The following is a 1,153,433-nucleotide window of genomic DNA, read 5'->3' on the forward strand; positions in this document are numbered from 1 at the left end:
AGGGAAGGTAGGGGGCTGCCGCCATCAGAAGCCCACTTCTGACTGGGGCACCCTCCCTTAAGGCCCTGTGACCTCCAGACCTCCCCCACCTCCGTTGGCCTATTCCCCGAGACCTCCATCATCCCCTCGCAGGCATTCACTGCACCCCGCGTCCTGGAACCCCTGCCACTTATCGAACCTCCAGATCCTGGGACTTTGTGTCAGGCAGCTTCCTGTAGTGCCTCTTCCAGCCACTGCAGTGCTGTGCCTGGAGGGACTGGAAAGCTGCCAGCCAGCCTGATTGGCCGGTAGTCTCTCCAAGGTGGGAGTTAATCCTAAGTGAGAGACGGCAGTGTTACCTTAAGCTAGCCCACACTTGTTAGAGTATAGCATGGCATTGGGGCTGCTGGAGCTGGTGGGGATTTGTTCCCCGCTGACTCTTGGATTGGATTGGATTTATTTATTGTCATGTGTACCGAGCTACAGTGAAAAATATTTTTCTGCGAGCAGCTCAAACAGATCATTTAGTACATGAAAAGAATAGAAAATACATAATAGGGCAACATAAGATACACAATGTAAATACATAGACACCGGCATCAGGTGAAGCATGCAGGAGTGTAGTATTTATCAGGTCAGTCCATAAGAGGGTTTGTTTAGGAGTCTGGTGACAGTGGGGAAGAAGCTGTTTTTGAATCCGTTCGTGCGTGTTCTCAGACGTTTGTATCTTCTGCCCGATGGAAGAAGTTGGAAGGGTGAGTAAGCCAGGTAGGAGGGGTCTTTGATTATGCTGCCCGCTTTCCCAAGGCAGCAGGAGGTGTAGATAGAGTCAATGGATGGGAGGCAGGTTCGTGTGATGGACTGGGCTGTGGTCACAACTCTCTGAAGTTTCTTGCGGTCCTGGGCCGAGCAGTTGCCATACCAGGCTGTGATGCAGCCAGATAGGATGCTTTCTATGGTGCATCTGTAAAAGTTGGTAAGAGACAGTGTGGACAGGTCGAATTTCCTTAGTTTCCCTAGGAAGTAGAGGCGCTGTTGTGCATTCTTGGTGGTAGAGTCGATGTGGGTGAACCAGGACAGATTTTTGTCGATGTGCGCACCTAGAAATTTGAAGCTGTCCACCATCTCCACCTCAGCCCCATTGATGCAGACAGGGGTGTGTACAGTATTTTGCTTCCTGAAGACAATGACCAGCTCTTTAGTTTTGTTGGCATTGAGGGATAGATTGTTGTTGTTACACCACTCCACTAGATTCTCTGTCTCCCTCCTGTATTCTGACTCGTTGTTGTTCGAGATCTGACCCACTATGGTCGTATCGTCAGCAAACTTGTCGATGGAGTTGGAACCAAATTTTGCCACGCAGTCGTGTGTGTATAGGGAGCATAATAGGGGGCTAAGTACGCAGCCTTATGGGGTATTGAGGACTATTGTGGCGGAGGTGTTGTTGTTTACTCTTGCTGATTGTGGTCTGTGGGTCAGAAAGTCGAAGATCCAAGGGCGGCATGTGGCGCAGTGGTTAGCACTGGGACTATGACGCTGAGGACCCGGTTTCGAATCCTGGCTCTGGGTCACTGTCCGTGAGGAGTTTGCACATTCTCCCCATGTCTGCATGGGTTTCACCTCCACAACCCAAAGATGTGCAGGTTAGGTGGATTGGCCATGCTAAATAGCCCCTTAATTGGAAAACAAATAATTGGGTGCTCTAAATTTAAAAAAAAAAAGAAAGTTGAGGATCCAGTTGCAGAGTGAGGAGCCAAGTCCTAGGTTGTGGAGCTTTGATATGAGCTTGGTTGGGATTATGTTGTTGAAGGCGGACCTGTAGTCAAAAAATAGGAGTCTAATGTAGGAGTTCTTGTTGTCAAGATACTCTAGGGATAAGTGTAGGGCCAGGGAGATGATGTCTGCTATGGACCGGTTGCAGCGGTATGAGAATTACAGTTGATCAAGGCATCCTGGAAATATGGAGTTGGTGTGCTTCATGACCAACCTCTCGAAGCACTTCATTACGATTGATGGCAGGGCTGCCAGACGGTAGTCATTGATGCACGTAGCCTGGTTGTTCTTTGGCACCGGTATGATGGTGGTCTTCTTGAAGCAGGTGGGGACCTCGGAGCGGAATAGGGGCAGGATGAAGATGTCCGCAACCACACCTGCCAGGTGGTCCGCGCAGGCTCTTGAGTGCACGGCCAGGGACACAGTCTGGATACCTCGCCTTTCGAGGGTTCACTTTCAGGAAGGCCGATCTGACTTCGGAAGCTGTGACGTTGGGTATCGGTGTGTTTTGGGCTGCTGGGGCACTGGACAGCGGATTGATGGTTTCCTGCTCGCACCGAACATAGAATGTTTTGAGTTTCGGAAGGCAGGAGCCAAAGTGGTTGTTTCTGTTGGTATCTCCCTGACAATTAGCCTTTACAATTTAAAGAAACAATTAGCTTTACAATGTACAATAAAGCTCACAGATTGTTTCAGTAAGTAACTGCTTACCATTGCTCTTTGTTAAACTGTGGTCACTACATAATATGAGTAATGAATGGCTTCCTCTCGTGGTGGGTGCAGTTAAATTTCACTTTTCAACAGCACACCCTTCCCTAGAATGCAGCTTGTATAGATTGTCAATGTTGTGTTTTAATAAGTGGTTACTGCATCTTACAAGATACAGACTTCTCCATTGTCCATGTCTTGCCCGTGGCATTCTTGCGCGGGTGGGGCGGAAGAATGCAGCCCATAATCAATGGGTGCAATCCAACGGCCATGCTGCGCCTGAAAAGCAGCTTGCCTCGGCACAGCATGGCTGATAAAAATCGGGAGACCCCGCTCCCGGGATCCACCCAGCTTGCAAAGTCTTGCGAGATCCAACGCCATCTCGAGAGATGCCGCAATGTAAATCCCGTCCATTGTGAGCGGGACCACTTTTTGGCAAATCTGCATATTAGAGCAAGACGGTTAGTCTCACTCTAATGTGCAGATTCCCGAGGTACCCGAGGCTTTGGGATTCATCCCTTCACCTCGGAGACCTCGGGCAAGTGCTGTTCAGCACTGGTCTACATCCAAGATGGACCGTGTCCGAAGGGACACTATGTACAAACCTCTGGAGAAGGGAGGGAGAAACGTACCCAACGCCTCCCTCATCCTGTTGGCCACCTTTGTGTGCAGCTGCATCAAGCTGTGCATGGACCCCCGGTATGCAAACACCAAGTGTCACTACATACTGAGGTTCTACCTGTCCCCGGTGTTACGAAGGATGGGCCTGGCCTCATTGCCGCGGAACGCTCCAAGTAGTTGGACCGTGCCGTACCACCTGTCCCTCGTGGAAAAGTTTTTGAAGAAAAACACCTTTGACCACAAGGCAATGAAGCAGTGGTCAGCACGTAATGTCCTCGAGGCCCTCAGGGAAAAGGAGACTGTGGAGGACGTTGGACGGTTCCCTGAGCAGACTGTCAGAGTCATCTGGCAGAACGCCTCATCACCAGAACTTACAAACAAGCATCAAGACCGAGCTTGGCTGGTGGTGAGAAGGGCCCTCCCCGTCAGATTCTTCATGTACACCCGAAGGCTCTGCGCCGTTGCACGCTGCCCTCGGAGTGGCTGTGGGGGAAATGAGACGGTCACCCACCTCCTTATGGAATGTGCCTTTGCAAAGAAGGTCTGGAGAGAGATGCAGTGGTATTTGTGAAGGTTCATCCCGAGCAGCTCTGTGACACAGGACCCTGTGCTCTACGGACTGTTTCCAGGGACACACACCGAGACAAACATCAACTGCTGCTGGAAGGTCATCAACTCGGTGAAAGACGCTCTTTGGTCTGCCCGAAACTTGCTGATCGTCCAGTGCAAAGAGCTGTCCTCGACCGAGTGTTGCAGACTGGCACATTCCAAGGTCCAGGACTACGTGCTGAGGGACGCACTCAAGCTTGGGGCAGCTGCCGCCAAGGCGCAATGGGGAAAGACCACTGTGTAAGGTCTTATCAGCAAATGTACACCGAGGGGCGGGTAACAGTGTAAACGTAAACCCCCCTCGGTCTGGGACCCTACCTACCTAATCCCAAATATTTAAGAAGGAATTGTAACGTAAAGAGCGATATGTATGTAAGGTTATCAAAATCGAATGGAAGAAAGTCAAGGGAATGTGTAACTCTGATGGAAATGTACAGTCAAGACAATTCAAAATGTTCTGTAATGTTTATGATAGATTTTATGAATAAAGTATATTTTTTGTAAAAAAAAAACTGGTCTCCACAAACGAGGACCAGATGGAATGGCACTCGTGGGGGTCTCCGTGTGTATAGGAGGCCCTTAATTGCATACCCTTTGGGCAGGGTGGGCCACTGGCACTGCTGGTACCACCTGGGCACCCTGACAGTGCCACCTGGATGCCAGCATGGCACTGCCAAGATGCCAAGCTGACATATTTTGTGCGCACAATCAGGCCGGGAGTGCCCTGCATGGGGGGTGGGGAGATGGGGTGGAAAGAGTGGGGCTGGAGAGCAAAGCGGGGCTGTGTGCAGCCTCGGCCACGCGTTCCCTGCTGAGGCCCCTTATATAACGTGAATCACGTTATATAGCCGTGTGATTCTCGGCGTTGCGAGCTCCGGAAAACACGCAGCTGACCTCGCTATGGGACTTAGTTCCCATTTAGTTGAATCGAGCCCACAGAGTGCAGAAGAATCCATTCGGCCCATCAAATCTGCATCGACACGTGAAATACACCTGACCCTACCTACCTAATCCCATTTACCAGCACTTGACCCATAGCCTTGAATGTTATAACGTGCCAAGTGCTCATCCAGGTACTTTTGTTAAAGGATGTGAGGCAACCTGCCTCTACCACCCTCCCAGGCAGTGCATTCCAGACTGTCACCACCCTCTGGTAAAAAAGATTTTCCTCACATCCGTGCTAAATCTCTTGTCTCTCACCTTGAACTTGTGTCCCCTCGTGACTGACCCTTTAACTAAAGGGAACAGCTGCACCCTGTCCATGCCCCACATAATTTTGTACACCTCGATCAAGCCACCCCTCAGACTTTTCTGCTCCAACGAAAACAACCCAAGTCTATCCAACCTCTTCATAACATAAATGTTCCATCCCAGGCCACATTCTGGTGAGTCGTCTTTGCACCCCCTCCAGTGCAATCGCATCCTTCCTACAAAACGGCAACCAGAACTGCACACAATACTCCAGCTGTGGCCTCACCAAAGTTCTATACTATTCCAACTTGATTGCCTTGCTTTTGTAATCTATGCCTCGATTGATAAAGGCAAGAGTCCCATATGCCTCTTTCACCACCCTATTAACCTACCCTCATGCCTTCAGGTATCTAATGAAATGATCTCAATTTAAAGACCAAGATTCTGAAGCTAGGTAATTCCTTGCCTACATTCATAGATTCAGCTGTCTGACTACATTTTAGCATCACCCGCAAATGCTACCAACTTGAATTGTACGTCTGGATGCAAATCCTATATGTAAATTAGAAACATTTGGGGCTCTGCATAAACATCAGGGCATTCCTCGAAGTACATGTCCCAAGTCTGAAATTACTCCTCAATTCCCCACCGCTTTCTCTCTTTTGGCTAATTTTCACCTCGGAATACTTTGTGCCTTCCGTTTGTGCAGCTGCCTTTTTTGTGGAACATAATGAATTCATACTTTCTGAAATTTAAGGTGAGTCACACGCTAATGTGCAGATTCACTTTTCTTGGGATACTGGTTACTCAAAAACAGCCCGAGAAGCTGACCAGGCAGGAGCAGTTCCTCCTTAAAGTCGATCAACTCTCAATTACCAGGTTCTTTTGATAATATGAAGTGTAACCATTACTTACAAATTAAAAATGACTAAGAATCTTTTCTGTCTGTTGTAATCACAATGCTTGATTCATTCAATCAGGTTAAAATTAATCAGATTAAAGTGATTAAGTTTGAACCCAACAAGTAGCACTGTGAGTTATGGAACATAAAAGCAATTTACAGGAATAAAAAGGAATGGCGCAGCAATAATATTATTTTGTGCCAGAATTAAAATAGGTTGAGCACCAATTACCTCACGTCTGTACAATAGGTTGGACTATGTTCCAGTGATGAGAGGATCACAGCATTGTTATGTGATCTTCAATGTGCTAAATGTGCTTGTTTATGATTCATTTGTAGGATGAAGCACCACAGCCGCTCAATCTGTCAGCTAGGCCCAAGACTACAGAGCCCGTCCGTTCTCCCACATCACCCACCCAGAGCTTCTTCCACACAAATAAATCTAGTCCCGTCAACCTGCCCAACAAAAGCAGCATCCCCAGCCCTGTGGGTGGCACACCGGGAAGAGGATCATCTTTAGGTAAGCACGCAGGAAGAATGATGAATTATCTTTATGCCTCTGAGCATCATAAAGCATATGTTGCTGCTGTCGAAGCTCCATGTAGTGATATAATAAGAATGAGAGTATTCCTATTGTAAGAATGTCAGTATTCCTATTGAAATTGTAGACCTGTTCATTTTGGTATTGCTAGTTTAGCACTTTTCAGCCAATCAGTCAACAGCAACATCTAATATCTTTAGAGCCTTCAATCTAACAGAACATCCCAAAGTGCGTCACAGGAGCATTGCGGTAGCATAGTAGTTAGCACTGCTGCTTCACAGCGCCAGTGTTCCGGATTCGATCTCCGGCTTGGGCCTACCTTAGCACTGCGATGATGTTACTGTGAAAAGCCCCTAGTCGCCATATTCCGGCGCCTGTTCGGGTACATGGAGGGAGAATTAAGAATGGCCAAATTACCTCACAGCACTTCTTTCGGGACTTATGGGAGGAAACCGGAGCACCCGGAGGAAACCCACGCAGACACAGGGAGAACGTGCAGACTCTGCACAGACAATGACCCAAGCCGGGAATCGAACCTGGGAGCCTGGCGCTGTGAAGCAACAGTGCTAACCACTGTGCTACCATGACGCCCATGAGCGTCATCGTTTGAATAGGGATGATGTGAGTATATGGTTGAGCAAATCGGAAGCTGCAGAAATGTTGTGGAAAACAGGGGACTAATAGCTAGATGGTTGGGATTTTGAAAGTGCAGCTGTAAGGGTATTCAGGAATTTCTTTTTCCAGGGGTGAATATATTAGGCAGTAGGACTTGAGTGCAGAGAGGGGGATGTGGGTGGAGAATAATGTAAGCAAGTGATCAGAGATGACCGTATCTGAGACTGATACGATAGGACTTGCAAGAGCATGACAGGTGGCAAGATCAAGGCTGTGAATATTGCTTTAGAAGTTCACAAATGAGGGAGAAATTTAGAGAGGATAAGGGGGTAATTAACTAAGAGGAGAGAGCGTGTGATGGGTTGAGTGGAGGTTGAAATTGCTGAGGCATGGTAGCACAGTGGTTAGCACATTCGCTTCACAGATCCAGGGTCCCAGGTTCGATTCCCGGCTTGGGTCATTGTCTGTGTGGCGTCTGCACGTTCTCTCCGTGTCTGCTTGGGTTTCCTCCGGGTGCTCCGATTTCCTCCCACAGTCCAAAGATGTGCAGGTTAGGTGGATTGGCCATGCTAAATTGCCCTTAGTGTCCAAAAAGGTTAGGTGGAGTTACAGGGTTACAGGATAGGGTGGAGAAGTGGGCTTAAGTGGGGTGGTCTTTCCAAGGGCCGGTGCAGGCTCGATGGGCTGAATGGCCTCCTTCTGCACTGTAGATTCTATGGTTCTATGTTTGAGAGAGAAAAGCGGTAAAGGCAGCTTGGTGAGAACATTTTTAATGTACTTGGGCGAGCAATAGAGAATGAGGATGTTGAAAGAGTGGTGATATGCTCAAAGAAGGAGGAGGTGCCTGAGAGGTATGGTGTCCAATACTAATGCAAGCTTTGTTGTTTATTCTTCTTTTAATATGAGATGGGTTAGATAAAACCTGATGAAAACCAACAATGCATCCTAGCAGATAGCTCATATCCACAGAAGAGTGATGCATGTAGAAATGAAAGTGTATTATTGTTTATTCTTGTTTTTGTCTCTTAGCTGTAGATTTTCAAAGTTTTTAGAGCTAATCCATGCTGGGCTCAGCTGTCGAAGTTTCTGACATGTAAACAAATTTGTTTGGTGAATAATACAATCACCAAATATCAATTGGCAACTCAGCTTACACTTCCAATAACTCTCAGTAACAGTGCTGATTTTGAACTTATCTATAAATAACTTGCCCTTTAGTAGTGATCCATTATTTCTGCAGCATCAGAGCGTGTGGCTGCATTGTGCCCTTTACAGGATCAGCTTATATCAGTGAGACTTATAATACAGACTCACACTCAATCCCCTCCTCAACTGTAAACATTGGCAGATCTTGTCCCCAAATCTGGGCCTTATTGCACAGCTCCCCACTTTTCAGCCATGATTCTGGACAGGCTGGAAGAAGAAGGGGACAAAAAATATTTGAAAACCAAAATGATGTTGCTTAATGGTAGGTGTTTCAGAGTGGTCATCAATCAAGTTACTTCTCAGGGTTGTGGCCCTCCACAAAATGTTAAGCCTAATTCCACTCTTGGAACGTTCATTCGCTGGGGCTACAGTGTATTGAAGCTTCCAATGGACGTAAGGGACCAAGGAATTGTTCCCAGTGAATACCTCTGGTCTAAACTACAGACTGAATAGTTACATTTGGATGAATCAAAAGTTATCTACCGATAAAATTTGCTGCTCGGTTTCAAGAATGCACTAAACGTAGAAGGCTTGCAAGGTACTTTCCCCACCCTCCCTTCCAACTAATGGTCCACCTTCAGTATTGTGCTTCACTCTGTGTCTTAAAAGGGCAAGGGCTAATGAGCAAAATCTAAATGCTTTTTTTTTGTCCTCATTTGGGATACAGAGTTCAAAATAATTTGTAGTTTTGATTAACGCAGTGGCGCTGAACATAATTGGAAAGTGCTTTGCGGCTTTGGGTGCTGAGCAGCAGAAAGCTTGACTGATGTGACTGGAAGCGGGGTCCACAGGGAGATATTATTCATTACCAAAAAGTCCTATAATTTCTGCACAGATCACCACACTTCAGTAATTCACATTTTTTTTAAAAATTGGTTATTTTAAAGCCATTTAAAAGGAGGTGGCATAGATTGGGGGGGGAAACAAATCAAGAATGTAAAACAACAGGACCAGAGGGAAGTAGTTTTAACTGCATGCTCAGCTTTGCCTGCTCATACTATTACCTGCATTGGGTCAGTGATAAAGGGTCTAATACATCTAGTTAAGAAGTGCGAATCTATTTGCACGAGACGACTGTGGCAGTGTGGAGCACATTCTAAAGAATCAATGTTCCAGATAATGTACTGAAAGGAATGACTTTGTTAATAATTAGCAGCTTCAGGAGATTCTTGTCTGAATCCTAATATGCCTCAGTTTTAATGAGTATTTAAAAAAAATAAAAACAATGTTGATTTTGCAATAAAATACATTTCTCATGTTGAATACTTTCAATTTGCCAGCAGATGGTTTGTAAAGGCATGTGCTGTATACTTTGAGTCATTTTATTGTACAAATGGGAAGCTGTATTGGAAAAAGAGGACCCCTATGGGTCAGAATGATTTTTATTTTGTTTCAATCCACCGTACGCTCTCAGTCAGCATGTTTCCACCTTGGGAAACTTTCCGACTTTTTTTTGTCTTCCGTAGACATCCTCTCCACGCTGAATTCGACAGCCTTCCTGGGTGACCAGGATGCAGTGATGAAGGCCATCCAGGAAGCTCGTAAAATGAGAGAACAATTGCAACGAGAGCAGCAGTTACAGCAGCCTGGGCTTGATGGGAAGATGTCATCCATGAATAGCCTGGGAATTAACTGCACGGGTAATAAGGTGAGTGTTTGCACTGACACTCTGCAGAGAGGGCCCTAGCAACACACAAAAAAGTACACAGACTTTCATCTATTGGTTGAGTGGCTTCTAGGGCAGAAATGAATTTTGGGCTTTGTTCCATCATTTACCTCGGCCTTCCAAGTTAACAAGGTGCGGTTTCCACTTCGGGCGCAATCAGAACTCCAGGGGCAAACTGCACTCAACGTTGTGCTAGTCTTCAGAAGTAATATTTTTGCTTAGTTTCCTTATTGTTACGATGCAGCTAAGGACCAAAAACGTTTTATTTAAAGTAGAAAAAGTTTGAAATCCCAGTTACCCACCAGGAGAATAAAGCCACGAGATTTGGTTTTAAATAAGCAAATTTAACTTTGCCATAGGTAAATCAAATTAAACAGGTAAACCGTGGTGAAACACACCTAAATGCACATTAAGAGGCAGATGGCCCAAGACAGATCCTGTTGGTTTCTCAACAACCCATCCAGATGTTGGTGACCACTCTGAGTCACAATATCTTGTTAAAGCTCTTTTATGAGGGATTTTAACTCTTCATTTTTGAAAATCTATCCTGTGAATTCCCTCAAAAACCTTAATGACTGCTCACCTCCCAATGGTTCAATCTCCCATCCTGAGACTGTGTTCCACAGGATTCACAAAGCTTTGTTCCAGCCTCTAACTACTGATACACTTACAACTCTGTTGCAGCTCTCTAGCTTTACTAAGCTGGCACTGTCCTGGATTTCTCCAAACTCTAGTTTCCTGGCTGCACTGAGATGTAAAAGGCTCCCAGGGCTTCTTCTGAGCCCTAATCCTCCCCAGCATGAAACCAGCAACCTTCCACCACCACCATCTCTGTTCCTCAGGTCTTCTCTGAGCCCTAACTGCCTGGAGCCTGTTGACATCTACCCGGCAATGGGGTTCTCCGTTCCCGCAGCTGGCCAATGGGGTTTTCCATTGTGGCCACCCCACGCCATCGGGAAACCCACGGGCGTGGGTGCAATGGCAGCGGACCGGAGGATCCCTCCGACAGAGAATTCCGCTGATACTTTTCTAGCTGTTAACCCCTTAAGTCAAAGTTGCCCAAACCTTTAAGCATAATTGATTCCAATCTTCTTTAGTTGCATTTATTCCATTTTCTACAGTTAAACTTTAATCTTCCTGGAATTAAACATTACCTCTAAAATATTACTAGGAACCATGAATTAGACACTTGTCACACCACAAATATATCACCAAATATAAAATTGTTCTTGATCCATTGCAATAGGGCAACGATTAAAAGTGTACTTAAAAAAAAATTGGATTTTAAAAAATCCTTGATCCATTTGAAAATGGTAACCTGTTGCAGTTTCATTAATACAGCTGAAAATCAGTTAATCACAAAAAATAAGCAATTCTAATTGGAGTAACTTGTCCAGCTGTGAGTAACTCAATTTTAAATAATTGAAAAGTCTTTTAAAAAAAACACAGAACGATTTATCAGTTTCATTGTAGCACAGTAGTCAGTTTACAAATAAGTTATTATTTTTTAAATTACAAGTTTTACAAAGCTATGCATTTATGTACCTGCTGCTTAAAAAACAAAGCTTAATTTTAAGGGTCTCCTTAATTGGCCCAAAAATGAGAGCCATTAGCAGAAACTTGCTGTGATGATTAATTTGTTCTCGGGCACGGTCAGTATTGTGGCTAGGGCCAGCTTTCAACAAGACAGAAAATTGCACATTTGCAGTAGACTCAAATTGTTTTGAATGCCTCGACCCTTTACACTGGGTTAGACCATTTTGAACCTGCGAAAACCTGGCATAAACTCCAGGTCAAGATCTGTCTTGACGTAGGGTCTACATTCTGAAAATCTAGGCTCCCCACTCCAGCCACACCAGCTTGTGTAATTGGGGAACTCTTCATCACTTCAATGAACTATAACTTCATGAATTGTCATTCGCACATTAGATAATTAACTGGATGACAAGCCAGGTTGTGCCGAAGATTTAGGCCATATTGTTACTGGAAAATTGCATCCTTGCAGTTTGGTAGATAAGGATATGTTTGGCAATTTGCCACCATTTGTACAATGGATCAGAATAATCATCAACGATTGGCTATGAAAGCGAGAGCATTACCATTGGATTATGAGTATATCTTAGTGGGTTCATAGATTAATAGAATTTACAGTGCAGAAGAAGGGCATTTGGCCCATCGAATCTGTTCCGGCCCTTGGAAAGAGCACGCTACCTAAACCCACACATCCACCCTATCCCGACACCTCCACTCTATCCCTGTAACCCCACCTAATCTTTTTATGGACACTAAGAGCAATTTAGCATAGCCAATCTACCTAACCTGCACATCTTTGGACTGTGGAAGGAAACTGGTGCACCCGGAGCAAACCCGCAGACACAGGGAGAACATGCCGACTCAGTACATGCAGTGACTCAAGCCAGGAATTGAACCTGGGACCCTCAAGCTGTGAAGCAACTGTGCTAAACACTGTGCTACCGTGCTGCTATATGAGTTCACTCAGCTCCCTCATATAATCAGACTCAAAGACCACGAATTTCCGGACCTTCCCGCCAACAGGATGTTCTGGTCCTGTCGAATTTGACCCGCCCACTGCAGGTTCTCCATGAGCGAGATGGGTGCACCATGAAAAATGCAGTAGATTTTGGTAGGACCGGAAGATCCTGCCAATCGGCAATCTGCCTCCATTACAGGAAACCCTGCTGCAGGGTGGGGGGGGGGGGACTGAAATATTCCGGCATTGCTAGTCAGGAACCCAATATACAGACCTACTGATGTTTATTTCCATTGAGCTGTTTCTAGAACATTCAGTCAATCCACAATGCCATGCTGACACTCCCAGCTAGCAAGTTGCATACCGAGGCCAGTAACTCAAAGCAAGTTGTTTTGATCCGATCAAGGAAATATTTAAACAAGACTGCACAAAGATTGAAGAGGTGGGGCAGACAATGCAAAATTAACAATAGCATAATTCTTTTATTTGTTTTTCCACAAGGGTTACTTTGATAATACCTCTTTCTGACTTGCAGCTAATAACTTGTTCAAGGATAATTTGCCATAGGCCCACCTGAAGTTCAAAGAATGAATGTTCCTGTTAATATGCATTTTAATTCCAAGTGTTTTGTTGCTTATTGGGTGGCACTATTAAGGCCGAAACAATTCAAGATAAGTGGAATTACGTTAACCTGCTATTTAGAGTGAAACAAGTTTATGGCCTGAATTCTTCAGATGATGGTGTCTTGTTTCCTGTCATTCAAAGAGTTGGTGAGGAACACATTCCCTCCAACTCCGACTACCCCACGGCCAATTTACGTTCCAATGGGCATTGATTGGCTGTGGGCGGAACTTCCACCCCATACGCGGGGGAAGGTCCATCTTAGGCAGCTGCCAGCCAATCAGATTGGCTGGTAGCTCGACAGTCCCTGAAGAAGTAGCACTGCAGTGGACAGAAGAAGAAATTCGAGAAAACTTCAGAGACAAAGGGCGGGATCTACTGTCATGTTGTGCCAAAATGGGAGCATGGCGCGGCTGGTAGATGCTGGGAGAGGCCTCCCGTGGGCTTCCCGATAGCCAGTACACCACATGCCACAATGGGCAGGACCAAATCTCGCAAGCCTAAGCAGGGTTAAAATCTGCTCAACCCTAGGATTTAACCCTACTTAGGCATGCTGACCCCGGATCTATCAGGCTTATGAAATATAACTGGCCTCCCCAGGGGGATCTCAGCCACGCGCCGTTCAATACTAATATGGACCAAGTGGACTGGCACCCGGGGTTCTCCCGGGACATTAGAGGCCCCTAGGTGGGCAGGGACAGGACAGGGTGGCCCTCCCCCTTGAATTTGGGCATCACGGCACTGCCAGGCTGGCATAGTGGCGCTGCCACCCAAGCACGACCAAGGTGTCTGGGTGGCACTGCAAAGCCAGCAGGAGCATTGCCAGGGTGGCACTGCCAAGGGTCAGGGCCTGGGGGTCCATGCCCATGGAAGGAGCGTGAGGTGTAGGAGCGTGGGGGTGGGGGGGTGGTATGAAGGGTAGGGCCGTAGGGTGAGTATAAAGGGCCTCTGGAAGGATAGGGGGAGGGTGAAGTGGGGGGGGTTCTGGAAGGGGGGGCCCGAAAGGTGGCATGGGAAGGCCTGAAAATGGGGGGCCCCTCAGTGACCCACAGTGGGGTGTCATCACTTTGGGTGTGAACTTGCCCATTGGTGGGGGTGTGGAAACCCACAAGCTGACTTCGAGATCGGGACACCCTTTCAAAATGAAGGCCCAATCTCTGAGGAGCCGGCCTGGCCAGGGGGTTCAGCCCCCCGGGGATGAAATTAATTCTAAGTGTGGGTTTGACCGGGGAGAAACCCCCAGGGCCCAAAAAAGTGACTAAGTATGTTTATCTAGGGAACTTGTCGACAGAGACGGGTGAAAGTCCCAGCAAAACTCACTACAAATGATGCTTAGAAATTTTCCGTCAAATTGCACCCAAGTCCAGCAACAGGAAACAGATAAGTTCATGGGGCCAGTCTGCGAGGGTAGGTAGGGAAGGCCAGGGAAGCTGTGAGAAGGGGCGATCGGTGTCTCGGGAGAGGCTGGGGGTAAGGGAGGTCCAGAGGTCACTGGACCTTAAGGTTGTGGGGGGAGGGGGGGAGTGCCTGACCTCAGAGGGGACTTCTGATGGAGGCACTTCCCACCCACCCTTCACGATGAAGATGTAATTTTGTTTTATTTTCCGCTTCCCTACGGATTTACCTGGCAGCCTAAAACAACCCCCCCCCCCCCCGTACTGGTGTGGGAGTATAAAATTCCGGACTATGTTTTGCTTATTTAAAGTTGTGGCCTGCTGTATCCAGGAAAGGAACAATGAAATTCCTAAACCTAGGGTGAATCCCAACTGTTTCAGTTGAGTCGAAAAGTATTTGTGAATAATTCAGTGGAGGTAGTTTGAGGCTAAGTGAAATACTCTGGCCCAACCTTTGAAGAGAATCAGTTATGTGCTTGCAAGCCAAGTGTGGGTAGCAGAGTCACAGATCTTTTGGGAGTGCTTCAGTTAACTCATCCACTGCCTTCATTGCATTTAATAATTTGATTGGAGCTATAAAATGTGTCACAAACTGATGGCTGGGGTGAACCTGGAATGTTTACTGGCTTTACCAGAGGCAACCTGTCTCTCCAGGGTATGTTCAATCAAATGGAGGTGCCCTCTCTCAGGTAGGGAAAGAGTGCTGAAAGACGGGGGACATGGTAGCAGAGTAGTTAGCACAGTTGCTTCACAGCTCCAGGGTCCCAGGTTCGATTCCTGACTTGGGTCACTGTCTGTGCAGAGTCTGCACGTTCTCCCCGTGTCTATGTGGATTTCCTCCGGGTGCTCCGGTTTCCTCCCACAGTCCAAAAATGTGCAGGCTAGGTGGATTAGCCATGCTAAATTGTCCTTAGTCTAAAAAAAGGTTAGATGTGTTTACTGGGTTACGGGGACTGGGTGGAGGTGTGGGCTTAGGTAGGGTGCTCTTTCCAAGGGCTGTTGCAGACTCGATGGGCCGAATGGCTTCCTCCTGTTCTGTAAATTCGATGATTCGATGAAGACAGCTGAGAATTTAGGATTGCACACATGTATGAAAATCTGGGTAATGAGCACATGTGTAATGATCAGACTTTCTGTTAAAAGACTAACTCAGAGGATGAAACCCAATAACACTCATCCAATCAATTGCCACTTCACTCCCTGCAGAATCTAACTCACTTTGACTTCAATTTCATTCCCACAGGTAGAGAGCTCGCAGGAAAGGACAGTTTATTTTGACATTTGATTTATAATCTGTGAAGCATGTAATATTTTAATGGAATTTCCTGAGATGTAAATATATTCGTATTAATACATGGCTTATATAAAGTGAGCATTCAGATGAATTGAGACAGTGGAGTTTTGAAATGCATTCCTAAAGTACTGTGCAATATGTTGAGAAAAAAATGTTGCAGTGCATTTTACGTTGGGATAAGAGAGGTGAGGATAGAAATTGGTCCTAGTTGCAACAATGAAACTTATAGCTATGAATCAAGTGGGAAATAAAAATGCTAAATATGATAACGAGGGTTTGAGTACCTCACAAGACATTGGACTGCCCTGAATGGATGAGGCCTCATCCCTGTAATGCTCAGGTTTGTGGACCCTCGTTAAGATGCAGCTCGACCAGTGGCCTCCCCTGGAAATGTATGTGGGTTTGTTTTATAGTGTGGCGATGGCAGAAGCAGGGCTCCAGCTTGTCATCAGCCATGATCTAGTTGGTCAAAAGGCTGTGGGTTTGAGTCCGACAAAATTCCAGGCTGGCACTCCAGTGCAACTGAGGGAGGACTGCGTTGGTGTAGGTGCTATCTTTCAGATGAGACGTAAAACTGAGGTCCCATTTATCCCGCATTTAAAAAGTCCCAGAGCACTTTAAAGAAGAGCAGGATAGTTATTCCCCAGTGTTATTACTAATATTTATCCCCCAAGCAACAGTACAAAAACATATTGGGGTGGATTCTCCAGGGTGGTGAAAGAAAGAGGAAATAGCCGTGCAGCCCCAACCCCCCCTCCCATTCCACACTCACTTTATGAAGTGCGTCCTCCCCCCCCCACCACCTTTGTCTTTAAATACATAAAATTCAGCCCATATTGTCTGGTCACTATCACATTGCTGTCTGTGGGAACTTCCTATGCACAAATCATGTTATCAGATTTATTGGAGTTCTTTGATGGAGTCACATGTGCCGTGGATGAAGGGGAACCAGTGGATGCACTGCACTTAGATTTCCAGAAGGCATTTGATGAGGTGCCGAATCAAAGGTTATTGTGGAAAATAAACGCTCATGGTGCAGGAGGTAACATATTGACATGAATAGGAGATTAGCTAACTAACAGGAAACCGAGTTGGCGTAAATGGGCCTTTTTTTGGTTGGCAGGATGTGATGAGTGGTGTGCCACAGATATTAGTGCTGGGCCCTTAACTTTTTATGCTTTATATAAATGACTTGGGTGAAGGGACCCAAGGTATGGAAGTGAAATTTGCTGACAACGTAAATATAGGTAAAAAGAGGACATAAGAATGTAACAAAACAATGCAGATAAGTTAAGCGAGGACAAAGATCTGGCAAATGGAGGATAATGTACACAAATTTGAAATTGGCCATTTTGGCAGGAAGAATAACAAAGAAACGTATTATCTAAACAGTGAGAGATTGCAGAGCTTTGAGATTCCGAGGGATCTCGGTGTCCCCCATGTATGAATTATAGTGCAGTGAGAGCAAATAATTAAGAAAACCAATTTTAAAATTCTGATTTGTTGTGAGAGGAATTGTTTTGAAAAGGAGTTCTATGGAATACTGGTGAGACCACGGAGTGGATTCTCCATTTTCTGATGCCATGATCGAGATTCCCGATCGGGTGGAGCATGGAGTATCCCCCGAGAAACGGGTTTGGTGTTGCAATGCTCTAATCACCTGCCGGTGGCTTCTGCGTGCTACTACCCACTCCGAGCCGGTGGTGATTTGCATCCATTCCAATTTAATTAACAGGATGGGAGCTCTAGCCCCACAATGCAAATCCTGCCCCCCACCCCGCTGACAAATAGGAGCATTCTTCCCCCACCACGGGAATAATGAGTTGCCCCCCCCACAGCATGCATGAGGGTGACCTCCCCATCAGAGACCCTCCCCACCTGAGCCCCTCCCCCGCAACAGACCTCATCTTTGACAGCAGGGGCAGGATTAGCGTTGTGGGGGGACATCTCAACATGGCGGTCCAATACCGCGATTCCGACGGAATCCGGCAAATTCCCTACATGCATATATTTGCATGGTTAAGGAGAGAGACTCTCACTTGGGCCCCGCTCCTAGTGCCAACAGAGACTAGTCCCGATTTTTTGCACTTAGTTTCCAGAATGGAGAATCCAGGCTCACATCTGGAATATTGTGTGGAGTATTAATCACCTTATTTAAGGAAAGATGTCAATGTATTAGAAGCAGCTTAGCGAAAGTTTACTAGAATAATAGCAGGAATGGGTGGGCTATCTCAAGAGGACAGGTTGAACAGGTTAAGTTTGTATCCTCTAGAGTTTAGAAGAGCAAGAATTGACTTGATTGAAATCTTTATGCTCCTGAGGGATCTTGACAGGATGGATGTGGAGAGGATGTTTCCTCTTGTGCAAAAATCTAGAAATAGGGGTCGCTGTTTAAAAATAAGTGGTTGCTCATTTAAGACCGAGATGTGGAGAATTTTTTTCTCTGAGGGTGGTGAGTCTTTAGAACTCTCTTCCTCAAAAGGCAAAGGAAGCTGAGTCTTCAATTGAATATTTTAAGGCAGAGCTAAATAGATTCTTGATTAACAAGGGGGTAAAAGGTTATTGGGGGTAGGCAGGAATGTGGGGTTGAGGTTACAATCAGATCAGCCATGACCTTATTGAATGACAGAGCAAGCTCGAAGGACTGAGTGGCCTACTTCTGTTCTTAACTCACATTTTGTATGTATATAAATTGGCAACCAGATTTTCTACATTACAACAGTGAGTACAAATGAGAAATTGCTTCATTGACGAAAAAGTGCTTTGGGTTGTCCATGGCATAAAAAGTCCAACATAAATGCTAACTTTTATTACTTTCCGGGCTCCAAGTCTTTCTCCAGGCTGCTTGCAATTACGATCATCATCTTTTTCATAATAACTTCATTGCAATGTTAATGTAAGCCTTCTTGTGACAATAATAAAGATTATTATTAATCACCTCTCCCACCCACCAACATAACTACCTCCACCCAGGGACTTTTCCAAAGCACAATCGGACTCAGCAGATCACTGTGAATAATAAGGTGCAGCACAAGGACCAGTTTCTTGTGGTCCTCAGACTGTAGTCTTTGGGTAAATACATTTTTCCCTGCTACAGTGTACCCCATTAAAGCAGCCTAAACCAATCTCTGGATGTCTGAGTGAATTATTATTCCCCTGTACCACTCTTTGTTTTAACCAACCGAGTAACCTTCCATTTGCCTTACTTTAACAAGATCTCGACAACAATAAAAGGAGAAGGCCATTAATGCCATCTCTTTTACCCATCAAGCAAGAAATAACACTCCCTCACTGAGGCATCCAATCAATTCTGAAATTATTGCAGGAATTTCACCTCAACTGCTCTATCCAGGTATCCATTCTATGTATTGATCATTCCTAGTGTGGAGAATTTTGTGATATCAGCCCTTAATTTGATACTGAATAGTTTGAGCCTTTATGGCTCGTCATACATTCACAATTTAGTTTGAAGTAATTTTCCTGATACTTTTTTCCATACCAATTACCATATTGCATGACCTCTCTGATCAACATATGGTGGAGAGATTCTTGAAAATGAATGAGCCAGTTGGCAGAGAGCCATTAAAACAAAATCATTAATTTCCTTAAACGAGTAGATAAAAGTGGTCTTGCATATGGTCCTTTTTTTTTCATTCCACCCAATCATTTGACCAATACCCCTTTGAATTTGTGTACAAGTTGGTGTATAATTCCACATGCTCTATCCAGGAGTCCATTCCATGTATCAACCATTCCTTGGGTGAAGAATTTCCTGTTAACAGCCCTAAATTTGCTACCGAATAGTTTGAGCCTGTGACCCCTTGTCATACATTTGCAGTCTAGTTCAAAGTAATTTTCCTGAATTATCTTTTTCTATACCATTTGCTGTGCTCAGTATCTAAACTAGGTTTTGCATGTGTGAGCCTGAAATTCCTAGGTTAGGGAAAGATGAAAAAAGTGGGGGCTGGAATTTTGTGGCACGGCACAAAGGACTTCCAAGGCAGGATTCTCCCGAATCCGCGCGATGGCCTGACGCTGGCGTACCAACGGCGGGAATCACTCCGGCATTGGGCCGACCGGAAGTTGTGGAATTCTCCACACTTCCGGGGGCTAGGCCGGCGCCGGAGGGGTTGGCGCCGTGCCAGCGCGAAGGGACTGTGCGAGTTAGCGCATGCGCAGAACCGCCGGCATGGTTCAGCGCATGCGCAGACTGGCCGGTGTATTCTGGCGCATGCGCAGGGGGTTGTGTTCTCCGCGCCGGCCATGGCAGAGCCCTACAGGGGCTGGCGCGGAACGGAAGTGGGCCCCGATCGCGGGCCAGGCCACTGTGGGTCGGATCCCCCCGCGCCCTCCCGAGGACCGCACCAGCCAACTTTCCTGCCGGGTCCCGCCGTGTGGCACCATGTCCAATCCATGCCGGCGGGACTGGCCAGAAACAGACGGCCGCTCAGCCCATTGGGTCCCAGAGAATTGCCGGGGGGGGGGGGGGGCGCTGCGAACAGCCCCCGACCGGCGCGGTGTGATCCCCGTCCCCGCCCGAAAATCGGCACCGGGGAATACGGCAGCCGGCGTCGGAATGGCGGGTCGGGATTCATGCCGTTCCCCCGAGGATCCTCCGACACGGCGGGGGGTCGGAGAATCCCGCCCCCAGTTCTCATCTTTGTGCAGGCAATGGGCAAAATTCCATCTAAGATGGCACCGGGAGCTAGTTGCCTGCTGACCCCCACCCCCAAGCATGTGCTGCCACCACATCATGAGAGATGGGCACTTCTTAAGCTAGTCTATGTCCTCTAACTTCTTCTAAGGCTCAAATGGACTCACACCTGCTGAGCGATGGTCTCAATCCTAATAGGACCCTCCGTAAACACTGACGTTTCTGACAACTATTAAAAGATTGTGCCTTTCAGCTGGAACCAGAATCCTTGAAGGTCTCCTCACTTACCAAATTGATGTCCATTTTCTCCCATTTGAATTTTCAATTGGCTTGTTGCCCCTTCCACAACATTGAAATGGTCCTCGTCAAAAAGCTGAGTGGAATTATCTAGTTATTGTCGCTCTTTATCCTTTTTGACCTCAATGCAGTCTGCCACCACAAAAGTCCAACTCCAGTGTCTCTCCGCTGTTGTCCAATGGGACAGTCCTTGCTCGGTTCCACTCTAATTTATCCAATCGCAGCCAAAGCATCTCTGGCATGTTTTTTTTCCATCCCCACACAGCCACTTCAGAAGGCCCTTTAAGGTCCATCCTTGGTCCCTTTCTCTTTATGTACAGGTTTCTTCTTTGCATCATCATAGAGTCATAGAACGGAATTTTCCCATTTTCAGATTTAAATGTGGCGGCGCATAGCGCTGGCAATGCCAAACACAATCCTGCGGCAGATTCGTAGCCTTATTAATTAGACACCGGCAAGTTCCCCTCTGATCTTCTTCCACCCGCCCTCAGCTGATCATAGACTCCCTCCAGTGCAGAAGGAGGTCATTTGGCCCATCGAGTCTGCACCGACCTTCTGCAAAAGCCTCATCCTATCCCCGTAAGCCAGTAACCCCACCTAACCTTTTGGATACTAAGGACAATTTAGGATGGCCAATCCACCTATCCTGCACATCTTTGGACTGTGGGAGGAAATCAAAGCACCCGGAGGAAACCCAGGCAGACACGGGAAAAAGTGCAGACTCCACACAGACAGTCACCCGAGGCCGGAATTGAACCTGGGTCCTCGATGCTGTGAGGCAACAGTGCTAACCACTATGCCGATGGGTTTGAAGGTCCAGGTGCCATATTTAAATACCAGTCTAGCACACTCATATCATTCTCTCTTGCCCAGAGGGAAAAGCCCAGCAGCCTCGATGAGAAGTCAGTTCCTTGATTCAACCACCTTCCTCTCCTGAGCTCACCACCTGCGAGGTGACCATGCCCCACTTAGACCTCTACCCACCACCTCTGGAGTCTCCATCCATCCCCTTCTAGTAAATGATGGGGTATCCCTTTGACTCCCTTGTTCATGAGGTTTTCATGCAGGCTTATTGGGATCCAGCTTCCCTCCTCTTGGTCTTCCCCCTGCCTTCCATTGTTTGTCTTCTAGAGCACCTTCTTGAACTTTTGCCTGCCATCATGGGCCCTCATGCTACATCCCCCTCCTTGCGCAGCCCTCAATCCACATTGTCCCCATTGTCTTTGTCAGGTATGAAAGGGGATGGGAGAACTCTGTACTCCCAAACCCCAGGCACAGCGCTGAACCGAGACAATGTCACAGGAGGGTCCAAAGGTCCAGCAGTGCGGTACTGTCCATGAAGACCAGCTTGGCATGGAAGTGGAGAACTGGTCTGCCCAGGCAGAGTGGTGAACAGCAAATCGGGAACCGTGCAGAATATGGCAAAAAGATTTTATGGCCTTTACCTCAAAGTCTAATGGCGAACTGAGGACCACCTTGTGCACGCCACTCTTTAGCAATCGGGTTTGACGCACTCTGGTTTCCTGCTGGCGTGTGAAGATTGGAAGGCCCAACAGGGCATTGGTGGGCAGTTGTTTTAATGAGCATTCATGGCATGGAAGTGAATGTAAATGGCATTCGCGCCACCTGCTAGTGGGAGGAGCACCCTGCCATTAACTCACCATTGGGAGAATTGCAACGTAATTTTCCTCTGGTGGATTTCCAACTTTTTAGCTCTTGCAAGACTCGTGGGTGGGTTGGGAGAATTCTGCTCATACATCTGCAAACATGGGGATCAGCTTTCAAAAGAACACATATCAAGTTCATTTTGACCTTTTGGCCATCTTTACCTCTCCCTCTCATTCCCTCCCAACCCCTCCACTGCATTTGGAATGTCCAGTATCCAGTCCTGAATGAGCCACAATTCTCTCCAGCTGAAGATTAAGAGGACTAAAATAATCATGCTTATCCTCTGCCACAAACGCCATACCGATATTGAATTCCTGTAGAATTTCAGATTCTTTGCCTGTGATTTGCTATTGTGCAACTCACAGGGTGCACTCCGAGCACAAATTCTACAATTATGTTGTGTGGACATGTAAACTTCAGTTTCATTTCAAAACAGGGAAACTTATTTTCTAATAGCGCGGTTGAAATGTGCTTTTGTATATTAAGAGTTTGGGCGGCACAGTGGTGCAGTGGTTAGCACTGCTGCCTCACGGCGCTGAGGACCCGGGTTTGATCCTGGTCCCGGGTCACTGTCCGGTTGGAGTTTGCACATTCTCCCTGTGTCTGCGTGGGTCTCACCCTCACAACCCAAAAAAATGTACAGGGTAGTTCAATTGGCCACGCTAAATTGCCCCTTAATTGGAAAGAAAGTATTGGATACTCTAATTTATTTTTAAAAATGTATCTTAAGAGTTCTCAGAACAACTTAGGTGGGTTCAAGAACAGCTTAAAGTAATCAATGGGGAATTCTTGGCAAAGATATTAATTATTGATTTTAAAGGAAGTGGTGACATGAGAAGGAGGGTGCAAATCCTGGTCACACAATGCAAACATAAAAGAAATCTACTTACCCCTACTCGAGCTTCAATAATTCTTTCAATGCAAATTCTTACTAATGGGTACAAAATCTAAATGATTGATTGAAAACTCAGTCAAATTAAATGGTTTTTTTTGAAGTAGTGTATTAATTGTCACTATCATCATTGACTTTTAACTCTTGTACACACCATTTCATAATGCTTTATTATTCCATTACCTGGCATTGAACACAAGCGCAGGATCAGTGACAAAATGAAAACATTTCCACTTCACCAACATACCCTATTGGAGTCATAGGTCAATGCTGGAGTAGCTGATTCACACTGGTCATGTTCTCATTTGATCTATTTCCCCAAATTGCATTCAACTAAGTGATCAGAGTTAAGACAAAAACACAATTAAATATAGATTTATTTAAATTAAAAAGAATTCCGAGTAAATATTTTATATATCAGGAACCTGCCGTTTTCCTCAGCTGATATCAACAGAAATAAATGCATATTTGCTGAAAAACATCAACTCTCCAAGCATTATACTGAAATGATATTGTGCTGAAATCTTCCTTCTCTGTAACTATTTCTTTCTTGTCACATAAATCTCTTTAACAGCTTGTTCCTGGAACGCTCATGTCCACTGAAGGAATAGCTTGCTTTGCACATCTAAAAGTTTTGTACCAGGGAAGAAAACTGTTTAGAAATGTCTCATATTCCATAATGTCAACCTGCACTGGGATTTCAATATCACTAAAGAGAAATGAGATTAACTAGATTGCTCTCAATTTGCTCTCAGCACAGTTCTAAAGAAGCTACAGTTGGCATCTAACAAGATCCATGTAGTCATGTGCATCATCATTTGGGCCAGATGCCCTTGTTTCACTCACTGCCAGACTTTGAAATTCCCTTTTGCAATTGCATTACACTGACCACGTATTACCCCATCAGGCCAATTAACGCTCACCCTATCTGATAGATAGTATTAATTCAGGCACCATCACCATCCTAAATGCTATTACTGCTAACTTCAGGAGAGGATGGCATCATTCAATAGATAACTTAGTCTCCCTCCCCTCCGATATATTACAATGTCTGTAAGAACATATGACTCTATGGGCCAACAAAAGACCATTTGAATTCAAGGTTACGAACTTCCTTCACCACCTTAATACCTTTAATCTTCAATAGCTGCGACTGTCAGAAGATTTATCAATTTCCCTTTTGAAATTTATAAACCTTCTTCTTCCAATATCTTCATGATATCTGTGCCACATTTTCCCCATCTTATGCATGAATATTTTAACTGTATTCATTTTCTTTTTATTAAAATTTGCATTAACATTGAACATCCCGTGGGATCCAGTTATCTATTCCCTTGAAGAGGTTAAATACCCCAATGTGGAAACTTACAAAATGCCTTCTTTCCAGTGTAATCTTTCTTTGCAGGAGAAACGTATGTTTTCACTTCTCAATGCCCTTCTTTGAGGTTTCTCTAGGTCAACCCCACGGTGTACAGAACGGGACACTTTACATAAGGTGTGGTGTCCCAGTACTTTGCACAAATTGATTCCCTTGAGCTATACAATCTTATGTAAAGTGTTCTGTTCTGTACACCGTGGGGTTGACCGAGAGAAAACTCAAAAGAAGGGCATTGAGAAGGTGGGCAGTTCTAACCTGCAGAAGCCCAGCTTTCCAGCAGGCTATGTTCACCTAATTACTAAAGATGCAGACGCAATGACGTAGAAATATAGACATAGAAAACAGGAGCAAGAGAGGAGACCATTCGGCCCTTCCAGCCTACTCCGCCATTCATTATGGTCATGGCTGATCATCCAACTCAGTAGCCGTATCCCACTTTCCTCCCATATACTTTGATTGCCTTCACCTTAAGCGCTATATCTAAATGCTTCTTGAAAACGTACAATGTTTTGGCCTCAACTACTTCCTGTGGTAATGAATTCCACAGGCCGATCACTCTCTAGGTGAGGAAATTTCTCCTCATCTCTGTCATAAATAGTCTACCCTGTATCTTGAGACTGTGACCCCTGGTTCTGGACACACTCACCATTGGGGACATCCTTCCTGTATTTACCCTGTCTAGTCCTGTTAGAATTTTGTAGGTTTCTATGAGATCCCCCACATTCTTCTGAACTCCAGCGAATACAATCGTAACCAATTCAATCTCTCCTCTTATGTTAGTCCTGCCATCCCAGGAATCAGTCTTGTAAACCATTGTTGCACGGCCTCTAGAGCAAGAACATCCTTCCGCAGATAAAGAGACCAAAACTGCACACAATATTTCAGGTGTGGCCTCACCAAGGCCCCATAAAATGGCAGCAAGACATCCCTGCTTCTGTACTGGAATGCTTTCACTATGAAGGCCAACATACCTTTTGCCTTCTTTACTGCCTGCTATACCTGCATGCTTACCTTCAGTGACTGGTATATGACACCCAGGTCTTAACACTTTTGTGCACTGTGCATAGCTACTCCACTGGGTTTCTGGAAATGGTCTTAATTATTTACTCTTATCAGTGGCGGGATTTACCACCCGCCCGCCCTGTGTTTCACGGCAGTGGGAGAAGGCCCACCATTGGCAAGCAGCCAGATCTTCTGGTCTCGCCATTGTTAATAGGGTTTCTCGATGAATGCACCCCTTGATGCCGGGACACCCACGGTGAGGGGGCTGCGCCATTGGTGGAACCGGAAGATCCCACCGGCGTGAACGACCGGAAAGTTCCGGCCTCGCTGGCTTGGATTAGGCCTCTTGTTAGGAGCTTGCACTGTTGTAGACCGCAATGTCTGATCAAATCTGGAAGTCTCACTTTTAGAGATTTTTAACTAACTGGTCTCTCTCAGACACTAAAAAAAAAAATCGATTGCGTATCCTTTCTGAGATTTTAATTGCCTTTTTCTCGGTGATGCCTGATGTTTAGCAGTGATGATTATTGCTAAAGAATGCACTGCAGGATTCAATTTAGAAATGTGGCTCCACAAACCAATCCTCAGTAGGAAGAGTCAGGGAAGCAGTAATGTTCAATACATTTGTTTATGATTAGGAATTAAAGTAGTGGTTAGAGCAGCACACTATTCATAACTACTGGGATGCTGCAGAAAATTATAAATAGCATTCAATCAGCACAAACATTTTCATTTGATTATATGCAGTAAATGAATGAGGTTTTTATTCTGTTTTGTGTTTTTGGGGGATAGAAATTCCTCTGTGTGCTATATTTAACAAATTGATTAACGTGTTTGGGTGAAATTCTTCTGTTCGCTATTTCAATGAAGACGCTAACTCGTTTTTTAAAAATTGGGTTAATTAATTATTGAAACTATGATGAAAGCAATTATTCTGCTAAGATCACAACGTAAAAAAATATGGTGAAGTGTTTTATTTTGTTTAAAATTCAAGGTCTAAAACAGTCTAAAATCTCTTGTGTGAGCAACTCTTCGAAATCATAATTTATGGTTGAGTGGGTGAACATTTAGAATTAAGGGTTAATCACCGACAGCCTGGATTTGTTAAAGGAAAGTTGCGTTTGGCAAATTTAATAAGAGTTTTTTTGGCAAAGTGATCAATGTGTAGGTAAAGGAAGTAGATGTGATATATATGGGGCGCGATTCTCCGCTCCCGCACCGGTTGGGAGAATCGCCTGGTCGCCAAAATTTCCCGCGACGCCGGTCCGACACCCTCCCGCAATTCTCCCAAGCGGCAAGAACGGCCCCATCAGGTTCCGCGCTGCGCAAGCCGGAGAATCGCCGGAGACACCCAAAATGGCGATTCTCCGCCACCCCCGCTTTCTCAGGGCCAGATGGGCCGGTCCCGGTGGCGGGGGGGGAGGGGGATGAGGGAGAGTTTGCAGGTGGGAGGGGGGGATGAGGGAGAGTGTGCAGGTGAGAGGGGGGGATGAGGGAGAGTGTGCAGGTGAGAGGGGGGGGCGTGAGGGAGAGTGTGCAGGTGGGAGGGGGGTGAGGGAGAGTGTGCAGGTGGGAGGGGGGTGTGAGGGAGAGTGTGCAGGTGGGAGGGGGGGATGAGGGAGTGTGTGCAGGTGGGAGGGGGGATGAGGGAGAGTGTGCAGGTGGGAGGGGGGATGAGGGAGAGTGTGCAGGTGGGAGGGGGGATGAGGGAGAGTGTGCAGGTGGGAGGGGGGATGAGGGAGAGTGTGCAGGTGGGAGGGGGGATGAGGGAGAGTGTGCAGGTGGGAGGGGGGGATGAGTGAGAGTGTGCAGGTGGGAGGGGGGGATGAGGGAGCGGCGTGCAGGTGGGAGGGGGGTGAGGGAGAGTGTGGAGGGTATCGTCCATCCGCAGATGCCACATGTCAGCCGCCCTGATATGGCAAGACGGTGACGAGGACACGGCCGCAGGTTGCGTGTGGCTGATGGGCACAGGCGAGTGGCACACTGGTGAGGAGTACGGTGTGAACTGACCGTTGGACGCATACAGTGACCAGGTGTGAGGCTGGCTGCGTGTCTGCAGCGCGACCAGGCCACCGGAACACACAGGGATCCCATGCAACCCGGCTGGCGAGGTGTGGAAGAACCTTGGTGTAACATGTCGTTTCTCTGCCCCCCACCACCCTCCTGCAGGTCACCATGTATGCCAACCAGACAGCGATGTTCACTGCCGTGGTTGGAGCCGCAGCTCTGGAGTTTGCCATCCAGCAGCGTAGAGTCAGACGGCCCACAGTGGCTGCAGATGCAGCGGTTGCCGGTGCAGCAGAGGGGATGGCCGCGGAGTGGCCCGTCGTTGACGCGCAGGCCGCAGGCGCTCAGGACCCGAATGTACAGGGGGATACCGAGGAGAACATTGTCCGTCAGACGGCGAGGAATGCAGAGGAAGTGCTTGGGGGGGAGCAGGAGGAGGAGGAGGAGCAGGTGGAGCACGAGGATCCACTGATGGTGGTGCCAGGGCGCCACAGGTGTCCAAGAAGGCCTAGGGTGTACCGTGACAGAATGTCGTTCGAGGCCCTAATGGACATCACATGCAGGAGGAGACTACGGTTCAGCAGGGAGACGTCCCACATATATGCCAGCTCGTGGCGCACCTCTCACCACGTGGAATGGGAGGAGGACACGCGATACCAGTCTCCGTCAAGGTGACGGTGGCCCTAAACTTTTATGCGACCGGTTCCTTCCAGGCGCCAAGCAGGGATCTATCCGCGATATCACAGGCATCGGTCCACAGGTGCATCAGGGCCGCCAACGACGCCCTGTATGCCATCGCGGACAGGTACATTCAATTCCCTGAGGACCGAGCACAGCAGGAAGCACGGGCACGTGGATTCGCCAAGGTGGCCGGGATACCGATGGTCCAGGGTGTCATCGATGGTGTGCACATCCCCATGCGCCCGCCTGCAGACAGCAGGGACGTGTTCATGAACAGAAAGGGCGCATACTCAATGAACATTCAGGTGGTCTGCGACCCCCACATGAAGGTCATGCACGTGTGTGCAAAGTACCCCGGCAGTGTGCATGACGCCCACATTCTGGCACAGTCGTTCATCCCCGCAATGTTCGATGGATGCCCCCCCCGGCTGAGGGGCTGGATGCTGGGCGACAAGGGCTATCCGTTGAGGTCATGGCTGATGACGCCAATACGGAGGCCTCACACCAACGCGGAGAGCCTATACAACGAGGCACATGGAGCAACCAGAGGTGTGGTGGAGCGGTGCTTCGGCCTGCTGAAGATGCGTTTCAGATGCCTGGACTGATCAGGAGGGGCCCTGCAGTACCAACCCGACAGGGTCGGTCGCATGGTGTGGTCTGCTGTGCGCTGCACAAAATTGCCATGCAGAGGGGAGATGCCCTGGTGGAGGAGTCGGAGGGAGGACCCGACGGCACCGGAGCCAACACAAACAAGGATGCGGAGGATGAGGATGATGGCGCGCATCAGGGTGGGGGGAGGGGCGCAGGACACAGACACTGCCCGGCTGCTGGTTACGTCCAGGAGGCTGGGCGACGGCACCGCCGCGGACAGCGGCCATGCGACGCGTTGGTGGCCGTACGGTTCACGCACTGTGGGGGTGGGATTCGCTGAACACTGCCACTTGCACCATCACTCCACGCAGGCACCACACAGCACCCCCCCCCCCCCCCCCCCCCCCGCACCGCGTTCACGGCACCAATTCCACATCACCTTACCACTGCGGCACTACGGGATTGCACAACATTGATGATTGGGTAAGCGGGTGTGATCAGTGCCATGTTGAATGATGACGGCCCGCTCTGCGATGAGCTGTGTGCTCAGATTCGCCAGCCGAGGTCATGGATATAGCTGAACCATGCACTCCGATGGTCACAGCCTTCGTGACGGATATTTCACCACATGCCCGTGGGGTTGCTGGCGTCGGTGTACCAAGGACAACGGTGTCCGATTATGGGAGGCAGGGGGGAAAGGGTCAGCACATCCAGAACAGACCTTGAACGGCTCGTATACCACTACGCCAATCGGGCACCCTCCCGAGCCCCCTGGCACCGGACATAGCACACAGCCTTACAAGTCAAATTCAACAGTGAGTTTATTTGTGTGGTTAACATAGGTGCCCTACCCACTACAACTAGACTGTGCCCTGCACCTGTGCCAACTTCTTACGTGCCTAACGTCTTTGCCTTACGAGCCCTATCACTACATCTAGGTGTGTTCCCAGATGGTACAGCAGGAGTGGATGTGGACTGCTGAGAATCACGCCCTTCGACATGGCTCCCCGTCGGCACACGTTTCCTGGGGCGGCCCAGCTTCGATGGGCCAGGTTGCTCGGCAGGCGTGCTGGATGGCGTGGTGCAACTCTGACCTGCCCGCTCCCCACCAGATGCGCCAGGGACGGAACGGAGGGGAGGCCGAGTTTACCGGGACGTCCCTTGATGGAGCTACCGGGACGGGCCCCAGAACCACCTCCTCCCTCGGGGAGCCCGGTGGCTCCCGGGCCTCACTATGGGACGGAGATGTGCTCGGAGACATGCCCCGTCGCACCACCGACACCTGGCGCTGCCAGTCCTGGAGGCCTGCAGCGGTATCGACCACGGTCCGAATGTTCGCCGAGACGGAGCACAGGGAGTGCCACATTCCTGCCAAGGTCTGTGCGATCTCGACCTGTGAATGCGCAACGCCATCCATCACGTGCACCAGGCGGTCAATGCTCTCCGCGACCGACTGCTGGGACTGTGCCATGGCTTGCTGGGACCGGGCCATGGCATGGTGAGACTCAGCCAGGGCCCCGAGACCGGCGGCAATGTCCTGTTGGCTCTGTGAGATGGCTGCCTGTGAGAGGGCAGCCCTCTCCTGGGCCATGGATGACGCGTGCACGTTACGCCCAACGCCTTGCAGAACCTGACCCATGGCCGAAACCCTTTCACCCATTGCCTCCACCGCGGACGCCACCCGTGCGGTGTCGGCCTGGGTGGCTGCGATGAGCGGCACCACTCCCTGCTCCTGGACGCGGATAGACTCCTCCAGCTGCGTGTGCAGGTGCTGGAAGACAGCCCTCATCCCGTTACTCAGTCCCTGGGTGTCCACATGCATCGGTTGTCCGGTTGGGTCAATTACATCCAGGAACCCGGGAACCGTCTGGGTGGCAGCTGGTTGCTGGGCCTGGGCTGCCCTCCGACCGTCCAGCCCCTCGGCTGCTCCAAACGCCACCTGCTGTACCGGCTCGGCTGTGTGGTGCGCACCAGACAGTGACCCGGGAGCCTCATCACTTATATGCCCAACCGAGGTGAGTGTCTCTGTGATGGTGAATGGTGTGGGAGACAGCAGTGCCGCTAGCTCGAGGTCATCGTCCATCAGGAAGTCTGGTGTGTACTGGTCCCCCTCATGGCCCGGCGCAAGCTCCATGCGGGCCATGTCGTCTTGACCTCCAGGTGAATCCAGCGGGTGTGTGGCCGTGATGTGCGCTTCGACATGAATGTCCACCCTGTGCCCCTCACTATTGTCTGTCTCGGTGGTCTGAGCGTCCCGGTCCTGCGTCCCAGACTGAGAGGTCTGCCCTCCTGTCGACCGACTGCCAACCTCTGGCGTGCGTCCCTGTGTGCAGTTGCGGTTGCCGATGTTCCGTTGTTCCCTGGGCGAGATGTCCCTGGACGTTTGGCGGGTGGCCCTGGGGAACATAAAGATTCGGGGTTCATTAGACACGGTGGCCCGGGTGTATGGTGGTGGTGGGTGCACAGTGTGAGGGGGGAGGGGATCAAGGGTGCAATGGCCAGAGTGTGAGGGGGGATGGGATCGGGGGTGCAGTGGCCAGAGTGTGAGGGGGGATGGGATCTAGGGTGCAGTGGCCAGAGTGTGAGGGGGGTTAGGGGTGGGGAGGACATGCAGGTTTCTCTCACTTGCTTCTGCGCCTCCGACCTGGCATGGCGCTACCTCCCGGATGGCGGGTCCCCCAGCGAGGTCCAGGGCACCTTCATGGCACTTACCCTGGCTGCCCGGGTGAGGTCGTGCAGCTTCTTGCGACACTGCTCCCCCGTCCGGGGGGGTCTGCCCCACAGCACTGACTGCGGTGCCAACCTCACGCCAACTGCGCCTCACCGCACTGGATGGCTGGCGATGCCCACGTTTTGGGCAGAGGGTGTCCCTTCTCTGCTCGACCTCATCCACCAGGGTGTCCAGGTCCGTGTCCCGGAACCTCGGTGCGGCTCTTCGGGGCTCAGACATCTCCACTCTTCTCCTCCAGGTCCTCTGTGCATGGATCGCGCCATTTATGATGCAGCGCCGCATCATTCGGGCGTTGCACGGTGACGATGTGGCCTTCGCGACACGCCCCCCCGAGTTTCTCACGGCCCCGATCCTAGCCCATTTTCCGGCCCTGAATCGGTCGGGATCGGGGCCGTTTCGCGCCGTCGTGAAACTCAATGGCGTTCACGACGGCAAGGGCACTTCGGCGCGGGAATGGAGAATCGTGCCCATGGGGCTCTATTCTCTGTTTCTGAGACTAAGTGTTGATGCCGATGCAGGATTTGTTGACTTTCACAACAGCAAAACAGGTGCCAACCTGGATCGATTCAGCAACTGTGGAGGGGATAGCACTGGCGCCATGTGGAACACAGTCGATTCCAATGAAAAACGGTGTGGGATTCGCCACATCTGTGATTGACACTTGGGAGGCTGACAAGCTGCAGCTGCATATACACACTTCACTCCCCACACACACCATCCCAGCCAACAAGATGGCACTGGTTGTGTTGGAGCATGCCCATATAGCTGATGGGTCGGCTGGGGCCAGAGGGCACCTAGGGGGAGGCCTGGGGGGCCACTATACGACCAGTGGTTCTAAGTTCATATTTGGTAGTCAGCGGCGTGCGCAGGTGTATGGCTGCCTTGCCAGTTGTGGCAATGGTGATTCATGCCTGCCCATCCTGACCCCCACAGCCCACCTCCTGGTCACGCCCGGTACTCACCTTGGCCCTGGCAGAAGCCCCCTAGCCAGCGGCACAACTGTCAGCAAACTATGGCGATGTTGGACACTTTCTGTATCCCCTCTCTCACCCTCAGCAACCACAACGCTGGTTTCAAGTGAACCGCGCCATTGGGGGCTCGGCCTATCGGAGGCAGAGCATCCAAGAGGCCCCGGAGAATGCCAGGTTGGGCCCGTTAATGACATGCAAACGGTGTTCACTGTATGTACATTCTGGACCGCATTAATGGCGCTGTCGAGGCGACGGAGAATTGCTATTTGGTGTCTAATCGGCACCAGCCTCGATTCTGGCGTTGGAACCTATTCTCCGCCCAATTCTGTTGCCCGATTTTGACGTCAGCAAACAGAGAATCCTGCCCATGGATTTTCATAAGATGTTTGACAAAAGGTGTCACTAGAATTATTACAAAAATTCTGTCATGTGGGGTAATAGGGAATGCAGGAAGGAGCACAAAGTTAGGTGATTGAAGCAAAAAGGTTAGTCGGCCAATTCTCAGTTACACGAAGGGTTGTAAGTGGTGTATCCCAGATTTCAGTGCTGGAAGTACTATTCCCAGTATCTAGAGATGATCTGAAATTGGACGCAGCGAACGTAATTGAATATATTCTGACAACACAAAAATAAAGAGGATATGCAACAAGTGAATTAGATTGAAAATAAATGCAGAGAGGAAAGCCGGACTGAAAAATTACAGATGTAAATTCATGTGCTTTGGTTTACCGTGACCTGTAGATATTGCTTTGTTGTTGACACCCTGTGTCCTTTCCAATGAGCAGAGTAACTGAGATTGACTCTTGACGTTAGTGAGAGCCTATTGGAATTGAAGTAGTTGTATACCTTCCTGTACTTGGTCATGAGATTGCCCTGCAATTGCTTCCGTCCATGTCCAATACTTTGGTGGTGAGCTAGGTTTGCCTACTTTCTAGTACAATGATTTGAAGCCACAAAGAGCTTTGTGAATTCCCTCTCAATCTGTTCCCCAAGTGAAAAGAGAGAATCTCCCAAATTCCCAGAATCTCTATCAAGTGCTGAACTTGATTTATCTGTGCAGTTGCCGTGTACTTCAGAGCAGTTCTAATATGTTACTTTGGTATCTGGGCATTTTTCACCATCTGAGAAGACAGCCATGTATTTACTCTCCATGCTTCTTTGTCTATATGGACTTGCGTATATAACAAAGTTGGTATCTCAGTGTGATCCCTCGGATCTTCAACTGTGGCAGAATACAAACTGGGTTTGCAGTCTTCAGGTTCCTGTTTATCAGCCATCACCATTCCCAGGTTCTCCTCCTCACTCTTGCTCACAATTCAACTTGTGATTCTGCCTCAAACTGCCTTTATGGATCTATGGAGTGATTGTGTCACCATAAGCGGTTGTCACAGATGGAATGAGCACTACCAGGTAGTTTGAGATTCTAGTTTATTTAGTTATACTGAAAGCTTCAGCCCTTTCTCGAGAAAATGAAAACCTATAGCGATATGAGCAGCATACATTAAATACAATTTCAAACATACTTAAATGGAAATACGTTGTGTGTCACAGTGCTGTGTTGAATTAAGGATTGAGTGAAAATGGGAAGAAAGAATCTGAAAATGAATGGTACTCACTGCACTTAAGGTAGGCCTCCAAATATTATTCCTCCCCACTCTCTCCAAGATGTCAGTTACTTTAACTTTCAACACTGTCTCTTTGAAGATGTCAAAGGGTTTGAAATTATTGAGCCCTTCTCTTGTGCAGTTTGCCGCTTCCTGTTATGTCTTATCTTTTCCTGCTAGCGGAGAAGAAATGTTGAGATGTTAGAAGGTTGACAATTGTAACATCAAATGCTCACCCTGCATCTCAACATGTCTGTGTTTAGACAAACATGCAACGTGTAACTTGACTTTCCTGGCAGATTGCTTGTTGAGCATACCTTTACAGATGTAAGGGTGACAAGTTTGTTGTAGCTCGAAAGTATACTGTGCTACAATATGGGAATAAGCTCTGAATGAACAATAAGGTTACCCGAGCACTTTACTTGTGGCTGCAGCCAAGATGTGACAGGTTGAGAGAAATACTTTGTGACATGCATATTTTGTTTAAAAACTTGGTAGTCTGATAGATTTTCTCAGACTGGCAAGATTCATTCTCATCTGTTTGCAGATGCTCTGGGGTGTTGGACGAAGCATTCACCCAGTTTGCTACACAAAACCATGAAGGCTAAACTGCTCTCTAATGGTGGTGGTGATGGGCCGGGGGGTGGGGGGGGGGGGGGGGGGTGGGGGGGGGGGGGGGTGGAGAGAATGTGCTCTGGAGTGTTAGACAAGGCAGCCTTTTGTTGGTTCTTTTCCTAGCTCCACAGATGCACCCAATGAAATTGATATTCCTAGCTGCTGTAATTTTATAGATTGAACATAGAAGATCAGTAGACTTTGTTTCGGGTAAAAACCCGACCCCTTGCAAAAGACTACTGCAGACCCTTAAGTAAAGCAACTGTACCAGCAATCCTTCCCCCGTCCACCCCAATGATGCACGCTCCCAGCAAGAGGCCTAATATGGGCCAGAGGTTTGGCATGAATATGTAATTAAGGACAATTCAAGAGCATCCAGTAGACCAGCTATGCACAGTGTGCCTGCGTGTTAAGTCTGTTCACTATCTGAACGAAAGCCGACATTCGGATATCAGTCTTTATACATAATATACTTAATCCAATAAAGAGGCTATTGTGAATAAATTAGCTATTAATCCTCAGGCCAGAAAATTTTGAAAAGGGCAGGTTATTGACCAAAATATAGTTTCCAGATTATCGGGATACGGTCCGTTTACAGGAACTGCTGTTAATCCATTGAGAGGGAAAATGTTTCCATAAAACTCAAAATGGTAACAGATGTACTCTAACCAGTACAGATTGCAGCACTTTTTGAAAAGGCAACAAATGGTATTCGTCAACTTCAATTTTCCTTAGTTGTGCTTACATGGTAATTAGGTAGATGAACAAATATAAATGGTTGTCTGCTTGTACTTTGTAGTTGAAAAATAGTATTGATGTTTTAAAAGCTGTAATTTCCCCATAACGTGGCAATAGTTTAAGGTGAATAATTAAAAGTCTGCCTCAACCAAAATGTCGTAAAATAAAATTTGTTCCAGAGCTAATCCTTCCTCTGGGTGAGATTGAGCAGTCTATAAAGTGCAGCGTTTATAAATAATGTGTGCATTGGTGCTGTAAGTGTACACATGAGTTAAAAAGAGAAGGCTGAGGGGGTGACCTGATAGAGATCTTTATGACTATGTCAGGGTTTGCACAGGGTAGGAAGAGTGGACAATGTTTCCACTTGTGGGGGGAAAAGCAAAACCAGAGGCCATTGATGTAAGGTGGTCACCAAGAAATCCAATTGGAATTCAGAAGAAGCTTCTTCAGAGTGGTAAGATCGCTGAACTAGCTACCACAGGGAGTGGTTGATGTCTAAATGCATTTCTAAGGGAGTTAAATAAGAATACAAGAGAGAAGGGAATAGAGGGTTATGTTGATGTGGAAGGTGAGAGGAGGTTTTAGAGGGACATAAATGCTTGCATGGCTGATCCTTTGGGTACAATAGCCTCTTTCTGTGCCTCTTATTTGATGTAACAGAATCTACACTGTCACTGGCAAATGCAGTAGGGTTTCTGTAATAAGAGTACAGTGGGACCTTTAAGTACATTTATCGGACATATTTGTTAATTAACTCTGCAGCAACTTTGGTTGCCAGTGAATGCCATGGAGATTCAGTCTAGAAGAAGCATTACAGAAAGTTACTTGATTAGAAGTGTGATATTTGTTGCACAAAACTAGCTTTCAGTAGGTTATCCACCATGGCTCATAAAGGGCTAAAGGCATCTCTATCCATTGGAGAGAGACAATTGGTTATATGATTTGAGATGCACCACTCCACATGACCATGGGGTAAGGCAAGGAGGCAGGCCACATGAACCACCACAGCCAGTGCAAGGATTGAACCCATGTTGTTGGCATTTCTCTACGCCACACTCTAGCCATCTAGCCAACTGCCCATTTACCAATTTTTTTCTAACATTACTCATGAGGATATTTAATTTTTGAAAATTCCCTTATTTTTCTCTCCATACTCAAAATTACATTTTCGCAGACACTCTCATTGCTTCTCATTATTGGGCTTTTAGGTAATACTGTGATGAAATTTGGCTCACTCCCACTGAGGTATCTTTCATCCACCTCTTTCTTCCATGTACCTTTGGTCAGTTGTGTGTCCATTAACATAGGTGATGTCATTAACTTGGAGTATGGGAGGGGGGGAGCAGAAGCCCAAATAAAAATGCTAGCTGAGGTAGAAATTCAAATTCACATCTCTCATTGCAAAGCACAGTGTGTTAATGCTTCACAAATCTGCCTTGAAATGGGAATTTCAATGGGTGTCCCATATGAACTGGATATGTGATTATAACATACTGCAATAAGTGCTGGAGCTAAAATTTCACAGTAATCAATTACTGATTATTCCTTGATAAACCTTCAGTGGTAACACTGCAAGTGTTAGAACATAGAACATACAGTGCAAAAGGAGGCCATTTGCCCATCGAGTCTGCACCGACCCACTTAAGCCCTCACTTCCAACCTACCCCCTCCCAATCTTTTTGGACACTAAGGGCAATTTAGCATCGTCAGTCTGCCTAACCTGTTCATCTTTGGATTGTGGGAGGAAACCGGAGCACCCGGAGGAAATCCACGCAGACACGGGGAGAACACGCAACAGTGATCCAGCAGGGAATCGAACCTGGGACCCTGGCGCTGTGAAGCCACAGTGCTAACCACTATGCTACTGTGCTGCCCCAAATCTCTTAGTCTGAAAATTATTGCACATCACTGACTTTGGAGCATGCTGACGGGTGACAACTGTGCTGATACCATCATAACAACAGAGTAATTTTGACTTTGGGCAATATGCTCAGATGGGCTTTTTGGTTGGCATGGACCAGTTTAGGCTGAAGGGCCTTTCTCCGTGCTGTAGATTCTATAATTCTATGACAAAAAACAGCAGCCCACTTTGCATCACTCCTGATGTAATGAAAATCAGTAGAGGTGCAAAACGGGACACCAGTTTGATAATTCCTGTTTTCCATTATTGCATGGGTGGAAACTCTTCTGGAGAAGTGGTGGACCCAACACAATGGGCGGGATTCTCCGAAATGGAGGCAGAGTGTTCGCGCCGTCGTGAACGCCGTCGAGGTTCACGACGGCGCGAAACGGCCCCTATCCCGACCGATTCAGGGCCCGATAATGGGCTAGGAGCGGCGCCGCGTCATTTACGCGCGCCAGGCCTTGGCGCCGCGTAAAGGCGGCATGCATACATGACGCGGCCGGCGCCGCATAACTGGCGTCACCCGCGCATGCGTGGTTGCCGTCCTCTCCGAGTCCGCCCCGCAAGAAGATGTCAGACGGATCTTGCGGGGCTGCAGAAGAAAGGAGGTCCTCCTTCAGAGAGGACAGCCCGACGATCGGTGGGCACCGATCGTGGGCCACACCCCATTTCAGGCCCACCCCGGTGCAGGATCCCCACCCCCCCACCCCCGCCGCAGGCCACCCCCCCCCCAGCGTTCCCACGCTGTTCCCACCGGCAGCGACCAGGTGTGGACGGCGCCGGGGGGAACCCGCCGTTTTGGGCTGGCCGCTCGGCCCATACGGGCCTGAGAATAGCAGGGGTGCCGGAGAATCGCCATTTTGGGTGTCTCGGGCGATTCTCCGACCTGCGCCGCGCGGAACTCGACGGAGCCGTTCTCGCCGCTTGGGAGAATCGCAGGAGGGCGTCGGACCGGCGTCGCGGGAAAACTTGGCAACCCAGGCGATTCTCCCAACCGGCGCGGGAGCGGAGAATCGCGCCCACTGAATCTCGATAACTCTGGGCTACACGGGTGGGTAATGACTAATGTACGGTTGAATTCCCTTTCTGTTTGCCATCTGATATCGAGTCATAGAGCTTTACAGCACAGAAAGAGGCCCATTGTGACAACCTCAGCCATCAAGCACCTATCTATTCTAATCCCATTTTCCAGCACTTGGTCCATGGCCTGTATGCTGTGACGTTTCAAGTGCACATCTCAATGCATCTTAAATGTTGTGAGGGTTCCCACCTCTGCCATCTTTTCATGTTGTGAGTTTCAGATTCACACCAACCTCTGGGTGAAAAAGCTTTTACTCAAATCCCCTCGAAATCTCCTGCCTCAGCACGGTGGCGCAGTGGTTAGCACTGCTGCCTCACGACACTGAGGACCCGAGTTCGATCCCGGCCCCGGATCACTGTACCTGTGAAATTGACACCATCTCCCCGTGTTTGCGTGGGTCTCATCCCCACAACCTAAAAATGTGCATGGTTGGTGGATTGGCCATGCTAAATTGCCCCTTAATTGGAAAAAAACAATTGGGTACTCTAAATTTATTTTTAAAATATCAATCTCCTGGCCCTTACCTTAAATCTATGTTCCCTGGTTATTGATCCCTCTGCTAAGGGAAAAAGTACCTTCCTGTCCACCCTATCTACGTCCCTCATAATTTTATGCACCTCAGTCAGGTCCTCCCTTGGCTTTCTCTGCTCTAAGGAAAACAGCACCTGCCTATCCAGTCTCTCTTCATAGCTGGAACCATCCAGTCCAGGAAATATTCTGGTGAATCTCCTCTGTATCAGAAGGTTTTGGTTTTGCTGTTATAGCCCTCTGATGTTGAATAAGTTTCTGGACCCACATAAGAATGATTGAATGCTGAGGTAAATTTGGGGACATGAAATGGCCAGAGAATCATAACTGGCACAGCATATATAGTGCTTTTAGATGAGGAAGTTGGAAGAGGGGGGGGTAAAGAAACTGAAATAAAACAACCACACAAAAGTCAAATGAATTAAATAACAGATGCTGGAAAGAGATTTTCAAGACTGTGATCTAATTCAAGCTTTGGTTTGAATTTTATGATAACTCTTGAAGCCTCTGATTAGTTTCTAAGCCTGTAATCAATCTCATTAATCTCTTTAACCCATTCAAGATTGCTCTGACATTTCCAAACCAGGGTTTAGTTCTAAGTGGATCAATACCTTCCTATTTATGGGAGGTGTTTGTAAATTATGGAATGTTTTGGAATCTTGGACCTTGCTCTAATTCTGCTTTTGTGATCTTTTAAAATTTACAATGCCATATGTTATTCTGTTCACATCATCGGAAAATACGTGACAATGAGGCCCTGGAGAAGTGTCATTCTTCCCCTGAAATTAAATTTACCAGCAGAATTCTGCTTAAAAATGGGAGACAGTGAATTATGATGAACTTTGGTGTCAATTTATTATTTCCTTTCATCTTTTTTTGAGTCTTTTCGTTTTGACAATTGTAATGATATCTTTGGAGGGCTGTCTTGGAGAAGTTGTTGAGCCTTACATGTGCAACAGCAGAACCAAGCACCAATAGAGACAAACTCCTATTTACTCAGATGGCTTCAACTTTATATCTAAAATCAACCTGTATGGCTCAGACATTTTTCTAAATTAGCACTGCCAATGTTTGTTTTTTTGCTTTTTGGCAGTGTTCTCCTGAAGCGTTGACTGGTTTTATAGAATTTGCAGTGCAGAAGGAGGCCATTCGGCCCATCGAGTCTGCACCGGCTCTTGGAAAGAGCACCCTACCCAAGGTCAACACCGCCACCCTATCCCCATAACCCAGTAACCCCACCCAACACTAAGGGCAATTTATCATGGCCAATCCACCTAACCTGCACATCTTTGGACTGTGGGAGGAAACCGGAGCACCCGGAGGAAACCCACGCACACAAAGGGAGGATGTGCAGACTCCACACAGACAGTGACCCAAGCTGGAATCGAACCTGGGACCCTGGAGCTGTGAAGCAATTGTGCTATCCACAAGGCTACCGTTGCTTATGTATGGTTCCACAAACAGCCATGCTTCATTCTTTGCACCCTTTGCAAGAACTCACAGCTGACGCAGATCTTCCCCATACATTCACCCACTTACATTCACCCACTTACATTCACCCACTTACATTCACACACTTACATTCACACACTTACATTCACCCACTTATATACACACAGCTTCCAATAGTTTTAGGGGGCAAAAATGCGAGTTGATTTTTCACCCCCCCCTGCCTAGGCAAAAAAACAATGAAGGAAACTTGTAGTAACCCCTCAACTATTACTCTGGCTGAGATCAGTTAATATAAACCAAAGATCGGGCGGGATTCTTCAGAAACAGGCAGGGCGGGCAACTCCGGTGTGAAGGAGTGGCGTGAACCACTCCGGCGTTGGGGTGTCCCGAAGGTGCGGAATCCTCCGCACCTTCAGGGGCTAGGCCGGCGCCAGAGTGGTTTGCGCCGCGCCCGCTGGCGCGGAAGGGGCTTGGTGCCATGCCAACCGGTGCCGAAGGGCCTCCGGCGGTTGGCGCGAGTTGGCGCATGTGCGGGAGCACCAGCGTGTACAGGCATCATCCCAGCGCATGCGCAGGGGGGGTTCATCTCCGCACCGCCCATCATGGACCGGCACACCAGCTGGCGCGGAGGAATAGAGTGCCCCCACGGCACAGGCCCTCCCGCGGATCGGTGGATACCGATCGCGGGCCAGGCCACCGTGGGGGCACCCCCCCGGGGCCAGATCCCCCTGAGGATCCCGGAGGCTGCCTGCGGAGCCAGGTCCCGCCGACAAATACTGTCGTAACATATGCCGGTGGGACCCGCCGAAAACGGCCGGTCACTCGGCCCATCGCGGCCAGGGAATTGCTGGGGGGGGGCCGCCGCCAGCGGCTGCCGACTGTCGCGGCGCGATTCTCGCCCCCGCCAAATCCCCGGCACCGGAGAATTCGGCAGCCAGCGGGGGTGGGATTCACGCTGCCCCCCCGGCGATTCTCCGACCCGGCAGGGGGTCGGAGAATCCCGCCACAGGCCTCAATGTTCTGAACTTTTTTTTAAACAAGTTTAATCTACCTACCCTGCATATCTTGGGGTTTTGCGGGGGGTGGGGGGCGGGGGTGAGACTCACGGAGACACGGGGAGAATGTGCAAACTCCAAATGGACAAATAGTGACCCGGGGCCAGGGTCGAACCCGGGTCCTCGGCACCGTAAGGCAGCAGTGCTAATCACTGTGACACCGTGCCGCCCTCTTAATGTTCTCATCTGTATATCTTAGTATAATATATGCAGTATGATTCACCACTGGGCCTACAGACAACCTCGGTTTTATTTCATCGAGGCTCCCATTTTAATATTACCAAATTACTCAAATTATAAAATTATTTTAACAATAATGAATTCTGCATTATGGTAATCACACTATAAGCATTGTAAAATTGATCTGTATTTAGGAAATAAGATTCTGGAGTTTATCCCCTTTTCCTCCAAAACCAATTATATCTCTTTTTGATGGAAGGTTCCCTTCGATTTACCACAGAATAATAGAACCACAGAATTCCTACAGAAAGAGGCCATTCGGCCCATCGGGTCTGCACCAATTCTCCGAAAGAGCTCCCAAACTAGGCCCTTTCCCCTGCCGTAGCCCAACCTAACCTTAACATCTTTGGACACTGAGGGGCAATTTCACCATGGCCAATCCACCTAACCTGCACATCTTAGGACTGTGGGAGGAAACTAGAGCACTTGGAGGAAACCCACGCAGGCACGGGGAGAAAGTACAAACTCCACATAGGCAGTCACCCAAAGCCGGGATTGAACCCGGGTCCCTGGCGCTGTGAGGCAGCAGTGCTAACCACTGTACCGCCCCTAATTTAACATGCTTCTTCTCTTCAAAAGATCACTAATCATTAAGGAATTTAACTGCATTTGGTGTTCACTTTGTTTGACTACAGCAGGAGAGGAATCAGCAGGTTTGTGTTATAACAGTAATGTGGAATTAATAGTGCTTCATTCAGATAACTTGAAAATATCTTGTAAACTTTGCAGTGGCTTGTGGAACACATTCGTTTTTTTTCTTTGCATTCTGTTTGTATCAAAGAAAGTGCACCATTGTGGCATTAAAATCCCCAACTCTGTGACTTTGGTCACTGTTAGTAATAATCTAAGAGTCCATAAATCATCACTATTGCTGCCCTTTCATTAACAGCTATAATTCTCGAATTTGATTGATGCTGCTGATGCAGTCTTTGGAACATTTAACATTGCCTCAGCTTTAACAAGCCCTTCATCATCTCAATCTCTTCATCCAATATATAAGCACTGTCTTGTTTATCATAATCTAAAGATGCTTAAAGCATACAACCAGCAATTTCCTAACACGGTGGTTCAATTGCTGCAAAGTAATCTCTGTGACACTCGGACTAGTATGGACTGATGAAGCATGGGAAGATGTATCTATTTACATTACTTAAGTGATGGATTAACATTTGGCTTCCTTGAAACTCCAAACCAGAAGGCTCATTTTTCTTTATTGCGCCTTTTAAATGACAGTGCCACTTTTTGTATGGCCTGTCTGTCAGTTTTGAGGCCAGTTTCACAATTTCAAAGGCCAACCAGCCAGTGACACTCTTATGTGCTCCAGGTTGATCTGGTTGCAGAATTATCAGTAAACAAGTGTATGCAATGAAACTTCATTGACTTAAAGTAGTAAATGAAATTATGACATTAAACCACAAGTCAAACTGAAGCACAGCAAAAAATTCCATGTGTTTCAGTAAATTCTAATGCAGCTGCATTTTTGAAGTAAAATGTATCTACACACACTCATTCCATCAGAAGGGGTTTTGATTGTGACTTATGGGCGATGAACTCTCAAATTCCTCTTTGCCATGCTCTTTGTAGCATTGTGGGGTCCCTTTAAGATTGACAAGTCAAATATGTGCACATCTTAAAGGGACTGCTGTTTGCACATGGCGTGCCTGTCCCCTCTTTTGGACTTTCTGGATTGTTGTGTCCCCACACAGCTTCGAGGGAACATTGATTATGGGAGAAAAACTTTCCTCTGTGCGCACGTTTCTGCAAAATCAGGTTCATAATTTTGCTGCACCCAGCACACAAAGGAAACCTCTGTCACATAGAGAATAAAAGATCGTAGAAGTTGCAATTAAATGAAAGCCACTCAATATATCGAGATGTACCGTCTGACAATGGATGATCATTGAAGTATCATGCATTGGCACTTAGATTACTGATCAAAACTTATTCTGCTATTATGCAGAAGAAAACTCTTAACACTTCTTAGCATGCACAAGGGGTACATTCTTTCTAATTGTTTCCTATCATTATGGAGTTGGCTTTGCTTACTCTTGTGTTTGACACTAAAATTCAAAATGAAAATGTTTGTCCACTTTATATTCAATAGTTAGTTTCTGAAATTGTCTCTTTTTTGTTTGCTTTGTAGCCTATCACATTTATTTTTAACCTGTTTTATATTGTAAACTCGCGCTTAAGAAAAACAAAGTTTGAACAATTTATTGTAAAGTACGAAAATCTTTCAGCCATCTCAACCAAATCATGACGTCCAAGAATTTTTAGATAGATTTACTCAAGTAATGGAACAGTTATACTGCAGAGCCAGCTCATCTTTATGTATGAGCTTCTCATACTGCTAAATTGCAGCATTAGTTAGGCTGACAGAAAGGGCTTCTGTCTCTTTATCCTTTGTACTGTGCTGTGTGAGAGTGTTACCGTGAGCATGTGCTGTGCAGCAGGTCTTGTTATCAGACAGATTGTGTAAAATGATACTTTTTGTCAGACTGACCTTTCTCCAGTACACAGAAGCTTACAAAATTTCGGATGCCTCCTCTGCATGTTAGAAAGTAGTTGCCTTGTTATTGATGTTTCATTTAGCACCTTTAGAACCTGTTCTTCTGATCACTTTTATTAAATACCTCTACTTGCCCCTTAATTGCAACTCTCTCCTCAGAATTGATTCCATTAATGGTGCTGCGCACGTGAAGTCTATTCAAAGTTGCTACCCAGCAGCTTATGATTTGGATTACATTATGTGTTAAAATAATACCAGTCAGAAATTCTAGACTAACAAAGTAAATATACCCCTTTCATGTACAACGTCTCAATTGTGAATACTTGCCCTGTTAGTTTAAGCGTGTGAGAAGGGGAATGCCTTTGTGGATGTTTTCAATATTCAAATAACTTAATTACTAATAGCTATCTATGTTGCTCTTACCTCTGTTCTTACCTCTGCTGTTAAAAAATATATACATTTCTGATGTAAATTTAAACTATGTTGTTTGAAGTATCACTCAATGCAACATACTACTCTACAGCATATTGATCTAGTTAAACACAACATTCAGTTCCAGGTACCATAAAGCAAATCACACAGTTTAATCTTGTGTAATCTTCTTGTATTTTAAATCAGTATGCTCCGTGTTTTATGAGTTTTTTGTTCTAGAGCAGTGCAATGCTATTTGTATAAATATATGTTTTAGATTAATGTGTTCTTGCAGTGTAAGTTACTATCCAGTATCAGTAAAACACCATGAAATGTACATTATAGTGTTAGATTAATGTGTTTGCTCTACCTTGTAACATAACAGTTCTACATCAGTCAGATACCAGGTTATGTAGTTTATGCTTCCAGATGAATGTGTTAACATTTTAGTATAGCTTAATTCTGGAAAGAAAAAATGAAACCGTTACAATGGAATGCAATATATAATTTTGATCAATATGCTCATCTTGTAATATTATGTGATCTTCTAAAACAATGGGACACCATGCAGTGTAACCTACTGTTCTAGATCAATGAAACACCACAGCATAGAATACACTTCAAGATGAATTTATGCCATTTTGTATAACATGCTCTTCTAGATCAATCTGACATCATGCAATATAACACATTTCTAGATCACTGACATGCCATACAGTGTGACACACTGTTCTAGACCAGTGAGGTACAATGTAGCATACAGTCTTCAAGCAGTTCCAAGTTATCCTATTATTGTAAGTATAAAAATACTTTTTTTTAAAAATAAATTTATTTTATTTGTTATGTTATATAATTTGAACCCTTAGTTTTTTCCCCAACTGAAAGACTGTTTAGAACTTCATGTAATTTATGAGGTAACATTTTGAGCACACAATGGGGCCCAGTAAAACATTACATGTGATCCTGTGCACTGCTGGTAACTATTGGGAATGGCCATCCATTGCAATGAAGGAAGAAAACATAGTCTGGGGTTTGTAATGTTTCCGTATGGTCCATTGTAAGCTGTGTCACAGGTAAGGTGAAAGCAGGGGTAAGGTGTTTCCCTACAGCAGACATGGAAATTGCTGACCACTCACTTGGGCCTTAGCAAGATGATAAAAAGTTAACATAAAGTGTATGCAAGGGAAGAGGAGAAATCACTTGTTGAAATAAATCTGTTTGAGATGCACTTCAAAGAATGCCATTGATTACAATGGAGGAAAAGAAGCAGTACCGGGTGCTGAACTGGAGCAGTGTGTCATTCAAGAGGCAAGATGATCAAAATCTGTTTGATACTGAGGAAAGGATTTGAAATGTCTTTCAGAAACTGTGACAGATTGAAGGAAGTTGCTGTGCACTGACTACAAGAGAGTGAATTAAGCTGGAATTGTTATTCTGTTCGAGATAGTGTAATCTAATTAAAGGAAGGTTTTTTTTTTGTTAACCAAGAAAAATGTGCACACTGGTAAGAAAATTCATGCATTGTATGGCACACCGAGAAATGTATCCGTTTACAGATACTGACTGTTTGCATGGATCTAGATTACTCGAGTCCAGGTGAAATGGATGGGACTTTTCACTTTATGTAATTGTTAAAGATTTCAAGTGCACTAGTTAAAACAATTTTTATTTAGTTCCTTAATGGATAAACATCATCATAACTTGACATAATTAGATACTCTGACTATAAACATGTTTTACCAAATTGGAAAATGATCAGTAGTATGAATGAACAGATGTTAAAAATGTCTGGAAACTTAAAATTGGCTGAGGATTCCGTTGTCACCAATTTTAGGTGCTGTTTCTCTGTCTAGACCAGACCCAATTAGTCGACCCACACTTTTATATTTTTAAGTTGTAATTAATCTTCTAAATATTTTTCATTGAAGGTGGCATATGAAGATTGTTTTAAAGCAGTGTTCTGATGGCAGAGTGCAAATGACTGAAAGTATATCTTCAGACTTGACCAATGCTAGATCACAGATGGACTCATGAGCTTACTCCACAGGCGGTTCTGAAGGAATACTTTAATTGCTCTTTAGTTAGCCCAGCTCTCAGCTAGGGAACCAGATAAATTCAATCTAAATTGGAAACTGGCCTTTCGGTCTGACCTGCACAACATATTTCCCACCATTATGTAGCCTGGTTATAAAGCAGGCCACAGTTTATCACGGGTATCTTTCCAAGCTTAATTTCTTATGAATGAGGCAGTTTACATTTTTGTCTTTCAAGAATATTTTGAACAGCAGACAGACCTTATATGATGCATAACCCATGATACAGAGAATTTGTCATCGAATTTTCAGCTCCCTGAGCTGCTATTTTACTTCTCTCAATGTAAGCAGATGTGACATTTAATATTGTTTCATACTGATAAAGGGAACATCGACAGGTTTTCTCATACTGAAATACTACAATCTGTTATGTTATCTCATTTGAGTTTGAAACAGCAGGGTAAGGAGTAAAACACAAGTCAGGTTCCTTGGGGGTAAAAAAAGATGGATGAATAACTGGTGAAGGTTGGATGCCGATCCAGCAGCACTTAATGCTGCCAAGATTGACACAGTGACTGTCACACAAAAAAAAACTAACAGATTTTTTTGGTTCTTTCGATTGCAGGAACGGGTGCCCTTTGAGAATCTTGCACAACAGCTGACAGGAAAAACAGGGGAGGATGTGAAGATTGGTCCAGGGGTCATTGACCTCACAAGACCAGAGGACGCAGAAGGTGAGTGGGTGACCCTGAGATGTAACAAAAGCTTACTTGTTCAATGAGTAATGTCAAGTTGGTTAAAGTATGCTTTAATATTAGTGCTCTTACATCAGCTTCACAATTTTCCTTTACTCCTCCTTATTCACTATTTTTTTCCTCAAACATTATCAGCAACTTTAATTCTAATTAACACCACGATTAATGCTGCCGTTAATGCTTCCTCTTAACTATTTTAGAAAATCACAATGTTATGGATAATAAATGCCGAGTAATTTTACAGTTATAGATGTTCTTTAAAACACTAGCCTCTACCACCACCACTGACCTGGCGACGTCAACGCAGGCAAAAGACTGATCAGCCACTTCTCATTCTGGCACGAGGCAGAAACCCAATGAACCAATGAATTATTGTTCCAGCCTCCCAACCAAGATTCATCTGCCTACATCCTCCCGGTCCCTGGAATATCATGCTTGGGGTACTTCTATCAGAATTTCTCCGCAGTTTAGAGAGGGAGCTTCTGTTGGTATAAATGCTGGTGGAGATCAGTGTGTTCACATTCGATGGAGGTCATATCTTGGGGACACGTCAGAGCTACCTGTGGCCTTGTGTGCATGGCAAACGTTTAACTCACTTTGGATCTTTTGGAAGTCATGTGCTCTCTGATTATCCAGTGGACTAATCTTCTAAATCCTCTGTAGATTCTGAAACTGTCTGAATCTGGGTGGAGAAAAGAGGAACACATTGGTGCATAAATAACTAGGCAAGAAGTTCCACCTTCTTCTCAAATCTTTATAATTAAGCATAAAATCTCCCAAAGCAATTTGCCAATAATCCATCAATTGTAATATCATCTGATTAATATATTTCTTAAAATCGAGTGAATCTGTAATGGCATTGTCAAGTGTAGTTTCCTGGTTGTTTAGCTCGAGAGGGTAAGGATAATTGGACCAGGGAACATTAACATAATATGGGCTGGGATTCTCCAAGCCTCCGCGTCAAAATCGCGCTCGGCTTGGGGGCGTCAGACCCGTGATCGGCTCCAACGCCTTCCAGCGATTCTCCACGGACAGGAAAATTGCCACCAGTCGCGCGAGCGCGGTCGATGCGGCACCAGTCAGGGGCCATTGACAGAGGCCCCCGCGGTGATCCTCCACCGGCAGCTGGCCAAGTTCCCGCCGGCGTGGTGCTAACATGGTTCCACCCGGCGTGTACTCGGAGTGGCGACGGCCACGGCCACCATGGTGATGGGCGGGGGGATCCGTCACTGGGAGGGCAGGGGAGGGGGGGCTTCCTCCAGGACAGCCAGGGTTCCGATCAGGGGCCACCGATTGGCGGGCGCTCGCGATCTGGGGGGGCTATATTGTGGGGGCCGGCTTGCTGTGTGGTCCGCTATGTTGCGCAGGGCCACCGCCACAGGCGGCTGCTGCGCGCATGCACGGACCCGCGGCCGGAAGTGCAGGGTCCCGTATCATCAGCCGGAGCTGTGCGGAGCACTCTTCATAGAATTTACAGTGCAGAAGGAGGCCATTCGGCCCATCGAGTCCGCACCGGCTCCTGAAAAGAGCACCCTACCCAAGGTCAACACCTCCACCCTATTCCCATAACCCAGTAACCCCACCCAACATTAAGGGCAATTTATCATGGCCAATCCACCCAACCTGCACATCTTTTGGACTGTGGGAGGAAACCGGAGCACCCGGAGGAAACCCACGCACACACGGGGAGGATGTGCAGATTCCGCACAAACAGTGACCCAAGCCGGAATCGAACCTGGGACCCTGGAGCTGTGAAGAAATTGTGCTATCCACAATGCTACCGTGCTGCCCACTCTGGCGCCCTACTGGCCACCTTCAGGTAAGTGAATCGCTGAGCCAAGGAGCACGTTGACGCCGGCGTGAAATGCTCTGGTGTTTACGCCTGCGTGAACACTTAGCGGCCATTTCAGAGAATCCCGCCCATGGTTCCTATTTTTTGATTTTAAGTGGACAGGTGAGCATGTAAAATCTCAAAAATTGTTTTCAAACCCCATCCCCACCAATGACTGTTTAAACTCCAGAGTTGACTCAGATCAAAAATGCACAAAGCAGAAATGAGCAAGTGCCTCATCAGTGCAATCAAATAGGATATGGTGACTTTACTTAGATCCTAACACACTTCTGACTATGTAGGGCCAACACCTGTCGAGCTGTCTCGAGACAGCACATTTCTTCCTTGCCACTTCCTCAGGCAGTGTTAGCCACAAAAATGGAAAGCTGTGGTTCAACCGCAGCCAAATGCTGCAGTTTGCAGGCCCGCCCTCAGAGGCTTGATCTCCCATCAGTTGCTGGCCAATAGCATTTCAATGGTCTTCGCACGAGCAGCAGGAATGTTCCAGCAGCTGTACTGAAGCCATTAAGGGAGAACCCAACCAACGCGTTCGATATAGTAAATCTCTTTTTCAGAAAGTAATTGGAGGGCTCCAGCTCGGACAACTACGTGAGCCTGAGTAGTTCCCCACGGTTCCATTTCCCTCTCTGGCATCCTGCAGAGGGGAAGAGGGGTGAATGCCTGTTGTGCAGTTACCAAGAGAGGAGAAGAAGCAAGAACTCTCCCTCCTTACCCGTGGGGACATGAACCGAATGCTTCACTAATGTAACAATGTTACTTGATGGTGGGCAGAGAAGCAGGTATGAACCCAAATGGACAAAAAGAAAAAGTCTACAAAACGCACTCTGAATATAATGAAGTAGAAGCCATTTAATCAGGAAAGCTGCTCCTTTCTAATTAACCGATCATTGCTCCAAACAGAAGTCACAGCTGACTAGCATTTCAGTCAGCTGCCATGTCAGTCTGTTTTGTGTTGTGTTACACCGGCTGAGTCTCACAGCTGACTGCAAAGCCAGCAAGGGGAGGAGGCTGCTGAATTGCTCAAACTGAAAACTGAGACTGGGCTATTCCACCCAAGGACCGACTTGATCTTCTCAGCTGACTGAGGCTCAATCATCCTACCTAACTGGATGGAATATGATTGATCATCCCATTAAACCACAGGATTGGTCCAATAGAAATCAGCAGTCGTCCCGGAGAAGTGGATGTTTAGTTTGTATCTGTGCCTTGTTTAAATAGCTTATTCTCTTTCCAAAGCTCCTCAACTCCACAGCCTTCAAATAGAAGTATGCTTAGAGTTCTAAATCAGATTATTTAGAAGTTCTGAGACCAGCGCATTTCCTGAAACCAGCTCTCTGGCCTTCTACTGAACTGGAGCAATATGCAAGCAACTGCACTTGCACAGTTTTAACGTCACAAATCATGACTTCATATTTTAGCACCTGCCGCTTCCGATTGATTCAGGTCAGTGAATGAGAACCCACATCACAGGTTGACATGAGCCCGCTGAATGCTTAGGCCCACTAAGGCGAGAGACAATAGCAGTCTCTCCCTCTGGTGGCAGCATTTTAACTTGAGGTGGAATATTTTGCTTTAGGGGTGCTGGAAAAAAAATCATCTATTTAGGTGGGTATCAGTGTCAGCTGTGTCTCAGTGGCAGTCATCATGCTTCTGATTCAGGAAAGTCATGAGTTCAACTCCCACTCCAGAGAATTGAGCTCAAAAATTAAGGGTGACACTCTAACGCAGTACAGGAGAGTGTTGCACTGTTGGAGACGCTAGGCTGGATTTCCATCCTTGAATAATTTCCATTTTGGGGAGAGTGGGTGTGGGCTTCAGTCGAGCCAGCTGACCGTGGAAAAAGTTTGGAGGCAGCCCCAGTAACTGCAGGGCACCAAGGCGGGCTGTTTAGAAGGCCCATCTTGGTGCTGTGTTAGAATAAAAACAGGAAGGCCTTCCAGCCCTCGTCCCTCGCACCCTCACACTCTCCATGCCACCTCTTGCACATGTCCCCATCCACTGCCTCTGGCTCCTCATGTCTCTCCCACCTGCCATAAACCAAGTTTTGTTCCTGCAAACAATCCCTATGACGTTCATGCCCCCATGCCAAGGTATACCTCCCAAACAACCCCACGGCCTCTCATGCCCCCATGCCCATTTACCCACTATGACCTGTATATATATACACAATGAATGCTAGAGTGACAGTAGGATGTGTAAACAAAAAAGCATTAAAAACAGTCATTCATTGATAGCCTTCCACTTTCTTAAAAAAGTTGTTTTTTTCCCACAGCCCAATAAAAGTGTCAATCATCCAGACCATTTAAAGTATCAAGAACCGAACCTGCAAGCATTTGAAACCACATTATCTTGTGTAATTAACATTGTGACATTGACAGCATAGATAAGAGAGCCAAAGCTGTCAATCAGGCAATGTTTTCAAGGGGCTCAGCTGTTTCAACAGGCTAATGGATGTCTGGACTTTCAGTACATAATGAAGCTTGGGGGCCATACTTCGACATGGGATGGGCATGGAGGGCATAGGGATTGTTTGGGGAGCATACCTTGGCATGAGTTTATGCGGGCCATAAATGGTGGTGGGAAGGCATAGCTTGACTTGGAGGGGCATGTGGAGGACCTTTTGCACCTACATTTCAAATGGTTACCTCGTGAAATCTATGCTTAATGGCACTTTTGACGATGTTGAGAACCATGAATTTTTGAAAAGCTTGCCCGACTCTAAGATATTTGTGGAGGATTAGGACCTGCCTATCCCCACAATGGAACTGGGCAGGTCAGGAGTACAGAGTCTGGGCCCGCAACTCCAAAATATCAGAAACCACAGGAATGGGGGTCAGGCACCCCAGAATGGAAACTCACCCACCATTCTTGAAGGGCTCTCAGGTCATCCTGGCTTGGCGAAAATCCGGCCCATTGCCTTTTTGTTAAACCAAGTCTGTCCTTTCAGGTGGACATAAATGACCCCATGGCACAATTTCAAAGAGGAGCAGGGGGTGTTGTCTCCAGTACACTGGCTTATAGTTGTGACTGTCATGTTTCTACATTACAACAGTAATTCTCTATCTCTCTTCAGGTATCTTGCCCCAAGAGAGTATTGGCCACCATGGACTTCCATATGTTGGTCCATGGTTATGCTCGGCAAAGTATGCAGTGGTTTGCCATTGCCTTCCGCAGATCCTGGCTGACCAGGTGGCTCCCACTCGCACCACTATAAGTGTATTAGAAGGATTTGCAGGTTGATAATCAACCTGTCTGGCCACATCATGAACACACATTCTGTGGCCATCAAGTCTCGGAGTGGGACTCGAACCCAGAGCTTCTTGCTTTGAGGCAGCGATATTACCACCGCGTCACAAGATATTCTGACACAACAGCAGTTATATTGTTAAAAATGTACTTTATTTGTTGTAAAGCACGTTGGGACGTCCTGGGGCCATGAAAGGCACTGTATAAATGCAAACCTTTCTTTAGCATCTCCAGAGGAAAGGTGCTACCTCATGCGCTTTTCAACAGGGAGTCCCAAAGCTGGACTGCCGTTGCTGGCACTGTTACACAGTAAAGGCAGCATCCGCCTACATCTGTATGTGTCCTCAACATTTTCTGCCCATCTGTTCCTTTTTGTGTGTTTATGGGTGTCTCATTGTCCATGTTTGCATAACATTCTTTGTGTAAATATGTGGGTTCTTCACACTTTTGCGCATGTTTGCATCTCTCTATCTTGTTTGTGTGACTCTGTGTGCGTGTGTGTATGTGTCTTATATTTGTGTCTCACACCTCTCACATGTCTTTCTGCATTGTGCGTGATTGTCTCTGATTTGTGCCTTTGTCTGTTTCTTCCTCTCTCTCGCTAACAGGGGTTGATAATGTGAAACAGGCAAATCAGCTTGGCTACCCGTTAAATTCTTCTCCTGATATTCATTTCCATGGACTTCAATACTACCAAAGTCAAAATTATCCCCAGCATGTGAATTTGGCAGGTGTTTTTTCGATTAATTTTACTGACGTTTCCTAACAATTTTCCCAGAGGATATGACTAACAATGAATTTTTGATTTTCAAAAGCCTTGTTGCAGTTTTGTCAAATTGCTGCTTCTGAATTCATTGGATTGACAACTGAATAAAGAGGCTGAACATTTGGTTAAGCTGAAGCAAGGCTGAAAACCATTAACATAATGTAACTTCTTTAACCTCCTGCAACATTTAGGTGTAAACTGTGGATGGTGCTTGCATGGCATCGCAACATCAACATTAGTGCTTCTCATATGTAACTGCAAAGAGAAGCAATTCCGCCCGCGCCAATATTTGTCACGCATAAATATTTGTAACAGTTACCATGGTAGTTTAGAAAGAAAAGGCAAGAAGCAGCAAATGTTGAAAAGTTACACCAGGAACAAAGATAAATATTTCTGGACAAGAATTTAAACTTTGGATAGAGTGTAGGTGAAACAGTGGAACAGTTATCGCACAGAGTGACTGTGGTCAAAAAGGAAGGCTCAGATTTTCCTTTACTTTCAGTCGACCATGAGTTTGCATCAATTCACCCACAATCTTTCGGTCTTTTTAAAACAAAAATGCTCAGATGTAAAACATCAGCAGAGACCACAAAGGCTTCAGTGAAGCATTTTGTTCTCTCAGATGCGGTGGGTTTGCAGCTCCTATGCTGCCCGGGTCGTGTGTTTGTTTTAGCTTACTTTGTCAGGAGTGTATGGGGATAGGAACACAAAACATATAAGCAGGAAATGGACTAATCCGAACGTGGTTTGCAACAATATTAGACAAATTTAAAAAGGGACTGATTATCCATTATGTTAGAATTGACTCCATATGGAGTTGGCAATAATAAGTCATTTTTTCCCCCTCGGGTTTGAATTGATGGTTCAAATTTCCTCTGTCAAAGAGTTCATATGGAGGGAATTCTTTAACATTCTCAACAATCAGGGCTGTTGATTGCTGTTCAGAAGGCAAACTCATGAAACAAAAAGGTTTCTTTTTATCCCCTATATGTAACAATGAGGAAATATTATTGCACAGTATTCAACATGTGTCCAGTTGTTCAAAAACAAAGCATATTTTTGTTCTTGGCTGGCTACATGGCATGGAGAACATATTACCTGACTCGCTTCATTAAAATTCCACAATTGTTCTCTGTCTATAAAATTCAATGATACTGCCCATTCATCTCCTGTCCCGAAGGTACCACCTCGCGCGACTTTTACAGCTGCCAGCCACCCGGAATCTTTCTCAAGTGGTCTCTCTTCACCGTGAGCCTGGGTAATGAGTGGTAGCAAGCTGTTCAATGATGAGAGTCATCACAAGCTTTCCTGATTCAGTGCTCACCCTATAATTTTTATAAACACGCAGGCTTTCATCCAGAGGTCATTGGCAACAATTAATACTGGGAACTCTTGGCTGATTTTGTTTTCTCCCCCTTCTCAATTATGATGACCTGATGTCACCCAGGTGGAGATCAACTAACTCAGCATAAATTGAGGATCAGAAAGGGAATGTTTTGGCTGTCGATGGGTCTTTGGGCAATTCATTTAACAAGTTTCCACCACTACAATTTTAGTAGGCCCATTTAGGCAGGGAGTGACTCCTTAGGAACTGTAAGTGGCAAAACATAGAGCCCAGTCAGTGATAACTTGTACATAACCCAAAGATGCCAAGTTTATTACTTGAGGAGCAGTTAGCTTCCCCTCAATTGCCTGCAGACAGCTTGAAAATTCAACTGTTTATTAATCAATATTTTAATTCCTAATTACTGCTTTCTGTCATCTCAAAATGTTATATATTCAAATTGAAGCCGATTAAGCATGCATGCATGAGATTTCTTATTAAGACTGCAACTTTTGCAAAAGCATTTGAAAAATAAATCCCTAAATCAAAATCTAAATAAATAATAGAAATTGGACTTTGGCTCATAGGTACGCTTGGACTGAAAGCCTTGCAAATGATAAATTGTAACTTAAAATAAATGCTAATATTTTTGTTGGACGCACCAGCTATAATTTGAGATGGTTACAAATCAAATGTACACAGCACATCATTTAAAGTTGATTGTCCTCCAGAGCAGAGAAAGAGCTGCGTTGTGCATTTTCAAAAAAAAATGTTCAGTACTGGAGTGGATGGAGGAGAATTATGCCACTGACATCAGCTGATGATTCTTACTTTTGTTAGTTGCGATGTAACTTTAGCTGGCAGACCATTTTGATGAACTCGAGGGCAGAATGGTAGCACAAGTGGCTAGCACTGTGGCTTTACAGCACCAGGGTCCCAGGTTCGATTCCCTGCTGGGTCACTCTCTGTGCGGCGTCTGCACTCACCGTGTCTGCGTGGGTTTCCTCCGGGTGCTCTGGTTTCCTCCCACAGTCCAAAGACGTGCAGGTTAGGTGGATTGGCCAGGCTAAATTGCCCTTAGTGTCCAAAAAGGTAAGGAGCGGTTATTGGGTTACGGGGATAGGGTGGAAGTGAGGGCTTAAGTAGGTTGGTGCAGACTCGATGTGCCGAATGGCCTCCTTCTGCACTGTATGTTCTATGTGCACCACTGAAGGAAAATTAAGAAATTACGTTTGAGTGCAGTGTGATGTGGGTTTAATAGGAAGGTCACCAACTATTGCTTAGAAACTATAAGCTCTTTTACTGCTAGAGAAGTGGTCAGAATTCTCCTATGCCCCTGCAGGTGTGCTCAATGGCGGCGGGGGGGGAATTCAGTGAGAGGCCCAAAAATCATTTTTTACGCCAGTGCGAATTTCACAGAACCACAGGGAGGGTGGTAGAGGTGGGTTGCCTCATGTCCTTTAAAAAGTACCTGGATGAGCACTTGCCATGTCATAACATTCAAGGCTATGGGCCAAGTGCTGACAAATGGGATTAGATAGGCAGGTCAGGTGTTTTTCATGTGTCGGTGCAGATTCGATGGGCCGAACAGCCTCATCGGCACTGTATTTCTGTGATTCTGTCAGTCTGTGATTTTTCCCTGGAACCTTAGCCTTTTGAGAGTTGAGAAAAGTGGACCTGGAGAGGGAGACACTTTTCAGCCATCTGCACACACCGTTCAGTCCATCATAGTTGATTTTGCAGGGGTTTTGCCTGAATGCTCATGGAACTGGCTTCAAGAAGGATACTAGCATTTGTCCAAAGGTCCTCCCATTAAATCTGAAGATGTGGCAGATACATAGTTCGTGGTATTTCCCTCAAGCTCCTATGTAGAGTCACTGCTGCACAGTTCTGCCTGGGTGGCTCAGTTAGTGGCACTCCTACTTCTGAGCTGAAAACCCTGGGATCAAGTCCCACGCCAGGGTTTGATGGCCAGGGAAGGCGTGGTTCACATGGCTCAAAGCAGGTTGTTGATCCTACAAAATCCTTCCACCATTCTCCAAGGAGACAAATGTCTGTGAAGATCTGCAAAATAACTAAATAAGGGAGCTTGAACAAGGTTCAGTTGAATAAACACAGCATAAATCTTTCTCAGCAAGATTTTCTAACCCGGAATGAACCCTGGAAGGTTGGCCAGAATTCTCTGTCCATTCAAGCCAACGGGATTCTTCGGTCCTACTGCATATAGTGGGCAAGGTAATCGAGGCTTATGATAAGTTTGGATGAGCAAAGACAGGAGGAGACTCAAGTGGAGCATAAACCTCAACATGGAGTGGTTGGATCAAATGTCCTGTTTCTGTGCTGTATTTCTACGTATAATCCAGTGTTGCACAGATGTTAATTATGGGCGATACATTGCATGACATTTTCCCATCTTCAACTTACAAACAGGCCTGCCCAAATATGTGTTGGCTCACACAGCATCCACTGTAACTTCGAGTGAAACATCTTGTAAATATGGGCAGCTGTTAGAATGGCTCCCTGCTAAGTTCCTGCTCCTCTCTGCCCCAAGTTCAGCTGACGTTGAGCAGACATTGCAGCAAAATCTAGTTATGTGCCTCTTTGTGGAGTTATAATGCATGCTGAGAAGTTCAACTGCACCTAATTGGTGGTATTTTCTGTGAGCTTAGGTTTGGTATTATCTGTTGTTGAACTGTGGGTCAAGAAAATACAGTATTTATTACTCATCCCATTTTTTCCTAAGGTCATTACGAGTCAACCACATAAACTGGAGTCACATTTATGCCAACCTCAGCAATGGTAAACAGTTTCTTTCTCTGAAAGGCATTGGTGAATCAATTGGTTCATCTTAGGCATTTTCTTTTCCCAGTTAAGGGGCAATTTAGCATGGCCAATCCACCTACCCTGCACATCTTTGGTTTGTGGGGGTGAGACCCACTCAGACACTGGGAGAAGGTGCAAACTCCACATGGACAGTGACCAGAACTCAGGTCCTCGGCGCTCTGAGACAGCAGTGCTAACCACTGTGCCACCATGCCGCCCTCATCTTCTTAGGCATGATGCAATGTTCATCTATGGGGATGAAGTGGCATGACATAGCAAGCAACATCCTTCGTGCATTAGGCACCATCTCCACTAGACTGGAGGCTCAGGTGCGGACCTGCTCTATCATTTCCCTGCAGACTTGTACCTGCACCTTGGATTACCGCCCCCTGTGTGTGTACCTATCACTTCCTAGCCTTGTCCCTCTCCCCTCTTGACAAAGGTTGCTGATGGATTGAAAGATCTTGGGCGAAATTCTCCCTCAACGGCGCGATGTCCGCCGACTGGCACCAAAAACGGCGCCAATCAGACGGGCATTGTGCCGGCCCAAAGGTGCGGAATGCTCCGCATCTTTGGGGGCCGAGCCCCAACATTGAGGGGCTAGGCCGGCGCCGGAAGGATTTCCGCCCCGCCAGCTGGCGGAAATGGCATTTGTTGCCCCGCCAGCTGGCGGAAATGGCGTTTGTTGCCCCGCCAGCTGGCGCGGAAATGCGGCGCATGCGCGGGAGCGTCAGCGGCCGCCGACAGTTTCCCGCGCATGCGCAGTGGGGAGAGTCTCTTCCGCCTCCACCATGGTGGAGGCCGTGGCGGAGGCGGAGGGGAAAGAGTGCCCCCACGGCACAGGCCCGCCCGCGGATCGGTGGGCCCCGATCGCGGGCCAGGCCGCCGTGGGGGCACCCCCCCAGGACCCCGGAGCCCGCCCACGCCGCCTGGTCCCGCCGGTAAATACCAGCTTTGATTTACGCCGGCGGGACAGGCAATTTCTGGGCGGGACTTCGGCCCATCCGGGCCGGAGAATTGAGCGGGGGGTCCCGCCAACCGGCGCGGCCCGATTCCCACCCCCGCCCAATCTCCGGTACCGGAGACTTCGGCGGGGCGGGGGCGGGATTCACGGCGGCCAACGGCCATTCTCCGACCTGGCAGGAGGTCGGAGAATGACGCCCCTTGTGAACCTTTTCAAAGACTTTCAAAATGTTGCCTCCTGCCTCCTCTGATTTTAAGTTAATTGATTTTAACACTCCTATTTAATTGATCCCTTCTCTTTAAATTTTGTTCCCTTATTCTCTTACTCCTACCACAATATGCTATAAAGCTATACGTATTAACTAACCTCAGAAACTTAGCTTAGCACTTTGACAATGGCCTCAGACCATCTTTAAACCTCTCATGTCAGAAAGGTGGTGGTGACCGTCCTGTTAGAAATTTCATTGAGAATCAGTATTCCAGAGCAGAGATTTGCAATGACATCAAGTATATTTATGCAGAGGTTTGCTTTCTACTGACAGAGAGCAATGTAATATAATTCACTGCTGTTAGCTTGTGCTACTTAAATGCATGTTTCAGTGTGAAAAGATACCTGCGACTTAACCACAGCAGTGAATAGGGGTCACTTGTATTCCAGAACTCAGATTAAATCATTTTCTTCGAAGTATATTTGTTTATATTCTTTAAATTCCCCTCTTCTCTCATTACATTGTTTCCTGAAGCTGAACATACAATGTTTGCGTGAGTGCTAATTCTTTGCAGGAGCCCATTTCACATAGTGGATTCCTTTGTGACAGCCTGTCTGCTGTGGCACAAAGACATAGTCAAAGATCAAGTGATGAAGTTTGGTGTTTGGCTGCATATCTCAACTGTTTCAAGTGCGGGCCTGCTTTCGACAGGTGTGATTAGGCACTACAGTTTTAAGGACCTTTATATTTGTGGTCCCCGTGAGGAACTGTTCAAAAATATTCTCGCAGAGTTACCATAGTGTAAACACGCATTGTAAATCAAAATCTACAGTGAATTATGCTCACAAAGACCTATCAAATGGATAATGTGCCTGTCAAACATTCTTGTTTACATATGTGCTTGAACTAAAAGTCCCCATTACCTAACCCTGAAGTATTAGCAATTTGTACCTGTCAATGGACCACTCAGTTTGTTACAACTTATGAAAAGAAGAAGAATATTCCTTTTAATCTCCTCTATGTTCATTTCAAATAAGTAATGCAGTACAAATAATTATCATAAAGCTGGTAATGCAAATTGTAAAATATGTGAGAGGGCTACTCTTGCACAATGTAGACTGGATAGAATTTCAAATTAATTTGCTGTAGGTTATTTCTCAATGGATACATCGTGGGTGACATCACCATCATTAATCCTCGTATGCAAATACTGCTGTTGAACAACACAACTCTAATCAAATGGAAGCAAATCTGCGCGCCATCAGAAAACAATCAATTTTTTAACTTAATGACAGTAATGGATAGCTTGTCATGAGTTTTAAGGCTGTAATGTATTTCAGGATTCAAGCGAAGGTTATAAAACAATGATGTTAAAGTGGGTCACAATGTTGTATAATTATAATCCCTGAAATCGTGCCAGAGATTTCTGGTCTACTTTAACCACCAGTTCCAAAGTTATTGAGTTGAAATTGGGCCGTATGACATTAGCCGTGAATACATTGATCTGTTTTATAAACTGCCCTTGTTCAGTATTTTTATGTTTCTTGCTCCTACAGCATAATTTCATCTTCCAGTTTTAATCCTTAACCAACTATTTGAATCCCTTGATCAGATCTTTGTGTTGAAGGTAGCTGCCATTCTTGATTTCTTATTCAGTTCGCAGCCTGAAGGCAGATCGTCCAGTGATTATTTGTCAAACCTTAGCAAAGTGCTATGATTTTTGACTACAGGTAGGGTAAGGAGGCAGGACCTCAGCCAGAATTGGCATCAAACCCCATACTGTTAGCGTTAATCTAATCCACAAACTAGCCAACTGTGCTAACCAGTTCTCCCCCCCCCCCCCCCACACACACACACAATCTTGATTATTCAGCCAATATTGGGAAAGCAAGTTATGAAGCTCTATACATATAGCTCTGCATTATGCAGCTCAATACCACTAGAATCGCAAAATGCTATATTGTTTTGCTACTTGGAAAATGCAGCATTCAAGAGGTTAAAACATTGTGAGAACAACTGGAGACTGTTTGGCAATCACAAAATGATTGAATAGTTTTAGATATCACAGGCATGCATGTGACTATAGATAATGCAGACATGTCAGTACACACTGCAGGAGTGTGTAAAACCTACTTCATCAAATGCCTTTCTAGTGCCTGTTTAATCAAGGACAATATATCTAAATTCCTATAACAGCATTTTCTATTTAAATTCAAATTCATTTTTAGTGAAACCTAAAAGGATCCACAGCCAATCTATCCTTAACTATCTGATGATCACTGTGTCTGCAATAGTCTGGAATTGTTTAGTTAGCTATTACTTGAAAACACACCTCACTCCCACATAACTATCAGGAAAAGCTGAACAGGCTGGGGCTCTTTTCTCCAGAAAAGAGGTGATTGAGACGTGGCCTGATAGAAATGTTTAAAATTATTAAGTGGTTCAATAGGGTTTATATAGTGTTGAATTGTGAGGGAGGAGCCTGTTACTCAAATGGTAGCACTGCTGCCTCTGAACCAGAAAGCCTTGGTTTTAAGTCCAAGGATTTGTACGTTACAGAGTGTTCCTGTGCCTCAAAGCAGGCTGTTAATCAATAAATGTAAAAAATCACCGATAAGGAATTTTGAGGGAGGGGTCTGCTTTAGACAATTGTGATTGGACAAAAGAGTTTTAAGGAGATTTAAATTTATGGTCTCCATTCCACAAAATATAAAAGTGCCTTCAGAAAGGCCTTGAAACTTGGTGTTTTGTGAATTAAAACCACCAGTGAATTTCCAATTCCTGATACAACTGTGTTTCATATGCAGAATTCCCTATGAAGAATTCATGTGATACAGCGCATATGCCTTTGGATGTTCAGCGGCGGAGACTGACTTCAGTCGTTAATTGATATCACTAAAGTTTATAAGCCCACCCCCAAACATCTTATCCTTTCCATGACATTCATGTTCCCAATTTTTGCTTTCTTGTTGGTGTTTTGCTGTGGAAAGTTATATTTTCCATTGTGTTGGCACAATGGCTGCTATGGTCACCAAAATTTTCCTTTGAGGTTTGTATCAAGTGATGGGAAGAATGTGGTTGACAGGGCTGTCATACAAAATAAGGAATTTGAGTGGAAAATATATAACATGATTTTTCCCTACTGACAAGAAATGAATGTTTTAGTGAAAAAGAAGAGATTGACTTCAACTGAATTATGCTACTTGTATCTATACTTCTTGGTGTTGAATTTCTACTGGGTGTTTCCAAATTGCCCTTATTTTAGCAAGATCTGTAGAAGCCTGTAGAAATAGCATGAGCATCGTTTATGCCATTTCACCAGACTTTTCTGCCTATATCATGGTGCAGAATTGGGAGGATCCCAATGGAAATTGAATTCTATCATGTTTGATCAGCTCTTAAGGTGCAGTATCCTTATTAATGTCTCCAATGCCCAGCTTTAACTCTCACTTCCACAACATATTATGTGTAGGATTGCCCAAAGTAAAATTGGATCAATGGACCCAGGCAAACTCTTATCAAGTTCTTCTGCAGCGTAACTTTGGAATTCCATTTGTTTGGCAATGTCCTTAAGTGCAGTCTTAAAGGGTAAATTTCTGAGTGCATGCTTCTGGTAAAGAGGCTCAGCTGCTGGGAGTGCATGTTGAGAATTTGGAGATGTGCTCCGCATGACTTTCTATCTACTCAAAAATCATTGGATGGAAAATGATGCAGACGACATGCCTGCCATTCCTGGTATGTTTTTGCCTCTGAGAGAGGGACGCAAGTTCCAAAAATTGCCTCTTTAGTGCAGCATTTACTGGGCGATACTTTCAGAATACATTGTGTCTACTGTGCGGTACATATATATTTAGATCAAATTCAACATCTTTTTACTCATCGATTGGATGTGGGCATCACTGGCAAGGCCAGCATTTATTCTGATAACATCAGAAATAGGAGCAACAGAAAGTCATTTGCCTCTTCAAGCCTGCTCTGCCACTCAACAAGATGATCTTCTCCATTAACTTAGGGTTCCCAACTGTGGTTAAATGTATTCCTGGAGGTTTCATCACATGACTTTTCACATCACATTGCATCACATGCCCCCACGATCCAGCTATTAGTCAACACATCTGTTCTTGTGACACACTGCCTTCCTCAGCCATTTGGAAAGCAAAAAAATTCATTGCCCAATTGGATGATGCTTGTCTGTCAGCCAAATAGCCTCTTCGTCCATTTTCAACATTTTTATATCCAGTAAAGAGAAATGTTGAAAGCAAATGGCAAAAATACCCTAATATTTTTTAATATCCTGATGGGTTTTCTCCAGGTTTGGAGACAGCAGTGCCTTGGATATTGATTTTCAATTTCTGGGGTCTACAGGCCAATCCTCAAGGGTTGGCAACCCTACATCAACTCCACCTTCCTTGCGCTAGCTCAATATCTTTTAATTTCCTTAGAACTCAAAGATTTGTCAACCTCTGTCTTGAATATGCTCAACTATTCATCATCCACAGCACTCGGGAGCAGAGAATGTCAACCATTCACAACTTTTTGAGTGAAGAAATTTCTCCTCATCTCAGTCCTAATTGGCCAGCCCCTTATTCTGAGACTGTGACTACCCCCCCCCCCCTCCCCCCCCTCCAACCCACCCCCCACCACCTCACCCCACCCGTTCTAGATTCCCGAATCAGGGCGAAAAAATGTCACCATCAACCCTGAAAAGACCTTTTGAGGATTTTATACTTCAGTTAGATCACTTCTCATTATTGCCCCTTACTAATTGCCCTTGGGAAGGTGGTAGTGAACCATTTTTGAAAATATGACTGAGTGGCTTGCTTGGTCATTGCAGTGCGCAGTTAGACTTCACCCAAATCGACGTGGGTCTGGTGTCACATGCAGGTCACACCGGCTAAGGACAGGACATTTTCTTCTCTGAAAGATATCAAAAGGTTTTTCTTCACAACATTCCGGTACTTTCATGGTCGTCATTACAGATACTAGCTTTTTATTCCAGATTCCAATTCCCCAGTTGCTTTGGTGGGATAAAAATGCATGTCTCCAGTACATTAGTCCGGTCCCCTGGATTACTACATCAGCAGCACAGCCACTTTGCTACTGTACTCTCAAAGTTAATCTTTTAAACTCGAGATGGATGAAAACTGAATGATGAATTATAATCACATAATGAATTATTACATTTAAAAATTATGGATTTGAAATTATAATTAAAAAGGCAATATAATTCCAAGACAGAAACCGGTTGATGGCTGAAAAATGCATCCCCTGCTTAGAGCTTTATAGCACAAGGTTATTTAAGGGTATTACAGCAGAAGCTCTTGTAATGAACACATATTTAATGAAAATACACTTGTATCGCAAATATCTAAATGTTATAATTCACTTATCAAGGAACATCATTGGGTGGCACAGTGGTTAGCACTGCTGCCTTACGCCGCTGAGGACCCGGGTTCGATCTCGGCCCCGGGTCGCTGTCTGTGTGGAATTTGCACATTCTCCCCGTGTTTGTGTGGTGTCACCCCCACTGCCGAAAGATGTGCAAGCTAGGTAGATTGGCCATGCTAAATTGCCCCTGAATTGGGAAAATAAAGAATTGGGTACCCTAAATTTTTTTTTTAAAAAATCATTCAAGGAATGTTCTAGAAAAATTCAAACAGAAAGCAACACCAGAGAGTGTGGGAAGAGAGTTATGTGAGAGAATGATGAACAAATGCCTGGATAACATTCATTCACTCTTGCTTCTTCATAAAACTAAAAATACGAAAAATGTTCACTCCGGCTTAGCTAAGAGAAGCTGTCCTCACATTGCGATTTCTGCTTGTGAAGCATGGTTTACAGACCTGAAGGTGCACCTTCATTAGATTAGAGAGCATTTTGAATTAGTGTCAAGAATGCAGCAATTTCAGATTGAGCTGAACCTGAACTTGCAGCTTTCTCCAGCTCATCAAACTGTCACTCAGTAATACTCAGTCCTGACACACTGAACAATGTTTTGGTGCCAAAAGAGATCCGAGTGTTCACTCTCCGAGGGCCCCATTGCACAAGGGACCGCATGCTTATCTTCGTAAAGGTGCCGGAACCTGATGACTCAACATATTCTGACATGTAAGAATAAAGGTTGAACATTTATGTATGCACACAAGCATATTTATTCTGCTAAAAGAGTGTCAATCAGAAAGCAATGGCACTGGGGGCATCATAAATTTCTGAACTGATCCTGAGGAACAGACACTAGCTGTCATGTCTGAACTAGCATTTCACTGCTGGGGTAATGGATGCCTTCATCTGGCCCAGCAGTCAGCAGATTGCCCTGTGTTGATGGATACTGTCAGCTGAATGCTACACTAGATTTCACCGCACAATAAACACGGCTCTCTGAGCCCATGCAAAGTGAAATCAATTTATCCTGTATGCTCTGCGCATGCTAAATAAAATTAATGTACTGTGTTGCTCTGTTTTCTTCCTGCTCCGATGTTTCAGGGAGTAAGGCAATGAATTGGTCTCCAGCTAAACTACAGCAGTATTATTGTTGGCCAACAGGAAGCACTACGGTGACGGAGGCACGGGTCTACAGAGAAACCAGGGGTCGCAGCAACAACGAACCACATATCAAACGACCAATGAATGCGTTCATGGTGTGGGCAAAGGACGAGCGCAGGAAGATACTGCAGGCATTTCCAGACATGCATAACTCAAACATCAGCAAAATCTTGGGTGAGTAGCTGAAGGAAATGTCTCAGACCGCACTATGGACACCCTTTAACAACTTCTTCTGACAGTATGATACCCAACTTATATAAATCATTATTGTTGCGCTGCATAACCAGAGTCAGAGGTCTGTACCGAAAACAACTTTCAGCATTGCAATAAATATATTAACAAAGCCACATTTATGAACAGATATTTAGAATTTTAGTGTCGTAGAGTCATACAGTACAGAAGAGGCCCTTTGGCTCATCGTTTATATTTTATGGCACATTTTCCCATTTTGCACTGAGCCGTAATGACACCCTGTTGTTGATACTTGATGTAGATATTCTGTCCATCCCACAATGATATAATTACAATGAAAACCACCGCAACTTTTTCAAATTGATGCGATGTTCTCCTGGATTTACGTGAGACTTTTCTCAATCGTTTGTTGTAGGATCTATGAATCTTTGAAGTAACAGGTCAAAACTAACTTTACTTTCTCGTGAAATATAGTGTGTGGGATTCTGTGAACCTGAGACTAAGTGTTGACGCGGCCGGAAATGCCGTTGCGTTTCTCGACGGCGTCAACACGGCCTCAGGATCAACAATTCTGGCCCCTACAGGGGGCCAGCACGGCACTGGAGTGGTTCATGCCACTCCAGCTGCTGATCCTGTCGTGAACTGGGCGTCGCGGGATCCATGCCTGCGCAGTGGCACCGGCGTCAACGCGCGCATGCACAGTGGCTCCCTTCAACGCGCCGGCCCCGACGCAACATGGCGCAGGGCTACAGGGGCCGGCGCGGAAGAAAGGAGGCCCCCAGCCAGAGAGGCCGGCCCGCCGATCAGTGGCCCCGATCGCAGGCCAGGCCACATTGGAGGCCACCCCCGGGGTCGGACCCCCTCCTTCCCCCCACAGACACCCCGACCATTCCACGCCGAGTTCCCACCAGCTGAGAGCAGGTGTGGATGTCGCCGGCGGGACTCGGGTTTTATACAACGGCCGCTCGGCCTATCCCCGGCCGAGAATTGGTGGGGGGGGGGCACGTAGAGCGGTGCCCTGCCAACCATGCCAGTGCCAATGGTACCGATTCACCGCTCTGTGGAGAATCGCGTGCCGGTGTCGGGGCGGCGTGGTGCAATTCGCGCCGGTCGCGGGGATTCTCCGGCCCTGCCCCGGGCTGAGAGAATTCCACCCAGTGTTTTTTTCTGGCTTAACTTAATAAAATACAAAATTAAAGGTAAAAAGACGCTTGAAAGTGTAAATGATGTAAGCGGTCGAAAGCAGAATCGTTACGGCCTAGAAAGATGGTGCTTAATAAGGGCAACATTATCAAGTGAAATAAAATATTAGATGGGTAAGGATAAACCAGTTTATTCCTTCAAATTAAGTCAAGGCAGTAGGATCAGAAGACATAAATGGAAATTAATGCCAAATACGTTTAGGAGAGTCATACAGTACTGAAGATGTCCTTCGGTCCTTCGAGTCTGCACCGACAAAACTACATTAAATCTACACTAATCCCACTTCCCAGCTCTTGGGCCAAAACCTTGAATGTTATGACATTTCAAGTGCTCATCCATGTATTTTCTAAAGGTTGTGAGATTTCCTGCCAATGCTACCCTCCCAGGCAATGCAATCCAGACTGCACCACTCTCTGGGTGAAAAAGCTTTTCCTCAATTCCCCTCTAAACCTCCTACTCCTCACCCTGAAAGGGGAACAGCTGCTTCCTATCCACCCTGTCCATACCCCTCATAATATATACACCTCAATCAGTTCCCCCTCGGCCTTCTCTGCTCAAAAGAAAACAACCCGAGCCTATCCAACCTCACTTCATAGATCAAATGGTCCATCCCAAGTAACATTCTGGTGAATCCGGACCTGAGGCTTTGTCCACTTTTTAGCCCACCAAAACCTCCGAAACCTCCTCACTTCCTATGTCGAACTATTCAAGAGCCTCACAGTCCCTCTCGCGGATTCTGTACCTACATCCTTCTTCGCGCAAGTGAAGACTTGTGAAGTACTTGTTTAACACCCTACCAATGTCCTCTGGTTCCACTCACAGGTTGTCCCTAGGTCCCTAATGGGTCTTATTCCTGCCTTGATTAGCCTCTTCCACTTAATATACTTATAGAATATCTTAGGATTCTCCCAAATCTTACCCACCAGTGCTTTTTCATGCCGCCTCTTTGATCTCCAATTTATTTCTTAAATTCCACTGCACTTTCTATATTCTACTGAAGCCTCCAATGATTTGCTCACCTTGAACCTGCTAAAAACCTCTCTTTTCTTTCTTATCCAGTCCTGAATTATTCCTAGACATCCAGGTTTTCTGGGCTTGTTGCTCCTATGTTTCACCCTAAAGGAAACATGTTGGGCCTGTATTCTTCTCTATTTCCTTTCTGAACCCCCCCCCCCCCACCACCCCGCAAACCCCCCACCCCACTGCTCTGCTGTAGACTTTCCAACAAGAAACTCTTCCCAGTCAACTGTGGCCATATGTTGGCGTATTCTAATAAAATCTGCCTTCTCCAAACCAAAACCTTTTTTGCAGACTATCTTTTTCCTAGCAAACTTAAATCGTACTGTGTTATGGTCGCTATCACTAAAATGCTCCCCCACTGCCACCTCAAACACCTGCCTGGCTTCGACCCCCAGAATTAGATCCAGCACTGCGCTGTCCCTTGCTGGATCTTCTACATATTGACAGAACAAGCTCTCCGGAATACTTTTCAAAAAATCCGCCGCCTCTAAACCTTTTACACAATGACTATCCCAATTAATGTTGTGGAAATTAAAAAGTCCTAATATAAATGACCCTGGGCGGGATTCTCCCCTATCCGGCGGAGCGGGGGGCTTCCGGCATAATGGAGTGGCGGGAACCACTCCGACGTCGGGCCGCCCCAAAGGTGCGGAAATCTCCGCACGTTTAGGGGCCAAGCCCTGACCTTGAGGAGCTAGGCCCGCACCGGAGCGGTTTCCGCTCCACCGGCTGGCGGGAAAGGCCTTTGGCGCCATGCCAGCCGGGGCCGTAAGGTCTTCGCCGGGCGATGCGGGTCGGCGCATGCGCGGGAGCGTCAGCGGCTGCTGAAGTCATCTCCGCGCATGCGCAGGGGTGGGGGTTTCTTCCGCCTCTGCCATTGTGAAGACCATGGCGAAGGCAGAAGAAAAAGAGTGCCCCCCACGTCACAGGCCCGCCCGCGGATCGGTGGGCCCCGGGGTCAGATCGCCCGCGCCCCCCCCCAGGACCCTGGAGCCTGCCCGCGCCGCCTTGTCCCACCGTACAAAAGGTGATTTAATCCACGATGGTGGGACAGGCATTCCAGCAGCGGGACTTCGGCCCATCGCGGGCCGGAGAATTGGCGGGGGTGGACCTGCCGACGGGCGCGGTGCGATTCCCGCTCCCGCTGACCGGCGCGGCACGATTCCCGCCCCCACTATACCTCTGGTGGTGGAGACTTCGGGACACGGCGGGGGTGGGATTCACGCCAGCCCCCGGCGATTCTCCGACCCGGCGGGGGGTCGGAGAATCCTGCCCCCTATTCTCATTATTTTTAATCACTTGTGAATTGTCCACTGAACTAGTTTAAACTCCTCCCAACAGCAGTAGTAAACCCACACAAAAGGATGTTAGGTTCATTCTGGTTCAGGTATAGACCATCCGGCTTGTACATGTCCCACTTTTTCCGAAACGGCCTCCATGGTCCTGGAATCTAAAACCATCCCTCCTACACCATGACCTCTGACTTATCATCCTCACCCTTTAGGACATCCTGCAGCCGTTGAGTGACTTACCTGACCCTAATGCCAGGGAGGCAACACACCATCTAGGAGTCACGTCTGTGGCCGCAGAAATGCCTGTCTGTTCCCCTAACTAATGAATTCCCTATCACTATCGCTCCTTCTTCCTCCCCTCTGGTGCTTGTGGTGCCAGAGGCTTGGCTCTGACTGCACTCCCTTAAGGAACCAGCGTCCTCACCAGTTTCCAAAGTGGGAAACCTATAGCAGGACCCTAGTGGATTCCTGCACTACCTGTTTGTTTCTCCAGAACAGCCTGGTGATCACCCTCCCTTGAGCTGCGGTGTGACCACCTCTCTAAATGTGCTATCCACGTAACTCTTAGCTTCTCGGATGTGCCAGTGTCTCCAGCCGCTGCTTGAGCCCCAAAACCTGGAGCCTAAATTCCTGCAGTTAGGAGCACTTCTTGAACATGTGATCCTCTAGGATGCCAGCAGAGTCAATGACTTCCCACATATGACAGATCACAAATTCCACTTGGCTGACCTTACCTGCCATGCCTTAACTTAAGTGTACTTCGTGTTACTTGTTAACTTTCCTAATTACTTAGTCTTAAAAAGCACTCCTTTTACCTTAACATAGGTCGCGATTATCCAGCGGCATTGTGCTCGAGGGAGAGCGCAACGCGGCTGGAGAATCTCAGGGAAGACCTCCAGCGTGACTCCCAACAGGATTCCCGCGAGATTCTCCGGTCCTGCGAGATGTCGGAGTCGGAATCCGCCCCAAATGGGCGGGACCAAATGATGCTCACGGAAGTAGGTCTTAAACCTACTTACGACCTTTCTGCGCAGGATCCATCATCCTCCCATGATTCTTCGGCCTCCCCATGAAGGCGGCGGCTGGGCGCCGAATAGTACTGGTCTAGACAAACGTGGACCAGGCGGTACGGCATCCAGGGGCTCTTCCGGGACATCGGAGACATCTGGGTGGTCAGGGTACTTGCAGGGCAGCCCCTTGGCCATTCCCCGGAATGTGGGCACCTTGGCACTGCCCAGTTGGCACCTTTGCACTGTCACCCTGGCTTTGCCAAGGTGCCCGGATGGCACTGCCAAGGCAGCTGGAGCACTGCCTGTTTGCAAGGGTTGTAGTGCAAGGGTGCCCAAGTGCCAGGGTGGCACTCCCAAGGGTCAGGGAGCGAGGGAGGCCATACCCATGAAATGGAGGTGGAGGGGGTGTTTGGAGGGTGGCGGGGGTGTTTTAAGGGTGGCGGAGTGCAGGACAGGTAAGTAGGGGCCTCTGGGTTGTTGGGGGTGATGGGTGGGGGTCCTAGAAGGGAGGGGTGCTGTAAGGGGGCTTGGGGATCCTGAACAGGGGTGAGCCCGAGGGACCCCATTGCAGGATATCCTCACTTGTGGTGGGGGGGGGGGGGGGGGGGGTTAGTGTCCATGTGTGTATGGGTAGGGGGTGTAGCTCACTTACAAATCGGAGTACACTTTCAAAATGCAGCCCGATCTCTGAATTCAGCTCCCCACTGCTAAAACAAAATTCTAAATGTGGGCTAAACCGGTGAGAAACTCCCCAAGGCCCAAAAAAGTGACTAACGGCTGGATTCTCCCGCCCTGCCTGCCTCGAGGATGCCACAGGCGAGCCCCGTACAACGGATCTTGGGCGGGATTCTCTGGTTACCGGGTGAACGCGGCTGGAGAATCCCGCGCTAAGTGTCATTGAATAGCGGTGGGGAACTCGCCAGCATAGCTGGCGGTAAACTCCCTGAAAAACCCACCACAAATTAACTTAGAAATTTTTTGGGAGAATCACGCTCATAGTCTCCTTGTCAAATTCTACCTCAACCTCACATATCCTTGTATTAGTTACTTTAATTACTTGTCATTTTATTATGCTGGGTCTGACATATACTTTACTTATCCCTGGAGCTTCTCAATCAATCCCTTAATATTACACTTTTCTAACTTACTATTATTTTGGGTCAGTCCCTAATGGTCCTTACCAGCCAAGACCTGGGGCAAAATTCTCCCGAAACGGCGCGATGTCCGCCGACTGGCGCCCAAAACGGCGCCAATCAGACGGGCATCGCGCCGCCCCAAAGGTGCGGAATGCTCCGCATCTTTGGGGGCCGAGCCCCAACATTGAGGGGCTAGGCCGGCGCCGGAGGAATTTCCGCCCCGCCAGCTGGCGGAAACGGCCTTTGTTGCCCCGCCAGCTGGCGTGGAAATGACATCCCCGGGCGGCGCATGCGCGGGAGCATCAGCGGCCGCTGACAGTTTCCCACGCATGCGCAGTGGAGGGAGTCTCTTCCGCCTCCGCCATGGTGGAGACCGTGGCGGAGGCGGAAGGGAAAGAGTGCCCCCACGGCACAGGCCCGCCCGCGGATCGGTGGGCCCCGATCGCGGGCCAGGCCATCGTGGGGGCACCCCCCGGGGCCAGATCACCCCACGCCCCCCCCAGGACATCGGAGCCCGCCCACGCCGCCTTGTCCCGCCATTCAAAAGGTGGTTTAATCCACGCCGGTGGGACAGGCGATTTATCGGCGACCTTCGGCCCATCCGGGCCGGAGAATCGAGCGGGGGGGCCCGCCAACCGGCGCGGCCCGATTCCCGCCCCCGCCGAATATCCGGTGCCGGAGACTTCGGCAACCGGCGGGGGCGGGATTCACGGCAGCCCCCGGCGATTCTCCAACCCGGCGGGGGATCGGAGAATGACGCCCCAGGTCACGCAACCTTACCTACCCTATCAGCTGCTTCCTCTTATCCTGTGTTACTTTCTGGATCTATGGGAGCGATTCTCCGCTCCCGCGACTAAGTGCCCACGCCGTTGTGAACGCCGTTGAGGATCACGATGGCGCGAAACGGCCCCGATCTCGACCAATTCAGGGCCCCAAAATAGGCAAGGATCGGGGCCGCGAGAAACTCGGGGGGGTGTGTCGCTAAAGCAGCGTCGTCAGCGCGCGCCGGGCACTGGCGCCGCATAAAAGCGGCGCCGCGTCATCCGCCGCCTAACTGCCGTCACCCGCGAATGCGCGGGTTGGCTGGCGCCAGCCAACGCCAACTCGCGCATGCGTGGTTGCCGTCCTCCCCGAGGTCGCCCAGCAAGAAGTTGTCGGATGGATCTTGCGGGGCGCGGAGGAAAGGAGGTCCTCCTTCAGAGAGGCCGGTCCGCCGATCGGTGGGCACCGATCGCGGGCCAGACCCCTATTGAGTGCAACCCCGGTGAAAGAGCCCCCGTCACCCACCCACAGGCCGCCCCCCCCAGCGCTCCCGCGCTGTTCCCGTGCTGTTCCCGCCGGCAGCGACCAGGTGTGGTTGGCGCCGGGGGAAGCCGTTGTTTTGGGCAGGCCGCTCGGCCCATCTGGGCCGGAGAATAGCGGGTGTAGTGGAGAATCGCCATTTTGGATATCCCGGCGATTCTCTGGCCTGCGCCGCGCAGAACTTGACGTGGCCGTTCCCGCCGCTTGGGTGCATCGCGGGAGGGCGTCGGACCGGCGTCGCGGGGAAAAATGGCATGTCAGGCGATTTTCCAAACCGGCGCGGGAGTGGAGAATCGTGCCCCTGATGTCACGTCAGGAGCTCCTCCTCTGGATTCAATGAAGATTCCCCACCATTCCGATCAGCTGCTCTCTCCCCAGGTTCACTCCCTCTTCAGCCACTGGTGCTCTGTGCCGGATATCAGAGGGCTGGATTCTCCACCGGCGGGATGCTCTGTTTTGCTGGCGCCCGGGGGTTTCCCGACAGCGTGGCGCTGCCCCACAATGGGAAACCCCATTGACTAACCGGCGTAACGGAGCATCCCGCTGGCGGGGTGAAGCAGAAATGCGGTGGGGCGGAGCATCCCTCCCTAGATTTTTTTCATTTAAATTGTGATAAGGATTTGGAATAATCTAACAAATAATCTCTTTAAACAGCTGGTGAAAGCAAACAGACGAACCTTTCTTTAAGCAATGTGGAGCTATGGTACAGATAAAGCCTATATTTTACTTTCTATGTTTAATAGCTTTGAAGAGGTTTTTTTTGATGTGATCAGCCTGAGTTTCTTGTCTTGCTAAACAAAAAGCCACCAGTTTAGCCAACAGGCATAGTGGACAGAATTTTACAATTCCCTGCCAGAGGGCTTACAGGCAGGGGTACCTGTAATATTCAAATACGCTGCCTATCCGCGACCTGGCAGAAATGTTACTGGGTGAGGCATGTATGGCCTAGTGCGGCCATTCACCCTTGCCCCAGTTGAGTGGCCAGTTAATTGTCACTTCCCACCGAGCCGCAATTTTGAGGCTCGTAGGAGGAGGTCAGGGATGAGGGATAAACCTGCTCTCAAGGCCTTGGTAGGAAAATGGTGTCACCTCCAACACTGGCCCGCCCCCCTTTCCTGATCAGGGCATCACTTCCCCCCCCCCCACCTTCCTCCCCTCCCCCCACCAAGGTCTGCCTCCCCCACTCAGTGCTCCCTCCCCCCCACCCTTAGAAGGCCAGCCCCGCCTGCATCATCCCTCCTCACAGCCTCTCCCACCCTCAAGAATGAAGGGACTGGTATTGTGAATAGCATTTAGGTTAAGGCATACAAATGATCACATATACCCAGAGTGGAAAATGTTCAGTGATGGCAGGAAACCAAACAAATCTTGGAACACGGGGAATGTCCAGTCACAGACAAAAGGGTACCCATTCCGAATATTCATCTTGCAGAATCAAGTATTGTGGATTGCTGAAGGTCAACACTGTGGGGAAGCAGGAGCCACATCTTAGTCCAGTGTAGTGTCCGGCTGACAAAGCCGGAAGTATTGCCTGCGATTTTTACAAATCCAAACCCCAAGAGCCCACTGGCAGATCAACGGTTTGTAGCAGTGACGGGGATCCGTGGGCCAATTCACATTGAGAAGCGGGCGGATCTGTCTGGCTGGCTGCTGTTTGGACACTACTGGAATTTCTAATATCTCTCTCAATAATTCAACATACAGTTCTTTTATTTCTCTCAATTCAGCAACTTAATTTATGCTGTAATGAAATGAGCTATTCTTTTCAGAGAAGTGATGATTGGTATTTGTGCAGCATTAATATGATTTAATCGAATACTGATTGATCATCACCCTCAAACCATCCCTCCCTCAATTGATATCAACAGGGACTCGTGATTGCATTATCCATAAAATGAAGAGTTAAATATAACACCATAAATATCAAATTATACTATAATTATTAATGTAAAATTAGCTCTTAACATTGAACTGTTTCTATTGTGAAGAAGTGTTTTGCTTATTTAACTTGTGATAGTTACTGAGCCATATCCATTTGCCACTCTCGAGTTTATCTCATTGATTATGGTTTAGTTAGAAATTCAAATCCCTCTATTTCTCTTGATGTATGTCTGAATTTATGTTAGATTTGAAATATTTATTGGAAATATATGTCAATCCATTTTGTTCAATTAGTTATTTATTATATGATCAAATACTCTATCTCAATATTTATTAGTAATGTAATTTTGACACAAAATCTGGGATCATGCCCACATGGGGAGGTTAACTCTTTCTGAACAGTTGTGAGTTACTTTAGCATGCAGATTATCTCTGACATGACTGCCTCAAAAAGGAATTCCCTCCTACTGAATAATAGATCTGTACCTTGAAAGGATGGTGTGGAATGTTCGAGCTTGAATCGTCTGATCAAATTACTCTGCTGTTTTAAAAATTTATTATATTTTTTTAAAAATGAATGGGAAGGAGTTTCATATACTGTAAACACATTAAACCTTTGTTTGCTAAGATCCCATTATGGCATTTTAAGGTCTGAATTTTAGTACGATATAGAGGTGCAGAAATAGGGATATATTCATGGCAAACAACTAGTGATTGCACGAAAGTATGGAACAAAATACCCTTCAATTCTCTGGGTATTACATTTTGTTTGATTACACTCAAATAGTAGATAACATTTGGTTCCAAATGGTTGCTATGCCCAAGCTTTGTCTTTATTTATTACTTTTCAACCGTTAGTTCTTTGTGAAATTAAATTTTTAAGATGATATTTTCACAAATGATCGGCTTACCAAAAATTAAATTTATTTTGAATAGCTGGTTGAAGACTAGAATCGGGTAACCAAAAGACCAAATCCACTTCCATTCACTTCAATTGTATAGCACGCCTGATCTGATAAACATGAAAATGCAAACTCAAAATGCAAGTGCAAAATATCCTGCAGCCTTTGAGCGCACTTTAAAAGTCCATTCTGACGTCCAGGTTTATGAAGTACGCTTGTGTTTGCGTTGACATTGAACTGCTGAATGAATGTGGAAGTGGGTAAGGAGATGCAGAAATGCCACTTTGCAATTTTATTCACAATTTCTAGAATCCTGAATTCAAGCATGACATCCGAGAAGCACTCATGTGCATTTTATCGAACTCAATTGGATTAGAACACGTTTCCACTTTCAGCAATGATGTGCTAAAGCCCTGGTACCATCCAGTGAGATAAAAAGATTGAAACATACTTCGTAAGACCACAAGATATGGGAGCAGAATTAGGCCATTTGGCCCATCGAGTCTGCTTTGCCATTCAATCATGGCTGATATGTTTCTCGTCCCCATTCTCCTGCCTTTTCCCCGTAACCCCTGGTCACCTTATTAATCAAGAACCTATCTATCTCTGTCTTAAAGACACTCAGGGAATTTGCCTCCACAGCCTTCTCCGGCAATGAGTTCCACAGATTCACCACCCTCTGGCTGAAGAAATTCCTCCTTATCTCAGTTTTAAAGGATCGTCCCTCAGGTTCTAGTCTCTCCTACTAGTGGAAACATGATCTCCATGTTCACTCTATCTAGGCCTCTCCATATTCTGTAAGTTTCAATAAGATCTCCCCCCTCATCCTTCTAAACTCCATTGAGTCCTCAACCGCTCCTCATGTGATAAGCCCTTCATTCCTGGGATCATTCTTGTGAGCCTCCACTGCACCCCCTCCTAGGCCAGCACATTCTTCCTTACATATGGGTCCAAAATTACTCACAGTACTCCAAATGGGGTCTGGCCAGAGCCTTATACAGCCTCAACAGTAAATCCCTGCTCTTGTATTCTCGTCCTCTTGAAATGAAAACTAACATTGCATTTGCCTTCCTAACTGCCAACTGAACCTGCTAGTTAACCTTAAGAGAATCCTGAACTAGGAGTTCTTAGTCCCGTTGTGCTTCAGATTTTTGAAGCCTTTACCCATTTGGAAAATAGTCAATGCATTATACTTCCTACCAAGGTGCATTAACCTCTCACTTCTCCACAAGAGGCACATTTTTACTTATGGAGCTTACAGTACTGGTTTGGGTTGGGAGTGCTCCTGTAAGAGACAGTACACGAAGAGACTGCATAAGATTTGCTAAGAGAAAAGTTGAGTGTTCATAACAGTTCAATCAATAGCTCGAAGAAGGTGTTAGTTTCACCTTTTTAATTGTGATTCATTAGCAACCGATTTGCTTTGATTGAAAGTATTGTCAGTATTTTGTCAGTTTTAGTGAGGAGCTGAAGGATATTAGTATTTGTAGAGAAATGGTTTTGGAGAAATTAATGGGATTGAAGGCGGATAATCTCCAGGGCCTGATAATCTACATCCCAGAATACTTAAGCAAGTAGCCCGAGAAATAAATGATCCATTGGTGGTGATTTTCCCAAACTCTTTGGACTCTGGAATGGTTCCTCCAGATTGGAGGGTAGATAATATAGCCCTGCTGTTCAAAAAGGGAGGTAAAGAGAAAACAGAAATGATAGACCAGTGAGCCTAACGTCAGTAGTAGGGAAGTTGCTAGAGTCCATTATCTAGGATTTCATAGCACAGCATTTGGAAAGCAGTGGTGCAATCAGACAAAGTCAGCATTGATTTATGAAAGGGAAATCATGCTTGACAAGTATACTAGAATTATTTGAAGATGTAACCAGTAGAGTTGATCAGGGATAACTGGTGGATGTGGGTCGGGATTCTCCGAAAGTGTTGACGCCGGCGTAAACAGCGGAGTGGTGTACACCGGCGTCAACAGGCCTCCTGGCCCAGGAATTCGCCGCTGTTCAGGGGGCGAGCACGGCGCCGGAGAGCTGTGCGCTGCTCCGGTGCCGAAAGGCAGCCCTGCGCGGCCGGTGCGGGTCCGCGCATGTGCCGACGGCCGTCTCCGTGCAGGCGCATGCGCATGGTTGCCGTCTCTAAGCCGGCGGGGAGCGTCGTGTCAGGGACTTTACAGCGGGCCGCATGGAAGGAGGTAGGCCCCCTCCAGATCGCGGCTGCCCACCAATCGGATCCCCCCCACACCCCCACCAGGACGTCCACAGTGGACATGGGTCCTAGCTCCCGCCGGGTGGTACCAGGTTAGAACCACGCCGACGGAACTCGGCGGGAGTTCGGCCCCTCGCCCGCGGCGAATCGCCGCGGTGGCCTATTTCAGCGGCCCCTGACCGGCGCCGCGGCGACTGCTCAGGCGCGATTGGCGCCAATTCTCCGGTCGCCGGAGAATCTGCGACCCGGCGTTGGAGCAGCATGGCGGGAATTTCCTGCACCCCCGGCGATTCTCCAACCCGGCGCTGAGAATCCCGCCCGTGGTTTATTTAGACTTTCAGAAGGCTTTCGACAAGGTCTCACACAGCAGATTTCAATGTAAAGTTAAAGCACATGGGAATTTGAGTAGTGTGTTGAGATGGATAGAAAACTGGTTGTAACAGACAGGAAGCAAACAGTTGGAATAAATGGGTCTTTTTCCGATTGGCAGGCAGTGACTAGTGGGGTACCGCAGGGATTTTTGCTAGGACCCCAACTGCTCACATCTACAAGGCACAAGTCAGGAGTGTAATGGAATACTCTCCACTTGCCTGGATGAGTACAGTTCCAACAACACTCAAGAAGCAGAGATGCTTCAGCGGGATTTGGACAGGCTGAGTGAGTGGGCTTATGCATGGCAAATGCTGTGTAGTGTGGATAAATGTGTGGATAAATATGGGTATAGAGGGATAGGCACTAGGAAATGCTGAGAGTTTTGGCCAAGGTTGGTATCATGCCCTGGTATCAGGGCAACACAGTGGTTAGCACAATTGCTTCACAGCTCCAGCTCCCAGGTTCGATTCCCGGCTTGGGTCACTGTCTGTGCGGAGTCTACACATTCGCCCCGTGTCCTCCCATAGTCCAAAGATGTGCAAGTTAGGTGGATTGGCTATGCTAAATTGCCTTTCGTTTCCAAAAAAGGATAGGTGGGGTTACGGCCATAGGGTGGAGCTGTAAGGATAGGGTGCAGGTGTGGGCTTAGGCGCTCTTTCCAAGCGCCAGTGCAGACTCGATGAGCCAAATGGCCTCCTGCACTGTAAATTCTATGATTCTATGAAAGGTACAGGCTTGGAGGGCCGAAGGGCCTGTTCCTGTGCTGCATTGTTCTTTGTTCTTTATCCGCTTCGGTTGCAAAAATAGGAAGGCAGATTATTATTTGAATGGGTGGAAATAGAGAGAGGTGGATACTCAGCGAGACCTTGGTGTTCTCGTGCATCAGTCATTGAAAGTAAGCGTGCAGGCACAGCAGGCAGTAAAGAAGGCAAATGGTATGTTGGCCTTCATAGCGAGAGGATTTGAGTATAGGAATAGGGATGTTTTACTCCAATTGTATAAGGCATTGGTGAGGCCACATCTGGAGCATTGTGTGCATTTTCGGTGACCTTATCTGTGGAAGGATGTTCTTGCTATGGAGAGAGTGCAACAAAGGTTTACCAGACTAATTCCTGGAATTGCGGAACTGTCATATCAGGAAAGACTAGGTCGGTTAGGATTATATTAATTGGAGTTCAGAAGAGCGAGAGGGGAAAATCTAGAAATTTATAAAATTCTAACAGGACTAGACAGGGTAGATTTAGAAAGAAGGCTTCCAATGGTGAGGGTGTCCAGAACGAAGGGTCATAGTTTGAGGATAAGGGGTAAACCTTTTAGGACTGAGGTGAGGAGAAATTTCTTCACCCAGAGCGTGGTGAATCTGTGGAATTCACGACCACAGAAAGTAGTTGAGGCCAAAACGTTGTGTAATTTCATGAATGAGTTAGATATAACTCTTGGGGCTAAAGGGATCAAGAGATATGGAGGTGGAAGGCTGGATCAGGGTGTTGAATTTGATGATCAGCCATGATCATAATGAATGGTGGAGCAGGCTCAGAGAGCTGAATGGTCTCCTCCTGCTTCTATTTTCTATGTATGTTTCTATTTCTGACACTACTCCAAACCCCAGAATAGTTGGAGATGGAAACATTTGATATCACAGCTGGTGTGTTTGGGGAAAAGAGAGAACAAGTGCCAAAAATGATGAGTCAGGCTAGTTTTTAAAGCAAGTCACTCGACAACCCACTTAGGAACCATATTTTTTTTTCTTGTCACAAGTCATCTTACATTAACACTGCAATGAAGTTACTGCAAAAAGCCCCTAGTCGACACATTCCGGCGCCCGTTTGGGTACACGGAGGGAGAATTCAGAATGTCCAAATTACCTAATAACACGTCTTTCGGGACTTGTGGGAGGAAACTGGAGCACCCGGAGGAAACCCACGCAGACACTGGGAGAACGTGCAGACTCCGCACAGGCAGTAACCCAAGCCGGGAATCGAACATGGGACCCTGGTCCTGTAAAGCCATAGTGCTAACCACTATGCTATTGTGCTGCCCACATTGCATCATGATAGCCATACATTTTATAAGATTTTTACCTCTAACCTTTTTTTTAAAATTTAGACTACCCAATTAATTTTTTCCAATTAAGGGGCAATTTAGTGTTGCCAATCCACCAACCCTACACATCTTTTGGGTTGTGGGGGCGAAGCCCAGGCAAACACGGGGAGAATGTGCAAACTCCACACGGACGGTGACCCAGAGCCGGGATCGAAGCTGGGACCTCGGTGCCGTGAAGCTGCAGTGCTAACCACTGTGCCACCGTGCTGCCCTCTACATTCAACCTTCTTATATATTTTATACTCGATGAGGTGAAAGATGTCCATCCTGTTGAGTAAAACACATTTTTGGCACCCACCTCCAAAGTTCCATTCAGACGTTAGGTCAAAAATAGACTGCTGAGCCTTACTTTTCTGAAGCCTCAGCTATACTATTGTCTGATGAGAGTTGCACTTGAATGGAAACAATTAATAAAAATATTGCACATTTAGCAGTATAAGACTCAAACCTCTGCGACTAGCGACCCATGGCATATATATTGTGGTTGAAGTGCGAGTATGAACTGACCTGTATGCTCCTTGCCCACAATTAAATTCCCAGTCATCCGAATGGAAAGCTTTTCTGCGTCAAGTGATGGTATTCACTTCTGCAGTTTCTCTAAATGATGTTTTTTGAAAGTCACACAGGATGGTACAATGGTACAAACAAAAGGGATTTCACACTGGTGCCAAGGAGTATTAAGCACGTGAATTTCATACCTCCAGTACAGTAAATGCCTAGACAGACAAAGCACTCCTTTTTGAGTGTTGAATATCATTTATTGTTTAAGCATGTTATTTTTCTCTTGCGTTGCATTTTAAATGCTGAGTAATAAATGAACTTGGGATCATTTTTGAAAGTAGTATTCCTGATTGTGTTTTAGGAGAATAAATTAATTTAAAGTCTGAATTAAATGAATCTGCATCTACTTTATCAGTTTATATTCAAGGAGGTTAGATGAAATATAGAACGGCGTGGGTGGCAGGACAAGTGATGTTTTCATCCTTTCTCTCCTTCCCTGAGGCAAAACATGCACAACCTGAAGGCTCATATAGGGCTACTGAAAATGCAATCCAGATGCGTCAGGCAGGTCTAAGCATTGTGCCGCTCTGATCGTTGAACTTACGACCGGTTATTTTGGAAGCTATTGAAGGACCAAGCTGCCTCATTGCCAGACATGTTTTTATTCGTATCAAACATAAACAATGCAGGTTTAAAGCAAGGAGACTGGATCTTTTCTGATGTGCTGTCAGGTAGAATAGACAACGCGAAAGACACAAGTCATGTTGTATTCTGAGAGAAAGGAATATTTTTGGCACTAGCCTCGGGCCACATGGACAGACTGCCGAAGTTCTTTTAAGGTGCTAGAAAACTGTGATAGCAGCCAATGCATACTTGAAAGTAGCCTAGAGCAGCTCTGTCTGAATTTAAAAAGGAGATCACAATGTGAAAAATTGCGGAGTGAGTTAAAAATTAAGTTACAATCATTCCAAGGCATATCAACTGTTGGTGGGGGAAAGGGGGAGGAGGGCAACAAGCTGACTAGGAACACAAATTTGGATCAAATGCTTTCCCCCTCAGTTAACTCTCTTGATTTGCCAATGTGACCATTGTTAGCCTCTGCCCCGTTTCAGAGTCTAAAAGAGGCAGCATTCTGCACACATTCCACAGGGCCAGACTATATTTTAAAAATGTGTAACTGAGGGGGAATAGGAGTGAATCCCACAAGGTTGGAAAAAATTGAATGAAAGATGACGTAAATCAGGAAGTAATGACTAGGTGACACCAAACTTAGTTTTAAAAGCATATAGATGGATGCACACCGTTTTAATCCCTACAAGGGAATGAGCTAAAAGGAAGAGGGAGTCATCATTTCTGGTAGGTGCAGGAAAGAAGAAATGTAGAATGATGTTGAGTTGCCGAAGTTGACAGAGAAGGTTGTGGTGATGCCAAGCCAAAATTCAAATTTAAGGGGGAAGATAAATTGGAGGATGGTGACTTTACATAGGTCAGAAAGGACACATTTGAGTACGTAGGAAAGGAATGGGGCTGTGGTGGTGTGACCGCAGTTGGCAAACACCTCTTCAATTAGATACTTCCCTTGTCTGAGATCTGACATTAAAAGGATGCGTTAAAGAGACATTTCCGGTCCGCTGACCTGCCATTCCAAAAAGATTTTAGGACCCCCTTTCTACTTGTTAACGCTCTTGCGCCTAGAGAGGGATATGGTTCCCTGTGTGAAATCATAAAATACCCCAAAGGAAGACCAAAGCACAATAATAAAAATTAATGGAAAAAAGGTCCTTCTGAAAGAAGCTCATTCCATCTTTGATATTCATGAAAGAAAAGTAAATCCTTGCCACAACAATTGTTCCACAGAATCTGTTTCTCGTTAAATGATTTGTTGATATTCCATTTCCTCCACGGCAAAACAATCTGTTGGAAATTAAGGCCCCTTCGTACAATATTTCTCCTACCATTTTCAAGCAAAAGGGTCTACCTGCTGTAACTTTTATATTACGGCTGATGTTTCTAAGTTGTATATAAAAGCTAGGACAGTTCTGTTGGCAGCAATAGTGTATCTGTTGGGCCTAAACTGCTGTGTAGATTGAGTGGCAACATCAGGCCTGTCTTTAACATTACCCTGACCAAGACCTTTTCAGAAACCGCCAACTGTTTTTAATTACAATCAGTATGTTTATAATCACTCCGGCTACTTTATTTCAGTAATATCCTGAGAAATGTGGCAAAAATACAAGACCTGGTGTATTGTGTGTCTCCGCAAAATAGGAAAGTCCTCGTTTAATTTCAATTAAATGAATCAAGTATACTCGGAAGCCATATTTTTCTTCGTGCAATTTTCACAGCCTGAGAAGCATAAGTGGATGTAATAATAAAGCCTAATATTGATTGGAGAAAGTGTAGATACTGAATGGAAAAGTTCCTATCACCACATCAGAATATTGTAAATGTTTGAGACGAAGGAACTACAGAGTCAGAATTACAAAGCAAGTTCCATATAGGTTTTTGTTTTTCTTTTCTCTTTTGCTTGCTACTGTGCTCTCCAAGAGGTTGTCCCCAGGAGAATTGTTAGTATAGTAGGGTTAAGCCTTTACATCCTTAAATTAATGCTTTCAACATTTTTCACTTGGCAGTCTCCTCAAAAAGGAAGACTTTAATGATAAAACGAAAACATACAGTAGCAACTTAACCACTTCAGTTTAACTTTAATGTGCATTTTCTTTAAAAAAAAAGGTAAGCTACAATGCAAGGGTGTCATCATAAATACATTGCATATTTGCTTTCAAAAAATGTTTTTTAGTGACAAATTAATCATTTGGAACTTGCAGAAAAAAAAGAAGCTGTCCTATTGTTCTACCTGTTACTGAGGGAATAGAAACATTGGAAATGGTTATCAGGCAGATTGTGTGTAGGTTACATATCGTGAAGATTGATTGAATAGTTGCAGGACTTGCATGTAGCACACGTGCATCTGTATCATGACATTTGTTGGTTGAACTGCAAGTTCAGTCAAACGAAGCTCTAGTCCACAGTAACATCATTCAGAACATGAGTTAGTGAGGAACAATCAAACAGCTGAACAATGGTTCTGTGGGTAAATGCACCTGATGGTATTTCCCTGACCTGCGGGGCATTCTTGAGGCACCGGCTTCAGTGTCCTTAGAGAAAAGAGAAAGAAAATATCCGCCAACGTGTTCCATCCTGATTACACTGGAAAGTATGTCTACTGAGGTACTTAGTAAGGACAGCATAAAGCTTGGTAATGCCATACCAGGTGGTAAAATAGCTTGCTGACATTGATGAGGATGGTGGCCTTTGGCCTGATGAAAGGATTGGCGGCACTTGCAACCTTTCATTCTGGCCCAAGGACCTTTGTAATCTTTTCCTCAATGATTTTTAACCAGGCGTAATTCAGCATTAAAATGGGACCATATACATATGCAAACAGTACCTTGATTACGATATCACATTACCCAAATTCTTGGATGGTGTACTCTGGTGAGAGCTTCTTTTTGCGATCTTTGTCTGTCTTGTGCAGGATCTCGCTGGAAATCTATGTCCAACCAAGAGAAGCAGCCATATTATGAGGAGCAGGCCAGGCTCAGCAAGATGCATTTAGAAAAATACCCCAACTACAAATACAAGCCCAGACCAAAGCGCACCTGTATTGTGGATGGCAAGAAACTGCGTATTGGTGAATATAAGCAGCTGATGAGAAACCGAAGGCAGGAGATGCGACAGTTCTTCACTGTGGGGTAGGTGTTTCTGAGTTTTCAACAAAATATCTTTCTTCCTTAATATTCCGAAAGGTTGGTTTGGAAAGAAATGTTTGTTTTAGAGAAGCCATTAGCAGGTTAGACACCATACACCAACGCCTGTATCACTTCAAACCAGCAGTCACTTCCCACACATTCCAGGCAGGAAGTTGGGCAGTAGCATGTGAATGAGGTCTACCATTTAAAATGTACCAAACCAGCCGAAAGCCATTGACAATTAATATACCCACATTTACTTGTCTTTTTACATTTTTATTTGCTGTTGTGTTTTCAAATAATTCTGCAACATTAATTGCAACCTCTTCTTGATGTTTCTCTTCAAAGGTTTTGTTATATAATGCTAATTCGTTAATTGAACCTGTCTTAGAATACATGTCTTAGAATCATGGAATCGTAGAATTCCTACAGTGCAGAACGAGGCCATTCAATCCATCGAGTCTGCACCGATCCTCCGAAAGGGCACCCTACCTAGGCCCAATCCCCCGCCCTATCCCCGTAACCTCGTAATCCCACCTAACCTTTGGCCACTAGGGAGCAATTTAGATTGGCTAATCCATTTGACCGACACGTCTTTGGACTATGGGAGGAAATCGGAGTTCCCGGAGGATACCCACGCAGACAGATGGAGAAAGTGCAAACTCCACACAGACAGTCACCCAAGGTTGGAATTGAACCGGAATCCATGGCACTGAGAGGCAACAGTGCTAACCACTGTGCCACAGTGCCGCCAGTCTTAACAATCCGCAGCATGCAACTTATCAATCTCGACAGGGTATGAGTTCTGTATTTGGGTCAGAGCAGTTGCCTGCCTTGGGCCAAGCCAATTACAAAGCAGAATTGTGCCTTGTCACTCTGCATGAGATTCCCCAAGGATCTGAAGAAAACATGTTTCCTTTTAGAGTCTTCAGCTTTTACTGAAGACATTCCAGCATTAAATTACCGCCGAAATTGATGTATCTCACTCTAGGAAAGGTGAGGGACATTCAGATGACCTCAAAGGCATATATGACAAGTTTCTAAACATTAGGAATCCCTCTGAAGGCCTTTATTCAAGGGTCTGAAGAGAATAATTCCCAACTAAGCCCACTACAGGTTCCCTTGAATGGGGGATGTGTGGAAGATCTAACTACTGTCACCCCGGGGGAGAAAGTGTAGGTCCAGTTTAAAAGGGACCAGATAGCAGCAAGAATTCCATCCCATATTCTGGGCCCCTTGGGTGGAAATGGGACTCTCCTAACCTAGGAAATTTGGGGGCCAGCATTTTAAAAATGCATTCCTCAATCTGTGTCTCTATGTTGTGTTTGCAAATTGCTAGATCAAGCATTGGTGGAAATGTTGTCTGTTCTGGCAGTACGTAGTAAGGGATGAGATGGAGAAAATGGGCAGGAGTGTGCAGGATGTGACGGCTTATTAGTATGATGTAAGTACCCATCAACTCCTCAGATCTGCTCTGGCTGTCTATCTTTGCAGTTGCTGCTGACAGAACAAATGAAGCAAGAACATAGTGGAATTCTATCTGCTGGTTTTATAGTAGGCTTAAAACTATCTTGCTATGCACCCACACGTATAAATGCACACACGCAACTTAACAAATTCACCATGGTATGGTCGTGGCCAGTTGGAAAATTGTAATGGATTCTGTGCAAAAGGGAAAGTGTAGCAACATCAAAGTTTCACGAGACCTTTAATAGACCTTGTAGGGATACATAAGAAATAAATAAAAGTTGCATCGAGCATACATCCATCACATTGTAGACTACACACCTGACGTGCCAGGCAAAGTGTCCCTCTGTTACAAATACAAACCAATCTCAGAGGGAAAGAAAACCAGCCTTTCAGGTGGAACCTTCAATTTTAAAACATTTTACTGGCCTCTAATTGACCGAAGCTCCTATGTGTTATGATTACCAGAATTTTACCAGAGTGCTCTTAATCCATGTTAACAGCTTTAAGTTGTGCTCCATAGCCGACTTGGACTGTGTGTGGCTACTTGAGAGAACTGTTATCATTAATAAAACTTGGTTCACATGATGGTTATAAATCCCATGAGTTTAGTTCTTAAGATTTGAGGTCAATATAACCAAACTGAGATAGGCCTCTAGACGTGTGAATGGACCTGTCCACTCAGTTTTTTGTATATTGATGCCAGAGAAACTCTGAACAAAATAAGGAATCACAGAATTCCTACAGTGCAGAAGGAAGCCATCCAGCCCATCAAGTCTCCCCCGCACTATCCCTGTAACCCCATAACCCCACCTAACCTGCACATCTTTGGACACTAAGGGGCAATTTAGCTTGGCCAATCCACCTAGCCTGCACATATTTGGACTGTGGGAGGAAAGCGGAGCACCTGGTGAAAACTCCATTCAGCCAGTCACCCAAGTCCAGAATTGAACCTGAGCCCCTGGCGGTGTGAAGCAGCAGTGTTGCCACCGTGCAACCCTTTAATCTCTCATTGTTTTCATAGTTCCCTTCCCACTTAATTACAAACATTGTCTGAGAGATGTTACTGATAGGAAAAATGATTTTCCACTATGACCATCAGGCATTATCAGGTCAGATACACTGTGGTTAGTGTAAAATGAATCTTCTCCTGCTGTTACTTAACAGTATGTCTCAACCCCCATCTTAGTTGGCCTTAACTTAATTACTGTGACATTTTTCTACTTTGTACATCAGCCATACTTGTGTATTTGTTAGTTAAGATTGCAGTTTGGGATTAGATTTTATGCTGTCAACCTGTGTCTGCTCGGAATACGTTAAGATGTTGGAACCTATTTCATATTGCACCCTTTTCCCCAGCTGGAAGAGTGAGACTTGAGTCACAGCAAATTGGACTGTACTTAGATACCTGAATAAAGGACATTTGCACAACACAGCAGGCAATGGCCATTGCCAACAAAGTCTAACCATTTCCCATGGCATTCAATGGAATTACCATAATTTAATGCCCCACAATGACCATCCTGGAAATCACCTTTGAACAAAACCTTAACTAGTCCAGCTTCAGTTCCTCCCCCTCAATAAACCCTGTGTTCCCGAATATTTCCAGTATGTTATTTGTGTCCTCCTTTCTGAAGTCAGAACTAAGGTATGTATTTAGTTGGCAGCCACGATAGCAGTGGTTAGCACTAGCAGTGGTTAGCACTGCTTCTTTACAGCGCCAGGGACCCGGATTCGATTCCCAGCTTGGGTCACTGTTTGTGCGGAGTCTGCATGTTCTCCCCGTGACTGCATGGGTTTCTTCCGGGCGCTCCGGCTTCATCCCAAAATGCCCGAAAGACGTGCTTGTTAAGTGAATTGGACATTTTGAATTTTCCCTCAGTGTACCCGAACAGATGCCGTAATGTGGTGACCAGGAGATTTTCACAGTAACTTCATTGCAGTATTAAAGTAAGCCTACTTGTGACACTAATAAAGATTATTATTTATTTGTTCCTGATTATAAATTCCCCCGTGTCTCACTGTATGTGACCGACATTTGTCTTCAGCAATCTTGTTCTCTTCACATACCTTTTTTTTTTATAAACCCAATTCCTTTTGTCCAATTATGGGGCAATTTGGCCTGGCCAATCCACCAATCCTGCACATCTTTGGGTTGTAGGGGTGAGACCCACACTGGCATTGCGAGAACATGCAAACTCCACACGGACAGTGACCCGGGGCTGGGATTGAACCCAGGTCCTCAACGGCGTGCGGCAACAGTGCTAACCACTGCACCACCGTGCCGCTTGTTTTTCTTTGCATACCTACAGAAGCTTTTACAATCAGTTTTAAAATTCCTGCATGCTAACTCTTGTACTTTATTTGTCCCTTCTTAATCAATCCTTTTGTCCTCCTTTGCTGAATTCTAAGCTGCTCCCAATCCTCAGGCCTTTTTTTCTGGCCAATTTCTATGCCTCTACCTCGGATATAATGCTGTCTCTAATTTCCCTTGCAAGCCATGATGTGGCTACCTCTCCTATTTTATTTTTGCGCCAGTCAGGAATGAAGATTTGTTGCAGTTCACCCATTCACTCTTTGAATGTTTGCCATTGCCTATCCACCATCATCCCTTTAAGTACCACTCCCCAATCCATGACAGCCAACCCATGCCTCATACCATCATAATTTTCTTTATTAAGATTCAGTACCTAGCCCCAGAAACAAGTACACCACTCTCTATCTTAATTGATAATTTTATCATTTGATTGCCTTAGATAACGAGATTGCTAGATTGCCTTTCTCATTACACATTTCCCAGTCTAAGATGGCCCGTTCTTTAGTTGGTTCCTCAATGTATCAGTCCAGAAATCCACCACAAAGACACTCCAGGAATTCCTTCTCAATGGTATTGTTACTAATTTGATTTGTCCAATTTATATCCAGATTAAAATCACTGATAATTTTAGATGTCCCTTTATCACATGCATCTCTGATTTCCTTTTTAATGCTATTCCCAACAGTACCACTATGATTGCAGGTCTATGTACAACCCCCACTACATTTTTTGCCTCTTGGTGTTTCTCAGCTATACCCATATAGATTCCACATTGTCAGAGCTAATATCCTTCTTCAATATTGTGTTAATTTCTTCTTTAACCAGCAATGCAACACCACTGCCTATTCCTTTTTGTCTGTCCTTTCTAAATACTGATTACCCCTGGATATTCAGCTCCCATCCTGAGTCACCCTGCGGCCATGTCTCCATAATCCTGTTTATATCTATTTGCATGTTTAATTCAACCACTTTATTGCAAATGCTTCATGCATTCAAGCACAAAGCTTTAAGGCTTGACATTTTACCATTCCTTGTCCCATTCCCATTATTTTTCACTGTGGCCCATTTTGATTGTGGCCCTTGATTTCTCTGTGTATCGCTTTTCTTGTTCCACTTTCCTTTGTTTAAAGTTAAACCGTGGGCGGCATGCTCCAGCCCCCTAACCGTGTGTTTCTTGTTTAAAAAATATTTTTATTGGTGTTTGCATTTTTATACTGTACAAGAAATGGATGAAATAGTCATAATTTATACATTTTTTATGCATAATTTATACAACCCCCAAACCCCACCCCCTTTGCCCCTCCCCTCCCCTTTTCTGCTGTCTCCGGGTCCTATCCTAGGCCCTTCCTTTCACCGTAGATGGTTTGTTTTATTCTTTTAGTTTTGTGATGGACCCTCTGGTCCCCATGACGGTCTCTCCCTGGGTTCCCCTTTGGCATTTCATTGGGTCTCTTCCCCCCTGTTGCCCCCCTCGTTTCTGAGTACTTTCTGTGGCCCTGGTGGTTCCCGTGCGTTTCCTCCTCATTCTGTCCATTGTTGACTTTGAAAGTTCTTATTCCACTTTATGTATTCTGTTCTTATCCAAGTTCTGCCCTCCTCTGAGACCTTGCATAGATTCCCACAACCTGCCATTTCAGTTTAAACCCTCCCCAACCGTTCTAGCAAATACTCCCCTGGAACATTAGTCCCAGTCCTCCCCAGGTGTAACCTGCCCAGTTTGTACTGGTCCCACATCCCCCAGAATCAGTCCCAATGTCCCAGAACCCCTCATTAACCTCAACAGTGTCCAAAGCAATATATCTGTTTTTCAGGGGAATGGCCACACAAGATTCCTGCACAGCCTACCTTCTTGCTCTGCCTGGTGACCATTCATTCCTTTCTTGCCTGCAGAGACTTAGCCTGCAGTGTGACCATCTCTCTATACGTGCTCTCCATGGTACTTTCTGCCTCGTGGATGCTCCACTTTGTCCCCAGCCACTGCTCCAGGTCTGAAACCCCGACTTCCTGCTCACATGCTGGCCTCAGGCACTGGAAATGTTTCCACTTCCCACATAGAGCAGGAGGAGCACACTATGGCTTTGAGCTCTCCTGCCATGACTTTCCACTTTAAACCTTTGGACAGATATGTAAAATCAAATAATATCAATTACTATAGGGCACTTCTTCCCAGATCCTGGCTACTACAGAATATAGCCCTTACAAATTATAGTCAACAAAATATAAACCTTACAAACTATAAATGTTACAATTAGTAAATAGTTACCCAACCGTGCTCCCCCAATCAGCTGTTTCCACTTGCCCTGCATTACTTTTGAATCCTGACATTACCTCAGGAACTCCAAACTCCACCCTCAGTCTCTCATTTTTGTGCTCTTTTATCTTCCCGGTTCTGCTCTCAATCTCGCTCTTTTTTATCCTCCCAGCTCCGTTCTCAGTCTCGTTCTTTCTCGTGCTCCTTAGTCCACCCATCTCTGCTCTCAGCCTCACTCTTTCTCGCACTCTTTCATCTTGGCGCCTCCACTCTGTCTCACGATCTTTTAATTCCCTGGCTCCGCTCTGAGTCTCACTGTTTCTCATGCTCCTTTATCTTCTCAGCTCCACTTTCAGTCTTACTCTTTCTTGCATTCTTTCATATCGCCAGCTCCACTCTCAGTATCGCTCTTCCTCATGCTGTTTTATCTCCCCTGCTCCACTAGTCTTGCTTTTCTCACATTCTTTTATTTCCGTGGCTCCACTCTCAGTTTTGCTCTTTGTCACGCTCGTTTATCTCCCAGCTCCACACTCAGTCTCACTCTTTCTCACATTCTTTTATCTCCTCCGCTCTCAGTCTCCTCTTCCTCGCATTCTTTTATCCTCCCGTCTCAGTCTCCACTTCCTCGTGCTCTTTTATCCCCGCTCTCAGTCTCACTCTTTCTCGTACTCTTTTATCTTCCCTGTTCTGCTCCGCTGATAATTCCTCCTAAATTCACAATCCTACTCCTCAGCTTGAACCCAATTTTACTTTGTTTTGGAAGATCAATTAACTCATATACTACTGAACAAATGTAAACTGGATAATGACATTGATTTAATCAGAGCAGTTTAATTATTGTGTAGCATGTTATTTTTATATAGAACCATAGAATCCGTACAGTGCAGAAGGAGGCCATTCGGCCTATCGAGTCTGCACCGACCCTTTGAAAGAGCTAAAGACCTATGAAAACTGGGGTCACAATAGAATTGGAGAGACAATTCAAAGATTACAGAATGAGTCAAACAAAATGGATAATTGGGCAAGTCAATAACAGATGGCATTCAATGCAGATAAATGTGAAGTGCTGCATGTAAGAAATAAAAATAGGTGACCAATGTACTTCATGATGGGTGTTGAAATAGCAAAGAATGAAACTTAAAGTCATACAAGCCCCTTGGCACACTCGACTTTCAACTTGTCTGCATATCAACACGGCTAACCAATGCAGAGCTTGATGTGGCAAAGCTCCACTGGATAATTGAAATTACAGTATGCAAATTGGTGAAAAATGTAGTCTAATGATGTAACTATATGGCCAGATCAGTGCTGGAATACTGCATCCAGTTCTGCGATCAGGGATCTCAGAGAGGTGAAAGATTGGCATGACTTGGACTTTTCAGTTCAGAAGGAATGTTTATGAGAGATCTACTGGACATGTACAGAATTATTAAGAGAATTTTAAAAAAACTAAACCTGGAATGTTACTTTAAATTAAACTGAAAAAGTAGTACGAGATAACAAATAAAAGTAGTAAATCTAGGACTGACATCTGGAAATCTTACCACCCACGTCTTCTCTGCCCCTCTCTCCCCCAAACTCTCAATCTCTCTCCCCCACTCTCAATCTCTCTCCCCCACTCTCATGTCCTCCTTCCCCTATCTCATCTCTCTCTCCACCTCTCTCCTCTCTCTCCTGAACTCTCAATTTTTCTCCCCCAGTGATCAACAGATGGAATTGACTCCCAGATAGAGTAGTGGAGGCAACAAACCTGGAATTCCTAAATAAGCAATTAAAGGCAGTAATGGGGGGTCATATAGGGTGGAAATATTAAGGTTGTGCAAAATAGCCTTCCTCATTTTTGAATAGTTTATGATCTTGTGAAGGTAGTGATGTGGAAAGTGCAGTGTTGGTCATTGGCAGGTGGAATGGTATGACGACAAACAGTCGTTAAAAAAAATGAAGTTTGGCAGTGTGGTTTTGGGCCCTCCACAGGAGGTAGCGCTGCTCATTATCCTTACAGTACTGCTGCCAGAGTTGCAACAGCCACCAATGCTGTTAGGTAAATCAGGTAATTGAGCTGTGTTCTTCAAGTCTTTTAAAAAATAATTTCTTTTATTGATTTTGGTTGCTAACAAAGCAGTGTTCGTCTGTGCATAGGCAACAGCCTCAGATTCCAATCACCACGGCAGCAGGCGTTGTGTATCCCGGTGCTATCTCCATGGCAACCACAGCAGCATCGCCACAACTGACATCCGAGTGTTCCAGTGAATCTGGCAGCCCAGAACCCAGCATCCCTGTCATCCAGAGCACTTACGGCATAAAAGCAGAAAGCGTCAATCTGGGCATGAACGAAATGATGAACGGCGAAGATGAGATGGAAATGTACGAGGACTATGAAGATGATCAGAAATCAGACTATAGCAGTGACAATGAGAATCAGGAGGCCATCAGTGCCAACTGAAGAGCAACTGCAATCAGACTGTTATTTTGAACAAAAAAAAGTTATTGATGAGCCTGCATGTGTGGCTCCAACAGATTCATCAGCAATGGTCTTAAATGTTTCTTAATGTGTGAAGCATTCTGATTGTTTTTTTATTTTTACAAAGTATCATGGACATTTTACATTACTGGTTACAGCCTGAAAACAAAAAAAAAATGTCAGGACTTGAAAGCTGTTGCTTAATATAGATTCACAGCTATCCGGCAGTCTTAAAAGGTTTTTTTTTCCTTTCTCTTTTTTGAGCTTGTTTTAAAATACTTTAGTTTTTTTCTTAAGGGGTGGGGGGTTATATTCTCACTCAGGTATGCTGTGCCAACCAGCAACTTGTGAATGTGTTTTTAATCTGAACTATTTAAAATAACTTAAATTTCATAGTTTTGAAAAGAAAAGGGGGGGGGGGGGGGGGGGCGGGGCGGGGGGGAGGAGGGGGAAGAAAACCAAAACAAAAATGGCAGCACGTGTGCACAGCATAAAGCAGAACAACAAAGAGCTGAGCCCTGACTGGCTTTCCTTTTTTAAAAATTCTTTATTTTTGAGTTGCATATTGTACTGTTTGAATTAAGAAAGTGCCAAACTTCTAAAACGTTGTAATCTTAACACTCTGAAGTCTTATTTGGGAGACACTGCAAAAGTCTTAGACAATCGTCTTGTCATCTTAATGAGGAAAACAAATAGCTACACTTACAAAATGGTTCTTTCCAGACAACAGTGAAGTTACTCAGGAATATGGACGAAGGATATCTATTTGAGACAGGGGAGGAGCTTGCCAGAGCGCATGTGTCCAATCACTTTTTCTAATGTGTCACAACAGGGTGTTCAACAGTTATTTGTCACTGCCGGCAAGATTACTGGCGCTTGTCTCCTAAGCATACTTTTTAGCCCTTTACCTCATTATATTGGTTTCCGTTGAGTGTACCTTAGTCATTCCAGAGATCCATGGGGCCAATAATCCAGGATCATTGAATTTAAAAGAAAACACAAGGGGAATTTATTTTTAAATCTTGGGGGTAAAATGAGTGACTGTACGTTTCTCGGTGTTCTGTTTAGATGGGATACCTTTTGTCAAACCAGCTAAATATCTAGAACTTGAACAGGAATTACTCCATTAGTTTAAATCTGACCCATGTCATTGGCACTAACACTTTTTACCCATCCTCACCCCCGCCCGACTCTTCACCCCCCCCCCCCCCCCCACCCCCCTTTCCCCCCCTCTCACCACACAGAGTGAGGAAAGTTAGACTGGTTAATCTGAATTCAGCCTAGCAGGAGTATTGTTGAGGTAACGGATGGATAAAGAGGGGGCTCAATGTTACATTTGATTTATGTTCCAACTGACCCTGGAGTCCTACTTGCTGTTCAATGGTGTTCAGTAAATGTACTTAAACAAAAAAATTCCATGCCTCTCCACTGTCAGCTTTCACCACGATTAGCACAAGTGGGCTAGGGCTGAGTAGGGAAGAAACTAAATATTAGTGACTTAACTTTTTACTTAATTTCACAATGTCTTAATTCAGCTACTGCATTTCTGTGAAAACTACATTGTAAGGTCTTAAACTTGGAGATTTGGCGCGCAGGAAATAGTGAGGTTCATTAAAGTTACAAACAGTACAGACAAATTAAAAATATATATGGTGCATCTCTATCAATCCATCCTGCGTACTCAAATTTTCCATCTTATACGCTTAATACGTGCTGCAAAATATACATGGCCATTATTGAATTTCAAAAGTGCTATTGACGGTAATTAATTACATTTGAGAGAATTTTGTCTTGTTTTGAAATTGGGAGTAAAATACAAATTATTGCTGAGAGTGAGGCAGAAAGAATTCAGTTTATTATCCAATCCCCCCCACACCCCTCCCATGAATAATGAAACTCCATTATTTAATGTTGGAATAGTTTAATTTAAACCGCGATATATAGTTTGAATGTCACGCAATGAGAATAACTGATGAACACTCTGTTTCTTTCGCAAATTATTCAAGGTACTGATAAAAGTTATTTTGTTCGGGAAAGAAGGATTTGAACTTTATATCCGGCTTCGACTTGAGGGAGAAATGAGGGGACGATCTCTCTTTCACATAATTATAATTTATTAGGTTCTTCTGACCTCTCGACAATAGTCAGCTCCCCTCAACTGCTTTTATTTTTAAGATTCAGTTTTACTTAGTGTATGGCTTGTAGTATGAGAGTACATTTTTTGTAGTTTATTTTTCATTGCACACAAACATTTAGTTGTTTTAGCAGTTTTGTTGCCATGCCAATATGATATAATGCAGGCTGGTGGGAAAACAAAGGACTTTTTTTTGGGACTGAAACTTGATTATGCTTGTAGTGTGTGTATGTATATATTTTATATATATATATATATATATATGCATATAATATATATAATATGATACACATACACACATGGACACACACATTACGTACACGCTCACTCACACACATACACACACAGGATATTTTAAAGTGTTATGAGCACTGGATATAAATGATATTTTTTATCACTTCTGACTAATGTGAAACTGTTGTAAGAGATACTACATGAACAAAATGTCACCTGTTCCGACTCGCGTGGGCCTGCCTCACAGTTGCCAGATTTGAGTCATTTTATGTCTAGTAACTTTATTTATGCAAAAAAAGAAGAAAATGTTATGTATGAATACTTTGTTTTAGCTCCATCTCGGCGTCCCTTTTTCTTTCACCCCTGTCATCCTTCCCTCCCCTGATTTTGTTACCTTCCTCTTCTCTCTCGCCCGCCACCCCACAAAAGTCCTTCATTTTCGAAATGCCCATGTGCTCTCCAAGCGGATTGGCTAAACAGACGATGCCAAACTCACGATTTTCTTTTTTTTAAAAATGGTTGTGATTATTTCTTTGTAAATTACATTTGAAGGTTGACTAGATCAAATAAATGTTTGTGTAATATTTATTAGCCGAAATCAGGCTCTAAAATATCACTGCAGAGTTACTCAACCAAGACAATCAAAAAAGGAAACAGTCCAAATTTACACAAATTGGAGCTTAAAACAAAGTTACAACAAAAAAAATCCACCATCTCATTTTAGAATTTTTAAAAATTGTAAATATAACATAGGAAATAGAATTCTATTTTTGTTCATGATACATAGTGAAATATAAGTTATGTATTTACTGTTTTGTTATACATCAATGTATGTTGGTCCACATTTTTAAAAGCTGACAAGTCGCTGTACCTCATGTAGATGCTGAACTCACACCCGCAATGATATAGCAGTATTGGACCTTTAGTTGAGGCGTGCAGACGCCTCGCTCGTGGTCACTTTCTCATGTTTTTGTATTGTAATTATTATTATTAAGGATATATATAGCGTTACAGTTAGTAATGTGCAGAGTAGGGAAATAATTTTATTTAAAGAAAAAAAATCACTTTTTGAATCATTGTACTGTGCCCATTTCAAGGTAGGAAAAAAAAACAATCAGACAAAATTTGTAATTTCTTTTTATGAATTCATATTTTCCTTCTGTGTAAAAGTAAGCTTATCGACCTGGGGCTGGTGAGTGGGAGGGTGGGGCGGGGGGGGTTGGTGTGGGTTGGATTTTGTGGAAATCAAACTTTTTACAATTGCTCTGGGTTACTTCTCAGAGTGAGTTGTGTTTATGAGAACGTGATAGTTGGCAACTCCCTTTTAACTGTTTCTAAGTGGCATGACGGTGTTGATGAATTAGCGTGTCCTGGCACAATGACATGTAGCAATATGTGCCAACAGAGTCAGGAATATAACAACGAGCACCAGATGGTAATGAAATGCAAGATAAACAGGGAACTTGACAAATCGGAGAGGTTCTCGTTTGGTGCCACTGGTTCAATCAGTTAAGTGTATTTTATCTTGGTTGCATTTAAATAATAATTGGCCTCAACATTCATAATTTTGATGATAACACAAGTAAATTATTATGGATCATTTCACGTGGCAGCAACCATGAATCAAATTGCCGTTCCAATTTTTGATCATTGCTTGCAAATACCGTGCAAGGGCAGGCATGTCAGCAAACCTTGTCTCATTGTTATTCAATAGGACACTTTAAGTTTCCTTAATAAGCTCAGCAGAAGACACAGAAGAAGGATAATGATCATGTGAAAGGGGCAATGCTTTCGTTTAGAGTGTTTGACAAACCTTTATTTGGAAAGGGGAAATACAAAGAGCTGTGTGTCATTTTTCAACATGTGCAATTGACATTTTTGACTTTCTTCTTTGTGTTACGTGTTACATTAAATGAAAAATAAGTTTGCCAAACACCTTCTTTTCATAAATTTGGGTGATTTTTATGTCTGATTGATTTGTACATCAGCAAAGCAGATGGGATCTGAATAAAATGGGCAGTTGTGACTGTAGCAAATTCACCCAAATCTGGCAAAAGTACTTAAGTAGAGGTTTAAAATATGTGTATAAGAGACTCAGGAGATTGTCCTGACTCCTAGATTAGTAGCTGCACTTTTTGTGATGCCACATGTAGTAGGGTGGAGTAAGCAATGATGCAAAAGTAGTTGCGCATTGGGAGCTACACCCTTCGTGGAAACTGCCATTCTTGACAATTCATGTTGTGATAAATATATGTTTTATTCCCAGGCTGTGGCATAATTTTTTAAAAAATCATATGTTGCATTAGCTGTTCTGTTTTAGAAAATAATTTTACCCAATAACTTGATCTGCCATATGCATTAACCTCGAATTTGACCCCTGTGTCAAAATGTATTGAGTATATCTTTTTCTAAGATTAATGCAGTATTGAAAATATGGGGTCCTTGCAGCAAACCAGTAGTTTGGCCATCTTGGAGTGACATATTGCATTTTCTTTTTTTTTGGTGAATGCAATTAGGACTTGTTACTCAGTTTCACCCGCCCTTCTTCCCCTATTATTGTCACAAGCCAGCAAAGATGCCGGGCTTATGTGAACCACACAAGTGAGGTGTTTGCCGCTCTGGGGAGTATGGGGAAATGTGCAAATATCAAGTTAGTTTTCAAAAAAATCCTGCACATTGCAGCCTTGCTATGTGCGTCGCCTGTTTGTCTTCCTTTGTCACTTGTGTTTAGTGCTGGAGTGTGCGATTTTATAAAATAGCTCGCCCTCAGCTTTGAGAAGAGTAGCAGGAGCTTTTATGGCATTTTGGTGCATTCATTTTCAAGTATTTGCCATTTTCTTTTTGTTGATAAACGACATTAAGGCACGCTTATAAGCTGTTCCTACATAGCTTCTTACTGTAACTTTTATCTTCCAGTATTGGAAGTTTTATTTTTCATTGTGATGTATATTGTGATGTTCTCCATGTTAATTTAATCAGCACAATTCACTGACTTGCTGGACTGACATGCTAGCTGCTGATAAAGTGTAAAAGGTTTGGTTAGGTTTTATTTTGTTTTCGCACGCATGACTGACAACTGGGACTCTTGTCGCCATGGTATTATCTATGCTTTCATCCCCATAGCAACACTGGGTGTGGCTCTTAAGAAACAAAGGGCTGCTTCACACGTGTCTTGTACAGCAGAATTTAATAATTTAATATTTTTTAAAGTTCAACTTCTCCACATTTTGAATTTATAACAATGCAGGTACCTGGGCCCACAGCAGGTAAATGTCTGGGTGTTTAGAGAAATAGTGTCTGCTGCTGCTTTGAAAATGTTAAAAGTCTGACAAAATGTAAATAAATTTATCAAAAAAAAAGAAAAAAAAGACTTGTACAGTCTCATGTAAAGTTTGTAATTGAACATAAAAAAACTCCATCACATGTTCCTCATATTCTGCTCTTTATACAGTACAAAAGACAACTCATTTGCTAAGGATGATGTAAAACCTTCTTGATTATGTTCAATGTCCTACTGTCACTTTTCCCCGCTTGCCATTATTCATAATGTAAACCAGCCTTTATTTTATGCAGGATTGATGTGAGGTAAAGAAAAGAAATAATTAGGGTTAAATTTATTTTAGCGGTACTAGTAGTCTGACCTCCTCTGCCTCCATTATATTTGAATAATAAAAAAAAAGATGATGAAAACACCAGTCAAAAGACACCAACCTGTTATTTTCTGGCGTTTACAGGCACCTTATCATTATGTACAATTTCAAAAAAAGGCCTTTTGCACAAGGTGGTATTACAGACTCTGGATAATAATGCCATCTTCTTATTGTTACAAATAATGGATATGATAAGACAGGGATTTGGGGCCTTATGGGGAGTGGCTCTGAGACTGCCTGAGCTCATTTTACCTCAAAACTGTCCTCTCTCTCTCTCTCTATTATATATATATATACACCATCACTCCATCTTTTGTACTGCTGTTGACACTTAATTAAAGATAAATTTTGTTTTATGATGCTTGTGTTTCTTCCATGATTTATCGAGTGATTAAAATTGTTTGCTGCTCATTTGAATTTGAATGTAAACTTTAGTAGCCGAATAAGTTAATTTGGTAGCTTATTTGCTCAGAATGCGTTTGAAAATCACTTCAATGTAGATATCAAAATATGTTCATCCACTGAACAGAAAAATTAAATGCAACAGCGGATACTTTTGAAGCAACTTTAACATATCAGCTGCAGCTTCCTCTGAGGTACGCAATGAGAAAGTTATCCTTTGTAGACCCATTGAGTACAGAGGGTGAATCCCGGGCTTGGTCCAATTTTTGCGCCTGCTTCCTAAAATTTCTAAACAAGTTGCATTTGTATGACACTCCTTATGGAAATGAATGAAACAGAGTGTTTAAAACTGGGCAAAAAATTTCAGGGCAAGACTAAACACAAAAAAGTGTAGGGGGGGGGGGAAGGGGTGACAAAGCAAAGTGGTTATGAGCGAGAATTATCAAGAGAAGAATCATAGTGATTGAAAAATTGGTTTCCAGTAGTAAAGAGGATGGAATAGAGAACAAGCTATAATCAGCGAAGAAGCTGTCGGCAAGTGTGTGTGTGTGTGCGTGTGTGTGGGGAGGGGGGGGGGGAGGGGTGGGGGGAGAAATAAAATAGACACCAGGGCAGGATTTAATGGTCATGGTGGTGGTGGTTGTGGTGGGGCGGGGGTGGTGGGTGCATTAATAGCTACAACTCCACCTTGGCCATTTTCCGGAGGCCAGATGGGATTACTATGAGTATACTAATTAGGAGCAGGAATAAGCCATTCAGCCTCTCAAGTCTGCTCCACCATTTGATAAGATCATGCCTGATCGGACTGTGGCCCCAACTCTACCCCTGAGACCCTTTGAGTCCCTTTTCAAAGAAGGATCTATCTAACTCAGCCTTAATAATAGTCAATGGCCCTGCCTCCATTGCTCTCTGGGGAAGAGAATTCCATTGACTAATGTCCCTCAGAGAAAGAAAATTCCCCTTATCTCCATCTTAAATGTGAAGCCCCTTATTTTTAAACGCTGCCTCCTAGTTCTCGGCTTTCTCAAAGGCAGTTGCAGACTTGCACATTGAGAGGGCTTGCACTCACCTTCATTTCCGATCCCCCCAGTGACATCACACCCCTCCCCCCCACTATGACGCCCCACCTCTCCCCCAATAACATCCCTCCCGAACTCACCCCGCAGAATGCAAAGGCGCAAGCCACAAGAATATACATTTTGATAACCGGTTTAATGCTATTTAACTTGTAAAAAAACATTGGTATGAATAATTGCTGGATTGAAATTCCAGCTCACCTTTCGTCAGAATGATAGTAAAGATGGTCAATATTGTGATGTGAGTTTTGAGGCGAGCAAACATGGAAACATGGGATTTGCTGATGAGCAACGAGATGGATCAAGCAAAGCCACACAGGGGGACGTGGAGTTGACCCTACGAAGAGCCTCAATCCAGAATAGGACACAATTCACCCTCCTATTTATCTTCACCTTATCCAACAGAGCCTCTCTGCTGATGTGATCTGACCATAAATACTCAAAATACTCCTCCCACCAGACCCGGACAAAGATAAAATCCTCTTCAACATGGAGGATGATGGTGCCAGTGGAAAAGAAGGAATAGTCTTCTGCAAAAAGAAATCATAAATTTTGAAGTATCTAAACAAATTGGTCACAGAGAGCTGGAATTTTTCCGAATTTTTGCTCCTCAAAATTGGCAAACCTTCCGTCCACGAACAAGTCCACAAACCTTTCCAGACCTCCTCTTCTCATGTCCTAAACATTGATTCCAAGCTCGCCGGCACATAAATTGCTACAGATAGGGGCCAACAACGACATGGAGTTAAATTTAATGTGCTGTCTGAACTGCTTCCAGATTCTCAGGGTGGGCACCACCACAGAACCCTACCAGAACACACCTTCATTTGCCCCAAAATGGAACTCGGAACACCAAGTCGCCCCAGCATTTTCTCAATATTAGCAGCTTAATAATAAAATAACAAATGGGGTAGAGCTAAAACACCTGACTGTCTATCCCTCTGGAGAAATGCCCTATGGAGTCTTGCCCGCCCAAATAAAAGAGCGCCTAATTGTTAGCTCTAACAAAAAAGGATTTAGGGAGAAAAGCGGGGATACACTGAAAATGAAGTAGAAACCTCGGAAGGACATTCATTTTAATAATCTGAATCCTGCCCACCAAGGACAGAGGGAGGTTATCCCACGTCGGCAAGTCAGACTTGACCCTGTTTACCAAGCCATCATAAAATAATTTATGGAGCAAGGTTCGATTGTGGACCACCCGGATCCCAGCTAATGAAAGCTAGATCTGGCCAGGCAAAAAGGCAACAACCCCCAGACAGGCACCCTTCCCCGGGAATGTAACCGGACATTATTAGTTTTTGTTCAAATTCACCTTATACCCAGAGAAGGAGCCAAAACTCCTAACTTGCTTCATTATCTCATCCATAATGGAAACTGGGTCTGTAATATAAGGAAACAGATCATCTGTGTTCAAAGACACCCTATGCTCCCTCCCTCCCTGATTTCCCCCCTTCCACTTACTGGAGGGTTTAACGCTATGGCCAGTTGTTTAATTGCTGAAGCAAACCGAAGCGGAGACAGTGGACATCCCTGCCTCGTGCACCTGTTCAACGGAAAATACCCTGACCTCAATGCATTAGTGCGGACACTAGCAGTGGGGCCCCGAACAGCAAACAAATCCAAGAAATGAACTTTAGCCCCAAACCAAGCCTCCCAAGGATCTCAAAGAGATATCCTCACTCTACATTATCGAATGCTTTTTTGGCGTCCATAGAAACATTCACCTCAAGATTGAGCATAAGAGGGGGAAAGAACAATATTTAATAGCCAAAGTGTATTGGCCGACAATTGCTGACCCTTTACGAAGCCTGTCTGGTCTTCGGTGATCATCTCTGGAAAGCAGGACTACAACTGCAAAGCCAGTACCTTTGTGAACAATTTAACATCTGCATTCAAAAGCGAAAGAGGTCAAAACAATCCACATTCCATCGGGTCCTTGTCCTTCTTCAGGATCAGGGAAATAGAGGGCTGCGCCAGTGTAATGTGCAACGGACAAGGAGTCATTGAACATGTCCAATATTAACGGGATCAACTGACCTGCATACCTCATGTAAAACTCAATGGAAAGTCCATCATGGCCGGGAGCTTTACTCGTCTGCATTAACCCGATACATTTCATAATTTCCTCTGGGCCAACGAGGATTGGAGGATTCTAACTCCTCCTGCCTCTCTCTTTCCACCAATGGGAAGGATAACCCATCTAAAAACTCCGCCATGACCTCCTCCTCCGGAGGTTCCAATCTACAGAGATCCCTTTAGAATATTTCAAAAGCCGCATTGGCCTTAGACAGGGCGGAAATCAAACTGCCGCCCGAGTCCCTTACCTGTGCAATCTCCCGAAAAGCAGCCTGATGCCTCAACCAATGAACTAAAAGGCGACTAGCCTTCTCCCCATGTTCATAAAATGCCAGCTCGAGCATTGCAGCTGGCCCACCACCTTACCTGTTGACCTGCTTTTCCCTACTCGCAAGTAACTCGGGGTAGGGGCAAGTGAGTACTGGTGATCCACCTCAAGGATGGAACCCATCAGCCTCTGCCGCTCCACCCTCGCTGTTCTTTCCACGTATGCTTTGCAGGAAATTACCTTGCCCCGAATAACCACTTTAAGGGTCTCCCACAGCATAGAAGGTGAGATAAACTCACTTTTATTAAATTTGTTATTTTCCCCATTGGCAGAGGTTGTACATTCACAAACGCCTTTGTCTGCCAACAGCGCTGTATCCAACCTCAATGGCGGGCGTTGGGATGGATCTGACTCTAGGGCCAAATCCACAAAATGTGGAGGATGGTCCAAAATCACAATCGCTGAATACCCAGCCTTCTTCACCCAGGGGAGGAGAGAACTGCGCACCAAAAAAAAGTCAATCCGTGTGTGAACCTGATGGACATCAGGAAAAAAAAGAAAAATCTTTATCACTCAGGTGCAAAAAATACCACAGATCTGCCCCCCCCCTCCCCGTTCCGTAAACGCCAACAACACCTTTGCCACCACTGATGGAGCCAGTGACTTGGGCCTAGATCGATCCACAACCACAAGAGGTGGGCACTACCAATACTGCAGTATGGTCTTCACTGGAACCCCAGGAAGTAGGTGAGTGGCACAGGTTCCCTGGTGCTTGGCAGAGAGGCCTGGAGAGGGGATGTGCAGAAGGGTCTTGATTTAGAGTCAGGGGGTCTTACTCCAAGATCCCCAGTTCCCACTAGTGGGAGCCTTTGTCGGACACGACAACAGGAAGGGAGCCCCCTACTAGACAACAAGCCAACCCACCAGGGATTTCCTGACAGTAGACATATGCCATTTACCCTGCTTGCTGCTGGTTGAATACCAGAGGCGAGGCAGTATGATGAACCCTTCAGTAATTCAAGGAGAAAACAACAGAGCTATCAAATGGCACTTGCTTAGCTGTCACCTGCTCACTGTTGCTCAGTTTGGGTTCTGTCAGGATCACTCAGCTCCTGATGTCATTACAGCCTTGGGTCAAACATAGACAGAACAGCTGAATTCCAGACTTGAGGGGAGAGTGACTGCCCTTGGCATCAAGGCAGCGTTTGACCAAGTGTGACATCAAGGAGCAGTAACAAAATTGGAATCAATGGGAATGAGGGGGAAAATTCTCAGTTGGTTGGAATCGTACCTAGCACAAAGCAAGATGGTTGTGATTGACAGAGATTAATCATCTCAGTTCCAGGGCATCGTTGCAGTAGTTCCTCAAGGTGGTTTCCTGGGCCCAACCATCTTCAGCTGCTTTATCAATGACATGCCTGTCCTCAAACCTTTTCACCTCAAATGGAATTAAAGGGAGGCAGGAAGGTGGCGGGATCTTCAGTATCCCACGAAAAGTCAGACGTGGGGATGTTTGCACAATCTTTAGATCCATTCGTACTTCCTCGGATACTGAAGCAGTCCTTGTCTAAATGCAGCAAGACCTGGACAACGCCCAGGCTTTGGCTGACAAGTGGCAATTAGCATTCGCACCAAACAGGTGCCAGGCAATGACCATCTTCAAGAAAACAGAATCTAACCATTGCCCCCTGACATTCAATGACATTACATTCGCTGAATCCCCTACTATCAAAATTCTAGTGGTTATCATTGATCAGAAACTGAACTGGATTTAAATACCGTGACCATACCGTGGGCAGCATGGTAGCATAGTGGTTAGCACTATGGCTTCATAGCGCCAGGGTCCCAGGTTCGATTCCTGGCTTGGATCACTGTCTGTGTTGAGTCTGCATGTTCTCCCCATGTCTACGTGGGTTTCCTTCGGGTGCTCTGGTTACCTCCCACAAGTCCCAAATGATGTGCTATTTGGACATTCTGAATTCTCCCTCTGTGTACACGAACAGGTGCCAGAATGTGGCGACTAGGGGCTTTTCACAGTACCTTTATTGCAGTGTTAATATAAGCGGGATATACCGAAGGTTACTACGGGAAGCGAGGGAGGAGATTGTTGCGTCGTTGGCGATGATCTTTGCGTCCTCACTCTCTACTGGAGTAGTACCGGATGATTGGAGGGAGACGAATGTTGTTCCCCTATTCAAGAAAGGGAATGGGGAAATCCCTGGGAATTACAGACCCATCAGTCTTACGTCTGTTGTGAGCAAAATATTGGAAAGGATTCTGAGAGATAGGGGGCGGGATTCTCCACCCCCACGCCGAAGTGGCTGCGCCGTCGTGAATGCCGTCGAGGTTCACGATGGCGCGGAACGGCCCCGGTCCCGACTGATTCAGGCCCTGACAATGGGCCAGTATCGGGGCCGCGTCATCTACCCGCGCCAGGCCTTGTCGCCCGCGTATAAGCGGCGCCGAATAGATGACACGGCCGGCGCAGCATAACGGACGTCATCCGCGCATGCGCGGGTTGGCCGGCGCCAATCCGCGCATGCGTGGTTGCCGTCCTGTTCAAATCCGCTCCGCAAGAAGATGGGGGACGGATCTTGCGGGGCGGCGGAAGGAAGGAGGTCCTCCTTCAGAGAGGACGGCCCGACGATCGGTGGGCACCGATCGCGGGCCACCCCACATTCAAGGTGAAGCCCGGTGCAGGATCCCCCCTCGCCCCCCCCACAGGCCGCCCCCCAGCGTTCATGCACCGCCCATGACTGTAGCGACCAGGTGTGGACGGCGCTGGGGGGAACCCGCCGTTTTGGCCTGGCCGCTCGGCCCATTCGGGCCTCAGAATAGCGGGGGTGCCGGAGAATCGCCATTTTGGGTGTCTCCGGCAATTCTCCGGCCTGCGACCCGCGAAACTCGACCGGCCCGTTCCCGCCGCTTGGGAGAATCGCGGGAGGGCGTTGGACCGGTGTCCCCGGAAATTCCGGCGGCACAGGCGATTCTCCCAACCGGCGTGGGAGTGGAGAATCGCGCCCAGGATTTATGATTATTTAGAAAAACATAGTTTGATTAAAGATAGTCAGCATAGCTTTGTGAGGGGCAGGTCATGCCTCACAAGCCTCATTGAATTTTTTGAGGATGTGACGAGACTCATTGATAAAGGCCGGGCAGTGGATGTGGTGTATATGCATTTCAGTAAGGCATTTGATAAGGTTCCCCATGGTAGGCTCATTCAGAAAGTTAGGGGGCATGGGATACAGGGAAATTTGGTTATCTGGATACAGAATTGACTGGCCGAAAGAAGACAGCGAGTGGTAGTGGATGGAAAGTATTCCGCCTGGATCTGTTCTGGGACCCCTGCTCTTTGTGGTTTTTATAAGTGACTTGGATGAGGAAGTGGAAGGGTGGGTTAGTAAGTTTGCCGATGACACGAAGGTTGGTGGAGTTGTAGATAGTGTTGAGTGTTGTTGCAGGTTACAACAGGACATTGCCAGGATGCAGAGCTGGGCTGAGAAGTGGAAGATGGAATTCAACCTTGATAAATGTGAAGTGATTCATTTTGGAAGGTCGAATTTGAATGCTGAATACAGGGTTAAAGGCAGGGGGCGCGATTCTCCACTCCCACGGCGGTTGGGAGAATCGCATGGGCCGCCAAAATTTCCGGGGACGCCGGTCCGACGCCCTCCCGTGATTCTCCCAAGCGGCGGGAACGGCCCGGTCGAGTTTCGCGGGCCGCAGGCCGGAGAATCGGCGGAGACACCCAAAATGGCGATTCTCCGGCACCCCCGCTATTCTGAGACCCGGATGGGCCGAGCGGCCAGGCCAAAACGGCGGGTTCCCCCCGGCGGCGTCCACACCTGGGGCGAAATTCTCCCCAAACGGCGTGATGTCCGCCGACTGGCGCCTAAAACGGCGCCAATCAGACGGGCATCGCGCCGCCCCAAAGGTGCGGAATGCTCCGCATCTTTGGGGGCCGAATCCCAACATTGAGGGGCTAGGCCGGCGCTGGAGGGATTTCTGCCCCGCCAGCTGGCGGAAACGGCGTTTGTTGCCCCGCCAGCTGGCGCGGAAATGACATGTCAGGGCGGCGCATGCGCGGGAGCGTCAGCGGCCGCTGACAGTTTCCCGCGCATGCGCAGTGGGGAGAGTCTCTTCCGCCTCCACCATGGTGGAGACCGTTGCGGAGGCAGAAGGGAAAGAGTGCCCCCACGGCACAGTCCCGCCCGCGGATCTGTGGGCCCCGATCGCGGGCCAGGCCACTGTGGGGGCACCCCCTGGGGTCAGATTGCCCCGCGCCCCCCCCAGGACACCGGAGCCCGCCCACGCCGCCTTGTCCCGCCAGTAAATAGGTACTCTAATTTACGCCGGCGGGACAGGCAATTTCTCGGCGGGACTTCGGCCCATCCGGGCCGGAGAATCGAGCGGGGGGGCCCGCCAACCGGCGCGGCCCGATTCCCGCCCATGCCGAATATCCGGTACCGGAGACTTCGGCAACCGGCGGGGGCGGGATTCACGGCGGCCAACGGCCATTCTCCGACCCGCTGGTCGCTACAGTCGTGGGCGGTGCGTGAACGCTGGGGGGGGGGGGAGGCCTGTGGGGGGGCGAGGGGGGATCCTGCACCGGGGGGTACATTAAATGTGGGGTGGCCCACGATCAGTGCCCACCGATCGTCAGGCCGACCTCTCTGAAGGAGGACCTCCTTCCTTCCGCCGCCCCGCAAGATCCGTCCCCCATCTTCTTGCGGGGCGGATTTGGACAGGACGGCAACCACGCACGCGCGGGTTGGCCAACCTGCGCATGCGCGGATGACGTCCGTTATGCGGCACCAGCCGCGTCATCTATGCGGCGCCGCTTTTACGCGGGCGACAAGGCCTGGCACGGGTAGATGATGCGGCCCCGATACTGGCCCATTGTCAGGGCCTGAATCGGTCGGGACCGGGGCTGTTCCGCGCCGTCGTGAACCTCGACACCGTTCACGACGGCGCGGCCACTTCGGCGTGGGGGTGGAGAATCCCGCCCAGGATTCTTGGAAGTGTGGAGAAACAGAGGGATCTTGGGGTCCATGTACATAGATCCCTCAAAGTTGCCACATAGGTTGATAGGGTTGTTAAGAAGGCGTATGGTGTGTTGGCTTTCATTAACAGGGGGATTGAGCTTAAGAGCCGCGAGGTTTTGCTGCAGCTTTATAAAACTCTAGTTAGACCGCACTTGGAATATTGTGTCCAGTTCTGGTCGCCTCATTATAGAAAGGATGTGGATGCTTTGGAGATGGTACAGAGGAGATTTACCAGGATGCTGCCTGGACTGGAGGGCATGTCTTATGAAGCAAGATTGAGGGAGCTAGGGCTTTTCTCACTGGAGCGAAGAAGGCACAGAGGTGACTTGATAGAGGTGTACAAGGTGATGAGAGGCATGGATAGCCAGAGACTTTTCCCCAGGGTGGAAATGGCTGTCATGAGGGGGACATAATTTTAAGGTGATTGGAGGAAGGTATAGGGGGGATGTCAGAGGTAGGTTCTTTACACAGAGAGTGGTGAGTATGAGGATTGCACTGCCAGCAGAGGTGGTGGAGTCAGAGTCCTTAGGGACATTTAAGCGACTCTTAGACAGGAACATGGACAGCAGTAAATTGAAGGGGTGTAGGTTAGGTTGATCATAGATGAGGATAAATGGTCGGCACAACATCGTGGGCTGAAGGGCCTGTACTGTGCTGTACTGTTCTATGTTCTATGTTCTATAAGCCTACTTGTGACAATAAAGATTATTATTATATAAGAGCAAGTCGGAGGCTCGGAATTCTGACTCCCCAAGCCCCCCCAGAGCACCATCCATAAGACACAAGTCAGGAGTGTGATTCACTTGCCTGGATGAGTACAGCTCCAACAAGACTCAAGAAGCTTGACACTATCCAAGACAAAGCATCTCACTTTATTGGCATCCCATCCACATTCACTGCCTCCACTACCGACGCACAGTGTCAGCAGTGTTTACCATCTACATGATGCACTGTCGGAACTCGCTAAGGCTCCTTAGATGGCACCTTCCAAACCCGCGGCCACTACCATCTAGAAGGACAAAGGTAGCAGATACAGGGGAACACCACCTGGAAGTACCCCTCCAAGCCACACACCACCTTGCCCTGGAAATATGTCGCTGGGTCAAATATGTGGAACTCCTTCCCTAACAGCGCTGTAGGTGTACCTACACCACCTGGATTGCAGCGGTTCAAGAAGACAGCTTATGAACACCTTCTCAAGTTACTGGTCTAGCCAGTGACGCCCACATTCCATGAATACATTTTTAAAATGTGGCCCTCAAGTGGTCTCTGGGTGGGAAGGCTATTGTCGAGCCTTCACCTGAGGAAGGAGCAGTGCTCCGAAAGCTAGTGATTCGAAACAAACCTGTTGGACTTTAACCTGGTGTTGTAAGATTTAAATGAGAAGTCTCTATTTTTCTGCTTGTTTTTATATCTTCTCCTGTGAGGAGATTAGATATTAAGGTTTTCAAAGAATTCCATCATAGTAAACCCCTCAAAACTCCGGTCCTGGTTCTTCCTCCTCCCAAACTGCCAAACTACAATGTTTTGGGTTAACTGAAATTACTCTAGAAGTATTTCAAATGGGACAAATTTTGTCTAGTAACTGAGTATATCCATAATGTAAATAACAAACCAAGGTCGATAGGATATGTGAAATGGGAATCTTTAGAAAGCGAGTGTAACAAATGGCCCATTAGCCCCCAAAATATTTGCTCAGGTTGATTTGTTTTGAACATCCCGAAATGCCACTGCTCTTCCCAGCAGAAAGGTCTGACCGTTTATCATCTTTGGTGCAAAAGTGTTCTTCCTGATGTATCTGACTAAAATTTACTTGTTGTTGGTTTTTTGTGTGTAGGATAACTTGGATTACCAGCCTGCTTCATTTTATGGTATTGAACTTATCAATTTAATTTAATAATCAACATACTTTAGTTGTCTGATTGAGATTGTGCTTTTTGTAAACCAGCCCTCGCAATTCACTTTACCGACCCATGGAAACGCTCCTGTTGCTTTCTGAAAAAGCTATGGTAACAGATAGAAAGGTTTTTGGTTTACATTAATCACTCCTTATACTGAAGAAAACATTTCATCTGTGAAGAGCCGAGAAGGCTTTCAATGGATTGTTGTGCGAGCGTCTGAATAAGAGGCAAATAATATTCAATAGATAAGGAAACCCAATGATCCAAACAGAATATCACAATATATGTTTATGTAAGATTAAGAAAAGAAAATAATTAAAGATGTCAAAGTTGCCTGCTTGGAAAAAAGAATGCTTTCAATCTTACTCTGCAACTAATGGACTTTTGAGATTCCTGTGCCTAGGAACACTGCAATATAGAAGGAATCATTTTGGCTTAATGTATCCAAACCAGTGCTCTCCTTCAATGGTATCAACGACTATCTGCTTCAGGTTCATTTTCCTCTCTCTTGTTACATTCTTCCTTTTAATTGTGATTTCATCTCTGCTTTAATAGCTACCACGATTATACAGTGTAATAACGCTCTGCGTGGAAAATAAAATTCTCCTCGCTTCCCATTCTCTTGTGATAATCATGCACCTTTATCAATGCACCAAGGAGTAGAAACAATTCCTCACTGTTGTGGTCTCACCTGTTTACCAGCAATAGGTATTTTCACAGCTGGGAATTTCAGCTTAAGAATTTTTAAAATCTGCACTGGAATCATCATCACAGATCAATGAGATAAATGCATTCTTAACCAGTACTGACCCAAATACAGATATCCCCACATAGCATCAAAGCATAATCCTTCCTCATCACAACACTCAACACAAGACCAAATCTCAGAAGGAGAAAGCTGACTGTCACTGGAGAGAAACAGTGTTTCAAATAGAATTTTGCCAAGATAGGGTAATCAATCCCCCCTGTCAGCACTCTCCACCATTTGTGTACTTCTTTCTTCGCCTTACAACAATTCACCAGCATAGACAACAATTTTTAAAACATGTTTTCCAATTAAGGGTCAATTTAGTGTGGCCAATCCACCCATCCTGCACATCTTTGGGTTGCGGGGGTGAGACCCATGCAGACACGGGTAGAAAATGTGCAAACTCCACACAGACAGTGACCCGGGGCCGGGATCGAACCCAGGTTCTCGGCTCCGTGAGACAGCAGTGCTAACCACTGCACCACCCTGCATGGACAACCATGAGGAATATAAATGGTACCAGCAAGACAGTCAGCGTGTTGTCAAGGCCAGTGTCATTCTATGGATCCGCCTCTGTGACAGAGACTCCCTAACCCTCAGCCGAAAGCCTACATTAATCCCAGTCTTAACTGAAAGTGTAAACTTAATTTTTTATCAAGTCTTGGTACTCAGAAAAAATCTGCCGCAGGAAACAGCCTTATCCCCGAGTCCAACTCCAGCCCTGCGGTTAATTCCTCTTCCTCAGGTAGAAACTAATCTTTAGTCTATAATAATAAAGAAATAATGCACCTGGTCATGACAGAGGATGATTTTAATCACAGCAGATGACAAGCCATAAAGTATTTTCAGAGTGATAGATTGATTATATTGTGCAAGCTCAAATCACTTTAAATTAAGAAGGCTTTTATCAGCTGCCCTAATTAATACTTTCTCAGTATAAAATGTGATTAATGGATATCTTTCTTTAAAACAAAATCTCTTGAAGGCTGTCATACCATCTTGCAGATGAAAATAATTAGTAAAATTAGCACTGTAACTTACAAAATCTTGATTCCCTGAAAGTCAAGCCCCAATCCTGATTTAGATAACTTTCTATGTTAATCACAAATTTATATTGTTCCCTTCCCATTATCTGTCAGAGTGACAAGCACTCTGACTTAAAACTCAAATGATTCTATGCTGCTGATGGCCCTCTTGGGGAAGTCTATTCCAGAACCAATAGCATTTGCCTAACTTCACCATTCTTCAACATTGCTGTCCAGATGCCACCATTGTACCTCACTCTGAAAAGAATAACACAAGCAGGAAGGGTCACATTGCAAAATGTTAGGTCATGCTGGGAAGAAATTGACTGCACGTTCCTTGAAGAAATTGAAGATCACATGCTAAAAGAGTGCTCAGTAGCAAGGGAATTCCATGGATTTCAGATATAATGCACAAACCTGGTGAACAAGATAAATCCCTTAAAAATATAAAAACAAAATGCTGGATAAACGCAGCAGGTCTTGTCAGCGTTTGCGGTGGGGAAACAGAGTTAACGGGCAATTTTGAGCCTGCACTCTCTGTCCATGAGAAAAATGGCATGGGCTCAAATTCCAGAGAGAATTGAAAAATCTATTCTCTCCAGCATGATTGGGATTTGCAATTTTCACTCATGTTTCTTTTGAGTTAGCTGAGAAACATATCAGCCATGATCAAATAGTGGAGCAGACCCGATGGGCCAAATGGCCAAATTTTGCTCCTATATCTTATGGTCTTATGATGAACGGTAAGACCCTGGGAAGCACTGAGTATCAGAAGAACCTTGGTGTGCATGTACACTGGTCCCTTAAGATGGCAAGGCAGGTGGATAAAATGATTCAGAATACACATAGTATCACTGAATCACAGAATAATAGTGCAGAAGCGGTCCTTCAGCCCATCGAGTCTGCACCGACATATGAAAAACACCTCACCTGCCTACCAAATTCCATGTGCCAGCACTTGGCCTTGAATGTTATGATGTTTCCCGAGAAAATCCCGCTCTCGGAAGCCATTTTGAGCAGGCAGCCCGATAGCACGATCCCGCGCTGGCCACCCCCCACTCCCCGGCATGGTAATTCAGTCCCCTCCCGATGCTGGATTCTCCGCCTAACCCGGGAACTCCACTACCAGCGGCACGAGAACCTTGCTCTGTAACTGTGAATGCTATTGTTGAATAAGCGGTGGGATCCTCCAGCGGTGCAATCCTCTGTTGTGCCAGCAGCGCACCCATACCCATGGGTTTCCCGGCGGCATGGGGTGGCCACAATGGGAAATCCAATTTCCAGGCGTCTGGAACGGAGAATCCCGCTGCCGGCGAGGGCACACCACCAAGGAACACCGGCTGGCGGACCTGAGAATCCTGTCCAAGGAATTTAGAAAACGTACGATAAATGATTGTTCATACATTCCATAATTTATTATTTTAAAAATATATATTTTTACTGAGGCATTTGTATATACAAACCAACACAAGAGTAAGAACAAACAGAAATCTCATTACAAATAAATAACTACCCAAACGCCCCAACCTCCCTGCCATTCCCCGCCACCCAACCTGCCTTCCCCATTTTATTCCCTTTATCCCACCTTCCTCCCCTTCTTCCTTGAAGAAGTCGATGAACGGCTTCCATCTCCGGGCAAACCCATCAACCGACCCTTTTAAGGCAAACTTAATTTTCTCCAGTCTCAGGAACTCCTCCAGGTCACTCACCCACAACCCCTGGCTTCGGCGGCACCGAATCCCTACATTCCAGCAAAATCCATCTCCCAGTCACCAGAAAGGCAAAGATCAAACCGTCGGCTTCTCTCGAGGACGTCCGGGTCTTCTCCTACACCAAAAATCGCCACTTCTGGACTCGGGGCCACTTTCGCCTACAGCAGCTCGGACATTACGTCTGTGAACCCATGCCAGAACCCCTTCAGCTTCGGACATGCCCAAAACATGTGAACATGGTTCGCAGGCCACCCCGCGCACTGCCCACACCTCTCCTCCACCCCCTCAAAGAACCTGCTCATCCTGGCAACTGACATATGTGCTCTTTGAACTATCTTAAACTGATAAGGTTAAGCCTGGCACACGACGAATATGCATTTAACCTCCTCAGCACCTCCTCCCCACTACCCAATCTCCATTCCCCCTCCCCCTACCCAATCTCCATTCCCCCTCCCCCCACAGTTGCTCCTCCCACTTCCATTTGACTTTCCCTATTGGGGTACCCTCCCAGCCCATTAGCTCCTTTTAAATCTCAGACACCTTACCCTCACCTACTCCTGCTTTTGATATCACCTTATCCTGTAGCCCTGGCGACGGAAACTCGGGAAAGGATGGCACCTTCTTCCTCACATAATCCCATATCTGTAAGTACCGGAATCCGTTCCCACTGGGCAGCTCACACTCCTCCTCCAGTTCCTCTAAACTCGAAAAGTATCCCCCACAAACAGTTCCCCAAACCTGTCGATCCCTGCTCGTCGCCACCCCCGAAACCCCACATCTAACTCCCCGGTGCAAATTACAATTACGGCCAATCATTGCCCACACCGAGGCACCTTCCAACCTCAAATGGTGCCACCACTGTTCCCACACCCACAGGGCCGCCACCACCACTGGGCTCGTGAAGTACTCGGCTGGTGAGAACGCATGCCGCTGCAAGAGGCCACCTCCATCCGCTCACCCGCCAACCCCTCCCCCATTTCCTACCCATGGCTATATTTGCTGCCCAGTAATAGTTCATTACATTTGGCAAGGCCAGCCACCCCCCGCTCCCCCTGTTCCAACAGCACCTTCTTTACCCATGGGCTCACACAAAGCCCGAGATCAAAGCATTAACCTCCCTGAAAAATGATTTTGGGATGAAGGTTGGGAGGTTCTGTAAAACTGGTAAGAGCTTTGGGAGTGCCATCATTTTCACTGTCTGCCGCCGCCCCGTAGGTGATAGCAGGAGCACATCCCACTTCTTGAAATCTCCCCTCATTTGTTCCACCAACTACGCCAAATTCGATTTATGCAATAGTTCCCATCCCCACAGTTCAGCTCTATGTGCCCCCGGATGGCGGCCCTCACCCGCTCACACACCTCCTTGTTCACTAGCAACCCCACATCCAACCTCCACTGTGGGCGCTGCCCCCCCTCCCTGGTCCAGTATCAAGATCATCCAGTGCGGCACGTGGTCAAAGACCACAATCGCCAAATGCCCCGAGTCGACCACCCCTGCCAGCAGTGCTTGTCCACCACAAAATAATCAATTCAAGAGTACACCCTCCGCACATGGAAGAAGTCTGAAAATTGTTTTGCCCTCGGCCTCCCGAACCTCCACGGGTCCACACTCCCCATGTGCTCCATGAACTCCTTCAGTTCCTTCGCCACCACCGACACCCTACACGACCGCGGGCTCGACATGTGTAACCCTGGATCAATGACCGTGTTAAAGATCCGCTGCCCCCAAATCAACCGGTGCGAGTCCAGGTCCAGGATCTTCCCCAACACCCGCCTTATGAACTCAACATCATCCCAGTATGGGGCATAGACATTCACCAAGCCCACTGGCATCCCCTCCAGCTTCCGACTCACCATCACAAACCTACCTCCTGAATCTGCCACTTTATTCCACACCTCAAACCCCACCCGCTTGTTTATCAGCACCACCACCACTGGCTTCATATCTAATCCTGAATGAACAACTTGCTCTACCCACCCTTTCCTTAGCCTAGTCTGGTCCCCAACCTTCCAGTGCGTTTCTTGCAAAAAGGCCATGTCCGCCTTCAAGCTCCTCAGATGCACAAACACGCGCGATCGTTTGACTGGCCCATTCAGCCCTCTCACATTCCATGTGACTAACCTGGTCAGGGGGCATCCCGCCCCCCTTTCCTGACAATCAATCATGACCCTTCTTGGGCTAGCTCAAGGCCCGTGTCCCACGATCTTCCCGGCCCACCCTCGGATGTCCACCGCCATCGCCTCCCTTCTTGCTACTCCACAACAGCTACATCCTTGTCAGCAGCCCCTCTCTCCCCCCACCCCCGTCCCTAAACAAAACAACACTCCCACCCCCCTCAGTTACACGAACCACCTGCTCACTCCCCACCCCACTGTGCTCCCGTTATCTAGCCCACCCTGCTAGCCTGGCAGCCCCCGCCCATGGCACCAAACCTCCTCCCCCGTACGGATTCCCCTCCCCCTGCTCGCACACCTCCATAGCACAAACAACAATGAAATAAGCAAAAGGTGCACTCCCCCTCCACACTTTCCAACCATCCCACCACAGTACCAAACAAAACATCTCAAAGAAGAGAGGTTCTCCCCTAACCGACAAACCAAAAGCAATAAAATGAAAAGGCAGAGAGAACCAATATCTTAAAAAGAGGGCAGTATTCACTCAGTTGAACCCAGCACTCCTCTTCGCCGTTCAGCACCCAGGTCTTGGTACATCGGAGCTCCTTACCTTCCCAGATGCGCCTCGTCATCTGCCTGGCCCACCACAAAATCTTCTCCTTGTTGAGGAATCGGTGGAGCCGCACCACCATCACCCTCGGCGGCTCGTTCACTTGCGGATTCCTTATCACCGCCCTATGCGCCTGGTCGACCTCCAGGGTCCAGTCGAAGGCCCCCTCCCCCATCAGCTTCTCCAGCATCGTGGCTACATATGAGCCAGCATCTTGTCCCTCAATCCCCTTGGGCATCCCCACGATTCTTAGGTTTTCCTCTGGGAGCGGTTCTCCGGATCCTCCACCTTCTCCTTTAGCCGCTTCTGCATCTCTCGCATCATCCCAATCTCGGCCGGCAACGAGGCAAGTTGGTCTTCGTGCTCCCCCACTGCCTCCTCCACTTTCTGGATCGCCAGGCCTTGGGCCTCCAGTCGCTTTTCCACCCGGTCGATCCCCGCTTTCAGCGGTTCCACCAGCTTGGCCAGGTCCTCCTGGGCCTCCCTTCTCTGCTGGCTGAACTTCTCATTTAAGCAGTCCACCAGCAGCTCCATAGACCATTGGGTTAGTAAGGCTGACCCTTTATTCTCTGCCATCTTCACCCTGTGGCACACAAAGAATTTCTTGCTCCAACAGTTCCTTCCTACCGACCCACTTCTGGGGCGAAATTCTCCGGAAACAGCGCGATGTCCGCCGACTGGCGCCCAAAACCGCGCAAATCAGTCGGGCATCGCGCCGCCCCAAAGGTGCGGAATGCTCCGCATCTTTGGGGGCCAAGCCCCAACCTTAAGGGGCTAGGCCCGCGCCAGACGAATTTCCGCCCCGCCAGCTGGCGGAAAAGGCTTTTGGTGCCCCGCCAGCTGGCGCGGAAATGACATCTCTGGGCGGCGCATGCGCGGGAGCGTCAGCGGCCGCTGACGGCATTCCCGCGCATGCGCAGTGGAGAGAGTCTCTTCCGCCTCCGCCATGGTGGAGACCGTGGCAAAGGCGGAAGGGAAAGAGTACCCCCACGGCACAGGCCCACCCGCGGATCGGTGGGCCCCGATCGCGGGCCAGGCCACCGTGGGGGCACCCCCCTGGGGCCAGATCGCCTCGCGCCCCCCCCCAGGACCCCGGAGCCCGCCCGCGCCACCATGTCCCGCCGGTAAGGTAGGTGGTTTAATCTACGCCAGCGGGACTTCGGCCCATCCGTGCCGGAGAATCGCGGGGGCTGGCCCGCCAACCGGCGCGCCGCGATTCCCGCCCCCGCCGAATATCCGGTGGTGGAGAATTCGGCAACCGGCGGGGGCGGGATTCACGCCAGCCCCCGGCGATTCTCCGACCCGGCGGGTCGTCGGAGAATCTCGCCCCTGGTCTGTGGATCCATACACCAACACCCTAGTGGAGTCTAACTTTCTTCCACCATCCCTACACCTTTTTCCACCAAAACATCCACCCAGCAAACAGGGAAAAGGACCAGAAAAACCGCCTCGAGGGGAGCTGCCAAATGTGTGACCACTCACTCACTCCATGGCCGACATCGGAAGTCCCCCATAATTTATCATTTACATATCCAAAGAATGATCTGTATTCTTTTCTGAACTTGCTAAATTGGTAATGCAGCAAGGTTGACAGCAGGTGCAGTACTTGATCTGCAGTGGCAGTCACTCTAATCCTTTAATGATTTAAGAGGCCAATGCAGACAGCATGGAGTAACTTGCCTGACCTATTAAATAAATTCCTAAGTGAAGTGCACCAGCCAGCAGTGTGGCACTCTCCACCCTGAGCGAGAATTCTCTCTGCTACAGAGAATGCTTGGGCTTGACCTGGTAGATGGGACTCCAATATTTGAAATCTAAAATCCCACAGAATCATGAATGACATTCTTGTGCCCTTGTGTGACACTGGTAACTCTCTAACATTGACCCACTCTAATTGTGAGGTCAATCATTTACTTACCCATTTGCAGCTCAATCACACTAAGTGGTGTTAAAGCACGAATGAGGAACATTAAAGTGTTCCCTTAATTTGCCAAGACTGGCTAAAGATTGTAACAGGAAACTGGATTCGAATGAGCATAATTAACAAAGACAGAGAACAATTCTGCCTGGGCTCCAGAGTAAGAGTTAGGCTGGGTACTGGCTCCGTACACACACTCCTTAGCGGTCAGGACTGAATATTAGCAGCACAGTACCTCATGGTTGGAATAGATAGATGATGGGAAGATTGGGTAAGTTGGAAATTGTTTCTCTCAATGAATGTCAGTCATCTGTAATGCATGGGGTAAGTGTGATCCTGTGTCACTTACATAGTTTGACATCCAATGAAGCACTTTGCATTGGCACCCAAAGAAGGGATCAAGGCTTAGCAAGGAGGGAGAAAAGGGGATACAATGTTAATGCAACTAATCTTTAGAAGTAACTGAATGAAATATAGCAAAGGAAGGGTGCTCGCTGTACTACCTGGAAGTGTATCTATTGGCCATCTAGTGATAGAAGTCAGATTCCTAGTCTAAGCAGGTGGGGGCTCCGGTGTTTCAGTAGTTGAATGGTGTCTGGGCTCTCACCCAAGCTTTGTTATATATTGTGGGCTGGGAGCCTGGGAATCCATTAGTCAGCTAAATCACCTGAACCCGAGAGAAAACATTGCTTGATTGACAGCTCTGGTTCTCTGATCTCTGTTATCAATTTCACAATGTTTCTTTACACAAGGTTAAGAGGTTTCAAGTGCTTAGATTTCGGATAGTGCAACTTTAAAGCATCTGGATGATGACAGATTTATTGAGGTGTGGCAAAAGGACTATTTAAACATAGTGGAAAGTTATGAATAAATGGCTTTTAAAAAGTATTTTTACACACCCTATTGTCACTATCGGCTTTGTGGTGTAGTGGTAATGTCCTTACCTCTGTGCCAGATTCTCTGTGTTCACGTTCCAATTCACGACTTGATGACTATGGAAGGTTTTTGCATAACATTGCCAAACAGACTGAGGCAATATGCTTGAGACAAGTGGTAAAGAGCAGGAGAGATTTCTAGTCAGCCATATCTCAGAAGGCAACAACAAACCACTGCAGTACTTTGCCAATTATAATCATGGACTAACCTAATGGAAGTCCATGGTCATCACTGCCCTCCTAGGGCATGGTATCTGAAGGGGTAGACTGTCACTATAGGGTTCATGATTCTCTACAGTGTATAGTGGGTTAATAGCATGGAAGTGCCGCACTTGGCATTGTGGGCATGAGGGGCATTGTGGGCATGAGGGGATGTAAGGCATGGGTGAGGGGCATAATTTTGCATTGGACATGAGGCGAGAAAGGAGATGTATGGTGGGCATAATGTCATGAGGGCATGAGGTTCCATAAGGGTTGGCTGGGAGCCTTGCTTAGTATAGGAGGCATGAGGCACCATGGGTATGCTTAGAGAGGCATACATTGGTATGGAAGGGCATGAGGAAGATATTTTAAGCTTGTCTTTTAAAAGGTTCCCCACTGCAAACTATAGTTCACAACACCTCTGAGCTGCCAGGAACCTCAACTCATTAAAATCCAGGCCTGACTCCATGAACATTGCATATGCCTTGGACATGCCACTCCCTGCAATGGAGCAGGCTAGGTTGGGAGAGCAGGATGTAGGCTTTTGTTCCGAACCAGCCCGCACCAATAAAAGGCATTCCCAAACATCGGAAACCCTGTAAACGGGGTTAGCAATCCTGGAATCCTGGACCTACCAGCATTTTTAAAAGGCTCCCATGTCTTCGCAACTTGGTGAAAATCCCGGCTTTGAAATTTAGACAAGGAGGTCAGAAGGGTTTAATTTCTTCTGCTACTACGCTAGTTCACATATTTGCATGACATTCTGTTGCTTGTTGTTCTAATGTAGTCATTAACCTGTTGATTAAATGGGTCGCTACCAGAAGTGATCTTGGCTCGTCAGGTTCCAGGAATTTAATCAGGGTAGTAGAATTAGTTTTAGATTGATCAAGCAAAGAATCAACATGAACATGATGACTTAAATGACGTTGTTCTGGGCAGTAAATTATTGTGGTTTTGTGAAACAGAAACAAATGGAATGGTAGACCGAGGGAGACATGCAGCCCATGTTGGATTTTCATTCTCTGGAACTGCAGAAGAATGAAGTCAAAGCTAGGAGGTGGGTTGGAGCTTTGTTCCTTTTTTACCACCAGTGGTTTATACACAGAGTATGCCTGGCAGTAATGCTTTATATCCTGCAGTAATAAATAACACAATGATTTTTTTGCAATATTCTTTCATGGGATGTGGATGTCACTGGCAAAGCCAACATTTGGTGCTCAGCCTTAATTGCTTTTGAGCATTTCAGAGGACAGTTAAGAGTCAAACATTGCTATGGGTCTGGAGTCACATGTAGGCCAGACCAGGTAAGGATGGCGGATGGCAGTTGATGATAGTTCCATGGTCACCATTACTAAGACTGGCTTTATACTCCAGATTTATTAATTATTCTAACAGCTGCCGAACCCATGTCCCCTGGGTCTCCACATTACTAATCCGGTGACAATACCCCTATGCCACCATCACTCTCTTACCGATTGTCATTAAAATAGCCTTTTGCATCAATTTGACATGACTGGTGCTACAATGACTAACATCTGGATAAAACAGTCAACAAGCAGACAGATAAAAAGTCACAAACTTAAAAGATACTTGAAATTACTATGACCAGCACTTTGCAAAATGTTCCCATGTTTAAAAAAACAGAAATTTTCCAATTAAGGGGCAATTTAGCTTGGCCAACCCACCTACCCTGTACATCTTTGGATTGCGGGGGCGAGACCCATGCAGACCTGGGGAGAATGTGCAAACTCCACACGGACAGTGACCTGGGGCCGGGATCGAACTCGAGTCCTCGGCACCAGGAGGTAGCAGTGCTAACCACTGCGCCACCATGCCACCAAACTTCCCCATGTTGCTACTCAGGTGTAGCCTTTGGTATGCCTTCTAATAAAACAAAACTATTAAGTAAAAACAGTTATTAAAAAGTTGCTTGAAACCTTGTTAACTGCTTTCTGGGAATCACACTGCCCGTAGCAACACCTGCACCCCCCCCCCCCTCCCCCCAAAGGATCGTGGTATGAACACCTTAAAGAGCATCTGTTGTGTGCTGCACATTGTTGCATCTGGGGCACAAAGTGCCAGATGGTGCTCCTTTCATAATCCATCTATATCCAGATGCTCTGGAATATAGCCCAGACAGATAAATTCATTTGTAGTTCCCAACTTACCCAGGTGAAGCTTTTCCAAACTTGGCATTGATTTTATGATGTAAGGTTACTGGACAATTGCCAGGCACCCTTGACCATGGTAGAAAGAGTCGGGCATATTTCTGTCCTCTCCCTCCCAAGAGACTCCAGATAAACCTCCCCTCCTCCAAATTTTAATAAGTTGTTTTCCAATAACTTGACATGTTCTTCTACCTATTCCAGCCAGGAGGTGCTCTGTTGCCAATATCCAGTCCTGACCCATGAGAAGGGCGTGTACAGAGCCATACCCAGCCAAGCATTGACTCTGGCATCCAGCCAAATTTGTTCCTTCTCTTTGTCGTTTATCTTCATTATAATCTGGTTACACTGTGCAATTCACTGTTTGTTGCATTATTGACATGTTCATTAAAATGCATCATTACATGGACAAAATTGTTAAAAGTGTTTTGTTTCAGTAAGATTAATTTATCAATATTTTACCATGTTTTTGTTCTGTTCATCTTCAATAACAACATTCATTTTGAAGAGCTGTTTAAAATATAGATGGTTTTGAATCAGCTAAAAAAAAAATCTTTCTAGCCAATCAAAAAGCAAATGATGGAAGATTGACATAGACAAAGATTTATTCATTGGTGATGGCCTATTGAGACAGAAAGCCCAATCTAATAAACTTGTCAATAGTGAGCTGAGGGTTAGAATAAATTAACCTTCCTTTGTGCCACACAAAGACCTTTGGACTGATGAACAAATGCTTAAACAGTCCATACAATAAAAAGTAGAATGAACAGTAATTTTGTAATAACCTCAGGGTCAACCAGGAGCTTAAATCAAGACTGCAGCAGAAGGCAATGGATAAATCTTCACTTTAGGCTAATAACTCTCAGGTTGGACATGGGTTGTGATGGCTGGTCCTAAAAGCACTGGATTCGGGGGAATAAAAATCAGATTCGGCATCAGCACTCAGGTCAAATTTAACACTTGTCAATTGGCAGAGTGAATGAGTTAAAATCAAATGGCTTTCCCATTCCATTCTTGTTGGTCTGCAACTCTAACGTCACTGTTTTCTGGTGCCTGATGAGGCTTCTTCCAGAATGTGGCGGGATTTTCATTACAAATGGCTAAAAGGTTCCATTAAGTGCTTGGGTTCCTGATAGAATTGTAATCCAGTGATGTATTTTGGAAGGAAGGAGGAAATGGTAAAATGTTGACATTGGGATTGCTGGAACAGGCTGGAACAGTAAGGCGGACTTACATACAGAAACCCTTGAAGCGCCTATCTCGTTGCGAGCGTTGAAGTAAGACTTACGGGATGTTTCGCGATGGCTGGACCGGTCACTTTCAAGGGTTGGTCTGCATTGCTGAGTGACCCGGTCAGAAGAAGAAGCAGAAGGGTGCAGGAGGATGCAGAGGGGTAGCAGCAGAAGGGTCGATTTGAACTTGGACTCTATTCTTATTGTCCCCAGGGGCTTCCCGCCTTTCGGGCGGACCCTGTACCTGGTTCCAAGTGATTGGACTTTGTCCCAATCACTTGGTTCGATATTCTCCAATGCTGGAGCGATTCCTTGATCGATGGGCGGTCTTGAGGTGATCGTTCACCTCCCTTTGTGTAGGCTCCTGTTGGCGCCGAAAAGTCTGGGTTGGCTTTGTGTCTAAAATGTTGCACATTGTTCCCGGGGATTGCTCATTAGTATGCAGATGGCTGGTGTGTTGTTGTGCTGATCGTTCCAGGTATCGATCTTGTCTGGCCTTACCAGGGGTGAATACACAGTTTACCTGTAGCTGCTTGTTTTAGTCCTGTTGGCTGATTTTCCCATCAGCCTTTGCCGTTCACCATTTTAAATCGGGGTTAGCCATTCTAAATCGGGAGTTAGCCATTTTAACTGGCTACATTCCCTCCTTGTGATCCTAACGCGAAGCGTGAAGGATCACATCATTATGTTGCTTTCCATTCCCTGACCTGCGGGTGGGGGGGGGGGGCACTTCCTTCATGGCCTCTGCACTGACCATAGCTATGCACAAAATGTTTTAACTAACAATTCTAAGGGCGCTATGTCAGACAGGGACATGCATTACAAAACAATAAACTGGGAACCTCTAACTTATTCTTAATATACTACACTCACTTAAACATTCCATTACCCTACCTTCCTCAATCATACAACAAAATCATAGCATTTCATACAGTCTTTCCTGGCTTGGCAGTCAAGCTCAGGATCATACAATTTGCTCATGAAAAGTTCTTTATAGTTCTTTATTTACAATAACAATAAACACAAGTGAATGTACTTTATTATAGATCGCGGGGATCGGGTGTCTGATCGTAACCAAACATAGGGGATCTGATCCTATATACCGGGGTTCGAGCGCGGTAGGTTCTCCTTCTCCATTTCCGTAGACGCATAGTCTGCACGATGCAGCAGAGTATCGCCAATGCTAGCAGTGTTTTGATCACTTAGGACAGGGCACTATGAACCTGGCACACCAAGATGATGTAGTGTCGCTGGTGACTGGGCTCTGGGTACTGCGGGAAAGTGAAACATTAACGGCTGGGGGTCTTGAAGTCATGGGGTTCGCGTTCACGCGCATCCAAATGTCCAATAGCACAAGGGTGATCCACTTGAAGGAAGTCCTCATGGCTGTTCTCTTTCCTTTTCTTTCTTTGTTTTCTCCGGTCCTGGAGCTTCTGGAGTTCTGTAGAAACAAGCATAGTGTCTGTAACTATCTTTGTTTAATATCTGGTACGCTAGTGTGTCTGTCCTGTAGTGCCAATTACTCCCTTTATAATTGGTCACTATGTTTGACTCCCTCATTTTTTTTTCACAAAAAACAAATTTTAGGACACGGCACACTTCCCAATAATGAACCAGTGCTGATTTAGCATCCAAATGTTCCAGGATGTAAATAGCAGATGGCTGGCAACCTAAAGGTTACCTAAACAAAACAAAACGTTTTGAACAAAAAATACCAAATGAGGTGCGTATGGGCCGCGACGGGTAAGAGTTGGATGGAGTCCCCGGGTAGGACGGCAACCAATGCCGTGTCTCCCCTACCCGAGCGTAGTTGACCAGAGGGGGGGGGGGGGGGTTCCCAGGCAGGGCGGGTCTCAAGCCATTTCTCCACTGCCTGAGCAAGCGACAAGAACGGGCAAAAAATGTAGTCATCGTGGTGGGGCTGCCGTAGCGGTTCTATCCTTTGAACCAGAAGGGCAGTTACGAACGGGCGTCTGGTTCCGTAACCAGTCTCTGCAGACAAGCTCTCAGAGGTTTCTGCTGAACTGGTGAGTCTCTGTAAGCAAGTCCTCAGAGGTTTCGGCCGAATAGTCGTGGGGCAGTGAGAAAAATTCTCCTGTCGGACATACAACATTTAACAAACTTACAAACAACATAAAATGTTCTGCAGGTTCCATCAGAAAGGACAATACTTCTCCCAAGCGGTTCCTTTAAAACATCACCTGGACACCTCAGTTCTCGGTTGCGAACAGGGTTGCAAAGGGGTTGGCGGTCTGGGAGTCAGACCCAAAGTCGTCCTCTTCTCCCGGGTGCCAAACTCTGGAGTGGATTAGGGCTGAAAGGGCTGCATGGTGTGAGTTGGGGTTGCTCTCGTCGTTGCGGACGAGTCTGAACGAGTTGTCACGGTGCCAATAATTGGTGTCGAGTTGTATGGGGACAAAATCGGGGTCGTCAGTGTGGTTCGGTGGTCGGTGGTGGGGCTTGTTCAGGAAAGTGATCAGGAAGGGATCACTTGGATCGTAGTCGGAATCGCTGGGTGTGGGTCCTGTTGCATGGGGATAGTAGGGAGACGTGCTGTGGCTATCGTCCGAGTCACAGTCGCAGTCTCTGCTGCTGCAGTCTGTGGGCGTTCCGGGGCGGAGTGTATATTTCGGGGGTGGAGTCGAGGTCGAGTCCGTGGCTGGGCTGGACGTGGTGGGGGTTGGTAGGTTACGTTGGCTGTGGGCGGGGTGTGGTGTGCTGTGTCGAGCATGACATGGTGTACGTGGTTCGACTGTGTTCCATAAGCCTTCAGCTGGTTTATATGAAACCACAGTCTTACCATTGGGGCACTTTATTTTATAAACGGAAGGGCTTACTTTATCTGCAATGGAATATGGACCCGAGTATTTTGGTGACAGGAATGTGCTGGGGTTATATACAGAAAGCATCACTTGCTGTCTGATACTATACTCAGTCGCATGCACTGTAGCTGAGCCGTTTTAACATTTGCAACTAATTGCTCCACGGCTTTCTCGTGTGTGAGGGCCGTCATTTCGGGGCTGGTCAGGTCCAAACCTAACAAATATTCTGTGCCTTTCATGGGGCGTCCGGTCATGAGGGTGTGTGGGGTGTAACCTGTGGAGGTAGAAATAGTGTTATGCAACAACATCAGCGCAAAAGGGAGGACTGAGTCCCAAGTGGTGTTGTTCTGCTGGACCATTTTTCTGAGGGTGGTTTTTAGGGTCCGATTCATGCGCTCCACGATACCACTCGACTGTGGGTGATATGCTATGTGGAATTTTTGGGTGATGCCAAATATCGTGAGGACGTTCTGCATGACACGTCCCGTAAAATGGGAACCTTGGTCGGATTCAATGCTGTGGGGGAGTCCCCATCTTGTAAAGATGTGGTGGGTCAAAATCTTGGCTGTGGTTTTTGCAGTGTTTGTGCAGGCTGGGAATGCTTCCACCCATTTTGTAAATGTGTCAATTAACACAAGTACATATTTATAGCCATTCCTGCAAGGGGGCAAAGGTCCTATAAAGTCAATCTGGAGGTTAGTCCAGGGGCCATTAACGGGTCGGGTGTGGCTGAGTTGAGCCTTTTTGGCATATCTGTCCGGATTATTCTGCGCACAGATGAGACAATTCTCTATGTAATGGTTTACATCTTCCTTTAAATTCGGCCACCAACAAAGCAGCTTGAGGTGGGCTGTAGTGGGGTCAAATCCCTGATGTCCATGACCGTCATGGAACAAACAAATCAGTTGATTCCTGTCCTGTTCAGGAACCACATAAGTGGTGTCTTTTAACACCACACCGTCATGTGTGGTCAGTGTATTTCTAAACCTCTCGTAGGATGCTGGATACTTCCCTTTTACAATCTCCGTGAGATTGCTGTCCTGCTTCTGGGCATCTACTAGATCCTCGATCTTTGTCTGTGAGACCTGAACTGCACTCACTGGCGCGCTTTCGGGGGGATTCCAAAAATACCCATGTCTGGAACCTGCTTTAGCCAGTGCGTCGGCTTTTACATTTCCAGGGAGGGAGGAACGATAGTGGCTGCGGACTTTGATTATCCCAAAAGTCCTGTTCTGGGCTTTTTCTAAAATATGGCGGAGCAATGGGGCTGAGGGGAGGGGTTTTCCGTCTGTGGAAACAAATCCTCTTGCTTCCCACAGGGCAGAAATTCCGTAAGGCTGTTACAGACATAGAGGCTGTCCGAGTATATGTCTGCTGGGTTGGGGAAGGAATCTGTGTGCTCAACTATATATGCGACGGCCGCGAGCTCTGCTGCCTGCGCGCCTAAGTGTCCGGGTAGTTTTAACAATATTTCCTCGAGGGTGTGTCCCTGCGCGTCCTCGACATAGATACCGCAACCTGTTATGCGCTTCCCATCCAAGACTGTGGAAGATCCATCCACATAAATCTTTATGGGCTCACACGTGTCCATGTGCGGGGGGCTCTGAGTTGAATTATCTATCTTTCTGGGGGGTGTTTTAGTGATAAAGGGGCCTGTGTTGAGGTGTGGAGAGATAATCTGACATTCATGGGGGGTTCCGGGGTACTGTAATTTGTCGGTTAAATAGGTGTGTGTCTGTGTCCTTTTCACAGTGATGTCCCGTCCCTGCAAGAGAAGGGTCCATCTAGCTGCTCTAATCTGGCTTACTGTACCGTCCTTGAGTCGTCCGTCCAGTAAAAGTTGGGTAGCGGTATGTTCGGTGAGAATTGTGATGGGGTTCAGTCCGGTAATATACAAAAAGCACTGGATTGCCCAGAAAACTGTGAGCAGGTGCCTCTCACAGGCTGAAAATCCCTGCTCCACAGCATCTAAAAGTCGGGAGGCGTAAGCTAAGGGTCTTAACTGGTTGTGCCGCTCCTGGAGGAGCACGGCCGAAAGGGTGCGCTCTGTGGTTGCTACCTCAATGGCGTAAGGGGAAAACGGGTCTGGAACTTGTAGTGCGGGGGCTGCTATGAGTGCCTGTTTTAAAGAGTCCACAGCATCCATATGCTGCGGAAGCCATTTCCAGGGGGCTCCCTTTTTTAGGAGGTCGGAGAGGGGCGCTGCCTTGCTGGCGAAACCGTCAATGTGGTTTCGGCAGTAGCCAACCAGTCCTAAAAATGACCGGAGGGCTGAAACGTTCTGGGGAAAGGGCAATTTAGCAATCGAGTCAATCCTTTTATGCTCGATCTCGCGTTTACCGTGCGTGATAATTGTTCCCAAATATATCACTTTTTCTTCCAAAATCAGGGCCATTTTGGGGTTGACTTTACAACCAATTGAATGTTGTTCCAGGTGTTCCAGGAGTTCGGACAGAAGCTCAATGTGCTCTTCCTTGGTGTCTGTCTGCAGTAGTAGGTCGTCTACATACTGTACCAGACATTCGGGGCGAGAGGATTTGGCTAAACCATTTGCCAGCTGTCGGTGGAATCCTTGTGGCAGGCATGTCCACGTGTACTGCTGTGCTTTAAAGGTGAAGGCAAATTTGTACTGGCACGCCTTTGCCAATGGAATGGACCAGAATCCATTACTGACGTCCAAAACCGTGAAGTATCTGGAATTGAGTCCCTGCTTGAGCAAGGTCTCGGGACTTGTTGCTACGGTGGGGGCTGCTGCGGGGGTGACTTTGTTGAGTTCCCGATAATCGATGGTCAGTCGCCATGATTCATCGGGCTTTCTCACTGGCCAAATCGAGGCATTATTAGTGGAGGCTACTGATCTAAGTGCGCCCTGCTCTAATAAGCTTTCAATTACTTTTGTGATTTCTCCCTCTGCCTCTTGGGGAAATCCGTACTGTTTTTGGGGTCTAGGCTCAGGTCCTTTTATTTGTACGGAGCCAGTCATCCGTCCACAGTCGTGCTTGTGGGTCGCGAATGCTGCCCTGTTCTTTTGCAGAACTGCCCTAACCTGCTTGTCCGTACTAAGTGTGGTCGGGTTGAACCAAAATTCACCTACGGCACTAATTTTGTTCATATACTCTCCTATGTTGAGCGTTGCGGGGGCTCTTGCGGATTTCGCCATCTTCCAGACACACTGGTTGACTGGATCAAATGAAAGGTGGTGGGAATTCGTGAAATCAATTCCCAGAATGTGTTCTGCTGTGGGGGGCAGGTCAACTAAATCTACGGGGTGCTTGGTGGTAATGCTACCAATTTGAAAGGGTACAGGGGCTGTGATGGGTCCCTGCTGTGAGTGGCCTGTAAAGCCGCTGAGGGTGATAGTGGTGTAGTGGTCCACGTGTCTTTTTGGAACATGGTGGAGGAATTTATTGTGGTGCGGGACCCTCCTGTGTCCCAGAGAAATTCGATAGGCTGTCCCCGAATTTTTGCTGCAACTACCGGTCATCCTGACCTACCCAAAGGGTGTCACAGACCCAACTGGGAGAGCCCGTACACCGCCAGTCCGTTCCGATCTAGTCCGTCCGATCTGAACGGGCGCTAACGCTATGAATGGGCTCTGTCTTTTTCTTAATCAGAGTGCCCGTCTGCTGGGCTCTCTGTGGCTTTTTAGGGGCATTGCACTCTTGCGAAGTGTCCCAACTGTCCGCAGTTGTAACACTCTTGTGACTTGGGTGGGGGGCTGTTCTTTCCCTCATTCACCCATGTGTGGTTCTGGTGTGTTTTTACTGCCTGCATATCTGCGCCGGCCTGCTTTTCCTCACTATCCTTAACGGTGGGTTTACTTTGAACAGATTGTTCCCAAACGCGGGACAATCTCTTCACTACCCACTTCTCTTATGGGCCTCCTCTGAGGGATCATAACTCGTACAAGCTTTCTGTCCTGTTTCTGTGGCATGGGAGATAAGGGTGCGGGTCCATTTGGCCATGTTGTCTGGGGACAAATGGGCACGGTCTACGTCTCCAAAGACTGCTGCGAAGTGAATCCACAGGCGTCCAGCGAACGCTGTGAGGTGCTCAGATTTCTTCTGCCTACATTTGTTGAGGCCATCTACGGGGTCACCCCGGTTATACCCGAACGCATCCAGGATCGCGGTATGCATTTCTGCAAGGGTGGCACCTCCTACATTCTGTGGGTCGGGAAGGGCTGCTGCTACTGACGGGTCTAAACTTAAAACTGTGAACTTTACATGCTCTCGCTCATCCAGGCCGTACATGTGCGCCTGATGTCTAACTGTGGCAAAGAAATGGTGGGGGGCTGAGGTGGGGAGGAACGGTGTGATCTTCTCGCACGCGTCCTGTAATTGGGTCACTGTTAAGGGGGTGGAGTAGAGAAATTCTGCATCGTCCGATGTGGCTGTGCGGTGGGTGGTGACTGGGTTCATTGGAGCGTGAACTATCTGCTGTGTGGGGGGTTGGGGCACTTTTCTCTTTTGTGGCTTTCCCTGCGCACATGTTCCCTGAACATATCTCTGCGCTGTTTCGTTTAACTCTTCCCAATCAGGGCCGTCTTCCTGATCTAATTTTTCCCCAAAGGTTTCCTGAAAACCTTTCTGAACTGAAAGCAGCGATTGTAGCTCTGCAATCTGCTTCCGGCACTTTGCGTGATCTAGCGTGCTTTGTCTTTGTTCTGTGGTGGCAACATGGAGTGCTCTTAATGCTGCCTTTAGATCGCTACACTGTCTCTGTATCGCTTCTACCTGTTTTTCTGTCTCCTCTCGTACCAGGACTGCACGTTGCGTGTCCTGATGGGCCTTTTCGTATTGAGACTGAAGCTGCTTAAATGCGCCAGACAAGACTGGTGAGCCCTTTTGGCATCCTCCACCTCTCCATCTTTTGCTGCCAATTTCCTCCTCAATTCCATATTCTCCTTTTCTACTTCGCTTACATCGACCTTACTCATCCGATGTATGCCCTCAACATCTTTGAGGAGCATCTTAACGACGTCCTCTGTGCCTCATAATTGTGCCAAACAGGACACGATTGCCATCGGCTTGCGAGCTTTTCCCAAGCTCTTTTTGTGGACCTCGCTCAGGTTCTTCCACCAAGTATGTCCTATACTCCCGGGACCTGGGGCGAAATTCTCCTGAAACGGCGCGATGTCCGCCGACTGTCGCCCAAAACGGCGCCAATCAGACGGGCATCGCGCCGCCCCAAAGGTGCGGAATGCTCCGCATCTTTGGGGGCCGAGCCCCAACATTGAGGGGACGCCGGAGGAATTTCCGCCCCGCCAGCTGGCGGAAACGGCCTTTGTTGCCCCGCCAGCTGGCGCGGAAATGACATGTCGGGGCGGCCGCTGAAAGTTTCCCGCGCATGCGCAGTGGAGGGAGTCTCTTCCGCCTCCGCCATGGTGGAGACCGTGGCGGAGGCAGAAGGGAAAGAGTGCCCCCACGGCACAGGCCTGCCCGCGGATCGGTGGGCCCCGATCGCGGGCCAGGCCACCGTGGGGTCACCCCCCGGGGTCAGATCGCCCCGCGTCCCCCCCAGGACCCCGGAGCCCGCCCACGCTGCCTTGTCCTGCCGGTAAATAGGTGCTTTAATTTACGCCGGCGGGACAGGCAATTTATCGGCGGGACTTCGGCCCATCCGGGCCGGAGAATCAAGCGGGGGGGCCCGCCAACCGGCGCGGCGCCATTCCCGCCCCCGCCGAATCTCTGGTGCCGGAGACGTCGGCAACCGGCGGGGGCGGGATTCACGGCAGCCCCCGGCGATTCTCCGACCCGGCGGGGGGTCGGAAAATGACGCCCCTGATTCCTCATTATCACAGAAATCATTCCAAAGGGGCCATCCTTTCTCTTTGAGATATTTCCTGATCTCTTCTCCCAAATGGGACATTGTCCCACTCTACTGCTGCTGGTCTCTGCAACCGCAAATTCCTCAGGATTCATTAGGCGCTGCATTGCCTGCATTGCCATCTTGCCTATCCGAATGCCTCTTCTAAATTTGGAACAGGGGAGCTAAGGCGGTGCTGTGAATACGGGTACGGCTTTCGCTACTTTCCGACATACAAACCTCCGACAGTTTTGACGCAACAAAAATCTATCAGTTTTACCTTATAGCCCTGTTAGTTACGCATGCATACACACACTTCCGAATTATGACTATTGATCAGAACTGCTTGAACACTTGTGGTTTTCTGTTTCCAATTGGATTTCTAATTCAAATTCTTGGGTTCTCCCGGAGTGGTTTTCCACTTCTAGATCGGGTCCCGTCAGGATGTCGCCAAATGGTGCTGCTAAATTTAGCCTTAGTTTAATTGCTCTGTTCTATCACCTTTGCTCTTGAGTCGCCAGGTATCTTTCTGATACCGCCACGTGGTTCAAGTCCGAGTAATGATCAGTAATCCAATACACCGCTTAGTAAGAATTAAATCAAAGCACATTTATTATATATAGTAATCAATACTCATGCATAAATTCTGCGTCTAAGCTACTTACTACAACTAACAGGCCAATACTTAACTTGGAAATGGCCCACCAGGTCAGGGAAACGAATGGCCTTTCGTTCGGATTATGAGCCTGCGGGATTTGAAGCTGGTACAGATCGATAGCTAGGAACGCCTATCTCGTTGCGAGCGTTGAAGTAAGACTTACGGGATTTTCGCGATGGCTGGACCAGTCACTGTCAAGGGTTGGTCCGCATTGCTGAGTGACCCGGTCAGAAGAAGAAGCAGGAGGGTGCAGGAGGATGCAGAAGGGTAGCAGCAGAAGGGTCGATTTGAACTTGGTCTCTATTCTTATAGACCCCAGGGGCTTCCCGCCTTTCGGGGCGGACCCTGTACCTGGTTCCAAGTGATTGGACTTTGTCCCAATCACTTGGTTCGATATTCTCCAATGCTGGAGCGATTCCTTGATCGATGGGCGGTCTTGAGGTGATCGTTCACCTCCCTTTGTGTAGGCTCCTGTTGGCGCCGAAAAGTCTGGGTTGGCTTTGTGTCTAAAATGTTGCACATTGTTCCCGGGGATTGCTCATTAGTAAGCAGATGGCTGGTGTTTTGTTGTGCTGATGGTTCCCGGTATCGATCTTATCTGGCCTTCACGGCCTTCAGTGGGCAGCACGGTAGCATTGTGGATAGCACAATCGCTTCACAGCTCCAGGGTCCCAGGTTCGATTCCGGTTTGGGTCACTGTCTGTGTGGAGTCTGCACATCCTCCCCATGTGTGCGTGGGTTTCCTCCGGGTGCTCCGGTTTCCTCCCACAGTCCAAAGATGTGCAGGTTAGGTTGATTGGCCATGATAAATTGCCCTTAGTGTCCAAAATTGCCCTTAGTGTTGGGTGGGGTTACTGGGTTATGGGGATAGGGGGAGGTGTTGCCCTTGGGTAGGGTGCTCTTTCCCAGAGCCGGTGCAGACTTGATGGGCCGAATGGCCTCCTTCTGCACTGTAAATTCTATAATTCTATGATTCCCAGGTTTGAATACACAGTTTACCTATAGCTGCTTGTTTTAGTCCTGTTGGCTGATTTTCCCATCAGCCTTTGCCGTTCGACATTTTAAATCGGGGTTAGCCATTCTAAATCGGGAGTTAGCCATTTTAACTGGCTACAAGGTACATCTTACAGGAACTTATACTTTGAAAATAGAAGCAAAGATTTAAAAAAGCAAAGAAGTCATACTAAAGCTTTTTATAAATCACTTGTTCGGCCTGAGCTGGATCATTGTGTCTAGGTCAGGTGAGAGGGTGCAGAGGAGATTTTCTGAGTTGGGACCAGGCTGGGAATAGTTCAGTTATGTGGAAAGATTAGGGACGATGGGATTGTTCTCTTTACAGCACGGTAGGTTACAGGAACATTTAATAGAGGTGGGGCGGCACGGTGGCGATGCCGAGGACCCAAGTTCGATCCCGGCCCCGGGTCACTGTTGTGTGGAGTTTGCACATTCTTCCCATGTCTGCGTGGGTCTCACCCCCACAACCCAAAGATGTGCAGGGTAGGTGGATTGACCACACTAAATTGCCCTCTAATTGGAAATAGATAAATAAATAATTAATTGGGTACACATTTAATAGGGGTATTCAGAATTGTGAGGGGTTTTGATAGAGCAGACAAGGAGAAGCTGTTTCTACCGGCAGGAGATCTCTTAGCTGGGATTCTCCGAAGCGGGTTCGCACCGTGACCGCTCCCAGCGAGAATGGAGAATTTGTTCCTCAGCCTAAACTCCAGTGACTGCAGCAGGCCTGGAGAATCCTGTCGGCGTGTGTGGATGGAGAATTTCAGCCCTGATAACTGGAGCACAGAGAGTTAAGCTAATTCGAAAAGCAACAAGAGGTGAGATGAAATGTTATTATCTAGAACGCAATACCCAAAAGGCTACTAAAAACAGATTCACTGGTATCTTTCAGAAGAAAATGGGATATGGTTTCAAAAAGGCGAAAATTGCAGGACTCTGGGGAATGAGCCAGGAAATTGGACTTATTGGTTGAACCTTCATGGAGCTTGTACATGGATGTTTCATGGAGCTGAATGGCCTTCTTCTGGTCAATAAGATTCAATGACTCAACAATTTGGTCTTTAGCAGGGCACCGGCACAGCACTCCTGCTCGTCTTGGTGCCACAACGAAGGCCTGAGCCAGCTGAGTATAATTGTTGCAGATGCAAAAAAAGAATTCAAGCAGTAATCAGATTGTACCCAATCCTGTCCTTATCCCGCTTTTCCATCATTCACTCTAACCTGAAAGTACTTGAGTACGACAGCAGACGTTTTCCAATATTCAGGCAAGAATATTTGCTGTGATCAAATTCAGACATAATTTCAGGACGCGGTGTTTTCATAGAACCTTTGATTTTCATTTTCCTTATCCAAGGAGTGAACTCTCATGAGATCAGCAGAAGAACGAACATTTCAAATTCTTGCAAGCAATATTTTAGGCCTCGTCTTGAAAAACAAATTATCTTAAAAATAACAATCAACGTCCCCCTGATTCTGATTTGATTTTCCATTTAACAAATGCCAGCTGCTATTTTGCAGCACAATAGGAGTACACACCTGGCTGACCGACGGTCAACAATTCAAAGGGGAAATCAATCCCTTACTAAACAGGAACAAAGCAGATTCAGATGATTTCAAATTCATCTTGAGAAGTTACCCCACAGCTATGCTGCTTCTAAAAACTTCACTCAACCCCAATCAGACATGAAATAAAGACTTTTGAATGATAACCATGAGGTATTAGTATATCAATGGTCACCATGGGCAGTTATTTTATTTGTTATTTCAGCAGATGGATTAGCCTGTCCATATTTTAAACATGATAACGCCTCCATTGGAAAGACGGGCAAAATAATGTCATCCAGTACTCTCATCTCTTACAACCTTCATTTCAGGGGAAAGGCTAAGAGAAACCTGAGTACATTCTTTCACTCGTATTTGTTGGGTGAGCATGGTTCAAAGTTTTTATTTTAAATTTTGAGTACCCAATTCATTTTTTCCAATTAAGGAGCAATTTAGCGTGGCCAATCCACCTACCCTGCACATTTTTGGATTGTGGGGGCCAAACCCACGAAAACACGGGGAGGATGTACAAACTCCACACGGACAGTGTGTGGTAGTCTGTGTAGAGGTATTACGGTACCTGGTAATGTTGGAACACCATTGGTAGATATTGTATGTTTCCTATTGGTCAAGCTGTATGGTAGCTCCGCCCTGCAAGGCGGGGTATAAGAGCCCGTGCCGCCCCAGCAGCCTTCATTCTGTACCCGAGCTGCTGGGGGAAACATCTAGCTTGTTAAAGCCTTCAGTTGGACTACACCCTCGCTTTAGTGGTCATTGATCGTGCATCACAGTGACCGAGGGCTGCGATCGAACCTGGGAACTCGACGCCGTGAGGCAGCAATGCTATCCACTGTGCCACCATGCTGCCCAGCATGATTCAAAGTTAAAGGTCGCTTTTGATTCAGATAAGATGAAAAATGACTTGGGTCAGCAGTTTTGAAGTTGTTCATCAGCTGTCTTGAGACTTATAGTTTGGCTTGCATGACCAAAATGGGGACAGTACAGCAAACTGAATGTTAGTTAGGTAATTGAGGGATGAAAGTGTACAGTTACATCCCCTCAACCCGAATGTTGGTTGGAGCTTATTACCCATGATAGGAGGCCCCTAGGAGTCTACTACTGCCAATGAGACTAAAAGGACAGCTCTATGGTGGGACTACCACTTCAGCTACAGAAGCGAGGATCATACTTAAAGGGAGAAAACAGCCTGGAGGATCTGCAGGCTGATACTTTCATTATGACATAGAGTAAAGACCTAAAATGAATATGATTTTTTTTTCCGACAAGAAATGTCAACTGCTAGCTCTTCTCTCCTCCAAAGGAACATCAGCTGGTCTTTCAATTCACCAAGGGCTCTGAAAACCCTCAAGGTGGCAGTCCCTGTTGTAAAGATTGTTTGATGTTTCATTTGGAGACTTGGATGGTAAACATAAACCATGAGCTGGTTTCTCCGCCGGCGGGATGCTCCGTTTTGCCGGCAGCCTGGGGGTTTCCCGACGGTATGGGGAAACCCCATTGACCAGCCGGCGGGACGGAGCATCCCGCCGTCGGGGTGAAACAGAAATGCGGCGGGGCGGAGAATCCAGCCCCATTTATTTGTAACCCATAACTATATAGATAGCCAATGCATGGGAATACCACCATCTGCAAGTTCCCCTCAGAACCACACACCATCCTGACTTGGAACTATATCATACTGTCACAAGGTCAAAATCCTGGAACGCTTTCCCTAACTGCACTGTGGGTGTATCTACACCATATGCACTGCAGCGGTTCAAGAAGGCTGCTTACCACACTTCTCAATGCAATTAACAATGGTCAACAAATGCTGGCCTAGCAGAATAAATGGGTACAAGATGCCTTTGACAGCTTGGCAAACTGAGATCAGAGCACAGAAACCATGCGAGGAACCACTTGCAATCTCCCAATCGCTTTTCTATTGAAAGTGCTTTGTTTCCTGAACTTATCACCTCATAAAATAACAATTAATATTGGAATGCAACACGAAAGATAAAACTACTCTTGATCTTTCTCTGGATTATTGAGGCCAGGAGTCAACGCAGGGTTCGTGGACTTTCACAACAGCAAAACTCGCACCACACCAGGACCGATTCCGCTACTGTTAAGGGTCTAGCATCGGTGCCACATGGAACATAATCGATTCTAATGAGAAAGGGTGCCGGATTCGCGGATTGACACTCAGGAGGCTGACAAGCTGCAACCGCATATACACACTGCGCTCTCCATGCACACCATCCAGCCAACAAGATGGCAGCAAGGAGGGCAGCTCCACCCTTCACCGACGCCGAGTTGGAGACCCTCCTGGATGCTGTAGAGGAGAGGCGGTTTACCCTGTATCCTGCCACGAGAAGGAGGCTGCCAGCCGCCGCCTTTCGTCGTGCCTGGTCAATATCTACCTGGCCTGGCAGAGGCGGTCAGCACCATGGGCAATGTAGTCCAGACTGGACAGCAGTGCAGAACAAAACTGCATAACCTCCTCAGGATGGCCACGATGAGTAGGCAGCACTGTGCCCCAGAACTAACCTGCGTCAGACACACCCGTAACCCGACCATCTCCCCCAACCCGGAGGGCGGTCAAACCCCAACCCTGCCAACGTGCCGGCACCCGTTCCGGCCACCATGGCCAGGTGCCCTGGTCACTGAGGCCATAAGCTGCCCACCCCCTTGGCCGCATGAAACGGACTGTGTAACACTGTCGTTTTCTGTTCCCCCCCCCTACCCCTCAGGAGAAGGCTGTGCATAACCGCCGGGAGCGGGAGGGGGACCACCGGGCCTGCAGCCCCACACCATGGCTGAGCAGAGGGCCCTGGGCTGAGCATAGGGCCCTGGGCTGAGCAGAGGGCCCTGGGCTGAGCAGAGGGCCCTGGGCTGAGCAGAGGGCCCTGGACGTGGTTGGCAGCCGGGCGAGAGGGAGGTCGCCGGGATAGAGCTCGGTGCGGACGAGGAAGTGAGACCCTGCTGAGTTATAGTTCCCCATGAAACGTGTGTCATCGCCCCCCCCCCACCCCTAACACCACCCCCACCCCCACATCACCCCCATCCCCACATCACCCTCACCCCAAAACCACCCTCATCCCCACATCACCCTCACCCCCACATCACCCTCATCCCCACATCACCCTCACCCCAACACCACTCCGCCCCAAATCACCCTCGCCCCCAACCCCCCCACCCCCACATCACCCCCACCCCCACATCACCCCCACCCCCACATCACCCACACCCCCACATCAACCCCACCCCCACATCAACCCCACCCCCACATCAACCCCACCCCCACATCAACCCCACCCCCACATCACCCTCACCCCCACATCACCCTCACCCCCACATCACCCTCACCCCCACATCACCCTCACCCCCACATCACCCTCACCCCCACATCACCCTCATCCCCACATCACCCTCACCCCAACACCACTCCCGCCCCAAATCACCCTCACCCCCAACTCCCCCACCCCCACATCACCCTCACCCCAACACTGCCCACACCCCCATAACACCCTCATCCCCACATCACCCTCACCCCAACACCACCCTCACCCCAACACCATTCCCACCCCAAATCACCCTCACCCCAACACCACCCTCACCCCAACACTACCCTCACCCCCATATCATTCTCACCCCCACATTGCCCTCACCGCCACATTACCCTCACCGCACATCACCGTCACCCACAACACCATCCTCACCCCCACATCACCCTCACCCCAACCCCCCCACCCCCCACATCACCCTCACCCCAAACACCAACCTCACCCTCACATCACCCTCATCCCCACCCCCACATCACCCCCACCCCCACATCACCCTCACCCCAACACCACCTTCACCCCCACATCACCCCCACCCCCACATCACCCCCACCCCCACATCACCCTCACCCCAACAGCACACTCACCCCCACATCACCCTCATCCCCACATCACCCTCATCCCGACATCACCCCCACCCCCACATCACCCACACCCCCACATCAACCCCACCCCCACATCAACCCCACCCCCACATCACCCTCACCCCAACATCACCCTCACCCCCACATCACCCTCACCCCCACATCACCCTCATCCCCACATCACCCTCACCCCAACACCACTCCCGCCCCAAATCACCCTCACCCCCAACTCCCCCACCCCCACATCACCCTCACCCCAACACTGCCCACACCCCCATAACACCCTCATCCCCACATCACCCTCACCCCAACACCACCCTCACCCCAACACCATTCCCACCCCAAATCACCCTCACCCCAACACCACCCTCACCCCAACACCACCCTCACCCCCACATCACCCTTACCCCAACACTACCCTCACCCCCATATCATTCTCACCCCCACATTGCCCTCACCGCCACATTACCCTCACCGCACATCACCGTCACCCACAACACCATCCTCACCCCCACATCACCCTCACCCCAACCCCCCCACCCCCCACATCACCCTCACCCCAAACACCAACCTCACCCCCACATCACCCTCATCCCCACCGCCACATCACCCCCACCCCCACATCACCCTCACCCCAACACCACCTTCACCCCCACATCACCCCCACCCCCACATCACCCCCACCCCCACATCACCCTCACCCCAACAGCACACTCACCCCCACATCACCCTCATCCCCACATCACCCTCATCCCGACATCACCCTCATCCCAACACTACTCTGCCCCAAATCACCCTCATCCCCATCCCCCCCACCCCCACATCACCCCCACCCCCACATCACCCCCACCCCCACATCACCCCCACCCCCACATCACCCCCACCCCCACATCACCCTAACCCCAAACACCAACCTCACCCTCACATCACCCTCATCCCCACCCCCACATCACCCCCACCCCCACATCACCCTCACCCCAACACCACCTTCACCCCCACATCACCCCTACCCCCACATCACCCCCACCCCCACATCACCCTCACCCCAACAGCACACTCACCCCCACATCACCCTCATCCCCACATCACCCTCATCCCCACATCACCCTCATCCCAACACCACTCCGCCCCAAATCACCCTCATCCCCATCCCCCCCACCCCCACATCACCCCCACCCCCACATCACCCCCACCCCCACATCACCCCCACCCCCACATCACCCCCACCCCCACATCACCCCCACCCCCACATCACCCTCACCCCAACACCACCCTCACCCCCACATCACTCCCACCCCCACACCACCCTCACCCCCACATCACCCTCATCCCAACACCACTCCGCCCCAAATCACCCTCACCCCCATCACCCCCACCCCCACATCACCCCCACCCCACATCACCCCCACCCCCACATCACCCCCACCCCCACATCACCCTCACCCCAAAACCATCCTCACCCCCACATCACCCTCATCCCCACATCACCTTCACCCCAACATCACCCTCACCCCCAACCCCCCCACCCCCACATCACCCCCACCCCCACATCACCCTCACCCCAAAACCACCCTCATCCCCACATCACCCTCACCCCCACATCACCCTCATCCCCACATCACCCTCACCCCAACACCACTCCGCCCCAAATCACCCTCGCCTCCAACCCCCCCACCCCCACATCACCCCCACCCCCACATCACCCCCACCCCCACATCACCCCCACCCCCACATCACCCTCACCCCAACATCACCCTCACCCCCACATCACCCTCATCCCCACATCACCCTCACCCCAACACCACTCCCACCCCACATCACCCTCACCCCAACACCACTCCCGCCCCAAATCACCCTCACCCCCAACTCCCCCACCCCCACATCACCCTCACCCCAACACTGCCCACACCCCCATATCACCCTCATCCCCATATCACCCTCATCCCCACATCACCCTCACCCCAACACCACCCTCACCCCAACACCACTCCCACCCCAAATCACCCTCACCCCAACACCACCCTCACCCCAACACCACCCTCACCCCCACATCACCCTTACCCCAACACTACCCTCACCCCCATATCACCCTCACCCCCAACACCCCCCTCACCCCCACATCCCCCTCATCCCCAACCCCCCCACCCCCACATCACCCCCACCCCCACATCACCCTCACCCCAACACCACCCTCACCACCACATCAACCTCACCCCCACATCACCCCCACCCCCACACTACCCTCACCCCCACATCACCCTCACCCCCACATTACCCTCACCCCAACACCACCCTCACCCCCACATCACCCTCACCCCCACATCACCCCCACCCCCACACCACCCTCACCCCCACATCACCCTTACCCCAACACGACCCTCACCCCTATATCACCTTCACCCCACACCACCCTTACCACCCCCTCACCCAACACCACCCCCACACCACTACCCACACCCACCCACACGGCCACGGCCACTCCCCCCCCCCCCCCCCCCCCCCCAGCCCATGGTCTAATCACCCGTCTTGTCTTGTGTCTTACAGGACCTTCAGGGGACGGAGCGGGTCCATCTGTCATCCCCCACCCCCTGCCAGTGCCACAGCCAGAGACCCCCCCCCCCGCCAAGCCGAGCAGCTTTTACACCAACTCTCTGCCCAGAAGACTCAGGCGACCCTGGAGCTCGAGTGGGAGCATGACAGTTTTCCGTCCCAGCTGCCACCAACACCCTCCCCCGCCCCAGAGACACCTAACTCGGTTGGCCATATTAATGAAGAGGCTCCTGGGACACACTCTGGTGCTCACACAGCTGCTCCGGTACAGCAGGTGGAGGTAGGAACTCCCGAGGGGGTGGACGGTCGCTGGGCAGGCCGACCCGAGGAACCAGCTGCCCTCCAGAGGGGTCTCGAGTTTCTGGAACAGACAGTCCCATTGATTGTGGAGATGCAGTCGCAGAGCCAGGGACGACATGAGGGGTTGTCGGCGAGCATCCAGCACCTGCAGGCGCAGGTGGACGAGTCCAACCGCGTGCAGCAGGAGGTGGTTCCGACAATTAGTGCCACGCATATGGATCAGCATGGCGGCAGTCTGTGCAGGTGCTGGCTGAAACCCAGCGCAGGGTTTCCACCTCACAGGTGATCACGTGCCAGAGCCACCTGGACATCGCAGTGGCGCTCCTGAATGTGGCCCAGTCACAGCAGATCATGTCTGGGAATGTCGACGACATTGCCCACGTGCTGGCCGATGTGGCACAGACACAGAGGGAAGTGGCCCAGTCCCACAGGGAGATGGCGCAGTCACTGGCTGATGTGACACAGACCCAGAAGGCGGTCGCAGAATCAATGAGTGATGTGGCGCAGTCCCAGGTGGGAATGGTCCACTTTCTGTACTCCATGGCCGTGAGCGTGCGGACCCTGGTCGAGGCCAGAGCCAGCCTCCCGGACTGGCAGTGCCAGGTGGTGGGAGAGCCTCAGGGGATAGCTCCGGTCACACTCCCTTCCCATGGAGTAGCCCGGGGGCCATCAGACACCACGAGGGAGGAGGAGGTGATGGGGCACATGGTGACTCCCGCAGGGGAGCATCTCGGACCCCCCCCCCCCCACTCCCACCCTCTGTACCTTGTGCATCTGGTGGGCAGCAGACAGAACGGTGCTGGGCAGCATGCCACCCAGGACACCCGAGCAGTAGCCGGCCCAAAAAGTTCCCGTCGCCCCAGAAGACGTCCGCTAACGGGGACCCAGGTCACAGGGCATGAATTACCACAGGCCACCTCCACTCCTGCTCTATCATCTCGCGAACCACCTAGGCATAGCGTTAGGGCCAATTACATTGGTAACGGGTGCAAGGCACAGTTTAGTTATAGGGGCCTGGGAACATGTCCTGCCCACCCTCACCCTCCTCCGCATCCTCCTCGTCGGACGAGGCCGTGCGTCCCTCCTCCTCCTCCAGCACGTCGCCCCTCTGCTGTGCGATGTTGTGGAGGACGCAGCATGCCACCACAATGCGGGTGACCCTCCCAGCATCATACTGGAGAGTCCCTCCGGACCGTCCTGGCACCTAATCCGCATCTTCAGGAGGCCGAAGCAGCGCTCGATTACGGACCTGGTTGCGGCATGGGCGTTGTTGTAGCGGGTCTCCACATCTGTCTGTGGCCTCTGGATAGGTGGCATCAGTCATGACTGCAGTGGATAACCCCTGTCTCCCAGCAACCAAGGCAGGGGGCATCTCGAACGCGTCAGGAATCGTCGAGTATGTGAGGATGAAGGCGTTGTGAACACTGCTCGGGTATTTGGGGCAGACGTGTATGATGCGCAGCTGATGGTCACATATCAGCTGCACATTCATCTAGTGGAAACCCTTTCGGTTTGTGTAGCACAGCCTGTCATCTGCAGGTGCTTGTAGGGGGATATGCAACCAATTGGTCACCCCCTGGACCTGGAGATCCCTGCGATGGTGGGGCACCCTGGTGGGCTCCGTCCAGTGTCCGGCCCGGCAGCCCACGGTCTCTCCTCTCCATGTCCTGCCTCCTCTCTCCCTCATCAGCCACGACGCCGGTTTCACAATTTTTAAAAGCATAAGTTAATTGAGCAGTCGGGAACTCGGCTCATCGGAGGAGGAGAATCGCGGAGGCCCCAGAGAATACCGGGCCGGGCCCGCTAATGATGTTCAAACGTTGTTTACTGTACATGCATTTCGGTATGCATTGACTCCACTCTCGAGGTGACAGAGAATCGCGATGTGGCATCAAATCGATGTCGGAACCTATTCTCCGCCCAATCGGAGTCGGCAAATGGAGAGTCCCGCCCTTGGTCTTTAGGCCAAAATTCACCAAAACGATGGCTTTAAAAATTAAATACATTTTAAGGTCCTACATTGTACTTTGTTCTACATCAGAATGCTCATAATGGGCTTTATCATGCAGTTATCACCAGTTATTTTTAACTAATATTTCCCTGCAGCTAACAGCAAAGCACTGGTTAAAATAAGTAGTGACTTACAAACGTATAATAAAGAAAGCTCTTTGTGAATTTAAGGTAGTAACGTGATTTGGGGGTTTAGACAATGCTCAAAGGAACTTCGATTTTGTGATAACACTCTGATGTTACTTTAACTGATCTCAATTGGATTAATGCCTAGTAATTTACCAAGGCTGAAATTACACTGTAACTATCTGTCTGATACCAGTAGCTGTAGAATTGACTCCAGTCCCATGGTATCTTGCTTATACTGGTTGGTTTGGAATTGAACCCTAAGGGTCAGGAAAGAGAAGGAGGACAGAGAATCCTGTATAATGATACATGTACTCAGCTGGATTCCCACATGCTGCATTTTTAAATATTTTAAAAGTATACCCTTAAAACCTTTAAAAAAAATGACGTTTCAGAAATCCTTGTGATTGTGATCTGAATTCCACATTCTACTGTCACATTTGTAGAACACGGAAACAGAAACTGCTGTGCATTGACACAAATGTCTGAGTGCAACTGTGCCAAGCCTATGTGTTGTCATCTGTTTACTTAAAACACATTATTATCAGGTAACCTAAAACAGTAAGATGAAGGGAGTTCAGGAAAGATATACGGCAGGATTCTCCGTTCCTGAGATTAAGGGCTGGATTCTCCAAATTTGAGGCTATGTCCGGAGGAAGCGTCTAGTTTTACGATGAAAAGGTCGGCACTGCCCCCGCACCGATGCTCCGCCCGACGGGGGGCTAGCAGCTGCACCATGTAAAACTCCCGGTGTTCCCGACGTAAACGGCTGGAGAATTGCCCGGTTCATGGTCGCACATGCGCACGCCGATGACCTGCAGTGGTCACGCCATACAAAGTTGTGCCGGCCGCGCGCGTAGCCGGCCTTCTAGAGAGTACCCCCCTGTAACCCCTCTCCCCACCCCCCAGACCACCTGCCACCAGTCCCCCCAGCCCCCGCCAAAGTCCCTCTGGCCAGTGGAATGGCTTCCCCCACCCCCAACTGTGGCACTGGACTCAGTCCGCAACCGCCCCACAAGGTTGCCAAAAACTCAAAGCACACGTGTCCCGCGCCGTCGGGAAGTCGGTCCATCGGGGCGGAGCATCAGGGGAGGGTGACGAAAAACTTCCTGAGGCCCTCCCAATTGTCGCACTCCCCAATAATGCCATTTTAGAGGGGGTGGAACATCCAAAAATAGGCCCCCCCCGATTTCAGCGTCAAAAGGGATTCTCCGCCCAATCGCCGATTACGATATCGGCATCATCATAGAATTTACAGTGCAGAAGGAGGCCATTCAGCCCATCGAGTCTGCACCGGCTCCTGGAAAGAGCACCCGACCCAAGGTCAACACCTCCACCCTATCCCCACAACCCAGTAACCCCAACCAACACTAAGGGCAATTTTGGAAACTAAGAGCAATTTATCATGGCCAATCCACCTAACCTGCACATCTTTGGACTGTGGGAGGAAACCGGAGCACCCGGAGGAAACCCACGCACTCACGGGGAGAACGTGCAGACTCCGCACAGACAGTGACCCAAGTCGGAATCGAACCTGGGACCCTGGAGCTGTGAAGCAATTGTGCTATCCACAATGCTACCGTGCTGCCCGAAATGCAATGGAGAATCTCACACTAAGTGCTGATGCTGGGGCAGGATTTGTGGAATTCAACGACAGCAAAACTGGCGGTGTCTCTGGACCGATTCAATGACCGTTGAGGAGCTAGCACCGCATAACATGGAACATGGTCGATTCCAATGGAAAACGGTGTAGGATTCGCCGGCGTCGGGATTGTCACTCGAGAGGCTGACAAGCTGCAGCCGCATATTAGCACTCCAATTCCCACGTACACTCTTCCCAGACAACAAGATGGCACTGGTTGTGCTGGAGTGCACCGATCCTGCTGATGGGTCGGGTGGGGCCAGAGGGCACCTTGGAGGTTGGCCTGGAGGACACCCAAATGACCTGTGACCCTAAGTTCACAGTGGGCAGTCAGCGGCGTGCGCAGATGCATGGATGCCTTACAGGCTGTGGCAATGATGTTCCGTGCCCATCCACCCTGACTCCACAGCACACCTCCTGGCTGCAGCACCATCGATCACACACGAGGTGAGACGTAGAGAACTTCAATCGAGGCTTTATTGAGCAGACTTGTCAGACTTGTTCCCCAGCAGCTCAGTCACAGAATGCAGCTGCGGGGAGTAAACCGGGTTCTTATACCCCGCCTATCTGGGTGGAGCCCAGTAGGCGGCAGATCCAATCGGGACCCAGCATCTGTCCTCCAATAGCTCCTCGGCATTCATGGTGTACCGTATTACCCCTAATACATACAACCACATTCCCCCCTTGTTAAAAAAGAACCCGGCGGGGTGGTGGGTGGTAGGGGTTTACAGGGTCGGTGCCTTAACCATTGAACTATATATAACCATGTCGCTTTTACTGGGCCACTGAATTATTCACATTTTACCCGATTAGCAACGTTAACTATTTACAACAATGCCGCTTTACTGGGCCACTGAATTATATACATCTTAAGTTGACTCGATGAGTCGAGATGGTGCTCTGGTCGCCCTCTCCGATCGTCGCAGCCCGGGTGGTGGTGGTGGTGCTGGCTCGGGTCCGGTCAACTCTGGGAGCATCGCGCTGTCCCTCTCTGTTTCCTTACACCTGGGCGGGCCTGGGAGGAGAACGGATCGCCCTGGGAAGGGGGCGGCTGTGGGGTGCACCGGCGGGAGGAGGTGGTGATTGGTGTTAGGGGGGTGTGGGGAGCTCCGGCGGGCGCCAGGTCCCGCAGAGAGACCGTGTCCTGTCGGCCGTCTGGGAACGCCACGTAGGCGTACTGTGGGTTGGCGTGGAGTAGATGTACCTTTTCCACCAGTGGGTCTGATTTGTGCGCCCACACACGTTTCCGGAGCAGGATGGGTCCCGGGGCTGCCAGCCAGGTCGGAAGTGACGTTCCAGAAGCGGACTTCCTAGGAAAGACAAGGAGGCGCTCGTGCGGCGTTTGGTTCGTGGTGGTGCACAGCAGGGACCGGATAGAATGAATGGCATCCGGGAGGACTTCCTGCCAGCGGGAAGTTGGGAGATTCCTAGACCGTAGGGCCAGTAGGACGGTCTTCCAGACCGTTCCGTTCTCCCTCTCTACCTGCCCGTTCCCCCGGGGGTTGTAGCTGGTCGTCCTGCTCGAGGCTATGCCCTTGCTGAGCAGGAATTGACGCAGCTCGTCACACATGAAGGAGGACCCCCTATCGCTATGGATGTAGGCGGGGAAACCGAACAGGGTAAAGATGGTGCAGAGGGCTTTAATGACCGTGGCCGCGGTCATGTCGGGGCAGGGGATGGCGAAGGGGAAACGGGAGTATTCGTTAACGACGTTAAGAAAGTACGTGTTGCGATCGGTGGAGGGGAGAGGTCCTTTGAAATCCAGACTGAGGTGTTCAAAGGGACGGGAAGCCTTTATCAAGTGCGCTATATCTGGCCTGAAAAAATGTGGTTCGCATTCTGCGCCGATTTGGCAGTTCCTGGTGACTGTTCGGACCTCCTCGACGGAGTACGGGAGGTTGCGGGCCTTTATAAAATGGTAGAAACGAGTGACCCCTGGGTGGCAGAGGTCCTCGTGGATGGCTTGGAGGCGGTCCACTTGTGCGTTGGCACATGTGCCGCGATATAGGGCATCGGACGGCTCGTTCAGCTTTCCGGGATGGTACAAGATCTCATAGTTGTAGGTGGAGAGTTCGATCCTCCACCGCAGGATCTTGTCATTCTTTATCTTGCCCCGCTGTGCATTATCGAACATGAAGGCTACAGACCGTTGGTCAGTGAGGAGAGTGAATTTCCTACCGGCCAGGTAATGCCTCCAATGTTGCACAGCTTCCACAATGGCTTGGGCCGCCTTTTCTACTGAGGAGTGGCGAATTTCTGAAGCGTGGAGGGTCCGGGAGAAAAAGGCCACGGGTCTGCCCATTTGGTTGAGAGTGGCCGCCAGAGCTAGTCGGATGCGTGGCTCTCGACTTGGAAGGGGAGGGACTCATCGATGGCGCGCATCGTGGCCTTTGCGATATCCGCTTTGATGCGGCTGAAGGCCTGTCGACAGGGGAAACGTAGTGGACTGGATTAGTGGGCGGGTCTTGTCTGCGTACTGGGGGACCCACTGGGCGTAATAAGAAAAGAAGCCCAGGCAGCGTTTCAGGGCCTTGGCACAGTGGGGAAGAGGGAACTCCATGAGGGGGCGCATGCGTTCAGGGTCGGGGCCTATCACTCCATTACGCACTACATAGCCCAAGGTGGCTAGATGGTTGGCGCTAAACACGCATTTTTCCTCGTTGTAGGTGAGGTTGAGGGCGTTAGCGGTCTGGAGGAATTTGCGGAGGTTGGCGTCGTGGTCCTGCTGGTCGTGGCCGCAGATGGTGACTTTGTCAAGGCACGGGAACGTGGCCCGTAAACCGTGCTGGTCAACCATTCGGTCCATCTCCCGTTGGAAGACCGAGACTCCATTCATGACGCCGAATGGAACCCTTAAGAAGTGGTATAGCCGCCCGTCTACTTCGAAGGCAGTGTAATTGCGGTCACTAGGGCGAATGGGGAGCTGGTGGTAGGCGGACTTAAGGTCCACGGTGGAGAAGACCTTATACTGTGCAATCCGATTGACCATGTCGGATATGCGGGGAAGAGGGTACGCATCTAGCTGCGTGTACCTGTTGATGGTCTGACTGTGTCTACGACCATCCTCTGCTTCTCCCCGGTCTTCACTACTACCACCTGAGCTCTCCAGGGACTATTGCTGGCCTGGATTATGCCTTCGTTCAGCAGCCGCTGGACTTCGGACCTGATAAACGTCCGGTCCTGGGCGCTGTATCGTCTGCTCCTAGTGGCGACGGGCTTGCAATCCGGGGTGAGGTTCGCAAACAAGGAGGGCGGTTCGACCTTGAGTGTCGCGAGGCCGCAGATAGTCAGTGGGGGTATAGGGCCGCCAAATTTAAATGTTAAGCTCTGGAGGTTGCATTGGAAGTCCAAACCCAGGAGGGTCGGAGCGCAGAGATGGGGAGGACATACAGCCGGTAATTTGTGAACTCTCTCCCCTGCACCGTTAGGTTTGCGATGCAGAACCCTTTGATTTCAACGGAGTGGGACCCCGCCGCCAGGAAAATGTTTTGGGTGCTTGGCCGAATTACAAGGGAACAGCGTCTTACCCTGTCCGGATGAATAAAACTCTCCGTGCTCCCCGAGTCGATCAAACACGGCATCTCGTGCCCGTTCACCAGCACCTTTGTCGTTGTCGTCTGGAGCGTCCGGGGCCGCGACTGGTCGAGGGTCACCGATGCCAAACGTGGTTGGTGCATCAGATCGTTGTCTTCAGGCAGTGTGGAGCCGTCCACGCTGGGGTCCTTGCCTGTCAGCCAAGATGGCGGCGTCCATGGATCACACGCTGCCGGGGGTGGACAAAATGGCCGCTCCCATGGGTCGCACGCGGCCGGGGGTGGACAAAATGGCCGCTCCCATGGATTGCACGCGGCCTGTGGGTAGGAAGATGGCGGCGCCCGTCCCCCCCTCGTGGTGTCCGGGGTCCAAAATGGCGGCGCCCGCTGGCCGCCAGTGGGTTGCTGGGGGGGTTGAGCCCGTGGTCCCATTTGTTCCCCGGAGATAGCCGCGACCCCACGGAACTGGCACACCGCTGCGTAGTGCCCCTTTTTGCCGCCGCTTTTACAGGTGGCCGAGTGGGCCGGGCAGCGCTGGCGGGGGTGTTTCGGCTGCCCGCAAAAGTAGCAGCGGGGCCCCCCCGGGTGGGCTGGGATTCTGGCCGCGCACGCTTGCGGAGGGGTGGGGGGTGCCGGGGGGTCGGTCGCGGCGGGGGTCCACGGAGCCCAAGGGGCTGTAGTGCGGTCGGGGGCATAGGCGCGGGCGTTTTGGGAGGCCACAAGGGCCCGTGCCTCTGTGAGTCTGAGAGAGTCTTTCTCTAAAAGTCTCTGGCGAATTTGCGACGATGCCAAACCTGTTACGTAAGCGTCTCTGATCAGGAGGTCCGTTTGTTCATTCACCGTTACCGCTGGGCAGTCGCAGTTTCTTCCCAGGATCGTCAGCGCATTGAGGAATTCGTCCAGCGATTCCCCGGGGATTTGTCGTCTCGTCGCGAGCTGGTAGCGTGCGTAAACCTGGTTGACGGGCCTAATGTAGGTCTGTTTCAGCAAGTTGATCGCCACTGGGAATTCTTCCGCGTCCTCGATGAGTGCGTAGATTTCGGGACTCACTCTGGAATGCAGGACCTACATCTTCTGATCTTCCGTTGGTCTGCCGGGGGCCGTTCGGAGGTACCCCTCAAAGCACGCCAGCCAGTGTTTAAACGCCGATGTTGCGTTAGCTGCTTGGGGGCCGATTCGCAGGCACTCCTGGGCGATCCGGAGCTCCATATTCCTTTTTAAGTCTGCTCAATAAATTGTAGCACCATCGATCACACACGAGGCGAGACGTAGAGAACTTCAATCAAGGCTTTATTGAGCAGACTTGTTCAGACCTGTTCCCCAGCAGCTCAGTCACAGAATGCAGCTGCGGGGAGTAAACCGGGTTCTTATACCCCGCCTATCTGGGTGGAGCCCAGTAGGTGGCAGATCCAATCGGGACCCAGCATCTGTCCTCCAATAGCTCCTCGGCATTCATAGTGTACCGTATTACCCCTAATACATACCACCACACTGGCCACCCCTCGCTACTCCCCTTGGCCCTGGCCGAATCCCCCTGTCAGCAAACTATGGTGATGTTGGACACTTTCAGTATCCCCTCGCTCTCCGTCAGCAGCCCTGGCGCTTATTTCATGATTTTTATACACACAAGTGAACCTCGCCACTGGGAATTCTCCCCAGTGGAGGCAGAGAATCGCGGAAACCCCGGAGAATACTGGGTCAGGCCCGCTAACGATATGCCAAGGGTGTTTACTGTACATGCAGATGGGAAAGCATTGACGCCGCTGATCGAGGCACCGGAGAATTGCGATTTGGCATGAAACCGGCGCCCGCCACGTTTTCGGTATCAAAAACCATTCTCCGCCCAATTGCATTTCCCAATTTCGGGGTCGGCTGACGGAGAATCCCGCTCTACATTTTACCAAAACAAAGGTATACGGAAGTTGGCTTAGTGTCTACTATTCGTCACATAATGACAACTGTAAGGAGAGACAGTTTTTCTTTCAAATGTTCCTTTTTTCCTGTTTAAATTTGTTAAGGCTCTCCAGCTGTTGGTGAAAAATCACTGTAGTTTGGAATACAACTTTCAAAACGTTAATGCAACAAAGTATCCCATCTCAACATTTTCTGTATTTTATTTATGGCTGATTTACTGACTAACCTAACTTAACGTAAGCATTATGGCTCGTAGCATTCAGCAGTCTACGGGAATGCAAGTTACTTCAGCACTTAAATTAGCCTCATCAAACTGAAGTTTCCTACAGTAGATGGAAAAATGAGACATAAAAGCACACAATAAATCTCATTGTGTTCCAGCGAGTGAGTATCCCCATTACCATGTCTTCAGACATGTGCCTCATGCTGGTGATGCAGTCATTTTCCCTTTTTTTTAACAAACCTCATAAAAGAGTTTAATTTACTTTACATTACACAAACTTTAAACGAACGCCAGCTGGAAATGAAATTACCTTGTGAGATCTTAGAATAATGATGTAGTTTTAAGTGTTGTGTTTAGATGAACTGCCAGAATGTTTGTACAAACTAGTAGGTGTTTGTTCACTAGATTATAACTAATGCGCTGGTGGTCAAGCTCTGCCATTCCTGTGTTATTATTGTCTGGATGTTTTGATTAAACATTGGGTCCAAATACTGTGAAACAATAATAATATTTTACTGTTCTGGAACATTGTATTGTCACAACCACGATGTGCTGCCAAGATCTGAGGAATCAGTCTTTACAAACTACGATTCTATTTTTTCAATTGTAATAAGCCAGAAGAAAGTCTACCTGAGAGACTGTGTGCTGCTTCCAAACCAATATTGTGAGTCCTGGTTTTACATGTCAACTTCTGCAAGAAGTCTTTCAAATATATTTGACCATGTTTTGCTCATTTTTATTACACAGCCTTTAAATGTGTTAAACCACGTTCTGTCCATTTCAAATATCTTAAACCATATGTGACTCATGTCTATTACGTGGAACGCCTGAAACTCAAATTGCTTTGCTTCTTCTTTAACTACGAAGAATTTCTGATTCCTAAGAAGTGAATGTTACCTTCTGGCCACTCGTAAAAAAACAATGGAACATTTAGAAAGAATTATCATTAACTTTCTGTGTGGAGGATGTGTACCGATAACATCACTAAATGAACTGACTTGAAGGAGTTAGCTCTTAGTGTCACTAGCCGGGAAGATGGATTCACTGCCTCAGAGACTCAGGATGCTTTTAATTTTGGTGTGCTAACACGGCTTGGCTGCAATAACACACGTGACAGTGCCATAAAGTACAGACATATCATCAGTCCTGAGATTCAAAATATATATTCACATTGCCTGCAGTGGTACAATACCGTAAAACCAGGAAGGCCCGAGGTTTAGTCTCTGCTTTTGGTGTAGTTGATCCCAGCTGGACTTGAGGGTCCAGGGAACTATAGGCCAATTAGCCTAACATCGGTAGTAGGGGAGTTTCTAGAGTTCATTATCAAACAAGGATTTCATAGTATAGCATTTGGAAAGCAGTGGTAGAATCAAACAAAGTCAGCATGGATTTAAAAAAGGGAAAACATGCTTGACAAATCTACTGGAATTCTTAGAAGATGTAATAGGTAGAGTTGACCAGGACGAACCAGTGGATGTGATTTATTTAGACTTTCAGAAGGCATTCAACAAGGTCTCACATATCAGATGACAATGTAAAGTTGAAGTGCATGGGATTGCGAGTAGTGTCTTGAGACAGATAAAAGCTGGTTAGCAGACAGGAAGCAAAGAGCTGGAATAAATGGGTCTTTTCCCGATTGGCAGGCAGTGACTAGTGTCGTACTGTAAAGATCTGTGCTATGACCCCCAACTGTGCACATTATGTATCAATGATTTGGACGAGGGAACTAAATGAACTATTTCCAAATCTTTAGATGATAAAAAGGTGGGTGAGAGGGTGAGCTGTGAGGAGGATGTAGAGATGCTTCAGAGTGATTTCTACATGCTGAGTGAGTGGCATTTGCATGGCAAATGCAGTATAATGTGGATAAATGTGAGGTTATCCGCTTCGGTAGCAAATATAGGAAGCTGGTTATTATTTGAGAGAATAGATTGAGTGTAAGTTGCCAGAGGTGGATACTCAGCAAGACCTTGGTATTCTCATGTATCAATGCTGGAAGTAAGCGCGCAGGCACAGCAGGTAATAAAGAAGGCAAATAGTATGTTGGCCCATAGCAAGAGGATTTGAGTATAGGAATAGAGATGTTTTACTGCAATTGAATAGGTCATTGGTGAGGCCACACTTGGAGTATTGTGTGCAGTTTTGGTGTCCTTATCTGAGGAAGGATGTTCTTGCTATGGAGGGAGTGCAGTGAAGATTTACCTGGCTGATTCCTGGGATGACAGGACTGCCATATGAGGAGAGACTAAGTCAGTTAGGATTATATTCATTGGAGTTTAGAAGAGCGAGAGGAGATCTCATACAAATGTATAAAATTCTAACAGGATTAGACAGGTGTCATGTGAGAGTACCTTTAAGAAATGGGTTTTTATAAATGGGTGTGTATATAAATATCTGTAGTGAGAGTACCTTTAAGAAATGTGTGTTTACTACTGCAGTGATGTCAGAGAATGGGTGGAGCTGGGTTCTCTGTCAGCTTTTTACTTTTGTTTTTGAGCAGGCTGCAGGGTGTGTTTTAGTTTTATTTTCAGTGTTGGAGCTGAAGCCAAATAGAGCAGGTGTACTGTTGATCCCTCTGCCATGAAAAGGCTATCTCTTGATCATTTGGTGAATTCAGAATTATAAATGTTCTCAGTAGTGAATGTAAACCTAATGTGCTTCTGTTAAAAGGTGTTTCTTTAGTCTGGATGTTGTTTGGGAAGTTATTAAGGATTCCTTAGTGTTGTATTCTTTGGGGGTTGTATTTGAATTGATGGTTTGCTAAAATGTTCACTGTATGTTTTAAAAAGGTTAACTTAAGTTCATAGAATAAAAATTGTTTTGCTTTTAAAAAATACTTTTCCATTTCTGCTGTACCACACCTGTAGAGTGGGCCGTGTGCTCCCCATACCACAATCTATTAAAAGTTGTGGGTCACATGAACTCCATGATACACTTTGGGGTTCTCTAAACCATGGCCCATAACACAGGGTAGATATAGAAAGAGTGTTCCCGATGGTGGGGGAATCCAGAACTAGGGGTCATAGTTTGAGGATAAGGGGTAAAACGTTTTGGAGTTAGATGTAGCTCCTGGGACTAACACGATCAAGGGATGGGGGTGGGGGTGGGGGGGGGGCAGCAGGATCAGGGTATTGAATTTTATGATCAGCCAAGATCATAACGAATGGCAGAGCAGGCTCAAAGGGCCGAACGGCCTCCTCCTGCTTCTATTTTCTATGTATGTTTCTATGTAAAGGCACTGCAATGGACTACAAGGTTCAGAGGAAGAAAATCAATCAATTTCACCATTACTATCTTGTGACTTTGCAGTGAAATGTCCACGGGTGGATTTTGTTCCTGCAATGCGTGGCCCCCTCCACAGCCCCAAAGCTGGTTGGAAACCAGTGGAAACCCCATGTCAGTTCTGTAGGGGAGGCCTGACGCAATTTAATTCACTCACACACGTAACCGGCCAGAGTTGAGCCAGCCATGGGATAAAGGAGTCAGAGAGTGGAAATACCAGCCCCGGGAACTCTCCATTGCTCCATTGTTGGCAGTGGCATCGGCAGCAGTGGCTGTTTTGCTCGTAATATCCTGAGGCATACCCAGATGATTGCTGCTGGATTTCTGAAGACAGATGATGAAGGTCACGGGGAGGAGGTTTCCAAAGGTGTGGGGAAGAGGAGAGGGGGTGGGGGGGGGAGTCTAAAGAGTGTGTTGAAGGCAAAGGCTGAAGGCAACCTTTGGTGTCCCGCTACCTTTCGGATGGCAGGTATCTTAGTCGGGCACTGTGTGCCTGTCAATGAGTGACTCCTCTTTGTGGCTGCAAGGAAGCCTGAGTGGTTTTCTGGGTGACCTTTGGGAGCCATGGGAGACCTGTGCAATTCCTGGTAAGTTGTTGAGTCATCATAAAATTTCACTGGGTTCAGGGATAATTGCTGTGAAGTCACTCATTAATGAATCTAATTGGTATCTCGCCTTGAGCTGGCAGGATTCTCGCTTTTGGCCTTTCCCATCCTCAAAGTAATTGGAAACAGTTTTGCTGATGCTTGGAACCAGACACAAGGGGCAGGGTTCTCCGATTGCTGACGCCGAAATCACGCTGCGCGATTGGCCGGAGAATCCCCGTTTACGCTGGAAGCTAGGTGGATTGGCCACGATAAATTGCCCCTTAATTGGAAAAAATGAATTGGGTACTCTAAATTTAAAAAAAAAGGCATCCTGAGGCCCTCTCGTGATGCTCCGCCCCCGATGGGCCGAGTCCCTGATAGTGTTGCTCGCGTGTGCTCACACCGTTCGGCGACCTCGCGTGGCGGCTGCGGACTGAGTTCAGCCCAGTCAGGGGGGAGCCTCGGCGGGGGCTGGGGGGGACTGGTGGGGGGTGGTCCAGGGGTGGCGAGGCTGGTTATAGGGGGGCAATCTTTGGCACTCCGGGTCCGCGGCCATGTGCATACACGGCCACGGAACCGGCCATTCTCCAGCCATATCCGCAGATAAAGCTTTACGCTGTTCGGCTGCTCACCCCCCACTGGACGGAGGGTTGGTGCGGGGGCGCCGCTGACTTTCTGGTTGTAAGACCAGACGGATCCTGCAGACATAGCCACAGGGTCGGATTATCCAGCCCGAGAATTCCTGCTCCATTCTCTTGGCCCCTTCACCATCACACCCATGTATGTTAATTTTGGTTGAGGACAAGATTAGATTTGGATGTATGGAGCTTAATTCACTACCGACTGCTGCCAGTAGTGAAGTTCCTGGTGCGGCAGAGAATCCAGAGTCATAAAATGGACCTATTTGCATCCCATTAACGGGCTGGAAGCCATATTATCCAAGCCTGAATGATTCTCCGAACCTCTGGGCCGGGATTCAAGTGGGTGAGAATTGGTGCAGGTATTTGCCAGCGGTGGAACTCACGGTGGGCCCAGGGGGTAACTCTTTAAGGGAGTTGCCCCCAAAGTCACTTAGACAGCCCCTCTACCCCCCCGCGTCCGCCATTTTGCACGGCGCAGCTGCTACAGTGGTTAGCACAGGGTCTCACAGCACCAGGGAATTGGGTTTGATTCTTGCCTTGGGTGACTGTGCAGAGTCTATACGTTCTCACCATGCCTGCGAGGGCTTCTGCCAGGTACTCAGTTGCCTCCCACAGGCTGACGATGTGCAGGTTGGGTGGATTAGCCATGCCAAATTGCCCCTCAGTGTCCAAAAGGTTAGGTGGGGTTACAGGATAGTGGCGTGGGCCGAGGTGGGGGTGCCCTTTCGGATGGTCAGTGCAGATTTGATGGGCCGAATGGCCTCCTTGTGTACTGTCGGGATTCTATGATTCTATGAATACTGGTCCAAGTGGATAATTCCTCCTTTTTGCTGACGTAACAATGGTCAGTATAACCGAACACCATTTCAGAGTGTGTTCAAGCTTGAAGATGATTTGACATGTGTTATATAAATGCAAGTGCCTTTATGTTTTATCTTTGTGATGTTCAAGTTATTGTGTGTACTGTTCTCTGCCATAAAGAGAACAAGCAGACTGTTTTGGCAGTCCAATCTGTTAGTAAAAAAATCTTCTTTTTGCTGAAGGTTTCTTACCTTTTTTGTTCAATTGAATGTTGAATTCATGACTGAAGATTCTCTGCAATTTCTGGGAGTTGGCCTGATCCATGTACAACCCTGGCCCAACAGGGATAGTTTTTCATTTTGCAGCAATCCCTTGTAAGTACATATCTGAATACATTTAATCCATCAATTCTAAAATGTTAATCGCATTTCTTCAGTCAAAGTTTCAGGCGCAGAAAGCTTGTTAAAAATGAGTAAAGTGTAACTACATAGACAGATGGACTTTTTCCCCAAAGAGTAATAGATTTGTAGATTAAATTAACGGTGAAGTGTGATTGAAAGAGACAGTATAAATAGGTCCAATTACATGTGTTAATAGAGGGAGGACAAACTGAAGAATCGTTTAATAGGTGAGCTGATTTATGAAAAAGGAGTAGGCTTCTTGGACCTACTGACCTTTTCATTCGTTTGGAAGAAGATGCATTAAATTACCTATTGCATAACGTATAAGCAATGTATATAATCAACAAAATTTTTTTAAATCTCAAAAGTGAATGATTTCTGAAATCCAGGAGAAGGTACTGTCACTTACTAGTGCAGTCACCCCTTGAACAACTCTTGGGCTTGTCTGTCACTCTAATCCAGCTATTCTCTTTGGCTGGGTCAACTATTTTAACTGACCCACCGATTTATTCATCGTACATTTGGGAGAAATTTCTGCTTCAGCTGATTCATAACCCGGGCCAGTGCAAGGGGCGTGAACACAACAAGGAAAAGACAGGCTGCGGGATTCTCCGTCGGTGGGATTCTCCGCTTCGCCAGCAGTGCACCCACATCCACGGGTTTCCCGACGGCTTGGGATGGTCACAATGGGAAACCCCATTGGCCGGCTGCCGGAATGGAGGATCCCGCTGCCAGCAGGGGAGGCCCAAGGAAAACGGGGCTGACGGGACGGAGAATCCTGCCCAAGAATCGTAACAAGGAGTGGCCATGAAATTTAAGCCGCTGGAATGAATATTTGGCCAGCTTCCAGACACTTTCTAATTCTACTTTCTATATATTTTCTGTTCAGAACAGGAATTATTTCCTGTCACTAGCATGAGCCAATGTTTAACCCTTTAAATTTAGTCTCAACCAGAGTATATTTTGCTAAATTTTCCTATAAATTAATACATTTCTCGAAAGTAAATAAGAACCACAATAACGAATCAGCAACACAAAGGAAAATGAGTGGCATGTAAAACAGGCCATTTGCTATCATTCATTTTGAGCTGTGTTCCAAGATGAAGTAGTCCCCTTTAATGTTGATTAGAATGTTCTCATTAGGTCTTACACCATATATGCATTAAGTCCCACCAGTTGTTGAAGTCGTGAAGATTCTTCCAAATACAAAAGAGAAAATACTTAACAGGTCAAAGCAGCATTTGAAAGTGAAAGTAAGGACCACTTTTTTTTAGCTTATCTTCTCACACACACATTTCCCTTTGGGGAAGTGGTGGAGAGATTCCCGGATGATTATCAGCCCGCTGAACTGCTCTATGAACTTTCCTGTCGTTGGCAACAAGTCCTGGCATTGTACTTGAACCCAGAGCTTCTGGTTCAGTGGTAGGACATAAGGCCTCCTACCAGAGCCACTGAAGGATCGGTTCTGATAAATGATTGCACCAAATTGTACTTCCGTGTATAGGTGGAAAGCATATAAACCAGATCAATCACAAGCCCGCAGTTGTCGGATTCGAGACGGGAAGAAAAAGCCTCCAAGGTGAACACATAGTTGGAAAGAATCGATGATACCAGAGAACACTGAGTGAAAAATGTCCATGACTGGGAAGTTAGACCCATCCGACCAGGGGCCAAACACTGGAGTATATTGAGCGGCTCCATTATTTCTTCATGGCAAATGAACTAACGGAGGAAGATAAAGAGAACGTTATCCAATTAACACTTTGTGGGCCAACAACCTACAAATTTATAAGAAATATGACGTCCTTGGAAGGTCCAGACACAAAGTCACTTTTTAAAAATAAATTTAGAGTACCCAATTATATATTTTTCCAATTAAGGGCAATTTAGCGTGGCCAATCCACCTAACCTGCTCATCTTTTGGGTTGCGGGGGTGAAACCCACGCAGACACGGGGAGAATGTGCAAACTCCACATGGACAGTGGACACAAAGTCATTTGACCAGATGGTGAAGCTGGTCAGGGAGCATTTCAACCCCAAACCGCCGATCATACTACAGTAATACAAGTTCAACTCTTATGTCAGGGACCCAGGAGAGACTATCTCTGCCTTCTTTGCCAGACTCGGGTGAATAGGCGAGACAATGTTGTATGGTATTATTGCTGGAGTAGTAATCTTTTTACCCAGGGTAATGTTCTGGGGATCTGGGTTCGAATCTCACCACAGAAGTTGTTGAGATTTGAACGCAATTAAAATCTGGAATTAAAATTCTAATGTTGACCATAAAACCATTGTCAATTGTTGTAAAAATCCACCTGGTCATTAATGTCCTTTAGGGAAGGCAATTGTCATTCTTATCTGATCTGACCTATGTGTGACTCCAGAATGACAGCAATGTGGTTGACTCTTAATTGCCAACACTATGGTGGGTCCCCAGGTGCTACATCAGAAGTGGAGGAGGCCTGCTGAGATTTCTACCCTGTGACCTGGGTCCCTTTTGGTGGCAACAGGGCCCAAATGGGCCGGCCAGTCTTCTGGGTGTCACAGATGGCCATCCGATTCTGCCGCCTGCCGCCCATCTGATACACCAGGGAGAGGTGGGGGCGGAGGGGGGGGTGGTGGATTCAGAGGCACTGAGGTGTTCCCAAATTCCCCACGGGAGTCGCCGGCATGGGCCCCATCACCGCCTCTTCCATCGGGGTGCTTGATGACGTGAGCTCCGGCGGCTCTACTATCACCAGGCACTGCCAGTCCAGGAGGCCTGCTCCCATCTCGAACAGGGTCTCCATGCTCACAGCCATGGAGCACAGGGACTGGGCCACGTCCCTCTGGGATTGTGCCATATCACGCAGGGGCTGTGCCAGGCTCTTCTGTGTCATGTTCAGGTCAGCCAACACCAGGCCAATGCCCTCGACCTCCACAGCCAAAACCCGCTGTGACAGGGCCAAGCTCTGGAGCACCGCAGCAATGACCAGGTGGCTCTGGTACATAGCTGCCTGCAACACGGTGACACTGTCCTGTGCATTGGCACTACCCGCACACTGTGCCCCAAGCCATGGACATCATGACACATGGCCGATACCGTCGCACCCAAGGCCTCCACCGTGGACGGGCCACCCATGCAATGTTGGCCTGGATGGCACGCATGGTCGGCACCACCTCCTGCCCCTGCAAGCAGGTGGACTCCTCCAACTGCACCTGCAGGTGCTGGATGGTTGCTGACACCCCCTTATGTAGCCCTGGCTCTGCACCTGCATCTCCAACATTGATGGGACTGCCCTTTCCAGAAGCCTGAGACCTGTCTGGATGGCAGCTAATCCCTGGGTTTGGACCACCCTCCAACCATCCGCCCCCTTGGGGGTTCCCATCTCCACCTGCTGTAGTGCTTCATGTATGTGGTGCGCACCAGATAGTGCCCAAGGAGCATCTTCACTAAAGTGCCTAACCGAGGTGAGTGTAGCTGGGATGGTGGGGGGGGGTGCAGTGCCGGGAAGTTGGTGTCTGGGGTGACGTGGGCTTGCGGCTGGGTGCACGGATCGGCAGCAGGCCCTGCCTCGTCGCCAGACGAGTAGTAGGGTCGTGGTCAGGGGCGGGGCCATCAGATGGATCTGCCTCGTCGCTCGGTGATCTTGCAAGACATAAGGCAAGATGCATGGTTAGGTGGTGTTGGTGGGGGGGGGGGGGGGGGGTTGCCACACGTGCCATAGGGACATTGTAATGCATTGGTGGCTCACTTGCTCCACCTCTGCCAACATTCGTCTGGCCCCACTGACTAGATTTAAGGTCCTCTGCTCCGTGATGGTGAGGGCACCAGGTCTGGCGGTCTCCCTCCGGTCTTCTCCCACTCCCTGCAGTTGTGGACCGCCTTGTCCTGGGTTTGACATGAAATGCACAGTATGAGACGCGGGCAGCACAGGGGGAGTGCTGCCGGTGGGCTGCGTGTGCAGGGCACCCAGCCATGGTGTACGGTATGGATGTTGGCATTTGGTGCAGGGTGGGGTGCGAGGGGTCTGCGGGTGGGTGGGACTCGATAGCCCTTTGGGGGTTGCTACAGGTGTGTGGGACAGGGGCTGGTGTCAGGGGCACGGTGGTGGAAGTGGCTCACCTTGGCTCACCTGTGGGGTTGCCCATCCCTACCCAGCACTGCCTCCCGGTCTGCCGGGAGGTGGGGGAGGGGGGGGGGTAGCGGAGGAGGGGGGAGGGGTGAAGATGGAGGTTATGGGTGTGGGGAGTGTGGGACAAGTTTGGTGCCAGGTGCACGGGAGCTGGTGACACCCTGGCCGCCCTGAGGAGGTTGTGCAGCTTCTTTCAGCATTGCAGACCGTCTTGGCGATGGGGCCCATGGTGCTCACGGCCTCTGCCACCAGCGCCTAGCCCCAGTTAACGTTGGCATGTGGCAGTCTCCTTCACACCCCAGGGAATAGGGTGGCCGTCCTCTCCTCCACAGCATCCAACAATATCTCGAGCTCTGTATTGGCGAACCTTGGGGCCGCTGTTTGGGGTGGCATCGTCGTGGCTGGACTAAATGTGTGGGGAGTGGAGTGCTTACCTGTGGCTATAGCTTGTCAGGCTCTCTGGTGCCGATCCAGACCCTGGCCAATTCCATTGCAATTGCACTAATTCCACGTGGGGCTGGTGCTACCCCATTAGGGTGTCCTGAATGACTCCAGGACTGACGTTGCTATTGTAAACATAGAACACTCGCGATTCAGACCCGGCGTCAGCACTTAAACGTCATACAACTGAGAATCCAGCCACTTGCTCTTCATTACTACCGTCTACCTGGTAATGCCTCAAGCTACCACAGGCATGCTTAAAACTGTTTGCATGTTTTAATTTAGAATATGGAAACTGAAAACTTAGTTGTGAAGAAGAGAAGTCAGAACTTCATGGATGGCGATTTGGACACTTTATTGCATGAGGTTGAACAGAGGAGTGATCACATTCTAACGTAAATCAATGGTTTGGAAACGTGTATCAGACATTCTCTCAGCAAACAATGAAGTGCTTAGGACAGTGGATCAGTGCCAAAAGAAACTTAACAATTTAGTGTGTTCAGCCAAGGTGTCGTGTTGGGTGCTCTGCTACATAGATGAACCATCACGGTTGAGGATGGTACAACTCAGTTTTATTACGAACAATAAAAACATCTGTAAACTGGTTACTGTGGTTCGTTCATTACCCTCTAACCTGTGGACTTATTCCTAACACTATCTTGAAGATGCACTCAGCACATGATGAATGTCTGAGTGGCTTGCTGTGAGCTCTGTGCCCTGAGCTGTCTCCTGCTGGAATGAGCGGGAAGTGACGTGTTCCCCGTTTTATAGTGTGTATGCTCTTGCCTGTGATTGGCTGTGATGTTGTGTGTGTATTGATTGGTCCGTTGATCTGTCCATCAGTGTGTATGTATGTTTGCACCATGATGTTTATCTGAATATCATGTTACAAGGTATGTTTATATCTTGATACAAAATTAGTTGCTCAAACTTAAAATCTTTCTGCCTACAAACGTTAAGACAGTCTCAAAAAATGCAATAACGTTGAGGCATGCTACAAACTAACCCTTTCAATGTAATTAAGACTGTCTCCTTGATAATAATAATAACCTTTTTTATTACAAGTAGGCTTACATTAACGCTGCAATGAAGTTACTGTGAAAAGCCCCTAGGCGCCACATTCCGGCCTGTTTTGGTACACAGAGGGAGAATTCGGAATGTCCAAATGACCTAACAGCACTTCTTTCTGGATTTGTGGGAGGAAACCGGAGCATCCGGAGGAAACCCACACAGACACAGGGAGAATGTGCAGACTCCGCACATGCAGTGACCCAAGCCAGGAATTGAACCTGGGACCCTGGCGCTCTGAAGCAACAGTACTAACCACTATGCTACCGTGCCACCTGTGATAACCCTCAGTGGGGTCACGTTATAAGACGATAAAATTGATTAACAAAAGTTATGCTATGATGTAGGACATCCAATGTAATTAAGACCAGCTCTTTGATAATCTTCTAAAGTGCCATAAAATGATGTTAACTTGGAGATGGTCTGACCTGGTCATAAGTGATTTAATGGAAAAAGTCCCCCCCGCCCCCCCCCCAGGGGAAAAAGCTTTTAACTGTCACCGTGCTTCAGAACATGATAGCAATATTCTAAAAATACACTTCCATTTTGTTCTGCAGACAAAACAGGTCCATAATGTATGGGAGTATCCACTGATTGGAGGGGGTTGGCATCCCTAATGGATCTCACTCCACAGGAGGAGCGTACTTGCAACTGTTGGGTCTCTAAAAGCCCGTAATAAGTGACGATGCAGATTTTGAGCTGAGTCAAGGTAAGAAGGAAAGCTGATTGATCGTGTCATCAAGGTGACAGTTAACTTGAGGCAAAAGCAATTGTGCCTTCTTTAGCTTTCACAGAAGCCATGGTGACAGCAGAGTAGAATGAGGCGAGTGTCACACAGTGGCAGAGATACCAGCAAGAGATTTAAGGGAAGCGAGTACATGGCAGTGTTGCAGTACACAAGCTGCAGCAGAGGAGGGGGAAGGCCATGCAGCAGGGTGATAGTTCTGATTTTGACAATGATGTTCAGGGAGATGGAGTGGTGGAGGAGGGGGAGGTCTGCTTGACTTGGCTGCTATGTTGGAAGAAGAGCACTCAGGGCCTTCAGGAGGCGAGGAGCCTTTAGCATTGAAAGACTCCGCACCTCTTGCACATCGTACAGGTGATGGTGTTGCTGATGACTTGTTCATTCAGCAACTGTTTGACGTTGTAATGGCACCAAGCGCCCCCTCTTGGTCAGTGCCCATAGGATCCTGGGGTTCATCGCCGGACGGAGGGGCAGTTGGATTGAGCCCTGGCTGCCCCAACGTCACCTGGCTCTGCCAGCCCTGGTGGCTACCCAATGTCTGCACCATCGTGTCGACGCCTTTGGCGACGGTCCTCCGTGATTGGGCTATGCTCAGCAATGTCCACCTGCGACTGGGACAAGCTCCGCAGCGCCTCGGCTATTCCCATCTGAGATTGGGGCATGCCTGGTCACTGGGTCATATCCTACAGTGAGTCGGACAGTCTACCGAGGTTCTCAGCCATGGCCGTCATCATCAACGCTACGCCTTGGACACCTCCCTTAATGCTGCTGCGACGTGCACCAGGCTCTCCCTTGCGGCCGCAGTGTTGGCCTCAGTGCCAAACATTGCAGGCAACATCTACTGCGTCCGTCGTCTCTGGGATGTCTCCAATCAGCTTATGGAGCTGCTGGAGTGTTGCTGACATCTCCCTCTGAATGTCCTGGGCGCATCCGAATGTCTCCATCAGCTCTGGGATAGCCTGGTCCATAAGCTCAGCATCAGGCTGGGACCCAGCTGGGTCCTGGGATCCAGCAGACCTCTAACTGCTGTCTACCCTGGACATTACTGCATGATGTGCATCAGCAACTGTGCGGTGCTCACTAGATTGCGCCCGAGAAGCCTGACCACTATTGTTGCCCACCGAGGTGTGTGTCTCTGCGCTGGTGCAGAGTGGCGATGGCAGCTGCGATGCATCAATTGTGGCATCCTCGGAGCTCTCATCCCAGGTGGTCTCATGGGAGTCAGGAGAGGGGGCCACCCAGGATGCGCCGGCACCCTTGGCTAGTTGACCTGCGGGAGAATGGACATGTGATTAGTGGGAGGAATAGGTCAGTTTGTATGGCAATAACAACTCATGTGCAACACGTCCTCTGGGTGCGGCCCAATGGATCCACATCTCTGCATCATGCGGCAACATCTGCATTGGTGACTGCCCTGTCCTCGGCCATCCCCGTCACCTCCAGGGCCCCGTTCCTTGAAGGTCATGAGGATTCTTATGCCCAGCACCCTTCCTCCAGTCTGGGCCCTCTCTCGGCGACATCTCCTCCTGCAGAGACACAGAGAGGGCATTGTTAGCTGCACGCTTGGTTCACAGTGGTCGGGGGGTAGTGGTGAAGGAAAGGTTAAGGGGGGGTTGAAGGGAGGGGTGGGTGAAGGGAGGGGTGGGTGAAGGGAGGGGGTGAAGTGAGGGTTGAGGGATGCTCGCATGGGGGGAGAGATCTCGGGTGTGAACTCACCCATGTTGCCTCGTGTAGGTCATTGACTTTCTTTAGGCGCTGGAGGCCAGTCCTCCTAGTCACGCTACCGAGCTGATAGCCACTGCCACTTCGTCCCAGATGGCACTGGCTGTCCTGTGGCTCACCCTCTGGAACACTCTGGGGAACATGACATTCCTCCTGCCCTCAACCCACATCTAGGAGCCTCCCCAGGTCCGCGTCTCCAAACCGGGGACCAGGCGTCTCGGCACTATGGCTGCGAGCTGACTGGGATTGACTGCGCAAGCGCTGTTTAAGTGTTGCTCAACATTGTTAGCGGGGGACTGGCAAATGTGGTCCTGGTGAATTGGCTGGTGAGCCTTCATTTGCAGCATTAAGTGGACCAATTAACATTGTATTGCATTGCTGGCTTCACCAGCAGTTCCTGCTCGCTACTACATTTAGAAATCTTTCCGGAGAATCCGCGCTCGTGTTTTGCTGTTGCAAGAAGACATTTGTAGAAGGCAGTAAAGTTTAATGTAAAACATTTATCAACAAAAATAATGTTATAAATACAAAACTTCGATACCATGTTAATGTATCACTTCACATTAAACTTTAGCAGCTGCTGTATGACGTTGCATTTAATAACTACCTCAACTTTTCCAAATTTCTTGCAATAATATCTATTTTTTTTCATTCACGCAACAGTTCTCTTGCCTTATTTTTGTAAATAGGGAAGGAGGGAGGGCAGTGAAGGAGATAGAGAGGAAGGGACAGGAGGTGGGAGGGAGGAAGGGAGGGAGGGTTTTGAGACTCTTAAACAACACTGCTTAAAATGCATAGCAAAATCCAAATGAACTTTGACGGAAGCTTTTTATTTTTTAATTTTAAAAAAAAATTTAGAGTACCCAATTCATTTTTTCCAATTAAGGGGAAATTTAGCGTGGCCAATCCACCTACCCTGCACATCTTTGGGTTGTGGGGGTGAGACCCACGCAAACATGGGGAGAATGTGCAAACTCCACACGGACAGTGAACCAGAGCCGGGATCGAACCTGGGACCTCAGCACCGTGAGGCAGCAGTGCTTTTTTTAATTAATGTTTTTTTATTGGGTTTTTGAACAAAGTATATTTACCATTATGTACACAGATTAAGAAATATATATATATATAGAAGAGAAGGGCACACCCAAACATACCCAAAAATAAATAATAAAAAATAAAATAGGATAACTGGTAGGGTATTGTGCACCAGCTCAACAGCAGCAAATCTACAACTGGCAACTATTTGTGGGGGGAAGGGAGGGGGGGGCAGAAGACTGGGGAGGTAGATATACATTTGGATGCCGGAGAAACAATTACAGTGGGCAATACTCGAATGGGTCTGGTGTTGGTGTTGGCACTTGCTTCTCCCGGACAGATCTCGCTGCCGTTGTCGTCTCGCGCTCACCTCCGCTTCAGCCGTTACTCCCGTCTTTCGCCTGTATTGTCCTTGTTCTCTGTTCCTGTAGATGCCAAGTTTGTTATCGTGCCCTCCTTCCGGCTCTCATTTCCCTGACCCCCCCCCCCCCCCCCCCCACCTCCCTGGTTCTCCTCTCTTGTTCCCGTCCCTTCCCTCTCCCCCCACTGCCCGTCGCTTCTGCCCCCTCCCCCCTCCTGTGGTTCGCCTTTCTTTCCTCTTAGGTTTAGCTGTCCCCCCCCTCTCCCAGTCAATCTCCCCCTCTCATGCTTTGGCTACTTTCCCCTGATTATTGGCTACCTGGCTATTCTTCTGCTTGTTTGTTGGCCACAAACAGGTCTCGGAACAATTGGGTGAATGGCTCCCACGTTCTGTGGAAGTCGTCGTCTGTCCCTCGGATGGCGAATTTGATTTTCTCCATTTGGAGAGATTCCGAGAGGTCGGACAGCCAGTCTGCAGCTTTGGGTGGTGCTGCTGACCGCCAGCTGAACAGGATTCTATGGCGGGCAATCAGGGAGGCAAAGGCAAGGGCGCCCGCCCTCCTCCCAGGAATAGATCTGGCTGGTCTGAAACCCCGAAGCCCGCCACTTTCGGGCATGGCTCCACCCTCACCCCCACCACTTTGGACATTGCCTCGAAGAAGGCAGTCCATTACCCCGCAAGTCTGGGGCCAGACCAGAACATGTGGGTGTGGTTGGCCGGGCCTCCTTGGCACTGTTCACATCTATCCTCCACTTCCGGGAAGAACCTACTCAAACCAGGGGCTGGTTTAGCACAGGGCTAAATCGCTGATTTAAACCAAGGCAGGCCAGCAGCGTGGGTTCAATTCCCGTGCCAGCCTCCCCGAACAGGTGCAGGAATGTGGCGACTAGGGGCTTTTCACAGTAACTTCATTTGAAGCCTACTTGTGACAATAAGCGATTTTCATTTCATTTAATTTAATTCATACGAGTTCTTGTTTAGTGGGCTCTATGAACCACTTTTAGCTGCGGCAGGCTGAGCCTTGCGCACGTGGAGATGGTGTTGACCCCGTGCAGTGCTTCGCTCCAGAGTCCCCACCCTATTTCAATCCCCAGGTCCTCCTCCCATTACTTTCTTGTTGCGTCCATGTCGCTGCAGTTTCCTTTATCTCGTATGCTTGCGTCCAGTAACTCTTCCAGTAATGTCTGTTGTGGCAGTTGTGGGTACGCCCTTGTCTCCTTTCGTAGGAAGTTTTTGAGTTGTAGCTATCTCAGCTCATTCCTCCTGGCCAGCTGGAATTTCTCTGTTATTTCATCCAGTGTTGCGATCCTGCCATCCGTGTATAGGACCCTGACTGTCAGTGTCCCTCCGTCCTGTCCCCACCTTTTGAAGGTGGCGTCAGTCAGCGCTGGCGTGAACCTATGGTTGTTGCAGATGGGAGCTTTGTCCGACATTTTGGTCAGGCCAAATTGCTGTCGTAGTTGGTTCCAGGATTGGAGGGTGGCTATCACCAGCGGGCTGCTGGAGTGTTTCTGGGTAGGGATGGGAGTGCTGCCGTGGGGGGGGTCTGGAGGGAGGTCCCCGTGCAGGAGGCCTCTTCCGCGCGCACCCACTCGGCTTCTGGCTCCTTGATCCATCCCCTTATTCACTCAGCCGTCGCCGCCCAGTGGTAGAATTGTAGGCTTGGGAGGGCTAGCTCCCCCCTGGATTTTGTTTTTTGTAGGACCTTCTTTGGGATTCTCGCATTCTTCCCCTCCATACGAACGCCATGATTAGTTTGTCTAGTGCTTTGAAAAAGGCCTTGGGGATGTAGATCGGAATGGATCTAAGTAGGAAGAGGTACCTGGGAGTGTGTTCCATCTTTGTAGGTCCTTTTTTACTTCCTCTGTCAGACTGGTAAGGTTCCTCCTGCCAGCGGGAGGCCGGGAGATTTCTGGACCAAAGGGCCAGCTGGACGGCCTTCCAGACCGTCCCATTCTCCCCCTCCACCTGCCCGTTTCCCCGGGGGTTGTAGCTGGTCGTCCTGCTTGAGGCGATGCCCCTGTTGAGCAGGTACTGGCGCAGCTCATCGCTCATAAATGAGGATTCCCGGTCGCTGTGGACGTAGGCGGGGAAACCGAACAGAGCGAAGATGGTGTTGAGGGCTTTGATGACGGTGGCAGACGTCATATCGGGGCATGGGATAGCGAAGGGGAATCTGGAATATTCGTCGACCACATTGAGAAAATACGTGTTGCGGTCGGTGGAGAGGAGGGGCTCTTTGAAGTCCACGCTGAGGCGTTAAAAGGGGCGGAAGGACTTCACCAGGCACGCACGGTCTGGTCGGGAGAAGTGCGGTTTACACTCCGTGCAGACCTGGCAGTCTCTGGTGACAGCCCTAACTTCCTTGATGGAGTAGGGCAGATTGCGGGCCTTAATGAAGTGATAAAAGTAGGTGATCCTGGGTGACAGAGATCGTCGTGCAGGGTCCAGAGTCGGTCCACTTGTGCGCTGGCACATGCACCTTGGGACAGGGCATCGGGGGGCTCGTTGTATCGCCCCAGGGCACCGGGGCGATACAAAATCTCGTAATTAAAGATAATCAATCCTCCACCGCAAGATCTTATCATTTTTGATCTTACCCCACTGTGTGTTGTTAAACCTGAAGGCAACCGACCGTTGGTCTGTGAGGAGAGTGAATCTCCTGCCGGCCAGGTAATGCCTCCAGTGCCGCACAGCTTCAACGATAGCTTGGGCCTCCTTTTCCACGGAGAAGTGCCGAATTTCGGAGGCATGGAGGGTGCGGAAAAGAATGCCACGGGCCTGCCTGCCTGGTATAGGGTCGCGGCCAGAGCGATGTCTGATGCATCGCTCTCGACTTGGAATGGAAGCGTCTCGTCGACCACATGCATCGCGGCCTTGGCGATGTCAGCCTTGATACGGTTGAAGGCCTGGTGAGCCTCGGCCGTCCAGCTGGCCCTTTGGTCCAGAAATCTCCCGGCCTCCCGCTGGCAGGAGGAACCTTACCGGAAACCGGTGGAGTGGATGAGTGGGCGGGCCTTGTCCGCATAGTTAGGGACCCATTGGGCGTAGTACGAAAAGAACCCCAGGCATCATTTGAGGGCCTTGGGGAGTGGGGAAGTGGGAAATCCTTGAGGGGGTGCATACGATCAGGGTCGGGACCTAGAACTCCGTTCTGAACCACATAGCCAAGGATGACTAATTGGTTCATGCTGAACACACACTACTCCCTGTTGTAGGTTCGGTTGAGGAGTTTGGCGGTTTGGAGAAATTTGGAAAAATTAGCGTCATGGTCCTGCTGGTCGTGGCCGCAGATGGTGACATTATCCAGGCACGGGGTAGTGGCCCGCAGTCCGTACCGGTCAACCATTCGGTCCATCTCCCGTTGGAAGACCGAGACCCCGATAGTGACGGCGAAGGGAACCCTAAGGAAATGGTAAAGGTGGCCGTCCGCTTCAAACGCGGTGTACGGGCGGTCCGCCTTGCGAATGGGGAGCTGGTGGTAGGCAGATTTCAGGTCCACCGTCGAGAAGATCCGGGACTGTGCAATCTGATTGACCATATCAGATATCAGATATGCGTGGGAGGGGGTACGCGTCGAGCTGCTTGTACCGATTGATGGTCTGACTGTAGTCAACGACCATCCTATTTTCCTCCCATGTTTTCACCACTACCACTTGGGCTCTCCAGGGGCTTTTGCTGGCCTCGATGATACCTTCCCTCAGCAGCCGCTGGACCTCAGACATGACGAAGGTCCTGTCCTGGGCACTGTACCATCTGCTCCTGGTGGCGATGGGTTTGCAATCCGGGGTGAGGTTTGCAAACAGAGAAGGCGGGTCGACCATAAGGGTCGTGAGGCCGCATACAGTAAGGGGTGGTAGGGGACCGCCAAATTTCAGGGTTAGGCTCTGGAGGTTGCACTGTAAGTCCAGGCCGAGTAGCAAGGCTGCGCAGAGGTTGGGGAGGATGTAGAGCCGGAAGCCGCTGAACTCTATGCCCTGGATGGTGAGGGTGGTGATGCAGTAACCCGGATCGCCATGGAGTGGGATCCGGAGGCCAGGGACATTCTTTGGTTAATGCGGTGCACCACGAGGGAGCAGCGCCTTACTGTATCGGGGTGGATGAAGCTCTCAGTGGTCCCGGAGCCCAGAAGGCAGGATATCTCATGCCCGTCGACCTTCACCTTTGTCCACGCGGTCGCGAGGTTGTGCGGTCGGGGCTGGTCGATCGTGACGGAGGCGAGACTCGGCTGGTCATCGGCGGTTGCAGGCGATGAGCAACCCGATGAAGTGCCCAACGGGCAGAGGTCCTGAGGCGGGGAAGATGGCGACACCCACGGGCCGCATGGGCCGCATGTGTCCTGAAGCAGGCACGATGGCGGCGCCCTCGGGCCGCACGTGTCCTGGGGCATGCAAGATGGCTGCGCCCAGGGCCCGCACGTGTTGTGAGTGGAGCAAGATGGCGGCGTCCATGGGCCGCACGTGGTCTGAGGCGAGGTAGATGGCGGCGCCCACTGGCCACACGCGGAGGGTGCAGGGAGAATAGCGGCGATTGAGCGGGCCTGGCACACTGCAGCGAAATGTCCTATCTTGCTGCAGGCCTTGCAGAGCGCGCTCCGCGCCGGGCAGCGCTGCCGGGGGTGTTTTGGCTGTCCGCCGAAGTAGCTCTTGGCTCCCCTGGGGTTGGTTGGCTGCCGCGCGGCGCAGGCGTGGGGTTGGCTGGGGGCGGTCGCTGATGGGGTCCACGATGGGGTGGCCGCTGGCAGGGTCCACGATGCTCAGGAGGGGTGGGCCGTGCGGTCGGAGGCATACGCCTGTACATTGCGTGAGGTGATTGTGAGCGAGAGTGCTAGTTTCTTGGTCGCCGTGAGCTCAAGCGTAGCCCCTTCTAAGAGGAGCTGGCGGATGTAGGCCGACCCTATGCCTATAATGAACGCGTCTCTCATTAGCAGATTAGAATGTTCAGCAGCCGAAATGACCTGGCAATCACAGTCTCTTACCAGGGTGAGCAGGGGCATGCCAGAAATCTTCCACAGACTCACCGGGAAGTTGGTGCCGCGAGGACAGAAGGTGTTTGCCATAGATCTCGTTGGTCTGCTGAGTGTAGTTCTCCTTCAGTAGCGCCATGGCCTCTGCGTAGGCAGGCGCATCCTGGATGAGGGGAAAGACATCGGAGCTCAGCCACGTGTAAAGAATCTGGAGCTTCTGTGCTTCAGGGATTGGGTCTGTCGCAGATCCGATGTATACTTCAAAGCAAGCTAGCCAATGTGCGAAGTCCTTTTTGGCGTTGTCTGCTTGAGGATGCAGCTGCAAGCAATCCGGCTTGATGCGGAGATCCATCTTTGTAAAATCTCTGTGTAATAAATTGATGCACTATCAATTACGACAAGACGAGAGTAATCGAGGCTTTATTACACAGAGATGTGTGGCTTCCTACAGCTGCTGCTGAAATGGCTGCAGTTCGGAGAGCACACACATTTATACTCCACCTACTGGGCGGAGCCAGCAGGCAGGGATCTATCCCCGTACCTGTCGTACAGGGGCCTTACGTAATACCTTATATGCAGTGCAGTATATACAATATAATACAACAGTGGTGACTACCACAATCACCTCTGGTACACTCTCCCCGGAAGGGCTCATTATCACGTTCAGCAGGCGCCTGATGTTCGCAAAGCCTGTCTGGTCCTCTGCGACCCCCTCTGGTACGCAGTCTTCTAGCTTTTGGCTAGGATTTTGGCCAGTATTTTGGCATCTGCGTTCAGCAGTGAGATGGGTCTGTATGACCCACATTCCGTTGGGTCTTTATCTTTCTTGGGTAGCAGCGAGATTGAGGCCTGTGCTAGCGTGGGTGGCAGTGTGCCCCTAGCCAGCGAGTCTGTGAACATCTCCCGCAGGTGCGGGGCCAGTGCTGTCACAAATTATTTGTAGAAGTCTGCCAGGAACCTGCGCCTTCCCCGCCTGCATGGAGCTAATGCTGTCCATGATCTCTCCCAGTGCTTCCAAGCCCCGTTTTTTGCCCTTCCCCACGACTGGTATGTCCAGTCCATCAAGGAACAGTTGCACCCTGGACTCCCCCATTGGGGGCTCTGAGGTGTACAGCCCTTGGTAGAAGGCCTTGAAGGTTTTGTTGATCTTTTCTGGTTCTGTTTCTAATGTGCCTCTGGTATCTCTGATTTGTGCAATTTCTCTGGTGGCTGCCTGCTTTCTCAGCAGGCGGCTGGCTTTGTCTCCGTGCTCGTATAGGGTCTGGCGGAGTTGGTGCACTGCTTTCCTGGTGGAGAGCAGGTCAAAGTTCCTTTGTAGCTCTTTCCTCTCAGCCAGTAGCTCTACGGTCGGGCCTCGGAGTGTTTACCGTCTACCTCCAGAATGGAGTAGACCAGCTGCTGCCTAGCCGCCCTTTCCTCCCTATCTCTTTGCACTTTGAAAGCGATGATTTCCCCTCTTAGTACGGCCTCTAGCGCTTCCCAGAACGTGGAGGGTGAGACACTCCCCGTTCTGGTTGTTCTCCGTGTACTCTGCTATGGCCCATGATTTCTTTTCGTTGAAGGCCTTGTCAGCTAGTAGGGCAATGTCCAACCTTCATGTGGGGTGTTGGGCCCTGCCCGTCTCCAGCCTCAAGTCCATGTAGTGTGGAGCGTGGTCTGATATCACAATTGAGGAGTATTCCACTTTGTCTATCCCCGGAAGCACCGTTTTCCCTACCACAAAGAAGTCAATTCTGGTGTATACGTTGTGTACTGGGGGGAAAAAGGAGAACTCCTTCTTCCCTAGGTGGGCGAACCTCCAGGGGTCCACCACTCCCATCTGTTCCATAAAATGACTGAGTTCCGTTGCCATGCTTGAGGTTTCCCCCATTTTGGGGTTTGATCTGTTTGTCGTTGGATCCTGCACACAGTTGCAATCCCCCCCCCCCCATGATTAGTCAGTGCGTCGCTATGTCAGGGATTTCTGCCATGGTCTTCTTGATGAAGTTTGTGCCGTCCCAGTTGGGTGCGTATACTTTAACATTCACTACCGGTGCCCCATCCAGGGACCCGCAGACCATGACGTACCATCCCCCTGGGTCCGTAACCGTCTTTGTCGCCCTAAACATTGTACTCTTGCTGATCAGTATTGCCACCCCCCTGGCCCTTGTTCCATAGCAGGAATGGTAGGTTTGTCCCACCCAGCCCTTTCCTACCCGCAGTCGGTCCTGCTCTCTCAGGTGTGTCTCTTGGAGGAAGACTATGTCGGCCGTCATATTTCTTCGGTGGGTGAGGACTCTGGATCTTTTCATTGGGCCGTTGAGTCCCCTTACGTTCCAGGTGACTATCCTGGTGGGGGGCTTCTGTCCCCTTGCTCCTGTGGGATTAACCATACTTACCTGGTGGATGCCCCCCTACCCTTCAGGGTTTCCCTTTGTTAGGGGGCTGTCCAGGATGGCCGCTGTCACTGCTCTCTCCATGCGGTCGGGTCCCTACGCTCCGGGATTTCCCTTTGTCCCGGGGGCACCTGACATGGCCGTGAGGCAGCAGTGCTAACAACTGCGCCACCTTGGTGCCCTGGCGGAAGCTTTTTACACACACTCCAAACCCACTTTAAATATGAAAGTATTTTATAATGTAATTAACAGCCTCATAAGAAATTAAAGTTTAAATAAAAATAAATGTTATCTTCCTTTCACTTTCTATCTATTTTAAACATTTTTTAAACACTGTCACAAGAAATTAGTCCATCTAAATAATCCTCTCTTGTATGCCTCCTGCCTCTGCTCGCGGCAACTGGAAGAAGAAAAATAATGTGCCAATAAGCAATACCTAACATCAGGGCAAGCAGGCCATTAATGTCCATTCAGCTAGTTCAGAACAGCATTTCCATGAAAACAATTTTAAAAAAAGGGTCTGGGGTTTGAACGTGGCATGCTTTCAGCACGCATGTCTGTTTGTCGGGTCATCACATAGTCCTGACAGGCATATGCAGCGGGCGATCTCTACATGCTGGAAGAATTTATGGAAGTTCTGGGCCAAACTTACCTTTCTCACTTAAATCACTTTAACATTGCTGGATATTTGTTTGGTTTGAAATAACATTCTCTGGAACCCAAAGAAGAGTCACAGTTATCGCGAAACATTGGGCACAATTCAATCCAAAAATCTCGAAGTGCGATTTTAGGCAAGTTTGCCGAGATTGGATTGGATTGGATTGGATTTGTTTATTGTCATGTGTACCGAGGTACAGTGAAAAGTATTTTTCTGCGAGCAGCTCAACAGATCATTAAGTACATGGGAAGAAAAGAAAATACATAATAGGGCAACACAAGGTACACAATGTAACTACATAAGCACCAGCATCGGATGAAGCATGCAGGGTGTAGTGTGAATGAGGTCAGTCCATAAGAGGGTCATTTAGGAGTCTGGTAACAGCGGGGAAGAAGCTGTTTTTTGAGTCTGTTCGTGCGTGTTCTCAGACTTCTGTATCTCCTGCCCGATGGAAGAAGTTGGAAGTGTGAGTAAGCCTGGTGGGAGGAGTCTTTGATTATGCTGCCCGTTTTCCCCAGGCAGCAGGAGGTGTAGATGGAGTCAATGGATGGGAGGCAGGTTCGTGTGATGGGCTGGGTGGTGTTCACGACTCTCTGAAGTTTCTTGCGGTCCTGGGCCGAGCAGTTGCCATACCAGGCTGTGATGCAGCCAGATAGGATGCTTTCTATGGTGCATCTGTAAAAGTTAGTAAGGGTTAATGTGGACATGCCGAATTTCCTTAGTTTCCTGAGGAAGTATAGGTGCTGTTGTGCTTTCTTGGTGGTAGCGTCGACGTGGGTGGACCAGGACAGATATTTGGAGATGTGCACCCCTAGGAATTTGAAACTGCTAACCATCTCCACCTCGGCCACGTTGATGCTGACAGGGGTGTGTACAGTACTTTGCTACCTGAAGTCAATGACCAGCTCTTTAGTTTTGCTGGCATTGAGGGTGAGATTGTTGTCGCTGCACCACTCCACTATGTTCTCTATCTCCCTCCTGTATTCTGACTCGTCGTTATTCGAGATCCGGCCCAATATGTGAGAAATAAAAGAATGACCAGGGTGAGAGTAGGGCCGGTGAAGGACAGTAGTGGGAACTTGTGCATGGAGTCAGAAGAAATAGGAGAGGCGTTGAATGAATACTTTTCTTCAGTGTTCACAAAGGCGAGGGCCCATGTTTTTGAGGATAAGAGTGTGATTCAGGCGGGTAGGCTGGAGGAGGTAGATGTTCTGAGGAAGGATGTATTAGCAATTTTGAAAAACCTGAGGGTCGACAAGTCCCCTGGGCCAGATCGGATATACCCAAGGATTCTTTGGGAGGCAAGGGATGAGATTGCAGAGCCTTTGGCTTTGATCTTTGGGTCCTCGCTGTCCACGGGGATAGTGCCAGAGGACTGGAGAGTGGCGAATGTTGTTCCTCTATTCAAGAAAGGGACTAGGAATGACCCTGGTAATTATAGGCCAGTTAGTCTTTCTTCGGTGGTCAGGAAGATAATGGAAAAGGTCCTGAAGGATAGGATTTATGACCATTTGGAAAGATGCAGCTTAATCCGGGATAGTCAACACGGATTCGTGAAGAGTAGGTCTTGCCTCACAAATTTGATTGAATTCCTTGAGGAGGTAACTTAGTGTGTAGATGAAGGTAGAGCAGTTGATGTCCTATACATGGATTTTAGTAAGGCGTTTGATAAGGTTCCCCATTGTCGGCTCATGAAGAAAGTAAGGAACTGTGGGATAGAGGGAAATTTGGCCAATTGGATAAGTAACTGGCTATCACATAGAAGACAAAGGGTGGTGGTGAATGGAAAATTTTCAGACTGGAGACCAGTTACCAGCAGTGTACCACAGGAATCAGTGCTGGGTCCTCTGTTATTTGTGATTTTTATTAATGACTTGGAGGAGGGGCTGAAGGGTGGGTCAGTAGATTTGCAGATGACACCAAGATTGGTGGAGTAGGGGATGAGGTGGAGGGCTGTTGAAGGCTGCAAAGAGACATTGATAGGATGCAGAGCTGGGCCGAAAAATGGCAGATGGAGTTTAACCCTGATAAGTGCGAGGTGATTCATTTTGGTAGAAAACATTTGAATGCAGATTACAGAGTCAATGGCAGGGTTCTGAGGAATGTGGAGGACAGAGAAATCTTGGGGTTCATGTCCACAGATCTCTGAAAGTTGCCACTCAAGTGGATAGAGCCGTGAAGATGGCTTATAGTGTGTTAGCGTTTATTAACAGGGAGCTTGAGTTTAAGAGCCGCGGGGTTATGTTGCAACTACATATGACCCTGGTGAGACCACATTTGGAGTATTGTGTGCAGTTCTGGTCACCTCATTATAGGAAGGATGTGGAAGCATTGGGAAGGCTGCAAAGGAGATTTACCAGCATGCTGCCTGGTTTGCAGGATAGGTCTTATGAGGAAAGGTTGAGCTAGGGCTTTTATCTTTGGAGCGGAGGAGGATGAGAGGTGACTTAATTGAGGTTTATAAGATAATGAGGGGGATAGACAGAGTAGATGTTCAGAGACTATTTCCTCGGGTGGATGTGGCTGTTACAAGGGGGCATAACTATAAGATTCAGGGTGGGAGATATAGGAGGGATGTCCGAGGTAGGTTCTTTACTCAGAGAATGGTTAGGGTGTGGAATGGACTGCCTGCTGTTATAGTGGAGTCGGACACTTTAGGAACTTTCAAGCGGTTAGTGGATAGGCATATGGAGCACACCAGAATGACAGGGACTGGGATAGCTTGATGTTGGTTTTGGATAATGCTCGGCACAACATCGAGGGCCGAAGGGCTGTTCTGTGCTGTACTGTTCTATGTTCTATGTTCTATGGTCATATCGTCAGCAAACTTATAGATGGAGTTGGAACCAAATTTTGCCACGCAGTCGTGTGTGTACAGGGAGTAGAGTAAGGGGCTAAGTACGCAGCCTTGCGGGGCCCTGGTATTGAGGACTATTGTGGAGGAGGTGTTGTTCATTCTTACTGATTGTGGTCTGTTGGTCAGAAAATTGAGGGTCCAGTTGCAGAGTGGGGAGCCAAGTCCTAGGTTTTGGAGCTTTGATATGAGCTTGGCTGGGATTATAGTGTTGAAGGCAGAGCTGTAGTCAATAAATAGGCGTCTGATGTAGGAGTCCTTGTTGTCGAGATGTTCTAGGGATGAGTGTAGGGCCAGGGAAATGGCGTCCGCTGTGGACTGGTTGCGACGGTATGCGAATTGCAGTGGATCAAGGCGTTCTGGGAGTATGGAGGTGATGCGCTTCATGATCAACCTCTCGAAGCACTTCATTACGACTGAAGTCAGGGCCACCGGACGGCAGTCATTGAGGCATGTTGCCTGGTTCTTCTTTGGCACCGATATGATGGTGGTCGTCTTGAAGCAGGTGGGGACCTCGGAGTGGAGTAGGGGCAGGTTAAAGATGTCCGCGAACACTTCTGCCAGTTGGACCGCGCAGGCTCTGAGTGCACGACCAGGGATCCCGTCCGGGCCCGTCGCCTTCCGAGGGTTCACTTTCAGGAAGACTTATCTGACTTCGGAAGCTGTGATGGTGGGTATGGGTGAGTTATGGGCTGCTGGGGCACTCGACAACGGATTGTTGGTTACCTGCTCGAACCGAGTATAGAATGCACTGAGTTCATCTGGGAGGGGTGTGCTGCTGCCGGAAGTACCGCTCGGCTTCACTTTGTAGCCCGTTATGTTGTTTAGTTCTTGTCACAACCGCAGAGAGTCTGTCTGTGATTCTGTGAAATGTGAGATGTTTCTCGCCGGCATATTGGGTGAGATCCACACCGCTATTCAATCACATTTAGTCATTTTTCTGGGCCCTGGGAAGTTTCTCCCCATTGAAGCCCACACTTAGAAATTTTTTCAACACTAGGAAGTTGAACTTGCCAGTGAAACCGTCTCCTCGGAGATTGGGCTGCCATCTTGAAAGGGTGCCATGATCTCTAAGTGAGCTTGAAAGTTGCCCACACCCCCACCTCAGACAGTGTCACCCCCCACACACATACGCATTAACCCCCGCCCCCCCCCAAGTGAGGACATCCCGCTATGGTGTCGCTGAGGCTCCCCCCCTCTCAGGCGTTCCACCCTCCCTTTTGGCTCCTTCATATCTGCTCTTCGCCCCCCCCCCCCACCCTTCACCACCCCCCCCCCCCCCTCACATTCCCCTTTCATATGCATGGCCACCCCTCAGGCCCAACCCTTGGCAGTGCCATCATGGCAGCTGGGCACTACCATCCAGGCACCCTGCCAGTGCCCTGCCAGCCTGGAAGTGCCGCAGCCATCATTGCAGTGCCAGAGTGGCAATGACAAGGTGCCAGCCTGGCAGTACCAAGGTGCCCAGGTGCCAAAGGAAGGACCAGGGTGTCAACCTGCCTTGTACCCAACCGCCTAGGGGTCTCCAATGGCCTGGGAGAACCCCCAAGTGCTGTTAGGCCTGCCTGGTCTACATTTATTTTTAAAAAATATATAATTTATTGAGGCATTTATATTATAAATTTTAACACAATAAACAACCACTCACCAAGTAAATAAAATCCCGGCCAACATGGCTCACATAAACAACACACCAATAACAATCCCCCCCCCCCCCCCCCCGCCCCACCATTGCTGATAGCTTAGTCCTTGCCAAAGAAGTTGATTAACAGCCACCACCCCGGGGGCAAACCTTAGCATCGAGCCACTCAGGTCAAACTTTATTTTCTCAAGCCTGAGAAACCCAGCCATGTCACTAACCCACACCCTCGATTTCGGGGGTTCTGAGTCCCTCCATGCTGGCAAGGTCCGTCTCCGGGCTACCAGGGAGGCAAAGGCCAAGACATCGGCATCTCTCGCCCCTGGACTCCCGGGTCTTCTGACACACCAAAAATCGCCACCTCTGGACTCGGGACCACCCTTACTTTCAGAACATGACCTGACGTTACCAAACCCTTGGCAGAATCCCTCAAGCTTCGGAAGTGCCCAAAACATATGGACATAATTTTCGGGCCCACCCGCACATCGCCCACACCTGTCCTCCATCAGTTCAAAAAACCTGCTCATCCGGGCCACAGTCATATGTGCCCTGTGGACCACCTTAAATTGTATAAGGCTAAGCCTGGCACACAATGAGAAAGCATTGACTGTCTTCAGGGGGTCCTCCCATAACCCAGTCTCCAACTCCCTATCCAACTCTTCCTCCCACTTTCGCTTCACTTCCCCTATTGGGGTTCTCTCCCAGTCCATCAGCTCCTTATATACTTCTGATACCTTCTCCTACCCCACTCCCGTTTTTGACACTACATTATCCTGTAGCCCCTGGAGTGGCAGGTGCGGAAAGGTCAAAACCTGCCTCCACACAAAGTCCCTCATCTGCAAGTAACGGAACTCATTCCTACCCAGCAGCTCAAACTCCTCCTCCAACTCCTCCAAGCATGGAAAGCCCCCGTCTATAAACAGATCCCCAAACCGCTCGATCCCTGAAACCCCCCATCTAGCCTGCCCGGAGCAAACAGGCGGTTGCCAAATTCACACCCCCTTCAGCCCCATGTGCTGTCGCCACTGTCCCCACACCCTCAGGATCGCCACCTCTACTGGACGTGTGGAACTCCTGGCTGGCAAGAACAGTAGAGGCGCCATTAACAGTGCCCCCAAACCCGTGTCCTTACATGAGGCCGCCTCCATCCACTCCCATTCCGACCCCTCCCCCACTACCCACTTCCTGATCATCGCAATATTCGCCGCCCGGTAGTAATTTATAAAATTTGGGCGAGCGAGCCACCCCCACCCCCTGACCCAGCTCCAGGAACACCTTCTTCACCCGAGGGGCTTTACCCGCCCACACAAACCTTGAAATCGTCGCATTCACCTTCCTAAAAAACTCCTTGGGATTGAAGATTGGGAGACTCTGAAATAAGAACCTTGGGATGACCGTCACCTTCACCTCCTGAACCCTCCCCGCCAATGGTAACGGGAGCGCATCCCACCTCCTAAAGTCCCCTTTCATCTGCTCTACCAACTGAGCCATATTTAACTTATGCAACTACTCCCACCCCCGCACCACCTGAATGCCCAAATACCGAAAATGTCCCCCTACTACCTTGAACAGCATCTCCCCCAATCTCTTCTCCTGCCCCCTCAACTGGATTGGGAAGACCTCACTCTTCCCCATGTTCAATTTATACCATGAAAACCGGCCAAAATCCTCTAAGATCCCCATGATCCGCTGATACCACCCAACAGATCCGAAATATACAGTAACAAATCATCCACGTAAAGTGAGACCCTGTGCCCCTGGTACTATCCCTGGTTTAGCACAGTGGTTGGTTGGGGCTGGTTTAGCACGGCGGACTAAACAGCTGGCTTGTAATGCAGAACAATGCCAGCAGCGCGGGTTCAATTCCCGCGCCGGCCTCCCCGAACAGGCGCCGGAATGTGGCGACTAGGGGCTTTTCACAGTAACTTCATTTGAAGCCCACTTGTGACAATAAGCGATTATTATTATCCCCTCCCAGTCCCTCAACACTCTGAACACCATCGCCAGTGGCTCTATAGCCAAGGCAAAGAGCAGTAGGGAGAGTGGCCATCCCATTTGTCCACACACTCGCCACCGGTGCCTGATACAGCAACCGAACCCAATCCATAAAACCCTGCCCAAACCCAAACCGCCCAACAACTCACACAGATACTCCCACTCCACCCGATCGAAGGGCTTTTCCATCTGATCTTCCCCTATCATCATCGCTGGCACACAGTCCTCCAAGATCTTGACCAGTAGCTTGGCGTCCACATTTAACAGTGAGATTGGCCTTTATGACCCACTCTGCTCCGGATCTTTATCCCGCTTCAAAATGAAGGAGATTGTGGCTTGCAATAGGCTCGCGGAGGGGGGGGGGGGGGGGGGGGGGGTGGAATGGGCACCCCGCTCCCTCGCCTCGTGAAACGCTCTCACCCACAAGGGCCCCAGGACCCCCAAACACATTTTACAGAATTCCACCGGATATCCATCCGGGCCAGGGCCTTGCTTCGCCTCCAGCCGCCCCACTCCTCCCAGCCCCTCCACCAGATCCTCCACCATCTCGGGAACTCCAACCCCTCCAAAGACTACCTCATCCCCTCCACCCTGGGGGCTCCGACTCATACAGCCTCCTGTAAAAATCCCTAAACACCCCATTCACCCCCTACAGGTCCAAAACTGTGGACGGGATTCTCTGTTATAGCAGCAGAGTGTTGACGCCATCGTAAACGGCGTAGCGTTTTACGACCGCGTCAGCGGGCCGCTAGGAGCAGCGATCCTATGGCGCACAAGGGGCCAGCACAGGCGCCACGAGAAGCTTGGGTGGAGCGGCCCCAGACCGGCGATGGATACGCAGGTCGGGTCGCATAAGTCGCGTGAGCAACGCTCGCTGCCGACGCTTGCAAGATGGCGACCGCCTGCCATGCTGCCCCGAGGTTTAGCGACCACGACCTCGACATGCTCCTGGAAGCGGGGAGCAGAAGAGGGCGGTCCTGTACCCCGCACCGAGTCACCAGAACCCACGCAGTACCTACCGGCGTATGTGGTGGGAGGTGGGCCAGGCCGTCAGCGCCGTGGGGCACACCCAACGGCAAACAGTGCCGCAAAACGCTGCACGACCTAACAAGGGCAGCCAGGGTGAGTACACAGCAATGTGCCCCTGGCACCACCCCACTTCCCCCTACCCCCCACAAATGTGAATCCACCTCCCCCAGGAGGATGGCACAACCCCCTCCCTGACCACATCCACCCATGCCAGCCACATTGGCCGGGTGCCCTGTGCTCCTATGCCATCATAAACCCAACAGCTGCGCTGCATGCGTTGGGCCGCCACCACTGATGCTTATTCCCCTCCCCCCCAGGATAAGAGCGCCCACAACCACAGGGAGTGGGAAAAACCGGAGGGGGTTCACCCGTACTGCACCCCCTCACTGTCCATGAGCAGAGGGCACTGGACCTTGCAGGCGGAGCCAAGGACCGGGAGGTTGCCGGTTGACAGGTTGGAGGCACACCACCAAGTGAGACTCCCCCCCCCCCCCCTACTCACCCCAGCCCCCTACTCCACCCCCTCACTCCAGCCCCCCACTCCACTCACTCACCCCAGCCCCCCACTCCACACCCTCACCCCAGCCCCCCACTCTACACCCTCACCCCAGCCCCCCACTCCACCCCCTCACCCCCATCCGCCTGTCTAACGGTACATGGTGTCTTGTGTCTGACAGGACCAGCCGCCGGTCGTGCCAGGTCCAGCGGCCCCCAGGGACGCAGGCCACAGCGGGGAGGGCAGCCATCACAGTAGCCCTGCCACCGTCACAGAGACCCAGGACATGGACACCCAGGACACTGACACACAGAGGACGGACACACAGAGGATGGACAGACCCGACACTGACACACAGAGGACGGACACACAGAGGACGGATGGACCCGACACTGACACGCAGAGGGCGGACACACAGAGGACGGACAGACCCGACACTGCCACACCGAGGACGGACACACAGAGGACGGACAGACCCGACACTGACACACAGAGGACGGACACACAGAGGACGGATGGACCCGACACTGACACGCAGAGGGCGGACACACAGAGGACGGACAGACCCGACACTGACACACAGAGGGCGGACACACAGAGGATGGACAGAACCCAACCCGTTTGTTAATCAAAATTGCCACCCCCCTCGTTTTAGAATCCAACCCTGAATGGAATACTTGCCCGACCCACCCTTTCCTCAGCCTCGTCTGATCCACAACCTTCAGATGTGCTTCCTGTAACAGAGCTACATCCGCCTTTAAACTCTTTAAATGTGCGAACACACAGGCCCTCTTGACTGGCCCATTCAACCCTCTCACATTTTGGTTAAATCGCACCCTTATAATCCAGTGGTCTCTGCACCAGCCCTCTGAAAGTGGTATTCACAGTCCCATTTCACTTCTCCCTCTCCTCCATACAAGTTTAAATTTTTCCTGTTCAAATATTTATCCGTTTTCTTTTTAAAAGCTTAGAGGCACGATCAATTCCCCAAAGACGAGAGTTGAATACAACTGAGGCTTTATTACACTAAGATGTGTGGCCTCCTACAGCAGCTGGAAAAATGGCACAGTACCGGGTCTTCTCAACTGTGGACCTTCAATCCGCCTACCACCAGCTCCCCAGCCATAAGGCGGACCACTCATAGACTGCCTTTGAGGCAGATGGCTGCCTTTACCACTTTCTCAGGATTCCTTTCGGCGTCACCAACGGGGTCTCGGTTTTCCAACGGGAAATGGACTGAATGGTCGACAGGTACGGGCTGCGGGCCACTTTCCCGTACCTAGACAATGTCACCATCTGCAGCCACGACCAGCAGGACCATGACGCCAACCTTGCCAAATTTCTCCACACCGCCACTCTCCTCAACCTAACTTATAACAAGGAGAAGTGCGTGTTCAGCACAAACTGCTTAGCCATCCTCGGCTATGTGGTCCAGAACGGAGTTCTGGAGCCCGATCCCGACCGCATGCACCCCCTCATGGAACTCCCACTGCCCCAAGGCCCTCAAACGATGCCTGGGGTTCTTTTCTTACTATGCCCAGTGGGTCCCAAATTATGCAGACAAGGCTCGCACATTCATCCAATCCACTCTTTTTCGCCGAACGGCCGAGGCTCACCAGACCTTCAACCGTAGTAAGGCTGACATCACCAAGGCCGCGATGCACGTTACCATTTCAAGTCGAGAGCGACGCATCAGACGTCGCTCTAGCCGCCACCCTCAACCAGGCAGGCAGGCCCGTGGCATTCTTTTCACGAACCCTTCATGCCTCTGAAATTCGGCACTCCTCCATCAAAAAAGAGGCCCAAGCCATCGTTGAAGCTGTGCGGCATTGGAGGCATTACCTGGCCGGAGGAGATTCACTCTCCTCACTGACCAATGGTCGGTAACCTTCATGTTTAACAACACACAGCGGGGCAAGATCAAAAACGATAAAATCTTGAGGTGGAGGATCGAGCTCTCCACCTACAACTACGAGATTTTGTATCGCCCCGGTAAGTTCAGCAAGCCCCCCCGATGCCCTATCCCGAGGTACATGTGCCAGCGCACAGGTGGACCGACTCCGGACCTTGCAAACAACCTTTGTCACACGGGAGTCACATGTTTGTACCACTTCATCAAGGCTCGCAATCTGCCCTACTCCGTCGAGGAAGTCAGGGCAATCACCAGAGACTGCCAGGCCTGTGCGGAGTGCAAACCAAACTTTTACCAGCCAGACCGTGCGTGCCTGGTGAAGACTGCCTGCCCCTTTGAACGCCTCAGCGTGGACTTCAAAGGGCCCCTCCCCTCTACCGATCGTAACGCGTACTTCCTCAGTGTGGTCGATGAGTACTCCAGATTCCCCTTCGTCATCCCATGCCCCGACATGACGTCTGCCACCGTCATCAAAGCCCTCAATACCATCTTCGCTCTGTTCGGCTTCCCCGTCTACATCCACTGCGACAGGGGATCCTCATTCATGAGCGATGAGCTGCGTCAGTTCCTGCTCAACAAGAGTATCGCCTCGAGCAGGACGACCAGCTATTACCCCCAGGTAAATGGGCAGGTGGAGAGGGAGAATGGCACAGTCTGGAGGGCTGTCCAGCTGGCCCTACGGTCCAGAAATCTCCCGGCCTCCCGCTGGCAGGATGTCCTCTCCGATGCACTGCACTCCATTTGGTCGCTCCTATGCACTGCGGCTAATGACACACCCCATGAACGTCTCTTCGCCTTCCCCAGGAAGTCCACCTCAGGTGTGTCACTCCCGACCATATCAGATATGCGTGGGAGGGGGTACGCGTCGAGCTGCGTGTACCTATTGATGGTCTGGCTGTAGTCCACGACCATTCTGTGTTTCCCCCCAGTTTTCACCACTACCACTTAGGCTCTCCAGGGGCTGTTGCTGGCCTCGATGATGCCTTGCTAAGCAGTCGGGCTTTATTACACTAAGATGTGTGGCCTCCTACAGCAGCTGGCGAAATGGCTGATGTACGGGAGCACACATATTTATACTCTGCCTACTGGGCGGAGCCAGCAGGCAGGGAACTACCCCCATACCTGTAGTACAGGGCCTTACCACATATCACCTAATATATACATCAGTGGTGACTACCACAGTGGATTACCTTTGTTTCAGGTTAGGGATTCCATTTGCCAATAGATGCTAACATTCTCCTTCTTTATTTTGGCGCTGATTTTAAATTTACAACCAAATGTAGTTTTTCCAGATTTACTTCATCGTAGCCCTCAGAATTGTGATCACCTCCATCAGTTCTCATCGTACCCTTTTGTAATGGATGGCGGGCTTAGTTTCTATATAGTCTCTCTTTATAATTAAAGTCTCTCATCCTTTGTAGTATCTTTGTAGATCTGTTCTGTGCCCTGTGCCTGACCTCAACATCCTTCCTGTCGGAGGGTGCCCCAAAGCTACAACCGATATTCCAACTGCAGCCTAACCAATGATTTCCTTTGTTACTGAGCCACTAAGCATGCATTTAAGTAATCTGAAAGTTAAGAGGAAGCTCACTTGCAGCATGCTAATATCAGGAGGACAGATAAGTCCATTCATCTAGTATGTTGTTTTGTCAAATGAAACAAAATTAAATTGAACAAAGTAAGAATGCAGTGTAAATGGATGTACAGCAGCAATAATATTTAAACAACTCGCATTCATATAACTCTTTTAACGTAGTAAACATATCAATGTCCTTTACATGTAGGAGAAACAGTTGGCAAGCTGTAAGTGCAGAAACGACAACTGTAAGTTTGATTTTAAAGAGGGGGAAAAAAGATGGATTTGGTAAGGACATGGAGAGTCCACACTGCGTAAAGTCAAGAACTTAATTTTATTTACAATACTATATACACTGCCTGGTAGACCCCTATCGGGTTCCTGTTCTCGTCAGTGCCTTACTGACCAACCTTTTATACACTGGTTAGTAGTGTATAAAATAATCATTCCCACCCCGTAGGGCCCTTTCGGGATACCACAGTGGACAAATTGAGGGTGGGTGTTTAAGTGAGTAAAACTGGCACGCTGACAGCTCTGCCATCATTCTTGCAGCAGATGGGAGGATGATTACACAAAGGTGGAAGATCCAAGGATATGGACAGGAGTGGCTGAACCTGATGTGATCATGAAAAAACACGAACAAGCATCTCCACCTCTGACCTTTATGACAGAGGGAAGGCATTGATGAAGCATCTAAAGATAGGTGGGCCTCGAACATTCTCCTGAGGAACTACTGCAGAAATAGCCTGTGACTGAGATGATTGACCGTCAACTATCACAACCACCTTCCTTTGTGCTAGCTTTGACTCCAAACAATGGAGTGTGTTACCCTGATTCCCTTTTACTTCAGTTTTGCTGGGGTTCCTTGATGCCATACTTAGACAAATGCTGCCTTGTTGTCAAGGGTAATCGCTCTCATCTCACCACTTGAGTTTGGATCGTTTGTCCATGTCTGTACCAAGGCTGCAATAAGTCAGGAGCTGAGTGAGACAATGTTATGTGTTGGACAAATGTGAAAGTCCTAGGCAATGGCCATCCCTAACAAGAGCAAATCTAACCATCTCCCTTTGGCATTCAATGGCATTACAATTACTGATTCTCCCTTCATCAACATCCTAAGGGTTGCCATTGACCAGAAACTGAACCAGACTAGCCATATAAATACTGTGGCTACAAGAGCAGGTCAGGGGCTCGGAGTTCTGCAGCAAATAACTCACCTCCTGACTTCCCAAAGTCTGTCCACTCACTACAAAGCATAAGCCATGAATGTGATACAATCTTCTCCACTTTCCTGGATGAGTGCAGCTCTAACAGTCAAGAAGCTCGACACCATCGTTGACAATGCAGCCCACCTGATTAAAATATTCACACCGTCCTCCGCCACCGATGGACCATCGCAGCAGTGTGTACCGTAGAGCTGACTAATAATAATAATCTTTATTAGTGTCAGAAGTGGGCTTATATTAATACTGCAACAAAGTTACTGTGAAAATCCCCTAGTCGCCACATTCTGCCACCTGTTCGGGTACACTGAGGGAGAATTCAGAATGTCCAATTCACCTAACCAGCTCGTCTTTCAGGACTTGTGGGGGGAAACCAGGGGACCCGGAAGAAACCCACGCAGACACGAGTAGAACGTTCAGACTCTGCACGGACAGTGACACAAGCCAGGAATCGAACCTGGGGCCCTGGAGCTGTGAAGCAACAGTGCTAACCACTGTGCTGCCGTGCCGCCCCATGGGAATGGACTGAAAAATGATTCCTGTAATTATGCTGGTTACATAGGGACAGATTGAACTAAAGTAGGGCACTCCTGCTGGGCCCACCACAGAGGAGAGACATGAAGGAGGAGGGGCAGATTGATCTCGCTAAATGCTGCACTCAAGGCCTGGTGGACAAAGAGGGAAGCTCATTAGTGCTGTAGTCACAAACTGGTTAGTTTGAAAGGCAGCTTTCAGCCCATGAGCAGGAAAACGTGGGAAAAGCAAGCACAGAAAGGACCAACTTCAACGACCAACTTCCCTGAATTCCATTTGATTTGTGAACTCAATGTACCAAAATTAAGGACATTCAAGAAAGAAGAGAATGGTTATAGATGGAATGTTGATTGAAAAGTGCAAAGGGCTCAAAGAGCTCTTGAAAGAGACAGTGGATTTTCCACCCCCCCCCCCCCCCACCACACCCCCAACAGCCTCCAACCCTCCCCAACACCCCCCCCCCCCCCCCCCCGTCTTGCGGCTTGCGACGTGTTTTCCGGCAATGTCACCATTGTCTTTTGGCAGGATCTTCCTGGCCCACCGATGTCTCCGGCATTTTCTGTTGCTTGCGGGTCGCTCTGCCGGGGAACCTGCCGTGGGAGATAGCCATCAGTGGGACCGGAAAATCCTGCTGGCGGGAAGGGCCAGAAAATCCCACCCAGTGATGTGTTTGGAAGAAGAGAATGTGACGGTACACAGGGAGGCATTAACTTTGTCAAGGAGGAATAGGTTAAAGAAAAGTAGTTTAGTGGTCAGAGGCTGGGTGGGGAGCTATCAAAGGCACAGAAAGAAGAGCCTGGTGAGACCAAGTCGGAGATATGGAAAACATTTGAATGATATGGCATCAGTGCTGAGATGAGGGAAGAAACTGGGTTGGAGTGCAAAGAAGGAAGAGCAAACACGAGCCACAGCATCTATGCAGATCGCACTGTGTAACTTTGTGTCCCCAATTCATAATCCGTTCAAGTGCCACGTTTGTATTGTGGGGGCCAGTTCAGCTCAGTTGGCCGGAGAGCTGGTTTGTAATGCCGAGTGAGGTCAGCAGCATGGGTTCAATTCCTGTAGCGGCTGAGGGTATTCATGAAGGCTCCGCCTTCTCAGCCTTGCTCTTTGCCTGAGGTGTGGTGATCCTCTGGCTAAATCACCGCTAGTCAGCTCTCTCACCCCCACCCCCCCCAAAAGGGGAAAGCAGCCTACGGTCATCTAGGCCTACGATGGCTTTTACCTGTATTGTTATGCTTTGTCAGACTTATTAATATATATGAGATAAATGTATAATTACTGATAATTCACCAGTGCACTGTGTTCTGTTATTAACCCTGTGGGCTCTACCTATGGGTCATTGTGTGGCTTCACCCACAGGGGATATGTTGGGGCATGAACGGGTTCCGCCCATGGCTCCACCCCCTTTACAGGAAGTATAAGAGCTGCTGACCTGCGGGGCCGCCTTCAGTGTTGTAGCGGTCACAGGCAGGCTCAGTTCTAAGCTGATTAAAACCACGGTTTACTTCTCCCCGTGTCTTCGAGTGAATTGATGGTCGCATCAATTTAATCAGCTTAAAATACTACGATGGAATCAGCCCTCAAACCTGACAGACTGGAACTCGATCCACAGGCCGTGGAGGTGAAAGACATTTTTTCACATTGGCTTCGATGCTTCAAGGTCTATCTCGCTGCTTCGTCTACGCCATCCATCACTGACGAACTCCACGCACGGGTGAGCCATCGCATTTCTGTCCAGCTCGACGAAGCCGCTTCCCATACAGAGGCCCTCGCACTACTCGAACGCCTCTATGTGAGGCCTGTGAACGAGGTATATGCGTCTTGACCACTCGCCGCCAACTGCCCGGGGAGCCGCTAGATGATTACCTACGTGACCTCAAAGCCCTCGCACGCAACTGTAACTACCAGGCCGTTACGGCCACTCAGCACATGGAGCTCGCCGCCCGAGACGTTTACGTGACGGGGGTCCGATCGAACTATGTGAGACAGCGCCTGCTCGAAAAAGGGGCCAAGGACCTGGACGACACGGTAAAACTGGCTATCTCTCTGGAGGCCGCTTTTCAGAGCCTTACTGCGTTCCCGGCCGATCACGCGATCCCCTTGTGGCCCCCCGACTCGAGACTACCCCAGGCATGTGCCGTGCGACCGCCCATCATGGGAGGCTACCCTGCTACTTTTGCGGCCAGTCCCAACACCCCCGACTGCACTGCCCGGCCCGCAACGCGAACTGCAGCAGCTGCGGGTGAAAAGGACACTTCGCCAAAGTCTGCCTGGCCAAGTCTAAGAACTCGAACTCACAGACCCGATCCACAGACTCACAGGCATGCAGACCCCGCAAGGTGGCGGTGTGTCTGCCGACTCCGCCTCCGCATAACATGTGTGACTTATGGGGGCCGCCATCTTGGCCATCCTCCCCCACGCGGCCGGCCACGTGCGATCCATGGGGGCCGCCATCTTGGACGCCATCTTCCTCACCGCCCGCCATGCTCGACCAACGGGGACGCCATCTTGGCCGCCTTCTGCTACGCCGCTCGACGTGTACGACCTACACGGACAGCCATCGCGGGGCCGCCCCAGCACCTCCGATCACGCCGCCGGCTACCCACACCTCAGCGTGGTCACCCTGGACCAGTCGCGACCGAAGCACCTCCGGAGCTCCATGATGGCCGTCCGGGTTAACGGGTACAAGACACCTTGCCTTTTCGACTCCGGGAGCACAGGGAGCTTCATTCACCCGGACATGGCAAAACGCTGCTCGCTCCCAATATTCCCGACGCAACAAACCATATCCCTCGCCTCTGGGTTGCATTCGGTGCAAATCCAAGGGTGCACTACTGCAACCCTAGCAATACAGGGCGCTGAGTACGCTAATTTTCAACTATATGTGCTCCCAGACCTCTGCGCTCCTCTCCTTTTGGGACTCGTCTTCCAGTGCAACTTCTGGAGCCTAACTCTTAAGTTCGGGGGGCCCCTGCCCCCGCTCACCATATGCAGCCTCACGACCCTAAAAAGCGACCCCCCCCCCCTTCGCAAACCTCACTGCCGATTGCAAGCCAGTAGCCACCAGAAGCAGGCGGTATAGCATGCAGGACAGGACGTTCATTAGGTCCGAGGTCCAGCGTCTCTTGCGGGAGGGGGTCATCGAGGCCAGCAATAGCCCCTGGAGAGCTCAGGTGGTGGTCATCAAGACCGGGGAAAAGTTCCGGATGGTGGTTGATTACAGCCAGACCATTAACCGGTTTACGCAGCTCGATGCGTACCACCTTCCCCGGATTGCAGACATGGTAAATCAGATCGCGCACTACCGCGTGTTCTCCACGGTAGATCTGAAGTCTGCATACCACCAGCTCCCAATCCACCCGGAGGACCGCCTCTACACGGCGTTTGAGGCAGACGGCCGCCTTTTCCATTTCCTCCGGGCTCCCTTTGGCGTCACGAACGGGGTTTCGGTGTTCCAACGAGCGATGGACCAAATGGTGGACCAGTACGGGCTGTGGGCCACGTTTCCGTACTTGGACAATGTCACCATCTGCGGCCATGATCAGAAGGACCACGACGCCAACCTCCACCGATTTCTCCAAACTGCCCAAAAACTCAACCTCACCTACAACAAGGAGAAATGCGTTTTCCGCACAATCAGGCTAGCCATCCTCGGCTACGTCGTGGAAAACGGGGTCCGAGGGCCCGACTCTGACCATATGCGCCCCCTCCTACAACTCCCTCTCCCTCACTGTCCCAAGGCCCTGAAGAGGTGCCTTGGATTGTTCTCCTATTACGCCCAGTGGGTCCCCTAGTATGCGGACAAAGCCCGCCCACTATTTAAGGCCACCCTCTTTCCACTGGCAGCCGAGGCCCGTCAGGCCTTCAACTGCATTAAGGCGGACATCGCCAAAGCTGCGATGCACTCAGTGCACGAGTCCGTCCCCTTCCAGGTGGAGAGCGACGCCTCAGAGGTCGCTCTCACTGCCACCCTCAACCAAGCAGGCCGACCGGTAGCATTTTTTTCACGCACCTTCACCACCTCCGAAATTCGACACTCCTCGGTCGAAACAAAAGCCCAAGCCATCGTGGAAGCCGTGCGGCACTGGAGGCACTACCTCGCTGGTAGGAGGTTTACCCTCGTCACTGACCAACGATCGCTTGCCTTCATGTTTGACAATACGCAGCGGGGCAAGAATGATAAGATCTTGAGGTGGAGGATCGAACTCTCCACCTATAACTACGATATAGTATATCGTCCTGGGAAGCTCAACGAGCCCCCAGATGCCCAGTCTCGCGGCACATGCGCCAGTGCGCAAGGTGACCGACTACGGGCTATCCACGATGACCTCTGCCACCTGGGAGTCACCCGGCTCGCCTATTACATCAAGGCCCGCAACCTGCCCTACTCCACCGAGGAGGTCAGAGCTATAACCAGAAAATGCCAAATCTGTGCGGAGTGTAAACCGCACGTCTATCGACCGGATAAAGCCCACCTGGTAAAGGCATCCAGGCCCTTTGAACACCTCAGTATCGATTTCAAAGGGCCCCTCCCCTCCAATAACCGCAACATGTACTTCCTTAACATCATAGATGAGTTCTCCCGCTTCCCGTTTGCCATCCCCTGCCCTGATATAACCACCCCCACTGTCATTAAAGCCCTGCATAGTGTCTTCACCCTGTTTGGTTTCCCCAGTTATGTCCACAGCGACAGGGGCTCGTTGTTCATCAGCGACGAACTGCATCAGTACCTGCTCAGTAAGGGCATCGCCTCGAGCAGGACTACCAGTTATAACCGCAGGGGAAACGGGCAGGTGGAGAGGGAGACCATCCTACTGACCCTGCGGTCCAGGAATCTCCCAGTTTCTCACTGGCAGGAGGTCCTCCCCGATGCGTTCCACTCTATTAGGGCCCTCCTTTGCACGGCCACAAACCAGACTCCCCATAACCGTTTGTTTGTTTTCCCTAGGGGAGCTACCTCAGGGGCCTCGCTTCCGTCCTGGCTGATGACACCGGGTCCAGTCCTGCTCCGAAAACATGGTCGGAGCCATAAGACCGACCCCCTGGTAGAGAGGGTCCAGTTCCTGCACTCCAACCCACAATATGCGTACGTCGAACACCCCGATGACCGGCAAGGTACTGTGTCCCTCCGGGACCTGGCGCCCGCAGGCTCCAAGACCACTCCCACTACTGCATTCCCCACACTATGTCCCGTCCAACCTCCCATGTTCAGCGCCCCCACCCCTATATGGTTCCCGTGCTCCCTCCCACCCGCCGCACCGGTCCACAGGAATGAAGCTCCGGAAGAGCCGCTCCTGGAGTCCACGCTTGTGCCTGCTCCGGACCCACTTCCACAGCCACCCGAAGCGGCTGCAACACTAGTGCTTCGGCGGTCGCAACGTACGATCCGGGCACCGGACCGACTGAATCTATGAGCCCGTCACCCCCGCCGGACTTCATTTTTTATCAGGGGGTGAATGTATAATTACTGATAATTCACCAGTGCACTGTGTTATGTTATTAACCCTGTGGGCTCTACCTATGGACCATTGTGTGGATTCACCCACAGGGGATATGTTGGGGCATGTACGGGCTCAGCCCATGGCTCCACCCCCTTTACAGGAAGTATAAGAGCTGCTGACCTGCGGGGCCGCCTTCAGTGTTGTACCAGTCACAGGCAGGCTCAGTTCTAAGCTGATTAAAACCACGGTTTACTTCTCCACATGTCTTCGAGTGAATTGATGGTCGCATCAATATAATGATCAAAATGACAGGCCTGCAACAAAGTAACAGCTCAAATAGCATTGTCATAAACTAGGAAGATGACTATGAAGGGTGAAATGTATCGTAACAAGGGTGGAGTTAATTTGGATTATGCAGATCAGTTATATATGCAGATAGAATGTAAACTGAGTAAAATCCCATTATTATTTGTCTTCTACCTGAGTAACTAAAAAAATATAATCAATTTGCTTTTCATAGGCCTAGTTAATGTTGTTGTGTAGTTTGGATAAACAGGAATACAGAAAGAGAAGGAAAAGAGCAGAGCTAGTCCAGCGCCATGATAGCAAGTGAAAGCACTTCATTAAAGCTACAGACTCTCAATGCTTCTGTGCTATAAGGTACAGTGTATTAGAAAGCTATTGAGTTAGATGATGTTTGGTCTTGTGGTACTTCAAAAAACATTTATCTAGATATATAAGCAAAGAAGGACCAATTGGGTGGGCTATTAGAGACTAATCACTATCAGCAGAACCGGGATGCTAGCGTACGGCAGCACCTTTAAGTAAGGAGGGAAGAAAATTCAGGAGGAAATTAAATGGCAATCTTTTGTATGAGTGCTCTGGGGTCTACAGCAACATTAAACACTATGATTCTGTGTCCAATACTGAGAACCGCTGCTGGCACAGGGACTGACCAAAAACACAGTGAAATCCCCACATAAAATGAAAACAGTACATATTATAAGTAAGAACAGATATGAAGCAGTGACCTCAAGACTGTAATCTGATCTTGTGGTTCAGCTGAAGGCTCTAAACTACTTGAGCTACGCACATGCGGTTTACAGCATCATCCAAATGCCTTGATCAGAGTAGGGCCTTGTAATCACTCCCAGGTATTCAATGTTCTGTGTGTTATATGTGCTGCAAAACTCCACTCCTGCTATTTAGTGAGAATTACATTGCCTGCTAATTAATGACAGCTTTCCTCCTTTAAAAACATATTACTGGATAAATCCTGGTTGGAATATCATTGCTTCTGTCTCAATATAGGTCTGGGATGTACAGAAGTCATCGATAAAAATCAATTCCAGAGTCTTCATTACATGCAAACAAGGCCACATAACATGTGAACTCTGCTTCTTCAGCGTACTCGCCCTCTGGTCACCAGTATTTCAATAATTACAAAATAATAAGAAATACTTCTAAACTATTTTTAGAAATTTATTTCCTTCCAAAAATTGAAGCATTAATGAAATCACTTTGTGTCTTTTAATTTACTTATTTTTAATTGTGAGCAGTAAGTTGACATCTGCTAATGTTGGGAATGGAACACTTTCCCATATCAAGAAACATTTGTGGGATTTAACGGGTGTGTTAGTCGTGGCCGCAAATCCTTCCTTGGTCGGAAACTCTTGTGAGAGGACAAAAACGGGATTTGGGCTGGCAAGGGTTTTGGAATGCAATCTTCCCTGTGACACAATCAGGTCCACGCCCAGGAAGGGCCAAAACCCTGCAGTGGCTGTCCAGGAGTCTTAAGTGATGAGGCATGACAGCAATGAGATGTCAGAATGACGCAGCCTGAGTAAGAAGGGTGCCTATCAGCTTTCCCTGTCCCTGAAGCAGAAAACAATTGTGCCCTCTAACATTACTGAGACTCATGCTCATCAAACTATTTAGTCAATGAGAGTTAACTCTTAACAATGTCAGGCCCTCCAATACAGCCCCCAGAGGGTCTCCCACAATGTGGTGATTTGCTGTGCCCTACATAACCTGACTCGGCAGTGGGACAACGACATTCATGAGGAGGACCTCGGGGAGCGGCACGTGTCCTCTGATTAGGAGGACACTCAGGAGGGAGTTGAGGATGAGGCTGCTGGGGATCTAGAGGATGGAGACCAGGCAAGGGTGAGTGTGTGCATGTGCAGGAAGGGTAGGGATGCCCCCATTGCCTCCCCCTTCATGGACCAGCACTAATGTGTTGTCCAACAGCGCAACAAACTGCTCCCCCCCACCACCACCCACCCAGAATTCATGACTCCTCTGCAACCAGGAAATTAATGTTGTAGATATATAACTCTTCAAGGTGCTGGGGCTGGGAGTCGTTGAGTGCCTGCTACCCTGTCATTGCAGGAGGATACTGATGACTCACCATGAGGAATGTCTGTGAGGCTTCTCAGCCATTGCTTATGTCTAATGCCTGTCTGTCTGCTGCCAGTACGCTGACTCCCCAACTCATGTCTGAGTGAGGGTCGGCGCTACATTCCTTTATCCCTTTGTTCTAGAGGGGGATTAGGGGTGAGGGTCTAGGCTTCACTGAATCATGCCCACCAAATAAACATTCACAGTGAGTGAGCCAGATCGTCTGCCTGACATTGAGGGCCAGTGAGAGGAACTTTTTCCTGATGGTAGAAGCACACTACCTCTGGGAGGAGGGTTGAGCCAGCCAGGAAAGGGCCGAACATTCACGGTTCAGATTATTTACATCGGTCAGGTGCATGGGACTGCATGTGTGCAGCCCTTTCCCAGCCAACGCATTTATGGGAGATGTCAGGATCTTCAGGACTTGGAGATGCCAACCATGGGGCTGAAGACAACAGCCCCGTGAGCCTGCACGAAAAGCGAAAACACATAAAGTGCCTGAGAACCTGGGAAGAAGTGAAGGATGTCGTGTTGGGTGTTCCGCTATACAGACGAACCAACACGGTTGTAGATGGTACAATTCTGTTTTATTACTCTTGATAACAACATCTGTAAACTTATGACTGTGGTTTGTAATTTACCCGTTAACCTGTGGACCTAGCCCTAACACTATCTTAGAGAGGCACCCAGCACATGGTGTATGTCTGAGTGGCACGCTGTGAGCTCTGTGCCCTGAGCTGTCTCCTGCTGGAATGAGCGGGAACTGTGGTGTTCCCCGTTTTATAGTGCGTGTGCTCTCACTGGTGATTGGCTGTGATGATGCGTGTGTGTTGGTTGGTCCGTTGATCTGTCCATCAGTGTGTATGTGTGTTTGCACCATGATATGTTTATCTGAATATCATGACAAAGGAGACAGGGAGATTTCAACAAAAACAGGAGAGAAGACAGGGCGCGGTAAAAAGACAAAGAAGACTGAGGTAAGAACAGGAACAAATAAAATTGATAAAAGGAGAAACAGGCTCCAATACGGAAAGGGCTGTGAGGAGTAAACCTTAAGTGAGGTTGGCTCAGGAGAAATCCTAGTAGTTGATAGGGTCCCAAAAGAAGCACCAAAGATCTGAGAAGCAAACTGAAGGTGGGTAACTCTGTGTTGTGTGCATTGCATAAGGATACTGGTTTAGAGGAGTAGTTTTCAGCTTGAGACGGCTGACGACCTGAGATTGTCCTTGTACGTCCATGCTGGAGGTAATTTATTGTGTAGTTTGGTTTGTATGATCACAGTTTACCATGGATAAATTCTTGAAGAGAAATGAAGAATCCCACTCTGATTCAGTTGTAGCTGAAATCAGAGGATAAAAGTGAAGTTTGCACACAGGCTGTGCAGAGACAGCTACTTGGCCTTTAGATTTTTGTGGACCAATGACGCCTCTTGCCTTGTACCAGAATGCCTAATTAGGAGGGAGAAGCTCTCAAATGCTGCAATGGCACAAAGTAAGTCGAAGCACAATTTAAATATAAAAGAAAACATTTTCTCTGCAGCAAGGACATACAATCCTCCAGGCGCTTGAGAGAACACAACGTAAAGCAAAATCAAATATAATGGAATGTGTGCAGATTTCAACTAATGCGTAGGAGGCGGGTTACCTGGTGTGTGAGCTCATAGCGAAAACGAAGAAGGCGCACAACACTGCTGGAACTCTGCCAACATGTCAAATATAGTAAGAGGAATGTTGGGAGCTGGTGCTGCCAAAGAAATTGGGTTTCTGTCAAAGTAAACTTCTTCTTTTGCAAAGACTTGCCTGGTCAAGTGACCGGAGAGGAAATTTTTCATGTCACAACTGCCTATCTGGAGGGAGGCAACCTTAACTGGAGCGAGTGCAATAGCATCGACACTGATGGAGTAGCTCCTTTGACGGGAAAAGTTAAACGATTCGTGAGTAAGGTGAATAAACAGAATCCTTACACCCAGCTGAGCCACTGTAGCCTTCACCTTTTTGCCAAAATAATGCCATCCTTTTAAAAATAAACTAAGAGTACCCAATTTTTCCAATTAAGGGGCAATTTAGCGTGGCAAATCCACCTATCCTGCACATCTTTGGGTTGTGCAAACACGGAGAGAATGTGCAAACTTCATATGGACAGTGACTCAGGGTGGGGATTGAACCCTGGTCCTCAGCGCCATGATGCAAAGTGCTAATCACTGTGCCACCGTGCTGCCCAAAACAATGCCACCTGAGTTATAATTGTACTGTTTCGTCAAACTGTGAAAATGCACACATACTTCGAAATCGCACTTGTTTACTATTTAGTGTGAAGGGATGGGAGTCGAGTACCAGGATTCACTTGTCCACACAGAATTGTGATGGCTGTCTCCAGGAAAGGCCCTGTCTTGTGTTTATGACCTCCATAACGCACTGAAAGAGTTTTTGGCGCTGCATGAATTGCCAAGCAAAGATGTAATTCGTGATGATTCTTGGTGTGCTCCGCTTGCATATCTTTCAGATATATTCAGCTATTAGAATAAGCTGAATGTTAAAATGCAGGGGGAAAATGAGAACATTATGACTGCCACAGGTAAACTTCGAAGTTTTAGATCAAACCTGTCCCTTTGGCAGGAAAAAGTGGCAAGTGGATCGATTGAGATGTTCAGCAAATTTTGCTGGCAAAACTATACTCAATCTCATCTCCACACATGTTAAAACACTCTAAGAGAATTTTTATTGCTGCTTCCCTTCCATGACTATGGAAGATTTTGACAAGGTACGTGATCCATTTGGTTCACTTTCCCTTGAATCATCAAAGGTGTAATTAAAAGAACAAGAGGAATTTGGAGAGCTCAGGATGGATCATGCACTGAGACTGAAATTTGTGAGATGCCACAGGACACATTTTGGTTGCTTGTGGAACAAGAACATCCATCTATTTCAGACTGTAGCAGCACTCTTACCATTTCTCACAACCTATTTGTGCGAGTTGGTGTTCTCAACATAAGCTCATGTAAAAAATAAAGTAAGGGGGTGCCTGTCAGTGAAGCAGGACCAGCGAGGTGGCCTGTTCTCAGTGCGAGGAGAAACTCTGCTCACAGAGGTAGGCCCAGGCACGGTAAAATGCTGCCCACATTATTTCCTTCATTTCGGAACTTTCACATTGATACTGAATAAAAACTGAAAACAATTAAATCTTGAATGGAAAACACTTTTAAACTGCGTGCATTTCCAATAAAAACATTCGTCCCACCCATTGCGGGAATTGTCGCAGGCAGGAGGGAAAATTTGATGGACCATTGAAAGGTCCGCTGACCTCAGGCAGGAATGTCTGGTCACAGGGAGGACTTGCCTGGAAAATTCCGCCCATTGTATTTGAAATGCAACTGGTGATCAGGCATTGAATGTCATTGTGAACTTCTTAAACAAATGAAAATTACATTCAATGTTTTTAGGAGGTTTAATAGATAAAAGGCTTTTGCTAGAGAAAGGTTTTGTTGGAGAAAATAGGAGGTGTCCCTCAACATTTTTTATAGTGATCATTGACAGAAAAAAGAGTGGGAAACACTGACATGAAGCACTGTCAACTACAAACTGTTCTGGCCTTAGCCCCAACGATGTGTCATTGCCTTCATTGGTCTTCAGCTTTTCCTCAGGCTCACGGGAATAGAATCCGTTGCTATAAGCAGGCTCAACTTTCTATTAAGCACAACTGTTGAGGCTGCATATGCTTTGAATGGAAAACAGGCCACACCATGAACAACAACGCCATAATTATGGTGCATGTTGCATCTGAAATCATTTGGGTTGGCCACCATTCTCCCATTACTTTTCTGCAAGTTGATTAATACCACATTAATCCAGTGCGTATTGGTTAAAACCCATAGAACATAAAAGAACACGGAGCAGGAATAGGCAATTCAACTCCGCGAGACTGTTCCGCCATTCAATACGATCATGGCTGGTCTCATCCCGGCCTCATCTCCACCTCCCTGTCTGCTCCCCATAACCCTTCATCGCGCTTCTCATTAAAAATCTATCCACCTTCTCTTTAAATTTGTTTAATGTTCCGGTGTCCACTACACTCTGGGGTAGAGAATTCATATTCACCACCCTTTGAGTGAAGTAATTCCTCCTCATTTCTGTTTTAAATCTGTCACTCCTTAGCCTAAAACTATGGGGCTGGATTCTCCAAAAATGGGACTATGTCCCCACGCCTGCATCTTAAGGAAAGTCCAGAGTGATTCTCCAACCTGCAGGGGGCTAGCAGGGCCCCGGAGTGCTTCTCGCAGCTCTGGCTGCGGATACGGGGGCCTGCACTTCCAGTCGGGAGTCTGTGCATGCACATGGCAGTGCCCCGTGCAACATGGCGGACTCGCACCGCAGACCCTGATGCAAGAAATAGGCCCCCCCGAGATCGCATGCGCCCACGGATCGGTGCTGCCCGATCGCTTGCCTGGCCGTCCATGAGCCCCCCCCCCCCCCCAATGCAGGATCCCCTCGCCCCCCTACCAGGGCGGCCGCAGACTGAGTCCGCAACCGCCATCGGCCGTTCCCGACGGCCGCTATGTGGTTAGAACCGCGCCGTCAGGAACTCGGCCAGTTTTCCTCAGAGAATCGCGGGGGAGGGGCCTCTGTCAATAGCCCCTACCCGAGCCACGTAGTTCGCCACGAGAGACTCTCAAGCGATTCTCTGGGGACCGGAGAATCGTGGGAGCGGCATCGGACCGGATTTTGGCGTGAACGTCCATTCTCCTCCCCCGCTCCGATCACGATTTTGGCGCAGAGGCTCAGAGAATCAAGCCCATGGCCTCTCATTCTAGAACGTCCAACAAGTGGAAACATCCACTCTATTTCTACCCTGTCAATCCCCTTTAGCATCTTATATACCTCAATCAGATATCCTCCGATTCTTCTAAATTCCTGGGAGTATAGACCTAAAATACTCAATCTCGCTTCATAAAACAGGTCCTCCTCCCTGGAATCTATCCAGTGAACCGTCTCTGAATTACCTCTAATGCATTTGCATCCTTCCTCAAGTAAGGGGACCAAATCTGTGTGATAGAAAGATTTAATTGCAAGAAAAAATACTGTACGGAACAATAAACGCAGCAAGAAAATAATAGTACAGTGCTTAAAAACAAGAAGAATAAAATCAGTCCACAAGGGGTTAAAATATCCTTTACAAATCCATTTCCTACATAGTTAATTAATTGACAGCATTTTTAAATGAAGCAGTCGTAGTCCTTCAGGATGCAATGTACATGGGTAATGTAATGTTGGTGAACCGCACAAAGTCCAGATGTCAGTTTGGAACCAGATTAAACTATATTAAGAGAATTCTCAGGAATAAATTTCAGCCTAAAGTTAGGAGTTTAAAAGTAATAGCGGGGCATATACCCTTCGGAGTTCAGGTACAATAAGAGCATGTAAGGAAACGTCCATGGTCTCGCAGGTTCTATGAATAGGATTGGATTGGATTGGATTTGTTTATTGTCACGTGTACCGAGGTACAGTGAAAAGTATTTTTCTGCGAGCAGCTCAACAGATCATTAAGTACATGAGAAGAAAAGGGAATAAAAGAAAATACATAATAGGGCAACACAACATATACAATGTAACTACATAAGCACTGGCATCGGATGAAGCATACAGTAAAGCAGCAAAATTGTAAGGCTACAGAAAAAACTAGGAGCAGGATTATACCATTTGGCCCGTCAAACCTGCTCTGCTATTCAGTGCAATCATGGCTTCAGTTTCGCTTTCCTGTCCACATATCCCTTAATTCCCTGACAGCAAAAATCTGTCTATCTCAGACATAAATGTATTCAGTGATGGAGCACCCACAGCCCAAAGATTCACAACCCTTTGAATGAAGTAATTTCTCCGATCTCAGTCCGAAATAGCTGACCCCTTTATCATGAGACTGTGCCCGCGTGTTTTAGACTCCCCGACCAACGGGTCCAATCTCTCGGCATCCAGCCAACCAAGCCCTTTCAGAAGTTTCTAGGTCTCAATGTGATCGCCTCTCATTCTTCTAAACTCCAGGAAATATAAGCCCAATTTACCCAACCTCTCATTTTAGGACAGTTCCCTCATCCCAGGGACCAATTTAACAAACCTTTTGTGTTATAACCCCAGTGGAGGTCACGGGATGGGAACCGGCAGATGCAAAAATGGTGATGAGATCTAGCACGGCGATTTCGCCTTTGGTATGGCGGTTTCGCTGCTTTGCTGTTTGCGGGCACCCGAGCCCCCGGTATATTGTGAAGGTTTCATCTTCTCCTCGCTGTGATGTGGGTGTTCCCTCCTCCCCCATCTAACCTCCACCCCCCCCACCCTCCCTCCCTCTCCTCCCTCTTCTGGTTATTACGCCCCACCCTACACATTTGATGCACAAATAGCCATCTGGAAATAAGTGTCCACTATCAGCAAAAACATTGAGCCTTGAAAAAGTCCGGCATGTAGGCACTCCCAATGTCAGCCTGGTCATTCCCATGGGTGGAGTGGTATGGCTGGCAGGTGCTTCTGATGCTCCTGATACATGGCGCATTGCTGGGCTAGTCGCTTGATCTTGCAATCTAGGTCTCGTCTAACTCCTGGCTAGAATTTTTATCCTTGACACCCTCGGATGTCCATTCTGTAGACCCTGGAGTATGGTCGTATACCCTGACTTGGGATCACACACAAGCTCTCCACCGGAGGATGACGTCCTCCACACTGAGGCAGCTTTGACAAAGAGTCATCGGACTCGAAAAGTTCTCTCTTTTCTCTCCCTACAGACCTGCTGAGATTTTCCAGCATTTTCTGTTTTGTTTCGTCCTCACACTGAGCTCTTGGTGCCTTTTCTCAAAAGCCTGCAACTCCTTATGCAGTTTCCCTTACTGGCCCCCATGTAAGACGACGTGGTGTAACTTTGCCAATATTGGGTCCTCCTGTGTCCAATTTGTATTTGTGCGGCTGTGATCGGCAAGGTACCCATAAAATTTAAAGTCGATATGACCTAGTCAGTCATTGGTGGAGATGGGGGAGGGGCGTGCCAGCAATGGGAACTGGCTCAGAACGTCCGCATTTGCGACCTGCATGCCTGGGCGATGCTCAAACAGGTACCTAACGCTGTTAACAATAGGGCCAATCATTTTATCTAGGCAGATGCTATCAGGGGAATCATCTTGTCTTCTTTAAACAATCCAAGCAATGTCTTGTGGTCCGTCATGATGGTGAAACGATGCCCACACACATACTGGTGAAATCTCTTCACCGCAAAGACGACGGCCAAGCCTTCTTTCTCAAGCTGGGCAGAATTGCGCTCCACAGCGGCCAAAGTCCGCGATGCAGTCGCTATCGATCTCTCCTGTCCGTCGTTCATGCGGTGGTATAACATCACCCCAATCCATATGGAAAGGCATCACACGTGACCTAAAGGGGCTTTAAGGGCTGGTAATGGGACACCAATCCTGATGACGACCGCTGCCGCTTTACCCAGGCGAAGGTTTCTTCCTGAGGCGCTCTCCACGCCCATTCTTGCTGTTTCTTCAGTAGCGCATGGAGTGGTGTGAGGTTGCCAGGCTAGGGATAAATTAGCCATAATAAGTCACGAGCCCGAAGATTGACTGCAGTTTGGTCGCGTTCTTTGAGGTGTGGACTTGTTTGATTGCTCGCACCTTCTCCTCCATTGGGTACAAGCCATCTCGGTTGAGACGATACCCTAAGTACGTGACCTCTTTGGTATAGAAAGTACACTTTCCTCTCTTAAGGCGGATGCTTCCTTTGGGAAACCAGCAGAGGGCTTTCTCCAAGTTGCTCAGATGCTCCTTTTCGATGGCTCCGGTGACCAGGATGTCATCCAAGTAGACCGCCATTCGCTGTAGTCCTTCGAGGATGTTATCGATGACTCTCTGGAAAATAGCTGAAGCTATTCACTCCAAATGGCATCCTTGTATATGTATATTCATAAAGGCCTCTGTGGGTATTAATGGTCACAAATTGTCTGGAAACCGCGTCTAGCTCCACTTAGAGGTACGCTGGCCCTTGCAGTTTCTCCAGCCGCAGGTGTCGCCCTTCCTCTGTGAAGCCTCCTCCAGTAGTTCTGGGGAGATGTCTCACTTGGCTGCAGTGGCCCTGGCCCCGCCTGTGTTCAGAAAAGGGTGGAGTCCCAGAGGTCCTGCTCCTAGGGGGTGCTTCTCTTCCGAATATGATGCACCCTATGCTATTCACCTCCATCCCTGATATACCCTGGAGCTCCTGCACTCCCTTCTCTGTGCTCTCCCATGAGGGGATGATCTTGATGGCCCTTTGTATGTCCAACCACGGTTCAGCCAGCAATTTCTGCTGGGTCGCCATGTTATTTACGCAGCACACAAGGTGGTCTCTTAGCAACTCAGGTAGGGATGGCTGTAGTCGCAGTGCTTCGCCAGTTTGCATAATCATGCCAGAAACCCAACAACAGACTCCCCCGGGATTCTCTCAGCTTTATTAAATGGTATCTTTGGACAATGACTGACGGCTTGGAGTCATAATGGTTTGTCACACGTGTCACCAATTCCTCAAACGTCTTGGAGCCTCGGGCCGCAGGGTAGGTTAGGCTCTTTATGGTGCTGAAAGTGGGGGTCCCACAGGTGGTCAAATGAATCACCTTCTTCCCCAGTAATAGCATTCACCCTGAAGAAATATCGCAAATGCTCAGCGTACTGAGCCCAGTCTTCTACATTCAGATCAAACGCATTGAACTGAAAAGCGTCATATTTGAAACAGTCAAACCTTTCTCCTTTGCGTTGAGAAGCAGCCATAGTCTGAGTGGCCAGCAGTGCCACCTGCAGTTCCATTTAATCCTCGTCGCCAATATTGTAACCAATGACGAGATCCGAAAAGGTGAGTCAAAAGTAGTTTATTTCCTACACACAGCGGAAATACAGCAACTAGAACATAGAACATAGAACATAGAACATACAGTGCAGAAGGAGGCCATTCGGCCCATCGAGTCTGCACCGACCCACTTAAGCCCTCTCTTCCACCCTATCCCCGTAACCCAATAACCCCTCCAAACCTTTTTGGACACTAAGGGCAATTTATCACGGCCAATCCACCTAACCTGCACATCTTTGGACAGTGGGAGGAAACCGGAGCACCCGGAGGAAACCCACGCAGACATGGGGAGAACGTGCAGACTCCGCACAGACAGTGACCCAGCGGGGAATCGAACCTGGGACCCTGGTGCTGTGAAGCCACAGTGCTATCCACTTGTGCTACCGTGCTGCCCCAAACTAAACAACACTCCAAATCCCAGCCGTGACCATCATGAGATGCTGGCTCCTTCCTGAGCTGGCTTTTATCTCAGGGAATTAACAAGCCCCCTATTGGGCTTCCGTTCCTCAGCGGGGTAACCCGTATTCCACGAGCCTCACAGGGAGATCAAACGGGTCGTCCCCATGGGTCACGTGGGAGTTACAACATGGTGGAATGATGGTTTTCATTCTCCAGAGCAGATAGCCTACCTGTATAGAAAATTCAAGTCTTTGGGTGAAATATGGCTTTAATTCAGGGTTTCCTCCTGAAGTCTTACCTCAAAGCAACATGTCCATAACCTGTGAAAGTACTGGATCACTTCTGGTATGCTTCTACACCTGTTCTGTGGCTGGAGGAGTGTTATCTACTTGCTCGAAGTGGAAAATATTTCCAGAACTGCAATGAAGTTACTGTGAAAATCCCCTCATCATCACATTCCGGTGCCAATTCATCTAACAAACACGTCTTTCGGGACTTGTGGGAGGAAACCGGAGCACCTGGAGGAATCTTCAGCTTTACTGAGATATCCTTCATGCTTCCCAGCTCACAATTGAAGACAATGACACGTTTCTTCAAGAATCTGTCGCGAGATTTACTTCCACCCAGTTTAATCTGTGCTTTTCCACTCAAGTTCTTCCCATTAATGCCAGATGATTTCCTTTATCAATGCACCAGGACAAATCTGCCGTCTGTCCATTTAATTGCAGTGTTACATTAATACTGCTCCTCTACGGAACCACTTCTGCAGTGTAGGTTTTTAACACTATCTTCGAGGATTGGAGAGCAATATATTGGAGCTTTTCTTGATAAACAGTCTCTGGCACCAGCGAGTGACTGCGCCAGTGTCCACCCCCATCTTCTCCGGCAGATTGTCCAGTAATGGAGTGATGCAATATGGGTTTGTTGCACCAACAGTAGCCAGTGCAGTGCCTGATAGTTTGTCTTCGGACTGTGAATCAAGTTCCTTCTCGCATCCCTTTTGTCCCACGGGGACACTTTTTCTTTGCTTCAGTTTGCCATTTCTTTCTTCCGGCTCTTGCATCCTGCAACTGAAGCCTATCTGAAGCTCGTTCCTTTTCCCAACAAGCACTTGCAATGTGGACCTTTCTGCCACAATTTCTGCGCATGATGTCTTTGCATCAACAATCTGATGCTAAGTGCCCACTTCTTGCATACCTATGGCAAGTGCGAGTCTGTGTTTGTGTTCGAGTTTCAGTCAACATCTTGTGAATTCTTATGCTTGAATTCAACTGTTGAGCTTCCTTGGCTGCTAATTCCATGCTTATAGCAACATCCAAAGCATTCTTTTCATAGAATCATTGAATTTACAGTGCAGGAGGCCATTTGCCCCATCGGGCCTACACCGGGTTCTTGGAAAGAGCACCCTACACCTCCACCGTAACCCCTTAACCCCATAACCCACCTAACCTTTTGGAAACTAAGGGGCAATTTAACATGGCCTATCCACCTAACCTGCCCATCTTTGGATTGTGGGAGGAACCGGAGCACCCAGAGGAAACCCATGCAGACACGGGGAGAAAGTGCAAACTTAATACAGTCATCCGAGGCCAGAATTGAACGTGGGTCCCTTGAGTTGTGAGGCAGTAATGCTAACCGCTGTGCCACCGTGCCGTCCACTGGTGGGTTGTTTTGGTTAACCACCGCTTTTGAATAGCATTGCTCCTTAACCCACAGACTGATCTATCTCTGACAGTATTGTTTAATACGTCCCTAAATTTGCAGTGTTCAGCCAGTCTTTTCAGTGGAGCTACAAGCTGTGTAATTAGTTCACCACCTTCGTGGTTGCGTTTATGAAACCTAAACCTTTCTGTGATGACTAAAGGTTTTGGGGAATAGGGGCCTGCAAAGTTTCCACTATTTCTTCATGTGTTTGTGTGCCTGGCTTTTCCGTCTGTGCCAGACTCCCCAGGAGTTTAAATGTTCCCCCCCCCACCTTCCCAATATGCTCAGGAATGTTAGGACCTTTATATCTGCTGCTATCTTGTTAGCTTGAACAGAATAGTCAAACCTCTCTGTATATGAGCTCCATCACTCTGTGTTCTCAGCAAATGGACCCACAGCGCCAAACACTCCTGCCATTTCTCTCTACAGAATGACCAGCGTGTGCACGACGTGCTACAAATGTTTAGCACTATCTTGCTTCCTTTCTCCTCAAAACAAGGCATAATCCAAGCTCAGCCTGTTTCCCATTGTGGTTTGCAACTCCTCCAGCTCTAAATTTCTTGTTGCAAAGTATTTGCTACTCACCGGTACCGAGTTTGTTTTGGGTAGAGTACGTGGCAAGCATCTCTCAGATTGTTCAGTCCCTCCGGTGGCTGCAACCATTGTTTGGTTCCCTTGTTGCCAGCTTTTATATAGCGAAGCCTTCAGTTATTCTTCAGGTTTTCTTCAGGTGCCTACAAAAGCTGTAGGCACCTGAAGAAAACTTTGTTGGCGGTTTTTATGTGGTGAATTCAAGATTGAGTCTGCAAATCTTCGAGGTTCAACCAAAATGTAGAGCTTTATTTCGAAGATCCTAACACGACAGGATGCGATGTTAGACTACCCGTTGTTAGACACGGGAAGAACGTGCAGACTCCGCACAGACAGTGACCCAAGCCAGGAATCGAACCTGGGATCCTGGAACTGTAAATCAATAGTGCTAACCACTGTACTGCCGTGCCGCTTTGAATGCACAACAGTAGCATTCAGTCAAGCATGATCCACGCGACTGCCTGGGTGAAAACACAACAGGGGGCTGAGTGAAGGGCATAACGAACCTGTTTCAGCCAGCCTGAGCCTCTTAAAGGCAGTCTGCCCCTCTTAAATGGGTGCTGCACTCAATTCACAGAAGATACTGCTGACTTCCTGTCGTGCAAGTGGCTAAAAAGAGCCAATATATATTGGCTGACAATTGCCGACCCTTGATGAAGTCTGTCTGGTCTTCCGAGATTACCTCTGGGAGGCAGGGCTCAAACCACAGTGCCAGCACTTTTGCAATTAATCTAGCATCTGCATTGAAGAGTGAAATAGGTCGATACAACCCACGTTCCATAGGGTCCTGGTCCTTCTTAAGGATCAGGGAAATGTAAGTGTAACAGGCAACGAACCTAAGACAAGGAGTCATTAAGCACACCTAAAATTAGAGGGATCAATTGTTCTGCAAGCTTCTCATAAAACTCAATGGGGAATACATCAGAGCCAGGAGCTTTATCCGTCTGCATCAACCCAATACATTTCCAAATTTCCTTTGAGCCCAACGGGGATTTCAGCTCTTCCCGCCTCTCCCGCTCCATCACTGGGATGGATAACCCATCCAGAACAATCCGTCATGTTCGAACTCTCCAACGGGGGCTCCGACCTACAGAGATCCCGATAAAATGTTTTAGAAACCACATTGACATTAAGAGGATCCCGGATTACCACTCGAGTCCCTTACCTGCACAATCACCTGGGAAGCTGCCTGCCATCTCAGCTGATGAGCTAAAAGGTGACTGGCCTTCTCGCCATGCTCATAAAATATACCCCTCGAACGTTGCAGCTGGCTCACCGCCTTACCCGTTGATAGTAATTCAAATTATGACAGATGTTGGGAGGGACCAGACTTTATGGCCAAATTCACAAAAAGTGGGGTATGGTCTGAAATCACAATCACAGAGTAACCCGCTCTCTCCACTGCAAGGGCCATTCTTGTTTATTCCCTGTTTATTCCCGTATTTCCCCTCTCTTTTATTTTTTGCAGTTACATTTTTGATCCATGGATGATTTATGTACGTGTGTTTCTAAGGCAGCCTGCATCTTTAATTCAAACAGGAGGAAACAGTGGCCTGTGCTTTTAATTCAAACAGAAGATTCCAGAACCCTGTGCTGCTTTCGGCTGGTGTTTGCACACTGGCCCATGTCAGTGATGACTCGGTTTGATTGATTTTGCTGGTGGTCAATGAATTCGCCCAAAAGGCTGTGCAGTGCCCGATAACAGATGGTGATTGGATCTGATCCCACTGGAATGTTTTCAGAATCACGAGGTTCCAGTTTGGTTTCACTTTTGATTCTGGCAGCCTGGAGGGTTCGATATAACTCTCTCCAAAAAGATCTTCAGAAGATCACTGTGAAGGCTGAATCTGAGTGCTGTTCTCTTGCGGCTGCAAAGGCCTGAAGTCAAACCACAAGCTGAAAGCAAGGACTGATGTGAAATAAAGTTTCTTCAGAAAGATATAGGCCTAAATGTGAAGCTCGAGTGAAAAGCCCAGTTTGATGAGAATTAGTGTCTCTCCAGAAAGCCTGCTGCTTGTGAGTACTGCATTCTCTTTCCAGACTGCAAGGTCCCCGAATGACTGACTCTTCTCGGAAGACCATTACCGGCTTCAAATCAGAGACTTTAACCATCGAGCGTGCTGACGATCCACCATTGGGAGAAAAGATTCTTATCTGTTGACCTTCATCCATATTATTTTTACCCCTTTCCACTCTTCTGTGTTTATCTGTCTTTGTGTGTTGATAGAGGGTGGGACAGTTAATCAGGGTAGTAAGTATCAGCTTGTTGTTATCCAGTTGAATTTACTGCATAGTTCTTGGTACAAATAAACAGTAATTGTATTAACCTTACAAACCTAGTGACTGTAATTATTGGACAACTAAGGGCCAAAGACTTCGGGAATTTTTACAAGAATTATTGGTTAATTCACTGGTGTTGTGACTCCAGGGCACGTGGGGCTGGAATTGATGCGCACTTGTCCAGTGCAGTGTTTATGATATGGACATGGAAAACTCTACACCAATAAAGCCACATCCACCTTGACTAAAACCCTGAAAACTGCCTCAGTTAGAGATAGAGATCCAATATATGTTGGTAAACAACTTAATTGAGCCCAGTAGGAGTAATTGGAATTCGCCGGTAGTATTAGTGCCCAAACTGAATGGAACCACATGGTTCGGCATATATTACCAGAAAATAAATGCTATCGCTAAAACAGATTCAAATCTACTTCCAAGACTGGAAGATTGCATTGATAGAATAGGTATTGCCTTCTTCCTGTCAAAGATTGTCAGGTCCCGTTAACACCCAGGGCGAGGGAGATATCTGCTTTTGCAATGCCCCGAGTTTTGTTTCAATGCCGGGACTCAAAAATGCACCAGCGACATTGCAACGGCTTATGCCCCAAGTCTGTGGCTGGAGTACAGTGTGTTCCACTTGGACGATGTGATAGTGTATAGTGACAGGTAGAAAGAACATATTGAGCAATTTGAGGAGCTGTCCAGACAACTGGAGTTGGCCAGGCTACTAACAAATTTAACCAAAAGCGAGTTTACCAAGGCAAACATCACCTATTTAGGCCATATGATGGGACAGGGGCAAGTGGTGCTCAGAGCAGCTAAATTAAGGGCATTATTGAACTTCTCCACTCCCCAAACCAAATGGGAAATTGAAGTTCCTGGGTATGTGCAGATTCTGCAAAAGATTGTACTGAACGTCAGTACTATAGCAGTATCTTTAACCAATGTGCTATGGAAGCAAACTAAAATTATGTAGTCAGCAGACTGTCAAGAGGCATTTGAGAAGTTGAGGGCCATCTTAATAAGTGAACGGGTGCTATGTCTTGAAAGAGAAACCTCTATGCCTTGTATCATGGCGCCATGCGCTTTTACTGCCTCGTTGGTCGTCTCCAGTGCCAACCGAATGTCGGGGGACCTCTGCGAGTCTTCCATCGACTCGCAGAGGTCCCCCGACATTACCCGCCGTTGCTTTTCAAATTCCGCTGCCAAGATGCTGGTAAGCATTTTGGCAGTGAATGGAGTGGCCAGAGTAACAGAAGCTGTGTTTGCCATTTTCTCCACCGACCAGCCCTGAGAAGCCTTCGATTCAGCTGACGAATTTCTACTTTCAGGCTTTTTCCCCCTGGTCTTCCTGGGCATTTCCTTTATGTAGTCAATGTATTCCATTATACAGTGGGCTTTTAAATGAAAATACCCCCAGAAACTGGGCAAAAAGGGCACCCTAGCAGGAGCCACCTCGTGTACGTATTCCCCGTACATAATGCCACCAGAAGTTCTCAATCACTTCTAAAATCCTCCCCACCAGTGAAGTTAAATTGACTGGTCTAAAGTTGCTGAGCTTATCTTTACATCCTGCTTTTGAATTTACAATTCTTCGGTCCTCTTGGCACTATCCATCAGTCGAAGGAAGGTTTGAAGATTCCACTCACACTTCCCTGAGTAACCTTGAGTATATCTTATTGGGTCTTGGTGCCTTATCAGCTTAAAGAACAGACAGACTATCCAATTCCTCTTCATTAATTTTAAACCATTCATGCTTCTGAACTTTTTGATCAAAGGTCAGTCCCACCAACCAATCTTTTACTATTTATATGCCTTTGGAATACTTTTGAATTCACCTTTATGTTAACTGCCAATCTCTTCTAATTTTCTCTCTTTGCTTCTTTCGTTTGCTTTTCCAATTCCACTCCGAACCTTCTCTATTCAGCACGATTCCCAGTCATATTATCTACCTGACACCTGTCATAACCCCTCTTTTCTGTTTCATCTAAAACACTATCTTTTTGTCGTCTAGGGAGCTCTGGATTTGTTTACCCTACCTTTCCCCTTTTTTTGAGAATATACCCCAACTGTAAAGTAGCTGGTGCGTTTGAAAAAGTGCTGCCATTTCTCAGATGAGATGTTAAACTCAGAACTCATCTGCCTTCTCGAGGAATTGTAGAAAACTCCCATGGCCTTTTTCAAAGAACACCTGATATCTTGGCCAATATTTATTCTTCAAACAAACATATTAAAAGAGATTCTATAGTTAATTACTCTTACACTTTGTAAGACCTCAGACTGCTGAAATCACCAAACACGTTCAACTCTATTACAAGAGTTAATACATTGAGAAAATTTGCTGTAAAGTACTCTCAAATTCCTAATGGTTGTGAGAGATACCTTCCATCAGGCAAAAAGTACTGAAATCTGAAGACCCGCACATCCAGACATAGGAACAGCTTCTTCCCCACAGTTACTAGACTCCTCAACGACTCTCCCTCGGACTGATCTGTTCCCTGTAAGAACACTATTCACGATGCCCTATGCTGCTCTTGCTCATGTATTTGCTTTGTTTGAACCCTTATTCCGCACTGTAACCAATCACTGTCTGTCGATGTACCATTTGTCAATGTTCTCTGCTGATCATTCTTTTGTCTACTATGTACGTACTGTGTACGTTCCCTCGGCCGCAGAAAAATACTTTGCACTGTGCTTCGGTACATGTGACAATAAATCAAATCAAATCAAATCAGATGTAATGGAAACGTATATTATTTCTTGTTTTGGCCACATGACTATTTCCATGTTGTCAAACAACATGTCTAAAATCATGGAGAAGTTCATGTTTCCCTCAATTTAACATTGGAAAGTAGGAGCTCCAATCCAGATGCCATTTATCTTATTTCTGTTTGTGGTAACTGGCCATGTACAAATTGGCTGATGCACCTATTTACAAAGCAACAGTGATCAGACTTCAATATTCATTGGTCAGCACTTTCTAAGCCTTTCTTTAGAATCTGCTACTGACATCTTACTGTTGAAATTTCCTGGGCTGCCACTTTTATTAGGTGCTCTGTATGCACTGACAACGTATGCAGAGCATGTATGCAGAGCATGGGCATCTCCAACTTTTCTGCAACATTTGCAAAGAAACTGTCTCCATTGTCTGCACATAAACACCCTGCTCCTGAATCATACAGATATAAGGATTTGGACTGCGAAGCTGAGATAACCTTCCCAGGAAAAGATGGGCAGTTCATCACCATCCCCTCCCACCCACTCCAGCCTGGTGCCTTGTGTTTCAATCTGTCCTCCAGCTTCTGGCTTATTGTTTCCATTCTCTCTAATGGTTGTATCTGGCATGGTTTTTGAAAAACCGAAGTGCCATGATTGAACCTGGTTTTAGAATCTGTTCTCTGGATCTGTTGGGCTGCTTGTCAGGTCCTTTGTTCTGTAAATTACCAAATGCTTGTGAGGCAGACAAGGGGCTGGATGCTCCCAAAATTAGACTATGTCCCCACGCCTGCGTAAAAACAGTTGAGTTTCTCGAAATTCCGATTAAAAAGTTGATCTAATTCAATGCCATGCAGGGAGCTAGCAAGGACCCGGAATAAATCTTGCAGCTTTAGCTGCGGATATGGGCCCCCTCATCTCCGGTCTGGAGTCCGCCTTCAGTGGCCGCGCCAAGCTCCATGGCGGACTAGGACCGTGGAGCCACACAAAGAAAAGAGACCCCCCAATCAGCCGTGCACCCGAGCCTGAAACCACGCAGATCTAATCCCCGGCCGCCTATAAGACCCCCACTGGCCTCCGATCCCCCTGCCCCCTGACCAGGGCGGCCACAGATTGAGCCCGCAGCTGCCACGCAAGCATCCCACCGGCATAGGTGTTTAGTTCCACGCTGTCTGGAACTCGGCCGGTTGGGAGCGGAGGTTTGCTGGGCAGGCCTCTGGCAATGGGCCCCTGGCTGTGTGGCATACTCCACGGTCACACCAATTTTCAGGGCCCGGAGAATCCCTGGACCGGCACCGGGCCCAATTACAGCGTGAAAGTGGATACTCCGCCCCGCGACGGCCGCAATTTTGGCGCGGGGCTGTGGAGAATCCAGCCCAAGGACTTGAGTAAGGCACACTCTCATTTTTGATTAAGGAGAATTGCATGCACAGTGGTCAAAGGACTTTCAGTTATTAAGGTGTTTGAAGAATGCAATCACCCCCAGTACTGAGAGGAAACAATCCCATTGCCAAGCTGAACCTTGATTTATTTCCTCAACTTCTCTATGTCCTACCGTCTCCTTGAGATAGCTGCCCAGGAGTTGTAACAATTTCTCCTCACTGCTGCTTAAAGTCTTAATAGTCCCCACATGTGCCAATTCCTTGCTGCTGACAATGGCGACTGTTCCCTTGCCTATACAAATGCAAGGGATTAATTCACAATCAAATGTCATTGAACAATTCCATTCTTTTATTTAATGGTACATTAACTTCAACCCCAAAACCTAAACTAAATCCCTGAACAGCTGATGGTCACTAGCTCCTTAAAAAAAAATGAATGGCTGCCATTTTAGGTCGATCCCTTTTACTGACCCTCTAATGGTGCACTTAACCGTCTCCCAATGTAGGAAAGACATGAGGTCACCTAACTAAGCCGATGCACTGGGTGGAATAGGGGACACCCACCCAAGTAGAACTAGTCTCCGAGTTATCAACAAGGCAAAGTTGAGGACATCCGCCTTCACCCCGACTGAAGCACCGGCGAGTCCGATGCCCCAAATTTGGCCAAATCAACAATGAGTATCCCCGATATGGTGTTGAAGAAAGAGGCCCAGACGTTTAAACGATTCCATTCTAATCATGCTTCAAGTTGCAGGCTCTGCAGCAAATATTTTCAGGCAAGTACCCCACTCTTGCTCTCACAGTGCAAAAAGGTGAAATAATAGGAGGGAATGTGTGGCTCTGAATGGAAGATGTGGGTGTGTTTTATGTTGGACATGAATAGTGTGGGGGGTGAATCAAGAGACATCAGAAAGCAATAGGCAACTTTAACACCCAAAACAGATGGGCTTAATTTAGGAGGAATGATAAAATTTTAATAATTCTTAAAACAGATCTAAGCTGGATTCATACCTGCCTACTTTTGATTTTAACAGAGGTGAGAGGGTGGGTGACCAAACTGCTCCCAGGAGTTGCCAGCTCATTTAAGGAACTTTAATGAAGCTGCATGCCTCAGATTTTAATTCTTTTCCTGCTTAAATGTTGGCCAACCAGGTTTCCAGGATCTTGGAAAACCTGGTAGCTAAAGGGGTGATGGGAACTGCTGAATGCAAAATGGAAGTGCTTTTCCAGCACTGCTTGTGGGTCAGGAGCAGTAGGAATGCTTCTCTTAGACCAGCAGCTAACTTATTTCCCTCCTTGTGAATGAAGCTAAGTTCCCCTCCCGCCATAATCAACATCGCCCTGCATAATTGGATGCCTCAATTATCATGGATGACCCCTCTCCCCACCTCTGCCTATGATCTCTCTCTGCCTCCCGTGATGAACCCCAGGCTTTCCAATCCTTGCTGATCTCACCGCTCCAACTTGTAATTTTTTTTCCTGAAGAGCAGGAAAGCTACCTGTCCCTGAGCTGTGGCCAATTCTGGAGCACTCAGATTGCCTTTGATGCACTTGGGCTGGGAAGAGGTAAGAAATATGGGTAGCATTCCCATTCCGAATTCTGTCCACTGGCCCCTATTGAAAGTCTACGTGCCTGCATGTCAATTTAAGACAGGAATAGACTGGGTTGTGATGCTTGCACGGTTTGACACTCATGGAAGATGATTTTTTTTGCGCAGGTTACCGGAATTGTAAGAGCTTCAAGAGCTGTTGTGGGCTGGCAGTGTTGAAAAGGGTCTGTAAAAAAGAAAGTATTTTGTCAGCGGTCCTTGATGTGAACACGTCAAAATCTTTACTCTTGTCACATTTATTACAACACCTGTTCAGCATCTGAACTCCGGAAGCAAGTATTAATTTTTCTCGAGCTCAGCTAAAAAGATCGACATTTCAATAAACTGACGATAATTATCATCACTTTGATATACAGAGTTCTACAATGGCTGATTCTGCATACCAGAGTTGGTGGCTGCTTTGAAAAAACAAAACATTTTCTGCTTCTGGGTGATCTTTGTTCTAAAGAAATTGATCCTCTGGGCACAATTTGCTTTTATTTCAAACATAATTTTTTTTTAGCAGCAAATTTGCCTTAAGTTCAAGGGAATTGTAAATCATTTTTACACAGCAAGACACTTCAAACATTTTGTTAAGACTTTCAGCGCACTCAGCATCAGAGGAAATCCTGCAATTCATGATTGTAACACTGGCATCTATCGTTTCATTATTCTTTCAAGATTTCTGCCATCATATTATTAACATGCCTCTTAACTTACAAGAAGGTTTCTATTTAATTAAAATATTTTTTCTTGAACTAGGAAGGAGCTATCTGTAACAAGGCACCTCCAATTCAGTAAATAAAATAACTGGTACTAGTTTAAAAAAGAGACGCAAATATGTTTTTCCAGAACACTTTAGAGCACCTTAATCATTAAGCTAAAGACTAGACTATTGTGCACCATTATTTCAGATTTTAGGTTGATTAGTGCATATTGTACCATGCGCCTTTCTATCTTGAATTTCTCACCTCCTGTTGCCATTCCATTTGGACCTCTTCCCATCTTATATGTCTTGTTATATCATTGCCTAGCCAACAAAAGCAACAAACCAATCTATTTATCCTCAATTATCACATTCTAACACAACTGTCAGCACTCATTGGGCGAGATTCTCCGCCCCCACCGCCCGCCAAAGTCTCCGAAGGGAGAAAAGTCGGCGGGGCGTCAATGGCGCCGCAGACCTCGGAGAATGGCACGGGTGGGCGCAAGGCAATCGATTTTGGGCCTGCCGATATTCTCCCGTGCGGATGGGCCGAAGGCCTGTCGACGTGATGACGGGTCACGTCGGCGTAAATCAAACCTCCTTTTAATCGGCGTCAACCTGTGCTCAAGGTTTACGCCGACCAGCGTGGAGGTGGGTGACGGCCTGGGGGGTTGGCCGCTGGACAGGCAATGGTGTGGCCACAGTCTGAATGTGTGGGGGAGAGGTGTGTGTAGGGTTTGTGTGTGTGTGCGCGGCGGGGGGGGGGGGGTGGTTAGAGTGGGGTGGGCACCGGGGGAGTGCCGGGAGGGGGGTTGAGTGCCGGGGACGGGAGGATGAGTGCCGGGGAGGGGGGATGGGGGGGTCCATGCCGGGGAGGAGGATGGGGGGGTCCGTGCCGGGGAGGAGGATAGGGGGGTCCGTGCCGGGGAGGGGGGTGCGATGGCAAGTGAGTTGGTCCACCTGGCCAGGTGCCAGCCTCCAACAGTTGGACATGCCACCTGGCTGAGGGGAGGAGGGGGTATGGGCAATGATGACATGTCGTCGTTCCCCCCCCCCACCAGGCCGTCATGTTTTCCGATCAGCCAGCGATGTTGGCCACCGTGGCGGCAGCCGCTAATGTCTATGTTGCCCTGTATGAGGAGGAGGAGGAGGAGGAGCGTGTCAGAGAGGCGGCGCAGGCTGCCGCAGTGGGGCAGGCGGCAACCGCCCAGGCTGGAGGGACACCTGACCGCCCGGTCGAGGAGGGGGAGGAGGACGTCGCGGCCCCACGGCAACGGAGGCACCCGAGGGCGCCCCGTGTGTACCAGCCCCGGCAGTCATACCAGGACCTCACGGACCGGGAATGCAGGAGGAGACTCCGGATGAGGCGGGAAACCGTGGCACACATCTGCCACCTGCTGGCACACCTGTCACCGCGTGGCACTGGCGGGGGACACTCTCTCCCCGTGTCCGTCAAGGTTACGGTGGCTCGGAACTTTTATGCAACGGGGTCATTCCAGCCACCGAGTGGGGACCTGTCCGGCATATCGCAGACATCGGTGCACCGGTGCATCCGGGCAGTGACAGACTCCCTATATGCCATGGCGCACCGCTACATCCGCTTCCCTGTGGACCGGGCCAGCCAAGATGCCCGGGCCGTGGGCTTCTCTGCCGTGGCCGGGTTCCCCATGGTCCAGGGCACGATTGATGGGATGCACGTCGCCGTGCGGCCACCTGCAGATAACAGGGCCGTGTTCACCAATAGGAAGGGGACCTATTCGATGAACATACAGGTGGTCTGCGACCACCGCATGATGATCCTGTTACCCGGGCAGTGTACACGACTCATACGTGTTGTCGCGGTCATCCATCACCAGCATGTACGAGGGACGCCATCCCCGGCTGAGGGGCTGGTTGCTGGGCGACAGGGGCTACCCATTGCGATCGTGGCTGATGATGCCTGTACGGAGGCCACGCAATGAGGCGGAGAACCGCTACAATGATGCCCATGTAGCGACAAGGGGAGTGATAGAGAGGTGCTTTGGCGTGCTGAAGATGCGTTTCAGGTGCCTGGACCGCTCTGGGGGTGCCCTCCAGTATCGGTTAGATAGGGTCGGCCGCATCATTGTGGTGTGCTGCGTCCTGCACAATATAGCCCAGCAGAGGGGCGATGTGCCGCAGGCAGAGGAGGGCGGAGTGGAGGATCAGCAGGAAGAGGCGCAGTCCTCCCCAGATGAGGGGGATGGGGGCAATGGTCAGGGCAGATGGGCTAGACACAGGCAGGTGGCTGTCCACCGTTACCGGCTGGGCCAGCGGGCACGGGACAGGCTGATAGACGCCCGCTTCACTGACTAGATGGGCGTGGGAATCGTGTAGTATGGCCACAGACCGCACACCATGGCAACAGCCGACCACCCACACCCCCCACCCATCCACCCACCCAGCACCCTCACCCCCCTCCCCAACCCCACCCACCCCACCCGCATGCACACCACCCCCCCATTGCCGATCCACCTGCGGCACAACGGCCGGGCTCACACAGTTGCCGGTGGACGCGTGTCTATCGCAAGCCATGGAGGATGATGACAACCCGCCCTGCGATGAGCTCCTGGCTCCACATCGTTGGACTATGTCTGACCCATGGCCACAGTACCACCATCCACCCGGATGGACCCGTCCAAAGCATGCGGCTCTGACACTGCAGCGCACGGTCCCGTCCTCTGCTCGGGGGGATGTTGATGGCGGCCCAGGGGGAAGGGGGCAGACTCACCTGGGGCTGAGGTAAGACCACCCCTCACACACACACACACACTTGCGCTCAACGTACATGACACCCCCGCACGCTTTGGACAGAGCACAAAGGCAGCTTCTGTAGGTGTAACATTGACTTTAATAACCAAAGGAGTTCATGCACGTGCCCTAGCCCCTAAAACTCATCTGTGCCCTGCACCCGTGCCAACTTACTCAGTGTCTAATTGTTTGGCCTTACGGGCCCTTTGACTACGTCTACGTGGTTCCCCAGACGGCACAGCAGAACTGAAGGTGGACTCCTGTGATTCATGCCCTCTGACACGGGATCCCTTTGGCGGCCGTTTCCTGGGGCGTCCTGGCCTAGATGGGCCAGGCTGTGGCCCGGGCGACTGGGATGGCGAGCTGCCAGCCTGTCCTGCCCGTTGCCCACCCGATGCACCTGGGACGGAAGGGGGGGAGTCCGAGGTGTCGCGGTGTTCCGGGACCTCCCCTACAGGGGGACCCGGGCCGGACCACAGCACCTCCTCCTCCCTCGGGGTGCCCGATGGCCCCCAGGTCTCTACATGGGTGGGGGATGCGAACGGACTGGCCATCCGACGCCCCCCCGACATCTGGCGCTGCCAGTCCTGGAGGCCTGTGCTGGTATCGACAGGGGTCTGCAGGTTTGCAGCCATGGAGCTCAGGGGATTGGCAAACCCTGTCTGTGACTGTGCGACGCCGGCTCGCACATGGCCAATGGCGCCGATGCCCTCAGCGATGGCCTGCTGAGACTGGGCCATGGCCTGCAGAGACTGGGCTATGGACTGCTGAGACTGGGCCATGGCGTTGAACGCCTCTGCCATCTGGCGCTGGCACTGGCTCACGGCCTCCTGTGAGAGGGCAGCCATGTCCTGGGCCACAGACGCCGTCTGCACGGAAAGCCCCAGGCCTCGCAAACCGTTTCCCATGTCTGACACCGTCGCACCCATTGCCTCCACCGCGGACGCCACCCGTGCGGTGTCGGCCTGGGTGGCACGCATGACCGGCACCACTCCCAGCTCCTGGTCGCGGGTGGACTCCTCCACCTGCGACTGCAGCCGCCGCAAGCTGGCCGTCACCCTCTTCGCTCGTCTTCGGTTCGGTGGTTGCATCGGATCTATGAGTGGGTGTGGTAACTGCAGGAACCCGGGATCCATCTGGGCGGCAGATGTTCGTTTGGGCTGGGCTGCCCTCCGACCGCCCGGCCCCTCTGCTGCTCCTACCTCCACCTGCTGTACCGGGACGGCTGTGTTGTGCACACCTGTGAGTGTACCAGACGCCTCATCACTAAAGTGCCCAACCGAGGTGAGTGTTTCTGCGATGGTGGAGGGTGTTGGTGACAGCAGTGGCGTTGTGTTGTGTTCTTCGTCCCACTCTGAGTCCATGGCACTTTGGGGTGGGGGTTCGTCTCCACCCATCCACTCTGTGTCACTGTCCGGTATTTCGTTTTCCTGGGTAGTGCTGTCCCGGGTAGGGGTGTCCTGGGTAGTGGTGTCCTGGGGAGTGGTGTCCTGGCTTGGCTGTGACGGGGGCCTGTGGCTGTCCCTCTCGTCGCTGGGTGGCACACGCCCGCACGAGACGGGGGCGTCGTCTCCCTGTTGCTCCAGGTCTCTCCGTCTCCCGTGGCCTCCTGCGGGCGTCGCATGCTGGAGGGTCCGGGTCTCTCCGTCTCCCGTGGTCTCCGAGGGGCATCATGCGGGCGGTCTGCATCTGCGGGGATGGGTGCCTGGACGTTTGGTCCTGCGATACACAAAGAAGCATGCATGGTTAGACACGCAGGCAGTGATCGGGTGATATGGGGGAGGGGGATATAGGGGAGGGGGGATATGGGGATGGGCTGTCGGTGGCTCACTTGCTAGTATGCCCCTGACCTCTGCATCAGCAACCTCCCGGTCCTCAGGTCCGCCAGCCAGTTCCAGGGCCCTTTCCTCGTGTTCGGTCAGTGGCCTCTCATCAGCGGGGCCTCCTCCAGTCCTCACATGCTCCCTGGTGTTGTGTGCGCATTTCTCCTGTGGGGGGGGGGGGGGGGGGGGCGGGGGTGGCAGGGGTAAAAGGCAACAGTGGTAGACAGGTATATGAATGCACGCCATCGGTTGCGCGTGTATTGCAGAGGTTAAGGTTAGGGCTGGATTCACTTGGGGAAATGGGGGAAGGCGGATATGGGGGAGGGGGATATTGGGAATATGGGGAGGGGGGAATATGGGGGAGGGGGGATTTGGGGGAGGGGGGATATGGGGGAGGGGGGATATGGGGAGGGGGGATATGGGGGAGGGGGGATATGGGGAGGGGGATATGGGGGAGGGGGATATGGGGGAGGGGGATATGGGGGAGGGGGATATGGGGGAGGGGGGATATGGGGAGGGGGATATGGTGGGATATGGGGGAGAGGGGATATGGGGGAGGGGGGATATGGGGGAGGGGGGATATGGGGGATATGGATATCGGGCAGGGGGGAGGCTCACCCTGGCTGCTCTGACGAGGTTGTTCACCTTCTTGTGGCACTGGGTGCCTGTCCGTGGTGTCAGGGCCACAGCGGTGACGGCCTCTGCCACCTCCCTCCACAGACGCCAGCTGTGGCGTGGGCAACTCTGCGGCCGTGTCCGGGATACAGGGCCTCGCTCCTCTGCTCCACTGCGTCCAGGAGCGCCTCCACATCCCGTGACTGGAACCTCGGGGCTGAGCGCCGGGCGGCCATTCCGGTCGGGTGTTCCGGTCGGGTGTTCCGGTCGGGTGGGGGGGAGCAGCGCTTCCTGATGAGCAGTCATGCCGTGCGGCGTGTATGACGCCGCACGGTGTGAAGCACGTGAGCAAGCGCAGATCCCGGCACGTCGCTACTAGCCCATTCCGGGCTGGAGACTTTGCGACGTTTTGGGCGGCATGATGAAAGTCGGATTTGCGCCGTTTTTGGCGCCGATCGGCGGACTTTGCGCCGATAACGGAGAATTTCGCCCATTGATATTTTGCATGTTTTTGCTCCATATTCGTAATGGCTGCAGTGTTGGAAGGGAGAAGCAGCGGTGAGGAAGAGTGGATCAGCAGCGTCAGGAGGGAATGGGGAGAATAGAATATGTGTAAAGTGTTGAAAGATTATCACATACACGTTCAAGTGCTTTGACATTTGGAAAGAGGAAGAAAAAGAGCAAAATGTTTACAGAGGTCCTATGTTTATTTCAACAAAAGGAGATTTCTTTAACACAGTGAGAGTCAATATCTGCAACATGTAGTAGAGTGCAGCAGTGTCACAGGAACTTTACTCCAGTAAGAGTTAACACCAGGGGAACTGTGCTCATGAGAGTCAGAACCAGGGAATTGTACTCCAGTGAGAGTCAGCACCAGGGGAACTGTACTCCAGTGAGAGTCAGTGCCTAAGGAACTGTACTCCAGTGAGAGTCAGCACCAGGGAATTGTACTCCAGTAAGAATCAGTGCCTGAGGAACTGTACTCCAGTGAGAGTCAGCACCATGGGAAATGTAACCCAGTGAGTGTCAGCACCAGGGAATTGTAACCCAGTGTGGTCAGTGCTGGGGAACTGTACCTCAGTGAGAGTCAGTACCCAGTGACATGCACAATTTTACAATCTAAAGGAATGATTCCTGAATCATGAGAACTTTGGAAGATTATAATAATGACATCTACAATGTTCTAACCTACTTCCTTGAAAACAAAGGAATAGAACTATCTGGTCCTGGACATTTGTCGTTGTTTACTGCCATTATTCTCTTCACAAGTCCCAGTTCCTTAATCAAGATTAATTTCCGTGTGATGTCTGACATGATGACTTCTTCCCCGACCATAAAGTAATTTTTCAATATATAATTATTCAAATGTCTGCCATTTTAGAAAGATGATTTGCCTGTTGTATCATGTGAAGGCTGTTCTGAAAAAACAGTTCTTATCTTAGAAGATGTTTCAGGAAGCATACTCTGTCACTCAGCTGGTGGAATAATTGGTACAGGTTTAGGAGGTAGTTATACAAAGTGGGGGATGGGAATATGGGTGGGACCTTACTGCCGATTAGTCAGGCTGTTATGTCTGCAATCAGCTTGTGCATGTTAACATTCTTTCTGCTGATTTATTGATTGATATATTGTGCAGAATGGATGGCAATGTGTTTTTTCAGTAAGGATGGCCAGATACCACTATTGAGAAGACCGCTTTCTTGGGGAACGGTTTGGTGTTGGTAGATCTCCATTGACTTCTCTGACACATCTTGTACGCCAATGTGTGATGCATGAGATAAATACAGAGTTGGATGATGAGATGTGGTGGTTACTAAGTTGAGCACATTTGAAGGTAGCTGACTCGTCCAATTCACCGTGCATGAAACAGATTTGATGTTCCTTGAGTCTAGCGTGTCGACTGCGGCATTGCTTCCCCAATGTACATGAGTTCATAATCACATGGTTTGTTTGTAAATTCTGGCTTATTTTGAGATGGTTGGTTTGCTCTTGTTTGAGTATGAAGGGTGGGGTGGAACTTGTCACAAGGCTATGCACTTTACTTTCTAAAGTATCACTTTTTAACTTTCAACTTCTCAGTCCCGGGACATCATTGCAGAAGTTCCTCACCATCATGTCTTAGGCCCAGCCATCTTCAGCTGCTTCATCAATGACCTTCCTTCCAACATAAAGTCGGATGTGGGGAGGTTCGCTGATGATTACACAATGTTCAGCAGTATTTGTGACTCCTCAGATACTGAAGCAGTCCACGTGTAAATGCAGAATGACCTGGTCAATATCCAGGCTTGGGCTGATAAGTGGTAAGTAATATTTCCGTCTCAAAGGTGCCAGGCAATGACCATCTCCAATAAGAGAGAATCAAACCATCGCCCCATGACATTGAATGGCACTACCATCACTGAACCCCCACTATCAACATCCTAGGGGTTACCATCACCAGAAACTGAACTGGACTAGCCATATAAATACTGTTGCTACAAGAGCAGGTCAGAGGCGAGGAATCCTGTAGCGAGTAACTCACCACCAGACTCCTCAAAGCCTGTCTACCACCTACAAGGCACAAGCCAGGCATGTGTTGGAATACTCCCCACTTGCCTGGATGAGTGCAGCTCCAACAATACTCAAGAAGCTTGACACCGTCCAGCGCAAAACAACCAGCTTGGTTGACACCCCTTCCACAAACATTTACTCCCTGCACCACCGACGCAGCAGTGTGCACCATCTACAAGATGCACAGCAGAAACTCACCATGACTCTTTAGGCAGCAGATTCCAAACCCACAACCACCACTATCTAGAAGGACAAAGCAGCAGATACATGGGGACACCGCCACGTGGAAATTCCCCTTCAAGTCACTTACCATCCTAACTTGGATTATAGCCGTTCCTTCACTTGTTGCTTTGTCAAAATCCTGGAACTCCCTCCCAAATAGAACATTGGGTGTACCTACATCACATAGACTGAGCGAGTCAAGAAGGAAGTTCACCACCAGCTTCTCAAGGGCAATTAGGGCTGGTCAACAAATATTGGCCTACCCAAGTGAATTCCACATTCTCAAAAAATGAAATTGAACATAAACTGGCTGGGAATTTTGCAATTTGAATTGAGACAGGGCAAGTTACTAAATAATGCAAGGCCACATTGCAAGGTGGAGGTGAGGAACAAACAAATCACCCTCAAGGGAGTGTAAAGAGAGAATTTCCTATAATCCAGCCATCAATCAAAACTTGTAACTGTCTGAGGAAGAGACATTAAAATGTAAAATTCTGAATATTGAAACAATGGCAGCCAGAGACAGAGAGACACACACACGTGCCGGGATTCACCGAGCCCGTGCCGCGTCGGAGAATCGCCGGGGGGGGGGCGCGAGAATACCACTATGCCGCTCTGACAACGGGCTGCCGATTCTCTGGCGACCGGAGAATCGGCGGCAATCGCACCCGCGCGGTCGCCACGGCGCCGGTCAGGGGCCCCCGCGACGATTCTCCGCGCTCAACGGGCCGAGTGCCCGACGGGTTCTGCCGAGTCCTGCCGGCGTGGTTCACATATGGTCCCACCAGGCGGGACCTCGGCGTTCTGGCTGCGGGGGTCGTCCTGGTGGGGAGGCGGGGGAACCGACTCCAGGGGGGGGGCCTCCACGGTGGCCAGGCCCGCGATCGGGGGCTACAGATAAGCGGGTGCGTTCATTCCGGGGTGGGGCCTATGCTCCTCCTCGCTGGGCCCCTGTAGGGCTCCTCCATGTTGCGCGGGGGCCGGCGCGGAGACGTCAACCACCTGCATGCGCCAGCACTGAGACGGCCGTTGCGCGCATGCGCGGACCCACGCCGGCTGTGCAGGGCTGGCTTTCGGCGCCGGGGCAGTGCACAGCACTCCAGCGCTGTTCCAGCCCCCTGAAATCGGAGAATCCCAGCTAAGACCTCTTGGAAATACATAATAAGTGAGGTATTTCAAGGCAAGGCTGCCTGGCCACTTGAGGGAGATTGCAAGTTACACAGGTGGTGTTAACAAAGGCTTCAGTGGCAGAAAAAGGATGAAGGGTGCCCACTCGCCCTCTCTCTATCTTGAAGGAAGAGTGTAGCCCAGTTCGAGAAGTCAACTGAACCAGAAACCTGCCAGCGAACCACGATCTTGTAATAATTGCAACATCTTTTACAGCTGACCAAGATCCAAAGAAACTACTGAATCTAAATTGGCTGCAATGTATAAACTCTATGCTTCAAGAACAATGAAAGTATGTGTGTGTGTGTGTGTGTATAGATGTGTGTACGAACGTGTCGGTGTATGTGTGCGTGCATACGTGCGTGTGTATTGATCAGTGAATGTATCTGTGTTCATATGTGCATGCCTACGTGCATGTATAAATGTGTGTATATGTATGTGTATGTATGTGTGTGCATATGCGCATGTATAGATGTGTGTATACATTTGGCACAGTGGTTAGCACTGCTGCCTCACAGCGCTAGGGACCTGGGTTCAATTGCGATGTCAGGTGACTGTGTCGAGTTTGCACGTTCTTCCCGTGTCTACTTGCGTTTCCACCGGGTGCTCCGGTTTTCTCCCACATCCAAAGATGTGCAGGTTAGGTGGCTTGGCCATGATAAAATTGCCCCTGCTCTAATGGTTTACATGGATAATTTTTAAATTTCTCTTCTGATTTATTTAGTTATTTTACAACTTTTCTTTTACCAGCAGTGCCTAAAGCACAACATCTAACTCTTCTCTCTTCCCTTTTGTTTGTTTTCAAACCAATTTACAAACTTTTTTCCATCTGAATCCTACCTCCACCCTCATCCACCCGTTTACTCGTTCAAAGTCCTTGTAACTACTTACTTATCCTTTCCGCTATGATGCTGCTTCTAGGCTGATACAGTTGGAGTCTATCCCAAAGCTAAAGTTTCTTTCTATCCCAGCCATGGTTGAACTGGAACCCATCTTTCCCACGCTCTTCCTCCACCATATATTCACCTCTCTAAACCCTCTGTCAAATTGAATGGGGCTTGGGTAATAGGCAAAGATTATAACTCTTGAGATTCTGTTCTTTAATTTAGTTCCTCGTTCGTGTGTTTATATAAATGGGACTTCTTATCCACTCTCCCCAATGTCGTTGGTCCCCAGTGCATTGTACCTGTTGCGGAGGATAAGTTTCTGTTGATTCTTCTTTTCAATCTCACACCTTATCAGTCACACAAAGCCTCTCATGAATCTGAGAGATGTGATCCAGCCTGTCCAGACATTCCTTCCCCTTCCTCATGAATCTCCATCTTCCACTGCAGCTCAATGACTGAGCTGGAGAGATTCATGACAGGTAGAGAGAGCTACTGTGAATGTGTTTGCTCAGGATGGGCTAGTGATCCACAAACTTCCCCATGTTGCAGCCCAGACACCCAACCTGCTCTGCCATTATCAGTCTATACTATTTATACTGTTTGCGCAAACCTCTCCGAAGCTCCTTTTCCCTTTCCTACAAACTAACTGCCAGTAAGTACTAAAATGCGCGAAAAATGTTAAGTGCCTCATTGTCACTGATTTGATCGGAAAAAAACACTCAACAGTTACCGTCTAGCCAGTTTCTTCCCTTTTGTAGCTGTCACTTCAGATGTTTTTGTTTACCTACTTCCAGATGCTGGTGCTCATTAACTTGACGTGTATCTCCAATGGAGACCTTCTCTCAATTTACCTCTTTACCTGCCACTCAACTGCACTACTCTCAAGTTCATGCTTGCCTATCTCCAGGCTCCATGATTCTTTCTCAGAAGGTAACCTCAATCCACTCACTCTGCTGACATTTTTGAATTTTCTTCTCAATTGTTCTGCGTTCAGCCTTTCCGGCCTTGCCTTCCTGCCAGGCTCACTCCGTCAGCTCTCGCTGACTCTATCACCAGTTTACTAGATGACATCCCACATTGTTTTCACTCAAGTTCGCTTTCTCCATTGTCACTGACACAGCGCAGAAGAACAGCGAGAGTCAACACCAGCGGAATTGTACCCCAGTCAGAGTCAGTGCCAGAGGCATTGGGCGCAATGTAACGGCCTCGTCACGCCCGACTTGGTGCCACGACAAGGCTATTGAATCTCACGAGAGGCCTCTTGTGGGATTTGCGACGCTCGAGACATCTAGCGAGATTCAAACAAACCTCGTGATCTGGATCTCGCCTGCGCTGGGCGAGAACCAGATCAGCATATTTAAATGAGCCATTGGGTGGGCTGGATTCTCCTGCGACTCACCGGGTGTGCCTGGGAGACCTCACCGCGGCACGTTTAGTACTGGTCCACACAAACGTGGACAGGTCGTAAAGGCACCTATGGGTTCTCCCAGGACATTGGAGACCCCCCAAGTGGTCAGGGACAGGGCAGGGTGGCACCCTGACACTCCTACTGGCACCTGGCATCTTGGCATTTCCAGCTGGAACCCTGGCACTGCCACACGGGGACCCTAACAGCACCAGGCTGGCAGTGCTCAAGTGCTCAGATTCCATGTCGAGGGATGGTGGGGTGGGGGCTCAAAGACTCCAGAAGCGGTAAGTTGGTTGAAGCTGAGCTCGCCAGTACAGAAAATGACTAAAGTGCAGCCTTGACAGTGTTATGCGCCAGGGTTTAGAGAACCCCAAAGTGTATCATGGAGTTCACCTGACCCACAACTTTTACTAGATTGTGGTATGGGGAGCACAAGGGCCCACTCTACAGGTATGGTAGAACAGAAATGGAAAGGTACTCGAGAGTTAAAAATTAGCTAGGAAGGACCTAAAGAGAGAGCTAAGAAGAGCCAGGAGGTGACAAGAGAAGTCTTTGGCAGGTAGGATCAAGGATAACCCGAAAGCTTTCTATAGATATGTCAGGAATAAACGAATGACTAGGGTAAGAGTAGGGCCAGTCAAGGACAGTAGTGGGAAGTTGTGCTTGGAGTCCGAGGAGATAGGAGAGGTGCTAAATTAATATTTTTTGTCAGTATTCACACAGGAAAAAGACAATGTTGTCGAGGAGAATACTGAGATTCAGGCTACTAGACCAGAAGGGCTTGAGGTTCATAAGGAGGAGGTGTTAGTAATTCTGGAAAGTGTGAAAATAGATAAGTCCCCTGGGCTGGATAAGATTTATCCTAAGATTCTCTGTGAAGCTAGGGAGGAGATTGCTGAGCCTTTGGCTTTGATCTTTAAGTCATCTTTGTCTCCAGGAATAGTGCCAGAAGACTGGAGGATAGCAAATGTTGTCCCCTTGTTCAAGAAGGGGAGTAGAGACAACCCCGGTAACTATAGACCAGTGAGCCTTACTTCTGTTGTGGGCAAAATCTTGGAAAGGTTTATAAGAGATAGGATGTATAATCATCTGGAAAGGAATAATTTGATTAGAGATAGTCAACACGGTTTTGTGAAGGGTAGGTCGTGTCTCACAAACCTTATTGAGTTCTTTGAGAAGGTGACCAAGCAGGAGGGTGAGGGTAAAGCAGTTGATGTGGTGTATATGGATTTCAGTAAATCGTTTGATAAGGTTCTCCACAGTAGGCTACTGCAGAAAATACGGAGGCATGGGATTCAGGGTGATTTAGCAGTTTGGATCAGAAATTGGCTGGCTGGAAGAAGACAAAGGGTGGTAGTTGATGGGAAATGTTCAGTCTGGAGTCCAGTTACTAGTGGTGTACCACAAGGATCTGTTTTGGGGCCACTGCTGTTTGTCATTTTTATAAATGGCCTGGAGGAAGGCGTAGAAGGATGAGTGAGTACATTTGCAGATGACACTAAAGTCGGAGGAGTTGGGGACAGTGCGGAAGGATGTTACATGTCACAGACGGACATAGATAAGCTGCAGCGCTGGGCTGAGAGGTTGCAAATGGAGTTTAATGCAGAAAAGTGTGAGGTGATTCATTTTGGAAGGAATAACAGGAAGACAGAGTACTGGTTTAATGGTAAGATTCTTGGCAGTGTGGATGAGCAGAGAGATGTCGGTGTCCATGTACATAGATCCCTGAAAGTTGCCACCCAGGTTGAGAGGGTTGTTAAGAAGACATACGGTGTGTTAGCTTTTATTGGTAGAGGGATTGAGTTTTGGAGCCATGAGGTCATGTTGCAGCTGTACAAAACTCTGGTGCGGCCGCATTTTGAGTATTGCGTGCAATTCTGGTCGCCGCATTATAGGAAGGATGTGGAAGCATTGGAAAGGGTGCAGAGGAGATTTACCAGAATGTTGCCTGGTATGGAGGGAAGATCTTATGAGGAAAGGCTGAGGGACTTGAGGCTGTTTTCGTTAGAGAGAAGATGGTTAAGAGGTGACTTAATTGAGGCATACAAGATGATCAGAGGATTGGATAGGGTGGACAGTGAGAGCCTTTTTCCTCGGATGGTGATGTCTAGCACAAGGGGATATAGCTTTAAATTGAGGGGAGGTGGATATAAGACAGATGTCAGAGGTAGGTTCTTTACTAGTAAGGGCATGGAATGCCCTGCCTGCAACAGTAGTGGAATCGCCAACACTAAGGGCATTCAAATGGTCATTGGATAGACATATGGACGATAAGGGAATAGTGTAGATGGGCTTTAGAGTGGTTTCACAGGTCGGCGCAACACCGAGGGCCGAAGGGCCTGTACTGCGCTGCAATGTTCTATGTTCTAAGTTGCTTTAATTCTTTCTCATGTTCCATTTGTTTAATTTGTAACTGAATTTTTGCTATTTCCAATGAGTCAAACTGTATCTGAGGCAACTTTAAATGCTTAGCCACTGCCATAACTACCTCACCTTTTTGCATTTTGTCAGGTAATGTTAACTGCAATGTTTTTGCCAAATCTAACAGTCTGCTTTTAGTCTCTGTACGTAAGGTGCTGTGTGTGACCATCTCCACCCCCAAAAACTTCAGAGCCTCTGAAAGAGCCATTGCCCACAACACACTCCCTACTTATACTAAAATACCACACCTGAAAAGCAACCACAATATGCTCACCCCTCACTGTCTTTAAGTTCACTAAGCCAATCCAATAGATAGACTTTTATCCCCCTCGACCCCCCAATTTGTTATGGGCCAGGGTTTAGAGAACCCCAAAGTGTATCATGGCGTTCACCTGGCTCACAACTTTTAATAGATTGTGTTATGGGGAGCATACAGCCACTCTACAGGTGTGGTAGAGCAGAAATGGAAAAGTATTTTTTAAAGCAAAGCAATGTTTATTCTATGAACTCAAGTTAACCTTTTTAAAACATACAGTGAACATCTTAGCAATCATTAATTCAAATACAACCCCCAAAGAATACAACTCTAAGTAATCCTTTAAGCTTTCCTTTTAACATCCATAAGACTTAAAACACATTTTACCAGAAGCACATCAGGTTAAAGTCACTACTGTTATTAGTTTTAAATCACCAGGATTGATTTACAGTCTTTAGATTACAGAGAGAGATTCATACACCTTCTGGCTGTGACTGCAGCTATCCAGCTCTGAAAACGAAACTAAAACATGTGCAACAAACAGCCTAAAATGAAAGCAGAAAGCTGACAGACAGCCCAGCTCCACCCACTCTCTGACATCACTGCAGTAATAAATACCCATTTCTTAAAGGTACTCTCACTACAGATATTTATGTACACATCCATTTATAAACACCCATTTCTTAAAGATACTCTCATATGAAAGATGAAATGAAATGAAAAGCGCTTATTGTCACAAGTAGGCTTCAAATGACGTTACTGTGAAAAGCCCCTAGTCACCACATTCCAGCGCCTGTTCAGGGAGGCTGGTACGGGAATTGAACCGTGCTGCTGGCCTGCCTTGGTCTGCTTTAAAAGCCAGTGATTTAGCCCAGTGTGCTAAACCGGCCCAGGTCATTCCTGGCCAAGGTCAAAAGAAATGGCAAAGTGCCGTTGAATAGTGGGGACCTTCTCGACACTGCAGGCGTTGAGAAATACTCTTCTAAACAGACCCAAACCCGGACATATTTGTTTTGTTGAATCACGGCCATTATATCCTCATGGGAGTCAATACGAGGGAAACTGTACCCCAGTGATAGTCAGTGTGGTGGGAGAGCTGTACCCAGGTGAGAGTCAATGCAGGGAACTGTACCAGAGTGAGAATCAGTGCTAGATGTACTGAGGTTATTTGATTGGATTTATTGTCACATGTACCGAAGTACAGTGAAAAGTATTTTCCTGCGCCCGAGTGAACGTGCACAGTACGTATATAGTAGACAAAAAGAATGATCAACAAATGGTACATCGACAAACAGTGATTGGTTACAGTGCGGAACAAGGGGCCAAACAAAACAAACACATGAGCAAGAGCAGCATAGGGCGTCGTGAATAGTGTTCTTACAGGGAACAGATCAGTCCGAGGGGTGTCGTTGAGGAGTTTTGTAGCTGTGGGGAAGAAGCTGTTCCTATGTCTGGATGTGCGGATACCTTCTGCCTGATGGAAGGGTCTGGAAGAATATAATGCCTGGGTTGTAGGGATCTCTGATAATGTTGTTTGCCTTCCTGAGGCAGCGGGAGATGTATATAGAATCAATGTGAAGGTGGCAAGCTTGTGTGATGCGTTGTGCTGAGTTCACCGCATTCTGCAGTTTCTTGCGATGTTGGACCGAGCAATTGCCATACCAAGCTGTGATGCAGCCGGATAGAATCTGTGGAGGTTTATGAGAGTCGATGCAGGCATGTCAAATTTCTTTAGCTTCCGTTGGAAGCAGAGACATTGTAGGGCTTTCTTGACTGTTGCAGCAACATGATTTGACCAGGACAGACTGTTGTTGATGGTGACCACCAGGAACTTAAAGCTATCGACCATCCCCACTTCGGAGCCATTGGTGCAGACGGGAGTGTGTGTCGTGCTACGCTTCCTGAAGTCAATGATCAGTTCCTTGGTCTTTCCGACATTTAGAGAGAGGTTGTTTTCAGTACACTACCAAGTGATTTATCTCCCTTCTGTAGTCTGATTCGTCATTGTTTGAGATACGGCCCACCACAGTCGTATCATCCGCAAACTTAATAATAATAGCTTATTGTCACAAGTAGGCTTCAGTGAAGTTATTGTGAAAAGCGCCAAGTAGCCACATTCCGGCGCCTGTGTGGGGAGGCCGGTACGGGAATTGGACCTGCGCTGCTGCCTTGTTCTGCATTACAAGCCAGCTGTTTAGCCCACTGTGCTAAACCAGCCTAACTTATAGATTGAGTTGGAGTTGGAGGTATTCATGAAGGTCCTGCCTTCTCGACTTAGCCCCTTGCCTGAGGTGTGGTGGTCCTCCGGTTAAATCACCGCCAGTCAGCTCTCCCCCTCAAAGGGGAAAGCAGCCTTTGGTCATCTGGGACTACGGCAACTTTACCTTACATTATCTTAGTGAGTGTCAATGCTCGGTGAACTGCCGAGAGATAGCTCCAGTGGAACTTTACCATGGAAAGTATCAGTGTGAGGGAACACTCCACAGTGAGCATCAATGCCAGAGGAATCATACCATAGTGGGAGTCACCACCAGGCATACTGCAACACAGCAGGATTCAGTGCCATGGACCATCTATCACAGCGGGTGCAACTGCACCACAATCAGAGTCCATACATGGAGAACTGTACCTCGGTGAGTGTTACTGACAGGTTAACACTATCCCAGGAAGTCTTGTTGCTAAGGGAAATTAGATTATTTGCCAAGGGACAGGAGCCCAGCAAAAGAATGATGTGAAGAAATCTGTGCCATAGTGAGTATCTGTGCCAGGAGACTGTGAGTCATAACCATGGAATTTTCTGTGAGAGCCAGTGCCAGGGAATCTCTAACAGAGCAAGAGTCAGTACCAGAGGAACTGTGGCACAGCAAGGGTTAGAGTCTGAGGAAGTGTGGGAGCTAAGGAAGTCACAACGTAGGAAGGGTTAATGAAGGAAGGGGAAATAAGCTGAAGAAAAGAACCAAGGAAACAAAAAGTAAAGCTGATAATTCAGAAGGAATCGATGAAGTTCAAGTAGGCTTGTTCAAAATCCAAACTCAAGCTGACAATAATGGTTAAAATGGACATTGAGAAAAACAAATCTTGGGAAGAAGACGCTTCTGTTTAAGTCCAGGGGCAATTTACACACACGGAATCCCTTTGAGAGGTGTTGTACAGCTGACCTTCCTCATGTGCCAAATAATTCACTTTGTTTAATAGGAGCAGAACGTCATTGATTCTGTACTTTCACGTAGATTGAGTAGATCTGGTTAAACTTCAGGTGGAAACCAATTCCCCAAAATTCCCCCTTGGTTCTGAGCCCTAGGGAGATGAGCACCATCTTGATGATGTGTAAGCTTTCATTGTAGATGCAAAATCTATTGGGGAGTGGGTAGAGTCAGACCAGAAGCAGCAGTGTGCCACATTGTCAGTGTCCAACATGATGCTACACTCCGACTTCCACTGAGCAAAACGACTGCAGCCCAAGGTATGCAAGTGCACAGGCATGAAATGTGAATGTGAAATGCCCCAATGATCAATCTCTCACTCCTGGAGGCTATTTCAGGAGGGGTGCTAAATCTTGTACCTCAATTAAAATCAGAAGGAATTGTAGAAAAGCAGAGTTAAGTGGATTGGCCATGCTAAATTGCCATTAGCAGTACTCGGAGTTACAGGGATAAGGCAGGAGAATGGTCTTAGGTAGAGTGCTATTTTACAGGTTCGGTGCTGACTCGATGGGTTGAATGGCCTCCTTCAGCACTGTAGGGATTCTGTGGATTCTATTCGATGGAAATCAAGAATTACAGACTCTTATCAAATGGGAACAGGGCATTTGTCCTTTCCAAACCTCTTCAGATTAGCCATCTAGTTGATTCCTATTTTGCAACTTGCTCCTCATACCCTTCAACAAGCTAATTTTCAAGCACTTATCTAATTTATTTTTAAAAGATTTATAGACTGTGCTTCACTAACAGTTTGCAGCAGACAATTACACATTTTGGCCACCCTCTGTGATGAAATGTCTTCATCCTACCCCATAATTCTTTTTGTAATTATCTTAAATGTGCACTCTATTGTTACTTTCTTGCCAACCAATGCATACAATCTGTCACCATATGCCTTATCATAAGCCTTGACAATCTTGAAGATGGGTGGGAATTCTGTATGGGCACACTGGTATGAAACCCAGCCGTTTTAACTCTTAGACTTTGTTGCAATTTGACTGGACTGTCCGCTGCCCGAAATTGACAGGTGCGACAATGCTGGTCTTAGTTCCAAGGTAACTGTTGCTGGTATGAGGTTATTGCTTGAGGTGGGGTGGAGTGGAGGGACCGAAGCATCGGAACAGGATTGATATCTTTTTTACCCTGACACTCGATTCTCTGCCACATCAGTTCGATTCCCGGCTTGGGTAACTGTGTGGAATTTGCATGCTCGCCGCGTATTTGGTGGGTTTCCTCTGGGTGCTCCGGTTTCCTGCCACAAATCCCGAAACACGTGCTTGTTAAGTGAATTAGACATTCCTGAATTCACCCTCTGTGTACCAGAACAGGCGCTAGAATGTGGCGAGTCGGGGAATTTTCTTTTTTTAAAATAAATTCAGTATACCCAATTAATTTTTTCCAATTAAGGGTCAATTTAGCGTGGCCAATCCACCTATCCTGCACATCTTTGGGTTGTGGGGGCGAAACCCACGCAAACACAGGGAGAATGTGCAAACTCCACATGGACAGTGACCCAGAGCCAGGATTGACCCTGGAACCTCGGCTCCGTGAGGCTGCAGGGCTAACCCACTGCGCCACCGTGCTGCCCCCGGGGCTTTTCACAGTAACTTTATTGTCGTGTTAATGTAAGCCTACTTGTGACACTAATAAAGATTATTATTATTATTACCCTGCTACTGGCAGCGGGTGGCGGAGAATGCACCCTGCTATTTCCTTGCTCCCCCATCCTTTATCACCACGTGCTAACTGTATTCCTCCACTAGGTGCAGCATAGGCCAGAAGCAAAGTTAAAATGTTGATTCCTCTTTTCCACTAATGTGGCTTCATAAGGAGCTCAGCGAACTATCACTCAGTGTAATATTGAGATATTTTCATATTTCACACCAGCACATGTGTATGAAGTGCATGACTGAGACTGTAGCTGCAAAGTGCCTTTTGTAGGGGCAACGAAAGGAGTCCACACCGAATTGTACAGAAAAACAAAACTTATTTTATTTAACACATTAACTATTATGAGGCTTTAATAAATTAAACAGAAAGCCTCCTGGCCTCCGATCCCAAACTGGGGCAGGGGCAGAGCCTAGCCACCTGTATACCGAGCCCGGGGGAGGCGGAGCCAGCAGGCAGTAGTTTACCACATTACATATAATACAGTGGCAGCTTACCACAATACACAGATTATATACTGCAGTGGTTCGGATCCAGCAGGGACAAGCCCAGGCATGTAACAGTGCAACAGTACAATACAATACAGTGGTTTACCACAATTACATTCTCTCTGATCAAAGAAAAGTGGATGGAGTGTGCACATGGCTTCACCAGGATGGCGAGCTCCCCATCGTGCAGGGTGACATTGAGTACACAGGCAGATGGCTTTTCGGACACCTTCATCTAAATGCAGAGAGATACGGCAAACAAAAAGGGTTCCACTCCCTGCATGTGAACTCCTGTCTGATACCCTGGCAGTAGTCATGATGCTTTCATCCATGTCAGCCTGCTCTACCATCAGTATATTAGGCAGTGTCAAAGTAGGGGGATAGCTATTTGTCATTAAGGGCTGACTACGTAGCTCATGAGTCTGGTGTACATGCTCACCCCGCATACAATGTCAACTATGCTACTACATGAAATGTTATCAGGCTTATCATTGAGGTATTTTTGCAAAGTTCTCGCAGCCTGCATCACTCTGGAGGAGCCCTGCAGTAGATGACGGAGTGCATGCCATGATTCATCATGGTCTGCGGGTCCTGCACAAACTCACCATCATAAGGTCCTTGCCACCAGGGATACAGCAAGAATCTGTGGAGGAGGAAAAGGAGGAAGAGGGGAGAAGCCGGAAGAAGATGAGGAAGGGAAAAAGCACCAATATAGCCAGCTTGTCTGTGACCAACCACCCAACAGCAATACCGGTGAAAACAACCCCAATTCTCCTTTCGCTAACAATCATACACCTTGGCATTCTCCATTTGCCGACGCCGAAATTGGGACAGGCGATTGGGCGGAGAATCGGTTCCGACGCTAAGTGCATGAGGATGAGGACTGGCTATGAAGCTGATGTGTGAGTTGCGATAGAGGTTATTGAGAGGCTAGTGATGGCAGCGATCTTGAATTTAACAGTATGTTCTGCTTGTGATTCTGTTTTTTCCATTTGAAGATGAATGCATTGACATTGACGACTTGCCTGGCACCCTGGTGAAGCTACAACACAGGACCACTTGCATGCCAACAACATAAGCAGCAAGTGATAGACAGAGCTAAGCGATTCCACAATTAACGGACCAGATCTAAGGTCTGCAGTCCTGCCACATGAATGGTGGACAATTAAGCAACTCACTGGAGGAAAAGGCTCCACCAATATCACACCCTCAATGATGGAGTAGCTCAGCACATCTGTGCAAGTGAGAAGGCTGAAGCATTGGCAATAATCTTCGGCCAGAAGTGTCAAGTGGATGATTGATCTCGGTCTCCGAAAGAGGTCCCCAGTCTTCAAACAATTCACCCACGGGAGATTAAGAAATGGCAAAAGTTGCCGACAATTGCTCAGGTATGTCCTGTACACAAAAAGTAGGGCAAATCCAACCCGGCTAATTACCGCGTTATCAGCCTACTCTTAATTAGCAGTAAATGAATAAAGGGGCTCATCAACAGTGCTATCAAGCGGCACTTACTTCGCAATAACCTGCTCACTGATGCTCAGTTTGGATTCTGCCAGGGTCACTCAGCTTCTGACCTCATAACAACCTTGTTCCAAATACAGATAAAAGAACTGAACTCCAGAGGGAGGTGAGAGTGACTGCCCTTGACTTGAAGGCAGCATTTGAACGCGTATGGCATCACGGAGCCCGAGCAAAACTGGAATCAATGGGAATCAGTGAGAAAACTCTCCACTGGTTGGAGTCAAACCTAGCACAAAGGGTGATGATTGTGTTTGTTGGAGGTCAGTCATCTCAGTCCTGGGGCATCATTGCAGGAGTGTTCCTCAGGGTAGTGTCCTAGACCCAAACATCTTCAGTTGTTTCATCAATGACCTTTCTTCCAGCATAAGGTCAGTTGTGGGGATGTTTGCTGATGATTGCACAATGTTCAACACCATTTGCGATTCCTCAGCACTGGAGCAGGCCATTTCCAAATCCAACAAGACCTGGACAATATATAAGATTGGGCTGACAATTGGCAAGTAACATTTATGCCACACAAGTACCATCTCTAATAAGAGAGAATAAAACCATCACCCTTGACGTTCACTGAATTCCCCACTATTAACATCCTGGGGGTTACCATTGACCAGAAACTTAACTGGAGTTGCCATATAAATACTGTGGCTACAAGAGCAGGGCAGAGGCCAGGAATCCCATAGATAGCAACTCACATCCTGATTCTCCCAAAGCCCATCAGCTAGCTACAAGGCACAAGTCAGGAATGCGATGGAATTCCCCAGCTTGCTTGGATGATTGCAGCTCCAACAACACTCAAGCAGCTCGACACAATCCGGGACAAAGCAGCCGGCTTGATTGGTACTCCTTCCACAAGCATTCACTCCTTCCACACCGACAAACAGTAGCAGCATGTGTACCATCGACAAGATGCCGTGCAGGAACTCACCATGGCTCCTTAGGCAGCAACTTCCAAACCCACGATCACTACCATCTAGCAGGACAAAAGCAGCAGATCCCACCACCTGGATGTTCTCCTCCAAGTCACTCACCATCCTGACTTGGAAATATATCGCCGTTCCTTCACTGTTGCTGGGTCAAAAACCTGGAACCTCCCTAATAGAACAGTGGGTATACCTACACAACATGGACACTGTAGCGTTTCAAGAAGGCAACTCCCCACCACCTTCTGAAGGGCAATTAGGAATGGACAACAAATGCTGACCTAACTAGTGAAGCCTGCATCCCATAAAATTGAATTCTAAAGAAAGGTCTGAAGAAAAATGAGGAAGAAGAGCAAGGACTGTCAGAACTAACCCCTCGGATCCACCTTATCACGTCAAAACAAAAACCGGTCAGCCAACCGCCACATGGGCCAGCTTAACTCCCAGGAATAATTAACCAAGGATAAAGTCTAGGTTCTACCTTCAGACCCACCTCATCTCAATGTCTCCTCGATCACCAACCTCGGGACCATCCACGCACTCCCAAAGGAGGTGCTATCCCCAGAAGTGCAGCAGGATAATGACCACGTCACTGGGCCTGGCCTAACCCAGTGCCACATCAAGACTAGAGATATGGAAAGAACTAGTCCCTAGGATTGCCATGACCCCCCTACCCAACACCCCCTGCAAGGTGTGGCCCACCCAGTCCTGAGAGGGACCATGCCACCTACCAACAAAAATAGAGGGTGCTAAATTGACCTCAAACTTCTGACAGCAGAAGAGTAGTCAAAGAGGGAGATCCAATTCAGGATAACTGGCCATCTCACCCCTATAGGGGAGCTCAACAAACCCCTGTTCTCAACAGGATATAACACAGTCCGCCTGGGTCAGAAGCGCAGCCAAAAGAAAAAGATTAGATCTGACTATGGTGGACTTTCCTCAAACATAGTGCGGTAAAACCTAACCTGACCATCCGCACCCTCCACCTGCATCCCCCCCTCCCCCACTTCCCCCCCTCCCCAAGGATGCAAAAGGACAAAGAAACGTGCACAAATCCTGCAAACAATATCCAGTTTAACATGACACAAGCATATTAATTTAGTATAATTAATGGTGCACAATATCACCCCCAAGGAATTCACTCCCCTTCAAGCAGATAAAATAACAATATAAACAGACAACTTCATGGTTACCAGGGAGTAAAGTCCAGGATCATAACTGAGAAGCATCAGGATAGAAGATCATTCCACTGGCGTACAAAGAAAGTAGGCATCAAGGATAAAGCAGGGCCTGAAACGAGGAGCATCCTTCAGGATCTTTTAAGGATTTCAATGATCACCTGGGCCCAGCTGGTCAACAACCTAGACACCTGCAGGGCAGGGACAGCCCGGCCGGCTGAGACAGTCTCCACCTCTCTCAGCACTAGGAATAGGACCACACAGAACTAGAGGTTGGAAGGCCGCCCAATTTCCAGGCTTCGAAGACAGGATTAAATGTGCTCCATCAGATTTGAGCTGCCCACCCTCTAGACCGAGACTCATGAATCATAAACAGCCAATTCACAAACTCGGCCAGGAACCTCTCCAACATCTCACCAGAGGCATCAGGCTCAGCAGGTCTCCTCACCAGATCCCTCTCTTCCTCACCTGCACCCTTCAGGATGGACGATAGGCCATGCAACTGGACTTCAGCCCTGCGGAGCTGGGCTCTCACCAAGGACTGTGCTCTCTCTGCCGCAAGAATCTCCTCATGCTGCCACTGCCTTCGTAAAGACACCTCAGGACTTCTGAAACTGGGTTTTGATGCCCCGCATCGTGGAGACAAGCCACACAAACAGATTAACTTGATTGCTGGCAGCCATCATCCCCCGGTGAATACCGTACCAGCAGGGCGGGAATCCTCCCAAAAGTCACTGCAGCACCAAAGGCAGGGCCCTATCTCAATCCTTCCAGCTTCCATGAATCAACAAGGATTAAAGCCTTTCAACTTGACTCAATAAAGCTGAAACACTAACAATTCTTGGCATGAGTCATGTTGGAAGAGGAGTCCTGCAGGGGATCCGGTTTGAGGGCCATGGTGCAGCTAGCTCCGGAGAAATATACAGGCAGCCCGTTGGTGCCGTTGCCGGCCAGGATGTGGAACCAGTTGAGGAGGCATTTTCAGCCATTGTGTGGGAACCACAGCTTCTTGCCGGGGGAGATGGATGGGGTGTGTTGCAAATGGAGGGAGATGGTGCTGGAGTGGGTAAGGGACATGTTCTCGAAGGGGAAGTTTGCGGGACTGGACGAGCTGTGGGAAAGGTTTGAACTGCCGAGGGACAGTGCGTTTAGGTAACTGCAGATGCGGGACTTTGTGCAAAAGGAGTGGAGGGAATTCCCCAAGCTACCAGAACACACACTGTTGGAACAATTGCTGCTTCCTGACGACTTGTGGGAGGGCAGGATTGAAGATTTCTACGGGTGGTGAGGATCAACAGGAAATGGGAGGAGTTGAGGAGGGAAATAGGTTGGGGACTGTAGTGCGAGGCAATGCTGTGACTGAACTCAACCTCATCCTACGTAAGGCTGAGCTTGATTCAGTTCAAGGTGGTGAATAAGGTACACATGACTTGGGTAAAGATGAGTGGGTTCTTCCAGGGAGTGGCTGATGGATGTGAGAAGTGTGGGCGGATGTTGGCGAATCTTGCAGGTTCTGGTACTGCAAGAAGCTGGAGAGCTATTGGGAGTTGGTGTCTAGAATGCTTCCAAGATAGTGTGGTTGGAGGTCGAGCGAGACCCTATGGTGGCGATCTTTGTGGTCTCGGAAGTGCCAGAGCTTCTGGAGGGAAAAGAGTCTGATGTTGAGGCCTTCTCATCTCTGATTGCTCGGTGAAGGATCCTGTTAAATTGGTGCTGGGGTGGTGGCTTGGCTGGGGGATTTGTACAACTTAGATTAAGTTTGAGTTGAGCGGGTCAGAGGAGGGCTTTGTGGTGCAGTGGAGGTTGTTCATTTTGTTATTTGAGGAGTTGTTCATTGTGGGGGGGGGGGATTGTACAAACTGCGGACTGTGTAATTTGTACTTTGTTGATGTTACGTGTGTTTGAATAAAATACCTTTTTTTTAAAAAACAACCCATGGCACATTGCACTCATCACAAGAAAAGACAAAAAAATAGAAATTGAAAGATGAACAGAGCTGCAGCTCACGAAAATGCAATCGCTCTCGCACTCACATCACATGGTCCCCTTAGTCATGAATCATGAAGGAAAACCTTCACTTGGGTTTCTCAACTTTGCTACAGGAGAACATGAGGTTCATCTTACTCTTCTCCTCTGTTTATGGAAACATGCCTTCAATGGGTCCTTTATGTTTGCTATGAAATCTGTGTATGTCTGATTTAACAACCAGCTTCAAAATGATTATCTTCACTCGCTTCCTCCACTGCAGATTTGGTTGTTCCACTGTTTTGATCACCAGTAGGTGAACAGACCTGCACTGAAGGAGATTTTCTCCCTTTACTCAAGTCATTTATCAGTTTATCCCAAGAGATGCGCCACATACTTTTGCACACGCTCATAATCTTCTCACTGACTTTTGAAAAATGAAACCTTTATCGCAATTTCATTCAAATCTGTGTTTACTCTGCTTTTTTCCAATTCTTTGCCAAGTTTCTTAATCTTTTCATTTGGCTCAGCAACTGCTCTGCTCCACGCAGTTGCCTTGTTTCAGAGTCCTCTGCGGAACCGTTACACCGTGATAACTCCACAAGGTCAATCCGTTTGGAATCTTTCCTCTGGGGTCATTGACATCTCCTTATACTTTTCCAATTCCCTCATTAGATCCTCTTAAAAATGTTCTTTTTTTTTAAAGTGTGGATCTGCTCTTCCATACCACACATCTCATCCTTTCTGATACCCAGGTTGTATCAGGGCTCAGGAATTTCATTGCGAATTTCATTATGAAATTCCAATAATTCATCAGTCTTGGTTTTTAATTCTGCCAACTGTTCTGATTCGTCAGCGATTTATTTTCCTGTTTAAAACGTTTCTCATGACATCTAATGTAGAATTCGGATACTTGAAGTTCATCAAGTTTAAATTGCAGATCTATCTTTGTTAAATTTTCTTCCACAAGTTTATCATTTAGATGTTTCAATTCCTCATTTGAGGGTTCTACTTCTTGTGATCGAAACCCCAGTATTCTCATCAGTTCTCGTTTTTCATTGGCAAACTCATCTTTCGTGCATGAAAGTTAGTTCTCTGCACTGATCAGCTTCTTCTAAGAAGAGCCCAGTTCTTTACATTGCCTCTGACATTCTTGCATTTCTGACACAAACTTTTCTTGGTCCTGGGATAATGGTTTATCCACTTTATCTGGTCTAACCTTATGAACTTAGGCTCAAGTTACTATGAGATCAGAGAACAGTCCAGGACGTTCCAGCACAAAATCTCTGTTTCTCACACCCTCGCTAGCTCTCTCAAAACGCGGTGATGTGAAGAATTTCAAACCTGCCAGGTCATTACCCAGAATAGAATCTATCCCTCCAAAGATAAACTAGGAACAATTCTGTTTACTAAGTCACTTTTTAATTGATTTTACACATTGGAACACGTCCATAAGTCCCAAACAGATCCACTATTATATAGGGGGCTAGTTTAGAGGGGCTAGTTTAGCACAGTGGGCTAAATCGCTGGATTGTAATACAGAACAATGCCAGCAGCGTGGGTTCAATACCCGTACCGACCTCCCCGAACAGGTGCCAGAATGTGGCGACTAGGGGCTTTTCACAGTTGCTTCATTGAAGCCTACTCGTGACAATAAGCTATTAATATTAGCAGTTTTTCTTTCATCAAACCATCTGGACAACAAGTTGTATCATCAGCCACCATCAATTACTGATTTTCCCCAGTACCTCTTAAAATATTAATTTGCCTACTTGTTTTATTGAAGGAGCAATGCAACACTTCTCCCTTTGAGACAAAACATCTATAGTCTACACTAACCTGAACTTTATGAGTATTCAAGGAAGACTCCCCTTGATTTTACTGAGCCATATTCCACTTTCTAGTGGGTTCTGGAGAAGCAGCTTTTGATTGTACCACAGCTATGGTTTTACCCCTCATTTCCTTTACTGGTACAGCCTTTCCCAAAGAGTCCTCAGCATCCTTATTACCAACACAAATTTACTGTTCAGCATCCAACTATATACTTTTACATCTTACAGAAACAAAAGCATACTGGTTTCACTTCTGTTCTTTATACTATAATTTTTATTAACTGGAGCAGTTTCACTTAAACGGTGTAATCTAAGCTTTTCTTTAGCCAGTTCATACTGTTTGATTTCTCCCTCTCACTCTTTTGAAACTCGGTCTTTGCTCTTTTTACCTTGTTAATGTCTCGCTCTGGAGTTCAAGTTCAAGCTTTCAAGTTTCTCTTTGTTTCTCCTTCTCAAATTTTAGCTTTTCTCATTCTCTTCTTAAGTCAAACTGTTTCATCTGTAACTGAATTCCAGCTAACTCCCGCTGTGTTATACCTATGTCAGGCTTTTCTTCTAATTCCAAATGCTGTGTTATTCTCAATAATGCCTGCTTCCTTAGCCTATCAGGGGCTGGTTTAGCACACTGGGCTAAATCGCTGGCTTTTAAAGCAGACCAAGGCAGGCCAGCAGCAATTCCCATACCAGCCTCCCCGAACAGGCGCTGGAATGTGGCGACTAGGGGCTTTTCACAGTAACTTCATTTGAAGTCTGCTTGTGACAATAAGCGATTTTCATTTCATAGCTCCTCCTTTTAACTTTAAATTCAACTTTTCTGCCAATGAAATTAACCTAACCTTGGTTACTTGTTACAAATCATTCAGAGATAATCTTCCTATTCAGGAAAGTTACAGTAATTGATAAAGCTATTTTGCTTTTCAATAAGTATCGTAACATTTACCATGGACATCTTATTAGCCTTAACTTCAGCAAATACAATGACTCATATATGTTTGTAGATTCAAAATCCTGGATGAGCCTCCAATTTATGTTTTGATGCTGGAGCAGACCCTAAAGTTTTTAGAATAATCCTAAGTTATCAGTAACCTTTTGTTTAACACACACAAAGTTTGAGATCCAAGAATTATTAACAGAATAAAACCACAAAGTTCCAGGGTTTTTGAACAAAGTAAACTTGACAATGTCAGAAAGACAAAACAATTCACATTATATATCTTACACACTAATATTCATGGATAATATAAGGCAAATGTGAATTAATACGAAAACTGTGGTCGAACACCCTATACTGCATACTAAATGGAAGATGCAACCAAGATAGATCCCATGATTTCTCAGCCAGATGTCACTGTTTACTGAGTCACACAATCTTGTCAAACGCCTGTGTCCCTAATAAGGAACTGCAAGTCTTCACTCTTCTCTTTTAAGGATCTAACCTTGAAATTCTGTCCAAAGGTTGATCCGATTCTGCTGCCCCATTGTCGGTAATGAATCTCATGAACAATACTCCATTTCTCTAGATTTCCTAGACTGCACTACAGCACCAACTTACAAGAACAAGCTCAAATCTTGAACCATGCCGAGCAGAATACCACTGTGCCAAATGGCTATTTTTGTGCAATGGCCCATTGCATGGAATCACCAACATTTTGCTCCCTTCACAGATCTCCTGGGCTTTGCCCAAGCCCGAGTTACTGGAAGCCTGCCAACCACAGCATTTTACCTTTTGGAGTCTCTTTCTTTGTTCCTCTTCTCAGTGGCTCCTACAGGTGGTCTCCACCTTCTGGTGGCTCCTTCCCCAGTTTTCTCTTGCTCATTTGGACCTCTCGCTGTCCCATCTCCCTGGGTTCCTTCTGTTGTGCTCTCTCCTTGTCTCTTGCCTGGGTTTCTTCTCGATATGGCACCCAGTTCCTGGAACCTGTGGTTAGGCTTTTCGCGCTGTTTCTTTTTCACGCAGGTACATTTGTCCTTGGCCCAAAGAATTCCAAATTCTGGCCACTCCCAATGCATGCATTCACCAAACTCCCAGCGCTCTCTGGGCCTTTTAGCTCCTCGCCTCTGCTCATAGATAAGCAAAGTTGGGATTCTTAACACTTTTCAGGTCTTTTTCTGGGTGCTTTTCTTTACTTTAGCTCTCAGAGGCTACATCCGAGTTTAATCAATCAAGCATAGCAAATATAGATCTGTCAACAGCCCAACATAATGAAATACAGGTCAATTAAACATTGAACAAGGACTTCACTTAAAATGAGGAAATGCTGTTTTACTCCACCTTTTTGGGCACTTTATAGGATTTATCAGGAGAGAGGGACTATTTAGACCTTAGCACCTGGCTTTGGGTTCCACTTGTTCTCGAGGAGAAATAGGAGGACATGAGGCCAAGCCAGATCAGCATCAGTTGCTGAAGGTGAGAGGTCCAGGAGGGTGAAGTGAACTCCTTCCCTCTCAACCCAGTGAGTGTAGGAGATTTCCTCCGACTGTGCACACTCTCTTCCAGGGCCTCCACTACCAAATCCTAGAATCTGTTTGTCCTCTCCTTATGGTCCTTGAGTCACCCTGAAATGTTCTGTTAATGTCCATAACTTCAGCGCAAGTGGGTGTCATGAGCTCCACAAAGATTGTCACTACTCTTGTGTGCTAAACCTGCAGCATACTTCTGAGCAGGCTGAAGTTATGGTAATCAGCAAATAAAACCAAAACTGTGTGCTAAATCCGGAATTTCAATCAAATGGTCATTAGCATGGCGCTCATTTAGTGCCTGTTTTCAGCCTTTAAGCAAAATAAACCCTTAAACATAGAGGTAATCTTGCCCAAGGGCGCAAATTCCATAATGGCAGCAAAATATTGCAAGAGGCCAAAAACATGTGCGACGGCGAGATTTCAGAATATGATATTCCCGGACCCTCCCTGATGATGGGATCAGGTTCATTCCCAGAAAGGGCGGGAACCTGATGTGAACCAATTCCAATATTATTAGTGAGTTGAAAGTCGACTCTTCGGATCTCATTGAAACATTCCACCCACCAGCGTGACGTCACCTGGGCGCAAATTACTGTTGGAACCAGGTACCATGACCTCGGAGAGGCTGAAAGGAGAAGAACCTACCCCCCCTCCACCTTGTACCAGGGTGCACAGTGGGATAGCTAGCTGCCTAGCTCCGGGGGGCGTTCAAGGGGATTTGGGGACCTCCTCCAGGGTGGGGGCTGGCGTTAATTGTCCTGAAGCCTTAACGCTGTCCATTTTAAAACATTCTCAGAGCGCTGTGCCAATCTGCATGCTGTGTTGTCAGAAAATAAGAATGGGCGCTGAGCTACTCAGCATGGGGGTATGGGGCACCTGTGGGTGGGGGGCTCATGAAGTGGGGGGTGGGGGTGTGTGATGAGACTGAAGGACACTGGCCTAAGGGGCTGGTTGGATGAGATCCTGAAAGAGAAAACAGGACCATGATCAGCCTGGGTGTCTGGGTGTGTGTGTGTGTGTGTGTGTGGTGAGGGGTCCTTAACAATGTCAGCTGTCCACATTCTCAGGTCAACGATGTGGGTGTAAATTCATGTTTCAAGGATAAAAGGTTAGGTGCAGGAGATCGAGAGGGAAGCATAATAATAACTGGAGCACCTGCCATGGGTCTCCATTAGCCCTCAAGGTCCAGAAGACCGTGTGCATGAGGAATGGGTGACCATTGTCAGGACCATCAGCAATTTATATATTAAGGGAGGGGGCAACCAGACAGGAGGCCACAGGTGATTCTGAAGGGGGAGGCATTGACTTTGGGCCGGTCAAGTGGTGAAGTGGGTAGGGCACCAGATATGTGAGTGAGCACTGGCCGTTGGATAAGGACAAAGAATGAGGGGAGAATGGGGCACCAATCTGACTTTTTCTCTCTCGCTCTCCCTCTCTGTCTGACTCTCATCCCTCGCAGCTTTCCAAGATCTCGGAGTGGAACCAGTGGAGCTGGCAATTCTTCTCATCACAGTGGTGGAGTAGCACAGACGGCAGCACCAATGAATAGCTGCACTCAGAAATGACCCAGCGCCAGGAGGTCAGGGGGCCGTAGGGCAGTCTCAAGGCCTGGATGCAGCACAAACCGACCAGAGGTTCGCAGGTGAAAAGGGAGATCAGATGCCCTCTATGGAGCTTTCAGACACGAGGAGACTCTGCCTCAACAGGGGGACAGTGCAGTACATGTGTGGCATTCTAGCCAACTTGCCACCATATGGAGGAAGAGGCATCCATTCCTGTGGCTGTGAAAGTGAACGCAGCCCTAAACCTCTACGCCACGGGCTCATTCCAGGGCTCAACGGGTGACCTGTGTGGCATCTCACAGTCATCCGCCCACAAATGCATCCATGAGGTCATGGATGTATTCTATGCAAGGGCATCCGACTACATTAATTTGACCTGTGACCTGGCCCATCAGGATGAGAGTGCTGTGGGATTCGGGACAATAGCTGGTCTACCACAGGTGCAGGGGGTGATAAATTTCACTCACGTGGCTCGATGTGCAGTGTGGCACCAGGGAATCCCATTTATTAACAGAAAGGGGTACCACACCCTTAATGTCAAGATGTTCTGTGACCACCTGATGAGGTTCATGCAAGGGTGTGCACATTTTACAGGGAGTATGCATGATAGCTTCATCTTTTACCAATCTCAAATCTCTGGGATATTCAAGGGTCATCCCATGCTGCAGAGATGGTTCATTGGGAACAAGGGATAACTGCTGAGGCCTTGGTTGATGACACCAGTACGGAGGACTGAGATCGATGCAGAGGCCCAGTACAACGAGGTTCACAGTGTCACCTGGTCTGTGAGAGAGCAGTGCATTGGGCTTCTTAAGATGTGCTTCTGGTGCCTCGACAGGTAGCCCTGCAGTACAGTCCTCAGAGGGTCTCCTGCATCGTCGTCATCTGCAGTGCCCTTCATAACTTGGCTTAGCATTGGAACAACATCCTGAATCATGACCAGGAGGAACGCAAGGTCTCTGATGAAGAGGAAGTTCAGGAGGGAGTGACTGAAAAGGAACTGGAGGATGGAGGCTAGGCAAGGGTTAGTGTTCGCAGTGGCAGGAGGACCAGGGATGCACTCATCGTATCTCGCTTTTCACAACAGCAACAGCTCTACAACACCAACGCTCAACCTCAAGAGCTTCATGACCTCTCTCCGACCAAGGGAGGAGGTCTGCATGAAAAGCAAGTATTCAGGGTGCTAAGTCTGGGCAATTCTTCTGCCTGCTGAGCCTATCAATGGAGGAAGATGATGACAACTCTCAGTGAGGAAAGCTCCGATACTCCATAGCTTTTGCTTATGTCTGACTGCTGTCTGTCTGCTGCCAGCACACTGACTCCCCGGCTCATGTGCGATGAGGTCCAGGCCTATATCACTTTGTCCCGTAGCACTAGAGGCCGATTATGGGTGAGGGTCAAGGGCTCACTGATTAATGCCAGAGTCCTTCTAGGATGTATGTTACTCTCAGTTTGGGTGGGCCTACCCGTTTCCCTTACATTGAGGGCCTGTGAGAAAAGCTGTGTCCAGATGGGGGTGAAGACCTGCCTCAGTGGGAGGAGGGTCAAGAGAGTGACGCCTTAAAGTTGTGAACAACAAAAGGTTTTAATAATGTGACAAGTGTAACTGTGACGTTTCATTATGACTCCCAACTATCTCTGCATAACGTCACCTGTGCCCACTTTGTGCTTCTGCAGTTCCTTACTCTTGCGAACCCTCCCACTATGTCTCAGTGTATTCCCAAGGTGCACATCAGAAGTGGAGGTGGCCTGCTGCCTGAGATGCCCTTTGTGGGATTCCTCTAGTGGGCTGGGATCTGGAGGACCTCTGCCCACTTTTGGGTGGCACTGATGTTCAAAGTCCAAAGCTGTTGGATTGGCCACGCTCAATTGCGTTTAATGTCCAAAGATGTGTAGGTTAGATGTATTGGCCATGATCAAACTGTGGGGTTACGGGGATAATGCGGGGGAGTGTGCTTAGGAAGAATGTTATTTCGGAGGGTTGGTGCAGATTTGATGTGCTGAATAGCCTCCTTCTGCACTGTAGGGTTTCTATGGATTGTATGATGTTGCTACATCACCCTGTTCTGTCCCCTTGATGCGCTGGTATCAGGAAGAGGAGATTCGGAAGGGCTGATCACTCCCAGACGCACCCAGATGGAAGGCCTCATTATGTGCTCCAGTACTTCCACCTCCCTGGGTTACTCCATGGAATGGAGGGGCAGCTGGAGTGAGCTTCAGTAGCCTCAATGTCATCTGGCGCTGTCAATCCTGGAGGCACCATACAGCTGAACCCCTCAGTCATGGTTCTCAGGGACTGAGTTCTCCAGTCAAGCTCTGTCATCTTTCCACAGGCTTTCCACTGCAGACGCTACCCTTGCAGTGTTGGCCTGGATGCCACGCAGTGCCGGAATCATCTCCTGTGACTGAAGGCTTTGTGACTCCTCCATTCGACATTGCAGTTGCAGGTATTTCGCTGACAACCGCTCCTGGTATTCCCAGCTCTTTGTTTCCATCTCCAGCAGCTGAGGGATGAGCCTGTCCAGAGGCACGGCACCTTGCTTGGGCGAAGCTGAGTCCTGGGATCCAACAGCCATCCAACTGTTCAATCCCTGGAACGCTACTGCCTCCATCTGATGCACATGAGAAGCTCATTGGTTGATATTCCAGCAAGGCAAGGGACATGTTGTTAGTCAATGGCCTGCTCAAGGGTTTGGACTCAAAAAACTCACTTGAGACTGGTCATCTGGATGAAGGTGCAGTGGCTCCTCAGTTTTCTGTCACAGCCCAACCTTACTCTCCGAGCAAGCCCGCTCCTGCTTTTACCCTGAGAGCTCTATGGCCCTCTCGTCGAATGGAGTCAACATCCTTAGTTCAGTCATTCCATCACCCATCTTCTTTCTCTCACTGCGGCTGTGGGCTACCTTCTCCTGCACAAACCCAAAAGGGGATAAAAGGGGATAATGTGAGCCGGACGTCTGGCAAGTCAGAGGTCAAAGACATATGGCATGTGTGGGCACTCCACTTCAGCGGGGAGGGGTTTTGATAAGGAGTGCTGGGCACGGTTTGCGGATGATGCTCGGAGGTCGGGTGTTGGGACCCTGCAAGATGGCAGCATATGGATTCAAGGTGACATTCCCGGAGTTGATTGATTGATTGATTTATTGTCACATGTACCGAAGTACAGTGACAGAAGGGTGGCGTGGCAAGGGGAGACAGGGGACACTTAACCTTGCACATTGTAGTAGGCCATTAATTTTCTTTCTACATTGGGCCTCCGCCCTCTTGGTGAGGCTGCTGGCACTAACCAGTGCTGCCACCATCTCCCAGGTGGAATTGATGACTTTGCTGGATTGCCTTCTGCCAACCCTTGGGTAAGTTATGGCCCACTTCTCCTCTACAGCATTCAGCAATCGAATGAGGGCCCCCTCCGAAAATCTGGCAGCTGGTCTTCTAGCAGCCAACCTCCTGACTTGAACGAGAGTGAGTTCTGTGGAGTTGTTCAAGTGCAGCACCCCTTTGATTGAAGTGCTCAGGGCAGATGAATCAGACATTGTACCTCAGGCACGGCATTATTAAAAAATTTGCTCATGGGATATGGGTGTCGTGGCTGGGCCAGCATTTATTGCTCATTCCTGAGGGCATTTATGAGTCAAGCATACTGCTGTAGATCTGGAGTCTCATGTAGGCCAGACAGGGTAAGGATGGCAGATTTCCGTCCCTAAAGGACAATAGTGAACCATATTGGTTTTACTGACAATCGACAATGGCTTTGTGGCCATCATTTGACTTGTAATTCCAGATTTTATTTTTATCAAATTCCACCATCTGCCATGGTGGGATTCAAACCTGGTTGGCAGAGCATTACCCTGGCTCCCTGGATTACATGTGGGAAAAGTACATTTTTTCTAAGTGCCGAATGATTGCGGGATTCGCACCGATTTTCGTGCCAAAAATGACACTTTGCCATTTTTTCAGAAAACTGCCCAGAATATGTACTTTATTATATACCCTTTTCCTTAATTACAGTCAAAGAAATGTGCTTTTTCCCTGGTTATCTGATAACTTATTTAATATCTTTAATTGTGTAAATTTTTGAGTCATGGGAAAAGACTATTTAGTACTGTCTATTTACGAATTAGTATTGGATATGCAATTTAGATTTAATTTGCATATTAATTCATACTTTACATCATTAGCATGATAATACTGCCCCACGTTTACTGAAACTAAGGCTTCCATCTTTTGTGTTAATGTAGAAAGTCTATTTCTAATTAAACTAGTCTGCATATGTAAATTAAGCATAATTAGCATTATTAATGTATTATCTCTAATAGCATAATGGTCATACCCTAACATTGTAAATATAGGAGATTCCTCAGTAGTGGGGGGAAAGTCTATATTCTAATTAACTATTCAGAGTATGCAAATTACATCCAATTAGCTTAACTGATTAATATGGGTCCTATGCTGCACAGGAAAGGGAATTATTGTCTAGGGGACAGCAGACATAGTTTGTAGTGTTGCGAAGATGGTTAACTACGCCTGTAGTTTTGCTCAATTGTCTGTAGGGATCAGGAGCATTTACGCAGAACATTCCGCAAAAAGATTATGTGGGTGGGTGAGAGCTCATGATGAGCCAGGCCCTATGTGGTCTGTTGGGGAAAATAAACAGACATAATGGACAAAAATAACATTTCATTCTCAACACTTCCTTATATTACAAAAATTAAACCTTGAACAATTTATAATGACCATGAACATTGGCGAAGGGTCACCTGGACTCTAAAACATTGGCTCTTTTCTCTCTCTACAGATGTTACCAGAACTGCTGAGATTTTCCAGCATTTTTCTCTTGGTTAGAATGACCATGACTGTTCCCCGCATACTATCAATGCAACTAAAGTAAAATACCATGGATTCTGGAAATCTCCATACCCAATGTGTCAGCCTCTGCTATTTCCACCATCCCCTGCAGAGTACCACCATGAAAGACATCTCAGTCCCACCTTCCAAAATTCTGAAGGACCATTCCCCCTGTGACACCCTAGGTAAGAAGTAAAGTCTCCATAGTCCCAGATGACCAGAGGCTGCTTTTTCCTTTGAAGGAAAGAGCTGACTGGTGGTGAATTAAGTGGCAAGATTGAGAAGTCAGGGCTGGTATGGGAATTGAACCCATGCTGTTGGTATTGCTCTGCATCTCAAACCACCTGTCTAGCCAAGTGAGATAAACCAGCCCTCGATCACCTATTGCCCTTCCCACAGTGACTTCCCAGAGATGCCCTTTTGCCTCTTCTCTCGCCATCATCCAGAGTCTTGAACATTCATTTCAGGTGAAATAGTTATTGATTTGTATTTCTTTTAATTTAGTATTGTATATTCATTGCTCATGATGCAATCTCCTCTATATCGGGGAGATCAAATGCAAGAACACACTTCGGAACACTTTTGTTCAGTCCACAAGTGTGATCCCAAGCTTCCAATCAGCTCCATTTCAAATTCTCCCTTCCCAATCTCACTCTGAGGGTTTCTTCCCGGTGCTCCGGTTTCCTCCCACAGTCCAAAGATGTGCAGGTTAGGTGGATTGGCCATGATAAAAAAAAACTCGCCTTAGTGTCCAGGGTTGTGCAGGTTAGGTGGGAATAGAGGGATGGGGCAGGCCAGTGGGCCTGGGTAGGATCCTCTTTTAGGGAGTCGTTTCAGTTGACGTGCTGAATGGCCTCCTTCTGCACTGGAGAGATTCTATGATATTAAAGACCTTTGTCTTTTTGCTCTTTCCACGCCTCCCACCCCCCCCTCCCCCACCCCGCTTTCCCTGTCCCACGACTTGCGTAAAACCTGTTGCATTGCCAAATTTTTTCCAGTTCAGGAGAAAAGTCGTCATGTTAACTCTGTTTCTCTCTGTTTCTCTCTCCACAGACGGTGCCTGTCCTGCTGGATGTTTTGAGCATTTTCTGTCTTTCTTTCAGGATTCCAGCATCCGTCGTATTTTCTGTCTGTATGAAGTAATTGAAAATCTTGCTTTAAAACAAAAAGATTGAATCTCACAAAATGCATTTCCAGAATAAATGACGTACATGACAGAAAGCTGTAAAATACAGGCCTTCTACAATCACAAATTAGTTCATAAGGCGAGATTCTGCGTCCGCTGATGTGGAAATCATGAAACGTGATTGGGCGGAGAATCAGTTCCGATGCCGAAATTGTGGCGGGCGCTGATTTCACGCCGAATCTCAATTCTCCTTTGCCTCGACAGCTGCGTCAATGCGGTCTGGAACAAATGTACAGTAAATGCCGTTGGCATACCATTTAGTGCATCCGAGCCGGTATTCTCCGGGGCCGCCGCGATTCTCTGCCACCGATGGGCCGAGTTCCCGATGGCGAGGTTCACTTGTGCTTTTAAAAGTCATGGAACCAGCATCCTGGCTGATGAGGGAGGGTGAGAGCAGGTAGGACATGGAGAGGCGCGAACGTGAGCTGCCGAGTTGGACACTGGCGGGCTGGCTAGGGTGGGGGCTGATGGAGGGAACAGGCCGTGGGACTCCCCATGGGACTGGGGCGGTATGCAGGCACGGACCGCCATTGCCACGGCCTGCAAAGCAGCCATCTTGCTGTGTGCCCCACTGACCACCCATCTTGGCCCCTGGTTCTGCAGAGTGACACCGGCCGTATGGGTGCCCCACCCCCACCCTCCGCCATTCATCCCCAACTGCCCGCCACCTGCCTGCGGGGAATCAGGCAGCCCACCCAGGGCAATGCCCATTGTAGCCCCTACTGGAGCACCAGACAGGGTCTGTGGAGTGTGCCTTGCAAGGGCAGCGACAGCTGATGGTATCCCTGGCAGGAGGAACGGGCGCCAGAGCCAGAGTCCGCATCGTGTCGGGCACCGACGGGGCCAGGGTTGCAGAAATGGGGGGGGAACAGGAGGGGACAGGGTTGGCAGTGCCAACCGAAGGCACTGTGTTGCCCATTGGACCTGGTTGAGCACAGGGATACGCACCATACTAACATGTCGGCCTTTCACCCCCTGCAGACAATGGATATTGGAATTCAACCAGCGATGGTGGCCTTCCTCCTAGTTGCCGCAGTCCTGGGGATGCCCTGCGGCTGTACGAACCAACGCTGCTCGAGGAGGAGGAAGCTGCCACGTCGGAGCGTGCAGCAGCGGAACCTGCCCCAGAGGAACGGGAGGCAGCCACCCAGGATGGAGAGCCTGCCGCCCAACATGCCGAGGAGGAGGTGCAAAGGAGGCGCCGCATGAGGCCGCGTGTGTACCGGTAGCACCTGTCATTCAAAGATCTGCCAGACTGAGCATGCCGTCGAAGTCTCCAGCTCAGCAGGAGACAGTGCAACATATCTGCCAGATCATAGTGCACCTAGCATCGCGGGGGAGTGGGGGAGGACACCTGCTCCCGGGGGCTGTCAAGGTGACAGTCGCCCTGAACCTTTACACGACAGGCACCTTCCAGGTGCCAAGTGGGGACGTGTCCTTAATCTCACAGAACTCAGTGCACAGCTGTATCTGTGCCAGCACACGGATGTCCTATGTTCCCAGTCGGCACAATACATCCATTTCAATGTGGACTGAGCCCAATGGGATGTCTGGGCAGTGGGGTTCGACATCATCGACAGGATGCCCCGGGTCCAGGGGGTGATCGATGGGATGCATGTTGCCCAAGAGCACTTGCAGATAACAGGCCGCTCTACACCAACCAAAGGGGGTTCCACTCAATGAATGTGCAGCTGATATGTGACCATCAGCTGCGCATCATTCACCTTTGCGCCCGAAACCTGGCCAGTGTGCTCGACGCTTTCATCCTGGCACACTCGACAATTCCTGACACGTTTGACTAGCGGTGTGATCGAGCGGTGCTTCGGCATCCTGAAGATGCGGTTAAGGTGCCTGGACTGCTCTGGAGGAGCGCTCCCCCAGATTGCGCAGAGGCTCCCCCTGAGAAGGTTGCCTGCATTGCGCAGCAGAGGGGCTGGAGAAGGAGGATGAACACCAGTCCTCATTCGACGAGGAGGGTGCAGAGGAGGGCGAGGGTGAGCAGGGCATGGGGCCCAGCCAGGAACGGGAGGCCGTACGACGTGTGTGCCAGGGCCAACGCGTGTAACGCTTTGATCGCATCCAGGATCACCGACTGTAGGGTGGGTGGGGGGGAACTGACCAGGGGCACAACACCGCACTCCCCCCGCCCCACAGCTGGCCACACCCCTGCCCGAAACCCCCTCCGTGATACATACCTGGCGCACTATGGGTGCGGGCCCTGCATTGGCAGTACCACTGAGTCTGGTCCATGAAATGGAGGATGATGTCAACCCGGTCTGCGATGAGCCCTGCTGCTCACCATTGTATGATAATGTCTGACTCCTGCCCATGGTAGCAGTTTCCACCATCCACATGCTTGTGAGCTGGCCATTCCAACACACAGTCCCACCGAATCCCTGGGGTGATGGTATTGGGGACGGTCGGGGGTGTGGGGGTTGTGGGGGAGGGGGACGGAGGGGAACCCAGGCCAACCACTATGTCTGCCCATCTCCCCATCCCATGCCCACTCTATGGCTAGACCAGACCAGCCCACCCTTCACGCCTATCTGACAGAGCACCGAGGCAGGTTGTAACATTGTTAACAAGTGTTTAATGTGCACAAATATATACATATATGTGCCCTAGTCTCGATAACTAAACTCTACCCTGCACCCGTGCCAACTTAACTGATACCTATCTTCTGGACCATACAGGCCATAATGTTGCATTTAATTGGATCCCCAGGCGGTACATCAGGAGTTGAGGCAGCCTGCTGCAGTTACCTCCCTGCGTCCTGGGTCCCCGTTGGCGCCTGTCTTCGGGGGCGACTGGGCCTCGATGGGACCAACAGCTGCTCGGGTGTCCCAGTAGAGTACCTAGCAGCCATCCCATTCTGCCCGCTGCCCACTAGATGCACCAAGGACGGGAGTGGGGGGGGGGGAGGGGGAGAGTCCGAGGTGCCGCGGATTTCCGGCACCTTCCCCGCGGGAGTCACCGGCATGGGGCCCCATTAACCTCTCCTTCCTCGGGGTGTCCAATGGCCCTGGGCTGCTCTGTCGGATGGATGTGCAGGCGCTATCCCCTGACGCTCTCGAGCCACCTGGCGCTGCCAGTCCTTGAGGCCCACTCTGGTCACGACCAGGGTCTGCACGCCCGCTGCCATAGAGCATAGTGAGTGGACCATTGCTGTCTGGGACTACACCACATCACCCAGCGACTGTGGCACCGCCTTCTGGGTCTGTGTCACAATAGCCAGAGACTGCGACATCTCCCCCTGGGTCTGAGCGACCTGCCTCAGGGCCTATGCCATATCAGGCAATGCCGCCGACGTTCCCATCCATGGCCTGCTGTGACTGCGCCATGCTCAGGACCGCCGCCGCAATTTCCAGACGGCTCTGGCACATGGCTTCCTGTGAGTCGTCAACCCTGTCCTGGGCCGACTTCCGGTGGCGGCTATGAGGGGGTAGGTCACACATTTGGTGGCTCCCGTTTCGGTCGGACTTTTGGACCTTTTCCGCCGACTGTTTTGCGCTTTTGAGCGTGGAACTGGAAAGCAATAGTACTCAGGCACAGGACCCATACAGAATTGTATGGACCTAAGAAGCCGGAGGGACTGTAACTAGCAGAAGAAGTGGTCGAGTAAGGGCACAGTGGGGCTGTGAGAGGGACCAGCATGGCTGGTGTTCAGAGCAAGGCGCCGACAGCCCAGCCCACAATGGAGCAGCTGCTGCAGACTATGCAGGAGGGCTTTTTGGCTTTGAAGCGTGACAAATTGGAGCCGCTACAGAAGTCGATTGACCGGATGGAAAAAAGGCTGAATGATCAGGCTGAGAAGCTCCAGCAGCTGGAGAAGTCAGTGGAGGAGTAGGCTGACTTTCAAACGGTGGCGGATGTGGAGATTTGGAGATTGAGGGACCAGCAAAAAGTGCTTCTGGAGAGGCTGGAGGACCTGGACAACAAATCTCACCGGCAGAACGTGAGAATCGTGGGCCTCCCGGAGGGGGCAGAGGGGCTGGACGCTGCCGCGTATGTGGAGGGTATGTTTCAGAAGTTGCTGGGGAACGAGGTGTTCCTGTGCCCGCCGGTGGTGGACAGGGCACACAGAGTGCAGGTGAGACAGCTGCGACGCCGGCGGTCCCCCACGAGCGATGGTGGTACGCTTTCACAGGTACCTGGACAAGGAACGGGTGCTGCAATGGGTAAAGAGCGCACAAAGCTGTACTTGGGACAATACCACCCTGCGTGTTTACCAAGATTTGAGCGCTGAGGTGGCCAGGAGGAGGGGAGGCTACAGGCAGGTGAAGAAGATACTGTATGAAAACAAGGTGAAATTCGGGCTGCTTTTTCCGGCGCGACTGTGGGTTACATACGAGGGTCAGCACCACTATTTTGTGGAACCCGAAGAGGCGATGGACTCCGTTAAGAAGCAAGGGCTGGCCCTGAGCTGAGGACGTTTGAACTCATGTTAGAACTTTTAAGTATATGTGGTGTCTCTCCCGTTTTGAAAAGTGCTGGCATGTTTGGGTGCGTTTTTGTTGTTTCTTTTTTCGATCTTTTTAGGGGTTGGAAGGTGGTAGGGATGTGTTTTATTTGAGTGCTTTTTGTGAGGTTTATCTGAATGTTTCCTTTTTGGGCTCTTTGATTAGTTGGAGTTTGGCTGGGGGGGAAAATAATAAAGAAAACAGTTAAAAGGGTTGGGTTAAGGTGGATGGTTCAGGGGAACTTTGTGCAATCTTTTTCTGTGTCTGTATGGGACGGACTGAGAATGCCTGTTATTTCTTATCTCTTTTTTTTTCTTGGTTAACTTGAATTGTGCTATTGTGGGGGTTGTTTATGACTTGTATAGAGTGTTTGCTTAAGTAGGGCTGATCTGGGGAAGTGGTGTGGAGGGGTCGGGGGAGGGGTGACTGGGAACAATGGGTGGGAGACGCGCTGGCGCCGAGGCTGGGAGCCCCAGGCTCGCTGAGTGGGGCTAGTCAATGGAAGCCGAGGTGGGGGGTGTGCATACAGTTAAATTAGAGCAGGGTTTAGGCGATAGGATGGTGTTGCTAGGGGGGGGGAGAGGGGGGAAGTCGTTCTGCTGACGGGGATGGAAACTGGGCATGGCAACAGTGAGGAGGTCATGGGTGGAGCCGGCCAGGAGACGGATCAGATGAAGCGCGACACATGGCTGGGTGGCTGGTCAAGGAAAGGGGATGGCTGATCAGCAAAGGGGGGGGGGGGTGAAGTGCCCCCCAACCAGGCTGATCACCTGGAATGTTAGAGGGTTAAACGGGCCAGCGAAGAGGGCACGTGTGTTTGCGCATCTGCGGGTTCTGAAGGCGGACATTGTCATGCTGCAGGAGACGCACCTGAAAGTGGCAGACCAGGTTAGGCTAAGGAAGGGCTGGGTCAGTCAGGTCTTTCATTCGGGGCTTGATTCTCAGACGAGGGGGGGTTGCGATCCTGATTAATAAAAGGGTACAATTTGAGGCGGAGGGCACAGTCGTGGATGGGGGTGGCAGGTTCGTTATGGTGAGGGGTAAGCTTGAAGGGGTGAGAGTAGTCCTGGTCAGTGTGTATGCCCCTAATTGGGACGATGTGGATTTTATTAGGAGGATGCGAGGGAAGATCCTCGACTTGGACTCGCGTAAGCTGATCATGGGCGGGGACTTTAATACAGTCCTGGACCCTAGTCTGGACCGGTCATGTTCAAGAACGGGCAGGTTGCCAGCGATGGCAAAGGAACTGAGAGGGTTCATGGAGCAAACTAGGGGAGCAGATCCATGGAGATTTAGTCGGCCGATGGCGAGGGAGTTCTCGTACTACTCCCACGTCCACAAGGTGTAATTCCCGAATTGACTACTTTGTTGTGAGTAGGGACCTGCTGGCCGGAATGGTGTGGGTAGAATATTCGGCAATTGCCATATCGGACCATGCACCGCACTGGGTAGACCTGCAGTTTTGTAAGGACAGCTTTCAGCACTCACCATGGAGGCTGGAAGTTGGATTACTCGCAGACGAGGCAGTGTGTGAGAGGCTGAGGAAATGCATGCAGAATTACCTGCAGGTGAACGATACTGGAGAAGTCTCGGCAGCGGTGCTCTGGGAGGCACTGAAGGCAGTGGTGAGAGGGGAGCTGATTTCAATCCGGGCGCACAGGGACAGGACAGACAGGGCAGAAATGGACCGACTGATTAAGGAAATTCTACGGGCGGACAGGAGTTACGTGGAATCCCTGCGGCCAGAGCTACTCAGGAAACGACAGAGGCTGCAGGCCAAATTTGGGGTGCTGACTGCAGGCAAGGCTGTGGAGCAGTTTAGAAAAGTAAAAGGCGCGATTTATGAGCATGGGGAGAAGGCCAGTAGAATGCTTGCACAACAACTAAGGAAGAGGGAAGCGGCTAGGGAAATAGGGAGGGTAGTGGATGGGGAGGGTAATCTCGTGGGTGACCCGGCAGGGCTGAACAAGGTCTTTAGGGACTTTTATAGAAACCTGTACACTTCGGAACCCCCCGGGGGACTGGGGGGGATGAGGCGATTCCTGGACGGACTGACCTTCCCAAGAGTGGGGAAGGGGTTGGTGGACGGACTGGGGGCCCTGTTCAGGATCGAAGAGGTACTGGGGGGCCTGAAGGTCATGCAGTCGGGTAAAGCCCTGGGGCCGGACGGGTATCCGGTGGAGTTGTACAAAAAATTTGCCGGGATAGTGGGGCCGGTGCTGGTCAGGATCTTTAACGAGGCAAGAGACAGAAGGAGTTTACCCCCGACGATGTCGCAGGCCACCATCTCGCTTATTCTGAAACGGGATAAGGACCCGGGGGCTTGTGAGTCATACAGGCCGATCTCTACGATCAACGTAGACGCCAAGTTACTGGCCAAGATCTTGGCGACCAGAATTGAGGACTATGTACCGGATGTAATTGTGGAGGACCAAACCGGGTTTGTAAAGGGGAGGCAGCTGGTGGCCAACCTAAGAAGGCTGCACAACGTGATTATGATGCCCCCGGAGAGTAGGGAGGTAAAGATAATGGTAGCCATGGATGCTGAAAAGGCTTTTGACCGGGTCTGTGGGAGGTACTCGGACGGTTCGGGTTCGGGGCGGGGTTCATCGACTGGGTTAGGCTATTGTATCAGGCCCAGGAGGCGAGTGTAAGGACGAACAGGATGACATCGGACTACTTTAGACTGCACTGTGGGACAAGGCGGTGTCCCTCTCTCCCCACTGCTGTTTGCGCTGGCCATAGAGCCGCTGGCAATTGCACTGAGAGCTTCTCGGGGCTGGAAAGGGCTGGTCCGGGCCCCGGGGGGAGTGGAACATAGAGTCTCATTATACGCAGACGATCTGCTATTATATGTATCGGACCCAATGGTGGGGATGGACGGTATTATGGCAACCCTGAGGGAATTTGGCCGGTTCTCTGGATACAAACTGAACATGGCTAAGAGCGAGTTGTTTGTAATTCAGGCGAGGGGGCAGGAGAGTAGGCTGAAGGAGTTGCCGTTCAAGCTAGTGGGGGAGAGTTTCCGATATTTGGGGATTCAGGTGGCACGGGACTGGGGCAAGTTGCATACGCTCAACCTGTCCCGACTGGTGGAACAAGTGAGGGAGGTGGTCAGGAGATGGGATGTGCTCCCGCTGTCATTGGCGGGGAGGGTGCAGACTGTTAAGATGACGATTCTCCCGCGGTTCTTGTTTGTTTTTCAGTGTCTCCCCATCTTTATCCCGCAGTCCTTCTTTATGAGGTTGAATAAAATTATTCTGGGATTTGTATGGGCAGGGAAGTCCCCGCGGGTGAAGAGGGTGATGCTTGAAAGGAACAGAGGAGAAGGGGGGCTGGCGTTGCCGAACTTCAGCAACTATTACTGGGCAGCCAACATAGCGATGATAAGGAAAAGGATGGTGGGTGCGGGGTCGGTTTGGGAGCGGATGGAGGCTGCTTCGTGCAGGGACACTAGCTTAGCAGCCCTGGTCACAGCGCCTCTGCCGCTTCCGCCGGCACGGTACTCCACCAGCCCAATAGTGGTGGCGGCTCTTCGGATCTGGGGCCAGTGGAGGAGGCATGTAGGGGAGGTAAGAGCATCGGTGTGGACCCCAATCTGCGGCAACCACCGATTTGCCCCGGGGAGCATGGACGGGGGGGTATCGACTGTGGAGGAGGGCGGGAATTGTGAGGATGTGGGATCTGTTCCTGGAAGGGAGCTTTCCGAGCATGAGGGCGCTGGAGGAGAAGTTTGGGCTGGCGAGAGGGAATGACTTTTGATACTTACAGGTGTGGGATTTTGTACGCAGACTGGTGCCATCCTTCCCATGTCTCCCGCCGAAGGGGAGGCAGGACAGGGTAGTTTCTATGGGAGAGGGTAGAGTCTCAGATGTCAACAAGGAACTAAAGGGAGCTGAGGATACGCAGACCGAGGACTTGAAACTTAAGTGGGAAGAGGAGCTCGGGGGGGAGATGGAGGACAGTATCTGGGCAGGAGCCCTGAGCAGAGTAAACACGACCGCAACATGCGCCAGGCTCAGCCTGATCCAGTTTAAGGTCGTGCACCGGGCCCACATAACGGTGGCCCGGATGAGCAGATTCTTCGGGCTGGAGGACAAGTGTGCTAGATGCGCTGGAGGGCCGGCTAACCATGTACACATGTTCTGGTCGTGCCCTAAACTCAGGGGGTATTGGCAGGGATTCGCAGAGGTCATGTCCCGGTATTGAAAACTGGAGTGGTGATGAGCACAGAATGCCCCAGGCCTTGGATATGCTGATCCATAGCCAAAACTCTCGCCCCCAATACCTCCATCGCGGACTCCACCTGTGCGGTGTTGGCCGGGGGGGGCACGCATGGTCTGCTCCTGGAAGTGGTTGGACTCCTCCAACTGTACCTGCAGGTACTGGATGCTCACTGTCAATGCCTCATGTAGTCCCTGGCTCTGCGACTGCATCTCCACTATAGATGGGATGTCCATTGCAGAAGCCCAAACTCCGTCTTGATGGCAGTTAGTTCCTGGGGTCAGCCTGCTATCCAACCATCCGCCCTCTCGTGTTTCTGCTTTCACCTGATGTACCAGAGCATCTGTGTGGTGAGCACCAGAGAGTGTCCCAGTAGCCGCTTCACTAATGTACCCAACCGAGGTGAGTGTCTCTGAGATGGCGGAGGGTGTTGGAGATAGCTGTGATGGGAAATCTTTGTCACCCCAGACTCGAGCTCCAGTGTATCCTGTGTTTCGTGTTGTGGGCTGCCGTCCGAACTGCTCTCCTCTTCGCTGCTTGGCTCATGGGGAGGCTCTGGCTGTGGCACTGGCTGGGGGCGAGGGACACCAGATGGACACGCCCCATTGCCAACAGGTCCTGCAAGACACAAGATGTATGATTACCCCGTGGGTTGTTGGGAGTGGTGGGGGTGGTGGGGTTGAGAGTGAGGGTGGTGGAGGTGGTATTGGGCAGGTTGACACACATGTCACGGGGAACCGCAACTGAGCGGGTTCTCACTTCCTTGCCTGCGACCGATTCCACCCCAGCGACTTCCCTTTCTTCGGGCCCACCAATGATGTCCAGGGCCCTCTGCTCTGCCACAGTGATGGGCTGCAGGTCCGGTGGTTCCCCTCCTGTTTTCTCCTGCTCCCAGTGATTATAGGTGGCCTTCTCCTGGGGAGGCGGATGTTGCAGAAAACAGAAAGGGTGCATTGTTAGACAGTCTGACGCATGCAGCCCAGGGGGTGGATAGCTGGTGGCCTCAGTGGCCAAGGCAGTCAACCATGGCGTCTGGCTTGGGTGCTGGCATGTGGTGCAGGATGGGGGTTCGACCGCCCTCGCGGGTGTGTGGGATGGGGGTTGGTGCCAGGGGTACAGCACTCTACTCACCCTGGCTGACCTGAGGAGGTCATGCAGTTTCTTCCTGCACTACATGCCAGTCCGGATGGTGTTGCCCATGACGCTGATGGCCTCTGCCCCATGTGCCCAGTCATGCTGAATGGGGCTGGCTGGAAGCCTGCTTCCGTGACCAGGATATAGGGTCGCCTACCTCTCCTCCACCCATCCAGGATGATCTCCAGCTCGGCGTCTGTAAATTGCGGGGCTGCGCGTCTTGCTGCCATCTTGTTGGGTGGGATGATGTGTGTCGGGAGTGAATTGTTCATACGCGGCTGCAGTTTGTCAGCCTCCTGAGTGTCAATCTCAGACAGGGTGATTCCGGCACCGTTTCTCATTGGAATCGATTGTGTTCCACGTGGTGCCAGTGCTAGCCTCTCAACAGTCGCTGAATTGGTCCAGGTGCGGTGCCTGTTTTGTTGTCATGAAAGTCCACAAATCCTGCCCCAGCATCAATACTTAGTGTCAGGAACGGAGAATCCAGACCATAATCTAGTGACAATGTTGATTTTTGTGAGTTTTGGGGTGCAGCATAAGAAAGTTTTGTGCATCCTCTACATTATCAGCATAACTTCTGAGTTTTATGAATTGTTGGGATTCGGTAGCATGTGGAATCACACGTGAAGGTAAATTTAGTGAGGATCCGTTTGATGGGGATTCAGATTGGATATTGAAATTCATGCCAGCTGGTATGCAACACTTTTGACCGTCTGACTATCAATGGCTAGAGTTCTGAATGCATAATGCTGGTGTCCATGGAAAATTCTTTAATCAGTGCTCCCGATGAGAGAAACATTACACTCTGGGACGAGACCCTTGCAACTCTTGTCCTACTACTCTCTTCATCTCGCGAACCTAGATAAAACCCACACCACTGGTTGAGGGGGAAAGCTGTTTTACTCTGTGGGCTGCGAATGACTGAACAAAGAACAAAGAACTACACAGCACAGGAACAGGCCTTTCGGCCCTCCAAGCTGGTACTGGTCATACCAACCTTGGCCAAAACCCTCAACACTTCCTTGTGCCATATCCCTCTATGCCCATCCTATCCATGTTTTTGTCAACATGCCTTTTGAACGCCGTTAATGTATCTACTTCAACAACCTCCTTTGGGAGCGCGTTACAGGTATTCACCACCCGCTGTGTAAAAAAACATGCCTCACACATCTCCTCTAAAGTTTGCCCAACGGACCTTAAACCTATGCCCTCTAATGACTGACTCCTCCACCCTGGGAAAGAGTGCCTGCCCATCCACTCTATCCATGCTCCTCGTAATCTTGTAGACCTCTATCAGGTCGCCCTCAACCTCTGTCGTTCCAATGAAAACAGTCTGAGTCTATTCAGCATCTCCGCATAGCTAACACCCTCCAGACCAGGCAACATCCAGGTAAACCTCCTATGCATCCTCTCCAAAGCCTCCACATCCTTCTGGTAGTGTGGCGACCAGAATTGTGCGCAATATTCCAAGTGCGGCCTTACCAAGGTTCGAGACAACTGTGGCATGACTTGCCAGTTTTTATACTCGATGCCCTGTACAATGAAGTCAAGCATTCCATATGCTTTCTTGACTACCATGTCCACTTGTGTTGCCACTTTAAAGATCTGTGGACCTGTACGCCCAGATATCTCTGACTTTCTATATTCCGAAGAGTTTGTCATTTACTGTATATTTTCCCTCTGTTAGACCTACCAAAATGCATTACCTCACATTTTCTGGATTAAACTCCATTTGTCATTTCTCTGCCCAAGTCTCCAACCTATCTATGTCCTGCTGTATCCTCTGATAATCCTCAACACTGTCTGCCACTGCATCAATTTTGGTGATAACCGCAAACTTACGAATCAGACCAGCTATATTTTCTTCCAAATCGTTTCTGTATGCTACAAGCAACAGAGGCCCCAGCACCGATCCCTGTGGAACACCACTAGTCACAACCTTCCATTCAGAAAAACACCCTTCTACTGCTACCCTCTTCCTTCTGTGACAGAGCCAGTTCTGTATCCACCTTGCCACTTCATCTCTGATCCCGTGTGACGTTGCCTTTTGTATCAATCTGCCACGAGGCAGAATGCTTTACTGAAGTCCATGTAAACATGGAGATTGAATAATGTGATTTTGAGCAATCTCGACCTACTTGAAAATGCACACTTTCCGATGACATAAAGCTGCTTCAGATTTGGACTGAAATTGGCAGTCTCACTCAGAAAGATGGCTGGTAATGGGAACTGGAAACATCTCACGGTGCTCTTTTGAGAATGAGATTGGGACATGTTGACATGAAGTATTCGGTCCTTTGCTTTGCATTCAGTCCATTCTGTATTTGTACTGATGGAGCTGGTGCCAGTGCCTGATACTTCGCCGAGTGACCGTCCCTCAATTTAAAAAAAAAAGATTTATGTTTTTTGATCGAGTAAAGAAAACTTGAAACATGTCCCATCAGCACTTCATTCCCCATCCTGGCTCCAGGCATCACCCTTTTACACAGTCAAAATTACATGTTATGAACTAAGTATGAAGCAACATTGGAGAAGTTCCAGGGTACAAGGAGAAAACATGTAACAGTAAAATAAATATGGGCTCAGATTTTTGGCAGGGCAAACTTATGTGTTAATAGGTAAGAATCTGACAAAACAATGATTGAATGCTTGCAATTCGCATTTGCCTCTGGTGGGGAGCTTCGAATCGTCCTCCAGGCAAACTGGAATTCATTGTTGCTAAAACTCAATTTCATAAATTCCACATTGAACTGGTTTTCTGAACACTACACTTGAGAAACATGCTGAAACATGGTGGAAACCTGAGCATGCTTCCACAGAAGCACAATGCTGGCTCTGGTTCACACCAAAACTGTGAAAATTCCTTCCCTGATTGACAAGGGAGTTATTTTACAGTTTAGTTCAGAACAAAACATTTACTTCACAAGTGATGGTTCCAGGCCAGCAACATGATAAGAGGCACAAATTTCAATCGGAGTTGATGCAAAAAGATTCAGATTTGTATCTATCACAACCTACCCACCTTTTTCCTCTTTTGATTCTGATCACCTCTTCCTTGTCGGGACATTTGGTGTCGCCTACCTGCTAAGATTTCCTAAGTTTCCTTTTCAATAGGCATCCTGTCACTTTATATTAGTCTTCATTCTGGTTTTACATCTTTTCCATCAGATATAATTTTTCTTCCAGAACTTTCTCAGTCCCTCCTATTATGATTCCGGACCAGACCCCAACAGTGGCTAAGATACTGGATAGAAATCCCAATGTTTTATTTTAATGTTGTAAGTTCATAAGATATTGCAGCAGAATTAGGCCACCCGGCCCATTGAGTCTGCTCCAAGACTGTGAGGAAAGGATACCTCGCTCCAGGAGTGACTTCATGCAAAATAGGGATATGGTATATTGAAAAATATGTTATTCCTAACACGGTATTAAAATTTCTTTAACATCGCACACAGAAGTAGCTTATAATTATCCTTAAACAATGCTAATCAATACAGTGACACAATACCCTTAACTGCTATCTTTATTCCCACTCAAACAACAAAGCCATCTCAGCTCTCAATCCACCTTAAAATACAGTCAGCACTCAGGAATAATTGCTGCCCAGAAATGTCTGGATACTCTACTTTGAGACTGTTGTAGGAGAAAGACCTGAACCTTGTCAGAACAATATAGGATTTCCAGCCGAGGTCTTCAGAACGAGTATGTAAGAACACTGGTCCCGCATGGTTCAGATGTAGGCCGTCCCAATGATACAGCCCCCACTTACCCCAGTAGTGATGCCAATGTCCCACAAATCAATATCCACTTCTCCCACACCAGTCTTTGAGCCAGGTATTCATCTCTCTAATTTTACCTACTCTTTGCCAATTTTCAGGGGGCTCAGGTAATAAATAGAGATTATAACCTTAGAGGTTCTTTTCTTTAATTTAGTGCCTAACTCCTCAAACTGCCTGTACAGAACCTTCTTCCTGGTTCTACCTATGTCGTTGGTGCCTACTGGACACTCCCTCTTCCACCGCAAGTTACTCTCCAGCCCAGAGCAGAGGTCCTGAACCCTAACACTGGGTAGGCAACACAGCCTTAAAACTCTCGATCCTGGCTACAGAGAACAGTGTCTATTCCCCTGACTACACTATCCCCAACTACAATGTTTTTTCTCCCCCCACTTGAAAGCTTCCCTCACCCACGATGCCGTGGTCAGTTTGCTCATCCTCCCTACAGTCCTCTCTCTTGTCCACACAAGGAGCAAGAATCTCGTACCTGTTGTACACGGACAAGAGATGAGGCTCCTGCAGTGCTATCCCTTTGGTTCCCTCTACCTGCCTCACTTGCACTCACACCCTCCTGTCCCTGACCATTGACAGAGTTTAAGGCAGTTAATCTATGGGGTGTGACTGCCTCCTGAAAGCACTGTATCTCCCCTCCCTGATGTGGAGCTCAGGTGAAAGGTAAGTAAACAGGTGCAACGTGACAATCCGACCGTGATTAACACCCTGCGGAAGATTCTACACGAGAAGCAACTATCTCCCAGTGCAATTCCTCTTAACCCTAAGCCAGTGCTCTTCCCAGATGCCACCTGAGTATCTGGGGAGCTGAAGGGGCTGCTTCTTGTGCCTCCACCGCTTAGGTGGCCTTTGTTGTACAGCAGTTGAATTCTGAGACCATCTAATGCAGGCAACAGCACTTGTGCTGCAACCGGGGCAACCTGGTCTTACCTCCTTTATGCCACATTTCTGGGCATTGGAGAGGAATGATGGTGGGGTGGAAAGGCACACGTGTTCTTTCCTGAGAGACTGCAGCATTCGACCCCTTTCATCTCATGATTCCAAACAGTGCAGAGTCATTGATTGTAGGAAAGCAGGTACAAATGAAATCATTGAAGCCTCAAGAGATACCCACATGTATCCCAACCCTCGTCACTTGGCTGTCAAAAAAGACAGCTCTCTACATTCTGATAACCCAGACCTCTACAACAGCAGTCTGTTCAATCATGGAAGGACCACAAACTATCCTTAGGCTTCTTGTGAAGGGCTCATGCATATGTCCAAGAAGCTGCCACACACTCCAGAGTAGGTGAAGCACTGGAGAGCAATCCATCAGGCTACCCTTGGCCCACATGATTGTTTGATGCTATTTTGAAGATAAGAAGGGAGCTGTCGTGTCCAATGTCCCTCCCTGAAACACAAACCCCAAAAATGCATTATCCAACAAAACAGCAACCACTGACATCAGAAAGAACATCATGCAAATCATTTTGGGGCATTCCTAAGAGTCGTGATCATTCATAATTGAATCCTTGAGCCATGTACGTTCATGGCATCTGTGTTGGATTAGCGATTTAAGCCAGTGCCTAAACAGTGGTGAAAATCTATAACATAATACAGCCAGCTATGATAGCTTGCAAGAGAATTGCAAAACAACTTTTTATTTATTATTTACTGAACGACGAATAATTTATGAAGCATTTGATCATTAATAACACAGTGAATATTTTTGGACATTTTGAAATGATCCATATGTGAATAAATTATTCCACTAAAATAAACTGGCAACTGAATGCTCTGGTTAAAGGGTTAGAAATTGGAAAGCAAAGAAATATTCTTATTAGTTACGTATCTTTAACCATAAATTCTGTCATGTATATCATTCTTTTGAGCATTGATTTTACATTTGATCTTATGTAAGTCCTAAATTACAGACATTCGCACACCGTTGCCATGGCTGGCATTTCTTTAAATTTGCAGCAACATGCAGGAAGCAAAACATAAAGATTACAGCATCTTCTTTTTATGTGTATAGACTGAACCTTTAACTCGAGTTGAAAGCAAGTCAGCAATTTATTGTAGAACACACAAACAGGTATTTCAGCAAGAACTCCTACCAAGTGATTTTTCCTGCTAAATCAGTAAACATTTTTCAATAAATGCCACATTCACCTAATGGAAACAGAAAATACATAAAATGGTTATAAATTTACTTTGTATTTTTTTTCCCCCCAAGTTGCAGGCAGCCTGTGGAACGTTAACAAAATACTGGCTGCCGGCCATTCACAATAATATGTAACAAAGGAAGGTTACACAAACAATAATAAAACACTTTAGTCACTGGGTCAACTGACTCATCTTTGACATTTGGAATTTATTAAAGGTTGTGCCTTTAATATGAGAAAAAGGCCGGGCGAGGATTGTCAGAGTTTAGTAAATAGGTTCCATGGAAGTGGTGCAAGGTGGATTCAGCCCAGTGACTGCTGAAACCTAAAACTGATGGGCTCGATTCTCTGTTTCGGAGACGAGGGGCCGGATTCACCATCGGCGCGATCTTCCATTTCGCTGGCAGTGCAGTCTCGCCCGCGGATTTCCCGATGGTGTGTGGGGTGCCCACAATGGGGAACCCCATTGGCCAGCTGCTGGGACGAAGGATCCCAATGCCTGCAGCGGCGCGCCGCATCAGAAAACGGGTGCGGCAGGATGGAAAATCCTGCCCTAAATGTTGATGCCGGGACTGAGCTGGTGGACTTCCACAAGGACAAAACTGCCGCCGGTCCCGCATCAATTCATCAATTGTCAATGGTGCCACGCGGACCTCAAGCAATACCAATGAAAACCGGTGTCCGATTGGCCGGTGTTGGGATTGACACTCAAGAGGCTGACAAGCTGCAGCCGCCTATAAGCTCTCCACTCCCCACACTCACGCATCCCAGCCAACAAGGTGGCAGCAGGGAGAGCACACCCTAGTTTGCGGAAGCGTAGCTCGAGACCCTGTTGGACGTCGAGGAAGAGAGGCGGCCCACCCTGTACCCTGGGGTGGGAAGGAGGTTGCCACCCGCTGCCATACACCGGGCCTGGGTGCAGGTGGCAGAGGTTGTCAGCACCATGGGCCCCACTGCCAGGACTGCACAGCAGTGCCACAAATAGCTGCACAACCTCCTCAGGGCGGCCAGGGTGAGTAGGTAGCACTGTGCGCCTGGTATTAAATCCTGCCCCACACACCTGTAAATTCCCTACCCCCCCCCCCCCCCCCTACCTGGAGGGCGACTGAACCCCACCTGCTTGCAGTGTCCATACTCCTCACCTGCACCACATGCTAGTATCATATTGGTTGCTATGGCCAGGTGCCCTTGCCACGGAGGCCACCAGCTGCCCACCCCCAGTGCTGCATACGTCTGACTGCCTAATACTCTACCTGTTCTGTCTCCCCCGCCTCTGGAGAAGGCAGCGCGTAATTTCCGGGAGAGAGAGAAGACCGGCGGGGGACCGCAAGACCTGTGATCCCTCAACGCAGTGAAGCGGCAGGCGCTGGATCTGGTTGGTAGGCCTGGAGAGAGGGCAGTCGCTGAGGTGGATGTTGGCATCGGGCAAGCAAGTTATCCCCCCTGGGTTGTGGTTCCCCATGACATGTGTGTTAGCCACCTCACCCCATCCCCTCACCACCGCCCCACTATCCCCTCACCGTCTCCACACCACCACCCCAACATGCAATCCAATCATGTGTCATATCTTGTGCCTTGCAGGATCACCTGGCGATGAGGCGGGCCTTTCTGCAGTTCCCCAACCCAACCCCAAGCAGATTCCACGTCGAGGAGCACATGGACACAGAAGGGTGCTCCCAGACCGCAGCCTGAGACACGCCAGAGCACCAGTCCCGGAACAACACTGACTTCCCGTGACACAGCTGTCTCCAACACCCTCCACCATCCCAGAGACACTCACCTCGAATGAGCACTTTAGCAAAGAGGCTCCTGGGGCACTATCAGGTGCACACCACACATGTGCTGGGGTTCATCAGGTGGAGGTAGGAACCTCCGAGGGGACGGACGGTCGGAGGGCGGTCCCACTCCAGGGACTAGCTGCCGTTTGGACGAGTTTTGGGCTCCTGGAAAGGGGCGGTGTCAAGATCTCTGAAGGGAGAAGGACAGGTTAATAGGATGGAGAAAAAGGCAAATGGTACACTCGCTTTTGTCAAGTGGGGCATAGATTACAAAAGCAGGGAGGCCATGATAGTGCTGTATAGAATTTTGGCGAGGCCACAGCTGGAGTATTGCGTGCAATTCTGGTTCCCACATTATAGGAAGGATGTAATTGCACTGGAGGGGGTGCAGTGAAGATTCACCAGAATGTTGCCTGGGATGGAACATTGTACTTATAAAGAGAGGTTGGATAGACCTAGGTTGTTTTCTCTGGAGCAATGAAGACTGAGGGGTGACCTGATTGAGGTGTATAAGATTATGAGGGGCATGGACAGGGTGGATATCTGGGCACTGTGCACAATGCTAGCACACTCGACGATGCTGTACACTTTCAAGGTTCTCCATCGGGTGAGGGTTTTGGCTCCTGGGCAATAGGGGCTATCCTCTGCAATCGTGGTTTATGGCGTCTATCAAGAGACCACATATCAATGATGCCCATTGATGCACAATCAATTACTCTCGAGACAAGGTGAGTCATAACTAATAGGCTTTAATCAGCTAGAACTGTACCCAGCAGCTTCAATACAGAAAGTGAAGGCTGCTGGGACGGCATTGGTTCTTATACCCCGCCTCTCAGGGAGGAGCTATGTACGTTAGCCAATGGTAGACTCCTAGGTCTAGCCAATGGTCATCCACCTCTCAGGCACTGCAATACCTGGTATTATCACACCCACGCAGCGACGAGAAGAGTGATTGAGCAGTGCATCAGCATGCTGAAGATGAAGTACAGCCCCAGGAGAATCTCCCACATTATGGTAGCCTGCTGCATCCACCACAACATTGCGCAGCAGAGGGCAACATGCTGGAGGAGGATGATGAGAAGGATGCAGAGTACGGCAAGGTTAGACAGGACAGAAGGTTGCACAACATATGTGCCAAGGCCGCTATGCACAGGACAATCTGATCGCCTCCAGGTTCACCGACTAGGGGGCCTGACCACCGGCAGTTCAAATGGCCCATTGCACCCCCCCCCCCACACCCCTCCTACACTCCCCACACCCCAACCCCAACTCCACCAAGCAACCATCCTTTCGCTGCCCCCCCTTCCTGCATTCCGGACCCTCCCCCCCAATGCCGCACCTGCACCCCCCTCTGTGCTTCCACACATTAATTTCATGGTGCTGGCCCTGGCACGGCAGTATCAGTGGGTCTGGTCCATGGGAAGGAGGATCTTGACGACTCTCTCGTGATGAGCTCTGGTGCTCAGCATCGATTGATGAGGTCCGACGCCTGCCTTCAGTTGCACTTTCCACCGTTCGCTCGGCTGATCGCTGCATGCATGTTGGCCATTCCATCTTGTGGTCCCAACGACCCCTCGGGAGGCAGGGGTTGGGGTTGGGGATGGGGGTGGGGGCATCGAGATGGTGTGTGGTGATGGGGCACTCACTGAGTAGGCCCTACCACAGTGTGCCCCACATAGCTGGCCCCACCCCCTGCCGCCTCCGAGGGCGAACTTAGGGGTGGCCTCCCACTGCCCTGGGGGCCCTGGCTCGTGTCCACCTCCAACACCCATGTTGGGAGGGGGCGGGGTGTTGGAACAGAGTCTGTGGGGCGGTCAAAGATGATTGTTTAATCTTGGTAATGGAGTCTAGTAAGGTGTCTGTTGAATCTTTCCAATGCGGTCTCGTCAGCTGCCAAATGTGGATCACAAAGTTAGACTTTTGTCTTTACTGTCTGAATATGTATGGACTGAGCACAGGAGCAAAAGCTGGGAGCTGGGATGGAGTCTGGTGGGGTGGGGTAGGGTGAGGTATGTGAAGGAACCTTTGGGATCCCTTGCATTTTTCTTTGAATCAAAATGTTGGAAGGATAATCGTCCAGGGTTTAGTAAAGGTTGTGCAGTCCTCACTTTCAGCTTATCCTGTCTACCCAGATGATAAAGTAAAAAATATACCCCAACATCTCTGTCGAATTAGTTGGCCTCAGCCACAGCAGTAGTTAGCTTCATTATCCCTGAACTGATGATGAAACAGAATTAGCCAGAGGTTCCATTTTGGATTATAATTGAATGACCCTCCCACCCCTCCACCTACCGTGGTAAAGTATCTGGACATCAAATGAGAATAAAATCGGCTGTGCTGGGCTATTATGTCCTCTTCTTGGTCAAATATCTCGTCGACACTCACTGTCTGGACTCACTGATGTGGAACCTCAACCCAGCATGAGCTTGGAGAGTACATGATCAAATTTAAGCCTTGGCTTGAGAATGGTAACTTAATTTAACATCATCCTTTTATTGTTCCTCATGAAGAGTTCAAAAGTAAGGAAGTACGGTGAGAGACCATTCACAAATGCTTCTGCCACTGCGAGTCCCATCACATTACTGATGCTGAATGTAAATGGCAGCTAAGGCAGTTTCACTTGAAAAACAAAGATTCCCAATCTGGTGGATCCCATTGCCCTGTGGAATCTGCTCATTCTGAACAGAAACTGTCTCACCAGTCAACAAATTCCTTGCCAAACAAATGAGGTGATTATCCAGTTATCTTCGTTGATATTGAAGGCGGAAGACAACTCGTGAACAGAATTAATTTCCATTCTGCTCATCACAGTAAAAAGGTTGAAAAACCAAAGTATGTTATTTCACAGTTTTCAGCCTGTTAATTACCAGTACATATGAACACGAGTTGCCCATTCTGCTCTTTGAGCCTGTCTGCCATTCAATGAGATCATGATCTAAACTCCGTCCATCCACATTGGCTGATTAGCAAAAATCTTTTGGCCTCAGATTTAAAAATATTAATTGAGCTAACATCTGGCTTTGTGTGAGAGTTCCACACTTCTGCTAACCTTAATCCTTTCCTTGAATGAGCTTACTCTGATTGTAATGTTATGTCCCTTTGTTCTAGACCTCCCCAACAATAGAAAGAGTTTCCATCTAAGTCCCTTTCTATACAAGTTCCTTTTAAAATCTTCAATCAGGTTACCTCTTACTGCAAGAATACAAGCCTGGTTTAGGGGGCTGGTTAGCTCAGTTGGCTAGATGGTTAACATGTGGTTCAATATAATGCCAAAAGTGCTGGTTTGAACCCTGTTCTGACTGGGGTAGACTCGGAACCTGCCTCCTCCTCTCCAAATTCAAAGCTTAATGAAAGAAAGCTGCAGAAACCAGTTAATCATATGTAGGCATGAATGGCCACCACCCATCCTCCATTATGTAGCAAGGTCTTCTTGCTTCAATCATGTTGTGTGGACAATAGGAGTATTGATCATGTGATCAAAACTATCTTTAGCTAACAAATTTTATTTTCCCAAGAACGAGGGATAAACCAATTCAGCCTGTGACCAACAGCAGCGGACAGGCAAACAACATTTGTGCCTTTAAAACCTGGAGATTACAATACACAAACTCTCCCAGCCTGTTCCTTTACAAGTCCACCAGTGCAGAAACTTAACATCCTATAAGTAACTGATGTCATGACCTGCTGAACAATCTATCTCTACAAGGGAGACCTGAAATAATCCTGAAACACGATTCCAGCTCCTTGAATCTACCTAGACTACTCTTCAGGAGAGAAAATGCCTTCTTCACCAGGCCTGTGACTCCTACTTCTAAGATGAGCCAAACACATGAACTACAACTGGTAAAAGTCACAATCCTCTGCAACTGTATGTTTTCTCAAGCTTCTGTGACTGAGTGACACAGTGCTAGACTTTTGGTGTGAATGAGTGAATAAATAATCCTCTTTATTTTTAACCCATGAAAGTTTGCAGCTGGTTATTCCAAATGGCTCCACACTCAGGGCTGAGTGACATACACATCTTCCTTTAAAAAAACACACACTAATTACGCATATTAAGAAAAGCATATTGGAGTTTCAGTTCTCTCTCATCCCTATCTATAACAATAACGGATTAATCAATCCATTGTTACATAAATCCAGCAACTTATTTCTGACATCCTAATTACTTCTAAAGTCAAATATATATATATCTATAACTACTTCCTGTTTTTATTTCAATTGATTTACAGTGAATAAATAGTTTTAGCTAGAAAGGCTTGACGCCACTGGCGGATTAGTTAATGTGGTTGGAGCGAGGTGCTAATAACGCAAAGGTCGTGGTTTCGATTCCTGTACTGGCCAATGAGAATTGTCAATACGTTGCTGGGTCCAGTTGCAATTCCTATATCAGTCCAGTTGCAATACAAGTGTTAATACTGCAGTGTCTCCTTTGGGCGGCATGGTGGCATTGCGGTTAGCACTGCAGCCTCACAGCGCCACGGACCAAGGTTCAATTCCAGCCTTGGATGACTGTCTGCGTGGAGGTTGCATGTTCTCCATGTGTCTGCCTGGGTTTCCTCCAGGTGCCCTGGTTTCCTCCCACAGTCCAAAAGTGGATTTACCATGTTAAATTGCCCCTCAGTGCCCAAAGATGGGCAGGTTGGGGGTCATGCTCAATGCGTAGGATACGGGGATAGGGTGGGGAAGTGGGCCAAGGAAAGTGCTCTTTCGAAGGGTTGTTGCAGACCCTTTGGGCCAAATGGCCTCCTTTTACTCTGTAGGCATTCAGTTTTTAACTTGCGCAACTTTATATGCAGATTATGAAAATCTTGGCAAAACAGGTTAATTTGAACATAATAATCAATTCCAGTCCACGGCTACCAAAATCTGCAAAAGAAAATCGTGAACTGCAAATGCGAAAATTTAAATTGTTCTTGCAGAAATTAACATTATAAAAGGCACTGATAGACTGAAATCATACTGAGTGACACCGGCAATCGTATTTCTGTATTGAATTGTTCTGTCTGCTGTTTTTGCCAAACCGAGGTTAATACCTTTGTAAAAACTGTGAATAAAGGAATTTCATACAATTGAGTTTCAGTGTCTATCACAAATATTGCATAGCATTATCTCAACCCATCAAGAATTTGAGTTAAAAGTTTTGAAAGGTAATTTTTACAAGTTAGCAGTAGATTGGTTAGCGAATTTAATAATAATAATAATAACTTATTATTGTCACACGTATGAAGTTACTGTGACAAGCCCCCAGTCTTCACATTCCGGCGCCTGTTCGGGTAAGGAGCTGTCTAGCCCTTAAGAGCATTAACCTTTTATAGACTAATTCATTTTCGAGATTGGAATTCCTCTGGACACTATTTTAGTGCACCAATGAGAAGAATTCCTTTTTTGCGTGTCTCACTTGAACATCACCATTAACCAATTTGTTTTAAATTAATCAAAACCAGTGATGAAAATAGCGCATATCCCATACACAGGAAATCAAACTCCAAGTACAGCTCACAACCTTTCAGCATTGGCAAGTGAAAATGCTGCACTCACAGTGTATTAGTTTACAGTTTGCAATCATTCATCTGGTAGCATAAGGATCTTAAATAACAAATATTGAGTCAGCTTCATTTTTAGCTTTTAATATTTTCAGTTTGGTAACCTGAAATAAAGGGCGCGATTGTCCCAAAACATTTCTAAGTTAACTTGTGGTGGGTTTTTCAGGGAGTTTCCTGCCGCTATTTAATTTCACTTAGTCACTTTTTTGGGCCTTGGGGAGTTTCTCACCGGTTTAACCCACTTAGAATTTTTTTTAAGCACTGGGGAGCTGAACTCAGATCGGGTCGCCATTTTGAAAGTGTGCCCCGATCTCTAAGTGAGCTTGTGGGTTCCTCATACCCCCCCACCCATGGGCATTGTCACCCCCCTACACACATGAACACTACCTCAAACCCCCTCAAGTGAGGACACCCTGCTATAGGGTCCCTAGGGGTCCCCCCTCTTCAGGATCCCCCAAGCTCCCTTACAGCATCCCCTCCCATCTATGGTCCCGACTCAACCTCCCGGAGTCCCTTACAAACCTACCCTGCACCCCCACCCTTCAAATCCACCCTACACCCTCATTTCATGAGCATGGACCCCTTGGCCCTTCACAGTGCCACCCTGGCACTTGGCCACCCTTGCTCTGCCATCCTGGCACCCAGCTCCTGCTGGTGTGGCAGTGCCAAGGATCCAGTTGGGCAGTGCCAATTGCCCGTATTCCAGGCGGAGGGTGAGGGGGCCACCCTGCACTTACCCTTACCATCCAGGAGTCTTCGATGGCCTGGGAGACCACCCGGGTGCTGTCCGCCTGGTCCACGTTTGTGTGGACCATCACTGATCGGCGCCTGGCTGTAGCCTTCCTGGGAGGGTGAAGATCGTGGGAGGCCGGTATATCCCAGGTGAGTAGGTCGTAAGAAGGTTTTTGACCTACGTCCGCGAGCATCATTTGGTCCAGCACACTTGCGGCGGTGTTCCGAATCCAACTTCTCGCGGGACTTCGGGGAATCCCGGGAGGAGCGGAGCCTGTTAGGGAGGCTCACTGCAAGCCTCTCCTGGAATCCGCCAGCCGCAATGCACTCAAGCGAGAGCACAACGCAGCCGGAGAATCATGACAAAGTGAACTCAATTAGTGAGTAGCCCTATTATAAAGTGTTAAGTGTGTAGCTACTCAACACAGTTTTTCTTTAACATTTGTTTTAACCCCACCAATAGTTCATCTGAAGAACATAAAACATTACAGGGACTGCATTCATTTTTGAGCCAAACAGACACGAAAAGCCCAAAGCATGGGGTGAGATTCTCTGTTCCTGAGGCTAAGTGTTGACACCGTCGTAAACGCCATCGCATTTCCCGATGCCGTCAACATGGCCTCAGGAGAAGAAATTCTGACCCCTACAGGGGGCCAGCAGAGCACTTGAGCGATCCAGCTGCCAATCCCCGGCATCAAACAGGCGCTGCGGGTCTGCGCATGCGCAGTGGCTTCCTTCTCCGCGCCGGCACTGACGCAACATGGCGTAGGGCTACAGGGGCCGGCGCGGAACAAAAGAGGCCCCCAGCCCGAGAGGCCGGCCCACCGATCGGTGGGCCCCAATCGCGGGCCAGGCCACAGCGGAGGCCCCCCCGGGGTCGGACCCCCCTCGCCCCCCACCAGGCCACCCCCAGATGCATCCATGCCGAGGTCCTGCCTGGTAATAGCAGGTGTGGACGGCGCCGGCGGGACCCGGATTTTTTCGCATGGCCGCTCGGCCTATCCCGGGCGGAAAATCAACAGGAGGGCCCCCTAGAGAGGCCCCCGACCGGCGCCGCGCCACTGCGGAGAATTGGCGGACTGGTGTCGGGGGGGGGGGGGGGACACGTGGTGCAATTCGTGCCGGTCCCGGCGATTCTCCGGCCGGCCCCCGGGGTGAGAGAATCCCGCCCATGGTCTTAGCTTGTGCAATTTCTACGAAAATTATGGGCGAGATTCTCTGGTCTTCCGTCTGTGTGTGTCAGTGGCAGGAAGCAGCCTGCCGTTAGCCTGCTGCGGGATCTACTGGGCCCACCGCTGTCAATGGGATTTCCCAATTATCACATCAATTATCACGTTCAACAGATGACTCAAAGCATTTTACAGCCAATGAAGTACTTCTTGAAGTATAGTCCCTGTTGAAATATAGGAAACATGGCACCCAATATGTGAACAATAAACTTGCACAAACAGCAATGTGACCATATCCAGATCGGATTGAGGGATAACAATTGGACAAGACATCAAGCATAGCTCCTTTGCTCTTCTTCGAAATAGGGCCATGGGATCTTTTACTGTCAACTGCTGTCAACTGACCCACAGCTGTCACAAAGCTTGAAAAGTTCTTCATTTCTAAAAACATTTAAATTGATCGATACCAGTGCTGTGACACAGTGCAATTTCCGTGGCTAAATGTAACAAAATTATGACACCGTTTGTGAATAGAATGAGGAATGACACCAAGCAAAAGAGTGGAATAGTGAATAATTAACTGGATTTAACTTCAGATTTTTGAGACTTGCAGTGACATTTCTGCGTCAAATTCAAAATTACAGTCAGATAGGATATTAAAACGTATTAACCAAAAATTCTTAACATGTGCAAGTAGTCAATCAACATTTGAACGAAATAGTAATATTGTCGGTAGAATCCTGATGGAAGAACTGAGGGTCTAACTCGAAATGTTTATCAACTACAGCGACAAACATACATGTATATAGCAATCACCTTTCCCCTTCAGGCGCTGATTAACTGGGTGTGCATTTTCAATTTTTGGTTCAAGTTTTGCAGAATCGGCATTTTTTCAAACATGTCTTGAATGTTAGAAATTTAGATGTTTGTGCACAAATTCTTACTTATCCAAACCATTATCATAGGAATGGTGACTGCAGAGCATCCAACAACCAGAGCACGAACCATGTAACGTTCCAGTAATTATTTCAAATTACCAGTCACAAAGCTTTTGTTTGACAATTGCACAAAATGTGTCAGCTGAAGAATTTGCAACATCAGCACATAAGTGAGAAATGTGAATGACACCATGATCTGAAATTGTATTGATCCACTTCCAGTAATTTACATTGTCTCCATTCTGACTAACTATCCAGGGGGAAATCACAATGTCCGGTTAGGAGACTAGCAATATTTGTTGTATTCCATTGAAGTGGTACGACTGCAGCAATAATAAAGTGGTATATCAGGATTTTAGTAATTTGTCATTGATCAGCTTTAATATTGTCCTGTTTCCATCTTGCTCCAACTTTCCCATCGCAGTTCTCAGGCATTAAGGAGGAAGTTGCAAGGCCAGGGTCTCATCCTTCTTCTTGAAGTACTGTTTGAAGCGTTCTCTGGCGTATCTATTCATTACAACATTGTTACATCATTAGCCAGTAGCTTAATTTACCTTTTCCTTTTCTTGTAATCTATTAGTCACATCACTATTCAAAAGGGAGAGGGATAATCTAGGAAACTACAGGTCAGACGGTGCAACATTGGTGGCGGAGAGGTTACTGGAAGCCATGTCAGGGACAGAATTAACTTCCATTCAGAAAGCTCTGGGTTAATCAAAGAGAGCCAGCATGGATTTGATGACAGCAAATTGTATTTAACCAGCTTGACTGAATTTTTCGACAAAGTAAAAGAGAAAGTTGATCAAGGTGGTGCAGGAGATGTTGGGCGGGATTCTCCGTTTGTTCATGGTAGCGGGATTCTTCGGTCCTGCTGCAGTGACTGGGAGATTTGGCTGAACGCCAAATTCTCCATCCTCGCTAGCAGCGGTAGCGGGGGCGGACTCGCAACGGAGAATCCCGGCCGTTATGTACATGGACTTTTGGAAGGCATTCAACAAAGTGCCGGACAGGAGGTTTAGGATGAAAGCCCATGGAATTAAGGGCAATGTGGCAGTTATGGATACAAAATTAAATCAGCGACAGGAAGTAAAAAGGGGGTGGATGGATAGATGTTTATCAGACTAGTTTATACTAGTGTTCCCCAAGGGTTAGTTTTGGGTCCATTACTTTCTTCAGATTTTATAAATGACCTGGATTCAAGTGTTGGAAGCAGCGTAAAAAAGTTTATAGATGATTCGAAACTTGGCAAAGTAGTAGATAGTAATGTGGATACTTATAAGCTTCAGGGTAAGATGACATGATGGAGAAATGGGGGGAAGCATGGGAGGTGTCCTTCAATGCAGTGTGTGAAATGGTGCACTACGGGAGGATGCACATGGAAAAACAGTAAACTATAAATGGTACAATTTGAGAAACGTCAATGAGCAGAGGAAGCAGAATCAGCCCTGATGCACTGAGGAGCGTAGAATAGCATGCCAAAGGCAGCACCGGACCATCCTGATGAAGCTGCAACACACATGCTAAACAGAAGAAGAATGCAATAGACAAAGCTAAATGATCACACGACCTATGAACCAGATCAAAGCTCTGTCACGTCAAGTTGTGAATGGTAGTGGACAATGAAACAACTAATGGAGGAAAATTGTCAATGAACATCCTCATCCTCAATGGTGGCAGAGTCCAGCACATCAAGGCAAAAGACAAAGCTGAAGCATTTACAACCAGCTTCTGCCAGAGGTGCATAGTGGATGATCCATTTCAGCATTTCAGTTTCCTCCTGAAGCCAGTCTTTAGCCAACTTGATTCCATCTACGTGAGAATGGAAAACTGCTGAACACAATGGGCATAGCAAAGGTTATGGTCCCTGACAACATCTGGTTGTGGTACTGAAGAAATGCGCTCCAGAACGGGTAGCACCTTTAGCAAAGCTACAACACTGGCATCTTTTAACAATAGGGAAAAATTTATCCTGCCCACAACGAGCAGTACGGATCCATTCAGTCTACTCTGAATCTTCAAAGTGATATCAACAGCTTTTAACAAGAAGCAGTTAATCATTCACGAATAACATGCTTATCAATACTTAGGTTTCGTACCACCACAACTACTCAACTCTAAATCTCATTAGTCACGGTTTTGCTGAATTCCAGAGGTTAATCCTGCGAAAGCCCAAAATCGGGCTCTGCGCCAGGCGCAGGGTCAATTGCAAGTCCTTCGCTGGGCGCGATCCAGATCTGCATATTTAAATGAGCCATTAAGCTCATTTAAATACCTGAACACCACTTACCCCTGGTGTCCGGGAGTCAATGGCCGGGGTTGCGAGACCTCGACAGGGCGTCATTTAGCATTGGTTTCTACAATCATGGACCAGACTTTCCAGCACCTTGGGGAGGAGCAGGTCACGCAGGCCAATAGAGACACCCGGGTGGTCGAGGACAGGGCAGGGCAGGTGCCAGACTGCAATGTCAAGGTGCCCAGGTGCCAGGTTGGTGCTGCCAGCAGTCAGGCCTGGGGGTGAGGGGGCCTTGCCCATTAGATGGGGTGTGAGAGGGTGTTCCAGGGGCTCAAGAAGGTTGGGGGGATGAAGGGTGGAGTCATCAAAGCCAGGGGGGGGGGGGGGGAGAGAATAGCTAAAAGGGGGTCTAGAGATTAGGGCAGCCTTCCAAAATGGCGCCCTGAGGAGCCGGTTCTGCTGGTGAGCTCAGCTCGTCAGTGCAGGATGGCTGCCTAAGTGAGTCCTCGATGGAAAGAAACCCCTTGGGGCCAAAAAAAACACCAACGTGCCATTTAATAGCGGGGTTATTCTCGGTGCTGCAGCTGCCAAGAAGCACCCTGCCAAACACGCCCAAAACAACTCCTTAACTTTTTTTGGTTGAATTGCCCAATGTCTTCAACAGCAAGGTTGCATTTCATCCAGGAGCCCTTGTAAAATTGAAATCATTGGGAATTAGGGGAGAACACTTCACTGGTTGGAATCATACATATTACAAAGGAAGATGGTTGTGGTTGTCAATCTTTTCAGCTCCTGGGCACTGCTGCAGGATTTTTCAGTTGCTTCATCAATGACATCCCCTCCATCATAAGGTCAGCTGAGTGGTCACTAATGACTGCACAGTGTACAGTTCTATTCAGTTCCTCAGATGCCAAAGCAGTCCGTGTTGATGTGCAGCATGACCTGGACAACATTCAGGTTGGGCCAAGTAATGTTTATGCCAAACAATGACCATCTCCAACAAGAGAGAATATAACTATTTCCCCTTGACATTCAATGGTATTACCATCACTGAATCTCCCAAAATCAACACGCTGGGGACTATTATTGACCAGAAACTGAATTGGACATAAATACTGTGGATACAACAGCAGGTCAGGGGCTGGGAATTCTGAGGTGAGTAGCTCACCTTCTGGGCTTCCTTAAGCCTGCCCACCATCTGCAAGACACAGTCCAGGAGGGTGATGGAATACTCTCCACTTGCCTAGATGAATGGAATTCAAACAACACTGAAAAAGCTTGACACACGGATAATGCAGTGTCTTTAACGTACTGGAAGCAAGACCCGGGCAACACTCAGGCCTGGGCGGAAAAATGGCAAGTAACATGTGCACCATACAATCACCAACCATTACCATTTCCAAGAAGACAGAACTTGACCAGCTCCCCTTGACGTTCAACCACATTACCATTTCCTTATTCTCCACCATCAACGTCCTGGCGGGGAGGGGGGGGGTTGTGTTACCATTGACCCAGAAACTTAACTGCACCAGTCATATAACATACGGTAGCTGCAAGAAGAGCAGGTCAGAGGCTGGGAATTCTTGAGTGAGTAATTCATCTCGTGGCTTCCCAAAGCCTGTCTACAAGACAAAAGTCACTTTCTTCGATGAGTGCAGTCCAATTGCACTCACGTAGCTTGAAGCGAAATTGACCAAAGCAGCTGGTAAACGTGGCGCCACTGTTAACACGTGAAATATTTGCTCCATTCACTGTGTGCCATCTTAAAGATGCACTGCATCGCACCTCTTTGACAGCACATCACAAACCTTTCTCCTATCTCAAAGGACAAGGGCAGCAGGCATATGGAAACCACATCACTACGTTCCTCTCCAAATCACATGCCACACTGACTTGGAAATATATCATGGTTCTTTTATAGTCACTGATTCTAAATACTGACATCTAATAGCACTTGGGGGAGTGCCTAGGCCATATGAGCTGCAGCAGTCCAACAACACAGCTCACCGGCTTCTCAAGCGCATTTAAAGATGGGTAACTAATGCTGTCTTTGCTAGCAATGCCTGCAGCCAAAATGAATGACTGAGGATAATCATTTCTTCTGAGTGAATAGGTCACTAAGACAAGATAGCAGGTGGCAGCAAGATCTAAACGGCATGAGATCTCCCTCTTCAGGAGACAGTGCTGGTGGCGATCAGGCGAAGCTGGGTGATTCCGTGGTCACAGGCAGGGCAGGATACATTTTGCCTGGAGGTTTATGGCCAATCCAGCTTCCTTGCATATTGCAGGACTCTGGAATAGTTACTTTTTTTGCATTTAAAGATTTATATCCAATTCTTCACAACCACTAGCCGCCTCTGCAGCCAATGGAGCGCTTTTGTTTTTAAAAAAAGGAGGCTATTCAGTCCATCGAATCAATACTGGTTTTCTTCAAGAGAATTCAACTAGTCCCACTCCCCTGTAACGCTGCACGCCATTTGTCTCCAGGTACTTATACATTTTCCTTTCGAAAGCCACATTTGAATTTGTCTCCACCACATCTCAGGCAGTACATTCCAAACTCTAAACACTCACTGCGTAAACGTGCTTTTCTCATGCCGTCTCTGGTACTTTTGTCAATCGCCTTAAATCTCTGTCCTTAGGTTCTCAATCGTTCTTGCCAAAAGAAATAGTTTATTTCTATCTACTCTGTGCATAATTTTGAACACCTCTATAACCACGATGCTTCCTGATTCCCAGTCCCCAAACTAACTCTCACTCAAAAACTCCATATGGTCTCATCGCACATGTTCTCTTGGGGTACACCCTGGTCCTACAAACTTTATTGTTGCTTCCAGGAGCAGGATTCACCTCATCTCCCCAGCCCTAGGGATAACTGGAAGAGGAGGCCATTACAGCCTGCAGGCTCTTGAGGATGTCGCAGGAAGACACCCGACTGCCTTCTTCAGATTCTCAGCAACCATCCATGTCACATGGAGCTACAGGTTAAAGTCCAACAGGTTTGTTTCGATGTCACATCGATGTGACATCGAAACAAACCTGTTGGACTTTAACCTGGTGTTGTTACTGCGCTCACCCCAGTCCAACGCCGGCATCTCCACAACATGGAGCTACCACTCAGGTTGCACTGTGCAGAAGCACTAGAATTGGTAAGAATAGCTGTAATGCAGCAAATATGTGTTCATATAGGATGAATAGTTTAAAATTTGAAAGTGTCATTAGTTATGTCACATTTGCATGGTTTGTTTTTGATCCAGTTCCAGATAAAGACTGATTATGGTGTTTGGGTGACAAAATTGGTGGCCTATTTTTACAAAGTAATCTCCATGGGGAAGGAGTTGAAAATGTTGACTGCAGATGTAGACTGGGGGCTGGATTCTCAATCACGGATGGTAAGGTACGTGACTATAGTGCTCCAAAGGCTGATAGTGGAGGACATCTTTCAAAAGTGGTTTTCAATTAAATCTGCGCAAACTTCCCAGGTATGGCACCAGTTGTAACACCCTGATGCTCTCCTGGTCCTCACCCATATCATCCTTCACCTCGCCCTCTTCATCCTATTCTTCACAGTGACCCCTAAGCTTACCGCCACCTTGACAACTTGGCATGGACAACTAAATGTTGTACAAGTCTTGCTGCACATGGACATGGACTGCTTTGGTATCTGAGATGGTATGAAGGTGGAGGGCACAGTGACACAGTGGTTAGCACTGCTGCCTCACAGTGCCAGGTACTCTGACAATTTTCCTGAACTAAAAATATCCACCTCAACCTCCACCTGTTCTTGCTCTTTTCCAACCACCTGATCAAAAATTGTTTCTGATAATTGAACTTCAACTTGATCCTCACTCTTTAATTTCTCCTCTTGTTCTAACCTGTGACTTTGCGACCTTGTTACTACACAATCCGAAAAAATCCCAGGATATTTGTCCTTCAACACTTCAGTTGTTTGATTTTCCACTGGCTTATCAAGCACAGTAGGCATCACTCCCACCTGCGATCCAGCTATATCATTACCCAAGATAAACTGTATTCCTGGACAAGGTAGTTTCTCTATTACTTCTACTACCACTTCACCACTCTTAACTGGACTTTCCAACCTTACCTTATATAATGGATCACTACTCTTCTCACCCTGAATTCCACATATTACCACCTTTTCTGGCAATATTCTTTCCAGACTACATAACTCCTCATCTCTTACCATCAAAGATTGACTAGCTCCTGCATCTCTTAAAATTGCAACTTCTTTACCTGCTCCTCCTGATACACATGAGTAAACTCTACCCACATAAGCAAATTCTTTAAAGAGATCTGGCACCTTCTTATCAATCACCACTTGATCAGGCTGTACAATCTTTTGCACCTCCTTCAGTTCACTTGGGCTTTCCTATACCACTTTAACAAACCCCACTGTATTATCCTGTTTTACCATATCAGCCTTCCCAGTGCTTTTCCTCAACCACCAACATTGTTACGTTACATGGCCTAGTTTATTACAGTAAAAGCATCTGAAACTTTTCATTTCTCTTCCACCCTCCTGGGTTTCTTTTTTAATCTGAGGTACACTCTCCTTATTATCTACCTTTAGATCCCCTTTACCTTTACCACTTGGGTATTTTTCTTTTCCCCAGTTTCTATCCCTCACAGGCTGAAACTGATGTCAGAAACCAAACTTTGATTTATGAACTCATTCATAATTATCTGCCATTTCTGCTGCTAATCTCATAGTTTTACCCCTTTGCTCTTCCACATGAGTTCTCACTACATCAGGAATTGAACTTTTAAACTCCTCCAAAATTATAATTTCTCTAAGAGCTTCATATGTTTGGTCTATTTTTAAAGCCCTTATCCACCTATCAAAATTTCTCTGTTCGATCCTTTCAAACTCCATGTATATTTGACCAGGTTCTTTTCTTAAATTTCTAAACCTTTGCCTGTAGGTTTTAGGCACTCATTCATATGCACCGAAGATGGATTTTTTCAGCTCCTCATACATCCCAGATACCTCCTCTGATAGTGATGCAAACACTTCACTAGCTCTACCTACCAACTTTGTTTGAATCAGTAATACCCACATGTCCTGTGGCCATTTCATTTGATTAACTACCTTCTCAACTGAAATGAAAAAGGCTTCTACCTCCTTCTCATCAAATCTTGGCAATGCTTGGACTCCTTTAAATAGATCCCCACCAAACTTTGATTATGATGTCCATGCTCACTGTCCTCAGCACTATCCTCAGATTGTACGTTTCTCTTTACATCCGCCAATTTTAACTGACTTTCATGTTTCATGGCCATTTTCTGAAGTTGAAAGTCTCTCTCTTTTTCCCTTTCCCTGATCTGTACCTCCCTTTCCCTTTCTTTTTGTTCTGCTAGGGCTATTCTTCATTTTTCCCTTTCTTCTCTCTTTTTTTCTTGTCCCCTCATTTCATATTCAAGCTGCTTTAATTCTTTTTCATGTTCAAGCTGCTTGATGTGTAAGTAAATTCTTGCCATTTCCAATGATTTTGACTGTGTCTCAGGCAATTTTAAATGCTCAGCTACCACCGCAATTACCTCTTCTTTTTGTATTTTGGCAGATAATGTTAACTGTAATGTCTATGCCAAATCTAAAAGCCTTTTTTTAGTCTCTGTTTGTTAGGTACTGCATGTGACGTTCTCCACCCCCAAAAACCTTTGAGCCTCTGAAAGAGCCATTGTCCACAACACACTCCCTACTTAAACTGGAATACCACACCTGATAAGCAAACACAAATATGCTCACCCCTCACTGTCTTTAAGTTCACTAAGCCAACCCAATCACGAAAGATAGACTTGTATCCCGGACGAGCCCCCAATTTGTTATGGGCCAGGGTTTAGAAAACTCCAAAGTGTATCATGGAGTTCACCTGACCCACAACTGTTTATAGATTTTGCTTATGAGGAGCATAAGGACCTACCTTTCAGGTGTTATTCAACAGAGGCCTTAAGCACTTTAAATCAAAAACAAAGTTTATTCTATGAATTCACTTAACATTTCTATAAACACACCCAGTAAGCACTTTTATCAACTACAAACATAAATACCCCACACACACCAGTTCTCTCTATATATAACCCTTAATAACTTCCCTTTAAACTTTTCAATTGGATAACAACATCCAATAAACTAGAAAAAACCCTTTTATTAAAACAGTAGGTTTGAATTCTTTCCAAAAAACAGTTGTCACTTTTAAATTATCAAGTGATCTGGACACATTTTAGCACGCAGAGGGAGAGAGAGAGAGAAGAAGCTTTCATTGTCTGAATTCAGTTTCCAACAGTGTAAACTGAAAGTAAAACTCCGAGCCACAGCCAGCTCTCAGCTCAAAACGAAAGTAAAACCCAGAGCCACAGCCCAGCTCCACCCACACAATGATATCACTGAAACCATGTGATAATACAGAACATTTCTTAAAGGGACACTCCCATGACATTGGTGAAACCCAAAGTAACTCAAAAAGCCAGCTGATGTGAACTAAAAGTCCTCTTCAACCATATAATAATAATAATCTTTATTGTGACAAGTAGGCTTGCATTAACACTGCAATGCTGTTACTGTGAAAAGCCCCTAGTCGCCACATCACGGTGCCTGTTCGGGTACACAGGGGGAGAATTCAGAATGTCCAAATTACCTAACAGCATATCTTTCGGGACTTATGGGAGGAAACCAGAGCACCCGGAGGAAACCCATGCAGACACGGGGAGAACGTGCAGACTCTGCAGAGACAGTGACCCAAGCCGGGAATAGGTAGTATAGTCCGTTGATCTCCAGCAACAAGTTAAAAGTCAAAGCTGAGCACAGCTTAAAGTGCTGCTCAAAATCCTCACAATGACTTCTTTACTTTTGATCAGCTGGGCAGTGTTGGAATCGAATTGCAGTGCCAGCCAGCGAAATGGTGTGCAGCCGCTTTGATGTTCAGGGCCAATTTAATTGGTCATCAGAGACTTAACCATCCTTGAGGTGGCCATCTCTAGCATGCTTTACGAAGCTGCCCTCTTGTACCAAGGAAGGCCAAAGGCCTCCTGTTGGACCAAGTGGAGATTCTTTCACCTACCATATTCAATGAAAATAGCCTTCTGTATGTCTTCTGAAGCCACATGCTCAGGATAATCTTTAACTCTGTGTAATTGCATCTGATCTCCCTCCTGCTTAATCATAAACAAAAAAGGTTGCAGGGTATTTTTTGTGAAGGCCACGAATAATCCAGCACGGGTTTGTAGAGTCAAACAGAAAGTAACTTTATTTACAACAATATATATACAAGTACCAGCAGTTCCCTCTCTAGCCGATTCCACACTGGCCAGCTCTATTTATACAGCTGCACTCTTAATGATTCCAGCACCCCTCCCCTCCCCCCCCCCCTCCCCTCCACTTCATTAGGGGAGCTCTTTTTCCTCAAGGAACATGCGGTAACCAATTATCCCCAGCCATGGGGTAACCAATTGTTCCCGGGCAGGTTATAACAGTATTATTCAAGCCCATTCCATAGCGCCAGTAATACATGCGGGTATCAGCAGCATCCAATGTGCCAAATGCAAAGATTAATGAATGACTGTTACACTTTGGGGTTTTTTGAATCTTTTCATTCTGAACATTTTGGCTCCAATAATTCTCCCAGGCAAGTTCCAACACCCTATACCTTGGGGAGTCTCCATCGGTATCTTAAGATCTCAGTGAACGTTTGAGAAGATGCCAAGAAATTAACAAAAAATCCTCTCTGCTAATTGCTTTTAGCTACTTTTCGTATGTCTCCAAGAGATCACATTTATTTCCAGAATTTGAAACTGATCAGAACTTCCCTGATACTTCCAAATAGGCTCGTTCATTTGAACAGACAAGTCATTTTAGATATTGGAGCAGAGTTACTAGATTTTGATAATCCCATTGCTTAAGTTTCAAAATGAACTGTCAGTAACATGCAAACTAAACGAATAAAGTACGTGTTGAATTAATCCACTCTTCAGTCCATAAGCCACAAAACGTACAATGTCCTCTCAAAATAAACCTTTATGTTGCGGAGGAAGATCCATCAAAACAAACTAGGCAAAATATTTAATTGTATGTCACAATCCATTGATTGGTGACACATATTTTTAGAAAATGCCTTTAGAAAAAAGCAGATGGTTGAAACTTAAGAGCAAATGGACAAGATGAATTTTTCAAACTTCAGCCCTTCGTAATTGAGCCACTTCATTACTGAGTGGGTCAGTAACCATTCAACAGGTCTCCTACCAAGTGGCTCAGGGAGAAATGGATATCCCTGTGTGACATTGAATGACAGGGACAAAGAAAGTACCATGTTTGGCCTCTGCTGAGCTCGACCCCTGCTGGTTGCTGTCGGACATTTTGGGCAGGATTCTCCGACCCCCGCCGGGTCGGAGAATCGGCGGGGGGGTGGCGTGAATCCCGCCCCCACCAGCTGCCGAATTCTCCACCGCCGGAGATTTGCCGGGAGCAGGAATCACGCCACGCCGGTCGGCGGCCGCTGGCAGCGCCCCCCCCCCCCCGGCAATTCTCCGGCCAGCGATGGCCCGAGTGGCCGCCCGTTTTTTGCCGGTCCCGCCGGCGTAAATTAGAGTAGGTCCTTACCGCCGGGACTTGGCGGCATGGGCGGCCTCCGGGTTTCTCCCCGGGAGGTGCCCCCACGGTGGCCTGGCCCGCGATCGGGGCCACCGATCCGCGGGCGGGCCTGTGCCGTGGGGGCACTCTATTCTTCCGCACCAGCGGCTGTAGCGGTCCGCCATGGCCGGTGCAGAGACGAAGCCCTCAGCGCATGTGCTGGGATGACGGCAGCACATGCTGGCGCACCCGCGCATGTGCCAACTCGGGCCGGCCGGCGGAGGCCCTTCGGCACCGGTTGGCGTGGCGCCAAGCCCCTTCCCCGCCGGCCGGCATGGTGCAAACCACTCCGGGGCTGGCCTAGCACCTGAAGGTGCGGAGGATTCCTTTGGGGCGGCCCGACGCCAGAGTGGTTCATGCCACTCCTTCCCGCCAGAGTTGCCCGCCCCGCCGATTACGGCAGAATCCCGCCCACGTCTTTAAAAGCAGGTCAGAAATTCTGCAGCGAGTAACTCACCTCCTGATCCCCCAAACCCTGTCCACCAGTTACAAGTCAGGAATGTGATGAAATACTCGCCTCTTGCCTGGATGGGTGCAGCTCCAACAACACTCAAGAAGCTCAACACCATCTTGGACAAAGGAGCTCGTATGATTGGCACCTCATCCACCAGCATAAACATTCACTCCCTTCACCACCAACGTAGCATGGCAACTGATTGTACCATCTACAAGATGCACTGCAGTGACTCACCAAAGCTCTTTTGACAGCACCTTCCGCACCTTTGCAACCTTTGCCACCTGGAAGGACAAGAGCAGCAGGTGCATCGGAGGACGACCACCACCTACAAGTTTCCTCCAAACCACAGACAATCCTAACCTGTAACTACTTCACTGTGGTCATATCAACTTCCTCGAACTCCCTCCTTTACTGCACTGTGGGTGCAGCCCTCTCACTCCTATCTGTATCCATTCACCGACTGCTTGTGACCGCTCACAACTTGCTTTCCTACCTATTTTTGTGACATTAACAAATTGAGCGATGATACATTCTGTCCCTTCCATACCATAGAGTTCTGCAATCATTCTCCATTTGTTACTTCCTCAAAGAACTCCAACAAATTTGTCTTTCATTTTCCACCTTTTCCCTTTCACAAAACCATGTTGACTCTGCCTGATTACATTGAGATTTTTTCAATTTTCCCTGTAATAGCTTAAATAATACATTTCAGCATTTTACCTATGATAGGTGTCAAGCTAACCGTTCTGTAGATTTGTGTTTCCTGTCTTCTTCCCTTTCTTGAATAGCAGACTTAATTTGGCTACTTTTCAATCTTAACAGAATCCAGGAATTTTGAAAAATCAAAATCAATTATCTCAGCTGCCAGTTATTTTAAGATCCTAGGCAGAAGTCCATCAGGACCTGGGACCGTGCCAACTTTGAGTTCTAATACCTTCCTCAGTACTCTTGCTCTGGTGATTTTAATTGTATTCAGTTCCTCCCACCCTATCATTTTCTAATTCACAATTATTTCTGGGATGTCATTTGTATCCCCGGCACTGAGCATAGATGTGAAATATTGGTTCAGTACATTCACAATTTCTTTATTTATCATGATTAATTCTCCAGACAGTCTAGAGGAACAACATTCATTTTTCTTACTCTTTTCCTTTTGAAATACCTGTAGAAACTCTTAGCATTTGTTTCAGATTTCTAGTTCGCTTACTCTCGTACTCTAATTCCCCCTCCATATTATTCTTTGAGATGTTCTTTGCTGTTTCTTGAAATGAAATGAAAATCGCTTATTGCCACAAGTAGGCTTCACATGGTTACTGTGAAAAGCCCCTAGTCGCCACATTCCGGCACCTGTTCGGGGAGGCTGGTACGGGAATTGAACCGTGCCGCTGGCCTGCCTTGGTCTGCTTTAAAAGCCAGCTATTTAGCCCTGTGCTAAACCAGCCTCAGTATTCTGAAAAATCTTCTCATCTGGCACTAATCTTGTATGTTCACTCAACTGATTGCTGGGATGGTGGGCGATTATCTTATGAGGAAAAGTTCGATAGGTTGAGCCTGTATCCATTGACGTTTAGAAGAATGACAGGTGATTTTATTGAAACATATCAGATCCTCGGGGACTTGGCAGCGTGGACACTATGGAAATCTTTCCCCTAATGAGAGAGACTGGAACTAGGGGACACAGTTTAAAAATAAAGTTTATCCCATTTAAGACCGAGATATGGAGAAATGTTTCCCCTCAAAGAAAAGGCAGAGTCTTTGGAGATTTTTAAGGTAGATCTAGATAGATTCTTGAGTAACAAGGGGGTGAAAGATTATCAGGTGTAACAGGACAATGGGGTTGAAGCTACAATCAGATCAGCCATGATCTTTGTGAATGGCAGAGCAGGTTCGAGGGGCCGAGTGGTCTACTTCTGCTCCTAATTCATTTGTTCATATGAAGAAGGTCGTTGTCTGTGGAATTCCCTTCCTCCGAGAGCAGTGGAGGTAGGGTCATTGAATATTTTTAAAAGGCTGAGTTAGATCGATTCTTGATTGAATTGTAGAATCCCTACAGTGCAGAAGGAAGCCATTTGGCCCATCGAATCTGCACCGACCCTTCGAACGACCACACTAACTAGGCCCAACCCCCCCCCCCCCCCCGCCTTAGTTCTGAAATCCCACACTAAAGGGAAATTTTGCATGGCCAATCCATCAAACCTTCACATATTTGGACTATGGGAGTAAACCGGAGCACCCGGAGAAAACCCACACAGCCGCGGGGAGAATGTACAAACTCCACACAGTCACCCGAGTTTGGAATCGAACCCACGTCCCCAGCGCTGTGAGGCAGCAGTGTTAAACACTGTGCCACCGTGCCGCCCTGTGACAAAGCAGTCACAAAGTATAGCGGTCGACAGGGAAGTAGAGTTGAGGCCAGGTTCAGTTATGACTAACCAAATAACAGAGCAGGCTCGAGGGCCCAAATGACCTACTCCTGCTCCCAATTTATATGTTCCTATGTAAGGCAGCTCACGCCCACCTTTTCAATGGCATTTAAGGACTGGCACTAAATGATGGCCTAACCAATGACACCCACATCCTGAGAAAGGAAAAAACCAAGTATCCACACCCTTCTGAAGTATGGATATAAACATGATTATAATATGTCCAGATGGTGCTGAAAAAAATGGTGTGAAGCCACTTTATGAATAAGAACAGATTGTGGTTTCAGCTGAAGAAATATCCTTGCGATTTCAGCCTTTGAACATTCGGAGAACGAGCAGGAGTGAGTTATTCAGCCCCTCGAGCCGACTCCACTATTTAATAAGAACATGAATGATCTGACGGTAACCTCCAATCTGCATCCTGACCACCCTCGATAATCTACTTTGCTTAACAAAAATGTATTTACCTCTGCCATAAAAATGTACAAAGGGCGGAATTTCCCCACATGTTTTCAGCTCTGACTGAAAACCAGCGTGTAGCTCACCAGCTGCATAGCCCAGTTTTTAGTTTAGATTTTCAGGCACTCTGAAAGAACAAAGGGTTGGGTGGGGTTCATGTCGTCAGTCGAGTGGGGCAGTGCCTGATTGAGCCGATGAGGCTCCAAAGAGATCGGGTCACCACCTTTAAAGGGCGCCCCAATCAGCACGGAAAGTGAATGTCCTCCAACAGCACCCCCCCCCCTCCCATGGAGATGGAGGACCTCGCACAAAAGCATCAGCAACCCCCCCACCCCCACCCCCACCCCCACCCCCACCCAGTAGCACCACAGTGTTAGGAACAACCTCCCCCCCTCTTCTCCCCAGCACCGTAGCCTCAAGTGCAATATCCCCCCTTTCCCCTCCCCCTCCCAGTACCACAGTCTCAGGGACACTCTGCGGACCCCCCCCCCCCCCCCCCACCCCAACACTGAAGCCTCCGGGCATTCGCCCCGCTCTCCTCCCCGGCACTCCAGTCTAAGGGGAAATCTCTCCAGCTCCCACTCCCCCTTCCCCAGCACCAAGTCTCTGGAACAATCTCCCCCCTCTCCTTCCCAGCACTGTAGCCTTAGGTGCAATCTCCCCTACGCCCCACTCTCCTTGAGCATTGCAGTCTTGAGTAAAATTTCCTCCTTCTCGCTCCAAGCACTGTTGTCTCAGGGGGCAATCACCCCTCTCCCTCCCAACACCACAGTCTCGGGGCAATCTCTCCCCTTCACAGGCATCAGCTCTCCCCCACATCTCTCCATCAGGCCTTTAAATAGCTGTTATAAATGTTGGCGACGAGACGTCAGGTCAGTGAGGTTTGACCTTCAATGAGGTTGGGATCATGCGGCGGGGAGGAAGTTCGCTAATTATGTGTAAATGAATTTAAATGTATTACAATGAAGTTCTCACCCCTCATGGACGGAAATCTCGTTATGCCATCAGTGAGGGATATGGAAAATCGGGAAACGTGATCGCACCGGCAGGAATCGTGTTTTCTACCTCTCATGATATTTAGAACATAGAACATAGAACATTACAGCGCAGTACAGGCCCTTCATCCCTCGATGTTGCGCCGACCTGTGAAACCACTCTAAAGCCCATCTACACTATTCCCTTATCGTCCATATGTCTATCCAATGACCATTTGAATGCCCTTAGTGTTGGCGAGTCCACTACTGTCGCAGGCAGGGCATTCCACGCCCTTACTACTCTCTGAGTAAAGAACCTACCTCTGACATCTGTCCTATATCTATCTCCCCTCAATTTAAAGCTATGTCCCCTCGTGCTAGACATCACCATCTGAGGAAAAAGGCTCTCACTGTCCATCCTATCCAATCCTCTGATCATCTTGTATGCCTCAATTAAGTCACCTCTTAACCTTCTTCTCTCTAATGAAAACAGCATCAAGTCCCTCAGCCTTTCCTCATAAGATCTTCCCTCCATACCAGGCAGCATTCTGGTAACTCTCCTCTGCACCCTTTCCAATGCTTCCACATCCTTCCTATAATGCGGCGACCAGAATTGCACGCAATACTCAAAATGCGGCCGCACCAGAGTTTTGTACAGCTGCAACATGACCTCATGGCTCCAAAACTCAATCCCTCTACCAATAAAAGCTAACACACCGCATGTCTTCTTAACAACCCTCTCAACCTGGGTGGCAACTTTCAGGGATCTATGTACATGGACACCGACATCTCTCTGCTCATCCACACTGCCAAGAATCTTACCATTAAACCAGTACTCTGTCTTCCTGTTATTCCTTCCAAAATGAATCACCTCACACTTTTCTGCATTAAACTCCATTTGCCACCTCTCAGCCCAGCGCTGCAGCTTATCTATGTCCGTCTGTAACATGTAACATCCTTCCGCACTGTCCCCAACTCCACCGACTTTAGTGTCATCTGCAAATGTACTCACTCATCCTTCTACGCCTTCCTCCAGGCCATTTATAAAAATGACAAACAGCAGTGGCCCCAAAACAGATCCTTGTGGTACACCACTAGTAACTGGACTCCAGTCTGAACATTTCCCATCAACCACCACCCTTTGTCTTCTTCCAGCTAGCCAATTTCTGATCCAAACTGTTAAATCACCCTGAATTCCATGCCTCCGTATTTTCTGCAGTAGCCTACCATGGGGAACCTTATCAAACACTTTACTGAAATCCATATACACCACATCAACTGATTTACCCTCATCTACCTGTTTGGTCACCTTCTCAAAGAACTCAATAAGGTTTCTGAGGAACGACCTACCCTTCACAAAACCGTGTTGACTATCTCTAATCAAATTATTCCTTTCCAGATGATTATACATCCTATCTCTTATAAACCATTCCAAGATTCTGCCCACAACAGAAGTAAGGCCCATTGGTCTATAGTTACCGGGGTTGTCTCTACTCCCCTTCTTGAACAAGGGGACAACATTTGCTATCCTCCAGTCTTCTGGCACTATTCCTGTAGACAAAGATGACTTAAAGATCAAAGCCAAAGGCTCAGCAATCTCCTCCCTCGCTTCCCAGAGAATCCGAGGATAAATCCCATCCGGCCCAGGGGACTTCTCTATTTTCACACTTTCCAGAATTGCTAACACCTCCTCCTTATGAACCTCAAACCCTTCTAGTCTAGTAGCCTGAATCTCAGTATTCTCCTCGACAACATTGTCTTTTTCCTATGTGAATACTGATGAAAAATATTCATTTAGCACCTCTCCTATCTCCTCGGACTCCAAGCACAACTTCCCACTACTGTCTTTGACTGGCCCTACTCTTACCCTAGTCATTCGTTTATTCCTGACATATCTATAGAAAGCTTTAGGGTTATCCTTGATCCTACCTGCCAAAGACTTCTCATGTCCCCTCCTGGCTCTTCTTAGCTCTCTCTTTAAGTCCTTCCTAGCTAACTTGTAACTCTCGAGCACCCTAACTGAACCTTCATATCTCATCTTTACATAAGCCTCCTTCTTCCTCTTGACAAGTGTCTCAACTGCTTTAGTAAGCCACGATTCCCTTGCTCGACCACTTCCTCCCTGCCTGACAGGTACATACTTATCAAGGACACGCAGTAGCTGTTCCTTGAACAAGCTCCACATTTCCATTGTGCCCATCCCCTGCAGTTTTCCTCTCCATCCGATGCATCCTAAGTCATGCCTCATCGCATCATAATTGCCTTTCCCCCACATATGACTCTTGCCCTGCGGTATATACCTATCCCTTTCCATCACTAAAGTAAACATAATCGAATTGTCGTCACTATCACCAAAGTGCTCACCTACCTCCAAATCTCACACCTGTCCTGGTTCATTACCCAGTACCAAATCCAATATGGCCTCGCCTCTTGTTGGCGTATCTACATACTGTGTCAGGAAACCCTCCTGCACACATTGAACAAAAATGGACCCATCTAAAGTACTCGAACTATAGCGTTTCCAGTCAATATTTGGAAAGTTAAAGTCCCCCATAACAACTACCCTGTTGCTTTCACTCCTATCCAGAATCATCTTTGCAATCCTTTCCTCTACATCTCTGGAACTTTTCAGAGGCCTATAGAACACCCCTAACAGGGTGACCTCTCCTTTCCTGTTTCTAACCTCAGCCCATACTACCTCAGTAGACGAGTCCTCACCAAACATCCTATCTGCCACCGTAATACTGTCCTTGACTAACAATGCGACCCCTCCCCCTCTTTTACCACATTCCCTGAGCTTACTGAAATATCTAAACCCCAGCACCTGCAACAACCATTCCTGTCCCTTCTCTATCCATGTCTCCGAAATGGCCACAACATCGAAGTCCCAGGTACCAACCCATGCCGCAAGTTCACCCACCTTATTCCGGATGCTCCTGGCATTGAAGAAGACACGCTTTAAACCACCTTCCTGCCTGCCGGTACACTCCTGCAACTTTGAAACCTTACTCATGACCTCACTACTCTCAACCTCCTGTATGCTGGATCTACAATTCAGGTTCCCAAGCCCCTGCTGAACTAGTTTAAACTCTCCCAAAGAGCATTAGCAAATTTCCCCCCCAGGATATTGGTACCCCTCTGGTCCAGGTGTAGACCATCCCGTTTGTAGAGGTCCCACCGACCCCGCTATCACGTGGCACGGGTAACAACCCAGAGATAATAGCTCTGTTTGCCCTAGATCTAAGTTTCCACCCTATCTCCCTGAATTCCTGCCTTACATCCCTACCCCTTTTGTGCCCGCACCACTATTCTCGCCGTTGGCTAACATGGGTGAAAATGCACCCAACTTGCCTTTTCAGGGAGATTTCAAAGACTCACAAAATTTTCACTTCATCTCCATGACGAGGCGACCCCTTATTTTTAAACAGCGACCCCCTAGTTCTAGATTGCCCCACAAGATAAATCAGCCCCTCCACATCGACCCTGTCAAGTCACCTCAGGGTCTTATGTGTTTCAATCATGTCGTCTCCCACTCTTCTAAATTCCAACAAGCCCAGCCTTTCCTCATATGGCAACCTGCCCATTCCAGGTATTAGTCTGGTAAACCTTCCATTGCATTTACATCCTTATTTAAATGAGGTGGCCAATTCTGTGCACAGTACTCCAGATGTGATCTCATTAGTGCTCTGCATATCTGAAGCATAACCTTCCTACTTTTATATTTAATTCATTTAGCAATAATGATAACTTTAAGCAAGAAAACATATGGAATGCAGGCCTTCATTGGACGGCGCATTGAGTATAAAAACAAGTCATGCTACAGTTGTATAGAACCTTGGGAAGGCCGCATTTGGAATATTGCGCACAATTCTGGTCGCCACACTACCAGAAGGATGTGCAGGCTTTGGAGAGGGTGCAGAGGAGGTTTACCAGGATGTTGCTTAGTTTGGAGGGTGTTAGCTATGTGGAGAGGCTGAATAGACTCGGACTATTTTCATTAGAAAGACAGAGGTTGAGGTGTGACCTGATTGAGGTCTACAAGATTATGAAGGGCATGGATAGAGTGGATGGGCATGCACTCTTCCCCAGGGTGGAGGGATCGGTCACCAGGACGCATAGGTTTAAGGTCCGTGGGGTAAAGTGTAGAGGAGATGTGCGAGGCAGGTTTTTTTACACAGAGGGTGGTGAGTGCCTGGAACGCGTTGCCAGGGGAGGTTGTGGAAGCAGATACATTAACGGCATTCAAAAGGCATCTTGACAAACACATGGATAGGTTGGGTTGAGAGGGATATGGCACATGGAAGTGCTGAGGGTTTTGGCAAAGGTTGGTATCATGACCGGTACAGGCTTGAAGGGCCCAAGGGCCTGTTCCTGTGCTGTATTGTTCTTTGTTCTATTAGTTTTACTAATTACTTGCTGTATTTGTATACTGACCTGTTATGATTCATGCACTAAGACACCCAATCCCTCTACATCTCAGAGCTCTTCAACCTCTCAACATTTAGATAATGTGCTTTTCTTTTATTCTTCCTGCAAAAATGGACAATTTCATATTTTGTCACATCTTATACTCTATTTGCCAGACCTTTACCCACTCAATTAACCTTCTCTGAATCTTTTTGTAGCCTCCTTATGTCCTCAGCACAGCTTAATTTCCTACCTATCTTTGTGTCGTCAGCAAATTTGGCAACCATGCCTTCATCCAAGTCATTTATATAAATTATAAGCAGTTGAGGTCCCTGCACTGATTCCTGTGGCAAACCATTCGTTGCATCTTGCCAACCTGAAAAAGACCCATTTATGCCCCTCACTCTGCTTCATATTAGCTGGTAATCTTCTATCCATCTCAATATGTTACTCCCTATATCATCAGCTTTTATTTTCTGCAATAACCGTTATCACTTTATCAAATGCCTTCTAGGAATCCAAGTACATCTAGTGGTTCCCCTTTATCCACAGCACATGTTACTCTCTGAAAGAATTCCAATAAGTTGGTTAAGCCTGACTTCCCTTTCATAAAACCAATAAAACCAAGCACGATACAAAATAACATAAAGTACCTTTGTCACTCGCTGCCTGGCTTCCTTACAACTTTCTTAGCAGAACACATTGCTCCCATTTGGAAACAGGTAAAGTAGTGTGTACATAGTCTGGTCTTTATCATTGAATCATAGAATCCTTACAGTGCAGAAGGAGGCTATTTGGCCCATCCCTCCAAAGGAACACCCTACCTATGCCCAATCTCCCTGCCCTATCCCCGTAACTCCTCCTAACCTTTGGACACATAGGGGCAATTTAGCATGGCCAATCCACCTAACCTGCACATCTTTTGTCCGTGGGAGGAAACCAGAGCACCCAGAGGAAACCCACGCAGACACGGGGACAAAGTGCGAACTCCACACAGTCACCCGAGGTTGGAATCGAACTGTGATGCAGCAGTGTTAACCACTGTGCCACCGTGTCACGCACACAAAGTACATTTTTACATTTTTTCTTGGCAGGTTCACTTTTCTCTTTTGGGTCATTGTTGGACCCTGACAGAGTGACCACAAGGAAGCGATGATGGAGCCAAAACAAAAGGTTTAATTAACACAATCTCACCATCTACAGCTTCACTCCCTGAAGGGTCTCCCCCCGCCCCCCCCAATCCACATCCGGGGCGGGGTTTTTAATGTCCAAAGGGATCCCCTTGTTAAGGGAAAGTCCTGCCCCCCCCCCCCCATCAGGGAAGCTCGTATTCGTCCGAGGTCACGGGGAACCTCACAGTCCAGACTCTCAAGAGGGTTATAACACCTATTTATTTCTTTATCTTCAATTTAATTAATAATCTTTATTGTCACAAGTAGGCTTAGATTATCACTGCAATGAAGTTACTGTGAAAAGCCCCAGTTTCCTCCCACAGTCCAAAGATGTGCAGGTTAGGTGGGTTAGCCATGCTAAATTGCCCCTTAGTGTCCAAAGGTTTGGTGGGGTTATGGGGATGGGTCAGTGGAGTGGATCTGGGTAGGGTGTTCACCATGGGTTGGTGCAGACTTGATGGCACTGTAGGTATCTATGATTCTCTGATTCTCTGACTATTGCCAGGCATCAAATATTGCACTGATCCTGTGTTGCTCCATCTCTTGACCACTGACTTCTTTTTGCACTGCCACATTGAATTTCCTTTCATATTACTTCCTCTAGCCTATAAGCAAAGGCAAACAATCTTTTGACTCTATTTGAATCTTAATAAGAATGTGAAACTTTGTTCATCTCAATTTGCACCTTTAAATGGCCACACCCATTAATTTCGAGCCGCGAGCCATTTTTTACATTTGCATTATTAGCATTACTACTGGCAGAAAGCCAAAGTTTAGGCTAATTATTGAATTGACCTGACTTCGCAAGATTGTGCGGATTCGCACAACTGTGGACAAGCTTGGACCTGGAAAATAGCCATGTCCAGCCTATATTTTGCAGGGTGTGCAAAATCTCAGCCTATTGTGCGGTCATGTGAGTCCCTCTGTGGTTACTTTAAACTAGCTGATATATCTTCTTTCAAGAAGGAGGTATTCGCTGAATCATCTTACATTCCAGATTACATTTTCTTATTTCATGGGTGTCACATGTCTTTACAATGGATGCGGTCCAATGGCCGCGTGGGGCACAAATCCGAGAGGGCTGGTTAAATTGCAGGAGAGTCCAACATTGGGAAGCACAGCAGGCGCTGATTGGTTTCTGATCTAACTGGCCCACTCCCGTTGGTGAGATCAGTAGCCCTATCGCCACTGCGTGGGGAAAAGCCAATAATCACCAATTCAGGCCAATCTCCATCCCATTAATAGGAAGGACCCTATATCTAATGGCCTTCCGTGATCTAATCAGCTCCCAGCCGGCGGTCACGCGGGTGCCGTTTAGCACACCAATTTAAAAATGTGAAGTTAGCAAAATGGCTGCTGTGGGGATCAGAGGTGGTGAGAGCCAGCTTTGTAAAAGGGCAGTCAGGCCGGGGGCACTGGGGCTGCTGCCCAGTGCTTGGGGGGATGTGGGAGACCCGGGGGGGGGGGGGGGAGATGGGCCTGGTCAGGGCGTTTGGCCGCCACAGTTGGGGGGGGGGTGATATTTTGGACTCCGCAGCAGCTGCGCTTGCTGTGTTGGTGGCAGTCCAATGGTTAGACACTGGATGAGGCAGTGATCCCTGCCTCACCGCCCCCCCCCCCCCCAAATAAACTTTGACCTGGATCAAGCCGGCCAAGATGGCCGGGCAACAGGATTCTCCGCCATTGCCGGGATGCCCTAGATGGCATGTATGTTGCCTTGAGCGCCCTTCGGTAACAGGAAGGGGTTCCACTCCCCGAATGTCCAACTTGTGTACGACGACCACCAAAAGACCATGCACGTGTGTGCACGCTTTCTCAGGAGTGCATACGACAGCTACATGCTGGGGCAGCCAGCGATCCGCAGCATCTGGGAGGAACATCCCAGGATGGCCGGATGGCTCTTGAGGGTATGGAGCACCCGCTTAGGACCTGTCTAATGACGCCAGGTGACCGATGCGCTGACTCGATATAATGAGGCCCATGTGGCCACCCGGGCTGTCATTGAGTGGTGCATCGGACTGCTTAAAAGGCGCTTCCAATGCCTCAACCGCTCAGTGGGTGCACTGCAGTACACCCACCCGGAGGGTCACCTGTTTTGTGGTGATCTGTTGTGCCCTCCACAACGTGGCATAGCAGCAGGGTGACGTGCTGGAGGTGGAGGAGGAGGCTCATGTAGCCTTGTCGGAGGGGGAGGACAAGAAGGAGCCAGACCAGGAGGGGCTGGAGGATGAGCCCGGGATAGACCACCAGGAGCAGTCAGAGGATGGAGGACAGGTGGTTGCAAGGGTCAGGCATGCCCAAAGGGCCAGGGAGGCCCTTATTCTCACCTGCTTCCCATAGGACGTGGCTTCATCCATCTCTCACCCCCCCTCTCCATCCCACTCACTGTCCCCCACAACAGTCCCCCACCCCCACCTGATCCCCCCTCCCCACCACTACCAATTGCCATGTTCCACTCTCCCAGGATCTGTGTTACGTCACTCTAGAGTGATGGGCCTCTGTCATCTCTGTCAGCGGGTCAATTTACAAGGCAGCAGGGTGAGGATAACCTGCTGTGACAGGAGCTCTGGTGCTCCTCAATCTATGCCATAGTCTGACTCCTGCCTGTCTGCTGACAGTGTGCTCACACCCATCATCTGCACATGGTATGCTTTCCGGGAAGGGGGCGGTGGTGGTGGTGTGTGTGTGTGGGGTGGGGGGATGGCTGATACAGGACCACCATGACCAGCGGCTGGGGTGCAGGCCTGACCGCAGTGCTGAATAATGTGACAGAGGCTTCACATGCCTCGTGTGTAAATTGTCATAATGGGGTACAATTGCGACCTTAACTGTCCCTGTCCGTCGATGATGCTGCCCTCTTTCCCCCTCAGTGCCCTCTCAGTGATCCCCAATCTTCTTAGCCTTCCTTGCTCTGCCACTACGTCTGGATGTGTCCCCAGGATGCACATCAGCAGCAGAGGCAGCCTGCTGCTTACCGCGCCCTGTGGCTTTTGATGCCCCTGGCAGGCATCCTCTGGAGGGCCTGGGGCTGGAGGGCTCCAGCCGTCTTGGAGGGGGCACATGCCTCGCCATGCCACCCTGTTCCACCCACTAACCCCAAGATGCAGCGTTGTCAGGAGGGGGCAAGTTCGAAGAGCTGCTGACCGCCGTGCCTCCACATAGGGCGGGTCTGGGTCATCCCCCAGCGTTCCCTCCTGCCAGTCGGTGCCCGTAGGGCTTTGGGGTCATGTTGGGTTGGAGGGGTAGCTGGATTGAGCTCCTGAGGCCCCTGCACCATCTGGCTCTGCCAGCCCTGCCGATTCCCCATTGTCTGCACCATTGTGTTGATGCCCTTAGCAATGCCCCTCTGCTGTGCCTCGGCAATGCCCACTGGAGACTGTTACATGCTCCACAGCACCTTGGCAAGGTCCACCTGTGTCAGGGCCACATCCACCAGTGGATAGAACATGCTGTTGAGGCACTCAGCCATGGCCCTCACTGACTGGGACACCAACACTCAAGCTGCTGATATCTTGCTCAAGGCTTTCCACTTTGGTCACCACTCTCATAACATTGGTCTCGGTGCCGCGCATTGCTGGTGTCATCTCCTGTGCCTGTAGCCTTTGGGACTCCTCCACGTGACTATGGACCCACAGGTGTGTTGCTGACATCCCCCTCTGAATCTTTCAGCCGCACCCTATCGCCTGCAGCAGCTCCGGGTAAACCTGATCCAGAGGCCCAGCATCTGACTGGGACCCAGCTGGGTCCTGAGATCCAATAGGCCTCCGACTACTGACTCGCCTGGATGTTCCTGCCTCCACCTGTTGTGCATCAGTTGTGTGGTGCTCACCAGATTGTGCCCAGAAGCCTGTCCACTGCTTCTGCCCACCGAGGGGTGTATCTCTGGTGGCGGGTGGGGATGACAGCTGTGATGCCTCAGTGGTAGCTTCCTCGGAGCTCTCCTCCGAGGTGTTGTCATGGTTGGCAAGGGAGAAGGTACACTCTATGGGCTGGCACCATCAGATGGAGATCCTGCAGAAGAATGGGCATGTGGTCAGTGGGAGGCTAGGACCATTATGTCTGGTATGAACAGTGTGACAGGTCACCTGTGTGGTGGCCGGTGGATATTCACCTCTGCGGTGCAGGCCTATCTCGACATTGGTGACTAATCTGGCATCGGCCACCCCCGAGGGTGCACTCCCATGTCAGGCACGCAGCCACCCGACTGGGCCCTTTTCTGTCTGTTGTGGGCCAACGTATCCTGCGGGGACAGAGCGAGGGCATCGTGAGCCTCACGCTTCATGCACCGTGGGACGGGGGCTGCGTATGGCGGGTGTCTGGCGTGGGCACCGCTGCTGGGAATGGGCGTTGTGCGCAGGTGGGTGCCAGTGTGTGCTGTAGCACAGGTGGAAGTTTGTGCTGGGGGAGTGGTGCATTGCCACCGCAGGACCTGGGGGGTTGGCAGGTGGGACCGGTGCCAGGGGTCCGATGTAAATTCACCTGTGTGGCGCGGTGAAGGTCGATTAGCTTGTTACAGCACCGGGTGGCGGTCCTCCTAGTGACACTCCCCGCGCCGATGCCCGCTGCCACTGCCTCCCAGGCTGCACTGACTGGCCTGTGTTTCACCCACCGACTCCCTCAGGAAACAGGGTTACCCGTCTGGACTCCACCGCGTCCAACAGTCTGGCCAGTTCGGTATCTCTGAGTTGTGGAGCTGGTCTGTGCCGTGGCATGGCTGCGTGCTGTCAGGAGTTTGTTCTGTGGAATCAGTTTAAATGTTCCCCTCGTTAGCGGGGAACTGCTGAGTGCAGTCCAGGTGAATCAGCTGGTGGGATAGTCTTTTCCGGCGTGAAGCCCGTGGGGCATCATTAAGTGCCTTAATTAATATTAGATACTGGTGACAGCATCGCCGGTTCGGCTGTCGGGAAACACCCGGCTGTTCCTGCTCGCTACCAGACTTAAAAACCTTTCCCGTTAGATCACGCCACTAACCTTTCACATTCCTCCACTCCAGGCTGAATAGCTCAAACTTCCCAAGTCTTTCCTCAAAATTTGACCCCAGACAGTAGGAATCTGTCTCGTGCGTCTCCGTATTTCCTTCAGTGCCTGAATCTTTCTCTTGTTTCTTGGTGATCAGGATGGGCATCGGTATGATCCAATAAGAACACTATAAAATTTGGTCAGCACATCTCTGGCTATATCGTATTGCTTTGACTTGAATTTGAAACATTGTTGGTTGCTACTCTGTACTGGTTTAACATGTGAGTCTTGAGTTTACAAGATCTCCTTCATCTTCACCCTCAGCTATTTTAAACATCATTTATGAAGCATGTATATCATTTACTTTTTCCCTTTGTTCAGCATGTGCACACTCTCTGGTAAATCTAATGTAACATTTTTCTGTCCACTTCTATATTTTATTTTGTCCAACTGATTCCACAATTTCTGAGCAGCTTCCTCCAGACTTCTCTGAAGCGTCTCTCAGAATTTCGGATAAATACCACCTCTGTGGTGCAATTTATGCGTTTTGTACCATTTTAGCTGTTTAGCACTACCATCAAACTCATGACAAAATTATTGATTTCATTTGGGTTCGCTTTGTTTGGAGATCAGTACTATATCTGATAAAAAGAAACCTACTGAATGATCAGACAATGCATGATTTATCTCAGTATGTGAAAATGTCACACCTCAACTGAATGTTCACGGATCCTACACACCGAAGACCTCACAGTTTGAGCTCACAGAAGATATTTTATTTTCTTTGTATTTTGTTTTTGTTTTGCTTTGTTTTTGCAACTATGAAGACAAGTTAAAAGAGAAGTTGAGTTTTGAAAAGGATGCAATAGTCTGCAATTTTGGAGCAGTTTACTCTCTTACTGAAAAGAAAATTCAAATTGAACCTGACAACTTGGTCCTTGGCTTCCTCTAAGTGTTGGCAAAAGCTTTAGGCTGGCTCCAGGTTCAGCATTCTTAAAACGTGAATTAATTTGTATAAAGTTCCTTTGCTTTTTAATACACAAGATAACCTGTTTGCATTAAGTGTGTTGCTGATTGTGATAAAGTAGTAGATAATAGAATTATACACATTTTGTATTAACCAGAGTGCCACCACTATTTAGACCTTTTGAAGTCAAGTTAGAAAAGGTGCAAACACTGCTCCTGAATTAGCCTGAGTAAGGCAATTGAGGCATTTGAAACAATTCTCTGCTTCCAGGTCTTTTGGCTCAAATCAAACGTCAGATCAAGTCCACGATGAGGGGCAATGTGTTCTTGTCAACTTGGATCTTGTACATCTCCCTTGTGAAGACCCTGAATTGGATTCAATTGAATTGGTTTTGGAGCAAGCAATGAGATGGATGAAGGGCTTGCCCTGTCCACTCTGCGTATTGGCTTTGTAACTTTAAGAATGGAGTAAAAGGTTAATAATCCTTGATGTTTCTTTTGCTAACAGCTCAGGGAAGGCCGAACAGGCACATCCCATAGGAGTGTGGAATAGTTGTTTCATAGGCTAATCAGTCAGCCAAACTGCTTAGTCAAATGGTCCCATTTAACATGTGTACTTGTATGAACAAAGATTGGAGAGATGCCCAGTTACTCACACAGCTTTTCCACACACCTCAGAGATATTGATTGCCAAACCTCATGTAATAGCTAGATACACATAAGAGAGTTAGAGAGTATTCCACATTATTTAGTTATGAATCGACAGTATTATTGATTCAAATATATTTCGAAATCATTTGAGTGCCCCTCTGTCCCCAGACAGCACTAAGAAAGTGAAAAATTGCCCTGGTTGGCCTGTCCACAAAAAGTTGGAGATATGCAATTTTGGTTAATTGCCACACCATCAGTCTACTCTCAGCCATCATCAAAAGGCGGAAGGTGTAGTTCTCAGTGCTATCAAGCGGTTCGTACTAATAACCTGTTCATCAAAGCAAAGTTTGGGTTCTGTCTTGGCCCAAATACAGACAAAAAAGCTGAAGGCGATAGTGACTGCTCTTGATAACAAGGCAGCATTTGCCTGACTATAGCATCAAAGAAGCCAAAAGTTGAAGCCAGTGTGAATTAGGGGGAAAATCTCCATTGGCTTGAGTCGTATTTAACACAAAGAGGGTGGATGTGGTTGTTGGCCATCAATCATCTCAGCCCCAGGATATTGCAGCAGCCATTCCTTAGGGCAATGTCCAAGGCCCAACCGTCCTTCCATCATAAAGTCAGAAGTGGAGATGCTCTCTCATGATTTCACAGTGAATCCCTTCTGCAACTCCTCAGACACTGAAGCAGTCTGTGCCTGAATTCAACAAGTCCTGAACAACATTGAGGCTTGGGCTGATAAATGATTATGTAACATTTGGGCCACATAAGTGCCAGACAATGATATCTCGAACAACAGACAGTCTAGTCACCTTCCTTTGAGATTTGACAGTATTGGCATCACCAAATTCCCCTTCATCAACATCTTGGTGTCACCATTGATGAGAAGCTTCACTCGATCAGCCACATAGGCCAGAATTTTCAGGATCCTTCCGCCTGTGGAATCTTCTGGTCCCGCTAAAGTCTTTTGAATAACTCGCTGCATGTGCCTCAGGTGAACCCACAGTAGCAGGACCAAAAGATCCTCGCCATAAGTACGACGGCAAATACGAACACTTCAGGGATTGGGTATTCTATGGCGAGTGTCTCTCTAAGGTCTTTCCACCATCAACGAGGCACAAATCAGGAGTGTCATGGAATACTGGCCATTTGCCTGGATGTCTGCAGCTCCTCCAGCACTCGAAGAATGCTCAATACCATTCAGGACAATACAGCTGCTCCTGTGGTTCCCCAACCACCATGTGAAACAATCACACTTTTCACCATTGATGCACACATATTTACAACATGTATCTTCTATAAGATGCACTGTATAATTCACCAAGGCTTTATTTATCACAGTTCCTAAAACCGTGGTCTTTCCACCTACAAATACAGCAAGCACATGGAAGCGCCACTGTAGGAGTGTTTCCAAGGCCTGAGTATTGAGCCAGCCTTAACGTGGGGTTCATCTCTCATTGTTCGGCCGTAGCTTAATAAACAGAGCAGACACACAACAATCTTGGATAAAACGGATATGTATTAACCCAAGCTTGGTTTTGTGTACACGAGAGATGGACCTGGATAATGCCAAGATCGATCTGCTGAACACTGATAAAGACACATCAATTATACAATTTCCCAAAATCAATAGCCCACCCCAGGTGGACTCGATCCAATACCTGAAGCTGTCACATTCAAACTTTATCCAATAAAATTACGATCAATCCATGATTGAGCCTCATCCTGTCACCTGTTGTTTACCAATGGTTTTATGTCAATTTTAAGTTGTTTTCCCCATCCTAACATCCTGCCCGCCCATTGTTCATTAGAGACAGGATAGCAGAACTGGTACTCTCTTTACTCCATGGATTGGTTCAGAGGGACAGGATATCAGAAGTGGCTTCCTTTTCACTTCATAGATTGTTCCAGAGGATATCGGAGGCCACTGATAAAACGTATTTACGCCACTATGTAATCTGCTCACCACACACCTCCTGTGTCTCAAAATCATGGACAAGTTAGCTAGCCTAAACTCCTTAATGCATTGTGGCCATTGCTTGTAGCTAGAGTTTACATGAGTATCACTGCTATGCCATAAAGTACAGGTTTGATGGTTTATAATGATTACCCCGTACACAATCTATAATTAATCTCAATCCTTAATAAACTAATTTATGTAAAACTACTCTAATGGCATCCTAGCTCTTCATTTTTAAGAGATCTCGTCGCTGGACACCCCCTTCAACCACAAGCAGAAAGAACCCCTCCAATTCACTTATTTATTTCAATATAATACTGATGTAGCTGTCATGGTTGAATTCAAGCTGTGAGATACCTTGTGTGAATGAGGTGAAGCATTTGAATGATATGTATTAATTTTTAATTATAAATTGACTCTAAATGATTTTCTTTATCTACCAGACTCCAGCCCTTTGTGTTAGGAATACTGATCTTAGTTCACTTGAAGTCATGAAATGAAATGAAAATTGCTTATTGTCACAAGTAGGCTTCAAATGAAGTTACTGTGAAAAGCCCCTAGTCGCCACATTCCGGTGCCTGTTTGGAGAGGCTGCTATGGGAATTGAACCGTGCTGCTGGCCTGCCTTGGTCTGCTTTCAAAGCCAGCGATTTAGCCCTGTGCTAAACAGCCCCTGAGATTGTATTTGTCAAATGAACAAGATAGCAGAGTGATTGACCGCCAACCTAGAAGAAATCTGTTACAGCCTTAGTGAGGCAGAAACAATATTTGGACGATTCAAAATTGCTAAGAGCAGAAATCTAAAGATTAAGGTGGGATTAAGCAAAACTCGAGTGATGAAAGCAAAGTTAAATCTAAGCAAAGCTAAAGCAACAATGAAAATACTTCAAGGAAACAGAGGGGCACACCCAAAATGCTGTTTGAATTTACTTTCTACTCCAGTAATTAACATTAAAATTAATCCGGAAATGGATACTTTTTGGTAAAGATAGTAACTAGCATAAAGCAATTCTTTCACTCAGGTTGCTGTACAGACCAGCTTTATTCCCAGATCTGTGCTGAATTAGCTGCTCTCAACAAAGTTATGGCTCAAGAAGTGCTGCATTTAGCAAGGGGCGCAACAAGTGTAGCTTCTCATTCCTGAATTCTATTGTGAATGTTGACAGGATCAGGCTCTGCTCATTTGAGATAGCCTTCAATGTTCAACAGTGTACTGAAAGTCACTGTCAAGGTTCACACATAAAATTGTTACTCAAGCAAACACTGAGGGATCGTGATATCTGAGATATGGAGATCCAGCATGAGTCAATATCTACAGGGTGTAGCCCGAAGATGGGGTGCAAGGGGGTTAAGGGAGGGGCAAGCTCTCACAGGCAGGCTTGCCTCACTCTTTGAAGTGACTCAACATGTATCACCTTCCACCATCTCTCGCCCATGGCTTCAAATAGTCGTTAGTTGTTGGCGTGCAGCAGAAGCAACACCCCAGCTCAATGGGTGGGCCAAACCAAGCAAGTGTAGCCACCAGGTCTCTAATACTCGGCAAATTAGAAATTTCTCTACCCTGGGCACAGGACACCAATCTTAGGTTTGACAATCTCGAGGCAGGTCAGCACCACAGTGTGGAACCCAGTGTAGAGTACAAAAAGGCACAGATGTCCTGGTCACCCATTGCAGCCAGATCTATCTCCAAATGTCCAGACTCATTCTGTCTGGATCAAGGTAGGTCAAGGGGAGAGAGGGAGGTTGACGATCTGCAACTCTCCCTCACTATAATTCAATTCACATTAAGACATGTTCAACATCCTTGCACTTCTGTCATCCTTCCTCTATGTGTCACAAGCCCTGTGGGGAAGGGTGCACTGAAAGCTGTAGCCATGAACCCGCACGCAGGCCAGAGGGTTGATTTTCACTGGAAGGAGCTGGAAGTGGAATTCGGTCACCTCCTGAATGACTGTGCAGCTCTTTTCATAAATACATTCCCTGGTATGAGGAAGGGGTTTGAAAAGGTTCCCTAAACGCTCTCTGCTTCAACTCTCTGGAGAAAGTTGGCAGGGATCCCATCGACATGATCGTACGTCAATTTGAAAGAAGAAAATAAAGATGACACCAGTTAATGTTGGTGACAAGAATGTGTACACACTCATGGGCAACTCCAGAGCCAACAGTCATGGGAGAGTTCACATGGTGGATGGGGAACCACAAGAGCAGCTGTTTTGTCCTGAATGGTATTGAGCTTTCTTGTCAGTAGAGAGCTGGCTAGGTACAATGTTCAGATCACTGCTCTCAGTGAGACTCATCTACCTGAGGAGGATCAGCTCAAGGAAACTGGCACAGGTTACACATTTTGTTTTAGAGTGGCTGTGGAAAAGAAGAATGGAATGGGGTTGGTGCAGGCTTTGGTGTCATGAACCATCTTGTCAGTAAGTCGACTTGCCTTCCCAAGAGTGCTAATGATTTTCTGATGGTGCTTAAGATCCGCTTTCATAGCAACAGGCAAGCAACTGTTATCAGCGTGACCACTCCTGATGAACTCAAGGGGAACTTATTTGATGATCTTTGCCCCTTGGTTGTTACTTGATTGTTAATGTGCCAAAGTCAGACAAGCTAATCATTCTTGGTGATCTCAAGGCAAGAGTTGATGCAGGTCACCAGACATAGAACATAGAGCATTACAGCGCAGTACAGGCCCTTCGGCCCTCGATGTTGCATCGACCTGTGAAACCAATCTAACGCCCATCTACACTATTCCATTATCATCCATAAGTTTATCTAATGACCATTTAAATGCCCTTAATGTTGGCGAGTCCACTACTGTGCAGGCAGGACATTCCCCACCCTTACTACTCCCTGAGTAAAGAACCTACCTCTGATATATGTCCTATATCTATCTCCCCTCAATTTAAAGCTTCCCCTCCAGACATGGGAAGGAGTTATCGGGAAAAAACAGGGTGGCAGTTGATCAGCAATGATTTCTTGAAGAAGATGTGCACTGAGCATGAGCTCTTCATCACCAACATAGTTTGCCACGTACCTAATCACATGACCCCTTCGATGGACCCCCATTTTATGCATTGTCATCTAATCGACTGTCATTACCAGGCAGAGGGAGAGGCAAAATGTGTGTATTACAAAAGTAATGTCTGGCAACAAAATATGTGTGTAATAAAATCACTGCTGGAGCAACCATCTCTTATCATTCCAAAGCAAAACATCAATATCGATCCCCCAAACGGCCCCAGGGTATGAAAGTCGAGAAGTAGCGCAATGTCTTAAAGGTTCAAACAGGCAGTCCTCTAGGAATCTCTCTGAGAAATTTGAGAGTTGCCCGTGTAGATCAAAAATGGGCATTCACTGCACTGAGGATGGAACGGTGGCCTTCAGGAGTATAATGCAGACCACTCGTGTACAGGCTCTTGGCCCTATCTCCTGTAAGCATCATGATTGGTTCAATAAAAACAATGAGGTAATCCAGAAACGACTGGAGGAGAAACATCATTTTACAGGATTTACCTTAATGACAAATCATCACTTGTCCCCAATTAGCTCAGTGACAGGTCATTACTATCCAAGTATGCTGCCGGCCTAAACATTCGTAGCAAGGTCAGCGAGGTGCAACGTACTTGGCTAAATCCAAAAGCAGATGAACTTCAGTCATATGCAGACTACAAAGACTGGAAGAGATTCTACGATGCTCTGGAATCTGTCAACATGTTCCAGTCCACCTGTTCATCAGTGCTGATGGGTCAACACAGCTCACAGAAAATACCCAAATTCTAGAACGAAGGGCAGAGCACTTTTTTTTTCTTTAATAAACATTTTATTGAGGTATTTTTGGTTTTACAACAACAAAATAAACAATGTACATGAGTCAATAAGCATAGTGCAAATGCCTGCTTCCTCCCTTACAGGTCCCACTTTTATGAAACCCTACTCCAAGCTAAACTAACCGCCCACCCCCCGCTCCTTCTGCGAACCCTAACAATGAACCTCCCAAGACAAACTTGATTTTCTCCAAACAGAGAAAGCTAACCATGTCGGATAGCAAGGTCTCCAACTTCGGGGGCTTTGAGTCCCTCCAAGCTAATAAACTCCATCTCCAGGCTACCAGGGAAGCAAAGGCCAGAACGTCTGTCTCTTTCTCGTCCTGGATACCCGGATCTTCCGACACCCCGAAAATCGCTACCTCCAGACTCGGTGCCACCCTTGCTTTTAACACCATGGACATGACATCTGCAAACCCCTGCCAGAAACCCCTGAGCTTTGGGCATGTCCAAAACATATGGACATGGTTCGCTGGCCCCCCTGCACACCTTGCGCACCTATCTTCTACCCCAAAGAACCTGCTCATTGTGGTAGTCTGTGTAGAGGTATTACGGGACCTGGTAATGCTGGAACACCATTGGTAGATATTGTATGCTTCCTATTGGTCAAGTTGTATGGTAGCTCCGCCCTGCTAGGTGGGGTATAAGAGCCCGTGCTGCCCCAGCAGCCTTCATTCTGTACCTGAGCTGCTGGGGGAAACATCTAGCTTATTAAAGCCTTCAGTTGGACTACAACCTCGCTTTAGTGGTCATTGATTGTGCATCAATTTAAGAAGCTAGATTTAAAAGGATGGAGCTCCGAATCAAACCGGAGTGTCTGCAACTCAGCCCCCATGCGGCGAAATCTGCGGCAATCTTCAAGCACTGGCTGGCGTGTTTTAAAGGATATCTCGGAACGGCTGAAAACACACCCAAAGGAGAACAGATGATGCAAGTCCTGCACTCGTGGGTGAGCCCGGAAATTTACACCCTCATCGAGAACGCGGAAGACTTCGATGCGGCAATAGAGCTGCTAAAAGGACATTATATCCGCCCAGTAAACCAGGTCTACGCCCGACATCTGCTAGCAACGAGGCGACAAATCGCTGGGGAATCATTGGAAGAATTCCACCGTGCGCTCCTGGTGTTGGGGAGAAACTGCAGCTGCCTGCAAGTTTCGGCGAGCGACAGCACAGAACTCTTGATCCGGGATGCTTTCGTGGCAGGTATGCTGTCCTCCCAGATCCGCCAGCGATTGCTGGAAAAAGACACCCTACGCCTCAAGGAGGCACGGGCCCTTGCCGGCTCCCTGGACGTGGCCTCCAGAAACACCCGCGCTTACATTGCCAACCGTGCGGCAGCCCCCTGGGCAGCGTAGAACCCCTCCACAGCCGACCCCGAGACATCCCCCATCCCTCCACAAGCTTGTGTTGCAAGGCAGCCTGGCAACCCCGGGGGGGCCCGCAGCTACTTTTGTGGGCAGGCCAAGCACCGCCGCCAGCGCTGACCGGCCCGCGCATCCACCTGCAAGGGATGCGGTAAAAAGGGCCATTTCATGGTGGTATGCCAGACCTGTGCGGTCGCTACGGTCTCCGGTGGTGAATGTGGACCGCCAACACAAACCTCTCCATGGTCCCCGTGCGGCCAGCGGGTGCCACCATCTTCCTATTCCAGGGCCACGTGCGGCCCCCGGGCGCCGCCATCTTGTCCCGCGGACGCCACGTTCGATGGATGGGCGCCGCCATTTTGTGCACCCCAGCCATGTGCGACCAATGGGAGCCGCCATCTTGGATGGACTCCCAGGACCCCAGCTCGGCTGACCACACACCTCCCGAAGAGAACACTCAACTGCTGAGATTAGCCTTCGTGACTCTGGATCAGTCCCGGCATCGAACACTCTCAACTGCTACAACAACAGTACTAATCAACGGGCACGAGACGTCCTGCTTAATCGACTCTGGGAGCACGGAGAGCTTCATATACCCCGACACGGTAAGGCGCTGTTCTCTCCTCGTCCACCCCGTTAATCAAAAAATCTCCCTGGCCTCCGGTTCCCACTCAGTAGAGATAAAGGGGTTTTGTGTAGCAAACATCACAGTCCAGGGAAGGGAGTTTAAATATTACCAGCTCTACGTCCTTCCCCACCTCTGCGCGGCCACACTCTTAGGTTTAGACTTCCAGTGTAATCTCCAAAGTCTAACTTTCAAATTCGGCGGCCCTATACCCCCCCTCACTGTTTGCGGCCTCGCGACCCTCAAGGTCGATCCGCCTTCCCTGTTTGCGAACCTCACCCGGATTGCAAACCCGTCGCCACCAGGAGCAGATGCTACAGTGCCCAGGATCGGAACTTTATTAGGTCAGAGATCCAAAGGCTACTGAGGGAAGGAGTCATTGAAGCTAGCAACAGTCCCTGGAGAGCTCAAGTAGTGGTGGTAAAGACCGGGGAGAAGCATAGGATGGTCATCGACTACAGTCAGACCATCAACAGGTTTACGCAGCTGGACACGTACCCTCTCCCCCGCATATCCGACCTGGTAAACAGGATCGCGCATTACAATGTCTTTTCCACGGTGGATCTTACGTCCGCCTACCACCAGCTCCCCATCCGCACTAGTGACCGCAAATACACTGCCTTCGAGGCAGATGGACGGCTCTATCACTTCTTAAGGGTTCCCTTCGGTGTCACCAACTCAGTCTTCCAGCGCGAGATGGACTGAATGGTTGACCGGTACGGTTTACAGGCAACATTACCGTATCTTGATAATGTCACCATCTGCGGCCACGACCAGCAGGACCACGACACAACCTCCGAAAATTCCTCCAGACCGCAAAGATCCTTAATCTTAAATACAACAAGGACAAATGCGTGTTTAGCACCGACCGTGTAGCCATCCTCGGCTACGTAGTGCGAAATGGAATTATAGGCCCCGACCCTGAGCGTATGCGCCCCCTTATGGAGTTCCCCCTCCCTCACTGCTCCAAGGCCCTGAAGTGCTGCCTAGGGTTTTTCACTTCCTTTGCCCAGTGGGTCCCCAACTATGCAGACAAGGACGGTCGCCTGATCCAATCCACAGATTTCCCCTTTCGATAGAGGCCCGCCAGGCCTTCAGCCGCATCAAAACGGACATTGCAAAGGCCACGATGCACGCCATCGACGAGTCCCTCCCTTCCAGGTCGAGAGCGACGCATCTGACGTAGCTCTGGCGGCCACCCTCAACCAAGCGGGCAGACCCGTGGCCTTCTTCTCACGTACCGTCCATGCTTCCGAAATCCGCCATTCCTCAGTCGAAAAGGAGGCCCAGGCCATAGTAGAAGCTGTGCGACATTGGAGGCATTACATGGCCGGCAGGAGATTCACTCTCCTCACTGACTAACGGACGGTTGCTTTCATGTTCGATAATACACAGAGGGGCAAGGTAAAAAAACGATAAGATCTTGCGGTGGAGGATCGAACTCTCCATCTACAACTACGAGATCTTGTATCGTCCTGGGAAGCTAAACGAGCGTCCTGATGCCATGTCCCGCGGCACATGTGCCACCGCACAAGTGGACCGCCTCCGAGCCCTCCACGAGGACCTCTGCCACCCGGGGGTCACCCACTTTTTCCACTTTGTCAAGACCCGCAACCTGCCCTACCCCACCGAGGAGGTCAGGACAGCCACCAGGGACTGCCAAATCTGCACGGAGTGCAAACCGCACTTCTGCCGTCCAGAGAAAGCGCACCTGATAAAGGCTTCCCGTCCCTTTGAACGCCTCAGCATGGACTTAAAAGGCCTCCTCCCCTCCACCGACCGCAACATGTACTTCCTGAACGTGATTGACGAGTACTCCCGGTTCCCATTCGCCATCCCCTGCCCCGACATGACCGCAACCACCGTCATCAAGGCCCTCCATGGCATCTTTGCACTGTTCGGATTTCCCGCTTACATACATAGTGATAGGGGGTCCTCCTTTATGAGCGACGAACTGCGTCAATTCCTGCTCAGCAAGGGCATCGCCTCGAGCAGGACAACCAGTTACAACCCCCGGGGTAACGGACAGGTAGAGAGGGAGAATGGAACGGTCTGATAGACCCTCCTATTGGCCCTACGATCCAGGAATCTCCCAGTCTCCCACTGGCAGGAAGTCCTCCCGGATGCCCTCCACTCCATCTGATCACTGCTTTGTACCACAACCAACCAGACACCTCACAAACGTCTCCTGGTCTTCCCCAGGAAGTCCCACTCCCGACCTGGCTGGCAGCTCCCGGACCCATCCTGCTCCAAAAACACATGCGGGCGCACAAGTCGGATCCGTTGGTTGAGAGGGTCCATCTTCTCCACGCTAACCCCCAGTACGCCTACGTGGCGTACCCTGACGGCCGACAAGATACGGTCTCACTCCGAGACCAGGCGCCCGCCGGAGCCCCACGCACTCCCCAGCCACCAGTCCCACCCTCCCTTCCACCAGTGCACCTTACAGGAGGATCGGTCCTCCCGCCGGCCCCGTCTAGGCCCCCCCCACCCACCAACGCACCTCGCAGACGCTTCCTTCCCATATCAACCGTTTTCCCCACCAGCACCGTCTAGGGGTGTCGAAGCTGCCACAGAGATCGAGGCCACGCTCCCGGAGTCACAGACGCCCGAGCCTCCACCGGAGTCACCACCGAAGCTTCGACGATCACAGAGGACGACCAGGGCCCCAATCGACTGATTGCTTCATTTTAAAGTGTATAGTTAATTATGAATCATAAATTGTAAATAGTTAATAGAATTGTAAATAGTTACGAAATGCTGTATGGAGGTATTACGGTACCTCCATAACTATAATTCTACCACGTTACCATGTTGTAGTATCAAGCCACCACCACCGCCGGATGCCTTTTTAACAGGGGGTGAATGTGGTTGTCTGTGTATAGGTATTACGATACCTGGTAATGCTGGAACACCATTGGTAGATATTGTATGCTTCCTATTGGTCAAGCTGTATGGTAGCTCCGCCCTGCTAGGCAGGGTATAAGAGCCCGTGCCGCCCCAGCAGCCTTCATTCTGTATCTGAGCTACGGGGGAAACATGTAGCTTATTAAAGCCTTCAGTTGGACTACAACCTCGCTTTAGTGGTCATTGATCGTGCATCACTCATCCGGGCCACTGTCATGTGAGCCCAGTGAACGACCTTAAACTGTATCAGGCTGAGCCTGGCGCATGTTGTGGATGCGTTGACTCTACTCAACGCATCTGCCCAGAGACCATCCTCTATCTCTCCTCCTAACTCCTCTTCATACTTCCACTTCAGCTCCTCAGTCTGCATATCCTCTGACCCCATGAGAGTGCCTTATAGATGTCAGAGACCTTCCCTTCTCCCACCCACACTCTGGAAACTACCCTGTCCTGTATCCCCCTAGGTGGTAGGAGCGGGAAGGTTGAGACCTGCCAACATAGGAAGCCCGCACCTGCAGGTACCTAAATTCATTTCCCCTCGCCAAACCAAATTTCTCCTACAGCCCTCTTAAGCTCGGAAAGTTCCCCTCTATAAACATATCCCCCATCCTCTCAATCCCTGCCCTCTGCCATCACCGAAACCCCCCGTCCATCCTTCCTGGGGCAAACTGGTAATTATTACAAATTGGAGACCAGACCGATGCTCCCTCTGCTCCCACATGCTTCCTCCATTGCCCCCAGATTCTCACGGCCGCCACCACTACGGGACTGGTGGAGTACCGTGCCGGCGGGAACGGCAGAGGCGCCGTTATCAACGCCCCCAAGCTGGTGCTCTTACATGAGGCCGCCTCCATACGCTCCCATGCCGACCCTCCCCCCACCACCCACTTCCTGATCATGGCTATATTCGCCGCCCAATAGTAGTTATTGAAGTTTGACAGCACCAGCCCGCCCCCTCCCCGGCTCCGCTCAAACATCCCCTTTTTTACTCACGGGGTCTTGCCCGCCCATACAAAGCCATCACTTTGTTAACCCGTTTAAAAAAGGACCGCGGAATAAAGATGGGGCGACACTGGAACACAAACAGGAATCTCGGAAGAACCGTCATCTTCACCGTCTGGACCCTTCCAGCTAATGACAACGGGAGTGCGTCCCACCTTCGGAAACACGAACAACAGTGGGTAGAGGGGGCATCCCTGTCTTGTCCCCCGATGCAGTCTAAAATAGTCCGATGTTGTCCCATTCGTCCGCACGCTCGCCACAGGAGCCTGATACAGCAACCTGACCCAGTCAATAAAGCCCCGCTCAAATCCGAACCGTCCCAGTACCTCCCACAGATATTCCCATTCTACTCAATCAAAAGCCTTCTCTGCGTCCATTGCGACCACTACCTCCACCTCCCTACCTTCTGGGGGCATCATTTTGTTTTATAAATTTAGAGTACCCAATTAATTTTTTCCAATTAAGTGGCAATTTAGTGTGGCCAATCCACCTGCCCTGCACATCTTTGGGTTGTGGGGGCGAAACCCACGCAAACACTGGGAGAATGTGCAAACTCCACACGGACAGTGACCCAGAGCCGGATCGAACCTGGGGCCTCGGCGCTGTGAGGCAGCAGTGCTAACCACTGCGCCACCATGCTGCCCTCTTTCTGGGGGCATCATGATCACATTTAACAACCTTCCTACATTGGCCACCAACTGCCTTCCGTTAACAAACCCCGTATGGTCCTCCCCAATCACATCCGGTACACAGTCTTCAATCCTAGAGGACAACATTTTGGCCAGCAGTTTGCCTTCCACGTTAAATAGGGCTATCGGCCTGTAGGACCCACACAGCTCCGGGTCTTTGTCCCGCTTGAGGGTCAGTGAGATCGTGGCCTGTGACATCGTCGGGGGAAGCTCCACTCTCTCCCTTGCCTCATTGAATGTCCTCATCAACAGCAACCCCAATACCCCAGAGAATGTTTTATAGAACTCCACTGGGTACCCATCCGGCCCTGGGGCTTTACCCGACTGCATGGCCTTCAGACCCTTCGCTATCTCTTCGATCCCGATCAGGTCCCCCAGCCCTTCTACCAGCTCCCGGTCCACCTTCGGGAAATTCAGCCCCCCTAGGAAGTGCCTCATCCCCTCCAGCCCAGGTGGGGGTTCCGACCCGGACAGTCTTTTATAAAACTCCTGAAACGCCTTATTCACTCCTGCTGTGTCTCCCACCAGGTTCCCGTCTCCATCATTTACTTTCCCTATCTCCCTGGCTGCCTCCCTCTTTCTAAGCTGCTGTGCAAGCATTCTGCTGGCCTTCTCTCCATGCTCATAAATCACCCCCCGGCCTTTCTCAGCTGCTCTGCCGCCCTTCCTGTGGTTAACAAGCTGAACCCCGCCTGTAGCCTCCACCGTTCCCTTAAAAACCCTGCCTCTGGAGTCTCCGCATACCTCCTGTCGACCTGTAGTATCTCCTTTACCAATCGGTCCGTCTCTGCCCTGCCTACCTTCTCCCTATGGGCCCGTATCGAGATCAGCTCCCCTCTAACCACCGCCTTCAATGCCTCCCAGACCACCGCTGTCGAAATTTCCCCCGTGCCATTGACTTCCAGGTAGCTCTGAATGCATTTTCTCAAGCACCCGCACACCTCCTCGTCAGCTAAAGGTCCCACGCCTAACCTCCAGTGCGGGCGCTGGTTACCGTCTTTTCTAACCTGCAGGTCAACCCAGTGCGGGGCATATCTGAGATTGTGATCACTGAGTATCTTGTGTCCACCACCCCCGTCAGTAAAGCCCTGCTCAGAATAAAGAAATCAATCCGGGAGTACACTTTATGCACATGGAAGTAGAAGGAGAACTCCTTCACTCTCGGCTACCCAAAGCTCCATGGGTCCATCGACCCCCATCTGCTCCATGAACCCTTTTAGTTCCTTTGCCATTGCCCGTTTTTGAGCTTGACCGGTCTAAACCAGGGTCAATAACTGTGTTGAAGTCTCCTCCCATGACCAGCTTATGCGAATCCAGGTCCGGTATCCTCCCCAGCATCCTCTTTATAAACTCCACATCGTCCTAATTTGGTGCATACACATTTGCTAGTACCACCTGCATCCCCTCCAATTTCCCACTGACCATAATGTACCAGCCTCCCACATCCGAAACTGTTCTTCCCGCCTCAAACACCATTCGCTTGTTGATCAGGATCGCGATCCCTCTGGTCTTCGATGTCCAGTCCCGAGTGAAAAACCTGTCCGACCCAACCTTTCCTTAATCTAATATGGTCAGCAAATCTAAGGTGCGTCTCCTGTAGCATTACCACGTCCGCCTTCAGTCCTCTCAGATGCGTGAACACGCGTGCCCTCTTGACCGGCCCATTTAGCCCTCTTACATTCCAGGTGATCAGTCTAGTTGGGGGGCTCATCGCCCCACCTTCGCTGATCAGCCATCCCCTCTCTCGGGGCAGTCTCCAGCCCACGCCCCACGCCTCCACCGGCCCGCCCCAGGCAGCCTCCACCCCCGACCTCCTCTCTGTCCCTCAGCAAAAGTCCCTCCCTCGTCAGCAGAACATTTCCCCCCCTCACCCCCAGTAACAGCACAAAATAAATAAATCCCTTTGATAAGCCTAACATCTGCTCACCCCCCACTACGCTTCCATAAGCTAGTCCGCCCAATTGGCTTGGTGGCCCTCGCCCCGGCGCCAGATATTCTCCCACCTAGCGGCAAAACACCAGCAGCTGATGCTATCTCAGGTGAGGTCTACAAGGCTGGTGGTCAATGCCTAATCAGAGGCTCACTGGACTCTTTCAGACTAAGTTGGAGTAATAGACTATAAGAATCCTGCAAGAATGCAAAATACAAAGACCCACCATTTTCCACCTGCACAAGCAGAAAGGAACGAACCAATCTTGTGAATGTCATGGAGGAATCTCATTTCCCTTCATCGCCAACAATATTTTTGTTCAAACCCTTCTGAACCAGCAAGTACAACATCTCGACCAGGATCTGCCGTTGAGTTGGTGCAGTTTCAGAAAAGGTCAAGGAACCACTAATAGGGGGTGGGAGATTCCAGCACCCGAATGGCATGTTTTCCAGTGACGGAGATGGATTACTATTGGCCACTGGCAGGATCTCCCGCCCCCCTGATGTCTAAAGTGTTTTGCTTGGCTCACCCATCCAGTCACTGAAGATCCCACTGGCGGGAAGCGCCATAAATTCCCCCCTATGGTGTTTGCATTTAGACTGCTCCAGGGGAAATGCCAAGAACTCAACATGGGCCTCTACTAATGAGGGTGGGTGGGTGAATGGGGGCCCTGGTGTGGGTAAGGATGTGGGTTAGTGTGTGAATGAGAGTGTGGGTGAGGGTGTGGGTTAGTGTAAGGGAAAGTATGGGTGAGGATGTGAGTGAGGGTATGAGTGACAGTGTGGGTGAGGGTATGGGATAGTGTATGAGTGAGCGTGTGGGAGAGGGTGTGGCCAAGGGTGTGGGTTACTGTGTGTGTGAGTGAGATTGTGAGTGAGAGTGTGGGTGAGTGAGTGAGAGTGTGTGTGAATGTGGATGAGAGTGTGGGTAAGAGTGTGGGTGAGAGTGTGGGTGAGGGTGTGGGTGAGGGTGAGTGAGTGAGAGCGTGTATGAGTGTGGATGAGAGTGTAGGTAAGAGTGTGGGTGAGAGCATGGGTAAGAGTGTGGACGAGAGTGTGGTTGAAGGTGTGAGTGAGGGTGAGTGAGAGTATGAGTTAGGATGAGAGTGTGGGTGAGGGTGAGGGTGTGGGTGAGAGTGGTGTAGTGTGTGAGTGTGAGTGAGAGTGCGGGTGAGGGTGTGGGTGAGAGTGTGGGTGAGAGTGCGGGTGAGGGTGAGTGGGGGTGTGGATAAGGGTGAGTAAGTGAGAGTGTGAATGAGGGTGTGGGTGAGGGTGTGAATGAGAGTGTGGGTGAGGGTGTGAGTGAGGGTGTGGGTGAGGGTGCGGATGAGGGTGAGTGAATGAGAGTGTGGGTGAAGGTGTGAGTGAGAGTGTGAATGAGAGTGTGGGTGAGGGTGTGGGTGAGGGGGTGGGTGAGGGGGTGGGTGAGGGTGCGGATGAGGGTGAGTGAGTGAGAGTGTGGGTTAAGGTGTGAGTGAGGATGAGTCAGTCTGAGTAAGGGTAAGAGTGTGGATGAGTGCGTTGGTGAGGATCTGGTTGAGAATGTGGGTGAGTGTGTGGTTGAGTGTTTGAGTGAGTATGTGAGTGAGTGTGTGGGTGAGGTTATGGATGAGGATATTGGTGAGGGCGAGGTTGCTATGGTTGAGAAGGTGAGGATGTGCGGATGGAGGTGTTGGTGACTGTGGGTGAAATTGGTTGCAGGTTAGGTATGAGTGAGTGGCTGTGAGTGAGGGAGTGTGTGGACAAGAGTGTTGGGGAGTAAGTGTAAGCAGCTGTGGGTGAGGGAGTGTGTGTGAGGGTATGGGTGAGGGAGTGTGTGTGAGTGTGAGTGAGGGAGTGTGCGTGAGGGTATGAGTGAGGGAGTGTGTGTCAGTGGGGAAGAGGGTGTGTGTGCGAGTGCGGGTGAGGGAGTGTGTGTGAGTGGGGGAGAGGGAGTGTGTGTGTGAGGGTATGGGTGAGGGAGTGTGTCTGAGGGTATGGGTGATGGAGTGTGGGTGAGGGAGTGTGTGTGAGGGTATGGGTGAGGGAGTGTGTGTGAGGGTGTGGGTGAGGGAGTGTGTGTGCGTGTAGGTGAGGGAGTGTGTGTGAATGTATGGGTGAGGGAGTGTGTGTGAGGGTATGGGTGAGGGAGTATGTGTGAGTGGGGGAGAGGGAGTCTGGGTGAGGGTATGGGTGAAGGAGTGTGTGTGAGGGTATGGGTGAGGGAGTGTGTGTGAGTGTGAGTGAGGGAGTGTGCGTGAGGGTATGAGTGAGGGAGTGTGTGTGAGTGGGGAAGAGGGTGTGTGTGCGAGTGCGGGTGAGGGAGTGTGTGTGAGTGGGGGAGAGGGAGTGTGTGTGTGAGGGTATGGGTGAGGGAGTGTGTGTGAGGGTATGAGTGAGGGAGTGTGGGTGAGGGTATGGGTGAGGGAGTGTGGGAGAGTGGGGGAGGGGTGTGTGTGTGAGGGTATGGGTGAGAGAGTGTGTGTGAGGGTATGGGTGAGGGAGTGTGTGTGAGGGTATGGGTGAGGGAGTGTGCGTGTGTGGGTGAGGGAGTGTGTGTGAGGGTATGGGTGAGGGAGTGTGTGTGAGGGTGTGGGTGAGGGAATGTGTGTGAGGGTATGGGTGAGGGAGTGTGTGTGAGGGTATGGGTGAGGGAGTGTGTGTGCGTGTGGGTGAGGGAGTGTGTGTGAATGTATGGGTGAGAGAGTGTGTGTGAGGGTATGGGTGAGGGAGTATGTGTGAGTGGGGGAGAGGTTGTCTGGGTGAGGGTATGTGTGAAGGAGTGTGTGTGAGGGTATGGGTGAGGGAGTGTGTGTGAGTGGGGGAGAGGGAGTGTGTGTGAGTGCAGGAGAGGGAGTGTGTGAGGGTATGGGTGAGGGAGTGTGTGTGAGGGTATAGGTGAGGGAGCATGTGTGAGTGGGGGAGAGGGAGTGTGTGAGGGTATAGGTGAGGGAGTGTGTGTGAGGGTATGGGTGAGAGTATGGGGGGGTGGATGTTCCCATTATAAAATTATCAAAGGTAAGATTTGGAAGCATTTGTTGAATAACAGAACTTCTTTATTATAATAAATGTTTACATATAAGACATAGAAACATCTTTTACGTTTTTTTGTATATTTATAGTTATTGTACAATAATCGGCTTTTTGTGGTTTAATTTTCCAGAATAATAAGAATAAGTGTGTGAGTGTGAGTGAGAGTGCGGGTGAGGGTGTGGGTGAGAGTGTGGGTGAGAGTGCGGGTGAGGGTGAGGGTGTGTGGGGGTGTGGATAAGGGTGAGTAAGTGAGGGTGTGGGTGAGGGTGTGGGTGAGAGTGTGAATGAGAGTGTGGGTGAGGGTGTGAGTGAGGGTGTGGGTGAGGGTGCGGATGAGGGTGAGTGAGTGAGAGTGTGGGTGAAGGTGTGAGTGAGAGTGTGAATGAGAGTGTGGGTGAGGGGGTGGGTGAGGGTGCGGATGAGGGTGAGTGAGTGAGAGTGTGGGTTAAGGTGTGAGTGAGGATGAGTCAGAGTCTGAGTAAGGGTGAGAGTGTGGATGAGTGCGTTGGTGAGGATCTGGTTGAGAATGTGGGTGAGTGTGTGGTTGAGTGTGTGAGTGAGTATGTGAGTGAGTCTGTGGGTGAGGTTATGGATGAGGGTGTTGGTGAGGGCGAGGTTGCTATGGTTGAGAAGGTGTGGATGTGCGGATGGAGGTGTTGGTGACTGTGGGTGAAATTGGTTGCAGGTTAGGTATGAGTGAGTGGCTGTGAGTGAGGGAGTGTGTGGACAAGAGTGTTCGGGAGTAAGTGTAAGCAGCTGTGGGTGAGGGAGTGTGTGTGAGTGTGAGTGAGGGAGTGTGCGTGAGGGTATGAGTGAGGGAGTGTGTGTGAGTGGGGAAGAGGGTGTGTGTGCGAGTGCGGGTGAGGGAGTGTGTGTGAGTGGGGGAGAGGGAGTGTGTGTGTGAGGGTATGGGTGAGGGAGTGTGTGTGAGGGCATGAGTGAGGGAGTGTGGGTGAGGGTATGGGTGAGGGAGTGTGTGTGAGTGGGTGAGGGAGTGTGTGTGAGGGTATGGGTGAGGGAGTGTGTGTGAGAGTGTGGGTGAGGGAGTGTGTGTGAGGGTATGGGTGAGGGAGTGTGTGTGCGTGTGGGTGAGGGAGTGTGTGTGAATGTATGGGTGAGGGAGTGTGTGTGAGGGTATGGGTGAGGGAGTATGTGTGAGTGGGGGAGAGGGAGTCTGGGTGAGGGTTTGGGTGAAGGAGTGTGTGTGAGGGTATGGGTGAGGGATGGTGTGTGAGTGTGAGTGAGGGAGTGTGCATGAGGGTATGAGTGAGGGAGTGTGTGTGAGTGGGGAAGAGGGTGTGTGTGCGAGTGCGGGTGAGGGAGCGTGTGTGAGTGGGGGAGAGGGAGTGTGTGTGTGAGGGTATGGGTGAGGGAGTGTGTGTGAGGGTGTGAGTGAGGGAGTGTGGGTGAGGGTATGGGTGAGGGAGTGTGTGTGAGTGGGGGAGGGGTGTGTGTGTGAGGGTATGGGTGAGGGAGTGTGTGTGAGGGTATGGGTGAGGGAGTGTGTGTGAGGGTATGGGTGAGGGAGTGTGTGTGAGTGGGGGAGAGGGAGTGTGTGTGAGTGCAGGAGAGGGAGTGTGTGAGGGTATGGGTGAGGGAGTGTGTGTGAGGGTATAGGTGAGGGAGCATGTGTGAGTGGGGGAGAGGGAGTGTGTGAGGGTATAGGTGAGGGAGTGTGTGTGAGGGTATGGGTGAGAGTATGGGGGGGTGGATGTTCCCATTATAAAATTATCAAAGGTAAGATTTGGATGCATTTGTTGAATAACAGAACTTCTTTATTATAATAAATGTTTACATATAAGACATAGAAACATCTTTTACGTTTTTTTGTATATTTATAGTTATTGTACAATAATCGGCTTTTTGTGGTTTAATTTTCCAGAATAATAAGAATAAGTGTGTGAGTGTGAGTGAGACTGCGGGTGAGGGTGTGGGTGAGAGTGTGGGTGAGAGTGCGGGTGAGGGTGAGGGTGTGTGGGGGTGTGGATAAGGGTGAGTAAGTGAGGGTGTGGGTGAGGGTGTGGGTGAGAGTGTGAATGAGAGTGTGGGTGAGGGTGTGAGTGAGGGTGTGGGTGAGGGTGCGGATGAGGGTGAGTGAGTGAGAGTGTGGGTGAAGGTGTGAGTGAGAGTGTGAATGAGAGTGTGGGTGAGGGGGTGGGTGAGGGGGTGGGTGAGGGTGCGGATGAGGGTGAGTGAGTGAGAGTGTGGGTGAAGGTGTGAGTGAGAGTGTGAATGAGAGTGTGGGTGAGGGGGTGGGTGAGGGGGTGGGTGAGGGTGCGGATGAGGGTGAGTGAGTGAGAGTGTGGGTTAAGGTGTGAGTGAGGATGAGTCAGAGTCTGAGTAAGGGTGAGAGTGTGGATGAGTGCGTTGGTGAGGATCTGGTTGAGAATGTGGGTGAGTGTGTGGTTGAGTGTGTGAGTGAGTATGTGAGTGAGTCTGTGGGTGAGGTTATGGATGAGGGTGTTGGTGAGGGCGAGGTTGCTATGGTTGAGAAGGTGTGGATGTGCGGATGGAGGTGTTGGTGACTGTGGGTGAAATTGGTTGCAGGTAAGGTATGAGTGAGTGGCTGTGAGTGAGGGAGTGTGTGGACAAGAGTGTTCGGGAGTAAGTGTAAGCAGCTGTGGGTGAGGGAGTGTGTGTGTGGGTATGGGTGAGGGAGTGTGTGTGAGTGTGAGTGAGGGAGTGTGCGTGAGGGTATGAGTGAGGGAGTGTGTGTGAGTGGGGAAGAGGGTGTGTGTGCGAGTGCGGGTGAGGGAGTGTGTGTGAGTGGGGGAGAGGGAGTGTGTGTGTGAGGGTATGGGTGAGGGAGTGTGTGTGAGGGCATGAGTGAGGGAGTGTGGGTGAGGGTATGGGTGAGGGAGTGTGTGTGAGTGGGTGAGGGAGTGTGTGTGAGGGTATGGGTGAGGGAGTGTGTGTGAGGGTGTGGGTGAGGGAGTGTGTGTGAGGGTATGGGTGAGGGAGTGTGTGTGCATGTGGGTGAGGGAGTGTGTGTGAATGTATGGGTGAGGGAGTGTGTGTGAGGGTATGGGTGAGGGAGTATGTGTGAGTGGGGGAGAGGGAGTCTGGGTGAGGGTTTGGGTGAAGGAGTGTGTGTGAGGGTATGGGTGAGGGATGGTGTGTGAGTGTGAGTGAGGGAGTGTGCATGAGGGTATGAGTGAGGGAGTATGTGTGAGTGGGGAAGAGGGTGTGTGTGCGAGTGCGGGTGAGGGAGCATGTGTGAGTGGGGGAGAGGGAGTGTGTGTGTGAGGGTATGGGTGAGGGAGTGTGTGTGAGGGTATGAGTGAGGGAGTGTGGGTGAGGGTATGGGTGAGGGAGTGTGTGTGAGTGAGGGAGGGGTGTGTGTGTGAGGGTATGGGTGAGGGAGTGTGTGTGAGGGTATGGGTGAGGGAGTGTGTGTGAGGGTATGGGTGAGGGAGTGTGCATGTGTTGGTGAGGGAGTGTGTGTGAGGGTATGGGTGAGGGAGTGTGTGTGAGGGTGTGGGTGAGGGAGTGTGTGTGAGGGTATGGGTGAGGGAGTGTGTGTGCATGTGGGTGAGGGAGTGTGTGTGAATGTATGGGTGAGAGAGTGTGTGTGCATGTGGGTGAGGGAGTGTGTGTGAATGTATGGGTGAGAGAGTGTGTGTGAGGGTATGGGTGAGGGAGTATGTGTGAGTGGGGGAGAGGGAGTCTGGGTGAGGGTATGGGTGAGGGAGTGTGTGTGAGGGTATGGGTGAGGGAGTGTGTGTGAGGGTATGGGTGAGGGAGTGTGTGTGAAGGTATGGGTGAGGGAGTGTGTGTGAGGGTATGGGTGAGGGAGTGTGCGTGAGGGTATGGGTGAGGGAGTGTGTGTGAGGGTATGGGTGAGGGAGTGTGTGTGAGGGTATGGGTGAGGGAGTGTGTGTGAGGGTATGGGTGAGGGAGTGTGTGTGAGGGTATGGGTGAGGGAGTGTGTGTGAAGGTATGGGTGAGGGAGTATGTGTGAGTGGGGGAGAGGGAGTGTGTGTGAGTGCAGGAGAGGGAGTGTGTGCGGGTATAGGTGAGGGAGTGTGTGTGAGGGTATAGGTGAGGGAGCATGTGTGAGTGGGGGAGAGGGAGTGTGTGTGAGGGTATGGGTGAGAGTATGGGGTGGTGGATGTTCCCATTATAAAATTATAAAAGGTAAGACTTGGAAGCATTTGTTGAATAACAGAACGTCTTTATTATAATAAATGTTTACATATAAGACATAGAAACATCTTTTACGTTTTTTTGTATATTTATAGTTATTGTACAATAATCGTCTTTTTGTGGTTTAATTTTTCAGAATAATAAGAATTTTTCTCAGTGGTTCCTTTAGTACCCTTGGGAGGTCAAAAGGGTTCCGTGGTTGGAAAGATTTTGGGAAATCCTGTCCAAGGACATGCTTTGCAATTTCCTGTTTGCCAATCACTGCCATTAGCTGCCGGCTTAGAGTTGGACATGCAGTGCAACAATATAGATCTCTAAAGCATGTGACAACTTCAGCCTTATGATCACGACAAAGAAATCTGAATGATGTATCAGCCTGCCCGAGGAAAGCTCGAACTCAAGCCCAAGGATTCAGTCTGTGACCAGAAGCTGTCAGCAGTGGATTAGTTCACTTATCTCGGCAGCGCATTCTCTCAAGATAGCTATATTGACAACCAGATGCATGCAAGAATTGCCAAAGCATGTATAGCCTTTGGCCGACACCGAACATCAGCCTGGGAATGGAAATGAAGTAAGTCCGCCTCCCAAACTGAAAGGCTATAGAGCAATTGTCCTGTGCACACTCTGCTTTACACATAGAAGACTTGGACTATGTTCGAGCATCATGACAGGACACTCAACTACTTCCATTTGAGCTGACTTCAGAAGCTTCTGAAGATCAGATGGCATGAAAAATTCCAGCCTCCGAGGTACATCTAAGCTGGCACACTAAACATTCATCTTGAGATAGTTGCAGCTGTGTTGGGCTGCTCATGTGGCCAAAATGTCTGACACTCACTAACCAAACTGAATCTTCTATGAAGAGCTTGAGTCTTGGGTGCACACTCATGGCAGTCAAACGAAGTGCTACAAGAACACTCTGAAGGCTTCACTTAAGAGTCAACGTCACTTCCTGGGACAACTCGCCCAAGGATCACTGCACCTGGCACAACTAAATAAGAAACAGTGTGGTTTCCTTCAAAATCAAGAGAGGGCGAGGAAAGCACATGAAAACAAATCACCAAAAGCCCAATCGTCTGTGATATCCTGTCCCCTTTGTGGCAGAACCTCCCATAAGACCATAAGACATAGGAGCAGAATTAGGCTGCTCGGCCCATCGAGTCTGCTCCGCCATTCAATCATGGCTGATATTACATAATCCTGGGAAAAGATTAGCCTCAGCAGTCACTTGTGTACACACTGGAACCTTCACAAACATTCCAGATGATGAACATGGTTATCTTGGCTGTCCAGGGGAAACATCCAATCCACGGCCACCCTGTCACGCCCTGGAAGAATTTTGTAAGTTTCAATGGGATCCACTCTCAGTCTTCAAAACTCTCGAGCAGACAGGCTCAGTTTCCAAACTCTCTCCTCAGAAGACAATCCCGCCATCCCAGGAAACTCCGTCTGTGGTAAGTATATCTTTCTTTAGATAAGGAGACCAAAGCTGTATTTAATACTCCAAGTGTGGGCTCATCAAGATTGCAGCAAGACATCTTTACTACTGTACTCAAATCCCTGTAAAATGAAGGTCAACATATCATTTGCCTTCCTAATTGCTTTCTCACCTCATGACCCATGAACAAAGACACCCACCCTGGTCCCTTTGGACGTCAACACTTCCCAATATCTCACCATTTGGGTTTTCAGGAGCCTTTCGATCAGATCCCATTCAGAGGTTAGTAAACAAAATTAGGTCACATGCGATCGGGGTAATATATTGCTATGGACTGAGAATTGAATAACAGACAAAAAACAGGGAATAGGAATAAATGGGTCAATTCAGAATATCAGGCTGTTACTAGTCGGGTACCACAAGGGCAGCATGGTATCACAGTGGTTAGCACAGTTGCTTCACAACTCTAGGGTCCCAGGTTTGATTCCCGGCTTGGGTCACTGTCTGTGCGGAGTCTGCACGTTCTCCCCGTGTGTGCGTGGGTTTCCTCCGGGTGCTCCAGTTTCCTCCCACACTCAAAAGATGTGCAGGTTAGGTGGATTGGCCATGCTAAATTGCCCTTAGTGTCCAAAAAAGGTTGGGTGGGGTTCCTGGGATTTGGGGATGGGGTGGGGGCATGGGCTTGGGTAGGGTGCTCTTTCCAAGGACTGGTGCAGACCTGATGGGCCAAGCGGCCTCCTTCTGCACTGTAAATTCTGCGATTCTATGATTCTATGATCAATGCCTGGGCCACAGCTTTTCACAAGTTATATAAATGATTTAGATGGAGGGGCCAAGTACAATATTTCACCATCCTGACTTGGAAATATATTGCTTGGAAATACTCTGCCGTTCTGATTTTTCTACCAAAGTGGATACCTTCACACGTATCCACTTGACTTTCCATCTGTCATGTTCTTGCCATTTACTTTTATTTTGCCTGTCCAAATGCCCTTGAAGCCACCTCACAATCACATTCCCACTTAATTTTGTGTCATCAGCAACTTAGAAAAAATCATTCAAAGGATGTGGGTGTTCTTGAACCGCTGCAGTCTATGTAGTGTAGGTACACCCACTGTGTTGTTAGGGAGGGAGTTCCAGGATTTTGACCCAATGACAGTGAAGGAATGGGAATATATTTCCACGTCAGAATGGTGAAATATTGTGAAATATTGGTGAAAAACTGTGGCTATTGTGTGACAGGTGAGGGAGTGAGGCTTAGTAGAAAGGTGTAGCAGAAGGGTGACGCACATAGTGGATGTCCCAGGTCCTGAGAGGGCTGTGGGCCAGGACATTGTCAGGACTCCTCAGCGATCACTTTGATGTTCTCTTCCTTTCAGTTTTGGATTCTGGAGAATCATGGAGTCAGTCGTGGTGGCAATTCTTTTGATTGTGATCAGTGAGCGGTAACATTGACGTGCCGCTGCACGCGGCTAGGGCCAGCGCCCTGCAGAGGAATGAGAGGCTGGGTCCATTGATCTTCAGGGAGCAGGGCCACAGATGACGGAACCTCAGAGGAGACACAATCGGCCATGGGTATTCCACTGTTGAACTTCCTACATTCAGATGTCAGAAGTCCAGTGCTGGAGAAGAATGCGTCTGCCCCGGGTGACAGTGGACCACCTATGCCAGGTGATGCAAGAGTTGGCACCACATGGACTGGGAGGTTAGCCATTGCCTGTGGCCTTGAAAGTCACTGCCACTCTGAAATTCTATACCAGCGGCACCTTTCAGGGCTGCATGGGTGATATGTGTGGCATATCCTAGTCAGCAACGTACAAGTCGGCAGTGTGGAATGTGGGAGAGACATAGCCCTGTGATTCTCACACTCCACAAGGATGAAGTGCCGAATGTGGGGTGGGTGTACGGAGCTTGACGGCATGAAATTACAGCATGGAGGATCTGTAAAAACTGGCGACAAGGTAGGCGAACGCCATTTGTAGGCATCTAGAAAGAAAAATAAACAATTAAAATTGTCGCCACACGAAAGCTGGTGATGGGGCAGCTAAAGGATGGTTACAGCCACTGGAGGAACAAAAAAACTATCGAGAAATCCGAAGAAAACACGCTTCCACAACGCCTTTCCACTAAGCCTCACTCCCTCTCCTGCCACACAAGAGCCACAGATTATCACCAATATTTCATCATTCTGACGTAGAAAGAAGCTTGCCACGTGCTCTGCTGAAATGATCTGTAACAGTGCCTGGAGCATCGTGAGTAGTAAGTACCCTGCAGCAACAAAGATGGAGCTGGGGGTGTTGTAAAATGCAAAAGGAAAACAGGCGGAGCTCAGGTTTGCCTTTTTTGGGAGAAAGGAAACAAGGTAGTGCTAAAAATTTGTGGCACGTCGTGCACACGTGGTCTTTCCATAGCGAAAAATGACAAGAGGTTTTTGGTGCTGTGGGACCGTTTGATGAGATTACAGAGCGATGGAGCTCATATACAGAGAAGAAATTCGATTATTTTGTTCAAGTGAACACGTTGGAGCAGATACAAAAATCCCAACATTCCTGAGCATATTGTGTGGGGGAACATTTAACTTCCTGAGGAGCCTGTTACAGCTGGAAAAGCCAGGCACGAAAACCTACGATGAAATAGAGAAGTCATTGCAAGGCCACTGCTCACCAAAACCTTGAGTCATCGCAGAAAGGTTTAGGTTTCATAAGCGCGACCAAGAAGAACGTGAATCGTTTGCACAGTTTGTAGCTACCCTGAAAAGATTGGCTGAACACTGCAAATTCAGGGATGTGTTAAACGATTCCATCAGAGATAGATTAGTCAGTGAAGCTGTTCAAAAATATGTGTTAACCAAAAGCAATCTGACCTTAAAGAAAGCTTTGGAAGTTACTATATCCATAGAATTAACGGTAAAGAAGTTGAACAGTTGAGTTTGAGCACAAGGATTCACAAGAGGTCAGCTGGAACCCGAACACAAACTTGTACTTGCCATGGGTGTGCAGAAACCGGGCACTCAGCAGCAGAATGATGGTGCCAAGACATCATGTGCAGGAACTGTGGCAGAAAGGGCCACGTTGAATGTGCTTGTTGGAAAAAGAAACAAGCTCCAGGCAGAAGTTGCAAAAAGCAAGATCCGAATAAAGCGAATGGATAACTGAATAAAGGAAAAAGCGTCCACAGGGTACAAAAAGGACGTGAGGAGAAATTCGATTCACAATCTGAAGATGCTGTTTTTAAAGGACTCGCTATTGCTGGTCACTCCATTACTGGGCAGTCAGCCGGTGAAGATGGAGGTGGACACTGGGCCAGCAGTCGTGTTGGTACCAAAAACTGCTTTATCAAGAAAAGCTGTTGCTCTGAAACCCTCAAAGGTGTTAAAAACCTATGCTGAAGAAGTGGTTCCATTGATGTAACAGTGCAATTAAATGGACAGACGGCAGATTTGCCCCTTCACTTAGTCAAATGAAATAATTCAACATTAATGGGAAGAACCTGGCTGGAAAAGATCAGATTAAATTTGGGCGAGGTAAATCTCTTGACAGATTCCGAATCAGGCCTATTCAAAGTCTTGAAGAAACAAATCTATTTTCTTCAATGGTGAGCTGTGAAGCATGTAGGATATCTCAGTATGGTTGAAGATCAAGGAAGAATGTCAAGCGAGATGCTCAAAGGCTAGGTCAGTGCCGTTTGCACTCAGACCCAAGGCAGAGGCAGATTTAGAATGCCTGGTCAAAATGGGAGTCCTTGAACCCATCAATGTGAGTGATTGGGCCAAGCCAATCGTACCCATGATGAAGAAAGACAGATCTGTATGCATTTGTTGCTATTTTAACTATTTCATTACTGATCCTGTACTGTGTGCAGAATAGTGCTCCCTGCCCTTGATTGATAACGTATTCGCTGGGTTGGCTGGAGGTCAACACTTCAATAAAATTGACCTCTGACAAGCATATCATCAAATGAACATGGATCAGGACTCACAACAAGCGTTAACGATTGTGATGCACAAAGGGTTATTTTGAGATTTTGAGACTACCATTTGGCATCACTTCCACACCAGCGTTGTTCCAACAAGCTCTGGATCAAATTTTAAGCGGATTAAATGGAGTCCAGTGTTACTCAGGTGGCATGTTGGTTACTGGAAAGAATGAGGAAGAATATCTCCACCACAACCTAGATGTCACACACCAGAGATTAGAAGCTCATGGATTAAGAGTCCAAAAAGATAAATGTCAATTTTTCCAATCTTCAATTCTTATCTGGGTCATGTCATCGTTGCCAAGGGACTACATAAGTCACCTTTGAAAGTCAAAGCCATTACCGAGGCACCCACACCTCAAAATATCAACCAATTTTGATCTTTGTTAGGTTTACTAAATTACGATGGAATCTCTGTCCCTAATCTGGCTACAATTCTAAAACCCTTGCACAATCTACTGTGTCAAAATAAAAAGTGGACATGGGTGTAGCAATGTCAGAGAACATTCGTGCAAACCAAAGAGGTGTTACACAAGTCAGAAGCCCTGATGCATTTTGATCCATAGTCACCCCTGCAACTGGCATGTGACGCATCACCTTAAGCGGGTGGGAGTGATCGTTTCCCACAGATGGCTCAAAGCTGAAGAGAAGCCTTCACGTTCAGGACCTTGAGTAAGGCCTAAAGCAATTACGAGCAGATAGAGAAAGAAGACCTAGAAATTATTTTTGGAATAAAACGGTTCTACCAATTCCTGTCTGGGAGGAAATTCACTTTATTGACGGACCATTGCCCACAAGCAATAATTCTTGGACCTCGTACCGGGAATCCATCAATGGCAATGAACAGACTGCAGAGGTGGCCATTACTCTTGCCAGATCATACATACACAATCAAGTATCATCAGTTAAATCTTCATGGGAACTCAGATGGACTCTCCCGACTACCCTTGCCAAATAGTACATTGATAAGCAGTTTATGTGGAAACATTTTATACTTTGAGCAAGTAGATAACGCTGCTGTAACCGCAGGACAATTTAAGAAGCATACCAGAAATGTCCCAGTGCTGTCAGAGATTATGGACATGTTGCTTTGAGGAAAAACTTTAGGAGCAAACCCTGATTTCAGGGCTTCAGGGGCAAACCACGGAGCTGGTTTCGCAAGAGTTACACTACTTGAAGGAGAATGGATATCAACACATCCGATCTGAGCCTTATCATCCTGCCACAAATGGACTGGCAGAACGTTTTGTACAGACGATGAAACATTTGCTTTTTAAAAAAATATTTTTTATTCTCCTTCTTTTTCACATTTTCTCCTAAATTTACACCCACCAACAATAAACAACAATCAGTAACAAATATGTCAATCCCCATATCAGTAACAACAATCCCATCCTCCACCAAACCCCAACCATTAGCCCGCATGTTCACACAAACAAATGACAAAACGGAATTAGGGATCACCCATAGTCACCATTAACACACACAGCCCCCCTCCCCCAACCCTCCCACCCACACGCCCCAACTAATGTCCGATGTTATCCAGTTCTTGAAAGTGCATAATGAATAATGCCCACGAATTGTGGAACCCCTCCATCCTGCCCCACGGTTCAAACTTAACCTTCTCAAGAGTCAAGAATTCCAACAGGCCACACCAGGGCACAGGGTAGAGAGGTTGCTCCCCAACCTATCAGGATCCGCCTTCGGGCGATCAATGAGGCGAAGGCTACACCATCTGCCTCCGCACCCGTTTCCAACCCTGGCTTGTCCGACACCCCGAATATGGCCTCCCGGGGGCCCAGGTCCAGTTTCACGTGCAGCACTTTAGAAATTACCCTAAAAACCTCCTTCCAGTAACCCTGTAGCTTTGGACAGGACCAAAACATATGAACTTGATTAGCAGCCCCCCCCCCCCGCAACGTTCACACATATCTTCTACTCCTTCAAAGAATCGGCTCATCCTCGCTTTCGTGAGGTGTGCTCTGTATAACCACCTTCAGCTGTATCAGCCCCAACCTCGCGTAAGAGGTGGAGGCATTCACTCTCCGGAACACCTCACACCAGAACCCCTCCTCCATATCCTCTCCCAACTCTTACTCCCACTTTGCTTTGATCCCTTCCAGTGGTGCCTTCTCCTCTTCCAAAATAGTTCCGTAAACTGCTGACACTACCCCCTTCTCCAGTCCCCTTGTCGTCAGCACTTCCTCCAGCAATGTGGAGGCCAGCTCCATCGGGAAGCTTTGTACCTCCTTTCTGGCAAAACGATGAAACATTTGTTGAAGGTAACTAGAGAACACGGTTCATTGTCTAAACACTTGAGCCAATTCCTGCTCACGTACAGGAATACTGCGCACTCACCAACCCAAGTTTCTCTGACGTTACTAATGGTTAGAAGTCAACTAAGCACAGCATTCGATTTGCTAAAACCAAGACAAAATAAATAGTTGGGAAAAAGCAGCAGGATCAGGCCATATGGCAGGAGAGCAAGGTGAAATGTCATGTTTTCTGCCTGGGTCAAGAGGCTCTGGCAAGGAACTACACCACAAGAGAAAAGTGGATACCTGCGACCATTTTAGCACAGACAGGACTGGTCTCCTACACCGTACAAACCCGAGATGATGTAATATGGAGAAGGCATGCGGATAAGCTTTTGATGACAAGAACCAATCTGCCAGAGACAGAACCACCAGAGAGTCCAAATCCAGCTGTGCTGAGAGACGACCTGGACCTCACACTAACCAAACCAATTGGGGAAATCAGTACCTCAGTTGAGAACCAGGCACCCAAGTCAACCTCAGAACACTAGGCGGACGCTGGTTAAGATGACCACAGATGATGTCCAAACCAAGCCATAGACACCAGAGGTTGCAGCAAGTACTAAAAAGCAGCGAACGACAACCTCCAAAGCGTCTGACATATTGACTGTTTGTTGATTGATTGTTAATGTTAAATGTGCCAGAGGCCTTTGTTTTAAAGAAGGAGGAAAATGTTTATTCATATTTCTAGTGTTTCCTCACTAGCAGCCTTGCAGTGGACCAGGGGCACATTATGATGTCAATCACGTGTTGTTTGCACCGGCAAATGGGCAGTATCTAACAGCCTGTAGTGTTAACATCTTCTGATAAAAACTCTTCATTTTCTAGAACCTTTGAGGCCTTAATTTTAAAACCACCACAGAAGCGAGATGGCATTAGAGCGGGTAGAATGGTGGGAGAACTTCAACTCACGTGAGGCAAGTACTCTGGCTAGATAAGTTGAGGGTTCTCACTTTTGTCTCTTGCCCCCACCTCACCCTCTGCACAGGTACGGTCCTGCTCTTTGCCTGACAGCCCAAGGGCTATCTCCTCATAGGGCATTAGGCATCTCAGCTTGGGCATGACCCCGGCACGCTGTGCCCGCTCACACAGGCTGTGCTTGAGATTGTCCTGCGGTGAGACAGATGGGGAGACTGTCGGTGGAAGTCCTGCCAGGTCAGATGGTGATGAAGTCTAACATGCCTGGAATGTGGATGTGAGGAGCAGATTCTCTACTGGGCGGAACCATGGGGAGTTGGCAGTGGGCGCCATGATAACTGTTGGGAATCTGTGAGGTGGCTGGGTGAGAGATCACTATAGAGGTGTGATGGGTGTGTGAAGGGGTGCAGCTGAAGACATTATGAGGCAGATTTACCCTGGCTGCACACAGAAGGTCATTTGTCTTCTTTTGGCACTGTTGCCCAGTCCTCTTATGAAGTGAGCTGGCCCTCACTACAACGGCCACCACCTCCCAGGTGGGTGTGGTGACCTTGCTTTTGGATGTCTGCATGATTGCAGGTAGAGGATGTCATGCCTCTGCTCCACACCATCCAGGAGTTTGGTTGAGGGATCCCTCCGAAAATCTTGGTGCTGTCTCCCTGGCAGCCATTCTCCCGACTAGACATGGAAGAAGTGCCGGGGAGTGCTGGGGGAGTGTTTAAAAGGAGTGCCCCACTGATTACAGAGATCAAGTTTTCCCGAGGCGAGCGAATCAGGCAAACCGCCATGAGCTCGCCGTGAATCACGTGGGAAAAAAACTTTGTTAAAGAGGCTCAATGTTCACTGATATTTCCCGCCATCAGCATTGGCGGGATTCCCACCGGTTCTCACCGGAACTGGCACTTTGATAATTATGGTAAGGTTCCGCCCCATTTCTCCAAAATGGCAATTAAGTCATACCCACTTACTATCATTTGCACCTTCAAATCATCTACCTTGCCGCATGCATTCAGATAGAGTGCCCTTAACTTTGTCTTTGTAACATTATTCCACATTCTGATCCCATTTGATGCTTGCCTGTTTCATCTGCATTCTAAGTGTGTTTACTACTTTTCTACTTCCCATTACAAATTTTGATTCCTTCCAATTTGAGCTCCCTCTCAGCTTTCCATTCGTCGGTCAGTCTAGCTTAAACCCTCCCCAACAGCACTAGCAAATCTCCCTGCGAGGATGTTAGTCCCAGTCATGTTAAGGTGCAACCCGTCCATCTTACATAGGCTCTACCTGCCCCAGAACCAGTCCCAATGCCTCAGAAATCTGATCCCCTCCCACCCACTTTAATTTGCCAGTCATGTGTTCAATTGTTCAATCCTCCTATTCATGTGTTCACGTGCACGTGGCACTGGGGAGTAATCCTGCAGGAATTCCTTTGCTGTTGCGTCCGATGACATTCTAAATTAACTCATGAAGGTTTCCAGTTTGCTGTTTTCTGAAAAGTTGTAAACATGTTCCTTCAGAAGGTGCTTAAAATGTAGCACCTTTTGAATAGAGGCAATGTTCACAACCAGTAGGGACAAGAGATATTTTTACCCCAGCATTCTTTCAACTTTTCACAGTGCATCAACTTAAATTCAGCCCAAGGGCATTGTAAATCAGGCAGCGGCTGTAATCTTTGAGCCATAGTTTGCTAACTGAAGCACTGTGGGCTACAATGCGACAGTACATTAATTCTTTCAGTCTCTAGTTTCAAGGACTCTGTTACATTCTTTGTTTTTGCGATACTAAAGGTACTAATTTACTGATATAGCCACACAATAGCCCTGAACTGCAGTCAATAGCATATAATTATTTTAATTCAGAGTGCAGTTCTCTCCCACTCTCTTTAAGGCTCTTCTCTATAATGCAGTCTGAATTGTAACATACCTGACAGTAAAGCCTCATCTTCCTTTGCTCTTTTGCTGTATATTATACAGCAGGATTTTTTAATATGCAAAATCACGTAATATAGCAAAGTTTTGTGACAGAAAATTGCTCATAACAGTACTTTCCTTATATAGAATAGGTAACACTAGTCCATCACTATGTCTTCAGCTATGTCTGAGGAGAGAATGAACTCCAGATTGCATTGATAATGCTAACTAGTGAATGGAATTGGCAGTGGAAGAGGCTAAAATCATATTTTGAGCATTAAAGGATGGTGATTGTTCCCTCTCCAACCAGACTGACGTCTACGTCTGACATGTGTATTTTGTTGCTATTCAGCTCCCCAGTTCATGCCCCTTGTTCCATGTAAGAGTTTATGATTCAGAGCTGTACTGCTTCCAGTTTTAAAAAAAGGTTAAATGCAGCAACGCAAGTAAGTGGTTGAGCTTCAACAGAAAAATAAACGATCGGAAAGTTAAGTCAAAACCAGAAGATGTAATAGTTGTTGGCTCCAGGAGAAGATACTTATCATGAGGAATAAGAGGCATAAGAAATGACAAGGCCAGTAGAAAAGGCAGGCGAGCAGGTAGAAAGCACAGAAAAAAGTGAGATAGCTAGGGAGCAATCAGATGAGGGGACAAACCAAACAGTTTCAAAACTATTGGGGCCAAAGACAGAAATACAGGTTAAGGGGCCCAAGAATGACAAAAGATTTTTGTTTTTTTTGGTTGAGATAAATTGACAGGAATAAAAAAACATGGCATAAATCAGCCTGCTGATTGTTTCAATGCAACCAAATACAAACAAGTTTTTCTGCTGAGGATATAAGCAGGGTGTGGGTGTTTGGTCAGCTGAACGTGATGACAAATGGACGTCATCTCAATCACTTCTGGGTTCCACCCAGACATGCTCAGAGGCTCAGGGGAAACCCCAGTTATTTTTTTATTCATTCGCGGGATGAGAGTTGCTGGTTGGGCCAACATTTATTGCTCATCCCTCATTGCTCTTGAACTGAGTGGCTTGCTAGGCCATTTCAGAGGGCATTTAAGAGTCTGGAGTCACATGTCGGCCTTTTAATATACAAATTCACGTAACATACCAAAGTTTTGTGACAGAAAATTGCTCATATTCTTATATAGAATAGGTAACACTAGTCCATCACTCTGTCTTCAGCTATGTCTGGTAAGGATGACAGATTTCCTTTCCTAAAGGATATTAGTGAACCAGATGGGTTTCAACGACAACCGACAATGGTTTTATGGCCATCATTAGATTTTAATTCCAAATTTTTATTGAATTCAAATTTCACCATATGCCATGCCAGGATCTGAACCCAGGTTCCAAGAGCATTAGCCTGGGTCTCAAGATTACGAGTCCAGTGACAATACCACTGTGCCACTACCTCCCCAGTGCAGCTGTCAGGTAAATCATTGAAATATGTAATAGATAGTTAAATCCTGTTTTAACCAAACATTATGGCTTTAGCAGCCAGTGAAGCTGTGAGCTACATGCAGGGTCACCAAGATGAGTACTTGGCGGGGAGTGCTTCTTCAGAAAAACTAACGGCTGGGAAGGCTTTGACCAGTGAAACTATTGAGCTGCAGGTGAGAGGCTGTTCGTTGCAGCATTACTTATTTCAGAGAGTGCTTTCGACAGGTGATTGCCAACTTTTTGGAAGTAATTTCACCATTGTAACTCTCACCTATACCTCTGATGAAGAGAAAGAGATGCGGCAACACGAATCCCAACACCAACAGCAACAGAAGCAAATATCAACACCAGTTGCCACCTCTTCAGCCGCATGCTGTTCCACAGGGCATGGGAAATAGACAGGGAGATCCAGCTTCTAGGAGGTATGACCCCCACCCAATACAGGGTCCACAGACACACAGGCAGAGAATCAGCTCTTGCAAAAGGAGGCTCAGGCTTTCAGAACAGGGCCTTACCGACATTTATCGCCTCCTGAAACAAGACTTCCCTAATGGAGCAGGTGGGCATGCATTTCCACTGACCAGTGAACCTGGCTCACTTAGCTGTGTACCGGGGCTCCAGTGATGATCCTTGTACTAGCCTTGGCCATTCTGCTACCAATGGCGTACTGGTACTGGACAGCTGCCAGCCTCTGATTGGACAGCAGCTCTTAATGGTGAGAACATTTCCCTGCAAAAGCCTGGAACCTCAATGGCAGCCTTGGCCTAATTAGGATTTTATCCTATCAGGACTCCCGGAAATTGCTCCGGTGAATTTTTCAACCGCGACCATTAAATTTGGCCCAAGGTATGGGAATGGGATGAGCTTCAAATGCAATGAGGAGAAATATACCATAAAAATATCAAAAAGAGAATCTCATTTTGACAATGTACCAAACATAGAAATATCGAAAAAATACAACATAGGAGGCTATTTGGCCCATTGTGTGCCCTGCATGTTGGCAAGATGAAGTCTTGACAACACTCTTTCATTTCTTCTGGGTGGTCACAGGTTAACATTCAGAAAGGTAGGCGATTGGGCTAAAATAAGGCACAAAGGAATTTTATGCAATCACATTTACTGGTACATTACCAGAGAAAATGAAACCCTAAGCATGTAGCCCTCAGGATCTTCAATTCCTGATTTATTTCAAAGTCAATCTGATACTACATGAACTTTATTTAGCTCCAGGGCCCTCGCTGAGAGCTTGACAGATGCAATGGCCCCATTGGGAAGGAGACATGCCTACAATTTTCCTGGTCCATTTGTCTGGCCAAGCACACTTCCACTGCAAATGTGGGACAAAATGTGGGCCTGAGAAGCTAACAGCTGTGCACCTGGCCTCGAGAACCAAAGTTCATCTGAGCTACAGTTAGTTGAGAAAGCCACAGCAATCCCAGGGGAATATTGTGGACCTAGGGACGTGCCACTTTGGATTTCTGGCCCCATTTTCTCCTCAATATGTTTTGGCCATTTGTAATTCTCAGACACACGTATGATGAAAAACTTTCCGAATGTATTTTAAATCACATTAGGTGACAGTTACAAAAAATGAACACCATTCATCTGATACAGCCACACCATCCAGAAAGAACAAAGAACCTAAGAAATACAAGCAGGAGTATGCCGTTCATCCACTCCTTGCTCCATCATTCAATGTGATCATGGCTGAACTTATACCTGAATTCCACTCTCCTGCCATGCCTCATATCTCTTGATTCCCTGATAGATCAAAAACCTTTCGATCTCACTCCTGAATATACTCAACAATTGAACATCTACAGCGCTCTAGGGTAGACAAATGCAAACATTCAAAGCTGTTTGAATGAAGGAATATCTCATCTCAATCCTAGCTGTTTGATCATTTATCCTGGGACCTGACCCCATGTTCGAAATTTGCCAGCTTGGAAAAACAACCTCTCATGTGCCCAGTCGGTCAAGACCCTTCAGAATATTGTGTATTTCAATGAGGTAACTTCTCATTATTCTAATATCAAGAGAGTGTAGGCCCAGCTTACTCTGCCTATCATCATAGGTCCCCCCTGTTAGCCCAGGAAAAAACTAGTGAACTTTCACTCCACCACTTCCAAGACAAGTATAGCCTTCCTTAAATATGGAGACCAGAACTGCACACAGTATTCCAGGTGTGGCCTCCCCAAAGCCTTGTACATCTGCAAGAAGACTTCTTTATTCCTGTACGCCCAGTCTCGTTGCCTCTTGGCCGGCACGGTAGCACAGTGGTTAGCACTGTTGCTTCACAGCACCAGGGTCCCAGGTTCGATTCCCGGCTTGGGTCAATGTATGTGTGGAGTCTGCACATTCTCCTCACGTCTGCATGGGTTTGCTCCGGGTGCTTCGGTTTCCTCCCATAAGTCCCAAAAGATGTGCTGTTAGTTAATTTGGACATTCTAAGTTCTCCTTCAGTGTACCCGAACAGGTGCCGGAATGTGGCGACCAGGGGCTTTTCACAGTAATGTCATTGCAGTGTTAATGTAAGCCTACTTGTGACAATAATAAAGATTATTATTATTATAAAGGCCAACGTGCCATTTGCCTTCCTAATCACTTGTTGTACCTGCACGAGAACTTGCTGCGTTCCTTGCTTTAATACCCCCAAGTCTCTCTGAACATCGACACTTAAAAGTTTCACGCCTTTCATGAAATATTCTGCTTTTCTATTCTTACTACCAAAGTAATAGTTCCTCACATTATACTCCATTGGCCACCTTGTTGCACACTCATTTAACCTGTCTATAACTCTTTGCAACCTCTTTGTGTCCTCCTCGCAGTTTCCATTCCCATCTAACTTCGTATTTGTCTGCAAACTTAGATACATTAATACTTGTCTCTTCATCTGCCATTGATAAAGATGGTAAATAGCTGAGGGCCCAGCACTTATTATTACAGCACTCCAATAGATACTGTTTATTCCTAATATCTCCCTCCTGTTCATTAACCAATCCTCCATCCATTCCTCTATTTTTCCCTTAACTCTATCTGTATTGTATGGCACTTTATGGAATTCCTTTTGGAAATCCAGATTTTCGGCATCTCCTGTTCCCCTTTATCTACCCCATTCATTCCATTCTCAAACACTAATAAATTTGTCAAAAAATATTTCCCTTTCATAAAATCATGTTGACCTTGCGTGATCATACGATAATTTTTAGGTCCATTGTTAAGAAATCCTGAATAATGGATTCCATCATTTTCCCAATGACTGATGTCAGGCGAACTGCTTACTCTCTCCCTCCCTTCGTGAATAGTGGAGTTAACTAGCTAACTTTTAAGAACTTAACATTTGCTAACTTCCTATCTGTTTGGGATTTTTGGAAAATCATTACCAGGGCATTCAAAATGTCTGCAGCTATCCCTTTAGAACCGTGGAATGTCAGCCATCAGATGCTGGGCATTTGTCACCTCTTAGTCCGTACGCTTCACCAAAATGTTATCCCTGCTGATATCCATTACTTTAATTCCTGACTTTTATTCGCCCACCCTCTATTTCTGGTCTGTTTTTTACTGTGAAGACACAAACTATTTGTTCATTTTCTCTGCCATTTCCTTATTCCCTATGATAATTTCTCCTATCTCTGATTCTAAGAGACCAACATTCAGTTCAGCTACTCTTCTCCTTTTTATATAATTTGAAAAGCTCTTGCAATCTGTCTTTCATATTGCCGGCTATTTCACTCATCAACCTATTGGATAGCATAGAACATACAGTGCAGAAGTAGGCCATTTGGCCCATCGCGTCTGCACCGACCCACTTAAGCCCTCGCTTCCACCCTATCCTCGTAACCCAATAACCCCTCCTAACCTTTTTTGGACACAAAGGGCAATTTGGGATGGCCAAACCACCTAACCTGCACGTCTTTGGACTGTGGGAGGAAACCGGAGCACCTGGAGGAAACCCACGCAGACACGGGGAGAACGTGCAGACTCCGCCTTTGCCAACATCTCAAACATTTATTGTTATTCTTTGCAATTTCCTTTAATTGAATATTATCCTTAATTCCTTATTAAGCCATGGATGGATCTTTCTTGTGTCATGAGAATGTCGCTTTAAGAAATGTTGGGCTGCTCATGTTACTGCAGTGTGTCAGAGTGTGGGTGGATCTGAGCTCTGGTTCTGCTTTTTAGTTTCACTTTGAGAAAAGCTTGGGTGTGTCTGTCTTTTTGGTTTCGTTTTTCAGTGTGTTGCAGCTGAAGTCAGAAAAAGCAGCTGTACTGTTGAGCTCTCTACCATGAAGGACTATCTCTTGATCATTTGGTGAATTCAGAAGAATTATAAATGTTTTCAGTGGTGAATGTAAACTCTGATGTGCTTATGTTTAAAGGTTTGTTAAGTCTTCTGGGTGTTAAAAGAACAGCATATAGGTTACTTAGTGTTGTATTCTTTGGGGGTTATCTTTGAATTAATGGTTGCTAAGATATTCACTGTCTGTTTTAAAAAGGTTAACTTGAGTTCGTAGAATAAACATTGTTTTGTTTTTAAAAATACTGGTCCATTTCTGCTGTACCATTCCTGTAGAGTGAGCAGTGTGCTCCCCATACCACAATCTATTAAAGGTTGTGGGTCAGGTGAACTCCATGATACACTTTGGGATTCTCTGAACCCTGACCCATAATACTTGGGGAGTTTTTGTTTTCTAATGGAACTTATTTTTGTTGAACGTTTTGATTTTGTTTCCTGAAATGTTGCCCACTGTTTATTTCCCGCCATATTCTTTAGTCTATTTATCTAATCAACCTTAGCCAGCTCACAGAATTACAGATTTAGAATAGTTAAAGCACAGATAGAGGCTGTTCGGCCCACTGTGTCTTTGCTGGCTCCCATCAAGGGCAGCTGACCTAGTCCCACATACCCACCTTTTCCCCGTAGCCCTGCACATGGTTTCTCTCCCAATAATTGTACACTGCTCTTCTGAAGGCTTTGATTGAATCTTCCTCCAATGCACTCAGACATACACACCAAGACACTCACAGTGTAAAAAGCCTTTCTCCCCAAGCCCTCGCTTCTTATTTTGCCATCACTTTCTATTGGGTTCTCGATTCATCTGCCAACGGGAACAATTTCTACCCATCCCCTCTGTCTAGCTCCCATGCAAATCCATACCTTTGGGCTGGATTCTCCGGTTCCGAAGCTGTGTGTTTCACGGAGGCATGCTGTTTGATTCTCTATTCCAGTCACTTAGAACATAGAACGATACAGCGCAGTACAGGCCCTTCGGCCCACGATGTTGCACCGAAACAAAAGCCATCTAACCTACACTCTGCCATTATCATCCATATGTCTATCCAATAAACTTTTAAATGCCCTCAATGTTCGCGAGTTCACAACTGTAGCAGGTAGGGCATTCCACGGCCTCACTACTCTTTGCGTAAAGAACCTACCTCTGACCTCTGTCCTACATCTATTACCCCTCAGTTTAAAGCTATGTCCCCTCGTGCCAGCAATTTCCATCCACGGGAGAAGGCTCTCACTATCCACCCTATCTAACCCCCTGATCATTTTGTATGCCTCTATTAAGTCTCCTCTTAACCTTCTTCTCTCCAACGAAAACAACCTCAAGTCCATCAGCCTTTCCTCATAAGATTTTCCCTCCATACCAGGCAACATCCTGATAAATCTCCTCTGCACCCGCTCCAAAGCCTCCACGTCCTTCCTATAATGCGGTGACCAGAACTGTACGCAATACTCCAAATGCGGCCGTACCAGAGTTCTGTACAGCTGCAACATGACCTCCTGACTCCGGAACTCAATCCCTCTACCAATAAAGGCCAACACTCCATAGGCCTTCTTCACAACCCTATCAACCTGGGTGGCAACTTTCAGGGATCTCTGTCCATGGACACCTAGATCCCTCTGCTCATCCACACTTCCAAGAACTTTACCATTAGCCAAATATTCCGCATTCCTGTTATTCCTTCCAAAGTGAATCACCTCACACTTCTCTACATTAAACTCCATTTGCCACCTCTCAGCCCAGCTCTGCAGCTTATCTATATCCCTCTGTAACCTGCTACATCCTTCCACACTATCGACAACACCACCGACTTTAGTATCGTCTGCAAATTTACTCACCCACCCTTCTGCGCCTTCCTCTAGGTCATTGATAAAAATGACGAACAGCAACGGCCCCAGAACAGATCCTTGTGGTACTCCACTTGTAACTGAACTCCATTCTGAACATTTCCCATCAACCACCACCCTCTGTCTTCTTTCAGCTAGCCAATTTCTGATCCACATCTCTAAATCACCCTCAATCCCCAGCCTCCATATTTTCTGCAATAGCCTACCGTGGGGAACCTTATCAAACGCTTTGCTGAAATCCATATACACCACATCAACTGCTCTACCCTCGTCTACCTGTTCAGTCACCTTCTCAAAGAACGCGATAAGGTTTGTGAAGCATGACCTACCCTTCACAAAGCCATGCTGACTATCCCTGATCATATTATTCCTATCTAGATGATTATAAATCTTGTCTCTTATAATCCCCTCCAAGACTTTACCCACTACAGACGTGAGGCTCACCGGTCTATAGTTGCCGGGGTTGTCTCTGCTCCCCTTTTTGAACAAAGGGACCACATTTGCTATCCTCCAGTCCTCTGGCACTATTCCTGTAGCCAATGATGACATAAAAATCAAAGCCAAAGGTCCAGCAATCTCTTCCCTGGCCTCCCAGAGAATCCTAGGATAAATCCCATCAGGACCCGGGGACTTATCTATTTTCAGCCTGTCCAGAATTGCCAACACCTCTTCCCTACGTACCTCAATGCCATCTATTCTATTAGCCTGGGTCTCCGCATTCTCCTCCACAACATTATCTTTTTCCTGAGTGAATACTGACAAAAAATATTCATTTAGTATCTCGCCTATCTCTTCAGACTCCACACACAACTTCCCATCCCTGTCCTTGGCTTGTCAATGGGATTTCCCATTGAAGTCACCCCTCTTTGGTGGGAAACCGATGGTTGGGGAGGGGGGGGGGGGTGGTCATGCGCTGCCCATGGGAAAAGGGAATTGAAATGTCCCTGGAAATCCGGCCAAAATTAAATCACCTCTTCATCTTCCTTTCTCCAAGGAGAACAGCCCCAGCTTCTTCAATCCGTCCATGCCACTATCATCCCTGGAACATCCCAGTCCAAAAACATGCAGGTCAGATGGATTGGCCATGCCAAATTGCCCTTTAGTGTCCAAAGGTTAGGTGGGGTTATGGGGATGGGGCAGGGGAGTGGGCCTAGATAGGGAGGGTCGGTGCAGATGCGATGAGCTGAATGCCCTCCTTCTGCACTGGATTGTATGGAACCATTTTTGTGACTATTTAATGAAGCAATGAGGTTCTTCCCCCCCCCCCCCCCAAACCCCAACCCCAACATCGGGGCACCCTCCCCACCCTTTGTGAGCATCGGGCAACCACCTCTTATCCCTCCCCCCTCCCTTGCAGGCATCGGGGCGACTGGAAACCCCTGACCCCCCCCCGCCCAACCACTGCTGCCTCGGGGACACTCTCCCCCCTCACAGCCATCAGCCCTCCCAACCCACAAAAGGAGAACCCCTCCCATTGGTCTGCTCAGCGGGCCCAACCCTGACACTTCCTCTTGTCACAGGTTGCCACTGCCAGATAGACACTGAATTCAATTTCATCAGCCATTTGTACGCCCGTTTCACCAGCCTTGTCCATTTGAAGTTCATCACCATTCTTCTCACAGTACACAATGCTTCCAAATTGTGTGTCATCCTCAAAATTTGAAGCTGTGCCATGTACACCCAAGTCTCGGTCATTAATATGTCTCAAGAAAAGTATGGGGGTCCTAACATTGGTGAATCCCACTATATACCTTCCTCCATTCCAAAAAACAACTCATCACACTATGCTGTTTCCTGTCTCTCAACCCGTTCACATCAATGCTGCAATTGTACTTTATCCAATGCCTTCACCTTTTGAAATGTCTTCTCTCATGCTTATTCAATTGACTTTAAGTTTAAGGCTTTTGTTTGGACTTGGAGTATGTCGCTTTCAAAATTAAGATGGAACTCAACTGCATTCTGATCACCTTTCCCCAGAGGTTCAGAGAACCCACAGTTCTCCATCACAACATGCAGCTACTGCATTAAAAAAAAGTAATTCCTTCTCTTACTGTATCATCCCATTCAAGGTGTTAAAATAATTCATATAAATACAACTTTGGTAGTGCCTCCCAAACCCATGACTTCAAAAATCCAGCAGGTCAAAGAAAGAAGGTATGTGGGAATACCATCACCTATTAAGTTCCCCGCCATTTTGGACCTGCGCATTTCATGCACTTCAGTTTTGTTGGGTCAAAATCAAGGAACGCCCTAATATCGCTGAGAAATGTGGTCCACTCCCACCTTCTCAAGGGCAAATCAGCATGGGCAATAAATAGTAAGTTTTTCAACAATGTCCATATTCACAGAATGAATTAAAGAAAACACTTTAGCAGTCTATCCAGGACCACGCCTGAAAGTGAAACTTGACAGTGGCATATATATTTATATGCATTATATATATATGTTGGCAAAGAGTCAAGAGTAGCTGTGAGGATGGCCAGAACGATCAGTGACAATCGACTTCCGGTGGCGGCTATGAAGGAGTAAGTCCCACATTTGGTGGCTCCCGCTCTGGTCGGACTTTTGGACCTTTTCCCCTGATTTTCTACCGGACTTGAATTGTAAAACTGAAGACAGAGGCAATTGTGTACTGAATTCCCACATCGGTGCATGGTGAGAAGGACTAGAAGTGCTCGTAAAGGCAGAAACAGAAAGACAGAGAAGGCTTGGGCTGAAGCTGCAGCGGGAGACAGCATGGCGGAGAACCGGTCCTCTGGTTTGTCGACCCAGCGGTCAACGGACCAGCTGAAGCAAGTTATTCAGGAAGGCTTTGCTAAGCAGAAACGGGACTGCTTGGATCTGATAAAAGAGTCAATTGAGCAGCTGGAGCTTAGATTGGACGCCCAAGATCGGGGGGTCCAGAAGGCGCTGGCTGAGCAGGAGGAACATCAAACTGCGGTGGAGCTGGAAGTGGGGCTGCTGAGAGACCAGCAGAAAAGGCTCCTGGAGAAGGTGGAGGACCTAGAGAATAGGTCCCGCCGGCAGAACTTGAGAATCGTTGGGCTCCCGGAGGGGTCCAAAGGAGCGGACGCTGGGGCATACCTAGCGGGTATGTTTGAGAAGCTGCTGGGGGATGGGACATTCTCCCGACCCTTGGAGATGGACAGGCCTCACAGAGCGCTCGTGCGGAAGCTGCGAATGGGAGACCCCCCGAGGGCAATGGCGGTGAGATTCCACAGGTACTTGGATAAGGAGCGCATTCTACAGTGGGCCAAGCATACATGGAGCTGTAAGTGGGACAACAGTATCCTGCGGGTTTACCAAGACCTGAGTGTGGAGGTGGCCAGCAGAAGAACAGGCTTCAACCAGATTAGGTCGATCCTTTTTAAGAAAAAGGTGAAGTTCGGACTGTTGTATCCGGCACGTCTCTGGGTCACGCACGAGGAACAGCACTTTTATTTCGAGTCGCCTGAAGACGCGCTGGGCTTCGTGAAAAGGAAAGGACGAGGGTGAACTGAGAACTTTTGAACTTTGCTGCAACATTCTTGTTTTTTTTTCTGTTCTTTTAAAAAAAAGTTTCTCGTTTTATGTTTTGTGGAAGCTGTTTGTAATGCCTTTTGCACTGATTTGGGACCAGCGGTAGAGCTGAGTGAGTTAAGGTTTTCATTTGCACTGTTGGGGGATGGAGATGTGCTTGTTTAGATCTTGGTGTTTTTCTGTCGGGCAATTGTGTGGGGATTGTCTGATGTTGGAGTATGTTTGTATGAGCGGGGGGGGGGAGGTGGGGAGGGAACAATAGGTGGAGATTCTCCGGCGCCAGGGATGGGGGCCACCAAGCTAGCTGGGCGGGCTAGCTCACGGAAGCACAGTAGGGTGTGTGCATATGCTTGATTTATTAAAGGGGTTGGGTTACAGAGTGGAGGGGTGGTAAATGTTCTGCTGACGTGGGAGGGACTTGGGCTAAGGGACAGAGAGGAGGTTGGGGGCGGAGGTTGCCTGGGGACGGACCGGTGGAGCATGGTCTGGAGGCAGGCCCCAAAAAAGGGGATGGCTGATTGGCAAAGGCGAGGGGGGGGGGGGGGCAATGAGCCCCCCAACTAGGCTGATCACCTGGAATGTTCAAGGGTTAAATGGGCCGGTCAAGAGGGCACGTGTATTCGCGCATCTTAGGGGACTGAAGGCGGACATGGTAATGTTGCAGGAGACGCACCTTAGACTAACTGACCAGTTTAGATTGAGGAAAGGCTGGGTCAGTCAGGTCTTTCACTCGGGACTAGACTCAAAGACTAGAGGGGTCGCGATCCTGATCAATAAGCGGGTGGTGTTTGGGGCAGGTAGGATAGTTTCGGATGTGGGAGGTCGGTACATTATGGTCAGTGGGAAACTGGAGGGGGTGCAGGTGGTATTAGTAAATGTGTATGCGCCAAATTGGGATGACGTGGAGTTTATAAAGAGAATGCTGGGGAAGGTACCGGACCTGAACTCACACAGGTTGGTCATGGGAAGGGACTTCAACACAGTTATTGACCCTGGCTTTGACCGGTCAAGCTCGAAAACGGGCAGAGTGCCAGCAATGGCAAAGGAACTAAGAGGGTTCATGGAGCAGATGGGCGGGTGTATCCATGGAGATTTGGGCAGCCGAGGGTGAAGGAGTTCTCCTTCTACTCACACGTGCATAAAGTGTATTCCCAGATTGATTTCTTTATTTTGAGCAGGGCCTTACTGGCAGGGGTGGTGGACACGGGGTACTCGGCGATTACAATCTCAGACCATGCTCTGCACTGGGTTGACCAGCAGGTTAGTAAAGACAGTAACCAGCGCCCGCACTGGAGGTTGGATGTGGGACTTATGGCTGATGAAGGGGTGTGCGAGTGGCTGAGGAAATATATTCAGAACTACCTGCAGGTCAACGACACGGGAGAAATTTCAGCAGCGGTGGTGTGGGAAGCACTGAAGGCGGTGGTCAGAGGGCAGCTGATCTCGATACGGGCCCATAGGGAGAAGGTGGACAGGGCAGAGACAGACCGACTGGTAAAGGAGATACTACAGATCGATAGGATGTATGCAGAGACCCCAAAGGCAGGGCTTTTAAGGGAACGGTGTAGGCTACAGGTGGAGTTCGGCTTGTTAACCACAGGGAGGGCGGTGGAGCAGCTGAGAAAGGCGACGGGGGCAATCTATGAGCATGGAGAGACGGCCAGCAGGATGCTTGCACAGCAGCTTAGAAAGAGGGAGGCAGCCAGGGAGATAGGGAAAGAAAATGACGGAGATGGGAACCTGGTTGGAGATTCAGCAGGGTTGAATAAGGCGTTTAGGGATTTCTACAGTAGGCTGTACAGGTCGGAACCCCCTATGGGGCTGGAGGGGATGAGGCACTTCTTGGAGGGGCTGAATTTCCCAAAGGTGGACGGGGAGCTTGTAGAAGGTCTGGGGGTCGCGATCGGGTTGGAAGAGATAGTGGAGGGTCTGAAGGCAATGCAGTCGGGTAAAGCCCCGGGGCCGGACGGGTACCCAGTGAAGTTTTGTAAAACGTTCTCTGGGATATTGGGGCCGGTGTTGATGAGGATGTTCAATGAGGCAAGGGAAAGAGGGGTGCTGCCCCCGACGATGTCACAGGCCACGATTCTGCTGATTCTGAAGCGGGACAAGAACCCGGAGCTGTGTGGGTCCTACAGGCCAATATCCCTGTTGAATGTGGATGCCAAATTGCTGGCCAAAGTTTTATCCTCCAGGATTGAGGATTGTGTTCCAGACTTTATTGGAGAGGACCAGACAGGGTTTGTTAAGGGTAGGCAGTTGGTGGCCAATGTAAGAAGGTTGTTAACGTGATCATGGTGCCCCCGGAAGGTAGGGAGGTGGAGGTACTGATCGCAATGGATGCGGAAAAGGCTTTTGATCGGATAGAATGGGATTATCTGTGGGAGGTACTGGGACGGTTCGGATTCGGGCGGGGCTTTATTGACTGGGTCAGGTTACTGTATCAGGCTCCTGTGGCAAACGTACGGACAAATAGGACAACATCGGGCTATTTTAGACTGCACCGGGGGATGGGACAGGGATTCCCCTCTCCCTAACTGTTGTTCGCGCTAGCTATAGAGCCGTTAGCAATTGTTCTGAGAGCCTCAAGGGGGTCAAGGGGGGTGTTGGGGGTGGGGGGGTGGAGCACAGAGTCTCGCTCTATGCAGACGACCTGCTTCTGTATGTATCGGACCCAACAGAGGGGATGGAAGAAATCATGATGATTCTAGGGGAATTTGGCTGGTTTTCGGGGTATAAGCTCAATATGGGGAAAAGTGAGATTTTTGCGGTCCAGGCGAGGGGACGTGAGAGGCGATTGGGGAGCTGCCGTTTAGATTAGTAGGGGAAAGCTTTAGGTACCTAGGCATTCAAGTGGCGCGGGAATGGGACCGGCTGCATAAATGAAATCTGGCCCGACTAGTAGACCAAATGAAGGACCTTTTTCGGAGATGGGATGTGCTTCCGTTGTCACAGGCTGGGAGGGTGCAGACAGTGAAGATGACGGTCCTCCTGAGATCCCTGTATGTATTTCAGTGTTTCCCCATCTTTATTCCGCGGTCCTTTTTTAAACGGGTCAACAAACTGATCACTGGCTTCGTTTGGGCGGGCAAGACCCCGCGAGTAAGGAACGTAATGCTTGAGCGGAGTCGGGGAGAGGGTAGGCTGGCGCTGCCAAATTTTAGTAACTATTACTGGGCGGCGAATATAGCCATGATCAGTAAGTGGGTGGTGGGGGATGGGTCGGCATGGGAGCATATAGAAATGAAATGAAAATCGCTTATTGTCACAAGTAGGCTTCAAATGAAGTTACTGAGAAAAGCCCCTAGTCGCCACATTCCGGCGCCTGTTCAGGGAGGCTGTTACGGGAATCGAACCGTGCTGCTGGCCTGCCTTGGTCTGCTTTCAAAGCCAGCGATTAGGCGGCTTCATGCAAGGGCACCAGTCTGGGGGCATTGGTAACTGCGCCTCTGTCGTTCCCGCCGGCACGGTACTCCACCAGCCCCGTGGTGGTGGCAGCCCTGAGAGTCTGGGGGCAATGGAGGAGATATGTGTGAGCAGAGGGAGCATCGGTCTGGTCCGCAATCTGTAATAATCACCGGTTTGCCCCTGGAAGTATAGATGGGGAGTTCCGGATATGGCGGAGAGCAGGGATTGAGAGGATGGAGATATGTTTATAGAGGGGAATTTTCCGAGTATGAGGTCGTTGGAGGAAAAGTTTGGGCTGGCGAGGGGAAACAAATTCAGGTATCTGCAGGTGCGGGACATCCTGCGTAAACCGGTGTCAACCTTCCCGCACCTACCGCTAAGGGGGATTCAGGACAGGGTAGTTTCCAGAGGGTGGGTAGGAGAAGGGAGCGTCTCTGACATTTACAAGGAACTTATGGGGTCGGAGGAGACGCAGACCGAGGAGCTGAAGCGCAAGTGGGAGGAGGAGCTGGGAGGAGAGATAGAGGATGGTCTATGGGCGGACACGTTGAGTAGAGTCTACGCGTCCGCAACATGTGCCAGGCTCAGCCTGATACAATTCAAGGTCGTTCATCGGGCTCACATGACAGTGGCCCGGATGAGCAGATTCTTTGGGGTGGAAGACAGGTGCAAAATATGCGGGAGGACCAGCGAACCATGTCCACATGTTCTGGACATATCCGAAGCTTAGGGGATTTTGGCAGGGGTTTGCAGATGTCATGTCCACGGTGTTAAAACAAGGGTGGCACCGAGTCGAGAGGTGGCGATTTTCAGGGTGTCGGAAGACCCGAGAATCCAGGAGGAGAAAGAGGCAGACATTCTGGCCTTTGCTTCCCTGGTAGCCCGGAGGTGGATACTATTAGCATGGAGGGACTCAAAGCCCCCGAAGTCGGAGACCTGGCTACCGGACATGTCTCGATTTCCCTGTTTTGAGAAAATCAAGTTCGCCTTGATAGGGTCACTGTTAGGGTTTGCCCGGAGATGGCAAGTGTTCATCGACCTTTTCGCAGAGAATTAATTGTCAGCAGAAGGGGGGGCGGGGGTTAGCTTAGCTTAGAGTAGGGGGTTAATAAAGGTAGGACCTGTAAGGGAGGGAGACGGCTTTTGCACTATGTTTATAGTTTCATGTACATTGTTTATTTTGTTATTACAATACCAGAAATACCTCAATAAAATGTTTCTTAAAAGAAAAAAAGAACCATCAGTGACAGTCACTGTGATTCTGATGAAGTCGATACTATTCTTATTGTAATCTGTCAGTTGTCTAATTCATTTTGACATATAATACTAAACATGCGTTCAACATTGAGAGAATGTATAAAATGACTGCATATCATTTTAGTTGCTGATTATTTTATTCATAATCTACAACAGGGATATTAATGCTAGTTATAATAAAATATTCAAACACACAATATATTACACTCTTTTTGTGGTATGCTGTTGACATGCTGAACAATGTGCACTTTGTCCTGTCCTGACACTCTAAAGTCCGCACTTCCTGCCTGTCTATTTCTTGACGGAGCTTGACAACAAGCGCCATGTTTAGTGTGCAATGCTTCATTTAGTGACACTCTCAATAGAAATAGAAAAACTTTCCATTCATATAACCCATTTAGGTCCTCAGAATGTCCCAAGGCACCTACAGCCAAAGATGTACTTTTGAAGCTTTGTTCCTTTTGTAATGCAGGAAATACAGCTGGTGATTCGCACACAGTAACCCCCACAAACAGCAGTGTCATAATAACCAGATTATCTGCTTTCATTGGTGTAAACTGAGGGGGGTATATCGCTCAGCACAACAGGGATAACTCTCCCCCTCTTCGAAATAGTGCCGAGGGGTCTTTTCCATCCACCTAAGACAGCAGATCAGGTCACAGTTTAACACTTCATCCACAAGATGGCACCTCCCTTAGTGTCGCACACCCTCAGTACTGCACTAGAAGTGTCATGTTGGGTTGTTGCACTCATGTCTCTGGAACCAAAGAACCATAGAATTCCTTTCGTGCAGAAGGAGGCCATTCTGCCCATTGAGTCTGCACCGACCTTCTGAAGGAGCACCCTACCTAGGCCCACTTCCCCACCCTATCCCCGTAACCCCATAACCCCACTTAACCTGCACGTCTTTGGACACTAAGGGGCAATTTTAGCATGGCCAATCTACCTAACCTGCACTTCTTTGGGAGGAAAGCAGAACACTCTACCCGGAGGAAACCCACATAGATACGGGGAGAACGTGCAAATTCCACACAGTCACCCAACGTCAGAATTGAACCCGGATCCCTGGCGCTGTGAGACAGCAGTGCTAATAACTGTGCCAATGTGCTGCCCAATAGAGCGGGACCTTATTATGGAACCTTCTGAATCAGGGATGACAAACATCCACTGAGACATCTCTGACACCGTCTCTGGAGGCAGCGATGTAGGTACAATGCCACTTGTTGAAAATCTAAACGTGTGTTGTGAAAAAACTTGATGAGATAACAGCAAAAAGAAACTTAATAACATAACATTTTCACAAGGACTCAGGTGCCTACCCTGAGTAAATAATAGTCGGCTGGATTCTCCATTGCTGCGTCGAAGTGCTGAGGGTCCGTGGTGTTCCCCGACGAAAAAATAGGAGCCACACCCACATTGATTCCGCTACCGGTGAGGGGCTAGCATCGGTGCTGCGTGAAACACCCATGGAACGCACAAAAAATGGTGGGAGAATCGTCGGGTCCAAGCTGGACACGCACAGAGCTGACAAGCTACAGCCACGCGTACGCTGACACCTCCCCCACACACATGCACTGATCGCGGCAAAACAATGGCGTTGCTTGTGCTGGACTGCGTCGGCATCCACCCCGACCCCACAGCCCACCTCACGGTCACCCCTCACTACTCCCCCAGCCCTGGCAGAAGCCCCCCGGCCAGCGGTACGACTGCCGGCAAAGTATGGCGGTGCTGCACACCCTCTCTATCCAGCCACCATGCCAGGCTCAAGACTGTTCAGACCATACATGGCCCACGCCGTCGGGAACTCGGCCCATCGGAGGCGGAGTATCGCAGGTTGGCCCGATAACGATATGCAAACGCAGTTGCGACTGCGTGCAGCGCACGTCTTGATGAAGCCTATTCAGAGGAGAGGGGGGGGGGGGCCGCGCATCGCGACCCGGCGACAAACTGGCACCTGCCGTGATTTCGGGGTTGGGAGCCATTCTTCGCCAGATCGCCGTTTCCGATTTTGCGGTCGGGCAACGGAGAATCCCGCCCAGTGTTGTTGTAATAACTGCACCACTGCCAGTCTTCTCACAATAACTCCCTTCATTAAAGTAACAAAATGGGCCGCTATCATGGCTTACAACACTTATGTCCCAGCCCGGGGGCCTATGGAGATCCCAGTCTGGGGTGGAACTGCGGTTTTGGTGTCCCTGTGATCAGAATGTCATCTAAGCACGCCGCCACTTTTGGTAATCCTTGGAGTATGTTCCCCATGACCCATTGGAATATGGAGCACACTGTGAGACCCCGAAGGGCGCGCAACTATATTCTTACAGGTCCTTGGTGATCATGACATATTTGTGGGAAGGCACATCTAATTCAAGTTGAAGACAGACGTGGCTCATATGTAACTTAGTGAATGTGTAGCCACCTGCTAGTTTGCCTATAGGTGTTCCATTCGCGACATGTGGTACATATCCTACTTGGAAACCTGATTGACTGTAAGCTTAGAATCCCTACAAAGACAGACCGCTATGTCTGGTAGGATGGGGATGACAGGCGCTGCCCACTCTGCGAATTGCACAGGTCTTATTATACCTAGACTTTCCAGGCACCCAAGCTCAGTCTTTAACTTTGCCAACAGGCAATATGGAACCAGTCTTGCTCTGAAATATTTAGGCATAGCGACAGGGCCGACATTAATTTTAACTCTAGGTCCTTTATTTTCCCTCGGCCCCCTTAGAGACTTCACGATATTTGCTGCTAACTTTGTATAGTCCTCCAATGCCCAACAGGTGGCCAGATGTCTAAATATCTCCAGCCTATCCAGCCAGATCTGCTGGAGCCAATCTCGCCCCATATGACTTGATCCCTACCCTCGCATAATAATGAAGCCAGGCTGACAGCTGCCTGCAAGTCACCAAGATTGTTGTGGTGCCCTTAATCCATAAATTTTCCCCCATGTAGGTGGTGAGTCTGGCTCTAGTGTCTTCCAAACTCAAGATTGGAATGGATATCAGTTTGGAGGCTGTTTGAGTTTATTTATTAATTACAATTTTCCATTTTAGGTTGTAAATTCACAGTGTATTTGTATGACTGTTTCTGGGGAAAGAGATACAATCCAATTCTTGAGTTAAAGCCATACTGAATTTATGTACCTTGTATTATACTTCTCTGGAAAATTCAGATCAGCAATTCAATTTACTGTACATGTTTCTTAAGGTCCTGGTAGATGTATGATTGGCAAATCCTGGAATAGTGTTATTAACTTAAAAGGAACAGATCCCATTATGGTATATTATGCATTGGCACCAGAGAAGTCGGAATAGTATGGTTGTATGAGCTACTGAGTTGAACTGTTTTTTAAAATATCGTAATTTCTTTTTAGCCATCTTCCTAACATCATTTGATTGCTCAATGATTAATTATCCTTAGAAAATTAGCATTGGAACTTCAATTTCACCTTTGTTACAGACAAAACTTACATTTATATCGTGACTTTCAAAATGTCCCAAATCACTTTACAGCCAACTAAATACTTTTGAGTCATAGTCATTGGTATCATGTAGGCAGTGTTATCAAATGGTGGAGCAGCTCAGGGGAGGGAGGGTGAATGGCTTATGCCTGCTCCTAATATGTATGTTTGTATGTCATTCTGGCTGGATGAGATGAGTTGGGTTAGATGGCCTTTGTCATCCATAATTATCTTGCAAACAGAGGGTAGAATCATGTCTGTGGTTCTGTTTATTTTGTTGTTCATGGAAGTTTACAGTGCACAGGCTTTGTGGGGTGAAATTGCCAGGACAAAGTATGCAATGGACACATAGTGGATCAGTAACCAGTAAGATGATTCTCAAGAGTCCTTTCCATTGACTTCAATCTTGTCCTTGTGTCCACTTACCTATTACCCAACTTTATCTTGATGCTTTTTTGAGGTATTGAAATATTTTGGTAAAGTTATGTTGCATAGTAGCTACTGAAATTATATTGCAGTGAGAAGCAAAAGAGTCTTCAGATTTGATTTAAAAAAAACACAGCTACAATTGTGAGTTATCCAGTCTTTGTCTTCTGACCTCTTAAAATTTGTGTCGCACAAGGACACCTGAGGATTCCACTGCTTCTCACTGACAATGAAGACCTATGTTGTTCAAACATTCCACTTTGTTGCTCAGGAGTCATTTGACTTTTCTACCCTTTGAGATTTCTGAAAACATAGAATCCAATTACACCACTTCTATGAAATAATAGGGGTGAATAATATGATGCACCCAAGCCGGAGAAAGTCTCCCAAATATGAATTTACTGTCACCACATTAATTTGGTGCACTGTGCAGAACATGTTAATGAGGGCTGAGGCAGTCACCATAATCAGTGTTATCTTTTGCACAATGTCATAATTAACAATAGGATAGTTTTCTGTCAAATTAACAAAATTGCATGATGCAGATAAAGTAAATGTTGATTTAATAGTTGCGGTGGGATAACTTAAAGGGCACACTTACTAACACTGCATTATATATTTGCTGCTCTTAATATTAATCACCCATGCTGCATGTGTATTGAATGAAATGTAGCCAGATGTCAACAATGGGTGTCATCATTTTACGCCTCATGTCTGATGCATCTTGAAAGGGGGGAAATATCATGCATGATTGCAGGGGAGGGTTAAGTGAGAGGTTTATGGAGAATAAATGACCAAAAAAGAGGAAAAGCACCAGGACACCTGGGGCGAGATTCTCCGACCCCCCGCCGGGTCGGAGAATTGCCTGGGGCTGGTGTGAATCCCGCCCCCGCCGGTTGCCGAAGTCTCCGGCACTGGAGATGCGGCGGGGGCGGGTATCGCGCCACGCCGGTTGGCGGGCCCCCCCGCTCGATTCTCCGGCCCAGATGGGCCGAAGTCACGCCGCTAAAATGCCTGTCCCGCCGGCGTAAATTAAACCACCTACCTTACCGGCGGGACAAGGCGGTGCGGGCGAGCTCCGGGGTCCTGGGGGGGGGGGGGGGCGCGGGGCGATCTGGCCCCGGGGGGTGCCCCCACGGTGGCCTGGCCCGCGATCGGGGCCCACCGATCCACGGGCGGGCCTGTGCCATGGGGGCACTCTTTCCCTTCCGCCTCCGCCATGGTCTCCACCATGGCGGAGGCGGAAGAGACTCCCTCCTCTGCGCATGGGCGGGAATGCCGTCAGCGGCTGCTGACGCTCCCGCGCATGCGCCGCCCGGAGATGTCATTTCCGCGCCAGCTGGCGGGGCACCAAAGGCCTTTTCCGCCAGCTGGCGGGGCGGAAATGCGTCCGGAGCCGACCTAGCCCCTCAATGTTGGGGCTCGGCCCCCAAAGATGCGGAGCATTCCGCACCTTTGGGGCGACGCGATGCCCGTCTGACTTGCGCCGTTTTGGGCGCCAGTCGGCGGACATCACACCGTTTCCGGAGAATTTCGCCCATCATTTCTGTATCTAGTCCAGCTGGGCTCTCCCATCACTGACGACGGGGATGTTTTGGAGACTCTTCCTCCAGTTAGCTGTTTAATTGTCCACCACCACTCACAACTGAATGTGGCAAGATTACAGAGCTCAGATCTGGGGCGGGATTCTCCGACCCCCCGCCGGGCCGGCGAATCGCTGAGGGGGCGGCGTGAATCCTGCCCCGCCGCCCCAATGCCGGCTGCCGGATTCTCCGGCGCCAGTTTTTCGGTGGGGGCGGGAATTACGTCGCGCCGTTCGGGGGCAGTTGGCAGTGCCCCCCCCCCCGGCGATCCTCCGCTCTGCGGTGGGTCAAGTGGCCGCCCGTTTTCGGCCAGTCCCGCCAGGTAAATCAAACAAGGTCCTTACCGGCGGGACCTGGCTCTGCGGGCGGCCTGCGCAGTCCTCAGGGGCGCCCCCACGGTGGCCTGGCACGTGATTGAGGCCCATCGGTCTGCGGGCGGGCCTGTGCCGTGGGGGCACTCTTTCCCTCCGCGCCGGCCGCTGTAACGGTCCGCCATGGCCGGCACGGAGAAGAACCCACCTGCGCATGCGCTGGGATCACACCAGAACACGCTGGCTCTCCCGCGCATGCGCCAACTCACGCCGGCTGGTCCCTTCGGCGCCAGTTGGTGCGGCTCCAACCCCACCGCCGCCGGCCTAGCCCCTGAAGGTGCAGAGGATTCCACACCTTCCGGGCGGCCCAACGCCGGAGTGGTTCACGCCATTCCTCGGCACCGGCACGGCCCTCCCCGCCGGATAGCGGAGAAACCCGGCCCTAATGTTTTGATTATGGAATCACTTTACTCTATCCATTACTCACTGCCAATGCTATTTTGCACGTGTGTAGTCCTGTGTTGTCGGTTCACCAGGTTAACACCTAATTTTTAAGTACGCCTGGTGCTGCTCCTGGCATGCCCTCTTTCAATCTACATTAAATCAGGTTGACCCCTCGGCTTGAAGATAGTGGTAGAATGGGAATATTCTGCAGTGAGGCTACAGATTGTGATTGAATATAATTCTGCTGCTGATAGCCCACTGCACCTAATGGATGCCCGTTTTGTGTTGCTATATAGAATTTTTTTTAATAGAATTTTACAGTGCAGAAGGAGGCCATTCGGCCCATCGAGTCTGCACGGGCTCTTGGAAAGAGCACCCTACCCAAGGTCAACACCTCCACCCTATCCCCATAACCCAGTAACCCAGTAACCCCACCCAACATTAAGGACAATTTTGGACACTAAGGGCAATTTATCATGGCCAATCCACCTAACCTGCACATCTTTGGACTGTGGGAGGAAACCGGAGCACCCGGAGGAAACCCACGCACACACGGGGAGGATGTGCAGACTCCGCACAGACAGTGACCCAAGCCGGAGTCGAACGTGGGACACTGGAGCTGTGAAGCAATTGTGCTATCCACAAGGCTACCGTGCTGCCCCATATCTATTCAAAATATTTAGGTCTACTAAATTATGAGGGGCATAGACAGAGTGGATAGTCAGGGACTTTTTCCCAGGGTAGAGGTGTCAATTACTAGGGGGCATAGGTTTAAGGTGCGAGGGGCAAGGTTTAGAGGAGATGTACGAGGCAGGTATTTTACACAGAGGGTAGTGAGTGCCTGAAACTCACTGCCGGAGGAGGTGGTGAAAGCAGGGATGATATGTTTAAGGGGCTTCTTGACAAATACATGAATAGGATGGGAATAGTGGGATACGGACCCCGGAAGTGTAGAAGATTTTAGCTTGGATGGGCAGCATGGTCAGCGCAGGCTTGGAGGGCTGAAGGGCCTGTTCCTGTGCTGTACTTTGTACTTTCTTTGTTCTTCTTATATCCTATTTGGCACTGTATTGTGCCACACAACACAATGAAAGCCAGGCCTTCGATTCCACAAGGAGCCTGGTGGTCACTCCTATCCATACCATGATGGACAGTTGCCAATCAGAATAAATTCTGTTCCCTTGCCACCCTCAGTATTCCTTCCAATTGATGTTCAACATGGAGGAGTACGGATTCATCAGCTCAACAGAGGTTTTCCTTACCCACTGACACGATGCCATAAGACTACATGGGGTCTGGAGTCAATGTTGAGCACACCCAAGGCAACTACCTCCATCTGTACACCACTGTGCCATGACCTCTGGTGGATTTATCCTGCCGGTGGGATAGGATATCCCCAGGAATGGTGATGGTAATATCTGGGACACTAAGATTCCGCGAGTATGACTATGTCAGGCTGTTGCCTGACTAGTATGTATAACATATTTTCCAATTTTGGTGCAACCCATGCCCCCAGATATTAATAAGGAGGCCTTTTCAGAGGCTGAGTTTGCCGTTGTTGTTTACAGCGCCAATGCTGTAGCCATGGGATAGGGCCGGTTTCAGTCCCTTTAGACTTTGTGGTGGTTTGATATGATTGAGTGCCTTGCTAGGCCATTTCAGAGGTCATTTAAAAGCCAACCACATTGCTGTGGGTCTGGAATCACAGATTGGCTAGGTCAGGTAAGCACGCTAAAGGAAATGAAGCGAACCAGATGTGCCTAGATGATGATGGTGGGCAAGCTATTTGATGATGGGGCAGGCACAAGAACCTAACCTGCCTTCATCTCATTTCACAAAAGGCCACCTGATAGCAGGAATCTTCTTTGGCAGATACCTTGAAGGCCAGTTGTGACACCTCTACTCCCCTGCAAGTGTGAGATATGGGGCGGGATTCTCCACAAACAGGCGCGATGTCCGCTACCCGGCGCCAAAAACGGCACGGATCACTCCGGCATCGGGCCGCCCCAAAGGTGCGGAGGAATTCCGCACCTTTAGGGGCCAAGCCCGCACCTTGAGGGGCTAGGCCTGCGCCGGAGTGGTTTCCGCTCCGCTGGCTGGCGGGAAAGGCCTTTAGCGCCACGCCAGCCGGCGCCGAAATGACTTCGCTGGGCGACGCATGCGCTGGAGCGTCAGCAGCCGCTCACGGCATCCCCGCGCATGCGCAGTGGAGGGGGTCTCTTCCGCCTCCGCCATAGTGAAGACTATGGTGAAGGCGGAAGAAAAAGAGTGCCCCACGGCACAGGCCCGCCCGTGGATCGGTGGGCCCCGATCGCGGGCCAGACCACCGTGGGGGCACCCCGCGGGGCCAGATCGCCCCAGGGCCGCGGAGCCTGCCCGCGCCGCCTTGTCCCGCCGTTCAAAAGGAGGTCTAATCCATGCCGACTGATGAGGGTTGACAGCGGCGGGACTTTGGCCCATCGCGGGCAAGAGAATCGCCGAGGGCGGGCCCGGCGACCGGCGCGATTCCCTCCGACTGGCACGGCGCGATTCCCGCTCCCGCCGAATCTCTGGTGGTGGAGAATTCGGGACACGACAGGGGCGGGATTCACGCCAGCCCCCGGCGATTCTCCGACCCGGTAGGGGGTCGGAGAAACGCGGCCCTGGTCTGCATCACTTCATATCACGTTGGATGTGCAATCATACAAAGAACAAAGAACAAAGAAATGTACAGCACAGGAACAGGCCCTTCGGCCCTCCAAGCCCGTGCCGACCATACTGCCTGACTAAACTACAATCTTCTACACTAGTGCCTTGAGGCACTGAAAAAAATCCAAACATATATGTTCTAATCATAGAATATAAGAGTACATAATGAGGCCGAATTATTAACTCTGCCTGTCTTTGAAACAGCTAATCCATTAGACCCACTCTTTAGTACTTGTCCTGTAGTGCTGCAAATCATGTCTCTTTTTCAGGTTTCTATCCAACTTCCATTGGAAAGTTATTATTGAATCTGCTTTGACTACTCTTTTGGGCAATTAATTCCAGATCATCACAATGAGTGTGTGAAATAAATTCTCCTGCCTTGATGCTGGCAGATAAAACTAGTCCACAATAGTATTAATTTCCTCTGTGCGTTGTCCGTATTCTTACACCAGAATCCATTCCTTACCAATAAGTAATCCATACCACAGGACCATCTGCAAGTGTATTTTTCTCGAACTGCTAATGTAAGGAAAAGTACCATAGTGTATATAAAACAAGAGAACATAGTTTATAATGCATGCCATTTTGCTCACACTGGCAACAGAATGACGTATAGCTACGAGAGGTTTAACTGCATTAAGCAAATTATAACCAGTTGCTTCAGCTTGAAAGAATCTGCCTGATTATCTTTAACTGAGGGTTCAAACAATTTCCTGAATGCGTGCTCCTGATATAGTGTCTCGTTGTCGAAGAGCACACATCAAAAAAAGATGGGTGCATTTCCCAATATTTCATTTCAAAATGTATGCGTGCTAGCCACAATCGTCTGCAGGTAATTTTCAATGGACGGAATATCACGGAGAATTGCCATTTTGAGCGAAAATCACCTTTTTGGAGACCTTTGGAATTGTTTCAGAAGCATATTTCATCATACATTTAATATGAAATGCAAAACTTAGATGCTTTTCATTCCCACAAAGATACTAGTTTTCAGGAAGTAGATTACAAACAGCAACCAATCAAAGTGTTCAGGTTACATTACAAACCACACTCACATGGCTTGTTCATCAACTGCACAAAGAAACTGGATCACAGGCATAATCCTCTGCCACCCATCCACTTTTCTATTTATTTTATGGAGTCGAACAGTCTTTTGAAACCGCTGTTTCTTTTGATGCCCCAATTAGGGCCACGATTCAGGACCTCACAGGATGTTGAGCTCTGATCCAAACCTCACCGAGTAGTCCTCTGTGTTGGATCCCACTAAGCGCAATATAGGACCCAAGCAGATTGAGATTCATAACGCACAACCTTTGAGCTAAGCTGGTTTAGCTCAGTTAGCTAGATAGCTGGTTCATGATGCAGAGAAAGGCCAGCTGTGCCGGTTCAAATCCCATACTAGTTGATGTTATTCATGAAGGCCTGCCTTCTCAAACTTTCCCCTCGCCTGATCCTCAGGTTAAAACAGCACCAGTCAGCTCTCCCCCTCAAAGGGGAAAGCAGCCTATGGTCATCTGGAACTATGGTGCCTTTTCCTTTTACCTATTTCGGTGTTAGAAATGGTTAAATTCTTATTTAAGGAATCATTAAAAATGTCGTAATTTAAATTGCTGTAATATCAAAATAGAGGAAGTCATAATTGAGCAGCATGTCTGTGGTTTTAATTTTATTGCTTTTCATCACTGATATCAAGAGGCATTTTGTGGGGGTCAACTCCCACATCATTCAGTTGAAAGCTACTGAAAAGAATTAAAAGGATTTTGGACCCTTTATGTTTTGAAACGATTTATTCCCCATGAAAGTCAAGCATCGTACTATACCCTCTTTTCGGGTTCAGTGCAATTATCTTACTCAGAGATAAACCTGACTTATTTTGTTGCCTGGATATACTGCCCGGGCGATATGGTATTTACCATGATTTGGATCACACAGGAAAACATGCTGGGCATTTCACATGGTCTTCAGTGTATTTTATCACAAGTAATGGGTAATCGCTATTCTTGTAACATGCTGTCTGACACAGAGCATGCACATGGGAGCTGATTTGAATCCACTGTCATGTGAGAGTCCCTTTAAGAAAAGTGTGTTTTATCAAATGACTGCAGTGATGTCAATGTGTGGGTGGAGCTGGGCTCTGCTCTGCTTTTTACTTTCGCTTTGAGCTGGAAGCTGTTCTTGGCTCTGAGTTTAGTTTTGTTTTCAGTTGAGGGAGCTGCATTCAAGCAAGAAGGTGTATTTTGATTTCTCGCTCTGCCTACTAAAGAATGTCGCCAGATCACTTGATAATTTCAAAGTAATACCTGTTTCTGTAAAGAATGCAAACCCACTGTCTTTGTTAAAAAGGATTTTGGACTTATGGATGTTGTTAGGAAAGTTATTAAGGGTTACCTATAGAGTATTGCATCTGTGGTGATTATCAGTGTTGGTAGTTGATAAATTGTTTACTGTGTGTTTATAAAGTGTTAACTGAATTCATAGAACAAACATTGTTGAGTTTTAAACATACTTTAGCTCTCTGTTGCATCACATCTGTAAAGTGGGCCCTTGTGCTCCCCATAACCAAAATCTATTTAAAGTTGTGGGTTAGGTGATTTGCTCACAGAAGAAATATATAAATCATATTTATATAGCACCTTTCCAAATCTCAGGAAGTCCCAAAGTGCTTTACAGCCAATTGAAGTGTTGTCATAGTTGTAAGTTAGGAAATGTGGCACTAACTCGTATTCAGCTAGCTCCCACAGTGATGTGGGATAAATATTGTTTCAGACCTGGGCAATTCCCCTGTCCTTCTTTCAACAACGTCATAGCATCTTTTAGGTCTGCCTGTGGAGGAACTCAAGGCCTCAAACATCTCATCTGAAACACAGCATGTCTGACAGCCCAGCACCCACTCAGTGCTGCAATGACATGTCAGACTAGGGTTAAGTGGTCAAGCCTTTGGAGTGGGACATGAAACCACAACCTTATAATTCAAGGAAAGCTACCACTGAGCCATGGTAGATATCTTCATGAAGCAGATCTTTTCCATCTTGGTCGCAGGGTAAAATTCCAAGGAGGAAGCCTAAACCAGAACAAGTATAGGTTCTTTTTCCAGCACTGAATCAACGACTCCAAAAATGGCCCAACCGGATCTTTGAGATCTCCACAACAAGACAAAAAGATTTAATGCTATTGTTGTCACCACCTGTTGAAATGGCAGTGTGATTTGAGTCACCTCAAAGGCACCTCCTGCTTCTGGAATATTTTCATGAACAATTGCATCAACAATACTCAAAATTAAGTGGGAAGGCAGGTAAACAACCTCCAACATCACCAAAGTCACCTCCTCTAGCATCACATTCATGATCATGCAAAGTCAGCTCCAATGGTCTGGACATGACATCCACATGCCTAATAATCAGCTTCCAAAGCAGATCTTCATTTTACAACTTAAGCTTGGCATCCAATCTCAAGGAGGGCAGGTAAAATGTTTTAAGGCCACTTTGAAGGATTCATTGAAAGAGATTGGGGGGCGGGGGGGGGGGGGGGGGGGGGGAATCAGTGCATGGGAGGAACCTGCAGCAAACTGTGTGGTGTGGCAGCATCTCACCCAACAAGCTTCAACCAAGTCGGTAACTGAGCGCATAAACTATGCTGCAGGGAAACAATGAAAGTGGAAGGAGAGAGATCAGAACCCTGCTCAAAGAACTCCCCTTCCTCAGGGCAACTCTTGTCTTCTCTGCCCAAGGAGGTGTGGCTCCAGGATTGGCCTGCTGATTTACCTGAGGACATACAGATCAAGAAGCCTGGCAAAAATCATCCTTGTTTCAAAGGACTGATCAAGACAATGGGGACACTTTCCTATGAGTCTTGCAAACTGGCATCTGTCCACCTTTCCTTCACAAGTGATTACTATATATGTCATGGAAAAACTTGTTTCCTTGCTTGACAGGAAGTGTCTTTTCGGCTAGAATTAACTTAATTTTATGCATTCTGTTCCTCGATACCATAACATCAAAATACATCAGATTATCCTATAGGCAGGCACCTATTCAACAGTCAATATAGCTTCAAAGGGATAGATCACATCTGACCTACCTCTTCAACCTCTTGAGGAGGTGACAATCTAAGTGAAGTGTGGAAAACTCTGCGTTATGGTACAGCCCAACTTCCAAAAGGCATTTGATTTGGTGAAAGGTTTATGATTAAGTTCAATGCTATGACAATTCATGATATGTCTTCGAGACAGATAAGAAATAGACTGAAGATGATAAAGCAAGATGAACATTAATTGGTGGAGCAATGGCAAGAAAGTGGAAGAACTACTTGGGCTACCACAATTTACAGAATTGGTATAGATTCCGACACTCAATACAAATTAGTCAAATTTTCATATGATATCAAATTGAAAGTGTCAGTGGAATCAAAGGAAGCAGCTCAGAAATGAATAAACATTGGCAAAATTTAGTAAAGAAATTAAATGCCATGGAGACAAGTGGAAAATACTCAACATAGGAGGCAAAAATGGGCAACACACACACTCCCAAAATGCTTTTCAAATGGCTACATATTAAACTGAAAGAGATGGAGGAGTCATAATAGATTTGACGCTGAAGATGTCAACTAATGCTGAGCAATTAAACAAATGCAACAGAAGGTTGGACTACAAAGCCAAAACAATAGAGTATAGGCCCAAAGAATTGATGATGAAACTGTACAAAGTTGAACCTTGAGAAACAAAGAAGGCATTCCAATCACTGAAGATCCTGCAGAAAAGAGACCTGAGCCGATTCTTAACGTTGAAAGGCTGACTTATGATGAAAGATGGAGAAACTTGGGCTTTTCAACCTGGAAATGAGCCGTCTCTGGGTGATGTGTACATCAGAGAGAAATCTAGAATATTACTTCAAATCCAATTACAATAGATCATAGAACATTACAGCGCAGTACAGGCCCTTCGGCCCTCAATGTTGCGCCGACCTGTGAAACCACTCTAAAGCCCATCTACACTATTCCCTTATCATCCATATGTCTATCCAATGACCATTTGAATGCCCTTAGTGTTGGCGAGTCCACTACTGTTGCAGGCAGGGCATTCCACGCCCTTACTACTCTCTGAGTAAAGAACCTACCGCTGACATCTGTCTTATATCTATCTCCCCTCAATTTAAAGCTATGTCCCCTCGTGCTAGACATCACCATCCGAGGAAAAAGGCTCTCACTGTCCACCCTATCCAATCCTCTGATCATCTTGTACTACAAGAGAATATATATTCATTGTAGCAAAAGGTAAGTTTAAGACTGATATAAGAAAGCTCTTCATATAAAACGTGATCAGAAGAATAAAACGTTTGCAACTTCTGGCCCACAATGCTTTACAACCAATGAAAAACTTATTTGAAATGAAGTCACTTCACAGCCAATTTCAATAAATCAAGTTCGTAGAGCAGCAATATGATAATTACAAGATCATTTTTTTAGTGATGTTGATAGTGGGATAATGACTGGCCAGAACACTAGGGATAGCTCCCCTAGACTTCTTTGGAATAATGCTATGGCATATTTTGCATTCAGTTGAGAGAGCTCTCTGGTAATGTGGTATACCTGGTTCCTGCACTTCTCTTGTAGCTGCTGCATGGAGATGTTTGTGTCCACATTAAGTTTGCAGGCACGGAAACCGCACTGTGCGGTGCTGTTGATCTGCAAGTAGATGGGGTATTTTAAGTATTACCCGAAAGCCTGGGTTTTTGCATCACGCATTCTCTGCAGGATGGAGCCCACTTTCCCGTAGAGAAGGAGATGGTCATAAAGGCTGTTATGGGTATACCCTGGCAAGAAAACAATCAGGCATGCAGCAGGTCTCTCAAAAGCAGAGCTCCTAAGTTTTTTAGCATTCATCAAGCAGAGTTGGTTTAATTGGCAGCGACTTGTTTGAAGGATGGACATTACCAAGGGATTTTTTTATGGTGAGGTACCTGGAGCCAGATGACCAATGGGAATTCAAAGCTCAGCATCAGATGGTGCTGGCAAACATGACAGAAAGACCCCAGGCAATGATTATCATGCCTGGGAGTCAATAGCTGATAAGGGAGGAAAAGGGTGTTACCTCCATGCACCACTGCAAAGATCAGGGGCTACAAAGCTGTGCCATATGAAAGTAGCCCCTCTAAAATGGATTGTTTTTGGTGTGTTCGTCATCTGTCTAGATGGATGGATGAGAAAGCAAATGAGACCTTAGTTTAATATCCTATCCAAAAGACAGCACCTCCGACAGTGCAGCATTCTCATTACTACCCCGGAATCAATCTAGATTTGTGTGCTCAAGTCTTTGGGGTGGAACTTGAACCCACAACTTGAACTTGACTCAGAAGTGAGAGTGCAGAGGTGAGAGTGCAGAGGTGAGACTGCAGAGGTGAGCCATGGAAACAGACTTCCAGACAGATAAATGGAGGGGGAAAAGCCTTAGAAATCATTTGATACTGCAACTGGAGGAACTGAGAGGTATTTCTGGATACATGAATCAGATGGTTTGAATGACTTTCCTCATTCATAATTATCCTGTGATAAGGCAAGCCACTCTTAATTGGATGTTTGATTCTGGAATGTTGAATTCTTAAGAGGCTAGAATTCAAATTTTATGTAAACCCAAGCAGCCGCAGTTAAGATGCACTAGCTGTCCTTAGATTATTCTAATTATAGTTAATGTCAATAAGTTGAAAAAGATATTACTTTACTTGTGGCTGCCTTGAAGAATTTTCTATGGTTTTAGTTAAACTGATACTTTTGTTTGAATCCAGATATAAGGACTGACTTTAGCACAGTCAGGCTAACAAAAGCCACACTGTTTCTGTGCATCACAATGTATACTTATGCAATTGGAATATTTGTTTCCCCCCAAATTATTCTCTGGCAATTTTATTTTTATTCGAATATACCTTTTCTTTAGTTTAATGTGATATTTCATAAAAAGGCATAGACCTTAAAAGTGATGACCAGTTGTATTTAACTAAAGTTTGATTCTTCTCACTCAAGGTCCAAATCAAAGCAAGGAGCAAAGAACAATATTGCCGCATACAGTAATAAAGTAATTTATCAGCAACTTCAGATCAGTTCCAAGACATATGGACACAAGCCCCTGCTGAGTTTGAGCCCTGGCTGATTTAATAGCTCATGACAGAATGTCCTATTATATTTTTAAATGAATGATAATATGGTTATTTGAATCTAACGTGTAACTGCATACCTGCCAATAATCAGAAGCGCAGCAACTTGTCACAATCCTGATGGTGATTAAGTGCTAGTAGAAATGTCAGGAGAGTTTTTTTCTTTGGTTCTGTGTCTGTCTGCAAAGGAAGTCACTGTATTTTTCTTCCATTTCAATGAATGGAAGGAAGATCAGGGGCACTTTACAGTCGTGAACTACAAACTGCCTGAATATCTGATTTTTACTGCACCCAGGCAATCCAGTGTGCTGGATGTGCACTTAACTCTGTCGTATCTGGAGATTTTTTTCTGTTGCATCTGTGAAAGTTGACCCTCACCCAAGTATCTCTCACAGCTTGTACACTATCTGCTGTTCGACACACCATTACGCGTCTCCAGCTTTGATATACATCGTAGCTGGGTGATTCTGAAGTCTTCGTGTTCGTCATTGCAGGTGGTAATGTCATGCCAAGTCGACCTTGCTTGATACAAACAAGACAATAGTGACTGTGAAAGGCTGCCTGTCATCAAGAACCGCATGTGGGATTACTTTGGCCAAGGGTAAATCAAAAACTGAAACAATTGGGCCTTAACCTCAAGTTAATTATTGCCATCAGTAATATTCTTTATCCTATCCCGTTGTCTGATTATTTTCCAATTTGAAGTTAAAATTATGAGATAGTCATGCTAGAACTATGAAGATGGGAAGCAGGGAAATTGATTTTGCACTGCGCTACTGCAATTTGTCAGCATTACATTTTTGGATTTCTTAGCACCACAATGGAGCGTGTGCTGTCCATTTCTCCTTGCTATGTGCAGCACGTCAGCTCGGCCAGTATAAAATACACCTGCCATTTCTCTGCCCACTTGCACAATTTGTCCAATTCAATCTGTAATTTCTGAGCCGCTTTCCCCGATGTGTCTTTCAGAGGGCCAGTGCTGACACAATGGGCTGAATGGCCTCCTTCTGCACTGTAAAGATTCTATGATTCAGTGTCAGATGAAGACAGCTGAGCTCACCAATGAAGCCCTCCACTGTCAAGCTGTCAACAATCACTCGGCCCACATATGAGGCATGATCATCTTTGTACAGTGCCCGGAGCCTAGGAGAACCAGGGAATCATGCCCCTTACAAGGCGAGCCCGAGGTTTGATCCCCGGCATCAGTCTGCAGTGCTCGCAGGGAAGGAAGAAATAAACAGAAGACAATCGGAAAGAATAAAACAGCAGGATGATAATATCTTGTCACTTATTTGTTCGTCTCTATCTATAAAACATCCTCCAGCCGTACAAACCTTCGCAGACTTCCTGACACCTTAAAGCAGCAGTGGAATTAGAGGAGGCAGCTCGGAAATTACAGAACTAGTTGAACAAAATATACTCATTAGAGAATAATGGCAGATGAAATTTAATGTAGCCAACTGTAAAGTATTGCACATGGTAAGGAAGAATAAGTGGCACACCATACTCTGTGAATCGTGTTGAAATAGCAAAGGACAAAGCTGAAAGAGACCTCGAATTTAAGTATTGCCGATAAAAGACATCTTGTTCAAGCTTTCTGTCCTTCATTCATCAGGACATTTGCCAGAATACTAATGTCTGGAAAAACATCAACTTTATACTGTATGAGAAGAGGGTGCTGATTGGTTGTCAAGTGTCTTTTCCCAGCAATACTCAAGTTCTATACTACCAAACAACTACTTGTAGACCTAGAATTCTTAGTAGCCTTGAGACTATGCATGTCCAATGAATGCAAAGCTGAAAAGAACAAAGCCAATAGAATGCTGATCTATATAACCAAAATACATGATGAAGGATGTTATGGTTGAACTACACAACTGTCTGCTCAGACTGTACTTGTATCGCTGTGTTCATTTCTGGTTACTGAGACATTTAATTACTAGAGTCAGTTAAGAGAAGAGACAAGGCCTTGTGTGAAAGTTTAAAGTTATGAGGAGAAATTGGAATGGGGACATCTGGGAAGTGATCTGATGCAGGTATGCAAGACAGTTATAGGAAAGGAAAATGTACACCAAGGTAACAGATTAGAGTCTAGAGACAGAATATTACACAAACTGCCCAAAATAAGAAAATTACCTTATTTTTGTAAAATGATAAAACATATAAAACATGGCTGTATTATTACAGGGGCTGGAATTATGTAAGGAGTGAACTCTAATCCCTTCGAAGTACACATTGAAACACAGATTGAGAGTTGAAAGAGACTATTTGAATGGCTCTGTCCATTTGAGAGAGCCATTTATTATTTTGCTTTAATGTTTAATGTTTTCAGAAAAATAAAACAAAATAATGCTTACATTTGTAATTAAATGCTAATTTTCCACATGAATTGAATGAAGTGTCAAGAAGCAAATATTTGCAAGTGATACAACAGACTTTAAATGGCAACAATTATGAGGGCATAGCCATATTCTATACTAATGGGAGAGCAGTCCATTTGAGCCAAACCTTGAGCACTTACTAATCATATTTCATGCCTCCAGCTTAAGTACCACTTTACTGGTACACCTAATCTTTTAAAAGAATTGTTGGATTGAGAACCATACAAGATAAAATAAATGGGAAATAGTAAAAACATTTACGTGCTTTAAAGTTTCACATAAAGTTTTACAGTAGCCAAATCAAGTGTCAAACTTTGCAGCATCTTTCACTTTACACAGCTGAAACATGAATAAAATGTGTATACTTACTGCAGGGTAGGTTTGACAATACACTATATTCATCCAATAAAACTGTTTGGGATATCTGATAGTCTAAGTACCCATTTAGCCCTGTCGTTATTAATGGTTTGGCACACATGCATCCAAACTACAAGTGAATTATCAGTTCCTCCCTTAAGTGTAGTAAGTATGGTGAGTTTATTTTTATAAAAGAAATAAAGTGATCCAATGGAGAATTTTCCATGCTTCTCCATGATCGTTCTATTGTCACGTGCATGTGGATTTCATTATGAACTAGCCCCAGGCGCCTTTAGTCTTGTACCTAAGCCAACAGTAATTCGGTTTATGGAGATCATATGGCAATGAAACAGAGCTTGAAAGACAGAACTCCAGAACCATATTTGATGAATTTCCTATGATTTGAGTCTGGGTTTATTCTTTCCTGTTGTGGAACAGACACCCTACAGCACACGCGCCGAACTTGGATGAGCGACAGTAAGAGCCAATTAAACTACAATATACGCACTGTTTTCGCACATCTCATATTGCATTTCCTATCAGGAAAAAGACCCTGTAAATGATCCAAATGTGGGCAGGAAACCACACAGAGTGAAGGTTGCCTTTGTCATTAACAATTAATGTAACCCCTAAAGCTGGAAACAACTACTGGAACCAAACTGTGCGTTGAGTGGTTAAGTTAGAAAAGGATGAGTTATGAGCAGGACATAACATGAAGGGCACTGCAAAAAATAAATTAAGTGGGCCAATTGGAATGATAACTTTTTTGTTGCATTTTTAACGAAAGCACTGAAGTATTCAAATCACATTTTAAAAAGGTTTTCAGATGTGCTCCGAGAAATGAGGTTTGAGCGCAAGGAGAGAAACACCCGACGGTGTTTCAATCTTTTGATTGATTTGTCCTAATCGGAATAAATGCCAGTTTTCATTAACGTGACCAAAATGTCATCAAGTAGTTTAAAGTGCTTTAATGCTGTTTTATCGTTTACATTTTTGGGGCAGGGTGGAAATGAATCCCATCTGTGGGTTACAAAACATTAAAGAAAAACATGACAGACTATTTAGACGTGCTGCTTCCAATTGCATTAGAGTTCACATTGTCAGCAACAATGAGCCAGACACAGGCTAGATTTTTTTTGTTTTCTTTCACTTTGTCTAAAAAGGCAAGGCACTTACCTCAGGAAATCAAACTCAATGGTGGAATATCTTGCCTGGAGAACTGCCCAGAGGCCCCAGGAAAAGTGTGAAGCCTAAACAGAGAAGAAACTAATTCAGGCCAAAAATAAGTTCCAAAAAAAAAAAAAGAGCAATATTACGCTACAGGTACATAAAAAACAAAGGCACACTTAAATCAAATACTGCATTGGCAAAATAAATCTCTTCTGGTAATGCACAGCTATTGAAATGCAACTGTGGTTACTGGGCATATTTATACCATGTTAGAAAAAGATTAAACCCCTCACTTAGCAAAATATTTACTGTGCCCTTACTGTAAACCCATTGTTACAATTTGACATTTCCTTTATATTCTCCAACTCAATTTTATTTCCTACTTAAACAAATGGTAGCACGTCTAGTTATCAGAAAGGGTAGAGCTATCATTACCGGCTCAAGCATATTTGGTGCACAAGGCTAACAAAATAAATATGTAAATAAGTGGATTCCCACTCATTGAGGAATAGAGGTGACGACTGTGAATTATTTTTATTTGCTCATGCAGACATCCTTTCTTACCAATTACAAGCAGCCACCATAAACTGTGAGAATTTCTAATGAGTTACACAGACAACCGGTGATGTAAGCAAAGAATGAAAGACAGTGTATAGTCTTGCAATTGTTGTGTTTTTGGACTAATAATCCAAATGCCTGCATTAATAATCCAGAGAATGTGAATTTGAAACACACCATGGTGATTTAAGAAGATGATTTCAGTTTTACTTTACACATATAAAATAAAAGACTGATATCAGTAAAAGTGACTGCAAATTTGTTGGATTGTTGTAAATGCCCAATCGGTTCGCGAATGTCCATTGTTCTGATCTGATCTGACCTACATGTGTTTCCAGTCCCACATCAATGCAGTTTACTCTTCATTGCCCTCTGAAATGAACCAGAAATCGTAATAGTTCAAGGAGAAGGGAAACAGGGCATTCTTGCACCTAAGAATGGAATAAAAAGACTTGTACTTAAATGGTGCCTTTCACAACCTCAACTCATTCCAAAGTACTTTAGTTAATAAAGCATTATTGAAGTTTAGTCGCTGCTGCAATGCATCCGATTAACACACAGCAAGCTCCCGAAAACAGCAATGTGATCATGGCCAGATGAAGTTTGTCTTTGTGAAGTTGAGTACGGTATGTATATTGGACACCAAGGAAAACTCCACAGCTCTCCTTCGAAGTATAATCTCAGATTATCATCTCATCCAAAAGGTAACACCTCTAACAGTGCAGCACTCCTTCAGTACTGTACTGGAGTGTCAGCCTTGTTTTTGTGCTTAAGTCATCAAGGTGGGACTTGAACCCATACAATAGTGGCTCAAAGACAAGCCTTCTACCAATTGAACCGTAATCAATACCCGAATAAAAAAGTTAATCGGTGTAGGAGCAAAGCTACACAAAATAACAACTAACGAGTAAACAAATTGGACAAAGCGGGAATGAAACCGATCAGATTCTACATGAATGACCTGTTACTCCTCACTACAGTGCTTATTCCAAGTAGATGAAGATGGAAGGCCAATATTAGGTGTGTAGGGAGCAGGTGAGTTAACTCCATTTAAACACCATAGTTCAATCATTGAAGACAGTAGACGAGAGCTTTGACAGAGGCATTAACAGCTCAGTAAGAACATTTTTTAAAGGTTAATGCATTTTTTGAACTGAAACTTATATTTTGTGAAAAATTGATCTATGATTGAAGCACTTCCAGAGTGCTTCATAAATTTGCCCTTTAGCAACATGATGGAAAAAGGTTTTATATTTTTACACTTCTTATCGTTTGTTTAAGGGCACAAAAGAACAATTTTGATCTAAAACGCGTACAATCTACAATTAGAGCCCACACATCAAGGATGTAGTGACAGCAATAATAACAACTTGCATATATATAAATAAAATATCTGCGTTTACATTGCAAAAATTCCCAAGGTGTTTTACAAGAGCATTATTATACAAACATTGACATTAAGTCACAGGAAGAGGCATTGGGACAGACAACTAAATGCTTGGTCAATGAGGTTTCCAATTTCTTTTATCCAATGGGGGAGTGGTTGTGAAAGAACATTAAAGGAAAATTGCATGAAGAAATGCTTAGCGTGTTGATATGCACCTGACCGTTGACATTGAACAATAACTTCCCAATGCCATTGCTGTAAAGGTAATGATTTTATTTTTAAAAGGCCAGTTGATATTTTCTGAAAGCACAGTTAATAAATAGGCTGGTAGGGACATTCATGAATTAAACAGATACACCAAAAAGCCTCCTTATTCCCTCAACCCTGGCAACAATTTTAGATCAGGGCCGGAATTCACCGGCTGTTCGCTGGGATTCTTTGCAACGCACCCTGGCCCGTGGGCTTCCTGGCAGCATGGGGTGGCTTCAGCGGGAATTCCCATTGACGTCGGCGGGAGCAGAAAATCCCACTGCCAGCGAATGACGTGCTGCCTTCCGCCACCGAGAAACACGCGGCTGAGAGGCCGGAGAATCCTGCCCAAGGTCAGTCTGCAACTTTTGTGTCACATTTGACCTCTGGGTGTGCTGCCAAAAACGTACTCGTGACATCATTGGACTGCCTATTTTCAGCTCTGGTGTTGCTCGACTTCACCCCTGTCTCACCTCATCGACTGCTGAAACCCTCATTCATGCCCTCATTACCTCTACGCTTGACTATGCCAATGCAGACTTGACTAGGCTTCCACATACCACCCTCCATAAACTTGAGGTAATCCAAAACTCCGCTGACCATATATTAGCTTGCATTCCATCCAGTTTCCCTATCATCCCTGTGCTCACTGACTTCCTTTTATTCCTAGTCATGCAACAAGGTGCTCATCCTTGTTTTCAAATCCCGCCATGTTCTCAGGCTTCCCGATCTTGTAACCTCCTCTAGCCCCACCACCCTTTGAGATATCTGCGCTCCTGTAATTCTGACCTCTTGGTGAGCCCTGATTTTAATTGTTCTATCACTGGTGGTTTCACTTCACTTACCGAGGCCTGAAGCTCCGGAGGGCCCACCCTAAACTTTTCCACCTCTCAAACTTAACTTCCTACTTTAAAAGAAACTCCTCCACCAAGCTTTTGGGCATCTGACCTAATATATCCTTCTGCGGCTTGATATCAAGCCTTAGGCAGGATTTTCTGGACCTTTCCGCCAGTGGGGTTGTCTGGTCCCACCGAAGGCGCCCCCCCCCCCCCCCCCCCCATGCGGCAGGTTCCCCGGTGCTGCAGATGTGGTGAGCAACGTAGATGGCCATTGACTTCCGCGGGACTGGAAGATCCCACCGGCACCGAATGGCAAGTCATTTCCGCCACGGGAAAACATCCAGCCATTGTTATATATTACTTGGGATCTGTTGTAACATTCAAGGTACTGCGTAAGTACAAGCTGTTGTTTCAATAGCCAGCATTTTCTGCCGGTCTGGTAAGTATGTAGTACAAATTGCTGCAATTGACCTTAATGCCACTGATCAATGTGGGTTAAAGTTTTGCACCGTTCCTGCTCATTCACTGTGGGAAATGTTCAGATGTGAACACCAGGTGAGGACAAGATTGGGTCTAGCTTGTCATTTGGCTGCTAACAGTCTGCTGATTGTCTAGGGTCATTCTCTTGACCCCACGGAAATGTACTCAAAACAGAGTTCTGGGGCCGGTTTAGCTCAGTTGGTTGGACAGATGGCTCCTGAGGCAGAACAAGGCCAACATCACGGGTTCAATTCCCGCAACGGCTGAGGTTAGTTTTGAAGGCTCCACCTTCTCAACCTTGCCCCTTACCTGAGGTGTGGTGATTCTCAGGCGACATCACCACCAGTCAGTTCTACTCCCCGAGGAGAAAACAGCCTCTGGTTACCTGGGGTTATGGCGACTTAACTTTTACTCAAAACAGAGTTAGTGCCTTCAGGAACGGTGCATTGTGGGGAGGGGGGAGGGGGGAGGGGGCGGACGTGGAGCCGAAGGGTATGCGCGGGGGAGATGCGGGGGTAGGCGCGGGGGTAGGCGGGGAGGACGGACGATTGAGAATGGGATACTGTTGGTTTTTATAATGGACATCATCAGCTCCCATGTTGCCAGAAAAAGGGTTAGGTATTTCCATGGAAGTGACAAGCAAACAAAAAAAGAACCAAGGTCTCTGTAATCCAGAAGCAGCAATATTTTCAATTAGGATCTGAACTTATTAACATGTTATCAATTACTGAATAGCTCAACCAAAGAACAAGAAATAAATGAAACATCAAGGTTCACATGTCCTTTTGACTCATGTACTTGGTAAAACATAATTAGCCTTGAAGGAAAATGGAAAACTAATTTGGCCATAACAGCCAAAGCTTCTGATTGTGCAGCTTAGTGAGAGTATAAAGGAAGTGTCAGCAGTGATTGAAAATCAATGTTTCATTGATAGGCGGTATACAGGATCAGAAAGAATGGGACAATTTTCAAAATGGTAGGCCTAGGGTAGAGATATTTTTCATCACTTGTTTTATTTAAGGGCAGATTTTAACGCTCTTTTTCAGGCAGACGTTGGGCAGTCAAGGAATTAAAACCACAGCACATCACTGAGCACTTGTCTTCCTGTCGGCTACCACAACCTCCATGTTTTCATGGGCCACCAAAGCCATCAAAAGCCGATCTTTCCTTTCTAAGTTCCTTGAATGTCATCGATGCATCTGGCGTATAGCGTCGGTTGAAGAGGTCTTGTTCGAACTTGTGCATGAAGATGTTGCCGTATTGAGCTGCGAATTTGGTCCCGATGTAATTTGACAACAACAGTGAGGAAAATTGCTCAATTATGTCCTATACACAAAAAACAGAACAAATTTAACCAGATCAATTACTGGCCCATCAGTCCACTCTTGGTCATCAGTAAAGTGATGGAAGGATCATCAACAGTGCTATCAAGCAGCACTTGCTCAGCAATAACCTGCTCATTGACGCTCTGTTTGTGTTCTGCCAGGGCCACTCAGTTCCTGATCTCATTCCAACCTTGGGTCAAACATGAACGAAAGAGCTGAAATCCAAAGGTGAGGTGAGAGAAACTGCCCTTGACATCAAGACAGCATTTGACTGAGTGTGGCATCAAGGAGCCCTAGAAAAACTGAAGTCACTGGGAAGCAGAGGGAAAACTCTCTGCTGGTTGGAGTCATAGCTGGCACAAAGGAAGATGGTTGTGGTGGTTGGAGGTCAATCATCTCAGTTACAAGACATCATTGCAGGAATTGCATTTCTCAGGCTAGAGTCTGAGGCCCAACCATAAGACCATAAGATGTAGGAGCAGAATTAGGCCACTTGGCTCATCGAGTCTGCTCCGCCATTCAATCATGGCTGATATTTTCTCACCCCCATCCTCCTACCTTCTCCCCATAACCCCTGATCCCCTTATTAATCAAGAACTTTTCTATCTCTGTCTTAAAGACACTCAGTGAATTGGCCTCCACAGCCTTCTGCGGCAATGAGTTCCACAGATTCACCAACCTCTGGCTGAAGAAATTCCTCCTCATCTCTGTTTTAAAGGATCGTCCCTTTAGTCTGAGATGGTATCCTCTGGTTCTCGTTTTTCCTCCAAGTGGAAACATCCTCTCCACGTCCACACTATCCAGGCCTCGCAGTATCTTGTAAGTTTCAATAAGATCCCCTCGCATCCTTCTAAACTCGAACCGGTACAGACCCAGAATCCTCAAATGTTCCTCATACGACAAGTTCTTCATTCCAGGGATCATTCTGGTGAACGTACTCTGGACCCTTTCCAAGGCAAGCACATCCTTCCTTAGATACGGGGCCCAAAACTGCTCGCAATACTCCAAATGGGATCTCCAGAGCCTTAGACAGCCTCAGAAGTACATCCCTGGTCTTGTATTCTAGCCCTCTTGACATGAATGCTAACATTGCATTTGCCTTCTTAACTGCCGACTGAATCTGCACATTAACCTTAAGAGAACCGTGAACAAGGACTCCTGAGCCCCTTTGTGCTTCTGCTTTATGAGGCATTTCCCAATTTAGAAAATAGTCTATGCCTAAATTCCTTCTTCCAAAGTGCATAACCTCACACTTTTCCACATTGTATTTTATTTGCCACTTCATTGCCCACTCTCCTAGCCTGTCCAAGTCCTTCTGCAGCCCCCTTGCTTTCTCAATACTACCTGTCCCTCTACAGATCTTTGTATCATCTGCAAACTTAGAAACAGTGCCTTCAGTACCTTCTTCCAGATTATTAATGTATATTGTAAAAAGTTGTGGTCCCAGCACAGACCCCTGAGGCACACCACTAGTCACCGGCTGCCATCCTGAAAAAGACCCCTTTATCCCCACTCACTGCCTTCTGCCAGTCAGCCAACCCTCTATCCATGCCAGGATCTTACCCTTAACACCATGAGCTCTTAACTTATTTAACAAAAATAAGTTAAACCATCTTCAACTACTTTGTCAATGAGATTCGTTTAATCATAAGGTCTGAAGTGAGGATGTTTGCTGATGATTGCACAATGTTCAGCACCATTCGTGACCCTTCAGATACTGAAGCAGTTCATGTCCAAATGCATCAAGACTTAGACAATATCCAGGCTTGGGCTGATAAATGGTATGAAATGTTCCCACCATATATGTGCCAGGGAATGACTATCTCCAACAAGAGAAAATCTAACCATCACCCCTTGACATTCAAAGGCATTAGCATGACTGAATGCCCCACTATCGACATCCTGGGGGTTCCATTGACCAGAAAATGAACTGGACTAGCCATATTAATACGATGGCTACAAGAGCAGGTCATAGTCTAGGAATCATGTGGTAAGTAACTCACCTCCTGACTCCCCAAGACCTGTCCACCATCTACAAGGCACAAGTCGGGTGTGTGATGGAATACTCTCCGCTTGCCTGTATGAGTGCAGCTCCAACAATACTTAAGAAGCTCAACACCATCCAGCACAAAACAGCCCACTTCACTGACATCCCTTGCCTTTACTACCAATGACCAGTGGCAGTAGTGCGTACCATCTACAAGATGCACTGCATGAACTCACCAAGGCTCCTTTGGCAGTATCGTCCAAACTCACAACCACTAACATCTAAAGAGACAAGGGCCGGGATTCTCCCCTACCCGGCGGGGCAGGGGAATCCGGCGTAATGGAGTGGCGGGAACCACTCCGGCATTGGGCCGCCCCAAAGGTGTGGAATTCCGCACCTTTAGGGGCTAAGCCCTCACCTTGTGGGGCTAGGCCCGCGCCGGAGTGATTTCCGCCCCACCGGCTGGCGGGAAAGGCCTTTGGCGCCACACCAGGCGGCGCAGAAAGGAATTCGCCGGGCGACGCATGAACGGGAGCGTCAGCGGCCGCTCACGAGATCCCCGCGCTTGCGCAATGGATGGGGTCTCTTCCACCTCCGCCATAGTGAAGACCATGGCGAAGGCAGAAGAAAAAGAGTGCCCCCATGGCACAGGCCCGTCCGCGGATCAGTGGGCCCCGATCGCGGGCCAGCCCACCGTGGGGGCACCCCATGGGGCCAGATCGCCCCGTGCCCCCCCCAGGACCCCGGAGCCTGCCCGCGCCGTCTGCTCATGCCGGTAACGTATGTGGTTCAATCCATGCCGGCTGGCGAGGGTTGACAGCGGCGGCACTTTGGCCTATTGCGGGCCGGAGAATTGGAGGAGGGAGCCCGCCGACCGGCGCGGTGCGATTCCTGCCCCCGCCGATTCTCTGGTAGAATTCGGGACACGGCGGGGCGAGATTCACGCCAGCCCCCGACGATTCTCCGACCCGGCGGGGTGTCGGAGAATCGCGTCCAAGGTCAGTAGACTCATGGGAACACCATCAGCTGAATGTTCCCCTTTACGTCACTCACCGACCTGATTTGGAAATATAACTCCGTACTTTCACAGTCGCTGGGTCAAATAGTGGAATTCCCTTCCTAACAGCACTGTAAGTGTACCTACACTACATGGGCTGCAATAGTTCAAGAAGGCAGCTTATCACCACCTTCTCAAGGGCAGTTAGGGATGGGCAAAAATTACTTGCATAGCCAGCGATGCCCATATCCTGAACATGAATTTAAAAAAATGTTTTTGAAGTTGTCTAGTTTGTGTGGTGCTCTTGTGGCACTGTGGTAACATGCCCTATCTCTGGGTTAAAGTCCAACTCCAGAACTTGGGGCGTCATTCTCCGACCCCCCAGAGGGTCGGAGAATGGCCGTTGGCCGCCGTGAATCCCGCCCCCGCCGCCCGCCGAAGTCTTCGAAGGGTGAAAAGTCGGCGGGGCGTTAATGTCGCCGCTGCCGCGGAGAATGTCACGGGTCTGCGCAAGGCAGCCGATTTTCGGCCTGCCGATATTCTCCCTTCCGGATGGGCTGAAGTCCCGTCGACGTGATGACCGTTCACGTCGACGTAAATTAAACCTCCTTTTCATCGGCGTGACCCGGTGCTCCAGGCTCACGCCGACCAGCGTGGAGGTGAGTGACTGCCTGGGGGGTTGGCTCTGGGCAGGCGATGGCGTGGCCGCAGTCTGAATGCGTGAGGAGAGGTGTGTCTCGGGTTGTGTGTGTGTGTGTGCGGCGGGGGGGTGGGGGGGGTGGTTAGAGTAGGCTGGGCTCCGGGGGAGTGCCAGGAGGGGGTCCGTGCCGGGGAGGTGGATGGGGGGTCCGCGCCGGGGTGGAGGTTGTGGGGGGGTCCGTGCCGTGCCGGGGTGGAGGTTGGGGGGGGGTCCGTGCCGGGGTGGTGGTTGGGGGGGGTCCGTGCCGGGGTGGAGGTTGGGGGTTGGGGGGGGTCCGTGCTGGGGTGGAGGTTGGGGGGGGGGTCTGTGCCGGGGTGGAGGTTGGAGGTTGGGGGGGGTCCGTGCCGGGGTGGAGGTTGGGGGGGGGTCCGTGCCGTGCCAGGGTGGAGGTTGGGGGGGTCCGTGCCGTGCCGGGGTGGAGGTTGGGGGGGTCCGTGCCGTGCCGGGGTGGAGGTTGGGGGGGGGTCCATTCTGGGGTGGAGGTTGTGGGGGGGAGGGGGGTCCGTGCCGGGGTGGAGGTTGGGGGGGGGTCCGTGATGGGGTGGAGGTTGGGGGGGGTCCGTGCCGGGGTGGAGGTTGGGGGGGGTCCGTGCTGGGGTGGAGGTTGGGGGGGGGGGGGTCCGTGCCGGGGTGGAGGTTGGGGGGGGGTCCGGGCCGTGCCAGGGTGGAGGTTGGGGGGGTCCGTGCCGTGCCGGGGTGGAGGTTGGGGGGGTCCGTGCCGTGCCGGGGTGGAGGTTGGGGGGGGGTCCATTCTGGGGTGGAGGTTGTGGGGGGGAGGGGGGTCCGTGCCGGGGTGGAGGTTGGGGGGGGTTCCGTGATGGGGTGGAGGTTGGGGGGGGTCCGTGCCGGGGTGGAGGTTGGGGGGGGTCCGTGCTGGGGTGGAGGTTGGGGGGGGGGGCCGTGCCGGGGTGGAGGTTGGGGGGGGGGTCCGTGCTGGGGTGGAGGTTGGGGGGGGGTCCGTGCCGGCGTGGAGGTTGGGGGGGGGGGTCCGTGCCGGGGTGGAGGTTGGGGGGGGGGTCCGTGCCGTGCCGGGGTGGAGGTTGGGGGGGGGGTCGGTGCCGTGCCAGGGTGGAGGTTGGGGGGGGGTCCGTGCCGGGGTGGAGGTTGGGTCCGTGCTGGGGTGGAGGTTGGGGGGGGGGGGTCCGTGCCGGGGTGGAGGTTGGGGGGGGGGTCCGTGCTGGGGTGGAGGGTGGGGGGGGGGTCCGTGCCGAGGAGGGGGATGGGAGGGCAAGTGAGTTGGTCCACCTGGCCAGCTGCCAGCCTCCAACAGTTGGACCCATGCGGTCCATGCCACCTGGCTGGGGGGAGGAGGGGATATGCGCAATGATGGCATGTCGTCGTTCCCCTCCCCCCCCACCAGGCCGTCATGTTTTCAGATCATCCAGCGATGTTGGCCGCCGTGGTGGCAGCCGCTCATGTCTATGTTGCCCTGGATGAGGAGGAGGAGGAGGAGGAGGAGGAGGAGGAGCGTGCCAGAGAGGCGGCGCAGGCTGCCACAGAGGGGCAGGCGGCAGCCGCCCAGGCTGGAGGGACACCTGACCGACAGGACGAGGAGGGGGAGGAGGACGTCGCGGCCCCACGGCAACGGAGGCACCCGAGGGCGCCCCGTGTGTACCGGCCCCGGCAGTCATACCAGGACCTCACGGACCGGGAATGCAGGAGGAGACTCCGGATGAGCCGGGTAACCGTGGCACACATCTGCCACCTGCTGGCACACCTGTCACCGCGTGGCACTGGCGGGGGACACCCTCTCCCCGTGTCCGTCAAGGTTACGGTGGCCCTGAACTTTTATGCAACGGGGTCATTCCAGGCACCGAGTGGGGACCTGTCCGGCATATCGCAGACATCGGTGCATCCGGGCAGTGACAGATGGCCTATATGCCATGGCGCATCGCTACATCCGCTTCCCCGTGGACCGGGCCAGCCAAGATGCCCGGGCCGTGGGCTTCTCTGCCGTGGCCGGGTTCCCCATGGTCCAGGGCGCGATCGATGGGCTGCACGTCGCCGTGCGGCCACCTGCAGATAACAGGGCCGTGTTCACTAATAGGAAGGGGACCTATTCGATGAACGTACAGGTGGTCTGCGACCACCGCATGATGATCCTGCACGTCTGCGTCCGTCACCCAGGCAGTGTACACGACTCATTCGTGTTGTCGCGGTCATCCATCCCCGGCATGTATGAGGGACGCCATCCCCGGCTGAGGGGCTGGTTGCTGGGCGACAGGGGCTACCCATTGCGATCGTGGCTGATGACGCCTATACGGAGGCCACGCAATGAGGCGGAGAACCGCTACAATGATGCCCATGTAGCGACAAGGGGAGTGATCCAGAGGTGCTTTGGCGTGCTGAAGATGCGTTTCAGGTGCCTGGACCTCTCTGGGGGCGCCCTCCAGTATCGGTCAGATAGGGTCGGCCGCATCATTGTGGTGTGCTGCGTCCTGCACAACATAGCCCAGCAGAGGGGCGATGTGCCGCAGGCAGAGGAGGGCGGAGTGGAGGAGCAGCAGGAAGAGGCCCAGTCCTCCCCAGATGAGGGGGATGGGGGCAATGGTCAGGGCAGACGGGGTAGACACAGGTGGGTGGCTGTCCACCGTTAACGGCTGGCCCAGCGGGCACGGGACAGACTGATAGACACCCGCTTCACTGACTAGATGGGCGTGGGAATCGGGTAGTATGGCCACAGACCGCACACCATGGCAATAGCGACCATCCACACCCCCCACCCATCCACCCACCCAGCACCCTCACCCCCCTCCCCAACCCCACCCACCCCACCCGCATGCACACCACCCCCCCCCCCCCCATTGCCGATCCACCTGCGGCACAACGGGCCGGGCTCACACAGTTGCGGGTGGACGCGTGTCTATCGCAGGCCATGGAGGATGATGACACCCCGCCCTGCGATGAGCTCCTGGCTCTACATCGTTGGACTATGTCTGACCCATGGCCACAGTACCACCATCCACCCGGACCATCCCTGCATGCGGCTGTGACACTGCAGCGCACGGTCCCGTCCTCTGCCCGGGGGATGTTGATGGCGGCCCAGGGGGAAGGGGGCAGACTCACCTGGGGCTGAGGCAAGACCACCCCTCACACACACACTTGCGCTCAACGTACATGACACCCCCGCACACTTTGGACAGAGCACAAAGGCAGCTTCGGTAGGTGTAACATTGACTTTAATAACCAAAGGAGTTCATGCACGTGCCCTAGCCCCTAAAACTCATCTGTGCCCTGCACCCGTGCCAACTTACTCAGTGTCTAATTGTTTGGCCTTACGGGCCCTTTGACTACGTCTACTTGGTTCCCCAGATGGTACAGCAGAACTGGAGGGGGACTCCTGTGATTCCTGCCCTCTGACGCTGGATCCCTTTGGCGGCCGTTTCCTGGGGCATCCTGGCCTAGATGGGCCAGGCTGCGGCCCGGGCGACTGGGATGGCGAGATGCCAGCCTGTCCTGCCCGTTGCCCACCCGATGCACCTGGGACGGAAGGGGGGGGGAGTCCGAGGTGTCGGGGTGTACCGGGACCTCCCCTACAGGGGGAGCCGGGACGGACCACACCACCTCCTCCTCCCTCGGGGTGCCCGATGGCCCCCAGGCCTCTACATGGGTGGGGGATGCGAACGGACTGGCCATCCGACGCCCCCCCGACATCTTGCGCTGCCAGTCCTGGAGGCCTGTGCTGGTATCGACAGGGGTCTGCAGGTTTGCAGCCATGGAGCCCAGGGGGTTGGCAAACCCTGTCTGTGACAGTGCGACGCCGGCTCGCACATGGCCACTGGCGCCGATGCCCTCAGCGATGGCCTGCAGAGACTGGGCCATGGCCTGCAGAGACTGGGCCATGGCCTGCTGAGACTGGGCTATGGCGTTGAGCGCCTCTGCCATCTGGCGCTGGCACTGGCTCATGGCCTCCTGTGAGAGGGCAGCCATTTCCTGGGCCACAGACGCCGCCTGCACGGAAGGCCCCAGGCCTCGCAAACCGTTCCCCATGTCTGACACCGTCGCACCCTTTGCCTCCACCGCGGACGCCACCCGTGCGGTGTCGGCCTGGGTGGCACGCATGACCGGCACCACTCCCAGCTCCTGGACGCGGGTGGACTCCTCCACCTGCGACCGCAGCCGCCGCAAGCCGCCCGTCACCCTCTTCGCTCGTCTCCGGGTCGGTGGTTGCATCGGATCTATGTGTGGGTGTGGTAACTGCAGGAACCCGGGATCCATCTGGGCGGCAGATGTTCGCTTGGGCTGGGCTGCCCTCCGACCGCCCGGCCCCTCTGCTGCTCCTACCTCCACCTGCTGTACCGGGACGGCTGTGTTGTGCGCACCAGTGAGTGTACCAGACGCCTCATCACTAAAGTGCCCAACCGTGGTGAGTGTTTCTGCGATGGTGGAGGGTGTTGGTGACAGCAGTGGCGTTGTGTCGTGCTCTTCATCCCACTCTGAGTCCATGGCACTTTGGGGTGGGGGTTCGTCTCCACCCATCCACTCTGAGTCACTGTCCGGTATTTCGTCTTCCTGGGTAGTGCTGTCCCGGGTAGGGGTGTCCTGGGTAGTGGTGTCCTAGGTAGTGGTGTCCTGGGTAGTGGTGTCCTGGGTAGTGGTGTCCTGGCTCGGATGTGACGGGGGCCTGTGGCTGCCCCCCCTCGTCGCTGGGTGGTCACTCCCGCACGTGACGGGGGTGTCGTCTCCCTGTTGCTCCAGGTCTCTCCGTCTCCCGTGATGTGCGAGGGGCATCCTGCGGGCGTCGCATGCTGGAGGGTCCGGGTCTCTCCGTCTCCCGTGGTGTGCGAGGGGCATCCTGCGGGCGTCGCATGCTGGAGGGTCCGGGTCTCTCCGTCTCCCGTGGTCTCCGAGGGGCATCCTGCGGGCGTCGCATGCTGGAGGGTGCGGGTCTCTCCGTCTCCTGTGGCCTCCGAGGGGCATCCTGCGGGCGTCGCATGCTGGAGGGTGCGGGTCTCTCCGTCTCCTGTGGTCTCCGAGGGGCATCCTGCGGGCGTCGCATGCTGGTCCGTGCGGGTCTCTCCGTTTCCTGTGGTCTCCGAGGGGCATTCTGCGGGCGGTCTGCATCTGCGGGGATGGGTGCCTGGACGTTTGGTCCTGCGATACACAATGAAGCATGCATGGTTAGACATCAGGCAGTGATCAGGTGATACGGGGGAGGGGGATATAGGGGAGGGGGGATATGGGGACGGGCTGTCGGTGGCTCACGCGCTAGTACGCCCCCGACCTCTGCATCAGCAACCTCCCGGTCCTCAGGTCCGCCAGCCAGTTCCAGGGCCCTTTCCTCGTGTACGGTCAGTGGCCTCTCATCAGCGGGCCCTCCTCCAGTCCTCACATGCTCCCTATTGTTGTGTGCGCGCTTCTCCTGTGGGGGGGGGGAGCAGGGGTAAAAGGCAACAGTGTTAGGCAGGTATATGAATGCACGCCATCGGTTGCGCGTGCATTGCAGAGGTTAAGGTTAGGGCTGGATTCACTTGGGGATATGGGGGGAGGGGGGGATATGGGGGAGGGGGGATATGGGGGAGGGGGGATATGGGGGAGGGGGGACCTGGGGAGGGGGGGTTATGGGGAGGGGGGATATGGGGAGGGGGGATATGGGGAGGGGGGGATATGGGGGAGGGGGGATATGGGGGAGGGGGGGGATATGGGGGAGGGGGGGGATATGGGGGAGGGGGGATATGGGGGAGGGGGGATATGGGGGAGGGGGGATATGGGGATATGGGGGAGGGGTGATATGGGGGAGGGGGGATATGGGGGAGGGGGGATATGGGGGAGGGGGGATATGGGGAGGGGGGGATATGGGGAGGCTCACCCTGCCTGCTCTGACGAGGTCGTTCACCTTCTTGTGGCACTGGGTGCCTGTCCGTGGTGTCAGGGCCACAGCGGTGACGGCCTCTGCCACTTCCCCTCCACAGACGCCGGCTGTGGCGTGGGGCAACTCTGCGGCCGTGCCCGGGATACAGGGCGTCCCTCCTCTGCTCCACTGCGTCCAGGAGCGCCTCCACATCGCGTGACTCGAACCTCGGGGCTGAGCGACGGCCAGCCATCCAGTTGGGTGTTGCGGTCGGGTGTTCCGGTCAGGTGGGGGGGAGCAGTGCGGCCTTATGAGCCGTCAAGCCGTGCAGCGCGTATGACGCTGCACGGCGTGAGCCACTGCGCAGGCGCGGATCCCGTTACATCGCTGCTAGCCCATTTCGGGCCGGAGACTATCGACCCATTTTTCCGACGTGACTCAAGTCGGATTTGCGCCGTTTTTTGCGCCGATCGGCGGACTTTCCGCCGATAACGGAGAATTTCGCCCTTAATGTCCATGGAGGTGAGTTCGTAATATGGCTAAATAGGCTTTGGAAATTCTTCCAGTACGTCTGATGGCAGGCGGCAAGAGCTTGGGAGTTTGCCATACTGGAGAAGGCAACAGAAAACTGCTGCAATAGCATATAGTAAATAATAGTATAAATATCCATTGGAAGCATAACCAAATCAATGGAGGTCCATGGTTGCCAACATGGCATGGCACTTAAAGGAGGAAGGAGGATAGTTTGTGTGACTGTAAATAATTCATTACACTGCTTCCCCTTCTACATTTTTAATATATTAATATCATGAGTGTTCTCAGCACCTGATTATGATGATGTTGTTAAACATGTGGGGCGTCATTCTCCGACACCCCGCCGGGTCGGAGAATGGCCGTTGGCCGCCGTGAATCCCGCCCCCGCCGAAGTCTCCGGTACCGGACATTGGGCGGGGGGCGGGAATCGGGCCGCGCCGGTTGGCGGGACCCCCCGTTCAATTCTCCGGCCTGGATGGGCCGAAGTCCCGCCCAGAAATTGCCTGTCCCGCCGGCGTAAATCAAACCTGGTATTTACCGGCGGGACCAGGCGGCGTGGGCGGGCTCCGGGGTCCTGGGGGGGCGAGGGGCGATCTGACCCCGGGGGGTGCCCCCACGGTGGCCTGGCCCGCGATCGGGGCCCACCGATCCGCGGGCGGGCCTGTGCCGTGGTGGCACTCTTTCCCTTCCGCCTCCGCTACGGCCTCCACCATGGCGGAGGCAGAAGAGACTCTCCCCACTGCGCATGCGCGGGAAACTTTCAGCGGCCGCTGACGCTCCCGCGCATGCGCCGGGAAACTGTCAGCGGCCGCTGACGCTCCCCGCGCATGCGCCGGGAAACTGTCAGCGGCCGCTGACGCTCCCGCGCATGCGCCCCATTTCCGCGCCAGCTGGCGGGGAAACAAACGCCATTTCCGCCAGCTGGCGGGGCGGAAATCCTCCGGCGTCGGCCTAGCCCCTCAATGTTGGGGCTAGGCCGCCAAAGATGCGGAGCATTCCGCACCTTTGGGCCGGCGCGATGCCCGTCTGATTGGCGCCGTCTTTGGCGCCAGTCGGCGGACATCGCGCCGTCGGGGGAGAATTTCGCCCGTGGTCAGGCCACCTTGTGTCGATCTCTCTTTCCACATCCCTCCCAAATGTGTACGCCTCGTTACATATCGATGACCTCAGGACGTTGCCTGAAGCCCACCCCCGATGTTCCGACTCACCCGTTGGGAACTCGGCGTGTCGGCTGCGGACTCAGTCCAGCACTGCCACAGTCGGCGGAAAGCAAATCCGCGGGCAGGGGGGGACATTATTCGGGACTGGGGGCACTGTGGTGAGAGGTGGTCCGAGGCGCGCGAGCCAGCTGAATGGGGGGACTATTTCTCGGGCCGGGTCCACGAGTGGCCGCCGCCATGTAGCACGGCACGGCCGCTGCAGGCCGCCGCCATGCGCATGCGCGGCCACGGACCTGGCAATTCTCTGGGGCGTATCGGTAGCTAAAGCCGGGTGCTCCACGCTGCTGTCTTGCTCGTCCCCAGCAAAACGGGGAATCGGTGACCGTTTGGCGCCATTGTTTCTGCCGTAAAACGCCACCGTTCCCATGCCGGCATCGGGCATAGCTCCAGAATCGGAGAATCCAGCCCTTTGTCTAGATTATGTTAGCCCTGAGCTTCAATCTGTCTCCTCATCGAATGGGCTGTTCTATTGTCCATTCATTCAACTACTGTCTGCACTGTCTTTGCAAAATATGCCACACCCACTCCACTCAGGCACAATAATAGTGTTGTCCAAATATATATACTTTTAAAGTATTTTTATTCAAATTTTTAACATTTTAACCACAAAACATGACAAAGGTAAACCCACACAAAACCCCCAAACCCCCCCAATGTACCCTAACCAACCTCCCCATTTCGCCCCCTCCCCTTCCCACTAGCAGTTAACGGTAACCAGCTCCTTGAAATGTAGTAGAAAACAAACCCCATCTCTTATGGAACCCCTCACTCGTTTCCCTCAGAGCAAATTTCACCTTCTCCAAGTACAAGAATTCATTAAGTCCCTCAGGCACAGGGTGGAGAAACTGACCTCCATCCCAACAGGACCCACCTGTGAGCGATCAACAAGGCTAAGGCTAGTCGTCCAAATATAATTGCCCAGTGCCAAGAACAGAGGTACAGTGGCTTTGGAAGTTCCTTCTTATTGGTCTGCTCTAACATGCTGAGGCTATCTCAATTATATTGATACTTCATTTGTTTACAGCATTTGTGATCTGGCACCATTCACCTAGTCACAAGAATGCTATGTCATCACAAACACAGATCCCATACTTTTCAGACTATCTAATTACACATCCACTCTTTGCAAAATGTCAACAGACCAAAGTAAAGATATTAGGTGATTATAAAACATGCAGCTAAACAATTAACAAGACTGACACTCACATTTATAACAGCGAGGTTATATATAGCATACAACATTGCACTTATGATATAAGAAGTTATTCTCATAACATGACTTTCTTACATCAAGTGGTGTTGCAGCGAATCTCAGGAGAATCTATGATATTCTATGATATCTATGATAATCGTGCTGGATGAAGGAGTCATGTATCTCCCTTACATGACATGTTTCCCAAGTCCAGGAAAATTCTGCTGGTTGTGAAGTATCGGATATGATCAGCTGCTATTTTTTACACTCACTACAGCCGCCATTTCATTTAGGTACACACATACACTATGTTTACAGAAATGCATAAGTAATGCAAATAATATTAAAGTCCTGGATATCACAAGTTACTAACACAATAATGCCATTCATGTCAGAGCATAGCTTGGAAACATGAGGATCTTCTGGTCTGCAGGTGGACTAACTATGACCCATTTTGCGTGTTGGGACCTGATAAGTCCCAGGCTGCTGACTCTGTGGGAATTAACTGGGAAGTCTGAACATCCGCCGGGCAATTCCCCTGCCCTGTGGGATCCACTGAAAAAGTCTCCGATGCTAGGCTCGAGTCGGACACTTGAGGCAGTTTTGTGGTACTTACCTGGGTAGATATCCTGGAAATGTGAGGCAGAAAAATCCTAGTCTTATCGTAGAATTTACAGTGCAGTGGGGGGGTAATTTAATTTAATTTAATTTAAAAACAAAAAATAATTTTTGTTTATGTTATTTACACTGGAAGGGTCTGAGGGGGTGTATACAACTGGGGCGTCATTCTCCGTCGGCGGGAGTCTCCGTTTTGCCGGCGCCCGGGGGTTTCCCGACGGCGTGGGGCTGCCCCACAATGGGAAACCCCATTGACCGGCCGGCGTAACGGAGAATCCCGCCGGCAGGTCGGGGCAGAAATGTGGCACGGCGGGATGGAGAATTTTGCCCCTGTTGTCTTAAGTCGGGGTGTTAATGTTAATTTATTATTTATGTACGGGGGGGAGGGGTTTGGGGGTTGCTTTTTTAGATTGTGTTTTGTACTTAACCCTGTTGGGTTCTTTTTTCTTTCTCATTTTGTTATTGATATTTTATGAAAACCTTTAATAAAAATTATTTAAAAAAAAAAAGAATTTACAGTGCAGAAGGAGGCCATTCGGCCCATCGAGTCTGCACCGGCTCTTGGAAAGAGCACCTTGCCCAAGGTCCACACCTCCACCCTATCCCCATAACCCAGTAACCCCACCCAACACTAAGGGCAATTTTGGACACTAAGGGCAATTTATCATGGCCAATCCACCTAACCCGCACATCTTTGGACTGTGGGAGGAAACCGGAGCACCCGGAGGAAGCCCACGCACACGGGGAGGATGTGCAGACTTCGCACAGACAGTGACCCAGCCGGGAATCGAACCTGGGACCCTGGAGCTGTGAAGCAATTGTGCTATCCACATTGCTACCGTGCTTGCTCTTGAGTAACTATACAATAGACCCCAATCACCACCATTGACCTCTTGAATTCCCTGTTTGGAATTTGTGATGAAATGGAAAAAATAAGGAATCCAGTAATTGAGAATGTGTTCTGATTGCTATATGGTGAAAGGAAAACAAACAATTTTAAAAGAGAAATTGTAGCAACAATGGAGAATAGGGTACCAAAGCCGAAGTAAAGATGGTAAAAGTTCAAAAGAAAAGATGGGGGTGAATTTCACACTTACACTCTAAAAGGTGACCTCACGGAATAAAGTAATTAAGAGTCACTTCTGAGAACATTAATTCAGATGAGGGAAGATTAAAAGGAAAAACAGTGGGTCCCCCACAGCGTGTATTGCGGTGGCAGAGGCAGCTCACCACTGGCCGGCCGAGGGATCTACCGGTCCCGCCGAAGTCATTTTGCGTGAAACACCCATCCCGATGCCAAGGAACCTGCCATGTGGAGTTGCCTTAGGTGGGACTGGAAGCTTCCACCCAACATATCAGTGGCAAGTTCACCCTCTACAAAGGAGTTGTTTTGAGACTGCCCCCACAGTAGCAAGCTGTGTCCACTTCCAGTAAGCCATGCCTGGAGAAAAACTGTTTGAGAAGCCAGTTGTCTCTATCCTAAGTCGAAGCAACCCCAAAATATACAAGTTCCTGGTGTGGTAACTATTGCTGGATATGTTGATCATTTTAAAATCTATGGGATGTTGTTTGAGGGGGTTTAGCTCTGAGGTTAGGAAAATAGAGGGATTTGGAACTAGTCAACTTTAATGATACTGGGCGGAATCTTACCAAAAAATGGCAAAGTGCCAGATCTAGTGAGAAAAACAGTGCTGGAATTTTGAGCCTTTTGACAAAAAAGATTTCTTCCCTGTGTGAATCACACCACGCATTTGGCTGCCTTCAGCTGATTCGCTCCAGGGAAACATAATCACTGCAATCACTGGGGAGCTCCATTTAAAAGCCGCCCCAGCATTTGCTCCAGATCCATTCATGGGGATGGCTGCCAGGAAGCCAGCACCATATTGCTCAGAGGGAGCCCTGACCAGACTCCTGAATGGCGTGAAGCAGAGGCAGGTCATCCTGTAACCGCATTCCAGAAAGCAGCCCACCAGCAAGCTGACCACCCCTGCCCAGGAGGGCATAGTAGTTTTTGTAAGTACCAGCTCCCTGCAGAAGAGGATGGGGCAACTGTGCCGAATAAAAATTAATGAGCTTCTTCCCATGGCTAGGGTAATTCATACCACCTCCAACCTCACAATGCACCCCCTCACCAACCTCTCCCACCTCCAAGATGATCTCTCACCCAGTTACCTCGAGATTGGACACCTGTCACAAGGTCTTCTTCATCCCCCCTCCCCCCCCCCCCCCCCCCCCACCCCCAGTGTGAACTCTGCTACTCACATCCCTGCTCCCACTCCAGTCCCATGCAAGCCACTCCTCAACCATCTGAACTGGCAAGGGTCCCGCCTGCACCCTCCCCATTGGTATCCCCGCAGGACATAATCGAGCACAACTGGCGTGAGAGAACACAGCCACTTGGAGTCATGCAGCAGCTCTGCACCCTCAGCCCCCATGAGGAAAGAGTCCTTGAGCTGGCCGGGGAGAAGCAGGACCGTGCCTGTGCAGATGGAGAAGTGGGGACAGCGAGCAAAAGTGAGAACCTTAAGGGGAAAGAGTCATTCCTCAACCTTCACACGAGTAAACATCTCGTATCATTTATCCATTGTGATGTACTAATGCCAACTCCCTTCCCTTACAGGGAAATCAGGAGAGTACCCTGGTCCATCCTCGTGGCCTCTGGATACGACTGACCCGGGCAGCTCAGGGGGAATGTTCTCGGACATTATCATCGAAGAGGCGTCGCATCTGCCACCCAAACCCTCCACCAGCACAGATACTCACACCTCAGGGTGAATAACTAGTAGGCAGGCCTCTGAGTCACTCACTGGTGAGCACCGCACAGCTGATGATCCACAGCAGGTGGAGGCAGGAACATCTCAGCGATCCAGAACTCGGAGGGATGCCGCAGCCCAGGACACTGCTGATCCCCTGGCCAATGACGTGCCCATTGTCCGGTCATCCTGAGCTGATGGAAATGCAAAGGCAGAATCAGGGAGGGATGACAGCATCCATCCTCAGACTGCAAGGTGACTCTAATCACCTTCTGGTTGAGAAGATGGTGCCATTAATGCAATGAGGCCAACACTGCGAGCGTGGCATCTGTAGTGGAAACCTTGGTGCAGGACTTACACTCCATGGTGGGGAATGTCCGCTCCATGGGTCAGCTCATTGGCTGAGGACATTACCTGCATGGCTGAGGGGCTGGATTCTCCATCGCATTGGGAAATCCACTACCCTGCAGCTGACAACGGAGAATCCAGCGTCGGGAAGAAAACGGGATCAGCGTTTCCAATGTTCCATTCCCCTGCTGGCATCGGGATCAAGTTTTGCATCCCATGCCAGCGGGAGGATGCAAATGGGTCATGAGACCTATTGGCATCCTATTAACGGGCTGGCGCCATATTCTCCAGGCCCACGTGATTCTCTGGTCCGCTGGGCCTGGAATCACGTGGGCGAGAATTAGTGCAGGTCTTGACAAATGTGCGGTGGACCTCGTGGTGGGCCAAGGGGGTAACCCTTTAAGCGAGATGCCCCCAAAGTCCACTGGAGGGCGACTTTCCCCCCACAATGCAAGTCCAGCACAAACCGCACCAGACCACTCCACCGAGAGACCCCCATCAGAGACTCCCCAATTAGAGAAATCCACACAAGAGATCCCCCAATTAGACAGACCCCCCCATGAGAACCTCCCAATTAGAGGGATCACCACCAGAAACCCCCTAATTAAAGAGATCCTCACCAGAGATCCCTTAATTAAACAGGCCCCCACCAGAGACCAACAAATGTCTCCCTTCTGGGGAGGCTGCAGACAGGGTTCTCTCTTCTAGGGGTCTGTTGCTCTTCTATCCCATGGAGGAGCACAATGGCCCCCAGGTACATGGAGGGAAGAGGATCACCAGGAGTGCAGCCCGGGGCCTTCCACCCAGGAGATGCCCAGCCCATTTGGCACCCCCTCTCTCTGAGCAACACACCTCCAGCCCAGTACACGTTGGAGGGTAGCACTGCAACAGCTGCGCTGCCCAAAAATATACTTGGACCCTGAAGGTGCAGGCCCTCCCGGGATCACCTATCAAAGTCATCTCAGGCAACAGAGCGTGGAAGGCAGCAGACAGCCTCAACATCAGCTGTGGATCCAGGGGGGATCTTATAGAAACATATAAAATTATGAAGGAAATTGATAGGATAGATGCGAGCAGGTTGTTTCCACTGGCGGGTGAAAGCAGAACTAGGGGGCATAGCCTCAAAATAAGGGGAAGTAGATTTAGGACTGAGCTTAGGAGGAACTTCTTCACCCAAAGGGTTGTGAATCTATGGAATTTCCTGCCAAGTGAAGCAGTTGAGGCTCCTTCATCAAATGTTTTCAAGATAAAGATAGATAGTTTTTTGAAGAATAAAGGAATACAGGGTTATGATGTTCGGGCGGGAAAGTGGAGCTGAGTCCACAAAAGATCAGCCTTGATCTCATTGAATGGCAGAGCAGGTTCGAAGGGCCAGGATGCCTACTCCTGCTCCTAGTTCTTATGAACTAGACGAAGTGTGAGGGCTAGGAAGAGTAAGAAACTATAGGCACTTTTGGGAACGGGTGAGCTGAGATACCAGTTAAGATAGGCGACCACTATAAAAAAGCACATCCTCCCTGTTATTTCATGGCACCATTTCTCTCCGAACCCCCACGCACACACAACGCTTCATTCCTGTGCAGTGTGAGAGTGGCAACGCTATATCTCTCTCACCTCCCACACTAATAACTGAGAGAAGATGCGTTGCTGCTGACACCCCCCACCCCCCCCCCACCCCCACCCCCCCCAACCACCGCCACCCAAAATGAGTGATTAGCTCCAAGTTGAACTTATCTGTGCCCCCACATTCTCTCTGGTGCACCCTGAGCAGTGAAGAGCCGGAGAACCATGGCTGCCTGGGAGCTCACCTGCAATATCCCCCTTGGAGATGAGACTGCCAGGTTCATACTTTTGTTGACCTGTTGTAAATGTTGCCGGCATGACATCACCCCGGCGCCCGGTAAATTATTCTGTGGGAGAAAGGTCTGGAGCGAGTGCTTGGTAATAAATTAAAATAAGGTATCTGGATTTTGAGTCGGTGCCGAGTTTCTCAAGGGCAGAGAGTACGGGCTGAGAATTGCCCCCCACTGTATAGAGCCATTAATGCACTTGTGTATTTCTAGTTAATTTTCTTGTTGTGCGTTTTACTGTTTAACAACATTTATTTAGATTAAAATCATCACAAAAATCTCTGGGACATCGTTCACTGGTTTTTACATCTTTCTTCACATTATGTCATGATACAGTTGACAGCAGGGATTTCAGGTTTCCCTTCTGGGATTGGGAATACTTGATCATTTAACATCAGTTACGATCTTAACCACAGTTGCACCCCTTCACCACAACCTCCTGACACCACAACCCCTCCCAACCAGACCACCCAATTATTCCCAACCCGATTTGACCTGACCAACCCCATCCATCTACCCACTCTCCCATCTGTTCCGCTCATCCACTTTTCTTTTTATTCATTCATGGGATGCGCACGTCACTGGCAGGGTCAGCATTTATTGCCCATCCCAATTGCCCTTGAACGGAGCAAGGCCATTTCAAGTGGGCATTTAAGAGCCAACTGCATTTCTGCCTGAGATAGAGTTTGACTCATTGGAAATGGCAAAAATTCAGTTGCAAATTAAACAAATGGAACATGAGAAAGAATTAAAGCGGCTTGCATACGAGAGTGAGAGAGAGGAAAAATAAAGAGAAAGAGAGAGAGGAAAAAGAAAGAGAAAGAGAAAGAGAGCGAGGAAAAAGAAAAGGAGAGAGAAGAAAGGTGAAAAGAAAGAATAGCCCGAGCAGAACAAAAAGAAAAAGAAAGGGAGATACAGATCAGGGGAAAAGATAAAGAGAGGGAGTTTGAACTTCAGAAAATGGCCATGAAACATGACAATCAGTTAAAATTGGCAGACGTAAAAGGAAATGTACAGTTGGATGATAGTGATGAGGATAGTGAGAAAGAGCGTCATAGTCGAAGGCTTAGTGGGAATCTATTTAAATATGTCCAAGCATTGCCAAGGTTTGACGAGAAGGAAGTGGAAGCCTTTTTCATTTCATTTGAGAAGGTAGCTAAACAAATGAAATGGCCACAGGACATGTGGGTGTTACTGATTCAAACAAAGCTGGTAGGTAGAGCTAGTGAAGTGTTTGCATCACTACCGGAGGAGGTATCTGGAATGTATGAGGAGGTGAAGAAATCCATCTTAAGTGCATATGAGCTAGTGCCTGAAGCTTACAGACAAAGGTTTAGAAATTAAAGGAAAGAATTTGGTCAAACATACATGGAGTTTGAAAGGCTCAAACAGAGTAATTTTGATAGCTGGATAAGGGCTTTGAAAATAGACCAAACGCATGAAGCTCTCAGAGAAATTATACTTTTGGAGGAGTTTAAAAATTCAATTCCTGATGTAGTGACAACTTATGTGGAAGAACAGAGGGTTAAAACTCCGAGATTTGCAGCGGAAATGGCAGATGATTATGAATTAGTTCATAAATCAAAGATTGGTTTCCGACATCAGTTTCAGCCGGTGAGGGATAGAAACTGGGGACATGAGAAATATTCAAGTGGTAAAGGTAAAGGTGATCTGATGGGAGATGATAAGGAGAGTGTACCTCAGATTAAAAAAGAAATCCAGGAGTATGGAAAAGAAATGAAACGTTTCAAATGTTTTCACTGTAATAAACTAGGCCATGTAAAGTCACAGTGTTGGTGGTTGAAGAAAAGCACTGGAAAGGCTGATGTGGTGAAACAGGATAAGGCAGTGGGTTTGTTAGAGTGGTAAAGGAAAGCCCAAGGGAAGCGAAGGAGATGCAAACGATTGTACAGCCTGTTCAAGAAGGAATTGTTAAGAAGGTGCCAGGTGTCTTTTAAAGAATTTAGTTGTGTGGATAAAGTTTACTCATGTGTATCAGGAGGAGCAGGTAAAGAAGTCACAATTTTAAGAGATACAGGGGCTAGTCAATCTTTACTGATAAGAGATGAGGAATTATGTAGTTTGGGAAGAATGTTGCCAGAAAAGGTGGTATATGTGGAATTCAGGGTGAGAGGAGTAGTGTTCCATTATATAAGGTAAGGTTGGAAAGCACAGTGAAGAGTGGTGAAGTGGTAGTCGGAGTAATAGATAAACTATCTTGTCCAGGAATACAGTTTATCTTGGGTAATGGTATAGCTGGATCGCAGGTAGGAGTGATGCCTACTGTGGTTGATAAGCCAGTGGAAGATCAGTCAAGTGAAGTGTTGAAGGACGAATATCCTGGGATGTTTGCGGATTGTGTAGTAACAAGGTTGCAAAGTCACAGGTTTAGACAAGAGGGGAAATCAGAGAGTGACGATGAAATTGAAGTGCAATTATCAGAAACGATTTTTGATCAGATGGTTGAAAAAGAACAAGAACAGGTGGAGGATGAGGCGGATATTTTTTCGTTCAGGAAAATTGGCGGAGTTACAACAAAAAGATGTAGAAATAAAACGGATATATCAGAAAGCATATACGGAAGAGGAATCTGAGAGTATACCAGAGTGTTATTACCATACAAGTGATGTCTTGATGAGAAAATGGAGATCTGTACATATGCAGGCGGATGAGAAGTGGTCAGAAGTTCATCAAGTAGTATTGCCGGTAGGGTATAGAAAGGAGGTGTTGCGAGTTGCACATGAGGTACCAGTGGGAGGTCATTTGGGAATAAGGAAAACTCAAGCTAAAATCCAGAAACATTTTTATTGGCCTGGACTACATAAATATGTAGTTAAATTTGTCAATCATGTTACACATGTCAAGTGATAGGGAAACCTCAAGCAGTGATAAAACCAGCACCCTTAATACCCATTCCAGCATTTGAGGAACCTTTTACAAGGGTCCTAATCGATTGTGTAGGACCGTTTCCTAAAACAAAATGTGGGAATCAATATCTTTTGACTATAATGGATGTGTCTACTAGGTTTTCATAGGCCATTCCAGTATGTAATATTACAGCTAAAACGATTGTGGAGGAGTTACTTAAATTCTTTACTCGATATGGACTACCCACAGAAATTCAATCGGATCAAGGATCAAATTTATTTCAAAGTTATTCAAAGAAGTTATGGATAGCTTAGGAATAAAACAATTTAAATCAACTGCGTACCATCCAGAATCGCAGGGAGCGTTAGAAAGGTGGCATCAGACATTAAAGACAATGTTGAGGGCGTATTGTCAAGATTATCCAGAGGATTGGGATAAAGGAATCCCATTCGTCTTGTTTGCAATTAGGGATGCACCTAATGAGTCTACCAAATTTAGTCCTTTTGAACTAATTTTTGGTCATGAGGTACGAGGACCACTTAAATTGATTAAGGAAAAATTGGTGGGTGAGAAATCGGAAATTACACTATTACACGTGTCAAATTTTAGGGAATGATTAAATAGAGCAGATGAATTGGCTTGACAACATTTGAAAGTTGCACAAAATGTGATGAAACCGGTAGCGGACAAGAAATCCAAAGTTCGTAGTTTTGCCAGTGGGGATAAAGTTTTAGTGTTGTTACCAGTGGTAGGTGAGCCTTTAAAAGCTAGGTTTTGTGGACCGTATCCGATTGAAAGGAAATTAAGTGAGGTGAATTATGTGGTAAAAACACCAGATAGAAGGAAGACTCACTGAGTGTGTCATATGAATATGCTTAAAATGTACTTTGAAAGGGAAGCAGAGAAAAAGGTTTGAATGATTCTAACTCAAAGTGATGAACCAAATCCAGATGACTGTGAATTTGACATACCTCAAATTAAACTGGAAAATGAGGATGTTCTTAAAAATTGGGATGAATTGGTAAGTTACCTTCCAGAGGAAAAACGAACTGACCTGAAAGAATTATTGATATCACATGGGCAAGTTTGTAGAGATAAATTGGGAAGTACTAAAATGGCTATACATGATGTAGATGTGGGAAATGCTGTTCCGATCAAACAACACCCATATAGACTTAATCCTTTAAAATTGGCACAGGTTAACAGAGAGATTGAGAATATGCTGAAGAATTGCATAATTGAAGTGGGTCGCAGCCAGTGGAGCTCACCCATAATGATGGTACCTAAACCAGACGCTACCCAACGGTTGTGTGTGGACTATCGAAAGGTGAATGCAGTTACAATAATGGATTCTTATCCTATCCCACCATTGAAGGATTGCATGGAGAAAGTGGGACAATCTGCTTTTATTTCCAACTTCCAGACATGGAAAGAACAAAGAAGAAAGAAATGTACAGCACAGGAACAGGCCCTTCGGCCCTCCAAGCCCGTGCCGACCATGCTGCCCGACTAAACTACAATCTTCTACACTTCCTGGGTCCATATCCTTCTATTCCCATCCTATTCATATATTTGTCAAGATGCCCCTTAAATGTCCCTATCGTCCCTGCTTCCACTACCTCCTCCGGTAGCGAATTCCAGGCACCCACTACCCTCTGCGTAAAAAACTTGCCTCGTACATCTACTCTAAACCTTGCCCCTCTCACCTTAAACCTATGCCCCCTAGTAATTGACCCCTCTACCCTGGGGAAAAGCCTCTGACTATCCACTCTGTCTATGCCCCTCATAATTTTGTATACCTCTATCAGGTCTCCCCTCAACCTCCTTCGTTCCAGTGAGAACAAACCGAGTTTATTCAACCGCTCCTCATAGCTAATGCCCTCCATACCAGGCAACATTCTGGTAAATCTCTTCTGCACCCTCTCTAAAGCCTCCACATCCTTCTGGTAGTGTGGCAACCAGAATTGAACACTATACTCCAAGTGTGGCCTAACTAAGGTTCTATACAGCTGCAACATGACTTGCCAATTCTTATACTCAATGCCCCGGCCAATGAAGGCAAGCATGCCGTATGCCTTCTTGACTACCTTCTCCACCTGTGTTGCCCCTTTCAATGACCTGTGGACCTGTACTCCTAGATCTCTTTGACTTTCAATACTCTTGAGGGTTCTACCATTCACTGTATATTCCCTACCTGCATTAGACCTTCCAAAATGCATTACCTCACATTTGTCCGGATTAAACTCCATCTGCCATCTCTCCGCCCAAGTCTCCAGACAATCTAAATCCTGCTGTATCCTCCGACAGTCCTCATCGCTATCCGCAATTCCACCAACCTTTGTGTCGTCTGCAAACTTCCTAATCAGACCAGTTACATTTTCCTCCAAATCATTTGTATATACTACAAAGAGCAAAGGTCCCAGCACTGATCCCTGTGGAACACCACTGGTCACAGCCCTCCAATTAGAAAAGCATCCCTCCATTGCTACTCTCTGCCTTCTATGGCCTAGCCAGTTCTGTATCCACCTTGCCAGCTCACCCCTGATCCCGTGTGACTTCACCTTTTGTAATAGTCTACCATGAGGGACCTTGTCAAAGGCCTTACTGAAGTCCATATAGACAACATCTACTGCCCTACCTGCATCAATCATCTTAGTGACCTCCTCGAAAAACTCTATCAAGTTAGTGAGACACGACCTCCCCTTCACAAAACCGTGCTGCCTCTCACTAATACGTCCATTTGCTTCCAAATGGGAGTAGATCCTGTCTCGAAGAATTCTCTCCAGTAATTTCCCTACCACTGAAGTAAGGCTCACCGGCCAGTAGTTCCCGGGATTATCCTTGCTACCCTTCTTAAACAGAGGAACAACATTGGCTATTCTCCAGTCCTCCGGGACATCCCCTGAAGACAGCGAGGATCCAAAGATTTCTGTCAAGGCCTCAGCAATTTCCTCTCCAGCCTCCTTCAGTATTCTGGGGTAGATCCCATCAGGCCGTGGGGACTTATCTACCGTAATATTTTTTAAGACACCCAACACCTCGTCTTTTTGGATCACAATGTGACCCAGGCTATCTACACCCCCTTCTCCAGACTCAACATCTACCAATTCCTTCTCTTTGGTGAATACTGAGGCAAAGTATTCATTTAGTACCTCGCCCATTTCCTCTGGCTCCACACATAGATTCCCTTGCCTATCCTTCAGTGGGCCAACCCTTTCCCTGGCTACCCTCTTGCTTTTTATGTACGTGTAAAAAGCCTTGGGATTTTCCTTAACCCTATTTGCCAATGACTTTTCGTGACCCCTTCTAGCCCTCCTGACTCCTTGCTTAAGTTCCTTCCTACTTTCCTTATATTCCACGCAGGCTTCGTCTGTTCCCAGCCTTTTAGCCCTGACAAATGCCTGCTTTTTCTTTTTGACGAGGCCTATAATATCACTCGTCATCCAAGGTTCCCGAAATTGCCGTATTTATCTTTCTTCCTCACAGGAACATGCCGGTCCTGTATTCCTTTCAACTGCCACTTGAAAGCCTCCCACATGTCAGATGTTGATTTGCCCTCAAACATCCGCCCCCAATCTATGTTCTTCAGTTCCCGCCTAATATTGTTATAATTAACCTTCCCCCAATTTAGCACATTCATCCTCGGACCACTCTTATCCTTGTCCACCAGTACTTTAAAACTTACTGAATTGTGGTCACTGTTACCAAAATGCTCCCCTACTGAAACATCTACCACCTGGCCGGGCTCATTCCCCAATACCAGGTCCAGTACCGCCCCTTCCCTAGTTGGACAGTTAAACCATCATATGGAGTTCTTCGATCGACTTCATGTGGCGGGTTTGGTGATGAACCTAGCCGAAAGTGAATTTGGAGAAGCCCAAATCACTTTCCTTGAGGAGTTTCCGATACCTTCAAGATGAAGGGAGGCAATGCAATCTCTTAACATGAATAAATTTGATCGAACAACTGTGCAAAGGTTTTGTGGCATGATTACTCCACTGATGGAATTGCTGAAGAAACGTAAAAAAATTCAATGGACAGCGGATTTTCAACAGGCATTTGACTGCCTGAAAGCTGTGATCACCAATGCTCCTGTATTGGAGAATTACAAGGGACTCTGTGGTCATATTGAACTAAATTATCTGATTCTGAAGCGAAATGCCGAGGAGTAGAGGAATGGATGGATCGTGCAGAGACTTTGTTCAAAGAGACTGTCAATCGAGAAGGTTTTCGGTTGGAGGAAGAAGAGCAAAGAAAAATGGACTATATTATTATGCCTGTTTGCGTGTGCTGTTTTTTTTGTGAAACGTAAAAGTAATTTTACTGTGTGCATTTCTTGATTGATGGTGCAAAGGTGAAAAATGAAACCATCTTGAAGTTGATGTTGTTTTTTTTTCTGGGGGGAGGTGTCATACGAGAGTGCTTTTAAGAACTGGATGTTTAAGCAATGTATCTTTAAGAAAACAGTGATGTCATAGAGTGGGTGGAGTTCAGCTCAATTCAGCCATTTTGCAGTTTGCTTTTGCAGTTTAAAAAGTGCCTGGCTGGTTTTGCTGAGAGCAGTTTAAAAGTGCCTGGCTGTTTTGCTGGAGCTGAAGTCAACCAAGCTAATATATCTCTGCCATTCCACAGAAAATATATATAGCCTTTAACCTGATGTGATACTGTTTAAAGGTGTTACGTCTCTTGGAAGTTTGAAGGATCATTTTAAGGAGTTATTTACTTTTGCAATATTTTCTGAGTTATCTTTGAATTAAGGGGTGTTAAGAGGTCCAATGTTTATTTAAGATGTTCAGTTGAGTTCATGGAATAAACAGTGTTTTGTGTTTAAAAACCCACGTGTCCATAATTGTAATCCCACAGCTAGGGAACAAGCCGTGTGCTAGGAAAAGCAACAAATCCATTAAAGGGAGAGGTTGGTTAAACTCCATGATACATTTTGGGGTTCTGAAAACGCCTCGCCCATAACACTACGCACCAGCCGTTCTACCACCTCACCCATCAGGCACCGTACCCACCTGCCCATTTACCTGGTCATTGAAAGGGGCAACACAGGTGGAGAAGGTAGTCAAGAAGGCATACGGCATGCTTGCCTTCATTGGCCGGGGCATTGAGTATAAGAATTGGCAAGTCATGTTGCAGCTGTATAGAACCTTAGTTAGGCCACACTTGGAGTATAGTGTTCAATTCTGGTCGCCACACTACCAGAAGGATGTGGAGGCTTTAGAGAGGGTGCAGAAGAGATTTACCAGAATGTTGCCTGGTATGGAGGGCATAAGCTATGAGGAGCGGTTGAATAAACTCGGTTTGTTCTCACTGGAACGAAGGAGGTTGAGGGGCGACCTGATAGAGGTATACAAAATTATGAGGGGCATAGACAGAGTGGATAGTCAGAGGCTTTTCCCCAGGGTAGAGGGGTCAATTACTAGGGGGCATAGGTTTAAGGTGAGAGGGGCAAAGTTTAGAGTAGATGTACGAGGCAAGTTTTTTACGCAGAGGGTAGTGGGTGCCTGGAACTCACTACCGGAGGAGGTAGTGGAAGCAGGGACGATAGGGACATTTAAGGGGCACCTTGACAAATATATGAATAGGATGGGAATAGAAGGATACGGACCCAGGAAGTGTAGAAGATTGTAGTTTAGTCGGGCAGTATGGTCGGCACGGGCTTGGAGGGCCGAAGGGCCTGTTCCTGTGCGGTACATTTCTTTGTTCTTTGTTCTTTGTACCTGACCCATCCTACCCATTCACTCAGTCATCTATGACCCATTCATGAATTTAAACTTATTTTAGATACGCAAGTCCAATCAGAAGAGGGTTTGTCTTCTCTGCTAATTCTTTTAGACGCTCTCTGTGTCGATTCCTGCGCTGAGGGAGTTCTACTGCATCATGGATTGAAAGTCTGGCCTTTTTAAACGTATCCAGGTAAGTGTGCAGTTTTCCGTCCATTCAGCCTTGGACGTAACGGTACTAACACGAATCATAAGAATTAGTTTGTTTGAACGTGTTATCCCTTTAATATGCTGTGCATTTGTTTTGTTGTTAAAATGGTAATACCAATTATATTTTGAATTCTTCTTGTACAACATTTGGGACATTTTTTCATTCCAGCCAGTTTGTCTTGTGGTTGAGGTTATTCCACCTACAAGGATGTCATATTCCAAATACTGACTCTGCCGCATATAAACAACTCGATCTTTCTCACTCTTCTGTTCAATACACATTTCTATACAGATGCAAACATAAGATCAAAGAAGTTTAATTGGGTTCCAAAGTGATAAATTTTAAAAGAACATTCCTTCATAACCAGACTTCCACATACTGTAAACACAACCAGAGCTGTTTGAAAACAAGTTTTGAACATCATTTATCAGGTTCATTTTCATTGCAGGAAATCCTGAACTTGTACTATAGAAGTGCCATGTATTTAAATCAAAATGACTCACTCGCTGGCAAAAGCAGTAGGGGCTGAGACAATTAAATCGTTTTAAGTATATAGGTAAATGGGATAAGATTGGTGGCTTTCAGCATTGGGATAGGCCAAGATAATGGAGTACTCCATGAGGCAGGAGGAGAATGTTATACAGGACACAACAGTCTGAGAGGTTTGCGGCAACGAGGTGAAAATAAATGGGTATTCTGGGGCATCACTGGATCTCCTCCTGAATCATTCCTTTGGGGGAACAAATGGATAGAGGTAGACTCCCTAAAAGAAGAGAAAGTGGTTTCTGAAAGGAGGAGGCTTGGTGGGCCGAATCACTGCGTGCTTTTTTAATGTTCTGATGTCAGTAGGTCTGTTCATTTATGCCAAGCACTAACATCGAAAAGACCCCATTCTGCGGACACAGAATTAATGTATTGCACATGTATTCAAAATGGCATATCCAGGATTAGTGAATGAACTTGGGGTGCACCGCAGAACACATTTTTAAGGAGTTAAAGATTAAGCCCATTTTTACATTCCTGCATAGAGTCCTTTAAGGGGGTGGTAGTGAGACGGGATAGTGAGGGGATGGTGGTGGTAAATTGTACATTCCACTGGGATCGGGAGGAGTGCCCTACCAATGGATCAAGGCAGGACCTGTGATGCATACTCTCACATTCAGGTTGCAAGCTTATTTCTTATTATTATATTCATTTGAAATTAAGAAAGTATATAACATAGAACATAGAAAATACAGCACAGAACAGGCCCTTCGGCCCACGATGTTGTGCCGAACCTTTGTCCTACATTAATCATAGATTATCATTGAATTTACAGTGCAGAAGGAGGCCATTCGGCCCTTTGAGTCTGCACCAGCTCTTGGAAAGAGCACCCTACCCAAACGCAACACCTCCACCCAACACCAAGGGCAATTTTGGACACTAAGGGCAATTTATCATGGCCAATCCACCTAACCTACACATCTTTGGACTGTGGGAGGAAACCGGAGCACCCGGAGGAAACCCACGCAGACACAGGGGGGGGGGATGTGCAGACTCGGCACAGACAGTGATCCAAGCCGGAATCGAACCTGGGACCCTGGAGCTGTGAAGCAATTGTGCTATCCACAATGCTACCGTGCTGCCCTTAAAAACAAATAAATCTACACTATATAATTTTACCGTAATCCATGTACTTCTCCAATAGCTGCTTGAAGGTCCCTAATGTTTCCGACTCAACTACTTCCACTGGCAGTGCATTCCATGCCCCCACTACTCTCTGGGTAAAGAACCTACCTCTGATATCCCTCCTATATCTTCCACCTTTCACCTTAAATTTATGTCCCCTTGTAATGGTTTGTTCCACCCGGGGAAAAAGTCTCTGACTGTCTACTCTATCTATTCCCCTGATCATCTTATAAACCTCTATCAAGTCGCCCCTCATCCTTCTCCGTTCTAATGAGAAAAGGCCTAGCACCTTCAATCTTTCCTCGTAAGACCTACTCTCCATTCCAGGCAACATCCTGGTAAATCTCCTTTGCACCTTTTCCAAAGCTTCCACATCCTTCCTAAAATGAGGCGACCAGAACTGTACACAGTACTCCAAATGTGGCCTTACCAAAGTTTTGTACAGCTGCATCATCACCTCACGGCTCTTAAATTCAATCCCTCTGTTAATGAACGCGAGCACACCATAGGCCTTCTTCACAGCTCTATCCACTTGAGTGGCAACTTTCAAAGATGTATGAACATAGACCCCAAGATCTCTCTGCTCCTCCACATTGCCAAGAACTCTACCGTTAACCCTGTTTTCCGCATTCATATTTGTCCTTCCAAAATGGACAACCTCACACTTTTCAGGGTTAATCTCCATCTGCCACTTCTCAGCCCAGCTCTGCATCCTATCTATGTCTCTTTGCAGCCGACAACAGCACTCCTTACTATCCACAACTCCACCAATCTTCGTATCGTCTGCAAATTTACTGACTCACCCTTCAACTCCCTCATCCAAGTCATTAATGAAAATCACAAACAGTAGAGGACCCAGAACTGATCCCTGCGGTACGCCACTGGTAACTGGGATCCAGGCTGAATATTTGCCATCCACCACCACTCTCTGACTTCTATCGGTTAGCCAGTTCGTTATCCAACTGGCCAAATTTCCCACTATCCCATGCCTCCTTACTTTCTGCAGAAGCCTACCATGGGGAACCTTATCAAATGCCTTACTAAAATCCATGTACACTACATCCACTGCTTTACCTTCATCCACATGCTTGGTCACCTCCTCAAAGAATTCAATAAGACTTGTAAGGCAAGACCTACCCCTCACAAATCCGTGCTGACTATCCCTAATCAAGCAGTGTCTTTCCAGATGCTCAGAAATCCTATCCTTCAGTACCCTTTCCATTACTTTGCCTACCACCGAAGTAAGACTAACTGGCCTGTAATTCCCAGGGTTATCCCTAGTCCCTTTTTTGAACAGGGGCACGGCATTCGCCACTCTCCAATCCCCTGGTACCACCCCTGTTGACAGTGAGGACGAAAAGATCATTGCCAACGGCTCTGCAATTTCATCTCTTGCTTCCCATAGAATCCTTGGATATATCCCGTCAGGCCGGCGGGACTTGTCCATCCTCAGGTTTTTCAAAATGCCCAACACATCTTCCTTCCTAACAAGTATTTCCTCGAGCTTACCAATCTGTTTCACACTGTCCTCTCCAACAATATCGCTCCTCTCATTTGTAAATACAGAAGAAAAGTACTCGTTCAACACCTCTCCTATCTCTTCAGACTCAATACACAATCTCCCGCTACTGACCTTGATCGGACCTACCCTCGCTCTAGTCATTCTCATATTTCTCACATATGTGTAAAAGGCCTTGGGGATTTCCTTGATCCTACCCGCCAAAGATTGTTCATGCCCTCTCTTAGCCCTCCTAATCCCTTTCTTCAGTTCCCTCCTGGCTATCTTGTATCCCTCCAATGCCCTGTCTGAACCTTGTTTCCTCAGCCTTACATAAGTCTCCTTTTTCCTCTTAACAAGACATTCAACCTCTCTTGTCAACCATGGTTCCCGCACTCGACCATCTCTTCCCTGCCTGACAGGGACATACATATCAAGGACACGTAGTACCTGTTCCTTGAACAAGTTCCACATTTCACTTGTGTCCTTCCCTGACAGCCTATGTTCCCAACTTATGCACTTCAATTCTTGTCTGCCAACATCGTATTTACCCTTCCCCCAATTGTAAACCTCGCCCTGTTGCACGCACCTATCCCTCTCTATTACAAAAGTGAAAGTCACAGAATTGTGGTCACTATCTCCAAAATGCTCCCCCACTAACAAATCTATCACTTGCCCTGGTTCATTACCAAGTACTAAATCCAATATTGCCCCTCCTCTGGTCGGACAATCTGCGTACTGTGTTAGAAAAGCTTCCTGGACACACTGCACAAACACCACCCCATCCAAGCTATTTGATCTAAAGAGTTTCCACTCAATATTTGGGAAGTTAAAGTCACCCATGACTACTACCCTGTGACTTCTGCACCTTTCCAAAATCTGTTTCCCAATCTGTTCCTCCACATCTCTGCTACTATTGGGGGGCCTATAGAAAACTCCTAACAAGGTGACTGCTCCTTTCCTAATTCTGACTTCAACCCATACTACCTCAGTAGGGTGATACTCCTCGAACTGCCTTTCTGCAGCTGTTATACTATCTCTAATTAACAATGCCACCCCCCACCTCTTTTACCACCCTCCCTAATCTTATTGAAACATCTATAACAAGGGACCTTCAACAACCATTTCTGCCCCTCTTCTATCCAAGTTTCCGTGATGGCCACCACATCGTAGTCCCAAGTACCGATCCATGTCTTAAGTTCACCCACCTTATTCCTGATGCTTCTTGCGTTGAAGTATACACACTTCAACCCATCTCCGTGCCTGCAAGTACTCTCCTTTGTCAGTGTTCCCTTCCCCACTGCCTCACTACACGCTTTGGCGTCCTGAATATCGGCTACCTTAGTTGCTGGACTACAAATCCGCTTCCCATTCCCCTCCATGTACATAGATCCCTGAAAGTTGCCACCCAGGTTGATAGGGTTGTGAAGAAGGCCTATGGAGTGTTGGCCTTTATTGGTAGAGGGATTGAGTTCCGGAGTCAGGAGGTAATGTTGCAGCTGTACAAAACTCTGGTATGGCCGCATTTGGAGTATTGCGTACAGTTCTGGTCACCGCATTATAGGAAGGACGTGGAGGCTTTGGAGCGGGTGCAGAGGAGATTTACCAGGATATTGCCTGGTATGGAGGGAAAATCTTATGAGGAAAGGCTGATGGACTTGAGGTTGTTTTCGTTGGAGAGAAGAAGGTTAAGAGGAGACTTAATAGAGGCATACAAAATGATCAGGGGATTAGATAGGGTGGACAGTGAGAGCCTTCTCCCGCGGATGGAAATGGCTGGCACGAGGGGACATAGCTTTAAACTGAGGGGTAATAGATATAGGACAGAGGTCAGAGGTAGGTTCTTTATGCAAAGAGTGGTGAGGCCGTGGAATGCCCTACCTGCAACTGTAGTGAACTCGCCAACATTGAGGGCATTTAAAAGTTTATTGGATAAGCATATGGATGATAATGCACGGTACAGCACGGTAGCATTGTGGATAGCACAAATGCTTCACAGCTCCAGGGTCCCAGGTTCGATTCCGGCTTGGGTCACTGTCCGTGCGGAGTCTGCACATCCTCCCCGTGTGTGCGTGGGTTTCCTCCGGGTGCTCCGGTTTCCTCCCACAGTCCAAAGATGTGCGGGCTAGGTGGATTGGCCATGCTAAATTGCCCATAGTGTCCAAAATTGCCCTTGGTGTAGGGTGGGGTTACTGGGTTGTGGGGATAGGGTGGAGGTGTGGACCTTGGGTAGGGTGCTCTTTCCAAGAGCCGGTGCAGACTCGATGGGCCGAATGGCCTCCTTCTGCCCTGTAAATTCTATGATAATGGCATAGTGTAGGTTAGATGGCTATTGTTTCGGTGCAACATCGTGGGCCGAAGGGCTTGCACTGCGCTGTATCGTTCTATGTTCTATGTACACCATTCCTGCAGCCACGTGTTCAGCTGCACTCTCTCCCTATTCCTAGCCTCGCTATCACGTGGCACCGGCAACAAACCAGAGATGACAACTCTGTCTGTCCTGGCTTTTAACTTCCAGCCTAACTCCCTAAACTTGTTTATTACCTCCACACCCCTTTTCCTATCTATGTCGTTGGTACCAATGTGCACCACGACTTCTGGCTGCTCCCCCTCCCCCTTAAGGATCCTGAAGACACGATCCGAGACATCCCTGGCCCTGGCACCCAGGAGGCAGCATACCTTCCAGGAGTCTCGCTCGCGACCACAGAATCTCCTATCTATTCCCCGAACCATTGAATCTCCTACAACTATTGCTTTTCTATTCTCCCCCCTTCCCTTCTGAGCCCCAGAGCCAGACTCAGTGCCAGAGACCTGGCCGCTAGGGCCTTCCCCCGGTAGGTCATCCCCCCCAACAGCATCCAAAACGGTATACTTGATTTGAAGGGGAACGGCCACGAGGGATCCCTGCACTGTCTGCCTGTTTTTTTTTTTCCCCCTGACTGTAACCCAGCTATTCTTGTCCTGTACCTTGGGTGTGGTTACCTCCCTGTAACTCTTCTCAATCACCCCCTCTGCCTCCCGGATGATCCGAAGTTCATCCAGCTTCAGCACCAGTTCCCTAACACGGTCTTTGAGGAGCTGAAGTTGGGTGCACTTCCCGCAGGTATAGTCAGCGGGGACACCGGTGGTATCCCTCACCACCGACATCCTACAGGAGGAGCATGCAACTGGCCTTGCCTCCATCCCCTCTTACCTGACAGAATATAGCTGCCCTGTGGACTAACATATGGGGCGAAATTCTCCCCCAACGGCGCGATGTCAGCCGACTGGCGCCAAAGATGGCGCCAATCAGACGGGCATCACGCCGGCCCAAAGGTGCGGAATGCTCCGCATCTTTGGCGGCCTAGCTCCAACATTGAGGGGCTAGGCCGACGCCGGAGGGACTTCCGCCCCGCCAGCTGGCGGAAATGGCGTTTGTTGCCCCGCCAGCTAGCGCGGAAATGCGGCGCATGCGCGGGAGCGTCAGCGGCCGCTGACAGTTTCCCAGCGCATGCGCGGGAGCGTCAGCGGCCGCTGAAAGTTTCCCGCGCATGCGCAGTGGGGAGAGTCTCTTCCGCCTCCGCCATGGTGGAGGCCGTGGCGGAGGCGGAAGGGAAAGAGTGCCCCCACGGCACAGGCCCGCCCGTGGATCGGTGGGCCCCGATCGCGGGCCAGGCCACCGTGGGGGCACCCCCCAGGGTCAGATCGCCCCGCGCCCCCCCCCCAGGACCCCGGAGCCCGCCCACGCCGCCTAGTTCCGCCGGTAAATACCAGGTTTGATTTACGTCGGCGGGACAGGCAATTTCTGGGCGGGACTTCGGCCCATCCGGGCCGGAGAATTGAGCGAGGGGTCCCGCGAACCGGCGAAACCCGATTCCCGCCCCCGCCCAATCTCCGGTACCGGAGACTTCGGCGGGGGCGGGATTCACGGCGGCCAACGGCCATTCTCCGACCCGGCGGGGGGTCGGAGAATGACGCCCCAGGTCTCAGAAAACACACAAAACATAGGTTGGAGCAGAGATGTGCATAGACTCAAGTGTGAGACCTGAGGTGTCACTGGAACAGCCAGAAATAACATAGTCGGCATCGCAACATTTGCCCATGAGGAATAACCAGCTGGGTCCTGAGATGCAGCAAACCTCCGACTGTTATCTCGCCTGAGCGTCGCTGCCTCCAGCTGATGTGCATCAGCAACAGTGTGGTGCTCACCAGAATATGCCCCAGAAGTCCGACCACTACCGACACCCAAAAGTATGTGTCTCTACGCTAGTAGAGGGCGGTGATGACAGCTGTGCCACGAATATGGTGGTCTCCTCGGGACTGCCCTCCGATGTGTTCTCATGGAAGGTGGGGGAGGGGGGGGTGCACCCTGGACTGGCCGGCACCATCCTGCAGGATAATGGACATGCGGTCAGTGGGAAGGATGGGTCATTCTGTATGGCTTTATCAACTCATGTGCGACAGATCATCTGGGTTGCGGCCGCCACTGCCATTGAAAAACACGTGGTGGGCTGGCGGGAATATCCCGCCCCTAACCTTTTCTTGGAACACTGCTTTGAAATCTATAATAATTTTTTGTGCTTTAAAAACATGAAAATGCTGGAAATGCTTTCAATCAGTGATTTAAAGAAAAGGGTCGCCTGACGCTTTGGGTGGGATGCTTTCGCCGAACTCACACATTCAAAGCATTAAATTACCTTTCTTTTTTCAAACACTGAGAAACCTGCTATGCAATACCAGTACTTTCCATTTTAATCCCTCAACTCCAGCCATTGTGCTTTGCATTGTCCTTCTTCGCTTTGTAAACAGAATTGGTAAATATGGCTTTCCATTTGTGCCGCACTTAAGTAGCACAGGCTTTTTTGCCTCAATGCAAGCATTGCATTTACCCCACATTGGGCTGGCCCGAAATGTGTCACCTGCTAATGGCCAGAATCAAGAGCATTCCTGTGTGCTGAATTTTGGTGAGCTTTGCATGTCCTGCCATTGTATTTAGCAGGAGACCACAGGCATCTACCTCCAAAATGAACAACGAAATAAACTGGCGAACAACACTATAACTGAAAACATACTTAACACCACTGAATCTTCCATATTTTACCCGAAACAGGCTTCAGCCAAATTATAATGGTACATATTTTGCATCAGATCACACAAATTCTGCACTGTGGGCATCTAAATAAAGAACTGAAAATTGCATTCTTTTGGCATGATGCAAACTTGTCACCAGAGAGTAAGTAAAGGTTAAGCTGTTCAAAGTGTTTAAATCCTCCCACAGACAGTATGCTCTGCACTTATTCAAGATACAGTTGGGCTGCTTTTTCTCATTCTTTAAAAAATAAAAGAATAAAAATATCTATTAATCGGCTGTTAATTCTATTTAGTCTATTTTCTGCAATACCCATCAGCAGAATAGATGACTGGGCCCATCAATCTGCTGGGCATCGGCTTTAGAAAATGGATTGGATGAACGATATATAGGCCACCTCCTGGTTACTGATGTCCTTAACGAAAAGGACAGGATGAAGATGGCTTAGGTTTTCCGAATATTTGCAAAATCTTCAATTTAAAAACATTTGAAATCCTTTATCAACAAACAAACAAAAAAGAAAGATTTCTATTTATAAAGAATCTTTCATGATCTTCAGAATATCCCAAAGTGCTTTATAGCCAATTAAGTTACGATGTGAAGTCTAGTATTAAAATGAAAAACAGTTAACTTGTACGGAGAAAGGTCACACAGCAGCATTGGGATAAAGGCCAGATCATTTAAGTGACATTGGTTTTGGGACAAACATTGGCCAAGTTAGCCTTGCTCTTCTTCAAACTAGTGCGATAGACTCTTGTACATCACTTGTCAGGAATGACAGGGCCTAGCTTTAACATCTTATCAGCACCTGCAACAGCGCAGCAAACCCCCAGTCCTGCACAGTGTCAACCTTGATTTTGTGCCCATCAATCTGTTGGCCATGGGCTGTCGAAAATGGGTTGGGTGGACAATATATAGGCCGCCTCCTGGCATCCTTAATGAAAAGGACAGGATGAAGATGGCTTAGGTTTTCTGAATATTTGCAAAATTTTCAATTTAAAAACATTTAAAAATAAGAATTTAGGCAAATGCACGAAGTGTTGGAAATAGGACCCAAATGAGGTAAAGTTTGCATGCAAGCAGAAACAATTTTGTGGCCATTTTGATAGTCTCAGGCAGCTCCTTAAAAACAATCTGAAACCAAAACAACAATTAATTTGATTCCTTGCTTTGAGCATTTTTGAAAATTCTGGAAAAAATGAAATTGCCACCACAATATAAATCTGCACTAAGTTACTGCATGTGGCGTGTTCCATCTGGGGCTGCTCGTGGTGGTTTTGCTGCATATGGTCTGCTTTAAAAAGCACTTCATCATCATTTACTTGTAATTCAAGGCAACTGGCTTGAAATTCAAGGGGGGTCCAAAAGACAATTCAATACATTGTGCACTTGGTGAAGAAGGAGAAAAAAGAAACACTTTGGAATGCAAAAGAACCCATGACATAGGATCCCCCAAAAAGGAAAATTGTTCTCCAGACCAGATTATTACTTGTGGGTGATTTGAACTTTCAGCACTGCATTTCCTATGCCCTTTAGTGAGAGCAAAGCGCTTATAAAGAAAAGCAAGACATTTATGCAGAAACATTCAATTAAACTAGCATGGAGGCTAAAAGCTACCATTCAACTAACTAACTCCCAGCACATGTATGGCATGTCATTCACTGCAGGAGTAAGTTCTTAATGCAGCTGAAGACTTGAAATTGGGATTCTTTTGCGGGAATTAAATTCACGCAATTCATCATATTTCCCCCATTAAGGAAATCCCACAAGTACTGAATTAAATGCAGTGTAATAAAAACTGAAAACACTGCAGTTATATGGACGATGCAGCAGCATCTGAAAACAGCAAGGCAATTCGAGGTTTTGATGGGGGCTAGTCTATTTCTAGAGGATCACACGGACAAAACATTTGTTGGAAATCCTTCTTCAGAACAGACTGATAATGTCCACCTGACAGGTTAACTTCGCCTTGATGCTAAGAACCTCGTGATCAGTCTTCCGGGTTCTGTTATAATTTCAGATGAAAAAATGTTTAAATACACAAATCGTTCTTCAAGATGTATATTTTTACAAGTAAACACAGAACATGTCAGCAGCCATTTATCAATCTTAATAATCTAATAAAAATGTATTAAATTATTGGGAGGAGACTCATATGGTCAAGGAGGCAGATATGAACATAATGTTGAAAGCAGCATAAAATACAAACCTCTGGAAAAAAAAAATATTTCTCCAAAGCTTTTATTAAAAGATTTTAAATTATGCCTGGCTTCTAAAATGTGAATTGTTGGTATAAGAGTACAAGCTCGGAAGCAAATTATTCCCTAAGGTCACTGATAGTGCTGAAGGATTCTTTATTTATGGACACACAATTGGATGCACTGATTGGTTGCTGCAGCCTAGCTTTTGAAAGTTACCAACTAGCCCATGAGAGTGCAGACAGACAGGCACATATCAAATCCCTCCCAATACACTGCTTTCAGTGATCTGGGAGAACGAAAACCTTTCATACAAGTTTTCCAAGCCAAAAGCTGTTTATTTTTTAAACAAAAAAAAAACTACTTTATTCCACTCTGCCCAACTTTTCTCATCCTCTTCTCAAAGGCCCCAGTCTTGCTGGTGTAAGATTTAATGAGCATGAGTTTTTCGACACCTCGTGCATTTTTATGAGCACTGGCATGGAGTGTTGGCAGAGCGTTCAATCATGGGGAACATTACAATGGAGTCACTCATGCACACTTTGAATAAGGTGTCACCATATGGCAAGCAGACCATGAATACTCAGTTGTATTGGCCTCTCTGATCAAATACTCCTCTAGCACTCACTGGCACAAAGGTCACACGTGAATAATGGCCAGTTGGCCAATCTACTGTGGATCATTCGGCACTCCTGAAACTGCAGCTGGCAAGGAGTCAGTGCCTTCAGGAGTGAAAAGACAATTGGTGATAAATAAAAAAATAAATCCTTTTCAGCAGTAAACACCACCAGTGCTAATCCTGTGTAGAAATTGTGACAATCTCTCTGAGTCTGGAGTGAGATATCTGCCCCTCAATTTCTAATGTATGTTGTGAAGTAGATCTTGGGCTGAATTCTCCGTTTTTGGGATTATACCCCCATGCAGTCGTGAAAACTGTGGTCTTTTACACAGGAAAACTGGCGTCAAAAGGGCACAGATTCACTGTCTTGCAGGGACTAGCAGGCAGCTGTCATAGACCTCGCAGCTCTCGCTGCCGATACAGTACTCCGCACATCCTGGTCAGAGGCCGCGCATGCGCACAGCGGCGGCCTCGAGCGGCTGCGCCGTGCTCCATGGCGGACTCAGCCCACGGACCTGAACCATCGAAATAGTGCCCCGCATCGGCCGCTCGCCCGCCTTGGACCACCGCACACATAGCCCCCAGTCCCCCCCTGCCCTCTGAGTACGCAGCCGCCACGCGAGTATCACAGATGGTGGGACCATTTTAGAAACCGTCGGGAATTTGGCTGGTTGGGGCCGGAGAATCGTGTACTCCACGAGAATGCCAATTTTCGGGGGGCAGAGAATTGCAAAACTGACGCCGGTCCCGGATTCATGCACGAAAACGGATTCTTTGCCCCGTCGCCGAACGCGATTTCGGCATCGGGGTGCGGAGAATCCAGCTCCTTGTTTATGAAGGGAGTTCTCGGCCGGTATTCTTGGCCGGGATGCGCACAGCGGCTAAGTGTTGACACCGGCGTAAACACTGGAGTGTTTCATGTCGGTGTCAATGCACCTCTTGGCCCAGCGATTCTGTTGCCCACAGGGGGCCAGCACGGCGCCAGAGTGCTCCGCGCTTCTCCAGCTGCCATACGCGGCCCTGCACTGCTCCCTGTGGGTCTGCGCATGTGCGGGGCAGCCGCTTGCGTGCCAGCACCGCGCAACATGGCGAAGCCACAAAGCGGGCCGTGCGGAAGAAGGTAGGCCCCCCCAGATCGCGCGCGCCCAGCGATCGGTTGCCCCCGATCGCAGGGCTGGCCGTCGTGGAGGCCATCCTGGAGACTGATCCCCCCGTCCCCCACCAGGATGGGCACCGCAGCCACGACCATACGTGAACCACGCTGGCGGGAACTCGGCTGGTCGGCCGCGGAGATTCGCCGCAGGGGCCTCGTTCAACAGCCCCGACCAGCACCGCGTCGACCGCGCATGCGCGACTGGTGCGATACTCTGCCGACCGGAGCATTGTGTCCCGACGTAGTATCGGTATTGCTGGCCTTCTCGGCGTCAACTCCGATTCTCCGAGCCGGCGTGGGCTCGGAGAATCCCGGCCCTGGTCTCTGATAAGTGTCTGGTCCATTTGTGAACTCTATACTCATGTCAGTGTACTGAACTAACCACTGTATGCCTTTACCATTATACTTGGGAAGACCATGGCTACTTCTTCATTCGACAACAATGCTATTTTGCATTTATGTACCACCTTTGATGTAGAGAAACTTTAAAGATGCATCACCAAGGCCTAATGAAGCAAAGAATATCAACAAAATAAAGGAGACATTTCTAGGGATGGCCAAAAGTTCAGTAAAAGACAAAGTGGGTTTTAAAGAAGGTCTAAGCGGATCAGAGGGAGATGGAATGGCTGAAGGGTTTAAGAAGGGCTTTCCAGAACATAAGTAATGGCTGCCAATGCTGGTGCAAAGGGAGTGGGGGGGTAATTCATGGGGGCCTGGAGGCGAGAAAGGCAAGCATGAGGATTTTATTGGCTGGATGCGAGAAATGGTAATAGGCAGTCTTGCTGATGGCAATTATATGGGTTGGAAGTTCAGGTGTACATCATCCAAATGCAAAAAAGGCTAATGTTGCCTGAGACATGAAATTGGTAGCGATAGTACAGAATTTGTGGCAGAGAAAACAAACAATGGCTTCAATATTCCCAATATTAAAATGTTAGGAATCTGATAAAAATCAGAAAGTACTAGAAACGCTCAACAGGTGAGTCAGCAGCTGTGGAGTGAACAGGCAAGATAATATGGCCAATAACTTGGACTTGTAGGCATTTTCCCACTGACGCTTGTTTGATGTGAATGGCAGAACAGCAGTGTCTGTGAAGTTGCATCTCGATTTCCATTAGAACTTAAACAGATGCAAAAATGCAAGTTTCGGATAGAGGGGCCAAGTGAAGGGAGCCTGTCTGTGGCAGTGTATATGCAGGTACATGAATATCATTCACTCATCATCTGACCCAAACAAGAGCCAGTTTAACTGTGTCCCGAGGAGTTAAGAGCAAATTAACTTTGCAACAACTGCTCTCAATTCCAATGTTTGGAGCATTTCACCTTTTCTGCAGAAGATAATTGTTCAGAAGACTGGGCTTAGGTGTAAATTACCCTTAAGTGACTTTCTCATTAGCAGAGTCATTTGTAAAAGGTAAAACAGAATTAAGAAAAAAATAAGCTTTCATTTATCAGCTGGCAGTGAGATGCCTAATTGAAGATGGGAGAAATAATTGCATGCCATTGATAGAAACTGTCCTGCACATCTCTTAAAATATTGCTATGGTGATGAATGTAGCAGCCTGAAAAACATGCGGCGGGGGGGGGGGGGGGGGGGGGGCATAGAGACCACCATGTGAATTTAACTGGGGGCATAGAGACCACCATGTGAATTTAACCGGGGGCATAGAGACCACCATGTGAATTTAACCAGGAGCATAGAGACCACCATGTGAATTTAACCGGGGGCATAGAGACCACCATGTGAATTTAACCGGGGGCATAGAGGCCACCATGTGAATTTAACCGGGGGCATAGAGACCACCATGTGAATTTAACCGGGAGCATAGAGACCACCATGTGAATTTAACCGGGGGCATAGAGACCACCATGTGAATTTAACCGGGGGCATAGAGGCCACCATGTGAATTTAACCGGGGGCATAGAGACCACCATGTGAATTTAACCGGATTATAATGTCGACACCATTTCAATACTGTGCTGTGTTCTCATTTCAATAATCTCAGCATCTAGCCAGCACTAACTGAACTGTCATTAGTTGTGGATTTGAGAGGGGACGCCAATTTCATGATTGTGTATCATGGGGGTGGGATATTAACTAATAGCATAACATGGGAGAGAGCAGGCTCCCAGGTTTTCACACTGTGCACTTGAGGCCTTGGTGAAAATGGAAGAATGGAGGAGAGACACTTCCAGGTGGTGGTATTCCCATGCATTTGCTGCTCTTGTCCTTCTAGATGGCAGTGGTCCTGGGTTTGGAAAGTGCTGCCTAAGGAACCACGATAAGTTCCCTCAGTGCATCTTGTAGATGGTGCACACTGCTGCTGCTGTTTGTCGGTGGTGGAAGGGGTAGCAATCAACGGGAATGCATTGTCCTGGATGGTGTTGAATTTCTTGAGAGCTGTACTGGTCCAGGAAAGTGGGAGTATTCTGTATTCCTGATTTGTGCCTTGTAGATTGTGGACAGGCTTTGGGAGTCAGGAGAGGAGTAACTCACAGAGGATTCCTAGCCTCAGACCTGCTCTTGTAGCCACAGCATTTACATGGTTCGTCCTTTTAAGTTTCGGGTTAATGAGAACTCCCAGGATATAGATAGTAGAGGATTTAGCAATGATGATGCTATTGAATGTCAAGAGGTGATGGTTAGACTCTCTTTTGTAGGAGATGATCAATGCCTGGCACTTGTATGTTGTGAATGTAACTTGCCACTTGTCAACCCAAGCCTGGATGTTGTCCAGGTCTTGCTGCATTTGAATATGGACTGCTTCATTACCTGCAGAGTCGTGGATGTTGCTGAAAATTGCGTAGTCATCAGCAAACATCACCACTTCTGATCGAAGGATAGAAGGATGGTCATTGATGAAGCAGCTGAAGATGGTTGGGCTTAGGAAGGACACTACCCTAAGGAACTCCTGCAGTGATATCCTGGAGCTGAGATCATTGACCTCCAATTTCCACAACCAGCTTCCTTTGTGCCAGGTATGACTCCAAACAGCAGAGGATTTTCCCCTGATTTCATTGACTCCAGCTTAGCTAGGGCTCCTTGATGCCACACTCGGTCAAATGCTGCCTTGATGTCAAGGGCAGTCACACTTCGACCATAAGACATAGGAGCAGAGTTAGGCCACTCGGCCCAGCAAGTCTGCTCCACCATTGAATCATGGCTGATATTTTTCTCATCCCCATTCTCCTGCCTTCTCCCCATAACCCTTGATCCCCTTATTGATCAAAAACCTATCTATCTCGGTCTTAAAGACACTCAGCGATTTGTCCACCACAGACTTCTGCGGCAAAGAGTTCCACAGATTCACCACCCTCTGGTTGAAGAAATTCCTCCTCATCTCTGTTTTAAAGGATCGTCCCTTTAGTCTGAGATTGTGTCCTCTGCTCCTAGTTTTTCCTACAAGTGGAAACATCCTCTCCACGTCCACTCTATCCAGGCCTCGCAGTATCCTGTACGTTTCAATAAGACCCTCCGTCATCCTTGTAAATTCCAACGAGTACAGACCCAGAGTCCTCAACCGTTCCTCATACGACAAGCTCTTTATTCCAGGGATCATTCTTGTTAACCTACTCTGGACTATTTCCAAGCCAGCACATCCTCCCTTAGATACGCGGCCCAAAACTGCTCACAATACTCCAAATGGGATCTGACCAGAGTCTCATATAGCCTCAGAAGTATATCCCTGGTCTTGTATTCTAGCCCTCTCGACATGAATGCTAACATTACATTTGCCTTCCTAACTGCCGACTGAATCTGCACGTTAACCTTAAGAGAATTGTGAAGAAGAATCCCAAGTCCCTTTGTGCTTCTGATTTCCTAAGCATTTCCCCATTTAGAAAATAGTCGATGCCTCCATTTCTCCTTCCAAAGTGCATAACCTCACACTTTTCCACATTGTATTCCATCTGCCACTTCTTTGCCCACTCTCCTAGTCTGTCTAAGTCCTTCTGCAGCTCGCTTGCTTCCTCAATACTACCTGCCCCTCTACAGATCTTTGTATCATCTGCAAACATAGCAACAGTGCCTTCAGCTCCTTCGTCCAGATCATTAATGTATATTGTCAGAAATTGTGGTCCCAGCATCGACCCCTGAGGTACACCACTAGTCACCGGCTGCCATCCCGAAAAAGACTCCTTTATCCCCACTCTCTGCCAGTCAGCCAATCCTATATCCATGCCAGGATCTTACCCTTAACACCATGGGCTCTTAACTTATTCAACAGTCTCCTATGCGGCACCTTGTCAAAGGCCTTCTGGAAATCTAAATAAATCACGTCCACTGGTTCTCCTTTGTCTAACTTCCTCGTTACTTCCTTAAAGAACGTACCTCACCTCTGGCATTCAGTTCTTTTGTCCATGTTTGAACCAAGGCTGTAATGGGGTCAGGATTTTCGTGCCTCTAGCAGAACCCAGAGCATCAGTGAGCAGGTTATTGCTAAGCAAGTGCCACTTGATGGTGCTGTTAATGACCCCTTCCATAATTTTACTGATGAACAAGAGTACACTAATGTGGTGGTACTTAGCCAGGTTGGATTTGTCCTGTTTCTTGTGTACAGAACATACCTCGGTAATATTTCACTTTGCCAGTGCTGTAGCTGTACTGGAACACCTTGGCTTGGCAAGTTCTGGATAACAAGTCGTGAGTACTGTTGCCAGAATATTATCAGTGTCCATAGCCTTTGGGGTGTCCAGTGTCTCCAACCGTTTCTTGATATCATGTGGAGTGAATCGAATTGGCTGAAGATTGACATCTGTGATGCTGGGAAGAGGCCAAGATGGATCACATCCTCCACACTTCTGGCTGTTGCAAATGCTTCTTCTGCTTTATCGTCTGCACTGATGTTCTGTGTTCCTCCATCAAGGCTCAATGACCTGGACGCTGTGCTGCAAGAAGTCCAATTACTAAACATGAGTGGACAAAGTCACTGATTGCATCTTCAAATGCCATATCCCAACAACTGAATGTGAGACTCACACACGGCTCAATTCTACAAACATCATGGGTGAGATTCTCTGTCGGCGACGCCGAAATTATGGCAAGCACCGATTTCACACCAAATCACAATTCTGTGTTGCCTCGATAGAGGCGTCAATGCGTTCCAGAACACGCGGACAGTAAACACCATTTACACATCATTAACGAGCCCGACCTCGTATTCTTTTTTAAAATAAATTTAGAATACCCAATTCATTTTTTTTCCAATTAAGGGGCAATTTAGCGTGGCCAATTCACCTACCCTGCACATCTTTGGGTTGTGGGGGCGAAACCCACGCAAACAGGGGGAGAATGTGCAAACTCCACACTGACAGTGACCCAGAGCCGGGATCGAACCTGGGACCTCAGCACCGTGAGGCAGCAGGGCTAACCCACTGTGCCACAGTACTGCTCCCCGACGTGATATTCTTTGGCGTCTCTGCGATTCTCGACCTCCGATGGGCCGAGTTCCCAACGGCATGGTTCATTTGTGCTTTTAAAAATCGTGAACTGGCGTGGTGGCTGCTGAAGGAGAGAGAGGATGTACGGAAAGTGTCCAACGTCGCCACAGTTTTCTGACAGTTGTGCCGCTGGCTGGGGGGCATCTGTCAGGGCCAGAGGGAGTAGCGGGGGGTGGCCAGGGTGTGGACTGTGGGGTCGGGGTGGATGGGCACAAGCACCATTGCCAAGGCCTGCAAGGCAGCCATGCACACTGCTGACTGCCCAAAGTGAATGTACGGCCCCAAGTCGCATGGGGCCCCCCCAAAACACCCCCTAGATGCCCTCTGGCCTCAGCCGACCTGTCATCAGAATGGGAGCGCTCCAGCGCAACCAGTGCCATCTTATAAGGTGTAGGAGCAGAATTAGGCCACTCGGCCCATCGAGTCTGCTCTGCCATTCAATCTTGGCTGATATTTTTGTCATCCCCATTCTCCTGCTTTCTCCCCATAACCCCTGATTAATCAAGAACCTATCTATCTCTGTCTTAAAGGCACTCAGTGATTTGGCCTCGACAGCCTGCTGCAGCAAAGACTCCTCCAGATTCACCACCCTTTGGCTGAAGAAATTCCTCCTCGTCTCTGTTTCAAAGGATAGTCCCTTTAATCTGAGATTGTGTTCTCTGCTTCTAGTTGGGATGAGTGTGTGTGGGAATTGTAGTGTATATATGCAGCTGCAGCGTGCCAGCCTCCCGAGTGTCAATCATCGATCTGGTGAATCCCGCACCGTTTCTCATTGGAATCGATTGTAATCCACATGGCGCCGGTGCCAACCCCTCCACAGTCGCTGAATTGGTCCAGGTTCGACACCAGTTTTGCTGTCGTAGAAGTCCACGAATCCTGACCCGGTGTCAACACTTAGTCTCAGGAACGGAGAATCCAGCCCCATTACGCTCCCATCAATAACCTTGATCAATCGTGACTCATTCAGACACGTCACCACATCCTCATACACCGTTAGTACTGATGCCAGCCTCACAAGCATACTCTTTGTTTGCACCAACAGCCAACTCTTCAACCATGGCAGCCACATCCGCCAAACTGATTGTACCACATTCACTGAGCCACTTCCCCTTCTCCTGGAAGGTAAGGTGGCACACAACCCGAGAGAGCAGGAACTAATCAGAGAGGGACTTGTGGGCCTTCATAATCCTCATAACCCTCTTGAGGGTTCCATCAGAAAAGAGTGATGGGATGAGATAGAGATGGGACATGAGGAGAATTAGGTGCTAGGTTACCATCATCTTCAAAGATTCTGCTACTGGCCATTATTAAGATGCCCATTGCTGAGGCTGTGGCCAGTAGCGGAATCATTGAAGATGATGGTAACCTAGCACCTAATTCTCCTCATGTCCCCTCTCACCTCATCCATCACTTTTTTCTGATGTAAGCATTCACCTCTTACTACATACCAACACTCCCACATTATAAATATCCTTGCACCTTTTTCCTTTCTGATACCCAAGAAGTGCAACCTGGCCAGGCAGTGGATAAATAGCAGAAAGAAACTGATAAGAGAGGAACAGAGTCACTTGATTTCACATCGTGTAGCAACCGGATCAGAAACTGACACCGTGTAAAATTTAGAGGACAGCACAGAGGCAGGCTCTGCACATGGTGAGACACTGGAACAGGTGGCTGATAGCCAAGGATAGTGTAGGCTTTTAATGAGGGAAGAATGTTCAGGATTACAGAATGAAGGTGGGGGAATGATATTCGGTACATTGTTTCGGAGAGCCAACACAGGCACAATGGGCCAAATGGCCTCCTTGTGCCCTGTAACAATTCTGTGATTTGGTCAGCTTACAGGAAGGCATGATGGCAGACGTGTTTCACTGTTGAAGACGCTGATGAGCATTTTGGTGCAGTAGCCAACAGAAGAAAGTTGAAGGATATGCCCATTAAAGTTTGGCGCATTGACAGGCTTGCTGGTAAACCTATGACCAATGTCAAGGAGCAAACAAGAGCCTGGCACCAACTTGGCCAAGGCTTTGCGCAGAGCTTGGTGCCCATCCTTTCCAGTGTGGAACTGGGGGCCAACTTCACTTGCCCACAGTTAAGAGGATGATCAGGCTACCGGGGCCTCCAAATAATGAAAGAGAAATAGAGAAGAAATCTACAAGGAAATCACAGAAAAGTGCAAGAACGTCTGACTGCTGACACTGAGAGAATTTAATTATCCAAATATCAAGCGATATAATGGGCGGGATTCTGCGGGAATCGGCTGGGCGGGCAACTCCGGTGCCGAGGAGTGGCGTGAACCAATCCTCCGCACCTTCAGGGGCTAGGCCGGCGCTGGAGTGGTTTGCGCCGCGTCGGCCGGCGGGGAAGGGGCTTGGCGCCGTGCCAACTGGTGCCGAAGGGCCTCTGCCGGCCGGCGCAAGTTGGCACATGCGCGGGAGCGTCAGCGTGTGCTGGCATCACCCAATGCATGCGCAAGGGGGGGATCATCTCCGCGTCGGCCATCGCGGAGGACCACAGCGGCCGACACGGAAGAATAGAGTGCCCCCACTGCACAGGCCCGCCCGCGGATCGGTGGGCCCCGATCGCGGGCCAGACCAGCGTGGGGGCACCTCCCGGGGCCAGATACCCCCCCCGCCCCCCGGAGGCCCCCCGCGCAGCCAGGTCCCGCTGGCAAATACCTGGTGTAACATACGCCGGCGGGACCGGCCGAAAACGGGTGGCCACTCGGCCCATCGCGGGCCGGAGAATCGCAGAAGGGGGGGTGCGGCTGAACCGACCGGCGTGGCGCAATTCCCGCCCCTGCCAAATCTCCGGCACCGGAGAATTCGGCAGCCGGCAGGGGCGGGATTCACGCTGCCTCCCGGCGATTCTCCGACTCGGCGGGGGGTCGGAGAATCCCGCCCAATGTCTTTTTTAATGTTTTTTGTGGTGTCCAAAACAAGGCTAAGCCTGGACAAACAGTAAGAGACAGAGGAAAAATAAAAATATTTACACATCGGTCGGTTTCAACAATTTACACACATACATGCTCGTTCTTTCTCTTGCATTGTTTACAGTGGTGGTTGTGGTTTCCTGTTTATCATTCCCCACTAGTTTACTGGTTCTGGCTGTTGCCCTGCGCCCCCCCCCCCCCTCTTCTTCTCTTTTCCTGCGCGACCCCCCCCCCTTGCTTCGCATGCTTCTGCTGTAGGACATGGTTGGGTTCCATGTCTCACTGCCCCGCCCACCCCCCCCACTCCCACTCCCCTTACCCCTCCTTCCTGTGTCATGGCTGCCCATCCTGTTCTTTGTCTTCTTAGTTGTTGGCTACAAGCAGGTCTTGGAACAACCGAGTGAATGGTTCCCACGTTTTGTGGAAGCCCTCCTCCGACCCTCAGATGGCAAATTCAATTTTCTCCATTTGGAGAAATTCCGATAGGTCGGACAGCCAGCCTGCAGCTTTGGGTGGTGCTGCTGACCACCAGCCGAGCAGGATTCTCCGGCGGACGATTAGGGAGGCAAAGGCAAGGGTATCAGTCGTCCTCCCCATGTATAGATCTGATTGTTCTGTGACCCCGAAGATTGCCACTCTCAGGCATGGCTCCACCCTCATCCCCACCACGGACATTGCCACGAAGAAGGCTGTTCAAAACCCGACAAGTCTGGGAAAAGATCAGAGCGTGTGGGTGTGGTTGGTCGTGTCTCCTTGGCACTGTTCTCATCTCTCCTCCACCTTCGGGAAGAACCTGCTCATTCGGGTTCTGGTCAAGTGGGCTCTATGTACCACTTTTAGCTGCATTAGGCTTAACCTTGCGCACATGGAGATGGAGTTGACCCTGTACAGTGCCCAAAAAGAGTACTGCAGAGAACAAGATCCATGGGGGGCCTAGACCTCCCAAACCTGCATTATTATCTCTGGGCAGCAACGAGAGTAAAGGGGTGGATAAAGGAGCCAGAAACCGAGTGGGTGCTTATGGAGTGGGGCTCCTGCAGAGAGATCTCCCTCCGGGCATGAGGCACGGCAGCACCCTGGTTGTGGTACCAACTGCGACAGCATTTTGGGTTAACCGGAATGTCCGACAAAGCCATACCTGCGACAACCACAGGTTCACGCAGGCGACTATGGGCGCCACCTTCAAAAGGTGGAGGGCGCTGACAGTTAGGGGCTTCTATACCAACAGCAGGCTAACAACGCTTGAAGAACTGACAAAAATATTCCAGCTGTCGGGGAGGAACAAACTATGGTACCTACAGATCAAAAACTTCTTATAAAAGGCAAACAAGGACGTATCCACGACCACCGTGACAATCACTGCAAGAGGACCTGTTGGACATGAACATCCAAGGGAATGGGAACTGTGGCGACATGTACGGGCGACTGCTAAGGGGGACCAATAGCCAACTGGATGAGATGAGGGAGAAGTGAGAGGAAGACTTGGGGTTTGAAATAGGATGGGTCTCTGGAACAAAGCACTACACAGGGTCAAATGGCATAATGTCAAAGTAAAGGGTAATTCAGAGAAGCAATTTCTGAAATGTGTTGAGGAGAATCTTTTTGACAAGTGTGTTCTTGGTCCAACTAGGAAGGAGACATTGCTGGATCTGGTGCTGGGGAATGAGGTAGGCCAAGTAAATGCAATGTCTGTGGAGAAACACTTGGGTAAAAGTTTCATAGATTTCATAGAATTTATAGTGCAGAAGGAGGCCATTCGGCCCATTGAGTCTGCACCGGCTCTTGGCAAGAGCACCCTACCCAAGGTGCACACCTCCACCCTATCCCCATAACCCAGTAACCCCACCCAACACTAAGGGCAATTTTGGACACTAAGGGCAATTTATCATGGCCAATCCACCTAACCTGCACATCTTTGGACTGTGGGAGGAAACCGGAGCACCCGGAGGAAATCCACGCACACACGGGGAGGATGTGCAGACTCCGCACAGACAGTGACCCAAGCCGGAATCGAACCTGGGACCCTGGAGCTGTGAAGCAATTGTGCTATCCACAATGCAACTCCGGTGCGAAGGAGTGGCGTGAACCACTCCGGCGTCGGGCCGCCCCAAAGGTGCGGAATCCTCCGCACCTTCAGGGGCTAGGCTGGCGCAGGAGTGGTTTGCGCCGGCCGGCGGGGAAGGGGTTTGGCGTCACGCCAACTGGTGCCGAAGGGCCTCCGCCGGCCGGCGTGAGTTGGCACATGCGCGGGAGCGCATGCGCAGGGGGATCATCTCTGCGTCAGCCATCGCGGAGGACCACAGCAGCCGACGCGGAGGAATAGAGTGCCCCCATGGCACAGGCCCGCTTGCGAGTCGGTGGGCCCCGATCGCGGGCCAGGCCACCGTGGGGGCACCTCCCGGGGCCAGATCCCCCCGCACCCCCCCCCGAATACCCCGGAGACCGCTGCGCATCCAGGTCCCGCCGATAAGTACCTACTCTAATTTACGCCTGCCGGACCAGCCGAAAATGGGCGGCCACTCGGCCCATCACGGAACAGAGAATCTCCGGCGGGGGGCCGCTGCCAGCGACCGGTGAGGTGCGATTCCCGCCCCCGCCAAATCACCGGCGCCGGAGAATTCGGCAGCCGGCGGAGGCGGGAATCACGCCTCCCCACGGCGATTTTCCAACCCGGCGGGGGGGTCGGAGAATCCCGCCCCACATCTTTCGGGACTCGCGGAAGGAAACCGGAGCAAACCCACGCAGACACAGGGAGAACATGCGGACTCCACACAGATAGTGACCCAACCGGGAATTGAAGCTGGGACCCTGGCGCTGTGAAGCAACAGTGCTACCCACTGTGCTTCCATGCTGCCCCATGTTAGTGTTGTATCATAAGGTTTAGATTAGCAATAGAATAGGGCAAGGGATAATCTAAGATAGAACTCCAAATTTGAAAGAGGGCTAACTTCAATGGGGCAAAAGGGAATTTTACAAGACAGTTATCTATTAAAACGCCTCTGTTAACTTTGGGTGAAACAGAATGCCCTGACTGGGGGATGGGGGTCATACTCAACCTCTGCTTAGAGACAGGCCCATGTGATCAGAAAGAAACACAAAACCGATGGCCTTTTTAGAGGGAGACAGAGACAGAGACAGACAGACAGAGTGAGACATGCAGAGAGACAGACAGACAGAGTGAGACATACAGAGAGACAGACAAACAGAGAGAGACAGACAGACTGAGAGAGACAGACAGACAGAGTGAGAGACAGACAAGCACCTCCTAACAACCAAACAGGATGCTGGTGAGAGCAAATACTCTGTTCGAAGAGAAGCGAAGTGGACTTTTGGAGATTTAAAGAACAAGGAATTACCAAGGTAGGATTTGTTGGTGCAAGTTAGTTCTGGAATATTTAGACTGAGTGGAACAATTTTCAAAGGACGCTGGAAGATTAGACCTGGCATGGAAGTGAGAAAGGAGCCTGCTGGAATGATGAGAAGAGCTTGGGAATTGACCTTTTAAGGCTACTTATCTGCCAGAATCATAGGGTAGAGCAAAAATATTTAAGAAGATATATTTTGGTTGCATTAGTTAATGTGAAAGTACTTTTCTTTAGTTTGGGGTATTGTTTGCCCATTGAGAATTTTTTAGTCTGGTTAATTTTAGTTTGTTTGTTACAATAAATGTCTTAAAACATGAAGTTTTATCCTCAGTTATTTCCGTCAGTTGCTAGGAAACTCATTTCTTTTTTAAAAGTTGCCAGTTTCTATAGGGATCACAACAAATGGCCGTGAGCATAAAAGGATTTCCCCAAATCTTCCACAAGCATATAAGTTGTAAGTGATGGTCTGGGGCCAAATAGGAGCAGAAATGAGTGACATATGGGGCGGGATTCTCCGACCCCCGTCGGGTCGGAGAATCGCCGGGGGCTGGCATGAATCCTGCCCTCGCGGTTGCCGAATTCTCCGGCACCGGATATTCGGCGGGTGCGGGAATCGCGCTGCGCCGGTTGGCGGGCCCCCCCCGGCGATTCTCTGGCCCGCGATGGGCGAAGTCCCGCCGCTGTCAACCCAGTCAGCTGGCGTGGATTGAACCACCTTTGGGACGGCGGCACACGGCGGCGCGGGTGGGCTATGAGGTCCTGGGGGGGGGCGCGGGGCGATTTGGCCCCGGGGGGTGCCCCCACGGTGGCCTGGCCCGCGATCGGGGCCCACCGATCCGCGGGTGGGCCTGTGCTGTGGGGGGCACTCTTTTCCTTACGCCTTTGCCATGGTCTCCACCATGGCAGAGGCGGAAGAGACCCCCTCCACTGCGCATGTGCGGGGATGCAGTGAGCGGCCGCTGACGCTCCCGCGCATGCGCTGCCCGGCAAAGTCAGTTTTGCGCCAGCTGGCGGGGCACCAAAGGCCTTTCCCGCCAGCTGGCGGCTCGGGCCTAGCCCCTCAAGGTGAGGGCTCAGCCGCTCAAGATGCGGAGACTTCCGCACCTTTGGGGCAGCGCGATGCCGGACTGATTTGCGCCGTTTTTGGCGCCGGTCGGCGGACATCGCGCCGATATCGGAGAATCCTGCCCCACATGTTTAGAGGTGCAAGGCAAGACCATCATTCTTTGCTTCGAAGTTCACTAAAGAAGTGAATGCTAACAAAATATTAGTAGATGTGCAGATGGTAAGGTAATGTGTGGGATGAAAATTGGTAGGAAGGATGTACAGGAAAGGTTGGCTATGCTAGAGTGAATAAGTCGCCTGGTCCAGATGACTTGCATCCAAGTTTGCTAGATGAAGACAGCATGGAGACAGAGGAAGGGCTTGCCATAGCCTTCCAAACATCTCCAAATTGCGGAGGTGTCAGAGAATTGCAGAGTGTCAAATATCAAGGGTGTAAGAAGATTGCTGTACCGACAGGCCACTCAGTTGAACATCAATGGTGGGTAACCTTCGAAACAATTATCAGGGAAAAAAATACGACAGGCACTTGAAGCGGTTTGAGGTAATTAATAATAATAATCTTTATTATTGCCACAAGTAGGTTTACATAAACACTGCAGTGAAGTTACTGTGAAAAGCCCCCAGTCGGCACATTCTGTCATCTGTTCCGGTACACAGAGGGAGAATTCAGAATGTCCAATTCACCGAACAAGCACGGGCGAAGTTCTTCGGTTTCGGCGCGATGTCCGCCGGCTGGCGCCCAAAACGGCGCAAATCAGTCGGGCATTGCGCCGCCCCAAAGGTGTGGAATGCTCCGCATCTTGGGGGGCCGAGCCCCATCCTTAAGGGGCTAGGCCCGCGCCGGACTAATTTCCGCCCCGCCAGCTGGCGGAAAAGGCCTTTGGTGCCCCGCCAGCTGGCGCGGAAATGACATCTCTGGGCGGCGCATGCGCGGGAGCGTTAGCGGCCGCTGACGGCATTCCAGCGCATGCGCAGTGGAGGGAGTCTCTTCAGCCTCCGCCGTGGTGGAGACCGTGGCAAAGGCGGAAGGAAAAGATTGCCCCCACGGCACAGGCCCGCCCGCGGATCGGTGGGCCCCGATCGCGGGCCAGGCCACCGTGGGGGCACCCCCTGGGGCCAGATCGCCCCGCGCCCTCCCCAGGACCCCGGAGCCCACCTGCGCCGCCTTGTCCCGCCGGTAAGGTAGGTGGTTTAATCTATGTCGGCGGGACAGGCATTTTAGCAGTGGGACTTCGGCCCATTCGGGCCGGAGAATCGCGGGGGGGGGGGGGGGGAGGGGGCCGCCAACCGGCGCGGCGCGATTCCCGCCCCCGCCGAATATCCGGTGCCGGAGAATTCGGCAACCGGCGGGGGCGGGATTCACGCCAGCCCCCGGCGATTCTCCGACCCGGCGGGGGGTCGGAGAATCTCGCCCCACGTCTTTCAGGATTTGTGGGAGGAAACCGGAGCACCCGGAGGAAACCCACGCAGACATGGGGAGAACGTGCAGACTCCGCACTGACAGTGACCCAAGTGGGAATTGAGCCTGGGACCCTGGTGCTGTGAAGCAACAGTGCTAACCACGGTGCTACCGTGCCGCCGTACTAATTAAGCAGAACCAGCACAGATTCATAAAAGGCAGATTTTGTTTGACTAATCTAATTGAAGTTTTGAAGAAGTAACATAAAAGCTTGATGAAGGGAATACAATGAATGATAACTATATGGATTCCAAGAAAGCCTTTCATAAAGTACCACATAAAAGGATGGTTTACAAAATTAGGTTCATGGAATAGGAGGGCCCGTGTCAACTTGGAAAAGAGAGAGAGACGTAGAAAAAGGTTATTTTTCTGATGGTAGATAGTGCCCGGCCACTGCTTTTTATGATCGATATAAATATGTTGGATATTGGAATACAGAGTAAAATTTCAACATGTGCCAGTGATTTCAAACTTGGATATATGACAGTGAGAATGACACCAATCAACTGAAACAGGACATAGATAAGCTAGCAGGATGGGACGACAAGTGTCTGATTGAATTCTATATAGAGAAGGAATGGGGAGGGTCAATACAGATGAAATGGCACAGCGCCAGGAAAGTATACAACACATAGGGACCTGCGGATTCAGGTGCATAGATCTTTGAATGTGACAGGATGTATTGAGATAACGGTTCGCAAAGCAAATGGCATCTTGATCTTCAGAAATAGGGGTACTGCAAAAGCAGGAAATTTATCCAGAACTTCTATAAAGCTCTAGTTAGCCCATAAATTGTGTCCAATTCTGGTCCCCACACTTAAGGAAGGATGTGAGAGTCTATAGGAGGGTGTAGAGGAGTTTTACCAGAATGGCTCTAGGAATGAGGGATTTTGGCTACAAGATTAGGTTGGAGAAGCTTGAGATACTCTCTTTGGATCAAAGGAGATTGGGGAATGGCTTAATAGAGGTGTACAAAACTATGACAGATTTGGTTAGGTAGACAAAAAAAAAGAAGCTTCTCCCATTACCTGATGGTAGAGGGCCAGGGGACACAGATTTAAGGCTTTGGGCAAGAGATACAGGACAGATGTGAGGCTGAACCATTTTTACACGGCATGTGGTAATTACTTAGAACTACGAGGGTGTCAGATGCATTGACAATTAATGATTTAGAAAAGAAAATTGAATGGGCACTTGAGGTAAATAAACTTGCTGGGTTACAGGGATAGAGCAGTGGAATGTGACCAAGTGGATTGCTTTGCAGAGAATCTAGTGAACTCACTGGGCCAAATATCCTCCTTCTGTGCTATAATGGCTCTATAAGCCAAGCTTTTGTGGAGTCGACCCAACTACTGAGACCTTTAAAGTGGTGGGTGGAGGCTGAGGTCTCGCCCCTATTTTGGACAGACCCTTTTTTTGTCAGCAGGGTGAAGCAGTATGAATCACATAGGTGAGAAACACAAACTCAGTAGAGCCTTGTGAAGTTAGTACTGAGCCCAAAAAGACCCAATTTTCATTGTTCTAAGAGAATTAGCCCACAGCGTTGGAGTCATGCATTTATAGAATAGGCAAAAATGCATGTGAATGTCAGAGAGTCGGTTTATATGTCACAATCTGAAGTTTTTTTTTCACTGCCAAGTCCATTAACTATGGAATAAACAGGATGAAGCTGTTAGTTAGAATTTAAAAAGAAAACCCTTCAGTAGACTGTTTTGATTGACAGGTTACATGGTGTAGGTGAGATAACAAATTTCAATCTGTTCCTTAAGTTTGAATAGAGTTCTTTGTCGACATTTTCCAAATGCTATTATTTCAGATGAGGCCATTGTTAATGCTTGGCTGAGTTTCAAAACCTACAAAGGCTTATCTGTGTGTGTGTGTCTGGGGGGAGGGGGTGGTGGAGGTGTTGGGTTTTTGATTGTTTAGATTTATTTGGCTGGGATTATGGTGTAGAAGGCAGAACTGTATTCAATGAATAGTAATCTGGGGCGAAATTCTCCGTTATCGGCGGAAAGTCCGCCGATCGGCGCAAAAAACGGCGCAAATCCGACTTGCGTCACGTCGGAAAAATGGGTTGATAGTCTCCGGCCCGAAATGGGCTAGCAGCGACGTAACGGGATCCGCGCTTGCGCAGTGGTTCACGCCGTGCAGCGTCATACGCGCCAAATGGCAAATGGCGTCTGCTGTGGATCGGTTGTGGTGGTATGCGAATTGCAGTGGATCAAGGCAGTCTGGAAGTTTGGAGTTGATGTGTCTCATGACTAAAGATGCTATACAATGATTAACTGTCTTTGACGTGATTAATGAATAGAACTTTGTTTTTTTACATAATGGAATGAAGACTTGAGGGGATTTAAAAGCTTTGAAAAGTGTGTGTGTGTGTGTGTGTCTTTTCTACAACTGGGCTGAAGTCCCAGAGAACTGAAGCTTGCCTTCTAACCAGCTCACCTTGGCACTTGGCCACTCCCACAGACACGACAATCTGCTTCCGGGATCAGTGGGCTTGACGATATTCCATTCAGGCTTTCTCAGAGTGAAAATTGGGTGCCAGGATGCTGATGCTTGTGGTTGAGCGGGGTGGGAGTATGGCAGCCCCGATGAGGATGATGCTTATAGGGGCCGTCCTTTTGTCTGGGGGGGGGCTTTATTTCTGTGCTGATCGGGGCACTGTTTTTAAAAGGAGCCCTGATCCCTGTGGAACAATCCTTGCCAGCTTTATCAGGCCCTGCACCGCCACAGCGCCCAGACTCCTGTTTTCAAAGAGGTTCAAGATCTGGACTAAAAACCCAGCTGCGCAGCTGGAGAGCTAAATGGTGTGTTTCAGTCAGAGCTTGACATTCTGAAAAGATGTTGGATAATTCTACCCGTGTCTCTGAGCCACGTAGCAGGGCGATATCACTACTGTTACGAAGACCATGAACTTGGTGCTGACCCGGCACACCAAAGGTGGTGTTGAACTTCGTCATTGGTGTCTGCCCTTGTTGACAGTAGGATCCCAAGGTATGAAAAGTGGTCCACATTGTCCATGGTCTTGTCGTGGATTTTGATAACCAGTGGAGGGGGGAGGGGCATAGTGCTATGTGCAGGGGCAGGTTGGTAGGGGACCTTTGGCTTACTGATGTTTAATGTAAGGCCCATGCTCTTGCAGATGATGTTGGCAATGACTTGGAGCTCGTTCTCATTGTGTGCGCAGAGGCAAGCATCGTCTGAATACTGTCGTTCAATGACAGAGGGTGGGACAACCTTGGCTCTGGCCTGCTGGGGCCTGAGGGTGAACAGATTTGTATTTGTTCTGTAGAACATCTCCAGCCGGGAGCTTGCCGAGGATGAGACGGAGCATTATAGCAAGGAAGACTGAGAAGAGCATCGATGCAATGACAGTCTTGCTTGACCCCAGCCCGAATGTGGATTGGGCCTGTGGTGGACCCATTGGTCAGGATCACGGCTTGCATGTCATTGTGAAGCAGGCAGAGGTTGGTGACATACCTAAGGGGGCAGCTGAAATAATGGACGATGCTACATAATATCTTGTGGTTGACAGTATCAAAGGCCTTTGTGAGGTTAAAGAAGACCATGTACAAGAGTTGGTGCTGTCCCTGCATTTCTCTTTTAGTTGCCACGTGGTGAAGATAATGTCCTCCTTAGTCACCTTCTCCCTGTAGCTGAAGTGTTCCTCCCGGAATCGCAATGCTGATTCCGCCAAAAATTAGGCACGACGGACATTATCTTGATCGTGCCCCTGGTTAGCACTATTGCTTCACAGCACCAGGTTCGAGTGCCGCTTGGGTCATTGTCCGTGTGGAGTCTGCACATTCCCCATGTCTGCATGGGTTTCCTCCGGGTGCTCCGGTTTCCTCCCACAAGTCCCGAAAGATGTGCTTGTTAGGTCAATTCTACCTCAGTGTACCTGAACAGACGCCAGAGTGTGGCGACTTGGGGATTTTCACAGTAACTTCATTGCAGCATTAATGTAAGCCTACTTGTGACAATAAAAAAGATTATTATTACTATCTCGCGAGGCGTGGCGAACCATGTAGATTCCAGAAGAAGGTACTCCCGACATCTACCAGCTGCTCCACCTTTCGAGTGCAACCCGGCCAGTAGATCTCGCCCTACTTCGTGAAATTCCTTCCATCACAAAAAGCTTTAGATCACTCGACTGAATTACTCTTTCCAAGGCTTAGCATCACTTTGTTGCTCTCTGTGACATGCTTTGGCGCATTCCCTATCTTCAAGGGCTATTTGAACGTAGTTGTTTTCTTTTTCATTGTTGAACACTGCGCGGCCCAATGACTACTGTTTGGTTTCCTCAGCGTATAAATTTAGCTCCTCAATAATCGTTGGGGAATCTGGCTAGCTTCTTGGGTGGTCCATTGGGTACATTCAATCAGCCTTCCCTTCATATAACTTCAAGCTTTAGCAGCATAACAATTCTAACTAAAATCCAGATCAATTCAAATATTCACCCTGAGCTCCCTCTCTGGGCTTTGCCAGTTGCAAGATGAGACACATTTCATGTGGAATATATGGCAAGTAACAGAAAGAAACTATAATTCATGTGTCAACCCAAGTTCATTTCTTTGCATGTCCCAAGAAAGCAAGGATACAGTAAAAGCTATCCAGCAATTTAATTTTGTATTTTTATCAGATAAATGGTTTGTAAGGTCATATTTAATGCAAGTATTTTATTATTAAATAGATTCAGCATGTAAGTAAGAACCCTTTCTGCTGTATTCAATTTGGTGAATTCAACAATGCTTCATAAAATAAAGGTAAAATTAAATGGGTTGCTATAAGTTGGTTTCATGAATGGTGGGAATGATAGTGAACTCCTATGTTCCTGAAAATTAGATCCAAGTTCTAATTACAGTGCTGACGAAGGTCCATGCTCAGTTGATTCCTTTCGGAGAAGTTCTGTCTATCCTTGTTTGACATGGACAGGGAATCTTTCCCAGGTCTGATTGAGCCGACGGCCCCAGGAGCATTCAATCCATGAGTGAGCGGCAGCATCTAAGGAAAGGCCTACAGGATGAACCCTACTCAAACCCAGTCCTGCAACTCACACCCAGATATCTGGGCTGGGGTGTGTCTCCCCCCTCCTGCATAGAGGAGTTCTGGCGAGTGGAGCTCCTCAGTGCAGGAAACAGGGCTAAGTGCAGCCTCAGCGGGGCGTTCCCCACTGAGGCCCTGGAGTGCAACAGAGTGCTGTTCGATAGCGTGGTCTTTCTCAGCACTATGAGTGCCAGGAAACACCCGGCTAAACACGCTTGAAACAGGACGCTGTTGCAATTTGTTTCGATGGCGCCATGTAGCTGTTTAGTCCCTGGAATATCTTTCTCCTCGTCTCCTCTCTTCTGCTCCAAAACCGTTAAGCTTCCCAAGTGACCATCCACCTAAACAGTGATTGCGACCAGACTATCTGAGCTCACAACCAAAACCAACAATGTTGTCACCCATCATCCGGGTCATTAGATATCAGTCTCCAATGGGAACTATGGGCGACTTCTCTTTTCCCAGCCAGGGATGCGACGGTCAATTGCAGTGGTCTTGCGGCATTCCCATCTCAGATCAACTAGCTCAACTTATATTGGGCGTCAAACTTAACATGCCTCAGTTTCACACTGAGCAATCCACTCAGCAGCACAGCCATTGGGGGTGCTTAAAGTTCCTGGTGAGGATTAATGTGAGTCTGCACCTATCTTCCCGGGTCCTGGTGTGGGGTTCAAACCCACACCACGCCCCAAGACATGACAGTGAATGAAGCTGATATATAGGAACAGTAGAGTAAATCTTACTGTGGGACAGTTTGCCAAATAAATTGAATGTATTAGTTGCATATAAAAAATGTATTCTTGATATGGGGAAATAGTTACACGTGGGCAAAGAGTGGGACAGGAAATTAACCATGTACAAGGAAGGACCCCCACCCACACAGTCTAAACTGATCCGATATTGCACATACAGTGATGGTATCCATCTTTCTTGGGAGACGGTGTAATCCACCCTGGGTGTATATGACTTCTGAATTGAACATTGTGGCTGCAGAGGTTGACTTGTGAGTGCCAGCATCTTCCGCAGCTGGTCCCAATGAATTGTGTTGGCCTGAAGTTGACTGATGTATTTATCTCTTCCAACTGACATTTTTTTCTGTCATCGGGTCATTTCTTGTGACACCTGCATTTTCTATCCTCTTTCTAACTACTCGGGTGCGATCCAACGGAAAGGTTTCTGAGGGTAATTTCAGGTTGGTTTGGCTGGGAGTTTCATCCTGGCTCTGTTGGTGAGCTCCCCACCACTATCTAACCACAATTAGGGTGGGATTTACCCATCGCATTGGGCCCGAAAAGCAGCGTGGCTGGTAGATGCTGGGGGATCCCACTTCCAGGATCAACTCGGCTTGCCACGCCTCGCGAGATCTAACACCATCTTGCAAAACATTGTGATGTGAATCCCATCATTGTGGGCGGGATCACTTTCTGGCAAATCTGCATAATGTGGTGAGACCGCTAATCTCACTCTACTGCGCATTCCCGATTTATAACCAAGATGTGGGGTCTGAACCTTTCGCCTTGGAGGCCACGGATGAGCGCCGTTCAGAGCTGGTCTCCACAAACGAGGACCAGATGGAATGACACTCCAAGGGGATCAGAAGCCCGCAGGTGCATGTCCTCTGGGCAGGGTGGCACTCTTGCACTGCTGGTACCTCTTGGGCACACTAGCACTGTCGGATTGGCACTCTGGCAGTGCCACCCAGGTGCCAGACTGGCACTGTCAAGGGGTCCAGGTGGCACTGCCAGCTGGCAGGGGCACTGCAAGGATGTCAGGCTGGCACTGGCAAGGTACCAAGGTGCCATTTTTTGCAGAATGGAAATTGGGCTTGGGAGTGCGTGTGCAGGCCGGGGTCTCCCAGCACAACTGGCTCGTTGGATGGCACCCTGAGGGAAGGTGGGAAGCACAAGGGTAGGGGATGCTTCGGGATTTGAGGGCCCGGGGTGGAAGCCACAGCTGACTGTCAGTCTCACACCCTCTCCAATTCCTGAGAGATATCACAGTATGGATGATATTGTAGATCCCACAGCAGCTGCCCTCACGGTGGCAGTCTAGGTGGGCCAGATACTGGAGAGGTTGGCGGCAATAGCGTCAACAGAGGTTTGAGTTGTCAGCGCATGTGCCACGGCACATCCCACCACCCTGAGGGCCCGGCTGTCCATCAGGTCAGGGAGGGACCCAGAGGGAAAAGCCTCTGACAGCCCAAGGTGTATAGGCATCGCTTGTCATTCAAAGAGATGTTGGACAGCATGGGCGGGATTCTCCGACCACCCGCCGGAGAATCACCGGGGGGCGCCGTTCATCCCGCCCCGCCGTCCTGACGCCGGCTGCCGAATTCTCCCGCGCTGGTTTTTTGGCGGAGGCTGGAATTGTGCCGCGCTGGTCGGGGACCGTTGGCAGCGGCTCCCCCGGCGATTCTCCGCTCCGCGATGGGCCGAGTGGCCGCCCATTTTCGGCCCGTCCCGCCGGCATAAATTACACAAGGTCCTTACCGGCGGGACCTAGCTTTGCGGGCGGCCTGCGGAGTCCTCGGGCGTGGGGGAATCTGGCCCTGGGGTGGGGGGGGGCTCCCACGATGGCCTGGCCCGCGATCGGGGCCCACTGATCTGCGGGCTGGCCTGTGCCGTGGGGGCATTCTTTCCCTCCCCGCCGGCCGCTGTAAAGTTCCGCCATGGCCGGCGCGGAGAAGAAACCCCTTGCGCATGTCCAGGAATCACGCCAGCGGTTCTGGGAACACGCTGGCGCTCCTGCGCATGCGCCAACTCGCGCCGGCCGGCAGCGGCCTTTCGCCGCCGGTTGGTGCGGCGCCAATCACTCCAGCGCCAGCCTAGCCCCCGAAGGTGTGGAGGATTCCGCACCTCCCGGGTGGTCCGACGCCGGAGTGGGTCACGCCACTCTTTGGCGCCGGTACAGCCCGCCCGCGGATACCGGAAAATTCCGCCCCATGTGTCTTTCATTATCAGGAAGGGGCACCTCCCTAAATGTTCACCTTGTGTGCGACTACCATCTCAAGATCATGCACGTAAAAAAAAAAGATCATGCACGTATATGCACCCTTCCCAGGGAGTATGCATGACAGCTACATCCTGAAGCAGTTGGAGATCCCGGCATCTCAGTTGGCTCTTGGGGGATAAAGTGTACCCACAGAGGCTATGGCAAATGACGCCAGTGCTGAGGCCGGTGACTGATGCGGAGACCCGCTGTAAAGAGGCCGGTGGGTGGGCTACTGGGGAAGGAGGTCCAGATCGGCCTCAGTGTGGAATTATGTAACAGAGGAGTGCCGCCCCTCCCTGTGCCTGATGGAGTGACAGTCATGGCTGAGGGCTTCGACTACATGTCCTGGCCATTGCGGGACATGTCCCTGATGCGGGTGCACCTTGCCGAGGCACTGTGGAGCATGTCGAAGTCTCAGGTAGGCATTACCGAGGTGGCCCGATGCATGCCTCGCTGTACCACCCTGTCCCACCTACTACCACAAGACGCACCATTGTCAGGAGAGGGGGTCTCCAGCTGGTGATTGCCGTCAGCTTTCTGTAGTGAGGCTCCAGGTTGGCAATGCTCCCTCTTCCCGGTCGGTTCCCGTAGAACACTTGTGGTCTCCTTAGGAAGGAGGCACAGCTGGAATGAGCTCCAGAGGCCCCTGTGTCACCAGGCTCTGCCAGCTCTGGCTGCTCCCCATTGTCTGCGCCATGGCGTTGACGCCCTTAGTGATGCTCCTCTGTGACCGGGCCATGCTTTGCAGTGCCTCACTAATGTCCACCCGCGCCTGGGATACGTTCCTCAGTGACTGGGACATGCTCTGGAACGACACAGCGATGCCCACCTGACACTGAGACATGTTCTGCAGCGGCGAGGCAAAGTCCACCTGAGACTGGACACGATCCTCAGCAACGGGGCCATGCACCGGAGTGTCTCGGTAATGCCTGAGACTGGGACATGCTCCACAGTGCCTCTGCACACTCCTGATCTACAAGCTGTTGCGAGTGAGTTTTACTTTGGGATCTTAGGGCAGCATAATCAGAACACACCAACCCACGGACAAGGACGTTGCGCGCAGTCTTGCCAAGTTGAATAGCTTGCCATCAGCTATGGCATGCAGGTGGGCACCCAAGCAGCATGAAGAGAAATATGCCAAAGAGATTTGGCGCCAAGATGCCACCCTGCTTTATCCCGCTGCTAATATTGAAAGTGTCCTGTGTTGCTTCTAAACCTGCCATCTGTATCTGATGAAACTGTGCGTCTTCTTGTGGAAAGAAGAAATGGGACCTCGGAATCTGGGTGGAATCTGGGTGGGCAACCTATTTTATGTAGCAGTACAAAGAGTCCAACTGCACTGTTGAGGTCAGAGACCTTGGTGAGGTCTACGAAGGCAGGCAATTTAAAGTGGTCAGTGCTGTTTGGGGCACTTCTCCTGTAACTGCCGAACTGTGGATCTGCCAGCTCCGAAGCTGCACTGAGATTCAGGGTAGATGTGTGACTCCACACTCTCCAATCTGACCACAGCAATGCGAGCAAAAGCCTTCCACATGCAACTGAACAAGGAAATACCTTGGTAATTGTTGCAGTTACAATTGTCTCCTTTGTTTGTGTACAAGATGACCAATTTTGCATCACGCGTGCCTTGAGGCACAAATCTTTCTTTCCAGAAGAAAGGTAAAAGTTCATGGAGCTGCTGCAGCAATGCTCGTTTCTTCACAGTCGATGGTGTCAGGTGGAATGCCATCACTTTCTGTGGCTTCATCACTAATACGATGGCCGATGGCCTTGTTATGAACCACTATAATTGGCTCACTGTCCAGCTTGATTCCTTCATACATCCCTCCAGCATTCCCGGATTCAAGCAACAGATTGCATTCTCTCCTCTTGGTTGCAGTAACTGGGGGCCTCAAACCAGTCAGCATTCCTCTGAGCTCCTTTCCTTAGGTTCCAGCTGGTGATGTGAAAGACTGGTGCTTTCTTTGTTGAGTTTGACTTATCTGGTGCATGAATGAGCAACTGTTGAAAGAAGATTTTCTAAGATCCAAACTCCCATGGAAGGGGCGGAACAACATCCAACTGACTGAGGTGCCTAACTTGAGGGGGAAAGGAACTATCCAATGACCGTGAGACGTAATCTCTGATAATTTGCTCCAACCTAATCAAGTGAGAGCTTGTAACCGGTAACTGTTTCATCCCATGTTCTGCTAATGTAAACCACAAAGCTGGAGTGTCTTCTCCAGGGTGCGGGCCTGGGCAAATAGCCTGGAGATCTCTTGTCATCCAAGCATCAGGACGTTCCTCTTGGCATTGTGAGTACTGTCTAAAGGAAAGGATGAAACCAATACTGTTTGCTACCACCTCTGCTGCAGGAGATATGAGAAAGCTGTATGATTGATGACAGGTTACTGCCAACAGGACTCGACTCTGGATTCCCTTAGCCTTCTTCGCTCCTGAGACATCCACAAGGCACTTGGACTATTTACCCATAGCTGGGTGTCTGGTTTACGGCCACCAATGCTTAATCACACACAAGTGGGCCTGTATGCCATGTGATTGGGGACCAGGCCACCTACAGTTTAACTTTGGCCTGCAAGTTTACGTATGTAGCCACAGGGAGACACTACATAGGGTTGTTGATGAAGAGGCTGTACTGGCGGGAGAGGTCTTTTTGCAATAGTTATACTGCTTCCCAGTGATGCGAGCTGGATGTGACAAGAAGTGACAAGAAGACTAACCAATGTGCACCACAACGCTAACACACTTGATGCAACACATCAACCCGAGGCAAATTGATATTGTACATATATTGCATTATAACTCACGTATCCAGTAACATTCTGAGCTCTTGTTTCTTTACTCTAGCTCTACACTCAAGAGAGAATATGGTTAAAAGAACTAATTAATTGCACCTAAAAGATGAGCTGGCAAGAGCTGCAACATTTTTTCCCCCAGCATTGATAATAAAAAGAGTACAGCTGTGCATTTTTTCAAACATTTTAAAAATAAAACACCTCAGGGTCTTTGCTGACGGGGAAATGGTCCAGAGAGTAAATACACGAGATACCAAAGAACACATAGCATTGTTCAATGCATCTGTTCCAGCCTGCAGCTAAATTCCAAGGTATCAGATAATACTGTGTCAGCTTCTTGATGGAATTGCCAACACAAAAGAATTAGTGCTCAGGGAGTATGCTAAATGCAATGTGCCAGAGTAAGGCCCTCTGTGTTTTCTAATAGCTTCAGACATTCAGACAAATACCTATTCACTGTTAGTTGATGCAGTTTATTTATGACACCAATTGAGACGCTGACATTTACCCAATAAAATGAAATAACAGTGAAGTGCTGCAAGGTTCTCAAAAAGATGTTCTTAATAGAAACAGGAATAGGCTATTCAGCCTGTCAAACCTGTTCAGCTGTTCAATTGGATCATGGCTGATCCGTAGCTTAACTTCATTTACCCTTACCTAACAAAGATCTGATGGGTGCACTGCATAACATGACAATATTCCAGTCGCTACCAAAGACTATTCCTTTGTTATCCAACAGGTCAATGATTGATGAACTCAGCTCTACCCAATACTGTTGTTTGTGGCAGTAAGCTGTTTGAAGGTGGGACAACTCAAGTGGAGCTGATTTAACCCAATATTTTCTTTTTACCTTCCAGCCAGGCAAAACTAGATATTTTATGCAAGTGCAGACCTCCATTCAGCACCGTGTGGCTTGACTTTTAACATTGCAATGGAGCAAGTGAAGCATTTGCTTCGTTACTCAGATTAAGAGCCCCCGGATTTTCCACTTGCACGATTCCTGTGAAGGTTAAGTCAAAGTTCTGCCAAAGTAGGAAATGCAACAAATTCTTGCCCCAAAGATGACGTCAGTTAATTTCCTTCCCTTGTTGCCTTATAGACATTTGCATTACTTTGACGAACACCCCAGTCTCTGCCAGGGTTCTGTTTGTAATGAGGATGGAGAATGACTGAGGTGAATCTTTGGGCATGCTTGTCCAACCTTTTTGTATGGGGCAGAAGAACAGATTTCAGTTAGATACATCCATTTCCAAAGAGTGGAGTACGAAAAAAAGAAACAACATGCTGAGTAAATGTAAAGAAAGTAATGTCAAAGCAATAAATTGATCATTTAAAAAAATGTGACTACCCAAATTACCATTAAGAGTGTAAGAGAGTGAAAGTGTGTGTGTCCAGCTCATTCCCAGTCTCAGGATGTTTGCTCATTTGCCCTCATCCACTGTAAGAGTGATTGTGAGAATGTTTTGTTATGTGGAGAAAATAATAATAATAATAATAGCTAATTGTCACAAGTAGGCGTCAATGAAGTTACTGTGAAAAGCCCCTAGACGCCACACTCCGGCGCCTGTTCGGGGAGGCCGGTACGGGAATTGAACCCGCACTGCTGGCATTGTTCTGCATTACAAGCCAGCTGTTTAGCCCACTGTGCTAAACCAGCCCCTACCCCAGATGAGGGTAACTAAGATTCCTGAGAATAGGAGTGAGCCAGACACACGCTCACTCACTCTCTTACTCTCACATAAACACCCACTCACTCGCCTTCCCTCTCTCTCTCGCTCTCTATCTCTCACACACACATAGACCCACTCACTCTCCCCCTCTCTCTCTCTCACACACACAAACACTCCCTCCGTCTCCCACACAAATACACTCACTCTCTCCCTTACTGAACACACTCACTAACTCTCTCCCTCTCTCTCTCACATAAACACACACTCACTCTCCCTCCCTCACTCTCTATCTCTCTCACACACACATAGACCCACTCACTCTCTCCCTCTCTCTCGTAGGGGCAAGGGGCTGGTTTAGCACACTGGGCTAAATCGCTGGTTTTTAAAGCAGACCAAGGCAGACCAGCAGCACGGTTTGATTCCCGTACCAGCCTCCCCGAACAGGCGCCGGAAGGTGGCGACTAGGGGCTTTTCACAGTGACTTCATTTGAAGCCTACTTGTGACAATAAGTGATTTTCATTTTCATACACACAAATACATTCTCCCTCACTGAACATTCTGCCTCACTGAACAAACACTCACTCTCGCCCTCCCTCTCCCACACAAATATACTCACTCTCTCCCTTACTGACCACCACACTCACTCACTCTCTCCCTCACTGAACATACTCACTCACTCTCTGCCTCCCTCTCATATGCAAATACATTCACTCTCTCACTCACTTTTTAAAAATAAATTTAGAGTACCCAATTCTTTTTTCCAATTAAGGGGCAATTTAGCTTGGTCAATTTACCTACACTGCACATCTTTTTGAGTTGTGGGGGTGAGACCCACACAGACACGGGGAGAATGTGCAAGCTCCACACGAACAGTGACCCGCTCACTCTCTCCCTCTCTCTCACACACAAATACATTCACTCTTTCCCTCACTGAACACACTCACTTGCTCACTGTCTCCCTCTCTCTCACACATACACACTTACTCTCTTCCTCACTGTCACACAAACACACACACTCCTCTCTCCCCCTCTAACCCACCCACTCTCTCCTTCTCCCTCGCACACAAATTAACTTATTTTCTCCCTCACTGAACACACATTCACTCACTGTGATGAATGGAAGATTTTAGGAATATTGGATTATAAATGTATTGGGCAATTTAAGGGTTAAAAACCTAGGGTGTACGAGTGATTGACTTCAGTGGTGCTGTTTCTGTTGAAAAAAGGTTCTGGGCTGGATTCTCCCGCCCAGCCTGCTGCAAGACCGCCACGGGCGAGTTGCTTTGAGGGCGCTATGTCTGGAGCAATTCAGGACATGCTAATGAGCCAGCACCCTATGCTCCCCTGGCATCACACCTGTCCCTCACTCCTCTCGTCACCCTCCTCCAATCCCATAGAGGCCTAAACCCACTTGCCCGCATCTCCCTTACATCCAATCCTGCATCAAACCCCAACACCTGTATTTTCACACACAGGCCACCACCTACAGACCCCCCCCAAGGAACTCGCCTCCATGTGTCTCACCATGTCCTTTATGTGTCCCTGAGGAAAAGATGGCCTACAACAGAAGTGAGCGTGAGAAAACCGGAGGAGGCATCCCAGACCTCTGGGTTCTCACCCCCGCTGAGCAGGGTGGGTGGCATTATCCAGGGAGGTGCAGGAGAAAGCTATCTCCGAGGCGGAGGTCGGCGGGCAACAACCAAGTGAGCCCCTAATGCAATCCCTCACTGAAAGGGTGCCTCGAAGGTTTCGGGAACCAGCGAGTGCACCAGGATGGATGCGACATACATGCTGCCTGGATATCGGGTGCAGACGTGCATGATGTGCAGCTTGTGGATGTGCAGCACGCCAACTGCACATTCAGGGATTGGAAGCCCTTCCGATTCATGAAGGCACCCCCAGATGTGCCATTGCTCGTAGGAGCACATGCGTTCCATCGATCAGTGCAGCAGGATGTGACAGAAGTTAGCACTTCAGCCTTACAGTGTTAGCGACCCAGGATCAATTCCAGCCTTGGGCAACTGTGTGGATTTTGCACGTTCTCCCGCGTCTGCATGGGTTTACTCCGGGTGCTCCAGTTTCCTCCCACATTCCAAAGATGTGCAGGTTAGGTGGATTAGCCATGCTAAATTGCCCCTTAGTGTCCAAAGATTAGGTAGGGTTATGGGGATAAGTGAGCCTAGGTAGGGTGCTCCTTCACAAATATGATGGGTCGAATGGCCTCCTTCTGTACTGCAGGAATTCTATGATTCTATGACTGCCCTTGAGCCTGGACATGCCAGCGATGGCGGCAAATCCTGCTGCCCGGGCATCCTGGTGGTCTTGTTCCACAGTGAAGTTTATATAGTCCACTGCCTGGGCGCATAGGGCATCTGTCACAATGCTGATGCACCTGTGTACGGTTGTCTGCAAGATCCCAGATAGGTCTCCAGTCAGCCCCTGCAAAGACCCACAGGCATAAACTTCAGGGCGACCGTCACTTGACGCCACCGAGAGCGGATATTGCCTCCATACCCCTACAGTGCCTGGTGTGCTATCATCTGGAATAGGAAGCGTACTGTCTCCATGGTTAGTTGAAGTCTTCGGCGGCACAGCTAGTCCGGCATTTCCGCGAAAGACAGACGCTGACGGTATATACATGGCTTGATGTGGCGCCTCCTTCACACCTCCTCCTCAGCCTGTTGGACAGCCGGCACTGGAGCCTCACCACCTAGCCCCTGCTCTTCTGGCGCAGGCTCCTCTCGTGCAGGATCCTCCCCAAGCAGGCCTTGTTCTTCCACCCTCTGTGCACCCACAATGGAAGCTGTGGCCAGATAGATAGCGAGCATTCCTGACTGTACTCTGAAATTCATTCTCCGTCCCCATCAGTGAATGGCATTGGCCTGTTACGTGGGGAGCCTCTTTCCTCACTACCCATCCCTATCCAAGGGGGATCAATGGCTATCACATCAAGTGATAGGCTCTGTGGCCCCTGTTTCCACAGCGGGGTCTACTGTGTGTCCTCATTGGGTGGGCCATGTGTTCTCCCGTCAGCAGCGTGACACCTGGTTTTGTGGTGGAGAAGGTATCGCCACCATGCTTAGAGACTTGTGTGTGGGATGGTCCTACAGATGGGGGTGATGCAGGGAAGTGTCAGGCTGCTGGGAGTGTAGCTGGAGTGTGATGTGGGTCCTGCGTGTGACAACATGTTCAGGGGTAGGATGGATGGGAGCAGGTGTGCAGGCAGGGCTTCGAGATAGCTGGTGGTCCTGCAGAGTGTGCTAGCTGATAGATTAACTGTTGAAGCCTGTGCCCTGAGAGGGGCAGTGTGCCAGGGAGGGGGCTAAAGGCCATGGTGCATGTATCTTTTGTTTGGGATGTGCTCTGCTATTTCTCTGCTTCCCCTGCAGTGGGTCTGAGCTTCTGATGAGTGCCAGCCCCTGGTGTGCCACTGAGTTTGGCCACGCCCATCCCGTTGATGGGTCAGCTGAGATCTGAGGTTTCCATAGGGTGGCCTGGACGGGCTCCTAGATGACCAGAGGATTTATGAACATTTACAGGACGCAGTCAGCAGTCAGCTGAGTGAACAGCAAGGGGACTGTAACTTGTACCAAATTGATGCATTTAAAACAAATACTGCAGCAATGGAGGTCTGAGCCAGGCCACCATGATTCTGAGGGGGACACTCAAAACGCACGGATCTGTCACTAAGTCGCTCCCCGCTACTCCCCCCGACCCTGGCAGCCAACCCCCCAGCAAGCGCTACAATTTTTAACACTTTTTCAAACTTTGCTTACCTTCTCTCCTACCTCAGCAGCCATGGTTGCCCAGTCTTTGCTTGTAAATACCTGTAGTAAACTGCGTTCGCGTGACTTCCACCTGAGAGGGGCGGAGCATTGCGAAGGCCTAGAGCATTGTGGGTCAACCACATTTACATCCATGCAAATGCCGGGTCATGCCGACGCCAGTGCGAACCTCATTATCGCCACCAGCGAGGAACCGGAGCACAGTGTCTAGTTCAGGGACGGGCGCAGAGCTCAGTTTTGGCCGGACACCCGATTCTCCGTCCGATCGCGGTTCGTGTTTGCGGCGCCGCGAGGCTGAGAATTCAGCCCATTGTATGCTGGTTCTGGCATACGTTTACAATACGCTCATGCATAAAAGGACAGGCATATTGTATACCACTAGCCCTGTGTGAAGCCGACGGAATTCAAATGGGTGGAAAAAGCCTCAGATCACCCCCGCTACTCAAATCCTGCCATAGTCTGGCCTAATTCCACACAAAAAAATCAGCTCAGGAAGGGCAGAAAATTTCTGTTCATAAATTTAACAATAAAGTTTACTGATGATGCTCTCCTTTGATTAAAAAAACGTATCGTACAGATTTTCATTTAAATATAACACACTTAAACTTTAATAGGGAGGATCAGAGATTATTAAAAACAATTGTTAAACATTCTTCAGACTAGAGGGATGATTGCAAGAAACGGCTCCCAATGCAGAGTTAGTTTCTCTGGGAGCATGTACCATCAATTCAGGTATGTGCTCCCTTATGACTTCTATCCATTCAAATTTAGAAAATCAACCCTTTTATGCAAACTGCTCTTAAGCTCTGGTTTTTAGATATTCTCCTGATGAGCAACATTTACTGATTTCACTTTTCAAACTCTAAAGGGGATTGAAAAACAGCAGCAAGCGCAGAGCACAAACCATCTATTTTGCTCCCTTGGCATGGAACAAAAGCGAGCAAGCAATCTGTTTCTCAGCCTACAAAAATGCTACTATGGGTTGGCCTCTAAGAGAATTTTTTCTTCTTTATCGAGCGACTGGACTTCCATCCTTTTGTTTCTGAAACCGTTGACTCCTCACTGAGGATATTCCTCAGCACTGAATCCTTTCTGATTTTTGCAGGGTGATTCAGGTGAGCCTCATTAGTGCTTGTTGGCAGATGAATAATAATAATAATCTTTATTATGGTCACAAGTAGGCTTACATTAACACTGCAATGAAGTTATTGTGAAAATCCCCTCGTCGCCACACTGCGGCGCCTGTTCGGGTACATTGAGGGAGAATTCACAATGTCCAATTCACCTAACATGCACATCTTTCAGGACCTGTGGGAAGAATTCGAAGCACCCGGAGGAAACCACACAGACACGGGAGAACGTGCAGACTCCACACAGACAGTCACCCAAGCCGGGAATCGAACACGGGTCCAGGGCGCTGTGAAGCAACAGTGCTAACCAATACTTTGTTTCATATGAAATACATTTTTGTAAACAGTTTCAGTTCTAAAGCCTTGCAATTCCTACTGCTGACAGGGAGGGACAAATGTTGAATGCATTCGTACAGCATTCCTTTAAATGCTATTTTAATCAAGGCGCTAATGCCTCTGTTAAACAGCCGTCAGTGAGGCGCTCATCCTGTAATATAGCAATTTGTTAACTTGAGCATTTAGACTTTATACTTGCTCCTTCCTCCATTCCCGAGTCCTTTCACCCCCCCCCCCCCCCTTCCCCTCCACCCCCCCTCCTCCTCCTCCTCCAAACACACAATTTCAGTTTGGTATTTTCCATGGGAACAAAATGTGACCATAAATCCTTCCACCAATCAAGAGAGAAAAACAGTCCGTGCCAGTGACAGCGCCTTAATGCAAATAAATGCACCCATCAGCAGCTGATAGTCAGTGTTAGTAGATCGTACAGTACCTCGCTTCCCCCTTTGGCCTTGGAACATCCCACAATAGCCACATACCTCATCTACTGGAGCTCAACAGTGTTTGTTGGCAGGCTCTCCCATTGTGGGGTACTTGAAAAAGTCAATGCCTGATGGCCAGAGGTCCGGGACTTTGACACTCAAAAGAATGGTTTGCTACACTGTCGTTCGTTGAATGAGTTACAGAAGATATAGACATATGTATTCATGGCTATTTACCCCAATCACTGGTTACACACGTTCCTGACTGTCCATTTAAACTCCCAAGGATATCGAAGGTTTTGCAACTTGCATTTCTATATCAAATAAAATTTGACACTGAGGCACATAAAGAGAAATTAGGACAAAGGACAAAAAGCTTCCGCAAATGGTTGGTTTTTAAGAAGCATCATAAACAGGAGAGAGACACAGAAGGAGGGAATTGTCGAACTTAAGGCCTGGGCAGGAAAGACAGGGCTGCCAATGTGCTGGAGTGACTAAAATCGGGGATGTACAAGAGGCAATAATGTAAAGAGTGTAGAGATCTTGGAGGGTTGTCGTGCTGCAGGAGGCTACCGAGTTGGGGAAGGTCGAGGTAACATAGGCGTTTGAAACAAGGTTAGAATTGAAGCATTGTCAGGCTATGTAGGTAAATGTAGGTCAGTGAGAACAAGGGTGATGGGTGAACTGGGCTTGGTGGGAGTTAGGGTGTGAGCTGCAGAGCTATGGATCAACTCAAGCACTTGTAGGCTGGTAGATGGGAGGCCAGCCAAGAGAATAGTCGAGTCTCGAGGTAGCAAAGCATGGATGAGTGATTGGGTACCTCCTGAGCTGAAGCAGCAGTAAATTCAAATTATCTGAGAAACAGTCTTAGTAATGACATAGACATGTGATTGGAAGCTCACCTTGGGGTCAAATACACTATCAAGGTTGTGAACAATATGATTCAGCCACGGACAGTTGCCAGAGGGAGAGATGGAGCGGGTGACAGGGGCTGAAGACAATGGATTTGGTCTTCCTAATAGCTAGTTGCAGGAATCTAATGCTCATCCAGAACTGGATTTTGAACAAGCAGGATTGCAAGTTAGAAATAGTGATTGGGTTGAGCGAGGTTGCAGTCACATAGATCTGTCAATGTACTCATGCAGCCTGGCATTTTGTTTCCAGGTGATCTTACTCAGGGACAGCATGTAGATGAAATCAGAGAGGGTGGGCAAGGGTAGATCCTTGGGGTACTCCAGAAGTAATGGTGAAAGAGAGAGCGAAGAAAGGCTATTGTAAATGATTCTCTGACTATGATTGGATACATATAAATGAAACCAGATGACTTCAGTCCCACGCAGCTGGACAATGGAGGAGAGGGGTTGGGAGAGGATGGCATAGTCAACCATGTCCAAGGCTACAGATAGGTCAAGGTGGATGCAGATGGATTGCATATTAAGGTCACTGTCACATGAAATTTGTGACTTTGATATGAGCTGTTTCTGTGGCAGTGGCAGAAACCGGATTGGAGGGAGTTGCAGGAAAGCGAGTTTCAATCCCCATTGAGAATGATAACTTGATAATAGTTTAAAACGTCAGTTATTAGCTGAAAGAATGACACATCAAGAGTTTATGTTTTAAACCTTTCACTGTATCAAATGGCAAGAAAAATGCGATAGATGAAACACTTTTCTTTTGCAGGCAATTTACACTTTAAATTATAGAGATAAATGGTTTCTTGTTACACACATTGCATTCTCCACATATTACAATGCGTATTACAAACCATTCATAATTACTCCCATTGACCTTCCAATGAGCTGCATCCCCTTCACTTCCCAGCGGGGTAACCGCTAATCACAGAACTAACTCTCACTGTGAGGGTTCTTCCTCGAGCTCTAAGTTTGGCAAATCTTACAACCTCCTTTAACTCCTCACAAACCCAACCTTCAATCGGAGTGCAAGCTCCCACCCTCATTCTGTATAATGAATGTCAGCATCAGCATTTTCTCCACTTATGGTACAATCCTGGCTGGTTCTGTCTCTTGGTCTGTACTTTTCAGTGGTTCCAGAGCGCACAAGACATTGCTACAGCCTCTGTTTGTCTGTGATATTAAAGAGAAGCCTGTAACCTGATCTCAAAATGGCTTCCACTACCCACTTCCCTATCACAAGGGGAAACACATAGCTTTGTATCTAAGTCAAAATGTTAATTAGTTATGCTTGATTCCAACTTTCTTTCATCTTCAAAGTAAAGGGATGGTTTATAGTACAACTCTTTACAACTTAATATCACATACCTTCTGGCACTTTGGAAGACTCAGGATATGCTCATTGTAGACATAGAGACTGCTTTCATTATCCCGAAGCATAAATACTTTGCACCAATACAATAATCTACGTTTCCCTCAGATCTCTAACAACTTAACCACCCTGCTGACCCTTTCTATCAGCCCTACATTTAAAGCTGGAATCCCAAAATATTGTAATATTATAAACAAAGAGATACAATCCTAAAACATAATAATCATATAAACCTCAAAACTGTAACAAGATAGACAGGAGCAAGTTGTTTTACAGGAATAATTCCAAACCATAAAATGGTGGAAATATACAGCAAACCAGTCAGCCTCTGAAAGGTGGACATCACGATATGTTACCTCTTTTTCTTTGCCTCTGCTGATGTTGGCATTAAGGTTCCTAGCTAACATGGGCAAGAATCTCATGTATATATTTAAAACAAGGCTCTTGATGCATGTAGGATTTTCAGTATAAACTCAGTAAAATGTGGTTGACAGGATTATATAAGTGAGTGTAGATCTTATTTTTGTGGCCAGAAAGCTCCTGCAGGCCCAAGAAAGTTAGTATGTGCTTCTACTTCCATTGCACACTGGAAAAATCTGTCCCAAATCACCCTCGCCTCCCCCTTTCAGCTCATATACCCTTCTACTGGCCTGGGTTAGATATTTTCCTGCCCAAACTAGACAATCTGCCCATTTCAGGGTGGACAGCTTACTTATGAACCTAGCTGTTAAAATGGACCAGGCATTTCACTGCATTGCCAGGGCAACAGGCCTTGTGTGATTGAAGGCCTGGTACCTGGGAGCATTAAAATTGCCCTTGTAGTCTGCACCACTAGTACTGTTTACCCTGAACCAGGCACTCTGGTAGATGAAATAAAATGCAGAAAAGGCAGAGCAACTGTATCAACACCGAACGAACATTACATACAGTTGCTGGTACACATTTTTTGGAAGAATGCTATTCTGCTTACAACTGCAGCAGGTTCCGAATATTTCACCAAGAAACACTTAGTATAAAAACTTTAGTTGGGTGAGCTAAAACCTTTATACTGTAATCTATAAAGAACATGTGGGGCGGGATTCTCCAACCCCCCCGCCGGGTCGGAGAATTGCTGGGGCTGGCGTGAATCCCGCCCCCACCGATTGCCGAATTCTCCGGCACCGGATATTCGGCGGGGGCGGGAATCGCGCCGCGCCGGTTGGCTGGCCCCCCCCCCCGGCGATTCTCCAGCCCGCGATGGGCCGAAGTCCCGCTGCTGGAATGCCTGTCCCGCCGGCGAGAATCAAACCACCTCTCTTACCGGCAGGACAAGGCGGCACGGGTGGACTCCGGTGTCCTGGGGGGGGGGGGGGGCGATCTGGCCCTGGGGGGGTGCCGCCACGGTGGCCTGGCCCACGATCGGGGCCCACTGATCCGCAGGCGGGCCTGTGCCGTGGGGACACTCTTTCCCTCCACTGTGCATTCGCGGGGATGCTGTGAGCGGCCGCTGACGCTCCCGCGCATGCGCTGCCCGGCAAAGTCAGTTTCGCGCCAGGTGGCGTGGCACCAAAGGCCTTTCCCGTCAGCTGGCGGGGCAGAAATCAGTCCGGCGCGGGCCTAACCCCTCAAGGTGAGGGCTTAGCCCCTCAAGATGTGGAGGCATCCGCACCTTTGGGGCGGCGCGATGCCAGACTGATTCGCGCCGTTTTTGGCGCCAGGCAGCGGACATCGCGCCGATTGCGGAGAATCCCGCCCGATTCCCATTTTTGTATTTGATCCCTTTTTCTCACAGTCGGAGAAATAACCTGTTAAGAGTTTAACTTGACAATTGCTTTTTCTGAGTGGCGTTTCTACAAGCATGAAGCAGCACATCCCAATGCTTTCATCTTCACAACTGTATTTTCAACAAATGCAAGTTTGCTTGGCTGTTTTCTTCACGTTTGGTACATTTTAAAGGCACACATTCTTTTAAACGTGTGAATTGGTGGTAAGAATGTAAGTGCCAGGATCAAAGTGCAAATCTCACACCAATCTCCACTTTATTAGAAACATCAGTAAGATAAGCAAGTTCCCCATAAGGTTCAAAAATAAGAGCCATTTTGTATTTGTTGATAGTGTTAAACCTTTGACAACAGACCGTGGGCGAAATTCTCCGGTATCGGCGCGATGTCCGCCGACCGGCACCAAAAGCGGCGCAAATCAGTCGGGCATCGCGCCGCCCCAAAGGTGCGGAATCCTCTGCATCTTGGGGGGCCGAGCCCTAACGTTGAGGGGTTAGGCCCGCGCCGGACTGATTTCCGCCCCGCCAGCTGGCGGAAGTGCCCCGCCAGCTGGCGCGGAAATGACATTGCCGGGCGGCGCATGCGCGGGAGCATTAGCGGCCGCTCACGGCACCCCGCACATGCGCTGTGGAGGGAGTTTCTTCCGCCTCCGCCATGGTGGAGACCGTGATGAAGGCGGAAGGAAAACAGTGCCCCCACAGCACAGGCCCGCCCGCGGATCGGTGGGCCCCGATCGCGGGCCAGGCCACCGTGGGGGCACCCCCCCGGGGCCAGATCGCCCCGCCCCCCCCCCAGGACCCCGGAGCCCGCCCGCGCCGCCTTGTTCCGCCGGTAAGAGAGGTGGTTTGATTCTCGCCAGCGGGACAGGCATGACAGCAGCGGGACTTCGGCCCATCGCGGGCCGGAGAATCGCCGGGGGGGGGTCCCGCCAACCGGCGCGACGCGATTTCCACCCCCGCCGAATATCTGGTGCCGGAGAATTCGGCAACCGGCAGGGACGGGATTCACGCCAGCCCCCGGCGATTCTCCGACCCGGCGGGGTTCGGAGAATCCCGCCCCATGTCTCTATTTTTCCAAGCAAAGCACATAAATTTACACTTTTCCACATTGTATTCCATCTGCCTCTGCTTTGCCCACCCTCCTAGCCTATCCAAGTCCTTCTGCAGCCCCCCCTGCTTCCTCAATACTACCTGTGTCTCTGTACATAACTTGGTATCATCTGCAAACTTCGCAACAATGCCCTCAGTTCCAACTTCCAGATCGTTAATATATATTGTGAAACACTGACTCCTGCAGAACAACATTATTCATCGGCTGCCATCCTCTGCCTTCTGCCAGTCAGCCAATCCATTGTCCATGCCAGTACCTTGCCCCTAACACCATGGGCTCTTATTTAGCAGCCCCCTGTACGGCACTTTGTCAAAGGCCTTCTGGAAATCCAAATAAATCACGTCCACTGGTTCTTCTTTGTCTAACTTCCTCATTACCACCTCAAAGAACTCCAACAAATTTGTCAGACATGACCTCCCCTTCCTGAAGTCATGCTGACTCAACCGTATTTTACCATGCATTTCCGAGTGCTCCACAATCTTGGGATGGACTCTCCGCAGCCCCGTGCCGAAATCGCGTTCGGGGCGGGGGCGGAGAATCGATGTTCCCGACCGAATCAGGCCCGGCAACTCTCCGGCCCCCGGAGGATCGCTCGTCCGCGAAATATGCCGCGCGGCTGGGGGGCCGTTGCCAGAGGCCCTCCCCAGCAATACACCGATCCCACCCGGTCAAGTTCCCGACGGCATGGAACTAATGTGGTATGGCCGGTCGGGACTCTAGCGCGGCGGCTGCGGACTCAGTTCTGGTGGGGGAGGGGAGATCAAGCACCGAGGTGGGGGGGGGGGGGCCTTATGGGCGTCTGGGGCAGTGATCGGGCCGATCTGATGCAACGGCGCGCGGCCGATCGGGGGGGCCATGTTTGTTGGTCTTGGTCCGCGGTCCGAGTCCGCCATTGCACTCGGCGCAGCCGCTGGAGGCTGCCACCATGTGCATTCGCGGAGTCGGAACCAGACGTGCAGGGGCCCATATCCACAGCCAAAGCTGCGAGCTTCACGATGGTCCCTGCTAGCCCCCTGCAGGTAAGTAAATCACCCTTTATTTTTTGCAGGAAACTGGGGAGTGAAACGTCAGGGTTTTTATGCCAGTGTGGGGACATAGCCCCATTTTTGGAGAATCCAGCCCCTTATCTTTAATAATGGACTTTAAAATCTTGCCAACTCCCAAAATCAGGCTAACCGGCCTATAATTTTGCGTCTTCTGCCTCCCTCCCTTCTCAAACAGGGGTGTTACATTAGCCATTTTCCGGTCACTGGAACCCTCCCTGACTCCAGTGATTCCTGAAAGATCACCACCAATGTCTCCATAATCTCCTCAGCTATCTCCTCCAGAACCCTGGGGTGTAGTTGACCCCCGGTGATTCATTCATCTTCAGTCCTTTCAGCTTCCCTCGAACCTTCTCCTTAGTGATGGCCACTGCACTCACCTCTGCCACCCCGACTCTCTTGAAGTTCTGGTATTCCACTGGTGTCTACCTCCATGAAGACTGAAGTAAAGTACCTATTCAGTTCCTCTGCCATTTGTTTGTTCCCCATTACTACTTCTCCAGTCTCATTTTCCAGTGGCCCAACATCCATTTTTTCTTCTCTCTAACCTTTTATATATCAAAAAAACTCTTGCAATCTTCTTTTATATTACTAACGAGCTTACACTCATATTTCATCTTCTCCCCCCGATTACTTTTTTCGGTGTCCTCGGCTTCCCAATCCTCTGGCTTCCCACTAATACTCGCCACATTGTAGGCTTTTTCTTTTGCTTTTATGCTCTTCCTGACTTTCCTTGTCAGTATGGTTGCCTCATCCTCCCCTTAGCATGTTTCTTCCTCCTTGGGATAAATTTCTGTTGTGACTCCTGAATAACCCCCAAAAACTCCTGCCATTGCTGTTCCACCATCTTCCCTGCTAGGCTCCCCTTCCAATCAACTCAGTCCAGCTCCTCCCTCATGTGTTTGTAGTTATCTTTATTCAATTGTAATATCATTACATCTGATTCCAGTTTCCCCCTCTCAAACTGCAGGGTGAATTATCTCATATTGTGGTCTGACCAGCTTCTGATCCTGATTTTCACTTGCACGACTTCAGTAGGAATGAAAATTAGAAGAGCAGATTGAAGAGCAGCAGAGCCAAGTATCATACATTTTACACAGTCATTATAATTACCCGCAGCATGTAAATGGACCTGGTGTGTCACTGAGTCAAATAGATCAAGAACGTCAAAGGATTTTAAAAATTGTTCGGAGAATCCAGTATCGGGGAAAAATGGGCGCCGATCCAATTCTGATGCCCCGGTCCCCCACTGGTATTGGATTTCAAGGTTCGCATCCAGTGCTAGCGGTAGGATACAAATGAGTCTTAATGAGTTTTAGCGAGCTGGGCACAATTCTCCAGGTCCTTGTGATTCTCCAGTCCTCTGGGCTGGGAATCACATGGGAGAGAATTGGTGCAGGTCCTGACCAGCATATATCTGATGTGGTGGACCTCACAGTGGGCCAAGGGGCTAACTCTTTAAGCGACTTGCCCCCAAAGTCCATCTGAGGGCCGCCCTCCCCCTCACAATGCAAGATCTGCCCTCCCCCCAGAGACCCCTGAAATAAAGAGACCCCCAAGAGATGCCCTGAATAAAGAGACCCCGCCCCCGAGATACCCGAAATAAAGAGACTTTGAATGACTCTGAAGTAGCCAACAGTGAAACTAACAGAAAGCACTTAACTCTGTTTGATGTGGCCCAGGAGCTGTAAATCAAAGCTTCATGTTTGTAAAGATTGCAATTAGTTTTAGTTTTACAGCAGACCACTTCACTTCAAAGTCACTCAACCAGAAAGTGGATGAATGGAACAGATGGGTGTGTGTGGAAGTTGTCAATCACAGTCCAGTAAAATCAATATCAAAGAGAAATGAATGAATGGCTTGCAGATCAAAGATCTGAGGGGGTTTAAACACAGCTGATTTCCAGGAATTGACAGCTCATGCTTCCTGTGCCTGAGCCAGCAGGTGTATTGCACAGGTGAATTTTAAAGCAGTATTTTTTTTCACTGCCTCTGTCTGGTTGCTCTATAGCTTCCAGATAGGGGTCTCTCCTCTAGGGGGCTTTCAGACAGGGGCTCTCTTCTGGGGGCTTGCTGACAGTGGTCTCTCTTCTTAGGGGTCTCAGGTGGGATCTCTTTAATTAGGGGATCACGGGAGTCCCTTTAATTGGGGCTCTCGGGGGTCTCTTTAATTAGGGGGTTATTGGGGGGCCTCTTACATTAGGGGGTCTCTGGTGGGGGGGGGGAATGGTGGGGGATTGGGTCACCTTTATACTAGGAGTGGTGGGGGGTGGGAGCTAACCCAGAAAATCCCGGGGAGGGGGCTAAATTGCTTTGCGGTGGGGAAGGATGTCCAGCCACGGGACCTCGCTATTGGGCTGCACGCTCAAAATGGCAGCCCCCGATAGCAGGGTTCCCAAGGAAATCCTTCACAATTCTCACCATGCAAACATTTGCATGGTTAAGGATTCAGAATCGCTTCCTGATTTGCGCTCCCATTGTGAGCTCCTGTGGGAGAACACAGTGTGCCAAAGAGGGAACACTTCCCATTTAATCCACTGAAGCTTTGTCGTTAACGTTGGTTCATTTTTGTACTTTAATCTCATAGTAAAAAGAGAAGTTGATTCATCGTTCACCTGTTAACAGGTATTAACTGCATGGCTCAAGCATGTTTAGGTACAATTCAACCTAGTTCCCGCTAGGAACTAAACATTGAAAATATATCCTAAATGTTTACGGGGATGTTGTTTCGAACAAGCGGATTTCAAAAATAATTGGCCCAGAAGAAATCTGCTCCATGCAAACAGAAACCAAAATTAACTTATTTCTGTTATTGCCATCTCATTTAAATCATGTAATCCCACAATAAGATATTAACCCACTTAAAATAAACAGGTGAACAACTGCATTCAAAACGTGCAGCCGAGGTTTCAATAAACTCTCTAAACAGTGCATTAAAAATAGCACACAATGTAAGTTTGCACATAATTGTGTCCTAACACTTGGTGAATTCCTTTGTCTTCCATTTTAGAAACAGCTTTAATGGAAACTGAAATGGCTCAACAAATGCAAGTGCTTTAAGTATCTGTACACTAATATCTCATGGCAAAATTAAACACTTTATTGCAACATTATAATCACGAACAGGGGTAATCTCTATTGTTCCTGTGCTAAAAGGAACCAATGAATTTCTGGGTGAGTTCCATCAAAGATTCAACACTCCTGGAAAATTGGGTGCCTTTGCAAAAGAAAGCCTTGAAGAAAGTAACTTACAACTGTCCAGTACAATGTACCTTATATAAAGGCCCCAAATCTGTACAGCATCATTTACACTTTGACCTTCAATTACAAACCTCCCCATGATGAAAAACTACCCAAGTCCAAAAAGGAGGAACGAACAAAGATTACGTGAAGGAGATTGTTAATCTGAAGGCAGATGGTTACTAGTGATGAAATGTCCTTTCATTTTTAATTCAAGGTCTCTCCCATTGACCAATGGGTCAATCAGTGCCAAAGCCATGCAAACATCAGTGAAAGGAGTTATATTTTTTAACTGTGCCTGTGCTGTTGGCTAAATACAAACTGTGGACAGGGTTGTACTTCTAAATGAACAAATTCTCGATTTGGATATGGAGTGGCAGCAGTGTTTTGTAACTGGACACCACTGTTTTAAAGGGGCCGACATTATTTTCATGCTCAGGATTGAGCCACGATTGGACCAAGCAGAGTGATTTTCACCCCTTGAGTGCTGCTGGAGTCAATCTCGCACTGAGATCAGCTAAGTCGACACAGATCAAACTAGATTCCGTCCTTTTATGTAGGGCTCAAGTGCATTGATTGAAAGCAATTTGAAAGCTCAGTGACAAAAGAGATAAAAGTTCATCAATTGAAGGAGAAAATTCATAGTTAGCCGAACATTATGGTTACCAGCGCCGACGGGTTTGAAGGTGGTGGTCTTGTAAAATGCAACACATGTCCTGCCTGTTGCCTAGCTGCCCATCGCAAACCTGCCTCTCATTTTACCAGAAGCGCTGGAGATGTTGGGCATCCTGTTTGCCCTTGGGCCTATTGAGGTCTTTGAGAAGCAAGCTAATTTGCCTCATCCCATCCACACCACTATTTAACCTGTGACAGGGAGGCCCATGCCAAGCGGGCAACCCAGCAGCTTTAGCTGCTTGGCTGGTGTCAAGAAAGTATTTCCTTTGGGGTCCCCTGAGACCATCAGAAGCATCTGCCCCTTAAACCTCTACTCGGCCTCACAAACCTACCTAGACCAACCCCCCCCCCCCCCACCAACTGCTAGCGAGGCCCGCCGATACTCTGGAATTTTTCAGTCTGGCTTCCCTTAGCTCCTCTTCTTCAGGGACTGACTGTGGTCCCAGCAGTGGCCACAGCGCAAACCTGGTTTTTCTGGGAATACAGAGCTGCCAGTCATTTGGATTCACCAGCAGCTCCCTCAGGTGTGATAGATGGGGGTGGATGTCCTGCCTTTAACCAATCAGCACCCTGCCAAATATTAACTACCCATAAAAGGCAGGACAAATCCAACCCGGCCAATTACCTCCCCATTAATCTACACTTAATCATTAGCATTGTGATAGAAGGTGTCATCAAAAGTGGCATCAGGTGCTTCTTTACTCACCAATAACATGCTCACTGAAGTTCAGTTTTGGTTCCACCAGAGTCACTTAGCTCCTGAATTCATTATAGCCTTGGTCCAAACATGGAGAAAAGAGCTGAACTTCCAAGGTGAGGTGAGTGCTCTTGACATCAAGGCAGCATTTGAGCGAGTATGGCATCAAGGGGCTCGAGCAAAGCTGAAGTCAATGGGAATCGGTGGTGGTGCTGGGGGTGGAGGGGGGCTCACTACCGGATGGAGTCATACCTGGCACAAAAAAGATGGTATTGTTGGAGGTTAATCATCTCAGCTCAGGATATCATTGGAGAGGTTCCTCCGAGTGGTGTCCTAGGACCAACCATTTTCAGCTGCTTCATCAATGATCTTCCTTCCATCATAAAGTCAGAAATGGGGATGATCGCAGATGATTGCATAATATTAATTAAATTCACAACTCCTCAGATACTGAAGCAGTCTGTAACCATATGCAGCAAGACCTGCACAATATTCAAGTTTGGGCTGACAAGAGGCAAGCGACATTTGCACTACATATGTACCAGACAATGACCACCTGCAACAATCTAACCAACTCCCTGGACCTGAAACACCACTATCAACAAACCAGGTGTTACCATTGATCAGAAACTGAATTGGACAAACCATATGAATAGTCTGACTACGACGGCAAGTCAGAAGCTGGGAATTCTGCGGCGCGTAACTCACTTCCTGACTCCCCAAAGCCTGCCACCCGTCTGTAAAGTCACAAATCAAGAGCGTGATACTTGCCTGGATGAGTGCAGCTCCAACAACACTCAAGAAGCTTGACACCATCCAGGACAAAGTAGTCTGCTTGATGGCATCCCATTCACCACCTTAAATATTCATTTGCTTCATCACTGACTCACAGTGGTAGTAGTGTGTACCTCCTACAGGATGCTCTGCAGGGACTCACCAAGGTATCCTCAGCAGCACCTTCCAAACCCACAACCTCTACCATCGAGAAGGACAAGGGCAGCAGATGCATCGGAACACCATCACCTGGAAGTTCCCCTCCAAGCCGTCATGGAAGCCCTGCCCCCCCTTTCTAACAACTGTAGGTATCTGTGAATATGCCTACACCACATGGACTGCAGTGGTTGAAGAAGGCAGCAGACCCCTACCTTTTCAGGGGCAACTAGGGCTGGGCAATAAATGCTGGCCTAGCCAGCAATGAGCACATCCTGTGAACAAATACATTTTCAAACAATGGTTATGTGGTAACCATCAGCAGCAATACGTTCCTGGATGGCGAAGCAGGAAACCTTGCCATCCAAAAGTCAGTATTGATCAGTGTTATATAGTGTGAGTGTATATGTGTGGGTATAATGATGAGTCAACTTAGGAGGCACGTCATATTGCAAGTTATTTTACCTCAATTAAAACCTTGTGAAGCAGCCTATAATATTTAAGTCAGTGAGTAACTTAATTTTTTTTGCCTTTTGAAGTAAAATGTTTACAGGGTGAAACCCTTTGAAAAAAGGGTGATTTGTAAAACTTACGCTGCCCCGAGGAAAAAAAAACATTTATCCCACTTAACACCATGTTTCATTGTTGTCATGTCAGCGGTTTCATTATTGCTGCATAGAGAAAAAAACAAATCATAAAAAAAATACTGCACCTGTTCTTTATTAAGCAAAACAAACTCTCCAAGTCCCCATGAGGAGCCCAGCAATGCAAACTATTCATCTTGAGAACAAGTTCCCAGCCTTCTCTATATCCAGGAAATGAGCCAAATCTTGAACGAAGTGAACCAATGATAACAAAACATATATAATTTAGTATAAAAGATCATAAGTCCCTTCCTTTGAGTTTGTTCAGTTTACCCATTATATCTGCAGTCACTGCGGGTTGGAAATCCTTGTGAATGAACAATTGGGGGAATGTCTGGTTTTCTCTGTAATTAAGGGCCCCACCAATGAATTTACAGTTTGCATTTAAAAGCTGTACGTTCCTGTAATTGTTAATTACAGAGGAAGGCAAGTGATCGCCCGTTTTTTGCTGGATGAGGAATTTCAGGTCCTATGATTTTCCTTCCTAACATTAAAGCTTGTGCATTAAAAGGTAGGAAGGACCTTCTCTGACAACAGCATATGAATATACAGCAATTCCCTTTGGTGACCAATACTAGCAAGATTGCTTACAAAATGGTATTAGGCTTTTCATGTCGAAAGTGCACAGGGACTAGAGGATTAGCATATGTTGGATTTGATATGTACAGCCTGCTATTTAAATTTAAGTTGCCATGTTTTGATATTGGTACAACATAGTAGGTTGAATGAAGAATGCTGTTTCAAAATGGCAGTAGAAAAATAAATGATGACTTTCATTAACATAATTATATGCATTATATGTCCTTCCTGCCCGGAATTCATATATAGTTTCTCAATGAAAGAGCAGAAAACACGGCTTTTCTGGTTGATATTTTGAGAATGTATTTGATAGTTTTTCATTTCATCCATTTCCCAAGATCCCAAACCATTTTGATCATTAGTATCCACAAATGTTTATGTGACTTTGAAATCACTTCACAAGCCAATTCTCTTGACCGTCAAAGATCCCGAATAAATTTGAAGTCAATGGGAATCAGGGAGAAAACTCTTCACTGGTTGGAGTCATACTTCTTCACACAAGAGAAGATGGAGGTCAATCACCTCATCCCCAGGACATTGCTGTAGAAGATGCTCAAGTTAACGTCCAAAGGTCAACCATCTTTAGCTGCTTCACCATTAACCTTCCCTCCAACATAAGGCCTGAAGTGGGAGGGTTCACTGATGACTGCACCGTGTACAGTACCATTCAGAACTCCTCAGATACTGAAGCAACAAGACTTAGACATTATTCAGGCTTGGGTTGATAAATGGCAAGCAGCATTCGCGTAATACAAGTGTCAGGCAATGACCATCTATGGTAAGAGAGAATCTTAAGCATCTGCTCTTTACATTCACTGGCATTACCAACGCTGAACATCCCCACCATCAACAGCCTTGTGTTATCATTGCCCCAAAACTGAACTGGGCCAAACATATAAATACATGGCTACAACAGCAAGTTAGAAGCTGGAAATTCTGCACCGAGTAACTCAACCCCTAACACCCTAACGCCTGTTCATCATCACCAAGGTACAAGTCAGGAGGGTGATGGAATACTCTCTACTTGCCTGGATGAGTGCAGCTTCAACAACACTCAAGAAGCTTGAGATCATCCAGGACAAAGCAGTCTGTTTCATTGGAACCCCATCCATTACCTTAATTGGTCATCCCATCCACCATTGGCGCACAGTGCCAATATTGTGGACTGTATACAAGATGCACTGGACCAACTCATCAAGGCTCCTTTGACAACACCTTCCAAATCTGTGACATTTACTACCTAGAAGGGCAAGAGCAGTGGATAGATGGGAACAACACCATCTGCAGGTTTCCCTGGAAGTAAAAGATCATCCTGACTATATCATTACTACATCACTATCACAAGGTTAATATCCTGGAACTCCCTCCCTAATAGGATTTCCTGTGCACCCACACTAGATGGATTGCAGCAGTTCAAGAATGTGGCTTGCCACCATTTTCCAAACGGAAATTCATGATGGGCAATTAAAGCTGGTCTTGCCAATGATGCTCATATCCCATTGAGAAACACTTGTTTCCAGTTACACTAAGTTTAGCAAAGGGTTTATGTAATATGCAGACATAAAACCAACCCCCAGATGGGAAATACAGGAAAGGCATTCAGCATGAAAATGTATTGTTACTGAAACGCTGTTTGAACATGAAAACCTTTGCCTGCGGGAGGTACTTTTTGTTGACTGGAGTTGAAATGTTCATCGCTCAAAACTGTAGTTGTGTTGACTGATTACGTTTAAGCTGATTATCTCTAAATAATAAAATGATCCAACTAACATTTGTTACTGTACTGTGTCAGTATTACATTATGTAATGTGCACAGGAGAATAGAGAGTTGTGCAGATGGACCACTAGTGCTTGCAATACTTGGTAGAATTTCTCTAATTTTTCCCACATAATGGGAGCCTGGTGGAGGGGGGTTGGGGAGGAGAGGATGGTAATGGAGTGCATTCTTTTGGACTGGGGGCATGATGGCACAGTGGTGAGCACTGCTGCCTCATAGTGCCAGGGACTCGGGTTTGATTCTGTCTGTGTGGAATTTGCACATTCTTCCCATGCCTGCGTGGGTTTTCTCTGAGTGCTCTGGTTTCCTCCCACAGTCCAAAGATGTGCAGGTTAGGTGGATTGGTGCTGCTGAGTTGCCCTTAATGTCAAAAGATGTGCAAGTTAGATGGGATATGGGGATAGGGTGGGGGAGCGGGCCTGGTCGGTGCAGACCAATAGGCCAAATGGACTCCTTCTGCACTGTAGGGATTCTATGGATCTATGGGAGAGGAGGCAGGGTTATAATAATAATTGCTTATTGTCACAAGTAGGCTTCAATTAAGTTACTATGAAAAGCCCCTAGTCGCCACATTCCGGCACCTGTTTGGGGAGGCCAGTACAGGAATTGAACCCGCCTTGTTGCCTTGTTCTGCATTACAAGCCATGTGTTTAGTCCACTGTGCTAAACAAGTCAGGGGCTGGGAGCTTCAGGTCAGTTTTCCCATCAGAATGCCAATTCAGGCCCTCAAGAACTCAATCAGTGCCACATAAAGGCCTAATTTAAATGCCACTAGAGCTGCAGGGTGTGGGAATGGGGAGGCTGCCAATTTAAAGCTGGCAGCTTCCTGGGCTCAGTGAGTCATCACTGGTGGCAAAGGCCACCTTTACTGAAAAAACCAAGGCTCCTTCCCTCATCCCTGCACTTTCACAGGGGTCTGCCTTATTAACCCTGGTGATCCTGACCCACTTACTGCTCAGTGTGGCCTCCTCCACAGCTGCTGCTCCAGGCTTCCCACAGTACCGCCAGTGGTTACCACTCCTGATGGCAGTGCTGTGTCTGAAGAACTGACGGACCTCTGATTGGCTGGCAGCTCTTGGGGGCAGGATCTTTGCCATTCAGGACACAGATGTCCCAGCGGCAGGAAATTGATTGCCTTAAAACATTGAATTCTGCTGGGACTTGCAAAAATGGCCCTGGCAAGAATATCCCTGGCTTTCAGCCCGTTGATGGGGCCAATGCTGTGGTTATTAAATTCAGCCCACAGTTTCTACAGCATATAACGGTTGACTTGGTGCTAACATACTTTAGCCTTTGGATGGCCTCCTCCCCTCTATCTGTAACAACCGTGAAGTTCAGAGGGAAGAACTGAAATATCCATAATCTTTCAGGGATACATAATGTCAAATTGATCAACATTTATGTGTAAAAGAAAAACAATTCAATTGCTTCTTTGTCCAGGTATGTGAGAATTAATTCAGAGCATTCTTTATGTAGGTTTAGGCCAAAAACTGGAAATAAATGAAAACTTGATGCACACTTGTGGTGGTCATATTACAATGGGGACGAAAGACTATCTGATAATTGCTTCGTACTTTGGACCTATTGTATTTGTTAGTGTGGTCGATGCTGAACAGTGCAGACTGTAACCCAACGCCAGTAGGAGGTGATTAAACGTACATGATGATTGCATCTTAACATGGTGTGAATTATTGAGTAAGCAGCTGTTTCTGCTCAAAAGACAATGTACATTAACCTGTTGTGAAGGCCAACTTTACATTCAATGGTAATGGCAATGGGAAATGCTTGATGCTTTTCGTCCAATTTAATTGATTGCCTGCTCTTTTTTCATATTCCTTCTTTGGATGCAGGAATCGCCAGTAAGCGCAGCATTTGTTGCCCATCTGTAATTACCCTTGAGATGGTGATGGTGAGCTGCCTGCTTGAACTGCTGCAATCCATGTGGTGTAGGTACATCTATAGCACTGTCAGGGAAGGAGTTCCAGGATTTTGTTCCTGTGACGGTGAAAAAACAGCGATAGCATTCCAACTCAGGATGGTGAGTGGCTTGGAGGGGGATTTGCAGGTGGTGGCCTTCCCATGCACCTTTTGCCCTTGTCCTAATTGGTAGAGTTGCAGGCTTGGAAGGTGCTGTCAAAGGAGCCTTGGTGAGTTGCGACAGTGCGCCTGGTATATGGTACACACTGCTGCCACCATGCGTTCGTAGTGGAGGGAGCAAATGTTTAGGTTGGTGGATTGGATGCCAATAAAGTGGGCTGCTTTACCCTGGATTCTGTTGAGCTGCTTGAGTGTTATTGGAGCCATACTCATCCACCTAAGTATATATTTAAATAAAAACAGTTTAAATGGTGGGACTATGATGTGGTGGTGATTCTTATTTGAGTATGGCTAAGCTATAAATGAAGTCATTGTCTTCTGTGGATCTTCTCATGAATAAAGAGTTTGGTCAGATCGACAGGGGTGTCCACAGAATTGGCAGTTCATGTTGTTGTTGTTGTTGCATCGGGAACTTTTGTAGCTGTGCCATTTCTGGCCTTCCTCTGAGCCCGTTGGATATTGCGAGTTTGGCATAGATGGTCCTCGAAACCAAATTGCTGAACCAAATTACATTGCTTGCCTCCACATGGGCTCATCAGCTGCAGTGTTTTCCCAAGAGAGATGGCCTGCAATGCATAAGTGTGTGAGGCTGCTTCTAGAAGGTATCCTTGCAAGGTTTGTGAGGACTGCATTTCTTCAATCAATAGATAACTTGATTGTCCAGTGAGTAAACAAGTCCAACTCACTTGTTTTCAGGTGCTACTTTCTTTTGAAACTTTGGAAAAGCCAGCTCATAGTATCATAGAATTTACAGTGCAGAAGCAGGCCATTCAGCCCATCGAGTCTGCACCGGCCCTTTGAGAGAGCACCCTACTTAAAAACACACCTCCACCATATCCCCGTAACCCAGCTACGCAACCTTTTTGGACACTAAGGGGCAATTTACCATGGTCAATCCATCTAACCTGCACATCTTTGGCTCTGGAGGAAATCAGAGCACCCGGAGGAAACCCACGCATACACGGGGAAAATGTGCAGGCTCTGTACAGACAGTGGCCCAAGCCGGGAATCGAACCTGGGACCCTGGAGCTGTGAAGCGACAGTACTAACCACTGTGCTACTGTGCCACCCAACATGATCATTGTCTAATAAGACCATAATACATAGAACATAGAACATTACAGCGCAGTACAGGCCCTTCAGCCCTCGAATTAGGCCTCTTTACCCATTGAGTCTGCTCCGCCATTCAATCATGGCTGATATTTTTCTCATCCCCACTCTCTTGCCTTCTCCCCATAAACCCCTGACCCTCTTATTAATCAAGAACCTATCTAAATAAAAGCAAATTACTACGGATGCTGGAATCTGAAACCAAAGAGAAAATGCCAAAAAATCTCAGCAGATCTGGCAGTATCTGTAGCAAGAGAAAAGAGCTAACATTTTGAGTCCAGATGACCCTTTGTCAAAGTTATCTATCTCTGTCTTAAAGACACTCAGTGATTTGGCCTCCACAGCCTTCTGCGGCAAAGAGTTCCACAGATTCGCCACCCTCTGGTTGAAGCAATTCCTCCTCATCTCTGTTTCAAAGGATCGTCCCTTTAGTCTGAGATTGTGTCCTCTGTTTCTAGTTTTTCCCACAATTGGAAACATCCTCTCCACATCCATTTTATCCAGGCCTCACAGTATCCTGTAAGTTTCAATTAGATCCCCCTTCATCCTTCTAAATTCCAACGAATACAGACCCAGAGTCCTCAACTGTTCCTCATATGACAAGCTCTTCATTCCAGGGATTATTTTTGTGAACCTACTCTGGACCCTTTCCAAGGCCAGCACATCCTTCCTTAGATACAGGGCCCAAAACTGCTCACAATACTCCAAATGGGGTCTGACCAGAGCCTTATACAGCCTCAGAAGTACATCCCTGGTCTTGTATTCTAGCCCTCTCGACATCAATGCTTTTTGCCTTCCTAACTGCCGACGGAACCTGCACCTTAACCTTAAGAGAATCGTGAACAAGGACTCCTCAATCCCTTTGTGCTTACGATTTCCTAAGCATTTCCCCATTTAGAAAATAGTCTATGCCTCCATTCCTCCTTCCAAAGTGCATAACCTCACACTTTTCCACATTGTTTTTTTCTGCCACTTCATTGTTCACTCTCCTAGCCTGTCCAAATCCTTCTGCAGGCCCCCCGCTTCCTCAATACTACCTGTCCCTCTGCAGATCTTTGTATCATCTGCAAACTTAGCAACAATGCCCTCAGTTCCTTCTTCCAGATCATTAATGTATATTGTGAAAACTTTGGCCCCAGCACAGACCCCTGAGGCACACCACTTGTCACCGACTACATCCTGAAAAACTCCCCTTTATCCCCACTCTCTGCTCATGGCAAGGAACAGAGTTGTGGCTTTCCAAAAGAGGATTCCCCTGGTCTTACACAATTCCCAGGATATGGAGGTAGAGGCCTCCAAGCAGGTTGACAATACTTGTCAGTCTTTACACTACTGATGATTTAGATGGGGGGTTGGTGGACCCAAAGTTCAGATGACGGATGATTTGGATTTTACGTTTTTTATAAACTTTGAGGAATAAAGGCAAGCAGTTGAATTGTACCCATGCAGCATAATCTATATTAATTCTCAGATGTCAGGCCGAACCCCTGAAAGTGGCTAACCCTTAAATTCTCACCCATTGACTCGACTTCAGAAAGGATGGGAATGGCTTAGGTTAGAAAAGTGACAGAAAGAAGCAAAATGTTAATTTTCCAATGTGGCAGAATACAGCTTCTTGATCCTAAATCCCAATACCTCAGCTGTCGGTCTCTCGAAAATAAACCAAATACCAATACTTGGGTCCAAAAGTAAGAAGGATAATTGATCACAGGATAGAACATTTCAGTCGTCTTAACACAAAACACAACCATGGGCCATCTGTTCCGACACAAGTATCAGCCGCACAATGCCACAGATTTCACTGAGAAGACAGAAAGCATATGTGAACAATCTCTAAATCAGTGCATGCCAAAAATGGGTATGCATCAGATTCAGTTCAGATCTCACTCAAGCATCCTAAAACAAGAGGGGATGCCCATTGTGAAAAACAGGCAGATTTCTATCTTTATTTTATCCAATTTAAAAAACTACTTTGGTTCCGACAGAATGTGAACTCTGCTCCATTTCATTTTCCAAATAGAACACAAGAGACTGCCTTTGATGGAAGGGAAAAATGTCTTTTGTTCAGAAATCAATTAAGATAAAGATTGTTCCAAGCCTGGGAGCAGGTTTAAAATGTGTTGATGCGTACAGATTTGCAAGTAAATTCATCGTTTGAATAATAATTCAGCATTTGTGAATTAACTGCTGAATGTGGATGGTCCAAGGTTCCAGCAGTAGAAAGCAATTGCCAACCCATTGGAAAATCTGCTTTTGGATTGCAGAGTCATTGGGCGAAATTCTCCTACCCGGCCCGCCACATTTCTGCTCCGACCGGCCGGCGGGAGTCTCCGTAACACCGGCCGGTCAATGGGGTTTCCCATTGTGGGGCAGCCCCACGCCGTCGGGAAACCCCCGGGCGCCGGCAAAACGGAGACTCCCGCCGGCGGAGAATGACGCCCATTGTCTCAGGGCAAGACACTATTGCTTTAAAATATAATGCAATCCAAGCCGCTGTCATCGTCAGACATGTCTTCGACCTTCAATGGAAAGGCACTTTTAAAAGCCAGGGACCCCTGTATTGTATTTAGTTAGCCTCATTATTGTAGAGTAGAAACTCCACAATTACATAAATCTTATTTATGTATTTTCATTGACTGGGTTTTTAAGAACATGTTGAGAGCAGAGCTGTGAGAATTGTGTTTTTGAACAATAGTTTATTTAAAGTATAAATTTGATTGTTCTACCGGTCGCATATTATTGATCTTTGTTAAATTAATCTGGAAAAGAGTTTTTACCTTTATGCAGCTGTTTAGCCATATGCTATTTCTCTACATTCTGAAGGAGAAGGTTTGTGTTACATTGACAATCACTGTGTGGGACACTGACATCGCACCTATATTCAAAATAGATGATAAATCACCTCACAGGAAACTGCACTGACCTTAATTCAATTCCTTATGAAACAATGGAATTGGTCATCAGATGTGAATTTGTATATTTTCTGTACATTTAAAACTTGGTCAACAGTGGTCAACACAGATTGACAAGGAGAAGACCCTACCTGACTCCCTTTGGCTTCTTTGAATCACTGACTTTGAATAACTACCGTGAGTATTCAAGTGTAAGTACAAACAAATAATTCACTGAAAGGTGTAAAACAATGGCTATTTGCTGGAGGAGTTACAGCAGATGGGGATTATTATTGAATGGGATAATTCAGAGATAAATCTTAAGGCCAATAGACAATGAAATATGGATTTATAGCAATCCTCCTAGAGGTGCATGTGTCATCAGTTACTTCTGGCATGAGCTATGCAATGTACCTGTGGTAGTCACCACTGTTGTATTATATTGTATATATGGGTATTACAGTAAGGCCCCTGTACTACAGGTACGGGGGTAGATCCCTGCCTGCTGGCTCCGCCCAGGAGCGGAGTATAAATGTGTGTGCTCTCTGAACTGCAGCCATTTCGTAAGCTGCTGTAGGAGGCCACACATCTCTGTGTAATAATAGCCTCGATTACATTCTACTCTCGTCTCATCGTAATTGATAGTGCATCAATTTATTACACAGAGATTTTTCAGAGATGGACCTACGCATCAAGCCGGATTGCCTGCAGCTGCATCCTCAAGCAGACAACGTCAAAAAGGACTTCCAACATTGGCTAGCTTGCTTTGAAGCATACATTGTGTCTGCGCCAGAACCAATCTCAGAAGCACAGAAGCTCCTGATTCTGCACCTCATCGGGTCGTTCATCGCCTGCAACCGCCAACGACCAGCCACGTCTCACCTCGGTCACGATCGACCAGTCTCGACCGCACAACCTCGCGGCCGCTTTGACAGAGGTGAAGGTCGACGGGCACGAGATATCCTGCCTTCTGGACTCCGGGAGCACTGAGAGCTTCATCCACCCCGATACGGTAAGGCGCTGCTCCCTCGCGGTACACCCCGCTAACCAAAGAATCTCCCTGGCCTCTGGATCCCACTCCGTGGCGATCCGGGGGTACTGCATCGCCACCCTCACTGACCAGGGCGTAGAGTTCAGCGGCTTCCAGCTCTACGTCCTCCCCAACCTCTGCGCTGCCTTCCTACTCGGCCTGGACATCCAGTGCAACCTCCAGAGCCTAACCCTGAAATCTGTTGGGCCCCTACCACCCCTCACTGTTTGCGGCCTCGCAACCCTTAAGGTCGACCCACCTTCCCTGTTTGCAAACCTCACTCCGGATTGCAAACCCGTCGCCACCAGGAGCAGACAGTACAGCGCCCAGGACAGCACCTTCATCAGGTCTGAGGTCCAGCGGCTGCTGCGGGAAGGTATCATCGAGGCCAGCACCAGCCCCTGGAGAGCCCAAGTGGTCGTGGTGAAAACTGGGGAGAAAAGCAGGATGGTCATTGACTACAGTCAGACCATCAATCGGTACAAGCAGCTCGACGCGTACCCTCTCCATCGCATATCTGATATGGTCAATCAGATTGCACAGTACCGGGTCTTCTCGACAGTGGACCTGAAATCTGCCTACCACAGCACCCCATCTGTAAGGCGGAACACCCATACACTGTGTTTGAAGCAGACGGCCGCCTTTGCCATTTCCTTAGGGTTCCCTTCGGTGTCACCAACGGGGTCTCGGTCTTCCAACGGGAGATGGACCGAATGGTTGACCGGTACGGACTGCGGGCCACTTTCCCGTACCTGGACAACGTCACCATCTGCAGCCACGACCAGCAGGACCACAACGCTAACCTTTCCAAATTTCTCCACACCGCCACACTCCTCAACCTAACTTACAACAAGGAGATGTGTGTATTCAGCACAAACCGATTAGCCATCCTCGGCTATGTGGTTCAGAACGGAGTTCTAGGGCCCGACCCCGATCGCATGCGCCCCCTCATGGAACTCCCCCTCCCCCAAGGCCCTCAAACTATGCCTGGGGTTCTTTCCGTATTACGCCCAGTGGGTCCCAAACTATGCGGACAAGGCCCGCCCACTCATTCAATCCACCGCTTTCCCACTGACGGCCGAGGCTCACCAGGCCTTCAACCGTATCAAGGCCGATATCGCCAAGGCCGCGATGCACGCAGTCGACGAGACGCTCCCCTTCCAAGGCGAGAGCGATGCATCAGACGTCGCTCTGGCCGTCGCCCTCAACCAGGCAGGCAGGTCCGTGGCATTCTTTTCCCGCACCGTACATGCCTCCGAAATTCGGCACTCTTCCGTCGAAAAGGAGGCCTAAGCGATCGTTGAAGCTGTGCGACATTGGAGGCATTATGAAATGACCTGGCCGGCAGGTGATTCACTCTCCTCACTGACCAATGGTCAGTTGCATTTATGTTTAACAACACACAGCGGGGTAAGATCAAAAACGATAAAATCTTGAGGTGGAGGATCGAGCTCTCCACCTACAATTACAAGATTTTGTATCGCCCCGGTAAACTCAACGAGCCCCCCCGATGCCCTGCCCTGAGGTACATGTGCTAGCGCACAAGTGGACCATCTCCAGACCCTGCATGACCATCTCTGTCACCCGGGAGTCACCCACTTTTACCACTTCATTAAGGCCCGCAATCTGCCCTACTCCATCGAGGAAGTCAGGGCTACCACCAGAGACTGTCAGGTCTGCGCGGAGTGTAAACCGCACTTCTATGGGTCAGACCGTGCCCGCCTGGTGAAAGCCTCCGGCCCATTTGAATGCCTCAGCGTGGACTTCAAAGGGCCCCTTCCCTCCACCGAACGCAACACGTACTTTCTTAATGTGGTCGACGAGTATTCCTGATTCCACTTCGCCGTCCCATGCCCCGATATGACGTCTGCCACCATCATCAAAGCCCTCAACACCCTCTTCGCTGTGTTCGGTTTCCGCGCCTACGTCCACAGCGACCGGGGATCCTCATTTATCAGCGAGGAGCTGCGCCAGTACCTGCTCAACAGGGGCATTGCCTCGAGCAGGACGACCAGCTACAACCCCAGAGGAAACGGGCAGGTGGAGCGGGAGAATGGGACGGTCTGGAGGGCCGTCCAGCTGGCCCTATAGTCCAGAAATCTCCCGGCCTCCCGCTGGCAGGAGATCCTCCCCGACGCACTTCACTCCATTCGGTCGCTCCTGTGCACCGCGACCAACTAAACCCCCCGTGAACGTCTCTTCGCCTTCCCCAGGAAGTCCACCTCCGGGGTTTCGTTCCCAACGTGGCTGGAAGCTCCAGGACCCGTTCTCCTCCGCAAGCACGTGCGGCTCCATAAGGTGGACCAGTTGGTTGAGAGAGTTCAGCTATTCCATGCGAACCCGCAGTACGCCTACGTAGCATACCCCAACGGCCGCCAAGACACAGTCTCCCTCAGGGATCTGGCACCAGCTGGCCCCCCCCCCCCCCCCCCCACCCTGGCACCACCCTCCCCTCCCCCGGTGCACCCCACCGCAGCCCCCGCTCCAGGACAATCTGTCCTCCCCTTGCTCTTACCCGGGGATGAAGAGGATTTTGACACGCTTCCGGAGTCACCGAAGACCAAGCCGACGCCTGAGTCGCCACCAGCACTGCAGCACTCTCAACGACAGATCAAGGTGCCCGATCGTCTAAATTTGTAACCTCCTCTGTAATTTTAAAACCAATCTATATGTATATAGTTTTCCACCACCCCCGCTGGACTCATTTTTAACAGGGGGTGAATGTGGTAGTCACCACTGTTGTATTATATTGTATATATGGGTATTACGGTAAGGCCCCTGTACTACAGGTACGGGGGTAGACCCCTGCCATTTCGTAAGCTGCTGTAGGAGGCCACACATCTCTGCTTAATAATAGCCTCAATTATATTCTACTCTTGTCTCGTCGTAATTGATCGTCGTAAGTGCATCAGTACCATGTTGTGTGTTGGAAGCAACGAACTGCAAGCTATCATGACATCCATTTTCCAAATCTGCATCACACAGGTCCATTCAACCATTTCACATGCCACTTTAAACTCTCAGCTGTAAGGTGTGCCTTACTTCAAGGCAGGCAACGTGGTGATTTTGAAGTATTTCTGTATTTGCAAAGTCTCTCGAAGTACTCTGGAATGTGTTTGGAGGTGCTGTGATGAACTCTTGCTTTGGCTGGGAGTATTGCTGCATTCTCATAGGCAGGGCAGAGGACTAGCTCTGAACCATGCCTTCTGTCAAGTTGAAGCCAGATGAAAGGGTGCAGGTCCATGGTGACACCATCTGCAGTTTGCAGATCATATCAGACAGTAAGATAAGAGTGAGAATTGAGAAGGGACAAAAGGTAGTAACACACTGTCTTCTTCAATGTTCTCAGTGAAAGAAGATGTCATGGAGCCCATCACAGTTGATCCCATGATGTGGAGAACCATCTGCTCTACATTAGTTATGAGTTGCAGGCAGCCTTGTTGCCCTTCTATGTTTATCACCTTGTCTTGCAAGAGAGAGGCCAGAATATCAGTGATTGTTTACTTCTGTGTTTGGCTGATAGTTCTAATAGCTGAATAGCTGGAGGTATGTGGAGGCAACAAGAGAAGACAGCATTTGTACGTGTGTGAGAATGACGCAGAATGTCAGGACATTCTGTACGAGTCTTGAGTGCCGCTGCAATAATGATGGGCGTGTAATGTATTGAGCAGAGGAGGAAGTTGATGGTGCATTGGAGATATCATATGAAGCTGATTTTGATCACCCGCATGAGGTCGTTAGACTTCTAGTGACATTGCTGTCAGCTCCTGGAGCCCAGACACCAGGAATGACCTTCATGACTACCCTTCAAAGGGTGGTCTTTGAGGAACATTTGCCACCCTCCTCCTCCCCAGAGAACCATTGGATCCCTCCTCTATTCACCATAATTACCCTGACATTCAGTGATGTATCTGTGACCCCGGGAGCCCTTTGCTGAGAATCACAGTAACAGTATTAAGCAGCGGCCTCCTGGTATTCAATGTAGCTTTCCTTTAAGGGGGACAGACTGTTTTTAAGATTGCTGGCTAGAACATGTGCCATCAGTGAACACTGTTTGGATTCCTGTTGAACAGAGGGGCATCTAGCAATGCAACAGATGGTCAGTCTGAATTTGCATTCGGGTAAATGAGGTGGCTGCACCAAATTTATGTGCCGTCCAACTCCACTGGAGTTGAGAGAGGCAGATTGCCAATTGTGACTCCTGCCCCCAAATAACAGCGGAAACCAATTTTATAACCACCATTTCTCATTTATGCCAATGACTTGGGCTCATAAACTTAACAAAACTTGGCCAAGCAACAGATGAAAATTAATTGGGAGAGACAGTGGAATTGGAGGAGACAACTCAGGGAATGCAGGATGAAGTCGATAAACATGTAAGTGGGCAGATGAAATTACTGTCGATCAATGTAAAGTAAGAATAAAGAATTTGATATGACACATGTGTTATGAATTGTGTAGAAATAGCAAAGGAGAAAGTTGAAACAGATCCAGGAGTCTCAGTAGATGAACCTATAAACATAAATAACACAGCGCAATTATCAGCAAAGTCAATCAAATATTAAACTATCTAGCCACCATAATTGAATCCAAGTAGGACTATATCATGATCATACTCTATAGTGTTCTAGTTAGATCACAACTGCATCCAATACTGAGATAAAACATCAGAACATTGGTCTTGGGAGCAGTCGTAGCAATTTAGCCCTTGGAGTTTGCTCCACCATTCAATAAGATCATGGTCGATCTGCTCCTTCCCTCAACTCCATTTTTCTGTCTGTCCCCAGAACCCTAGCTCCCTTATCTATGAAAAATCTATCTAACTCCACCCTGAATAATTTCAAATGACACAAAAACCAATTGCATTCTGGGGAAGGTACACAGACGAATGACTCACTGGGAGAAAAAAAACTTACTGCGGAACAACACCAACAAACTAGGCCCCCCTGTTCGGCTGCACGCCTGAGGATCCTTCCGGCCGGATTGCTGCCCGGCTGCCCATAAGGCCCCCCTGGTGCCCGTCCCCCGCCCTCCACCAGGGCGGCCACACCACATTAGTTCCACACCTTCAGGAACTTGGCCAGTCGGGAGTGGAGAATCGCTGGTCGGGCCTCTGGCTATGGCCCCCCAGCCGCACAAAGTAATTCCCGAAAACGCCGATTTTCGGGTCCCGGAGAATCTCCGGATTAACACCAGGCCCGATTTCGGCACGAAAGTTGATTGTCCGCGCCAAACGCAATTTCGGCGTGGGGCTGCGGAGAATCCAGCCCCTTATTTTTAAATGAACAGGTGCAGGAATGTGGCGACTAGGGGCTTTTCACAGTAACTTCATTGCAGTGTTAATGTAAGCCTACTTGTGACAATAAAGGTTATGTATTTATTTAAAGTGTCACCTAGTTCTAGTCTCCGCCACAAGCGGAAACATTCGCCCAGTATCCTGTCAGGCCCCTCAGGGTATGTTTCAATAAGATAAGACCTCATTCTTCTAAACTCCATGGATCGGCTAACCTTGTTCAACCTATCTTCCTAAAATAAGCCCTTGACCCAGGAATTGTTGGGTGACCCTTCTCTGAACTGTTTTGAATGAGATTATATCCTTTTTAAGATATAGAGACCAAATGTGTGCACACTACTCGAAATGTGGCCTTGCCCTTACAGCTCTGGTAAAAGTTCCTTACTTTAATATTCCATTCCCCTTGCAAAGAACGGCAATATTCCACTGACCTTCCGAATCACTTGCTGTACCTGCACACTAACCTTTTGTGATTCATGCATGAGGACATCCAGATCCCTGTGTACCATTGAGTTGTGTAATTTCTCTCCAGTTAGATAACATCCTGCCTTTCTATTCTTCCTGCCAAAGTGACAAGTTCACATTTTCGCACATTATGCTCCATCTGCCAAATTGTTGCTGACTCATTAACCAATGTCCCTTTGTGCACACTTTGCCTCCTCTTGACAACTTACTTTCCTTCCTATCTTGGTGCAATTGACAAATTTAGCAACATACAATCAGACCCCTCATTCAAGTCATTGATATTATCATAACAGCAGTTCATAACCCCTAATTACTTATGGACATATTGAACTTCTTGGTAAGACATGTATTTTTAGAATAAGGATACACAAGCCAAAAATGGCTGAGACCGTAATAACCGAGATTGTAATTCAGTGATTGTCCAGAAGGTTCCATTATCATTAGCCCTGAGATCATGGAATGCTGCACCTGTAGAGTCTCAAGGAATTTCATACAGAGACACTTCAAAGGAAGATCTCGGGCCGGATTCTTTGGAAACAGGCAGGGCGGGCAACTCCGGCGCGAAGGAGTGGCGTGAACCACTCCGGCATCGGTCGCCCCAAAGGTGCGGAGGATTGGGGCTAGGCCGGCGCCAGAGTGGTTTGCACCGCGCCAGCCAGCGCGGAAGGGGCTTGGTGCCACGCCAACTGATGCCGAAGGTCGACCGGCGTGAGTTGGAGCATGCGCGAGAGTGCCAGCGTGTACTGGCGCCATCCCAGCGCATGCGCTGGCCATCGCAGACCGGTACACCAGCCGGCGCGGCACAGGCCCACCCGCGAATCAGTGGGCTCCGATCGCGGGCCAGGCCACCATGGGGGCACTCCCCGGGGCCAGATCGCCCCCCCCCTCCCCCGAGGACCCCGGAGGCCGTCCGCGGAGCGAGGTCCCACCGGCAAATACCTGTCGTAACACACGCCGGCGGGACACGACAAAAACGGTTGGCCACTCGGCCCATCGCGGGCCTGAGGGGCCGCTGCCAGCGGCCGCTGACCGGCGCGATGCGATTCCCGCCCCTGCCAAATCCCTGGCGAAGGAGAATTCGGCAGCCGGCGGGGGCGGGATTTGCTATGCAAAACCTGAACTGTGATCTTCTGGGGTTGCTGAGATAATGGAGGCTGTTTAACACCTCAGCAGAAACCATCTCCCATGAGTGAAATCCCAGATTGTGGCCATGATGTGAGTTAAAAGATAGCAGTCTTTTGGAAAATGACATGTTTCTATTTTTACCCTTCCAAGAATACACAAAAAACGGATTAAAAATCAACTGCAACCCAGTCTCTGAGTGTCCACTTGGTATTCTAGTTCTGCTGTGCATGAGCGGGCTGTGACGGTCAAAGCTGACGAACATCCACTAGGCATCCCTGCGCTTGAAGATAAAAAAGTCTCTCACTCTCTCTGATTGCTGGGAGCAAGTCACAAGTTAGCAGAGACTCAATCAAAAATAAAACAGGACAATTTCTTTCAACTGACCTGCAGAACCAAGAATCTCCAAACCAACTACTCAACTGCTAAAGTTAGCACCAGCAGAGTCACCCAATTTAATGCCTGCTTCACCATCTACTCAAGTGCAAGCGAAAGACTGATTTGTATATCTTTTAAAACTTTTATTTTTGGACTTACATTTCATTTTCAATCTATTTGCATGTGTGTTGCATTTTTATTATTTTCTTCTCGTGACTAATAAACTCACTTTTGTTTTAACTCAAGAAGGCCCAGTTAAATAGGCTCCTTTTAAAACATAAATACACCTAGAATGGGGAAAGTTTTTACACAAGGTGAGGGGCCCTTTTTACATTAACCTTGTTGTGACCAGCTGAACAGGTTGAATAAAGAAGGGGAGCCAGTTCATGCCTCCTCACCCAGGAGCATTAGAATTTGGGAATATCTCATCCAGAATAATAACAAATTGGAGGGCCTCACCCGGGTACTGGTCGTAACAGGAGAGATTATGAATGTATGTAAAAATTAATAAATAAACACTAACGATAAATAGATTGCAAAAAGGGAGGCTTTTAAATGTTGGAAGCTTTGCACAGAAGATCCATGTGGTTGATTCATGGTAATAGAGGTCTCAGTTATGAGAAAGCACTAGAGTAACATAGCGTGGGGTTTTCCAGCCTCACCTACCGTTGGGATTGCCTAGTCCCGCTGAAAGTCAAAGGACCTTTGGCTGGCCCACGGTGGGTCCCACCACAACAGTGTCAAAAATTCATGGCCTTAGTCTTTTTCACCTAGAAATGATTCATCTGAAATGTCATCTAATGGAAAAGAACCCCGTAGATGCTGTAATGTTGGAAGATTAGGGACATTCTAGATGGTCCTCAACAATAATTGTCTGGTTATCAGGAGTTAAGTGATTTAAGGACACCACACAACATAGTGAACATGTGGTGGTAGATCATACTGGGTGTCCCACAAATTTTCTACCAAGTGTGGCATTATGTGAAATGTTCAGAACACAAAGGGTTAATGACATATCATAATTAACCCCTAGATGGAACTAGATGCAGAACTATATAGAGCACTGACTCACAGGCTTCTGGGAGAGAGCTGGAGAAGGCTGGAGAGGAGCAGTGAGAGAGTGTAGAGTACAGTTATAGATGTAGAGACTAGTGTTAGTGGAGTGTAGATTGTAGATTACTAGATTATTGTTTACCATAGGAGTAAGTGGTTGAGCTTTAATAAGCAGTGTAAATAAAAGTTTGCTTCATTAATGAACTTAGCTTCTGTGATCTTTGTGAACACTACAACATCCATCCTGATAGCAGAATCACAAAGAACACCACATCAAGTACTTTATAATGATTTGTATTTGTTCTTAAATCTACTAAACTATACATGACAGAGATTACAAACACCCAAAAGGTGTTCGATAAAAGCTCACATAGTGAAAGTCTTCATTAGCCATTTTGAATATCATTATCCACAAGATTGGTGATAAATACTGAGGTGAAAAATGTGAAGCCATCTATATCTTTTCACATTTGGGCTTCCTGCTGGTACCTCGGGTCAGATAAGGATGTGTGCTTCACATGCCTCAGAAATTGTAGTCTCCTTTCTATTAAGCATTATAGGAACGCATTTTCAACCGAGAGTTGAATGTTTCTGATGCTTGAAAGAAAAACTTTAAATTTGTTGAATCCTGAAAAGTACTGCTATGTACTCAGTGCCTGAAGAGTGTCAACTCCCGGCTGCATGGTCTTGCTGCTTTAACACCCTGGATGAAGTCAAATTACAACTTAAGTACGATTTCATTAACCCCAACAAATTCATCCACTGGACAGGTTGCGCAAATTCAATTGTGTTGTTTTGGTCATGTGTCCCACTGGAAGAGTAATTAATTATGAAAGGTTTACTGTTGGCAAGACGAAAGTAGACTGACCCAGGATTTCCTGGATTTCGAGCATCAAAACTTTGACTGTAAAGTCTGGTGGTGAATGAAAGATTTTGGTTAAGGACCACCCAGTATGAAAGGCTAAGATAAAGACACTCTCAGTGGATCAGTATAATTAAGAGCCACAATTGCAAAAACAATGACTAGTGGGTAAGGCTTACGAATGAAAAATGCTTTACTCATCCTGACCTAAGAATGGCTCCTATTTCAATTTGGGATGAATTGTCAGTGCAGATGAGAGTTGGTCAGTAACAACAAGCATCGAGTTCAGTAATTTATATCACACCAGAAGCCTGGTGTATGAAATCTAAAATTACAGTCATCCGATCTGCATAATATACGCAAGAGCTGTAAATCAAAGTTCTCATTTCCAAAAAGTGAAGCACTAATTTAAAAGAAAACATATTTAGTTGAATATTCTGCCAACCGCAATCTCTGAATAACACAATGATCTAATGTATAAGATATTATGTTCTCCGAGAAAACTTTAAAGCAAAAACAAAACAAAATATTTTTTAGATATGAATTACACAACATGGACATATTTTAAGTTATTTTATCATGTTTAGCACAAGTACCTTGCGATAGAATTAAATAATAGGTCTCCTGGCTATAATTAGACTGAGTTGAAATTTAACAATGAAGCCTTAATAGTGTAATTGAAATGTAACTAACATAGCTAAGTACTTACACTAAAAGAGTGTGATCACATCTCCCGATATAAGTATATCTTAGGTGTAGGCATTCTTTAATTTTGCATGAACAAACTATTGCAATCAAAGCGCTGCATGACATATGTTTCCTCATCTGATGATGACAGTGTGCATAGCTAATGAAAACGAGAGAAATGCCTTATTTATTTCACTGTGACATTATTGAAAATAATTGTTTGTTACTGAATCTATCATGCCAGTGTTTAAGAAAAAGAGTTTGGTTTTCTGCCTTATTCGGTGTAATAAATATTGCAGAGCATTCTATCAATAGCTGCGGACCAGGAATATTTTTATATTTGTATATTTATATTTGTAAAAGTCCACAGCAATAACTCCTGCATGGTTTCTTAGACCGGGATAATATCTCAATTGTCCGTGGTGAGATTTCTGGAGAAGTGCTATAGTTCCAGCTATGAAAGGGTTGTGGGGGGGTAGGGCGGGAGACGAGGGGGGCGGGGGGGGGGGGGGGGGTGGGGGCGAGGGGGGGACAGTGAACCCTTCTGATCGCTACACAACAATAGCCTTTGCTGGAACTGAGTAGATTGTGTCATCTATGGCACAGTACTACTTGACAAGGAAACACATTTACATTCGCCACTGATTTCCTCCACTGTCAAATAACCTGCCAATAATTCAGCTGCTGGGGGGCAAATGGCTGCTTCAAACAATACTCCATCAAGAATCAATACCTGGAAAGAGTATTATCCCTTACACTTCAGTGATCCAACGTGAAATTTACTGAAATTGGTTTCAAAACCAGCTCTTGTAACAAATCAATTTTCCAGCCACTGGTATATTTGGAAATCTCTCCCCATTAGAAACAGCTATTTGTATTAAATAAAAACCCGGAAAGAGGATGCTGAGGAGGCAGTCCAAGCATCATTCCTGAAGCTCACAGCACACTTATTCCACTGTGACGTTGGATCTAAGAACTTAAAATCCATTTGGTTCAGAGTGGGTACCTTCCCAAATTGACCGACAACCTCTGCAATTGAAAGTTAAATAGAAAAGTATGTTGCATCCTTTCAAAACATTCCTGAGGCAAAAAGCTAAACTTTACCAAAGCAGAACTTAAATAAAAGACTAATGTATCATCTAAGAATCCGAACAATCTGCGATGAATAGGGCAAGTAATTTGCTGCAGCAATTGAACTTGTTAATTAGGGTCGGGTCCAAGTGAAACCCTTATTTTGAGCAACTTTGTGACTTCTTGTGCAAAACTGTAACTCTCAGACAACAGATTCTGTCACACACCATAGCAATGCCTAGGACTCATCGAAATATATTGTACACTGACAATCACTTTCCTCAATGATGAACAATAATAAATCAGGGTGCCCCAGCAAACATATCAGCAGCATCTGCTCTCCTTAATGACTGTTCCATGGTCCATGAGGAGCCGCCCAGTGGCGATGGCCCAACGGGCTGCCGGTGAACCAGGAACATCCAGACTTCCATTCAATCACCAGAGCCTTCCTGACTACAGGAAAGCTACAGCAAGTGCGCATGAAGGTTGAAATAGTGAGCCCTGACCTGTGTGTTGTTTTCTGCCTTGCTCTATCCAGATTGCTTTGATGTGTTGTGTTGATCAGAGAACAACAAGTCTTATAAACCAACAAAACTATTTTATTGAACACAACTAACTGGATTCAACACTTATCCCTAATAAACTAAACTGTTGATTAATCACTCATAAACTACACTCACTATATTCATCTAACATCTAACTCTCTCACTTAATAAACTTCTCTTGCTCTCTCACTATCTTAAGTCCTTCTAATCGTCTTCTGTTCCCATCATCTACTCCAACCTTCTGTCCCACAAGGCTCAGCGTCATCCCGTATATACTTCTAGGATTAGCTCCCTCCAGTGGCTGTCTGTATCCATTTCATTAACCCTTACATTACCTTCATGTATAATAATAAAATAACCTGTTGGGTCTTTTTGATGTCAGGGGTGCAGGAAGTGGCCAGAGCACTGGACCTTCTGCTGTAGGGGAGGAGAAAAGCACCACCATGGAGTGGTTTTCTTGGCTTCACTGGGAGTTGACAAAGCTGCCACAACAGTGAAACCTGTCAGTGAGAGAATAATAATGATGAGAGTAGACGCTAACCGTGTCTACAGAAATTAAAAGGATAAACAAGGGACAGACAGGAATTAACAGGAGGTCCTTGTAACATCAAGGCAGCATTTGACCGAGCATGGCATCAAGGAGCCGTAGCAAACTGGTGTCAATGGGAATCAGGGTGAAAACTCTCTGCTGGTTGCAGTCATACCTAGCACAAAGGAAGATGGCTGTGGTGGTGGAAGGGCAATCATCTCAGCTCCAGGTCATCACTGCAGATGTTCCTCAGGGTAGTGTCCTCGGTCCAACCATCTTCAGCTGCTTCGTCAATGCCTTCCCTTCCCTCATAAGGTCGGAAGTGGGAATGTTCACAGATGACTGCAAAATTTTCAGCACCATTCGCTGCTCCTCAGATAATGAAGCAGTCCAAAGGCAGCATGACCTGGACAATATGCAGCTTGCGTTGATAAGTGGCAAGTTACATTTGCGCTACACAAATCCCAGGCAATGATCATCTCCTACAAGAGAGGATCTAACCACCACCCACCCCTTGACATTCAATGGCATTACCATCGCTGAATCTCCCACAATCAACATCCTGAGGGGTTACCATTGGCTAGAAACTCAACTGGACGAGCCATATTAACACTGTGGCTCCCAGAGTAGGTCAAAGGCTCAGAATCTTAAGGCGGGTAACTCACCTCCTGACCCCCCACAGCCTGTCCACCATCCAAAAGCACAAGTCAGGAGTGTAATGGAATACTCTCCACTTGCCTGGATGAGTACAGCTCCAACAACACTCAAGAAACTCAACACTATCCAGGACAAAGCAGCCCACTTGATTGCTCCCCCTTCCACAAACATTCAATCCCACCACCACCGACGAACAGTGGCAGCCATGTGTACCATGCATTGTTGGAACTCGACAAGGTTCCTTAGGCAGCATCTTCAAAACCCACGACCACTACCATCTAGAAGGACAAGAGCATCAGATACCTGGGAGCACCACCATTTGGAGGTTCCAAGTCACTCACCAACCCGACTTGGAAATATATCACCATTCCTTCACTGTTGCTGGGTCAAAGTCTGGGAACTCCCTCCCTAACAGCCCTCTGGATGTATCTAGATTTCAGGGACTGCAGCAATTCAAGAAGTCAATTCACCACCATTTTCCGAAGGGCAACCAGGGATGGGCAATCAATTCTGGTCCAACCAGCGACGCCCAAAACCCGTAAATGAATTAAAAAAGACTGAAGTGCCTGATTGCACTCAAATAGTACGGATGGCGCTTGGAGAGGTGGCTGAGGATTCCCACCAGCTCTCCCACTAGTGGGTTGAACTCGCATCATCTATATTAAATCCTGTCCGTTCCTCCAACCATGATGGCTGACTAAGGAATGGCAGTATGAGCGCTGCATAATTTTATTCATCTTAAAGTCGAGGTACGGAGAGCAGCTGGAACACTCTGAATTTAGTACAGATTGCGGATCAAACCTGGGTTCAGGCGAGACCACATAGCTCTGCTACTCAGCGAACAAATTGTTTCGGCCAATGGGTAAGATTGAAGCTTCTGAGCATTGTTAATTTCTGACTTAAATGGAAATAGACTACATATAGAATGTCCATATTGTACAATGCAATGATACTTATGCACAATTACAATAGATTCAATGTTAGTTCTCAGGAGTACCATCCTTGTTTTGTCTAGATGTAAAACATGAGGACATAACACGGTTCTATTAAATGTACTTTTAGAAATGGGGATAAAAGCATAGAAGTAAAATATATGTGACAGGGAGCAGCAAAAAAAAAACCCCATTGTGTTATTCACTATGAAGAAGAGCCTTAAGTGAACATCACATTTAATATCCTGGTCCACAGCAGCCATAACTGCATCAATTTCTGATAAGAGATAATGGAGCACCTTTATGTTTGGTCACCATTCAACTTAACAAGCCCTGTGCAAGGTTCACTATAGCCAGGAACAGACACAAAGTAACAACAGCCAACCTGATGAATTGAGCTTTGAAAGGGTTTAAGGTCACTGCAAGCACAAAAAGCCTCTTTGTACTGGATTCCTTTGTCACGAAAGGTAAAAAGCAAGTTGCTTAGCAACTTTTCCAGTAAATGAAAAGCATTTTACACATAGCTTACGTTGCTTTCCTTTTTATATATTTTTAAAATCCAAACAACCGGCTTCAATGTTGCCTCCACGTACATTTCGGCACCCAGATTAAACACGGCAATGTCAAACCACAGAACCGTGCGCTGCAACCTTATTTTTTTTCTTGGGCGCAGATGATCAGCACCCACACACCATGGCTTTGGCTCCTGTTGCAAGTGTTAATAAATGCTTTGTGCCTGTGGGCATAGAATTTTCTGAGTCTAACTGGCATTGTCATTGAGAAGCCACTGCTGTCGCTGTACCCCGGCAGAATTAGGTTGCAGGAATTTATGAATGGTTTTCGATGCAGTTTTCTCCTACAGCGTTGGAAACTCATGGGGGTGGGGGTGCAGATTTGGGGAGCGAAACGCCACGGGCACCACCTTTCCCGGCTCTGCAGTAACCTATTCAACAGCAGTCAACGCGGACTCAGAGAGCGAAGACCTTGCCTGACCAGCCTCTTTGTGGAAGTGACTACCTAGGTGTTCTGTGGTAAGCCCTTCATGTGGTGTACCCCCCACCCCCCGACTTCCAAAAGGTGTCTGATGAAATTCCACACAAAAGGCTATCAATCAAATTTCAAAGCTGTGCCAATTCAGAATAAACCATGGGAATTGAGAAGAGACCTGTTGAAAGGCAGGATTCTCCGTCCCACCAGCCGGCCAATGGGATTTCCCATTGTCGGCAGCCCCACGCCGTCAGGAAATCCCCGGGCGTGGGTGCGTTGCCGGCGCAACAGAGAATCCCGACAACGGAGAATTCAGCCCATTATTATTTTGGCAGAATGGGGTCGACACTGCATGGGTTATCTCTAGTTTTTGTATTCAGACCACTACTGTCTATAGTTTACATAAATGGACTGGACTCAGTACCTCCATGAGAAGTGGTCAGTTTTTCAGGTGGTATTAAATGAGACGGGGCAATGGAACTGAAGGAAGCAGTTCAGAAATTAAAGAATGAGTTTGCCAATACATGCAATTAGGCAGAACAATGGTAAACTAAAGTTAATATAGACTAGTGTAAACTGTTACATATAGAAAGAAAAAAACAGACATACCCTATGAATGGTATTAAAATAGCAAATACTTAAATGATACCAAGATATGATAGAATCATTCAAGCACTGGAGTAAGTACAGAGAAGAGCCACTAGGCTGTTCCTCAGCACCAGGGATTCATATTAGGAGAATAGACATGAGGGACTTGGGAACATAGGAATTAGGAGCAGAAGAATTTTCCTGCAGCCGAGGGAACATACACAGTACGTACATACTAGACAAAAAGATTAATCAACAGAGTGCATTGGCAAATGGTACATCGATAAACAGTGATTGGCTCCAGTGCGGAATAAGGGTTCAAACAAAGCAAATACATGGGCACGGGCCGCATAGGCCGTCATGAATAGTGTTCTCACAGGGAACAGATCAGTCCGAGGGAGAGTCGTTGAGGAGTCTAGTAGCTGTGGGGAAGAAGCTGTTCCTATGTCTGGATGTGAAAAGTAAAGCAGAGAGCAACAGAGGATGTGTGATGCATGATTGTACAGATGTTAGAAGAATTTACCTAAAACATGAGGAAGATGGGGTCATGGGCCAGTCTTCTTCCACAGAGAGAGTCAAATGCTCTAATCATATGAATGCATGCATGGCTTCAACACCACTGTGAAGACTCTGGATGCCAATATGTCTTTAGTAAGGACCTGGGGAGTCCACACCAAGTAAAATAAAGAAATGTAGTTTTATTTGCAACAGGATGTATGCACTGTCTGGGAGGGGCAGCGAGGGGCAGCACGGTAGCATAGTGGTTAGCATAATTGCTTCACAGCTCCAGGGTCCCAGGTTCGATTCCCGGCTTGGGTCTGTCTGTTCGGAGTCTGTGTGTTCTCCCCGTGTGTGCGTGGGTTTCCTCTGGGTGCTCCGGTTTCCTCCCACAGTCTAAAGATGTGCAAGTTAGGTGGATTGGCCATGCTAAATTGCCCTTAGTGTCCAAAATTGCCCTTAGTGTTGGGTGGGGTTACTGGGTTATGGAGATAGGGTGGAGGTGTGGGCTTGCGTAGGGTACTCTTTCAAAGAGCCGGTGCAGACTCGATGGGCCGAATGGCCTCCTTCTGCATTGTAAATTCTATGATCACGACCGGGTTCCTGTTCTGGTCGATGCCTTACTGGCCAACCTTTTATACAGAGGTTAACAGATATCCCCAACAGAGATTCCCCACCCCTAAAGGGGGTACTCGTGCCCCTCAAAGATCACGGGAAGATAATCATTCCCACTCTATAGGCCCTGTGAGGGCTATTACATTCGTCCTCCCAAAAGTCCGAAGATCCCCCTGATGACCGATGAGGTGGAGAAGGAGGAACAGGTGGAAGACATCAGAATCTCTTCGGCCCTGGCAAATCATCATTGAGCTGATGCGCTGGATCGGTCGACGTATATCTTCCTGGTAGACGGCGTCTGTGCAAGAACGTCATAGCAGACAATCGCCGGGAGGCGGCTGCTCGGCGTCTGAGACTTCAGAGGTCTATGTCTCCATTTCAGAGTCGGAAGATAAAACTTTGCGCATGTCGGCGTCGAGAGAGACAGGAGGGGTCACAGCAGGCTGGTTCAGCAATGGAGCTGGAGGATCCAGGACAGATTTCCTTTGAAAAACCTAACGAGGGAGCAACCTCCATGAGCAAATGTGATCCAAATGCTATCGCATCAGTTGCCCTTGGACCCAAACTTGGTAAGAGACTGGTCTGGTTTGATGGACGATAATTCCAGAGAGCCAACCAGCACCGTCGTTGAAGTTACAATGAACACCGCGTCGTCATGTGCGAGGTGTCGAAGAGGTCGAACTGGGCAATGCCCTTGCATATCTTGCTAATGGAGCAGATTTGCATTGATATCTGGATTAATCAAACTCAGTCGCGTACGAAGCCTTCGACCCATTAACACCTCAACGGGCGCCACCCCAGTTACTGCATACGGCGTGGTTCTGTATGAGAACAAAACTCTTGCCATCCTGAATGAGCCCGAAGTCTGTTTCTTTAACCATTTGCACGGTCCTCTCTGCCAAGCCATTCGATGCCGGATGCTATGGGGCAGTGCGGACATAGTGAATGATGTTGCTTTTCATAAAAGTGTCAAACTCGTCACTCATGAAAGAGATCCTGCTATCTGTCACGAGCACCTCGGGGATTCTGTAGTGGAAAAAGAAATGCGCAATCACTCGATGTTTGCCCCGGAGGTGATCGTTGGCATCCTGTGACCCGCCAGCCATTTTGAGTGGTCGCCAGCAGGAAGAGGAACATCGAACCCAGGAATGGACCAGCGGAATCGGTGTGTACGTGAGCCCAGAGGCATCCTGGCGACTCCCAAGGGTGGAGGGGTGCTGCTGCAGAGAGCTTCTGGTGTTCTTGGCAGATCGAGCACTGTTGGGTCAATTCCTCGATACCCATGTCTAAACCTGGCCATCAGGCATAACGTCCTGCCAGCATCTTCATTTTGGACATTCCAGGGTGCCCGTTGTGATGGTCCTACAACACGATTGCCTGGCCCTTCATTGGAACAACAACCCTCATGTCCCACAGGAGGATGCTCTCTTCCACAGTCAGCTCCGAGAACTTGGAGGAGAAAGCTTTCAATTCCCCTAATAGCTGTCGATGCTGCCCACCATATAGCACCAGATGTCACACCTTGGTAAGGATGGGGTTGGTTTGTGTCCAGTCATAAAACTTACAGTGCAGAAGGAGGCCATTCGGCCCATTGAGTCTGCACTGGCCCTTGGAAAGAGCGCCCCACTTAAACCCACACCTCCACCCTATCCCCGTAACCCAGTAACCCCACGTAATCTTTTTGGACACAAAGGGAAAATTAGCATGACCAATCCACCGAATACAAAGGCAGTTACGGGCAAGCAGTCCATAAAATTCAGGACAGCGACTACTTCATCTGCCACAGAGGGGGCTTGCGGATTGGGCTGCAGGGGAGGACGGCTCAATGCATTAGCATGCGCAATCTGGTTCCCTGGGCGGTGCTCTAAAGATATTTGTAAGCAGCCAATAGCAAGGGCCCAGCTCAGAATCCTTGCAGACGCAATTGGTGGGATGGCCTCGTCTTCGCCGAAGAGACCCAGCAATGGCTTGTGATCCATGACGATAAAGAAATTCCAGCTGTAGACATACTGATAGAACCAGGCCTTCCTTCTCTATTTGGGCATATTTTCTCTCAGCTGTAGCCAGCATCCTGAAGGCAAAGGCGATCGGACGTACGCGGCCATCGCTCATCCGATGAGACAGGGCTGCCCCAGTCTCATACGGTGAAGTATCGCACATGGCGTGCAATGGTCTTGAAGGGTCGAAATGCGTCAACACCCACGAAGAGGACAACCACCGTTTCACTTCTTAACAGCCTCATCCCGAGTCTTGCTCCATTCCCAAGGCTGCTGCTTCTTGAAGAGGAAGTGAAGGGGGGCCAGGACGGTTGCCAGATTTGGAATAAATCGCCCATTGCAATTTACTAGTCCAAGAAAAGAGAAAAGCTTGTTGGCATCTCATGGGGCGGGGGCCATTTTGATGGCTCTCAGTTTCTCGGCGACTGGGTGCAGGCCTTCCCGGTCCACCCAAAACCCCAAATACACCACTTCCTTTGTGTGAAACACGCACTTCGCACGACACAGTCGGACCCCATACTCTGGAAACTGTTTCAGCATTGCCTCTAGGTTCTGCAAATGTTCTTGCTCTGTGGCCCCTGTGACTCACTCAGACATTGTCTAAGTAAACCGCCACGTACAGCAATCCATGCAAGATATTCTCCATTAAGACTGCGCACGCCGAGGATACTCCGAACGGGAGCCGAGTGGACTCAGAAAGACACTTGCACATATTGATTGTGAGACTCTTCTGGGAGGATTTATCGAGCTCTTGCTGCAGATACGCGTTGCTCATGTCCAATTTCTTAAATGAACAGCCATCGGCCAATGTCGCATACAGATTCTTGATACAGGGTGATGGATAGCAGTCCAACCTCGAAGTCATGTTCACTCTTACTTTATAGTCTCCACAGTGGTGGATTGTCTTATCCGGTTTCATGACGGGGACCACCGGTGTTGCCCAATCGGCGAAGCACACAGGCCTAATGATGCCCAAACTCTCCAAACGATGAAGTTTGATATTGACATGTTCCACTAAAGTAGGAAACCGGACAAGGACGAAATATCGGTGTTGGTCCTCCGAGTCCAGCTAAATCTTGGCCATGGCCCCGTTAATGATAGCCAAGCCAGGCTGGAAAACCTTGGTGAACTTGCTCAGTACCGCACACAGACAACCAGATCTCACTTGCAGGATATGCTGCCAACCCAACAGCAGTTGGTGTAGCCAGTCATGTCCAACAAGCTCGGGCCGCTTCCTTGTAAAACAACGAGGGGCAAGCGAACTGATTGGCACTTATCACCTACCAGAGCAAGGGTGAACCCACAATATTCAATTGTTCCCTCGTATGAGTGGCCAATTGTAAAGCATGTACTCCTCGTTTTATAAGACCAAATGTGCTCTGTATCTCCACAGAAATGGCTGATCCCATATCCAACTCCATTTGGAGCATACGACCATTCACTTTTATTGGAACGTGAATAGGGGCCACACAGGGTGATACCAAACAGTTCAGCTGCATCTCAGCCTCAGCGTCGGCCTGTTATGCATCATTCAGATGCAAGACCCAGCCCTGGGCAGACGCCTACTACGGCTGGGGCGCCTGGAAAGCGGGTCCCTCCTGCTGCCTGCGGGTTTGCCCAGATCTGTGCCCACACGAGCCAGAATCGCCCTCAGCCATCCGGTGACGTCACACGTCCACATGGTCGGCTCTTCGCCCAGAGGCCAGAGTCACCGTGGTTTTCGGTCCAGGATGTGGGGATACTAGGTGAGGGACGAACCCCCAAAACATTCACCTCTATCCCTTGTATCTCTTGGACATTGCGTTCCGTGCTTTCCCGGGACCAGGAGATCTGCAGTGCCTGCTGAAAGGTCAGGGAGATTTAGCCAAACGTTATTTTTTGTGTTACCATATTATTTCTACTGCAGACCAAACAATCATGAAGCATATCAAGTAAAGAAGTCCAATACTCGCAAAACTTAGCAATCTTCCGTAGTCATGATATTAACTCGGTGAAGGACTCTCGGCAGACCTGTCCACCGTATTAGACCAATATCTTTGAACGATTACTGATGGAGTCGGGGTAAAGTGTTGCGTCACGAGTACCATGAGTTGGTCGAACGATTGTGTATCTGGCGCTGCCGGGCCCGAATGCGTGCGCTCTGCAGGCTGCCAACAGTTGACCTTCTGGTGCTTGCTCTCCGTGATGTTGCCCCGGAAGAAGTAATGCATGCTTTCTGGGTACTGGTTCCAGTCTTCAACAGCGCCATCAAATGCATCTAACTGCCCCAACAGCGGCAAGGCGAATCAAGCAAATCCAAACCTGCGCCCAGAAAATCGTGGAGGTGGCTCAGCCAAGTTTGTTGCTCGTTGACAGCAAGCAAATTTACTCCTCGTCGCCTCTCTAAGAAGGACACGGGGAGTCCTCACTGAGTAAAATAAAGAAACACAGTTTAATTTACAACACAATAAATACACTGCCCAGTAGATCCCTACTGGGTTCCAGTTCTGTTTGGTGCCTTACTGGCCAACATTTTGTCAGAGGTTAATGGAGATCCCCCCACCCCTAGCGGGGGAACTTATACTCCGCAAGATAGCTATTCCCACCCCGTAGGCCCTGTGTGGGCTGTTGTAACATCTGCCACCTTAAATAGCTTGACAAATACCTTACCCTTGAACTCACAGAACCACACTGATCTGCACCAGTGTTATCCAGCATAGTGAATTACAACTGGTCCACTAGAGGTATCTATTAGATGGTGAATGTGGTAATGAAAGTGGGGGCTTTGTCTTCTCTCCCACTGTCCACTGCTCAGTCAGTAACCCACAACCTGCCTCGCCTCCTAATGGTTGAGGCTTCCCCAGCACTCACTGGCTTCAAATCTGAGATAACTTCAGTCAAGAGCAGTTCAGCAGTGAGGGCGAGTGTCTGAGCAACCAGCTTTGACCACATTTGAAGCCACAATGATCGTTTTACATATTAGTAGCAGAAAAATGAAGAGTAAGGCATTGTAGTTTTACAAGGGTGTGTGCATGAGTCTCTGAGAAAACAGTGCTTTGATAAATTTTCCTTCTTTATTTAGCTCACACTAATGTTATTATTTTTCACTGCTTTCCAGTCTTGTACCTTCTTAGGCGTTTGACAGGCTTTGGGAATCAGGAGGCAAGTTACTCATTACAGAATTTCTAGCCTCTGACATGCTCTTGTAACCACAGTACATAAAAGACTGATCTAATTAAGCTTTCGGTCAATAGTGACCCCAGAATGTTGATGTGTGGTTTCAGTGATGGTAATGCCATTGAATGTTAAGGGAAGATGGTTAGATTGTCTCTTGCTGGAGATGTGTTGTTTGAATATTATTTGTTTTATGAAGAGAGATTGAGTAGACTAGCCCGACATTCCTTGGAGTTAAGAAGAATAAGAGGTGATCTACTTGAGACATACAGGGTCACAACTTCCTTGGTGTGGCAATCAGTGTCAGATTGCCTCTCTGCGCATTTACCTATGCCAGATTTCTCCTGTGCCTGTTTCACCTGACTGTCTGACACAGGCTGGGTGAGATCCAGGCAATGCAGCTGTCTCTGGGGCATAGCGTTGAAGTGCAGGAGAGGAGAATTGAAGGAGGACGCAACCTTTCTCTTACATCATTAGCTGCTGTATACCAGGTAATTTTAAAGGTCTAATTGAAATTGTCAGGCCAGGGAGAAGGTACGTTCAGGGCAAGAGGAGGTTGGGTGTGTCGGATCTTGGAGGGGGGACTATTCAACCTCAGGGGGTTGTGCCATACCTTAGGACGAAGTGGTTTGGACATCAGGGTGGGGGGGGGGGGGGGGGGAGGGGGTGGATTGGACATCGAGGGAAGTGGAGGTGTGGGACATCAGGGGTGGCGCGGACCTTGGGGACATGGTATGGGGTGACAGAACTCAGGGGATTTGGAAGGTTCAGACTCGGAGGAGAAGGTCAAACCTGGGGAGGGGGTGGCTGGGCTGCTGGATGGGTCAGACCTTGGAGGGGGGTTGGATTTTGACCTTGGAAGGGGGGAAATTAGACTTTGGGGGAGGTAGTGTAGTGGATTGGACTTTGGTGGGGGGAATCCTCAGGGATGAGGTCAGACTTCGGTGAGGTGGGGGTGGTTGCAGGTCGGTGGGGAGAGTTAGTCCTGTGGGGCGGCTTAGTGGTTGGGGGTCAGGTTGGACCTTGGGGGGGGGGGGGTGATAAGGGTCGGGGCCTGCTTAATGGGGGGGGTTGAATCAGGTCAGGTCTGAGAGTTGGGCCCAGTGTTTAGGGGGTTGTTGAGGAGTCCCATGCGGTGCGAGGAATCCCTTGTCGTTCGGAAGTTAGGGAATATCATGGAAGTGGTTCAGAAGTTGGGGAATATCATGGAGGGGTGATTAGTCGGGGGTGGGGTTGTCCCCTGAGCGGGTCAGGGATGTTAAGGGAGTCCTATTGGTTGAACACTGGTGGAACCATCCAAAGTTTGCAATTTAAACCACATTTTCGGATGATTCACAGCGCAGGGCAACTGCAGAGAGAAAGTTTGTACTCCTGGGCAATTACTTTCCAAATACTTACCAATGAAGCTCAGAGAGATTCCTGAGCGCATCCTTAGGGTTTCCCCGAATCTACACTGGGAAGTTTGGAAGTTACGGGCCATAACATTCTTTCAGGGCTTGAAAAAGTCGATGCTGAGAAAATATTTCACTTAGCCGAGGAATTTAGAACATACAGGCCACATTCCCAAAGTAAGAGGTCGGCCATTTAAGACTGAGGTGAAAAGAAATTTCTTCACCGTAAAGGTCGGTGAATCTTAAATCCGAGAAGTGAGGATGTTCAGCCATTGAGTATGTTCAAGACAGATGTTGATAGATTTTTGGGTACTAAGGGAATCAAGGGATATGGAGATGGTGCAGGAAGTTGGAGGTGAGGTACAAGTTCAGCCATGATGGTGTTGAATAGTAGAGAATGCTCAAAGGGCCAGCTTCAGTTCCTATTTATTAAATTCTTCTCTCCTGATGCCCCAGCCAGAGGAATGAGGGTGCAGTCAATAGTACTCTGAGCATAGGCAAGCATCCTGGAGAAGCCACATGCATGCATAGAACATAGACATAGAACAGTACATCACAGTACAGGCCCTTCGGCCCACGATGTTGTGCCAACTATTTATCCTAATCTAAGGTCAACCTAACCTGCACCCCTTCAATTTACTGCTGTCCATGTGCCTGTCCAAGAGTCACTTAAATGTCCCTAATGACGTAGACTTCACCACCTCTGCTGGCAGTGCATTCCACGCACCACTCTCTGTGTAAAGAACCTACCTCTGACATCTCCCCTTCCTCCAATCACCTTAAAACTATTTCCTCTCGTGACAGCCATTTCTGCCCTGGGGAAAAGTCTCTGGCTATCCATGCCTCTCATCACCTTGTACACCTCTATCAAGTCATGTCTCTTCCTTCTTCGCTCCAGTGAGAAAGGCCCTAGCTCCCTCAATCTTTCTTCATAAGACATGCCCTCCAGTCCAGGCAGCATCCTGGTAAAGCTCCTCTGGACCCTCTCCAAAGCATCCACAGCGATTTTACCTGCCACAGGGATCAATGCTGAAGGCTCAATTTATATATAATTAATACAATGATTTGGATGAAGGGACTGAAGATATGATCGCAAAATTTGCTGATGACACAAAGGTAATTAGGAAAGTAAATTGTGAAGAGGACGTAAGGAGGCTAGAAAGGGACATAGATAGGAAAAGTGAGTGAGCAAACATCTGGCAAATGGAGTGTAATGTGACAAAATTGTCCATTTTGACAGGAAAAATAAAAAATAAGCTTATTACCTAAATAGTGACAGATTGCAGAGCTCTGAGGTGCAGAGGGATATGGGTGTCCTAGTGTACGAATCACAACGTCTGATAGACAAGTGCAGCAAGTAATTAGGAAAGCTAATAGAATGTTATTATTGATTGTGAGAGGAATTGATTACAAAAGTAGGAAGGTTATGCTTCAGTTCTACAGGGCACTGGTGACACCACATCGAGAGTATTGTTAACAGTATTGATCTCCTTACAAAAGGAAATATCTAAATGCATTTGAAGCAGTTCAGAGAAGGTTTACCAGACTAATATAGACAGGCTGTTTTATGAGCAAGGGTTGGACAGGCTAGGTTTGTATCGGCTGGAGTTTAGAAGAGTAAGAGGCGACTTGATTGAAACACATAAGATCCTGAGGGATATTGACAGGGTCGATGTGGAGAGGATGATTCCTCTTGTCAGACAATCTATAACTAGGGCCGGAGTCTTCCTAAAAATGCACAGAGTGTTGCCTCAGGCGAGAATTCCAGTGTGATGCCAGCTGGCTTTACTCACTGTATTGATCCCTCTGCAATTTCAATGGGGAAGCGAGATTCATACAATCAGCTGGAGGGTGCGACCTAAGAAAGCTGGTAATGCCATGAATGCCAAAATGGGAGTGATCTTCAGTAGAAATAAAAGGTCCCCGCCCACCTTCCCACATGCAGAAGGAAACCCCACAATGGAGCTCCCTAGAGTGCCACCTCTCCCTGCCAAGGGGAACTGCCAGATTGGGGCAATGTCCCCCACCATCTGGGGGCCATATTTACCGGTGCGCGCTGGCATGGTCATCTCGAAAGGTTTTTATTTCTGATCACCAGTAGTGATTCGAACAGGCATGATGTCAGGCGGGGGGACATTACGGTGAGAATGGAAGTTGCAGCATCAAGCCCATGACTGTAATCTTAATTCCAGCAAATCAGGTTCACGGGCTTCCTGGGCGTGAACCTGATTATGACACTGATGGGGGCGGGGGATGGTGGGGAGCAGGAAAAATCTCATTCTGGGATCTTGCTAGTCCAAATCCCGCTTTTGGTCGCTTGCGGGATTTAGTGGCCATTACAGGATTTGCGCCAGTGGTCAACAGGACCTTTAGATTAAGGCCTAAGGATCACTGTTTCAAAATAAGATGTCGCTCATTTAAGACAGGGATGAGGACAAACATTTTCTCTCAGAGGGTCATGAGTCTCTGAAACTTTCTTCCTCAAAAGGCAGCGGAAGCAGGGTCTTTGAATATTTTTAGGGCAAAGCCAGATAGATTAGTATGTTTGCAGACGACGCAAAGGTTGGTGGAATTGCGGATAGCGATGAGGACTGTCAGAGGATACAGCAGGATTTAGATTGTTTGGAGACTTGGGCGGAGAGATGGCAGATGGAGTTTAATCCGGACAAATGTGAGGTAATGCATTTTGGAAGGTCTAATGCAGGTAGGGAATATACAGTGAATGGTAGAACCCTCAAGAGTATTGAATGTCAGAGAGATCTAGGAGTACAGGTCCACAGGTCACTGAAAGGGGCAACACAAGTGGAGAAGATAGTCAAGAAGGCATACGGCATGCTTGCCTTCATTGGCCGGGGCACTGAGTATAAGAATTGGCAAGTCATGTTGCAGCTGTATAGAACCTTAGTTAGGCCACACTTGGAGTATAGTGTTCAATTCTGGTCGCCACCCTACCAGAAGGATGTGGAGGCTTTAGAAAGGGTGCAGACGAGATTTACCAGAATGTTGCCTGGTATGGAGGGCATTAGCTATGAGAAGCGGTTGAATAAACTCGGTTTGTTCTCACTGGAACGAAGGAGGTTGAGGGGCGACCTGATAGAGGTCTACAAAATTATGAAGGGCATAGACAGAGTGGATAGTCAGAGGCTTTTCCCCGGGGTAGAGGGGTCAATTACTAGGGGGCATAGGTTTAAGGTGAGAGGGGCAAGGTTTAGAGTAGATGTACGAGGCAAGTTTTTTACACAGAGGGTAATGGGTGCCTGGAACTCGCTACCGGAGGAGGTGGTGGAAGCAGGGACGATAGTGACATTTATGGGGCATCTTGACAAATACATGAATAGGATGGGAATAGAGGGATACGGACCCAGGAAGTGTAGAAGATTGTAGTTTAGTCGGGCAGCATGGTCGGCACGGGCTTGGAGGGCCATAGGGCCTGTTCCTGTGCTGTACATTTCTTTGTTCTTTGTATTCCTGGGGTGTGATTCAGTGGACAAATGTTAAAGTCCGCTTTTGGGCGCATTTAAGGGTGCATTTCACGTCGGCTGCTGCACCAAGTAACGCCCTATTACTCAATGACACTTGCCATTTTTTGGTCTCGGGGTGTTTATCCCTGCCAAGACCACACTTAAGTAGATTTTACGTAAATGGGGGGCAACATTGTGACTGGCAGCCTCCATCTTACCCCCCCCACCACCCTTTCAGGGCCCCCCACTTTATTGACCCCTCCTCCTCACCTCCCAATCATGTTGAGGGGCCTGGGAACTCCTCCCTTAGCCCCCATTCCAATTGGTAAGCCCCCCCCCCCTCCATCAGCCCAAACCCTAACAGTGCCAATCCGGCACCCAGGCACTGCCGGGGGTAATGCCATTGTGCCAGGTTGGCAGTGCCACGGTACCCGGGTGCCTGGGGGAGTGACAGGGTAACTCCTTACATTGTCCCCGACCATCCCGGGTCTCAAATAGCTTCCGAGAACCCCTGAGGTGCTGATGTTCGGCCAAATATTCTGATGTCTGGTCCTCGTTTGTGTGTATCTGACGAGTCTTGCAAGTGAGGCTGTTGACTCCCGGATACCGGATGAATCCATTGCCTGGGTATTTAAATGAACCATTAGGCTCATTTAAATATGCAGATTTGGATCTTGCCCAAAAAGGGTGTGATCCAGATCACGTTGGGTGGAGTGATTGGGGGGACTCGCGATCGTCCCGGTGCCCGGCGCGAAGCCCGATTTGGGGCTCTCGCATGAGTCACCCGTTGTGCCCGGATCCGCGCTAGACGCAACAGGGTCGCTGATTAATAAGGGGCTGAAATGTTTTTCGGGGTAGGCAGAATCAGATCAGCCCGAATCTTATTGATTGTTGGAGCAGGCTCGAGGGACTAAGTGGCCTACTGCTGCTCCTAATTCGTATATGTATGTATGTATGGATGTATGTCCCCTTCTGCCTTTCTTCTGCTCAATCTCAATGTCATGCTACAGGCTAAAGGGGATGACAACTACGGCACTCATAATTAGGAGAAAGTGGTCTGAGCAGAATCCTTGAAGTCAGAATCAGAAACTTCACCATGCTCAACAATACTCCCTGCCACCTACTCTGAAAGGCAATAGAAAATTCACAACACTTCTACAAACTCAGCAATAGCCAGCAGAAAGCTCTTTGGTGATCCTTTTAAATCAGCATTACACCCTGGCTGACACCATGGCTTGTCTATTCTGTACATTTCCATCACGTGCTCTTGTGTCCCAGGCTGATTCCTTCAATGAAATGGCGTCTAGCAAGGCCCATACTAGATGTGTGTGCATGCGATACACGCAGAACAGCATCTGCAGCCCCAAAACAATGAGTGCCACGCAACCACATTTTGCAGCACAAGGGTTTTGAGCAAATGACAGAAAGGTGCATTTTCTGTGAAAGAAGCTAACTTGTCCCAAGATCTCTCTTTCCAGCTAATAGTTCCTGATCTTCTGAGATTATCTAACAGCAAAACATCAGAGTATTTGGCCGATCATCAGGCCTAACCTTTTAAAAACAGTGCTTGGGGCGTGAAATACTTCAGCTCTCACCAAGGCCTCAATGGATAATTATGAAGATAGATGTACACTTTGAAGTTTCAATAGTTGGGAGTTGGTGCTGGGTACAGGGGAGTACCTCATATGTTTAGGATCTGACTCAAAATGTACAAATAACTTGTTTAAAAGTAATCGAGACAATTTGATCACATCCAAAAGCTTCAAAGGTAAAATAAAAAAATGCTCATTATTGAAATATTTTTAGTTTCTGCATTCTGCATCATTTTGAAATTACAAATGTTCCTTAAATGTGAGATTTTGCACAAAATTGGAAGTTATGTCAGGAATGCCAGTTTTCCACTGTTACATGAGAAGGTATATTCCCAATCTTTACAAGCCAGTAAAACTCTTTGGCTGTACATATAAATAATTGCTGTAGACTGATCTTGATTCTAAGTCTTTGCAGATCTGGGGCGAAATTCTCCGGAAACGGCGCGATGTCCGCCGACTGGCGCCCAAAACGGCGCAAATCAGACGGGCATCGCGCCGCCCCAAAGGTGCGGAATCCTCCGCATCTTTGGCGGCCGAGCCCCAACCTTAAGGGGCTAGGTCGGCGCCGGACAAATTTCCGCCCCGCCAGCTGGTGGAAAAGGCCTTTGGTGCCCCGCCAGCTGGCGCGGAAATGAAATCTCCGGGCGGTGCATGCGCGGGTGCGTCAGCGGCCGCTGACGGCATTCCCGTGCATGCGCATTGGAGGGAGTCTCTTCTGCCTCCGCCATGGCGGAGACCGTGGCGGAGGCGGAAGGGAAAGAGTGCCCCCACGGCACAGGCCTGCCTGCTGATCGGTGGGCCCCAATCGCGGGCCAGGCCACCGTGGGGGCACCCCCCGGGGCCAGATCGCCCCGCACCCCTCCAGGACCCCAGAGCCCGCCCACGCCGCCTTGTCCCGCCGGTAAGGTATGTGGTTTAATTTACGCCGGCGGGACAGGCATTTTAGCGGTGGGACTTCGGCCCATCCGGGCTGGAGAATCGAGCGGGGGTGCCCGCCAACTGGCGCGCCGCAATTCCCGCCCCCGCCGAATATCCGGTGCCGGAGACTCCGGCAACCGGCGGGGGTGGGATTCACGCCAGCCCCCAGCGATTCTCCGACCCGTTGGGGGTCGGAGAATCTCGCCCCTGGTGTTAATTGGTTAGAAAAGTTAGAAATAAATGTTTTGTGTCTGCAAAGCTATGTGCAGTTAATCATCAACTTGTGAAAGACAGGTTTTAAAGGCTGCCAGAAGGTAAGTTAACCTCTGAAAATATGCTCAAGATCACAGTTGCTAACCTCTGGATCAAGGGATTGAATGGAATGGTTGCTAAAATGTAGATGAGGCACAGATAGGTAGGAAAGTAAGTTTTGAAGAGGACATAAGGGGGAAATCTTACCATATTTTTTCAATGTGTCAGGTTCAGACTGAAAAGCGAAATGTAGCTGTCCAGCTGCTCAGACCAGTTTTGTCTCCAGATCTTGAGCCTCTCTGAGTAAAGGAAATGAGTGGCTAGCTTTACGCCGTCACTCTAGCAGGGTGGGGCCTGATAGAGCAAGCACCTGGCTCCACAGAGATCAGCTTTGAAGGGTGCCTTGATTAGCACTGAAGTGGAACCACTCCCCACCATTCCCCCTGCCCCACTCCCTGCCATCAGGAAATCAGGAGCCCCCCGCCCCGGGCAATTACGGGGACTCCTCGCCTCCCCTCCCGCCCCTCCCCCTCCCGCAAAATCATCGGGGGTTCCTCCTCCACCACACCTAACTGGAATCACCCCACCCATGGCACTGCCCCCGGCACTGGCCCTTGGCGTCGGTCAGCACTACAAGGTTGGCAGTGCCAGGTTGGGAGTCTGATGGGGGATTCAATGGGGGGGGGGGGGGGCAGGATTTGCATTGTACTGGGGGCCCTCTGATGGACTTTTGGGGCGGGCACCTAGATTACACACGTAGCACCTTGAATCATCATGAGGGCCACTCAAGGCCGTGCTCGGAAATACTGCACCAATCCATGACCTAATGAATCCCAGGAGAGAGGCCTGGAGAATCATGGGGAGGTGTGGAGAATTGTGCTTCCAGCCCAATAATCGGATACAAATTGGTAATTTTCACCCATTTGCATCCTTCTGCCAGTGTGAGGCGTGTAGCTTGCTGCCGCCAGATGACGGGGCGCAGAGTATCAGAACGAGCGCCGATTCCACTTTTAGCCCGATGCCCGATTCTCTACCGGATCGGGAAGCTTGCTACCAGCGGCGGGGGGAGGAGAATCCAGCCCAAGATGTATCCCATTTGGGATGGAGATGAGGAGAATTGTTTTCTCTCAGAGGGTGGTAAGTGTTTGGAACTCTCTTCCCCAGAGAACAACGGAGGAATGGTCATATAATATTGTTAAGGCAGTTTGATATATTCTTGGCTGACAAGGGAGGCAAATGTTATCAGGGGTATATGGGAATATGGAATTGGGGGTCCATGGTCAGATCAACCATGATCTTATTGAATGGCCGAGCAGGCTGGAGGGTCCAAATTTCCGACTCCTGCTTCTAATTCATATATCCATATTTGTTAATTGGACCTGCTTGACAGACGATAGTAGATCAACTTCCGCTGTTAAAAAGTATGTCAACCAGCTTGTGGAAGGAAGCTGTACCTGTATGGAGAGTGGAAGGACTAGGTGAAGGCCAGAATTCTCTGGTCGTTCGCTGGCGACGGGATTCTCTGGTACAGGCGGCAATGCACCCCCAGCCTAGGGTTTCCCGGCGACGTGGGGTGGCTTCAATAGGGACTTTCATGGACAGAAGCGGGAGCAGAGAATCCCATCGTCAGTGAATGGCACGCCACCTCTCGGCGCCGAGAAGCACGCGGCAGGGAGGACGGAGAATCCCACCTGAACTTTCACTCGTTGTAGGTTTGATAAATTAGTTTCGAGTATCAAAGTGCAATTGCGTATTTTTACTAAAAATTGAAACCTGGGGGCATACCTTCTTCTTTTCTCTTCTTTTCACCAAGCCAGGTTTCAACCTCCTTGACCTTTTATATTAGCCGAGATCAGAAAGGAACATACACATGTAAGAAATGGATCTAAATGTTTTACCATGCGTGAACACAAGAATGTTAGCATTTTAGGAACAGCAAAGAGTTGACAGGGCCAACTAACCCGCCACTTTTTGTTTGGCAATTTGATCAATTTTGCTACTAACGTAAAAAGAGGCGATGTTGGATGCACCTCCTATCGGAGAGCTCTCCGGAATTTCCATTCCACTGGAACCAACTTCCCTTTGTCCCCAGTTTTCTTCGCGCCGATTAACCCCAAGTCGTGCTTTGAGTAAAGCAAACCTGCTGTGCTGTTCGGTTTACCTTTAGTATCATGTGGCAATAAAGTCAACCATATGCAGAACTGTATCTGAGCCAGCTAATGGGAGTAAGGGGATGAGATGGGGTTCCCAGCAGTTTGGACAATGATGATGGGTTCCTATTACTCACCCCACAGATATTTTGATTTTAGTCCACAAATTATATTCAGTGAAAACATGAACATGTGGCACATCATTTGCATGCAATGACTTAACCTGCTGGTTCATAGGAGGAGTTAAGCTGTGTATTTTAGTGACTCCAAACTTATTCAACAACAAAACGCAAACTTAAAAATGGCTTGAATATTAATCTTACCTAACAAACCTTAATTCTACACAAATAAATTTGACTGAATTTCCTAACAATGTCAGCGATTAAACTAAAACTCAGCACCTTGTAGTATTGTGCAACTCCTGCCGCAGCAAACGTTGTGAATTCCCCATTGCCAAATTTTCAGCTAATTGCTTTATGAAGAAAATTCTGCATTTTATTATGAAAAACTACCTAAATCTTCGACGAAAAGGGACTGTATACTTTTACGGGCCCTTGAGGAGTTCTATGGAGCTTATTTACACCCAGGTATGTCTCCAGCACCCATGGGTTCACTGTGATTTCTGCACATTTGTTGACAGACAAAGGCAACAGTCCATGGCACTCTCGAGGAGGAGTGCCCAGCTGTGGCGGTCCAAACACAATGGAGTCATTGTGTACTCTGGCATAATTGAGAAGCGCCTCTCTGAGACTATATTGCATCAAGGCTAGATTTCTATATTTACAGCTGTTTCTCTGTTTGTAATAAATCTTCACTTGGCAATTAAAGACGGGGCTAATCCCTGGATTCCCAGTGCTCACATCAGGACCCACACCTCTTGCAAGGGGAGGACGATGGCCAAAAAAACAAGGGTATTGTACTTGACAGTTTTATAATTAATGCACAATGCATTTGAGACTCAAAATAATTATTGAAGTGGTCTCAAAATATGTGCCCTCAAGATAGCCAAGAAACAGCCTAATCGCCAGATAGTTAAAGCCAAGTACTTCATGAAGGGATGAATTCGGGTGTACAGCAATGCAGCCCATCCTAACTCATCATCCTAGAAAACACTCACAACGCCCGCAGCTGCCTGTTTCCATCGCTCTCTGTCGATTCCAACTCTTCATCACCATGAAAGTGGAAAAACTTCTGACATCAGTCCTGATTTTTTCTTTCACGAGTAAGACTTGGGCATTTAGTGCCCAGGTGCAGTTCAGTACGGTTGCTTACCATGTAGTTTGACTTGACATCATTTGACCAATCACTTCATAAATCCTTCGCAGGGAAATTTGCGCTAACAAGCAAATCTATTTATTCACTACGCTCACTGTTAGCCTTGCTGCTTAAACATTGGCCTAGATTATCTGCCACCTGCAGCCAGTAGCGGGGTCCCTGATGCGGCAGAGAATCGGGCTTCTGGGATAAAAGTGGGATCGGCGCCGGGCGCTGATCTGGTTGCAATGCTCTGGCCCGCCGCAGGCGGCTGGATCGGGATTCGCGCACACGGGCCAGTGGGAGGATGCAAATGGTTGCAAATGTGTCCTAATGGCTGATTTTGCATCCACTTAGCACGCTGGGCACCTGGGGCGAAATTCTCCGTTATCGGCGGAAAGTCCGCCGATCGGCGCAAATCCGACTTGCGTCACGTCGGAAAAATGGGTCGAAAGTCTCCGGCCCGAAATGGGCTAGCAGCGACGTAACGGGATCCGCGCTTGCGCAGTGGTTCACGCTGTGCAGCGTCATACGTGCCGCACGGCGTGACGGCTCATAAGGCCGCGCTGCTCCCCCCCACCCGACGGAACACCCGACCGGAACACCCGACTGGATGGCTGGCCGCCGCTCAGCCCCGAGGTTCGAGTCATGGGATGTGGAGGCGCTCCTGGGCGCGGTGGAGCAGAGGAGGGACGCCCTGTATCCCGGGCACGGCCGCAGAGTTGCCCCACGCCACAGCCGGCGTCTGTGGAGGGAAGTGGCAGAGGCCGTCACCGCTGCGGCCCTGACACCACGGACAGGCACCCAGTGCCACAAGAAGGTGAACAACCTCGTCAGAGCAGGCAGGGTGAGCCTCCCCCATATCCCCCCCCTCCCCCATATCCCCTCCTCCCCCATATCCCCCCTCCCCCATATCCCCCCTCCCCCATATCCCCCTTCCCCCATATCCCCCATATCCCCCCTCCTCCATATTCCCCCTCCCCCATATCCCCCCTTCCCCCATATGCCCCCTCCCCATATCCCCCCTCCCCCATATCCCCCCTCCCCCATATCCCCTCCTCCCCCATATCCCCCCTCCCCCATATCCCCCCCTCCCCCATATCCCCCCTCCCCCATATCCCCCTTCCCCCATATCCCCCATATCCCCCCTCCTCCATATCCCCCCTCCCCCATATCCCCCCTTCCCCCATATGCCCCCTCCCCATATCCCCTCCTCCCCCATATCCCCCCTCCCCCATATCCCCAAGTGAATCCAGCCCTAAGCTTAACCTCTGCAATGCACGCAAAACCGATGGCGTGCATTCATATACCTGCCTAACAGTGTTGCCTTTTACCCCTGCCACCCCCCCCCCCCCCCCACAGGATAAGCGCGCACACAACAATAGGGAGCATGTGAGGACTGGAGGAGGCCCCGTTGATGAGAGGCCACTGACCGAACACAAGGAAAGGGCCCTGGAACTGGCTGGCGGACCTGACGACCGGGAGGTCGCTGTTGCAGAGGTCGGGGGCGTACTAGCAAGTGAGCCACCGACAGCCCGTCCCCATATCCCCCCTCCCCCATATCACTTGATCACTGCCTGATGTCTAACCATGCATGCTTCATTGTGTATCGCAGGACCAAACGTCCAGGCACCCATCCCCGCAGATGCAGACCACCCGCAGGATGCCCCTCGGAGGCCACGGGAGACGGAGAGACACGGACCCTCCAGCATGCGACGCCCGCAGGATGCCCCTCGCACACTACGGGAGATGGAGAGACACGGACCCTCCAGCATGCGACGCCCGCAGGATGCCCCTCGCACACCACGGGAAACGGAGAGACACGGACCCTCCAGCATGCGACGCCCGCAGGATGCCCCTCGGAAGCCACGGGAGACGGAGAGACCCGGACCCTCCAGCATGCGACGCCTGCAGGATGCCTCTCGCACACCACGGGAGACGGAGAGACCCGAACCCTCCAGCATGCGACGCCCGCAGGATGCCCCTCGCACACCACGGGAGACGGAGAGACACGGACCCTCCAGCATGCGACGCCCGCAGGATGCCCCTCGCACACCACGGGAGACGGAGAGACCCGGACCCTCCAGCATGCGACGCCCGCAGGATGCCCCTCGCACACCACGGGAGACGGAGAGACCTGGAGCAAGAGGGAGACGACACCCCCGTCACGTGCGGGAGCGACCACCCAGCGACGAGGGGGGCGGCCACAGGCCCCCGTCACATCCGAGCCAGGACACCACTACCCAGGACACCACTACCCAGGACACCACTACCCAGGACATCACTACCCAGGACACCACTACACAGGACACCACTACCCAGGACACCACTACCCGGGACAGCACTACCCGGGACAGCACTGCCCAGGACACCCCTACCCGGGACAGCACTACCCAGGAAGACGAAATACCAGACAGTGACTCAGAGTGGATGGGTGGAGACGAACCCCCACCCCAAAGTGCCATGGACTCACAGTGGGACGAAGAGCACGACACAACGCCACTGCTGTCACCAACACCCTCCACCATCGCAGAAACACTCACCTCGGTTGGGCACTTTAGTGATGAGGCGTCTGGTACACTCAGTGGTGCGCACAACACATCCGTCCCGGTACAGCAGGTGGAGGTAGGAGCAGCAGAGGGGCCGGGCGGTCGGAGGGCAGCCCAGCCCAAGCGAACATCTGCCGCCCAGATGGATCCCGGGTTCCTGGAGTTACCACACCCACACATAGATCCGATGCAACCACCGAACCGGAGACGAGCGAAGAGGGTGACGGCCGGCTTGCGGCGGCTGCAGTCGCAGGTGGAGGAGTCCACCCGCGTCCAGAAGCTGGGAGTGGTGCCGGTCATGCGTGCTACCCAGGCTGACACCGCACGGGTGGCGTCCGCGGTGGAGGCAATGGGTGCGACGGTGTCAGACACGGGGAACGGTTTGCGAGGCCTGGGGCTTTCCGTGCGGGCGGCGTCTGTGGCCCAGGACATGGCTGCCCTCTCACAGGAGGCCATGAGCCAGTGCCAGCGCCAGATGGCAGAGGCGCTCAACGCCATAGCCCAGTCTCAGCAGGCCATGGCCCAGTCTCTGCAGGCCATGGCCCAGTCTCTGCAGGCCATCGCTGAGGGCATCGGCGCCAGTGGCCATGTGCGAGCCGGCGTCGCACTGTCACAGACAGGGTTTGCCAACCCCCTGGACTCCATGGCTGCAAACCTGCAGACCCCTGTCGATACCAGCACGGGCCTCCAGGACTGGCAGCGCCAGATGTCGGGGGGGCGTCGGATGGCCAGTCCGTTCGCATCCCCCACCCATGTAGAGGCCTGGGGGCCATCGGGCACCCCGAGGGAGGAGGAGGTGGTGTGGTCCGTCCCGGCTCCCCCAGTAGTTGAGGTCCCGGTACACCACAACACCTCGGAATCCCCCCCTTCCGTCCCAGGTGCATCGGGTGGGCAACGGGCAGGACAGGCTGGCAGCTCGCCATCCGAGTCGCCCGGGCCGCAGCCTGGCCCATCTAGGCCAGGACGCCCCAGGAAACGGCCGCCAAAGGGATCCAGTGTCAGAGGGCAGGAATCACAGGAGTCCACCTCCAGTTCTGCTGTACCGTCTGGGGAACCACGTAGACGTAGGCAGAGGGCCCGTAAGGCCAAACAATTAGACACTGAGTAAGTTGGCACGGGTGCAGGGCACAGATGAGTTTTAGGGGCTAGGGCACGTGCATGAACTCCTTTGGTTATTAAAGTCAATGTTACACCTACAGAAGCTGCCTTTGTGCTCTGTCCAAAGCGTGCGGGGGTGTCATGTACGCTGAGCGCAAGTGTGTGTGTGAGGGGTGGTCTTACCTCAGCCCCAGGTGAGTCTGCCCCCTTCCCCCTGGGCTGCCATCAACATCCCCCGGGCAGAGGACGGGACCGTGCGCTGCAGTGTCACAGCCGCATGCAGGGATGGTCCGGGTGGATGGTGGTACTGTGGCCATGGGTCAGACATAGTCCAACGATGTGGAGCCAGGAGCTCACCGCAGGGCGGGTTGTCATCATCCTCCATGGCCTGCAATAGACACGCGTCCACCCGCAACTGTGTGAGCCCAGCACGTTGTGCCGCAGGTGGATCGGCAATGGGGGGGGGGTGGTGTGCATGCGGGTGGATAGGGTGGGGTTGGGGAGGGAGGTGAGGGTGCTGGGTGGGTGGATGGGTGGGGGGTGTGGGTGGTCGGCTGTTGCCATGGTGTGCGGTCTGTGGCCATACTACCCGATTCCCATGCCCATCTAGTCAGTGAAGCGGGCGGCTATCAGTCTGTCCCGTGCCCGCTGGGCCAGCCGGTAACGGTGGACAGCCACCCGCCTGTGTCTACCCCGTCTGCCCTGACCATTACCCCCATCCCCCTCATCTGGAGAGGACTGCGCCTCTTCCTGCTGCTCCTCCACTCCACCCTCCTCTGCCTGCGGCACATCGCCCCTCTGTTGGGCTATGTTGTGCAGGACGCAGCACACCACAATGATGCGGCCGACCCTATCTGACCGATACTGGAGGGTGTCCCCAGAGAGGTCCAGGCACCTGAAACGCACCTTCAGCACGCCAAAGCACCTCTCTATCACTCCCCTTGTCGCTACATGGGCATCATTGTAGCGGTTCTCCGCCTCATTGCGTGGCCTCCGTATAGGCGTCATCAGCCACGATCGCAATGGGTAGCCCCTGTCGCCCAGCAACCAGCCCCTCAGCCGGGGATGGCGTCCCTCGTACATGCCGGGGATGGATGACCGCGACAACACGTATGAGTCGTGTACACTGCCTGGGTAACGGGCGCAGACGTGCAGGATCATCATGCGGTGGTCGCAGACCACCTGTATGTTCATCGAATAGGTCCCCTTCCTATTGGTGAACACGGCTCTGTTATCTGCAGGTGGCCGCTCGGCGACGTGCATCCCATCGATCGCGCCCGAACCATGGGGAAGCCGGCCACTGCAGAGAAGCCCACAGCCCCGGCATCTTGGCTGGCCCGGTCCACGGGGAAGCGGATGTAGCGGTGCGCCATGGCATATAGGGCATCTGTCACTGCCCGGATGCACCGATGTCTGCGATATGCCGGACAGGTCCCCACTCGGTGCCTGGAATGACCCCGTTGCATAAAGGTTCAGGGCCACCGTAACCTTGACGGACACGGGGAGAGGGTGTCCCCCGCCAGTGCCACGCGGTAACAGGTGTGCCAGTAGGTGGCAGATGTGTGCCACGGTTTCCCGCCTCATCCGGAGTCTCCTCCTGCATTCCCAGTCCGTGAAGTCCTGGTATGACTGCCGGGGCCGGTACACACGGGGCGCCCTCGGGTGCCTCCGTTGCCGTGGGGCCGCGAAGTCCTCCTCCCCCTCCTCGTCCTGTCGGTCAGGTGTCCCTCCAGCCTGGGCGGCTGCCGCCTGTCCCTCTGCGGCAGCCTGCGCCGCCTCTCTGGCACGCTCCTCCTCCTCCTCATCCAGGGCAACATAGACATGAGCGGCTGCCACCACGGCGGCCAACATCGCTGGATGGTCTGAAAACATGACGGCCTGGTGGGGGGGGAGGGGAACAACGACATGTCATCATTGCCCATATCCCCTCCTCCCCCAGCCAGGTGGCATGGACCGCATGGGTCCAACTGTTGGAGGCTGGCACCTGGCCAGATGGACCAACTCACTTGCCCCCCCATCCCCCTCCCTGGCACGGACCCCCCATCCCCCTCCCCGGCACGGACCCCCCCCCCTCCCCGGCACGGACCCCAACATCCTCCCCGGAACGGACCCCCCATCCCCCTTCCCGGCACGGATCCCCCCCATCCCCCTCCCCGGCACGGACCCCAACCTCCTCCCCGGAACGGACCCCCATCCACCTCCCCGGCACGGACCCCCCCATCCCCCTCCCCGGCATGGACCCCCCCCCAACCTCCACCCCGGCACGGACCCCCCATCCCCCTCCCCAGCACGGACCCCAACCTCCTCCCCGGAACGGCCCCCCCATCCCCCTCCCCCTCCCCGGCACGGACCCCCCCATCCCCCTCCCCGGCATGGACCCCAACCTCCTCCCCGGAACGGACCCCCCATCCCCCTCCCTGGCACAGACCCCCCCCATCCCCCTCCCCGGCACGGAGCCCCCCCCAACCTCCACCCCCGGCACGGACCCCCCCCATCCCCCCCCCGGCACGGACCCCCCCCATCCCGCTCCCCGGCACGGACCCCCCCCCCAACCTCCACACCGGCACGGACCCCAACCTCCTCCCCGGAACGGACCCCCCATCCCCTTCCCCGGCACGGACCCCCCATCCCACTCCCCGGCACGGACCCCAACCTCCTCCCCGGAACGGACCCCCCATCCCCCTCCCTGGCACGGACCCCCCCCATCCCCCTCCCCGGCACGTACCCCCCCCCCAACCTCCACCCCGGCACGGACCCCCCCCATCCCCCTCCCCGGCACGGATCCCCCCATCCCCCTCCCCGGCACAGACCCCAACCTCCTCCCCGGAACGGACCCCCCATCCCCCTCCCCGGCACGGACCCCCCCATCCCCCTCCCCGGCACGGACCCCCCCCCAACCTCCACCCCGGCACGGACCCCCCCATCCCACTCCCCGGCATGGACCCCAACCTCCTCCCCGGAACGGACCCCCCATCCCCCTCCCCGGCACGGACCCCAACCTCCTCCCCGGAACGGACCCCCCATCCCCCTCCCCGGCACGGACCCCCCCATCCCCCTCCCCGGCACGGACCCCCCCCAACCTCCACCCCCGGCACGGACCCCCCCCATCCCCCTCCCCGGCACGGACCCCCCCCATCCCCCTCCCCGGCACGGACCCCCCCCCCCCCAACCTCCACCCCGGCACGGACCCCATCCTCCTCCCCGGAACGGACCCCCCATCCCCCTCCCCGGCACGGACCCCCCCCATCCCCCTCCCTGGCACGGACCCCCCCCATCCCCCTCCCCGGCACGGACCCCCCCCAACCTCCACCCCCGGCACGGACCCCCCCCATCCCCCTCCCCGGCACGGACCCCCCCCATCCCCCTCCCCGGCACGGACCCCCCCCAACCTCCACCCCGGCACGGACCCCAACCTCCTCCCCGGAACGGACCCCCCATCCCCCTCCCCGGCACGGACCCCCCCCCATCCCCCTCCCCGGCACGGACCCCCCCCCATCCCCCTCCCCGGCACGGACCCCCCCCCCATCCCCCTCCCGGCACGGACCCCAACCTCCTCCCCGGAACAGACCCCCCATCCCCCTCCCCGGCACGGACCCCCCCATCCCCCTCCCCGGCACGTACCCCCCCCCAACCTCCACCCCGGCACGGACCCCCCCAATCCCCTCCCCGGCACGGACCCCCCCCATCCCCCTCCCCGGCTCGGACCCCCCTCCCGGCACTCCCCCGGAGCCCAGCCATCTAACCAGCCCCCCCCGCCGCACACACACACACAACCCGAGACACACCTCTCCTCACGCATTCAGACTGCGGCCACGCCATTGCCTGCCCAGAGCCAACCCCCCAGGCCGTCACTCACCTCCACGCTGGTCGGCGTGAACCTGGAGCACAGGGTCACGCCGATGAAAAGGAGGTTTAATTTACGTCGACGTGATCTTCGGCCCATCCGGAAGGGAGAATATCGGCAGGCCGAAAATCGGCTGCCTTGCACAGACCCGTGCCATTCTCCGACGGCAGCGGCGACATTAACGCCCCGCCAACCTTTCTCCCTTCGGAGACTTCGGCAACCGGCGGGGGCGAGATTCACGGCGGCCAACGGCCATTCTCCGACCCACTGGGGGGTCGGAGAATGACGCCCCTGATTCTCCAGGCATACATGATTCTCCAGTCTTCTGGGCTGGAAATCACGTGGGTGGGAATCAATACTGGTATTTACCAGCGTGGCCCTGATGTGGTGGACCTCGCGGTGGGCCAAGGATGTACCTCCTTAAGGGGGTTGCCCCCAGAGTCGATACGAGGGCCACCCTACACCCCTGCAATGCAAGATCTGCCCACACCACCCACACCAGACACCCCCCAATCCCCAGAGAGAACCCCTAAGTAGGGGGACCACCCCAGAGACCCCCTGAATAGGGAAACCCCCCCGAGATCCCCTAAATAGGGAGGTGCCTCCCAGAGACACCCTAATTAGGGAGACCCCGCCAGTGACCCCCGAGATAGGGGGACCCCGAGAAACATCCTGAATAGGCGGTCCGCCCAGAGACCCCCTAAATAAAGGGACCACCTCCTGAGACCCCCTAAATAAATGGACCCCTCACAGAATCCTCAGAAAGGAAACCCTTGTGTGGAAGCTGGAGCACAGTCCAGACAGGGGCAAATGAACAAAATTACTGTTGTAACATTCACCTGGGCAAACACCTGCTGGCTCAGATGAGGAAGCGCCATGTGTCCATTCCTGGAAAGAGTAAAGCAGTGACCTGTGTTTAAACCCTTCAGATCCTTGAGCTGCAAGCCAAGCATTCATTTCCTTAGTGGGCTGTGATTGGCAGCTTCCAAAAACACAGCTGTAAGCCTTGCTTCATTCATCTTTTTCATGATTGAGTAACTGTGAAGTGCTCTGACCACAATGTTTACAAACATCAACCACTTCAAAGAGAGTTAAGTGCTGTCAATTTCCAGCTCAGCACTTCAAAATCACTCAAACGTGAAGGGTGTTGATTAGATTAGAATGCACTTAACACTCTTTGATGTGGTTGCTGTTTGTTACTCATCCATGAGGGAAAATGAACCAAGCAAGGCTAACAGCTGTGTTTCTGTGGAAGCTACCAATCACAGCCCACTAAGAGAAATTAATGAATGGCTTGCAGCTAAAGGAGGGCTTTAAACACAGGTCACTGCTTTTGTCGTTCCAGGAATGGAAATGCTTCCACATGTGAGTGTTGCAACAGTAGTTGTTTTCACTGCTCCTGTCTTGACTGCTCTCTAGTTTCCAGACAGGGGGCTCCTTTCTGGGGGTCTGTGTGTGGGGGGGGAGGTGGGCGGTTGGATTCCTTTAGTTAGGGGGTCTCTGTGTGGGTTCCCTTTAGTTAGCAGATCTCTGTGGGAGGTCCCTTTAGTTAAAGGGTCTCTGTTGGGTGTCCCTTTAGTTAGGGTGTCTCTACAGGGGGTTGTCCTATCTAGGGGGTCTCTGTGAGGGTTCCCTTTAGTTAGCAGATCTCTGTGGGAGGTCCCTTTAGTTAAAGGGTCTCTGTTGGGTGTCCCTTTAGTTAGGGTGTCTCTACAGGGGGTTGTCCTATCTAGGGGGTCTCTGTGTGGGTTCCCTTTAGTTAGCAGATCTCTGTGGGAGGTCCCTTTAGTTAAAGGGTCTCTGTTGGGTGTCCCTTTAGTTAGGGTGTCTCTACAGGGGGTTGTCCTATCTAGGGGGTCTCTGTGAGGGTCTCCCTATCTCGAGATTGTTTCCCATTTTAGAGGTGAGGGGGAGCGGTGGGGGTGACTGATAGGGGAAGGGTTGGCAGGTCATGCTTTCCCGGGGGGAGGGTGGCCCTCGAGTGTACCTTGGTGGCAACTCCCTTAAAGGGTTACCTCCTTGGCCCACAGTGAGATGCACCACATCAGGCCATGCTGGTCAATACCAGGAATGATCAGCACCCACCGTATACCCGGCCTGGAGGACCAGAGAATCGCGAGGGTCAGGAGACTCTGGTGCCGGGCCCGCTAAGTGGATGGTCATGAAGACCCATCTGTACCTATTAGCATCCTCCCACTGGTATTCGGGCGAAACCCCGATCTTGCCACCAGCAGGGGGCCGGAGAATAGCGGTCGGTTCGGCGCCTGGCGGCAACCTCGATTTTGTCTGGATGCCCGGTTCTCTGCACGATCGTGATTCGCATTGCCTGTGTCGCGGGGTGGAAAGTCCCGTCTTGTGGGTGTGTGTGTGTGTGCGCTGGGGAGGTCTTAAGAAGAGTTGGATAGTTACACTTCCAGGTTGTATGTTAATCAGTTCTTGAAACTTGTTGAAAATAAGGTTTGTTTCATAATAAATCAAATGTTCTGAGCTTATTGAAAGAATCTTGATTAAAGTCTCGTTTACTCTGGGTACCAGTAGTGAAGTTAAACAATTGCCCATTTTGGTGAGTAAGTTAAACTTTTAAATGAATGGTGTGGCCTGTGAAGTATTGGGACTAGATAATCTGCACGCTCCTCCAATCCGGGTCAGGACAATAGCTTCCGATCCCTCTCAAGAATGACAGAATAGAGATCTGTCTTCGGAGTTTATAACTTGTTCCAAGAACTCTTCAGGAACTAATGAGGGTTCGAAGGGTGGAAAGTATAAAATAAAGTGGGCGGGATTCTTCATTTCTCAGATTAAGGCCGGGGTTCTCCATTGCCTGATGTCGATATCGTAATTGCCGATCGGACGGAGAATTGACTCCGACGGCCAAATCGGAACTGGCTTCAGTTTGACGCCGGTCAGCTATGCTCCGCCACCCCATCCCCCAGAAATTGCATCACACGCCATTGCAACGGCATTGGCACGTCATTCGCACGTCCTCCTGTGATGCTCCAACCATGATGGGCCGAGTTCCCGACGGCGCGGGACACTTGTGGTCTCAGCGGTCGAAAATCCAGCGTGGCGGCTGCGGATTAGGTTCAGTGCAGCCACACCCAGTTGGGATTCATGCTTCTGGCCGGAAGGGATTCCGAGAGCCCTGGGGGAACTGGTGGGGGGTGGCCAGGGGGTGGGCTGTGGGGTTGCGGATGGTGGGTCGGGTCCACGCACGGCTGGCGCCATGCTGTACGATGCGACCGCTGCAGGTCGTTAGCCGTGCACATGAGCTGCCAGGGGCCTGGCCATTTTCTGCCTTTTTCGGTGCGGGTGCCGAGAGTTTCACCAGGCGTCGCTGCTAGCCCTCACCAGTTCCGGAATCACCAAGGGTTTCACGCAGATTTTTAAAAAAACCAGGGGCGGGATTCTCCGCTGCCCGATATCCCTTCCAACGCCCAAATCGGGAGCGCCACCAGTTTGACGGTTATCCATTCTCTGCCCCCTCCGAAAAGACGTCATTGTGTTGTGCGCCGCACACCGTTGGCGCGTCATCAGGAGGTCCTTTCCCGATATTCTTCCCAGATGAGCTGAGATCCCGATCGCGCGGTTGGCGTGTGGTCTCAGCAGTCAGCCACCCGACGTAGCAGCGGCGTACTGCGTCCAGCACCGCCACAGTCAGCCGGGAAACATGCTGCTGGCCGGGGGGCGGGGGGGTGGCCCTCCTACGAGGGCTGTGGGGACTGGTGGGGGGTGGCCAGGGGGACAGTATTTGGCAGGTTGGGTCCACGCACGACCGGTTTCATGTTGTATGGCACGATCGCTGCAGGTCACGACGTGCGCACGGACCCGGGCATTCTCCGGCTGTTTTTGGCGTGAGAGCCGGGGGTTTTGCCCGGCGCGGCTGCCAGCCCCACACCGGTCCCAGGATCGGTGAGGGTTTGCCGCCGACTTTAGCGTTGTAAAATGCCACAGTGCCCCCGCCGGCTTGGCATTGAGCCGCAAAATCGGAGAATCTAGCCCCACATATGCTTCGCTGGCATCAGCACTTAGCCGCTGAAACAGAGAATCCAGCCCTAAGTGTTGACGCCAACGCAGAATCTGTGGATTTTAGGACAGCAAAATTGCCGCCGCACCCGGACTGATTCCATTACTGTTAAGGAGCCAGCACTTGCACTGCATGGAAGACAATTGATTCCAATGAAAAATGGTACAGGATTCGCCGGGTCAATGATTGACACTTGGGAGGCTGACAAGCTGCAGCCGCATATTCACATTACAATCCCCACACACACTCAACACAGCCAACAAGATGGCACTGGTTGTGGTAGGGTGCGTCCATACAGTTGATGGGTCGGCTGGGGCCAGAGGGCACCTCAGGGGGTCGCCTGGAAGGACACCTATATGACCCGTGGCCCTACGTTACTAGTGGGTTGTCAACAGCATGCGCAGTTGCATGGCTGCCATTGCTGTGTTCCATGTCCGTCCGTCCCCACCACACACGCATGAGGGTGACACCCCCATCCTCCCCAGGACCCCATCAGGCCCCCCTTCTGGTGCTACCCCCCTGGCATTGCCAATAGTGCACTGTCTCCTGACACCATGGCACTGACACCCTGGCAGTGGCACCATAGGTTGCTACGTTGGACCCTGAGAATGGTCAACAAGGTTGGCCCATTGCTCATGTGCCCTCTGCCGCTGTTAGGCTGCAGAGGGAGGGTCCCCAAGGGTCCTGAGTGTGGAAAGTTCCACTAGTGGAAAATTCCACCCAATGTTTTTATTTATTGTGCTTTATTTCATAAACTGCAATGTATGGTCCAGTTCTAATTTGTCACAGTAGAAATTTGACATAATTTCTATTCAGATGCAATTCTATTTAACTGATGTAACTCCCTTCACACAGCACTTCTTTAACTTGTATCAGCAGGTGTATAACATCATTTATAGTTGAAGTGAAGGCTTGGCATGCTCTGCATGTCCATGGTCAGTTGGCTGAATCTCACAATCATCAACTGTAACTTACCAGTACGTCTCTAAAGTACTATATTGGGTCTTGGTGGAATCTTAGCTCAAATGTAGCCTGAGGTGATTTATAGCCTGGTCTTATTTTAGGAGTGAATGTTGGATTAACACTTTCTGTGCTCAGATACAACGCAACTAAACCCCATGGGTTTTTCTTGGACGTCAAGCAAATTCCAAAATCTGTCCCACTAAAATGAACAAAGAATTAAAAAGCACAACTTATTTCATTCCCCCCCCCCCCCCCCCCCATCCACCCCCACCCAATGTGCTCCCAACGCACACACATTTTCTTGGATCACAAAGAGATCCAAAGTAAACTGTGAGAATTCAGCTCCATCCTACTAAAGGCCAACAGGACTTGCATAAACTGAGTTTTAGACTATAAGATCAGAAGCCACAGGAGCAGAATTCAGCCATTCGGCCCATCGAGTCTGCTCCACTATTCGCTTATGTCTGATATGTTTCTCATCCCCGTTCTCCTGCCTTCTTCCAATAACCCCTGATCCTCTTGTTAATCAAGAACCTATCCATCTCTGTCTTAAAGACACTCAGTGAATTTCTAGTATACACGGTTGGATTTGTAGTCAATTGCTGGGTAGTCCACGCTGCGTGCCTGGGAGGAGAAAGGTTGGTTGGTGCATCTTAATTTATTCAGACCAGTCGACCATTTTAGGGTGCATTTGAATTCTTTACTTCTTTATGAAGACTCGCTTCATCTTGCAGCCTGGTTTTGATTTCTAGAATTTTAATTCAAGATACCTATTCTGTGGCAAATCCAAGTCCAGTTCCAAAATTCAAAGTCATGTCAATGTACGTGAGCACCATACAGCATTAAAGACTGCGAGAAGTGATGAATCTGGAAAGGCACGAGGGTTCCAAGGAAATGTGGTAAATGTGACAAAGGGAGAAGTTAAATTGAATATTAATTTGGGAGGCAGGGTTATATTTGACACAATCTGAGGAAATAAATGTAACTGCGGGTTAAATTACTTAACAGTGTTTGTTGAAAAAAAATGTTTAACTGAAAATACGCTCGTACTCCCATTTCCAGTCTGCTGATGTGATGACCCATTGATGTGTGAAGGAGGCAAGTAAATGGAACAAAATGACTCAATTACCATATACTGCAGGAGCTATTACAAATGGATTTAGTAATACTGTAATTCAATATTTTAATGTGACATAACATGATTAATACTGCAAGTTACATTTTTTAACCTCTTGGGAACTAGTTACAAATCCAATCCCATGAAAGGATGCTTGTTAAAGTCATAAGTACACTTAAAACAAAACCTTTTTATAAAGTGCAAAACTATCCTGAAGCCATCATGTAATTTATCAGTCTTAGCCGTAATAACACTAGGAAAGGGCTCATTGTTAACTAAATGTCATGCAGAGCAGCAAAGGGCACACACTGGGTATTATCAGGACAATATGAAAAGGCAAATGATTGGTTCTTATTAATTGTCAGTACATTTGGTTTTAATGGGGATTCGGCAGGTAGGGTTAGATAAAGACGGCAGGCTCATTTGGGGCAAAACATCAGAATGGCCAGGTTCTGGACTGTACATTCTGTGTAATTCTATCTTATAATAATCGATAATAATCTTTATTATTGTCACAAGTAGGCTTACATTATCACTGAAATGAAGTTACAGTGAAAATTCTCTAGTCAGCACACTCCAGCGTCTATTCGAGTACACAGCAGGAGAATTCAGAATGTCCAATTCACCTAACAAGCACAGGCTGGATTCTCCGCAGCCCCGCGCCAAAATCGTGTTTCGCGCGGGCGCGGGGAATCAACTTTCACGGTGAAATCGGGGCCGGCGCTGGTCCGGCGATTCTTCGGGACCCGAGAATCGGCGTGATCGTGGAGTACTCAACGTGGCTGGGGGGGCAGCCCGCCCAGGAATTCTCCGCTCCGGGTCAGCCAAGTTCACGATGGTGTGGCTCTATCCACCTATCGCTTTTCGGGAAGTTCGCATGGCGGCTGCAGACTCAGTCCGCGGCCACCCTGGTGGGGGGTGGGGGGTGGGGGGGCGAGAGGATCGGGCACTGTGGTGGGGGGGGCCTTATGGACGGCCGGGGGACAGATCAAGGGGTCGGATTTTCGGGCGCGCGGCCGATCGGGGTGCCTACATTTTCCAGCAGTCTCCGCGGTCCAAGTCCGTCATGGCGCTCGGCGCAGCCACTGGAGCCCGCCGGCGTGCACGTGTGCAAACTCGAAACCGGAAGTGCGAGGACCCGTATCCACAGCTAAAGCTGGGAGAATCACTCTAGATCCCTGCTAGTCCCCTGAAGGTGAGTGAATTAACTTACCTTTTTTTGAGGAAATTCCAGAGTGAAGCTCTCGCAATTTTACGCCGGCGTGAGGACATAGTCCCATTTTGGGAGAATCCAGCCCCACATCTTTCAGGAATTCTGGGAGGAAATGGGTGCGCCTGGAGGAAACCAACGCAGACACAGGGAAAACATGCAGACTCCGCACAGACAGTGACTCAAGCTGGAATTGAACCCAGGACCATGGTGCTGTGAAGCAACTGTGTTAACCATTGTGCTACCTCGGAGATGGACATTTTCACAGTGTAGATGGGGCAGGGGAATGAAGATAATAATAAATCGCTGCGGATGCTGGAATCTGAAACAAAACCAGAAAATATGGACAATCTCAGCAGGTCTGACAGCGTCTGTGGAGAGAGAAGGGAGCTAACGTTTTGAGTCTGGGTGACTCTTTGTCAAAGCTAGAGAGAACTGGAACTGGGATCAAATTTATACTGTTTTGGGGGGGTGGTCATGGAGCAGTGGGGCTGGATAGAGGGCCAGCAAGACAAAGGGATGGTAAATGGGGTGTTTATGGCTAAGAAGGACAATGATAGTAGCATATTACGAGATTAGCATGTGTTAATGGCAGAACAAAGGTAAGCAGCGTGTCAAAGGGCAACGAGGAACAGATGGTCCAGGTGGGGTGGGGGAGGGGATCAATGGTGAGGGAAAAACAGATCGATGAAAGAAATGAAGATAAATTGAGAGAAATAAAAATGGGGTGAAGGTGGAGGGGAGAATTCACAGTCTGAAGTTGTTGCACTCAATGTTAAGTCCTGAAGGCTGTATTGGAAGATGAGGGGCGTCATTCTCCGACCCCCCGCCGGGTCGGAGAATGGCCTATGGCCGCCGTGAATCCCGCCCCCGCTCCCGCCGAAGTCTCCGAAGGGAGAAAAGTCGGCGGGGCGTTAATGGCGCCGCTGCCGCGGAGAATGTCACGGGTCTGCGCAAGGCAGCCGATTTTCGGCCTGCCGATATTCTCCCTTCCGGATGGGCCGAAGTCCCGTCGACGTGATGACCGTTCACATCGACGTGAATCAAACCTCCTTTTCATCGGCGTGACCCGGTGCTCCAGGCTCACGCCGACCAGCGAGGAGGTGAGTGACGGCCTGGGGGGTTGGCTCTGGGCAGGAAATGGCGTGGCCGCAGACTGATTGCGTGAGGAGAGGTGTGTCTCGGCTTGTGTGTGTGTGCGGCGGGGGGGGGGGGGGGTGGTTAGAGTAGGCTGGACTCCGGGGGAGTGCCGGGAGGGGGTCCGTGCCGGGGTGGAGGTTGGGGGGGGGGGGTCCGTGCCTGGGTGGAGGTTGGGGGGGGGGTCCGTGCCGGGGTGGAGGTTGGGGGTTGGGGAGAGGGTCCGTGCCGGGGTGGAGGTTGGGGGGGGGTCCGTGCCGGGGTGGAGGTTGGGGGTTGGGGGGGGGTCCGTGCTGGGGTGGAGGTTGGGGAGGGGGTCCGTGCCGGGGTGGAGGTTGGGGGGGGGTCTGTGCCGGGGTGGAGGTTGGGGGGGGGTCCGTGTGGGGTGGAGGTTGGGGAGGGGGTCCGTGCCGGGGTGGAGGTTGGGGAGGGGGTCCGTGCCGGGGTGGAGGTTGGGGGGGGGGGGGGTCCGTGCCGGGGTGGAGGTTGGGGGGGGGTCCGTGCCGGGGTGGAGGTTGGGGGGGGGTCCGTGCCGGGGTGGAGGTTGGGGGGGGGGGGTCCGTGCCGGGATGGAGGTTGGGGGGGGGGGTCCGTGCCGGGGTGGAGGTTGGGGGGGGGGGTCCGTGCCGGGGTGGAGGTTGGGGGTTGGGGAGGGGGTCCGTGCCGGGGTGGAGGTTGGGGGGGGGTCCGTGCCGGGGTGGAGGTTGGGGGTTGGGGGGGGTCCGTGCTGGGGTGGAGGTTGGGGAGGGGGTCCGTGCCGGGGTGGAGGTTGGGGAGGGGATCCGTGCCGGGGTGGAGGTTGGGGGGGGGGGTCCGTGCCGGGGTGGAGGTTGGGGAGGGGGTCCGTGCCGGGGTGGGTGATGGGAGGGCAAATGAGTTGGTCCACCTGGCCAGGTGCCAGCCTCCAACAGTTGGACCCATGCGGTCCATGCCACCTGGCTGGGGGGAGGAGGGGATATGGGCAATGATGACATGTCGTCGTTCCCCTCCCCCCCACCAGGCCGTCATGTTTTCAGACCATCCAGCGATGTTGGCCGCCGTGGTGGCAGCTGCTCATGTCTATGTTGCCCTGGATGAGGAGGAGGAGGAGGAGAAGGAGGAGGAGCGTGCCAGAGAGGCGGCGCAGGCTGCCGCAGAGGGGCAGGCGGCAGCCGCCCAGGCTGGAGGGACACCTGACCGACAGGACGAGGAGGGGGAGGAGGACGTCGCGGACCCACGGCAACGGAGGCACCCGAGGGCGCCCCGTGTGTACCGGCCCCGGCAGTCATACCAGGACCTCACGGACCGGGAATGCAGGAGGAGACTCCGGATGAGCCGGGAAACCGTGGCACACATCTGCCACCTGCTGGCACATCTGTCACCGCGTGGCACTGGCGGGGGACACCCTCTCCCCGTGTCCGTCAAGGTTACGGTGGCCCTGAACTTTTATGCAACGGGGTCATTCCAGGCACCGAGTGGGGACCTGTCCGGCATATCGCAGACATCGGTGCATCGGTGCATCCGGGCAGTGACAGATGCCCTTTATGCCATGGCGCACCGCTACATCCGCTTCCCCGTGGACCGGGCCAGCCAAGATGCCCGGGCCGTAGGCTTCTCTGCCGTTGCCGGGTTCCCCATGGTCCAGGGCGCGATCGATGGGATGCACGTCGCCGTGCGGCCACCTGCAGAGAACAGGGCCGTGTTCACTAATAGGAAGGGGACCTATTCAATGACCGTACAGGTGGTCTGCGACCACCGCATGATGATCCTGCACGTTGCGCCCGTCACCCAGGCAGTGTACACGACTCATTCGTGTTGTCGCGGTCATCCATCCCCGACATGTACGAGGGACGCCATCCCCGGCTGAGGGGCTGGTTGCTGGGCGACAGGGGCTACCCATTGCGATCGTGGCTGATGACGCCTATACGGAGGCCACGCAATGAGGCGGAGAACCGCTACAATGATGCCCATGTAGCGACAAGGGGAGTGATCGAGAGGTGCTTTGGCGTGCTGAAGATGCGTTTCAGGTGCCTGGACCTCTCTGGGGGCGCCCTCCAGTATCGGTCAGATAGGGTCGGCCGCATCATTGTGGTGTGCTGCGTCCTGCACAACATAGCCCAGCAGAGGGGCGATGTGCCACAGGCAGAGGAGGGCGGAGTGGAGGAGCAGCAGGAAGAGGCCCAGCCCTCCCCAGATGAGGGGGATGGGGGCAACGGTCAGGGCAGACGGGGTAGACACAGGCGGGTGGCTGTCCACCGTTACCGGCTGGCCCAGCGGGCACGGGACAGACTGATAGACGCCCGCTTCACTGACTAGATGGGCGTGGGAATCGGGTAGTATGGCCACAGACCGCACACCATGACAACAGCCGACCACCCACACCCCCCACCCATCCACCCACCCAGCACCCTCACCCCCCTCCCCAACCCCACACACCCCACCCGCATGCACACCACCCCCCCACCCCCAATTGCCGATCCACCGGCGGCACAACGGGCCGGGCTCACCCAGTTGCGGGTGGACGCGTGTCTATCGCAGGCCATGGAGGATGATGACAACCCGCCCTGCGATGAGCTCCTGGCTCTACATCGTTGGACTATGTCTGACCCATGGCCACAGTACCACCATCCACCCGGACCATCCCTGCATGCGGCTGTGACACTGCAGCGCACGGTCCCGTCCTCTGCCCGGGGGATGTTGATGGCGGCCCAGGGGGAAGGGGGCAGACTCACCTGGGGCTGAGGTAAGACCACCCCTCACACACACACTTGCGCTCAATGTACATGACACCCCCGCACACTTTGGACAGAGCACAAAGGCAGCTTCGGTAGGTGTAACATTGACTTTAATAACCAAACGAGTTCATGCACGTGCCCTAGCCCCTAAAACTCATCTGTGCCCTGCACCCGTGCCAACTTACTCAGTGTCTAATTGTTTGGCCTTACGGGCCCTTTGACTACGTCTACGTGGTTCCCCAGACGGTACAGCAGAACTGGAGGTGGACTCCTGTGATTCCTGCCCTCTGACACTGGATCCCTTTGGCGGCCGTTTCCTGGGGCGTCCTGGCCTAGATGGGCAAGGCTGCGGCCCGGGCGACTGGGATGGCGAGCTGCCAGCCTGTCCTGCCCGTTGCCCACCCGATGCACCTGGGACGGAAGGGGGGGAGTCCGAGGTGTCGCGGTGTACCGGGACCTCCCCTACAGAGGGAGCCGGGACGGACCACACCACCTCCTCCTCCCTCGGGTGCCCGATGGCCCCCAGGCCTCTACATGGGTGGGGGATGCGAACGGACTGGCCATCCGACGCGCCCCCGACATCTGGCGCTGCCAGTCCTGGAGGCCCGTGCTGGTATCGACAGGGGTCTGCAGGTTTGCAGCCATGGAGCCCAGGGGGTTGTCGAACCCTGTCTGCGACAGTGCGACGCCAGCTCGCACATGGCCACTGGCGCCGATGCCCTCAGCAATGGCCTGCTGAGACTGGGCCATGGCCTGCAGAGACTGGGCTATGGCCTGCTGAGACTGGGCCATGGCCTGCTGAGACTGGGCCATGGCCTGCTAAGACTGGGCTATGGCGTTGAGCGCCTCTGCCATCTGGCGCTGGCACTGGCTCATGGCCTCCTGTGAGAGGGCAGCCATTTCCTGGGCCACAGACGGCGCCTGCACGGAAGGCCCCAGGCCTCGCAAACCGTTCCCCATGTCTGACACCGTCGCACCCATTGCCTCCACCGCGGACGCCACCCGTGCGGTGTCAGCCTGGGTGGCACGCATGACCGGGACCACTCCCAGCTCCTGGACGCGGGTGGACTCCTCCACCTGCGACCGCAGCCGCCGCAAGCCACCCGTCACCCTATTCGCTCGTCTCCGTGTCGGTGGTTGCATCGGATCTATGTGTGGGTGTGTTAACTGCAGGAACCCGGGATCCATCTGGGCGGCAGATGTTCGCTTGGCCTGGGCTGCCCTCCGACCGCCCGGTCCCTCTGCTGCTCCTACCTCCACCTGCTGTACCGGGACGGCTGTGTTGTGCGCACCAGTGAGTGTACCAGACGCCTCATCACTAAAGTGCCCAACCGTGGTGAGTGTTTCTGCGATGGTGGAGGGTGTTGGTGACAGCAGTGGCGTTGTGTCGTGCTCTTCGTCCCACTCTGAGTCCATGGCACTTTGGGGTGGGGGTTCGTCTCCACCCATCCACTCTGAGTCACTGTCCGGTATTTCGTCTTCCCGGGTAGGGGTGTCCTGGGTAGTGCTGTCCCGGGTAGTGCTGTCCTGGGTAGTGCTGTCCCGGGTACTGCTGTCCCGGGTAGTGGTGTCCCGGGTAGGAGTGTCCTGGGTAGTGGTGTCCCGGGTAGGGGTGTCCTGGATAGTGGTGTCCTGGGTAGTGGTGTCCTGGCTCGGATGTGACGGGGGCCTGTGGCTGCCCCCCTCAACGCTGGGTGGTCGCTCCCGCACGTGACGGGGGTGTCGTCTCCCTGTTGCTCCAGGTCTCTCCGTCTCCCGTGGTGTGCGAGGGGCATCCTGCGGGCGTCGCATGCTGGAGGGTCCGGGTCTCTCCGTCTCCCGTGGTCTCCGAGGGGCATCCTGCGGGCGTCGCATGCTGGAGGGTTCGGGTCTCTCCGTCTCCCGTGGTCTCCGAGGGGCATCCTGCGGGCGTCGCATGCTGGAGGGTGTGGGTCTCTCCGTCTCCCGTGGTCTCCGAGGGGCATCCTGCGGGCGTCGCATGCTGGAGGGTTCGGGTCTCTCCGTCTCCCGTGGTCTCCGAGGGGCATCCTGCGGGCGTCGCATGCTGGAGGGTGCGGGTCTCTCCGTCTCCCGTGGTTTCCGAGGGGCATCCTGCGGGCGTCGCATGCTGGAGGGTTCGGGTCTCTCCGTCTCCCGTGGTCTCCGAGGGGCATCCTGCGGGCGTCGCATGCTGGAGGGTTCGGGTCTCTCCGTCTCCCGTGGTCTCCGAGGGGCATCCTGCGGGCGGTCTGCATCTGCGGGGATGGGAGCCTGGACGATTGGTCCTGCGATACACAATGAAGCATGCAAGGTTAGACATCAGGCAGTGATCAGGTGATACGGGGGAGGGGGATATAGGGGAGGGGGGATATGGGGACGGGCTGTTGGTGGCTTACTTGCTCGTGGGGCCCCGACCTCTGCATCAGCAACCTCCCGGTCCTCAGGTCCGCCAGCCAGTTCCAGGGCCCTTTCCTCGTGTACGGTCAGTGGCCTCTCATCAGCGGGCCCTCCTCCAGTCCTCACATGCTCCCTATTGTTGTGTGCGCGCTTCTCCTGGGGGTGGGGGGGGGGTGGTGGCAGGGGTAAAAGGCAACAGTGTTAGGCAGGTATATGAATGCACGCCATCGGTTGCGCGTGCATTGCAGAGGTTAAGGTTAGGGCTGGATTCACTTGGGGAAATTGTGGAGGGGGGGATATGGGGGATATGGGGGAGGGGGGATATGGGGGATATGGGGGAGGGGGGATATGGGGGAGGGGGGGATATGGGGAATATGGGGGAGGGGGGATATGGAGGAGGGGGGATATGGGGAGGGGGGGATATGGGGGATATGGGGGAGGGGGGATATGGGGGATATGGGGGAGGGGGGATATGGGGGAGGGGGGATATGGGGGATATGGGGGAGGGGGGGATATGGGGGAGGGGGGATATGGGGGAGGGGGGGATATGGGGGAGGGGGGGGATTTGGGGGAGGGGGGATATGGGGGATATGGGGAGGCTCACCCTGCCTGCTCTGACGAGGTCGTTCACCTTCTTGTGGCACTGGGTGCCTGTCCGTGGTGTTAGGGCCACAGCGGTGACGGCCTCTGCCACCTCCCTCCACAGACGCCGGCTGTGGCGTGGGGCAACTCTGCGGCCGTGCCCGGGATACAGGGCGTCCCTCCTCTGCTCCACCGCGTCCAGGAGCGCCTCCACATCGCGTGACTCGAACCTCGGGGCTGAGCGACGGCCAGCCATCAAGTCGGGTGTTGCGGTCGGCTGTTCCGGTCGGGTGGGGGGGAGCTGCGCGGCCTTATGAGCCGTCACGCCGTGCAGCGCGTATGACGCTGCACGGCGTGAACCACTGCGCAAGCGCGGATCCCGTTACGTCGCTGCTAGCCCATTTCGGGCCGCAGACTATCGGCCCATTTTTATGACGTGACGCAAGTGGGATTTGCGCCGTTTTTTGCGCCGATCGGCGGACTTTCCGCCGATAATGGAGAATTTCGCCCGAGGTGCTGTTCCTCCAGTTTGCACTGGGCTTCACTGAAACACTGCGGTAGGCCAAGGACGGACATGTGAACATGAGAGCAGGACGGTGAGGTAAAATGGCAAGCGATAGGAAGGTCTGAGTCCTGCTTGTGGACAGACCAAAGGTCTTCTTCAAACCAGGGGCGAAATTCTCCGGAAATGGCGCGATGTCCGCCGACTGGCGCCCAAAATGGCGCAAATCAGACGGGCATCGCGCCGCCCCAAAGGTGCGGAATGCTCCACATCTTTGAGGGACGAGCCCCAACCTTGAGGGGCTAGGTCGGCGCCGGACGAATTTCCACCCCGCCAGCTGGCGGAAAAGGCCTTTGGTGCCCTGCCAGCTGGCGCGGAAATGACATGTCCGGGCGGCGCATGCCCGGGAGCGTCAGCGGCCGCTGATGGCATTCCCGCGCATGCGCAGTGGAGGGAGTCTCTTCTGCCTCCGCCATGGTGGAGACCGTGGCGGAGGCGGAATGAAAGAGTGCCCCCATGGCACAGGCCCGCCCGTGGATTGGTGGGCCCCGATCGTGGGCCAGGCCACCGTGGGGGCACCCCCCGGGGCCAGATCGCCCTGCGCCCCCCCAGGACCCCGGAGCCCGCCCGCGCCGCCTTGTCGCACCGGTAAGGTATGTGGTTTAATTTACGCCGGCGGGACAGGCATTTTAGTGGCGGGACTTCAGCCCATCCGTGCCGGAGAATCGAGCGGGGGGGCCCGCCAACCGGCACGGCGCGATTCCCGCCCCCGCCGAATATCCGGTGCCGGAGACTTCGGCAACCGGCGGGGGCGGGATTCACGGCAGCCCCCGGCGATTCTCCGACCCGGCGGGGGGTCGGAGAATCTCGCCCCAGGTGTGGTGCTTCTGTTTTGTTCATTTTTGTTTACAATACCATACATTACTGCCAATACGCCCCAAACACTGTTGTTTGAGGCAATGCAACACACAGGCCTTCATCCCTACTGTATTTTCTCCAGGGCCAGTAATGTTCTGAAATAAAATAAAAAACTGGAAGGACAGAGTTGTTGGTTCTTGCAATTCACTTGAAAATCATTCTCACATTGCTCCAATCTACCATATAAAAATGGTGCTAAACACTTGGCACTCACCAAAGCAAATTTGTTCACCTGCACGTAGAGCTTCAACGCTTCCAGATCAGTGACCACTGGTTCACAGCCGGTACATTCTTTATATGCCCGCAGGTAGGACGTGAGCCACTCCACCTGCATTTCCTTAGGTGGGTACATGCTGAAGTCCAACTCGCTCACCCCTGAATAGAAAGAAAATCATTGAATGATTATACATGGAGTAATCTGGAATCTTAGGAGTGAAATTGATAATTGTTATTTATAAAATAACATCATTGTAATTTGTCCCAAGAACCTGGGCAAGATCTCCGTTTGGGGGACTAAAGGCACGATTTAACCAGAAAAAAATCTACGTTCGATTTTGGGCACGTTCAGTGAGGTGTTTCTTGATGGTTGTAGTGCCAAGAAACACCCCGCTATTTAAAGGCAATTTGCCGTTATTTTTGGTCTCGGGGAATTTCTCTCTGTCCTGGCGAGCCCAGCAGGAAAGGCTCCTTGCAGATCCAGGAGCCATTTTGTCTGGCTATTCTGATCCCCCCGCCCCCTTTCAATGCCCACCTCCCGTTTTCTAACCCCCCATCTCACTTCCCCCCCCCCAACCTCAGGGAAACCCCCAGGAACACCCCTTCCACCTCCCTCCACCTGGTAAGGCCCCCAATGACGCCAGGCTAGCAATGTCAAGGTGTCTAGGTGACAAAGGGAGTGCTTCGGTACCACCATGTCCTGTCCCTGACCATGTGGGGTCTCCAATGGCCTGGCAGACCCCCTCAGGTGCCATTATGACTGGTCCATATTTGTGGAAACCAGTACGAAATGGCTCTTTGCCGTGGTCTCCCAGGTGCAGCTTTAGTTACTGGGCTCCAGGACGTTCTCATGAATGCATATTTAAATGAGCCAGATCCTGATCTTGATCACGCCCAGTGAGGGCGAGACCCAGATCATGTCGTCTCACGAGACTCTGTTAAACCTCACGAGATGTTTTGATCGGCTCAAGTCTTGCGAGAAACCTCTTGCGAGATTCAACGGCTTTGTCTGACACCAAGTTGGGCGTAACAAGCCCTCTAAATTGTGCCCTAATTGTTGACGCGGGACTGAATTGTGTGTGGTTTGTGTTCCTGTTGGGAGTGCTATTCAGTAAGAGAATCAGGGCGTGCTATTGGACCAGCACTCTGGCGACGCAAGTACAGAGCAAATTTCCGTCCAAGTGGGTGTTTGAACCGCTGGAGCCAGAGTTAGCGTGAAAGAGCCTGGCAGCTGGAGTTGTTTTTAAGCGCTCCACTTACCGCACTCATTGCAGCTGCCAAGGTGGCTCTCAGAAGGCATGCCCCCAGAGGTTGGGAATGCCAGATGAACCCACAGTTGCATGCCAGTGAGGAGAGGAGGGTCACCCTCTTCCCCAGGATGGGCCGCAGACTCAAACCTGCCCTTCTGAACACCACCTGGGAGGTGATGGCAGAGGCAGTCAGCGCTGCCAGCCTCACCAGGAGAGGCAGCTGGTGATCCGGAGGGGTGGCGGTCACTAGAAAGGCCTCTGCCATGAGAGGGACAGAGAACCTGGGAGGGCTCCAAAGGCCACGGTGCACTTGGCCTGTGGTCAGAGTGATCTCTGCTGATCCCTGCAGTGGGGCAGCACTTCTGTGGAGTGCCAGCACCTCATGGGCCCCTGATTGAGCTTAACCATGCTAATCGCCTTGATGATACAGCTGGGGTATGAGGGTGACCAGAGAGGTCGCCTGGGTGGCTGCCAGATGACCAGAGGCTTCCTGCGTATTCAAAGGACACAGGCAACATGTTAACTGGCAAGAACATCCAGGAACCTGTAAGTAGCATCAAAGGAGTGCGTTTGAAAGACAGCAGCAGCAATGTCGGTCTGAGCCAGGCCACCCTGATCCCGAGGGGACATCCCAAGTCCATGGACACCACACCACGTCGCTCCACGCTACTGCTTGGCCCGGGCAGCCATCCTCCAGCAAGCCTGACAGTTTTCCAGTGTTTCTTTTAGCCACACGCTCCTCTTCTGCAGCGATGGCGTCCAGTAGTAATTACATGTAGTAATTTGAGTCCGCGAGACTTCTGTCTGAGTGGGGAGGAGCATTGCGGAAGCACGGTGCATGAAGTTTTGAAGTTACTAATCGCATTTAAATGCACGCGAATGCCAGTTTTGCATGCCCTCACTGGCGCCCCCCCCAGCGTTCCCGCGCTGTTCCCGACGGCAGCGACCAGGTGTGGACGGCGCCGGGGGGAACCCGCCGTTTTGGCCTGGCCGCTCGGCCCATCCGGGCCTGAGAATAGCGGGGTTGCCGGAGAATCGCCATTTTGGGTGTCTCCGGCGATTCTCCGGCCTGCAGCCCGCGGAGCTCGACGGGGCCATTCCCGCCGCTTGGGAGAATTGCGGGAGGGCGTCGGACCGGCGTCCCGGGAAATTTTGGCGGCCCAGGCGATTCTCCCAACCGGTGCGGGAGTGGAGAATCTCGCCCCCGATTCCCCATCCGATCGCGATTTCCAGCGTCGCGAGATGGAGAATTCAGCTCCCAGTTTCGAGCTCCATGCAATGCTCCCTCTCAGATGGCATGTGCGTAGCCATGTAATAATATTTGATGTATTGTGCATTGGAATAAACAGACTGTGCACAACGTCATCAATTCAATAGGAGGAAGTTCCAATGTAATGTAAGTTGTAACTTCAAAAGTGCAAACGGTGCACAGACAGAGAAATGTGGTCAGTGGAACTAATAATCCACACAGTACAAAGACAATGGGTGCTAGGGTGACAGTGCCAGGTTGAATGGGTGCTAGGGTGGCACTGCCAGCGATAGGGCCTGGGGCCCTTACCAGGTGGAGGGGGTGAGGGCGTGTTCCCATGGCCTCCCTGAGATGGGGATGGTGAAAGTGGGAGGATGGCAGGGCAGCCAGACAAAATGGTGCCCTGATCGGCAAGGAGCCTTTCCTGCTGCGCTCACCAGTGGAAAATGATTCCTTGGCTTTGAGAAAGTCCCCTAGGCCAAAGCAAATTGACAAAGTCCATTTAAAAGAGGGGTGTTTTTCAACACTGCAGCCGCCGAGAAACGCTCATTAAACGTGCCCAATGTGTTCTGGTTAAATTGCCCCTAATGGGGACTATTCTCTGGCCCCGCTCACGGAGGCACAAATTGCTTTCATAGAATTTACAGTGCAGAAGGAGGCCATTCAGCCCATTGAGTCTGCACCGGCTCTTGGAAAGAGCACCCTACCCAAGGTCAACACCTCCACCCTATTCCCATAACCCAGCAACCCCACCCAACACTAAGGGCAATTTTGGAGACTAAGGGCAATTTACCATGGCCAATCCACCTAACCTGCACATCTTTGGACTGTGGGAGGAAACCAGAGCACCCGGAGGAAACCCACGCACACACGGGGAAGATGTGCAGACTCCGCACAGACAGTGACCCAAGCCGGAATCGAACCTGGGACCCTGGAGCTGTGAAGCAATTGTGCTATCCACAATGCTACCGTGCTGCTTTCTGGTCGGAGACTCTCACGAGAGGGCCTTAATGCAGTTTGCCCCTGCAAGATCTCGTTTTGTTATTCTCCCACCACCGGCCGGCAAAGTATTCTAGTTTAATTCTAATTTAAATATGCAGAACCAGCTTTAAGCTGAATTCACATGGCTCCTGCAATTCTCCACCTGCTGGCGCAATGTGAAGCTGGTGGGAATCACTACTAGCCTCCAAAAATAGAGAGCAGAAGTGATGACCATGCCGGAGTGGGGACTCACAGGCCATTGCAGGGACATGACTGGACAGTGCCTTGGCCCTGCCCCCTGGCAGTGCCAAACAATGCCAGGGGGAAGTATCAGGTTGGCACTACCAAGGAGCATGGCCTGCAGGTGGGGCCTGAAGGGGCCCTGGCTTTTGCTGACGCCATAGCAGGGAATCACTCAGCTGTGGGTTGGGGGAGGGGAGCGGTCGCTGGTACCAATGATTGGGCAAGGGCCTGATGCTGGCAGTTTGTGGGGGGTGGAGCTCCGCAGGGTTGTCTTAAAGTCGGGGCTGCCAGCGTCTTTAGGTCCCGCACACCTCAATCACAGCGCAAATCACCTCAATCTCCAAAAACATTTGGGTGGGCTGCCATCTGGATTGCACCGACCCACCTGACGGGAATCGTACCGCCGGAGAATTGTGCCCGCTGTGTCAATTTCAACCTTTTATTTCTTCTAATGGTGCCCCTTTATAAAGTTACTGATGTCCTTTTGTACTGCAGACCAATCATTGTGACATTTGAAACCTTCAACACTTGTGTAATTGACAGGTTTATTTCTCTTCCAGCCATATATCATTCATTGTTTCAATGTTATTAAAATTAAAGCTGAACAAGAAGAGGACATGCGAATCAAAAGTAACTAAAAAGAACAATCAGTGACAAACTTTTATTGATTTAAGAAATCCACCAATCTGGAACAGCCAGTCACAGGAGCTGAGCAATAACAAAAAGGAAAAAAATGGAACTGCCAGAATCGCTGAACATGCTTTGTGAGAAACAATTGCAGCTACCAAATTTCTCCAGAGTAGCAGAAATTAAAGTTTCACTAAAAAAAATTCAAAAATAACGTGACTCTATATACATACTGAATGTTTTTACTTTTCTCCCAGTGAATATTTTCTTGCAGTAGAAAGTTAACGGTTGTTACCCATATCTACGTATGCTGAAAATGTGCAGATTGCAGAATTTCCCAACATACAATCTGTGCATCCTGAGCATATGCACTTTTCATGCATCAGTAGATTTCTAAGTTGAAGCAGAGGGCTGCACCTCCTCTTCCTGTGAGAATCTGTAAGTTTCTTTGCTTTGTCCAAAAAGAATTCAGAACAAACCGGAGGATGAATTGCCCAAGAGTTATTTTGTCGTCACGTCACATTTAAAATGATAACAACTCCGCCTTTCAAAAAAAAATTCGGACTGAACAATTTTAGTCTTTAGAACGTTAGCCAACAACTAGGGACTTTTCACAGTAACTTCATTGAAGCCTACTTGTGACAATAAGCGATTATTATTATTATTACATTAACAATCATGATCAAAGGCTCCAACTTGTAGTCTCCTTAGCTGCTGTTGGGAAAGCTGGTCTCCACCGTGGGTTTTTCTGTTTCTCTCAGTGGAAATGCTGAACAGGGGTTAAGTTACCTTCGCCCAGAAATTTAAACTTACCTGAAATATATTATTGAATTAATGGGTTCAACCTCGTTGGATAATAACTGTGACAAAGAAAGTAAGCTGCTCTCACCATAGAATCATAGAATCCTGGCAGTGCAGAAGGAGGCCATTTGGCCCATTGAATCTATACCGACCCTCTGAAATAGCACGCTACCAAGGCCCACTCCCCTTCTAACGTTTGAGTACTAAGGGACAATTTACCATGGCCAATCCACCTAACCTGCACATTTACTTTGAACTGTGGGAGGAAACCGGAGCACCCAGAGGAAACCCACGCAGACACGGGGAGAAAGTGCAAACTCCATACAGACACTTAAGGCCAGAATTGAACCCAGGTCCCTGGCGCTCTGAGGCAGCAGTGCTAACCACAGTGCCACCATGCCACCCCATCTTTGTTTTGCATCCAAAGAAAAAAATCTCTTCTGAGAGAAAACATATTATTTTCTAGTACAACAGCTGGGAAACTTAAAACAAAGAACAAGGAACAATATAGCACATGAACAGGCCCTTTGGCCCTCCAAGCCTGTACTGGTCATGATACCAACCTTGGCCAAAACCCTCAGCACTTCCTTGTGCCATATCCTTCTATGCCCATCCTATCCATGTATTTGTCAAGATGCCTTTTGAACACCGTTAATATATCTGCTTCCACAACCTCCCCTGGCAACGCCTTTCAGGCACTCAACCACACTGCATAAAAATCCTGCCTCGCACATCTCCTCTAAACCTTGCCCTAAGGACCTTAAACCTATGTCCCCTGGTGACTGCCCCCTCCACCGTGTGAAAGAGTGCCTGCCCATCCACTCTATCTATGCCCCTCAGAATCTTGTAGACTTCCATCAGGTCACCCCTCAACCTCCATCATGCCAATGAAAACAGTTCAAGTCTATTCAGCCTCTCTGCATAGCAAACACTCCCCAGATCAGGCAACATCCTGGTAAACTTCCTCTGCACCCTCTCCAAAGCCTCCACATCCTTCTGGCAATGTGGCGGCCAGAATTGTGCACAATAGTGCTGCCTTACCAAGGTTCTATACAACTGTAGCATAACTTGCCAGTTTTTGTACTCAATATCCTGTCCAATGAAGGCAAGCATTCCATATGCTTTCTTGACTACCTTGTCCACTTGTGTTGCCACTTTCAAAGATCTGTGGAACTGCACACCCAGATCTCTCTGACTTTCTATTTTCCAGAATATTTCCATTTATGGAACAAAGCAGTGAACTATTAAGCATCTTTATGAGGTATTTTTTGCTTGTTTATGGAAATCAAAGTTTATTGAAGCCTTGAAACGTACACTAGATGATTCGAAATGAGAACTGACAACAGGGACGGGTTTCAAGGGGTTGGTTGTCAAAAGAGCATTGGATGGGAGAGAAAGGAAAGCTGAGAAGCAAGTGGCATAGGAAGCTAATGGTCTGAAAAAGTCCATGGGCATTTTAGTCCGACTCCCCCTCAAGCCTGGCAACACCCAATTAAAGTCTTGATTTGGCCACATCAAGGCTCCCAGATCATCTGGATGCCACAATCTTTTTCCTTAGAACTGTCTTCCCGAATTTCTGGATCCCACAATCCTTCCCCAGAGTTCACACATCCCTGGCTGTATTTTGAGGCATTGCAGATCTCAGAGCCATAAGAAAATCTACCAGACCCCAGGACATCCCTCCTCATTGTTCCCAGATCTAGAATACAAGATTCCAATGATCTGTCTCAATGGTCCCAGAACTTTTCTATGCAGTGATATGAGACACCAGTGTCACCATCATAACCCTCCCAATCCCAAAGGCGTCTCTCAATATTGCTATTGCTCATCCCATTTTGCAATGCTCCTCAAATCCCAGGGCTGCTCTAATGCTGATAAATCAATGTTGTAAGAGTCTTTCCTGTTTATTTCCTTTGTTCCCATTTATTTTATTCTATTTTATTATTTTGATCCGTGGGTCCATTATCAGGATGAGTCTTTAAGCAGGAGATTCAAAGTTGAAACAGCCTGCTCGGCAGGACACGGTGTTCCCAGGCTTTGTGTTTTGGAATAGAGAAGCTAGACTCCTTGACACCAAGTGGACCTTTGGAACCCGGTTTGGAGGGTGTTGTTTGATTGGTTAACTGGCAACTGGTGAGTTGGCCAGGGACAGTATTCTGACAATAGTCAGCGATTGGTTCCTGCATGATGCTTTCTGAGAGAACTTGGAAGAAGTGTTTAGACCTTGGAAGGAGAAGGAATCCACTCTCTATCTCTCTCTCCCACCCCTGCTTGCTGAAGTAAAAGAGCTGCTCTATTATCCTGAAAGCAGTGAGTGCCTGGCATATCCTTTGTTGTGAACCTGAAATTATCCTGCCTCTGCAGAGACAACCTTTCCGTCTCAAGCCTGGAGGGAAGAAGCACCAAACTAAAAACCTGAACTTCAGAAAGACATTGATGAACTGGGATGACTTCCGGTCATAGATGCTTATCCTTTTATTTGTGCTTATCCACCAGACCCTGATGGATTGTGGTGTCCCTACAGCATGTGTGGCATCCACCCCCCCCCCACCTCACCTCACCCCCACCACCCCTCAAGAGCCCCACCACCCCCCACATGCCCACCACCCCAACCCACCCACTCCCCCACCGCATGGAATGCATGGAACGCATTCACGCCGCTGTCGAGGCACGGGAGCATGGCCTTCCATGCGGCGCGTGGCACCGGCCTCTATTTTTGGCTGACTCGCGATTCTCCGCCCAATTATGCTTCGCAATTCCTGCCTCGCTGAATGGAGAATCCCTCCCTATGTTTCTCTGTCAAACGTTTAAAATATTTTCGCAAAGGTCTGAGGGCAGAGCGACTGCTGGAGTTGCAGCCTTTGCGGATCATGTCTGTATTGTGGCCAGGGCTACACAGAACGACATTTGTGCATTCAATGATAGCATGTAATTTGGGAAATCCAGGACTCTCTCCTACTCTTGCCAAATGTCTACGGGGCAGGAGATAAAGTAGCTTGCTTTCACAACTAATGCATCAGTTATTTGCTTAATACACCAGTTGAAGCCTGAAATGTATCTGCGGCAATAAAGTCCAGGACTGCTGTGAGTTTGACAGCCATTGGCAGGACCACACTTTTCCTAAAGTCTGGTTCCAGGTCAGCTTGCAACACATACAACGACAGCCTCTGCATACATTGTTTGCATGTGCGATTTGGAGAGTAATATTGGAGAAGTAAATTCCTCCTTTCACATAAACCAGTTTGCTTTGTATCCCTCCTCCTCCTTTGCTTTGTCCGGATAGCGTAAATAAATAGGGATTCCAACAGCAACAGTCATCATTGAAACAGATAGCTTCCCAACAAACAGTTTCCCAAACGCCTGCCTAAAGGTTCCTTCAACAGGGTCGACCACGTAATAAAAAAAGCAGTAAAGTTATTTTCTTTTAAATTGCACCTGAATGTTGCTGACTCGCCCTTTCGATACCTTTTTATTGAAAGGCACAGCTTAATGAACCTGAACACTCAGCTTATACCAGGGAGCCTAAGTTGTGCGCTTCCAGCAGAAAAGATGGAAATGGTGTCAACACAGTAAATACCATTAAAATATAATAATTTCTGGCAGCGTTTTCATTGCACAAATGTATGCCATTTCCAAAATTATCAGAGTATCCGTATCACCATTCACCACACTTTATTTACTCTATTATACTGTGGGTGTGTTTGCTTGTCTGTGGAACATAAGACACAAAATTGATACTATTTTAAGCTAAAAATATGATTGCGCTACTTGGAGCATAAAGTTTGTACTCTGCATTGTTTGTGATTCAGCATTCTCTTTAGCACAATGTAATGTTCTCTCTTGTGTCTCCTAACAAGCTGGGATGTTGTGTATGTGGTCTTCCTTGTTATTTTTGTGACACTTGCAGAATTATCTATCTAGTTCAATCACCCTGTTCTTCTCCATGCTCAGTAAAACCTACGTGAGACTTTACCTAACCTCTGTTCCTTGGTTCTTCTCCCACTCTTTTCACCCCGGGTAGCGTCCTGCAAAACGACCCTGAGATCTCCACCTCAACAAAGTAACACCACTTAATACCTAAACAGTATAACTGGACGATAATATTTTCACCAAACGAAGGAATTGGCACATTAACTTGTGATGATTTCTGTTTGCAACAAGACAAACGTTTTCCATTGCAAGCCCTGTCAGGGTTAAGGTTATTTCAGACTTAACATGATCCCCAGTATGAGCATTGATTTGTCTGATTCACAGAACTGACAAGAATGAGTCCAGCTGGTCGTAAACCACCAATCTGGGGACCACACATGTGGTCTATAAATGTAGCTATCAACAGGCTCACTTTATCATATTTTTCTAAACAATTCACATTGCATTTGACTGTAGAGGTGACAGTTTTGCACTCTCTAGCCTCAGTTGTTGTTTTAGAAAGCAGTCTGGTTTCTTTTCATTGAACGCAAGTAGGCTGTCGAGGCCAAACGGTTAATAACACTAAAAAAAAACCTCATAACTCTGGCAATCACTGTCACTATTCATAAAGCTCAGCTATCATACATACTTATAATAATTAAAAATAAAATAGAAGATAATGACTGCATGATTAATGATTCATGATTAATTACAGGAGAAAACTTCTGGATGCCACATCAGTGAATTGTATGTCATAACAATGCTGTCTTCATTCATTATAATACCTTCCATAAATTATCATGTTAGTCGTTGAAAGAGTGGAGGGGAAAACAATGCTGTTAAATGGACAACCATTGCATAATTTCTATTGAGGTCATATTCATTATCGTGTTAAAAATGACAGCTGTGTCATCCATTACTATCCATTAAAAATATTTCAATTTTCAACCCGATAACAGGATCCCGGGTAAGTCAAAGAAATGAACAGCTTCCCTTAGATTAGACTAAAAAATATGCTTGAAATAGACTCCCTCTTAGATGAATGGTGAGAGGTTTACTACTTTACATACTCTGTGCCGTTGTTTCCAATGTTATACCGAAATAGTTGCCCAGTGACAACCCTCTGCATTGTATACATGCTTGGGGGGGTAACTTCCCTGATCAACATTTTCGAACAAATTACTCCCTGGATGTGTGCCAAGGATCCTGAAAAGTCTAAGGCCACCCTTAGAGGAATCCACTATCATTATTAGAGTAATGATGATTAATCACCGAACTGGACCATTGTGGAAGACTGGTTAACTGAGGGTCACCTGCCAAATCACAATGATGAAATTCAAAACACAACTGTAATTCCTCTGATCGATATTCTTGCTGACGCCATTGATACCTTAAATCCCACATAAAATTGCCTTTCTTATCTAATTTCAATATGTTGGGGGATAGGGTGACGAGAGCTATAATGAGCTATACTGCAGAACTTTGCCATCCGCACTTCTGCCCAACAGTCTGCTCAAAGACATGCTGATGGAATGTCCAGTATCAAAGGAATGGCAGGAATTGACATGTATCATGGAGCTGTCTCTCAGAAAGACACCATATCCATCCCATTTAATCACTCTGCTAACACTTGTAATATGTTGCAAAGTGTGTTGGCCCAGCACAGGAAGTTGATGGACAACCCCCATCTCAAGAGACACAATTAACATCTAGTCAATGTGCCTGTTCCAATGCGATGGAACAGGCACATTGACAACAAGTAGTAGGCTACCACACCTCCTTCTTCCACCGGAGAATTAAGCAATTGGATGATAAAAAAAGCATGCAGCATACAATTTAACAACAGGGAAACAGCAGAAGAATGTGTTACATCTGAGGTAGTTGGGAAAAGGTGTAGATCACATGTCGGACCACTTTATTGAGTGAGGAGAGACAAGAATGGCTATGCATGTGATGGAGCAGGCACAAGTGACTGATTGTAGCCTGCCTTAGGACTCTTTCCATCTGTAATGATGAATTAGCAAGTGTGCCTTCAAGTCTTTCTGTGCCACTGGTTCTGGGCATGCCTTCTCTGTACTCTGGATAGATCTGCAAGAAGCTGGGTTGATCTTTTGATTACTCCTTTTATATAGGATACAAAGCAACACTTACCAATAGTTCTGTTCCTTGAATGTTAGTGATTCAGGATTTACAATGCAACAAACATTTTACTATTCAGAAATAAATGAGCGGCAATAAAGGCAGCCATAAAACCTGGCACAATAAATTTTGTCCATCAGAGATTATTACATTTATTTAAGTGATAAGCTCTGCTGCAGGGCAGTGTATGAGATAATAAAAGTTGATTTCTACTAATCAAACAAGTAAAATAAACAACAACATTTTAATTAAAAACTAAAAATTACACTTTTAATGCTGAGTTAATTTCTTCCAGTCCTGGTTTTGGTATTAAATACTAATTATGTTACATTGGTTCCTGTCACAAGAGTAACAATATGCAAAGAGGATGATTTTCCGCTGGGCGCAAATCAGTTTGCGATCTGCCTGGGCCCTTCATGCTGGCGTGATCCAGATCTCGTCCAGAAAGAGTGAGACCCTGATGAGCATGCATTCGGATCCATTGTAATCTCATTAGCAAGAATAAAGTCAGATCATCCGGCCTCGCGGAATCATCCTGCTCACCAGAGGGATGTCACGCAGGTACTAATTACTACTGGTCTTTAAAACGGGGGGTCAAGCTGGGCTGGAGGGGGCCAGATCAGGGGTTACCCCCAGGCCCCGGGATAAGGGTCGCGGTGGCTCTGTGAAGCCTGCTTTCGTTCATGTTTAACACCCCTTCACAGCACACAGCACAGCTGCAGCCTGTCTGTCATAAAATCCTCTCAAAGGACAGAACAATTCTGCAGTATGTTTCTTGGCGAGGCATTTTGCACCCCTTGAAATTTCACTAGGCTCTGTGGTTTGACTGCTGCAGTGTGCCTGCTTTTATCCCTTTGTACTTTGCTTGTTTATATTCCATTTCACACCCCATTAACTTTAACAAGCCGCAGTGGTTTAACCAGCTGCTTCATAGAACCTATGGAGATTGTTTGTTTACACTGCATTTCATGTCCCATTAACTCTCAAGGGCACACCTGAGGCCTGGTTTATCTCAGTTTTTTATGAATGGGGTTTTTCATTCTCCATAATGACAGAGCTCTGTGGCTTGCTTGAGAGGTTTTTATTCCATCCAAGTAGTTGGCTGAACTCAGACATTGGACTGCAAGAGTTATTGAATGGTGACCTTCTCGTAGCCACTGTTGAATTTTTCAGGCTGAGTGCCAGAGAGCTGACCAGAATCTCCCAGATTTTGGCTCCCAAATGGCCTGGGGGATGGGGGGCTCTTGATTTGGGTGGGAGCCATCAACTGAAAAGGGTTCCACTCCCTGAATCTCCACCGCCTCAACATCATGCATGTATGTGGACGCTACCCAGGAAGCATGCATGATAGCTACATCCTGGGGCTCGTAGATATCCCCAGTATCTTCAAGGACTACCCCAGGCTGCTGTGATCAATGGTGGGGGACACGGACTACCCATTGAGGTCATGGCTGATGAGGAGGAACATGCCGCTTACTCCGATGAGCAGAAGGACCAGGAGGGAGCAGAGGGCGAGCCCGAGCAGGACCTGTACGATGGAGGACAGGTGACAGCCAGGGTGCGGCAAGCCAGGAGGGCCAGGTGGTCCTGATGAACATCCAGATTCTCAGATTAGGAGGCTCGGTGTCCAGCGACTCCACATCCCACCCCCCACCCCAACCATTTCTCCCGCCTGCAAATCTTACCCACCCCCCCAGCCCCCTTGCCTCCTCCCTCCAAAGGTCTCTTTGACATCACACCAGGGTGATTGGCCTGGATTGGCAGTATGAATGAGTCACTTGTCAAGGCAGGAGGGTGATGATGACTCACTGTGAGATAAGCTGTGATGCTCCTCAGGTTCGGCTTACGGCTGAGTCATGTCTGTCTGCTGATTGCACACTGACTCACGAGCTCATGTCTGAGTGAGGGTCGGTGGTATATATTTTTGTCCCACTGCTCCAAGTGGGGAAAGGGGCCATTAGTTTATTAAGTGAAGAAGCAGTGATTCCAGGATGCCTGTCACTGTGGGTCTCCTGGGGCCTAACTGTTGGGATTGCTTGGGAGAGTCTGCGAGAGCTGGAGTTCAGATGGGGAGATATATCCTCTCTGTGTGATAGGAGTCAAACACAGAGGTATTGCAGCTTTGAGGTGTGCAATTCTTTCATGTGGTGAATAGTTACAGTGCTACATTACCTACTGCCTTACTAACAGTTTCTGACTTCACGCATGCCCACTCTGTGCTCCTAAAACCTCTTAATCTTATGAGATCTAGCGATATATCTAGGTGTTACCTCGGGATGCACAGCAGAGGTGGAGGTGGCCTGCTGCTTTTAAGCGCCCTGCAGCCTGAGATGTCCTTGGTGGGCATCCTCTGGAGGGCCTGAAGCTTGAGGCACCAGGCTGACCTTCGGGTGTCACTGGCGTTGCTATGTCACCCTGTTCTGCCCGTTGTCCCTGCAATATGCCTGTGTCAGGAAGGTATGATTCAGAAGGGCTGCAGACTGCCAGAGTCTCCTTGGTGAAAGAATCCAGGATGGGCTACAACGCTTCCTCGGAGTTCTCTTGGGCCCCTGGATTACTCTATGGGATGGAGAGGCAGCTGGAGTGAGCCCCCCAAGCCTCTGAATCTCCTGGCACTGCCAGTCCTGGAGGCCTGCCATTGTCTGCACCATGGTGTCGTAGCCCCTCAGCCATGGTCCTCAGGAACTAAGCCAATTCTTGTACTCCACCATTCAGGGTTCGTACGTCCTGCCCCAGGCTTTCCACCACAGTGGCCACCCTTTCAGTGTTGGCCTGGATGCCACGCAATGACGGCAACATCTATTGCGACTGAGGGCTTTGAGACTCCTCCAGTTGCATTGTAGTTGTAGGAATGTTGCTGACAGCCCTTGTGAATTTCCCGGTTCTGCCTTTGCATCTCCTCCAGCTCAGGGAGAAATCTTCCCAGATGCATTGAATCTGGCTGGGGGCGAGCTGTTTCCTGGCATCCAGCAGCCATCCGACTGCCCGATTCCTTGGACATTCCTGCCTCCACCAGATATGCATCACCAGATAGTGACTCTGAAGCTTGTCTGCTAAGATGGTCCACCGAGGTGTATCTCTGCGCTGGTGGGTGGTGATGGATGTGACACCTCTTTGCTGTATTCCTCGTAGCTCTCCTCTGAAGTGCTGTTGACAATTGCAGGGGGGGGGCGCTGTGACTCCAAATAATCCAGCCTCATCAGATGGTCATCCTGCAAGACAAAAGACATGGGATCAGTAAATGGGAAGGTCAAGGGTCTAGGCAACTGACAGCTCACTTGAGACAGGTCATATGGATGAAGGTGCAGTGTATCCTTACTTCTCTGGCACAGGACGACCTCGCAGTCAGTCGCAGCTCGCTCCTGGTCCTCCCCTGCGATCTCCATCGCCCTTTCCTCATAGGTGGTGAGGTGTCATAACTTGGTCATTCCCCTGCCTGTCTTCTCCCTCTCCATTTTATTATGGGCTATCTTCTCTTTCGGGGACACAAAGAGGACATTGTGAGCCGGATGCATGGTGGGTTGGGGTCTCCAGCAAGTGGCATATGTGGGCACCATGCTGAGACAGGGCGGGGAGCTGATGAGGGGTGCCAGGGAGTTCTGAGGAAGATGCTGGGAAGTTGGATATTGGGAGGTTGCTCGGTGGCAGTGAGTGGATTAATGGTGACATTCCAGGTGACAGTCAGGACTGGTGCCAGGAGGAGACAGATGAGAATTCACCCTTGCAGCTCGTTGGAGGTTATTCATTTTCTTGCAGAGTAAGTTGACGGACCTCCTTGTCAGGTTGCTGGCACTGACTGCATCAGCCACCACATCACAGGTGAGATTAGACATGCTACTCTGGGGTCTTCTACCCACACAGGGGGACAGGGTGCCCCCCACTCTCCTCCATGGCCTTCAGAAGCCTGTTCAGGTCTCCCTCCAGGAATCGGGGAGTAGACTGGGCTGGACTGGGAGTGAATGCGAAGGGAGCGCTTAAATGCAGCTCTCCCTTGTTAGCAGTGCCCGGCTGAGACTCAGGTCAGATGAATCAGGGGACTCCAGCTCAGCGTGTTTCATGCAGGGATTCATTTATTGTCCAACATATGGGAAGATCGCGATCAGTTCCGTGCCATTTGAGACAACGGGAATCGTGCTGGCTTTCACACGCGAAATGATACTTTGTCATTTTTCGGGAACATTTCGCCCAACAAGTTCGCAAGTTGAATTTTACTGGTAGCAATTTCTGGAGCAAATGAAATGGAATCATGCAATATATTTTATAAGTTGTGATTGACTGATTTACAGATACATACAACTTTATAAAACAAGTGCTATTTTACTACGCTGTTCAGCACAAGGAGCTAAATTTCCCCTTCCAAATGTCTTGCTTCCTGGATTTCTAGTCTCACCTTGCTTAATTTTAGCTCCACTCAGCTCCATTGTAACAACATTGTGGGATGGAGGACAAGCTGACAGAGGGAAAAAGTCACTGAGACCCCAAACTGGAACTACCAAAAGGGTCCTGGTCAAAATCGATATTGGCTGTCTGGCAGACAATTCAAGTCAGCACGGAAACTTATTATTGCTGAACGGGCCTTTATGATTGCCCAATTACAGTATTTACCATGTTAACACAAAAGGAGAAAAGACCAGGCCAGGAATATGTAACTAACTTCGAGACAGTAGAGATCAACTTTGCGACAGGAAGAACGACAAACAAAGAGGCCATTAGATTCCATAATTGGCTAATAGCTGGTCAGACATGCGTGTTTCAGAGGACAATGGATCTTCATTAAATCACCCTGGCCAAGACACATGTATCCTGTTTATTTCTTGATGAGACAATAGAACATGCCAGTTGCATGTGTGTATCATGTCTCAACACTACCAGAACCTGGATAAAAGAAGGAACATCAGAACACATCATCAACGACAACCATCGCGGAGAAGGAACCCTGAGCTCGGAGCTCAGAGAGAAGGCATCCACACCGAGTGATCATAGCCTGCTCAGCTTCCCTCACTTGTGCGGGTACCAAGAGCCCAGCTGTGAGTCTGAGTCACATTTTGTGTGATTTATTTTGAAGATTGTAATACCGTTATAACCTGCCCGGATCCTATTGGTTAAGGACAATTGGTTACCCCATGATCCTTGAGGAATATGAGCTTCCCCAGTGAGGGAGGCTGGAGCAGTGCAGCTGTATACATAGAGCCAGTGTGGTAGTGGCTAGAGAGGGAACCAGCAGTGAACTACTGGTACATTGTACATATTGTTGTAAATAAAGATACTTTCTTTTTCACTCTACAAACTCGTGCTGGATTCTTCATGTCCCTCACAAATAACCAAATAAAATAGAATTACAGGAGACAGTGTGTGTTTTCTTGTACAACAAACACAGAAAATACTGGGCAATCTCAGCAGGTCTGACAGTATCTGTGGGGGGAGAAGGGAGCAAATGTTTCGAGTCTGGATGGCTCTTTGTCAAAACTGGAGAGAACTGGAAATGGGGTCAGATTTATACTGTTGTGGGGGGGGGGGGGTCATGGGGCAGTGTGGCTGGATAGGGGGCCAGTGATATGCGGAGATTGACAAAGATTTCATGGGCAGAAATATAAATGGAGGTGATTAAGGCTAAAAGGGTGTGTTTTCTTGTGTCTGTCTAAGCCGACCGAGCAGGATCTCTGTCAACTATGTCCATTTTTACCTTAAAATTTTTTTTTAGAGTACCCAATTAATTTTTTCCAATTAAGGGACAATTTAGCATGGCCAATCCACCTACCCTGCACATCTTTGGGTTGTGGGGCTGAAACCCATGCAAACACGGGGGGAATGCACAAACTCCATACGGACAGTGACCCAGAGCTGGGATCGAGCCTGGGACTTTGGTGCCATGAGGCTGCTGTGCTAACCACTGTGCCACCATGCTGCCCATTTTTACCTTTTAAATTAACAATTGTGAGTGCTAGGGTCTTTCCTGAATCTTCCTGTGATAGTCTGAGAGCAGGATGAAGACTTATCATCCAGGTGTAGTGAGGTGGAATGCTAGCTATGTACCCTCTCCAACGTAGATAACTAACTTGGGGGTGCCACCCACAAGTAAAAGAAGGCAAAGGACATTGGTTGCACTGTGCAAGTTGTATGTAAGAATGACTGGGATATTGTCCTGTATCTATGCATAATTCCATTAAATTTCACAGGACCAGAGCGAGGCCTGGTATAAAATGATAACTGTGTTCAAATTGGTCATCTGTGACTCACCTGCAAATTCATTAAAGTGGTTTCCGATATCAAATGCTTGGTAATTGTAACCACTGTATTCATAATCAATGAATTTTACAAGTCCTGAAAAACAGTGACCATTTATCAGTTATTGATTAATCAGTAACTTACAATAAAACTTTACTTCATATTTTTGGCAGCCTAAAAACATGTGTAGATTTTTCAAAGTAATGACTTTTCTTTTTCGATTTCCTTTCCATTTTTTCCCATCCATTTGTTGACTCAAATCAAGATACAGTTCCACGGTGCTGTGAATCTTTTGACTACAGCAGTCAGTGGCTTTAGTTAATTTGTGAGGTTTGACAGCAAGTGTTTTAACCATAGAGAGTGCAATCATATCCTCCCCCATTAAATCTTACATCATACCAATCGGTAGTGAAAACCTTGACTGATTTTGTTCCACTTCCTAGCCTCGGTGCTAAAGTCAACTGCAGCAACCTCACTACTGTCCTGGATGAGATTGAAAAACTGCCCTGAAGTTCCTGTGCCATTCAACTTGGCAGCATAATTGAGTCAGGGTGGGCTTTATACCGGTTGTCAAACCCGGAGGTTGTCTTCATCAGAAATCCTGGGGTTAGCTGATGTTTCTGATGCTGGCAGGACACTGCCTGCCCCTTGTCCGTCCCAGCTCCTGAGGTGCCTAAGGGACCCAATATGTTGCGGTAGCCAGTTGCATCTCATGGAAGAGAAGAAATGCCAGAAAAGGGCAGAGAAAAAGTTACATGGTTGCATGAGATGTGCTTATTAATAAATAAGCAAGTAATGTTTTTGTAAATAGATGCAGAATCATTGGATTATTTGATGTGGGGACTGCTTGGTGTTTGGTTGTTTTGTGTTGATATGATAGCAGGCTGTGAGGAACAGGGAGCTAACTGAGACCATAGAAGGGTTGGTGAAAGAGCGCAGACACTTAATGGGGAGAGAATTTGAAATAAAGAATCCGCAAACTACTCATGCGTGACCCTCTCAGTCATCTGTCTGGGTCCACTGTCAAAATGGATAACCTGAGTTGCCTGGGCAAAAGAGGCACTGGTGACTTTTCCCTAAATAGGAATGGTTTGGTAAAAGTCCTCTGAGACTCCAGGGAATGAGGCTGTAGATCTTGGTCACAGATCCGTCTGGAGCAATGAGCTGAACTCCTGTTGCAGCGCAGCCTTCACAGGTCTTGGAAATTGCACCTCCTTTGTGCAAAGTGGGAAAATTGTTGTGGAACTTTCAGATACTAATTCCCTTTCAATCCAATCATCTCTGACGACAATGCAGGATGTATGCAAAGTTATTCTGAGTGTAACGGAAAATACATATCCACGAGATGCAGTCAATCCCAAGATATGTTCAAAAGTCTCGACAAGTAAGCTTACTTCAGCAGGTTCCCTTTAATTAATACACTGAAATATATAGAAACTGACATGCATGATTCACAGGGCAATAAGTAAATTATGGGTCAAGAAACAGAGAAGGAAACATAATCCCTAATAGCTGATTATGATGGGAATTTAAATGCATGAGTAATCTATCTTCCAGTATTCTTTGTTACATTGCTGTCTGTTCAGATAAAATATTATGTGTAAACAAAGACTGGGAGTCCACAGGCAAAGCTACCAACTAATCAGATCACTTTGGGACAGATTCCTTGAAGCAGTGATGATATGCACATATTAGCAACTTACTGGAGAGGGTAGGGTCTCCAGTTTGGTACTAAGGTGCAAGAGCTTGGCAGGGTGGAAGGGGTGGCAGTGGGCAGCACAGTAGCACAAGTGGATAGCACTGTGGCTTTACAGCGCCAGGGTCCCAGGTTTGATTCCCCGCTGGGTCACTGTCTGTGCGGAGTCTGCATGTTCTCCTCGTGTGTGTGTGGGTTTCCTCCGGGTGCTCCGGTTTCCCCCACAGTCCAAAGACGTGCAGGTTAGGTGGATTGGCCATGCTAAATTGCCCTTAGTGTCCAAAAAGATTGGGAGGGATTATTGGGTTAAGGGGATAGGTTGGAAGTGAAGGCTTAAGTGGGTATGCAGACTCGATGGCCAAATGGCCTCCTTCTGTACTGCATATTCTATGTTCTATGTTAGCTTGGGCTCAAGTTGCTCCAAAAAATGTATTCATGAGAATTAAGATGCTGTCTTGGGAGCAATTTCCCTTGGGTTAGATGGTTGTAGGTTCACAGCTCTCCTTGAGGATTTATGTACAAAATTAAGGCTGACACTGCGGTACAGTTCTGAGCAGGTGCTGTTTTTCTGAAGGTGCTACCTCTCAGGTAAAATGTTAAACCCAAACCCCATTTGTTTATTGAAGTGGATGTAAAAGATCCACTGGTTCCCTCTATGAAGAAGAGCAAGGAATTTCCCCAGTGATCCATGTCGATGTGTGCCTTTCGACCAATGTGACCAAAAGCTGACTGCTCTTAGTGTCACTTCTTGCTGTGAGCAACTTTGTGTCTGCGTTCACCTATGAACGACATTTCAAAAGTAATCCATTGGCTGTGAATTGAAGAGTGTGAAAGGTATCATTTACATGCAGGTTATTTTCTCTTTCTGTAATGGAGCTCAATACTGACAGTTTTCCCGTTTAATCACTTTGTGTGGAACCTTACCAGAATTTGGCAAAGTATCAGACTCAGACTGAAAACTGGCGTGTAGCTCTCTTATTGCACAGAACAGTTTTCACTCCAGATCTTGAGCCTCTTTAAAGAAATAAAAAATGAGTGGGGGGTGTTGTGTATTCATTGTATTTTTAGTGTTTCCTCACAAGCAGTCTGTGTAAAAGTGCAGAATCTGCCGCCATTAGCCCCCTTGCATCCATGGAAACGGCCAGAAGAGACCTGGCAATGGGTACGTGTTGAATATGCCGGATTGTTTGAATGGTACACTTTCTCATTCTAGTCGATGCTCACTCAAAAGTCAGTCTTAGTGACTGACCCATCCCTCCCACTGACCACATGTCCTTTCTCCCACAGGTCCTCCAACCAACCGTCAGACCATCCCAGGTGACCCCCCTCTCCAGCCTCCCAGGAAAACACCTCAGAAGAGAGCCCCGAGGATGCCACTATAATAGTTGCATCACAGCTATCATCCCCATCCTCCACCAACGCAGATACACGCACCTTGTTGGGAAATGTTAGTGGTCAGGCTTCTGGGGCACAATCTGGTGAGCACCACACAGCTGCTGATGCACATCAGGTGGAGGCGGGAACTCCCAGGTGAGACAAAAGTTGGATATCTGCAGGATCACAGGACCCAGCAGGGTCCCAATCAGATGCTGACCCTCAAGATCAGGTTTATCCAGAGCTGTTGCAAATGCTAGGGTGCAACTTTGATATTCAGAGGGGATGTCAGCGACACTCCATCAGGTCCATAGCTGATTTGAGGAGTCCCACAGGCTATGGGCGCAGGAGATAGTGATGGTAATGCGTGGCACTGAGGCTAACACTGCTAAGGTGCCGACCGCAGTGGAGAGCCTGGTGCATGATGTCGGCAGCATTAGTGGAGGTGTCCAGGGCGTGGCTCAGACGGTGACGGTCATGGTTAAGGGCCTCGACAATATGTCCCAGTTGCTGGAAAACGTGTCCCAATCCCAGGTGGACCTTGATAAGGTGTTTTGGAGCATGTCTGAGTCTCAGGTGGGCATAGCCAAGGCGCTGTGGAGCATGTCGCAGTCACAGTTGGGTATTGCTGGATTGCGCCGGTGCATGCCCCAGTCAGTGAGGAGCACCACAGAGGGTGTCGACATCATGCTGCAAACCAGGGCTGGCAGAGCCAGATGACGTTGGTGCAGCCGGGGCGTGATCCAGCTGCCCCTCCATCCTGAGGTGAACCCCAGGGCCCTATAGGCGACAGCTGGGAGGAGGGGCATTGGGTGCTACCTCAGTGTTACCCTCTGGAATGGCGACGGCAGCTACCAGCTCCCCTGAGGCCCACCTCCCTGAGAACGGCACATCTCAGAGTCAGCACCCCGAACAGATTCTCCGGCGCCAGCGAGGTCGCCGCCGCTGTGGGTTACGTATGGTCCCACCTGGCGGGACCTCGGAGTTCTGGCTGCAGGGACCGTCCTGGTGGGGGGGGCGGGGGGGATCTGAATCCGGGGGTGCCTCCACAGTGGCCTGGCCCGCGATCGGGCCTATCGATCGGCGGGTGGGCTAATTCTGTGGAAGGCCTGTGTTCCTCCGCGCCGGGTCCCTGTAGGGATCTGCCGTATTGCCCGGGCCGGGCAGGCATGGAGGCGGGAACCCACGCGCATGCATGGACTTGCGCTGGCCGTGGCGCGCATGCGTGGACTCGTGCTGGCCATGGCACGCATGCGCGGACTCGCGCCGGCCTTGGCCCGCCAATTTTCGAGCGCCGGACAGCGGACACCACTCCGGTGCCGTACTGGCTCCCTAGGAAGGGGTGAATGGCTCGTGACGCTTTTGATGCTGGCATCAGAACTTGGCCGCGGGATCTGCCATAATCATTCATAGACACGGTCAACCTTACAGCCACTGGTGATGCATTTCTCTGAGGCTCCAGATGTGGCTGCAGCAGGTGGCAGATTCCACCGAGAATCTCCTTCAAAAGTAATACATCGCCAAAGCTCAAGGAGGAAAAATGCTCCTTGAACATCTTTGATGGACATGCCCAGCTGTTGAGATTGTTCCCCCCGCTCCCCACCACCTCTTCCAGCAGCTAGTTCTTCATTGTGTTGCCTCTTCTCATTTTCCCTTTCGTGCTGTTGGACAAGTTGGAATACAAACTGCTAAACCCTTATCGGGATCAGAATCTGTGAAGTCAGGATCAAGTCCTTCAGCCTGTGCCACACCACTCCCTGAAGACTCAGCAACTTTAAATAACAATACAACCAACCAAACACTTCCACAAGCTCAGTGTAAATTAATCAGCATTAAGCTTGAAAATGGTTGATTGCTCCTTTAAATAGCATTGGTTGGCGATTGAGGGTTGGGGAAGGTGGAGGTGAGCTGGGCGTGGATCCCTTACTGCTGCTGAACACATGTACAGTAATAAGACAGGGTTTTAGTGGAGAGCTAGGCTTCAAGAAGCACTGGTGTCAAATAAGCATTGTCCACTAATTACCATCATGATCTACCTACTCTGCCTACTTCTGGAACATGCTCCTTGCCATCCCACGAATGCCGTACCCAAGGTGGCATCTAGTGCAGCCCACAGCAGAGGTGTGGAGCCAAAGTGGCAGCCAAATACAGCAAAACTGTGCTTCACAGCTCATCTTTCCCTTTTCTTTCTATAACAGATCCCACGTTCATCTGTTTATATTTCTGTTTCGTGAAATTTAAACTTTAAAACATGTCAAGTCTGGCTTTAAAATAATTTGGCTGGTCATAGTTCTTCAAAAATAATTCAGCATGTGCAGCATTTCGAGACTGTTTGACATATTAAGGCACAATATAAATACAAGTATTATTATTGTTATTTAATCATTTTAACTCTACCTTGTGTTTCAATGTAGATTATATTCTTGCACAGTAGATCATTATGGCACAGGACCACGGGGGATTTAACTTGGGAAAGGTGTTCTTTGAGTACTTCGATTTCACTGACAAGTATGTCAAGAGTTGGCAGGTCATCGATTTCCATGGAACTGGGGGTAAAATATATACATACAGTCAAGTGCAAAACAAAATGGAACAACTCTAAGGTGACAGTTGCTGGTAAACTTAAGCGCAGTGCATAAGACATTTCAGAAATCAGCTGACTTACATTTTCCAATCAGATTCTCTTCCCACTCCTAGTGGTGCACTAATGTAGGCTTTTTTCAGGATCAGGCCGCTAGTCTATCGGCAGAGGCTTATACCTTGAGGGGAGTCACTCCACATCAAGCGTGGCTGAGCTGGAATCTGTCCCACTCTTACCGCCTGCTATTAGGCATGTTGGAAGGATTTGCAGATTGACATTCATCCTGTTTGACTGCGTTACGGGGCCTCGGTGAGGAATGCCCTGCTGAGACCGTAGTGCCAGGTTTGTAGTGTCAGGCTGGCAGAGCCCGACCACCCAGGGGCCTCCAATTACCTGGGAGACCTCCCCCAAGTGCCGGTACAGCTGGTCAACGTTTGTGGGGACCAGTACTAACCGGCGCTCACTCGGGATCACCCAGGCCTTACTGTACACTTGAATATGCAAATGTAGTCCCGGCCCATAGTGGGCGGGATCCAGGTCATGATGCCTCGCGAGATGTCGTTAGATCTTGCGAGGCATAGCGAGCCGGGTAAATCTCGCGAGAGGACTCACAGGAGATTTACCAGCTACATTGTATCCCAAGTCAGGTGTGATGCTGCCGTTAGATCGCGCCCAATAAATAGTTATTTTTGGAAGTGTTTTTCAGTTTTGAAAATACGATGGCTATTCTTAATGGTTTTATGATGGTTACACAGCATCACAGTCCAATGTAGAAGCAATTGGATTTCGCTTCCGTCGGCTCATGGTCAGTTTTCTTCTTTCCCTTGGTAAAGTGCCTCTATTTTTGTTGTTATTGGAATTGCTCTTCAGCAGTAAAACAACTGTACATCTAATCCTTCATACATATGGCAGCTGTATTACCCTTTGTGTGAAACGTATCGATATCTATCATTGTAATTGTCTGTTGAACACTGTACAGTGGTTGTATAATAGTTCACATAATTTACAATAACTATCATTTCTCCATAACTCCATAAGGGGCAGCACGGTAGCACAAGTGATTAGCACTGTGGCTTCACAGCGCCAGGGTCCCAGGTTCAATTCCCCGCTGGGGCACTGTCTGTGCGGAGTTTGCACGTTCTCCCCGTGTCCGCGTGGGTTTCCTCCGGGTGCTCCGGTTTCCTCCCACAGTCCAAAGACGTGCAGGTTAGGTGGATTGGCCATGATAAATTACCCGTAGTGTCCATAAGGGTTGGGAGGGGTTATTGGGTTGCGGGGATAAGGTGGAAGTGAGGGATTAATGTGGGTCGGTGCAGACTCGATGGGCCGAATGGCCTCCTTCTGTACTGTATGTTCTATGTAATTCTATGTAATTCTATGTAATAACACACCGACGACCTGATTTTTGAATCACTGATCCTTCCTGTCATGTTATGTCTGGTGTCATGTGGCCCACTTATAATACAAAATTACTCTCAGCAGCACTGCTGAAATCAGAGGCAAACCTCTGCACAAGCAGAAATCTAACCATCTCCTCTTGACGTTCCATAGTATTACCATTGCTGAAGCCCCCACTGTCAACATCCTGGGGGTTACCATCAACTTGAAACTGAACTGGACTAGCCATATAAATACTGTGGCTACAAGAGCAGGTCAGAGACCAGGATTCCTGCAGCGAGGAACTGACCTCCTGACTCCCCAAAGCCTATCATCTGCATGGCATACTTTCCACTTGCCTGGATGAATGCGGCTCCAACAACACTCAAACGCTTGATAACATCTAGGACAAAGCAGCCAGCTTGATTAGCACCCCAGCCACAAACATTCACTCCCTCCGACACACAAAAACAACAGTGTGTACCAACAAGAAGATACATTGCAGTAACTCATTGAGGATCCTTTGACAATACTTTCCATATCTGTGACCTGTACCATCTAGAAGGTCTCGGGCAGCACATGGGAACATGGATTTGGTTGCAGTATTCTTGCTGAGAGGCTACTTTCTATACTTTGGAGGTTTGTTCAATCATTTCAGGATGAGTGCCACATATGCTGCCTTAGATTAGACCTCAGATGAAGACCAAGACGGCTAGCAGTCATATAGCAGCAGGATATTTGCAGACTCACAGCAACCGGGCCAGCTCAGAGAGCACCAGCAGTGAGAGGAGCAGCAGAGAGGTGCAAGTCACATGAGACACTAACCACAAAATGGGAGTACAGTGGTTAGCACTGTTGCTTCACAGCACCAGGGACCCGCGTTCGATTCCCGTTTTAGGTCACTGTCTGTGCGGAGCATGAACGTTCTCCCCATGAGTTTCCTCCGGGTGCTCCGGTTTCCTCCCACAAGTCCCAAAAGACGTGCTTGTTAGGTGAATTGGACATTCTGAATTCTCCCTCGGTGTACCCAAACAGGCGCTGGAGTGTGGCGACTCGAAGATTTTCACAGTAACTTCATTGCACTGTTAATGTAAGCCTAGTTGTGACAATAAAGATTATTATTATTAAAAACAAGGTCTATATACAGAGACTCAACTCCCTTGAACCTGATCATCAGTATCTCAGGAAGCCTAGGATGTCAAATCAGGTGGTTGCAGAAATTTGCCGCCTCCTGTTGGACCTGGTGGCCACGCATCATCAGTGACTGCCAAAGTCACCATCAGCAAATCAACATGTTTGACTACCAAATGCTTTAAGGGCTCTGTTGCAGACAGGCAGGATCTCCCAGTTAGCGTTGCACAAATAGATGAGAGATGACTGATGGATTTGTTTGCCATGGTGCATAATTATGTTAACTTTGCCACTGATGATGACAGTCAGAAGAAGCAGGATTTCCGCTATGCAGCTCCGGCAGACTTCCCACAGGTGCAGGTGGCCATCTATTGTACACATGTGGCAGCCCAGGAGTAGGCCGGGTGAGTTGCTGCAGTGCATCTTGTAAATGGTATACACTGCTACCACTGTGCGGGTGATGGAAGGAGTGAATGTTTAAGGTGACGGATGGGGTACCGATCAAGCTTTGTCCTGGATGGTGTCAAAAGTCTTGAGTGTTGTGGAACTGCACTCACCCAGGCAAATGGTGAGTATTCTAATACACTCCTTACATGCCTTATGAACAAACTTTGGGGAGTCAGGGGATTCCTTACTCAAGGTAACTAGTAGCCAAAGGTCGCATCCATATCCAGCTAAGCAGAGCTGGGAGAGAGCTGCACTCTCCAATGCAGAATTTCTACTCCTGTCCCTGTCCACATCACCAGCTCTTGATCATTTGTGAAGTGTGAGTCACCAAGTGGAATTGCATATATCTGCCTTACTGATTTCACTGAAGTGTATCTGACCTGATGTATGGTAAGCATGAGTCCCGTAAGGCTGCCCCCTCAGGCAGACTCCACCAAATGCTGCTGCATGTATGAAGGCCATGTGTGAATCAAGCCTGGCCAGGTAAGGATATTATGCAAGTTAACATTATGCAGATGATCATATTGCATTTATTGTCGCAGTCAAGTCAACATGATGGAGTTTGGTAATGACATGAGGGTGGCTTCCATCGAAATGTGTCACTGGATAGCAGGAATGTCTCCATCATGCCATCTGCAGCAGCCGGGTCCATTGAAGCTCCACTAATATATAGCATTTCTTTGACCACACCTGTAATTTGCAAGATGTTTGGAGGGCCCCTTTTTGGTTTTCTCCCTGTTGTTCTGTGCTCTTTCCTCCTGCAAGGTGGGAAGGAAGCACTGTGAGGGAGAGGCATGAAAGGGCATAAGGCTGAGAGTGAGCGGGAATGGTGGATAGATAGATGGAATGTGAAGAAGTGCACTGAGAGAGAAGGATAGGGGAACCTGTAAGAATGTGAAGTGATATTATGGAGCAAGGGTGACAAGGTTGAGTGAGGGGTTGAGCTATCATGCACAGTAGGATATCGAAAAGAGTGCTGATGTCAGTGAATCACTTTCTACAATGAATCCAGGAACATGGAACCAGAGAATGTGACTAACATCCCCTGCAACTTCTACTTTGTGTCCTCCTCCCATTGACAACAAACTTTCCGATTCCTCGCCACACCTGCACCCCCAACCCCACTGCTCCCACAGCATATCCAGGAAGGCAGCACTGAAATGAAGGAAGAAAGCCAGGTTTGAGAAAGCAGCATGGGTGTGTCTGTGGGTTTCCAGAGAGCTACATGAAGAAAGCAAGGTGTTGGAGCTGAAGTCACCCAAGCTAATATATCTCTGCCATTCTACAGAAAAAAAATATATCCTTTAACCTGATGTGATACTGTTTAAAGGTGTTAAGTCTCTTGGAAGTTTGAAGGAACATTTGAAGGAGTTATTTACTGTTGCAATATTTTCTGAGTTATCTTTGAAGTAAGGGGTGTTAAGAGATCCAATGTTTATTTAAGATGTTAAGTTGAGTTCATGGAATAAACAGTGTTTTGTGTTTAAAAACCCACGTGTCCATAATTGTAATCCCACACCTAGGGAAAAAGCCGTGTGCTAGGAAAAGCAACAAATCCATTAAAGGGAGAGGTTGGTTGAACTCCACGATACATTTTGGGGTTCTGAAATGCCTCGCCCATAACAATTGGGGGCTCGAGGGGGATGAAAGTCTATCTATGGGATTGGCTTTTGTGAACTTAAAGACAGTGATGGATTGTTGCTTTTCCGGTGTGGTATTTTAGTTTAAGTGGGGAGAGTGTTGTGAACAATGGCTCTTTCAGAGGCTCAGAAGTTTTTGGGGGTGGAGAATGTTACACGTAGTACTTTACGGACAGAAACGAAAAGCAGACTGTTAGATTTGGCAAGAACATTGCAGTTAACATTACCTGACAAAATGTGAAAAGATGAGGTAATTATGGCGGTGGTTAAGCATTTAAAGTTGCCTGAGATAGAGTTTGACTCATTGGAAATGGCAAAAATTCAGTTGCAAATTAAACAAATGGAACATGAGAAAGAATTAAAGCGGCTTGAATACGAGAGTGAGAGAGAGGAAAGAGAAAGAGAGAGAGAGGAAAAAGAAAGAGAAAGAGAAAGAGATGAAAAAGAAAAGGAGAGAGTAGGAGAAAAGAAAGAATAGCCCTAGCAGAACAAAAAGAAAAAGAAAGGGAGATACAGATCAGGGAAAAAGAGAAAGAGAAGGAGTTTGAACTTCAGAAAATGGCCATGAAACATGACAATCAGTTAAAATTGGCAGACGTAAAGGGAAATGTACAGTTGGATGATAGTGATGAGGATAGTGAGAAAGAGCGTCATAGTCGAAGACGTGGTGAGAATCTATTTAAATATGTCCAACCATTGCCAAGGTTTGACGAGAAGGAAGTGGAAGCCTTTTTCATTTCATTTGAGATGGTAGCTAAACAAATGAAATGGCCACAGGACATGTGGGTGTTACTGATTCAAACAAAGCTGGTAGGTAGAGCTAGTGAAGTGTTTGCATCACTACCGGAGGAGGTATCTGGAACGTATGAGGAGGTGAAGAAATCCATCTTAAGTGCATATGAGCTAGTGCCTGAAGCTTACAGACAAAGGTTTCGAAATTTAAGGAAAGAATTTGGTCAAACATACATGGAGTTTGAAAGGCTCAAACAGAGTAATTTTGAAAGGTGGATCAGGGCTTTGAAAATAGACCAAACATATGAAGCTGTCAGAGAAATTATACTTTTGGAGGAGTTTAAAAATTCAATTCCTGATGTAGTGACAACTCATGTGGAAGAACAGAGGGTTAAAACTGCGAGATTAGCAGCGGAAATCGCAGATGATTATGAATTAGTTCATAAATCAAAGATTGGTTTCCGACATCAGTTTCAGCCGGTGAAGGATAGAAACTGGGGACATGAGAAATACTCAAGTGGTAAAGGTAAAGGTGATCTGATGGGAGACAATAAAGAGAGTGTACCTCAGATTAAAAAATAAATCCAGGAGGGTGGAAAATAAATGAAAAGTTTCAGATGTTTTCATTGTAATAAACTAGGCCATGTAAAGTCACAGTGTTGGTGGTTGAAGAAAAGCACTGGGAAGGCTGATGTGGTAAAACAGTTTAAGACAGTGGGGTTTGTTAGAGTGGGAAAGGAAAGCCCAAGGGAAGCGAAGGAGGTGCAAACGATTGTACAGCCAGTTCAAAAAGTAATTGTTAAGAACGTGCAGGATGGCGTTAAAGAATTTACTTGTGTGGGTAAAGTTTACTCATGTGTATCAGGAGGAGCAGGTAAAGAAGTCACAATTTTAAGAGATACAGGGGCCAATCAATCATTAATGGTGGGAGATGAGGAATTATGTAGTTTGGGGTGAGAGGAATAGCGTTCCATTATATAAGGTAAGGTTGGAAAGTCCAGTGAAGAGTGGTGAAGTGGTAGTAGGAGTAATAGATAAGCTATCTTGTCCAGGAATACAGTTTATCTTGGGTAATGATATAGCTGGATCGCAGGTGGGATGCCTACTGTGGTTGATAAGCCAGTGGAAAATCAGTCAACTGAAGTGTTGAAGGACGAATATCCTGGGATTTTTCCAGATTGTGTAGTAACAAGGTCGCAAAGTCACAGGTTAAGACAAGAGGAGCAATCAGAGAGTGAAGATGAAGTTGAAGTGCAATTATCAGAAATGATTTTTGATCAGATGGTTGAAAAAGAACAAGAACAGGTGGAGAATGAGGCCGATATTTTTAGTTCAGGAACATTGGCGGAGTTACAACAGAAAGATGTAGAAATAAAACGGATATATCAGAAAGCATATACGGAAGAGGAATCTGAGAGTATACCAGAGTGTTATTACCATAAAAATGATGTCTTGATGAGAAACTGGAGACCTGTACATATGCAGGTGGATGAAAAGTGGGCAGAAGTTCATCAAGTAGTATTGCCGGTAAGGTATAGAAAGCAGGTGTTGCGAGTTGCACATGAGGTACCAGTGGGAGGTAATTTGGGAACAAGGAAAACTCAAGCTAAAATCCAGAAACATTTTTATTGGCCTGGACTACATAAAGATGTTGTTAAATTTTGTCAATCATGTCACACATGTCAAGTGATAGGGAAACCTCAAGCAGTGATAAAACCAGTGCCCTTAATACCCATTCCAGCATTTGAGGAACCTTTTACAAGGGTCCTAATCGATTGTGTAGGACCGCTTCCTAAAACAAAAAGTGGGAATCAATATCTTTTGCCTATAATGGATGTCTCTACTAGTTTTCCAGAGGCCATTCCAGTACGTAATATTACAGCTAAAAGGATTGAGGAGGAGTTACTTAAATTCTTTATTAGATATGGACTACCCACAGAAACTCAATCGGATCAAGGAACGAATTTTACTTCAAAGTTATTCAAAAAAGTTATGGATAGTTTAGGAATAAAACAATTTAAATCAACTGCGTACCATCCAGAATCGAAGGGAGCGTTAGAAAGGTGGCATCAGACATTAAAGACAATGTTGAGGGCGTATTGTCAAGATTATCCAGAGGATTGGATTAAAGGAATCCCATTCGTATTGTTTGCAATTAGGGATGCACCTAATGAGCCTACCAAATTTAGTCCTTTTGAACTAATTTTTGGTCATGAGGTAAGAGGACCACTTAAATTGATTAAGGAAAAATTGGTGGGTGAGAAATTGGAAATTACATTATTGGATTACGTGTCAAATTTTAGGGAACGATTAAATAGAGCAGGTGAATTGGCTGGACAACATTTAAAAGTTGCACAAAATGTGATGAAACGGGTAGTGGACAAGAAATCCAAAGTTCGTAGTTTTGCCAGTGGGGATAAAGTTTTAGTGTTGTTACCAGTGGTCGGGGAGCCTTTAAAAGCTAGGTTTTGTGGACCGTTTCAGATTGAAAGGAAATTAAGTGAGGTGAATTATGTGGTAAAAACACCAGATAGAAGGAAGACTCACCAAGTGTGTCATGTGAATATGCTTAAAAGGTACTTTGAAAGGGAAGGAGAGAAAAAGGAGGTTTTAATGATTCTAACTCAAAGTGACAAACCAAATCCAGATGACTGTGAATTTAAATATCTCAAATTAAATTGGAAAATGAGGATGTTCTTAAAAATTGGGTTGAATTGTTCAGTTACCTTCCAGAGGAAAAATGAACTGACCTGAAAGAGTTATTGTTATCACATGGGCAAGTTTGTAGAGATAAATTGGGAAGTACTAAAATGGCTATACATGATATAGATGTGGGAAATGCTGTTCCTATCAAACAACATCCATATAGAACTAACCCTTTAAAAGTGGAACAGGTTAACAGAGAGATTGAGAGTATGCTGAAGAATGGCATAATTGGAGTGGGTTGCAGCCAATGGAGCTCACCCATAGTGATGGTACCTAAACCAGAAATGAAATGAAATGAAATGAAAATCGCTTATTGTCACAAGTAGGCTTCAATGAAGTTACTGTGAAAAGCCCCTAGTCGCCACATTCCGGCGCCTGTTCGGGGAGGCTGTTACGGGAATTGAACCATGCTGCTGGCCTGCCTTGGTATGCTTTCAAAGCCAGCGAATTTAGCCCTGTGCTAAACAGGGCTAAATCACTGGCTTTACCAACAGTTGTATGTGGACTATGGAAAGGTGAATGCAGTTAGAAGAACGGACTCTTATCCTGTCCCACCATTGAAGTATTGCATGGAGAATGTGGGACAATCTGTTTGTATTTCCAACTTCCAGCCATGGAAAGAGCATTTAAAACATTGTATGGAGTTCTTCGATCAACTTCATGTGGCGGGTTTGGTGATGAACCTAGCCGAAAGTGAATTTGGAGAAGCCCAAATCACTTTCCTTGCGGAGTTTCCGATACCGTCAAGACGAAGGGAAATAATGCGTTCTCCTAGCATGATTGAATTTGATTGAACAGTTGTGCAAAAGTTTTGTGGCGTGATTACTCCACTGATGGAATTACTGAAGAAACGTAAAAAATTTCAATGGACAGTGGACTTTCAACAGGCATTTGACTGCCTGAAAGCTGTGGTAACCAATGTTCCTGTATTGGACAATTGCAAGGGACTCTGTGGTCAGATTGAAATAAACTATCTGATTCTAAAGAGAAATGCCGCGGAGTAGAGGAATGGATGGATCATGCAGAGACTTTGTTCAAAGAGACTGTCAATCGAGAAGGATTTCGGTTGGAGGAAGAAGAACAAAGAAAAATGGACTATATTATTATACCTGTTTGCATGTGTTGTTTGTTTTAAAAAAACGAGAAGGTATATTTACTGTGTACATTTCTTAGTGGATGGTGCAAAAGTGAAAAATGAAACCATCTTGAAGTTGATGGTTTATTTTTTTTTCTTGGGGGGTAGGTGTCATGTGAGGGTACCTTTAAGACATGGATGTTTAAGCAATGTTCCTTTAAAAAAACAGTGATGTCAGAGAGTGGGTGGGGCTGAGTTCAGGTCAGCCATTTTGCAGTTTGATTTTGCAGTTTTGTTTTGAAGTGCAAGTTTTGAAAAGTACCTGGCTGGTTTTGCTGAGAGCAGTTTAAAAGTGCCTGGCTGTTTTTCTGTGAGCAGTTTAAAAGTAGAAGGCTAGTTTGAGACAGCAGCTTGAGAAGTTCTGGTTTGCTGTGAGTGCTTGAAGGGAGAAAGCCAGGTTTGAGAAAGCTGTGTGGGTGTGTCTGTGGGTTTCCAGAGAGCTGCATGAAGAAAGCAAGGTCTTGGAGCTGAAGTCACCCAAGCTAATATATCTCTGCCATTCTACAGAAAATATATATATCCTTTAACCTGATGTGATGCTGTTTAAAGGTGTTAAGTCTCTTGGAAGTTTGAAGGAACATTTTAAGGAGTTATTTACTGTTGCAATATTTTCTGAGTTATCTTTGAAGTAAGGGGTGTTAAGAGATCCAATGTTTATTTAAGATGTGAAGTTGAGTTCATGGAATAAACAGTGTTTTGTGTTTACATTTTGGGGTTCTGAAACACCTCGCCCATAACACTATAAACACTCCTTATACAACACCCCAGACAATAATAGGCAGTGGGGGGGAGGGAGGGCGGATGGTAGGGGCATTGTAACTCTACTTGCCTGATGAAAAACAGGCAGGTGGACAGTTAAGTGCCCCAGGTTACTTCTCTACCAGATAGTTACTGGGATCCTGTTTGTACTTTTCAGGCGTGGACTGAGCTTTCTCTCAAAATTAAAGGGTTTTCAGTTTTCACGTTATTTAAACTTTACTAATATTATGAATTGTGAATATTTTGTGCATTTCTGAATTCAAATTGAGAAATGCCATTGCCATAAATTGCAGATGATTGTGGTAGAACTTGAGTGAAAGAAAGATGAGCAACGCTTTACCTCAGTTACAATCCAGAGAAAAGAGAACAAACTTTCATTGATATGGGACCGTTTCCCAAGCTCAGGATATTCCAAAATACTTCCTAGAAAATTAAGTACATTTAAATTATAGTCACTGTTGTCATGCAGGTTATTTATGAAGGCTCCACCTTCTCAACTTTGCCCCTCGGCTGAATTGTGGTTTTCCTCAGGTTGAACCACCACCAGTCAGCTCCACATCAAAGGGGAAAGCAGACTATGGGGACTTTACTTATCTTATAATATCGGGAAATATGGCTGTCAATTTGCACACAAAACAACAGTGATATAAATGACAACGTAATCTGTTATTAATGACATTGGTTAACTTCCGGTGGCAGCATGTAGATGGAAGTCACACGATGGGTGGCACCAGATCGAGGCTCTGGTTTTTGGAATTTAATGCTCAGTTCCAGGGGCAGTTTTTGGATAAGCTGGTGCAGGAAGACATAAGGAAGGTGGGGAATATCGAAGACCCAGAAATAATAGGAAGAAGGTGGTGAACAAAAGTTCGCCATCGAGTGAACGGGTGAGCCCGGCAGAGGAAAAGATGGCGGAGGTTGGGTCGCTGGGTGGGGCCGTGCCCCTCACAGTGGAGACTTTGACTGAGCTGATGGCCGGAGAGTTTGAGGGGCGGTTTGCCAAACACATGGAGTTGATGCGTAAGGAGATGGTGGCGGCGATGAAGGTGCTGGTGGAGGAGGCGATGGCTGTGGTGAAGGCGGCGGTGTTGAAGTCTTCGACTGAGATACAGGAACAAGGGGAGGGGGGGGGGTGCCACGGTGGCCTGATCCGCGATCGGGGCCCACCGATCTGCGAGCGGGCCTGTGCCGTGGGGGCAGTCTTTCCCTCCGCGCCGGCCGCCGTAAAGCTCCGCCATGACCGGCGCGGAGAAGAAACCCGCTGCGCATGCACTGGCATCATGGCAGCGGTTCTGGGAACACGCTGGCGCTCCTGTGCATGCGCCAACTTGCTCTGGCCGGCGGAGGCCTTTCGGCGCCGGTTGGCTCACCACCAATCACCCCAGCGCCGGCCTAGTTGCGGGGGATTCCAGACCTTCTGGGCGGCCCGACGCTGGTGTGGTTCACGCCTATCTTTGGTGCCGGTACGGCCCGCCCGCCGGATATGGAGAATCCCGGCCCTGGATGTTCTGGGTTCAAATTCCACCAGGGCAGATGGTGAAATTTGAATTTTAAAAAAATATCTGGAATTAAAAGTTGAATGATGATCATAAAACCATTGCCGATTGTCGTAAAAACCCATCTGGTTCACTAATGCCCTTCAGGGAAGGAAATCTGCCCTCCTTACTCGGTATGGCCTATATGTGACTCCAGGCCCACACAGTGATGACTCTTAACTGCTCCCCACTAAAATGGCCTAGCTAGCCACTCAGTTCAAGGACAATTAGGGATGGGCAAAAAACGCGGGCCCAGCCAGCGATGCCCACGTCCTAAGAATGAATTTTTAAAAATCCAGGCAGACAACACTTGTCTGGCAGGGCAGCGCTCCTTTAGTGTGTCAGTCTAGATTGTGCACTCAAGTCCTGAAGTTGGGCTTGATCTCACAATTTCAGAGGTGAATTCTACCCGTGTCAATGGTGAAACAACAGTACAAATATATTTGAAATTGACAATCACAAAATATCAGATCAATTTCAATCGTCAGGGGAAGTGTTTCCTTCAAAACGTATCAAACTGCAATGCCAGTATATAACTGTGCTGTGCAAAGGAAATTTACTTTCCTTTTTAATGAGCACATTCAAGGTCTATTCCTTTCCCTGTTCTAAAGCATTGTACCAAAGTCAGGAACAGGAGCTGTTGCTTGTTATGATCAAAGTAACAGATAATTGTGGCTGAGGGTGGCCTTTTGGGCGATCTAGCTTACTATTTCAAAGGAAGGCCATACCTTTCTCATGAAAGTCAGAAGTCTTTTTGCCTGTCCTATCTGGTAAACTATAGCTGTTATTTGACACTTTCTGTAGAAAACAAATATTTCCGAACAGCCATCGGGCGAAATTCTCCCCAAAAATTACTTTGGCCGAGTTCTGAGGGTCATTTGTATTCACCCACGCTTTGTAATTTTTTTGGAGCTTGGGGAGTTTCTCACTCAAAAATCCCGCACTTTCTGTAGTGGGGAATTAAAGGCGCCGGCAAAACCGGCTCCTCAGAGATCGGGGTGCAATTTTTGAAAGGTGTCCAGGTCTCAAAGTCAGATTGAGGGTCTCCTACACCCCCCATCCACAGACATCGTGACCACCCGCAGACATGGGTATCACCACCAAACCTTGACCCAAAGCGGCGACCTTTTCCATGACTAAAAGTCCATGTAATCAACCCTACCAAACCACCCAGGCATGAGGGTGAGCCTGCCCCACACCCATCCATCCTTGTCGGCATCAGGGCACTGTCAAACCCCCCCCCCCCCCCCCCCCACCACCACCAAGTGAGTACATCCTGCTATAGGGTCGCTGACGGCCCACCACCTTTAAGGCTTCCCACCTTCAGCGGCTCCTTCGCACCCCCCACCTTTTCATACTCCCCATCATTCTCCCTTTCACGAGCATATCCCCCTTCATGCCCTGTCACTTGGCAGTGTCCCTTGGCACCCGAGAACTGTGCCATGGCAGCCTGGCAGTGCCAACCTGGCACCCAGCCAGTGCTCCTGTCACCTGGGCCCTGGTAACCTGGCACACATGCAGTTCCAGGTTGGCACTGTCAGTGTGCCAGGTTGGCACTGCCAGGCAATGTCCTGTCCATGACCCCTCGGTGGCTCCATTGGCCTCCGAGCCCCCTGGTGTGGCCACCATGCTTGGTTTCCATCATAGGAGGTCATTACTAATTCGCTCCAGCTTCAGGCCTCGCAGTGTCAGGTCAGTGAATATCTAGAGCTGGGAGACTGCGGTCTAGAACAGACTGCACATATTTAAATATGCACCCGACGTAACGGGATCAGTGCCGGGCACAATGCTGTGGGAAAATCACGCCCATCATGTTTGTAATTAATGGATGGGATTATCCGGTCCCCCAGCCACATGTTTCTCAGTGGCGTGCCGTTCACTGGTGGTGGAATTCTTTACACCCGACGCTTGTCGATGGAATTTCCCATTGAAGTCACCCCACACCGCCAGGAAACCCACGGGCGGAGGTTCACTGTCAGCGGGAAAAGAGAACCAGTGTCCTGGATTGACCTGTTGAGTTTAATATGAATTTAATTTTATGCAACGTGGAAACATTCATTTAATCCTGAAGTTAACTTGTCACATGCTAAAATAGATCAGTGATGTATTTCAATGTGGCTTGTTAATGAAACATCAACCAAGTTACACAGCTTATGAAAATTCTTCTATCCATACATTATTTTGTCTTAAATTCCTGTTAAAACTTGTATAGCATCAAGTTGCTTTCAAAAACAGAAATGTCAAACTACATGACTGAATGTCATGGGATTTATGTTTACAGGTAGCTCTTTCGGAATGACAGAAACCTTTTGCAACCAATTACATGGTTGTTTGCTCCCAATATGTATTTTGTGCAACTTAGTTCACGATTTTTTTAGAGGGGCCAAAACTGATCCAGCATTAGAAAAGGAATTGCAATCTGCACACATACACAGAAACCACTGACTAAACAAGAAATTTGACTCTTGCTAACAGCATTGGTCACAGATTCCCGAATGATTTACACAAACCAAAAAGGTGCCAGGGTTTATCCCTGTGTTATGTTGAGGTATTTGTAGTTTGCGTTCTGGCTTCTCCTTAAGCCCAACAGTTGGAGCAAGTTATAAAAAAGACGCAAATCGCGATCAGGCAGAGAATCGGCATCCGGCAAAAATCGAGTTCTGCACCTGCCGCTGATTTGGGCACCATGCGCTGATCCTTCCCCGGTGGCGAAAGCGAGGTTTGCGCCCTACGCCTACGGGGGGCATGCAAAACTGTCATTTGCATATATTTAAATGTGATTAGAGGATTGAACACGTTATGCTCCGCTCTTTTGCAATGCTCGGCCTCTCTCAGGCAGAAGTCGAGCAGTCACAAATTACAACTGGTATTTGCAAATGAGGACTGAGAGCCATGACTCTGGAGGAATCGCGGGAGGCTAAAAAAAGACTCACAACTGTTGGCCTTGCTGGGAGGGAGGGGGGTGGGGTGGAGGGGGGGGTGCTCAGGTCAGGGGCAGTAGTTGGGAGCGACCTGGTGCTGAGTCCGTAGACTAGGGGTGTCTCCTTCTGGATCGGTGTTGGCACTCCTCAGAAGTGCTGCCCCACTGCAGAGGAAGCAGGGGACCAGCAGAGCTCACCCCAACCAGATGACATACCAGATGGAAGTTTATTGCACTATATTCAGATTTACAATTATTTTACTGTCCTTATATAATTTTCTTTCTTCTTTTCCCTATGGCAATTGAATCAAAGGCTATACCAGTGCTAATTGCTGACTTTTAACACACAATAAAATATCCCCCAATGTGTTAGCATTGTTCCCTGCCTTTGTTATCCTCATTACTTTTTATGCTTTTCCCCTTTAAGCAAAAATATCAGACATCAATTTAAACCTTTAAATGCTTTCGTTATTTAGAGTTGGAACAAACATTTCAAGAAGTATTATATACAGATGTCTGAATAATGTCAACCAAGGTTACTGGAAGGAAGAAAAGATCTTGCACGTTCCGTTAATTTTATAGGGATTATACACGCAGCCCTTTGAAACAAAACTATAAGCTTGATCTATGGAATGAAATTAAATATTTCTACCAAAGAAACAGAATTTGCAGGGCAATTCAAAACCTTCTTTTTAACTGGGGAAAATAAGAACCAACTCTCTCACTTGTGTTCTAATTCTTGAATCCAGAAACAGGAAATGGTACCAAGCATCTACCCTGAGTTCCAGCATCATCAATCTGCGATTTAGCATACAAACCTACAAATGAAACCTGTGTACAATTTGACACGTACTAATAAAATTCTGCGGTCAACTTTAATGCAGGCTTGAACTGGTTTGAAACAAATGAATCGATGCCTCTGTTGAAATATCAGGCAAAGGAAGTTCATGCTGACTTGCTAAATATTTGTATGGTAGTTTTAATAAGGACATGGGGAATCCACACTGAGTAAAATAAAGAAATGTAGTTTTATTTACAACACTGTAGAAGCACTACCCAGTAGATCCCAATCGGGTTCCTGTTCTGGTCGGTTGCCTCACTGGCCAATCTTTGTACAGAGGTTAATTGAGATTCCCCGCCCCTAGAGGGATAGCTCGTACTCTGCAAGGACCATGGGGAAGATATTTATTCCCACCCTGTAGGCCCCGAGCGGGCTATTAAAGTAGTCTTCTCACAGTTTCACAGTTTGAGGCCCCCAGAACAAGCCGAGTGTAATCTCATTGCGGTCATAGTTATTTTTGATTAAAGCTGTTTGGATAATTACTTCAGTCATAGAATGCTTGAGAAGGTTCCAGCAGGAAATTAGGAAACTTTATGGAGGTTTCTAACTAAATTCTGGCTGACTACAGCCGCAGGTTTGGTTGTTCCACCGCAGTAGTATAACCCCCCCTGACCACCAAATCCTATTAAGTGTCTGAAACACAAGTGCTTCTCTACTGCAGGTTTTTTTTCTGATTCCAATATCCTCTTAAATCAAGTGAATGATGGTTAGTTGCAAGTGACCTACAATCTTATGATTGGAAGCATGATTAAATGCTGGAAAGTCATCCTGGTTAAGAGTTTGGAATTTCCAGTTTTTTGTGACGGCCGACATTCAAATACCAAGGCCCGCAAATAAAATGGAATAACACCTTTAGGGGTGATGGCGCTGACCTGATAACATGGACATGGACCTCTTTCTGTACAGATAGAACACCCAGGGTGGCTCCAATTTGATTTTATGAGTTTGTACTGAAATTGTTTCACTTTTTAAAAATAATCTTTATTGTCACAAGTAAGCTTACATTAACACCGCAATGAAGTCACTGTGAAAGGTCCCGAGCCGCCGCACTCCCGCGCCTGTTCGGTAGAATTCAGAATGTCCAAATTACCTAACAATACTTCTTTCGGGACTTGTGGGAGGAAACCGGAGCACCCGGAGGAAACCCACGCAGACACGGGGAGAACGTGCAGACTTCACACAGACAGTGACCCAAACCGGAATGGAACCTGGGACCCTGGAGCTGTGAAGCAACAATGCTAAACACTGTCCAACCTGCCGCCCACAATGTAAATATATATAAATCAGGTTAGGGAGAGGCCCCTGTGCATAGACTTGTCTCCCAAACTGCAGAAGATCCCTAGTCTTGATTCATTTGATGGTAGATCCATGCTTAGCGCACATGCTGAATAAATATTAATTGGTGCAGAAGCAGAGTTGTAGAAATTGGCTTTTTGCATTCTCAATGAGGGTACCTTTGGAGCAGCTCAGAAGTCCCTGCAAATAGTATGTGGTGTAAGCGGTGGCATAATTACATAATAACCTCCTGGCATCTCTGCACCACATAATAAAGAACATACATGCGCGATTTCTGAAACCTCAGGCCTGATTATCATTTTAAAAGTACACGCAGCACAGGCCTGATTTTCCTTTGAGGAATTCGGGACTGAAAACTGCAATGTATTTTCCTCCAATTTAACTAATTCTAACAACCACATTTTGTTAAAAACACTACCTTAATTTTACTTCACAGCAAAAGTAACAATATCTTTAGTTGCAATATTCAGCTAGCAGGATATATCGGCCAAGGTAGTCAGCCAGATGAGGCTTTTAAAATAAATGAAACAAGTCAACTGGGAGTTTATTGCCAAATTGGATGTGGAATAGTTAAAGAGCAGCTCTTGGAGTCTGTGGATCAGAAATGTCTGTTTTTCCCTTTCTTCTTATTTGATAAAGTTATGTGCTCAAGATGGGAGGTATTGGTGCTGGGAGTGGAAAGTATTTGCAGTTTTAGCATCCCGTGTCCATATAAAACGCTCTCCGGTAAAGCCAGGTTGGAGGTCGGGTACAGGCTGCGATTTTCTTTGCTGCCACAGTAATGTGCTTCCACCGCAACCCTCTCCTGAGGAGCATTTCCATTTTCCAAGCTAGCCATGCTTATAGTCTTTGAGCAAGACTGGGAATTAGTGCCAAACTACAGCTACTTTGATTCTGTGCCCAGGAGAAAATAAGTAGTGAGAAATGGGAAAAAAAATGGTGTTCCAACTCACTTCATGTGGAGCCTTTGAATGTTTTGTTCGTACATTTTGCCTACCTCAAATTGATGCCTTTGTGGAGTAAGGTTATCAGGAATCAGGCGAGTCTAGGGGTTGGTGCCATTGCCCATTGAACACACTAAAAAAGGGCAACTTCTGTTGGATTGAGAAGCCTTACTTTATGGATTATCATAGTGTTTCCTGAGGCTGTTATGTAGTGAAGATTTCCCCCTGGGTAATCATCGGCTGAATTCACTGGTAGTGGCTGTAGCGCACAAAGACTCACGAGAGACGAATAGAGATGAAGTCGATGAGGCTTTATTAAGCGTGACTTGTTCCCCGCAGTTCAGCAACAGACTGGCCTGCGGGGGAGAACTCCTGGTTCTTATACTCCGCCTTCGGGGCGGAGTTAGAGGTCAACAGCCAACCAGGACCCGGGATCTGTCAGCCAATGACATCACGGCTTCACAGTCCCACATGACCCCTAATGCATACTACCACATTGGCAAACTGTGCCAAGGGGTCAGTGCCAGTGTACTGCCCGGATATGTCCCTCTCTCCCCGGGGGTTATTCGCACCTCTGCGCCCCGGAGGCGCCCCCTTGACTGATTCTAGGTTGGCCAAACCTGTTCTAAGCCTCGCCGACGTGACATTTACTGAGGGGGAAACATGTGGCGGGTGGCCTATTAATAAAATTTAAATGCATTAAAATCTAAGGGTGTGCACCTCATGCCACACCAGCGAAGGGCAGGGAAAATCAGGAAATGCCATCTCTCCAGAGAGAATCACGTTTTCTGATTCTCTCCGGGTTTTCCACCCGTGTCGCCGATCCCACGCGAGGCAAGCGAAGGCTCAAAATCGTCCCCACTATTTCAATTTGATGACCTGCAGAGCATGAGAACATCAGTTAACCCTCTTTTTCCCTCCAAAGCAGCGACCTGACCGTGGCATTTTCACCAGTTTTTGTTTTTATTTTGCACCTTTTCTAATCGCTGTCTTGCCAATGTAACCTTTGACTTGTATTCGCTAACTTTGCCCCCGAATTGTTATCCAAATCCAACATTACTCATCCTTGAACTGCTCAAATCCCCACCTTTCCTTCATCTCCAGCCTTGAATCTCTCCAATCAGATTCTTTTGCCTCTGCCTCAACACTGAAATGGAACTTATCAAAGTCACGAACGGCCTCCTCTGTGACTGTGACATGTGGTGCACACTCCTCTGCCACTCTGTAGGTTTTGACTTGGTCGATAATATCAACCTCCTCCAACACATCTCCTCTGCTGTCCAGCTGAGTGGAAGTGCCCTCAATATGGTTCTGCTCTTACCCATCCAATTGTACCTATAGAGTCTCCAAAAATCCCTTCTCTTCCTGACAGTTGTACTGTTTATGCTGATCGCTCTTTCTTACATTGGGCTCAGGGTAGAGAATTTCAGACACACAGGCACACAAAATTATTTTCAATTTCAACGCAAAGTTGGAGTGGATCGATTAGCTCTCGGCCATAAGACCACAGGACCATAAGATATAGGAGCAGAATTAGGCCACTCAGCCCATCGAGTCTGCTCTGCCATTCAATCATGGCTGATAGTTTCTCATCCCCATTCTCCTGACTTCTCCCCATAACCCCTGATCCCCTTATTAATCAAGAACCTATCTATCTCTGGCTTAAAGACACTCAGTGATTTGGCCTCCATAGCCTTCTGCGGCAACGAGTTCCACAGATTCACCACCCTCTGGCTGAACAAATTCCTCCTCATCATCTCTGTTTTAAAGGATCATCCCTTTAGTCTGAGATGGTGTCCTCTGGTTCTAGTTTTTCCTCCAAGTGGAAACATCCTCTCCATGTCCGCTCTATCCAGGACTCGCAGTTTCTTGTAAGTTTCAATAAGATCCACTCTCATCTTTCTAAACTCCAACGAGTACAGACCCAGAGTCCACAAACGTTCCTCATACGACAAGTTCTCCATTACAGGAATCATTCTTCTGAACCTCCTCTGGACCCTTTCCAAAGCCAGCACATCCTTCCTTAGATATGGGGCCCAAAACTGCTCACAATACTCCAAATGGGGTCTGACCAGAGCCTTTTACAGCCTCAGAAGTACACCCCTGGTATGTATTCTAGCCCTCTTGACATGAATGCTAACATTGCATTTGCCTTCCTAACTGCCAACTGAACCTGCACATTAACCGTAAGAGAATCGTGAACAAGGACTCCCAAGTCCCTTTGTGCTTCTGGTTTCTGAACCATTTCCCCATCTAGAAAATAGTCTATGCCTAAATTCCTCCTTCCAAAGTGCATAACCTCACACTTTTCCACATTGTATTTCACTTGCCACTTCATTGCCCACTCTCCTAGCTTGTCCAAGTCCTTCTGCAGCCCCCTTGCTTCCTCAATACTACCTGTCCCTCTACAGATCTTTATATCATCTGCAAACGTAGCAACAGTGCCTTCAGTACCTTCTTCCAGATCATTAATGTATCTTGTGAAAAGTTGTGGTCCCAGCACAGACCCCTGAGGCACACTACTAGTCATCGACTGCCATCCTGAAAAAAACCCTTTTATCCCCACTCTCTGCCTTCTGCCAGTCAGCCAATCCTCTATCCATGCCAGGATCCTACCCTTAACACCATGAGCTAACATATTTAACAGTCTCCTATGCGGCCCCTTGTCAAAGGCCTTCTGGACATCTAAATAAATCACGTCCACGGTTCTCCTTTGTCGAACTTCCTTGTTACTTCCTCAAAGAACTCTAACAGATTTGTCAGACCTGATCACCCCTTGACAAAGCCGTGCTGACTCAGTCCTATTTTACCATGCACTTCCAAGTACTTTGCGATCTCATCTTTCATAACAGACTCTAAAATCTTACCAATGACCGAAGTCAGGCTAACCAGCCTATAATTTCCTGTCTTCTGCCTCCCTCCCTTCTTAAACAGTGGTGCTACATTAGCCACTTTCCGGTCCTCTGGGACCCTTCCTGCCTCCAGTGATTTCTGAAAGATCATCACCAATGCCTCCACAATTTCCTCAGCTATCTCCTTTAGGACCCTACGGTGTAGTCCATCTGGTCCAGGTGACTTATCAACCTTCAGACCTTTCAGTTTCCCCAGAACCTTCTCCTTAGCAATGGTCACTGCACTCACCTCTGCCCCCTGGTTCTCCTGGAGCTCTGGCATCCCACTGGTGTCTTCCGTCGTGAAGACTGATGCAAAGTAATTATTCAGTTCGTCTGCCATTTCTTTGTTTCCTATCATTACTTCTCCAGCCACATTTTCCAGTGGTCCAATGTCTATTTTTGCCTCTCTCTTACCATTTATATATTGAAAAAAATCTCTTCCTATCTTCCCTTATATTACTAGCTAGCGCTCGCACTCATACTTCATCTTCTCCCCTCTTATTGTTTTTTCAGTTGTCATCTGCTCGCTTTTAAAGGCTTCCCAATCCTCTGGTTTCCCACTAATGCTCGCACTTTGTATGCTTTTTCTTTAGCCTTTATGCTGTTCTTGACATCTCTCGTCAGCCACGGATGCCTTGTCCTCCACTTAGCATGTTTCCTCCTCCTTGGGATGAATTTCTGTTGTGCCTCCCTAATAACACCCAAAAACTCTTGCCATTGCTGTTCCACTGTCTTCTCTGCTAGATTCCTTTTGCAATCAACTCTGGCCAGCTCCTCCCTTATGTCTTTGTAGTTACCCTTATTTGATTGTAATACTGTTACATCTGATTGCAGCTTCTCCCTCTCAAACTGCAGGGTAAATTCTATCATATTGTGGTCACTGGAGTTCCTTCACCTTAAGTTCCCGAATCAAGTCTGCCTCATTACACATCACCAAATCCAGAATTGCCTGTACCCTAGTAGGTTCTGTCACAAGCTGCTCCAAAAAACCTTCTCTGAGACATTCCACAAATTTAATTTCTTGGGATCCACTACCAACCTGATTTTCCCAGTCCACCTGCATATTGAAGTCTCCCATGATTATTGCAATATTGCCTTTTTTACATGCCTTTTCTATCTCCTGATTTATTTTCTGCCCCACATCCTGACTACTGCTCGGGGGCCTGTACATAACTCCCATCAGGGTCTTTTTACCTTTGCGATTCCTCAACTCTGCCCACAGAGATTCTGTACCTTCTGAACCTATATCGCTCCTTGCTATCGATTTAACTTCATTCCTTACGAACAATGCAACCCCGCCCCCTTTGCCCATCTGCCTGTCCTTTCGATAGGACATATACCCTTGGATATTTAGATACAAGCCCTGATCCCCTTGCAGCCACGTCCCTGTGATGCCCACAACATCGTACCGGCCAATTTCAATCTGTGCAACAAGTTCATTTACCTTGGTCCGTGTACTGCACGCATTTAGGCACAGTTAGGCTAAGCTTCTCCACTAAATCCTCAGAGTTTACAACTGGGATCAGGGGTGGGATTCTCCGGCTGTTCGAGGCAGCGGGATTCTCTGGTCCCACCGGCAGCGCACCCGCCCGCGGGCTTCCTGGTAGCATGGAGTGGTTTCAATAGGAATTCCCAGTGACAAGCAGCGGGAACTGGGAATCCCCCGCCAGCGAACGGTCCAGCCAAATTCTCGGTGAGTGGGAAATCCCGGCCAATGACTTCGGTTTTCACAATATTTTGTTGAAGAACATTTGTGCTCATGCAGTACTAAATGTTGCACAAACAATCTGACAACTTAGAGACGGTGGGTGGATCAAGAGATCGGGAGAGAGGTTGGGTTGGATGTCATCAACATACACGCAGAAAATTATGCTGCGTTTTCAGATTATTTTGTGGCGGGAAGATGCGTGGTTGAGAACTAGTGGGGGAACACGAGATATAAGGGAGTAGGAATGAGGAGGCAATGCAGGTGAATCTCTGGCTAGAATGAGATGAGTAAGAATGGTGTAAGAATGAGTAAGAACAGTGAGCGTAGGTCTACCCTGGATGACGGTGGTGAGGCGTAGGAGGAGGTTGGTGTGGTCGAGAAGGATGAGGACTGGTCGTCTATCTTCATCAAAGTTACTTAATAGGGCTGTCTCAGGACTGTGGCAGGGCAGGAACTGATTGGAGGAATGTCACAATATTTATGATTATCTTACAATATTTTACAGCTGCGTCCCATTTTGCATTTGATTAGCACAGCACTCTATGCCATACTGATTCAACACAGTGCTATGTGGACTCTGAATGTCAATTCATCAGAAACAATAAAGTACTTAAATTGTGATAAAACAGGTGCACTGCCGCATTCTCAAATAACTAGTCTGAAAACAAAATGATTCCCAACAATTGACAAACAGCCTCTCTTAAAACGAACCTGAAAGCTTGTGTTTTTCATATACAGGTTATTACAGATTTATATATTGAAAATTGAGCTAAGATTTATATATCACTTTGTGTTGGGAGTACCAAAAACAACACAATGAAGAATGCATGCCCTATCTGGAGTATCGGTTACTTTATTAACAAGAAATTCTACATAACATCTGTTACCAGTTACTCCACTCCCTGCTCTTAACTAGAGGACCGGAGAATAGGATGCAGGTATGTGTAGGAGATCTACTCAGAGAAAATGATGATTAATCTTTGGAGGACAAGCAATCAATCTTTTTACTTCATTGTCTGTTCTCCTCCACATACCAAGGGTTACCTAGAATAAAGCAGGGGCAGCTGGGGCACATTTATCCATTTTAAAGCGCTTGACCTGTAAGGTCATGGAAGACAAAATAGTTCTCTCACATTGCAATTTCCAAGAGATATATAGATTAAGACAGTGATACTGGAGTCCCCCCTCTTAGAAGTAGATCGGCTGAAGTGTCCAAGATGGATTGCTTTGAATCACAGAATTGTTCCAGCGTAAAAGGAGGCTATTTGGCCCTTCATGTCTGCTCTCCAAATGAACATTATGACTTAGTGCCATTCTCCTGCCTTTTCCCTGTACCCTTGTACATTGTTTCTTACTGAAACTCAGTGGAGCTCGATGTCAACTGATGACGATGAAGTCTACATTAAATTGGGTTTCCTCACAAATCATTATCCAAAGTTGTTTGGTATTCTTCAGTATAATTTGCCTTCTGAAACAAGGTACACACATCTACACAAAATAAACTCCTATTCTACCTTGCGAGAGGCAAAAAGAGATGGAACCATGTGTCCATCATTTACTGCGAAGACGCAAAACACCAGTGAGATGTCATGTTTGACGCTAACGTGCTGAGGTACTTGCAGGAGGCTTTTCAAATCCTGTGTGATATTTTAGCATTCCACTCTTATTACTCCTTCATTCCAATTCAAGGAAGGGCACAGAGTTCTTCTGTTGGTCCTGCAAAGCTCGTCCCTCAAAACCTCTGAAAAGTTGTGCCCTGTTTTTATTTTGGTTATAGATGCTGACCAACCTGTGTATGCTTTTACTATTTTCTGTTGTGACTAGAATATTCCATTTACAGATTTAGGCACGGAACTGATCAATTGGATCACAATGACTTGGGGAAATGTTTTGAGTGCAAAACTTGAAGCAACTTCTGCTTTCACAGATCTCCTGGGATCAAGAGTTGAAGAAAGTGAAGGAAATCTTACTTTTTTGTGTTTCTCCTGCTATCATAGAGTAGAATCATAGAGTTGCCACAGTGCAGAAGGAGGCCATTCGGCCCATCAAGTCTGCACCAACGCATTAAATGGGCACCACACCCAGGCCTACTCCTCGTTCACCCTGTCCTATCCCCGTAACCTAACATACACACCTTTGGGCACAAGGGACAATTTAGCGTGACCAATCCACCTACGTTGCACATCTTTGGACTGTGGGAGGAAACCGGAGCAGCCAGAGGAAACCCACGCAGACACGGGGAGAAGGTTCAAACTCCACACAGACAAGGCTGGAATTGAACCTGGGTGCCTGGCACTGTGAGGCAGCAGTGCTAACTAACCACTCTGCCATCGTGCAGCCCAGAAAATGTAAACATGAAACTGTAAGGCAATAAAAGGAGTTGTGAAAGTTGGTCGGTGGTGAGGTGCAGTTCCACTAATCCGATTGGACAAACCCTCTCTTTGGCTGCATACCCCTTTCCCCCCTGCAAAGAGCAGCACTCAGCTCTTCGTCTACAAAATTTCAATTCCACCCCATTTAACAACTACTTGGACACATATAGTGGATACGATTTAACACCAAAAAACAGAGTCCCATTTTGGGCGTGAATAGTGGGTTGTTTCTTGGCGCTTACAGTGCAAGAATGACCCCGCTCTCAAACGAGACTCTGTTTTTTTTCTGGACTCGGTGGGAACACCCCGCCGAGCCGTAGTTACCTCACTTCCTGCACTAACAAGCTGAGCTCATCAGTGCAGGAGGGATCGGAGCGCCATTTTTAAATGTGGCCCCAATCACTCGTCCCTCCCCCCCTCGGCCTCCCCACAACATTTGTATGACCAGTGTTAAATAGTGCCATGTCTCCGAGGCACAGGTGTTTGTTCCCGGGCTTCGGAGAATCGAGCGCCGACATATTTAATAGCTCACATAAATATCTAAATCCCAATCTTGCCCAGCAAGGGTTGAAATCCAGATTGCGACGTCTCTCGAGTTCTCATTAGATCTCACGACGCATTCTGAGTGTCACAAATCTTGCAAGAGGCCTCTCACGTGATTGAATGGCCTTGTTTTGTCACTGAGTTGGGCGCAGCGAGGCTGTTCGATTGCGCCCTGTGTTTTTAATGGTAAAAAGATCCCAAGGCAATTCACAGGACTGTTATCAAACAAAAGTCGACGCTAAGACAGATTAATAAAATAATTAGTACGTGGACGAGCAGGGGGAAAGTGGCAGAACGGATGCCTAGCTGGCTTCAAGGCAGGAAGCAGAGAGGGGGTTGAAGAATTGTATTTTATTGTCGTCAGTGAGGATTCCCAAGAAGGTAAATCAAACGCAGTTTATTTCCTACTCACAGTTAGAGAATACAGTAACTGGGCAACACTTCAAGTCCCAGACAGGACCCCTCTGAGATGCCGATTCCCTCTGGGGCCGGTTTTATCTTGGGAAATTAACGAGCCCGCTGTTGGGCCTATAACACAGTTCAGAGTAGCAGAAGATGGAAAGTGCAGTTCCACAAGGATCAGTGTGGGGACCACCGCTCTTCACAGTTTACATTCACAATTTTGGGCCTTGCTAAAATCGCCCAGTCAATATTGAGGAGGACTGCAACAAATTACACAAGGACAATGGGCGGGATTCTCCATCCTACCAGCCAGCCAATGGGGTTTCACACTGTGGGCATCCCTGCACCGTCAGGATATCCCCGGGCATGGATGCGCTGCCGGCGCAACGGAGAATCCCGCCAGCGGAGAATCCAGCTCATTAATAAACTTGAAACACGAGAAAATAATTAGTAAATGAAATTCAACACAGATAAAATTAAGGTAGTACAAAAGGTTGGAAAAATACGAATGTCAATTGCTACTTAAAAGTTGCAAGTCTAGGTTGGAGAGAGGAACAATTCCTCAATCACTAAATGTTGTGCCCCAGTTTAGCAAGGCCATAAAATGAGAGTAATTTTGGATGTAATTTTTCCCCAGATCACTCTTGCGCCCAGAGAAGAGGATGAAGTTCTCCCAAAAAGTTTTAAGTGTGGTGTCTGGCGAGAAATGAGGTGCGATTCCCGCCAGGTGGTTGGGCATAATTCAGATTGCAATCCACTCATACTTAGAGGTTCTTTTGGAAGGGGGCGAGTTTTGCAGCGGCATCTGCCACCCCGTCAATCGCCGGTACCAGTGGACGTCCCCCACCCACAGGAGAGTTACACTCTGCTATGCGGTTGCCAGATGCCCCGCCCCCACTTCATGCCCCCCTTTAAGCTATGCCCCCCCATGCACCTTTCCATGACGTGCCTCCTTCATATCTCTCTCCCTCATGTCACGCCCGTTTCAGCCCTCCTTTCAGGTCCACCCCTTGGCAGTGCCAATCTGTCACTTCCCCAGCACCATCAGTGCCAACCTCCAGGTTATCATGCCAGGGTGCAGAGCAGTGTTCTGTCCCTTTCCACCCGGCGGCTCCAATGGCCTTCGAACCCACTGGCATGGTCATCACGTTTGGTCTCCGGTGGTGGAGATGAGGGCTGGAATTCTCCGGCCATTCACTGGCTGCGGGATGTTCCGGGACGCCTGCAGTGCACCCCTGCTTGTGGGTTTCCTAGCGGCATAGAGAATCCCCATTGACAGTGGCAGGAGCAGAGAATCCTGCCGCTCTCGAATGGCGTGCCACCTCCTGCTGATGAGAAACACGCGTCTGGGAGGCCGGAGAATCACGCCCCAGTAGTGATTCTTGCTGGCCTCGGATGCACCGTCTGGGGTGGGAGGAAGCAAGAGTTGGGAGAATCCGGCTTTAAACTGGTCAAGCATATTTAAATGCTAATGAGATTACGCCCACTGCAGTGACCCAGGAGAAACAGTGCCCGGCACAAACACCGGGCGGGATTCTCCCACCAGGCGGCTAAGTGCCGACGCCGGAGTGAAAATGGGGGTGTTTTACTCCGGCATCGGTGCCTGTTCCGGAACCCCATTCTGCAGCCCACAGGGGGCTAGGACGGCGCAGGAGCGGCCTACGCCGCACCAGCTACCGATCCCGGCCTGAACCCGGCGCCGCGGGGTCCGCGCATGCGCAGTTGGGCCGGCGCCAACTAGCGCATGCGCAGTGGCCTTCGTCCCCGCAGAGGCCCCGACGCCAAATGGCGCAGGGCTACAGGAGCCGGCGCGGAGGAAAGAAGGCGGGGGGGGGGGGCAGCGAGGTCGGCCCGCCGATTGGTGGTCCCCAATCGCGGGCCAGGCCACTACGGAGGCGAGGCGAGGCGAGGCGCCCCCCCCCCCCCCCCCACAGGCCACCCCTGGACCCTTCAACGCCGAGGCCCCGCTGGCTCACAGGATGTCAGAACAGCGCCGGCAGGACTCGGTTTTTTGTTGATGGCCGCTCGGCCCTTCCGGGCTGGAGAATCGGCATGTCGGCACGGGCTGGAGAATTGCGTCCCGGCGTCGGGGCAGCGTGGTGCGATTCGTGCCGCGCCGATTCTCCGACCCTGCGGGGGGTCAGAGAATTCCGCCCACTGTTTATGTGCTCTCCCACAATTTTCCCAGCGGGATGAGCACCAGGCACAATGTGGATGTAGAATTGTCCCCAGAATCTCTACCCAGTTATCTGTTCCTCCAAATCTTCTTTTACTACAGATAACACAATTCTGATGCATTTTGCTTCACTTGCACTCAGTAGATTCTATTGCCTGTGATGACCATTCATGTTTCCTTTAAAACATGCAAAGTTCGGCAAGTCTTTTAGTGGCAGTTTCTGTTTTAAAAAAATAAATTTAGAGTACCCAATTATTATTTTTTTTCCCAATTAAGGGGCAATTTAGCGTGGCCAATCCACCTACCTTGCACATCTTTGGGCTGTGGGGGTGAAACCCACGCGGATACGGGGAGAATGTGCAAACACCACACGGACAGTGACCCAGGGCCGGGATTTGAACCCGGGTCCTCAACGCCGTAGGCAGCAATGCTAACCACTGTGCCACCGTGCTGCCCGGCAGTTTCTGTTCTGGTGGTAACTTCAGGGCCCAGCACAAGAGTATGCATGCTATTTTGCATCAGAACCCACCAGCCCAAAGGTGGTCTGACTCATGCCGGGAAATATCGGACTCGCTTTGATTGACATCAGGCCATGATTTGGTTTTCTGAAACTCTGCTGTTGCACTAATGGGCCTTGATGAGGGTGGATTGGATGATTGAGCTACTGTTATCTTGGAATTCAGGACTGAATTACTGGAGAGAATTCTTCGAGACAGGACCTACTCCCATTTGGAAGAAATGGACGTATTAGCAAGAGGCAGCACAGTTTTGTGAAGGGGCGGTCGTGTCTCACTAACTTGATAGAGTTTTTCGAGGAGGTCACAAAGATGATTGATGCAGGTAGGGCAGTGGATGTTGCCTATATGGGTTTCAGTAAGGCCTTTGACAAGGTCCCTCATGGCAGACTGGTGCAAAAGGTGAAGTCACACGGGATCAGAGGTGAGCTGGCGAGATGGATACAAAACTGGCTAGTTCATAGGAGGCAGAGAGTAGCATTGGAAGGGTGCTTTTCTGATTGGAGGGCTGTGACTAGTGGTGTTCCGCAATGATCAGTGCTGGGACCTTTGCTGTTGGTAGTATATATAAATGGTTTGGAGGAAAATGTAACCGGTCTGATTAGTAAGTTTGCGGACGACACAAAGGTCGGTGGAATTGCAGATAGCGATGAGGACTGTCAAAGGATACAGCAGGATTTAGATCGTTTGGAGACTTGTGCGGAGAGATGGCAGATGGAGTTTAATCTGGACAAATGTGAGGTAATGCATTTTGGAAGGTCTAATACAGGTAGCCATGATGTGGAGATGCCGGCGTTGGACTGGGGTGAGCACAGTACGAAGTCTTACAACACCAGGTTAAAGTCCAACAGGTTTGTTTCGATGTCACTAGCTTTCGGAGCGCTGCTCCTTCCTCAGGTGAATGAAGAGGTCTGTTCCAGAAACACATATATAGACAAATTCAAAGATGCCAAACAATGCTTGGAATGCGAGCATTAGCAGGTGATTAAATCTTTACAGATCCAGAGATGGGGTAACCCCAGGTTAAAGAGGTGTGAATTGTACCAAGCCAGGACAGTTGGTAGGATTTCGCAGGCCAGATGGTGGGGGATGAATGCAATGCGACATGAATCCCAGGTCCCGGTTGAGGACGCACTCATGTGTGCGGAACTTGGCTATAAGTTTCTGCTCGGCGATTCTGCGTTGTCGCGGGTCCTGAAGGCCGCCTTGGAGAACGCTTACCCGGAGATCAGAGGCTGAATGCCCTTGACTGCTGAAGTGTTCCCCGACTGGAAGGGAACATTCCTGCCTGGTGATTGTTGCGCGATGTCCGTTCATTCGTTGTCGCAGCGTCTGCATGGTCTCGCCAATGTCCCACGCTTCGGGACATCCTTTCCTGCAGCGTATGAGGTAGACAACGTTGGCCGAGTCGCACGAGTATGTACCGCGTACCTGGTGGGTGGTGTTCTCACGTGTAATAGTGGTATCCATGTCGATGATCTGGCACGTCTTGCAGAGATTGCCATGACAGGGTTGTGTGGTGTCGTGGTCACTGTTCTGAAGACTGGGTAGTTTGCTGCAAACAATGGTTCGTTTGAGGTTGCGCGGTTGTTTGAAGGCAAGTAGTGGGGGTGTGGGGATGACCTTGGCAAGATGTTCATCGTCATCAATGACGTGTTGAAGGCTGTGAAGAAGATGACGTAGTTTCTCCGCTCTGGGGAAGGACTGGACGACGAAGGGTATTCTGTCGGTTGTGTCCCATGTTTGTCTTCTGAGGAGGTCGGTCCGGTTTTTCGCTGTGGCGCGTTGGAACTGTCGATCGATGAGTCGAGTGCCATATCCCGTTCGTACGAGGGTATCTTTCAACGTCTGTAGATGTCTGTTACGCTCCTCCTCGTCTGAGCAGATCCTGTGTATACGAAGCGCTTGTCCATAGGGGATGGCTTCTTTAATGTGTTTAGGGTGGAAGCTGGAGAAGTGGAGCATCATGAGGTTATCCGTAGGTTTGCGGTAAAGCGAAGTGCTGAGGTGACCGTCCTTCGCTTTACCGCAAACCTACGGATAACCTCATGATGCTCCACTTCTCCAGCTTCCACCCTAAACACATTAAAGAAGCCATCCCCTATGGGCAAGCGCTCCGTATACTCAGGATCTGCTCAGACGAGGAGGAGCGTAACAGACATCTACAGACGTTGAAAGATGCCCTCGTACGAACGGGATATGGCACTCGACTCATCGCTCGACAGTTCCAACGCGCCACAGCGAAAAACCGGACCAACCTCCTCAGAAGACAAACATGGGACACAACCAACAGAATACCCTTCGTCGTCCAGTACTTCCCTGGAGTGGAGAAACTACGTCATCTTCTTCACAGCCTTCAACACGTCATTGATGACGATGAACATCTTGCCAAGGTCATCCCCACACCCCCACTACTTGCCTTCAAACAACCGCGCAACCTCAAACGGACCATTGTTTGCAGCAAACTACCCAGTCTTCAGAACAGTGACCATGACACCACACAACCCTGTCATGGCAATCTCTGCAAGACGTGCCAGATCATCGACATGGATACCACTATTACACGTGAGAACACCACCCACCAGGTACGCGGTACATACTCGTGCGACTCGGCCAACGTTGTCTACCTCATACGCTGCAGGAAAGGATGTCCCGAAGCGTGGTACATTGGCGAGACCATGCAGACGCTGCGACAACGAATGAACGGACATCGCGCAACAATCACCAGGCAGGAATGTTCCCTTCCAGTCGGGGAACACTTCAGCAGTCAAGGGCATTCAGCCTCTGATCTCCGGGTAAGCATTCTCCAAGGCGGCCTTCAGGACCCGCGACAACGCAGAATCGCCGAGCAGAAACTTATAGCCAAGTTCCGCACACATGAGTGCGGCCTCAACCGGGACCTGGGATTCATGTCGCATTTCATTCATACCCCACCATCTGGCCTGCGAAATCCTACCAACTGTCCTGGCTTGGTACAATTCACACCTCTTTAACCTGGGGTTACCCCATCTCTGGATCTGTAAAGATTTAATCACCTGCTAATGCTCGCATTCCAAGCATTGTTTGGCATCTTTGAATTTGTCTATATATGTGTTTCTGGAACAGACCTCTTCATTCACCTGAGGAAGGAGCAGCGCTCCGAAAGCTAGTGACATCGAAACAAACCTGTTGGACTTTAACCTGGTGTTGTAAGACTTCGTGCTGTAATACAGGTAGGGAATATACAGTGAATGGTAGAACCCTCAAGAGTATTGACAATCAGAGAGATAGAATTTCATAGAATTTACAGTGCAGAAGGAGGCCATTCGGCCCATCGAGTCTGCACCGGCTCTTGTAAAGAGCACCCTATCCAAGGTCAATACTTCCATCCTATCCCCATAACCCAGTAACCACACCCAACACTAAGGGCAATTTTGGACATTAAGGGCAATTTATCATGGCCAATCCACCTAACCTGTACATCTTTGGACTGTGAGAGGAAACCGGAGCACCCGGAGGAAACCCACGCACACACGGGGAGGATGTGCAGACTCCGCACAGACAGTGACCCAAACCGGAATCGAACCTGGGACCCTGGAGCTGTGAAGCAATTGTGCTATCCACAATGCTACCATGCTGCCAATCTAGGTGTACAGGTCCACAGGTCAGTGAAAGGGACAACACAGGTGGAGAAGATAGTCAAGAAGGCATACGGCATGCTTGCCTTCATTGGCCGGGGCATTGAGTATAAAAATTGGCAAGTCATGTTGCAGCGGTATAGAACCTTAGTTAGGCCACACTTGGAGTATAGTGTTCAATTCTGGTCACCACACTACCAGAAGGATGTGGAGGCTTTAGAGAGGGTGCAGAAGAGATTTACCAGGATGTTGCCTGGTATGGAGGGCATTAGCTATGATGAGAGGTTGAATAAACTTGGTTTGTTCTCCTCACTGGAATGACGGAGGTTGAGGGGCGACCTGATAGGGGTCTATAAAATTAAGAGGGGCATAGAGAGAGTGGATCGTCAGAGACTTTTTCCCAGGGTAGAGGGGTCAATTAATAGGGGGTATAGGTTTAAGGTGCGAGGGGAAAGGTTTAGAGTAGATGTACGAGGCAAGTTTTTTTACACAGAGGGTAGTGGGTGCCTGGAACTCGCTACCGGAGGAGGTGGTGGAAGCAGGGACGATAGTGACGTTTAAGGGGCATCTTGACAAATACATGAATAGGATGGGAATCGAGGGATACGGACCCCGGAAGTGTAGAAGATTTTAGTTTCATCGGGCAGCATGGTCGGCGCAGGCTTGGAGGGCCGAAGGGCCTGTTCCTGTGCTATGCTTTTCTTTGTTCTTTGAATTCTTAATAATACACACAAAACAAAAGTGGGTGATTATTGGGTCCTTCTAGACATGAACAGTAAGAGAGGGTGCGATGTTATCACCGTGTTGCGCCTGGCACAGATCTGGGCACATTGGCTAAATAGTGGGAAAGGCCAAAATCGAGTTTTGGGCCAGACACAAATCAATTTGCTGTCTAACAAGCCCCTTCTTGATGGTGAGTTCCAAATCACACCGAAATATGGCGAGGATATCATTAACCTTCATTTGCGTTCATTTCCATCTCATTAGCGAGATCGAAGTCGAATACAACGGCCTCCCAGTAATTGACCGGCTCCCCAGCGAGAAATCATGCGGGTGTCGTTTAGAACTCCTTTTTTAAAGCGGGAAGCTAGCAAAATGACTGCTGAGGGGAACTGAGGAGGTGAGTAGCCACTTCCATTTTCTGGCATGCAACTCAAGGCACTGGAGTTTTGCACACTACGTGTGGCCCCAAAATGCACATCAGAGGTGGAGGTAACATGCTGCTTTCCATGCCCGGTGGCCTTTGATGCCCTTGGCGGACGTCCTCTGGAGTGCCTAGACAGCGGGCCCCAGCCGACTTACTGACTTACATGTCACACTGTTCTGCCTGCTGCCCTTGAGATGCACCAGTGTCAGGAGACCAGTGTTGTTTCCTTGGTGGCAAGCCCCGGGTTGGACAAAGAGAGGGCATTGTGAGCCACACGCTTGATGGGTCAGGGGGGGTCTATAGCAGGTGGCTTGAGTGGGCATCACTCCTGGACATGAAGGTGTGCTGGTGAGTGCCAGTAGCTTCTGAGAAGAAGCACGAAGATTGGATGTGAGGTGTCAGTCAATGATTTGGGAGGGGGTGGGCATGTGATTTTGAGGGCTGGCAGGTGGAACTGATGCCAGGAGAAAGGTGTTAATTTACCCTTGCAACTTGGTGAATGTCGTTGGTCTTCTTCCTACATTGGATGACGGTCCTCCTGCTGCCAGTGCCTCCCAGGTGATAGTGGTGACCCTGCTGCTGGTCCTTAGACCTCCTCGGGATAACAAGATGTCACATCTCGCTTCGACGGCAGTGAGAAGCATGGCGAGGTCGGCATCCCCAAACCAAACAGCAGGTCTGTGCGCTGCCATGCTTGTGCATTGAGTGGTATTGACTGGTGAGGGTGTGTTTAAAAGCAACTCCCCCTTGTTAGCGGCGAGACGCTGAGACGCAAGTCTGGGGAATCAGACGGCGAGACAGTCAGTAATGGAGAGAAGCTCGTGGAGGCTCATTCCCGGCACTAAGTGGCGTTATATAAAGTGACAATCTCATCACTGCAGCCATCGAGAAACACCCCTGCCAATCGCGTGCAAAATTACACTTGTCTGGTCAAGTCACACTGAATTAAACAGTTGCGGTACTGTGAAGTTTGAACACCTTAAGGAGGAAATACCTTTAAATATTGCAAGGAACCCCGAATGTGTTCTGCCTATATTTTTAACGGAGACAATCCATGGATTCTTTCAGGGAAATCCTGAGCTAAAATATACTGAGGCCGGACAATGAACCGGAGGTTACTTTTAACACGTAGAAAATCATTTGTGGTGTCTCAATTATGCTCTCATTATGAAATTAGCATTTTGAATATTTTTCATGTTCATATGGAAAACCTTTAGCCACTATTTAAATAGGCATTAACCCGCTAAAATGATCGACATTATGGACTGGGAATTATACTGTTTAGCATCAGTACTGAGCACATTAATGTGGGATTGCTTTGTGTTGTAATTTTAACCAAGCTGAAGCTGTTCCTCTTGAAAATTAGCAAACAAACAAATTGCGCTCAAATGCATGTACTAATATTCATGGCATGTCAATTTCAGTGTATTTATTCTCGATAGTATGCACAATATTTCAGCCTCGTAGAGTAGGTAAATACACACATTGGTGGGAATTTTCATGTTGGCTATGTGTTGCCTTGGGAGAGAAAAGCGGACGGTATTGCACCGTATTTTCAGACTCTTTGGAAAATAAATTGCACGTGTTTCATGCCGCGCCTGTGGCATTGTGACTCTGATTCACCCATCCTGGTATCATCTCAGCTCTTCAATCAGGGGGGTGCTTCATTTAAATGCCTCCCCAGCACTGTCCCGCACCTGGTCCAAGTCCAGTCAGGAGGATGGCTCCGAGGAAGGCAGTACCAAGTTTCTCGGAGGGGGCACTGACCAAAATGCTGGATGGGGTGGAGCAGAGGTGGGACCTCCTCTACCCACAGGCGGGCAGAAGACTAGCCAGCAAGGTCATCAACCCAGCATGGGAGGCGGTGGCAGCGTTGGTAAGCACAAGCTCCTTGCACAAGGTAACGGGCATCCAGTGCAGGAAGAAGACGGATGATCTCCTTCATGTAGCCAGGGTAAGTCACTCTTCTCATTCCACTTTTCCACTGGAGCTGACTCAGTGCCACATTACGGGGCCCCACCACCCGCCCTCAAACACACCTCCTTCTGTCCCCTGCCGCTCCTCTCCTCATCACATCCCGGTTCCCATTCTCCAAACTCCCATGCCAGGCATCCTTACCATCTGACCCTGCACCCGTCCTGCGTACAATCTCCCTGCAGGACAAGCTGGCTCACAATAGAAAAGAGAGAGCAGAGGCACTTCACCCCATATGAGGAAAGTCTTGCCTATCCTTATGCCCTGCCATGCACTAATGCCATCTCCCTTCCCGTGTAGGAAAATCATTCACGTAGGCTGACCCATCCTCCAGTAAGGCACTGTGGACCACCGAGGAGAGCTGCTTTCATGACATCCGCATTGAAGAGGCGTCACCGCTCCCACCCGCATCCTCCACCAGCACAGAGACTCGCACCTAACTGGCAATAATTAGTAGGTGGGCTTTTGGGTCACTCACTGGTGAGTATCTCTCTTCTGATGATCCACAGCTGGCAGAGGCAGGTACGTCACAGGAGTACGGCACTCGGAGGATTGCTGGAGGCCAGGACTCTGTTCAGCCCCGGTCAGATGACCTGCCCTTGGGCTTGATCATCCTTCAACTGCTGGGGCTACAAAGGCAGAGCCAAGAACATCAGGAAGGGATGTCAGCTACACTCCTCGGATTGCAAGGTCCGCTGGAGGAGTTTTGATGCCTTATGTCCAAGGAGATGGTGTCAACACTCCGAGGCAACCAGGCCAACATTGCTAGCGTGGCAGCTGCATTGGAGACATGAATGCAGGCCAGTCATTCCACAGCAGGGGCTGGTCACTCTATGGTTCAGATCATGAAGGTCATGGTTCAAGGCATGAACTGCATGGTGCAGGCATTTGTGGGCAACCACTGCTGTCAGCGCCAAAGGATGACTGGACTTCTGGATCTCACTCCAGCTGCCCCTCTAGCCCTTGGAGGAACCCAGTGTCCTTGAGCACCCAAAGGTAGGAGGATCAGCTGGTGCATAGCCTGGTGCCTTCCATCCAAGAGATTCTGGGGGCATGCAGCCCATTTGACACTTCTCTTTCTGTGACCGACACAGCTCCAGTCCCACACACCAAGTACGGTGGTAGGAGCACTGCACCTGTGCTGCCTGAAAGCGTCCACCAGCTCCTGGCCCTCCACAGGACCCCCACCAAGGTCATCTCAGGCAACAGGGCATGGCAGAGAGCAGGCTGCCTCCACCTACTGGGGAAAGACCAAGATATTCCGGCAGGATTAGGAATGTCAAGACATTATAGCGTCACAGAGTGGGCATGGGCGATGTTAGGCACTTTTACATTGTTAACACTTAAAAAAAAAAGATTTTAGAGTACCCAATTAATTTTTTCCAATTAAGGGGCAAGTTTTGTGTGGCCAATCCACCTACCCTGCACATCTTTTGGGCTTGGGGCTGGTTTAGCACACTGGGCTAAATAGCTGGCTTTTAAAGCAGACCAAAGCAGGCCAGCAGCACGGTTCAATTCCCGTACCAGCCTCCCCAAACAGGCGCCGGAATGTGGCGACTAGGGGCTTTTCACAGTAATTTCATTAAAGCCTATTTGTGGCAATAAGCGATTTTCATTTCATTTTTCATTTTTTGTGGGGGCGAAACCCATGCAAACACGGGGAGAATGTGCAAACTCCACTCGGACAGTGACTTAGAGCTGGGATCGAACTTGGGACCTCGGCGCCGTGAGGCAGCAATGCTAACCACTTATGTTAGTATGTGAGCACCTGTGTTATGTATTAAAAATGACTTGTTGCACTCTATTTGTGCCTCCCTCCTCTCGTCTGATTTCTGCATGCCCTGCCACCTGCCACATTTGGCTGGATGTTCACTCACGGTGCCGCTTCCATAATAATAATTTTTATTAGTGTCACAACTAGGCTTACATTAACACTGCAATGAAGTTACTGTCAAAATACCCGAGTTGCCACACTACAGCGCCTGTTCGGGTACACAGAGGGAGAATTGGAGATGTTCAATTCACCTAACAAGCACGTCTGTTGGGACTTGTGGGAGGAAACGGGAGCACCCGGAAGAAACCACACGCGGACATGAGGAAAATGTGCAGACTCCGCACAGACAGTGACCAAAGTCAGGAATTGAACCCGGGTCCCTGGCGCTGTGAAGCAAGAGTGCTAACCACTGTGCTAGCGTGCCGCCCACATCTCCTCTCTGTGAGGATGTCAGCTTATCGATTGGCCTCCTCTGACACTGACAGGATGCCATGACAATGGTGTTATCCTTTTTTAAAAATAAATTTACAGTACCCAATTTATTTTTTCGAACTAAGGAACAATTTAGTGTGTTCAATCCACCTACCCTGCACATCTTTGGGTTGTAGGAGCGAAACCCACGCAAACACGGGGAGAATGTGCAAACTCCACACGGACAGTGACCCAGAGCCGGGATCGAACCTGGGACCTCAGCGCCGTGAGGCAACAGGGCTAACCCACTGTGCCACCGTGCTGCCCTCCATGGTGTTATCCTGCTATTGAGGAGCACCCTCGTTACATTCACAGTAGATTTTTGAGGGCTAATGCTCCATCCTCACTGTAAACCATTATCAGCCTCCTGCATCGTAAGGACCATGGGCAACTGTACCCTTCCCAAGGCAGTAGGAATGTCAGGGCTGTGGTCACACTGCCACCACACAGTAAAGAAGAGCCACCTCCCCTCCCTCACCGTGATCTGGCCTCAGTGCCCATCCTAGTCCTAATTATCATTGAAGCGAGAAGTTATCAGGGAATCGCAAACTCTCTTCCCCATTCAGGTCCTCACCATCACCTGACACCTGCCTCTCCTCCCCATTTGCCTCCTCCAGGGGATCGCCCTTGGTGCACTCCTTGACATCCTCGGCATCAGAGGAGAGGTGCCCCGATTCCATCTCCTCCTCTGCCTGATCCTCACACTGTTGCAGCAGCAGGCTATGGAGGGTGCATCATCACACAACATTGCGAGAAATTCTCTGGGGGCTATACTGGTGTTGTTTCCCTCCTCCCCACCCCCCCCTCGCCACCCAAGAGACTACCTCAGAGGAGAGCTCCGAGGAGATCACCATTGAGGAGCCGCGGCTATCATCCCCACTTTCCAACAGCGCAGGGACACACACCTCGGTGAGCGACATTAGTGTTAAGCTTTTGGGGCACAATCTGGTGAGCACCACACAATTGCTGATGCGCATCAGGTAGAGGCAGGAACATCCAAGAGAACATTCAGAGGTCTGCTGGATCCCAGGGCTCAGCTGGATCCCAGTCAGATGCCGAGCCTCTGGACAAGATTATCCCAGAGCTGATGCAGATGATAGGACACAGCAGGGAGATTAAGGAGGGGATGTCAGCAACATTCCAGCGAGTGCATAACCGATTGGAGGAGTCCCATAGGCTACGTACTGGCAAAGGAGATGATACCGACAATGCATGGCACCGAGTCCAACACTGCTAAGATGGTGACCTCAGTGGAAAGACGTCAGCGTCTTGAGTGGTGGTGTTCCAAGGCTTGGATCAGTCTGTGAAGACAATGGCTGAGGGTCTCGACATCATGTCCCAGTCATTGAGGGACATGTCCCAGATACAGATGGACCTTGCCGGGCCATGGGTAAGCATGGCCCAGTTACTAAGGAGCATCGCTGAGGGTGCTGACGTCATGGTGCAGACTGGGGTGCTCCCAGGACTAGCAGAGCCAGATGACGTAGAGGACTCTGGAGCTCACTCCAGCTGTCGCTCTGTCCCTTGGAGTCCCCTATAGCCCTACGGGCATCAAGGAGGAGGAAGCACTGGAGGCCGACCCGGGGCCTGCCACCAAGGAGACAACGGCAGTCTGCATTTCTTACGAATGACCCCCTCCTGACATTGGCACATCTCAAGGGCAGCGGGCAGAACAGGGTGGCATGGCGATGTCTGTGACACTGGTAAGTCGGCTGGGGCTCTCCAGTTTGAGTCCCTCTGCAGGACATCTGCCAAAGGCATCAAAGGATCCCTGATCCACACACTCACCCTTTGGTCACGAGGATATCCCAGTGCTGAAGCCCAGCTCTTCAGTGTTTGATTGTTGGCTGCTGCCTTTATGGTGCTGACGCTTCTAGAGGCCAGGAAAATGTTCAGGCTTCAAAGTTTGATTGAAATGCGACGCAATAATCATCATCTTAGACACGGCACATTTGCCCATGAGAAATCGCTTGAGAGTTCTCACAACTAACAAGGCCATTTCCTCATGAGAGACTGCTCATAGTCAAAGGGAGTTAAAGTGACCATCAGCATATAACCAAGAGCAGGGCTCTATCCTGGAAGTGTTTGGTAGGACAGGCAGCAGCTGTAGTTGCCCCTGTTATGGGTCTCCACACTATTAAAAGTTGGCTTGAAGACTTCACAAACAAAAAGCCCCTCATCCCCTCCACCCCCCCAAACCCCCAGCCCAGGGGCAGCCCCCAACCAGGAACACTGCAGCCCCCGAACAAGCCCAGCCGCCCTGAGAGATCCCCCCCACCTTCCCCCCCCCCCAAGCCCTGGGACAGTAGCTCCTGTGCCTTTGAGCACCATGCTGGAAAATGGAAATGGCTACTCACCTCCTCAGTTCCCCTCAGCAGCCATTGCGCCAGCTTCACATTTTTAAAAAGGAGTACTAAATGACGCCCGTGTGATTTCTTGCTGGGGAGCCAGCTAATTCCCGGGAGGCTGTTCCATTCGACTTCAATCTCGCGAATGATATGGAACTTCATGCAAATGAGGGTTGATGATATGCTCGCTATATTTGGGCGTGATCCAGAACTAGCCATCGGGGCGGGCCGGTTAGATGGCAAACTGATTCGTGCCTGAAGCAAATCTCGATTTTGGCCTTTCCCGCTATTTAACTGATGCGCCCAGATCCGCGCCGGGCGCAACGCGGTGGTGAAATTGCGCGCAGCATTTGTCGTTGGGCAGCGTTTCAAAGCGCAAATTAAAAAATGTATTTTAAGAATATTTCTGGACATATTTAAGATTGTTCATTTGGTTCTGTTTTATTAGTTCAGCTGACAGTAGGTTTGCCACAAAAAGCTCAGCATTTTAAATCAGTGTCAATTGCCAACTGGAAGCAACAGGATGGGATTTTCTGCTCCCCCGCAGCATGTGTTATGGCGGTGGAGGCACGCCACCATTGTCCGGTTGCGGGATCTTCTGCCACCCCCCCGGTCTTCCTGTTGTTCGCACCCTTTGGTGCCGGGGAACCCGCAGCGGGCGCCGCTGGCAGCAGGGGGCCAGAAGATCCGATCGATGAGAACGGTCTGAAATATTCAGGCAAACTTTAAAATACGGAAAATAACCTTTGAAAAGTTTACCCATCTGGTCAAATTGGAGTACAGCTGTCAATTCTGTATTCATATAAAAACAAAACTCAAAGGTTTTTTAAAAAGTTGACTCGCACCCAATGGTTCCGGCTTCATGTTTCAAGGTCCGCAAATGAAGACAATTAGCAAAATGTTCCAATGGGTGATTAATTCACCCTGAGAGTGTTTTACTGAAGCATAATGCTTTCTAAGTTAGCAGAGGGGGATCATGGAGACTCAAGTTGCACTGAGCACAATTTACACTTAAACGTTTGCAATATTTTGTGCAAATGACCATTACATTGAGGGAAGGGTGCCAAACTCCATCACAATCAAGCAGGAACTTTAGGTCAGCATTTTCACCAGCAATACTCAACCTCTTCTTAGCAGACACAATAGTTGATCATTCTGAATGCCTTTGATTGTCGTCTGTGTTGCTGTCTAAACACAAACACATTTTAATCCATTCATGTTTCATTAATGGAGTTGACTTTTGTTGTGCATTGCATGGACTCACAACCAGCAGCCATCATTGAACTAACTGACTTGCACCTGTCCAAAGAGGGCAGTGCAACCAAATGTTCCGGATGGGATATTCCGGCCTCTCCCTCTGGCAGGAACCTCCAGTCCTGCCGCAGGGAATGGACGTTTGAATGGTCCGCCGCATCCGTCGCGGCACCGCAGCCAGGAATTCCAGGCCTCTGATCTTGCAATATATTACACTCCCTCCCCACTTAAAAAAAACAATGGGTACATGAGAAAGTAAAATGGTATGTGCACATAATTTGCCAGAATGCAATATGACTAAATCAACATAAATAACACCTGAAACTTAACAGGTTGTGTTGCATATTTGTATTCACAACCAAAACATGATGATGCTGCCAGTGTAACTTACATGTGATTTTGTTCCCCATTAACACCAGTACATGTTTAACAAAAATATCACCATTTGACAGGAAGCAATTAATTTTTTTTATCAATACGTATTTGCAGTGAACCTTTCTGGCTTTTTTCCCTTTCTGTCTAGCTATCTCCTTCCACTACCATTCGCTTTAATCTGCTCTCTCAACATCTTACACTGTGTCACATCTCAACTTGGATTTTGACGACCAACTTCGCTGAATGGTATTCAAGTGTTTTTTCATGTGGGCATCGCTGGCTAGCCCAACATTTCTTGTCCATCTCTAATTGCCCTTGAGAAGGTGCTAGTGAGCCATCCTGTGAGCGACAGTCCATGTGATGTCAGTACACTCACAGTGCTGTTTAAAAGGGAGTTCCAGGGGTTTGACCCAGCAACAGGCGATATAGTTCCAAGGCATGCCTCATTTTCACTTTGCCTTGCTTTTCTCCTATTTTACAGTTGACTTCAGGCTTAAGTTAACTACACCTTACCTTGGAGCATGCTTAAACACAAACTCATAAAGTGAGCAACCTGTTGTAGACTGTGTGGCTATTCTGAAAGAGAAGCAGAAATTGTCAAGCCAGTTCAAAAGGGAAACATGGGACGGGATTCTCCGACCCCCCGCCAGGCGGAGGCGGAAGAGATCCCCTCCACTGCGCATGCGCGGGGCTGCCGTGAGCGGCCGCTGACGCTCCCGCGCATGCGCTGCCCGGCAAAGTCAGTTTCGCGCCAGCTGGCGGGGCACCAAAGGCCTTTCCCGCCAGCTGGCGGGGCGGAAATCAGTCCGGCGCGGGCTTAGCCCCTCAAGGTGAGGGCTCGGCCGCTCAAGATGCGGAGACTTCCGCACCTTTGGCGGCGCGATGCCGGGCTGATTCGTGCCGTTTTTGCCGCCGGTCGGCGGACATTGCGCCGATATCGGAGATCCCGGCCATGGGACTGGATTTTATGTGCCCCTGCCAGGTGTGCTTTGTCCCTTTTGCTTCCCCCTGTGGCTTGTTATGGCTGGGGAGTTGGCTTCTTCCGGGTGTGTCAGTTTGTGGTGGACTTTCCTTCCGGAGGATAGGAGAGGTAGAGCAGTCCACCTCCCCATAAAAAGCAGCCCATGGAAGTTCCTGCCTAGCTTGTCACTTGGCAAATACTTCAGCAAACACCTCTTCACAATCTGTACAAATCCTTCTGCAGCAACATTCGATGCTGGCTGATATGGCGGTACTAGAGGATGTATGACTCCATCCTTATTCAGAGATATTTCAAACTCTTCTGACATGAGCTATGGACCATTATTTGACACCACCACACCTGATAACCCATAAATTGCAAACTTCTCAAAACCTCAATAGGTTGGGCAAAGACTCAACATTTATCCATTTGCAATAGCTATTGATCAAAACAAGGTATTCTTTCCCTTGCACTTCCAAGAAAGCAACACGTACCAATTACCATGTTTTTTTTGTGTTTAACCAATGTTCTTTCTAATCTTTCCTGCTCTTTAACGATTGAGTCCAACTGTGTGTAAGGCACTGTCCTAGCCTTGCAAAAGGTCAGCTGTACATTATCCTTTATCTTGACTTCAGGCTTGTGATGTCTAATTTTATGACTTGGCCCTCCATGCTCAAAGAGCACTTTGGGCTTTCTTAGCACTTTCTCAATGTCAGGACTCTTATTGATCCCTCCTGCAAATAACTCAGGCAAGTTTAACCATATTTTGTGAAGTCAATTTCTTCGCCTCAGGGAGACTTTGTTCCCTCCTACTCCTATCATTGACAAGTACATGAACCCTCACATTATGGCACGACTAGGAACAAAGTTGCACTGAGAGTTATGCCTCATCAAAAGGAGTAAGAGTGAGACTCTGCAAGTGAGACTCTTGCAGATTGCATTCTTAAATTAAAGAAATTCTCTTTGGCACCAATGTTGAAGGCATGTTTGCAGGATTCCTAAAACCATCAAATCCAGGCCGAGCTTTTGAGCAAAGGCTTTTATCTATTTATCGTATTATCTATATATCCAGCAGTAGGCCATTCAGCCCATCGAGCCTGCTCTGCCATTTAATACAATCATGGCTGATCGGACATTCAATGCCTTTTACACCCACTTTTCCCATAACCCTTTATGTTATGAGCAATCTAGCAACCTCTGCTTGAAACACACATACTCAGTGGTGGACCTACATTTTTGAGGCCCTGAGGCTTGAACTGTTATGGGGGCCCCTTCGCAACCAGCAACCAGGTCTGGCTAACCACTGTTATCTTCTTCAATGGGGTTGTTCCACGACAGATCACCACAAATTTAAAAAAAATTTAACCACTACATCTCAGATTTTGATTACAATTGCTGTACTGGATTATCTCACATGTCAAAGTCACTGGCGTGAATAAAAATTTCCTCTGCCTTATAGTTTTTGAGTTATGGAGGATGAAAATTAGGGAAATGTTATATACATCATAGAATGATGAAATAATACAGAAAAGACCACAGTCAGTATAATCTTTTATTTTAGACACCTATGAGAATACATACTACATGAAGCACATTTTGCAAAATACTCCTTTTTCTGTTTTTTCCAGCAACAAATTCACGTACAGTTTTGTCATATGAGAGCTTCCTTGCAATGTCATTTTCTAGAGACAATATGCATAAAGAATTTAAGCGCTCTTCAGTCATGGTAGACCAAAATTTGTTCTTTATAAAGGATAGCTTTGAAAAATGTCTTTCTGCTTCACAGCTTGGGATAGGCATTGTCAAGTACAGCTTAAGCGCAGTAGTAATACTGGGGAACACTTCAAATAGGTGTTGCTCACAAATAAGCTGAAGAACTTCTGCGCATTGCATTTTAGATGCCGTGTTTTCTTCTGTAATCTGGGATTTCATAAGGTGCAAATATTCTTTGAACTGATAACACTCATTTACTAATTTGTGGTCAATATCATCTTTGCAATACGATATTATAAGTTTAATACTGTCCTCATCAATTTCAGAATTGTTCACCAATTCTGAGAGGAACTTGAACCTTTTCGCAATCTGCTCATATGGGTCAATCCTCTTGAGTAACTGGATTATCAAGCAGTCATAGAGTTGATATAGAACTTCTATCCTAAATTTGTCAGTTCCTCTCAAAGAAGCAATAACACTTTTTCCATCTGAAAATTTCCTTGTAACAATGCGTTTGGAAGCATCAGAATAACTTGAGGTGATATCTTCACACAAACCTTTTGCTTCTGATTCATAGTGTGCAATCCTATCGGCTGAATTTTCTCTGAGTTCTTTAACAAACGAAAGTAAAGATGATAGCAGAAGATAACCTTCAAATACATCAAAACCAGGGGTTTGGAGTTTCTTACTTGTTTTGTTGAAACGCTCCAGCGCCTCTTCCCAAACGACTGTTAAAATAACATATTCCAGCTTTACCAACTTGTGGTATAAATTCTTTGCATCTCATTTACATTCAGGCTTCTCTTCTAAGTCTTCAAAAATATGTTTGAGAGTTTGTAAATACCCATATATCCATTTTTAATTGTCCGGACTGCTTCATAGTGTGCAGACCATCTAGTTACACTTAAGCTCTTCGGAGAAAAATGTAGATTGCCCTGTGTGTTTAAAATCCCCCATCTTCATGGAGATCCAGAAAAGAAAACATACAGCTCCTGCAAAATGCCAAAATAGTCAACAACTTCAGGTACAGTAGACATTGCCTTTTCTCCAACAAGGTTAAGTGAATGGGCTGCACATGGTACATAGTCTGTGTACCTGTTAATATTTTTAAAGAGTGCTTGCAGCCCTTTCTCCGAGCTCTTCATGTTAGATGCATTATCGTAGGACTGACCACGGATATTTTCAAGTGAAAGCTTATGTTCACCCAGGACTTGTTGTATTTTGTTGAACAAGGTCGTGGATGAATGGTTTTCTATCGGTAAAAATGTTAAAAATCTCTCACAAGGTTTTCCATTATAGCAGTATCGAACCACAATTACCAGCTGGTCAACATGTGTCAAGTCAGGCTTAGAGTCAACAATAATAGAGTCGTATTTTGTGTCTAGGTTGTTGATTTGATTCACAATTTCATCTTGCACATGTTTTCCCATGATTTCTATCAATTCTTCATACACGGGTTTTGATAGGTAAGTAGCATTTACTTTTTCATTTTTACATTTCTTGAGATGTTCATGTAAAAATGGGTCGAACTCTGCAATAGGTTCAATGGCCCCCATGACGTTTCCATTATTTGGTGAGCCCCACTTCTCCTCATGACCTCTAAATGCCAAACCTCTTTCACTTAACAACTTTATAACAGCTACAACTCTTTTCAGTACTTCAAAATAGTACTGTATGGTTTTTCTCATCTGTTCTTCAAGTTGCTGATCCACAGCCTTTTCAACGGCTCCCCTTTTTTGTTACGACACGTCATCTACTGTTTGTATTTCTGTCATAAATGTTAATAGTGTTTAAAATTATTTATAATTATTTTATATTAAGTATATTTAGAATGAAACATCCTTAATTTGAACGTTGTTTTGTTTACGGCTAGCCTACATGATACTTTAATAACCTTTTAATTTTTATTTTAACTATTATTTTGTGTTGAATTACACTATATTATTAATATTATTATTTTTTTAAAATCCCTTCTCATACAGTAGACCCAAAATTTTTAAGCAATGTGGACTAAAGTCGCTTCTGGGGCCCCTCCGGGATTAGGGGCCCTGAAGCTTAAGCTTCATTAGTTTCATAGTCCGCCCCTGCACATACTGACTGAACTCGAACAATAACGTCACCTAACACTGGGATACTATTATTGGAATAACTAGTCAGTCTCACAACAGTTTTCCATAAGGAAAATATGACTTATGGACTTCCTGTACTTTCCTTCCGAGATAACGGACTGCAGCTGTATCAATGATGAAGAAAGTTGTGAATCTCCAACTTTCACTTTTGCTCTGGGCACTGGGATATTATCAACAGCCCCTTTACTCTCATCTTCCATCTGCTGTTTTTCTTCCTCTCTCACTGAGCACAGATCTTGATCATCCTGCTCGATAACATAGACATCTGTTTCCATCATATATGCATTTGAGGATTTCCTCACTTCTGAACCAGCTTGAGATTTACCAGGACCTAGGCCTGGTGCGTCGCTGCGACCTGGGGCTTTCACACGATCAGCAGCATTGCTGCTTCCTCTCCCTCTGCATGCAGCTTGGATATGACAACTTTTCCCACAGGTATGAAACTTGGACTGGAAATGGGGACATTTCGATGTCTGTCGCTACCATGGAAACGATGACATTGAAACTTCTGACTCCGAGTCTGTGAACTAGGCAACTGTGGCCTGTGTCATGCTGCAATCCAGTGGACCTCCCCTGCCAGCTCAGGAAAAGAACTGCCTTGCAATTTGCGACTATCTCTTTCTGCCATTTCCAATACTGTGGCCTCCTTCCATATCAGCCAGTTGCCTTTGCTCAAAAGCTTGGCCTGGATTTGATGGTTTAGGACTCCCGCAAACATGCCTTCAAAATTTGTGCCAAAGAGAATTTATTTAATTTAAGAATGCAATCCGCAAGATTCTCACTTGGCAATTACTCCTTTTGATGGGGCATAACTCTCAGGGCAACTTTGTTCCTAGTCGTGCCATAATGTGAGGCCAGAATTCCATTAGTTTCAACATGTTCCGTTAAACTGGGTATTCGTGGAAAACAGTGGTTAAAAACTATATCAAAAGCATCTGGCCCCAGCATGGTGATAAAAACATTTATTGTCATCGCTCCCTTTATTCACTTTCATTTCCAATCATACCAGTCCTCATAGTGAGGGTGGAATTTCCCCATTGTCCCCAAAAATGTCTTTCATGCCATTTTTACCAATTCATTCCCTACCTGGGAAGCTTGTACTCCACAAGTCTCACAGGGAGGTCGACAATGATTTCCCTGTAGACCTCATGGGGGTTATTTTGTCTCACCAGTCACCAGCCAGTACAAATCATAGAATCATAGAATTTACAGTGCAGAAGGAGACCATTGGGCCCATCGAGTCTACACCGGCCCTTGGAACGAGCACCCCACTTAAGCCCACACGTCCACCCTATCGCCATAACCCAGTAACCCCAACTAACCTTTTTGGACACTAAGGGCAATTTATCATGGCCAATCCACTGAACCTGCACATCATTGGAATATGGGAGGAAACCGGAGCACCCGGAGGAAACCCACATAGACAATGGGAGAATGTGCAGGCTCTGCACAGACAGTGACCCAAGCTGGGAATCGAACCTGGGACCCTGGAGCTGTGAAGCAACAGTGCTAACCACTGTGCTACAAATGGATGAAGTGCGAACGACACACGTCTGCCCAGCTGGGTCTCAAAATTACATCAATGTCCTACATACATCCTGGCACCCTGACTTCAATGCAGGAATGAAGTTCCAGCCTGTTGCAGTCAATTGAACAGCCCCTGCAGGAGGTGGCAGGATATAAAGAGGTGGGTGAACCTCGGAGTGTACAGTGCAACACAGCTACTTTAGGGGCTGCTTAATTCTGACCCATTTCCAAAGAATAACATTTCCATTTTAATTCCTATTTAACAAGACCCATTTTACCCTCATCCATTTCGGTGCAAGGGGACAAAACTAATGAAATTCCATTTTGCTTCACAAAACAAATTCATCTGTTCCAAAAAATGCAAACTTAGCAAATTTTCACTAAAATTGCTATTCTGTCACAGGCAATAAGGGCATATTTAGGGACATGTTTAAGTTTGGTATACTGGTTTCTTTTAAGCACTCTATAATAATTTTCTTGATGTTTGGGAGCCCTGTCGGCCATGAATAAATCAAGCCATGTACAGTAAGCTGCCTCTCTGTGATGACTAAAGCCCTTGTATTTGAAATACAAAAGCTTCATTTTCTTGAGTTGCCCATAGTTACTGCAGTGTAAACAAATAACAAAAGAATGGAAATTTTTCCAAGTCAAACAAAATGTCAGATTGCTAACGGACTGACTTAGTTACTTGAATAACAGTTAATAATCGTTTTGTTTGTCAGTAAAATAATACTAATTAAGAAATAATAAACCCAGGGAAGTTTCAGTGTGCAATATATATTACACACCTAAAATTCAGTTAATGCAATCGTTTAGGTTAGCTGAAATCCATTTTAATAGCTTTGTTGTAATCAGATTTGAAATCCTAAATGGAAAATAAATATCCTGGGATTATGCTCATATAGCCAGAATATAAAGCTGGAATACATTAGCCTGGAAACTACAATGTGTAATAATAACGTCTGAATGTATGGTCAGATCAAATTCCTCGATTCACTGTTTTAATAAAGTATAGCATTTTCGGTATCATGCTCCATTCAAATAGGGCATATTTTATCCACATGCTCTATTTTACTGTATGGAGACCAGAATAAAAATGACAGGTACTTCTACTTATTTTCATTGGGAATTAGCAATTTACCTGCTTGCAACAAGTATGTGGTTTGAATTTCCTATACACCCATTTTGTGGAGGTTAATTTACGACGGAATCTCTCGTGCATCTAATTTTTTTAAGTTTTCTTTTTATACCAGTCATGGGATGTGCACTGGCAAGGCCAGAATCAAGGTGTATCCCTATTTGCCTTTGAGAGGGCAGTGCTGAGCTGCCCTCTTGAACCACTGCAATCCGTGTGACCAAGGTGCTCCCGCAGTACTGTTAGGTAAGGAATCCCGGGATTTCGTCCCATTTGCGAGGGAAGAATAGCAATCCATTTCCAAGTCAGGACGGTGTGTGACTTGGAGATGGCGCTGTTCCCATGCATCTGTTGCCCTTGCCCTTGTAGGTGGCGGTTGCAGTTTTGGAAGATGTTGCTGAAGGAGCCTGACTTGGAAGACCCGTCTCCATGGCAATGACCCCAGCATTCATAATTTTCACTCCAGGGAGATGGGGCTTTGATCAAGTTAGACCTGCTGCATCCAGAAGCTTTTCGGAGGTGGCCATAGAGACTGTTGAGTGCCAAAGAGGGCTGGTTATAAGGGTTGCCTTGGTTCTCTGAGACTCCGGCCCATTTCTATCAAAAGCTGTTCGACCATCTAGCCCTCACCTCTCAGCTAACATGTTCCCTGATTCCCCATGCCACCACATAAACCCTTGTCCCTTTCCCACTCCATCCCCCAAGCCATCACAATATCTCCTCATATTCCCCAGTTCACCTCCAAAGTTACGAGGATCCACAATAAGTAGGAGCCATGTGGAGATGAAAAAAAAACTTTTAACAGTTCAGCTGCTTCATCAATGACATTCTTTGCATCACAAGGTAAAAAGTGCCAATGTTTATAGATGACTGCACAATGTTCAGCACCATTTTCGACTGCTCAGATACTGAAGCAGTCAATGTCTAAATGCAGCAAGACAATATCCAGATTTGGGCTGACAAGTGGCAATTAACATTTACATCAAGTGGCACGCAATGACCATCTCAACAAGAGAGAATCTAATCATCGTCCCTTGAAGTGGCCTTGAGTAGGGTGCTCTTTGTAAGGGCCAGTGCAGGCTCGATGGGCCGAATGGTCTCGTTCTGCACTGTAAATTCTATGATTCTATGCCTTCTTGAACTGCTACAGTCTTGAGGTGTAGGGACGCCCACTGTGCTATTTGGGAGGGTGGATTCAGCCACCTCATCTGCGAAAGATAAGTCTTACAACACCAGGTTAAAGTCCAACAGGTTTGTTTCCAATCACTAGCTTTCATTCACCTGAGGAAGGAACTGCGCTCCGAAAGCTAGTGATTCGAAACAAACCTGTTGGACTGTAACCTGGTGTTGTAAAACTTCTTACTGTGCCCACCCCAGTCCAACGTCAGCTTCTTCACATCATGGCTAAGATAAATGGTCTTGGAACTTTTGAAACTGAGCCAAGCATTCGTAATAGGCACGGTTGTAATACAAGTCCTTCGGAAATGTCAACAATTATGTCTATTGAAACTGCAGGAAAAGTTGTCTATCTAATGCTTAATTCAGAGCTACACCAGATAGCATGTCAACCAATGCACTTCAGCAGCAGGTTTCCGTTTACTCTAACTCACAACAGCACATTATCTTTTAAAGGGCTGGGGAGCAGCGACAATGGAGTCTGTTTCAACTCATCATTAATTTCAAATGGCACTGCTGTGTTCAGGTTTCCCATCTATATGATTCATGCCCGGTCTCCTTTTTCCTGCTGGGAAAAATGTGATCATCCGGAACTGAGGAAAGGGCTAGCTCATCCAGATCCCACCCACCATTTGTAAAGGCCTCCAGAGCTGTCCTGTCTCCAAGGAACTCTCAGCCCCTGGAGTGGGCTTCGAACCCCGAACCATCAGTCTCGGAAGTGGGATGCCACCAGTTCAGCTACAGAAAATATAATTTAGGCAAGTACCCACTGATCAAACAGAAAGTGTTTTCCAAAATCTGCTTCAAACAATTAAGAGCAATTCTGACAACCGTCTTGAAGTAGTAAAACCTATTGCAGGCCCCAAACACTGTTAACTTCAGTTCAACACATCTCAAGTAAACTAACTGAAATAATCTTTTGTAATATTTATATCATGCAGCAGAAAAAGCGTGAGCTATCTGTCTTGATTTCAAAATGGTCTCTCAGAAAAAAATCTGCCGTTTCCTGGTTTCCTCATTTTACTGCAGACTCCTGTGATTTACAATGTTAGCAACACATACCAGAGACTTCTGCAAAGGGTTCTGAACTTCAGCTCATTTCAGCACTCAAAACCCTGAGTAAAAACCCTTTGTAAAACCATTAAGGAAAAATTACACTACGCTCTTGCCCACTTCTCCCTCATCACTGAGCTACTAATATAAAGATCACTTTCTAACTCTAACACTTTGGGAAATTTTCATTGGTAGAAGGATTGCTTTTGAAGAGGTTGTGAGGGTTACATGAAGTTGAACGATTCACCTTGCTTTAGTTTGAGAGGGAGAGCTCCAAATTGTTCCTCATTGTGAGTACGAGATCATGTGTGGAAGTTATCAGGTTGGAAAAAGAATTAAGAATAGCTTTGGACTTGTTCTGGGAGAAATAAGTGTCCACTTAAGAGGCAGAGTAAAGAATAGAGGTGAGGAATTTTTAGCCACTGTAAAATTTAAATGAGGGATCTTTTCTGTAGTTCAGAGTATAAGGTGCTTACTAAAATAGTGTTTAGTCACTATTTGGCAAAGGGTCATCTTCGGCAAAGGGTTCTGAAATTCAGCTCATTTCAGCACTCAAAACCCAGAGCAAAACCCATTTGTGGAAGCATTAAGGAAAAGGTACATTGTGTTCTTGCCTACTTCTCCCTCATCACTGAATCGCACAATTAATATATTTACACCTGTCCATGCGGAAACAGGTATTGAGGAAAGAACAATCTCCCAGTCTTGCTTGTGTGTTTATGGATAATTCGCCTGAAGTGCAGCATCTTGCCAGGTCGTGGGTTTTTAGCTTGTTTGTTGCAGTAAAAGTTTTAAAACTTGGAATCCATTTTGTGTTCTGATCGGTTCAGTCATTCTCTGGAAGTCTGAGTATTTTTTTCAAAGTTATCCGACTCTATGGCAAATGTAACACTGGTGGCAGCTAATTAAAAGGCTGCCACCATGACTGCCCTCCAACTGAGGTCAGCAGACTGCCTCTCGGAGCTTATGGCTATATCAAAGTGGTGGTAGCTCAGCAGGGTCACCGTTACAGGCGGCAGCTCCTGAGGATGCAGCACGAAGAAGAGCATGGCTCCATGTCGGGACTCCCTCACAAAGATATCCTCCAGCAAACCCAAGGCCAGGAATCGGGGTTGGGGGAGCGGTGTCATATTTCAATGTCGACTCCTTAGCGCGGTGTTGACCAGTGCTACTGAAGCCTCCTCCGTGGGCTATAGGATGCACTTTAATGTGGGCAATAGGAGCCTATTCATTCTATTTCTCACTCCCCAGATGCTGCCAGACCTGCTGCGTATTTCCACCTGTTTTCCTTGCAATTAGGTAGTTGAAAGTCTGATGTTCAATGAACATATTCTCACAGAGAGTACTACCACTGCTGCAGGGTTGATTGCCAATTTCTTGGAAGGTACTTCACCTGACCAGCACGTCCCGCGGCCAGCCTTCATCAGGGCATGGGAGCAGCTTATGCAGGTGGACTTGACATCTCTGATGATGGGCAAGGGCAGAAACAATTCAGCTCCAGCATCGGCAACAACAGCAACAGCTGCCTTCGCCTCAGCCACATGAGCCTCCAAAGGGTAGAGGCGATGGTACAGAATTTGGCTTTCAAGTGCCAGTTAGGGCCAGCAACGAGGGTCCGAAACGTACACAGACAACCACATCCTTACAAGAGAGTTTGAATTGTGCAACGAGCTCAGCTAAAAATTTGCAATTAACAAAGAGACGCTAATTCAAAGTAACCAGCTTTATCCCATGTTCTAGACAAATGGACAGAGAGGATGTGCTAGGGTTAATCTCATGCATTCCTTCAGTACAAACAATGACTCAGGATAACCTAATTAAGAAATAAAGGCCACGTCACACTACCTGATGGCCCCAAATAACATCCATTCACCTCCGTAAACCTTTTATGTAAAGCACAAATTCTTTGCTGCCTCTGGAAAAATATCAAGTCTCTGTAATGCAATTACCAGAATACGATTGTACAGTAACATAATTATTTGCCCACCAGAGGCCATTGTGCTGTGACCTTTGACTGCCTAATGCTGTTAGTTGTAACTGATAATAAAACATATATAAGCTGTGCTCATTTTGAACCTCGGTGGAGAAGCGCCTGGATTGCCCAGAATTGGCTTCCTGTATGCATAATAAAACCACTTGAACATTGCATCTGGACTCCAAGTCGAAATTTTATATCAGAGTATTCGCTCAGACCTTTCCGAAGGGATGGCCGCCAAGATTCCAGCTGAAAGGAAATGTAAGTCCAGCACAGGATGTACAAGACAGATGTCTGAGTACCAATGCCTCACAAGGCCCAGGCTCTCAAAGCAGATCAATGTCAACCATTTGCCTTTTCCTGGAATAAGACCTCCTTTCCAGTGGGGCAGGTGGAAATGCGTTGCCAGTAGCTGATAGATGCCATCACTGGAGGATCCCCATCCCTATTCCTGCCTCCCCACCCAGCTCTTTGCCCCCCCCCACCAAGCTGTGGACTCCCTTTAACAAGGCAGCACGGTAGCACAGCGGTTAACGCTGCTGCCTCACAGCGCCAGGGACCAGGGTTCAATTCTGGCCTTGGGTCACTTTCTGTGTGGAGTTTGTACGCTCCCCCTGTGTTTGCGTGGGTTTCCTTTGGGTGCTCTGGTTTCCTCCCACAATCCAAAGATATATGGGGTCACACCGGCTTAAAATAAGAACAAAGTTTTATTTAGAAACAAGATAATAATAATCTTTATTAGGAGGCTTACATCGCCAGGGTCCCAGGTTCGATTCCTGGCTTGGGTCACTGTCTGTGTGGAGTCAGTACGATTTCCCTGTGTCTGCGTGGGTTTTCTCTGGGTGCTCCAGTTTCCTCGCACAAGTCCCAAAAGACATGCTGTTAGGTAATTTGGACATTCTGCATTCTCCCTCTGTGTACCCGAACAGGCACTAGAGTGTGGCAACTAGGGGCTTTTCACAGTAACTTCATTGCAGTGTTAATGTAAGCCTACTTGTGACAATAAAGATTATTACTATTATTAACACTGCAATCCTACGCAAGGAGGACGGAGAGGACAAGCACTCCTACCCCGTAGGTCCCGTGTTGGACATTACACTCTACTCCTGCAAAGATAGAAAGCAAATAGATGTGAGTGTGTGAGTGTTCATAATGGTTCACGTGGAGAGAAGGGAAGGACAACATTTGGGAAGGATCATTGTGATGTAGGAGTGTGAAATAGCAATTGGATAAGGGTGAGTGTGAGGATTAGCTGCTGAGATGTGTGAGGTAATATATTTGCAGAGGGCAAACAAAGCACGGGAAAACTCAGCAAACAGGAAGCTATTTGTTGTGTTCATCACCCTGGTTTAACACGGACTGCAACTGGATGCGATTGTACTTGAAAGTAGACTCCAAACTTTGATGTTAGTTCAATACACTTTATTGAACTTGTTAAGCAGTGCACACAGTTCGCTGTGGGTTTGACACTCTACTAATCTAAGCGTGCTTACTATAACTAACCAGACCAGACTAGCTCTGAGCCATGTGTAGAAGGTGCTAACTGATATATACACCCTGACTGTCACTGCAGTTGTCACCAGTGGAAAGAGGCAGAGTTTTGATGCCTCGTGTGTTTTATAGTGCAAGATCACCTTCTAGTGTTCTGCCTGGTGATTGGTTGTGTTCTGTCCTGTGTGTTGATTGGCTGTACTGGGTGTCTGTCACTAGCTGTCTGTATCTCATTTTCAGCATGAGTGCATATCCTGACATTATTGAGAGTGGTTAAGGAAGTGAGAGACGTAGAGTGCATGTCCGCAGATTCTGGAAGGTGGCAGGATCGGTGGACAAGATGGTCAAGAAAGCGTATGGAATGCTTCCCTTTATTGGGCAGATTATTGAATACAAAAGCAGGGATGTAATGATGGAACTGCAGAAGACGCTGGTTAGGCTGCAGCTGGGGTTTTGTGTTCAGCTCTGGGTACCACATTATAGAAAGGACATAATTGCTCTGGACAGAATACAGAGGAGAGGTACAAGAATGCTGCCAGGGCTTGGAAATTGCAACTATCAAGAGAGATTAGGTTGTCTTCCTTCAAACAGAGAAGGCTAAGGGGTGACCTAATTGAGGTGTACAAAATTATGAATGGCCTCGGCAGGGTAGAGAGGAAAGACATGTCTCCCCTAGCTGAGGGGGTCAATTACCAGAGGGTGCGTGGGGAGGTGAACCTTCTCAGGCCTCGTCTCCATTCTCATGGTAGCTGCACATCAAAGACCCAAGTGTCGGTGAGTCCTTGGCCAAAACCTAGACCACCCCGACCTCTGCCATCGAGCTGCAGAACGCACACGGCGCCTGTGTGTGCGCACAGTCAGAGGCCCAGCTACAAACCATCATTGACGTATCCACTGAGTCATATGAGGGAATGATTAAACATCTGGAAAACAAAGGTTCTCTACCAGCCCACTCCCGCCACGCAAAACTGCCCCCCCCCCCTTCCACACCCATCAAGATCCACTGTGAGCTCTTAGATAATTTCTCATACCTTGGGAGCCTCCTCTCGGCATGAGCAGACTATGAAATCCAGCATTGACTCCAATACCTCAGTGCAGTCTTCGGACGCCTGAGGAACAGAGTGTTCGAAGACCGAGATGTCAAAAGCAGCACCAAGCTCATGGTCTACAGAGCAGCCGCAGTCCCTGCCCTCCTGTATGCATCAGAACCATGGACAATGTACAGCAGACTGCTCAAATCCCTGGAGACATATCACCAGCGTTTCCTCTACAATTTCCTGCAAATCCATTGACAGGATAGCATACCAACATGAGCTTCCTCTCCTAGGCCAATATCCCCAGTATTGAGGCACTGATCACACTCGACCAGCTATGATGAGCGGGCCACATTGAGCGCATGCCACACAAGACTCCCGAAAGACATGCTCTACTCCAAGCTCCGCAATGCCAAGCGATCACTCGGAGGGCAAAGGAAATGCTACAAGAACACTCTCAAAGCCTCCTTCAATAAATGCAACATCCCCATCGGTACGTAGGAATTGCTTGCCTCAGAACCCACAAACTGGAGATGAAGCATCCGCGATGGCGCCAATTATCGCGAGCGCCATAGGGTGGAGCACAGGGAGAACAAGCGTAAACAGCGGAAGGAGAGTGTAGAATCTAAAGTGTCCCACCCACCTACCTTATCAAACACCACCTGCCAAACCTGTGGCAGTGTCTGCAGATCCAGGATCCAGCCATCGCAGAACTCACCACCCTGGAGTGGAAACAAGTCATCATCAACTCTGACGGAAGAGAAAATGCTGGAAAATCTCAGCAAGTCTGGCAGCATCTGCAGGGAAAGAAAAGAGCTAACGTTTCGAGTCCGATGACTCTTTGTCAAAGCTAACAGGCAAAGTGGGAAATATTTATACTGTGGAATGAGAATGAAAGATGAGTCATAGCCACAGAAACCCAGGGAAACCGGGTGCTAATGGCCACAGAAACAAAGGGGAAAGAGTGCTAATGGCAGTCCCCAGAGAGGACAAAAGATGTGAAAAGTTAAACAGCAGAGAAACTAACATCAGAGGATGGACTGTAGATGTGGGGGGAGGGGGAGGGGGAAGCAAAGAGGAGACAGGTGAAGGAAAGGTGGAGGAACAACATCTCATTTTCCGGTTAGGCACGCTACAGCCTTCCGGCCTGAACATCAAATTCAACAACTTCAGATGATCAGCTCTACCCCAACTCGACCCATTTGTTTCATTTCATTTTAACAGTCTTTTACCATTTCTTTCTTTCTTATATATATTTAATTTCCACCCCCGCCCCCCCAATCTTATCCACCTTTCCTTCACCTTACCCCTCTTTGCTTCCCCCTTCCCCTCCCCCCACATCTACAGTTCATCCTCTGATGTTAGTTTCTCTGCTGTATGACCTTTCACATCTTTTGTCCTCTCTGGGGACTGCCATTAGCACTCTATCCCCTTGGTTTCTGTGGCCATTAGCACCTGGTTTCCCTGGGTTTCTGTAGCTATGACTCATCTTTCATTCTCACTCCACACTATAAATATTTCCCACTTTCTCTGTCTGTCAGAACAGTCATTGGACTCGAAACGTTAGCTCTTTTCTCTCCCTACAGATGCTGCCAGACTTGCTGAGATTTTTGTTTCAGATTCCAGCATCCACAGTAATTTGCTTTTATCAACTCTGACGACTGCCCAAGAAGAGGAGCTGAAAAAGATCCAGTATTCAATTGTTCTTCATTCTTAAAAGGAATTCAAGGTGGTGACCATTCACTTCTGAGCTTAACTACAAAAATGTATTTAGATACAATTACAATAAAAGGGACATATGCAACGTATTCCAAAAGTTTGCTTCGGTCTTGACCTAAATTATTATCTCTAAGTCATTAACTCTACAACTGTTTGAAAATGAATTGGAGTGCAGAATGTGTCCCTATTACAGTTGGTTAGAAATCATCACTATTTATACTTTTAATTAAGTCGCAAAGAGGCTTGATCCAGATAGCAACTTCAGACCAGACTGATAGATGCTCTTAAACCATCTGATCTCGGAGAGAAGTTAACACCACAGTGATGCTGCTCAATAGCACAAAATAAGGTTTCTTAGGAAGAATGTCATAGGAGTAGCCCAACAGAGAAAGACATACTAATAGAGAAGGACAGTCCTTCCGGAACTGTCAGATGGCCCAGTTTTATTTTAAAATTGGATTTTTGGTAAGCGCAGTATTTGATTCTTCCAAAATAGGAGTGCTTTGAGCAGGAAGTACTTTCCCGAGTCTTTCCTTCTCCGCTAATGTTGAATTTTAATTAGATTTGGTGGTCTGGCTGAAATTTTGTGTGAACTTTCTCTTGTTGAAAGTCCATTGCTGGTTGGGTGCTTCGTTCAAGAAATTGAACGCGTGGCTGCCCCACCGGCTGTACTTTCTTTGGCTGTTTTGAAATGTGGATCCCTATCAATGGCTGAGAAAAGTTTGGTCTCAAGCGAAAGTGATGTGAAGCAAACTTTCATTTTGTTGCATTGTTGTCAAAGAGCAAAGTGCTTCTATTACAAAGCAAACTGCAAGAGCTGGGGGAGTGAAGGAAATCAGAGAGAGTTTATTTTTCTAACATCCAACATGGCCAATATAAGTAGACTGCCTTCTAAAAGATCATTTAATTCATAAACAGTTTTAAAAAAAGTATCATGGCGCAGTCAAGATAGGTATTCTCCCCTGCACCCCCAATCTTTTTTGCTGCTTCTCACCAATTTCCTTGGTGACAAAATACATGCTGCAACAAGCAGATTTTCCCTCACATGGAGTCTTCGCTACACTTTACTTTTTAAAAAGACAGAACTTCAAGCAAACACATGTAGTGAAATATGTTAGGAAAGGTTGCAAACCACACTTTTTATTTGAAAAATGTATTAATATCAATCCTGTGAAATGCAGCAAAATAGTATATTAATCCCGGAATGGAGGGTGGTGATTAGCTCCTGCGACATTCTCCATTTTTAGCAGTCTGGTAAATGGGATCACATAATTTACTGTCTTCACTCCTTTAACACAGATGTTAGTTTAAAGGAAACTGGTAAACATTTGTGTTACAATAGCGCAGACAGGAAATATATTAATGAGCACATTAAAAATAACAGAGAGAGGAAATGAAACCCACAACATACTAACCAACTGTGAGTTATAGACATATAGACAACCCCTCCTTCATTTTCTGCTTGTGCGAACCTAGATTATACAAATAATCGAGAATGGTCGCTCTCTTCTTGGACCTCCTCCTTTCCAAAATAGACTGCACAAAATTGGCTGCCACCGACTCTCATTTATTCAATCTCTTGAGGGAGACAAGTAGCCGAACATAAAACGTCCATGAAGAAAAATAAAATTCCTCCAACACCCAAAAGTGAAAACTGAAATATATGCATGTTACACCATTGTGCATATTATTCACCCCTAACTGCTTCCAGGCTGGGCCAAAGTCAATGTAGTACTGCATACATACACTCACATACAGCTCTTACGATCTCTGTACAAACAAAGATACCTGTCCATTCTGTGAGTAACATCAGCTTCAGCCAATCCAAAGAGCTTTCTGCTTTATTCTCTTTCACAATAACCAGATGTTTTCCTTCCGAATATTATTACGTGTTAGATATGGAAGGCTGCAGGAAACGCAAAATCCAGTAATGGGGAGAAAGCGAAAAATAAAATTCTCCTGTAAAGCAGGCATTGCACATTTTGTTACCCTCCCTAAGTGCTCCTACTGAAGTCCTTATTTGTAAACCCAAATATAGCATTACATTGTCTGTCCCGCACACGCTGCTGGGTATAGTTGTCCCTTGCTCCCTTGCCTGAATGCTTTGGAAATAAAGCCTGCTGTTCTGCTTGCCTTTTCAATACTATCTCGGTGCCACAGAACACAGTGGCCGCACGCTATTCCCACACCCACTGGAGCAGCCCTGGGGATAAGCACAGCACAATTGATAGAAAGTGTATTCTTTTGCATAGGTTCCCACCAGCATGGAGCTAGCAATTTCCTGGGTTTTATCTGAGAACAAATACCTTTGAAAACTGAAAACAAGACGTCCAGATACATTGTTATATTGAGTAGATTAGTATCCAGCTACATTGTTACATTCACTGAATTAATCTGTGTTTTCCATCACTTCAGAAATATAGCCTACCGCCAATCTAATGGGGCTGCGACCAACTAGTTCACAGGCCGCATCAGCTTATCGTTAAGTTTGTTTAAACCCTTTTAATAAAATAGAATCTTACAGACTTTTTAACTAATATTTAATTTCCTTGATTGTACTGGATATTATTAACCCACACTCTCCCACATGTGCAGGAAGTTGCCCGGTTACTGTAACTAGGGTTTTCAAGCTAGAGTCTCAGGACCCAAAACAATCTGCAACGCTATCTCATAATGTTTCCGAAGCCACCAGACTTCTCTATTTTCCTGTTGTGATTTACTAGCAGGTTGCTTTTGTTGCCAGACATGAATAAAAACTTTTCTGTTTTCCTTTGAGAAGCAAGGATGGTCTTTTGGAACGAAGGACAGCCAGTTTTCAGCAGCGAGTGTAAATAATGTTCAGGGTGGGGGTCTCAGTCGAGTATCTCTATTAATGGGAGAGTCTCAGAAGTGTGTTAATATTTATGGGGAGGAGTCTGAGGAAAGTGTATTGAGAGGATATACCAGCAGCATGTCTCTATTTATGGGGGGGGGAGGGCGGTCTCACGAGTAAGGTAATATGTATGGAGCGGGGTCTCAGGAGAGTGTCTATATTTTTGAGGGGATTAAGAGAGCCTGTATTTATTGGGAGGTGAGGTGTCCTCAGGTGAGTGTCTGTATTTACAGGTGTCTCAGTTCTTCCCAAAACCAATGTCTTGTGTGTACTGGACAGTGAGGTGCAGTAATTTAACATTCAAGCTTCCATAAAATTAGAGAATGCATCAACACAAATGTAAGAATGATTGGCCTAGATTCTCTGACGTCCGCCGTTGGTAGCGGGGTGTCCGAGGCGTTGGAGAATTGAAAAATCGGGATTGGCGCCGGGCGCGTGATGCTCCCCTGCTGGCGGTGGGATCGGGGGTTCGCACCCGCGTGCCAACGGGAGGATGTAAAGGAATGCAAATGACCCATTTGCATCACCATAGCGGGCCCGGAATCATATTCTTTGGCCTTCTGTGATTCTCCGGTCCTCTGGGCTGGAAATCACGTGGGCAGGAATCACAACAGGTCTCACCAAACGTGACCCTGACGTGACGGCCCTCGCGGCAGGTAGGCCAAGGGGGTAACTCCTGAAGGACGATGTCCCCAAAGTCCATCCAAGGGCCACTCTCCCTCCCCACAATGCACGACCTGCCCATCCCTCCTGTACCAGACCCCACTGCCCACAACCATCCTCCAAGAGATCTCCTGAATATGGGGACCCCCACAGGGTCCCCCTTAATAAAGGGATCCCCAGTGACCCCTTAATAGGGAGACCTCCCAGGGTCTCCCCTTAATAGGGAGACCCTGCACAGGGCCCCACTAACTAGAAGCCCCCCTCCCCACAGGGTCCCCCAAACCAGAGGGACCACCACGTTGACCCCCTAACTAGAGGGACCCCCCACAGGGACCCCCTAACTAGAGGGACCCCCCACCGGAACCGCCCCCCCCCCAGCAAAAAGAACCCCGTCTGGAAGCTAGAGAGCAGTTCAGACAGGGGCAGTGACAGGAATTACAGTTGTAACTCTTATCTGGAAGTTGTCACATGTCCATTCTTGAAAGAGAACAGCTGTGACTCAGGAATATGATTTCACTGCACTTTCCTCTCTTTGATGTAGTCAATGTTTGTAAACATTGGGGTTTCACCACTTAGGCCTCTGAACCATGAAGGGAGATGAATGAATCAAAGCTTCAGATGGTCTGTAGAAGCTGTCAATCACAGACCACGACTAGGAAGCTATGAATGGCTTGCAGTTAGTGGGGGGGAGGGGGGGGCATTCGGGGCTGCTTAATTGCATGGCATGGAACACTGAATTGCTTGCCTGCATGCGCTCTCAGAGAATCATAAACCAGTTGTAATTCACCTCCTGTTGGAGACCATGGGCGTCAATCTCCGACCTCCCGCCGGGTCGGAGAATGGCCGTTGGCCACCGTGAATCCCGCCCCCGCCCCCGCCGAAGTCTCCGCTCCCGGAGATTGGGCGGGGGCGGGAATCCGGCCGCGCCGGTTGGCGGGGCCCCCGCTGGATTCTCCGGCCCGGATGGGCCGAAGTCCCGCCCAGGAATTGCCTGTCCCGCCGACGTAAATCAAACCTGGTATTTACCGGCGGGACCAGGCGGCGTGGGCGGGCTCCGGGCTCCTGGGGGGGGGCGCGGGGCGATCTGACCCCGGGGGGTGCCCCCACAGTGGCCTGGCCCGCGATCGGGGCCCACCGATTCGCGGGCGGGCCTGTGCCGTGGGGGCACTCTTTCCCTTCCGCCTCCGCTACGGCCTCCACCATGGCGGAGGCGGAAGAGACTCTCCCCACTGCGCATGCGCGGGAAACTGACAGCAGCCGCTGACGCTCCCGCGCATGCGCTGGGGAACTGACAGCGGCCGCTGACGCTCCCGCGCATGCGCCACATTTCCGCGCCAGCTGGCGGGGAAACAAACGCCATTTCCGCCAGCTGGCGGGGCGGAAATCCCTCCGGCGTCGGCCTAGCCCCTCAATGTTGGGGCTAGGCCGCCAAAGATGCGGAGCCTTCCGCACCTTTGGGCCGGTGCGATGCCCGTCTGATTGGCGCCGGCTTTGGCGCCAGTCGGCGGACATCCCGCCGTTGGGGGAGAATTTCGCCCCATAATAGTCTCCCAAATGGCGAATACAGCCCATGCTACTTAACAGCACAAGTGCTACAGAACAATGTGGAGAAGGATTGCTACATCATGAGGAGAGTCTTAACTGAATAGATCAATATGCAACAGGGAGGCCAGGAGCCTCGAGTCAGCACCGGGGTATGCATCTTGTAGATGGTACACACTGCTGTCACTGTGCATTGATGGTGGATAGGGTGTCAATCTAGTTCTAGAGCTTTGGACTTTATTCATTTCGACCTGGACCAGGCCCAGCAAGACGAGATGGCTAAGGGACTCAGCACAATTTCTGATATGCCACAGGATTCTGTGATCCTGAGGCTAAGCGTTGACGCGGTCGGAAACGCCGTCGCGTTTCTGGACGGCATCAACACGGCCTCAGGATCAGCAAATCAGGATCAGTGCCAGCACGGCACTGGAGCGGTTCACGCCACTCCAGCTGCTGATCCTGGTGTCAAATGGGTGCCGCAGGATCCGCGCCTGTGCAGTGGCACCGGAGCCAACACGCACATGCGCAGTGGCTTCCTTCAACTTGCCGGCCCCGACGCAACACGGCGCAGGACTACAGGGGCCGGCGCGGAAGAAAGGAGACCGCCAGCCAGCGAGGTCGGCCTGCCGATCGGTGGGCCCCGATTGTGGGCCAGGCCACATCGGAAGCCCCCCCCCCCCCCCGGGGTTGGACACCCCCTTTCCCCCGCCCCCACAGGCCGCTCCCCGACCCTTCCAGGCTGCGTTCCCGCCGGCTGAGAGCAGGTGTGGACGGCGCCGGCGGGGCTCGGCTTTTTTACGACGGCCGCTCGGCCCATCCCGGGCCGAGAATCGGCGGGCCGACCGCGGAGAGTGGCCCCTGACTGGTGCCGCGGCAACCACGCCAGCGCCAATGGCGGCGATTCTCCACTCTGCGGAGAATCACGTGCCGGCGTTGGGCGGCGTGGCGCGATTCGCGCTGGTCGCGGGAATTCTCCAGCCCGACCCCGGGCTGAGAGAATCCCGCCCGGGGTGCTTGAAAGATTATTCGTAAGCAGCCAATAATAAGGTCCAGCACTGAATCCTTGCAGAAGCTACCAGCGGGACCGCCTTGTCTTCATGGAAGAGGCCCAGCAATGGATTGTGATCCAGGGTGATAAATAAACGGTGGGCATAGACATATTGATGAATCCGCTGGACACCAAATCCGTCAGTCCTTCTTTCTCAGCCTGAGCGCATTTTTTCTCAGCCACAGCCAGTGTCCGGGAGGCAAAGACATTCGGACATTCACTGCCATTGCTCATCCGATGAGACAGAACTGCCCCAATTCCATACAGCGCTGCATCGCACGTGACGAATAAAAGTTTCAAAAGGTTGAAATGTTTCAACTCCCCCGAAGAAGACAGCCGCTGTTTCACTGTCTAAAAAATCTCATCCTGGGCCTTGCTCCATTCCCAAGGTTGCTACTTCTTGAGGAGCAAGTGAAAGGGGGGGCCAGGATGGTTGCCAAATTCGGGATAAGCATTCCAAGAAAAGAGCGAAGCTCTGTGGCATGTCGCGGGGCGGGATACCATTTTGATGGCACTCACTTTCTCGGCAACCAGGTTGAGGCATTCCTGTTCCACCCGATACCCCAAATATACCACTTCGCACCGTGCACGCGAACCCCATACTCAGGGGTGAGATTCTCCAACCCCCCCACCGGGTTGGAGAATCGCCGGGGGCTGGCGTGAATCCCGCCTCCACGGTTGCCGAATTCTCTGGGACTGGATATTCGGCGGGGGCGGGAATCGCGCCGCGCCGGTGGGCGGGCCCCCCCCCGCGATTCTCCGGCCCGAAGTCCCGCTGCTTGGATGCCTGTCCCGCCGGCGTGGATTAAACCACCTACCTTACCGGCGGGACAAGGCGGCGCGGGCGGGCTCTGGGGTCCTGGGGGGGGCGCGGGGCGATCTGACCCCAGGGGGTGCCCCCACGGTGGCCTGGCCCGCGATCGGGGCCCACCGATCCGCGGGCGGGCCTGTGCCGTGGGGGCACTCATTTCCTTCCGCCTTCGCCACGGTCTCCACCATGGCGGAGGCAGAAGAGACTCCCTCCACTGCGCATGCGCGGGGTGCCGTGCGCGGCCGCTAATGCTCCCGCGCATGCGCCGGAGGAGTCTGGCGGAGGCCTAGCCCCTCAACGTTAGGGCTCGGCCCCCCAAGATGTGGAGGATTCCGCACCTTTGGGGCGGCGCGATGCCCGACTGATTTGCGCCGTTTTTGGCGCCGGTCGGCAGACATCGCGCCGATAACGGAGAATTTCACCCCTGAAAAATGCTTCAACATTTCCCCCACCGCCTTGAGATTCTGCAAATGTTCTTGGTCCTTGGTCCCTGTGACTGGCATGGCAGTCAGGTATACTCATAGAGTCCCTTGTGCGTATTGATCGTGATGTCCTTCATGAGGATTTATCAAGCTCCATTTGTAGATAAGTGTCGCTCATGTCCAATTTCGTAAATGTAGCATAAAGATCCTCAATGCGGAGGAAAGGATAACAGTCCAAGCTCGAAGCCATCAATTTATGGTTTCCGCAGATGTGGGCTGGCTTATCCTGCTTCATGACGGGGAACACCGGTGCTGCCCAATCAGCGAAGCACACAGGCCTAATGATGACTAAACACTCCAAGTGATGAAGTCCGGTCTCAACTTCCTCCACTAAAATGTAGGGAACCAGGTGGGCACACAAATATTGAGGCTGAGCCTTCGGATCCACCTGGGTCATAGCCATGGCCCCTTTAATTGTACCCAAGCCATGGTGAAAACCTCGGGGAACCTGCTCAGTGCCACACACAGACTACCAGATTCCACTTGGAGAATATGTTGCCAAGCGAATTGCTGCGGGTGCAGCCATTTGTGGCACAACAGGTTAGGACCACTTCCTTGCACCTCAATGAAGGAAAGGCGAACCGATTGGCACCCATAAATTACCGGAATACGGGTGGGCCCCACAATATTCAGTCCTTCCCCTGTAAAAGTGGTCAAACGAGCCCTCGTGTCAGCCAAAGTCATAGTATGCGCACTTTATAAGATCAAAGGTGCTCTACGTCACCATAGAAATGGCAGCTCCCCTATCCAATTCCATTTGGAGCATAGGCCATTCGGGACATGAATAGGGACCACACGGGCCACTGCTCAACAGTTCAGCTGCATCTCAGCCTCATCCTCGGCCTCTTCTGGGTCATCCAGAAGCAAGGGTAGGCTGCGGGGCTGATGCCTACCGCGATGGAAGGGTGGGATGCAGAGAGACGATAGGAAGCACTTATCCTGGCGGATCGGAGTAGGTCACTCATTTTTTTTCTGCATTGAACATCTGTCCTCTTGGTCAGGCTGCTGGCACTGGCGGGTGCTGCGGCCGTCTCCCAGGGGAGATTTGTCACCTGGTTTGAGGGCCTCCTGCCAGAAGGAGGCTATCTTGTGGACCATTCACTTACTCTGTTTGCTTGAGTGGGTTTGCAGGTAACCCCAGTGGGTTGGGAATGTCATTATGCAGTATGTCCCTGTTTTAAGTTGCCAAGTTTTAAATTATCCTGATTTAATGCTGCAGACAAAATAAGGCGAGTATAAGGCCTCTTCCCCACTGCATCCAGCATACAGGTGAATCTGGCAGATTCTGTGAATCGAGGAGCAGGTTTCCTCACTGCCATCCTCCTGGCTTGAATGATAGCAAGTGTTGTGGAGCCATTTAAATGCACTTCATTGAAGAGCTCAGATCCCCCCGGGATGATGTTCCTAACTTTTGGTTGGTTCGCTTGGCTCTGTTTTATAACCTTTGCTCTCGAGTCGCCAGGTATCTTCATGATACCGCCACGAGGTTCAAGTCCGAGTAATGACCAATAACTCAATACACCGATTAGTAAAATTTAAATCAAAGCACATTTATTATACACAGTAATCGCTACTCATGCACAAATTCTACGTCTAAGCTACTGCTACGACTAACAGGCCTGTACTTAGCTTCGGACTGGCCCACCAGGTCAGGGGAACAAATGGCCTTTCGTTCGGGTTCTGAGTCTGCGGGATTCGAAGTTGGTACGGATTGATAGCTAGGAGCGCCTATCTCGTAGCGAGCGTTGACTTAAGACTTACGATCTCTCGGCGGCCGCTGGATCGGTCATGGTCAATGTTGATTCGCGTTGCTGGGTGACCCGGTCAAGAAGAAGAGGGGCAATTTGAACTTGGGGCTTAACTTTATAGTCCCCAGGGGCTTCCCGCCTTTCGGGGCGGACCCTGTACCTGGTTCTAGGAAATTGGATTTCGTTCCAATCACTTGGTTCAATTTCTCCGATACTGGAGCGGTTCCCTGATCGATGGGCGGTCTTGAGGTGTCCGTTAACCTCTTTTGTGTTGGCTCCTGCTGGCGCCGGAGAGTCTGGCTTAGTTTTGTATTATCCAAATGTTGCTATTGTTCCCGGGGATTGCTCATTAGTATGTAGATGGCTGCGACATTATTATGCTGATGGTCGCTGGAATCGATGCTGTCTGGGCTTTTGCAGAGTTAAATACACAGCAAACCTGCACCTGCTGGTTTCTGCCTGTGTTGGCTGAATTTCACTTCAGCCTTTACCGTTCGCCATTTTAAATCGGGACTTGGCCTACTCAGGTGGCTACACTGGGCGGTCAAACGCTTTGCACCTCAGAAGTGGTGTTTTTCAAGTGGGTGAAAGGATATTTCTAGGTTCCTGAAAATTGCGGATTGGACCGCGCCGCCAGGGCTGGTGGGATTCGCACCAATTTTCTCGCCGAAAATGACACCTTTGCCACTTTCTTTGGAAAATTCCACCAAATGTAAAAGCTATCTTGAGATTCTGTGGGACCTTTTATGATGGAAACTTAAAAAATTCTCCCCTGTGAGTTGAAATACCGTACATTTCTAAATTCCTGCATTTGTGATTGAAATTACTTTTATATTAAAAAATGTATTTAAAAGATAATATGCAAACTCTTTCTACGTAGCTCTTACTCGTTGTGGGAGAGGTAGTGTGCAGGAATTTTGGCGAGTCGGAGGGTGGGTAAGTGGGTGGGTCGGACAGCAGAAGAGACACCAGTAGAGGGGGGGAGTGAGCTGGACAGACTGCTCCAAGGTGACATTGATCTGGTCGCTGACATGATGCTATGTTGGATCGGTGCAAAATGACGCTAAAACGGAAATCCTAATGCTAAGTGCACAAACTGGCCTCATTAGAACAGCGACATTAAAGCAGAATGACGTAAAACAGGGATGTACTGCCTAATGACTTTCCCAATATTTCCACCAGGGTTACCTGTTCACCTGCAAACCCACTCGAGCAAACCGAGGAAGTGGATGGATAATGGCAATTTCCCAACCCAATGCCACTTTTCAGGGATTTATCCTGGTGCCCACAACCAAGATGACCTTCCCATGGCGGTTAAAACAATCATTTACTATGGGGAGTGGACCAAAATGGATAATTGCTCAGAATTACAGAAACATCTAGCAGTTTGATGGGCTTTGGAAGTACGACTATCAATCTCACAATAAGTATGACAGAACAAAAAAATGTCATGATGTTATGGACCACCAACCCTGAGGGAGAGGCATTCAAAACACTCGCTCTAAGCATTACCCTTGGTGCTGGCGGTGGTGCCGAGGATTGATGATGCTTTAATATCTAACGTAATTTCCTATCCCTTCCCAACCCTGGAGCCAAAGCAAAATGTTGAATATTTATATAACGCCAATAAAACATGGCACAATAAATTAAACTCATTTTAGTATTGGGATGGAGCAAATTCCCTTTAGTGCCTGCCTTATAAAACAGTTAAACTGAAGTTAGCTCAATCTCTTCGTATGGACAAAATCTAGCATATTACACTTCAAAATGATGCATTTCAGAAAATACAATACGCCATTTACCGAAGAAGAAACTGCCACATCTTTTGGTAGTTGAATAAATTGCCCTCGTCTTTTTTGGCTGCCGGGTGTCAGAGAAAATTAAATTTTTGCAAAATAAATGACATCATACAACTGGGGTGAGTGTTTTAGTTTACAACAGAGACCTTAGTCACCGAGTTGAAAATCTGCCTTCCTCCACTCAGACATGATGTCAGTCACATCTTAACAATGTTCTTGTCATAATATTTTAACAGACCTGTGATCACACACTCCAAAACTCAATAAAGACTTACATCCATCTGCTGCTTGAAAATAATTCTCAATGCAGGAATCAAAAATGTTTGATTTCTCAAGCAATGGACCCGCAATCTCACAGAAGGAGGCAAGAGACATGGTAATAAGTGAACAATGTTTTAAACTCTGCAACTGTGTGAATTGTTAACTGATCAAAGAGAGAGCGTGACTACAATAGTGAGGATGTTCTGGTCTTAGCATTAAAACAGGAGGATTAAAAGTTCAGTGGCCTTTAAGCTCTTAGATATGCCAGAGGCTTACCTCAAGCACTGGTCCTGCTCTTAATTCTTTCCCACTTTTCACCTAGTCCCATACAGAAATGCTTGTAAAGCATATAACATTATATTGATGTTTTGGGATATTAAAGATGCAATAGAATGTCCTTGCACCCCTGGACTTCCCCTACTTCCAATTTTCAGAACTTCTCTTGTAGTTCTCACAACCCCCTACACATTGCTTCAGTACTCATTGCAGAACAGGACCAGACCAATGAACTCAGATATCATAACCCACGTCTCAAATATTTCCACGTTGTGGGGCTCTTGCAGATCACAGATGCTGGGGTCTGTCCCAACGTACTCAGAATCCATCCTTGCTGGGGTCTGTCCCAACGTACTCAGAATCCATCCTTGTGGGCGGCAAGGTGGCATTCATCTCTGTAGGTGGCATGGTGGCACAGTGGTTAGCCCTGCTGCCAGAGACCCAGTTTCAATTCCAGCCTCAGGTGACTGTCTTTTTTGGAGTTTCCAGTTCCCCGTGTCTGTGTGGGTTTCCTCCGGGTGCTCCGGTTTCCTCCCACAGTCCAAAGATGTGCAGGTTAGGTGGATTGGCCATGCTAAATTGCCCGTTAATATCCAAAGGTAGAGTGCTCTTTCATAGGGACAGTAGAGACTTGATGGCTGAAGGGCCTCCTCTACACTGTAGGAATTCTATGGTTCTATTCTATTGTGTTTTCAGTTCAAGGGGCCCCTTCACGGTAATGACCTTTAGTCCTATCCCATCCTAAGCTAATTTTCCACGACTGTCCTTGATCATAAATCTACAATAATTCAACTCTGCATAATGCCCCGTGTACTAATAAAACGGCAACCCCAATTGTAAGCAATTCCATGGATATATATAAGATATATAAGCACTGGCTTAAAATAGCCATATACACCAATGTTCCAACTTAATTCTTGTAGTTTAGAGCATGACGTGAACTCCTGAACTAGGTCACTATTGTGTCGCTAACCAAAGAATATCTAATAGCTACCAAATATTTGGCTAAACATATTTAAGATGGCTGAATGTAGAACCAATGCAATGAGCCACATAAAGTGAGGTCATATTTAGAACAAAGAGCATGGGAGGATCAATATCCATTGATTGTCAACAAAATTACAAACAGTCCAGTCTTATAAATGAACAAATGGTCTATTGGGACCTTTTAAGAACTTAATGTTCTCTTTCAAAACCCATTTCAACCATGATTTAGATATATTGGAAATCCTTATTTTGCATCCATTTCCAAAAGGAACTGTCAGTAAGTGGCCTTTTTTGTTGTTCCAGTTTAAAATGACAAAGGTTCTTCAGACCTTGAAATCTTATACCATGGGTTCCATTCTGGATATTGTGTCGAATCAATGTACTTGTCAGTGCCTTGCTGACTTTGACATATTTTGAAGTGCTCTCGCTTGAAGCCATTTGCTCAACATTTTTTAAAATTGATTGTAGTCATTCTGTACCTTTGCCTTGGAACAAGTATCATATCCTTTTTTGGTGCCAATCCATTGTAGAGACCAGTTTGAAGTTGCTACCAGCTTAGGGTGGCACAGATCTGATTTGTACAGCTGACTGTAACACCATTAAACAAATGTTAAATGTTTACATTAAGTCACGAGATGCCTGTCCTATCAATCTCATGCTAACATTGGAAAGATTTCTTGGCAATTCTGCCCGAGGAACTATTTACATTTAATTTCACATGGGTTACCGTTATGTGTGAAGTTTAAGTGATGGGTGATTAACCTCTTGGGATGGTTATATCATTATCCCAATTTGGGTTAGGCAACTGCAAAGGTGAAAGTTGCCTCCAATTGATGGAGACAGTGTTGCATAAGTTCCCTGTATGATAGCTCTCAATGGTGAAATTTCGCTCTAGGCAAACAGCAATTAAATGGAAGTGACCAGAGGGACAATTGCTTCATTTGAGAGTATACAAAGGAGAGTAAAATTCATCGCAAAATATTTCTGATTTAACCCGAAGTTGCTTGTTAAATCCTCTTTCTGACTCGTTATTGGGTACGCAGAGAAAGATGTGCTCGTTTTTCACTGAAGAAAATTAGAATGTCCAACCTCAGCCAAGTGAGTTGCAATGAATTCAATGATGAGGCCTTTAAATGCTGGCATATTATCTGCTCGGAATGGAATTTGCTGTAACATTGATTCCTTGGCAGTGGGAGTGGGCCTCCAAAGAAGTGAGTCCCACCTGATGTTCAGCGCTCACAACATCCCCATACTACATAAACAGTTAAAAATCACATTGCACTGCCCAGCAACATATTTAATACTCTATCATCGAATATGTTTTGCATTTATAGCTCATATAAATTTACCAGGTTTGGTATCAGTACCTTTATTCACTCGCAATATGCTTCACTATCCTTTGTTCCAGCCTTCATTGGTGACTCCAAACTTAGTCATTCAGGAGAAGCAGTAGACAAGATGTACCTCTGCGAGAAGCCTGGACACATTAGGTCTCATCACAGTCTGAAGGAATGACAATTCCTGGGCTCCAAGGACCCAGGTTCGAGCCCGGCCTCGGGTCACTATCCGTGTTGAGTTTGCACATTTTCCACGTGTCTGCATGGGTCTCACCCCTACAATCCAAAAATGTGCAGTGTGGATTGGGCACGCTAAATTGCCCCTCAATCGGAAAAAAATTATTGGGTACTCTAAAGTAAATTTAAAAATGGCAATTTCTGAATTAGCAAGTCCATTGCCCCCAAAGTTTCTGCCCCAGCTGTCAGTTCCCTGAGCGGACAGAAATACTCCATACAAGGCATTGAAGGAATTTACAGAAATAGCAGGTAGACAGTGTAACCAGATCTCTGTCATTTGCCGATAACTCTGCTAGAAGTACAGCTAGCAGAATTACACCACCGACCCCTCCCCGAACAGCTCCCTTTTCTTTGAAGCCAATGCGGTAACATGATTTAAAATAGCGCGGAGCGAAGTTTACATTAAATGGCCTTTGGTGATCTTTTCATTCTCAGTCTTCTGGTCTCATCTGTAGGTTCGTGACAGTTTTTCGTGACATGTCATCTCCTCCCACACCTGCAGTCAACATGCCTTGGTGGATGTGTTAACTTCCAACCCAAAGATAACCTGCTGTTGAGCCAGCACTATATTATCCACTAGCACCTTATGCAGCCATTCCTCTCGTGCGGGCTTTCATACCGGATTCAGCCAAAGTGCCACTGGTACCATGTCTCTCACAGCTTTACCCTGGTCACGGCCACTTTAATTCCAATTATGAAGGGACTTAACATATGCTCAGAAACTGCCTCCTCGTTACCTTTATTTGCCGCTAACTCACACGATACAGGGCATTTATATGATACCAAAGCCGGGGTCAGGTGTGGGATCAGTTCTTGCCCGTCAGTCCTTCAAGAAAAACTTTCTGACTTCACGACTATTGTTGGCTTTGAAAGAATGAAATTAGCCCAGACCTCGGCATTTAACTCTTAAAAACACTGTGATACATTTCCCTCAACTTGTTACTGTTCGGGAAAAACGTTGGCAGGATTGGCAAAAAGCTTGTTCAAGCAAAATATAAGTGAAAATAAATGTAGTAGCTAATTGTTAATTGCATTGGCCAAAGCTGAATCTTACATATGCTGAACAGATTTTTAAATGAAACATAGGCAGTTTCATTATTAATAAATCAACATAGTACAAATGGCTGCTACTTGGGTGGGTGGAAACAAGTTTTGATTTCTGTATGTTTTAATTTAATCCAGCATTCATGGCCAATGTTCTCCCAATATTTCCCCTGTTGCCCTACTTTTGGCGGAGAAAGGTTGAATTGTTTGAGGGAACAACAAACAAGTGCCTACAGCGCACTGCACTGGTTCAAGATGGCGGCTTACTGTAATCCTCTCAAGGGCAAATAAGGATGAACAACAAACGCTGGCCTTGCCGGGGATGGAAGAATCAGCAAAAGTAGAAAAAGAAGACAAAAATTAAAGGAAAAAGCAACGATCACGGAATCCTGGAAATACTGACAGTCAAGAAAGCTTTCCATTCCTTCAAGTATTCTTCTTTCACTGTACAGTTGGCATTAAAATCCTACAGCTGCTGCTCAACAATACCTCAGGTAAAAAGTAATAGCGGTATTAATTTCCTTGGACTCAGTGGGGTTTTTACGATGTGATTTTCTTGGCAACACAATAATTATTTAAAATATGGGCATAGTCATTGTTTCCGCTGAGGTTTCAACTAAAACCTGTAGAGTTAAAGAATGTCTAAGGTTTGCTTTCAGTACAAGGAAAGTAACATCTGGAGGAAGATTAGCCTGAATATTAACAGGGGCAGTTTGTGCAGGTAGTGGGTTCATATGGAGTGGGGAGGGGATGGGGAGGTGGAGTTTTGAATGGGCAAACTGTAAGCTTGGGTTTCCATTCAGGCTGTGGAATTTTAAATCCTACCTGACCCTTGTGAGATTTTGATAATAGTCTATTCATAAGGGTTTTGTATAGGGTGAATTAACGGTTATGAATTTTTACATTAGCCACTTTTAAAATAGTTCCATTTGAATTTCTGCTGACAATTAACAAGCAAGGTAATTGGGGAACAGGAAGGCCGTTACTTGCAAGGAACCACACTTAAATGTAGTTTATGACTTCGATGGCTCCTTGGGTCGGAATTCAAGGAGTTGTCTACTTTGAAAGAGTAGCTCAAAGTGTGGAGTTTAACTGTTTGAACTTAGGATGACACCTTGGAAGGATTTTCCAGTCATTATTGGCAGCAGGGTCTTCTGGTCCTGTCGATGGGGAACCCCCACCATGGATTTCCCGGTCGCAGGGGTGGATTAATTGGGAAATCCCATTGATACCAGAAGTTCCAACCACTAGCGAACAGGAGAATGCCCCCCATCACCGAGAAACACACAACAGGTGGTGGGGAAAGCCCCCCACCCCTATTTTTAAACAAACATTGCTTTAATTAATCTGAGTTAACGGGAAACCTTTATTTTCTGATATTATTTTAGGAAGTGTTTTTAACATTTGTTCTGAAAGGTTTTAGCATTTGTAGGATTGGCTTAGGGTTTGTTCATGTGAATGTTTATGGTAGGTACACTATTGGCAAGAGGATGTGACTTTGTTTATACATTCTTAATCTGTACCTAAAGGATGTAGCATTTGTTCGCAATGAAATGTAAACTTCTGGGGCCAAAGAAAATAAGAGGTAAAGCTTTATCTCAGTGCATGTCTCAAGGTGGCACAGTGGTTCTCACTGCTGCCTCACAGCACCAAAGGACCTGGTTTGGATTCCGGCCTTGTGTGACTGTCTGTGTGAAGTTTGCACGTTCTCCCTGTGTCTGCGTGGGTTTCCTCCAGGCACTCTGGTTTCCTCGCACAGTCCAAAGATGTGCAGGTTAGGTGGATTTAGCTATGCTAAAATTGTCCCTTCATGTTCAAAGATGTGAGGGTTAGGTGTGGTGAAGGGGTTGCAGGGAGGGATAGGGCAGAGGAGTGAGCCTAGGTAGGGTTCTTTTTCAGAGGGTCGGCACAGACTCGATGGGCCGAATGGCCTTCTTCTGCACTGTAAGGATTCTATGGATTTATTTCCAGGCTACCTTCAGATTAAGCAACTTCCAGATTGTAAAACCGTCACTTTATTCATTAACAGCTCTCACTCCATCTCATCTCCTGACTATCAACATCGCCTCGGTCTTGTGATAACTGAATCTTTAAGATATCTTTATCCTCGTTGATCAGTTAATATATCTTTCAAAACCACTCATCATCTCCTGTGCTTAAAAAAATTACTTTCATTGCTTTTTTCCTCGCTGATGTCTCCCTCATCTCTAACTTCACCTTTCATTCTATGGTTCAGAAAGATGTGATTGTCCCCCTTCCAGTTCGCTTGCCACTCCATGGTTGAAGCTTCCAATCAGATTGACACTTTTGCAGCAGGATAAAACTACATCCTCTTCATCTCAATGACTCTGCTGCCTTTGACAATATGTAGTCACCTCTAAGGCGCTGCTCTCCCTGGTCTCAGTCCTATTTTATTGCACGACAGATATATTTCCTCAGGCGGTTTCTCCTTCCATATCCACACTGCCACCTGTGGTGTTTAACAGGACTGTATTTTGGCCCACTCCTCATTATCACTTAACTGCTGCCCCTTAGAGGTGTTATATTGAAGCATGGATCGACTTTCCTGCGCACAGTATTTTGATGACATCTTCTTCTCCTTCCTCAACCCCACAGATAATGCCATCAGTTGCAACAGCTGAGCTGACATCTAGACCAGCATAATTCAAAGCTTCCTTCAGCTTAATGCTGAAAAATAAATGTTATCCTCTTCATTTCCCCACAGATACCTGCCTCCTGCCTCAAGATGTTATAACCTGCCTACTTACCATTGGCTGGGGACTAATGACAATCCCACAATCCTGTGGGAGTATGAGCTTCCCCAATGAGGGAGGCGGAGAAACCACTAGTAAACTCCTAGTATAAATAAAGCTGGCCAGTTTAGGAACCAGCAGGAAGCAGTGTGCAGCAAGGGAAGTTGTTGCTGCTGTTATATATATATATATATATGTTATTGTAAATAAATCTTATTACTTTGTATCCTTAAAACTCGTGCTGGATTCTTCGTGGCCCTCACAAAACTGGCGACGAGGATGGGATGTTATAACCTGCCTACTTACCATTGGCTGGGGACTAATGACAATCCCACAATCCTGTGGGAGTATGAGCTTCCCCAATGAGGGGGGCGGAGAAACCATTAATAGACTCTGAGTATAAATAAAGCTGGCCAGTTTAGGAACCAGCAGGAAGTAGTGTGCAGCAAGGGAAGTTGTTGCTGCTATATATATATATATATATGTTATTGTAAATAAATGTTATTACTTTGTATCCTTAAAACTCATGCTGGATTCTTCGTGGCCCTCACAAAACAAGTCAAGCTCCACTCCAAGCTACCAACTCAAGCTGCGCTAAGGGGGTGATCTGGCAGGCTCCATCTCAGCTTTCAAACCAACATTGAACTTGTTATCAGGGTCGTCACCTTTCATTACTTTTCCTCCTCCTCTCCACTGTCAAAACCCGAGTTAATATTTGTTAGCACTATTGCTGGACTGTTCTATCACTGCCCTTTCCAGCCTCCTGCTTCAGCCATTCGGGAAGCATGAGTCATTCAAAATGATGCAGCCCGTGCCCTCGAACACATTATGGTCTTCATCCTCATAATCCCATATTAACCTAGACTGAGCTAAATCGCTGGCTTTTAAAGCAGACCAAGGCAGGTCAGCAGCACGGTTCAATTCCCGAACCAGCATCCCCAAACAGGCGCCGGAATGTGGCGACTAGGGGCTTTTCGCAGTAACTTCATTTGAAGCCTACTTGTGACAACAAGCGATTTTCATTTCATTTTATTTCATTATTTTTCACCCCTGTTAAAATATCAGGGCAAAGAATTATAGACATATAAAGGTATTCCATGGGATTCTCCTATTCCGTTGCAGTAACGCGTGATATACTGTGCAACTGATTATTTTTCCCATCTTTGAAGATAGAGCAACTGAACTGCATTCACCCTGCCCCTTGTATACACACCCCACCCAACATGAAACTCCTGACGATAATACTATTTTGTATGCTACTACTGCATAGCATAATTCACCCCGGGCGGAATTCTCCGACCCCCGCCGGGTTGGGGAATCGCCGGGGGGGCGGCGTGAATCCCGCCCCCGCCGTCTGCCAGATTCTCCGGCGCCTGGGATTTGGCGGGGGTGGGAATCGCGCCTCGCCGGTCGGGGGCCGTTGGCAGCGGGCTACCCAGCGATTCTCCAGCCCGCGATGGGTCGAGTAGCCGCCGGTTTTCGGCCGGTCCCGCCGGCGTATGTTACGACAGGTATTTACCGGCGGGACCTGGCTCCGCGGGGGGCCTCCGGGGTCCTCGGAGGAGCCTGGCCCCGGGGGGGTGCCTCCATTGTGGCCTGGCCCGCGATCGGAGCCTACCGATCCGCGGGCGGGCCTGTACCTTGGAGGCACTCTATTCCTCTGCGCCGGCTGGTGTAACAGTCCGCGATGGCTGGCGTGGAGATGAATCCCCCTGCGTATGCGCTTGGATGATGCCAGCACACGCTGGCGCTCCCGCACATGCGCCAACTCATGCCGGCCGGCGGAGGCCCTTCGGTGCCGGTTGGCGTGGCGCCAAGCCCTTTCCGCGCCGGCCGGCGTGGCGCAAACCACTCCGCCGCCGGCCTAGCCCCTGAAGGTGCGGAGGATTCCGCACCTTCGGGACGGCCCAATGCCGCAGTGGTTCACGCCACTCCTTCCCGCCGGAGTTGCCCGCCCTGGCGGTTTCCGAAGAATCTCGCCCGGGTTATTATTGAAGCCTCACGACAGATCAACCATGATCGAAATGAATGGCAGAATAGGTTTGACAGTCTAAATTACCCATTTCTAATTTCTAACCATTTCTAATGTTCCGAACTTATTTTTTTGCCAACTTCTACAAAATGCCATATTTAAATTTTACTTGAAATCTAAAGTTTTCACATTCTTACTGTCCCTGTTGAGATGGGAAGCAAAATATAAATACATATCTACGTCAACTGGGCTACTCTGTAAAATTATCATTTTTGTTTTTCTAAATGGACAAGGCTATACGCTGACCAGCAAAACTTATACCAGAGAAATTTTTAACCTTCAGGTAAGCTGGCAGAGTCTTGTTGCTTTAAAAAATGGTGCCAATGGTCCTTCCTGGAGCTGCACAAAGCTTCTTTGCATTTCTATAAGGAACAATTCCAGCTACCAGAGATGCTGGGTGGGATCGACTGGTCGTGTTGCACCCGAGAAGCAGCGCAGCGCAGTGTAGCATGACCAGTGGATGCCGGGAGATCCCATTTCCGGGATCTACCTGGCTCGCAAAGCTTCGTGTGTTCTAATGAACGGGGACCAGATAGAATAGCACTGTGGGGGTCGCCCAAGGGATTGGAGGTCCCCAGGCACATGCCCTCTGGGAAGGGTGGTGGCCTGGCACTGCTGGTGCCACCTGTGCAACCTGGTAGTGCCAGCTTGGCATCCAGGCAGTGCCATTGTACTGCCAAGGTGCCGCTGCCAGGGTGCCAGGCTGGCACTGCCAAGGTTCCAAGCTGCCACTTTTTGTGCGGTAGGCCGGAGTATGTCCTATGCACCTCCGGGAAGGGCCCGGGGCTTGAGAGATCGGGATATCGTTTAAAAATGGTGTTCTGGGGCGAAATTCTCCGGAAGCGGCGCGATGTCCGCCGACTGGCGCCCAAAACGGCGCATCTTTGGGGGCAGAGGCACAACCTTAAGGGGCTAGGCCCGCGCCGGACGGATTTCCGCCCCGCCAGCTGGCGGAAAAGGCCTTTGGTGCCCCGCCAGCTGCTGCGGAAATGACATCTCCGGGCGGCGCATGCGCGGGGGCGTCAGCGGCCGCTGACGGCATTCCCGCGCATGCGCAGTGGAGGGAGTCTCTTCTGCCTCCGCCATGGTGGAGACCGTGGCGAAGGCGGAAGTGAAAGAGTGCCCCCACGGCACAGGCCGGCCCGCGGATCGGTGGGCCCCGATCGCGGGCCAGGCTACCGTGGGGGCACCCCCCGGGGCCAGATCACCCCGTGCTCCCGCCAGGACCCCAGAGACTGCCCGCACCGCCTTGTCCCGCCGGTAAGGTAGGTGGTTTAATTTACGCCGGCGGGACAGGCATTTTAGCGCCGGGACTTCGGCCCATCCGGGCCAGAGAATCGCGCGGGGGTGCCCGCCAACCGGCGCGGCGCGATTCCCACCCCCGCCGAATATCCGGTGCCGGAGACTTCGGCAACCGGCGGGGGCGGGATTCCCACCAGCCCCCGGCGATTCTCCAACCCGGCGGGGGGTCGGAGAATCTCGCCCCTGATCTCTTGATGCACTGAGGAGTTCCGGTGAGCGGTGGGGCCGGGGCGGGAGTGCAGGCGATACTTCCGTGGTGGTGGTGAGAGGGAGAATGTCGGCGATGATTGTCGGGGGAGGCGGTGGGGAGAGCTCCCAATACCTCTATGGTGGGGGCTGTTAGCCATTAAGTTGCAGGGCTGAGCAGGGCACTCTTTAAAAATGGCACCCCTATCTCTGTGGAGCCGGTTGCAGACTCTTTCAGGCCCCGCCCCACCAGTATGATGGCGTAAACCATGCCCACGCATTTTTTTTCTTACAAGGGGCCCAATGACTGGAGAGAAAACTGGTCTGCGCAACTGGAGAGCTACACGCCAGTTTTCACTCTGAGCCTGACACTTTGCTAAATCCTGGTAAGATTCCTCCGACTGACTGCGCACAGGAGTCAGCATTTGGACAGAATCATTTTAAACCTTTTTACTTGCAGACACTTACTGTTACTTGTTCAGCTTTGCAAACTTAAAATACCAATATCAGTGCCTGCCTACATAGCAGAGTATGGTTATAATCCCTACAAGAACAGACAGAATAGATGTGACATTTTATTTTGATTCACATGTCTGGGCTGCATTAGTTTCAAATGCACGTTGCCCCCTCTATTTCTTGTATACTGCACTGCAGGTATTTATTGAATAAATTGAAAGAGTTTCAGGCATATCTATAACACAGAATCCTCTTTAGCAATGACCTTTAAATAGACTTGTAAAATAATGATCTAATTATGTGGAATAATATGAAAGTGAGCTAATAAATGAAAGCGTACTGTGACTACTGGTTTGCCTATATTTACCTCATTAATGCAGTACAATCAGAGGGAAAAGGGAACAGCAATGTAATATTATAGGGAAGGTAACAGTAATATAGCTATGCACCTGAGTAAAACATCACTAATTGCAGTGTGGGTGATACTTATTACAATAGGTTACAGGTAGTTATGTTGTCAAAATACACAATACAACTTAATGGCATGCAGAAAATTTGAAATTAAAGCAACGATTGCTCACCAGAGGTTCTCTGAAGAGAAAGGGCTTCTCCACATACCATGGGTCACTGAATCCTATCAGTAATCATTACATGAGTAGATGCATGCTTGCACTTTTAAATTTGAGCGTACACAAATGCTCTCAAGAGACCCCACTCAACCACACTCTGGTGAGTGGATATAAATGCACACTCACCATTTTCAGTTGAACTCAACCAATGTCGGCAAGTTCAGAGTGCCTTGTTTAAATTGAAGTGTCAAACTATAGGTTTTTAAATTGGGCTCCCTCGATTTGATAGGAACTTTATTAATCATTCGGCTTCTTCAATATTTTTCTGGCGTTAGGTAACTAATGTGTTGGCCACAGTATTAACCCTCCTAGGCAGGAGAGGGTCGTGGAGCAGGGGGTGGGTATTGAAAATAAAGCTGACGGAGCATCTGCTGGTTAAAGAAGACAATTGTCCTTTGTGGTCTCTCTCCACCCCTGGCAATGGTCACAGGCCATTTCCTCCTAATTATCACGTCCATGTACAATTGAGGCTGGACTCCTCCATCCAAGCACTGGTCTTCAACCTTCCTTTGATGACTTCAATTTTTACACCGTCTCCCCCCAACCTTTATCCTCATGCAGCGACCTCCAGTTTCTACCTTCCTGCCTTTCCTTTTCCCACCCAGTCTGTCACTTCTTCTGGCTGCCCAGGTGGGAGACTGAAGAAAAAAGTTGAAATCCTGTTATTAAATTGAGCAGGATCTCCGTCTCTGGCCTTGACATCATCAACAGGGAGTCAGAGGCTTCCCCAGAAAGAAATATTATTATTTGCATGGAATGCCTGACAGAAAAACACTTCAAGACCAGTGAGGTAGACTGTATTTGTACACACACAGAAACAAATTGCTGGCTCAGAAGAGGATATTAGATGGGTATTGAATGTGGTCCACTTGGACTGACCACTGTCCTTGGACACTGGCTTTTAACTTAATGGTTATCTAACTGGAATTATGCTGAACTTGCGCTCCAATCAATTTTGCCCATCTCCTTTTTTGGATAACAGCTGACCTAGCAACATGCTGTCTGGTGATTGTGGTAGGCTATATTCGGGGTATCGCGGTACCTAGGTGGGATGTACCTTATACTGTAGTATGAGTGGTGGAACCTGCCTGCTGGTTCCGCCCAGCAGACGGAGCATAAGAGTCTGTGTTTCACCCACAGCAGTCATTCTGTACCGGAGCTGCTGGGGTAACTACTTGTTCATTAAAGCCTTCAATTGGACTACAATCTCGCTTCAGTAGTGATTGATCGTGCATCAGTGATAAAGGAATGTTTGGAATTATATGTCTTACATTTACATTCAATCAACTCCAGGTTTGTACATTATACCTCTGACTTGAGAAATCATTGCAATCAATCTTTTGAACCAAAAGGAGGTTTGTAACCGCCCTGGACTCAAATAAAGGGTGAAATGTAAGGTACTGTCACAGATGTAACAAATGGGACATTTGCTAAGACAGCGAGCAAGGATCAGTGAGAATCTTTGCTTAGGCAAGTCTGCTTCAGAAGTGATTTTGTATGATTGGGACTTCACATTGCATGATGGCGCATATATTTCTTATATCCTTGAATCTTTCCATTAGAAGCTGTCTTTTGAAATTGCATTACAAGTAGATATGAGCCTCATTCTACTTGGCCTTCTGGATATTTCAGAACTGCTAAGAATCCACATGTCTTTCACTCAGCTCGATGCATAGAGTAATCGTCAAACCTTACTTACATCGCACATTGGGAGCCTATCATACCTACAAGAAAGTACTTTACTCTATGTTCAGGCTTAGGATTCTCCTCTCTTGTCAATCTATCAACACTGTTACGACACCCTGGGCTAGTGTGCGGTCAATTCCAGCCCCACTTGCCCCAGAGTCACAACACAAGTGAATTACCAAATAATTCTTATTAAAAATACCCAAAGTCTTTGGTCTTTGCCTGTTCAATAATCACAGGCACATGGTTCGTAAGTTTAAATACAATTACTGTTTATTTTTAACAAGAACTATAAGACATGCAGTAAATAGAACTGGTTAACTATCATTTGACTCCTGACTCCCACTTCAACTGTCCCCACCCTCTACTGACACGCACAAGACAGACAAACACAGAGGCGGGGAAGCGGTGAAAAATAAGTGGAGGGAAGAAAGAGTATTTGTTTCAGATGATGGTCTCAGCATACTTTTCTTCACAGCAAGCTTGGAGATTAAAGACTTTGGTTTGCAGCCTGCAATGATCTTCTTTGTAGATTCATTCATTCAGGTTCTCTATAGGTTTGAAATGCATTACTCGCAGATTCCAGTGGAGAGGCAACTTACTTTTTATCAAGCTGTGCTTTCAGTTCGTGGTTTGTCTTCACGTCTCTGCCTTTCTGGAGAGATAGTTGGGCGGTTCACATCAGCTTTTTCTGGAGAGAGTTAGAAGAGTCTGGACTTTGCATACTGGTTCTCCTGTCAATAGATTCATCCAGGCTCTCTGTCAGTTCAGAAACACAACCTTTCTGGGGAAAAGCGGAGAGGTTCTTCTCTTCTTCTTGCTGCCAGAATCAAAACTGAAACCCAACTCAAACTTTGGACTCTGAAAAGCATTCCAGTGGGATCAGATCCAATCACCACCTGTTACCGGGCAGAGCACAGCCTTTTGGGGCAAATTCATTGGCCACCAGCCAAACCAGTCAATCTGAATCCCAACTCATCCCACTGTCACTGATACTCATCAGTCTGCAGCTTCTAGTTTAAACCAGTACAGCCTTCTGGATTCTTCCTGCTGGAATTAAATCTACAGGCTTCTTGCCTTAAAGTGGCATGTACATTAATCATTCGCGGATCAAAAATGTAGTGGCAAAAATGAAAGAAAGGGGAAACAAGGAAATATACAGGGAGTAAAAAGGAAGGACCCTTTCAAAACCAAAACTGAGATTATTCAGTCTGGAATCGAAAACAACTGATCATTGTGTGAGGAGAAGCCAGCATATTTTGTTCTGGGATGTGTCTAATTTACACTTTCATAATGGCAGTCAACCTTACAAAGGCACATCTAATACCATATTATGTGGTATGAAGAAGCTAAAAAATAATGGAACTATATTTGTTTCACTGGAGTTTGTGTGCATCCAGCTAAACATTTTTCACCCTTTGTGGAGTTGGCGTTACGTAGCCTTGTTGATAAACCTCTGCCCATCAAGGTCAAAGCTATTCGAAAAGGGACCACACCTAGACATCATCAAAATTCAAATACTCGCATAGAATCCTAACTAAGGCTTTGTTTTCTGCCATCGCTGTGCACGTGCAGTTCCGCTGTTTCTCTGCCATGCTCACTGTTTTACACTCACACACCCGTCAGACGAGCAACAAGATTTCATTGGCCTGACACTGTGTTAAATTGAAACTCATTGTGTGACAATAAAAAATCTTCTGCACCATTTTAGTGAAGAAGTGAAGTGGATCATCTAAAGCAGCGAACTAAGGAACAGAAAATGTTGGGCAGCATCGTGCATTGAACCTCTTCAGAATATTCTGTTTCCCATTAGTAAATATTAGGCGTGGAAGCCGGTTCAGTCATGGTGAGAGTGCAGCTATTGTTTGGTGCCCGTACTGTTTGAACATTGTTAGTGGAAGTGTAATTATTTATCATTTTTCTACCACTCATCACGTAGTGACAAATTAGTTTCTTAAAATATGAGTTGTTAAGAGCTGCATACATTTCCTGCCTACAAAACCCACGTTTTGGGTCCAGCAGAGCGATGTCTGCATGGACTCGTACACATATGCAGACGTCCATATTGCACTGGCAGGAGACACTGGGTGGAATTCTCCCAGCCTGCGACTAAGTCTTATGGCAGGACGGGAATGTGGAGTTGTTCCCGCTGCAGAAGCCAGCAGGAAAGCACACCAAACCTGCCAGCCCCAACCTAATTAATTGTGCACCCGGGGGTTTCACACTGTAGTCCGAAGCGGGTCAGGCCTGATGGCGCGCAGTCTGCTGATGCAATCGGGCGCCATATTGAAAATGATTATTGACCCAGTATTGGAGAAAGAAGATGGACCAGCAGAAAATGAAGATAAACCTCCTGAGAATGAAGGTGGACCTCCGTAGAAAGCAGACGGATATGCAGGAACATTCTGAGGCTGGAAGACGGACCTCCCTCAGCTTGACGAATCTGGAAAATCTACTTTTAGATGCTCCCGCCAACCACTGCAGTGGTGACCTGGGGTCCAGGGTTTCCTGCGGCTTCCTTCCTGAATTCCGGAGGCAGCCCCAGCCATTGTTTAGGTGCGTCCCAATATCCGCGTGCCATGTTGTTCCAGGCATGTTTTGAATAGGCATGTTTTCCCGCCGGCATTAATTCAGGACACGTTAATGGGCTAACCGGTGCGATGTGGAACTAGTACAATTTCAACAAACGCCAGCATCTGATTCGCCAGGGTCGGGATAAACATTGAAGAGCCTGACAGGCTGCAGCTGCTTATAAGTACACCAATCCACACACACACTCATTCCAGCCAAGGTGATGCCACCCCGAAGAACAGCCCCGAGATTCGCGGAGCTGGGGACATTGTTGGGTGGTGTACAGGAGAGGCGGACACGGGGTGGGAAGGCAGCTATCACCCGCAGATGTAAACCAGGCCTGGACGCAGGTGGGCACCATGGCCCCCACCGCCAGGACTGGAGAGCAGTGCAGGAAGAAATTTCACAACCAGGGCAGCCTGGGTGAGTCACGACACCCGTGCCCCTGGCATTACCTCTGTCCCCCCCCCCCCCACACCTATAACCCCCCTTCCCACACCCCTCACAAAGCCCCCACCAGGTGGACAGTAAGAAGCATTGGGTGAGGGTGAGTAGCCCCCGCCTCAACCAGCCAGGGTGAGCCACCTCCACCACCGTGCCCTGGCACCAATCCCCATCCCACACACCCGCAGCCCACCCCCTCCCTTTAGGTTGTGATCGAATCCCACCCACCAGCAGTCCGCGCACACCCTGCACCACATGTCAATGCCCATATTGACCTTAATGGCTGGGTGACCTGCTCACATGGGCCACCAGCCATGGACCCCTGTGCTGCCCGTGTCCGAGTGTCTCACCCTGTGCATTGTCTGTATCCCTCCCCCACCAGGAGATGACGGCCCACAACCGTAGGGAGAGAGAGAAAACCGGAGAAGACCGCCGGACCTGCAGCCCCTCACCGCCACAGAGTAGAGGGCATTGAACATGGTCGGTGGGCCTGCAGAATGGGCACTCACTGAGGGAAGCAAGTGAGCCCCTGATGGATTGTGCTGGCCCTGAGGCACGTGCGGCACCCCCCCCCCCCCCCAATACACCCACACCAACTCCCCCATACCCACACCAACCTAACCGCCCCCCCCCACACCCACACCAACTCCCCCACACCCACACCAACCTAACCCCGCCCCCCCACACCCACACCAACTCCCCCACACCCACACTAACCTAACCGCCCCCACATCCCCAGGGGCCTCTGACCCTGGCTCCCATCCCTGCCAGTAGGGGTACCGGTGGCTGGCACTACCTATGTCAGTGGTACACTCTGCATCCTCCCATGTGATCTACTGTGGGTACCCTTGGGTGGCCAGTGTGGTGCCCTGCCCGCAGGGTCGTACCTGGTGGGGGGGGTATGGATGGATGGATGGATGGATTTGTTTATTGTCACGTGTACCGAGGTACAGTGAAAAGTATTTTTCTGCTAGCAGCTCAACAGATCATTAAGTACATGAGAAGAAAAGGGAATAAAAGAAAATACATAATAGGGCAACACAACATATACAATGTAACTACATAAGCACTGGCATCGGATGAAGCATACAGTGTGTAGTGTTAATGAGGTCAGTCCATAAGAGGGTCATTTAGGAGTCTGGTGACAGTGGGGAAGAAGCTGTTTTTGAGTCTGTTCGTGCGTGTTCTCAGACTTCTGTATCTCCTGCCCGATGGAAGAGGTTGGAAGAGTGAGTAAGCCGGGTGGGAGGTATGTGAACTCCTTGGGGGACGACCTTGGGGGGGGGGGAGCGGGGGGGGGGTGGCGGGGGGGGGGGGGGGGGGCATCCATACGGCCAGTGATGCTCTACACAACTACAGGCCACCGTGGGTGGTCAGTGCAGTGGGTTGGAACGTGGTTGCCATGCAGGTCCCGGCAATGGGAGTCTGTGCCTCGACACCCTGGTCCCGGGGGTCACCCCGACCCCTCGGACCATCCCCAGCCCGCCTCCTGCTACTCTCCCCAGCACTGGCGGAAGCCACTGCCCCAGCCAGCAGCAGAACTGGCAGCCCAGAGCTGTGCCTTGGGAACATGTGTTCCCTCATCTCTCCCTCAGGAGCCATGGTGCCTGTTTCCTGATGTTAAATAGCACAAGTGGACCTCACTAATTCCTCCTAGTGGAGGCGGAGCATCATGAGAGGTCCGGAGAATGCCGGGGGGGGGGGCCTGTTAATGATATGCCAATGGCGTTTACTGTACAACCTGCATGCCACACCGGCATGCGGCGTGGATCGCATTCATGCTGCTGTCGAGGCACTGGAGCATGGCATTCCGTGCAGTGGTAGGCGTGGTCTCGATTTTCGGCTATCATGCGATTCTTTGCGTCACGATTCCGGCGTCGCTGGACAGAGAATCCTGCCCTATGTTTTGAGAACCTGGGGCTGGATTCTCTGTACCCTGATGCTGAAATCGTTTTCGGCGACAGGGCGGAGAATCCAGTTTCACGCATTAAATCGGGCCCGCTGCCGGTTCCGCGATTCTCCGCCCCCCGAAAAGCGGCGAACTCTGGTAGTACGTCGCACCGAGTATCCACCACCTGAGGCCAGTGCCTGAGGCCCACCCCACTATTATCCGTCCCCGACCAGCTGAATTCCCGACGGCGTATTTCTAACGCGGTCCTGCCGTTCGGGAAACTCGCGAGGTGGCTGCGGACTCAGTCCGTGGGTGTGGGCCGATTGAAGGGCACCAGGGGCCTTATTCGCAACTGAGGTTTCTTGTGCGGGCAGTCCGGGTCGGGCGAGCGGCCGATCGGGGGCTCTATTTCCACGGTCCAGGTCCGCGGTCTGAGTCCGCCATGACCCAGAAGTGCTGGAGCTGCGAGCTCGATGACAGCTGCCTGCTAGCCCCGTGCTAGGCTGTGAATCTGTGGCCTTTTGATGCCAGTTTTTCTGAGGTAAAAGACCACAGTTTTCACGACAGCGTGAGGACATAGTCCCGAAAACTGAGAATCCAGCCACTAAACTTTACGCAAGGGCACTAGGGGGTTAAGTGGTTCCAAGTCCCCAAGTCTGGAGTTTTCCAATTCTTTGGTGAATTTGAATATAGTATTTTAAACTTGAAACTAAAAGAATAATTGGTAACAAAGGGCAAATGCTTAACTACTAATACTAACAGGGTGCTAATGAACGCATGACTTGAAGGTTGTGAAATAGCAATGATCTCCTGCTGTTCGTTCTGGGCAATTTGGGTGTGTGATGACCATTATTCATGTATTCCAGTTGGTGCACACTGCCATTTGTGACCATCAAATAAAGGAAGCTGAGGAGAGGCCGGCATCAACTTCCTGGTGAAGATGGACTGAAGATAATTAAATTCATGCAAAACAGTACTTTCATTGAAGTGAAACATAGAAATATTGAAAATAGGAGCAAGAGTAAGCCATTCAGCCCTTCCAGCCTTCTCCGCCATTCATTGTGATCATGGCTGATCATCCAACTCAAGAGGGTGTTACTGCTTTCCGCCCCACATCCTTTGATCCCGTCCACCCCTAGAGCCTAATTCCTTCTTTAAAACATACAGGGTGGAATTTTCCATTTGGGAGATTAAGGGCAGTACTGGAGCTAAGTGGTTAGCACTGTTGCTTCACAGCACCAGAGTCCCAGGTTCGATTCCCAGCTTGGGTCACTGTCTGTGCGGATTCTGCACGTTCTCCCCGTGTCTGCGTGGGTTTCCTCCGGATGCTCCAGTTTCCTCCCACCAATCCCGAAAGATGTGCTGTTAGGTGAATTGGACATTCTGAATTCTCCCTCTGCGTACCCGAACAGGCACCGGAATGTGGCGACTCGGGGCTTTTCACAGTAACTTCATTGCAGTGTTAATATAAGCCTACTTGTGACAATAAAGATTATTATTAAAGGGTGAATTTTCCACCTCCCCAGCTGCGGGTTTCGCAGCAGCGCACCATCGCCGACATTGTGATTCTCCGATTCCCCCACTGGCCATTGGGATTCCCCATTGTAGCCACCCTACGCCACTAGGAAACCTGTGGGTGGAAGTGCTCTGCCGGCAAAATGGGGAGTCCCGCTGCCAGCAAAGGCTCACCACAATGTTTCAGCCTCAATCTTCTCCATTGCTTATTTCCATTACATTTTGCTTATTCTTGCTTGTCTTCGCTGCAGCCATTGAATGCACTGTTGTCCGGGTGGGACCATTTTTAAAAAAAATGATAGAATGATGTAGACTGGGATAAATAAGGTGGTTAATATTGATTTGATTTTCTCTGCAACATTTGATGTCTAAAACTTTTCCGAGGAGTTGGAAGACGCGCACAGACGGAAACTGGCAAGGAAGGGGTATTAAAAAAGGCTATGATATTTAAATATACTGGTGTATTTTGAAAGCAGTTTTAAAGTTTTGTTTTATATTGTAACCCCTTAAGTTTTATTACACATATATTTAAATATTACAAGGCAGTAAACCATTCAAGAGAGAATTATGGAGTGGCTTAAGGTAACAAAATTGATATCAAATAAAACCACAGAAGAGAGGCTTAAATGTCATGATATGCAGCAGGATTAAGTTAAAGCCTCCATCGATAAACATCATCAAAGAGGAGCCAGTGAGAGATAAAAGACATCAGGTATTTATACTTTATTTAAATAAAACACGCTTATGATATAGATCATGAAGGATTAACTAACGCATGGTGCTCTATTTAATTCATATATTACTGATCATTAAAAATATTATATACAGATGAAATAACTATTCCTTTTTTGTTTTTGTTGTGGAGCCTGAAACTGCCTCCAGATTCTTCTATCATTAGTGCATTCATTTTAACCATCTTCTAAATACATTCCCGTTCCTCATCTTCTACACTGATCATATTCCCATTCTAACTACTACAGTGGCGCATGAACAAGAACAAAAAGGCCTTGTTAGAAAAAACATGACCTTTTCACAATATGAGGTTTATACGGCATGCGATGAATCTGCCATTTACACAGCCTTTCACCATGAACCTGACAGATATTTCACATTGCCTCCATATATTGTGGCTGCTTTAGAAAATCAGAATCGGGCACCAAAAATATAGATAATTTCTTTAAACATGCAACGCTCGTCCTTTGAATTATTTTATGTTCTGCAGATGGATCTGCCAGAAACAAATGTGTTTTGCTTCACCTATATTTATTAAAGGTTTACGATTTAATATATTTATACGTCAAGTACGTGCACTGCGAGGAGTATTTATTTTCAAAGTAATGTGCTTTACGTCTACTGCGACGGTTTATTCTTTTAAGCCCTTATTCAGCCCATTTGGATGGCTTAGAAGCACTGACGGACAGCACAACTCGATTCTCGAACCTTCCGCATTGGGAATGCTTTCCAACCGCAGCCATAACTAAGGCAAACAAAGCGGCACAGTGCACTATCCTACACATTTCTCCTGGATTTCTTACTGAAGTACTGCAACTATATACATATGGAGTCTCAGGGACAGTGACAATGCTGGGTGGATCAGAGTTGTCACAAAACATTTGCCTTAATAATAGTTCCTAACCTTGTCCCATTTGTTCCTGAATGGAAAATGTGGCAGATATTAAATGATACAGGAGGGAAAAGACAAAAAACTTATATACCGCTTTAACCCTAACCCTTTCCCCACATTCTTAAATCACATGAATTGCGGAATAAACATTATGAGTATTTTTTGGGTGGACAACTAAAAAATATGAGCCTGCCTGTGTTTTATGGTGCTTATTTTCAACATTAGTTTCTTCATTTTTTTTTAACATGCCGACTGATTATCGCTGGAGCTGCCTTACTCCCCAGCAATGAGAGCACCCATAAATAATAACATTTAAATTGAATGTAATGCACATTTTTGTAACCTACACCCATGCAAGTCCGAACGCATTCGATCACTGGTAGCTTTACCATGAGCATTGTTTTTATAAATCCCAAACGATCATCATCAGTTTCTTTGTGTGTGAATGATTACAGGGTGATTTTCTTTTCCCTCACCTTGACCAGTGAACCACATCACACAGAAACCTGCACAAGTGATGGGATCAGGACCAGCTGTGTCAGCAAAGAGAGCGCACTGGTCTGAGTGGTATTGAGAATGGACTGTACAAGGGATCGCATTCATGGGACGAACCTGTAACCTATAAGTAATGAAGTTAGAAAGTCAACCCCGAAAGTTTACTCACCAATGGAACATCCCTTTTATTTCATTGTGAGTAGCTTCTATATCACGAATCCACCGATTAAAACACGTTAAATTAAAATTTCGAGCCAAAACTTTGTGACGCCAATATGCTACTAGTATCTTTTAATTTACTCCAAAAAATCTTAACAGCATGTGTCACCTCTGTGACAGTTATGTTATACAGTAATTTCAAGAGGCTGCAATGCAACATTTTAAGTTGCTGACAACATTAAGCACATGATTCGTCAAACTAAAGTTAAAGCCTGCTTCTGGGTGCGTTTGGCGGGGTGATTTTGGACACTGCAACTATTCGATAGCACTTTGCCATTTTTTTGGCCTCGGGGAGTCCCTCCCCGATGAGGCCACACTCAGAAAGATTTCCTACTGGTGAGCTGATGTTGCCAGCAGGAACAGCTGTTCGCAGATAGGGGCGCCATTTTGACCAGCAGGCCTGGGGCTGGATTCTCCGCTCCCCAACACTGAAATCGTGCTCGGCGACGGGGTGGAGAATCCGTTTTGACGCAAATATCGGGAGGGGCACTGGTTTTTGTATTATCCGCCCCCTGAAAAGCGGCCTACTCTAGCAGCACGCCACTCCGATTATCCACGGCCTCAGGCCATTACCCCGCGATGCTCCGTCCTCAACTGGCCGAGTTCCCGATGGCGTGGGTTACATGTGCTCCCACCATCCGGGAACCTCACGTGGCGTCTGCGGACTTAGTCCGATGCCGCCACAGTTAGGGGACGGCCGATCCGCAGGCATGGGGGGCTTCATTCGGGGCTCGGGGCACTGTGAGCGGGCTGTCCAGAGCGTGCGAGCGGCCGAAGGCGGCACTACATTTGCGGTCCGGGTCCGCCGGCTGAGTCCGCTATGAAGTACGGCACGGCCAATGCAGGCCGCCGTCGTGTACATGCGCGGCCACGGACCCGGAAATGCTCAGGACCATATCAGCAGCTGGAGCTGCGAGCTCTACGCTGCCTCCCTGCTAGCCCCCAGCAAAACGGTTAATCGGTGGTCGTTTTGTGCCAGATCTCCTGGCGTAAAGGACCACCGCTTTCACGCCGGCGTGGGGTCTTAGTCTCCAAAACAGAAAATCCAGCCCCTGATCTGTCCCCACCACTCCCTTTCAGGACCCCCAAGCATTCTGGACAGCCCCACCCCCAAACTCCTCTAAGCCCCTGGGAACACCCCCCACTATCCCTCCAATTGGCAAGGCACACCCTGGCTCAACCCCTAGCAGTACCAACCTGGCACTCAGGCACTGCCAGCCTGACACTCTGCCGGTTGGCAAGGTAGCAAGGGGAGTGTCAAGGTAACACCCTGCCCTGTCCCTGACTACCTGGGGGTCTCTAATACTCTGCGAGACCCCCCCCCCCCCCCCCACACACACCGAGGTGCTGCTATGCCTGGTCCACATTTGTGTAGACCAGTACTAACTGGTGCCCTGGCGAGGTTTCGTAGCTGCAGCCGGTGACTCCCAGGCGCCAGGTGAATCTTGAGCCTGAGTACTTAAATGAGTCCAAAGGCTCATTTTAATATGCTGATTTGGATCTCGCCCAGTGAGGTTGGGATCCAGATCGTGCCGGGCGGAGCGAGTCTCTCCCAAGATTCATCCGGTGTGCCCGGATCCGCACTGGGCACAGCATGATTGCTGAATCGTGCCGTAACATTTCTTCCTGCGGTCACTGAAAGCTTGGGCTAATTTCTATGACTTTGCATGTTGCAGCACCACAGGTGGTCTGTCCTGGAATTGCGTGTGTGCTCAAAAGAAACTCTGCATAATTGGTATTTTGGAATTCTAAATTTACAGATTGAAGTGCACGACCGTTGTTTATTGTCAACATCCTGGGGGCTAACACTGACCACAAAGTGAACTGGAATAACCAATCCTCTGGCTACCAGAGCAGGTTAAAGTTGGGAATTCTTCAGTAAATCACTCACCGAATCGACAGCCCCCTTTCCCCAAAGACTGTCCACCATCTACAAGGCACAAGTCAAGAGTATGATGGAAGATGCAATACTTTCCTGGGTGAGTGCAGGTCCAGTAACAGTCAGGAAGTTCAATATCATGCAGGGCAAAGCAACCTGATTGATTAGCACCCCATCCACAAGCTTAAACATTCACCTTCTCCACCAGATGGACAGTAGCAGCAGTGCATACCATCCAGAGGTTACAGTGGAGCAACTCCTTTGACAGCACCTTCTAAACTCATCACTCCTACCACCTTGAAGAACAAGGGCAGCTGACACATGGGAGCGCCACCGCCTGCAAGTCCCCCGCCATTCACAAATAATCCTGACTTGGAAATAAGGGGCGGGATTCTCGCCTACCCGGCGAGTCCGGCATAATGGAGTGGCGGGAACCACTCCGGCGTCGGGCCGCCCCAAACGTGCGGAAGTCTCCGCACCTTTAGGGGCCAAGCCCTCACCTTGAGGGGCTAGGTCCGCGCCGGAGCGGTTTCCGCTCCACTGGCTGGCGGGAAAGGCCTTTGGACGCCATGCCAGCCGGCGCCGAAAGGTCTTCGCTGGGTCACGCGGGTCGGCGCATGCGCGGGAGCGTCAGCGGCTGCTGATGTCATCCCCGCGCATGCGCAGGGGAGGGGGTCTCTTCCGCCTCTGCCATTGTGAAGACCAAAGCGAAGGCGGAAGATAACGAGTGCCCCCACGGCACAGGCCCGCCCGCGGATCGGTGGGCTCCGATCGCGGGCCAGGCCACCGTGGGGGCACTCCCCGGGGCCAGATCGCCCCGTGCCCCCCCCCCAGGACCCGGAGCCTGCCCGCGCCGCTTTGTCCCGCCGTTCAAAAGGTGGTTTAATCCACGCTGGTGGGACAGGCATTCTAGCAGCAGGACTTCGGCCCATCGCGGGCCGGAGAATCGGCGGAGGTGGGCCCGCTGACCGGCGCGGTGCGATTCCCGCCCCCGCCGAATGGCACGGTGCGAATCACACCCCCGCCAAATGTCTGGTGGCAGAGACTTCGGGACACGGCGGGGGCGGGATTCACGCCAGACCCCGGCGATTCGCGGCGGGCATCCCGGAACAAATTGACAGAAAAGCCTGAGGCCAGAATTTTCCAGCCATTCCCACCAGCGGGAATGTCCGCCACGTAAATGGGAAATCTCATGTCCAGCGGCAGGACCAGAAGGTCCCAACACCACCAATGGCGTGACACCTCGGCCCGGAGGCGTGGGAAATCCCATCCTGAATTTCAACCTTGTTCTCAAAAGATTTTGTGACTAAGTTTAGAAATGAGAAATTAGGATTATGAATCCACCTTCAACACACAGCGCAAAGGTGGCCATTTTATATCAGGTGAAATGTGCACTAAATTTTTTTAAAAATACATTTTGAGTGCCCAATTCATTTTTTCCAATTAAGGGTCAATTTAGCGTGGCTAATCCACCCACCCTGCACATCTTTGGGTCGTGGGGGGCGAAACCCACGCAAACACGGGGAGAATGTGCAAACCCCACATGGACAGTGACCCAGAGCCGGGATCGAACCTGGGACCTCGGCGCACTGAGGCAGCAGTGCTAACCATTGCGCCACCGTGCTGCCCCAATGTGCACTTAAATGAGGGCAAGGTTTTGCATGTATTTCATTATCTTCAGTCCATCTTCACCAGGAAGTTGATGCCGGCCGCTCCTCAGCTTCCTTTGTTTGATAGTCACAAATGGCAGTGTGCACCAACTGGAATATATGAACAATGGCCATCGCACACCAAAATTGCCCAAGCCTAACAGCAGATCATTGCTATTTCACAACCTTCAAGTCATGTTCATAAACACCCTGTCAGTTTTAGTTTCAAGTTTAAAGTACTGTATTCAAATCTGCCAAAGAATTGAAAAAGTCTAGACTTGGGGACTTACAACCACTTAACCATCTCAAGCAAGTGCTCTCGTGTAAAGTTCAGGTTCTCAAATATATTAATCTTCTGGATGGAGGTCAAAGGCTTATTTATCAGAGTTCCTGATTCAATATTTTTATTTTATTTTTAAAAGACCAGTCTTTCAAGAACTATTATCTCCTTCCCTCTTGTCCTGTTTCACTTGGGTTTTTGGCTTTGCTTTCACTTGTCCTTCAGAAAACGTGACCGCTCCCCTCCCACGTCAGAGCCTCTTTGAAAGAGAGGAGCAAAGAAGTTTTTTTTTGTGGCTTCATCTCGTTTTCACAAATATCTGATTCACATTGGGTAAACATCTTCAAAGGTGTCTTCAGTGATTGCGAAAAAGATCAAAAACGTGGACTGTTTCTGTGAATCTTCTGCTGCTGCAGATTACACAAGGGCAGCCTGGTTTACGATGATACATCCAGTCGCAGATTTTTAGTACTGTTGCTTTGCAGTGGAGACAGCAGGGTCTGGAAAATCTGACACTTCCCCAATGTTCGTTTTGAAGGTCTGACTGACCAGTTTAAATCATTAATAAAATATGGAACTTTATAATTACGAACAATAACACTGTTGTGATCTTTCAATTGAAAAACAAACACACTTTGAATAATGCAGAAAGCAAGTGATTCCAGTTTTAATGCTCAAACAGGTTGCAAAATCTTTGAGTGACCTGGAGACACCTGACTTCAGTAAATTAATTTAAAATCCCGACTTCCTTCTTGGCGTTAAAACCCCAACTATTTGTATCCGAATTAAAACCAGGGAAAGTTAAATCTGCCTCAAGAGGGAGGGGGGGTCTTATTTTCCACAACTCCTGCCCCCCCCCATTCCAATGCAGATATACTTGTTCTAGTATAAACTGCCAGATTAAGGAACTCACCTCACTCATTCACTCTGTGTTTTCCTGCTAATTACTAGGTTTCTTTCTCCCACTGTTTTTTAAAATTTCTTTTTCGTTTATGTTTAAAATTTATCCTGTCAAGTGGAGAACTGATGGACAAAGAACAAAACTGCCCAGTGGGAGGGGAGAGGCAGTGGGTGTTATATGTGTCACTATTTATTTTACTCCACTTCACAGCTCTGTATTTCTGTATTAATAACGCAGTTCCATGAAACAGGAGGCACCAACTTTGAAAGAGGAAAGCTGATTTCAACTCCCATTTAATTTTGGGGGGGATCTGGTCTGGCAAAGTGTAATTCATCCAACGTTATTCCCTGTGAGAGTGCACAGCACCATTTTCTTGAATCACAGGGTTCGTGGCAGTTTGAAAAAGTGACTTCATAAAAACCTTACAAATCAAAGCGAAATTGTTTAAAATTAAAAGCTACACTAATGAACAGAGGAAATATTTATTTCCTCTACTTTGTTTTTTAGGTTACAATAAAATAATCTCCAATCCCGTATAGGGAATGTACTAGCTGGATTAAAGTAATGTATCACATTGAATAGCAATTAGTAATTGTAATTTTATACTTGTCTGCGACTGTGAAGGTTACTTGCGGCTCACTGTTCAATATTTCAATTATTCTACAGATAGTTTTTTGAGTGAGTCAGGTGATGTGTTGGGCGTTCTGGATCACATACAGGTCACCAACACTTGAAGTATTATTAAAAGGTTAACTATTTAAACATACTTGAACTGTGGGTAAATACGATAACAGCTTTAACTAAAGACCTTTGCCTTGTCCTAACCAGTTGATGCACTCAGCACATGGTGAATGTCTGTGTTTCAGGCTGTGAGCTCTGTGCTCCTAGCTAGCTGCTACTCGAATGAGCGGGAACTCTGATGTCCCCTCTCTTTCTCATGCGTGTGCTCTCACTGGTGATTGGCTGCAGTGTTGTATATGTTGATTGGTCCCACTGTGTGTCCATCAGTGTGTGTCTGCACCACGATATACTGGTGTATATTATGACATCAGGTAAGCATACTCCAAACCTGGATAAGGAGCTTGGTGGCAGAGGGAAACAAACAACACTAGGGCCTCAATTTTCATAAAGCCCATAGGCTCCACGCCTTAGCCAAAATGGTGCCGGTGCCCCGAAGTCTGTCCCTGAACCTGGAGTTTGGGCGGGGGGAAACAGGGGTCGGTTGTACTTTTCACACACCTGGTTCAAGGAGGAAGCGGCACCAGTAAAAGTGAAGCTGCCTTCAATACTTCCAAACTTACATTACTGGCATTTCCAAAATACAACTCATGCGTTTCAGACATTAAGGAAAATATCTAAACCTGACTAAAGTTTTTTTTTGAGAGGCAAGGCACCCATTTGGAGAGGTATGATACCCCATTGGAAGAGGTAAATTGCCAATTGGGAGAAATTGAGTGCCCCTTTGGGATTATTAAGGGGAGTCATGAATGCATGTAAAAGGCACATCGGCTATGTGGACCTGTCATGCTGTCAAAACATCTAAGTCCCCAGGCCTTTTAATTTAAAAAAAACAACCTCAGGTTGAAAAATTGCTGTCTGCTCTTTCACTTTTTTTGACATAAGCTTGAGTACCATCATTATACAATTAGTTCTACTTGACTACTTCCATAACCTATCATTATCACAGTGTGGTGGTGGTGGGGGGGGGGGGGGGGGACTGTATGTTCACAGTTTGATTGCCAACTCTAAGTGGTTATAAAGAGATTAGTGGTTTTTGATGTGGGACTAAATATTCAAGTGTTTATTTTTTAAATGGATTAAGTACTTTAATGCATTTAAATGTTATCAACATGGGTGATTTTTAAAAATATAGTGAAGTCTACAATAGACGCTTCCAACTTTATATCCTTCCATCTCAGCATGGTTACTGAGTTCTGCCCATGGTGGGCAGTGGTTGGGTTGACCTAGAGGGTGGCAAGGCAAAGGGTGGTCAGTGGTGAGGGCATTGGTCAGCATGATTTGGCAGTAGGTTGGCACCGAGTCATTAAAGAGCTGCAGGAATGAGTGGGGATGTGGGTTGGCATGGAGGGTGGGTGGGTGCAATAGGCTGACAAGGATGGATTGAGGGTCATGTCCTGGGGTAGGCATAGGGGCACAGATAGGCATGGAGGGTATGAGGGACCATGAAGGTAGGTGGGAAGCATGAGGTGGCATGGATGGGACATGGGGAGTGCATGGACTGAAGGAATGTGAGGGTAACGGCTAGAGGGCGCTTTGCTTTATTGCTTTTATTTTAACTGAAACAAAGACCCAGGGCCTTTTAAACAGCCCATCGCAGCACCTAACAGCCCTATGCGTTTCTCCAGATTTGTTCTGTGGTCAGCTAGCCTGACTCCTGGTAGCACCTCCTACATTCACTTCCCCCTCCTGGAACAAAAATCCAAAGATTCAGGTCACATTCTGGTTTACAGAGTCAGGAATTTGGGGCGCTCCCGACTTGGGAGCAAATATTTGGTCTCAGAAAAAATAGACGTCATGCAAAGCAACTGCAGTTGATAGTAGGAATGTGGTCTCCAACCACAGTGACTAAACACGGGGCCTCTAAGTACATTAATATATCAATATAACCAAGAGCTGTGGATTTTGCACAAAATCAAGATGAGATAATTACATTTTTTTGCAGAATCTATGCAAAACCCGCAGGAACCTGAAAGTTTTCCAGATCTCATGGGCAATCTCTACCCTGCAGGAAATACTAAACGTCTAGTCTTTTTTACAAGTGAGTTGGTTCAAAGGAGCCTGGGAAATGAATGGGTACACTTACTCGTCTTTAGACACCTTCCATACAAGTCAGAAAATATCTAATTAATCAAATAAATGGATTTGGGTGCTTAAATGCCTACACGTTGTTCAATTACATGCAAACTTATGAATTTGTAATATATACCTCCAGCCTTGGAAAAATATAGTAATTTAATATTCTGGAGAACAGCATGACTGCAAATATTTGTGTTTCTTTTTATTTATGATAATTCTTTCAACCTGGAGAAACAAAGAATTGGCTTCAATGTTACAATTTTAGGTACATTGACACATAGAGAAAGGATATTACAGGAACCTTGGACGCTAAATCTTCGAAGGATCACAAACCCCCATGTCTGAATCCAAATCCTTTGCTCACAATATTCCACAACACATAGCAGTAATCAGGTTTGGCACTTCTGGCACTGTTTTGCAATCTTACTGACAGTACTGTAGTACTGATTGAAATTAAGATAAATTAATCCACGATGAGCAGCTCATTGCATTTATCTATGCCAAATCTGTCCTCATCCCATGACATAACTAGGTCGTAAAGTGAAAAATTCCTTGGAACTAATCAATAACAGAAATACACAAAATAAAGTCACTTGAGACGAGAGGTGAAAGAACACAAGAAATAAAGATTTGGCTCATTGGTTGGAAGATAGTTAAGTTGGAAGCTGACACAATCTGTCCAGGTTGGCAAATGCACACAGGACACGGTCTATGCCAACCTTGACAGAGGAAGGAAGGCAACATTTGACAGTGTGAAATGGGTTGTATTTCATGGCCATCCTTTCACCTCTTAATACCACAGTAGGTTTATAGTATTTGTTTAAGGCGTATGTATATGTGTACTTAATATACGTTTTTTATTCCCTCATCCCTCCCAAAATTTTCTGTCCTTTTCTCTGTCAGTATTTTTTTCTCACTCTTACTACCCACAGTCAATTCCTGACTCTTAATAATAATAATCTTTATTGTCCCAAGTAGGCTTACATTAACACTGCAATGAAGTTACTGTGAAAAGCCCCTAGTCGCCACGTTCCGGCGCCTATTCGGGTACGCAGAGGGAGAATTCAGAATGTCTAATTCACCTAAAAGCACGTCTCTTGGGACTTATGGGAGGAAACTGGAGCACCCGTAGGAAACCCATGCAGACACGGAGAGGACGTGCAGACTCTGCACAGACAGTGACCAAAGCCGGGATTCGAACCCGGGACCCTGGCGCTGTGAAGCAACAGTGCTAACTACTGTGCTACCATGCCGCCTTTGATGAAACGGCCTTTTGCAGTACAGAAAAGAAGTTTAACTCATTGCTTCGTCTGCAACTAACAACGCCTTGAGCAGACGGTCATTCACGACACTCCAAGCCTGACTGATTTTGTGACAGCAGCCACATCTTCTGACCTCAGTATCAAACCAGACAACAAGCCATTTTGGTAAGAAGTGTGTGGCCTCCAGATTGGTCCTTGGCACCATTATTTGACTATGGGCATGTTTTTTTCAAAACATGACAAAGGGTACGATTTTCCTCCTGATTCCCATCAGGATGAATCGCGGGAGAGGCCAAATCGGGGTCTGCACCAGGTGTGGACACCTTGCGCTCATTTAAATATCTTGACGCCGTATTCACCTGGTGCCTGGGAGTCAATGGTCACAACTGCGAGGCCTCAACCGGGCATCATTTAGCACTGGCTGCCACAATTGGGGGGCGGTCTTGCAGGCCAATATCGGTGATCGGGGACAGAGCAGGGTAGTACTCTGGCACTTCCTAAGGCATCTGGGCACCTTGACACTGTGAGCCTGGCACACTGGCAGTGTAAACCTGGCACTGCCAGGGTTCCAAGTTGGTGGCAAGGTGCCAGGCTTGCAGTGCCAAGGTGCGCGGGTTCCAGATTGGCATTGCCAAGGGCTGCGCTTTGAGGGCCATGCCCATGAAACGGATTGTGAGGGGGGGGGGGGGGGGGGTGTTTGAGGGAGCTGAAGAAAGGTTGTGGGGGGGGGTGTTCTGGAAAGCACAGGGTATTGAAAGGGGGGGGGGGTGGAGTAGAGATTGGGGCAGCCTTTCAAAATATTGCCCCGATCTGTGCGGAGCTGTCCCGCTGGCAGCTCAGGTCCCCAGTGCAGGAAAACTTCCTAAGTGTGGCATTGATGAGGAGAAACTCCCAGAGACCAAAGCAAAAGGTTAAGTGCCGCTGAACAGCCGTGCCAATAACCAAGAAAGGCTCCACCCAATGTGCCCGAAACAGGACTTTTAAATTATTCCAGTGAATCGCATCCTAAGTATAATTTTGGGCTCATTTGGCAGGGTGTTTCCCATCTGCTTTTTGGGTGAGTTGCAGATCTGGATTCACCCACACTTAGTCATTTTTTGGGGCCTTGGGGAGTTCCTCTCCGATCCAGCCCACACTTAGATGATTTTTCCGCACTGGGGAGCTGAACGTGCCGGCAAGACTGGCTCCTCAGAAATCAGGGTGCCATTTTGAAAGGGTGCCCCGATCTCGAAGTGAGCTTGAGAGTACCCCCACACACACACCAGTAACAGACAATGCCACCCCCCACAGACATGGACCTCATTCCCTTACATCCCAAATGAGCGCACCCCGCTATGGGATCACTGAGTTCCCCCCCTTTAAGGCCACCCCTTTCAGGACCTCCCCTTCATCCCCCCAAACTTTATGACACAACTTGATAGCTCCTTCAACCCCCACCCTTCATAACCCCCCTTTCATGGGCATGGCCCCTCTCAGGCCCTGACCCTTGGAGCCCTAGTAGTGCCAACTGGTCACCTAGCTGCCAATTGGTGCCTGTGTGCCAGGGAGACTCAGGGTACTTCTCAGCCCTGCCTCCAACCACCCGGGGGCTCCAATGGTCTCCGAGCCTTGCGGAGTGGCCATCAGGCCTGGTCTCCACTCAACTGCTGTGAAGGCCCTCGGTTCCAGAGGCCTTGGTGCTCACAGGTGTCGAGAGAGCTGCTCCTCTGGCTGTTCTACAGAGCTCTGCCCCTTCGTGCTGGAAGCTCTGTGAAGCAGCGAGTGTAGTGAGGGGAAGGCAGCAGCTGTTTGGTTGCCTCTGATGCTGGTATCTGGCTCCTGATCAGAGGTGCAATGTATGCAGACCTCATTCCCATACGTGGTGAAGGCTGACAGCACAGAAAAAGACAGCTGAAAGTCAGTGACATCGAAGACAGGTGAACTGACCTCTGAGAAGTTGGAAACCACCTGTCATGTTGGGAAGGCACACTCTCAGAAGGGGTGCTGTGAACACCAACCTTGTGGCTGGAGCTCATCACTTTCACGGATCAAAGACCTCCCGGTTATTCAGCTTTCCGTTATCACCAATGTGGGTTTTACCTTAGGTTGTCCTTAGTCTGGATCCATAGAGACTGCTGGAGGCAAGGCTGCTTGCAAACTTTACCTTTTCTTGAACATTATTCTAACAATATAACTTTCCAGGCGGCATGGTGGCACGGCGGTTAGCATTGCTTGCGGCGCTAGTGACCCAGGTTCAATTCCAGCCTTGGGTGACTGTGTGGAGTTTGTACGTTCTCCCCGTGTCTGCGTGGGTTTCCTTCGAGCGCTCCGGTTTCCTCCCACAGTCCAAAAATGTGCAGGTTAGGTGGATTGGCTGTGCTAAATTGCCCCTTAGTGTCCAAAGATATGCAGGTTATGTTAAGGCATTATTGGGATCGGGCGGGGGAATGGGTTTGGGTGGAGAGGGCCGGTGCAGACTCAATGGGCCAAATGGCTTCCTTCTGCACTGTAGGAAATCTATGATTCTGTATAGGTTTGTTATAAGAGTTGGCACAAGGCTTTACACAGAACCGATTTTCAATAGGGTCAGTCATCATGTGATCTTACAGCACTGATAATTTAAACTGTCTGTTTACATATTTAAGGTTCAGCACTTGCACGGCAAGTTTCACTGAAGTAGCACTTTGCACTGTGCACTCGTTAACCCTGCCGGGCTCATTGCAGTTTGGGAAATCCATGTACTGATTGTTAAATCAGAAAGCTGAGTGAAACACTGAGTGAATTGTCCCGTTGCATATTTTCATAACACACGTGACAGCTGTAGGGGGTTCCTCACGTCTTGCAAACCTATTATTGGTAAAACCCAGAAGTGGATGGGATCATGTCAGGTCCCTGACTCGATGCCATCGTTTTGCTTGAAAACCCCTGCCCGCATCTGAACTCGTCTCCACCTGCCAGTTAAAATCCTGCCCTCCGTATCTCCGCAAAGATTCATCAATGTGATTGGTTAAGGAGAAACGCAGTTGCTTGTTCAATTTATACAGATCCCCCAACCTTTGTAAAGGACTCCAATCTGAAATGGATTTCTAATCTCTGCGAGTTCCAGTTCAAAATTCCACAAAGGTTTGCAGGCAAATGTAAGCATTGAGAACGCCTGGCAGTGTTTATTCACTGCTGACTGCAATACCAGAGCCATTATCACATCTTACTTACTATTCATCCTGTGATGAATGTAGGGTTTTCAGATATATCGTATGGCATGTATTTATTGCAGTAGGAATTAAAAGACTAGGTTAAAGAATCCGTAATTGAACAAATTTGAGAGTCAGAGGTACAATTATGCCATCATAAAAAGCTTGGGCTAATGGAATGTTGTGTGGATTAAGGGGATTCCTTGTGGAGTTAATTAGATTTGGTAAGATGATGTAATCACTGGATGGGGCCAAGGTATCAAGCATTTCACAGAAAAGTAGTGTCAGTTGGATTGGCTAAATTGCCCCTTAATTGGAAAAAAATAAATAATTGGATTGATGCGACCATCAATTCACACGAGACGGAGAGTTGAACTGAAAAGTGGTTTTAATCAGCTAGAACTGTGCCTGCCTGCGACTGCTCTGTACTGAGTGCCGCCTACAGGCTGCAGCTCTATATACCTCCCACGAGGGGGCAGAGCCAGAGGTGGAGCCCACAAGGGCACCAACATAATACAATGTAATGTAATACAATGGTGAATGGTAGCAGTAATACATTCATCACATTCACCCCCTGTTAAAATTGAAGTCCAGCGTGGGTGAAGTGGGCTCACAGATTGAGTCTGTCCAGCGCCTTGATGGTTCGCTGCGATGGCCTGAGCTCTGGTTTTGCTGCGGGCACGGGTGTTGAACTCGTTGCTGCGCGCACGGGTGTTGAACTCGTCGCTGCGCGCACGGGTGTTGAACTCGTCGCTGCGCGCACGGGTGTTGAACTCGTCGCTGCGCGCACGGGTGTTGAACTCGTCGCTGCGGGCACGGGTGTTGACTCCGGGAGCGTGCCTTCTGGAGCTTCATCCCTGTAGGTCGGCGATGGGGGGAGGAGGGGTGTAGGCCATGTAGGGGCGGGGGTGGTGTTCGGTGTAGGGTGGGGGGTAGGCGATGGTCGCAGGGGAACCGGCGGGTGCCAGGTCCCGGAGGGAGACCGTATCTTGTCGGCCATCGTGGTGCGCCACAGAGGCATACTGGGGGTTGGTGTGAAGGAGATGGACCCTCTCGACCAGGGGTTCGGACTTATGGCTCCGCACGTGCTTTCGGAGGAGGACAGGCCCTGTTGTCGACAACCCGGAGGGAAGCGAGACCCCGGACGTGGATTTCCGGGGGAAAACAAACAGGCGGGCATGAGGGGTCTCGTTCGTGGCTGTGCAAAGGAGTGACCTAATGGAGTGGAGCACGTCAGGGAGGACCTCCTGCCAGCGGGAAACTAGGAGACTCCTAGACCTTAGGGCCCGAAGGACGGCCTTCCATACCGTCGCGTTCTCCCTCTCCACCTGTCCGTTTCCCCGGGGGTTGTAACTGGTAGTCCTGCTCGAGGTGATGCCCTTACCGAGCAGGTACTGACGCAGTTCATCGCTCATAAACGAGGAGCCCCGGTCACTGTGAACGTACGTGGGGAAACCGAACAAGGTGAAGATACTATGCAGGGCCTTTATGACAGTGGCCGCGGTCATGTCGGGGCATGGGATTGCAAAGGGGAAACGGGAGTACTCGTCAACGACGTTAAGAAAATACGCGTTGCGGTCAGTGGAGGGGAGGGGCCCTTTGAAATCAATGCTGAGGCACTCATAGGGCCGGGATGCCTTCACTAGGTGGGCCTTATCTGGTTGATAGAAGTGCGGCTTACACTCCGCAGTTTATATTTGGCAGTCCCTGGTCATGGTCCTGGCCTCCTCGGTGGAGTAGGGCAGGTTGCGGGCCTTGACGAAGTGGAGAAGCCGGGTGACCCCCGGGTGACAGAGGTCGTTGTGGATGGCCCGGAGTCGGTCATCTTGCGCGCTGGCGCATGTGCTGCGGGACAGAGCATCTGGGGGCTCGTTGAGCTTCCCTGGACGATACACAATATCGTAGTTATAGGTGGCGAGTTCGATCCTCCACCTCAAGATTTTATCATTCTTGATCTTGCCCCGCTGTGTATTGTTGAACATGAAGGCTACTGACCGTTGGTCGGTGACGAGGGTGAACCTCCTACCAGCGAGGTAGTGCCTCCAATGCCGCACAGCTTCCACAATGGCTTGAGCTTCTTTTTCGACTGAGGAGTGTCGAATCTCGGAGGAGTTGAGGGTATGGGAAAAAAAGGCGACGGGCCTGCCTGCCTGATTAAGAGTAGCGGCGAGGGTGACCTCTGACGCGTCGCTCTCCACCTGGAAGGGGATGGACTCGTCCACCGCGCATCGCGACTTTGGTAATATCTGCCTTGATGTGGCTGAAGGCCTGGCGGGCCTCAGTCGTCAGGGAGAAGATGGTGGCTTTGATCAGTGGGCGGGCTTTGTCCGCATAGTTGGGAACCCACTGGGCATAATACGAAAAGAACCCAAGGCATCTTTTCAGGGCCTTGGGGCAGTGGGGGAGGGGGAGTTGCAGGAGGGGGCGCATGCGGTTGGGGTCGAGCCCTAGGATTCCGTTTTCCACGACATAGCCGAGGATGGCCAGTCTGGTTGTGCGGAAAACGCATTTCTCCTTGTTAAAGGTGAGATTGAGGGCTTGGGCGGTTTGGAGAAACTTCTGAAGGTTGGCGTCGTGGTCCTACTGATCATGGCCGCAGATGGTGACGTTGTCCAAGTACGGAAATGTGGCCCGCAGCTCGTACTAGTCCACCATTCGGTCCATCGTCCTTTGGAAGACCGAGACCCCGTTGGTGACACCGAAGGGGACCCGGAGGAAGTGGAAGAGGCGGCCGTCTGCCTCAAAGGTCTTGTAGTGGCGATCTTCCGGACGGATTGGAAGCTGGTGGTATGAGGACTTCAGATCCACCGTGGAGAATACCCGGTAGTGTGCAATCTGATTCACCATGTCCGCTATCCGGGGAAGGGGGTATGCATCGAGTTACATGTACCGGTCTGGCTGTAGTCTACAACTATCCGGTTCTTTTCCCCGGTCCTGACGACCACCATTTGGGCTCTCCAGGGGCTATTACTGGCCCCGATGATCCCCTCCCTCAGGACCGCTGGACCTCTGACTTGATAAAAGTCCTATCCTGAGCACTGTACCGCCTGTTCCTGGTGGCGACGGGTTTACAGTCGGCGGTGAGGTTCGCGAAGAGCGGGGGAGGAGCGACCTTCAGAGTCGCGAGGCTACATATGGTGAGAGGGGATAGGAGCCCGCCGAACTTCAGGGTGAGGCTCCTGAGGTTGCACTGGAAATCCAGTCCCAACAGGAGAGGAGCGCAGAGGTCGAGGACGACATTTAGTTTGAAATTGGCGTACTCGGCGCCCTGTAACGCGAGGGTCGCGACACAGTACCCCCGGATCTGCACCGAATGCGATCTGGAAGCGAGGGAGATTGTTTGGAATGCGGGGGAAATTTGAAGAGAACAGCGCCTCACCGTGTCTGGATGTACAAAGCTCTCCGTGCTCCCAGAGTCAAACAGGCAGGGCATTTCGTGCCCATTGACCCGGACGGTCATCATCGAATTCCTGAGGTGCTTGGGCCGTGACTGGTCGAGGGTGACAGCGCCGAGCTGCGGGTAGCCGGCGTGGTCGGAGGTGGTGGGATGGTCCCAAGATGGCTTCCCCCGTCGGTCGCACGTGTCGGGCGACGTTGGAGATGGCGGCCAAGATGGCGGCCCCCGTCGGTCGCACGTGTCGGGCTGCGTTGAAGATGGCGGCCTAGATGGCGGCCCCCATGAGTCGCACGTGTTGGGTAGGGTTAAGGATGGCTGCCCGACAGACAGCACAAGGCTGATGACACATCTGAAGGGGGAGGTACCGGCAGGCACGCAGCCACGCTGCGGGGTCTGCGGGCCTGTGAGTCTGAAAGTCGGGCCTGTGATTTAGAAGATTTGGGGGTGGCCAGGCAGACTTTAGCAAAGTGTCCTTTCTTGCCACAGTCGCTACAGGTCATGTTCTGAGCCTGGCAACGCTGCCTGAGGTGCTGGTTCTGGCCGCAGAAATAACAGGGCAGCCTCCCGGGTTGGGCGGGCAGCCGCGCGGCACGGGCCTGGGGCACCCTCTGGTCGGGTGTCCACGAGGGGGTCGCGTGGTCGGAGGATAAAGTGTTGAGGCTCTGAAACGCTACTTATAAGGAGGTGGATAGTTTTACCGTCTCTTCTGGGTTGAGGGTGCCTTTTTCGAGCAAGCGCTGTCTGACGTAGTTGGACTGGACTCCAGCCACATGGGTGTCCCGGATGGCGAGTTCCATATGCTGCGAGGCCGTGACGTCTTTATAATTGCAGTTTCGAGCGAGTACCTTCAGGTCGCGTAGGTATTCCTCCAGCGATTCCCCCGGGCGTTGACGACGAGTGGTGAGGAGATGCCGCGCGAACACTTTGTTCACCGGCCTCACGAACTGCCTTTTCGCTTCCTCGATCTGCACGGAGATTCTGTGGTTCACCCAGGCATGGAGGAGACTCAGTTTCTGTTCCTCGGTGACGGTGGGCGAGGAGGAGGCGGCGAGGTAGGCCTCAAAACAGCGGAGCCAGTGCAAAAATATTCCTTTGGCTTCTACTGCCTGAGGGTCGAGTTCCAGTCGATCAGGCTTGAGTGCTGCTTCCATAGCGATATTGTAGCTGATTAAATTGATGCAACCATCAGTTCACACGTGACAGAGAGTTAAGTGAACAGTGGTTTTAATCAGCAAGAACTATGCCTGCCTGTGACTGCTCTGTACTGAGTGCCGCCTACAGGCTGCAGATCTATATACCTCCCATGAGGGGGCGGAGCCCATAAGGGCAACAACATAATACAATGCAATGTAATGTAATACAATGGTGGGCCATAGGCGGAGCCCACAAGGGCATCAACATAATACAATGTAATGTAATACAATGGTGAATGGTAGCAGTAATACATTCACCACATGGGTATTCTAAATTTATAAAAACAAAGGTTCGCGCACAGAATGTGTGTCGCTGCAATGGTGGATGGTGTGGGTGATAGATGTGATGCATCTTCGGTGTCCTCCTCAGAGATATCCTCCGAGGTGTTGGCGAGGGTTGAAGGGGGTCTCTGCTGGTGGATGGCCCGGGTTCATCGATTGATGTCCCTGCAAGGCAAGGGACATGGTTTTAGTAAATGACAAGTTTAAGGGTTTGGGCACTCAATGACTCACTTGAGACATGACATCTGAAGTGCAGTGGTCCTCACATCGCTGTCGCAGGCCCGCTCCTGGTCCTCTCCTGCGAGCTTCTTCACCCAGCCCATCTTCTCCCTCTCATGCCTGTTATGGGGCAAGATTCTCTGCTCCGACGGCAGAGTGTCGACGCCGGCGGCAAAACGAGAGTGTTTTACTCTGGCGTCGGCGGCCGTTCCGAGACCCCATTCTCCAGCCCACAGGGGGCTAGCATGGCGCTGGAGAGGCCCACGCCGCTCCAGCTGCCGATCCCGGCATGAACTTGGCAGCACGGGGTCCGCACATGCGCAGTTTGGCTGGCGCCATCTCGCGCATGCGCAGTGGCACCGGCGCCAATGCGCGCATGCGCAGTGGCCTTCTTCCCCGCGCTGGCCCCGATGCCAAATGGCGCAATACTACAGGAGCCGCCGCGGTGGAAAGGAGGCCCCCAGCCAGAGAGGCTAGCCCGCTGATCGGTGGGCCCCGATCGCGGGCCAGGCCACTACGGAGGGCCCCCCGGTGTCGGACGCCCCCCTCCCCCTCCACCCCCCACAGGCCGTTCCCGGACCCTTCAACGCCGAGGTCCCGCCGGCTCAGAGCATGTTAGAATGGCACCGCAGGACTCGGATTTTTTTTGACGGCCACTGGGCCGGAGAGTCAGCGCATACCCTGACCGGCGCTGCGCTGACCACGCCGGCTCCGGAGGCGCTGATTCTCCGCTCTGCGGAGAATTGCATCCCGGCATCGGGGCGGCGTGGTGCGATTCGCGCGGCGCCGCGGCGATTCTCCGACCCGGCGGGGGGGTCAGAGAATCCCGCCCATGAGCTATCTTCTCCTGCAGGTACACAAAAGGGGATATTGTGAGCCTGGTGGGGCTGAGGTCAAGGACAACAGCCATGTGTGGGATGATGAGTGGCTGATGGGGGGAGGGTTTGAAGATGACGCTGGGTGGGTGCTAGGAAGCTGAGAAGTGGAGGCATATGGATTCAAGTTGACATTCTGGCAGTGGCACAAGGATTGAATGCCAAGGGGAGCCAGGAGGCACTTACCCTTGCAGATCGTACAAGGTCATTCACCTTTTTAGGACATTGTATCCCTGCTCGCACTGACCACTGCTGCCACCACCTCCCAGGCAGGATTTGACTGAATGCTGGGGTGCTGCCTGCCAACCTGTGGCTAGATTGATGTTCACCTCTGCTCCATCACATCCAAAAGTCTTGGTAGGGCTCCCTCTGAAAATCTTGGTCTTCAAGCAGCTGTTTTCCTGGTTTGAATACATCTGAGTGCTGTGGAGTCACTTAAATGCAGAACCACCTTGATTGAAGTCCTCAGATGGTCAGACAGAGGGTGGTGAATCTATGGAAATCTTTGCCACAGATGGTTGTGGAGGCCAAGTCACTGAGTGTCTTTAAGACAGAGATGGATAGGTTCTTGATTGACAAGGGGATCAGGGGTTATGGGGAGAAATCAGCAGAATGGGGATGAAAAACATATCAGCCATGATTGAATATCAGAGCATACTTGATGAGCAAATGGCCCAATTCTGCTCCCAGGTCTTATGGTCTTGTGGTCATATGGACCCCCGGGCAGGTGAATCAGATACTTTGAGCTTAAAGTGTGTTTTTATTCATGTGGCAAAAAAGAATTTTCCGAAGTGCCGAAAGCTCACATTCCAGATCACGCCAACAGCGACATCAGGAATGCCACCGATTAACAACACTAACTCCCCTTACCCATTGGTCTCCTGGACTGGAAGCAGCCAGTCCCACACCTTATCCAGCATCTAACGCTCACTCATATCACAGGGCCGTTCCATCTTCATTACATGACGGGCCCTGGACTGTGCCTTCTTCCAGTCAAAGTCGCATTTCTCCCCCCCCCCCCCCCCACCCCCCCCGCCCGCCCACCACCCCCACCCTCGGTGTGGTTCTCATATCCCTTTTTCTCAATATCACTGGGGGTTCTGACAGGTGAGGATGGCTTGTTCCCAAAACCGTAAATCGGCGGTTATTGAAGGCATCAACATGCAAACGCCTTCCTGAACATAATAGAGAGAAGGAAACACTTTGGGCTGGATTCTCGGTCGGCGGGATCCTCCGTTTCACCGGCAGCGCACTCCCGCCCAGGGATTTCCCAAAGGTGTAGGGGTGCCCACAGTGGGAAACCCCCACACGGTGGACCTTAATCCAGGAGGATGGTGCTGTATCACTTCAGGCTACAGAAAATGTAAGATTTAAATTTGTTCAGTTAAACATTTTGAAACAAATTCTACCTGATCCCGAGCAAGCAAAAGGAGATGAGGATTGGGGCGAAGAATATACAATAAATTTGATCGCAGCTGTTTCCCATTCCCACTGGGAATAGTCACCAAATCATAAGTTGGTACAGATCTTGCACACTGTTGTTCAACATGGAGGTGCAATATGAAACAATATTACATGGTCCAAATAGCAACTGCAGTATTCTGTCTGGGCTTTCTAACTTCCAAGAAATTATAACTAAGCTGTTGAAAAACTGACATTCATTTCTCCTCTTGTTGAGAATTGTGGAGAATTGAGGTTGTGGTGAACTTTAACTCAGAGGGATGAATCTACAGATGTGATGGTTGGGGAGATGATACAAGCCGCCTAGTTGAAGAAAATGTCAAAGGGTTCCACAGGCTGTGAGTGGAAGGTGTGGAATCCTCTTATTAAAGCCGCCAATGAGAAAATGCAAAGAAACCCGTTGGCTGGGAGTTTCCAACTACAGAAATCTTTAAACGTTTCCAAGAATATGGAAATGCTTCACCTCTGCAGAGGAATGACATAGAAAAGTGCTCTGACTTATAAAAGTCCAGCACGCATGGACCAGTTGAACCAGGAACATTCCTCATCACAATGGACGTCTCGGCACTCTACACCAGCATCCCCCATGACGACGGCATTACAGCAACAGCCTCAGTACTCAACACCGACAACTGCCAATCTCCAGATGCAATTCAGCAACTCATCGGCTTCATTCTGGATCACAACGTCTTCACCTTCGACAACAAGTTCTTCGTCCAGAGTCACAGAACAGCCATGGGGACCAAATTCGCACCTCAATATGCCAACATCTTCATGCACAAGTTTGAACAAGACCTCCTCACCGCACAGGACCTTCAACCGACATTATACACCAGATACATCAATGACATTTTTTTCCTTTGGACCCACTGCGAAGAATCACTGATACTACTACACGATGACATCAATAAGTTCCATCCCACTATCAGACTCACCATGGACTACTCTCCAAAATCGGTTGCATTCTTGGACACACTCATCTCCATCAAGGACGGTCACCTCAGCACTTCACTTTACTGCAAGCCCACGGATAACCTCACGATGCTCCACTTCTCCAGCTTCCACCCGAAACACATTCAAGAAGCCGTCCCCTATGGACAAGCTCTCCGTATACACAGGATCTGCCCAGGCGAGGAGGAGCGTAACAGACATCTATAGACGCTGAAAGATGCCCTAGTATGAATGGGATATGGCGCCTGACTCATCGATCGACATTCCCAACGCGTCACACGCTAAAAACCGCACCGACCTCCTCATAAGACAAACGTAGGACACAACCGACAGAGTACCCTTCGTCGTCCAGTACTTCCCCAGAGAGGAGAAACTACGACATCTTCGTCACAGCCTTCAACACATCATCGATGAAGACGAACATCTTGCCAAGGTCAACCCCACACCCCCACTACTTGCCTTCAAACAACCGTACAACCTCAAACAAACGATTGTTTGCAGGTAATTACCCAGCCTTCAGAACAGCGACCACGACACTACACAACCCTGCCATGGCAATCTCTGCAAGACGTGCCAGATTATCGACATGGGTATTACCATTACACGTGAGAACACCACCCACCAGGTACACGGTGCATACTCGTGCGACTCGGCCAACGTTGTCTACCTCATACGCTGCAGGAAAGGATGTCCCGAAGCATGGTACATTGGTGAGACCATGCAGCGCTGCGAGAACAGATGAACGGACATCGCGCGACAATCGCCAGGCAGGAATGTTCCCTTCCAGTCGGGGAACACTTCAACAGTCAAGGGCATTCAGCCTCTGATCTACGGGTAAGCATTCTCCAAGGCAGCCTTCAGGATGCGTGATAACGCAGGATCACCGAACAGAAACTTCTAGCCAAGTCCCACACACAAGAGTATGGACCTTGGATTCATGTTGCATTACATTCACCCCCCACCATCTGGCCTGGGCTTGCGAAATCCTACCAACTGTCCTGGCTTGAGACAATTCACACCTCTTTAACCTGGTATGACCCCTCTCTCTGGATCTGTGAAGATTTAATTACCTGCAAATGCTCGCATTCAAAGCATTGTCTTGCATCTTTGACTTTGTCTATATAAATGTTTCTGGAATCTACCTCTTCATTCACCTGAGGAAGAAGGAGCAGTGCTCCGAAAGCTAGTGATTTGAAACAAACCTGGTTAGAATCATAGAATTTACAGTGCAGGAGGAGGCCATTCGGCCCATCGAGTCTGCACCAGCTCTTGGAAAGAGCACCCTACCCAAGCCCACACCCCCACCCTATCCCCATAACCCAGTAACCCCACCCAACACTAAGAGAAATTTTGGACACTAAGGGCAATTTAGCATGGCCAATCCATCTAACCTGCACATCTTTGGACTGTGGGAGGAAACCAGAGCACCCAGAGGAAACCCATGCACACACGGGGAGGATATGCAGACTCCGCACAGACAGTGACCCAAGCCGGAATCGAACCTGGAACCTTGGAGCTGTGAAGCAATTGTGCTAACCACTATGCTACCGTGCTGCCCTGTTGGACTTTAACATGGTGTTGTAAGACTTCTTACTGTGCTCACCCCAGTCCAATGGAGGCATCTCCACATTATAAAATACTGACTGAGAAAATGGGTTTCGTCAGTTGATGCCTATAAAACAAACACGGGTGATATATGTCTCTCAGTGGGAAAGGCTGTGTTATGGCTGTCAATCAGGCAAGGCTGCAATATGACTGCGAGATGGGTGAGGCTGTTAAAAACAGGTTATAGATGTGTAAAATGGGTGGTATGTGCTTGTAAAATTAGTGTGGTTACAATAAGTCTGTAAAAAGGGAAAGACTGATGTACACTGTAAAACGTGTATGACTGACAGACACTGTAGAATGATTGTAGAGGTGCTGGGTTACAATGACTACTGACCAAGTAGTTAAAACTACAATAGTTACTCAGTACTCTGGGCAACTCTAACATGCTTCTACCCTGCCCGCGCTCCAGAGAGTTCCCACGCTTCCATCACGGGACCCTTTAAGTAGCTGCGTCATCACGTGATCGCCCAGTTAAAGTTTGGACAACCTGTGGCCTTGAGATGTAACAGTGTGCGCAAACAATAACTGTACAAACCATTTTATAAAATGCAGATTGAACACATTAACACATAACTGTTGACATAGGGTGAAACACGGATTAAGCTGTTGCAGCTGATGCATAGCCCATAGTGTCTCACCACCCCCTCCCCCCCAGACAAACACCAGTTGTATATGGACCCATTACATAATCCAGGAACCTTGGGCTGGATTCTCCACTCCCACGCCGAAGTGGCCGCGCTATCATGAACGCCGTCGAGGTTCACGACGGCGCGGAACGGCCCCGGTCCCGACTGATTCAGGCCCTGACAATGGGCCAGTATCGGGGCCGCGTCATCTACACGTGCCAGGCCTTGTCGCCCGCGTAAATGTGGCGCCGCATAGATGACGCAGCCGGCTCCGCATAACGGACGTCATCCGGGCATGCGCGGGTTGGCCGGCGCCAAACCGCGCATGCGTGGTTGCCGTCCTCTCTAAGTCCGCCCCGCAAGAAGATGGGGGACGGACCTTGCAGGGCCGCGGAAGGAAGGAGGTCCTCCTTCAGTCAGGACGGCCCGACGATCGGTGGGCACCGATCGCGGGCCACCCCACATTCCAGGTGAAGCCCGGTGCAGGATCCCCCCTCGCCCCCCCCCACAGGCCGCCCCCCCCCCCCCCCCCAGCGTTCATGTACCGCCCACGACTGCAGCGACCAGGTGTGGACGGCGCCGGGGGGAACCCGCCGTTTTGGCCTGGCCGCTCGGCCCATCCGGGCCTCAGAATAGCGGGGGTGCCGGAGAATCGCCATTTTCGGTGTCTCCGGCGATTCTACGGCCTGCGGCCCGCGAAACTCGATCGGGCCGTTCCCGCCGCTTGGGAGAATCGCGGGAGGGCGTCGGACCGGCATCCCCGGAAATTTTGGCGGCCCAGGTGATTCCCCCAACCGGCGTGGGAGTGGAGAATCGCGCCCATCGTATTTGGTTTGGTCACATATCCTGAGCATGTGTTTATGCCAGTTGGCTGTGCTGGAAATGCTCTCAGTCTAGTGGCCTCAGTGTAGATGACCTCGGGCATTCCTTCCATGTACCCAGTATCTGCAGGGCCTGCTGTGCAGGCCTCTGGAGGATTCTCCATTTCCACTGGTGTAGTGGGCCCGTATTGTAGGCTGGATGGCTGGGGTACAGTGGCGATTGTTGGTGCTGGTTCTGATACCTGTGTCGGCGACGCCGGTTTTGTACATAAGGAGCACTGTCTGAGGCTACCATATAACTGTTCAGCTGTGAACCACCACAAACCTGTTGTGGCAGCATGTGGTTTCCATCCTGACCATTTGACCAGGTGTTAATGTGCAAACTCTGTGAGCACTGTAATCATCGTCCATTTTGCTTCTTAATCACAGTGGTCTGAGTTTGGGCTGCAAAAGAACCTGGGCAGTAGGGATGGTGGTCCTGGTACACCTGGAGAATTGTTGTTGTGCTGAGGAAGGCAGACCCTCTCTTGGCATGTTTTGCAGGCTGAGGAGTGCAGCATAATAATCATTGTGTTCCTGGGCACATCTCAAAGATGCTTAGCTGAGCAAAACGTCCATTCTCCCAGGTGATTGGTCTATGGTATAGGGGGTTGCTAGTGATATGTTCAAAGTCCCAAGTGTGAGCAAAGTTCAGAAATTTCCGTGGAGATGAATTGGCGAGTGTTGTCCATCATCAGTATCTGAGGGATGCCATGTGTAGCCTCTTGAGTTTGATTATGACTGTGTTTCTCATCATGTTTGTCAAGTGGCTGAGTTCAAACCACCCAGAATATGAACTGACTAAGACCAAATGTTGTTTCGCATTCCATTCAAAATGTCAGCCGTTGGGAATGACCATGGAAGATCCAGGACCTCGTGTCGGTGCAGTGGTTCTTTTGTTTGATGAGGCTTGAGTGCGTTGCACCATGCAATGCTTCCCTTTCCATGCCGGCGTACATGGAGGCCCAATATAGTGATTCCTTGGTCCTGTATCAGATTGCTTCGAACCCAGGGTACTCCTGGTGAAGTTGTTGGGTGTAATACCTCTGAAAAGCAATAGGGGTGAGGAATCGCTGGCCATGCAGTATCAGTCCGTCCTATACAGTTAGTTCATCTCTGATGGGGAAGAACGTGTGGAGCTCATGGGAAGCTCCCTTGAGGATTTTGGCCAGCCCTTCATGATGGCATTGTGAAGTTGCCTGCATGTGCTATCTGCCTGTGAGGCATCTTTAAGTTCCTGAATTCAGTGCGATGCTGTCTCGAAGACTTAACTGGCCTTACTTTCTGGCCGACTATGTGAAACTTGAAGCTGCCATGTGTGCAATGGAGAGTGGCCACACCTTCAGTGCAGATGGTTTGTCCAACATAGGCCTCAAGGTCCACCTGGGTATTCGGGTCCGGTGCTGCATATGGGTCTAAATCCCGTAGCGTTTGCCTGGGCAATATGTTACACTTTGCTCCAGTGGCAATCTCTACCTTGAGATCTGCATTGTTGAAAATCACCCTTTTCTGTGATGATATCTACACTCTTACAGAGAGTGTTGTTGGGGGCTCAGTAGTTTGTTTATTCTGGCTGAGCTCCAGTTCGTTTACTTTGCTGATACTCCCAACCTTGGAGGACCAATTGGAGGACCAATTCGCTGCAATGTGGCTGGTGGTTTTGATCTGCAGCATTTTGCAAAATGATTCCACTTGCCACATTTAATGCAACATTTACCAAATGCCAAACATGCTGTTCTTACCTGAGGGTGACGGCCACTGCAGTTGAGGCAGGCATGCCCTCTACCACAAAAGCATTTGTTTGCCACCTAAAGTCCTTGCTGCTTTTTTCAGACTGTTTGTTTAACATGCAAATGTTAACAGCTGCTTATAGAATTAAATCTTTCTCTCACACCAGCTTGCAGACAGAATCACTGTGGACCCCACAGACTATTCGATCCCTGACTAAATCACCAGTACGGGTGCCAAATGCACAATTTTAAAATTAGTTTTTCAAGGTTGCAGTATATGATTGTATCTATTCATTAGATTTTTGATTTGTAGTTTTAAATAGATGCCTGTCAACTACTGTGTTCTTCACTGGCAGGCAAATGTCTTCAAACTTTCTAAAGATTATTTCAAGGTCCCCCTTCTCCTCTTCCATTTGAAAGACAAAAGATTCAAACTTCTCGATGGCCTCACGGTCCACTAGATTTAGTAAAGTTATGCCTGTACCTTTTCTGATTGGTCTGATAATCCGGCACTGCAATATATATGACACTCCTTTTCAAAGTTTGCCTAGTTGTCCTCAATGTATTCATCGTGGGTTGATGTAACAAAGTTCCTGTGCCATACTGTCAACTCCTGATACCATTTAGAAGTGCTGGGTTCCAATGACTGGGGACCATAACCTTATATAAACAATAGTTTATTCAGTACTCTGAGCAGCTCTTACATATTGTAACTCTGCCCACGCTCCGGGAGTACTCTTGAGCTCGCGACACGTGACCTTTTAAGTAGCTGCGTGATCACCTCATCAGATGGCCAGTTGGTCTACAATGATCAAGGCTGACAAATACTGTAAAACAAGAAAGGTGGGTGTACACTGTAAATGGACAGGGCTGGTGTACACTGTGAAATAGACAGGGCTAGTGTACGCTGTAAAATAGGCAGGGCTGTTGTGCACTGTAAAATGGGCAGGGCTGGTGTGCACTGTATAATGGGCAGGGCTGGTGTACACTGTAAAATAGGCAGAGCTGGTGTGCACTGTAAAATAGGCAGGGCTGGTGTACACTGTATAATGGGCAGGGCTGGTGTACACTGTAAAATAGGCAGGGCTGATGTACACTGTGAAATGGGCCGGGCTGGTGAACATGATAAAATAGGCAGGGCTGGTGTACACTGTAAAATAGGCAGGGCTGGTGTACACTGTAAAATGAACAAGTCTTGTGTACACTGTAAAATGAGCAAGTCTGGTGTACACTGTAAAATGGGCAAGGCTGGTGTACACTGTAAAATGAGCAAGTCTGGTGTACACTGTAAAATGGGCAAGGCTGGTGTACACTGTAAAATGAGCAAGTCTGGTGTACACTGTAAAATGAGCACGGTTTGTGTACACTGTAAAATGAGCAAGTCTGGTGTACACTGTAAAATGGGCAGGGCTGGTGTACACTGTAATATGGGCAAGGCTGGTGTACGCTGTGAAATGAGCAAGGTTGGTATACAATGAAAAATAGGCATAGCTGGTGTACAATGTAAAATGAGCAGGGCTGGTGCACACTGTAAAATAAGCAAGGTTTGGTGTACACTATAAAATAGGCAGGGCTGGTGTACAATGTAAAATGAGCAAGTCTGGTGAACACTGTAAAATGGGCAAGGTTGGTATACAATGAAAAATAGGCATAGCTGTTGTAGAATGTAAAAATGCGCAAGGCTGGTGTACACTGTAAAATGAGCAAGGTTAGTGTACAATGTAAAATAGGCACAGCTGGTGTACACTGTAAAATAGGCAAGACTGGTGTACACTGTAAAATGAGCAGGGCTGGTGCACACTGTAAAATAAGCAAGGTTTGGTGTACACTATAAAATAGGCAGGGCTGGTGTACACTGTAAAATGAGCAAGTCTGGTGAACACTAAAATGGCCCAGTTTGGTGAACACTGTAAAATAGGCAGGGCTGGTGTACACTGTAAAATTAGCAAGTCTGGTGTACACTGTAAAATGGGCAGGGCTGGGGTACACTGTAAAATTAGTAAGTCTGGTTTGGTGTACACTATAAAATAGACAGGACTGGTGTACAATGTAAAATGAGCAAGTCTGGTGAACACTGTAAAATGGGCAGGACTGGTGTACAATGGAAAATGAGCAATGCTGGTGTACACTGTAAAATGGGCAGGGCTGGGGTACACTGTAAAATTAGTAAGTCTGGTGTACACTGTAAAATAAGCAAGGTTTGGTGTACACTGTAAAATGAGCAGGACTGGTGTACACTGTAAAATAAGCAAGGTTTGTTGTGTACGCTGTAAAATACGCAGGGCTGGTGAACACTGTAAAATAAGCAAGGTTTGTTGTGTACACTGTAAAATAGGCAGGGCTGGTGAACACTAAAATAAGCAAGGTTTGTTGTGTACACTGTAAAATAGACAGGGCTGGTGTACACTGTAAAATGAGCAGGGCTGGTGTACAATGGAAAATGAGCAATGCTGGTGTGCAATGTAAAATAGGCAGAGCTGGTGTACACTGTAAAATAGGCAGGGCTGGGGCACACTGTAAAATAGGCAGGGCTGGGGTACACTGTAAAATTAGTAAGTCTGGTGTACACTGTAAAATAAGCAAGGTTTGGTGTACACTGTAAAATGAGCAGGACTGGTGTACACTGTAAAATAAGCAAGGTTTGTTGTGTACGCTGTAAAATAGGCAGGGCTGGTGAACACTGTAAAATAAGCAAGGTTTGTTGTGTACACTGTAAAATAGACAGGGCTGGTGTACAATGTAAAATGAGCAAGGTTTGGTGTACACTGTAAAATAGGCAGGGCTGATGAACACTAAAATAAGAAAGGTTTGTTGTGTACACTGTAAAATAGACAGGGCTGGTGTACAATGTAAAATGAGCAAGGTTTGTTGTGTACACTATAAAATAGACAGGGCTGGTGTACAATGTAAAATGAGCAAGGTTTGGTGTACACTGTAAAATAGGCAGGGCTGGTGAACACTAAATTAAGCAAGGTTTGTTGTGTACACTGTAAAATAGGCAGGGCTGGTGAACACTGTAAAATAAGCAAGGTTTGTTGTGTACACTGTAAAATAGACAGGGCTGGTGTACAATGTAAAATGAGCAAGGTTTGGTGTACACTGTAAAATAGGCTGGGCTGGTGAACACTAAAATAAGCAAGGTTTGTTGTGTACACTGTAAAATAGGCAGGGCTGGTGTACAATGTAAAATGAGCAAGGTTTGGTGTACAATGGAAAATGAGCAATGCTGGTGTGCAATGTAAAATAGGCAGAGCTGGTGTACACTGTAAAATAGGCAGGGCTGGGGTACACTGTAAAATTAGTAAGTCTGGTGTACACTGTAAAATAAGCAAGGTTTGGTGTACACTGTAAAATGAGCAGGACTGGTGTACACTGTAAAATAAGCAAGGTTTGTTGTGTACGCTGTAAAATAGGCAGGGCTGGTGAACACTGTAAAATAAGCAAGGTTTGTTGTGTACACTGTAAAATAGACAGGGCTGGTGTACAATGTAAAATGAGCAAGGTTTGGTGTACACTGTAAAATAGGCAGGGCTGATGAACACTAAAATAAGAAAGGTTTGTTGTGTACACTGTAAAATAGACAGGGCTGGTGTACAATGTAAAATGAGCAAGGTTTGTTGTGTACACTGTAAAATAGGCAGGGCTGGTGAACACTGTAAAATGAGCAAGGTTTGTTGTGTACACTATAAAATAGACAGGGCTGGTGTACAATGTAAAATGAGCAAGGTTTGGTGTACACTGTAAAATAGGCAGGGCTGGTGAACACTAAATTAAGCAAGGTTTGTTGTGTACACTGTAAAATAGGCAGGGCTGGTGAACACTGTAAAATAAGCAAGGTTTGTTGTGTACACTGTAAAATAGACAGGGCTGGTGTACAATGTAAAATGAGCAAGGTTTGGTGTACACTGTAAAATAGGCAGGGCTGGTGAACACTAAAATAAGCAAGGTTTGTTGTGTACACTGTAAAATAGGCAGGGCTGGTGAATACTGTAAAATAAGCAAGGTTTGTTGTGTACACTGTAAAATAGACAGGGCTGGTGTACAATGTAAAATGAGCAAGGTTTGGTGTACACTGTAAAATAGGCAGGGCTGGTGAACACTAAAATAAGCAAGGTTTGTTGTGTACACTGTAAAATAGGCAGGGCTGGTGAACACTGTAAAATAAGCAAGGTTTGTTGTGTACACTGTAAAATAGGCAGGGCTAGTGTACAATGTAAAATGAGCAAGGTTTGGTGTACACTGTAAAATAGGCTGGGCTGGTGAACACTAAAATAAGCAAGGTTTGTTGTGTACACTGTAAAATAGGCAGGGCTGGTGTACAATGTAAAATGAGCAAGGTTTGGTGTACACTGTAAAATAGGCTGGGCTGGTGAACACTGTAAAATGAGCAAGGTTTGTTGTGTACACTGTAAAATAGGCAGGGCTGGTGTACAATGTAAAATGAGCTAGGTTTGGTGTACACTGTAAAATCGGCAGGGCTGGCGAACACTAAAATAAGCAAGGTTTGTTGTGTACACTGTAAAATAGACAGGGCTGGTGTACACTGTAAAATAGACAGGGCTGGTGTACACTGTAAAATGAGCAAGGTTCGTTGTGTACACTGTAAAATAGGCAGGGCTGGTGTACAATGTAAAATGAGCTAGGTTTGGTGTACACTGTAAAATCGGCAGGGCTGGCGAACACTAAAATAAGCAAGGTTTGTTGTGTACACTGTAAAATAGACAGGGCTGGTGTACACTGTAAAATAGACAGGGCTGGTGTACAATGGAAAATGAGCAATGCTGGTGTGCAATGTAAAATAGGCAGAGCTGGTGTACACTGTAAAATAGGCAGGGCTGGTGGTGTACAATGTAAAAAAGCAGGGACTAAAATAAAAGAATCTTTACCTGAATCTGATCTCATGTCTCGATATGACTAGCTAAAGATTAAAATTGATACAGGTAGCAGGCATATAATGGGGGATGCTTAAGAAGAGAAAAGGATATAGTAGTGAAGGAAATATGTTAAGAAATCTAAACTTCCTGCATAACCTCTTAAAAATCCCCAAATCCTTGTCAATGCACAAGAACATTTCGAACATTCATTTATCCCTCTAAAATAGGAAAGTTGAAACTTTGGTGAAAAACAGACACTTAACCCCCCCCCCCCCACTCCTCCCGCACCCCCCCCCCCCCCCAGTTTGTGTTTTTGAAATGAATCGAAGGATTATAAACAGCCAAACAAATGTAGCAACTAATGGTTTTTATCTGAATAATTGTCAAAGCTAAAGACATATTACAACTTCACTTCAAACTATCTTTGAACCTAATTCCCGACGAAGCAGTAAGAAGGGGAAACAAAACAGACTTTGGGCAAGGAATCTCACCCATAAGACAGATAAATACATCATCAAACAGTTCCAAAAGTTTCATTCCATCAAACTGAACTCAATAAAGCAGTACAACTTGTGAAGTCAAAGGCACAGCTACAGAAGTGTACTACAGAAGTGTACTTACAGTGTACACCAGCCTTGCTCATTTTACATTGTACACAAACAAACGTTGACAAATATAATCAGAGAATATTGAAGCTCACTAACTGCCCTGATTAAAAGCCTATGTATGGCATTGTAAAACAAGCAATAATAACATGGGAACTGAATTGGGATGCGCACCCGTAACGTAACAGGTTACCCCACATAACCCAGAGATGTTGCAAAATTGGGAAGGACACCATGGCCCTCAGACAATGTTGCCTTTGACATTTTATTTGCTGTGTGTTCCAGTACCGTACAATCTACAATGAACAACAAAAAGTACTTGTATTTATAGCACCTTTTATGATCTCCGGGTGTCTTAAAGCAGTATACACACAGCGAAAGAAGTACTTTTGAAGTTTAGTCATTGTTTTAATGTAGGAAACGTTGCCATAAAATTTGCACCCATCAAGGATCCACAAACAGCAATGTGGTAATGACCAGGTAACCAATATTAGGAATGTCAGATCGGGGGAAAGTATATACAGGACACACTTTGTGGAATCCTTTATGCTCACCTGAGAGGGCATTCATTTAAGGCCTCATCCAAGAAATAACACCAAGAACAGTGCAGCATCTCATCAGTCCTGTTTGAAGTGTAGAAAGCTAGAATTTGCACTCATGTGTCTGAAGTAGGCCTTGAACTGCACAAATCGACTCTGAAGCATTGAACAAAGGTATTTCTCCGCCCCTCCCACCCCGCCTCATTTCCACCGTTGATAATAATTCTTCATAATATAAAACTTCTTTCCGCAGTTGCAGCTTATCTTTAATAAAAATGCTGCTGAATTCCAACCCAGTCTCATTGACCAGGGAACAATTTCCGTCCGGGTTAAATTCTAAGAGTCCTTGATTGATCTTCCTTGGAGGTTGAAATGCAGAGGATTTTGGGGTTTTCAATAAATCAACTGGACTCAGCTTTTCTATACTCGTAACAGCTTCCTTCCTGCCCAAAGTCACTTCAACACCTCCCCCCGCCCCCCCCCCCCCCCCCCCCCCCCCGCCAACCTCCACAAATCCTGCTGGCTTTGTTTTGTGTCTCTGAAGCGACATTGGTCTGTTTCTGTCTCTCTGCGCCCCTCAAACCCAACCTCCCTTGTTATATTACTTTGTGTAATATATATATTACTCTTTTGTTAACTAATAACTTCTTCTTTCTAGCTTTCCTACGTCTATTATCTCTGCACTCTTGATACACACTCCTCTTAGAAAGAGAGGGATAGCTATTTATATAGGTCCTGATAGGTCCAGCAGAGGGAGGCAGAGCGGAGCAGCATGATTGGCTGTTGCAGGGAAAATTTGCATCAGTGCATTACGGTCACTGTATCCAGAGCGTGTACCTGAGCAAAACACCCTCCGTGTTCAAGTGAAGGCAAGCATCCAGCAGAGGGCAGCAGAGCAGCGCTGCTGATTGGCTGTTGCAGGAAAAATTTGCATCAGTGCATTGCGGTCACTGTATCTAGAAGGTGGTTTGTGGAGGAGCTGTTATCAAGTGACAGTGATGTCACAGCCTGCAGGTAAGTGATTGGCTGGTGACTGGTAAGTAGTTTTTCTTTTCCCTGAGGTGTTCTCGTGCGGGGTGCAGTGGTTGCTGAGTGAGTGCTTGCTGAGAATGGGAGTAAATTTTTTAAAAACTTACTGTTGGGAGTTTCCAGCTAAATCCGGTCGGAGTGAGGACAGAGTGACTGCTGGGCAAGTAGTAAAGATTTAAATTGTTTGCGCGGGCCATTAACAGCTGATTGCTGTTCTCGTGCAGGGCACAGTGGTTGCTGAGTGAGTGCCTGCTGAGAAGGGGAGTAAATTTAAAAAAAACTTACTGTTGGGAGTTTCCAGCTGAATCCGGTCGGAGTGAGGACAGAGTGACTGCTGGGTAAGTAGTAAAGATTTAAACTGTTTGCACGGGCCCATAACAGCTAATTGCTGTTCTCGTGCGGGGTCCAGTGGTTGCTGGTTAAGTGTTTTATTTTTATCTGTATTTAAGTTGGGCAGATTCTAAACCCTAGACACTACACTTGTAGTGTCCCCCACCCTTCCACCTCCTCTAACCTAAGGGGTAGAGTGAATAACAGGTAAGCTCTTTCTTTCTTTTTCTTGTTTTATCTAGAGGGGATGGCAGGGAAAGCAGTGCAATGTTCCTCCTGCAGAATGTTTGAGGTGAGGGACTCCATCAGCGTCCCTCATGATTTCACCTGTGGGAAGTGCACCCATCTCCAGCTCCTCAGAAACTGTGTTGGGGAACTGGAGCTGGAGCTGGATGAACTTTGTATCATTCGGGAGGCAGAGGTGGTCATAGATAGTAGCTTCAGGGATGTAGTTACTCCAAAGAATCAAAATAGATGGGTGACGGTGAGGGGGGCTGGGAGGAAGCAGTCAGTGCAGGGATCCTCTGTGGTCGTTCCCCTCAGTAACAAGTATACCGCTTTGGATACAGTTGAGGGGGACGACCTACCAGGGGTAAGCAACGGTGAACGGATCTCCAACACTGAGTCCGTCCCTGTGGATTAGAAGGGAAGGATGGAGAGCAGGAGAGCAATAATTATACGGGTCTCGATAGTTAGAGGGACAGATAGACGGTTCTGTGGCAACGAAGGAGACTCACGGATGGTATGTTGCCTCCTGGGTGCCAGGGTCCGTGCCGACTCGGACCGTGTTTTCAGAATCCTTAAGGGAGAGGGGGAACAGTCACAAGTCGTGGTACACATCAGTACCAACGACATAGGTAAGAGAAGGGACGGGGATTTATAACAGGAATTTAGGGAGCTAGGGTGGAAGCTGAGAGCCAGGACAAACCATGTTGTCATCTCTGGTTTGTTGCCGGTGCCACGTGCTAGCGAGGTGAGGAACAGGGAGAGAGTGCAGATAAACACGTGGCTGCAGGGTAGGAGGGAGGGTTTCAGTTACGTGGATAACTGGAGCACATTCTGGGGAAGGTGGGACTTGTACAGACAGGACGGTTTGCACCTGAACCAGAGGGGCACCAATATCCTGGGAGGGAAATTTGCTACGACTCTTCAGGGGGGGGGGTTTAAACTAATTTGTCAGAGGGATGGGAAAACGAGCTGTAGTCCAGAAGCCAGTGTTGAGAGTAGTGAGGTACTGAGGAGGGTATCAAGGTCGCAGGAGTGTACCGGCAGACAGAAAGGTGGGTTGAACTGTGTCTACTTCAATGCAAGGAGCATCCGGAATAAGGTAGGTGAACTTGGAGTGTGGATTGGTACTTGGGACTACGATGTTGTGGCCATTACGGAGACATGGTTAGAACAGGGATAGGAATGGCTGTTGGAAGTTCCGGGGAATAGATGTTTCAGTAAGAGTAGGGAAGGTGGTAAAAGAGGTGGAGGAGTAGCATTGTTAATCAAGGATAGTTTAACGGCTGCAGAAAGGCAGTTCAAAGGGGATCTGCCTACTGAGGTAATATGGGCCGAAGTTAGAAATAGGAAAGGAGCGGTCACGTTGTTAGGAGTTTTCTATAGGCCCCCAAATAGTAATAGAGAAGTGGAGGAAGAAATTTCAAAATAGATTATGGATAGGTGTGGAGGTCTCAGGGTAGTTGTCATGGGTGACTTTAACTGTCCAAATATTGATTGGAACCTCTATAAGGCGAACAGTTCGGATGGGGCAGTTTTTGTATAGTGTGTGCAGGAGGGTTTCCTGACACAATATGTGGATAGGCCGACAAAGGGGGGGGCCACATTGAATTTGGTACTGGGTAATGAACCGGGCCAAGTGTTAGATTTGTTTGTGGGAGAGCACTTTGGAGTTAGTGACCACAATTCGGTGTCTTTCACTATTGCAATGGAGAAGGATAGGGTCATACAGCAGGGCAAGGTTTATAATTGAGGGAGGAGTAATTATGATGCGATTAGGCAAGAATTAAGAAGCATAAGATGGGAACAGAAACTGTCAGGGAAAGGCACAAATGAAAAGTGGAGCTTGTTCAAGGAACAAATACTGCGTGTCCTTGATAGGTATGTCCCTGTCAGGCAGGGAGGTAATGGCCGTGTGAGGGAACCATGGTTCACAAAAGAGTTTGAATGTCTTGTCAAGAGGAAAAAGGAAGCGTATGTAAGGATGAGAAAACAAGGTTCAGTTGGGTCGCTTGAGGGTTACAAGGTAGCAAGGAATGAGCTAAAAAAAAGGGCTTAGGAGAGCTAGGAGGGGGCATGAGAAGTCCTTGGCGGGTCGGATTAAGGAAAACTCCAAGGCTTTTTACTCTTATGTGAGAAATAAAAGAATGACCAGGGTGAGGTTAGGGCCGGTCGAGGACAGTAGTGGGAACTTGTGCATGGAGTCAGAAGAAATAGGAGAGGCGTTGAAATACCTTTCTTCAGTGTTCACCAAGGAGAGGGGCCATGTTTTTGAGGATGAGAGTGTGATACAGGCAGGTAGGCTGGAGGAGGTAGATGTTCTGAGGAAGGATGTATTAGCAATTTTGAAAAACCTTAGGGTCGACAAATCCCCTGGGCCAGATGGGATATATCCAAGGATTCTTTCGGAGGCAAGGGATGAGATTGCAGAGCCTTTGGCTTTGATAATTGCGTTCTCACTGTCCACGGGGATAGTCATGATGTGGAGATGCCGGCGTTGGACTGGGGTGAGCACAGTAAAAAGTCTTACAACAGGTGAGGAAGGAGCAGCGCTCCGAAAGCTCGTGACATCGAAACAAACCTGTTGGACTTTAACCTGGTGTTGTAAGACTTCTTACGGGGATAGTGCCAGAGGACTGGAGAATGGCGAATGTTGTTCCTCTGTTCAAGAAAGGGAATAGGAATGACCCTGGTAATTATAGGCCGGTTGGTCTTACTTCGGTGGTCGGTAAGTTAATGGAAAAGGTCCTGAAGGATAGGATTTATGACCATTTGGAAAGATGCAGCTTAATCCGGGATAGTCAACACGGATTCGTGAAGGGTAAGTCTTGCCTCACAAATTGGATTGAATTCTTTGAGGAGGTAACTAAGTGTGTAGATGAAGGTAGAGCAGTTGATGTCGTATACATGGATTTTAGTAAGGCGTTTAATAAGGTTCCCCATGGTCAGCTTATGAAGAAAGTAAGGAGGTGTGGGATCGAGGGAAATTTGGCCAATTGGATAAGTAACTGGCTATCACATAGAAGACAGAGGATGGTGGTGGATGGAAAATTTTCAGACTGGAGACCAGTGCTGGATCCTCTGCTATTTGTGATTTTTATCAATGTCTTGGAGGAGGGGGCTGAAGGGTGGGTCAGTAACTTTGCTGATGACACCAAGATTGGTGGAGTAGTGGATGAGGTGGAGGGCTGTTGTAGGCTACAAAGAGACATTGATAGGATGCAGAGCTGGGCCGAAAAATGGCAGATGGAGTTTAACCCTGATAAGTGCGAGGTGATTCATTTTGATGGAAAAAATTTGAATGCGGATTACAGGGTCAATGGCAGGGCTCTGAGGAATGTGGAGGAACAGAGAGAAGTTGGGGTTCATGTCCACAGATCTCTGAAGGTTGCCACTCAAGTGGATAGAGCCGTGAAGAAGGCCTATAGTGTGTTAGCGTTTATTAACAGGGGACTTGAGTTTTAGAGCCGGGGGGGTTATGCTGCAACTATACATGACCTTGGTGAGACCACATTTGGAGTATTGTGTGCAGTTCTGGTCACCTCACTATAGGAAGGATGTGGAAGCATTGGAAAGGGTGCAAAGGAGATATGCCAGGATGCTGCCTGGTTTGCAGGATAGGTCTTATGAGGAAAGGTTGAGGGAGCTAGGGCTTTTCTCTTTGAAGCGGAGGTGGATGAGAGGCGACTTAATAGAGGTTTATAAGATGATGAGGGGGATAGTTAGAGTGGACGTTCAGAGACTATTTCCTCGGGTGGATGTAGCTGTTACAAGGGGGCATAACTATAAGGTTCAGGGTGGGATATATAGGAGGGATGTCCGAGGTAGGTTCTTTACTCAGAGAGTGGTTAGGGTGTGGAATGGATTGCCTGCTGTGATAGTGGAGTCGGACACTTTAGGAACTTTCAAGCGGTTATTGGATAGGCACATGGAGCACACCAGAATGACAGGGAGTGGGATAGCTTGATCTTGGTTTCGGACAATGCTCGGCACAACATCGAGGGCCGAAGGGCCTGTTCTGTGCTGTACTGTTCTATGTTCTATGATAGTGAGACATCTAGTGTTCAATTGCCTGTACTAGCTTTACATATATTGATCGTGTATATTGATGTAGAGATCACTACACCCCCCCAAATAAAAATATTGGTCTTGCCAATTCCCAACTACTCTCGAAAATATGCTGCTCCAAATTCCAGCTTTCCATTTCTTTACACCCGCAAGAGTTACCTTGTCATCCTTGGAGGACTGTCCCAGAGCTTCTCGCAACTCATTCCTCTGCCCCACTGTGACTGGGAACCCCTGGTCACATAAGGATTTCTGCTCCAGTGTACGGCAGCTCAATGGCCTCAGAGGTTGGAGTAGGGAGTTGAATTGGAAACAGGGCTCAAGAGAGGCCTCTAGTCTGTGGTAGCTGCTGTTCACAAAGTATAACAGAACATCTGGAGTGTGAAGTGCGGCCTGCAGGTGGTTCATGCATTTTATGGTGTTTTATTTTCCATTTAATCCATAAAATCCCTGAAGTGCAGAAGGAGGCCATTCGGCCCACCGACCTACCTAGGTCCACTCTCCCGCCCTATCCCCGTAACCCCATCTAACCTGCTCACGTTTGGACACTAAGGGACAATTCTAAGCATGGCCAATCCACCTAACTTCCAAATCTTTAGACGGTGAGAGGAAACCGGAGCACCTGCAGGAAATCCATGCAGATAAGGCTAGAACATGCAAACTCCACACAGTCATCCAATATCGGAATCGAACCCAGGTTCCTGGTACTGTGAGGTAGCAGAGCTAACCATTCCCCTGCACCCCAACCATCTCTTGCTTTGTAGTTTTTCACCTCACTTTCAAAGAATTTCGCAGCACATAATTAGTGGATTGTGTTGCCTCCTGAGGAGATTGAAGCTACAACACAGGACTACTTGCAGAGCTAAGCAACTCACAGAATCACACAGTACAGAAAAAGCCCTTCATCCCATTGAGTCTGCATCGACACTTGCAAAACACCTGACTCCCTACCTAATCCCAATTACCAGAACTTGGCCCATATCCTTGAATGTTATGTCGTTCCATTAACAACAGATCAGATCTGAGCTCTGACACAACCAGCAATGAATGGTGGACAATTAAACAACTGGAGGAGAAGGCTCCATAAACATCCCCATCTTAAATGATGGGAGTATCCAGCACATCAGTGCAAAGGACAAAGCGGAATTATTCGTAACAACCTTCAGCCAGAAATGCCAAGTGGATGATCCATCTCGGTCTCCTCCAGAGGTCCCCAGAATCGCAGATGTCAGTCTTCAGCCAATGCGAATCACGCCACAAAACATAAAGAAAGCGGGTGGAATTCAACGAAACAATTTCTAAGGGCGCAATTCTCCAGAAAAATTTCTCAGTGTGGTAGCGAGCGGGAATTGCCACAAGCTGCCCGGCGCTGGGCCCAGCGAAGTCGACAACGCAATTCAATGTTAATTGGTCCTCTTAATGAGACCTCATGAGCTTCTTGTCGCAAATGAAGGCTTCTCAGCTGATACGCGGGACTGAGCTCGGCAGCACCCCCCCCGCTAACAAGGTCAAGTAGCACTTAAGCTGCACTTTCTCAGCCAGCTCGCAACAATGGCACCGGGGAAACCAACCCCAAGATTCAGGGACACTAACCTGGGGAGGCTGCTAGACCACGTGGAGACCAGGACGGATGTTCGGGTCCCCTGAGGGTCCAGGAGAGTCAGCCACAAGGCAGGCAGTGCGACAGCACACATTGGGGAGTGTGACCAGCAGGAAAAAGGTATCCACTCCCAACCCCATGTGACCCCTCCTTCAACAACCCCCCAGCCCCTCCTTCACACCACTGTGAACCACACATGTGGCTAACGATGCCCTCTCTGCATCTGCTCAGGAAAAGCATTCCCATGATCGTCAGAAGAGGGCCCAAACTGGCGGAAGGGTGTCGGACATAAGAATCCTCACCTCCTTCGAGGAGCGTGCCCTGGAAGTGACGGGGTCGCGGAGGACAGGGCGGTCACCCATGCGGAGGCTGGCGGACGCTGCGGAGGTGAGGAACCACCAGGCTCCACCCGGAGGACCTGTCAAATGTGAGTTGTTATTGCCTTACTGACTGACTCATTCCTCCCACTGACCACATGCCCATTCTCCCGCAGGTCCTTCTGCCGACAATACTGGGCCATCCCGGGTAGCCCCCTTTCCTGACTCTGAGGAGAACACCTCGGAGGGGAGCTCCATGGATGCAACTGTTATAGTCACGGCACAGCTGTCATCCCCACCTCCACAGATACACGTACCTCGATGGGACATTTTAGTGACAGGCTTCGGGGACACTATCTGGCGAGCACCACACTGCTGATGATGCACATCAGGTGGAGGCAGGAACCCTCAAGCGAGACAGGGGTCGGTGGGCTGCTGGATCCTAGGATCCAACTGGGCCCCAGCCTGTGGTACAGAGGTACTTAGAGCTGATGGAGATGATAGAGAGTGGCCTGGACATTCAGTGGGAGATGTCAGCGTCACAACAGCAAATCCATAGGCGCTTGTAAGAGTCCCAGAGGCTAGGGGTGCAGGAGTTGGTGCCGGCAATGAGTGGCACCAAGGCCAACACTGCTGGGGAGAGCTTGGTGCACGACATCAGCACCATGAGTAAAGGTGTCCAAGGCATGGCGCAGCTGGTGACGGCCATGGCTGAGGGTCTTAGCAGAATGTCCGACTCGTTGGGAGATCTTACCCAGTACCAGGCTGACCTTGATGATGTTCTGCAGGACATTGTCCACTCTCAGATGGGCATGGCCGAGGCACTGCGGAGCTTATCCCAGTCACAGGTGGGCATTGGCGAGGCGCTACAGAGCATGTCCCAGTCACTGAGGAGCATCGTTAAGGTCATCGGCACCATGGTGCAGACCATGGGAAACTGCAACGGCTGACAGAGCCAGATGATGCAGGGGCAGCCGGGGCTTGAATCACCTGCTCCTGAGTCCCAAGATGAACCCCAGGGCCCTATGGGCACTGACCAGGAGGAGGGGGTGCTGGGTGCCAACCCGGATCTATCCCATTGAGTGGCGATGGTGGCCAACAGCTCCCCCGAATTTGACCCCTCCGATGAGCCCATATCTCGAGGTCAGCACACGGGACAGGGCAGCACGACAAATGAGCCGGGGCTCTCCGGCCCAGTGGACGCCAGCCAGCAGCAGCGAAGGCCATGGGACGAGTTAGGGAGCTGGCAGCCTCCACCTTAGATGTGCAGCCTGGGGAAACACCAAGACTCAGTGGGAGAGCTAACAGCGCCAAGCACGCTGAGGATCACTGAGGGCACCGGGGGAGGGGGAATGGGGTGCGAGGGGTGTGGGGGGGGGGGGGGGGGGGTTGGGGGAGCTGCACCATCAGCAGTAGGGCTTGTACAACACATTAAATACCTTTTCATACAAGCATTATGATGCCTCTCTCACTTCTCCCGCAATGCCGGCTGGCCTCCGTACCTATTTGCCCATCTCTCCAGGCATCCCCCCCCCGTCCCCCCTCCCTGTGGCGCTCACCCACATTCTGGGCATGGACATGTTCCTGGAGCTGTATCCCATCCCCTGGGTGTTCTGATGCTGCGTGTGTGGTGTTGCCTCCCGCAGTGTTCAAGCACAGTGTCCAGGCATCAAAGTTTGATTGAGATGCTAGGCAATGACTCCCACATGCTACATGGCCCGCCACCCATGGGAATCCACTTGGAATCTGTGAAGTGCTCACTTAACCATGATTGCCAATTCCCTATTGGCGATAGCCTTCAGCAGTGCAGCCAAAGACCTCGGCAGTCGGGGGGAGGGGGGTGGGTGTTATGAGTGGTGGTTGGGACAGACCAGCAGGGATAGGGGTTGCCCCCGGAATGTGTACACATGATCCAGGGGTTGGCATTGTCGTCTCATGAGTGGTTTCCCACCGGTTGTCCTCCCCATCCTCCCATTACCGCCCACCCCTGCGGAGGGTCCCCAACCCCTCACCGAGCACTGGAATGGCAAGCCCTGCACCCCCGGGCTCTCTCCCTGTGAGCAAAGATGGCTACTCACCTCCGTAGCTCCCCACAGAAGCCCTTCCGCCAGGTTCACTTTTTTTAAAAGGAGCACTAATCGGTGCCAGCGTGAACGCTTGCTGGGAGGCCGCTGAATGATGGGAGGCCATTTGATATGGGGTGGCTCTCGTTAATTGTCTGGAAATGGGGCTAAGTGGTGATAATTGGTTTCTCGCTATGCTACGGTGAGGTCCCGATTTCACCTACGAGAGCAAGCCAGTTGCATCGCAAACTGTTTGGCGCCTGCCGAAGATCTTGTTTTTGGCCTCTCTCGCTATTCACCGGCCTCATTAAGCTTGAGCGACAGCATAACGAGGCCGGACAATAGCACCCTTAGTGTCATTTTGGGCGGGTTTGGCGGGGTGTTTCTCGTCGGCTTCTTGGGTGTGATCCACACCGCAGTTCAACCACAGTTATTTTTTGAGCCTTGGGGTGTTTCTCCCTGGTCTATCCCACACTTAGAAATTTTTTCATCACTGGGAGCTGAATTCGTTGGCACAATCGGCTCCTCAAAGTTGGAGGCGCCATTTTGATAGTGTGCTCCGATCTCTAAGTGAGCTTGAGGGTTCCCCCATACTCCTCACCCATGGGTAAAGTCATCCCTCGCACACATGGGCATTACCCCACAACCCCAAGTGAGCACAACCGCTATGGGGCCGCTGAGGGCCTCCCCACCACCTTTTCAGCCCCTCCCCTTTCAGGGCCTCCACACTTAACCCCCCCAAACTTTATGAGGCCCCTTCATAACCGCCCTTCAACCCCCCCCCCCTTCCCACCCTTCATACTGCTCTCATTCCCCATTTATGGGCATGTCCCCCCTCAGGCCCAGACCCTTGGAATGCCACCTTCACACCTGGGCACCATGACACTGCCACCTGGACAGCCTGGCAGTGCTCTTGTAAGTCTGGCTGTGCCACACAGGCACCTTGGCAGGGCCAGGGTGGCAGGCTGGCAGTGCCAAGGTACCTGGGTACCAAGGGACACCCTGCCCTGTCCCCGACCACCTCGGGGTCTCCAATGGTCTGTGAAAATCTCCAGGTGCCACTACACTTGGTTCGCGTTTCTGTGGACCAGAACTAAATGGAGCCCGATCGAGGCCTCGCTGGGAAGGGTGTTAGTTCTCAGGCACCAGGAGAATCCAGAGCATGCGAGATCCAGACCGCGACATCTCGGTGAATCTCGCGTGACGTCTCAAGCGTCATGAATCTCACACGATTCAACGGCATTGTCGCATCACCAAGTTGGATGTGATGAGCCCAGTAAATCACGCCCACATTCAACAGCTGTCTCTACTGGATACTGCAATGGTTATGGCCCCAGCAAAATTCTGGCAATAGTCCTGAAGACTTCTGCTCCAGATCTTTCCACACCCCAAGCCAAGCTGTTCCAGTACAGCTACAATAATAGCTTCTACCTGGCAATGTGGAAAATTGCCCATGTATGTCCTGTACGCATGAAACAGGACATTCATACACAGCCAATTACCACCCCATCAGTCTAGTCTTGATCATCAGTAAAGTAATGGAAGGGGTCATCAACAGTGGTACTTGCTTAGCAACAACCTGCTCACTAATGCTCAGTTGGGATTCCACAAGGGCTATTTAGCTCCTGATTTCATTACACCCTTGGTTCAAACATGGATAAAAGAGCTGAACTGCAGGGATGAGAGGAGAGGGCTGCCCTTGACATCAAGACCGCATTTGGCATCAAAGTGCCCTTGCAAAACTGGAGTCAATAGGAATCAGGGGGAAAATCTTCTGCTGGTTGAAGTCATACCTGGCATAAAGGAAGGTGATTTTGGTTGTTGGAGGTCAGTCATCTCAGCTTCAGGACATCGTTGCAGGAGCTCCTCATGGTAGTGTCCTAGGTGCTGACTGAGGCTAATTCCTTAAAGTAAGATATGAACAGACACCATGGGCGGGATTCTCCACTCCCACGCTGAAGTGGCCGCGCCGTCGTGAACGCCGTTGAGGTTCACGACGGCGCGGAACGGCCCCGGTCCTGACCGATTCAGGCCCTGACAATGGGCCAGTATCGGTGCCCCATCATCTACCCGCGCCAGGCCTTGTCGCCCGGGTAAAAGCGGCGCCGCATAGATGACGCAGCCGGCGCCGCATAATGGACGTCATCCGCGCATGCGTGGGTTGGCCGGCGCCAACCTGCGCATGCGTGGTTGCCGTCCTGTCCAAGTCCGCCCCGCAAGAAGATGGGGGACGGATCTTGCAGGGCCGCGGAAGGAAGGAGGTCCTCCTTCAGAGAGGACGGCCCGACGATCGGTGGGCACCGATCGCGGGCCACCCCACATTGCAGGTGAAGCCCGGTGCAGGATCCCCCCTCGCCCCCCCACAGGCCGCCCCCCCCCCCCAGCGTTCACGCACCGCCCACGTCTGCAGCGACCAGGTGTGGACGGCGCCGGGGGGAACCCGCCGTTTTGGCCTGGCCGCTCGGCCCGTCCGGGCCTCAGAATAGCGGGGGTGCCGGAGAATCGCCATTTTCGGTGTCTCCGGCGATTCTCCGGCCTGCGAAACTCGACCGGGCCATTCCCGGCGCTTGGGAGAATCGCGGGAGGGCGTCGGACCGGCGTCCCCGGAAATTCTGGCGGCCCAGGCGATTCTCCCAACCGGCGTGGGAGTGGAGAATCGCACCCCATCTCTTGTGAAACCCCTCCTCATACCTTCTTAGGCTAAATTTAACCTTTTCTAGGCTTAGAAACTCCATTAGGTATCCCAGCCATACTAAGGCACAGGGTGGAGCAACTGACCTCCAGCCCAAGAGGCTCAACCTCCTCGCCAGCAGCGAGGCAAAAGTTAAGACATCTGCCCCCGCCCCTGTCTGGAGTTCCGGCAAGTCCGACACCCCGAATATGGCCCCCAGGGGACTGGGTTCTAGATCCAACTGTAACACTGTCGAAATGCATCTATAGAAAGTGCCCCAGAACTTCCTCAGTTTTAGGCACGACCAAAACATGTGCACATGATTGGCTGGCCCGCTCCCGCATCTTTCACAAATGTCCTCAACCCCTTTGTCCAGGCGACTCATTCTTAACCTCGTCAAATGTATTCTGTGAACTACTTTCAATTGTGTTAGTGCCAACCTCGCGCTCACTGGCTTTCCACACACGGTAAAAATACAAAATACTCCCTTAAATGTCAACATGACTCTCAACACTATTAAACGGTAAGCTCTAAATAACAAACAATTAAACCGTGTTATGAGAAGGAAAAAAATACAAATAGAGTGCACTCCTGTAGTTGTAAATCAGCAGGATTCATAATACAGTGTGCTTCATAAAACCACCATGGCAACTGCAGATCTGATACCGTAATAAAGGCCACGTTCAACAAAACCACGTTACTTTAATTTTACCAATTTAATATGGAATAAAACTCCCTTTAGTGATGTTTTTGCCATACCAGTTTTTAATATGAACTGCATACAGTAAATTCTGTTGACAACCATGACAGAAGCATTCTTCATAACTCCATTTGATCTTAATTCACTTATTTATGGTTTTTATATAGAACGATGCAGGGATATTTATTGTGTCTACTAAAAATCTATCATAATGCAGACTCCTGATGTTAGAATGATAACAAATATGCAGACTGGCTTGAATATTGTTATAAAACTAGTGGTAAAATATTACTTCACAATATTGTACCCAGTTATGATAACATTGCATTAATTTATTAAACAAGTACATCTCCTGTGAAAGTATCAGCCATGATTGAATGGCGGAGCAGACTCGATGGGCCGAATGGCCTACTTCTGCTCCTATGTCTTATGATTTTATGGTCTTAATAGGTTCCTGGTTCTATATTAACGGGTTGGTTGGTCATTCAGCCCAGTAACATGCCAGTTGCTGGTGTTTCTGCTGTAACTTATTCTCTTCTCTTCCCAGTTTCGTTTCTTGTCCACCCACCCGAGGAATGGCCTAGTTTATCTTTCAGTTCCATTCTGAAGGTGCGCGCACCAAAACAGTACGTCACAGTTTTGCAGGGGTTTTGCCTGAATGCTTGTGGCGCTGGCTGCAAGAAGAACATTAACATTTGTTTACAGTCCTCCCATTGAGTTCGGGAGATGTGGTGGAGATACTGCTGATGGACTTTCTCTCGCACTCTTATGCGTCCCTGGTACACAGTCCAGGACTTAGCTGCAGTACAGGAGTGCGGTGACAACAACTGCTCTGTTCTAGGACTTTAGTTGACATGAGGAAGTCTTTGCTCGTGAACACTCGTTGCCATAGTTTGTAGAAGGCTGAGCTGACGCAGCTGACCTGGTGTTCAATCTCATCGTCAACAGTGACCTTTTGATAGGGGTCGGCTGCCAAGGTAGTGGAAGTGCTCAAGATATTCAAGAATCTTTCCTTCAACATAAATGGAGGTGGAATAGTTGATGGAATTCTAATGATGGTCTGGACAATGTGCCGGATAGCCAAAAAGCATCCCCCCGTCAGGTCTGAATTGTTTCAATTCCTAAATGACCAGTATTCCAAGGGAGGAGAAAAAAATGCTTCCAAGGCACTCTGAAAATCTCCTTGATGCACGGCAGCGTTGATAATAATTGCTACCAGTCATTCAAAATGGTGATAACTTGTCCAGCAAGCTGCATCACGCCTTGAGTCCCAAAGCCTATTCAGGTGGATGTAAAAGATCTTTGGGAGTGCCTAAAGAAGAGTTCCTCTGGTGACCTGCGCAACATTTATTTCTCAATCAACAGCCTCTGAAACGACTGGGAGCAAATTGCTGCAAGGTGCTCCTCTGAATCCAACCACTAATAATCTAGAGTTTCTGTGACCCCCAGAGTTACAAAGGATGAGAGGTGGCACCCTCATGGACACCCCCCCCCCCCCCCCCCCCCACCCGCCCCGTTGTATTATGCTTCTTCATGTAGCATAAGCTGCTTCCTTGATGTGTACTCTGACAAAGGAAGGTTCAGACTTGGAGATAGGTTTACCACATTTATTGAACAGTTAACAATTCTCCTACTTGAGTTCGACTCTCCTGCTAATCTTGCTATAGTAACTAAATCTAACTAACCAGCCTGCTCTAATCCATGTGTGGGTGCGATGCTTCCGATCTGCCCCTGTCTCTCTGAGTGTCGCCTATGGAAAGAGAAAGAGCATGTGTGCCCTGTCCTTTTATATGGGTAGCCCCCTTGTGGTAGTGTCACCTCTGGGTGTGTCTTGACTGCCCATTGGTCATGTCCTATCTTACTGACCTATTGGTTGAATGTCTGTGTGTCATGATGTCTCTGGTGCTCCCTCTAGTGTTTATTTAGTCCCAGTGTATTTACATTAACCCCTTGTGTACCTACAGTGATGCATATCATCACATCCCCCCTTTTTTGTGTTACATATTTTCTGTAGTGTTAAAGAAAATTGAACAAAATAGGTAGATAAGTGATGACATGTACAAATCATGATGACAGTGATGATTATACCATACCAAATAATATATATGAGTCCAAAGTTCATGAATTAATATGGTCGAGTGGCTTTCTTGTTTTGTTGGTGAAGTGGTGACGTTGATGGTGGCATGTCCTTGTGGACGCCGTCAGTGTCCTGTGCTTAAGGAACCAAGAAGTGGTCAAATCACTTTGTTGTCTGATTCAGACTCTTTTTTTCTATGCTTGTGGTAGCGATGCAGTATGTCATCTGCCTTGAAAGCTGGTTTGCTTGTTCATAGTGGAGCAAACTCATCTGCCTTGAAAGCTGGTTTGCTTGTTCATAGTGGAGCAAACACATCTGCCTTGAAAGCTGGTTTGCTTGTTTGTAGTGGAGCAAACTTGAATCGGCGAGATTTGTTGTCATGCCATGGTATGGCTGTACTCTTGCCAGTGTTCAGAGCTGTGCTGTTACATTGTCCTGCATTTGCAGAGTTGTACCATGTCGTACCAGTCATTGTTCCAGAGTTGTTTTTGTCATTCTTGTCGTTAGTGCCATTGGTACGCTTCTTATTGTTGTCAGTGTTGTTGTTTCCGTAGGTTTTGTTGTTGTGTTTGTTGCGCTCAATGACCACACCGAGTGGAGAATTCGAGTCCTTCACAAAGTTACTTGTGTCAGTGTCCTTTGTGGCATCTGCTGTCCCACTGAGCGTGCCGTCTCTGATTCCTCGGCGCTCCCCGTCTGGAGTCATGTCCGGTTCACTAGAATCATCCTCGGCTTGTCGATACTCCCCGTCTGGAGTCATTTCAGGTTCACTTGAATCATCTGAGGTGTCACTTGAATCATCTGAGGTGTCTTGATGCTCCCCGTCCGGAGTCAAAACGTTCAGGAATGCATTTTCTTGTGGAGAGGCTCGAGTGGATGAGGTTTGAATTAACGTGGTGTCACTGGAGTCACTAGTAACCTCACTTTGATCGTCGAGTGCCTCTGTACATACTAGCTGTGGTCTGTCAGTCTCGCTGAGACATCGCACAACTTGTATGGGAATTGTGAAGCCTTTGTCACTTGTCGCACATTCAGTGGGTAGACCTTCAGTGTCTTCTTGTCTGTTAGATCAGCTGGATAGACTGTCAGAGTCTTCTTCTGGTGGCTCAAATAATCTGGGTAGACTGTCATAGTCGCTTTGTTGTTCACGTGAGCGTGGTAGACTGCCATAGTCGTCTTGCTGTGTACTTGAGCGTGGCAGACTTGCATCATCTGCTGCTGGTTGCTCAGATGAGGTTGCTAGGCCTTCATGGTCTTGTTCATGCAAGGACTGTGCTCTGGAGTCTTGCGTTGCTTCCATTGTGGAGTCTGTCAATGAGCTCGCTGTGGAGGCTTGTATCGCTCTCTCCGTGGAGTCTGGCATCGTTCCCTGTGTGGAGTCCTGCAGTGGACTCGCTGTGAAGTCGATCTGTGCGCTCTCAACGGAGTCGTGCAGTGGTCTCGCTGTGGAGTCTTTCTGTGTTCTCTGTATGGAGACGTGCAGTGGTCTCGCTGTGGAGTCTGTCATCGCTTTCTGTGCAGGGTCGGGGACTCTTCATGGTGACTGGACCACTCGCTGTATGGAGTCGGGGACTCTTTGTGGTGTGTGGACCACTCTCTGTGTGGAGTCGGGGACTTTGTGTGGTGCGTGGAACACTGTTCGTGGTGCATGGACCACTGGTGTGGCGTCAGGCCGCTCTCTGTGGGCTTGGACCTCTCTCTGTCTCTTGGCGTCAGGCCGCTCTCTGTGGGCTTGGACCTCTCTCTGTCTCTTGGCGTCAGGCCGCTCTCTGTGGGCTTGGACCTCCCTCTGTCTCTTGGCGTCAGGCCGCTCTCTGTGGGCTTGTACCTCTCTCTGTCTCTTGGCATCAGGCCCCTCTCTGTGGGCTTGTACCGCTCTCTATCTCTTGGCGTCAGGCCGCAGCAGAATCCTGTACTTCTGGGTTAGGATGTCATCTGTGCTGGGCTGAGAATCCTCAAATCCGAAGAACTCGTCCATGACTGTGTCGGATTCTTCACTGTACAACACATCTCGTTGCGGTTCGGATTTGGTACTGAGGTCACCACGTCCAATGATGAAATCATCGTCTGAGTTGTAGTCTTCAAGGCCCATATCATCACTTTCTGTGTCGGAGCTGTCATTATGCTCGCGATGTCCAAAGAAGTAATCAACGTCTGAGTCGTAGTCTTCAAGGACTAAATCATCTCTTAGGACAGTATTAACTGCTTGTTGCAGGGTTCTGCGGAGGTTACTTTCAGCTACTGGTCGAAGTTCAGGCATTGTGCTGTCATTCCAGGTGAAAGAATTGTGTTTTATGGCTTAAAATTTTTTTTCCACTATTTTGGGAGATTTCCCCTTTAAGTGGGCGTGGTCCGCAGCCTCTGACGCCATGAAGCTTGTGACGTAAAGCGTAGGAATGGATTGCGCATGCGCAGATCGCTGTTCCTTTACTTTGCGGCGTTTTCGCAACTGCGCATCCGCGACTTCACGCGCACGCGCAAAACACGGTTTTGCAGGTATGCTTCTTTTGGGGAACTGCGCATGTGTGGCTTCTTTCCCAAGATGGCTGCCAATCAAAACCGCCATTTTCTGCATTTGCAGGCCTACCTCGTGGTGAGTATTGGCGCCTCTTTTACCGTTCTCTCTTGTGTTTTCCTCGCAGTATGTTTCAAATTTGTCCAGGACTGTCTGGAAGTCTCTCTTTTCTTGCCCCTTTGAGTATTTAAAGGTCTTGAAGATTTCTGCTGCTCTTGCACCCGCAATAGTGAGCAGAAGCTTTATTTTCTCTGCATCCGCCACGTCATCGAGGTCGGATGCTACCAGGTAGATCTCAAATCTCTGCCTGAACACACGCCAGTTTGCACTGAGATTGCCGTGGTACCTGAGCTGCTGTGGAACCGGAATCTCGAACATCTTGCCTGGGTGCTGTTGCTGGTAGTCACGTATTTGTTGAGTTGAACTATAGAGATTCAACAGGGCACTACTGGTACCATGTGGTGTTATGCTTCTTCATGTAGCATAAGCTGCTTCCTTGATGTATGCTCTGACAAAGGAAGGTTCAGACTTGGAGATAGGTTTAACACATTTATTGAACAGTTAACAATTCTCCTACTGGAGTTCGACTCTCCTGCTAATCTTGCTACAGTAACTCAATCTAACGAACCAGTCTGCTCTAATTCATGTGTGGTTGTGATGCTTCCGATCTGCCCCTGTCTCTCTGAGTGTCGCCTATGGAAAGAGAAAGAGCATGTGTGCCCTGTCCTTTTATATGTGTAGTCCCCTTGTGGTAGTGTCACCTCTGGTTGTGTCTTGACTGCCCATTGGTCGTGTCCTATCTTATTGACCTATTGGTTGAATGTCTCTGTGTCATGATGTCTCTGGTGCTCCCTCTAGTGTTTATTTAGTCCCAGTGTATTTACATTAACCCCTTGTGTTCCTACAGTGATGCATATCACCACACCCCCCCACTTCCACGCACATTAACCAGCAATTTATCTCATTGCTGTTTGTAGGAACTTGCTGTGTCTAAAGTAGCTGGTGTAATGGCCAATAGAACAACAGCAACATTCTGAAAGCTAGTTAGTGGTTGTGAAGTATTTTAGAATACCTGGGGCAATAATGGGCACCACAGCTGCAAGATAGCTCTTACCTGTACTGCATTCGTCCTTTAGGTCACCAAGGAGATTTCCTACACGGTTTACAGCTTTTACACATCATTTTGATAATCCATTGGTTTTGTGTTCTTTTCAGTCTTTAGGGTTACCTTTTGTCTCTAATTATGTAAATCGTGACATTATAGCGAGCCAATAGTTATGAAGAAGTTGAGACCAGTAACACCCATTTCACTAACCATGTATGATAATTAAAGCTGTGCATCAACATTTCTAAAAAAAAAAATTCTAAAAAAAAACATGTACAAACAAGCGATGTACAATAATTCTATCCAATATAAGACTAAGGAAGCAAAAGGGAAGAGAGTCCAAACAGTCCATCAGAGCATTAACCTATGAGGAGTTTTCCTGGGTCTCATGGACAGTCTCAACCCCCACCTGGCACCTCCAACTTGGAGGTAACAGAGCTGTCAATCTTAGCAGAATATTCCTGAAGGACAAACAACCCCACTGAGTTATTTACTTCTGTAGCTTGTTCCTGGGTCAACAATGGGACCTCTTCAAAATTGCTGGATCCCCTTTGTTCCGGCTCCACCACAGGAGCACTGGTGTTGTCTGCCGGCTCCAACTGTTCCGAGATTGGGGTTGCAGTAACTCGGCTTTTCACGTGGCCTACGTATTTCCTTACTGTCTTGCCACAGCTAGTCTGGGACAGCGCCAAACAGATGAGACAACGGTACTATGCCACCTATATGCACACCAAGTACAGGAACCTTGAGAAACTCGGCATCATCACCAGCAGCAACCAAGCCTCCCCCGTACCACAGCAGAAACAATACAGGGAAATCTATTGACAACTTGTCGGACTACACCCTTCAACCAGGCGAAATCGAAGTCCTCAGCAGAGGGCTCAATTTCTGCACCACCACCAAAATGTGCCCCATCAGTCTCGCGGCAGACACGGAGGAATTCATCAGGTGAATGAGGCTCCGGGAGTTCATCCACAGACCCCAGGAGGCCGACAGCGAACCCAATGAGACAACCAATGAACTGGAACAGCAGACCGAGAGATCTGCAGTGCAGCAACCGAAGAGGAAAGAGTCGAATTGGACCACTCCAGGAGACAGCTGCCCTAGATTCGACCTGTATGCTCAAGCCGTCAGGAGTCACGTCAATGCCAGATTCATCAGTCGCATTCACAAGACAGCCCCGAACATCACGTCACCCAAGCATAACACAATGCCATCCGCTCTCAAGACCAACCACAACATTGTCATCAAACCAGCAGACCGCAGACAAAGGAGGGGCCACCGTCATACTGAACAGAATGGACTACTGCAAAGAAGTATACTGACAACTCAACAATCAGGAACACTACAGAGAGTTACCCGCAGATCCCACCAAAGAACACACCCGCCAACGCAACAGACTGATCAAGACCTTGGATCCTTACTTTCAGAGCACCCTACGTGCTCTCATCCCACATACTCCCCGCGTTGGAGATCTCTACTGCCGTCAGAAAATACACAAGGGCAACACACCAGGCCGTCCTATCGTATCAGGCAATGGGACCTCGTGTGGGAACCTCTCTGGTTACATCGAGGGCATCTTGAAACTCATCATACAAGGAACCCCAGCTTCTGTCGCGATACAACGGACTTCTTACAGAAACTCAGCACCCATGGACGAGTTGAACCAGGAACATTCCTCATCACAATGGACATCTCAGCACTCTACACCAACATACACCATGACAATGGCATTGCTGCAACAGCCTCAGAACACCGACAACTGCCAATCTCCAGACGCAATTCTACAACTCATCCGCTTCATCCTGGATCACAGCGTCTTTACCTTCGACAACAAGTTCTTCCAGACACACGGAATAGCTTTGGGGACCAAATTCGCCAACATCTTCATGCACAAGTTCGAACAAAACCTCCTCACCACACAGGACCTTTAACCGACGTTATACACCAAATACATCGATGACATTTTTAAACTTTGGACCCAAGGCGAAGCATCACTGAAACTACAACACGATGACATCAATAAGTTCCATCCCACCATCAGACTCACCATGGACTACTCTCCAGAATCGGTTGCATTTTGGACACACTCATCTCCATCAAGGACTGTCACCTCAGTACTTCATTTTACCGCAAGACCACGGATAACCTCACGATGCTCCACTTCTCCAGCTTCCACCCTAAACTCATGAAAGAAGCCATCCTCTATGGACAAGCCCTCCGTGTACACAGGTTCTGCTCAGATGAGGAGGAACGTAACAGACATCTACAGACGCTGAAAGACGCCCTCGTAAGAACGGGATATGGCGCTCGACTCATCGATCGACAGTTCCAAAGCACCACAGCAAATAAACTGCAACAACCTCCTCAGAAGGCAAACACGGGACACAACCGACAGTACCCTTCGTCATCCAGTACTTCCCCAGAGCAGAGAAACTACGACATCTTCTTCGCAGCCTTTAACACATCATGGATGAAGACGAACATCTTGCCAAGGCCAACCCCACACCCCCACTACTTGCTGATGTGTTGGGTGCTCTGGATCCGTGGAATACATACAGGCCACCAACACTTAAAATAGAGCAACACTATTTTATTAAGTTAGAAACTGTTGAACATACTTTCGCTGTGGGTTAACACGATGTTAGATTAAACTAAAGACCTATGCCTGTCAGAACCAGTCTATGCACTCAGCACATGGTGAGGAGATGTGCTGTAAGCTGTAAGCTCTGTCCTTGGAGGAGGCTGCATCCCGAATGAGTGGGATCTCTGATGCCCCTGTAGCCACCTGGGTTGGCCAACTCCCGATGTAAAATGGAGAACAGCAAAGGCTGCAGGGAAATTCAGCCAACAGAGGCAGAAACTAGCAGGTGCAAGTTACTGTGTATTAAACTCTGCAAAAGCCCAGACAGCATCGATACAAGCAGCCATCTGCATAATAATGTAGCAGCCATCTAGATACAAATGAGCGATCCCCGGGTACAATCGAAACATTTGGGATAAACAAAGCCAAGCCAGACTCCCCGGCGCCAGCAGGAGCCAACACAAAAGAGGTTAACGGACACCTCAAGACCGCCCATCAATCAGGGAACTGCTCCAGTATTGGAGAAATCGAACCAAGCAATTGGAACAAAGTCCAATCACTTGGAACTAGGTACAGGGTTCGCCCCGAAAGGTGGGAAGCCCCTGGGGACTATAAAGTTAAGCCACCAAGTTCAAATCGTTCTTCTTGACCGGGTCACTCAACAACGCAAACCAACCCTTGACAGTGACCGTCAGCTGCTGCCAAGAGCCAGTAAGTCTTAAGTCAACACTTGCTACGAGATAGGCGCTCCTAGCTACCAATCCGTACCACCTTCGAATCCCGCAGACTCAGAACCCGAACGAAAGGCCATTTGTTCCCCTGACCTGGTGGGCCAGTCCGAAGCTAAGTATAGGCCTGTTAGTTATAGAAGTAGCTTAGAAGTAGAATCAGGAGTCACTGGATCATTGATACCTGTTTCGCTCTTCTGTTTATTGTAAGTGTCCCAATCACCCAATAAGGATTGGTGAAACAATAACGTGGGTGATGCACGATCAATTACGGAGGAGTACGGGTCGTGGAGCTGCGAGCCAAATCGGGAGCGACAACCCGGAGGTGGACTTCCTGGGGAAGGCAAAGAGACGTTCATGGGATGTGTCATTAATCGCAGTGCATAAGAGCGACCGAATGGAGTGCAGTGCGTCGGGGAGGACCTCCTGCCAGCGGGAGGTCAGGAGAATTCTGGACCGTAGGGCCAGCTGGACGGCCCTCCAGACCGTCCCCTTCTCCCTCTCCACCTGCCTGTTTCCCCGGGGGTTGTCCTGCTCGAGGCGATACCCTTGTTGAACAGGAACTGACGCAGCTCATCGCTCATGAATGGGGATCCCCTGTCGCTGTGGACGTAGGCGGGGAAGCCGAACAGAGCGAAGATGGTGTTGAGGGCTTTGATGACGGTGGCAGACGTTATGTCTGGGCATGGGATGGCGAAGGGGAATCTGGAATATTCATCGACCACACTGAGGAAGTACATGTTACGGTCGGTGGAGGGGAGGGGCCCTTTGAAGTCCACGCTGAGGCGTTCAAAGGGGTGGGAGGCCTTCACCAGGCAGCACGGTCTGGCTGGTAGAAGTGCGGTTTGCACTCCGCGCAGAACTGGCAGTCTCTGGTAATTGCCCTGACTTCCTCAACGGAGTAGGGCAGATTGCGGGCCTTGATGAAGTGGTACAAACGTGTGACTCCTGGATGACAAAGGTTGTCTTGCAGAGTCCGGAGTTGGTCCACCTGTGCGCTGGCACATGTACCTCGGGATAGGGCATCGGGGGGCTCGTTGAGCTTACCGGGGCGATACAAAATCTCGTAGTTGCAGGTGGAGAGCTCGATCCTCCACCTCAAGACTTTATCGTTCTTGATCTTGCCCCGCTGTGTGCTGTTAAACATGAAGGCTACCGACCGTTGGTCAGTGAGGAGAGTGAATCTCCTGCCGGCCAAGTAATGCCTCCAATGCCGCACAGAAGCTTGGGCCTCTTTTTCGACGGAGGAATGCCGAATTTCGGAGGCATGAAGGGTTTGTGAAAAGAATGCCATGGGCCTGCCTGCCTGGTTGAGGGTGGCGGCTAGAGCGACGTCTGATTCATCGTTCTCGACTTGAAATGGTAACGTCTCGTCGATTGTGTGCATCGCGGCCTTAATACGGTTGAAGGCCTGGTGAGCCTCGGCCGTTAGGGGAAAAAGAGTGGATTGGATGAGTGGGTGGGCCTTGTCCACACAATTTGGGACCCACTGGGCGTAGTAAGAAAAGAAACCCAGGCAATGTTTGAGGGCCTTGGGGAAGTGGGGGAGGGGGAGTTCCATGAGGGGGCGCATGCAGTCGGGATCGGGCTCCAGAACGCCGTTCTGGACCACAGAGCCGAGGATGGCTAAGCGGTTTGTGCTGAACACGCACTTCTCCTTGTTATAAATTACGTTGAGGAGAGTGGCGGTGCGGAGAAATTTGGCAAGGTTGGCATCATGGTCCTGCTGATCGTGGCCGCAGATGGTGACATTGTCTAGGTACGGGAAAGTGGCCCGCAGCGCGTACCGGCCAACCATTCGGTCCATTTCCTGTTGGAAAACAGTTGGTGACACCAAAGGGAATCCTAAGAAAGTGGTAAAGGCGGCCATCTGCCTCGAAGGCAGTGTATGGGCGGTCCGCCTGAGGGATGGGGACCTGGTGGTAGGCGGATTTTAGGTCGACAGTTGAGAAGACCCGGTACTGTGCAATCTGATTGACCACATCAGATATGCGTGGGAGGGGGTATGCGTCGAGCTGCATGTACCTATTGATGGTCTGACTGTAGTCCACACCCATTCTGTGTTTCTCCCCAGTTTTCACAACTAACACTCGGGCTCTCCAGAGGCTGTTGCTGGCCGCAATGATGCCTTCCCGAAGCAGTCGCTGGACTTCGGACCTGATGAAGGTCCTGTCCTGGGTGCTGTACCGTCTGCTCCTGGTGGCGACGGGTTTGCAATCAGGGGTTAAGTTTGCAAATAGGGAAGGTGGGTCGTCCTTTAGGGTCGCGAGGCCGCACACAATAAAGGGGTGGTAGGGGACAACGAATTTCAATGTTAGGCTCTGGAGGTTGCACTGGAAGTCCAGGCCAAGTAGCAAGGCAGCGCAGAGGTTGGGGAGGATGTAGAGGCAGAAGCCGCTGAACTCCACGCCCTGGACAGTGAGAGTGGCTATGCAGTACCCCCGGATCGCCACGGAGTGGGACCCGGAGGCCAGGGAGATTCTCTGGTTGGTGGGGTGTACCGCGAGGGAGCAGCGCCTTACTGTATCGGGATGGATGAAGCTCTCGGAGCTCCCGGAGTCCAGCAGGCCGGAGATCTCATGCCCATCGATTTTCACGTTGGTAGAGGCCGGTGCTAGGTTGAATGGGTGGGATTGGTCAACCGTGACCGAGGCGAGATGCGGCTGGTCGTCGATGGTGGCAGACGATGGGGTGCCCGGGGGGCATGGGTGTTGGTATGATGGGCCGCACGTGTCGTGTGGGAAACAAGATGGCAGCGCCTGATGATCCTGGGGAGGACAAGATGGCGGCGCCCACGGGCCACACATGGTGGGGGTCGAACAAGATGGCGGCGCCCACGGGCTGCACGTGGTCTGGGGAGGGGAAGATGGCGGCGCCCACTGGCCGTACGTGGGGGGGGGTCGGAACAATAGCGGCGACTGCGCGGTCCTGGCACATTGCAGCAAGTATCCCTTCTTGCCGCAGGCCTTCCAAAGGGCGCTCTGGGCCAGGCAACGTTGTCGGGGGTGTTTTGGCTGCCCACAGAAGTAACATTTGGGGCCCCTGGGGTTGGTTGGCTGCCGTGCGGCACAGGCGTGGGGTTGGCTGAGTGGGGTCCCCGATGGGGCGGCCGTCTGCGGAGTCCACGATGCGTAGGAGGGGTGGGCCGTTCAGCCGGGGGTGTAGGCCTGGATGTTGCGCAAAGCGACCGTCAGTGAGAGCGCTAGCTTTTTGGTTGCCGTGAGGTCAGCGTGGCCCTTTCTAAGAGGCGCTGGCGGATGTAATCCGACCCTATCCCCATAACAAAAGTGTCTCTCATGAGCAAGTTCGAGTGTTCCGTGGCCGTGATGGCCTGACAGTCACAGTCTCTGACTAGGGGAATTACAGCTCGCCAGAAATCTTCCACTGACTCACCAGGAAGTTGACTACGAGTGGAGAGGATGTGTCTGGCGTAGAGCGTGTTAGTCCGCTGAGCGTAGTTTTCCTTCAGTCGCGTCATGATGTCTTCGTAGGTCGGCGCGTCCTGGATAAGTGGAAAGACGTTGGAACTCAGCCGCGTGTAGAGGATCTGAATCTTCTGAGCTTCCGGAATTGGGTCTGGTGCAGACCTGATGTAAGCTTCGAAACAGGCTAGCCAATGTTCAAAGTCCTTTTTGGCGTTACCTGATTGCGGATCCAGCTGCAGGCGATCCGGCTTGATGTGGAGGTCCATCTTCTGCAAACTTTAGTGTAATAAATTGATGCACGATCAGTTACACAAAGACGAGAGTTGAATGCAATCGAGGCTTTATTACACTAAGATGTGTGGCCTCCTGCAGCAGCTGGCGAAATGGCTGCTGTACGAGGAGCACACATATTTATACTCCACCTACTGGGCGGAGCCAGAAGACAGGGAACTACCACCGTACCTGTAGTACAGGGCCTTACCACAAAGCACCTAATATATACATCAATAGTGACTACCACAGTGGGTTCTTTATTTGAAGATAAGAACATGGTAACTGGGAGGCTGTGCAGACATCTCTGACCTGTAGAACCGCTACTTTGTTTCATCCACATAGTCATGGGATTATATATCACGTCCTGTGTTATGGTTGAGAGTGACAGACAGCAGTTTATAGTACAATCCTTGAAGGTACATGTACATCATTCACAACAGTTTCCTGACAGACTCTTTTCCCTACCTTAGCCCAAGATTTCTGCGACCAATACCGTAGGACACCTACAGCCACAAAACTGAATTCAATTTTGGGCCTGCACAGCTGAGTATCATACACAGCCTTAATTATCTGATCCGTGGGGAATATTCCTCAAAAGCCAAGATAGATTCTAAGGGCCTGGATAACAATGGAATATCTTTCATTGCACACTGCCTATTCTCATTTCCATTTGCAACACTTAAAATGAGAATCTGACCAATTCTGCAATGGGTAGTGAATTCACAAGGCTAGTTCAAGTCCTGGCATCAAGTTAAACATTTATCTCATTCGCTTCCCCCAGAATAATCTGAATTCTGCAGCGGTATCAATTATGCCAGTCTCAAACAGCAACTTGGTGCAAGTTGAATTGGAACAAGGGGAAATGTTGGGAACGGTTTAATGGGACAAATACAGACTCCTATTTCGGGCGGGTGAAGCAGAGTGTCTCTCGGCGGCTGCAGTGCCGAGCTGCTATTTAAAGCCACTTTGCAGCTCGCCAATGCAGGAAGACGAGTCGTGGATCGAGCGCCATTTTAAAATGCCGCCCCGATCATCCACCTCCTCTCAGCAATCCCCCCGCAGCCTCTGAGCCTCGCCCATTGCACCCAACTTACCTCTTAAGAGGTCCTCGAGCCCACCTCACCCCACCTCTTAAGGGCAAGGCACCCCCTGGCCCTATTCATGGCACAGGCAACCTGGTACCCTGGCACTTTGGTACTGTCGGCCTGGCGCCCTGACAGTACCCAAACACGTAGGAAATGTCCTAGGGTGGCACTGCTAGTGTGCCCAGGTGGCAGTGCCAGGCTGGCAGTGCCAGCAGGAATGCCAGAGTACCACCCACAAAGGGTCTCTAATGGCCTTGGGAAACCACCCCAGGTGCCGTTAAACCTGGTCCAGGTCTGCGTGGACCAGTGCTAAACGGCTCCCTGGTGAGATCTCCAAGGCATGGTCATTAGTTCGCAGGCACAGGGAGAATATGGCACATGCCTATTTAAATTAGCCTAATGGCTCACTTAAACATGCTAATCTGGGCGAGATCCAGATCGCGATGTCCCACGAGACTCTGTTGAATCTCGCAAGACATTTTGAGTGTAACGAATCCCGTGAGAGGCCTCTCGCGAGATTCAATGGCCTCATCACGTCACCACGCTCGGCACGACGAGGCCATTAAATCGCGCCCGTTGTTATTTCGGTTGCACATGACATGCTGCACTTTTACACAACTTCCACCAAGCCAGTGCCACCTGCTGCAATCCCAATTGCATTACAGCTGAACTTCTTTGAAGTTACGGAACGTATTTTACAGACGGGACAGAAGCTGGAAGTTCCAGTGCAGATTCAACAACACTTGTACAGATGATTCACCAGAAAAAAACCACAATCAGTGTACTGAAAACCCTGCTTTAGTTAATATTTATGACCAGTCGATTTTTACACATCTTAAAAAAATAACTGCATCACCATCATTCATTCCATTCTATGAGACCAATCTGACTCAAAATATATTAGAGATATCCCAGGAAGCTTCTCAGAAAACATATAAAATAGGCCCATTGTATGCAAATTACATCACGACTGGCATGTCATTCACAAACACAGATGATGATAAATTACTTGAGTGTTACTCTTGAAAATGTTGACGTTCTCTTGGCTGCCTTGATCTTACTGACTGAAACATTCTTGGAGTGTTACTTTAAGTTAAAACTTGACATCAGGGTGAAGATGAAGACAAAGTCAAAGTGCTTTATTCAGTAGTGATGTTGTAAAGTTCCAGCTCACACAAAAGCTGCAATTTCTTTGTGCCAGAGTAAATGATGGGGAGCTGACTCAAAGTCGTAGTTCACCTGAAGCACAGGAGATGGATTTGGCCCAATGTTCTGATGGGAGCCTTCCTCCCTAAATTAAGCAGGTTACAAGTAAGGAAAAGAAAGGCATGCCAGAGAGTTTGAACTGAAGCATGCTTGGACAAAAATGGGAAATCCAATGCGGCAGTATTAAAAGTACTTTGAAAGGGTTGCAGCTAGTCCTTAAAGGGCAAGTTACCATGACGGTAGAAAATAGTAGAAATTGATCGCAATGGCACAGCGGAGATTAGCGAGCAATATTTCTTGGTTTGGTAAACAGCTGGAGGTTTTACTGCAGAAGAAACGGGGATTCACCCTATTTGGAGCAAAGGATCAATAAAAACAGGGTAAGCTACAGTGATTACCACTGTTGCTTCACAGCTCCAGGTTCCCAGGTTCGAATCCCGGCTTGGGTTACTGTCTGTGTGGAGTCTGTACGTTCTCGACCTTGTCTGCGTGGGTTTCCTCCGGTTACTCCAGCTTCCTCCCACAGTCCAAAGATATGCAGGTTAGGCAGATTGGCCATGCTAAATTGCTCTTACTGTCCAAAAAGGTTTGGTGGGGTTATGGGGATAGGGTGGAGGTGTGGGCTTAACTAGAGTGCACTTTCCAAGGGCCGGTGCAGACTCCATGGGCCAAATTCTATGAAGTTCTCACCTGCTTCATTAGTTACCTGGATTCCTTGCATCCAGATAAGTTTGTTTCCATCATCTGAAGGAAAATGATGCCATGGCCATAATTATAATGTCAGAAACTCTCACACCCTCCAGTCGGTACTTTTTTAAGTACTGGTCATATTCATTGCCTTTATTTGCACACATTCTCTCATTATGCCAAAGTTAGATGACACAACTATCTTGTCAGTGGAGCTGGCAAGCATGGAACAGCAGATAGATGCTTAGAAGTCCAGAACAAGGTGTGGTAGTATGCATTAGGGGTCATGTGGGACTGTGAAGCCGTGATGTCATTGGCTGACAGATCCCGGGTCCTGGTTGGCTGTTGACCTCTAGCTCCGCCCTGAAGGCGGAGTATAAGAACCAGGAGTTCTCCCCTGCAGGCCAGTCTGTTACTGAACTGCGGGGAACAAGTCACGCTTAATAAAGCCTCATCGACTTCACCTCTATTCGTCTCTCGGGAGTCTTTGTGCGCTACAATTTATGAAGCGTGCTTAAAGGACTATGGAGCTCAGGATCATCCCGGAATGCCTGAGGATCAGCCCCCACGCAGTGAACTCAGCAGCAGTTTTTAAACACTGGCAGACTTGTTTCGAAGCATACCTCCGAACGGCCCCCGGCCGGGTCACAGAAGACCAGAAACTACAGGTCCTGCACTCGAGGGTAAGCCCGGAAATTTTCCCTCTCATCGAAGATGCAGAGGATTTCCAGACGGCGTTCGCAGCACTAAGGAGCATCTATGTTCGCCCAGTGAACCAGATCTAAGCACGCTACCAACTCGCAATGAGACGGCAAAGTCCCGGAGAATCGCTGGACGAATTCTACGCCGCGCTGCTAATTTTGGGACGGGCCTGCAGCTGCCCACCGGTAAACGCGATTGAACACATGGACATGTTGATGCGCGATGCTTTTGTCGCAGGTATGAACTCTCCCCAAATCCGCCAAAGACTTTTGGAAAAAGAGTCGCTGGGACTCTCAGAGGCACGGGCCCTTGCAGCCTCCCTGGATGTAGCCGCGCGAAACGCCCGCACGTACGGCCCCGACCGCGCGGCAGCCCCTTGGGCTCCGTGGACCCCCGTCGCAACAAACCCCCTCCCCCACCCCACAGGCTTGCGCGGTTCAGACTCCAAGTCGTCCCGGGGGGGCCCGCTGCTATTTCTGCGGCCAGGCGAAACACCCCCGGCAGCGCTGCCCGGCCCGCGCAGCGATTTGCAAGAGCTGTGGGAAAAAGGGCCATTTCGCGGCTGTGTGCCGGTCCCGGGAGGTCGCCGCTGTCCCAGGAGAAGAAGCAGTCCTGCGCGTTTCTAACGCTCCCCAACCCCCCCAGCGCCCTATGTACGACCCGCAGGCGCAGCAATTTTGAGTCCCGGCCACCGCTGTCCCCGGAGAACAAGGAGTCCTGCGCGTTTCAAACGCTCCCCAACCCCCCCAGCGCCCCATGTGCGACCCGCTGGCGCCGCCATTTTGGGTCCCGGCCACCACGAGGGGAGGAGGGGCGCCGCCATCTTGGGACCCCTCAGCCCTGTGCGACGCATGGGGGCGGCCATTTTGTCCACCCCCGCCGCCATCTTGTGACCCCCCCAGCCATGTGCGATGCATGGGGGCGGCCATTGTGTTCACCCCCGCCGCCATCTTGGACGGCAACAATGGACCCCAGCATCGGCGCTTCAACGGGGTTCGAGGAAGACGCTGAAGCACTACGACCACGTCTGGCCTCAATGATGCTGGACCAAGCACGGCCCCGGATGCTCCAGACGACGACAACAACGGTGCTGATCAACGGGCACGAAACACCATGCCTGGTCGACTCCAGGAGCACAGAAAGCTTCATCCACCCCGACACGGTAAGACGCTGTTTTTTGACCATCCGTCCCAGTGTGCAAAAGATTTCCCTAGCTGCAGGATCCCACTCCGTACAGATCAAAGGCTACTGCATAGTGACCCTAACGGTGCAAGGGAGGGAGTTTAAAAACTACAGGCTCTACGTCCTTCCCCAACTCTGCGCGCCCACATTGCTGGAATTAGACTTCCAGTGCAACCTGCAGAGCCTAACTTTCAAATTCGGCGGCCCAATACCCCCACTCACTATCTGCGGCCTCGCAACCCTCAAGGTTGAGCCCCCATCCTTGTTTGCAAACCTCACCCCGGATTGCAAACCCGTCGCCACTAGGAGCAGACGGTACAGTGCCCAGGACCGGACATTCATTCGGTCCGAAGTCCAGCGGCTACTGAAGGAAGGCATAATCCAGGCCAGCAATAGTCCCTGAAGAGCACAGGTGGTAGTAGTAAAGACAGGGGAGAAGCAAAGGATGGTCATAGACTATAGCCAGACCATCAACAGGTACACACAGCTAGATGCGTACCCTCTCCCCCGCATATCCGACATGGTCAATCGGATTGCCCAATATAAGGTCTCAAGTCCGCCTACCATCAGCTCCCCATCCGCCCAAGTGACCGCAAGTACACAGCCTTCGAGGCAGACGGGCGATTATGTAAGGGTCCCATTTGGCGTCACAAACGGGGTCTCGGTCTTCCAACGAGAGATGGACCGAATGGTTGATCAACACGGGTTGCAGGCCACGTTCCCGTATCTCAACAATGTAACCATCTGCGGCCACGATCAGCAGGACCACAACGCCAACCTCCAAAAATTCCTCCAGACCGCTAAAGCCTTGAACCTCACATACAACGAGGACAAGTGCGTTTTTAGCACAAACCGGCTAGCCATTTTGGGATATGTAGTGCGCAATGGGATAATAGACCCCGACCCCGAACGTATGCGCCCCCTCATGGAATTTCCCCTCCCTCACTGCTCAAAAGCCCTAAAACGCTGCCTGGGGTTCTTTTCATATTACGCCCAGTGGGTCCCCCAGTACGCAGACAAGGCCCGCCCCCTAATACAGACCACGACCTTCCCTCTGTCGACAGAGGCTTGCCAGGCCTTCAGCCGCATCAAAGCGGATATCGCAAAGGCCACGATGCGCGCCATCGACGAGTCCCTCCCCTTCCAGGTCGAGAGCGACACCTCCGATGTAGCTCTAGCGGCCACCCTTAACCAAGCGGGCAGACCCGTGGCCTTCTTCTCCCGAACCCTCCACGCCTCAGAAATCCGCCACTCATCAGTGGAAAAGGAAGCCCAAGCCATAGTGGAAGCTGTGCGACATTGGAGGCATTACCTGGCCGGCAGGAGATTCACTCTCCTCACTGACCAACGGTCGGTAGCTTTCATGTTCGATAATGCACAGCGGGGCAAAATTAAAAATGACAAGATCTTAAGGTGGAGGATCGAGCTCTCCACCTTCAACTACGAGATCTTGTACCGTCCCGGAAAGCTGAACGAGCCGTCCGATGCCCTATCCCGCGGCACATGTGCCAACACACAAATAGACCGTCTCCAAGCCCTCCACGAGGACCTCTGCCACCCGGGGGTCACTCGGTTCTACCATTTTATAAAGTCCCGCAACCTCCCCTACTCTGTGGAGGAGGTCCGTACAGTCACCAGGAACTGCCACATCTGCGCAGAGTGCAAACCGCACTTTTTCAGGCCAGATAGAGCGCACCTGATCAAGGCTTCCCGTCCCTTTGAACGCCTCAGTCTGGATTTCAAAGGGCCCCTCCCCTCCACGGACCGCAACGCATACTTCCTGAACGTGGTGGACGAGTACTCCCATTTCCCCTTCGCCATCTCCTGCTCTGACATGACAGCGGCCACAGTCATTAAAGCCCTTAACACCATATTCACACTGTTCGGTTGCCCCGCATACGTCCATAGCGACAGGGGGTCCTCCTTCATGAGTGACGAGCCGCGCCAGTTCCTGCTCAGCAATGGGATAGCCTCGAGCAGGACGACCAGCTACAACCCCCGGGGGAACGGTCAAGTAGAGAGGGAGAACGGCACGGTCTGGAAGACCATCCTACTGGCCCTACGGTCCAGGGATCTCCCAGTTTCACGGTGGCAGGAGGTCATCCCGGACGCCCTCCACTCCATCCGGTCGCTACTGTGTACCACTACTAACCAAACGCCTCATGAGCGCCTCCTTGTCTTCCCCAGGAAGTCCTCCTCTGGAACGTCGCTGCCGACCTGGCTGGCGGCCCCAGGACCCATCTTGCTCCGGAAACATGTGCGGGCGCACAAGTCGGACCCGTTGGTCAAGAGGGTTCACCTCCTCCACGCGAACCCGCAGTACGCCTACGTGGAGTACCCCGACGGCCGACAGGACACGGTCTCCCTGCGAGATCTGGCGCCCACCGGCAACACGCACACCCCCCCGACACCTATCACCCCCTCCCTGCAACCGGCGCACCCCGCGACAGCCCCCTTCCCGGGAGGATCGGTCCTCCTCCCAGGTCCGACCAGAAGTGAAGCTGAAGCAGAAACCGTAAAGCTCCCGGAGGTGACAACACTGGAACAAGCACCACCACCACCAGGGCTGAGGCGATCGACAAGGACGACCAGACCGCCCGACCGACTTGTGGCATCGGTGTAACACTAGAACGTTGTGGACTTTAACGAGAATTTTTTTACCTTTTTCCCTCTTACGAATACTGTAAATAGTTCAAAACAAAAAAATACCCTGTACATACTGTGATGACATGCAAAAGTTTTCCCTCCCAGGACCAGCCTTGTAAACCTCTACCACCATGCGAAGCACCACCCCGCCGGGTTCATTTTTAACAAGGGGTGAATGTGGTAGCATGCATTAGGGGTCATGTGGGACTGTGAAGCCGTGATGTCATTGGCTGACAGATCCCGGGTCCTGGTTGGCTGTTGACCTCTAGCTCCGCCCTGAAGGCGGAGTATAAGAACCAGGAGTTCTCCCCCGCAGGCCAGTCTGTTACTGAACTGCGGGGAACAAGTCACGCTTAATAAAGCCTCATCGACTTCACCTCTATTCGTCTCTCGGGAGTCTTTGTGCGCTACACAAGGTTATCATCCACGATTAGGGGAACTTCTCATGAATTCAGCAACCCTGGCTGAAGAGAGAAACTCAGATTTCCATCTCCCATCATTAATTTTCCATGTTTTTTTCCCTTTGAAGAATTCAATCACTTTGATTGCCAACTATGGCTAATATCAGACTGTTTCCTGTGTAACACCCTTTGAATCCCGCTCCAGGTATCATGCAAGTTTCTTGCTGGTTGAACCTTCACTTCTACAGGAACTGCATCGGTCATCCTGCAGCAGATCGCACAGTTATGAAAGCGTCTCTTGTGTAACATTGGTAGTGAAGACAACCATTCTCTGACATATTTGGATGTTCAGGCAAGGAGCCTGAAAATACAGCTCCCAGTGCAATGTCCGTAGCCCGGCACCGAAATCGTGATCAGCGATCAGATGAGGAATGGATTCTGACGCGGGAATCGGTGCCGGTTTGACGCGGTCTGTCATGCTCCGTCCCTTCTAAACCTCCATTATCGTGACACACGCCACGCGCCATTGGCATGTCATCAGCCAGCCCACCCACGATGCTTCACCCCCGATGGGCCGAGTTCCCGATGGCACTGGCCACGCGTGATCCCAGCGGTCGGGAAACCGGCTTGCCGGCTGCAAACAGTGTCCAGTGTCGCCAGACTCGTCCAGGATCCGTGCTGCTGGCCTGGGGACTTCTGCTAGGGATGGGGGGACTGGTGGGCAGTGGCCAGGGGGTAGGCTGCGGGGTCGCAGTTGGCAGGTTAGGGTTCGAGCATGGCCAGCGCAATGTTTTATGATGCGGCCGGTGTCGGTCGTCAGCCCCGCTCATGCGCGGCCCGAGACTGGGAATTTCACGCGGTGCTGGTGCTGGCCCCTCACTGGTACCAAAATCGGTGGTGGCTTTGCGCCGACTTTCAACCTCCTGCGGATTTTCCGTTCGCAACGGCACTTAGTCTCATAAACGGAGAATCCACATCTGAAATACTGTGCGTCGTTTCAGTCTCTACACTTAAGAAATGAGGAGGTATGGCAAAGGTTTGTTACCTTGGTCCATGGGATGAGGGGGTTTGTCCAATGAGGAGATACAAATTAAATTGGTCTTATAATTCCTGGAGTTTAGAAGAATGAGAGGTGATCTCATTGAAATCCATAACATTCTGAAAGGGCTCAATATGCTGGGAGATTGTTTTTACTGGTTGGGGAGTCTAAAACATGGGGGCACATTCTCAGCATAAGGGGCGATCATTTAGGACTCAGATGAGGAGAGAAGAAGGCTAAGAGGAGATATGATAGAGATGTTCAAAATCATGAGGGGGTTGGACAGAGTAGATAGGAAGAAACTGTTCCCACTCACAAAAGGATCAAGAATGAGAGGGCGGCCGATGAGTGCGAGAAGTATAGACTGGAGCCGGCGAACCATGACACATTTTTTGGGGTTGTGAGAAGCTGGAGAGATACTGGGAAGCGATGTTTGAGATGCTATCTAAGATTGTGGGGGTAGAGGTCAGACCGGACCCAATGGTGGCGATCTTTGGGGAATCGGAAGTGCCAGAGCTTTCTGATTGCCCGGTGAAGGATCCTGCTAAATTGGAGGTCGGATACGCCGCTGGAGGTGGCGGCCTGGCTGGGGGACTTGTACGATTTTCTCTGGCTGCAGAAGATTAGGTTGGAGTTGAGGGGGTTTGCAGTGGGTTTTGAGATGCAGTGGTGGCTGCTCACGGCAATGTTTCAGGGACTGTTCGTTGCGGGGGAGGTGGGGATGGAGTTGGATGTTCTAGTCAAGCTGAGGACCCCAAGCTGCCAAATATTTTAATTGCCACTGACTTGCCACCGGACTTGCTTCCAGTGATCCCTTTAAGTGACATTACATTAAGTGACAAATACATTAGAAAATTAGGCTTATCCAATTTTTGGTAGGAATGCTGACCTCCTGCTCAAAAATAACAGTAGGTTGGAAGAGGCAAGCCATTTTTCAAATGTTTATAAGGTTGTGCCAGTATTTACAAAGGTTTCCTCAGAGTGTTTCCATATTTGTAGGAGGTCCCTGGGATTTTCAATATTTGCAAAGTGTCCCCATGAGTGTGTCAATATGCCCAGGGGGTCTAATTCTGAAGGCCACTGATGGAGAATTACTTTCCACATTCCCATATGTGCCTAGCCACTGTTATAACTTCATTAATTTAACACTTCACTTTTTATCTCTATCTGTCAAAATATCAATGCAATTATAGTGCCAGCGGTTTTGAGAAAATTACAGTCACATGCGAACAAGCTCTGGTTAAATAAAAAAGGTCAAGAGGAAAGTGTGTTTTCATTTCCTTTACGGTTTCTGAAATCATTGTATAGATTCAGTACTCTTCAGAATTTTTCATGTTGCATTATCCTGCAGCTGGTGATATGCAAAACGGACCCACTGTAATCCCTCAACTCAAATCATAGTCTATCTGCAAGACTATTAAGTAGCTTCAACTTGGGCTTGAAATTGAATAAAAGCATTTCTGTGTCACTTCATCCATTTTTACTAATGGTTAAAGACAGTTTTATCTTCATGGAAAGTGACTCCAGAGATGTTTGATGGTTGCCCAGTTGACAACTTAATACACCGAATGACAATGGCCACAACCCCATAGGATAACAAAATATGCAGCAATATTGAAAACAAAAATTCCAGTTATTCAGACTGATGGGGACCAAATTGACATAAAATCCAACTTGACAGTTATTGGTGTACAGCAGCCTAATACAACCCTGCTGGGCCAATCCTCCATTGAAACAGCTGCTATCAATATTGTAGGTGCTGCTAACTGTATCTGTTAGTCTGTACTGAGCAATTTTTATTCATTTCTTTTTCAAATACATGCTACCAGCTTATAAATCTTTGAGAATGAGTTGCACATGGAAATAGGCTGAGCTACACAATGCCAAGAGATTCAAATACCAGGCGAAACAAAAGAGTGAGTTTTTAATAGAAAAACAAGAAGTGACGGAAAGCACTCAGCAGGTCTGGCAGCATCTGAGGAGAGGGAAGCCGAGTTAACATTTTGAGTCTGATATGCCTCTTCAGAGTAATGCAGAGCAGGTTTAAACTTATTCACTTAAACCATAATACAGGGGAATTAGCATCAAGGTGGACCGTATTAATGGATCAGAGACCCAGTTAGAACTGTTCCCAGATAGAGAGATAAGTAGTGAGAATCTGGTTAGGTAAAGATGCAGACTTGATGGGCCGAATGGCCTCCTTCTGCATTGCAAGAATTGTCTAGGGATTCTATGACTTGACAGAAAAGACTACTGATCATGGATTTTACTGGAAAATATTTACATTCTTACGTATGGGACACTGTGGTGAATGATGGTATGAATAAAACACAAATGTCCAGATTTTGTGCAGTTTCCTTGATCACATATGCTATTTATTTGTCAATTATAATAATTAAGTCTTGCACATGATGTACACTTCTTGTACGCATTACCCTTCCATCCTGTACAACAGTTCTTGAGTTTTGCAACACCATTTACATTAAAACTTGCCACATTGTGATTCCAAGCCTTCAGTTACCTGGTGACCTCTTATTCACATTTCCACCTCCTCCAGATATACTGCAATACACAAAGTTGTCTTTCCTCCATCTAACCAACTCTCACCTCTCTCCTGGATCTCCCAATTATTTACTGTGGCGCACAACTCCCCTTTTCCTTACAGAATTTACCTGCTCTCAAGGCACTTTAAGCTCTATTCGTCCTTTTGCCTTGCTGGTTCCACTGATCTCATTTACATAGGAGCCACTTCCATTCCACTTGCTGCTCCCATGCTAAATTCTCCTTCCTTCCCACAACTTGCCATTCTTCCCTACTCGTGGCCATTTCCTATACACTCCTCAACCATTTCCTACCTTGCTCCTTACGTCAATTATCCACTTGCCTGCTTCAAGACCCTGCTTGTGCTTCTTTGTCACCAATGACCATTCAACTGCTATGATCATCATGACCTCCCTTTGCTTCTTCATCTGCTACCTCCCCTTATTCTGCCCCACACTTGTATTGCTGTCCTTCATCTACTGCTGAATCAGTGAAAGATACAGCCTTAATATTGATTCTTAAACACACTTTTTAAATATTAACTTAGGACATCACGGACTTGACCAACGTTTATTGACCATGCCTAATTGCCCTTTAACGAGCACATTCTACAATTCATTGAAAATATTCACAATTTGCTACTGTGCCTAATAATAATGGCAATTAGACACTTTCCAATTCTCCTGCTCCTTACCATTTACATATCTTAAACATTTTATTCTTCACACTTTGTGGTTTATGAATGACGTTTAGTTAATGTTTTTGCATATTTACAAAGGCAAGTAAATGAGACGCATCAACATTTCTAAATAACAAGATGCAAACTGATTTGTGAATGGTGCCTTGAAAGAAAATATCCTACTGATTACAATTGAATCTGACAGGGTAAAAATGCTACAGTATTTTAAACTTTATGTACCAATACATTTATTTTTCTTTCTATTGCATGATGCGAGAATTTTGCCAATACCCATAGTGCTCCAAACAGTAGCGATAAGCCCAAGTAGAAGGTTAAACTGAAGAATGTAATTTGAGGTTATGAGGATGGCTTTAGCAATGTCCAATTTAAAGCTGTTGATTGGGCTGGATATTTTCTTTCTCCATTGAGAATCAATTGATGCAACAAAGGGACAGGCAGATGTAACATTATGACAATTAGTGTGTATGGAAGAAGCAACAAAGGTGACTCAAATAATGGGGAGTTGCAAAGGGGCTGCTAAATCCTGTAAGCTGTATTTTCTCCACAAGTGTCGTAAATGCAACATTCACCATTCAACAGATCAGTAAATAAACATCGGAAAATGTTCAATGACCTGACCAGGGCAGGCAAGGTAACACACCAGCCAAGTTACCTTTTCTGCTTCGGGCACTTATTGCTCTATAAAATTTGTGGGGAGTATGTGGTGTTGGGTGCTCTGATGTACTGATGAGCCAACACGGTTGTATTTGGTACAACGCTGTTTTATTCTAACATGCTATTTACAGTTCTGTCTTGATACTCTGCACGTGGTGACTCCCTGAGTGTGTTGTTAATCAGGTCCTGTCCTTGTCCTGGTCTGTCTATCATGATGTGTGTGTTTGAATATGCCAATAATGTGCCAAATCCACTTTAAAAATGCAGAGAGAATTCCCTTTCTTTAGAATAATGGCCTCTTACTCTCATGTGTGCTAACCTCGAAAAAAGATGTCCAAAGAACATTAGTTTGCATGGATATTTTTCTCCATTGGTCATGCAATACTGGTGTCGTGGCAAGGCCAGCATCAACACAGGCAAAGACTAGCAAGTACAGAAATCATGTGTATTGAAACCTGCAAAAAAAACCAGACAGCACTGAAACCAGCAGCCATCTGCATAGTAATGAGCAATTCCAAGGCACAATTGCAACAGTTAAGGTGAATAAAGCCAGACCAGACTCCTCGGCGCAGCAGGAGCCAAGACAAAGGAAGGCCAACGGACATTTAGGGACCGCCCAGCGATCAGGGAACAACTCCAGTATTGGAGAAATTGATCCAAGTGATCGGAACACAGTCCAATCACTTGGAACCAGGTACGGGGTCCGCCCCGAAGGGCGGGAAGCCCCTGCGGACTATAAAGTAAAGCCCCCAAGTTCAAATCGTCCTTCTTTGGCAGGGTCACTCAGCAACTTGAATCAACCCGTGAAAGTGACCTGTCTAAGCTGCCACATCAACCAAGTAAGTCTCCAGTCAACGCTCGCTATGTGATAGGCGCTCCTAGCTACTAGTCCATACCAGCTTTTGAATCCTGCAGACTCAGGACCTGAACGAAAGGCCATTTGTTCCCCTGACCTGGTGGGCCAGTCCGAAGCTAAGTATAGGCCTTTTAGTGATAGGAATAGTCTAGAAAATAGAGTTTATGCATGAGTAGTGATTTACTGTATAATAAATGTGTTTTGATTTGAATCTTACTAATTGGTGTGTTGAGTCATTGATCAGTCCTTGAACTTGAACCTCGTGAACCTCGTCGCGGTATCATTAAGATACCCGGCGACTCTAGAGCAAAGGTTAAACAAACAGAGCAAATTACGAATTAAGAGCCAACCAAAAGTTAGCAACATAGGCAAATGTGCCAAATCCACCTTAAAAATGCAGAGAGAATTCCCTTTCTTTGGAATAATGGCCTCTTACTCTCATGTGTGCTAACCTCGAAAAAAGATGTCCAAAGAACATTAGTTTGCATGGATATTTTTCTCCATTGGTCATGCAATACTGGTGTCGTGGCAAGGCCAGCATTTACTGCCCAACCCTAACTGCTTTTGTGAAGGTGATGCTGAATCAGTTTCTTGAACCATTGCAATGTAAGATGTAAATCTGTACGAATTAGTAGGGAGTTCTCAAGATTTTAACCCATGAATAGTACTGTGCAGTTCTTATGAATTTCTTTTGTAAAATACATGCCACCAACTTTTTCGCTTTTAGAGTAACTTGCACATAGAAAGAAACTGAACTACACAATGGCAAGTGTTTCATCGCTGACGGAATGGTGATACAGTTCCAAGTCAGGATGGTGCGTGACTTGGAGGTTAGCATGCAGGTAGTGGTGTCTCCCCATGCCTGCTGATCTTGCCTTTCTAGGTAGTTGAGTTGGGTTTGGGAGGTGCTATTGAAGAAGCTTTCACAAATTGATGCACTACAAAAATGTGGCAGCAGATACGTGTAACTCTAGAATCCATTGTCCTCATTTGTGGGAGTATTTTGGGAGGTCGATTATAAGCATCAAGCGGCTATGTGGAAGCTTCCTTGAAATCTTCTAAAGTTTCAGTAACAAGCGCCCCCACACATTCCGCCCACCCTCCTCCCCATCGACCCCTCTCCTCACCTCCTCCAGAACAACTCCACTAGCCAGTCCATCTAACCTGACAAAGTGACCCAGGACCCAAGCAGTACCCCCTCTGTCACATAATCACAAGCTGCTGTACTTGTGGCATTTGGGGACAAATTAGTCAGCATGTTGTGCAGCAATTTTCAGGCACTTAGGGGGTGAAGGTGATTTATACCCATGTAACTTTGCACCATGTGTCTGTATCTTCAAGACAGGAGGGCTAAAGTGTGCAGTCATTCAGATTGGTTGCTGAATCAGGGTATAGTAAACACATTGATGAATGTTTTATTTATCTGCAAAGGTGGCTTTCCCCAGCAAAGAACAAGTACAATTGCAAACTGTACCCATTCGTGCAAAATACCCATGGTACCAATTTAAAATTCAAATTACGTACTAAGAAAATGGAATTAGTTTCTCCTCATTAAGCATGCGATTACTAGAGTTTCAATATCTGCTAATCTGTAATGTTAATTGGGAACAAAGGCAAGATCTTAACTCTTTCCAACCCTGGCCCTAAACGGGAAGAAACTGGAACTATAATAGCACTCCAAATTTGTTCTGTCAGCGAGGTTTGACCACTTGGAAGCTGTATCAGATATTTGGGTACATGCTGTGTGTCTTCTGAGGAAGAATGTCTTAATTTCTCTCTTGGTGGGCGTTGCTTCCTGTTAGGAGCATGGATCCAGAAAATTACCTGTGTGTCTACAAGTTTAGAACTCTGCCAAGGGTTTTGTCGGTATTTGGCATAATTCATGAAATTCGTATGCACAGAACTGAGACATACAAACCAAGATGGTCCTATTTTAATTCCCAAACCGTACTGATCTTACTGATACTATTTTAGATGAGAGGAGGAGCACTATAATTAAGCTCAGCATCTCAGGGCTATGGAGGGTAAAATTAAATGGGGTTTTCACTTTCGATTGTTAACCTTTGGCACCTATTAGAAAGACTAATTCAGTGAATGTAAGATGAGAACGGGTTCAGGCTCAGCGAGGATGATCCTCTCACAGTCAAGTAGCTTATTGACACTCACTGTCTAAGCTCTCAGAGCAGTCATTTAAGCAAGATGCTTGTGCCCATGGAATAATATTACATTACAAGTCAGTCCTTAAGGAGAGGTGGACCCAGTGGGGTGGAGGTCAGCAAGGGGGAAATATAGTACAAAGATGTGGTTTAATGATTACAATATGTCTAGAATTCCCTAAAGGTACTTGAGTGTTGCCGGTCACTGTGTCTAAATTAATAATTCATTAGTTTTATCTGTCAGAGAATTACAACAGTACTTGTCTTATAATTTTACAGTATGCGCATTGAGTTATCCATGATCAAGTTCAGCTAAGTTATCTTACAAGGATCTGTAAGGATGTTACACATGCAGGTACCTATGCTGCAGTTATGTGAAGGCACATTTAGACAGGGATTACTAAGGAGATGCCCCGCAGAGTGAAGGAAAAGCAGGATGTGGCATAGACGTCATTTCCCCGCTTACCATTTGCTTTGTAGGCCACACAAAGATACCCTCTTTGCTTTCTGGGTAAAGGCACAAACATAACCTTCTCAAATGAATATAGATGCATCACATAGTGTTCATACTCAAGCAGGGGTGTCTGCAGTAGTGTACAGAATATCTTGGCCTGAACTTTGACCAGTGTTCACTGTCATTGCTCCTCTGAAACTGATCGCAACTTCTGAAATTGGCAAGTGCACTGTTAAACACAGAAATCTAGAAGTTGCTGTCCAGAAGGTGTACTGTTCAGCTCCCCCCAAATTGCAATCAGTTAGAAATCACTGAACGGACGAGAACTTGTGGGGCAGCACGGTAGCATGGTGGTTAGCACAATCGCTTCACAGGGTCCCAGGTTCGATTCCCGGTTTGGGTCACTGTCTGTGCGGAGTCTGCACATCCTCCCCGTGTGTGCGTGGGTTTCCTCCGGGTGCTCCGGTTTCCTCCCACAGTCCAAAGATGTGCAGGTTAGGTGGATTGGCCATGCTAAATCGCCCTTAGTGTCCCAAATTGTCCTTAGTGTTGGGTGGAGTTACTGGGTTATGGGGATAGGGTGGAGGTGTGGGCTTGGGTAGGGTGCTCTTTCAAAGAGCCGGTGCAGACTCGATGGGCCGAATGGCCTCCTTCTGCACTGTAAATTCTATGAAATGCTCCAACTAGCTCCTTTGTCAGTTTTAAATATTTGAACAAAATGTGTCTGTGCTCTTCCTTTCTTCTCACATATTATTTCTAGAACCTGAACAGGTTTTCTATATCATCTTGCTAACTGGATGCTTGGTGATGGTCACTATTGATTGGAATTTCCAATTTTTCTCTGCCTACAGAAAGCTGATTGCAAGCTGTAGCACATTGTGACAAATCACCATACTAGAATCATAGCATCTACGACACGGAGACAGGTCCTTCAACGCAAACTGCTCCATGCCAACCAAAAAGCCCATCTAAGCTAACCCCATTTGCCTGCATTTGGCCCATATCCCTCGAAACCTTTCCTTTTTTTTTAGAAAACATTTTATTGAGGCATTTATAATTTTGACATTTCAATATATTAACATTCTAAATAACAGAGTGGTCCAGCACATGCAAAAACTCCACAGTAACACACCCAACTTCCCCCCGCCCTAACTCCTAGCTACCCATAGCTTAGATTCCCCACCCCTATTCTTCACTGCCATGCCTCCCCTTTTCCGCCCCCCATTCCCCCACTCCCCTTCTGCTGATGGTCAGTTTTCCTTAAAGAAATCAATGAACAGCTGACACCTCCGAGTGAACCCCTGTATTGAACCCCTTAAGGTGAACTTAATCTTCTCCAGCCTGAGAAACCCTGCCATGTCGCTGACCCACACCCCCGACTTTGGAGGTCCGAGTCCCTCCATCCCAGCAAAATCCGTATCCAGGCCACCAGGGAGACAAAGGCCAAAACTTCGGCCTCTCTCCCCTCTTGGGACCCCGGATCTTCCAACACCCCAAATATTGCCATCTCTGTACTCGGAGTCACCCTCCCTTCCAGGACCTCTGACATGACGTCCACAAATCGCTGTCAGAATCCCCTCAGCTTCGGACACGCCCAGAACATGTGTATCTGATTCGTCGGACTTCCCCCGCACCTCCCACATCTGTCCTCCACCTCCTCAAAAATCCTACTCATCTGGGCCACAGTCATATGGGCCCTGTGAACCACCTTGAAATGGATCAGGCTATGCCTGGCACACAACGAGGATGCATTGAATCTTTTCAGGGCCTTCTCTCATAGCCCAACTTCCAATTACCCTCCCAACTCGTCCTCCCACTTCCTCTTCACCTCCCCGATTGGGACCCCTTCCCACTCCATCAATTCCTTATATATTTCTGAGACCCCCCCTTCCCAACCCCTGTTTTAGACATCACCTTATCCTGCAGTCCCCTTAGAGGGAGGCGAGGGAAGCTTGGAACCTGCCTCCGGACAAAGTCCCGTACCTGCAGGTACCAAAATCCATTCCCACCAACAACTCAAACTCCTCCTCTATCTCCTCCAGGTTTGGGAACCCCTCCTCAATGAAGAGATCTCCAAACCTCTCAGTCCCTGCCCGCTCCACCTCCTAAAACCCTCATCCAGCCCCCCCGGAGCGAACTGGTGATTGTCACAGATTGGTGACCACTCCAGTCTCTTGTGCTATCTCCATTGCCCCCACACTCTCAGGGCTGCCACTACCATTGGGCTTCTGGAGTACGGAGCCAGCAGCAGAATGGCAGAGTTGCCGTTAACGGAGCCTCCAGACTCGTGCCCTTACAAGATGCTGCCTCCACTCGCTCCCACACCGACCCCTCCCCCACTACCCACTTCCTAGCGATTGAAGTAGTAGTTAATAAAGTTTGGAAGGGCCAAGCCTCCCTCCCCGCACCCCCGCTCAAGAAGGCTCTTCTTCACTCTCGGGGCTTTCCCTGCCCATATAAAATCCGAGATCAACATGTCACTTTCCTAAAAAATCCCTTGGGGATAAAGATTGGGAGACACTGAAACACAAATAGCAATCTCGGGAGGACTCATCTTCACAGTCTGTACCCTCCCCGCCAATGACAGCGGGAGCATGTCCCACATGCGGAAGTCCCCTTTCATTTGCTCAATTACCCTGCCCTATGTAATTTATGAAGCTGCCCCCAGTCCCTTGCCACCTGAATCCCCAGATACCTAAAACTCCCTCCCACCACTTTGAACGGCATCTCCCTCAGTCTCCTCTCCCACCCCCTTGCCTGGATCGTGAAGACCACACTCTTACCCATGTTTAATTTGTAACCTGAGAACCAGCCAAATTCCTCCAGTATTCCCATAATCCCTGCAGTCACCCCAATGGGTCTATTATATACAGGAGCAAATCGTCCGCATAGGGCGAAACCCTATGCTCCATCCCCCCTCTCACTATTTCCGCCAAATGTTTGATGACGTAAGCACCATTGCCAAAGGCTCTATGGCCAGGGCAAACAGTAGTGGGGAGAGTGGGCACCCCTGCCTTGTCCCCCTGCACAGACTAAAATACTCCAACCAGACCCGGTTGGTCCTTACATTCACCACCAGTGCCTGATAAAGCAACCAGACCCAATCCACGAATCCCTGCCCGAACCCGAACCTTCCCAGGACATCCCACAGGTACCTCCATTCCACTCCATCAAAGGACTTCTCTGCATCCATGGCCACCATCACCTCGACCTCGCGCCCCTCCGCAGGCATCATTATCACATTTAGGAGCCGTCTAATATTGGACATCAGGTGTCGTCCCTTCACAAATCCCGTCTGGTCCTCCCTTATTGCCTCCAGGCCACAATCCTCTATGTGTGTGGCCAAGATCTTTGCCAGCAATTTTGCATCCACATTCAACATTCAATGTGGGTTATACGACCCACAACTCTCCGGATCCTTATCCCGCTTTAAAATAAGGGAGATCGATGCCTGCGATAACTTTAGGGGGTGCACTCCCAGCTCCTTTGACTCATTAAAAGCCTTTACCAGCAACCCAGAAAACTTTTTATAAAACTCAACCGGGTATCCATTGGGTCCTGGGGTTTTACCCGATTGCATCGCCCCCAGCCCGTCTATAACCTCCCCAAGCCCATTTGGGGCTCCCAGACCCTCCACCAACTCCTCATCTATCCTCGAGCTCCAGCCCCCCCAGAAATCGCCTCATACCCTCTTCCCCAGCTGGGGGTTCCGATTTATATAATCTACTGTAGAACTCCCGAAACACATCATTTACCCCGCCGGTAAAACCCCCTGTATCCTTTACTTTCCCAATCTCTCTCGCCACCTCCTGTTTCCTCAGCTGATGCGCCAACATCCTGCTGGCTTTTTCCCCGTATTCATACTCCGCCCCCTTTACCTTCCTCAGCTGTCCCTCCGCCTTACCTGTGGACAGAAGCCCAAATTCCAGCTGCAGTCTCTGACGCTCCTTCAAAAGCCCCTCATCCGGAGACTCCGCATAACTCCTGTCCACCCGTAAAATCTCGTCTACCAGCCTGTCCAACTCCGCCCACTCAGTCTTCTCCTTATGTGCCCGGATTGAGATGAGTTCCCCCCTAACAACCACCTTCAGTGCCTCCCACACCATCCCCGCTGAAACCTCACCTGTGTCATTGATCTTTATATACCCTGAACGGCCTCCCTCACCCGCTCGCACACCTCCTCCTCCACTAACAGCCCCACATCTAACCTCCATTGCAGCCGCTGAGCCTTTCCCTTGTTGACTTGCAGGTCTACCTAGTGTGGGGCGTGGTCTGACACCACAATTGTTGAATATTCAGCATCCAACACTTCAGCCAGTAGCGTTTTATCCAAAACAAAGCAGTCTATCCGGGAATACACCTTGTGTACATGGGAGTAGAATGAGAACTCCTTATTCCTTGGCCTCACAAATCTCCACGGATCAACCCCCCCCATGCGCTTCATAAACCCCCGCAGCTCCTTTACTGAATACTATAGCCATTCGCTCCAGCTTCCCACCAATCATAATGTATCTACCCTCCCGGGTCCGCCTCTATCTTCCCTTCCTCAAAGCCACCATTTATTGACCAGGATTGCCACCACCCTCGTTTTAAAGTCTAATCCCGAATGAAACACCTGCCCAACCAATCCTTTCCTCAACCTAATCTGATCCCCCACCTTCAAATGTATCTCCTGCAACATGGCCACGTCCGCCTTCAGTTGCCTCAAGTGTGCGGACACATGGGCCCTTTTGACTGGCCCATTCAGACTCTGAATGCTCCACGTGACCAGCCTGGTCGGGGTGCACAGCCCCCCCTCCCCCGCCGATCAACCAATGCCTCGCCTAGTCCTAGGACAGTCTTCGGTCCATGCCCCGCACCTCCCCTGGCCCGCCTCGGACAACCACTGTCATCAACCCTCCTCCTGCTCCAATTAGAAAGTCCCCTCCCTGTCAGCAGTCTAGCACCCCCCCCAAACCCCCTCCCATTCCGCCCCCCCCCCCCCCCCACACCGGTCTTCAGCTCACCCCCCACTTTGCTTCTGTGAACTAGCCCTCCCAGCTAGCTTGGCAGCCCCCACCCATGGCGCCTAACATCTTACCCCACATTGGTTCCCCTCCTCTGCGCTCTTAGTGCAAACAGTCGAAACAAAGGCAAGAAGCAAAAACAAACAAACAATCCCTCCCAAGGTCTGAGCACACAGGCCCACCCCTCCTCCTTTTACAAATTACTATATACCAGCATAACCCCAAACGGAACCAAAAAGAACCGGGCAAGAAACAAACAAAACCCCCGAAATAAGTCCAACCAGCCCAAATCCAAAGTTTTACAAAATATAGTTCAGTTCTCCTCAATCAAAGTTCAAGATCCTCCTTCTCCTGTCAGTCTATTCTCCTTCATAAAGCTTCCTCCTCCGAGCCAAATTACCACTCCCGGTCCCCATAGGTCACCCATAGGCAGGCCGGGTACAGGAGTCCAAACTTTATGCCCTTCTTGTCCAGGGCCGACTTGACCTTATCAAAGCTCGCACTCCTCTTTGCGAGCTCTGCTCCCAGGTCCTGATACACCCAGATCTCGACATCCTCCCACGTACATCGCCACATCTGCTTGGCTCACCTCATAATGCGTTCCTTGTCCAGGAACCACCATCCCCTTTGGTGGCACACCTCCCTGGGACTTGCGCATCAGTGTCCCGTGGGCCCGATCCACCTCCAGCGCCAATCAAATGAACCTTCCCCAAACAGCTTCTCCAACATCTTCCCCACATACGCACCAGCATCCGATCCTGCGATTTCCTCCGACAGACCCACAATCCGAATGTTCTGCCTCCGAGAACGATTTTCCAGATCCTTCACTTTCTCCAGCAGCCTCTTCTGCTGGTCACGCAGCATCCCAATCTCTGCTGCCATCAAGATGGACTGGTCCTCCTGCTCCCCCGCCAGCAACTCCAACCTCTGGATCGTCTGACCCTGGGCCGCCAATTTCATCTCCACGTGGTCAACCGCTGCCTTGATCGAGTCCACCGCCCGGGTCAGGTCCTCCGCACTCTCCTTCTGTTGTTGGGTGAACTTCTCATTTAAGAATCTCACCAACTGGTCCATCGACCACTGAGCTGACGGGGTCCGACGCTGTTCATCCGCCATCCCCATGCGCGTTCTCCACTCCTCACTCGCCACCACCGCCTGATTCGTTCTTTTCCAATGACTTCTGGGCCTCAGCTTCATAAACTGCGGGTCCCTTTCTTCTGTTCCTGCTTCTACACCCTTTCTCTACAAAATCTCTGCAACAATCCGGCATAAAAGTCACAAAAAGACCACCATGAGAGGGAGCTGCCAAATGTGCGACCGCTCACTCCATGGTTGCTCCGGAGGTCCCTCGAAACTTTTCCTATCCATGTACCTGTCCAAATGCCTTTTAACTGTTGACAAAGAAGCACACCACCTCCATACTCCCAGGATGCCTTGATCCATTGCAATTCGCATACCGCCGCAACCGGTCCACAGCAGACGCCATCTCCATGGCCCTACACTCATCCCGAGAGCATCTCGACAACAAGGACTCCTGCATCAGACTCCTATTTATTGACTACAGCTCCGCCTTCAACACCATAATTCCCAGCCAAGCTCATATCAAAGCTCCAAAACCTAGGACTTGGCTCCCCACTCTGCAACTGGATCCTCGACTTTCTGACCCACAGACCACGATCAGTAATAATAAACAACACCTCCTCCAAATAGTCCTCAATACCGGGGCCCTGCAAGGCTGCATACGTAGCCCCCTACTATACTCCCTATACCCACACGACTGCATGGCAAAATTTGGTTCCAACTCCATCTACAAGTTTTTAAAAATAAATTTAGAGTACCCAATTTTTTTTTCCAATTAAGAGGCAATATAGCATGGCCAATCCGCCTAACCAGCACATCTTTTGGGTTGCGGGGGTTAAATCCACGCAGACAAGGGGAGAATGTGCAAATTCCACACGGACAGTGACCCAGGGTCGGGATTCGAACCCAGGTCCTCAGACCATCTACATGTTTGCTGACGATACGACCATAGTGGGCCGGATCTCGAATAACGACGAGTCAGAATACATGAGGGAGATAGAGAACCTTGTGGAGTGGTGCAGCAACAACAATCACTCCCGCAAAACTAAAGAGCTGGTGATTGACTTCCCCGCTGTTACCAGACTCCTAAACGACCCTCTTATGGACTGACCTCATTAACACTACACCCCTGTATGCTTCACCCGATGCCGGTGTTATGTAGTTACATTGTGTACCTTGTGTTGCCCTATTATGTATTTTCTTTTATTGCTTTTTCTTTTCATGTACTTAATGATCTGTTGAGCTGCTCGTAGAAAAATACTTTTCACTGTCCCTTGGTACACGTGACAATAAATAAATCCAATCCAATCCAATGTCCCTGCTTCAACCACTTCGTCCGGCAGCTGATTCCACACACGTACCACCCTCTGTGTAAAAATGTTGCTCATCAGGTTCCCATTTATTCTTTCCCCTCTCAACTTAGACCTATGCGCTCTGGTTCCCGATTCCCCAACCCTGGGAAAAAGACGGAGTGCATTCACCCTATACATGCCTCTCATGATCTTACACACCTCTATAAGATCACCTCTCAGTCTCATACACTCAAAAGAAAAAAGTCCAATCTCTCCCTATAACAGTCCCGCGAGCCCTGGCAACACCCTTGTAAATTCGATACAATGTGACAATCAGAAACTTGCCTTGTGAAATCAGTGCATACACAAATACTAAAATAGCCCTGTGTAAATCAATTCAAGTTCCTTCAATCCACTGAAATTAAACAGACATAGTTACTGCACGGTTCTGAGTTTAATCAGATTATGGCATGAATATTTCAAAGGAGCTGCGAACATAAATAAAAGTGAACGTTTTAACTGATAAAACTATCATCTAAGAAAGGCTTAAGAAGTAATCATCTTATGCTGCCTATAGGATCCTTTTAGTTTCCCTGCCACAACCCCTCCCCCATCCTTCCCCCCCACCACCACCCACCCTGCATCACCCCAGCCACCATTCCAGAAGTAAAAAATGACCCATAATTGCTCTTTATCCAATACCTGCACCCACAACTGACCTTTTAATCTACAGCCTGTTTCACTTAACCTACCACTAGTTTTCAACTATTTTGATTACTTTTGTTCATCAAAAGTACTTTTTACTCCACATAACAGACTTGTCAGCAAAGTCGAAACCCATGGAATAAAAGGCGCAAGGGCAGCATGGATACAAAATTGACATGGTGACAGGAAATGGGGGCAAAATTCTACCATCCGGGACTAAGTCCCATGGCAGGGGCCAAGGCAGGAATGTTTCTCGCTACAGAGGTCAACAGGAAGCCATATCGTCCGGCCTTGACTTCATTAATTATGCATCCGGGAATTTAATATTCTGGGGCAGGCCTGGATGGTAGGCGTCCCACCACCATATCCGGGTGCCGTACCCAAAATGCGCCCGGCATTACCGTCCCACCGTTGAAGAAAGAAGTAGACCACCTGAAAAAGAAGATGGATCTCCAGGAACGCTCTGAGGCAGGAAGATGGACCTCCTCGATGACACTGAATCTGCAGGATCCATCTGATAGCCGCTCCCCCACTGACTGCTGCGGGGCTCCAGCTTCCATCCCGAATCCCGGAGACTGCACCAGGCATTGTGTAGGTAAGCCCCAAATCCTACACTCACGTTGTTCCAGATGTTTTCTGGATCGGCATGTTTTCCCGTTAGTGTCACGGAGAACCAGGCATGGGTAGAATATTCCAGTCAGGTCTTGATCTACATTCCGTTAGCAGGATGCAAATCTGTTCCACGCTGGCCACCAGCAGATTTCCTCAATCCAGTATGGTAGGCACCAGTGGAATTTCATGCCAGGGTAATATTGGCTTTTGGGCCATTCTGCTGAATTCTTCCATGCCCCACCCTCCATTCAACCCTCTGGTGTGGGCACGGGAGAATTCTGCCCTGAGTAGTGACGAACAGTTGTTCAGTCTGAAGGAAGATATACAGTGAATTTCCTGAGGGTCTAACTTGGTACTAGAACTTCTGCTTTTTTTGACATTTATTAATGACCTTAATGTGGGTGTGTAGGGCAGAATTGCAAACTTTGCAGTTGACACAACACCTGGAAGCATTGTGTACTGTGAGGAGGATAGTGATAGATTTCAAGAGGGGTTAGATAGGCTGGTAGAATGGGCCATTTGTCATTTGTTCTTAAAGTTTCTACGGCCCTAGCACATTCTCCCTCCTTTCAGTTCTGACAAAGAGTCCATGACTCGCAATATTAACTCTGATTCTTTCCATATTAATGCTGGCAGACCTGCTGAATTTTATCAGCATTCTCTGTTCTTGTTTCAAACTCCAGCATCCACAGTACTTTGCTTATTTTAGGGTAGAATGGGCAGTCTGGTGGCAGATGAAATTTAACGAAGAGCGTGGGTGATACATTTAAGAACAAAGTGAAGCAATAAAAAATAAAGGGCACAATTCTAAAGAAAGCACAGAAGCACAGAGAGCTGTGGGTATATGCACACAAAGCTTTGAAGGTGGCAGGTTATGCTGTGAAAGTAGTTAAAAAGATCCTGGGATTTATGAAGTGCATAGAGTACAAAAGCAAGGATGTTATGGTGCATCTGTATAAAACATTGGGTGAAATTTTCCGGTTTCCCACCTGTGTGTTTCGTGGCCGCGCGCTGTTTGCAAGCGGCGGGATTCTATCTTCCCGCTGCTTGTCAATGGGATTTCCAATTGTAACCACTCCACTCGGCTGCGGAACCCACTGGCAGGTGTGCACTCCTGGCGCGAACTTCCGGCCACTGGTTCTGCCTCAACCGGACTAGTGTGTCCATTTCTGGGTAACGTAATTTAGTACGGATGTGAAGGCTTTAGGGAAGGTATAGAAAAGATTCACAAGAATGAATCCAGGGATGAGGGTCTTTGGTGGATAGATTAGTGAAGCTGGGATTGTTCTCCTTAAAGAAGAGAAGTTTCAGAGGGCAGGGATAGAGGTGTTCAAAATCTAGGCAGAATAGATAGAAAACTGTTTGCATTGGCAGAAAGATTGCGAACCAGTAGGCAATGATTTTAAGATGATTGGCAAAAGAATCAATGGCACCGCGAGGATACACGTCTTTATGTAGCATGTCGTTAACATCTGGAATGCATGGCCTGAGGGTTTGAGAATGGGATAAGCACATGAGGAGAAAAAAGATATGCAGGGCAAAGGGGAGGTATTGGAACTAGCTGAGTTGCTCTTGCAAAGAGCAAGGCGGGACACAATGGGATGATTTAAATGAAGTTTGCACAATGTGTGAACAATTCTGCAATGTATTAGAAATTACTACAAATTAGGCTGCTCAAAAATGTCCCCAGGAATGGTTACAATGCTTAATGCAATTGCTTTGTTTCTTATTGCAACTAAGGCACTCACCCATTAAAAATGGGTTAATGCTTCTGTTAAAACAGCTGAAAAAGAAATTTTGTATGAATGCATTAAAAAGTACTTTAATCTTGAAAGAGTTGTATTTCAAGGGAAAAACTATTGATTTTGCTCCTACCTCACATGTGATGTTGGCATAGGCAGGCTGGTATTCAGCAAAGTCAGGTACTTGGAGAGAGTCTTCCAAAGGATGGGTTCCGTAGGATAGCAATTATCAGTTTGAACAGAATGAAAGTGGGCCATTTCCTTGGCTACAAGCCTTTGGAGGACAAAATAAAATACATGTGTTATTCATTTAAATATCATTACTATATTCGTAGTGCATTATTACTGTTGCAAATTATGTTTCCATCGACTAAATCTTTCACATTATATTCTTTTCCAAATCAGAAAGTGTTTGAAATACTCAGCAGGTCGGGCAGCATCAGTGGAGAGAGACACAGAGTTAACATTTTGAGTTGAACGTGACTTTTCATTAGAACTGCAAAGAGTCACATTTGACTTGAGATGTTGGTCGGAATTCTCCTATCTGGGATTAAGTCCTGCGGCAGGGTGGGAACGTGGTATGTTTCCCGCTGCAGAGACCGGCGGGAAACCAGTCCATATCTTCTGGCCAAGACCTCATTAGTTATGCACTCGGGGGTTTAACACCACATTCCGTGGTGGGGCGAGCATGATGGCATGAATCCCGCCATCATGCCTGGGTGCCAGATTTAAAAGGCGACCAACATTATCGACCCGCCATTGAAGAAAGATGATGGGCTTCCTGAAAAGGAAGACGGATCTCCAGGAACACTCTGAGGCTGGAAGATGGACCTCCTCAATGACACTGAAGCTGGTGGATCCACCAGATAGCTGCTCCCCCCAACCAATGCTGTAATGTTCTGGGGTCCAGGCCTCCATTCAAACTCCAGAGGTAGCCCCAGGCAATGTGCAGGTGAGATCCCATCTTCTGCACACCAGGTAGTTCCAGATGTATTCTGGACCGGCGTGATTTCCCACTGATGTTGCGGAGAATCGGGAGTGGGGGGAGTCAGGCCTTCATCTGCATCCAATTAGTGAGATGCAAATCACTTTCATGCCAGCCTCCAGTGAGTTTCCCAAACTGCCATGGTGGGCACCAGTGGAAGATCCTGCCGGAAATTCACACCGGGGTGAAACCAATCTTTGCAATACCACTGAATTCCCTTCCCATCTCGTCATTGAATCCATCAGCAGGACCAGAGGAGAATTCTGTCCATTAACTTTATTTTTCTCTCTCCACAGATGCTGCTATACCTGCTAAGTATTTTCCTGCACTTCCTATTTTTATTTCAGATTTCCAGCATCTGTAGTTTTTTGCTTGTGAACATATATAAGTACTTCTTTGGATTTTGTTTGTAATGAAAACGCTTTAAAATATATTTTCAGGTCTATCTGATGCACCTTTACTGTAAATCAACAGATAACGATCAGCCAATACCAAACCTTAATACAGTCTTGGTTGGAAAATTTGTGTGCAGCATTAGCTCCACAGTTTAAGATGAAATGAAATGAAATGAAATGAAAATCACTTATTGTCACAAGTAGGCTTCAAATGAAGTTACTGGGAAAGGCCCCTAGTCGCCACATTCCGACCTGTTCGGGGAGGCTGATACGGGAATTGAACCGTGCTGCTGGCCTGCCTTGGTCTGCTTTCAAAGCCAGCGATTTAGCCCTGTGCTAAACAGATGGATTGCAGAGCTTAGTAAGGACATTGAGGCTTTAGAGAAGGTACAACTCAGATTTACTGGGAAACTGCCCAACATGAGGAAATATAAATACGAAGGGAAAAAATGATAATTTGTGACTTCTTTCATTAGTGGAGAACAGATTACAGGATCATATGAAAGAACTGTTAAAATTATGAAAAGGTGTGACATGGAAGCGGACTGCTTTGGCAGCTGAGAGATCAAGAATAGATAGATTCAAGATTAAAAGTTAGAGATTTACGACACGGGACAGGATAAATTTCTTTACACAGGGCATTAATTGAGAGTCATGGAATTTACCTCTGGAATTAATGGTGGAGACAGAAACTCGGCCAGGGTTTTCCAGTCCCGCCAGTGGAGGGAATTGGCACGGGCGGGACCTGAAAAATTGGAGAGAACCAAAAGTCTGTTGACTTTGAGTGGGAATTTCTGATCCTGCCCGTGTTGTGGTCAGAAAGTCCCTGTCAACGTTCAAGATTAGGTTGTGGAGGTGGATGAAGGACTAACCAATATGGGAACAGGATGGGTAAATATGATTGGTTGCATGGAGGGAGTAACTTCCATGCGCAGCCTTGCAATGCACATTATTCCTAAACCTTTTGTACCATCTGTTAACCTCCTTTTTAGGTTGCTAACAGAATTCTTCTAGAACATCTTATCAAACATCTTCTTCAGATCTATATTGACAACATCTACAGCATTTACTTTATTTATCCAACGACTTCTGTAAAGGAACATACTCTGATTAAATCATGCACCTTTAAATGCTAACAATTTTTATTGACTCCAAGAATTGTTCATAGCAGCTCCTCGCCTGAACTAGGCCACTGTTACCTAAGTGTTTTTGCCCAACCCACACTGAATAGAAGTGCTACATTGTACTCTTGGGTCTGTCCATGGTATAATGTGCTTATGCAAGTTGGTTCTGATCCCAGTTTTTCTGTCTATCTCCACTGTGCTTTCCTTAAAGAGACTAAGGTACATGTCATCAGAGACCAGGGTTTTACCCATCTTGAGTTCTGCTAATCTAGTCAGAACTAATTCATTCTCTGCAGTTCTCTTGAGCATTTGCTCCACTTTCTCCCCCGGTGCGCCTTCTCCCCGTTCCCACCCTGAAGGTCTTGGTTGAAATCAGTGGTACAGTATTAACAATGAAAACATTGAACTGCATTTCCCTTCCCTGCTATTTTGAGGAAAGCACTAACCTACTCATTTTAAATCAATTAGTAGACAGACTCAGTACATGTCAATCTACCATTTGAAGGAGCCTATTTCATCCCAAGTAAAGCGAGTTGGATTATTGGTACAGAGACAATACTTTCTCACCGATATCTCTTTCAAGTGGTCATTGCTTATTTGCAAGTACAGACAGTGGAGTGAATATCAGAACCACACATTATCCAAGACCACCCAGCATCAACACAAGTACACCTTCCATCCGAGTCACTAGTTTGTGATCAGGATTCCAAAAGCTAAGATCAATTGGATAATTTCAGTTCAAACCACTCAGCTGATAGCTTACAAGATCGGATTGGTCATCCATTTTATAACTGATGCGCAATCAATTGCACAAAGACGCAGATTGGGTACAACTGTGGCTTTATTGCAGTCAGATGCGTGGCCTCCTGCTGCAGCTGGTGAAATGGCAGGGCAATGGAGGTCATGCATATTTATACAGTTCTCTGTGGGCGGAGCCAGCCGGCAGGGGCTACCGGCGAACCTGTAGTGCAGGTCCTACCTTACATCCCATAATACAGTGGTTCACCACATTCACCCCCTGTTAAAAATGAGTCCGGCGGGGGTGATGTGAAACTATATACACATAGTGCAATTATGTACAGTATTAAGAATGGGGAAAACAAGGAAGAAAAAAGAAAAGTCCATGTTGACGGTCCGGAGTCCGTCAAAGGTTCAGCCAATCCGGTGCTTTGGTGCTTCGTTGGGAGCAGCGTAACGGTGGCGGCGAAGTCTGTGCTAGCGGTGGTGGAGGTGGCACCGATGGCGGTGGTGGCGGCGCTGATGCTGGCCAGTCATCGGGGAACTCCGGGAGCGTGCCGAAATCCTCTTCGTCCTCTTGTGCGGGAAGTGGGGGTAGGGATTGGTCTGGTGGGGTCAATGTTGGCGGCGCGGTGGGAGGGGGGGGGGGGGACGCATGGGTGGGGGAGTGTGTTGGGGTGGAACCTGATGGTGCCAGGTGATGTGTTGGGTTTTCTGGATCACAAACAGGTCACCAACACTGGAAGTGGTGCAACTCTATTTTATTACAAGGTTAACTATATTAACATACTTGAACTGTGGGTAAATGCAATACCAGCTTTTACTGTTGACCCTTGCCTAGTCCTAACCAGGTGATGCACTCAACACATGGTGAATGTCTGTGTTGCAGGCTGTGAGCTCTGTGCTCCGAGCTGGCTGCTACTAGAATGAGCGGGAACTCTCCTGTCCCGTCTTTATAGTGCGTGTGCTCTCACTGGTGATTGGCTGTGGTGTTGTGTATGCTGATTGGTCCCACTGCATGTCCATCAATGTGTGTGTGTGTGTGTGTCTGCACTATCATATACTGGTGTATATTATGACACCCCCCTTTTATATAAAGAACATGTGCCTGCGTGACAATAAATATTGTGCAGTGAATGTACCTGACTATGTGTGTGCGTGTTATTTACATGACTATGTACAGGAGGCTGGTCTATTTACACGGGAAGGTGCCTGGTGCAGAGAAATAGGGTGTCACACCAACAACAAAATGAACATTATATACAAACTACTGGAACGATGAAACAGGATAACAGAACAGATCAAAGAGTCCAACATTGTAAACCTCATAAGTCGAGTCTCTGAGGTGGGCGACGAATTCTGTTTGACCGCCTCAAGGGTGGGTGAGGAGCCACCGGCTGAGGAACGGGCTGGGCCACGGCAGAGTGAGGAGGATGCAGAGTATTCAGAATCTCCACATAGTCCAGGCTGGGGACAACAGGAGGGCGTGGCACCGGTGGAGGATCACGTAGCGAGCGTGGAACGAGACGAAGGGCACGCCGATTGCGGCGGCGAATGGAACCATCTGGCAAATGAACCAGGAACGAGCGGGGAGACACCTGCCGAAGAACCACAGCAGTTGCAGACCAGCCACCCTCCGGAAGATGGATGTGGACGTTGTCATCTGGCACCAGAGCAGGGAGATCAGTCGCCCGAGCGTCATGCGCCGCCTTGTGTTATGCACGAGACTGTTGCATCCGCTGAAGGACTGGAACGTGGTCGAGGTCTGGGACGTGAATGGACTGCACCGTGGTCCTGAGGGTGCGACCCATGAGCAGGTGGGCTGGCGACAGGCCCGTGGAGAGTGGGGCCGAACGATAGGCCAGCAAGGCGAGTTAGAAGTCGGATCCTGCATCGGCAGCCTTGCAGAGGAGCCGTTTGACGATGTGGATGCCCTTTTCCGCTTTGCCATTGGATTGGGGGTGCAGGGGACTGGACGTCACATGAACAAAGTTGGACCTGCCGGCAAAGGTGGACCATTTCTGGCTCGCGAAGCAGGGGCCATTGTCCAACATCACAGTGAGTGGGATGCCGTGACGAGCAAAGGTCTCCTTGCAGGCACGGATGACCGCCGATGATGTGATGTCGTGCAGGCGTACGACCTCTGGGTAGTTAAATAGTTTACAATCAGAACATAGTCCCTGCCGAGCGCATGGAACAGGTCAACGCCTACCTTAAAGTGGACGCGACCAACTCATGGGGCTGTAGGGTCTCACGTGGTTGGGCCGGCTGGAACTGCTGACAGGTGGGGCAGTTGAGCACTGTGTTGGCGATGTCCTCATTGATGCCGGGCCATTACAAAGCCTCTCGGACCCTCCGTCGGCACTTCTCCACGCCAAGATGGCCCTCGTGTAACTGTTCCAAAACGAGCTGGCGCATGCTGTGCGGGATCACGATGCGGTCCAGCTTCAGGAGGACACCATCGACTATTGCCAGATCGTCTCTGATATTGTAGAACTGCGGGCACTGGCCCTTGAGCCACCCGTCTGTCATGTGGCATATGACACGCTGTAGTAGGGGGTCAGCCGCAGTCTCGCGGCGAATGTGGATAAGGCGTTCATCCGTGGCCGGCAGATTGGAGGCCGTGAAGGCCACATCGGCGTCAACCTGGCAGACGAACCCCTCTGGGTCACACGGGGTGTTGACTGCCCTGGACAGAGCGTCGGCTATGATCAGGTCCTTGCCCGGGGTGTTGAATTAAGCAGAATGCGCTGGAGGCGAGGGGTCATATCATTCAGGTCTTTTTGTATAATGTTGACCAGCAAGCGGGGATGGTCAGTCTCGGCATTGAATTGGGGGAGGCCGTACACGTAATCATGGAATTTGTCGACCCCAGTCAACAGGCCCAGGCACTCCTTTTTGATCTGCGCGTAGTGCTGTTCCGTGGGGGTCATGGCACGTGACGCATATGCAACGGGGTTCCATGATGAGGCCTCATCGCGTTGTAGGAGTACCGCCCCAATGCCTGATTGGCTGGCATCCTTTGAAATTTTTGTTTCCTTCGTGGGATCAAAAAATGCCAATACCGGGGCCGTGGTAAGCTTGGTCTTAAGCTCCTCCCATTCACGCTTGTGGGCGGGAAGCCATTGGAAGTCTGTCCTCTTCCTGACCAGGTTCCGGAGAGCTGTGGTATGGGAGGCGAGGTTGGGGATGAACTTCCCCAGGAAGTTGACCATGCCCAAAAATCGGAGGAACGCCTTCTTATCCGCTGGCTTCTGCATGGCCGTGATGGCTACCTACCTTGTCCGCATCCGGCCGCACACCCAACCGGGAGATGTGGTCCCCTAGGAACTTGAGTTCCGTCTGGCCGAAGGAACATTTGGTTCTGTTGAGGCGAAGGCCTTGGTCCCGTATTTGTTTGAAAACACGCTGAAGGTGACTGATATGCTCCTGCGGGGTGGTGAACCAAATGATGAATGCGTCAACATAGACGTGCACACCCTCAATGCCCTCCATCATTTGCTCCATGATCCGGTGGAATACTTCTGATGCCGATATAATCCCAAACGGCATCCTGTTGTAGTAATATCTGCCAAACGGGGTATTAAAGGTACACAGCTTCCTGCTGGACCTGTCTAGTTGAATTTGCCAGAATCCTTTCGAGGCGTCAAGTTTGGTGAAGATGTTGGCCCGAGCCATCTCGCACGTGATCTCCTCGCGCTTGGGGATAGGGTAATGCTCCCTCATTATGTTGCGATTCAGATCCTTTGGGTCAATGCAGATCCGCAGCTCGCCGGAAGGCTTCTTTACGCACACCATGGAACTGACCCAGTCGGTTGGTTCCGTCACTCTGGAGAGCACTCCTTGGTCCTGGAGGTCCTGCAGCTGCTGCTTGAGGCGGTCCTTGAGGGGTGCTGGGACTCTGCGAGGTGCATGAACCACAGACAGCAGGATTTTGTAAGTGTATGGAAGCGTGCCCATGCCTTCGAAAACATTGCGGTGCTGGTCGATGATGGCATTGAGTTGCTCCCTGAAGTCCGCATCCTGGAAGGCAGACGTGTCCTCTGGAGAGAGAGAGTGTACTCGTTGAATGAGGTCTAGGAGTTTGCACGCCTGTGCGCCTAGCAGAGAGTCCTTCGAGGAGCCCACGATCTCAAAGGGAAGGATGGCTTTTCGCGAGTTGTGCGTCACTTCGAGTTGGCATGAACCGGTAGCAGGAATGACGTTGCCATTGTAGTCCACTAGTTGGCAGGTCGACAGAAGAATGGTTGGTTTAACCCCAAGAGTCTGAAAGGCTGATCACGCTAGGAGATTAGTGGAAGCACCAGTGTCCAGGCGGAATCGTCTCTGGGATCGGTTGACCGTCAGGGTGGCACACCACTCGTCGTCTGGATCAATGCTGTGCACCGACAGCGGCTGATGGTTTTGATTCGGGGACAGCCTGTTCTTTGTTATAACAGCAACTCGAAAAGGCTCCCTCGGGTCCTCAGTGTCACTGATCTGCAGGAAGTCGGAATCGGATTTGGTGAACGTGGGTTGAATTGCCCGAACGTTCCTGCGAGGCTGGCTGAAACAATGCGAATTGGCAGGCTGAGCTGCTCGACAGCAGGCAGCACAGTCTCCAAGTCTGCCACATCGTAGGCATTGTCGCGATTTTGCAGGACATTGCCGCTTTAAATGGGCGGAGCCACAGTTGCCACACGCTGAGATGTCAGTATGCTCGTTGCGCCACCGCGCATGCGTGGTGCGGTCCTGCGCGGTGCGCGCCTGTGCATCACGTTCCTCCACGTCACCGTCCCCTCGTTTGGCACGTACAAGCGCGGGAGGCCGCGAAAAGCCCGTGAAATGGCCGCCCTCATCCAGGCTGCAGCCTTGGAGGTGTTCAATTGTTTGGATCCGTTCCGCCTCGTGGGAACCTTGCCACGCCGTTTCAGCCACCTGTGTGTGGGAGTACTGGCCTGTGGCATTTTTATGCAGGGCACAGGTCTCGATGGCAGTCGCTGGGGTGAGTTGCTCAATTTTGAGGAGCTGCTGACGTAGGGGGTCCGACAGAACACCAAATACGATCTGTTCGCGTATCATGGAGTCGGAGGTAGGCCCGTAGCTGCAGGACTGCGCAAGGGTGCGGAGGTTTGTTAAAAAGGATTGGAAAGGTTCGTCCTTACCCTGCAAGCGCTGCTGGAACAGGTATCTTTCGAAGCTTTCATTGACCTCTATGCTGAAGTGGGTATTGAATTTGAGGAGAACCGTCTTGTACTTTGTCTTGTCCTCGTCGTCTGCGAATGTGAGGGAGTTGAAGATGTGGATGGCGTGTTGCCCGTCCGTGGAGAGGAGCAGAGCAATCTTCCTGGTGTCCGAAGCGTTCTCCCTGTCTGTGGCTTCGAGGAAGAGCTGGAAGCGCTGTTTAAAAATCTTCCAATTGACCCCGAGATTGCCGGCGATGTGGAGCGGCGGCGGCAGGTTGATGCTCTCCATACTTCAGGATGCCGGTATGCTGATTAGTTGCAGGTGGGTCTCAGAAGTGCTAGTCTGCAACCACTCCTTGTACCATGATGTGTTGTATGTTCTGGATCACAAACAGGTCACCAACACTGGAAGTGGTGCAACTCTATTTTATTATAAGGTTAACTATATTAACATACTTGAACTGTGGGTAAATGCAATACCAGCTTTTACTGTTGACCCTTGCCTAGTCCTAACCAGTTGATGCACTCAGTACATGGTGAATGTCTGTGTTGCAGGCTGTGAGTTCTGTGCTCCGAGCTGGCTGCTACTAGAATGAGCGGGAACTCTCCTGTCTGCTGTCTTTATAGTGCGTGTGCTCTCACTGGTGATTGGCTGTGGTGTTGCGTAAGCTGATTGGTCCCACTGCATGTCCATCAGTGAGTGTGTGTGTCTGCACCATAATATGCTGGTGTATATTATGACACCAGGTCCCTGAGTGAGACCGTATCTTGGCGGCCGTCGGGGAACTCCACGTAGGCATATTGAGGGTTGGCGTGGAGCAGGTGAACCCTGTCCACCAAGGGGTCCGCCTTGTGGAGTCGGACGTGCCTACGGAGAAGGACCGGTCCTGGAGCTGCGAGCCAAGTCGGGAGCGACACCTCGGATGACTTCCTGGGGAAGATAAAAACACGTTCATGGGGTGTGTTATTAGTGGCGGTGCACAATAGTGACCGGATGGAGTGTAGAGCGTCAGGGAGGACCTCCTGCCAGCAAGAGGTTGGGAGGTTCCTGGACCATAGGGCCAGCTGGACAGCCCTCTAAACTGTCCCATTCTCCCATTCTACTTGCCCGTTTCCCCAGGGGTTGTAGCTGGTCATCCTGCTGGAGGCGATACCACTGCTGAGCAGGAACTGACGCAGCTCATCGCTCATGAATGAGGATCCCCTGTCACTGTGGATGTAGGCGGGGAAACCGAACAGAGCAAAGATGGTGTTGAGGGCCTTGATGACGGTGGCAGATGTCATATCGGGGCATGGGATGGCGAAGGGGAATCTGGAGTACTCATCGACCACACTGAGAATGTACGTATTACGGTCGGTGGAGGGAAGGGGCCCTTTGAAATCCACGCTGAGGCGTTCAAAGGGGCGGGAAGCCTTCACCAGGCGCGCACGGTCTGGCCGGTAGAAGTGCGGCTTGCACTCCGCACAGACCTGGCAGTCCCTGGTGACTGTCTTTACTTCCTCGACGGAATAGGGGAGATTGCAAGCTTTGACCAGATGGTACAATCGGGTGACCCCCGGGTGACAAAGGCTGTCGTGTAGGGCCCGGAGTTGGTCTACTTGTGCGCTGGCACATGTACTTCGGGATAGGGCGCCTGGGGGCTCGTTGAGTTTGCCGGGGCGATACTTAATCTCGAAGTTATAGGTGGAGAGCTCGATTCTCCACCGCAAGATTTTATCATTTTTGATCTTGCCCCGCAGTGTGTTGTTGAACATGAAGGCTACCGACCGTTGGTCAGTGAGGAGAGTGAATCACTTACCGGCCAGGTAATGCCTCCAATGCCGCACAGCTTCAACGATAGCTTGGGCCTCCTTTTCGACGGATGAGTGTCGAATTTTTAGAGGCATGAAGGGCGCGGGAAAAGAATGCCACGGGTCTGCCTGCCTGGTTAAGAGTGGCGGCAAGGGTGATGTCTGAAGCGTCGCTTTCTACTTGAAAAGGCAGTGACTCGTTTACTGCGCGCATCCCGGCCTTGGCGATGTCTGCTCTGATGCGCGCAAAAGCGTGTTGTGCCTCGGCCGCGAGAGGGAATTGGGTGGACTGAATGAGTGTGCGGGCCTTGTCTGCATAGTTTGGGACCCACTGGGCGTAATAGGAAAAGAACCCCAGGCAGCGTTTGAGGGCCTTGGGGCAGTGGGGGAGGGGGAGTTCCATGAGGGGGCGCATGCGGTTGGGGTCGGGCCCGAGAAGTCCGTTTTGGACTTTCTAGACGAGAATGGCTAACCGGGTCGTGCTGAACACACACTTCTCTTTGTTATAGGTCAGGTTGAGAAGAGTGACAGTGCAGAGGAATTTATCGAGGTTGGCATCGTGGTCCTGCTGGTCATGGCCGCAGATGGTGACATTATCTAAGTACGGAAAGGTGGCCCGCAAACCATACTGGTCGACCATTTGGTCCATTTCCCTTTGGAAGACCGAGACCCCATTTGTGATGCCGAAAGGGACCCTAAGGAAGTGATAGAGCCGACCGTCTGGCTCGAAGGCAGTGTCTGGACGGATGGGGACTTCCGGATGGGGAGCTGGTGGTAGGCGGATTTCAGGTCAATTGTTGAGAAGACCCGGTACTGCGCAATCTGATTGACCATATCTGATATGCGTGGGAGGGGGTACGCATCGAGCTGCGTGTACCGATTGATGGTCTGGCTGTAGTCCCCAGTTTCTCCCCAGTTTTAACCACTACCACTTGGGCTCTCCAGGGGCTGTTGCTGGCCTCGATAATACCCTCCTTAAGCAGCCGCTGGACTTTGGACCTGATGAAGGTCTTGTCCTGGGTGCTGTACCGTTTGCTCCTGGTGGCGACGGGCTTGCAATCCGCAGTTAGATTGGCAAAGAGGGAGGGGGGGGGTCGACCTTGAAGGTCGCGAGGCCCGCCGAATTTGAGAGTGAGGCTCTGGAGATTGCACTGGAAGTCCAGGCCCAACAAGAGTGCAGCGCAGAGATTAGGAAGGACATAGAGGCGGAAGTTACTAAATTCTACGCTCTGGGCAGTGAAGGTGACTGTACAAAAGCCTCAGATCGGGACGGAGTGGGATCCGGAGGCTAGGGAGATCCTTTGATTGGCAGGATTGACCGTGAGGGCGCAGCGCCTTACCGTACCTGGGTGTACGAAGCTTTCGGTGCTCCTGGAGTCCAGCAGGCACGAGGTGACGTGGCCGTTGATTTTCACTGTCGGCGCGCGGTGGTCAGGTTGTGCGGGCGAGATTGGTCCAGCGTCATCTCGGCGAGATGCGGGTAGTCGTCGGATGCTTCGGGTGGCGAGCGTGTGCGGTTCCGATCTCGGGATGTCCGGAGACCCTGTGGGGAACAAAATGGCGGCGCCCATGGTGCGCACATTGTGGGGTTGGGACAAGATGGCGGCGGCCATGGCCGAAGGGGGACAAGACGTCGGCGCCCATTGGTCGCACAAGGCCCCAGGAGGAGAAGATGGCGGCTCCCATTGTGCGTTTGGTGTGGGGGCGACTGCGCGGGCCTGGCACACAGCCGCGAAGTGGCCCTCTTGCTGCAGATTTACAAACGGCAGTGCGGGCTGGGCAGTGTTGGCGGGGGTGCTTCTGCTGACCGCAGAAGTAGCAGCGGGGCCCCCGGGGTGCGCGGATCGGCGTGCGGCACTGGCGTATTGGGAAGGCAGGGCCCCAGCTGAGGAGGTCGTCGGCAGGGTCCAGGAGGGGTAGGAAGGGGTAGAAGGGATGGCGGCGCAGCGGGAGGGGTAAGACTGTACATTACGGGATGCGACCATCATGGAGAGCGCCAAGGTTTTTGTCTCCGCTAGTTCGAGCGCGGCCCCTTCCAGTAATTGTTCTCGGATGAGGTCCGACACAATCCCCGTCACGAAAGCATCGCGCATGAGGAGATTAGCATGTTCAGCGGCCGTAACGGCCTGACGGTCACAGTCTCGGACGAGTGGAATTAGGGCACGTCAGATGTCTTCGATGGACTCACCAGGTAGTTGCGAGCGGGTGGCGAGTACATGCCTGGCGAAGAGTGTGTTCATCTTCTGAGCATAGTGCTCTTTAAGGAGTGCCATTGCTTTCGCATAATTCGAGGCGTCTTGGATCAACGGGAACTCGCTGGAGCTCAGTCTGGAGTACAGGATGTTTATCTTCTGAGTTATCTTCTTAAGTTGGCGCGGGGTCCGCCGCGTTGATGTAGGCCTCAAAACATGCTAGCCAGTGAGTAAAGTCTTTTCTGCCGTCGGGCGAGTGCGGATCCAGCTGCAGGCGATCGGGTTTGATTCTAATATCCATTCTGTGGAAAAATCTGACTGCAATAAATTGATGCGCAATCAATTGCACAAAGACGCAGATTGGGTACAACTGTGGCTTTATTGCAGTCAGATGCATGGCCTCCTGCTGCAGCTGGCGAAATGGCAGGGCAATGGAGGTCACGCATATTTATACAGATCTTAGTGGGCGGAGCCAGCCGGCAGGGGCTACCGGCAAACCTGTAGTGCAGGTCCTACCTGACATCACAAACTACAGTGGTTCACCACAATAACCCAGTACGATTTTACTTTAATTGACTTCACTGTGCAATTATATAAATAGGATCGTAGCATCACTACAGTGCAGCAAGAGGCCATTCGGCCCATCGAGTCTGCGCCGACCCTCCGAAAGAGCACCTTAACTAGGCCCATGACCCACTTTATCCCTATAACCAGTAACCCCTCCTAACCTTTTGGATACTAACCGGCAATTTAACATGGCCAATCCACCTAACCTGCACACCTTTGTGTGGATGAAACCGGAGCATCCGGAGGAAACCCACACAGACACGGAGAAAACGTACAAACGCTGCACAATGACGCAAGGTTGGAATTGAACCCGGGTCTCTGGCGCTGGGAGGCAACAGTGTTAACACTGTCACCGTGCTGCTACATCAGGAGGCTGTTGAACTGGCGGCAGAGCAGAGCCTGCCAGGTTTTTCCTGAGCAGGTTAGGTTAACATTATCCATTGATTGTTGTGCCTCTACAACCTCCTCGGAATAGTCTATCTAACTAGAAAGATAACATCACTGAGCGACTCAACAGTGCACTTCCTGACAGCTCTCGGTAGAGCTAATTGGAATGCTAAGATAAACCTAGACCTCTGTTGGGTGTGGAGTGGTGCTAAATATCCACTTCTGGGAGGTGCATCCAAACCATGCCAAATGTCATGTGATAGGTATGAAGACCGATTTGAAATGGTAACCTGGTTGTGATGATATCACATTGAATTTGTTCAACCAAACCAGAGTGGCTGAAACGGCTACCTGTTACCATATTATAAGGGGCTGAATTTTCCATGATACATGAGAGAGCAAGATTGAGTTATGCCACGAGGCAGTGATAGCAACATTGTCAAATAATGAATTGTTTCAGCAGAAGTAAACCCTTCGCTGAGTCAAAAGAAGGGCACATAGTACAGCAAATCAAATTTGCTAACTGGACATGTCTAAAGACAAACTGGGTAAAGCATAAACATTTCTACTGGGTAAAAAATCAACACAGCAGATCAAGGATAGTTATCAAATTCAGTTGAAGGCAATGAAGAATGCTAACAGAACCGTCAAATGACTCTGCAGAAGGTGTTAGATGTGATCTTTTTCAGCTACCTTGAGATGCAGCCAGTCTAAGCACATTGAAAGAATCCTCAGGGCAAATTAAGGCCGTGTTGCAAGATATGGCAGAGATTTTAAATGGCTAATTTGCACCATGACTAAAGATTATGCTTGGTTACCAGTAGTGTCACGACATCCTGTGCTAGTGCGCGGTCAATTCCAGCCCCACAGGCCCCAGAGTACCAACACAAGTGAATAATATAATAATTCAAATAGGGGACGGGATTCTCTGTTCCCCAATGCCGATTTCGTAATCGACGATTGGGCAGAGAATCTCTTTTTACGATGGAATGGGGGGCGGTGCCTGTTTTCATATGCTCTGCCCCTTCCAAAACGGCGTCATCGAGGAACGCCACCTGAAGGCCCTCCCCCGATGCTCCGCCCCCGATGGGCCGAGTTCCCGACCGCGCGGTTGACTCATGGTCTCAGTGGTCGGGAACCCAGAGTGACGGCTGCAGACTGTGTCCAGCGCCGCCACAGTTGGGCGGGAGCCATGCTGTTGGCCGGGCTGGCTTCAGCGAGGGCTGGGGGGTGGCCAGGGGGTGGCGAAGGGATGTCCAAGGGGGCATTATCTGGCGGGTCGGGTCCGCACACGGCCGGCACCATGTTGTACGACGCGACCGCTGCAGGTCGTTGCTGCGCGCATGCACGAACACGGAACCTGCAATTCTTAGGCCGTTTTGGTCGTGGAGGCCGGGCATTATACGTGGCTCGGCTGCTACCCTTACCGGTCGGAGGATCGGTGCTGGGGTGGCTGATTTTTCCCAAGTAAAACGCCACGGATCCTCCGGACATAGCCTCCAAATCGAAGAATCCAGTCCAAGGCTTCTGAAATCTTTGGTCCATACAGGCACCAGGGGCGGGATTCTCCCTCCAGCGACACCGGAAGCGTGAAATGCAATAAGCTGAAAATCATGGCTGCTGTCGGGCACCCGACGGAATGCCATGCCATGTCTCGACTCAGTGGCATCAATCCATTCTACTCCGCATGTACAGTAAAAGCCATTGGCACATCATTAACGGGCCCGATCCGGTATGCTCCGGGGCCTCCGCGATGCTCCGCCTCTGCCAGGAGGAATTACAGATGGCGAGGTTAGGTTCACTTGTGGTTTTAAAAATCAGGAACAGGCACCGTGGCTACTGAGGGAGAGAGGAGGTAGGTCATGTTCCCAGAGCTTGACTGTGGGCTGCTGGTCCAGCCGCTGGCCGGGCTGGCTGTGGGAGGGGGGGTTGGGGGAAATCTGCCAGGACCTGGAGGGGGAGAGGTGGGAGTAGCGGGGGCAACCAGGGGATGGCGCGTGACATTGGGTTGAACCCCTGGGACTGGGTTGCCCAGAGACAGACAGCCATTGCTGCAGCCTGCAAGACAGCCATCGTGCTGCACACCTGACCGTGGCCCACCGTTGTGCACAGTGACACCGTCCATATGGTGCCCCCATCCCACCAACACCGCACTCCACCCCACAAATCCCCCCACAACCAGGCGCTGCCCGCCAACTGGGCAGCACGTGGCCCACCCAAGGGGTCACCAGACCGAGAGTGCCGTTGAAGGCTCGGATGAGCAGGGGAACAGTGCAACATATCAGCAGGATCGTGGCGCACCTGGAACTGTGAGGGTATGGGGAGGGCACGTGCTCCCGGTGTCAAAGTGATGACCGCCCTGAACATTTATGTCACAGAATCCTTCCAGGTGCCGAATATGGGCCTGTCTGGGATCTCACAGAACTTAGTGCACAGGAGCATCTGTGCCGTCATGGTGGCCCTGCGTGCCGGGTTTGCATAATACATCCTCATTGGGCGTGATGCAGGTAATGATGTTTGAATGAGCCATGAGGCTCATCTGAATATGCATGGCTGGTTTAAGTCCGCATTCCCCCTGCACCCAGGAGTCACCAGCGAGGCCTCACCCAGGTACTGATTAGTACTTGTCTCCTCAGGCAGACACCAGGCATAATGGCCAGGTCTCCAAGGCCATTGGAACCCCGTGCATCTTCGAGGATAGGGCAGTGCAATGTTTCCACATCCCCCTCCGCACCCATAGCACCCAGTCCCCATTTGGAAATACTTATTCAGGCCCATGAGACTTCCACCTAAGAGGGGTGGAGCATCGCGGAGGGGTTTGTCCAAGCTGTTTATGAAATTTAAACCCTTGAAAGTGAAGGTTTTGCCTGGGTCTGCCAGCGGGTTGGGGGTGGGGGCGCAAACTTCGGTATTGCCGTCAGCGAGAGATCAGAGCATGGCGTCAGAATCAGAGTCGGGTGCAAAAAGGATTATTTCCATATTGTGCCACTCTCCAACCTATCGTGATTCTTGCTTTCGCCATTGCGAAGCGAATATTCCAACTCCTAAAGAATGTCCTGCTGTTACAAAATGGGGAGGAAGCTAGCACTGATAGAACTTTAGTGAAGATTCCACATTCCCATAATTCCAGCCAGTGGCAGTGCTCACTGGGGATGACTGTTGCCAAATGATGGACATGTATCCTATGACTTTTTATCCATCAATTGTGAGGAGATGGAAAACCAAGGCCTTTGCACGCATGCCTTTTCTTACTCCCTGATGGAAGTTTGGGAGCATGGAATTAGCCTTCAAGTCTTGGCAAAGAGTCAGTACCTGCAAGGGAGGAGGAGTGAAAAATTTGTTGCGGAAGAAAGTGGAGTGAGGACAAGAAGAGGCAGGATTTATGCGGAAGAACCCTGTTGTTTTACTTTACACAGAACTGGCAAACGAAAAAGTATTTTTTATCTCCCCACCTCAAAAGAAGAATACAAGAAGGAGTCTTGGATCCTGAGAGCGTACACTTTATATAGTAGCATGAGTGGATGAAGGATAACTACCATAAACATTTGTGACCTCTAGCCCTTCTTTCAAAGTAAACTTTTCAAGACCCCTTTTATAGCAATAACTTTTTTTTTGAACAAAATACATTAAAAGTGTTCTGTTCTGTCTCATTGCAAGAATCCATGGTTTTACTGAATCTCTCAAAAATGTAAGAGTGCTCATAACCCCAGTCCTTTCATTTCCAGAGCTTTTAGGGTTAGCCGGGTTTAAAGGAAACACATTAATAATAATTGTTGATTTACAGGAAAAGAATATTAACCAAATGTCCATTTAACCTTTTAAGAACATCACTAACATTATTGCACTGGGAAATAAATAACAGTTGGTGTCTCATCCAACATTAATACCTGTAGTAAAACAATGATTAATGAACAGAAACATGTATGGATCTTCTTGGACATTACAAAGTTACATCTTCCCTCTCCCCGCATCCATATCAGCTGCAGCATCACTGCAAAATGAATTATAACCTGAACAGGCAAACATGAGTATGGCACTATGAACTCCACTCAGACACAAACAAAACACCTTAAAATTTATCGACAGGAATTTATTAACTTTCAATGATTGTGTTGCAATTTTCTGAACAGTTTTGATTTGTGTGATTAGAGTTAATCTTATTAAGGTTACATTACTCAGATGCAGCTGTGTCATTCATGACATCATCCTCACTCAGTGAAATCTTATATTCTTCAGATTCCATTACGCCTTCTGACACTCTTTTTCCCCCAATTATGGGGCAATTTTAGCGTGACCATTCCAACTACTGTACACATCTTTGGGCTGTCGTGGTGAGAATGTACAAACTCCACATGGACAGTGACCCGGGGCCAGGATCGAACCCGGGCCCTTGGCGTCATGAGGCAGCAGTGCTAACCACTGCGCCACCGTGCCGCCCACGCCTTCTGACATTCTGCCTTATTTCTTGTGTGGAGTACTTGTGACTCCTTCAAAGGGGCGGCACGATGGCACAGTGGTTAGCAGTGCTGCCTCACAGCGCCAAGTTCCCAGGTTCAATTCCGGCCTCGGATGACTGTCTGTGTGGAGTTTGTACATTCCCCCCGTGTCTGCGTGGGTTTCCTCCGGGTGCTCCTGTTTCCTCTCATAGTCCAAAGATGTGTGGGTTAGGTGGATTGGTCATGCTAAATTTCCCATAGTGTCCAAAGGTTAGGTGGTGTTATGGGGTTACAGGGATAGGGTGGGGGAGTGAGCCCAGTTAAGGTGCTCTTTCAGAGGGTCAGTGCACACTCAATGGGCTGAATGGCCTCCTTCTACACTGTAGAAATTCAATGATTCTATGACACACACCAGCCCAGACAAGTAGGACTGAATTCCCTATTTTGTGCTGTGTAATTTCTCACTATCCTGAAAGCAACTATCTATTTACTGTCTAACTCATCATTTCCCTAGGCCTCAAAAAACTCCCTCAGTTTATACCTTCTTCCACTATCAACGGACTCTTAACATGGTAACGTATCGTGACATAGCACTTTTTTTTTCATGTAGATGTGACAAAAAGTCACCAAGGTGCATCACTGAAGGGAATGATGAGCGCAACCAGGTGACTGAACAGTCCAGCGCGAATGGGAAGAGAACAAATACAATTTGTACTCAGAATACTGCAAAGGTGAAAATTGCTGGAGTGAGACCAAAGAGGGATTCATAAAAGAGCGGAAAGGCTTGTAAATCAACAAGTTTGAAGTTGGGAACCTAATGGAGGATTTGGGCAGTAGGTGAGCAGATCCCACTATGGAATTGGGGGTAAACATTTGATTCTGAGATCAGCAATGGGAGCTGCAGAAGGGGAGTGTGGAACTGATGAAAAAGTCACACCTGACACCGTCTAATAACAAGTGTTAGATTTATCTCATCTTCACACCTTCTGTGTTTAATTCAGGGGCTCTTCTACACTTTAGTTCTTGATTCTTCATGCCGATTCCTCAACTTTTCGAAGCCTCCACTCCTCGTGCACCTTCAGGAGGAGGAGCGGAGAAGTGGACCTGTGGGAGATTCTCGCAGGAGTGGAGAGGCAAAGCTGTGGCAGCAGAGAGAGGAGCTCCCAAGAATCTGGGAATGCGTTGGATTTGAAAACTGGCTGTGTGGAATTTGGCATGGGATTCTCCTGTTCCCCAGACGCGTGTTTCTCGGCCGTGCACCATTTGTTAGCGATGGGATTCTATCTTCCTGCTGCTTGTCAATGGGATATCCCTTTGTAACCAACCCACGCTGCCGCAAAACCCGTTGGCGGGGTGCACTCCTGGCGGGAAAAGTGAATCGCAACAACCAGAGAATTCCGGCCTTTGGCTGTGAGGGCGAGGGAGAGAGTCCTATAACACAGAAAAATTCCTTTGGCCCATCGTGGCCGCACCGGTCAGAAACAACCACCGAACTATTCTAATCACATTTTCTAGCCTTGATCCATTGTCTTGTATGCCCTTGGATCGCAAGTGCTCATATAAATACTTCTTAAATGTTATGAGGGTCTCTGCCTCCACCAACCTTTCAGGCAGCGAGTTCCAAACTCCCACCACCCTCTGGGTAAAAAGGTTTCTCCTTACATCCCCGAGAGAACTCCAATCCCTTACCTTAAATCTATGCCCCCTGGTAATTGACCCGTCCACCAAGAGGAAACACTTTTTCCTGTCTACATTATCTATGCCCCTCATAATTTTATACATCTCAATCATGTCCCCCCTCAGTCTCCTCTGCTTCAAGGAAAACAATCCAAGCATACCCAAAACTTCTTCATAGCTAAAACCCTCCAACCCATGCAACATCCTGGTAAATCTCCTCTGCACCCTTTCCAGTGCTATCACATCCCTCCTATAATGTGGATTCCAGAACTGCACACAATACTCTAGCTGTGGTCTAACCAACATTTTATACAGTTCCAGCATAACCTCCCTGCTCTTAAGCTCTACGCCCCAGCCAATGAAGGCAAGTATACCATATGCTTTCTTAACCACCTGTTCTGCTACCTTAAGGGACAAGTGTACATCGACACCAAAATCCTGCTGATCCTTGGTACTTCCCAGGGTCCGGCTATTTATCGTGTATTCCCTTGCATTTTTGTCCTGCGTAAGTGCATCACCTCGCTCTTCTCCGGTGTGAATTCCATTTGTCACTTCTGGCTGCGGGGACTGGGGAGAGAATGCGGCTGCGGGGTCTGGGGAGAATGTGGCTGCGGGGGCTGGGGAGAGAATGCGGCTGTGGGGGCTGGGGAGAGAATGCGGCTGCGGGGGCTGGGGAAAGAATCCGACTGCGGGCGCTGGGGAGAGAATGTGGCTGCGGGGGCTGGGGAGAGTGTGACTGCGGGGGCTGGGGAGAGAATGTGGCTGCGGGGTCTGGGGAGAATGTGGCTGCGGGGGCTGGGGGGAGAATGTGGCTGCAGGGGCTGGGGAGAGAATGCGGCTGTGGGGGCTGGGGAGAGAATGTGACTGCGGGGGCTGGGGAGAGAATGTGGCTGCGGGGGCTGGGGAGAGAATGTGGCTGCGGGGGCTGGGGAGAGAATGTGACTGCGGGGGCTGGGGAGAGAATGTGGCTGCGGGGGCTGGGGAGAGAATGTGACTGCGGGGCTGGGGAGAGTGTGACTGTGGGGGCAGGGGAGAGAATGTGGCTGTGGGGGCTGGGGAGAGAATGTGGCTGCGGGGGCTGGGGAGAGAATGTGACTGCGGGGGCTGGGGAGAGAATGTGGCTGCGGGGGCTGGGGAGAGAATGTGACTGCGGGGGCTGGGGAGAGAATGTGACTGCGGGGGCTGGGGAGAGAATGTGGCTGTGGGGGCTGGGGAGAGAATGTGACTGCGGGGGCTGGGGAGAGAATGTGGCTGTGGGGGCTGGGGAGTGAATGTGGCTGCGGGGGCTGGGGAGAGAATGTGGCTGCGGGGGCAGGGGAGAGAATGTGACTGCGGGGGCTGGGGAGAGAATGTGACTGCGGGGGCTGGGGAGAGAATGTGACTGTGGGGGCTGGGGAGAGAATGTGGCTGCGGGGGCTGGGGAGAGAATGTGGCTGCGGGGGCTGGGGAGAGAATGTGACTGCGGGGGCTGGGGAGAGAATGTGACTGCGGGGGCTGGGGAGAGAAAAGTTTTACCAGGATGTTACCTGGTGTGGAGATTATTAGCCGGGAGGAGGGATTGAATAAACTGGGATTGTTCTCCCTCGAGACACGGAGGCTGAGGGGCGACCTGATAGAAATTTATAAAATTATGATTGTTATGGATAGGGTGAGCAGTTGAAGGCTTTTTCCCATGGCGGAAATGACAATTATAGGGGGCACAAGTTCAAGGTGAGGGAGGGTAAGTTCAGTGGAGATGTGTGGGGGAAGTTTTTTTACACAGAGGGTGGTGGTGGCCTGGAATGCACTGCCAAGTGAGGTGGTTGAGGAAGATACGTGTGGTAGTATGTATTGGGGGTCATGTGGGACTGGAAGCCCTAATGTCATTGGCTGACAGATCCCGGGTCCTGGTTGGCCGTTGACCTCAGGGCGGAGTATAAGAAGCCGGAGTCCTCCCCCGCAGGCCAGTCTACTATTGAGCTGTGGGGGAACAGACACGCTTAATAAAGCCTCATCGACTTCACTCTATTCGTCTAACGGAGTCTTTGTGCGCTACAATTTATTAAGCGTGCCTAAAAAGGACTATGGAGCTCAGGATCATTCCGGAATGCCTGAGGATCAGCCCCCACGCAGTGAACGCGGCAGCAGCCTTCAAGCACTGGCAGACTTGTTTCGAGGCCTACCTCAGAACGGCCACCGGCCGGGTCACAGAAGACCAAAAACTACAAGTCCTGCACTCGAGGGTGAGCACGGAGATCTTCTCCCTCATGGAAGACTCGGAGGATTTCCAGACGGCGTTCGCAGCACTGAAAAGTCTCTATGTCCGCCCAGTTAACCAAATCTACGCTCGCTACCAGCTCGCGACGAGACGGCAAGGTCCCGGAGAATCGATGGACGAATTCTACGCCGCGCTGCTGATTTTGGGACGAGCCTGCAGCTGCCCTTCGGTGAACGCAAATGAACACACGGACATGTTAATGCGTGATGCTTTTGTGGCAGGTATGAATTCCTCCCAAATCCGCCAAAGACTTCTAGAAAGAGAGTCGCTAGGACTCTCAGAGGCCCGGGCCCTAGCAGCCTCCCTAGACGTGGCCGCGCGTAATACCCGCTCCTACGGCCCCAACCGCGCGGCAGCCCATTGGGCTCCGTACGTGCCCGTCGCGACAAACCCCCCCCCCCCGGACACGCCACAGGCTTGCGCAGTCCAAACGCCGAGTCGCACCGAGGGCGCCCGCTGTTATTTCTGCGGCCAGGCAAAACACCCCCAGCAGCGCTGCCCGGCCCGCGCAGCGATCTGCAAGAGCTGCGGGAAAAAGGGCCATTACGCGGTTGTGTGCCGGTCCCGCGAGGTCGCCGCTGTCCCGGGAGAACAGGGAGCTCTGCAAGCCGTTTACGCGCCCCAACCCCCCCAGCACGCCATGTACGACCCGCAGGCGCAGCCGCTCTGGGTCCCGACCACCGCGGTCCGGGAGAACAGGGAGCCCTGCACGCCGCTTACGCTCCCCAACCCCCCTCCCCGTACCCCATGTATGACCCGCCGGTGCTACCGCTTTGGGTCCCGGCCACCACTCTCCACGGAGAAGAGGGAGTTTTGCGCGTCCCTAGCCCCCACCCCGCGCCCCACGTCTGACCCGCCGGCGCCACCAACTTGGGTCCCGACCACCGCTGTCCCCGGTGAGGGAGCTCCGTGCGGTCCTAGCGTTCCCCAGCCCCCTCAGCGCCCCATGTGCGACCCGCAGACGCCGCCATTTTGGGTCCCGGCCACCACGAGGGGAGGAAGGGCGCCGCCATCTTGGACCGCCCCAGACCTGTACGACGCGTGGGGGCGGCCATTTTGTCCACCCCCGTCGCCATCTTGTGACCCACCAGCCACGTGCGATGTATGGGGCGGCCATTTTGTCCATCCCCGACGCCATCTTGGATGGCAACAACGGATCCCACTCCACTACTACAACCACGTCTCGCTTCAATTATGCTCGATCAACCTCGGCCCCGGACACTCCAGACGACGACGACAACGGTGCTAATAAATGGCCACGAGACGCCATGTCGACTCCGGGAGCACGGAGAGCTTTATCCACCCCGACACGGTAAGACGCTGTTCCTTGACCACCTATCCCAGCGCACAAAAGATTTCCCGAGCTGCAGGATCCCACTCCGTACAGATCCAAGGATTCTGCATAGTTACCCTAACGGTGCAGGGGAGGGAGTTCAAAAACTACAAACTAAACGTCCTTCCCCAACTCTGTGCCCCCACCTTGCTGGGATTAGATTTTCAATGCAACCTACAGAGCCTTACGTTCAAATTCGGCGGCCCAATACCCCCACTCACTATCTGCGGCCTCGCAACCCTCAAGGTGCAACCCCCGTCCTTGTTTGCGAACCTCACCCCGGATTGCAAACCCGTCGCCACGAGGAGCAGACGGTACAGCGCCCAGGACCGGACCTTCATTCGGTCCGAAGTCCAGCGGCTACTAAAGGAGGGCATAATCCAGGCCAGCAATAGTCCCTGGAGAGCGCAGGTGGTAGTAGTGAAGACAGGGGAAAAACAAAGGATGGTCATAGACTATAGCCAGACCATCAACTGATACACACAACTAGACGCGTACCCTCTCCCCCGCATATCCGACATGGTCAATCGGATTGCCCAATATAAAGTCTTCTCCACCGTGGACCTCAAGTCCGCCTACCATCAGCTCCCCATCCGCCCAAGTGACCGCAAGTACACAGCCTTCGAGGCAGACAGGCGATTATACCATTTCCTAAGGGTCCCTTTTGGTGTCACAAACGGGGTCTCGGTCTTCCAACGAGAGGTGGACCGAATGGTTGATCAACATGGGTTGCGGGCCACGTTCCCGTATCTCGACAATGTAACCATCTGCGGCCACGACCAGCAGGACCACGACGCCAACCTCCAAAAATTCCTCCAGACCGCCAAAGCCTTGAACCTCACGTACAACGAGGACAAGTGCGTTTTTAGCACCAATCTGCTAGCCATTCTGGGCTACGTAGTGCGCAATGGGATAATAGGCCCCGACCCCGAACGTATGCGCGCCCTCATGGAATTTCCCCTCCCGCACTGCTCAAAAGCCCTGAAACGCTGCCTGGGGTTCTTTTCATACTACGCCCAGTGGGCCCCCCAGTACGCAGACAAGGCCCGCCCCCTAATACAGACCACGACCTTCCCTCTGTCGACAGAGGCTTGCCAGGCCTTCAGCCGCATCAAAGCGGATATCGCAAAGGCCACGATGTGCGCCATCGACGAGTCCCTCCCCTTCCAGGTCGAGAGCGACGCCTCCGACGTAGCTCTAGCGGCCACCCTGAACCAAGCGGGCAGATCCGTGGCCTTTTTCTCCCGGACCCTCCAGGCCTCAGAAATCCGCCACTCCTCAGTGGAAAAGGAAGCCCAAGCCATAGTGGAAGCTGTGCGACATTGGAGGCATTACCTGGCCGGCAGGATATTCACTCTCCTCACGGACCAACGGTCGGTAGCCTTCATGTTCGATAATGCACAGCGGGGCAAAATCAAAAACGACAAGATCTTAAGGTGGAGGATCGAGCTCTCCACCTTCAACTATGAGATTTTGTATCGTCCCGGAAAGCTGAACGAGCCGTCCGATGCCCTATCCCGCGGCACATGTGCCAACGCACAAATTAACCGCCTCCAAACCCTCCACGAGGACCTCTGCCACCCGGGGGTCACTCGGTTTTTCCACTTCATCAAGTCCCGCAATCTCCCATACTCTTTAGAGGAGGTCCGTACAGTCACAAGGGACTGCCACATTGGCGCGGAATGCAAACCGCATTTTTTCAGGCCAGATGGAGCGCACCTGATTAAGGCGTCCCGCCCCTTTGAACGCCTCAGTCTCGATTTCAAAGGGCCCATCCCCTCCACCGACCGCAACGCATATTTTCTTAATGTGGTGGACGAATACTCCCGCTTCCCTTTTGCCATTCCCTGCTCTGACATGACCGCGGCCACAGTCATTAAAGCCCTGAACAGCATCTTCACACTGTTCGGTTACCCCGCATACGTCCACAGCGACAGGGGGTCCTCTTTCATGAGTGACGAGCTGCGCCAGTTCCTGCTCAGTAAGGGCATAGCCTCAAGCAGGACGACCAGCTACAACCCCCGGGGGAACGGGCAAGTAGAGAGGGAGAACGGCACGGTCTGGAAGGCCGTCCTACTGGCCCTACGGTCCAGGGACCTCCCAGTTTCACGTTGGCAGGAGGTCCTCCCGGACGCTCTCCACTCCATCCGGTCGTTATTATGTACGAGCACTAATCAAATGCCTCATGAGCGTCTCCTTGTCTTCCCTAGGAGGTCCTCCTCTGGAATGTCGCTGCTGACCTGGCTGGCGGCCCCAGGACCCATCTTGCTCCGAAAGCATGTGCGGGCACATAAGGCGGACCCGTTGGTCGAAAGGGTTCGCCTCCTCCACGCGAACCCGCAGTATGCTTACGTGGAGCACCCCGACAGCCGACAGGACACGGTCTCCCTGCGGGATCTGGCGCCCGCCGGCAACACACACACACCCCCGACACCATTCACCCCCCCCCCCCCCCGCTTCCTGCCACCGCCGCACCCCGCGACCACCCCCTTCCCAGGAGGATCGGTTCCCCTCCCCTCAGGCCCGACCAAGAATAAAGCCCAAGCTGAAACCGTAAGGCTCCCGGAGACGACAACACCGATACAAGCACCACCACCACCACCGGGACCGAGGCGATCGACACGGACGACCAGACCGCCCGACCGACTCGTGGCGTCGATCTAAACCAAAATATGGACTTTTCACAAGAACATTTTGCTTTTCTCTCTATACCCTCTGTAAATAGTTGAAACAGGACAAAATTGTACAATACTGTATTGCCATGTGAATGTTTTTTTCCTCCCAGGACCAGCCCTGTAAACCCTTACCACCATACGAAGCATCACCCCGCCGGGTTCATTTTTGACAAGGGGTGAATGTGGTAGTATGTATTGGGGGTCATGTGGGACTGGAAGCCCTAATGTCATTGGCTGACAGATCCCGGGTCCTGGTTGGCCGTTGACCTCTAGCTCCGCCCTGAAGGCGGAGTATAAGAAGCCGGAGTCCTCCCCCGCAGGCCAGTCTACTATTGAGCTGTGGGGGAACAGACACGCTTAATAAAGCCTCATCGACTTCACTCTATTCATCTCACGGAGTCTTTGTGCGCTACAATACGTTAGCGACCTTTAAGACTTATTGGACTGGCACATGAACAGACCGGGTATAGAAGGATATAGGTGGTTGGTCTAGATAAGACATGTGATCGGAGCAGGCGCGGAGGGCCGAAGGGCCTGTTCCTGTGCTGTACTGTTCTTTGTTCTTTGAATCTCCATTCCTGTGTCTAAGTGCTGACGCCAACGGAGGATCCGTGGAGTTCCACGTCAGAAGAATCGGTGCCAAACCCGCACCGATTCCACGACCGGTGATGGGTTAGCACCAGCGCAGTGTGAACCACCAGCAGAACACACAAACATGGTGCAGGAATCGCCGGATTTGTGATGGATACACACAGGACTCACAAGCTGCAGCCGTGCGTATACTATACACCCTCCAAATACACACCGATCACGGGCGAAAAGGTGGCACTGGTTGTGCTGGACCATGTCCCCGTCCAGCCCGACCCCACACCCACTTCCTGGCCACCCCCACTACTCCTCCCAGCCCTGGCAGAAGATACCTGGCCAGCGGCACGAATGTCGGCGAAGTATGGCGGTGCTGGTCACTGTCCGTACACCCTCTCTCTCTATCCACAGCCACCACATCAGGTTCATGATTGTTGAGAGCACAAGTGGACCCCGCTGTCCGGAATTCGGCCCATCGGAGGCGGAGCATCGCGGGTGGGCCCGCTAATGAGATGCAAACTTTGCAACTACGAGAGGCATGTGTCGCAATGATGTTGTTTTCGAGGAGGCGGAGCATCGCGATTCGGCATCGAACCGGCACCTGCCGTGATTTCGGCATCGGGAGCTATTCTCCACCCGATCGCACACCCCTGCAATTTTGACATCGGCCCACGGAGAATCCCACCCTCTATGTTTAAGAGCGTGTGTGAGAGAGGGTGTGAGAGAGTGAGTGAGAGAGTGTGAGAGAGAGTGTGAGCGAGTGAGAGAGAGTGTGTGAGAGAGAGTGAGAGAGAGTGAGAGAGAGTGAGAGAGAGTGGGAGAGAGTGTGAGAGTGTGAGTGAGAGTGTGAGAGTGTGAGAGTGTGAGAGTGTGAGAGTGAGAGAGTGAGAGAGTGAGAGAGAGTGAGAGAGAGTGAGAGAGAGTGAGAGAGTGAGAGAGTGAGAGAGTGAGAGAGTGTGAGAGTGTGAGAGTGTGAGAGTGTGAGAGTGTGAGAGTGTGAGAGTGTGAGAGTGTGAGAGTGTGAGAGTGTGAGAGTGAGAGAGTGAGAGAGTGAGAGAGAGTGAGAGAGAGTGAGAGAGAGTGAGAGAGTGAGAGAGTGAGAGAGTGAGAGAGTGTGAGAGTGTGAGAGTGTGAGAGTGTGAGAGTGTGAGAGAGAGTATGAAAGGTGTGTTTGTGAGAGAAAGTCAGCAGGATTCTCCGTTCCTGACGCCAGGCAGGATTCGTGGGCTTCTCCGACAGCAAACCTGGCGCCGCACGTGGACCAATTCAATGACCGTGGAGGGGCGAGCACCGGTGCCGCGTAGAACACAATCGATTCCAATTAAAACTGTGCAGGATTCTCCGGGTCCATGATTGACACCCAGGAGGCCGACAAGCTGCAGCCGCACTTATACATTACAATCCCCACACACACACATCCCAGCCAATAAGATGGCACTGGTTGCACTGGAGCGTGCCCATCCCACTGATGGGCCGGCTGGGGAAAGTGGCCACCTAGGGGGGTGCCCAGGCGGGTCACCCATACGACCTGTGGCCCTAAGTTCACACTCCCCGCTACTCCCCTCGGCCCAGGTACAGCTGTCAGCAAACTATGACCATGTTGGGCAGTTTTTGTACCCCCTCTCTCTCCCTCAGCAGCCACGGCACCACGGAGGTCCCGGAGAATACCGGGTCAGGCCCACTAATGATAGGCCAATGGCGTTTACTGTACGTGTGTTCTGGAATGCATTGACGCAGGGGCAGATCTGCAGTTTCTTTGGAAAGCAGCACGTGAATGGACTCCAGCCTAACTCCCTCAGAGACCAACTGATAGAATCTGGACAAAGCTAGGAATTCTGAGATGAATAACTCACGGCTTGCCTCCCCAAAGCCTGCCCACCATCTACAAGGCTCTTGTCTGGAGTGTGATGGAATAGTCTCCACTTGCCTGGATGGGTTCAGCTCCAACAACATTCGGGAGCTTGGCAACATCTATCACAAAGGGGCCCACTTGATTTGTGCCCTGTCCACCACTTTAAGCATCCATTCCTGCCACCGTTGAAGCACAGTGGCAGCAATGTGTACCATATACAAGATGCACTGCAGCCGCTCACCAAGACGCCTTCAACATCACCTCCTAAATCTGCAACCCTTACCACCTCGACGGACAAGGGCGGCAAAGGCATGGGAACAGGACCAGCCGCACACTCCCCTCCAAGCCACACACCATCCTGTAACTAGATCACTGCAGCTTCAGTATCACAGGGTCAAAATCCTGGAACTGCCTTCCTAATAACACTGTGGGTATATACCAAATAGATTGCAGCGATTACAGTAGGTGGCTGACCACAAACTCACTGAATCACAGAATGAAACTGTGCAGAAGAGGCACTTCTGCCCATCGGGTCTGCATCTACGCATGAAAAACACCTGACCTGCCTACCTAATTGCAGTGTTAATGAAAGCCTACTTGTGACAATAATGATTATTACTATTATTATGAATTCCATTTGCCAGCACTTGGCCCATAGCCTTGAATGTTATGACGTGCCAAGTGCTCATCCAGGTACTTTTAAAGGATGTGAGGCAACCCGCCTCGACCTTCGTCAAGGGCAGTTAGGTTTGAGCAATATATTCTGGCCTAGCCAGTGTTGACCACATCACATGAAAGGAAAAAAAAAGAGATGGGGGCCACAGTGCACACAAGGTGACATGAAGTAGGTTTGATTGTTATTGTTCATATTTTGTTGTGCTTTGATCTATCTCTTCTTGGATTCAATGTCACAGATTCAGGAAAATCAGTTGCCCCTGTAAGTGGCCTGAGCTGCCTACTCTACTGGGACTAGTGTCAATTCAATTCACATTGAAACACTGTACTGAAACATAACTCAATTCCAATCCGGGTCCAGTAACCGACTGGCTACGGTATTGGACAAGCAACCCGGGAGTCATGAATTCAAATCCCAGCGTGGCAGGTTTTGAAATCAAATTCGATAAACCTGGCCCTTCCTGGGTAACACCTGACAATGCCGGGTTGTCACCAGAACCAAATGGTTCATCATTGTCCTCGCTGCTGAAGGGGGAATTAACAAAAGTAGAAAAGGCGGGGGGGGGGGGGGGGGGGGGGGGGGGTGAGAGAGAATAACCTGCGCTCAGGGATGTGATAACTTAGGTTTGCCAACACGTTATTCAGCTGTTGACAAAACGCTGAGAGATCCTCACCTAAACACAGCTGGATTTGCTCCTTCTTGTCTTTTCCATTTACTGAGTGGCTCATTAGCTGCTTGAGAAATGTGAATGTGACCATCAGTGCAGGTGCATGCTGATTGGCCAGTTGCTCACCGGAAAGACATGGGGGCACCGATGTGAAACTGGGAGCAAAGGTTAGTCTGATTGACAAACGCAGTGGGGTCTGACTTCTTTCCAAAAAAACGGAGAAACGTATGAACTGGAAGTCATTTGTGTTTCCTTCCTTTCCATTTTGAACCAGAATATAAATCGGGAAAGACCGTTCCGATGACACCGTGCGTTCCAGAACCACCGAAATTCCAAATCAATTTGTGACTGTGTTTCAGACCTCTGCATGTTAACTTGTTTTCTTAAGTCTACGATTCAGGATTTGTGGAAAGTTGGCACACAATCTTTTGTTGGCAAGGGCTTCCATGTAAAACTGTAGCAAGATGTGGCAATCTGCGCAGTGGTTTGATCATTTATTGCCAAACATATGTGTAAAAGGGAGAGTGCAATTTACCACGGGGATGACAATTTGCAGTTTTCAAAACACCATTATTGTTGTTTATCATAAATTTTATTCCATTCTCAGTGGTAAACCAAAGGAATCCAATTGAGTAGAAACTCTGGTACAGTCATAAAGTGACCCAACATCCGGTCATAGTTTCCAATATACAGCACAGTGGACGGACTGAAGAATCAAAATTCAACACCAAGAGTACAATACATACGCTTTTTGGCATGGAGGACAAAAAAAAGAACAACTGCTCTTTTCTCTCCCCGGAAGTTAGCTTGCTCACAAAAAAAGATGTACTTTTAAACCAGGTCAGCGAAATAATTTAAAGGTCAACCCAATTTCCCCACCCGGTGACTAAAGCCGTGTTCTGTTGTACTTTTATAATCCACACCATTTTAGAAACTTTTTTTTTTTTGAGAATGCATTGTCATTCCTACTGTAATATTGAAATGGAAGTTCAAATGACACAAATTATATTTTAAAATAATACCCACAGAAGCAATAAAATATTCCATGACACCATCTATATTTTTTAATTCTACAGCCACAGTGCTATATTATATTTCTTGGAACGTGGCCACATTCAAGCCTGTGAAAAGGTAAATGTAACCTGACAGTGGGGAATTCATAAAAGGAGGTAGTAAGCTTTTGGTTTCATTATAAAAATTGATGTTTTTTAAAATCAGGTATCCAAGCAGCAGATAAAATGTCAGAACTTGCAAGTAGATAATGACAAATATCAAACACTAGAATATTTAATTTGCACAAACGCTTTCTGTAGAAAACAATGTATGGTACTCTACTGATAACAATAAACATGTACATACTTCTAAATTGTAGAGTATCTGTTCCACTAGGTAAATTTCTCACTTCCAAGTGTAAAGTGTTAAATTATAAAAGAATGGGACAGGTTTGATAGATGAAGTTGAGAACGAAGGGCGATTGATACAAGATTAAATTGAATAGATTTGAAACACAGGATAAGAGAAACTTCTTCACACACATAGTTGTGAGACTTCATAATTTATTTCCAGTGTAAGAGGTTGAGGCAGAGTGATTCAGCATCAGATGGAATAGGTGGATAAAGGAGAGATTGAAAACATATGGGACAACAAAGGTTCAGTTCCGGCCTTGGGTGACTGTGTGGAGTTTGCACGTTATCCCCATGTCTGGATGGGTTTCATCCGGGTGCACTGGTTTCCTCCCACAGTCCAAAGATGTGCAGGTTAGGTGGGGTCACAGGGATAGGGCAGTGGAGTGGGCTTAGGTAGGGTGCTCTTTCAGAGGGTCGGTGCAGTCGAGATGAGCTGAATGGCCTCCTTCTGCACTGTAAGAATTCTATGGTTCTATGGAGCCGGGAGGGTCAACATGATTAGAACTTTGGGCAGGATTCTCTGATCCCGAGGTTAAGTGATAACGCTGTCATAAACGCCGTCGCGTTTTACAACGGTGTCAACAGGCCCCCAGGAGCAGCGATCCTGAGACCTACAGGGGGCCAGCACAGCACTGGAGCGACTCACGCAGCTCCAGCTGCCGATACTGCCATCAAATGGGCGCTGCGGGTCTGCGCAGGCGCGCTGCGACCGGCGCGAACTCACGCATGCGCGCTAGCTTCCTTCTCCGCGCCAGCGCTGACGTAACATGGCGTCGAGCTACAGGGGTAAACGAGGCCCCCACCAGGAGAAGCCAGCCCGTCGATTAGTCGGCCCCGATCACAGGCCAGGCCATGGTGGAGGCCACCCCCCCCCCCAGTGTTGGGCCCCCTCCCCCCAATCAGGCCACGCCCCGCAGGATGGACGCCGAGGTCCCGCCGGGTAAGACCACATGTGAACGCCGCCGGCAGGACTCGGCCTATCTCGGCGGCCACTTGGCCCATCCCACGCGAAGAATCACCGGAGGACCACTCTATCGGCATCGCGGTGACCGGAGAATCGGCGGACCAGCGTCGGGGCAGCATCGCGTGAATCACGCCAAGCCCGGCGATTCTCCGACCCGGCCCGGGGTCAGAGAATCCCGCCCAATATGCTTGCATGGAATGGTTTGGCCAAATGGCCTGATTAATAAAGAGGCTATCAAACAAAGCGCCTCTGCTGAGTTTGCTCTCACCTTTGCCCATTAAGTTAAATATCCCCCAAATATCCTTCCACACTAACCTTAAATACACATCTCTCTCTCTTTCCCCACCACCATCACTTTCTTTCCTCTCTTCTACATCCTTCACTCACTTTCTCTCTGTTTCACTTCACCCCTTCTCTCCCTCTCTTTTTACCTCCTTCTATCAAGCATGTTCCATGAATTCTTTCCAAGCTCATCTCGTACAGGTGACCCACTTTCTCCTCTCTTGGCCACATTTACCCTCAACTACTGACCATGAAACTCTCCCTGGCTGGCTTCTGATTGGCTATATCTGGAAGCCCAAAAACTGTAAGGAAACCCAGAGAATAGCGGGACAGCCCTGAAACGGGGTTTGCGTCGGGCGCTGAACAGAGCGTGATGCTCCCGACCTGCGGCAAACCAAGGTGATCTGGTTCACGCTCTTGCCAAAGTCTTTGAAGTTATTTAAATATGCTCAGCTCATTCGAAGCTGGAGACTCCATACTTCGGGGATTCACTCCCCGCAGGCGCAGCGTGAGGCTGGTGCCAATCAGTTCTGGGTTCCAAAAACGGAAACTGGATGTGATGGCCATGCTAGGGGGCTCGGAGGCATTTGGAGCCGTCAGGTGGTCGGGGACACTGTCCCCTGGCAACCGGGTACTGCCCATGGCATCTGGGCAGTGCCAACTTGGCCTTGCCAGGGTGCCAAGGGCACTGAAGAGAGGCACTGCCAAGGGGTGGAGGCCTGAAAGAGGTCACGGCCATTAAAGGGGCGGGGAATTGAAGGGAGGACTTGAGGGGGGAGCATGAAGGAGGGGCTGAAGGGCGCACAAGAAAGGGAAGCTGAAAGGGGGTGCGTCTTTAAGGGGGATCCAAATGGTGGGGCCCTCGGTGACCTCACAGCAGGGTATCACTCACTTGGTGGTGGCCTGATGTCGGTGCCGGGTCATCCTCATGCCTGCATGGTGTGTATGTGTGAGGGGAGGTGGGGGGGATGGTTGACAGGGACATTTAGCAATGAGGAGAGGTTGCCCCTCCAGGGTTAAGGGTCGGGCTGTTGCCCATATGGCGGGGGGGGGGGGGGGGGGGGCGCAGATATCTGTGTTGGGGGAGGGGGACCTTCAACTTACCTTTGAGATCAGGATGCCCGTTTTATCTCTGAGGAGCCGCAGCTGCCAGCGCCTTTAAGCCCCCATTCCAGTCTCCCAGCCACACGTTGCCCGATGGCGGGAGGTAGCGCTCCATTCACTGGTGGTGGGTTTCTCTGCTCCCTCCACTGTCAATGAGAATTGCCATTGAAACCACCCCAAGCCTCCGAGAAATCCATAGGTGGGGTGCGCTGCCGGCGGGACAGGAGAATTCTCCAACATGGCCCATGGCTGGGATTCTCCGGTTCCGCTCCAGTGAAAGGTTTGGCTGAGCGCCAAATTCTCCGTTCCCGCTGGCTGCAGTGGCAGGACGAGGGTCGTATTTTGTACAGTGTGTGCAGGAGGGTTTCCTGACACAATATGTTGACAGGCTAACAAGAGGCGAGGCCACGTTGGATTTGGTTTTGGGTAATGAACCAGGCCAGGTGTTGGATTTGGAGGTAGGAGAGCACTTTGGGGACAGTGACCACAATTCGGTGACGTTTACGTTAATGATGGAAAGGGATAAGTATACACCGCAGGGCAAGAGTTATAGCTGGGGGAAGGGCAATTATGATGCCATTAGACGTGACTTGGGGGGGATAGGTTGGAGAAGTAGGCTGCAAATGTTGGGCACACTGGATAAGTGGAGCTTGTTCAAGGATCAGCTACTGCGTGTTCTTGATAAGTACGTACCGGTCAGGCAGGGAGGAAGGCGTAGAGCGAGGGAACCGTGGTTTACCAAAGAAGTGGAATCTCTTGTTAAGAGGAAGAAGGGGGCCTATGTGAAGATGAGGTGTGAAGTTTCAGTTGGGGCGATGGATAGTTACAAGGTAGCGAGGAAGGATCTAAAGAGAGTGCTAAGATGAGCAAGGAGGGGACATGAGAAGTATTTGGCAGGTGGGATCAAGGAAAGCCCAAAAGCTTTCTATAGGTATGTCAGGAATAAGTGAATGACTAGGGTAAGAGTAAGACCAGTCAAGGACAGGGATGGGAAGTTGTGTGTGGAGTCTGAAGAGATAGGCGAGATACTAAATGAATATTTTTTGTCAGTATTCACTCAGGAAAAAGGTAATGTTGTGGAGGAGAATGCTGAGACCCAGGCTATTAGAATAGATGGCATTGAGGTACGTAGGGAAGAGGTGTTGGCAATTCTGGACAGGCTGAAAATAGATAAGTCCCCGGGGCTTGATGGGATTTATCCTAGGATTCTCTGGGAGGCCAGGGACGAGATTGCTGGACCTTTGGCTTTGATTTTTATGTCATCATTGGCTCCAGGAATAGTGCCAGAAGACTGGAGGATAGCAAATGTGGTCCCTTTGTTCAAAAAGGGGAGCAGAGACAACCCCGGCAACTATAGACCGGTGAGCCTCACGTCTGTAGTGGGTAAAGTCTTGGAGGGGATTATAAGAGACAAGATTTATAATCATCTAGATAGGAATAATATGATCAGGGATAGTCAGCATGGCTTTGTGAAGGGTAGTCATGCCTCACAAACCTTATTGAGTTCTTTGAGAAGGTGACTGAACAGGTAGACGAGGGTAGAGCAGTTGATGTGGTGTATATGAGTGTCTGGAATGGGCTGCCAGAGGTAGTAGTAGAGGCGGGTACAATTGTGTCTTTTAAAAAGCATTTAGATAGTTACACGGGTAAGATGGGTATAGAGGGTTATGGGCCAAGTGTGGGCAACTGGGACTAGCTTAATGGTAAAAACTGGGCGGCATGGACTGGTTGGGCCGAAGGGCCTGTTTCCATGCTGTAAACTTCTATGATTCTATGATATGGATTTCAGTAAAGCGTTTGATATGGTTCCCCACGGTAGGCTATTGCAGAAAATACGGAGGCTGGGGATTGAGGGTGATTTAGAGATGTGGATCAGAAATTGGCTTGCTGAAAGAAGACAGAGGGTGGTGGTTGATGGGAAATGTTCAGAATGGAGTTCAGTTACAAGTGGTGTACCACAAGGATCTGTTCTGGGGCCGTTGCTGTTTCTCATTTTTATCATGATATGGAGATGCCGGCGTTGGACTGGGGTGAGCACAGTACGAAGTCTTACAACACCAGGTTAAAGTCCAACAGGTTTGTTTCGATGTCACTAGCTTTCTGAGCGCTGCTCCTTCCTCAGGTGAATGAAGAGGTATGTTCCAGAAACACATATATAGACAAATTCAAAGATGCCAGACAATGCTTGGAATGCGAGCATTTGCAGGTGATTGAATCTTTACAGATCCAGAGATGGGGTAACCTCAGGTTAAAGAGGTGTGAATTGTATCAAGCCAGGACAGTTGGTAGGATTTTGCAGGCCAGATGGTGGGGGATGAATGTAATGCGACATGAATCCCAGGTCCCGGTTGAGGCCGCACTCATGTGTGCGGAACCTGGCTATAAATTTCTGCTCGGCGATTCTGCGTTGTCGCATTTTTATCAATGACCTAGAGGAAGGCGCAGAAGGGTGGGTGAGTAAATTTGCAGACGACACTAAAGTCGGTGGTGTTGTCGACAGTGTGGAAGGATGTAGCAGGTTACAGAGGGACATAGATAAGCTGCAGAGCTGGGCTGAGAGGTGGCCAATGGAGTTTAATGTAGAGAAGTGTGAGGTGATTCACTTTGGAAGGAATAACAGGAATGCGGAATATTTGGCTCATGGTAAAGTTCTTGGAAGTGTGGATGAGCAGAGGGATCTAGGTGTCCATGTACATAGATCCCTGAAAGTTGCCACCCAGGTTGATAGGGTTGTGAAGAAGGCCTATGGAGTATTGGCCTTTATTGGTAGAGGGATTGAGTTCCGGAGTCAGGAGGTCATGTTGCAGCTGTACAAATGCGGTACGGCCGCATTTGGAGTATTGCGTACAGTTCTGGTCACCGCATTATAGGAAGGATGTGGAGGCTTTGGAGCGGGTGCAGAGGAGATTTACCAGGATGTTGCCTGATATGGAGGGAAAATCTTATGAGGAAAGGCTGATGGACTTGAGGTTGTTTTCGTTGGAGAGAAGAAGGTTAAGAGGAGACTTAATAGAGGCATACAAAATGATCAGGGGGTTAGATAGGGTGGACAGTGAGAGCCTTCTCCCGCGGGTGGAAATGGCTGGCACGAGGGGACATAGCTTTAAACTGAGGGGTAATAGATATAGGACAGAGGTCAGAAGTAGGTTCTTTACGCAAAGAGTGGTGAGGCCGTGGAATGCCCTACCTGCAACAGTAGTGAACTCACCAACATTGAGGGCATTTAAAAGTTTATTGTATAAGCATATGGATGATAATGGCATAGTGTAGTTTAGATGGCTTTTGTTTCGGTGCAACATCGTGGGCCGAAGGGCCTGTACTGCGCTGTATCGTTCTATGTTCTATGTTCTATGATACCTGGAGAATGCCACCCTTAGTCTTTTTTGGAGCGCATTGCTCCCATTATAATCAGAATCGACAGATAACAAGGTCCATTTCACCTTTGTAGTTGCTGTAGTCTAAGATTATATAAGGGGCGGGATTCTCCGCCCCGCCACGCCACATTTCCGTCCCGACCCGCCGGCGGGATCCTCCGTTACGCCGGCCGGTCAAGGGGGTTTCCCATTGTGGGGCAGCCCCATGCCGTCGGGAAACCCCCGGGCGCCAGCAAAACGGAGAATCATGCCGGCGGAGAATCCTGCCCAAGGGTTTAGTAAAATATCATTAGTTGCAGAAAGGCAGTATGAGAATGTAATGCTTGTTACCTGAAAATGGAAGGCTCCCTGAGCATCCACATGTTTAAGATTGTTCCGCTGATGAATTTGTAGCATATTCCATTCTGAAAAGTACAGTAAAGATCCGGAGCACAGCGGTGAGCGTGAAGAACCTGAAAGCATTCAACCTCATTGCTGCGGTCGACAAAAAGTTCTGTCATGTGACCATATATTCTTACTAGTACAACATCTTCCATAGCTTCGTCCACATGGCAACCGACAAGCTTGTTTGTGATTCCATCAGTGAAAGTCTGTGGAAAAAAAAAGTCGAAGAGGTCAGTTTTTCTTATTTAAACATTTCTTTTGTTGCCCTCCTTTGATTATTTGAATAAGAAGAAAAGCCAAGGACCCACTTGACACCGACCTCGCAACGTAAGGCCACCTCTGATTACTTGCTTGTATCGCTCACCAGCAACACCCCCCTTCCAGACCTCAGCCTCCCATCTTCTTTATACGTCACTGGAAGAAAAATGTTCTCCAATTCACTGATGTCTGAACTTTCGATACCCCAACTGTCTCGCCTTTGGCCCTCCATTTGCCACAACATTTCTGCTGCTATTAATTTGCTCAATTGCACTCCCACCTCCACCTTTAATGCCCCAGTAAAACCAATACTCTCCTGGTAGTTTCCCCGGTACAGCCCTTGTCATGATATTCAAACATACATCATAACACATACATAATGATAGACAGACCAACGGACCAATTAGCACACATAACATGACAGCCAATCACAGACAAGAGCAGACACAGTATAAGACAAGAAACACAACGCTTCCTGGGCAGTCCATCTGGAGACAGCACAGGGCCAGGACCTCATAGCAAGACACTCACACAGTCACAACGTGCTGAGTACCAAGTCTGATGTATAAATAATTAAATGGAATAAAACTGCGTTGTACCAATCGCAACCGTGTTGGTTTGTCTGTACCTCAGAGCACCCAACACCTCATGATACCAGGAGTGAATCGATACCTACCGGCAAATCTGCCACCCTAAGCCATGGACACCCGCAACAAACCGCAGCCGTTGCAAGTCGCTGGGAACCTGGGCACAAATTGGAAGCTCTTCAAGCAGCGCTTCGAACTCTTCATGCAAGCCAATGAAAAACAGGGCGCCTCGGACGAAACATGAATTGCCATGCTCCTCACTACCGCAGGTCAGCACGCCATTGATGTATACAACTCCTTGGTGTTTGCGGAAGGCGAGAACAAAGCTAAGTATGACACGGTCCTCCTCAAGCTCGACGAGCACTTCAACGTTGTGGTCAACGAAAGCTTTGAGAGGTATGTCTTTCAGCAGCGCCTGCAAGGTAAGGATGAGCTCTTTCAGTCCTTCCTGACGCACCTCCGTATACTCACGCAGTCCTGCGGTTACGACACCACCTCAGAGTCCATGATCCGGGACCAGATCGTTTTTGGCGTTGCCTCCAGTGGCCTACGCCAGCAGCTTCTAAAAATTAAAGACCTGACCTTAGTATCTGCAGTTGAAGCCTGTGTCCTGCATGAGAATGCGACTAGCCGCTGTGCCTAATTTCAGGCGACCGAATCGGCACGGAGGGGGTCCCATGCGATCGAATCAGCAAGCCAGGCTGCCCACAAGGCCGAATGCGTCCAGGCAATCAAGTTTCTCCCGGCCCGCGACCCGGACGAGGGCGGCTGTTTCGCGCGCTTTTTAAGGCCTCCCGCGCTTGTGCGCGCCAAAACCCACGGCAACACTGAGGGACGTGCTGCGCAGGCGCGCCCGACGCAAGACCGAACTGCGCATGCACAGTGGCGTAACGAACGCCATGACGTCATGACGTGCGGCAACTGTGGAGCTGCACATTTAAAAGGGAAATGTCCTGCAAAAACCCGACAATGCCTACGCTGTGGCAAGATGGGCCACTACGCTGCCTACTGTCGAGCGGCTCAACCTGTTGATCCTCCACATCTCCGACAACCTCGCAGGAACGTGCGGACCATTCAGCCTCCACATCACGACATCCAATCCGACGACACAGATGACCAAGACGCCTTCCGGGTTGCAGTCATTGATGCGAACCGGGTCAACACCATCAATCCGGGCAATGAATGGAGTGCCAGCCTAACGGTCAACCGATCGCCGATCACTTTCCGCCTGGACACTGGCGCCTCCGCCAACCTCATAGCATGGTCAGCCTTCTACGCCATGAAGGTCAGACCACCAATCCAGCCATCCCGGTGCAAGATGGTCGACTACAACGGGAACGTTATCCCGGCCATGGGATCCTGCCAGCTCCAGGTGTCACACAACACACACACGGCCACACTCTCGTTCGAGATAGTTGGCTCATCGAAGGACTCCCTGCTGGGCGCACAGGCATGCAAGGCTCTCCACCTTGTGCAACGAATCCTCTCTCTCTCTCCATACGGCACGTCTGACTTCCCGGATGCAGAGTTCTACGCACAGCTCCAATCGCTCCTCGCCCACAACCAGGAGGCATTCGAAGGCATGGGAACACTGCCATACGCCTACTGAATTCGCCTCAAACCGGACGCCATCCCGGTCGTTCACGCACTTCGCAGGGTTCCTGCGCCACTTAAAGGCCGCCTCAAGCAGCAGCTGCAGGATCTCCAGGACCAAGGGGTCCTATCCAAGGTCACGGAGCCCATGCCATGGGCCCTCATTTTTACTCCCTTGAGTATCAGAGACACAGACGTGAAAGTATTTCATAGACAAGGTTTACACCACCAGATCTGGCTGGACCACATTATACGCTATCGAGTTCTACTATCATCTGCTAAAATGACCCATTATTCCAGGTTCACCCTGGAATGTAACCAAGAGCCCCGACTCTTTACTACAAACCATATGCTTAAACCATCTTTCCCAGCCTCCTCCATCCCCAGCTCTGAAAATAGGTGCAAAGAGTTAGTGGACGTCTTTTTCGCTAAGATACAATCCATTCAGCTGCATCTGCCACTGCCTTACCTTCTGCGAGGCTACCTGGCCAAACACATTTTAATCTCCCCTCTCTGCCCTATCCCTGAGCTTGCATCTAGTTTCTCTCCTACCTCCCCTCATGGCCTCTCTCAGCATGCCTCATCTCTGAGACCCATCTCCAGCTCCCTTGATCCTATTGCAAGTAAACTGCTAATCACTCAACTTCCCCTTCTGGCCCCAGGTTAATGATATTATAAATGGCTCTCTCTCCTCAGGTGCAAAGCCTTTCTCCTTTAAAACTCCTGTCAAAAAGCTAACCCTTGGCTCCCATTGTCCTCACAAACTATCATCCCATTTCTAACCTCCCTTTCCTCTCCAAATCCATGAACGTGTTGTCACCTCCAAACTCCACTCCCACCTTTCCTAGAACTCCACGGTTGAATGCCACCAACCTGCCCCTGCTGCAGTACCGAAACCGCTACCACCAATGTCATTGTGATTGTGACAAAAGTAAACTTCCCTGCCTCATCCTTCTCAAGCTGTCTGCACGGTTCACTGCACTATCCTCCTCCAAATCCTCTCCACTGTCATCCAGCTGGGTTGGACTGCTCTCACTTGGTTCCATTCTGATCTATCTCATCATAGCCAGAGTCTCACATTCAATGGTTTCTCTTCCTGCTGTCACACCATTACCTCTGGATCTATCTTTGGCCTTCTCTTATTTCTCATCAACATGCTGTCCCTCATGCACATGATCTGAAGGCATGCCATTAGTTTTCCCACGTATTTGTGCATTGGCCAGCAAACAGCTCTACCATCATTTCTTTTGATTTCTCCACTGTTGCTACATTATCAGTCTGCTTATCTGACATCCAGTACTGGATGAGCAGAAATTTCTTCCTATTATTATTGAAAAGACTGAAGCCATTGTTTTCAGTCCCTGTTCCGAACTTGGTTCGCTCGCTATTGACTCCCTCCCTCTCCCTGGCAACAGGTTTGTTTGTAACATCGGTGTCACATTTGATTCTGAGATGAGCTTCTGAACTCATATTTATGCTAAAATCCCCTATTCCTACCTCTGTAACATCGCTCGAGTATTTTATATCTATCTTCACAGTAGGACACACAAAAAGCACCCAAAGTAAAAGTAGACAATCAAAGGGAAAAGGGAGAGAGGAACTCAAAACAATTACTATCGCTGGAGGAAACGTACGAGCAAAACAAAAGGGGATCAAAGGCTATCAAATCTCTTGAACCTGATGCTGTGCATCCTAGGACCTGAAAAGAAATGGCTGCAGAGATAGACGATGCATTAGCTGTAATCTTCCAAAAGTCCCCAGATACTGAAAATAACCTACTGCATCTCCTAATTCGTATGTTCATATAACCCAGCGAATTTGAAAACTGCAAATGTAATACCGCTATTCAGAAAACGAGGGAGATAGAAAGCAAAGAACTGTAGACCAATTAATTTAACATCTGTCATTGGGAAAATTCTAGAATGCATTATTAAGGAAGCAGTAGCTGGACATTAGAAAACCACAGTGCAATCAAGCAAAGTTAACATGATTTTATGAAAGAGAAATCATGGGCGGGATTCTCTGCCCTCCGCCCGCCCCCCCCCCCCCCCCCCCCCCCCCCCCCCCACCCCCCGGCCGGGTTGGAGAATTACCGGGGGCTGGCGTGAATCCCGTCCCCGCCGGTTGCCGAATTCTCCGGCACCGGATATTCGGCGGGGGCGGGAATCGCGGCGGTTGGCGGGCCCCCCCCCGGCGATTCTCTGGCCCGCGAGGCCAAAGTCCCGCTGCTGGAATGCCTGTCCCGCTGGCGAGAATCAAACCACCTCTCTTACCGGTGGGACTAGGTGGCGCGGGCGGGCTCCGGGGTCCTGGGGAGGGCGCGGGGCGATCTGGCCCTGGGGGGTGCCCCCACGGTGGCTGGCCCGCAATCGGGGCCCAACGATCCGCGGGCAGGCCTGTGACATGGGGGCACTCTTTCCCCTCCGCCTCGGCCACAGCCTTCACCATGGCCGACGCGGAAGAGACACACCCCCCCTGCGCATGCGCGGGGATGACGTCAGCAGCCGCTGACGCTCCCGCGCATGCGCAAACTTCCGCCGGCCAGCGAAGTCCTTTTGGCCCCGGCTGGCGTGGCGCCAAAGGCTTTTCCCACCGGCCGGCGGCGCGCCAACCACTCCGGTGAGGGCCTAGCCCCTCAAGGTGAGGACTTGGCCCCTAAAGATGCGGAGAAATCCGCACCTTTGGGGCGGCCCGATGCCGGAGTGGTTCCTGTCACTCCATCCTGCCGGGACCCCCCGCCCCGTCAGGTAGGGGAGAATCCTGGTCCATGTGTGACAAATTTATGAATGTTCTTTGAGGATGTAAAAGGAGGGTGGATAAAGGGGAACCAGTAGATGTAGTACATTTAGATTTTTAAAAGATATTCAATAAGGTGTCTCCTAAAAGGTTATTAGACAAGATAAAAGATAATGGTAACATGGGTAATATGATCACATAAAAAGAGCATTGGCTAGCTAAACAAAACAAAGTTGGGATAAATGGGCTCTTTTCGTGTTGACAAAATGTAAATAGTGGAATGTCACAGAGATTAGTGCTGGGGCCTCACATATTTATGATCTTTATTAATGACTTAGATGAAGGGACCAAATCTATTGTCGCTAAATTTGCTGACAATACAATAGGTAAGAAAGTAAGTTGCGAGGAAGATACAAAGAGCCTGTACAAGGATATAGATAGGTTAAATCAATGGACAAACATTTAGCAGATGGAATATAATGTGGGAAAATGCGAGAAGAGCAGAAAAATGGAATATGATTTAAATGGAGACTGCAGACTTTTTCTTTCGTTCATGGGATGTGGGCATTGCAGGCTGGGCAGGCATTTATTGACCATCCCCAATTGAGGGGGCAGTTAAGAGTCTACAACATTGCAGAATGCTACAGTACAGAAGGATTGTGTCCTTGTCCATGAATCTCAAAAAGTTAGTTTGCAGATACAGCAAGTAATTACAAAAACAAATGAAACATTGCAAGGGGGTGGAGTATAAAAGTAGAAAAGTCTTGCTACAACAATGCAGGGCATTGGTAAGCCCTCCCCTACAGTACTGTGGAAAGTTTTATTTTCCTTCATTCAGGCGGATTATACTTGCATTGGAAGAAGTTCAGAGAAGGATTCACTGAGCTGATTCTTGAGATGAAGGTTTGTGCTTTGTGAGGAAAGGTTGAGCAGGTTGTGCCTATGCTTGCTGGAGTTTAGAAAAAAATGAGGCGATCTTCTGGAAATGTATAAGGTGCTGAGGGGCCTTGGCAGGGCAGATGCTGAGTGGGGCCGCAATTCTCCGGCCCTAGGGATTCTCTTTTCCCGCCAGCAGTGCACCACTGTCCGTGCGGGTTTCCAAGCGATGTGGGGTGGCTCCAATGGGAAATCCCATTGATAAGCGGCGGGAGTAGAGAATCCCACCACCAGCTAACGGCATGCTGCCGAGAAACACATGGCTGGGGGACCGGAGAATTCAGCCCAAAGCGTTGCTTCTCATCGATGTAGATGAGGAGGAACTTCTACTCTGATTGGGTCGTTAGTCTTTGAAATTCTCTTCCTAGAGAGCAGTGAAGGCTGAGTCATTGAATATATTCAAGGCTGAATTTGACAAATTATTGATCAGCAAGGCATTATAGGGGCAGGCAAGAAAGTGAAGTGAGGGCCATAATCAGATCAGTCATGGGCTGGGATTCTCCAACCCCGCATTGGGGCGGAGAATCCCGGGGGGCGCGAGAATCACGCCACGCCGCCCCGACGCTGGCTCGCCGATTCTCCGGCGCCGATTCTCGGGCGCTCGCGGGATCGCTGCCGCACTGATCGGGGGCCGTCCTGATGGGGGGGCGTAGGGGACCCTCCACGGTGGCCTGGCCCGTGATCGGGGCCTACCGATCGGCGGGCGGGCTGGTTCTGTGGAGGCCAATGGTCCTCCGAGCCGGGCCCCTGTAGGGCTCCGCCATATAGCCCGGGGGCCGGCGCGGAGACGGGAACCCACGCACATGCGCGGAATCACGCCGGCCGTGGCGTGCATGCGCGGAATCATGGCAACCGTGGCACACGTGGAGAACCACGCCGGCTGTAGCGCGCATGCGCGAGGTTGCGTCAGCCATGCCGCGCGGTCTGGAGCTGCGGGGACCACTCCAGAAGGCGAGCATACCGGACAATTGAGGACTGTTGACACCGGAGTGGTTCACGCCTCTTTTCACGTCGGCGTCAGAACTTGGCGGCGGGATTGGAGAATCACGGCCATGATCTTTAGGAATGGTGGAGTGAGCTTGAGGGCCAAATGGGTAACTCCTGTTCCTATTCCTTATGATCTTATGAAGTTACACAAGATGTACTATTTATATTTGTGCCTTAAAATTCTACCAAAGTTGAGTATTGTTTCAAAAGCTTTGATCATGGTGTTCATGGGTCAGGAACAAACACGTTATAAATAACTGAAAGCCAATGAGTATTTATATTGTGGTTTTTTTCAGTCCCCAACTTTATTTTTGCATCAGTCTACTGAGATTAAGGCCCATTAGTACAGTGACTGCATCGTCTGACTTGATAGAGAATCCTACATCATTAAAGTATTCAACAAATGTGACATGAGTTAAGATATTAGGATTGTGATGCAAATTCAACTGCTGCGTATTGCATCTATTATCCAGCCTTCCTGATGTTCTTATGACTGAGCCAAGTAATGCAGTTATGAGGAGTATTTGGGAACAGTGTGAGCAGAGTGCCATGACCATGTTGCCAGTTTACACCCCCGTCTCTTGAAGTAAGCCAGAATCTGCCATCCATTTAATGCATGACAGAGCTCTATTTACTGGCTCTTGATTGTTGCTGGAATGCCCAACATTAGAAATAGTTAGCAAGATTTACTGCCGTTTATGTGATTTATGGAATTCCTGCATTTCCTCTGGTTCCTTTTTTTAGACTTGAAGTTGAATAGTCACCCAGGAACAAGGCTGCAGAGACACGCATCACCAATGTATAGAGTTACCAAACTGCGGAGGTGGGGGGGTCGAGAAAAGAAAGGTTATTCTGATCACGATGGAAACATTGTGAATAGCAGGAAAATGTTGCTGTTTCTAACAAAATGAAAAAGACAACAATTGTTATAATTCCAGCTCATGTTATTACTGGACAAGTTAGATCCCTGAATGGAATCTGGCTTGATCGATTATCATTTTTCTTCAAACTGTGGAGGGTAATTACTGAACAGGATTCACAGCAATCTGCTGCTGACTTTTTAACAAAAGGATAAAACATTTATTAAACAAGAAACATTCAGCAAGATTCTCTGGCCTCCCCCGTGGCATGTTTCTCAGTGGTGGGATCTTCTGGTCGTACTGCTGTCAATGGAATTTCCCATTGAATCCACCCCACACCACCAGGAAACCCATGGCAGGGGTGAACAGCCAGGAGATCTCGCTCATTAACTTTAATTGAAACATTTCTCTGTCCGGTTTCGGGTGCGTTTAGCGGAGTGTTTCTCTTCACCTACAGCGCCGAGAAAGACCCTGCTATCCAATGGCACATTGCCGTTTTTTTGGCCTCAGTGAGGAACTCCATGTCGAGGCCGCAACTTACCTGGGCACCTTGGCACGGCCAGCCTGGCAGCTTGTCAGTACCCCTTCCAGCCTGGCAGTGCCACCCAGGCATCCTGGCAGTACCAGGGTGGCACTGCTAGAGTGCCTGGGTGGCAGTGTCAAGGTATCACACTGGCAGTGCCCAGGTGTATGTGGGAGTGCTAGTGCACCACCCGGCTCAATGCTCAACCACCCGGCGTTCCAATGGCCTGGGAGACAACCCCCACCCCCACCCCCCCACCGAGGTGCTGTTACGATTCGTCCATATTTATGTGGACAAGTTCTAAATGGCGCTCTTCCAAGGTCTCCTAGGCGCAGCTGATGAATCTCAGATCTGTGAGAATTCAGCGAGTGCATATTTAAATGAACCTATTTTGCTCAGGACTCATTTTTACCAACTTGCCATCCTTCGGAACCCACGTCGGCCGACCTTCGGGACCATAATCGACCATCCTTCGCGACCGACTGTGGCCCCGATCTTCACGGCCTAAAACTGCCGACCATTGCGACCCATGCCGGCCGACATTTACGACCCCCGCCGGCCACCTTTGTGACCCACCATTTTCACTTACCTTTAATGCAACAGATGAGCCTGCTTGATCCTCACGATCTCACTTGCTTTGTTGTTCAATGTTACATTTCTGATAATGACTTCAGCTGATGATTTAAGATCTCACTGCATCCATTGAAAAGAATAAAGAGGTTGGTCCTCAAACTCGCTATGTTTAGTCTTCAGATGTCTTTGAAGTTTTGAGAATTTTAAACTTTCATTTGCCAGTGCGTCTCTGCATATATCACACATGAATGTTGAATCCTGATTTGCTGTGGCACAATTAATAACCCATACATCAAGTTATCATCTTTATGCTGCTTTGTTCCTGTTTTCAGCTTCTTCTTCATGGGTTGTTCACCAGAGGCACAGGAGATCACACCAGCCCTGCTGGCAGCTGCAAAATGGAGGAATCTCTCTCGCGCCCAGAACACGTGATGTCAGCGTATGGGGCACATTGCCTGCTCTCTGCCGCCACTTCTGGTGGGAGGACTCCAGCATTTTCTGAAAAAACTGACCCTGGGCAGCACGTTGACATCTGGAGGAGGTGATCCATCCTGCTGGGCTCCGAGCCTACGCACTGCTTGCTCCAGCATGCATGCCGAGATGGCCGGCAATCTTAAAAGTCCATCGCGGCCGCCATTTTTAAAAGCGGCGCAACCCACCCGAAACCTGCCCGGAGTTTGAAAACCCCTGCACTAGACAACAAATGCTTGGAAAGATTTCAACATAGAAACCAAGAAAAAAAAATTAAACTCACGCTATCTCTTTGATCCCAGCAATACCCAAACAGGTTCAGTTACACAAATCATTCACTGGACATTCTTTCTCTTGAGACCCAGAAAACTCCCTCTAAATTCACAATTACTTTAACATTGGAGTAATACATATGAATTCCTTCAACTCATTTCTTCAGCAGTCCTAGCACCATTTTCAGCGAGAGAAAGTCTTAGATCTTTCTGCTTCAGTCTATATCCATACCAACTGAAACTAAAACTATACTATTTCTTATGTCCGAATAATGCTCGTAGTCTTCCAGTTGAAGCAAATGCTTTATTGAGTAAGTTCATTCTCTCTCCAGAGCTTAAACTAGATGTTACATGAACAGGATTGATTAAGAAGTACTTATGATTATCTACATCTGTGATGAGCTGTCTGTCTGTCTGTGTCTGGTCACTAGCTATTGTTCCTGTGAAGAGGCTGATCCTGGCTTCCGTCTGTCTATTTATACATCTCTAGTGATTACTTAGTTGTAGTGTATTTACATTAACCCCTTGTGTACATACAGATATGCAGATCACTACATCCCCCCTTTTTCTTTTTACATATTTTCTGTATGGTGTTAAAGAAAATTGTACAAAACAGGTAGATAAATGATGATATGTATATCTGTACAAGTTGTGATGATATTGATAACTATACAAAGCCAGTTAATATTTATGAGTCCAATCATTATTTAAAAATTTATGAGTCCAAATTTTATAAATTTCATCGGTTGAGTTGTTGTTGAATTGGTGATGTTGATATTTTAATATCTTTGTGAACGTCATCAGTGTTCCTGTGCTGAAGTAACCAACAAGTCATCATGAGGTGTTCGAATCACTGTTGTTGTCTGACCTGGACTTTTTCCTGTGCTTGCGGTATCGATTCTGTATGTCATCTTTGTTGTCTGACCTGGACTTTTTCCTGTGCTTGCGGTATTGATTCTGTATGTCATCTGCTTTGAAAATGGGTTTGCTTGTTTGTTGTGGAGCAAATATGAATTAGTGAGATTTGTTGTCATGCCATGTTATATTTGTACTCTTGCCATTGTTTTGGATTGTGCTGTTACATTGTCCTTCATGTGCAGAGTTGTACCATGTTGTACAGGTCATTGTTTCATTGTTGTTTCTGTCATTGTTTTAGTTGTTTTGGTTGTTGTTCTTGTTGTTGCTTTTGTTGCACTTCTTGTTGTTGCTTTTGTTGCACTTCTTGTTGTTGGTTTTGTTGTGCTTCTTGTTGTTGGTTTTGTTGTGCTTCGTGTTGTAGTTTTTGTTGTTGTTCTTGTTGGTACCATATATTATTTCTTATGTCTGAAGTCATCTCTTATCAACATCGCCATTTTCTTGCATAGTATTTCTACATTAAATGCAGTAAGCGTCAGCCTAAAGTCTGTTCTCCATCTGCTCTATCAAAACCACCCAAACACAATGGAAAAATGGCTCCAAAATATCCCAACAACCTGGAATGACTATCCAGAGATGTGGCTCAATGGGGCTGAGGACCTCTTTAGCTGTCATTGCTTCAATCTGCTCGCTGAATGTTACTATCATGCCTTGACGGGTGGCAAAAGAACATTCAAATCAAATACTCTTAGCCATCAATTTACTCTCTCCTCCACACCCCAAAAAAGTTCCTAATACAAGCACCAGACTCATAAATATTCAAATCTTTTGACCACCAGGAATGCCTTAACAAATATGTGGCTGCTGTACAGGTTTTTGGTGCAGGGCTTGCCACAAGAAAATTGGCCTGCTGAGTGCTGATTCAGCCGCCCAAAATTCAACCTCCTCCTTCTCAAGGAGGGCTGCACAATGCAGGAAATGTTTCAATGACGTCACAAGGATTCACTGAGGTAAATCACAATGTGTACCCGTGATAAAGGCATTTTATTTTAAGTTTCCTTGAATTTTTGAGGATGAGAATCAATTAGGATTGCCAATGGGTGAGCTGTGATGAAGCAGTCGATGGGAATTCTTAGGTTTGGCTTTAGCACCATCAAGGTTCACAACTTTCCTCTGTGACTGTCAGAGAGAATTCACAGCAGAATCAAGAAATTAACTGGTTGGTTTGTTACACCTGGAAATAGGTGAAATGTTTGAAGCTTTCTGAGGAGTTCTCACAGCTACTTCTTTAGCTTAAATTATCGGTTCTTTTATTTGTTTTTGGGATGTGCGCATCGCTAGCTGGGCCAGCATTTGTTGATCATGAATTGAGTGGCTTGCTAGACCAATAGAAAGGTTTTCTGGCACAAAAGGAAGCCTTTTATCCCATTGTGTCCATGCTGAACAAAGAAGAGCTACCTAGCCCACAATCACCTTCCAGCTTTAGGGTCATAGTTCTGAAGATTGTGAAAACTCATGAATATAAGCAAGTATTGTCCAAATGTGATGAGTATTTCTCCCTCCATCACCCTTCCAAGCAACCATTCTCTGGGTGAAAAAAAAATTATCAACTTCCCCCAATCCTTCTATCTATTCCCCTGGTGATTAATCTCACTGCTAGTGGAAATAGGTCCTTCCTATTCACTCTATCAAAGCTCCTCATAATTTCGTACACCTCAAATAAACCTCCCCTCCACCTCCGCTGTTTGAAAGAAAACAACCCCAGCCTATCCAACCTTTTGCGTCAGCAAAGGTTTTCAATTCCTTGCAAAAATCTTCTAAATCTTATTTTTAAAAATAAATTTAGAGTACCCAATTGTTTTTCCAATTAAGGGGAAATTTAGCGTGGCCAATCCACCTACAGTGCACATCTTTGGGTTGTGGGGGCGAAACCTACGCAAACACGGGGAGAATGTGCAAACTCCACACAGACAGTGACCTGGGGACAGGATTGAACCTGGGTCCTTGGCGGCGTGAGACAGCCGTGCTAACCACTGCTCCACCCTGCTGTCCTCGGCACTGAAGAATTCTTGGAACAGCCTTATTATCACTGGTTTCAGCAAGAGAGACAAATAAAAAAATGGCTCTATTAAAAGGATGGTGCCTTTGCACAAGAAAGAAACATGTGCCAAATATAATAGGCCCAATTTGAAAGATATTGAGCTAAAAGCTGGAACCTTAAGCAAACTGAAAAAGCCACAACTGAAGGTTGAAATAAAGTACTGGATAATCAATGGACAACAGGCAAAAAGGTTAGACCACCTAAACTTGTTGCACTTGTGCATCCAGCTTCTACAATCCATTCTAAGTTCCAACGTGAGCTACTTATTGTAGCATTCTCAGTAGTGCCCACAAAATATTTGTGGTGTGAATTTCCACTAGTCATCACAAGGACCATGGAAATCCAAGAAAGTTATATGAAACATTATTCTTGCTGAATTCACCTCTGGGTTTTAATAAGAATGTGTTTGGGGCTTACAGATAAAACAGATCCTTTAAAATAAAAGTTATTAAAAAAATTAAATAATTCACCAATATAATTTCACACAAACAGGTTATTCACATACTACTTAAAATATTTTATATACTGCATAAAAAATATATATGTTATCATGAAAGTTTTTTCTGTTATTTTAGCAACTTTTTTGAGTTCAAAAGGGTGACGGAAACTCCGATGGGCAACAGAGAATTATCTTTCAGTAATTTATTCACTTTCACTGTCATAATTAATGACTCCGAGGATAATTTTCTTAATGCTGCAGTCCTTTCGAGGTCTCCCAGGTACAGACATTAGGTCCCGGGCGAATCCCGCAAATGCATATTTAAATTAGCCTAATGGATCATTTACATATGTAGATCTGGATCACGCTCAGTGAGGGCGAGATCCAAATCGCGAGATTTTGTTAAAACTCGCAAGGCGTTTTGAGCATCGCAAATCTCGCGAGAGGCCTCTCGCGAGTTACAATGGCCCCGTCCCGACACCAAGTTGGGCGCGACGAGGCCACTGAATCGCCCCCATGATTTACATTTAGACGTAGGAAACATGATATCAATATTTTCTGACAATATGAATGGAAAGCAGGAGGACTGTAAAAGGGAGAAACAGAGATAGGGAGGAAGTTCTACGATGATTGCATAATATTTCAGTACCATTCACAACTCCTCAGGCACTGAAGTAGTCTGTCCATATGCAGCAAGACCTGGACAACATTCAGGCTTGGGCCGATTAGTGGCAAGTAACATTCATGCCACACAAGGGCTAGGCATTTACCAAAAGAGAAATCTACCAAATCCCCATGACGTTTAATGGCATTACCATTGCTGAACCCCCTCTATCAACATTCTCTGGGTTACAATTGACCACCAGATGTAGGAATTATGTGGCAAGTAATTCACTTCCTGATTCCCCAAAGCCAGTCTGTCATCTACAAGGCGTACATCATAAATCTCCGCTTGTCGATATGAATGGCTTCAACACTCAAGAAGCTTGACATCATCTCACTCATTAGTCCCTCACATATCAACTTAAACATGCAGTCCCATCACCATTGATACACAGTGGTGTGCATTTGTGGGCAGCACGGTAGCACAAGTGAATAGCACTCTGGTTTCACAGCGCCAGGGTCCCAGGTTCAATGCCCCGCTGGGTCACTGTCTGTGCGGAGTCTGCACGTTCTCCCCGTGTGTGCGTGGGTTTCCTCCGGATGCTCCGGTTTCCTCCCACAGTCCAAAGACGTGCAGATTAGATGGATTGGCCATGATAAATTGCCCTTAGTGACCAAAAAAAAAGGTTCGGATGGGTTATTGGGTTACGGGGATAGGGTGGAAGTGAGAGCTTAAGTGGGTTGGTGCAGATTCAATGGGCCGAATGCCCTCCTTCTGCACTGTATGTTCTATAAAAAAATATATACATGATACGCTGCTGCAACTCCGTAAGACTCGTTTGAAAGCATCTTCCAAATCCACGACATCTACCACCTCGAGGGACAAGGGCGGCAAATGCATGCGAACATCACCACCTGCATGTTCCCCTCCAAGCCACACGCAATCCTGATTTGGAACTTTCTTCTATTCTGGGTACCAACGGCGGGGTGTCCGGTAATGGTAGCCTGTTTAGTGCGTCAGCGTTTGCTACCCGGGTTCCCAGTCAATGCTCCAGTTGATATTGGTATGCTGCCAATAGGAGGGCCCAGCGTTGGATCCGGGCCAAAGCTATTGGTGGCACCACTTTGTCTTCTTTCAGCAAGCCCAGCAACGGCTTGTGGTCTGTGATTATCGTGTATTTCCGCCCATGCAAGTACTGATTAAATTTCTTGACTGCGAAGATCACAGCTAGTGCTTCTTTTTCAATTTGGCCATACTTTTGCTCTGCTGCTGCTAATGTCCTGGAAGCAAATGCTATAGGCCGTTCCTGTCCGTTTTGCCCTTTGTGTGCCAGAACTGCACCAACGCCATGTGGAGACGCGTTGCATGTGAGCACCAACTCTTTCCTGGGGTCGCAGTGTGCCAAGACGTTTTCCGAGGAGAACTGTTGTTTAATCTTCTTGAAAGCCCTGTCTTGGCGGGCGGACCACTCCCAGGCTTGCCCCTTTTTTAGTAATTGGTGTAGGGGGTCCAGGATGGAAGCCCTGTTCTGTGTGAACTTTCTGTAGTATGTCATCAGTACTAAAAATGATCTTAACTCCTGGATTGTGGTGGGGGCTGGGTCATCTTTAATTGCCCTCACCCGATCCTCCAAATCCAGTAGCCCTGACTTGTCAACCTTATACCCCAGATAAGTTACTTGAGGTGCTAGAAAAACACATTTCTCCCTCTTTTGGCGCATGCCTGCTGCTGAAAATCTCCAAAGGACTTCCTTCAGGTTTTGCAGGCGTTCTGCCCTTATCTTTCCCGTAATGAGGACGCCGTCTAGGTAAATGGCAACCTGTGGTAACCCTTGTAATATATTTTCCATTGTCTTCTAAAATATCGCACAGGCTGACGATACGCCGAAGGGTAATCTTATATACTGAAAATGGCCCTTCAGGGTGTTTATCGTTGAGATTTTCTGCGTCTCTTAGTCCAGCTTCAGCTGTAGATATGTGTGGCTCATATCCAGCTTTGCGAATAAGAATCCTCCAGCCAGATTTGCATACAAATCCTCAATCCGGGGAATTGGATATTTGTCTAGTTGTGAGTAGCGATTAATCATTTGTTCGAAATCGCCACAAGGGCGGACCGAGCCGTCCGGCTTAAGGATAGGCACCACGGGTGCCGTCCATTCTGCAAACTGGCCCAGTGTTATTATTCCTTCCCGCTCCAATCTTTTGATTTCCGTATCGACTTTTTTGCCTTAACGCGAAGCGTACCGGTCGGGCCATGTAGAAATTTGGGACTGTCTCTGGATCTACGTGTAATGTCGCCTCGCTCCCTTTGTTGTTCCGAGCCCTTCTCAGAAAACCTCTGGCTTTTGTACAGGAGTTCGCTCAGGCGGCCATTTTCCAGCTGGAAATGGATCTCTTTTAGCCAGTTTCATCCCAATAAGCTCAGTCCTGCACCTTTCACTGCCATTAAAGGCAGCTTAACCAGTTGCTCTCCATAAGCCACAGGTACATGTAGTGGTAGTGTGTGTTAGGAGGATTACAGTACCTAGTAATGCCGGAATACCATTGGTGGAGAATGTACTTGTTCCCATTGGATAAGCTTGTATGTTAGCTCCGCCCTGCAAGGTGGGGTATAAGAGCCCGTGCTGACCCAGCAGCTTTCTTCTGTACCTGCGCTGCTGGGGGAAACATCTAGCGTATTAAAGCCTTCAATTCTCTCCAATCTCGTTTCTGAGGTTATTGATTGTGCATCAATTTAATACGCTAGATTTAAAAGAATGGAGCTCCGAATCAAGCCGGAGTGTCTGCAACTCAGCCCCCACGCAAACCCAGCGGCAACCTTCAAACACTGGCTATCGTGTTTCAATGGATATCGCGGAACGGCCGAAAACACATCCACGGGAAAACAGAAACTTCAAGTCCTGCACCCGAGGGCGAGCCCAGAAATCTACACCCTCATCAAGGACGCGGACGATTTTGATGCAGCAATGGAGCTGCTGAAAGGACATTATACTCGCCCTGTAAACCAGGTCTACGCCCGACATCTGCGAGCGACGAGGCGACAAATCCCTGGGGAAATCGCTGGAAGAATTCTACCATGCGCTCCTGGTGTTGGGGAGAAACTGCAGCTGCCCGCACGTTTCGGCGAGCGACCACACAGAACTTGTTATCCGGGACGCATTCGTTGCAGGTATGCTGTCCTCCCAAATCCGCCAGCGATTGCTGGAGAAAGACACACTCGGCCTCAAGGTGACACGGGCCCTTGCCAGCTCCCTGGATGTGGCCTCCCGAAACACCCACACTAACGTCCCCGACCGCGCGGCAGCCCCCTGGGCAGCGTGGACCCCCCCGTGGCCGACCCCGAGGCATCTCCCATCCCCCCACAAGCTTGTGCTGCAAGACGGCCTGGCAGCCCCGGGGGGCCCCGCTGCTATTTCTGCAGGCAGGCCAAGCACCCCCGACAGCGCTGTCCAGCCCGTGCATCCACCTGCAGTAAAAAGGGCCACTTCGTGGTGGTATGCCAGGCCCGGGCGGTCGCTGCGGTCTCCGGCGGCGGCAAGGTCCAACGGTTACTGAAGGAAGGTGTCATTGAGGCTAGCAACAGCTCCTGAAGAGCTCAAATAGTGGTTGTAAAGACCGGGGAGAAGCATAGGATGGTCATCGACTACAGTCAGACCATCAACAGGTTTACGCAGCTCGACGCATGCCCGCTCCCCCGCATATCCGACCTGGTAAACAGGATCGCGCATTACAAGGTCTTCTCCATGGTGGATCTTAAGTCCCCCTACGACCAGCTCCCCATCCGCACTAGTGACCGCAAGTACACTGCCTTTGAATCAGATGGGCGGCTCTACCAATTCTTAAGGGTTCCCTTCGGTGTCACTAACGGGGTCTCGGTCTTCCAATGAGAGTTGGACCGAATGGTTGACCGGTACGGTTTACGGGCCACATTCCCGTACCTCGATAATGTCACCATCTGCGGCCATGACCAGCAGGACAACGACACCAACCTCCGGAAATTCCTCCAAACCACAAAAATCCTTAACCTAACGTATAACAAGAATAAAAGAGTGTTTAGCACCGATCGCCTAGCCATCCTCGGCTACGTAGTGCGTAATGGAGTGATGAGCCCCGACCCTAAACGCATGCACCCCTTTATGGAGTTCCCCCTCCCACATAGCTCCAAGGCCCTGAAGCGCTGCCTAGATTTTTTTTTTCCTACTATGCCCAGTGGGTCACCAACTATGAGGACAAGGCCTGTCCACTGATCCAATCCACAGTTATTCCCCTGACGATAGAGGCCCGCCAGGCCTTCAGCCGCATCAAAGCAGACTTTGCAAAGGCCACGATGCATGCCATCGATGGGTCCCTCCCCTTCCAGGTCGAGAGCGACGTGTCCGATGTAGCTCTGGCGGCCACCCACAATCAAGCGGGCAGACCCGTGGCCTACTTCTCACGCACCTTCCACGCCTCCGAAATCCGCCATTCCACAGTCGAAAAGGAGGCCCTGGCCATAGTAAAAGCTGTGCGACATTGGAGGCATTACCTGGCCGGCAGGTGGTTCACTCTCCTCACTGCGGGGCAAGATAAAAAACGACAAGATCGAACTCTCCACCTACAACTATGAGATCTTGTATCGACCCGGGCAGCTAAACGAGCCTCCTGATGCCTTATCCCGCGGCACCTGTGCCAACGCACAAGTGGACGGCCTCCGATCCCTCCATGAGGATCTCAGCCACCTGGGGGTCACTCGATTTTTCCACTTCACCAAGACCCGCAACCTGCCCGACTCAATCGAGGAGTTCAGGACTGCCACCAGGGAATTGTCAAATCTGCGCGGAGTGCAAGCCGTGGTGTGCCAGGCCCGTGCAGTCGCCGCTATCGCCCCCACCCCCCTAGCCTACACACAATGGGCGCCACCATCTTCATCTCCCCGGACCACGCGCGGCCAGTGGACGCCGCCATCATCACCTCCCGGGGCCACACGCAGCCAGTGGGCACCGCCATCTTCACCTCCCGGGGCTACGCGCGGCCAGTGGGTGCCGCCATCTTCTCCCCTCAGTCCACGTGCGGCCTATGGGCGCCGCCATCTTGTCCAACCCCCGCAATGTGCGGCCCATGGGCACTGCCATTTTGTCCCCCACAGGGATCTTCAGGCACCACCATCTTGTCTCCCCCACGGGACATGGGCACCAACAGCATTTTAGTACCTGGGCCCTCCAGGCTCCCCATCATCCGACGTCAGCGACGACCGACCACGGCTCGCCTCAGTGACGATCGACCAGTCTCATCCGCACAACTTGGCCACCACATCGACCAGTGTGAAAATCAACGGCCGCGTGATCTCTTGCCTGCTGGACTCTGGGAGCACCAAAAGCTTCATACATCCGGATACGGTAAGGCGCTGCTCCCTCACGGTACACCCTGGCAACCAAAGAATTTCCCTGGCCTCCGGATCCCATTCCGTCGCGATCCGGGGGTTCTGCACGGTCACACTCACCGTCCAAGGCGTAGCATTCAGCAGCTTCCCTAACCTCTGCGCTGCCCTACTACTCGGCCTGGACTTCCAGTGTAACCTCCAGAGCCTAACCCTCAAATTCGGCGGGCCCCTACCACCCCTCACTGTGTGCAGCCTCGCGACCCTAAAGGTCGATCCGCCTTCCCTCTTCGCCAATCTAATCCCGGATTGCAAACCCGCCGCCACCAGGATCAGACGGTACAGCACCGAGGACAGGACCTTCATCAGGTCTGAGTTCCAGCGGCTGCTTCGGGAGGGCATTATCGAGGCCAGCAACAGTCCCTGGAGAGCCCAAGTGGTAGTCTTTAAAACTGGGGAGAAACACAGAATGGTCGTGGACTACAGCCAGACCATCAATCGGTACACACAGCTCAACACGTACCCCCTCCTACGCATATCTGATATGGTCAATCAGATTGCACAGTACTGGGTCTTTTCAACGGTAAACCTCAAGTCCGCCTACCACCAGCTCCCCATTCGTAAATCAGACCGTCCATACACTGCTTTCGAGGCGGACGGTCGTCTCTATCACTTCCTCAGGGTTCCCTTCGGCGTCACTAACGGGGTCTCGGTCTTCCAAAGGGAGTTGGACGGGATGGTCGACCGGTACGGTTTGCGGGCCACCTTCCCGTACCTAGACAACATCACCATCTGTGCCCATGACCAGCAGGACCACGATGGCAACCTGGCCAAATTTCTCCACACCGCCACTCTCCTCAACCTCACCTACAACAAGGAGAAGTGCGTGTTTAGCAGGACCCGCTTAGCCATACATGGCTACGTGGTCCAGAACAGAGTTCTGAGGCCCGATCCCGACCGCATGCACCCCTTCATGGAGCTTCCCCTCCCCCACTGCCCCAAGGCCCTCAAACGCTGCCTGGGGTTCTTCTCGTACTACGCCCAGTGGGTCCCAAACTATGCGGGCAAGGCCCGCCCACTCATTCAGTCCTCCATTTTCCCCTGACGGCCAAGCCACAGCAGGCCTTCGCTTGTATCAAAGCTGATATCGCCAAGGCCGGCATACACGCTGTAGACGGGACACTGCTCTTTCAAGTAGAGGGCAACGCATCGGACATCATCCTCGCCGCCACCCTCAATCAGGCAGGCAGACCCGTGGCATTCTTTTTCTGCACCCTTCATGCCTCAGACATTCGACACTCATCTGTCGAAAAAGAGGCCCAAGTCATCGTTGAAGCTGTGCGGCATTGGAGGCATTACCTGGCCGGCAGGAGATTCACTCTCCTCACTGACCAACGGTCGGTAGCCTTCATGTTCAATAACACACAACGGGGCAAGATCAAAAATGATAAAATCTTGCGGTGGAGGATCGAGCTCTCCACCTACAGCTACGAGATTATGTACCGCCCCGGCAAACTCAACGAGCCCCCAGATGCCCTATCCCGAGGTACATGTGCCAGCGCACAAGTAGACCAACTCCGGACCCTGCACGACAGCCTTTGTCACCCGGGAGTCACACGGTTGTACCATTTCATAAAGGCCCGCAATCTGCCCTACTTCGTCGAGGAAGTACGGACAATCACCAGGGACTGCCAGGTCTGTGCGGAGTGCAAGCCGCACTTCTACCGGCCAGACCGTGCGCGCCTGGTGAAGGTCTCCCGCCCCTTTGAACGCCTCAACGTGGATTTCAAAGGGCCCCGCCCCTCCACCGACCGAAACACGTATATTCTCAGTGTGATCGGGTTCCCCTTCACCATCCCATGCCCCGACATGACGTCTGCCACCGTCATCAAAGCCCTAAACACTATCTTGGCTCTGTTCGGTTTCCCCGTCAATATCCACAGTGAGAGGGGATCCTCATTCATGAGCGATGAGCTGCATCAGTTCCTGCTCAGCAGGGGTATTGCCTCCAGCAGGACGACCAGCTACAACCCCCGGGGAAACGGGCAGGTAGAGAGGGAGAACGGGACGGTTTGGAGGGCCGTCCAACTGGCCCTACGGTCCAGGAACCTACCAGCCTCTCGCTGGCAGGAGGTCCTCCCTGATGCACTCCACCCCATTCGGTCACTGCTGTGCACCGCTACTAACACACCCCATGAACGTCTTTTTGCCTTCTCCAGGAAGTCCACATCCGGGGTGTCGCTCCCGACTTGGCTCGCAGCTCCAGGACCAGTCCTGCTCCGTAGGCACGTCCGCCTCCAAAAGGCGGACCCGTTGGTGGAAAGGGTGCAATTGCTCCATGCCAACCCCCAGTATGCCTACGTGGCGAACCCCGACGACTGCCAAGATACTGTCTCCCTAAGGGACCTGGCACCAGCCGGTTCCACACACACCACCCCCCGGCCCGGCGCCACCCTGCCCTCCCCCGGCGCTCCCAGCATTAACCCCACCAGGACCATCCATTCTTCCCCTGCCCTTGCCCAAGGATGAAGAGGATTTTGGCATGCTCCCGGAGTCACCGAACATTAGGCCAGCATCGACATCGCCGCCACCGCTACGTCGCTCCCAGCGGAACATCAAGGCACCAGACCGGTTAAATCTCTAACTGGCACCGGACTTCAAAAGACATTTTTTTTCTGATCAAATACTGTAAATATAAATTCATTGCTGTATATAGTTCTCCACCGCCCCCACCGAACTCAATTTTAACAGGGGGTGAATGTGGTAAACCACTGTTGCACCTGTATTAGGTGATGTAAGGTAGGACCTGTACTACAGGTTCGCCGGTTGTCCCGCCCTGCTGGCTCCGCCCAGTAGGCGGAGTATAAATATGCGTGTCCTCCATTCAGCAGCCATTTCGGCAGCTGCTGGGGGAGGCCACACATCTTAGAGCAATAAAGCCTCAGTTGTATCCAACTCTAGTCTTTGTTCAATTGATCGTGCCTCACCGCTTTTTCTAAGGTCAAAGCCAGCTGCAATGCTTGTTTGCAATCCAGCTCGATCTCTGCCAGCAGACGTATTTGCATTGCTAAATTATTTATTCCACGCACCAGCCAGTCTTGGACATCTCATTTAGCGTCAGGCCAAATTCACAAGCCTCTGCTAATCGCCTTAATCTTATTAAAAACCCAAGTGACTGACTCCCCAGTGTCTCGGAATGCTGAGTAAAACCGGTACCTTCGCAGGATCAGATGTGGGCGAGGATCATAGTACTCTTTTACTAAATCCGTCAATTTCTAGAAAGGTTTTGTATCTGGTGCCTCCGGAAAGGTGAGGCTGCGCATAATGGCAAAAGCTGCCGGCCCACACGCGGTCAGCAGAATGGCCCGTTGCTTTTCATCTGGAACTATATAATTTTGCTCCAAAGAAGTACTTCATCCACTCTACATATTGGGCTCAGTCTTCCACTGCAGGGCGAAAAGAATCCAACTTCCCAAATAAAGACATTTTGCCTGTCAGTGGCTTACCCTCAATATGTGGCGGCTGCTAATGGGCAGGTTCCTTCAGGTCGTTCCGTTTTCCTCGTCGCCACTGTAATAAGTTCACGGAGGCAGTAGCCTCTTCACCAGAATTCCTTTTATTTACAAAACCATCAGCAGAACAATTAGGTGTATTCAGCTCGCTGTCCACACCGGGAGTGCAGAGGATCTGACACTCCCTGTTATATACAGAGAAAGGGGTTCCCTGATTGGGCCACGAATCAGGGAACTCCTATTCTAATTGGCCAATCTCAAAGGCCTGGCCAAAGTGATTACAATCTCCGTTCCTTCACCGTCGCTGGGTCAAGATCCTGGACATCCCTCCCTCACAGGACTTGTGGGAACACCTGATTGCAGTGGTTCATTAAAGCAGCTCACTACCTGCTTCTCAAGGGCAATTAGGGATGGGCAACTAATGCTGGCTTTTGCAATGATGCCCATGTCCCATGGAAGATTGAAAAAGAAGGTAGACTGAACAGCATTGTGGAAGATGTTAAAAATTCTGAGATAACACACATTGTTCAATCGAAAACCCTAACAGGCATGGAGGAACAGAAGTTTTGATAAGGTGATTAGGGGAAGGCTATTCCTTCTGGCCAGTGATCAGCAAATGAAATGTGTTAATGAGAGTGATAAGAAGGGTAGGAAGACCTTACTTTATGTAGAGTTGTTACAGTACAAAAAGCTTTGCATGGAGTAGCAGGAGTAGCTGAGGCAGTATCACAGAATTGGTATGGCGTGTCAGGAGACCATTTGGCTCATTGTGTCTGCACCTGCTCTCCAAATGAGCATCATGGCTTGGTGCCATTGCCCCGCCTTTTCCCCATACCCTGCACATTGTTTCTATTCATAACCATCTAATGCCCACTTAAATGTTTCGATGGAACCTGTTTCCACCACGCCTCTGGGCAGTACATTCCAGACCAGAATCACTCATTATGTGGAAACGTTTTTTTTGCATCACATTTGCTTCTTTTGCGAATCACTATAAATCAGTGCCTTCTCGTTCTTGAACCTTTTACGAGTGGGAACAGTTTCTCCTGAACCACTTTGTCCAGCCTCCTCCTGATTCTGAACATCTCTCTCAAATCTATAAGTCTTCTTCTCTCCAAGCTGAACTGTCCTAACCTATCCAATCTATCCTCAGAACTGAAGTTTCTCATCCATGAAACTATTTTTGTAAACCCCTTATGCATTCGCCCCAATGAGTTCACATCTCTCTTATAGAGTGGTGCCCAGAAATATATACAATTTTCCAGCTGAGGTATCTTGTAATTAGTATCTTGCATAGGTTCAGAATGATCGACTGATCTCATTGCTCTTGTCCTATTAATGATTCCCCCTATTAATAAAGCCAAGAATACTATATGCTTTATTAACGACTCTCTCTGCCACCTTCAATAATCTATACACATATACACCCAGGTCCTGCACTTCTTAAAGAAGTTTACCCCTTATTTTTATTGCCTCTCCTTGTTTTTCCTGCCAAAATGCATCACCTCACATTTGTCTGCATTGAACGTCATCTACCACCCATCTGCCCACTTCATTCTAGGTCCTTCTGAATTTCGACACTGTCTTCCACACAGTTAATAATACTTTCAAATGTTGTGTCATCTGCAAACTTCGAAATTGTCCCCTGCATACCAAGATTTAGTTCATAACATGTATTAGGAAAAGTAAGCATCCCAATATTGACCCCTGGAGAACACCACTAAAAGCCTTCCTCCAGCTCAAAAAATGTCCATTGATCATAACTCTCTGCTTCATATTATTCAACCGGTTTGTTTCGATGTCATTAGCTTTCGGAGCGCTGCTCCTTCCTCAGGTGAATGAAGAGGTATGTTCCAGAAACACATATATAGACAAATTCAAAGATGCCAAACAATGCTTGGAATGCGACCATTAGCAGGTGATTAAATCTTTACAGATCCAGAGATGGGGTAACCCCAGGTTAAAGAGGTGTGAATTACATCAAGCCAGGACAGTTGGTAGGATTTCGCAGGCCAGATGGTGGGGGATGAATGTAATGTGACATGAATTCCAGGTCCCGGTTGAGGCCGCACTCATGTTCCCGGCCTCAAAAGGGGTCTGGCCCGCGATCGGTGCCCACCGATCGGCGGGCCGGCCTCGCTGAAGGAGGACCTCCTTTCCTCCGTACCCCGCAAGATCCATCTGACATCTTCTTGCGGGGCGGCCTCGGGGAGGATGGCAACCACGCATGCGCGGGTTACGCCAGTTAGGAGTCGGATGACACGGCACCGCTTTTATGCGGCGCCAATGCCCGCTGACGACGCTGCTTTAGCGACACGCCCCCCCGAGTTTCTCACGGCCCCGATCCTAGCCCATTGTTGGGGCCTGAATCGGTCGAGACCGGGGCCGTTTCGCGCTGTCGAGGTTCACGACGGCGTGGGCACTTCGTCGCGGGAGCGGAGAATCGCGCCCAATATATTTAAGGTCTTGAAAATGCCCAAGTGCAAGCAGATTTTGAAATTCCCTGACCAACAGCAGCATTGCATTTGCTGTTCTTTCCAATTACCGCACGTTTTAACATAATATAATTCCTTAACATCTGCAGGCATAGAAAGCAACATGGATTGGTGTTGAGAGCTGGGGAAACTCTTGTACATTTGACATATTTCTATGGCCGACTGTCTTGACCTGAGGGCATGCAAAATAACTTTACAAGTAATGGATTACTCTTTCACACCGATATTTTTGCTCGACAGGTAAGCACGGCAGCCAACGTGGACACAGCAAGGTCCCACACATACAAAAGGACAGCTAATCTAGTCTGGACTGAGGGTGGAATGTTGGCCAGGGAAAACTCCCTGCTGTCCTTCTACTGGGGCCATGAGATTTATAACCAAATGAACAAACATTAATCACTTCAGCTTTATATTCCATCTGAAAGATGGCACCTCCTGCAATGCAGGATTTAATCACTGCTGTGCTGAAATGTCAGTCGAGATCAGGGATATCCAGTACACTGATCAATCACCACATGCAATAAATCAGCCAGAAACATGTGCCAATTTGATGCTCTTCGTTTTTACAGCCATACAATACTGAGCTCTGTTAATGTTGCCATAGTGTGTATTAATGGAGGTGTCACTCAATAGACCACTATTTGTCAACCATCCCTGAATGATCAATGAAGAATCAACCATGTAGGAGTCACAAATTGGTCAAGTTGTGACTGTTAATCAGAATATGGTTCAGTTGTTGGGTTGCTGGTGACCTGGAAGCTGAAGATCCACTTGCTAGATAAAACAAGACATTTACCTTCTCTGTTCCTATTCTCTCTGGGTGCCTCTAAATGATGATACATTTAGATCTGTAGGACCGCTCTGTAAATCAATGTGAAAAAAGGATCAGCCTTCGAAAGGCCGATTGCTCTCAAACATTTGATAGCGAATCTCTAGTGTCACAGCAGGTGCTAAACATTTGTGGTGTTTGGCTGGTGGTTGACCATTGTTGAAAAATAGTTATGGTGCATAAGCAATGCACCATGGAGTATTGAAATCTGCAACTTTGGCAATCTAGGGTGGTGCACAAACATTTATCATAGAATTTACAGTGCAGAAGGAGGCCATTCGGCCCATCGAGTCTGCACCGGCTCTTGGAAAGAGCACCCTACCCAAGGTCGTTACCTCCACCCTATCTCATCCCCATAACCCAATAACCCCACCCAACACTAAGGGCAATTTTGGACATTAAGGGCAATTTACCATGGCCAATCCACCTAACCTGCACATCTTTGGACTGTGGAAGGAACCCGGAAACCCACGAACACACGGGGAGGATGTGCAGACTCCGCACAGACAGTGACCCAAGCCGGAATCGAACCTGGGACCCTGGAGCTGTGAAGCAATTGTGTTATCCACAATGCTACCGTGCTGCCCATTTAAATGTGCTATGCTCTCATTTTAATAGATCTGTTGAAATGAGCAATTGAAACAAATAAGGCATAAAAGTAGAGATTGCAAGAGGTTGCCATGAGCCAAAGGTCTAGTAATTGCCCAGACACTGTGATCTAGGGGCTGGTTTAGCACACTGGGCTAAATCGCAGGCTTTTAAAGCAGACCAAGTCAGGCCAGCAGCACGGTTCAATTCCCATACCAGCCTCCCCGAACAGGCGCCGGAATGTGGCGACTAGAGGCTTCTCACAGTAACTTCATTTGAAGCCTACTTGTGACAATAAGCAATTTCCATTCCATTCCATTTGACATGGCAGGCAACACAGCATAAGCAAGGCAAGGGTCAGAATGCAAAAGCCAATGCTTAGAGATTTATCAACTCTTTTCCCTCCCAAAACTGGTAATAGATCTATTCGGATTAAATGGATACAGTTTATTCTTGAAAAAAAAATGTTTTTGAAATAAAGTGCAGCAAACTTTCAGGAACAAAACACTTCAGTCAACAGATTGTCACCGCCCTTTCAGAATGTATACGGCAAGCTTGTTGTGCAGAGCAGTTGGATTATAAAACACTTTGAAGCTGCTCTGTCTCTGGCAGAGAATGTATTTGTTTTGATTGCCAATGGTTTAAACTTCAAACCCATTTTGAAAAGATTGCACTTTTGTTTCACTAACATTGCATATATTTTGTATCATAGAATCATCGAATTCCTCCAATGCAGAAGCAGGCCGTACGGCCAATAGAGTCAGCACCGACCCCCTGAACGTGCCCTATACCTAGGCCTATTCCGACGCCCTTTCCCTGTAACCCCATAATCCCATCTAACCGTTGGACACTAAGGGACAATTTAGAATGGCCAATCCACCCAACCTGTGCATCTTTGTATCATGTAGAACATTTAGTGACCTGATTGCCACAAGTTTGGCAAAATTATATTGGGCAACAAGATTATGTGCTCATGTCTGTCATGCAGGTTTAAATACACAATCTTCTGAGTCATAGGCAAGGTGGTTTCAACTCAATCAAACTGACAAGTGAGTACAGAATTATTGATTTTATGAATCAAATATTAGACGGGTTCGCTATTCGATTTGTAATTTTTGTACAGTATCATTTATTTCACAGCAATTTATTTCATGGCAGATGATGGGGTGGTGGTAAGCCAGAATCCCAGGCTAATGGCCAGGGGCACGGATTCAAATTGTGTCATGGTGGCTGGTGTCATTTAAATTACATTAATAAAATATGAAATTCAATGCTAGTCTCGAGTAAAGGTGACTGAAATTACCATTTTCAAAATGGACGCGGTTCACTAATGCCCGTTAAGGGAAGGAAATCTGTCAAGTTTACCTGGTCTGGCCTATATGCGCCTCCAGACCCACAGCAATGTGGCTGACTCTCAACTGCTACCAAGGGCAATTCAGAATGGGCAACAAATACTGGCCTTGGCAGGGATATCCTCATCCCATGAACACATTTTTGAAAATTCCCCAGAAACACCTAAAAATTATCTTTAATATTAATTGGCCATTTTGAACAGAGGCAGCGGAATCAGATGGACAGATTAAAAAGGAAGATGGGAGGCAAGCAGTGTGAGATGGCGCACATATCTGTTTGACATACACCAGGGATCAAGAGAAATATTAAGGTGTGGCTAAGTCCTCAAAGTTCAAGTATGTCTCAGCTTAAATTATGTCATCATCTTCCCGATCCATTCTTGGCTGAAGAGCCTGATGCAAGATGGTCGGAGCTGGCAGGTCATGTTGTCGTTGAAGGAACATCTGTAACTGTGTCACCTCTGGACTTCCTCTGGGCATGTTGAATGTTGTGAGCTTGATGTGGATACATGCTGAACCAAATTTCAGTGCTTGTCTCCATATGTGAGACACTCATCTCTAATATATTCCCAAGAATAAAGGTTTACAAAGGCTCTTTTCTGCTGCCCTTGTGTCATTTGTACAGAGCACCTTGATGTCATTTGCCCTGAGACAATTCCCACAAAGAATCTGCTTGGGGATTCTGTAGTCATCCATGTGGGTGACTTGGCCTGACCACCTAAGTTGAATTTTCTAGAGGGTGGTCTCCATGTTGTTGAGTCCAATGACTTCATTATTTGCTATTTTGTCTCATCATCAAATTCTCATAATGGACCCGTGTTTCTGGTGGTAATGGTCCGGACCTTTGATTTGGCACCAGGTATCTGCACCATAAACAAGGCAGCAGGAGCCATGGTCTGAGGAGTCTGATTTTCGTCTTCAGTGCAATGCCATGCTGCTTCCAGTCATGATCATGATTGACCATTGTCAGAACTTGCTTTTTGTCGACATGCCTTGGCATCTTCATCAATAATAATAATAATCTTTATTGTCACAAGTAGGCATACATTAACACGGCAATTAAGTTACTGTGAAACTCCCCTAGTCACCACATTCCGGCGCCTGTTCGGGTACACAGAGGCAGAATTCAGAATGTCAAAATTACCTTATAGCACGTCTTTTGGGACTTGTGGGAGGAAACCAGAGCACCCGGAGGAAACCCACGCAGACACGGGTAAAACGTGCAGACTCCGCACAGACAGTGACCCAAGCCGGGAATCAAACCTGGGACCCTGGCACTGTGAAGTAACAGTGCTAACCATTGTGCTACAGTGGCAATCCTGGAGAGTAGGCGACCAAGGGATGAGAATTTTATCACAGACTCATACTGGTGCCATCAACGTTGAGGTCTGGTGCTTTGTAGCGTGTGTCCAGTGCTGGCTGAAATAGAGGTTTGGTCTTGGAGACTCTGATTTGGGGATCAAAGTTTCTCGCAGCACAGAGAATTTGTTTGCCATATATAGTCTGTACATTGTCCTTGTCAAACATGTTTGCACATCCCAGCTTGGAGAGCAAGTGCCAAAGACCAAGGTCAAAGCTTTAGTTAGGCCCATGAATAGTATGTATTGATCCTGTTGTTGCTTTCTGCATTTTTCTTGTAGCTTCCCTGCTGCAAACACCATCTTGGCTGTCCCACGGTTAGCCCTGAAACTTCATTATAATTTTTCTTAATTCCAGATTCTCTTGAAGATGGTTGTACATTTGATAGCAAGCTGTACTGTTACTGTAATAACCCTCACGAGACTCACAGGTTGACCCGATTGGTCTCCCCATGGGGTTGGGGGAATACAAGCTCCCCCACCAGAAGCCTATCAGCTGCGGCTCATAGAATCAACCCTGAAAAGCTGGCCCGGATTCGGACCGGCCTGATCGGTAGTCCAAGTTGGGACATATGCGTTGTGGCCTTTTCTTTTGGCTATAAATGAACGTCGGTTTGAATCACCTTCTCAGATCTCCTCAGCTTTTACAGTTATATATGCAAATCTCTGCAGAAATGGCGCCTGGGCCAGAAACTTTGCCTCATTTGGTTGATTTGATTCATTTTATCACCTCCTCGGGAGGAGGAGGAAGAGACAGGCTCTCTTCCTCAGGCAACTGCTCAACTTGATGCAGAGAACCTACTTGGATGTGGGAATCTCTGTTGAGCAACACAGTACACACACCACCTTTCCATTAGAGCTTATCAGTTTTTATTTAATTTCAATCAGCTGTTAGGAAAGGAGCAAAGATCACGGTGGGTGGGCCATGAACTGTCCTCATTGTATAAACACCATCATGCCTCTTTGCTCAATGTTGCAGCTAATCAACTTTTGCATTTCTCTTAAGGCACTCTGGGGCTTGTGTTTAATATTTATATAGGTTTGATACTTGGTTGTAGACTGTGGGGCTGCTAAAAGACTTGCATGCGCAAGCTGTTTAAGGAGGTGGGAGATGTTTACTCGTTCACATCAAACCAGTCTTATCACGCTTGCAGTATCCCAAATTGTCTCCGGGAGTCTTTCAGAGCCAACCACAAAGCTGTTTCCATTTATATTCTATGTCACTTGGTCAACAGGTTACAACACTAGCAGGAGTGGATAGGAACTGAAGTGAGGGACTGCAGATCCAGAGAGGGCCTCTGAACAGAGATCAGCCTCCTTTTAGCTAATGGAGCATTAGCTAGGACAAATCTAGTAAACAAGATGTGAGTCACCTCACAAAGAATTTTGTCCCTCAGATAGGAAGGCACTACAATGTGGTATTACCTAAATCAGCTGCTTGTTTTCAATCAGAGGGCTTTATTTCTTCAATCGTGGGGTTTCTTTTCCTTCCATTTTCTTTATTAAGTTAGCAATATAAGTGAAAGTCCCCAAAAGACCATAGGCTGCTGTAGGGGGAGAGCTGACCGTGGTGATTTAACCTGAGGATCACCACACCAAAGCGAGGGCCAAGGTTGAGAAGGTGGGGCCTTCGCGAATAACCTCATAAGCTCTTGCTCTATCCACCTAATTGTTGTTGACACCACTCAATAAAACACGTCGATTGATATCATAGAACATACAGTGCAGAAGTAGGCCATTCGGCCCATCTGGTCTGCACCGACCCACTTAAGCCCTCACTTCCACCCTATCCCCCTGACCCAATAACCCCTCCTAACCCTTTTGGACACTAAGGGCAATTTACCATGGCCAATCCACCTAACCTGCACGTCTTTGGACTGTGGGAGGAAACCGGAGCACCTGGAGGAAACCCACGCAGGCATGGGAGAACGTGAAGACTCCGCACAGACAGTGACCCAGCGGGGAATCAAACCTGGGACCCTGACCCTGAAGCCACAGTGCTAGCCACTTGTGCTACCGTGCTGCCCACCAGCTGCAGAAAATCCACCAGAAAGGTAAGACCTGGGTTCAAGGTACTCTAAAATGTTTGTGAAAACAAGAATGGTTATGACTTAAATTATGCTCAAAACTCTGCTAACTATTGGATCATTATAGGAAGTTTTCAGAATTGAGCATCGCACACTATTGCAGGGATAAAACAGTTTATGTTGAAAGATTTTTTTAAAAATAAACTTCCGGCGATGTAAATAGATGCTAGAGATTCTATGGAGCTGCATGAAGAGGCACAGGATGTCCTGGTGAACATTCTTCCTTCAACCAACACCACCAAAGAACTGGCCATTCATCTTATTTCTATTCATGGAAACTTACTGTCTGCCAAATGGTTGCCATACTTAATGGCATAACAGAGCATAGTTCTGAACAAACTCATTGTATAAGTCTGCAAAATGTGATAAGGTATTCTATGAGTCTTCCCTTATAAGAGGGGAGCTATCGTCCTTGAACTTGTGGCATAATTCTCATGTGACAGACATCAAACCTTTTCTCTTAAAGCCACAGAATTCATACTGATATTCATTGTTACTTTTTCCCATTGTATGTCGAATATTTATGAGGATCACCAAATAGCAGTGTGACATTTTGACAACGCGCACCCCTAATACAACAATCAGCTTGAAAAGAAAGACTAGGCGAGCGCTACATTATCAGTTATCATCGCTGGCAAGACAGAGGAGGAAATAGGGTCAAACAATTAATGCATTAACTGAGATGTAACGAGGAAGTTTGTGCCTTCGTTTTCAGCACAGCTGAAATTTTCCTCAGATGGGCCAGGCTCCAATTGTACCGCACATAACCGCTGTCATCCAAGTTGTATTAAAATAAGAGGTCATTTTTTCCTACTCCACTATTCCCCTTTCCAGTTTTGTGGACACATCTAAACCTCATTACCAGCCTCTCGATATATAGCATGCATGGAAGAAAAAAGCGAAATGGTCTGCAATACTGTAAAAAGAGTAATTTTTCATCAACAGTTTCCAGCTCCATAAGCAGACCTCTTATTTTTAAAAGTCACTCTGAACTCTCGCTACAGTGCACATTGCACAGCCCAGCAGCCCATACAGCAATGCTATTTACAAGGGGTAATTTTTCAGCCTCTCTCTTTTCCAGCTCCACCGATAGATCTGCTCACTGCAGTGTGCATAAAACCCAGCCAAGCAGGCACTAATAAAATAAAGACTTTTTTTAAAGACAGATCCCATCAAACCCACAAATGTTCACAGACTTCTTCTCCAGTTACAGTTGGGTGGATGATTTTGTACATTCAATGCCTGGATCCTGGCTATACTTTCTACATCACAAAATACACAGAACAAGTGGCTCTTGTGAGGGTGAGCTGTACCATTCATTTGTACAGTGCAAATATTGTGCATGTTCAAGGTATGCATTTGTACAGCGGTTGCAAACATGCAGCTCAAACCATTCATTATAGATCTTGCAGTCATGAAATGTGGGTTTCTTTCGAAACTTACAAAGTCATTTATTATACATGGATCAAATCTGACTACTATTCAGTGCATATTATTGTCCTCATTTCTGAAAATTCTATATATTTCCTTGTAGATAGCTATCTCGCTAACTCCTGTTGACGATGAGTGGTATATTTTCCCCTGTTCCCTCAGGACTCTGAGGGCAGAAATGGACATGAAACTAAATGCAAAATTGGTAGAAAAAGTCAAACTGCCAGTTTATTTTCCCCATTTCTGTTTAACTCTCTGCTTTAAACTTCAAAAAATGCGGTGTGAAAGTGGTAAGTGAAAGTCAGATATTGCTATAACCCCAATGTAATGCATATTACGTAGCATCGAACTTACAGCACGGAAACAGACCATTCAGCCAGAGGCGGATTTTACAATGAAACACATTGTGCCGAGGCACAGGTCGCTGGCCAATGGGGATGCCCCCACCGGCTGGAGTCTGTGGGCACCAATCAAAAACTGCTAACTCTGCATTTGCTGTTGAGCCTATCAGCAGGCAATGCAGAGCGACATTAGATTCTGATGGTTTTAGTTCCCTCAGAGTGAGAAAACAGACAGCTCTGAACGTTGAGGCACGCGCGCGCGTGAGGAACAAGAGGTAACTAGGTGAGGAGGGAAAGAGGCAGAAGTGTTTTACTTACGCAAAAAATGACACAGCCAGCAGGTTTCTCAACGCAGGGCTGAGGGCAGGTGTTTTTCATTGGATTTACAGTGCAGAAGGAGGCCATTCGGCCCATCGAGTCTGCACTGGCCCTTGTAAAGAGCACCCGACATAAGCCCACCCTAACCCTATCCCTGTAACCCAGTAACCCCACCTAACCTTTTTGGACACGAAGGGCAATTTACATAACCTGCACATTTTTAGACTGTGGGTGGAAACCAGAGCACCCGGAGGAAACCCACGCAGACACGGGGTGAACTTGCAGACTCCGCACAGACAGTGACCCAAGCGGGAATTGAACCTGGGACCCTGGAGCATTGAAGCCCAGTCAGCCAACAACAGCGAAGTGAGGCGAGATGCCGGGCGAAAGCCACGAGCCTAAGTGAGCCAGCTGGTCAACAGCCATCAAGCAGTGAGGGGAGCAGGCGAGGGGCAACTCAACCCAGTGAGGGTTGAGAGCAGGCCAGCCAGCAAGGTGCTGGGGTCCGGTGAAAGCCAGAAGGTGGTGCATGAGCCCCATTCTGCCGCCAGCGGGGGGGTTGTAGCATCTGAAATGATTGGTGCCTGGCGCCGATCCTGATTTTTGCTGGACGCCCAATTCTCCGGCCCATCCGGAATTGCGCTTCGAGTGCCCCGAGATGGAGAATTCACCCTAATGTTTCCTAATCTATTCAACCAAAACCCTTTATGACTTTGAATGTATTTATGGAATCTCTTAACCTCCTCGGGACTAAGGAGAAAAAGCCCTCTCCTCTATCATGCCCTTCTAACTGAAATCCCTCAACTCTTACGTCATTTTTGTAATTCTTTTCTGCTCCTTCCCGAAGTCACTGACATTCTTCCTAAGTGTAATTCCTTGAATTGGACACAATATACCAGTTGAGTCCTAAGCAATTATCTATTTTATCTTAACTCGCTTTTGTGGTTACTGCTTCTACTTCTAAAGCTCAGGATCCTGCAAACATTTTGACAGCCTTATCGACTTGTCTTGCCACCTTCAAAGATGTGTATCAATAAAAGTATGTGTCTGATAAAATAGAAATTACTATACCTGGAGTAGCAGCCAAACTCTTTCGGAAGAATATCTGTGCCACATGAATTTTGCTGTGAATGTTAGCTGCACCCGTTCAACATGGATTTCACTGCCATTATTGCATTAGTTGCTACCTTGTTGCCAGCATTGAGAAAGACTGGCCAGGGCAGAAGTTCTACTGAATACCAAATACCCATCCTATTGACTACCACCAGACCTTGAAATAGTTCATCGCTTTACAATCAGTTGAATGGAGCTTGGCTAAGGCCACTATAAACAAATAAGCTCTATGCTGATTATAAGCTGTCCAACTTTGTGTATAAATCACCCCTCTTGGAAAATTATTTTAAAACCCTCAAGATATGGATGTTTAAGTAATCCATTACAAACAGAATGAAGGTCAGAACTAAAAACAGAAAATGCTGGATAAAATCAACTGTTCTGGCAGCATCTGTGGAGAAAGAAAGAGAGATAACATTTTGAGTTCAAGATGTGGAGATGTCGGCGTTGGACTGGGGTGGGCACAGTAAGGAGTCTTACAACACAGGTTAAAGTCCAACAGGTTTGTTTCGAACCACTAGCTTTCGGAGCGCAGCTCCTTCATCAGGTTCCTCATTCACCCGAGGAAGGAGCAGTGCTCCGAAAGCTAGTGATTCAAAACAAACCTGTTGGACTTTAACCTGGTGTTGTAAGACTTCTATTTTGAGTCCATATGACTCTTCGACAGAACTGAATAGCGATAGAAATGTAAAGAATGATATAGTTGAACAGGAGAGTGGGGAGGTGTTGCTCTTTCTAGCTTTAGTCTATTTGCTCTGTTTAGGTCACCTTTGCTCATGAGTCACTGGGTATCTTTATGATACCGCCACGTGGTTCAAGTTCAGGTTATGATTAATAACACAGCACACCGCTTAGTAAGGATTAAAACAACGGTCATTTATTATATACAACAAGCAATATTAATACCCTAATACTACTTTCTATATAATAAACCTATCACTACTGGCCAATACTTAACTTAGGAAGAGCCCACCAGGTCAGGGAAACGAATGGCTTGTCCAATCAAATCTGGCCCGCGGGATTCAAAAGGCTGCTACAGGTCGGTGGCTAGGTGTCTCTACCGGATAGCGATCGCTGGATTCAAACTTACTATACACGGTGGCTGGTCTTGCGAAGGTCTCGAGCAGGCGAAGATGAGAGAGAGAGAGACCTTCACTATTATAGGGCCCAGGGGCTTCCCGCCTCCCGGGGCGGCCCTTGACCCTGAGTCCCAAGTGATTGGATTCTGTCCCCAATCTCTGGGGTCGATGTGTCCAATGGTGAGGCGATTCCTCGATCGGGGGTGGTCGCTCACCTGTCTTTGTTTCGGCCACTGCAGGCGCCGACAGGTCTGGCCCGGTATTCAATTGCTAATATGTTGCAATTGTTCCCGGGGATAGCCGATTTAACTGTGGATGTCTGAGTAGATTCGGTGTGAACAGTCCTGAATGCAACTGCGGATACCTGGGTTGATGGGCTGTTGATAGCCCTGAGTATCGATCTGGGCTATGTTCCCAGAGCTGAATATGCAAACCTGACTGCAGCTGCCTGCTTGTGTCTTCTTGGCTGCTTTTCCCAGCAGTCTTTCGGGTTAGCCGTTTTAAACTGGGTTTTGGCCAGATTAATCGGAACGCAGCCATTTTACATGGCTACAGAGGTGGGACGGAATGGAAGATCAGGGATAGGTCTGAGCTAAGGAGAGATTGACAAAGATGTCATGAATACAAGCCAGCGGGAGTGTTAATGGTGGCATTAAGGACTAAAGGAGTGCTAATAGTGGCATGAAGGCAAGGTAGAAGAATGAGTTAATAGGATAACAAAGGTCCATGCTCAGCGAAAGCAAAACTGAAAAACAAGTGACAGATGGCCCAGTGGAGGAGGGGGTGGGTTGTATTGGAACAAACCAAGGAAACAAAAAACAAAAAGGGGGTCAACATGGAGGGGAAGGTTCACGGTCTGAAGTTGTTGAACTCAATGCTGAGTTCAGAAAACTGTTACATGCAGAACTAACCAAAATGTAACTGAAGTACAATCTTCAGTACAAAGTACTTCAGCGGATCATACATGTTTTTAAAACGTGAATTGTAGTTTGCTTTCTGTCAAAATTCCCAAGTTGACTGTACACATAAAACCAAGTACTGTGATCTCAATGGCATTATCCTATAAATCAGTCATTCTAAATAAGGAAATGGCTGTGGTAATAAATAGAGATGTACAATTTGTTGCTCTGCTTAATTTCTTAGTTTCCTGCTCTTTGGAGTGTCCTTGTCCATTAGTTGAGAGGCTGTTAAGCTACTTGAGATGAAATGAAGTAGCATTTCATCACACGGGGTAGTAGAAATCTGGAACACTTTCCCACAAAACACATAAGGCACTTGATGATTTCAAGGATGGGTTGGGTATGAGTATCAAGGAAAAGAGGCGAAATAATATTGAGGGATGATCTAATTGAATGGCTGAATAGGCTTGAGGGGTTGAATGGCCCTGAGTCCATGTCGAGATACATAATATCACCATCATTATAAGTACGTCCTGACTGGCTTGATTTTTTTGCCTATGAGGCTAACATGATTCCCGGCATCCATCCTGTCAAACCTATGAATCCTATTGCTACACTTACCTTTTCCAAATAGATTGCATGTGTGAAGCAAAAAAGGTTCAACTTTCAAACTCTCAAAATAGCTGGTTGGCCATTCAGAGTGGGAATGAGACATACTTCATTGAAAAGGTGAATGCTTGGAATTAGGGAATTGCACTCAAAGCTACCATGAGAATAAGATCTTCAGCAGCAATTGGTTGAAGTGTGGGTGGGTGATATTGCAGAGGTAAAAGTAAACAGTCTTGATGGTGGATTGGTTATGAATTTCAGCAGGACAATGTTTTTTATTACGGAACAATCTGGCTTGAGTAAGGGGTCACAGAGGCGATTGAATTAGTGAAAAGGAATAGATATTATGGATCAAAAGTAAGCTTTGGTTGCCCAGTGGTCAATTGGGAGCATGCAACTTGTCCACTTGATGTCTGTCAGGAAATATGATGAATTGGAGGGGGTTATAGAGTTCAGGAGAGTCATGGACCGATACTGAATGTCATCAGCTGATAAGTGGAGGTGGCTCTAATGCATGAAAGGTGATGATGAGGAAGTAGAGGGGATCATATTTGCTAAAGATCTATCAGGGTATGAAAAAAATGTCAAAAATGCTTGCCTTTGATCCAGTCAAGACTTGCACTTTATGTTCTGGTTTGGGAATTGCAGCACAGTTAAGATCCTGGATACTTCACTCCATGAGTGGGGATATGGGGCTGGATTCTGCATTGTCGGGATTTTCCGTTGCGCTGGCAGCGCACCCAGCCCAGGGATTTCCTGATGGCGTGGGGCTGCCCATAATGGGAAACCGCATTGGCTGGCTGGCAGAACGGAGAATCCCGCTGCTGGTGGGGGTGCGCCGCACCAGGAAACTGGTGAGGTGGGGTGGAGAATCCCACCCATGTATATTAAGACAAACTTTATTCTTAATACAGGATTAAACTTCATTAACATCACAGAAAATAGCTAACTATCGACGGTTAAATCATTCTTAAAACAAAACGAAACCCGTTTTACTACTAATTTTTACCTTCTCTCTCTCCAATTAGCAAAGCCATCACAGGTCAAAAGCCACTTGTAAATGAAGTTAGCAAACACAGGGATACTTGCTGTACACTGGAATAGAGATTTCTTGGAAATACTGCTTGAAGAGAGAGAGATAATTTCATGAAGCAGCCTGCAGATCCTTCTGCCTGTATCAGACTGCTGATTAACCTGTCAGCCTTTGGCAAAAGCTGCTGCTCAGCTTATAGCTCCTAGAAAAAAAAATAGAAGCTAACCTGCCTGCTACAGATCTGCCAGCTCCCATTAATTCCATCACCATTATCCCACTCAGACCCCCTGACCTACTTACCTAAGTCTAAACACAATGGCCAAAATTCTCCGGCCATCGGGATTCTCTTTTCACTCTGGCAGCGCACTCCTGCCCGCAGATACCCAAATGGCATGGGGCGGCTCCAATGGGAAATCCCATTGACAAGCAGTGGGAGTAGAGAATCCTGCCACCAGTGAACGGCATGCCACAGAATAACATGCAGATGGGGTCCGGAGCCTCCAGTCGAATGTCTCAAATTATATACTCTCCAGGGAATCTCCAGCAATCATAACAAAATTCAATGAAGCCTCTCTTTGTAAACACATACATGGTTGAAATGAATGATGATCTCACTTTTACAACATCTTAATTGCACATTTTGCAGCCATAGAGTCTGGATACCTTCACCTAAATTCCTTAATAATATTCTGCAACAGATATATATACCTGAACTCAGGCTTTTAAAAACATTACTTGGAAGAGATATAAATACAATATATATTGTATTTATTACATTCATCACACACAAATAGGTGAGCAGGCGTCTCAATTATGATGGTATAATCAGAACGTTCATACAGTACAGAATCAGCCAGGCTAGGAGTTGCCACAGCAAGTGTAATTAGCCTTTATACAATGGCCAATAGCCATCACTAGTATTCAGCAACATACAGGCAGTATTGAAAAAGATGATAGACAGCTAACTTTTCGAATTCGCAGCTGGTGTCTGATCAATTGTTGCTAAATTGGGACTGAAACTCTCCAGACCCAACCATCATATGAACATGGGTTGCCACTTGTTCCCACTATAAAAGCTGAGAACAGAAAATGATTTGTTTTCTGTCCAAATCAATTCCTCTAAGAGGACTGAATTCCAATTCAAATCTCGGCCTCAAATGAAGATGTTTTAAGTTGGAGATGTCCTGGAACATTGTAAAACTCTGTTCCAGTTGCATTGAATTTTAACGGGATCCAGGAAATTAAGAGTCACCATCAGAAAGTGCGAAGTGTGGAGTTTAATGAGCTGCACAAAAAGAATCTAAAGATAAAATAGAAAGCAGCTGCTTTTATTTTTTAAAAAAAAGAACCAGAAACATGTCACACAGAAATCAAACAAAATAGTTCATCATCAAAGAATTTCAGTGCAGCCTCCAAATAAAATTACGCAACAGAGAACGAGAAGTGGTCAAAACCTACAGTAAACCCCTTGGGAAGTAAATGTGAGGTGCATGGCAATGAAATTTGAGTTTGACTGCGGTGATAAAATGAAGAGACTGCACAACGAAGTGAATGAAAGTATTTCTGTTTTACTGGCGTGGTGGGTAATTTCACTGGTCACAGGATTAATTGTTCCCATGCATAATAAACCAAATATGATAACTCATTCTTCTGAACTAATACCACACAAAAAATATCATGTTCAAGGTCAGTTTTAAAGGAGTTTCTATCATTGTACCAAACACAGGCTAATGTACAAACAAGAGTGTACTTTGTGGAAAACATCATCGAGATTTTACTGCATGACACAGGTGGATAAGGGTAGAAACATTGGGCTGGTGCTAGTTAGACTTAGATTTATTGTTGTGTGTACCAAGGGGCAATGAAAGGTGTTGTTCTGCGTATTGTCCAGGCAGATCGTTCCATAAATGAAAAACGTAGGACATACAATAAGTGCACAATGTAAATACATAGACATCGGGTGAAGCATGCAGAGTGTAGTGCTAACAACAGTAGAGAACATTCGTAGAGATCATTTCAGTCCATAAGAGACTCATTCTAGTCTGATAACAATGGGGAAGAAGCCGTTTTTGAATTTGTTGGTGCGTATTCTCAGGCTTTTGTATCTTCTGCCCGATGGAAGAGGTTGGAAGAGAGAATAACCTGGGTGGGAAGGGTCTTTGGTTATGCTGCCCGCTTTTCCAAGGCAGCAGGAGGTGTCGACAGAGTCAAAGGATGGGATGTGTGTTTGTGTGATGAACTGGGCTTTGTTCACGACGTTCAGTAGTTTCTTACGGGCTTGGGCCAAGCAGTTGCCATATCAAGCTCTGATGCAACCAGATAGGATGCTTTCTATGGTGCATCTGTAAAAGTTGATAGGAGACAATTGTGGACATGTCGAATTTCCTTAGTTTCCTAAAAACCACCAACACAAACACATTCCATAACTACTCTATCCAAGAATACATCCAATCGAACAATCAGTAATGAACTAGAAAGCATTGTGCATTCCCTTAGTGTCTGTCTTGCTGGTGCCTTTTGCTGCCCAGTACTCATGCACTGCACTGGCCCAGTAGCTGCAGCATGTCTGGTGGATGGCTGCTGACTTTAGTGGAGAATCAACAGCTGGCCTTACAGGGCAATCTTAAGCAACTCTGGGCCCTCAGGATCTGAATTCAGACCTCACCATTTCAGCATGGACTGCAGCAGTCTGGGGTGACTGGCTGTAGTGGCAGTGCTGGGAGCATGTAAGTTATCATTCGGAAGAGCCACTGGCCTTGCCACCGCCTGATTGGCTTATGGTTCGGAAGATATTCCTGAAAAGAGGCAGCGGGGATCTCCCTCACCAGGTCTCCAGCCGGTGGCAAGATCCCTGACCTATCAAGATTCTGTCCTTCCTTTCCGCACTCTGCTTCGATCATGGAGAAAAGGTTTCACTTGCTTGGCACATCCAGAGTGGAGTACGTGATATCTGTGTGCTTGTGACTGTGGAAAGTCTTTGTACTGGGTGGCGTGGGAGCCCAGAGCATTTAGGGGTACAGTTCCGTATGGTTCTATGCTTATTTATTATCTGAACCTTGCCTCAATTAGGTCAGTATGGGATTCTCTGGCAGGCAGACGTACAGCTGCAGCCATACTGTCCACATTATGCTCCTCTTCCTCCAGACCTCCACCCTCCTCCACCACGTCCTCAGGTGCCAAGTGATCTGCAGCTTTTCCTCCTGAAATTCAATTTTGTGCAAACGAACAGACGACCACCGCCATTCCAGACGCTCTTGCTGTACATACAGATATGCAACACCAGAACGGAGCCTCATTCTCCGTAAGTCAGTGTCTTGCTCAAAGAACGCCTTTATGATGATGTGACTCTCCTCGGCATCATTGGCAAGACTCGTGACGGGTGTCAATAGCCAAATCCTCAGATGGTAGCCCATGTCTCCAAGGAGTCACCTGCGCAATCTACCCAGTGGCGTAAACATTGGTGGTAGACTTGACTGGTGCAGGATGTAGGAGTCATGGTAGCTGTTCAGTTAAATGAAGACCCATGGCAGAAACCCCAAACCCTGAATAGACATCATCCTCAAATTGAGGAACAGCCGACGACAGCCGCAGAATCTCCTAGAGCTGACCCCTTCCCACCACTATTAGCGCTGGAGTCGCACAAGGATCTATTCTTGACACCTTCCTATTTCTTATCCTCGTTCCACCTCTCGATGATACCATCCAATATTTCTCCCTAAACATGTGGAAATACAGCCTCATTGGCAGAGGCAAAAGCTCTTTGTGTCTGACTGGCCTTAGTGTCACAGTGAAAAGATTGGGAAGCCTCAGGAAACATTGCACTTGTGAATTTGGAGATGGACTTGTGGATTGCAGATTCTGAGATCCTGCAGATGTTCCCAGCAAATGTTTGGAGGAAGCTGGAAGTAAAGAAATTTAGATGTGGTGATTTTGAGTGTCAATGGCAGCTTATACCCACCTGGGCTTCTTGGAAGGAGATCTTGTTCCAAGAGGCTGCAAGTGTCAGCAATGAGCTATCATGGGAGTCTGAGGCTCCTTCGACACTGTTGCTCAGTCATGTTGGGGACCTCACCCTCTGTTTGACGGGGGAGGGTATCATCTCTTTCAAGCTGCAGCTCTGTGTTCATTCCCTCTGTCCTCTGGGCTGGTATATGGTTGCAGGGAAGGCAGCTGCAGCTCGTACTGGTGTTGGTGACGCTAATCCTCCTGTTCCTCTTCAGAGCATGTTATAATGGCTGCATAAGCTGTCCCGCATCAGTGAAGGCTGAGAACAGATGGATCTAGATTAAGGTAGGCAAGAGGCAAGGTAGGTCAAATGACCTGTACAAAGTTGTTACCGCCTTTTAAATAATGAAAATGGCTCTGAAGGCAAATGTTTATCGTAAAATCCTTTCTCATAGACATGCCTGTCACTGTTTAGCTTCAACCTTTTAATCGCTTTCTAATATGTCAGTTTCAATGCCAATCACTTTGCCTGTGCTCTCACCCTTGTGGGAGCCACCGAGCTTGGAAAGTCCAAGCACTGGCTGGTAAAAGCCAGAACAGGAGGTTAAATTACCATCTTGTGTATAGTTAACATATTTAAATATCTCATCTGACACCTTCAAAAGTGGACGGAGGGGTGGTGTTGATGAAGAAGAGCATTGCTCCACTGAAGAAAGAGCACGACCCAAGGACGGAATCTATTTGGCTAGAGCTAAGGAACAAAAAAGGTGCAATTACATTGCTTGGTGTTGTCTACAGGCCACCAACTCATGGGAATGATTTAGGAGAACAAATTGTCAAGGAAATTACAGAGAGGTGCAAAGGTTATAGAGAAGTTATAATGGGAGACTTTAGTTATCCAAATATATACTGGGATAGTAACAGTGTAAAGGACAAGAGTTTCTCAAATGTGTTCAGGAAAATCTTCGACTGCAGAATGTTTCTAGTCCAACTAGGAATGAGGCACTGCTAGACTCTTCGGAATGAGTTGGGCCAAGTGTCAGTAGGAGAACCTTTAGGGAATAGTAATCAATGTATCCTAAAGTTTAGTCTGACCATGGAAAAGGACAAAGAACAATCAAAGTAGGAATAATTAACTGTGGGAAACCCAACTTCAATGTGATTAGAGAGGATACGGGCCAAATAAATTGGGTCAAAGATTTGCAGGAAAAATGCTAACTTGAACAATGGCTTACGTAGAACATAGGACATAGCGCAGAAGGAGGCCATTTGGCCGATCGAGTCTGCACCAACCTATTTAAGCCCTCCCTTCCACCCTATCCCGGTAATCCAATAACCCCCTCATAACCTTTTTGGACACTAAGGGCAATTTAGCATGTCCAATCCACCTAACGTGCATGTCTTTTGACTGTGGGAGGAAACCGGAGCACCCGGAGGAAACCCATGCAGACATGTGGAGAATGTGCAGACTCCGCACAGTGACCCAGTGGGGAATCGAACCTGTGACCCTGGCGCTGTGAAGCCACAGTGTTAATCATTGTGCTACCATGCTGCCCCTTGTCTTTAAAGAAGAGAGACTCAGGTACGTTAAAGGTATATCCCTCCAAAAGGAAAGGTTGGTAAACAAGATGACAAAAGAGATAGAGATTAAGAAAAAGTGTGCTTATGAAAAATGTCAGGTAGAAAATATAGTTGAGAACCAGGCTGAATATGAAACTTTCAGAGGTTAGGGAGAGAAGCAAAATGGATACAAAGTTGACTGAGTGACATGAAACAGAGAATAATGGTCTATGGATGTTTTTTGGGCTAGTGGAAGGTTTGCAGTGGAGTTCCCAGGGGACAGGGCTGGGACTCTTGTTTTTCCTGGTATATAATAATGACCTGGACCTTGGTGCACATGGCACGATTTTATAAAAATGATACAAAACCTGGAGCCATTGTAAACTGAGGAGGATAGTGTAGGAACTTCAAAAGGACGGAGGCAAGTTGGTGTAATGGGTGGACAGCTGGCAGATGAAGTTCAATGCAGAGAAATGTGAGGTGATTCATTTTGGCAGGAAGAACATGGAGAGACAATATAACATAAAGGTTCAATTCTAAAGGAGGTGCAGGAGCAGAGAAAGCTGGTGTATATGTCGCATTGAAGTTGATAGAGTAGGTTGAGAGCATGGTTAATAAAGCATACAGCAGCGTAGAATTTTGTATTGCTGTAAAGAGACATTTTGTTGAAGTTTTCTGTCTTGCACTCAAGACAATTACAAGAATACCAGTGTCAGGGGAAACAACAATATTACACTGTGAGAAGAAACTGCAGATTGGTTGGAAAGTGACTTTGATTGTTAGAATTGTTGTCGTGGAAAATGCACTAGTTGATGGTGACCGGCAGTTAACTGCCAAGCATTGTTTAAAATTGAACCTAGGCAGCTTGATTCTGATTGGTCAAGGCATTGCCCTGCAGAATGAACCAGCGAATGGTTATCATTTACTTTGTTTAGTTGAAACAGGTGCAATGTGTGTACATGTTCTTTCTGTCTTCAAGAACAGGGCCCTGTGTATTATTATATATATCTTCTAGTACATGCAAATGTGCCATCCTGTGAGCCTCACTGACAATCTTAAATTGGCTGTCAGTGCAATTTTTTGCATACTGAGGATTATTTGGCAAATGTTGTCCAATCGCGAAATCATATCTAATATCGGACACAGCATTTTGTGTTTTACAATTGTGGGCTGGTTAGGTAGAGTCTGTACATTGCGTATTGCGAACAGCAGAAGGGACCTGCTGTTTGATGTTTAATTTCAAACAGTGCTTTACAGTGCTTGGCAGTTAACTGTTAGTCATCATCAACTGGCACATTCTCCATGGCAATGCCTCTACCAATCAGAGTCCACTTGCCAACCAATCAGCACTGCCTTCTTATACAGTATACAATAGTTGTTTCCCCAGACACTGGTATTCTTGCAATTAGTGTAGGACAAAAAAGCTTCAACAAAATGTCTCTTTTCAGCAATACTCAAGTTCTGTGCCCCCAAATGACTATCCTAGGCTTTATTAATAGAGGCATGTAGTCACAGGTTCAGCCTCAGCTGGAGTACCATTTCTAGATCTGGGCAACACACATTAAGAAGGATATGAAGGCATTGAAGAGAGTGCAGAAAAGATTCACAAGAATGGTTTCAGGATTGAGGAACTTCAGTTATGAAGATATGTCAAGGCTGTGAGTGGCTCTGATAGAGCTATTCAACATGATCACTGTATATGGGAATAAACTGTTAAACTGTTCCCATTCATGAAAGGATCAAGAATGAGAGGGCACAGATCGAAAGTAATTGGTAAAAGAAGCAAAAGTGACAAGAACATAGAACATAGAACAGTACAGCACAGTACAGGCCCTTCGGCCCACGATGTTGTGCCGACCATTTATCCTAATCTAAGGTCAACCTAACCTATACCCCTTCAATTTACTGCTGTCCATGTGCCTGTCCAAGAGTCCAATGAAGAAAAACTTTTTCAAGCAGCGGGTGGTTAGGGTCTGGAATGCACTGCCTGTGAATGCGATAAAGGCGGGTTAAATTGAGGCATTCCAAACGGCATTAACTATTATTTGAAAAGGAACAATGCGCAGGGTTACAGTGTGTCGGCAGGAGAATGGCACTTGGTGAATTGCTCATTTGGAGAGCCAGTACAGACATGATGGGCCGAATGATTCCTTCTGTGAAAATTCAGTGTGTCAATCGCGTTTCCCATTCTCTTCCGTGTGCGCCCCCGTTAAATATGGAAGAAAGTGAGAATGTGTCAGGCTCCCCACTTGCCATCATTGGTGGCTTCCTCAAATGGAATAAGGTTCCTGGGCACTCCTTCATATCCTCTCAACTCCTTTCTCTTCTGAACCTTTTATCCTACGTCCAGGTTAAGTATTCTTAAGATTGGGCATGTTTAGGTAGCACAGATAGTGAAAGTCAATGGCCCAGCCTCCACCTTCTCTGACACCAAACCCTCACGTATAATGTAGCTAGGTTGGTTTACAAGGATTCCTACGACCCTTTAAGATTTTTAGGTGCCCAGAGTTTGAGTTATACAATTGCTGCTGGCATTTCTTGTAAAGCTGTGATATTGCCACACATGGTAAGCATTTTGTGTTCTGTTTCTCACAGCAAGGCTGCCCAGAACAATCTGCTACTGGTTATTATGGTTCAGAACACATGATTTATGGGTTACGAGGGCTCACAATGACATATGTGCTTGGAACAGGTGTTTGAAAATATAAACTCTACTGTAAATCTACCTTAGCTGCTTTATTGAGATCAGCAGCCTTCTGGTGTGTACTCAGGTCTGCCTTGTCTGTAGAGGTATGTTCTCAAGTCTGCTGCGCTGAATGTTGCTGAAGAAACTCTTTATTTCCAGAGCAATCTGATCTGCTTCTTCCTTACTTGTGGAAATAATCGCCTTGAGCCTTTTACTCTTATGAGGCACAGATGCCTGAGTTTTCCAGAAATAGTGCAAAGCAAACTTCACTGGACTGAAAAGTTTATTTTTCGATGATAGTAGAGCATACAGCTTTGTGCTCATCACTAGAGGAACAATGTTGAGGTAACAGATTAACCAGGATTCTGCTTAATATGAGAAAATAGCAGACAAGGCTTGAAAATTGCCACTGTTTTTGTTCGATGAAAGGAGATTAGAGAGCTATTCGATAGAACAGTTTAAACCTGTAAAGGGATAGGCTAGAGCAATTAGAAACGGACAGCTTCCTGTGATCGAGGGACCTTACAGGAGGAAACAGGGATAAAAGATAAAAGGAGAGATTTTGACATCTCAGGATATTGCCAGGCTGTGGAATATGCTACCCAAGCTGGTGATTGAAACTTACCATGTCAATGCTGAAGGACAGATTAGTTGGATAGATGGTTGAAGGAAAGGGGGCTAAAATTATATAAGAACAGGGTGGTCAGGTGAATGAAGCTCATGTAGAGGATAAACACAAAACAGATTGGTTGGACCAAAGGGCCTGTTTTCATCATAGAATTTAAGTCAGCCCATCCTGTGGTGAATGTAAATGTAAAGTTTACTCTCCCGATTTAAACAGTGATATCATGAGTTAATGGTCAGGAATTCAGTACCAAAACTTTGGCCAACCCACAGTCTATTGCCAGATAATATCTCAGCAACAATTACTCAGCTTATGCATGTGTGAGTGTTTTCATGTGTAAAAGTCTCATAAACACTGAAGGAGCAAAGGACAAGCAGAGACATAATCACAGGAAGGGACAGACAATTATTTGTTGTCTGAAGCAATAGGAATGGGGGTTTCTGGAATGCTGGAGGAATAGCTGCACGGTTATCATCTGTCCTTGCACATCTTGACACTGTCCAAACAATAGTGATAACCTGTGTTGCAAAGCCACGGTCTATATCAAAAATGATTTTTACTGGCTGAAAATTATTGATTAAACTCCAAAAGGACTGAAGAAGCGACATTCCAGTAACTTGAAACTGCAATTTCTAAGATGGCTGAACATTTGCACCACTGTGCATGGAAACTCACAACACCATTAAATGGAGCTAACCGGTCTTCAGGAACCCACCAGAGATAATCACTGGAGAAGAATGTGAATGAGCGGCATCTCCTGAGCCATTTGCAGGATATTCAGACTCAATTATCAGATGTAATTACTTCAGACAAAGGGCTCTGGCTGAAAGAGGAATTCTCCAAGCATAAGTCAATCAAGTTACAGCTGGAATCCACTAGCCATACCCATATTTTGGTCACTGGTCAGTTGAAGAGAGAGGATTATGCGACAGGCCAGCTAACCCTCTTATGTGTTTTGAGAAACTGTTTATTCAAGGCCATGGATGGACGCAGAAAAGACAACCAAGTGGCACGACCCCTGTGTGGACTTCTTTTTCTCTCTTTATCTCTCTCTCTTCCCATCCATCTTGCAAATTTGAGCCCTGTCTGTTGTTTCACTATCCATGGGCCACAGGCAGAATTTTGTTTAAAGGAATCAACACAACAGCTGTTGTCTCTGGAAGATCGACCATCTACATATTTAAGTCATCTCGACGTCGAACCTACTGGAACCACCGAGCTCTGCTTTAAAGCATTGAAGTAATCGGTCTACAAAGTCCGTATCGCTTTAACTTGCACTGGATTTTAAAAAGACCGGTTAATCCAATCTCCCCACTCTGTAACCTATTGGGAAGTGTACATATGAACTTTGGGTATGAATGTGCGTGAAAGGTAGAATATTTTTATAAATTTATTTAGACCAGGTTAACAAATATTATTCTCTTCTCTTTTTAAGAACTCAAGGAAGTCTGTCTATGTGTGTCTTTTGCAGTCACATGACTTCAACAGTTCAACACTCACTGAATTGGCAAGCATATCCTTTTAAAAAAGGAAACCTGATAAGGTCAAATAAGGAGTGGGAAAAGAAGGGTAGCCATTCTACCCCTCTTCATCTGATCAGAATATATATATATATATATACACAATGGCTTTAATGTTATAAGACAACTCAAGATGGTTTACAGGAGTGAAGTTAGATGTTGAGTCACATGAGTAAATATTGGTGCAGATAGTCAAAGATTTGGTCAAAGGGGAGTATCTTAAAAGCGGTAAAGAGACAGAGAGCTGAAGGGAAGGAATTTCAGAGATTAGAGCCTCATTAGTTGTAGGCCTGGTGACCAGTGTTGGAGTGATAAAAATTGAAGATGCTCAAGAAGCCAGAACTAGAGAAGCACAGATATTTTGGAAGATTGTGGAGATGGAGAAGATGACAGGAATAGGGAGGGGCAAAGCCATGGAGAAATCTGAGTAACAAGAATGAGAATATTAAAATCAAAGCCTGATTAACCAGGAGTCAATGTAAGTCAGTGAGTGAATGGGGCTTGGTGTGAGTTAGCACATGGGAGCAGAGTTTTGGATGACCTCAAGGAGGGTGGAAGAGAGGCCACCAGCCAAAGATGCAATGGAATAGTCAAGTGTAGAAGTAACAATGGCATGGATGAGGGATTCAGCAGCAACAAGACTGAGGCAGAGGAAGTTGGGCAATGTTATGGAGTTGGAAATAGCCTTAGTGATAACTTCATTGCAGCATTAATGTAAGCCGACATGTGACACTAATAAAGAGGATGATGATGGTATGGATGAGTCGTCAAAAATGCATCTCAAGATTGAATATGGACAATTAAGGAAAAGGATAGAGTCAGTGGCTAGGGAACGGAGGTTTTGATGGGGACCAAAGACAATGGTCGGAATTTTGAGTCAACATTAGCTGTCAGTGAGAATGGCAATATGGGCCCAAAATTCTGCGAGAGTCGGGAAACGCAATTCTCAATGGCGGGATCATGATTCCCATTGCCGCACCCCCCCCCCCCCCCCCCCCCCGCCCCCGAATGTCGAGAACCTCATTTAAATAAGTAATAATATCATTCACGGGCTGCCTTCTGGATTTCTCCCCCCCCCCCCCCCACTCTCCCACTTCCCTCCCTCTAGGCCTGTCCAGACAGTGAAACGTTTGTTTCAAGTCCCCAAAATATGCCTTCTTTTTTCTTGCATGAGTTTTTTTATCTCAAGTTCTAAATTTATGTCCAGGTTTCTGGCAGGAATCGTGAATCAAATGTTGAAGGGATGATCCACATACGTAAGCAGCCTCGGACATAATGAAGGCATAAGGCGGGATTTTCCAGTCTTGTCCAGGGCAGGATACGTTCGTTGCAAGTAAGAAAAGAAAATTTGGCCTTCCAACCAAAATTCATTAACTTTCAGCGGCATCAGAAAATCCCAATCGTAAACGAAGATGGAAGATTTAACCTATAAGGCAAATGTTTTTGGCCTTTCTCCCCAGAGGTTCCACTGAAAACACCCCCCACGCCCCTCTCCCCACAAGGGCGGACAGACGAGTCACGCAAAACACCATAAACATTGGCGTGACTGGAAGATCCCAGCCGTAGGCAATGGTGAGCCAACTCCGACACGGGAAAACACACTGTGGGAGGGGAAATCCCGGCCACAGGGTATTGAGGGGTGGTTCATGATGCAAGCATTGTGACTACTGAGAGGCAAGGGGAGAACTGACTTGCAGGATTCTCTCCCTGTGCTCACAGTGTTCTCAATAAATAATATTGCATTGATAAGGTCTCCTGCCATTGTAAATTAGTGATCACCACTGTGTGAAAGTCAACCCCAATTATTGTTGTGAATGTGCACCCCATCTCTTTCACTGATCATTTTGCCAAATTAGCTGGAAGTTTCATTATGTAGCGGATAGTGCACAATACCATGAAGCATTTAGACCATCAGCAGTTTAGTAATGGAAAGGGATTATCCACAGTCGATTGTCTCATGGATCTATTCAATCAGCTGTCTCTTCAAGCTGACAAACAAAAAAACATCCTTAACAGTAGTGCTAACTGGTTTTAGCAAAGAATTTGACCATGTAGATCATAGCATCGCAATCAGCAATCTTCTTCAATTAGGAATGAGTCCATCTCATATACATTAGAGCTCTGACTTTCTCAATAATCGACAGCGATGTGTTCGCAATGAATTGAATACTTCCAAATGGATAACGTTACAAGCTGGAGTCCCACTAGGATCCAAATTAGGCTCTATTATATATTTAGCCATCATAAAGAATGCCTGAGTGATATCACCACATCCATTCATTTCTATAAATATGTGGATCACCTGACACTCTTGGAGTATCATCAAGGCAAGGGACTATAAATCATTTAATTGAATGAATGGGCAATAACATGAAACTGAACCCCAGAAGTGAAATGCTATAGAATTGTGTTTCCTGTGCAACCCTCCTGATTCCCCTCTCATCAACTTTGACTACACAGACATTGTGCAGCAAACGTACACAAACTATTAGGGCCCTAAATGCAAATTACTCTCAAATGGCATTACCAAGTACGTGAAATGCTTAAAGGAGCAAATGGCTTTCAGAAACGATCGCGGAAACTGATCACAGGTAACATATACCAAAGCTACTTTGACACAATCAAACAACGGAATACGTGTCCATTTGCTGGAAGGCAGAAAAAGCTCTGTCAGATTTCAATAGAAAATGTTTGGGTCCCACTTTCCATTGCCGCTATCTATTTTATTTGAAAGTAAATATGCAATGGAATTAAGGGGAAAAGATACCATCCTGAAAAACCTCCACATCTAGTCTCTGGGGAGGTTTTCTGGCCCTTCCTGCCGGCGGGATCTTCCAGAAGTGGTAGTCCTGGCAGCGGGATGGGCAAGTCACGCAAAGCGGCGCAGACATCGGCAGGACAGGATGATCCTGCTAGCGGCCAATGGCAAGCTACCTCCGCCACCAGAGATTATGCCGTGGGGTTGGAGAGCCAGAAAATGCTGCCCCATGTCTCCTTCAGCCTGCTTGCGTTACACCACCTCATGGTTCTGAATCCTTTTATATAGGGTGTGCTTCAGCAGCCTCATCGCACCTGACCTGGCCTCGGGACGAGGCCGTTGAATCTCGTGAGAGGCTTCTCACGGGGGATTCGCCATGTTTGAAACGTCTTGCGGTATTCAACGGAGACATACAGCTCATTTAAATATAAATTGACCGGATTCGCCTGCCACCCAGGACTCAACATTGCACCTGGAAGACCTCCACAAATGTGAACCAGTCGTAATGGCACCGAGGGAGGTCTCCCAGGCCATTGGAGACCCCCTGGTGGTCGGAGACATAGCAGGGTGACACCCTGGCACTGCCAGTGTGCCTGGGTGCCAGGTTGGCATTGCCAGGGATCAGGCACGGCAGGTGGGCCACCCCAATTTGGGGGAATAAGAGACGGGTAAAAAAACGGGGAGGGGGAGCCTGCAAATGGGGGGAAGATCGGGCCAGTCTTCCAAAATGGCGTCCCAATCTACAAGTAGCTTTGCTCACCAGCAGGAAATCACTAAGCGCAGCCTCGGTGGAGAGAATCTCCCTGAGGACAAAGAAAATGGCAAAGTGCCATTGAATAGTGGGATGCAATGCGCCATTCAGTGGACTTTAACTCAATTCCACTGAATCATGCCCATAGTCTCAACCAGAGGTTTTGATTTCCAATTTAAGTTTCACTCTTAAGTGTCTTGAGCAACTGTTTGCACTTTTAATTTCTCTTTTTCAACCTGAAAAGGTACACACTTTGCCCATGGATTCCATCACAGATGACCGGCATTTTGCAACATACTGTAGGTATTCCCATGTTGAGGTGATCATAATTGTGCATTCCTTTTATTATTTTCTACTTTATTTGTATTTCAATGATTGTCTGCAACTGTGTTATGAAGTCTGAATACTTGTATTATTTGTATTGTCGTCACAATTCAGCACATGCTGCCATGATGATTTTTCAATAAACTATTTAGAAATCCACAGACACCTGACATATTCAAGCCACAATGGAACTTTACAGGCCGGTGAGGGAGAGAATGAATAACATGTGACATCTCGGATATTCTGAGCCAGTGGAAATCTAGCAATTGCACAGTTACTTTCCCCTTCCTTTGCCTTTGCAGCCATTGAGAAAGTAATAAATTCTTGCTGCTTCACAAAGCGTGGATTACCCTGATAGAGTCTGGAATGATCCAAAAGCATAAAAATTGAGAGCTATACTGCCAAAGACAGTGCTGACCATGCCCAGTTATTGGGTTCAATTCCTGGTGCAACAAGTCACACAGCTCTGTCACTACCTCCATGATGAAGCAGAGCTGCTTGGCACATTGCGCGGGATTCTCTCAGCCCGGGGCCGGGCTGGAGAATCCCTGCGACCGGTGCGAATCGCGCCACCCCGATGCTGGCATGCGATTCTCCGCAGAGCGGAGAATCGGCGCCATTGGCCCAGCGTGGTTGGCGTGGCGCCAGTCGGGGGCCACACTACGCACCCACCCCCCGGCGATTCTCGGCCCGGGATGGGCAGAGAGGCCGTCGTAAAAACGCCAAGTCCAGCCGCCGCCGTCCACACCTGCTCTCAGCCAGCGGGCACTCGGCTTGGGAGGGTCGGGGGGGCGGCTTGTGGGGGGTGGGGGGGTACCGACCCCGGGGGGGGAGGGGCCTGGCCCGCGATCGGGGCCCACCGATTGGCGGGCCGGCCTCTCTGGCTGGCGGCCTCCTTTCTTCCGTACCAGCCCCTGTAGTCCTGTGCCATGTTGCTTTGGGGCCGGCGCGTTGAAGGAAGCCACTGTGTTTGCGCGCGTTGACGCCGGTGCCACTGCGCATGCGCGGATCCTGAGACACCCAGTTCACGCCGGAATCAGCAGCTGGAGCGGCGTGAACCGCTCCAGTGCTGTGCTGGTCCCCTGTAGGGGCCAGAATTGCTGATCCTAAGGCCGTGTTCACGCGGTCGGGAAACGCGACTCCGTTTCCGACGGCGTCATCACTTAACCTCAGCATCGCAGAATCCCGCCCATTATTTCTGTCACGTTCGAGGTACCTTGTTGATTCCTCAATACCTGCATACTATGTGTCCTGCTATCCTCCCATCCTCCGCCAGCATCCTCACCAGGTCAGTGCTCCTGATGATCCTCTTCCTCCTCTTTTGACAAATTCAGAGTGAACTCAAGGAACATAATCATCTTACACAGATATGCTAAAGCCAATCCCCCCAAAAAGAGACAATAGTACCTTCCAAAGCTCAGTCACCAAAGCTACTGAACAGCAAACGAAAGCCAAAATAGCCACATCATTAACTCAAAAGCACACCAGTGGGTTGTACACACTTAACAGGAATGTACATTAACAGAGTTGAGGATCCCTTTAAATTTTGTTTGTGCTCAGCCTGCTCTCTGACAGTTACTACCACGAGTAACTGGTGGGTTTAGGGAGTGAGGAATCAGGTGCTCCCAGAGACCAGTTTCACAATAGGGTCTTAATTCAAGACATCACAGTGCCAAATTGGTCAGTTTTGTCCCCATTTGGCACCCACAAATTAGGCAAAATGGAGTCCAATTTCTTCCACACTGAGCATATCATCGGCACAGTAGCACAGTGGTTAGCACTGTTGTTCACAGCGCCAGGGTCCCAGGTTCGATTCCCGGTTTGGGTCACTGTCTGCACGTTCTCCCTGTGTCTGCGTGGGTTTCCTCCGGGTGCTCCAGTTTCCTCCCACAAGTCCCGAACGACGTGGGGCGGGATTCTCCCCTACCCGGCGGGGCGGGCGGTACCGGCATCAAGGAGTGCCGTGAACCACTCCGGCATCGGACCGCCATGAAAGTGTGGAATCCTCCGCACCTTCAGGGGCTAGGCTGGCGCCAGAGTGGTTTGCACCGCACCTGCCGGTGCAGAAGGGGCTTGGCGCCACAACAACCGCGCCGAAGGGCCTCCGCCAGCCGGCGCAAGTTGGCGCATGCGCGGGAGCGGCAGCATGTGCTGGCGTCATCCCAGCGCATGTGCAGGGGGGTTCATCTCCGCGTCGGCCATTGCGGAGGAATAGCAGCCGACGTCGAGGAATAGAGTGCCCCCACGGCACAGGCCCGCTCACGGATCGGTGGGCCCTGATCACGGGCCAGGCCACCGTGGGGACACCTCCCGGGGCCAGATCCCCCCCGCCCCCCGCCCGAGGACCCCGGAGGCCACCTGCGCAGTCAGGTCCCGCCGGTAAGTAAGTACCAGGTCTAATTTACGCCGGCGGGACCGGCCGAAAACGGGTGGCCACTCGGTCCACCACAGGCCGGAGAATCGCCTTGGTGCCCGTTGCTAACGGCCCCTGACCGGTGCGCTGTGATTCCCACTCCCCCCAAATCCCCGGTGCCGGAGAATTAGGCAGCCAGCAGGGGTGGGATTCACGCCGCCCCCCGGCGATTCTCTGACCCGGCGGGGGGGGGTCTGAGAATCCCGCCCGTGCTGTTCGGTAATTTGGACAATCACAGTAACTTTACTGCAGTGTTAATGTAAGTCTACTTGTGGCAATAAAGATTATTATCCTATACATGCTATTAATAAATCTCAGTGAGCCAAAATGAATGCCAGTCACTAACCAAGAACGGTTAAAGAAAACCTTTGTTGTTGCTTTCATGGTCCGTGTTAAGCAACGATGGAAAAAGAAAGAAAAGATGTTTTTCGTTAATGACAAATGGACATTCAGAGCGGTTGGACAAATGCTCCTTTCTTTTTGTTTGGGTGGATGGACTGTTTTGGAATTTTCCATAAAATAGGGATACAAGTTTGACACCAAATGTTGTCCCTGTGAAAGTATTTCTGTCAAAATATTTTGCAGCCTCAATTGGAAAACATGAACACTTTAAATTTTAAAAGGTACCTAATTTGTTGTACTGCTATTTGACTTACTTAATACACTAGTTTAGTGACACTTTTATTTACTTTGCAAAAGAACTGGCAGACACCCACGAACACACAGTGCTGGTAGCATTTGTTACAAATGACTAGTTCTTTCCGTTAACGCATGAAGAACAAAATAAAGAATATTTTAAATTTCCAAACCACTTGGCATACTGAATCCTGCTTTACTTACGAGAAGTGAATGGAGGATCTGGTTTAGCTCACACAATGATCTTTGGGCAAAAAATAAAAGAGACACCCTTCGCTGAAAAAGATGCTGATGAAAATCTATCACTTTCCAGCTGGACAAGGATCAAGCAAAGGAGATGTCAAAGCATTATAATGAACTCTTCAGTCACAGATTCTGTTTTAAACAAAAAGTAACTGAAGGGAACTGGCAATATCCTCTTGGCGATGTTCACAGTGGACACCAAAAATATTATTTTGATGTAAAGTATGACAAGGAACATATTGATGGGTGGGGAGGGGGGTAATTCTCTCAGGCATCTGTACTCAAACGTTTTTGCACATTGCTGTTTACCACTTTCGTTTCCAATTTGATGCATGCTTTTCCATCCTTTTAAACATCCTGTGTTAATGCCATGTTAACATTCAGGTATGTGCTGGTTAACATGCCCTGATGACTGTGGGATCAGGACTAAAATATAATCTGTGGAAGAAAAGATTGACTTATAAAGATGTAACCACACAGGACTCGAGGGTAAAAGGAAATCATTTTCCTTTGAGGTTGCTGTCTTTGGGTCCAAAACCACTGTCCAAACCTTAACAAATATTTTTTAACATGCATCCAACACAAAATAGCTCCAAAAGCAAATAACTAAGGAGGGCTTAATGTAAGCAATTGAGATCATCCATCTGCAGCAGGTTTAAGCCTTGGCATGGATGGACAATGACATTTAAATACGCACCCAATTTATTAGTCGAGCAACCACTACAATGGATGCCAGGTATCACAACTCATGAGGCTCAAATGAAGTGCTCTCCATCTATATATATTTGTCACATGGATATGTTATGTTCTCTGTATGCACAGATAGTGAGGCCTTTGTATTTGAAGTGATCAGAGAACATACGGCTTTGTAAATGAACAAAATTGTTTACTAGTTAACTAAAACACAAAAGGGTTTCTATGATGTCGACTAAGATTACAGTTGGATATGACGGTTAAATACAAACAACTATGATTAACTATTATTAATTACTGTTGACTCAGGGGCTACTCGATCTGTGACTGCAGTCTGTGCCTACTGTCCAGCTTGTGTTTCTCTGTGCTGGCCAGGAGAATACGTCCTGTCTCATATGTGGCATGTCTTCCAGTGACCTACTCCTGTCACCACACCACCTGTGGTCGGATGAAAGAATTGTAATCTATGCATGCAGACCCGAATGTTTATATACAGTTTGGTCGTTATATTATATACACAAATGATATTCTACATATCATTACAAGATGTTGATCTTAAGATTTGTGCAGTATTCTGCAACCTATTCTGCCAAATGAAAGAAGAATTCAGGAAGTTCCGAGATTAAACAAGGAAAAAAGGGACGGGAAGGAAGTGCTTCAAACTTACAAAGAACACGGTGAACATATAAATGAGTAAAAAAATAAAAACTCAATGTGCTGGAGACACATACTTTCAGGACAATCCTTCAGCAAAAATACACACCCAGATGTTTTGCTCCTTCTTGGCGGCAACCTCTGTTGCAGCTGAGGTGGGAGGCACTAAGTGGTGGCATGGAACCTAGAACCTCCAGGCCTTTGACCCTGCAGTTCATCAGTATTTTACTCCAATTGTGGGTTAATGGTAATGGCTGCTTCCTCTGCCTGCCCCCATACATCAGAACAAGTGTCTGTTCTGGGCTACAAGTGGACCCAAGAAAGGTGAATTGGAACAGCAAACAATCACAGAGAAATGGATTGCTGTTCCACCAATGATCGACCATCAATGGTCTGACTACCAAAGAGAAAGTGATATTGGAAGATCTTCGGGCACAACAGCCTGTAGACAAGTAACTGTTCTGAAATCTCAGGTGGATGTGAGGTGGACATGCTTGTGCAACCAATGATGACCCAGGCATTTGCCCCCGATAAGATGATGACATGATACCTGGGTTGAAACCAGTGAGCCATCACCATTTTATTGTGCAGTCAAATAAAACAGGTTTTCTGTGGATTTATTTCCCTATATATATCACAGAAAGTCAAAGAGCAACTGTTGAGACCGAGAGTAACCAAGTATTGTTCTGCACTATTGTTACCTCTGTTAGTGAAAGTGTACGGGAGTAATATTTTCCCCCTGTTTGTTACTCTGTTTGTCTGTAAACAATATGTATCACAAACTAATGCATAGATGTCAAGAAAACATGGTACACAGATAGGGGTATTAACCAAGCAAGAACTCAAGAACTGATTTGTTTTTGGTAAGATGTGGATCAGGATCCCAGAATTTGTTTTAAAGGATCCATTAACTTTGGCAAGTAAGGCAAATTGGCTTTTTAAAAAAAAAATATCTTGTGTGTTGTTTCTTTTAGAATGTTGTTAATTGTTTTAGAATACTGGGCGGGATTCTCCGGGAATCGGCAGGGCGGGCAGAAGCGGCGCAGTGGAGTGGCGGGAACCGCTCCGCACCTTCAGGGGCTAGGACGGCGGCAGAGTGGTTTGCACCCCGCCGGCCGGTGTGGAAGGCCTTTGGCGCCACGCCAGCCGGGGCCGAAGGGACTCCGCCGGCCGGCGTGGGTCAGCACATGCACGGGAGCGTCAGCGTCTGCTGACGTCATCCCCGCGCATGCGCAGGGGGGGTTCACGTTCGTGCCGGCCATTGCGGAGGCCTACACTGTAGGAATAGAGTGCCCCCATGACACAGGCCTGCCTGCGGATTGGTGGGCCCTGGCCGCGGGCCAGGCCATTGTGGGGGCACTCCCCGGGGCCAGATCGCCCCGCGCCCCCCCCCCCCCGAGGGAGCTGGGTCCCGCCGGTAGGGTCCTTCCTTGATTTAAGCCAGCGGGACCCAGCAAAAACAGGCGGCAACTCGGCCCATCACGGGCCAGAGAATTTGGGCAGCCCCGAGCCGCGCCGGTCCCCGCTATTCTCCGAGGCGGGCGGCACGATTCACGCCGCGGCGACTTTTGGGGGGTGGGAGAATTTGGGGGCCGGTGGGGGCGGGATTCACGCCAACCCCCGGTGATTCTCCGACCCGGCGGGGGGGGGGGGGTCAGAGAATCCCGCCCAGTGTCTCAGCCACTGTGATGCAATGTGTCCAGGCTGTCAAAATGTGAGCAGAGTTTTCAGAGCAGGTTATTGGATACAAATCGGTCTGAAGCCTCTTTAGTGAGATGGGAACGCTTCACAAAAATATTTTTTCAGCGTTGTCGGTGCAGAACATCATCCAGTCAGGGAAGAGCCTTGAGGAATAGCAGCATAATTGAACTAACATTGAGTTAACACAGCATGGCGGAGGTATGTGCTGTACTGAATGCTCACTTCACCTGTTGCATGATATGGCAACCAAAATAACAGAAGTCAAACTAAAAAACTTTGGTCTGTTTTCATCGAGCCATTCCCAGCTTCCTATGTTCAATTCTCTGACTTATTATTTTTGAATGTTTCCTCCATGAATTCAGAAGAATTCAGTTTACCTGGTTAGGATTTCCCAAAATGATTAAAGATGCTTAAATATAAACAGCAAAAACAACAGTTGCCTTTTTTGCAACAGAGTATTGTCAACATTGAATGCCTTCTGCAAACAGACTTAATGTTGAAAAAAAAGCCACAAAACAAATGGCAGATAATCAGAATCCCCAGAAAAATAACTGGGTAAGTCTTTTCATTGAGTTAGGAGTGAACAAAAATTATAGGAAAGCTTGAATTACTGATATTGCATTGCACAATTTCTTAAGAGTTCAGGATTAAATTTCTATGCCTATAATTATTCATTTAAAACAGTAACACCTGCTAAAAGATTTTAATTCATCATTTTACCAAACCAATTAGAATATATTAACATTGGTGTAACATTGTTTCAATAAAGCTAGCTCCGTGGGATTAATGTAGTTTTGGACATGCATTTTTCTTTAAGAAAGGGCACTTGAAACCATTTTTCCAGTTTAACTCTACCCATTTTGTCTCCCTCCCTTGCAGCCTTTCTCACTTCACTACCAATGTCTGAAAACCATGCAATGGTACAAATAAATGATATCTCCACTTAAAGCGGCCTGGATTCTCCACGCCTCAAGGCCGGAAACGTGAGTCGTGATCGAGCGGAGAATCGGGTGTCCACCGGAAATCAAGGTTTACACCAAGCGCCGAACTGAAAGTCATGCTTTGGAGTCCCGCTGGTGAAGGCAACGCGATTTGAGCCCCGTGCCAGTAGTGGAATGCAAAATCGGCATTTGCATGCGTTTATGTATCGTTACCAGGTTTGACCCAATACGGTCCCTGACTCTGCGATGCTCCGTCCCTGTCAAGCGGCAGTCACAAACTGGGTCTCAGCGCCAGGGCTGTTGAAGGAGAGAGAGAAGGCAAGCAAAATTTGTAATTAATAATAAAAATTGTAGCGCTTCCTGGGGATGGCTACCAGGGCCGGGGGAATACCGGGGAGCGAGTTTCTGACACGCCAGTGTGTCCAACATTGCCATAGTTTGCTGACAATTGTGCCGCTGGCTGGGGGCTTCTGCCAGGGCCCGGGGGGGGGGGGGGGGGGGGGTTGGGGGGTGGTAGCAGGGGGTGGTCAGGAGGTGAGCTATGGGGTCGGGGTGAATGGGCACAGAGTACCATTGCCATGGCCTGCAAGGTAGCCATGCAGCTGCGCATGTCGCAGGCTGCCACTATGAACGAAGGTCCCCCTTGGGATCGGGGTCGCTGGGTATTGACCCTCATTGCTGCAGTATGTGTTTTAAACACACCCATTTGGTACAAGTTACAGGACCCTGGCTGCTCACCCTGCTGACTGTTCACTGTATTTTGGAAATGTTCACAGAGCCTTTGTTCACTTGGAGCCCACACTCAGACCCCATTTGACCCATCAACAGTGGGTTTGGGAGAGGGGGCATGTGGAGGGTGGAGCTGAAGTGCAACTCAGGGTTACCACGTAGCCTGTTGGATCTGGATGGGCAAGGGAATACTCATCTTGCTAACATGTCTGTGCTTTTCCCACTGCAGAGAATTAACTTTAGTGTACAGCCAAGAATGCTCGGTACCTACCTGGCTGCAGCTGCCCTTGTGGACGCATGGAGGCTGGCGGCACAGGCACTGCTCAGGAAGGACCCTGCACAAGAGGACTCTGCCCCAGAAGAGGAGGGGCCAGCTGGTGAAGCTGGAGAGCCGGCCTTCCAACAGACCAAGGAGGAGGTGCGAAGGAGCCGCCACATGAGGCCATGTATATGCTGTCAGTGCCATGCTTCGAGGATTGGTCAGACCGAGTGTGACACCAAAGACTTCAGCTAACCAGGGAGAGCATGCAATATCTGTGCCAGATGTTAGCGCACCTGAACTGCGGGGGCATGGAGGAAGAGACCATCCCCGATGGCTGTCAAGGTGAATGTCGCCCTGAACCTTTTTGCCTGAGTATTTCCAGGCACCGAGTGATGCCCAGTCTGGGATATCTCAGATATCGGCACACAGGTGCATCCCAGCCGTTGTGGATGTCTTATGTGCCTGGGCAGCAGACTACATAAATTTCAGTCTGGACGAAGCCCACCAGGATTCCCGGGCAGCAGGGTTCGCCACCATCGCTGGCATGCCCCAGGTCCAGTGGGTGATCAATGGGACACGTGTTTCCCTACGAGCACCAGCTCATGAATCGGTGCCCTTCATCAACAGGAAGGGCTTCCACTCTCTGAATGTGCAGTTGGCCTGTGACCACCAGCTGCACATCATGTACGTCTGCATCTAATATCCAGGCAGCATGCACGACGCATACATTCTGGCGCATTCGTCGGTTCCCGGCACCTTCGAGGCGTTCCTGCGGATGAGGGGTTGGCTCTTGGGTGACAAGGGTTATCCGCTGAGGTCTCGGCTAATGATGCCTGTCCAGAGGCCCAGACCAATGCGGAGAATCGCAATAACAATGCCCATGCAGCAGGCAGGAACATCATTGAGTGGTACATCAACGTCATGAAGATGTGGTTCAGATGCATTGACCGCATTGGTAAGGCTCTCTAATATAGCCTAGGAGGGTCTCACACATCGTGGTGGCCTGCAGCGTCCTGCACAAAATCGCGCAGCAGAGGGGGGACATGCTGGAGGAGGAGGAGGAGGAAAGCCAGGCCTCATCCAATGAGAAAGATGGGGAAGACCAGGGCACCGAACGGGTGGCCGCCCTACACGAGCACCAGGGCTGTCACACACGGGACAACATCATCACCTCCAGGTTCTCTAACTAGCGTGTCCACCAGCAGCTCAGGCACCCTGTCCCACCCTGATCTCCCCCATAGTCAATCGCATCCTCCCCTGTCCTTCCACCCTTCACTCCAGCCCCTCCCACCCAAGCTCCAACACTCCCCTCTAAGGATCCTACCAGCTACTACAGAGTGTTTTCTCTGGGTTGACAGTATCAGCGGGTCCTGTCCATGGAATGGAGGATGATGATGACCTGCTGTGAGATGGGCTCTGGTGCACCTCATCGTTTGAGAAAGCCTGACTCTCCGCCCGGGTCATCCCTGCATGTGTGATGCCAACTCCATCTCACGGACCATGCATCATCTGGGAGGATGGGGGTGTGGTTGTGGGGGTCAGGGAGGTGTGGTTATGGAGATGGTGAGCTGTGTTGGGTGGCACAAAAGCACAGTGGGTAGCACTGTTGCTTCACAGCTCCAGGGCCCCAGGTTCGGTTCCCAGCTTGGATCACTGTCTGCGCAGAGTCTGCACGTTCTCCGTGTGTTTCCGTGGGTTTCCTCCGGCTGCTCCGGTTTCTTCCCACAGTCCAAAGGTGTGCTGGTTAGATGGATTAGCCATGCTAAATTGCCCTTAGTGTCCAAAACGGTTAGGTGGGGTTACTGGATTACAGGGATAGGGTGGGGGGGGGGGCTCGATGGGCCGAATGGCACTCTTTCTGCACTATAATTTCTATGATTCTATGAACCCACAGCTGTCCTACATGGTGCCTGCACACTTCTGACCCCGTTCCCTGCCAACTCTGGGGGTGACTCCAGGTGGAATGTCAGATTGCCATGGGGGCCCTGCCCCATGCCATCCTCCAATCACCCACACGCGGCACACCCTTTGCACCTAATAGAGCCCATCACTCACACCCTTAATACAGAGGATTAAGGAAGGTCGAAATTTCGATATAAATGTGTTTAATTGTGACTATGTACTGTATTATGCTCTGACCCGTACCTTTAACTTGTGTGCTGCACCAGTGACAATTTAACTGGTGTCTAACTTCTTAAACTTACATGCTCTATCATTCCTGCTACGTGTCTCCCTGGGCAGCATATCAGGGGTGGAGGAGGCCGGCTGCTCTTCTTGCCCTGTGACCTGAGGCGGCTGTCCCCTCGAGGGCTTGGACCTAGATGGTCCCGGTCGAGAGATGCCACCCTGTTCTGCTCACTGTCCATCAGAGCGCCATTGTCAGGTGGGAGGGCTCAGAAACGCTGGGGTGTTCCAGCACCTCCCCTGTGGGGAGCACCGGCACAGGCCCCAACGTTTCCTCCTCCATTGGGGTGTTCGATGGCCCCCAGACTATTACATGAGATGGAGGTGAGGCCGGAGTGAGCTCTGGAGGCTCCACCATTACCTGGTGCTGCCAGTACGAGAGGCCCACTCTCATCTCAACCAGGGTCTCACTACCCTCAAACATGGAGCACAGGGACTGGGGCACAGCCCTCAATGAGTGTGACATGTCCCTCTGCACCTCGGTCATGCCCTCAGCACCTCAATCATGTCCCTCTGTGACTGGCCCAGGTCAGCCAGCACCGGGCGAATGCTCATGATGCCCTCAGCCGTGACCCTTTGTGGTTGGGCCAAGCTCTGGAGCACCGCAGCAATGTCAAGGTTGGTCTGGTACATGGCTGCCTGTGACAGGCCTCCCCTGTCCTGAGCCTCAGCCATTGACCGCACAGCGTGCCCCAAACCATGGACGTCCTGACCCATGGCTGTGACTTTGTCACTCAAAGTTCCCACCGCGGATGGCACCCATTGGTTTTAGCCTGGGTGCCATGCATTGTCAGTACAATCTTTTGCATCTGAGGTGGGTGACCTCCTCCAACTGCACCTGCAGGTGCTGGAAACTTGCTGACACCCTTTCCTGATGATCTTGGCTCTGCGACTGCATCTCCACCAGTGATGGGATCATTCTTTCCAGAAACACAATACCTATCTGCACTACAGCTAATTATTGGGAATGGGCAGCCCTCCTACTGCCTGCTTCCTCAGGAGTTCCTGCCTCCACCTGATCTGCAGCAGCATGAGTGAATTGTGCACCAGAAAGTGCCCAAGGAGCTTCTTCATTAATATGACCCACCGAGGGGATAGTCTCTGGGTTGGTGGAGGGTGAGGGTGAATGTTGCGTCAAGAAGTCGGTGACATCCCTGGACTGGTCTTCCAAGGTGTTCTGAGGTTGTGGCTGGGGTGGGGTAACCTGGACAGGCCAGCCTCATCTGATGACGATCCTGCAAGACAAGAGACAAGACACATGGTGAGATCTCGGGAAGGAGTGGTATGGGGAGAGGGGTGGCTCATTGCTATCCGGACTTCACTGTGCATTAGGGGCTCCCTTGGTTGATTCATGCTGACTCCGCCTGAGAGATGGCCCTCTCTTCCACCTGCTTGGCAGCAGTCAGGATCCGTAGGTCTGGCGGTCCTCCTCCGGTCTTCTCCCACTCCTGCCGGCTTCTCCTGGGGAGCAGGTGATGACATTGTGCGACACTTGGACGCGTGTTACCTGGGGGTGATCTTTAGCTGCTGGCCTATGTGCGCAAGGAACCTGCTTGGTTGGAATGAGTGTGTGGGCTGTACAATGCTTATGAGCAGCTCCAGCTTGACAAGCTCTCCAGTGCAAATTCCGGCCCTTTCAAATCTGACGCTGGTGCTAATGAGAATTGCACCAGGTTCACCAGTTTCCCATGGGCAGAGTGCTGGCCATTAGCATGGCTTGAAATGCTCCAGAACTAGAGCCCCCTAGAGGAACGCAAAACTCACACAATTCAGTTCCGTCGTCAACACTTAGGACATAATTTACCGGTCGCGACCTGCTGGAATCAGAGCAGGGCCGGTAGATCCAGCGAGATACCCCTCCCGGAATTCCTTAAAAAAAATTTAGAGTACCCAATTCATTTTTTCAATTAAGGGGCAATTTAGCGCGGCCAATCCACCTACCCTGCACATCTTTGGGTTGTGGGGGTGATACCCACGTAAACACGGGGAGAATGTGCAAACTCCACACAGACAGTGACCCAGAGCCGGGATCGAACCTGGCACCTTGGCGCCGTGAGTCAGCAGGGCTAACGCACTGCGCCACTGTGCTGCCTTCCCTCCCGGAATTCCTGACGGTCGTTACGTCTCGCGAAATATAATCAGATCTCCCGAGACTTTGCGATCTGGGTCCCGTCCACAACGGGTGGAACCCAATCTTGCACGGTTAAGTGAGTTTAAAAACCCACTTAGCCACGCTGATGCCGGATCGAAAGGTCACCCGGCATCTACCAGCCTCGCCGAGAAGACGCCAGCCGGACACCATTCAGCACTAGTCCCCACAAATGGGGATCAGGTGGAACGGCACTTGGGGGGGTCTCCCAGGTGATTTGAGGCCCCTGGGTGGTTGACCTCCATGCAGGGTGGCACCCTGGCACTATTGGGGCACTCTGCCCTGGCAGCCTGGCAGTGCCACCTTGCACCCTGTCAGTGCCACTTGTGTGCCAACCTGGCACTGCCAGGATGCCCAGATGGCACTGCCAGGCTAGCAGGGGCACTGGTAGGGTGCCTGGCTGGCAGTACCATGGTGCCAGGCTGGCATTTTGCTCGCACTGGGGATCAGGCCCAGGGGTGAGGTGGGGTGTGGGCGGGCCCGAGGACCCCCTTATAGGTGAATTAAGGGGGTCCGGGGGTCGCGTTGGGGGGGGGTCAAAAGATCGGGGCACCATTTAAAAATGGCATCCCGTTCTCTTCTTGCACGGAGGAGCTCCGCTAGTTGGAGCTCCGCTAGTTGAGCTCCTCAGCGCAGGAAATGATTTTAAGTGCAGCCTCAAGGGAACCTTCCATGCCGGGGCCCGAAATAGTGACGTGGTAGCTGTTAGATAGCAGGGTTGTTCCTGTCCCTTCCATGCTAATCCTTGCCAGAACAGACTCTGAAGTTTTTTGGTTAGATTGCGCTCTTTGACTCTCAAACAGAGAATTCTGCCCATCATTCTTCACCAGGTTAACTGTTTCAAAGCTCTTCGCACAATATGTACTTTTCAAATAGTTGCTTGGCAGTTTGAAACTTAAGTATTGCAGAAAAAAGACCTGCAACTGAAGCTTTGCTTCTTGCACTCAACAGGACAGATGCAAGAATGCCAAATTTCCAAGGGAGCAACAATTCATATCAAACAAGAAAAGGGTTGCAGATGGAATAGCAAGTCAACTCTGATTGGGCGAGATGTTGCCATGGAGAATGCACCCGGGACCGATTGTTCCTCCCAGGATCAATCCCAATTGATGAATTCAAAAAAGGCACAATGCCTCAACAGGTTCCTTTTGCCCATAGAGGACTTTGTTGGAATATCTCTACCTTCCAGCAAGCGCAAGTGAGCCATATTGCGAGCCAAACAGATCACGTTAAATTGATTGTTAGTGTAATTCAGGCACAGCCTCTGTTGTGATGCAGGCAAACAAACATGATGAACAAATTAAAAGCAAAATGAGTCATGGGGCTGCAGATTCAATACCTTGCATTTTGAATATGCAAGTGATGAACGTTGATGGGCTGAAAGGTCCTTCAAAATCCCTGACTTTGTTATGTTATTATGTAATCGCTACACAATGAATTATGGGAGAAATACAAATATAAGACCACTGAAATTCTTGGGATGCGATCCTGCTAGAATTTATGGGATCAAGGGGATGACATCTCAACTCAACATAGGAAAGAAGAGCTCGGACCAGTATTCCTATTTCCGAGTTTTTGCGAATATTCCATTTTAAGGTATACAAGACCAATTCGGACCAGTATTCTTATTTCTCCATATTTACTGCTTTTGGGGTAAGTGGGCGGAAGTGTGGCTTTGGGTGCATTGTTGCATCACTCTTTCAATGTCTGCTAGAAACGCTGGGACCTGTCCCCTACTAGGGGTGTGTTGGGGAGGAGTGGGTGGGGGGGGGGGAAGGGGGGGGGGGGATTGTTGCAAGGGAGTGAACCTGCCTGAGCTTGACCAACATCATTTCTGCAAGGTAGATGTCATTCCAACTTTCAAAAGAAAAAGGTGTATTTTTTTACATGTCCAAACTACCAAACCAAGAATAGTTCCCTCCTCCTGACCCCCACCCACTCACCCACTGCCTTTCATTTGCTTTGTAAGGAATGAATAAAGTTCATATTGGCACAGCTGAATTTCTGCTATTTTCCTGATGGGTCTGCTTGGCTCCAATGGTGGGATTTTCGGATTAAGATTTAAAGCAGATGAAGAATAGACGCTCCGCTTTATTTTAAATTGTTTCCAGATATAATAAACAGAGCTTAATGTTTCAACGATCTGCAAGCTGCAAAGGAGCAGGCAGAATCAGAGGCAAATCAACTTGATCTACAGAACTGATGAAGGCAATTCAAACAGAATGGGCACAAGCTAGGGTTGGGGAAGAGGTGCAATCATTCCTCAGAATCAGATGTTTGCCAATGCGGAGAACTGATTAATGTCATCTCATGTTCCATGGAAGTTGTTCTGGATAAGATGGATGCCCACTGCCACTGAAAACCAGCAGCCTTCTGCCAGGTATGCTGCAATGCCCTGAGCAAGCTGAAAAGCTGGGATTACCAATATTTATTCATCACAAACATGGAGTTTGCCTCCGAATCTAAAGGTTCTGGGTTCAGGTGCAAAGACTGCATAATCTCACCTGATGCTCTTGCACAAAACTAAGGACGTTCCGCATTGTTTTGTCCTGTCAATGAGGTGAAGAACCAAGGCTCTATTTACCTGTTCAGGTAGGTATTTCAGAATCTATTCACCATTAATAATGCAAAAGATTCTTTCCCATTCAACCATTCTTCCCAGAATCAGGTTCCTTATTTTCTATTTTTGAAGACTTGCTGTGATCGAAATGGAAAAGAAACATTTACACAACCTCAAAGCAATTCACTAATAGTGAAGCGTTTTCAGATATTTCTGAGTAGTCTTAAGGTGTAATATCAAAGCATGTGGTCATTTCTGTCAAAATATTCCTACTTTAAGTGATCCTAAAACAACAAATTTCTTCCTTATGTTGACTCCAATCTTGCCTATTTTCTTCACAACACTCGGGCAGAAACGTTGATAACACAAGCAACGATCCAGCATCCTTGTAGGAACGGCAGCAGTTTAAGAGCTGCTGCATGTCATGTTCACCCACTCACCTGCTGCTTTGGGCCAAGATTTTCCAGCCTTGCCCTGTTTTTTTTTGGGGGGGGGGGGGTGGTGGAGGCAGGCAGTGGAGAATGCCAAAAATACATTGGGCGCGATTCTCCCAAAAGTGAACAAAGTCCCATAGCAAGCGCAATTAGCCATGTGTTTCCCAGCGCTCACAGTGCTAAGAAACACATGGCTAGTCAATGCGATTTGCATTGTATAAGGGGCCTGAATGGGAAACGCGCAGCAAAGGATGCACATGCCATTTTGTAAAGCTCAGCTTGCCGGAACTCCCCAGTGTAGCAAGAGATCGGGGCTCCATTTTTAAATACCGTCCTGATCTCCGAAGCCCCCGAAGTGGTACCCGACTTCCTCTCCCCCCCCCGCAGCCTGAATGCATTATGGGAGGGTTCCTAGCCCCCCACCCCCCCCACCCCTTTTCCCCCCCCACCCAACACCCACACAAGGCAATCTCGGCCCAATTGTGCGCATGGAAAAAATGCCAGCTCCAAACTTTGGCAGTGCCAACCTGGCACCCTGGCAATGCCCATTCCAGCTGGAAGTGCCATCTAGGCACCTTGGCAGTGCCAACCGGTCAAAAGTCCAACCGATTGTATGAATGCTGTGCCTGAGCATTAGTTACACATTGGAGTTAGCAGGCATGTTCATCAGTGGATAGTTCTCATTAGCTAGTCGCAACCTTATGGTTTAATATGACTGAAATTCACTTGCACACGGGGCTTCTGCAGAATGAAAGCATCATGACTGGTGTCAGGATACCAGAGACTGACTCACATGTTTCTCTACTTACATCTCCAGCTCTCGTTTGGAAGAAGCTGGACACAGAAGCATTAATTGCTATCATCAGCTTCATAGCCACTAAGATTGCTCTTGTAACTGCAGCAGGTAGCAGATTTCAGCGCGGACATCCTTACTGAAGCATAGGCATTGCAGACATTGTTTGTTGCTGAGGTTCAGGTAAGAGATTTGTCCTCTGGGCAAGCTCGGTGGCTATGGCTTCCTGATGCGAGCCTATCTCATGCTCCTCCTCTTCTTCCTCCCTCTTCTAACAACATATCCTATTCCGTCCGACCTCTGTTCATTCGCCAAGTCATGCTGTACCCCAAAGGGAATATCTACCAGTGCACCCATGTTTGGGAGCAACTGGTTTGTGAAAGACTTAAACTCAGCAAAACGTCCTTCAGCACCTGACACATCATTCCCTGAAAACCTTTGCAACATTGACCAACCATGGAAAGCATTTGGAGAATCAAAGCAGGGGAAAGAAGAAGTCAATCAGCATCCAACTTATAAGCTGTTGATGATGCCTTTAAGTTGTGTTGTTTGGAAATCTTTCTTGATGTTGAATAAGTGTTCAGCTGAAAACGGTTAAGAAAGGGTGTTGATGGAGCACTGAGCTCCATAATGGCACTGCTGGTGGCATCTTGATCTCCCTGATCTGCATACTTCCAGCAGTTAATCACTATACACATACCAATGTCCTCACCAATTTGCCATCCCGCACGTTTTACCCAATGTTATGCATGTGCACCACAGGCACCATTTTGTGTGTGTAATGGCAGTCATAATACCCATAAAAATTGCACAAACAATCCCAATTTCACACCAGTAGTCTGTATTAATTGAAGCCATGAGACATAATCCTGTTTTCATTTATTGTGGTCCAGCAAATATTGAGAAAAGTCATTGTCATCATGCTGTGGAACTTTCAAACAGACTTTGTGTCTGGGACCGCCAGGAATAACTAGCTCTAAAAGCTCAACTGATAGTTTGCCATGCTGGCTCTTGATGCAGATTTGCATTGTAGCAGACACTAGACGCTAAGTCTGCTGTAATACAAACCTGTTGCCAATGCATTCTTTTTTAATATGCCTTTGTTTTGCAATCCAGCATATCAACTTGCAAAGCAATAAACCTCCCTGCAGTAAGAGACTCGGAAATAAGGTTCCGACATAGTCTTTAGCTGTGAGTATTAATATGAAAAAATACTCCATAGAATTCAAATTAACTATTAAAATTGAATCTTTTATCACTTTTTGATTTCAAATGTTCTTTTGTTCATATAAAGCCATTTTATTTATGCAGTTTTACAAAACTTCAAGCCTGTGAATAAACCACAGATTGTCACACATCTGCAGCACACATTCAATCCATATGCTGGTAATATTCTGATGGGCAATTTTGAACAGTTCAAAGCTTGTTTGTTTCTTTCTTCTCTGACAGATTTCTATTCCCCCTCCTTTATCCCTTTCAGTATTACCTTTTAGCTTTAAAATAACGTCAGTATTTCCCTGATTTTTAAGTATCGTCAATTCTTTTCCCTCCAATACCACTTCTCGTTGCCCCCTCTTTCAATTTCTTTATTTCACTCTCTCACAACATTAACCTACAGAGATGCAAAGAAAGATCAAGACTAGTCTCAAAGAACTGTGGGTGGCCAGGACACCACAGGGCTAATTACCGAGTGCTGAATGGAAAGGATTGAAGCTGGCAACAGTTAAAAACTACAAGGATCAGAGAGGATGCAGAAAGTAGAAGAACCACACCTGGTCTCACAACCCTCCCAAATCCACCTCGTCACCCTCTTGGCATGGTTCTCGGTCCAACCTGATCAGTGTGCCTTCTCTGCCCGGGTATCGGGCACAGACGTGCATGATGTGCAGCTGATGGTTACACACCAGCTGCACGTTCATCGAGTGGAACCCCTTTCGGTTTGTGAATAGCCGATGGCAGCGAACACTGCTGCCCGAGCATCCTAGTGGGCTCGGTCCACATTGAAATGGATGGTTTATCCGGAGGCCACAGATTGAGCATAGATCTGCGACAACGATGCCCATCAAGTGACCAGGAGCATGATGGAGTGGTGCTTCGGCATCCTAGAGATGCATTTCAGGTGATTCAGCCTGGATCACTCTGGGAGGGCACCCCAGTATAGCGCTGGGAGGGTCGCCCACATTGTGGCGGCCTCTGTAACGGCACCAGCCTGTGCACCGAGCACTGAGATTCCAGACAGGTCACCACTCGGAACCTGGAAGGCTACCGTTGTGTAGAAGTTCAGGGCAACCGTCACCTTGACGACCATCGGGAGCAGGTGTCCACACCCATTCCCTTGTGGTGCCAGGTGCTCCATGATCTGGCAGATATGTTGCACAGTCCCCCTGCTCAACTGGAATCTTCGACGGCATGCCCGATCTGGCAGGTCCTCAAACAAAAGGCGCCCGGTACACGTAAGGCCTCATGCGGCGCCTCCTTTACAGCACCTCATCCTCCTCCTTGGCATGTTGGGCGGCCGGTTCTCCATCCTCAGCGGCTGCCTCTTGTTCATCTGAGGCAGGCTCCAGTGTTGCAGCTTCCTCCGCCTTGAGTAGCTCCACTTCGTACAGCCGCAGTGCATCCCGCAGGGCTGCAGCGACTAGGAGGAAGGTCACCATTTCTGGCTGAATTCCAATATCCTTGTTGACAGGGGTGAAAGCCTGACATGTTAGCATGGTGCGTATCCTGTGCCCAGCCAGGTATAATGAGTTACATGGTGACCCCGGTTGGCATTGCGGACCCTGCCCCTGCATTACCTTCCCCCCCACCCATCCCCACAGCTTTAGCCCTGTCAGTGCCCGGCACCATGGCGGCCTCTTGCCCGGGCACCCATTCCTGCTGCCAGGGGTACCATCAGCTGGCGTGGCCCTCACCAGCGGTAAGGTCCGCGGCCCCCGTTGGGTGTCCTCTTGTAGGATCTACCTGGAAGCGTTGCCCTTGAGTGTGCCACGTGATGCCCAGCTGGCGGGTCGCGGCCAGTTGGAGAGGGGTGGTGGGGTTTGGGGGTGGGGGGGGGCACCATAAGGCTGGTGTCATTCTGCAGAACCAGGGGCCAAGGTGGATGATCAGTGGGGTGCGCAGCAAAGTGGATTGCTTGCAGGCCACGGGCAATGGCGGTCCGCACCTTGACACGCCCTATTCCCGTGGGGGATCACCCCGGCCCATCCCCCATGTCAGGACCGGCAGCCCACAGTCACGCCTCTCCGTGTCCTACCTCCTCTCTCTCCCTCATCAGCCACAGTGCCTGTTTCACGATTTTACAAAGCACAAGTGAACTTCACAATTGGGAATTCCCCCCAGTGGAGGTGTAGAATCGCGGAGGCCCTGGAGAATACCGGGTCAAGCCCGCTAATGATATGCCAACAGCGTTTACTGTACTTGTGTTCTAGAACGTATTGACGTGAACCCGGCGCCCGCCACGAGTGCAATGTCAAAACGATTCTCTGCTCAATCGCATTTCACGATTCTGACATCAGCCGATGGAGAATCCTGCCCAATGTCCTTCTTCAAATCATACTATTGGATTTTTATATTAACCACCAGAATAGGCATCTCAAATGAAAGGGCGCCACACCTGATAATGTGATACCTCCTTATTAACTGACTTCAGTGTCAGCCTAGTTCGAGTTTGAACCATGGGAGGAGGATCAAACCTACGTTGATAATCTGGGTTTAACTTCAATGTAATGTCTTATATTGTTGGAGGTGATATATGTGGACTTTATGTAAAAGTGCGGCAGTGCAATTGGTCATAAGTTTGTCACAAATAGAAAGCAGCAAATAGAGAATAATAAGATATTTGACAATAAAAATTCTGAAAAGCAATGGATATTGGGTGTAATCTACCAACTGCATTATGCCCGAAAGGCAGCTTGGCGTGACATGGCCGGGAGATTCCTCTCCAGGATCTACCCAGCTCGCCACACCTCGCATGATCTAATGCAATCTCACGAGACGTCACGATGTGAGACCCGCCCACTGTGGTTGGAAAACGTTTTCGAAAATCTGCATATTAGAGTGAGACAGCTAGTCTCACTCTAATATGCTCTCCCATGATCTAACCAAGGTGTTGGATCTAGGCCCTTCGCCTTGGAGATCTCGGGCGAGCACCTTTTAGTGCGTAAACAGGGACCAGACAGAATGGCACTCATGGGGGTCTTCCAGGTGATCAAAGGCCCCCAGGTCATTGCCCTCTGGGCAGGGTGGCACCCTGGTACTTCTGATACCCAGGCACTGCCAGTCTTGCACCCGGGCAGTGCCACCTGGGTTCCAGCTGGCACTGCCATGGTACCCAGGTAGAACTTCCAGCTGGAAGGGGCACTGCCAGGGTGCCAGACTTGCAGTACCAAGGTGCCAAGCTGGCATTTTCCTGCCATGGGGATTGGGCCTCGGGGTGCCCTGCGCAGGTATGTGGTTACAGGGGGCGCCGGTGGACCCCCTTATAAGAGAGTTGGGGCTTTGGGGAGTTCGGGGGGCACACTGGAGGGGTCAATTGATCGGGACGCCATTTAAAAATGGCCTCCCGATCTTCTTCTGCACTGAGGCGTTCCGGTGAGTGAAGCTCCTCAGTGCAGAAAATGGGACTAAGTGTGGCCTCGTCAGGCAGCTCCCGCTGAGGGCCTGAATCTACCCGAATAGGAACAGTCCCATTCGATAGCATGGGGTTTCTCGGCATTCCGAGCAGTGGGAAACAGCCAACTAAACATGCTCATTATGGAACTATGTTCATATTCGGTTGGATCGTGCCCATTATGAATGACTACAACATGGATTTGAGTGGATCTTTCACTTCCAGAGTCAGGGAATAGAGTCATCTCATATGCCCTCAAGTCAGTGATACAAAATGACATGGTTCCGCGGTGTGTTGGAATGGAGTGTGGGTGCACATATTTTTAATATGATAAGTCCAGGATTGCAAAAAGAATTAATGATTAAAGCCATGATGTGATTGAATCCAGAACCTTTCAGAAACAGCGAGATAATCTAAGGAAGAACATGCATTTACGTAGCATTTTTAATGATATCAGAACAGAAATGGATAGGTGAATGGTCGGTACTTCAGAGGGATTAGGGGCTGGGTTTTTGTGAAGGAGAAAGGGGAGCGAGTCAGGGCAGGTCTCGACTCTACAAACCCAATCCCGTTAAGGAGGCTCCCTCTCACTAGATTTTCAATCCAGGGAGATTGGCCGAATTGGAATCGGGCATGCTGTCTTCGCAGGCAGTGCGCGACAGCATTGCAGATGTGAAGATGGCGAGGCTGGCAGTTTGGAAGGCCCATCTTCGTTCACTGGGACATCAGCCCAGTTGTAATCATGAATATCAGGCTCTCAGGCTCTCACCCACTTAGAAAATTTTCTGTTAACTGACAGTTCACCGTACAACTTTAAAAAAGAATCAATCATTGACATTCATATTATCATAGATTATCATAGAATTTACAGTGCAGAAGGAGGCCATTTGGCCCATCGAATCTGCACGGGCTCTTGGAAAGAGCAACCTACCCAAGGTCAACACTTCCACCCTATCCCCATAACCCAGTAACCCCACCCAACACTAAGGGCAATTTTGGACACTAAGGGCAATTTATCATGGCCAATCCACCTAACCTGCACATCTTTGGACTTATCAACAATGAAAAGCTATGACCAACTTTGCACCTCTTAATGTTGTGTAAATAAACACACAAGCATTGAAAAAACCTTCAACGAATCACAGAGTTATTGCAAGGTGGTAAATATGTAATTTGAACAGAACTATAACTCCCCTCTGCAGCTGCCTGACCAGATCCTTGCTGAGAGACAAGTGGATTATCTATTCTTGGAGATTGGCATTTATCGTGAGGCCAAATGGCAACTGCATTCACACAAACAGTTAAAACAGAACATTCAACCAGATGGTTTCATTATAAGACACTGGAAAACTCATGAACTAGTCAATGAAGAAACACACAATTGATCTTAAAACTGGTATCCTCCCTGGCAGTCTAGAAAATTACAGCAGTTATCACGAACGTGAAATAAAAAGCTTGAATGTGGGAGAAATAAAAAACGAAGAAAGCTACATGTATGGTCACATTTGGACTCAGCTAGTGGAAGACCAAGTGGTCAAGAGTCTTGCTGAAACACAATTCTGGAGCAGTTATGTTTTCAGACATGCAGTTTGGCACGATCACCTGCAAAAATCAGCAGCAAAATAAAATGGATAAATTCAACTCTTGTCGGTAGAAACAGGCAACGGTGTCCATCAAAAAGTGATGCATTAACACACAGATTTCTATTTCTGAAAGTTTGAAATGCGGTGACCCATTGATTAAACCGAAGCTCCTTGGAATTTGTTTTTCCCAGAGGTGTCATGATGCTATGTAACAAAGGCAACGTGATATGCTTCCCCACATGTCGGAAATAAACGTGGTGCTCATTAAAGTGAAGAATTCCATTTTAGGAGAGCAAATCTATCATTTTAGCTTCTTCTATTCGGCCCAGCAACAAACCGTAGCCCTGTGCCACTTTACTTCCAATTAATGTTGAATTGGTGACTACTCACTAGTGATTGGTTGTGAGTTTCAAAGCATGTGTCACATGAGACTCTTACAGTCAAGGAACAGAAAATAGACTGTTGTCCTATCAACGTGGCACTAGATTTAATTCCAGATCCTGGAAGTAAAGGATCAATAAACTACGCTACTTCACTAGGCAGCCTCTGGCTCTTGCCCAGTGTCGTATTTTAGTTAGGATTGACTATTTTCTTTTGAAGATTTGCTTCCTATATCTCTGCCATGATTTAAACCTTCTTGAAGATGGACCTCATGAAACATAAAACTCACATGTGCTGAAATACTTGCATTTGGTTGTGATGGATCTTCCCTTCATGTTTCCAAGTTCTATATTTCATTCAAATATAGATCACTGTACAGCAGCAAACAATGCTGAACAACCTACATGCTAGTATTTAAGCACAGACCCTTAAATGAACAAATCTTTCACTAGAATTGGACATGCAGACAAGCTCTTCTTCATGCACGTGGACACCCCTGCTGCTATTAGTACACTTAACACCAAGGAAACAATTACTGATCCAGACATTTGTTTTTCTGTTTAATTAACTACAGGCACAAAAACAAAGGGAATTTTCAATCTTTTGAGCTTTAATACAATGAATTAAACAATGCTGAGATGGCAGGTATCTAAATTCTAACCTACAACCTACAATCTGAGATAATAAGGGCTGGATTCTCCGATTCCGAGGCTACGTCCCCACTCCGGCGTGGGAACGGTGACATCTTACGACTGAAGATTCGGCGTAAAACGGCCAGCAATCCTCCGTTTGGCTGGGGGCTAGCAGCAAGGCAGCGTAGAGCACCCGGCTTTAGCTGCCGATATGGCCTGGAGAATTGCCAAGTCCGTGGCCGCGCATGCGCACAGCAGCGGCCACGCCATGCAACATGGCACCGGCCGCTTGTGGACCCGGCCTGCAAAATAGGGGCCCCCCCGGTTTGGCCGGCTCGCGTGCCCCGACCCCCCCCCCCCTACAGTGTCCCCAGCCTCTGACAAAGTCCCCCCTGCCCGTGGATCGGCCCTCCCCCGACTGTGGTGCCGCTGGACTGAGTCCGCAGCCGCCATGCCGAGTTACCGACGGATGATAGCACACGTGACCAACAGCGTTGGGAACTCGGACACTCGGGGGCGAAGCATCGGAGGGTGAGCCCCAGGCAACGTCCTGAGGCCATCGGTACGGCACACAGCGTACTCGCAGAGTATGCCACTTTGGAGGAGACAGAGCATCACGAAAGCTGCCCCAGAATTGGTCGGAAACGGGTATTCTCCGGCCGATCGCTGAACGCGATTGCAGCGTTGGCAGCCGGAGAATCCCACCCTAAATCTTTTATTGCACAACTGGCTTTATTAATAATAATAATAACCTTTATTGTCACAAGTAGGCTTACATTAACACTGCAACGAAGTTACTGTGAAAAGTCCCTAGTCGCCACACTCCGGAGCCTGTTCAGGTACACAGAGGGAGAATTCAGAATGTCCAAATTACCTAACAGCATGTCTTTCGGGGTATGTGGGAGGAAACCGGAGCACCCGGAGGAAACCCACGCAGATACGGGGAGAACGTGCAGACTCCGCACAGACAGTGACCCGAGCCGTGAATCGAACCTGGGACCCTGGAGCTGTGAAGCAACAGTGCTAACTACTGTGCTACCGTGCCACCCTTATCCCTTCCCTTATCTCTATATATTTTTTGCTCCTATTACATGTTTTAAACATGCACTAATTATTGGCCAGGTCATCAGAAATAACTTCCCTGCTCTTCTGTCTCCTGGTATCTTTGACAGCTACCTCAGAGGGCAGAAGGGGCCTTGGTTTAGCCTCTTGTGCAAAAGCTGGCACCTCTGGCAGTGCAGCACTTCCTCAGTACTGTACTGGAGTGTTAGTCTATTTTCTGTGCTCATGTCCGAGAGTAGAACATGATCCAAAACCATCTGGCCCGGAGAGAAGAGTGCTCCTTACATGAGCCACGATTACTGCAGCATTAAGGGAAAGGATGTGAGGATCAAATTAGGGCAGCACGGTAGCATGGTGGTTAGCACAATTGCTTCACAGCTCCAGGGTCCCAGGTTCGATTCCTGGCTTGGATCGCTGTCTGTGCGGAGTCTGCATGTTCTCCCCGTGTGTGCATGGGTTTCCTCCGGGTGCTCCGGTTTCCTCCCACAGTCCAAAGATGTGCAGGTTAGGTGGATTGGCCATGTTAAATTGCCTTTAGTGTTCAAAATTGCCCTTAGTGTTGGGTGGGGTTACTGGGTTATGGGGATCGGGTGGAGGTGTGGACCTTGGGTAGGGTGCTCTTTCAAAGAGCCGGTGTAGACTCGATGGGACGAATGGCCTCCTTCTGCACTGTAAATTCTATGATAAGTTGGTATTTCCATTCACAGTAAATTGAATCAATTTTTGTCTCCATTTTCCAGGTTACTGAATATTGTAAGAACTACATGTGGTACACCTACAGGACATGGAGGATCGGCAAGAATAGGACAGGGTTGTCACTGATGGCAGTTGAGATACAGAGCAAACCTCAAGTCTTGCCATTCTGCTACACAGTAGATTTCTCGTACTGGGGAAGAATGACTTAGTAACAACAGTTGAGGTGTTTCCAAGACAGTTTAGATTTAGAAAGATGTGTGCTTTCAAGAAGATCCCTGTCATGATATCCATATTAACATATCATGGTGCAATCACACACACACACACGGATGGACAGGTAGATGAACCAACCAACACACACACAACATCACAGCCAATCACCAGTGAGAGCACACGCACTATAAATTAGCGAACACTACAGTTCCCGCTCATTCTACCAGGAGATAGCTCAGAGCACAGAGCCCACAGCGTGCCACTCAGACATACACCATGTGCTGAGTGCCTCACTAAGATAGTGCTAGGGCTGGGTCCACAGGTTAGCTGGTGAAGTACGAACCACAGCCAGAAGTTAATAGTTATTATTGTACAGAATAATAAAACAGAGTTGTACCATCTACAACCGTGTTGGTTCGTTTGTGTATCGGAACACCCAACACGACATGATACCAGGACTGGAAACTCGCCAGCGACTGTGAGACCTACCTGCACCTCTTCAGAGATCCGCCCTCCTGCGCCATGGACACCATCAGCCCGCCGCAGCCGCTCCAAATCGCTGGAAATCTCGGCGTCAACTGGAAGCTGTTGAAACAGCGCTTCCAGCTCTTTCTGGAAGCCACAGACAGGGAGAATGCATCGGACACCAGGAAGGTCGCCCTCCTCCTCTCCACGGCGGGGCAACACGCCATCCACATCTACAACTCCCTGGCATTCGCGGAAGGTGAGGACAAGACGAAGTACAAGACGGTCCTTCTAAAATTTGAAGAACACTTCAGCGTGGAAGTTAATGAGAGCTTCGAGGGGTACCTCTGCAGAGTAAGGACGAGCCTTTTCAATCTTATTTGACACACCTCCGTATCCTCGCGCAGTCCTGCGGCTATGAGGCCACCTCCGACTCTATGATTCGGGATCAGATAGTTTTTGGGATCACCTCGGACACCCTACACCAGCAGCTCCTCAAAATAAAGTGCCTCACCCTAGCCACTGCCATCGAAACCTGCGTCCTCCACAAAAACGTGACCTGCCGGTACTCCCAATTCCAGGCGGCCGAATCGGCACGGCAGGGGTCCTACGAGGCCGAGGGGGTCCAGGCGATCGAGTTCCTCCCGGCCCCGGCCCGGACGAGCGCGGCCATTTCGCGCGCTTTCCGAGGCCTCCCGCGCTTGTACGCGCCAAAAGAGGGGACATCGACGTCGAGGGACGTGATGCGCAGGTGCGCTCTACGCAGGACTGCACCATGCATGTGCGGTGGCGCAACGAATGCCATGACGTCACAATGTGCGGCAACTGTGGATCCGCACACTTAAAGCGGCAAAGTCCAGCCAAAACGTGACAATGCCTCCGCTGTGGCAGGATGGGCCACTACGCTGCCTGCTGTCGAGCAGCTCAACCTGCCAACTCTTCGCAATTCTGCCAGCCACGCAGGGATGTGCGGGCCATTCAGCCCCCATACACCAAGCCATACCCTGACGACGTGCAGACCGGTGATACCGACGACCGGGAACCCTTCCACGTTGCGGTAATAGACAGGAACCGGATGCCCCAAAGTAGGACCCACCAGCCGATGCCAGTGCACAGCATTAGTCCGGGCGATGAATGGTGTGCCACCCTAACGGTCAACCCGAATTCGTCGCCCACCTAATAGACTGGACTTATGAGCCTGTTTGCACATTGGACTCACTGATTTGTTGTGCAATAATGTTAACGTGTTTCTTTCTTGTCATTCCAGGAGTTCTCTTTCGATATTTGATGATTGCACTTGTTTTGTTTATGGTACAACCTCGTTGCTCTGTTGCACCTGACACCTTCCTATGTATATAGTTTAGCCTCATATACATATTGTAAATATTGCACACACATACTCAGATGCACTCAGTACACACCAATATTTATTACCATGTAGGCAAGGTGAAAAGGGGGGATGTCATGATATCCACATTAACATATCATGGTGCAATCACACACACACACTGATGGACAGGTAGTTGGACCAACCAACACACACACAACATCACAACCAATCACCAGTGAGGGCACATGCACTATACAACAGGGAACACCACAGTTCCTGCTCATTCTACCAGGAGATAGCTCAGAGCACAGAGCTCACAGCGTGCCACTCAGACATACACCATGTGCTGAGTGCCTCACTAAGATAGTGCTAGGACTGGGTCAACAGGTTAGCTGGTGAAGTACGAACCACAGCCAGAAGGTAATAGTTATTATTGTACAGAATAATAAAACAGAGTTGTACCATCTACAACCGTGTTGGTTCGTTTGTGTATCGGAACACCCAACACGACAATCTCTGCATAACATTTAACATAAGCACAGTGCTCTCCAAGGCCGTCATCGTCAGTATGACACTCAATTTTGAGGAATTGAGCTTCTTCCAAGAGAATACTGAGGCCAATGCCAGCTTCCTGTCCACAAATGTATCAAGGAAGTCGGGTAGACGTTGCTTTGAAACTTTATCAATTTCACCACAAAGCAGCATTCACAGGGGTGTGGCGGCATAGTGGTAATGTCACTGGACTAGTAACCCAGAGACCCAGGGAAATCCTCTGGGAATCTGGGTTCTAATCCCACCACAGCAGATGGTGAAATTTGAATCCATTAACAGGAAGTGAAAGTCTCATGCTGACATGAAACCATTGTTGATTCCAGCAATGTGGTTGACTCTTAAATGCCCTCTGAAAAGGTCTTGCCAGCCACTCAGCAATAAATGCTGGCCCAGCCAGCAACATCCCATCCAATGAATAAAAAAAGACACAGGGAGACAGTTTTCTGTAAAATTGCTAGAATGATAAACTTTGAGCATCTGCAGAGTGATGTATCATCAAGGGAGAATGAAATGCAGAGACTAACTCTAACCTGTTTAAAAGTCTAACAACATTTCTTTAAGGGGTGCCATCCACCTAATCATATTCACAGTTTGCATTTGTTGCAACCCGCACGAGACCAATGGGGTTGGAGCAATCAGTCTCCCCTCGAGTCTTGTCGAATTCGAGCTCCTTCGCTAAGCAGACGGGGAGCCCGAGGGCATTCACAATTGAGATCTGTATATAGTCAGCCACGTATGGAACTGACAGAGCAGACCCGGCTGGGATTTGATGCCCATTTTAAACATCATTGGTTTGCAGTAAACCAAGTTTTCTTTTTACCTGCTTGGTTCAGACTCGTTTGTGGCCCACAAAACTGGCAAAGACAACTGGATGACTGTTGGTGCAACTACACCATCGGGTGAACCACCTCCTTTACTCTGCTGGACCAAGATTGGAGAATTTTTTTGAACGAATATGCCTTTGTTCGGATGACTGGATGTGTTCAACGCAAGCTTAGAGGAGTGGTCGCAGATGTAAACATTAATTTTTACAGGCTAACACTATAACAAATGCTGACCGACAGAGTGATATTGCTGACTGCCCTTGGAGCACATACTTATGGAGTGATAAAAAGCCTTACATATGCTGCAGCTCTGGACACTAAAACTTTTGAGCAATTAGTAATCCTAGTGGTGCAACACTTCAACCCCAAACCATCCATTATAGTGCAGAGATACTGTTTAAAGACAGCAGAGAAAACTCTGGAGAGTCTGTAGCTGAGTTTGTGACAAGGCTACAAAAACTAGCCGAATATTGTGAATACGGAACTTTCTGAAACAATGCGTGACCGTTTGGTCTACGGTATAAATAACATGGCTGCTCAAAGGAAGTTGCGAGCTAAACTGTCCCGAGATCTTCAACAGGCCGTACAAATTTTGCTTTCCCGTGAAAACACTAAGAGAGGAGTGCAAGTGATCTAGGGGATGGAGGTTAATACCCAGGATGTGCCCCATCCCGGTGAGTGCCGCCCCACTAGGCTCCTACCCTGCCATGGACTGAGTACCAGAAGGGCCAGGTCCATCGGTCAAGGACCGAGTTGTCCCAACAGAATACCTGCCCAGAATGTATAGAGGGAGAGCCCGGATGTTGTGGGGCAGGTGGACATAGGGACCAAAGGGAGCAGAAGGCACAAGTCAGTCAGAGATCCTGGCGCCCCGTTTGAGGCAGGTGCCAACCAAGGGCGCACACATTCCACCTGGACCAACCAGAGGGGGAGTGTATGCAGCTGAAGTGTGTTACAGCACCCCACATAGCCCCGTCAGGATAACTGTGCAAGTTAATGGGCATCCATTAGACATGGAGCTAGACACGGGAGCTGCCATTTCCATTATTGAGCTGTAGACTTTCTACAGGATAAAGTCGGGGGCACAACAGTTGGATCTGCAGGACAGCGGTCTTGGGATCATTAGGCCGGCAAGTTTTGCTGATTGGTCGGCACCGGTGGTCCCGGAGCTCAACCTGATAAAACACCCAGATTATGGGGAACTATAAGTTAAAACTGAAACAGGGCCTCCCGACTGGATCGTTACCTGATGCCCCAGATCAAGGACCTGTGCGCAAAACTGGCCGGTGGACGCTCATTTACCAAGCTCAATCTGAGCCATGAGTATTTGCAGTTGGAATTGGATCATGCCACTTCCGGTTGCGGTGATGCCTTGCTAGCCACACGTTTCGGCGGCTCCAGCTCCGACGGACCTTCGGGCTCTTTTAAGAGCCCCAACGGGAAATTTTTGGGCGACGCAACCCGGTGTGGGGTGAGTGAGAAGGGAGTCCCCTCCCAACGAAGGAGGAAAAAACCGGCGGCGGCGGCTGCAGCGCGAGGAATCGTCGACCAAAGAGACAGAAAGGGAGAAGCACAAGATGGCGGCGGAGAAAGCGCAGGCGACATGGGGCCCGAGCAGGATGAATTTTTGAGACGGTGCGTGGAGCTACTAAAGAGGGAGGTGCTGATCCCGATGCTACAGGCAATTGAGGGGCTCAAGGAGACACAAAAGACCCAGGAGACAGAGCTCCGCGTGGTGGAGCAGAAGGTGACGGATAATGAGGACGAGATCCTGGGCCTGGCGGTCAAAACACAGACGCACGAGGCACTTCATAAAAAGTGTACTGAAAGGATCGAGGCCCTAGAAAACGGAGCGCGAAGGAAGAACCTTCGGATACTGGGTCTCCCTGAGGGTGTGGAAGGAGTGGACTGTGGAGCTTATGCAAGTACGATGCTGAGCTCACTGATGGGTGCTGAGGCCCCTACGGGCCCCTTGGAGGTGGAATGGGCACATCGGATCCCGGCGAGAAGACCAAAAGCGGGAGAACCACCCAGGGCGATAATCGTGCGATTTCACCGCCTTAAGGATAGAGAAGAGGTCCTGAGATGGGCTAAAAAGGTGCGGAGTAGCAGATGGGAGAATGCAGTGGTACGGGTGTACCAGGATTGGAGTGCGGAGGTGGCGAGAAGGAGGGCGAGCTTTAACCGAGCCAAAGAGGTGTTGCATAAAAGGAAGGTGAAGTTCGGGATGCTGCAGCCGGCAAGACTATGGGTCACGTATCAGGAGAGACACCATTATTTCGAGACGGCGGAGGAAGCATGGACCTTTATTAAAGAGGAGAAATTGGATCGGAACTGAGGGACTGATGCTGCAGGAAATGTTATTGTTAATGTTATGGTTGATGTTAATAGAGAAGTAAATTGGGAAGGGGGGAGACATTGGGAAATGTGGGCGCCGGTGAGGGGGGAAAGACGGGACATAGATGGAGAATGAGGAAGGGGAGGGGGAGGGGAAAGGGAGCTGCGCCACAAGAGGCGGGTCAGGTAAAGGGATGTTCCCGCGCCAGAAAGAATATGGCGGGAAGACAGGCGCAAGGCGGATGGGAGTTCCCCACACGGGGGGTCGAGGAGTGAGCAGGAGTAGCCGGGGTCAGTTGAAGTCAGCTGACTTACGGAAGTAATATGGGGGAGCAATCACGCTAGAAAGAGATCTAGCGGGGGGGGGGGGGGGGGGGGGGAGGGGGGGGGACAACTGGGTTGCTGCTGCGGAAATCCAAAAGGAAATGGCTAAAGAGTGGGTGGACGGGGATGGTATGCGACGCTGAGGGAGCGAGTGGGAGCGCGGAGGCGGGGTATGGGTCTGGCCTAGAGAAGGTAATGGCTAGTCGACATGGGAGGGGGGGCAGGTAGCCCCCTAGTGAGGCTGATCACGTGGAACGTGAGAGGCCTGAACGGTCCGATAAAAAGGGCCCGAGTGCTCGCGCATTTGAAAGGACTAAGGGCAGACGTGGTTATGCTCCAAGAGACGCACCTAAAGGTGGCGGACCAAGTTAGGTTAAGGAAAGGATGGGTGGGACAGGTGTTCCACTCAGGACTAGACACAAAGAACAGAGGGGTGGCCATATTGGTGGGGAAACGGGTAGCATTTGAAGCAAAGAACATTGTAGCAGATAGTGGAGGTAGATATGTAATGGTGAGTGGCAGGCTGGAGGGAATGGAGGTCGTGTTGGTTAATGTATATGCCCCGAACTGGGACGAAGCGGGATTTATGAGACGGATGCTGGGGCGTATACCGGACCTGGAGGTAGGAAACTTGATTTTAGGAGGGGACTTTAATACGGTGCTGGACCCGGGGCTAGATAGATCCAGCTCAAGGACCGGAAGAAGGCCGGCAGCGGCCAAGGTGCTTAAGGGGTTTATGGACCAAATGGGGGGAGTGGATCCATGGTGATTTCTTAGACCTAGGGCTAGGGAGTTCTCCTTCTTCTCCCATGTCCATAAAGTGTACTCCCGGATAGATTTTTTTGTTTTGGGAAGGTCGTTGATCTCTAGGGTGGAAGAAGCTGAGTATTCAGCCATAGCGGTTTCGGACCATGCCCCACATTGGGTGGACCTGGAATTAGGAGAGGAAAGGGAGCAGAGAGCACTCTGGCGATTAGATGTGGGATTGATGGCGGATGAGGGAGTGTGTGCAAGAGTGCGGGGGTGTATTGAGAGAAACCTGGAGGTCAATGATGACGGCGAGGTCCCTGTGGGAGTGGTATGGGAAGCACTAAAAGCGGTGGTCAGAGGTGAGCTGATCTCCATTGGGGCCCACAAAAGGAAAACAGAGGCCAAGGAAAGGGAAAGATTACTGGGGGAGATTTTAAGGGTGGATAGGGAATTTGCAGAGACCCCGGAGGAGGGACTGTACAGGGAGAGGAGACGACTCCAGACGGAGTTTGACCTTCTGACCACCAGAAAGGCGGAGGTGTTGTGGAGGAAGGCACAGGGGAGGAGGTATGAATATGGGGAAAAGGCTAGTCGCCTGCTGGCTCATCAATTGCGAAAGAGGACAGCAGCGAGGGAGATAGGAGGAATTAGAGACGAAAAGGGAGACACGGTGCGAAGAGCAGGAAAGATAAATGAGGTGTTCAAGACCTTTTATGAGGGACTGTATAGGTCTCAACCCCCAGAGGGAGAGGAGGGGATGCGGCAGTTCCTGGATCAATTGAGGTTCCCGAGGGTGGAGGAGCAGGAGGTGGCAGGCCTGGGGGCACCGATTGGGGTGGACGAGGTTATTAAGGGACTGGGGAGCATGCAAGCAGGGAAGGCTCCGGGACCAAACGGGTTCCCAGTGGAATTTTACAGAAAATATGTGGACTTGTTGGCCCCGTTGATGGTGAGGACGTTCAATGAGGCCAGGGAAGGAGGGACTTTACCCCCGACAATGTCGGAGGCGACGATATCGCTAATTTTGAAGAGGGATAAAGACCCGTTGCAGTGCGGGTCCTATAGACCTATTTCATTACTGAACGTGGACGCCAAATTGCTGGCAAAGGTACTGGCATCGAGGATAGAGGACTGTGTCCCGGGGGTGGTGCACGAAGACCAGACAGGGTTCGTAAAAGGGAGACAACTGAATGTGAACGTGCGACGACTATTAGGGGCGATGATGATGCCCCCAGTGGAGGGGGAGGCAGAGATAGTGGCGGCAATGGATGCAGAGAAGGTATTTGATAGGGTGGAGTGGGAGTATTTATGGGAAGTGTTAAGGAGGTTTGGGTTCGGGAACGGGTTTATTAGCTGGGTCAAACTTCTTTCTGGGGCCCCAACGGCAAGTGTAGTTACGGGTCGACAAAGATCGGAGTATTTCCGACTATATAGGGGAACACGACAGGGATGCCCGCTGTCTCCATTGTTGTTCGCGTTGGCAATTGAACCTCTGGTCATGGCGTTGAGAGACTCCAGGAAATGGAGAGGGGTGATTAGAGGGGGAGAGGAACACCGAGTCTCGCTATACGCAGATGACCTATTGTTATACGTGTCGGACCCAGCGGGAGGGATGATAGAGGTTATGCGAATGTTGAGGGAGTTCGGGGATTTCTCGGGGTATAGGCTAAACGTGGGGAAGAGTGAATTATTTGTGATTCATCCAGGGGACCAGAGTAGAGAGATAGAAGGCCTGCCTCTAAGGAAAGTGGAAAGAAACTTCCGATACCTGGGGATTCAGATCGCTAGGAGCTGGGGAACCTTGCACAGACTTAATCTGACACGGCTGGTAGAACAAATGGAGGAGGACTTCAAGAGGTGGGACATGCAGCCTCTGTCGCTTGCGGGCAGGGTGCAGGCAATTAAGATGATGGTCCTCCCGAGGTTCTTATTTGTATTTCAATGTCTCCCTATACTAATCACTAAGACCTTTTTCAATAAAATAGACAGGAGCATCACGAGCTTCGTGTGGGCAGGGAAAGTTCCGAGAGTAAGGACGGGGTTCCTTCAGCGTAGCAGGGACAGAGGAGGATTGGCACTACCGAACTTGGGCGATTACTATTGGGCCGCCAATGTGGCAATGATACGTAAATGGATGATGGAGGATGAGGGAGCGGCGTGGAAAAGACTGGAGAGAAAGTCCTGTAAAGGGACGAGTTTAGAGGCGCTGGTAACGGCGCCGCTACCGTTCTCGCTAAAAAAGTTTACCACGAACCCGGTGGCGGCGGCAACATTGAATATCTGGGGACAGTGGAGGCGACAGAGAGGGGTGCGGGGAGCCCTGGTGGGGTCCCCAATTAGGAACAACCATAGGTTCGCCCCAGGAAGAATGGATGGAGGATTTCAGAGCTGGCACCAGTTGGGAATTAGGAGGGTGGGAGATTTATTTATAGATGGGACTTTTGCGAGCTTGGGAGCATTGGAGGAAAAGTATAAGTTGCCCCGGGGAAACTTCCTGAGATATATGCAGGTGAGGGCGTTTACTAGACAACAGGTGAGGGAATTTCCACTGCTCCCGACACAGGGGACTCAGGACAGAGTGCTTTCAGGGGTGTGGGTCGGAGAGGGCAAGGTGTCAGAGATATACCGAGAGATGAGGGAAGAGGGGGAGGAGTCGGTGGGCGAACTAAAAGGAAAGTGGGAAGAGGAGCTAGGGGAGGAGATTGAGGAAAGTATGTGGGCTGATGCCCTAAGCAGGGTAAACTCCTCTTCCTCATGCGCCAGGCTTAGCCTGATTCAATTCAAAGTGCTACATAGAGCACACATAACGGGAGCGAGGTTGAGCAGGTTCTTCGGAGTGGAGGACAAATGTGGGAGGTGTGGCGGAAGCCCGGCAAACCATGCACATATGTTTTGGGTGTGCCCGGCACTGGAGGGGTATTGGAGGGGAGTGACGGGAGTGATTTCGAAGGTGGTGAAGGCCCGGGACAAACCAGGCTGGGGGCTAGCTCTATTTGGAGTTGCTGATGAGCCGGGAGTGCAGGAGGCGAAAGAGGCCGACGTTGCGGCCTTTGCGTCCCCAGTAGCCCGGCGTAGGATCCTACCCATGTGGAAGGAGGTGAAACCCCCCGGACTGGAGGCCTGGATAAACAATATGGCGGGGTTCATTAAACTTGAGCAGATAAAGTTTGCCCTGAGAGGATCGGCTCAAGGGTTCACCAGGCGGTGGCAGCCATTTCTCGACTACCTAGGGGAACGTTAGAGGGAAGACAGATGACCAGCAGCAGCAACCCAGGGGGGAGGGGGGGGAGAGGGGAGGGGGGGGGGGGTTAAGTTTAGTTTATGTCAAACGATTATGGGGTTTAGTTATTTGTGTATTGTTAAAATTTCTTTACTGTTACGTTTGCTTTGTAAGAGGGAAAAAATTGTTGTTTGGAAAAAAATTTCAATAAAATATATTTTTTTAAAAAAAGGAATTGGATCATGCCTCCCATAAATACGTCACTATAAATACCCGTAGAGGCATGTACGAGGACACCAGACTACCCTTTGGAGTGCCATTTGGAGGAACATTTAAGTAATTTGGGTGAGGTGCTCAATCATTTCCCGGAGATGGGCGTTCGTCGGCAGAGAGAAAAATATGTTTTCCACGTGAGGGAAGTGGTGCACAGGGCTGCTGAGTTACACCCGGTCATGGGTCTATGAATGATTCAGCAGGACCCTCACCTCATAACACCATGGGTGTTGTGGTCTTTTTTGGGATTGGTGACCTATTATAGCAAGGTTATCCCCAGTCTCACAACCATGTTAGCCCCCCCCACCTACATTTCCTTTTGAAAAAGAACCAGGAATGGGCATGGAGAAAGCAACAGGAAGCAGCGTTCAAGCAAATGAAAAAAAAACAATTGACTTCCACTGGCTTGTTAACACATTGTGATCCCGCCAAACAGCTAATTGCCACGTGTGATGTGTCCATACTCAGTTTTACATCAGTTTCTACGAGCCTTCTGCTATTATTGTAACTAATGACAATAAATACACAACATAAAGTTCAAGTCACATGCAGCATATTTCCTTTATTGTGTCCTGTATGAATGTTGGCAGCTTGAATAGACAAGGTGTTCCCTTGGTGCCTGTACTTTGGATTTGTGGCACTTATTGATTCTAAATGATTTCCTTGCAGAAAGATTTAATGCGTTGGTTAGTTGCAGGTTTTCACTGTTGGCCTGCAGGGATCTGCATGGTAGCCTTGTGGATAGCACAATTGCTTCACAGCTCCAGGGTCCCAGGTTCGATTCCGGCTTGGGTCACTGTCTGTGTGGAGTCTGCACGTCCTCCCCGTGTGTGCGTGGGTTTCCTCCGGGTGCTCCGGTTTCCTCCCACAGTCCAAAGATGTGCAGGTTAGGTGGATTGGCCATGATAAATTGCCCTTAGTGTCCAAAATTGCCCTTAGTGTTGGGTGGGGTTACTGGGTTATGGGGATAGGGTGGAGGTGTTGACTTTGGGTAGGGTGCTCTTTCCAAGAGCCGGTGCAGACTCGATGGGCCGAATGGCCTCCTTCTGCACTGTAAATTCTATGATAATCTGGTGGCTCTCGACCTTCCCGAGCTGTACATCACCAGGATCCCACATATGAATTAACCAACCATGGAACTATGATGGTTGGCTGGTGTTGGCTGCTTTGAGTTACCCCTCTTTTGCCTGCTGAGTAGGAAGATGTGACTAACAGATATATGGGTGGCACGGTAGCACAGTGGTTTCATAGCACCAGGGTCCCAGGTCCAATTGCCAGCTTGGGTCACCGTCTGTGCGGAGTCTGCACGTTCTCCCCGTGTCATGCTTGGGTTTCCTCCGGGTGCTCCGGTTTCTTCCTACGAGTCCCGAAAGATGTACTGTTAGGTGAATTGGACATTCTGAATGTTCCCTCTGTGTACCGTACAGGCGCCGGAATGTGGCGACTAGGGGCTTTTCACAGTAACTTGATTGCAGTGTTAATGTAAGCCTACTTGTGACAATAAAGATTATTATTACTAGTTGCATTGTTACTGTACCATTAATGTAGGCTGAAGCACCTTTTACGACTTCAGGACGTCCCAAATCACTTCACAGTCAATGATGTTCTTTTAAATTGTAAAAGTCACCACAGTCCCAGATGACCATAGGCTGATTTCTCCTTTAAGGGGAGAGCTGGCTGGTGGTGATTTAACCTGAGGATCACCACACTTCAGGCGAGGGGCAAGGTTCAGAAGGCGGGGCCTGCATGAATAACATAGTCACTGCTATAATACAGGTAAATAACTAATCAATTTGTGCACAGTAAGTCCCCACAAACATTAATGTAACGCATAACCAGATATCCAGTTTTGGTGATGCCAAGAAAGGCTTGTTCCTGCGTGAACAAAATCATGGCCGTTCCTATCAGTGTTAATGTTAAAAGCTGTCAGTCTAATTTCTATTACATACTTAATCTGTGGCCAGACCACCAAGAAATCTCACTTTAAATCCGATGATAGGTGCTGTAATACTGTACTGTACGTCTTAATGTGCGCAATTTAAACACTATGTCCTCTATGCATTTATTCAGTGCAGTAAACTACTGGCACCTAGTGACAATATCGAAGTATTACAACAATTTCATGCCAAATCCGATACCTCTCAACGCAGGAGCCAAATGTTTCCATAAGTTTAAGTCCTCCAAAAATACATTTCAAAGTAATCATCAACACATGAAGAGTCAATTGCCCAAGTCCTTACATATGTTAAAGACCATCATCCCTTTAAAAGAAATCTGGTCTCAAAACTTTGGGCTACTGTTGTAAACATTCGTTCCTATGGACTGTGGAATGAAAATGTAAACACATTTAGAAAGGAGAGGTATATGACTACACTACACAGATTGCATACAGGAATAATCTTCCAGAATGATCTCATGCTACATGGATATCATTTATATCACAAATTTTGCGGCTACGTTTTAATGTGCTACAGTGACAAACAGCAACAGTGACAAAAACTCTCTGGGTTTTTCCCCCATACTCAAAAATTGCAACCTGCCCACTCTTTAGACAACAAATTTACGTAAAGAAACAGAGTGAAATCAATCTGGTGAAATGTACCCAAAGCAGTAAGGAACATCTTCATTGATTTAAAACTATCAGAATCAGTTCCTGTTACTCATTTTAGATTGTCTGCCATTCAACATGAGAAGGGGAATCTGTACAATCTGTATGAAAAATTGATCTCATCTCATTTAAATCTTGGCTCACTGAAAGTTGCTTCTTGATCTTTCGCAAGTCAAACAAAACATCTGTATTGACAAGGGCATGGTCAGTGGGAAGGCCAACACCTGCAGCACACTACAAGGAATCCGAGGCAACAAAAGATTTGACATCAACAATTAATCTGCGGAGATGAGTACTTAGATATTGCGTACATGTTGTGACTGGTTTGTTTACATCTACAGCGTCAAGTGAAAAGCAGCAGTATTTTGTGTTGGTGGAAAAGCTACATGATTTTATTTGGACATGAGATCTCGGAAACATTGGCAAAGCAGCGAATTACCCATCCCTCGTGATGCTGATATTATTAAAAGTTAGGCACATATTGTGGACCTGGGGTCATGTGCAGTGCAAGCCAGATGAAAAACAGTCAAGAACGAGTTGGGTTTTCCAAACAATCTGGTAGCTTGTAAAGCCATTTTTCTTTGATTTATTGAATTTACAACTTACTTTAATGGCACTTGTTTATGCCCACAGCCCTGGGGTTATGGGTCCAGTGCTGTAACCACCACTGATACAAAGATTTTGCATTGTAAATCCCAAATCATAGCCCAACCCCTTGCTCTGAGTCCAGCGGAAAGCAGAGTAAGACTCTTGTCATGTGAGAGTACCTTTAAGAAATGGGTGTTTATAAATGGGTGTGTATATAAATATCTGTAGTGAGAGTACCTTTAAGAAATGTGTGTTTATTACTGCAGTGATGTCAGAGAGGGGGTGGAGCTGGGCTGTCTGTCTCCTTTTAACTTTCATTTTAGGCTGTTTGCTGCAGGGTGTGTTTTATTTTCGTTTTCAGAGCTGGATAGCTGCAGTCACAGCCTGGAGGTGTATGGATCTCTCTCTGTAATCTAAAGACTGTAAATCGTTCCTGGTGATTTAAAACTAATAACAGTAGTGACTTTAACCTGATGTGCTTCTGGTAAAAGATGTTTTAAGTCTTATGGATGTTAAAAGGAAAGCTTAAAGGATTACTTGGTGTTGTATTCTTTGGGGGTTGTATTTGAATTGATTGTTGCTAAGATGTTCACTGTATGTTTTAAAAAGGTTAACTTGAGTTCATAGAATAAACATTGTTTTGCTTTAAAAATTACTTTTCCATTTCTGCTCTACCACACCTGTAGAGTGGGCCGTGTGCGCCCCATACCACAATCTATTAAAAGTTATGGGTCAGGTGACCTCCATGATACACTTTGGGGTTCTCTAAATCCTGGCCCATAACACTCTGAAGAAGGGATTCACACTCCATTAGACACTGGAACCAGGCAGAGCTTGAACACCAGATTCAGACAATTAACTTTAGCATTTGGTGCCAAAACAAAATGTCCAGCCATCAAACGCATTGTTGACTCACAAGTACAGCCTTAAATCACTTCACTTTTCAGCTTTTAAGTTCAACGGTTACTTTCCCTCATACAAAAGGGCAATTGTAAGCAAACGGTGACACTTAAATCTGTAATCTCAGTAACTGTAACCATCCTTCTCAAATGGGGGAAATCACATTAGTAGTCATCGTGTTGAAGGGGCTGTTTAGCACAGGGCTAAATCGCTGGCTTTGAAAGCAGACCAAGGCAGGCCAGCAGCACGGTTCAATTCCCGTACCAGCCTCCCTGAACAGGCGCCGGAATGTGGCGACTCGGGGCTTTTCACAGTAACTTCATTGAAGCCTAATTGTGACAATAAGCGATTTTCATTTTCAAGGTGTAAAAACTTTAAAGCCGTAATTACTGTGTACAATTAATTTACTACTTTGGATAAAGTACCTGACAAAATAATGGCATTCAACATGGTAAGCGGTTATATATTGATATTGCATGCAGTCATTTCTCATCTAAACTTATATCTTTAGACACTTCAGGGCAGCAATTGTGTAAAGCCTGGACTTGAATGTGTAAATATCAATGGGTGATTTATCCCAGGTCGTTCGTTCTGATGCAGACACCATGCAAACTTTGTACTGCCTGCTCAATCATATGATTGTAACATCCAGCTAAAGTTATGCACGGTGTTGATTGGCTGGATGCCTAAATACTGGGTGCAAAATTGTGAGGGTCCAGCACGAGTTCATGCTAGTCTGCCAACTTAAAGCAAGCCTGCATTTCTGAAAGGGGTGGTGCATTTTGGCTCGAAGAAGTACTGGAATTCGCTGTGCAAGTGACAATGGCCTGAGAAAGAAACAGGAATGGCACAAGGTAGCAGAGATTGCAGGCTACTGACTCTCTTTTCTCTGATGCCTTTGTGCAGGCATTCGACAGGAGGGGTGACGTGCAGTTTCCACAGCGCCTTCCAGACAAACTTTGAGAAGGCATTGGGAGCAGAGAACCATGCAGGCAAATGTCAACAGTGTAGCCCTGAAGGCCTGGATCCAGTGCCGAAAGAAGCTCAATGACCTCAAGTGAATGGCTAAGGTCAGTGAATGCGCTTTCAAATGCCACATTTCTCCAACTGCACCACTAGACTTAGACATGGCTCAATGAATCACACTTGCATCTCTCATCTTTGAAAACTTTCTGTGAATCATAACTCATATTTAACATTCATTGCTTTACCTCACCCTGACCCTTAGCACTGTTGCAAGTCTCATCCTCATATCTCATAACTTATACAAACTGCCCACTCTTCAATGAGGACAGGTCATCACCCAAAGACATCACCCACGCTGACATATTTCCCTTTTTCTTGCAGGGCAGGGAGGTGTATAACCGAGGGCAGCGGCAGGTAACTGCCAGGTGACAGACAGGGCTGCAAATCCTTACCTCAGGGGGTTCTTGTCAGCATGAAACAGCTAGGAATGAAGCTGTGGCCAGCAATAGGACTTAAAAGTATTAAAGATGATGGTACATTTCCACCTAATCTGTCTTCTCAAATCCCACCCCTCTCTTCTGATCGCCAACTTGCAGATGGCGCAAGCATGCACCTCTCGCATTTGCCTCTCTCCTCATTGCAACCCTACTCTTATGCCTTTCTCCTTTCAGCTACCCGATAGCTGTGACCTGGCCAAGTGGTGATGCAACAACCTGAAGTGGAAGAGGAGGAAGAGACTGATGATGATGAATCACAGTCACTCAAATGTATACTCGCAGCACAGATATGGGGACTGCTTGCATTTTAGAGGGCAGCATTGAAGCAGGAACTGAGTGACTGGGAACAAGGAGCCTGTAGCCAGGATAGGGTAAATGGCGAGGTAAGTGCCACTTCACCCGAGGTCAAGGTCGCACATGGGTTCTCTTGCAGTGGACTCAGACGAGAACTTTGACGGGATGGCCTACAAGTGAATATTGACACTGAGAAATCTGGTCCATGGGCGGGCCTGCCAGAAGGCCTGCAGTCACTGTTACGGAGCATCGGGGAATCTGGCATGGGGCTCTTGTGAAGAATTTGGACCCATTCTTTCCAGTGTGGAAGTGGTGACCAACTTCATGAGAACACTTACAGAACCAACCGTGTTGTTGTTGAATGGGGAATTAGGGTCATGGTCTACAGTACTGCAGCCAGATGGGCTAATCATGGATGTGTTTGTGCGTCCTCTTTTCATCCTCCTCTCCCTCCCCCTTCTCAGCTGTTCAGTGTTAATCTGATGTTCAGGATTGTTTCCTCATGATGACAAGGTTGTGACAGACGCAGCATGATGAATCGTGACTTGCACTCTGGAGAGTACTGAAGCTCTCTTCCAGAATGGTCAAGGCAGTGGAAGCAGTGTTTGAGCATCTCAGAGGTTTACTCAATATTATTTTGTGTGGCAGAATGGCTCTCATTATATGCAGTCTGCTCAAGTACACTTATGCTGTGCACTGCAGTTTGAATAGGTGAACAGCAGATAATACTTGCTGCCCAAATTCACACTCTGGTTTGACATGGTGGCTCAAATGCTGATAGTGCTGTGGACTGGCACAAAATAAAGGCATCATGGCTGCTGCAATGATAAGTGAATTCAACTCATGTTACACTTAGCATGGTTGCACAGCAACTATAGATTCTGGAAGTGAAACCCTTTGCATTGAAGCTGTGGCCTAAAAGAATTGAAGATGACGTTACATTTCTGCACTTAAATCAGCTGTATGCAAAATCATGTGTGTACAGTCAATGACACCGTGCCCCTTGGGAAAGTCTGCTATCCTAGTGAAACTATGTACAGACTCCATCTGCTTCCCTCTAGAAAGAGAGAATGCTATACATTCACCTCTCCTGGCATACAAAGCATCAGTAACTCCTCTTAAACAGCAATGGATGGCGAACTGCAAAATATTTGAGTTGTCGCCTTGAATGACCCTGATGTACAGAGGTTTTTGGTCACCTAGACAGCTATTGTCAGTGCTGTCCTTGCCCTTCTGCTCTGAGGCTGCAGCTTTGCGTGGAACAGGTCGCAGGTTTCAGTGAGCACCTTCTTCATAAAACTACGTCATGACACCCACTAATCCTTACTGAACAGGGCAGCAGGGTGGTTAGCACTGCCGCCTCACAACACAGAGGACCCGGGTTCAATCATGGCTCCGGGTCAGTGTCCTTGTGGATTTTGCACATTCTTCCTGTGTCTGCTTTGGTCTCACCCCCACAACCCAAAGATATGCAGGGTAGGTGGATTAGCCAGGATAAATTGCCCCTTAATTGGAAAAATTAAAAAATATCTATTTTTTAAAAATCCTCACTGAACATCCGATGTGGTCATGGTCACCTGTTGAGGAAACCTTTCTCCCACTCCTCCTCCTCTCTCTGTAGAAATATGTCCTCCTCTGTGTTGTCTCTGCTCATTTTCCCTGTCATAATGCAGGCCAAAATGGATAGTAACTACAGCAACCAGGGCTGGGAGCAAATGATCACAACAAACCCTTTGAAGTCAGAACCAAATCCTCCACCGCCTGCCACACCACAGCCTGTAGACTTTGCCAACTTAAGTAGCGGTATAAATCACCAAACACTTCTACAAACTCATGGAAGTCAATCAGCAACGAACATAAAAGTACTTGATCAGCCCTTCTACTAGTGTCGATGGGGATATCTTTCCTGTTGCTGAATGCATGCGAGGTTAACAGAGGGCACTAATTGGAGTATTGAAGTTGAAAATGGCACCACAGGAGTCAAATCAGAGCTCCAACCTGACTGACAGAAACATCTCGCTAATCGACATGCTTCTGGCGCACGCTCCTAATGCCCATGTATTGCTATCAACAAATGAGCGTTCAGAATCATGCAAACGCCATTTTGCACCTAAATTGGCACGATAGCGCTAAAAGAAATGGGTGCCAGAGAGGCAAATCTTTGCATCCTTGAGGTCCTTGAAGAATATCTGTGTAAATGATTTACTGTACCACATGGTGTTGAATAATATGAATGGAAAAACCAAAGAACATAATAATTCTTTAAGTATCTTATCCTTCACAGAAAAAATAAATTGTTGTATGTATACTTTTCATTCATTATTATTGTGTAAAAATGCATCAAGTATTCAAAAGATTGCTTGGCCATTATTCTCTGGCAAACAATTTTGAAAACCACTTTGTAAATTTTGTTAATAGTGAACTGGGCAATGACTAGGGCTGTTGATACAGTCATGATCACCTTTGCGCCACAAAGTTTCGTGAACGTTTCTGCCAGCGAATTTGATTAGTCCAAACATCCCCTGCTTCAAAGTAAGAGTGTCAGAGTACAATTCAATGAACTTGAATGTGGACTGACGGGGAAAATTGCAAATGCAAATACTGATTTACAAGTTGCTGGACAGACATTTGAGGTTTCGAAATGCTCTGACTCTCTCAAGTGCAAACACAGTACTCGGCAACCTTTGCTCAGGGTCAAAAATAACTTGACCAAATGTACAGCTTTGTGATCAACAGTACTGTCTGTTTTCAAACATTTGCACATAAAAGCACAGCAATCTTTCTGACAAAGGTCCATGATCAGTGTTTGCTTGAATTATCTTAAATCGACAATTATAATTTACAACTATCCATTTGGACTTAAATTAACCTGTTGAGATCTTTCGAACATTATTGAAAGTTGTATCGCAAAGAGAAACAATGCTTCAAAGTGCAAACATCTATTAGAATTCTGATGAGGTTGATTAATTACTTGAGCATCACACTTCCCCGGTGACACCTTCCAAGGTTGCTGTGCTCTCACAGCTGGTGCAGGCCTGAGGTACGAGATTGCTCTTCAAGGTGGTCTCACACCTCTTACTTAAATACAGCATGGCTGACACTACACCTGCATTAAAGCACACAGCTTTCAGTGATATCAAGCCCAAAATTACTTTACACTAAGCTGCCCAGTTTAAGTGGTCTACAATGTTTCACATTAATTTGTCAGGTAATTTATTTACGATTAAGCTCAAATAATCAGATGTAGTTAGGGCCTGTCATCGAAAGGCTTACATTTCTAAGCAAATCAAATCATAATATATTATTCATTATTCCCAAGAGGATGTCAATATTGTCAAGCAGCTGATGCAAAAGTAATATCTCAGCGTGTGCGATCGGAATCCCCTCCAACTGGACTGCAATTAAACGTGAAACCCCAAAGGCTTGATGGACATATGCAGTGGAAGCAAACAGGCCAACCCTCAACTGTACTGTAAGGGGTTGATCTTCAAAACTGGCCGATACAGAAACCAAGACATTGGGGCATTACCATCTCCAAGATAAAACAGTGGCCATCAGACAATCCAATTAAAGAAACTGGGAGGCCATCAAAGTTGATGGCCCCAGACAACAACCATTACACAAACAAATATCAGCCACAGCGTTGTTCCGCTTGTAGAAACAACATGATGAATGGTTTACCTGGACTATTGGAGGAACCAGGCTAAAAGAGATTGGAAAGTGCTAAGAACTGACCGTCCAAACAGGATCAGGCGGGATTCTCAGGTCTGCCAACCGCGTTTTCCATTTCCACAGCCTGCCAATGGAGTTTCCCATTATGGACACCTCATACCGCCAGGAAACCCGTAGGATATCTCCAAGAATAGGCTTCATATTTTTAATTAGGTTTTGTAATAAAAGACTGCTGCACTGCAGTCATGAAGGAGAGTCAGGAGTGGTTATCCTGATTCACACCCTACATTTCACACTGAACGAACCAAACATGTGTCTGGTGTAGGTATCAGCCAGATCTGAGGGCCATTGGGGCTTAGGTTTAGGTTTAAAGATAGTTTAAGCGTCGCAACTAAATCCTGAGGGGTTTTGAGTTGAGGTTTGGTCAGAAACGTGGGGTTTTGCCTGTGGTTGTTTGTGGAGGCTTTTTATTAAAATCGTTGTTTCGAGTGTCATGCGGCATCATAACACTAGTTTAAAGCTCTTGCATTAGGACATCAGGAGTGTTTTTGATGAATAAAATGTTTGTGGTTGAGACTAAAAGCCTGTCTAAGTTTCTGGTTATAAAATCCGAAAGTCAAAAGCAACAATGTAAATGGGAGCGTGCACCTCTTACAATTGTTATCAGTCAGAGAATCATAGAATTCTTGCAGTGCAGAAGGAGCCCATTCGCCCCATTGAATCTGCACCGACCCTCTGAAAGAGCAACCCCCTGCCCTATCCCCATCTAACCTGCACATCTTTGGACACTAAGGGGCAATTCAGCATGGCCAATCCACCTAACATGCATATCTTTGGATTGTGAGAGGAAACTGATGCACCCGGAGGAAACCCACTCAGGCATGGGGAGAATGTGCAAACTCCACACAGACAGTATCCCAAGGCTAGAATTGAACCCCGGCTACTGATGCTGTGAGGCAACACTGCTAACCACTGTGCCACCGTGCTGTCAAGTCAATGTAGTCTCCCATTGAAATTAATTTTAGTGTTATACTAATGACATGTCAGGAGTGACTTGCTGTCAGTTGGATTTGCAAGTGCCTTGGAGAATCTTTGAAGCACAAATGCTGACAATATCTAAGGAACTGTCTCAGAATTTGTTTCTGAGCCTAAATTTGCAAGTGCAATGAATTAACACAAAACACAGTATTGAAATGTGAAAGCATCCAAAGGTTGCTTCGGTCCTGGGTGCTGCAATGTTTTCTTACGTTGAATAGAGACTGTTTATCGGGAGTACAAAAGCAAAATACCGCAGATGCTAGAAACCTGAGTTGACAACTGAAAATGCTGGAAAAACTCAGGAGGTCAGGCAGCATCTGTGGAGGGAGAGGGGCAGAGCATATATTTCAAGTCATGACCTTTGGTTCTGTTATAACCCCCAGGAGGATCACAGGGAAACCATGGTTGATCTCCTCATAGGATCCATGGAGTACGAGCTTCCCAGCTAGTGGGCGGAGGCCACCCAGCTAGAGCTCGTTACAAATGACCATAAAAGCCGGCCCAAAGCAGGGCCATGTGTGGTTAGTTCTCCCAGCAAAGATTGTACTGGGTGTGAATTTCTGCTTTAAGCAGAATATTGTAAATAGTTAAATAAACTTCTGATCTTTTACCGCTGCCTTCTTCACATTACTAAACTGGCGACGAGGGAGAAAGGAAACTTCGGACTCGGTCATGGAACCGCCTAGCTGCTGGAAATTTGCTATCTCAGGACATAGGGTCGTAGCAGTTCAGAATGCCGCTATTCAGAAAGTTGGAAGCTGTTGATCCAGATCTGGAAGACTGGAACCAGTATGTGGACAACCAAGGTAATTTTTTCCAGGCGAACGGGATTTTGGGTGAAGACTGTCAGAAAGTCGTCTTCCAGGTCGCTTGGGGGGCCCAATCATTTGGGATCATAAAGAATCTGACTGACCTTTGATGAACTGGCCGCTCTGGTTTCAGAACACTATGATCCCAAGTGTCCCTTAATTATGCAGCGGTATTATTTTAACACGCCGATGCGGTCTCCAGGTGAATCGGTCACTGAGTTCTTGACCCGCCTGAGACATCTAGCCGAGCATTGCGAGTTCAGGTCATCCCTCTCCAAAATGTTGAGGGATAGGCTAGTGTGTGGCATAAACAACACAGCCATTCAGAGGAAGCTATTGGCAGAGTCCACCTTGGATTTGAAATGGGCCATCGAGTTTTTGCCATCCCGAGAGCATGCAGAGAAAGAAACGAAGGAGCTGGAGGATTGACGGACTACGGCATCCATAGTTTGACCCGCCTTTCATTTTGAACTCCCTCTGCATCATGGGACATTGCTGTCCTGACCAAACTTCCTCAAAAAGGGCCAGAGGCAACTCCGCAGCAGGGTCAGAATCTCGGGAGCTACCGCTGACCGGTGGGATACCTCCCCCCAGGATGAAGGGGAGAGCTGGCCACGTTGCCAACTATGTGGTCGAAGAACCCGTGATGGTCGGAACCGCCAATTTTGATGCAGAGACCGTCATCCATGATGGCCGCCGAGATGACTGCGAAACCAGGGCCTTGCACGTGGAAACCCAGGATGTGAAAGACTGCTTAATGCAGTTGAACTACGTCACAGCCCTGAATGTAGCACCAATCTGGGTCGCTTTACAGGTCATGGTCACCCTGTGATAATGGAATTGGACACTGGTGCTGCCATCTCCATCATGGACTATTCCACATTTTGGCGACTCTGTGCATGGATCATTCCGCTGACATTATGTGACACCAAAAGCGAGATTAGCGACCTCCACCAGTGAGCCTTTGAAGACCGTGGGGACCAACTTGACTCCAGTAAGGCATGGGTAGCAGTAGATCCGTAGGTGGTGCAGGGACCAGGACCCAATTTGTTGGGACAAGGCTTGTTACGAATCCTCTGTTTCAACCGGCAACAGTTTTACAGACAGACACCCGAATCCTGTATGATGTGCTGTGCAAATACCCCAAAGTGTTCCAGGAGAGTTTGGACAGGATAAAGGGGGCCAAGGTCCATACCCACACGATCCTGATCCCCAGCCTCGGTAATTTAGGGCACCACCTGTCCCTTATGCATTGATTGCCAAGGGAAACGCGAAACCTCTGCGCCTGCGAAATATGGGGGTCATATGCTGGGTTGGTGGTGGAATGGGCCGAACCTGCAATGCCGATAATGAAACGAAAGAGAAAATGCTGGAAAATCTCAGTAGGTCTGGCAGCATCTGAAGGGAGAGAAAGGAGCTAACATTTTGAGTCCGATGACTCTTTATCAAAGCTAACAGACAGAGAAAGTGGGAAATATTTATACTGTGGAGTGAGAATGAAAGATGAGTCAGAGTCACAGAAACCCAGGGAAACCGGGTGCTAATGGCCACAGAAACCAAGGGGAAAGAGTGCTAATGGCAGTCCCCAGAGAGAACAAAAGGTGTGAAAGGCCAAACAGCAGAGAAACTAACATCAGAGGATGAACTGTAGATGTGTGGGGGGAGGGGGAAGCAAAGAGGAGAAAGGTTAAGGAAAGGTGGATAAGATTAGGGGGGGGGGTTAAATATATATTAAGAAAGAAAGAAATGGTAAAAGACAGTTAAAATGAAATGGGATGAAAACAAATGGGTCGAGGTGGGGTAGAGTTGATCATCTGAATTTGTTGAATTCGATGTTGAGACCGGAAGGCTGTAGCGTGCCTAACCGGAAGATGAGATGTTGTTCCTCCAGTTTGCGTTGAGCTTCACTGGAACATTGCAGCAGGCCAAGAACAGACATGTGGGCATGGGAGCAGGGTCTTTTGTTAAAATGGCAAGCAATGGGACGGTCAGGGTTCTGAATGCGATCACCCAGTCTGTGTTTGGTCTTTCCGATTTAGAGGAGACCACATTGGGAGCAGCGAATGCAGTGGACCAAATTGAAAGAGGTGCAAGTGAAATGCTGCTTAGCCTGGAATGAGTGTTTTGGGCCTGGGATGTTAAGCATGGAAGAGGTAAAGGGACAGGTGTTAGACCTTCTGCGATTGCATGGGAAGGTGCCATGGGTGATGGGAGAGGTGCTGGGTATGGTGGAGGAGTGGACTAGATTATCTCGGAGGGAACAGTCTGCGGAATGCTGGCAGAGGGAGTGAAGGGAAGATGTGTTTGGTGGTGGCATAACGCTAGAGTTGGCAAAAATGGCGGCAGATTATGCTTTGCATATGGAGGCTAGTGGGATGAAATGTGAGAACGAGGGGGACTCTATCCTCGTTCTGGGAGGGAGGGGAGGGGGCGAGGGTAGTGGCGCGGGAGATGGATCGCACACTGTTGAGGGCCCTGTCAACAACTGTAGGTGGGAAATCACGGTTGAGGAAGAAGGAACACATTTTCGAAGCACCATTTTGAAAAGTGGCATCATTGGAACAAATGCGACAGAGCGAATGAGTTGAGAGCTGTAGTCCAGATAGCTGCGGGAGTCACTGGGCTTGTAGTGGATATTAGTGGATAGTCCATTGGCGGAAATGGAGACAGGAAGATAAAGGAAGGGAAGGGAAGTGCCTGAGGTGGACCAGGTGAAAGGGATGGAGAGGTGGAATCTGGAAGCGAAGTTGATGAATTTTTACAGGCCTGGACGAGAGCATGAAGCGGCACCAAAATAGTCATCAATGTATCGGTAAAGGAGTTGTGGGAGGGGGCCCGGATAGGCCTGGAACAAGGAATGTTCTCAGACCCATGCGGGTACCCATTGCTACACCTTTGATTTGGAGAAAATGGGATGAGTTAAAGGAGAAGTTGTTGAGAGATAGAACGCGTTCAGCCAGGTGGAGGCGAGTGATGGTGGATGGGCATGTAAATTCTATGATAATGATAATCTTTTTGAGAAAGAAGCGTAGAGCTCTCAGGCCATCCTGGTGTGGGTTGGAGGTGTAAAGAGATTGCACATCCATGGTGAATAGGATGCGGTTAGGGCCCGCGGACTGGAAGCTGACAATGTGACCCAGGGCATCAGAGGAATCCCGGATGTAGGTGGGGAGAGAATGGACCAGGGGAGTGAGGATGGAGTCAAGATAAGAGGAAGTAAGTTTGTTGGGGCAGGAACATGCTGACACAATGGGCCTACCGGGACAGTCCTTTTTGTGGATTTTGGGAAGTAGGTAAAAGCGGGCTGTCCGGGGTTGGGAGACTATGAGGTTGGAAGCCATAGGGGGAAGGCATCCGGAGGAAATGAGGTCGCTAACGGTGTTGGAGATAATGGCTTGATGTTCAGTGGTCTGGTCATGGTCCAGGGGGAGGTAAGAGGAAGTATCTGAGAGTTGGCGCTCAGCCTCTGCGAGGTAGAGGTCAGTGCGCCAGACGACAACAGCCACGGTATAAATATTTTCCATTTTCTCTGTCTGTTAGCTTTGACAAAGAGTCATCGGAGTCGAAACGTTCGCTCTTTTCTCACCCTACAATGCTGCCAGACCTGCTGAGATTTTCCAGCATTTTCTCTTTCATTTCAGATTCCCGCATCTGCAGTCATTTGCTTTTATGCCGATAATGAAGCCAACAAAACTGTCTGGCTCTGCGGAGATTTCACACTCACTATGAACAGAGCTTTGTGCTTGGACCAATACCCGATGCCCAGGGCGGAGGATTTGTGCACAAGGCTGGCTTGGGAGAGTGTGGGTTAATCCCATGTATGCGGTGGTGACATTGTCCGTGGATGGGGGATGTGAGGTATCCTCACGCTCACTTAGAGATTGGGGCATCATTTCAAAATGGCGACCCAATCTCTGAGGAGCCAATCCTATCGGCGAGCTCAGCTCCCCAGTGATGAAAACGTTTCGAAGTGTGGGTGGACTGAGGAGAAACTCCCAAGGTCCAGAGAAATGACCAAGGACGCAATCTACTAAGGCCTCTCCCAGGATTCCCGACAGTCGTTACACCTCACAAGATCGAGCGAAACCTCGGGTGATGTTGTGATCTGGATCCCGCCCACGATGGCTGAGACCCAGTCTCACACAGTTAAGTGAGTTTAAAAACTCACTTAACCGCGGGGACGCCAGATCGAATTGCCACCCGGCATCTATTGGCCTTGCTAAGGAGACCCTAGCTGGTTGCCATTTAGTGCTGGCCCCCACAAATGGGGACAGGCGAAACAGCACGTGAGGAGGCCTCCCAGGCAATTGGAGGCCTCTGGGTGGTTGACCTCTGGGCAGGGTGGAACCCTGGCACTACTGATGCCACCTGGGCATTTTGGCACTGCCAGCCTGGCACCACCCTGGCAATGGCCTCCTGGCAATGTCAGTGCACCCAGGTGGCACTGCCATGCTGGAAGGGGCACTTACAGGGTGCCAGGCTGGTAGTGGCAAGGTGTCAGGTTGGCATTGCTGGCGACGGGGATGGGGCCCGGGGTGCCCTGCTTGTAGGTGGTGGGTTGAGACATTGGGGGGTCCAGGGGTGTGTTGGGGGGTCGTGAGATTGGGGCGCTAGGAGCTCCGCTCGTCAGAGCTCTGCAGTGCAGGACATGCGGCCTCGGCAGGGGGTTCCCTGCTGGAGGCCAAAAATATCCAGAGAGCCGTTAGATTGCGGGGTCATTCTTGGCACTTCCTCGATTCCCACCCAGAATGGACTGGTTCTTTTAAACTGAATTGTGGCCTAAGTGTGCATACCTACCGGTGTGGATCTCTCCCAAAAAGCCAACGGGAAATGCTCTGCCAAACTCGTTCAAAATGACACTGAGAAATGTCCATGGCATTAGGAGATTGGGTGGGATTCTCTGGCCCACCAGTCATATGTTTCTCGGCCACGTGCAGTTCGCTGGCAGCGGGATTCTCTCTTCCCATCGCTTGTCAATGGAATTTCCCATTATAACCACCTCACAGTAACGGGAAACCCGCCGGTGGGGGTGCACTGCTGACGGGAAAAGTGAATCGCTTAGGACAGGAGAATTCCGGCCAATGACTGCTATTGATCAGCCAGACAACATGCCTCATAGAATGACAAATAACCTTCCATACCTAGGAAGCACTACTCTGAAAATCCTGCAAACCTTCTAAAAAGGTAATCTGAAGATCTTAGAATTTGGCAGACATTGTTAATTGTCTTAATTCTTTCCATCCCATCAGGCAAGACCCAAATTCAAAGCTTGTTATTGGAGCCTGTGTGTTCGTTGGGACAGACTTGAGATTTCTGAAGTAACCATTCACTCCTGTCTACTCTGCATTGATGAAAATCCCTCTCCCAATGATGCCAACATGGATATCTTTGAACTCTGCCACCAACCCTGCTGTCTGCACCACATTTTCAGAGATGATTTTCAGTGCCTTCCTGTCCATCTGATGCTCTGTTAGCATACTTCTTTTCACACAGGACACCTCAGATGATCATTGTAAAGCTCATCAGCTGGAGGCTGACAATTCCTCAGCGTCCACCCTGAAGGGCCCTTCTCCTTTTCCACTATCACTTCCTCTGAACATCTTGTGTGTTTTACAGAACAGTGTGCCCACTCCTCATTTAAACTTTTTCTGTTCCCTCAAAGGCCACTTACGTTGGTAAGTCATAGATTATCATAGAATTTACAGTGCAGAAGGAGGCCATTCGACCCATCGAGTCTACACCAGCTCTTGGAAAGAGCACCCTACCCAAGGTCAACACCTCCACCCTATCCCCATAACCCAGTAACCCCACCCAACACTAAGGGCAATTTTGGACACTAAAGGCAATTTATCATGGCCAATCCACCTCAGCTGCACATCTTTGGACTGTCGGAGGAAACCGGATCACCCGGAGGAAACCCACGCACACGCAGGGAGGACTCCGCACAGACAGTGACCCAAGCCAGAATCGAACCTGGGACCCTGGAGCTGTGAAGCAATTGTGCTACCAACAATGCTACCAGGCTGCCCTAAAGTCCTGGTGAGAATTGGAGGGATGAAGCAGGCAAATTTCTGTTGGCTGGTCCAACCTAATTTTTCTCTGCTTTTTTTCTTATCTCCAGCTTTCATGAGAAATGTACCAAATACCCTGCTGTCCACTTTTCCTTTCTTGTTCTGAAAGTGTAAGAGCCTCCCTCAGATTATGAATTTCAGAACACTGACTTTGGAAATTAGGACTTCTTCTGCACAAACTATGAGTGCAGGCCCTGAGTGTGATTCCAGTATCTCAATTGCCTCTTCCTATTAGTTTGCAGACGACACAAAGGTTGGTGGAATTGTGGATAGCGATGAGGACTGTCAGAGGATACAGCAGGATTTTTATCGTTTGGAGACTTGGGCAGAGAGATGGCAGATGGAGTTTAATCCGGACAAATGTGAGGTAATGCATTTTGGAATGTCTAATGTAGGTAAGGAATATACAGTTAATGGTAGAACCCTCAAGAGTATTGAAAGTCAGAGAGATCTAGGTGTACAGGTCCACAGGTCACTGAAAGGGGCAACACAGGTGGAGAAGGTAGTCAAGAAGGCATACCGAACAAGCGCCGGAATGTGGCGAATCGGGGCTTTTCACAGTAACTTCATAGAAGCCTACTTGTGACAATAAGCGATTTTCATTTTCATTTCATTTTCATCCGGCATGCTTGCCTTCATTGGCCGGGGCATTGAGTATAAGAATTGGCAAGTCATGTTGCAGCTGTATAGAACCTTAGTTAGGCCACACTTGGAGTATGGTGTTCATTTCTGGTCGCCACACTACCAGAAGGATATGGATGCTTTAGAGAAGGTGCAGAAGAATTTTACCAGGATGTTGCCTGGTATGGAGAGCATTAGCTATGAAGAGCGGTTGAATACACTCGGTTTGTTCTCACTGGAACGACAGGGGTTGAGGGACGACCTGATAGAGGTCTACAAATTTATGAGGGGCATAGACAGAGTGGATAGTCAGAGGCTTTCTCCCAGGATAGAGGGGTCAATTACTAGGGGGCATAGGTTTAAGGTGCGAGGGACAAGGTTTAGAGGAGATGTACGAGGCAAGATTTTTACACAGAGGATAGTGGGTGCCTGGAACTCGCTGCCGGAGGAGATGATGGAAGCAGGGACGATAGTGACATTTAAGGGGCATCTTGACAAATACATGAATAGGATGGGAATAGCGGGATACGGACCCAGGAAGTGAAGAAGATTTTAGTTTAGACGTGCAGCATAGTCGGCACAGGCTTGGAGGGCCGAAGGGCCTGTTCCTTTGCTGTACTTTTCTTTGTTCTTTTGTTCTATTGCTGGAGTCATGGATGAAGATCTATAATAGCTTGTCTTTTCCATGAATTATGTGCACTTTTCTCCTGGGCGAGAACAGAGTGGTTGTTACTTTCAGGCACGCTCAACTTTATTATTTTCCCTTCCTAACAGCACAGTGGCTGGACTGCAGCAGTTCTGGAGGCCAATTAGGGTTAGGGTCCCCTGAACATCACTGCAAAAGTTCCTCAGGATAATGTCCTATGTTCAACCACATTCAGCTGCTTTGTCAATAACCGTCCCTGCATCAAAAGGTTAGAAATGGGGATGTTTGCTTCTGGTTGCACAGTATTGAGTTCCATTCCAAATTTTCTAGGTAGCGAAATAATCCGTGTCCCTCTGCAGACATCATTCAGGTCTAGGTTGATAAGTGGTAAGTAACATTCGCATCACGCAAGTGGCAGCCAATGATCATCTCCAGCAAGGGAGAATCTAACTATCTCTTCTTGACATTCAACGGCATTACCATCACGGAATTCTCCACCATCAACATCATGTGGGCTATCATTGACCAGAAACTGAAATGGACCAGCCATATAAATACTGTGATCATAGAATTTCATCACAGAATTTACAGTGCAGAAGGAAGCCATTCGGCCAATCAGGTCTGCACCAGCTCTTGGAAAGAGCATCCCACTTAAGCCCACATCTCCACCCTATCCCCGTAAACCAGTAACCCCATCTAACTTAAGGGCAATTTAGCATGGCAAATCCACCTGACCTGCCCACCTTTGGACTGTGGGAGGAAACCGGAGCAGCTGGAGGAAACCCCCACAGACACGGGGAGAACGTGCAGACTCCGCACAGGCAGTGACCCAGTAGGGAATCGAACCTGGGACCCTGGTGCTGTGAAGCAACTGTGCTAACCACTGTGCTACCGTGATGAGAAGAGCAGGTCAGAGGTTGGGAATTCTACAGTGATCTGACCATTATCTACATGGAACAAGTCAGGAGGGTGATGGAAAACGATCCACTTAACTGGATGAATGCAGCTCCAACAGCAGTAGCACTGAAGACGTCCACTCTACTTAAAAAGCCCAACATCATCCAGGATAAAGTAACCCATCCACCACCTTAAATGTTTACCTCTTCCACCACCAATGCATAGTGGCAGCAGTGTGTCCCATAACTGAAGTAACTCACCATGCCTCTTTCAACAGCACCTTCCAATTCCACGACCTCTAACAGCTAGAAGAAGGAGCGCAGTAGATGCATGGGAACAGCATCATCTGGAAGTTCTCCTCCAAGCTACTCTCCATTCTGATTGCTGCTGGGTCAAAATCCATGAGGGAGCAGTGCTAACCACTGCGCCACCGTGCTGCCCGTGGAACCCCCTTTCAAACAGCACTGTGGTGTACACACACCAAATAGACTCCAGACGTTCACAAAAATGGCTTATTACCAGTTTCTCAATGACAGTTTTCGTTGGGAAACAAATGCTGGCCTTGCTGGCACGACTCACATCCCTTGAAAGAATTATAAAAAAGAGGAGGTTAGACACGGAGTTCCAGAGTACCATCTCCAACAAGTGACTGAAGACTCTGCCACTAATGGTATGGTAAGGGAACTGGAATTGCCGAAAAGACCAGAGGTGGCACGGTGCCCCAGTGGTTAGCACTGCTGCCTCATAGTGCCAGGGACCCGGGTTTGATTCTGGCCTTGGGTGACTGTGTGGAGTTTGCACTTTCTCCCTGTGTCTGCGTGGGTTTCCTCTGGGTGTTCTAGTTTCCTCCCACAGTCCAAAGATGTGCAGGTTAGATAGATGGGCCATGATCAATGGCGGGGTTATAGAATTAATTTTCATAGAATTTACAGTGCAGAAGGAGGCCATTCGGCCCATCGAGTCTGCACCGGCTCTTGGAAAGAGCACCCTACCCAAGGTCCACACCGCCACCCTATCCCCATAACCCAGTAACCCCACCCAACACTTTTAAGGGCAATTTTGGACACTAAGGGCAATTTATCATGGCCAATCCACCTAACCGGCACATCTTTGGACTGTGGGAGGAAACCGGAGCACCCGGAGGAAACCCACGCACACACGTGGAGAACGTGCAGACTCCGCACAGACAGTGACCCAAGCCGGAATCGAACCTGCGACACTGGAGCTGTGAAGCAATTGTGCTATCCACAATGCTACCGTGCTGCCCGTAATGGGGATAGAGAGGGGGGGAGTGAGCCAAGGTAGAGTGCTCTTTCAGAGCATCGGCGCAGACACAATCATCCGAATGGTCTCCTTCTGCACTGTAGGGATTCTATGGAAAGCAACAAAGTGACAGAGGGGAAATAAGAACCTGGGGCAAAATCCTCCCAAAATGGCGCGATGTCCACCGACTGGCGCCCAAAACGGCGCCAATCAGACGGGCATCGCGCCGCCCCAAAGGTGCGGAATGCTCCGCATCTTTGGGGGCCGAGCCCCAACATTGAGGGGCTAGGCCGGCGCCGGAGGAATTTCCGCCCCGCGAGCTGGCGGTCACGGCCTTTGTTGCCCCGCCAGCTGGCGCGGAAATGACATCCCCGGGCGGCGCAAGCGCGGGAGCGTCAGCGGCCGCTGACAGTTTCCCACGCATGCGCAGTGGAGGGAGTCTCTTCCGCCTACGCCATGGTGGAGACCGTGACGGAGGCGGAAGGGAAAGAGTGCCCCCCCGGCACAGGCCCGCCAGCAGATCGGTGGGCCCCGATCACGGACCAGGCCACCGTGGGGGCACCCCCCCGGGGCCAGATCGCCCCGCGCCCCCCCCCCCAGGACCCCGGGGCCCGCCCACGCCGCCTTGTCCCGCCGTTCAAAAGGTGGTTTAATCCACGCTGGCGGGACAGGCAATTTATCGGCGGGTCTTCGTCCCATCCGGGCCGGAGAATCGAGCGGGAGGGCCCGCCAACCGGCGCGGCCCGATTCCCGCCCCCGCCGAATATCCGGTGCCGGAGACTTCGGCAACAGGCGGGGGTGGGATTCACGGCAGCCCCCGGCGATTTTCCAACCCGGCGGGGGGTCGGAGAATGACGCCCCTGAGGAGGTTAAATATTGAGTATTTGAATCCTAATAGAACAGAGCCTAGTAGGCAATGTTGGGTCAGAACAGGGGTGATGGGCAAGTGAGAAATTGTAGACAGGAATTAAGTAGTTAAGCATAGGTAAGGTCCAGTAAGGACTAAAGCAGAGCGAGACATCTGATTTAATAGCTTGAGGGCAAACACAATTGCATTTATAGGATGGGAAATAGGTTCCAGTTGTGAGTAAGGGTTTCAGTGTTGGAGGAACTCAAGAAAGGGCGAAAATAGGCAATGTTTTAGAAATAGAACTGGTGATGGATAGTACTGAAGCTCAGCTGGGGCTGTCTTTAAAATCAGTTGACAGACTCAGTGCTGCCCCTGGCGCCATTCAAGCTCAACTCACCACCACAGTTCAACAATTTCAGATTGTTCTAACCCATAAATACATTACAGGATGGGAACAATTAACCTCCCCATGAACCTGGCAGAATATGAGCTCCCCATTAAGAGGGTGGGAGACCGCTAAACAATGTATAGTTGGATGATATAAAAAGCTGGCCACCGACAAGGCAGACCCAGTTGGGGGTCTACTGAATGATGTGTATAATAGTTATTGTAAATAAACTAAATTGTTTTGAACTACTCTGTGTGGACTCCTTTGTGGCCTTCTAAAACATATTTTCCCCATACCTTTAAAATATAGAACTCTAGACTCACATAATCTTACTAAAAAACTCAAAGCAGAGTTGTTTCCTTCCAATGATTCACAATTCCCAATGATTTGGGTGTACTATTACCACCTCCAAACACTCCACTGAGGCTAATATTGAGTCAACAGCAATCAATATGAAATGATTGCATAACCCACCTCACCTTGTCAGTAAGTCTTTCAAATACAGGCCCACTTATCCTTACAACAGTGACACTGTTACCCAATGGGATTTGGCAGCACGATTCACTGCAGACTCATATCTTTGGCACTTGAACCTTTATTTGATCAGATTCACTCACTCTATTAATAACCAACTCTGTAAAAATTCACTGATTATTTTAGGCTGGGTAAATTTGACAAAATAATATTATATTTTTCAAATAAATTTAGAGTACCCAGTTCATTTTTTTTTCCAATTAAGGGGCAATTTTAGTGTGGCCAATCCACCTACTCTGCACATCTTTGGGTTGTGGGGGCAAAGCCCACGCAAACACGGGGAGAATGTGCAAACTCCACACGGACAGTGACCCAGAGCCGGGATCGAACCTGGGACCTTGGCGCCAAGAAGCAAATTTATATTATTTTTGATGTGTTTTCTGATGTGTGTTTATTCTTGGTTGCAGGAGGATAACAATTGTTGGGTGTTGCAGCTTTTATTACTACACGCGTGTGTGTGTTGTTAAGAATTGGGGAAAATTAAGATTAAAAGATGAAATTGGGATTAAAAAAAATAAAAAGGGGAACTGAAAGGGGCAGCTGTCTGAAGGATGTTTCGAGATGCGGGTTAACATACCAGTGGGAAAAGCAAGTGTTTACCTATGAGACTGGGAGAAAACAATGGGGTGTCGAAGAGGTAACACCTATATGCTAAATGGGTGAGTAACATCAAAGGGAAAAAATGATACATCCATAGCACAATAACTGAAGAAAGGGAAACAGTAGCAGATGCTACCATCACAGCCATACCAAGCTGCAGAGAACAGTTTCCCCTGAAAATAAGTTACTGCTATAAGGGCAGCTGCTTAAAATCAAAAACTTGAACCAAGAAGATTATGCGTTCGCTGAATCTGAAGACAGTTTTCCCAAATGTGGACAAATAACCTGTGCGTGGTAACTATCTGCTGGATTTAGCTCATAGAGTTCTCTCATATTGAATGTTGCTTGGGAACAAGGGGCATCTCAGAGTTCAGGAAACATAGTATAGCCATCTGGGATGGCCACTTCCCGATTACAAAATGGACACTTTGCAAAGATTGCAGGGAAAATGGACAATGCTGAGAAAACAAGCAGGTTCACAGCTTGTCTGTATATTGGAGCTTCAGCTCCCAGACAAGACCAAAATTGTAGGCCCATTAGCATACTATTGGCCCATCTCCGGGAACAAAAGAATAACATTTGAGTAACCGATACTAAAGCAGACACCCCAGCGCAAGAGGAGAACAAAACAAAGCAGGCCAACGGCCACCTCGGACACGCCGAGCCATCAGGGCACCCACCTCTTTTATTGGATGAAATCAATAGGAATGATCGAGAAACGGCCCAATTAATTGGGGCCAAGTTCAAGGCCCGGCCAAAAACACGTGTAGCCCCTTCAGGTATAAGAAGAAGGCCCCAAGAGAGAATCGCTCTCTTGGACTTGGCTCTCACAGCGGAGAGACCTATCCACCAGCTGCACCAGAAGCAAGTAAGTCCAAGGTCAACGCTCGCTACCAGACGGACGACCTTAGCTGTTCCCCTTCGCCATTTCGACCCCAGCAACCTCAGATCCGAACAACGGCCATTGTTCCTCTGACTGAGTGGGCTAAGTATAGGCTTTAGCAGTAGTGATAGTTTAGTCTGTTGCCATTTTCTCTCGATCTCTGGGTTCTCTACTGAATTTTGAATTTGTGCATGAGTAGATTTAACTGTGTGTGTAAATAAATAAGCATTGACTTTGAACTAACTAACTGGTGTATCGAGTCTTTGATCAGTATCCGGGTTTGAACCTTGTGGCAATATCGAAAGATACCTGGTGACTCTAGAGCAAACATAATTAGGATTAAGGAAGGCGACCATATTGACCGCCATATTCAGAGCCAACCAAAGAGAGCAACATTTACTGGCGACTCTGGTGGGACTCGACCTAGAAGTGGCCTAGTCACTCCGAGAGAACCCAAATTGGAATTGGAATCCAATTGGAAACAGAAAAACCCACTAGTGTGAGAACGATACTGATCAAACCTCCGAGATTCGGAAGTGTGTTAATGCATGCGTACTAACAGGGATATAAGATAATCATGAGAGATTTTGTTGCGTAAAACTGTCGGGAGTTTTTTAGGCTGGAAAATAGCGTAAGCCATACCCGTGTTTACATCACCACTTTTTCACCCCCTGTTCCAAATTCAGTAGAGAACTCAGAGATAGAGAGAAAATGGCAATGAAGGCAATGGAACGCCTTATGAACCCCCAGAAATTCGAGGTTGCAGCGACCAGTAGAGTAGGACAGTGTCCCGTATGGGAAGAAGAGATCAGAAAATATCTCAAAGGGAAAGGATGGCCCCTTTGGAGTGAATTCTGCGCCAATGACGAAACAGGTCCCGGGAGTATAGGACATACTTGGTGGGAGAACCTGTCAGATTCATAAGAAGAGCTCGGGGAAAGCTCGCAAGCCGATGGCAATTGTGTCCTGCTTGGCACAATTGCGAGGCACAGAGGAGGTTGTTTGGACGCTCCGTAGGGAGATTGAGGAGACAGAAATAGTGAGGGAGATGTGAGCGAATTTGAGAAGGAGAATAAGGAGTTAAGAGAACAGTTAGCAGCGAGGGACAAAGAGGTGGATGCTGCCAAGTCTTATCATAGAATTTACAGTGCAGAAGGAGGCCATTCGGCCCATCGAGTCTGCACCGGCTCTTTGAAAGAGCACCCTACCCAAGCCCACACCTCCACCCTATCCCTAACCCCACCCAACACTAAGGGCAATTTTGGATACTCAGGGCAATTTAGCATGGCCAATCCACCTAACCCTAACGCGCAGTCTTGGTAAGACAAGAAACCGAGCAACAGATAAAGCAATTGCAGAAACAGTGCAATGATTTAAAAGCAGCCCTACGAGTGCTCCACACTTCCACGACGGAACAAAGGCAGAGCTCCGTAGATCACACAAAGTGCCGGAAGCAAATTGCAGAATTGCAATCTCCGCTTTCTGTCCAGAATGGGTTTCAAAGTACGTTTGGACCCCAGTTAGACCAGAAAAACAGCCCCGATTGGCAGGAGTTAAATGAAACTACCCACTGATACGTACATGGGACATGTATGCAAGAAGAACCACAGAAGAGAAAAGCACCCCAACCCCCGACTGAACAGGCAGAACACACCCCCATGAACCCTGTAACCACACACCGCAGGGCCGCAGCAGAAGGAGACACAGTTTTCCCAAATGCAACCCCGTTAACCGTGAACCAATTACAGGACGCGTGTGGAAAAATTACACCGTTCCTTCCCACATCAGACCCCCACCAGTTTTTCGCTAGAGTTAAACAACAGGCTACCATGTACGGCCTGGACGAAAAGGAGCAAGTGAAGCTCACAGTTTTAAGCCTCGACCCTTCAGTCGTGGCAGCCCTTCCCGACCCACAGAACATAGGAGGAGGCACACTCCAAGAAATGCACACAGCGACCCTGGATGCGATTGGCTTTAACAGAGGAGACCCCGTAGAAGGCCTAAACAAGTGTAGGCAAAAGAAAACAGAGCACCCCACAGCGTTTGCTGGACGCTTCTGGATACATTTCACAGCAGTATTTGGAGAGTTAGCCCACGCCCATTTGTCCGTGGATAATATGGCCAAATGGACTCGAAAACTAGTCTCTCATGCGACAGAGACAGGACAGAGAGCTTGCGCAAATTACGACCCCTCAGACGAGGCCCACAACGAGAAATGGGTTTGAAAAGATTGTCCCGCACTTGGGAACAATCTGTCCAAGGCAAAACTGCATTTGCAAAACCAGAGGAAGAGCAGGCAGACATGCATCCAGTTAGGACGCACCAGAACCCCGCATGGGTAAATGAGGGCAGGAACAGCCCACCGCAGCCTAAATCCCAGGGATGCTACAATTGTGGACAATTAGGACACTATGCACGAGAGTGCAACATGCCCCAAAAGCAGCAGAGAAACCAACAGACAGGCACCCTAAATAAGAATAGGGCAAAGCCAATCCATAGTGTTAGCGCCCGTTCAGAGAACTCAGACATGAACGGCACCGACTGACGGTGTTCGGGCTCCCCAACTTGGGTCTGCGACACCCTTTGGGACAAGTCCGGTAGACTGGTCGTAGCAGGCAAAGTCTGGCGACACCCCGTAGAATTTCTTTGGGACACAGGAGAGTCCCGCACCACACTCAATTCCTCCACGATGTTTCAACGAGACACGTGGCCCACAACAGACACCATCACACTCAGCGGCTTTACAGGTCATTTACAACAAGGACACATCACAGCCCCTGTAGTGATACAAATAGGGAACATTACGAGTAAACACCCCGTAGTTTTGGTCGATTTACCCCAGACAGCTGAACACATCCTAGGAATCGACTTTATGAGCTCCCACAACCTCTCATTTGATCCAGTAAATAAATGTGTTTGGAGAATGGCAAAGGCAGCACAAGCCCCCGCCACGCTCACAGTTGGAGAGTATGCAAACAGAATCAGCGCAGTAGGAAACTTCTGGTTCGACCCTCGAGCCATTAGTCAGAACAAACAGGTAAGGGACGTCTTACAGCAACATAAAGCAGCATTTGCACAGCACAAGCACGATTGTGGCAAGATAGAGTGAATATTACAGGTCCCGACCCCAGACCCCAAATGCTGTACGGTTTTCCCCAAGAAGCAGAGGGAGAGATCTCCAAAGTAATAGAGAGTCTGTTTGATCAAGACGTACTCAAAGTAGCCTCCACGAATAATGCACCAATTTGGCCCGTCAGGAAACCCGATAGATCATGGCGACTGACCATTGATTACCGGGAACTGAACAAAGTAACCCCAGCAGCAGCCCCCACCGTAGCCACGAGTCCCGAGACCATGCTCAAACAGAGACACCAGTCAAAAAAAATTTCGGTTTTGGACATTAGCAATGGCTTTTGGTCCATTCCATTAGATAAAGCGTGCCAATACAAATTCGCCTTTACATTCCAGGGACAACAATACACGTGGACGTGCCGTCCACAAGGCTTCCACAACTCCCCCTCCATTTTCCACCGACAGCTGGCAAATGGACTAGCAAAATGTTCTCGACCCGATTGTCTGGTCCAGTATGTAGATGACTTGCTACTGCAGACAGACACAAAGGGAGAGCACATTTCGCTTCTTGCCGAATTCCCAGGACTTCTAAAACAGATTGGATGTAAAGTCAACCCCAAGAAGGTCCAGATTTTGAAGGAAAAAGTGATTTACTTGGGTACAGAAATCACTCATGGTAAACGTGAGATCGGGCAAAAGAGAATTGACTCAATCATCAAATTGCCCCTTCCCCATAATGCCATAGCCCTCCGGTCATTTTTAGGACTGGTTGGTTACTGCGGAAACCACATTGACGGTTTCGCCACAAAAGCAGCGCCCCTATCCGACCTTCTCAAGAAACAGGCACCTTGGGAATGGCTTCCACAGCACACGGATGACGTGGATGCTTAAAAGAGAGCCCTCAGCACAGCCCCCACATTACAGGTCCCAAATCCACTTTCCCCGTACGCAATCGAAGTAGCAAGCACTGACCGAACCCTTTCGGCCGTACTCCTCCAGGAATGACATGACCAATTAGGCCCCATGGCATACGCCTCACGCGTGTTAGATCCTGTCGAGTAAGGATTTTCTGCCTGCGAAAGGCACCTGCTCGCAGTTTTATGGGCAGTATAGCACTTTGCCTACATTACAGGACTCAACCCCATCACCATTCGCACTGATCACACCCCAACACAGCTATTATTAGATGGTCGACTTAAAGATGGCACAGTCAGCCAAATCCGTGCAGCCCATTGGACCCTTCTTTTACAGGGACGGGACATTACAGTCAAAAGAACCAAGACCCACACTTTCCTAGCCAACAATTTGCAATATGCAGGTACCCCACATGAGTGTGAGATCATCACCACAAACCATAATTCAGGCCCATTTATACCCAAGTAAGCTCCCAGGAAAGCAGGTAATACACCCCAGAGACCCCAGCCCACAGACACGTGCGCACCCCTGAAAATTTATGTGGATGGCTCCCCCACAGTTTTGAATGGAAAGAGAATCACCGGTTGCGGCATTTATGTAGAGGACGCGCAGTGACGCGCTCTAGAAGAGATTTCATTAAAGTTGCCAGGACATCCAGGCTCAAAGGCAGCAGAACTGGCAGCCATAGCTTACATTGTAGACCACCCCGACTCGTTTCCGACCCCAACAGACATATAGTCGGACAGTTTATATGTCTGTAACAGTTTAACGTAATTCCTACCCCTGTGGGAAACTAGAGGATTTGTTTCCTCAGAGGAAAAGCCCCTACCCTCAGCCCCATTATTCCGGCATATCTTAGAGACAGCTAAAGATAGGAAATATGGTATCATTAAGGTTCGCAGTCATCACCGTTCTTCCCCTCTGGTAACGTTAAAGCAGACGCCCTAGCGAAGGCAGGTTCCAGACATGGTTACTTTTGGACCCCCCCCCCCGCCGAGAGCACCCCAGTGCACGCGGTTCAGGTCTCACAGACCAACATTCAGGATCTAGCGAAAGCCCAAAAGAAAGATGAAAAGCTCAGGGAAGTTTTAAAAGGATCCTTTCCAGCCCCGTACGATACGTTTAAGAACACAATAACCACACTTAACAGTGTGATTTTGAAAGAGGGCATTTATGTAGTTCCCAGCCAGGACAGCAACCAGATTATTTGTCAGTTCCATGACAATCATGGACACCAAGGCATTGAACCCACCCTAACCCACCTCGACCTCTCTGCTGGTGGCCTGATTTAAAAGCCGATGTAACCCATTACATTGCAAATTGCTTGATCTGTGCCCAGAACAATCCGGACAGATATGCAAGAAAGGCTCAGCTTAGTCACACCCGCCCCGTTAATGGCACCTGGACGAATTTGCAGATAGATTATACAGGACCCCTACCCCCTGCAGAAATGGTTTTAAGTATGTGTTGGTGGTCATCGACACCTTCACAAAATGGGTGGAAGCTTTTCCATCCAGAACGAACACGGCCAAAACAACAGATAAAATCCTAACACAGTGCATCTTTACAAGATGGGGCCTCCCACGCAGTCCGATCAAGGCTCCCATTTTACAGGACGAGTAATGAAGAACGTCCTCACAATTTTCGGAATTAGGCAGAAGTTTCACATAGCGTACCACCCCCAGTCAAGCGGCATTGTAGAGAGGATGAACAGAACTCTAAAAGCCACTCTCAGGAAAATGGTGCAACAGAACAACAGCACCTGGGATTCAGTTCTCCCATTTGCTTTAATGTTCCTACGAAACACAGTTTCCACGTCCACAGGATACACCCCCTCCCCCCATCCTCATGACCGGATGCCCCATGAAAGGGACAGAGTATTTATTAGGACTGGATTTGGCCAGCCCCGCAGTCACCACCCTCACGCATGAAAATGCTGCACAGCAGCTTATTGAGAATATAAAGGCAGCCCAGCTCACAGCAGCTGTGAGACTTGGGACCAGAGAACATAGAACATTACAGCGCAGTACAGGCCCTTCAGCCCTCGATGTTGCGCCGACCTGTGAAACCACACCAGGAAGAAACAAAGCAAGGCTTGTTTCGATAAAACGGTACACGCCACCGAGTTTGTAGGAGGGCAGCAAGGGATGCTTTCCCATACAACCCCAGTTCATTCCTTTCCCCCAGATTTTCCGGACCGTACTCCATCTCTGACAAAGTAAGCCCCTCTGTATACAAGATCACATATCCCAATGGCAAGTCTGCGTGGTTTCACATAAACCAGCTTAAGGCTTATGGCTCGCAGAACAACCATGCACACCACATCCCGCTCGCAGCAGCAGATGAGCACGCCCCACCCACAAATGACGCATTCCTACCCTCCCCCAGCCAGTCCAGCCCGTCCTCAGACACATCTTCAACTCCACCCCAGAGGCACGACTCCGCCTCTCCCTTCCTTCAACCAGCAGCGACAGTGATAGCGATAGCAATGACGACAGCCACAGCACACCACGTTATGATTATACCCCTGTACCAGGCCCCACTCCCAGCGAATCCGAGCATGATTCCAGTGACCCCTTCGAAATCACGTTCATCAAAGCCCCTGACCCAGACCCACCGCCCGACGATTACGGATGAAAAGCTAGTAGCTCCAACCTTGATACACAATTCTGGCACCGAGACAATTCGTTCAGGCTCATCCGGAATGATGAGATGGACCCCAATTTGCCCCAAGCAGCTTTAGCCAAACTACTACAGTCAAGAGTTTGGCAGCCGGGAGAAGATGATGACGTAGAGTCTGACTCCCACCAAACGAATCCCTTTGTGACCCTGTTCGCTACTGAGCAATGAGGTGTCCACATGATAATAAAAAGGAACCGATGGAGAGATACGGTGTCCTTTCTGATGGAACCTGCACCATGTTTGTCGTATGTTTGTTCATTTAATGTACATGTTAAATGTTGTTTGTGAATTTAAAAGTTTTCATGGCCCCACGCCACCACTCTTTTAACACCCACTGGCAGTTAATGGAACAAGTTTGTCGACAGACAACCATTCAGAGGAACTAGTTTGTCGGCAGACAACCAATCATAACTACTTTCCTGATTTGAAGGTAATCACGAGAGGCAGCCCCCACGACGACCACATTCTTACCCGTTCTTGCCGGTCGCTCAGGCAGTGGAGAAACGGCACTGGTCCCCGCCCTGCCGGAGGACACCCCTCTTTCAGCTACACTCGGGTAGAGCACAAATGGCACTGATCACTGTCCTACCCAGGGATTCCACCCATTCTTACCCGCCGCAGCCCATACGCACCCCATTTTGCCACTTTTAGTTCGAAATTCTGTTGTTTGTTTCTGGCGACCCTTAGGTTGCTTCCATATGCTATTTACATCCTCAACACTAGGATGGTAGATCGCACAGGCTGCGAGACGGCTCGCACTGTGTCACATTTTTCTCGGATGTCTTGTCCAAATATTCGGTTTTTTTTAATGAGGGAGTTACAGATGGTGACCAATTATAATGGGTAATTAGCAACAAAGGACAGACAGACAGACACACGAGATCTTAAGCAAGATAATAACAGATGTTATGCTTGTGTCCATAGAACTCAGGAGTTCCTCAGGAACCCCAGAGGAAGACAAAGAAGAAGACAGAAAAAAAGGAAAGATGAAGACAACCTTCATGTTCTACACTTGGATCTTAGCGGGATCCCTCCAGTTGCACGCGGATGCTACCCCCCTGACCCCTACCACACAGGCCATAAATGATTCCCACCCCTGCCATACACTGTACCCCGAGATAGTTAGCCACGAGACAGTTACTGACACCCCGACCTGGTGTGACAAGTTTATCACCTGGTATTCACTATCTTACATCGTAGAAGCACTCTTAGTACTGGCGATACTCTGCAGTGTCGTGCAGACACTTAGACTCAGAAAATGGCGGAGAAGAGCCTCCTGCAACCGCACTCCGGTATACACATTTAGACCCTCTATCTTCAGACGCTAACAAACCCCCCAACCCCTTTAAGTGAATTAAAGTGCACCCGTTTTGTTTGTGTGTGTTTTGTTCGTTTAATAAAGAAATGTAAACCTCTGTGCTTGACTGCCAAGGCTGAGAGACCCATGTTGCTGTTATTTGTACAGTTTAAAATGTTGCAGATTATTTTTGATTGTTTAAGTGAGGATAGTTTATTTAGGATAGTTAGAGGTTACAGTTTTTAAATTTTGTAATGCATGCCTGAATGTCATAGCGCCCCGTAGAGTTTTATAATGATGTATGTATATACAATAACTTAGGTAAAGTTGCAACTCATAGGACAGAGCAGTGAAGAGCCTGTGAAGTGCTTATGGGTGCCCAGCTTGGTCTGAGAATGAAGACGATGTGGTAATGTGATCCTTCACGCATCGCATTGAGGATCACAAGGAGGGCATGTAGCCATCTGGGATGGCCACTTCCCGATTACAAAATGGACACTTTGCAAAGATTGCAGGGAAAATAGACAATGCTGAGAAAACAAGCAGGTTCACAGCTTGTCTGTATATTGGAGCCGCAGCTCCCAGATAAGACCAAAACTGTAGGCCCGTTAGCATACTAATGGCCCATCTCCGGGAACAAAAGAGTAACATTTGAGTAACTGATACTAAAGCAGACACCCCGGCGCCAGAGGAGACCGTAACAAAGCAGGCCAACGGCCACCTCGGACACGCCGAGCCATCAGGGCACACACCCCTTTTATTGGATGAAATCAATAGGAATGATCGAGAAACGGCCCAATCAATTGGGGCCAAGTTCAAGGCCCGCCCAAAAGCGCGCGAAGCCCCTTCAGGTATAAGAGGAAAGCCCCAAGAGAGAATTGCTCTCTTGGACTTGGCTCTCACAACGGAGAGACCTGTCCACCAGCTGCACCTGAAGCAAGTAAGTTCAAGGTCAGCGCTCGCTACCAGACGGACAACCTTAGCTATTCCCCTTCACCACTTCGACCCCAGCAGCCTCAGATCCGAACAATGGCCATTGTTCCTCTGACTGAGTGGGCACCCGAAGCTAAGTATAGGCTTTAGCAGTAGTGATAGTTTAGTCTGTAGTATTTGTGCATGAGTAGATTTAACTGTGTGTGTAAATAAATAAGCATTGACTTTGAACTAACTAACTGGTATATTGAGTCTTTGATCAGTCTTCGGGTTTGAACCTTGTGGCGGTATCGAAAGATACCTGGCGACTCTAGAGCAAACATAATTAGGATTAAGGAAGGCGACCATATTGACCGCCATATTCAGAGCCAACCAAAGAGAGCAACAATAGGTACATGGGAACAAAGGGGTAATTTCATGAGATAAATGCGTGGATAACCATCAATGTAGTTAAGTGTACTGTTGTAGCATATTATCGTCCTTCTTGTCATGTGTCATAGCATGCGTCACAGTGGTTAGCACTGCTGTCTCACAGAACCAGGGACCCAGGTTTGATCCGGCCTTGGGTAACTCACTGTGTGGAGTTTGCTCATTCTTCCCGTGCTGCATGAGTTTCTTCCGGGTGCTCAGGTTCCCTCCCACAGTCCAAAGATGGGCAGGTTAGGTGTATTGGCCATGCTTGTCCCTTAGTGTCCATGAATGTGTAGATTAGGTAATGGGGTTAGAGAGATAGGGCAGGGTGGACCAGGGAGTGGATCTAGGTTGAGTGCCCTTTTGGAGTGTCTATGCAGATTGGATGGGCCGAATGGTCCTTTCTGCACTGTGGGGATTCTATGTGTCGTTCTTTTAAGCTAATAAATATTCTTCATTAATTGATCACAAAACGACTGGCTAGTCCTCCCTGGTTTGCATATCTTTCCTCACTGTACCAGATTGGAAAATATACACCATTAAGAACCAGTGTTCCAAGTTACCCTTCTGGGTTTTGGTTTATCCTCGCATTTAACATCGGAGGGGTTCTTGACCGTGCAAGCCGAAAGGGGAGGTTGTTAGTCCCTATCGTTTTCTAATGCACATAAAAATAAATAGGAAAAAGGTCACTGAGGGATCTTTGAGACAGATTCCCTTTTCGAAGATGACTGTCTACGCGTTTCCTTGTCCCATTGACTGTGATTTCGCCTGCTAAGTGTTCCTCATTGAGTGGCGAAGTGCTGTGACTGCGCCTCTTGTCTCGCTGACAGCTCCGGGGCACACTGAACTTGAATGCACTCACGTACAACTTCCAATTACTCCTTGCCTTCCTCTCTATAGTCAAGGTTCTTTTTTGCAGCAATACATGGACTACTTTTGAAACAGAACATCAGTGTTAATCTAATTGCAGAATATATATATGAAAGGTGAGCTGAGAACTTTGAGAGCAAGTTTCAAATGCCACTCTTGTACTCCCAACTATTTGTCTGACATGGTCGCCCCAAGTCAGTACGCCAAGCAAGTATGAAATTCTATTTTTACGTGCAGTTAATATTTAAAGGCTGACTCCACCCTTGGGTAGGAGCAGTGCAGTGTTTTGATCCAATTAACTTGTTACTTGCCTTCAATTTAACTTCCGTCGGTTGCCAAAATGGACGCAGTTCCTTCAGGAGAGCTTCAATTCCGTTTCTCGGCTCCTTCTCGTCCACGAAGATGTCGAGATGTTTGGTTCCAGTCGCTGGGCCGGCTGCAGCAGGGCGCTCCATGCTCTCCAAGCAAGTACTGGCTTGCAATTGGAGCGACTTATGTGTCTGTGTGGTGTGATTGCAGCGGGAAGCCGGCCACTGACCTCCTGGACAAGTGGCAGGCGACACTCTGGACATCCAGCTGGTTATCACGATGGGACAACCCCCCCCCCCCCCCCCCCCTTTAATCGAGGATTAAAAACACTGGCATCCATCTTACCCCAGGAGGGACAAGCAAGCACACCCAACACCTACTTGTTCTTGAGCAGTCAGGGTGCCCTCAGCAAATTCCCACACCCCACTCCAAACTGTTCCTTGAGGGAGGCCGTGGCATATTGTCACGAGACCAGTAAACCAGAGACCCAGGTAATGCTCTGCCAAGGTTCAAATCCCACCATTGAAGGTGGTGAAATTTGAATTCAATGAAAGTCAGGAATTAAAAGTCTAATGATCAGGGGAGGCATGGTGGTGCAGTGGTTAGCACTGCTGCCTCACGGCGCCGAGGTCCCAGCTTCGATGCCGGCTCTGGGTCATGGTCCATGTGGAGTTTGCACATTCTCCTCGTGTTTGCATGGGTTTTGCCCCCACAACCGAAAAGATGTGCAGGGTAGGTGGATTGGCCACACTAAATTGCCCCTTAATTGGAAAAAATGAATTGGGGAGGGTACACTAAATTTTTTTTTTTAAAGTCCAATGGTGACCATGTTGTAAAAAACAATCTGGTTCACTAATGTCCTTTCGGGAAAGAAATCTGCCACCTTTACCTGGTCTGGCCTACTTGCGACTCCAGATCCACAGCAACATGGTTGACTCTTAGCTGCCCCCTCATGGGCAATTAGGGAATGGGCAATAAATGCTGGCCCAGCCTGCAATGCCCACATCTTATGAACAAATTAAAAAAAGAATGGACCCCAAGGGTAGTTGACACACATGACTAGGATCTAATGGTGGAACACAAATGCATCCCTCATACTGAGCTGATAGGAACACCCAACCAAACCTGCAGCAGTAAGGGTTGACCAAGAGGTGATTGTAGCCAACATCCTGCAAAGAATTAGATCCTGTGAGTACACTCGACACCCAAACATATCTTAGATTCACAGAATCTCTACAGTGCAGACATTTGGCCTATTGAGTCAGCACCGACCCTCCGAAAGAGCACCCTACCTAGCCTGCTCCCCGGGACCCCCACCTAACCTGCACGTCTTTGGACTGTGGGAGGAAAGCAGAGCACCCAGAGGAAACCCACGCAGACACGTGGAGAACGTGCAAACTCCGCACAGACAGTCACCCAAGGCCGGAAGTGAAACCAGGTTCCGGTGCCACCATGCCGTGGGGGAGACACTACAATTAAATGTTACCTAGGAGCAATATCTGAAGTTACCCAATCAAACCCAGAAAGGAGCATAAAATGGTACATAGAAGACAATTTCTCTCCTCAAGGGATACACAAATGAGTCCTCTACACCCAGTCATATTTCCTGAGGGTCATACTATATCTAACCATAGTCCAGAAACAAAATGCAAGGGCATGCAGTGCTCAACCATTATACCTGAGGATGGGCGCACGGTGGCACAGTGGTTAGCACTGCTGCCTCACAGCTGCAGGGACCAGGGTCCAATACCGGCTTCGGGTGACTGTGTGGATTTTGCACTTTACCCTGTGTGTGCGAAGGTTTCCTCCGCGTGCTCCAGTTTCCTCCCACAGGCCAAAGATGTGCAGGTTAAGTGGATCGACATTAAATTGCCCCTTAGTGTCCAAAAGTTTAGATCGGGTTACGGGGAGAGGTTGGAGATGTAGGTGTACATAGGGTGCTCTTTCCAAGGGCTGGTGCAGACCCGATGGGCCGAATGGCCTCCAACAGCACTGTCGGGAGTCTATGATTCTATGAGTACAAAGTGACGTCAACTCCCAAACAAACTGGTGTAGTGCAACAATTACTCACTCAAGTCGAGAAGTGATGAAGTCAATCGAGGCTTTATTAAGCAAGACTTGTTCCCCAGCAGCTCAGTTACAGAATGCGGCTGCTGGGAGAACCCGGGCTCTTATACTCCGCCTTTCTGGGCAGAGCCAGCAGGCGGCCGATCCAATCAGGACCCGGGACCTGTCAGCCAATTGCCTCTCGGCTTCACAGGTACCGTACTACCCCTAATACATACCACCACATTCACCCCTTGTTAAAAAAGAACCCGGCGGGGCGGTGGTTCGCATGGTGGTAGGGGTTTACAAGGCTGGTCCTGGAACTAATTTCGTACAGTGGCTATGCATTTAGCCCAACAGTTAACTATGTACAGGTTTTGTCAGAATTATTTACAGATTTGTGTCACGCGGATTCCACGAGTCGAGCGGGTGCCCTGGTCGTCCTTGTCGATCGCCTCAGCCCCGGTGGTGGTGCAGGTGCTGGCTCGGGCACTGTCATCTCTGGGAGCGGTGCGCTGTTCGTCCCTGTTTCTTTACTCCTGGGCGGGCACGGGAGGAGGACCGATCCACCCGGGAAGGGAGCGGTCGTGGGATGTGCCGGTGGGAGAGCGGGGGTGATCGATGTTGGGAGTGTGTGTGTGTTTCCGGCGGGTGCCAGATCCCACAGGGAGACCGTGTCCTGTCGGCCATCGGGGTACGCCACGTAGGCGTACTGAGGGTTTGTGTGGAGAAGGTGAACCCTCTCGACCAACGGGTCCGATTTGTGCGCCCGCACATGCTTTCGGAGCAAGATAGGTCCTGGGGCTGCCAGCCAGGTCGGCAGCTAAGTTCCGGAGGAGGACTTCCTAGGGAAGACAAGGAGGCGCTCGTGAGGCGTTTGGTTATTGGTGGTACACAGCAGCGACCGGATGGAGTGGAGGGCATCCGGGAGGACTTCCTGCCACTGGGAAACTGGGAGATTTCTGGACCTTAAGGCCAGTAGGACGGTCTTCCAGACCGTACCGTTCTCCCTCTCTACCTGACCATTCCCCCGGGGGTTGTAACTTGTCGTCCTGCTCGAGGCAATGCCCTTGCTGAGCAGAAACTGATGCAGTTCGTCACTCATGAAGGAGGACGCCCTGTCGCTATGGATGTACTTGGGGAAACCAAACAGTGTAAAGATGGTGCCGAGGGCTTTAATGACTGTGGCCACTGTCATGTCGGGGCAGGGGATGGCGAAGGGGAAACGGGAGTACTCGTCCACCATGTTTAGGAAGTATGCATTGCGGTCGGTGGAGGGGAGAGGGCCTTTGAAATCCAAACTGAGGCGGTCAAAGGGACGGGAAGCCTTTATCAGGTGCGCTCTATCTGGTCTGAAAAAGTGCGGTTTGGACTCTGCGCAGATTTGGCAGTTCCTGGTGGCTGTACTGACCTCCTCAACAGAGTAGGGGAGGTAGCGGGACTTCACAAAATGGTAGAATCGAGTGACCCCCGGGTGGCAGAGGTCCTCGTGGAGGGCTTGGAGGCGGTCTACTTGTGCGTTGGCACATGTGCCGTGGGATAGGATATCGGACGGCTCGTTCAGCTTTCCGGGACGATACAAGATCTCATAGTTATAAGTGGCGAGCTCAATCCTCCACCTCAAGATCTTGTCATTCTTGATTTTGCCCCGCTGTGCATTATCGAACATAAAGGCTACCGACCGTTGGTCAGTGAGGAGAGTGAATCTCCTGCCGGCCAGGTAATGCCTCCAATGTCGCACAGCTTCCACTATGGCTTGGGCTTCCTTTTCCACTGAGGAGTGGCGGATTTCTGAGGCGCGGAGGGTCCGGGAGAAAAAGGCCACGGGTCTGCCCGCTTGGTTGAGAGTGGCCGCCAGAGTTACATCGGATGCGTCGCTCTCGACTTGGAAGGGGAGGGACTCGTCGATTGCGTGCATCGTGGCCTTTGCGATATCCGCTTTGATGCGGCTGAAGGCCTGGCGGGCCTCTGTCGACAGGGGGAAGGTAGTGGACTGGATTAACGGACGGGCCTTGTCTGCGTACTGGGGAACCCACTGGGCGTAGTACGAAATGAAGCCCAGGCAGCGTTTCAGGGCATTGGAGCAGTGGGGGAGGGGAAATTCCATAAGGGGACGCATGCGTTCGGTGTCGGGGCCTATCACTCCATTGCGCACTACGTATCCCAGGATGGCCAGACGGTTGGTGCTAAAAACGCATTTTACCTCGTTATTGGTGAGGTTCAGGGCGTAGCGGTCTGGAGGAATTTGCGGAGGTTGGCGTCGTGGTCCTGCTGGTCATGGCCGCAGATGGTTACATTGTCGACGTATGGGAACGTGGCCCGCAAACCGTGCTGGTCAACCATTCGGTCCATCTCCCGTTGGAAGAGCGAGACTCCGTTCGTGACGGCAAATGGGATCCTTAAAAAATGGTAGAGCCGCCCGTCTGCCTCGAAGGCCGTGTACTTGCGGTCACTCGGGCGGATAGGGAGCTGGTGGTAGGCGGACTTGAGGTCCACGGTGGAAAAGACCTTGTACTGTGCAATCCGATTGACCATGTCGGATATGCGGAGGAGAGGGTACGCATCGAGCTGCGTGTACCTATTGATGGTCTGACTATAGTCTACGACCATCCTCTGCTTCTCCCCGGTCTTCACTACCACCTGGGCTCTCCAGGGACGATTGCTGGCCTGGATTATGCCTTCCTTCAGCAGCCGCTGGACTTCAGACCGGATAAACATCCGATCCTGGGCGCTGTATCGTCTGCTCCTAGTGGTGACGGGTTTGAAATGCGGGGTGAATTTCGCAAACAAGGAAGGCGGTTCAACCTTGAGGGTCGCGAGGCTGCAGATAGTGAGTGGGGGTATTGGGCCGCCGCATTGAAACGTTAGGCTCTGGAGGTTACACTGGAAATCTAACCCTAAGAGAGTGGGAGCGCAGAGTTGGGGAAGGACGTCAAGCCTATAATTCTTAAACTCCCTCCCTTGCACCGTTAAGTTCGCGATGCAGAACCCTTTGATCTCGACGGAAAGGGATCCCGCTGCCAGGAAAATCTTTTGGGTGCTCGGACGGATGGAAAGAAAACAGCGTCTTACCGTATCCGGGTGGATAAAACGTTTTGTGCTCCCAGAGTTGATCAGGCATGGCGTCTCGTACCCGTTGACCAGCACCATTGTTGTTGCCGTTTGGAGTGTCCGGGGCCGCGATTGGTCCAGGGTCACCGAAGCCAGTCTTGGTTGTTGCATCGAGGCGTTTTCTTCAGACCCTGTGGAGCCGTCTATGCTGGGGTCCTTGGCTATCAGCCAAGATGGCAGCGTCCATGGATTGCACGCGGTCGGGGGCGGACAAAATGGCCACCCCTATGGATCGCACGTGGCCGGGGGGGTCACAAGATGGCGGCACCCATCCTCCCCGCGTGGTGTCCGGGACCCAAAATGGCGGCGCCCGCGGGCCGCACATGGATTGTTAGGGGGGATGAGTCTGCTGTCCCCGTTCTCCCCCGAAGATAGCGGCGATCCCCCGGGACTGGCACACCGCTGCATAATGCCCCTTTTTGCCGGAGCTCTTACAGATAGCTGAGCGGGCCGGGCAGCGCTGCCGGGGGTGTTTCACCTGCCCGCAAAAATAGCAGCGGTGCCCACCTGGATGGTCTGGTGCTCTGGCCGCGCAGGCTTGCAGTGGGGGTGGGGGCTGCCGGGGAGTCGGTCGCAACGGGGGTCCACGGAGCCCAAGGGGCTGCCGTGCGGACGGGGCCATAGGCGCGGGCATTTTGGGAGGCCACGTCAAGGGAGGCCGCAAGGTCCCGTGCCTCTGTGAGTCCTAACGAGTCTCTCTCTAACAGTCTTTGGCGAATTTGAGAAGAAGTCATACCTGCCACAAAAGCATCCCTGATTAGGAGCTCCGTGTGCTCGTTTGCGCTCACCGACGGGCAGTTGCAGTTCCTTCCCAATATCAACAGTGCGCTGTAGAACACGTCGAGCGATTCTCCGGGGATCTGCCGTCTCGTCGCGAGTTGGTGGCGTGCGTAGACCTGGTTTATGGGCCGAATGTAGACTTCTTTCCGCATCTTCGATGAGCGCGTAGATCTCCGGGCTCACCCTGGAATGCAGGACCTGCATTTTCTGATCCTCCGTGGTCCGGCCGGGGGCTGTTCGAAGGTAACCTTCGAAACATGCTAGCCAGTGTTTAAACATGGCCGCCGAGTTTGCTGCATGGGGGCTGATTCGCAGGCACTCCGGGGCGATCCGGAGCTCCATAGTCTTTTTAAGCTTGCTTAATAAATTGTAGCGCAATAATTACTCACTCAAGTCGAGAAGTGATGAAGTCAGTCGAGGCTTTATTAAGCAAGACTTGTTCTCCAGCAGCTCAGTTACAGAATGCGGCTGCTGGGAGAACCCGGGCTCTTATACTCCGCCTTTCTGGGCGGAGCCAGCAGGCGGCAGATCCAACCAGGACCCTGGACCTGTCAGCCAATAGCCTCTCGGCTTCACAGGTACCGTACTACCCCTAATACATACCACCATAACTGGGAAATGCATAAGGGCACCCTCTGCCCACCCATGGTCCAGAAGACCATGCACTTCTGGCCAACGTTCTTTTGTGTACTACCCAAAAAGTTGATGCAGATGGGACGTAAATGGTTGAGGTAATTAGTGAAAACTATTACTGCCTGTTATTATTCGTCGAGTCTCAGGTGGACAATGGACCCACCCCAATTTCATTCAAGACAAGTTTTCTACATATACTTGCCCAGTCCGTAGGGCACAAGCCTAATCCAGGACCAAGAAACTCAGAGCTGGATTCTCTGATTCTGAGGCTATGTCCCCACGCCGGCGTGCAAACGGTGGTGTTTTACGCCAGAAAAAATGGCGTAAAAAATGCCACCGATCCTCCGTTTGGCTGGGATCTAGCATGCCGGCAACGTAGAGCACCTGGCTCTAGCTGCAGATACGTCCCGGAGAATTGCCAGGTTCATGGACACGCATGTGCATGGCAGTGGCCTACAGCGGCTGCGCTGTGCTACATGGCGGAGACCACTTGCGGACCCGTCCCACAAAATAGTGTCTTCCCTTTGACCGGCTCGCGTGCCCCGGACCATCCCCACACAGTGCCCACAGCCCCTGATAAAGTCCCCCACCTGCCCGCGGATCGTCCCGCCCCCGACTATGGCGGCGCTGGACTGAGTTCCCAATGGATGAGACCACACGCGACCAACGCCGTCGGGTACTCGGCCGGTCAGGGGCGGAGCATCGGGGGGCAGGCCTCAAGCAATGTCCTGAGGCTGTCGATACGTGGCGCATGCAAGGAGTACGCCACTTTGGAGGGGGCGGAGCATCGCGAAAGAGGCGCCGCCCCCGATTCGGTTAGGAACTTTGTTTCTCAGGCCGATCGCCGAACACGATGTCGCTGTCGGCGACTGGAGAATCCAGCCCAACATGTCCTGCATTGCCATGGGCAGACAGTTCAGTCAGAATGTTATTTAAAGGCCACAGATTGTGCAGAGCAGGGCATGTGTTTTTATATTAATGGAGAGCTTTGTTTTATTATCCACAGTCCAATTAGTTTCAGCATTCAGCTCACTTCCCCTATATAAGGGGCGGGATTCTCCGTTAGCCGACGCTGAATTTGGAAAATGTGATTTGGCGGAGAATAGATTCCGTGCCAAAATCATGGCAGGCGCCGATTTGGCGTCAAATTGCGATTCTCCGTCACCTCGAAAACGGCATCAATGCGTTTCAGTCCGCACGTATAGCAGGCACTGTTTGCATATCACTAACAGGCCCATCCCGGTACTCTCCAGGGCCTCCGAGATTCTCCGCCTCCGACGGACCGAATTGCCGACAGCGGAAATCACTTGTGCTTTTAAAAATCGTGGAACCGGCATGGTGGCTGCTGAGGGAGAGAGAGGGGGTACGGAAAATGTCCAACATCACCATAGTTTGCTGACAGTTGTGCTGCTGGCCGGGGGGGGGGCTTCTGCCATGGCTGGGAGGCGGTAGTGGGGGGTGGACTTGAGGTGGGATGTGGGGTCAGGGTGGACGGACACGGAACACCATTGCCGCTGCCGGCAAGGCAGCCATGCAGCCCCGCACGACGCTAACAAACCACTGTGAACCTGGTGCCATGGGTCATATAGGTGTCTCCCCAGGGTGCCCTCTGGTCCCAGACGGCCCATCAGCTGTATGGGCACATTCCAGCATAACCATTGTAACCTTGTTGGGTGGGATAAGTGTGTGGGGGGGGATCATCATGTGTATGTGCAGCTGCAGCTTGTCAGCCTCCCGAGTGTCAGTCACGGACCCGGCGTATCCCACACCGTTTTTCAGTGGAATCGAGTGTGTTCCACGTGGCGCCGACGCTAGCCCCTCACCTCTAAAATGGCATCAATGCGACCCTCGCTGCGCATAGTTTTAACACCATTTGCACCTCATTCGCGGGCCCACCCACGATTCTCCGCCTCCGATAGGCTGAGTTCTCGACTGCGCGGTCCACGTGCGCTTTTAAAAATCGTGAACCTAGCGTGGTGGCTGCTGAGAGAGAGAGAGAGAGATAGAGGAGGTAGGACATGGAGCGGAGAGACTGCAGGCTGCCGGCCCGGACACTGCCAGCTGGTTGGGGTGGGGGTCTCTGCCAGCGCCGGGGGAGGGGGGGCCGGGAAGGGGGGGGGCAAAGGCCAAGTAGTCGGGGCGACCACCCCACGGGACTGAGGCGGTGCCCAGGCACGGACCATCATTACGGCCGCTATCTTACTGCGCACTCACTGATCACTCACCTTGACCCTGGTTCTGCACAGTGACACCGGCCGTACAGGTGCCCTCACCCCCACCCCCCCGCCACAACACCCCCACCCCAAACCCCTGTCCATCGGCTGCCACCCTCTGGTGGACTACCAAGAGCAACACCCACGGCAGCCCCTAGCGAGGTCAGTGCCAGCCAATGGTACCCCTGGCATCAGGGATGGGCGCCAGGGCCAGGGGCCCCTACAGTGCCGGCCACCGGCGGGGCAGGGGTGAGGGGATGGGAGGGGGGGTTGGGAGGTACGCAAGTGGATCCTGCAGTGGCATCCGGGGCCACCGTGTAGCCCATTGAAGCGGGTTGGGCACGGGGGTGTGCACCATGTTGACCATTCCCCCCGCTGCAGACAATGCATTTTGGAGTTCGACCAGCAATGGTGGCCACCCTGCTGCCGCTGCCAGTCTGTGAGAAGCCCTGCGACCATATGAGCGGGAGCTGCTCGAAGCGGAGCTGGAAGCTGCAGGAGCGGAGCAAGCCGTAGATGGGCAGGTGGCAGCTGCCCAAGCTGAAGAGCCGGCCACGCAACAGGCCGAGGAGGTGGAGGCCAAGGAGGCGCCTCATGTGTAGCGCCTGACATTCGAGGACCTGCCGAACTGGGCATGCCGTCGAAGACTTCAGCTGAGCAGGGAGTCAGTGCGACACATCTGCCAGATGATGGCACACCTGGCACCGCGGGGTTATGGGGGAGGTTGTGACGGTTGACCTGAACGTCTAAACCATGGGGTCCTTTCAGGCGCCGAGTGGGGACTTGTCCGCCATCCCACAGACCTCGGTGCACAGGTGCATCCACGCCATCACGGAGGCCCTATATGCCCAGGCAGATCAATACATCCATTTTGATGTGAACCGAGCCGACAAGGATGCTCGGGCAGTGGAGTTCGCCGGGATGCCCCGGGTCCAGGGGGCGATAGACGGGATGCATGTTGCCCTACGGGCACCTGTGGATAACAGGCCGCTCTACACAAACCGAAAGGGGTACCACTCAATGACCGCTCAGCTGGTCTGTGACCATCAGGTACACATCATTCACTTCTGCGCCCGATACCCGGGCAGTGTACACGATTCCTTCATCCTGGCACACTCGGCGATCCCTGACATGTTCGAGAGGCGCCCCCCTACCCCCGGCTGAGGGGTTGGCTCCTGGGTGACAGGGGTTACCCACTTCGGTCATGGCTGATGACACCAATCCGGTGGCCACAGACCGACATGGAGACCCGCTACAACGACGTCCATTCAGCGACCAGGAGTGTGATCGAGCAGTGCTTCGGCCTCCTGAAAATGCGATTCAGGAGCCTGGAACATTCTAGAGGGGCCCTCCAGTACGAGGTTGAGAGGGTCGCCTGCATCGTGGCGGCCTGCTGCGTCCTCCACAATATCGCACAGCAGAGGGGCGGTATGCTAGAGGAGGACGTTGGAGGCCAGGCCTCGTCTGATGAGTAGGATGGGGGCGAGGATCAACAGGACATGGGGCCCAGGCAGGCATGGGAGGCCGCATGACTTGTGCGCCAGGGACAACACGCACGAGACACTCTGATTGCAGTCAGGTTCACCGATTAGGAGTGGGGTGGGGGGGGGGAGGTTGTAGAGGGGAGGTGGTGGGAGGACTGGTCAGGGGCACGGACACCACATCCCAATCCTACATCCCCTCACTTCCCACTCAGGCCATGCCTCCATGATACATACCTGCAACACTAGAGGGTGTGGGCCCTGGGTTGGCAATAACAAGGAATGGAGGGTGATGACAACCCGCTCTGCAATGAGCCCTGGTGCTCTGCATCGTATGACAATGTCTGAATCATGCCCACGGTAGCACCGTCCACCTGGGTGATCCCTGCATGCGAGCTGGCCATTTCATCGCACAGTCCCATCGAATCCCTGGGGTGACCGAGTGGGGACGGTCGGCAGGGAGTGGGATGTACGGGCTACCCACAGGGCCTGCACTGGTCCCCCCTCCGCTGGCCAGCCCACCTCTCACACCCATCAGACAGAGCACAGGGACAGGTTGTAACAGTGGTAACAGGTGTTTATTGTGAACAAATATAGACAGTCTGTGCCTGAGCCCCTATAACATAGCTGTGCCCTGCACCCGTGCCAACTCAACTGGTGTCAAACTTTCTTAACTTATGGGCCCTAACACTATGTCTAGGTGGTTCCCCAGATGGTACAGCAGGAATGGCGTGGGCCTGCTGTGACTACTGCCCTGCGACAAGGGTCCCCGTTGGCAGGCGCCTTCTGGGTTGATCGGGCCTGGATGGGCCCGGCCGCTGCTCGTGTGACCCAGGTAGTGTGGTGCCACCCCATCCTGCCCACCAGATGCACCATGGACAGGAGGGGGGGAGGGTGGAGTCCGAGGTGCTGCCATGTTACGGCACCTCCCCTGCGGGAGTCACCGGATCTGATGAACCCCGGGCTACTCCATGGGACAGGGGTGCACGCAGAGCTGCCACTTGAGGCTCCCCCACCACCTGGCACTGCCAGTCTTGGAGGCTGGCTCTGGTCTCGGCCAGGGTTTACATGCTCGCAGCCTTGGAGCACTGAGAGTGAACTATCTCAGTCAGGCACTGCGTCAAATTATGCTGTCACTATGCCATCACCTTCTGGGTCTGTGTCACATCAGCCAGTGACTGCGCCATCTCCCTCTGGAACCGGGGCACTTACCGCTGTGTCTGCGTCACGCCGACCAGCGCCTGGGCAATGCAGCCGATGTTCTCAACCATGGCGTGCTGTGACTGGGTCATGCTCTGCCTGCGAGGCGGCAGCCCTGTCCTGGGCTTCAGCCAGCGCATGCACAGAATGCCCCAGGCCTTGGACATGCTGCTCCATGTCCGAGACCGTCACCCCGAATGCCTCCACCGCGGACGCCACCCTTGTGGTGTTGGCCTGGGTGGCACACATGGTTGGCACCGCCTCCTCATGCTGCTCGCTGTTGGACTCCTCCACCTGCGCCTGCAGGGGCTGGATGATCGCTGACAACCCCTCATGTAGTCCCTGGCTCTGCGACTGCATCTACACTGTGGCTGGGACTGGATGTTCCAGAGGCCCAGCACCCAACTGGGCGGCAGCTTGTTCCGGGGTCAGCGTGCCCTCTGACCACCCGGCCCCTCGGGTGCTCCTACCTACACCTGCTGTACTGGATCAACTGTGTGGTGCGCGCCAGATAGTGTCCCAGAAGCCTCTTCACTAAACTACCCAACTGAGATGAATGTCTTTGGGATGGTGGAGAGTGTTGGGAGATAGCTGTGATGGAAAATCACTGTCATCCTCTGACCTCAGCTCCGGGCTCTCCTAAGTCTTTGGCGGAGGGCTGGTGTCTGAGCTGCTCTGCCGTCAGTGCTCTTCTCACTGGGGGGGCTCCAGCTCTTTCACTGGTTGGGGAAGGGGGCCACCAGATTGTCCTCCCCATCTCCGGCTTGTCTGCTTGTGGGCTGACCCCTGCTTGTCTGCTGAGTGCTCACTCACACCCATATGTGGCATGCCTGGGTAGCGGGTGGATCAATCCAGAACCTCCATGCCCAGCGGGCTGGGGCAGGGGAAAGGATTGGTGGTCAGCCCGCATTGCGGAAGAAAGTGCCAGAGGCATCATATTCCACGGATCCAGCTGCCTACTGTGTCCCGTGGCCTTCGATGCCCCTGGCTGACTACCACACTTATAAACTTTTCCATTAAATTGTACCCTAAATTTCATATTTGTTGCAGTAATGTTATTTAAAACCCTTAGGGGCAGCACGGTGGTGCAGTGGTTAGCACTGCTGCCTCACGGCGCCGAGGTCCCAGGTTCAATCCTGGCCCTGGGTCACTGCCCGTCTGGAGTTTGCACATTCTCCCCGTGTTTGCGTGGGTTTCGTCCCCACAACCCAATAATGTGCTGGTTGGGTTGATTGGCCACGCTAAATTGCCCCGGAATTGGAAAAATGAATTGGCTACTCTAAATTTATTGAAAAAAAAATAAAAACCATAGTTTAAAATACAGGCTGTATGGGGCAGCACAGTGGTTAGCACAATTTCTTCACAGCTCCGGGGTCCCAGGTTCGATTCCGGCTTGGGTCACTGTCTGTGCGGAGTCTGCACATCCTCCCCGTGTGTGCGTGGGTTTCCTCCGGGTGCTCCGGTTTCCTCCGACATTCCAAAGATGTGCAGGTGAGGTGGATTGGCCATGATAAATTGCCCTTAGTGTCCAAAATTGCCCTTAGTGTTGGGTGGGGTTACTGGGTCATGGGGATAGGGTGGAGGTGTTGACCTTGGGTAGGGAGCTCTTTCCAAGAGCTGGTGCAGACTCGATGGGGCGAATGGCCTCCTTCCGCACTGTAAATTCTATGATTCTATGATTCTCTGTCGGCTAAAGCTGTAATAAAGGTCTTGTTAAAGAGTGAGATAAGTATTGTTTCTGACCATTTACTTGGTTTCAGATAAAGGGCACATGGAATCGTGTTTTGATTGCTGGATATTCCTTGGAGTGTAGATAATTTATGAGGGAATGGTGTTTAGTCCTAGCTATGCAGGTCATGGAACTTAGGGGAATACAGTTCATGTATTTAATGGGAGGAGCCAGGTCTCTCTGTAGTTTTGCAGTTTGATATAGGACTTGAGTCTGACAAGATATAGGTGTATTGGATATGCTCTTGAAAGGAATTCTCTCCAAAAGTCTCTATACAGCTAAGCAAGTAATCTGTTTTGTTGATTTCATTTATAAGTGGCATTTGAACTGTACTGTGTTGCATAATTTGAGTTAGTAGCAGGTATAGATAGTATGTTAAAATTTTTCCTTTATTTAAGAACTGTTTAATTGATAATTGTAAAACTAATTTTTTGATGTTAATGTGGTTAATTCCATGTTTAAATTAAAGTTAGTTTGAACATAAAAGATGCATATTGGTTTGAGTCATCACTCCTGGGGGGAAGTATCTTTTCCTCACAGTTTAACAAATTTTTAAAAAAATTGCTTGAGGTTCTTGTCCGGAATCCTAACAAAGTCCAGCTTGGCAACTTTCCTCGCTGCCTGAAACAATCCTGACAACTCCCTATGAAATGCATCCACATGTTGAGTGTCATTGTTCGCAATACCTCGAATATCTCTGGATAGCTACAATTATTACAGCCCTATTGCTTCTGCAAATCATTTTGAGTGGTCGAAAAATTTCTAGCTCTATTTCCTTTGGACTATATAGAGATCTATAATAGATATCCAATATCGTTGCACGCTCTTCTTATTTCACAATGTAATAGAAGAGGCTTAGGTTGATCACTGCCTTCGACAACATCCAATTTTTTTTCCTCGTACTTCCAATGGCTGGTAATGTGAATGTGAATGAAGCATTTTCTACTGCTGAAAGATGTCAAAAATGTTGGGTGGGCCATCATACTAATGACAACATGCACCAAAAGCAGAGTTTAGCTCAAGATGTTTTTTTCAAATGATCAGAAGTGGCGTAAGTATTCCCTTCTACTCACAAAACAAGAAACAAAATGCACGGGCACAAATAGGGCAATGAAGCGTTTCTTAGAATCATAGAATTTATAGTGCAGAAAGAGGCTATTCGGCCCATCGAGTCCAGCCTAGATGGTGCAGACTCGATGGTCTCTGGCTTATGTTGATCTTCCCCAACCCTATGTAGAATTACAAGTTATCTACATACAGGAGATCCTTTGCACGGGGAACAATGCTTCAGCCTACCTTTCATCAGCAGTACAAGCATCTGTGATACACTTTTAAACAAAACATAATTACATGTGTTTATAGCCATTATTGCAGTGAAATTAATTAAATCTTCAACTCATTTTTTGCGTGAGAGCCATTGCAGTCTGCCCCTGATTAATATATAATAGTTTTATTAATAGAAAGACTCAAAATCGCTCATTAATTCTACCTTGAATCGTTGGAAAGATTTAAGTAAACTCTAATTAAGGAGATGTGGCAATCTACAAATCCTAAAACCGTAACAATTTCACATCCAGGTTTGGTCAAAGATTTACAAAACCCTAGAACTAGACCAGATTGAGAAAATGGAGAGAGGCAGTCATGAGAATTTTAATTTAAACTGCAGATGTCTCAAAGACAGCAGAGAAATTTTGGGAGGGAGCTACAGTGGATGTTAGAATGTTTACTAGAGGCTTGGCATCTGGCAGTGGAGACGGAAGATGGCAACAACTGCCAATGTCTAATAAATATGCGATCAAACTGCTTTGCACAATCATTAGAATGGAAGGTCATTTTCCTTTCGAAATACAGCTTTGGCATTAATGCTTAAAATTCTACCATATATAAATTGGTGTATCATCTTCTGATTAACGGAACAGAGTTGTAGTGAGATGAACCATCAGATTCTTTAAAAAGGAAATAATTGTATTACTTCCCATTATGTTCACATTTCTCCACATGCACCATCTTTCAGCCATAAAAGTCAGCAAGAAAGCAATATTATCCTCGGCATTTGTAATACTATTCAACTATTAGGAAAAACTGAAACGGGAGCGAACCGGGACCGCCACCACAACTCTCTCCACGAGCCACGTGCGGCCAGCGGGCGCCGCCATCTTCCTTCTCCAGGGCCACGTGGGCCCTCCGGGCGCCGCCATCTTGTCCCCCGGGGACCACGTGCGACGGATGGGGGTCGCCATCTTGTACACCTCCAGCCATGTGCGACCAGTGGGCGCCGCCATCTTGGCTGGACTCTCAGGACCCCGACTCGGATGACCAAACACCGCCCGAGGAAAACATCCACATTTTGCCACGACTTGCCTCGGTGACCCTGGACCAGTCTCGGCCCCGAACACTCTCCACTGCGACTCATCAACGGGCATAAAACATCCTGCCTGATCGACTCCGACAGCACAGAGAGCTTCATACACCCCAATACGGTAAGGCGCTGTTCTCTTCCCATCCATACAGTCAACCAAAAAATCTCCCTGGCCTCCGGGTCTCACTCGGTAGAGATCAAAGGGTTCTGCATAGCGAACCTCACGGTCCAGGGAAGGGAGTTTAAAAATTACTGGCTCGACATCCTTCCTCACCTCTGCGCTGCCACGCTCCTAGGCTTAGACTTCCAATGTAACCTCCAGAGCTTAACTTTTAAATTCGGTGGCCCTATACCCCCCTCACTGTCTGCACCCTCGCGACACTCAAAGTCGACCCGCCTTCCCTGTTTACGAACCTCACCCCGGATTGCAAACGGTACAGTGCCCAGGAGCAGACGGTACAGTGCCCAGGACAGGACCTTCATTAGGTCGGAAGTCCAGCGGTTACTGAAGGAAGGTATTATTGAGGCTAGCAACAGTCCCTGGAGAGATCAAGTAGTGGTTGTAAAGACCGGGGAGAAGCATAGGATGGTCATCGATTATAGTCAGACCATCAACAGGTATACGCAGCTCGATGCGTACCCTCTCCCCCGCATATCTGATCTGGTCAATCAGATTGCACAATACAAGGTCTTTTCCACGGTGGATCTAAAATCCACCTACTACCAGCTCCCCGTCTGCCCTAGCGACCGCAAATACACTGCATTTGAAGCAGCTGGGCGGCTCTACCACTTCCTAAGGGTTCCCTTCGGTGTCACAAATGGAGTCTCGGTCTTCCAACGGGAGATGGACCGAATTGCTGACCGGTACAGTTTGCGGGCCACGTTTCCATACCTCGATAACGTCACCATCTGCGGCCACGACCAGCAGGACCACGATACCAACCTCCGAAAATTCCTCCATACCACAAAAATCCTGAATCTAACATATAACAAGGGCAAATGCGTGTTCAGCACCAACTGTCCAGCCATCCTGGGCTACGTAATGCATGATGGAGTTATAGGCCCAGATCCCGAACGCATGCGCCCCCTCATGGAGTTCCCCCTCCCCCACTGTTCCAAGGCCCTGAAACGCTGCCTGGGATTTTTTTCGTATTATGCCCAGTGGGTCCCCAACTATGCGGACAAGGCCCGCCCACTAATTCAATCCCCTGTCGGCAGAGGTTTGCCAGGCCTTCAGCCGCATCAAAGCAGACACCGCAAAGGCCACGATGCACGCAATCGACAAATCCCTCCCCTTCCAAGTCGAGAGCGATGCGTCTGACGTAGTTCTGGCGGCCTCCCTCAACCAAGCGGGCAGACCCGTGGCCTTCTTCTCATGCACCCTCCTTGCTTCAAAAATCCGCCATTCCTCATTTGAAAAGGAGGCCCAGGCCATAGTAGAAGCTGTGCGGCACTGGAGGCATTACCTGGCCAGCAGGAGATTCACTCTCCTCACTGACCAACGGTCGGTTGCTTTCAAGTTTGATAATGCACAGCGGGTCAAGATAAAGAACGATAAGATCTTACGGTGGAGGATCGAGCACTCCACCGACAACTATGAGATCTTGTATCGTCCCGGGAAGCTAAATGAGCCTCCTGATGCCCTATCCCACGGCACATGTGCCAACGCACAAGTGGACCACCTCCGGGCCCTCCATGAGGACCTCTGCCACCCGGGGGTCACTCGATTCTTCCATTTCATCAAGACCCGAAACCTGCCCTACTCCATCGGGGAGGTCAGGATCGCCACCAGTAATTGCCAAATCTGCGCGGAGTCCAAGCCGCACTTCTACAGGCCAGAGAAAGTGCACCTGATAAAGGCTTCCGGTCCCTTTGAATGTTTCAGTATGGACTTCAAAGGGCCCCGCCCCTCCACCGACTACAACACGTACTTCCTGAACGTGATTGACGAGTACTCCCGGTTCCCCTCGCCATCCCCTGCCCTGACATGACCACAGCCACTGTCATAAAAGCCCTTCACAGTATCTTCACGCTGTTTGGTTTTCCTGCCTACATACACAGCGATAGGGGGTCCTCCTTCATGAGCGACGAACTGCGCCAATTCTCAGCAAGGGCATTGCCTCGAGCAGGATGACCAGTTACAACCCCCGGGGAAACGGGCAGATGGAGAGGCAGAACGGAACAGGCTGGAAGACCGTCCTATTGGCCCTACGGTCCAGGAATCTCCCAGTCTCCAGCTGGCAGGATGTCCTCCCGGATGCTCTCCACTCCATCCGATCACTACTGTGTACCACGACCAACCAAACCCCTCACGAACGTCTCCTTGTCTTCCCTTGGACGTCCTCCTCCAGGACCTCGCTCCCAACCTGGCTGGCAGCCCCTGGACCCATCCTGCTCCGCAAACACGTGCGGGCGCACAAGTCGGACCCATTGGTCGAGAGGGTCCACCTCCTGCACGCTAACCCTCAATACGCCTATGTGGCGTACCCTGCCGACCGACAGGATACGGTCTCCCTACGGGATCTGCTGGATCCCCACCCACACCTCCACTACCGACCCCACCCTCCCCCACACCGGCACACCCCACAGCCGCCCTCTTCCCAGGTGGATCGGTCCTTCCACTGGTCCCATCTAGCGGTGATGAAGCTGCTGAAAAAGCCGAAGTCTCGCTCCCGGAGCCACGGATGCCCAAGGCGGCGCCTGCATCACCGCCGAAGCTACGACGATCGCAGAGGACAACCAGGGCCCCCGATTGACTAATTGCTTCACTCTGACTGTAAATACTTACTGTACATAGTTGCGACATGTAACGAGACAAAACACTGTGCTTATGTATACCGGGTACCACCATAACCTACACATCTACCACTGTATAACGCAAGACCGCCACCCCCTCCGGACTCTTTTTTTAACAGGGGGTGAATGTGGTAGTCGGTATTAGGGGTATTACGGTACCCTGAATAATGCTGTAAGACCATTGGTGTGGGAGGTACCTGAGACTGCTATTTTCATTGGTGAAGCCTGCCTGCTGGTTCCGCCCAGTAAGGCGGAGTATAAGAGCCTGTGTCTCCTCAGGAGCTGCATTCTGTACCTGCGCTGCTGGGGGAAACATCTAGTGCAATAGAGCCTTCAATTGTCTCCAATCTCGTCTCAGGAGTTATTGATCGAGCATCAACTATGTCCCCACGCCGGCGTGAGAACAGTGGAAAAACTGGCACAAAATGGTCACCCAATCCCCGTTTTGCAGGGGGCTACCAGGGAGGCAGCGTAGAGCACCTGGCTCTAGCTGCTGATAAGGCCGGAGAATTGCTGGATCCGTGGCTGCGTACGAGGACAGCGGCGGCCTGCAGCGACCGCACTGTGCTGCATGGCGGATGGTGCTCGCAGTCCCGGCCTGCGAAATAGTCCCCCCTTCAGCCAGCTCGTGCGTCCTGGACTGCCCCACCACACTGACTAGCACTGTGGCTTCCCAGCGCCAGGGTCCCAGGTTCGATTCCCCGCTGGGTCACTGTCTGTGCAGAGTCTGCACGTTCTCCCCGTGTCTGTGTGGGTTTCCTCCGGGTACTCCGGTTTCCTCCCACAGTCCAAAGATGGGCAGGTTAGGTGGATTGGCCATGCTAAATTACCCATAGGTAGGGTTAGTGGGTAGGGTGGGGGTTGGGCCTAGGTGGGGTGCTCTTTCAGAGAGTTGGAGACTGGATCGGCTAAATGGCCCCCTTCTGCACTGTAGGGATTCTATGGTTGTATAATGCAGTTACAACTCAGTTGCAATTCTTCACTCACCGGACACTGCTGTCAGTCCAAAAAGACATTCGGTGGGACACTCCATTTCTAAGACTGATGGCTGGATTCTCAGTTTCTGAACCTAGGGACGGAGGATCTGTGGCATTCTACGTGAAAAAAATTGGCGCCGCATAAAACCTCTGGCTCCCACGATATAAACAGCTGGACAATGGCTGGGTCTGTGGCCGCACATGCGCATGGTGACGACCTGCAGCGGTCGCGCCATAAAACCTGCCAGATAGTGCCCCCCTGGCCACCCCCCACCAGTCTCCCCAGCCTTCACGGAAGCCCCCTGGCCAGAACATGGCTCCCGCTCGACTGCGGTAGACACAGTCCTCAGCGCCACGCCGGGTTCCCGACCGCTGAGGCCACACGTCAACTGCGCGTTTGGGAACTCGGCCCATCGGAAGCAGAGCACACAAAACCTGCGTCAAACAGGCGCTGCACCCGATTTCGGTGTCAAAAGGGATTCTCCACCTGATCGGCAATACCAAAATCGGCATCGTGGAATGGACAATCCCGCCCTAAACGTTGGTGCCAATGCAGAATCCGTGGACTTTCACAACAGAAAATCTGGTGCCGCAACTGGTCAGATTCTGCTGCTGTCAGCAACGGCACCACATGGATTCCAATGAGAAACGGTGCCGGATTCACCAGTGTCGGGATTGACACTCAGAAGGCTGACAAGCTGCAGCCGTATATACTCAGGGCATTCCCCACACACACCATCTCAGCCAACAAGATGGCAGCAAGGGGAACGGCACCCCGTTTCACCGACGGCAAGCTGGAAACCCTCTTGGACGCCGTGGAGGAAAGGAGGGTGACCCTGTACCCCGGCCCGGGAAGGAGGCTGTCAGTCGCCGCCGTTCGTCATGCCTGGGTGCAGGTGGCAGAGGCGGTCAGCACCGTGGCCAACATAGCTCGGACCAGCCAGCAGTGCCGGAAGAAGCTAGGGATGGATGTTTAAATACTCTAGGTCAAGTCGGCATAAGGAAGGGGGAAGTTTTGGGTATTCTAAAAGGCATTAAGGTGGACAAGTCCCCAGGTCCGGATGGGATCTATCCCAGGTTACTGACGGAAGCAAGGGACGAAATAGCTGGGGCCTTAACAGATATCTTTGCAGATATGTTTAGATAAAGGATCTGGAGTGGCGCAGGCTGGGAGGGCCGAAGGGCCTGTTCCTGTGCTGTAATTTTCTTTGTTCTTTGTTCTTGTTTGAAACTGCATGAACTCCTCAGGTCAGCCAGGGTGAGTAGGTACAACCCCCGTCCCACACACCCATAATCCTACCCACCCCCCCCCCCCACCCTCCAATCCGGAGGACAGCCGAACTCCCCCCCGCACAACATACCGGTTCCATGGATCGGTGCCCTGGCCACTGAGGCCACCAGCTACCCATCCACTGGGCTGCATGAGTCGGACTGTTTAACACTGTCGTCTTTTGTGTTTTCGACCCCCCCCCCGCCCCCCAAGGAGAAGGCCGCCCACAACCGCCGGGAGCGGGAGAAGACAGGAGTGGGACCGCCGGACCGCCGGCCCCTCACCATGGCAGAACAGAGGGCCCTGGATGTGGTCGGCGGCCAGGAGGAAAGGGACGTCGCCGGTGAGGAAATGAGACCCCTACACCACCCTCACCCTACACCACCCGCACCCCCACCCCCACACCACCCTCACCCCCACACCACCCTCACCCTACACCACCCTCATCCTACACCACCCTCACCCTACACCACCCTCACCCTACACCATTCTCACCCTACACCACCCTCACCCTACACCACCCTCACCCTACACCACCCTCACCCTGTACCAGCCTCATCCTACACCACCCTCACCCTAAACCACCCTCACCCTACACCACCCTCACCCTACACCACCCGCACACTACACCACCCTCACACTACACCACCCTCACCCTGTACCAACCTCACCCTACACGACCCTCACCCTGTGCCAACCTCACCCTACACCACCCTCACCCTACACACCCTCACCCTACACCACCCTCACCCTACACCACCCTCACCCTACACCACCCTCACCCTACACCACCCTCACCGTGCACCACCCTCACCCTACACCACCCTCACCCTACACCACCCTCACCCTGCACCACCCTCACCCTACACCACCCTCACCCTACACCACCCTCACCCTACACCACCCTCACCCTGCACCACCCTCACCCTGCACCACCCTCACCCTACACCACCCTCAACCTACACCACCCTCACCCTGCACCACCCTCACCCTACACCACCCTCACCCTACACCACCCTCACCCTACACCACCCTCACCCTACACCACCCTCACCTTACACCACCCTCACCCTACACCACCCTCACCCTACACCACCCTCACCCGACACCACCCTCACCTACAACACCCTCACCCTACACCACCCTCACCCTACACCACCCTCACCCTACACCACCCTCACCCTATACCACCCTCACCTGACACCACCCTCACCCTACACCACCCTCACCCTACACCACCCTCACCCTACACCACCCTCACCCGACACCACCCTCACCCTACACCACCCTCACCCTACACCACCCTCACCCCCACACCACCCTCACCCCCACACCACCCTCACCCTACACTACCCCAACCCTCACACTACACCACCCTCACCCTACACCACCCGCACCCCCACACCACCCTCACCCCCACACCACCCTCACCCCCACACCATCCTCACCATATACCACCCCCCACCCACACTCACCCTCACACCACCCTCACCTTACACCACCCTCGCTCCACACCACCCTCACCACCGTCACCCTTCACCACCCTCACCTTGCACCACCCGCACCCCCACACCACCCTCACCCTACACCACCCTCACCCTACACCCCATCACCCTTCACCACCCTCACCCCACACCACCCTCACCCTGCACCACCCGCTCCCCCACAACACCCTCACCCTACACCACCCTCACCCTGTACCACCCGCACTCCCACAACACCCTCACCCTACACCCCATCACCTTACACCAACCATCAATGTACACCACCCTCAGCCTACACCAACTGCGCCCCCACACCAGCCTCACCCTGCACCACCCTCACCCTACACCACCCTCACCCTACACCACCCTCACCCTACACTACCCTCACCCTACACTACCTTCACCCTACACCACGCTCACCCTACACCAGCCTCACCCTACACCACGCTCACCCTACACTACCCTCACCCTACACTACCTTCACCCTACACCACGCTCACCCTACACCAGCCTCACCCAACACCTCCCACACCCCCACCCCACCCTCACCCCCACACAAACTGCGCCCCCACACCACCCTCACCCTACACCACCCTCACCCTACACCACCTTCACCCTACACCACCCTCACCCTACATCACCCTCACCCTACACCACCCTCACCCTACACTACCCTCACCCTACACTACCCTCACCCTACATCACCCTCACCCTACACCACCCTCACCCTACACTACCCTCACCCTACACCACCTTCACCCTGTACCAACCTCACCCTACACCACCCTCACCCTACACCACCCTCACCCTGTACCAGCCTCATCCTACACCACCCTCACCCTAAACCACCCTCACCCTACACCACCCTCACCCTACACCACCCGCACACTACACCACCCTCACACTACACCACCCTCACCCTGTACCAACCTCACCCTACACGACCCTCACCCTGTGCCAACCTCACCCTACACCACCCTCACCCTACACACCCTCACCCTACACCACCCTCACCCTACACCACCCTCACCCTACACCACCCTCACCCTACACCACCCTCACCGTGCACCACCCTCACCCTACACCACCCTCACCCTACACCACCCTCACCCTGCACCACCCTCACCCTACACCACCCTCACCCTACACCACCCTCACCCTACACCACCCTCACCCTGCACCACCCTCACCCTACACCACCCTCAACCTACACCACCCTCACCCTGCACCACCCTCACCCTACACCACACTCACCCTACACCACCCTCACCCTACACCACCCTCACCCTACACCACCCTCACCCTACACCACCCTCACCCTACACCACCCTCACCTTACACCACCCTCACCCTACACCACCCTCACCCTACACCACCCTCACCCGACACCACCCTCACCTACAACACCCTCACCCTACACCACCCTCACCCCCACACCACCCTCACCCTACACTACCCCAACCCTCACACTACACCACCCTCACCCTACACCACCCGCACCCCCACACCACCCTCACCCCCACACCACCCTCACCCCCACACCATCCTCACCATGTACCACCCCCCACCCACACTCACCCTCACACCACCCTCACCTTACACCACCCTCGCTCCACACCACCCTCACCACCGTCACCCTTCACCACCCTCACCTTGCACCACCCGCACCCCCACACCACCCTCACCCTACACCACCCTCACCCTACACCCCATCACCCTTCACCACCCTCACCCCACACCACCCTCACCCTGCACCACCCGCTCCCCCACAACACCCTCACCCTACACCACCCTCACCCTGTACCACCCGCACTCCCACAACACCCTCACCCTACACCCCATCACCCTACACCAACCATCAATGTACACCACCCTCAGCCTACACCAACTGCGCCCCCACACCAGCCTCACCCTGCACCACCCTCACCCTACACCACCCTCACCCTACACCACCCTCACCCTACACTACCCTCACCCTACACTACCTTCACCCTACACCACGCTCACCCTACACCAGCCTCACCCTACACCACGCTCACCCTACACTACCCTCACCCTACACTACCTTCACCCTACACCACGCTCACCCTACACCAGCCTCACCCAACACCTCCCACACCCCCACCCCACCCTCACCCCCACACAAACTGCGCCCCCACACCACCCTCACCCTACACCACCCTCACCCTACACCACCTTCACCCTACACCACCCTCACCCTACATCACCCTCACCCTACACCACCCTCACCCTACACTACCCTCACCCTACACTACCCTCACCCTACATCACCCTCACCCTACACCACCCTCACCCTACACTACCCTCACCCTACACCACCTTCACCCTGTACCAACCTCACCCTACACCACCCTCACCCTACACCTCCCTCACCCTACACCACCCTCACCCTACACCACCCTTACCCTACACCACCCTCACCCTACACCACCCTCACCCTACACCACCCTCACCCTACACCACCCTCACCTACAACACCCTCACCCTACACCAATCTCACCCTCACACCACCCGCATCCCCACGCCACCCTCACCCTACACCACCCTCACCCTACACCACCCGTACCCCCACACCACCCTCACCCTACACCACCCGTACCCCCACACCACCCTCACCCAACACCATCTTCACCCTGCACCACCCGCAACCCCACAGTACCCTCACCCTACACCACCCGTACACCCACACCACCCTCGCCCCCCACCACCCCCACACTGCCATCCCCCACCTCCACCCCCACGCCACTCTCTCTCTCCCCCCCCCCCCCACCCCCACCCCCAACTCACAGTCGAATCATGCGTCTTGTCTTGTGTCTTGCTGGACCAGCTGGTGATGTGGTGGGTAAATCTGGCATCCCCTCAACCAGTCTGTGCCACCACCGGAGCTCGCCCGTGAGCCGAGCAGTGACTCTGAGTCCAGCTCAGATACCAACCCTCTGCCTGAGACACAGCAGACCCCGGAGCTCGGGTCGGAGGATGACGGTTACTTTCCGTCACAGCTGTCTCCAGGGACACTCACCTCGGCTGGGCACAGTAGTGAAGAGGCTCCTGGGACACTATCTGGTGCTCACCACACAGCTGATCTGGCACAACAGGTGGCGGTAGGAACACCCAGGGGAATGGACTTTTGGAGGGCTGGCCGAGCCCAGGAACTAGCTGCCATCCTGACGGGCCTCGGGCTTCTGGAACAGACAGCCCCATCTACAGTGGAGATGCAGTCGCAGAGCCAGGGTCGACATGAGGAGTTGTAGGCGAGCATCCAGCAACTGAAGGTGCAAGTGGAGGAGTCCAAACGCGCAGGAGCAGGAGGTGGTGCCAACAATTCGTGTCACCCAGGCCAACACTGCAGGTGGAGGCATTGGGGGCGACGGTCGTGGATATGGATCAGCATGTCCAAGGCCTGGGGCATTCTGCGCAGGAGCTTGCCAAGGCCCAGGACAGGGCTGCCGTGATGGGGCTCCTGCTGGTGACTCTCGCAGGGGAGGCCGCAACACTGCAGCACCACGGATTCCCCCCTTCCTATCCCTGGTTCATCTTGTGGACAGCAGGTCGAACAGGGTGGCACCACGCCACCTGGGACACACGAGCAGCAGCCAAACCCATCCAGGCCCGGTCGCCCCAGAAGACACCCGCCAAGGGGGACCCAGGTTGCAGGGAAGGAATAGCAGCAGGCCGCCTCCACTCCTGCTGTATTGTCTGGGGAACCACCGAGGTGTAGCGCCAGGGCCCGTAAGGCCGGAAGGTTCGACACCAGTTGAGTTGGCACAAGTGCAGGGCATAGTTTAGTTTTAGGGGCCAGGGCACAAATCTGTATTTACGTTATCACATTAAACACACGCTCACACTGTTACAACCTGCCTCGGTGCTCTGTCAGATGGGTATGAGGGGTGGCTTATCTGGGCTGGCCTAGGAGGGGGGAAATGGGTGGACGTTGGGGGGGGAATTGGGAGGACCTTGTGGGTGACCTGGGCTCCACCCCCACCCCCCTCACCCCCCCCGACCATCCCCAACACCATCACCGCAAGGATTCAGTGGCTCCGTTTGATGGAATGGCTAGCACGCATGCAGGGATCACCCAGGTGGATGGTGGAAAGTACTACCGTGGGCAGGAGTCGGATGTTGCCAAATAATATGGAGCCCCAGAGTACATTGCAGAGTGGATTGTCATCCTCCTCCATCCCATGGACCAGTGCCACTCTTACTGCCAACCCAGCGCCGCCACCCCGTCGTGCGACAGGTATGTATCACAGAGGGAGTTGCAGGCGGATGATGGCTGCAGGGGGGAGAGTGAAAGGGTGTAGGGGAGGGATGTGGTATCCATGCCCCGGGCCAATCCCCCCCCCCCCCCAAACCTGTGGTAGCACAGTGGTTAGCACGGTTGCTTCACAGTTCCAGGATTCCAGGTTCGATTCCCGGCTTTCCGAGCTTGGGTCACTGTCTGTGTGGAGTCTGCCCGTTCTCCCCGTATGTGCGTCGGTTTGATCCGGGTGCTCCAGGTTCCTCCCACAGTCTAAGGATGTGCAGATTAGGTGGATTGGCCATGTTAAATTGCCCTCCATGTCCAAAAAGGTTAGTTGGGGTAAGGTGGAGGTGTGGGCTTAAGTAGGGTACTCTTTCCAAGGGCCAGTGCAGACTCGATGGGTCAAATGGCCTCCTTCTGCACATTAGATTCTATGATTGATAATGTCCTATGATTGAGTGGAATCCCTTTTGGTTTGTGTAGAAGTGTCTGTTATCTACTGGTGCTCGTACATAGAACATACAGTGCAGAAGGAGGCCATTCGGCTCATCGAGTCTGCACCGACCCACTTAAGCTCTCACTTCCACCCTATTCCCGTAACCCAATAACCCCTCCTAACCTTTTGGACACTAAGGGCAATTTATCAAGGCCAATCCACCTAACCTGCCCATCTTTGGACTGTGGGAGGAAACCGGAGCACCCGGAGGAAACCCACGGCGACACGGGGAGAACGTGCAGACTCTGCACAGACAGTGACCCAAGCCGGGAATCGAACCTGGGACCCTGGCACTGGGAAGCCACAGTGCTAGTCACTTGTGCTACCGTGCTGCCCTCGTAGGGGGACATCAATCCCGTCGATCACACCCTGGACCCAGGGCATCCCGGCGACGGCGGCAAACTCTGCTGCCCGGGCAGCCTTGTGTGCTTGGTCCACATTGAAGTGGATGTATTGAGCCACCTGGGCATATAAGGCCTCTGTGATGGCATGGATGCACCTGTGCACTGAGGTCTATGAGATCCCAGACAGGTCCCCATTGAGCGCCTGGACGACCCCATCGCGTAGCTGTTTAGTGCCACCGTCACTTTGATGGCCACTAGGAGCGGGTCCCCCCCCCCGTACCCCTGCGGTGCCAGGTGCGCCATCATCTGGCAGATATGTCGCACTGTCTCCCTGCTCAGATGGAATCTTCGGCACCATGCCCGGTCTGGCAGGTCCTCGAATGACAGGCGCTACCAGTACACGCAAGGCCTCATGCAGCGCCTCCTTGGCACCTCCTCCTCAGCCTGTTGTGCGGCCAGCTCTCCATCCCGGGCAGCTGCCACCTGTCCTTCTGCAGTCTGCTCCGCTGCTGCACACTCCGCTGCTTCACTTTCTTCCTCCTCTTCGAGCAGCGCTCACTCGTACAGCCATTGGGCATCCCCCAGGGCTGCGGCGACTAGCAGGAAGGCCACCATTGCTGATTGAATTCCAATATCCATTGTCTGCAGAGGGAGAAAGGCCAACATGTTAGCATGGTGCGTAACCCCGTGGCCAACCAAGTCCACTGGGCTACATGGTGGCCCCAGTTGGCACCACGGGCTCTATCCTTGCGTGTCTTCCCCACAACCCTGGCCCCATTGGTGGCCGGCACCATGGGAGCCTCTGGCTCTGGCACCTGTTCCTGATGCCAGGGGTACCGTTAACTGACACTGCCCTCTCCAGGGGTCTGCACCACGGCACGCGTAAGGGCCAATTTGGATGTTGCCCTCGGTAGGTCACCGGTGGGTGGTGGCCAGGTTGGGGGTGTGGCGGAGGGTGGGGTGTGAGGGTGGAGGAGTGGGGACACCCAGATGGCTGGTGTCACTCTGCAAAGCCAGGGGTCAGGGTGGGTGGTCAGGACGTGGTCAGCAAGATGGCCGTGGTAATGGTCCTCAGTGTCTGGGCACTGCCCCAGTCCTGTGGGGGGTCACCCCAGCCATTCGGCCTGTTTTCCCGTCACCCCCCGACACTGGCAGGTCCCTCCCCATGCCAGCCAACCCTGCCTGGCAGCGTGCAGTCGCTCCTCTCTGTGTCTTACCTCTTCTCTCTCTCCCTCACCAGCCACCATGCTGGTTTCACGATTTTTAAAAGCACAAGTGAACCAAACCTTTGGCAACACGCCCTATCGGAGGCGGAGAATCGTGGAGGCCCCGAAGAATATCTGGTCAGGCCTGCTAATGATATGCAAACAGTGTTAACTGTACGTGCTTTCCGGTACGCATTGGCACTGCAGTCGAGGTGCTGGGGAATCGCAATTTGGCGTCAAATCGTCACCGGCCGCAATATTGGCATCGGAACCTATTCTCTGCCCAATCGCATTTTGTGATTTCAGTGTCGGCAGAAGGAGAATCCCGCCCATTATGCCTACCACACAATTGAGCAATGTTGTGTATGAATTTCAGTGCCAGTGCAACACCAGGTATGTTGACCGTACATCCCACTGGTTGCCGGATTGGGTCAAACAGCAGTTTGCAGTAGGTAGAGTACAGACTGTACTCAATCAGTTTGCTCATGCAGAATGCAAAACAGAACAACTTTTTGATGTAATTCCACGACTGTGTGGCCCTTTCTGAACAACCATAAGTGTGCTAATAGCCACATGAACAATCAAGTTAAGGTAACCAGTAGAGCTTGTAACCTGGTTCATTTACACTCGCTTGATGTCACATAGATTCATTTGCAGGGGGACCCATTCTCTGCCAAAAAATAAAATCTGTTCAAGGTTGCACCTTTTTGAAATTTCCTGGAAGCTTGGGGAGCCAAGCTTTCTCCATGGCAAAGTTTCGGTCAATCAGAGTTGACTTGCCAACGAATCAGCACATTTTCTCCTGCAGTATTGCTTGCAGCATTACAATATTCAACCTCAAATTGTCATTACCATTTGAAATTTGGCACTCTTGCATTTGTCCTGATGAGTGCAAAATGAAAAGGTTCAGCAATATATATCTCTCTTCTCAGCAATATTCAAGTTCTGTAATACCAACCCACAAATGAAGAGCTAAGTGCAGCTATGGGAGCTCCAACTTTCCTTGATAAGAAGAATGTAAGGGTAATGGCAGCAGAAATGCACGAGGATATTGCCCTTGTTGAGTCTTTCAGGACTGAAGATTGACTTGAAAGGTTGTGGTAGTCTGTGTAGAGGTATTACGGTACCTGGTAATGCTGGAACACCATTGGTAGATAGTGTATGTTTCCTATTGGTCAAGCTGTATGGTAGCTCCGCCCTGCAAGGCGGGGTATAAGAGCCCGTGTCGCCCCGGCAGCCTTCTTTCTGTACCTGAGCTGCTGGGGGAAACATCTAGCTTATTAAAGCCTTCAGTTGGACTACAACCTCGCTTTAGTGGTCATTGATCGTGCATCAATTTGATAAGCTACATTTAAAAGGATGGAACTCCGAATCAAGCCGGTGTGTCTGCAACTCAGCCCCCACGCGGCAAACTCAGCGACAACCTTCAAGCACTGGCTGACGTGTTTTAACGGATATCTCGGAACGGCCGAAAACACACCCACGGGAGAACAGAAATTGCAAGTTCTGCACTCGAGGGTGAGCCTGGACATTTACACCCTCATCGAGGACGCGGATGACTTTAATGCAGCAATGGAGCTGCTAAAAGGACATTATATTTGCCCGGTAAACCAGGTCTACGCCCAACATCTGCTAGCAATGAGGTGACAAATCCCTGGGGAATCGCTGGAAGAATTCTACCGTGCGCTCCTGGTGTTGGGGAGAAACTGCAGCTGCCCGCAAGTTTTGGCGAGCGACCACACAGAACCTTTGATCTGGGACGCTTTCGTTGCAGGTATGCTGTCCTCCCATGGAGTCTTCAAGATCATGTGTTATATTTATGTAAATGGCGATAGTTTCCATTATCAATGCTTTGCTAAAATGAGGAGAAAATTTATGACCACCACAAATAGATTTCCAGAGGAACTTAGAAAAAAATCTATAATCAAGAATAGTCAGAATTTGAAACTCTCTGTCACAAGGCACAAGTTTGAAGTAGACTCTATCAAATCATCTAAAGGGCTACGAGGCCAAAACAGTTTATTAACGAGTATGTGGAGTAGACAAGTTGAACATGTTGACAAAAAACAAAGTTCAGATTTGATGAGTTGATCAGTAGCCTAATTGCATGTTTTGGCATTCTGTGAATCTATCATGTAAACCCACATCCTGTCAGGCCCTAGCAATGTGCTGAGAATGGGCTGGATTTTCTGATCAGCAGCGAAACAATGGCACTCATCACTGATCATGAAGACAGATGCCCGCAGTGATCTAGCGGGCTCTGTGACATGGTTTTCTCTTTTCCCAAAGGCAGTCTAAATCTGTCACCAAATCGTGGCATGCAGCAGTGGTATCAGTAGGTAAGCAGCCAATCATATTGAAATATTCACAAACAGCAAGCCAAGAAGTTAAAAGTGTTTGATATCTTTTAATTAATTCCAGTTTAAGTTCACAGGTAGCCAAACACGTGATTATGATTGCACTAAGATAGAAGCAAAAATAAAGATCTACAAGCTTTAAAAAAGATTTCAAAATATGCGTGTTATTTTTTTCATCGTTATAAAGTTTGACATTCCACAAATATAAAATTAGTTACCCAGGGCCTGTAGGGGATTTGAAGTTACTAATCTAGTTACACCTTATTGAACAAGTGTACTTTTTCCAATGGTGTTTGCAACACTGGCAAACTTAAAGTGGAAGTCCTCGCCAATTCATTTGATTTCCCATTGATTGCAGTCTTGTGCTGGGATGCCTCAACAACGCGCCCTCTGGAGAAGCAGAGAATTGTTGACAGCAACCTATCTCTATGTTATTCTGCACATGTGTGCACGACAGAAGTTGCTGTCTGTTTCAGTGGAGTGATGACAGCGAAAGCTGACAGTTCTCTTGTCATTGCCCTGAACAGATCCAGGCCAGTATGCTGTACCACTGCCTAAAAGCATCATAACATTGTCCAAGAATAATAATTTCCTCTACATTAATCAAACCCTTAAGTGGGAAAGTAGGTAAGAACACTACAGATCCAGGCAAGCATTTTGGAGTGTTTAGCTTAAGACAGATGGAAAAAGGAGGGAGTAATTTAAATTCCTATACGTGTCTAACATCATGCAACCCTGAGGCGTAAAACGAGAGGATGGTCTCGGACGAGTTTGGATAAGTTTTTCTATTGTCTTTGGAACACTGCTTTGACACACAACTCGAAACACCTGGACCTAGGGTATTCAACGTCAGAAAGTGCTGGAGGGATTTCAGGCTGAGTTCTTGCCGACATGTCATAATGCAAAAATCTGCTACTCAGCGCACCCCAAAAATTGGAACAGTGTTAAGGTGGAATTCGGACAAATACAAAGCAACTTTGTTTAGTCCCGCATTTTCAAGCTGATGAGTTCTCACCAATGGAGCAACATACCGATGCTTTTTTTCTCTGCTCATTCACGTGATGAAGGCATCACGGGCAAGGCTAACATTTATTGACCTTCCCCAATTGATCGTCAGAAAGTGGTAGTGAGTCACCTTCTTAACAACTGGTTGGCTATTTCAGAGGGCAGCCAGGGGTCAAGCACTGGTGTGGGCCTGGAGTGAGGTATGCGGCAGGACAGGCAGATTTCTTTCCCTCTCAGGCAGGCATGAACCAGATGGGTTTTCACAAAAATCCATTTGTTTCATGGGCGGGATTCTCCCCAACCCAGCGGGGCGGGGGGTCCCGGCGTGATGGAGTGGCGGGAACCACTCCGGCGTCGGGCCGCCCCAAAGGTGTGGAAGTCTCCGCACCTTTAGGGGCCAAGCCCTCACCTTGAGAGGCTAGGCCCGCACCGGAGTGGTTTCCGCTCCACCTGCTGGCGTGGAAGGCCTTTGGCACCACGCCAGACAGGGCCGAAAGGACTTCGCCGGCCTGCGTAAGTCCACGCATGCGCGGGAGCGTCAGTGGCTGCTGACGCCATCCCCGCGCATGCGCTGGGGAGGGGGTCTCTTCCACCTCCGCCATGGTGAAGACCATGGCGAAGGCGGGAGAAAAAGAGTGCCCCCATGGCATAGGTCCGCCTGCGGATCGGTGGGCCCCGATCGCGGGCCAGTCCACCGTGGGGGCACCCCCCGGGACCAGATCGACCCGTGCGCCCCCCCCCCCCCGAGGACCCCGGAGCCCGCCCGCGCCGCCTGCTCCCGCCAGTAAGGTAGGTGGTTTAATCCACACCGGCGGGAGAGGGTTGACAGCGGTGGGACTTCGGCCCACCGCGACCCGGAGAATCGCCGGGGGTGGGCCCGGCGCGGCGCGATTCCCGCCTCCGCCGAGTCTCTGGTGGCGGAGAATTCGGGACACGGCGGGGCGCAGGATTCACGCCAGCCCCCGGCGATTCTCCGACCCGGCGGGGAAGGCCTTTGGTCACCCAAGGTCACCGTTACTAATACCAATTTTATATTCCAGGTTTAGTTAATTAACTGAATTCTAATTCCCCACCACCATGAACTCTTGGGGGCGATTTTGAGCCTGCGTTAGCCATCAGTGAGACCATCAACATGGCCGCAAAATCCAGAGAGATTTGGAAAACACAATTCTCTCCGGCGAGATTTTGATTGACGATTTTCAATCCGGTGGAGTAACGCAAAACACCACAGGAGCCCAGGAACCTCATTTTAATACATTAGCATGTTATTGGCGAGTTCTCACTCTGGGACATCTCCCGCCTCACTGAATAATCAGCAGATGCTGGTGTGATGTCACGCTGGCGCAATTTGCAACACCGTTTCCACAAAAATGAACCTGGCAGCCTCACCTCCGAGAGGGACTTTGGAGGTGAGCTTTCAGCCAGCCACCACCCTCCAGGGTGTTAATTTCTCATGGTGCACCGAAGAGGATGTAGGGTCACTGATAAGTTTAACTTTAGGTCGTGGATGCAGGCTTCACTTGAATCAGCTGTGCCTCGTCTGCCACAAGAGGCAGTCATTTTCCTGAAATGCTACCTCATCAGTCCTTGAATAATTAATTTTGCCAATGAAATCTTCAAAGTTAAGCATCAGTGCCATTGATTGGATCCAAGTTCTTCAGTCTTTTGAAGACTAGGTCCCGAGCATTGAACTCCAATGCTCATACAATCATTAACATTGCACAGAGAACACTGATGTGTATCCCTACGCAAGGCATGATGGGGATGTCTATCATCACTCACCTTGTTCAAGGTTCTGAAGGGGGGACGTCTTTGAGGTCCCCCTTGAGGATGCAGATGCAGGTCCCATGCATTCAGCCAACTGCTCTTTCACCTAACGCCAGAGTTGGGGGAATGGGGGAATGGTTGCAATAACCTCAACAGAGGTCTGAAAGTGTTAACCACAAAGCTGTTGACCATATTTCTATGTGTATAGGCTGCAGCAAAATAAATTGTTAACATCCTTGCCATTTTCAGTCCTCTAGTGTGGCACATGGAAGCTGCAGGAAATTTATTTAGCAAGTAAACACAGGAGGAAATAGTTTCTGCCATGGTGTGACCTTTAAAGGCTACCCACAAGTAATTTCACAATCCATGCTGCAAACCACGGTTGTTTATTATTCATTTATGGGATGGGAGCAGCAACATTTATTGCCCATCCCTAATTGTCCTAATTGTGGTGGTGAACTGCCTACTTGAATCGGCAGTCCACGTGGTGAAGGTACATCCGCAGTGCTATTAGGGAGGGAGTTACTGGATTTTAACAGAAGGACAGTAAGGGAACAGCGATATATTTCCAAGTCAGGATGGTGCGTGACTCAGAGAGAAACTGGACAGGTCTCCACTGCCCTCACTTGCATATGTCAGAGAAAGAGACTGCAGTGTAAGAGTTATAAGTTCCTTGGTTTTACACTGCAGGTGCACAATAGGTAAATTGGGCTGAAGGTTCTGGATTCTGGCACAGCACAGTGCTGGAGCATCACAAGATGGACCTAATGAGAATCAAGCACCATTCCTCGAGCAAATCGTTCACCAAATATTGCCTTCTCTCCCACAGAGAATACACAGACATCTAATGAATGAAGCGAAAGTCTAAAGAGTGAAATGAAATGAAATGAAAATGAAAATCGCTTATTGTCACACGCAGGCTTCAAATGAAGTTACTGTGAAAAGCCCCTAGTCGCCACATTCCAGCGCCTGTTCGGGGAGGCTGGTAAGGGAATTGCTGCTGGCCTGCCTTGGTCTGCTTTAAAAGCATAGTTAACCTACTTAAGACTACGAGGACTTCATTAAGACCTGCCAAATGTTATCCAAAATTCTTCAACAGAAGTGATCCACAGTATGCTCCAGATGAGGTGTCTTGAAAAGAGATAGTATGTTGTGGACTTCACAACTTTGCCACTCAGGAAGGTTTGCACTTTGACATGGTTGAGGAGGAGGGGATCGCACTGATGAATCCAGAGTGCATGGCGAAAATTATCAGGATGATCCCATCTCAGAGGGGTTCTTACTGATCTCTCAACAATTCTTTGCAATTCTGGGCATGAGGTAGTTAGGGCTCAGGGCCAGTGTTACCACCCTTCTACTGCAACAAGTCATTTCTCTGGCAAGCTCAGTGACACCCACACCCAGGCGTTTGCGCCTTCTGCTTTCAATCTCGTTGAGGAAGGCGTGGATCAGTGAATTCCCGATGCTCTGCACTGGCTTGCTGCCATACTTTGCTGCCCACTTGGTCCAGCTGGTGATGTGCAGTCATAAATCTGTATGAGCACAAAAAAATATTGCTCAGACTTTCAGCAAAGTTATTTGGAAGTGAACTGAAAGAATCAAACACTGACCCTTTCTTACCAATCTGCTACTGAAGCGTGCAGGTCAGATTATCTTTTTGAAGATTGCGCAGAACCTCCACAGATTTTCCATTGGTTTTACACCAATGGGAATGGGAATGAGCACACTCAGGAAACCCATATGTAACTAATTCTCCAGGCCAGCAGCAGTCATATTTTCCCTGAAGATTCAACAACTTAATTCACTCCAAGAAAATTCAAAGTCATAGGGTGGAATTTTCTGGTCACGCCCACCCTGAGACAAGAAATTTCCGCCTGAGGTCAACGGACCTTTGTTGTTCGTGGTATATATAAATGATTTGGAAGAAAATGTAGCTGGTCTGATTAGTAAGTTTGTAGACGACACAAAGATTGGTGGAGTTGCGGATAATGAAGAGGATTGTCAGAGGATACAGCAGGATATAAACTGGTTGGAGTCTTGGGCGGAGAAATGGCAGATGGGGTTGAATCCGGACAAGTGTGAGGTAATGCACATTGGAAGGTTCAATGCATGTAGGAATTACACAATAAGTGGTAGAACTCTCTTGCGAGTACTGACAGGCAGAGAGATCTGGCACCGATCACTGAAAGCAGCAACGCATGTGGATAAGGTGGTCAAGCAGGTATATGGCGTGCTAGCCTTCATTGGTCGGGGCATTTAATATAAAAATTGGCAGGTCATGTTGCAGCTGTACAGGATCTTAGTTAGGCTTCATTTTGAATATTATGTTCAATTCTGGTCGCCACACTACCAGAAGGATGTGGATGCTTTGGAGAGGGTACAGAAGCGGTTTACTTGGTTGTTGCCTGGTATGGAGGGTATTAGCTATGAGGAGAGGGTAGATAAACTCGGTCTGTTCTCACTGGAATGACAGAGGTTGAGAGGTGACCTGATAGAGGTCTACAAGATTATGAGTGGTGTGGACAAAGTTGATAATCAGATGCTCTTTCCTAGGGTAGGAGAGTCAAGTACTGGGGACATAGGTTTAAAGTGCGTGGGGAAAAGTTTAGAACTGATGTGCGAGGCAGTTTTTTTACAGAGTAAATATATGGAACGCGCTGCCTGGGGAGGTGGTGGGAGCAGAAACGATAGCGGCATTTAAGGGACATCTGGACAAATATATGAATAGGGTGGGAATGGAAGGATACAGACTCTGTGAGTGCATATGGATTTAGTTTAAGCTGGTGCCATGGTCGGCAGGGCTTTGAGGGCCCGAGGGCCTATTCCTGTGTTGTATTGTTCTTTGTTCTTTGACCCCCCCCCCCCCCCCCCAACCCCCTCCACCATTAAACCTGCCATGGGGAATTCTGCCCTAAGTGCTCAATAATTTCCATTGCAAAAGACGATCATACACAACAACATAACCTAAGTGCACTGTGGACAATGCCATCTTTTTTTTCACAATTTTCAGCTTCAGCATATTTTGATCCACTAAACTTTTAATTCTAGTTAAAATAGAACTGTGGTCACAATGTAAGCAACAGCTGTTGTTCAAATGTCAATGAAAGCAACATTAACGGAACTGATGCGTATGCATGTGCGTCACTGGTTGGATTGTATGATGGATGATTCTGTTTTTGGCAGATAGCAGAACAATCAAAGAGATCTTGATTGCAGTCGCATGTCTAAGGACAAGGAAGCCAATAACTGCAGTTAGATGGGATAGCATGAAGAATCAGATACAATTAGATGAATGTTGTGAAAGACAGAGTGAGGATGCAAATGCAAGTGGTTGATCTATTGAAAACAAACACGGTCTTGTTGGCCTGATAGTTTTCCCCATTCCTTTAAGCTGCTGATCTTGAATTTCTGTGCGGACTGTCCAGTCGGAGACCAGCAGAACCCCCAGAGAAAAGACCAGCAATAGATATTTAGCCATTTGTCCAGGTTTTCTGCTGAAGTTTATGGTGAGAGAACCTTACATTAATTCAGGGACAAGGGGCAGTGGGTGTGTCTGAAACAATGAGAAATAGACCAGCAGAGACAAGTCTCAGGACGCGCGACAACGCAGAATAGCCGAGCAGAAACTGATAGCCAGATTCTGCACACATGAGTATAGCCTCAACTGCGACCTTGGATTCATGTCACATTACATTCACCCTCCACCATCTGGCCTGGGCTTGCGAAATCCTACCAACTGTCCTGGCTTGAGACAATTCACACCTCTTTAACCTGTGATTATCCCTCTCTCCAGTTGCTCCGTCAGGACCTGTAAAGATTTAATTACCTGCAAAGCCTTGCATTCAAAGTATCGTCTTGCATCATTGACTCGGTCTCGACATGTGTTTCTGGAACCCATCTCTTCATTCACCTGAGGAAGGAGCTGCGCTCCGAAAGCTAGTGATTCGGAACAAACCTGTTGGACTTTACCCTGGTGTTGTAAGACTTCTTACTGTACCCACCCCAGTCCAATGCTGGCATCTTTACATCACGTCTCAATATGCAATGACTCACATTCTGCTGGATATATTGTATGATATACATGTATATAAACGTTACAAGGAACCTTCAATCTAATTTTGTGCCCACATTTTCCTGTTTTCGTAATGTTTATTAATAATAAAGTTTTCATGTTTTATGGATTATATCAGCCGGTTCAGCAGATCACAGAACTGATAGCCAACATCAATTTTACTCTCGAATTTTGCTTTGTTATGTGCAACCTGTTTGTTGCACTGTGGTCCCTGTAAGATTGCTGCACAGTGTGCCTTTTGAAAAGGAACATTGGGACATGGCAGAATTCTGCATGGCCATGCACCTTAGAGGAAACATTGCCCAACACGCAATTTTTTTCTAATTAGGCACACAATTTTTTTTACAGATTCTCACTATCCTGATATTTTCTGACAGATTGCCTTACAGGTTGTAATGCACTTTTGGCTCAAAATTAATTTTAACATGACGCAGCCTCTTTTCCACAGATTTTAGTGTGATCCTTTTTCTAATTAGTTTCTCATTGTTTGCATCAATGGGATAAAAGTGTTCAAGATAAAAATGAATGGCATTATGCCATTATTGAACCAAATTAAAACAAAATGGTGTTTATAATGGAAGAAACAGGCAGCATGCTGGGTTAGCACACTTCTCTCTCACTTCTGCGATCTCGGTCAAAAGACTGCCCAAATTCATCATCTGTTCAGCTATCTCTGCTGTTTCCTGCCTTTCCCACCAAGCCAAATCCCCCCCCCCCACTTGCCCACCATAGCCCCCAATCTGCACCCCAATCTCTTTCTTTGTCCTCCCAAAGTTCAGTACCCAGACACATTTCCTTCTTCATTGACAAATTCAGCATACTATCCAATCCTAAATAAGTTTCTGACCCCAAATTCTAAGGTGACTACACTTAAAAAGTATTTAATTGGTTGTAAAGCAGTTTGGAATGGTTGTTAAAGGCATTATTTAAATACAAGTTTTTCTTTCATTGGAAAGACCACCTATTTCCACCTCTATTGGTCAGAGGCTTTGCTCCAACCTCAGCCTTCCTGCTGCAGAAGCACTATTCCATGTTGTTATGTTCTGTGTTCTGGCCGTGGTAAAGATGCACACAGCACATCTAGTTCTTTGACTCGTAATATAGTTTATTAACAAAGTGAACACGTGGAAGGATAACTAACGAACAATAATACAAATGGTGACGAATAATTTAACTCTCCTGGAACTACTTCTAATGTGACTGTCCTCTCGTACAACTTACTACCAACTGCCGGATCTCTGGAGCCACATGGTGGATCTCTGTCGCCACCTGCTGACCAGAGGTCGTATAGATAGCTATATACATTAATAGATGACTACATACATTAATGTGTATATGTATATCACGACACATGTCTTTGTCATGTCCTGACGTACATATTCCAATACTTTAATAACTGGTCTTCTATTCCTCATGATCTGTAAACTTCAGTTTGAAGTTTGCTGTCCATATTCTAACTTGCATCAAGTCCCAAAAGCTCGACAGTACTGTCCTCATTAATTTATATTGGCTCACAATTAAAATTCTCATCCTCATATTTCAGTCTCTTCATGACTTTAGACCTTCTCACCCTTGTGACCTCCTTCAGTTCTACAATATGCACCACAACAATCTCTTCATTCCGGACACCAGCCTTTTGTCCTTCCCTCCAATCCTCCATAGGGTGCCTTTAGCCACCTAAGTCCCAAGTTCTGGAATTTCCATCTAGGCCCCACCTCCTCTTTGCCTTCCTTGCTTGCATTAAGACCATGTTTAAGCCCTCTCCCTGGCCAATATGTTAGCCTCCTAATCTCTCTGTTTCCAGCAGTGCTTTTATTTATAGTTACTTCTCTATGAAGTGCCAGAGTTAGTTGCCTGCAATAAAGCTCAGAAAAGTGCCAGTTGTTGATAATGATGATTCGGTGAAACTTTCCTCTGTGTGTTGGCTAAAAGTTTCCTTTATGCAATGAATACGAGCAGCCTCAGTCCAGTTCTTTGCGTGTATTGGCTGCCGGTAGAATATTCTCCCGAATTGGGTGTCATTTTAAGATCTTTCTCTTGGCAACGTCAAAGAATAATTGGTTTGGAGCATAGAAAATGTCTTCAGGGTGCAACAGGAGGTGCTCTGTTGGTAACGGGCTGAGGCAAATTGTTCAGATAGCGTAAAAGGAGTTTTACCCTATAATAATAATCTTTATTAGTGTCATAAGTAGGCTTACATTAATACTGCAATGAAGTTACTGTGAAAATCCCCCAGTCGCCACATTCCGCCGCCTGTTCAGGTACACTGAGGGAAAATTCAGAATGTCGAATTCACCGAACAAGCGCGTCTTTCAGGAATTGTGGGAGGAAACCGGAGCACCCGGAGGAAACCCACGTAGACACGGGGAGAACGTGCAGACTCCGCACAGACAGTGGCCCAAGCCGGGAATCGAACCTGGGACCCTGGCGCTTTGAAGAAACTGTGCGAACCACTGTGCGACCATGCCACCTCTTTGACCACAATCGATGTGTTTGTTATAACTGGAACATAAATAAGGTGTGCATGGTAGGAATGAGGAGGCTCAGTGAACAATGCTCCTGCATCTCAGCCAGAAGCTCCACGTTCAAGTACCATTCCAAGACATGTTTTACGCAGAAGGAGTGTTCATGATGCAGCTGAAGAGGTTTAAAATCAACCTTCCAACACAGCCCGCAACAATAAGAGCGGGAGAGATTTCCTGGTCAACCATGCTCAATGTGGAGTGGTGACCCTCACTCTGTAACCACTTGTTTCTCTCTCTCTGAAACAGAGAAAGCTGTCTATGGTCCCTTACAGACTATGGCTGAGAATAAGAAGGTGTGGTAGGAATAGACCTGGGTCATTTCAAGCCTAGCCTCAATTTATAGGTCCGGTGACCCCTCACATGCCTCCCACATCCCTAGCCTCTCCCCCAAGATCTTGATTGCCATCTTTGTGACACCCCGCCCCCCCCCCCCGCAAGTTTCTCGGCATCCCATGCCCTGGGACCCCTTGGGCTTACCTGGGCCTCCAGTTTCCAGACTTAGGCTCAGGTTTCCTCCTGCATTTCTTCTTCTGTCCATTGCAGGCCTATCATCTGCAGCTACCTAATGCTCATTCGAGCTTAAATTGGCTGCGAGACAGTCAAGTGTGTTCTCCGCCAACACTTCGAATGGCCATGGTGTTGAGGTGCTAATCAGCCATGGCCTAATTGAATGGTGGAGGCTGCCAAGGATCTGAATGACCTACTCCTGCTCCTAATGGTCTAATACCCCATTTCCACTGCTACCTTAAAACAGCTAACTTGCCAGGACTATGCAGTTTGCAGCTAGTAAAGGGCTCATTCACAAATCTTGCAAACAAACAGGAAAATTACATTTTCTCCAGGTTTCATCTTTTTGTGGCAGGTTTGAGGAACATATTGCAGAACTTGAAACCATGGCTTTTCCGGCTATCAGTCCTGGAACCTGGATCTCCACAAGGTCACAGCTCTGTTCCCCGATTTCTGAATTACTGTGCTCCATTTATTGACTCACGAGCATATAAAGTCACAGGAAACTGTAAACTCCACAGCGGCTTCTCAAGAGCATCCATCATAATGTCAACAATCAGCGGAAATCCCAAAGAAAAACATGCAAACAGCTGCTTCTACTGTTTCTGCTAGATATCCACCAAAGTTACAGCAGGGGCTGAATTCTCTGCCTTGCGACACCGGAAACGCAAATCGCGATTGGACGGAGAATCGGGCGTCATCCCCAAATCAAGGTTTGCGCCTGGCGCTGAATCCGGCGCCATGCTCCAGTCCCACCCTGGCAGCGAAAACGAGGTTAATGCCCCCCGCTGGCGGGGGCACACAAAATCAGGATTTGCATGCATTGAAAAATGATTAGCGGGTTGGACACAGTGTGCTCCACCCTTCCGCGATGCTCTGCCCCTCTCAGGTGGAAGGCACGCGGACGCGATTTACGACAGGTATTTACATATGGGGACTGGACGCCAAGGCTGCTGAGGGAGACCGAGAAGTTAAGCAAGCTTTTAAAAAGTCTTCAAAATTGTGGCACTTACTGGTGGGTGGCTAACGGGTCAGGGGGAGTAGCAGGGAGCGACTTGGTGACAGCTCCGTGGCCTCAGGGTGTCCTGGCGCAGGTTGCCATTGCTGCTGTTTTAAACGCATCCATTTGGTACAAGTTACAAGCCCTTGACTGTTCACTCTGTCCTGTAAATGTTTCGAAGGCAGCCTGTCATTTTGAAGCCGCCCCTCTGGAATCCCTCAGACTCCAGCTGACCCATCAAGAGAATGGGCGTGGCTAAGCTCAATCAGTGGCACACCAGGTGCCGGCACTTCTCAGTGCACTCATCAGAAACACAGCCCCGCTGCAGAGGAATAGCAGTGCTCACCCCAAACAAAGGACATCCTCCCTGGCACACTGCCCCTCTCAGGGCAGAGGCCTCACTAGAGACACTATCAGCTAGCCCACCCCTCAGAACCACCAGTGTGTCCAAGCCCTGCCTGCACACTGCGCCCCTGCTCCCATCCACCCTGGCCCCAGTCAGGTTGTCACAAGTAGTGTGTCAGAGCCAGGACCTACATCACATTGCAGCTACGTTCCCAGAAGACAAATATAACCCTCACTTATCTCATCTGTAGCACCGGCCCACACACAAGCCTCTAAACATGGGGGCGATTGGTGGCACAGCATTACCCTCTCCACCGCACAACCAGGTGCTACCCTACTGGCGGGATAACAGACAGCCCACCCAATGAGGACAGCCTCAGTAGACAGGACAGGGGCACAGAGCTTATCGCTGACCTAGGTGGTGGTAGCCACTGGTACCCATGTTGACAGGGATAGGTGGTGAGAATAGTGGCTCCTCACATCACAGGCTCGATGCCACTCACTGATGTGGACAGTGGTACAGTGCAGATGACAACCTATCGGGGGTAGCGGCTGAGTGGTGGGGATGGGTTTGGCGGGGGGGCATGTAGAGGGTAGAGCCAAAGTGCAACTCAGGGTCAGCATGTAGCCTGTTGGATCTGGATGTACAAGGGAATACTCATCTTGCGAACATCTCGTTTCTCCTTCTGCAGAAAATGGTGTACAGCCAGCGATGCTCACTGCCTGCCTGGCCACAACTGCCGATGCGAACACACAGTGGCAGGAGGCACAGGGCCTCATTTGACAGGAGGATGAGCAGAATGTCCAGGAAGAACAAAATGTGGAGCCCGGGCTGGTGGAGCAGGCCGCCCAACGTGGACTCCAGAGCTGCCGCACACGGGACAACCTCATTACCTCCTGAATTTCCAACTAACGGGCCTGGTCACCAGCAACTCCACCACTCTGTCCCAATTCTCCATTCCACATCCCCCAGGACCCCATATTGTGCCTCTTTCCCCATAGCTGCTCACAACCTTCACTATCCTTCCTCCCTTCACTCCACCTTCCCTCTCCCTCCTCCTTCACCCCACCTTCTCTGTCCCTCCTCCCTTCACTCCACCTTCCCTGTCCCTGCTCCCTTCACTCCACCTTCCCTCTCGCTCCTCCTTCACTCCACCTTCTCTGACCCTCCTCCCTTCACTCCACCTTCCCACTCCCCCTTCCGTCACTGCCCCTTCCCTGTCCCTCCTCCCTTCACTCCACCTTCCCTCTCCCTCCTCCCTTCACTCAACCTTCCCTCTTCCTCCTCCTTCACCCCACCTTCTCTGTCCCTCCTCCCTTCACTCCACCTTCCCACTCCCTCCTCCTTCACTCCCATTCCTGTCCCTCCTCCCTTCACTCCACCTTCCCTCTCCCCTCCTCCCTTTACTGCACCTTTCCACTCCCCCTTCCGTCACTGCCCCCTCCCTGTCCCTCCTCCCTTCACTCCACCTTCCCTGTCCCTCCTCCCTTCACTCCACCTTCCCTCTCCCTCCTCCTTCACTCCACCTTCCCTGTCCCTCCTCCCTTCACTGCACCTTCCCACTCCCCCTTCCGTCACTTTCCCTTCCCTGTCCCTCCTCCCTTCAGTCCACCTTCCCAGTCGCTGCTCCCTTCACTCCACCTTTCCTCTCCCTTCTCCTTCACTGCCCCTTCCCTGTCCCTCCTCCCTTCACTCTACCTTCCCTGTCCCTCCTCCCTTCACTCCACCTTCCCTCTCCCTCCTCACTTCACTCCACCTTCCCTCTCCCTCCTCCTTCACTCCACCTTCTCTGTCCCTCCTCCCCTCACTCCACATATCCTGTCCCTTCTCCCTTCACGCCATCTTCTCTGCCTCTCCTCCTTCACTCCACCTTCTCTGTCTCTCCTCCTTCACTCCACGTTCTCTGTCCCTCCTCCCTTCAGTCCACCTTCCCTATCCCTCCTCCTTCACTCCCTTTCCTGTCCCTCCTCCCTTCAATCCACCTTCCCTCTCCCTCCTCCCTTCATTGCACCTTCCCTGTCCCTCCTCCCCTCACCACACCTCCCCTGTCCCCGCTCCCTTCACTGCACCTCCCCTGTCCCCCCTCCCTTCACTGCACCTCCCCTGTCCCTCCTCCCTTCACTCCACCTTCACTGTCCCTCCTCCCCTCACTCCACTTTCCCTGTCCCTCCTCCCTTCACTCCACCTTTACTGTCTCTCCTCCTTCACTCCACCTTCTCCGTCCCTCCTCCCTTCACTGCACCTTCCCTGTCCCTTCTCCCTTCACTCAACCTTCCCTGTCCCTCCTCCCCACACTCCACCTCCCCTGTCCCTCCTCCCTTCACTCCACCTTCCCTCTCCCTCCTCCTTCACTCCACCTTCCCTGTCCCTCCTCCCTTCACTGCACCTTCCCACTCCCCCTTCCGTCACTTTCCCTTCCCTGTCCCTCCTCCCTTCAGTCCACCTTCCCAGTCGCTGCTCCCTTCACTCCACCTTTCCTCTCCCTTCTCCTTCACTGCCCCTTCCCTGTCCCTCCTCCCTTCACTCTACCTTCCCTGTCCCTCCTCCCTTCACTCCACCTTCCCTCTCCCTCCTCCCTTCACCCCACCTTCCCTATACCTCCTCTGTCTCTCCTCCTTCACTCCACGTTCTCTGTCCCTCCTCCCTTCAGTCCACCTTCCCTATCCCTCCTCCTTCACTCCCTTTCCTGTCCCTCCTCCCTTCAATCCACCTTCCCTCTCCCTCCTCCCTTCATTGCACCTTCCCTGTCCCTCCTCCCCTCACCCCACCTCCCCTGTCCCCCCTCCCTTCACTGCACCTCCCCTGTCCCTCCTCCCTTCACTCCACCTTCACTGTCCCTCCTCCCCTCACTCCACTTTCCCTGTCCCCCCTCCCTTCACTCCACCTTTACTGTCCCTCCTCCCCACACTCCACCTCCCCTGTCCCTCCTCCCTTCACTCCACCTTCCCTCTCCCCCCTCCTTCACCCCACCTTCCCTATACCTCCTCCCTTCACTCCACCTTCTCTGTCCTTCCTCCCTTCACAGCACCTTCCCACTCCCCCTTCCGTCACTGCCCCTTCCCTGTCCCTCCTCCCTTAACTCCACCTTCCCTCTCCCTCCTCCTTCACTCCACCTTTTCTGTCCCTCCTCTCTTCACTCCAACTTTCCTGTCTCTCCTCCCTTCACTCCACCTTTACTCTCCCCCTCCTTCACTCCACCTTCTCTGTCCCTCCTCCCTTCACTCCACCTCCCCGTCCCTCCTCCCTTCACTCCATCTTCTCTGTCCCTCCTCCTTCACTCCACCTTTACTGTCTCTCATCCTTCAGTCCACCTTCCCTGTCCCTCCTACCCTCACTCCACCTCCCCTGTCCCTCCTCCCTTCACTCCACATTCCCTGTCACTCCTCCCCTCACTCCACCTCCCCTGTCCCTCCTCCCATCACTCCACCTTCCCTGTCCCTCCTCCCCTCACTCCTTACCCTGTCCCTCCTCCCTTCACTCCACCTTCCCTGTCCCTCCTCCCCTCACTCCTTACCCTGTCCCTCCTCCCTTCACTCCACCTTCTCTGTCCCTCCTCCCCTCACTCCATCTTCTCTGTCCCTCCTCCTTCACTCCACCTTCTCTGTCCACCTCCCTTCACTCCACCTTCCCTGTCCCTCCTCCCCTCACTCCATCTTCTCTGTCCCTCCTCCTTCACTCCACCTTCTCTGTCCCCCCTCCCTTCTGTCCACCTTCCCTATCCCTCCTCCTTCACTCCCTTTCCTGTCCCTCCTCCCTTCACTCCAGCGTCCCCGTGCCTCCTCCCTTCACTGCACCTTCCCTGTCCCTCCTCCCTTCACTCCACCTTCCATGTCCCTCCTCCCCTCACTCCACTTTCCCTATCCCTCTTCCCTTCACTCCACCTTCTCTGTCCCTCCTCCCCTCACTCCACCTACCTTGTCCCGCCTCCCTCACTCCACCCTCCCTGTCGCTCCTCCCTCACTCCACCCTCTCTGTCTCTCCTACCCTCACTCAACCTCCCTTGTCCCTCCTCCCTTCACTCCACCTTCCCTGTCCCTCCTCCCTTCACTCCACTTTCCCTGTCCCTCCTCCCTTCACTCCACTTTCCCTGTCCCTCCTCCCTTCACTCCACTTTCCCTGTCCCATCGCCCTTCACTCCACCTCCCCTGTCCCTCCTCCCTTCACCCCACCCCCCCGGTCCCTCCTCCCTTCACTCCACCTTCTCTGTCCTTCCTCCCTTCACAGCACCTTCCCACTCACTCTTCCGTCACTGCCCCTTCCCTGTCCCTCCACCCTGAACTCCACCTACCCTGCCCCTCCTCCCTTCACTCCACCTTCCCTCTCCCTCCTCCTTCACTCCACCTTTTCTGTCCCTCCTCTCTTCACTCCACCTTTCCTGTCCGTCCCCCTTCACTCCACCTTTACTCTCCCCCTCCTTCACTCCACCTTCTCTGTCCCTCCTCCATTCACTCCACCTCCCCGTCCCTCCTCCCTTCACTCCATCTTCTCTGTCCCTCCTCCTTCACTCCACCTTTACTGTCTCTCATCCTTCACTCCACCTTCCCTGTCCCTCCTCCCCTCACTCCACCTCCCCTGTCCCTCCTCCCTTCACTCCACCTTCCCTGTCCCTCCTCCCTTCACTCCACCTTCCCTGTCCCTCCTCCCCTCACTCCACTTTCCCTGTCCCTCCTCCCGTCACTCCACCTTCCCTGTCCCTCCTCCCCTCACTCCATCTTCTCTGTCCCTCCTCCTTCACTCCACCTTCTCTGTCCCCCTCCACTCCACCTTCTCTGTCCCCCCTCCCTTCGGCCACCTTCCCTATCCCTCCTCCTTCACTCCCATTCCTGTCCCTCCTCCCTTCACTCCACCTTCCCTCCTCCCTTCATTGCACCTTCCCTGTCCCTCCTCCCCTCACCCCACCTCCCCTGTCCCCCCTCCCTTCACTGCAACTCCCCTGTCCCTCCTCCCTTCACTCAACCTTCACTGTCCCTCCTCCCCTCACTCCACTTTCCCTGTCCCTCCTCCCTTCACTCCACCTTTACTGTCTCTCCTCCTTCACTCCACCTTCTCCGTCCCTCCTCCCTTCACTGCACCTTCCCTGTCCCTTCTACCTTCACTCCACCTTTCCTGTCCCTCCTCCCCTCACTCAAACTTCCCTGTCCCTCCTCCCCACACTCCACCTCCCCTGTCCCTCCTCCCTTCACTCCACCTTCCCTCTCCCTCCTCCTTCACCCCACCTTCCCTGTCCCTCCTCCCTTAACTCCACCTTCCCTGTCCCTCCTCCCTTCACTCCACCTTCCCTCTCCCTCCTCCTTCACTCCACCTTTTCTGACCCTCCTCTCTTCACTCCACCTTTCCTGTCCCTCCTCCCTTCACTCCACCCCGTCCCTCCTCCCTTCACTCCATCTTCTCTGTCCCTCCTCCTTCACTCCACCTTTACTGTCTCTCATCCTTCACTCCACCTTCCCTGTCCCTCCTCCCCTCACTCCACCTCCCCTGTCCCTCCTCCCTTCACTCCACATTCCCTGTCACTCCTCCCCTCACTCCACCTCCCCTGTCCCTCCTCCCATCACTCCACCTTCCCTGTCCCTCCTCCCTTCACTGCACCTTCCCTGTCCCTCCTCCCCTCACTCCTTACCCTGTCCCTCCTCCCTTCACTCCACCTTCCCTGTCCCTCCTCCCCTCACTCCATCTTCTCTGTCCCTCCTCCTTCACTCCACCTCCTCTGTCCCCCTCCCTTCACTCCACCTTCCCTGTCCCTCCTCCCCTCACTCCATCTTCTCTGTCCCTCCTCCTTCACTCCACCTTCTCTGCCCCCTCCCTTCACTCCACCTTCTCTGTCCCCCTCCCTTCAGTCCACTTTCCCTATCCCTCCTCCTTCACTCCCTTTCCTGTCCCTCCTCCCTTCACTCCAGCGTCCCCGTGCCTCCTCCCTTCACTGCACCTTCCCTGTCCCTCCTCCCTTCACTCCACCTTCCATGTCCCTCCTCCCCTCACTCCACTTTCCTTCCTCCCTTCACTCCACCTTCTCTGTCCCTCCTCCCCTCACTCCACCTACCTTGTCCCTCCTCCCTCACTCCACCCTCCCTGTCGCTCCTCCCTCACTCCACCCTCCCTGTCCCTCCTACCCTCACTCAACCTCCCTTGTCCCTCCTCCCTTCACTCCACCTTCCCTGTCCCTCCTCCCTTCACTCCACTTTCCCTGTCCCTCCTCCCTTCACTCCACTTTCCCTGTCCCATCTCCCTTCACTCCACCTCCCCTGTCCCTCCTCCCTTCAGCCCACCTCCCCGGTCCCTCCTCCCTTCACTCCACCTTCTCTGTCCTTCCTCCCTTCACAGCACCTTCCCACTCACCCTTCCGTCACTGCCCCTTCCCTGTCCCTCCTCCCTGAACTCCACCTACCCTGTCCCTCCTCCCTTCACTCCACCTTCCCTCTCCCTCCTCCTTCACTCCACCTTTTCTGTCCCTCCTCTCTTTACTCCACCTTTCCTGTCCCTCCTCCCTTCACTCCACCTTTACTCTCCCCCTCCTTCACTCCACCTTCTCTGTCCCTCCTCCCTTCACTCCACCTCCCCGTCCCTCCTCCCTTCACTCCATCTTCTCTGTCCCTCCTCCTTCACTACACCTTTACTGTCTCTCATCCTTCACTCCACCTTCCCTGTCCCTCCTCCCCTCACTCCACCTCCCCTGTCCCTCCTCCCTTCACTCCACCTTCCCTGTCCCTCCTCCCTTCACTCCACCTTCCCTGTCCCTCCTCCCCACTCCACTTTCCCTGTCCCTCTTCCCTTCACTCCACCTTCCCTGTCCCTCCTCCCCTTACTCCATCTTCTCTGTCCCTCCTCCTTCACTCCACCTTCTCTGTCCCCCTCCACTCCACCTTCTCTGTCCCCCCTCCCTTCAGTCCACCTTCCCTATCCCTCCTCCTTCACCCCCATTCCTGTCCCTCCTCCCTTCACTCCAGCGTCCCCGTGCCTCCTCCATTCACTGCACCTTCCCTGTCCCTCCTCCCTTCACTCCACCTTCCATGTCCCTCCTCCCCTCACTCCATTTTCCCTGTCCCTCCTGCCTACACTCCACCTTCTCTGTCCCTCCTCCCCTCACTCCACCTACCTTGTCCCTCCTCCCTCACTCCACCCTCCCTGTCGCTCCTCCCTCACTCCACCCTCCCTGTCCCTCCTACCCTCACTCAACCTCCCTTGTCCTTCCTCCCTTCACTCCACCTTCCCTGTCCCTCCTCCCTTCACTCAACTTTCCCTGTCCCTCCTCCCTTCACTCCACTTTCCCTGTCCCTCCTCCCTTCACTCCACTTTCCCTGTCCCATCTCCCTTCACTCCACCTCCCCTGTCCCTCCTCCCTTCACCCCACCTCCCCGGTCCCTCCTCACTTCACTCCACCTTCTCTGTCCTTCCTCCCTTCACAGCACCTTCCCACTCACCCTTCCGTCACTGCCCCTTCCCTGTCCCTCCTCCCTGAACTCCACCTACCCTGTCCCTCCTCCCTTCACTCCACCTTCCCTCTCCCTTCTCCTTCACTCCACCTTTTCTGTCCCTCCTCTCTTCACTCCACCTTTCCTGACCCTCCTCCCTTCACTCCACCTTTACTCTCCCCCTCCTTCACTCCACCTTCTCTGTCCCTCCTCCCTTCACTCCACCTCCCCGTCCCTCCTCCCTTCACTCCATCTTCTCTGTCCCTCCTCCTTCACTCCACCTTTACTGTCTCTCATCCTTCAATCCACCTTCCATGTCCTTCCTCCCCTCACTCCACCTCCCCTGTCCCTCCTCCCTTCACTCCACCTTCCCTGTCCCTCCTCCCTTCACTCCACCTTCCCTGTCCCTCCTCCCCTCACTCCACTTTCCCTGTCCCTCCTCCCTTCACTCCACCTTCCCTGTCCCTCCTCCCCTCACTCCATCTTCTCTGTCCCTCCTCCTTCACTCCACCTTCTCTGTCCCCCTCCACTCCACCTTCTCTGGCCCCCCTCCTTTGAGTCCACCGTCCCTATCCCTCCTCCTTCACTCCCATTCCTGTCCCTCCTCCCTTCACTCCACCTTCCCCCTCCCTCCTCCCCTCACTCCATCTTCTCTGTCCCTCCTCCCCTCACCCCACCTCCCCTGTCCCCCCTCCCTTCACTGCACCTCCCCTGTCCCTCCTCCCTTCACTCCACCTTCACTGTCCCTCCTCCCCTCACTCCACTTTCCCTGTCCCTCCTCCCTTCACTCCACCTTCCCTGTCCCTCCTCCCCTCACTCCATCTTCTCTGTCCCTCCTCCTTCACTCCACCTTCTCTGTCCCCCTCCCTTCACTCCACCTTCTCTGTCCCCCCTCCCTTCAGTCCACCTTCCCTATCCCTCCTCCTTCACTCCCTTTCCTGTCCCTCCTCCCTTCACTCCAGCGGCCCCGTGCCTCCTCCCTTCACTGCACCTTCCCTGTCCCTCCTCCCTTCACTCCACCTTCCGTGTCCCTCCTCCCCTCACTCCACTTTCCCTATCCCTCCTCCCTTCAATCCACCTTCTCTGTCCCTCCTCCCCTCACCCCACCTACCTTGTCCCTCCTCCCTCACTCCACCCTCCCTGTCGCTCCTCCCTCACTCCACCCCCCCTGTCCCTCCTACCCTCACTCAACCTCCCTTGTCCCTCCTCCCTTCAATCCACCTTCCCTGTCCCTCCTCCCTTCACTCCACTTTCCCTGTCCCTCCTCTCTTCACTCCACTTTCCCTGTCCCTCGTCCCTTCACACCACTTTCCCTGTCCCATCTGCCTTCACTCCACCTCCCCTGTCCCTCCTCCCTTCACCCCACCTCCCCGGTCCCTCCTCCCTTCACTCCACCTTCTCTGTCCTTCCTCCCTTCACAGCGCCTTCCCACTCACCCTTCCGTCACTGCCCCTTCCCTGTCCCTCCTCCCTTAACTCCACCTTCCCTGTCCCTCCTCCCTTCACTCCACCTTCCCTCTCCCTCCTCCTTCACTCCACCTTTTCTGACCCTCCTCTCTTCACTCCACCTTTCCTGTCCCTCCTCCCTTCACTCCACCTTTACTCTCCCCCTCCTTCACTCCACCTTCTCTGTCCCTCCTCCCTTCACTCCACCCCGTCCCTCCTCCCTTCACTCCATCTTCTCTGTCCCTCCTCCTTCACTCCACCTTTAATGTCTCTCATCCTTCACTCCACCTTCCCTCTCCCTCCTCCCCTCACTCCACCTCCCCTGTCCCTCCTCCCTTCACTCCACATTCCCTGTCACTCCTCCCCTCACTCCACCTCCCCTGTCCCTCCTCCCATCACTCCACCTTCCCTGTCCCTCCTCCCTTCACTCCAACCTCCCTGTCCCTCCTCCCCTCACTCCTTACCCTGTCCCTCCTCCCTTCACTCCACCTTCCCTGTCCCTCCTCCCCTCACTCCATCTTCTCTGTCCCTCCTCCTTCACTCCACCTCCTCTGTCCCCCTCCCTTCACTCCACCTTCTCTGTCCCCCTCCCTTCAGTCCACTTTCCCTATCCCTCCTCCTTCACTCCCTTTCCTGTCCCTCCTCCCTTCACTCCAGCGTCCCCGTGCCTCCTCCCTTCACTGCACCTTCCCTGTCCCTCCTCCCTTCACTCCACCTTCCATGTCCCTCCTCCCCTCACTCCACTTTCCCTATCCCTCCTCCCTTCACTCCACCTTCTCTGTCCCTCCTCCCCTCACTCCACCTACCTTGTCCCTCCTCCCTCACTCCACCCTCCCTGTCGCTCCTCCCTCACTCCACCCTCCCTGTCCCTCCTACCCTCACTCAACCTCCCTTGTCCCTCCTCCCTTCACTCCACCTTCCCTGTCCCTCCTCCCTTCACTCCACTTTCCCTGTCCCTCCTCCCTTCACTCCACTTTCCCTGTCCCTCCTCCCTTCACTCCACTTTCCCTGTCCCATCTCCCTTCACTCCACCTCCCCTGTCCCTCCTCCCTTCAGCCCACCTCCCCGGTCCCTCCTCCCTTCACTCCACCTTCTCTGTCCTTCCTCCCTTCACAGCACCTTCCCACTCACCCTTCCGTCACTGCCCCTTCCCTGTCCCTCCTCCCTGAACTCCACCTACCCTGTCCCTCCTCCCTTCACTCCACCTTCCCTCTCCCTCCTCCTTCACTCCACCTTTTCTGTCCCTCCTCTCTTTACTCCACCTTTCCTGTCCCTCCTCCCTTCACTCCACCTTTACTCTCCCCCTCCTTCACTCCACCTTCTCTGTCCCTCCTCCCTTCACTCCACCTCCCCGTCCCTCCTCCCTTCACTCCATCTTCTCTGTCCCTCCTCCTTCACTCTACCTTTACTGTCTCTCATCCTTCACTCCACCTTCCCTGTCCCTCCTCCCCTCACTCCACCTCCCCTGTCCCTCCTCCCTTCACTCCACCTTCCCTGTCCCTCGTCCCTTCACTCCACCTTCCCTGTCCCTCCTCCCCACTCCACTTTCCCTGTCCCTCTTCCCTTCACTCCACCTTCCCCGTCCCTCCTCCCCTCACTCCATCTTCTCTGTCCTTCCTCCTTCACTCCACCTTCTCTGTCCCCCCTCCCTTCAGTCCACCTTCCCTATCCCTCCTCCTTCACCCCCATTCCTGTCCCTCCTCCCTTCACTCCAGCATCCCCGTGCCTCCTCCCTTCACTGCACCTTCCCTGTCCCTCCTCCCTTCCCTCCACCTTCCATGTCCCTCCTCCCCTCACTCCATTTTCCCTATCCCTCCTGCCTACACTCCACCTTCTCTGTCCGTCCTCCCCTCACTCCACCTACCTTGTCCCTCCTCCCTCACTCCACCCTCCCTGTCGCTCCTCCCTCACTCCACCCTCCCTGTCCCTCCTACCCTCACTCAACCTCCCTTGTCCCTCCTCCCTTCACTCCACCTTCCTTGTCCCTCCTCCCTTCACTCCACTTTCCCTGTCCCTCCTCCCTTCACTCCACTTTCCCTGTCCCTCCTCCCTTCACTCCACTTTCCCTGTCCCATCTCCCTTCACTCCACCTCCCCTGTCCCTCCTCCCTTCACCCCACCTCCCCGGTCCCTCCTCAATTCACTCCACCTTCTCTGTCCTTCCTCCCTTCACAGCACCTTCCCACTCACCCTTCCGTCACTGCCCCTTCCCTGCCCTCCTCCCTGAACTCCACCTACCCTGTCCCTCCTCCCTTCACTCCACCTTCCCTCTCCCTCCTCCTTCACTCCACCTTTTCTGTCCCTCCTCTCTTCACTCCACCTTTCCTGTCCCTCCTCCCTTCACTCCACCTTTACTCTCCCGCTCCTTCACTCCACCTTCTCTGTCCCTCCTCCCTTCACACCACCTCCCCGTCCCTCCTCCCTTCACTCCATCTTCTCTGTCCCTCCTCCTTCACTCCACCTTTACTGTCTCTCATCCTTCAATCCACCATCCCTGTCCCTCCTCCCCTCACTCCACCTCCCCTGTCCCTCCTCCCTTCACTCCACCTTCCCTGTCCCTCCTCCCTTCACTCCACCTTCCCTGTCCCTCCTCCCCTCACTCCACTTTCCCTGTCCCTCCTCCCTTCACTCCACCTTCCCTGTCCCTCCTCCCCTCACTCCATCTTCTCTGTCCCCCCTCCTTCACTCCACCTTCTCTGTCCCCCTCCACTCCACCCTCAATGGCCCCCCTCCCTTCAGTCCACCTTCCCTATCACTCCTCCTTCACTCCCATTCCTGTCCCTCCTCCCTTCACTTCACCTTCCTCTCCCTCCTCCCTTCATTGCACCTTCCCTGTCCCTCCTCCCCTCACCCCACCTCCCCTGTCCCCCCTCCCTTCACTGCACCTCCCCTGTCCCTCCTCCCTTCACTCCACCTACACTGTCCCTCCTCCCCTCACTCCACTTTCCCTGTCCCTCCTCCCTTCACTCCACCTTCCCTGTCCCTCCTCCCCTCACTCCATCTTCTCTGTCCCTCCTCCTTCACTCCACCTTCTCTGTCCCCCTCCCTTCAGTCCACCTTCTCTATCCCTCCTCCTTCACTCCCTTTCCTGTCCCTCCTCCCTTCACTCCAGCGTCCCCGTGCCTCCTCCCTTCACTGCACCTTCCCTGTCCCTCCTCCCTTCACTCCACCTTCCATGTCCCTCCTCCCCTCACTCCACCTCCCCTGTCCCTCCTCCCTTCACTCCACCTTCCCTGTCCCTCCTCCCTTCACTCCACCTTCCCTGTCCCTCCTCCCCTCACTCCACTTTCCCTGTCCCTCCTCCCTTCACTCCACCTTCCCTGTCCCTCCTCCCCTCACTCCATCTTCTCTGTCCCCCCTCCTTCACTCCACCTTCTCTGTCCCCCTCCACTCCACCCTCAATGGCCCCCCTCCCTTCAGTCCACCTTCCCTATCACTCCTCCTTCACTCCCATTCCTGTCCCTCCTCCCTTCACTTCACCTTCCTCTCCCTCCTCCCTTCATTGCACCTTCCCTGTCCCTCCTCCCCTCACCCCACCTCCCCTGTCCCCCCTCCCTTCACTGCACCTCCCCTGTCCCTCCTCCCTTCACTCCACCTACACTGTCCCTCCTCCCCTCACTCCACTTTCCCTGTCCCTCCTCCCTTCACTCCACCTTCCCTGTCCCTCCTCCCCTCACTCCATCTTCTCTGTCCCTCCTCCTTCACTCCACCTTCTCTGTCCCCCTCCCTTCAGTCCACCTTCTCTATCCCTCCTCCTTCACTCCCTTTCCTGTCCCTCCTCCCTTCACTCCAGCGTCCCCGTGCCTCCTCCCTTCACTGCACCTTCCCTGTCCCTCCTCCCTTCACTCCACCTTCCATGTCCCTCCTCCCCTCACTCCACTTTCCCTATCCCTCCTCCCTTCACTCCACCTTCTCTGTCCCTCCTCCCCTCACTCCACCTACCTTGTCCCTCCTCCCTCACTCCACCCTCCCTGTCGCTCCTCCCTCACTCCACCCCCCCTGTCCCTCCTACCCTCACTCAACCTCCCTTGTCCATCCTCCCCTCACTCCACTTTCCCTGTCCCTCCTCCCTTCACTCCACCTTCCCTGTCCCTCCTCCCCTCACTCCATCTTCTCTGTCGCTCCTCCTTCACTCCACCTTCTCTGTCCTTCCTCCCTTCACAGCGCCTTCCCACTCACCCTTCCGTCACTGCCCCTTCCCTGTCCCTCCTCCCTGACCTCCACCTACCCTGTCCCTCCTCCCTTCACTCCACCTTCCCTCTCCCTCCTCCTTCACTCCACCTTTTCTGTCCCTCCTCTCTTCACTCCACCTTTCCTGTCCCTCCTCCCTTCACTCCACCTTCTCTGTCCCTCCTCCCTTCACTCCACCTCCCCGTCCCTCCTCCCTTCACTCCATCTTCTCTGTCCCTCCTCCTTCACTCCACCTTTACTGTCTCTCATCCTTCACTCCACCTTCCCTGTCCCTCCTCCCCTCACTCCATCTTCTCTGTCCCTCCTCCTTCACTCCACCTTCTCTGTCCCCCTCCACTCCACCTTGTCTGTCCCCCCTCCCTTCGGCCACCTTCCCTATCCCTCCCCCTTCACTCCCATTCCTGTCCCTCCTCCCTTCACTCCACCTTCCCTCCTCCCTTCATTGCACCTTCCCTGTCCCTCCTCCCCTCACCCCACCTCCCCTGTCCCCCCTCCCTTCACTGCACCTCCCCTGTCCCTCCTCCCTTCACTCCACCTTCACTGTCCCTCCTCCCCTCACTCCACTTTCCCTGTCCCTCCTCCCTTCACTCCACCTTTACTGTCTCTCCTCCTTCACTCCACCTTCTCCGTACCTCCTCCCTTCACTGCACCTTCCCTGTCCCTTCTCCCTTCACTCCACCTTTCCTGTCCCTCCTCCCCTCACTCAACCTTCCCTGTCCCTCCTCCCCACACTCCACCTCCGCTGTCCCTCCTCCCTTCACTCCACCTTCCCTCTCCCTCCTCCTTCACCCCACCTTCCCTATACCTCCTCCCTTCACTCCACCTTCTCTGTCCTTCCTCCCTTCACAGCACCTTCCCACTCCCCCTTCCGTCACTGCCCCTTCCCTGTCCCTCCTCCCTTAACTCCACCTTCCCTGTCCCTCCTCCCTTCACTCCACCTTCCCTCTCCCTCCTCCTTCACTCCACCTTTTCTGGCCCTCCTCTCTTCACTCCACCTTTCCTGTCCCTCCTCCCTTCACTCCACCTTTACTCTCCCCCTCCTTCACTCCACCTTCTCTGTCCTTCCTCCCTTCACTCCACCCCGTCCCTCCTCCCTTCACTCCATCTTCTCTGTCCCTCCTCCTTCACTCCACCTTTACTGTCTCTCATCCTTCACTCCACCTTCCCTGTCCCTCCTCCCCTCACTCCACCTCCCCTGTCCCTCCTCCCTTCACTCCACATTCCCTGTCACTCCTCCCCTCACTCCACCTCCCCTGTCCCTCCTCCCATCACTCCACCTTCCCTGTCCCTCCTCCCTTCACTCCACCTTCCCTGTCCCTCCTCCCCTCACTCCTTACCCTGTCCCTCCTCCCTTCACTCCACCTTCCCTGTCCCTCCTCCCCTCACTCCATCTTCTCTGTCCCTCCTCCTTCACTCCACCTCCTCTGTCCCCCTCCCTTCACTCCACCTTCTATGTCCCCCTCCCTTCAGTCCACCTTCCCTATCCCTCCTCCTTCACTCCCTTTCCTGTCCCTCCTCCCTTCACTCCAGCGTCCCCGTGCCTCCTCCCTTCACTGCACCTTCCCTGTCCCTCCTCCCTTCACTCCACCTTCCATGTCCCTCCTCCCCTCACACCACTTTCCCTATCCGTCCTCCCTTCACTCCACCTTCTCTGTCCCTCCTCCCCTCACTCCACCTACCTTGTCCCTCCTCCCTCACTCCACACTCCCTGTCGCTCCTCCCTCACTCCACCCTCCCTGTCCCTCCTACCCTCACTCAACCTCCCTTGTCCCTCCTCCCTTCACTCCACCTTCCCTGTGCCTCCTCCCTTCACTCCACTTTCAATGTCCCTCCTCCCTTCACTCCACTTTCCCTGTCCCTCCTCCCATCACTCCACTTTCCCTGTCCCATCTCCCTTCACTCCACCTCCCCTGTCCCTCCTCCCTTCAGCCCACCTCCCCGGTCCCTCCTCCCTTCACTCCACCTACTCTGTCCTTCCTCCCTTCACAGCACCTTCCCACTCACCCTTCCGTCACTGCCCCTTCCCTGTCCCTCCTCCCTGAACTCCACCTACCCTGTCCCTCCTCCCTTCACTCCACCTTCCCTCTCCCTCCTCCTTCACTCCACCTTTTCTGTCCCTCCTCTCTTTACTCCACCTTTCCTGTCCCTCCTCCCTTCGCTCCACCTTTACTCTCCCCCTCCTTCACTCCACCTTCCCTATCCCTCCTCCTTCACTCCCTTTCCTGTCCCTCCTCCCTTCAATCCACCTTCCCTCTCCCTCCTCCCTTCATTGCACCTTCCCTGTCCCTCCTCCCCTCACCCCACCTCCCCTGTCCCCCCTCCCTTCACTGCACCTCCCCTGTCCCTCCTCCCTTCACTCCACCTTCACTGTCCCTCCTCCCCTCACTCCACTTTCCCTGTCCCCCCTCCCTTCACTCCACCTTTACTGTCCCTCCTCCCCACACTCCACCTCCCCTGTCCCTCCTCCCTTCACTCCACCTTCCCTCTCCCCCCTCCTTCACCCCACCTTCCCTATACCTCCTCCCTTCACTCCACCTTCTCTGTCCTTCCTCCCTTCACAGCACCTTCCCACTCCCCCTTCCGTCACTGCCCCTTCCCTGTCCCTCCTCCCTTAACTCCACCTTCCCTCTCCCTCCTCCTTCACTCCACCTTTTCTGTCCCTCCTCTCTTCACTCCAACTTTCCTGTCTCTCCTCCCTTCACTCCACCTTTACTCTCCCCCTCCTTCACTCCACCTTCTCTGTCCCTCCTCCCTTCACTCCACCTCCCCGTCCCTCCTCCCTTCACTCCATCTTCTCTGTCCCTCCTCCTTCACTCCACCTTTACTGTCTCTCATCCTTCAGTCCACCTTCCCTGTCCCTCCTACCCTCACTCCACCTCCCCTGTCCCTCCTCCCTTCACTCCACATTCCCTGTCACTCCTCCCCTCACTCCACCTCCCCTGTCCCTCCTCCCATCACTCCACCTTCCCTGTCCCTCCTCCCCTCACTCCTTACCCTGTCCCTCCTCCCTTCACTCCACCTTCCCTGTCCCTCCTCCCCTCACTCCTTACCCTGTCCCTCCTCCCTTCACTCCACCTTCTCTGTCCCTCCTCCCCTCACTCCATCTTCTCTGTCCCTCCTCCTTCACTCCACCTTCTCTGTCCACCTCCCTTCACTCCACCTTCCCTGTCCCTCCTCCCCTCACTCCATCTTCTCTGTCCCTCCTCCTTCACTCCACCTTCTCTGTCCCCCCTCCCTTCTGTCCACCTTCCCTATCCCTCCTCCTTCACTCCCTTTCCTGTCCCTCCTCCCTTCACTCCAGCGTCCCCGTGCCTCCTCCCTTCACTGCACCTTCCCTGTCCCTCCTCCCTTCACTCCACCTTCCATGTCCCTCCTCCCCTCACTCCACTTTCCCTATCCCTCTTCCCTTCACTCCACCTTCTCTGTCCCTCCTCCCCTCACTCCACCTACCTTGTCCCGCCTCCCTCACTCCACCCTCCCTGTCGCTCCTCCCTCACTCCACCCTCTCTGTCTCTCCTACCCTCACTCAACCTCCCTTGTCCCTCCTCCCTTCACTCCACCTTCCCTGTCCCTCCTCCCTTCACTCCACTTTCCCTGTCCCTCCTCCCTTCACTCCACTTTCCCTGTCCCTCCTCCCTTCACTCCACTTTCCCTGTCCCATCGCCCTTCACTCCACCTCCCCTGTCCCTCCTCCCTTCACCCCACCCCCCCGGTCCCTCCTCCCTTCACTCCACCTTCTCTGTCCTTCCTCCCTTCACAGCACCTTCCCACTCACTCTTCCGTCACTGCCCCTTCCCTGTCCCTCCACCCTGAACTCCACCTACCCTGCCCCTCCTCCCTTCACTCCACCTTCCCTCTCCCTCCTCCTTCACTCCACCTTTTCTGTCCCTCCTCTCTTCACTCCACCTTTCCTGTCCGTCCCCCTTCACTCCACCTTTACTCTCCCCCTCCTTCACTCCACCTTCTCTGTCCCTCCTCCATTCACTCCACCTCCCCGTCCCTCCTCCCTTCACTCCATCTTCTCTGTCCCTCCTCCTTCACTCCACCTTTACTGTCTCTCATCCTTCACTCCACCTTCCCTGTCCCTCCTCCCCTCACTCCACCTCCCCTGTCCCTCCTCCCTTCACTCCACCTTCCCTGTCCCTCCTCCCTTCACTCCACCTTCCCTGTCCCTCCTCCCCTCACTCCACTTTCCCTGTCCCTCCTCCCGTCACTCCACCTTCCCTGTCCCTCCTCCCCTCACTCCATCTTCTCTGTCCCTCCTCCTTCACTCCACCTTCTCTGTCCCCCTCCACTCCACCTTCTCTGTCCCCCTCCACTCCACCTTCTCTGTCCCCCCTCCCTTCGGCCACCTTCCCTATCCCTCCTCCTTCACTCCCATTCCTTTCCCTCCTCCCTTCACTCCACCTTCCCTCCTCCCTTCATTGCACCTTCCCTGTCCCTCCTCCCCTCACCCCACCTCCCCTGTCCCCCCTCCCTTCACTGCAACTCCCCTGTCCCTCCTCCCTTCACTCAACCTTCACTGTCCCTCCTCCCCTCACTCCACTTTCCCTGTCCCTCCTCCCTTCACTCCACCTTTACTGTCTCTCCTCCTTCACTCCACCTTCTCCGTCCCTCCTCCCTTCACTGCACCTTCCCTGTCCCTTCTACCTTCACTCCACCTTTCCTGTCCCTCTTTCTCTTCCACCTCCTTCCTTCTTTTCCTCTCTCCTCCTTTTTCTCTCCTTTCTTCTTTCCTTCCTCCTTCCTCCCCTCACTCAAACTTCCCTGTCCCTCCTCCCCACACTCCACCTCCCCTGTCCCTCCTCCCTTCACTCCACCTTCCCTCTCCCTCCTCCTTCACCCCACCTTCCCTGTCCCTCCTCCCTTAACTCCACCTTCCCTGTCCCTCCTCCCTTCACTCCACCTTCCCTCTCCCTCCTCCTTCACTCCACCTTTTCTGACCCTCCTCTCTTCACTCCACCTTTCCTGTCCCTCCTCCCTTCACTCCACCCCGTCCCTCCTCCCTTCACTCCATCTTCTCTGTCCCTCCTCCTTCACTCCACCTTTACTGTCTCTCATCCTTCACTCCACCTTCCCTGTCCCTCCTCCCCTCACTCCACCTCCCCTGTCCCTCCTCCCTTCACTCCACATTCCCTGTCACTCCTCCCCTCACTCCACCTCCCCTGTCCCTCCTCCCATCACTCCACCTTCCCTGTCCCTCCTCCCTTCACTGCACCTTCCCTGTCCCTCCTCCCCTCACTCCTTACCCTGTCCCTCCTCCCTTCACTCCACCTTCCCTGTCCCTCCTCCCCTCACTCCATCTTCTCTGTCCCTCCTCCTTCACTCCACCTCCTCTGTCCCCCTCCCTTCACTCCACCTTCCCTGTCCCTCCTCCCCTCACTCCATCTTCTCTGTCCCTCCTCCTTCACTCCACCTTCTCTGCCCCCTCCCTTCACTCCACCTTCTCTGTCCCCCTCCCTTCAGTCCACTTTCCCTATCCCTCCTCCTTCACTCCCTTTCCTGTCCCTCCTCCCTTCACTCCAGCGTCCCCGTGCCTCCTCCCTTCACTGCACCTTCCCTGTCCCTCCTCCCTTCACTCCACCTTCCATGTCCCTCCTCCCTCACTCCACTTTCCCTCCTCCCTTCACTCCACCTTCTCTGTCCCTCCTCCCCTCACTCCACCTACCTTGTCCCTCCTCCCTCACTCCACCCTCCCTGTCGCTCCTCCCTCACTCCACCCTCCCTGTCCCTCCTACCCTCACTCAACCTCCCTTGTCCCTCCTCCCTTCACTCCACCTTCCCTGTCCCTCCTCCCTTCACTCCACTTTCCCTGTCCCTCCTCCCTTCACTCCACTTTCCCTGTCCCATCTCCCTTCACTCCACCTCCCCTGTCCCTCCTCCCTTCAGCCCACCTCCCCGGTCCCTCCTCCCTTCACTCCACCTTCTCTGTCCTTCCTCCCTTCACAGCACCTTCCCACTCACCCTTCCGTCACTGCCCCTTCCCTGTCCCTCCTCCCTGAACTCCACCTACCCTGTCCCTCCTCCCTTCACTCCACCTTCCCTCTCCCTCCTCCTTCACTCCACCTTTTCTGTCCCTCCTCTCTTTACTCCACCTTTCCTGTCCCTCCTCCCTTCACTCCACCTTTACTCTCCCCCTCCTTCACTCCACCTTCTCTGTCCCTCCTCCCTTCACTCCACCTCCCCGTTCCTCCTCCCTTCACTCCATCTTCTCTGTCCCTCCTCCTTCACTACACCTTTACTGTCTCTCATCCTTCACTCCACCTTCCCTGTCCCTCCTCCCCTCACTCCACCTCCCCTGTCCCTCCTCCCTTCACTCCACCTTCCCTGTCCCTCCTCCCCACTCCACTTTCCCTGTCCCTCTTCCCTTCACTCCACCTTCCCTGTCCCTCCTCCCCTTACTCCATCTTCTCTGTCCCTCCTCCTTCACTCCACCTTCTCTGTCCCCCTCCACTCCACCTTCTCTGTCCCCCCTCCCTTCAGTCCACCTTCCCTATCCCTCCTCCTTCACCCCCATTCCTGTCCCTCCTCCCTTCACTCCAGCGTCCCCGTGCCTCCTCCATTCACTGCACCTTCCCTGTCCCTCCTCCATTCACTCCACCTTCCATGTCCCTCCTCCCCTCACTCCATTTTCCCTGTCCCTCCTGCCTACACTCCACCTTCTCTGTCCCTCCTCCCCTCACTCCACCTACCTTGTCCCTCCTCCCTCACTCCACCCTCCCTGTCGCTCCTCCCTCACTCCACCCTCCCTGTCCCTCCTACCCTCACTCAACCTCCCTTGTCCTTCCTCCCTTCACTCCACCTTCCCTGTCCCTCCTCCCTTCACTCAACTTTCCCTGTCCCTCCTCCCTTCACTCCACTTTCCCTGTCCCTCCTCCCTTCACTCCACTTTCCCTGTCCCATCTCCCTTCACTCCACCTCCCCTGTCCCTCCTCCCTTCACCCCACCTCCCCGGTCCCTCCTCACTTCACTCCACCTTCTCTGTCCTTCCTCCCTTCACAGCACCTTCCCACTCACCCTTCCGTCACTGCCCCTTCCCTGTCCCTCCTCCCTGAACTCCACCTACCCTGTCCCTCCTCCCTTCACTCCACCTTCCCTCTCCCTTCTCCTTCACTCCACCTTTTCTGTCCCTCCTCTCTTCACTCCACCTTTCCTGACCCTCCTCCCTTCACTCCACCTTTACTCTCCCCCTCCTTCACTCCACCTTCTCTGTCCCTCCTCCCTTCACTCCACCTCCCCGTCCCTCCTCCCTTCACTCCATCTTCTCTGTCCCTCCTCCTTCACTCCACCTTTACTGTCTCTCATCCTTCAATCCACCTTCCATGTCCTTCCTCCCCTCACTCCACCTCCCCTGTCCCTCCTCCCTTCACTCCACCTTCCCTGTCCCTCCTCCCTTCACTCCACCTTCCCTGTCCCTCCTCCCCTCACTCCACTTTCCCTGTCCCTCCTCCCTTCACTCCACCTTCCCTGTCCCTCCTCCCCTCACTCCATCTTCTCTGTCCCTCCTCCTTCACTCCACCTTCTCTGTCCCCCTCCACTCCACCTTCTCTGGCCCCCCTCCTTTGAGTCCACCGTCCCTATCCCTCCTCCTTCACTCCCATTCCTGTCCCTCCTCCCTTCACTCCACCTTCCCCCTCCCTCCTCCCCTCACTCCATCTTCTCTGTCCCTCCTCCCCTCACCCCACCTCCCCTGTCCCCCCTCCCTTCACTGCACCTCCCCTGTCCCTCCTCCCTTCACTCCACCTTCACTGTCCCTCCTCCCCTCACTCCACTTTCCCTGTCCCTCCTCCCTTCACTCCACCTTCCCTGTCCCTCCTCCCCTCACTCCATCTTCTCTGTCCCTCCTCCTTCACTCCACCTTCTCTGTCCCCCTCCCTTCACTCCACCTTCTCTGTCCCCCCTCCCTTCAGTCCACCTTCCCTATCCCTCCTCCTTCACTCCCTTTCCTGTCCCTCCTCCCTTCACTCCAGCGGCCCCGTGCCTCCTCCCTTCACTGCACCTTCCCTGTCCCTCCTCCCTTCACTCCACCTTCCGTGTCCCTCCTCCCCTCACTCCACTTTCCCTATCCCTCCTCCCTTCAATCCACCTTCTCTGTCCCTCCTCCCCTCACCCCACCTACCTTGTCCCTCCTCCCTCACTCCACCCTCCCTGTCGCTCCTCCCTCACTCCACCCCCCCTGTCCCTCCTACCCTCACTCAACCTCCCTTGTCCCTCCTCCCTTCAATCCACCTTCCCTGTCCCTCCTCCCTTCACTCCACTTTCCCTGTCCCTCCTCTCTTCACTCCACTTTCCCTGTCCCTCGTCCCTTCACACCACTTTCCCTGTCCCATCTGCCTTCACTCCACCTCCCCTGTCCCTCCTCCCTTCACCCCACCTCCCCGGTCCCTCCTCCCTTCACTCCACCTTCTCTGTCCTTCCTCCCTTCACAGCGCCTTCCCACTCACCCTTCCGTCACTGCCCCTTCCCTGTCCCTCCTCCCTTAACTCCACCTTCCCTGTCCCTCCTCCCTTCACTCCACCTTCCCTCTCCCTCCTCCTTCACTCCACCTTTTCTGACCCTCCTCTCTTCACTCCACCTTTCCTGTCCCTCCTCCCTTCACTCCACCTTTACTCTCCCCCTCCTTCACTCCACCTTCTCTGTCCCTCCTCCCTTCACTCCACCCCGTCCCTCCTCCCTTCACTCCATCTTCTCTGTCCCTCCTCCTTCACTCCACCTTTAATGTCTCTCATCCTTCACTCCACCTTCCCTGTCCCTCCTCCCCTCACTCCACCTCCCCTGTCCCTCCTCCCTTCACTCCACATTCCCTGTCACTCCTCCCCTCACTCCACCTCCCCTGTCCCTCCTCCCATCACTCCACCTTCCCTGTCCCTCCTCCCTTCACTCCAACCTCCCTGTCCCTCCTCCCCTCACTCCTTACCCTGTCCCTCCTCCCTTCACTCCACCTTCCCTGTCCCTCCTCCCCTCACTCCATCTTCTCTGTCCCTCCTCCTTCACTCCACTTCCTCTGTCCCCCTCCCTTCACTCCACCTTCTCTGTCCCCCTCCCTTCAGTCCACTTTCCCTATCCCTCCTCCTTCACTCCCTTTCCTGTCCCTCCTCCCTTCACTCCAGCGTCCCCGTGCCTCCTCCCTTCACTGCACCTTCCCTGTCCCTCCTCCCTTCACTCCACCTTCCATGTCCCTCCTCCCCTCACTCCACTTTCCCTATCCCTCCTCCCTTCACTCCACCTTCTCTGTCCCTCCTCCCCTCACTCCACCTACCTTGTCCCTCCTCCCTCACTCCACCCTCCCTGTCGCTCCTCCCTCACTCCACCCTCCCTGTCCCTCCTACCCTCACTCAACCTCCCTTGTCCCTCCTCCCTTCACTCCACCTTCCCTGTCCCTCCTCCCTTCACTCCACTTTCCCTGTCCCTCCTCCCTTCACTCCACTTTCCCTGTCCCTCCTCCCTTCACTCCACCTTCCCTGTCCCATCTCCCTTCACTCCACCTCCCCTGTCCCTCCTCCCTTCAGCCCACCTCCCCGGTCCCTCCTCCCTTCACTCCACCTTCTCTGTCCTTCCTCCCTTCACAGCACCTTCCCACTCACCCTTCCGTCACTGCCCCTTCCCTGTCCCTCCTCCCTGAACTCCACCTACCCTGTCCCTCCTCCCTTCACTCCACCTTCCCTCTCCCTCCTCCTTCACTCCACCTTTTCTGTCCCTCCTCTCTTTACTCCACCTTTCCTGTCCCTCCTCCCTTCACTCCACCTTTACTCTCCCCCTCCTTCACTCCACCTTCTCTGTCCCTCCTCCCTTCACTCCACCTCCCCGTCCCTCCTCCCTTCACTCCATCTTCTCTGTCCCTCCTCCTTCACTCTACCTTTACTGTCTCTCATCCTTCACTCCACCTTCCCTGTCCCTCCTCCCCTCACTCCACCTCCCCTGTCCCTCCTCCCTTCACTCCACCTTCCCTGTCCCTCGTCCCTTCACTCCACCTTCCCTGTCCCTCCTCCCCACTCCACTTTCCCTGTCCCTCTTCCCTTCACTCCACCTTCCCCGTCCCTCCTCCCCTCACTCCATCTTCTCTGTCCTTCCTCCTTCACTCCACCTTCTCTGTCCCCCCTCCCTTCAGTCCACCTTCCCTATCCCTCCTCCTTCACCCCCATTCCTGTCCCTCCTCCCTTCACTCCAGCATCCCCGTGCCTCCTCCCTTCACTGCACCTTCCCTGTCCCTCCTCCCTTCCCTCCACCTTCCATGTCCCTCCTCCCCTCACTCCATTTTCCCTATCCCTCCTGCCTACACTCCACCTTCTCTGTCCGTCCTCCCCTCACTCCACCTACCTTGTCCCTCCTCCCTCACTCCACCCTCCCTGTCGCTCCTCCCTCACTCCACCCTCCCTGTCCCTCCTACCCTCACTCAACCTCCCTTGTCCCTCCTCCCTTCACTCCACCTTCCTTGTCCCTCCTCCCTTCACTCCACTTTCCCTGTCCCTCCTCCCTTCACTCCACTTTCCCTGTCCCTCCTCCCTTCACTCCACTTTCCCTGTCCCATCTCCCTTCACTCCACCTCCCCTGTCCCTCCTCCCTTCACCCCACCTCCCCGGTCCCTCCTCAATTCACTCCACCTTCTCTGTCCTTCCTCCCTTCACAGCACCTTCCCACTCACCCTTCCGTCACTGCCCCTTCCCTGCCCTCCTCCCTGAACTCCACCTACCCTGTCCCTCCTCCCTTCACTCCACCTTCCCTCTCCCTCCTCCTTCACTCCACCTTTTCTGTCCCTCCTCTCTTCACTCCACCTTTCCTGTCCCTCCTCCCTTCACTCCACCTTTACTCTCCCCCTCCTTCACTCCACCTTCTCTGTCCCTCCTCCCTTCACACCACCTCCCCGTCCCTCCTCCCTTCTTTCCATCTTCTCTGTCCCTCCTCCTTCACTCCACCTTTACTGTCTCTCATCCTTCACTCCACCTTCCCTGTCCCTCCTCCCCTCACTCCACCTCCCCTGTCCCTCCTCCCTTCACTCCACCTTCCCTGTCCCTCCTCCCTTCACTCCACCTTCCCTGTCCCTCCTCCCCTCACTCCACTTTCCCTGTCCCTCCTCCCTTCACTCCACCTTCCCTGTCCCTCCTCCCCTCACTCCATCTTCTCTGTCCCCCCTCCTTCACTCCACCTTCTCTGTCCCCCTCCACTCCACCCTCAATGGCCCCCCTCCCTTCAGTCCACCTTCCCTATCACTCCTCCTTCACTCCCATTCCTGTCCCTCCTCCCTTCACTTCACCTTCCTCTCCCTCCTCCCTTCATTGCACCTTCCCTGTCCCTCCTCCCCTCACCCCACCTCCCCTGTCCCCCCTCCCTTCACTGCACCTCCCCTGTCCCTCCTCCCTTCACTCCACCTACACTGTCCCTCCTCCCCTCACTCCACTTTCCCTGTCCCTCCTCCCTTCACTCCACCTTCCCTGTCCCTCCTCCCCTCACTCCATCTTCTCTGTCCCTCCTCCTTCACTCCACCTTCTCTGTCCCCCTCCCTTCACTCCACCTTCTCTGTCCCCCCTCCCTTCAGTCCACCTTCTCTATCCCTCCTCCTTCACTCCCTTTCCTGTCCCTCCTCCCTTCACTCCAGCGTCCCCGTGCCTCCTCCCTTCACTGCACCTTCCCTGTCCCTCCTCCCTTCACTCCACCTTCCATGTCCCTCCTCCCCTCACTCCACTTTCCCTATCCCTCCTCCCTTCACTCCACCTTCTCTGTCCCTCCTCCCCTCACTCCACCTACCTTGTCCCTCCTCCCTCACTCCACCCTCCCTGTCGCTCCTCCCTCACTCCACCCCCCCTGTCCCTCTTACCCTCACTCAACCTCCCTTGTCCATCCTCCCTTCACTCCACCTTCCCTGTCCCTCCTCCCTTCACTCCACTTTCCCTGTCCCTCCTCCCTTCACTCCACCTTCCCTGTCCCTCCTCCCCTCACTCCATCTTCTCTGTCGCTCCTCCTTCACTCCACCTTCTCTGTCCTTCCTCCCTTCACAGCGCCTTCCCACTCACCCTTCCGTCACTGCCCCTTCCCTGTCCCTCCTCCCTGACCTCCACCTACCCTGTCCCTCCTCCCTTCACTCCACCTTCCCTCTCCCTCCTCCTTCACTCCACCTTTTCTGTCCCTCCTCTCTTCACTCCACCTTTCCTGTCCCTCCTCCCTTCACTCCACCTTCTCTGTCCCTCCTCCCTTCACTCCACCTCCCCGTCCCTCCTCCCTTCACTCCATCTTCTCTGTCCCTCCTCCTTCACTCCACCTTTACTGTCTCTCATCCTTCACTCCACCTTCCCTGTCCCTCCTCCCCTCACTCCATCTTCTCTGTCCCTCCTCCTTCACTCCACCTTCTCTGTCCCCCTCCACTCCACCTTGTCTGTCCCCCCTCCCTTCGGCCACCTTCCCTATCCCTCCTCCTTCACTCCCATTCCTGTCCCTCCTCCCTTCACTCCACCTTCCCTCCTCCCTTCATTGCACCTTCCCTGTCCCTCCTCCCCTCACCCCACCTCCCCTGTCCCCCCTCCCTTCACTGCACCTCCCCTGTCCCTCCTCCCTTCACTCCACCTTCACTGTCCCTCCTCCCCTCACTCCACTTTCCCTGTCCCTCCTCCCTTCACTCCACCTTTACTGTCTCTCCTCCTTCACTCCACCTTCTCCGTACCTCCTCCCTTCACTGCACCTTCCCTGTCCCTTCTCCCTTCACTCCACCTTTCCTGTCCCTCCTCCCCTCAGTCAACCTTCCCTGTCCCTCCTCCCCACACTCCACCTCCGCTGTCCCTCCTCCCTTCACTCCACCTTCCCTCTCCCTCCTCCTTCACCCCACCTTCCCTATACCTCCTCCCTTCACTCCACCTTCTCTGTCCTTCCTCCCTTCACAGCACCTTCCCACTCCCCCTTCCGTCACTGCCCCTTCCCTGTCCCTCCTCCCTTAACTCCACCTTCCCTGTCCCTCCTCCCTTCACTCCACCTTCCCTCTCCCTCCTCCTTCACTCCACCTTTTCTGGCCCTCCTCTCTTCACTCCACCTTTCCTGTCCCTCCTCCCTTCACTCCACCTTTACTCTCCCCCTCCTTCACTCCACCTTCTCTGTCCTTCCTCCCTTCACTCCACCCCGTCCCTCCTCCCTTCACTCCATCTTCTCTGTCCCTCCTCCTTCACTCCACCTTTACTGTCTCTCATCCTTCACTCCACCTTCCCTGTCCCTCCTCCCCTCACTCCACCTCCCCTGTCCCTCCTCCCTTCACTCCACATTCCCTGTCACTCCTCCCCTCACTCCACCTCCCCTGTCCCTCCTCCCATCACTCCACCTTCCCTGTCCCTCCTCCCTTCACTCCACCTTCCCTGTCCCTCCTCCCCTCACTCCTTACCCTGTCCCTCCTCCCTTCACTCCACCTTCCCTGTCCCTCCTCCCCTCACTCCATCTTCTCTGTCCCTCCTCCTTCACTCCACCTCCTCTGTCCCCCTCCCTTCACTCCACCTTCTATGTCCCCCTCCCTTCAGTCCACCTTCCCTATCCCTCCTCCTTCACTCCCTTTCCTGTCCCTCCTCCCTTCACTCCAGCGTCCCCGTGCCTCCTCCCTTCACTGCACCTTCCCTGTCCCTCCTCCCTTCACTCCACCTTCCATGTCCCTCCTCCCCTCACTCCACTTTCCCTATCCGTCCTCCCTTCACTCCACCTTCTCTGTCCCTCCTCCCCTCACTCCACCTACCTTGTCCCTCCTCCCTCACTCCACACTCCCTGTCGCTCCTCCCTCACTCCACCCTCCCTGTCCCTCCTACCCTCACTCAACCTCCCTTGTCCCTCCTCCCTTCACTCCACCTTCCCTGTGCCTCCTCCCTTCACTCCACTTTCAATGTCCCTCCTCCCTTCACTCCACTTTCCCTGTCCCTCCTCCCATCACTCCACTTTCCCTGTCCCATCTCCCTTCACTCCACCTCCCCTGTCCCTCCTCCCTTCAGCCCACCTCCCCGGTCCCTCCTCCCTTCACTCCACCTACTCTGTCCTTCCTCCCTTCACAGCACCTTCCCACTCACCCTTCCGTCACTGCCCCTTCCCTGTCCCTCCTCCCTGAACTCCACCTACCCTGTCCCTCCTCCCTTCACTCCACCTTCCCTCTCCCTCCTCCTTCACTCCACCTTTTCTGTCCCTCCTCTCTTCACTCCACCTTTCCTGTCCCTCCTCCCTTCGCTCCACCTTTACTCTCCCCCTCCTTCACTCCACCTTCTCTGTCCCTCCTCCCTTCACTCCACCTCCCCGTCCCTCCTCCCTTCACTCCATCTTCTCTGTCCCTCCTCCTTCACTCCACCTTTACTGTCTCTCATCCTTCACTCCACCTTCCCTGTCCCTCCTCCCCTCACTCCACCTCCCCTGTCCCTCCTCCCTTCACTCCACCTTCCCTGTCCCTCCTCCCTTCACTCCACCTTCCCTGTCCCTCCTCCCCACTCCCCTTTCCCTGTCCCTCTTCCCTTCACTCCACCTTCCCTGTCCCTCCTCCCCTCACCCCATCTTCTCTGTCCCTCCTCCTTCACTCCACCTTCTCTGTCCCCCTCCACTCCACCTTCTCTGTCCCCCCTCCCTTCAGTCCACCTGCCCTATCCCTCCTCTTTCACCCCCATTCCTGTCCCCCATCCCTTCACTCCAGCGTCCCCGTGCCTCCTCCCTTCACTGCACCTTCCCTGTCCCTCCTCCCTTCACTCCACCTTCCATGTCCCTCCTCCCCTCACTCCATTTTCCCTGTCCCTCCTGCCTTGTCGCTCCTCCCTTCACTCCACCTTCCCTGTCCCTCCTCCCTTCACTCCACTTTCCCTGTCCCTCCTCCCTTCACTCCACTTTCCCTGTCCCTCCTCCCTTCACTCCACTTTCCCTGTCCCATCTCCCTTCACTACATCTCCCCTGTCCCTCCTCCCTTCACCTCACCTCCCCGGTCCCTCCTCACTTCACTCCACCTTCTCTGTCCTTCCTCCCTTCACAGCACCTTCCCACTCACCCTTCCGTCACTGCCCCTTCCCTGTCCCTCCTCCCTGAACTCCACCTACCCTGTCCCTCCTCCCTTCACTCCACCTTCCCCCTCCCTCCTCCTTCACTCCACCTTTTCTGTCCCTCCTCTCTTCACTCCACCTTTCCTGTCCCTCCTCCCTTCACTCCACCTTTACTCTCCCCCTCCTTCACTCCACCTTCTCTGTCCTTCCTCCCTTCACTCCACCTCCCCGTCCCTCCTCCCTTCACTCCATCTTCTCTGTCCCTCCTCCTTCACTCCACCTTTACTGTCTCTCATCCTTCACTCCACCTTCCCTGTCCCTCCTCCCCTCACTCCACCTCCCCTGTCCCTCCTCCCTTCACTCCACCTTCCCTGTCCCTCCTCCCTTCACTCCACCTTCCCTGTCCCTCCTCCCCTCACTCCACTTTCCCTGTCCCTCCTCCCTTCACTCCACCTTCCCTGTCCCTCCTCCCCTCACTCCATCTTCTCTGTCGCTCCTCCTTCACTCCACCTTCTCTGTCCCCCTCCACTCCACCTTCTCTGGCCCCCCTCCCTTCAGTCCACCTTCCCTATCCCTCCTCCTTCACTCCCATTCCTGTCCCTCCTCCCTTCACTCCACCTTCCCTCTCCCTCCTCCCTTCACTGCACCTCCCCTGTCCCTCCTCCCTTCATTGCACCTTCCCTGTCCCTCCTCCACTCACCCCACCTCCCCTGTCCCCCCTCCCTTCACTGCACCTCCCCTGTCCCTCCTCCCTTCACTCCACCTTCACTGTCCCTCCTCCCCTCACTCCACTTTCCCTGTCCCTCCTCCCTTCACTCTACATTCCCTGTCCCTCCTCCCCTCACTCCATCTTCTCTGTCCCTCCTCCTTCACTCCACCTTCTCTGTCCCCCTCCCTTCACTCCACCTTCTCTGTTACCCCTCCCTTCAGTCCACCTTCCCTATCCCTCCTCCTTCACTCCCTTTCCTGTCCCTCCTCCCTTCACTCCAGCGTCCCCGTGCCTCCTCCCTTCACTGCACCTTCCCTGTCCCTCCTCCCTTCACTCCACCTTCCATGTCCCTCCTCCCCTCACTCCAGCGTCCCCGTGCCTCCTCCCTTCACTGCACCTTCCCTGTCCCTCCTCCCTTCACTCCACCTTCCCTGTCCCTCCTCCCTTCACTCCACTTTCCCTGTCCCTCCTCCCTTCACTCCACTTTCCCTGTCCCTCCTCCCTTCACTCCACTTTCCCTGTCCCATCTCCCTTCACTCCACCTCCCCTGTCCCTCCTCCCTTCACCCCACCTCCCCGGTCCCTCCTCACTTCACTCCACCTTCTCTGTCCTTCCTCCCTTCACAGCACCTTCCCACTCACCCTTCCGTCACTGCCCCTTCCCTGTCCCTCCTCCCTGAACTCCACCTAACCTGTCCCTCCTCCCTTCACTCCACCTTCCCTCTCCCTCCTCCTTCACTCCACCTTTTCTGTCCCTCCTCTCTTCACTCCACCTTTCCTGTCCCTCCTCCCTTCACTCCACCTTTACTCTCCCCCTCCTTCACTCCACCTTCTCTGTCCCTCCTCCCTTCACTCCACCTCCCCGTCCCTCCTCCCTTCACTCCATCTTCTCTGTCCCTCCTCCTTCACTCCACCTTTACTGTCTCTCATCCTTCACTCCACCTTCCCTGTCCCTCCTCCCCTCACTCCACCTCCCCTGTCCCTCCTCCCTTCACTCCACCTTCCCTGTCCCTCCTCCCTTCACTCCACCTTCCCTGTCCCTCCTCCCCTCACTCCACCTTCCCTGTCCCTCCTCCCTTCACTCCACCTTCCCTGTCCCTCCTCCCCTCACTCCATCTTCTCTGTCGCTCCTCCTTCACTCCACCTTCTCTGTCCCCCTCCACTCCACCTTCTCTGGCCCCCCTCCCTTCAGTCCACCTTCCCTATCCCTCCTCCTTCACTCCCATTCCTGTCCCTCCTCCCTTCACTCCACCTTCCCTCTCCCTCCTCCCTTCATTGCACCTTCCCTGTCCCTCCTCCACTCACCCCACCTCCCCTGTTCCCCCCTCCCTTCACTGCACCTCCCCTGTCCCTCCTCCCTTCACTCCACCTTCACTGTCCCTCCTCCCCTCACTCCACTTTCCCTGTCCCTCCTCCCTTCACTCCACATTCCCTGTCCCTCCTCCCCTCACTCCATCTTCTCTGTCCCTCCTCCTTCACTCCACCTTCTCTGTCCCCCTCCCTTCACTCCACCTTCTCTGTTACCCCTCCCTTCAGTCCACCTTCCCTATCCCTCCTCCTTCACTCCCTTTCCTGTCCCTCCTCCCTTCACTCCAGCGTCCCCGTGCCTCCTCCCTTCACTCCACCTTCCCTGTCCCTCCTCCCTTCACTCCACCTTCCATGTCCCTCCTCCCCTCACTCCACTTTCCCTATCCCTCCTCCCTTCACTCCACCTTCTCTGTCCCTCCTCCCCTCACTCCACCTACCTTGTCCCTCCTCCCTCACTCCACCCTCCCTGTCGCTCCTCCCTCACTCCACCCCCCCTGTCCCTCCTACCCTCACTCAACCTCCCTTGTCCCTCCTCCCTTCACTCCACCTTCCCTGTTCCTCCTCCCTTCACTCCACCTCCCCTGTCCCTCCTCCCTTCACCCCACCTCCCCGGTCCCTCCTCCCTTCACTCCACCTTCTCTGTCCTTCCTCCCTTCAGCCCACCTCCCCGGTCCCTCCTCCCTTCACTCCACCTTTCCTGTCCATCCTCCCTTCACTCCACCTTTACTCTCCCCCTCCTTCACTCCACCTTCTCTGTCCCTCCTCCCTTCACTCCACCTCCCCGTCCCTCCTCCCTTCACTCCATCTTCTCTGTCCCTCCTCCTTCACTCCACCTTTACTGTCTCTCATCCTTCACTCCACCTTCCCTGTCCCTCCTCCCCTCACTCCACCTCCCCTGTCCCTCCTCCCTTCACTCCACCTTCCCTGTCCCTCCTCCCTTCACTCCACCTTCCCTGTCCCTCCTCCCCTCACTCCACTTTCCCTGTCCCTCTTCCCTTCACTCCACCTTCCCTGTCCCTCCTCCCCTCACTCCATCTTCTCTGTCCCTCCTCCTTCACTCCACCTTCTCTGTCCCCCTCCACTCCACCTTCTCTGTCCCCCCTCCCTTCAGTCCACCTTCCCTATCCCTCCTCCTTCACCCCCATTCCTGTCCCTCCTCCCTTCACTCCAGCGTCCCCGTGCCTCCTCCCTTCACTGCACCTTCCCTGTCCCTCCTCCCTTCACTCCACCTTCCATGTCCCTCCTCCCCTCACTCCATTTTCCCTGTCCCTCCTGCCTTCACTCCACCTTCTCTGTCCCTCCTCCCCTCACTCCACCTACCTTGTCCCTCCTCCCTCACTCCACCCTCCCTGTCGCTCCTCCCTTACTCCACCCTGTCCCTCCTACCCTCACTCAACCTCCCTTGTCCCTCCTCCCCTCACTCCACTTTCCCTGTCCCTCCTCCCTTCACTCCACTTTCCCTGTCCCACCTCCCTTCACTCCACCTCCCCTGTCCCTCCTCCCTTCACTCCACCATCACTGTCCCTCCTCCCTTCACCCCACCTTCTCTGTCCCTCCTCCCCTCACTCCACCTTTCCTGTTCCTCCTCCCTTCACTCCACCTCCCCTGTCCCTGCTCCCTTCACTCCACCTCCCCTGTCCCTCCTCCCTTCACTCCACTTTCCCTGTCCCTCCTCCCCTCACTCCACTTTCCCTGTCCCTCCTCCCTTCACCCACCTTCTCTGTCCCTACTCCCCTCACTCCACCTACACTGTCCCTCCTCCCTTCACTCCACCTTCCCTGTCCCTCCTCCCTCACTCCACCCTCCCTGTCGCTCTTCCCTCACGCCACCCTTCCTGTCCCTCCTCCCTTCACTCAACCTTCTGTGTCCCTCCTCCCCTCACTGCACCTCCCCTGTCCATGCTCCATTTACTCCACCTTCCCTGTCCCTCCTCCCTTCACTCCACCTTCCCTGTCCGTCCTCCCCTCACTCCACTTTCCCTGTCCCTCCTCCCTTCACTCCACCTTCCCTGTCCCTCCTCCCCTCACTCCAACTCCCCTGTCCCTCATCGCTTCACTCCACCTTCCCTGTCCCTCCTCCCTCACTCCACCCTCCCTGTCGCTCCTCCTTCACTCCACCCACCCTGTTCCTTCTCCCCACACTCCACCTCCCCAGTCCCTCCTCCCTTCACTCCACCTCCCCTGTCCCTCCTCCCTTCACTCCATCTTCCCTGTTCCTCCTCCCCTCACTCCACCTCCCATGTCCCTCCTCCCTTCACTCCGCCTCCTCTGTCCCTCCTCCCCTCACTCCACCTCCCTTGTCCCTCCTCCCTTGACTCCACCTTCCCTGTCCCTCCTCCCCTCACTCCACCTTCCCTGTCCCTCCTCGTTCACTCCACCCTCCCTGTTCCTCCTCCCCTCACTCCACCGCCCCTGTCCCTCCTTCCTTCACCCCACCTTCCCTGTTCCTCCTCCCCTCACTCCACCTCCCATGTCCCTCCTCCCTTCACTCCGCCTCCTCTGTCCCTCCTCCCCTCACTCCACCTCCCCTGTCCCTCCTCCCTTCACTCCACCTCCCCTGTCCCTCCTCCCTTCACTCCATCTTCCCTGTTCCTCCTCCCCTCACTCCACCTCCCTTGTCCCTCCTCCCTTGACTCCACCTTCCCTGTCCCTCCTCCCCTCACTACACCTTCCCTGTCCCTCCTCGTTCACTCCACCTTCTCTGTCCCTCCTCCCCTCACTCCATCTACCCTGTCCCTCCTCCCTTCACTCCATCTTCCTCGTCCATCCTCCCTTCGCTGCACCTCCCCTGTCCCTCCTCCCTTCACTCCACCTTCCCTGTCCCTCCTCCCTTCACTCCACCTTCCCTGTCCCTCCTCGTTCACTCCACCTTCCGTGTCCCTCCTCCCCTCACTCCACCTTCCCTGTCCCTCCTCCCCTCACTCCATTATCCTGTCCCTCCTCCCTTCAATTCACCTCCCCTGTCCCTCCTCCCCTCACTCTACCTCCCCTGTCCCTCCTCCCTTCATTCCACCTTCCCTGTCCCTCCTCCCTCACTCCACCCTCCCTGTCCCTCCTCCCCTCACTCCGCCTCCCCTGTCCCTCCTCACTTCACTCCACCTCCCCTGTCCCTCCTCCTTTCACTCCACCTTCCCTGTCCCTCCTCCCCTCTCTCCACCTTCCCTGTCCCTCCTCCCTCACTCCACCCTCCCTGTCCCTCCTCCCCTCACTCCGCCTCCCCTGTCCCTCCTCACTTCACTCCACCTCCCCTGTCGCTCCTCCTTTCACTCCACCTTCCCTGTCCCTCCTCCCTTCACTCCACCTCCCCTGTCCCTCCTCCCTTCACTCCACCTCCCCTGTCCCTCCTCCCTTCACTCCACCTCCCCCGTCCCTCCTCCCTTCACTCCACCTTCCCTGTCCCTCCTCCCTTCACTCCACCTTCCCTGTCCCTCCTCCCTCACTCCACCCTCCCTGTCCCTCCTCCGCTCACTCCGCCTCCCCTGTCCCTCCTCACTTCACTCCACCTCCCCTGTCTCTCCTCCTTTCACTCCACCTTCCCTGTCCCTCCTCCCTTCACTCCACCTCCCCTGTCCCTGCTCCCTTCACTCCACCTCCCCTGTCCCTCCTCCCTTCACTCCACCTTCCCTGTCCCTCCTCCCCTCACTCCACTTTCCCTGTCCCTCCTCCCTTCACCCACCTTCTCTGTCCCTACTCCCCTCACTCCACCTACACTGTCCCTCCTCCCTTCACTCCACCTTCCCTGTCCCTCCTCCCTCACTCCACCCTCCCTGTCGCTCTTCCCTCACGCCACCCTTCCTGTCCCTCCTCCCTTCACTCAACCTTCTGTGTCCCTCCTCCCCTCACTGCACCTCCCCTGTCCATGCTCCATTTACTCCACCTTCCCTGTCCCTCCTTCCTTCACTCCACCTTCCCTGTCCCTCCTCCCTTCACTCCACCTTCCCTGTCCGTCCTCCCCTCACTCCACTTTCCCTGTCCCTCCTCCCTTCACTCCACCTTCCCTGTCCCTCCTCCCCTCACTCCAACTCCCCTGTCCCTCATCGCTTCACTCCACCTTCCCTGTCCCTCCTCCCTCACTCCACCCTCCCTGTCGCTCCTCCTTCACTCCACCCACCCTGTTCCTCCTCCCCTCACTCCACCTCCCCTGTCCCTCCTCCCTTCACTCCACCTTCCCTGTTCCTTCTCCCCTCACTCCAGCTCCCCAGTCCCTCCTCCCTTCACTCCACCTCCCCTGTCCCTCCTCCCTTCACTCCATCTTCCCTGTTCATCCTCCCCTCACTCCACCGCCCCTGTCCCTCCTTCCTTCACCCCACCTTCCCTGTTCCTTCTCCCCTCACTCCACCTCCCCTGTCTCTCCTCCCCTCACTCCACCTCCCCTGTCCCTCCTCCCTTCACTCCACCTCCCCTGTCCCTCCTCCCTTCACTCCATCTTCCCTGTTCCTCCTCCTCTCACTCCACCTCCCATGTCCCTCCTCCCTTCACTCCGCCTCCTCTGTCCCTCCTCCCCTCACTCCACCTCCCTTGTCCCTCCTCCCTTGACTCCACCTTCCCTGTCCCTCCTCCCCTCACTCCACCTTCCCTGTCCCTCCTCGTTCACTCCACCTTCTCTGTCCCTCCTCCCCTCACTCCATCTACCCTGTCCCTCCTCCCTTCACTCCATCTTCCTCGTCCATCCTCCCTTCGCTGCACCTCCCCTGTCCCTCCTCCCTTCACTCCACCTTCCCTGTCCCTCCTCCCTTCACTCCACCTTCCCTGTCCCGCCTCCCTTCATCCCACCTTCCCTGTCCCTCCTCCCTTCACTCCACCTTCCGTGTCCCTCCTCCCCTCACTCCACCTTCCCTGTCCCTCCTTCCTTCACTCCACCTTCCCTGTCCCTCCTCCCCTCACTCCATTATCCTGTCCCTCCTCCCTTCAATTCACCTCCCCTGTCCCTCCTCCCCTCACTCTACCTCCCCTGTCCCTCCTCCCTTCATTCCACCTTCCCTGTCCCTCCTCCCTCACTCCACCCTCCCTGTCCCTCCTCCCCTCACTCCGCCTCCCCTGTCCCTCCTCACTTCACTCCACCTCCCCTGTCGCTCCTCCTTTCACTCCACCTTCCCTGTCCCTCCTCCCTTCACTCCACCTACCCTGTCCCTCCTCCCTTCACTCCACCTCCCCTGTCCCTCCTCCCTTCACTCCACCTCCCCCGTCCCTCCTCCCTTCACTCCACCTTCCCTGTCCCTCCTCCCCTCACTCCACCTCCCCTGTCCCTCCTCCCTTCACTCCACCTCCCCTGTCCCTCCTCCCTTCACTCCACCTCCCCTGTCCCTCCTCCCTTCACTCCACCTCCCCTGTCCCTCCTCCCTTCACTCCACCTCCCCTGTCCCTCCTCCCTTCACTCCACCTCCCCTGTCCCTCCTCCCTTCACTCCACCTCCCCTGTCCCTCCTCCCTTCACTCCACCTCCCCTGTCCCTCCTCACTTCACTCCACCTCCCCTGTCCCTCCTCCCTTCACTCCACCTACCCTGTCCCTTCTCCCCTCATTCCACCTTCCCTGTCCCTCCTCCCTTCACTCCACCTCCCCTGTCCCTCCGACCTTCACTGCACCTTCCCTGTCCCTCCTCCCTTCACTCCACCTACCCTGACCCTCCTCCCCTCACTGCACCTTCCCTGTCCCTCCTCCCTTCACTCCACCTACCCTGACCCTCCTCCCCTCACTGCCCCTTTCCTGTCCCCCCTCCATGCAGTCATGGAGATGGTGAGTGGTGACGAGTCACTCACATGTTTGGCCACGCTCCCTGTCACCTCTCTGAGGCTGACCGCACAGGGACCTGCCGTATGCCATCCTCCAACACCCCCCTCCACCACCAACAACCCCCACTCACCCACCCGGCATACCCTCTACACCCATCCCATCCCTAACACCCTTCAGACAGAGGATTGAGGCAGGTCGGAATGCTAGTGACAAGGTGTTTACTGGTGACTGTATACCTTGATGTGAACTAACCGTTAACTCTCAGCTGTGTGCCGTACCCGTACCAACTTAATTGGTGTCTAACTTCCTTATCTTATGTGGTCTACTGTTCCTTCTAGGTGTAACCTGTTGCCAATCGGCACCGGAGTCGCCAATAATGTTGCCAATTAATAATGATGCTCTTTAGAGTCACCAGGTATCAAATGATACCACCACCAGGCTTTACTGGATATCGATCAAAGGACCACACAACCAGTTAGTCGGTTCAAGTTCAAAGATGGTTTATTTACACACAAGGATTACTTTGACATGCAACACAAAACACTACAAGTTAAACTACACCTAACAACTACAATAACCTATACTTAACGTCAGGGCAACCAGCTCTATGCAGATGGACAAGGCCTTTGTCCGGATCTTGCGTGGCTGGGTGGAATAAATGGCTCTGTTTCTGCTGGGCTCAACCGTCTGGTAGTGATCGTTGGTCTTGAACTTGTCTGTCTGGTCGTAATGCTACACTTGGTTTTAGGCATAGGACGGATCCAAGAGAGACCGAGCACATGGCAGTGTCTCTTCTTATCCCTCTGGGAGTTCGCACTCTTTGGGGCGGTCCTTAGCTTTGGACCCAATAATTTGACAGGCTTCGATCACTGCCTTCGATTTTGGCCAATAAAGGGGCGTGTGTCTTGATGGCTGGGCGTGTCCTGAGTGGCTGTTTGGGCTTTCATAGCAAAGGGAGTGGTGCCGGTTAGTCTGCATCTGTATCGGTTGCCTGAGAACAGTCCTTTTGTTCTGGGGAAATGGGCCATTGGAATGCAAACGAGCGGGGTTTCGATCGCGTCTAGCTACCTGGGTTGCAAATACACACACAAGCTGTGAGTGTGTCTGAGTCCTGGGTTGGCCATAATTCCCATGGTGCTTTGCAGGTGGCCATCTGAGATGGCTACTTCCCATCCTCTTGATTCTGAACGCGAAGCGTGGTGGATCAAACTGTTGATCCCTCATCCGTCGTTGGTGTGCCGGGTACCATTGGTCAAGGGCAGGTTCTACACTAACCTGTCCTATGTTTGAGACATTTACCTAACATTTTTATTAACACATCATACATTCATAATCTCTAAGGGGTCACTATAAAAATTTTCACTGTTACACATTTAACTTAATCGCACAAGGGGACATCTAACTATCACTATCTAAGCTACTCTCATGCTGCTGGCAAATATCAAAATGAACTTATGTACAATACAACTTTTCAAAACAGCAGCATCACATTTCTACTTAACTTATCAATGTTACAGAGGTGTACAATCTTTATTTTTATCGGTGGTTACATTGTTTGTTGGGTTGGGTGAATTCCGAAGAAAGGGGCTCGGAGTGTATATATCGGGGAGCGGGAGGCTCTTTTTCACCATGTGCGGAGTCTAAGTGTCTGGATGACACTGCAGATTATCGCTATCACCAGAAGGGCCTCTACTGTACATGAAAGGGAATACCATATAACAATGTTTTCGCACCAAGTGGGGGTATCAGTGTTTATCTCTATGTGTGGTGTGGTGTCCGGGCTAGGGATATCATGTTGTGTGATTGTGTTCGGGGCTGGTGTGGTGTAGGGTACAAAAGCTTGTAACGTGCGCAGTTGTAGGAGTCCAGCGATGATCGCAATGTAGGTCATCAGTCCTCTCCATCTTGTCTTCTGTTCTTCGTTCTTCGTATGTTCCTGGGGGTGCAAGCATAATATCTGTTATTATCGTTGGTTAACATCTCGTTTTGTTTGTCTTTCTCTCCTTAACTTCAATTACCCATTAGAATCATCACCATGTGTAACTCCCTCATTTTGTTTTTTGAAATAACCATTTTTAGAGACAAGACATCCGGAAAAAAAATTCCTTTTAAGTGCAGAGAATCTTGCAGCTTGTGGTCGATGTGGGGAGTGGGCAGACAATTTCTTCGACCAGTCTTTCTTAAATCACGACCGTGGGAGATTGAGGCTTATCTTAACCAGCCGAATTTTAGGGCGGCCGGTTTTATAAAGTTTCTTCGTCCCAGGGTCCAGAGGTAGTTCGCGTATAGCAGCATATGTGGCAACCAAGTGTGTCAAACATGTAAATAGCAGGTGGGGAAGCGATCAAAGAATCGCGGTAGGTAAAGAGTTCAGTGTACAGACTGTGGCAAAGGGCATTCTTTAAACCACAATAAGAGCAGAGAATGGACAACTAAGACCTGCCAAAGACAGTGAATAGTGTAAAGAACCATTCCAGAGTACTCAAAGTGACGGAAACATGAGGTGCATGTGGGCCGCGGCAGGACATGAATTGGTGGGATCCCCGGGTAGGGCGGTGATCAGTGCCGTTATTCGACTACTTGGGCTTAACTGACCGGATGCATTTGGGGTCCTCAGGCAGGTGGGGATTAGTGCCATTATTCCCTACCTGGGTGACTTAAATGAGCGGAAAGAATTTGTAACAGATGTGAGATCCAACAATTGTTCCTTTAACGGCCATTGGTCAGTAAATGGCGTCGGAAGAGTAACTATGACTGTACAAGAAATTGGGTGTCAGGCCGACATTAATTAAAACCATGTAGCAATAAGAAAGAAAGAAGAAAATAAAGGGTGGGCAGGCTCCATCCGTAAATAAGACACCGTAAATCTGATGCGGTTCCTTTTTCTCATCATCTGGACCCCTCAGGGTTCTGTATCGAAAAGCATTGTAAAAGGGTTACCGTAATGGGAGTCAGACTCAGAATCGTCACCATCTCCCAGTTGCCAGACTCGTGTCTGCCGTTTTTGTGCCGTGGCCGCGCGGGCCATCGTGGAATCTGAATCGTCATGTCTTACCAGTCTACAAGCATTGTCGTGGTGCTAAAAAGGGGTTCGTTTGTCATGAGGCGTAGGGGCGGTGGCAGTGAAGGGCAAGTTACTGTTGTCGGGCGGTGGCTGTGGCTGTGGCTGTGGAAGGGTGTATAGGGGGCCAAACATGTCTTGGTCGTGGTTCCAGGGGCTGGAGTGACTGTGGCCGGGGAGGTTGTACCAGAGGTCAGTGATCGTGGTCAATTCGGGGAGGCTGGCGCTGTCGTCGGAGTCCAGCTCAAGGTGGAAAATCGTACTTGTGGGCGGAGACAAGGTCGGGTCTGTGGGCGTGGACATGCTGTCATGGCTGGGGGAGGGTTGGACTAGGTTGTCGATGGGCGGGGCGGAATCGTCTGCTATTGCCAGGGAAATGTAGTGGGAGTGGCTACATTGGGTTCCATAGACTTTGAGCTGGTTGATGTGGAAGCAACCAGTTTTACCATTGGGGTACGTCATCTTGTACACAGAGGGGCTCACTTTGTCCGAAATAGAATAGGGTCCTGCAAACTTAGGGGAGAGGGATGAACTGGGATTGTACAGGGAAACCATCACTTGCTGACCGACTGTATACTCTACGTGGTGGACTGTCTTATCAAAGCAGGCCTTACTCGGCTTTTTCCTAGAGCCTAGTCGGACAGTTGCAGCGAGCTGGGCTGCTTTAATATTTTCCGTGACTTGTTGGATTGCTTTTTCATGGGTGAGGGCGGTGACTGTGGGACTTGCCAAATCGAGACCTAATAAATATTCAGTTGCTTTCATGGGCCGTCCGGTCATGAGAGTGCGGGGAGGGGGGGAATCTGTGGAACTGGATACTGTGTTCCTAATAAACATAAGGGTGAATGGGAGGACAGTGTCCCATGTGGTGTTATGCTGTTGCACCATTTTTCTAATGGTCACTTTCAAGGTGCGATTCATTTGTTCAACAATGCTGCTGGATTGGGGGTGATATGCTATGTGACATTTTTGCTTGATTCCAAAAATCGTTAGGACATTTTGCATGACTCTGCCAGAGAAATGGGAACCTTTCTCTGACTCAATGCTGCGGGGGAGTCCCCAGCGTGTAAATATCTGTTGGGTCAAAATCTTAGCTGTGGCTTTCGCTGTGTTCGTCATGGAGGGAAATGCTTCTCCCCATTTTGAAAAGGTGCCGATTACGACTAATACATATTTTAAACCATTTCTGCATGGGGGGAGGGGACCAATGTAGTCGAGCTGTAAATTTGTCCATGGGTCATTAACAGGTCGGGTGTGTCTCAATTGTCCTTTCTTGGGGAACCTTTCAGGATTGTTCTGTGCACAGATTAAACAATTCCCAACATAATGCGTGACGTCTGCTTTTAAATCGGGCCAGCAGCACAAAGGTCTTAAATGGGCAATGGTATTGTCTCTCCCCTGATGTCCGTGTCCGTCATGAAACTGATAAATTACCTGGTTTCTGTCCTGGGTGGGGATCACATAAATTCCATGTTTCAAAACTATACCGTCCTGTACCGTCAGTGAGTCCTTGAATTTGTCGTAGGGGGCTGGGAAGTTACCGTCTAAAACTTGCTTAAGAGTATCGTCTGCATTTTGGGCCTGGGCTAAATCTTCGATATTGGTCTGTGAAACCTGGACTGCGTGTATCGGTTCACTTTCGGGGGGTTGCCAAAAGTGTCCGTGGCGTGATCCTGACTTGGCTAAGGCGTCTGCCTTTACGTTACCGGGTGGGTAGGAACGATGATGGCTTCTCACTTTGATTATGCCATATGTGCGGTCTTTTGCTGTCTTAAGGATATGCTTTAACAATGGAGCTGAGGGTACGAATTAGCGGATACGAATCCTCGAGATTCCCACAGGGGCAGGGATTCTGTCAAACTATTGCAGACATATATTTCAGTCGATTTCAGCGGGAGCGGAGCAGGTTAGTCAATTTCAGCGGGAGCAGTGCGCAAGTGATTTCTGGGAGGTAAGTCTCTCCTTTAAAAACACTTGTCTTTGCAGGAGCAGGCCAGTCGATTTCAGCGGGAGCGGAGCAGGTTAGTCAATTTCAGCGGGAGCAGTGCGCAAGTGATTTCTGGGAGGTAAGTCTCTCCTTAAAAAACACTTGTCTTTGCAGGAGCAGGCCAGTCGATTTCAGCGGGAGCGGTGCGTTAGTGATTTCTGGGAGACCTTCACAGGAGCAGGCTAGTCAATTTCAGCGGTAAACACTTACCTGGTCCCGTTTTCGGTCCCTCTTTGCTGTTTTAAAAAAAATTTTAGTGTTTAAGGTGGGAACAGGAAGTTCGACCCGCGGACTTCTGGGAAGACCCTCACCAATAAATTCTGGTGGAGAGGAAACCCGAGACACTACACGTGTAGTGTCTCCCACCCGCCCTCCTCCTCTAACCTAATAATAAAGCCCATTGGTGTGAGGTAAGTACCATATTTTATTATTATTATTATTTTTTTTTAAAAAAAATTTAATTTAGTTGATAGCCAGATCTTGGTAGAAAGTTAGAGGGATGGCAGGGAAGGGAGTGCAATGTTCCTCCTGCAGGATGTTTGAGGTGAGGGATGCCGTTAGTGTCCCTGCTGATTTTACCTGCAGGAAGTGCTGCCAGCTCCTCCAAGACCGAGTTAGGGAACTGGAGCTGGAGTTGGAAGAACTTCGGATCATTCGGGAGGCAGAGGGGGTCATAGATAGCAGCTTCAGGGAATTAGTTACACCAAAGATTGGAGATAGATGGGTAACTGTAAGAGGGACTGGGAAGAAGCAGTCAGTGCAGGGATCCCCTGCGGTCGTTCCCCTGAGAAACAAGTATACCGCTTTGGATACTTGTGGGGGGGGGACTTACCAGGGGTAAGCCATGGGGTATGGGCCTCTGGCACGGATTCTGTCCCTGTTGCTCAGAAGGGAAGGGGGGAAAGGAGCAGAGCATTAGTAATTGGGGACTCAATAGTCAGGGGAACAGATAGGAGATTTTGTGGGAGCGTGAGAGACTCACGTTTGGTATGTTGCCTCCCAGGTGCAAGGGTACGTGATGTCTCGGATCGTGTTTTCCGGGTCCTTAGGGGGAGGGGGAGCAGCCCCAAGTCGTGGTCCACATTGGCACTAACGACATAGGTAGGAAAGGGGACAAGGATGTCAGGCAGGCTTTCAGGGAGCTAGGATGGAAGCTCAGAACTAGAACAAACAGAGTTGTTATCTCTGGGTTGTTGCCCGTGCCACGTGATAGTGAGATGAGGAATAGGGAGAGAGAGCAATTAAACACGTGGCTACAGGGATGGTGCAGGCGGGAGGGATTCAGATTTCTGGATAACTGGGGCTCTTTCTGGGGAAGGTGGGACCTCTACAGACAGGATGGTCTACATCTGAACCTGAGGGGCACAAATATCCTGGGGGGTAGATTTGTTAGTGCTCTTTGGGGGGGTTTAAACTAATGCAGCAGGGGCATGGGAACCTGGATTGTAGTTTTAGGGTAAGGGAGAATGAGAGTAGAGGTCAGGAGCACAGATTTGACGTCGCAGGAGGGGGCCAGTGTTCAGGTAGGTGGTTTGAAGTGTGTCTACTTCAATGCCAGGAGTATACGAAATAAGGTAGGGGAACTGGCAGCATGGGTTGGTACCTGGGACTTCGATGTTGTGGCCATTTCGGAGACATGGATAGAGCAGGGACAGGAATGGATGTTGCAGGTTCCGGGGTTTAGGTGTTTTAGTAAGCACAGAGAAGGAGGCAAAAGAGGGGGAGGTGTGGCGCTGCTAGTCAAGAGCAGTATTACGGTGGCGGAGAGGATGCTTGATGGTGACTCATCATCCGAGGTAGTATGGGCTGAGGTTAGAAACATGAAAGGAGAGGTCACACTGTTGGGAGTCTTCTATAGGCCTCCAAATAGTTCTAGGGATGTAGAGGAAAGGATGGCGAGGATGATCCTGGATAAGAGCGAAAGTAACAGGGTAGTTATTATGGGAGACTTTAACTTTCCAAATATTGACTGGAAAAGATATAGTTCGAATACATTAGATGGGTCGTTTTTTGTACAGTGTGTGCAGGAGGGTTTCCTGACACAATATGTTGACAGGCCAACAAGAGGCGAGGCCATGTTGGATTTGGTTTTGGGTAATGAACCAGGCCAGGTGTTGGATTTGGAGGTAGGAGAGCACTTTGGGGACAGTGACCACAATTCGGTGACGTTTACGTTAATGATGGAAAGGGATAAGTATACACCGCAGGGCAAGAGTTATAGCTGGGGGAAGGGCAATTATGATGCCATTAGATGTGACTTGGGGGGGATAAGGTGGAGAAGTAGGCTGCAAGTGTTGGGCACACTGGATAAGTGGAGCTTGTTCAAGGATCAGCTACTGCGTGTTCTTGATAAGTATGTACCGGTCAGGCAGGGAGGAAGGCGTCGAGCGAGGGAACCGTGGTTTACCAAAGAAGTGGAATCTCTTGTTAAGAGGAAGAAGGAGGCCTATGTGAAGATGAGGTGTGAAGTTTCAGTTGGGGCGATGGATAGTTACAAGGTAGCGAGGAAGGATCTAAAGAGAGAGCTAAGACGAGCAAGGAGGGGACATGAGAAGTATTTGGCAGGTAGGATCAAGGAAAACCCAAAAGCTTTCTATAGGTATGTCAGGAATAAGCAAATGACTAGGGAAAGAGTAGGACCAGTCAAGGACAGGAATGGGAAGTTGTGTGTGGAGTCTGAAGAGACAGGCGAGATACTAAATGAATATTTTTCGTCAGTATTCACTCAGGAAAAAGATAATGTTGTGGAGGAGAATGCTGAGACCCAGGCTAATAGAATAGATGGCATTGAGGTACGTAGGGAAGAGCTGTTGGCAATTCTGGACAGGCTGAAAATAGATAAGTCCCCGGGTCCTGATGGGATTTATCCTAGGATTCTCTGGGAGGCCAGGGAAGAGATTGCTGGACCTTTGGCTTTGATTTTTATGTCATCATTGGCTACAGGAATAGTGCCAGAGGACTGGAGGATAGCAAATGTGGTCCCTTTGTTCAAAAAGGGGAGCAGAGACAACCCCGGCAACTATAGACCGGTGAGCCTCACGTCTGTAGTGGGTAAAGTCTTGGAGGGGATTATAAGAGACAAGATTTATAATCATCTAGATAGGAATAATATGATCTGGGATAGTCAGCATGGCTTTGTGAAGGGTAGGTCATGCCTCATAAACCTTATCGAGTTCTTTGAGAAGGTGACTGAACAGGTAGACGAGGGTAGAGCAGTTGATGTGGTGTATATGGATTTCAGCAAAGCGTTTGATAAGGTTCCCCACGGTAGGCTATTGCAGAAAATACGGAGGCTGGGGATTGAGGGTGATTTAGAGATGTGGATCAGAAATTGGCTAGCTGAAAGAAGACAGAGGGTGGTGGTTGATGGGAAATGTTCAGAATGGAGTTCAGTTACAAGTGGAGTACCACAAGGATCTGTTCTTGGGCCGTTGCTGTTTGTCATTTTTATCAATGACCTAGAGGAAGGCGCAGAAGGGTGGGTGAGTAAATTTGCAGACGATACTAAAGTCGGTGGTGTTGTCGATAGTGTGGAAGGATGTAGCAGGTTACAGAGGGATATAGATAAGCTGCAGAGCTGGGCTGAGAGGTGGCAAATGGAGTTTAATGTAGAGAAGTGTGAGGTGATTCACTTTGGAAGGAATAACAGGAATGCGGAATATTTGGCTAATGGTAAAGTTCTTGGAAGAGTGGATGAGCAGAGGGATCTAGGTGTCCATGTACATAGATCCCTGAAAGTTGCCACCCAGGTTGATAGGGTTGTGAAGAAGGCCTATGGAGTGTTGGCCTTTATTGGTAGAGGGATTGAGTTCCGGAGTCAGGAGGTCATGTTGCAGCTGAACAGAACTCTGGTACGGCCGCATTTGGAGTATTGCGTACAGTTCTGGTCACCGCATTATAGGAAGGACGTGGAGGCTTTGGAGCGGGTGCAGAGGAGATTTACCAGGATGTTGCCTGGTATGGAGGGAAAATCTTATGAGGAAAGGCTGATGGACTTGAGGTTGTTTTCGTTGGAGAGAAGAAGGTTAAGAGGAGACTTAATAGAGGCATACAAAATGATCAGGGGGTTAGATAGGGTGGACAGTGAGAGCCTTCTCCCGCGGATGGAAATGGCTGGCACGAGGGGACATAGCTTTAAACTGAGGGTAATAGATATAGGTCAGAGGTAGGTTCTTTACGCAAAGAGTAGTGAGGCCGTGGAATGCCCTACCTGCTACAGTAGTGAACTCGCCAACATTGAGGGCATTTAAAAGTTTATTGGATAAACATATGGATGATAATGGCATAGTGTAGGTTAGATGGCTTTTGTTTCGGTGCAACATCGTGGGCCGAAGGGCCTGTACTGCGCTGTATCATTCTATGTTCTATGTTCTATAAACTGCCCGAATGTATGTCTGCGAGGGTTGGAAAGGAATCTGCACTACATATGCTGTAGCTGCTAATTCGGCTGCTTGTGAACGGAGGTGGCCGGGCAATTTTAAAGATATTTCCTCTAATGCACGTCCCTGTGCGTCTTCCACATAAATTCCACAACCAGTTATTCCCTTTCCATTTTCTATGGTGGAAGAACCGTCTACATAAATTTTTTAAGCGTCGTCCGTGGTCTGGGGATTCTGTGTTCTGATGCCTGCTCGTGTGTGTAGTGACTTCGGAATAAAGGGTCCTGTGTGGTGTTTGGCTGCAATGATCTGGCACTCATGTGGGGTTCCTGCATACTGAAGGTTGTCTGCTAAAAATGTGTGGGTCTTTGTACGTTTAACTGTAATGTCCCTTCCTTGTAACAACAGTGTCCAGCGAGCTGCTCTGATCTGGCTGACTGAACCGTCCTTTAACCCACCATCTAACAATAGCTTCGTTGGGGTGTGCTCGGTTAAAATCGTTATTGGGTTAAGGCCTGTGATATATGCAAAATACTGCACTGCCCAAAGGACTGCAAGCAAGTGCCGTTCGCAGGCTGAAAATCCTTGCTCTACGGGATGCAAAATTCGTGAGGCATAGGCTACCGGTCTTAAGCGGTCATGTCTTTCCTGTAGGAGTACTGCTGATAGGGTTTGGTCGGTGGTCGCTACTTCTATGGTATAGGGAGGTGTGGGTCTGGAACTTGCAAAGCGGGGGCTGTGCCTCGGGCGCGTTTTAATTCATCGATGGCGTCCGTGTGCTGAGGAAGCCATTCCCATGGGGTGTTCTTTTTAAAGAGCTCTGAGAGTGGGGCTGCTTTTGTGGCAAAACCATCTATATGGTTCCTACAATGTCCAACTAATCCTAAGAATGACCGGAGTACAGTGACATTGTGGGGCAGGGGCAATTTAACTATTGACTCAATTTGTTTGTGTTCAATCTCTCTCTTCCCGTGGGTGATAATGGTGCCTAAATAAAGGACCTTTTCTTTTAGGATCTGGGCTTTTTTCGGGTTAACCTTGCATCCAATTAATTGTAAGAGACCTAGCAATTCTGAAAGAAGCTTAACATCCTCTTCCTTTGTGTCCTTCTGCAGGAGTAAGTCGTCCACATACTGGAAAAGGCATTCGGGGCGGGAAAATTTGGAAAGTCCGTTGGCCAATTGTCTGTGAAAAATGGAGGGGAAGTTGTGGAAACCTTGCATGTCCACATATACTGCTGCCCTTGAAATGTGAACGCGAACTTGTATTGACAGGCCTTATCCAAGGGAATGGACCAGAAGCCATTGCTAATGTCCAGCACTGTAAAGTACTTTGCTTGTACTCCCTCTTTGAGCATGGTTTCGGGACTCGTGGCAATGGTGGGGGCTGCTAATGGGGTGAGTTTGTTGAACTCTCGGTAGTCAATGGTTAATCTCCATGAACCGTCGGGTTTCTTTACGGGCCAAATTGGGGCATTGTTTGTTGAGGCTATGGGCCGAATTACTCCTTGATCTAGTAAGCTATTGATGACTTTTGAGATCTCACCCTCGGCTTGCTGTGGGAAACCGTATTGCTTCTGGGGCTTGGGATCGGGACCTGAAATTGTGAACATGCCTGGGATCTTTCCACAATCGTGTTTGTGTTGGGCAAAGGCTGCTTTATATTTTCTGAGGACCTCTCTAATTGTCTTGTCTGTACTAATTGTTTGCGGATCAAACCAATAGTCTCCTACTGAGCAAATCCGATGTTCATAGTCCCCCTACTGTGAGTGTAGCGGGGGCTCGAGCCGTTTTGGTCATTTTCCATACACACCTATTCACAGGGTCCGCGGAAAGATTGTGGGAGCTCATAAAGTCGATTCCTAGAATGTGCTCGGCTGTTTGGGGCAAGTCGACTAAAGCAACGGGGTGCCTGGTGTTTATGGTTCCTATCTGAATATCTACAGGGGCTGTAATGTATCCCTGCTGAACATGTCCTGTAAATCCACTAAGGGTGATGGTGTCTGTGGTGGGCCATTTGTCACGCTGAAGCATTGTGGAGGAGTTTAAAGTGGTGCGGGACCCTCCTGTGTCCCAAAGGATCTCTACTGGATGTCCCCGGACTGTGCCTGTGACTACTGATCTGACTGATTTGTCCCAGAGTGCGACGCAGATCCAAGTTGGGGAGTCCGAACACTGTCAATCTGTGGTGTTGATTACTGCATTATCTGTTCGGGCGCTAATGCTATGTATGGGCCTAACATTGTTCCTAGGTGAGGCGTTCGATTGCTGGTGCCGTTGCTGGTTCGGGGGGTTTTGTCTGCATTCGCGGGCGTAATGTCCCATGTGTCCACAATTATAGCAGCCTCGTGGTGCCTGTGCTCTGGGGTGCTGTCCTTCATGTCTGCCCTCATTTACCCATGCTGGGTCCTGATTAGTCCTGACTGGGTGCATATTCGCCTCTGCCTTTTCCTGATCTGCCTTCCTATGTAAGGATTGTTCCCAAGCTCTGGAGAGTCACTTTAAAACAGATGTGTGGCATCTGCGGGGTCGCAATTTACACAAGCCTTTTGATCTGCTTCTGTGACGTGGGAGACTAAAGTTCATTTAGTTGTGTCGTTGTTATCTAAGTGTGCGCGGTTCAAATCCCCAAATACTGCTTTAAAATGGATCCAAAGGCGACCTGCAAATGCGATCGGATGCTCTCCCTTCTTTTGCCGACAACGGTTCAAACCTTCTCCCTTGTACCGATCGCATCTAAAATGGCCATTTTTGATGTGTAATGTACTCTGGGATAACACAGGCTGCAACCGGATGCAGCTTTAACCAAAAGATGCTCCAGACCTTGAAGTTAGTTCAATCTGATTTATTGAACCAGTAGCACAGTTAGCACAGTTCTCTATGAGTTCGACTCTCTGCTAACCTAAGCGTGGTTACTCTGTCTGACTGAACCAGACTAGCTCTTAGCCACGTGCTGGAGGTGTGATACTGTACATACACTCTGACTCACTCTGTAGATGTTCATCAGTGGAAAGAGGCGGAGTGTGAGTGCCTCGTGCCTTTTATAGTGAGATACCACCCCTGAGTGTCCTGCCTGCTCACTGGTCATGTCCTGTTCTCTGTGTTCATTAGCTGCCTGTCTGTACATCATTATCTGCATGTCTGCATATCATGACATCTCCCCTTTTTTGTAATGTTTTGTTGGCACATGGGAACGTAGAACATAGAACATAGTTGATCGAAAAATAGAGCACAGAACAGGCCCTTCGGCCCACGATGTTGTGCCGAACCTTTGTCCTAGATTAATCATAGATTATCATAGAATTTACAGTGCAGACGGAGGCCATTTGGCCCATCGAGTCTGCACCGGCTCTTGGAAAGAGCACCCTACCCAAGGTCAACACCTCCACCCAATCCCCATAACCCAGTAACCCCACTCAACACTAAGGGCAATTTTGGACACTAAGTGCAATATATCATGGCCAATCCACCTTACCTGCACATCTTTGGACTGTGGGAGGAAACTGGAGCACCCAAAGGAAACCCACGCACACACGGGGAGGATGCGCAGACTCCGCACAGACAGCGACCCAAGCCGGAATCGAACCCGGGACCCTGGAGCTGTGAAGCAACTGTGCTATCCACAATGCTACCGTGCTGCCCTTAAGAACACATTAATCTACACTATATCATTCTACCGTAATCCATGTACCTATCCAATAGCCGCTTGAAGGTTCCTAATGTTTTCGACTCAACGACTTCCACAGGCAGTGCATTCCATGCCCCCACTACTCTCTAGGTAAAGAACCTACCTCTGACATCCCCCTATATCTTCCACCATTCACCTTAAATTTATGTCCCCTTGTAATGGTTTGTTCCACCCGGGGAAAAAGTCTCTGCTGCCTACTCTATCTATTCCCCATATCATCTTATAAACCTCTATCAAGTCGCCCCTCATCCTTCTGTGTTCTAATGAGAAAAGGCCTAGCACTTTCAACCTTTCCTCGTAAGACCTACTCTCCATTACAGGCAACATCCTGGTAAATCGCCTTTGCACCTTTTCCAAAGCTTCCACATCCTTCCTAAAATGAGGCGACCAGAACTGTACAGAGTACTCCAAATGTGGCCTTACCAAAGTTTTGTACAGCTGCATCATCACCTCATGGCTCTTAAATTCAATCCCTCTGTTAATGAACGCTAGCACACCATAGGCCTTCTTCACAGCTCGATCCACTTGAGTGGCAACTTTCAAAGATGAATGAACATAGACCCCAAGATCTCTCTGCTCCTCCACATTGCCAAGAACCCTACCGTTAACCCTGTTTTCCGCATTCATATATGTCCTTCCAAAATGGACAACCTCACACTTTTCAGGGTTAAACTCCTGCCACTTCTCAGTCCAGCTCTGCATCCTATCTATGTCTCTTTGCAGCCGACAACAGCCCTCCTCACTATCCACAACTCCACCAATCTTCGTATCGTCTGCAAATTTACTGACCCACCCTTCAACTCCCTCATCCAAGTCATTAATGAAAATCACAAAAAGCAGAGGACCCAGAACTGATCCCTGCGGTATGCCACTGGTAACTGGGATCCAGGCTGAATATTTGCCATCCACCACCACTCTCTGACTTCTATCGGTTAGCCAGTTCGTTATCCAACTGGCCAAATTTCCCACTATCCCATGCCTCCTTACTTTCTCCATAAGCCTACCATGGGGAACCTTATGAAATGCCTTACTAAAATCCATGTACACTACATCCACTGCTTTACCTTCATCCACATGCTTGGTCACCTCCTCAAAGAATTCAATAAGACTTGTTAGGCAAGACCTACCCCTCACAAATCTGTGCTGACTATCCTTAATCAAGCAGTGTCTTTCCAGATGCTCGGAAATCCTATCCCTCAGTACCCTTCCCATTACTTTGCCTACCACCGAAGTAAGACTGGCCTGTAATTCCCAGGGTTATCCCTATTCCCTTTTTTGAACAGGGGCACGACATTCACCACTCTCCAATCCCCTGGTACCACCCCTGTTGACACGACGAAAAGATGTCAACGGCTCTGCAATTTCATCTCTTCCCATAGAATCCTTGGATATCCCATCAGGCCCAGGGGGCTTGTCTATCCTTAAGTTTTTCAAAATGTCCAACACATCTTCCATCCTAACAAGTATTTCCTTGAGCTTACAAGTCTGTTTCACACTGTCCTCTCCAACAATATGGCCCCTCTCATTTGTAAATACTGAAGAAACATACTCGTTCACGACCTCTCCTATCTCTTCAGACTCAATACACAATCTCCCGCTACTGTCCTTGATTGGACCTACCCTCGCTCTAGTCATTCTCATATTTCTCACATATGTGTAAAAGGCCTTGGGGTTTTCCTTGATCCTACCCGCCAAAGATTTTTCATGCCCTCTCTTAGCTCTCCTAATCCCTTTCTTCAGTTCCCTCCTGGCTATCTTGTATCCCTCCAGCGCCCTGTCTGAACCTTGTTTCCTCAGCCTTACATAAGTCTTCTTCCTCTTAACAAGACATTCAACCTCTCTTGTCAACCATGGTTCCCTCACTCGACCATCTCTTCTCGACATACATAATCAAGGACACGTAGTACCTGTTCCTTGAACAAGTTCCACATTTCACTTGTGTCCTTCCCTGACAGCCTATGTTCCCAACTTATGCACTTCAATACTTGTCTGACAACATCGTATTTACCCTTCTCCCAATTGTAAACCTTGTCCTGTTGCACGCACCTATCCCTCTCCATTACTAAAGTGAAAGTCACAGAATTGTGGTCACGATCTCCAAAGTGCTCCCCCACTAACAAATCTATCACTTGCCCTGGTTCATTACCAAGTACCAAATCCTATATGGACTCCCCTCTGGTTGGACAATCTACATACTGTGTTAGAAAAGCTTCCTGGACACACTGCACAAACACTACCCCATCCAAACTATTTGATCTAAAGAGTTTCCACTCAATGTTTGGGAAGTTGAAGCCACCCATGACTACTACCCTGTGACTTCTGCACCTTTCCAAAATCTGTTTCCAAATCTGTTCCTCCACATCTCTGCTACTATTGGGGGGCCTATAGAAAACTTCCAACAAGGTGACTGCTCCTTTCCTATTTATGACTTCTACCCATACTACCTCAGTAGGCAGATACTCCCCGAACTGCCTTTCTGCAGCTGTTATACTATCTCTAATTAACAATGCCACCCCCCACCTCTTTTATCACCCTCCCTAATCTTATTGAAACATCTATAACCAGGGACCTCCAACAATCATTTCTGCCCCTCTTCTATCCAAGTTTCCGTGATGGCCACCACATCGTAGTCCCAAGTACCGATCCATGCCTTAAGTTCACCCACCTTATTCCTGATGCTTCTTGCGTTGAAGTATACACACTTCAACCTATCTCCGTGCCTGCAAGTACTCTCCTTTGTCAGAGTTCCCTTCTCCACTGCCTCACTACATGCATTGGCGTCCTGAATATTGGCTACCTTAGTTGCTGGACTACAAATCCAGTTCCCATTTCCCTGCCAAATTAGTTTAAACCCTCCCGAAGTGTACTAGAAAACCTCCCTCCCAGGATATTGGTGCCCCTCTGGTTCAGATGCAACCCGTCCTGCTTGTACAGGTTCCACCTTCCCCAGAATGCGCTCCAATTATCCAAATACCTGAAGCCCTCCCTCCTACACCATTCCTGCAGCCACGTGTTCAACTGCACTCTCTCCCTATTCCTAGCCTCGCTATCACGTGGCACCGGCAACAATCAGAGATGACAACTCTGTCCTGGCTTTTAACTTCCAGCCTAACTCCCTAAACTCGTTTATTACCTCCACACCCCTTTTCCTACCTACGTCATTGGTACCAATGTGCACCACGACTTCTGGCTGCTCCCCCTCCCCCTGAAGGATCCTGAAGACACGATCCGAGACATCCCTGGCCCTGGCACCCGGGAGGCAACATACTTTCCGGGAGTCTCGCTCGCGACCACAGAAACTCCTATCTATTCCCCTAACCATTGAATCTGCTACAACTATTGCTTTTCTATTCTCCCCCTTTCCCTTCTGAGCCCCAGAGCCAGACTCAGTGCCAGAGACCTGGCCGCTAGGGCCTTCCCCCGGTAGGTCACCCCCCCCCAACAGCATCCAAAACGGTATTCTTGTTTTGAGGGGGAACGGCCACGAGGGATCCCTGCACTGTTTGCCTGTTTGTTTTCTTTCCCCTGACTGTAACCCAGCTACTCTTGTCCTGTACCTTGGGTGTGGTTACCTCCCTGTAACTCTTCTCTATAACCCCCTCTGCCTCCCGGGTGATCTGTAGTTCATCCAGCTCCAGTTCCCTAACACGGTCTCTGAGGAGCTGGAGTTGGGTGCACTTCCCGCAGGTATAGTCAGCGGGGACACCGGTGGTATCCCTCACCACCCACATCCTACAGGAGGAGCATGCAACTGGCCTAGCCTCCATCCCCTCTTACCTTACAGAATATAGCTGCCCTGTGGACCAACTGGACCTCCGCCCTCCGACTCTGCTCCCAATCAGCTGCACTCTCTGTAAACTCTTGGCTCCCTTCTCACTCTTTGTGGAAATGAAATGAAAGGAGCACCTTACTCCCATCTCACCTAACTCCCTCAGTCACCAAACTCCCATTTGGTGCACTCAAATGCATCAAATTGAGCACTCTCTCAGTCACCAAACTCTCACTATAGCACTCAAATGCACCAAATTCAGCACTCAGGGCAAACAAAGTCTGCACTGTAGGTGGATCACTTTTATACTGTGAATCTAGCCTCTGAAAACTGGCCAAATCCAATTAACTAATTAACAAGCTCCAGCTGCAAGTACCTACAAGTAGAACCTTTGTTTAAAGCTGATTGAAAATTCACCTTCTTCTAAACCAAACAGCAAATTTTAAGTTAATTAACTAAATAAAAGAAAGACTAGACGTTAGATAAAAATGAACCCTTATACTCCCTCAGTCACCAAACTCTCACTATAGCACTCAAATGCACCAAATTCAGCACTCAGTGCAAACCAAACGTACTTACATGTGGTGGCATATATTAAAATATTTACAAGCGGTGGCATATGTGAACGTATTTACATGTGAAGACAGTTGTCTAATGTGAGAAAACAGAACATAGCAAGCAAAACAAATGTTCATAAGTCCAGTCTCTGGGGCTTGCGTCTGATCCTTGTCGACTGTCAGAGAGTGGTGGTGGGGACGACGGTGCCTTGACAGGCGGGATGGAAGCCTGACTAGTGGCCTCGTAGTTTGAGGTAACAGGAGGTGGCAAACCAACGGACGGAAATGGAGAAGAAAGCGGTTGCGGGCAGGAACCTTGCGCAGTGCCCGTCTGTTTCATCGCACAACAGAACCATCAGCCATACGTACAAAATACGAGCGGGGCGCAGCCTGTCGAACAATGACAGCTGGAGCAGACAAGCCACCATCCGGTATATTGATCCTGACAGTGTCTGCCGGGGATAACACGGGCAATTCGGTGGCATGAGCATCATAGCCCTGCTTTTGCTGGTTTCGGAGCTGCTGCACCTTCTGCAGCACCGGGGGATGATCCAGGTTGGGCAAGTGTATGGTTGGAAGTGTCGCCCGCAGGTCCCTGTTCATCAGGAGTTGAGCCGGCGACATGCCAGTGGACAGTGGGGTCGCCCCATATGCAAGCAGTGCGAGGTAGATGTCAGAAGCAGAATCCGCGGGCTTGCAGATGAGCTGTTTCACAATGTGCAGCCCTTTTTCAACCTTCCCATTGGCCTGCGGATAGTGTGGGCTGGAAGTGACATGTTTGAAATGGTATGACTTGGCAAACATAGACCACTCGTGGCTGTTGAAGCACGGGCCATTGTCACTCATGACAGTGAGTGGGATACCATGCCTGGAGAACATCTCCATACAGGCCTTGATGACGGTCTGACATGTGAGGTCTGACAGCTTCATGACGTCAGGGTAATTGGAGAAATAGACAATAATCAACACGTAGTCACGACCATTCGTACGAAAGAGGTCGATGCCAACCTTGGACCACGGGGAGGTCTCGATTTCATGCTGCTGGAGCGTCTCCTTGCTCTGTGCTGGCTGGAAGTGTTGACAGGTCGGACAGTTGAGGACTATGTGCGAGATGTCCTGGCTAATACCGGGCCTGTAGACAGCCTGCCTGGCTCTGCGCCTGCACTTCTCGACGCCCAGTTGTCACTCATGGATTTGGCGGAGCACCAAGCTCTGGAGACTGAGTGGAATGACAATCCGGTCCAGCATGAGGAGGATACCATCAATCACCGTCAGGTCTTCCTTTACATTGTAAAATTGAGGGCACTGCCCTTTCTGCCAGCCATTGGCGAGGTGGTGCATGACACGCAGCAAGAGGGAGTCTTTGGCTGTCCCCTCGCGGATACGAACCACCTTCTCATCAGACGCCGGGAGGGTGCTAGCACACACCTGCACCTGTGATTCAATCTGCTGGATGATTTCCAGTGGTTCACTAGGCAATGTGATGGGGTCGGACAATCCATCAGCGATGATGAGCTCCTTGCCCGGCGTGTACACTAAGTCAAAGTCGTACCTTCTGAGTTTGAGGAGGATGCGCTGCAAACGAGGCATCACGTCTTTCAGGTCCTTGTGGATAATGTGGACCAGAGGCCTATGATCCGTCTCGACAGTGAATGTCGGCAGGCCGTAGACATAGTCGTGAAACTTGAGAATGCCAGTGAGAAGACCCAGGCATTCCTTCTCTATTTGCGCATACCTTGGTTCGGTGGGCGTCATGGCCCTCGATGCGTAGGCTACCGGTGCCCAGGATGACGTGTCATCGCGTTGGAGCAGCACCGCACCGATGCCATCTTGGCTCGCATCTGTTGAGATCTTTGTCTCCCTGTCGGGGTCGAAAATGCCAAGACGGGTGCCGTGGTGAGCTTGGCTTTCAGCTCCATCCACTCTGCCTGATGTGCTGCCTTCCACTCAAAGGCAGTGGACTTTTTCACCAGGTGTCGTAGGGCCGTGGTGTGTAATGCCAGGTTTGGGATGAACTTGCCCAGAAAATTGACCATGCCCAGGCAGCGCCTTCTTGTCTTCAGGGACCTTCATGGCTTTGATGGCCTTGACCTTGTCTGTGTCCAGGCACACGCCCTGCTGAGAGATCTGGTCACCTAGGAACTTGAGTGTCGACATGCCAAAGCAACATTTGGATCTGTTCAGCTTCAGGTCATTGGCATGGACGCAGCGGAATACCTGCTGGAGACGGGAGACATGCTCTTCAGGGGTCGTGGACTATATGATGATGTCGTCCACGTACACACGAACCCCTTCAATGCCCTCAATCATCTGCTCCATGATGCGATGGAAGATCTCCGATGCCGAGACAATGCCAAACGGTGTGTTGTAGGTGCAGAGCCATCTGCTGGATTCATCCAGCTGGATTTGCCAAAATCCATGTGACGCATCTAATTTGGTGAGTTCCTCCCGCTTCGGGATGAGGTAGTGTTCACACATTATGTTCTTATTGAGATCCTTGGGATCAATGCAGATGTACAGGTCTCCCAAAGGCTCTCTGGCACATACCATCGAGCTGACCCAGTCAGTCGGTTTGGTTACCTTGGAAATGATGCCCTGTTGCTGAAGATCCTTGAGCTGTGCCTTCAGGCGCCCCCTTCAGCGGAGCCGGGACCCGGCGTGGTGCGTGGACCACTGGCTTGGCATCAGGTCATAGCAGAATCTTGTATCGATATGGCAGCGTGCCCATCCCATCGAACACATCCGGATACTGAGCGAGAATGTCGTCAATGCCGGCCTGAAGATCCACATTGGAGGATGTCGTTGTGTAAACCTGCTGCACGAGGTTCAGCTGCTTGCAGGCATGCACGCCAAGTAGGAATGCCCTGTTTGGCTTGACAATTTCATTATTTAACCGGTGCTCCGGTTGGAGACGAGTAGATGGCAGGATCCCAGTGCCGTGATGGCATTTCCATTGTAGTCCAGGAGCCTGCAGGCTGCTGGAAGGACCTTGGGGGGCTTCTTGATGCGTTTAAAATCTGCCTGTGAGAGGACGTTGGCAGAAGCACCTGTGTCCAGCTTAAACTGGATGGAGCAGTGGTTGACCTACATCACCGCACGGCATTCGTCCGCAGAATCCACAGCAAGGATGGATTGAATTTGTGATGAGTTGGATGTGGCATATTCACATTTGGTAATGATGCCCACACAGTAGGCGGAGTCCAGGCACTCATCCTCTGGATCTGTTGTGCTGCCAGGATCAGAATCCTGTAATCGTTGTTGCACACTCTGAACGCGCCGCCGTTGGAATTGGGAGCGCTGGCCCCTGACTGGTGGTGCAGACCTGCACAAGGCTGCATAGTGTCCAGACTTCCCGCAGTTTAAACATCGCCTGCCTCTTGTGGGCAGTGTTTCTTTAAGTGGGTGTTGCCGCAGTTCGAGCACGTCATGACATCGGCGTCCTGGTGCTCCGCACATCATTGCACATGCGCAGTGTGGGTGTCGGCCGCTTCGTTATCCCGTTTGCATCGCACATGCGTGGGGCCCCGGGAAAAGCGTGCGAAATGGCCGCTGTCATCAATGCTGAGGCGCTGCATCCGGGAGATGGCCTGCACACTCTCTGCCTCGTGGGAGACACGTTTCTCATTTTCAGCCGATTTGTACTGAGCATAGCGATTTTTGGCATGCTCGTGCATTGTGCATGTTTCAATCGCGACTGGCAGGGTCATATACTTGATTTTCAGTAGCCGCTCTCTCAGAGGATCAGAGTGAACTCCAAAAACGATTTGGTCTCTGATCATGGAATCAGCAATATCACCAAAGTTGCAGGACAACGCTAGCAGGCGGAAGTTAGTTAAGAAGGAATTGAAAGATTCATCTTTACCTTGTAGACGCTGTTGGAACATGGAGATTTCATTGGTGTCCACTTCACAGTGACTGTCAAACTTGGCCAGGATGGTCTGAAACTTTGTCTTGTCCTGGCGGTCGGTGAAGTGAAAAGAGTTGAAGAGTTTGATGGCTTGATTACCCGCTGTTGAGAGGAGAAGCGCGATCTTCCTTGCATCAGACGTACCCACGAGATCTGAAGCTTCGGTGTACAGCAGAAACTTTTGTTTGAATGGTCCGCCAGTTGGCACTGAGATTGCCGGAGGTCCTGAGCTGGTGAGGAGCCTGAATCTTCTCCATGGTGCCGGGATACATTCGCTGGTCGTCACGGAACGGACTGAGGTAAACCACCTAGATTAAGCAGTCTCCTGGTATCATGATGTGTTATGTACTCTGGGATAACACAGGCTGCAATGGATGCAGCTTTGACCAAAAGATACACCAGACCTTGAAGTTAGTTCAATCTGATTTATTGAACCAGTAGCACAGTTAGCACAGTTCTCTACGAGTTCGACTCCCTGCTAATCTAAGTGTGGTTACTTTGTCTGACTGAACCAGACTAGCTCTTAGCCACGTGCTGAAGGTGTGATACTGTAAATACATCCTGACTCACTCTGTAGATGTTCATCAGTGGAAAGAGGCAGAGTGTGAGTGCCTCGTCTCTTTTATAGTGAGATACCACCCCTGAATGTCCTGCCTGCTCATTGGTCATGTCCTATTCTCTGTGTTCATTAGCTGCCTGTCTGTATATCATTATGTACATGTCTGCATATCATGACAGTTTTCAATTCTTGTAGGCTTCCTCCTCCTACATTCTGGGGTTCTGGTAAAGCTGAGCTAACGGACGGGTCAAGGCTCATGACTATAAGCTTAACTTCCTCCCTTTCGTCTAGACCGTACATAACCGTTTTCTGTCGTACTCTCTCAAAGAAATTATGTGGGTCTGCAGTGGGTTCGAATGGTTCAGTATTGGCGCAGGCATCTCTCAATTGGGTGATGGTTAGTGGGGTGGTGTAAACAAAATCAGGCTCATCCCGATCCGATGACTTGCACTGTGTGGTGACTGGATTCATGGGGGTGTGGGCCATTAGAATGCAAACGAGGGACTTCCGGTGACGGTGGGCGGGAGGCGGCCGCACAATGGAGGGCTCCCGCTCGGGAACGGCATTTTCGGGGCTTTAAGCCCAGTCCCAGGGTCCACGGAGGCGGCAGAAGCAGGGAGAAGGCACGGAGGAGGCACAGTGAAGACACAGGAGGGAAAAAAACCCAAAGAAAAATGTCGAGGGTGAGCAAAAAAACGGCCGAAAAAAAACCAGCTGGAGGTCCGTCGGGGAGTGGAAAGGTCACCGCGGGGTCACCAGGAAAAATGGAGGCTGGAGCACCAGGGAAGGCCGCACTGCTTACGGCTGAAGAAATAACTAAGGTGATGGCTGCGGAATTTGAAAAGCAGTTGGCGCAGATTGCGAAATGCATGGTGACGGTGAGGAAGGAGATGAGGGAGATTTTGTGTGTGCTGGTGGAGGAGGCGGTTTCCCCGGTGAGGACGGAGGTGGCGAGCGCAGTGGCGGAGGTGCAAGAGCAAGGGGAGGCGCTGAAGGAAGTGAAGGAGACGTTATTGCAGCACGGTGATCAACTTGCCTCGATGGGGAAAGAGATGCGGAAGGTGATGGATACTAACAAGGATCTGCAAGGAAAAATGGAAGACCTGGAAAATAGATCCAGGCGACAGAACTTGAGGATTGTGGGGCTGCCCGAAGGAGTTGAAGGACCGAAGCCGACTGAGTATTTTGCCGCGATGCTGGCAAAACTATTGGGGGAGGGGGGAGGATCCCTCCCGATATGAACTGGATCGGGCTCATCGGTCATGGAGGCCTGTACCAAAGGCGAGTGAGCAGCCAAGGGCAGTGACTCTGTGCTTCCGTAGGTACAGTGTGAAGGAGAAGGTCCTGAGCTGGGCCAAGCAGAAGCGGGTGGTGCAGTGGGCTGGAGCTGGTATACGTGTATACCAGGACTTTACGGTGGAGCTGGCAAGGAGGCGGGCTGCCTTCAACAGGGTGAAGAGGGCACTGTACATTAGCAAGGTGCGGTGCGGCATTGTATATCCAGCGAAGCTGAGGGTGACTTACAAGCTCAGGGACTTTTATTTTGGAACGGCGGAAGCAGCGGAGGAGTTTGCGAAAGCAGAAGGACTGTGGCAGAACTGACAAATTGAGGAATGGCCATGTGCCGATGTAACCTCATGACTGTATTTTCTTCTTTTTTCTATCACTGCGCGCGGGTGTAGAGATTAAAGGAGCCAATGTGGTATATATTTGGACAAGGGGAGGGACGGGACTTTCACTCGAAATGAGAGTTCTTTGGGGTGTAGGTGGATATGCGGGGTTTGTGTGCTAAAAGGGGATCTTTGGGCTTTCCTGGGGCCGGGCAAGTGGGAAAGGGACCCGGGTGGGGGCCTCCACGCTGGCCGGTTTGAGCCGGCCAGTGAACGGGAGTGAGGTGGGGGGAGGGGCTGCGGCCATCGGAGCCTGGCAGAACAGGGTCCGAGTGGTCTAGCCGGGGTGGAAAGTTGGGGGGAAGAAGCCGAGGTTGGGGGGAGGAGTTTTACAAGAGGCAGTGGACGGGAGGAGCTGGAGACCTGGGGTGGGGGGTGGGGGTGGGGGGGTGGGAGCTGTGTAAGATTAAGGGTGACTACGGGTAATCCCTGATTCCTTTTTGTCATTTGTTTATGTAAACATGCGGGTTGAGGTTTGGGGGTTGGTGGGTAGATGGGATCGTTGTTATTATGGGGACTGACATATCTTACTGATTATTGTTTATTGTTGATGGATGTAAATGTGGGAGAAAATGTGAAAATGGAGGAAAATAAAAAAATTATTTTAAAAAAGAATGCAAATGTGCGGGGGTTTCGATCGCGTCTAGCTATCTGGGTTGCAAATACACACACAAGCTCTGAGTGTGTCTGAGTCCTGGGTTGGCCATAATTCCCATGGTCCTTTGCAGATGGCCATCTGAGATGGCTACAAACCCCAGACAGCACATCAGATGTGGAGGCTGCCTGCTGTGTTTCTCGTCTTCTGACCTGAGATGCCTTTGGCGGCTGTCCTCTGGCGGGCCTGGACCTGGATATGTCTGGCCGACTTTTGGATGTCACAGGTGACAAGATGCCATCCTGTTCTGCTCGCTGCCCATCAGATGGGCCAATGTCAGGTGGATACAGGGGAATCAGAAGTGCTGCAGTGTCTCAGCACATCTCTGGCGGGAGGCATTGGCTTGGACCCATTGCCTCCTCTTTCCTCAAGGTACTCGATGGCCCCAAGGTTACTCCATGGGATGGAGGTGAGGCCGGAGTGAGTCGGGAGGCTCCACCATCACCTCGTGCTGCCAGTCCTGGAGGCCTGCCCTCATCTGAACCTGGGTCTCAATGCCTCAACTATGGAGCGCTGAGACTGGGACACATGAAAATGAAAAATGAAAATGAAATGAAATGAAATGAAAATCGCTTATTGTCACGAGTAGGCTTCAATGAAGTTACTGTGAAAAGCCCCTAGTCATCACATCCCGGTACCTGTTCGGGGAGGCTGGTACGGGAATCGAACCGTGCTGTTGGCCTGCCTTGGTCTGCTTTAAAAGCCAGCAATTTAGCCCAGTGTGCTAAACCAGCCCCGAGTCATGTCCCTCACTGCCCCAGTCATGGCCCTCTGGCATTGTTCAATGTTCCTCTGAGAATTTGTCATGTTCCTCTGTGACCGGCCAAGGTCAGTCAGCGCTCGGCTGATGCCTTCACCCATGACCCTTTGTGGCTGTGCCAAGCACTGGAGCACTGCAGCATGTGGGCCCAAGACATGCCTGCCTGGACTGGGCTCCCCTGTCCAGCACTTCAGCCATCGACCGCACTGTGTGCCACAAGCCTTGGGTATCTTGACCCATGGCTCTGACTTCTTGACCTAAGATCCACCATGGACGCCATCCGGTCAGTTTTTGCCTGCGTACCAAGCATTTTTGGCACCTTCTCTTGCGCCAGAAGGTTGTTGGACTCCTCCAGCTGCACTTGCAGGTGCGGAAAGTTGCTGACACATCCTCCTGTAAATCCTGTTCTTTGTCTGCATCTATACCAGTGATGGGTTCATACTTTGCAGAAGCGCGATGCTTGTCTGGACTACAGCTGTTATGTGAGATCGGGCAATCCTCCGACTGTCCCCTCCGTCGGGAGTCCCTACCTCTACCTGCAGAATGTGGGTAATGGACTGTCTCTCGCTCTCTCCGATTATAGGCTGCCTTGTTCGAGGGGGACACAAAAAGGACACAGGGCGATACATAGAGCTGAGGTCTACCAGGGGTCTGTAGGTGGTGGCATGTGTGTGCAAGGCACCTGGTCAAAGAGGGCAATACAGGTGTTGGGCTTTGGTGGAGGGTGGAATGCAAGGGAGGTGCAGGCAGGTGGGTTTTCGTTGGCCTCTAGGGGACTGGGGGTGGGGTGGGGGAGGGTGATGTGAGGAGTGAGAGATGGGTCTGATACCAGGGGCACAGTGATGGTGACTCACCCGAGCAGCCGTCAGGAGGGCACCGGGATGCCAACCTGGCATGGGCATTGCCAGGGTGTCAGATTAGCACTGCCAAGGTGTAAAGCTGTCATTTTCTGGGGACCCTCCCATATTGCGTTCGGGCAGGAAATCAAGGATTGTTTCGAAACTCAGGACATCATTTAAAAATGGCATCCCGATCTCTCGCTACAGTGGGGAGTTCTGGTGAGCGAACCTCCCAACTGTACAAAACCTTGGTACAGCGCGGGCGTGCGTTCCCCATTCAGGCCCTTATTCCACGCGAGTCACGTTAAATACCCATGTGTTTCTCAACAGGCAAGTGCCAGGAAACACGCGGCTAAATGCGCTCGGTAGGGGACTTTGTTCCCTTTTGCGAGAATCGTACCCTTATTCTGCCAATCAGAGAATTCCGCCTCTGATATTTTCAAAGTTAATGTTGTGCAATTGATACAAATGTACTGAGCACGATTACAATTATTGGTAAAATAAACAAAGGGTTCTTTATTGAAGACTAACAGGATTCTATGCTCTATGATCCATGATTCCAGGAAAGCGCTTCATTCATGTGTCACCCATTGATCGATACTGCTCCCACTCTGAAGTCACAATAATTTCCTGTGATTCTCTGGTCTCATCTGAGGCGGGACCCGTTGCGAGCGAGAATGGAAAATTTGGCCAAAACTCCATTCACTCTCAGCGGCACTGGAAAATCCCAACCGCGAATCAAGACGTGAAATTTGGACCCATATCTCCAACAGCCGTAATTCCGGTCAAGACTAACAGGAAAATATATGAATATTGAGCGTGTAATATAAGACCAGAAGCATAGAATCCAATCAAAAAGCTTTACCTTTGTTTCTTTTATCTCTTGCTCTCAGACCTGCATTTCCAGGATTTTACCTAATTTCAGTCATTCTGGTCAACTTGTTTCAGCAGTATCTGCCTCCATGTCAAATCAGCACTTTGATTAAATTTGCAGATGAGTACACTTAACCAAAAGTTTAGACTTTACCGCTTATACATTTATACAAGTGAAAAATGCAATTACTATCTGTGTGCATCCAGACTTATATATATATATAGTCTCTATATCTTTCGATCTCTATTTCACTCTGCTTACAGCACCTGTTGTGTTATATTAGACAAGTGCAGTCAAAGAGAACACTGCACTTTAAGACTGCACAACCGAGTTGCCACATGACCTGATGGCAAACTGTGATTGGGTGAAGCATGTGTCTCATGATTACGGTCTGATAAAATTAGAACAATGTCAGCAATATGTGCTGCATATTCTGCACGTATATCCATTTCTATCCGAACGAAGGCAGCTTGGAAATCTCACCACTCCTGTCTGTCTTCCATCTTTAGCAACCCCTTATATTTTCTGATCCAAACTGATCCACTTGTTTCCAGAAGTGACAGCTATAATGTATTGGGATTTGTAGCGCTCGGATAAATATTTATAATGTTTAACATATGCATGTAAAGTGGATAATACTATGTGAAAACCCAATATAATAAACAGAACCAAAACAGTGTCACAAGGAGCTGAACAAGAACTATTATACACTTCAAGTTTAGGCAGATGTTGTACACATTAGGGCAATATGAAGTGTAAAATTATAGTGCGGTACATTAAACATGAGACTCATACTTCATCATGCATAACATTATATATAACCTGTTGTAATGAAAGCTCTACATTACAGGGTCAGCAGCTGTCTTGCCTGGTTGCAATTTCCTGTACTGGCCCATAGGTCATTCCAAACATTCATTCAGAATGTGGCCATTTTTTTCCCCCTGTTGCTTAATGTGTCACGACCTATTGGGTTTCTTTAAACCCACCCGTCCCCTAACCAACATCACCACCTTCTCTTTTAAAGGTATTGATTCATTTTGGGGTGCGGTCCAATGAGGTTTCAGCCATTCATCCAGTCGACCACGATCACTGATAATTCAAGAGAATGGCAATATTTCAAATGTAAGGCTGAACAATAGGGACTGTTAAACTATTTAAAAAAGGTCCTATCAAGGCAGAACTGAATCCAGTCCTTGCACAACATTTACTGATATATGTACGTCCCAGCAGGAGACTTGGGGAAGCACGTCTAATGGGGCACCACAGCAGGTTTTATCCGTCCTTTGCCCAGGGGTTTCTGAGGCCCAATCAATGCAGTTAACTCATCAAGCTCAGCAATGGATATTCGGGGACCTAGACCCTTCCTGGCCTCCATACCCATAATAACCACAAACCTCATTGCTAGTCAACTTGAACGTCTTAATCAATGTTGCACCAGTGAGGGAATTATTGTAGATTTGCTCTTTTCAGATCTTTTAGTGCAATATGTCAGTTTCTAGGATGTGCAACTCATGGGTGGGATTTTCCAGCCCCACCACCGACAGGATCGTCCAGTCCTGCTGAAAATCAGTGGATTTTTGACTGGGCGGCTGGATCTCCTGCACCGGATCACACCATGGCCGGGCCCAAAAAAATCTTTATATTTTCATTTTCCGGTTCAATTTTTTAAAACATTGCTGCTCCTTGTCATCGATAGATGCAAATTCATGGCTGCTGCCTGCCTGGACAGAATATACAATGGCCTAGAATTTCTTCGAACCCTAAATTCTGTTTCAACTTAACCAAGAAATTGCACCTGTCGGTGACCCTGGGAGGAATTACATGCTGGATTGCTGGGTCTGCTCAGTGGCATCCTTATTGGTGCAGTTATTGATGTAAAGCGGTGTAAAGTGAAACAGGTGTAAGCAGCTAAATCACCTGAAAACACTTGTGTGCAGCTTGTAAAAGGTTCAGCCTGCATGACTCAGCAGAAAAAACTGAACCATGCTTGGCTCCAGCACTTCAGTATCCAATAACATCGGTGCATGCACCGAACCAGAGAAAAAATAAAATAAAACTTAAGATTCATTCCTCCAAGCCATCCAAGGAAAGAAAAAGCAGGAGACACAAAGTCCTCTGCGTTGGTGCCACCAAACCAATCAGAAATGTATCTTGTGTCAATGGGAAGGAAGGGACACTGGCAACATGCATGTCCCTCGGAAACCTCAACAATTTTGACAAGGCTGGCATTATAACACGTTGGGCACTCTCCTTTTATTCCTTGCGCACCCTGCACATCAGCATTTTCCTTCAGCTGCTTAAAGGAACACTCCCACAACTAACTCTCCATCCTCCACTCTGGTCAATGGTGATGTGAAGATGCCAGTGTTTGGCTGGGGTGGGCACAGTGAGAAGTCTTACAACACCAGGTTAAAGTCCAATAGGCTTGTTTCGAATCACTAGCTTTCGGAGCACAGCTCCTTCATCAGGTGGATGAAGAGGTGGGTTCCACAACCTCATATATAGACAAAGTCAATGATGCAAGATGATACTTTGAATGCGAGTATTTGCAGGTAATTACGTTTTTACAAGTCCAGACCTGGTTAATGGTGATTCTAAATGAGAAGTTTCCGATTGGCTAATTTGCTCCCCTCACAAACACAACCCCAAAATCCCATTGTTCAATTTCTCAGGGCATACCCCTGCATCTCCGATGTTTGGCGGGATTCTCCCAGCCCGGGGCCGGGCTGGGAGAATCCCCGCAACCGGGCCACACTGCCCCGGCGCCGGCACGCGATTCTCCGGATGGGCCGAGCGGCCACTCTAAAAAGGCAGAGTCCAGCTGGCACCGTCCACACCTGGTCGCAGCCAGTGGGAACTCTGCGTGCAGGGCCAGGGGGGCGGCCTTTGGGGGGGAGGGGGGCTTCAAACTCGGGGGGGGGGGCTCCGACCCGGTGGGGGGGCTCCGACCTGGGGGGGGGGCCTCCGATGGGGCCTGGCCCGCGATCGGGGCCCACCGATTGGCAGGCCGGCCTCTCGCTCCCCGGGCCTATTTTCTTCCGCGCTGGCCCCTGAACTGTTGCGCCATGTTGCATTGGGGCCAGCACATTGAGGGAAGCCACCGCGCATGCACGGGTTGGCGCTGGCGCCACTGCGCATGCGCAGACCCTGCGGTGCATAGTTTGCGCCGGGATGGAAGGCTGGAGCGGCGTGAACTGCTCCAGTGCTGTGCTGGCCCCCTGTAGGGGCCAGAATCGGTACTGCCAGCGGCCCGTTCACGCCGTCGTGAAACGCGACGGCGTTTTCGATGGCGTGGACACTCTGCTGCCGAATGGGAGAATCCCGCCCGTTATCTCTCCCTATGTCACTTTACTCACACTTCTTAACTTTGAATCTCACATTAAGACACCCATTTTCTTTCAGGACAGATCATCAGGCCACTGATGGGGGCATCGCCACCTTTAAACCCTTCACCCTTTCAGGCAGCTCCCGGGCACACTCTTGTTCTGGCAGGTGGAGCGGTTGATAGCACCATGCAGCTGTCAGGTTAGTTAGTGAACACCGATAGTGTCGCTGTGTCATCTTTCTGAAGAATCCACAGAACTGCTAGCTCCTTATTCTGTCTCCTTACTTCGGAGGAAATTAATGTTCCAGAAGTCATACGTCCTACCTATAGATCACTTCCAGATCCAGTACAGCAATGGGGAAGGAAGAGGTTAATGAGGATGAAGAGGAGAAGGGGTAAATGAAGAGTTTCCCCTTTCTCACCATATATGACAATGATGATGAAGAGGAAGATGTTATTGATCGAGGTTAGAGTCACACAAGAAAGAATACACTCTGTTGGAACTGTCACAAAACTGTCAGCATTCACTTATATTATTACACTGCAAGTGACTTTGGAAGGTTGGACATATGCAATATAACATAGAAATCTGAGAAGTTGCTGTCAGTGAGCCCGAGTTCCTCCATAGGGCATGCTGTAGATTTATACACAGACTACTATTTCCCTTGCAATCATGAACTGATGAGAACATCCACTTTTACACTATTAATTTCACTGCAAAAGCCCGGGAAGTTACAACTTGTTGAATGAGATGTAACTGGGTTTCTAATGGTCCACTAACTCTGTAATTATTGCCAAACCCCCTCACTAGCACTGAAAAGCTATCTTTCTATTTGCAGAATGTCAGATATCGGCGCAATGATTAAAAATACAACATTTTTAGAAATTAAATTTAAAAATATATATATTTGTCTTTCTTTTAGTTTTATCTCAATTGAGTCGTTTGTTTTTTTCCTAATTTTAAAATGTAATTTAAAATGGAGGATTTTATGTGTTTTCAAATTCCTGGTTTGCTATTTGCGACTATTTCAATTTGATTGCTCGTCTCCCTGCTTGCTGGTATCATTGTTGCGTCCACGTAAGACATCCCATTGACTTGCCGCCAGTGCAGTATCCCGTACGGGATCTACAGGGTAGGAAAGTTTGTCTTGCCATTTACTCCTTGCGGAGCATGAGTTCCCCTGCTCGGGGCAGGGTATCTCAATGAACCCATGTATATAAGGTCGGCCAGTAAGGTAACAACCTTAGCAGGAACCCGGTAGATCCCTACCGGGTACTGTAGATATTGTCTGTGTAAATAAAACTTTGTTTCTTATTTTATTCAGTGAGGACTCTCCATGTCCTTATTAAAGTCAGATTTAAACTGCTGTTGGGAAAGGAGAAATGGCCCCAACGGAGATCGGTAAGATCTGTGTGGGGAGCTTTCTTTGAGATCAATGGTAAGCACCCTTGCTTCACTACAGATTGCAAAGTCTAGGCCATTAAAGATTGAAGAGTTTCTCAGATCTTATTCTACTTTCCCACTGTTCACGGAGACCCAGCAGGATAGCATGCAACACAATTACTCTGCTTTCCCCAAAATCTTAAACTGTTTAGAGATAGCAGTATTACCTGACCTTGCTGGCTCCTGACATTCTGAGACAAGTTCCAGAGGTACATGCAGAATATATAGGCAGAGCCTGAATTCTAGAAAGCACGGTAATCTTACTAATGGCTGCTAAAGACTGCGTATGTAACAATCTGAAAGCATGCCAATGATCAACACTTACACTCAAAAATATTGGTAACGGCAACTAAAAGTTGGTGCAATATTAAAAGGATTGATTTTAATATATTTTTGAGAAGAGCTCTTGTGTCAACTATTCATGCTTTAAGTGAACTGCAAAGTGCCATTGTTTAATTAATCTTAGTTAATGCTGCACAATTTTTCATGTAAGTCTGACTATGATGGTTCCACCCTTCAGTCAACTGTAAATAGCTCAGAGCTAGTCACCATGAAGCAGCTGTTCATTACCTTCAGTCGCCAGTTTCCTTCACTATTCTCTGGAAAAATTGACCCTTTCCCAGGACACAGCGAATCCAGCCAGCCCTTGTTAAAATACGTGTTGCAATGCGAGGCAAGTGACAAGGCAGTGTGATTTATTTAACTAAGAATAACTTTGAATACAGAAGAGTACAACTATTACACAGGTCATGTTCCCTCAACTCCCAAGCCACCTCTGACCAAACCCCAACAGCCAGTTCCGTGCCCAAACACTTGATCGGCTAACATTCGCACGCTCTGTCCCCAAAGGCTCCATGCCTGTCAAATGGTCCGCAAAGGATTGTCCCTTAAAGGGGCTACGCTACCACAGTATCCATTCTTTGTTTATGCCCTCAGAAAGTGAGTGTCGGCAGATTGTTGATTCGAGGAGGGTACAGGCCCAATTTTACCTTGCCCTCATCTGATATCCACACATATGTAAACGAGCAGTGTCATCTGTGGTTCAATACAGTGACCAATGATCCGGAAGGTTGTGGGTTCAAATCCCAGAGACTTGAGCACACAATGTAAGCCGACATTCCAGTGCAGTACCGAGGGAGTGCTGCACTGTTAGAAGTGCTGTCTTTCAGATGAGGCATTAAACCCTCTCAGTGGACATAAAAGATCCAGTGATGCTGTTTGAAGAAGAGCAAGTGAGGTTTCTCTGGCATTCAGACCAATATTTCCCCTGACCGATTTCACTAAAGCTTATATAATCTGCTTATTTATCACACTAGTTGTAGGGGACTTGCTGGCCACAAATTGGCCACAATTACGTTATGACAGTGTGGTATTATAGGTATTACTGTACCTGAGAGGCTGAAGTACCATTGGTAGAACCTATATGCTTGCTATTGGCTAGAGTGTATAATAGCTCCTCCCTGCTATGCGGGGTATAAGAACCCGTGTTGTCCCATCAGCCCTCACTCTGTACCTGATCTGCTGGGGGAAACATCTAACATATTAAAGCCTTCAGTTGGACTACAACCTCGTTTTAGTGGTCATTGATTGTGCATCAATTTAATAAGCTAGATTTTAAGAAGAAAGGATGGAGCTCCGAATCAAGCTGGAGTGTCTGTAACTTAACCCCCACGCGGCGAACTCAGCGGCGATCATTAAGCACTGGCTGGCGTGTTTTAAAGGCTATCTCGCGACGGCAGAAAACACACACATGGAGAGCAGAAACTGCACGTCCTGCACTCAAGGGTGAGCCCGGAGATTTACACCCTCAGCAAGGAAGCAGAAGACTTCGATGCAGCAATCGAGCTGCTAAAAGGACACTATATTCGCCCGGTAAACCAGGTCTACGCCCGGCATCTGCTTGCAACAAGACAGCAAACCCCTGGGGAATCATTGGAGGAACTCTACCGCTCACTCATGGTGCTGGGCAGGAGCTCTTAGTCCGGGACGCTTTCGTGGCAGGTATGCTTTCATCACAAATCCGCCAGCGCCTGTTGGAGAAAGACACCCTGGGTCTTAAGGAGGCACGGGCCGTTGCAGGCTCCCTGGATGTGGCCTCCAGGAACGCCCGCGCCTATGTTCCCGACCGCGCAGCAGCCCCCCTGGTCAGCGTGGAACCCCGCAGCGGCCGACCCAGAGACTTCCCCTGTTACCACGCTCCCCCGCAGACCTGTGCTGCAAGACGGCCTGCCAACCCCGAGGGGCCCCGCTGCTACTTTTGCGGGCAGGCCAAGCACCTTCGCCAGCGCTGCCCGGCCCGTGCATCCACCTGCAAGTGATGCGGCAAAAAGGGCCATTTTGTGGGGGTATGTCAGGCCCGAGCGGTGGCCGCGGTCTCCAGCGGTGAATCCGGACCGCCACCACAAACTTCTCCACGGGCCCCGTGTGGCCAGTGGTCGCCGCCACCCCCACATCCCAGGGCCACGTGCGGACCCCGGACACCGCCATCTTGTTCCACGGACGCCACGCTTGAGGGATGGGCGCCGCCATTTTGTGCACCCCTGGCCATGTGCGGCCAATGGGAGACGCCATCTTGGATGAACCCCCAGGACCCCAGCTCGGCCGACCACACACTGCCTGAACAGAATTCCCAACTACTGCTATTGGCCTCGGTGACTCTGGATCAATCTCGAACCTGAACACTCTCAACCGCTACGATGACCGTTTTCATCAACGGGCACGAGACGTCCTGTTTAATTGACTCTGAGAGCACGGAGAGCTTCATACACCCCGACACGGTAAGGCGCTGTTCCCTCCTCATCCACCCTGTTAATCAAAAAATCTCACTGGCCTCCCGTTCCCACTCAGTGGAGATAAAGGGGCTTTGTTTAGCAAACCTCACAGTCCAGGGAAGGGAGTTCAAAAATCTCCGTCTCTAGGTCCTTCCCCACCTACACGCCTGGGTTTAGACTTCCAGTGTAACCTTCAAAGTCTGACCTTCCAATTCGGCGGCCCTCTACCCCCCCCCCCCTTACTGTCTGCGGCCTCGCGACCCTTAAGGTCGACCGGCCTTCCCTGTTTGCGAACCTCACCCCGGATTGCAAACCCGTCGCCACCAGGAGCAGACGCTACAGTGCCTAGGACCGGATCTTTATCATTATCACAGAATTTACAGTGCAGAAGGAGGCCATTCGGCCCATTGAGTCTGCACCGGCTCTTGGAAAGAGCACCCTACCCAAGGTCAACACCTCCATTTCATCCCCATAACCCAGTAACCTCACCCAACACTAAGGGCAATTTTGGACACTAACAGCAATTTATCATGGCCAATCCACCTAACCTGCAGATCTTTGGACTGTCGGAGGAAACCGGAGCACCCGGAGGAAACCCACGCACACACGGGGAGGATGTGCAGACTCCACCCAGACAGCGACCCAAGCCGGAATCGAACCTGGGACCCTGGAGCTGTGAAGCAATGGTGCTGTCCACAATGCTATCGTGCTGCCCATATCAGGTCAGAGGTCCAAAGGCTACTGATGGAAGGGGTAATTGAAGCCAGTAACAGCCCCTGGAGAGCTCAAGTAGTGGTGGTAAAGACCGGGGAGAAGCATAGGATGGTCATCGACTACAGTCAGACCATCAACAGGTTTACGCAGCTGGACGCGTACCCCCTCCCCCGCATATTCGACCTGGTAAACAGGATTGCGCATTATAAGGTCTTCTCCACGGTGGATCTCAAGTCCGCCTACCACCAGCACCCCATCCGTACTAGTGACCGCAAATACACTGCCTTCGAGGCAGACGGGCGGTTCTATCACTTCTTAAGGGTTCCCTTTGGTGTCACTAACGGGGTCTCGGTCTTCCAGCGCGAGATGGACCGAATGATTGACCGGTACGGTTTACGGGCAACATTCCCGTATCTCAATAATGTCACCATCTGCGGCCACAACCAGCCGGACCACGACACCAACCTCCGAAAATTGCTCCAGACCGCTAAAATCCTTAACCTAACATACAATAAGGATAAATGCGTGTTCAGCACCGACCCTCTAGCCATTCTCGGCTACGTAGTGCGAAATGGAGTTATCGGCCCCGACCCTGAACGCATGCGCCCCCTTATGGAGTTCCCCCTCCCTCACTGCTCTAAGGCCCTAAAACGCTGCCTCGGGTTTTTCAGCTACTACGCCCAGTGGGTCCCCAACTACGCGGACAAGGCCCGTCCCCTGATCCAATCCACAGATTTTCCCCTTTCGATAGAGCCCCGCCAGGCCTTCAGCCGCATCAAAGCAGACATTGCAAAGGCCACGATGCACGCCATCGACGAGTCCCTCCCCTTCCAGGTCGAGAGCGATGCGTCCAACGTAGCTCTGGCGACCACCCACAACCAAGCGGGCAGACCTGTGGCCTTCATCTCCCGTACCCTCCATGCTTCCGAAATCCACCACTCCTCAGTCGTAAAGGAGGTCCAGGCCATAGTAGAAGCTGTGTGACATTGGAGGCATTACCTGGCCGGCAGGAGATTCACTCTCCTCACGGACCAACGGTCGGTGGCTTTCATGTTCGATAATGCACAGCGGGGCAAGATAAAAAACGACAAGATCTTGCGGTGGAGTATTGAACTCTACACCTACAACTACGAGATCTTGTATCGTCCCGGGAAGCTAAATGAGCCTCCTGATGTCCTGTCCCGCCGCACATGTGCCACCGCACAAGTGGACCACCTCCGAGCCCTCCACGAGGACCTCTGCCACCTGGGGGGTCACTCGCTTTTTCCATTTCATCAAGACCCGCAACCTGCCCTACTCCATCGAGGAGGTCAGGACAGCCACAAGGGACTGCCAAATCTGCGCGGAGTGCAAACCGCACTTCTACCGGCCAGAGAAAGCGCACCTGATAAAGGCTTCCCGTCCCTTTGAACGCCTCAGCACGGACTTCAAAGGCCCACTCCCCTCCACCGACCGCAACACGTACTTCCTGAACGTGATTGACGAGTACTCCCGGTTCCCATCCGCCATCCTCTACCCCGACATGACCGCCTCTACCGTCATCAAGGCCTTCCATAGCATTGTTGCACTGTTCGAGTTCCCCGCTTACATACACAGCGATAGGGGGTCTTCCTTTATGAGTGACGAACTGCATTCAATTCCTGCTCAGCAAGGGCATCGCCTCGAGCAGGACGACCAGTTACAACCCCCGGGGTAACGGACAGGTAGAGAGGGAGAACGGAATGGTCTGGAAGACCGTCCTACTGGCCCTACTGTCCAGGAACCTCCCAGTCTCCCGCTGGCAAGAAGTCCTCCCGGATGCCCTCCACTCCATCCGGTCACTGCTTTGTACCACAACCAACCAGACACCTCACGAAAGTCTCCTTGTCTTCCCTAGGAAGCCCTTCTCTGTTACCTCGCTCCCGACCTGGCTAGCAGCACCCGGACCCATCCTGCTCCGAAAACACGTGCGGGCGCACAAGTCGGACTCGTTGGTCAAGAGGGTCCATCTGCTCCATGCAAACCCCCAGTACGCCTACGTGGCGTACCCCGACGGCCGACAAGATACGGTCTCCCTATGGGACTGGGAGCCCGCCGGAACTCCACGCACATTCCAGCCACCAGTCCCACCCTCCCCTCCACCGCAGCACCTTCCAGGAGGATCGGTCCTTCCCCTGCCCCTGCCTAGGCCCCCCCACCCACCAACGCCCTTGCAGGCGCTCCCTCCCCAGGTCAGCCATTTTCCCCACCAGCGCCGTCTAGGGGTGACGAAGCTGCCATGGAGATCAAAGCCACGCTCCCGGAGTCACAGACACCCGAGCCTCCACCGGAGTCACCACTGAAGCTCCGACGATCACAGAGGACGACCAGGGCCCCCGATCGACTGATTGCTTCATTTTAACCGTAATCTGTAAATATAAAACACCAAATGTACATAGCTACCAGACTTGTAAATAGTTACTAAACACTGTACGGAGGTATTACTGTACCTCCATAGCTAATTATACCATGTTATGTTTTGTAGTTTCTGGCCACCACCCCTGCCGGACTTTTTTTAACAGGGGGTGAATGTGGTATTATAGGTATTACGGTACCTGAGAGGCTGAAGTACCATTGGTGGAATCTGTATGCTTGCTATTGGCTAGAGTGTATAATAGCTCCACCCTGATAGGTGGGGTATAAGAACCCGTGCCGTCCCAGCAGCCCTCATTCTGTACCTGAGCTGCTGGGGGAAGCATCTAGCTTATTAAAGCCTTCAGTTGGACTATAACCTCGCTTTAGTGGTCATTGATCGTGCATCAGACAGTGAATACACTTCAAAGGTACTCCACTGAATGTAAAGTACTTTGAGATGTCATGAGGGCAGAAAAGCTGCTATATAAATGCAAAATGTTTCTTTCTTTTGAGAAAGGATCATTAGATGACAGCCAGGTTCCCTGGTCTCTGTGAAAACTGTAGTTGCTCAATCTGCAATTAGCTGGCCAAGACTAACTAACTCAGCACAGGGGAAGGATCAGGAAACATTCTAATCTTCATAGTTCAGCAAAGCAGAGGAATCAAGTTCTCTTGTCGAGCCAAGAGGGGAGGTGAGCAAGGGACCAGCTTTCTGAAACCCCGCTTAATCTTATTTGCACTGAGTGATAGTTACTGGTTGAAATTTGCTATCTTGTCAAGCCTCGACATCATTTAAAAATAAATAAAATATTCATAATAATATTCACAAATATAAAGGAATATCAACCCAAGTCAGTTCTGTCAGGAGAGATTGTCAGGAGAGTGGAGAGGTATTGAGAGTTGATGGTGGGAGGGGGGGTAAAGAGCGTACGGTGTCCCTTTACGTGGACAATTTGTTGTTGTACATTTCTGATCCTCTCACAGGTGCGGGAGGAATTATGGAGTTGTTGAGTAAGTTCGGATCCTTCTCAGGGTACAGATTAAATATGAGAAAGAGCAAACTCTTCCCGGTGAATTCCCTGAGGTGGAAGGCAGATCTGCCGTTTAAACTGGCCAAGGCGAAGTTTAAATATTTAGGGATTCAGATGGCACATGAATGGGCTTTGTTACATAAACTGAATTTGGTCAGTCTGATAGAGTTAGTCAAAGGGGACTTGAAGAGGTGGGATACCCTTCCGCTTTCCTTGGCGTGTAGAGTACATACGGTCAAAATTAACGTTCTACCAATGTTTTTATTTGTGTTCCAGTTTCTTCCGATCTTATTCCCTGAATCTTTTTTCACTGGGATTAATAGGCTAATCTCTGCCTTTGATTGGGCCGGAAAGACTCCCAGGAATAGAAGAGCATTCCTGCAGAGAGGACAACAATTTGGTGCGTTGGCACTACCAAACCTGATGCTCTATTACTGGGTGGCGAACATCGGGCAAGTGTGAGGATGGATCGAGGAGCCGGGGTCGGCCTGGGGACAGATGGAGAAAGCCTCTTGTCAAGGATCATGTCTGAGGCCGCTGATTACAGGCCCTCTTCTGTTTACTCCGGCCAAATTCTCAACGAGCCCGGTGGTAGTGGCAGCTTTAAAAGTTTGGAACCAATTTAGGCATCATTTTGGACTGGGGGGGGGCATGTCATTACTGTCACCAATTTGCGGTAATCGGAAATTTGCACCATCGGGGATGGATGCAATGTATAAGATCTGGAGGAGAGAAGGGGTCGAGAGGTTTAGGGATTTGTTTGTGGAAGGTAGGTTCTCAGGACTGCAGGAGATGAAGGAGAAATTGCAACTCCCGAGGGGGGAGTGCATTTAGATATTTGCAGGTGAGGAACTTTAGTTGTAAAGAGCTGTCTTCGTCCCCCCGGTTGCCGAGACCTACATTGTTAGATTCATCTCGGGATGAGGTAGGGGAAGGGAAGATCCCCGGGAAATATGGATGTTTGCTGGAGATGGGGAAACTATGGCTAGAGGAGGTGAAGTGGGAAGAGGAACTGGGCCTGGGGCTAGAGGGAGGGGTGTGGAGTCAGATCATGCATAGGGTGAATTCTACCTCCTCCTGCACCAGGCTGAGCCTGGTACAGTTTAAAGTAGTACATAGGGTGCACTTGACTAGGGTGTGCTTGCATGGCTTCTTCCCCGGGGTGGAGGACAGGCGTGAGTGGTGTTTAAGGGGCCCGGTAAACCACTCACACATGTTCTGGTCCTGCCCTAAACTGGTTGGGTTCTGGGTCTCATTTTTTGAGATCATGTCGGAGATTGTTGGGGTCAAGCTGGAGCCGTGCTACTAGTGGCGATCTTTGGGGTGTCAGACTCGCCGGGGCTTCTTGAGGGGAGGAGGCCTGATACCAGCATAGAATATCATAGAATTTACAGCACAGAAGGAGGCCATTCGGCCCATTGTGTCTGCACCGGCCCTGGAAAGAGCACCCTACTTAAGCATACACATCCACGCTATCCCGTAACCCAGTAACCCCACCTAACCTTTGTGGACACTAAGGGCAAATTAGCACAGCCAATCCACCTAACCTGCACTTCTTTAGCCAGTGAGAGGAAACCGGAGCAGCCGGAGGAAACCCACGCAGTCACGGGGAGAAAGTGCAAACTCCACAGAGACAGTCTCCTGAGGCCAGAATTGAACCTGGGACCCTGGAGCTGTGAGGCAGCAGTGCTAACCACTGAGCCACCATGCCGCCCCTTGTCTTGGCCTTTGCTTCCCTGGTGGCCCGGAGGCAAATCCTGCTTGGGTGGAGATCGGCGGTCCACCCAAGGCCTCCGCATGGTTGGCAGAATTCCCGAGATCGGAAAAGATTATGGGCTGGATTCTTCATTTCTGAGACTAAGTGTTGACGCCAGTTGAGCATGCGTGGACTGTCACGTCAGGAAAATTGACGCAAAACACTCATCGATTCCTGTACCTGTGAGGGGCGAGCACCGGCGTCGAGTTAAGCTCCCACAGATCGCGCCGGAAATGGCCGGAGAATGGCCAGGTCCCGGGCCGCGTATGGCATGACCTGCACCGGATGCGTGGTAAAACATGGCGTTGGTCACGTGCGAACCCTAACCCGCCAACTGCCCACCCCCCGGCCACCCTCCACCAGCCCCCCAGCCCTAGCAGAAGTCCCCCTGGCCAGCAGCATGAATCCCAGCCGAGTGTGGCAATGCTGAACACTGTCTGCAGCCAACACGCCAGGTTCCCGACCACTTGGGACCACGACGGCGTGAACGGGCCGCTACCAGGAATAATTCTGGCCCCTACAGGGGGGATCCGTGCATGCGCAGTGGCGCCGGTGCCAATGCGCGCATGCGCAGTGGCCTCCTTCAATGCGCCGGCCCCGACGCAACATGGTGCAGGGCTACAGGGGCTGGCGTGTAGGAAAGTAGACCCTCAGCCAGAGGGGCCGGCCCGCCGATCGGTGGGCCCTGATCGTGAGCCAGGCCACATCGGAGCCCCCCACCCCCCCCCCCCGGGGTCGGAACCTCCTCCCCCCCGCCCCCCCCACAGGCCGCTAGCCAACCCTTCAATGCCGAGGTCCCGCCGGCTCAGAGCAGGTTAGAACGCCGCTGGCGGGACTCGTTTTCTTTTTTACGGCCGCCCATCCGGGCCGGAGAATCGGGGATTGGGTGGGGGGGGCTCTGCGGAGAATCGCGTGCCGGCGTCGGGGCAGTGTGGCCCGGTCGCGGGGATTCTCCAGCCCGGCCCATTGCTGGGAGAATCCCGCCCAAGATTTTCTGTTTAAACAGATGCATTGGTGTCCATGAGTTTCAAAGAGTGGATTTGCCAAAAGCAGGCACAGAGTGATTCATCCTTCGCTCTGTTTTAGAGTACATGTTGTAAGGGTCCTTCCTGTTTATTCCCTTATGATGTATTCAGAGGTTACAGGAGAGGACACTCTGCTAGTTTCTGTTAGTTTGCACAAGAGCTTCAGAGCTTTTGGCACCGGAGAGAGATATGGGATGGGACACAGTTTGATTGATTGGCCAGGGCCAATGAATTGGCCAAAAGGCTGTACTCTGCTCAGTAACAGGTGGTGATTAGGTCCTATCCCAGCTAGATGATTCTCAGAGACTTAACGGAGCAGTTCAGTCCTAGGCACAGGAAGACAAGGACCTGCTTTCTCTCCCTCTCCAGAAAGGCTATGCGTGTTGTATTCCTGAAGCAGCAGAGAACCTGAATGAATGAAACTCCAGGGGAACCATTACAGGCTGCAAACAAAGACAAGAAACTGCCCTCTCTCTCCTGAAAGGCTGTGAGTGCTGGATTTCTGAAACTACAGAGACCTGAATGAATCCATTGAATCTACTGAATGAAATAGTAAAACCTCAAACTAACAGGAACGTTTGAAGAGAAATAAGGTGCTAAAAACCACCATCTGAAACAAAGACTCTTGTTTTCCTATTATTTTTTATTTTTATGACTCCTTTCTTCCCCTCTGTGTTTGCCTGTCTTGTGTGTGTGTGTGTGGGGGGGGGGGGGGGGGGTGCGGCGGGGGGGGGGGGGGTATAAGTTAATGCATTATGAATTAGACAATAGTTATTCAATTGTAGTTGCTGCATATTTCATTACTGTTCTTGTTGTTAATAAAAAGTAATTGTGTTTACATTTACAAACCTGGTGACTGTACTTATTGGCAGCCAAGGGCCAAAGGCTTTGGATATTTTTCTAAGGATTATTGGTTAATTCGCTTGTGTCATGACTCCGGGTCAAATGGGGCTGGAATTGACTGAGCACTAGCCCAGGGTGTCGAACAATATAATTTGTGCAAAATAGTCTTCCAATTCTCTATGTAGAAGCAGACTTCTGTGCATTGCTGTCATTTTGTTAAATTCCAGAAAGCTATCAGGTGAGCTACTTTTAAGGTTTTTGGTGACATTACATTGCATGACCAAAGGCCCACTAATGTCTCTGTTCATTTATTGGCAGCACAACCATGTTGTTAAAAGAATGGGCATACTACAGTGTGAATTGATAATATTATGTCACAGTATAGAATTTAATTGCTCAGTATGGTGGCCACTTTCCAAAATATGTGTGTTGTGTTGTCATTGCCTGAGGAGTCAGCGCGATGACCAGTATCTGTGGTGTGACAGGAAAACAGGTGGTGACAGCAGGGGAACCGGTGCCGGGGGGGGGGGGGGGGGGGGGGTCTAGTCACCATTGTTGCTGGCTGTCCTTCTGTCTACCTTCTACTCAATGGATTATTACAAGAACATTGACCAGGACCTTGGTACTGACCCCCTCCCAACCCCTCTGCTAAACATACACTCCCCACCAACTACCTGCCTGAGTCTTTCACTACACCCCCAACTAACCCCCCCTACTAACCCACAACACACCTGGCTACCCTCACCTCACAACTACTCTCCCAACCCCACAGACCCCATGACAACCAACTAACCCACCCCACCCCCGATTACCACCACCTCCTGACTAGCCTGATCTCCTGACTTCCTGATTATCCCCACTCTCAACTAACCCGAACCCTGGCTACCTCCCAGCTAACCCCTATTCCCCAACTACCCCCATCCATCTGACTACCCCCAGCTCCTGACTAACACCCGACCCCTGTTTGAACGTCACTCTTTTCTAACCACCCAACTACATCCCCTGACTAACCCTCACCCACTTAACATACACCCTTACATCTCTGCTAGCTTGTCAAAGGGGCTGGGGCGTTTAAGTTACTGGTTGATGGCAGCTAGTACTGTAAAAAGGGTGTGGCTTCACTCCCCCTGATGATCCTGCAATGCACTGAAGATCTGCTGGAGCAAGCCCAGGTCAGGAGTCCGCCTGACAATTGTGCAGTACCAGACGAAGAGGTATGAAGTTCCAACAGTTTTGTTATACCTGGGATTCTCATTATGAGCACCGGGGAACACATGAGACAAGTAAAGTCTGTTTTCATCCTGGCACATGGGCTTTGAAATTCAGCAAGGTTGTACCCATGTTATAGTTGAATTGTAAGTGCCCACCCTCCATAATGGTATAGGCATTAAAACTGGTTTCCAGGATCCACTTTTGAAATAGGTTTTGGGCACCTTTACAGAAGGGGCCTAGCACCTGTTTGACTGGGGCGATCGGAAAAAACAGACTTACCTATGGCCCACCCAGTGGTAGTCTCCAAGGGACTGTTGCAGGAGATGATCAAAAATGTTGGGCGAAATTCTTCCCCAACGGCGCGATGTCCGCTGACTGGCCCCAAAAACGGCGCCAATCAGACGGGCATCGCGCCGGCCCAAAGGTGCGGAATGCTCCGCATCTTTGGGGGCCGAGCCCCAACATTGAGGGGCTAGGCCGACGGCGGAGGGATTTCCGCCCCGCCAGCTGGCGGAAATGGCGTTTGTTGCCCCGCCAGCTGGCACGGAAATGCGGCGCATGCGCGGGAGCGTCAGCGGCCGCTGACAGTTTCCCGGCGCATGCGCGGGAGCGCCAGCGGCCGCTGAAAGTTTCCCGCGCATGCGCAGTGGGGAGAGTCTCTTCCGCCTCCGCCATGGTGGAGGCCGTGGCGGAGGCGGAAGGGAAAGAGTTCCCCTACGGCACAGGCCCGCCCGCGGATCGGTGGGCCCCGATCGCGGGCCAGGCCACCGTGGGTGCACCCCCCGGGGTCAGATCGCCCCGCGACCCCCCCCAGGACCCCGGAGCCCGCCCACGCCGCCTGTCCCGCCGGTAAATACCAGGTTTGATTTACGCCGGCGGGACAGGCAATTTCTGGGCGGGACTTCGGCCCATCCGGGCCGGAGAATTGAGCGGGGGTCCCGCCAACCGGCGCGGCCCGATTCCCGCCCAATCTCCGGTACCGGAGACTTCGGTGGGGGCGGGATTCACGGTGGCCAACGGCCATTCTCCGACCCGGCGGGGGGTCGGAGAATGACGCCCGTTATGTGTGAAAAAAATACTCTGAATTGATGGAGAAGATGAATTGGATTTCAGGCCAATGAATTCTGGAGGTGGCCCTCAGGTAAGTCTTGGAAGAGACAGCTAAGTGATTGGGTTGAAGAGGATGGCCAGGAGAGGGGGATAAGTGGTGTGATGGGCAGGTGAGCGGTGGCTGATAGGAGTTTACCACAGGCCCATCCTGATTCTAACAGGACTGGACAGGGTAGACGCAGAAAGGATGCTCCTGATGGTAGGTGTGTCCAGAACCAGGGGTCACAGTCTGAGAATACGGGATAGACCATTTAGGACAGAGATGAGGAGAACTTTCTTCACCCAGAGAGTGGTGAGCCTGTGGAATTTGTTACCACAGGAAGTAGTTGAGTCCAAACCATTGTATGTTTTCAAGAAGCAGTTAGATATAGCACTTAGGGCAAAGGGGATCAAAGGGTATGGTGGAAAGCGGGATTAGGCTATTGAGTTGGATGATCAGCCGTGATCATAATGAATGGTGGAGCAGGCTTGAAGGGCCGAATGGCCTCCTCCTGCTCCTATTTTTCTATGTTTCTACAATTATTTACCCTTCCTTCCTCATCACCTCCTTAATCCCAATTCCTTAGCTGCTTCTCCCAATAGTTACCTGGAGGCCATTGCCAGTAATACATTAGTCTGCAATCCAAGTTGCATTCCCTGGCAAGATGATTGGAGACACTCAGCAATTGCCTGCAGCTCTCTGGTGTGATGGGAATGAGAACCAAGGCACTTTTGTGTGAAGTACCTTTGGATGTTTTATTATATGACAGACAGTACAGTGTTGCAAGTTATTGCCTTCTTCTGCATGTTACAAACATCTAGAGCCCAAGCTTAGTGGAACCAAGGCAGATTCTTGATTTATTAAGTTATTTTGTCTCTTACTCTTTAGACTCAGTGTCCTCCTGCACCATGAGCCTTTGCCCTTTACTTATGTTCTTCACTCTAAGACCTGCTCCTTCCTGTTGCTGGATGCTTTTTCTCTGCACCGCTAACTTGACACAGATTACAACAATGTTGCCAGCAACAATCTAAATCTTCTATCCATCTCTACCCAAACGTTGTGAAATGGATCTGAGTGGGACTGATAACAGATTTTAAAAATTGCATATTGTAATAAATCACCAGCCTCCCTTTTCTAATATCCTAATTGTCAATGTTAAAACAGTTCAGCAAATAAATACCTTTAAAAATAAAACACCCAGCCCAGTGCCCCCTGTGTACCCTGAATGATATGGAAGCATGACTGATTATAAAGAGATGATAGTAATAATATGTAGAGGCATTTAAAAGAAAAAAAACAAATCAGATAAAATAATTGCACAGCTTCAAACAGGCGGGTCTGTCATTTTCAATATAGGCCTATAATTGGGCCAAGAACTTGAAATCTGGTTTTCAAAACTGTTCATGTGAAGACATGACGAGGGCAACCTTCACTTGCAATCAAAATATTTTTTCTGAAGTGTTATGAATGTACTATTTTCAGGATTTTTGAGTCTGAGTTACATGTTAAAATGTTACTGTGTTAGACACATGCCAGTGCTGGAAATGTCACGAGAAGGTGATGCTAACAGCACCTCCCCCCACTCTTATTTCTCCACTGTCAGAAGCAGTGTGGTGGTGACAGGTTGGCAAGATCTGGAAGCTGCGTTTTTCCAATTAATATTATAATAATAAAATAGAAATATTTCTCCCTACAGTTGGTAATGCCACAGTTGTCAAACGCAGGGCCCAACTGTACACCACACAGACTAGCAAACCCCAGATTTTGACCCTTGGTCTGTGTTGAATCACAACTGGTGAGGGTGTTATAACTGACAGTTGTGGGTAAGAGGCGAAGGAAGAAAATCGATGGAGTTTATTCTTTATTACTTTCCCGATTGGAAATATGAATGTTTTTGGTAAATTTGGGGACAGGCGAGGTTCTCAGATCAAATTATAGAAAGTACTTTTTTTAACTCTCCAAAATGCAGTATTCAAAGTTATTTGTGCCAGCTGAATGTTTAATTACTTTCCACCTATGAAGAGTCTTGTGGGCTATTTGCTGTTCGATTAATTGAACTGAGGGAGATGAACAAAGCTTAGCTCTTAAAAGGGAAAAAAAAAAAAATTTTAAATCGCATATTTGTTTGCTGCCCTGGCTACCAGTATTTATGTGTTTTTTTTTAATGTTGATGAATGTACCAGTAGCACTCCACCATTCTGAAGTTATGCTAATCCATGCATTTAAAATATTATATATTCAATCCAACAAGCCCCAGGAAAATAAATCTGAAACATCGGGAACCTTGTCACTTTAATAATTGAGCTGATGGCCTATTATGTAGTATTGTGAATCAATCCAGTATCATTTGTGGGCCCTTGAGGTATCAAGCATTGGCAAGAGGCCAGCTCGAGATATACTATCAAGTAGCTGCAGGTGCATCTGAAACCTAGTTGTCATTTGCCATTGATAAAAAGAATGGCTCGGCAACAATGGTGGCCAGGCTCTTCATGTAATTGTGTACAAGCATTCATTTGTAAATTGCTATTTGTTCAGCAGGTGCTGTGTGCACGCCTTACAAAAAATGCCGAAGGATACAGGCAGGCAAGGGAGCTGAATTGAACAGTGATTTCCATCCACAGCTGTTCAGAGCTCAATAAGACAATATTACCTGCACTGCTGTAAAGAACGCTGATTAAAAGTTTGTTTTCTATTGTGGGGCAAATCGTTTCTCAGTTCTGTCACACTGAAGGCTGTTTTATGTTTTCTTCCCCACAACAATTGACAATATATCAATACACGGAACATTTTTTTTTACTGAATTACTGGAGGTGGTGAGCGGATGTTCAGAATTTCCCTTTGAAGAGTTGAGTTTGTTTGTCATAAGGCAGAGGACATTTTCATAATTTCCCTATGATGATAATACCTGCAACCTGTCAACGCCAGTTTGCAACATTCAGGCAAGTATGGAACATTTGGGTCAAAATCCTGGAACCTGCCCCCCCCCCCCCCTAACAACACAGTGGGTGTACCTGTGCCACAGGGAATATAACGGTTCAAGAAGGCAACTCACCACCAACCTCTCAAGGACAATTAGGGATGGGCAATAAATGCTGGCCTAACCAATGACACCTATCTCCTGTAAACAAATTAAAACAAAATCACCTCTATAATATGCAAGGCCATCTTTCCTTAATACACCTATTCAGATTTTTAAAAAATAAAGGATTCAATTATTCTTTTTGTTGAAGATGTTAAACTCCAGTTCACCCAATGTTTCTGTGAGTTTACCTGGTGGGCCCTGGTGCTCCAAAGTCCAGCAAGATTCCAGTTTTGATTCCTGGCCAAGGCCGAGTTGGGGATGTTAATTGTCATGATGACACAATGACTATATTTGATCTTAGCCCTTGAGTAAGGGAGGGATAAATTGTCCAGGCTTCCTGCTTCTGATAGTCTGTGCTTTAGCAAGCCTGCTGAGAAGGTTTAGGTTCTACCTAGTTCCACCCCCGGAGCATTGCCCAACACCAGCTCAACTGTTGTTGAAACCCACACTCCTTCCTTCGTTACCTTTCGACTTGACTCTTCCAATACTCACATGGCTGACCTCCAATCATTTCCCCTTTACCCAAAACTCTGCTGTTCCTCTCCTAACTTGCATCAAATTCTGTTCCCCCATCAAATTCTGTTCCCCCATCATCATTGTGCTCGCTGATCCAGCAATGCCTCAATTTCAAAATTCTTATCCTCATTTTCATATCCGTGCAAGGCATTGCCTGTCACACCTCTGCCCCATCATTGTAATCTTCCTCCAGCCCCATTACCTTCCAAAACCTGTGTTCCTCTAAATTTTAGCCTCTTGCACATCATAGACATGAATCAGTCCACTATTGGACAACATGCCTTCAGCTGCCTAGGCCTTAAGGTCTGGAATTCTTTATATATACGACTCCACCTCATACTTATCTCCCTCCTCCTTTAAAATGCTCCTTACAGCCTATCTCTTTGACTCAGATTACTGGTCCTAATTGCTCCTAACTGGCTTGGTATCAATTTTTACTTGATAACACTCCTGTTATCACTACAGATTCTGTGTGAATGGAAGTTGATGTGGTTGAAACTTCTGATGGTCTAAAAACCTGTTGGTGATTAATGTTACGCTCATTAAGCCATTGACGGACAGGAAAAGATGCCTGTTGCACCATAGCCCTCTAAGGAATAGAGTGGAGTGAGAAAATTGATGGGGGAAAGAAGGGAAAAATGAAATGCTTCACGATTGTGTTTCGATATATGTGCATTGTCTGTGATACAACAAAGCATTACAAAGTGCCCTTCTCTAACCAAGCCTAAGAAAATAGATTTGTTTCATAACAGAGCAGTCACTATGCCTTGATATTAGGAGATTCTTTTTACGACATTTCCTCATACTTTGTTGATCCAGATCATTAAAATGTGTTTAAAGTTCAAATGAAAATTTGCAGAGCTGCAAGGTATTCAAACATACTGAATGAAAAGTTTTAAGTCTAAAATAGGAAACCGTACATCAATTGAAATAGTCAACTGTCTAATGTAACTGTCTTAACAGTGTACAGGCTCACTTAGATGGGGAAAAGTCTTTGGAATGTCTGGATTTAGAAATAATTAAAGGGTTGATGCAATGGTGCCGAGGCATTAACTTGACAACACTCAGTGCCATTGAGCAGAGATAAGTGCAGAATCACTTCAGTTCTCATCTGAACTACGTTGAGTGAGGAACCATTAACCAAAGCTACTCTATCTGCTCACAGGGGGAGAATTTGACAAGAAAATCAGCATTTCATGGCCTCTTATGTGAACTGGTAATGGGTCATCATCTACTGTTTAAGAGCCGGTCTCTGTCCACCTAGTTTGCCATCTACAAAGAAAACGGAACAAAAATACAAAATAGAGACTGAAGAGAAGTGAAGGGTGAGAGGTCTATCCAATGTAATCTTTGTAATTGCATCGCCTGGTCTGACCGCATGAAGATCAAGCGGTCCTGCGTTTCCCAACATTGTTGAAGGGTTTAAATTTTCATCACACTGCGTCTCAGGCATAAAATTCTGGTTCCGTCTGTTTTCCTGCTCTTGGTCTTCCTTCCTGCATCAGGGTATCACCAGCTCCCCCATCCCACTCTATGTATGCATAGGAGGAAGGTGGGACACAGGTAGCTGCACAATTTCCCTGTCTTCAGCTGTCTTGGACCAAAGAAGAGGGATAGTGTTAATCGTAGTGACAGCAGTGGTGAAAAAGTAACCCATGATTCATTTGGGAGGGAAACCCAATGGCTACTCCTCCTTTCCATTAGGCTGCATTCCATTATCATTTTAGGCCGAGTTCTAGGTTAAGGCTGAAAGAATGCCTGATCCCACCCAACCTGTCCCCCCACCCCTGCACCCACCCTACTTCAACTGACATATTCTTCCACCACTCAAAACTATCCTGATTCTTCAGGCATTACAGCAACACCTCTGTTCCAACACTTCCTTAGAATTTGGTCTCTGGTGTGCTCCTCCTGCTGGCAGAGGCCACGTGTTGATAATTAATCTGGCAAGTATCAGAGTTAGGGTTCGGGAAATGCATAAAAGTCCCTGAGGCAGGAATAGGAGAATTCAAGGCATAATGTCTATTTCTACCCAGTGGATGACTTTTAATTTTATGCCAATGGAGACATGTCAACTTTTCCTCACTAATTTGTTCTGTCAATTTTTCCTCAAACAGGCCGAACGGCATTGCCTTTTTTCTGAACCATAGGTCCATGGGTAAATTCTCTCCAATACCTAACTGTTACTCAAATAAGATTCAAAATGAGTGTTGGCATCCTGGGCGGGATTCTCCCATCCCGCTGTAGAGTGTCCACGCCGTCGTAAATGCCGTTGCGTTTTACGATGGCGTGAATGGGCTGCTGCCAGGAGTAATTCTGGCCCCTACAGGGGGCCAGCACGGTGCTGGAGCAGTTCGCGCCGTTCCAGCTGCTGATCTCGGCACGAACTGTGCGCCGCGGGATCCACGCATGCGCAGTGGCGCTGGCGCCAACACGCACATGCGCAGTGGCCTCCTTCAACGTGCCGGCCCCGACGCAACATGGTGCAGCAGTACAGGGACCGGCGCGTAGGAAAAGAGGCCGGGGGACAGAGAGGCTGGCCGCATCGGAGGCCCCCTCCCAGGGTCGGAGCACCCCTCACCCCTACAGGCCGCCACCTGACCCTTGCATGCAGAGTTCCCGCCGGCTGCAAGATGGTGTGGACGGCGCCGGCGGGACTCAGCATTTTAACTGCGGCCGCTCGGCCCATCTCGGGCCAAGAATCGGCGGACCGGCCGCATAGAGCGGCCCGCGACCGGCTCCGCGCCAAACATGCCGGCGCCAATGGCGGCGATTCTCCGCTCTGTTTGACTTGGTACATCAGAGTTCAGCAGTGTTTGTCCTCGTCTAACATCCAAATTTGCACTTCCAACAGAAAGAAAGAAGTTCTATCTCCACAGGAATCCCAGCAACTACCTATAAACTACATAGGGCAGCACGGGAGCACAAGTGTCTAGCACTGTGGCTTCACAGCGCCAGAGTCCCAGGTTCGATTCCCCGCTGGGTCACTGTCTGTGCAGAGTCTGCACATTCTCCCCGTGTGTGCATGGGTTTCCTCCAGGTGCTCCGGTTTCCTCCCACAGTCCAAAGATGTGCTGTTAGGTGGATTGGCCATGATAAATTGCCCTTAGTGACCAAAAAGGTTAGGAGGGGTTACTGGGTTACAGGGATAGGGTGGAAGTGAGGGCTTAAGTGGGTCGGTGCACACTCGATGGGCCGAATGGCCTCCTTCTGCACTGGATCCTCTATGTTCTATAAAGTGTTGTTCCTGTTCCGATGTAGACAAGTGCTAATTTACATGCCACAAATCTGATTATTGATAATGAGATAGTGGCTAGCTAACCTGTTGTTGATGTTGTAGATTGAGGGATCAATGTTGGACAGATCACTAGAAGGAGCCTACTCCTCTTTGAATAGTTCAAAGGGATTGATTTGCAGCAAGCTGACTGGGTTGGAGGTGCCTCTGTTTAATGCCTCATATGAAGGATAACACCTCTGGCAAGGCTGCACTCTCAGTCTTCGTGAGAAGTGTCATCTTAGATTACGGACCAAATTTTCACTCACAATTCAGGAGTTCAGCTTTGGGGAGATTTCTGACCCCGCAAATCCAACTCAGGAGAAAGTGCCCGGAATCTTCAGATTTTCATTTCTGGGGTGGAGGCTTCTAACAGGACTTGGCCTTCCGACCCCAGTAAGAGTTTGGAGCAAAGTTACAAAGGCTGTTTGGTGCCGAAGCTACTGGAAAGGCCTGCTTTGGTGCTCTGGACTTTGTCTCAGTTATAATAAAAATACCACAACAAGAAACAGTCCTCTAGCTCTCACCTCTCATACTTCCTCAACCCCCACATATTCCCCATGCCCTAGCCATGCCAGCTCAATGTTACCTAATATCCCCTACATTCCCATGGCTCCTCATACCTTCCATGCTAACCTATGCATCCCAACACTTCCTCCTTTGCCCCTCATGCCCTCCATTCTAATCCATGACCCCTGTCATCCCTATGGCGCTTTAAAGCCCCTATGCCAACTTCATGCCACAAACCTATACCCTCTTCTCATCCCCATGGCCCCTCAAGCCCTACATGCCATCCCATGTCCCCGATTCATGTCCTTTTCCTTTATAGCTCCTATACCAACTTAGTGCCAATTCATGTCAATTTCTACCCCGGCCCACAAGCTTTTCCCACACCCTCCATGCCAACTCACCAAGTATTCACCATGGACAGATCTTAGGAGCCATGGTGAGAAAAAAATCAAATACATTTATGTGCCGACCGCAGACTTCACTAGATTTAATGAAAATATTTTTATTGATAACAGAAATTCTTTCAAGTACTTAATTCGCTATGAAAACCAACATTTATATTCATACCCATACATCAAAGAAAGCTAATCTCTTTTTAACTATTTGGAGCTGTCAATCAAACTGTGAACCTACTCTTCCCGGGCCACTGTGTTAATTAAAGTAGTGGAAGCAGTACTAAACCTACAATGACAACGCTTGGACATATGTCAACAATGAAACAGCAAACAATTTTTTTTCCAATTGCAGCTGCATTTTGTTTTTCACGAACTTTATGACCTGGGGATTTAAACAGCTTGACAGTTCACAGAGTTTATCCACTTTTTACATTCAAGTCTACTCTTAGCAATCCTAAAGGGCACTAGAGCTCTCCCAAAGGGTGCCTTATCTCTCCAAATAACTCTGCCAGCTTTGGACTTTTTCCTCAAATGCCTAAAACCCATGAGGTGTGTTTTGCATAATCCCACATTGGAAATGGCTTCTGTTTATGTGTGCAACTGCTTCTGTAGAGAACGGATGTGCAAACTACAACTCGCCCCTGTTCCACGCCCATCCGCTCTGCCACCCCGCCAACTCGTGAGGACCAGTTCAGGGGCAGAACCTCTGGAATCAGGACTCTGGTGCCATTTCGGACAGGGCTCGGTGTTCTTATGGTTTAATGAAAATTCAGGCCGAGGCGTTTAACTCTTGAACTGGGGCTCTGACCCAGAGGCAAGAGTGAGCCAAGCTGGATACATAAGAATTCTTTACTAATGATAAGGTTTAGAAAGTATATTCTAATAGTAATTTGTATGTTTAGACTGAACCTATGGCAAGGGTCATTTCCCTGGTCTATTCATCTAATATCAGCATCTTTAATTCTAGATTACAATTGTAGCAGACAGCTCCTTGACTAACTTTCCAAAAACTTAATGGCATGCACATAGTAATTTAGCAATTCACATTTACAAAAGCTGTTCTCAATTGTTAGTAATCACACTTAATTTAACATGTAATTTCATTCAACGATCTACAAGATAACAACACACCTGTTCGCAACAATACAAAGACTATACCAGGTGATGAATACTACTGAAAATTAGAAGCAACAGAGATGCATCTCTATTGTATGTTGCCTTTCATTTATATGGGGAATTTGTCAAAGTCACTTTTGTATTTTTACATACGGCAAAATAAATGCCTGTAATTATTGCATTTAGATTGGTTCGGTGTTTTGTGGAAGGAATTCTGCCTGAGGTGAGAGCTTCAATATTTTTCATTGAAAGGATGTACATCTCTGCGTTGTCTGTAAATTATCAGCTACTTCAACCAGTTTCTTCATAAAATGTTTTACCCAGGTGCTCTTATTTGCGAGATGAGCAAAGGAAAAACACAGGTTCATAATTCAACCCTCTTCGCCCCCTTCCAGAAATTTCTCTGGCCCTCAGCCAATTAGGTCACTGGGCAGGGGTCACAACCGCCAATGGAGTTGACGATTCCAACTCTGCAAGACATCAAGAACTATCCCCAGGGGTCCAACTTCAGGTGCATCGTCCGCACGTAACCGTATCCCATGTAAGGTAACAGTGGGAAATCGAGGTGCCAGAAGGTCTGGCTGCATCTGGGCAATCCACAACAATCGATCTGTCTGAAAAGGGCCGATTGTCTCCGATCTTCTGTTTACTAGGACAAGTCCAGACTTGCCCTGGCTTGTCTGTCTCTGACCAGTGTATTCGAACTTGGCTGTTTGAATTCCTAACAGGCATGTGAGTGGTTCTTTACTGTGGTTTAATTGAAAGTATCCAATTCTTAATTTAAATTGTCCATTCTGTGTTGGGCCTAAGATTCAGGCCTTTGGCCATTTTACCACATCTGGAAATTTGAGCTCAAATCTTAAAATGACAGCTTTTTAAAAAATCAGTTTACTTATTTAAACATTTATCCAACAACACTTTCTTGAAAGTGTAGAGCAAAAGGGTCAATGTTTATGTTAATTAGAGAATGATGTTAATAACGATTTAAGCACGACATCCACACTCAAATAACCAAGAGACTACGAGGGAGCAAGGCACAAAACAGTCTGTGTCCAGAGAATAATGTGCATACCATGAGGTCTTGAATGTAAATAGTGTAAATAAATAGTATTAAGAAAAACTAAATACTGACTATCTCCAGGTTACTCCTGGAGTAATTGAAACATGTTCAAGCCAGAAGACAGCACAAGTAAAGGGTTACAAGCCAAACCATGGTGGTAGTGCTGGAAGATGTGGTTTTAGGAAAGCTGAGGCCACAGATTGATAACTGTTATATTGTGATACGATCAACAAGGTGGATCTGATAGGCTAACATACGAGCACTCAGGACACTGGCCCAGTCCTGGCAACAACTCTTCCGGTAGCCATTTCTGGTTCTTAAACTAAGTTCCGCACATATACTAAATCATCTGCTTGAAACAACTTGTCCTTCTTGGCTGTATCGTGATGGCTTTTCCGCAAGGCTTGCTTGACCGCCTCCCTTCCTGCCACATATGGAAAAAATAAAGTCAAGCCGGGGGCTGAGACGCTTGCCCATTGGCAACTCATCCAGGTAACCCCTGTGGTTGCATGTGCGGTTGAACTGTACAAGAGCAAGAAGTCCATTAAGCAAAGCAGTAGTGTCCGATTAGCCTGTTGTTTAATTGATGCTTTAAAAATTTGCACAGCTGTTTCAACCAGCCCATTTGATGCGAGGTGGTAGGGAGCTGTACTTACGTGCTGGATTCCATTGGACTTAATGAAGTGTTGGCAGCAAAGGCAGTACTAATGGCTGAGACAATCACAATGGGTAGGACATTCACAAACGTGAATGGCAAAGATTTTGTGTAGTAAGTCGATTGTAGCCACTGCAGTGGCTGGACGCATAGGCTAGATAGGCTAGATATCCAGCTATTTTGAGAGGGCATCTATGACAATCAAAAACATCATACCCAAAAAGGTAACGTTGATGTGGAGTCTCGTCCATAGATCCCCTGGCCACTTCCCAATGTGCAAACTTGCTGCAGGCAAAATGTTGTGTTGACAAGGATAGTGGTCGTGTCGATTGACTGTGCTTTCTATGTCCTTGTCAATCCCTGGTCACCAAACAGAAGTCCTGGCCAGGAGCTTCATTTTAGATTACCCAGGGTGACTGCTGTGCAATTCTTGAAGAAGAGGTTGCCGCTCCGGAGGTGGCACTATCACTCTGCAACCCCGCAGGAGAACTCCGTCTTCGCAAATGATTTTGGCCCTATGTTGCATATAGGGCCTAACCTGTTCTGACTGCTCAAAATGCAAGCTCATGAGACCCATCCTTTTAACTCATGACAACGCAGGGTCTCTGTTGGTCCATGCCTTAATGTAGCTGGGTCAAATAGGTAAAGTATCAAGAAACTTTAAGCCAGGACAATCTCCTGCAGAGTGGGAGGCTCGGAAATTGTTTGTGGCAGTGGAAGCCTTCCCAAAGCATCTCCATTTGGTATCTGGTTTCCCGGTTTATGCTGAACGGTATATGAATATGTAGCCAAGAGCAGTGCCCATCTTTGCACTCGAGCCAATACTATTGGTGGGACGGGTTTATCTTCACGGAAAATGCCAAGTAATGGTTTATGATCTGGGATGATGGTGAAGTGAATTATACGGGGAAGTCGAGCATTCCCACCCCATAGGCCGCTTGCGGGATATTACAACTGGAATATCGCACAGACCAATGAAATACTGAAAGGCAATCTTGTCTAAGGCAACCTTAATGGTAACAAAATGGTATTTATGGTAAAAAACTTTCTTAACTCCTCTTCCAGCTCAAGCTGCTTGTACGCATGGCTTAAATCCAACTTGATGTATTTAAGGCCTCTTGCCAACTTGGCATATAAATCTTCTATCCTGGGGATAGGGTATTTAACTACTTCAGCAGCCCTTGTCACCATCACCTTATAATTACTGCAGATTCAGACTGTGCGGAACAGCTTCAGCATTGGGATGATGCGTGCTATGCAGTGGTATTGTCACAGGACTAGTAAACCAGAGACCCAGGGTAATACACTGGGGACTCAGGTTCAAATCCCATCATTGCAGATGGAGTCATTTGAATTCAATAAATGAAATCTGGAATTAAAAGTCAATGATGACCATTGTTGATTGTTGTAAAAACCCATCTGGTTCACTCATGTCCTTTACCCGGTCTGGCCTACATGTGACTCCAGAACCACAGTAGTGTGGTTGACTCTTAACTGCCCCCTGCAATTAGGGATGGGCAATAAATGCTGGCACAGCCTGTGACGCCAACATCCCATGACAAATAACAAAATTCTGAAAACTGTACTGGAGTAATTGCCCCCAGGTCGTCCAGGCACTTCAACTCCAACTCCACTTTTTGGTGTAGAGCATAAGGCACCAGTCTAGCATGAAAAGATTTTGGTGTTGCTTCTGGCTTCCATAGATCTCTGCCTTCACACCTTTGATGCATCCTAACTCTCTCTGGAAGACCTTATGGTATTTCCGTAGAATTCCTGGAAAATCCCGTCAGTGAGGCTGAATATTTCTAACCAGTTCAATTTGATTTTTTTTTTCAGCCAATCCTGTTCCTTGAGGCTTGGCCTCTTTCCCTCCACAATGATCAATCATGGCTGGACGGTTGTTGTGATACTGGTATGGATGCCATCCCCAATATCTTCAGTGCCTCTGAAAAAGATGGCTAAGGTGGCTGAGGTACTATTGAGATTCACAGGCTGCAGCCCTCCCTGCAGATACTTAAAGGCTTTCTCACCCACCACTGTGGCAGCTGCCCGCATATGAACTTCCATTTTAAGGGGACAGCAATTGATGATGAAGACAATCTCAATGGGTCTGTTTTACTTAATCTCACCATATTAAGCTTGTTTCATTCTGATTTTCCTTCAGGGTCTTCTTCAAGCTTGTTGACTGGAGTCACCATCATTTTATTTGGGAACTTGCAGTAGACTGTTTGACTGCATCTGGCTTGCAAATGGCCTTTCTTATTACATTTGAAATTGTTAAATTCTTTCTCCCTACATCTGTCCTTGGAATTCTCTCCTCCACAATGGTAACAAACGTCAAAACCTTGTGAGTGCCTGTCACTTTTCCTCTTTTCTGGCTTCGCTGCTCACTCGCTTTGTGGAACTTGAGAGGCCGTCACTTCCCTCCATAACTGGTTCACCTCGGCCTGCATGCTCTATAATTCGAAAGCACTTTGCTCAGCGCGTTCAATTGCTTGAGCCAACTCAACCGCTTTGTCCAAAGATATCTTAGTTTCTGCCTGCAACTTTTTCCTGAATGTTATGTTGTTGATCCCACAGACCAACTGGTCACACAGCATATCGCTGAGAGAAGTACCAACTTCACAATGTTCTGACATTTGTCAAAGTCTGGCTACAAAAGAAAATACCATTTCACCCTGACCTCTGATGGCTGTATGAGATTTACAGCACTGCATATTAATGGAGAGTTGGGGTCCTCACTAATTGCACCAATTGATCCAAGGATCTGGAGTCTGGAGCCTCTGGAGATGTTAAGCTTCCCATGAGGTTATATGTTTGTGGGCCGCAAACAGCAAATAATATTACATTTTGCTTCTCTCCTGCCGTGATTTTATTGGCAGCAAAAAAGTATTGAAGCCTTTTGACATATTAGCCCCAACTTTCAACCTGTCTCAAATGCATCCATTTTTCTCAATAGTGGCGTTGCTATTTTACTGCTGACATTTTTAGCACTCTGAGAGAGAGAGACTCTTCCCTCTTACAATCTTTGATGTGTATCCTTCAACTGGCTTGATTTATTCTCATTGCTAATGTTATATTGTGAGGTGATCAAAACACAACAGAGGTTTAGAGCTAAGAAGAACTATACACCCAGGGCAGCACAAATACAACACAACTCTTGTTAAATCGATGGATGTATTTAAATGTATTTAAATCTATGGATGTATTTCAGTGTGTTTAAATCTATTACATCACAGGTGGAGACAGAGAAGATCTCAAACTGAGATTTCGCTGGTGCAAATCCCATTTTTGGCCGCGCGTGAGATTTAGCGGCGATTACGGGATTTGTGCCCACGGCTAATGGGGCAGCTGGATCGCACCCATAGTTTAACAAAATAATCTTACAGTTCTGAGATTATACATGGGGAGAGATGTAATGTGAAAGGTTAATGGTTATGTTAATTAGACAATGATGTTAGTGATAATATAAGCATAACATCAAGGTCAGATGACCAGGGACTCCAAGGGAGTAAGACACAGAACAGTCTTTGTCCAGAGAATAGTGGGCGGGATTCTCCCATGTCGCACCGTATAGGGGGAATCGCCGTTCACGCCACTTTTTCCCGTGGCGCTGGTCCGGCGGCGTTCCGCCATTCTCCCAACTGGCGAGAACGCATCATCGAGGTAGGCACCATGCCTGCCGGTGAATCGGCTAAGGTACTAAGTACGGCGATTTTCCGGGCCCCCCGCTATTCAGCGGCCCGGATGGGCCGAAGTCCCGACGGCGTGACCTGAGGTCACGCTGTCGCCGTTCACCCCTGGTAAATAAATTCAGCAGCCAGTCGTGCTGGCTGACAATGTGGAGGAAAGACGTGAGTGGCCGGTCTCACCGTAGGCAGCAGGAAGTGGCATCCACAGCCGGTGGGGGGGGGGTTCTCGGAGAAGGATGCCGACATGCCCGGGGGTGGGGGGGAGGAGAATGATAGAAGAAGGATGCCGCCATGCCCGGGGTGTGGGGGTGGGTGGGGAGGAAGGAACAGGGAGTGGAGGAAGGAGTGGGGAAAGGAGGAAGTGTTGGAGAAAGGAGGAGGTGTTGGGGAAAGGAGAAGGGGGTGGGGAAAGGAGGAGGGGGTGGAAGATGGAGTGGGGAAAGGAGAAGGGGGTGGGGGAAGCAGGAGGGGGTGGAGGATGGAGTGGAGAAAGGAGAAGGGGGTGGGCAATGGAGGAGGGGGTGGGGAAAGGATGAGGGGGTGGAGGATGGAGTGGGGAAAGGAGAAGGGGGTGGGGGAAGGAGTGGGGAATGGAGGGAGGGTGGGGAAAGGAGGATGGAGTGGGGAAAGGAGGAGGGGGTGGGGGAAATGGTGCCACCATGCTGTGGGGGCAGGGGTTGGAAGGCAGGCAAGGTGACCCGCGGGAGCAACATGCCAGCCGGCCTGCCATGACAGGACGGTGGCGAAGACACGCTTCTAAATGCAGGTCATGGTGATGGGCTGAGGCCAGTGGCGCCGCAATGAGGAGGGACGGGGTGAAGTGGGCGGTGGACGGATACTGTGGGCAGGGCGCAGGTTGCATGCGTGTCTGCAGCAAAACCAGGCAGCCGGGGCATCCATGTATCCCATGGACCCTGGCTGTCGAGGTGTCAAAGCGCCATCCTTAAACATGTTGTTGTCTCTCCTTCCCAAACCACCCCCCCCCCCCACTTCGTGTAGTTCGTCATGTTTGCGCACCAGCCAGCTATGTTTGCCACCGTGGCGGGAGCGGCTGCCCTGCAGGTAGGCATTCGACGCCACCGACGCAGGTGGCCCAGTGCAGCTGCTGGTGCGGCGGCTCCATATGGAGCACAAGATGGCCCTGCGCTCTTCTACAGCGCCCAGCAGCATCTCGAGATCACTGTCCTGTAACCTGGGAGCGGCACAGCGGGGCTCAGCCACCTCGATCCTTCGGGTCCTGTGCGCAGATCGCGCACTTTAAATGACGGGGCGCGGCGTCAGCCGGGCGTCGCGCGATGACGCCGCTGCTCTGGCACCACGCCCACCGCGTTTCTCGCAGCCCCGCTGCTGGTCCCTTTTCGGGCCTGAATCGATCGTGCCCGCGGCCGTTTCGCTCCGTTGTGAAACGCGACGACGTTCACGATGGCGTGGACACTCTGCCGCAATATCGGAGAATCCCGCCCGGTGTACTGACCACAAGGTCTTGGATGTAAATCGTGTAAGTAAATAGTTTTTAAGAAAAATTAAATACTGACGATCTCAAAATCACTCCTGGAGTGAGTGAACTCATACAGACAGGAGACAACTCAAGTGAGACAGCTAAAGCAGAAAGCATTTATTTTTAAAAAAAGATTTAGTGTACCCAATTCATTTTTTCCAATTAAGGGGCAATTTAGTGTGGTCAATCCACCTAGCATGCATATTTTTGGGTTGTGGGGGCGAAACCCACGCAAACACGGGGAGAACGTGCAAACTCCATACGGACAGTGACCAAGAGCCGGGATCGAACCTGGGACCTCGGCGCCGTGAGGCCGCAGTGCTAACCCACTGCGTCACCGTGCTGCCCTACTAGAAACCATTCCTGTCCAAACATCTTCTGAGGGCAGGATGAAGCTCAGCTCTAATGCCTGATAGAGTTGAACGACTGTTGGCTTTTATTGCACAAGCTCGCACATGAATAATGGCCACTTGTCTGAGGTATCGGATGCTGCTTCGCACCCAGGAAATTAAAACAAAGTTTAAATCAGCACCTTCTGGATAGGCAAAAAGGAAAATGCTTGTTGCTCTGTTCATCGCTCTCCTTTTTGCTGAGTTTCTTGTCATTTTGGTCAAATATCCGTATTCCAATATAATTGACCTAAATGCTGACAAAGACAGGTTGAATAATTTTACATGCATATGATGAATTTGTAAGAGGCCACTGTCTCAGCTGTTGTAGTTCCTTAACATCTCACTGATTTTGAAATGACAACTTAAAATGAGCATTCGAAGATTGGGAATTTACTCACTCCGATCTGCCTGAAAGTGACATTGCAGCGACATCATCCGAAAACACAGTATCAGGCTCCACCTGTTAAACTAATGTAATCCAGTTCCTTCTCAAACCTATTTCTCTCCACTCCGATAATGTCTTTGTGGTAGTCACCACTGTTTGTATACAGTACACATATGAGATGTAATACGGTAAGGCTCCTGTACTACAAGTACGGGGGTAGATCCCTGCCTGCTGGCTCCACCCAGTAGGCGGAGTATAAATGTGTGTGCTCACTGAGCTGCAGCCATTTCAGCAGCAGCTGTAGGTGGCAACACATCTCTGCATAATAAAGCCTTGATTACTCTACTCTCGCCTCGTGGTAATTGATAGTGCATCAATTTATTAAGCAGAGATTTTACAGCGATGGACCTTCGCATCAAGCCAGATCGCCTGCAGCTGCACCCTCATGCAGACAATGCCACGTCGGCCTTCGACCACTGGCTAGCTTGCTTTGAAGCCTACATCGGATCAGCGACAGAACCACCCTCAGAGGCACAGAAACTACAGATCCTGTACACATGGTTGAGCTCCGATATTTTTCCTCTTATCCGGGACGCGCCCAACTACACTGAGGCCATGGCGCTTCTGAAAGGGAACTACACACGGCCGATCAACAAACTCAACACCAGGCACCTCCTGTCCACGCGGCAACAACTCCCCGGTGAGTCATTGGAAGATTTCTGCCGTGCGCTGCACGCTCTGGCGAGGAACTACAATTGCCAGGCAGTTTTGGCCATTGAACATTCCAAACTCCTAATCAGGGACGCTTTCGTTACAGGCATAGGTTCGGCGTACATCCGCCAGCGCCTCTTAGAAGGGGGTACTCTCGACCTCACGGCGATCAAGAAACTCGCGATCTCGCTAACGGTAGCTTCCCGTAATGTACAAGCGTACGCCCCGGTCCGCACGGTGACCCCATCCTGGACATCGTGGAACCCACCAGCGACTGCCCCCAACGAACCCCAAGCCTGCGCCGCGCGGCAGCCAGCCAACCCCGGGGGGGGGGCCCAAGTGCTATTTTTGCGGGCAGAAAATAGCACCCCCGCCAGCGCTTCCCGGCGCGGAGCGCGCTCTGCAAGGCCTGTGGGAAGAAAGGACATTTCGCTGCGGTGTGCCAGGCCCGGTCGATCGCCGCTGTAACCAGCCCCATTGTTCCTGAACCCCCCACGTGCGACCCGTGGGTCCCGCCATTTTCGCCCCCGCAACCCACGTGCGGTCCGTGGGGGCCGCCATCTTCCCCCCATCAGACCTCGTGCGGCCTGTGGGCGCCGCCATCTTTAACGCCGCCCGCCATGTGGGCGGGGCCATCTTCGGCGCCATTTTAGACGGCGCCTCAGGACCCCTGCTCGTCGGGCATCTCATCGGGCCACTCATTGCCCGCAACCGCCGCCGACCATCCCGGGGCCTACCAACACCAGCCGCAGCTTGCCTCCATCACGCTGGACCAGTTCCGGCCACACAACCTCGCAACCGTGGCAACGACAGTGAAAGTCGATGGCCACACGGCACCTTGCCTTCTCAACTCCAGGAGCACGGAGAGCTTCATCCACCCCGATACAGTAAGGCGCTGCTCCCTCGCAGCACACCCCATTACCCAACGAATCTTCCTGGCCTCCGGATCCCACTCCGTGGAGATCCGGGGGTACTGCACCGCCACCCTCACCGTCCAGGGCGTAGAGTTCAGCAACTTCCGGCTCTACGTCCTCCCCAACCTCTGCGCAGCCTTGCTACTTGGCCTGGACTTCCAGTGCAACCTCCAAAGTCTAACTCTGAAATTCGGCGGGCCCCTACCACCCCTTACTGTATGCGGCCTCACGACCCTTAAGGTCGACCCACCTTCCCTGCTTGCGAACCTCACCCCGGATTGCAAACCCATCGCCACCAGGAGCAGATGGTACAGTGCCCAGGACAGGACCTTTGTCAGGTCGGAGGTCCAGCGGCTACTGCGGGAAGGCATCATCAAGGCCAGCAATAGCCCCTGGAGAGCCCAAGTGGTAGTTGTAAAGACTGGGGAGAAACACACGATGGTCATTGACTACAGTCAGACCATCAATCGGTACACGCAGCTCGACGCGTACCCCCTCCCACGCATATCTGATATGGTCAATTAGATTGCACAGTACTGGGTCTTCTCTACAGCGGACATGAAATCTGCCTTAAACCAGCTCCCCATCCACAAGGCGGACTGCCAATATATGGTGTTCGAAGCAGACAGCCGCCTTTACCACTTCCTTAGGGTTCCCTTCGGTGTCACTAATGGGGTCTCGGTCTTCCAATGGGAAATGGACCGAATGGTTGACCGGTATGGACTGCGGGGCACCTTCCCGTACCTGGATAACATCACCATCTGCGCCCATGACCAGCAGGATCACGACGCTAACCTTTCCAAATTTCTCCACACCGTCAAACTCCTGAACCTAATGTATAACAAGGAGAAGTGCGTGTTCAGCACCAACCGCACAGCCATCCTTGGCTATGTGGTGCAAGATGGGGCCGACCCCGATCGTAAGCGCCCCCTCATGGAACTCCCCCCCCCCCCCTTACTGCCCCAAGGCCCTCAAACGATGCCTGGGGGGTCATCTCATAGTCTGCCCAGTGGGTCCCTAACTATGCGGACAAGGCCTGCCCTCTCATTCACTCCACAATTTTCCCCCTGACGGCCGAGGCTCACTAGGTCTTCAACCGTATCAAGGCCGACATTGCCAAGACCGCGATGCACGCGGTCGACGAGACCATCCCCTTTCAAGTTGAGAGCGATGCATCAGACGTCGCTCTGGCCGCCACCCTCAACCAGGCAGGCAGACCCATGGCATCCTTTTCCCGCACCCTCCACGCCTCCGAAATTCAGCACTTTTCCATCGAAAAGGAGGCCCAAGCCATCGTTGAAGCTGTGCTGCATTGGAGGCATTACCTGGCCGGCAGGAGATTCACTCTCCTCACTGACCAACAGTCGGTTGCCTTCATGTTCAATAACACACAGCGGGGCAAGATCAAAAACGATAAAATCTTGAGGTGGAGGATCGAGCTCTCCACCTACAATTACGAGATTTTGTATCGCCCCGGGAAGCTGAATGAGCCCCCCGATGCCCAATCCCGAGGTACATGTGCCAGCGCACAAGTGAACCGACTCCGGGCCCTACACGATGGTCTCTGTCACCCAGGGGTCACCCGGTTCTTTCACTTCATAAAGACCCGCAACCTACCCGACTCCATTGCGGAAGTCAGGGTGGTCACCAAAGACTGCCAGGTCTGCGCGGAGTGCAACCGCACTTCTACCGGCCAGACCGGGCGCACCTGGTGAAGGCCTCCCGTCCCTTTGAATGCCTCAGCATGGACTTCAAAGGGTCCCTCCCCTCCTCCGACTGAAACACGTATTTCCTTAACGTGGTCGACGAATACTCCAGATTCCCCTTCGCCATTCCATGCCCCGATATGACGTCTGCCACAGTCATCAAGGCCCTCAATAGCATCTTCACTCTGTTTGGTTTCCCCCCTTACGTCCACAGCGACTGGGGATTCTCCTTTATGGGAGATGAGCTGCATCAATTCCTGCTCAGCAAGGGCATTGCCTCGAGCAGGACGACCAGCTACAATCCCCGAGGAAACGGGCAGATGGAGAGGGAGAACGGGACGGTCTGGAATGCCGTGCTGTTGGCCCTACGGTCTAAAAATCTCCTGGTCTACTGCTGGCAGGAGGTCCTCCCCGACGCCCTCCACTCCATCCGATCACTACTTTGCACTGCGACTAATGCAACCCCCCATGAACGTCTCCTTGACTTCCCTAGGAAGTACACCTCCGGGGTTCGGCTCCCAATGTGGCTGGCAGCTCCAGGACCAGTTCTCCTCTGCAAACACGTGCGGCTCCACAAGGTGGACCCATTGGTCGAGAGGGTACAGCTACTACATGCAAACCCGCAGTATGCCTATGTGGTGTACCCCGACAGCCGCCAGGACACAGTCTCCCTCAGGGACCTGGCACCAGCTGGGTCCGCCCCCCCCATCTGCCCTGGCGCCACCCATCCTCCCCCCAACGCACCTCACCACAGCCCCCGCTCCAGGACAATCTGTCCTCCCATTGGTTCCACCCGGGGATGAAGATGAGGACTACACGCTCCCGGAGTCACCGGCGACCAAGCCGGCGCCTGCATCGCCACTGGGATTGCGGCGCTCACAACGGAGGATCAAGGCACCCGACCGGCTGAATTTGTGAACTTTTCCAGAATTGTACACTTTAAAAATGCTCTCTTACATGTAAATAGCTTTCCACCACCCCTGCTGGATGCTTATTTTAACAGGGGGTGAATGTGGTAGTCACGACTGTTTGTATATAGTACACATATGAGATATAATACGGGAAGGCTCCTGTACTACAGGTACGGGGGTAGATCCCTGCCTGCTGGCTCTGCCCAGTAGGTGGATTTTGTAAGGGCCACGAAGAATCCAGCACGAGTTTTAAGGATACAAAGTAATAACATTTATTTACTATAACATATATACATAACAGTAGCAGTAGCTTCCCTTGCTACATACTCCTTCCTCCTGGTTCCTGAACTGGCCAGCTTATTTATACTAGGAGTTTACTCGTGGTTTCTCCGCCCCCCTCATTGGGGAAGCTCATACTCCCACATGATTGTGGGATAGTCATTAGTCCCCAGCCAATGGTACGTAGGCAGGTTATAACATCCCTCCCCCCCAAAGTCCAAGCAATCCACCGAAGACCCTGGCGAAGGAGGGCGTCGGACTCGTTTGGCCGCAGGCCGGACACCATTTGCACGCGGCGCTGGATCAGGCGGCGTGTAACGAGACGGAGACCGGCGCTTCCGTGATGAACGGCGTAACGGTTGTACATCCACGGCCCGTGGACCCGAGGATTCCCCCTCTGATGCATCCTGTGTCTCCATCTCGGAGTCAGAGTCTGCTGCCTCCGTCATGTCAGCGTCTCTATCTCCATTCGGTCCCGTAACGACCTGCGCAGGCTTCGAGTGAGGCACCAGTGGAAGATTGTGAGGACTACCTTCCCTTGTCTCTGGTCTCTGCGGCTGTAGAAATGAGCTCCGGGGGCAGGGAATCTTTTGAGGGGATAGTCTTCTGGACCGAACGTGGTCTACATGTTTTCGCTGGAGACGACCCTGGGCTTGCACTTGGTAAGATATAGGGCCCGTTTGGCGAAAGATTACACCAGGAACCCATTGGGCACCACCAGCAAAATTCCGAACGAACACTGGGTCACCGGGCGCAAACTGCCGAATCGGCCAATGCCGAGAAAATCCCTGTCCCTGCCGTTCTTGTGTGCGGCGTACTTTTGCGCCAATGTCCGGGAAAACCAAACTAAGGCGGGTGCGAAGTCTCCGGCCCATTAGGAGTTCTGCGGGAGCTACCCTAGTCACTGCATGGGGGGTGGTCCTGTACGTAAACAAAAAGCGAGCCAGTCTCGTGTCCATTGATCCGGAAGACTGCTTCTTTAGGCCGCTTTTGATTGTCTGCACTGCGCGCTCTGCCAACCCATTTGAAGCCGGGTGGTAAGGGGCAGTGCGGATATGGCGGATGCCGTTCATCTTCGTGAACCTCGCAAACTCCTCACTCGTGAATGGAGTGCCATTATCCGTGACCAGCACCTCGGGGAGGCCATGCGTACTAAACGATAAACGCATCTTTTCAATTGTTGCGCAGGATGTTGTCCCCTGCATCTTATGCACCTCTAGCCATTTGGACTGGGCGTCAACTAGTAGAAGGAACATGGATCCTTGAAAAGGGCTTGCGAAATCTGCATGCAAGCGCGCCCAAGGCCGCCCTGGCCATTCCCAGTGATGTAGGGGCGCGGCCGGTGGAAGCTTCTGATGCTCCTGGCAAATGGAGCAGTTTTGGGCCACCTTCTCAATGTCGGTGTCGAGGCCTGGCCACCAGACATAACTCCGGGCCATCATTTTCATTTTGGTCATACCTGGATGCCCATTGTGCAAGTTTGTTAGTATCAGCTCCTGGCCTTTTTCCGGGACAATCACACGCGTCCCCCACAAGAGGATGCCGTCTTTCACGCTGAATTCTGACAGCTTGGAGGAAAATGCCCGCAACTCGCCTGGGAGCTGTCTATGCTGCCCACCATACAGGACTATGTGCCGAACCTTTGACAGGATTGGCTCCGTCTGGGTCCACTCACGGATCTGTGATGCCGTGACAGGCAAGGTGTCCATAAAATTTAGGGTTGCAACCACCTCACCGGTCGTGGGGGTCGACATGGGGCCGGTCGATAAAGGCAATCGGCTCAGTGCGTCGGCATTTGCTACCTGCGTACCTGGTTTGTGCTCCAGAGAATACTCGTATGCAACAAGCAACAAAGCCCAGCGCTGGATCCGTGCAGAAGAAATGGGCGGTATTGGCTTATCCTCTCTGAAGAGTCCCAGCAGGAGCTTATGATCAGTCACGATAGTGAAATGGCGGCCATACACGTACTGGTGGAAGCGTTTCACCGCAAAAACCACTGCCAGGCCCTCCTTCTCGATCTGCGCGTACTTTTTCTCCGCTGCAGTCAATGTGCGGGAGGCGAAAGCTATCGGTCGCTTGGCCCCATTCTCCATCTTGTGGGACAGGACGGCCCCAATACCATACGGGGATGCATCACATGTGACGAGCAAAGGCTTTCCAGGATCATAGTGGGTTAGTAACCCAGACAACGGCAATTGTTGCTTTACCCGCCGGAAAGCGGTTTCTTGCGGCTGACCCCAAACCCAGGTGTGATTTTTCTTTAGCAGAAGGTGCAAAGGGGCCAGCGTGGTTGCCAGATTGGGGAGGAACTTCCCGTAATAGTTTACGAGACCGAGAAAAGAACAAAGATGCGAAGTGTCAGTCGGGGCGGGGGCATGTTGAATTGCACGCACCTTCTCTGCGACGGGGTGCAGACCTTCGCGGTCCACCCGATAACCTAGGTAGACTACTTCCTTTGCCTGAAATACGCACTTTGTGCGACGTAACCGGACTCCAGCCTCCGAAAGGCGTCTAAGGACAGCCTCCAGATTTTCCAAATGTTCCTGCTCCGACGTCCCTGTAATCAAAACGTCATCTAGGTAGACAGCCACACGTGGTAAACCTCTCAAAAGGCCCTCCATAACATGTTGAAAAATTGCGCAGGCAGAGGATACTCCAAAGGGCAACCGTGTATATTCATACAGGCCCCGGTGTGTATTAATCTTTACATATGGTCGGGAGGCAGGGTCCAGCTCCAACTGCAGGTAGGCGTGACTCGTATCTAATTTTGTGAACGAGAGTCCACCTGCAAGTTTCGCGTAGAGATCCTCTATGCAAGGCATTGGATATCGGTCGAGTCGGGAAACCGTATTCACTGTAAGTTTATAGTCGCCACACAAGCGAACTGTGGCATCTGGCTTCATTACAGGTACAATTGGTGCTCCCCAGTCAGCAAAACGGACGGGCCTGATAATACCCAAACTCTCCAAACGAGTGAGCTCCCCTTCTACCTTCTCGATCAAGGCGTAAAGCACTGGCCTCGCTCGGAAATAGCACGGCGTGGCTCCTGGTTCAACTTAGATACGGGCTACGGCCCCTTTTATTTTCCCCAAACCAGGCTGGAATACATCTGGGTATCGTCCTAGCACCTCAGTCAACCCTTCAGAAACTGTTTGGAGGATGTGCTGCCATTGCAACCTCAAATGGCGCAACCAGTCCCGACCCAACAGGCTGGGCCCATGGCCGCGCACCACGATAAGTGGGAAAAGCCCCTCCTGGCGTCCATAGACAACAGTGGTCATTGTAGTTCCTGCAATGTCCAGTGGTTCCCCCATGTAGGTGGCAAACCTGGCCTGTGAGTCGGTTAATGTAAGGGTCTGTATACCCTGCTTGATGCGGTCGAATGTCCTCTGGGCGATCACGGAGACCGCTGCGCCAGTATCCAACTCCATCTAAAGCAGGTGGCCATTGACCCGTACTGTCACCTTAATGGGGGCCACACGGGGAGCTGCCACACAATGCAGCTGCAGGCAGTCATCCTCTGTCTCCACGTCCTCAGGAGTAGTCGCCGCAGGTTCATCCACATGGAAGGTACGGCCCCTGGGCTGGTCCCAGTTACGACCCCTGGGCTGGTCCCAGTTTCGGTAGGAACGACGGCGCCTCTGGCGCCCCCAGGACCTCCGTCCGCGACGGGGTCGGCGCCTACAAGTCTGACACAGACATGACTCCCCATCCATTGGCTCTGGAGAAGGCTCCCTTCGGGGAGGAATGTCCGATGGCCACTGGCGTCGGTCCGGACGTTGCCTCCCCAAGGTACCGCAGGAGTGCGGGGGGACGTTTTCGGACGGAAGGGGTTGCTCCCCAAGGCATGCACTTCCATTCCCTGTAGTTCCTGTACTCCTCGCTCTGCGCTCTCTCAGGACAATACTATTTGAATGGCCTGTTGAAAAGTCAATGTTGGCTCAGCTAACAATTTTCTCTGGGTGGCCGCATTGTTAATACCGCAAACCAAACGGTCGTGTCACATTTCTGACAAGGTCTCACCATAGTCACAGTACTCCGCAATCCTGTGTAGCCTGGATAGAAAATCGGCAAGGGATTCTCCAGGGGTCCACTCAGCGGTATTAAGCCAGTAATGCTGGACTATCGTGGACAGGGTTGGGTTAAAATGTTGCCCCACTATATTCACAAGTTCATCAAACGTTTTGGTGTCCAGCGCAGCTGGGTACGTAAGGCTCCTAATCACCCCAAACGTATGCGGGCCGCAGGCGGTGAGCAATATGACCACCTGGCGCTCGTTTTCGGTGATATTGTTTGCCCGGAAATAGTAACGCATCCGTTCTGTGTACTGGTTCCAGCTTTCCAGCGCAGCATCAGAAACATCCAAACGTCCGTACAGAGGCATGGTATAATAGAAAACAACCTCCAACCTGTATCCAACAAAAATCCAGGGAGGTGGCTTCAGCAGTGTAGACGGCTATTCACTTTAACCTTCGTCGCCAGTTTTGTAAGGGCCATGAAGAATCCAGCACGAGTTTTAAGAATACAAAGTAATAACATTTATTTTCTATAACATATATACGTAACAGTAGCAGTAACTTCCCTTGCTACATACTCCTTCCTGCTGGTTCCTGAACTGGCCAGCTTTATTTATACTAGGAGTTTACTAGTGGTTTCTCCGCCCCCCTCATTGGGGAAGCTCATACTCCCACAGGATTGTGGGATAGTCATTAGTCCCCAGCCAATGGTAAGTAGGCAGGTTATAACAGTGGAGTATAAATGTGTGTTCTCACCGAGCTGCAACCATTTCGACAGCAGCTGTAGGAGGCAACATATCTCTGCGCATCTACTCTCATCTCGTCGTAATTGATAGTGCAGCAGCCTCTAAATTGTCAGTTCTGGGTTGAGCGAAAATGTCCCCAACTAAACATTGCCTTCCATCTCCACCACAAACTCCATTCTCCAGGGACCTACTCCATCCCTGTCCCTGGCAACGATCTGAGGCTGAACCAGTCTGTTTGCAACCTTGAAGTCATATTTGACTCTGAGGTGAGTTTTTGGTTCCTGTGCTAAGACTCCCTGGCCAGGATTTTGTAGCCTTTCCCACCAGCCAGATCTTACAGTCCCTATGAAGGCAACCAACCCCCTGCAGCGGGTTCTCCGGTGGCACGGCCGGCGGGCAACGCCAATGACTATTGACTTTGGCGGGACAGAAAGATCTCCCTGCAATGGCGAACCACCTCTGCCACCAGAGAACATGTCATGGGGGATGGAAAATCCTGGTCCCCATTTCTATCTCTGTAGCATTGCCTTACTTCAGCTCATTTGGTGTTGAAGTCCTCATCCGTGACTTTGTTACCAGTAGAATTGACTATCCCAACGCACTCCTAGTCAGCCTCCCACATTATACCCTTTATAAACTTAAGGGTATCCAAAAATCTGCTTTCATACCCTAACTTACATCAAGATTCCATCACTCATCATCGCTAGACTAGCTGACCTATATTGGCTCCTGATAGCAGAATGTCTTGATTCAAAAATTATCAGTAGCACTTTGGGTCGCGCTGTTGCTTCACAGCTTCAGGGTCCCAGGTTCGATTCACAGCTTGGGTCACTGTCTGTGTGGCGCTGCATGTTCTCCCTGTGTCTGTGTGGGTTCCCTCCGCGTGCTCCGGTTTCCTCCCACAAGTCCCGAAAGTCGTGCTGTTAGGTAATTTGGACATTCTGAATTCTCCCTCTGTGTACCCGAACAGGTGCTGGAATGTGGCGACCAGGAGCTTTTCACAGTAACTTTATTGCAGTGTTAATGTAAGCCTACCTGTGACAATAAAGATTATAATTTTTTAATTTTTCAAATCCCTCCATGACCTTGTCCCTCCCTAACATTGTAATCTCCTCCAGCTCGAGAAACCTTCAAGATAATTGTGCTCCTTTAATTCTGGCCTCTTGAACATTCCTGATTTCAATAATTCCACCTTTGGCGGACGTGCTTTCAGCTGCTAAGGCCCAAAGCATTTCCCCCCTCTCTGCCACTCTTCCCCTCCTACTTTCTTTACGATGCTGCTTAAAATTGACTTCTTTCGAAAATCTTCTCATCATCTACAATTTTTTCCTTTGGACCCACAGTGAAGAATCACTGAAACGACTACACGATAACATCTATAAGTTCCATCCAACCATCAGACTCACCATGGACTACTGTCCAAAATCAGTTGCATTCTTGGACACACTCGTCTCCATCAAGGACGGTCAGCACTTCGCTTTACCGCAAACCCACGGATAACCTTACGATGCTCCACTTCTCCAGCTTCCACCCTAAACATATTAAAGAAGCCATCCCCGATGGACAAGCTCTCCGTATACACAGGATCTGCTCAGACGAGGAGGAGTGTAACGGACATCTACAGACGTTGAAAGATGCCCTCGTATGAACGGGATATGGCGCTTGACTCATCGATCGACAGTTCCAATGTGCCACAGCAAAGAAACGCACCGACCTCCTCAGAAGACAAACATGGGACACAACCGACAGAATACCCTTCATCGTCCAGTACTTTCCCGGAGCGGAGAAACTACGTCACCTTCTTCACAGCGTTCAACACGTCATCGATGAAGGTGAACATCTTGCCAAGGTCATCCCCACACCCCCTCTACTTGCCTTCAAACAACCGTGCAACCTCAAACAAACCATTGTTTGCAGCAAACTACCCAGTCTTCAGAACAGTGACCACGACACCACACAACCCTGCCATGGCAATCTCTGCAAGACGTGCCAGATCATCGACATGGATACCACCATTACACGTGAGAACACTACCCACCAGGTACGCGGTACATATTCGTGCGACTCGGCCAACGTTGTCTACGAAGCGTGGTACATTGGCGAGACCATGCAGACGCTGCGACAACGAATGAACGGACATCGCGCGACAATCACCAGGCAGGAATGTTCCCTTCCAGTCGGAGAACACTTCAGCAGTCAAGGGCATTCAGCCTCTGATCGGTAAGCGTTCTCCAAGGCGGCCTTCAGGACGCGTGACAATGCAGAATCGCAGAGCAGAAACTTATAGCCAAGTTCCGCACACATGAGTGCGGCCTCAACCGGGACCTGGGATTCATAGATTATCATAGAATTTACAGTGCAGAAGGAGGCCATTCGGCCCATCGAGTCTGCACCGGCTCTTGGAAAGAGCACCCTACCCAGGGTCAACACCTCCACCATATCCCCATAACCCAGAAACCCCGCCCAACACTAAGGGCAATTTTGGACACTAAGGGCAATTTATCACGGCCAATCCACCTAACCTGCACATCTTTGGGCCGTGGGAGGAAACCGGAGCACCCGGAGGAAACCCACGCACACACGGGGAGGACGTGCAGCCTCCGCACAGCCAGTGACCCAAGCCGGAATCGAACCTGGGGTCCTGGAGCTGTGAAGCAATTGTGCTATCCACAATGCTACCGTGCTGCCCCATTCATGTCGCATTACATTCATCCCCCACCATCTGGCCTGCGAAACCCTACCAACTGTCCTGGCTTGACACAATTCACACCTCTTTAACCTGGGGTTACCCCATCTCTGGATCTGTAAAGATTTAATCACCTGCTAATGCTCATATTCCAAGCGTTACTGGCATTTTTGAATCTGTCTATATATATGTTTCTGGAACATACCTCTTCATTCACCTGACAAAGGAGCAGCGCTCCGAAAGCTAGTGATATCGAAACAGACCTGTTGGACTTTAACCTGGTGTTGTAAGACTTCTTACTGAACAACAGCATGCATTGGACACAACCAGACATTCCAAGTGCTTCAGAGGAGCGTTGTGAAGCAATTCAGACACAAAGCCACACAAGGCTATCAGATGTTCAAGTGTTCGATGAAAGATGTAGGTTTTCAGCAAATTCTTAAAGAAGGAAAACAGGGTAGAGAGCAGGTGAGGTTTGGCGAGGGTTTTCCAGAACTTAGGGTCTAAGCAACTGAAGGTACGGGCACCAATGGGCAGAATATACACCAACTCTAGGATGTCCCTATGTATCTGTAAGGATACAATCAAAGAGAGTGAAGGGAGACTGTCGACATTTTTAGAAATTAAATTTCAACCAATGCAATTAATGTTGTGATGTCATATACAAGTGGCAAAGTGAAATTTCAGTCAGATGATGTTTGGAATGCTGAAAAATTATCTATAGAAACTGTGTTGAGAAGGACAAGAAACTTGCTTGGCTGTAATATTTTATGCCACGTAATATTTTATGTCCTTACCAGAGCATAAGATGTGCAGTAGGGCATTAGTTTTGTCCAGATAATGACAAAGTTTTAGAGGACTTGACATTGTATTGGGGCTCTGAGACTCATGTGTTTAAATAAATAATGTACCAAATATTCCCTACAAATATATTTTTTATAAATTTAGAATACCCAGTTATTTTTTTCTCCAATTAAGGGGCAATTTAGCGTGGCCAATCCACCTAACCTGCACAACTTTGGGTTGTGGAGGTGAAACCCATGCAGACATGGGGAGAATGTTCAAACTCCACACGGACAGTGACCCAGGGCCGGGATTCGAACCCGGGTCCTCAGCGCCGCAGTCCCAGTGCTAACCACTGCACAACATGCCGCCCACTGTTCTCTACAAATATGTATATTCATTTTTTAAGGGCACTTAACAGCGAATGAAGCTTTATGCTGTAGCCACCTGGGTTGGCCACTTCCCGACTTAAAATGGAGAACCACAAAGGCTGAAGGGACATTCAGCCAACACAGGCAAAGCTAACAAGTGCCGAAATCATGTCTATTGAAACCTGCAAAACAACCAGACAGCACTGAAACCAGCAGCCATCTGCATAGTAATGCAGCAGCCATCTGCATAGTAATGAGCAATTCCAAGACACAATGGCAACAGATAAGGTGAATAAAGTCAAGCCAGACTCCTCGGCGCCAGCAGGAGCCAAGACAAAGGAAGGCCAACGGACATTTAGGGACTGCCCAACGATCAGGGAGCAACTCCAGTATTGGAGAAATCGATCCAAATGATCGGAACGCAGTCCAATCACTTGGAACCAGGTACGGGGTCCGCTCCGAAGGGCGGGAAGCCCCAGGGGACTATAAAGTAAAGCCCCCAAGTTCAAATCGTCCTTCTTTGGCAGGGTCACTCAGCAGCTCAAACCAACCCTTGACAGTGACCTGCCTCGCTTCCGCCAACCAAGTAAGTCTCAAGTCAACGCTCGCTATGAGATAGGCGCTCCTAGCTATCAGTCCATGCCAGCTTTTGAATCCTGAAGACTCAGGACCTGAACGAAAGGCCATTTGTTCCCCATACCTGGTGGGCCAGTCCGAAGCTAAGTATAGGCCTTTTAGTGATAGGAATAGTCTAGAAAGTAGAGTTTATGCATGAGTACTGATTTACTGTGTATAATAAATGTGCTTTGATTTGAATCTTACTAATTGGTATGTTGAGTTATTGATCATTACTTGAACCTGAACCTCGTGGCGGTCTCATAAAGATACCTGGCGACTCTAGAGCAAAGGTTAAACAAACAGAGCAAATTACGATTTAAGAGCCAACTAAAAGTTAGCAACATATTACTGGCGACATCCTGACGGCACCCGATCTAGAAGTGGCTTAACCACTCAGGGAGAACCCAAAATTTGAATTAGAAATTCAATTGGGAACAGAAAAACCACAAGTGTTCAAGCAGTTCTGATCAATCCTCATAATTCGGAAGTGTGTTAATGCATGCATAACTAACAGGGCGATAAGGTAAACTGATAGATTTTGTTGCGGAAAACTGTCGGGAATTTGTATTCCGGAAAATAGCGAAAGCCGTACCCGTAATTACAGCACCGCCTTGATACCCCTTGTTCCAAATTTTAAGAGAAGTATTTAGAGAGGAAAGATGGCAATGCAGGCAATGCAACGCCTCATGAACCCCAGAGAATTTGTGGTCGCAGCGACCAGCAGTAGAGTAGGACAGTGTCCCGTTTGGGAAGAGGAAATCAGAAAGTACCTCAAAGGAAAAGGATGGCCCCTTTGGAGCGAATTCTGTGAAAATGAGCAAACAGGTCCCGGGAGTATAGGACATACTTGGTGGGAGAACCTGAGCGAAATTCATAAGAAAAGCTTGGGAAAAGCTCGCAAGTCGATGGCAATCGTGTCCTGTTTGGCACAATTGCGAGCCACAGAGGAGGCCGTTCGGACGCTCCGTAAAGAGATAGAGGAGACACATCGAATGAGTAAGGTCGATGTGAGCGAGATAGAGAAAGAGAACCTAGAATTAAGAAGGAAGTTAGCAGCAAAGGACGGAGAGGTAGATGATGCCAAGTGGGCACATCAGTCTTGTCTGTTGCACCTAAGCAGCTTCCAGACACAGTACGGAAAGGCCTATCAGGACATGCAAAGTGCAGTCCTGGTAAGAGAGGAAACAGAGAAACAGGTAGAGGCATTGCAAAGGCAGTGTAGCGACCTGAAAGCAGCATTACGAGCACTCCATGCTACCACCACGGAGCACAGACAGAGCTCACTAGATCACGCAAAGTGCCGGAAGCAGATTGCAGAACTGCAGTCTTTGCTTTCAGTTCAGAAAGGATTCCAGAGCACCTTTAGGTCCCAGTTAGAGACAGAAGACGGCCCGGATTGGGAAGAATTAAATGAGACCGCGCATAGATATGTTCAGGGAACATGTGCGCAAGGAAAGCCCCAAAAGAGAAAAGCGCCCCAACCCCCCACAGAGCAGATAGTTCAGGCACCAATGAACCCAGTAACCACCCACTGCATAGTCACATCGGAAGGAGACACGGAATTCCTGTACACGACCCCCTTAACCGTGACCCAATTACGTCCCAATTACCCAAGAACGGTGTGAGAAAATCACACCGTTCCTCCCCACCTCAGACCCCCACCACTTCTTTGCTAGAGTAAAGCAGCAGGCGACCATATACGGCCTGGAGGAGCGTGAGCACATGAAGCTCACAGTTTTGAGTTTAGACCCTTCGGTCGTAGCAGCCCTTCCCGACCCACAGAATGTAGGAGGAGGCACCCTTGAGGAAATGCACGCAGCGATCCTAGATGCGATCGGCTACAACAGAGGTCACCCCGTAGAAGGCCTGAATAAGTGCAGGCAGAAAAAGACAGAACACCCCACAGCGTTTGCTGGACGCCTGTGGATCCATTTCACAGCAGTTTTTGGAAATTTAGAACGCGCCCATTTGTCCCAAGACGGTATGGCCAAATGGACCCACACCCTTATCTCCCATGCCACAGAGGCAGGAAAAAAAGCCTGTACGAATTCTGACCCCTCAGAGGAAACCCACAATGAGAAATGGGTTTTTAAAAGATTGTCCCGCGCCTGGGAGCAGTCTGTACAAAACAAACCCGCAGTTAAGAAACCCGAGGAACAGCAGGCAGAAGCAGGCATCCAAGCGGTGAAAACGCAACAGTACCCCGCATGGGTGAACGAAGGCAGGAACAGCTCCCCACAGAAGCCACAGGAGTGTTACAACTGTGGACAGTTAGGACACTTTGCACGAGAATGCAATGCCCCACGAAAGCCACAGAGAGCCCAGCAGGCAGGCACTCTGAATAAGAATAGGACAGAGCCCATACATGGTGTAGGCACCCGTTCAGACCAGACTGACCTGAACGGAATGGACTGATGGCGTTCGGGCTCCCCCAGTTGGGTCTGCGACACCCTTTGGGATAGGTCCGGCCGACCAGTAGTTGCTGCGAAGATACGGGGGCAGCCCATCGAATTTCTGTGGGACACAGGAGGGTCCCGCACCACAATCAATTCCTCCACCATATTCCAGAAAGACACGTGGCCCACTACAGCCACCATCACCCTCAGCGGCTTTACAGGCCACTCACAGCAGGGACACATCACCGCCCCTGTACCCATTCAAATCAGCAACATCACCACCAAGCACCCCATAGTTTTAGTCGATCTACCCCACACAGCAGAACACATTTTGGGAATTGACTTTATGAACTCCCACCACCTTTCATTTGATCCAGTAAACCAGTGTGTCTGGAGAATGGCAAAATCCACAAGACTCACAATCGGAGAATATGCAAACAAGATTAGTGCAGTTGGCGAATTTTGGTTTGACCCGACCACAATTAGCACAGACAAGCAGGTTAAGGCAGTTCTGCAGAAGCACAGGACAGCATCCGTGAGCCACAAACACGACTGTGGCCGGATGACTGGTTCCGTTCAAATCACAGGACCTGACCCTAGATCCCAAAAGCAATACGGATTTCCCCAAGAAGCAGAGGGAGAAATCGCAAAAGTTATCGACAGCTTATTAGAGCAAGGCGTACTCATATCAGTAGCCTCCACTAATAATGCCCCGATTTGGCCAGTGAGAAAGCCCGATGGATCATGGCGACTGACCATCGATTACCGAGAACTCAACAAAGTCACCCCCGCAGCAGCCCCCACGGTAGCCACAAGTCCCAAGACCATGCTCAAACAGGGACTCAACTCACAATACTTTACGGTTTTGGATGTCAGTAATGGATTCTGGTCCATTCCATTGGCAAAAGCATGCCAATACAAATTTGCCTTCACTTTTAAAAATCAGCAGTACACGTGGACATGCCTTCCACAAGGGTTCCACAACTCCCCCTCCATTTTCCACCGACAGCTGGCAAATGGATTTTCAAAATGTTCACGTCCCGAATGTCTGGTCCAGTATGTGGACGACCTATTACTGCAGACAGACACCAAGGCAGAGCACATTGAGCTTCTGGCCGAACTCCTGGAACTCCTACAGAAAATTGGTTGCAAAGTAAACCCCAAAAAGGCCCAGATTTTGGAAAACAAGGTGATATATTTGGGTACAATTATCACACATGGTAAACGCGAGATCGAGCACAAAAGAATTGACTCGATTGCCAAATTGCCCCTTCCCCAGAATGTTTCAGCACTCCGGTCGTTTTTAGGACTGGTTGGGTACTGCCGAAACCACATTGACGGTTTCACCAGCAAGGCAGCACCCCTCTCGGAACTCCTAAAGAAAGGAGCCCCCTGGGAATGGCTTCCGCAGCATACGGATGCTCTGGATGCTTTGAAAAGAGCCCTCATTGCAGCCCCCTGCACTACAAGTTCCAGAGCCGCTTTCCCCCTATGCTATAGAGATAGCTAGCACCGACCGCACCCTTTCGGCCGTGCTCCTCCAGGAACGGCACGAGCAGTTAAGACCCGTGGCTTACGCCTCCAGACTTTAAGATCCTGTGGAGCAGGGATTTTCAGCCTGTGAAAGGCACCTGCTCGCAGTTTTCTGGGCAGTTCAGTGTTTTTCCTACATAACCGGACTAAACCCCATCAGAATCCTCACAGAACACACCCCCACCCAACTTTTACTTGACGGACGACTTAAGGACGGTACAGTAAGCCAAATTAGAGCAGCTAGATGGACTCTTCTATTGCAGGGACAGGGCATCACTGTTAAAAGGACCAAGACCCACACTTTCTTAGCCGATAACCTTCAGTACCCAGGCACCCCATGAATGTGAAATCATCTCACTACACCACAACACAGGCCCCTTTATTGCAAAAACACCCCCCAGAAAGATAGGTAGTTCACCCCAGAGCCCACAGCCCACAGACACGTGCGCACCTTTAAGGATTTATGTGGATGGTTCTTCCACTGTATTAGAAGGGAAGCGCATTACAGGATGCGGCATTTATGTCGAGGACATGCAGGGACGTGCCCTAGAAGAAATCTCACTAAAACTACCAGGACACTTAGGTGCACCCGCGGCAGAACTAGCAGCCGTTGCGTACGTTGTGGATCACCCAGATTCCTTCCCCAGCCCTGCAGACATATACTCGGACAACCCCTATGTCTGCAATAGCCTTACAGAATTCCTACCCCTGTGGAAAGCAAGAGGATTTGTTTCCGCAGATGGAAAGCCCCTCCCTTCAGCCCCATTGCTCCGCCACATTTTAGAAAAAGCACAGAACAGGACATTCGGAATCATTAAAGTTCGAAGTCACCACCATTTCCTCCCCCGCCCTGGAAATGTAAAAGCCGACACACTGGCCAAAGCAGGTTCCAGGCATGGATGTTTTTGGACACCCCCCGAAAGCGCACCAGTGAATGCAGTTCAGGTCTCGCAGACTAATATCGAGGATTTAGTACAGGCCCAGAAGCAGGATAGCAATCTCAGGGAGATTTTAAAAGGAAAATTTCCAGCACCTTACATTTGGTTTACAAATGCACTGACCACACATGACAGTGTGGTGTTAAAAGACACCCTTTATGTGGTTCCTTAACAGGACAGGAATCAACTTATTTGTTTATTCCATGACAGTCATGGACATCAGGGAATTGATCCCACTACAGCCCACCTCAGGCAGCTATGTTGGTGGCCGAGTTTAAAAGACGATCTAACGCACTACGTTGAGAATTGCCTTATCTGTGCCCAGGACAATCCGTACAGGTACGCCAAGAAAGCTCAACTTAGTCACACCCGCCCCGTTAACGGCCCCTGGACTAACCTCCAGATTGATTTTATAGGACCATTGCCCCCTTGCATGAATGGTTACAAATACGTATTAGTCGTCATAGACACTTTTACGAAATGGGTAGAGGCATTCCCATCCAGAATGGACATGGCAAAGACCACCGCAAAGATCTTAACCCACCACATCTTTACGAGATGGGGACTCCCCCACAGCATTGAATCCGACCAAGGTTCCCATTTTACGGGACGTGTCATGAAGAACGTCCTCACGATATTTGGCATTACCCAAAAATTCCATATCGCATCCACCCACAGTCGAGCGGTATAGTCGAGCACATGAATCAGACCCTAAAAGCCACCCTCAGAAAAATGGTCCAACAAAACAACACCACTTGGGATTCAATCCTCCCTTTTGCGCTGATGTTTTTGAGAAATACTGTCTCAACTTCCACAGGTTACACCCCACACACTCTCATGACCGGACGCCCCATGAGCACGGGGCAGCACGGTAGCCTTGTGGATAGCACAATTGCTTCACAGCTCCAGGGTCCCAGGTTCGATTCTGGCTTGGGTCACTGTCTGTGCGGAGTCTGCACATCCTCCCCGTGTGTGCGTGGGTTTCCTCCGGGTGCTCCGGTTTCCTCCCACAGTCCAAAGATGTGCGGGTTAGGTGGATTGGCTCTGCTAAATTGTCCTTAGTGTCCAAAATTGCCCTTAGTGTTGGGTGGGGTTACTGGGTTATGGGGATAGGGTGGCGGTGTTGACCTTGGGTAGGGTGCTCTTTCCAAGAGCCGGTGCAGACTCGATGGGCTGAATGGCCTCCTTCTGCACTGTAAATTCTATGATAATCTATGAAAGGCACAGAATTTTTATTAGGATTGGACTTGACCAGCCCCGAAGTGACGGCCCTCACACATGAGAATGCAGTAAAACAACTAGTTGAGAATGTAAAAATGGCTCAGCTAGCAGCCGCAGTAAGATTAGGCACACGGAAGAAACAGAGCAAGGTCTGTTTCGACAAGACAGTGCATGTGACTGAGTTTGAGGTAGGACAGCAGGTCATGCTCTCAATTTACAACCCCAGCACATTCCTGTCACCGAAGTATTCGGGTCCGTACTCCATTGCGGACAAAGTAAGCCCCTCCGGGTATGAAATTAAGTACCCCAATGGAAAGACTGCGTGGTTCCATATTAAGGCACACCACGTCATGCTCGATGCAGCAGACCACACCCCGCCCACACCCAACGTATCCCTACCCTCCCCCAACATGCCCACCACATCCACGGACTCGCCCTCAACTCCACCCCCGACCTCTAGACTCCGCCCCGGAAAGCCCAAAGACAGCAGCAGCAGCGACAGCGACTGTGACTCAGACAATAGCCACAGCACGCCTCCCTACTATACCCATGCAACAGGACCCACACCCAGCGAATCTGACCACGATTCGAGTGATCCCTTCCTCATCACTTTTATCAACAAACCCTACCAAAGACGACCGCCCTACGATGACGATTCCGTCCCCACAGAACTAGACACCACCTTTTGGCACCGCGACAACTCATACAGGCTCATCCGGAATGACGAGATGGACACCAAATCGCACCATGCAGCCCTATCAGCCCTTATACATTCGAGAGTCTAGCATCCGGGAGAAGATGACGACTTTGAGTCTGACTCCCAAAGCGAGACCCCTTTGCGACCCTGTTCGCAACCGATAACTGAGATGTCCAGATGATGTTTTAAAAAGGAACCGCTTGGGAGAAAACGGTGTCCTTTCTGATGGAACCTGCAGTTGTTTAATGTTGTTTGTTACTGTTATTGTTAAATGTTGTTTGTAAGATCGGAAATTTTTTCCACGGCCCCACGCCATATTTTTCGGCCGAAACCTATGAGAACTTGCCAGCATGCCCATCGGCAGAAACCGCTGAGAGCTTGCCAAACCCCCGTTCATAACTGCTCTTCTGGTTCGAAGGTAGAACCAATACGGTAACCCCCACGATGACTACATTTTTGCCCGTTCTTGTCGGTTGCTCAGTCAATGGAGAAACGGCATTGGGATCCGCCCTGCCTGAGGACCCCCCTCTTGTGAGCTACGCTCGGGTAGAGCACACACGGCATTGGTTGCCGTCCTACCCGGGGATTCCATCCAATTCTTACCCGTCGCGGCCCATACGCACCTCATTTCGGCAAGTTTTGTTCAAAAAGTTTTGTTTTGTTTTCAGGCGACCCTTAGGTTGCCAACCCTATGCTATTTACATCCTCAAACATTTGGATGGTAAATCGCACAGCCTGTGAGACGGCTCGCACTGTTTCAGTATTTTTAAGTGTATCGTGTCCTGAATATTCGGTTAAAAAAAAAAATTTTTTAAATGAGGGAGTCACACATGGTGACAAATTGTAAAGGGAGAATTGGCACTGAAGGACAGACATACTAACAGATGAGATATTAACCAAGATAGTAACAGACACTATGCTTGATCCCACAGAACCCCAGAAGCTCCAGGAAAAGAGACGAAACGGAAAGGAAGAGAAGAGAAGAGAAAGAAGAAGACAACAAGAAGATGGCATACGTGTTTTTCATCATAATGTGTACCCGGTTGCGCACGAACGTGAACCCCCTGACCCCAACCTCCCCCGGCCGTCAATGATTCACTACCCCATAGCACCCAGAGCCCAGTAACAGGCAACTCCACACCATCATGGTGTGATAAGCTGATAACGTGGTACTCCCTTTCCTACGTAGTCGAATCCCTATTAGTGTTGGCGATACTCTGCAGCATCGTGCAGACTATTCGCGTGAGGAAATGGAGAAGGAGAGCCTACCGTGCTCGAACCCCGGTATACAGAATGAGATCCCCTATTTTCGGTTTTCACCAGGCCCCCGAACCCATCGATCTATAATAAAGGACATTCGTTTGCGTTCTTCTGTAAATAAAGAAATAGAAATATTGTACACACCTGTGCTTGACTGCCAAGCCAGGAAAAATGTAAATGCTGCTATTATTTTGTATTGTTTAGGAAGTTAATATGACTGAATGTTTAGTGAGTGTAGTTTATTGAGGACAGTTAGAGGTACTGTTTTTTTATTTTGTAATGTATGTCCCTGTTTTGACATAGCGCCACTGAGAAATTGTTAGATAAAATGTTCTTGCATCGTTATGGTCAGTGTAGAGGCCATAGAAGAGTACTCGCCGGGTCAGGGAATGAAGACAACGCAGTTATGTGATCCTTCACGCTTCGCGTTAGGGATCACAAGGAGGGTGTGTAGCCACCTGGGTTGGCCACTTCCCGACTTAAAATGGAGAACCGCAAAGGCTGAAGGGAAATTCAGCCAACACGGGCAAAGACTAGCAAGTGCAGAAATCATGTCTATTGAAACCTGCAAAACAACCAGACAGCACTGAAACCAGCAGCCATCTGCATTGTAATGCAGCAGCCATCTGCATAGTAATAAGCGATTCCAAGGCACAATGGCAACAGTTAAGGTGAATAAAGCCAAGCCAGACTCCTCGGCGCCAGCAGGAGCCAAGACAAAGGAAGGCCAACGGACATTTAGGGACCGCTCAACAATCAGGGGAACAACTCCAGTATTGGAGAAATCGATCCAAGTGATCGGAATGCAGTCCAATCACTTGGAACCAGGTAATTGATCCCACTACAGCCCACCTCAGGCAGCTATGTTGGTGGCCGAGTTTAAAAGACGATGTAATGCACTACGTTGCCTCGGACGAAACAAACATTGCGATGCTCCTCACCACCGCAGGTCAGCACACCATCGATGTATTCAACTCACCGGTGTTCGCGGAAGGCGAGAACCAATCCAAGTATGACACGGTCCTCCTCAAGCTAGACCAGCACTTTAACGTTGAAGTGAATGAAAGTTTTGAAAGGTATATCTTTCAGCAACGCCTGCAAGGTAAGGATGAGCTCTTTCAACCCTTCCTGACGCACCTCCGCATACTCGCGCAGTCCTGCGGTTACGGCACCACCTCAGAGTTCATGATCTGGGACCAGATTGTTTTTGTCGTTGCCTCCAGTGGCCTACACCAGCAGCTTCTTAAAATTAAAGGCCTGACCTTAGCGTCTGCGGTGGAAGCTTGTGTCCCCCATGAAAATGCAACCAGCCGTTTTGCCCAATTTCAGGCGACCGAATCGGCACGGAGGGGGTCCCTAGCCGTCAAATCGGCAAGCCAGGCCGTCCACGAGGCCGAACGCATCCAGGCAATTGATTATCTCCCGGCCGGCGGCCCGGACGAGGGCGGCCGTTTCCCGCGCTTTTCGCGGTCTCCCGCGCTTGTGCGTGCCAAAACCAACGGCAACATCGAGGGACGCACTGCGCAGGCGCGCCCGATGCAAGACCGAACTGCGCATGCGCAGTGGCGTAACGAATGCCGTGACGTCATGACGTGCGGCAACTGTGGAGCTGTACATTTAAAAGGGCAATGTCCTGCTAAAAACCGACAATGCCTACGATGTGGCAAGATGGGCCACTACGTTGCCTACTGTCGAGCGGTTCAACCGATGGATCCTACACATCTCCGACCACCTCGCAGACACGTCAGGACCGTCCAGCCCATACATCAGGACATCCAGCCAAATGACACAGATGACCAAGCTGCCTTCCGGGTTTCAGTCATTGATGTGAACTGGGTCAACACCATCAATCCGGCCGATGAATGGAGTGCCACCCTGACGGTCAATCGATCGCAGATCACTTTCCGCCTGGACACTGGCGCATCCGCCAACCTCATAGCATATTCAGCATTCCATGCCATGAAGGTCAAACCACCTATCCAGCCATCCCGGTGCAAGATGGTTGACTATAACGGGAACGTCATCCCGGCCATGGGATCTTGCCAGCTCCAGGTGACACACAAAACGCTCACGGCCACACTCCCCTTTGAAATTGTTGGCTCATCGAAAGATTCCTTGCTGGGCGCACAGGCATGTAAGGCTCTTCACCTTGTACAGCGAATTATGTCTCTCTCTCCAGACGACACATCCAACTTCCTGGATGCTGACTTCAACGCAAATCTCCAATCCCTCCTTGCTCACAACCAGGAGGTATTTGAAGGCATGGGGACACTGCCATACACATACAAAATTTGCCTCAAACCGGACGCCATCCCGGTCGTTCACGCACCTCGCAGGGTTCCTGCGCCACTTAAAGACCGCCTCAAGTTGCAGCTGCAGGATCTCCAGGACCAAGGGGTCCTACCCAGGGTCACAGAGCCCACGCCATGGGTCAGCTCCATGGTGTGTGTCAAGAAGACCTCTGGCGAGCTCCGCATCTGTATAGACCCTAAAGACCTAAATAATAACATTATGCGGGAACACTATCCCATACCTAAACAAGAGGAAATCACCAGTGAGATGGCCCAAGCCAAAATATTCATCAAACTGGATGCTTCCAAAGGATTTTGGCAGATCCAACTGGACCCGTCCAGCCGAAAGCTATGTACTTTTAACACCCCTTTCGGCAGATTCTGCTACAACCGGATGCCATTTGGCATCATCTCGGCATCCGAGGTCTTCCACAGAATAATGGAGCAGATGATGGAAGGCATCGAAGGGGTACGCGTATATGTGGACGATATCATCATCTGGTCCACCACTCCGCAGGAGCACATACATCGTCTCCAACGCGTTTTCGCCCGCATACGAAACAATGGCCTGCGCCTCAACCGTGCCAAGTGTGCCTTTGGCCAGACCGAATTGAAGTTCCTGGGGGACCACATCTCCCAATCAGGGGTCCGTCCCGATGCAGCCATGCCGCGGCCGGCCGACAAGAAAGCTGTACTACGATTCCTGGGCATGGTCAACTTCCTCGGGAAATTCATTCCCAACCTTGCTTCCCACACAACGGCTCTGCGCCATCTCGTAAAGAAATCTACAGAGTTCCAGTGGCAACATACACACCAGCTGGAATGGGAGAAGCTCAAACACAAACTTGCCACGGCACCAGTGTTGGCGTTCTTCGACACGTCTCGTCCCACCAAAATCTCAACTGATGCCAGCCAATCTGGTATTGGAGCAGTGCTCCTGCAGAAAGATAACACGTCGTCATGGGCCCCGGTTGCCTATGCATCACGGGCCATGACCCCTACGGAACAGCGCTACGCGCAAATTGAAAAAGAATGCCTGGGCTTGCTAACTGGTTTGGACAAGTTCCACGATTATGTTTATGGTCTTCCACGATTCACGGTCGAAACTGACCACCGCCCCCTGGTCAACATAATAAACAAGGACCTGAACGACATGACCCCTCGCCTCCAGCGCATCTTACTTAAACTCAGGAGGTATGATTTCCAACTGATCTACACTCCAGGGAAGGACCTCATTGTGGCGGATACCCTATCCCGAGCAGTGAGTACACCACCAGATGCGGAGGGGTTCGTATGTCAAGTTGTGGCACACTATTTGACAGCGGCAAATCTGCCGGCTAACGACCCCAGTCTGGCCCGCATACGCGCAGAGACAGCGGCCGACCCCCTTCTACAGCGAGTGATGCGCCACATGACGGAAGGTTGGCTCAAAGGGCAGTGCCCACAGTTCTATAATGTGCGAGATGACCTAACCACCATTGATGGGATCCTTATGAAGCTAGACAGGATCATCATTCCGCACAGTATGCGCCAAATGATTCTCAATCAAATACACGAAGGCCACTTGGGAGTCGAGAAGTGCAGACGGAGGGCCCGAGAGGCGGCATATTGGCCGGGCATTAATGACGATGTTGCCAACATGGTACTCAGTTGCACAACCTGCCAGAGGTTTCAGCCGGCGCAACCTCCTGAGACGCTTCTGCCCCATGAGCTGGTGATGTCCCCCTGGGCGAAGGTGGGTGTCGACCTATTTCATGCGCTTGGCATGGACTATATTATCATCATAGACTACTTCTCCAATTACCCAGAAGTCATACCCCTACACGATCTGACGTCGTCTGCAGTCATCAGGGCCTGCAAGGACACCTTTGCTCACCACGGCATTCCGATGACTGTCATGTCGGACAATGGGCCCTGTTTCGCCAGCCGTGAATGGTCATCCTTTGCCGCATCATATGGTTTCACACACGTAACATCCAGCCCTCTACATCCACAGTCAAATGGAAAGGCGGAAAAGGGCGTTCACATTGCCAAGCGGCTCCTCTGCAAGGCTGCTGCTGCCGGATCGGACTTTCACCTCACCCTGCTGGCCTATCGATCGGCCCCGCTAGCCACGGGTCTCTCGCCAGCACAGCTACTGATGGGTCGCACCCTCAAGACAACTGTGCCTTCCATCCTGACACCAACAATGGACCATGCTAAGGTACTGCACAAGATGCAACTGCAGCGTGATCGCCAGAAGAGTCTGTACGATACAAGGGCGACTGATCTTCCCCCCTGTCCTCCGGGGATAAAGTCTGCATTCATCTGCCAAATGGTGGCTGGTCAGCACCTGCCGAAGTTCTCCGATGTGTGGCTCCCCGCTCGTTCCTGGTACGCATGCCGGATGGAGCAGTGCGACGCCGCAATCGGCGAGCCCTTCGCCGCCTTCCACGCTCGCAACCGAACAGTGCACACACGCCGGGTCCTCCACTGGTTCCCGAGGATGACTTTGTGGAGCTGCCACAGATCATGCCCCTTCCATCGCCACCCGTGGCCAGGCTCGCACCTCAGCCGGTGGTTCTCGACCCACCCTTGAGACGGTCATCCGGAATTCGTCGCACACCTACTAGATTGGACTTATGAGACTGTTCACACGTTAAAGTTGAAACACTATTGTATTGTAACATGTTACTGTTTTATCATTCCAGATATCGTTTGACCGGACCACACTTCAAAGTTTTTCGTCTTCCTGTTTTGTTATGGTACAACCTCGTTAGCATGACACACCCGACATCGCCCCATGTATATAGTTACGCCACATGCACCTGCTGTAAATATCACGCACACACACTTTTAGATGCACTCACGACACATTCGTATTTATAACCACGTAGGCACACAATTTTGTAAAACACACCAACAGACAAATCAGCACACACAACACGACAACCAATCATAGACAAGGACAGAGACAGTATAAGAGAAGAAACACGACACCTGGTGGCCAGCAGATCTGGAGACCAGGACCAGGACAGGACCTGATTAACAACACACTCAGAGAGTCACCACGTGCTGAGTACCAGGACAGATCTGTAAATAACAAGTTGAAGTAAAACAGCGTTATACCAAATACAACCGTGTTGGTTCATCTGTACCTCAGAACACCCAACACCACACACTTGACACATTGAGCTGAGACATTTGCAAACATTTCAGTCTAATTTTTCTGTACTCATGTGCTTGGGCTCTTTCCTATTTAAGGGTGAAGATGCTCGGGAGCTTTTTCCTCGCATTGATTGACAAATTGTCCACCATTGCTCGTGACTGAATTTGGAAGAGTTAACAACCTTTTCTCTGCTCTATTGGCTGTAGGAACATTTAGTTTTCTCTTTCTTTTATGTGTTTAGCATGCAGGTACACTGTGCTGTTGCTTTATTAGCTTGGTACCTCATTCTAAGGTATGCCTGGTTGTCCTTGTATAGTCTCCACTGAACCATTGTTGATCTCTCATTTGATGATGGAAGAAATAAGGTTGCAATGAGGTTACAGGTGATGGTGATCTCCAATCCTGCTGCTAACGATGGGCAACTGTTCGAATCCAGTTTATTTGTATGATATTGCCTTTTTATACAATGAGATATAATGGACAAGAGGTCATATTTTCTCATTTATTTGTGTGCTCCATGCAACATTCACACTATTGTTGATCTGGAGTTCGAGATAGGCCAATTTGTTGTCTAATGTAAGGACACGGTGCTCAGTGGCTGTCAAGACATAGGTTTGTTGAGAGAATCTTTCCTCCAGCCAGCTTCCTTTCCCCAGCACAGTAGGCATCACCAAAATTGACAAATACACATGTAAATGCAATTGATCTGAAAAGCAAATGTAACAAATTTGGGACAGAAACCCATAGCACAGTGGGCTAAACAGCTGGCTTGTAAGGCAGAACAAGGCCAGCAGCACGGGTTCAATTCCCGTACCGGCCTCCCCGAACAGGCGCCGGAATGTGGCGATTAGGGGCTTTTCACAGTAACTTCACTGAAGCCTACTTGTGACAATAAGTGATTATTATTATTTTTATTATACTCTTCCACTATCATTGTCAGAAATTTCCTGATGAAAGAATTTTTGGTGCAAACATCCAAACTTGGCGAGAAGTTGCTTCCCTTGGAAACTTGGGGTGAGATTTTACCAACCCTCTGGAAGTAGGTTGGGTGACCGCATAAAAGGGTTACTGAGGGTGCCAGGAGAGGAGGCCGATGTCTTTCTGCCATCATGGGAGATTTCCAGGGGCGGGAATCTCAGTGGTTCAGCCGCCCACTGACAGAGGTGGGTGGGCAATTAAACCACCTCATACTCTTATCCTTCCTTAGCAAAGGAAACCTCAAGGTAAACCATGGTGGCCTCCCAGCAGGTACCTGGGTGGGGGGGGGGGGGGGGGGGGGGAAGAGGGTGACAGCCCTCTTTTATGGGCACTCCATGGCCTCCAGAGGGACCCACAGTGGCAATGACTGCCCTCTGGATAGGGCACCGCCTCCAGAGGATGCAACTCTCTGATTGCTGGGGTGTGCCTGCCTGGTCCCAGCACATAATTAAAAAAAAAACTTAGCTGACCTTCAAGGATCCCTCAACATGGAAGTGCCCTCTCCTACCTGCAGCCTCACCAATGGCACTGCCAGGCTGCCAATCTTCTGATTGGGCTGACAGGTTAGGAAGGTGGGTCACTCTCTTCAATTAGATGGCAGTTCCAAAAATGCCATCTTAATTGACCACCGCCATTAAAATCCTTCCCAGGGTCCCATGCTGGTTGACCACATTGGGTCCTGCTTTCAACAGGACAAATCCATCCTTACCCACATCATCACATTGGAAAATTGCACCAGAATTTTCTGTAAAATAATATTTTGATATTATTCAGCACCACCAATGTTGCAAGACAGCATTCAGTCAAAAACACTGACCATAATGGAAAATGGTCTTTTTGGCTCCTCCTCTGCTCTTTTTGTTTTACATAGTGAAACACTCCTGATAATAGAGTAAAACTTTCTGGCAGATGGTTTAGTTTAATCCTTCAATTATTGCCAAGTTGAACATCTCATGGTGACTAAATATTTTTGTGGAGCTTCAAACATGCGCTATATATTTTGTGTAATTTGTTGGGTTTTTCTGTTTGGCAAATCAAGCCCATTTTGCAAAATGCAAATATGTCAGTTTTTAGCATGCTGTAATTAACCAGTAACAATGTAGTATTTTCCTGTGCTGCATTATGTAGTACTCATTAAGGGCTTTCAAAGCTTAACAATGACAAACCACCTGGTCTTGTTACCATAGTTAAATTCATAAAACTCTTTTCTTCTGCACCGAATCAGGGTGTAATTGTATGAGATACATCAGGTCAGAGATGCTATATTGTACACAGATATAATTAGCCCAGCCAGCGAGCTTCTTATTTTAAGGGCAGTCGGCTATGCTGATTATTAAGAAGTCTGCAAAACATGTAGGCTGCTGTATATCAGGATCTCGCTGTGCTATCGTTAATATACACGCATTTAAAAGGGAGAAAACATTGCAGATAACTATTAAAGGCTCAGTGGCTTCAAACTGTGACACTTTCATGCTGCCTTTATCTGCATTTCATGCAAAGGGTCTTTGACCCCAGAGAACAGCTTTTGATGCAGTGAGTGATTTAAGTTGAATAAATGTGATGAAATCAAAGTGACAGAATGTACGAATAAACTTTTCATCTGCACAAAACAAAGTTTAAGAAAAGAAAGAAAAGGTGAAACGGGAATTATGATATTGCCATTCCCAAATATTGCTGCTGTTTAATTATTAAGTCTCCAATTCCTTATGAATCGTCCTTGGGAATTTTAAATTATGTGATAGTGTTTGATGTTTGCTACCTGATAGAAGAACATGGAAAACCTTGTAACTCCTCTTATTCAGCTCATGTTTCTTCTTGTAGTAAAATAGTTGCAACCCTTGGAGTAATTAATTTCTTATACAGCTTCCAGCAAAAATACATCTTTTATTCTATATAGTATAAAATTAGATTTGTGAGAAAACATTATCATAAATACAATCAATAGCACAAGTAAGAACAGTAGCCAGGTGGGAGAGAGTGAGTCGTTTGGTCTGACATTTTATCTCTCGTTCAATGGGTCGCTATGAGTGCTGAGTTATGTTGCGAATTTAAAGCACTTTCTGTATTATCTCGTACATAGGCTGTGGTTTCCAAAAGTTCAAAAAGAAAAGCATGCCCACCATTTGAGCTGACCTACTGGATGAAAATATGCTCTCACAAATACACGGTTCCTACCGTATAACAATAATTACACTTCAAAAAGTACTTCTTAGCTAGAAAGTGCTTTGAGCCATTTGTTGATCAGGAAATGTGCGACATAAATGCAAGCCTTTTCTCGTCTGTATCATTTCTGAAAGACTTGGATTTTGGTTGACTTTCAAAACAGAATTTTTTTCTTGCGAGTTATTTTGATAACTGCTGTTTCTTATGTGAAACATATTTGTATAAATCTCTAACGTGTTTGTTTAGGATCTGTACATAAAAAAATATAAGGGCGGCACGGTGGCACAGTGGTTAGCACTGCTGCCTCACAGCACCAGAAACCCAGGTTCAATTCTGGCCTTGGGGACTGTCTGTGTGGAGTTTGCACTTTCTCCCCATGTCTGCATGGGATTCCTCCAAGGGCTCCAGTTTCTTTCCTCAGTCCAAAGATGTGCAGGTTAGGCGGGGTTATGGGGATAGGGCGGTGGAGTGGGCCTGGGTGGGGTGCTCTTTCAGAGGGCTTGTGGAGACTCAATGGGCCGAATGGCCTCCTTCTGCATTGTAAGGGCTGTATGGGAATAATTTTTTGTCATGCACCAAGACAATGGCCAGAACCTTTCGGCTATCGGGATTCCCTCTTCCCAATGGCAGTGCACCTCCGCCTGCGGGTTTCCCGGTGACGTTGTGTGTCTTCAATGGGAAGTCCCATTCACGAGCGGCAGGAAGAGAGAAACCCACCACTAGTGAATGGCGCGTCACCGAGAAATACCTGGCTGGGGGATCGGAGAATCCCGCCCAGTGTGCCCCAGCAGACTCCATTGTCCATTCATCCACTCTAAGGAGATGGTATTCTGAACAATTTACACCTTCCTAATCCATCAGCACTGAAGTTAATTGTAGTGCCCCTACCAATGTTCATGCTTAGTAACTTAGAGGTAACAGAGGTGAAATTGATCTATGCCAGCAGTGCAAAATGTGCTTGTAACAAATCATTAGTTGATTTTTCATTGCATCCATTTTATTTTCCATTGACTTGGAAAATGTTGCCAAGATATTTAACTGCCAACCAAAAAAAGGGGCAGTGAGTCTAGAAAATGAGTCTCCAAAACAGACTTTGAATTTTCTTGTATATTTTATTTAAATTTTGAAGTGGACCAATTCTTTTTTTTCCTATTAAGGGGCAATTTAGCGTGGCCAATTAACCTACCCTGCACTTCCTTCGGTTGTGGGGGTGAGACCCACGCAGACAAGCGGAGAATGTGTGAACCCCACACAGACAGTGATCCTGGGCCAGGATCGAACCCGGGTCCTCGGCGCCTTGAGGCAGCAGTGCTAACCACTGTGCCACCATGCTTGTACATAGCGCACATTGTTGTCACTGTTCACTGGTGGTGGAGGGAGTGAATGTTTAGAAGGTGGATGGAGTTCGAATCAACAAGGCTGCTTTGTCCTGAATGGTATTCAACTTCTTGAGTGTTGTTAGTGCTGCACTCATCCAGACAAGTGGAAAGTATTCCATCTCCCTCTGGACTTCTGCCATGTAGATAGTAGACTGAATGAGGACTGAAGAGATGGGTTACTTACTGCTGAATTCCAGCATCTGACTTGCTCCTGCAACCACAGGATTTAATATTGTGGTCCAGTTCTGTTTCTGATCGATGTTAATTCCCAATATGTTGATAGTGGGGGATTCATTGATGATAATGCCTTGATTAAAGGGAAGGTGGTTTGATTCTCTCATATGGAGACGGTCATTGCCTGGCACTTGTGTGGCATGAATGTCACTTGCCATTTGACAGTCCAAGCCTGGATACTGTCCAAGTCTTGCTGCATTTGGACATCATAGAATTTACAGTGCAAAAAGAGGCCATTCGGCCCATCAAGTCTGCATCGGCTCTTGCAAAAAGCCACTTAAGTCCACACCTCCACCTATCTCCGTAACCGCACCTAACTTAAGGGTACTTTAGCATGCCCAATATACCTAACCTGCACATATTTGGGCTGGGATTCTCCGAAACGGCAGCTAAGTGTTGGCGTCGGCGTAAACACGGGAGCATTTCATGGTGCGTCAACGGGTCCCTTGGTCCAGCGATTCACTTACTTGAAGGGGACCAGCAGAGCGCCGGAGTGGTCCGCGCAGCTCCGGCTGCCGATACGGGGTCCGGCACTTCCGGTCGCGGGTCTGCGCATGCTCGTGCGGCTGACTGCGGAGGCGGCCCCGCGCAACATGACGGACCCACACAGCAAGCTGGTCCCAGCAATATCTCCCCCCCCCCCTCCCCAGATCGCGCGTGCCCGCCGATTAGTGGCCCCTGATCGGAACCCTTGCCGTCCTGGAGAACCCCCACCCCCCACCCCCCGTGACAGATCCCCTCGCCCCCTAACAGGGTGGCCGCCGCAGTTGCCACTCCGAGTGCCCATTGGGTGGAGCCATGTTAGAACCACGCCGGCCAGCTGCCGGTGGAGAACCGCCGCGGGGGCCTCGTTCAATGGCCTCCGACAGGCGCCACGTCGACCGCAATCGTGCGGTGGCGATTCTCTGGTCCGCGGAGAATCGCGGGAAGGGGTCAGACCCGATTGTGGGTCTGAAGCCTCATTCTCCCCCCCCCCCCCCGCGCCGTGTGCAATTTTGGCGTGAGGCTCGGAGAATCCTAGCCTTGGACTATGGAGGAAATTGGAGCAGCTGGAGGAAACCCGCACAGACAGTGACCCAAGCCAGGAATCGAACCTGAGATCCTGGAGCTGTGAAGCAACTGTGCTAACCACTGTGCTACAGTGCCGCCTATTGTGTTACCGTGCTGCCCTCATGGACTGCCTCAGTCTGTTAGGAGTCGCGAATAGTGCTGAACATTGTGCGATCATCAGCGAACATCCCCATAATCAACCTTATGGTGGAAGGAAGGGCATTGATGAAGCAGGTGAAGGTGGTTGGGGCTAGGTTGCTGCCCCGAGGAACTCATGCAGTGATGTCCTCGTGACTGACCTCTGACCACCACCACCATCTTCCTTTGTGCCAGATATGACTCCAACCAAGTGAAGACATTTCCCCTGATTCTCATTGATTTCAGTTTTGCTCGGATCCATTGATGCCATACTCGGCAGTCACTCTCACCTCACCTCTGGAGATCAGCTCTTTTGTTGTTGATGTTTGAACCAAGGCTGTAATGAGGTCAGAGCTGAATGACCCTGGACAGCATCAGTGAGTCAGGTTATTGCTAAACAAGTGCTGCTTGATAGCATTGTTGCTGGCCCCTTCCAACACCTTATTTATGATCAAGAGTAGATTGCTATGGCGGTAATTGACTCTGTGGGATTTGTCCTGTTTTTGGTGTGTGGTTCATAACTGGGTAATTTTCCACATTGCCAAGGATGTGCCAGTGTTGGAGCTATACTGGAACAGCTTGGCGAGAGGTGCATCAATTCTGGACCACAAATCTTCAGTAATATTGCCAGAATATTGTCAGGGTCCATTGCCTTTGTTGTAACTGCTGCCTTCTGTCGTGTTATTGACCCTGCAGTAACACGGACTGCAACACAATGCAGTTAAATGATCAAGCATACACCAAATGTAGGCATTGGTTCAATAAGATTTATTGAACTTCAGTAACGAAGCACACAGCTGCCTGTGGGTTGACTCACGACTACTCTAAGTAAACTAACACTAACTATCTAGACCAGGCTAGCTCTGATCCACATGTAGAAGGTGTTGAATGATTTGCACACCCTGACTGTCACTACAGTTGTCACCAGTGGAAAGAGGCAGAGTGCTGATGCCTCGTGTGTTTTAGAGTTGGAAGCCCCCCTCTGGTGTTCTGTCTGGTGATTGGTCGTGTTCTGTTCTGTATGTTGATTGGCTGACCTGGGTGTCTGTCGCTGCCTGCTTTTACCTCAAGATGTGCATGGGTGCATTTTATGACATCCCTCTTTTTAAAATATTTGTCGGCTACTTAGAGCATATAGGACGGGCACGATTCTCCGCCCCCTGCGCTGGGCTGGAGAATCACCGCAACCGCACCACGCCGCCCCGACGCCGGTGCGCAATTCTCTGAGGTGCGGAGAATCGGCGCCGGCGCGTTTGGCGCGGTGCTGGTCGCGGGCTGCTGCCGGGCCGCCGATTCTCCGGCCCGTATGGGCCGAGCGGCCGCGCGGAAACGGCAGAGTCCCGCCGGCGCTGTTCACCCCTGGTCGCTGCCGGCGGGAACTCTGTGCGATGGGTCAGGGGGCGGCCTGTGGGGTGGGTAAAAGTGCTCCTTCACCGGGGGAGGTCTCCGATGGGATCTGGCCCACAATCGGGAACACCGATTGGCGGGCTGGCCTCTCCCCCCCCCCCCCCCCCCCCCCGGACCTACTATGTTGCGCGGCTGGCCCCTGAACCCCTCGGCCACGTTGCATCGGGGCCGGCGCGCTGAAGAAGTCCTCCGCGCATGCGGGAGTTGGCGCAGCCCAACTGCGCCTGCGCGGGTTGGCGCGGCGCTCACTTGGCGGCGGGAAGGGAGGCTGGAGCGGCGTGAACTGCTCCAGTGCTGTGCTGGTCCCCTGTGGGGGTCAGAATCGCTTCTGCCCACGGCCGTTTCGCGCGGTCGTGAAAAGCGACGGCGTTCACGACGGCGCGAACACTTAGTCTCCATTTCAGAGAATCGTGTCCGACATATTTACAAAAGTAATATACACAGCAATTGGTGAGTGAATGGATATGTACATGAAAGGTGCTTAGCGTGCAGAAACATCACAGTATATATACACAGGAACTATTTATAAGTCCAGTCATTGGGGCTGTTGTCGGATTCTTGTGGACCGCCTGAGAGGTGGAGGCGGGGATGATGGTGTCTTGTCAGGTTGGCATGCAGCCAGATTGGTGGCCTCGTGGAGCGAGGTGTCCGGATAAGGCAGAACGACATCTGGGAACGTGAGATCCGGTGGTGGGCAGGCAAGTTTGGGTAGTGCCCTTCTGTTGCCCCTGACAATAGATCCATCAGCCATGCGAACCACAAATGACCTGGGAGCAGCCTGTCAAACAACAACAGCTGGCGCTGACCAGCCTCCACCAGGCAACTTGATACGAACAGCGTCCTTCGGAGAGAGCACGGGCAGATCAGTAGCATGAGCATCATATGTTAGCTTTTGCCGGGTTCTGATCTGCTGCATCTTTTGCAGCACTGGAAGGTGATCCAGGTCAGGTACATGAATGGCCGGAACAGTCGTCCACAGGTTACGATTCATAAGGCGCTGTGCCAGAGACATACCGTTGGACAGAGGGGTTGCTCTGTACGGCAGAAGAGCAAGATTAAAGTCCGAAGCTGAGTCCGCATAATCCACATTGAAGATGGGTATGTGTGTTGCTGAATGCGAGGAGGCCTTGTTATGCATGGTGATGATGCCCACTCGATATGGGGACTCCGGGCAGTCGTCCTCTGGATCCGTTACGGGATCAGGTTCCAAATCCAGGAGCCCTTGCAGCTCACTTCGAACGCGTCTGCGTTGGAACTGGGATTGCTGGCCCCCTATCGGAGGTGCAGACCTACACAAGGCCGCATAATGGACAAGCTTCTTGCAGTTGCGACATCGCCTGCCTCTTGCAGGGCATTGCCACTTTAAATTGGTGGTGCCGCAGTTGGGGCACATCTTCACGTCGTCGTCGGAACGCTCGGTGCGTCGTCGCACATGCGCAGTGCGGTCAGCCGCCGCTCGCTCCTGCGCAGTGTAGTCTTCGGCCGCTTTGTTCTCCCGACCGTGGTGCGCATGCGTGGGACCCCTGGAAAAGCGGGCAAACTGAACACCTTCATCGATGCTTAGGCGCTGCATTCGGGCGATGGCCTGTACACTCAACCTCGTGGGAGGCAAGTTGGGCCTGCTCTGCCGACTTAAGGCGGGAATAGCGACTTTTCGCCTGTTCGTGGACTTTGCACGTCGATGGCCACTGGCAGGGTCATATTTTTTATTTTTAGGAACTGCTCCCGCAGGGCGTCGGAGTGGACGCCAAACACGATCTGATCCCTGATGAGGGAGTCAGCGGTGTGACCATAGTTGCAAGATTGCGAAGATGAGTGAGAAAAGACTGGAAAGGCTCATCCTTACCCTGAAGGCGCTGCGGGAAGACATAACGCTCGAAGCTTTCATTCGTCTCGACCTCACAGTGACTGTCGAATTTGGCTAAGACGGCCTGGAACTTGGTCTTCTCCTCACCGTCGGCAAAAGTGAGCGAATTGAAGATTTGGATCACCTGGTCCCCTGCAGTCGACAGTAGCAGCGCGATTTATCGGGCATCGGACGCACTTTCGAGGTCCAAGGCCTCAAGGTATAGACTGTATTTCTGCTTGAAGACCCGCCAGTTGGCGCCAAGGTTGCCGGAGATCCGAAGCTGTGGAGGTGCTTGGATCTTTTCCATGCCGCTGGAAGGCAGTTGCTGGACATCAGTGAATTTTCGAAGGTAAATTACTTAGAAGCAGTTGCCACGCCTGGTATCATGTCGTGTTATTCACCCTGGGGTAAGATTTATTGAACTTCAGTAATGAAGCACACAGCTGCCTGTGGGTTGTCTCTCTACTACTTTAAGTAAACTAACACTAACTATCTAAACCAGGCTAGCTCTGATCCACATGTAGAAGGTGTTGAATGATTTGTACACCCTGACTGTCACTCCAGTTGTCACCAGTGGAAAGAGGCAGAGTGCTGATGCCTCGTGTGTTTTATAGTTGGAAGCCCCCCTCTGGTGTTCTGTCTGGTGATTGGTCGTGTTCTGTTCTGTATGTTGATTGGCTCACCTGCGTGTCTGTCACTGCCTGCTTTTACCTCATGATGTGCATGGGTGCATTTTATGACACCTTCAGCTGTTTCATTAATATCAGATATAGTGAAACAGATTGTCTGCAGACTGGCATCTGTGATGCTCAGGGTCTCACGATCACCCACTCGGCACTTCCGGCTGCTCTTCAGCTTTGTTCTTTCCACTGACTGATGTGTTGGGTTCCGCCATCATCGAAGATGGGGATATTTTTGGAGTCGCCTCCTTCTGTTGGCTTTTTAATTGTCCACCATCATTCATGACTGGATGTGCCAGGATTGCAGAGCTTAGATCTGATTAGTTGGTTGCGCAATCACTTACCACTTACTGCTTATGTTGTTTGGCGCACAATTCATCCTGTTGAAGTTTCACCAGATTGACACCTCATTATTATATATGCTTGGTGGTGCTCCTGGCCTGCCCTCCTGCACTATTCACTGAACCAGGGTTGATCCCGTTGTAGCCATCTGGATGGCCACTTTCAACTAGGTACAGAGAAAGTCGCAAAGCCTAGCGGGTAAAATGGACAAGCCAAGACTCAGGCAGGCTCAGAGCCTGAAATGCATATTTGTGAGCAAGATGTCCAGATGGTATCGAAACTCCGTCCAATTAGCATTTTAATGGGGCCGATTAGCTTTTGATGGCCCATCTTCACCAAGACAAAGGACTGGTACTTGAGCAACCGGGACAGTCCCAGACATTTTGGCGCCACTCCCGATTCAAGGGAAACGCAAACAACGGGGTCAGTGACCGCTTGGGACACGCCCAGCCATCCAGATTCCCGCCCACTTATTGGTTAGGAATCGAACGGAGTGATCAGGGATCACCCAATTCGTAAGGCCCAAATTGAAGGACCGCCCAAAAGAGTGCGAAAACCCCAAAATATAAAGGAAGAGTTTGCCATATGCCCGCTCTCTCTTGGTCCTGGTACCCCGGTCACGGCCATCTCCAAGTGCAGCAACACCAGAAGCAAGTCCAAGTTCAACGCTCGCTACCAGGCGGATGAGCCTAGCTGAGCAGCAGTTACTCCTCCGGACCCGAGAAGATCCAGAATCGAACAGTGGCCACTGTTCTCTGACCTAAGCCAGGTGCCCAAAGTTAAGTACAGGTTGTCATAGTTGATAGGTGTAATTAACTAGTAGTGTTTATGTTGCATGATTAATTGTGTGTGTAAATAAAGTACCCTTGACCTTGAACTAACTAACTGGCGTTTGGCTCTTTGATCGATAGCCGGTTGAAACTTGTGGTGGTATCATTCAATACCTGGTGACTCTAAGCATTAGGACATAGATAACACAGAAAGAAGGTAAATTCACTGATTGCCATAATTGGAACAGAGCCACAGGAAGGACAGAGAAAAGAGTATAGGAAAGAAAGGCAACAGTTATTGGCGACATCTGACGTGTCTCGACCCAGAAGTGACCGTGTCACTCCGAAAGAACCTACAAAAGCATTTGAATTAGAATCCAAATTGGCAAAGTAAATGAAACCACAAGCGAGACCAGTATCGATCAAACCTCCAAAATTCGGAAGTGTGTAATTTGTATGCGTACTAACAAAGGGATATAAGGTAACCTCGATAGGTTTTGTTGCGTGAAACGTTCGGGAGTTGCATAAACCGGAAAATAGCTTGAGCCGTACCCGTGTTTGCACCACCGCTTTATTCCCCCTTGTTCCAAATTTCCGGTAGAAAGAAGCATTTGTAGGGATGGCCATGAAGGCAATGGAACGCCTTATCCATCCACAAGAGCCCAAGGTCGCAGCGACCAAGAGATCAGAACAGAGTCCGGTATGGGGAGAAGAGATTAGGAGATACCTAAAGGGGAAATATGGTCGGAATTTTGCGCCAATGAAGAGACAGGTCCGAGCAGCATAGGACAGACTTGGTAGGACAGCCTGACCGAGATCCATAAAAAGCGTTTGACGAAGGTTCGTAAGCCGATTGCAATCGTGTCCTGTCTGGCACAACTGCGAGGCACAGAGGAGATCGTGAGGACGCTCCGTAAGCAGCTTGAGGAGAAAGAGAAAAGTAGAGAGGGAGATTTAAGTGAGTGCGAGAAGTTAAATGTACAGCTCCGGGAGCAGTTAGCAGCGAAGGACAAGGAAATGGATGATGTCAAGAGGGCACATCAATCCTGTCTCGCCCACCTTAGCAGCTTCCAAATTCAGTATGATAAGGCCTACCAGGACACACAACATGCTGTAATGATAAGAGAAGAGACAGAGAACCAGGTAGAACAGTTGAGGAAACAATGTGAAGATTTGAAGGCAGCCCTCCGAGCACTCCACAGTTCCACCACGGAACAGAGCCAGAGTTCGGTGGACCATGCCAAGTGCAGGCAGCAAATTGCAAAGTTGCAATCCCGGCTTTCTGTTCAAAATGGGTTTAGAGACACCTTTGGCCCACAGCTAGATCAGGAAGACGGCCCCGATTGGCAGGAACTCAGTGAAACGGCCCAACGGTACATAAGTGAGAACGAGAATCAAAATAGAGCGCCCCAGGCCCCGAAAAGAAAAGCACCCGCACCACCGACTGCACAGGAGGCACCCAGCCCAATGAACCCCATCACCACGCAGCGCAGGGTCACCACGGAAGGCCAACCCGATTTCGTGTACACCACCCTATTAACTATCACCCAGTTACGAGATGCCCGCGAGAAGATAGAGACTTTCCACCCCACATCAGACCCACATCACTTTTTCGAGTTAATGAAGCAACAGACCCTCATGTACGGTTTAGACGAGCCAGAAGAGGTAAAGCTCATAGTGATTAGCCTAGACCAGTCAATTAGTTCAGCCCTTCCCGACCCACAATATGTAGGAGGAGGTAGCCTCCAAGAAATGAAAACGGCTATTTTAGACGCCATAGGATATAATAGAGGAGATCTGGTAGAAGGACTCACCGGTTGAGGCAGAAAAAGGGAGAGCATCCAACAGCATTTGCTGGACGCCTCTGGATCCACTTTACTGCTGTATTCGGTGAGTTAGCCCACGCCCTGTTTATCAGTAGACAATACGGCCAAATGGATCCGTACGTTAGTACCCCATGCCACAGAAGCAGGACAGAAGGCATGTGCCAGTTACAACCCCTCAGACCCAGCACACAATGAAGTTTGGGTTCTGAAACGATTGTCCAGAGCTTGGGAACAGTCTATACAGAAAAAGACAGAGCACGAGAGAGTAGATGCCACAATGAATCCAATAAGGGCACACCAAGACCCCGCATGGGTAAATGAAGGCAGAAGTACAGCGCCGCACCCCATGACACAGGAATGTTATAATTGTGGACACGAGGGACATTATGCCCGAGAATGCAATACCCCCCCCGAAGCAGCAAAGGAATCAGCAGCCAAACGCCACCTCCCTGTAGCCAGTTAAAATGGCTAACTCCCGATTTAGAATGGCTAACCCCGATTTAAAATGGCGAACGGCAAAGGCTGATGGGAAAATCAGCCAACAGGACTAAAACAAGCAGCTACAGGTAGACAGCCAGACAAGATCGATACCAGTAACCATCAGCACAACAAAACCCCAGCCACCTGCATACTAATGTGCAATCCCCGGGAACAATGTGCAACATTTTAGACACACAAAGCCAACTCAGACTCGTCGGCGCCAGCAGAAGCCTACACAAAGGGAGGTGAACGATCACTCCAAGACCGCCCAACGATCAAGGAATCGCTCCAGCATTGGAGAATATCGAACCAAGTGATTGGGACAAAGTCCAATCACTTGGAACCAGGTACAGGGTCCGCCCTGAAAGGCGGGAAGCTCCTGGGGACTATAAGAATAGAGTCCAAGTTCAAATCGACCCTTCTGCTACCCCTTCTGCATCCTCCTGCACCCTTCTGCTTCTTCTTCTGACCGGGTCACTCAGCAACGCAGGCCAACCCTTGACAGTGACCGGTCCAGCCATCGCGAAACATCCCATAAGTCTTACTTCAACGCTCGTAACGAGATAGGCGTTCCTAGCTATCAATCTGTACCAGCTTCGAATCCCGCAGGCTCAGAACCCGAACGAAAGGCCATTCATTTTCCTGACCTGGTGGGCCATTTCCAAGTTAAGTATTGGCCTGTTAGTTGTAGGAAGTAGCTTAGACATAGAATTTATGCATGAGTATTGATTACTGTATATAATAAATGTACGTTGACTTAACTCTTACTAAGTGGTGTGTTGGATTATTGATCATTACTCGGACGTGAACCACGTGGCGGTATCAGAAAGATACCTGGCGACTCAAGAGCAATGGTGATAGAACAGAGCAATTAAACTAAGGCAAAAATTAGCAACACCCCCCAGAAACAATACCAGACCCATCCACAGTGTTAGCGCCCGACCAGATAATTCGGCCATGAATGGCACCGAGTGACGGTGTTCGGGCTCCCCAACTTGGGTCTGCAATACCCTTTGGGATAAGTCCGGAAGACCGGTCATTGCAGGAACAGTCCGGGGACACCCAGTAGAGTTCCTTTGGGACACAGGAGGGTCCCGAACCACTTTAAACTCCTCCGTCATGCACCAGAAAGAGATATGGCCCACTACGGAAACCATTACCCTTAGTGGCTTTACAAGTCACCTCCAGTAGGGACACATCACAGCCCCTGTGGATGTACAGCTCGGTAATATTAAAACAAAACACTCGGTCGTTTTAGTAGCTCTACCCCAGGGAGCAGAACACATCCTAGGCATCGATTTCATGAGTACACATTGATGACCATCAATTCAGTCGAGACAGTTTGTACCAAAGAAGAGTGGCTTTAATCAACTAGATGTGTGCCAACCTGTAGCTTCTCCTGCAATGAGAGCCTGTCTCAGATCGGCCGGTTATATACCTCCTCAGAGGGGCGGAGCCAACAGCAGCATCAACACAACAATTCAACAGCAACAGTAACAGCAACAACAGTAAGTATATACAATAGCCATACGTGGCTCACCACATTCACCCCCTGTTAAGAAAAAAAGCCTGACGAGGGTGAAGCGGGCTCAGAGGTTAAGTCTCACAGGAGCCCCTATTGTCTACTGCGAACGCCGCAGCCCCGGCTGCGGTGTGGGCAAAGGTGGCGAGACCTTCGGCTCCGGGAGCATGTCGTCCTCACAACAGGGTCCCGGACAGGGCGACGGCACAGGAGAGGAGCTAATGGACCCAGGGAGGGATGTTGGTGTAAATGGGGAGGTAGACGGAAGGGGCGCGGTGATGATGGGCGCAGGGGTACCGGCGGGAGCCAGGTCCCGTAGGGAGACTGTGTCCTACCGTCCGTCGCGGTATGCCGCGTAGGCATACTGAGGGTTTGCATGGAGGAGCTGGACCCTCTCGACCAGGGGATCGATCTTATGGCTCCTCATGTGTTTCCGGAGGAGGACAGGTACAGGAGTTGTTAGCCAGGATGGAAGTGAGACCCCGGAGATCGACGTCCTGGGAAAGACAAATAGCCGGTCGTGAGGGGTCACATTAGTTGTAGTACACGAGTGACCGGTTGGAGTGCAACGCATCGGGGAGGACCTCCTGCCAGCAGGAGACTGGGAGACTTCCAGACCGTAGGGCCAGAAGGACGGCCTTCCAGACCATAGCATTCTCCCTCTCCACCTGCATGTTTCCCCGGGGATTGTAACAGCTCATCACTCATAAAAGAGGCAGCCCGATCACTATGTATATAGGTAGGGAAACGTCTGGCAGTTACAACTCCAAATGAGTACCCTCAGTTCGCGCAGATATTCAGCTAGCGACTCACCCTGGCACTGACGCCGCGCGGTCAGGAGGTGTCGAGCGAGTACCTCGTTCATTGTCCTCACAAACTGTCCTTTGAGCAGCTCCACTGCCTCCGTGTACGAGGCCGCGTCCCTGATTAGCTGAAAAATCCTGTGGCTCACCCGGGCATTCAGGAGACGCTGTTTGAGTACTGGGGAGACCACAGCGGCTGAGGAGTCGAGGTAGGCCTCGAAGCAACTGAGCCAATGCTCGAAGATAGCCGTAGCTTCAGCTGCCTGCGGGTCGAGTTCAAGACGATCAGGTTTCAGAGCGGCGTCCATTGTGAAAAAAAAACTAGTTGATTAAATTGATGACCATCAATTCAGTCGAGACAGTTTGTACCAAAGAACAGTGGCTTTAATCAACTAGATATGTGCCAACCTGTAGCTTCTCCCGCACTGAGAGCCTGTCTCAGATTGGCCGGTTATATACCTCCTCAGAGGGGCGGGGCCACAGGCGGAGCCAACAGCAGCATCAACACAACAATTCAACAGCAATAGTAACAGGAACAACAGTAAGTATATACAATAGCCATACGTGGCTCACCATACACACACAACCTTTCATTCGATCCAATCAACCGATGCATATGGAAAATGGCTAGAGCTGCGCGAGCCCCCGCCACGCTCACAGTAGGAGATTATGCCCATAGAAACAGCTCAGTAGGAGAGTACTGGTTTGATTCACAAACCATTACCACAGACAAAGCGGTTAGAGAAGTCTTGAAAAGACAGAAAGCAGCATTTGCCCAGCACAAGCACGACTGTGGCAAAATCCCAGGAGTAGTAAACATTACAGGTCCCGATCCCAAGCCCCAGAAACAGTATGGCTTCCTCCAGAAAGCCGAGCGTGAGATAGCCAAGGTAATTCAAAGTTTATTGAATCAAGGAGTGATTCGACCCCCGAATAATGCCCCGATTTGGCCAGTAAGAAAACCAGATGGATCATGGTGACTGACCATCGACTACAGGGAGTTGAACAAAGTGACTCCCCAAGCAGCCCCCATTGTCGCCACGAGTTCCGAGACCATGTTGAGACAGGGACTCCAGTCGAAATTTTTTACGGTACTCGACATCAGCAATGGCTTTTGGTCCATACCACTGGACAAAGCATGCCAGTATAAATTTGCGTTCACTTTCCAGGGACAGCAGTACACGTGGACGTGCCTTCCACAAGGCTTCCACAACTCCCCCTCCATCTTTCACAGACAATTGGCAAACGGATTATCTAAATTTCCCCGCCCTGAATGCCTTGTTCAGTATGTGGATGACTCGCTCCTGCAGACGGACACCAAGGAAGAGCTCATTTTGCTTCTTTCAGAATTATTAGAACTGCTCACAATGATTGGATGCAAAATTAACCCCAAGAAAGCCCAAATCCTTCAGGAAAAAGTCACATATTTAGGTACGGTCATCACGCATGGGAAGCGTGAAATAGAACACAAATGCATAGATTCCATTGTCAAATTTCCTTTGCCCCAGAACGTTACAGCACTCCGGTCATTTTTAGGACTGGTTGGATATTGTAGAAACCACATAGACAGATTTGCCACAAAAGCAGCCACAGTTTCCGAGCTACTAAAGAAACAGGCCCCATGGAAATGGCTTCCACAGCACACGGATGCCGTGGATACATTGAAACCTAAGCACAGCCCCCCGCTTTGCAAGCCCCAGATCCACATTCCCCATATGCGATAGAGGTAATGACCACCGACCGAACCCTTTCAGACGTACTCCTGCAGGAAAGGCACGATCGCCTAGGACCCGTAGCCTCTGCCTCACGAGTCTTAGATCCATTGGAACAGGGATTTTCAGCCTGCGAAAGGCACCTGTTGGCAGTTTTCTGGGCGGTACAGTACTTCTCGTATATAACCGAACTCAACCCCGTAACCATCCTGACCGAGCACACCCCGACACAGCTTTTATTGGACGGCAGACTAAAAGACGGCACAAGTAAGCCAAATTTGAGCAGCGCGATGGACCCTACTCCTACAGGGAGGCGACATCACTGTAAAATGGACAAAAACGCACACGTTTCTGGCCGATAATTTGCACTATGCAGGGACACCACATGAGTGCGAGGTCATAGCCCCCAAGCACAGTACAGGCCCCTTTGTTCCCAAGTCGGTACCAAGAAAGACAGGTATCGGACAGCAGACGACCCAGCCCACAGACAAAGCACCGAGAATTTACGCAGATGATTCCTCCACAGTCCTTGAGGGTAAAAGGATAACAGGCTGTGGTATTTATGTAGAGGACGCGCAGGGACTCGCTTTAGAAGAGATAGCTTTAAAATTGCCTGGACACTTAGGTTCGAAGGCAGCTGAGTTAGCAGCCATTGCTTACATTGTCCAGCACCCCGATTCGGTCCCGACCCCAGCAGACATATATTCAGACAGTTTGTATGTCTGCAACAGCCTGACATAATTCCTACCCCTGTGGGAATCGAGAGGATTTATTTCCGCCAACGGAAAACCGCTACCCTCAGCCCCACTGCTCAAACATATCCTTCTGACAGCTAAAGGCAGGAAATATGGCATAGTTAAAGTAAGAAATCACCATCGTTCCTCCCCACCCGGTAATGTGAAAGCTGACGCCCTAGCGAAGGCAGGCTCACGACATGGCCACTTTTGGCAACCCCCCCCCCGAGAGTGCCCCAGTACACGCAGTTCAGGTCTCACAGACCAACATCCAAGACTTAGCCCAGGCACAAAAGGAAGATGAGGCATTAAAAGAAATTTTAAAAGGAAACTTCCCAGCTCCCAACGAAAAGTTTAGGAATTCTTTGACAGTCCATGAGGGAATCGTTTTAAAAGGTGGAATTTATGTAGTCCCCACCCAGGACAGGAATGAGATAATTTGTAAGTTCCATGATGGACATGGACACCAAGGGATTGAATCCACCCTTGCCCACCTCAGACCCCTCTGCTGGTGGCCTGATTTGAAAACCGACGTATCCCATTACGTCGAAAACTGTTTAATTTGTGCACAAAACAACCCCGATAGGTATGCAAAAAAAGCCCAGCTACGACACACCCGCCCTGTAAATGGCCCGTGGACAAACCTTCAATTGGATTATATTGCCCCCCCACCCCTCCCTGCAGAAATGGATACAAATATGTGTTAGTGGTAATAGACACATTTATGAAATGGGTCGAAGCATTCCCCTCGAGAACAAATACAGCCAAGGCCACGGCAAAGATCTTAACAGAGCAAATTTTTACGAGATGGGGACTCCCCCGTAGTATTGAGTTGGACCAAGTTTCCCACTTTATGGACAGGGTCATGAAAAATGTTATGACGATATTTGGGATTAAGCAAAGGTTCCACATTGCCTATCACCCGCAGTCCAGCGGCATTGTGGAGCGCATGAATCGGACACTAAAGGCCACACTTAGAAAAATGGTGCAGCAGCACAACACAACATGGGACACAGTGCTCCCATTCGCACTGATGTTTATTAGGAACACAGTGTCGAGCTCAACACGATATACCCCCCATACCCTCATGACTGGATGACCCATGAAGGGTACCGAATACTTATTCAGACTTGATTTGGCCAGCCCCGCAGTCACCGCCCTGACACATGAGAAAGCAGTCCAGCACATGGTAGAAAATATTAAAGCATCACAGCTCGCTGCAGCTGTTCGACGAGGCGCTAAGCGAAAGCAGAGTAAGGCCTGCTTTGATAAGACAGTACACCCAACAGAGTATACAGTTGGACAGCAAGTAATGATCACCTTATACAACCCCAGCTCATTCCTCTCCCCTAAATTCGCAGGACCCTATTCAATCTCGGACAAAGTAAGCCCCTTAGTTTATAAAATCATGTATCCAAACGGAAAATCAGGATGGGGATAGGGTGGAGGTGTTGACCTTGGGTAGGTGCTCTTTCCAAGAGCCGGTGCAGACTCGATGGGCCGAATGGCCTCCTTCTACACTGTAAGTTCTATGAATGATAAAATCAGCTGAAGGTTTATGGAACGCAGTGCTGCCACTCTCACCACCTCTCATTGGCGATGGCAGACAATGAGGATCCGCCCACTGACAACCCAATTTCCCCCTCCCCAGCAGCAGCATGTCCACAGATACGACATTGAACACGCCCCCAGAATCAAATGTCACCCTGACGCTTGATTCGGCTGCTAGCAACAGCGACAGCACAACTGAAGCCCCTGAGAGACCCGAACAAACCTCCCACGAACCAAGCCCCAGTCACTACAGGGCCAGAGACCCCGACTACGATATGTTCAGCCTCTTTGAGACGATTTATTTGCCCACACCGGAACCTGACCCGCCACCCGACGATAGCGACAGCCCCCTTGCAACATCCCTCCAGACCATGAAACACTGGCACCGTGATAATTTCTGTCGTCTGACAAGGAATGATGAAATGGACCGCACATCGGCACACGCCGCGTTAGCACGCAAACTCCATGAGCGAGATTGGCACCTGGGAGATGGTGACAACTCTGAGTCTGACTCCCACCATGGTAACCCCTTTGGAAATCTTTTTGGAATGGAACTCTGAGGTGTCCAGACGATGAGAGTCAGGAACCGATTGAGATTTACGGTGTCCTATACTCTGATGGAACCTGCCCGTTTTTATGTTTAGTTTGTTTTAAATGTTGTTCGTTCTCTCTTGTATGATTTTGTGTGTTGTCCTCATGGACGCTTTCTTGATGCAGTCATAACTAGTCTTCTGACGCCACATGGCAGATAAAGCAACAAGTTTGTTGGAGCCCATATATTTACAAATTCTTACTGCTCTTGGAAAGTCACTCAGGCAGTGGAGTAACAGCACTTATCCCTGCCCTGCCTGAGGACTCCCTATCCATTTGGTCAGCCAAGCTCGAGTAGCGGAGCAACGGCACTGGTCACCGCCCTACCCGGGGATTCCACCCATTCTTGCCCTGCCACGGATCATACGCACCACCCCATTCGGATAATTGTGTTCAAAACTCTTTTGCTGTTCTTTTTCCATTCTGTGGTTTAAAGAATGCTTTTTGCCACAACTTTTGCGCTCTCCGGCAACCCTTCGGTTGCTATCCGCCGCATACTATTTACATGTCAGAAACACTTGGTTGGAAAAACAAGTTTGCAGAGGACGGAGAAATTGTCTGCCCACTCAGCCCATCGAACACAGACTGCGAGAGTGCTTGCACTGTAACAATTTTTTTTTCCCGGATGTCTTGTCTCTGCAAATGGTTGGTTTAAAAAAAAAATGAGGGTGTCACATTATGGTGACGATTCTAATGGGAAATTGACGTTAAGGAGAAACAGACAGACAAACGAGATGTTAAGCGGCAAGATAATGACAGACATAATGCTTGTTCCCCGAGGAAGATGCAAAGATACTCAAAGACGAAGGAGAGCCTGAATAAGATGAAGACGACCCTGATGATCGGCATCATGATCGTCGCTGAAACAGTCCAGTTGCGCGCGTTACCTACCTCTGCCTCCCTCACCACACAAGCCCCGAACACGACTACCCAACACAACACCCCCAGCCCGGACACTACACCACACATAGACCCAGCCACTGATACCCCCACATGGTGTGAGAATCTCGTTAAGTGGTATTCCCTGTGCTACACAGTGGAAGCCTTACTAGTGATAGCCACATTGTGCAGTGTCATCCAGACAATTAGATTGCGGAAATGGAGGAGGAGCGCCTCCCGCCCTCCAGTATATACGTTTAGAGCCCCTTTCCTCGGACTCCAGCAAACCCCACACTCTTTCTGAACCATCCCCTTTAATAAATTTCACGGTTGTTTTTGTTGATAAAGCTTATGTTTCTGTGTATGAATGCTAGTGATAAGAAGAAATGTGATGCTGCTATTGGATTTTTGTATTGTAAGATATGTTCTTTGATTGTTAAATAGCAGCATGAGTGTAGTCTAGTTAGAGACAGTTAGAGGTTCTCCTTTTTATGGAATGTTAAATGGCCCCTTAGGAATTTTTAGATATGTGTTGTTTTAGGGTAATTTAGGTCAATGTTTTTGACCCATAGGACAGAGTACAGTAGAACCTGCCCTTGGTTAAGGGTACCCGGCATTTCAGAGAACACAGAAGGACCCAGTATTGTGACCCATCACGCTTCGCGTTGAGGACCAAGAGGACAGAGTGTAGCCATCTGGAATGGCCACTTCCAACTAAGTACAGAGAAACTCTCAAAGCCTAGCGGGTAAAATGGACAAGCCAAGACTCAGGCAGGCTCAGAGCCTGAAATGCATATTTGTAAGCAAGAAGTCCAGATGGTATCGAAACTCCGTCCAATTAGCATTTTAATGGGGCCGATTAGCATTTGAAGGCCCATCTTCACCAAGACAAAGGACTGGTACTCGAGCAACCGGGACAGTCCCAGACATTTTGCCGCCACTCCCTATTCAAGGGAAACGCAAACAACAGGGTCAGTGACCGCTTGGGACACGCCCAGCCATCCAGATTCCCGCCCACTTATTGGTTAGGAATCGAACGGAGTGATCAGGGATCACCCAATTAGTGGGGCCCAAACTGGAGGACCGCCCAAAAGAGTGCAAAAAACCCCAAGTATAAGAAGAAGAGTCCGCCATATTCCCGCTCTCTCTTGGTTCTGGTACCCCGGTCACGGCCATCTCCAAGTGCAGCAACACCAGAAGCAAGTCCAAGTTCAATGCTCGCTACCAGACGAATGAGCCCAGCTGAGCAGCAGTTACTCCTCCGGACCCGAGAAGATCCAGAATCGAACAGTGGCCACTGTTCTCTGACCTAAGCCAGGTGCCCGAAGTTAACTACAGGTTGTCATAGTTGATAGGTGTAATTAACTAGTAGTGTTTATGTTGCATGATTAATTGTGTGTGTAAATAAAGTACCCTTGACCTTGAACTAACTAACTGGCGTTTGGCTCTTTGATCGATAGCCGGTTGAAACTTGTGGTGGTATCATTCAATACCTGGCGACTCTGAGCATCAGGACATAGATAACATAGAAAGAAGGGCAAATTCACTGATTGCCATAATTGGAACAGAGCCACAGGAAGGACAGAGAAAAGAGTATAGGAAAGAAAGGCAACACCGTGGCTTGGTGATAATGATACAGGAGGGGAAGTGCCAGGCCATGAATTTACAGATGGTGTTTGAATAAAATTCTGCTGCTGTTGATGCTCCACAGTGCCTCATATTTGCTCAGTCTCAAGTTGTTAGACCTGTTCAAAACCTGTTCCATTTAGCATGGCACTAGTGTCACACAACACAGTGGAGGGTATCTTCAATGTGAAGACGAGACTTTGTCTCCACAAGGACTGTACGGTGGTCACTCCTACCAATACCCTCATAGACAGATACATCTGCGGCAGACAAGTTTTTCCAATTAAGGAGCAATTTAGCATGGCCAATCCGCCTACCCTGCACATCTTTGGGTTTTGGGGGCTGAGACCCACGCAGACATGGGGAGAATGTGCAAACTCCACACGGACAGTAACCTGGGGCTGAGATTGAACCTGGGTCTTCAGCTCTGTGAGGCAGCAGTGCTAACCACTGCACCACCATGCTGCCCTGCGGCAGACAAGTTAGTGAGGATGAGGTGAATTGTGTTTTCTCTTCTTGTTCGTTCTCTCACTGCTCATCACAGACACAGCCTCGCAGTTATGTCCTTCAGGACTTGACCAGCTTGTCCTGGAGTGGTACTGCTGAACCACTCTTGATTATGAACATTGAAGTCTCCCACCCACGTTACATTCTGCACCTTTGCCATCCTCAGTGCCTCCCCCAAGTGCTGTTCACCGTGGAGGAGTACACATTAATCAGTTGAGGGGGACAGTACCTGGCAATCAGCAGGAGGTTTCCTTGCCCATGTTTGACCTGGTGCCATGAGACTTCATGGAGTCCAGAGTCGATGTTGAGGACTCCCAGAGCAACTCCCTCCGAACTGTATATCACTGTGCTGCCACATCTGCTGGTAAGGGCAGCAGATTTCTTTACCTAAAGGGAATTAGTGAACCAGGTGGGTTTTGGACAACAATTGACAATGGTTTCATGGTCATCATGCGACTTTTAATTCCAGATTTTTATTGAATTTAAATTCCACTATCTGTAGACGCCTGGATTGAAACCAGGGTCCTCGGAGCATCACCATGGGTCTCTGGATTACTAATCCAATGACAATACCACTACGCCACTGCCTCCTGGGACCTTGCACATCTCAGAGTCAGGATGAGAGGTTAAAGACAATCATGGGCCTTTGTGGGTCATGCTACAGGACTATGCAGATCATGCGCGTCATAGTCTGGCTCCAGAGAAGGGCAAGACCTGAGTGCTCAATTGGGATAAGGTACAGTTTGGTATGCAGGGCAATGTTCATTCTCTTACAATTGGTGGCAATGGGATTGTCTGGCTTGGTACTGGGCTGCAGATGGGGTGGTTATGGTTAGACAGGGGAAGCATCTGCAGCTTGCATTTTGGGAAAAGGTAAAAAAGGCGGAAGTACTCAAAGCTCTATGGAGGTCTTGTGGCACAGTGGGTAGTGTCCCTGCCCTGAGCCAGAAACTGTGGGTTCGCGTCCCAACCCAGGGCTGATGGCCAGGAAAGGAACGTTCATAACGCAGCCAACAGGTTGAGCATCAACTTGCAAACTCCTGCCAACAAACACAAAAGGCAGGTTCTCTGTCTGTCACCATGCACACAGCCACGAGATAAGAAGGGATGAGGTTATTTGTACCATCTACAAGGTGCACTGCAGGAACTCACCAAGGCTCTTTTGGCAGCACCTTCCAAACCCACAACCATTGTCATCTAGAAGGACAAGAGCAGCAGACACTTGGGAAAACCACCAACTGGGAGACCCCCTCTGAGTCACTCACCATCCTGACTTGAAAATATATCGCCGTTCCTTCACTGTCACTGAGTCAAAATCCTGGAACTCCCTTCCCCAACAGCACTGTGGATGTACCTACACCACATGGGCAGCAGCGATTGAAGAAGACAGCTCATCAGCACCTTCTCAAGGACATTTAAGGGTGGGTAATAAATGCTGGCTGAGCCATCGAAGCCCACATCCCTTGAATTAATTTCACAAATTCCCTCACTCCAACCTCAAGGCCGCAATCTAGGGATTATGTTGTTCAATGAGCTCTGCTCAAACTATAGTCCTCATGGGGCTGTTTAGCACAGGGCTAAATCGCTGGCTTTGAAAGCAGACTAAGGCAGGCCAGCAGCACAGTTCGATTCCCGTACCAGCCTCCCCGAACAGGCGCCGGAATGTGGTGACTAGGGGCTTTTCACAGTAACTTCATTTGAAGCCTACTTGTGACAATAAGCGATTTTCATTTCGTTTACCCCTCCTGTGCCACACTAATACAACCCCCACCCATTCCTTCATCCCTTCCAATTCATTCAGTTCCATTCTCATTCACTCCCTTCTGTGTCTGTGTTCTCGTCTTCCATGTTGGGCTCCAGTTTCACCACCTTTGGTGTCCTCTCTGCCTGCCATCGGACCCTCACTCCAAGCTAACCATACCTCATTTGTTCCTCATTGCTCTGTTACCCTCAAACCCCCTTCAAACCCCACCATAGCTCATTGACCCCCATGTTGCTGTCATCCTTCCCCCAATGCTGGTCTTGTTTCAGAGTGCAACCCTGTCCTCTCGAAGCACAGAGACACTGACCATGAGCAGACACACCCGACACCCCCACGGGTGTGGCGTCACACTGGCATTGCTGAGCGGACCAGAACAGCTCTGATGCAGCTAGGTTTTGACGTTGTACTAACCTCAAAGTCATGAGCGAAGTGAGGTGGACAGTTGCACGCCAATTAAAACCAGTCATGATTTGGACAGGTTTAATTTCCCGCTGGCATGGCACGCAAATGGGAGGGGAATGTAATTCTGGCGAGTCATGTTTTAATGAATATTCATGACATGGCACTCCTGGCATGATTTCGCGGGAAAGCCGACCCTCCATCAGTCCACCAAGAAAGTGGCGAGGGAAAATTCTGAATTGATTTCCCGCCAGCGGGATTCCAGTTTTTCGCCTGTCTCTGAATTTAGGGGCTGGTTTAGCACGGGGCTAAATCACTGGCTTTTAAAGCAGACCAAGGCAGGCCAGCAGCATGGTTCAATTCCCATACCAGCCTCCCCGAACAGGCGCCGGAATGTGGCGACTAGGGGCTTTTCACAGTAACTTAATTTGAAGCCTACCTGTGACAATAAGCGATTTTTATTTCATTTTCCGTTCCTGTCTGTGGCGATATACCTTTAGTTAATCTTACATGACCCCAGCAGTGTGACCACCCACAAGGAGGGGGCCATGAGTGCAGCAGTGTGACTTCCCACCAGCAGGTGATGTCAGACATCAGACAGGTGACACCCGGCTACCAGCAGAAGGTTGTAAGGCGTGCACGAGGACAGTGGTACATATGGGTAGTTCCAGGAGAGTCTATGATAACTTGGTCTGTATCTGATCGTTACCTGACCACATGTACATTCGTAAATCATAGTTCTGGCGAAGTCGGCAGCAGTCCTGTGGAATCATTGCAAGACAATATCATGGAACACAACACTGTCCACCACTAAACCCATTGCCAGCAGAACAAGAAAGTCCCATCCTACGTTTCAGCTCTGTGAACTGCCAGGACTGAAACATTGGCTGGGATGCACCAAAAATGCGGCTAAGTGTTGATGCTGGTGTAAACACCGGAGTGTATCACGCTGGCGTCAATGGGCCTCTTGGCCCAGCGATTCCGTGGCCCACAGGGCGCCAGCACGGTGCCGGAGTGCTCCACGCTGCTCCAGCTGCCTATACACGGCCCTGCACTGCCCACCGCAGCCGGGATGCTGAGCTCCCGATGGTTGGAACAATACGTGAACCACGCCATCGGCAACCCGGCCGGTCGACTGCGGAGAATCGTCGCGGGGGCCTCTTTCAGCGGCCCCAGACCGGCGCCGCGTCGTCCGCGCATGCGCGACTGGCGCTGATTCTCTGGTCGCCGGAGGTTCGCGTCCCGACCTCGGACCCGATCGCGGGGCCGATGCCACATTCTCCGACCCCGCGGCGAGTGCGATTGCGGCGGGGAGGCTCGGGGAATCACGGCCATTAACTTGTTTCCCTCTGAACAGTGGCTGCAGGGCCTGCTGAGTATTTCATGCAATCTTTGTCTTTATTTCAGATTTCCAACATCAGCAGTATTTTGCGTCAGGATGAATGTCTAATCTTACATAGTTGGCTATTATATTGCAGCGACAGAAAATAGCTCAATGGACAAATATACTCATTTGAAGGCCCTTCTCAGGAATTTTCCAAGTGGCCGCGCAGCATTTCTGTGAATTTTGCTTCTCGGATTCTCAAATCAATTTTTCATTTTTCACCGGCCAGAAACAACAAGAGATTATAATTCTTAATCAGGTCCATTTCCCATCTACAGCTGATCCCAGTTAATGGAGGAGTACTTAATGGGAAAATTACTTTACAGACAACATTTTCTCGGGCACCAATTAATTCTCACTGTACATAAATCAGTTCTGATGGATTTTGCTTAATGGGAACAATCTAATATAAATGGGACAATTCTAGCGCATTCTAATTAATAGGGTATGACTGCAAATGAGTGGGATGGTGGGTTGTGAAACTATCACTGTGCCATTGGCATGGTTCAATATCTTGCTTTATTCCGTGATATTTGGGCTACTCATTGGTTGTTTTTTTTTGAAACGAGAAAAGATTTATTTTTGCTTGCAGCAAGTTCATTATTCTACATGTGATATTAATAAATATTACACATTTTTCTGCTTGTGCTTTGTGGAACTCATCCATTGTATTCTGTGGGAAAGTGGGCATTCCATTGTATTCTGTGGGGAAGTGAAATGCTGCTTCAAATGGTTCAATATTGTAACATCCCATAGCTGTCAGCGTCTACCTGTGGTTCACAAGGATTGTTCTTGCATTATTATATCACAACTGCAGGAAACGCATTTTATATATAATTCCAAAGATTCTTTTTGTTTTGAGAAATATTTTATTGCCGCATTTATATATCAACACAACAAACATAATCACAAATCAAATCAGGCCAACAGAGCTGCAAATAACCAACTCAACAAAATACCCCACCAACCCGCCTCCCACTTCCCAACTTCTCTGCCTCCCCATTTTAACCCCCACCACCCACTGCTGACATCTTAACTTTTCTCGAAGAAGTCGATAAACGGAAAACCCTTCCACAGAAGCCCTCAAGGCGAACTTTACTTCTTCTAACCTGAGATCCTCTGCCAGGTCACCCACCCCCACCCCCCTGGTTTCGGGGGGGCCCCGGGTCCTTCCATCCTAATAATACCAGCAGACAGCAGAAGAGCGGAGCTGCTGATTGGCTGCTGTGGGGGCAATTTGCATACGTCTGTTGTGCTCACCCTAACTTGAAGGTGGTTTGTGGAGGGGCTGTTGTCAAGTGACACTTTTATTTTCCCTCAGGTGTTATCATGCGGGGTGCAGAGGTTGCTGAGTGAGTGCTTGCTGAGAAGGGGAGTGAATAACAGGTAAGCTCTTTCTTTCTTTTTCTTTTTTTATCTAGAGGGGATGGCAGGGAAGGTAGTGCAATGTTCCTCCTGCAGAATGTTTGAGGTGAGGGACGCCGTCAGTGTCCCTGCTGATTTCATCTGTGGGTAGTGCACCCATCTCCAGCTCCTCAGAAACCGCGTTAGGGAACTGGAGCTGGATCTGGATGAACTTCGGATCATTCGGGAGGCAGAGGTGATCATAGATAGAAGCTTCAGGGATGTAGTTACTCTGAAGAATAAAGATAGATGGGTGATGGTGAGAGGGACTGGGAGGAAGCAGTCAGTAGAGGGATCCCCTGTCGTCGTTCCCCTTAGTAACAAGTATACCACTTTGGATACTGTTGGGGGGGGGGGGACTTACCAGGGGTAAGTCATGGGGTGTCTCTCTCGTTCCCACAGAATCTCCTATCTATCCCTCTAACTATGGAGTCTCCAATGACTAATGCTTTACTCCTCTACCCCTTCCCTTCTGAGCGATGTTATGGCCATTTCGGAGACATGGATAGAGCAGGGACAGGGATGGTTGTTGCAGGTGCCGGGGTTTAGATATTTCAGTAAGCTCAGGGAAGGTGGTAAAAGAGGGAGAAGGGTAGCATTGTTAGTCAAGGGCAGCGTTACGGTGGCAGAAAGGACGTTTGATGAGGACTCATCTACTGAGGTAGGAGAGGTCACCCTGTTAGGGGTTTTCTATAGGCCTCCAAAAAGTTCGAGAGATGTAGAGGAAAGGATTGCAAAGATGATTCTGGATAGGAGTGATAGCAACAGGGTAGTTGTTATGGGGGACTTTAACTTTCCAAATATTGACTGGAAATGCTATAGTTCGAGTACTTTAGATGGGTCCGTTTTTGTCCAATGTGTGCAGGAGGGTTTCCTGCCACAGTCTGTAGATAGGCCAACGAGAGGCGAGGCCATATTGGATTTGGTACTGGGTAATGAACGAGGACAGGTGTTAGATTTGGAGGTAGGTGAGCACTTTGGTGATAGTGACCACAATTCGCTTACGTTTACTTTAGTGATGGAAAGGGATAGGTGTATACCGCAGGGCAAGAGTTATATCTGGGGGAAAGGCAATTATGATGCGATCAGGCAAGACTTAGGATGCATCGGATGGAGAGGAAAACTGCAGGGGATGAGCACAATGGAAATGTGGAGTTTGTTCAAGGAATAGCTACTGCGTGTCCTTGATAAGTATGTACCTGTCAGGCAGGGAGGAAGTGGTCGAGCAAGGGAACCGTGGTTTACTAAAGCAGTCGAAACACTTGTCAAGAGGAAGAAGGAGGCTTATGTAAAGATGAGACATGAAGGTTCAGTTAGGGCGCTCAAGAGTTACAAGATAGCTAGGAAGGACCTAAAGAGAGAGCTAAGAAGAGCCAGGAGGGGACATGAGAAGTCTTTGGCAGGTAGGATCAAGGAAAACCCTAAAGCTTTCTTTAGATGTGTCAGGAATAAATGAATGACTAGGGTAAGAGTGGGGCCAGTCAAGGACAGTTGTGGGAAGTTGTGCTTGGAGTCCGAGAAGATAGGAGAGGTGCTAAATGAATATTTTTCATCAGTATTCACACAGGAAAAAGACAATGTTGTCGAGGAGAATACCGAGATTCAGGCTACTAGACTAGAAGGGCTTGAGGTTCATAAGGAGGAGGTGTTAGCAATTCTGGAAAGTTTGAAAATAGATAAGTCCCCTGGGCCGGATGGAATTTATCCTAGGATTCTCTGGGGAGCTAGGGAGGAGATTGCTGAGCCTTTGGCTTTGATCTTTAAGTCATCTTTGTCGACAGGAATAGTGCCAGAAGACTGGAGGATAGCAAATGTTGTCCCCTTGTTCAAACCCAGGTAACTATAGACCTGTGAGCCTTACTTCTGCTGTGGGCAAAATCTTGGAAAGGTTTATAAGAGATAGGATGTATAATCATCTGGAAAGGAATAATTTGATTAGAGATCACGGTTTTGTGAAGGTCGTGCCTCACAAACCTTATTGAGTTCTTTGAGAAGGTGACCAAACAGGTGGATGAGGGTAAAGCAGTTGATGTGGTGTATATGGATTTCAGTAAAGCGTTTGATAAGGTTCCCCATGGTAGGCTATTGCAGAAAATACGGAGGCATGGGATTCAGGGTGATTTAGCAGTTTGGATCAGAAATTGGCTAGCTGGAAGAAGACAAAGGGTGGTGGTTGATGGGAAATGTTCAGACTGGAGTCCAGTTACTAGTGGTGTACCACAAGTATCTGTTTTGGGGCCACTGCCGTTTGTCATTTTTATAAATGACCTGGATGAGGGCGTAGAAGGATGGGTGAGTAAATTTGCAGATGACACTAAAGTCGGTGGAGTTGTGGACAGTGCGGAAGGGTGTTACAAGTTACAGAGGGACATAGATAAGCTGCAGTGCTGGGCTGAGAGGTGGCAAATGGAGTTTAATGCAGAAAAGTGTGAGGTGATTAATTTTGGAAGGAATAACAGGAAGACAGAGTACTGGGCTAATGGTAAGATTCTTGGCCGTGTGGATGAGCAGAGAGATCTCGGTGTCCATGTACATGGATCCCTGAAAGTTGCCACGCAGGTTGAGAGGGTTGTTAAGAAGGTGTACGGTGTGTTAGCTTTTATTGGTAGAGGGATTGAGTTTTGGAGCCATGAGGTCATGTTGCAGCTGTACAAAACTCTGGTGCGGCCGCATTTGGAGTATTGCGTGCAATTCTGGTCGCCGCATTATAGGAAGGATGTGGAAGCAGAGGAGATTTACCAGAATGTTGCCTGGTATGGAGGGAAGATCTTATGAGGAAAGGCTGAGGGACTTGAGGCTGTTTTCATTAGAGATAAGAAGGTTAAGAGATGACCTAATTGAGGCATACAAGATGATCAGAGGATTGGATAGGGTGGACAGTGAGAGCCTTTTTCCTCGGATGGTGATATCTAGCACGAGGGGACGTAGCTTTAAATTGAGGGGAGATGGATATAAGACAGATGTCAGAGGTAGGTTCTTTACTCAGAGAGTAGTAAGGGTGTGGAATGCCCTGCCTGCAACAGAAGTGGACTCGCCAACACTAAGGGCATTCAAATGGTCATTGGATAGACAAATGGACGATAAGGGAATAGTGTGGATGGGCTTTGGAGTGGTTTCACAGGTTGGCGCAACATCGAGGGCCGAGGGGTCTGTACTGTGCTGTAATGTTCTATGTTCTATGAAGCAAAGGCCAAGACATCGGCCTCTCTCGCTCCCTGGACCCCCGGGTGTTCTGACACTCGACGGATCGCCACCTCTGGACCCGGGACCACCTTTACCTACTGGACCTCCGACATAACATCGGCAAACCTCTGCCAGAATCCCCCAAGCTGCAGACATGTCCAAAACATGTGGACGTGATTCACGGGCCCACCTGCACACTGCCCACACCTATCCTCCAGCCCTTCAAAGAACCTGCTCATCCTGGCTACAGTCATACGTGCCCTGTGGACTATCTTGAACTGGATAAGGTTATGCCTAGCACACAACGACAATTCATTCACTCTCCTCAGGGCATCCTCACACAACCCGGCCTCCAACTCCCTCCCCAACTCTTCCTCCCACTTGTGCTTCACTACTCCTGTCGGGCCAAAGATTTTATTTAACAAATATCACCGAAATAAAGAGGACCTAACTCGATGTCACGGACCACAGTTGAAGTGTGTATAGGGTGGGGTGAGGTAGGGGATGATTTTTAAAAAACCATATACCTACTTTACAATACCCAGTGACACGGTAAGCGAGGGCTGCAAGTCAATTAGTCCTAGCACAACAAAATTCTTTAATGGTCGATCCGCTGGTGGTAGTAATGGCAAACTAATGTTGCGGTAAGGCCTTGATCTCAATTATACAGGCTCACCTGATCATCTAAAGTAGGTAAAGTCCCACAAAGACAATGTGGGGCCTGCTAAAAATGCACAGGCCCTTCCCTCTAAATGGCAAATCTCATCAAAGCATTTGGCGATGGACAAAGATTGTGATATCCTGGAGCCTCGAGTCACAAAGGCAGCAGTTACCAATTAACCACTCCATTCTTAATCAAGGCATAAGGATGGTTCAGTGTTTGTAACTGTGTCTGAGCAGCCCTCCCCAGGATTAGCTCTGCTCGCCACACCCCAGGAAGGGGCCAGAAAAGCAGCCAAAACAATATGGGGCGGGATTCTCCCATCGGGCGGCTAAGTGCCGATGCCGGCGTAAAAATGGGAGTGTTTTACTCCGGCGTTGGCGTCCGTTACGGGACCCCATTCTGCGGCCCACAGGGGGCTAGCACTGCGCTGGAGCGGCCCACGTCGCTCCAGCTGCCGATCCCGGCCTGAACCCAGCGCCGTTGGTCCGGCGCCAATTAGAGCATGCGCAAAGCCTTCTTCCCCCCGCTGACCCCGACGCCAAATAGCACAGAGCTACAGGAGCCGGCGCGGAGGAAAAGAGGCCGGGGGACAGAGAGGCCGGCCCGCCGATCGGTGGGCCCCAATCGCGGGCCAGGCCACCACGGAGCCGCCCCCCTGGGGTCAGACTCCCCCTCCGCCCCCACAGGCCACCCCCAGACCCTTCAACGCCGAGGTCCCGCCGGCTCAGAGGATGTTAGAACGGCACCGATGGGACTTGAATTTTTGATGACGGGCGCTCGGCCCATATGGGCCCGAGAATCGGCGCATACCCCGACCGGCGCTGCGCCGACCACACCGGCCCCAATGGCACTGATTCTCCGCTCTGCGGAGAAACGCGTCCCGGAATCGGGGCAGCATGGCATGATTCGCGCGGCCCGCCGGCGATTCTCTGACCCGGCAGGGGCTTGGAGAATCCCGCCCATGGTGCCTCACTCCAAGTCTGGCTAGAAAACTAAACCCAGCAGGATCACCTATCAGCCATCAGAATTCACAAAAACAATCAATCAAGACAGTGGGCGGGATTCTCCGCAATCGGCGCAATGTCCGCCGACCGGCGCCAAAAACGGCACGAATCAGTCCGGCATCGCGCCGCCCCAAAGGTGCGGAATCCTCCGCATCTTGAGGGGCCGAGCCCTCACCTTGAGGGGCTAGGCCCGCGCCGGACTGATTTCCGCCCCGCCAGCTGCCGGGAAAGGCCTTTGGTGCCCCGCCAGCTGGCGCGAAACTGACTTTGCCGTGCGGCGCATGCGTGGGAGCGTCAGCGGCCGCTCACTGCATCCCCACGCATGCGCAGTGGAGGTTGTCTCTTCCGCCTTCGCCATGGTCTCCATGGAAAAGAGTGCCCCCACGGCACAGGCCCGGCCGCGGATCGGTGGGCCACGATAGCGGGCCAGGCCACCGTGGGGGCACCCCCCGGGGCCAGACCGCCCCGCGCCCCAGGACCCCGGAGTCTGCCCGCGTCGCCTTGTCCCGCCGGTAAGAGAGGTGGTTTGCTTCTCGTCGGCGGGACTGGCATTCCAGCAGCGGGACTTCGGCCCATCGCGGGCCAGAGAATCGCCGGGGGAGGCCCGCCAACCGGCACGGCGCGATTCCCACCCCCGCCGAATATCCGGTGCCGGAGAATTCGGCAAACGGCAGGGACGGGATTCACCCCAGCCCCCGGCGATTCTCCGACCCGGCGAGGGGTCGGAGAATCCCGCCCAGTGTCTTGGAATATCAGGGGTGCGATTCTCCGATGCCGCGCCGGTTGGGAGAATCGCCTGGCGCGCCATTTTTCCACGCGACGCTGGTCCGGCGCCCTCCCACGATTCACCCAAGCGGCGAGATCGGCCCCGTCAAGTTCCGCGCTGCGAAGGCCGGAGAATCGACCGAGACACCCAAAATGGCGATTCTCCGCTACCCCCGCTATTCTCAGGGCCGGATTGGCCGAAGTCCCGACGGCGTGACCCCAGTTCACGCCATCGCCATTCACACCTGGTAAATAAAGTCATCAGCCAGTCATGCTGGCTGACGCTGAGCAGTGAGGAGGTGAGCGGACTGTTCCATAGCTCCTGCAGACCAGGTCGGCTTACCTGAGAACGCTGCAGCTAACGGGGGGTTAGGAGGGGGTGGGTGGGGGGGGTGAGGGAGGGAGTGGAGGTGGGAGGGGGGGGTGAGGGAGGGAGTGGAGGTGGGAGAGGGGTGAGGGAGGGAGTGGATGTGGGAGGGGGGTGAGGGAGAGTGTGGAGGTGGGAGGGGGGTTAGGGAGGGAGTGGAGGTGGGAGGGGGGTGAGGGAGGGAGTGGAGGTTGTCGTCCATCCGCAGATGCCACATGTCAGCCGCCCTGATATGGCAGGACGGTGACGAGGACACGGCCGCAGGTTGCGTGTGGCTGATGGGCACAGGCGACTGGCACACTGGTGAGGAGGACGGTGTGAACTGACCGTTGGACGCAGACAGTGACCAGGTGTTAGGTTGGCTGCGTATCTGCAGTGTGACCAGGCCACCGGGACACACAGGTATCCCATGTAACACGGCTGGCGAGGTGTGGAAGAAACTCCGTGTAACATGTCGTTTCTCTGCCCCCCACCACCCTCCTGCAGGTCACCATGTATGCCAACCAGACAGCGATATTCACTGCCGTGGTTGGAGCTGCAGCTCTGCAGGTGGCCATCCGGCAGCGTAGACTCAGACAGCCCACAGTGGCTGCAGATGCAACGGTTGCTGCTGCAGCAGAGGGGATGGCCGCGGAGTGGCCCGTCGTCGCCGTGCAGGCCACAGGCGCTCAGGCCCGGAATGTCCAGGGGGATGCCGAGGGGAACATTGACCCCACCGATGGCGAGGAATGCACAGGAAGCGGGTGCTGATATCGAAGTGCTTGGGGGGGGGGGGAGCCACTGATGGTGGTGCCAGGGCGCCACAGGCGTCCAGCAAGGCCTAGGGTGTACCGTGGCAGAATGTTGTTCGAGGCCCTACCGGACATTACATGCAGGAGGAGACTATGGTTCAGCAGGGAGACGGTCGCACATATATGCCACCTCGTGGCACACCTCGTACCACTTGGAACGGGTGGAGGACACGCTATACCAGTCTCCGTCAAGGTGACGGTGGCCCTAAACTTTTAAGCTACCAGGCGCCGAGCGGGGACCTATCTGGGATCTCACAGGCATCGGTCCACATGTGCATCAGGGCCGTGACCAACGCCTTGTATGCCATCGCGGACAGGTACATTAAATTCCCCGAGTACCGCGCACAGCAGGAAGCACGGGCACGTGGATTCGCCAAGGTGGCCGGGATACCGATGGTCCAGGGTGTCATCGATGGTGTGCACGTCCCCATGCGCCCGCCTGCAGACAGCAGGGACGTGTTCGTGAACAGAAAGGGCGCATACTCCATGAACATTCAGGTGGTCTGCGACCCCCACATGAAGATCATGCACGTGTGTGCAAAGTACCCCGGCAGTATGCATGATGCCCACATTCTGGCACAGTCATTCATCCCCGCAATGTTCGATGGATGCCCCCCCCCGGCTGAGGGGCTGGTTGCTGGGTGACGAGGGCTATCCGTTGAGGTCATGGCTGATGACGCCAATACGAAGGCCTCACACCAACGCGGAGAGCCTATACAACGAGGCCCATGCAGCAACCAGGGGTGTGGTGGACCGGTGCTTCGGGCTGCTGAAGATGCGCTTCAGATGCCTGGACCGATCAGGAGGGGCCCTGCAGTACCGGCCCGACAGGGTCGGTCGCATGGTTGTGGACTGCTGTGCGCTGCACAACATTGCCATGCAGAGGGGAGATGCCCTGGTGGAGGAGCCGGAGGGAGGACCCGAAGGCACCGGAGCCAACGCAAACGAGGGGGAGGAGGAAGAGGAGGAGGAGGACGAAGAGGAGGAGGAAGAGAAGGAGGAAGAGGAGGAGGAGGAGGAGGAAGAGGAGGAGGAGGAAGAGGAGGAGGAGGAGGAGGAAGAGGAGGAGGAGGAGGAGGAAGAGGAGGAGGAGGAGGATGGCGCGCATCAGGGTGGGGGGAGGGGTGCAGGACACAGACACTGCCCGGGTGCTGGTTACGTCCAGGAGGCTGCATGACGACACCGTCGAGGACAGCGGGCAGGCGACGCGTTGGTGGCCGCACGGTTCACGCACCGTGGGGCGGGATTCGATTAACACTGACACTTGCACCATCAGTCCTGCACAGGGACACCACACAGCACTGCCCCCCCCCCGCACCCCCGCACCACGTTCACGGCACCAATTCCACATCACCTTACCACTGCGGCACTACGGGATTGCACAACATTGATGATTGGGTAAGCGGTTGTGATCAGTGCCATGTTGAATGATGACAGCCCGCTCTGCGATGAGCTGTGAGCTGTGATTCGCCAGCCAAGGTCTGACTCATGGCTATAGCTGAACCATGCACTCCGGTGGTCACAGCCTTTGTAACGGGCATTTCATCACGTGCCCGTGTGGGGTAGCTGGCGTCGGAGTGCCGAGGACTACGGTGTCCGATTTTGGGAGGCAGGGGGGAAAGGGACAGCACATCCGGCACCGACATTGAACCGCTCGTTAACCCCAGCGCCACTCGGTCACCCTCACGAGCCCCCGGGCACCGGACATAGCACAGAGTCTTACAAGTTAAGTGCAACAGTGAGTTTAATTGTGACATTCACATACAGATGCCCTACCCCCTACAACTAAACTGTGCCCTGCACCCGTGCCAACTTATTATGTTCCTAACTTCTTTACCTTACGGACCCTACCACTACGTCTAGGTGTGTTCCCAGATGGTACATCAGGAGTGGAGGCGGACTGCTGAGAATCAATCCCTTCGACATGGCTCCCCGTCAGCACGTGTTTCCTGGGGAGGCCTGGCTTCGATGGAACAGGCTGCTCGGCGGGCGTGCTGAATGGCGTGGTGCCACCCTGTCCTGCCCGCTGCCCATCAGATGCGCCAGGGACGGAACGGGGGGAGGCCGAGTGGGCCGGGACGTCCCTTGCTGGAGGTACCGGGACGGGCCCCAGAACCTCCTCCTCCCTCGGGGAGCCCGGTGGCCCCCGGGCCTCACTGTGTGACGGAGGTGCGATCGGAGACATGCCCCGTCGCACCACCGACACCTGGCGCTGCCAGTCCTGGAGACCTGCAGCAGTATCGACCACGGTCCGAATGTTCGCAGAGACGGAGCCCAGGGAGTGCGACATTCCTGCCATGGACTGTGCTATCTCAACCTGTGAGTGCGTTACGCCATCCATCACGTGCGCCAGGTGGTCTATGCTCTCCGCGACTGACTGCTGGGACTGTGCCATCGCCTGCTGGGACCGGGCCATGGCATGGTGAGACTCAGCCAGGGTCCGGAGAGCGGCGGCAATGTCGTGTTGGCTCTAGCGCATGGCTACCTGTGAGAGGGCAGCCCTCTCCTGGGCCATGGATGACGCGTGTACGTTAAGCCCAACGCCTTGCAGAACCTGACCAATGGCCGAAACCGTTTCACCCATTGCCTCCACCGCGGACGCCACCTATGCGGCGTCGGCCTGGGTGGCTGCGATGAGCGGCACCACTCCCTGCTCCTGGATGCGAATGGACTCCTCCAACTGCGTGTGCAGGTCCTGGAAGGTGGCCCTCATCCGGTTATTCAGTCCCTGGGTGTCCACCTGCATCGGTTGTCCAGGTGGGTCAAGTACATCCAGGAACCCGGGAACCATCTGGGCGGAAGCTGTTTGCTGGACCTGGGCTGCCCTCCGACCGTCCAGCCCCCCGGCTGCTCCAAACTCCACCTGCTGTACCGGCTCGGCTGTGTGGCGCGCACCAGACCGTGACCCGGGAGCCTCATCACTTATCTGCCCAACCGAGGTGAGTGTCTCTGTGATGGTGGATGGTGTGGGAGACAGCAGTGCCGCTAGCTCAAGGTCATCGTCCGTTAGGAAGTCTGGTGTGTACTGGTCCCCTTCATGGCCCGGCGCAAGGTGCATGCGGCCCATGTCATGTTGGCCTCCAGGTGATTCCGTGGACTGTGTGGCCGTTCTCTGTGCGTCATCGTCACTGTCCATCCTGTGCCCCTCAGTATTGTCTCTGTCCGTCGTATGTGCGTCCCCGTCCAGCGTCCCAGACTGAGAGGATGGCCCTCCTGTCCGACCGACTGCCACCCTCTGGCGTGCGTCCCTGGGTGCGCTTGAGGTTGGAGATGGTCGGCTGTGTCTTGGCCGAGACGACCCTGGACGTTCGGCGGCTGGCCCTGCGGAACACAACGATATAGGGTTAGTTCGACACGCTGGGCCGGGTGCATGGTGGTGGGGGCAGTGTGTGAGGGGGGGGGGAGGGGACCGGGGGTGCAGTGGCCAGAGTTTGAGGGGGGAAGGGGATCGAGGGTGAAGTGGCCAGAGTGTGAGGGGATCGAGGGTGCAGTGGCCAGAGTGTGAGGGGGGAGGGGATCGAAGGTGCAGTGGCCAGAGTGTGAGGGGGGAAGGGGATCGAGGGTGAAGTGGCCAGAGTGTGAGGGGATCGAGGGTGCAGTGGCCAGAGTGTGAGGGGGGAGGGGATCGAAGGTGCAGTGGCCAGAGTGTGAGGGGGGAAGGGGATCGAGGGCGAAGTGGCCAGAGTGTGAGGGGATCGAGGGTGCAGTGGCCAGAGTGTGAGGGGGGAGGGGATCGAAGGTGCAGTGGCCAGAGTGTGAGGGGGGAGGGGAACGAGGGTGCAGTGGCCAGAGTGTGAGGGGGGAGGGGATCGAAGGTGCAGTGGCCAGAGTGTGAGGGGGGAAGGGGATCGAGGGTGAAGTGGCCAGAGTGTGAGGGGATCGAGGGTGCAGTGGCCAGAGTGTGAGGGGGGAGGGGATCGAAGGTGCAGTGGCCAGAGTGTGAGGGGGGAGGGGAACGAGGGTGCAGTGGCCAGAGTGTGAGGGGGACGATGACGGGTTGGGGGGGGGTGAGGACATGCAGGGTTGTCTCACTTGCTTCTGCGCCTCCGACCTGGCATGTCGCGCCCTCCCGGGTGGCGGATCCTCCAGCGAGGTCCAGGGCCTTCTGCTCATGAACGTTTAGGGGCTGCAGCACAGGAGAACCCCCCCCAGTTCTCATACGCCCACATTGGTTGTGAGCTGTCTTGTCCTGGGGCGGGGGAGGTTGGATAAAGCATCACAATTAGGCGGGTATCATCGTGCAGATATATGCTATATTAATGCTGGGTGAGGAGACAGTTGGAGCCACGCCATGGCATCTCTCCAGGTGGGTCCCGGTGCTCATGTGGGTCGAGTACAATGTGACCCGGGTGAACCCTCATGGCACTTACCCTGGCAGACCAAGTGAGGTCGTGCAGCTTCTTCCTACACTGCTCCCCGGACCGGGGGGGAAGGGGGGGGGGGGGTGCCCCACAGCACTCACAGCGGTGCCAACTTCACACCAACTGCGCCTCACCGTGCTGGACGGCTGGCGATGCCCACGTCTTGGGCAGAGGGTGGCCCTTCGGTTTTCAACCTCATCGAGGAGGGTGTCCAGGTCCGTGTCCCGGAACCTCGGTGCGGCTCGTCGGGGCTCAGCCATCTCTCCTCCTTCTCCTCCTCCTGGGTCCTTCCGTGCGCGGATCACACTATTTATGGCGCAGCGCCGCGTCATTCGGGCGTCGCGCGCTTACGACGCTACTTTCGCGCCACACCCCCCGAGTTCCTCGCAGCCCCGCTCCTAGCCCATTTTCGGGCCCTGAATCGATCACGATCAGGGTCGTTTCACGCCGTCGTGAAAGTCGACGGCGTTCACGACGGCGTGGGCACTTAGTCGCGGGAGCGGAGAATCGCGCTCCAGGTTGCTAGTGGATAGCTAAGAACACCCTTAGAGACAAATAATGATAGTAAACTGCTAGCTCCCAGACGTAGACATTTACATGGTTATTCATGAAGACCTCACCTTCTCAACCTTGCCCCTCACCTGAGGTGTGGTGATCCTCAGGTTAAACCACCACCAATCACCACATTAAAGGGGAAAGCAGCCTATGGTCATCTGGGAGTCTGGCGACTTTACCCTACCTTACATGGTAATCCTTAGCGATACCCACAGCCAACAATTCCACTCAGTCATCCACAAGGAAGAGTCAAAATCAACATGAGGGATTGCCAATAGAGACATGAAAGAAATTACATCTCACATTTCCCGATCCGTCCAGATACCTGGAACTTCTGTGGGCAGAAGCGATATCAATAGCAGTTGTGGCTAAGTGCCTGCCCTGTTTCATCGTAATTAGCTAAAGAGATCTGCATGGGGACAAGAGGCCTGAAGGGTAAAGTCAAGAAAAATGTAAATAAACTGGCCCCTGTGGTTTCAAATAAGTATCTTCCAGTTAAAATGCACAGTGCATCAAGCAACGCAGACACATGAGATTACCATACAGAATACAGTCTAGTCTGTTATTATCACTATGTTATTAGGGTAACATCAAGTGAGCTGTGCCATCAAATCACAAAAATGTGTTCTGCCAGGTCATGTTAAATCCTGTTGTTGTTTAAATTACTTCTTACCAAGACAGAAAAGAAACAAACTAATCTTATAAACCTTTTAAGCAATCTTTGGGAAAACAATCAAACTATTCTTCACTCGGTCCAATTAAAACCTTCCTTTAACCCCTCGACATCTGCCATTTCAGCAACGTCTTGCAAATAAATAACAGCAGAAAATGTAGCAAAGTTAAAGGAATATTGCCTATTTTCAAAAAGACAATAATGTGCATTTTGTCTGCGATGTGACACTGCATTTTAAAGACATTTACATCTTGGTGTTCTCTGTTTCGATAAACAAACAAAAATAAGTTGGCAAAAACATTTTTTTGCACAGGCTACTGCCTAAACTTTCCAATGTGTTCAGTCACAAGAATAGTAAACTTTTTTCCTCGTTTTCTGTGCTGTATGCTTTAATCATATCCATCTGCAGTAATGTCATTTGGGAAGATATATTTGGACATATGCATCCAGAGTTCAGTGGTTGCAGCTAAAATCTTACAAGCATAGCTCCCAAATATCCCTGACATTTGTTTGCCTTTGGGAAATGATGGTCAGACAAGCTATCAAATGGAGTGCGATTTAGGTCTGTCACAGTGGCAAAGTGGTTAGCACTGCTACCTCACATCTTCAGGAACCTGGGTTTGATATCAACCTTGGTCTACTGTGTGGAGTTTGCACATTCTCCCCATGTATGGGTGGGATTCCTCTGGATGCTCCACTTTCCTCCCACAGTCCAAAGACGTGCAGGTTAGGTGGATTGGCCATGCCAAATTGCCTCTTAGTTTCCAAAGGTTAGGTGGGGTTGCGGGATTATTGGAGTAGGGTGGGGTAATGGGCTTTTGGAGGGTTGGTGCAGACTCGATGGGCTGAATGGTATCCTTCTGCACTGTGGGGATTCTATGATTCGATGACCATTTCAACTTTGCTGGAAGATTGGAAAGTTCTCCATCAACAGTGATGTTGTGCACAATCTATATCATAAAAGGAGGCTGTGTGATGGGGAGCAGCACTGAAGAAAATTACTGCGGTGCTGGAATCTGAAACAAAAACAGAAAATGCTAGAAAATCTCAACAAGTCTGACAGCATCTGTAGAGAGAGAACAGATATAACGTTTCGAGTCTGGATAACTCTTCGTCAAAATCTCTAAATCAGATGGGATCAGGTATGGACAACAGAGCAAATGCATTCAGAGTTACAATTTATTGAAAAAATGTTGTCAGAGAAAATAATTGATTCATTTATTGAGATCTTGCTCCTTTTAAGGTGCCATTACAGTATTTCAATGCCCTTGTTCACTATATGAGTTTATATTATACATCAATCATTATATTCCTTCTTAGTGCAACATTTATTCTTGCTAAAGAATGGAAGCATCCCATTTCCACACCTATGACACCAATTGATTCATGAATGGTACTCTCTTCAAGTCATTTTTCAGTTTTGGTTATCAAGAGACAAGGGAAGCATTTAAACAGTGGAGGCAACACAGAACACGGACACAAGACAGCTCCCTAGCCGCTCAGCAGCAGATAACTGGGTTGTGAAGAAAGACTGGAAGAAGTGAAATTCTTTAGCATCGAAAGGAAGTGACCGACAGGGACATTATATAAGTCTTGTCAGATCCAGTTATATTGATTGATTCTGCAGCTTCCCAAAATGATCATGGGCGTCATTCTCCGACCTCCCGCCGGGTTGGAGAATCGCCCGGGGCTGCCGTGAATCCCGCCCCCGCCGGTTGCCGAAGTCTCCGGTACCGGATATTTGGCGGGGGCGGGAATCGGGCCGTGTCGGTTGGCGGGCCCCCCCCGCTCAATTCTCCAGCCCGGATGGGCTGAAGTCCCGCCGATAAATTGCCTGTCCCGCCGGCGTGGATTAAACCACCTTTTGAACGCGGGACAAGGCGGCGTGGGCGGGCTCCGGGGTCCTGGGGGGGGGCACGGGGCGATCTGGCCCCTGGGGGTGCCGCCACGGTGGCCTGGCCCGCGATCAGGGCCCACCGATCCGCGGGCGGGCCTGTGCCGTGGGGGCACTCTTTCCCTTCTGCCTCCGCCACGGTCTCCACCATGGCGGAGGCGGAAGAGAGTCCCTCCACTGCGCATGCGTGGGAAACTGTCAGCGGCCGCTGACGCTCCCGCGCATGCGCCGCCCGGGGATGTCATTTCCGCGCCAGCTGGCGGGGCAACAAAGGCCGTTTCGGCCAGCTGGCGGGGCGGAAATTCCTCCGGCGTCGGCCTAGCCCCTCAATGTTGGGGCTCGGCCCCCAAAGATGCGAAGCATTCCGCACCTTTGAGGCGGCGCGATGCCCGTCTGATTGGCGCCGTTTTGGGCGCCAGTCGGCGGACATCGCGCCATTTCGGGAGAATTGCGCCCCTAGTTATCAAACGGTGATCTTTACTTTAACAATAGATTCTTCCTTCTTCCAGCCTTTGCTAGCATCACCTTCATACACAAAACAATCATAAAAATACATTAAATGTAGGGCAGCACGGAGGTGCAGTGGGTTAGACCTGCTGCCTCACGGCGCCGAGGTCCCAGGTTCGAATCCCAACCCTGGGTCACTATCCGTGTGGGGTTGGAACATTCCGCACCCCCCCCCCCCCCCCAGTGTTTGCGTGGGTTTCACCCCCACAACCCAAAGATGTGCAGGCTAGGTGGATTGGCCATGCTAAATTGCCCCTTGATTGGAAAAAAATGAATGAATTGGGTCCTCTAAATTTATTTTTAAAAATACATTAAATGTAATCAAAGTAAACTGATACTAATTTAAGCAATGACAGAAGAGTGGCAACAAGTCTAAAGTTGATTTTTAAAAATTGATTTCGGACTTTCAAGTGGATTAATGCAGGTGAAACCCACAGAGTTGTCGAAGATTCCTTCTGGTCAGGTGGTGGGAGAGCTCTCGGAGGCTTAAAAGGACTAGGTAGCTTCTCTTAACCATCTCATCAACTATACAAATTATTTCAAACGACACATACATTGACATGCTAACTTTCCAGATGGGCGTCTAACCTCCATCAGGTTCAACATGGTAGTATCTATCAAGAAGGTGGCTCACCGCCACATTCATAAGGGCAATTAGGGATGGGCAATAAAATGCTGCCCGAACCAGTGACGCCCACATCCCACGGATGAATGAATCAATAAAAAACTGATTCTGCTGTTACATCAATATGTTGGTTTTCCTCAGTAACTGGAAGAACTTTTTCCATCCATTTCCCCTCCCCTCTCCCACCCAACTCATGCCTGAGCATTTTAATCTCTCGCAAAACTAGAATGTACAAAATATTTCACCTTTCTCTCAAAACCTCAAGCAAGGACCTTCCTTTCTTTAATGTTTTTAATATGTTGGGTGCAACTTGAAAACAGTAGTTGACACACATTCAAACATTGGTGCAGTGGAGGAAATCTCTGTTGTTAAACAAATGTTTTCCAATTCCAAAATGAGTCCATATTAATGCAGCTGCACATGGCATTTTTGAAGGCTGGAAAGTGGCAATGCTTGTAATCTGTTACAACAAATTGCATTTATATAATGCACTTAACATAGAAGAACACTCAAAGTCATTTCGCAGAAGCATAACTAGTTTAAAATGAAAGTGCAAAAGAGATGGGTGCGCACACCCTGTGGACAGCAATGCAGATCTTCTCCAATTCAATCACAGCTTAATCCCGTACTGTATTTCTTTCAACGGCTATAAGCACATAGGTTTTTAAAGTAACAGTTCGAAGAGAGATTGTTCCAAACATTTTATAAGACAACTATCAAAGGAGGGCGGCATGGTAGCACAGTGGGTAGCACTGTGGCTTCACAGCTCCAGGGTCCCAGGTTCAATTCCCGGCTTGGGTCACTGTCTGTGCGAAGTCTGCACGTTCTCCCCTTGTCTGCGTGGGTTTCCTCCGGGTGCTCCTGTTTCTTCCCAGAGTCCAAAGATGTGCAGGTCAGGTGGATCGGCCATGCTAAATTGCCCTTAGTGTCCAAAAAAGGTGAGGAGGGATTACTGGGTTAGGGGATAGGGTGGAAGTGTGGGTTTAAGTGGGGTGGTCTTTCCAAGGGTCGGGGCAGACTCGATGGGCCAAATTCTTCAATGACTCCTGTCATGATATCCATATTAACATATCATGGTGCAATCACACACACACACTGACGGACAGGTAGTTGGACCAACCAACACACACAACATCGCAGCCAATCACCAGTGAGAGCACACGCACTATAAAACAGGGAACACCACAGTTCCCGCTCATTCTACCAGGAGATAGCTCAGAGCACAGAGCTCACAGCGTGCCACTCAGAGATACAAAATGCGCTGAGTGGCTCACTAAGATAGTGCTAGGGCTGGGTCCACAGGTTAGCTGGTGAAGTACGAACCACAGCCAGAAGTTAATAGTTATTATTGTACAGAATAATAAAACAGAGTTGTACCATCTACAACCGTGTTGGTTCGTTTGTGTATCGGAACACCCAACACGACAACTCCATCAGCAGGATCAATGGTAGGTGGCATGGAAATGGGGGCAGGGGGGAACGGTGTTGAATTTGGCAAAAGGCCTAAAAATCAGTTTCACGCTCGCTGGGGGAATGCAAATTAAGGCCCGACTGGAATCACCCGCCCCCTCTGTGCCCAATTGTCCGTTACGTCAGTGGGAAAACACACCGCTTCTGAACACTTCTGGAACAGTCTGGCAGGCAAAGGTTGGGACTTAGCTTTCGGGCCTTGCTCAGATTGTGAACATCTGACAAGATGATGATGCTGGAGGCCTACAACCACTGGACTCTGGAGCAACATGTGCCTCTATCGAATCTCTACAGTGCAGGAAGCGGCCATTCGGCAATTCAAGTCTGCCCCACCCCTCCAAAATAACACCTCACCTAGACCCACTTCCCTCCTTTTTTCCATGTAACCCCACCTAACCTGCACATCTTTGGACTGTGGGAGAACCGGGTCACCTGGAGGAAACCCACACAGATAGAGGGAGAATATGCAAACTCCACACTTACAGTCACCCAAGGCCGGAATTGAACCAGGTGCTGTGAGGCAGCAGTGATAACCACTGTGCCACTCTGTGGGTAGATGCACATGACCCAGCCACCAAGCAATTCTCGGAAGGTGGAAGGATTCCATGCAGTAGCCTCAACTTCGCTGATGCTTTGGATCTTCATGGAACTTTAATGACTTTGCCATGGGCTCGCAGAATCTTCCATGGTCTTCGCTGATGCTCTGGACTTGCTTCAGAACTTCATGGACTTCACAATGGGCTGCCGGAAAATTGGTGGGGGCTGGGGGCATTGAGGTGGGCTTTCGGTGTGAATGAGAGAGGGAGAAGGGTGAAGGAGGCACAGTGATCACTCCCTCGCAGCGCTGATGCAACGAAGTGGGGCTTTGAGGTAGGACATTACCACTCAGTCTTGAACCCTAACATATTGGAGTCCTTGTGGTTTATGTGGCCATCTGATGAAACTTGTGAATGTCCAGGCACCGTTTAAATATGGGGCGATTCTCCGCTCCGACGGCAGAGTGTCGACGCCGGCACCAAAACGGGAGTGTTTCACGCCGCCGTCGCCGCCCGTTCCAGGGCCCCATTCTGCGCCGTATAAGGGGGCCAACAGGGGCGCGGCGGGAAGTGCGGGGCGCGGCCTCGGAGCAACGTTGGAGACGCGGCGCCACGCAATCGACATGGCACTGCGTCGCACATAAGGCAACGCGAGCACACAGGCTGCCGATGGAGCAACATGGCGCCACGTCGAGCAGCGGCGCGGTTCACCAACCACGACCTGGAGACGCTCCTGGAGGCACTTGAGGAGAGGAGAGGGCATCTGTACCCTGCACACGGCCAGAGGGTCCCATGCAACGTGGCCCGGCATCTGTGGAGGGAGGTGGGCGCGGCCGTCAGTGCCATCGCATAGACACCCAGAACTGGCGAGCAGTGTCGCAAAAGGCTCAACGACCTATTGAGGGCAGCCAGGGTGAGTACCCAGCAATGTGCCCATGGCACCAACCCCCCTACCCCCCACCTCCTCCCCAGGGGGACAGTACAACCACAGCCGTGACCCGCATGGTTGCAGCCACCCATGCAAGCCGCGTTGGCCGTGTGCCCTGTGCACCCATGCCAACAGATATCCAACCGCATGCATCGGACCGCCTGACAATGCTGTCATTTCCTCCCCCCCCCTCCCAGGAGAAGAGCGCCCATAACCAGCGAGAGCGTGCCCGAACCGGAGGGGGTGAACCTGACTTGGGGCCCCTTACCGTGCACAAGCAGAGAGCACTGGACATAGCTGGTGCACCCGAGGACCGGGAGATTGCCCATGCCGAGATCGGGGGCGTGCCACCAAGTGAGATCCCCCCCTGCCTGGCCCCTTTCCCCTCAGCACTCTCCCCTCAGCACTCTCCCCTCAGCACCCTCCCCTCAGCACTCTCCCCTCAGCACCCTCCCCTCAGCACTCTCCCCTCAGCACTCTCCCCTCAGCACTCACCCCTCAGCACCCTCCCCTCAGCACTCTCCCCTCAGCCTTTCACCCTCAGAACACTACCCCCAACCGTTCCCCCTCAGCCTTTCACCCTCAGAACACTACCCCCAACCGTTCCCCCTCAGCCCTTCACCCTCAGCACACTACCCCCAGCCGTTCCCCCTCAGCACTGTCCCCTCAGCACTCCCCCCTCACCGCGTACCGCGACCGCTCCACTTACATGATGGTGTATTGTGTGTCGCAGGGCCGCAGCCAGCACCTGGATGGCCAGCCGACGCGGACCAACCGGGCGCATCAGGCTTACAACGGCCCCGGCCAGCGCCTGGGCGGCCAGCCCACAGGGACTCCAGCAGCGATGGGGAGGGCAGCTCCAACAACAGCCCTCTGGCCCAGTCCAGTGATGACACGACGACCCAGGACACCAGCACACAGGGGACAGACAGACATGACAGGACGACACAGGACACAAGCACACAGGGGACAGGCAGGCACGGCACGACGACACAGGACACAGGCACACAGGGGACTGACAGGCACGACAGGACGACACAGGACACAAGCACACAGGGGACAGGCAGGCACGGCACGACGACACAGGACACAGGCACACAGGGGACAGACAGGCATGACACGACGACATAGGACACAAGCACACAGGGGACAGGCAGGCACGGCACGATGACACAGGACACAGGCACACAGGGGACAGACAGGCACGACACGACGACACAGGACACAGGCACACAGGGGACAGACAGACACGACAGGACGACACAGGAAACAAGCACACAGGGGACAGACAGGCACGACACGACGACACAGGACACAGGCATACAGGGGACAGACAGGCACGACACGACGACACAGGACACAAGCACACAGGACACAGACAGGCACGGCACGACGACACAGGACACAAGCACACAGGACACAGACAGACACGGCACGACGACACAGGACACAGGGGACAGACAGGCACGACACGACGACACAGGACACAGGCACACAGGGGACAGAGAGGCACGACACGATGACACAGGACACAGGCACACAGGGGACAGACAGGCAAGACACGACACAGGACACAGGCACACAGGGGACAGACAGGCACGACACGACGACACAGGACACAGGCACACAGGGGACAGAGAGGCACGACACGATGACACAGGACACAGGCACACAGGGGACAGACAGGCACGACACGACGACACAGGATACAAGCACACAGGGGACAGACAGACACGACACGACGACACATGACATAAGCACACAGGACACTAACAGGCACGACACGACGACACAGGCACACAGGACACGACAGGCACGACACGCCAAAACAGGACACAGGGGACAGACAGGCAAGACACGACGACACAGGACACAAGTGTCCTAACATTCACTCATGTATATAATGAGATGCAGACAGGCAGTGATTGACACATAGGATGACCAGTAAACATACAACACAGCACAGCCAATCACCAGACAGGACACTACCACTATAAAGCCAGAGGGCACTAGGTTTCCCGCTCTCTCGGGACCCAGCTACTGAGACAGTCAGAGTCCACGAGCTAGCAAGCACAAACACCATGCGGTAGCTAGTAAGTCTGGTCAGGCTACTACAAGGTCACTAGTCTGATCAGTATAGTGTCGATCCACAGCTGAATATGTACAGCAGTTCATCTAGTCGAAAAAAACAGTGTTGGATCTTCTCCTGTGTTAGATGTCTGTCTCTAACTTCCCTGCATCAAGTGCAGTCCACATCGAACCAACCTGCCTAACACATCATGGTACCAGAGTGATATTGATCTTGACGGACCTACCTCGAGTGAATCAGCATCGACCAGCAAGCAGCCATCCAGCGAAATGGAAAACATCCAGCCTCCTCCGCATCTCCGGCAACCTCGGCGCCAACTGGAAAATCTTCAAGCAAAAGTTCCTCTTGTACATCGAGGCCTCCGACCTCGAGGCAGCATCGGATGCCAGGAAGATCACAATATTTCTCTCCACTGCGGGGGACCTCGCCATCCATATCTACAATACGCTTACTTTCGCCAAAGGCGAAGACAAAACAAAATTCAAAACAGTCCTGCTGAAGTTCGACAGCCACTGCGACATTGAGGTGAATGAGAGCTTTGAACGGTACATCTTCCAGCAGAGGCTTCAGGGTAAGGATGAATCTTTTCAGTCCTTCTTAACCCATCTACACATCCTAGCGCAGTCATGTAACTATGACTCGACGGCTGATTCCATGATCCGGGATCAGATCGTTTTCGGGGTCCACTCTGACTCCCTGCGGCAGCAGCTCCTTAAAATCAAACAGTTGACCCTCTCTGTCGCTATCGAGATGTGCGTTGTCCATGAGCATGCCAAGAGTCGTTACTCCCACATCAGGGCGGCAGAAACTGCAAAGCTGGCCTCCCTCGAGGCAGAAAGGAAGCAGGCCATTGCACAGATGCAGGGCCTGAGCATCGATGAGAGTGGCCGTTTCGCGCGCTTTTCTCGGATCCCTGCGCATGCGCGCCACGACCGAGTGGACGACGAGACCGAAAACCCGACTGCGCAAGTGCGTACGTTGGCCGACCGCACTGCTCATGCACGATGACGCACAGATCGCGCTGACGTCAGCGTCATGACGTGTCCGAATTGTGGCTCCGCCCACTTAAAGCGGCAATGTCCGGCAAGAGGACGCCAATATCTCCAGTGTGGCAAGTTTGGCCACTACACAGCCCTCTGCAGATCCGCTCCACCGCTCAGCAGCCAGCGATCCCAGCTGCGGCGCAGAAGTATCCGCTCAATACAAGTTGAATGCGGGCATTCTGATCCCGACAGCCCAGACGGGACCCTGATGCTGACTGCCTCAAGTCTCCATATCGGATGGGCATCATAACCACACATGAGCTGGCCTCCACCACACCTGCACAACGCCTCGATCCTCAGTGTGGATCCCGACGACGAGTGGTGTGCTGTCCTCACAGTTAACAAGGCTCGCATCCGATTTAAACTGGACACCGGCGCATCTGCAAACCTCATCTCACAATCCGACCTCGACACCATCCGGGCCCGACCAAGCATTCTTCCACCGACCTGCCAGCTCCTTGACTACAATGGCAATGCCGTAGCTGCCAGTGGCTCGTGTCAACTAGAGGCATTAACCAGGATATTGACAACACGGTCCTCAACTGCCCCACCTGTCATAAGTTTCAACCGGCTCAACCAAAGGAAACACTGCAACAGCACGAGATCGTGACCTCTCCGTGGTCCAAAGTAGGTGTAGACCTTTTTCACGCCAAGGGGCGTGACTACGTACTCCTGGTCGACTACTTCTCCAGTTACCCAGAAGTGGTGAAACTGTCCGACCTCACATCGAAGGCGGCCATCAAAGCCTGCAAAGAAACGTTCGCCAGCCATGGGGTTCCGCTCACGGTAATGAGCAACAATGGTCCATGCTTTTACAGCCAAGAATGGTCTGATTTTTCAGTCCTACAACTTCCGTCATGTTACCTCCAGTCTCCACTACCCGCAGTCAAACGGGAAGGCCGAGAAAGGGGTCCATATTGTCAAGCAGTTGCTGTGCAAAGCTGCAGACTCAGGCTCCGACTTCCACCTGGCAATGCTGGCATACAGGGCAACCCCACTGTCCACTGGGTTGTCTCCAGCGCAGATGCTCATGAATCGCACTCTGAGGACCACAGTTCCAGCCATCCATGTTCCAAACATTGACCACCTCACGGTCTTACAAAAAATGGAGCAGTCACAGGCCCAACAAAAAGCCACATACGATGCTCATGCCACGGGTTTACCTGAGCTGGCTCCAGCCGATCATGTTCGCGTCCAGTTGCCTGAGGGCGGTTGGTCAGCCACAGCTGTTGTAGTCAAACAAATTGCCCCGAGGTCTTTCATTGTTCGCATGGCTGATGGCTCCCTGCTACGGCGCAACAGACGGGCATTGCGAAGAGTTCTACACCCACCACCTGACCGCAGTGCCCCGCCGGCTATCATGCTTCCTCCGGACGTACCCTGCCACGAGGCCACCGATCTGCCAGCGATCTTGCCGGCCCACGCGACCACCGCAATGGCAGCGATCCCACCTCTCCACGTGCAGGCAGCTCCTGATCCACCTCTGTGGCGATGGACAAGAATTCGTCGCCCGCCACAAAGACTGAATCTGTCGACTTAACTTTTGTAAATTTTGTGACTGATTCCATCGACTTAACTCTTGTAAATATTGCTTAGTTTGCCATGTATCTGCACTATCGACACCTTCCCATGTATATACGTTTGCTCAATCACCGTTTGTATATAGTCAGGCATATACATACAGACCTCAATATTTATTTAACTCAAAAAAAAGGGGAGAAGTCATAATATCCACTCATGTATATAATGAGATGCAGACAGGCAGTGATTGACACATAGGATGACCAGTAAGCATACAACATAGCACAGCCAATCACCGGACAGGACACCACCACTATAAAGCCAGAGGGCAGTAGGTTCCCTGCTCTCTCTGGACCCAGCCACTGAGACAGTCAGAGTCCACGAGCCAGCAAGTGCAAACACCATGCGGTAGCTGGTAAGTCTGGTCAGGCTACTACAAGGTCACTAGTCAGATCAGTATAGTGTCGACCCACAGCTGAATATGTACAGCAGTTCATCTAGTTGAATAAAACAGTGTTGGATCTTCTCCTGTGTTAGACGTCTGTTTCTAACTTCCCTGCATCGAGTGCAGTCCACATCGAACCAACCAGCTTGAACACATCAACAAGCACATAGGACACAGACAGGCACGGCACAATGACACAGGACACGCGCACACAGGGGACAGACAGACATGAAAGAACACAACACAACACCAACACGGAGGGGATGAACATACGGGACATGGCACCCCAGGGTACCCCCAACCATAGGTCCGATGAAGACACAGAGGTTGCGTCACAGTTGTCCCCTGCACCCTCCGCCACCGCAGACACTCTCACCTCGGCTGGCCATTTTAGTGATGAGGCTTCTGGGACACTAGCTGGTGCGCACCACACAGCCGCTCCGGTACAGCAGATGGAGGTAGGAGCAGCTGAGGGGCCGGATGGTCGGATGGCAGCCCAGCCCCGGCAAACACCAGCCGCTCAGATGGGTCCCGGGTTCCTGGAGTTCCCCCGCCCACCCATAGACCCGATGCAGTCAGGGACCCAGGGGCGTGATAGTGTGACGGCCGGTTTCCAGCAACTGCAGACGCAAGTGCAGGAGTGCATCCGCGTCCAGGAGCAGGAAATGGTGCCAGTCATGAGTGCCACACAGGCCAACACCGCACGAGTGGCATCCGCGGTGGTGACAATGCTGGCGACGGTGTCGGGCATGGGACTGAGCTTGCAGGGCGTGGTGCTATCTGTGCACGCGTCCTCCGCAGCCCAGGACAGGGCTGCTGTCTCACAGGCAGCCATGAGCCAGGGCCAGCTGAACATCGCAGAGGCGCTCAACAACCTGGCGCGGTCTCAGCAGACCATGGCCCAGTCCCAGCAGGCCATCGCTGAGAGCATCAGTGCCATTGCCCGGGTGATGGACGGCGTTGTACAGAGCCACACAGGGATGGCGAACTCCCTGAGCTCCATGGCTGCGAACGTCCAGACCCTGGTCGATGCCAGCGCGGGCCTCCAGGACTGGCAGCGTCAGGTGATGGTGGTGCCCCGGGTGCTGGATCCGCTCGCACCCCCATCCCCTGGAGCGCCCCGGGGGCCACCGGGCACCCTGAGGGAGGAGGAGGTGCTGGGGCCCGTTACAGCTCCCCCTGCAGGGGGGGTGCCGAAATACCGGTCCGTCCCTGGTGCAACTAGTGGGCAGCGGGCAGAACAGGGTGGCACCACGCCATCCCAATTGCCTGAGGTGCAGCCTGGCCCATCCAGGCCGGGCCGCCCCAGGAAACGGCCGACAAAGGGGACCCTAGTCACAGGACAGGAATCACAGGAGTCCACCTCCAGTTCTGCTGTACCGTCTGGGGGACCACCTAGACGTAGTCATAGAGCCCGTATGGCTAGAAAGGTAGACACTGATAAGTAAGTTGGCACGGGTGCAGGGCTGAGAATAGTTAGATGGGCTAGGCCACATGTACAGGGCGTCTGTTATTAAACACATTCCACATCGACGTGAGCTGCCTCTGTACTCTGTCCGATGTGGGCGGGGACTGTGTGCCAGTGTGTGTAAGGGGAGCTGCGATAGAGGTTGAGCTCCGGTGCGGGTGATCTGCGGCCCCACGCCCCTGCCCCCCCCCACGGTTCTCCCACGCCAACCCGCCCCCCGCCATACGCCAGGGCCATGGGATGTAGTGTCTGGGTTGCGTGCAGGGTCCACCCAGGTGGAGGGTCTTGATGGGGCCATGAGTCAGACATTGCCGAACGATGTATGGCTCGGAGCCCATCGCATGGCGGGCTGTCATCATCCTCCGTTCCTTGTAACAGACCCGCTTACACCATCAACCGTTTGCCCCCTCGATGGGGGCTGGGAGATGCCGGATAGGTCCCCACTCAGTGACTGGAACGACCCCGTCACGAAGACGTTGAGGGCGACCGTCACCTGACGGCCACCGGGAGGGCATGTCCACCCCCGGTCCCACGTGGTGACAGGTGTGCCATCAGGTGGCAGATGTGGGTGACAGTCTCCCAGCTCGCCCGGAGTCTCCTCCTGCACGCCCTGTTCGGGAGGTCCTCGAAGGACATGCGGGGCCAGTGCACACATTGTTGCATCGGATGCCTCTGTGGCCGTGGCACACCCTCGCCCTCCTCCTGCTGTGGCGGGCAAGGCATGGTGCTCCTCCTGTGCCTCTCGGGTGTGTGGCCAAGCGTCCTGAGTGGCTTGCATGTGCCCGCTGCTCTACAACAGTCTCCGCCACCTCCCTGTCACGCCCGTGCGCCAGCTCCCACTGAGCCTCATGCAGGGCAGCAGCCCCTGCCAAGGCAGCCAACAATGCTGGAAGATGGCTAAACATTGTACTATCTGTAGGAGGTGGTTTACACCCCTCCACAACCAGGTCCCACGAGCTACATGGCCGGCCCGGTTGCCAGCACATGCCCCACCCCTTCCCCCTCGGTGCCCTGAGACTTGTCGGCCGTCCCCTCTGCTAGGGCCACCATCTAGTGGCAGTGCCCGCACCGGGGGGCTCCCGTGTGTGCTGCCCAGGATATACCCGCTGGTGGGTGCCGCCAGTTTGGTGGGGGGGGGGGCGCGGGTGTCTGGCACACGTCAGGAAGGCCGGGCTGCTTGTGCCGTGAAGCGAACAGGTCGGGTGGACAGCCCCGTGTCCGCCGTCATGGGGTCTGGCCGTCGGATCCGCCCTGACTTGGCGGGCCATGGCCGTCCGCAGCCTTTGTTGCCCCCACCGCTCCTTCCCCACCCCCACCCACGGGTGTGTGCCCCCCCCCAACACCCGGGATGTGTGCCCACCCCTCACCCCGCCTCCCCCACCCCCGGCAGGCTCCCCCACACCACCCGCAGACACAGCCGTGCCGCTCCCCCTCCCGGGCTCCCCACCCCCGACGCCATCAAACCCCCCCCGGTGCCCACTCCACGCCACCACCCACCTCCTCCCGCAGCATCAGCCAGCACGACTGGTTGACGCTGCTTTATACCATGTTAGTAGGGCGCTGGCATGACATCCGGTCACGCCGGCGGGACTTCGGCCCATCCGGCCCAGAGAATCCCTGCTCCAGCGGAGAATCACCGCTGCGACTGTTTTTGCCGATTCTCCGAGTGGCCGGGCACCATGCACGGGCGCCCGTTTTGCCACGCATCAGAGAATGGCGTCCCGGCACCGATTCTCCGACCCGGAGGGAGGTCGGAGAATTCCGCCCATGGTTCATACACATGGGGCGGGATTCTCCTCTACCCGGCGAGGCGGGGGTTCCCGGCTGGATGGAGTGGCGTGAACCACTCCGGCGTCGGGCCGCCCCAAAGGTGTGGAGTTCTCAGCACCTTTAGGGGCCGAGCCCTCACATTGAGGGTCACCTACGCGTCGGCCATCACGGAGACCTACACGGCCGACGCGTAGTAAAAGAGTGCCCCCACGGCACAGGCCCGCCCGCGGACCGGTGGGCCCTGATTGCGGACCAGGCCACCTTGGGGGCACCCCCCGGGCCAAATCGGCCTGCGCCCCCCCCCCCCCCCCCCCAGGACCCCGGAGCCCACCTGCGCCGCCTGGTCCCGCCGGTCAGGGAGGTGGTTTGATTCATGCCGGCGGTACCGGCATTACATCAGCGGGACTTCGGCCCATCGCGGGCCGGAGAATCGCTGGGGAGCGGGGGGGGGCGCCGACCAGCGCGGCGCGATTCCCGCCCCCGCCAAAGTTTCGATGCCGGAGAATTCGGCGGCCGGCGGGGGCGGGATTCACACCCAATGATGGCAGACATGCACCATCGAGCCTGCCCCACTATGGAAGACTGCACAAAACACCCAGATGCAAAATTAATTATGTCAGGGCATGTTTCCCCATTGACCTCCTCAGTGGGAAACATTCCCCATCCCTGCCCGGATCCTGGAACTTAGTCCACGATTATCACAGCAACTTCATTGCAGCGTTGATGTAAGCCTACTTGTGACAATAATAAAGATTATTTTATTTTTTTAAATCCAAAGAAACCAGTAAATAGTCACCAATGCACAAACTTTACTTTATATCAACATCGGTCATGTTAAACTTCGATCCTACCCTTGCTCTCTGGATTTTTTCCCAAAGCCACAAGACTTCCCCGCCTTCATAAATCTCAAGTAATCATTTCTTTGGTTATGTTAGAAGGGAAATGCACCCGACAAATCAACATGGATAAATAAACTTACACTTTTAGTTAATCGTGGAACAAACATTTATTGTGAAAATCCCTGAAGTAAAAAAATAATCAACAGTTACTGGGCACATGTTTGGAGCGATTGGTATTTTCATGCGCCCAGCCTGGCCATCTAAACTCCAGTCATTTTTCCCCTTGATCCTCAGCATTTCATCATATAATAAAATTTTGAAATTGCAAGTGTCATTAATTAATTAATACCCAAATTGAATTTTGCAAGTTGTCTTCATTCATATTCCTCCTACTGTTTACACTACACCAAGCTTACTGATATAAATAACACCGTTCTTTCAACTCATTTTTTCAAGAAATAAATGTCTCAGTTTGTTGGGGAAGATAGCATGAACATAAATTTGCACATTAGAGTCCATGATAATATTGTTTTCAGCTGGCAGTTTCTGGGCAGGGTGGGAGTCGCTGCCTAAATCAGAATCTGTACAGAGAGGCACAGAGCATAACAAACAGAACCAACGAGTACAAATTAAGCTGAAAGGGCATGATGGAGTTGTGATTAGAGAGAATGAGCTACAAGGTAGGCATGATGGAGGGCTAAATAATCCAGGCAGCAGGATCTTTAGAAAGGCCGAGAAGTGATCTTGTCAAGATGTTTGAAATGTAAAGGTTTGGTTAGCACTGCTGCCTCATGGCGCCGAGGTCCCAGGTTCCATCCCGGCCCTGGGTCCATGTCCGTGTGGAGTTTGCACATTCTCCCCGTGTTTGCATGGGTTTCGCTCCCACAACCCAAAGATGTGCAGGGTAGGTGGATTGGTCACGCTAAATTGCCACTTAATTGGAAAAAAATGAATTGGGTACTCTACATTTATTTTTTTAAAATGTAAAGGTAGAGGCAGGGAATCTACTTCCTCTAGTCAGGGAATCTAGAACAAGAGGGTTTCATCTTAAAATTAGATCCAGGCCAGTTGGGAGTGAAATCAGGGGCGAGATTCTCCGACCCCCTGCCGGGTCGGAGAATCGCCGGGGGCTGGCGTGAATCCCGCCCCCGCCGGTTGCCGAATTCTCCGGCACCGGATATTCGGCGGGAGCGGGAATCGCGCCGCGCCGGTTGGAGGCCCCCCCCCCCTCCCCCGATTCTCCGGCCCGAATGGGCCGAAGTCACGCCGCTAAAATGCTTGTCCCGCCAGCGTAGATTAAACCACCTACCTTACCGGCGGGACAAGGCGGCGCGGGCGGGCTCCGGGGTCCTGGGGGGGGCGTGGGGCGATCTGGCCATGGGGGGTGCCCCCACGGTGGCCTGCCCCGCGATCGGGGCCCACCGATCCGCGGGCGGGCCTGTGCCATGGGGGCACTCTTTCCCTTCTGCCTTCGCCATGGTCTCCACCATGGCGGAGGCGGAAGAGACTCCCTCCACTGCGCATGCGCGGGAATGCCGTCAGCGACCGCTAACGCTCCCGTGCATGCGCCGCCCGGAGATGCCATTTCCGCGCCAGATGGCGGGGCACCAAAGGCCTTTTCCACCAGCTGGCTGGGCGGAAATTCGTCCGGAGCAGGCCTAGCTCCTTAAGGTTGGGGCTCGGCCTCCCAAGATGCGGAGCATACCGCACCATTGGGGCGGCGCGATGCCCGACTGATTTGCGCCATTTTGGGTACCAGTCGACGGACATCGCGCCGATACCGGAGAATTTCGCCCACTGAAGCATTTTGTTCACAGATAAGGGGCGAGATTCTCCCCTACCTGGCGGGGCAGGGTGTCCCGGCGGGATGGAGTGGCGTGAACCAGTGCGGCGTCGGGCCGCCCCAAAGGTGCGGAGAAAGCCCTCACCTTGAGGGGCTAGCCCCGTGCCGGAACAGTTTGCGCGCCACCAACCGGTGGGAAAGGCCTTTGGCGCCACGCCAGTCGGGGCCGAAAGGACTTCGCCGGGCGGCAGAAGTCCGCGCATGTGCGGGAGCGGCTGCTGATGTCATCCCGCGCATGCGACCAGTGCGGCGCGATTCCTGCCCCCGCCGAATATCTGGTGCCGGAGAATTCGGCAACCGGCGGGGGGGCGGGATTCACGCCAGCTCCCGGTAATTCTCCGACCCAGCAGGGGGTCGGAGAATCCCGCCCCTGATCTTCTCTCCTCCATTAAGACCGGCGGAATAACAATTTTCCAAGACTGAGATCAATAGATTGTTCATGGGTAAGGATTGCAAGAGATATGGAGAACAGCCAGGTAAATGGAGATCAGATCTAATGGTACAGTGGAACACGTTCAAGAGCAAGACTGGCGTCCCCTTGTTCTAAGGTTCTTACTATGAAGGTTTACAGGAGGCGTCATCACATGACGTTATTATCAGTTTTTAATCCATTTTTCCGACATGGAAGCTGGCCAGATTGATAGGCTGGTGGTTGCCAGGCAGAAATACGATTGGGTAAAGATTTCAGCCGGGGACCTTCGAAAATATTCCCCAGCATTTGGAAAAGATGTGGGGGTGGGGGAGGTTGGAGGTGAAGGGAGGGTGGCTTAGAGTGAAGCAACAAGGAGGAAGGTGCAAGGATTGGGGCATGGTGGGGCTAGGAGACATGTCAGAGCAGCGCAGTGAGGAGGGAGGGAGGAAATATCAAAGTACGAGAGGCTGTGTCTGAGCATAGCCATAGAAGGAGAGAGGCAAATGTTAAAGCTTGCAGGGGAGGGGGGGGGGGAAGGTTGGTATTTGACTGCTGGAGGCAGTTAGGACAGGACACAAACCACTGAAGGTTGGTTTGTGGGGAAGGGAGAACACTCCTGCTGGAGTAGACTGAGAGAGAATGTTTCCAACTTTGAGGAAGAGCAAAACTAGAGGCTATTAATAAGAAATCAAATAGGAATTTCAGAAGAAACCTGTTTTTCCCGAGGGTGGTGAGAATGTGGAACTCACTATAATGGTGTGTGGGTGACCTGAATCGTATTGATGCATTGAAGAGGGAACTAGACAAGGTTTTGAAGAAGAGCCAAATGATCTTTTTCTGTGCCTCATCATGTGCATAGTCCCATGTCAGTTGTGCTTTAAAAAGCATTTGCAGGCTTCATACAGCTGTCCCCATCTCCATTTAATTGTTAGTTGGCCATTATTGAATTTAAATTAGTCTCCCAAATGCACTGAGAGAGCCTGATTCCAATATTATAATGAATTGTCCAACCTCTCGAAGGCATGATGTAGACACTCCACACAACCCGTTGTTGTAAAAACGGTGGTGGTGTGTATGTGGTAGGTTGGGGCCATGTTATGTGATTCCTAGTTATTTATTCTGCCACCGATCCTCTCCTATCCATCCCAAGTGTGTTAATATCGATTCCTTTGTTAATTGGATGATTCTTGGCTCCTGGTCTATCTGCCTTCTTTCCACCATCTCTAACATTTCGATATCATATGAACAGAAAAATGCTCAAAAATTGAAAAAAAAACCATAGTTTTGAATGCCCCAATGCTGGCAGCAGTGTATTGGAGATTAACCTTTAATTCCTGGAGGCCAGCATCAGGATTCTCCCACCCCCTGCCGGGTTGGAGAATCCCCAGGGGGGCGACGCGAATCCCGCCCCGCCGCCGGCTGCCGTATTCTCCGGCGCCGTTTTTCGGGCGGGGGCGGGATTCCCGCCATGCTGGTCGGGGGGCGTTGGCAGCACCCCACCCCCCGGCAATTCTCCGGGCCCCGATGGGCCGAGCGGCAGTCCGTTTTTGGCCAGTCCCGCCGGCGTGGGTTAGACACAGTGGGACCTGGCAGGAAAGTCGGCGGGGGCGGTCCACGGGGGTGGGGGGGGGGGGGCGTGGGGGGTATGACCCCCGGGGGGCCCCCGCGATGGTCTGGCCCGCGATCGGGGCCCACCGATCTGCAGGCGGGCCTGTACCGTGGGGGCACACCTTCCTTCCGTGCCGGCCCCTGTAGGGCTCCGCCATGGCCGGCGGGGAGACGAGAACCCCCTGCGCATGCACCAAAACACGGCGGCGGTACCGCAAACTCACGCAGTCCCTTTGGCGGCAGCTGCCGCGGCACCAACCCCTCCGCCGTCCACGTAGCCCCTGGAAGTGTGGAGAATTCCGTACTTTCGGGGGCTATTGACGCCGGAGTGGTTTGCGCCGGTGTTCCTGCCGGCGTGGGGACATCGTCCCCGGAAAGAAGAATCCCGCCCGTTGTTCCGAAAGAGATTGCAGGCCTACCTCCTTCCTAAATAGCTTAGGTCTCAGGCAGCTGGTGAGCATATGAAGATAAATGTCAGGAACCTCATAAGACTGATGGTATTAAAGGTCTATTTCCCTCAGGGTCATGATATTAGCATGTCCAAGTGGAGCACCATTTAAAGCATCACAGCCCATCCACGTGAGTGCAGAACAGTGAGGTGAAAGGGCAATAGGTGACAGAAATACCAGCTGTAACTATCTAAAAATGCAGAAGAATAATGTAGATAAATCAAATGATAATATTGCCCAAGCTGCAATATTAAAAAAGATGCTCTTCTATAGTGCAACTTAATAAAATTATCATCTTCGAAAACAGCTCCAGGTCAGTAGGACTGAAATGACAACATAATTTAGCTGGTCATGATTTTCTGCCCTCCAAAAGCTTGAGATTCCCAGCATAATTCCTTTTGCTAAGTTTCCCTCACTCTCTGTACCTCAATGAACCATGTTCAAGACCCTGTTTCCATGTTTCAGGGGTTGAATTTGACAGCTGCCAAGGCATACAGGGCATCCGTGACTTCATGGATGCACTTGTGGGCTGTAGATTGGGATATGCCACACAAATCCCCGCTCAAGCCTTGGAATGAACCCGAAGTACAAAGGTTCATGACTGCTGTGCCCTTCACGGCCACCAGGAGTGGGCATCCTCCTCCAGTCGTGGATTTGCCAACACAAAGGGCATTCAAATGGTCATTGGATAGACATATGGACGATAAGGGAATAATGTCGGTGGGCTTTAGAATGGTTTCACAGGTCGGCGCAACATCGAGGACCGAAGGGCCCGTTCTATGTTCTATGTTCCACGTGGTGCCATGTCTGCAAGGGCATGGCACAGGTGCCCCATTGTTGAGGCAGAGCCTTCTGTGGCACATGTTGTGCAACATCTCCTCAAACGACCAGCGATGCCTGTACACCTTGGGCCATCACAGGCTTCCCCCTCTGGGTCCCTGCCTGCCTGATGGGGGGCTGGGTCCTCAGGATGTGGGGATTTGAGTCTCCATCAACGCTGCTGCCGTTGCCTTCTCCGGTGTCTGGCCCCCTGACCTGCCACCCCGAGGGCCCTGCTGTGGGGTCCACAATATCATCTATAATGTGATATCTGTAAGGAATTGGAGAGGGTGAGAAATCGACAATCAGTTATGGCTTTCACCCCGGGACCCTCGTGTCCCCCAAGCCTCCCACCCTTGCATTCCCTGCCATCTCTCAGGGTAACATCAAATGAGCCGGTTGTGCTGGGGGACCCCACCCTGCACATGCAGCCCCCACCACAAGGAGGCCCCTGGGCACCAGACCCCCGACCCCTGCCTGCAACATTACTTGGACTGGGCTCAGATTTCCGTCCCGATCCACATACCCACCCTCTGGTCGCGGGGATACCCCCAGTGCTGTGGCCCAGCTCTTGGGGGTTTGATTGGTGGCTGCTGCCTCTGTGGTGTTGGTGCCTCCAATGTTCAGGCAAAATGTCCAGGCCTCACAGTCTGCTGGGGGTGTCAGGCAGTAACTCTCCTGCGACATGGCACGTCCACCCACGGGAATCCACTTGAGAACTGTGAGATGCTCAGATAACTAACAATGTCAATTCCCTATTAGCAATAGCCTTCAGCTATGCAGCAAGAGGCCACCATGGACAGAGGGAGCTACAGTGGCCTTCACCATATTACCACGGACAGAGCTTTGTCCTTGGGGTGTTCAGTGGAACGGACAGGCAGCAGCTGAATTTTCCCCCGTTATGGGTATACATAATCTGGGGGGGCATGGCCTGTTGGACCCGCGGGCGCTGAACCCCTCACCCCCCGGCCCGGGGGCGACCATCCACCAATGGAGTCTGAGCCCTTCCTGACCAGGCCCGTCTCCTCTCCCCTCCCCCCTCGCAGCACTGGGCAGCAGCCCTAGTGCCCCCAGGCTGATTGCCCGATTTCAAAGATGACTCCACACCTCCTCCGATCCCCACAGCGGTCACTATGCTGGATTCACATTTTTAAATAGGTGTGCTAAAGGGTGCACACATGACCGTTGGCTGGGGAGGCTGTTAGATAGGGGCTTTGTCCCGCTATTGATATGGAGATTGGCCTTAATCGGTGATTATTGTTTTCTCGCCATGTCCAGGCAGGGTCCGGATCCCTGATCGGCGCCTGGCCCGGATCCCGATTTTGGCCTCTGCCGTGATCTAACGGGGTGCAATGTGGCTGTTAGATCATGCTCCAGAATTCTCTTCTAAAATACCCTTTGGTATTTTCCATCCCCTGCCCTCGGGTTATTTTCCACCATGTTAGCTTTTTGAGAATGTCTTTGTGTGTGGTTATGTGTCAATATACTGTTATTTTCTCTACACTTTCAGTAATGTAACTGAGCTCATCCAGAAATCATCACTCACTCTCGTGCACGCTTAGCACCTTCCCCCAACCCTCAACAAAAAGGTATTATGGACTGTTCAAAGCATTCTACTGGCACAGTCCCTACAGCAGTCATCAGTCAACATAATGCAGTATAAGTCTGCTAGGATGATAGAGCTGTAGCTGTTGACTGCGTTCTCACTAATGTCATAAAGCAGCCAAGTGAGAACTATCAAACCTTCAAAGAAGACTGTGATTCCGGCACCTGCCACTATGCTATTGTGACTTTGAACAAAATTGATAGTAATACGTAATTAATTTCAGTGTAAACATATCCAGTTATTAGCCATTGCATGACTTGATTCTTGTGACTAAAATTCTGAGGGTTGCAGGTATTGAACTGTTCCACGGTAATCACACTTATTCCAACTGGTAACTTAATCTTAATCATTATTGAAGCTCACCTAATGTCATTAACTGTAAATTAATCTCCCAGTGTGGAATTAAGATATGCAGGCTACAAGATGCTGGGTTTAATCTTAATGAGTTAAGGAAATAACTTGCATTTATATAGCACTCTCCACAACCTTAAAATATCCCTACATGTACTTTGCAGCCAATGAAATACTTTTTGAAGCATAGTCACAATTAATAGAGATTAGCAATTAACTCCAGCATCCCTGGGCTTGTCAGGGTTCATGTTCCTGAGTGTTAGCCTGCTGGAAAGTGCATGTATGCAGATATACAGGAGAGGAATGAATGAAGCTTTGCAAGGGGATTTTGTGCAACTGTGACCTAGTAAGAGTTAGTTCCTTCTTAAAAGAGGAAAGTGAATTAGAAGGCCATTGGAAACACATTTAAATATTTGTCATCAATTATGTTCAACTGGAAGGTTCACACCTTCAAGTCGGATGCACAAAGAAGCAAGATGTATCATATTGTTAATTAATTTTTCATTCTGAATTTTACTTAGCCAGGAGATTCATTTTACACAAAACACAATTGGGAGAACAGCAGGGAAGGTACAAAGCAAATTGGAAAAGGCAGTGTTAAAAAGGTAATATACACAGATTAACAGGATCCATAGGTTAAACAAACACATCAGTCACTGCTGAATTTTACCATGAAAAGAACTCAGTTTTTCTGAAGCATTTTCTGGTAAAGACATGATTTGTTTCAACAGAAGATGTGAAGGAAGGTTTGTATCAGCCTGTCTCAATTGGTTGCACATCTCTCAATCAAGAATTTGAGAGTTTGAATCCCACTCCGGGATCTGCCACATAATCCAGGCTGACACCAGGCGCCGGGAGAGTACAACATCGCTGGAGAGGTTGCTTTTCAGTTGAGATGTTTTGCGTCGTGTCTGTCTATTCACATGGACTTTTTTAAAAAACCACAGCGCAACTTAAAAGAACAGAGAGCTCTCCCAGTAAACCTGTCATTCTCCCTCTAGTAAACAAAAGCTGTTCATCGGTTTTTTTGTGAGGCTTATTTCTGACACCGAATAGCTGCCGCGTCACTGCAGTCCTCAAGTCAATTCATTGAGTGAAATGCTTTAAGCAACTGTGATGACTGTGGAATTGTAGGGAGAGACACTTGGTCATGCAGTGCTGCTTCTAGAAGGGTTACACAGGCTGATGTTGATTTTCCAGGGGCAGGCAGCACAGCATTCTTCAACAAATTCAATAGTGAGCGCCACACATGTCACGCCAGCTAAAGTTTCATCGGTTAATACATCACTGAAAGCAGTTATGTAATGATGATAGAATTTTATGTATTGCAATTGCATTTACATAGGTTGTCAAGGCAAACATGTTGGTCTAAGTGTTCTAACCATGCAGGGGCTGACTGTAGGACACTGTGAATGTCTGTTCGGGGAAATGGTAATCTTTACCGGTGGGTGCAATCAGCAAATATATAGCATATAAAACAGAAAATGCTGGAAAAACATGGTCGGTGTGGCAGCATCTGTGGAGAGAGAGAGTTAACGTTTCAAGTTCACATGACTCTTCTTCAGAGTTAAAGAGAGAGAGATAAATGTGATGGATTACCTCCTATGCAAGAGGGCGTGGAGCAGCGGGAGATGGTCAGAGATAGGTGGGAGCTAGGAGAGATTTCAACAATAATGCATAGGCCACAAGACAGAGGGAGTCTTAATGGCAATGTGAAGGTGATGACAGTGGCATAAAAGATAGGTAGCAGAATGTGTTCATTGGAGAACAAAGGTCAGTTCTCAGTGAAAACAAAATGAACAATTGCAATTGTCTTCAAATTTGCCACAGGAGCAAAGAGGGGAATCGCAAAGACCCTGTGGTAGTATGTATTAGGGGTCATGTGGGACTGGAAGCCCTAATGTCATTGGCTGACAGATCCCGGGTCCTGGTTGGCCGTTGACCTCTAGCTCCACCCTGAAGGCGGAGTATAAGAAGCCGGAGTCCTCCCCCGCAGGCCATTCTACTATTGAGCTGCGGGGGAACAGACACGCTTAATAAAGCCTCATCGACTTCACTCTATTCGTCTCACGGAGTCTTTGTGCGCTACAATTTATTAAGCGTGCCTAAAAAGGACTATGGAGCTCAGGATCATTCCGGAATGCCTGAGGATCAGCCCCCACGCAGTGAACGCGGCAGCAGCCTTCAAGCACTGGCAGACTTGTTTCGAGGCCTACCTCAGAACGGCCACCGGCCGGGTCACAGAAGACCAAAAACTACAGGTCCTGCACTCGAGGGTAAGCACGGAGATCTTCTCCCTCATGGAAGACTCGGAGGATTTCCAGGCGGCGTTCGCAGCACTGAAAAGTCTCTATGTCCGCCCAGTTAACCAAATCTACGCCCGCTACCAGCTCGCGACGAGACGGCAAGGTCCCGGAGAATCGATGGAGGAATTCTACGCCGCGCTGCTGATTTTGGGACGAGCCTGCAGCTGCCCTTCGGTGAACGCAAATGAACACACGGACATGTTAATGCGCAATGCTTTTGTGGCAGGTATGAATTCCTCCCAAATCCGCCAAAGACTTCTAGAAAGAGAGTCGCTAGGACTCTCAGAGGCCCGGGCCCTAGCAGCCTCCCTAGACGTGGCTGTGTGTAATACCCGCGCCTACGGCCCCGACCGCGCGGCAGCCCATTGGGCTCCGTACGTACCCGTCGCGACAAACCCACCCCCCCCCCGGACACCCCACAGGCTTGCGCGGTCCAAACGCCAAGTCGCACCGGGGGCGCCCGCTGCTATTTCTGCGGCCAGGCGAAACACCCCCGACAGCGCTGCCCGGCCCGCGCAGCGATCTGCAAGAGCTGCGGGAAAAAGGGCCATTTCGCGGTTGTGTGCCGGTCCCGTGAGGTCGCCGCTGTCCCGGGAGAACAGGGAGCCCTGCAAGCCGTTTACGCTCCCCAACCCCCCCAGCGCATCATGTACGACCCGCAGGCGCAGCCGCTCTGGGTCCCAACCACCGCGGTCCCGGGAGAACAGGGAGCCCTGCACGCCGTTTACGCTCCCCAACCCCCCCCCCCCCCCCCGCACCCCATGTATGACCCGCCGGAGCTACCACTTTGGGTCCCGACCACCACTCCCCACGGAGAAGAGGGAGTTCTGGGCGTCTCTAACGCCCCCCTAACCCCCCCCCCGCGCCCCACGTCTGACCCGCCGGCGCTACCAACTTGGGTCCCGACCACCGCTGTCCCTGGAGATGAGGGAGCCCCGCGCGGTCCTAACGCTCTCCAACCCCCCCAGCGCCCCATGTGCGACCTGCAGACGCCGCCATTTTGGGTCCCGGCCACCATGAGGGGAGGAAGGGCGCCGCCATCTTGGACCACCCCAAACCTCTACGACGCGTGGGGGCGGCCATTTTGTCCACCCCCGCCGCCATCTTGTGACCCCCCCAGCCATGTGCGATGGCTGGGGGTGGCCATTTTGTTCATCCCCGACGCCATCTTGGACGGCAACAACGGACCCCACTCCGCTACTACAACCACGTCTCGCTTCAATTACGCTCGATCAAGCTCGGCCCTGGACACTCCAGACGACGATGACAACGGTGCTAATAAACGGCCACGAGACACCATGCCTAGTCGACTCCGGGAGCACGGAGAGCTTTATCCACCCCGACACGGTAAGACGCTGTTCCTTGACCACCTATCCCAGCGCACAAAAGATTTCCCTAGCTGCAGGATCCCACTCCGTACAGATCCAAGGATTCTGCATAGTTACCCTAACGGTGCAGGGGAGGGAGTTCAAAAACTACAAACTAAACGTCCTTCCCCAACTCTGCGCCCCCACCTTACTGGGATTAGATTTCCAATGCAATCTACAGAGCCTTACGTTCAAATTCGGCGGCCCAAAACCCCCACTCACTATCTGCGGCCTCGCAACCCTCAAGGTGCAACCCCCGTCCTTGTTTGCGAACCTCACCCCGGATTGCAAACCCGTCGCCACTAGGAGCAGACGGTACAGCGCCCAGGACTGGACCTTCATTCGGTCCGAAGTCCAGCGGCTACTAAAGGAAGGCATAATCCAGGCCAGCAATAGTCCCTGGAGAGCGCAGGTGGTAGTAGTGAAGACAGGGGAGAAACAAAGGATGGCCATAGACTATAGCCAGACCATCAACAGGTACACAAAACTAGACGCGTACCCTCTCCCCCGCATATCCAACATGGTCAATCGGATTGCCCAATATAAAGTCTTCTCCACCGTGGACCTCAAGTCCGCCTACCATCAGCTCCCCATCCGCCCAAGTGACCGCAAGTACACAGCCTTCGAGGCAGACGGGCGATTATACCATTTCCTAAGGGTCCCATTTGGCGTCACAAACGGGGTCTCGGTCTTCCAACGGGAGATGGACCGAATGGTTGATCAACATGGGTTGCGGGCCACGTTCCCGTATCTCGACAATGTAACCATCTGCGGCCACGACCAGCAGGACCACGACGACTACCTCCAAAAATTCCTCCAGACCGCCAAAGCCTTGAACCTCACGTACAACGAGGACAAGTGCGTTTTTAGCACCAATCGGCTAGCCATTCTGGGCTACGTAGTGCGCAATGGGATAATAGGCCCCGACCCCGAACGTATGCGCGCCCTCATGGAATTTCCCCTCCCGCACTGCTCCAAAGCCCTGAAACGGTGCCTGGGGTTTTTTTCATACTACGCCCAGTGGGTCCCCCAGTACGCAGACAAGGCCCGCCCCCTAATACAGACCACGACCTTCCCTCTGTCGACAGAGGCATGCCAGGCCTTCAGCCGCATCAAAGTGGATATCGCAAAGGCCACGATGCGCGCCATCGACGAGTCCCTCCCCTTCCAGGTCGAGAGCGACGCCTCTGACGTAGCTCTAGCGGCCACCCTTATCCAAGCGGGCAGACCCGTGGCTTTTTTCTCCCGGACCCTCCACGCCTCAGAAATCCGCCACTCCTCAGTGGAAAAGGAAGCCCAAGCCATAGTGGAAGCTGTGCGACATTGGAGGCATTACCTGGCCGGCAGGAGATTCACTCTCCTCACTGACCAACGGTCGGTAGCCTTCATGTTCGATAATGCACTGTGGGGCAAAATCAAAAATGACAAGATCTTAAGGTGGAGGATCGAGCTCTCCACCTTCAACTACGAGATTTTGTATCGTCCCGGAAAGCTGAACGAGCCGTCCGATGCCCTATCCCGCGGCACATGTGCCAACGCACAAATTAACCGCCTCCAAACCCTCCACGAGGACCTCTGCCACCCGGGGGTCACTCGGTTTTTCCACTTTATCAAGTCCCGCAACCTCCCATACTCTTTAGAGGAGGTCCGTACAGTCACAAGGGACTGCCACATCTGCGCGGAATGCAAACCGCATTTTTTCAGGCCGGATGGTGCGCACCTGATTAAGGCTTCCCGCCCCTTTGAACGCCTTAGTCTCGATTTCAAAGGGCCCCTCCCCTCCACCGACCGCAACACATACTTTCTTAATGTGGTGGACGAATACTCCCGCTTCCCATTCGCCATTCCCTGCTCTGACATGACCGCGGCCACAGTCATTAAAGCCCTGAACACCATCTTCACACTGTTCGGTTGCCCCGCATACGTCCACAGCGACAGGGCTGAGCTGCGCCAGTTCCTGCTCAGCAAGGGCATAGCCTCGAGCAGGACGACCAGCTACAACCCCCGGGGGAACGGGCAAGTAGAGAGGGAGAATGGCACGGTCTGGAAGACCGTCCTACTGGCCCTATGGTCCAGGGACCTCCCAGTTTCACGGTGGCAGGAGGTCCTCCCGGACGCTCTCCACTCCATCCGTTCGCTATTATGTACGAGCACTAAACAAACGCCTCATGAGCGTCTCCTTGTCTTCCCTCGGAGGTCCTCCTCTGGAACGTCGCTGCCGACCTGACTGGCGGCCCCAGGACCCAGCTTGCTCCGAAAGCATGTGCGGGCACATAAGGCGGACCCGTTGGTCGAAAGGGTTCACCTCCTCCACGTGAACCCGCAGTACGCTTACGTGGAGTACCCCGACGGCCGACAGGACACGGTCTCCCTGCGGGATCTGGCGCCCGCCGGCAACACACACCCCCCCCCCCGACACCATTCACCCAACCTCCCCCCCTTCCTGCCACCGCCGCACCCCGCGACCGCCCCCTTACCAGGAGGATCGGTTCCCCTCCCCTCAGGCCCGACCAAGAATAAAGCCCAAGCGGAAACCGTAAGGCTCCCGGAGACGACAACACCGGTACAAGCACCACCACCACCACCACCGGGGCCGAGGTGATCGACACGGACGACCAGACCGCCCGACCGACTCGTGGCGTCGATCTAAATCAAGGTATGGACTTTTCGCAAGAACATTTTGCTTTTCTCCCGATACCTTCTGTAAATAGTTGAAACAGGACAAAATTGTACAATACTGTATTGCCATGTGAATGTTTTTTCCTCCCAGGACCAGCCCTGTAAACCCTTACCACCATACGAGGCATCACCCCGCCGGGTTCATTTTTGACAAGGGGTGAATGTGGTAGTATGTATTAGGGGTCATGTGGGACTGGAAGCCCTAATGTCATTGGCTGACAGATCCCGGGTCCTGGTTGGCCGTTGACCTCTAGCTCCGCCCTGAAGGCGGAGTATAAGAAGCCGGAGTCCTCCCCCGCAGGCCATTCTACTATCGAGCTGCGGGGGAACAGACACGCTTAATAAAGCCTCATCGACTTCACTCTATTCGTCTCACGGAGTCTTTGTGCGCTACAGACCCCACTTTTAATATTCCACACCTGAAGCATCTGGGGCTGGATTCTCTGAGCCTCCGCTCCGAAATCGCGTTCGGCGGGGGGGCGGAGAATGGCTGTTTACCCGGAAATCGGGGGTGGAATTCTCCCATCTGATGGCAGAGTGTTGACGCTGTCGTAAAGACTGGACAGTTTAACGACGCCGTCATCGGACTACTAAGTGTAGCGATCCTCTGCCCGACAGGAGGCCAGCACGGCACTGGAGCGACCCACGCCGCTCCAGCTGCCGATGCCGGCATCAAATGGGCGCCGCGGGTCTGCGCTTGTGTGCTCCGACCGGCACAAATGCGCACATGCGTGGTAGCTTCCTTCTCCGCTCCGGCCCCGACGCAACATGGAGTAGGGCTCCAGGGGCCGGCGCGGAGCAAAAGAGGCCCCACCAGGAGAGGCCGGCCTGCCGATCGGTATGGCCCGATCACGGGCCAGGCCACGATGGAGGCCCCCCCTGAGGTCGGACCACCCCTCCCCCTCCACGCAGGCCGCCACCGACAGGATGGATGCCGAGGTCCCGCTGGGTAAGACCAGATGTGAACGCCGCCGGTGGGACTCGGGCTATTTTGTGCGGCCACGCGGCCCATCCTGGGCGGAGAATCGCCGGGAGGGGGGGGTGGGGCGCGTGGAGCTGCCCCCGATCGGCGCCACGCCGACCGCGCCAGCACCAATGGGGGTCCGGCGTCGGGGCAGCGTTGCGCGATTCGTGTCCGGCCCGGCAATTCTCCGAACTGGAGTAGGCTGAGAGAATCCCGCCCTGGAGAATCGCTTGGGAATTGCTCGCGCGTGATCTACGCGGCGCGGGTAGGGGGCCATTAACCGAGGCCCCCCCCCCCCCCGCGATTCTCCGCACAAACTAGCCGAGTTTCCGACGGCGTGGTTCTAACCACGTATTGGCTGTCGGGAACCTCGGGTGGCAGCTGTGGTCTCAGTCCGCGGCCGTCATGGTGTGGGCGAGGGGATCGATCACTGGGGGGTCCTCATGCGCGATCTCGGGGGGGCCGACATTTTTGATGATGGTCCGCAGTGCGAGTCCGCCATGCCGCAGGCTGCCGTCATGTGCATGCGCGGACTCCCAACCGGAAGTGCGGGGCCCTGTATCCACAGCCAGAGGCACTCCGGGGCCCTGCCAGCCCCCTACAGGCAGGAGAATCAGTCAGCAGTTTTTTAAGGAACTTAGTTTTTACGCTGGTGTGGGGACATAGCCCCATATTTGGAAAATCCAGCCCCTGAACTTTACCCAAAGGTGGCCCAACAGGTCAAAATTTCAGAGAATTGGCCTGCTGAGTCTTGCACTAAATAGGCACTGACACTGTTTAATGCTTGTTCTTGTCACCGAGTAAACCATCCGGAAGAGACATCACTTTGAGGAATTGTCCACAAGGGGTGTCTTGTGCTCAGATCTTAGCTCGGTTTGAGGTATGCACTCTTTGTATTATCACCATTTCTTCCTCACATCCATTTCAAACATTAATGATCTATCTGCCTATGTCACATTTATTAAGTGGTGAGCAAGCGGTTTTGAACGGCTGGGAGTCAGCTCCTAGAATGTTTCCAGAAGAGCAAAACCTAAAAGATGTTTTGGATTGTCTGCATCACCACTTTCTTCATATTGCTCGAGGGATTTTACATGCTCTTTTTCCAGGTAGCAAATGTGGACGTTATTATGGAAATAAACCAGAACATGCTGGGAAAACTCGGCAGGTCTTGCAGCATCTGTGGAGAGAGAAAATAGAGGTAAAGTTTCGAGTTTATGACTCTTCTTCAGGGCTTTATGGGCTCGAAACGTTACCTCGGTTTCTCTCTCCACAGATGCTGTCAGATCTGCTGAGGTTTCCCCAGCATTTTCTCTTTTATTTCAGATTTCCAGGATCTATAGCGTTAACTTATTATGATAGAACGGCTTCAGCCCCCAGTGGAGTATTGTGTTTGGTTCTGAACACTGCATTCTGGGAAGAATGTAAAGGCATTAGACAGGTTGCAGAAGGAGAATACGGAACTTCAGTTACCGAGATATGGTGCTGTGTTGGAGACCTCTGAGCAGCAGCATGTTTTTTGATCAATGCCGAGGCTCTGGTTGGAGTTATCAGATTTCTCTATGGTAGTCAAAGGTGGAAGTAATTCAAACCGGTTCAATTTTAATAGATTTGGAGAGAGATCAAAAATCATGGAAATCAATTTTGAAGATAGCAAGAAACAAAAACAGAAAATGATATAAATACATAAGTTATTAAGCACAAGTCAATCCATAAGTTAGTTGGTCATAAATAAAATGGAAATAAAAACAGGGGGTGGGATTCTCCGTAGCCCGACACCGAATTGTGTTCAACGATCAGGCGGAGAATGGATTTCCGTGCTGAAATCGGGGCCGGCGCCAGTCCGGCATGCTCCACCCCCTCCAAACTGGCATCATCGTGATGCCCGGCATGTGCTGTTTCAACAGCGTTGGCACTTCATCGGCCAGCCCACCCGCGATGCTCCGCCCCCAATGGGCCAAGTTCCGACAGCCCGGGCCACGTTTGGTCCCAACCATGCGGGAACCTGGCGTGACAGGACTGTGCCCAGCGCCGCCGCACTCAACCGGGGTCTGTGCCGCTGGCCGGGGGGGGGGGGGGGGACATCTGCAAGGACTGGAGGATGGTGAGGGGTGGTCAGGGGGTGGGCTGTGGGGTCACTGTTGGCGGGTTGGGGTCGCGCACGACCGTGCCATGTTGTACGGCACGACTGGTGCAGGTCGTCAGCCGTACGCATGCGAGATCTGGGGCCCGGCCATTCTCCGGCAGTTTTCGGCACAGGCAATGGGACTTTCAGTCGTCGCCGGTGCTAGCCCGTCACCGGAATCGGTTCTTTGCAGAGAGCTGGTATGGAAATGGCAGGCCGATTGGCCTTTATCTGTTCTGTAAACATTCTATGATTATGATGGCCACTCAGAATCGCCTTGGTAGCAGCTTTATATATTACATTTGTGGCCCACATGCAAACTTCCTTCATAGAGATATTGCGCAGGGCACCAATCGTATACTGTTCGGTGAATTGTGTAAAGTTAGGTAAATTCTCTGATTATTCCAGTGAAGGGTTTTATTGCTGCTCACAGTAGATATAGTTATTCCAACTTTGGCAAAGAGTGGCTTGCGGGCAGTCTTACAAAATTCTTGTTTATAGCTTGAAGTGAATAATTGCACACACTGGTGATCAAGACAAAGTCAAGAGAGTAATCGGGCTTCAATTTGGCAGAATGAGAAGTATTGCCTTATTCTGAGTCAAGAATGAGTTGAATGTCATAGGTATGGTCCAGTCTAAAAATCACCTCCATTTGATTCCAACCTCAGGTGGTTTGGCGTCTATTAAAATTTCCAATCTAGAATGATGGGGCAGGATTCTCCGTTGGCTGACACCAAAATCGGCAAACAGAATTGGGCACAGAATAGGTTCCAAGGCAAAATTCCCCTCAATTCTCCGTCAAAATTGCAATTCTCCGTCACCTCAACAGCGGCGTCAGTGCGGTCCAGAACGCACATACACTAAACACCGTTTGCTTATCATTAACGGGTCTGACCCTGACGAATGTGATATAAAATAGTTAGTTTAAATATTAGTTACAGTAATGTAGATATAGGCCAGTTTAATTCTAGTGAGTTCACAAAAGACAAAGGACAAAGGATTTCAGCAAGCATGGCAAGGAAGGGGGGAGGGGTGCCTGGTAGAGGAGGGGAAAAGGATGCTGGGTAACAAGAGGCCCAGGGTTAAGGAATGAGAAGTGAGCCAATTAGGAAGAATGGCCAGGTCAGGAGGGGTATAGGATGACCTATGGGAATCGTGTATGTGAAACTTGATGCCATTTGAATGTATTTGCAGAGATCCCTTTGCCTCGGACCTCATTCATTTCCAAGGGGTCTAGGAGACTGGTTCTGTGTTCTGTGTCCCTGAGAAGCGAGTCAGACTTGCATGTTGGTTAAAAATAAATAATACTATGCCTACAAATCCATCTCGAGTTTTATTGAGGCCAGACTGACGGGTAAAGAATTCAACATTTGTCAACCCGGTATTCTCTGGGGCCTCCACAATTGATGAGATCTACCATGCGGAATTAGTGAGGTCTTGCGACACTAAAACTCAGTAGAAATTTGAGTGAAACTTCTCGGATGCAAACAAGAATCTTTATTGCCTCTATTTGATTACAATTGAGAGAAAGTTAAATCTATTCTCAATAAAGTCCGGCTAGCAAAAGGACTTAAAGAGAAGTAACTTGTACACAACTTAACTTTCAAAATAATATAGAAATGGTTTCTTGCTTACGGCAAAACAGCTTGCATTTACTTCAAGAGTTAGAGTGGAAAAGTGAAAATATGAAAACAGAGATAGCGAATAGTTAGGTCAAAGTATAGGATGATTCCGGAATAAAGATGGCTGTACGGACCATCACGTTTATAGGAAATCTTATCTGTCTTGAGGCATCTATCTCCACCTCTATGTCGTCCTAATTGGTTTGGGTTAGAATCAAATGTATTTGATTCGACGGGTAGCTGTCAATCCTTAATGTGCAACACAAGTTCTGAATGTTTCATGTTTGAATATTTGTGTATGTTATGGAATGCGATTCTGTGCTATTATCAAGACTAGTTTCTACTGGTTTTCTGCTGACTTCGCTTTGTCCACAAAATGAACAATAGTGCCTTCATGTTGCTATGGAGCCTGCTTCGTCCTTGAACAGATTACTGGTACAGCTCATTTCTTAATGTCAAACAGTCTTTGAAAATATATTTGTTAGAACAATAGTTTTTTCATCTTTGCTTAGTAAAAATGTTGTTTTAATCTCCAATTAGTTTATGCATGCATCAGGCTTTTTGTGTCTCTGTTGAAGCTGTGTGTTTTATCATGACCTAAGGTTAGGAGTGCTGAAATCCTCAATTTAAAATCGGTATTAAAACTGGGGCTTAACATTTACACTAAATAGCCTTCTTTTACCTAACAGATCTATCAGGAAGTAGTCGATTCCTATCAGCGATTCTCCACATCCGATGGCCCGAGTTCCTGGCAACCGCGGTTCACTTGTGCTTTTAAAAATCGTGAATCCGGTGTCATGGCTGCTGAGGGAGAGAAAGGGGTGTACAGACAGTGTCCAACATCGCCATAGTTTGCTGACAGTTTTGCCGCTGGATGGGGGGCTTCTGCTAGGGCCAGGGGACAGTCAGGAGGTGGGCTGTGGGGTTGGGCTGGACGGGCATGCAACACCATTGCTGCAGCTGGAAAGGCAGCCATGCAGCTGCGCACGCCACTGACAGCTCACTGTGAACGTAGGGCCCCGGGTCGTATAGGTGTTCCCCCAGGCCACTCCGACTAGGTGCCCTCTGGCCCCACCCAACCCATCAGCTGAATGGCACCCTCAAGTGTGTGTGGGGACTGTAATGTGTAAATGCGGCTGCAGCTTGTCAGCCTCCCGAGTGTCAATCACGGACCCGGTGACTCCTGCACCATTTTTCATTGGAATCGCTTGTGTTCCATGTGGCCCTGGTACTAGCCCCTCCACAGTCGATGAATCGGTCCATGTTTGGCATCAGTTTTGCTGTCATGGAAGTCCACGAGTCCTGCCTCGGCATCAACACTTAAGGCGCGATCTTCCGGCCACGCTGCGCCGGAAAAGCATCTCGCTGCGGTTCAGCGTGGCCGGTGAAAGCCGGGAGACCCTGCCCCCATGGATCCACCCGGCTCACAATGCCTCGCGAGATTCAATGCAATCTCGCGAGACGATGCAAGGAGAATCTTGCCCACAATGGGTGGGATCACTTTTTGGCAAATCTGCATGTTAGAGCGAGGCAGTAAACCTCACTCTAATGTGCAGATTCCCGAGGTACCTGAGGCTTTGGGATTCAATCCCTTTGCCTTGGAGACCTCGGCCGAGTGCCGCTCAGCACTGGTCCCCACAGACGGGGACCAGACGGAACGGTACACATGGGGGTCTCCAATGGGATCGGAGGCCCCCAGCTGCATGCCCTTTGGGCAGGGTGGTGCCCTAGCACATCTGTTGCCACCTGGGTACCCTGGCTTTGCCAGCCTTGTACCTTGGCAGTGCCACCCTGACACCCTGACAAACTATATCTTGGTGCAGGTTGTACATTTTTGCTATGCAGAGCACAAGCTTACATTACTCTTTGGTCAGTGTACTCTTTGGTCAGTGTGCAAGATTTCTAGATCATGGTCAAAAACAACATAATTGCCGGCAAATCCATGTTTGGCTGGTTCGTCAGCCTTGGTTTCCCTTGCCGGTGAAAATTTAGCTGCATTGCACCCAGTTGATGGGATAATATACAAACACATGCCATTGATCATAGAATCTCTACAGTGCAGAAGGAAGCCATTCGCCCCATCGGGTCTGCACCGACCCTCCAAGAGAGCACCCTACCAAGGCCCAAACCCCCACGCTATCTCCGCAACCCCACCTAGGGTCAATTTAGCATGGCCAATCCACCTAACCTGCACATCTTTGGACAGTGGGAGGAAACCGAAGCACCCGGAGGAAACCCATGCACACACGGGGAGATGGTGCAGACTCCGCACAGACAGTCAACCAAGGTCGGAATCGAACCCGGGTCCCTGGCGCTGTGAGGCAGCAGTGCTTAACACGATACCACCCCCCCCCCGCCCCTCCCCTACCCCCCCATCCCACCCCAATCCCCTCCCCGCCCCTCCCCTACCACCCCAACCCCCCCTACCCTCCCCCCACCCCCATGCCTAGCCAAGAATTTTTTTTTAAAGCACCAGAACATTTTGGGCGAGAGTTGTTCTCAGCAATGTTATCAATGAACCCATTAACATGTTTTCCGAAATGTCTGATATTTCAATGTAAGCATTAACCTGAAAAACCAGGGCAAATCCTTCATTAAAGAAACAGGAGAAATGTTGTTACTAATGTCGCACTGCGATTTCAACCCACATGAATTCAAACCAGGCAGTATGCTGAAACAGTTTGAATGCTGTAATCAATTCATGCGTCTCTGCCACTCAGTATAGATTTTCCAATTTTTTCTAATCCTTTTCCTATTTGTTTAAAATGTATGAAATCTTTGAATCTGATCCCTTGAGTCAACCTATCATTACCATTTTGTGACTCAATTTAACATGAGCACTGTGCACTCACTGCACAAATTTGGTTTTTGGTCAACTGAGACAACGGCAGAGCAATTTATTAATTTTATTTTATACACGAATGAAAATTAATTTGGATTAAAGAAGGAATTGAAAGCATCAGCTATTCTGCGCCCAGGCCTTAATTTTTCACCTCATCTCACTTCGCACATAACTGAATTCTAAATGTTTCCACGGTTCCAGGGATGGCGTTAGTGCTAAGTGTTGACTCATTTAACATAATCACCGTCTTATAATGAAACAGTTAATATTAAGATGACATCTGCCATTTTCTTTTTGCCGAGGGCATCGAGTAGCATTTAGGCAGAGGCGACAGTAGTGTAATTACCAGGACTGACAGACCTTGTTCATTTCTTGCCACCTTTTTTTCCACCCTCCCCCCCCCCCCCCACCACCACCACCAGATATGAAGCAGTGAGGCACAATGTACAATCAAAATGGAAATGAAAGGAGTGCGAAGATCCAGGTGAATAATTACCAAGGGTTGGAGACCTGCGATGCCTCCCGAAGTGTCGGAGTTGATGACAAGGTGTCGATTTTTCTTTACTCTTCCGGTGTGAAGCTCGCTGACTTGCTGTTGATAGATACAGTCAATGATATCAATTAAAATGTATGCAATTTCTATCTAGCTTTGAAATCTCTTTTGAAAAGCGTCACCGAGATTAAACGCCATCCATCCAAAATTACCATTAACCCTCAGCTATTGGGAAATTCTGCACTCACTAATTGGAGGTTATCAAAAAGTCTACAGAACCACGTGACTGCCTGTTGGCAAAACAATGTGGAGGTACAGACTGGAATATTCTAGTCCAAGCCAAGGTGAAATCTGAGTGCATCTCAAGATTAGGTGCTGAAATATTTTGCAAACGTCAGTTCCACAGGGATCTGATCCTGTGTTTTTGAGTTGCCATGTTCTGATGGGGGTTCTCAAGCATATCACAGGAATTTTGAAAAGTTACCCAAGGCACACTAACCTACATTTATCTGAACAAAGGTCACCACATCTGGAGGGGTTCAATTACTTTGTGTCCTGAGACAAAATGGCTCATTCCAGCTCTGAGAACTGTCACAACTACTATCTTTCCTTCGGTCGGAAGGCTCTGGGGAAAGCTAAGACCTGTACTACCTTACAAAGCCCGGTCAGGATGGGTACCACTGAACTGCAGGAACCAGTGGCCCGTGTAGAATTACAGATTCATACAGTACAGGAAGAGGCCATGTGGCCCAACTTGCCTGTGCCAGCTCTTTGAAAGACTTATCCAATTAGTCCCACCCCCATGCTCTTTTCCCAGAGCCCTGCAAGTGTTTCTTTTTCAAGTATATATCCGATTCCTTTTCGCAATTGAATCTTCTTTCATCACCTCTTCAGACAGTACATTCCACATCATAACAACGCACAGCATTTGAAAAGAATTCTCATTTCTCCCTTAGATTTTGATGCAACCGTAACATAACCTCACAAATAACCCCATCTCCTGAACTTAGGACAGGAATGGCTGTAAGAAACAGGAGCAGGAGTCGGCCATTCAACCCATGAAGCCTGCTCTGCCATTCAATAAGACCATCGCTGATCTCATTGTGGCCTAGCATGCCCCCCATGTCTCAATAACATCATCCCTCATTCTTCTAAACACTAAATGAGTATAGGCTGCACCACATTTCCTTATACGACAAACCTCTCACTCCAGCAATCAGCCCAGTGAACCGTCTCTGAACAATGCAAGTATGTCCCTCCTTAAGTTAGGTGACCAACCTGCACTTAGTACTCTAGCAGATATTCATTAATATGATGTAAAGCTTTGGGAATATTTCAATAGCATTTCACTCAAAACCAAACTCGGTGGGTTCCAGAAGCAGGGAAATTGCCTTTGTGAACTTCGGAGGCGTCAGTTAACACTTCCTCTGAAGTTTGACTGGTCTCTGATCATACAATCCATACAATCCCAACAGCGCAGAAGGAGGCCATTCGGCCCATCACGTCTGCACCGACCCGCCGAAAGATGCCCACTTCCCTGCCCTATCCATTAACCCTACCAAACCTGCATATCTTAGGACTGGAAATTGGAAGATCTGTGCCAATATTGCTCCACAGATGCCAGCTGCTACCTTGGCAGCTAATTCCTTTCTTTCATAGTCAAGTGATTTGGCAGTAGGGGGCCATCACAGCTGAGCCTGATCTTGAGCGAAACCAACATACACTTCCAACAGTGGTTACTGAATAGTGATGAGGAGCAGGGCCCAAAGTGATTTTCCATAACCCTGGGACACTGAAATTAATTGTAGCATTTCTACAACTGGCTAAGCTAAACTCAAATGGGCTGGATTCTCCATCGGTCGGATCCACCATTTCGCCGGCAGCACCCATGGATTTCCCGACGGCTTGGGGGTGCCCACAATGGAAAACCCCGTTGGCTGGCTGCCGGGATGGAAAATCTCGCTGCCGATGGGGGCACTCCGCATCCATTTTCTGATGCAGCAGCACAGAGAACCCTCCCCATTATGTGTCATTTTGGGTGAGTTTGGCGGGGTGATTCACACCAATGTTTTTGGTGATATCCAGGCCAGTATTCACCCACACTGTCATTTTTTGGAACCTTGGAGAATTTCTCACTGGTAAATCCCACACTTTGGGCGCGATCAATGGCCACACTGCGCCAGAAAAGCAACTCGCCGCGGCGCAACGTGGCCAATAAAAACTCGATGGCCCCGTTCCCAGGATCTACTCGACTCACAAGGCCTCGAGAGATCCAACGTGATCTCATGGGATGTCACAATGTAAATCCTGCGCATTGTTGGGCTTCCAAGGTGCCCAGGTGGCATTTACAGCTGGTATGGGCACTGCCAGGGAGTCAGGCTGGCGCTGCCAAGGTGCCAAACTAAAAAAATTTGCACATGCGCGATTGGGCTGGGTGTGGCCTGTGTGGGTGTTGGGGAGGTGCGGGTTGGGGAGCGGGTAATGTGTTTAGGCTGGGGGGTTGCAGGAGTGGGGCGGTCGGATCGCTTTGGGGGCCTCGGAGATCAGGACATCATTTAAAAATGATGCCCCGATCTCTTGCAACACTGGGGAGTTCTGATGAGTAGAGCTCCCCAGTGTACAAAACGGTTCTGCGTATGGCCTCGGCCGCTTTCTCTGTTGAGGCCCCTGATACAATGCGAGTCGCATTGTTCCCATCTGGTTGAATCAAGCCTTTGGAATTTTTTTCTGTAGTGGGGAACTAAATTTGCCAGTAAGACAGACTCCTCAGAGATCGGGGCGGCATTTTGACAGAGCCCCCATCTCAAAGTGAGAGCATTACCCTTGTGGTAATTTTTGCGTTGCTTATTTCAGAATGGTTTCACAAAGACCACAGAATAGTTTATCACTTAAACAAAGCTATGATTTTATTTACACTACTAAACTAGGATTCAACACTTTGTCCTCAAGAATACACAACTGATCAATAACATTTAACTAATCCATCTACTGCTAATCTCATTACTGGTATAAATTATAATCTAACCTTACTCACACTATCTGGTCTTGTGGTCATCACTAGCTATCTGCTTCATACACTCCTCCCCCAAGGTCCAAGATCACTGCCTTCGCACGGCAGCACAGTGATTAGCGCTGTTGTTTCCCAGGTTCAATTATCGGCCTGGGTCACTGTATGTGTGGAGTCTGCAAGTTCTCCCGTGTCCGGGTGGGTTTCCTCCGGGTGCTCCGGTTTCCTCCCACAAGTCTCGAAAAACATGCTGTTAGGTGAATTGGACATTCTGAATTCTCCTCTGTGTACCCGAACAGGGGCTGGAATGTGGCGACTAGGAGCTTTTCACAGTAACTTCATTGCAATGTTAATGTAAGCCTACTTGTGACAATAAAGATTATTATTATATTATTATATATAGTTGTATCTGCAGCTCCCTCTAGTGGCTACTCTCGACACTACATTAACCCTTGCAATGCTGATAGTTATGATAATACCACAACCCCCACCCCTCAAAGTGCGTTGACCCACAGATACTACCAGACCTGCTGAGAGCTTCCAGCATATTCTGTTTTTATTACAGACAGTTGTCAATTCTGCTTGCTCCTCTAAGCTCCCAGAATGCAGCTGACAGCTGCTGCAAGCCACGGTTTGGACCCTTCCTGCTGTCCTCCAACAGGCACTTCCCTCAAGCCAAAGCTGATGAGGAAGGAGGCCTGAGATCCGCTGTGGCGAAAGGTGAGTTTGCTGTGGAGACACAGCACCCTGCCCGCAAGCCTGACCCTATGAGGCCTACTGTTGGGCTGGTCTGAGGTCCCCTGGTTTTGGTATGGACTGTGGTCACATTGAACGTTTTATCTCCCCAAAAAAGAATCTAGAGCTGATTCGCTGACTTCTGCAAGTCTAAGCATGCTGTTTTGTGCAGCACATTAACGTGACCTCAGAAATAGCGGAAAAGCGCCACCCGTACAACAGCACTTGTAAATGAAGGGCAAAGGTTTGTGATTGGTATGAAACAAAGGTAGAAGAAATGCAAATCAAATCTATGTGGGAGTGTAAAAAGAAAATTCTTCCTGTTAAACACAGAGAGAATTTATAATAAGACATTTGACAGCGGTGTTGCGCATCCAGCCCAAGGAGATGGTGGCAGCAATGCAGTGACAGGTGCATATTTAACATTACTCCACTCCTCAACACATTGTCGATCTGTTAATTCAATTCAATTCTTCTTACCCCGAGAGTATTCAGATGAAGTGGTGATACAAAGAGTATCAGTCCATATTTTTCATAACATCATCGTCAGATTCCTTTGAGCAAAGAAAACAGATTTCTTCCCCCATCTCCCGAGTATTGTCCATTTAAACAACTCATTCTTTACAGTGAACAAGAAATTTGCAAATGTTTTATACTGTCATTGTAATGTGTGTTACAGAGAATTCTTATGATATTGGTCCCTAGCAGTCGGATTACACTCAGAAACGGGTATGGATCAGGTGAAATTGGTCCTGCCGGTTCATTGCATTAAGATGTTGCTACCCATTGGCTGCACACTTGTTTAAATGGGTGGAAGGTCAAACTTCACTGATGTCATTTAAAGGTAGCCCTCACAGCTTAAAAGGAAGATGTGCTCTGGCCGCAGATGTTAGGGAAGACTTGGGAAATGGGTACAAGACCTGCACATCGAACCCCCACATTATCTCATGCAGTTTTGGTGACCCTGCTCCTGCCAGTGGTCAGGAGGATGGAAATCCTGGGAGCGGAGAGGCTTTGAGCCAATACCTTGGGAAGAGATTGCAGAAACATAGAAAATAAGAGGAGGCGTAGGCCATTCGGCCCTTCGAATCTGCACCGCCATTCATTATGACCATGGTTGATCATCCAACTCAATAGCCTAATCCCACTTTCCCCCCTTCCCCCCATATCCTATAGAAACATAGGAAATAAGGGGCCTAGTAACCAATCTAAGCTGCCACAAGAAATGATCAGTGATCATACCAGATTTGTTACCTCCTCATATCCACTACCTGCCTCTTCACTACTACGTCCTCCACTTCCCTTCATTCTCTTACAGTCATTGAACTATACGTTACATGGTCCCTCATACTCTTATACCTTACACCTCCAATTTAATCAAAATTGCAACCTTCGCTACATATCTTCCACACAGCGTACAAACAATTTGATGAAGGCAAGCGAGCAGCTGTGCGTGCGCACTCAGGTTGCGCAACATTTGCTGACACACCTTGCGTGCTTTCCCTGGTGCAGAGCTCAGAAGCTCACACAAGACCCCGTTATGGCCCGCAGGCACTAGATTGTCCAGGCCTGGCTTTGATGGACAAGGGCAGCAAACTCATAGGTGCAGCATGAACTGCTAATTCATACACCACCCTGACTGGTAACTTTATTGCTGCTCATTCACTGGGCAGTTTTACAGCCTCACCACAGTGGGGACAAAACTGTACAATGTGGCGAGCTGTTCAAAAATCCACCGATTTCGGCAGAACTGGAGGATGCCACCAGCAGGATGTGCTGTAAAAGTCTGCCCACTGCTGCTGGGTCAGAATGCTGGAACTCGCGCCTTTAAGATATTGGGCGCGATTTTCCATCGGCCGATGTCGGAATCGCGAAACGCGATTGGGCGGAGAATCAATTTTGATGCCGGACTAGTGGCCGCTGCCGGGTTCACGCCAAATCTCAATTATTTGGTGCCTCGACAGCAGCATCAATGCATTCCACCCCTCACGTGGCACCAGTGCTAGCCCTTCAGCGGTCGCTGAATCGTTCCAGGTGCGGTGCCAGTTTTGCTGTTGTGTAACTCCACGAATCCTGCTCCGGTGTCAACACTTCATCTCAGGAACGGAGAATCCAGCCGCTCACCTTTTTTAAAAACAAATTTAGAGTACCCAATTATTTTTTCCAATTAAGGGGCAATTTAGAGTGGCCAAACCACCTAACCTACACATCTTTGTGTTATGGGGGTGAAACCCACGCAGACATGGGGAGAATGTGCAAACTCCACACGGACAGTGACCCAGGGCCGGGATTCGAACCCGGGTCCTCAGCGCCGCAGTCCCAGTGCTATCCACTGCGCCACATGCTGCCCTGCCAATAACCGTTTAACCTTGACAGTTCAGTTTACGCGTTGGGAAGGAGAATTACGAAAAGTGTGAGTGCTCAAATTAAATGCGAACGTCTTTATTAGATTTGAACAGTGCAATTCACCCATTACAGTTTGTAACAAATACGTGACAAGAGCTACTGGGGGGAATTCTCCGCTGACGGGACTCTCCTTTGTGCTGGCAGTGCACCCACACCCGTGGGTTCCCCGGCGGCGTGAGATGGCCACAATGGAAAATCCCATTGGCAGGTAGTCGGGAGGGAGAATTCCGCTGCCAGCGAGGGTGCGCCGTCCAGGAAAACACGGCTGGTGGACTGGAGTCTGCTTACCCAGGGGGATCAATTCACCACCGATTGTACCATTAGCAGTTGATCCGGTTGCTCATCTAACCACTGAATCACCCTTTTGCAACAGTCCTTTTACTTCCCCCCCCCCCCCCCAAGGTGGGCAGAATGTTTCATTAACAAGATCGTATTGTCCCATCAAAGTCAAACTTATGCTACAATTGTTCAATGTGGTTTCCAATTCTTTGTTCAAACCATGATATCAGGTAGTATTCTGACAAGGAACACAAAATTAATCTCTCCTTCAGTAATTACTCGTTCCTCATGGCTGTGGCAAGGGCCGATTTTCTCCACTGCGGGTCTGTCCCGCTACCATTCTTAGTGAGGACGGAGAATTTGGCGCTCAGTCAAATCCCACATTCACTGCGGCACTGGAGAATCCCACTGCCGTGAACAGAAGAATCCTGCTCAAGAACTCTATCAGTCCTTCTTTCCTGGTCATACAACAATAAAACGGTTCCAGTCTCTTTTAACATCCTGACTCCTTGCAATCTGTTGAAACATGGACGAAAGAGCTGAATTTCCAATGTGAGGTGACAGCCACTTACCTTGTTTCAAGGCAGTATTTTACTGAATACGGAATCAAAGAGACCGAGTAATAATGAAGTCAATGGAAATCGGATGGATGGTGGGGAAACATGCCACAGGTTGGAGTCACACCGAGAACAAAGATACACCATTTTTTGGTGTGATCCAGAATTCGGCATCAGGAGCCCCTTCCGCACCAGGTGCAACACGCATTTCAAATCATGTTTCTTCACAGCGCCAGGGTCTCGGATTCGATTCCCGGCTTGGGTCACTGTCTGCACGTTCTCTGGTGTTTGCGTGGGTTTCCTCCAGGTGCTCCAGTTTCCTCCCACAAGTCCCGAAAGATATGCTGTGAATTGGACATTCTGAATTCTCTCTCAGTGTACCCGATCAGGCGCCAGAGTGTGGCAACTAGGAGATTTTCACAGTAACTTCATTGCAGTGTTAATGTAAGCCTACATGTGACAATAATAAAGATTATTATTATTAAATCCCACTATGGAATTTAATTCAATTAATAAAATAAATCTGGAATTAAATGCTAGTCTCAGACCAGGAAACAATCGTCAATTGTTGTAAAAACTTATTTTGTTCACTCATGTCCTTTAGGGAAAGAAATCTGCCATCCTAGTCTGACTTCCATGTGACTCCAGATCCATGGCAATGACTCTTAACTGCCCTCTGAAATGGCCCGGCAAACCACGCAGTTCAAGGGAAATTAGGGATGAACACCAAGTGCTGCCCTTGCCAGCGACCACCACCTGGAAGAGTGCAACTCCTACAAAGCTTTCCAGGCCAAAGTTTGATTTACACCCCATGCACCATTCCAAATCTATACTCCCTCAATCACCGATGCACAGCAGCATCAGTGTGTGCTATCTACAAGATACCCCAGAGCAACTCGCCCAAGGCAAAACCCACGACCTCTACCACCCAGGAAGGCAGCGTCGGCACATAATTGAAAAATCAATCATCTCCTATTATCGCTTAACACACCAGTCTGCCTTGGAACTATATCACCATTCCTTCATCAACACTGAATCAAAACCCTGGAACTCCCGATGCTGTAGCATTGTGATATATCTAAACCACATGGTCTACAGCCGTTCAAGAAGGATCTCACCACCACCTGCTTCTCAAGGGTAATTAGCGGTGAGCAATAACTGCTGGCCCTGCCAATGAAGCCCACATCCTGTGAATGAATAAATTGCTAATATTTATGTCCATGTAAATTGTAAGGATTTCCAGTAAACTGAACGAGCTGTTCGTTTATCCATTGTGAATTCTGCCAATTTGTGCAGTGAGCAAATTCTAACAGACATAAAAATGTATGCTGACCAGACGAATAATTAATTCGAACATATTCATAAAGGGTTTGTACTTGTGAATTAATTCATTATTGTTCAGTTGGCTGAGAAAGTGTGTTCAATTGAATTTAATACCCAGAAAGTGAAGTTCTTGCATTATATTCTGGTGACTGAGTTAAATGGAACATTCATGTCAGCTCAAAGAATAAGGCAAGATAAGAGATGCTGAATAAGAGAGTAACACAAGAATGTGGGAATTTGTCAGAAATTGCCATTCAGGGACTCGCTGTTTTGAGACAAAAATGTTTCTTCTGTGGAGTAATTAAAACGTTACAGACATTTTTGTTTGTTATATGTAGCCATTGGTTGGGATCCTCTTATCTCTAACTCAGAAGCTAATGGGCTCCAGCTATTTTTGGAGTTAATAGGAGCATACAAATTAGGATCTGGGGCGTCATTCTCCGACCCCCCCCGCCGGGTCGGAGAATGGCCGTTGGCCGCTGTGAAACCCGCCCCTGCCCCCGCCGAAGTCTCCGGTACCGGAGATTGGGCGGAGGCAGGAATCGGGCCGCGCCGGTTGGCGGGACCCCCCGCTCAATTCTCCGGCCCGGATGGGCCGAAGTCCCGCCCAGAAATTGCCTGTCCCGCCGGCGTAAATTAAACCTGGTATTTACCGGCGGGACCAGGCGGCGTGGGCGGGCTCCGGGGTCCTGGGGGGGGGGGGGGCGCGGGGCGATCTGACCCCGGGGGGTGCCCCCACGGTGGCCTGGCCCGCGATCAGGGCCCACCGATCCGCGGGCGGGCCTGTGCCGTGGGGGCACTCTTTCCCTTCCGCCTCCACCACGGCCTCCGCCATGGCGGAGGCGGAAGTGACTCTCCCCACTGCACATGCGCGGGAAACTGTCAGCGGCCGCTGACGCTCCCGCGCATGCGCCGCATTTCCGCGCCAGCTGGCGGGGCAACAAACGCCATTTCCGCCAGCTGGCGGGGCAGAAATCCCTCCGGCGTCGGCCTAGCGCCTCAATGTTGGGGCTCGGCCCCCAAAGATGCGGGGCATTCCGCACCTTTGGGGCGGCGCGATGCCAGTCTGATTGGTGCCGATTTGGGCGCCAGTCGGCGGACATCACGCCGTTGGGGGAGAATTTCGCCCCAGGAGTCAGCCACTCAGCCCTTTGAGCCTGCTCCGCCATTCAATAAGATCACGGCTGATCTGATTGTAACCTCAACTCCACAATCTCGCCTGCATCTGATTACCTTTCACCCCTTTGCTCATCAAAAATCAATGTAGCTCTGCCTTAAAAATATTCAGGCTCACCCTCCACCGCCTTCTGAGGAAGAGAGTTACAAAGAATTCTCCTCATCTGTGTCTTGGATGGGCAACCCCACATTTTTAAACAGTGACCCCTTGTTCTAAGTTCTCCCACAAGAAGAAACCAGGACAGCAAGGTAGCATAGAGGGCAGCAGGGTAGCATAGTGGTTAGCACTGTTGCTTCGCAGCTCCAGGGTCCCAGGTTCGATTCCCGGCTTGGGTCACTGTCTGTGTGGGGTCTGCACGCTTTCCCCATGTGTATGTGGATTTCCTCCAGGTGCTCCGGTTTCCTCCCAAAGGATGTCCAAAGATGTGCAGGTTAGGTGGATTGACCATTCTAAAAATGCCCTTAGTGTCCAAAAAGGTTAGGTGGTGTTACAGGGTTAAAGGGGATAGAATCATAGAATCGTAGAATGTACAGTGCAGAAGGAGGCCATTCGGCCCATCGAGTCTGCACCGGCTCTTGGAAAGAGCACCCTACCGAAGGTCCACACCTCCACCCTATCCCCATAACCCAGTAATCCCACCCAACACTAAGGGCAATTTTGGACACTAAGGGCAATTTAGCTTGGCCAATCCACCTAACCTGCACATCTTTGGACTGTGAGAGGAAAGCGGAGCACCCGGAGGAATCCCACGCACACACGGGAAGAACGTGCAGACTCCGCACAGCCAGTGACCCAAGCCAGGAATTGAACCTGGGATCCTGGAGCAGTGAAGCAATTGTGCTAACCACAATGCTACCATGTTGCCCTAAGGGTGGAGGCGTGGGTCTCAAGTAGGGAGCTCTTTCCAAGGGCCGGTGCAGACTCGATGGGCTGAATGGCCTCCTTCTGCACTGTAAATTCTATGATTCTATCGGCTCCACATCCACCCTGTCACTACCCTCAAGGTCTTATACGTTTCAATCAAGTCCCCTCTTACTCTTCTAAACTCCAGCAGCAACAAGCCTAACTTTCCCATCCTTTCCTCATAAGACAAACTGCCCATTCCAGTTATTCGTCCTTCTCAGAACTACCATCAATGCATTTACATCCTTCTTAAATAAGAAGACCAATATTACCCTGCATAACTGGAGCATAACCTCCTGTATTAACGTCCCCTTGCAATAAATTATAACATTCTATTAGCTTTACTAATTACTTGCTGTACCTACTTGCTATACCTGCATACTAGTCTTTTGTGATTCATGCACTAGGATGCCCAGATCCCTCTGCATCTTAGAACTCTAAAGTCTTTCACTATTTAGTTAATGAGTTTCTTTTATTCTTACTGCCAAAATAGACAATTTCACATTTTCTCACATTACACTCCAGTTGCCAGATATTTTCCCACTCACTTCACCTACCTCTATCCCATTGTAGCCTCCTTATTCCTACCTATCTTTATGTCGTCAGCAAATTTATCAACAATATGTTCGGTCCCTTCATCCAAATTACTTACATAAATTGTAAAAAAATTGAGGACCCAACACTGATTCCTGTGGCATGCTGGAGTTCCTTCTGTCAGGAAACTGAGAAGTCATCTGTTTATTTTAACAGTTTATTCAATGAACTCTTCCTTTTCTTATCCTTTTCATTGACTTCAACATCCTTCATACACCAACGGTGGGTTCTTCTGGTCCCACTGTTGTCAACAATTTCCCGTTGAACACACCCCTCGCTGCCAAGAAACCCACGTTGGGGGTGCACCGTCGTCAGGACCATAAGATCCCACCAGTGTGAACGGCTAGAAAAACCCACCCTCAGTTTGTCTTTTTCTGCCTCTTTATAATGGGACAACTGTCATCAGGAACTTTACAAAGCATAGAATTACAAACAAAAACTTGCATCCTATTACTTCAAAACAATATGGACAGCAATATAAGTTTGTTGCACTATCATTTCACGTCTTATCCCTTCATTTTTTATTCTTCTTTCCTCTCTGATCCCTCTGTTATCGAATGCAACCCAAAATAACTCTGTATTTCTCATCATATCCCTCCAGACCCGTGTCAGGCTGTGAGCCACCTGGTCTCATTGGAACTCTGACTTTCACACGATGGTTCCCAAACTCTGCTCTCCAAAGAATCTGCTTTGGAACCATCTTCCAACAAGGCATTCTCTTGGATGCCTTCACCAAAGATCCACTTCCAGGATTTCAATCTCTCCTTTCAATATTCCTCTGCCCTGGAACACTACGTGCATTCATGCTTCCACATAATATTTCAAGTACCCAGCCACGCCAACAGAATGTGGTCACCTAAAATGGCGTCCAGCATGGGATGCTGGGAAAAGTGGTCAAGGGTATGGACAAGCAGGCTGCAGGGCAGATCAAATAAAACTACAGGAAAAGGCTTTGCAGACTTCAAACGATTTCACAGGTTGATGCGAATAACATAAGTAACGGGCTATCTCCAGGCCACCAACAGGATCAATAGAACTGTCTTGTTAATCACAATTCTTTCCCAGACACAGCGGCACCTAACTTCCTTATTTGGAAAGCTTACATGTATTCAACACCTTCAAGCATGGCCACTGAATGCCCACCCCAAAATTGATGTGGCAGCCCCGATTGGACTTTATCGATCAGGCTCATCGAGCCCTGATCAATTGATTGACAAATGACCCAGAGACCGCCCACCAAAAGAGTCACAAAATTCAAACAGCATAAAAGTTACTGCACGGATTCATTCTTTCTCTTGAGCAGCAGTAACCAACAACAGTGACTTCCACAGGCCGCGAAGGAGACCATCCACACTACCAACAGAAGGAAGACCAGAGCCAGAAGAGAACCAGATTGATAACCAACTAACAGAGGACTACAAGACCGTAACTACAGATAACAGGCCTGTATCTGCCTGGCACTTGTTGGTCACTGCCATGTTAAGCTAAGATCTTGGAACTATTGGTGTATAGTGCAACCTATGATTGGGAGTGCATGATTGGATAACCATAACCATTGTGTGCACGTGAATAAAAATTGTTCTGTTTTATAAACTGAGTCTCATAGTCATTTGTCCACCGTATACGGGTTAAGACACACTGTGGTTTAGAAAAGGCAACAAGAACAACACTGTTTCATGGGCTGTATTAAGATGTTACCAGCTTGCAGCCCTGTCTTCTTCTGGGAGCCTCCCAGCTCCTAATGTAAGAGTCCTTCCTGTGTATGTCTTTTGTTCCCATTTCTTTTATTCCATGGATCCATAGGATGTGCCTTTAAACAGAAGACTCGTATGAAACAACCTGCTTGCCAGGACACTGTGTTCCCAGGTTTTGTTTTTGGAAGGGAGAAGCCAGACTCGGACACTGAGTGAACCTTAAGAACCAGCTTTGGAGGGACTCAGTTTGATTGGTTAACTGGCAACGGGTGGGTTGGCCAGGGACAGTGTTCTGCCTGACAACTGTCAATGGTTGGTTGCTGTGGGATGCTTTCTGAGTGGGACCCTGGAAGGGAAACAAATGCTGACCCTCTCTCTCTCCTGCTTGCTGAAGTGAAAGAGCTAACCTGAAAACAGTGAGTGCCTGGCATATCCTTTGCTGTGAACCTAAAATGATGCTGAATCTGCAGAGAAAGTAGACAACCTTGCCAGAGAAAACCATCTCAGGCCTAGATGGAAGAAGTACAAAAACGAAAGCCTGAACTTCAAAAAGACATTGGGATGACTTCCAGTCAAAGATCTTTATCCTTTTATTAATATTTTTTTCACTTTCCCTTACCCTTTTCCTTCTGTGTTTTTCATCTGTGTGGAAAGATAGATAAGATAGATACGAAGGATAGTGTGTGTGAGTGGTGGATTTTCATTTAATTAGAATGCCATAGATAATAAAGGTTTATTTGTGTTGTAAAGATGCAAACCTAGTGACTATAGTTTATTGAGCTCAACCAAGGACCTTGGGTATTTTAAATAAAATCTAATTTCACCTGTGTTGCGACTCCTGGTCAAATGGGACTGGAATTGATTGTACACTAGCCCAGGGTGCCGTGATACTAACTTCACTGAACAGGACCCATTTCCAGATTTCCATTCATTGTTCCTTTAACTCTCATTCCCTGGTTTTCCGGCTTTCCTTAAGCATCAAGGACTAATTTATGTCCCCCTGCATTGTCCTGCCTGCACTAGTCATTGATGTGGAATGCTTCTTGCTTCTGGGTTATTTGGTTCCAACTGAATTCAATTGATGCTTCTGCTTTTTACTGTGGGCCTCTGGTTGCTAAGCAACAGCTTAAGTTTTTTTAAATAGCCTATACTTGCTTTTATGTCGTAAAACCCAAACAGCAGCTTATTTCTAACACACACACGCTGGCGTCCTCGCAGTGCATACGCAGGGGGGTTCATCTCTGCGTCGGCCATGGTGGACTGTTACAGCGGCCGACGCGGAGCAATAGAGTGCCCCCATGACACAGGCCCACCCGTGGATCGATGGGCTCCGATCGCGGGCCAGGCCACCGTGAGGGCACCTCCTGGGGCCCGATCCCCCTGCTCCCCCCCCCCCCCCCCCCCCGAGTACCCCGGAGGCCGCCCACGGAGCCAGGTCCCGCCGGTAAGTACCTGTTGTAATTTACGCCGGCGGGACCGGCCATAAACGGGCAGCCACGTGGCCCATCGCGGGCCGGAGAATCGCCGGGGGGGGGGGCCGCTGCCAACGGCCCCCAACCGGCGCGGCGCGATTCCCGCCTCTGCCAAATCCCCGGCGCCGGAGAATTCGCACATCGCCCCCCCCCCCGGCGATTCTCCGACCCGGTGGGAGGTCGGAGAATCCCGCCCCTTTGTAAACTTGCGTCGCATATGCACTATGGTAGGCAAAAAGGGACATGTGGAGGCACACTCAAAGGTTGTATTTCTACTTGTGTGTTTAAAAATAGGCCAAGTCATTTCAGTGGAATTGCACTATATTTCTATTTGTGCTCAATTAGAATTCATATGTCATTCCTAAAACATTTTGCAAGGAGATTCTCTGCTTTCTCTATAATTTCCTCAGAAAATTTGTCTGCAAATGTGGTAATAGACACATTTATAACATCTGAAAGATTCAATTTCCCTTTCAATCAAACCATAGTATGAATAGCTTTTCCCATTGAACGCAACAATGAGGAGCTATTACTGCACTGTGAGAGATGGGCTGCCTCAGCTGGCTTTTATTAAAGTATGCCAAACAGTTTACAATATCTAGAATTTGTTCTGGTTTGCCTGCACTTTGATGCAGTTTTGTCTCTAATTCGTTGTCAACACATTGCCTTGTTTAATAAATAATACATACTATGCCCCATATACAATGTTATTTAATGCAAATTACACCATTTTTTTTTGCTTCAGCAGAACCGATTTTCTAAGTCACGCTGTACTTTAGATTAAGAATGACAGGGATGTTTCGGTTTTTAATCATTGGAACCTGAAATGGAATGATACTTTCAACAATCTCAGCCAGCACAATGGTTGCATCAATACAATTGGCTGCAGTGTGTTTAGGCTCAGGAAGAGAGAAAGCAGCCAGTGTTTTACTGGTGACCCCTGTCCAGTGCCTTTTGTCAGCACTTTATGCAACTGTGGTTATTGGGTGAAGATCAAAATGAGTTCAGCGGTGAACTGCCTTCCAAACACCTTATCAACATGGAACACAAGTGAGGCATAGTCACTTGGACAAGGCAACAGAGAGCTGTCAGCCTTATTGCAAGTCTATCCCAGCAATAGTAAGCCTGCCACGGAGATAAAGGGGAGAAAACTGAAAACAGGGATAGATCATGGCCGCGCAATGGTGTCAAGTTGGTTGTAATGGGGGAATTTAATACCCTCCCAGAGTTGAATTTGGAGGCAAGTGGGCATTTAATCAGGCAGGAGGATTGCAATTGATGCCCACTCAAAGGCCTCATCCCACCACGACTGGTATTCAAACAGGGGCAGGTGGGGATCCGAAAAACAAACCCCTGCATGATTGCTTGTCAGCTGTTGGAAGGGAGGTGGGGGACAGGAGCTTCCCGATTGTCAGGCACTCAGTTTGGTTGTGTTATGTACACTGGGATAACACAGGCTGCAACTGGATGCAGCTTTAACCAAAAGATGCTCCAGACCTTGAAGTTAGTTCAATCTGATTTATTGAACCAGTAGCACAGTTAGCTCAGTTCTCTATGAGTTCGACTCGCTGCTAACCTAAGTGTGGTTACTCTGTCTGACTGAACCAGACTAGCTCTTAGCCACGTGCAGGAGGTGTGATACTGTACATACACCCTGACTCACTCTGTAGATGTTCATCAGTGGAAAGAGGCGGAGTGTGAGTGCCTTGTGTCTTTTATAGTGAGATACTACCCCTGAGTGTCCTGCCTGCTCATTGGTCATGTCCTGTTCTCTGTGTTCATTAGCTGTCGGTCTGTATATCATTATCTGCATGTCTGCATATCATGACATCTCCCCCTTTTCTTAATGTTTTGTTGGCACATGGGAACGTACTTACATGTGGTGGCATATATTAACATATTTACAAGCGGTGGCATATGTGGACATATACACATGTGAAGAAAGCTGTCTAATGTGAGAAAACAGAACATAGCAAACAAAACAAATGTTCATAAGTCCAGTCTCTGGGGCTTGCGTCTGATCCTTGTCGACCACCGGAGAGGTGGTTGTGGGGACGACGGCGCCTTGACAGGCGGGATGGAAGCCTGACTGGTGGTCTCGTATTCGAGGTATCAGGAGGTGGCAAAACAACAGACGGAAACGGAGAAGAAAGCGGTTGCGAGCAGGCAACTTTGCGCAGTGCCTGTATGTTTTGTCGCACAACAGAACCATCAGCCATTCATTCAACATACGAGCGGGGCACAGCCTGTCGAACAACAACAGCTGGAGCAGACCAGCCACCATCCGGTATCTTGATCCTGACAGTGTCTGCCGGGGATAACACTGGCAAATCGGTGGCATGAGCATCATAGCCCTGCTTTTGCTGGTTTCGGAGCTGCTGCACCTTCTGCAGCGCCGGGGGGTGATCCAGGTTGGGCAAGTGTATGGCTGGAAGTGTCGTCCGCAGGTCCCTGTTCATCAGGAGTTGAGCCTGCGACATGCCAGTGGACAGTGGGGTCGTCCTGTACGCAAGCAGCGCGAGGTAGATGTCAGAAGCAGAATCCGCGGCCTTGCAGATGAGCTGTTTCACTATGTGCACCCCTTTTTCAACCTTCCCATTGGACTGCGGATAGTGTGGGCTGGAAGTGACATGTTTGAAATGGTATGACTTGGCAAACATAGACCACTCGTGGCTGTTGAAGCACAGGCCATTGTCACTCATGACAGTGAGTGGGATACCATGCCTGGAGAACGTCTCCTTACAGGCCTTGATGATGGTCCGAGATGTGAGGTCTGAGAGCTTCATGACTTCAGGGTAATTTGAGAAATAGTCAATAATCAACATGTAGCCATGACCATTCGTACGAAAGAGGTCGATGCCAACCTTGGACCACGGGGAGGTCTCGATTTCATGCTGCTGGAGCGTCTCCTTGCTCTGCACTGGCTGGAAGTGTTGACAGGTCACACAGTTGAGGACCATGTTCGAGATGTCCTGGCTAATACCGGGCCTGTAGACAGCCTGCCTGGTTCTTCGTCTGCACTTCTCGACGCCCAGGTGTCCCTCATGGACTTGGCGGAGCACCAAGCTCTGGAGACTGAGTGGAATGACAATCCGGTCCAGCATGAGGAGGATACCATCAATCATGGTCAGGTCGTCCTTTACATTGTAAAATTGAGGGCACTGCCCTTTCTGCCAGCCATTGGCAAGGTGGTACATGACACGCTGCAAGAGGGGGTCTTTGGCTGTCTCCTCGCGGATACGAACCACCTTCTCATCAGATGCCGGGAGGGTGCTAGCACACAGCTGCACCTGTGATTCAATCTGCCGGATGATTTCCAGCGGTTCACTAGGTAATGTGATGGAGCGGGACAATGCATCAGCGATGATGAGCTCCTTGCCAGGCATGTACACCAAGTCAAAGTCGTACCTTCTGAGTTTGAGGAGGATGCGCTGCAACTGAGGCATCATGTCGTTCAGTTCCTTGTGGATAATGTAGACCAGAGGCCTATGATCCGTCTCGACAGTGAATGTCGGCAGGCCGTAGACATAGTCGTGAAACTTGAGAATGCCAGTGAGAAGACCCAGGCATTCCTTCTCTATTTGCACATACCTTGGTTCGGTGGGCGTCATGGCCCTCGATGCGTAGGCTACCGGTGCCCAGGATGAAGTGCCATCGCGTTGGAGCAGCACCGCACCAATGCTATCCTGGCTCGCATCTGTCGAGACCTTTATCTCCTTGTCTGGATCGAAAAATGCCAGGACGGATGCAGTGGTGAGCTTGGCTTTCAGCTCCAACCACTCTGCCTGATGTGCTGCCTTCCACTCAAAGGCAGTGGACTTTTTCACCAGGTTTCGTAGGGCCATGTTATGCGAGGCCAGGTTTGGGATGAACTTGCCCAGAAAATTGACCATGCCCAGGAAGCGCAACACCGCCTTCTTGTCTTCAGGGGCTTTCATGGCTTCGACGGCCTTGACCTTGCCTGTGTCCGGGCGCACGCCCTGCTGAGAGATCTGGTCACCTAGGAACTTGAGTGTCGACATGCCAAAGCAATGTTTGGACCTCTTCAGCTTCAGGCCATTGGCGTGGACACGGCGGAATACCTGCTGGAGACGGGAAACATGCTCTTCAGGGGTCGTGGACGATATGACGATGTTGTCCACGTACACACAAACCCCTTCAATGCCCTCCATCATCTGCTCCATGATTCTATGGAAGATCTCCGATGCCGAGATAATGCCAAATGGCATGCGATTATAGCAGTATCTGCCAAACGGTGTGTTGAAGGTGCAGAGCCTTCTGCTGGACTCATCCAGCTGGATTTGCCAAAATCCATGTGACGCATCTAACTTGGTGAAAAAACGTGCGTGTGCCATCTCACTGGTGAATTCCTCCCGCTTCAGGATTGGGTAGTGTTCACACATTGTATTCGTATTGAGATCCTTGGAATCAATAGAGATGCGCAGGTCTCCCAAAGACTTTCTAACACATACCATCCAGCTGACCCAGTCAGTCGATTCGGTTACCTTGGAAATTATGCCGTTTCAGAAGATCCTTGAGCTGTGCCTTCAAGTGCTTCCTCAGCGGAGCCGGGACCCGGCGTGGTGCGTGGACCACTGGCTTGGCATCAGGTCGTAGCAGAATCTTGTATCGATATGACAGCGTGCCCACCCCATCGAACACATCCGGATACTGAGCGAGGATGTCGTCAATGCCGGCCTGAAGATCCACATTGGAGGATGTCATTGTGTAAACCCACTGCACGAGGTTCAGCTGCTTGCAGGCATGTGTGCCAAGTAGGGATGCCCTGTCTGGCTTGACAATTTCAAAACGTAACCGTGCATGGGTGCTCCGGTTGGAGACGAGTAGATGGCAGGATCCCAGTGCTGTGATGGCATTTCCATTGTAGTCCAGGAGCCTGCAGGAAGGACCTTGGGGGGGCTTCTTGATGCGCTTGAAATCTGCCTGTGAGAGGAGGTTGGCAGACGCACCTGTATCCAGCTTAAACTGGATGGAGCAGTGGTTAACCTGCATCACCGCACGCCATTCGTCCTCAGAATCCACAGCGAGGATGGATTGAATTTGTGATGAGTTGGATGTGGCATATTCACATTTGGTAATGATGCCCACACAGTAGGTAGACTCCAGGCATTCTTCCTCTGGATCCTTGTGACGAATGTGATATAAAATAGTTACTTTAGAGATATTAGTTACTGTAATGTAGAGATAGGCCAGTCTCATTCTGGTGAGTTCACAGACAAAGGATTTCAGACCGCATGGCAAAGCAAGGAAGAGGTGTGTCCACCAAAGGAGGAGAAAAGGATGCTGGGTAATAGGGGCCAGAGGAAGGGATTGGAAGTGAGCCAATCAGAATGTCTGACTAGGTCAGGAGGATTATAGGATGACCTATGGGAATCGTGTATGTAAAACTTGATACCATTTGAATTGATTTGCAGAGATCCCTTTGTCTCTTTGTTCATTCGCTTTCCGGGGTGTAGGAGACTGGATGTGTCTTATGCCTCTGAGATGAATCAGGCTTGCAAGCCAAATAAAATAACTAATGCTGCACCTGCAAATCCATCTCGACTTTTATTGAGGCCAGACTGACGGGTAAAGAAATTTGGGATTTGTCATTTGGTGCCAAAACCCGGGATTTCTCAAGACGGTTCTGACCAACTGCGAAATCAGAATTAGACTGATTACGAACAGGAGGATGGGGAAAAAGGGCCCACAATGTACAGCTGGAAAATGACCGCGCATTGATTTTTCCCCTCTTCTTATCATCTGATTAGTCTGGTCACTCGCGGTTGGTACGGAAAGATCGTCTCGACGAAATCAAAGGTCAGTCTGGAGATTAGCAAATTAAACTGATGGGATATCATAATTGATAGTTCAGTTTTGGGTTAATTGTGTTGTTGACGACTGATGTGATTTCAGCAGATGAGGGGTCAGTTAAATAAGTGTTTTTAAATCTGAAGATGGTTCAACTCCATGTGTGAGTTCTGATTCGGCTTGGGTTAGGTTATGGGTTGATGGGACATCTAAAATTGAAGATGGTTCAACTCCATGTGTGAGTGTTTTAAATCTATAGTTGATTAAGCTAAAATTGTACCCTTGGACTGTGGTGGCGAAGAGCGCAGTTCTGAGGACTAGTTGAGATTGTGGGGAATGCTGCATATTGGTTGAAGCAGAAGTCTCTCAAAGGGTTAACAGCAGCAGCCAAAGTTAAAGACGACAGACAGTGCTTCTCACTCAGGCCTTGAGATAACAGCAGGAGCCTGTCGTGTAATCGGATACCTTTCCTTTGAGTCAGTGAACTCCAGCAAAGTTACGTTTTGAATTAATTAAAGGAAACCAGTGGGTTTCTCCACCTCTTTGATAAAAGTTATTATTTTCGAAAGCAATTGATTGAAATTGCCAGAATCTTAAGTTTTACTTACTTGAAATAATGTTTATCTCATTTTATTTGTGAACTAATAGAAACTTAAAGAAGATCACTGACACCATTTTAAAAAGTGTAAATCTGGAGATGATAGTTGACTTTGCTCCGGTATACATCACCTCCCTCATTGATAGCAGCCAACATTTTGAGAATGTAAGAAAAACTTGTTAAAAGAAAAATTGTTAAGATAAAGAATTAATTAAGTTGTAAATGTTATACAAGTTTGTGTTAAGCAAATCGTAAATTTAGTTCTGAGTTGAGATCAGAGTTAAGCTTGCAAGTTGCAGTAATTCAATTTGAATTTTCAAACATTTTTAAGTTTTAAAAGAACACTGTTAGAACCTTTTCAATCGTTTTGCCAAGAAAAAAAAACACGCGCAAGTAGAGACAGGAAAGGCTCGGGTCAAACAAAAGATGAGCTACGTAGTTCAATGGCTGGCCTTGAATTGACAGAAAATGATTAATTCAATAATTTAAAAATGTCAGTAAAAGTTTTGACTGCACCTGTAGCATTGTCTGCACTAATTCCAGAACCACCAGAGTATAATAATTTATGTCCAGTCACTGCTCCCCAGATTCCAATCATGCCAGTAACTCCAGCCCTTTTGGATGATAGTGTGGGTCCCGATTTACCATCTTCACGATCAGTAGAGAAAGAGGAGCTCTGTTCCGCAAGCCCAGTTAGCTCTAGGACCAGATCTCGGACAGCGAGAGAAGGGCTTGATCCTAACCAGAAACAATTAAGCATACCACCAAAATCCCTCCAGACCAAGGGGAAACCGCAAATTTCGAGAACAAAGGGAGCTGCAACAGATGATTTTGAAGAGAAAGAACTCCCTCTAGTGACAGGGAGGGACGTCAAAGTCTTGGAAGAACCAGAGGAAATAGCTAGAGTGCCCCCTGGTGAGACTTGGAGACAATTGCCGATTAGGAAGATACCAATCACCTGAATTATGCTAGCCACGCCGCACTTCAGCAAGCCCATGCATTAGATGACGATAGACGGACACAGATCCTGAATGCGTTGAATAGCACATTTCAAAAGCCCATAAATATTGCTGCTATCTTAGACCTAAAACCTAAGAAGACTGAAGAGCCAGAGGAATTTCTGGAGCGTTTTAATGAAATCTACCGTGGGCAGTCAGGCAACTTGCCATATCAAAATGGCCAGAATTCCCCTCAATATTGTGCTATGTTAATGCATTGCCTACCACCTTCTGTGGCTACTGCTGTGAAATGTAATAACATGAATTGGACAGAGAACGACCCTTCCCAGATGGCAAGGGCAGTCAGATTTTATTGGAAGGAGGGTGTAGGCCAGGAAGGAGGCTCAGTTACAAAGGTTAAGACTGAGTATGTAATGAAAAAGGATGATCTGCGACCCCAACAAGCGGCAGAAATGGTAGTTTACCAGCAGGAGCCCCAATATTGTGACTTTGGGTGGGTGGATCAGCGAGGGGGAGGATATCAAACCCACCCACAGGGACCCTCAGCTCCTTTTTATGGCCCATCGTTTGCACCAACAGCTTTACAACCGCCGCCCCCTCTGAGGGGCCATTGGTCTACTGGGAGAAGAGGACGGGGCAGATATAGAGGGAGCAATGCATGTTTTAATTGCGGCCGTGCAGATCACTTGCAACAGGAATGCCCCTTTAAAAGACAGGCAGCAGAAGGAGATTATCCGACCCAAAGGAGGGGGTACCCACCAAGGGGAGGACAGACGAGATACATTGACTTCTCCCAGGCAAACCCTTTCCCAACACAGGATTGACTAGCTAATTTAGTCATAAGGACTCTCCAATCAGACAGGGAACCTATTATCTCTCTGCAGATAGGAGATTAACATCACTCATTTGTAATCGACACTGGAGCAGCCATGTCTTCTGTGCAATCAGAACTTCGACTACCATTATCCGACCACACGCAGCAATTGTCGGGGTTCCAAGGACAGGTGTTTGAGTATCCTATTTCTGAACCTGTGACAGTCACTTACGAGAATAAGTCTGCAGATCATCAGTTTGTAGTGACTACTGGATTGGACTGTAATTTGTTGGCCCGAGATTTACTGTGTATCTTCCAGCTACAGCTAGAGTACGGAGACGAAGGGGTAACGGTCCAATCATGGAGGATGAGACAACAGTGCTATATTTCTATCACCCCCAGTGGTGGACGTTAGACATTGAACATTCACTGCATCACGTTACCCTGGCCTATGACAGAACCGGACAAAACAGGGAGTTGGAGGACAAATACCGGCCATTAATTGGGACCGAATGGCCAGTCAAAGGTACAGCCACAGTCACGGGAAAAGAAGGTACAGCCGATTTTGTTACAATACCACCACATTTATGGCCACAGTCAGCTTCGGTAAGCCCTCATATTACACGTCAGGTCCACGACCAGTACCATGCCAGGGATCTGGGGCAAATGGTAAGGAGGGCAGTGGATCATTCGGATCCAACAGAGTACGCACTTCAAGTCATGCCGGACGGCACTGCCATAAAATATTTTGAGGTCCCTGAAACAATTAACACTCGACTGCAGCATCACTGGGGACATGATGTTTTGGAATATGTCAATCCACAGGTCTGGGCGAAATACCCATCACAAGTGGGAAAGACAAATGTTACACCTATAAAGGTAACGATTAAGGATCATGTAAAGCTACCTTCCATTCGGCAATACCCCCTGAAATCCCAAGCTGCTCCGTCTATCGACAAATTAATTCAAGAGCTGTTGCAACAGGGTATTTTGGTCCCTTGCCAATCAGAATGTAACACCCCCATACTTGCTGTGCCTAAACCAGCCAAACCAGACCAGTACCGATTAGTACAGGATTTACATTCAATCAATGCCACGCATAGCCGTTACATGCTCTCACCCTCCAACAGGATATTACGGTGTATAGCTCCCACTCGGTCATCGCACTACTGAGGCAACTGCAGACTCTTCATCTTACCGCAGCTCGTCAGAATAGGTATGAGGTATACCTTTTGAACAATCCACGTCTGACATTTAAACACTGTACCACTATCAATCCAGCCTGTTTTCTTAGTGGTTCCCCTGTCCATGAAGACGCACCTGGCCACGACTGTTTAGCCTTGATTCAGGAAACTACCACAATAAGGGACGATTTGAGTGACATTTCGTCAGAACAACCTGACATGATTATGTGTGGTCAAATATCACACCGGGGTTTAGTTAATGACTTACTGCAGGCCCTCCTTATGCCCGCGCAGATTTCCGTTATTAAATGCGCTGCCCACACAAATGGTAAGACCCCAGTTGACGTTGGTAATGAACAAGCAGATCGTGCAGCGCGGACAGCCGCGCAAATTCAGCAAGTGATGGTGCCTAAAATGTTAAGTCAGACTAAACGATCTACTATAAATATGTCTGCTTCTGACAAGTCAATGCCAACCATCCAAGACGTCATAAGGTTACAGGAGGACGCTCCTGAGAGTGATAAACAAATGTGGAAACGGTTAGGTTGTACATATGATTCTGTTTCCTCTTTATGGAGCACGCCAGCACATCAGACTTGTATGTCTGATGTATTGGCTTTATGGGTCATCGAATGTGTACACTTTGCAACTCATTGTGGGGCTCGGGGGACTAGTGATTTGTTGCTGGACACTTGGTGGCACCCTAAAATGCAGGGGTTGGCCCAGAGTATCAGTAATCGGTGTTTGATTTGTCAGCAATATAACACCGGAAAAGGTATCCCTTGTGGGAGGGGCAAACCCCGTTGCCCAGTGGTCCCTTTGAGATGCTCCAAATGGATTACATTGAGTTGGAAAGGTGTCAATGTTATAAATATGTTTTGGTCATTGTGGATGGGTTCAGCAGATGGGTTGAGGCGTATCCAACTACCGATAATAATGCTGCTACTGTGGTTAAAGTTCTGGGGCGTCATTCTCCGACCCCCCGCCGGGTCGGAGAATGGCCGTCGGCCGCTGTGAATCCCGCCCCCGCCCCCGCCGAAGTCTCCGGTACCGGAGATTGGGCAGGGGCGGGAATCGGGGTGCGCCGGTTGGCGGGACCCCCCGCTGGATTCTCCGGCCCGGATGGGCCGAAGTACCGCCCAGAAATTGCCTGTCCCGCCGGCGTAAATCAAAGCTGGTATTTACCGGCGGGACCAGGCGGCGTGGGCGGGCTCCAGGGTCCTGGGGGGGGGGTCATGGGGCGATCTGGCCCCGGGGGGTGCCCCCACGGTGGCCTGGCCCACAATCGGGGCCCACCGATCCGCGGGCGGGCCTGTGCCATGGGGGCACTCTTTCCCTTCCGCCTCCGCTACGGCCTCCACCATGGCGGAGGCAGATGAGACTCTCTCCACGGCGCGTGCGCCGGGAAACTGTCAGCGGCCGCTGACGCTCCTGCTCATGCGCCGCATTTCCGCGCCAGCTGGCGGGGCAACAAACGCCATTTCCGCCAGCTGGCGGGGCGGAAATCCCTCCAGCGTCGGCCGAGCCCCTCAATGTTGGCGCTAGGCCGCCAAAGATGTGGAGCATTCCGCACCTTTGGGCCGGCGCGGTGCCCGTCTGATTGGCACCGTGTTTGGCGCCAGTCGGCGGACATCGCGCCGTTGGGGGAGAATTTCGCCCCTGATGCGGGAAATCATTCGCCGGTACAGTAGACCAGCTCAGTTGAGTTCTGATAACGGGCCTCATTTTCTTGGACAGATTAACCTGCGTCCCTTCTCCAGTGCTATTTTACAGGTGTGGAGCATGATGGGGTGGCTACGCACCGTCTGTGTGATATTTGGCCTCACCTCGCTTGGAGTGTTATTGGCGACGGACATGGAAAAGGGGAATATTATCTATATTTGTAGCCCCAACCAATCTACAAGGATACATCACCTATGCAAAGGTGATGTTCTTCGCTGCCCCCATATACGAAGACATGGTATCGACTCATGGAAGGTCGTCAAAGTTAAGGAGAATGCAGGAGTCATGAAGCAATTGCACCGGTCCCGGCGATGGGAAGGGAACATTATATGGACATTGCCTTGTTTTTGGAGTACATGTAAATTTGATTTTGGATGTGTTAAGATTGGCCGTCCTAAATTGCCCTTAGTGTCCAGAAAGGTTGGCTGGGGTTACGGTGTTACGGGGATAGGGTGGTGGTGTGGGCTTGGGCGCGGTGCTCTTTCCAAGGACTGGTGCAGACTCAATGGGCCAAATGGCCTCCTTCTGCACTGTAAATTCTGTGATTGCATGAATCCACCTAACCTGCACATCTTTGGACTGTGGGAGGAAACCGGAGCACCCGGAGGAAACCCACGTCGACACGGGGAGAATGTGCGGAGTTTCCGCACAGAGTCACCCGAAGGAGGCTAGAATTGAACCCGGGTCCCTGGCACTGTGAGGCAGCAGTGCTAACCACTGTGCTATCCACAGTGCCACTCGATTTTTGGTTCCTTTAAAGTTAGTGGAAATAAAAATCAGGAAAGATGTAAAGTAGGCTGCCAACTTGCAATCACCCATTTTACACCGTCACGCAATGTCAAGTTCCCCCCAGTGTGAGGGGGGAAAGTGGCAAGGAAATGGAGAGTTAGGCCAGCAGTTTTGTTCCGCAACTGCCTTCGTAAATACAAACTTGCGAAAACAAGGCCAGGCCACAAATTAATAACAATCAAAACTAAACAAACACAAGGCTGTGAGCTACACAGGGGGGTGATTCCTAGCAACTGAATCAATACTGCACAAATAATTGACATCCAAACTACACAAAGAGAGAAGAAAATGAAACCATTGCAAACTACCCCCAAAATCAGTGTGATAAGAAAACTGCAGAGGTCCAAATTGCTCCAGCAACAAAGGAAAATCTAAAAAGGAAGCAGCGATCAGAATATTCCACACAAAAAAAAAACAAGTACAAAGCAAACTGGGAGTCAAAAGATTATAAGCGAGACCCTGAAGATGAATCAAACACACCATGACAAAGGCAAGCATCAACTGGCAGATTAAACATTCACCTGTCAATCAAGGGATTAGATCAGATCTCTCAGGAATGCAATTATGAAACAGGAAACATTAAAGATTTTAACTGGCGCAATGAATTTTCCCGCAATTGATCAGAATCTGAAAGAATGTTCTGAAGTAATCGCAGTTCAACACTGATTAGAACTCCGTTTTACCCAGGGTCTCATGATATTTTTTCCATTCACATAGACAACAAATAACAACCAAAAAAATCATGAAAGACACATTAAGGTCACGTTAAGGTCAGACCATTGTTGTGATCGATGCCAATAAAATAGAATTACGTCGGGCGTTTTTTCACCATGACTATCTATTTGTCTTAATCTATCTATCTCTTAAAACCCGAAACCCTTTCCATCTTTATTTCTTCCAACAGTCTAATGTATTGTTCATTGGCTTCAAACATTAGCAGAGGGCCCAGAAATTGTATTTGCTGGAACTACTTGAAGACAAACCTCTTAAAGCAAGTCTGCACTAAGGCTGGAGCAGGCACATGGGTGTCCTTTGTGAGTTGAATCTGACCTGGGAAAGAGAGAAGAATGGTTGAACATGAGAGGGCACAAGCACAGGTCCGAAAAGGGGCACTGTAAATAACATTAAACTACAAAGGATATATATCAGGATTACATTAAAGTAACATAGCCAGGGCTGATGAATCAGTCATGCCTGTCCGTATATTTTTTAAAAATTCATTTATGGACGGGCGGCACGTGGCACAGTGGTTAGCACTGGGACTATGACGCTAAGAACCCGGGTTCGAATCCGGCCCTGGGTCACTGTCCGTGTGGAGTTTGCACATTCTCCCCGTGTCTGCGTGGGTTTCATCCCCACAACCCAAAGATGTGCAGGTTAGGTGGATTGGCCATGCTAAATTGCCCCTTAATTGGAAAAAAAATAATTGGGTACTCTAAATTTATAAGAAAAAAGATTAATTTATGTGATGTGAGCATCGCTGTCTGCTGGGCCAGCATTGAATGGCCGTTCCTAAACACACTGTTTCGGAGGGCATCTGAGAGTCAACCGCCTTGCTGTGAATCTGGAGTTACATGTAGGCCAGAGCAGGTAAGGGCGACAGATTTCCTTCCCTAAAGGACACGAGTGAACCGGATGGAGCTTTACGATAATCAATGCATGGTCATCATTAGACTTTTAATTCCCGATTTTTAATGAATTCAAATTTCACCATCTGCCGTGGTGGGGTTCTGTTATGTATTGTAAACTAATGCATGTAAACTAATAAACTAAGGGGCAGCACGGTAGCACAGTGGTTAGCACTGTTCCGGCTTGGGTCACTGTCTGTGCGGACTCTACACATTCTCCCTGTGTCTGCGTGGGTTTCCTCCGGGTGCTCCGGTTTCCTCCCACAAGTCCCAAAAGGCATGCTGTTAGGTGATTTGGA

The 1,153,433-nt window shown here is 49.4% G+C and overlaps 2 protein-coding genes and 1 long non-coding RNA gene across 17 annotated transcripts in view; 2 read left to right on the forward strand and 1 right to left on the reverse strand.

Annotated features, from left to right (window-relative positions):
• sox6 (SRY-box transcription factor 6) overlaps window positions 1-92,947 on the forward strand; it is an 832,058-nt gene extending 739,111 nt beyond the window's left edge. For 11 of the 14 annotated variants that reach the window (XM_072466398.1, XM_072466399.1, XM_072466403.1 and 8 more), the window contains 7 exons: window positions 6,122-6,302; window positions 9,611-9,792; window positions 45,317-45,412; window positions 47,277-47,385; window positions 65,133-65,306; window positions 83,794-84,010; window positions 92,182-92,947. In XM_072466398.1, coding sequence (XP_072322499.1) covers window positions 6,122-6,302; window positions 9,611-9,792; window positions 45,317-45,412; window positions 47,277-47,385; window positions 65,133-65,306; window positions 83,794-84,010; window positions 92,182-92,485 — 1,263 coding nt within the window. In that variant the 3' untranslated portion in view covers window positions 92,486-92,947. Of the gene's footprint in view, window positions 1-6,121; window positions 6,303-9,610; window positions 9,793-45,316; window positions 45,413-47,276; window positions 47,386-65,132; window positions 65,307-83,793; window positions 84,011-92,164 lie in introns of all 14 variants that reach the window. The other 3 variants (XM_072466409.1, XM_072466410.1, XM_072466411.1) reach the window with 2 other exon arrangements.
• Window positions 92,948-117,605: 24,658 nt separating this feature from the next.
• On the forward strand, window positions 117,606-121,073 carry LOC140384924 (uncharacterized). Its single transcript, XR_011933219.1, has 3 exons — window positions 117,606-117,691; window positions 119,522-119,613; window positions 120,926-121,073. It is a non-coding gene; the product is annotated as an uncharacterized lncRNA (long non-coding RNA).
• A 155,941-nt stretch (window positions 121,074-277,014) lies between these two features.
• Window positions 277,015-882,722, reverse strand: LOC140384582 (ethanolamine kinase 1-like). Of its 2 annotated transcripts, XM_072466412.1 has the most exons (9): window positions 882,526-882,722; window positions 759,850-760,109; window positions 723,021-723,161; window positions 605,275-605,349; window positions 549,217-549,365; window positions 543,762-543,845; window positions 526,324-526,484; window positions 372,482-372,555; window positions 277,015-277,898 (listed from the first exon to the last, which is right to left on the reverse strand). In XM_072466412.1, the coding sequence occupies exons 1-9, from the start codon at window positions 882,667-882,669 to the stop codon at window positions 277,826-277,828; spliced, it is 1,161 nt and encodes a 386-aa protein (XP_072322513.1). In that variant the 5' UTR covers window positions 882,670-882,722; the 3' UTR covers window positions 277,015-277,825. The 2 variants fall into 2 exon arrangements, with proteins under 2 accessions (XP_072322513.1, XP_072322514.1); XM_072466413.1 differs by lacking the exon at window positions 605,275-605,349 and having other exon boundaries at window positions 882,526-882,715.
• Window positions 882,723-1,153,433: the final 270,711 nt, after the last annotated feature.

The sequence above is a fragment of the Scyliorhinus torazame genome, chromosome 10 (assembly GCF_047496885.1).
Source record: "Scyliorhinus torazame isolate Kashiwa2021f chromosome 10, sScyTor2.1, whole genome shotgun sequence".
Lineage (NCBI taxonomy): Eukaryota > Metazoa > Chordata > Chondrichthyes > Carcharhiniformes > Scyliorhinidae > Scyliorhinus > Scyliorhinus torazame.

Excerpts from the sequence above, each read along its gene's own strand:
- LOC140384582 (XM_072466412.1), bottom strand. The coding sequence starts at position 882,669 with ATGGAGCGCCCTGCTGCAGCCGGCCCAGCGACTGGAACCAAACATCTC. Across the intron at positions 605,350-723,020 it reads ATGCCAACATCACATGTGAG|GGTGGTGAGTTCTGCGATGG; the intron begins GTAGGAGCAAAA and ends TTTCCACTCCAG. Across the intron at positions 526,485-543,761 it reads CCACTTTAATGAATTTGCAG|GGGTGAGCGAGTTGGACTTC; the intron begins GTGAGTCACAGA and ends CTTTCTATTCAG.